Here is a 1,153,433-nt window from a genome sequence, read left to right as displayed (position 1 = left end):
GTTTGGTTGGGAATCTTTATTTCTCCTTCATCTTTGAAGGATATTTTCCCTGGATATATTATTCTAGGATAAGAGTTTTTTTTTTTTCCTTCAGCACTTTAAATATGTCATGCCACTTTCACCCAGCCTGTAAGGTTTCCACTGAGAAGTCTGCTGCCAGACATGTTGGACCTCCATTGTATGTTATTTATTTCTTTTCTCTTGCTGCTTTTAGGATCCTTTCTTTATCTTTGACCTTTGGGAGTCTGATTATTAAATACCTTCAGTTAGTCTTCTTTGGGCTATCTGCTTGGTGTTTTATAATCTTCTTGTACTTGACTATGAATATCTTTCTCTAGGTTTGGAAAGTTCCCTGTTATTATCCCTTTGAATAAACTTTCTACCCTTAACTTCCTATTTAAGGCCAATAACTCTTAGATTTGTCCTTTTGAGACTATTTTGTAGATGTTGCAGGCATGCTTCATTCTCTTCTCTTTTGTCTCCTCTCTGTATTTTCAAAACGGTCTGTCTTCAAGCTTACTCATTCTTTCTTCCGCTTGATCAGTTCTGTTGACTGTGATGCAGTCTTCAGCATATCAACTGAGTTTTTCAGCTCCAAAATTTCTGCTTACTTTTTAAAAATTATTTCAATCTCTTTGTTAAATTTATCTGATAGGATTCTGAATTTCCTCCTCTGTGTTATCCTGAATTTCATTGAGCTTCCTCAAAACTGCTATTTTGAATTCTCTGTCTGAAAGGTCACATATCTGTCACTCCAGGATTGGTCATTGGTGCCTTATTTCGCTTGTTTGGTGAGGTGATGTTTTCCTAGATGGTCCTGAGGCTTGTGAATGTTTGTTGATGTCTGAGCATTGAAAAGTTAGGTTTTTATTATAGTCTTTGCAGTCTGAGCTTACTTGTATCTGTCCTTCTTGGGAAGGTTTTCCAGGTATTCAAAGGGAATTGAGTGTTGTGATCTATGATTTGGTCACTACAGTCATATCTGCATTAGGGGGCACCCCAAGCCCGGTACCACTGTGACTCTTACAGACTCATAGAGGTACAGCCTTGGTGGTCTTGGGTAAGATCTGAGAGAATTCTCTGGATTACCAGGCAGAGATTCTTGTTTCCTTCCTTTACTTCCCCCCCAAAACAAACGGAGTCTCTCTGTGCTGAGCTGCCTAAAGCTGGGGAAGGGGTGATACAGGTACCACTGTGGCCACCACCACTGTGACCATGCTTGGTCAGACCCAAAGCCAGCACAGCACTGGGTCTTGCTGAAGGCCCTTGGTAAATACCATTTAGCTACTGCCAATGTTCACTCAAGGCCCAAAGGCTCTTCAGTCAGAATCCAGACAGGCTTGTGTCTTTCCCTTCAGGGCAGCAAGCTCTATCCTTCCCCTCCTGTCCCCAACCCAGGGCAGATCCAGAAATATCATCTGAAAGCCAGGGCTTGGAGTTGGGAACATTAGGAATCTGCTTGGTGCTCTATTCTACTGTGACTGAGCTGGCACCAATGCCGCAAGACAAAGTCCTTCCCACTCTTCCCTCTCCACTCCTCAAGCAGAAGGAGTCTTTTCTGGTGGCCACCACTATCTGGCTACTGCAGACGTCAACAAACTCTTTTAAAATGTAAATATATTTCAGAAGAATTAATCCTCATCATGCCTTATTGTGAATTCCTATAATCTGACAATGAGATCAACAGTTAGTTGAGAAGCTTCCACTGGGGCAGGGAGAGTATAAAGAAATCTGGGGTAAGGAAAGGGGAGCACAGTAGTGAGTGTTAGCGCTTTGGGGGTGGAGCCCGGAAGAAGAAGGAAAGAGGTGGGAGACTACTGGCTTTTCTTTTCTTTTTTTGAGACAGGGTCTCGCTCTGTCACCCAGATTGGAGTGCAGTGGCATGATCAGCTCACTGTAACCTTCAACTCCTGGGCTCAGGCAATCCTCTCACCTCAGACTCCCAAGGAGCTGGGATTACGGGCATGCACTGCCATGCCTGGTTAATTTAAAAAAATTTTTTTGTAGAGACAGTGTCTTACTATGTTGCCCAGGCTGGTCTTGAACTCCTGACCTCAAGCAATCATTCTGCCTGGCCTTCCAAAATGCTGGGATTACAGGTGTGAACCATGGTTCCCAGCCAGAGTTTAAAATTGGATATGACAGTTGGACTGGTGGGTTAGGATTCCAGTTCTCCCCACTGAGGCCAGGCTCCATAATCTGAGCACGTCTGGTTCATCTTCTCCAGATCAATTTGGTGACTCCCTACTCAGTCTCCATCTCAGAAGTAGGGACAGAAGGAGGAATCTGAAAGCAGAGGAGCAGAAAATATGCCTTCAATACCTCTTTTACTATCAAATATGGTAGATTCTAAGGGACACGTTAAAGGTCTATCATGTATGATTAAAGACCAAAAAGAGTGGAAATGACTAGCAGGGTTTACACTTCACTTTCTGCAAGTGAGCAGTGATCCAACAAAGATGGTGAGGTAGGGTGGAGTGGGTGAGGGTGATATGGAGATTCAGTATAGGCCCAACCCAGCAGACTTAGTGGGGGTGAGGCAAGGGAATAGTAGTGAGGATAGTATTGGAGTTACTGTGCACAATCCAAGCTGGAACAAAATTTTAGTACACCTAAGAATTTTGGGTAAAATGGTGCAATGGAGAGAATATCCTGGAGAAGTTGTGTTGAGTTTGGGGGTATAAGTGGGACATCAGGTAAGGAGGCTGCTGCAGTGGCTCAGCAGCCAGCCTGAGATCTTGGAGATAATGAACAAAGAGGCCAGGTTGGCATGTTATCAGACAGCTTGGTGGATCTGGGGAGAGACGTTTTCGTCTCAAGAAGGATTTTCAGAATTTATATCCGGACTTGTGCTATTTGAGATCTCCTGAGTTTGGTTCAACAGAGCTTTCTGTAAAGCAACCTTAGCAGCCCTGATGTCAGGTGACAGGGGAGGTGGCTGTGATCTCTGGATAGCCAGGCAGAGTGGAATTCCTGTGAGAGCCCCTGACAAGTACTCTCCTATGTCCTTTGCTTCACTGCCCTGAGGAAGGATCAAAGCTGATCCATGCCCACTCTGTCAATGGGCTTACTCTGACTTGCTGGCTTATTTGTTGTTGACAGCTTCCAGGTGTATGTTTTCTTAGAGATGGATTCCACGGAAGAAAAATGCTATTCTTGTTGCCTAGGCGTTAGTTTAATAAGTAAACAAGTTACAAAATACTAAAGTAGAACACGAAGGTCTTTCCAGGCTTCCCACTGGGCTGATCAGGAACTGCTTGTCTACCACTTTCCACACTAAAAAAGACACAACAACTGTTCTATAGACAGGATGTATTTTATCCTTTTTATCTTAATAAATGTTTTAGAGCTTGTTCTTATCCATTAGGACCTCAGCACTGTATACCTATAGGGAGCCTCTCATTTAATTTGCAGAATAAACAATATCATTTCCATTTCAAATCTATAAAAATAAGAGTCCATGAGATTAAAGAAATTGTTCTGCATCACATAATAAGGTATTAAAAGTGGGTCCCTAGCCGGGCATGTTGGCAGGCACCTGTAATCCCAGCTACTCAGAAGGCTGAGGCAGGAGAGTCGCTTGAACCTGGGATGCAGAGGTTGCAGTGAGCTGAGATGGCGTCACTGCACTCCAGCCTGGGCGACAGAGCAAGACTCCATCTCAAAAAACAAACAAACAAACAAAAAAACCAAAACCAAACAAACAAAGAAAAACTGGGTCCCTAACTCGTAATTAAGTATCTACCCAAGTGTCTATCTTCCAAGAGAACACATAGTCTTGGAGTCTCACTTTCTACTGATCAGGACCATTAACCCTGCAACCTGTAACCCTGCAACCTGGTTAGGCTACCAGGTTGGGCAGATTTCCATAGGACCTGGCCCCCTAAAGAGTAAAAATCCCTCAACTGCTCCTTACCCCCTAACTTCAGAAGGATCCAAAGGATTTACCATAGGCCTGAGATAAAGGCTTGATTGTCTTTCCAGGATTTCAAACTTGTTCTTTGGGGATGACCCAACCCCAGTTGTTCAATTTTGCAGCCAGAAGCATGGATTAATCATCAGCATATGAGTTCCTCATCTATACTATCTGAAGTTTCTTGGCTGACTTTTAATTTATATCATAAAATAGTAGTCTATTTAACATTTTTGCTACAAAAACATTTTTCTATGTATATTTCAAATTCTGAAGAAAAAGTCTTACTGATTAATATAAATTTGAGTTTCTTATAATTTCAGGAAGCACTATACACAAGGAAAAAGAGAAAATCAATTGAGGGGCTAGTTATAAATACTATTTGACACAGATTGGGACTGAGTGAGTTTTCTAACTGGATGGATAGCAGGTGCAAAATTGTGATGCTATGATTTCTTGTCACTGAAAAGTGCTTCACTTGGGGCAGCAGAAGGAAATGAGATGCCTATGAGAATAGAGTTGAGTCATGAAAAGAGAGGAGAGTCCTTGGATGCCTATCAACCAGGTGAAGGTGGAGTAAGAGCTATAGCTATCATTTCAAAAAGTTTTTAAAAATACACAGTTTTCTGGCCCAGTGCAGTGGTTAACACCTGTAATCCCAACAATTTGGGAGGCCAAGGCGGGAGGATCACTTGGGGCCAGGAGTTCAAGACCAGCCGGGGCAACATAGTGAGACCCTGTCTCTACAAAAATAAAAATAAAAAATTAGCCAGGCATGGTGGTGCACACCTACAGTCCCAGCTACTCAGGAGGCTGAGGTGGGAAGATTGCTTGAGCCCAGGAGTTCCAGTCTGCAGTGAGCTGTGATCACACTACTGCACTCCAGCCAGGCTGACAGAGTAAGACCATGTCTCTAAATAAATAAATAAATAAATAGATAGATAGATAGATAGATAGATAAATAGATACAGATATAATGTTCTTTTCTTTCTCCCCCCCCCGCCCCAACCAAGATGGTGTCTTGCTCTGTCGCCCAGAGCTGGAGTGCAATGGTGCAATCTCGGCTCACTGCAACCTCCGCCTCCGGTTTCAAGCAATTCTTCTGCCTCAGCCTCCTGACTAGCTGGGATTCAGGCGTATGCCACCACGCCAGGCTAATTTTTGTATTTTTAGTAGAGACTGGGTTTTACCATGTTGGCCAGGCTGAGTCTCAAACTCCTGACCTCGTGATCCACCCGCCTCAGCTTACCAAATTGCTGGGATTACAGGCGTGAGCCACCGTGCCCAGCCTAGTTTTCTTACTACAAAAGGAATACTTATTGTCCAAATTGAAAATACAACTAAAGAGAGACGGGAAGAAAATTAAAAACACCTGAATTCCACCACTGATTACTAATTTCTGCACTGGCTTTCCATCTTCTTGAGAGTTAACCACTAAATTAAGAGGGGAATGGGATTACCCCTGAAAATACCTTAAATCATTCAGTTTGGAATAGAACCTTGGAGCATGTAGAAAACCCAACACGTGCATGACATAAGCTTTGTTAGTTGAGCAACTAATGAAGTAGTTGTATTTATAAGCCATGCTATTTAAATGTATATAAACAAATAAAAATAAAAGGACCTGTTAACAATAGAATCACACTTAGCATGACAAGATACTCAACCTATGAAGAGCACACAGGACCAGAAATAGATCAAATTCACATCAGCTCTTTCAGATTTATTTTGGGTTAGGTCCAAGTTAATTGAAAAGATCAGATCCTATTGCCTTGGGAGGCCAAGGTGGGAGGACTGCTTGAGACCAAGGGTTCGAGACCAGCCTGGGCAACATACCAAGACCCCCGTGTCTGCAAAAATAAAAACAAATTAGCCAGGTGTGGTGGGCCAGTAGGTAGTCCCACCTACTCAGGAGGCTGAGGTGGGAGGATGGCTTGAACCCAGGAATTTGAGGCTATAGTGAGCTGTGATCATGCCACTGCACTTTAGCCTGAGTGACAGAGAGAGATATTGTCTTTTTTTTTTTTTTTTTTTGAGACGGAGTCTCGCTCTGTCGCCCAGGCTGGAGTGCAGTGGCCGGATCTCAGCTCACTGCAAGCTCTGCCTCCCGGGTTCACACCATTCTCCTGCCTCAGCCTCCCGAGCAGCTGGGACTACAGGCGCCCGCCACCTCGCCCGGCTAGTTTTTTGTATATTTTAGTAGAGACGGGGTTTCACCGTGTTAGCCAGGATGGGATATTGTCTCTTAAAGAGAGAGAGAGAAAGAGAGAGAGAGAGAGAGAAGAAAGAAGAAAGGTCAGGCAGAAATCACACCACCATTTAAAATGTTCTCTTTTGCACTCCCCTTCTTCCTCTTTCTCTCCCTTTTTTCTTTCCTTTATTCTTTCTCATTTGCCCTCCACCCTTCCCAAATTTAGGTGAACCCTAGTTAAGCTAAATGCAAAATGCTGTGATGCTACTGTATTACCACTTTTAAATCTAGCCTTCAATAACTTTTAAAGTTACAGAAATACACAGTACTAATGAAAACAACAAATAGTACAGAAAGTATAAAAATAAAAAGTCAAAATCTCCTTTTCCCATTCTTTTGTCTTACTCCTCAGCATTCTTCCCATTTCTAGAGATGGAGGCAAGATCTAGAGTTGGGGTGGGGGGTAAAATCAGGGGGAGTTTCTTTTTGTACTTTTATACAAACTATGTTCTTTGTGACTGTGTGTGTATTTTTATATCATGTTAGTGAGATTTAGAGAGCAAGGGGAAGTTAAATGCATGCAGTCAATCCACCACCTTGAACCAGAAACCCTTTAAGAGCTTTTTTTTTTTTTTGAGATGGAATCTTGCTGTGTCGCCCAGGCTGGAGTGCAATGGCATGATTTCGGCTCACTGAAAGCTCTGCCTCCCGGGTTCATGCCATTCTCCTGCCTCAGCCTCCCGAGTAGCTGGGACTACAGGCGTCCGCCACCATGCATGACTAACTTTTTGTATTTTTAGTAGAGATGGGGTTTCACCGTGTTAGCCAGGACGGTCTCGATCTCCTGACCTCATGATCTGCCTGCCTCGGCCTCCCAAAGTGCTGGGATTACAGGCGTGAGCCACCGCACCTGGCCTTAAGAGCTTTTAAAACCATATGCATATACTCATACATGTATTTATTTTACTGAAATGGAATCATCAAGTACATATGTGTTGGTCACCTGTGTTTGTCCTTAATATATTTTAGACACCTTATCCATTAATAAATATGTATCTATAACATTATTTTAAATATGAAAATATAACATTATATGGATGTATTTAATTAAACTCTTATTGTTGGACACTTAGGTTCGCTTTCTATTTTTTTATGATAAACTCAGTTTAGATGATCTGCCTAGTAGTTTAATCTTTGCACACATGCTTAATAACTTCCTAAAGATAGAGTTATAAATTTGACACTGGTCACCGAACAAAATGTGCATTTTTAAGGCTTCTGAATATAGTGGACACTTGTGTTTCTTACATTTTAGCTGTGCAGTCTCAAATCTACCAATGAATTTAACTTCTTTTCAAGGGTGGGACGCTACTTCAGATTGCTTTCATGTCAAGATCTGCCTCATCTTCCAAAGTGGGAGTTCCCAGCATCAGGCTTGTGGGGGTGGAAGCTTAATCCGCCTCCTTCCAAAAACTGAAGTGAGTCACTACCAACTTTGTTTTTCCACCCTTGACTGGGTCCATACACATCCCTGCCTTTATTTTAAGGAGGTAAAATCCAGCCTAAAGTCTCCATTCATGTGGAATTGAGAAAGGGCATCTGTTCTGGGTCATTCTTACTTCCAGACTAGAATTTATCTCAGCTCTTAAGACACAGCTATCTTAAGTTCTTAAGAGCTAACTTAAGAAATCTTAAACAGTTTTACAGAAGTGGGTAAAATCTCTGCAAGTCTTTGAAGAGTATTAGCAATGAAAATGGTTGTTATTTTTTCAAAAAATAATAACATGAACTTGGAATGGATAGTTATTTTGGCCAGAAGATTAACATGGACTCTCTGACACCTGGGCAGATTCTCCATCTGATCTGTGCTCCTTCCCATTTGAACACTGGATACCTTTGAGAAACATTCTTGGAGCATGTAGAAAAGCCAGTACATGGGCATGGACATACACATACCCCACCCTTACACTCTTCTTTTTCTTTCTTTTGCTATTGCTACTATCATACCACCACCACTGAAATCTAGCAATGGTTTTAAAATGTGTAATGTGGTCATTTTTGCTGGTCAGAGTACTTTCTAGGCTAAAAAGCAAAGGAAATATAAAGACAAATTTTCAACCACCTGCAGTGGTATATGCTGCTTTAAAGTTTATAAAGCAAGGCCGGGTGCTGTGGCTCATGCCTGTAATCCTAGCACTTTGGGAAGCCAAGGTGGGTGGATCACTTGAGCTCAGGAGTTTGAGACCAGCATGGGAAACATGGCAAAACCCTGTCTCTACAAAGAAAACAAAAATTAGCCAGGTGTGGTGGTGCCAGCTATTCGGGAGGCTGAGGTGAGAGTATCACTTAAGCCCAGGAGGTCGAGGCTGCAGTGAACCGTGTTCACTGCAAAGCGAGACCCTGTCTCATAAACAAACAAACAAAAACATTTATAAAGCCCCTTCACATATCCTGCAGGTGCTGTGCCCAGGGAACTCATTCTACTAAAATTGCTCTTAGTCTAAAGGGGAAGCAATGAGATGAGCTGATTACTCTCTGGGGTTAGGGAATCGATGTTTCTTGTTATGAAGCCGGATAGTCTACTATCAGAATGATGGACTGTTTGACCAGACCTACCTGACAGAGTAGAGGAAATATTTCTGATTTTCTCCTCTCCAGGAAGTAAGAATGACATAGAACAGATATCCTCCTGGGGAGAAGGAGACACACATTGTCACAAAAATCTAGGACAAAATGTTTCAGTAAAACTAGCTCCCACAGTAAGTTATCTTACATTCAGCCAATTAGGGATTAATTTTCTTCTTCTTTTTTTTTTTTTTTGAGACGGAGTCTTGCCCTGCCGCCCAGGCTGGAGTGCAGTGGCCAGATCTCAGCTCACTGCAAGCTCCGCCTCCCGGGTTTACGCCATTCTCCTGCCTCAGCCTCCCAAGTAGCTGGGACTACAGGTGCCCGCCTCGTCGCCCGGCTAGTTTTTTGTATTTTTAGTAGAGACGGGGTTTCACCGCATTAGCCAGGATGGTCTGGATCTCCTGACCTCGTGATCCGCCCGTCTCGGCCTCCCAAAGTGCTGGGATTACAGGCTTGAGCCACCGCGCCCGGCCTAATTTTCAAAAGATTCCAGATAAGCACGGGTAATTTGAACTTTGTAAAACATTGTTATAAACTCTTCAACGGTCCCTTCCAGAGAGCTCTGTCTGCCCTTGAGTAGCTAGAAGCACGGCTTTGCTCAAGTCAAGAGCTGCTATCAGGACAGAAACATCTACTGCCGTCTAGAAGAGTAAAAAGTAGAGAAAATACTATAAGTTCCACTGTAAAGTGGCCAGGTTTTTAATGATTAAGGTACCAATAATAAGGAATATAACATGGTTCTTAATTAAGGAATATAACCAGACTGGGTTTCAAATTTTTTTTTAGGGACTTGGACATAGATTCCTTTAAAAGCCTTATATTTAGTGGTTAGGTACCAGGTTCATCCCTAAAATCTACTAAAACTATATTGACTCTGAAATGGCACTTTCAATTTCCTTAAGATTCCCTCCTCATCCTACTCCCAGTGGAAGCGTTCAATTTATTAGATAATTGGAAAATTGAGACTTGAAGCCTACTGAACCAAGGGGGAGTGAGTGGTGGGTGAAGGTGGGACCTTCTGGGTTTAGTAGCACTCAAATTAGCATAAGAATGTGGCACTTCTGGGAGATGACCCAGAAAATATGGCCATCAAAAGCAACAATGTTCATATGTCTGAGTCCCAAGTATTAAATCTATGGGTTAGTGACTGAAGGACTTAGGTTTCTTTCTGATTAAGTTAAATTCCATTAGATAAGATTGATAACTTGGACAAAATGTGCTTTTAAGATTTCGATGAAAGGGACTCTTGTACTACTGTTGCTCCTTATCCCATTCTGTCATCAGAACTTGTGCTGGGCATATAGCCAGTCCCTAGAAATACTTGCTTCATAAATTGAATATGAAGATTAACTAAGACGACTGGCACGCCTTGGTGTAATGGGTCTTTGCAAAGATGAATTCTTCAAGGTGATGACAAGAGGTTTGTCTAAGATTTGAGAAGCACAGTGAGTGTGCCAATGGATTATTAATGAGCACTCACACTTTTAAAAGTAGAGAGTCAATCCACAGCAAAAACTTCAGCACTAATGAGATATAAGGGCTTTGGGCATATTACCTAACCTCAATGTCGTTATCTATAAAATGTAAATAATAATAGCAACAACCATCATATAGGGTTATTATGAGGATTAAATGAGACAATGCACATGGAGTAATTAGAAGAGTGCCTGGCAAGTAGGAATTAGAGGAATGACTATGCAGATGCATTTATGCAGATGAGCAGACCTCTAGGGTAACTCCGAAAAAAATAGAAGGTCCTAGACATAAAGGGGCCATGGGACCCCAACAATGTATATGAATCTTGGCTGAATCATTGTGAACTAGATAAGGACCAGCTAAGATACCTGCCCCATTCCAGAAGGCTTGGCACTGTGTAAGATCCTGCTACTGTGTGGTGTGAGTTAAAAATATATCCTAAAATGACTTTTCCTAACAGCCCAGAGATATGTGGCCATGGAACAGAAAGTGGGCTGAATAATAAAAAAGTCATATTTCACAACCTATTTCGGCTATTATTATTAGGGAACCAAATGATATATCCAAATATCAAAGGAGAGAGCGGGGATAAGGCACAAAGGGGTTGAGAAGAATCTTGCTCTAGATACATTTTACTGTTCCAGTAGCCATGCCATAATTTCTAGAGGAGCCTGTGGGGAAAAATCTAATTGTGAGGAAGGTAGGGAACTTGTTTGACACCACTTGTGCATAACTTTTTTTTTTTTTTGAGATGGAGTCTTGCTTGCTTTGTCACCCAGACTGGAGTGCAGTGGTGCGATCTCGGCTCACTGCAACCTCCGCTTCCCAGGTTCAGCTTTCCGGGTAGCTGTGATCACAGGTGTATGCCACCATGCCCAGCTAACTTTTTTGTGTGTGTGTATTTTAGTAGAGACAGGGTTTCACCATGTTGGCCAGGCTGGTCTCAAACTCCTGACTTCAGGTAATCTGCCCACCTCACCTCCCAGAGTGTTGGGATTACAGGTGTGAACCACTACGCCTGGCCTTGTATAACATCTTATATAAGACTGAGAAAACATCAATTGTTCCACATGAAAAAAATGCAGGAAGTAGTTGTGCCTGCAAGTGAGGAGATGTAGGGTTATGAGCTTGTTTAACCTCTTAGGAGAAACAACTTTTCCTCAACCTTTTAGAACAATGCCTTGTACTTGATCACACCATCTTAGATTATGTGGTAAAACTATATTTCTTTAAAAGAATTCTAATATTCACATTTTCCTACCAATTCTAATCCTGGTCTTCTTTTCATTTATTTGAAAGCAGATCTGGCCGGATGTGGTGGCTGATGCCTGTAATCTCAGCCCTTTGGGAGGCTGAGGCAAGTGGATCATGAGGTCAGGAGATCGAGACCAGCCTGGCCAAAATGGTGAAACCCCATCTCTACTAAAAATACAAAAATTAGCCAGGCATGGTGGCGTGTGCCTGTAATCCCAGCTACTTGGGAGGCTAAGGTGAGAGAATTGCTTGAACCCGGGAGGCAGAGGTTGCAGTGAGCCGAGATCACGCCACTGCACTCCAGCCTGGGTGACAGAGCGAGATTCTGTCTCATAAAAAAAAAAAAAAGAAAAGAAAAAGAAAGCCGACCAATTCTTGCTGTAACTTCTGAAAAAGAACACAGTGCTCTGGCAGCAACGATGATGACATTCTTCCAAGGGGCAGGATAAGAAAGAGGCAAAACAGCTGCTGGAGGTGGATTTTTGGCATTAGGGAAGTATGAAATGTGAAAAATCACTATCACAGAAGATCATACTTGAAAAGGAGTTAAGAAAAACTCACAATTTAGAGCTACCTGTTTGTGTTAGTCTGTTTTTATACTGCTATGAAGATACTACCTGAGACTGGGTAATTTATAAAGAAAAGAGATTTAATTGACTCACAGTTCCAAATGTCTGGGGAGGCCTTAGGAAACTTGCAATCACGGTGGAAGGTGAAGGGGAAGCAGGCACCTTCTTCACAAGACAGCAGAAGGGAGTGAGAGAGAAGCAAAGCAGGAAGAGCCCCTTATAAAACCATCAGATCTATGAGAACTCACTCACTATCGTAAGAACAGCATGGGGGAACCTCCCCCATGATCCAGTCACCTCCTACCAGGTCTCTCCCTCAACACCTGGGAATTACAATCCAAGATGAGAAGCTGGGCGTGCGCCTGTAATTCTAGCACTTTGGGAGGCCGAGGCAGGCAGACTGCCTGAGTTCAGGAGTTTGAGACCAGCCTGGGCAACATGGTGAAACCCTGTCTCTACTAAAATACAAACAACAACAACAAAAATTAGCCGGGTATGGCAGCATGTGCTTGTAGTCCCAGGTACTCGGGAGGCTGAGGCAGGAGAAGTGCTTGAATCCTGGAAGCAGAGGTTGCAGTGAGCCGAGATTGTGTCACTGCACTCCAGCCTGGTGACAGAGCGAGACTCTTGTCTCAAAAAACAAAAACAAAACAAAAAAAATTCAAGATGAGATTTGAGTGTGGACACAAAGCCTAACCATATCACTGTTTTACAGTGTAAACAGTCACCTAACTGTGTTAGATATGGCTTCTCAAATACATTTTCACTACCTTCTCTATATACTCCATCTCTACTCCACAGAATTATAGAAACTGGAAGGCTCAAAACTATATTTCCCACTTTTCACCATCCATAAAAGTCAATACTAGATTAACTGTAAATCTAAGTGAAACAATAACAGTTTCACAAGAAAACAGAAGAATACTCTTATGATTTTGGAGTCCACAAAGATTTCTTAAACTGGAGACACACAAAATAAATAAGCCATAAAGGAAAACATCTGATAAACTGAACTAATTATAAATTATGAATGTCTTCATCAAAATACATTATTAAAACAGTGAATAAAATAAGCCACAGAGTGGGCTGGGCGCGGTGGCTCAAGCCTGTAATCCCAGCACTTTCGGAGGCCAAGGCGGGCGGATCACGAGGTCAGGAGATTGAGACCATCCTGGCTAACACAGTGAAACCCCGTCACTACTGAAAATATAAAAAATTAGCTGGGCGTGGTGGCAGGCGCCTGTAGTCCCAGCTACTCGGGAGGCTGAGGCAGGAGAATGATGTGAACCCAGGAGGCGGACCTTTCAGTGAGCCGAGATCACGCCACTGCACTCCAGCCTGGTGACAGAGCAAGACTCCATCTCAAAAAAAAAAAAAAAAAAAAAAGAAGCCATATAGTGGCAAAAGATATTCTCATACATATACCCAACAAAGGACTCATGTCCAGAATAAAGGACTATAAAGAACAAGAAAAGGCAGACAAGCCCATAGAAAATCATACAAAATATATGAATAGGCATTTCATGGAAGAGGATACCCAAGTGACCAATAAACAATTAAAAAGGTATTTAATTTATTTGATATCAGAAAAATGAAAACAACAATGAGATTCAAAAATTTAAAAGATGGAAAAGACCATGAAGATGTGAAAAACTGTTGGGCAGTATCTACTCAAGCTGAACCCCATGCATCAGAGAAATTAGACTTTTATATATCCAACTGAAATATATGTGTGTGTGTGTGTGTGTGTGTGTTCACCAACGTTCATAGTGGCACTAGTTGCAATAATCTCAAACTGGAAACAACCCAAATGTCCATCTGAGTTATATTCATACAATGGAATACTACACAGCAATGAAAATGAAGATACTATTACTACACACAACATGAATGAATCTCACAAATAGTTGAGTAGGAAAAACCAGTAATAAAATAACACACACTATATCATTCCATTTTGTCTAATGTTTAAAAATAGGCCAAATTGGTCTAGGGTATTAGAAGCCAAGATTACAGGCAATTTGAGGGAGGATAACACCTAGAAAAGATAATGAAGGGAGCTTCTGGTATAGTAGTTTCTCCCTCCCAATCTGGGTGCTAGCTATATGTAGGTGTGTTTACTTTATGAAAATTCATCAAGCTCTCTGATTATAATTTGTACATTTTTCTGTCTGTATGCGATACTTCAAGAAAGATGGACTTATACTGAGTTAAAAACAAAGCTCAATAACTATAATTCTAGGCTGAGCTGCTAATAGGATTTGTTATACAATTTAAATTGTGCCAATCAGATATGATGACATGAAATTTGAAAGGTAAAAGGAAGAAAGAGGCTATTTCCCCTGCCTATTAGCCTGCCTGCCTGCCTTCCTTCCTTCCTTCCTTCCTTCCTTCCTTCCTTCCTTCCTTCCTTCCTTTCTTCCTTCTTTTTTCTCTTTTTACCTTCCTCTTCCCCTCCCTGCTTCTCTCTCTCTCTCTCTATTTATTTATTTTTTGAGAAAGATTCTTGCTCTGTCCAGGCTGGAGTGAAGTGGCACAATCACAGCTCACTGCAGCTGAGACCTCCTGGGCTCAAGGATCCTCCCACCTCAGCGTCCCAAATGTTTGGGACTTCAGGCATGCACAAATATGTCTGGCTGCCTATTAGTTTTCACTGGTAGTTGTTGATGTACATGCAACATTAAATGTGATTTTTAGTGACCAGACTTTCTGTGCCTCTATATTGCCACTAACTTCATCGGTGAGAAATGACTGTGATGTCAGCAGTGAACTCTGTAGCTTCCTGACCTCTAGATTGTAGCTGTATGGACTGAACTGCAAGCCCAAGAGCAGTCCTCTTAATGCTCTTACCATTAGAAGAGCTGGAAGAAGGCTTCTCCCTCAGCCTTCTTCCAGCCCTTCTAATGGTAAGAGCATATAATTTTTAAGCATATAATTCTTAGCATTCAGTACCTAGAGAAGTGTCTGCACTGAACCCCAACTGATATATCAGTTAATAACACAACTGATAGGTTATGTAGTAGGTTTATGGTTGGTTGTAAGAATCTTTGGGAAAGAAAATTACCATTGGCAATCCTACCACCTAGGATCATCATTATCATGGGAAAGTTCTGCTTCAGAGGCAACCTAAATCTATGTTGATGTCCTGAAAAGCCATTTACTTCAGAGGATATGCTGGTTTCTGCTGCCATTCAAAAATTATTCTTAAGGCATTCTTTGTTCTCCCTTCACTAGCTAAATAATGCCATGCTTTTAACTTTTCTTTATGTGTTCAGCAGCTTTTCCCTCTTGTGGATATTTGAAAAAAGTATTCATGTAAATACTGCCTATTCTGGTAGGATTAGCTGTCCCTTTCTTTTGGTTATACTCCCAAGTTTATACTTGCTTATCTAACCAAAGCCCTACATTGCTGACTCAAGTTTAGTTTATAGTCCAAGCCCAGTATCATGTTACTATTAGCCAAGATTTCCCATGGGTTGAGGCAGACTTGTAGAAGATTGAAAAATAAAACTTATTTGCCATAAGTAAGACTTTTTACCTGGCCTTCCAGTATAAAACATTCTCTAATATAACAGCTTATAAACAATGAGAATCAGAAGCCTAAAAAAATTAGTTAATAGCCAAAGAGAGACTGAATCATGGAATTGTACAGTTAGAATGGACCTTAGAAATAGTCTATATAGGCCAGATATAGTGGCTCATGCCTGTAATCCCAGCACTTTGGGAGGCCAAGGCAGGAGGATCTCTTGAGCCCCAGAGTTTGAGACCAGCCTGGCCAAATGGCGAGACCCCATCTCTACTGATTTTTTTTAAAAGTCTATATATACAACAGAACACCGAGCTCAGATATGTATGCAGGATTCCAGTCTGTACTGAATACTCTTCCAGTGTGAATACTCTTCCTACTCCTCAAGGTGTGTGGTCCTCAAACCAGCAGCATCAGCACTTACCTGGGCGCTTGTTAGAAAGCCAGAATCTCAGGCTCCAACACCCACTGAAGCAGAATCTGCATGATAACACCCCCACCCCTTCTTGATTTGTATGCATGTTGAAATTTGTGGAGCTAGAGACAAAAGCACCACAGGTGCATGTCTTACTATTTAAAGTCTCGCCTAATTATATTACATAGAAACCTGATCCCTTTTGGACAAGGCCTGTATTATTACAGGTCCTGGTCTAATAGAGTATTTGAATAGCTGGGTTAAAGAAAAAGAAAACTCTCTTTAATAATCTTCGGAAAAAGAGGACATTTATTTGAGCTGTGCTAGTTTTTAATGTACCTATTCAGATTTTAATCCATCAGAAAAATTAATAGCCTATTTGGTAGTAGCATGTCCTGCAAAAATAAGTGCAATAAATTGAAAGTATTTAAATGGATATTTAAACTCTGCAGCCATCGGTGATTTAGTTTTCAATTACATAAAGGTAATTACACTAGAATCCACCTCATTCACCCTTCCGTGAGAAAATGCTGTAGTGTTGTAATCAGCCAATGCTTTCAGGCAATGACTGATCTCCACTCCTTTTTGGCTGGGACCTGAATTCATTTGCTTTAAGCAGTTTAGGGTGTATGCTAGGAATATAAATGATAGAAACACCCTTTGTGACCCTTTTTACAAATGAAGTTGCATCACTATGAAGCGTGTATGTGAGGCTACATGCCCAGACTCTCAGACTGGGAATAGCTGACACTGCATGCAGATTTGGCCTGCTAGGGAAAGGCAGGTGGGTGGTTTAGGACAGTGCCCCAGCTAGGCTCTTCCCAGACCAGTGGTTTTTAAAGTGTGCCTGCAGAGGAGGCTTCAGGGATGCTGGTAATGTTCTATTTCTTGATCTGGGTGCTGGTTACACGGGTGTGTTCAGTTTAGGAAAAGCCACTAAGCTGTTCACTTAGAATAAATCCACCTTTCTATATATATTTTTCAATAAAAAGTTGAAAAGTGCAGAAGGTTAGAGTGCATAAGAGCAGATTTCTGTCCTCCCATCAATCACAGATAGGTGGTCTGTGTCTCCTACTTTGAGAAACACTGCCTAGAGCAATCTAAAAGGCTACGATCAGGGAAAATTGATGAACACACTTCATTAGCCCAGCATGTTCATTGAGATGGACAGGTAAAACCAAACAAATAATGCCTAATGCAGGGTATACTTGTTCTAGGTGTTACATAAATACATTCTTCTGGTTTTCATAACATCTTTGAGAGGATATTAACTAAATTTATGGATGAGGCAAATGGCACACATAAAAGAGGCAGAGCTGAGAGTCCGTGACAGGTCTATAGGACCAAAGTCTATTTTATTTTCACCATCGCTACTACTGGGCAGCTTGAAGGAGCAAATAAGTCACAAGGACAGACTGAGGGATTGAGAATGGACAGAGAAGAAACCTAGGCCTTGTTCCAACACAGTAGATAGTCTTGAAGAACAGATTGCAAATAGGCAACTCTGGTCTTTTCAGAATCCCTGGCAAGCAGATGGCAGTTTCTCAGAGGCAATGTCCTATGGCCAAACCCATAAGACCTCCAAGCATCTGCAGAGTCCTGAAATCCAAGTACAATCATGGGCAACATAATGGCATTTCAGTTCAACTACAGACCTCTTATATGATGGTGGTTCCATGAGATTCGAATACTGTGTTTTTACTGTACCTTTTCTATGCTTAGATACATTTAGATACACACATAATTACCACTGTATTACAATTACTTACAGTGTTCAGTACAGCAACATACTGTACAGGTTTGTAGCCTGGGAGCAATAGGCTATCCCACATAGCCTAGGTGTGTAGTAGGCTATACCATCTAGGTTTGTGTAATCACACTCTGTGATGTTCCTACAATGAAGAAATTACCTAATGACACTTTTTTCAGAATATATCCCTGTCATTAAGCAATGCATGACTGCATTCTGGACTATGACCCAAACATGACTGGACATCAGAATCACCTTGGGAAGGTTTCAAACATACAGATTTACAGGCTCCACACCAGAGATCTAAATTTAGTAGGTTTGGAACAAGGCCTGAAAAGTTCTTTACAAACCACCCCAGGTAATTCTGATGCCAAGCTTGGCTTGGGAAACACTACCCCAGCCACACTGACTCCATGAAAGAGTCAGACCTGGATTGACCTTGGTAGTAGTTCATCACAAGTCAAATGGAGGGAAGAAAAGGGCCCATTATAAGACACCCTCAAACTGAATAAATGTAACCGGATGTCAAGACAAAAAACAAAGCAGAATAAAAGAAAACTTGCTATCATAAGATGGAAACTTGTGACTAGTTTAGGCCTGCAAATAAAAGGCCTGCACTTGTGTCCCGTGCATTATATGTAACTTGTTTTCTTCCCTGCAGCCTGTTCACAAGGAAATCATAGCATCTAAAGTTTGTTTTTCTAAAAAGCATTATAAAATAAATCATAAACAATATAGCACTTTGATATCTTAGATCTCAAAATGAAATCCTTGGTCTAGGGTGTTTTTAGTTTAGAAGTTTGAGAATTTTGAAGACAGCAAATATGGACTTTGCAAAATCTAAGGAGACAATATTGCAAAGATAACAAGATCCAAGGGCACTCTCCTCCTTCCCCCATTAACCTGAACTGGTTTATTCTAGATTTAAACAATGAACTTTAATAACCTAGACTTCAATTTGACCCTAGTGTTCAGTGGTGAAAGTACATAGGTGATTATGTACAGTCAATAACTACCCTATCTCATCTGTCTAGTAGAATAAACAGCTAAAACTGGTAAGTTGATAAAGCATTTTTTTTTGGAGAGTTAATAACTTACTCTAAAGTAGATTTTAATTACTAAGCCTTGCTAACAACTGACATATGAATTAATTACTTTAAATCACCACCAAGTACAATCCCCATACAAGTTTCAAGGAGAACTGCACAGCACTCAAACATAAAGGAAATATTAATGACATAAATGATGGAACACAATCAAGTCTATTATTCATCAGTATGAATGAAAACAAAATACAGTGAGCGATAAAGGCAGACTAGAACTAGAATAATTTGGGTTTACGAAAACCAGCTCAAGCCCAAACATGTTCCTGTCCAAAGTCCTTGTCTCATTTCAGGAAACAACACCATGCCTCATTTGTGAGATTCAAGTCCCATGTTTTCTTTCTTTCCACATGTGGAAGTGGGGTAAAGAGATGTTTTAGCCAAGAAATACATTCTAGACCCAAACACTAGAGATATGATCAATCTCCAGGAATTTTATAAAAAGGCAATGTCATATTTCTGGATAAAAGGGAAAAAATGAGCACAAAAAGGATAAATTAGACGATATATCCAGAGATTAAGGAGAACCTCTGTGTATCCTCAGTTTCCCAGCTTATTTAGATTGTGTTTCTTGTCTTGGTGAAATAGCTTTGAAGGGAAAGCATGCTTTTATCTGTGAATAGAGTTTATTAACTAGCTCTGGGAGAACAAACAATTTTGAATGTAAATTCTATTTTGAATTTTTTGACTTAAAAGAGTCATTGTAATCTGACATGTGACCTATAACTTATCCTTTTAGAAAATAAATTATAGATCTCACAGGAGAGGTATTTAACAACTCATATACCTTCACATTTACAATCAACTTATTTTTGACAAGGGTGCCAAGATAATCCAGTGAGGAAGAACTAGCCTTCTCAACAAGTGGTTCTGGATAATCGCATATCACATGCAAAAGAATGAAATTGGATCTTTACCTCACAAAAACATAAAAAATTAACACAAAAAAGATCAAAGACCTAAATGTAAGCACTAAAATGATAAAAATCTAGAAAATATAGACATAACTCTTTGTGACCTTGGATTGTGCAATGGTTTTTTGATATGAGATCAAACGCACAAGCAACAAAAGAAAACATACACATGTGACTTCATCAAAATGCAAAACTTTTATTCTTCAAATGACACCAGCAAGAAACCTACAGAATGGGAGGAAATAGTTGCAAATCACCTATCTAATATGGGATTTGTATCTAGAATAAATAAAAATAACTCTTAAAACTCAATAATGAAAAGACAAATAGCCCAAATTAAAAATGGGCCAAGGATCTGAATAGACATTTATATAAAGAAGAGACAACAAGCACATGAAAAGATGCTCCAAATCATTAGCTTTCAAGAAGATGCAAATCCAAATCACAGTGAGAAACTACTTCATACGCACCAGGATGGCAAGAATCAAAAACACAGATAATAAGTGTTGGCGAGGGTGCGGAAAAATTAGAAACTTCATACATTGCTTGTGGGAATGTAAAATGGCACAGTCATTTTGGAAAGCAGTCTGGCAATTTCTCAAAAGTCTAAGCATAAAGTTATCATATGATTCAGTAATTCCTTTCTTAGATATATATAACCTAAGAGAAATGAAGGCATACGTCCATGTAAAAACTTGTGTATAAGTGTTCATAGCCGCATTATTCCTAACATCTAAAAAGTAGAAATGGCTCAAATGTCCATCAAGTGATGAATGGATAAATAAAATGTGTTATATTCATACAATGGAATATTATTCAGCAATAAAAAGGAAATATTGAGAAGGCTGCAACATGAATGAACCTTGAAAACATTACGCAAAGTGAAAGAAGACAGTTACAAAGGACATGATTCCATTTATATGTAATATCCAGAATAGGTAAACCTATAGAGACAGAAAATATGTTAGTGGTTGCCTAGGGCTGAGGTGGAGGTGTTGAGGGAAAATTGGGAATGGCTGCTAATAGGTACAGGGTTTCTTCTGGGGGTGATTCAAATGTTCTAAAATTGAGTGTAGAGATGATTGCACACATTTTGTGGATACACTAAAAACTACAGAGTTTTACACTTTATTCTAGCTGAAAAAAATTTTTTGAGACAGTGTCTCACTCTGTCACCCAGGCTGGAGTGCAGTGGCACAATCTTGGCTCACTGCAACCTCTGCCTTCAAAATTCAAGCAATACTCCCACCTCAGCCTCCCAAATAACTGGGATTACAGCTGCATGCCACCACACCCAGCTAATTTTTGTATTTTTTGTAGAGACGGGGTTTTGTCATGTTGCCCAGTCTGGTCTCGAACTCCTGGGCTCAAGAGATCCACCCCTCCTCAACCTCCCAAAGTGCTGGGATTACAGGTGTGAGTCACCACACCCAGCCGAATTTTATGCTTTAAATGAGTAAATTGTATGATATATGGATATATTTTAATAAACTTATTAAAAATTAGAAGAGACATTTATTATATCCACGTAGAAGTATTTAAGATCCAGCGCATGATTTTCTCTGATTTCTCTTTCTCTGCCAAGGAAATCATAGAAGCACATATTGATAAGATGTCAAAAAAATCAAAGCAGCTGAAATATGGAGCCAACACATGGAAGAAAACTGTCCACGGATTCATCCAGACCCAGAGCTGACTTTGTGTAAAAGAGAAATACAATTTTGTGTGTTTAAAAAACAAGAAACACCACATTTAAATGTTAGTTTGAAAGAGAATTGAGATAGTTCATCTAGTCCAGAGTTTTTCAACCGCTTAGGATGACTGATATTTTGAGTTGGATAATTCTCTGTTGTGGAGGGCTGTCCTAGGCATTGCAGGATATTTAGCAGCATCCCTGGATCCCCAGTTGTAACAACCAAAAACATCTCCAGACATTACTAAATGTGTACCACATGCCTGTTGAGAACCACTGAGCTGGCCGACCTTTCCTAAAGAGTGTTCCTTAGAACATTAGTTTTGCCTAATGCTGCCAAAGAAAAAGGTTCCACAGTTCAGTAAGTTTGGAAACAGGAAGTGAAATAAATTCTGCCTCTCCACACTCCTGCCCACATTCTATAAAAGCAGAAGCTCAGGAACAGAAAAGTGAGATGATTGCCTTGTGTCACTCAACCAATAACCTAATCAGAACTCTTGAGTCAGGAAATGGAGGCTTCTTGAGCCTAGATGAATGCTCTTTCCTGACTCTTTGGAAACTGAACCTCCCACCTCTCAAATCAATATCAACCAAATAAGGCTTCAAGATTTGTTGGTAGATTGTGAACTACTACTAGAAGGGCACTAGCATAGACTCTCCCAAGAGGTTATCCCCCTTTTTGAGATTCAGATGTAGCAGAAGGCTTGCCAAGGTGCAAATGGATGAGGACTGTGGGACAAGTCAGATGATCTAACAGCTGCCTCCCCTTCCCTTCACTGTGGTTTATGACCAAACATTTTCAGTGTCACCTGATTCTACTACCTTAATTGAGATCTAGGCTGGGTGTGGTGGCTCACACCTGTAATTCCAATACTTTGGGAGGCTGAGTTGGGAGGATCACTTGAGGCCAGAAGTTCAAGACCAGCCTGGGCAACTTAGTGAGAATCCCCATGTCTCCAAAAAAAAAAAAAGAAAAAGATCTATTAATGAAGAAATGAAGATACAGTGTGCAGATTTGTGGCACAAGTCTCAAATCTAGCAGTGGTCAGACTGAATGCATCAGTAACCATCTAGAACATTGGAACTTCTGAAAAAGTGATGAATAACTGTCAAGCTCTAAAGGGATGTACTGAAGACATGTTTGATGTGTACTTAGCCGATGGGGCTTATACTCAAGGCTCAGCTGCATACCTTGAATGTCACAATAGAATAAAAAATTCACAATTCTTTTAGAAAATTCAGCTTAAATATAAACATTAATAAAACAGGAAAACTGACTGTCTCAAATGACATGAAGTGATATCAAAAATTGAAAATCCAAAGAGGATTTTTAATGGATTGTTGTTTTTTACCATCTTCTAATACAGTTTGGACCTATCATGTCAAACAGACTTAGAATAACACTTTTTTTTTTTTTTTTTTTGGAGACGGAGTCTGGCTCTGTCGCCCAGGCTGGAGTGCAGTGGCGCAATCTCCGCTCACTGCAAGCTCCGCCGCCTCCCGGGTTAACGCCATTCTCCTGCCTCAGCCTCCCTAGAAGCTAGGACTACAGGCGCCTGCCACCATGCCTGGCTAATTTTTTGTATTTTCAGTAGAGATGGGGTTTCACCGTGTTTGCCAGGATGGTCTCGATCTCCTGACCTCGTGATCCGCCCGCCTCGGCCTCCCAAAGTGCTGGGATTACAGGTGTGAGCCACCGCGCCCGGCCTAGAATAACACTTTTGAAGGGCTATTCTTCACAACAGGTAAATAGTACCTTGTAGGAGCCAGGCCTCTCCTTAACATTTGTGGGGCCAAGGGCAAGAGTACAAATGGAGGCCCATATTCCATGTGTCTAATGATATAAAAGTTATAAGTCAAACTGTTAAATAAAATATGTTCTATTTTCCTACCTTGATAACTCTATCTTCCAAAAGACCTGAAGGTCAGGTTTGAATGTGCAATGCTTGGACTCCTTGGAGTTCTGCACCAGGACGGTGAGGCATAGAGAGAGCTGGACTCCAACCTGAAACATTCCCCCTCTTCCCATCTTTGACTCTGAATGAGAAGGCCCTCTCATGCATGCATGTAGATGCCCCAGTTGACACATCAATACCCTGTGCATGCCTCTTTAAATAGGCTACCCTTGGCTACCACTCAGGCTGACCATATACACTAGTGGCATGGTTTGCCCTTGGGAGGATGGGCCTGGAAGTGGGCTTGGGGCATTTAAGCAAGGAATTCTGAGGTGGTCCAAGTTATCCAGAGTGTGGTCTAGAAGGGAGCAATGTGGTAATGTGGTTCTGAGGGGACACATCCCCTGGGGTGCCACAGTCTCCTCACCCTATAGTGAGGGGTGCAGCCACAGAGGGTCAAAGCAGGGCCTTCTAAAAGCCTAAAGGCAGTACCAGCAGGAGCTGGTATGTGGAATGTGAGTATTAGCATAAGACATGGAATCCTGGCACACACCTCAGGCCTGCTTCAGCAGGAGGAAGGAGGCCGGATCAGACTTGTCCAGTCAGGGAAGATGGATCATGCTCACTCACCCTGGAGGGGTCACAGAAGTTTATCAATTCCTGGCAAAACAGAACAGCCCAATCTGGGAGAGCCTGCCCAGATCTGAGTGCCAGTTTAGTTAATGATTTAAAGGGGCATTTACCTTTTCACCCTATGGGGAAAGTATTTGGAAGATTCTGGTGTTATTCTGAACTTTCTGTTTGTGCTCCTCCTTATGACCCCTGCTCCCTCCTCCACTGTTCTCACAGTGCCAAGGGCCCATCAGTCCTCGCTTGCTTGCCTTCCTCTCAGCCAGTAACCTCCATAAGGATTTCAGCAATAATCCTGATAGGTGCCCTCATGCACTTGGTTCTTCATCCATTCCTGTCTTCCAAATCTCTATCCCTCAGTGAAATCCACCATGTACTTTCTGTTTCTGCTCCCAAGCAAAAGATATTGCTGAAAATTAAATTAAAAATGTAAAAATCTGACCCAAGCCAGTATCAGCTCACTGGTCCCAGCTGAGCCTTTACTACTCCCAGGTAATTCTCCGATTTTTCAAAATTTCCTTCCTTCCACATTCCTCACTTTTCCTTTTCTAAATCCTTCCTGTTTCCCTCAAGCCCCAGTCCCACCTCTGCATGCAACTTTCTCCTTTTGCTTAATAGAAGAAATCAAGATTCTCCAATGTGGGTGTTCTCTCATTGCTTTTTCTCAACTGAGAAATACTTAAAGATTATATCTCTTTTTCTGTTTCATTTCAGAGAAGGAAGAGTAACTTCTCCTTTCCACAGTTTGTTTTCCTCTTGGGTCCTTCATCCTATGGACTCCTATTTCCTGTAAACATTGCACCATGCATGGCCCCTGCTCTTTTACCCCCACCCACCCCCAGTCTGTCAGCCCCATCCTGGCTCATTTCTATCCCTGATGAGCCTAGGTGCCATTGTCTATCACTTTGAACGTTCTTTTCACAAAATCATCCATCATTTCGCCCCTTGATCCTTCTGCCCCATCGTCTCAGAAATCCCAAGTCTTGGATCAACCTACCACCCATTTTCTCAGCTCTTACCATTGGCAGCCCAAGTTTTTAAAGAAAATTACACACAATTATTTCTCTTCTACTTGAGCTCTGGGCTGTCAACCTGTGCCTTTACCCCCATCAACACGCACATACCTAGACAAACACGCACACACCCCACCTGGCTCTTTTGTCAGTAGAGTGGAAAGCAAATTAATGATTGTGGAGATTGACTGACATTGAGAGGGACCCAGGCTCTACATTACACAATTTAAATACTAGTGCCCATACCAATTTTGGTCTTTAACCTGTTAGACTCTCAGGTGATTATAATCCTTATACTGGTCTTTCTCTGCTTAATTCTCTTTCATACTTCCCTTGGTAATAACTCTAATCCTATGGAACCCTCAACCCCTACCCTTTTTTCTCTCCTCTTCTTTTCTTTATTTCTCCTTTTGCATTCACCAAATCTTGACCATGCCCTATATTCCTCTTTCTCTTCTACTCCAATCCAATCGATTCTCACATCCTATCGATTTTCCCTCCCAAACATCTCCTAAACCCACCCCCTCCTCTTCATTTTGTCATTTTCTTTTTCTTTTTTAAAAATTTCTATTTTGTAGAGACAGGGTCCCACTATGTTGCCCAAGCTGGTCTTGAACTTCTGGCTTCAAGCAATCCTCCCACCTGGGCCTCCAAAGTCCTGGGATTCAGGTCATTTTATCATATTCTTAACTCAGGCCTTCATCATCTCTGCCTGGCCTTGTTCAATTGTCTATTAAATGGAACTCCCTGATACTAGCTTCATCTTTCTGCAATTCATCCTCTATAGTCCTCTCAGAGTGATATTGCCTAGAAAAGGGAAGTAGAGGCTAGTTGGGGGTGAGAGAGTGGGAGGAAGGGAGGGTCAAAAGAGAGGAAGACCCAATATCTGGAAACCAAAGAGGAACACTGAGTGGCAAATAGAAATGTCTGCCATTTAAAGCTTCTTTTATGTCTCCTCATAAAATTGTTGGTCAAATCCACACTGCTCACCTCTGCTCTGTGGAGTTGATTTGCTTTTGGGGAAACACAAAAAAGTACTAAGTCCTGCTATAAGACAGTGCACATGAAGCCAGCACCTGGCTTGCACATTCAATTTTTCTTCATTCATTCATTCACTTGTTATTTAACAATATTTATTGAGTACCTATCAGGTGTCAGACACATGCTAGTGCTGGAGAATGAACACTGATTGAGACAGATATTCTTTTCTTAAAAGCATTAATAGTCAAGTGGAAAAACAAACAAAAAAGTTAGAATATGATAAGTGCTATGATATGAGAAGGTTATGGGTGCGCATAGTGGGGACAAATCAAAGTCAGAGGTAGGAGAGAGGTCAAGGAGGACTTAGGGAAGAGGTGGTGTTTAACTGGAGATCAGAGGATGTGCAGGAATTAGCCAGGTGTAGGGAAAAGTTGAAGAGAATCTTCTAGGAATGTGAGAAAGTCCAGAGGCAACAGAGTATGGTGAACCCACGGAACTGAAAGAAAGGAAATTGTGGCAAATGAGGTGGGAAAGGTCATCTGTAAACAGATCTTAGCTTGTAAATCAAGTTTACAAGTTTAGACTTCATCCTAAAGGCAATGGGGAAGCTACAGATGGCTTTAAGCAGGTGAAAAACCTGTTCAGATTTATGATTTGGAAAGAACACATGACAGGATAATATGAGAAGTATTAATGGAATGTATTCTCTCCACTCATTTCTCTACTTGGGCTCTGGGCTGCCCATCTGCTCCTTGCCCCCCACCAACATACACATACATAGACAAACACGCACACACCCCACCTGACTCTTTTGCCAGGAGAGTGGAAACCAAATTAATGATTGTGGAGATCGGCTGCTGCTGAGAGAAATCCAGACTCTACATTGCACAATTTAAATACAAAGGGCTCCGCACTTTAACTCAGAGATGAAACAATTAAAATGAAACCAACTCATACAAATGTGTAAATGTGAATTGGTTTTTCACCTCTATGCTGTGAGAGGAGAAGAAATGATCTGACATGAAGGCAGATGTGCAGGGCAAAAGGAAGGAAAGTTCCTGGACTGCTTCCGGCATTATGGGGGACATGGCTGCTCCTTTGTGAGATGAAGCTACATTGGACCTGCAGGACCACCCAGACAGCCCATCCCCACCCTTCAAAGCCAGCAAGATCCGGTACCCTAGACAGCACACTGGGGCCTGCCTATGCTGAGACAATAGGCAACAATGGCATTAGCGGCTCAGGCTAGCTTTAGAGTCACTCCAGAAATGACTAGATGGACAGCTCCCCCAGCCCCACCCGCTACTCACACATGGACCTCCATCTTCTTCCCCACTTCCCTTGGCTGGCCAGCCCCAGGAGCCCCAAGAGTAAGAGGCAAGAACAGGGGAAGGAAGGTTTGAAACTGAATTCTGAACTGAAGTATTTATGGAATCTCAGTTGACAAATCACTGAATTCATTTAAGATAATCTAGATGAAGTTGTCCACCAGGAGGAAGGTTGGAGGTTCAGATTCCAAAATCAAACTCCAGGAAAAAACATTCCATGACTGCACACATGAGGGTTTGTGGACTCTTGCATCTGTGAGACTCCTTGCTCATTACACTCACATGGCTACTGCATGGTGAATGGTTTGAGACGAAGACTGGAAACTGGGGTTTAGGTGAGACCTGATGAGAGTAGAGGGGAAGGAGACAAGAAAAAAGGTAGGAAAGGTATTCAGGTGGCAGGATTAAGAGTTCTTGGTGATGCAATTGGACATGAGGTATCATGAAGAGAGCAGTAAGGAATGATACACAAATGACTAGCTGCAGCAATGAGTCAATGACAGTGCTTGCTACCTCCAGACGGAACTCAGGAGGAGATACACAGATTTGAAGAGAAAATGAGTTCAGTTTGAGTTTAAGATGCCTGTGGAATTTATAGGGTCTGAAGCCCAAGAGAAGGGTTGGAGATGGAGAGAGCTATCTGGGAGCAGGTAGATGGTGCCATAGATACTCAGGAAAGAGAAAGTATCAAAAAGGAGGATATGTTAAATGCTGTCATCAGGTCAAATAAGGAGAGAACTGAAAAGTGCCCCTTGAATTTAGCTACACGGAGATCATGGGTTATTTTGGAGAGAGGAATTTTGGAGAGTGAGTGGGAGGTGAGGAAGTTAAAACAGTGAGTGGACAATTTTTCCAAGAAGTTTAGCTGGCAAGAGAAGAGAGGACGGTAGATGGAAGAGGATGTGGCTTTTTTAGTCTGAGAAGGGAAGAGCCAGTGGAGAGGAAGAGGTTGAATACAAAGGTAGGAGTATGAAGGAATAACTGAGAGAGTGAGGTCAATGAGAAGTCAGAGAGAGATGGAACCCAGAGCATCAGGCCAAGAGATTGGCCTTGGATGGAGGCAGGGGGAGTTTTTCTGTTATAATAAGAGGCAAGGTCAAAAAAATGTGTAAAGATGCAAGTAAGTTTAAAGGTCGTAGGCGGGTGTGGTGGCTCAAGCCTGTAATGCCAGCACTTCAGGAGGCCGAGGCAGGTGGATTGCTTGAGCCCAGGAGTTTGAGACCAGCCTGGACAACATGGGAAACCCCATTTCTACAAAAAATTTGCCAGGCGTGGTGGCATGGGCCCGTAGTCCTAGCTACTCAGGAGGCTGAGGTGGGAGGATCACATGAACCCGGGAGGTTGAGGCTGCAGTTAGCCATGATCACGCCACTGCACTCCAGCCTGGGCGACAGAGTGAGACCCTGTCTTACACACACACACAAAAGTGTATAGGTTGTTATGGAGAACTGAGACTGCTCACATCTCATAACATCTACCCCCAACCAACTCTGATATGTGGGGGAAAAAAATCACCAACTGAGAATGAGAAGGTAGAGAGGCCAACACGTGGAGGCGCAGAAAGAGGCGAATCCTTGAAATAGCCCCTCTGGAGATTGAGAAAATGAGCAGGCCGGAGAATAGAGTAGGACTGCAGACAGCAGTGAGGTCCCACCTGAGGTTGCTAAGCATAAATTTAAGGTAGACACAATCTGTGTGACAGGGTGATTTTTTCCTCCAGTGCCCAACAGCTTAGGTAAAGGAATGGCCAAGACAGACAGCTGGATTCAGGGTACACACTCTAAAATTTGTCAGGCAGATAAAACAGAAGAATAATGAAGTAATGGAGTTGAGAACACTGGTCAGAGGCCAGTGTTATCAGCCATGGAGTCCTTCCTCAGTAGAGAAGGAATAGGGGACAGTAAGCAGATTATAGATAAGGGGAAAGGAGAAAGCAGAAAGACTGCAGATCTTAATAAGTTTGGAAAATAAACATGGTGAAAATAGCCAAATGAAAAGAACTGGAGGACTCAAAAGTCACGGGTTCAGAGGTGCTGTGGTTTCTTGATGACGTGGCCTAGGGGTGGCCGTGGGATTGAGTGATTGAAGCACAGTGGAGAAGGTAATTGGAAATGGAATCAAGAAACTGAGAAGTCAGGTATGTTTCATGGAAATACCTAGATAGCTAAACAGGGGGAGGGATAACATTAGGAGAAATACCTACTGTAAATGACGAGTTGATGGGTGCAGCACACCAAAGTGGCACATGTATACATATGTAACAAACCTGCATGTTGTGCACACGTACCCTAGAACTTAAAGTATCATAATAATAAAAAAAGGTCATTGAAGAGGATGGGTGTATCAGGGAGTTTGCTGATGATGGAATGAGATTCCCAAGGTCATAGAGGAAAAGTTTCAGAGGAAAGGGAATGTAAGAGATATAAGAAAAAAATTTTTCCTAATCTCACATACTCAACGAATACAACACTTCTGGTCACCAAAATGTGTGGAGGTTTTCCTCCACCTACAACCAATTCTTCAGTGGACACAATTATCCTATAATTTAACACAATTATCCTATAATCACTGTCTACCTGGAGATAGCATTAGATCCCACAGGCGGAAGACTCAGTCTCCCAAGATTGCTTCCACTTCAGATGCCAATTCCAATGTTTTAGTATTGTTACCTATACTTCTGACTGACTGGTTATAAATTAGGGGTTCTCATGAGGATTCCACTTCTCAGGTTCAACTAGTTTGTTAGAGCAGCTCACAGAACTCAGGCAATCACTACTTACATTCATCACAAAGCATGTGATGTGGTTTGGATCTGTGTCCCCACCCAAATCTCGCATTGAATTGTAATCCTCAGTGTTGGAGATGGGGCCTGGTGGGAGGTGACTGGACCATGGGGTGGATTTCCTCCCTGGTGCTGCTCTTGTGACAGTAAGTGCTTTCAAGAGCTGGTTGTTTAAAAGCGTCTCCCCACTCTCTCTTCTGCTCTGGCTATGTAAGATGTGTGTGTTTCTTCTCCTTCCACCATAATTGTAAGTTTCCTGAGGACTCTTCAGAAGCAGAAGCTGCTATGCTTCCTGAACAGCCTGCTGAACTGTGAGCTGATTAAACCTCTTTTTTTTATTATTATTATAAATCACCCAGCAGCGAGAAGGGACTAATACAGGATATTACAAAGGATATAGATGAATAGCCAGATGGAAGAGATGCATAGGGCAAGGGATAGGGGAAGAGGCATGAAGCTTCCCTGCCCTTCATAGACATTCCACCCTCCAGGTACCTCTACATGTTCAGCAACCTGGAAGCTCTCAGAACTCTGTCCTTTGGGTTTTTACAGAAGCTTTATTAGGTAGGCATGATTAATGACATCATTGGCCATTGGTAATCAACTCTACTTTCAGCCCCTCTACCTTCCCTAGAAGTTGGAGGGTAAGGCTGAAAGTCCCATCCCTCTAATCATGCCTTGGTCTTTCCGGTGACCAGCCCCCATCTTGAAGCTATCTAGGGCTCCCCAGCTACCAATGTCTTATTAGCATACAAAGACACTCTTATCACTCTGGGGAGTCCAAGGGTTTTAAGAGTGTGTGCCAGGAACCAGGGGAAGAGACCAAATATATATTTCTTTTCCTTTTTTTTTTTTTTTTTTGAGTCACTCTGTTACCCAAGCTGGAATGCAGTGGCGCAATCTCAGCTCACTGCAACCTCTGCCCCCTGGGTTCAAGTGATTCTCCTACCTCAGCCTCTGGAGTAGCTGAGATGACAGGCTCCTGGCACTGCACCCAGCTAATTTTTGTATTTTTAGTAGAGACAGGGTTTCGCCATGTTGGCCAGGCTGGTCTTGAACTCCTGACCTTGTGATCCACCTGCCTTGGCCTCCCAAAGTGCTGGAATTACAGGCATGAGCCACTGCGCTCAGCCCCAAATATTTATTTCTTGTCACAATATCACAGGGCGGAATGGAAAACTGAGTCTAGTATGAGGATGAGAGTTCACAAGAGGATAACTCATTGAAAGAACCTCCCCTCTTGGATACACATTAAGGATACTGAGGGTCTGAGGGATGGTGGGTTTAGTAGGCTGCACAGATGCAGAATTAGTGGGAATGGAAGAACATTTAGGTCTCTTAGCCTTCAGCTTTGTCCTGGGTGTGTCATACTTCCAAGGCTCCTGAGTCTCTGGAAGGAGTGGGCTGAGTATTGATTCCAGGGATAGGTTCAGAGCTGAGGGTTGCTGGTCTGCAGCACTGGACTGGTGTTGTCTTTGAGATGAATGCAGGCCTGTCCCAGCTCCTTCATTCCCTCATATGCCATACTGTCTCAGTACCTCTCTGCCTGTTCATTTTAGGGCTTGATTTTGTCTCTAAACTTAGAGTCCAGGAAAAAGTATTCAGTATCCTTAGAGCACTAGGACTTGCATTGGCAAAGGCAGATAGCCTGACCCATTATAGTATTAACTAATTTCAACCCACACTAATTATCAAAGGTATTCATTTAAGGAAAGATGTGGTGTTTAGAGTAATCATATGGAAAAACTGCTTTCATTAAAAAAAAAAAAAAAAGGAGCCGGGTGCAGTGGCTCACGCCTGTAATCTCAGCACTTTGGGAAGCCAAGGCGGGCAGATCACGAGGTCAGGAGTTCGAGACCAGTCTGACCAACATGGTGAAACCCCGTCTCTACTAAAAATACAACAATTAGCCGGGTGTGGTAGTATGTGCCTGTAATCCCAGCTACTCAGGAGGCTGGCTGAGGCAGGGGAATTACTTGAACCCAGGAGGTGGAGATTGCAGTGAGCCAAGATCATACCATTGCACTCCAGCCCGGGTGACAGAGCAAGATTTCATCTCAAAAAATGAAAAACAAAACAAAACAAAAAAGGATAGAGATAGAATTAAAAAGTTCTCTGACACATCAAATATTGATTTTTTTCTTAAATATGAAAGATTCACTTAATTTTTTGTTTTGACCTTGGGTTGGTTTATTTATGTACTATATTTGTTTTTATTCCCATGGTGATCTTCTTTCTTTTTTTTTTTTTTTTTTCCTGAAGTGCAGTGGTGCCATCTTGGCTCACCGCAACCTCGGCCTCCAGGGTTCAAGTGATTCTTGTGCCTCAGCCTCCCGAGTAGCTAGGATTACAGGAGCACACCACCACGTCTCGCTAATTTTTTTTATTTTTAGTAGAGACAGGGTTTCACCATGTTGGCTAGGCTGGTCTTGAACTCCTCACCTCAAATGATCCGCCCACCTTGGCCTCCCAAAGTGCTGGGATTAAAGGGGTGAGCCACCGCACCCGGCCCCATGGCGATCTTTTGCTGTTGCTGCTTAAAAGACACAGGTCACCTTTTAGTTTCTGTCCAGTTCAATACACATGAACAATTTAGTTTTCTTTAGAACACTCTTGAGCCCTTGAAACGTCATACATAAGGGGCCAGCTTTCTTATGTTTTCCCTGTCAGCAGATTTTGTTAAGAACATCTTGCTGGTAGACACCATTTTATTAATGATGAGATTCAATGAACTCCTGAAGGGTAAGGTTTTTTTTTTTTTTTAAAAGATCTTTTGATGGGGTTTGCTGTAAACCTCAAAGGTCTTCTCTTTATGTCTGTTCTACTCCTTTTTTCTTGCATTATTAATTCTCCCATAAATTGCATACTTCTAATGAAGTGTTAGCTTCATGCTGACTTCCTAAGTTTCAGGGCAGCATCTGGTGACATAGGGATCATTTTACAGCAGCGTCACAGCATCAGTTGACAAGAAGGTCAGTAAATAGCATTGTTACGGATCTTAAATGAATCCAACACTTACAGCAAACCAGGTGGCGTGGAGTTTGGCTGTATCAGATGTGCAGGGTAATGATGCAAATGACCATGCTTACACGACCCCTCTGCATGACTTAGGAACAATGCCTACATTATCTTTAAGATACAGAAAACACAAGTAACATGTAAGAGACGCTGTTTAGAGTGAGTTCTCTTGTTCACTAATATCAGTGTGTCATTAGTCATTCTTTGTCTTCCCATGTAACTGATTAAATCTATTTGGGAAAAAGTGTCAGCCATCGTATCTTAGATTTTGTTTCTTAAAAAACAAACAAACAAACAAAACGAAGGGTGAGTTGGGGGAGGGCTGTTGATGGCAGTTTGCTGCTGCTGAGTCCGGCCTGCTGTTTCTGGCATTTTTTCATCTGTGCTGCCATCTAGAGAGGAGAATTAGAAACACACAAAAATAAAGCCCCAAGATGGAGTTCAGAGAAAGTGGATATTTATTTGTAGAAAACTGGAAGAAACATCATGAGATTTGGGACTATAATTTTATGTTTTTCTCTTCTTTCTCTCTGTCCCACCAAGATCCAAAACAGGACTTGGACATCTGTTTCTCAGTTTTTATGAGGACATTCCAGGCATTGCTGAGAAGCCATTTCCTGGATTCGAACTGACTTCTTACACACCTAAAATTCAATTGTATAAACTTTCTGGGATCGCTAAATTGTCAGGAAGTGGTCTCACTTTTCTATAGTTAAAACATTGCTGGAAATGCTCACATTCCCAGTCCTGTAGGATTTGGAAATAAAATGGCAGCTTTTTGTGTGTGAATGAACAAGAGAAAGAAGTCATTTCAACACAGTGGAGCAGTTCCCTGAAGTCTGTGCCTTCCACAGAATCTACCAGATCTGTGGGATGTTTATAGGTGAAACGCTGGTCAAATGAATTTGGGGACTGCAAAGTAAAACAATGTTAAGCAGTTTTTATAGGCTTTAATTTACCAGTATGCACTGCCAACTTGCAAGAGAGGAAAATGCTGGGCAAGCTTTCCCAAACTTGTTTGACCTTTAAACCCCGGGCTTTTCATAGACCTGGTGTTGTGTGGCACTTACATTTGGAGCTATTACAACAGGGAAAGGACGTTAGCCTGCTGCATGCACACCATGCACAAACACCAGTCCTCCGTGACCCCATCCTATTCCTTCTCTCTGTGTCTCAATATTTTTGAAGTTTTGTTTTGGTTTGAGTAGAGATTGGGGAATTTAACTACTTTTTTTCCTCTAGCAGGATTGTAACAGGAGTATGATCTGTTTGATACTTGCTACTCCCAGGTAAAACAAAGTAAGTTTACCTACAACATATGCCAAATTTTCTCTCTCAGCTTACATGTCAAAAAGCACATAGTAAGATAGTCTTTTTACTCAGCACACATTTAGTGTGCTCTAATTCTGTGTGAGGTACCACTGGGAGGGGAGAACAGAGGGAAATAAAATATGATCCTTGACTTAGTCAAATCATTAAATAGATGGAGTGATAAGTTTATACACAGATTACTACAAGATCCCTTACACAGACAAATAATGGTCATACTAGATTTAGTCATCATAACTGAAATAATAGGGCTTAGTTTATGTGGAGCAAGGCCATGGAAACTATCCATGGAAAAGGAAACTAACAGCCTTACAGAAACTCTGTTGTAGTGGCATCCATTGTTAGAGCATTTTACCTTATTTGAAAAAAGGAAAAAGTCAATGGCAAAGAATATCTGTCTGTATTAATGCTGGAAAGTGACATTCTTCATGAAACTAAGTGAACAATATTAATAATGCTTCTCTTTTGATAATTTTTCTGCATTTTAGGAGATGGACCACATAATTCATATTTTTGACTCAAAAAGTAATGTCTCTATTTAGGTATTAATAAGGATATGATCCCTTACAAGGGATACATATTATTTCCACTTCATGAAAGCAACAGGGGCTCAGAGAATTCGTTTGTTTAATAGCTTGTAAAGGGCAGGCTTGGAATTCAAATCCAGTTCTATCTGGCCCCAAATTGTTATTTGTGTCTCCCTTTTTGTGGGGCAGAGTAATTTTAGAAAATGTTTGCATACTCTCTGATTTCTATAGCCTAAAAATATGATGCCAAAGCAAAATGAGGTAAACAGCTTTCCTGAGCTTTAGAGAATTACACATACACAAATAGGAGACTGCAAGCTTTGTGAGAGCAGAAACCTCCAGGTCATATCTGTTCTCTTTGCCACACTAAGCCCAGCGCTTAGCACATACCTGGCATATAGATCCTCAATAATGATTTGCTCAATGTCGCGCATATGAATGACAGTGCTTGGGATTAGGTGGTAGGCACTCACGAAAACTTTCCATATCTTCTTGTATTTTTTGCAAGATAGTTCACAGTTTTGAATCTGCAAGGGAGAAATAAGATAAAGGTTAATACAGGCCATTTGAAAGTATGCCTTACCTCCTTATGACATGGTCTGAATCTGATCAAGGGCAATTTTCACATTTGTGATTGTACTTTCCAGTTAAAACTCATAATTAATTAATCATATTGTGAGTCAATTTGTGGATGATTGAGAACCCTCCCCTGCATAGTTGTTTGGTCATTCCCCAACAAATTCATTCCCTGAAAATGGCTAAAAAAATTAGGCTTGAAGTAAAACTAGATTTGAAGGCAACGACTAAATCTTCCTTATATCTGTATTCCTAGAATCTTGCTTTATAATAAGAGCACAATATATTTTGAAAAAGAAGGAAGAAAAAAGAATCAAGGGTAGCAAAAAGGAAGAAAAATGAGTCAGGAATCTTGGATTTTAGCCTTGGGTTGACAATGTGAACTTGGGCCAGTCATTTCTTCATTTTGTTTCTCAATTTCCCTTTTTGGAAGCCAGAGGTGTTGACCTAGTTGACCACTGAGGCATCTCCAGATTCTAATTGCCTGTGGAAGAAAGAGACTGGGGTCATTCTTGGTATAACCATGCCCATGCTTCCTTGTGTCCACTAGGGGGCACTGTAGTACTAGTGCAGTGGCTTCCATCTTCCAATTTATTCAATTCTGTTGACAGTTTTTTTCCTGTTTTAGTCTCCTGGAAAACATTCTTTAACTTTCAAACTAAAATTTACACTACAAAGTATGAGATTTAATTTGGTACGGAAAGCTGGATAAACATAGGAAGAAGGTAGTTCAATAATTAAAAGAGAAATTAGGGCTGGGTGTGGTGGCTCCCGCTTGTAATCCCAGCACTTTGGGAGGCCGAGGCGGGCGGATCACGAGGTCAGGAGATCGAGACCGTCCTGGCTAACATGGTGAAACCCCGTCTCTACTAAAAATACAAAAAAATTAGCCGGGCATGGTGGCGGGCGCCTGTAGTCCCAGCTACTCGGGAGGCTGAGGCAGGAGAATGGCGTGAACCTGGGAGGCAGAGCTTGCAGTGAGCCGAGATCGCGCCACTGCACTCGAGCCTAGGCGACAGAGTGAGACTCCATCAAAAATAAATAAATAAATAAAATAAAATAAAAGAGAAATTAGAATCATAGAGCTATTTGCATAGTTAGGTTATAAGATGTTAAGATTTTCTGTGGTCCAAAAGGGGAGCTTTGAAACTCTTAAAGAAAACAAAGCGGAAAAAATTGTAATTCCCAGAATAACAAAAACATAAACTTAATAAGTATGGCAAATCTATGTGAAGACAACTATAAAATTGCCAAGGCTTAAATAGAGATATACCATGTTCTTGGATAAGAAAACTTGGCATTTAAAAAATTTAAAATTATTCCCCAAATATATTCATAAATATAATACAATTCCAGTGGAAATGACAACGGAATATTTTTTTGAAACTTCACAGAAGAGTTCTGAAATTCATTGAGAAAAATTAAACTGAAAAGAGTTAAGAAAAAAAGACAACCATTTGAGAGGAAGGAGGATTTGAACTGCCAGATTTTTTTTAAAAGATAATACAACTGAAATTAAAACAGTAGCATAATGACAGCAAAATAAACAAACAAGCCAATAAAACAGTGAGTCCAGAAACAAACCCAAGGATGGTGTCCTGGATGTGTTTGTTTGTCTGGTGTTTGTGTGCTTTAGTATTTGGCATCTCAACACTTTTCCTGTTACAGAAACTGAAAAAAGGCATATCTTCCTCTTCTAGACAGCAAGGACATCAGCACATAACTGGTTTGTCCAGTGGAATTCCCACGCTGAATCCAGAAGGAGTGATGCAAAGATGCAGAGACCATCAAGCTATCCACCAAGACAGTGATGATGTCAGTAATTCAGGAGAAGAGAACGTCTGGTGGTGGCACTGTCCTTAGTTTCTATTTAGGCTCTTCCTATAACAGTTCTGCACCAAGTTCTGGCAGCATTCTAATCAAACTATTCCTACAGTGGTCTTTGGCTGGTTCATCTGCTGCCAGCCTCCTTTGGCTCCTGTCTGATTCCTGGGACTGATTTTTAACTTTCCCATAGAATTTTGTATATAGATACTGTTACTCTTTCAATAAATTCCATTATACTTAATATACCTAAAATTGGTTACTAATGCTTGCAAATAGAAATTCTGACTTTTACAGAAACTGGTAATGGGGATTCAGTTACAAACAGCAGACTTTCAGGGAAATCAGGAGAATCTGGGTATGCAGACTCATTGTGTTTGAAGATAATAAAAATCAATTAATATTCAAAGATGAGATCTGGAAACCCACAGCCTGTAGTAGTAAAATAGCTAATGAAAGTAATGCCTGTGAGGATTAGGATTGAGTTGGGTATTAAAGACAAGACCGTGGGGGACAGAATTGCTGTTTTCACAGAACAGTATGAAGGAAATGAGGAATTCAAGAGCTGGGTGCTAAGGCTAGCTGCTTCATTTGAAGACATTAACAAATGAAAATCTCTAAATTCTCATTTTAAAACATGAACTGAAACCCAAGTATGAATTTGTTAAAAGAAACTTTTATAGCCCCAGGATGGAGATAGCTATAAACCAATATTTGTTCTTGTCAATTGCTGATTTGCAAATCAGTCAAATTCACCTCCTTACCTGGGGTCTTAGAAGAGCATGTGTTAAAGTGCTGATTCCGAAAGAGTAAGACCTTTAAAGTTAAAATGCTACATAGGGGAGAATTTGAAGAATGCAGAGACTCCTTGCCCCCAAACTCAGCCTTCTTTGCAGCTGAAGCTTTTACGTATAAAGCTATTTCTCCTGTGTTTGAAGAGGCTGAAACTCCCTAGTTTGAGGGAGTTACCTTATAAGAGGTTCTCTTATATTCTACTCTTACTCTGCACTATCTCCAGATCTGCAATTAGAGTCAAATTCGCTGGGCGCGGTGGCTCACACCTGTAATCCCAGCACTTTGGGAGGCTGAGATGGGCGGATCACCTGAGGTCAGGAGTTTGAGACCAGCCTGGCCAATATGGCGAAACCCTGTCTCTACTAAAAAATACAAAAATTAGCCAGGGATGATGGCGGGTGCCTGTAATCCCAGCTACTCGCGAGGCTGAGGCAGGGATAATTGCTTGAACCCAGGAGGTGGAGGTTGTGGTGAGCCAAGATCACGCCACTGTACTCCAGCCTGGGCGACAGAGCAAGACTGTGTCCCCCGCCCCAACCCCCCAGAAAATTTTAGTGTGCTTCAAGAGGCCAGTTTACAAAGTGAAGCTTAGTAAGCTATGTATCAAGCAACAAAGGAATGGAAGAACTTTGCTAATTAATCTGTGGGATGTGAGTTAGAATAGATTTTAAGAATGTTGAATGAAGAAGAGGACACAATTTGAGATTGGGTTGAATTTACTAAAAGGGCTTACAAGAGATTCTGGATTATTCTAGTTTGAGAAGCTAGGAATAATTCTGTTTGCTCTGCTAAATGTTCATCGAAATTTAGACTGAGGGGTGAGTCATACAAAATAAAATTGAGATGCAAATCTCTTAGGTAAAATGTAAAGGAACACATTTTTAAATTTTAGAAGACAGGAATGCTGGATTAGATTTGTCATATCTGAACCAACCACTCACCTCAATTGTGTCTTCCAAAAAAGGATCTAGCCAGGTGCAGTGGCTCACACCTGTCCCAGCTACTTGGGAGGCTGAAGTGGGAGGATCACTTCACCCAGGAGTTTGAGGCCAGCCTGGGCAACATATCGAGACCCTGTCTCTAATTAAAATAAAAATGATAAAAAGGTCCAGAAAACACTCTTTACAAAGGCCTTGAGAAACAAATCTATGAGGGCAGGGTCAGCATGTTTGAAACGTGATTTAGAGAACATTTCATGTAGACCAGCGATGATGCTGAAAAGAGGTTACAGTTGAATTTGGCTTACTGAGTTTCAGAGGGATGGCAGGATCCCAGAGCGACATGGTCTAGATAGCACATTTGCATGGGGCTAAGTTGAAAGGTAGTAGGGTCAGTGTGAAAATCAGAATGCTCTGACTCATGGATTCATGGGAGGTGATTAACTGATCATGGAGTCCCCAGGACTGAAATAAATAAGAAGTCACTAAGGTCCTACTTGATTTGTATAGCAAACAAGCAAACAAACACAAAACCTTCATGTCTAGAAAAGAGAGACAGTATCCAATTTCCAGATGCAAATCAGTTCTCAGACACAGTTAAAGGAAATCTGAATACCCTCAAGGAAGTGCCTACTTGAATCTACCTCCTGGAATACTAAGGGACTTGTGGCCATTTATTAGGACAGTTGTGAATGATGAAGCAGAAATAGTTCACTTTCATCTGGTACAGACAAGAATATAGCTTTACCTTCTTGCCACAGGATTACATCACCTTTTGGACCCTGGGTCGCAATGAAGTCAGCAGAAAGCTTCTTATTTCCTCATCTCACATGATATCAGATTATTCATCCTATACAGGTGGGGACAAAAGAGTAGAAAGCAATAAATTCCTTGGACACCTTGAAAAAGACATGTGAGAGCTCGAGTGGGAATTTTTCAAAGGTCCAGTGGTCTACAGAACATGTTTGGCTGTAATTCTAAAGTGAGAGATAAACTGTTGTACCTGAGCTCCTTACCAATATGAAGAAGCACTATTTTGGTGGAACTCTTTGGATTTTAGAGGCTTGCTACTAGGTCCCAGTGGAACACCTAAGCCTGACACACCAAGTGACTTTGCAGTCATAACTGCCTATCAGGATCCAGGTGTTAATTCAGGCTCATAACTCACTAGGCCTGGATAGTCCTGAGGATGAGTAAGTTTAGTGAGCACGTTCCTTGTATTCTCCTGCTACTTACATCTGTCACACTGCTGTCCCTCCCTAGCTTACGTGTGAGTGTCTCATGGGGTATTCACTATGTCCAATTGATTTGAGAGGAAAAAATTAAAATCTTGGTTTACAGATCCTTTTTTCTTGGCTTGAAGTGGGTTGCTTTAGCATTTACAGCTCACTCCAAGACCCAGAAAGACCAGGAGAAAGGACGATCCTTGGCCGGGCACGGTGACTCATGCCTGTAATCCCAGCACTTTGGGAGGCTAAGATAAGAGGACTACTTGAGGCCAGGAGTTTGAGACCAGCCTGGTCAAAACAGCGAGACCCCATCTCAATCTATAAAACAAAAAATAAAAAGAAAAAAAAGGGGTAATCCTCAAAATGGGCAGAAATTGAAATAATATGTATCTCATTGTTCAGTTTGCCTGGAATTAGCAGTGGCTAATAGTTTGGTAACTTGACCAGTGACTTGGAAGGGTTAAGATTGGTCACAAGGAAGTCTGAGTAAAAAGTACATGAAAGGACCTCTAGAAATGGGCCAGAAGATGTGAACATTATATCTCATATTATCATTGAAAAGGAAAGTAGATATGATCAAATTATAAGGAAAGTAGATATGATCAAATTATCTAGTTATCATGCTTAAAATTTTAATTAGTTCTGGAACTTACACTGAAGATTAATATGTACATCCAATAAACTTGATCCAGCAGTGGTTGAATCTGCCAGTGTGTGTGTGTATGTGTGTGTGTGTGTGTGCATGAAAAATTCCTCCTAAATCCTTCCTCACTCTCATTCTTCCCGTATAAACCCTTACGTTCCCCTGAGTATGGTTTAAAAGCCACTGAACTAGTTCAATCTCACTTTAGAGAATAAGAAAATATCCAAAAAATTGACTTGATCTGTCTCAGGCCATATAGTGTCTACCAGAATAAAGGCTCAAATTCTCCTCTTAAACTGGTGCTCTCTCCAAAATAGCACGTGACTTCTGTAATTGAGAATAAATTCAATATAATGGCAACTCCACTCTTCCCTATTATCTAATCCATTACTCATCATGACAGAAAAGTATCACCATTTTCCATTCTTCAAAGCATGGAAAACTGAATGGCAGGATAGATGCTTGAATGTAAAAAGATTAAATATTAGAATGCATATTTGTAATTTCCATCATATTACCTTTCTCCCTTAGACTTGGAGTGGCCTTCCACCTATAAGTGGCAAACAGTGTGAAGGACATTGTATTCATTGTTAAATTAAGGGACAGGCAGCTTAAATCTTTGAAAGATGTCTTCAATTGTGACTCGTATCTAACGTTGCACTGTCTAATACAGTAGTCACTAGTCATATGTGATGATCAAGTTGAAATCTGGCTAGTCTGAATTAAGATATGCTGTAAGTCTTCAAAATCTGGTGTAAATTTACCAGATTTTGGTGTAAATATACACCAGATATAGATATATATCTGGTATATATTTAGATACCAGATACATATCTGGTATATAGATATAGATATATAGATATATATCTGGTGTATATTTAGAAGACAGTATGAAAAGAGAATGTAAAATATTTAATTAGTAATATTTAAATATTGATTCCATGTTAAAGTAATCACATTAAACAATTTTGGTTAAAGAAAATACAGTATTAAAATTAATTTCATAAAGAAGACAATCTGAGAAGGTTGTACATACTGTGTGATTCCACCCATATGAAATTCTGGAGAAGGCAAAACTCTGGAGACAGTAAAAAGATCAGTGGTTGCCTGGGATTAGGGTGGAGGGAGGGATGAACCGGTGGAGCACAGAGGATTTTTACGGCAGTGAAACTACTCTGTGTGATACTATAATGCTGGATATAGGTCATGAAGTTCTCCAGACTCATAGAATGCACAACACCAAGAGTGAACCCTAAAGTAAACTGTGGACTTTGAGTGTTCCAATGTAGGCTCATCAGTTATAAAACATGTACCACTCTGGTGGGGGATATTGATAATGGGGTAGGCTATGCATGTGCAGGGGCAAAGGGTATATAAGGAGTCTCTGTACATTCCTCTTAATTTTGCTGTGAACCTAAAACTGCTCTAAAAATAAAGTTTTTTAAAAAAGTCTATTAAAATGTATTTTACATGTTTCTTTATACTTTAAAAAATACGGCTATTAGAAAATTTAAAATCACAAATATGGCTTGCTTTATATTTTTATTGGTCAGTGCTGATATAAGGGATTTAGCAAAAGAATGGAAACCAAACCAAGCAGAATTTGGCTAGTGTTTCCTGTAGCTCATTAGTGTTGTCAGAATTATAAAGATGTTAGGTACTCACACAAGTGTATGTGAGCTACTAAGCTTTCAATTTTGGCGAAGTCACCATCTGCAAATCGCAATTTCACACTTTCCAAAAATATTGGAATGATAGTGAGCTAGTCCTCAAGGATAAGGACTGTGTCTAGTTCTGTTTTTAACACAGAACAAGTTACATTGCTGGCATTTGATAATTTTGCTTTAAAAACCAGGTGGACTAGAGCTTTTAGTTCTTCAGGGAAGGTACAGGGAAAGTGGGCCTCTGGTGAATTGCTTTGAACACAGAAATATTTACTTTGAAAATGTGAGCCTCACATATTACTTCATCATATCTATCCAATTTTATTTCACTATAAAATTTTAATTCTTCTGCCCTTAATCATGAAAGTAGAGGAAGGCAGAGTAGACAATGAGTTAATGGTATTCTCTATATGCGATATACAGAATTTTAAGGTGGCTATAATTATGTTTAATTCTATTCATTAAATCAAAGATTTTTCCCAGATCAGTATACACCAGCATGTGACAGAAATCACAGTTAATGCCTTCCTCATCAGAGACCAAGTAGGACTCCTAACTTCCAGAATGTAATGATTACTTTGGCATCCTACATTGTGCAGCAAATACAATAAAGTACAAACAACCTGCCAAGATATAATGTGAGTGCTACAATGGGACATCATACATTTTAGCTCCATACCTGCTAGAAGTATCATAAGAGTGGTGATACTCAGAATAGTGTCTTCTCAAATCTGTTCCTCCTCCTTTTCCTGTGTTGATGGCATCCCCATCTAGTCATAGTCCTATATTTCCTCATTTTCATCCCCTGTGTCCAAGTGGTCATTCAGTAGTACCAATTCTACCTTTCAAATGTCTCTTGAATCCTTCCATTTCCCAACAATTTTCAGCGTAACTTTCCTAGGTGATTCTCTCATCAACCCTGCCTTGGACACCTGGAATAACTTTTATGTGATTAGGTTTCCAGCACAAGCACCTATTAAGCTGTTTTTATTTTCTCCCCATTTTATTGAGGCTCCAAATTGCCAGCAGAATTATTTATCTAAACATATCCTTCTCCTGCTTGAAAATTTGCCAAATGGATCCCCATTACCTGCAGGATAAAGTCTAAACTTCACATGACATTTAAGGCCCTATATATTGTAATCTCAATTTACCTTTCCAAACTTATCTCCCGCCTCTCTTACCACACCCTAGACCCTAAACGTCCAAGTTTTATTTTTTAATCACATAATCAAAAATCCATGAAAATTCCACATTTTTAGAAGTTGATAATAGTGAGGGAATTGAAAAGATCTGTATACAGTAAAATGAATATGCCTCAAATATAAATCTATTACTTGTAGAAAATTTATTCTATGCATTTCCTTTTGTCAATGAAGTGGTAATTCTTTTGATAGCAAGTGATAGAAACCTAATTTGAATTTCTTTGATAAAAATGAGAAATTATTGGCTTATGGGTTCCAAAGAAGGGTTATAAAGCCAAACAAAGAGATGAGCAGAACTATAGTTCTACCTCAGAAACCCCACTGCCATCAAAATTCCCTTTGACAACTGGCTTGGCCCTTCTCTGCATATCAGCTTCATCTGCTCTCACTGCTGACAGAATCTGCCCAAAGCAGAAAACATGGTTACCAACAGCTATTTGGGTCAGTGTCCTTTAAGAACCATGTGGCTGTCTCTCTTTCTTCATTCCAGTTTGAAAAAATCCAGAGGAAGGCCTCTTATTGTACTGGCTTAGATCAGGTGCACCTATCCCTGATTTATCAAGTATGGCCAGGAAAGTAGGATCATGTAAACACAGAAAAGTTCTGGCTGTAGCCATGTGGATGGTGGTGGGAGATGAGGATATACTCCTTAGGAAAGAGTGCTGTTAGTGAAGGCAATCGCACAGATATCTGCCAGAGCAAGTAATTCTTAAGAATTTTAGTGGAATTAAGTCAGAAGAGCTGAAAGTTAGATAATTAATTACATTTAAATTATATATTTAATTATATTTAACTTCATTTATAATTGCTAATTGATCCAGGTCTGATAGCACTGTAGCTGGCCCCACAATAGATTTTTAGACTTGTTTGGCCTACAAGTTTGCACTCATAATTTGCTTATTCTTATTTTTTGTTAGTTTTGTTTTAGGTATCTAATTATATTTGTTCTAAATACTAATAATTTCGTTTCGTAATAGTTGTAACTCATATTTCTATTTTGTTGTTATTTTACTTGCCAGAACTTCCAGAACTATAGGAAATAATCATTTGTGTTACTGTAAAGTTTATATGTATGTGTGTTTATGTATATAAAGACTACTAGTGTTAGGAAGCAGGAAAAGGGTATCTCCATTAAGTGACTATTTACATTCCTGTTGGAGCTAGAAAGGAACTTAAAGATACCAGGGTTTGTAACAAGTCAGTATGCAGAGGATGGTATTCCCAGTGTTTGAAACAGGCCGGGTGTGGTGACTCATGCCTGTAATCCCAGCACTTTCGGGGGCCAAGGCAGGAAGATCACTTGAGGCCAGGAGTTCAAGATCAGTCTGGGCAACGGGGTGAACTACAAAAAATTAGCCAGGCGTGGTGGTGCATTCCTGTAGTCCCAGCTACTGGGAGGCTGAGGTGGAGCCCAGGAAGTTGAGGCTGCAGTGAACCATGTTCACACTGCACTCCAGTCTGGGTGACAGCAGAGACACCGTTACAAAACAAAACAAAACAAAACAAAACAAAACACTGAAACAATGTTGGGTTGTTAAACAACATATAGGTTGGTGAACTACTGCTGCCCTGAGATATCACCCTTTCCCACCCCTCATTCTTATGGGCCAATAACTAAAGGGTTAGATCATAGTAGGGGCTGTCCATTCTGATTGGTTTCAACTGTTTTAATATTTTGATTATCAGTGATATTAGAACCCAGTAATTTGACTATACTCCTAGCGGAATATACTACCTTGGGATACACACACACACAAAACAACTGCAAATAAATCTTTAATGACCAAATTGTCAGAGAGAGAGAGAGAGATTACAAGCTGCCTCTAGCTCACTGAGCTCCAGTGGAAAGAGAAGGAGGTAAGAAAGATTTCCATACTATGGCCCACAAAGCTATCAGTGTAAAGTATTCAGGAAGTTACTGGATATAAAAGTCACCTGCAAGAGTTCACACTCTACTGGAGTGCTGAAGAAACTTCATCACTGAGATACTACTGCACTGGTACTGTGGTACTCTATAAAATTAAATATTATCTGAAGTCTATCAACTCCTGATTTGCTAACTTTCCTTCCAGCATCTGGTGCAAGAAATTTCTCAGGACTTCAAACCAGATCTGTGCTTCCAGAGCACAGCCACTGGTGCTTTGTGAAGGCAAGGGAGGCCTATTTGGTTGGCCTTTTTGAAGACAACAACCTATGTGTCCTCCATGCCACATGTGTAACAATTATGGCAAAAGACATCCAGCTAGCACATAACGTACGTGAAGAACATGCTTAAGAATTCACTGTGATGGAAAACATTTCATTCTTCTCTCTCTCTCTTCTTCCTGACACTGGTAGTTGTGAATGTTAGATTTTTTTCCCCATGAGGTCAAATGGTACCTATACAATGACAACAAGTGGAAAAACAGAAGGCAGAAATCAGGTACTGGCAATTTCTCCATATTCATTTGTGTATGAATTTTCAATATAAATGCAGGGACACAGATTTGATTATATGAATTTATCAAATTTTCACATGTACAATAAAAATATGCACTATTGTGTATCAATAACAAATTTTAAAAATGCAAGGACACAAAGCATTAATGCAAGTCAAAATGTTTCAGTGAACAAGTTTTAGCAGTTCAACTTTTTTTTTTTTCTGAGACAGAGTTTCTCGTTACCCAGGCTGGAGTGCAACAGCGCGATCTCGGCTCGCTGCAACCTCCTACCTCTTGGGTTCAAGCGATTCCCCTGCCTCAGCCTCCCAAGTAGCTGGGATTACAGGCACCCGCCACCATGTCTGACTAATTTTCATACTTTTTAGTAGAAGCAGAGTTTCACCATGTTGGCCAGGCTGGTCACGAACTACTGACCTCAGGCAATCTGCCTGCCTCACTCTCCCAAAATGCTGGGATTACAGGTATGAGCCACTGCACCTGGCCAGCAGTTCAACTTTATAACAATATAAATAAACCTGTTAAAATTTTCTGGACAATGCCAGCATTTGGACTTTTTAAAAACAAGCAAATTTCTTATTCATGGCAACTAAATAATGTTAGCAGCATTTGATAATACAGTCGATTCTGTGCATTCACTGTACTTTTCTGAGTTGTCCTACATGCAAGTACAGGTTTTTAATGTCTGTCTTCTGTCCTATTCCTGTAAGTTTGCTATTAAAATATATTAAACTATTTTTTGTAAAAGGAGAAAATGAAAGAAACACAAACATTGGTCATTTTATGACATTAAGGAATACTTGTTAATTTTTAAGGTATGCTAATGGTATTGGTATTATTATTATTTTTCATGTCAGATGGGTAATGTGCTGATGACATAACGAGGTTCAAGGGTGGCACATCTCACGCATGCACGTGAACACCCAATCATCACACTTATGAACTACAAAAGGATCAGGATTATGTTTTTAAAAAGTCTTTCCCTTTCATGATAAATACTAAAATATTTACAGATCAAATAATATAGCTGGGCTGCTTCACAAGAATCCATTGGGTGTTGAGGTAAAGAGAAAAGTGAATGGGTGTAGATGAAATAAGAGTGGTTATGAAGTGATGATCTTTGTGGCTGTGGGATTGGTTACTGAATTAGTCTCTCTATTCTTGTGTATGATAAAAATTTTCCATTATAGGCCTACTATGGTGACTCATGCCTGTAATCTCGGCACTTTGGGAAACCGAGGTGGGCAGATGGCTTGAGCCCAGGAGTTTGAGACCAGCCTGGACAACATAGCAAAACTCTGTTGCTACAAAAAATAGCCATGATCATGCTGCTGTACTCCAGCCTGAGTGACAGAGTGAGATCATGTCTCAAAAAAAAAAAAAAAAAAAAAATCCATTACAAAAAATCAACAAAAAAGTTACATTTATTTACTATCACTCCTGCAGGTCACGTAACTAAATTTCCTAACTTTATGGTTGAAAAAATTTGAGCAAAGAATTCCCCCAGGACACTTTGCAAAAAAGCACTTTGGAAAGCTCTTGCTCTTTGGAAAAAAAGCAAGGACTTTGGAATCTTACTTACTATACCAGCTATGTGACTTGTGGCAAATTACTTAACCTTTTCAAGTCGCATTTGAGTTATCTGTATAATCAGGCTAATAGCATTTATCATGACGGGCTTTGTGAGAACTAAAGGAAATAGCACCTGTAAAGGGCCTAGCACGGTGAGCAGAGAGTAGACGCTCAGTAGTTGGCAATTGTCACTATTATAAAGTGTCTAAGATCATACAACTTGTAGTAGTACAGTCAAGATTTAAAGCACAGGTTTCCTGATGCACAATTCTGCCATATTAGGTTATTTCTTTTGAGTAACAAGCTTTTAATAAGTACCAGCTGAACTGAAGAAAACAGAGAAACACCTGAATGGAAATTAATGAACAACTGACAAGAAGATTTGTTTCCCTAGATATGATATCATATCATATCTTCAATAATGGCATCAATCTTGTTTCTCATTGACAGTCATGGCCTGACTGTATCCTTCCCATGAAAACATTTGGTTCCATGAGGGCTGGTTTAAATAAAAGGAATTTGCCTTAGGAGGGTTTCTATTTTTAAATCTGTAACAAAAGGCCCCATATGCAGCACAACTACCTATAGATGATAATCTGACTTGACCAAGGTCCCCCTGCTAGAAAGAGGCAGAAATGGGTTTAGAACCTGTATTTCCAGGTATATATATTTGCTTTCAGTAAATACGCTATTTTTATTTATTTATTTTTGAGACAGGGTACAGTGTAGTCGCATGGTCATAGCTCACTGTATTCTCAACCTGCTGGGCTCAAGCGATTCTCTTTGCCTCAGTCTCCTGAATAGCTAGGACTACAGGTATGGGCCACTGTGCCTGGCTAATTTTAAAATTTTTTTCTGTAGAGACATGGTCTCACTATGTTGCCCAGGCTGGTATTGAACAGTTGGCCTCAAGCAATCCTCCTGCACTGGCTTCCCAAAGTGCTAGGATTACAGCTGTGAACCACAGCGCCTGGGCTGAATATATTATTTTTAGATGTTTACACGTTAGGAAAAATAATTTCCACTATAAAGCATACAATGTATGGTACTGTCTTTCTAAGAATCAACAATAAGGAATGTTCCATTTATCATCACATGGACTATTGTTTTTCTTCTTTCTTTTTTTTTCTTTTGAGGCATCAGTTTCAGCAGACACCCTTTGCCAGATGCTCCTGGCACTCTGAACTTCTTATCATCTGATCTGAGGAAGAGCTGCAGGGCTTTAAACAATGTATGTATTTATTGGCATTATTCTCTTTGTTCTCTACTTACATAAGCCTCCCCAGTTCTTTCTTCTTTCTCAGTAATTTTGGAAACCTTTCATAGGAAGGGAAGAGAGAATAGGATGTCTTTATTCTCTGTACTTCTTGGTGGAAGCAAGGGAGAATATATGATGGAACTGATGAATGGAAATGATAAAACTAAAGGACTTTACCCCAGTCACTCTGCTACTATACTAATGAAAAATTTAATTGTGTTTAATAAACACCTAACATTGTGCTAGATACTGAGAATACACAGGTGGTTCAGACATTTGATCAGTTTGGTGTAGCTGCCCTCAGAGAGCACAGAGTTTAGTAGGTTGGGCAGATGGGTATCAAAACAACTATAATAAAAAGCTAGAAAATATAACCGTTAGAGGTGAAAATGAAATGCTTTAGCAAGAAGAGAGAAGTTCTGACAAGAACAGACAGGCTTTCAGAGAGAAAGTAGAGTGTGGTTGGTGCCACGAGGGATCTTACTTCAGCAGACTGAGAATCAGAATTTAAGACTTGTTACTCCGAGACTGTTGGTGGTTACATCATATGAAGGAAATTGGAAAGGACAGGGTATATTCTGAGAACACTGGTGTGGCTCCAACTGCCAGCAGCAATTCCACTTGAGGGTTCTTTCTTGCCTTTTCAAAACAAAATGTAAACACAGAGGATAAATATAATCAAACCAAACCAAAGTTAAAAGAATAACAATACGATACGGAACAGGCCAGGTTCTTTCTGTTCCAGAACCCACGTGTCAAGGAAGAAGCCATATGTATCTCTTCATCAAATATTTAATGAACCCCATTGTGTGCTGGGCATTGGGATAAATGCTGTGGACAAAGCAGTGAACAAGACAGCCGTAGCTTCTGAGTTCACAAAGTCTATATTCTGACTAGGGACACAGTTTTTAAACAGCAACTAATTACATAACTACAACTGTAATAGGCAGTGTAAAGAAGTGAAGATGCTAGGGGAACAGTTAACAGTCTGGGGTATTAGGAATTCTTCTTTGAAGAAGTCACATTTGAACTGAGTGCTAAAGGAAGAGTGAGGGCAGAAGCTGGAGTTCGGGGTTGAGGGCAGGGAAAGAGTGTTCAGGGTAGCACCACCAGTGTGGGTGGCCAATGAAGAGTGAGAAAGCTAAGCGGGTGGGTGAAAACCTCTTTGTGCATGGCCTTATAGGCCCCATTCATGATTCGGGTCATTACCCTTACACGCCAGGAAGCAACATAGTTTTGAAAGGTCAGTTTGAGTGCAAAATGGAGAAAGGATCAGAGAAAAGAATAGATGGCAAAGACCAGTCAGAAGGCTACTGGGACCTGCCTAGAATCCAGGCAAAGAAATGAGGGTGACTTGTATTAGGGTGGAGACACTGGGGATGGAGAGATTCAGGAAGAAAGTTTGGGAGGAGGAGGGCAAGATCTGAAGAGAAAGTCTGGCTTGACAAGATCAGTTGGGTGGTGTGTGTGTGTGAGTGTGTGTGTGTGTGTGTGTGTGTGAGACAAGATCAGCTGGGATGGTGTGTTTGTGTTTTTAAAAGATCAGCTGGGATGGAGTGTGTGTATGTGTGTGTGAAAGACAAGATCAGCTAGGGTGGTGTGCATGTGCGTGTGTGTGTGTGTGTGTGTGTAAGACAAGATCAGTTGGGGTGGTGTGTGTGTGAGACAAGAGCTGTTGAGGTGGTGGGTATGTGTGTTTGTGGGTGTGTGTGTGAGACAAGATCAGCTGGGATGGTGTGTTTGTGTGTTTAAAAGATCAGCTGGGATGGAGTGTGTGTGTGTGCGTGTGTGAGACAAGGTCAGCTAGGGTGGTGTGCATGTGCGTGTGTGTGTGTTAAGTCAAGATCAGTTGGGGTGGTGTGTGTGAGATAAGATCTGTTGAGGTGGTGGGTATGTGTGTTTGTGGGTGTGTGTGACACAAGATCAGCTGGGGTGGTGTGTGTGTGTGTGAGAGACACAAGATCAGCTGGGGTGGTGTGTGTGTATAACAAGATCAGCTGGTGTGGTGTGTGTGTGAGAGAGAGACAAGATCAGCTGGGGTGGTGTGTGTGTGTGTGACAGAGAGAGAGAGAGGGAGAGAGACAAGATTAGCTGGTGTGGTGTGTGTGTCTGTGTGTGTGACAAGATCAGCTGGTGTGGTGTGTATGTGTGTGTGTGTGAAAAGATCAGCTGCGGTTGTGTATGTGTGTGACAAGATCAGCTGGTGTGGTGTGTGTGTGTGTGTGACACAAGATCAGCTGGGGTGGTGTGTGTGTGAGAGAGAGAGAGAGACAAGATCAGCTGTGGTGGTCTGTGTGTATGTGTGTGAGACAAGATCAGCTGTGGTGTGTGTGTGTGATTGAGAGAGAGACAAGATCAGCTGGGGTGGTGTGTATGACAAGATGAGCTGGGGTGGTGTGTGTGTGTGTGTGTGAGAGAGAGAGAGAGAAACAAGATGAGCTAGGGTGGGGGGTGTGTGTGAGAGAGAGACAAGATGAGCTGGGGTGGTGTGTCTGTGTGAGACAAGATCAGCTGAGGTGGTGTGTGTGTGTGACAAGATCAGCTGGGGTGCTGTGTGGGTGTGTGTGTCTGTTCCATAGCAGTGAGAGGAGTCAGAGCAGGGACCCTAAGCAGGGACCCTAAGCAGGGACCAGATTTTAGACTAACAAATCTGCACCACTTTTAGTTATATTCTCTTTTGCATTATACTAGAATCCTCACACTCTTGAACCAAGCCCAAAGTCAGACCAGAACGTCAAGAATCAGTCATCTTTTCTTAATCCCCATATACTGAAACTGTGCAAGATTTGGCTTGTGGGGTCACACCCTAAGCATTCCTTAATCCTTTCCCAGAACCTTGTGCAAAGCTTTAAACAGAGAGAACAGACAAGGATATCAGGAAGACAAAAAAGAAAAGAGAAAACCTGTAATCAGCTAGAAAGAAAAGGATGATAAGTAAATATGGGTTAGCTGTACTGAGTTAAAGAAATACATTGGCTGGGCAGGGTAGCTCATGCCTGTAATCCTAGAACTATGGGAGGTCGAGGCGGGCAGATCCCCTGAGGTCAGAAGTTTGAGACCAGCCTGGCCAATATGGTGAAACTCTGTCTCTACTAAAAATACAAAAATTAGCTGCGCGTGGTTGCATGCACCTGTAGTTCCAGCTATCTGGGAGTCTGAGGCAGGAGAATTTCTTGAACCCAGGAGGCGGAGGTTGCAGTGCGCCGAGACTGCACCACTGCACGCCAGCCTGGGTGACATGACAGAACAAGACTCCATCTCAAAACAAACAAACAAAAAAAAACAAAAAACAAAAAAAAAAAGAAAGAAATATATTGGTACAAGTTCCCAGGCCTTCCTGTTTTGGGTGGAGATGAAATAATCCTTTAGAGAGAATCTTAGATGCAACTATGTTTGAGGCCCTTATCTGCTGGAGGAACAAGAACTTAGTAGTGCTAAGGCTTGGACATTGTAGTCACTTAGTAAATATTTGCTGAAGTGAAGCATAATAAAGGTTTGGAGGGTTACATACACTCAGTGAAAATTATTTAGAGTCCCCAACTTCTATAATTTCATTACAAAAAGGAGAAGGAAACAGGGAGCAGATAGGGCTTAGCTGCTGTTGTGGAAACAGGAACTTCGTGTCATATGAAGTAAGTAAGCTCTGGGACAGGAATTTTAGCAATAACAGCTTGACCCTTGGCAAGTCTGCACCTTTGTTTTCTCACTTAAAGTAAGGAGATTATATAAGATGGAGATTTTCTAAGTGCAACTTTTGGTCTAATACAGTATAGAAAGCAAAGTCCAAAAGCTTATACTATATAGATTTGAGTGGGAAAAAAAGCAAGCAAGCCATTTACTGAAGGCAACAGGGAGCCTTCTCTGCTACATTTCAAAGAAGCTTATTACACTGAGACAGGATCCACATGTGGATTCCTTTCTCTGGGCTCCCGACTAAGAACTGATTGCCACCACCTGTTTTTGTTCATACCAGCATCTGTTATTGTCTAAAACAAATATTCTCCCTTCACTACAGTCCTCAGTTTCTCAACAACTTTCCTAACAATTCAGGAAACCAAGCACTCTTGCCAAGGACGCGGGTTCATGTAAGTTTCTTCAACCCCAGCCTCCCAGGGCAGCCAAGTCTCAGGCTTCTTTTCCAGGCACCTCAGTCTTCTATAACAAGGGGAAATTTTTATTTAACCATAGAAATAAATACACCTTTATAACTTAAATTTTTTTCCTATAGGTTACTGGGGTACATGTGGTATTTGGTTACATGAGTAAGTTCTTTAGTGGTGATTTGTGAGATTTTGGTGTACCCATCACCCGAGCAGTATACACTGCACCCTATTTGTAGTCTTTTATCCCTTCCCCCCTCCCACCCTTCCCCTCAAGTCCCCAAAGCCCATTGTATCATTCTTATGCCTTTGCGTTCTCATAGCTTAGCTCTCACATATCATTGAGAACATACAATGTTTGGTTTTCCATTCTTGAGCTACTTCACTTAGACTAATAGTCTTCAATCTCATCCAGGTCATTGTAAATGCCATAAATTCATTCCTTTTTATGGCTGAGCAGTATTCCATCATATATATGACACACACACATATATATAAAAGTTTCTTTCTTTCTTTTTTTTTTTGAGATGGAGTCTTGCTCCTGTCGCCCAGGCTGGAGTGCAGTGGTACGATCTCAGCTCACTGCAAACTCCGCCTCCCGGGTTCAAGCGATTCTCCTGCCTCAACCTCCTGAGTAGCTGTGATTACAGGCACCCGCCACCATGCCTGGCTAATTTTTCTACTTTTAGTAGAGATGGGGTTTTGCCATGTTGGCCAGGCTGGTCTCAAACTCCTGACCTCAGGTGATCCGCCCACCTCGGCCTCCCAAAGTGGTGGGATTACAGGCATAAGCCAGCGTGCCCAGCCTACACCACAGTTTCTTTATGCACTCATTGATTCATGGGCATTTGGGTTGGCTCCACAATTTTGCAACTGCAAATTGTGTTGCTATAAACATGTGTGTCCAAGTATATTTTTCGAATAATGACTTCTTTTGCTCTGGGTAGATATCCAGTAGTGGGATTGCTAGATCAAATGTTAGTTCTATTTTTAGTTCTTTAAGGAATCTCCACACTATTTTCCATATGGGATGTAATAGTTTACATTCCCACCAGCAGTGTAGGAGTGTTCCCTGATCACTGCATCCACACCGACATTTACTGTTTTTTGATTTTTTGGTTATGGCCATTCTTGCAGGAGTAAGGTGGTATTGCATTGTGGTTTTGATTTGCATTTCCCTGATCATTAGTGATGTTGAGCATTTTTTCATATGTTTGTTCACCATTTGTATATCTTCTTTTGAGAATTGTCTATTCATATCCTTAGCACAATTTTTGATGGGATTGTTTGTTTTTTCTTACCGATTTGTTTGAGTTCATTGTAGATTCTGGATATTAGTCCTTTGTCAGATGTATAGATTGTGAAGATTTTCTCTCACTCTGTGGGTTGTCTCTTTACTCTGCTGACTGTTCCTTTTGCCATGCAAAAGCTCTTTAGTCTAATTAAGTCCCAACTATTTATCTTTGTTGTTATTGCATTTGCTTTTGGGTTCTTGGTCATGAAATCCTTGCCTGAGCCAATGTCTAGAGGGTTTTTCCAAAGTTATCTTCTATAATTTTTATAGTTTCAGGTCCTAGATTTAAGTCCTTAATCCATCTTGAGTTGATCCAGTTTTATTCTCCTACATGTGGCTAGCCAATTATCATAGCACCATTTGTTGAAAAGGGTGTCCTTTCCCCACTTTATGTTTTTGTTTGCTTTGTCAAAGATCAGTTGCCTGTAAGTATTTGAGCTTATTTCTGGGTTCTCTATTGTGTTCCACTGATCTATGAAAAAAAATTTTTTTTGATGTATTGTCTTACTCTGTCACCCAGGCTGGAGTGCAGTGGTGCAATCTTGGCTCACTGCAGCCTTGACTTCTTAGGCTCAGGTGATCTTCCCACCTCAGCCTCCTGAGTAGCTGGGACCACAGGCACATGCCATGAAGTCTGGCTAATTTTTTTTTTTTTTTTTGTAGAGACGGGGTTTCATCATGTTGCCCAGGCTGGTCTCAAACTCCTGGACTCAAGCGATCCATCTATCTCGGTCTCCCAAAGTGCTGGGATTACAGGTGTTAGCCACCATGTCCAGCCCATGACTTTTAATGATTCTATTGTCTCCACATAGCAATGAAGGTAGGTGTGAGGAGGCTGGCCAGGGATCTTCTGCATATCTGCTCTTGCAAACGGTGGCCTCTGCAGCTAGTGGAGTTCACCAGGATTTGGGCTAGGAGTAATAGTTAACCAAGGCCCTGGAAATCACAACCGTTCCAAAAGGGGCATGGACAATGGCTGAACTCCCTTAGTGTTTCAATCGGGGCAGAAATTAAGGGTCAATGGGAACATCTCATCATAAACTTCTTTATTTGAAACATTGATCACTGATGGGAAGCTTTCCCTCATCTTTTCTTCTTTTTCTTTTCTTTCTTTCTTTCTTTTTTTTAATAGAAACATATCAGAAAAACCAGCAAGTATAATCCCAAGGAACGAGTTTTGACAAAGAGCCTTTAGATAAAAATATATTTATCCAAAAACAAAGTTTTCAATCAAGGGCCTTTAGACACTGTATCATTTTCTTTCCTTTTAACAGATATTCAGACTACTTCTTGGAAGGGCCCCAAATGCCTTGCTTAAGAACAATGGACAATAGTCACAGTCTCCTAATTCCATTAGTCAGAAAAAATTGTGGTTTCAGGAGTTTTTGTTTATAGGGCATTTTGTAGAGGTATCCTGGACAGGGGTTGACATGGAAACCTGTGTGTCTCCAATAGAGTTTCCATAGCAATTCTATAGATTTTCTCATCTGTTAACAGCAATAGCCTTGGTCTTGATAACTAATATAATTATAATAGACCTGAGATTAAAAAGATGAGTCACTCTACTTGGATGAGGTTCCCTTGTCAGGGTCAGAATAGTATATTTGGCACCCAACCAGCCTCCGCACAGAATCATCTAGAACTGTGTGTTATCTAATATGACGTCCATTACTCACATATAGCTGTTTAGATTTAAATTAATTAAAGCTAATAAAAATTAAAAATTCAGTTTCTGACTTTCAAGTGCCATATTTCTAGTGCCACATGGGGCTAGTGGTTACCCACTGGACAGCGCAGTTATAGGACATTTCTATCATTATAGAAGTTCTGTTGGACAGCATTGATGTAGAAGAATCATTTATCTGTAAATGATTGAATTACTCATTCAATTAGTAGTTCATTTAAATCGAGATACCTTCCTTAAATTTTTTCAGCCTCACTATAAACCAGAAACAAAGCAAGACTGGACACAGTAATACCTGTAATCCCAGCACTTTGGGAGGCCAGGGCAGGCAGATCACTTGAGCCCAGGAATTTGAGACCAGCCTGGGCAATATGGTGAAACTCCATCACTACAAAAAATATAAAAATTAGCTCGGCATGGTGGCATATGTCTGTGGTTCTAACTACTTAGGCAGGATTGCTTGAGCTCAGGAGGGAGAGGTTGCAGAGAGCTGATAATATTCCACTGTGCTCTGCACTCCAGCCTGGGCATCAGAGCAAGACCCTGTCGAAGGAAAAAACAAAAGAAAAGAAAAGAAAAGAAGAGAGAAGAGAGAGCGAACAATCCCAGCATCCAATCCTTAAAAGAATTATTTGCTATTAGATTTCATTCAGGGCTTGTAGTAATTGGGGGTAGTGTTTTTGTAACTTGTTGAAAACTAGGTTCAAATGTAGCTCCAAGTAGAGGAAGGAAGAGGTCCTTATTAGTGGTGTTTGGGGAAAGGCCCATATTAAAGACATAATCCTCATTGTTCCCGAATTTGAAAATATTCTTGAACAAAGGCTCCCTATATCTCGTATGAATTTAGGGAACTGAAGAAAGTCCTCTGTCTTACCCCCTAGATACATCTTCTTCACCTACTCATCATGACACATAAAATTCTCATATATAAGTGGGATCTAAGTAGTGTGTGTACACGTGAACTTAGAGTGTGGAATAGACAATGGAGACTCAAAAGGGTGGGAGGGGAGGGGAAGAAGGATGAGAAATTACTTAATGGGTACACTGTAACATTATTCCAGTGAGGGTTCCACTAAAAGTCCAGACCTTACCAGGAGGTAGTATATCCATGTTAGCAAAACTTTACTTGTACCCCTTAAATTTATACAAATAATTAAAACATAATTTTATATAAATGGAAAACAGTTCCATCAATGGGGAGAAAAAACTTTTATTAGATAACTAGATATAAAACTTTAACATAAATATCCTTGGGAGAAACACTTAGGTACTTACTAAGCTGTAAATGTCTACCATTTTCCAATAGGTTTTCACAGATGGAAGAGAAAGTTCAAAGTTGCTGACCTTCTGGATTGAAGTGGAACTGATTGGGGAGAGAAGGATCAGAAGGAGAAAAATTTGGAGTAAGGGTAGATTTTTACTGCCCAACTTTGCCAAAGCTTAGCCTTTGATACTTAGGGACTATAAAGTGACAATTGGATTGACAGAACAACCATCTCTGGTTTCCATTTGCTTTGGAAGTGGGGTCCTCCCAGACCCTAAACAAATTTCACTAATTACTCTCAGCATGAGAATGATCAACACTGGTCTGGGCATTTGACTTCTGGTGACAATAAATTACATAATTTCAGAGTCTGAGGAACTTTGGTAGCATTTTGTCCACTTCACTAGGCCAATAATTTGAAAATTACCTTCTTCTAAACTTCAGTGTCTATTTCAGGGATATCATAAAATTTTACCTAAATTTTCATTTCTAAATTGCAAAACTATTCTATTAGATTAGAAGCTTCTTACCCATTATCCTTAGTCTCCAGCAAAGGGTAAAATACTTTATAATGTTTGTGCGTCTGCTGAGCTGCTGTCTTCTCTTTTAGAGATAAAGAAAATGAATCCTAGAAAAGGAAAATGTTTTTCCCAAGGTCATGGAGTGAGGTAACAGTAAGACAGTACGAGGACTGAGTCTTCTGTGTGTTCTTTCTACAGCCCTGTGCTGTTTTCTCACAACTGTTTTCTTTCTTCGAGTACTTAGTTGTGGAGGCTGGTACAGCTTCCCACAGTTCAGTTGGGTGCAATTATTGTTTGTCTCTCTTTTATTTTAGTGTTTTTAATCCATTTACTGTCTAGCAGTACTGAAAGCATCAAATGGGAGTATTTTCCTGTACTAGGCAAAGATAGCATAGCATTAAAGAAAAATTAGTAGGAAGAAATACATCAAAATATTATCAGCATATTTCTTGGGTAGTAGAATTACAATATAAATTCAAATCGTACATTTAAATAATTTAAAAAATAAAATTTTTTTAAATTTAAAATTTTTTAGATTAAAAATTTTAAAATTAACAAATTTTAAATCTAAAAAATTTTAAAAAATGGTTAATTGTATTAATAATTAATATATTTTTTCTTTTTAATCTTTTTTGTATGTTCCATTTTTTCTAAAATGATCATTAATTTTAAATATTTTATTAATATTTTTCTCATGAATTACTTTATAATCATAAAAGAACATTCTATGTAATATATGTATGATATAATATTATAATATATATATGATCTCCTTCTCTTATTTGTATTGTTTGAAAGGATCCTAACTTCACTTACATAGAGTGAAGCAGTGGGCTCCCATTAAAAAGGGTGAAGGACACTTTAATTATCTTACAGATATTTGGACAGTTAAGGAGGGCATTTATTTGTGCCACTCCATTTCCCATATTGTCAGCTGAAAGAGCAGACTGTTGTCTGAAATGATTGCTGGTCTTGTAGCTGAAACCAGCTCAGTCCCCTTTTATTCGTAGGCTCTGTCTTTTGGCTCTCTATAAATGTGCAGCCTTTTTTCATTCTCACCAACCTACTAATTTCCATACATATCATACACACACACACACATATATATATTTAAATTTTAATTAATTAATTGATTCAAGATAGGGTCTGGCTCTGTTGCCCAGCCTGGAGTGCAGTGGCACAATCTTGGCTCACTGCAAACTCTGCTCCTGGGCTCAAGTCATCCTCCCATCTCAGCCTCCTAAGTAGCTAGCACTACAGGCGTGCACCACCATGCCTGGCTAATTTTTGTATTTTTTTGTAGAGATGGGATTTTGCCATTTGCTCATGCTGGTCTCAGACTACACATGTATCTTTTTTTTGGAAAAAAATCCTTCTTACTTATCCATGTAATTCAAGACAACAAAAAAGTATACGCTATTAATCGTAGGGGTAGATTTTGTATTTCACTTAGCAGGCAAAAGGTTATTGAGCTAATTTCCTTAACATTGCACCTCACCTTTCTAAAACACATAAAAAGGAGCATAATCCTAGGCTTTTGTATGCTAGAAATAAAAATAAATTAAAAATGAACCTCAGAAACTTTCAATGATGTGTGTGTGTGTGTGTGTGTGTCAGAGAGATACAGAGAAAAGACAGGAATTGGTTTTACTCTTCTGTGTATCAGCCTACATATGTTTTAAGGTGTTTTTCTGCATTCATTAAAAAAATTCTAATGAAATCCCATAAAATTTAAATTCTGTGTCTCTTTCAAAAGACAGAAAATATAGAAAATTTGAATCTCTCAATGATCATCTCATGTATTTATGTTTCTTTCCCCTTTCAGCTTCCTTCTCCTTTTCTGAACCCCAACCACCCTCACCATGCCAGTTCTCTGATGCTACTAATCAAAATAAAAAATCTGAAAACAGTATCTGTTTTGCTACTTTTCAGCTATGCCCAGATATTAACCATTAACCCATTTATGCTGGAGGTTGCAAAAATTTTTTGTGTGCATGAAAAATCAGAACTTGGCGATGATCTTGAGCAGTAGGATATAAATAACTCCCACAAGCTTAGCATTCCAATAATGGAACACTAGACATACATATTAAGAGCCTAAGAAGCTGTGCCAATTTGCTACTGACATTTTTCTACTTAATAGTGTAGGCTATATATATTGTAAAAACGTACACATTTTACCCAAGGGACTTAGTAAAATGAAGCTATTTCATTTAGATTTTTAAAAATGCAGCCATACATATTTTCTGCCAAAGCTGTCTCTCATGCAAAACATTGGCTCACCAAGCCAGATATGGCCTTCCTCATTAAATTTTTTTTTTGCCATAAAAACTGCTTTCTTCAGTTTCTTGTTCTCCGGGACCATATGTGAAGGTCAGAACCTATCCAAGACATAATGGAATAGATTATCCAGTTCAATTAATGATTTCAATGGTTTTTATGGAAAAATACCTTCTGGAATCCCATCTTAGTAACTCAAATAAAGGAGGTTTCAGGACAAAGGCAGCCAGTGAAGGAGGCCTTCCTTTCTTGTTTTCCCTTTTTCTTGCTCCCCTTTGTCCCTTGCTCTCACTCTCCATCTGCAATTTTTTTTTTTTGAAACAGGGTCTCACTCTGTCACCCCGGCTGGAGTGCAGTGGCATAATCACGGCTCACTGAAGCTTTGATCTCCCAGGCTCAGGTGATTCTCTTACCTCAGCCTCCCAGGTAGCCAGGATCACAGGTGTGCACCCCCATACCTGGCTAATTTTATTTTTCGTACAGACGAGGTCTTACTATGTTGCTCAAGCTGCTCTTCAACTCCTCAGCTCAAGCAATCCACTTGCCTTGGCCTCCCAAAGTGCTAGGATTACAGGTGTAAGCCATTGCACCAAGCCTGAGTTCTTTTAGACAGTGTTGAAATTGGAGATCACTCTATCCTTATTTTGTTATGACAAGTGGTATTAATAAAAAGGGTCTAGGTTCATGTGTAGGTACAAATGTAGATAAAGGATGTGGCACCTAACCATCAATTCTTTATACACTTGGCAGATGTGGTTGAGGTGCCTTTTGACTAGTCTTACTTCCAGGGGTTAATTCCTAAAGTATTTTTGGGTTGCCTTCTCATTGAATTTTAGCTGTAAGCCTAGGATTTAACTAGACACAAAGATTCACAGGGTTTAGAATTAGCTACAAAACAGTACACTAATTTTTTTTTACAAAACTGTTACTTTTGGGTTTCTTTACATTTAAAATAGATTTTGGGGCCTGGTGCTGTGGCTCACATCTGTAATCCCAGCACTTTGGGAGGCTGAGGTGGGGAGTTGCTTGAGTGCAGGAGTTCAAGATCAGCCTGGGTAACATAGTGAAACCTGTCTTTACAAAAAAATACAAAAATTAGCTGAGCATGGTGGTGTGCACCTGTGGTCCCAGCTACTTTGGAGGCTGAGGTGGGAGGATCCCTTGACCCTGAGAGGTTGAGTCTGCAGTGAGCTGCGATTGCGCCACTAGACTCCATCTTGGGTGACAGAGCAAGACCCTGTCTCAGAGAAAGAAAAAAAGATTTTGAGGGCAAAGAGGGACATATGAGATAATGTCTCTGGGAGTGGGAGAGCACTGTACAATAAAGTACAATGAAGGCAGCAGAAAGGTTAAAAAAAAAAAAGTGAGAAGTTAGCATTCATTTCCCAGGGCCTTGCCCAGTCATCTTGACCTTGTCATTGAGTCCAGAATACTTTTGCTATAATCTTCTGGAAGGCTGGATCCAGGCAGGCTTGTAAAAACAAAAATAAAGTTAAACTGTGTTTTTGCAATTCTTCCAAATGGCACCTCCCTTGCTTTATCTTAAATCCTTCATAAGTTTCTTTTGCAATCTCTTAATCACTCCTAAGGGCTACCTACATCAGTAAATCTCTACCCACTCCATGCCCTAAAGCATCCCAGGCTTTTCTTGCTCTTCTATTTTGATTTCATTGGCAGAGAACTCTGCCCTGGTGCCTAGCGGTACCCTTGCATCTGTCCTTATCTGTGATGAGATTGCGAGATAGCTTTATGATATCTTTACTCCCTCTGCATGCCAGCAACTTCGTGTGTGAAGCTTGAACTACTACCTGTAGGTGATAACTTCCAAATCTAAACATTTCTATGTGTTACAACTGTAGGCATCTCAAAATCAATGTCTGAAAACTGAACTTATTGTTTTCCCTGCAAATATGCTCTTCCTTTGCTGCTCTGTTAATTAATTTCTCAGTAGATCAGGCTTGAAAACTGCTCAAATTTTACACTAGTAAAAGTTTAAATGTCATCCATATCCTCAGATTTCTCTAATTTCCTATCAGAATGAATCCCTCTCCATCTACTGTACCCTGGCAGTACTTTACTTATATCTATAGTAGAGCATCTGGGATCAATCACCTTGTATATACTTGTAGTCATTTCTAAGGATGCATATGCTTCTTTGCAAAACCCTGAAAGTCTCAATCTATCTTTTCCCAGCCTTCCTAACTAGATCCTGGCATAGCAGATGGGGGTGGCAGGGGTTGGGTGTCACAAACTATAGAAATTGAAGCCTCTACTGAAGTATATGCTTCAATGTTGGCTAGGTTCTCAAGTAAGTCTTTACTTAGCACACTCTCTCATTCTCCTCTGCAACTATTCCAGTCGTGACTGTTCCGTTCCTCAGACATCCTTCCCTTGCTACCATCCCTTTACCATTACGTAATGCTCTTCTTTGTCTTTTTTGAACTTTGTTGGTTTAAAGTCTGTTTTATCAGAGACTAGGATTGCAACCCCTGATTTTTTTCACTTTCCATTTGTTTGGTAAATATTCCTCCATCCCTTTATTTTGAGCCTGTGTCTTTGCACGTGAGATGGGTCTCCTGAATACAGCACACTGCTGGGTCTTGACTCTTTATCCAATTTGCCAGTCTGTTTAACTGGGACATTTAGCCCATTTGCATTTAAGGTTAATACTGTTATGTGTGAATCTAATCCAGCCATCATGATGCTAGCTGGTTACTTTGGACATTAGTTGATGCAGTTTCTTCATAGTGTCATTGGTCTTTATATTTTGGTATGTTTCTGCAGTGGCTGGTACTGGTTTTTCCTTTCCATATTTAGTACTTCCTTCAGGAGCTCTTGTAAGGCAGGCCTGGTGGTGACAAAATCCCTCAGCATTTGCTTGTCAGTAAAAGATTTTATTTTTCCTTCTCTTACGAAGCTTAATTTGGTTGGATATGAAAGTCTGGGTTGAAAATTCTTTTCTTTAATAATGTTGAATATTGACCCCCACTCTTTTCTGGCTTGGAGAGTTTCTGCAGAGAGATCCGCTGTTAGCCTGATTGCTTCCCTTTATAGGTAACCTGACCTTTCCCCCTGGCTGCCCTTAACATTTTTTCCTTCGTTTCAACCTTGACAAATCTGACGATTATGTGTCTTGGGGCTGTTCTTCTTGAGGAGTATCTTAGTAGTGTTTTTTGTAGTTCCTGAATTTGAATGTTGGCCTGTCTTGCTAGGTTGGGGAAGTTCTCCTGGATAATATCCTGAAGTGTGTTTTCCAACTTGGTTCGATTCTCCCCATCACTTTCAGGCATACCAATCAATCATATGTTTGGTCTTTCCACATAGTCCCATATTTCTTGGAGGCTTTGTTCATTCCTTTTCATTCTTTTTTCTCTAATCTTGTCTTCATTCTTTATTTCATTAAGTTGATCTTCAATCTCTGATAGCCTATCTTCTGCTTGATCAATTTGGATATTGATATTTGTGTATGCTTCATGAAGTTCTTGTGCTGTGGTTTTCAGCTCCATCAGGTCTTTTATGTTCTCTAAACTGGTTACTCTAGTTAGCAGTTCCTGTAACCTTTTATCAAGGTTTGTAGCTTCCTTGCATTGGGTTAGAACATGCTCCTTTAGTTCGGAGGAGTTTGTTATTATGCACCTTCTGGAGCCTACTTCTGTCAATTCATCAAACTCCTTTTCCATCCAGTTTTGTTCCCTTGCTGGCAAGGAGTTGTGATCCTTTGGAAGAGAAGAGGCATTCTGGGTTCAGCATTTTTGTGCTGGTTTTTCTTCATCTTCCTGGATTTAGGTACCTCTGATCTTTGATGCTGATGACCTTTGGATGGGGTTTTTGTGTTGGTGTCCTTTTGTCCTAGTTTGTATTTCTGTGGGGTCGGTGATGATATCCCCTTTATCATTTTTTATTGTGTCTATTTGATTCTTCTCTCCTTTCTTCTTTATTAGTCTTGCTAGCAGTCTATCACTTTTGTAGATCTTTTTTTAAAAAAAGCTCCTGGATTCATTGATTTTTTGGAGGGTTTTTTGTGTTATTGCTTTCTGTTGGTTAGTTTTCCTTCTAACAGTCAGGCCTCTCTTCTGCAGGTCTGCTGGAGTTTGCTGGAGGTCTACTCCAGACCCTTTTTGCCTGGGTATCACCAGCAGATGCTGTAGAATGGCAAAGATTGCTGCCTGCTCCTTCCTCTGGAAGCTTTGTCCCAGAGGGGCACCTGCCAGATGCTGGCCAGAGCTCTTGTGTATGAAATGTCTGTCGTCCCCTGCTGGGAGGTGTCTCCTAGTCAGGAGGCACAGTGGTCAAGGACCCACTTTAGGAGGCAGTCTGTCCCTTAGCAGACTGTCCTCAAGCACTGTACTGGGAGATCCAGTGCTCTCTTCAGAGCCAGCAAGCAGGAATGTTTAAGTCTGCTGAAGCTGCACCCACAATTGTCCCTTCCCCAAGGTGCTCTGTCCCTGGGAGATGGGAGTTTTATCCACAAGCCCCTGACTGGGGCTTTTGCCTTTCTTTCAGGGATGCCCTGCCCAGAGAGGAGGAATCTAGAGAGGCAGTCTGGCTACAGTAGCTATAGCAGTGGGTTCTGCCCAGTCTGAACTTCCTGGTGGCTTTGTTTATACTCAGCTGGAAACGCAGAAATTACCTGCCTTCTGCGTTGGTCTTGCTGGGAGCTGCAGACCGGAGCTGTTCCTATTCAGCCATCTTGGCAGGATCCTGCCTGTCTTTTCTCATTTATGTTTCTCTCATCTTGCCTCTATACAATGAAGACCATCCTTCATGTTAGCCTGATTACCAATTTTTTTTGAAGATCTATCTTATTTTTTAAAAGGCTCTATGTACAGTTTTGTTGTTGTTGTTGTTGTTTTGAGACTTGCTCTGTTGCCCAGGCTGGAGTGCAGTGCTGCTATCTCTGCTCAGCTTTGAAACCATCCTTCATGTTAGCCTGATTACCAATTTTTTTTGAAGATCTTTCTTATTTTTTAAAAGGCTCTATGTACAGTTTTGTTGTTGTTGTTGTTGTTTTGAGTCTTGCTCTGTTGCCCAGGCTGGAGTGCAGTGCTGCTCTCTGCTCACTGCAGCCTCTGCCTCACAGGTTCAAATGGTTCTCATGCCTCAGCCTCCCGAGTAGCTGGGATTACAGGTGCACACCATTATGCCTGGCTAATTTTTGTACTTTTAGTAGAGACAGGGTTTCACCACGTTGGCCAGGCTGGGCTCAAACTGACCCCAAGTGATCCACCTGCCTTGGCCTCCCAGAGTGCTGGGATTAGAGGTGTGAGCCACCACGGCTGGCCTCTTTGTAGTTTTTAAAAACCATTTTGTTCTTGCAACGATTTTATTACCTGACCATTTGATGTCACAAGAACATCAAACTATTTTCTTGTGGACACAATACTCCTGTCCTACTTTCATTAACACTCTAGAGCAGTAGTTCTCAAACTTTAATGTTCATCAAAATCATCTGGAGGGTTTGTTCCAACACATATTGCTAGGCTCCATTCCCAGATTTCTGACTTAGTAGATGCGGTGAAGGGTCTGAGAATTTACATTTCTTACAAATTCCCAGCGATGCTGATGTTGCTGTTCTGGGGACTAGACTTTGAACCAATGCTCATTAGGATCATTTGGAGAACTTTTAAAACATACACATTGATGTTAGGGTCCTACCTCCCAGAGATTTGAATCTAATAGGTGTTAGGTGTGGCACTGCTCTTTACAAATAATTCCCTAGTGATTCAAACAAACAACCAGGATTGGGAACACTGACCTAGAGGTTGACAAAAATTAGATTTTAAAAAGCCAGCATGCCTGCCTCCCTACCTCTTGCAACTCTTTCCTTCCACAAATATTTGCTAAGTATTAGTAATGGTAAAGGTATCCTGCAGACATTATGCACATAAAAGAGTTGCCTATGATAAGGTTGTTGTCCTCTAGTAGTGACTATAATATATGGTAGATATAGATGTATACATAAACATCTACAATATAAGAAAATATAAAATCCATATAGGCCATATGGATTTGAACCAAACATATGAACCAAACAAAGTATTACAGAAGAGTGCAGGGGTAGGGGGGATAACTTCCAGATAAACGAGGAGGCATTACGAATGGCGGTGGTGGGGGAGGTGTTTTCTGCATAATAAAATTGTTGGCAAGAAACTCTTTTTGTTAGGGGAATAGTGCATGAAAAATCTTGGAAAGTAATTTTGGGGCAAATCTTGAACAGCCTTATATGCCAGAAGATAATAATGGTAGTATTGAAGGTTTTCATCAGAGCTGTCAGTGTGGCAGGAATTTACAGGATGAAGTGGAAAGTGAAAAACAAATAGAAGCCTTGTCTAGGTATTAGAGACAGTGCCCTGATTATGTGGGTAGTTTTCAAATTAGAGTTTTTTAATTAAAAATATGAAAAAGTTTTACTTAGTTGATAATAGTTTTGAAGTAATAAGATGACAAAGTGTTTGCAAATATTCATTTTAAATTTCTCTGTAAGTTATTGGGGGAGGTGTACCCTTAGGCAGAACTTGGATAGAAGAACACATGACTGATCCTGGATATAGGTTTGCTTTGTCTGACCTCTCACAATCCCCTTTTAGGTGCCTAGTGTTCTGACGGTATCTCCATTCTGACCTATCAAAACTTGCTCTTAGGAAAGAATGTGACATCAATGATTTATTCTTTGGCCTAGAGTATTTGAGGTTTCTCTTACATGTTTGTATAAAACAAGATTTATTTCCTACCCTCCCATCACTGCCCCCTACCTCACACACACATACACAAATCATACAGAAGAAACTTCTTTCTATGGTTAAGGCCAAGCTAGTCTGTGGGAGTTCCTCAAAAATAAATATATGAGAAAGGAATTAGACCTACTGCTATGATCAACAACGTCTTTCCCTGGGGGAAAAGTGTCTGCTAAAGTGAAACTAAAGAGAAGACCCACATAATTCACCAGGTGAATATAATAATTCAAAGCATGAGCCCGAGGGGCTCAATATCTTGATCCTAAACTATTTAATTCTCTGTTAAAAGATAATAAATATTTTAATTTTTTGGGTGATGTTGTATAGGGGCTTTATCCTGGAAAAGTACCAAAAAAAAAAAAAAAAAAAAAGAAAAAACTCATTTGAAGATACACAAATGGATTATCTTAACAAGAAAACACCAGACAACACTATAATTCCGTATGTTCTGGTAACATCGTGAGAGCTGAAAAAGGAATCTGCACCTCAGAATTGTAGGATATTGAGAGTACTACTGGGTTGGGAGGAGAAAAAGATTGATAGTGACGACTATTGGACTCAGAATGAACGGTCATATGCATCAAACTCTTTCCATTAAAGAGAGTTAGTTTATCTTACTGACTGTAAAAATGAGTAATTATATTTCTCTTTTACCAATAAGTAAAATTATTAGAAAGATGATTTCTTTCACAACAGTTATGAAAGTGAAAAGATGTCACTTATCTTTCCCTTTCCCTTCTTCTACCTAAATAATCATCCTTTAGTTTGCATAGTTAACCATTTCTAGGGCTACTTTTGGGTATGCTATTAATCTCTTTTTATTTAATGTGTTTTATTTATAAGTGGAAACTCCCCATCATTCATTCCCCTTCAAGAACATCTATAGTGAGAAATCACTGGACATGAAAATTACAGTAAGGTAACCCAGAAACAGCAGTTACTATTATTGTAACCTGAGGGAGAGTGGCATCCAAGAAATCTTACAAAAGGTTTGTGTCAAACAAACAATAAAAGCAATCTCTGACGGACCAAATCACTGATTGATGAAGTGCTTTGCCAAGTTAGGCAGTAAGAAGCTGTTTAATTATACCAAAGCAGTATTGCAGACTACATCAAGCTATTCTCTATTTTTGATGAGATGGTATCTACTTGCCAATAGAGTGCATGATTTACTATTATAATCTGATCAACATCATAGTTGAACAAATATAATACTCCTGGCGGACTGAAATGTATCCACTACTTCAGGGATTAACTCATATCAATTACAATGAGTTATTGGATTGAGGTTGTGAGCAAAGTCATATTTTGTTCTGTACTGATGACTTGCATTCTGAAAGTATGGTAGGAAACCCAAAATATTTTCAAAACCACTTGTGCTAGAAATCACTACCTAAGTGTAGTTTTAGAGATGAATACAGAGAAAGAGACTGAAACATAACTTTTAATATATTCTGTATAAACTGAGGCCTAGAGATAGCTAGGGTCTGTCAGTGTACAAAGTTTCTTATTTTTTTTCCTAAGGCCTCCAGTTGTGGGTATGGGAGATCATTTTCTTCTTGAGATTTTAAGGTTGTTGAAGGCAGAAACCATATGTTGTATTATTTTCTCTTCTACCACGATTCCTTGGTTGAGGTGGTCAAGGTTAAGAATAAACAAAAAAAGGCAGGCTAGAGTATTTGTGCCATGTCAGATTGAAGTCCACCAGGAGTGGGACTAGAAGCTAGGAGCTGAGCTTTGCACCCATAACCCCATCTGGGAATGGTGGGGATAATACAAAATTTAGCAGCCATTGCTATTGTTCTTCTCTACATCTATGAATACAGATAAACTCAGGAAGCCCCGGTTTGAGTGCCTGATGGCAGTACTCCACTCTTATATTCAGACATTTATAGCATCAAAGCATTTTGAAAGTTTTACATAATTGGAAATCATTGTTTAGCTCCCTTTCTTTTGACTTTAGTAACAAAACCATCTCAGATAGATTGGGGTCCAACTATAATTCTTTTAAAGACAATCCTTGCAAATCCATTTTCACATCTCATCTCTAGTATTTAGAAGTTATTTCTTTTCTCTTATTCCACCTGTAGTAGCCAGTTTTCAAAAGGTCCCCGATGATTTCTGCCTCTTGAAATTCACATCCTTCTATTGTCCCCTGCCACAACCTACTAAGATTGATGTGTAATGACCAACAGGATAAGACAGAAATGATGGTATGTCACTTTTAAGACTAGATTACAAATGTCTGAAGCTTCTATTATAGACCCTCTCTCATTTGCTTGTTCTCTTAATTATCTTTTCTCTCTCACTTCTCTCTGTCTGATCACTTGCTCTGTGGGAAACCAGCTACCATTTCATAAGGACACTCGAACAGCCTATGAAAGACCCATGTGGTAAGTAACCAAGGCTGGCTAACAGCCTTGTGAGTGAACTTGGAAGAGGATTATCCAGCCCCAGTTAATCCTTGAGATAATTGTAGCCCTGGATAACAGTGTGATTGCAACTTTTTGAGATATTGTGAGCCAGAACCACCCACCAAAGTTGTTCCCGGGTTCTTGATTCTTAGAAATGATGTAGGATAATAAATGTTTGTTGTTTTAAGCTGCTAAGTTTTGGGGTGATTTATTACCCAGCAATAGTTAACCAATATAACATAACTTTATTGAAATGTAACATACTGGCTTTATGGTTAGGTTGTAGAAATGACATCTCTTGCTCTTTTCTGCGGGTGGCAGTTAATTGCTCTCCAGTGCTTTGTCAAAGTATTTTGCCAGTTTGCTTTTTGCAAAACTACTGAAGACAGTAATTGACCTGATTATATCTTGATTCTCTGAAAGAGTTCATTCAATTCACAGAGGATGAACACATTACTCTAAGATATCTATTTACTTACATTGGTTTACCATTGGCTTGTCCTTGCAATCAGAACTGCTAGGTGGTTAAATAGCATAATGTGTTTTATAGCTGTTTTCCTCATCTCTCATTTTCACAAATGTGGGGTAGTATTAGTATCAGTGAATACTGGAGAAATCATGACATTAAAGTTAATGACTAGCTGAGGCCACTAGGATGACTGATGAATTTACATTTATGGAGTGGCATGGTTAACATATTTGATATCTGAGTGATGGGACAGGTCATGCATGTTAAAATTTTTGCTCATTCTTTATACTCTACTATCCTCTCTAAATTTTTTTTTTTTTTTTACAATATTCATTGATGGTTTTTGAAACAGTAATAAAAGGACAGGCTAAGTTAAAAAAGTATTTTAATTTAATTTTTATTTTTGAGACAGGGTCTCGCTCTGTCACCCAGGCTGGAGTATAGTGGCACTATCTCGGCTCACTGCAACATCCACTTCTCAGGTTTAAACAATTCTCCTGCCTCAGTCTCCCAAGCAGCTGGGATTACAGGTGCATGCCATTGTGCCCGGTTAATTTTTCGTAGTTTTAGTAGAGACAGGGTTTTGCCATGTTGGCCAGGCTGCTCTCAAACTCCTGACCTCAAGTGATCTGCCTGCTTGGCCTCCCAAAGTGCTGAGATTACAGAGTGAGCCACCACACCCATCCTAAGTTAAACATTTAAATATAGTTTTACACTTTTTATTAGGGAAAACTTGAAAACACACCCAAATAGAGCGTACACGAACCCTCATGTATCCATCACCCGGCTTTAACACGGCCATTCTTATTTATCCTCTGATCCACTTGCTGTGTTCCTTGCTAACTACCTGCACTGGATTATTTGGATGCAAATCCAAGATATCATCTTTTTCCCTAAGACAAGGTAATTAATATTCTTAGTACAAAGCTGGGAAGCAGGAGCTCACCTGTTGTTCTCACTGATGGGTTCTAAGGAAAATGTGAGTTCCCATAAATATGTTTGTATTTCAGGCAAGTTACATGACTGGTCATCAACCTATATTATTTCTTCTAAGGTAAAACTGAATTTTCACAGTTTTATGGTAATATTATAAATTCACATTCTGAATTCTGGGTTTGAAGGTAAATACGACTTTTTTTCCAGAAATTATAAGATCCACCAGCGAGCTGGAAGTTCCACAGACTGGTTATAATAAACAAACTCCCTAAATGATGAGTGGTGTTTTGAAGACCATAGTTAGAACTTGGGATTGTGCTTCCCATGACTACAAATGTATTTGTGGCTTAGGTGCAAAAGGGTAGGTCAGTGGGTAGCTAACTACCAAGGACTGATTTTCCTAGAGCTGGTGTTTTACAAGTGTCATCCAGAACTGGCATATAAAGTGGCTCATTCACCCAAGTATCTTCCTTTCCTTTTTACAAAATCCTTGGCTGCTGTGGGGCCTACATCTCTTCTTGATTATTATTGCATCTGGTGTCATGTTTTTCCAGCTGGTGTACTGCTTCCCTGTAGGCTTCTTGATGTTCACTCCTCCAGCAGCCTCCTGCCCCTCTAAGAGAGCTCATCCTATGACCTTGCTCTACGCAGGCAACCTTTTTAACCTGAGCTGTGATTACATGGATACGTTTAGAAGCTGTTTATGGATCATATATATGGCTCATCATAAAAAAAAGAGTGTTAGAATTGATTAATTAAAATTTCAGTTATGTGAATTTTGACTTTTCTTCTCCCCAAACACCACATACAAAGTAGTATATTACTTTTGATCCAGTAGCTTTGGCATTAAAAAAAAAAAAAAAAAAAGAAATGAAGGTGCTGACAGTCCCTGATACTTGAATGCCTTCAAAATAGAAATAAAAAATTAATATCTAACACTTTCAAACATACCATTATTTGGCATAAACACTTAAAACAAGCCAGATCAAGGACATATTTTGAGGACTATATGCACAAGGTCTGACAATGTCCTGAAAGAGTTTATTTTATAAAAAGAATCCCCTTTAGCAGAATTTGTTGGCCTCCTAGTGACCATCCTCATGTTCCTGCCTTGCAGTCTGTCTGTGAGTGGTTCTATGCAGGGCTCTATTTTCAGGTGTGTCCCCTGCTTTGGCTTCTCCTAGGAGGACCTTCTGGAATTAACCTCAGCTGTCTTCCCATGACTCTGTCTTTTGGCTCATAGACTGACCCTCATGTTTCTCTTCTCATCTCTCTCTAGTCCTGCATCACACTGACCCAGGTTGAAAAAAACAGGAAAAAAGATGAGACTAAAAGAAAGGAAAAACAAGAAAGTGAGGATGTTAAAAAAGAAATGAAGGAAATTAAGAGCATGAAGAAGCTACCATATATCTTCACTTAAAAATCTAGTCAGCAAATATGTCAACATTAAAAAAATAGATTTCAAAAACAGATACTGCTTCTTTCAGCAGCAGATTGAGGGATGCAGTGGGAACACTGCATGGATGATTAACAGGTCATTTTAAACATTTGATTCAAAGTAGCTTTCATGCTTTTTCAGGCTTCAGGATTATTATTGCTTGTGGTAGGAGGTGGTGCTATGGTTCAGTTAGACTAAAGAGAAAACTTATTTGACTGTTAAAAAAATAAGGATGGGATGACCATTAGAGGTATGTGTACTCCTAATACACTCACAGTAGCTTTCTTAAGCATAAGTTAAGCAGTGGGGAGCAAAGTCAGCTTCCCCTTTCAGAAAAGAAAATAATGGAAAATGGTGAATAGAGGGAGTGCTAAGGGCCACTTGGGAGGATTAAGCAGGCAGGATACTTTTTCTGTAAATTCCCCTGAATAGAGAATAGGGAGTCCTAAGGGAGTCTATAGTCCTGAAGTAGTCAAAGGCAGAATTAGTCAGAGATGATTACAAGCCCCTGAAGACCACTGACTTTTGCCACATTCTCAGTCCCAACTTTCTCTGGGGCTCTGGGGAATCTTAGTGAATGCAGAGACTTGGTTCATCTCTTTGCCCCAGAAGAATACTTTTAGTCAATGGAAAAAAAAAATTACTATCATATCTGAATTAAGATAGAAAAGACTTGCCTTTGAGAATACCACTTGCTTTTGGGTGCTTGGTAGTTATTGTCTACAAAGGATAAAGATGGTCAGATGAAGAGAACTAAGAAACTTGGAGATATGAAAAGGCTAAGTGCTAGATTTATGAATAAACAATTACCAAGCTATGCTGTCCATAGCATTAAAAAAATCATCCTGGGAACAACCCACCCAGAACATCTTTTAACTATTTACTACTGATCTAACTGATCTAACTGCAATGATAAAAATAACTTTGTGACCCTAAAATGGAAGTGAATCAGATCTTACAAAGTAACTTAAATCATGCTATATCACAAAAGTCACACTAAATTCAGCTATCCCATTTATAGGAATTATGTTTGTGTTCATATTTGGGTTGGATTTGGAAATTTGATTTTGAAGTGTAGGAATGACTTTCACTATGTGATTGCTTATGACTTTCAAAATGTGATTATATGAAATTGAATATATATATTTCATACATATCAATATATGAAATTATTCCTTAAATATTTTTTGCAGCTTTTTAAAATTAATAGTGGCATTACATATTACTTCTGGCAACTGGCTGTCTAGAGCTTCCTCAGTGCATGTTTTAGCAGATGTTTTTAGAAACATTTTAGAGCTGCAGTTCTCAAGATGTCATCTGGAAACCGCTGTGGGTCCTTGAGACCCTTTCAGTGGGTCAGCAAGGTCAAAACTATTTTCATAATAAGACTAAAACGTTATTTGTCTTTTTCACTCCCATGCTCTCATGAGCATAGAGTGGAGTTTTCCAGAGGTTACACAGCATGTGATATCTCAAAAGATGGGATTCAGAAGCAGATACGAGAACCCAGCTGTCTTCTACTAAGTCAGAAGCCAGGCATCAAAGATATTTATGAAAATGTAAAGGAATATCATTATTCTCATTTTTTTCTGAAAAATATGGTTATTTTAAATAAAATATGTTATAATATGCATTGGTTTATCATTATTTCTAAGTAAACTGATAATCAAGACTTTAAATATTTTTCAATTTCAATTTCTAATATAGTTGGATAGATATAAATATAAACAGAAGCTCTTTGTGGGGCGTGGTGGTCTCAACTTTTTTTGTTTTTTTGCAACAGGGTCTTGCTCTGTTGCCGTGGCTGGAGTACAGTGGTGTGATCAAGGCTTACTGCAGCCCCTACCTCCTACCTCACTACCTCAGCCTTTCAAGTAGCTGGAACCACAGGCAGGCTCTACCACGACTGGCTAATTTCTTTATTTTTTTTAGAGATGGGGGTCTCCCTATGTTGCCCAGGCTGATCTCAAACTCGTAGATTCAAGTGATCCTCCCACCTCAGCCTCTCAAAGTGTTGGGGTTATAGGTGTGAGTCACCACACCTGGCTGGGTCTCAATTTTTAATATTATAAAGGGATCCTAGAGACTAAAAAGTTTAAGAATTGCTGCTTTAGAGGTGTTTTGTTGTTGTTGTTGTTGTTTTGTTTTGTTTTTGAGACAAGGTCTCACTCTGTTGCCCAGGCTGGAGTGTAGTTGTGTGATCATGGCTCACTGCAGCCTGGACCTCCCAGGACTAAGCAATCTTCCTGCCTCAAACCCCCCACCCACCCTTAGTAGCTGGGACTACAGGCACGCGCCATTACCCCTAGCTAACTTTCTACATTTTCTGTAGAGGTGTGGTTTCGTCATGTTGCTCAGGCTGGTCTTGAACTCCTGGCCTCGAGCCATCAGTGCAGCTCAGCCTCCCAAAGTGCTTGGATTACAGATGTGAGCCACTGCGCCCCGTGTGCGTTAGATTATTGATATTGGTAAATATAAAATCTTGATTATATATGTATTTTCCAATAAAATTAATTATTTTAAAGTGATTTTTGACTTGGGTTCCCAAAATACTTGTGCATCTATCATTTTGCAATAAATCTGAGATGTAGGCAAGTCATAAATTATTCCTACTTAAAATACGAAAAAAATCAAGAAATCAAGAATTTTAGATTGCATACTAAGTTAGCAGAAGGGAAATTATACATAAGGTACTTTCAACTCTCTCCCAATTATTTGGCTAATTTTAAAAGTCGCTTTCCTTTTTCCCTGTATACTTTAGTGCAATTGTGACATCCAGGAGCACAGTGAACGGCATTGTGACACAACATGGAACTACCTGCAGCCACTTTCACATTAAACATCTTCACCTCCTAAGCTAACTCATTGCTCTTTACTGCAAAAGACAGCTAACCATAGTTCAATGCTTTCCTGTCATTCAAACACTGTAATCTTATTTTTGTAGTTGTTTAGGTCTTCATCTTTTCTCAGTACAACTTTTTACAATGGCCAACAGGTTCTCAGGTATACCCAACAGACTGACTTCCACTTGGGAGAAAATTCCAAAGTAGTGATCTCTTCAGGCTTGTCATGCTAATTCCCTGCTCAAGAGCTTATAAAAGCTCCCACCGGCAAAAGTTTTTACTCTTTTGCTAAGTTTTCGATGCTCCCACAGTTGGTTTCACCGTACCCGTTTATCTTTATTTCTCTTCCCTCTACCAATAATTAATTTTTTCCAGGAAGACTGTCTTCCTTATACCAGCTTCACTTCCCCTTCCATAATTGCACTTAGAATTTATATTTTTGCTCATTAATCCTTAATGCTCCTGAGAAACAAGCCCAGAGATCAAGACAACACACTTGGCCATGGTAGAGCCAATATTCAAACCTAGGTCTGTGCAGCACTGACGCCACTGCTCTTAGCCATTATACCAACTATATTACTAACTTGGTTACATTAAAATGGGCTCAATGACCCACGATTGTATGCTCAGATTGGTGAAAACATCTAAATGCTGTTTACAAGAGACACATCTAAAATATATGGATACAAAAAGATTAAAAGTTATAGGACGGAATCATACACACACTCACAAAGCTGGTGTAGTTAAACTTTAAAACAAAAACCATTATTAGAAACAAAGAGGGACACTTGATAATTATAAGAGGTTCAGTTTGCCAGAAAAATATAATAATTTTGATATATCTACAACATAGCTTCAAAATAGAGAAAATAAAAATTAGCAGACCTACGAGGAAAAATGAATAAATCCATAATAGTGGAATATTTCAACATACTATCAATAACTGATAGAATAAGTAGATAAAATACCTACGATTTAAAATATTTAAACAATACAATCAGCAAATTTGAACAAGCATTATATGGAACCCTATACTCCCAAACAAGAAAGGATACTTATTATTTTTAAATACAAAAGTGAATTATTTATAAGTGAATAATAGTGAAAATACAGTTATCAAAACTTGAAGGAATAAAGTGAATTGCTTAGAGAGAAATTTATACCCCTTAGAGATATAGTCTGTAAAAAAAACCTGCCAGAATGGTGGCACGCACCTGTAATTCCAGCTACTCAGGAAACTGAGGTGGGAAGATTATCTGAACCCAGGAGTTCCAGGTTACAGTGACCTATGATCATGCCACTGCCCTCCAGTGACAGAGTGACCTTGTTTCAAAAAAAAAAAAAGAAAGTAAAGAAAAAACAAACAGTATAAATAGAAAATCCAAATAGCATTATTTTATTTAATCTATGAATAAAAACCTTCCCATAAAGAAAACTCCAGGTTCAGATTGTTTCTTTGGTGAATTCTACCAAACATTTAAGGAAGAAATAATGATCAATCTTATACAAACTCTTCTTGACACTAGAAAACAAAGGAGTACTCATTAGCTTGTTTCATGAGGTCAGCAATACCTGACATGAATATTAGAGAAAGAAAAATTTCTTTTAAATTACTTTTAAATACACTTTTAATATACTTTTAAATATAAATACAAAAATCCCTCAACAACATTTTAATATACTGTATTTAGTAATATATAAATAGGCCAATACCTCATGACCAGGTTGGGTTTATGCCAGGATTACAAGGTTGCCTTAACAGCAGAAGGCCAATCCTTATAATTTACCTTACCAACAGAATAAAAGAGAAAAATCATATGATTATCTCAACAGATACAGAAGCCACCCCTGTCACCAGCCCACGCTTTTTTTTTTTTTTTTGAGACAGAGTCTTGCTCTGTCACCCAGGCTGGAGTACAATAGCACAGTCTCAGCTCACTGCAACCTCTGCCTCCTGGGTTCAAGTGATTCTCCTGCCTCAGTCTCCTGAGTAGCTGGGATTACAGGTGTGTGCCACCACGCCTGGCTAATTTTTGTATTTTTAGTAGAGATGGGGTTTCGCCATATTGGCAAGGCTGGTCTTGAACTCCTGGCCTCAAATTATCTGTCCGCCTCCACCTCCCAAAGTGCTGGGATTACAAGCATGAGCCACCCAGCCCGGCAAGAAAAAACATTTGCTAAAATTCAATATCCATTTATGATAAAAACTGTTGGCAAACCACGATCAAAAGTGGAGTTCCTTAATCTGCTAAAAGGTTTATTAAAAAAGCAAAACATCAGAACCCTACTACAAACAATGGTGAATGTGGAGAGATTTCCCTTGGAAATCAGGAACATCATAAGGTTGCCATTATCTAAACTTCTATTCAACAATGCACTGGAGGTCCCAGCCAGCTGGGTAAGGCAAGAAAAAGCACAAGATGTAACAACTGAAATGGAAGGAATCAACTGTCATTATTCACAAATGATACAATTCTATGTAAAAGATCTAGAAGAATATATAATAGTTAAGATAGTGCGATATTGATACAAAGCTGATACATAAACCAATGGAACAGAATGGAGAGCTCAGCAACAGATCAGTGCTTATACGGACACTTGATTGATGACAAAGGTGGCAATGTCAAACAAGATCTTTTCAACAAGTGGTGCTGAGACAACCCCCCATACCAATGTGGGGGGAAAAAAACTTGACTTCTATTCCACAAACACCAAAATCAATTCCAGGTGAACTATAGATATAAATATGAAAGGCGAATCGATATAGATATGAAAGTCAAAAAAGCCTTATAAAAATAAGGCTTCTAGAAGATAATACAGGAGAATTACCTTCACTACCTCAAAGCAGAAAAAGATATCTTAAACAGAACACAAAAAATATTAAATAAAGGAAAAGGTTGGCAAATTTGATCATAATGAAAGTTACATCTTTTGCTCTTCAAACATCACTATTAGGCAAATAAAAAGGCAAATCACATAATGAAATTAGAAACTTGCAATACATCTATCTGAAAAAGGCTCATATCTGAAATATATGAATAATTCTTACAAATCAATACGATGATTAAAGGTAACCAACTGAAAGATGAGTAAGAGTCTAGAACAGTAGTTTCACAAATAATGACATCCAAATAGTCAACAAATGCATAAAAAGGTGCTTGATCTCATTAGTAATCAGGGAACTGCAAATTAAAACCACAATAAGATAATAGTACACATCTATCAGAGTGACTGAAACTAACTAGATTGACAATAACACATATTAGAGAAATGGGAACTTTCATATACTGCTGGGGTAGAAAATTTTGTAATATCTCTTTGGAAAACGGATTGGTGCTTCATTATCTATTACAGTTAAGCACAGTTAAACATATGTACACTTTCTGACCTAGGAATTCCACTCTTAGATGGATACTCAACAGAAATTCATATGCCTGTCCACCTAGAGACATCTACAACAATGTGCATAGCAACCCCTATCCATAGTAGTATGAAACTGGAAACACTTCGAACATCCATTAATTGTTGAAAAGATAAACTCTGATATATGGATTCAACAGAATACTATACAGCAAAGAAAATAAACGCACAACTACAACAATATTATTGAAACTCATAAAGATAATGTTGAATGAAAGAAACCAGACACAAAAGAACATATCATAAGCTTCTATTTATATAAATGCAAAAAACAGGAGCAGGTGAAGGATGCATGCCTGGTTGGTAAAACCATAAAAAATAAACAAGGAAGTGCTTATCATACAACTAGGACAATGGTTACCTTTGGTGGGCAGGGAGAGTGCATAAAGCGATTGGGAGAGAGCATAAGGGGGAATTCTGTATTCTGTAATGTTCTATTTCCTGACCTAGATGGTAAATTAAGGGTACTTGATTTGTGATAATTTATGCTTTGGTTCACTTTTCTTTGTGTTATATTTCACAAAAAAAGGGTATAAAAATCCAAAAATTCCTATATTTAGGGATCACTCAGAAGTTCTGAAGACAAGTAATAAAAATCAAAGCAATAAAGAAATTTGGTGCATGATTCCAGGAGTTAATCTATCCTATTTAGACTTTTTTTGTGCCTCAAGTTAGATGTCATGAATGCAAATAAATCCACTCCACTTAAAATTACAGGTCATACATTTACTGCTTGTTTCTGTGCATGTGGTCTGCTCTCAATTAAGAGCCAAGTTATCAAGAGCCAAGTGTCCCAGGACTCAGAAAGAACAGGTTTGTTGAGATGGCCTACCTAGAAGTGATATTCACTGAGGTTTTAATTTTTGTGGGAATCACAAGAATCTCGACAGACTTGGCTTCATGTGAAATCTGTTCCTCTGGTAGCATGAATTCAGGATATCCTGCTTGGGTTCTACTTTTGTATGGAGAGGTGGTAGGAAACTCTTCATTAAGGTCACCTTCATACTTATTCCCACCAATAGTATTACATACTTTTTTTTCCCACTTACAGACTGATACCTAGCCTGATTACACCATGTAAATGAGGAATTGGCTTAAACACTTTTGCATCTCATAGCACCTAGTAATGAATGCTTTTTACTGTCTATGTTTTCATTATTGTACACATATTTAAAATACATATATATAATCAGTAGTTTTTCTACTAGTACAATTTTGGTTTACATTAAGCTTTTTATCACCCAGAAGAAAGCTTTTTGTTACTCAGTTAACATCTGCAAAATTTATACATTTTGCCTTCTGAGAGTTGGCAAGAAGCATATCTATACCTCAATTTAGACAAGAGAGCAGTTAACTACATTTACATTTAAAGTATTTTAGTAGTGTCAGATTGAGCACTCCAGGGAGTCAGGTAAAAATTAACAGATCCTTCCGAGCTTGACTGGACAGTGCTTGAACAATTTCTTAAGATCTGGAGATCTAGCACAAAAATCAAGTCCTCCTCGTTGTCTGACTTTTCTCAGAACCATTAAATAGTTCTTTTATGTTAGTCAAATAACTCTTAGAATGTCTTAACTTTTTTACAGAGCCTGTGTTACAAAGGAGGTGGTGAATCAGAAAGGAGGTAACTGCATAGGCTTGGAAACCCAAGACTTGGAATTCCCAAGACTTATCTTTGACTTGTACATTACATAAAAGAAACTTATTTCTGATGGTTAGATCAGCAAGCTGGCTTATAAAAGCCTATCTAATCCATAATGTACTGGAAATGGTATTATTTTGACCACACGTAATCATTTATAGCATTTTTTTTTCTGAAAAAAATACATTTACAGCCCTAGGTCAGTATGCAAGGGACAAATACTTCTTGCATATTTTCATTCTCCATACCCCAGTGTGGGTTATAACAGTAGTAGGGGAAAGGTAAGGTTGATATCTCCAGGCACCAATAACTTAAACTCTGCAACTGTGCTATCAAATATCGTCACCACGAGTCATATAAAGCCATTTAAGTTTAAATTAATTAACTAAAATTAAAAATTCAGTTTCTCAGTTTTCCTAGCCCAATTTCAAGTGCTCATAGTCACATATGACTAGCAGTGATAGTACAGATACAGAACATTCCCATCACCTTGGAAAGTGCTCTTCTATGAGGTAACTTTGTACATTAAATATTAGCTAGGCATTTTCTTTCCCTCCCTCCCTCCCTCCCTCCCTTCCTTCGTTCTTTCCTTTCTTCCTTCTTTTTTTTTTGACAGGGTCTCACTCTGTTGCCCAGGATGGAGCGCAGTGGCACAGTCTCAGCTCACTGGAACCTCCGTTAGCTAGGCATTTTCAAATGGGGGAAAAGAGGAAAATAGTTCCTATGGGAACTCTGGCTCAGTGTCTCTCCCCAAATTCAAAGTGATGAGTCATTTATAAATTAAGTATAAGTCTCAGATTCTTACGTGGGATACGAACTCTGCCTTCATGGAGTTTATGGCCTACTGGAAGAAACAGACATGAGTAAATGAAAAGTTAATTAACATATAAAGGCAGTATATGATAAATGGTAAGCAAGAGGATAAATTCTCAGGGAAAGAATAGATTTAAGAGACACAGAGGATAATGTACTGTTGATGTGCTTAATATAAAAGGCAAAAGAAGAAAAGGCTGAAAATAACCCTGAGGTTGATGGAACAGGATGACAGTGGCACCTTGGTGGAGTATAGGGAAGCATAAAAGGGAGGGGAAAATGAGCTCAGTTTCTACCCCATTCAAGGAAGCACATGGAGAATCAGGGGATTACATTCTTGCAAAAACAAAAAATGACCTACTGTATCAAAGGCTACAGAACATCTCAATTCAATAACTTGTAGGTCTAGACAGCTGTTATTGTAGTTCTCTGTAACAACTTCATCAGTGACATCTGAGATTGGATTCCAAAGATAAAGGAGGAGGTAAAACATGAGGAAATGGAGGTAACGCCTAGATGAACTGAGGAGCTAGTATGCGGGAATAATTCTTGACTCATTAATTATTGGATTGAGCCACCTCCATCTATCTGTTCTGGAGACTGCTTTATCAGGTCAGAGGAGATGAGTGTGGCTTTCTTCAGATTGTGCAAGACAAAAAGAACACCATTTGAATTATGTACATGACATTGGAAGGCAAAGTGGGTTTTAAAATTTTTAAATAAGAGACAACTCCTCTAATTGACAATGAAATCAAGTAAAGGAAAGGAAGCTAGTATTTTTCTTCTGTTACCAAATATGTAGGAGCATATAGCCACTTTTCTGAGCATCAGTTGAATACTGAAAATGTCAATCAGGTACAACTTCTCTGTTGTGAGGGTAGGCAACAAAGTACGCAAAAGCCAGAAACTAGTGGCTTGCATGCTTTGATATTTAATTACACAAGATCAACTAAAGATTCTCTTTTTTCAGTTATAAATACCTAGGAAAGTGCTATATGTGTTTCATGTTCTTGCACCTCATGAATGAGGTCCTTTTAGCTGTGGTGGCAATCTCTGAAATTCTTCCCAGAACTCAATTCTTAAGAACCAGGAGTACAGTTTATAACTAAAGTGAAAATTTATTTTAGAAAGTTCAATTTCAGAATCTATAAAATAAAAAACAAAAACCCCAAGCCTATATAAGTAATTTTAACATACAAAGTTAATGTCCCCAAACTCTAATGGTGGAATAAGGACAATAACATGAAGTATATGGCATTTGAGATAAAATATAGCTATTTAAGAAAAGCTTCTTATTCTCCTTAAGACTTCATCTATAAAATAGGGATAATAAAACATGTCATTGTGTTGCTGCAAAGATTGATTAAAGAGATACGTATAAGATGCCTAGGTTATGGCCATTTTTTATACTTACCAAATTCATAATTCTTTCTTGTTTCTACAACTGTACTAAATTATTTTAATAGCTGCAAAATTATTTTACCATATTGACTATTTAACCATTTCTCTGTTGCTAAACATTTGGACTGTTTTCAACGGTTTGGCATCTCTTTGTATATGAATTTCAGAGGACATTAGGACCTCCTGTAAAGGCCAGGTAACATATATTTTGGGGCTTGTGGGACCACATAAGGTCTCTGTTGCATATTCTTTTAAAAAATTTCTTGGTTTTTTTTTTTAACAACCCTTCTCAAATACAAAAACCATTAGCATGAGGGCTGTGTAAAAACAGGTCACAGGCTAGAGGTGGCCCTCCAACAACAATTTGCTTCACCCTTAATTGATAGATTTTAACCAGTCTGAGCCTCTTTGAAAGTTCACTGTAAAGGCACAATCTCAATTTTAGAAGCTGGCGACACCCTAGAGAGCAATTGTTAGTCTCTAGTCCCACGGATGTGGTGTTTTTCAGATTTCATTGCCAATATTTTTCTTGTTAGGAAAGCATGACGTGAAAGTGGCGACAGGATGGAGAATGACAGTGGCCAGTGTATGTGAGTTTTTGCTAATTCTTACGCAAGACACTGGCTGAAAAATAGGTGAGGAGCACTTTTCACGTGCTATCTTCCAGAAATGAATTCAATCTGTAAATAACTGAGATGTCTTAACAGCTCTTGGGTAATTTTTATCTGTACCAATAAGAAACTTTGTCTCTGTTAGAGTTAGGAAGGGATTAGGATCCAGTAATGAATGAAAACAGAACTGAAGTTGCAACTCACTTTCTGTACTTACTTGTGATCTAGCATTAAACACAGTGCCAGGCACGAAATAAGTGGTGAGAAATAAGAAAATGATAGAGTTATTTGCTCTAATGGTTACAGGCAATGATGGTCAGCTTTGAGTTACTTTGGTGACCCCGCAGGGAGGAAGAGCACAGGTGGAACATTAGACTCTCTTTCAGGAAAAGGATGCCGCTGGATCCATCAGGTCCAGTAGCACTGCTCACTTCTCGTGCTCCAAGGGATCTGCCCTCGAAGGCCCCCAGGCCACACCCAAGGACACCACCCAGGGTTCTAGGACATCTCGAGGGCAGACGTGGTTTGGCTCTTGGTCCAGCTGGCCCGGGCTGAGCTAACCTGGAGTCAGCTCGAACTCACCTGCTTGGCAGGTGCGCGCTTCCCAAGGCGAGACCGGGGAGCGATGGCGCGGTGGGTGGGGGCAGAGAACGTGAAGCTCTAGGCGCATGGCACCCGCCGCCAAGTCGCCGCGGTGGCTGCCGGGATGCGCCGCAGCGAATGGTCGCGCCGGGCGCCGCTATGAGTGACCTTTCACCCGCGCCCAGCGGTTCCGGGCGGCGGCACAAGGCGGTAGCCATGGCGGAGGCGGCGGCTGCAGCGGGTGGGACGGGCTCGGGCGCGGGCGCGGGCGCGAGCTACGGGTCTGCAGTGGACCGGGACCTGGACCCGGACCGCCACGGGCGGAGGCTGCGGGTTCTCTCCGGCCATCTGCTGGGCCGGCCCCGGGAGGCTCTGAGTACCAATGAGTGCAAAGCGCGGAGAGCCGCGTCGGCGGCCACGGCGGCGCCCACGGCCACTCCCGCCGCGCAGGAGTCCGGCACCATCCCAAAGAAACGGTGAGTAGCGGGGTGTGGAAGGAGTTAGCAGCGAGGGACCAGGCCGGGCCTGCGCTGAAGGAGGGCAGGCGAGGTGGGAAAGGAAGTGACACGGGTGGGCGGAAGGCATCCCGGTCCCTGAAAGTAGGGACCCACCTCTCTTTCGAGAGAGTAGACTAGACCCTGGATTCTGTCAGGAAGGTGGCGGGATGGGATGATGGATTTTGGTCACTATGTGAGGGAAACAGACTTGAAGAACTCTAATTGGAGGAGGATTTAAAGGGTTCCTTTTTCCTGAGCTTTTAGTGGCAGGAATTCATTCTTTTTATCTTGAAGTAATAGTTTGGGTACTGAGGTCTTGGAATGGGTAGCAGAGGTTCTATTTTGCTCCGAGGAGATTTAAGTTTGTACTAGATGATAGATCATAGGGATCTCTCTAATTCGCGAAAGGCTGCTGTGGGGGAAACTGATGGTGCCCTGGAAAAAGGTGCTGACTGGTATCTGTGGGGTAAGTTCCGCTTGCTTAGCAGCAAGATGTGTTGACTTTGAGGGAGGAAACCGATGAATGGTAAGAAACCATAAACTGCAAACATTAGCTAGTGGTTTAAGGTGGTGGTATAGCTACTGAGCTGTGTGTAACCAGAAGCTAAATGACAAGGGTCTACCGATGGGGGATGTTTGTAAGAGATCTTGACTTTAGATTTTTTTGGAGAAATGTTCTTCTTCTTCTTCTTCTTTTTTTTTTTTTTTTGTATTTTTAGTAGAGTCAGGGTTTCACCGTGTTAGCCAGGATGGTCTCGATCTCCTTAATCTCTGATGAAAGCTATTAGGAGAAGCTATTTTCTGACGTGTGGCTTTGTCACCGTGCATAAGCCGAGAGTGAAAAAAATATGTAGCTAATGTTTAAAGTGTACTTTTAAGTGTGCCAAAGGTTGTGCTAAATCTTTGTTTCTTCCCATGCTATGAGGTATGTGCGGGTTTCTTCCATTTTACAGATGGATAAATTAAAATTAAGTCTGCTGGAGGCTTAGCAGATAGCTGTGTGACAGATTAGAATTCGAAAGCACATCAAATTGACTTAATGGCCAAGTTCCTAAGCTATACTTGCTTCTGCTGAATTAATTCAACATACATGAGTCTTTACAAAATACACACTGTGCCAGCAATACAGAAATTTAAAAATACAGTATTTACTCTTAAGGAAGGAATAGCTTAGTAGGTAAAATTATAATACAGCGTTATGAGAAACTTAACTGAGAACGATAGCACCTGGTCATTTAATCCAGATTTAGGTTGGTGTTTGTTAGTGCAAAGATGTTCCAAAGTAAAGATTGAGTAAATTTTGGATGTTTGCATTAGTAATAGTTTACCAAAGGGGAAAATTTTTCGTGGCATATAAATAGTATGTTCATAGTCAAAAAAGTTAAAGACAAATTAGGGAACTGCTGCGACTTAAGTGTAGCAGCAGAGTGTGAGAATGACGTGGGACGAAGACTGAAAAGGTGAATCTTATTTACCGGATTTTACGTGGGGCAATACACGATTAGATTTACCTTTAATAAAGGTCACACTGGGAGCGAATTGAAGACAGTTGAGCATTTTGGCAATATAATGGCTGGGAATATAGACCTGGATTTGAATTTCCACTACACAGTTTCAACTGTATGTATTATCTTCGGCAAATCACTTAACCTCTCAGAGTTTCAGTCCCCCTCATTTATGAAAACGGGAACAGTAATCCTGTTTTGCACTGTTGCTGTGAGAATTGAAAAAAATAGAGTTAAATGATCAAGTGTTTAGTGCAATGCCTGTCACATAACCTTTCAAAGAATGGTAGCTGCAATTTTCACTGTGTCCAAAGGCAGAGAGACTAGGAGACTATTATCATAGGGAGAAATGCTGGGATTCTGAACTAAGGCAAATTTTTGGGAGTAGGCAACTTAATTGAGAAAATGTTAGGAGGTAAATTTTCCATAACTTGGTTACTGAGTGGTGGGGAGGGGAGGAATAAAGGATTTCATCTCGTCTCCTGGCTTCACTTGAGGTTATATTATTAATAGCTGTCATTGGATTTAAAACTTTTCTAAATGGTTTCATGTACATTTATGTCTACTCATTTGTATGCATGTGTGTGATTGTACATTCTATGCAGATTCACACTCTTAGAACCAAGTAAGGAGGGCAGGTTTTCCTTATGGTTAGATTTAATGGCTTGGTTTACAGTGTTCAAAGAAAAAATAGTAGTGTTTGTAAGGCACACCAAGATGATGGATGAGTCTTCCTGTAGTTGAAAGTGACTGGTCAGGGATGCCCTGTGTGGCTGCTCCAAGGACTGAAGGCATCGATAGTTGAGGCACAATTGTAACCCATTTATTGCATAGGTTATAGGTGGTTGGAAGCTCTGGTCTTTGGTTCAGGGTTAGACGGCTCATGGTAAAATCTAGTCTTGTACTGGTACTTTGAGATTTTTTATCAAAATATGAGGGAACACAGAAACTTAGATGACACATCAAAAGCTTCCACAGAAGGTGATATACTTGAAAGATTGTTCATGAGGAACCCAAGTCTCCCTTCTACTGCCTGCTTAGCTGGGCCTCCAGTTGCCAGCTACAGAATCCAGCCTAAAGGGAAGACAAATGATGGAGGAAGAAGGAACCACAGTATATATCTAATAAGGTGTGAGTATGCCTATATGTCAATTATTTTGGAATAATTTTGTGATTTGTTATTAGTCTTTCCCTTTTGTTACCTTGGATGATGGCATTGGTTGTAATTGTTTTATCACATGGTTGGTTATACTTAAATTCATCATGGCCTGGAGTAGTGACTTCTTGAAATGCCATATTTTCATTCCTGTTACAGAATAGTCATGCGTATGTTTCAACATTTATAGAGTAGCTGCTTTGTGAAGGTCCTGTCCTAGGCATTGGAGGTAAAGAGAGGAATAAGTAGTCTTCAGCCTCAAAGACTTCACAGTCTAGGAAGTGAAAGACAAAGTGCAGTTTGATTAGAGCCACTGTAGATACAGGTACAAATGTAGCATAAAGGAAAGACTCTATATGGGGGTGGGTGGGTGGGGGTGGTCAGAGGAAGCTTTCTGGAGAAGGTTTTAAAATGTTGATGATAGTTTGAGAGTTTATATTCCAGGCAAAGGAAACAGCATATGGCAAAGCAAGGGGGCATGAAAGTGCATATCGTGTTTACATAACTAGATGATTTAGTATTGGTAGAGGTGAGAATAAAATGAAAGGAGGGCAGTGGCAGGTCATGGAGGTCTTTGGCTTGTGGGTTATCAGTCCATTCGTTCATGCATTCATTCATGCTTGTAAAATGTAGCAGTGAACAAAAACTCTGCTCTATGGAACTTATATTCTAGCTGGAGTGGAGACAGTGAACAAACAAGTAATACAGTATGTCAGGTAGTGATAAATATAAAGAAAAATGAAGCAGCTGAAGGGGCTTGGTGATAGAGAACCCTTGAAGGAATTAAGCTGGGAACAGACATGATCAGATTGGGTTTGGGTTTGGATTTGAGAGAAGTCACTCCAGCTACAATGTTAAGAATGGATTGGAGAACGGTAAGGATGGACATAGATCAGTTAGAGGAGGCTGTTGTAACACAATAGGTGAGAAATAATGAAGAATTAAACTAAGATGATGGCAATGAAAATAGGGAGGAAATGATGTGTGTGAGAGTTTTAGAAGTTAGTTCATTAGGTGACACCGTTAAAGTTTAATCACACTTTAAAACTCTGTGACTAAATTAATGCCACAGGAGTTTGGAGACTGAATGACAATAGAAAAGGGATGACACAGTCCAGAGGAATGTGGACATTTCAGAGGGCTGACCTAACAAAACCTGCTGTTTACTTATCACATGATCTTCTATGAAGTCGACTCCAATTTTCTTTTCTTTTCTTTTCTTTTTTTGTTTTGTTTTTTGATGTGGAGTCTTGCTCTGTCTCCCAGGCTAGAGTGCAGTGGCGCGATCTCAGCTCACTGCAACCTCCTGCCTCCCAGGTTCAAGCGATTCTCCTGTCTTAGCCTCCCCAGTAGCTGGGATTCAGGCGCTGTGCCCAGCTAAGTTTTGTATTTTTAGTAGAAATGGGGTTTCACCATCTTGGCCAGGCTGGTCTAGAACCCCTGACCTAGTGATCCACCCACCTCAGACTCTCAAAGTGCTGGGATTACAGGCATGAGCCACCAGGACTGGCTGGCTCCAATTACTCTATCCCGGAACATATGTTTTCATTTGAAGTTGCTGAGCGGAGTATTGAAGTAACAGTTTACTTTTGGATCCTCCTTTTTTCCTTAAGTGCATGTTACCCATGTACAGTTTTTCTTTTGACTTTGCTTCTAAGTGCAATTTAGATCCTTAAAAATCATAGTAAATGTCAATTACATATGTAACACTTTTATATCTTGATTTTGGATTTTTTTCAGGTTTTTTTTTTTTTTTTTGGCTCTTGTGATCTTACGAAAAAGAGAAGAAAAAATCCCATGTTAACTTTCATTCCTCCACATTGCTAACCTCTTTCCCAGTTATAACTTTGGCTCCAACCTCATTGTAGTTTGCATTAGTCAGAACTGCTCAATGGCAGTTTTTACAGAGATTATAAATGTTCAGGTCAAAAGAATGTCTGATTAAGAATGCCACTAATTGTTTAGTTTACTCGTTTATAATGTCACAAATGCCATTTTAATAAAAAGCAGTATATTAAGGTCGGGCATGGTGACTCACACCTGTAATCCCAGCACTTTGGGAGGCCCAGACAGGCAAATCACTTGAGCCCAGGAGTTCAAGACCAGCCTGGGTAAGATGGTGAGACCCCATCTCTACAAAAATACAAAAAGAATTAGCTGAATGTGGTGGTATGGGCCTGTGGTTTCAGCTTCTTGGGAGGCTGAGGCGGGAGGATTGCTTTGAGCCTGGGAGGCAGAGGTTGCAGTGAGCTGAGATTGTATCATCATACTCCAGCCTGGATGACAGAGTGAGACTGTGTCTCAAAAAACAAAACAAAAAAGTATTATTTAACATCTGCCGGAAGCTTTGGTAGCTTTTTCCAGAAGGAATACAGCTGAGTTAACCTGTTGTAATTATTTTCCAAGAGACTATCCTGAAGCCTGTAAGAGCTGATACAGTTCCGCAGCAAAGGTTATTTGCACATGTGACCTGGCTTAAAATTTAACATCGTTTGGCAAAATTCGAGCTTATTTTTGTAGTTCATGTTGAATGAAATATTTACTCTATTTTGGATTCCTAGCTAGGAATTCTAGTGATAGTAGTAGTAGGAGTTTTAATTGAATAAGTCCTAATATGACAGGAACCATGCTAAAGCTTATGTACATTATGTCATTTAAATCTCACAAAACAGCTCTGAAAAGTGAGTGATACTATATGTATGTTACAGTTGAGGGACTAGAGGCTTAGAGAAGTTAATTTATCTAAGGCCTTGCATTTATGAAATGAAAGAGATGGCATTTCAACTCTGTTCTTGCTCCAGAGTCCATGTTCTTTCCTCTATGCTGGATTACCTCACCTAATGTTCCCAGGGAGATATTATCTACTTACTATTCATCATGTTGCTCTCTTTGTCATGCCAAGTTTCAAAGCTTTTGTGATTAAGTAGATCATGATCAAATACTTTGTCATATAGTTAAGAAGGCATTAGTTTATGTTGTACTTACTGAATAAATTATAAAACGTCATTCTGTCAAAATGAAGTTCGTAATTTAAGGAAATGTAATGAGTGGTTTAAAAAGATAGACCAGCCAGTTTACTTTTGTGAGTGAATTTTGCCATTTAACTTGTGGAAGAAGGCAGTGTTTGGAATAAAAGGGAATTAGGAAGAATGGGGAAGACTCAAGATCAGAGAAGAAAGGAGGAAAGAGAATAGGTCATGGAGGGTTTACTGCCTATGTGCAAACTGTCTTTGGACTGTGAATGAACAAGAAACTGAAGATTTAATCGCTGTGGTTATTTGTTAGCATGTTTCTATAGATTGCCTTTTAAGATGGACCAGACCTTCTCCATATAGACTTTTTTATGTTGGGAAGTTACTATAGAGCCATCTACCCTTGTGGTCACTTAATAAAAATGCCTGAGAATAAATTAAGTGATCCATTTTTAGGCCGCAGAGAAATGGATTACTGTTTTGGTCAGATGAGATACTTTATGGAACACTTTAAAAGCAAGTGCTAAGCAAATATTACTCCTTTTGATTTTATTTCCTTATTATTGAGAAGATAAATTCTGCTGTTAATCCGATTAGTATGTTAATTTCAACCCTAAATCAAATCAAAGGATCATGACTAGAGTCTACCCTTGTAGCGTAAAGTATTAATAGTCCTCTGCCTATTAGTGCTCTCTTTACTTGTTGGGTCTTAGGGGTAATATTTTGTCATATCCCTGTCCCAACATCTCAGCTCAGAATCAACTGAGAGATAAGACACAGGATGCAGACAGAGAGGTAAAAACGTTAGCTTTGTTACTGATAATGCTGGTTGGAGATCGTGGCTTAGATCTGTACTACCTAATATTTACCCTGAATTAGACTCCATCACAGGCAGTGTACCATAGAAGGCCTCCTCTGCAAGTGTAGAGCCTAACACATGCTACCCAAACAGTAGAAAGAGAACTTATGGCATAATTAATTTTTGCAGAATGAGCACATCTGTTTTATCTGTATTTAGATTAAGAAACAGCATTACCAGTACTCTAGGAAGCCCTCTTTGTGCTCATCCCAGTGGCTCCTTCCACCAGGATAACCACTACCTTGACTTCCAACATATAGATTTGCCTGTTTGAACTTTATATAAATGGAATCATACAGTGTGTACTTTTTTGTGTTTGGCTTCTTTCCCTCAGTATTATGTTTGTGATATTCATCCATGTTGCATCTAGTCACATTTTGTTTATCCTTATTGATGCATAGTATTCCATTGGGTAGATATATACCACAATTTATCCATTCTGTTGTTGATGAACAGTTAGGTGGTGATTACTTTTGGTTCAAATAATTACTTGTTTTAATATGAAGTACATATCAAACTAGTGTTTTTATAGATATTACTGCATAGGAAGAGGTTAAAGTAATTAAAATAGTGTTTAGAAGTTAATATATTTACTTTTCTTAAGTACATCAATTGTCTGAGGTAATAAACAGAATGCTCCCAGGTACTAAATCATTTTTATAAATAAATATAATTGGATTTTTAAACAAAGTGACCTTGCAGTGTTCACATATTATTTATGAGCTTATAAGATTTCAGCTTAAAATCGTAAGTCCAGATCTATTAATTACACATCTTAAATTTGAGTTACAAGTCAGTCATTCTTAAAGACTAGATTCTCTTAAGTTTTGTAAATATATAAAATATCAATTTTTGTGTAGTTTTTAAAAAACATTAACATCTGTCTTTGGTTCTCTTAAGCATTTATATATTTAATTCTGGATCTTTCAGTAGTTGAAGTATGCTTACTCATTAAAGAAAACTGCTACCATTCATAACTGCAGTTACTTTTGATGAGAGAGTTTTGCCTCCTGGGTGAGATTCGGAGGGGTAGATATCATCTTGTCATTCACTAAGAAAACTGTTATATGATTGCGTATAACATTTGTTTTTGCCAGCATGTTTGAAATTACTAATCAGAGATTTGGCCAGGATGCTGACCAGATCCTTGTTGTTGACTTCAGTGGGACTCTCCAAATTCTATTTATAGTTACTGTGTCAGAGACCTCATCCTATAAGCAGGGAAATGCTCAGGTATCCCAGGACCTTAGAATCAAGTAATGTGAACTATTTAATTTGCTATGTTCACAGAAGTTCGCATTTCCAACTCAGATTGATTACTAGTTGGGTTTTACATTTTTTCTAAAGGTGCTTGAACTAACTGTATAGGAATCCACCCTAAGGAATATTAAAATGACACCTACTTGAATTCTCTTATCACTTTAGTCACATATACTATGGAGTGGATATTTTGCTGTCAACTCAAATTTTGTAGGTCAACACTATCCAGTAGAGCTTTCTGTGATAGAAATGTTCTGTAATCTGCATTATCCAGTATCATAGCCACTATGGAGCTGACTTTTAAATTTTGTTTAATTTTAATTTAAATAGGCACATGTGGCTAGTGATATACCATGCTGTCCAGTACAGGTATAGGTGGAAACCTAACTCATTATCTTCTTTCTCATTCTCTAGAATTTATTTATCTGGGCTTTCTCATATCTCATAGTATTAACACTAGTCCCACAGTCACATCCTTCAATCCCTAACTTTAATTTCTTTTTGTTCTTTTAAGATCGAACTTTCTTTTGAATTTATTCAAATTAATAATTAATTCTGCAGTCACTCTGCTGCTCTCATACATGTTTGTGTAATCTGATCCTCACAATTGCCCATTTCACAGATTAGGAAATTCCTAGATACTTGCCAGAAAAATATATTAGTCAGTTTCTAGCTACTGAGTGGTAAAGCTTAAATTTGAATCTAGATTTTTTAATTTTAATTTTTTTTTTTGAGACAGAATCTCGCTCGTTGCCCAGGCTGGAGTGCAGTGGCACGATCTCAGCTCTCTGCAACCTCCACCTCCCAGGTTCAAGCGATTCTCCTGCCTCAGCCTCCCATGTAGCTGGGATTACAGGCGCACAGCACCACACCCAGCTAATTTTTGTATTTTTAATAGAGATGGGGTTTCACTCTGTTGGACCATGCTAGTCTCAAACTCCTGACCTCGGGTGATCTGTCCGCCTTGGCCTCCCAAAGTGCTGGGATTACAGGTGTGAGCCACCATGCCTGGCTGATTCCAGATTTTTAAAAAATCTCAAGTTTAGAGCTTTTTCCTTGATATTATATTGTTATCACCCAGTCCTGTTCATTTTTTCCTTCACAATCTTTCACATTCATTTTGTGCATTAAACAAATATTTATTGGTCACTTACGTTCTAAGCACTTGGGCTATGTCAGTGAACAAAATGGAGAAAGATTTTTATTTTCTTGAAACTTACATTCCAATGGGTGAAACAGATAATTAAATATAGTAAATAAGTAAATTATTAAGTATTTTAGAAGGTGATAAGTACTGTAGAAAAAAGAAAAAGTAGAGAGGGTAAGAAGGTAGGGTTCAAATTTTAAGTAGGATGTCAGTGAAAACATGACATTTGAGCAGATATTTTAAGGAGATGAGTTTAGTCATATGGATATCCAGGCAGATGAGTGTTCTAGGCAGAGGAATAGTATGTGCAAATATCCTAAGAGGAAATGCACATGTGGCATATCAGGAAAGCCACAAGGAGACTGGTGTAGCTGGACTCAATTCATATCCCCTCACCTCTAACCGCTGTTTAAAATATGTACCTTTTAAACTTCAGCTTCTGATTTACCTAACTCTTCTACTGTTCTAGACAGGATCTCTTATTCATGCCACATTTTTCAGCTTTTACACCTTTTCTTGTGCCATTGTCTGGAGGACCTTTGCTTGTTGATTGATACCATGTTTCAGAGTCTCTTGTTTTGGGGATCTTTTCTTTTTACTTTTGAGAACTGGGGGGAACATTGATCTATCTCCTGTTACCTTTTCCCCATGATTTCTCAAGTTATGAAGAGTAACTTTAAATCATACAGTTAAGTGCTAAGTGTCATAGGATATAATATGTGGGTCTAGAGCCTTGAATTCATTTAAATCACCTAGGTACTCTCCAGCCACCTCATCCATTTGAAACTTCGTCTACCGACTGGCTGCGTTGGCTCGCGCCTGTAATCCCAGCACTTTGGGAGGCTGAGGTGGCGATCACCTGAGGTTAGGAGTTCAAGACCAGCCTGACTAACATGATGAAACCCCATATCTACTAAAAACACAAAAATTAGCCAGGCGTGGTAGTGCACGCTTGTAGTCCCAGCTACTCTGGAGGCTGAGGCAGGAGAGTCGCTTGGACCTGGGAGGTGGAGGTTGCAGTGAGCCGAGATCATGCCACTGCACTCCAGCCTGGGTGACAGAGCAAGACTCTGTCTCAAAAAAGGAGAAAAAAGAAAAAAAGAAACTTCATCTACCCAGGTTTGCAATTATTTTGTGTCTTCTATATGCTAAACACTGGGGAGGATTATTGACACATGGTTTTTGCCTACTGGGACATTTAGGTCTACTAAGGAAGACTGATGTGTCTTCTATCACTGCAAGATGTAAGGTATAGGAAAGGAATGGTGACTAATACAACAATGGAAGGGCAATTTTATATCAAAGAAACATCTAGAAGGATTGGGAGAGTATTGTTCTATGTCAAGATGTTATGTAAAAATTCTTAAATCTGAGGGTGAAAATATTGATGAGAGCATTTGGATGAGAACAGAATCAGAAGAATTAGGGTAGGAAAATCTGGGCAATGTAATAAAGTTTATAAAAGTGGTGTGGCAGTTTGCTCTGGTAATGATGGTCTTTCAGCCATCTGGATAGTGTTTAGAAGTGTCATTCTGCTAGGAGCTGGATGTCTGGCAGTTACTTTACAATTATAGAGAAAATGTAAAATAATTTTGTTATTCTGAAATGTTATGCATTTTATTGCAGAAAAAATAGAAAATAATAATTAAAATGAAGACTAACATTAAGAGATAACTGCTGTAGCACATTGGCATAGATCCTTTCAGACATAAGCGTATGTGTGCAAAGTCATGCCATAATAATGTCTTGAAATTACGATTTTTCACTCACTGTCTTGTGTATACTTTTCCTTATCAAGAAATAATAATGTGTAAAATCATTTTCAGTGACTCAGGAAGTATTGTATTATATGTAGGTACCATTTATATGATGAGGACAGTGTTATATTTGTTTCCAGTGTTTCCCCATTATAGAGAATGCTATGGTAAGCTTTTTACAGTTAAATCCTTAATAATTTCCTTAAGGCACATTTTTAAAAAAGGGCCTTAATAAGTCAAAGAGCATTGGAATACATCATTCACTGATCTCATTGGGCATGGACAGAAATAAGGAACAGTTGCTTGTTTGGACTTAATTCTGACCAGTAATAAAAAATTGAAAATAATCAGAATCTTTGGAGAAAGACTACATCATATTTGAGCAGGTTTATATCTTATAATTTAGGGAAACAGCTTTCTAGAAATTTAGATAAAAGGAAATTAGATGTTCTAGCCTGAGTCTCAAAGGGGGAAACCAAAACATGACCACAGGGAACCTAAGGAATAGTGTGCTTAACCCTGCCTGGGTCTATGGGGGTGATGAGAAGAGGAAAAGCTAAGACAACTGGCTTAGATGTATCAGTTTAAACCATTTATTGCTATCAGTAAATAATGTACATTCCATGCTTATTCAGATGGCTCCTATTTACTGTTCAGGCAAATCTTGTTATATAAGGTGATATAATGTAAGGATTATGGTGTCAGCAGTTTTCATTCCCTGCCCCCCCATCCCCAACATTTTGCATATATTTAAATGTGTTGCAGAATTAACTTCACAATATTCATTTGTGTACCATCCACCTAGATTCTGCTGTTAACATGTTACTGTGCTTGTCGTATATCCATTAATCCATTCTTTTTTCCACCTAATATTAATCTATTTTATTTTGGATGCATTTGTCATATATCCATTCATTAATCCATTATTTTCTCCATCTAATATTAATCTATTTTATTTTGATGCATTTTAAAGTAAATTGGTAGTTTCATTTTTGAAGTTAAATCTCCTTCAAAAAGGTTCTGCTTTTTTCTTTTATATCAGTTGGTTTTGATTTCCAGATAGTATTTGTTTTGCCTTCACAAATTATTTTTGGCTTCACAACTATTAGACTGCTATTCTAATTTTGATTTTATTTCCAAGTTCATACCTGCCATCTGCCATTATTTTCAGAAAGTACATTCTAGTTTGCCATGCCTGCACTCAGATTTTATACAATTGGTAACTTAAAAAAAAATTCTCATATTTTGATGTGTATACTAATTAGGGATATTTGTTATAAGTGTTAATTTGAGCTAGGTTAAAGCAGAAAAGGGAAATTTATTCTAAGAGTACAGGGGTGCCAAAGAACCCAAGGGTAAGAATGGAGCTTGGCCTCCGGATGGAATTAGAGCCAAGAACCAGAAAGCCATCAGGTTTCTTGCTAGTATCACTTCTTGCTACTATTTGCTGCAGACTTCTCTAAGTGGATCAGCTTTTTCTGCTTTTCTGTCCAAGTGGTAAAATACGTCTGCCCCACTCCTCCAGGAATTCAGCCAATAGCAGAGAATAATTGAACCCCTTGTTTCCAATCCTGGGTTACATGTTTACATTGCTATAATCAGTTATTGCCTGGAAAGAAGTGGTGGTAGTCATAGGACGTAGGTAGCTGCCCAGGCAGCTAAATGAACTGAACCAGCTCTGGCTATCATGCATTTAAAGATGATACAACCAGATTGTCTGTTCATTGTTTTTGATGATTCCTTCTCCATAATCTTGCTCCATGAGTTATTCTATTTATTTTCCTCGAGTCATCAGTCTTTCTCTTTGTTGATTTTTGCTGCTGCTTAAAAGCATGCTCAGATAACATTTTGAAATTTTCCGCACATATTACTCTTTTGAAAAGGCTTTAGCAGCCATGAATAACCTAATTATAAAACTTTTAGCCTCTTAACCAGTTCCGGTACCTGGTAGATGTTCTTATCTCTTCTTAGCTCCCATATTATTGCACTGTTCTGGTTTTTTTTTTCCCTGCCTTCCTAGCTTTCTGACCATGGTTTTACTGACTTCTCTTCTTAGGCCTAAAAATCACTAAGATTACTTTTTAGTCATTTCTTCTGCATTTTCTTCTGTAATAATTTCATCTACTTGAACTGTAATAGCTTTTAACCACTGTTGGGGAAACTTTTAAGTTAATATCTCTAACTCTCAACTCTCATTTTTACATTTTTAATTATTGGGTATTTCTATCTGAGTATCTTGCTGGTTTCTCCAACTCAGCATTCATGAATAAGGTCATTATTTTAGTCTTCAGTCTCAGTGCTTCACTGTTTCTCTTCACTTCCACCATTATTTAGGCACCCAAGTCCAACAACATCTCAGTCGTGAGTCCTTGCCGAGCTCCATCCCCCATCCCTCATTCGGTTCATTGACAAATCAGATGGACTGCAAACCAGATGGACTGTATTATCGACTCTCAAGATACTTTGCTTTTCTCTCATTGCCACCAGCCTAGATGAAATCTTAATTGTCTCACAGCTAGCCTGGTCTCCCTTTCTTTTGTTTCCTGCCTTTAAACGATTCTTCATTCTATTACCAGACCAATCTTTTTTTTTTTTTTTTTTTTTGAGACGGAGTCTCGCTCTGTCACCCAGGCTGGAGTGCAGTGGCACAATCTCAGCTCACTGAAGCTCCGTTTCCCAGGTTCACGCCATTCTTCTGCCTCAGCCTCCCAAGTAGCTGGGACTGCAGGTGCCTGCCACCACGCCCAGCTAATTTTTGTATTTTTAGTAGAGATGGGGTTTCTCCATGGTCTCGATCTCCTGACCTCTTGATCCACTTGCCTTGGCCTCCCAAAGTGCTGGGATTACAGGCGTGAGCCACCTCGCCTGGCCCAGACCAATCTTTGTTCAGGGAAAGTGTCAGTACTTGCTGCCTGCTTGTGCTGTGCTACATTCTAACATTGCAAAAATGATTGACAGTCAGTGGAGAAATATAGATAGATATATAAAAGATATGATGTAGCTGTAGTCATTGTATACAGAAGAAAGAGCCATAAATTCTTGAAGAAGATAGGAAAAGGCTTTATAGAAGTGACTTTTAGGCCGGGCGCGGTGGCTCAAGCCTGTAATCCCAGCACTTTGGGAGGCCGAGACGGGCAGGTCACAAGGTCAGGAGATCGAGACCATCCTGGCTAATACGGTGAAACCCCGTCTCTACTAAAGAATACAAAAAACTAGCCGGGTGTGGTGGCGGGCGCCTGTAGTCCCAGCTACTTAGGAGGCTGAGGCAGGAGAATGGTGGGAACCCGGGAGGCGGAGCTTGCAGTGAGCTGAGATCCGGCCACTGCACTCCAGCCTGGGCGACAGAGCCAGACTCCGTCTCAAAAAAAAAAAAAAGAAGTGACTTTTAGACTGGTTGCCTCCAGGGAAAGAAGGGCATTTTAGACGGGATATATACAGGAAGATGTAAGAGGGCATGTTGTGTGTAAGGAATTGTGGTAACTTAATGTGTCTGGGAACAGCTGTTAAAGAAGGTGAAAATGTAGAGTGCTGCTATGTTAAAGAATTGGGATTTCATCCACATTGGAGAGTCAACGAAGTTTTAAAGTACACACTGCTAGATTTTGACTTTTGGTAGAAGCAATGAACATGGAAAATACTGTTTTGATTCTATTGTTCTCTATTGATTATTGAAGTAATAATACTCAATCTCATATTTGGCATTCAAGGCTTTCAGCTGTTCTCTGTGACTTCTTGAATGTGCTTATATGCTTCAGCCAATTTTATGCTGCTTATTAGACGGGAAAATCCTTGTGATTTCTTCCTCTGTTTGACTTGAAATTTTACCATCTTCCAAAGAAGGGAAAGTTTAAATGCCTCGACAATGAAGGGTTCTTTCAGCTAGAGATGAACACCACTGAGCTCTTGTAATAATTTGTACTCCTTGTGTGGCAATCATTGAGTATACTGAAATCTTTGCTTGGTAGTTAGGAGTGTTGGAGCCAGGCAGCCATGGTTTAAATCCTAGCTGTATCATACACTCTTCATGTGACTGGGGACGAGTTACCGAATCTTTCTGTACCAGTTTTTTCATGTTTTAAATAGGGATAATGAAACCTACATCACAGGATTAAAGTGAGAAGGAAATAAGATAATGATTGTAAAGCCCTTAGCTTTACAGTATTATGCAATACTGTCATTATTGCAGTAAACTACATAGAAAGGAGTAATAAGAATAGAGTGCTAAAATAGTTTCTATATTAGACCATTTTTGCATTGCTGTAAAGAAATACCTGAGACTGGATAATTTATAAAGAGGTTTAATTAATTTACGGTTCTGCAGGCTGTTCAGAAAACATAACTCTGGCATCAGCTTCTGGGAAGACATCAGGAAGCTTACAATCATGGCAGAAGATGAAGTGGGAGCAGGCACTTCATACAGCAAAAGTAGGAGCAAGAGTTGAGGCTAGGTGTGGGAGGGGGAAGTGCCACACATTTCTAAACGACCAGATCTCGTGAGAACTCACTGTTGTAAAGACAGCCCCAAACCTTGAGGGATCTGCCCCCATGACCCAAACACTTCCCACCAGGCCCCACACCTCAAGTCCTGAGGACTACAATTTAGCATGATATTTGGGCAGGGACAAATATTCAAACTATATCGGTTTCTGAAGGTGGAAGCACAGCAAGAAGTAGGAGGTACTCAGTGGCAATAATGACATTTTAATAGAGAAAACAAATTTCCTTTTTTTTTTTTTTAAGAGATGGTGTTTTGCTTTGTCACCCAGGTTGGAGTGCAGTGGTGTGATCATAACTCACTGTAACCTTGAACTCCTGGGCTCAAAAACCATTGTCCTGAGTAGCTGGGACTATAGGCATGTGCCACCATGCCTGGTTATTAAAAAAAAAAAAATTTGGAGCAGGCTCTTGAAGTGTTGCCCAGGCTGGTCTTGAATTCCTGGCCTCAGGTGGTTCTCCCACCTCAGTCTCCTGAGTCACTGGGATTATAGGCACAAGCCACTGTGCCTGGCGAGAAAACAAATTTCTAGTAAATGTCACCTTACGCATTAGGAAGGAAGGGAAGAACCCAAAAAGTGTAGAGCATCAGCAGTTTCTCGTACTGTATTTTAGGCTGATTGTCAGTATCACACATGATGTTTGTTCACTGTTGTGCTATTTCTGGTTTGAAACTCTTCTCCGTGACTGTTAGTAGTCATGGCTCACCATTGCTTGCTTCTGTGTGATATGTGGCCTTGGTGGCTACACATTGGAATTAGAATAAATATATTCTGGTGCTAAAGGAAAGTTATTTGATAAATAATTGTTTTAATTCTTATACTTTTTAAGACTTTTAGCATGTATGAACTAGGCAAAGTTCCATAGTGGATCAAACTTCCTAAAATTTGCGTCAAAAAACATGATCTCTATATAGCCCTCATTTCCCCTTCCAGATAGTCTTTTGTAAGATTTGGGTATAGGTTTATGCCACCTCCTCTGTCATGTAATCACATTTCCATTTCCTGTTATCTCTTTCCCGTCTTCCACATGGTGAGTGCCGCCACTTTGCCCTCTTGCTGCCCATTGTTTTCTTGTGGAATTCTACTCAAGGCCATCCTCTCCTACTGTGAAGTGAGTTTGAAGTTTTTCCTTTCTATTTCTCTCTCTCAATTCCAGTCTCCTGATTTTGGTAAGGTTTGGGTGAGATCAACTTAATTGTAAACCATTTACATTAAAGCTTTGTATTCCTTTGTGGTTGTTCAACAGATGAGTCTTCTATTCTTAACTTTTTCTCATGTCTTAAGGTAGTGCTTACCCAAGTGTGGTCTGTGGATGACCCTCATCAGAATTTCCTGAGGGTGCTTGTCCAAAGTAAAGATTCTGAGGCCCCACTGCCAGAAATTTTAATCATGGGCTGGGTCTAGGGTGGCATCCAGGACTCTGCCTTTAAAATAAGTACCCGAGGTGATTTTTATACTCCCAGGAAGTTTGAGAACCTCTGTTGTGATTGGGTCCTGCTTTTAATGCTTTCTTCTCTTCCCCCAAACTTTATGGGGTTCATTTTTTCCATGGGTTTACCAGAAGCAAAGATAGCAATCCCAACTACCTGTCACTTAAAGTAGAAGGGACTACTGCTGATATTATTATTATTATTATTATTATTTTTTTTTTTTTTTGAGACAGAGTCTCGCTCTGCCGCCCAGGCTGGAGTGCAGTGGCCGGGTCTCAGCTCACTGCAAGCTCCGCCTCCTGGGTTTACGCCATTCTCCTGCCTCAGCCTCCCAAGCAGCTGGGACTACAGGCGCCCGCCATGTCGCCCGGCTAGTTTTTTGTATTTTTTAGTAGAGACGGGGTTTCACCATGTTAGCCAGGATGGTCTCGATCTCCTGACCTCGTGATCCGCCCGTCTCGGCCTCCCAAAGTGCTGGGATTACAGGCTTGAGCCACCGCGCCCGGCCTACTGCTGATATTATTGTGTCATTATTTTAAGTAAAACAGACCTAAAAAACCCAACAACTACTGTTTTGTTTTCTTTTTTTTCAGTTGCAAGATTTAATAGAGTGCAAACAGAGCCCATACAATGGGAGGAGACCCAAAGGGGGCTGCCACTCCCTGCTCGAATGCCTGGGGTTTATATCCCAATCATTGTCCCTCTCCCTGTGATCTCAGGTGAAATATGATTTGACTATTTTTTTACCTCCTGCTTTAGCCTAATTTGTATTTTAGTGAGCCCTCTTTACTACCTGATTGGTTGGGTGTGAGCTGAGTTACAAGCCCTGTGTTTAAAGATGAGTGTGGTCACCTTCCCAGCTAGGCTTAGGGATTCTTAGTCAGCCCAGGAAATCCAGCCTAGTTCTGTCTGGCAGTCCGCCTCTCAGCAGGAAAACCCAAGTGTTGGAGAGTTTAGTTGACGACCATGCTTAACTGCTTCCTGTTGCATTTGGGTGTAGTAGGGGTTTTGTAGTTGAGATTTCCTCGGGAGGGGTGCCTTCGATGTCATCAACATTGGAGCATGGGCCAGTAGGCCGGTCCAGTGGTCCACAGTAGATCCTAGTTGTGGACTGCATCTGAGGCTCCGTTTGAAGAACCATTTATAGTTTTACACCTTTGATTCTGGAAGAGACAAAATTAACAAGGAGGTTAAAGATACAGGAATTGAAATGTATGGCCTGAAGTGCAGGGGATTATTTCTTTGGCACACTTCACAGGCCTTGACTGTCTGCTTGATAGTTTTTAAACAGCCTGGTCCAGTAAATAATGATTTGGCCATCTGATGGATGTTATCAATGCCTAAACGGAAGGTTTGGTGAGGGGTTTTAAGTAATTTCCATTGGTTAGCTGCAGGCAAAAGTATTTTTCCTTCTTCAGTGGCTAGCTATCCCAAGGGGAGGAAACTTGTCCTCGTGAGGTTCCCCATTCTATTTCTCCTGCCGAGTATTGGAGCTTGGTTTCCCAGAGGGGATTACCCCATACTAGGTGTCCTTCTATAAGCATTTCTAACAGAGGGTCCTGCTTTGTGGCCCTTTTGGCTTCAATATCCGCTTGGCGGTTCACTTCTATTTCCCTTTCCTTTCCTTTTCGATGACCCCAGCAGCGTAAAACTATTTTAATTTGTCTCTCTCTCTCTCTCTCTTCTCTCCTTGACTTAATTTGCTTTTATCCTGATCAATTATGTTGTTGTAGACCCAGTTCCAGTTGTTAAAGTGCTGGGTCATCAGTTCTAAGGCCCTGGCCAAGGAGCCAAGGCTTGGAGATTGTATTGCAGAGGGGTAAGCTGGGTAGAAATCGGGGGAGGAGAGCATCTTACACAACGGGAGAGCAGTCCTCCTAGCCATTTACAAGCTTGGGGCCCTGGCAAGGGTGTTGGGGAATGGGTCCCATATAACTGCTCATGTCGAGAGCTATATGCCTAAATTGGGAGGGACACCAGGGACAAGACTCCCTGGGTTCATAGCCTAGATGCCTAAGGACACAGCATAGAGCTTCCTTAGATCCCTTTGGAGATACAGCTTGCTCTAATACATGGGAGAGGAAATGAAAGTCTGAACCGTTAGTATCTAGGAGGCAGGGATTGGAGGAAGTAGATTCAGAGGTAAGGAGAATTTTGGGGCTATACTTTCAAGAAAGTCGTGGTCAGGACCTAGGAGGAATGGGTCAGAAGGAGAGGTGGGGTGCACACATGGGCGACTGTTGAGTAGAGACTCCTGGCTGCACCAAGATCTCAACCGGCTAACGCCAGAAGTTTGGGATGACCACTTTCTGCCTCTAGTCGGCCCTTGGCTTCCCCAGGAAAATTGAAAGCAGAAGCTGGTTCCAGGCAGATCAACACTCCCAACCCAGAAGGGTTGGGGGTTGTTAGAAAGCCTTTTCCCAGACAGCCTCACACCTGAGTCTTAAGTCTGGTGGCCACGCTAATTGTTTTTTTTAACTGGCCAACAGGTGCCCGGTATTTTCCTCTGATTCTAAGGAAGGATAGGATAGCATAGCAAGTGAAAGAGGTTCAGTATTACTCACTGCTTTGGAGAGTCCCTTCGTGGTTGCCAAAATGTTACCTGGGGGTCATTGCTTCTAGAGCTCCCAGGATGGTGGTGGGCCACTTCCAAAATGGCAACAAGCCTCTTGTTCTCTGACCTGGGGTTCTTGGCCTCATGGATTTCCAAGGAATGGAATCTTGGGCCATGCGGTAAGTGTTATAGCTCTATTAGAAGCTGTGGGTCATGGAAGAGAATCGTGGAACCCAGCGAGTAGTGTTCAGCTCGATTAGAATGAATCTGGGCACTGAGCCGTGCAGAAACAATGGCAAGCCTTTAGCCTGATCAAGAGCAGCAATGGACACCTCGCTGGATCAGGAGCACAGCAAACACCCTGCTGGATCTGGAGGGGTGGAAGTCAGTGGCGGGTCTGCGATGGCGGCAAACAGCAGTGGTGGACGGTGAGCGAAAGCTCGGCTCGAGCCATAACAAACGTGGACCAGAAGAGTGTGCAGTTGCAAGATTTTAATAGAGTGAAAACAGAGCTCCCCTACAATGAGAGGGGACCCAAAGGAGGTTGCCCAACAGCTACAGTTTACAACAAGAATACTGTGTACATCAAGTCGGTATGGATTTCAGTCTTGGCATTTTTAGAGTCATGCCGAGGGTATTGTTGGTCTGTTCCCAAAGGACAGCTGGGGAAGGGAACTTGGGCTTGGTTTCAATGCTAAAATAGCATATAGATTTTTGGAGACATTCGTATTTTCTTTGTGTTCAGTTTTATAGTTTCTACAGAAATTCAAGGCTCTACTGGAAATGGCTTTGGTCACTTATGGGTTGGTCAGTATAATAAACTTGTGATGCAATTCCTTTTTTAATTACTAGCAAGCATGGAGTGAGCAGTGAAAGTGAATTGGCATTTTTCCCAGTTGGTGGTAGAGAAAGTCTGGGGTTGGTTGCCAGAATTGCCACATTGATTAGATTACAAGTGGACAGTGAAGGGAACAAATCATGAAATTTAAAGCACAGTCCAGGGAACACAAGAGTCCAAGTGAAGGATACGTCCTTTTCTCTTTGTCCTTTGCTATGACAACCTCCTGATGCAGATTTGGATTGTTTTCCTCATTATGTAGACGAACACCTGAGGGTAAAGGATAGGATGGTTGTTCTTTCCAGGCTTTCAGAATGGCAGGTACCAAGCTTGTGTGAGTGGATATGTGGGTACACACCTGTCCTACCACAAAATATTTGTAGCATACACTACTAAATGTATGAATCACTAATAGTGTGTATTTCCATTTTCAAATGCATCATTCAAACAGTAATGAGTTTCTAATTGGTAGATTATGGTATAGTGTGTGACAGAAGTGTGGGAGTGATTAGTGACTGCCCAGAGTATTCTGTCAATGTGTGGTAAAGTTGCCCTTACCTTATTTGCCCTTCTTGTCCCCTGCCGCTTTCCTGTGCCTCTGTGTACAATTTTTCCCCTTTATACCTGTATATTACTTTTTCTTGCATTCATTTATTCACAATAAATGTAGGAATTGGACCTTTGGGATGCAGTATTTGAGCCTTGAATTCAAGTTTTTAAAGGTTTCTTTTCTTTTCTTTTTTTGAGACAGGGCCTCACTCTGTCACCCAGGCTGGAGTGCAGTGGCAATCGTGGCTCACTACAACCTTGAACTCTTGAGCTCAAGGGATCCTTCTGCCTTGGCCTTGTAGTAGCTGGGATTACAGGCTTGCACCACCATACCTGGCTTTTATTTTATTTTATTTTATTTTATTTTTGAGAATTGGGGGTCCCACTGTGTTGCCCAGGCTTATTTTGAACTTCAAGGCTCAAGTTATCCTCCCACCTTGGCCTCTCAAAGTGGTGGGATTACAGCTGTGAATCATTGTGCTTGGCCTTAAGAAGTTTTTTAGAGTGCTAGTTTCTTGTGGACTATAAAAAGTTGACTGTAGGTAGTTAAATGTATATTTGGTTTACCATATAGTTGAAGCTGTTTAATTCATAATGGAATTCTATCATTCAAAAATATTTGTAGCTATTGGTAAGAAGCCCAGTAGATTTTATAATAAACCGTCATGAAAGTTCTGCATATATATGGAAGAAAGAATTATTTTCTCAGAACAGAGAGAAACTGCACTGAGATTCAAAGGCTGAGCAGCATATTTGCCTCAGATTCAGAGAGTTGTGGTAACATACATTTTAATGTATGGTGTTTGTGTGAGGCCTCTAATTTTCCTCCATCTCTGATTCTTAATTTCATCTGCCTATCCCATGGGTGCCTATGAAGGTTCTTGTGTGTTTTGTGTGTGTGTGTGTATAATGTATGTAATATACATATATGATGAATGTATTATATATAATATATCTGGATATATTATATATAATATTTTGTGTTTTGTGAAATATGCTGTGTTATTTAGTGTGTATATTTTTGATTCCCTTAAATGCTGTTTTACTATGGATTTTATTGTTTCTCCTTTGTGTTTACCACTGTCTTAAACATTTCTTCATGTTTCTGTATGCATATCTATTCAACTTACTGCTTTTGATTACTGCATTAATATTTCATAGAATGCATTTTCCACTTATCTGCTTCTTTAGTGATGCCTCCAGCTACTCTTAGAAACAATGCTCCAGGGGATATATCAAATGTGTTCCCTTATGGAATTGTATATGAATTTCATCGGCAATATATACCCAGGAGTTGTATAGTTGGGTCATAGAATTGGCATTACTTATGAAAGCTTAGTACGTGGTTACTCTGTGGAGTGGCTTACCAGTATGCATGTGGGTTCCTTTTCTTAATGTTCTTGTTAACAGGTTTCTGTGTTCTCAAATCTCGTCTTTAAGCCACTTTACATTATCACACTGCCAAGAATTAGCACACTGATTAATATCTTATTATATCACAAGGTCACATTTTTATTCTGGCAACTAGAGCTGAAAAACTTACAATGGGGATATTGAGGGAAGATTGAAATTCTTGTTGAAGTTTAAAGTGTTGCATGATAATGTGCAAGAAGGCTCACTGTCTAGAGGACACAGATTATTACCTTGTTGACCTATCTAGAACCAAGATCTTCCCCCCCCCATTTTTTTTTTTTAGTATAAGTTCTAGGGTACATGTGCACAACGTGCAGTTTTGTTACATACGTATACATGTGCCATGTTGGTGTGCTGCACCCATTAACTTGTCATTTACATTAGGTATATCCCCTAATGCTATCCCTCCCCACTCCCCCCTCCCCACAATAGGCCCCGGTGTGTGATGTTCCCCTTCCTGTGTCCAAGTGATCTCATTGTTCAATTCCCACCTATAAGTGAGAACATGCCGTGTTTGGTTTTCTGTTCTTGCGATAGTTTGATGAAAATGATGGTTTCCAGCTGCATCCATGTCCCTACAAAGGATGCAAACTCATCCTTTTTTATGGCTGCATAGTGTTCCATGGTGTATATGTGCCACATTTTCTTAATCCAGTCTGTCACTGATGGACATTTGGGTTGATTCCAAGTCTTTGCTATTGTGAATAGTGCCGCAATAAACATACGTGTGCATGTGTCTTTATAGCAGCATGATTTATAATCCTTTGGGTATATACCCAGTAATGGGATGGCTGGGTCAAATGGCATTTCTAGTTCTAGATCCTTGAGGAGTCGCCACACTGTTTTCCACAATGGTTGAACTAGTTTACAGTCCCACCAACAGTGTAAAAGCGTTCCTACTTCTCCACTTCCTCTCCAGCACCTGTTGTTTCCTGACTTTTTAATGATTGCCATTCTAACTGGTGTGAGATGGTATCCCATTGTGGTTTTCATTTGCATTTCTCTGATGGCGAGTGAGGATGAGCATTTTTTCATGTGTCTGTTGGCTGTATGAATGTCTGCTTTTGAGAAGTGTCTGTTCATATCCTTTGCCCACTTTTTGATGGGGTTGTTTGTTTTTTTCTTGTAAATTTGAGTTCTTTGTAAGTTCTGGATGTTAGCCTTTTGTTAGATGAGTAGATTGCAAAAATTTTCTCCCATTCTGTAGGTTGCCTGTTCACTCTGATGGTAGTTTCTTTTGCTGTGCAGAAGCTTTTTGGTTTAATTAGATCTCATTTGTCAATTTTGGCTTTTGTTGCCGTTGCTTTTGGTGTTTTAAACATGAAGTCCTTGCCCATGCCTATGTCCTGAATGGTATTACCTAGGTTTTCTTCTAGGGTTTTTATGGTTTTAGGTGTAACATTTAAGTCTCTAAGCCATCTTGAATTGATTTTTATATAAGGTGTAAGGAAAGGATCCAGTGTCAGCTTTCTACTTATGGCTAGCCAATTTTCCCAGCAGCATTTATTAAATAGGAAATCCTTTCCCCATTTCTTGTTTTTGTCAGGTTTGTCAAAGATCAGATGGCTGTAGATGTGTGGTATTATTTCTGAGGGCTCTGTTCTGTTCCATTGGTCTATATCTCTGTTTTGGTACCAGTACCATGGTGTTTTGGTTACTGTTGCCTTGTAGTATAGTTTGAAGTCAGGTCGCGTGATGCCTCCAGCTTTGTTCTTTTGGCTTAGGATTGTGCTGGCAATGCAGGCTCTTTTTTGGTTTCATATGAACTTTAAAGCAGTTTTTTCCAATTCTGTGAAGAAAGTCATTGGTAGCTTAATGGCATGGAATCTATAAATTACCTTGGGCAATATGGCCATTTTCACGATATTGATTCTTCCTATCCATGAGCATGGTATGTTCTTCCATTTGTTTGTGTCCTCTTTTATTTCACTGAGTAGTGGCTTGTAGTTCTCCTTGAAGAGGTCCTTTGTGTCCCTTGTAAGTTGGATTCCTAGGTATTTTATTCTCTTTGAAGCTATTGTGAATGGGAGTTCATTCATGATTTGGCTCTCTGTCTGTTACTGGTGTATAAGAATGCTTATGATTTTTGCACATTGATTTTGTATCCTGAGACTTTGCTGCAGTTGCTTATCAGCTTAAGGAGATTTTGGGCTGAGACGATGGGGTTTTCTAAATATACAATCATGTCATCTGCAAACAGGGACAATTTGACTTCTTCTTTTCCTAACTGAATACCCTTTATTTCTTTCTTTTGCCTAATTGCCCTAGCCAGAACTTCCAACACTATGTTGAATAGGAGTGGTGAGAGAGAACAAAGCCTCCAAGAAATATGGGATTATGTGAAAAGACCAAATCTACGTCTGATTGGTGTGCCTGAAAGTGATGGGGAAAAAGGAACGAAGTTGGAAAACACTGTGCAGGATATCATCCAGGAGAACTTCCCCAACCTAGTAAGGCAGGCCAACATTCAAATTCAGGAAATACAGAGAACGCTACGAAGATACTCCTCGAGAAGAGCAACTCCAAGACACATAATTGTCAGATTCACCAAAGTTGAAATGAAGGAAAAAATATTAAGGGCAGCCAGAGAGAAAGGTTGGGTTACCCACAAAGGGAAGCCCATCAGACTAACAGCAGATCTCTCGGCAGAAACTCTACAAGCCAGAAGAGAGTAGGGGACAATATTCAACATTCTTAAAGAAAAGAATTTTCAACCCAGAATTTCATATCCAGCCAAACTTAAGTTTCATAAGTGAAGGAGAAATAAAATCCTTGAGAGACAAGCAAATGCTTAGAGATTTTGTTACCACCAGGCCTGCCCTACGAGAGATCCTGAAGGAAGCACCAAATATGGAAAGGAACAACCGGTACCAGCCATTGCAAATACATGCCAAAATGTAAAGACCATTGACCCTAGGAAGAAACTGCATCAACTAACGAGCAAAATAACCAACTAATATCATAATCACAGGATCAGGTTCACACATAACAATATTAACCTTAAATGTAAATGGACTAAATGGTCCAATTAAAAGACACAGACTGGCAAATTGGATAAAGAGTCAAGACCCATCAGTTTGCTGTATTCAGGAGACCCATCTCACATGCAGAGACATACATAGGCTCAAAATAAAGGAATGGAGAAAGATCTACCAAGCAAATGGAGAACAAAAAAAAGCAGGGGTTGCAATCCTAGTCTCTGATAAAACAGACTTTAAACCATCAAAGATCAAAAGAGACGAAGAAGGCCATTACATAATGATAAAGGGATCAATTCATCAGGAAGAGCTAACTATCCTAAATATATATGCACCCAATACAGGAGCACCTAGATTCATAAAACAAGTCCTTAGAGACTTACAGAGAGACTTAGACTGCCATACAATAATAATGGGAGACTTGAACACCCCACTGTCAACATTAGACAGATCAATGAGACAGCAAGTTAACAAGGATATCCAGGAATTGAATTCAACTCTGCACCAAGCGAACCTAATAGACATCTACAGAACTCTCCACCCCAAATCAACAGAATATACATTCTTCTCAGCACCACATCGCACTTATTCCAAAATTGACCACATAGTTGGAAGTAAAGCACTCCTCAGCAAATGTAAAGGAACAGAAATTGTAACAAACTTGTCTCTCAGACCACAGTGCAATCAAACTAGAACTCAGGACTAAGAAACTCAATCAAAACTGCTCAACTACATGGAAACTGAACAACCTGCTCCTGAATGACTACTGGGTACATAACGAAATGAAGGCAGAAATAAAGATGTTCTTTGAAACCAATGAGAACAAAGATACAACATACCAGAATCTCTGGGACACATTTAAAGCAGTGTGTAGAGGGAAATTTAGAGCACTAAATGCCCACAAGAGAAAGCAGGAAAGATCTAAAATTGACACTCTAACATCACAATTAAAAGAACTAGAGAGGCAAGAGCAAACACATTCCAAAGCTAGCAGAAGGCAAGAAATAACTAAGATCAGAGCAGAACTGAAGGAGATAGAGACACAAAAAACCCTCCAAAAAATCAATGAATCCAGGAGCTGGTTTTTTGAAAAGATCAACAAAATTGATAGACCACTAGCAAGACTAATAAAGAAGAAAAGAGAGAAGAATCAAGTAGATGCAATAAAAAATGATAAAAGGGATATCACCACCGACCCCACAGAAATGCAAACTACCATCAGAGAATACTATAAACACCTCTACGCAAATAAACTGGAAAACCTAGAAGAAATGGATAATTTCCTGGACACTTACACTCTTCCAAGACTAAACCAGGAAGAAGTTGAATCCCTGAATAGACCAATAGCAGGCTCTGAAATTGAGGCAATAATTAATAGCCTACCAACCAAAAAAAGTCCAGGACCAGACGGATTCACAGCTGAATTCTACCAGAGGTACAAGGAGGAGCTGGTACCATTCCTTCTGAAACTATTCCAATCAATAGAAAAAGAGGGACTCCTCCCTAACTCATTTTACAAGGCCAGTATTATCCTGATACCAAAGCCTGGCAGAGACACAACAAAAAAAGAGAATTTTAGACCAATATCCCTGATGAGCATCGATGCAAAAATCCTCAATAAAATACTGGAAAACTGAATCCAGCAGCACATCAAAAAGCTCATCCACCATGATCAAGTGGGCTTCATCCCTGGGATGCAAGACTGGTTCAACATACAAAAATCAATAAACGTAATCCAGCATATAAACAGAACCAAGGACAAAAACCACATGATTATCTCAATAGATGCAGTAAAGGCCTTTGACAAAATCAATAGCCCTTTATGCTAAAAACTCTCAATAAATTCGGTATTGATGGAACGTATCTCAAAATAATAAGAACTATTTATGACAAACCCACAACCAATATCATACTGAATGGGCAAAAACTGGAAGCATTCCCTTTGAAAACTGGCACAAGACAGGGATGCCCTCTCTCGCCACTCCTATTCAACATAGAAACAAGATCTTATCAGAGTCCTCAAGTTGATTACATTTAGGTAGTCTTACTGCCCTCACCAGTTACCAAAGTTAATTAACAAGCCATTAAACTAATTCATGACGAAAAGTAAAATTATAGATCCTTTTGGCTATTTCAGTTGGCCTTTTCCCTCTCTAGGAAATCACAGTATTATCAGATGAAGGTAGCTTTGTGAGTTTTATTTCAGGGCAAGAAGAAATATTGATCTGAAGAGTGAAGCATCTTTTATTAGAATTTTGATTATTGGAATTTTTTCAGAAAAACTTTTTAAAAAGTTATTAGATAGCTGAACTTTTATAGTTGTCAACCCAGAATGAAAGTAGGCTAAATCATTTTTTCCTTTTCCTTATTTTCTGGTGAAAAATATTATGATTATTATGATTAGAAATAGCAATGTAGAAACCATGCATATATGTCAGGATGCTTGCAGTTTGTTACTAGTAGAGGAGTAGTAATCTGATAACCAGTCTGTAAACGGAGACTTCAAAGTGAAAATTTCCCATTTTAGGAATAAAGAAACTCTTTATGGTTTTTATAATAGTAAGGCTAAATCTAAATATTTCACCTAAAGATTGTATAATAACAACCCTGGAAAATTCTAAATATTGAATATGTACATCATGTATATATCATGGGAGAATACTGCCACCTTGTGCATATAGGATGCTATTTTATGCCTCCATTTTCTTTTGTTACACCAGCTAATACTGTGTGCTTTTTCATTGTTTGGTACTGTGGTTAGATGTGTAAATGTGTAAAACATTTATTTTTTTATGCAGTAAAATCAAGCCAACTATTCTTTCGGCAGGAGGAGGTGTCTTGTATATATTTTTTTTTTTTTTTTTTTTTTTTTTTTTGAGACTGAGTCTTGTTCTGTCACCTAGGCTGGGGTGCAATGGTGTGATCTCGGCTCACTGCAACCTCCGCCTCCCTGGTTCAAGCAATTCTCCTGCCTCAGCCTCCTGAGTACCTGGGACTACAGGCATGCGCCACCACACCCAGCTAATTTGTTTTTTTTTAATTTTTAATAGAGATGGGGTTTCACTATGTTAGCCAGGATGGTCTCCATCTCCTGACCTTGTGATCTGCCCACCTCGGCCTCCCAAAGTGCTGGGATTACAGGCGTGAGCCACTGTGCCTGGCCTGGTCTTGTTTTTTTTAAAGATGTTAAATTTGGTATAGTTAGCTCTAAGAATTGGAATGTCTGAGAGATCATACTGGTTAATTGACCTCTAGGGTTAGATGAGAATTGGATTCTTTTATTTGAATCTTATGGAAAGTTGTTGATTCTTTAATCATTCTTCATTTTAGTGCTTGCAGTTCTTTGGGATTATTCTGAATGGCAGAATTCATTACACTATTGGAGGTGTAGGAAATTTGGCTTCTGGCACAAACATATCCCTTGATTTTTAAACGTTTTCCCTCAGGTCAAGTGCAGACGAATGACTACAACACAGGGTGAGCATCCCTAATTTGAAAATCTAAAATCCAGAATGTTCATCATTGGAAACTTTTTGAACACTGCCATGAGATAGTGATTCCTTTGCTTCCTGATAGTTCAGTGTATACAAACTTTGTTTCATTCATAGAACCATTAAAAATATTATATACAGTTTCCTTCAGGCTATGTGATAAGATGTGTATGAAACATAAGTTTTGTGTTTAGACTTGGATCCAATCCCCAAGAAGTTTCATTGTGTATTCCAGAATCTGAAAAAGTCTGAAATCTGAAACACTTCTGGTCCCAAGCATTTTGGATAAAGGATACTCAGCTTATAATAACATATAATAGTTTCTTGAAACACTATTGATGTGAAGAAAAAAATGAGTTCTTTCAAATATTCTGGTTTTCTGAGAGCCTGACTTAGATGGGTTTCAGATATTATTGCCTGTCTGAAGAGGAAGAATTGTGAGACTAGAAGTCAGCCTTTGGATACTCACAACGAACTTAGCTGTGTGACCAGGGATGCTTCCCTGGGTAGTTTCTTTATCTGAAAAGTGAGCAGTTGAACTAGGTGGGTTCTGAGGATCTTTTTAGTTTTCTAATTCTGTGACTATGTAAAGTTTTATTCTAATTTTAAAATGTTATGCTGTAATGCCCTTCAAAATACTTATTATACTCTTATTTATAAGAATTTATTTAAAAATTTAATCATATAGTTGTATTTAACTATCAGAGTATATACTAGTAATTTCGGCGGCGGGGGGGGGGGGGCGTTGGAATATGTGTATATAAAAGTATAAAACCAGAAGCCTGGGAAATTTACCTGTCTTTTATTTAACACCTGGGGTGCTTGAAGATATCAGAAGATTGGTTTGGGGGTAATCTAGATTTTAATTGTATACTATTTATGCTTTGTAATCCTGTTTGGGGCACAAATGCATTCCAAATGCCTACATTCAACTTCTGAGAGGACTCCAAAAGTTGCTACAAATATAGTAAAGTCCATTTTAGAAGCCCAATTTTATGACTGGGATGAAAAGAGAGAAAAAGGTACCTACAGTTGAAAATTTGGAAGTTCTTTAGGATATTACCCAACTTGAAAATGTAAGGCCAAAGACTCTTCAGGATGTAAAACCCTTCATTTTATAGTGTATAACAGCAGATCTTTCCTGCTCATCTTGATTCATTTCCTCATGAAGCGCTAAGAATGAACCCATGTGACTAAGTTTAGCTTTTTACTTTGGGGTCATCTGGGAATAATTTTTTAAATTCTAGGGATAATTTTAAGGAAAATGATTTTCATTGTTAAGCTACATAAACATGCCAAATTCAACCTCTGTACTGAAATTATTTCCCTGTGCCTTGCCTTGAGATTTTTGCATTTATTTTGTGTAATACCAAATTACTATTTTGTAAATAACAGAATTATAATAAATGTTGAAATTCACTAATAAAATGCAATCACATAAAATCTATGCACATTATAAGCCATTAAAGATGTTAATGTGTTAAAATATATATTTACCCTTCTGATTCTTGAAATATAATAAGAAAATACTAAGTAAATTATATATACTTCATAAAAGTGGAGATAATTTAATCATGAAAAAAACAAAGTGGAAAATATCCTAATCTGTTTTTAGAATGTGAAAATCTTAGGTTCAATCCCAAGTGTTGGCACTAAAACAAAAAAAGTAAAATCTTAAGAAAATGAGTGTGTCACTGGTAACATTAGTCGTGATGTTTTTCCATAGAGATTTTTCCAAAAGCTCCCTTCCAAAACCTCCCTCTGCGATGAGGTTAGGAATGTTATGGGATTAGAAAAAATATTTAGTGTTAGTTTATAACTGACTAATCTACAAATCCAGTCTCTGGATTGATACTCTTCAGATATTTTGAAATTTTTGTAGAGGGACTGTAGCTTTTATTAATAGCAAATCATAGTTGTAAACAGAGCATTCCTAGTTTCTTTGTCTTAATTTTGTGTATAGATGGAGATTTCAGTTCATAATTAATTACCTATATCTGGTTCAGTTGTATTATGTTCATGTTCATTTGTTTGAAAAGCCTTTGAACTAGAACAAGAATTATGATTGTAATTAAAAAACTTGCTTGTTTCTTCTTTCTTGAGAATTACAGAGACTAAGAAGAACACTTTGTAATGAGTGCATCTTTGTTTATTTTGAAATTTGAATGCAACAAATAACTTTCAAGATAGAAAAATGTTTTTGTTAAATTATTTGCATCATAAACTGCGTAGCTGAATTTGTGGTAAGAAGACTCACCACCCATTTATTTCAGTAGCCAAGATCAAACTAGGGTAGTCTGCCAAAACATGTAATAAAAAGTGATGCAGTACTTCAGCGTGATTGCTTATTATGTTCTGTACAGGTCCAGACCTATCTATTCTTACATGATGTGCAAAATTGAATGATTCAGCCATTGATTTTGATAAATAAGGATTTTTACAACTATGAAATATTGGTGTTTTGGAAATTAAAAATATGTTATTTTGGAATTTTGAAAATGGGTATAGCCATTAACTGTTACAATATGTAGGTCAAGGTAGAGATTGGTAGTTATATGGAATTTGAAGAATTTAGAATGTAAACCCAGCACTGAGATTTTTAACGTACTTTATTGTGTCTATTGCTAGCCAATCTACTTGGTAAGTTGGTCTTTTTTAAAAATCATAGCAGAAGATTAGTATTTATGATTTTTTTCTCATATGTGTAAAACTGTGTTTCCTTAGTTTTAATTGCAGAACTTTTTAGGTCATTCTACAATGTAAACCAATAACATGTACAAAATGCGACATTTATATTTTAAACTTATCTTCTTCCTTTTTGCAACTTTTTATTTCTTCCTTTGAATGCATTAAATTTATTGGTTGTAGCCCTCTGTGAAGCAGGTGCTGCTCATCAGAGTGATTCTATATTCAGAAATATTAGTATGTGGACATTTTAACATGTGCTAATTTTATTTAATGTTATACAATTAGTGGGCATAAGGTGTTTTAGATGATTGTGAGTTAATAATCAATGATATACTATGCAGTTTTAAGATGTTTAGCATTGGTCTCATTTATATATTTTTTCTTCTCACTAGGCAAGAAGTTATGAAATGGAATGGATGGGGATACAATGATTCTAAATTCATCTTCAATAAGAAGGGGCAAATTGAGTTGACTGGGAAAAGGTAACCCTCGTTTATTTCTTCTTTTGTTACTTAATTCTTTCTATGAAAAATTTTGAACACACTAGAAAATATGATTTCTCCCTGAGTTTAAACATTATCAACATTTTGCAATAACTGCTTTTTTCCCCCGGTAGTATTTCAAATTCTGATGTTGTCATGTCACCTCTAAATATATGTATATGTGTGTATGTGTATGTATATATATTATATGTCTTAAAAAATAAGGACCTAATATAAGCAATTATATGATAATATTATATATCGAAAATAGCAAAAATTTTTTTTTTTTTTTTTTTGAGGCGGAGTCTCGCTCTGTCGCCCGGACTGGAGTGCAGTGGCCGGATCTCAGCTCACTGCAAGCTCCGTCTCCCAGGTTTACGCCATTCTCCTGCCTCAGCCTCCTGAGTAGCTGGGACTACAGGCGCCCACCACCTCGCCCGGCTAGTTTTTGTATTTTTAGTAGAGACGGGGTTTCACCGTGTTAGCCAGGATGGTCTCGATCTCCTGACCTCGTGATCCGCCCGTCTCGGCCTCCCAAAGTGCTGGGATTACAGGCTTGAGCCACCGCGCCCGGCCGCAAAAATTTTTAATCTAGTTATCCAGTTCATGTTCACGTTCTCCAGTTGTCTCACAAACATCTTTTATAGGTAGTTTATTTGTGTCAGGATCCAAATAATGTCTATAAGCCATCCACCACCCAATCCCCATGCCATTCGGTTTTTTGAAAGCAGCTTCATATTTAAATCTGGTAATTTATATTGGAGTGTGGGTTATTATGAAAGGTGAATGATTTTAGGTCTGTGTGAATATAAATAGTATTGTAAAAAATTAGTTTCTGAGATAAATTAGGAAAGAAATGATAAAGATCAGTCATTTTTGTGATAGCTTTCCTGTATCTGAAATGTGGTTATTTGTTGATAAGAATTACAAAGTATATTTGTTCAATCATACCTCAGTAAAACTGGAAAAAATATTAAAAAGAATTTTAAAGGATATTTCTGTTATTCCTGTTTGTTCTAGATGTGGTCAGAATTGTAAAATGAGTTCTTTGTTGGTTGTAAGCAATACTGCCCTTGCCAAAGCTCTGTTTTTTGGTTTGTCTGTTGAATTTTGATACAACATTTGAAAGGGCAGTGAGTACAAATATGTAATACTTGAATGCTGGAACCAAAAATAAAAAGAAATTGAGACTAAGTAAAAAATTGGATCAGATATATTACGAGTCTATTCCAGTATTGTACCCTGATTTAATATCTATTGGACATTACTATACTTAAGTTAATGTTTTTAAAACATATGCTATATCAATATATTAAAATGTCAACAAAGAAAGTTTCGTTCCTTTGGAGAAGTTATTTCCTTCCTTTTCATAGTGCAATGTATTAATAATTTTTCTATTTTTCTGACTTATTAATATTTTGTACCTAAAATAAAATCTCAGGAATAGTAATTTGAAAGTAATTTTAATCAAGGTATGAAGAGGTACATTTGACATTAGTTTTTTTATTAGGAAAATAAATATTATCTGTGTTCTCATTCCCATCCTTAAGTGTGATTGGGTAGCATGCAATGGAGGCTTAGTTGAGAAATTGTGTAATTCAGGTAGAAGGGATTTCTGGTTAAAAGTAAATTTACCAGTGTTCTAAATGTTGAATCTTTTATGTTTTATTTAAATAGAATAATGTCTGATATAGTAGAAACATCGATGTAGAGATTGGCTTTTCAAAATTTTCTGGAGGAAAAAAAATGAATCTTCTGAACTTAGAAAACCAAATTTCTCTCTTCTCAGACACTGTCCTCATTTCTCTTTCTCTTTTTCTCTCTTTGTGTTTGGATCTTGAAGGTACACAGCATTTCTGTTTTATGGAGCAGGGTAGATGGTCACTTGTATTTCAGCAAAGTCTTCTGTACAGTACTGTAGACCATGTAGTGGTTTATATGAGAAAGGGTGTGTGTGTGTGTGTGTGTGTGTGTGTGAAATGAATGATTAGTCATAAAACATCACAGGTAACTATGCCTTAGTGGGTCCCATGGGTTCAGGATCTTGTTCTTATTTTGGGTGTTCTGGCACATTTGTCAGTTTCCTGGAAGAGATGAGGCTGTAGGGGTCTGACACATGCCACACTTCTAAGAGACTGATTTAAAAAATTAGAACTTCAGTGTATTCATTTATGGTTAGATTATTCCTTTTTCAGGGTATGGAATACATGTTAGTGCCCTTTCTGATGTTAGGATATCTAGAGAACAACATTTGCAACTTAGATATTATTTGGAGAGCATACATTCAGAACAAAGGAGATTTGACGGTCTTGATAGAGATATTTATATAGGCTGTAATAGAACCAGAGAATTTTTCTGTTGGTTTTAATGGGTTACTACCACTCCTACTAGAACGCATTCCTTAAAGGCCTCATTTCTTTGCATTGTTGACTCCTAAGTCAGAGTCCAGTTGGGGAGAGGGAGAATAAGGGTGCATCTGACTGGAAGAGCCTGCAAGAGAGACCAGGAAAGTGAATATCTGGCAAATTTGCATTAGTGGAGGGTAGCTTTTGCCTTCCTCCAAGACTTACACAAAGGATAATTCCCCAAACATATAAATGGGATTTAGGTGCTCTGGGATTAAATATATACTAAACAAACAGTAACTAAAATGAAAAAGCAAAACAAAATTCAATTCCCGTTTTGGTGGGAAGCACCAGTACCTTGTCACAGGGTCATAAACTGAGTTGAATTGAATCATAACTTTCTCTATATCTAGTCTGTTTTCCTGAGAATAATTGGTGAATGAGTAGGTTTCTCTGATTTTTATCAGAAAACATTTACAAACACTCTTAAGATAATAATATCTACTATTTATTGAGTGCCTACTGAGTTATCTTACAATAACCCTATCAGATGAATAGAGTTATCTTCTTAAAAATAATGAGGATGAGGAAAGTAGCTTACCTGAAGTCGCCTGCTCAGTGGTAAACTGGGATTAAAAACCAGGTGTTTTTAAGCTTCATTCTTCTGCAGTTTCTATTATACTCTGCTTTTGAGTTACTTCTGCAGATAACTAAACTCATCCACTGTACTGATCTTGTTCTGTCTCCAAACCCTGGGAGCACTACGCTCTGTATACCAGCACAGTAGAGTTAGTCATATTATAAAAATTTATCTTGCATCAGAAATTCCTATTGTTACCGTGAAAGGCAAAGGGCAGAAGCGTAAGAAGATTGTGATATTCCTGAAAGAGAAAATGGAATTCATGACTACAAAGGCTGAGTACAAGAAAACGCTGTTTGGCTGAACAGTATTAATTCACTCTTATTTATTAATAATATTAGAGGTGGCCGGGTGCGGTGGCTCAAGCCTGTAATCCCAGCACTTTGGGAGGCCGAGACGGGCGGATCACGAGGTCAGGAGATCGAGACCATCCTGGCTAACACAGTGAAACCCCGTCTCTACTAAAAATACAAAAAAACTAGCCGGGCGAGGTGGCGGGCGCCTGTAGTCCCAGCTACTCGGGAGGCTGAGACAGGAGAATGGCGTGAACCCGGGAGGCGGAGCTTGCAGTGAGCTGAGAGCCGGCCACTGCACTCCAGCCTGGGCGGCAGAGCAAGACTCCGTCTCAAAAAAAAAAATAAAAAAAAAAAAAATAAAAAAAAATGTTAGAGGTAAGGACAATTTTTGACATTTTTTTGTAGAGACTTTCTATTCTGGCAGTGAGGTGGACTGAAATAATTCAGGCCCCTCGCCTTTTATAACCACATAGAAAAGTTGGATAAAATATCAGAAGAAAGAAATATAACAGAGCTGGAAAGAAAGAAAGGGAAATCCTACGTGCCAGAAACTAACAGTGATTATCAGTGAAAATTGATGAGGTGTGGGGTTCTCCTATTTCTGATCCAAAGAACATTGAAAAGAGATTTTTATATGGAAATGTAGTTGATTGTATGTATTTTGCGGGAGGGTAACTGACATTTCAAACCCAGGCATTAAGTTGTAAGCAATTATTAGAAGCTGTTATAGAATAACAGCTTTTTCCCTATGTTAGGAGAAGGGTCTGAAATTTTTTTCTGAGCAGTCTATCTTCTAAACAGATTTATAATTTATCAGTTTATAAATTTCTAGATTTATAACTTACCACTTTTATTCCTTCTAAGTATGGATGAATTTAGTCCTCCTGGGTTTAAGCAGCATAAGGCAATACTCTGGAGCCAATTCTGTAGATTTTTTTTTTCCTTCAACTTTTAAGTTCTGGGGTACATGTGCAGGATGTGCAGGTTTGTTACTTAGCTAAACGTGTGCCATGGTGGTTTGCTACACAGATCAACCCATCACCTTGGTTATTAGGTTATTAAGCCCACTATCCATTAGCGATTTTTCCCGATGCGCTCTCTCCTTCCACCGCTACCCCGATGTGCCCCAGTGTATGTTGTTCCCCTCCCTGTGTTCATGTGTTCTCATTGTTCAGCTCCCACTTATAAGTGAGAACATGCGGTATTTGATTTTCTGTTCCTGTGTGTGTTTGCTGAGGATAATGGCTTCCAGCTCTATCCCTGTCCCTGCAAAGGACATGATTGTGCTCCTTTCTATGGCTGCATAGTATTCCATGGTGTGTATGTACCATATTTTCTTTTCCAGTCAATCATTGATGGGCATTTGGGTTGATTCCATGTCTTTGCTATTGTGAATGGTGCTGCAATGAACATATGCATGCATGTATCTTTATAATAGAATGATTTATATTCCTTTGTGTATATAGCCAGTAAGGGAATTGCTGGGTCAAATGGTATTTCTGCCTCTAGATCTTTGAGGAATCACCACACTGTCTTCCACAATGGTTGAACTAATTTATACTCCCACCACAGTGTAAAAGCGTTCCTTTATCTCTGCAATCTTGCCAGCATCTGTTGTTTCTGTACTTTTTAATAATCGGCATTCTGACTGGCTTTTGATTTGCATTTCTCTAATGATGAGTGATGCTGAGCTTTTTTTCATGTTTGTTGGCTGCATGAATGTCTTCTTTTGAGAAGTGTCTGTTCATGTCCTTTGCCCACTTTTTAATGGGGTTGTTTTTTTCTTATAAATTTGTTTAAGTTCCTTGTAGGCTCTGGATATTAGACCTTTGTCAGAGGCTCAGATTGCAAAAATTTTCTCCCACTCTATAGGTTGTCTGTTCACTCTGATGATAGTTTCTTTTGCTGTGCAGAAGCTCTTTAGTTTAATTAGATCCCATTTGTCAATTTTGGCTTTTGTTGCAATTGCTTTTGGCGTTTTCGTCATGAAATCTTTGCCCATGCCTATGTTCTGAATGTTGTTGCCTAGATTTTTTTCTGGGGTTTTTATAGTTTTGGATTTTACTTTTAAGTCTTTAATCCATCTGGAGTTAATTTTTGTGTAAGATGTAAGGAAGGGGTATAGTTTCAATTTTCTGCATATGGCTAGCCAGTTCTCCCAGCACCATTTATTAAATAGGGAATCCTGTCCGGGCGCAGTGGCTCACGCCTGTAATCCCAGCACTTTGGGCGGCCGAGGTGGGTGGATCACCTGAGGTCGGGAGTTCGAGACCAGCCTGACCAACATGGAGAAACCCTGTCTCTACTAAAAATACAAAAATTAGCTGGGCATGGTGGCGCATGCCTGTAATCCCAGCTACTTGGGAGGCTGAGGCAGGAGAATCGCTTCAACCTGGGAGGTGGAGGTTGCGGTGAGCCAAGATCGCGCCATTGCACTCCAGCCTGGGCAACAAGAGTGAAACTCTCGTCTTAAAAAAAAAAAAAAAAGGAATCCTTTCACCATTGCTTGTTTTTGTCAGGTTTGTTGAAGATCAGATGCTTGTAGGTGTGCAGTCTTATTTCTGGGATCTCTATTCTGTTCCATTGGTCTATGTGTCTGTTGTTGTGCCAGTACCATGATGTTTTGGTTACTGTAGCCTTGTAGTACAGTTGGAACTTGGGTAGTGTGATGCTTCCAGCTTTGTTCTTTTTGTGTGGGGTTGTCTTGGCTATACAGGCTCTTTTTTGATTCCATATGAATTTTAAAATAGTTTTTTCTAATTCTGTGAAGAATGTCAATGGTAGTTTAATGGGAATAGCATTGAATCTGTGAATTACTTTGGGTAGTATGGCCATTTTCACAATATTGATTCTTCCTATCCATGAGCGTGGAATGTTTTTCCATTTGTTTGTGTCTTCTCTGATTTCCCTGAGCAGTGATTTGTAGTTGTCCTTGAAGAGGTCCTTCACTTCCCTTGTTAGATGTATTCATGGGTGTTTTATTCTCTTTGTAGCAATTGTGAATGCGAGTTCTTTCATGATTTGGCTCTCCTCTTGCCTGTTGTTGGTGTATAGGAATGCTAGTGATTTTTGCACATTGATTTTGTATCCTGAGACTTTGCTGAAGTTGCTTATCAGCTTCAGAAGCTTTTGGGCTGAGACAATGGGGGTTTCTAGATATAGGATCATGTTATCTGCAAACAGAAACAGTTTGACTTCCTCTCTTCCTATTTGAATTTTCTTTATTTCTTTGTCTTGCCTGATTGCCCTGGTCAGAACTTCCAATACTGTGTTGAATAGTAGTGGTGAGAGAAAGCATCCTTGTCTTGTGCCGGTTTTTGAGGAGAATGCTTCCAGCTTTTGGCTCATTCAGGTATGATATTGACTGTGAGTTTGTTATATATGGTTCTTATTATTTTGAGGTATGGTCCTTAAATACTTAGTTTATTGAGTTTTTAACATGAAAGATGTTGACTTTTATCTAAGGCCTTTTCTGTGTCCATTGAGATAATCATATGGTTTTGTCTTTAGTTCTGTTTATGTGATAAATTACATGTATTGATTTGCATATGTTGAACCAACTTTGATTGTGGTGGATAAGCTTTTTGATGTATTGCTGGATTCAGTTTGCCAGTATTTTATTGAGGATTTTTGCATTGATGTTCATCAGGGATACTGGCCTAAATTTTGCTTTTTTGTTGTTGTGTCTCTGCCAGGTTTTGGTATCAGGATGATGCTGGTCTCATAAAAGGAGTTAGGTAGCAGTCTCTCCTTTTCAATTTAGTTCCAGGAGAAATGGTACCAGCTCTTCTTTGTACCTCTAGTAGAATTCAACTGTAAATCTATCTGGTCCTGGGCTTTTTTTGGTTGGCAAGCAATTTATTACTATCTCATTTTCAGAACTCATTATTGGTCTATTCAGGGATTCAGGTTCTTCCTGGTTCAATCTTGGGAGGGTGTATATGTCCAGGAACTTACCCGCTTTTTTCTAGATTTTCTAGTTCATGTGCATAGAGGTGTTCATAGTATTCTTTGATGATTATTTGTATTTCTGTAGTGTCAGTGGTGATATCCCCCTTATCATTTTTGATGGTGTCTGATTCTTCTCTCTCTTCTTCTTTATTAGTCTAGCTAGCAGTCTACCTGTTTATTTTTTCAAAAAACAAAAACAAAAAACAAAACAAACAAACAAAAAAACCTAGCTCCCGGATTCATTGGCTTTTTGAAGGGTTTTTGACATCTCTGTCTTCTTCGGTTCTGCTCTGATCTTGGTTATTTCTTGTGTTCTGCTACCTTTGGGGCTTGTTTGTTGTTGGTTCTCTAGTTCTTTTAGTTGTCATGTTAGGTTGTTAATTTGAGATCTTTCTACTAGAAGCTTTTTGATGTGGGCATTTAGTGCTATAAATTTTCCTCTTAACACTGCTTTAGCTGTGTTGCAGATATTCTGGTACTTTGTCTCTTTGTTCTCATTAGTTTTAAATAACTTCTAGATTTCTGGCTTAGTTTCACCCAGGAGTCATTCAGGTTGTTCAGTTTCTATGTAGTTGTGTGGTTTTGAGTGATTTTTTAAAGTCTTGATTCTAATTTGATTGTGCTATAGTCTGAGAGATTGTTATGATTTCAGTTATTTTGCATTTGCTGAGGGGTGTTTTAATTCCAATTATGTGATCAATTTTAGAGTAAGTGTTGTGGCTGTGAGAAAAATATATATTCTGTTGCTTTTGGGTGGACTCTTGATGTCTGTCAAGTCTGCTTGATCCAAAGCTAAGTTCAGGTCCTGAATATCTTTTAATTTTCTGTCTCAGTGATCTGTCTGATATTGTCAGTGGGATGTTAAAGCCTCTCATTATTATTGTGTGAGAGTATAAGTCTCTTTGTAGGTCTCTAAGAACTTGCTTTTGGATCTGGGTGCTCCTCTATTGGGTACATTATATATTTAGCATAGTTAGCTCTTCTTGTTGAATTGAACCCTTTACCATTATGTAATGCCCTTCTTTGTCTTTTTTGGTCTTTGTTGGTTTAAAATCTGTTTTGTCAGAAACTAGGATTGCAGCCACTGCTTTTTTCTCTTTTCCATTTGCTTGGTAAATTTTCCTCCATCCCTTTATTTTGAGTCCATGTGTGTCTTTGCATGTTACATGGGTCTCTTGAGGACAGCATAATGGGTCTTGACTCTTCCCCCAGCTTGCAATTCTGTGTCTTTTAATTGGGGCATTTAGGGTTTTTATTATGTGTGAATTTGATCCTGTCATCATTATGCTAGCTTGTTATTTTGCAGACTTGTTTATGTGGTTGCTTCATAGTGTCACTGGTCTGTATACTTCAATGTGTTTTTATAGTGGCTGGTAACAGTTTTTCTTTTTCATATTTAGTGCTTTCTTCAGGAGCTCTTGCAAGGCAGGCCTGGTGGTGATGAATTCCCTCAGCATTTGCTTGTCTGGAAAGTATCTTCTTCTTTGCTTATGAAGCTTAGTTTGGCTGGATGTGAAATTCTGGGTTGGAAATTCTTTTCTTTAAGAATGTTGAATATTGGCCCCCAATCTCTTCTGGCTTGTAGGGTTTTTGCTGAAATGTCTGCTCTTAGTCTGATGGGTTTCCCTTTGTAGATGACCTGGCCTTTCTCTCTGGCTGCCCATTATATTTTTTTCTCTCTTTTCAACCTTTGAGAATCTGATGATTATGTGTCTTGGGGTTGATCTTCTCATGGAGTATCTTACTGGGATTCTCTGGACCTCCTGCATTTGAATGTTGGCCTGTCTTGCTAAGTTGGGGAAGTTCTCCTGGATGATATTCTGAAGTATGTTTTTCAACTTGGTTCCATTCTCTCCATCTCTTTTGGGTACCCCAATCAGTCATAGGTCCAGTCTTTTTTGTATAGTCCCATATTTCTCAGAGGTTTTGTTCATTCCTTTTTCTCTATTCTTGTCTGCCTTGAAGACTGTAGTCTTCAAGCTTTGAGATTCTTTCCTCCACTTGGTCTATTCTGCTGTTGATACTTGTGATTGCATTGTGAATTTCTTGTGTTGTGTTTTTCAGCTCCATCAGATTAGTTATGCTCCTCTCTAAACAGGCTCTTCTGGTTTTCAGCTCCTGTATTGTTTTATCATGATTCTTAGCTTTTTTGCATTGGGTTACAGCATGCTCCTTTCCCTCAGCAAAGTTTGTTATTACCCACCTTCTGAAGCCTACTTCTTTGAATTCAACGATCTCAGCCTCAGCCCAGTTCTGGGCCCTTGCTGCAGAGATATTGTGGTCATTTGGAGAAGAGGCACTCTGGCTTTTTGAGTTTTCAGTATTTTTGCATTGATTCTTTCTCATCTTTGTGGGATTATCTAGCTTCAATTTTTTGAGATTGCTGACCTTTGAGTGGGATTTTTGTGTGGTCTTTTTTATTGATGCTGTTATTGTTGCTTTCTGTTTGTTTGTTTTTCTTTTAACAGTCAAGCCACTTTTTCGTAGGGCTGCTGTGGTTTGTTGGGGGATTGCTCGTGACCTGTTTGCCTCATTTTTCCCAGACCTGGAGGTATCACCAGTGGAGGCTGTGAAACAGCAAAGATGGCAGCCTGCTTTTTCCTTTGGGAGCCCCATCCCAGGGTGGGTAGTGACCTGTTGCTGGCCTGGATGCTCCTGTAGGAGGTGTCAGGAGACCCCTGTTGGGAGCTCTGACCCAGTCAGGAGGAATAGGATGGCTGATTTTTGGTGGAGCAGGTGTGCCATGTTGGGGATAACCCTTCCATGTCAAGACTACCTAGACTCTTCGGAGCCAGCAGACTGGAAAGGCTGAGTCAACTGAACTGCAGAGACATCGGCTGCCTCTCCCCCAGGGGGCTCTGTCCCAGGGAGAGATCAGAGTTCTGTCTGTGTAACCCTGGCTCGAGTTGCTGAAATTCGCACAGGGAATCCCCACCCAATGAGGAGCAATGGATTGGGGTCCCACTTAAAAAAAGTAGTCTGGCCACAATCTGGCATAGCAGCTGTGTTGCATTGTGTGGGATTCCTTCTTGTCCTGACCACCTGGACTGCCTGGAACTGGCAGGCTAGAACAGCTAAGTCAGCCTAACCACAGAAATGGTAGTTGCTCCTCCTCCAGGGAACTCATCCATCTCAGGCAGTCTCCAGCTTGTTGCACTGTCTGACTGGAGTTCCAAGCTAGTGGGTCTTACCTTGTGAGGTGAAAGTGTGGCCTGCAGAACAATGCTGCTTAGATCCCTGGATTCAGTCCCTCTCCTAGAAGAGTGAGCACATGGATCTCCCACCTTGCTGGGATTCCTGGGGCAGAGTCTGCAAAACTCCTGGGTTACTATGTGAGCCTGAGTGACTGTTCTTTTGAGACTCTGCACAGCTCTGTGTATTGAACTCAAGGCCCTGGTGGCGTGGGGTCACGAGGGGATCTCCTGATCCACAGGTTACAAAGACTTGTGGGAGAAGTGTGGTTTCCCTCATGGGGTTGCACAATCTCACTGCTCTGCTTGGATGGGGATGGGAGTTCCTTTGGCTCCATGCTTCTCCCAGTTGGACCATCGCCCCACCCTGCTTTTCTTTGTTTTCCATGGGTTGAACTGTCTGCCTAGTCAGTCGCAGTGTGAGAATCTGGATATTTCAGCTGAAGGTGCTGAATTCAGTTGCCATTTTCATTCTTCTCCATGAGAGCTGTAGACCACAGCTGCTTTTAATCAGCCATCTCAGTCCCTGGAGATTTCTATAAAGTAAAATTTTTGAAAAATGTCGTTATTTTTGACTTTATGGGTGTTATATATTAGTTTGGTACTTACAAATCACAAGTTAGTATATAAATGAAGAATTTGAGTTTGTTAGACTTTGTCTTTTTGATGGCATAATTTTTAATTGAAGCTTTGTCTGATTATAAAAAGGCTGTTAAACTGCTTAGCAATTGTGGAACTCACCCTGAGGCTAGATAATTGTATATACTTATCAGGGGAACCTACCCCCAGTATTTCAACGTAGGTTCTTTCTATTTTTCCCTAAGTGTTGGCCAGTCTGAGAAATAAAGAGAAAGAGTACAAAGAGAGGGATTTTACAGCTGGGCTGTCAGGGGTGATACCACATTGTCGGTAGGTCCGTAATGCCCCCTGAGCTGCAAAACCATCAGATTTTTATTAGGGATTTCAAAAGGGGAGGGAGTGTACGAACAGGAATTAGATCACAAAGATCACATGCTTCAAAGGGCAATAAAGATCACAAGGCAAAGGACAAAGCAAAGATCACAAGGCAAAGGGCAAAATTAGAATTACTGATGAGGGTCTCTGTTTGGCCGTGCACATATTGTCTTGATAAACATCTTAAACAACAGAAAACAGGATTCGATAGCAGAGAACCAGTCTGACCTCAAATTTACCAGGGTGGGATCTTTCCCCCACCCTAATAAGCCTGAGAGTACTGCAGGAGACCAGGGCATACTTCAGTCCTTATCTCAACCGCATAAAACATACTCCCAGAGCGGCCGTTTATATACCTCCCCCCAAGGAGTGCATTCCTTCCCCAGGGTATTAATTATTAATATTTCTTGCTGGGAAAAAAATTTAGCAATATCTCTCCTACTTGCAGGTCCGTTTATAGGCTCTCTGCAAGAAGAAAAATATGGCTCTGTTCTACCCAACCCCGCGGGCAGTCAGACCTTTGGTTGTCTTCCCTTGTTCCTTAAAATTGCTGTTATTCCATTCGTTTTCAAGGTGCACTGATTTAGTATTGTTCAAACACACGTTTTACAATCAATTTGTACAATAGTGGTCCTGAGGTGACGTACATTCTTAGCTTACGAAGATAACAGGATTAAGAGATTAAAGACGATAGGCATAAGAAATTATAAGAGTATTAATTTTGGGAACTGATAAATGTCCATGAAATCTTCACAATTTTTGTTCCTTTGCCGCAGCTCCAGCTGGTCCCTCCGTTTGGGGTCCCTGACTTACTGCAACATACACTAATATTTTTGTTGCTTCTTATGTGCTGCCCCAGAGTAAGAGTCACTTTGTCTTTAGTCATTGTCCGTCCTGATGTGCACTTCCCTCTTGGATAATTTTTGTCCACAGAAATTTAATTGGCCTTGAAAACTCGTTCTGGTTCTGTATCTTCTATAGTATAGTCTATTTCAGCCCTATGGGAAAGTGATAAATTGATCTCACCTTATGTTTTACAAAAAACCCATTTAATGTTCTCAAACTAACCTTCAGTCATGGAAAAGAAGAAGATCCATTCAGTAGTCACTGTGATTCAACAATTGGTATAGGTGCTTAGCTTTCCATTTATCACATCTCTGGTTAGTTTCAGGTTCTCTGCCCATGTGTTCATCTCACAAATTAAATGTTGCTGCAGCTTTGACTAAGCTAGGTTGTAAGTTTCTTAAGAACAGGAGTCATAATACCAATTCCATGTATTCTACAATGCTAAGTACAGTCTTCTGAGTGTTAAATATTGTGCATTCAGATATAGATATATAAATACTTTATTTTAGTGATAGAAGGTAGTTTTAAATTTTATACATGATAGTAATACTTACTCTATATCTGTAAGTTCAAGTATCTTGAAGGTGGTCACCTTTTTATTTTATTGGGAATACCTGAGACTGGGTAATTAATAAAGAATAGAGGTTTGTTTGGCTCATGGTTCTGCAGGCTATGCAAGAAACATGGCATCAGGGTCTGCTTCTGGTGAGGACCTCAAGCTGCTTCCACTCCTGCAGAAGGGGAAGGGGAGCTGGTATATGCTGAGATCACATGGTGAAACTGGAAGCAAGAGAGAGGTGGTAGGGAGGTGCCAGTCTCTTTTTAAACAACCAGCTCTTGTGGGAACTAACAGAACTCACTCACACTTCTCTCCCTCCCCCCAGGGCATTAATCTGTTCATAAAGATATACCTCCATGACCCAAACACCTCCCACTAGGGGATCAGATTTCAACATGAGTTCTGGAGGGTTCGGTATCCAAACTACAGGACTCCTTTAAGAGAGTGAAAGGATAAATCACAGAGTAAGAGAAGATGTCTAATATATATATCTTTCATTTATAAATATATAAAGATTTCTTACATGTAATTGAGAAAACAATAACCCAGGAGGAAAATGAGCAAAAGACTTGAACTGGTTTTCAAAATGGAGGATATCCAAATGTACAGTAGATATAGGAATAGATGCTCGATTTCATAAGTACTCAGTAAAATTCAAATGAAAATTGTAATGAGATGCAAGTGGAATGTCTCAGAGATTCAATTATAGAAATTCTATTGTGTTCTTTTTTATAGTTTTTTTATTTCTCTGCTAAGATTTTTTTTTTTCTTTCTAATATTCCCTGGGAGTACATTTTCCATTTTGTCCATTGGCATAGCTATAATAGCTGCTTTAAAACCCTTGTGTGCTACTTCCAGTATCTTGGGTCATTTTGGGGTCAGTCATCATTAATTGTCCTTTTTCTTGATTATGAGTCATACTTTACAGTTTGTTCTTGTCTAGTAATACTGGAGTGTGTTTTGGACATTGTACATGATGTAGGAACTCTGGATTCTGTTATATTCCTCTGAAGAGACCTTTAAAAAATTTGTTTTAAATCAAGCAATTAACGTGACTGATCTGAAACTCTAAATTCTGTCCCCCTGTGGTGAGCAGCTGAATTGTCTGTCCAGTTTTTTTTTTTAACTTTAACTGGGCTGCCTAGAATATTCTAGTATGTTTTCTATACATGCCATTAAGAGTCAGCCAGACTTTTGGAGAGAGCTGATAGATAGGTTCCTGTCTTACTTGCTTCTTTCTGTGATTTCCCAGTATGCTTTCCAGATGCAGCATTCACCCCAAACACTGTGCTCTGGTTCTTTAAGCCAGGAAGACTGTAAATTTTCAGCATTTTTATTACCTTTTGAGGCACCAGCTGGGGCCTGCCATGAAGCTAAAACTTACGTAAAAAACAAAACCAAACTGGAAACTTATGAACTTACGTAGTATTTTTTGCTTTTTTTCAAATGTAACACACCCTTCTCCCCTATTTTTGACTGCTTTTGGTCTGTCTATACTGCCTTTGGATAGCTGGGTTTTGTTTGTTTTGCTTTTGTTCAGAGTTTATAGTTACATGTGAAAGTGTTGGTTTGATGGTAGCTGCTTGACCATCACTGGAAGCAGAATTTAAGCTTTAAATTTAAATGAAGATACTTTACTCTAATATTTTTACTTTCTTTGTACCTTAGGTACCCTCTTAGTGGCATGGGTTTACCAACATTTAAAGAATGGATCCAAAATACCCTTGGAGTAAATGTGGAGCATAAAACTACCTCTAAAGTAAGCAAACAAAAATTATTACTAATACATTTAACTGTGTTTTTAAACCCAAATTAATATGATTTCTCTTTGTAATTTGTTATATTGGATTCACTGCAACTGTCATGTTTTTTGTTATAAAGCCTATTAATTATATTGGCCTTGTTAGAGTGTTACGGGCAGTTATTCAGTGTCACAGATCTAGACCCTAGTCTCACAATTTATCTGAGATTTATCTGGCAAACTTTTTATCTCCTCTGAGCCTTGGTTAGTTTTAGAATTGGGAGTAATAACTGTTTGTTCTGCCTCTCACAAGGTAGTAGTGAAGTGCAAGTTATTTACTTCCTTAAAGGGTGCTTGTTACAGAAATCTAAGTTGCTGTGATGTTTAGATTATTTAATAGACTGACCATAATCTAGGATTAATGGAGAATAATTTAAAATAAAAATGTAAAATCACATTTAATATTAGGACATTTAGAATATTTGAAGAATTATAAAAAGTAAAAATTTGATTAAGATATGAGCGATTGAGGATTTTAGTTTGTTCATGTAGTTTCACTTTTCTGAAAGTAGAATTAGGAAACTTTAAACTGTATATATATATATATATATATATATATATGAATGAAACTAATGAAATATTTAGCATTTCTTTTTATTATTATTTTTGTTGTGTTTTTATTATTATTTTGCTGTAGCATACTATTCTGTATTCCAGTCTCTCTAACTGGATATAAGTTCCATAAGTACAGGGGCTATGTCTTATACAATATTCTCCACTGTATCCAACTTGTTATTAAGTGGTATAGGTATTTGGTGAGTACTTGTTGGGTTTATTTAAAAATCCACAGTTATTTTATTCTAGTTATTAAGTTAGGCTGAACAACTAATTCTACCCCTCCCAAGCCATCTTTTAACTTTTCCTAGAGGTCTCTTTTTTTATCTCTTAAATTCTCTCTCTCTCAGTCTCTCTACTATTTGCAATTACTTGTTTTTGACATTGATACAATTCACATACCATAGTTAGAAGTTTCACCAGTTTTTGAGCCCTTTTCAGTTCTTAATGACTTAAAATATTAATATATTTTGTTGGAGTTCTTTTAGTATTTCCTTCTCCTATGGGATAAATTTCACAAGGTCAAAATACTTTTTTCTGTTTAACTCACTGTTGTATCCTCAAGACCTTGAAGAGTGCCTAGCTTATAGCAACCACTCAATAAGTATTTATTATGCAGTACCTTAATAAGAGATTAAGATAATATGGAAGTATCATATTTGTTCTTTGCATATTCTTATATTTTCTTTTTTCCGAATACTGTAATGATAGCTTCCCCCCATCCCCCATAGCAGATTTTACTTGGCCGGCCATTTATAGACCTCTTCCTATGTTCTAGGCATGCTATTAAGTGCTTTTCACAAAAATTATCACATTTAACCTGCCTTCCTTATAATAGCCCTATGGTGATAATCTCATTTAACAGATGAAGAAGCCAAGGCTCATAGAAGTTTGGTGACATGCCCAATGACTCATAGTTTTAACTTTAAAGTTGAAGATTAGATTTCAAGTTACCTGTTAGGTGAAATTGAACATCAAGTTTATAATTATGTTGTGAGTTTTAAAGCAGCTCTATAAAAACGGATTTATTACCTATTTTGAGGCTTTCTGTTTATCATTTTAAAATGGCAATTGAATAATAAGAAATGCTAATTTTTTTTTTTTTTTTTTTTGAGATGGAGTCTCACTCTGTTGCCCAGGCTGGAGTGTGGTGGCGTGATCTTGGCTCACTGCAAGCTCTGCCTCCTGAGTTCACACCATTCTCCTGCCTCAGCCTCCCAAGTAGCTGGGACTACAGGCGCCCGCCACCATGCCTGGCTAATTTTCGTTTTTTTAGAAGAGGCAGAGTTTCACTGTGTTAGCCAGGATGGTGTCGATCTCCTGACCTCGTGGTCCGCCTACCTTGGCCTCCCAAAGTGCTGGGATTACAGGTGTCAGCCACTGCACCCGGCCAGAAATGCTAAATTTTATTGACAGATTAAGTGTAGATAGTGTACAAGTCAAGTAACTTTCTCCCAGTCTCCTTAATCTGAAATGAAAGATTTGATACTTTGCTCTCTTCCCTGTTGATTATAATCTTTAGAAATGATTGTGATTAACCAGAGCATTTGTAATTTGTTACTCTCATAAAGCTGATTTCTGTATATGTTGTTTTGTATTTTCCTATGCTTCAGCCTTACTTTGAATGTTTTAAAAAAAGTCTACATTTTGTAGTCATTCTCTCTAACTTAAGTACCCAAAATTCGTTGTCTAAAAATAAGTCAAAGAAATCAATTTTATTTTCTAGGCATCCTTAAATCCTAGTGATACACCTCCTTCTGTTGTAAATGAAGATTTTCTTCGTGACCTTAAAGAAACTAATATTTCATATTCACAAGAGGCAGATGATCGAGTATTTAGAGCTCATGGTAAGTTACTTTATATTAGCCCTATTTATTTTTAACAAAAATTTTCTATATTTTAAGCTGTTTTTGTGTTTTTGTTTTTTTAACCACAAAACAGGTCATTGTCTTCATGAGATATTTTTGCTCAGGGAAGGAATGTTTGAGCGAATTCCTGATATAGTTTTATGGCCAAGTAAGTTTTCCCCTCCTTGTATCATTAATTTAGTATTGCTAAATTTTAAGTTAATTTAATATTGGAAATATGTACTTTTTGGCATATGAGTTGTAAAAAATATAAATTGCTGTATTTTTAAGAGAGTTTACATAACAGTCTTGAAGTTCTTTCTTGACCTGGTTGTTCTGAACTAATGGTTTTAACAATTCATTTTGTTGCTGATAATTAAATAATCATTTCAAATGTAAATAATCATATTGAGATGTCAGTAGAAAAATGTATTTTTAGATAATTTGGAAGCTTCATGAAATTAGTGTCAGTGATACATTCAGATATATAGAATTATTAATATAATTGAGTACTGCCAACTCATATTAGTAATAATTTGTTGATATCAGCTCTGAGCTTTAAAAACCCTGGTCAAACAAGTTTCATGTATTATATATATGCATACTATGTTTGAAATGAATAATTAAATTTTGAGTAATTATTAGCGTTTGGCTGGGACGGAGGATGGATGAGCTTTGTGTTGTAATTTTACTCTTAGTGAGTAGTAGGTACTATATTTATAAATCTGAGGTTTTTTACCCATCTCTTTTAGCAGGTAATTTAAAGCAGAACAGGTATAGTGTTCCTTGCTGTCCATTATTGCATTTTTTAAAGAGTTCTATTGATTTTCTGATTCATTTTATCTTCAGATCTTCCTTTTCAGAGTATGTATTTTATTTTTTAATAAATTGGATCATTCATGGACTCTCAGTTCTTAAATGAGATCCTTCTACTTTGGAGGGACTGTCTGAGGGAAAAATTATACTTTAATGTGGGGGCAAGAGGCAGGTGAGATACACGGAAGGAAAATCCAAGAGCATATGTAGCAGAGATGAAATTACTTTCCTGATACTAATATATTATTCTATGCATTTAGAATATTTATTAAATAAGTCTTTCGTCTCTGTTAGTTTAGTATAGAAATTTTAACTGTTCCTGAGGAAAAGGTATTCTCCAACAGAAGAAATATTTTTGTTTTGCCTGCTTGTTTTTTAGTAGCTTTAGGTTACTTCTCTACCAAGATTTGCAGAAGGTTTATTCTGTTTATTACTGGAAAACATGAAAGCAAAATTTATCAATCTTCACTTCCCACAAGAAACCTAATAGGCCATCCTTTGATGTATCTTAATAAGAATCTAATTAAACTAAAGAGCTTCTGCACAGCAAAAGAAACTACCATCAGAGTGAACAGGCAACCTACACAATGGAAGAAAATGTTTGCAATCTACTCATCTGACAAAGGGCTAATATCCAGAATCTACAAAGAACTCAAACAAATTTACAAGAAAAAAACAAACAACCCCATCAAAAAGTGGGCAAAGGATATGAGCAGACATTTCTCAAAAGAAGACATTCATACAACCAACAGACACATGAAAAAATGCTCATCATCACTGACCATCAGAGAGATGCAAATCAAAACCACAATGAGATACCATCTCACACCAGTTAGAATGGCAATCATTAAAAAGTCAGGAAACAACAGGTGCTGGAGAGGATGTGGAGAAATAGGAACACTTTTACACTGTTGGTGGGATTGTAAACTAGTTCAACCATTATGGAAAAGAGTATGGCGATTCCTCAAGGATCTAGAACTAGATGTACCATATGACCCAGCCATCCCACTACTGGGTATATACCCAAAGGATTATAAATCATGCTGCTATAAAGACACATGCACACGTATGTTTATTGCGGCACTATTCACAATAGCAAAGACTTGGAATCAACCCAAATGTCCATCTGTGACAGACTGGATTAAGAAAATGTGGCACATATACACCATGGAATATTATGCAGCCATCAAAAAGGATGAGTTTGCGTCCTTTGTAGGGACATGGATGCAGCTGGAAACCATCATTCTTAGCAAACTATCACAAGAACAGAAAACCAAACACCGCATGTTCTCACTCATAGGTGGGAACTGAACAATGAGATCACTTGGACTCGGAAGGGGAACATCACACATTGGGGCCTATCATGGGGAGGGGGGAGGGGGGAGGGATTGCATTGGGAGTTATACCTGATATAAATGACGAATTGATGGTGCTGACGAGTTGATGGGTGCAGCACACCAACATGGCACAAGTATACATATGTAACAGACCTGCACATTATGCACATGTACCCTAGAACTTAAAGTATAATTAAAAAAAAAAAAGAAAAAGAAAAAAAAAAAAGAACTTTCAAGTATACCTTCTAGGCATTTTCTTCGTGTCTTTCAACATTAAAGTACTGAGAGAGTTGGGCTTGGCAGTGTGTTCCTGTAGTCCCTGTTACTCAGAATGATGACGCAGGAGGATCACTTGCCCAGAGTTCGAGTCTAGCGTGGACTAGTAAGTCCCTCATCTCTTAAAAAGCAAAAACAAAAACAGAATAATATAGTGGAAGTACATTTTGCTTTAAGAAATCCAAATATTCTCAAAAACCCAGATGTAGTAAACAATATTTCACAAAAGTTTCTTTGCTTTGTAAAATCCCTCCCATTTTATTGGTTCCCTTGCACCTTTGCTCTTCCACTTTTTTTCCATCCCAATTTCCAAATCAGTTCCTTCTCATTGTATATCTAGGTTTTTGTGAAACCATAAGGGTTTTCATGCCTTATAATTTCTTGCCCCTTTAAGTCTCCCATACACACTTGGGAGATTAATTCAATAATCCTTTTGCCAGCTTCTCCCATACTTCAAGAATCTCTGTGAATGGTGTATTCCTGGATGAATCAAGTTTATAGTTTTATTCTGTTCAATATCCTAGTATAATGACTTCTTTGGAAAGAGTTTCCCAACAAGTTATTAAGTCACTGAGGTCTTTATTTAATTTTAATGTAAATTTCCACTGGCGATGAAGTCCAAGTTTTTCTTTGTAGGAGGCCTCGTTTTGAGACAATGAAGAAATTTGAGGCAATGTGGTATTCCATAGAGTGGTTGTGGCTGTCTCATTCTTGCAATACCCACACACAACTAGGAAATCTATTGTAGTTGTCTTTAAGTCTGGCTTTGATCTGAATCGGAATTCTATGTGTTGCTTAATAGTATGCTTAGGGCTTGTTTAAGAGTAAGGACAATTACTTCACTTATTAAATTTAGTGTTTATGCATTATTTTCATCGGCTTAAACACCAGAACTTTAGGACTGTGAAAATACAGGCTAGGTACTTGAGGATAAGCAGTGAATAAAACAAAAATCCCTTCTAGTGCCATAGAATTTACTGAGGGGACACAGATAATTCACAAATAAATATGTAACATATTGGTTAGTGTTAAGTGCTGTGAATAAAAGCATGTAAGAGGGTAGCGTGAACAAGGATGCGTAGTGGGATGGATGCAGTTTCAGATAACGTGGTTAAGGAAGCCTTTTGATTAGGTGACATTCCTAGAAGATAATTTTGCCTTGTTGAAGATTTTTTAATAGACATCTTTGGGTATTTTGTGAATTGTTAATTAATGAGTATTCTATTTAGTAGATTTACCACAGAGAGCAAGCTTTATAAGCTTAATCCAAAAGCTTGAAAATAGATATTTATTAAAAATTGGAATGATAGAAGTGACATGTTTTCTTAGCTTTACACAAACCTTAGAAAAGATAATTGCAACTTTTATAGAACTATTTTTGTATTCATAAATGGATATTCGTTTGCTTTCCTCAGCATTCTTATTTCCTGCTGAGTCCCTAGGCTCTTAGCAACTAATACTGGAGTTTTGCATAGTTTTCTTGCCTCAAGTCTCACTCCTCCATGCCATCTCTTACTATATCAGGAGATTGACTTTTCCAAAACAATCTCTTTGCCATCTTGTTCCCCTCCTTAGGAACCTCCACTAGTGTCCTATTGCCAGTCAAGTTGAGTCTTAGCACCTCTTGCTTGGCATTTAAAATCTTCCAATCAGTTTTTTGTTACTTATATAACTTTTACAAGCATAAAGAGAACCCTTTAGTTCTGTACAAAGGAAAGGAATTTATGTTCAGTGTATTTTGTGCAATATTGCAAACATTTGTTTAAACAATAAATCATCAATGGTGCTAAAATTAGGTGAAAGTATGATGAGAAACATGGTATTTTACGTAGTCTAAGATATGTAAATACTGTGTCACTAGGTTTTCCTACTATAAGGATATTGTGTTTCTTGTTGAAGTTAACAAGTATTTGAACAATTAATACCTAATATTTGAACCTATTAATATTGAATATTGAATAAATTATTTGAACAATTAATACCTATTAATTTCAGCAAGAAACACAGTATCGGGCCGGGCGCGGTGGCTCAAGCCTGTAATCCCAGCACTTTGGGAGGCCGAGACGGGCGGATCATGAGGTCAGGAGATCGAGACCATCCTGGCTAACACTGTGAAACCCCGTCTCTACTAAAAAATACAAAAAACTAGCCGGGCGACGTGGCGGGCGCCTGTAGTCCCAGCTACTCGGGAAGCTGAGGCAGGAGAATGGCGTGAACCCGGGAGGCGGAGCTTGCAGTGAGCTGAGATCCGGCCACTGCACTCCAGCCTGGGCGACAGAGCAAGACTCCGTCTCAAAAAAAAAAAAAAAGAAACACAGTATCTTTATAGTGGGGAAACCTAGTGACACGGCCTAACCAAATGATGCATTAAGTTAACATGACTGGAAATGAGACATGTTAATATCATGTGCTTCTAGATGTAATGCACTGAGAAAGATGCAACATCACTTCTGTGGAATTACTCCCAAAATATATAGCCTGAACTTAATCATGAGGAAACATCTACAAACCCAAACTGAGGGGCATTCTATGAAATAACTGACCACTGTTCTTCAAAACTGTCATGGTCATGAAAGTTAAAGATACACTAAGGAAATGCCTATTTTTAAAGAAGACACAAGGCAGCTAAATGCAGGGTGTGATCCTCAAGTTGATTCTGGTCCAGAAAAGAGGACATTAGTAGGACAATTGGAAGTATTTGAATAAGGTCTGTAGATTAGTTTATTGTATTGTATCAGTGTTAGTTGCTTGGTTTTGATAGTTGGACTGTAGCTACATAAGATGTTGATATTTGGGGATGTGAGATGAAGGAAAATTCTTGTACTGTCTTTGTAACTTTTTTGTAAGTCAAATTATTTCAAAATGAAAAAAAGGTAAAGTGTTTTAATACTCAACTCATTGTGTTAATGAGTGAATAAATGAAGGAAAAGTTTAGATAAAGAATTTCATAGGTTCTTATTTGCCAAGATTATCAGATTTTATTCATGCCTCTGTAATTAATTTATTTTCCCTTTCTTCAACAGCATGCCATGATGATGTAGTTAAGATTGTGAATCTAGCTTGCAAATACAACCTTTGTATCATACCAATTGGTGGTAGGTATTGTGCATTTTGAATTTTGATATGTAAATTTCTTCTATTTAAAATATTTGTATTTTAAATATTTGCATCACCCTACTGAAAACAAACCTTATTGTAATTGTGATGTGGTTATTCTAAAAAATTGGTCAATGATGCTCTTTTGTGTTCTAAGTAGAATTCCTTAAACTGTTTGAGACATGATATACCTTAGTTCATGGCTTTTTCCTCTATGGGTCCTAGTTGAAGCTGTGATTTAATGCCTGAATAAGAAAATGTTTCTGCTTTAGTAGTTACTTTTTAACCTGTATATTTGTGGAGATAATTTTCTGTTTCAAAAGCTAAATGTAAATATGTCCTATATAAACCTTTGAGATTAGCATAGGAATGGTGATGAGATTGCCAACAATTCCAGAAGCTCCATATTCCCTCTTCAGCTGATGCTTTCTGTTGAATTCATGCAAAAAAGGCACTAAAATGCCATTTGTTATGAAATATTTTTCTAATTCCAAATGACTGTGACAAGCAAATAGTAGTTACTGATCACAGGCATCACGTTTTTAACCGACACTTAATGATCTCACTTTGTAAAGTTACACTGAACCTTACAGATTAACACCCCCTGTACTTCTTGTGGAAGGTGACTTTCACATGTTTTCTTTCATGCAGAGCTTATGGAAGTATCAGTCAAGAATTTATTCTGATATATGATGATTTAGATCTGGTTAAGAACAGAGAACATTGTATTGTTCTTTAATGGTATCAAGAAAGCATTTTTCCTTTGACAGTAAATGTTAAGACAACAGTATATTTAAATACTTCTATGTATTTTCTTTATTAAAATCACTTTTTCACCAAAAACATCTAAATTTGTTTTTAAAACCTCATAATCTAGACATTTTAAACTTGTTTCTATTCTAATTTATTAAAGCTTTTTTGTATAAGAATATAAGATTATTTTAAATGATAAATTAATCTCATAATTGTAGTAGGAAGTAATGATGTCTCTAGTTGTATAGGATGGGTCTTTTTTTCTTTTAAGCTCCCTCTCCTCAGTAATTATCAGCTTAGAACTTTTCTAATCATGTTTTTGGAGTTCCACAAATTGCTAGGGACTTCACTTGAGTGTGGCATGTCCAGGGGATGGAGCCATAGCCCATTGCTTTCAGTTCCATAATATTGCTTCATTTTGGCACTCAGCATAAAATAAAGGTGAGTTTGCTTTTAGTGTGTGAGCATTGGCAAATTGTATTTTGCAAAGTATTAATAGGTATCACTTTTCTAGTGTTCCTATCTGTGTACTTGATATGAGGGATTTGCCCTAGAAATATAGCTAAAAACAGAATATTTAAACATAAAAGTTATTGTTTCCTATTTTGGCAGGAGGAACCAGTGTTTCATATGGCCTGATGTGTCCTGCAGATGAAACAAGAACAATTATTTCTTTGGACACTTCACAAATGGTATTTAATAATTTGAGATATATTTAAAACATTGTCTTTATTGGCTCCACCTTAATTGTCATTAAAAAAGAATCTAGCCACCGGGCACTGTGGCTCACACTTGTAATCCCAGCCCTTGGGGAGGCTGAGGTGGGTGGATCACTTGAGGTCGGGAGTTTGAGACCAGCCAGGCCAAAATAGCAAAATGTCATCTCTACTAAAAATACAAAAATTAACCGAGTGTGGTGATGTGTGCCTGTAATCCCAGCTACTTGGAAGGCTGAGACATGAGACTTGCTTGAAACTGGGAGGTGGAGGTTGCAGTGAGCCAAGATCACACCACTGCACTCCAGCCTGGGCGACAAAGAAAAAAGAATCTAATACCCATTTTGTTTTAAGTGTATTTCATTATTACATTTTACCCTTGTATTCAGTTATCCAAAAGATAGGTTTACTTTTACCCTCAGGTATGTGTCTTCATGCTATTTTACCAAATTTGAATTTTTTTTCAAACGCCTAAGTAGAAAGAATAGTGTACCCATTTTCTAGATAAATAGTTATTAACATTTTGTCATACTTTCTTTATCTTTCTTTTTTTCTAGTAGTTTTAGAGCAAATTCTGATACAGTGCTACTTTACACATAATTATTTCTGTATAATCTCATTTAAAAAGGACATTTTCTCACATAACTATTATATCACTCCTGGCAAAATCAAAAGTAATTCTTTATGTTATTTAGTAGTTAGTCTACATTCAATTTTCAATATAAAAAATGTCTATTTTATAGTTCATTTGTTCAAATGGGGATCCAGACAAGGCTCACATTAGCTTTCCATTGTGGCTCTTAAGTCTCACTTTATGTAAAAGCCTCCTCTTACTCCCTGTTTGCTTTCTTTTGAATATTACAGACTTTTGAAGAAACAAGTTTATTTGTGATATAGAATGTCATATTTTGAATTTATCTGTTGCTGCTTCTTGTCATTTAACTCTTTGTCTAAGCCCTGTGTGTCCACTAAATAGAACTTCCGTATAAAGTCTAGTTAGATTCAGGCATTGCCTTTTGTTTTGTTTTGTTTTTACAGCAAGAATCCCTCATAGATGGTAATGTGCTTTTTAAAAAGTGTCACATAACATCAATAGAGGTGTGTAATAGCTGATTGTCCCACTTTTAGTGATGCTAAAATTGATCAAGTTCAGATGGTGAACACTTCTTTTATTGTAAAGTTCCCCATTAACCTTTCTCCTTATCCCAGATTTTAAGAAAAGGCAATTTATTTCCTCAGATGATAGCTGAAGAATAGCTTATTCTGGAATGTTAACATGGATTTGGTAGTGTATATGGGATGTAATAGGGTAGCCTATGTTTTCTTTAAGTTTTTCTGTGAGTGCCTGTGAAGTTTTTTTCTGCTGCTTTTAATTTCCGTTTTCTACCAAAAGATATGTTTGAACTCTTGGTAGCTACAAGGTATATAGTTAGAATGAGTATGTAATTGCCTCAAGAACCAGTCTGTTAGGGGAGAAGATGTATACATAAGGTACCATCAGATTAAAAATTCTTTGTCTTTTCATTCTGCAATTTAATAATACTGTCTTTTGTTTAGCTGCCAAAGGACCAAAAACCTGATTATACCATAGTTGTATCGAAGTTACTGTTGTCAGCCGGGCGCGGTGGCTCACGCCTGTAATCCCAGCACTTTGGGAGGGTGAGGTGGGCAGATCATCTGAGGCCAGGAGTTCTAGACCAGCCTGGCCAATGTGGTGAAATCTTTTCCCTACTAAAAATACAAAAATTAGCCGGGCGTGGTGGCACGTGCCTGTAATCCCAGCCACTCGGGAGGCTGAGGTAGGAGAATTGCTTGACCCAGGAGGCAGAGGTTGCAGTGAGCCAAGATCATGTCACTGCACTCCAGCCTGAGTGACAGAGCAAGACTCTGTCTCAAAAAAAGAAAGAAAGAAAGAAAGAAATTACTATTGTCTTATAGTGAGGGTATAATTATGAGTTTTATGTAGCATAAAACTAAAAGTACATTCACATACATCATCTTATTTAATATTTTTCACAACCCTATGAATTAAGCAGTGCAGTTATTCATATGTGTTCAGATTTGGAATGTAGGTAGCAACTGCTGTTTTTGTATTGTCTGTTGTGCTCTTTTCTTTTTGTTATTAAGTAGATTTATCTATGTTAGTTATTGCCGTGAAATTGAGCATATGAAAGTCGAAAGAAAGCTTCCCTGGGATCCAGAAGAAGGTTCTGTATATTACCCAATTGCTCAGCCAGATAGGAAGGGGAAAGAAGTCTGCTCTTAATAGTAGAAAGTAATTCATGAAAATTCATATATATGTAAAAGTTAGGTCAAATAAGAATGCCAGATAACATTTTTTATTGGCAGTCATACATTTGGTAAGTTGAGCCAGATGAAATTTAGTTCCTTCTTTTGAGCCCAAGGCAGGGATATGCTTTGTTTTGTACATGGGATCTCTGGCCCTATTTTGAATTAAAAATAAAGCAGTGATGCCATCTGCTATATTTAAATGTCTTTGCAGATTTTTTTTTCTAATCTTATGGTCATATTCTGATATTCTTCAATTAGATAATGATTGCTACGTTAACATAGTGCAGGTAGTATTTGCACAATGCCAGGACCTGTATATGCTGTTTTTTTACATGGAGTATCTCATTTAATTATTGTAGGCAACACTTTATGTATTATTGCTATTTACATTTTACGAATGAGGAAACAATAAATATTTAAACAGTTAAATAATTTGCCTAAGGTAAGAGAAGGAGTTTAATTTAAATTAACATCTGAATAAAGACAGAGTCTATGTTTTAAGCCAACCCCTGCATAATGGACTGCCTTTGTTACTATGTCATCATGTTGTATAGTCTGGGATAAGTGGACTTGGTTTCCAGTGTGGATGGTTGAGGGGAACCCTTCTTGCTTAATCACTGTCTTATCACTTGTTGCTTTGAATTAGGAAGTTATATTTCCTGAGAAAATATTAGTAGTTCATGGAGATCAGATTTCTTTCTTCCTTTGCAACAGAATCGAATTCTCTGGGTTGATGAGAACAATTTGACAGCTCATGTAGAGGCTGGCATAACAGGACAAGAGTTGGAAAGACAGGTATGTTATTTCTTTTTCTTATTTTTTTTTTAAATCAACGTATTCTAATATCAATTCTGATGCTATTTCTTTAATGAAAGTTTTCGAAACTGTATCCCCTCTATGAATGAAATACCTTTTATGATACATTCATTCACTCAATGAATTTGTTTAGTTTCTATTATGGGTCAAGCATTGAGCTAGATTCCAAGGACATGATAGTGAATAAGGCATTGTCTCCTACCCTCAGGTAGCTTAGATTAGGACAGAAAGTTTGAAAAATAATTATTCAGCGTGAATATTGCTATGTGGATGCTAAGTGCAGGGTATTATGGATCATCAGCTGGGGCTAGGTGGGAATGAGTTGTGCAAAGAAGGTATCACGTAGAACCTGGCATTTATTATTATTTTTTTAAATACTGAGTCAGTGGCAAAGGACACAGCATTTAAAATGAGACTTCAGAATGAGTCTGAGTTAGCAAAAAAGGAGCGTACAATCCAGAGGAAGGAGCATATATGCAGAGCTTCTCAGGGTGACTGTTGCTTTTTTTTTTTTTTTTTGGCTTTTTTTTTTTGAGATAGAGTCTAGCTCTGTTGCCCAGGCTGGAGTGCAGTGACGCGATCTCCGTTCACTGCAAGCTCTGCCTCCCGGGTTCACGCCATTCTCCTGCCTCAGCCTTCCGAGTAACTGGAACTCCAGGCGCCCACCACCATGCCTGGCTAATTTTTTGTATTTTTAGTAGAGACGGGGTTTCACCGTGTTAGCCAGGATGGTCTCGATCTCCTTACCTCATGATCCTCCCACCTCTGCCTCCCAAAGTGTTGGGATTACAGGCATGAGCCACTGCACCCAGCCGGCTGTTGCTTTTGAGGGACTGCAGATAGCTGAATATGGCTGAAGGCTAGTGTGTGTATGGGAGAACACGTCTTCTTGGTATTTGTATATTGGGTGGGAGTGGGTACAGTAGTGGTAAAGGATCAAGCCAGGAAGACATGAGGAGTTCAGATCATAAAAGGCCTTATAAAGCACCTGTTAGAAGTCTGAACTTTACGTTTTTACTTGTGTTGTTCTGGCTGCTGTGTGGTGAAATGGGTGGTCTATGTAAGGGTGGACTAAGAGACTGCAACAATAATTTAGGCAAGAGCTGATAGTGACCTGAAGTAGTAGAAATGGAACAAAATGGAACAGTTTGAACATGGAATTCTAGGATGTTGGTGATATATTTCATCAGCTGGGTAAATATTGGTATTCATTGAACTTTTCAGTGCACAATTTCATTGACAACTACTCATTTCATAAATTCATGAGATTCTTGAAGTTCTTATAGTACTTTTTTGGGATCCTAATGAATTTTTGGAAAACTTTAGGTTTCCTTCATAGATTCTAAGCAGGTAATAGTGAAAATAAATTGGTTCCTTCAACTTCCTCAAACATAATCAAGGTAACAATAACTCAGCTTTTGTAAGCAAAAATTAGAAGGTTCCATTTGTTAGTGATGTACTGACCATTTTGTTCAACTTGGGCTATAGAGACCCCTCTACCCCAAACCTTTAATAGGAAGAGATGTGATGTGATTGTTGATCTTATTTTGTTGTTGTTTTCTTTTCTTTCTTGAAAAGTTGATTGACGTTGGTCTTCTCCTGACCATTTCTGGATGATAGGCTTTGAAAAAAATTATTAAGCTCTTTATTTTTTATTTAATGCAGTAAGATGCAGATAACTGGAATAAAATTGAACTTATTTGTTGAGAGTGTTAAAGATCCTCAGTAAATTAGGATTTTATATCAGATAAATAGATTTATCAATTATTACAGTTTATAATGAACTTCAGTGGGCAGAATAATAGTATTTAATGAAAAAACCTCTAAAACGTCCTGTATCAGTATTCCATTACACTTGAATGAGGCATTATCAGCACAGCGTTTTTTTTTTTATAACAAAGAATGGCCTTTTATGTCACCAATTTTGTATCTTTATTATAGCATTTGATGTAGTATTTTAACCTTTCCAAGTTTTCTTTTTTTTTTAAAGGTTAGAATTAAAATTCAAGGAACATATTTCCTTGAAATTTAAATGACATTTTCTCAGAACTTCTGATATTTTACCTACTAGTGCATTTCCCTAAATGCCAATATAGAACTTACTTTTTTGCCTCCAGTAGGCTATAACGTAGTTCCTACAGCTATTTCGATCCCAGTTAAAGTTCTTCGTCATTAAACTTCTATGTCCTTCAGATTCTACTTCAGTTGAGGTAACCAGTTTAAAACATCCTGCCTTTTCTTTCTGCAAGCTTAAAATGACACCAGTACAGTAGTTGGGTAGCACAGATTTTAATTTCTTTTAACTTGTAAATCACATTGATGTTAACATGATAAAATTTAATGGAAGCTGCTAACATGTCAATTATGGATTTGGAGAATTTTTTCTAGGTTTATTAAATATTTGGCTACTTTATTAGTTAATGTCTGAGGATGTCTGACTCGAGTGTTTTTTCTGCTTAGGGACAGCATCACTAATAACCTCACATTATCTTTTTTTGTTTCTAATAGCTATTAGCTCTCACTGCAGACCTCAAATATAGCTCTTAGCTGTGTGACCTTGGGCAAGTTACTCACCTTTAAGCCTCAATTTCTTTTCCTATAAAGTGGGGATCATAATTCTTACTTTGGGGTTTTTCGTCAAGATGAAATAAGTTAATAATGTGAACTCCTTAGAACTTTGATTCATTCCACTAATTTTTATTGAGCACTATTTGTTTCATTCAGGCTGACTTTAAATATTCTTTTTATGTGCTATAGACTCCAAAATTTATATTATCATCCCAGACTTCTTTCCTGAACTGATATAGCCACTTGCCTAATTGATATCTCCACCTCTATGTTTACAGACATTTCAAACTCCTCATTTTAAAAACTGAATTTTTAAAGGAAAATTTTGCAATCTTGCCTCCAAAATGTGTCTGTTCTGTAGCCTTCTTCTCTTCAGGAGATGGAATTCAATTCCTTAGGCAGCTTGGGCCACAATCTTTGAAATCATAGATTTTTGTTTTATGTTGCTTTATAATAGCTTGAGATATAATTATCATCTAATATGTACAATTTAATGTGTACAATTTGATGCGTTTTGACACATGAATATAACCATGAAACCATCATCACAATCAATATAATGAGCATATCCACCAACCCCAAGTTTTCCTCTTGCTCGTTTATAATCCTTCCCCACTCCCACCCACAACCCTTAAGCAACCCCCCAGCAATCACTGATTTGCTTTCTGTCACTGTAGATTTGTTTAAATTCCCTACAATTTTAATAAAGTGGAATCCTACAGCATGTGTGGGAGGGGGGTCTGGCTTCTTTCACTAGGCATAATTATTTTGAAATTCAGCCATATTGTTGCATTTATCAGTAGTTCATTTCTTTTTATTGCTCAGCAGTATTCCATTGTATAGATATGCCACTGTTTTGTTTATACATTCACCTGTTGATGAACACTTGGATTATTTCTAGTTTTGGGCTATTACAAATAAAGCTGCTATGAACATTCATGTGCAGGTTTTTGTGTAGACATATACTTTCATTTCCTTTTGGTAAGTAACTGGAAATTGAGTGAATAGATCAAAATGGTAGATATATATTTACCTTTTTGGGAAACTATGAAGTTTTTTCCCAGAGTGATTATATCATTTATATTTCCACCTGCACTGTATAAATAGAGTTCCAGTTTCTCCATATCCTTGCCAATACTTTGTATCGTTAGTCTTTTTAATTTTAGTCTAAACTTTAGTAGATGCATAGTAGTATCTCATTGTAGGTTTGTTTTGTTTTTTTTATTTTGAGACAGTCTCACCCTGCTGCCTGAGCTGGAGTGCAGTGGCACGATCATGGCTCACTGCAGCCTTGACCTCCCTGGGCTTAGGCAATCCTCCCACTTCAACTTCCTGAGTAACTGAGACCACAGGCAAGTGCCACCATGCCTGGCTAATTTTTATATTTTTTTGTAGAGATGGAATTTTTTGCCATGTTACCCAGGCTGGTCCCAAACTCCTGGGCTCAAGTATTCTGCCCACCTTGGCCTCCCAAAGTGTTGGGGTTATAGGCACGGGCCCCTGTGTCTGGCCTCATTGTAGTTTTAATTTGTATTTCTCTAATCACTAGTGATGTTGAACATCTTTTCATGTGCTTATTTGCCATCCATATGTCTTTATTGGTGAAGTTCTCCTTAAATTATTTGCCCAATTTTAAGATTGGGTTGTTTTCTTACTATTGAGTTTTGGAATTCTTTATTTATTCTGGGAATAAGTATTTTTTCAGATATATGCTTTGCAAATATTTTCTCTCAGTCTGTGGTTTCTCCATTTTCTTACAGTATCTTTAGAAGACCAGCTGTTTTTAATTTTAATGAAGCCCAGTTTATTAATTTGTCTTTGTATCATGCTTCTGCTATTGTATCATAACGCAAGGTTGTAGAGATTTTCTCCCATTTGAGTTTTATAATTTTTAGTCTTACATTTAGGTCTCTGATCAGTTTTCAAGATTTCTGAGTTATTATTTGTATATGGTGTAAAACTGGATTGACGTTAATGATTTTTGCATATGGATATCCAATTGTTCAGCACCATTTATTAGAAAATATTATCCTTTCTTCACTGAGTTGACTTTGCACCATCATTTAAAAAAAAATCTGTTGTCTATATATGTCTGCTTCTAGTTTTGGACTCTATATATGTCTGTCTCTGTGCTAATACCATACTGTTTGGATTACTATAGCTTTATCATAAGTCTTTTTTTCAAAGTTGTTTTGGCTGTTCTAGGTTCTTTGTATGCTAGTTTCTGTTAAAAAAAGAAAAAGTCCCATTGGGATTTTGATTGGGGTTGCATCGACTCTATATATCAGTTTGAGGAGACTGACAGCTTAACAATTTAGATTCTTCTGACCTGACCCATGAACATGGTATATCTTTAATTTTTTGTAGGTCTATAATTTCTCTCAAGAGTGTCTTATGGTTTTCTAAGTATGTGTCTTTCATTCTGTCTTTCAAGATCTCATTCTGTTGTCCAGGCTGGAGTCTAGTAGCACCATCATAGCTCACTGTAACCTCAAACTCCTGGGCTTAAATGATCCTCCTGCTGCAGCCTCCCCAGTAGCTAGGCATGTGCCACCATGCTTGGCTAATTTTTTAATTTTTCTGGAGATAGGGTCTTGCCATATTGCCCAGACTGGTCTCAAACTTCTTGCTTCAACCTATCATTCCACCTTGGCCTCCCAAAGTGTTGGGATTATCAGTATGAGCCACCGTACCTGGCCTCGTATATTTTTAAAAATAGGATTTTTAAAATCTCCCTAAGGAGTACATATTTTTTGGTGCTGTTGTAATTGGTATTTTTAAAAATTGTCAGTTTCTGGTTGTTCTTTAATACTGTATAAAAATACAGTTTTTTAAAATGCTGATCTTATATCCTGCAACTTTACTAAAATTCACTATATTTTAACAAGCCTTTTTTTGTATATCTCATTGGATTTTTTACATAGATGGCTATGTTGTGTGTGAATAAGAACAGTTTTCTTTCTTTCCAATCTGTTTGCCTTTTTTCTTTTTCTCACCTGATTGTACTGGCCAGATAATGTTGAAAATAAGTGAGACTTGTTCCTGATTTAGGAGAGATGTGTTCAGTCCTTTATTATTAAGTATTTGTTAGCCATAGGTGTTTTTTGTAGATACCCTTTATCAAGTTGAGTAAGTCCCTTTCTTGTGTTAGTTTATAGAGTTTTAATTAGGAATGGATGTTGGATTTGTGAAATAAAATGTCATTTTGTGTCTTATAGTAGAGGTTAAGTTGAAGTAATTTACTTGAGTTCAGTCTTATTTTCTAAAGTAGAAAATCAGTGCTAATTTTTTCCCAATTATTGCTTTAGTGACATGCCACAAATTTTGATATATTTATTTTCAAATTTTCTACTTTTTTGATTTTTTTCTTTGATCTGTGGTTTACTCACCATGTATATATGTTATTTAGTTCCTAATTATTTTGGGATTTTTCCAGATATCTTTCTGTCATTGATTTCTATATTCTGTTGTGTTCAGAAAACATACTTTATATGACTTGAATCCTTTCAAGTTTATTGCTACTTGTTTTATGGCCCACAGTACAGCCTATTTTTAAAATGTTCCATGTGCACTTGCGAAGAATGCGTTTTCCTGCTGCTGTTTGGTGGAGTAGTCTTTAAATGTCTGTTAGGTGAAATTGACTTATAATGTAATTCAGATCTCTTATATTTTTTATTTTCTGCCTACTTGTTCTGTCAGTTATTGAAGGGGGGTATTAAAACCTCCAACAATAATTGTAGATTTGTATATTTCTTCTTGCAGTTCTATTTTTGCTTGGTATGTTTTAAAGCTCGATTATTAGGGGGATAAATGTTCAGGATTGTTATGGCTTCTTGATTAATTGACCCTTTTGTCATTATGAAATGACCTCCTCTATTTGTGATAACATGCTTTGCTCTGAAATCTGCTTTTTCTGATATTAAAATAGCTATTGGAGTTTTCTTAGCATATCTTTTTGCTTTTTCCATTATTTTACTTTTAATTAGTTTGTATCTTTAGAATGTTTTTCTTATAGGCAGCATATAATTGGTTCTTTTCTTTTTATCTAATTTGACAATCACTACCTTTTCATTGAGGTGTTTAGATCATTTATCTTCAGTGTGATTTATTGTGGTTTAGTTTAAATCTGTCATCTTACTATTCATTTTCTGTATTTCCTATCTGTTTTTGTTCTTCTTTTCCTCTTTTACTACCTTTTTGGGATTTTAAAAAAATGATATGTTTTATCTCTTTAGTTTCTTTAGTAGCTTTAAATTTTTGTTTTTTTTTTAGGATTTATAGTATACATCTTTAACTTGTATCAGCTACCTTTGAGTGATACTGTAACACTTTGCAGTATCATTTAAAATTTTTAAATAATATGAAAGTATCTTGTGTATTTACCCATCTAGTTAACCTTTCCAATACCCTTAATTTTGTCTGATGTTATTTGCCTTCTGCTTGAAGGACTTCTTTTAACCTGACTTTAGTGTGGGTCTCCTGTTGGCAAATTCTAATTTTGTCTGAAGAAGTCTTTATTTCACCTTTGTTTTTAAAAAAGATATTTGAAGTGAGTATATAATTGTAGATTGATAGTCTTTCAGCAGTACAAAGATGTTGCTCCACTGTTACCTCACTTTATTGCTTTTCATGAGATATCTGATATTATCTTTGTCTTTGTTTCTATGTATGTAATGTGTTTTTTTCCCCTCTGGCTAGTTTTTTCTTTTTTCCTTTGAGACAGAGTTTCACTCTTGTTGCCCAGGCTGGAGTGCAATGGCACGATCTCGGCTCACCGCAACCTCCACCTCCCAGGTTCAAGTGATTCTTCTGCCTCAGCCTCCAGAGTAACTAGGATTACAGGCATGCACCACAGGCCCGGCTAATACTGTATTTTTAGTAGAGATGGGATTTCACCATGTTGGTCAGGCTGGTCTAAAACTCCTGACCTCTGGTGATCCACCACCTCAGCCTCCCAAAATGCTGGGATTATAGGCATGAGCCACCACACCCAGCCTAGGTTGCAGACTTTATGACGCTTAATCTAAATACTTCAGCACCATCTCCTAAAGACAGAAGAATAGTGTTCTTAGTGTTCTTCTTTATAACTACAATACCATTATCATGTCTAAGAAAATCAGTAGTAATTTCTTTCTTTTTTTTTTTTTTTTTTTTTGAGACAGAGTCTCGCTCTGTCGCCCAGCAGGCTGGAGTGCGTCCCAACCTCTGCCTCCTGGGTTCAAGTGATTCTCCTGCCTCAGCCTCCTGAGTAGCTGGGATTACAGGCATGAGCCACCATGCCCGGCTAATTTTGTATTTTTAGTAGAGACGGCGTTTCTCCATGTTGGTCAGGCTGGTCTTGAACTCCCGACCTCAGGTGATTTTGCCCGCCTCGGCCTCCCAAAGTGCTGGGATTACAGGCGTGAGTCACTGTGCCTGGCCCCCTCTGGCTACTTTTAAGATTTTCATGTTATTACTGGTTTGAGCAATTTGATTGTCATGGACCTTGGTGTAGTTTTTCTCTGTGTGTCTTTTGTTGAGGATTTGTTAAGCTTTTTTGATTTGTGGCTTTATAGTTTTCATCTAATTTTGACAAACTTTGTCCATTATTTCTTCAACTATCCAACAAACCCCCCTCCTCGCCGACCTTTAGGGACTCTGTTTACTCACTTATTAGGCTCTTTGAAGTTCCACAGCTCACTGCTACTCTTTTCATTTTTTTCTTTTAGTTCCTGTTGCCATATCTTGAAGTTCACTACTGTTTTATTTTGCTATGTCTTTTCTGCTCTTAATCCCATTAAATATATTTTTAATCTCAGACATTTTATTTTTCATCTCCAGATGTTTAATTTGGGTCTTTTTATATGTTGCATGTCTCTACTTAACTTTTTGAACATATGGAATACAGTTATAATAACTGTTTTAATGTTCTTGTCAGCTGTGTCTGACATGTGTGTTAGTTCTGGATTGGTTTTGATTTTCACCCCATAATGATTATGGGGTGTTTTCCCACTTCTTTGTAGCTTGATAATTTTTATTTTTAATTTAATTTTTATTATATGTGTATATATTTTTTTATTTTTAATTTTATATTTTTAATTTTGAATGGTAATTTTTGATTAGATGGTAGCCATTGTGAATTTTGATGTTTTTCAATTCTACAAATATTCTTCAGCTTTTTTCCTGGGATGCACTTGTTTGGAAACAGTTGATCCTTTAGTTGTTGCTTTTATGATCTTTTGCTTTTTTCAATCTGAGGCTAATTATTTTCCACTATTGTGGTATGACATTCTTGGGTATCCTACCTAATACTCTATGAATTAAGAGTTTTCTCAGTTGGGCTAGTGGAAACAGGTACTGTTTCTGGCCCTCTGTGAGTGCTGGCACTGTTCTCTAATCTACTGGTGTCCAACCCTTTGAATGTGAGGACTTTTTTGGTGGCAGATATCATGAAAATTACGCATAGACCTCTTTTTTTTTTTTAAGCTCATCAGCTATTGTTAGTGTTAGTGTATTTTATGGGTGGCCCAAGACAATTCTTCTTCTTTCAGTGTGGCCCAGGGAAGCCAAAAGGTTGGACACCCGTGCTCTAATCCATCTGGATCATTTCTTCCTCTGGTCTTTGGTATTTCACTCACTTGCGTTTACGTTTCAGTACCTTGCTGAAGACCTGACGGGTATGCTCTGATCTCCAGGCATCTCTCTTTGTGCTGCTTTTTTCTGTACTTTTTCCTATGAACTCTAAATGCCTTGATTACCTACAGCTCTATGCTCAATCTCAACTCAGTGTTTGTCAAGTTCTGCCTGGATTCTGTTTCTGTGGAGTGCTAAACTAGGGTCAAGTCACAGTGCTCACCACCTTTGTTTACTTTCTCATAGGGATCACTGTCCTTCCTGACTGCATGTTCAGTGTTTGAAAACTTTTTTTTTTCTTTTTTAAAATACAGGAATGGGGTCTCGCTCTGTTGTCCAGGTTGGTCTTGAGCGCCTGGCATCAAGTGATCCTCCCGCCTCAGCCTCCTAAAGTGTTAGGATTACAGGCGTGAGCCACCATGCCTGCCTGTTTCTTCTATTTTTCTGTGTTTTAGTCTTTTTAGGTAGGAGGGTAAATCCTAGTTCCTTTTACTTCAGTTTGGGTAGAGGGAGAAGTTCCTGCTCTGCTTTTTATTTTTTTCATCACACTTCTAATTATTCTGTATAATTTAATGATGATTCTTACTAATTTCAGTTTCCTTTACTATTTCTTCTTTTTTTTTTTTTAGCAGCATATACATTTTCCTTAATATTTCTCTATAATATAAACACCATAATTTAGGGATTTTTAAAGTGATCTATCTGAAGCTCAGCTCATAGTCAGTAAATATTTGTTGTTTCAGTATTGAATTGGAACACAAGTGAGATAAAGTTTTTATTCCCGTAGAGCTTCATGGCACATGGTAAATGGTTAATGAACACAGTTATTTTTATCTAGCATAGTATGGGGCAGAGATGTTATTTTATTAAAAAAGAAATCTTGAGTTAGGCATGGTGGCTTATGACTATAATTCCAGCACTTTGGGAGGCCAAAGCAGAAGGAATGCTTGAGCCCAGGATTTGAGGCTGCAATGAGCCATGATTGTGCTATTATACTCCAGTTTGGGAGACAGAGTGAGACACTTCCTCAGGGAATGTAGGGGGTGAATGTTTGATTAATTGTATGAGTAAATCTGTGGACCTTTCTTCAGCAAATTTTTCTTACCAGCTAATGGCATTACCAGAGACACAGACCTTTAAAGGAGAAAGTGGCCAAATGTATATGATCTTAGATCTTTATTAAGCACTTACTATGCACCAGCAATTGTTTCTCACTAAATTTGCATATTGTGGTATACTGTGGTATGCAAATTTTCTAGCAACAGTAAATGGCAAGTTTCAAACCCAGGGATTATTGTTTGTTTTCTTAAACTTTTTGGCAAGAAAAACCCAGGTTTTCAACCATTACACTTTCTTCACTTATTTAGTAGGAAGTTAGTAAGATTTTAAACAAAGAAGTAATTTAAAGTGGTGTGGTAGAGCTCCTTCAGCATGGGGAACATCTGTTTTTTTTTTTTGGTATCTTTATCTTTTGCTTTACACAATTCCTGGTATATAGTACCTTCTTGTAATTGGAGAAGGTAATGAAGTAACCTCCCAGACAAAATAAACAAATTAATAGTATATATAATATTGGATATACTGATAGAAATAAAGTGTAACACCCAACTGTCAATACTAGATAGGTCAATGAGACAGAAAATTAACAAGGATATTCAGGACTTGAACTCAGCTCTGGACCAAGCAGACCTAATAGACATCTACAGAGCTCTCCACCCCAAATCAACAGAATATATATTCTTCTCAGTACCTCATTGCACTTATTCTAAAATTGACCACATAATTGGAAGTAAAACACTCCTCAGCAAATGCAAAAGAACAGAAATCATAACAGTCTCTCAGACCACAGTGCAATCAAATTAGAACTCAGGATTAAGAAACTCACTCAAAACTGCACAACTACATGGAAACTGAACAACCTGCTCTTGAATGACTACTGGATGAATAACTAAATGAAGGCAGAAATAAAGATGTTCTTTGAAACCAGTGAGAACGAAGACACACTGTACCAGAATTTCTGGGACACATTTAAAGCAGTGTGTAGAGGGAAATTTATAGCACTAAATGCCCACAAGAGAAAGTAGGAAAGATCTAAAATTGACACCCTAACATCAAAATTAAAAGAACTAGAGAAACAACAGCAAACAAATTCAAACGCTAGCAGAAGACATGAAATAACTAAGATCAGAGCAGAACTGAAGGAGATAGAGACACAAAAATCCCTTCAAAAAATTAATGAATCCAGGAACTGTTTTTTGAAAATATCAACAAAATAGACCGCTAGCCAGACTAATAAAGAAGAAAAGAGAGAAGAACCAAATACATGCAATAAACAAATATATAGGGGATATCTCCACTGATCCCACAGAAATACAAACTACCATCAGAGAATACTATAAACGCCTCTATACAAATCAACTAGAAAATCTAGAAGAAATGGATAATTTCCTGGACACATACACCCTCCCAAGTCTAAGCCAGGAAGAAGTTGAATCCTTGAATAAACCAATAAGAAGTCCTGAAATTGAGGCAGTAATTAATAGCCTACCAACCAAAAAAAGTACAGGACTAGAGGGATTCAAACAGCCGAATTATACCAGAGATGCAAAGAGGAGCTGGTGCCATTCCTTCTGAAACTATTCCGGGCAGAGACACAACAAAAAAAGAAAATTTCAGACCAACATCCCTGATGAACATTGATACGAAAATCCTCAATAAAATACTGGCAAACCAAACAAATCCAACAGCACATCAAAAACCTTATCCACCACAAGCAAGTTGGCTTCATACCTGGGATGCAAGACTGGTTCAACATATGCAAATCAATCAACATAATCCATCACAGAAACAGAACCAATGACAAAAACCACATGATAATCTCCATAGATGCAGAAAAGGCCTTCAATAAAATTCAGCGCCCCTTCATTCTAAAAATTCTCAATAAACTAGGCATCGATGGAATGTATCTCAAAATATTAAGAGCTATTTATGACAAACCCACAGCCAATATCATAGTGAATGGGCAAAAACTGTAAGCATTCCCTTTGAAAACTGGCACAAGACAAGGATGCCGTCTCTCACCACTCCTATTCAACATAGTATTGGAAGTTCTGGCTAGGGCAATCAGGCAAGAGAAAGAAATAAAGGGTATTCAGATAGGAAGAGAGGAAGTCAAATTGTCTCTGTTTGCAGATGACATGATTGTATATTTAGAAAGACCCCATAGTCTTAGCCCAAAATCTCCTTAAGCTGATAAACAACTTCAGCAGAGTCTCAGGATACAACATCAGTGTGTAAAAGTCACAAGCATTCCTATACACCAATAACAGACAAACAGACAGCCAAATCATGAGTGAACTCCCATTCACAATTGCTAAGAGAATAAAATACCTAGGAATCCAACTTACAAGGGATGTGAAGGACCTCTTCAAGGAGAACTACAAACCACTGCTCAAGGAAATAAAAGAGGTCACAAACAGATGCAAAAACATTCCATGCTCATGGATGGGAAAAATCAATATCATGAAAATGGCCATACTGCCCAAAGTAATTTATAGATGCATTGATATTCCCATCAAGCTACCTCTGACTTTCCTCACAGAATTGGAGAAAACTACTTTAAACTTCATATGGAACCAAAAAAGAGCCCATGTAGCCAAGACAATCCTGGGCAAGAAGAATAAAGCTGGAGGCGTCATGCTACCTGACTTCAAACTGTACTACAAGACTACAGTAACCAAAACAGCATGGTACTGGTACCAAAACAGATATATAGACCAATGGGAAAGAATGCAGGCCTCAGAAATAACACCATACATCTACAACCATCTGCTCTTTGACAAACCTGATACACACAAGCAATGGAGGAAAGATTCCCTATTTAATCAATGATGTTGGGAAAACTGGCTAGCCATATGCAGAAAACTGAAACTGGACCTCTTCCTTACACCTTATACAAAAATCAACTCAAGATGGATCAAAGACTTAAACGTAAGACCTAAGACCATAAAAATCCTAGAAGAAAACCTGGGCAGTACCATTCAGGACATAGGCATGGGCAAAGGCTTCATGTCTAAAACACCAAAAGCAATGGCAACAAAAGCCAAAAGTGGCAAATGGGGTCTAATTAAACTAAAGAGCTGCTGCACAGCAAAAGAAACTATCGTCAGAGTGAACAGACAACCTACAGAATGGGGGAAAATTTTTACAATCTATCCATCTGACAAAGGGCTAATATCCAGAATCTACAAAGAACATAAACAAATTTACGAGAAAAAAAAAACCCTGTCGAAAAATGGGCAAAGGATATGAACAGACACTTCTCAAAAGAAGACATTTATGCAGCCAACAGACATTAGAAAAAATGCTCATCATCACTGGTCATTAGCAAAATGCAAATCAAAACCACAATGAGATACCATCTCACGCCAATTAGAATGGCGATCAATAAAAAGTCAGGAAACAACAGATGCTGGAGAGGTTGTGGAAAAATAGGAATGCTTTTATGCTGTTGGTGGGAGTGTAAATTAGTTCAACCATTGTGGAAGACAGTGTGGCAATTCCGCAAGGACCTAGAACTAGAAATACCATTTGACCCAGCAATCCCATTATTGGGCATATACCCAAAGGATTATAAATCAGCCTACAATAAAGACACATGCACATGTATGTTTATTGCATCACTATTCACAATAGCGAAGACTTGGAACCAACTCAAATGTCCATCAATGATAGAACGGATTAAGAAAATGTGGCACATATACACCATGGAATACTATGCAGCCATAAAAAAGGATGAGTTCATGTCGTTTGCAGGGACATGGATAAAGCTGGAAACCATCATTCTCAGCAAACTGTCACAAGATCAGAAAACCAAACACCACATGTTCTCACTCATAAGTGTGAGTTGAACAATGAGAACACATGGATACAGGGAGGGGAACATCACACACTAGGGCCTGCGATGGGGTGGGAGGCTAGGGGAGGGTTAACATTAGGAGAAATACTTAATGTAGATGACGGGTTGATGGGTGCAGCAAACCACCATGTCACTATGTAACAAAACTGCACATTCTGCACGTGTAACCCAGAACTTAAAGTATAATAATAAAAACAATGCAAGTAAGAAGTACCACTTGGGGAACCATCAGTTAAAACAAGTGATTTAACTGTTTCCCGTCTGTGAAAATAGGAATAATAATAGTGTCAGCTTCATAGGGTTGTTGAGCAGATTAAATGAATTAACACACCTACAAAAAAAAAAAAAGAAATAGTTAAAGTGTGTACTTAATGATTTGCTTCTGTATAATGTCGAAGTTTGTTTTGTCATGAGAGTATGTGAAACCTGTCTTTACAGTACCTGGTACATCTTAGGGCTCCATGAATGTCTTCTTCTTTTCCCAATTTCATAAAATTGAGTAAAAGGTTATGTTTTAAAAGAAAATTGAGGAACAGTAGTGTTTTAAGAGAAAATAATTTGTAGTATTTTGTTTGAAGATGGAGTTAGGGAGGAAGTACTATGTAACAGTCTGATAATCTTCATTTATCATAAATAAATGGCTCTTCAGCCATTTATTTAAGCTTCTTTTTTATAGATGGATATTAACCTCTTAAAACTAAATAACATATTGAATATTTAGTGGAGAAACTTTTATTATATAACAGTTGATGTCTTTTAAAATCTTGTTTTCCTAGCAGCAAAATTAGAATAGATAGAGAATTTGTATTGCTGATACGCAAAACCTAACAAATTATATTTAACCTAATAGGCTTTCATATTTCGGATTGCAACTTTCATACCATACTTAAATACAAATATACAGATGTGGCTGATATATTCTACATCTCTGCGTGGCTTACTTGAAAAATAGAACAGTTGCTTAACTGGATGACTATCAAAATGGTCAACACAGATTGATGGGCTTGAGTGCAGCAGACAGCGGGTATGCAGATGGTGGTGTCTGTACCATTTGAGAAGAGATGGCTGAGTCTTTAAAATGATTTCATTGGAATGGCTTTGGTGGTGTTGCAGTAAAGGGCATCTATTCAATCTCAGGTGCTGTGCAGATGGCAAAGCCAAGATAATGTAGAAAAATGAGAAACAAGTGACTATTTAATGTACAGTAATGCATGATCTGCATCACAAGTAAATGAAGGTATTACATGCAGGAAACCTAGCCAGATGCCTGTACATTAAAACACATGACTCCTTGAGAGAATTAAATACAGGCAATTTGCTCAGATTTTCTGCAGGCCTGCTGCATATTACATTAGGGTAGAGAGAACAAGAGATTAAGTGCTTTATTTATTGAAAGTGTTTAGGTAAAGTTGGCAGTTAATTAAACATAATCCAATCTCCATATATTTAAATTACCTCTTTGTAGAAAAGTGGGGAAGAACAGCTGGCCTTAAAACAAAAGGATGTAAGGAGTATGATTATCTGGTGAACCTGTGAAAACTAGAACTTCTTTTAGACTACATTTTTCAGTTTTGTAACATTTTCCACTAGGCAAAAGCTTTAAACAATTTTTTAGGACTAGTGTGATAAAAGTATCTTTTTTTTGGCTATGTAGGAATTAATAAATTCAAATATCAATGACCTGGAAATTTTAAAGTGGGAGGTGTTAATGTGTTGACTGCTGTGTGTAATGGGACCATTTTCACTGTAAAATGTTACATTTTTGTTTTTCAGCTTAAAGAAAGTGGTTATTGTACAGGTCATGAACCAGATTCCCTGGAGTTCAGTACTGTAGGAGGATGGGTATCTACTCGGGCATCAGGCATGAAGAAGAATATCTATGGCAATATCGAGGACCTGGTAAATATTTTTCTAGTTATTATGTAATAATTGATTAGTATATAGATATTACAAAATGATTAGAAGCCTTTAAAAATTAACAGTTGGGGCCAGGCACGGTGGCTCACGCCTGTAATCCCAGCACTTTGGGAGACCGAGGCAGGCGGATCATGAGGTCAGGAGATTGAGACTATCCTGGCTAACATGGTGAAACCCTGTCTCTACTAAAAATACAAAAAAAAATTAGCCGGGCGTGGTGGCGGTCGCCTGTAGTCCCAGCTTCTTGCGAGGCTGAGGCAGGAGAATGGTGTGAACCTGGGAGGCGGAGCTTGCAGTGAGCTGAAATTGTGCCCCTGCACTCCAGCCTGGGCGACAGAGTGAGACTGCATCTCAAAAAAAAAAAAAAAAGGAGTTGGACGGTAGATCCCCCCTCCCATAAGTATACTCCTTTTGACTATAATAATATTGAACATGTATAGTAGAAAGTTAACCAAAACACAACTGTTGTCATTATTTAAGGATGCCCCTTTTCAAGCGACTACGTTTTAAGCTTTGTAGATGTTTCACAGTATCCAGCTCATAAAATACAGTCAGCTGTCTATATCCACTGGTTTTGTATCCACAGATTCAACCAAATGCAGCTCAAAAATATTTGGAAAAAAAAAATAACAATACCACAAGGAAAATAATACAAAAAATACAGTAGAACAACATTTTACATAGTATTTACATTGTATTAGATATTCATAAATATTCTAAAATGATTTAAAGCATGTGAGAGGATGTGCATAGGTTTTATGCAAATACTGTGCTGTTTTATGTAAGGGACTTGAGTACTATGGATTTTGTATCCTTGAAGGTCCTAGAACCAGTTCTTTGGGGATACTGAGGGATGTCTGTATACAAATATTATTTTACAAGCCTTGTGGAAATGAAGTCTTCAACTGTACCATGATTTTAGTCCGTTTACTTAGACGATTTCATTGTTGCTACTCTGTTTCCTTAGGAGATTTTGCATTTTTCTGATAATAATTTTTCCTGTATAGAATTAAAAAGGCTGATTGAAATTGTTCTGCCAGGTAGTGGTATGACCTGTCATGTTTTATGTTCACACTACTTTTTGTAGCTGATATGGTGCCACTTTGCTGGGAGTTAGTATAATAATAATATAAAACTCTGGACACCCTAGTTAGGGATTAGGTATCATTTGTTCCATTTGTAGCTTTTTCAGTGATTAGTTGTGTGAATTTGTACAAATTGGTTTACCTTTCTAAACTTCAGTTTCCTCTTCTGTAAAATAGAATAATGATATTTGCTGCATAGAATTATTGTGAGGAGTAAAGGACATAAAATGAAAACTCAAAATCTCTGGTGTGTAGTAGGTGCTTCATAAACGTTGTTTCCTTATGGTCAATGTTTTCATAGTAGTTTAAAAGAACTTTAATTTGAGACTATTAAATGATGTTCCCAACATTATTCCTGGAGCTATTTAGCTTTGCTTTTGAAATCTAAAGTTTCCACATTTTCATCAATATCTTTGTTGATAGGAATATTAAATCTTTAATAAGATATGTTGGTTCTTTATAGTTAACACCAAGGAATTAAAAACTTTTGTCTATATTGTGAATACTTTTTAAATATTTCCATTATCCTATTTATTTTTCTTTATTCGGGACATTTAGAAAAGCACATTTTTCTTTTTGCAGTTAAAATAATCTAAATTCCATTTTGGGGAGAAAATTTGATCCTTTTGCTATTGGATTATTAAGGACTTTATCAACGTTAAGCAAATATTTGGTAAACAGCTACCTTTAGCACTGCGAAAACATGTAATTTATTTTAATCATTTTTTGGAGATATTTAAGGGATACAAATTAAAAGTGTACCTCCTAGTGTAATTGTTTGCATTAATAATTACTTAGCACATTTTATTTTATTTTATTTTTGTTTGTTTGTTTTTGAGACAGAATTTCGCTCTTGTTGCCCAGGCTGGAGTGCAATGGCGCAATCTCAGCTCACTGCAACCTCTGCCTCCCAGATTCAAGTGATTCTCCTGCCTCAGCCTCCAGAGTAGCTGGGATTACAGGCATGTGCCACCATGCCCAGCTCGTTTTGTATTTTTAGTAGAGATAGGGTTTCTCTATGTTGGCCAGGCTGGTCTCGAACTCCTGACCTGAGGTAATCCTCCCACCTCAGCCTCCCAAAGTGCTGGAATTACAGGCGTGTGAGCCACTGCACCTGGCCAGCACATTTTATTTTTAACTTAATTTTTTTAACTCTGCAATATATAGTATCCTCTGAAGCTGTCTTAATTTATATTATTTGCTTTTGTGAAAATTTTACTCAAGTTGGTATTCTTTTAATACGTGTGGTTACAATGGAACCCATGAAAAAAATTAAAGAACACGTTAATATACTTAACAGTGCATATTTAATTAAAGCACAGTAAGTAATGATGCTCATAGCTTATTTAACTATTCGAAAAAAGTTGAAGATAGTTGTTTAGTCCAACTTTTTTAACAATTTAAAAGTTTTAACATCTGAAGAGTCAGAAGTCTGTGTACAGTGGGATAAACTTTTCATCTTAAATTCTGGTTCCCACTTGTTTTCAAGGTCATTTTAAGGAATTCCAACAATAGTCCATCTCAAATACTTCTTAATTTAGTGAATGTCTCTTCACTAACCGATTTCCTGAGCATATCTGATTACACTTTCTTATGCTAGTGTTACAGAGTTGAAGCTCATCGCTATTAGCGGTAATCCATTGCTTCTGTGAAAGGAGCCTTGCTACATTCTTCAGTTATGAAGCACTATTAGAAGGAAAAACATTGAACTCTGTAGTGACAAAACCAAACTAAAAATTCTGGATCTTCACAAAAGAAAGTAAAGTATGATGCAGTGAGCATTTCATTTTGAAGAATTTTTGAAGAAAATGCTTCTTTTAAAATTACAATTGTGAATAGACAATTCAAGCAATTAGAAACTTGTTTTTTATTTAAAAATATTAATTACAGAAGTATAAAAAAAGTATGCTATAGCTGGGCATGGTAGTTCACACCTGTAATCCCAGCACTTTGAGAGGACAAGGCTTGAGGCCAGGAGTTGGAGACCAGGCTGGGCAACATAGCAAGACGTCATCTCTACAAAAAATTTAAAAATTAGCTGGGCATGGTAGCACATGCTTGTAGTTCTAGCTACTCAGGAGGCTGGAGTGGGAGAATTGCTTGAGCCCAGGAGTTTGAAGTTACAGTGAGCTATCATCCCACCACTGCACTCCAGCCTGGGTGACAAAGCAAGATCCTATTTTTTTTTTTAAGTGTCATGTGTATATTAAATACATATCATTTTGAACACTTTTAACATCTTTGTATTCATCCTTCTGTCATGGGATTCTTGGGGTGTCAGTTTTTTAGCCAGAAACCTCTGGCTGGCAGCACTTTTTTCCAAGTTTTGCTTGGGCCCACTGGGCTTTTTCAGCCTACTCAGCCTGTCAGGCTGTGCTTGGCTCATGCTACTGGTCTGGATCCCATGCTTGCCAATGGCGAGCTAGGTACAGAGCAGTGAGGAGTGTGTGAATGAGTGAGTGTGGAGTCTGGCCACAGCGCATAGCCAGGGATGCCAGCTGTGGCAGGATGGGCGGCTTCAGGCATTGGCTCCCTGCAAGGCTGTGTCTGGACCAGGCATACTGCAGGCAGCTTCCGTTGCTGGCACCAGGGAATGTGGTGGTGCCTGGAAGCTTGGAAATGCCAGGGACTGCAGAGCCCCAAAGAGTGTGTCATAGCCCTGGCTCAGGGAGCTCCTAGGTCTGGGCTCCTTAAAGGGCCACAGCTCTTCTCTCCTTCTCTCTCCTGTCTTTCCCTCTCATTGCCCTCCATGGGGCAAACAAGGGGTGTATTTCAGCCCTGTTTCTGTTACAGTTCTTTCAACTCCGCCATTTGGCGAGATGTGCGTTTTTGTCCCACATCCAGGAAGAATGAAGTATGTAGACAAGTGGGGGGGAGCAAGGTGAAGGGGTGCTTTATTGAGTGACAAAACAGCTCAGAGGAGACCCGTATTGGGTAGCTCCTTTCACAGGTAAGCCATCTTGACAAGCATCCAGCTCTCAGCAGAGAACCCACAGTGGGTAGTTCCTTTCCACAGGCAGGGCATCCTGATGAGTGCTTAGCCCTCAGGAGAGAGGAGACACACAGTGGGTAGCTCCTCTCTGTCGGCAGGGCGTCCTGATGAGTCACAGCTCTCAGCAGAGAGGAGATCCACAGTGGGTAGCTCCTTTCTACAGACAGGTCATCTGACATCTGCCCAATTCTGGCTGAGTCCTGGGTTTTTATGGGGTTCAGAGAGGAGGAAGTGTGTGCTGATGGGCCCATGGATGGTTATGGGCAGTCCTGGAATAAGCATCATAAGTTCCCACTCTGGTCCATGGAACTGGCAGCGCAGCCCCCAGGCATCAGGCCCTCCCTGGCTGGAAGATGGGGTTTCACCAGGGACCGCCCATTTCCACCCAGGAGCCTCTCTGCCTCCTACAGCTGTTTATGGTTCCCAGATGCTCAGGCTGTTCGTGCTGAGGGCCTCCTGCAGGCCAGTGCCAAGCTGCCTGCAACCCCCACTTATCCTCCCTTCTGTGCTCATTGGTGCCCAAAGTCCGGAGGCGGCTGAGGCAGCAGGGGGCTGGCATGTCAGCACTGCCCTGAGCATGCACACACCCGGCTGGATTGCAGCAGCGTCCAGGCTCGGCCTCAGTTTTTCTCCAAGATTGGAGCAGGTGCCAGAATGGAGAGAAGCCAGGCAGTGGAAGCAGGCACTTCTGAGCCTGCAGGGTCCCGGGGATTCCCAGGCCCCCAAGAGTCTAGTGATGCCTGGGTCTGCAGCCACAGCTCGGTGGCTGCAGCTATGTCCAGGAGGGTGGGATTCCTGTGTGCTCCAGGCCCCCAAGAGCACAGGGATGCCTGGGTCCAGAGCCACAGCTGGGCTGCCGCAGCTGGGCTGCCGCAGCTGCACTCAGGAGTGCGAGGCTTTTGCACTGCCAACTAGGAAGGGGGTGGGGCTTCGACCTGTTTCCGGCTCCTGTTGACTCTATGAAGTGCACAGCCCTGATCATGCCACTCCTACTGCAGCCAGTGTCTTTGCAGCAGCCACTCCAGATGGGCTGCTGGTGCCATCACTTCTAGAACTGTTTCTAGGCATACAATAAGCACATAAATATATCTAGTTTTTAATATAAAAAAGAGGACCATATGTGTTTAATCTGCTCTTTGTGTTATCAATATAACATGTAAATGAACATGTAAATGAACAGGTTTGCACCATCATTTTTAAAGAGTTATATAATTCTTTTATTGAGAATGCATGGTTTATTTAATTCCCTCTTAATGAACATTTAAATTATTCTTGATTTCAAAATTACAGAAAATAAAGGGAAAATAATCTTTTTAGTAATTTCTTTGGTATACATCTGTAATCATTTTCTTTGGGTAAGCTCCTTTAGTTGATTTGTTGAATGAAGAAGTTTATCCATTTTAGACTTTGGATCCTTACAGCCAAATTGCCCTATAAAAATTTTATACCAATTGACATTCTCACTAACACTATGAGAATCTTTGTATTTTACTGGACGTTTTATTTATATTTTTGTATTTTGTCAATTGCTAGTGAATATAAACTTTTAAAGGGTCCTCGTTGGCAATTTTTATTTTGTATTTTGTGAATTACTTATTGATGTTCTCTGCTCATTTCTTTCAATAATAAATAGACTGTTGTTATTTATCTGTCCAAAATTCATTCTAAAAATATATTGGATTTTTACCTAACCACTTCTGATTCCTATCTCAGGAACTATTTTTAGAGTGATCCTCCTTCCCCAGTATACTTCCTTTCTCATTTGTATGATGAGTCACACATCTCTTTCCTTCTCTTAAAACTCAGTCATTGCTTCTGCTGCTTCATCCCAGTTTTGACCTGATCTTAGTTAATATTTAATTATTTTCATTGTTTTCTACTAAGTGGGATTGAAGGTGGGGATAAAGCAAGAATAATTTTTTTTTCTTAGATTTCTAATTGTCTAGTATTCATGCCTGACATGAATAATATGCTTCATCAAGATTATGATTATTGCTTAGTTTTTGAGTCCTTTAGTTCTGTGCCAGATGGATAACCCCAAATTTGGTTTAAATAAATGTGTTATTCTATTGTTCTTAAGATAATGAATATCCCTAAAACAATTTAAATCAAGAGATGTACAATCTTAGAATGGTTTTTCCCTCTTTTAAGGTTATATACAAATTTAACTTTAGTCTAAAAATTACTAAAAGATACTAGAATTCTTAAAAACATCACAATTTATTAACCCAATACTTTAAAAGTAGGTTTTACACAAATATATATGAATTTCTGTACATAGACACACATTCACTAACAGATGTCTAGAATTTACATCGTGTATTGTATTAAACAGGTGGTTCATATAAAAATGGTAACACCTAGAGGTATAATAGAAAAAAGCTGTCAAGGACCTCGTATGTCAACAGGCCCTGATATCCATCACTTCATCATGGGATCTGAAGGTAAATATAACTGTAAATTTATTAAGAAAAAATACGGGTTAGTCATGCAGTTTTGTGAAAATCTTTATATTGTGGCATCAGATTTTTGAAAGACATGTTTTGTATGTTTAAGGAGTTTTTAAAATTTTTATTTTAAGACTATAAAGTTTTATTAGAACATCTGATTAAATTTCCTCTTACATTATGTTTTTTTATGTTTCTAGAGACAGCTTGATCTTTTAATTTTTATTTCAGAATTTTTAATGAGTTTCAGGAAAAGTGGTCATTAGGATTTAAAATGGTTTATTTTGACATTTTGTATTATAGTATTCTTAAATCTTGTCAGAATTATCGGGGGAAAGGATTGATAAAGCATTATCTTATTGTCTTGTCTTTCTGTAATTATGTCTTTTATAAAGTTAATTACTATTTGATTTTTAGAAGTAGAATTTAAAATTCTGCTGGTTCACATATATTTTAAACTTCTGTTGATCTTTTAATTTTTCACTACACAAATAGTATCATTTGCTTGGTTACTTAATGCTGGGTAGATTTGAATGTAGTTCATCTCATCTAAAATATTTAAGTCCTGTGCAGATCTGGAAAGAAGTAACCTTAAAATAATTATTATGTAGGCATGGTGAATTGTATGGATAAAGTAAACATGGGCTTATTTTTCAATTTTTAGAGTGGGAGAGGGACATTCCTTATATTCAGAGAAATAAGTTAAAAATAAGCAAGTATTTCTGGATTAACAGAGCTCGTTGCTCACTTCAGAAGGTGGTCCAAGCTGCAGAAGATATATTTTGGTAACATTTAGCCATATTCATAAATAAAAAAGCAGGTACAATAAACTAAGATGTTAGGCTTAAATTCTAATCTTTGACAGTAACATCAAAGAGGGAAAAATATAATGAACTATGTTTCTTAGTGATGTAATACAGATCAGTTGTTTGGCTGATGACCAGTAGTATAGCTTAGATGTTTTTCATGATAACCAGTGACAGACCTTTGTCAAGATATCTCACCAGTTTACTCAGTTTATTCCTTTTCTGATCAGCATACTCTTCTATGAAAAAACAAAACTATATTTGTAATAAGAAAAATAATATTCAATTCATTTAAAATAATGTAGTTACCTAATATTATTCTGGGACTTCTTATACTAATGCATCATCTACAAATTAGAAGAAATAACTTTTTGCCATCAGAAGTCAAGTTGAATAACAAAAATAGGTATTAAAACTCATAATTGTTCATTACATTATTGATATTTACATAGTTAGACTCAACTCTATAAATATAAATAATTTTTTTTCAAATAGCCACATTATACTTTTTTTTTCTCCCATCAGTCAGCCTTTTAAAAATTCTAGTTGCTAGATATTATGCTGGGACATTTGAGACAGATAATAACAGACAATTATACAACAGCATGACAAATTAAATGGTCAAGTAAAATGCGGAAGAAATGTAGACAAGATGAAGTTGATAGGTGCTTACAAAGGCTTCCCCAGAGAGGCTATACCTAAAGTGGTCTTTGAGGTTGATAAGAAGAAAATAATTCCAGGTCAAGTTGAAGGAAGACAGAAGAGGGGAGTTGCCCTGCAGAATGACCATCATATTGGTGGGCTTAGAAATGAGAAAGGGCCGTGTCTGCCTCATTACGAGGCTGCCGGTTTTTTAGTATGACTGGAATTTAAGGTTTAATTGTGGAGTAGAACAGGCAGTAGGTCTAGGGGCAGAATGATAAGGGCTACAGGGTAGCTGGAGAGATAATTTGGTCTTTTCATGCCTTTTAAAATGGTTTGAACTTTTATCTAAAAGACTGGGCTACCTCCGTCGGTAGTCACTAACTATGAATTTAAGGAAGGGACAAACTTATTATAATAAAGTAAGCAAAGAACTGTTAAGATTGGGCTGGGCGTGGTGGCTTACACCTGTAATCCCAGCACTTTGTGAGGCTGAGGCGGGTGGATCACTTGAGGTCAGGAATTCAAGACCAACCCGACCAACTTGTTGAAATCCCGTCTCTACTAAAAATACAAAAATTAGCCGGGTGTGGTGGTACATGCATGTAATCCCAGCTACTCGGGAGGCGAAAGCACAAGAATCGCTTGAAGCAGGGAGGCAGAGATTACAGATTGCAGTGAGCCGAGATTGTGCCACTGCACTCCAGCCTGGGTGATGGAGTGAGACTTTGTCTCAAAAAAAAAAAAAGAAATATAAGAAGAGATATGGTTTATTTAAAATTTATGAGACTAAATTACTGTAGTTAAAGGAGATTTTATTACAAAGTACATGCAACATAGCATACTGATATAAGAGCATGAACCATGAAGTCTAGATTTCCATCCTGATCTAGATTTCCATCCTGATTCTACTACTTATATTTCCATGTCTTTGTATAAGTTAGATAATTTTCAGTGCCCAATGTCCTCAGCCATAAAATGGGAGTAATAAAATTATTCATCTTCATAAATAAGGATTAAGTGAGATTATGCTGAACAATTCAGTGTAGTAAATACTATTGTGGCTGCCTATTATTTTGATATCAGTGATCATCTGATCCCTAATTCCCATTTCAGTTTGTGAATATAGAGTTATTTTAATATAGGCCAGGAGACAGCATGATTGAAATAGTAAATTTATATGAAATCATATTCTTAAATAAAATGTATTTTATCTGCTGTTTTCACCTACCTGTATAATAACCACCTGCCTTAAATGTGAATCATAAACTTTTTCTTGAGCTTTAAAAAACTTTCTTTTACTTCAGTTAAATCATTTGATGACAACCTTGAAAGTATTACTCTCGGCCGGGCGCGGTGGCTCAAGCCTGTAATCCCAGCACTTTGGGAGGCCGAGACGGGCGGATCACGAGGTCAGGAGATCGAGACCATCCTGGCTAACATGGTGAAACCCCGTCTCTACTAAAAATACAAAAAACTAGCCGGGCGAGGTGGTGGGCGCCTGTAGTCCCAGCTACTCGGGAGGCTGAGGCAGGAGAATGGCGTGAACCCGGGAGGCGGAGCTTGCAGTGAGCCGAGATTGCGCCACTGCACTCCAGTCTGGGCGACAGAGCGAGACTCTGCCTCAAAAAAAAAAAAAAAAAAAAAAAAAAGAAAGTATTACTCTCCAAAACCTATTTTCTCCATCCCACTAAGTTCTATATGTGATTAACCATATTAAGTTTAATGCATTTGTCTTGTTTTATGAATATTTCATAATGATTTTTTTCAACAAGTAGCTTTCTCCTATTTTAGATGCTATAACATGAGCAGTATAATGAAAAATATAATAAATATTCAAGCATTTGAAATGCTTTCCATTTGGTTTCTATATATGGTATTTACTATATATGGATATGTCCTTCTATTTGAAAAACAAAGTACATTTTTGCTTTTTAACCCATGACTCACCATTTTTTTAGTCTTTGTCTACAATTAAGGAGATTAAATACTCAATGTCAGTTCTTTTTTAAAGTTTCACTAGTTATTCTTTGCTTAAATGAGGATCATCCTTTGGTAGGTTCCTCAGGAATGGCACATCAGGAATATATATTCCCTGGTTTTCTGTGGCTATGATACTTGAAGGACAGCTTGAGTGGATATACCTTTGGTCATTAATTTCTTTAAGTTTCTTGAAAATGCTGTTTCCACTGTTACTTCGATTTTATACACTATTTTAAAGAAATATGATACCTGTTTAATTTTCTTAGTAGACTAATTTTCTCTTTTTGCCTGGAGGCCTTGAGGATTTTTTTTCTTGATTGCTGAAGTCTAAGTCTCCTTTTTGAGACGGAGTCTCGCTCTGTCGCCCAGGCTGGAGTGCGGTGGCCGGATCTCGGCTCACTGCAAGCTCCGCCTCCCGGGTTTACGCCATTCTCCTGCCTCAGCCTCCCGAGGAGCTGGGACTACAGGCGCCCGCCACCTGCCCGGCTAGTTTTTGTATTTTTTTTAGTAGAGACGGGGTTTCACCGTGTTAGCCAGGATGGTCTCGATCTGCTGACCTCGTGATCCGCCCGTCTTGGCCTCCCAAAGTGCTGGGATTACAGGCTTGAGCCACCGCGCCCGGCCATGCCTGCTGTTCTTAATCCTGAAGACCTGAGAATATATTTTCAAATTATGAGAGTTACTTCAAGCAAATACTTGCATTTTATATCAAATGGCATTTGAAGCCTTCAGTTTTCTTTGAGAACAAACATATTTGAAAATTATAAAACAGAAAATTCTTAAATTTATTGACACTATTTTTGTGTGTGTGTGTGTGTGTGTGTTTGACACTTTTTTTTTTTTAAGCAGAATGGAAAGTGAATGACATACAAGCCTCTCTGATGTCACATTGCCATGGAGTTATTTGGAAACAATTATATAAAGTGAATATAAAATACTGGCATAACATACATATAATTAAGTAATAAATAATTTAAGTAGTTTTATATCACTCTATTGAGATAATATTCCCAGAACAAAAGAATCAATAACTACATTAAAACTCCACAGAAATGGGCCTTTTGATGCAGTGAATTTGGAATATCCATTTGTGATTGGCTGAGTTTGAACAAAAGTCAGAATGGAAGCTGCCCCTGTCAAACTGCATTTGGGACCTGGATGGATTTTTATCTTACACTGGGACCATGCAGAATTCCTAGCTGGTTTGTTGCACAGACTCACCTCGATCATTTCATTAACCTTGCAATAATGCAGTGTCTCATTTTATACTACTAAGTTTTAAAAGTCTCATTTATAGATTTATGGTGAGTTTCACTTTTAGATTGCCTACAGTATATATATGAAGCAATATACAGAAATTTAAGTCATGATACCTTCTTACTAGTACCTTAGAATTTTGATGTAGAGTGAGAATTTTAAAGAAGGTTTGTTAACATAACAGTATATACATTTAAGAATAAACTTTTTGAATAAGTAATAACTTGTACATTTATAAAATTCGGATATGTAGAAACATGGGAAATTCAAAAGTTACTCAAGAATGTTATAGGGAAAAATTTGCCTCCTATCCCTGTCTTCCAGGCATCTTCCCTGTCCAGAGTCAACACTATTGCTACATATAACTGATGCAGGATTTTTGCTCCTTAGTTCAGCTAAAATCTTGTTGTATGACTAGGAAAAAATTAGCCATGCAGACACGTTGAAAGGTGAGGAGAGCAGAAGTTATTTAAAAAAAGCTCTCAGCAAAAAAAGGGGTTCCGCCAACGGGCTCCCACCTCACAGATCAAATACCAGGCCACCACATGCACAAGCTGAAGAGCCCAGGCTTCTTCTCCCTGCACAAGACACACATTCCTGGTGGCTACACCCCACTCTCCCAGTGCATAGGTGGTCCCCCAGTCCACTGGGGGCATGCCCAGGAAAGGCCTTGGGTAAGTTCCCTCATCTGCACAAAAGCATTTGATGTAAACACTTGTGGAGCAGATTAGAGATTCTCTGGGACCCTCCCTTATTTGCCTCGTATATCTATCATAACCTTGTATGTATATATTTTTTAAAAAAACAAACGGGAGTTTACTACTCTTTGCTCATCACATTTAGAGCCAGTTCATTCTTTTTGATAGCTGCATGATATTCCATTCATTGAACATGCCCTGATGTATTTAACCAAACTCCTTTTGGTTGGCATTTAAGTGGTATTCAGTTTTGTCTTTGGGTTATATTTAGATTATAATGCTGTGATTCAAAGAAATATTCTCAAATGTCTTCATTTCTTAGAACTTAGGAAATACTTCACCAAAAGCTTAGAACTTGGAGTTTGGTTTTGAATAGAAATGTTTTCCTGATTAAAGTCAGAGTTTATATTCACCTTCTTTAATGAATTTCAATCTTTCATTCAAATCTGAGTTTTGAGTTTGATCAAGTGGTTATTAAAGTTTTCCATAGTCTGTGGACAGATTAGAGCAAATAGAAGAGATGATTAATGCCTTTAGGAATTTCTGCCTGACAGATTTCCAATTTATTGGTAACAAGAACTAACTGTGAACATGAGATGTTAATTCCAAGATACCAGGAATTTCTAGAAGTGTTGAGAAGAGTGGACAGAATGACCGACAATCTTAGTGACATTGTCAGTATAGTGGAAGGAAATTAGCAAATTAAAGTGATACTACTTGTCTTGGTGAGAAAGAGTAAGTATGGTAGATAATTCTGTGTTACTGGATAAGACAGCATAGTACTAATAGGTAACCTGTCAACCCTTTGCCTCTTCTGACAGTTTTAGAAGTTCACCTCAAAAAGAAACTATCTTTTAGCTATCACCATTCCTCCCTCCAGCTCCCCAGCAATCCTACCCCAAGCCCTAAGCAACTACTGATCTTCTTTTGATTTCTATAGATTTGTCTGTTCTGGAAGTTACACAGAAATGGAATTATATAATATGTAATCTTATGACTGGCTTCTTTCACTTACCACATTTTAAAGATTCAACAGTTGTAGCGTGTATTAGTACTTCATTCCTTTTTTTATAACTGAATAATATTCCACCGCATGCATATTCCACATTCTGTTACTCCATTCATTACTGAGATTGTTTCCACATTTTGGCTGTTATGAATTGTGCTGCATTAAACATTTGTTTACAAACTTTTGTGTGACATATTTTTATTTTGGGGGGATTTATAGCCTAGGAGTGGAGTTGCTGGCCATATAAGTCATAACCCTATGTTTCACCATTTGAAGAATAGCCAGACTGTTTTATAGCATGGTTGCACCATTTTACAATCCCACAAGCAGTAAATGACTGTCCCATTTTCTCCACATCCTTGGCAACACTGACTTTTAACCTTTTTTAAATAGTAGCCATTACAGTAGGGATGAAGTGGGGTCTCATTGTGATTTTGATTTTTGTTTCTAGATGACTAATTATGGTGAGCATCTTTTCATGTGTTTATTGGCCATTTGTATATTTTGTCAGCAGAATGTCTACTCAGATTCTTTGGCCATTTTAAAATTATTTGTCTTTATTACATAATTGTAAGAAGTCTGTGTTCTAGATATAAGTCTTTGTCAGATAAGTGGTTTGCAAATATTTCCTCTCATCAGTTTCTTGATGGTGTCTTTTGAAGTGCAAAAACTTGAAATTTTGGCAAAGTCAAATTATCTATTTTTTCCTTTAGTTGCTTGTGTGTTTGTTGTCATATCTGAGTATCGAATGCCCAATTCAAGGTCATGAAGATTTACCCCTATGGCTTCTTCTCAGAGTTTTATAGTTTTAGTTCTTGTATTAGGTTTTTCATTCATTTTGAGTTAATTTTTATATTTGGTGTGAGGTGTAAGGATCCAACTTCATTCTTTTGTGTGTAGATGTACATTTGTTTCTTCATCATTTTAGAAAGACTGTTCTTTCCCCCTCTGAATGGCCATGGCACTTTTGGTAAAGTCAGCATGGTTATTTCTGGATTCTTCATTTTTTTTCCCACTGATTGCTAAGTCTGTCCTTATGCCAGTACCATATTGACTTGATTACTTTTGAGTTTTAGCACGTTTTAAAAGTCAGGAAGTCTGAGTCCTTCTTTGTTGTTCTTTTTTGATATTGTCTTGGCTGTTCTGGGTCTCTTGCAATTCTATATGAATTAGAGAATTAGCTTGTCAGTTTCTACAATGAAATCAGCTTGGATTCTAATGGAGTTTGCATTGAATCTGTAGGTCAGTTAGATCAATTTGGGGAGTAGTGCCATCTTAACAATGTTAAGTCTTCCAATCCATGAGTATGAGATATATTTTCAATTATTTAGATCTTTAATTTAATTAACAGTGTTTCACAGTTTTCAAGGTGTAAGTTGGGCACATCTTTGTTTTATTCTTTTTGATGCTATTATAAATGGAATTTTTAAAATTTTCTTTTTGATTGTTCATTGCAAGTGTGTAGAAATACAGTTGATTCTTGTACCCTGCAACCTTGCTGAATTCTTTTTTTAAGTTCTGTTAGTGGATTCATTAGCATTTTCTATATGAAAGATCACATCATCTGTAGAGATAGATTTACTTCTTTTCCAATCTGGATACTGCTTCTTCCTCTTGCCTGGGCTAGAACATCCCATATAACATTAAATAGAAGTGGCAAGAGCAGAAATCTTTGTCTTATTCCTGATCTTAGGGGGAAAGCATCCAGGCTCTCCCCAGTAAGTATGATGTTAGATATGGATTTTTCATAGATGACCTTAATCAGTTTGAGGAAGTTCTCTTCTTTTTCTAGTCTATTGAGTGTTTTGATCATAACAGATGTTGGATTTATCAAATGCGTATTCTTTATTGAGTTGCTAATATCATTTTTGTTTTTTGTTCTGCTGATATGTTTTATTACATTAATTGACTTTTGGATGTTAAACCATCTTTCATTCCTGGGCTAAACTTGGTTATGGTATATAATTTTTTTTTTTGTTTTTTTTTTGAGATGGAGTTTCACTCCTGTTGCCCAGGCTGGGGTGCAATGGCACAATCTCGGCTCACCGCAACCTCCATCTGCCAGGTTCAAGCAATTGTCCTGCCTCAGCCTCCTGAGTAGCTGGGATTACAGGCATGAGCCACCATGCCTGGCTAATTTTGTATTTTTAGTAGAGATGGGGTTTCTCCAGGCTGATCTCAAACTCCTGACCTGAGGTGATCCGCCTGCCTTGGCCTCCTAAAGTGCTGGGATTACAGGCATGAGCCACTGCGCCTGGCCTAATTATTTTTATATATTGTTGGATTTGGTTAATAATATTTTGTTTAGTATTTTGGTTTTTTGCACCCATCTTTATAACAGATTGATCTGTCATTTTCTTTTCTTGTGATGTCTTTGGTGGTTTTGTGACACTGGCTTCATAGAAGGAGTTGGAAAGTGTTTCCTCCTCTTCTACTTTGTGAAAGAGTTTGTAAAGAATTGCTATTAATTCTTTACAACGAATTGTAAAGTGCTTGGTGATGTTCAGTAGTGAAATCTTCTGGGCTTGGACTTTTCTTTGTGGGTATTTTTTGGATTACTAGTTGGAATTAATTCAGATTGTCTTCTTGAGTCAGTTTCAGTAGTTTGTGTCTTTCTAGAAATTTTCCTATTTTGTCTAAGTTATGTAATTTATTGCTATACAGTTGTTCATAGTGTTCCTTTATAATCCTTTTTATTTTTGTGAGATTACTAGTAATATCCCCTATTTTATTTCCAGTTCTAGTGATTTGTGTCCTTTCTCTTTTTTTCTCAGTCACGTTAGCTAAAGATTTGTTAATTTTATTGATCTTTTTGGAGAACTACCTTTTGGTTTCATTGATTTGCTATCCTTGATCTCATTAATTTCACCTCTAATCTCTAATAATTCCTTCTGTCTGCTTGCGTCAGATGTAGTTTGCTCTTCTTTTTCCAGTAGCTTAAGGTAGAAGGTTAGGCTATTTGAGATTTAAAAAAATGTATACAGACATTTACCCATCACAATTCTCTCTAGGTATTGCTTTATCTTATCTGATAAGTTTTGGTATATTGTATCTTCCTTTCCATTCTTCGCAAACTGTTTTCCAATTTCCATATTGATTTCTTCTTTGACTCGTTGATTATTTAGTAGTGTATTGTTTAATTTTCACATATTAGCTAGCTTTCCAATTTCTTTCTTATTAGTTTCTTATTTCATTCCATTGTGGCTTGAGAATGTACTTTGTATTTTTTCAGTCTTTGGAAATTTGTTCAAGTTTATTTTATGACCCCGCTAGCATGTAGTTTATCCTGGAGAATGTTCTGTGAGCACTTGAAATAAATGTACATTCTTCTGTTGTTGGGTGGAGTGTTCTATACTGTTAGGTCTAATTGGTTTATAGTGTAAAAGTCCTCTATTGCTTTCTTGGTCCTGTGCCTTGTTGTTATGTCCATTATTGAAAATGGGGCATTGACGTCTCAAACTGTTATTGTTGAATTATCTGTTTCTCCCTTCATTTCTGTCAGTTATTACTTCATATATTTTTATGCCTTGTTATTAGGTGCATTCTGTTTATATTTGTTGTTTTGTCTTCCTTATGGCTTATCATTATAAAATGCCCCTCTTAATAGCTAGTAATATTTTGTTTCAGTCTGTTTTGTCTGATATTAGTATATAGTCACTCCAGCTTTCTTGTGGTTGCTGTTTGCAGTATATATATTTTTCTTTCGATTTTCGTATCTCTGAATTTAAAGTGTAGATTCTGTAGATAGCAAATAGTTAGATCTTTTTAAAAAGCAGTCTCACTATCTCTGTCTGTTCTTCTGTTTAGTCCATTCACATTTAATGTTGTTATTGGTATGGTCGGATTTATGTCTGCTTTATGTCTGCTTTTTTTCCCCCTGCTCTGTGGGTCTCATGTCTTTTTGTTTCTGTAGTTTGTGATTATTGCTTTCTTTTGCCTTAAGTGAGTATTTTCTAATGTGGCATTTTAATTTCCTTAGTGATGTTTTTCTGTATACTTTTTTGAGTTACCTCCTTAGTAACCTCTATAAATGTTACAAACCAACAATACATTGCTAACGTTACTACTATATATAATTGGCTTTCAAAGAAGCTGAAAGAAGAAAGGAGAGCAAGTACAGGTTGAGCATCCAAACATGAAAATCCAAAATCCAAAATGCTCCAAAATTTGAGACTTTTTGAGCACTGACTTGACACTCAAAGGAAATGCTCCGTGGAGCATTTTGGATTTTGGATTTTTGGATTTGGGATGCTCAGCTGGTAAGTAGAATGCGTATATTGCAAAATTCAAAAAATCTCAAATTGAAGACACATCTGGTCCTAAGCATTTCAGATACGGGATACTCAACATTTCTAGACATAGAACTTTTTTTTATATTACCCATTTTGTTTATCCTTTGTGCTTCTCTTCATTTGTTCCTGTGGGTTTACATTACCATCTGTAATCATATCCTTAGCCCAATAGAGCTTTACTTTCACTTGCTTCTTTTGTGCTAGTATTGGCACATATATCACATTTGTATATGTTATAGATCCAAAAATACATCATATATGTATTGTTTCATACCAGTGCTTTTTAAATCAGATGTGAGAAGGAGAAGAAATATGCATTAATACTATCTTTTGTAATTAGGTAAAATAGAATAAGACTCAAGAGTGCTCTTTTTTTGTATATGTTAATTTGAATTACTGTCTGGGGTCACCTGCTTTTAGTTTGAAGAACTTCCTTTAATATTTATTGTAAGCCTGTGTTCCAGCAATGAAGTCCTCTCAGCTTTTGTTTATCTGGGAATGTCTTTATTTTGTTTTCATTTTTGAAAGATAACTGCTGGATGTCGACACATTTTTCCCCCTTTCAGCATTTTGAATATATTATCCCACCACTGTCTGACTTTCATTGTTTCTGCTGCTAAGTCAGCTGTTAACTTTATGAGTTTTCTCTTGTAATTGATGAGTCATTTTTCTCTTGCTGTTTTCAAGGTTTTTCTCTTGCCTTTGACTTTTAGCATTCCTGCTATGATGTGTCTGTCTATGGATATCTTTGTATTGCTCCTTTGAGCAATTTGTTGAGCTCCCTTGATGTATAGGTTATTGGTTTTTAATAAATTTAGGAAGTTTTCAGCTATTCTTTCTTTGAATAATTTTTTCTCTCCTTTCTCTGCTTTTCTTCCACTATTCCCGTTACACATAAATTGGTGTGCTTAGTGGTTTCCTGCATTTCTCTGAGGCACCATCCATTGTTCTCTCTGTTCTTCATATTGCATAATCTCTATACATCTCTCTTCAAGTTTTATATTCATTCTTTTGCCAGAGACCATCTGTTGTTAAGCCCTTCTAGTGAATTGTTCATTTCAATTATTTTGCTTTTCAACTCCAGAATTTCCATTTGATTCATCTTAATAGTTTATCTTCATTTATAATCTTTAATGATGTGACATTATCATCAGAATAATCCAGAATAATCCAATCAAAATCAGACACTTTAGAAGGGATAGTTCTGGAGGTTAGTGTTTGGGATTTTTGGGGGGAGCACAAGAGTGGTCCTCCCGAGCATTATCTCGTAGGCAAACTAGATGGGCTACATTTTAAGCTGTATCTCTAGTGAATCTACCTGTGTCTTCTCAGTTACCTTTTTACCGCATCATTCACTGTTTTTGAGAATGTCCTTGGACTTGGACTTCACCATGCTCTGTTGCAAATAAAGTCATTTACATTGGAAAGAGATTAGCAGCTGTCTGTCTTATGGCCTGTTTCTCTCCCCAGAGAGAATCTCTGAACCATGGCTCAGGAGTTAGGGGTGGGGACAATGGCATGTTTCTATCTGAGTAACACCTCTGCTTTAGAAGCTGAATGCTGGGAGAAAGTGGGGTAGGAAATTAGGTTATCTAGGTTTGCTTCTCCTGGCAAGAAAGCAGCCCTTTATGAGCCAGGGCAAGGGCATTGGGACCCCAGTTTTAGTGTGCTACCCTCAAGGTAGAGCTTTTATCCCACCAGTTGGGGCCTGGAGCTACAGGGGAGCACTACCTCCCAGCTGCACTCACCTGGAACTTAGCCTTGGGAAAAGGTAGCTGGGGTCAGGGTATATTACATGGAATAGGATCAATTTTTTTTCTGAAATTAAGAAAGTCTTTACATAGATATTCAAGAGAAAGGAAAACATGTGTCCACATAAAAACTAGTACATATATGTTCATTGCAGCATTATTAATAGTAGCCAAAAAGTAGAACTCCACATGTTCATCAACTGATAAAGAGATAAACAAAATGAGTTATACTATACAATGGAATAATATTTGGGAATTAAAAAGTAATGAAATATTAATACATGCTATAGCATGGATGAACCTTGAAAACATTTTGGTAAGTAAAATAAGCCAGTCACAAGGCCAGATATTATGAGATTCCTTTTACGTGAAATGTCCAGAATAGGCAAGTCCGTTGTATGGATAGAAAATAGATTTGTGGTTGCCTATGGCTAGAGTGTGGGAGTGGAAATGGAGAGGGTTTGTTTAGTGGATATGGCTTCTTTTTGGGGATGATGAAAATGTTCTAAACTTAGATTGTAATGACAGTTGCACATGTTTGTGAATATACACAAAACATTGTATTTTGGGGCTGGGTGCAGTGGCTCACGCCTGTAATCCCAGCACTTTGGGAGGCTGAGATGGGTAGATCACCTGAGGTCGGGAGTTCAAGACCAGCCTGACCAACATGGAGAAGCCCTGTCTCTACTAAAAATACAAAATTAGCCAGGTATGGTGGTGCATGTCTGTAATCCCAGCTACTCAGGAGGCTGAGGCAAGAGAATTTACTTGAACCAGGGGGGCGGAGGTTGTGGTGAGCTGAGATCATGCCATTGCACTCTAGCCTGGGCAACAAGAGTGAAACTCCATCTCAAAAATTAAAAAAATAAATAAATAAATTGTATTTTGCACTTTAAATGGGTGAATTTTGTCTGTAAATTATCTCTCAGTAAAGATGCTAAAACAAAAGAGACCGTTTAGTCACTTTTGTTCTCTTTTAAATTTTGTAAGGTATATGTATTTTTGTATTAAAATATTTATGAAGCCAAACTTGCAAAGCTTTTATGATCATACAAGTCATAAGTTATTTTATAATCTCAGTAGGAAATCATGTGTATATAGTGGTGAATATATTGTGATCTAATGTAGTTTGCTTTTCATAGACTTATCTTAGTTTTTAATCCTGTGTTATATGTTGACAAGTTGTTTCAATTATATTGTAAACTTATTGGAAGCTTTGGTTTTTGCAAAACTTTTAAATTTCTTGTGCTATGAAGATCTGCAGTTTCAAAGATTTCTCCCCTTCTTCTTTTTTTAAAATGATGCTCAGAAAATTTACTAATAACGTTATTAATTTCTAACATTTGTACATCAGAAACCATTCATTTGAAAAACTTGGCTTTGTGAATATAATAGTTTAACTTATTTTTTCCTCTCTAATTAGTCCTTACCCTTATGAAAAAGAAAAGAGCATTTTTTAAAAATCTTTTTTTACTTTTGTTTTGTTTTTTCATTGTTTAATTTGTGTGTATGTTTATATATTTTTCTTTTTAAAGAGCATTTCTTTTATTGGTGGTCATCTTATGTTAGATGTTTATAATAACTACTTTGTCTTCATCTGGTGTTTTTTGTTTCTTAAAAGGGCATCTCAGTAATGCCTTTATCTTTTCTTTGTATTAATTCTTAGGGAAAAAAGTGAGATAATATTTCCTCAAATTTCTTGTATCATCTTAGATTCTCATTGAAGATTAGGGTTTTTTCCCCCAATAAATTGTTTTTAAGACTAAAAATAAGCACAAATATCAAAATACACTTTAGTCTGAATACATATAAGACATAAGAATCCATTGTTTTTTAATTTTTTTTTATTTTAGTAAGTTGTAATACTTTAAAAACCATTTAAAAGTAACCTTCTTGGAGAAAGTTTACTTTAAAATGTTGAAAAATATTTGTACATAACTAAGTAAAGCCTATTCCCAAAGCTTTTTTAGGAAATTATAAAATTTGCTTAATTTTATAATTTTTTCTAGAATGACTTGAGTAGCCATTATTCCCCAGGTAGACTTTATAAATTTAAATATGCATAATAAATTGAATTAATAGATTAAATAGATTTAAATATGATTTAGGAAATTGTCATGTGATGTACTGGATTATTCCCCCTTCTTTTTTTCAGGAACTCTTGGTGTAATAACAGAAGCTACAATAAAAATCAGACCAGTCCCTGAATACCAAAAGTATGGCTCGGTAGCTTTCCCTAATTTTGAACAAGGAGTAGCCTGTTTAAGAGAAATTGCAAAACAGGTAAAAGAAAAAATATATGTGTATATATATACATGTTTATGTATTTATATTTTTCAAATTCTACTACATAGTTGATTGTGATATGTTACAACTAATCTTCATATTTAGTTGTATTATGTTTGTGGTTTTTACCCAGTTCTATATGAAAAGGTAGTGTTGTATAGTCATCCCTTTAAGTGCAGTTACTATTTCTGTCAAACCTATGTCTTCGTCTAGATGGCTATATGATTGTAAGCCAAGTTAAGACATGTACTTTGATTGATAGCTTCAGATAACTTTGCCTTTTATTGACTATTATGTGCCTTAAGTTATTTTTGGGTAAGATATTTTATGATTAATTGAAGTGATATTTAATTTAAATTGAGACATTTATTGAAATTAAAAGTAATGGCTAAATATCAAAGACCCCAAAATTTAAATATAGGTAATTCAACTTCATCAATTCATAGAATGTGCTGCTATTAGGCTATACTTTGTTTTATAATATTATCTAAGCTATAGCTTAAATTAAGGAATATAGTATGTATAATATGCTAAAAAGAATTTTTATTTTCTCCTCTCAAAAAATATATGTATTTTTTTAAGACTAGATAATGCTAAGTAATTTTATTTATGTATTTAGTTATGTCAGTATGGAAATTTCTACATCTCTGTAGGCATTTGGTTTATTGTTTACAACTATTTATGAATAATTCTTTTTTTAATGTAAAACAATATAATTTTAATGCTTGATGTATTATTTAGCTTGCATTTATGTTCAAATACAGACTTATGAATAACTCTTAATTCAACTTTTCCCATCAAGGAGGAAGTCAAGGGGATGTACTCTAGCCTCTCTCTTTTTTTTTTCTTTCTTCAAACTCCTGGAATTTTACTACTTCCTATCAGTTATACCAAAGTAGAATCTTGAGGACAAGGGAGTTTTTGATGTGACCCATATAGGTCAGCTTCCTGATATCCAGAGCAGTGTGGAGGAAGAATCTGTTGAGGCAAAGGAATAATATCGAGCAAGTAGTCTATGTTTATCTTGGAATTTCTAAGGTACAGAAAGGGAAAATGATGAAGAGTCTCTCATTTTTCTGTCATCTCAAGACAACCACTATTAATGCTTCAAAGAACTTTAAAATGAGAAAAAATATATACATTATTTACCCACATATATATCATTCCCAGTGCTGTTTATTCCATACACTCATAAAGTTTTACTTTCTGAGACACTCATTCTGTCTGGCAGTTTCCCACTTTCATGAAGTCCAGCTATATCACTACCTAATTCACCAGTTGATGGGATAATTTTTGTAATTTTCTTTTTTTTTTTTTTTTTTTTTTTTTCCAGACGGAGTCTGGCTCTGTCTCCCAGGCTGGAGTGCAGTGGCCGGATCTCAGCTCACTGCAAGCTCCGCCTCCCGGGTTCACGCCATTCTCCTGCCTCAGCCTCCTGAGTAGCTGGGACTACAGGCGCCTGCCACCTCGCCCGGCTAGTTTTTGTATTTTTAGTAGAGATGGGGTTTCACCGTGTTAGCCAGGATGGTCTCGATCTCCTGACCTTGTGATCCGCCCGTCTCGGCCTCCCAAAGTGCTGGGATTACAGGCTTGAGCCACCGCGCCCGGCAATTTTTGTAATTTTCAAGTACCTTCACTTACATGTCAGTTAGATTGCTAGACTTAGTATAGGTCCTTTGATCTTGATTGCTAGACTACTCCTGGGTAGGGAGAGGATTCAAAAGGATGTATGGTCCTGGAATAAGCATTCTTGTACTTGTGGCAAGTTACTTTGGTAGTGGTAAGGCAGAAGTGATTCGTAAGAGTTGAAATCCTTACATCAGAGGCCCTAATTCACTAGAACTTTGGGGATATAATATTATGGTTAGGGAGCTAGAGTATATAGTATTAACACCATGTTTGCTAAAGTGACAAGATGGCAATAATATTTAAAACATTAAAGGATTATTAAGTAGAGGAGGATTGGAGATAAGTTTTTGGAGTAAATAGTATTTGTTATACTAAAGTAACATCTGAGCACTGAGTGGTGACATTCCAGTGTGTTCTGGTACTTGTTTTTAAAATCCTCCATCATTCAAAGGCAGAGGAAAGGGGTTTCAAGTTAAGATACCCCAGCTATTAAGAAGTAAAAGAACTTGCAGAGCCTTATGGTTTTGCTTATGAATTAATACACGGAAGAACAGGAAGCTAGGGTTTTTTTTTTTTTTTTTAATGACCAGAAGTTCACTAATTGAAAAATAAAACAAAGATGTTTCCATATATGTTTTCATTAATTTCAGATTGTTCTTAATGAACAGCTTTTAAAATTTCAAGTGTTTTCCCTTTGTATTATAATTTATCATTGTGTAATGATTTTGGATTACAGTCATTGGGTGAACATCCTAAGAATTTTTCAGAATGAATAAAAGGACAAGTTTTACTGATTTGTGTAAAGATGAAGGAAAATTCCATCCCCTGCTTGTCTTAAATACTTTTATTTTCCTTCTGTCTTTGTTGAGCTTCACTATTCCCCCCCACAAAAGTGTGTTTTTTTGTTTATTTTTTAAGATGGAGTCCCACTCTGTCACCCAGGCTGGAGTGCAATGGTGCGATCTCGGCACACTGAAACCTCTGACTCCTGGATTCAAGCAATTCTCTTGCCTCAGCCTCCTGAGTAGCTGGGATTACAGGTGACCACCACCATGCCCAGCAAATTTTTGTGTATTTTTAGTAGAGATGGGATTTTGCCATGTTGACCAGGCTGGTCTTGAACTCCTGACCTCAGGTGATCCGCCTGCCCCGGCCTCCCAAATTGCTGGGATTACAGTCATGAGCCACCGCACCCAGTCACAAAAAGCATTATTAAAGAATGGTAGTTTCATATCATTTCTTGTTCAAGTCTTGAATGACATAATTCTAATTCACCATTATTACCTCTAATTTTATGAAAAAAATATGAATGCCAAATTAGATTTTTCCTTTTTGAGACAGGGTCTCACTTTGTCGTTCAGGCTGGAGTCAGTGGCATGATGACAGCTCAACACAACCTCTCGATCTCCTGGACTCAGGTGATCCTACCACCTCAGCTTCCTGAATAGCTGGGACCATAGGCACATGCCATTATACCTGTCTAATTTTTTTTTTTTTTTAACTTTTATAGAGATGGGATCTCCCTGTGTTTCCCAAGCTGGTCTCAAACTCTTGGACTCAAGCGATCCTCCAGTTTAGACTTCCCAAAGTGTAGAGATTGCAGGCATGAGCCACCATGCCCAACCCCAAATTAGATTTTTAAAAAATTACAGAAGTTATAAAAGTAGGTTGGATTTGTATTTACTTTCAACAAAAGATCTCAGAGAGGTCATGTTAAGTCTGTATTGACCAACTCTGCCTCTTCAATAATATCTCCCCTCTATAGAGCACAGATTTAGTAGACTTATAAATCTTTTGATTAGAAGTATGCATATTTTATGTTTTCTTGATGCTCCATCTACTTTTCCACACTGCAAATACTTACATGTAAATCTATCTTAAATTTCATTAGTAAGAAGTGATGTAAAAATGTATCAAAATACTAACTTTATAATTTCATTACAATGGAAATGTTGATTTCCAACATAAATAGTTGGTTTAATCTGATACAGTTTTTATAACAATTCGATATGCCCCTGATAGAAAGTGACACAGAAGACCTACTTGTGCTATTGAAAAGCAAGTATGGAATTTTCCTTCATCCTTGCACAAATCAGTGAAACTTGTCCTTTTACTCATTTTAAACAATTCTTAGGAGGTTCACGCAATGACTATAATCTGAATTCACTACAAAACAGTATAGTGAGCCAGGCACGGTGGCTCACATCTGTAATCCCAGCACTTTGAGAGGCTGAGGCAGGCAGATCACTTGAGCCCAGGAGTTTGAGACCAGTCTGGGCAACATGGCGAAACCCCGTCTCCACAAAAAATACAAAACTTAGCTGGGCATGGTGGCATGTGCCTGTAGTCCTAGCTACTTGGGAGGCTGAGGTGAGAGGATCCATTTAGCCCAGGAGGTCTAGGCTGCTGTGAGTCGTGATCGTGCCACTGTACTTCAACCTGGGCAACAGAGCAAGACCCTGTCTCAAAAAACAACAAAAAAAACTGTATTAGCTATATATCTTGTAATAAAATAAAGATAATGATTGATAGTGCTACTATGTGGTTAAAAAAGCAGGTCATAAAGTTCCTTTCTAGTCTATAGCTATGACAATTTGGTTCTATGTACTTAGTAATTGACAATTTTTAGAGATATAAATATTATGGACTAGGAAGTTTGTCTTACTTGAAACTGATTTTAAAAGTCCAGATAGATAACATTTTATTCTCGAGCATTGCTCTTAAGAATAGAGCAATTGCTAAGAGTAATTACTGGGATTTGGACATCTAACAATTTTGGGGACTTACGTATTTTCCTTCCATTATAATGCACATATAGAGAGGCATTAATGTTTATCTTACCTGAAAATGGATAAAAGGTTTTATAATGGTTTAGGGAAAGTTATATATTAGTTTATAGAACATACAAGTCTCATATGTCAAGAGTGGTACAGTATTTGCTGCCTTCCTTTGTAATAGTGTTTTCAGGCAGAAAAATTGAAAAAAAATCAGGTTTTGGCACTAGTCATTGTTCAATTTGGGATTTGGAATTTCAGTTGATAGCAGGGGAATTAAGATCCATTAAAGTAGATGGTACATGGTTTATGATTGTGCCAAATTCTTGATTGAATAATGAGTTGGTTGCTTGTAATTCTTCACTGTCATTTTATAGCACTTCCATCTTTGCAATATTTTCAGATTCAAGTTGCTTCTGAAATGGGAAACTGTATTTTGGATGAGTATCTTTTGGGAAAGAACATACATGACTGTTCACAAATAGCAAAGTGGGCTATATGTATATTTTTATTACTATTCTTACTGAAGGAAATAAATTAAGCAACCTTATACTGGCAGCAGAAGGATTCTACTAAGGTCTCTCATCCGATCTTTGTCCATGTGAGGAGGTATCCTCTTTTAATACTTCACTGCCTCGTGAAAAGCTAGAAAGGAGGATTTAGTGGAAGATTAATGTGATTCTCATAAGTGGCAGTCCAGTATAATCTCCTACTTTATTCAGTAGATGGGTAAGTGATTTTTAAGACTTTCTCAGAAAATACATTTCCTACTGTAACCTCTCAAGAGGAGGGAAATAATGTTTTTTAATCAGCATATCAGTGTTAGATATAACGTTTTATTATTCTCTAAAAGAGATAAATAAAATTGTTAGTTTGGAAATAACAGTGTCTTTACAAGGTTAAAAGGAAAACTGAGTGTTAAAACAAGCTCAGAAGCAATTTCTGAAATTTGGGTTTTTTTGTTTGTTTTCAATAAAAACTTAGTAGTTGTGTCCTATGGTATTTTGAGAGAAGCATTTGTTCCAACAAGAGGAAAAACTGTATTTGGTATTGATTAGTACTCGTTCCTCTCAAAACTCTTCTCAGTAAAACCTAGTTTCTTCGAACTAGGTTTTTAGAATTATAGATGAAAAGGCAGCTTTTCTTCCCACTACCTTTTGACAGAGGGTAACTTTTCCTTCCTTCTATCACTTTTATTTTAAACAATTTTAAACTGATAAAGGTTTGGGGTTTTTTGTTTGTTTGTTTTAGTAATTTTAGATTAAATTTGGGAAGACATTTTATGAATTGTTCTTTTTTAAAATTAATTTATCTTGGAGGAGTTCAAATAAATTGGAAGGAGTCAGGGTTAGCACTTACCTTATAAAACACTTAAAACTTCTCTTTATTCAACAGTAATTCTTTGGAGTATTTATTACATAGAGAAACTGATATTATTTTAAATCATGTTTTTGTGTCATGCTTTTCTTTCTCTGAAGCAGAGAGAATAACCCTAGTCAAATGTTTGGTTAATTGGATCATTTACTGTTTGATCAAGCAAAATTAAGACAATTATGAGACATGTTCTCTACCAGAAGCTACTCAGAACAAGTTATTATACCTTTACTAAACTGAAAAACTATAAAGTTATAATTAGGAGACTGGCTTTTTGGTCTTTTCCTTAATATAAGTGGAGGATAATATTCACTCCCTATTATGTATTATTTTCTTCTTTAAAACCAAGCAACAATTGACTTGTCAAAATAAAAACTTCTTATTGTTTATCATACGGACTCCTAGCTGTAAGTCAGTATGTCATCTCTAAGATGACCAACCAGTAATAACTGTAGCCTTAAATAGTCTATCATTTCATCTGTGATACCAACTCTGACTTATTAGTTAGAAGAAGAATTTGTCTACATTTTAAGTTTTCATATCCAGAAATTCACATTACAGATTACCTTTTTTTACATAGCCTTTTTTGAACTTTTTTTTTTTTGAGACGAAGTCTCGCTCTGGTGCCCAGGCTGGAGTGCAGTGGCGCGATATCGGCTCACTGCAAGCTCTGCCTCCCGGGTTCACGCCATTCTCCTGCCCCAGCCTCCTGAGTAACTGGGACTACAGGCGCCCGCCACCATGCCTGGCTAATTTAGTTTTTGTATTTTTAGTAGAGACACGGTTTCACCTTGTTAGCCAGGATGGTCTTGAACTTCTGACCTTGTGATCCACCTTCCTCAGCCTCCCAAAGTGCTGGGATTTGAACTTTTAAATTAATCAATTTTGTTGTGTGCCTTTTATTTGAGGTAGTGTGCTCTTAGCTTGATAACCAACATAATGCAATGGATAGTATGCAGTTAGATATAGTTCCTGACTTCTAGTAATTACTGAGGATATTGCATATTATGATAATTTTTCGTGACCAAATTTTTGTATAGCACATGGAGTTTAGTATTGAAGCATTTGCTTCTGATGCAACATGAGATTGATAGACTGTTTCCAATGTAGTCTCTAGGCTCAAGAATTTGGGCTGTTCCAGAGTCTACACAGGATGTTGGATTGACCCTCTGAGGAAACAAATGTTTTCAATCAAGTATAATTCATTCCTTAGCCATGGAGCAGAGTTATACAGCTGCCATTCAGTGCTTATACTTTTATAGTTTATCCTTATGACATTACATTAGCAGAAACCCCTCAGACATGTGAAATATATGCTAATATTGAATTTATTTTGCTGGTAACTAGTCTTTTAAAAGGTGCCTTCTCAAATATGTCTCATCTGAATTGCAAGTTCTGATTTTTTCTGTGACAAGTAAGAGCTATGACTTAGTTTTAGAAAAACCAGTTTTGCAGAAATATTTTGATGTGTTTCTTAGAGGAATTTTTTTTTTTTTTTGGGATGGAGTCTCGCTCTGTTGCCCAGGCTGGAGTGCAGTGGCATGATCTTGGCTCACCGCAAGCTCCGCCTCCCGGGTTCATGCCATTCACTTGCCTCAGCCTCCCGAGTAGCTGGAACTACAGGTGCCTGCCACCATGCCTGGCTAATTTTTTGTATTTTTTAGTAGAGACGGGGTTTCACCGTGTTAGCCAGGATGGTCTCAATCTCCTGACCTCGTGATCCGCCTGCCTTGGCCTCCCAAAGTGCTGGGATTTACAGGCATGAGCCACCGCACCTGGCAGAGGAAATATTTTTAAATAAAATGATAGGATTGAGAAATATGTTGCTTTTTAAGTTAGTGCAGAGAGTACTAAGTAAGACTAATTAGAGTAGTTAGTTTTTACTTTTCAGATTATGCAATCAAGTAAATTCCTGGTTGTAGCATCCCTAAAGGGAAGAAATTGCCAGCAATTGACTAAGTCAGTCTTGTATCCATGTTGTGAGGTCATCGTGGTTATTTATTTCATTATTCAAGTAAAAAATTATATTGATATTTCTGTATTAGTCCATATCAGGTTTCATGTAGTTTCAGACTATTAAGTATAAAATATACTTAGTTACAAGTTTGATGATTTGAGAGAGTCCAGTAAGGGTACATTGATCATAGCAGGAAAGAAATCAATTATTTCATTAACTCAGTTTTAGTAAGCAATTTCTGTTTGAGTGTTCGTGAATACCCTGAGTTTACCATTAACTCATCATTAAAATTTGTAAAAATATTCCCTCTCAGGTTAGTTTTGATCACTTACCAGCAGGGGTCACTTTAACTCAAGGACCTCTTTTCCTCCTTTACAAAATCTGGAATACTCTCAGCCCGGCATTAGTGAATAACATGGGAGTGAATTTAGAGCTCAAATTCTCAGTACTTGTGCTGTCTCTAACTTTTAAAGGCAATCTTCTGAGGTTTTTTTAAACCTACCAAATTAGTTTTAAAGCAGTGGAAACAACCTAATCTTAACTGTACAAATAGTAACTCAGATTGAATGTTGTTTTTTAAGAATAGTAACATTATTTTGATCTTTTGATTATAGAACCTTCTATTTAATTAACTGTAGTGGTAACTTTTAATTATTTTGAATTATAAGAAACATATTCAGCTTTGTATATTTAGAATGATGTACAATGATTTACAAATATCATTTGCCAGGAGATCATAAACCAACCTAGATGCTATTTTTGAGTGCTTTACCTATATAAGCACTTAGTTATGACAATAACTGAAAAACTGACTTTTTAAAAGTCTGGTACTATTGAAGTATGAGACTTTAAAACTGTTGGTTTGAATTGGATAATTTCAAAAAAGTTCATGTTGAAAAACTAATATCTAAAATTTTTAAAAAACTTTCTTTAGCTTATTAGTTCTTTTTTGATAGTGTTTGTCTGTTACCATCTACTATGCCTCCTTGATACAAATAGGAATACTGGATAGCTGGCTTATGTGACTCAACTATGAAGTTAAAATCACACATAATATAATTGAATATTAGTTGCTATATGATAAAGCAGTTGCTCTAAAGCTTTCTTGCCATTTTTCCAGCTTTTTAATTTGAAAATTTTAAGCATGTAGAAAATTTGAAAGACTGGTACAGTGATTACCTGTCTATCCACTTCATATGTTCAACAGTAATTAACTTTTTGCTCTGTTTAACGTGTATGTGTATATGTTTTTTGGACCATTTGAAATTAAGTTCGCTCTTGTTGCTCAGGCTGGAATGCAATGGCGCTATTTCGGCTCACTGCAACCTCTGCCTCCCAGGTTCAAGTGATTCTCCTGCCTCAGCCTCCCAAGTAGCTGGGATTACAGTCATGAACCACCACGCACGGCTAATACTGTATTTTTAGTAGAGATGGGGTTTCACCATGTTGGTCAGGCTGGTCTCGAACTCCTGACTTCTGGTGATCCACCGCCTAAGCCTACCAAAATGCTGGGATTATCGGTGAGCCACCACACCCAGCCTGGGTTGTAGACTTTATGACACTTAACGTAAATGCTTCAGCACCATCTCCTAAAGACAGAAAAATAGTGTTCTTCTTTATAACTACAATACCATTATCATGTCTAAGAAAATCAGTAGGTTTTTTTTTTTTTTTTTTTTTTTTTTGAGACAGAGTCTCGCTCTGTCACCCAGCAGGCTGGAGTGCAGTGGTTCACTGCAACCTCTGCCTCCTGGGTTCAAGCAATTCCCCTGCCTCAGCCTCCCGAGTAGCTGGGACTACAGGTTTGTGCCACCACGTCTGACTAATTTTTTTTTTCTTTTTTTTTTTTTGGTAGAGATGGAGTTTCACCATGTTGGCCAGGCTGGTCTTGAACTCCTGACCTCGGGCAGTCTGCCTCCCTTGGCCTTCCAAAGTGTTGGGATTACGGGTGTGAGCCACCATGCCTGGCCAATCAGCAGTAATTTGTTAATGTTATCTAATACTCATTCTATAAGATTATTCCAGTTATCTCCAAGATATGTTTTATGGATAGTGTTTGCAAACCAAGATTTAATCAAGACCTGCATATTTTAATTGTTTTAAAGATTAAATACCCTTAGAAATTTACTATACTAAATGTAGTATACTTTCCTTTCCCTCCTTTTTCTTTTTGTTTTTGAGACAAGGTCTTGCAATCTTGGCTCGCTGCAAACTCTGCTTCCCAGGTTCAAGTGATTCTTGTGCTTCAACCTCCCAACTAACTGGGATTATAGGTGTATACCATCATGCCCAGTTAACTTTTGTATTTTTAGTAGAGACATGGTTTCGCCATGTTGGCCAGGCTGGTCTTGAACTCCTGTCCTAAAGTGATTTGCCCACCTTAGCCTCACAAAATGCTGGGATTGCAAGTGTGAGCCACTGTGCTCATCTCCTCCCATTTTCTGATATATGTGTACTTACATGAATTGTTTTCATTAATAATATTTGCCATTGATAAAGGTGGAGTAGAGTGTGGTTGATAGGAGATGGAATTTACAAGTTGGTAGGAACTTAAAATGTTTTTGTTATGAATGACAGAGTGGCTATTACTCTCTCATATTTTACTTATGTGCTTAAGCCAAAATATATAAATATGTATGTTATATGTATATTCTACTTATGAAGAAAAGAAATCTAGTCTGATTAGGCTTTGTGTATTTTATTAGAAGTCAGTGTGGCCATTTTATTAAAAACATTTCAGATTTGTAAATGTGAAGAAAACTGATTTTTCCTTTAGTATTTTTGGAAACTGGTAACATTTTTAGAAGTATCAAGCCAACTACAAAGATACCCTTATGCCAAGATTTGAAATTACTCAGGTTTTACATTTAACATTTTTAAACTATTATATATTTAATAAGACTACAAAATAGAAAATAAGATAGTTTTAATGTAATTTTTGTTTGGAATATGACTTTAAAACTGTGTGTATGTGTGCATGCACACATGTGTGCATGTGTGTGTGTTTTAAGTGATTTTTGGAGGCTGTATGGTTTACTGAAATAGTGCTCATCTAAAAGTCACAATGTCTTCATCTTCTACCTTTACTGTGGATAAGATACAGTATAGTTCATAAGATGGCATAATACTTGAGGCACTGGATTTTAGTTTTAGAAACATCTTTGTTCTAAAATAATCCACTTTGGGGTCTGGTATTTCTTTTAGGATATTCTCCTATGTCTTTGCCAGATATTAGGCAGCTTTTTCTGCTGATAAATTTAAAATCTGGTAACTTATGTTTGTATTTATCTATATCTGCAGATTTCTTCTCTCCAAATATTTTATAGAAGTCATTGATATTTGTCTTCATAAAAATATATGAAAAGTTAACTTTTTTTCCTCTGTAAATCCTTAGGAACTAAACTCTTGATCTCTTAAATATAGAAAGATAATATTCATATTCTACCTGTCTAGCTTTTTGCTGTATTAAATTTGTATCACCTTTTTTTTTTCTTTTTAAAACAGAGATGTGCTCCGGCATCTATTCGCCTCATGGACAACAAGCAGTTTCAGTTTGGTAAGTAAGGAGTGATAATTTTAAAATGTCATTTAGCAACAGAAATTTATGAAATATCAGTAGAAAGAGTATGGAGTGCAGAGGTAGAAAGAACGTCAGTCTTGCCTTTCAGGAAGGTGTCAGTCTAATGAAGATAGACAATTACATAAATGAGTGAGGGCAGCAGTGTTGGAGGTCCTGTGAAAGAAGACTGCACTGGATACCATGGGCTGCAAATGAAGGAATTGATTCTTCTTGATTTTGCTTGAGGTTAGAGTCAGAAAAGGCTTTTATAAGAGAGATGCTTGAGCTAAATCTTCAAAGGTGAATACAAAGGTGAATACAAAGGTGCCTAGATGTCTCTTCTTCTCTACCAGACTTCTTCACTTAGCAGCAAAAATGTGAAGGTGTGAAATTCAATAATGTGTGTTAACGACTTCAAATCGTTCTGTGTGGTTCAAATAGAGGGTAGGGTTAGGGTTGTTATATGAGATAAAGTTGGATAGGTGGACTAGGGCTTTGCAGGATAGATTTGGATTTTGTCTTGTCAGCAGTGGGATTTCTTTGAAGAATAAAATCAATCAACTTTACGTCTTAGCTCATTCTGGCAGCACTGTACAGGATAGATTAGAAGGGTACATGCATGGAGGAGAGACATTAGGAGATGAAACAGTTCAAGAAGCAAAGTTTGAGGACTTTGAGCATGGCAGCAGCAATGGAGATAGAGAACAGATGATAGATTTTCAGAAAATCAGTTTGCTAACTGGATGTGGAAGGCTAAATAAAAGGAGGAGTTGAAAACAACACCTAGACTGATTGGACTGATTGGGTAGATTAAATAACATAGAAGAATGGGTGGTGGTCTTGAGAAAAAGATATTATAATGGGTTGTAGTTATATTGTGAAATTTACTTTGGGATTTAAGTTTATAGAATTTAAATATCCTCAAAACAATTCCTAAAATCATGGGAGTGATCGCTTAGTAGTAAATACTAAAGGCAAAGATAGGCAGGCTTTTGTCATGTCTAAAAGTAAGCTGAGATTTTAATTTGGGGAAGCATGGTTATAGTTATATAGAAACTTAACTAAAGTCAGGTTCATAACATACCAAGAATTTTAAAATTACATTCTTCTAAGTTAGTCATAATTGTTTATTTCTTTAAGTAAATTACTTTCAAAATACTATACTACTGACAAAAGTTTAAGATAAATATGTTCTATAAGTAATGAAATACTTAAATCAAGTGAAAAACCACTTGTGTGTTTTGGCCTGCATTTAGAGATCTTAAAGAGAGCCGTGCATCTAATTAATAAGACTATGTTATTCATTTATATGTTATTGTTGTTATAAACAATATTAGACATAGGCACCTTTGTAAAATTAGTTATGATTTGGCCATACTTATTTATAATTGAAATCCATAACGATTTAAAGTGAAGGTTTAAAGAAAGTCTCCCTGTCATCCCTCTTCCATGTTCTCATTACTATACCTGAAAACATACTTACTTGCTCCCCTCTAGCTTGCTGCCATCTGTGGTATTATAGGTTCTACCTTCTCTAGTCGTCACTGTGTCTCCCCTCCCTCTGCCCTTTACTTAGCCACCAAAGTGATCCTTTTGAAATACAGATCTGATCATGCTTTTTGGCTGTCTGTATAACCTTTTTTACTTTTCAGTTTTAAATGAAGCCTTTACATTAATATATCTTCCCATGGCTTCATGATCAAGCAACAGAGGAAATAATGCTTAGCACAGCAAAGGGTGTCCAGACCCTGCACTAACCATATGGCTGATTGGTTGGTGTTTATACCACATTGGTTGTTAACAAAGCACACGCCATATTATTAGTTGTGAATATTTTTAATATGGTATCTACCTCAGGTACAACTCTTAATATATTATATTGACATCTAATTTTAGTATATTGAAATGATATATATCATTGAGTATAATGAAATAATCCAAAGATGTCCTCTGTAAACTAAAGTTTCTCAAATTTAGGGTATGTTTCTTAGTCATTTTTCTATCACCTGCACTTATCACATAATAGGCATTTATATGTTGATTCAATTAGTCATCAAACTGGCAAGGGGGTGAACAAATCCTAAATAGCATAGTGCTGATCACATTGTCAATAGCACACTTGATAAAATTCTCTTCATGACTGTTCGTCAGAGTGGTATCCCCACTTTACAAATGACTCAAAGGCTCATTACTTTGACCACAGTCCACAAGTCATATGTGGTGGAGCTGGGGATGAACCCAGATTTGTCTGACTACAAAGCCCAAGAGTTTTTGCACTGTCTTTAACCCCTGCTTTAAAGTATAGATAATTAATAAATCCATTTAAATGACTTGATTAACATTGAAACAACAGAAAATTCACAAATCAAACCGTCCAGCTAGTAAATTTGGATATTAGTTTAATATTTTAAAAAACCACAATAGCGACTGGGCGTGGTGGCTCACACCTGTAATCCCAGCACTTTGGGATGCCAAGGCAGGCGGATCACCCGAAGTCAGGAGTTTGAGACTAACCTGGCCAACATGGTAAAACCCTGTCTCTACTAAAAAAAAAAAAAATACAAAAATTAGCTGGGCGTGGTGGCAGGCGCCTGTAGTCCCAGCTACTCGGGAGGCTGAGGCAGGAGAATTGCTTCAACTGGGGAGGCAGAGGTTGCTGTGAGCTGAGATCACCCCACTACTCTCCAGCCTGGGCGACAGAGTGAGACTCTGTCTCAAAAAAAAAAAAAAAAAAAAGGAAAAGAAAAAACCTACAATAGCTAAAATATATTTAAAATGTAATTATATTGATAGGCAACATATTTAAGAAAAAGTAAAAGATAATATTTTCTAGTTGATACTAATGCTTAATATCCACTTAATACCCACTTAAAAGTCAGTATCACTTTTACAATAATTTATTCTTCAAAGCTATCATGTCACCTTAGTATCAGAGATGTATGTGAGTAATTCTACTAGCGTTAATGGAAATTGTGCATATAAATCTCAACGAGTTAAGGTGAACATTTACCCTTAAGGATTATTTCATATCAGAGTAGTATCATATGGAGTTCTCATGCATTATATAAAGATAAATGAATCTTTTGTATAAAGGCTTTTGTATAAAGAATAGATAATTTCAACTTCTGCCAAGAACACAACATGCACATTCAGTATAAAAATGTTTATATATTTATTTCTAATTGTTAATATAGGATGAGTTCCATTTGGGACCAGAAATGAATGTTTTGATGATACATTATTTCTATCTTTATAGATATTAGAAATTGTCTCTTAAAATGCTAGTTATACTAGGAAGCATCTCTGATAGTTTAAAATAAAAGAAAAAAATCCCCAAACATATCTCTTACTTGTGATCAAGGAGCTCAAAAAGATTGCTAGGTTGATCTCTATCTAACCTGCAGTTCAGTTTGTTTGTTTGTTGCTTTGTTTTAATGCCCCAGGTATAGCATAGATATCTAACTCTTAGCCTCTGGTTAAGACTTCTATTACTTGGTCTTTTATGTAACACAGTTTCCTATTATAATCAGCAAAAATGTAGTAATAAGTAGTATTACAGATTGAGATTCTTATAAAAAATGGATAGAAAAAAACTACCAGTGATAGTTTTATAAACAGCTAGTTTACTGTTTCTAAACTAAACAAAAGAAGGGCCTACACTTTAAAAACAAACAAAATCCCCAAACCTTAAAGTCTTTTTTAAAAAAATAAACTTTTTATTTGGAGATAATTTTGATTTACTTAAGATTGAAATTCTTTATAAAAATTCTGTATAAATGGTATGACACCTTTTTCTGAACTGGGCTGCTAACACTGAAGCCAGATGCATGACTCTTAAATGTAACAGTCATAGGAGTTGAGTCGTCGTTTCTTTCTGAAAACAGTGAGAAAACAGTCAAAGGTTTTCACTCAATTAAGCTTAATCTGCAGGCAAAGATGTTAATTTAACAGATTTTGAGACTCCATTTATGTTATTTTGGCAATTTTAACTCTCCGGGTGTGATTAAGGAAGCAATTGCTAGTTTTATGCCACGAATTCTGGCTGAATTAAGAATTAAGAAACAACCTTAAACTTGTTGTTAACTCCATATTTGGTTATAGTTCTGAATAGTTTCTATATAATTAAAAAAAAAAAGTAAAACCAGCCACCATGGGTGTTCTTAATGAAATAAAAATTAATGAAGTAATTTTATTATGTGTAAACCATACTATTGAAAGATACCTAAACTATGTGTAGTATTAATTACATATAGTAATTTGACTTGAAAAATCAAATTTATAATGTGATTTGTAAATAAAAAGTTGTGACATTTGAAAGAAGATAAAAGTATCAAACATTAATATAACTATATATCTTAATATAAATATGTAAATAACATGGGAAGATTTTAAAAATTAAAGTCATGAAAACTTTTACTTTCTTTTAGGATACTAACTTGGAGTAGCTTCTTGATCTTCTGAAAAACACAGAATAACCTATTTATATAAACTTTTTTCTCTTCTTAGGTCATGCTCTTAAACCTCAGGTTTCCTCTATTTTTACATCATTTTTGGACGGATTAAAAAAGTTTTATATTACAAAGGTAAGAATTTTTATAAAATGCTAAAATTTTAAATGCTTAAGATATCTGTTTTCTGCTTTCTTCCCACATGCACCTATTATAAGAGTGTTTTTCCATGTTGCTATGTACATTTCAGAAGTATAATTTTTCATGTTGGAATAAATATTAAGTAAATCAATTAGGCAATCAGTTTCAGAAAATTTTAATTATTTTCCAGTTTTGAAGCTTCTAAAAATAACACTGCATTTGACCAGTTTTATTTTCATAACATTTTCTATAGTTTGAATTTTTTTCCTTTATGGAAGATATCCATAAAGTGAAATAAGAGTGTGGATTTTTTTTAACCTATGATTGTTAGCACCTTCTTTTCCTTTCATCCTTGTTATTCCATGTGGGATTCTTTTTGTTACATTTTAAATTTACCAGGGGGAAACAGTACTTTCTTCTAGTTCATGTTTTTTGAAGCTCCAATGGGACTGAACTTTAACACTTTCTTTTATTTTCTAGATCTAATTTGTGTGTGAATTCGTTGGATATGTTTATTTTTGCCAGGTGGTGGTGGGGTAGCAGCTTCATGTTTTTTTCTTGGTGCTTTGATGTGTCCTTTTGAGATTGGAATTATTAGATGCCCTTTGTCATAAATGTTGTAAATCATTTTTTTTTCCAGGCAGGCATCTCCTTTTTTAATCGGGATTTTTATTTTTTGGTGTTCAGATTTTTATCTCTTTTCCTGTGATTATTTAATATAGTCTAAGCTTAGAAAAGCCTTCCTTCCTCCAGAAATATGATCAGGGCCATTTTCTTCACTCTCTCTCTTATAATAAATGAGAATTTTAAAAAAAAAATTGTCTTTCTTACTATTTGTATTTATTTCAATTTTATTATGTGAAAAAGATCTAAATTAATCTTCCCCTCCTGCTCCTCCAATTGTTAACCAGTTGTGGCAGCACCATTAATTAATCTGTGCTTCTCATACATTGATTTGCTATGCCTCATATCTTATATGCTTATCTAAGAAATAGACACCATTTTAGTGCATCTCAGTCTCTTTTAATGAGCTTTTTGTTCTTAAAAAATTAAATAGATTTCATTGTTGTAGGTCTGTTTTTCCCTCTTGCTATTCAGAATTTTCCTTGTTACCACCATCACCTATTTATTATTCTAGAAAAATTTTAGAAACTTTTCATCATTTTAGGAAGTTCATTGTGTTTTTTTTTTATTAGAATTGGAAGAAACTAGTACATTAATTTGGAGAAATATTGAGTGATTTATAATACTTAGTTTATGCATTTAGGAGCATATGTCTTACTCGTCTTTTTTTGGATATGTTTTAGATATGTTTCCTAATATATTTCTTTTTAAGATTGTTAGATACTATTTTAGTTTTATGCATAAGATTGCCTTTGAAAACTTTATTTAATAAGAAGTCATTGTTAGTATGTAGGGATGTGGTTGGTTTTTGCTTCCCACCCAATATATCCAGCTACTTTATTCTATCATTCTGCAGTTTTTTATTTGATTCTTTATCATAGTTATTATTTCAACAAGTTATTTGTTGTATTTACATAAGCAATATGTCACTATGATTAACACTATGGCATACTTTGAAATAAAGTGTTTTTTCTGTGCTGAATAGTTTTGCTACATTGTAATCACCTGAATAGGTTTATTAAACGTTCTTAGTGATTGACATGTAAAGTTCCAAAGCTCAGTTTTTAAGAAATCCATGTATTTGAATAGCCCATATCAGAAGGAAATGAGCAAAGTGTATTTTGATTTATTATTTTGTGGGATAAGACTTATCTGTAATAATAATAATTTTTTTTTTGTAGTTTAAAGGATTTGACCCAAATCAGCTAAGTGTAGCCACATTGCTGTTTGAGGGGGACCGTGAGAAGGTTCTTCAACATGAAAAACAAGTGTATGATATTGCTGCAAAATTTGGGTATGGCTTCAAGTTCATAATGCCAAGAGAAAGAAAGTTAAAAGCTAAGATTCTAATATCACCCAGCAGTTATTAAAAGTACTAGGCATTAATGTCTCCAAGCAGACTGCATGTCTCAAAGCAGTTAATTTCAGTTTGGTATTAAATTTGTGGTAATTTATGATAGCAAATTTAAAATATTGTTTTGGTTTACTTCCAAAATTTTTAGGAAGTTACATTGATATGTTGCTCTTGTCTAATTATATATATATTATTATTTAAACATTGTATTTTTCCTAGATTTTTACATTAATGTCAATTTCGTGATATTTGTTCTACTAGAGTAAAATAGAAAATTCATTGTCCTCTTACTCTGTGGTGATAATACTGTATGTATAAAGCATGTTACTAGTGTGTTTTTAAAAGAAAATTATGTTTAATCGAAGGTATTTGATAAATTATCTATACTCCACCCCCTGTCACTTACTGTTTTGTGTTGGTATAAAGAAACAGAAAACATTTCACATCTATAATCAACTGAATAATGGTAGCGTGGTTTCTGTCTTCTTGATGGATTGTAAGACTGATCGATGAGAACTATAGTGAAAATGCCATTTATCAGGACTACATTTTTTCCTTTCCTTTTAAAGTACATAAACTAACAATTTCTAGACACTAATCTTTCCTTATTTTATTTTAGGGATTAAAATATATCATATCCATTATGCTTAATATGAGTTCTTTGTAAAATTTATTTTCATTTCTTTTTTGTTGTTTTTTAAGAAAACAAATGAACACTTAATTCGGAGCCATGTGTTTTAGAATGCCCCACTTTTATGTATTTTTTTCATATGTAAGCCCTTTATTTCTAGGGTTGTCTGAATTTAGTGTTAACGTGCAGTATTCTTAAAGGGGAAAAGAGTCTAATCTTAGACTTAAATTTTAGTTTACTTTTGTACTATTTTTAAGTATTGAAAATGTCTCACTTTTATTTTTACCCTATTCTGAAATTGGCAAATGGAATTTTAATTTTTTCAGTAAAAGAGAAAGTTTATTCATCTTTCATATTTTCTCAATAACTGTTTTGGGAATTGCTGATAATTTAACTAAATCACTTAAAAATAATTATGTTACAAAAATCCAAGTAATGACCAGAAGACTTGAATTTCAGGTCATCTTACTTTTGTTGGAATTTTTGAAATGTACATGTTTTCCTTCCCAGAAGGAATTTATCCCTATGTATATACTTAGTTTCTAAGTTATAGGGAGTATGTATGTAATTTGATTAAAAGACTGTTTTCTTAAAACATATGATATTAGTAAGAAGCAAGGAGATTTAAAACCTACTCTAGCCTTAAATATTAGAGACTGAAACTTTAAAAAATTGTTCATTGTATATTTAAATATTTACTTGGATTTCATAATTTCTCAGAAGGACTTGTAGGAAAATGGAAGGGTGCATTTTGCTTTATCATTTGAATAACTGTATATAGGGTTAAATTTGCTTAGTTTCACCTCAGTCCTCTCCCCGCTCACACACACCTCCACATCTGTACACGAACCCACACACAGAGGAATTTCAGTTTTTAGGATCTATCTTTATCATTTCAATTAAGTATGACTAGTAAGTCATCACTAGTTAGTAATGTGTCACATTTCCTGTTAGAATGGGGTAGGATGATGACATAATGCTTGTTTGTTGTGCCTCATAATTTTTATAGGGCATGACCTGTCTTGTGCATCACTGTTGATGTCTAGTTATTACTAAATACTTGATTTAGTAATTGTTGAATGAATGAATGTAAGTGAATGCTATATTTTCCTGATATCTTTTATTCTACTTTGTTTATGCCTAATTACTGTGCCACCTGTAAAACAGTGTTTTTTCATCTTTAGGTATTTGTCAAAACATTTTGTCAGGTTTTTTGTTTGTTTGTTTGTTTTTGTGTTTTTTGAGACAGAGTCTTGCTCTGTCACCCTGGCTGGAGTGCAGTGGTGTGATCTCAGCTCACTGCAACCTCTCTGCCTCCCGGATTCAGGTGATTCTCCTGCCTCAGCCTCTTGAGTAGCTGGGATTACAGGCTCATGCCACCACGCCTGGCTAACTTTTGTATTTTCAGTAGAGATGGGGTTTCACCATATTGGTCAGGCTGGTCTCGAACTCCTGACCTTGTGGTCCACCCGTCTCGGCCTCCCAAAGTATTGGGATTATAGGCATTCATTTTGTCAGTTTTGATTTGAGCCATCAACTGACATGAATGTCAGTAATGCCAGTTTTGTTTTCTTATATGTCACTATCCATTTACCAATTAAAAATATAGGTGAATCTTCTTTAAGATATGGCATCCAGCTGCCTTCAGATACTGATACTTAGGCCCAAGCCCTATTGCTGTACTTCCAGCAGTTTTGCTTACTCAAACAAAACTCGTATCAAATTTGTCCATTAAAAATAGATTGTAATAAATGAGATTCAATTTAAAGCAAGGGTAAAGAGTTAAAGACTGGCTCCATTTGAGGTCTCATTTTTTTTTTTTTGCTGTTATTTGTTCCTTCTTAGTTATAATTTATTTCTTAATGTGCTTTCATCCTGGCTCCCTTAGAGCTATTTCAGTTTTTTTGTTTGTTTTGTTTTTGAGACAGTGTCTTGCTCTTTCTCTCAGGTTGGAGTGCAGTGACCTGATCATGGCTCACAGATGGGGTTTTGCCATGTTGCCCAGGTTGGCCTCAGACTCCTGGGCTCAAGTGATCTTCCCACCCTGTCCTCCCAAAATGCTGGGATTACAGGCATGAGCCACTATACCGGGCTTATTTTAAGTCTTTAATACTTGGAAATATCCTCTTTTGGTTTTCTATCAGAAGTTCTAGTATCCCACCAGTTTTCTGTAGGGACTAATTTTTTGTTGTAATCACTGAAGATTCAAGGATATTTTACTTAGGTAAAATGCTACTCTTCCCACCCTCAATCCTCAATCATCTCTCCTGTGTAACAAGACAAAGGAAAGCACCACCAAGTTTTTTTCTGCTACAGTTTTCATGTGCTTGTTTAGCTCATGTATTTTATTTTGAATTGGGGCATTATTCATCTATCCCTTATTTTTTTGTTTATGAAACTCTCTACTGCCTCATTAGCTTTACATTGATTTTTATGAAGTACTCCCAACAATTTAGAGCATTTTTATGTGTTGTCTTAGCCATTTTTTCTCTTTGCTTGCCTTTCACTCCCACCCCAACACAGTAATACCTTTGAACACATATGACCCAACAGAACATAGTAGCCACGTAATGAATAATCATACTTTGATTGTTTATCCATGTTTGTTAGTAATGTATTTTAACTTCTCCAAGAGCGGAGCAGAATAAACATTACCTGTCAGCACTCATGACAGGTGTTTTGACATTTCCCATAGAACTTAAGGTAATATGTTATCGTTATTTTTAAAGCATGCTTAAGTTGTTTAATGTAATTCAACATGAGAGTGATTAGGTTCACCAGATGGCCCTTTTATATAAAAAGATTGTCTCTCATTCCTCTTTCATTAGTCTTTCCAGTCCTTCCTCATGAGACAGCTTTAAATTTGTTTAAAAACCTTGAATTGATGTTTGAAATTTGTGGAGACAGCAGGAAGTAGGGGATGGATGTTGCTACTTTTAATATAAAGCAGTTTGAATCTACATGCAGTCATTTTGGAGTGATTACAAAAGTACAATTTAGAAGCATTTAATTTTTAAGCCCTACTATTCTTATATGTTGTATTTTAAGGTAATTCTGGCTAGAATATTGACAATTCTGAAAGCTAAAAAGAGAAAAGTTTCAAAAAGTTCAATCCTAAGTCTGTGATTTCCTTGTAAAGCCCAGACTGACTGTGCTTCTTTGAGCTTATGAATTTAGAAAGGACATCCACTTTCTTCCTGCTTTAAGTGAGAAAATGCATGTTTCTCTGTGGTTTGTCTCCCTGGATCCTAATGTGAACAGATCTGTTTCCTCCCTGCTGCCAGAAATTAGAAATATTAAAAGAGGGTCTAAAGAAAGATGACTTGGGACTGAAAAGTAGGACTTTTTGTCTCATCTTGATATAACAGAGGCAAGCCTACTAAATGTTTATACCTGTTACTTCTCATCAAGTACATACTTGGCATTCTCTTTTCTCAAATATTCCCAACACAGGTGTCTTACACCCTTTCCTACTCCTTTTTCTCTTTTCCTTTCCTTCCACCACTAGGTTCAGGATGGATGGACTGTTTCTGTTTCCTAGACCTGTGGTGGTTTTTCTGTCTTGGACTCAGAGTCTGACTCTATTTTATATCTACTTGAGCTATGGCCTAAGCTATTTTCCTTTAAGCACTTGCCACAGCAGTTTTCTGACTTGTTTTCCTTTTGTTTTGAAACTTTATTTGGCTTTCTACCTCCAACCTCACATCCAGCTCAGAATTGTGTTCTTTCTCTTCTTCTCACTTTCAGCTGCTTGACCGAAGTTTTATCTTCTTTGCTCATTAACATTCTAATACAAACAGTCCCCTTCATTTTTTTTTATTATACCCCATTCTCAAGTAGTTCTAGACTACAGCTGCTTATATCAAATCTTTGCCACTTCTTTTGGATAACACCATCTACCTATAATGGCAAGTCAGGAAATTTTGATTTAGCCCACTTAGCCTGAAATTATCTTACAGTATTTGTACAGAACAAGAGTACATCTACATTGTAGTAATTACTTACTACCAAATTCAACACAACTTCAGAAGAAGAAAATATTTAATTATAAGGTGTTAATTGAGGCCATAAGATAAACAGTTTTTCCTTTAGTTGACCAAAATTAAAATTTTAATTTCTGTATGATAATGGAAAAAGCATAATTAAAAACTATTTACTAACGGTAGTAGAAAAACAGTATTCATTCATTGTCTTTTAAAATAAGAATAACTTTTACAAACAAGAGTACTTGGACTAAATTATGTGTTATATGGGATTAATTCTAACTAGATCATCAAATACAATTTCTATGGATGAAATTTTCAAATTGAAAGAAATAGTTTATATGTTCATAGTAATAAGAACTTACCTGTGTTGGTCTTATATTTGTTTATACATTACTTTATAAAATATTTCTATGTAAATATGTTTTGTCTCTCATTTAAATCATAAATTTCATAAAATAAACACCACATCTAACATTCCAAATACTATGTGTTCATGTATTCTGTAAGTTTCTCAGTATTGGGGAGTTCTAGTCAGTCATCACATTTCTTCAAATATGAGTAAGACAATAATAACATATGAATATATGAGTAAGAATATGATGAATAAAATAAGATTACTTGTGTGAAGATTATTTTAGCTTGTTTGTTTCTCATAGTTAATTCTTTCTGTGCTCTTTTGTGAATATGGGTAGACGTAGTTGAGTTTATGAGTCAATTTTATTTGGTGAATAAAAGTTTGAAATTAAGATGAAACAAATATTAAAAGTGTTTTCAGATTTTTGTTATTCAAACTTATTCTCTTGGCAGCTTTTTGATACATTTATGATAAATGAGATTAAGATAAAAATGAAATGCAGTGTAATATATGTTAATCTGTTAAGCAGTTGTCTTGAGGTATCATATCCGTTTGGTTAGTTTTATATATTTTTAATAGTTGATTTGAAATTAACAGTTTATTCTTTAATTACAGTGGGTTGGCAGCTGGAGAAGATAATGGACAGAGAGGTTATTTGCTGACCTATGTCATTGCATACATTCGAGTAAGTTATATCATATTTCCCTTGCCAGTTAATTTATGTTGCAAACAATACTTTTTCTTACTTTGAGTGAATGCAATTGTCTTCCCTATTTTAAAAAATTTTAAGCTACTGTAATTTAGCATATCATTCTATATGAACCTTGTTTTAGCTACAAATCTTCAGAAGCCCATTTAAACCTTCTCCATATGTTCTTGAAGAAGTTAAAGATGATTTAATGTCTTTCTGCTCTTTAAAAGAATGGAGCCTTTCTCTGTTTAAAAGTTGAGCATACCATTCATAACATTATTTGGTTAAAATCAAGCTGTTTTACTTAGGAACATTCTTCACTTAATAATCTGTTTTAATGATGTGTAAATCTTTAACTTTTAAAATTTTGATATTTAACTTGATGTAGTTATTTGTTCACTGACGATGATTATAGAATTAAAGAAATAATTATGTGTGCTTGAGCACTCAAATGTTTCTAATTCTAGATGTCCTACTTACGATATACTGAAATTGTCTTATCTCAATCTGCTGTATTTACTGATATGAAATTGTTCTTTCAAAATTTTATTTTTTCAGTTTAGTTTTTTTTTCTACTTTGGTTGTAACAAATTCAGATTTCTTAATTGGTTTCTGCTGTTGCTGGGGTTACTTTTTTTTTTTTTAATTTTTCCTGTTTACTTAATTTGAATGATCTTATTCTAAAAAGTCATTTTTTCAGATATCCTATTGAGAATTTGGTTTCCACAAATACTCAACTTTCTTTTTTTATCATAAAGTTTTTTGGAAATTTATACATAATAGATGTACATATTTTCAGGGTACATATGATATTTTGATAGCTTCATATGATATGTAAAGATCGAATCAGGATTGGGATATCCATCACCTCCAAATACTAAATTTACTAATTTTTCTCTTGGAAATTTTGAACCTTATACACAACAATTGTTGTAAGCTTATATACAACATGTATTTACTTCTCTAAAAAAAGCTGAATTATTATGTTCTCATTTTAGCAAAAATTTAATCCTAGCTAAAATCTGAATTTTAAATTGCAGTGAATTTGAAGCATATAGTCCTCCTCTTTTGTCCCCTGCCCCCACAGTGATGATGATAAGTAAAAGTGTATTTATTGCCTGTTCAGCATTTTAGAAATTTTGATTAAGAGATGTACTGATCGGGCCGGGCATGGTGGCTCACGCCTGTAATCCCAGCACTTTGGAGGCCGAGGAGGGCGGATCACCTGAGGTCAGGAGTTCGAGATCAGCCTCACCAACATGGAGAAACCCCATCTCTAATGAAAATACAAAATTAGCCAGGTGTGGTGATGCATGCCTGTAATCCCAGCTACTCGGGAGGCTGAGGCAGGAGAATCACTTGAACCCAGGAGGCGGAGGTTGCAGTGAGCCAAGATCGCGCCATTGCACTCCAGCCTGGGCAGTGAGCGAAACTCCATCTAAAAAAAAAAAAAAAAAAAAAAACAGATGTACTGATCATGAAAGGTAATAGATGATTGTAGATCTTGTAAATAATATCTACCTTTATAGGCTGTCAGTATCATAGTTTCTTCCCAAAATAAGCATTTTGAATATACATAAAATGTTGTTTGTTAGGCATTTTCTCTGAGGATATTGGCCTTTTCCCCATAATACTGAATTCAGAATTCTAGAAAATGAAATATAACTAACAAGTACAACATAGACACAATTTGGAGTATCTATCTTAATTTTTAAGGTTCTAGTTAATGTTAAAACTGAGTCAAAAGCAAGTTAAGAGATTCTACCCCGGGGTTACATATTTTATGTTTTTGTAAGTTTTACAATGGTTAATACCATTGTCTCCAAATATACTTTTACTGAATAAATGAGTGCATTAGAGAAAAACATGTTTTAGATCAGATCAGTAATTTGGGGATTTTTTTTTTTCCCCCAAGCACAGGTGGGTTGAAATGACTCATTTTACTTGAAGTGAAAACTTAACATACGTTGAGTTTTCTGCCTTATAAAACTTTCTTTCAAATCTCTGGACTTCACTGGTGGCTTATGAAGCTTTCTTTCCAATTTTGATCATAGAACAATTTTGCTCTGGATAAAGAAATTTAAGTATTATAAGTTACTTGTAATATGAGTATTACATCCTCTATACTATAAAGTATTTTCCTAGTAGAAGTGCCTCCAGATGTTTGATCTATTTTGTCACTTCAGATAGATGCACTATATTACTATATTTTCTAAATTTGTTCTTAATATAGAATATTTTCCTAGTAGAAGTGCCTCCAGATGTTTGATCTATTCTGTCACTTCAGATAGATGCACTATATTACTATATTTTCTAAATTTGCTTTTAAAGAGAAGTTGATTAAGAAAAAAAATCTCCTCCTTCTAAATACCTTCCCCGCCGCCCCCAACTTCTTGATCTTCCTGCTCCTTTGATCTTGACTAATTTTCGATATTGGTTAATTTACTAGTTATGCCACTAAAATTCTATTCTGTCAATATTCTCTGCATGTACATAGATTGTTCATGGATAGAAACTCCATTCACTAAAGAAATAAATTTGAGTTCTTACCCTGAATCAGGCACTCTGCCTGGTGCCAAGGATACAGAGGAGAATAGGACAGCCAAGGTTCCTTTAGTTATCGAGGCTGCATCTCACTCCAGGGACAACTTTTCAGTACTCTTATGAGGTGGATAGTAAAGAGCAGATGATGTTAAATTAGAAGCATGTGATACTAACAACGAATATGAAAGACTAACAGTGTTATTGATTCTTCTGCATCTGTTGTAGTTTCTTGATTTTTCTGTTTGTGTCTTAATAGGACTTGGCTTTGGAATACTATGTATTAGGAGAATCTTTTGAGACCTCTGCTCCTTGGGACAGGTAAAATACAATAAAATGCCTGATATTATTCAAATATGCGATATGAATTGCTTGAAAAATGTTTCTTTGTGTGTGAATATGTAAGTGTAAAACAGTTTATGAAGAAACATTGAGACAAGGCAGCTACTTTTATTTAAATTAATGTATTCATCAGAATGCCATATTTTCAAGTGTTTTACTGGGTGGAGGGAGTTGAAGAAAATTTGTGATCCAAAGAACGAAGGTGTTGTTGAAGTTTACATTTTGAAGAATGTTATTGAATGCTCTGTGTTACTATGTGGTTATACCTAACTTTGACTTAAATTCTTAAGTGATTAATATTGCCTAAGTATTCTCGAAAAACTCCTCCCAAAGTACAAAACCAGTTAACTGTCCTTCATAACGTTATTTAGTTTTTGATATTTGTATGTGTAAAAATGGGAATTTAAGTGATTTATAAAGGAAATTTAGTTCAGGAAATTACGTACAATTTCTATTTTTAAATTTAAGCAAAATGTTGATACTGGAGCATATTTTAGGAAATGACCCAAATAAGATAAATGGAAATAGATTTTAGAAGGTTTATTTACTGGCAATACCTACATATAGTATGGTTAGTGAATTAATAAAAACTGATTAGGAAATGTGAAATGGCTTGTTAATAGACCTGCGAGTTTTATTATAACTCATTCAGTAATAAAAAAAAATTATCAAAGAGATTGTCTATACAATCCCTTATTCAGAATGCTTGGGACCAGAAGTGTTTGAGATTTCAGGATATTTGTATTATATATTTACCAGTTGAGCATTCCATCCCAGGAAATTTCACTGGAAATCACTGGAGCATTTCTTTTGATCATCATGTTGGTATTCAAAAACTTTAGGATTTGGGGGCATTTCACATTTTGGATTTTTGCAGGATATTCAACCTGTATATTTTTATTTGTTTCTAGCATACTGATATTTTACTTTTCTTAATAAGAGTGATAAAGCACTTTAAATCTACAATGAAGTGTATAGGACATAACAAATCCCTGTGAATCTACTTCTTACATTGCATATCTTAATATTTTGGTTTCTTCCAATCTCTCTTTTTTCCCCCAGAAAACTTTTTACTTTTCTACATGCAGTCATTGTCTACTGTGTTAGTACATTGGTGTTCATATTCCATGCATTGTTAGCTAGTAACCCAGTTTATATTATACTATCACTCTGTCATTCACAATTTTTTTTTTAAATCAGCTTTCTCAAGTTGAAATGTTATTCACAAATGTTGATGCTAAATTTTAGCAAGGGGAATAAATCCCTTTGAATAAAAAAAAGTATCAAGTCATCAGTCTTTAAGTAGTAGAAATAGTTTGGCAGCTATTCATAGTGGTCTCAAAGACCTTTTTTAAAAAATTAATTTTTTTTTAGTATGAAATTCATTTTTATTTTTAACTAAAAATAAATGCTTAACATCTTTCCAAAATCAAAACTAAAGACAAACACTTAGAAAACAGGGTGGAAACATATTTTTCCTTCCCTGGGGAAACCAGTAAGGCAGACGTTCTAATGGAGCTTGGTTTTTTCCACAGGACTAGTTTACGCAAACAGAGTCTCTCTCCAGCCCTTTCTCTATGTCAGTGCTATCTACCTGGCAGGAAAAACCAAAAGAAACCCCGAAACAACCCCTCCCTGCAAATACAACACTATACAAGGAACTTGAAAAGTTGGGGGAAAGACTTTTAATGCGTCTAAGACCATTTTAGTGTTTAATTCCTCTCTTTGGGTATCTTAGCCAGTTTGGATTGCTATACAGAGCACCTTAGACTGGGTAGCTTAAATGTTCTTAGACAAGAAACAATTATTTCTTACAGTTCTGGAGGCTTGGAGTCTGAGATCAGGATGTTAACATGGTTGGGGTTTTGTTGAAGGCCTTCTTCCTGGTTTTATAGATGGCCATCTTCTTAATATCTTTACCTGGAGGAAAGCAGAGAGAGAGAGAAAGCAAGCCCTCTCATATCTTTTTATAAAGCACTAATCCCATTCATGCAGCTCCACCCTCATAACCTAATGACCACCCAAAGGTCTCACCTTCTAATACCATCTAACTGGGGCTTCGGATTTCAATATATGAATTTTGAGAGGGACGCAAACATTCAGTCCATATCACTGGGACAGTGGGGGAGTGCAATGCTACCTCTTAAGAGTTAATGAATTTCCTTGTCATCAGTTAGTACTGATGATTGACATCTTGTTTTTTTATTCTTCCAACTGTGGAAGCTAATAGTGTGCAATTTTTTTTATTTCTCTTCATCTATTCTTTATATATACTTGCATATTTAATTGACACACTGATAATTTCTGTTTTATGCAGTTACACATTTGTTTACCTTTAAAACAATTTCTTCAGCTGAAGTTTTAATAATATTAATAGAAGGCAACTACATTTTTATGTAAAATTTACTTGTTGACAACCATTTAGCAATTTTCTTTTTCTTTCAAACCTTTAGCTAGAGGCCATGTTTGCAGTAGCCTGTGGGATCAGGGTCTTTAACTTTCACACATTATTAGATTATTGGCTTTTTCATATATTGGCCACTAAAGGGATTACTGGTCATACTAGTTTTTGTGTATTCCTAAGTGTCCCATCCTGTTGTGTTCCATCCCATCCCTACCACAATGGCCACACCTGTTAGGTTCTCAATGAATATTCTTCATAGATTCTTATGAATGAGCTTGGGAATAATTTGAGATTACAGTCTATGAAAATAGATATCTTAAGGGTTGGAGATTTCAAAAAAAAATTTTTTTTTTTTGAGATGGGGTCTCCCTCTGTCACCCAGGCCAGAGTGTAGTGATGCTATCACGGCTCACTGCAGCCTTGACTACCTGGGCTCAAGCGATTCTCCCATCTTGGCCTCCTAGGTAGCTAGGATCCCAGGTACACATCACCGTGCCTGGCTAACTTGTTTTGTTTCTAGAGATGAGGTCTCATTTGTTGCCTAGGCTGGTCTTGAACCACAAAAGGTGGCAAAGTGTATTGAATAATAATATCTAGAGGATGTAGATATAATAATAATAGATATAATAATAATAATATCTACATCTAGAAGATGTAGATATTATTCCAATGATATAAAAAAGCCCCAGGGAAGTTTTTTTCAGGGATGAAATGGTCAAGTGTTAAATTTGCTGATAAGTAAGAATTTGAAAGTATGCAGTTATGTTTCTGTCCTATAAAAGGATTGATCCAAGTGGACTGTGTTTGCCTTTGATCAAGTTCTGTGAGAGAATACTTTCAGAAACCTTTCCCTAAAAATTATTTACTGGAAGTGTCCCATTGGGGGTTATAACTGTTCAGTCCAGTCCTTTCTCCATCTTCTTTTCTTTATTCGTCTATCAGTGAGGGTTTAGATATAAGGAACTCTTAATATTTTCCTCTTTACTGTTATATTTGAGATGATTGGATACATTTAAGTGCTTTTAAGCTGAAATGCAGTTCACACACAGTGGCATAACTTGCAAAGGACTGTTACAGCAGATGATTGTATTCTTAGTTTTTTTTAGACTACTTAGCTGTAGCACTTAAATTTCATTTTCTAGAGCCAACATAAAGAACTTACTCCAAAAAAAGAACTTACTACTTTTATAAATTTTGTAATATTCATTAACTCCTATAAATGTTAAATCTTAATAGATTTTATTTATATTTAAAGATTTGTTTTATAAGGTATATATTCAAAGTAAAGACATATTAAATATCGGTCATCTAAATGTTTTATGAGATATTTTTTCAAACGTGCATCCTTGCCATTCTATACCTCTATGCATAAGTGATGCATAGATAACATTGATAAATCATGTATACCTGCAACTCTCATAAAGAATTTAACTTAAGAACATTGTTTTATAAAATTAGAATTTATAAAATTTGCAGATACTATATTCATAAAAATTAAAAAATGACATGCTAGTAAGACACTAAAGCCCTTTTTGTGTTTATATTTTAATTGTATACTGTTTGTTCTTCTTGGCAATATGGATAACTTTATTTTACAAAGTATGATCTGTTTAAATGCTACTGTTTTTATCAAATTGGTTCTCTTACAGTCAAGTCTGCGTCGTGAGACTAGAGATAAGCCAACCTTTTGAGTTTTTCTGGTATTTCAGGTCTCATCATGCTAAACAAATCAAGGTTTAAGACACAGAATCAGTGTCATTATGTGGCCAGGATATTTATTGGGCAATAAAATGGGACTTTTAGTAACAAATAGTCCAGCATAGCACATTAATACTTTACACAGTTTGTATTCAATAGATCTTTCACAGTTTGTATTCAATAGATCTTTCACAGTTTTTCTTCAATAGATCTTTTGTCAAATTGGATTTCAGCTTGAGAATAAACTATCGAACATTTGATATAACATCATGATGATAATTTCCTTTTAAAGACTGCCTTGCTCTGTTGCCCAGGCTGAAGTGCAGTAGTGCGATGTTGGCTCACTGCAACCTCAACCTCCCAGGCTCAAGCAGTCCTCCTGCCTCAGCCTCCCAAGTAGCTGGTACTACAGGCATGTGCCACCTTGCCCAACTAATTATTTTTAGTAGAGACAAGTCTCACTATATTGCCTAGGCTAGTAACATCATGATTATTAATTGAATTATTATTATTATTATTATTATTTTATTTGAGACAGAGTCTTATTCTGTTACCCAGACTGGAGTACAGTGGCACAACCATGGCTCACTGTAGTCCTGCCCTCCTGGGCTCCAGTGATTCTCCCACCTTAGCCTCCTGACTAGCTGGGACTATGGTGTGTGCCACCATACCTAAGTAATTTTTAAATATTTTGTAGAGATAGGGTCTCACTGTTGCCCAGGCCAGTCTCAAACTCCTGGGCTCAAGCAGTCCTCCGTCCTCAGCTTCCCAAAGTGCTGGGATAGCAGTTCTGAGCCACTGCACCCAGCCTGAGTTATTTCTAAACTAAGGAAAACTTGTTAGACGTGGGTAAAGATTGGTATTCATATAACCTAGAATTGAATTTTCATTAACATCTTCTTTATAGCTTTTTTTTTTTTTTTTTTTTGAGACGGAGTCTCTCTCTGTCACCCAGGCTGGAGTGCAGTGGCCGGATCTCAGCTCACTGCAAGCTCCGCCTCCCGGGTTCACGCCATTCTCCTGCCTCAGCCTCCCAATTAGCTGGGACTACAGGCGCCCGCCAATGCGCCCGGCTAGTTTTTTGTATTTTTTAGTAGAGACGAGGTTTCACCATGTTAGCCAGGATGGTCTCGATCTCCTGACCTCGTGATCCGCCCGCCTCGGCCTCCCAAAGTGCTGGGATTACAGGCTTGAGCCACCGTGCCCGGCCTATAGCTTTTTTTAAAGCTCTTAAAATCTTATAATTAAATTGATTTTGATGTCAGGCTTTCCTAAGTGTAGGAAACTGCATTCAGGAGACTTGAGTATGTTCTTGTGACTTTCTGTTTTCCTTAAGTCAAAAAAAGAAAAAACTTTCCTCTTTTTAAAGTTAGGAATGGAGGGCTCAAGTTGAGTGATCAGGGCTCTTTTCCATTCTTGAAAGAACAACTATGAAAGCTTTAGCTAAGAAAATGTCAGACTTGAATGATGCCAGATTAACCAACATTTATTAGTATTTGTGTAGTTCTCACTTGAAAACTTAATATTGTATTCCTTTATCTTTTTTTTAGGGTGGTAGATCTCTGTAGAAATGTAAAAGAAAGAATAACAAGGGAATGCAAAGAGAAGGGTGTACAGTTTGCTCCTTTTTCTACATGCAGGTAAGTTTTAAAAATTGTTCTTATATTTCTTATTATGAAAAAAAAAATTTTTTTTTAAATCAGTGGGGGAAATATAATTTTCCAGCTGAGAAAAAGCTTCAGTCTGTTACATTTGGCCAGCTTTCCTAATGTTCACTTACCACCTTGTTAGGATTGTGCCACTGGAATTTTACAGCAGTCCTGAGCCTTTTAGGAGTAGGATACCCTTCTGTGAGTAAGCATTCCCTGCCATCTGGATGGCATGGCAGTGAAGAGCCAGGTGTCTGGACTCCTGGAAAAAGAAGAGGACTACTCTACTCACTGAAACTATAAATCATATAGTCAAGAAATTATAAATTATATACATACTCAACATGATGCTGAAGAGTGAAGGCAGTGTTTTGTTATTTACTGGTAATGTAATCTCTTCAAGCTCTAATATTATCAGTAAAATAGTGGTAATGCCATTTCTCGATGGGACTGTTGTGAAAATGAAATGAGAAAGCATATGAAAAAACTGTTAGGTTCTGAAGGGCTATATAAATGCTGTAGTATTGTTGTGACATAATTACATTAAGCTTGAGGTAGATAATCCATGCTAGTATTAGTAAGGAAAATTTGTATATTTGCCTTTCCTTTCCAATGATAAGTCCTCATTAAGGCATTCAATTATTAAGCTTACTTGCTCCTTATAGCATGATAATTTGCATATATTTGTTTTCCAAGACTAGAAATATTTCTGTATTCTTTAAACTGCTAATTTTGTGTGTGTGTGTGTTTGTTTTTGTCTTTTCTTTGTCTTTTCCATTGTCTTAGCTTGTACTTTCCTAGTACTAGTGTTGTGTTTCTTAGTTTTCCTTATTGTTCCCATTGGGAAGAGATACCCTTTAGAATTTGCTAACATGTGCTTCTGCAAAGTAAGAAAGTAAAATTCTAACATGAGATCTGAGGAAAGCATCTTCCTTACACCTTAAATGTTCATTTCAATCAAACGGATCTCCTTAAAGTAGTCGTTTCTGCTTCTGTGTGGCAGAGACTGTCCAGGTTTAACAAGCCTTGCAGAAAGTACCAAGTCGTCTGTGTATTAACATGTTTTAAACAGGTACACTGAGGATAGGATCAGAGATTATAAAAGCTGAAAAAGTAGATTTTAGCGATTATTTGCTGGGCATTCAAGATATCTGAAGGAAGGGCAAAGAGAGGTCTTGTTCTCTGTAGTAAAAAGCTTACAATGGGATTAAGCTAATGTTGACATAGTGGGTGTAAGAATGTCATGTTACTTTTAGTTTATTTTAAATTTTGGTGTATCTTTAACAATGCACCTTTTATCTTAAAGTCCTTAAAATCTAAGAAAAAAATTTTTGTGTTTATATTATCAACTCAAACTGATGCTTCATTTTTCTCTTGATAGTCCAGCCTTTTAGCAGACAGTCAGCTCTCTTTTATTGTAATCCTGAAAACAAATCAGACATAATAATCCAAAAACTATTTGTTACCATTAGATTTTGAAACATTTTAGGTAATCAAATCTATTCTTGTGTAGTTGAGAAATTTTTATTCCTTTGTTTTGTCAAATGGTAACTTAATAGATTTTACCCTTCCCCCTTCTTCCTTCTGTCCCCAGTTCCTGTTCAACATCTCTTAAGAACCCCACCCCTGCTGTAACATTATGAAACTATCGTGATAAACCGCTACCTATGGAAAATGATTAGGAAGTAAAATATTCTGCCTTAGGGCACATTCTGTAATTACGCTTAAATCTAGGTTCTTCAGAATGTATTCCTAAGGCCTAAGAATATTCATTCTGTATTGTTGATCAGTAGAATTAGTTTATTTAGACTGAATTGGCCATATGTCATTTTTATTAAGTAGCTGTGTTTTAAGAATGGTTTTCCTATAAAAGCTTATATGTTCGGTTTCTGTGACCATCTTATAAAACCAGTTAGAATATGCAAAGCCTAGTTACTTGAATGGCTTTGGTAAATAAGACTTTTGTAGTTCTTATGGCTCATACTTGATTAAACTAACATTTAATTGGAATTTGATTTCAGTTTAGTTTGATTTGACCTGCGTAGTAGTGGCTAAGGAGATTATTTTATGTTGAAAATGTGAGATGTATTTTTTAAACCAGTTTTTTATAAGGTGCTAGGCTTGCTACCTGGGTGATAGGATCCATACTCCAAACCTCAGCATCACGCAATATTCCTAGGTAACAAACATGCACATAGACCCCCTGTATCTAAAATCAAAGTTGAAATAACATTTTACAAAGCTGTTCCAAAGTTATTTAAAAATAATTATGGATCTATCTAAAATCAAGGATCCTAAGAAAAATAACTTAGGTGTAGGGTACATTTATTGAATTCATTTATTTCATTTTTGTCCATTAAAATGTACTTTGTACATTGGAATAGAAATTCCAGTCCAAACTTTTCTGAAGAAGTTATATGGGAAGTAATTGCTAGTCATTGAGTCTAATACAAATAAAGTACTCCAAAAAGTATAGAGCCCCAAAATTTTTTTTAATTAAAGAATACTGTAGTGACTTTGACAGCCACACTATTACTTGTCCAGATGATTTTGGAAGAGGTTAGTGTTTAAGTGTCTTAAATGATAGAGTTGGTCTGTTGTAAAAGGTGTTAGATCTAAGTCACTTTCTGAAATGGACCCAAATTAAGGTGTTCTAAAAGGTATTTTTCATTATTTGGACTTGAGATACTAATCAGTCAGGCCCATCAAGCTTTGTTATGACTTCAGTAATCTGTTCATCTGCTGAAAACTGAACTGTGTAATATATAGATCCTGGATATGTTGAAAGATGATAATGCTCTATTAATGTTCAGTTACATCTATTTATGAATGTTAGTGATTCTCTTATGAGTGATATATATTTTACTAATTTCTACAAATTCGTTTCATTCATTTATCCATCACACTTTATTTGAATTAGGTTATTCCTAATGATAGTGCCCTTGTAGTTAAAACGTTTCTCCATTGTTTCTTAAACTTTGTATATCTGGTAGTTAAAATGTAAATATTCAAGGGATCTTTTTTTATGAGAATGAATTAACACTAGAAGAGAAACACAGCTGGCAAATTGACAGTAGCATTGTTAAACAGTTCATTTCTTCTGCTCTGAGGCACCTAACATTTGGCCTAAAAGGCGATTAAAATTGTAGATTAGATTCTATTTGTATTGTGTAGTAAAAGGAGTATTTCCTCTACATTTGCTCCTTCTGTTAAATTAAATTCTTTATGGGAACCTCTGTAAATTGCATATGGAGATTTGACTATGATTACCTTACCTCCCTTTTAAATGCTTTCCTAATTGCATTTTGAAAGCTCAGATATGGCCGGGCGCGGTGGCTCAAGCCTGTAATCCCAGCACTTTGGGAGGCCGAGACGGGCGGATCACGAGGTCAGGAGATTGAGACCATCCTGGCTAACATGGTGAAACCCTGTCTCTACTAAAAAATACAAAAAAGTAGCCGGGCGAGGTGGCGGGCGCCTGTAGTCCCAGCTACCCGGAAGGCTGAGGCAGGAGAATGGCGTGAACCCTGGAGGCGGAGCTTGCAGTGAGCTGAGGCAGGAGAATGGTGTAAACCCGGGAGGCGGAGCTTGCAGTGAGCTAATAATCTAACATTCTTGATATCTTTTGTATATACACATTCAACATGTATAAATATTGAGTCACAGACAGTATTTTAAGGCTGTGTCACTGCATTTGGTACAATCATCCTATTTGTTTTCCAAATGCTTACTAATTATTCATGTAAACATAGTGAAGAGGCTATATTTCACTCAGTCTGATCATATTTGGTATTTGGACATTTCTCCCATTTCTTAGTTTTTAATTATATCTCATACAAAAAAATACTCATAAGTATTTTTTTAATAAGTTAAAAAAATACTTATTTCTTTTAACTTTGAGGGAGTTTGGAAAACTTAACTGATCACCACGTTTCATCTGGTCTGTTTAGAGACTGACTTTAAGTGCAGTATACTTTTTTTTTTTTTTTAATCCCTCTTGATGGAGATGGGCCAATTGGAAAAACATTTACATTGCTTCTGAATTTCTAATTTTGGGGGAGGTGTAACTAGACTTAAAAAAAAATAGTATTGTACAAATAGTTCCCGTGTACCTTTTACTCATCTTCCTCAAGTGCTAATATCTCATGTAATTATACTATGATTATCAAAACCAAAAAATTAGTGTTGTTTCAATATGATTACCTAACTCACAAACCTTTCTTTATCATTTGTCCCACTGATAGATATCTTCATCTTTCATAACCTTCATACATTTGAAGAATACTGGCCAGTTATCTTGTAAAATATCTCTCAGTTTGGGTTTGTCTGGTGTTTTCTTGTGATCAAATTTAAGTTACACATTTCGGCAAGATTACTACAGAAGTAATAGTGAAGTGCTCTTCATGGTAGATCATATCAGAAGAAACATGATGTTGTTAAGTCTCATTATTGGTGACATTAACTTAGACTACTTGGTTAGGGTGGTACCTGCCAGGTTTCTCCACTCTACAATTACTGTTTTTTCCTATTGTATTTAAAAAATATCTTATGGCTGGGCACAGTGGCTCACGCCTGTAATACCAGCACTTTGGGAGGCTGAGGTGAGTGGATCACTTGAGGTCAGGAGTTTGAGACCAGCCTGGCTAACATGATGAAACCCTGTCTCTACTAAAAATACAAAAGAATTAGCTGGGCATGGTGGCGGGTGCCTGTAATCCCAGCAATTCATTAGTCTGAGGCAGGAGAATCGGTTGAACCCAGGAGGTGGAAGTTGCAGTGAGCTGAGATTGTGCCACTACACTCCAGCCTGGGCAACAAAAGTGAAATTATGTGTCAAAAAAATTAAAAAATTTAAAAAAAATAAACCTTATGGGGAGAAACTTTGAGACTATGTTTTTTATACCATCTCCTAATCACATCAATATCCCACTGTTGATTCTTGATTACAACAGTTATTACTGTGATACTTGTAAATGGTGATTTTCTATTTTAATCATTCATTTTACATTTATCAATTGGAATTCACTGTAAAGAAGAGCTTTCCTCTCCTCTCCTTTTCTGCCCACCCCCCACCCCTTGCCACTATCTATCTGTCTATATATCAGTCTATCAGTAGGGACTAATAGACATTTTATTCTCTGGAATGCAGCCATTATTATCATTGTTAACTTTGTTGCTCAGATTTTCCCAGTGTGGCTACTGGGAGTTTTTTTAAGTTGGCTTCTGTGTCCTTTTGACATGGGAAAGTAGGTTTTTGAAGAGGAAGAAAATGGGCACACATACTTAGGAATAATCAGTGATTGAGGCAAGGTGAGTAGCATGTGAGAAGATATGAGGCCTAGGGAGAGAGAAAAGCAGGTCTGTGTGCCACAGAGGATCTGTGTTCTGTAGAGTTGGTGCTGAGTGAAGGTACGTCTCCTCAAGCTTTCACAGCAATGGCAGCCATTGCTCCTTTGATCTTGGTTTCTTCCTCAAGTTCTTTGGTTTTTCTTATTCCCGATGACGTCAGAGTTGTGATTATTTTCAGCTCATTTTTCCCTGCTTTGTTCCCTTAATCTTTTTGTCCATCTGGTTCTTCTACTCATGGATGTCTAGCTTTTTTTACTCTCATTTAGTATCTCCTGGTTGATTTCTCCTATACCTTAGTAATTATTGCCTTTTGTTTTATCTAGAACAATATCTTATGTTTTTTTTGTCAATCTCCATTTAGGTATGCCTTTATAGAACACTTTTCCCAATCTAACCTATCCCAATTTTCTTATTCTTTGTATAGACTGATTTTTTTTTTTTTTTTTTTTGAGACAGAGTCTCACTCTGTCACCCAAGCTGGAGTGCTGTGGCCGGATTCAGCTCACTGCAAGCCCCGCCTCCCGGGTTCATGCCATTCTCCTGCCTCAGCCTCTCGGGTAGCTGGGACTACAGGCGCCGCCACCTCGCCCGACTAGTTTTTTGTAGTTTTTAGTAGAGACGGGGTTTCACCGTGTTAGCCAGGATGGTCTCGATCTCCTGACCTCGTGATCTGCCCGTCTCGGCCTCCCAAAGTGCTGGGATTACAGGCTTGAGCCACCGTGCCCGGCCATGTATAGACTGATTTTTAAGCTGCATAAGCTAATTGATGGTGTCCGTCTTTATGTTCTCTCAGCGTTCTTCAATCTTGTTTGTCATTCTGTATGAATTGGACTATGTTATATTTTGGCTATATAGAGCTTAGAAGAGTTTCTTCTAGTGCATTTAAATTATCTCTGTAGAAAAAAATATTAATGATATTTATACTGTTGTCATTTATTTTTAAAGTTATAGCCAGAACTGAACAGTGTCCTTGTTTTGGTCTCAACTGCAGTGATGTGCTTTTTTTCTACCCAGAATCTTTAAGTCTGTTGAGCCAGAAGAATCCAAACAAATGATGAGTTCATAGTATTGTTGCCAGTGTGTGACAGGAAAGGGGTCCCGGGATGATCCACACCTCAAGAGAAGGTTCTTGGATCTCACACAAGAAAGGATGCAGGGCAAGTCCACAGTGCAAAGTGAAAACAAGTTTATTAAGAACGTAAAGGAGTAAAAGAATGGCTACTCCATAGAGCAGCACCGAGGGCTGCTGATTGCCCATTTTTATGGTTGTTTCTTGATGATATACTAAACAAGGGGTGATGCCTCCCCTTTTTAGACCATACAGGGTAACTTCCTGATGTTGCCATGGCATTTGTAAACTGATATGGCACTGGTGGGAGTGTAGGTATAGCAGTGAGGATGACCAGAGGTCACTTTCCTGGCTATCTTGGTTTTGGTGGGATTTAGCTGGCTTCTTAACTGCAACCTGTTTTATCAGCAAGGTCTTTATGACCTGTATCTTGTGCTGACTTCCTATCTCATCCTGTGACTTAGAATGGCTTAACCGTCTCGGAATGCAGCCCAGTAGGTAGATTTCAGCCTCATTTTACCCAGCTCCTATTTAAGATGCAGTTGCTTTGGTTCACACGCCTCTGATAAGAGGACTTAATGTACTTTAAAGAGATTATAATTTGCCCATACTTTATCAATATAGATTTTTAAAATAATGAGAATTGATTTTAGTCAGTGTTTGCATGCCCATATGTATTCTATGCATTTCATGTTCTATCCTCAGCAGTGATGGAGCCAGTGAAAGGAACCAAGTTTCTTGTTTCGAGTCTAATTTTGCCTTTTTCAAGGGGCAGATGTTTTGCATCATATCTGTTTACTGTGGCAGTACAAAATAAAGTTTTCACTTGCACATATGGACCTCATTGTGTGGTCCTTTGGCAGGAAAATGCACTCTGAAAAGTAATGGAGTTGTGCTATTTGTAGTATGGAAGTGCCTCAAATTTTGTCTTATACCAGTCACATAAAGAACTTAATTGTGCATAAAATTTGTTAAATAGCAGAAAGAAAAAAAGTTAGTATTACTTTTATTGTCAGGATATGTATATTTTTAAGTAATTTTGTTAAATGTTATTTTGATTATGCAATTTAAAGCAATGAATACACATACTTACCTGACTATATATATTGTTTTCACACATGCTGCTGATAGTTCTCATTACTTCTAGATAATAAAATCAGTGAAAATGGCACTTCATCATAAAATGCTGATACAATGTGTAAAAGTTTTTGGGTTATTTCCCAATAGAAGCTTTAGTAACATGGGACAGACATGAGAAAGATTGAATGTGTACCTGTAATATTGACTAAATTGGTACTTCAATGAGGGTAAAATTCTTGTTGTGCACTGCATCCTCAGTTCACCTGTTTTGGCAGACAACTCTAAAGCAAGCCAATGTGTATTCCTTCCATGGAGTAGGAGGCTGGGAAGAAACTGAGATTATGTCTTAAAGTAATCATTTGGGTCGTCTTGCCTTTAAGTTTCTAGATGTTAAATCTGATTTGACTTAACTTAAAGCCCCTTTGGGGATTTTGTTTGTTTTTTAGGGTGACGCAGACTTACGATGCAGGTGCATGTATCTACTTCTATTTTGCCTTTAACTACAGGGGAATTAGTGACCCACTGACCGTGTTTGAACAAACTGAGGTAATTTTGCATACCTGCATATAGCTTTTACGGCTATTGATTAATTTCAATAAATTTTACTGTCAATTTATGAGTTTTAATTTGAGTCTCTAATCACACATGGTTTGCTTAGCTGTTAGCCCTTAGAAATGAAAAGCATATTTGTTTCCCTGGCTTGTGTACTGAATTGTGAGTCTAAAATTAATGTACTGTACACCTAGTCTGTGATTCTTTGGTTGTTACAATACATGATAGCTGATTAAATTAGATAACAATTAGGAATTCATATGACTATATAGGAATCTAGATCACTTTCACAGTGCACTCATTTCCATATGGTGGTTGTTGTTGAAGTCAGCAATGCTTTGGTCTGTGTTGTTGTAATGTCATTCTAGATTTGTAATTTTTGTATATGCTACAGCTGTAAGTGGGTGCTTTGGGTTCATTAGCTAGCAGTTTCTATTACTTTCTTAAAGAGTATCAAACTGTTTATTTTTATAAAGCTTTCTCTTTACAGCCAATATTTCTCATTATGAGTATGCCTAGAGTTAAACAGACTAGAGTGTGGAGGATCCTGTAGGAAGCTGAGGTTTCTTAAAAACTCAGGTGTCCTACTGTTTTAACTGCATTGCACACCTGCTAAAGCAAATTTCAGTAGCACACTTTTAGACTGAAACTATAGAAAAGATTTGGTTGGCTTCCTCCTATGCCTCCTTTTTTTGTTTTTGTTTTTTGTTTTTTTTTTTTTTAGCAGCTTTTTTGAAGTACAATTCAAATACAGTAAGCTGTATATATTTAATGTGTACAGTTTTGACATGTGTATACACCTGTGAAACCATCACCCCAATCAGAATAATATTCATCATTCCCAAAAGTCTGAGTACTTTTTCGTCACTTTAGCCTTTCACTGCTTCAGTGTTGCCCTCTGGCTACCCAAATGTCACTTCTGTACAATACCACAGAGTGAAATTGTTCCTACTTTCTCAATCCAAACTGCTGGTCGCTAAGTGCTACTGATCTCAAGTAGCTATTGCTTTATTTAAAGTAATTTGTTAGAAGATATAAATTCTTAGAGCAGGAGATGGCATATGTACGATTCATTCGGAAAACCCTCAGTAATAAGGGTTTTTTGGAGATGAAGTCTCGCTCTGTTGCCCAGGCTGGAGTGCAGTGGCATGATCTCGGCTTACTGCAACCTCTGCCTCCCGGGTTCAAGCAATTCTCCTGTCTCAGCCTCCCGAGTAGCTGGGATTACTTGCAGGCGTGCATGCACCACCATGCTGGGCTAATTTTTTGTATTTTTAGTAGAGACGGGGTTTCACCATGTTGGCCAGGCTGGTCTCGAACTCCTGACCTCAAGTGATCCACCCACCTTGGCCTCCCAAAGTGCTGGGATTACAGGCATGAGCCACCATACCCAGCTGAGGGTTCTTATAGATTACTTTGCAGTGGGATGTGGTCCATCTGTCCCACCTTGGCCCTCTCCTACCCTGGCCTAATTCCTGATGGTTTATACATACACACCTGAGTAATTCTGAGAGGCCCAAGGTACTACAGGTATTTTACCTCGTAGCCATTGATATATTAACGAATCATTAGGAACTGAAGGCAATTCTGGTTTCTGTCATCCTTTTTTACACTGCTCTTTAGTCATTCTATATTTTGTTACAAGTGTTTATCTTTTCTTACCTGTGTGCTCTATAAAGAGCTTGGTTAGGATGTTACATATTAGGATAAAACGAGGTTTTTCTTTTCACTCTTAGGTATCCATAAGACTGACAAGTAATTTATCCCAAGTCACTGACCTAAGAAGTGTTCTCCATAAAGGCATTTGTGGTTGATTTCTAATAGGTTTAATAAAGACTCTAATAGCTTTATTATAATTCTGATGCCCACTATATGATATTAGGCAAATAATTTAACCTATCTAAGCCTTATTTTATCTGTGAAATTGGAGTAATTGTAGTTATTTCATAAAGCTATACTGAAAATAAATGAGATACTGCAGGCAAATTACTTGGAACTTTTCTGGTACACTTACAGGAAGCAGTCAGTAAATGTTAGTCACTTTGTTGGTATAATGAGATGTTCATTACTAAGTAGAACCTGACTTGTACATTTACAACTTTGCATTTATTAGTAGTATTAACAACTTAGTGTGCTGAATGGTCATTTTGTCTTTTTTTCCTAGAATCTCAAAGTGATCTTTATAGACATTGTGACTATTCACTAGAAAAAAACTTACAAAGCTAGGCTACTTATTTAATTGCTTTTTAAACACATTTGACCAAAAGAGAGGAAAGTTAGGCTTCTAGTTTATTATTTAACCCAGGAAACGTGCCTCCTTTGGGAGTGGGGTCTTTTTCTTTCACTGCAAAATGAAATCTAAGTAGCAACAATTTGTTGTGTTGTTTCCAAATACAGGCAGCTGCTAGAGAAGAAATCCTTGCTAATGGAGGGAGCCTGTCACATCACCATGGAGGTATTCTTTTTTGGGAGTAGAATTTCTAATATTCTTACTTTAAAAAATATTTAGTTCAGTAAAATGCTAGGGAGAGACATGATATGAATAATATGAGAGTACTTGAGATTTCTTTAAAGTTTCTATGTCTTTGAAATAGCTGTTACTGAGGTAGGTAGTTAGGTTGCGATAGTAGCCATGAGAAGCTTACTTTGACAAGCCTGCATAGAAATGGAGCCCAGCCAACCTTCTGAGGTCTCAGGGACCTCATGTAATCAGAGAATAGTGCAGCTTGCCTGGGAGGTACTTGACCATTAGAGCAAACCTTTTTAAAGGATGATGGGGAAGAAAACCTACATAAATGTTTTTCAGCCACTATTGGAATGTAGCTGGTCATCAATTATACAATATATTGAAGAGCTGTTTGTTCTGCCTGCCCAAAGCTCAGCAAATTAATCAAGACAGGATATGAGAAAAATCTTTTTTCAAGGTTTTAATGCTGTCTTGTTATTACTTGGTGGCCATTTTGGTAAGTATCAAGTGTTGTCAGAATGTATCACGTCACCAACAAAAATTATTACCAATATCTCTATCTTTGTTACTAGCATGCTTATGAAAATAATGAGGCAACCCTTTAAAACTTAAACAGTGGCCATTCTGTTATTAAAATGGTAATTTTTGAAGTTATCCACTTGTTCTGTAGAATAGAAATTTGTTCTTAATATATCCCTCAATATAATTTGATGCCTAGGAAAATAGAAATTTGTAGAGTTTTAAATAGCTTTTAGGAAACACAATGAGAATAACCACCTAATTTAAAAATTCAACTGCTCTGGACTCCTTATATCCTTTTTTTTTTTTCCTGTTTAACTTTCATTCATAGCACTTATTATTATCTAATATGCTATATATTTGTACTTTTTAAAATTTTCTCTTCCTACTGAAAAGTGAGAATCCATGAGGACAGGAATTTTTGTTTTGTTTGTTGCTATGTGGTAGCACCTAGAAGAGTGCTTAGCCCCAGTCAGCCCTCCATACATCGATGCAGAATGAATGAAATAATTCTGTTGGAAAAGGAGTGGACTATGGAAGGTGTGTGTCCATATAATATTCTTACAGCTAGGTCTGGAAAAGATTGCTCGTGTTGATGAATAAAATAGACAGCTCCCAACATCATTGTGTCAATTTAATCTTTTGCTATACTTTTCTCTTAACCCCCACAAATAAATTTTTAACTTAGCCAATAGCATTGAAGATAATATGCTCTTCTCTACTTTTTCTATTTATTATCCTTTCATTTGATGATGGTTCTCATGAATGCTAGCATAACAAAAATGGAAAAGGGAGGGAAATGAATATTAGAAACCTCTCAAGTGGAATTAAAAGCTTCCAATTACTCTAAAAGTCCAAACCTAATTTTGGAAATTTGAGTGAGGAGTTACTTAAAGATACTTAGATTTTAGCATCTTCCTTTAAAATTTTCAGAAAGCTATATACATTATTTTAAATAGTTTTTATTCTGTTTCAAAATGACACTGTGTTAATATGCAAGGAACTTTAAAATATATATAAATATATCATGAATTATTCATTTGTTCTTTGTCTAAATTGATTACATGGGAGAGAGGAAGCAAAATGATTTAGCCATAATTACTTATTTGAAGAAAAATTAAAATTTTCCCACCGTAGCCAACAAATTTGCCTTTTGGTATGTGTCAGCAGCCAACAGTGTTCTTTCTCTTTTAAAATGAAGAAATGTGGTTTCTGTGTTTATAATGGTAAATGATGGGGGAGAAGTGATTCTGCAAGAGCATGAGAGCAGCTGAATCATATATATGACAAGGAACTAGAGGCTTAATTGTCTTTAGGTAGTTGGTTATTAGATGAGCTGTTTCCTTAATTGTGAGATGATGTTCTCAGTTTACTCAATCTTTATACAGTGTCAGAAAATCTCTAGAAGTTGGAAATGACCAAATGACTGCATGCATTATAGAGGAAAAGCAAACCAACAGTTTTTTCCTCGGCCAGTGACTCTGCTTCTTTAAGGTCTATGAGGAAATTCAGGTGCCTCCAATAATAGTGTCTGTTTTTAAGATGCAGAAAGTGTAATTTCGCAGAACTGCTGATTTTACTTATTCAGATATACCCCACACACTGAGAGCTTCTTGGTAGGCTCTAACAGAGTCTGTGCAAACATACTTGAAATAATACATTCGTAAAGCTGTCATTACAGAAAAAAGGAAATATGCACAAATTTAAAATAATAGAATTAAACAACTCTAGTGCCATTCTATTTGAAACCTGGATTTCATTTGTGAGAGCTATGGTAATACTCCATCATAATAATCAATTCACAGAAATAAAAGTTAACAAATAGTTAGAAAATGTTAATTTATAAGATCATGTTTATTCAATTATTGATCACAAAGCAAATAATGTAAATAGCTTCTTCTCTTTTTTTTTTTGATACCGAGTCTCACTTTATTGGCCAGGCTGGAGTGCAGTGGTGCCATCTCGGCTCACTACAACTACTGCCTCCTGGGTTCAAGTGATTCTCATGCCTCAGCCTCCCTAGTAGCTGGGATTACAGGCATGTGCCACCATGTAAAAATATTTTTAGTAGAGACGGGATTTTACCATGTTGGCCAGGCTGATCTTGTACTCCTGACCTCAGATGATCCGCCCGTCTCCGCCTCCCAAAGTGCTTGTCATATTTTTTTATACAAAATATGCTTAATATCTTTTAATGTTGTATAATCCATTTTCCATATTATAAGTATTACCCATCTACTAGGCAATATGGTTTCAAAGAATGGCACTTTTCCGGTGAAGTGCCTTATAGTCCAGTAGAATAAAATATTATACCATTTCAAAAGCTACTGATGAAAACTGATGGGATTATATTATTGCTACTTTAAGGTAAGAGTCTGCCCTTTTCTTTGAAAAACATTCAAAAGATGACTTTAATAAACATGTAAATGCTATAGATGCTGAAACAGTGAAGAGAAAGGGGATAGAATAAAGGAAAAGAACTAACATTTATAAAGCTGTAAATATTTGCCTAGGTGTTCTGCATACTTAACCTCCTTTAATTCTGCTTAATGCAGTGGAATAGATATTATTCCTCTCTTTCACATGAAGATGCTAAGGTGCTGAATATAAAGTAACTGACCCAAAAATCAGTAATAATTGTTAGTGCCAGAATTTGAATTTGAATGCAGGTCTTCCTGCCTCAGTATCCTTATCCTCTTAATTAAAAGCCTAAAATGTCTGGAATTAGTAAAATCTAAAAAGACTGAAAATGACAGGCTTTGAGAAGAGACATGTAATTAATTTTTTTAAATGTATATGGGCTGGGTGCGGGGGCTTACACCTGTAATCCCAGCACTTTGGGAGGCTGAGGTGGGTGGATTGCTTAAGCTCAGGAGTTTGAGACCAGTTTGGGCAACATGGCAAAACCCCATCTCTACCAAAAGTACAAAACTTAGCTGGGCATGGTAGCGTGTACCTGTAATCCCAGCTACTCAGGAGGCTGAGATAGGAGGATTGCTTGACCCTGAGAGGTTGAGGTTGCAGTGAGCCATGATCACATCATTGCACTCCAGCCTGGGTGATAGAGCAAGTCTCTGTCTCAATCAATCAATAAAAGGAAAATAAATATTATATATTACTATTTTTCTTTTAAAATATAAAATCTGTTTCTTTAATGTTGACATTGAGTTAATTACTTGCCCTGCTTTAGATGAAACAGATGAACAGAAGTGAATTAAAATTTTAATTTCTTCATCATAGATATTTTTATTCTTTTCTCAGTTCTTTTCCGTAAGTCAAATTTATTTTCTCGTTGCTTTTATACTTCCTGATTGTAGGTTCTTAACATGTCAGCAGTATCAGGTAATAAAACAAATGGTCATATCATGTTACATTTAAGTTATGTGCATTTTTCAGGTTCTAGGTTTATAGGCCTTCTTTAATTGAAGACTCCCAATTTGGTGAAATAATTTATTTTTAGAAATTATTGGCTTGAAGTTGAATCTAGCAAGGTTTGATGGCATATTAATTTATTTAGAGGTTTTGCCTCATTGAAATAGAAATCTTTTAGGTCTGTCCTATTTCTTGTATTTTTATTTTCTATGTGGTCAAAATATGACTGCATGGAAACAGACTCTAAACTACCTGGTTTTCTCTAGTGCTTAGAAAAAGAAACTTGAGAAGTCTGAATACAAAACATACTTTAGGTATGCTGATAGAATGAAGATGCTTTACCTTTTCTAGTTTTTTCTCTTCTAAATTGCTAAATATTGGAGTCTTCCAGGGCTCAGCCCTCAGACCTTCATTTCTCTATGCTCACTCATTTATTTGATGATTATCTCAGTTTCATAATTTAGAAGACCGTCTATATGCTGATAACTCCCAGATACCAAAAGATATCACCTCTACACCACTACCCTAGTTCCAATCACTATTTTCTGCAGTAGCCTCCTAACTAGTCTTTCTTCCACTCTGCTCCTGTATTCTCATTTCTCTTGCTGCTTGATTAATCTGTTAAAAACATCAGTGGTTTCTTCTCACATTCAGAACAAAATGAAAACTCCTTATCATGACCTTCCAGGATATACATTATATATCCCTCTCTCTGTCCTCATCTTTGATTGCTTTGTACCTCTAGCAGCACTGGCCTTCTTGCTATTCCTCAGACATACTAGTCCCTTTTCCCATTCAAGGCCTTTGCTGTTTGTTCCCTCTTTTTCTAATGTTCTTTTTTTTTTGTCCTCTCCTTCAGATATTTGCATGGCTCACCTTCTACCATTGTTTAGGTCTCTAATAAAAATGTCACCATCTTAGAGGGATCTTCCCTGTCCTCTTGTGTAGTTTCTGTATTCCCCATTTGAATTAAATTCATTGAGGTTAATGACTTTATCTTGTTTGTCACTGTATTTCTCACTCCCTATGGCTGCTCTACATAGTTCACCATCATAGATGCTCAATGAATATGTTAAATGAGTGGATAAGTGCATGCCCAAATAAATGCTCACAGAATTTGAACAGTTTTGCAAATTCTCAAATAGCTCTGAATCTTGCATATTAATCCTTTTTTTCTTTTCTTTTTTTTTTTTTTGAGATGGCGTTTCGTTCTTGTTGCCCAGGCTGGAGTGCAATGGCTGGATCTCGGCTCACTGCAACCTCTGCCTCCCGGGTTCAAGCTATTCTCCTGCCTCAGCCTCCTGAGCAGCAGCTGGGATTACAGGCTCCCGCCACCACACCCAGCTAATTTTTTGTATTTTTAGTAGAGTTGGGGGTTTCACCGTGTTGGCCAGGCTGGTCTTGAACTCCTGACCTCAGGTGATCCCCCTGCCTTGGCCTCCCAAAGTGCTGGAATTACAGGCATGTGCCACCACGCCCAGCCGCATATTATTCTTTTATATTAGAATAGCAGTAGTTGGCTGTGGCTCACACCTGCATTCCAAACACTTGGGGAGGCCCAGGCGGGAGGATTGCTTGAGCCCAGGAGTTTGAGACAGTCTGTGCAACATAGCAAGACTACAAAAACTAAGAAAAAAAAAAAACTAGCTCACTCTGGTGGCACATGCCTATAGTCCTAACTACTTGGGAAGCTGGGGAAGGAAGATGGCTTGAGCCTGGGAGGTTAAGGTTGCGGTGAGCTGGCATCGCACCACTCCTCTCAGCATGGGTGATAGAGAATAAGATCCTGTCTTTTAAAAAAAGAAAAAGAAAAAAGGCAATAGTCTCATAGTTAATGTAGCTTAACATTTGGTAACTAGGCCTAAATATTGAATAGAGGGTCATATTTAGTCATAGAAAGGCTCAGTTTATTCTCTAATATTTCTGGGAAAGTATATTAGCAGAGTGAGTTATTCATTAGAGAAGTAGGGTAAAATAATGTGCATTTTTCTGCAACTCCATACCACCAACCATTTAGTGTTCTTCCATAGATGCATTAAGTATGTAAGGTTTCATTCAAACCTTTTGTTTTAAAACCAATATAAATTTGAGTAGCTGAACAAAAGAGGGGAAAGAATGTAGGCTCTGGAATCAAATCTGTATTGGATTCCTGGTTTTGCATTTAACTGTGTGACCTTAGGGAAATAATTAAGTCTTACACTTTCCTCACCTGCAAAATGGGAATAATGGTACCTGTCTCATATGTTTATTGTAAGACTTAACATGATAATGTATGTAAAACATCTAAATGCCTTACATTTAGTAGGTGCTTAAAAAACAATAGTTTTGAGTGTTTGTTTGTTTGCTTTTAATAATAGCAATAAACAGCACCAGGTGGCACTCTGTTGGCACTCTTGCCTTAACCATTAAAGAAAGGATTAGAGTGTATTTGAGAAAGAGCCATACATTCAAGGGATATGATTCAACAATAGTTTTAACACTTCATTTATAAACTACAGTTGATCTCACTCTATAGGAAAGTTTCTTACAATCAGCATGAAAGAAAAATAAGGGTCCTTCACAGTATTGGCTATGAAATTTGCTATCGAAGAATGTTATTTTCATAATAGCTTTTCTGTTTATAGGTAATCATGTAATTTGTATATTTCAAATGCCTGCTGCTATTCACTATAATTTCATAAAGCAGAAACCTTTTCAACATAAATTTTAAAAATGTTTTTAGTTGCCTTGCTAAACTTATTCAATACTAGAGCTTTTGAGAGATCACTTATTTTTATGTATAGAAAAGATTTTTCTTGATTTGCACCCTGAACTTAAAACTCAAGTTGAACTCATAGTAGCGTCTTTATTTACTGACCTTCAGGCAGTGTCATGACACTCTCAGTACCATATTTGAGTTCCAGAGTAAAAGGGCCAGGGGTTGGGAGAATATTGATGCAATTTCTCTTAAAGGGTTTGGCCTGTAATTGTGATTAATAACAGTTGCTTTCACTATCTGGAAACAGACAGGCTGGTTTGTCTGCCTACAATCATGCTGTGATAAATGGAGCTATTTTAACTCTGGTTTTGTGTATCAGAGAAAACAGATGTAGTCTGGAACTGGAGGCTATAGGAAATATAAAGCCTACTTAACTTAATCTTCATAGTGCTTGTTTTTGTAACTGACGAGCTGGTCAGTTTAAATAACAAAGTTTATGTCAGCCATGTATTTAATTTCAATTTATGACTTAAGTTTTTAAGTTGTTCATTTGCTAAAATTATACCTAAGTCCTTGTCAGGAAGTTAAAAACCTTGATTAAGTATAACCAGTCCTAGTTTAAATATTGATGTTTTTACCTAACCAAAATTATTCCCTATTATAATTATAGGGCAGCTGCTGTTACCTTTTTTTTGTAGTCTTACCAGAATCTAATAGTATTAGAAACTTTAAAAGTAAAAGGAAACTACTCAAAGAAGCTGAGCAAAAAAATCAGGTTTGGGGCCATTTGTTAATTTATAGTGTGAAATAAAAGGCATATGGACTGGAAAGAAGGAAGTATAACTATCCCTATTTGTAGGTGCCATTATTGACTATATAGAAAATCCCAAAGAATGTACAAAAACAGAGTCAGCAAGATTTCAAGATACAAGATCACACACAAAAATCAGTTACATTTCTAAATACTAGCAATAAACATACAGAAACCAAATCTAAAATATAATACCACTTGTAGTTGTTCCAAAGAAAATGAAATAGGCATAAATCTAGCAAAATATATACAGAATTTGTATTCTGAAAATTACAGAATCTTGATGAAAGAAATCAAAGAAGACCTAAATAAATGAAGAGACATACAGTATTCATAGTTTGGTAGAAAACTGTACTTAGTAAAGCTGTCAGTTGTTTACAAATTGATCTATCTAGTTAGTGCATTTTCTGTCAAAATTTCAGCAAGATGTTTAATAGATGTAGAAAATGTTATTCTAAAATTTATATGGTAAGGAGAAGGAGCTAGACAGCTAAAACAAATCTGAGAAAATGAATAAAGTGAGAACAGTCAATCTACCTTATTTCAAGACTTATTATATAGTTACGGTAGTCAAGACTGTGCATTATTGGAGGAGGACACATAGATCAGGGGAACAGAAAAGAGAACCCAGAAATAGAGCACACAAACATGCCAAGCTGAGTTTGACAAAAGTACAAAAGCAATCTAGTGGAGGGAGCATAGCTTTTTCAACAAATAGTACTGGGGGGAAGAAAAGAACCTGACCTAAATCTCATACCTATACAAAAAGTTAACTCAAAATGGTAAAACAACACTATAAAACCTTTAGAAAAATGTGTAGAATACCTTCAGGATCTAGAGCCGGGCAAAGAATTCTTAGACTGGACACTAAAAGTATAATTTATAAAAAATTGATAAACTGGATTTTATCAGAATTAGAAACATTTCTCTGTGAAGGACTCTGTTAGGATGAAAAGATAGGTTATAGAGTAGGAGAAAATATGTGCAAACCCTATATCCAAGAAAAGACATATCTATTATGTATAAATAATTCTCAGAGCTCATTAGTAAAAAGCAAATACTTTAATTAAAAAATAGGCAAGAGACATGAAGAAAAATTTCACTGAAGAAGATATACAGATGGCACATAATCACATGAAAAGATGTTCAACATTGTTAGCTATTAGGGAAATGAAAGTTGAAGCCACAGGAGATATCACTACACACCTATCAGAATGGCTAAAATAAAAAAAAAAATAGTGACAATATCAAATTCTGCCAATGATGCAGAGAAACTGAATCACTCATATATTGCTCGGGGGAATGTAAAGTGGTACAGCCATTCTGGAAAACAGTTTGGCAGTTTTTTATAAAACTGAACATGTAATCACCACTTAACCCAGCAAATGCACACTTGAGCATTTGTACCAGAGAAGTGAAAACTTACGTTCACATAAAAACATAAACATAAATATTCAAAGCAGCTTTATTCATAATAGCATAATGAACCCAAACCGGAAACAGCCCAGATGTCCTTCAGCTGGTGAATGGCTAAACATACTGTGGTACATCCATACCATTGAATACTACTCAGCAATAAATGAAAAAGAATGAACTATCAATACATGCAACAACTTGGAATAACTCTCCAGGGAATTATGTTAAGTGAATAAAAGCCATCCCAAAAGGTTACATACTGCATGATTCTACTTCTATAACATTTTTGAAACAACAAAATCTTAAAAGTAAAAAAAAAAATTAGTGATTTCCAAAAGTTGAGGCTGGAGAGGGTGTGACTGTAAACAGACAGCACAGGGATCCTTGTTATGACAGAACTGTTCTTGACTATATCAATGTCAATGTCTTATTCCTTTGATAGCTACCAGATGAGTTTAGCCTTTCCAACATTAAATCTTTATCAGATTACCATAAGGTAGAAGATTTGTTTTGCCTTTTAATTTTTTCAGTTTCTTTGGCCTTTTCTAACAAAACTTATATGTTGGTTATACTATTTTTCCATTGAAGCAATGTTGTAGTTAGAGTGTAAGAACATACTGTGGAAACCAACTTAATCCATAATTTAACTCAACATTAAACTATTAATATTCCAGCTATAGCACAGGTTAAACAGATTTGAGAGCTGACAGAGGAAATCTGTAGCAAGAAGGTACTGATCCCTGCTCCCCACCTCACCAACTGCCCACCCCTGTGTGATTACAGGGGCCAAGCCCAAGACAAAAGGGCCAGGGACGACATTGTGTTTGCTGTCTCTTACCACATGCTATATACCTTTAGTAGCTTCTAGCCTCAGGTGTATCACCAGGAGAGTGAGTATAGGTGGCTTGAATAATATCACTTAGCTTTAGATCTCTAAAGAGAACTTTTTCTCTTTGACAATTTTATGTCTATAACTTATAAATAATATGTTAGTCGGAGAATGCCTGTATTACATTATTACATTGTTACAGAATACTTTTTATAGTTGGTTTCATGTGATTAGCAAACAGTTAATCCTGGGAAGAGGTTGGGTGTCCCTCTAGCACCACTACGTAATCCAGCAGTAGTTTGGTCAGATTAAATTAAATCTTGAAATACAAAGTCAGTGTTCAGATCACTCATATAAGCAGCTAAGTCTAGATTTTCTTCTTAAAATCTGACCTATAGAATAGTGCTAAAGAGATATCCAGGATACTCAAACTAGAACTTTCAAAATATAGTTCTTATAATGGTCAGATGCTTTTTGCTTTGGCTGAAGTCTACTTCTGAGCTCCACTTTCAATAATCTTCTAAATGTATGGCCCATTTCATAATTTGTTCTTTTTAATAAGTCTATAATAAATCTTTTTGACTTATAATCAAATGTATGTTTCAAAAAATTAAAATTTAACTAGAGACTTCTGTGACCAGCAGACGCTGGATTTATCCCTTATAGGTTAGGACTGTTTGGTAGTTTCTGCTAACTCTTCAATCCCTTAAGCCTCAAAGAGTAGTTCCAGATAATTTTTGGTGGCCAGATTGGCCTCCATGTCCACATTTTCCATTTACATCATTTTACCTCTCATACCTTGAGTACATGCCTGTTCATTCATTTATGCTGTTGATCATACCACAACTTCTTGCATTCTTTCTTGAATCTCTTAGCATCCAGGGGGACAGTGAGCCTATAATTTGAAAAACTATACTTGAAAGCTTCCATATTCTCTGTTCCAAAAGCAAAGTTTTAAAAATGTACTATGTGTTGTGGAAGAACACACACAACTTGTTTTATCCAGACTCTCTATATATTATTAGAAATTGAATTGTAAAAAAGTGAACTCCATTTTTAATTTAATCAGAACACCCCCTTCCCCGCCCCGCCCCGCTTAGTTTTCTTTCTTTTCTTTTCTTTTTTGTTTCTTTGTGTGTGTGTGTGAACTATGAGGTCTCACTCTGTCACCTGGGCTAGAATACAGTGGCATGATCTTGACTCACTGCAGTCTCAAACTTCTGGGCTCAAGTTCTCGCGCCTCAATCTCCTGAGTAGCTGAGACTGCAGATGCATGCCGCCACATCCAGCTTATTTTTTATTTTTTATTTTTTTATTTTTATTTTTTTAGAGATGGGATCTCACTATGTTACCCAGGCTGGTCTTGAACTCCTGGGCTCAAATGGTCCTCCCACCTCAGCCTCCCAAAACGCTGGGACTACAAGCATGAGTCACTGTGCCTGGCCTAGTTTTCTGTAATATTCAGTATTTGACCCATCTTTTTTATGTCTTATAAAATACATCTAAATACTTAAGTACTTAAGGAATCATATATTTAGAATAATAGAGAATTATGGAATGCAAGGTACTTGTTTTCCGAGATGGTGATCTTGGCTTTTTATAACTCTGGTGTTGACTCTCAGGCTAGATTTATACTTCTAGAGCATCAGAAGTCAAAGGAATATGTTGGGTCAGTAGCTATGAATACCCCACATCAGATGATTCAGGTCTAAAAAAGAAGAATAGGCTTTATGTGGTATGTGTACACATGCCTTTCAGTAGATAACTATCCCATACAAGGTACACTGAAATAGTTTTAGGCCACCTGTTATTTGCTGTCTTTAGTCATTCATTTTCCCTTCCTTTAATATATGCCACATAAGGGACAGAGTATAATTTGTTCCCTTTCTGAAAATGAGTTTTACAGGTGCTTAATAAGGAACTGCTGTATAGTTGTATACCCATGTGTGTTACATGGGTATAGATCAGTATAGTCAGCTAATTTCTGAATGCCTAGCAGTACAACTAAGAATTGTACAAAGGGCATTATTAGTGGTGATGTTTAGCTCTGGAATAAAAATCTTGTACTTTGAAGTGTGTTTCTTCGAGATTAGGGCCTGTGGTGGTGGTTGTTTTATTGATCCATGTGAGCTAGCTACATAAGGTTCTCCAGAATCTCAAGAAGACTCCAATAATTGTCTTGTTGTTAAGGCATATTGAACATTTTTGTTTGTGTTTTCTATCTGTGTACGTATCCTGTGAAGTAGTTGACTTAAATTGTTAAACAAAGCCAAAGATTTCTAGTACCTTTAATTGCATAAACCAAGGTTTCTGACCCCATTTCAAATTCTGTTATCAGTGGCAGAAGAAGCACCAGACCTCTGCCATGAAGGGGTTAAATGCTTTTATCAAATGTGTTTATGAGGCCACAGCTTTGTTGGCTGTACTGGCCACTTTTTTTTTTTTTTTTTTTTTACTTTCTACTTCACTAATCAAATGTATATTAGATTGATTATTGTAAAAGTATAAACCATAGAAAATTTGACAAGATAGATGTGTAAATTATCCTTCTGACAGAACTAATGATGCACTCCAAGCACCTTCTGTTTTCCAGCGCTTGGTGAGTGACTTCATTAAATATGCAATGGCTGTTGGGTGGCTTCTCAGACGATGGTTCAGTTCCTTGTGGAATTGCATTATTACTAGAGGTGTAAAACCAGGCAGACAAGCTAGCTGTTGGGCATCCTGCTGAGGTTCTAATGTGCTCCATCTTGTTGGAGCAGTTGTTTGCAGTCTTTTCAGGACAATTACATCCATAACCACAGGATACATTCAGTGAAACTATATTACAGATAACAGTGGAGACTGGCATTCACTGCTCATCACCGCTCTGCCTTCAGCCTCAGTGTGGGCAGCTTATAATAATATAGTAATGCCACTTTTACCATTCACAGAGTAGTTTTTTTTTTTTTAATCCTGTGGAGCAAATCTGGAAAAAACTGATTTTTAACTTTTTAAGTAAGTGCTTAAAATCATAGAATATTAGAGTTGAAGAGACTTCATAAAGTCTAATCCATTTGCAAGTGAAAACACAGGCTGAATCAGAGTCATGGGTGGTCCCTTAGGAGATAATAGAAGGTCCTGGTAGAATATCTTTTAGGTGGTAGAGACTGCTTGAGTAGGGGGATTTATTTACTCTTAGCTTCTGGTTTTAGAACTATCTCAAACAAAATTTTTCATTTTGAATTTAAGGTTTTTTTTCTGCTGAACCTCATTTCCCCCCATCTTAATACCAGCAATACCTTTTTATTTCTGAAAGCCAAGCATATAATTTGCTTTCTGAGATTATCACAGTATTTATTATTTTGATGACAATTTGATGGTTTCTTAGAGAACTGGACACAAAAGATGGTTTTAGTTGAGCTTGAAATGGTATTTAAGGTTTCCAAAAGGCAGATGTTATGATGTATCACTACAGCCTAATAAATAGGAATGCATTCTAGAATGACAGACTGAATACTTTAATGAAAGAAGATTTTCCATTTCAGTTGGTCAATTAAATCACTGTTGATGACTTTGGATCATTAATGAACATTTGTGGAAAATGACCATTTGAATTCAATTATTACAATAATAGGTTTTTTGGAGAAGTACAAGTACAAATAATCCTAACTGTAAATTAAAAGATTTATCCATTTTTGCCATGGATAAGTTAGCGTATTGCTTTGCTTTTTAATACCAGAGCAAGTTGACATTTCAGAATTCTTTTACAGATTAAGTACATATTCTTTCTTACAAAAGTTCTACTTACAAAAGGTTATGTTTTTCATTGAGCACCTTTTGAAATATAATTTATGCTGCTAACCATTATGTTACTTCACTATTCTCAGAGCAAATTAGCAAGACCTAGAAACAAAAAAAGGGAACTTTGTACAGTATGTAAAAGCAAAAGATTTAAGTTTACGATGGATTAGGTATTTGATTTATTTAATGTCTTAGGGAAAAAGAAATCTAAATCTGGAAAAACAGTAGGAAGAAAGTAACCATTATTTGGGAACATGCAAATTTATTTAAAAGTACTGTGAAAAGAAAATGTAAATAGAAGCTTAATAACTAGATTTTTTATCTTAAGCCTATTAAAGTTTCAAATTTTCTTATTTTAAGCCTTTATGTTCGTTAAAATATTTTAAGAATATATATCCTGTCAGTTTTGCTAAATTTACCCAACAAATTCATCCCAATATGATGTTTTTCTTTAATTAACTTCATTTTCTCTAAAACTTGGGTGTGTTGTGGTAGTTAAGGCAGAGGTGGGTTCTTTCGAAACGCACGTTTTTCTCATTTTGTTATTTGTAAAATGGGCTATAATCTCCATCCAAGCTTCCTTCAATCTCCATTTCATAGTTTACAGAGAAAGGAGACACTGTGGAGCACAGACTTCCCCTGGGAATACACTGGGCTTAATGAGCTTGATAGTCTGGTGGGCTCAATAAATCAAATAAAGCAAAACATTTCTCATTTTTGAATAAAAGCATTTATCACACAGTGTTTGTTCACTCGTGGTCACAAGATTGATTGGTTCCCAGCATCATAGCGTATATTGAAGCATTTTTGATTTTGTTTTTCCAGTGGGCAAGTTACGGAAGCAATGGCTAAAGGAAAGTATCTCTGATGTCGGCTTTGGGATGCTGAAGTCTGTCAAGGAATATGTGGACCCCAATAACATCTTTGGAAACAGAAACCTTTTATAAATCCATTAGTATCATTACAAAAAAATGTCAATTTTTTTTTAAGTTTTCAACTGTGGTTATACTAGTAATCAAATATATCATGGACTATATTTTGGATACTTTGTTTGTTGGTTTAAAATAAGTTTGTTTCCATTCTGTAGTTTGTTTTGTTTCTACATCTATGCATTGACAGATGGTATTCCTAAATCTCTCTCATTGTAGGTACGTCATTTTACAGCCAACGGTTGTCATTTCAAATTTTAGGCAGCACAAGGCTGCCAATTATTCCAGAGGAAGCTGCTGCCAGCTGTTTTGTATTGATGCTTCCTCTTGGGGAACAAAGACAGATTTTGGTATCATTGATTGCTCAGTTAGCCTCTTTTTAAAAGAATGTTTCTGGGAATCAGATGTCTAGGAAAGGATTCCACTGAGGAGTGATACACATGTACATTGTTTAAGAGCATATTCTAGTGTGACTGGGCCATTAAAGGGAAGGATATTCATGAAAGAATATAGACAACCTGTTATTTAGAAAACCTTCACTTCTGTAAGGTGCTTGGCCTATGGTTTTTTTTTTTTTTTTGAAATTAGTATACATGCATAAAACCTTGTATCATCAGTATACAAATTATTCTGTTAGGCGACATGTTTTTGTTCTCCATGTTTCTGTTTCTATTGAGGTATGAGTTGTATTTGTATCACTGAGATAACCTATTGTTATATTCTAATTCATTGATAACATGTTTTGTAAGAAAAGCTGACATCCCTCATTGCAAGTGAAGAACAGGTTTACCCATGAAATGAATGCCTTTATTCCACTTAGAGTCCTAATGTATCTGATTTCACATTCTTGTTGCTGAAATGCAGAAGAAACAGCTACGGCAGGAGCAGAAGGAAAACTTCTTAGACTTAATGTCTCCAATTGCAAGAATTGTTTCACTAACGAAACAGTCATCATTCAACTACTGAATTTGAAAGCCTCAGCAGTTTCGACGACAAAAATCATTTTTGCTTTTTTAAAATTAATCCCAACTGCATGATAAATTTTCATATAAAAAGTAAAGTTTCAATTTAGTTTTTAATAATGGTTTAATGCCTTTTTTGAATAACTGGTTTAACCTAAATTTTTTTTAAATGTAATGTATTAATGCATATACCATAATCAAAAGTTTGAAATATCTGTTTCTTAAATAATGAGAACATTAATCACATTTAGCAAGCATTTGTACATTCAAACCTGGATATTAAAGTGAAATGATTACTTTGAATCACTGTCTGCCAAGGTTCATGATTCACATTTTGAGATGGATTCTTTTCTTAATGTAATACCTAACTTTTGATAATTTTTTAAAACTGATATTTGATCAGATAATGTAAGTCAAAATGCAGACGATCCTTTAAAAGGATGCATTGTCTGTGTATGTAGCAACAGCTCCAAAGTATTTTTGGGCAGTTTGATACCTTTTATATCTGAAGTAGCCTTAACCAGAAAAATGATAATTTAAAATTGACAAAATATTTTTAAGACTTCAAAATGATAAATAATTTTTAACTATTAAAATTGGCCTCAAACTAATAAATCTGTAATTAAATTAGAATTAAATATCAGTTTAACAACAAAATGAAATATTTCTTTTTTAGAAGCTGCCTCTCTTCATTGGTGATTTATTTTTAATTATAAAATTTCCAGCAGATCTTTGCTTTAAGCCCTTGATATTTGACCTAATTGGACACTTGATGAGGAAGTTGCCTCTAGAATTATAAAAATCTCAGCTTTATAAAATGCTTCTGTTCATGAAGGTAATTTCTCTAATTGGTGATCAAAATATAAAATTAAAGAAGGTACTAATGTCTCACTGGAAGTATATATATATATATATATATGTTTCTGAGTAATTTTTTAAAAATAAAACAGGTTCATTAGAAGATCCATTCCTTTGCATGTAATTGTTATAACATTCTTTCCCAGGGAGTTCAGTTTCAACAACCTCAGAAATCCATACTTGATATTAGGAAACTATAAATGTAACACCTGAAATTATTATGTTCACTATTCTACATGAACCTTATGGAAATTCGTGATTTATGTCTTTGTTTTTCATTTTCCAAGTATATGCAGGACTCCCCAACCTTGATTTTATAATGGTGACTGCATTTTGTAGGTGGAATCATTTCTACCGAAATCATTTTGAAACACAAGAACATTCATCAGTACTGTTTTGCTCTGAGTTAGTAAATCAGAAAGCCTCGCCCCACCCCCAGCCCCCACTTTCACACACCTACTTCTGGGAGGTGCCTCAGTATAGACTTAGTATCTGTGGAGGACTGAGTTCATGAATAGGCACAGAAGCACTTAAACCATGCCTCTTACTTCTATCGTATTTGAAAATGGCTTCATAAAAGTTAGAACACTGTTTATGTGACACTTCTTAACTCATTTTTAACGTTTATTTTTAATTTCAAAAACCTATTGCCTATTTGGTTTTCAGTACTGCATAACACTGACTTTCTTAAATTAGTCATATTTGCAATAATTTACTTAAATTTGGTAATGTCACATTTGGGTTGGGGTTTCAGTGGGAATAGTAACTTGCCGCTAGTGAGAAATGGCATTGAATACTAAAGACTCAGTGTAAACAGGCTTTATAGACCCTTAGAGAAACTGTTGCCTTAATGTTTGGTGCAATTTCTAGTAGTGCATAAGTGAATTTAGTCTTATGATAAGTAACTTGAGCTGTTTTTAACTTAATAAGAATTGTGGAAACCACATGTTTATTGTGCCCATCATTTTACACAAAGAAAAGAGGATTATATTGTTTCTTATGAGGAAGTAGGAGTCTTCTTCCTAAAAGTGCTTCCATGTTGTAGTGCTATTACTTAAAAGTTATTTATGAAGTTGGAAGCCTTCTAGTTTGCTTAACTGTGTTGATGTATTTTGAAAACAAAATTGCAATAAAGGATGAGCTTCCATCGGTGTATATGTTATACCAGATACAGATGGTTGCAAGGAAACCTTTCCCCCTACCCAGAATAGTCTGTTAGTAACTGCTAAGTCCTGGCTTGCATTTTTGAAAATGCCTTTCTGCATGTTAGCACCCAGACTTTCCTTTGTCATATTCCTTTATAGCTACAACTTAACTGTAGCTTATCAGAGAAGCTCTGTAGTCCTACACTGAAGTGAGTTCCCTTGGCTGTTACATGGGGCTCGGTTTGGTTGAACTTCTATTCTGTATAAATGTTAGAACACAGTTACTACAGATTGATTTACAAACTGCATGTGCTGGTGCTTGAGGCAGCCAAAATGGAATGCTGTGGAAAGCATATCTACATCTTAAAAAACACTCAGACAGGAGTTAAGGACAGCTTTAATAATTTTTTTGTTTACCACTTAATCTTTATCAACTCTGATTTTAGTTAGGACTTAGCTCATGGTTGAAGAAAAGTGGAAAATAACAAGTGCCCATTTAGGTTTGAAGAATCCAGAATGTTTTACCTTTGACTTTATGAGTTATAGAAGCTTGGCTTTGCTCTAGGCTTCATGTTCCCAAATGAGCCATACATATGTCAGTATATTCACTTAATTTTTACTTATTTCAGTTTCCTGTAAAGGAAACAACTTATACATTGATGCTTAAATCCAGAAGGTATAAAAGGTTTTCTTAAACTGTTAAAATATAGTGTCTGATATAAAGGATGTAAGTTACTCAGCTTTCTGCTCCCTAAGCCAAACAGTGTTTGTCTTCAGTGTGAAATTTAACTGTAAAAACTACTTGTAATGTCAAGAGATTATAGATCATATTATTAATAAAATGGACCTGGGTCTAAGTTTTTTTTTCTTCAAAGGGAGTGTGAAGCTGTTTATTCTTCTGTTTGCATATGGGTTTTTCTTTTTAGTTTTTCGTGTTCATATTTCCACTGATTTGAACACACAAAATTTATTTTTATAATTTTGTTGCTTGTAGCATAATCAAGTGCAACCTACTTGTGACTAAATCTCTTTGGATTTATAGTTGAGGATATTGGTAGCTAGGTTTTGTCAATCCCTAATCATTTTTTAAAATCAATGCTGTATTCCCAGGAGGCATTGAGACTCCTGTGAACCCGAAGCACTCCCTTTTGAACCTTGGAAGATCCTCAAAGGGCACTCTTGTGCTCTTCTAATCACAATTAATTCCTTAACAAATCAGAGTAAGGACAACTGACATATAGAACACTCAAGCCAAAGAACCATCACAGAATTTAGTAACTTTAGTTCTGTGAACATGAAAACATTTCTTTTTTGGTTTCCAAAGGAGATTGTTTATTTTTCCACAAGGCAAAACATCTTGCAGAGACTCTGAATTCCAAATCTGAGTGAGAAAGAAAAGGAAAAAATTCTGTTTCATCGTGGATTTCTAAGCAACATATATACGTGTTTTTAAGACAACCTTTTGTTGGCAGTGTTTTTCCTGAACACCACATGCACCCTAGGAAACATGTTTTTCCTTTAAGGTAATCTTGTTCACATATCGGAAAAGGACATGAAATGCTCATACTGGCATATAAGTTTCTATAAGTAGTTTTTTTGAGCTACTTATATACTGTATCCCCAAAAGCTCACAGTGCCTTGTTGGGATTTTTTTTTTCCATGAAATAGCCATTATTTTAAATGAGTGGGAGAGGATAAGTCTTTAGACAGACGTCATTCATCAGTTCAAGACTATTCCTCTTCAAGAACATGTCAGGAATTAAGTAATTGTATGTGGAAACACTGGTAATTCTTTCCACAGTGTTGTTTTGGATAATCTGTTCTAGTATATTTAACTAATTGTATGGTGGACCTGTACTCTGATACACATCTAATCAGTCAATGGGATTTGTATGTGATTTTCATTCCTACTGCCCCAACCTAGTAGCCCTAAGTTGTGGCTTGGTGGATGTGGCATTGAGCCTCAAGACACTCGCTACATTCTTTCTAGATGTTTGCTTACAGGCTCCCTGAGGAACAGAACCTGTGGAGCTGGCGGGGGGCAGGTGGTTTTTATTCCTAATATTGTGTGCCAGTCCTTTTTCGTGTGATGGTGCCTTCAGAATAACGAATATTTCTGTTCTGGACAATGATTAAATCTTATGAGAAATATATGTAGGTTATATTAATTCTTGTCCATTTTTGCTAAGCCTGTGAAATACTTTGGCTCTGATACAACTTGACTTGAATAATATCTTATCCTGAGTCTTCCTCCAAGGCAGTACATATTCCTGCTAGGACTGTAGTAATCCTTTGGGAACTACATGTGAGTAAGCACTTGTATGTAAGCCATTATACTGCTGTAACTAATGCATACAAACAATTCTCTTTACATTTATAGTCTAAAAGGGGATATGCAGTGGGAAGGAAAATTCCTGAGAGATTCCAGCATAGCTTTGTCAATTCCAACTGAGTCATACTGTTTTCCACAAGGGCTCAACATATATCAGTATTCCATGCTTTCAGTGTGTGTTCAGATTCTCCTCTTACTGGTTTTCTTAGACTGTACTGTTCTATAAGCAAATGCCCATGTGTGATTTTTAAGATGTTCTGGGGAAAAATAAATCAATACCACAACCACCCATTGTTAAAGAAATTGTTGTTTATTTCATGTTGGTTCTATTTAACCTTTGTTGACAGCATGCTGTTCTTGGCAAAAACAAACAGGATACACTTTGTGCCCATGAGTACCCTCTCTGGTAGTGAAGGGCATGTGCACAGATACTGATTACATCCCTGCCTGTGGCTCCCACACTGAAAGGAACGTTGTAGCTATCTGGGCTCTGAAATGACTGAAGGTCAGACCTGTTGAACTCTGTCTTACGTGATACATTTCAGTAATCACTAGCCATACTAAGATTTTACCTCTTGTATTATGTAGTTAAGAAAAGCAATTTTTTACCTGACTTATATAAGTTCAGATTGAATGAACTCTAGAAATCATCCCATCTTATTTGTTTCATCCCATCTGAACATAATTGCTACCTAACATTCCCCAGACCACCAACAGATAACCAGTCTTCCTGGCCATTTATTTGCTGTGAACAAATGCAAATTCATTGCCTTTCCAGGAAGCCTTTTCCAACCTCTGTAATCTTCAAGTATTAGGAAATTTTAAAATTATTAGACTGAAATCTGTGTTCCTCTTCTACCCATTATACAACTTCTGCCACCTTTAGTCATAAAGAATTGTCCAATTGCTCTGTTGAAGGGCTGCTCTTCAGGTATTTTAAGTCAGGTCTCATGTTCCTCAACACCTTCTCCTGTCAACCTTTGCTCCTGTCATTTCTAGACTTTCACCTTAATAATCCTCTTCACATGTGCCCATTTGCTGTTTTTAAAGTGAGGTGTCTAGGCCTGAAAACAAATCTTCCAGAGTAGTACCAATGCTTCCTCTAGTGTAGTCACTAATAAAAAAGCATTTTTGGTGGGCATTGCTCTGTCAACTCATACTGACTATATGCCATTTACCAAAGATTATCTTTTTCATGTGACATTTTGGCCGCATCTCCTTGGAGGCTAATTTTTGTAAAGCCCCATTACTTATATTTAGCTTTACTAAAATTTGTATCTTACTGGAGTTAGTTCCATATTTTCAAAATGTTAGGATCTTGACTCTTACCCAGAATATTTTCTGTGCCATCAAGCTTCAGGTCATCAGTAAAATAGAGACAAATACTGTCTGGATTTTCATCCAAGTAATGACAGATAATTGATACATTACAAGGGCCCATCTAACCCATGATCCTGACATTTCATCCATGAAAGAACATTCTGGATTCAGACATCTACACTTTCACTTGACATACAATTGTCCACCTTTTACATTTTGGCCACAAATACACTTTTTATTCAGTTAATCAGCATGTATGTCAGATAAGTAATCATGTTTACTTTAACATTTTCTGCTGCCACAGTGAAATCCTGATAAAGCTACTACTACAGTTTCCTGTGCTATCCTATAAGAAAAAGAAATGAAACCTTCCTGCCATCACATTTCCTTTTGCCTGTGTTTGGCCTCAGGGGCATGTTTCTCTTTTTGAGAGACTCAAACCCATTTTCTGCTGCATTTTCTGATGCAGTCTGTTGATTGGGCCTGGTATTGCCTGATGGACAAGCTCTGAAATCCACCCTTGTGTAGTTTTGCCGTGTCCTTTGTACCTCATTGTGCTAACATTAGATAGGTGAAGCTGCTCTTTTTAGAAAATGGCAGAATTTTACCACTGTAAAGTAACTTAGAAGATAGGGTTCTAAATACAAGAAGCAATGGATAAGGTTCTATTCTGGACATTTTGGGTGTGATTCATTTTTCTCTACGAACTACAAGTCACATTCCCTATTCGGACCTAATTTCTTCTTTTATAAAGTGAAAAACTCTGAGGTCCGTTTCAACTCAGTCTCAGTGATTCTAATGTGTCTGTGTTTTTTTGCTGAACACTACCCTAGAATTAATTATTATATAATTAATTTTTAAATTTACCCTTTTTTCCAGACAGGCAAGAAGGTAGCATTGTTATCACAACAACCCTGTGAAGTAACTGGTATCATCCCCTTTTTACTGGTGAAAAACTAAAGTTTGGTTAGATTAAGAAGCACCCACCATTAGTAGCTGGGAAGTGGCATTGCAGGACTGTGGAGCCAGGTGACTAACTCCAGTACCTGTGTGCTGGCTGCTTCACTGCTGTAGGCTACTTGTGCTGGATGACTATGATGTACACAGAATTTCTTTTTAAAGTAGATTATTGTCCTCTAGAGAAGGGCTCAAGTGTTGGGGTGATCAGACCCAACACCAGGTCATGGGGGTGACGAAGTCCAGTGGAGTCAAAGGAATGAGAAAAGACAGTTTGAGAAATAAAGTGGGTCCAGGGGCCAACGCGAGTATGGATGCTGCGAAGGCCCTGAGCCCCGGAAGCCCAGACTACTGTTTATTGGTGATCAAAGAAACAGGTGGTGAGAATGTGAGTTTGAAAAGGAGCATTGTATTAAGCACATGATTTACAACTGTGACGGTTTAGCATTTATATGACCAATTCTAAGACACAATTGATCTAGGAGCCTAGGAGGGCTAGAAGCAAGGAACCAGCAAGTCTAGACACATTCCAGAGGCCATGAGGGGTTTTATGCCCTGAGCCCTGGATTCTTTCCAAGCCACGAGGGGTTTTATGCCCTGGGCTTAGATTATGGTGTGGCAGGGTAGCCTTCCACCCTTTAGCACAGAGCTTGGTGTTCCAAAGGCCATGAGGGATTTTAGACCCTGGACCCCGGACATGTTCCAAGACTCTTACATTATGTCAGACATGCAAGCCCTGCCCCAGCTTCTCCCAACACTCAGCTTTTCCCAACGACAAGTAAGGAAATGGAGTCTCTTCCTACTACAGAGTAGAAGCTGCTGTCTTTGTGACCACATGCCATAGAATGCCAGAAAGGTTTTTTCTCAGATATTGTCCTGCTGTGTAAATGTTTAACCCACAGTATCCTGCACTGATTTTGTGGGTTTAATATGAAACTCATAAAAGGAAGTATCTGATGGAGTGAATAAATTTACATTTTTATAACTTTAGTACTCTTTGAGCTGCACTTAAAAATATAAGACAACCTTTTTCTATAAGTTATACATCTTTCATTGGGAGACTGAAAATTGAAAGAACTGTTTGAGATTAAAGAAATGTTTTATTATAACCTAGAGACAACAATCTAGGTTCTTAGGAAAGTCACAATTCCTTAAAAATACTAATTTAAGAATTCAGGTTGCTGCTGAAGGGTTTGAGCTACATTAGGGTGCTCAAAAAGTATATAGCTTATAACTAGAATGAAAGTATCAGTTTAGAATCTGATGGTTACAGTCATGGTGATTATGTAGTTGGACAACCAAACCCCAAGAGTTACTGGCTCATGACAAAATATGGTTTGACTTAACACGAAGGGCATAGCCCCAAAACTGAAAACTACAGAAAACCCAAATGTCACTTTAGTCCCAGAGGTAGGTCAACAAGGGATAAGAGGCATTTAGTGAATGGTGGAGAATGAGCTGCGAGTCACACTAATACCAGGAAACTACTAATACCAGGAAAAGCTGAGTGTTGGGAGAAGCTGGGGCAGGGCTTGCATGTCTGACATAATGTAAGAGTCTTGGAACATGTCCGGGGTCCAGGGTCTAAAATCCCTTGTGGCCTTTGGAACACCAAGCTCTGCAGAGAATGCTCTCAGAAACACAACCTCTAGGTCTTTCCAGATCACCCAGAGTCAATAAGAAAGAGAGGGAAACTGAAACATAAAAATTATATTTGAAAATCCTGATACTCACTTGTAAAGTCTTTCTTTAGTGATGTTATCCTTTTAAAGTTAGGTTGTTTAGGTAGTCTCACTCTGCTTAACTGTAGTCAGACTTCCAATACTGTTAACCCTCCAGGACACCAGGGAGAAAATGAGCCCAGATGAGGATTATGGGGCAGAGGGGTCAGAAAGTTACTTCTAAAGCTTCCCCTCCAAGCCATTTACCCTTTCTAATCTCATATTTCCTAATAAGTGTATTTATTTGGGCATCTATCCCATAGCCCTCTCTAAACAAATCAGTCTAACCTTGGGCCAAACCTATCATTGTGATTCTGTATGGATTCCATCTGAGGTGCTTCTCTAAGCCTGTGAGGCCACACACCCCTCAGGTTAGGAGTGTCCCTCTTATGATTACAGCTGTCTCATTGCCAGATGACCCACCTTCATTCCCACACAGTCATAATTGTCTGCTTCTCATGAATGGGTCAGAGTTAGCCACCACACCTGACCTTCACAGATGGTATTGGGGCAAACATCTGGACATTTTGGGTGTGGACATTCTTTTCCATTCTGCAGCTGAGGCCACATTCAAAGGGGGACTGTCATGAGGAATAAAAATCCTTTGACAGGCGTATCATGCCACTGATCAAAGGAGTCTGTTCTTGATGGTTCTGCACTAAGAGATCAAGTTCTTGTTCCTGAGAAAACAAATATAACTACTTGTGTATAAGCACACACACTCCTATTTTGTGTGTGCCTCTGTGGAGACCAAAGGGTTGACTAAGATGAAATACTCAATTAATATTTGAGTCCTTTAAAATAAGACTATGCAGGTATTATGAATAAATCTTAAAAGATTCCTTATATTTCTAAAAGGAGCTCATTGTTGTCAAGAAAAGTGCTTTTAGCACTTTATATACTCTAGGAGCACAGAACAAAGCTTTCATTTGAGTTTTAGATACAGAAGCTTTCACTCAAATGGCAAAATATGGGGTCATTGTAAAGTCATTTGCTTTTTAGAATCAAGCAAGGCAGGGTACTTTGAATGTGAGTTTTAAAGATGTATATCCTGAAAATAAGGACAACAAATGCTAGGGGAGTTAGGAATGCCCTGTCTTCCTAGGTCTCAGCACCAGACTTCTTGACTCTGTGTGGTTCATAAGACTTTGTTGCTGCCAGCAGCAATCTGAATCTGCGTGAGTGCCTGTCTGAGAGCCAGGGTAAGGAAGGGGACAAATGGCATGGTTCACCTTTGTTTCTTAGTGGTGTGAGCAGTCAGGATTTCCTTATACATTACTAACCAGGAAATCCCAAATGCCCAGCAGCAAGGGGTTAAAAACCATTCAGAAAAGCTTTTTATGTTCTGAAAAGTTAAATTACACATACATGAAAACCACAAACACATAACACCTGGGTAAATTGTGGCCAAATAAAGACCAGGCTATTTGCAAAAGGGAATCTGGAAAACATTTGTTTTTGGGTGGTTAACATTAGTTACACTTTATGCTTTTTTTCCCCTACAGAAAATAGCATGGTTTAGAAGAAACAGGAAGAAAACAGAATTGTAATACGGCCATTGAAAACAAGATTTCAGTTCATTTACTTTCCAAATCTTAAGGGGCTACCAAGATTGACAGGGGCACAAAGCTACTGCAACAACACTTTTAGTACAGAAGTTGTTAAACAAAGAACATTTCCCAAACATTAAATGTGCTATGGGATGCAGTGAAGAGGTCAGTAAACATTGCTTGTCCTCCACATGTGACACTAAAGCATCAGTGGTAAATGATAGCAGCTCAGATAATTAAGATTTAAAATGCCATAAATTCGAAACCATTGAACTTCACAAAAAGCCAAATTTCCTGGTATAATACAATTTGAGCACAATTTGAGGTCATGCTACAAAGGAATTATGCTGAGCATGTTTTTATCAGTACCTATGTGGCTAAGTGGTTCCTTTTCCTTGAAGGAAAAAAATCATCTCATTATGGCAGAGGTTCCCTATCATTCAGAAGAAAGCTACTAGGTTGAGCTATGAGAAACTGCTAGTTTTGTAAGTCAAAAACTGTCAAAATCAACAACTTCATATGATTCAATCTAATACACTTGATTTTTCTAAGCCGGATCAAGTTAGGGTTGACAGTTACTTTTTGTGGAAAGAGAGGAGTAAGGAGTGGGAAATCAAATAGTAAAGCTCTTTTAAGGTTCCGAAAATAAAATGCCTGATCAGAATACATGTGGTTCCCAGTGGGAACTCTAAAAAACTCTTGGGAGTTCTGGACATGAAATGAACACTACAACTTAGAATTGACCTTTTTGGCCAGGCCTGGTGGCCAAGATTTTTCCTTATCCAAGAGACTACAACATGGAAACACTGTATACCCAGCATATCCTAAATTGCAAGCACAAAGGTAGGAATTAAGAACTGAGAGCTGGACCCAGTGATTTGCACCAGTAAGTCCCAGCTACTTGGGAAGCTGAAGTGGGAGTATGCTTAAGCCTAGGAGTTGGATACTAACCTGGGCAACAAACATAACAAAACCTCTGTCTCTTAAACCCCTGAGTTCTCAGGATACATCTGTTATTTGTCACAGAGATAAATATTTAAAAAGTTATCATGGAAAATAGTAACAGCGTATCTTGTTCATATATTTAAATTATTAAAGAGAACAAAAGAAAACAAGGGAAATTTGTTCTTTGATAATTGTTCATTGTGTCTACATTATAGCACCATAATTTTATTAAGGCTACAAAATTTTTTACTGACTTTTGCCCATTAAAAAAAAAAACCACTTATAACCTAAGGAATTTTGGTTAGATAAAGCATTATATCCATATTAAAAAACACTACCAAAATATCCTAAAGTCTACATAAAAAGTATGCATTACAAATTAATGAGTGTAAATTGTGAGACTAGAACACAAATCCCTGAAATGATTATTTAAAGACTACTCTTAACTATTACTGAGATAGTGCTTGGTCCCTGAATGAGGTAATCCTTGTGCAAAGGCCCCTGAAGAGAGATCAGAGCACAAGGTTACAGAGGACAGGAAACAAAGGTATTACAACTTCTGATAGAAACATTCTTCCTAAGTCTGAAATTTTTCATAACCCCTCGGGTAAAAGTTCTTAGAATGTTTCACTTTCTGGGAAATGTAACCGCAAAAGTTTTAGCTTATATTTTTATACTGCATAGTGTACAAAGTTCAACATGTAACAAATATAAAGATGCCAAAGGTTAAAATAAAGCAACGCAAATTTATAGAACAAAGCTATTTGATAAATGCCATTATCAGCTATTACTATATATTCCATCCTATAATCTCATAAATCAAAGCTTTTAACTGCCTAGACTCATATGTGACTGTATTCTTCCCAACATGCATTCTCTCTTCTTCCAGGGGTTGTTCAATAACAGCAGGTATGTTTCTGCCATGAAGTTCACAGTGTCCTAGAAACTGGACACATTCTTGAATAACACTGTCATGAATGACTATCATGTGTTTTGACATGTTTTCTAACAAGGACAGGAAGCATCTTTTGGCATAATACCAGGTATCTGTTACCAGCTTTTTATTATAAGGCTCCAAGCTTTTGATAACTCGAGAAATACCAAACTCATAGTTTCCTTTGGCACAATAAAGAGTTCCTATCACCAAATTCACAATGCAGAGATGGTACATTTTCCTGTTTGGGTCATCATAAGAGAGCTGCTCTTCCTCCTTTTCAATCTTCCTCATCAACTCCTCTGCTTCTTCATTTTGACTTGTCATAATATAGGAAACACAGAGATTAGCCAGTACAATAGCACTGACATTCAGGATGTTATCATAATGCTTCTTGACTATGGGTTCATAGAAACCAATGGCTTCTTTGTATTTGTTTTCCTGCATGAACAGAACATGAGCCACATTCAACTTCCACACATCATGGTCGTTACAGAATTCCACAGATTTGCGGAAGATCTTTTCCACCATTGGATAATTTTCAAGGTTCCAGTAGATTTTTGCCTGAGCCATCAACACGGGAATATACTTCTCCATGGTTTCATCATATTCATTCACTGCCTTTTTGATAGCTTCATCATCTCTATTGTGTCTTGCTTCCTGTACTTGTATGGTGAGTTTCCGGAGGACCTCAGTCAGCATCCCTGCTAGCCCATCAAGCTTAATGAAAGCCTCTTCAGGAGCTGTCTGGCAAGTGATCACGGCATCCAAGAAGTCATAGAGATAGGGTGTGAGGAACTTATAAATCAAATGGGCATTTTCTGCCAGGACATCTGCTGCCAGGTCAAAATACTCATATTTACAGTAGAGCAGCAACAGGTTGCCAAAAGTCTCTGGAGGAAAGGGATTCTGTTGGAGCAAAAACTGTAGCTTTTCAAACCCTTCTGTAGGCCTGGTATCCATGTTCATTAGTGCCTGGTTGTGTAGGGTCACAGGATCCAACTCTTCCTCTGCCCTGGGTGGCATGTCAGTGAGGGCTTCTTGAGCTGCCTCATAGTTTCTCAGTTGGTATTCTATGGCTGCCTTAAGGTTGAAGGCTTCCACCAGAGCAGTCTGATGCAGGACTAAGGTGCTGCCAACACTGCGAACATCAAAGCCCTCAGTGGTCATGCCCACACCTAGCTCAGGGTGCTGTCGGATGCCATGCTCAATAATCTCAGCGATATGCTTCAGGGCTGAGGCATACTGTCGGCTGCTGTAATAGGCCAAAGCCAGGTTGTAGGAAAGGTCAGGCTGGTAGCCCGAGGCCTGCAAGGCGGCAAAAAACTTGGAGCATGCAGCTTCATACTGTCCCTCCCTGTACAGCAAACAACCCAGGCTGACCTGGCCATCGGTCTCATTCTCGCCCCCACTTTCTTCTCCCTCTTCCCCACTCAGCAGCTGCTCCACCAGGCTCCTGGACCCTGGCAGATCGCCCTCGCTGTACTTGATGGCAGCTTGCAGGCGGAGGACCCGGTTGTGGTAGGCCGGGTTATCCAGGAGAAGAAAGGCGACCCGGGTGGCCTCCGGATAAAGGCAGGCCTTGTACAGGGCCTGGGCCTGGTACAGGCGGTACTGCTCCAGTTCCGGGTGCAGCTGGCCCAGCTGCTCATAGCACTCGGCCGCCAGCGCGAACTCCTGCAGGCGGTAGTAGCAGTAGCCTAGCAGCGACAGGCCTGCGCGTGTCCTAGGGCTCCGCTGCGGCTCTCGGCCCAGCAGCTGCACCGCCTCAGCGTAGCGGGCATCGCGGATGAGCCGGTACACAACCGCGGTGAACTCCCCGTCGGGGATGTGCGCGCCGCTCAGACCCGCCATAACCGCCACGGCTGTTATGCGTGCGGTTACCACGGCAACAGGGCAACCGGAAGCGGAAGACTGCCGGTTTCCTTGTCGCAAGAAATCTGTTAGGAATAAAAAGGGACCATTCTCGTCAGTCTCTCAATTTTGGTTTGATCTTCAAATACTGTGGACTGCGGAGTGGCGGACAGGAGGGAAAAGGCTACTCCTCCGGGCCGTTCAGAGACTGAATCTCCTCGTCCCTGCCTGCACCGTTCCAGTGGTGCCGCGGCGCGGAACGTAGCCGCGCTGCATGCTGGGAGGCGTAGTCCCGGCTGTACCTACCCGACCCGCGGCGGGTGGGGATGCAGGGTGACCCTCCTTCCCTGCCCGCTAAAGATGAGGGGCGCTCACTGTGTCTGTTATGGCACCTTGGTCTCTGGCGCGGCGGAGAAAGGTTTCCGGCCCCATGTTCCTGGCGATTTTGAGCCTTGTACACGGTGTGGTCGATACTAATGCTGGCTTTTGGTTTAGTTTTAGTAAAAGGACCAGGATGGCAAAAGGCGAGTTATCTCTTGGAATTCCCCTGGAATTAGAGCAGGTTCTTTTTACGCTACCCCGAGGGCACACTTTGTAAGAATAGAATAGAGTGGCGAGCAGGAATCCTTAATTTGGTGGTTTCCAGATGTTAATGAGGAAAAAGGACTGTGAATCTTTTTTTTTTTTTTTTTTTTTTTTTGAGACGGAGTCTTGCTCTGTCGCCCAGGCTGGAGTACAGTGGCGCGATCTCAGCTCACTGCAAGCTCCACCTCCCGGGTTCACGCCATTCTCCTGCCTCAGCCTCCCAAGTAGCTGGGACTACAGGCGCCCGCCACCACGCCCGGCTAATTTTTTTTGTTTGTTTGTTTGTTTTTTTGCATTTTTAGTAGAGACGGGGTTTCACCGTGTTAGCCAGGATGGTCTCGATCTCCTGACCTCGTGATCCACCCGCCTCGGCCTCCCCAAGTGCTAGGATTACAGGCGTGAGCCACTGCGCCCAGCCAGGACTGTGAATCTTGATTGGTACTGGAAGAGGTTCGGTTTTAGCTCGAAGTATCTCCCGCTCTTTTTTTCCCATAACAAATATTACTGAGTATATATTGGCGTTTACCCTTGGCCATCCCCATTGCGCTGGAGTTCCAGCTTTCACTACTAAGTAGAAAAGTTGGAGAAATACATGACTTCAGTCTTTTCCAAGAGGGAAAATCGAAGACATTAAAATGTGGTCCTTTCCCTATGCATTTTTACTCTTCTCTCTTAACTACTAGATTAGTGTGCCAGCGACGTGTGGGTGTGTGAGAGACACACATGCTCAGTTTGTACTTGTCAGCCTTCTAGGGATTTTGGATATTGAGCTAATAAATATGGATTTTCTTCTGTTAAAATAAAAAAAAATTGCCTACACTTTAATTTTTTTCCAGATTCTTAGTTTGAAGATTTCTATGCAGGTTTGCTAGACTGTACAAGATAACATTCTGGGTTTTCTTTCATTCTTCATTATGTATTTGGAATAGATTCTGTAGATTCCATGTTGTTATCCTGGGGCTATTTTTGTATAATGTCTTTTCAATTTATTAGTGCCCATGATGGGGCTGTGAAAAACTAGGGGCTTAATTATTCCATAAAATTATATATAATCACTAATTTAAAAAATACCCCTAGATTAAACTGACCTGGAGACTATAGACTTTAAGGGAGAATGTAATTTTTCAATCAAGAATTAGGGATGTAGACAAGATAGCAACATATGAATTTGGCTTATCCCAGTGAGGTACTTGTAAATAGTGTAGTTTTCAAGGTAACAATAATAGTTGTAATTAATTAACATCTATCATATGGTGGCCTGGGACAGGGCATTGTCTTTTGTAGTCTTCCATGATGTTCATCGGCCTCACTACCACCCAAGATAGACAGTCCAAGTCAGAATATGTCTTTGCTATGTAGTTGAATACTTCAATGCAGGTACCTTACTGCCTCTTCAACAGTATTGCTGTTCATAAATATTTTCTACATACAAATTTTGGAGCCAACACCAACCATATTGCATGACATTCTATTAGGCCACCTATATATATTATTTCTAATCATAATAACCACCCTGTATTCTGCATATTACTGATGAAGAACATGTCAATCAGAAAGATTAGGTAAGTTGCCTGAGATGACATAGCAGATAAGAAGCAGCTGAATCATGAAATTCCAAAGCTAAGTTCAACAGGTAATAGTCACTGATGAATTAACTCTATCTGTCATGTATGTGCCCAGTTATAGGGGAATATTAGTGTCTTGCTTTTTTATGTTGTTATTTTCCTATCAAAGCAACAGCCATCTTGATTTGGCCAGTGGAAATTTGAACTTCTTGGCCTAAGTTGTAACTGTGAGCAAGTATTAGAAAGTGATTAGTTGAGAGTGGTCACCTGTTATACGTAAAAAGGAACTTCAGTAGATGTCTGAATGCTATACCATAAAGCAACTGACTTTGTGTACTCATATATTCTTCTCTCTTGCTGAGAAGTTTGCCACAGTTCTGTCCCAGATGAGAACAGACAAGGAACCTCGTACTGCATCAATACCAAGAAAGGGACAAAAGTGCACTCATTTTAGAGAGGTTGAGTGTAGCTCTGGACCATGCAAAAACACCAGTGAAAGCAGTTGAGAAAGGCTTCTGTAACCCTATTTCAAGGCTTCTTTCTACCCAATTTCAGCTACAGCCTTATCCAATTTTCAACCCAGAACTGTTTGTAGATTGAAAGATGCTGGCTAGTGCTGCTCAATATTCAAGGAGTAGGGGGTATTCTGCTTACTACCTGCCCGATTGACACTTGTCCTTGGAAACAATATCCAAAAGACTTGATATTTAAAAATTCTGGGGCCGGCCACTGTGGCTCACGCCTGTAATCCCAGAGCTTTGGGAGGCCAAGGTGGGAGGATTGCTTGAGGCCAGGGATTCAAGACCAGCCTGAGTAACATAGGAAGACCTCATCCCTGAAAAAAAAAAAAAGGCCAGGCATGGTAGTATGTACCTATAGTCCCAGCCAGCTACTCAGGAAAGAAGTGGAAGAATTGCTTGAGCCCAAAAGCTTGAGGTTGTGGTGAGCTGTGATCATACCACTGCACTCCAGCCTGTGTAACAGAATGAGACTCTGACTCTAAAACAACAACAAAAAAATTCTTATATATTGAGCTGTTACCTTAAGTAACAATCAATTAAGGTAAGAAGACAGAACACAAAAATGGGAAATTGTCTTTCCTATCTTTCACCTTTATTTTGCAGTTGTATTTGCATCATGAACGCATTCACCTTCAAATGGCTTCTTGAAAATATATGAAAAGTAAAAGAACTATATTTTCTCCTCCAAATTTCTGACATCCCTGCAGAAATCAGTTGGGGTTCTCCTCTTTGTGTGGGTACCTGTGAGCATGGCAGCTGGAGTGGGCAGGAGGGGGGCCGTGCTGTGTCTCTTCCTGCTTACTTCACGTGAGGCTGCTCCTTAAGCCTACCTTGAAAAAAGCCGGACATTTGGCTTAGACAGATGGAGGCAGGGTGATTTTCAAAATGAAATGAATACACAGATCACACTGTGAAATTGGCATGACCATTGCTGCTGCTGTGATAGACTGACTTTTATTTGGTCTCGGATAGGCATATGGGGAATGGATCCGTTTTTTGGGTAGTAGAGGAAGGAAAGGAGGCCCTTTAATTAATGATAGAAATTCTGGAAAGCAATAAACAGGAATATCATAAAGTATCTTTTTTGTTTGCAACAGAATCTTGAAAAGCTGGAACATATATCAAAAAATAAGTCTATAATACCACTCCCAGCAGTAAGAAAGCATTTGGTGTTTACAAAAAAATGATTTAGTGCCTTATTGAAAGGAATTTAGCTTTTAGGAAATGGTTTAGGACTCACAGTGGATTTTGCTGAATAAGCAGAGGCATGCTCACCATGTGGAAGAATTCCATTTAGGCAAAATGTTTAGGAGCAAAAAGCATGATGTTTGGTTCCTAACGCTTTTGTGTTTTTGCCTGCCAAAATATGAGATAATCAAATTGCGTGTATATTCTATTTGGCAGTCTCTTTTAAAACTACTTGGAAGTGATTGTTTCATGAAAATAACTACTTCTTGTTGATAAACATTGTTTATTTATGACTATTTCAACCACAACTGTGATCAGACATCTTCCTTAATAAAGGAAGACTTTCTGCAAAATCACTTTCTACTTGTTATTTCTGTCTCCCATTCATTCCAGGGCATTTTCTTTAGGCTGTCCAGTTATGGGATTAACTTTTTTCTCTGGTAGTTCCATTTCTATTAATATTTTAAATAGTAATGTATTTTCTTCTTAAATATGCCTTGCTTTTGATGAAACAGTTTTTACTTCTGGGTTTATGGTATTGCTATGGTTTGGATGTGGTTTGTTCCCACCAAATCTCACAATTTGATTACCAGCATGGTGGTGTTGGAAGATGTTTGGGTCATGGGGGTGGATCCCTCATGAATGGCTTGGTGTCATTCCCGTAGTAGTGAGAGTTATTGCTCTCATGAGACTGGATTAGTTCTCGTGGAAATGGATTAGTTCTCATGAGAGTGGGTTGTTATAAGGCAAGTTGCCCTTGGGTTTTGCCCCTTTGCACATGTCCACTTCCTCTTCGACCTTCTGCCATGTTATGATGCTGCACAAACAACCCCACCAGAAGCTGAGCAGATGCTGGCACCATGCTTCTTTTACTTCCCAGCCTGCAGAACAATCAACTAAATAAACCTCTTTTTTTTGTAAATTACCCAGCCTTGGGTATTTATTCAATTACAGTAACACAAAATGGACCAACACAGAAAATTGGTACCGAGGAGTGGGATTTGCTCTGTGAATACCTGAAAATGTGAAATCTGCTTTACAATTATGTAGTGGGCAATGGTTGAAAGAATTTGGAGGAGGAGCAGGCTAGAAAGAGACTGTATTGCAGTGAACAGAGCATTAAGGGCAGTTCTGGTGAGGGATTAGAAAAAAACAAAAAGATGAGGGAAAGTTTGGAACTTTTTTGAGATTGTTTAAGTAATTGTGACCAAAATGCTGATAGAAATATGGACAGTAAAGCCATGCTGATGAGGTCTCAGATGGAAATGAAGAATATCTTCTTGAAAATTGAGGTAAGGCCCATTCTTGTTACACAGTTGCAAAGAAATTGGCTGTAGTAAGTCTATTCCCTAGGGATTTATGGAAGGTAGCATTTAAGAGTGATGAACTTGTGTATCTGGTGGAAGAACTTTCTAAGCAACAAAACACTCAAGAAGTGATGTGGTTACTTTTAATAGCTCATGCTTAGTTATGGCACAGCAAAGTAATAATCTAAAGGCAGAATTTATAATTAAAAGGGAAGCAGAATGTAAACATTTGAAAAATGTTCAGCCAAACCATGTGAAATGAAAGAGTGTTTTCAGGAGAACAATTCAAGGGTACTGTCAAGAGACTACTTGCTAAAAAGATTAGTATGCATATAAGGGAGTCAAGTGCTGTGCATCAGGACATTGGGAGAAAGGCCCAGAGGCCTAAGCGGGCAGAATGGTTTTGAGGAACAAACCTGGGTGTTTTCTGTGAAATTGCTGCCCAGGGCCACTTCAGGCTGCTGCTCTTGCATCCTGGTGACTTAAGCAGTTTCCAGGTGTTCCTTGTGCTGCCACTCCAGAGATCCCAAACTGTAAGCTTTGGCATCATCTATATCCAAATGCTGCTAATTTTGTAGACATGCAGAATACAAGAGTGGTGGAGGTATATAGCAGCTCCCACCTAGATTTCAGAAGATGTATCAGAAAGCCTGGAAGCCCAGGCAGACTTGTCAAAGGGGCAGAGCCACTGCAGAGAGCCTCTACTAAAGCAATGCTGAGCAGAAATGTATAATCAAAGCAGCCATAGAGAGTCCCTACCAGAGAAGTAGGAGTTGAGGGAGTGGGGCTACCTTTGGGACCCTGAGACTGTAGAGCCATTGACAATGTGCAATGCCTGCCTGGAAAAGTTATGGGCATTTGACTCCAACTGTGAGAACAGCCACGTGTGCTACACCCAGTGAAGCAAGTAGGGCAGGGCTGCCCAAGGCTTTGGGAGCCCACCCCTCACATCAGTGTGCCCAGGAGATGGCACATGGTGTGAAAGATTATGCAGGAGCCTTAAGATTTAATGTCTGCCCTGCTGGGTTTCAGATTTGCATGGCGTCTGTCATTTCTTTCTTTTGGCCTATATCTCCCTTTTCAAGTGGGGATGTTTACCAAATGTCTGTCCCACCATTGCATCTTGAAAATAAATAAGTTATTTTTAATTTTACAAGCTTACAGCTAGAAGCAACTTGCTATGAGTCTTAGATGAGACTTTGGACTTTCAAGTTGTTGCTGGAACAAGTTAAGATTTTTGAGACTATTGGAATGGAATGATTGTATTTTATATATAAGAAGCACATGATTTTTTTGAGGCTAGAGGCAGAATGCTATGTTTGCATATGGTTCATCCCCATCAAAACTCATGTTGAAATGTTATTGTCAGTGCCACAGTATAGGGAGATGGAGCCTAGGGGAGCTGTTTGGGTCATGGGAGTGGATCCGTTATGAATGACTTGGTGCTGTTCTCACAGTAGTGAGCTCTTGCGCTCATGAGACTGGATTAGTTCTCGTGGAAATGGATTAGTTCCCATGAGAGTGGGTTGTTATAAATCAAGATACCCTTGGGTTTTGCCCCTTTGCACATGTCTGCTTCCCCTTTGACCTTCTGCCATGTTATGATGTAGCACAAAAGCCCTCATCAGAAGCCAAACTGATGCTGGTGCCATGCTTCTTGTACTTCCCATCCTGCAGAACCATGAGCTAAATAAATCTTTTTTTACAAATTATCCAGTCTGATGTATTCTGCTATAGCAACACAAAATGGACGAAAACAGGTGTTATTATCCCAATTAATTTATTAGGTAGAACACAATCACATGATTCATACAAAGGAATTAGCAGAGAAGACACAGCTTTGGGTACTACCACTGAAAAATGTATTCCTCAGAGTTGGAGTGTGCTGTGGGATACACTAATGGGGATGTTACCCAAATTATTTTAGCATGTTTCACTGCTTTCACTTCCAAGAGGTAAGCGACATTGAAGTATCATGTCTTTCCTCCAGACTGGAACCTTTCATGGTCAGAGATATCCTGTTAATGCCTGTTTTTATTTCTGCAATAAAGCCATGAAAATAATAAATTGGATAGGAAGAGTCTTTGAGGCCAGTGGTCAAAAGATAAGATTTCCAAAAGAAAAATGTCATCAGCTTGTAGGAACACATGTTCTGGCTTGCAAAGCCTTCAAACTATTTTTTCCATGGCATCAGACAACCTTTGATGGCCAGCCGTCCAGTTGTCTGAAATGACACAAATTTTCATTTGACTGTTGCCTAATATTTTATAGGCCTGGTCGGATTTATCTTTAAGTCCTGAGCAGTGACAATGTGCAAAATTGTCCTATTGGATTATGCTTTAAATTTTCTTGCTAAGATTAATGCAGTATATACAATTAACTTTCCTTAGACCACACCAGCCTTATGAATAATTAAGAACTGGATGACAATTGCCATGGTATTTGAGCAGCAACCTAACTACTGCACTTGTTTTTTGAGGCTTTTTCTGTGGAGAGTTATGGAACACATTTGCTGGGTTGTGTTAGTCCGTTCTTGCTCTCATGGCTAGAGTGGGAGCAAGAGAGAGAGGCAAAAAATGCCACATACTTTTAAACAACCAGATCTTGCAGGAACTCAGAGACCAACCTAGAAAACAAGCCTGGCCTTTAAGCCTACTGACATCTTACTCCCTACATTCAATAACTCAAGTCCTAACAATTCTGCCTGTGAACTAACTCAACTCTGTATACTTCTCTCCAGTCTCTACCACCACTGCTCTGGTTTCTGCCACCACCATCTCTCTCTTGGATATGGCAGTAAGCCTTCTTGCAGAATAAATGGTTTCCCCTCATCTCTTCCTGGAATGCTTCCAAAGATTACGAGGTACTTTATCTCCCTTCTTTGTTCAGGATTTTACTTTGGGGACCTCATTAAGCCTTTAAATGCACTTTACCGTTTCTCCCAGGAAATCATGGGATCCTTGTACAAAATAGGCCTCCCAGTGGTTTGTCTTTCTGTGCTAGTGTTTCTGTCTCAGGTGTGGAGTGCTGTTGCTCTCACCCCAATGACTCTGGCATCCTGAGTATATAGGAATGTTTTAGGACTGAGACTTCAAACGGTTTTGGAAGAAATGGTCTCTCTAAGTGGTATTAGAAGTTGAGGGTGATATAGAGAACTTAAATTGATTTAGTCACTTTTTTTTTTTTTTTTTTTTTTAAGATGGAGTCTCACTGTGTCACCCAGACTGGAGTGTAGTGGTGCGATCTCAACTCACTGCAACCTCCACCTCCTGGGTTTGAGCAATTCTCGTGCCTCAGCCTCCCTAGTAACTGGGATTACAGGCATGCACCACCAGCCCGACTAATTTTTGTCTGTTTAATAGAGATGGGGTTTCACCATATTGGCCAGGCTAGTCTCAAACTCCTGACCTCAAGTGATCTGCCCACCTTGGCCTCCCAGAGTGCTGGGATTACAGATGTGAGTCACCACACCTGGCTGTGACTTTCTTCTAGTGAAGAATTTAATAACATTATTTTGCTTTATAAGCACATCAAGTACTTTTCTTACCTCTGGATCTCTATGCCATTGGAGGACTTTTTAGAGATGGTGATATGGTTTGGCTGTGTCCCCACCCAAATCTCATCTTGAATTCTAACCCTGATAATCCCCACATGTCATGGGAGGGACCTGATGGGAGGTAATTGAATCATGGGGGCAATTTTCCCCATGCTGTTCTCATGATAGTGAGTTCTCACTAGCTCTGATGGTTTTGTAAGTGTCCACATTTCCCCTGCTGCATTCTCCCTCCTCTGCCCTATGGAGAGGTGCCTTCCACCATGCTTATAAGAAACCTGAGGCCTCCCCAGCCATGCAGCGCTTTGAGTCAATTAAACCTCTTTCCTTTATAAATTACCCAGTCTCAGGTATTTCTTCATAGCAACATGGGAACAAACTAATACCGTTTTGTCTTTCTCTGGCCTCAGCAAATGAAACCATGAAGACCTTTCCTTCCATTTGTAAAGAACCTATATTAAAAAACAAACAAACAAACAAAGAAATAAACAAAAAATTTATCAAGACATGAAAATGTACTCAGGTAGCATAGTGTGTTTGAAAGATGCCAATTCAATATAAAATCATCTGAAGTGAGATCCCTGTTCTGCCATCAACAACAGTGTAGCTCTGAAAAAGTTCTTAACCTCATTGAAACACAGTTTTCTTATTGGTAAAATAGGAACAAAAAATGTCTATGTAAATTTATTACAAGAGTTCAAGATAGTACAAAGCATCTGGCCTAGAGCAGATACAGAATGCATTTTAACTATTAGTGTTACATAAATGGAGCTATTGTGGTTCCTTGGGATTCTTATTAGACTATTTTAGGCTTAAACGACTATGGGCCAAAATTATTAAGTTAAACCTCTGCCATCCAGGAGCAGATGTTCTCCTTCCACTTGATGTTACATTCCTAAGAATGTCTGATAGGGCCGGGCGCAGTGGCTCATGCCTATAATCCCAGCACTTTGGGAGGCCGAGATGGGCAGATCACAAGGTTAAGAGATCGAGACTATCTTGGCCAACCAACACAGTGAAACCCCATCTCTACTAAAAATACAAAAATTAGCTGGATGTAGTGGCATACGCCTGTAGTCCCAGCTACTAGGGAAGCTGTGGCAGGAGAATTGCTTGAACCCAGGAGGTGGAGGTTGCAGTGAGCCGAGATCGCGCCACTGCACTCCAGCCAGGCAACAGAACTAGACTCCATCTCAAAAAAAAAAAAAAAAGAAAAAGTCTGATAAACTCTAGAATGTGGAAGGGCAAATATCTGGCAGAAAGTAGTATGTTTATTAAACCTGCTTCTCTCTGAGAAATGAAAGTTTCAAGTTGAATAGTTTATTTTGTTCATTAAACAAATTAGTAAGTGATTACTCCACTCAAGGCGTTGTGAAGGATCCAGAACTTTCAAGAAATTTACAGCTCAGAGGAGATACTACAGGTATATTAAAAAAAAAATTGCAATCGAGGCAATGTGGACAGTGCCGTAAACACTGTCACATACAACATGACACAGAGGTTCAGAGTTATAGAAAAAGAAAAAAACCCTGGTCTGGCTAGAGCAGCAGTTTGCGACCGTATCAGATACCTTGCCCCTTCTTTTAAAACAAATATTTTCTAAGGCCCTCTTTACTATTTTGAAATGAAATTCATATGTAATATATAATATTCTACACATATACTTTCTTTTTCTTCTTTTTCTTTTTTAAATCTCTAGTGCATAAACTGATTAATCATAATCTTTAGTCATTGACACACTTTCGTTAGTGGTCCATGCATAGCTCTCTCCTAGTCTTCTCTTCGTTTAGTTTTAATAATGTAATAATCAGCAGTGAAGCCATCACCCAGCATAAAAGGCAAGATCTTTACTATGACCTACATTTGACTCTGGAGATACCTCCCAAACCATCCTCCATCTCTCTTATCCTAGGTAACCATCACCCTAAATCTGTTGTTTTCATTGTCTTGCTTCCCTTTTTATATCATTTCATTGTATCTATATGAATTTCTTGGACATATTTTTATTTTAGTTGTTTTAGCTTTATGAAAAGGGTTCACATGGCATATACCCTTTTAATGTTATTCATCCATATTATTGCATATGTCATTGTGGAGATTCACTGGTTTCAACAACCATATTATGTACCATTGTGTGAATTTGGCATGGTTTACTTGCCCACTCTCCTGTTGATGGGCGTTTTGATTGTTTCTGAGTTTTTACTGTTTTGAAAAGTGCAGCTATGTGCATTTTTGTATACGCCTCTTTGTGTACACATCCAAGAGTTTTTCTTATATATATACCCAGAAGTGGAATTGTGTCAGCAGAGTATTTAAATGTTTAATGTTATCACATAAAGCCAAACTGTTTTCCACAATTGTTGCCCTAATTTACCTTCCCACTTACAGTGTATAAAATATTCTGTAAATATACATCCTCTTTAATACCTGCTATTGTCAGAATTTATGTTTATTGGCCATATAGACTTTCTCTTTTGTAAAGATCTTGTTCTTGTCTTTTGCTCACTTTTCTGTTGGATTGTTAGTGCTTTTCTTATTGATTTGTAAGCGTTCTTTGTATAATCATTAGACTAGTTCTGTATCAGCTATGTGAATTGCAAACATCTGGTTTGTAACTTTTCACTTATATTTAGAGTACTTAATTTTATTAGTCTTTTATAGTAAATAATTTTTATGTATTGTTTTAAAAACATTTTCTTTATGTCTAAATTATATTCTTTTTTTACAGTTTTGTTTCTGCCTTTACATTTTTAACACATCTGTACTTGAGTTTTCTATATGATGTGAGGTTGAGATTCATTTTAATTTTTTTTCCAAATAACCTTTTTTTCTCGGATCCATTTATTGAACAGTCTCTTAGTCTACCTCAATTTAACATACCACCTCTGTCAAATACGAAGTTCCCTATAAGCATAGGTCTGTTTCTAGGCTGTCTCTTCTATTCCACTGATACATTTTATCAAGTTCTGGAACAATGCCACATTGTCTTAATCTCCATAGGGCCCATCATAAATCCTAGTATCTGGTGGGATGGATACCATCTCTGTACTTTCCTTTTTCAGAGGTAAATTGTTGTGGCTATTCTTGGTTCTTACTTTCCTTACATGGCTAATTTTAAAAACCAACATAATGCCCCTACTATAATATGATTAATAAATAAAAGTAAAATGATTTATAGTAAAATAGTATGTAGTTTAACGTTGATAATGCTAGGTCATGACAGCAGCAGAAAAACATTTCCACAAATATTTCAAATGCCCCCTAAGAGTATTGCAGCTCCCACTGAGAACTGTCAGCATAGAGAACCGAGGGACACTGTAGAGAAGAGAGCACTATCACTTGAGCCTTAAAGGGTGGGTGGAATTTGTAGGAAGTTCATCCTGATGAAGTTGTAAAATTTTTTTTTTTTTGTAGATGGGGTTTCATTCTTGTCACCTAGGCTGGAGTGCAGTGGCATGATCTCGGCTCACTGCAACCTCCACCTCCTGGTGTTCAAGTGATTTTCCTGCCTCAGCCTCCTGAGTAACTGGGATTACAGGTGCCCACCACCGCACCTGGCTAATTTTTTGTATTTTTAGTAGAGATGGGGTTTCGCCATGTTGGGCTGGCTGGTCTCGAACTCCTGACCTCAGGTGATCCGCCCGCCTCAGCCTCCCAAAGTGCTGAGACTACAGGCCTGAGCCACTGTGCCCAGCCCTTTTTATTTTTCAGTTTTTTGTTTGTGGGGAGCTGGTGCAGACCAAGCCATGTTAATACCTATAACACAACCCCTTAGACTAGTGTAGTCCAACACACAGCTCACCCACCTGCTTTCTTTTGGGCAAACCATCTAGAGACTAAATTAAGTTCTGAGAACATAAACCAATAAACCAAAGCTATAAATCCATCTTTAATAAAAATGAAACAGGTTCTCTACATTCACTTTAAGGTAACTTTATTAAGTACCTTTACATTGTATTTTATTAAGCACGTTTGTAATAACTTTTTTTTTTCCAATTGACAAGTATTTCCTATTGTTTCATTTTGCCTCTGTGAACAGTTTAGATCTTTTAAAAAGTAAAATTTGGACATTTTAAAAGCATGGTTGTGATTGCTTGATAAAGCCAAGTACTAGGAAAGTGGGGAGAGGGCCCCAACTTCATTATATGATGACTCAGCCGGCCTAGTGGAAAATTTTATTCTTTCTTAGGTGGTAGTCTCCAGGCTGCCCTTCACTCTGTTGATTCCATGGGTAGGTGCTGGGAGGAAGGGAGCTATTCATTTGTCCATCTAGTAATTAGTTTCTCTATAAATCTAAATGTCTCACTACAATTCCCTTTAGATAGAATAGCAAGATAGAATAGCTAGCTTTTTAGACAATCAGTAAGACAAGGAGGGTATTAGGACCTTCTTGAAGGTCTCATAGCTATTTCTGATGTTGGAGGAGGATGTTCACATTACATGTTACATAGTGTAAAAAACCACATCACTGATGTAAGCTTGTAAAAGGCTTTGAGCCTGATTCTAAATACAGTACCTCTGAAAATTTGCAACTTTTTTTTTTTTTTTTTTTTTGAGACGGAGTCTCGCTTAGTCGCCCAGGCTGGAGTGCAATGGCGCAATCTCGGCTCACTGCAAGCTCCACCTCCCAGGTTCGCGCCATTCTCCTGGCTCAGCCTCCCAAGTAGCTGCGACTACAGGCGCCCCCCACCAGGCCCGGCTAATTTTTTGCATTTTTAGTAGAGACGGGGTTTCACCGTGTTAGCCAGGATGGTCTCAATCTCCTGACCTCGTGATCCGCCTGTCTCGGCCTCCCAAAGTGCTGGGATTACAGGCTTGAGCCACCGCTCCCGGCCTGCAGTGTTATTTAAACCAGATATTTTCTGTACCCAAGTCATGCTCTCCTATGATATTTAAATTAAGATTTTTTATTGCTAACATATTCCAGCATTCCTCCACCATAGCGTTGCCAGATTTTGCAAATGAAACTACAGGACATCAGTATAAGTAGAATAAGTATATTTTGTATACTTATTTGTATACATCAGTATAAGTAGAATAAGTATATAAGAATAAGTATATTAAAAAATCATTTGCTGTTTATCTGAAGTTCAAATTTAATTGGGCATGCTGGATTTTATCTGGAAACCCTAGCCCACCCCAATATTTCATACTCAGATTTCTCACTTCTACTGAACTTTTGATTTCTCATGAATCTCACTTTTCATGGCATATCCCCTCTTTAGTCATTATAACTGTACAATTATGGAAGCCACCCCTTTTCCTTACTTTCTTCCCAACACCATTGCCACCAGACACTAAGTAGGAATAACACTAAGGAAGGGAGTGTATTTAAGCATAGTCACATTTTTTAAAAAGCCATAAAAACCCATATCTTTTATCCCAGGTACAATATGTAGCTACCTGTAAACAAAACTTCAGTATATTTAGATGTCTATATATGTAACACATTTTGATGTATTAAACTAATTAATCGTTATATGCATTGGTTAATAATGATCTTCATTACTTTTTTTTTTTGAGATGGAGTCTTGCCCTGTTGCCAGGCTGGAGTTCAGTGGCATGGTCTCAGCTCACTGCAATCTCTGACTCCCCAGTTCAAGTGATTCTCTTGCCTCAGCCTCCTGAGTAACTGGGATTACAGGCCCGTGCCACCACACCCAACTAATTTCTGCCACACCCAACTAATTTTTGTATTTTTAGTAGAGATGGAGTTTCACCATGTTGACCAGGATGGTCTTGATCTCTTGACCTCTACCCGCCTTGGCCTCCCAAAGTGCTGGGATTACAGGCACGAGCCACCGCGCCCAGCCCATTACTTTTAAACCTATACCTTAGCATTTTCTGTAAATGGATTTGATGATTTCATTAAATACATTTAACTCAACTTCTTTTAATATAAGACCGGTATCCATGGCAGAATAAGCAACTTTATGCTGAAAAGATTAGATATTTCTATTCTTAGAAAGTCCATATGTCTTATCCTGCACTGGAAATTGCTCACTCACTTTGTCTTCTCCTTCTGTCATAGACTGCCCCCTCTTTTGCTGGTCCATCTCTTCTCATCACTTCTTCTCATCTCTCCCAGTTTATCTCCATCCCCAGCTCCCCTCTTCCTCCAGCACTGCTCTTAGAAACTCAAAAATTCTTCTCACTGTATAAACCTTGTCTCATCCAGCCCAGGCCCTAAGGATCATGTTACTATAGCCAAAATGGCTTATCAAAATGTTTTGGTAAACAATACAAGTCTCCACCAGGTAAAGTCTGCTACTAGCTCCTAAAACAATGTTTACCTCCCTGCTACTGTTACTAAGGGGAGAGAAACATGGGGATCAAAAATGCCATTTTAACCAGGAGGGTGAAGACTGGAGCAACCCTCCATGGTCCTTGGTTTAATTTTGAGCCAGTGTGGAAAGAGGGGTGAAGATCAGAAGCTGGTGGAACTGCTCAAGAGAAACTTCGCTGGGCCTAGATGGAGATGCCTCAGCCAGGTAAACAGACAAGGCTCTCAGGGGAGGCAGGCGGGGGGCGGGCAGGAGGAGGCCTTTTCCCATATTTCCTGACTTCCTTCTAGTAGCTGGAACAGGGGAGACCTGGCTGGCACCCAGGAACAGATACTGGCATTCTTTTGCTTTTTGTTTTTTGTTTTTTTGAGACGGAGTTTTGCTTTTGTCACACAGGTTGGAGTGCAATGGCACAATCTTGGCTCACTGCAACCTCCACCTCCCAAGTTCAAGTGATTCTCCTGGCTCAGCCTCCCAAGTAGCTGGGATTATAGGCAAGTGCCACCACTCCTGGCTGATTTTTGTATTTTTTAGTAGAGATGGGGTTTCATCATGTTGGTCAGGCTGGTGTCGAACTCCTGACCTCCAGTGATCCGCCTGCCTCAACCTCCCAAAGTGCTGGGATTACAGGCGTGAGCCACTGCACCCGGCCTACGGCATTCTTCTATCAGGCAATATCCTCTTCCAGATGAGTTGTATGCAACTGGAGGGGGAACCACTACAGAAGAAGGACAGGGGACTGCTGTTCACAGGCTGGTTTGTGGAACACTATGAAGCTGCCTTTTGGGCCTCCCATGAATAGCAAGGGGAGACTCTGACAAAACAGTCAAAAGAGACAGGAGAGAGGTCAACAGAGAGCTCACACATAGTTATTTGGTCTATGGAGGAAACATTAATTAGCTAGACCTGGAAGGATTACTCAGTAGGCAGCCTCCTTTGAGGAATTAGCATCTGCTATGTGAAGAGAAGTGCATCCATGTATGATTTTTTTTTTAGTATTGTTTTTACTAGCTAATGCAAAGTAAAGACAACGGCTTCCTGTCAAGGAAGTGGTTGCAGTGTTTCTAGTAGATGACAGATTTCTCTCCTTTGGCTTTTAAAAGATAGGTTATGAATGTTGGTAGCTCTCAAATGAGAACACTTGAGAGACTATGAGGATCAGACTAAACCATTGGGACAGTGGTCCTGAGCTGTGTCAGTTCATTACACCCTCACAGAATCTAAGACTACCACCTTTTTATTGCCCTCAGAGATATGTCTTTAAGAACACACCCCCAAAAGAAGAAAAACAAGCAAGCAAACAAATTGAACCATCAACAGTACAGAAAAAGCAAAATGGAAATCAAGACCTGCATTCATTACAGCCCATTGGGGTGACTTCAGCCCTTTAGCTTAGAACCCCACAGAGGTATGTGGAGGTAAAAGCTGCCAGCTCCTGGTGGCCACATGAGAAGCAAATCCATTTGGCGGGCGGACATTTTTAAAGCCTGCCACATATGTTAGCTATTTTTTATGGCAATTAAATTGTTGAGGGATCTGTGCAATAAAACCTTTCACAATAAACCATGTGGAAAATCATCTAATCCAACCCCTGGAGGTCAAAAGCCACAGCAACATGTTGCTTTATACCATGAAGAAGAATGAAGACTCTTTAGACAGCTTGCTTTTCCTCTTTTCTTTATAGACTGGTGTTCCGAATTTGGTGTGGAAGGTAAATTGTGTGAAATGGCAGCAGCAGGGCTGGGGGTGGGGGAGCCTGTCTGCCAATTTGAACCCAGGGAGTGCTCTGCCAGTGACTTCCAAAGCAGTGTCATTTCTGTGCTACCCTTTGCCACGTTGGGAAGTAGATACCCAAATTAAGGAATATAGGGAAGGGGAAGTGGAAGGAGAATAGTTACTTGATGCTTTTTTCCAGGACAGGGTGGTAAGGGACATCAGTCAGAACAGGATTTCACTGTGAAAGGGCATGGGGTTTGGGAGGTCTGAAAGAGAGGTTATGATCCTATATATTGAGACACATGCATGGAACATGCAGCTTTCAGAACATTGGGGAACCCTTTCATTTTCTCCTGAGAAAATGCAATGGTCTAAATGAAAATAAATGGTATACGACTTCTAGAACACATTCTTACTAATTTGTACTTTGAGGACTTAAGCATAAGTCATTTAGCTATATGAGAGTCTAGAAAGTCATTATAGTTTCAAGAAAATCTCTGGGCCAAAAACATTTGAAGTTTCTCATTAACCTCTACAAAGTGACTGACTAGTTCAAGTTGTTTACCTCTCTTCGGAGTTCTTTCTGAACACTTCCATCATTCAAATGTATTTATCTCCTAAAATAGGCTTTTAATGAAGTCAGCATACTATTCAATGCTCTTTTCTCTTTCCTACCCAAATGTTTTAAAACTTGAGATTTAGAGCACCTCTGAATAGCCTGAGATGCATGGATAGAACTGTTTAAATAGAAAGAACAGGGCTGATGTTAACAATCAGAATACCGTCAGATCTCAAACGACTGAGAGACAGTGTCACTCTCATTCTTACTATGTGAGAGTCTAAATTCTGCCTGAGGAGTGACACAGGTAGTCAGGCCATGCTCGGTGACCTTATCTGTGAACCCAGGCCAATTCTGGGTGGATGAAGGTGTGTGGACAGTGTTTTGACTCCTCATTCTAAAACATCTTTACAATGTGCTTCATTTTGTTGAAGGATGGTTTCTGATCAACAGAGCATGTGCAGATAAAACAACTGACCAAGGGATTGAAATTTCACTTCTTGGTTGTTGAGTGTGGTTCCAGGGACCTGAACTATTCCATTCCCAGAACAAACCTCCACAATCGTGGTTGTGGTGTCACTTTCAGCCCAGCAAGGCTGGGCTAAATCTTAGAGAGCATCTGGCACAAACCTCATATTTTAAAGGTGACAGAACTGAAGCTCAGAGAGGCAGGGGTGACTCTGACATTCAACAAACTAGGGCAAGAACCAAGGTCACCTGAATTCAAACCCCAGGTCTTTAAGTAAATCGTAAATAGTTGTGTTATTTGCTATTTATCTACTCTGGACTTGCGTCTTCTATAAAATGAGAGTATTGGGTGATTTAATATGGCTTTTCTCTTGGTCCCAGCATTCATCAGTTCTTTCCACTGTGCTGTATCTTTGATCTCATTCATTCATTCCATACTGAGGAGGGTTGCTTGGAAGCAGCTGCTCATCAGTGATCATATCTCTCAGTCTGCCCCCCACTTCCCTCTCACCCCTTGCCTCTAGATGGGGCCAGTTCTTAGAATGGGATGTGACTGGCACAGAAGCATGCCACTTCCAGGCAGATGCAATTAGGAAGTAGGTGTGTCATCTTCATTCTTTCTTTCCCATTCTCTAACTGTAATAGAAGGACTCCAAGACCCTAGAGGATGGTGGAGCCATAGGATGGAAGGAACCAGAGTCCCAAATCACCCCATGGAAGGCTGCCTGCTGAACAACTGCACTGGACTGTTATGTGCACCTGAAATTAACTTATATGTCTTAATTTTTATTGTTGTTGTTAATTCTACTAGCATTACCTTGACTAATTCAGTCAGGCAACAGGCACTTAAGTAAATGCTTACTATGTGCATGCCATTATGCTGGGTAGTAGGCATCCATCAGCGAATAACGCACCATTTCTGCCATCAAGGAGTTCAGCCTGGTAAGAGAAGACATATAGGTGTGCAGACAATTGCAATAGAGTATGGTAAGTACCATGGTAAATGTGAGATGCTGTAAGAAACTATAACCTTGGATATTTCAGGGAAGACTCCCAGCAGAAGTTGTCTTTAAGTCAAGTACCAACCAATGGTGAGAAGACTGAATGTCTGTGTCCCCCACAAATTCATATGTTGAAGCCCAACCCCACAATGTGATGGTATTTGGAGATGGGGCCCTTTGGAAAGTAATTAGGGTTAGATGAAGTCATGAGGAGGGTCCCTCATGATGGGATTAAGGCCCTTATAAGAAGAAGAAGATATTTTCTCTCTCTCTCTCTCTCTCTCTCTCTCCCCCTGCCATGTGAGGACCTAGCAAGAAGGTACTCATCTGCAAGCCAGGAAGAGAGTCCTCACCAAAACCTCACCATCCTGGCACTCTAATCTCAGATTTCCAGCCTCCAGAACTGTGAGAAATAAATTCTGTTGTTTAAGCCATGCAGTCTATGGTATTTTGTCATGACAGCCTGAGCTAAGACAGATGGGTATTTCTTTCCAAAGAACCAACCTTTGCAAAGGCCGTGAAATAACAGAACAACACTTGGTGGCTACAGATAAGGGTGGAGAGGTAAGCTGAGGTTGGATCTGAAGGGAGAGCCTCACTAAGGAATTGAATAAGGTTCCCAGGAAGACAGGCTTCTATCCTGCACCAGCCTTGCAGTGGCACCCAAGGATGATGGAATGTGCCTAGGGACCTGTGGGCATGGTTGAAAGGTTAGGCAGGAGAGAGAAATAAGGCATTGTCCTAGAAATGGTACTAGTCAGATCTGTAGCCTCCCTAATAAAGAAGAGACCTAAATGCTATCAGCTGCAGATCAGGTGGATTTGACACAGCTTAGCAGCAAAGAGAAAAGATAAGCAGTTCTGAAAAGTATGGTTCACTTACCAATAACGTTAAGTAGGCATGCCTTCAACTCTCAAATTCATGCAAACAGAATACTGTAGGTTGGCAGTAACACTTCAGGTTGGCAGTAAAAGCAAGTGCTTCAGGGCCACGGCAGGACATTGGGTCCAACACTAATGAATTCCTCCTACAGAGAGATAAGTCGTTATTTGCATCATGGTTTCTGACTTGGCAAATAACCAGAGAGATAAATTAGGAATCTCCCAACCTATTTCCCAATAAGCATCATTTGCTGGACTTTTTTTTTTATTGCCTTTATTCTAGGTTTTTCCTCACCCTCAAATCTTCACAAAAGAAGGAAGAAAAACAACAGAACCTCCCTTCTCCCAAACCCTGTCTAATCCTTTCATAATTCATGATCACAGAGCTGCTGTAAAAACCTAGCCTCAATGCTGTGCTTATTCCCTGTGTGCTTGGCCAAGCACGCAATTCCATTTACCAGCACTCCAGTGAGCATGTGGTGATAAATAAAGCTGCCACCCTGCGCTTGCCCAGCGTGTTTAAAATGACACATTGGACAAGTGGGTCTCTATTGCCTCCACTTTTTTCGTAAAAAGACTAAAAATGGTCTGCAAATGCAGTAAATCTTAATTTCTAATATAAACTCCAAATACAGAAAAAAAAATCATAGGCCAGTTTAGACCAAAGTGAATTTGATGACCAGATGGTGAGGTCTAGAATATTAAAGAGATAAGCAAAATCTGAAAACTCAGCTGGTAGCCACCTCATGGGTGGGGTTTCTCCTTTTCTCTCCTTGAAGCAAACTTGCCTTCTCACAGAGCAACTTTATGGGGAACTAAAAGCACAAATGCAGGCAGAGCCAAGTCACCATTTAAAAATGCTAAATTTTTAACTGTGAAACCCCAGAATTTAAAAATGCCATTCTGTTATGATTGTTCATATGAATAATTCACTCTTACCACACGGATACTCTGTGCAAGTCCATGGCGGTGTTCTTTCGTGCATTATCTCACTGAGTTTCTTGGAGCCTGTGAATTTTCTTTTCAGATCTCCCACTCAGAAATCAAGGGCCTGCTTTTTCTTTTACAACCATTAATAGGAGAGTTGAGATTGTGTTACCCATTGAGTACTGAGGCATAGATGGGTGATCTCTAAGAGGAATGAATCAGCATTAAATCATCTTGTTGATATATAATAATAGACTCCTTTGCCTGGCAGCCAAAGCCCTCCTCAGTGCTATCCAAAACTACTTATGAATCTTACTGCCAGCCCCTCTGCTTCATCTACTCTGTGCTCCAACGTCATTACACTGTATTCTTTGTCCCCAACCTTTCCCACCTCTTTGCTTTTAGTCTCTAGTTCAGTCAGTTGCCTTGATTGCCTTTCTTTCTTTCTCTTTCTCTTTCTTTCTTTCTTTCTTTTTCTTTCTTTCTCTCTTTCTTTCTTTCTCTTTCTTTCTTTCTTTCTTCTCTCTTTCTTTCTTTCTTTCTTCTTTCTTTTTCCTTTCTTTCTTTCTTCCTTTCTTCTTTCTTCCTTTCTTTCCTTTCTTTCTCTCTCTCTCTCTCTTTCTTTCTTCTTCATTTTTATTTATTTATTTTTTTGACACAGAGTCTCACTCTGTTGCCCAGGCTGGGGTGCAGTGGTGCAATCTCAGCTCACTGCAACCTCCACCTCCTTGGTTCAAGCAATTCTCCTGTCTCAGACTCCTGAGTAGCTGGGACTACAGGCACATATCACCACGCCTGGCTAATTTTTGTATTTTTAGTAGAGATGGGGTTTCACCATATTGGTCAGGCTGGTCTGGAACTCCTGACCTCAGGTGATCCACCTGCCTCAGCCTCCCAAAGTGCTGGGATTACAGGCATGAGTCACTGCACCCGGCCACCTTGATTGCCTTTCTCCCTAATCCTTATCTCACATTCTCTACCCAGCCTTCAATCCAGCTAACATTTCATATGTGCTGTGAAGCCTGTCTCAATTCTCCTTCCCCAACTGGAAATCACCTTTCCTCTTCTGATCATCTGACGCTCTTTATTAAGTTCAGAAAATCTGTCTTTGCAAGGATATACACAGCAACATTGTTATCATAGCAAAAAGTAGGAAACAACATAAATGCCCATCAATGGGGTATCAGTTAAGTAAATTATTGTGCTCTGGTATACTGTGGAGAACAATGCAGCTATTAACCGTGGTGATATATATCTATATATTTACTGATTTGGAAAGATGACTACTACAGATTGATAAGTACAAAAATAGGGATGATTCTATCTTTAAAAGCAAAGGTAATTTAAATATCACCTTCTATATTCAATGGCTGAAGTCTCCCTCCCTCCTTTTTACTTGCCCAAGCTCTGACCTCAGAAGTGACCTAATGTTTCTGAAAGTCCTCAAAGGGTGAGGAGGGAGGATCCCATATACTCACAGCTGCAGTCTGTATTCTGCGTCTGTCCTTGAAGGTGGTCTAAGATGTTTCATTGCTTCGCCTTCTGATAGAGCCCATCATGGGAATGATGTTGATTCACCCCAAGCCATCAGTCTGTGGGTAGGCACTGCATTCCATTGAGTGCAGTACTCATCATGACCCCCTTTCCTCCTTTGTTCCTTATTTGTCTCATATGTGATGAGACGTGCAATAAACAGGATGTGATTCCTATCCTGAAAAGGCTGTTAGTCACTTCAGGCTTCCATTCCCAGGCCCTGCTTGGAAGTTCCTTTGTAGCTATAGGATTGTAGTACTTTGCCTAGGGGAGGCACATCAACTGAGTGAGAAGATCTGGGTTCAAATCCCAGCTCTGTCACTTACTAGCTTACCATCCTAGGCAAGTCATTCTCTCTGAGACTCAGTGTCTTCACGTAAAATAGGAGTGGCAATGTTACCATTTGCCTTTCTGGTAAAGAATGAACGAGATGTGATTATTAAAGTTGTTCATATATCATAAAAATCTCCCCCAAAGGCTATTACTAAATACATGCCCAGTCACACACCTCCTTCTCTAACCTATGCTATCTGTCAATTTATACAACTTCTGGGAATTCTTAAACTCTAGTCTTTGTTTTTAAAAAGGCCAGGATGGGAGCAACACCTGCATGACCTTACTGATCTGACCCTTCAACGGACCTTTTGAATGTGAAAGGCCTGATGTCAGCAGTGACCCTGACTCAGAATGTGTCTCACCATGTTAGCAGGATCTAGAGTGGCAGCACTTTAGTGGATCCAACTCCTGGTGGAAACTCACAGCCCATTCTCAAGTTCTTATCCAGACCACAAGATGGGATCCAGAAAACCACTACCTCACATGTCAAATAAATAGGGTCCCTTTGCTGAAATACAAAAAAAAAAAAAAATGTGCATTTCCACGAAATTGAGGATTTGAACAAGCAGCCCACACCCAATAGTTTGAGAAACATTAAATAAATGTCCCAGTTTCCTTGCTTTTTCACTGCTGAGCCTCTCTAGGAAGAATGATCTGTTCTGCACTGAAGGCCGCGATCACTTTTGGGTGTGTGGATTGCTGTGTGTTTCCCCTGTTGAGTGGTTTCTTTTGTGGGCCTCAGTTGTAGTTATGAGGTGTTAACAGGCTCCTGGAAGAGCCATCACATCAAGTGGAAGGTGTTAGATTTTGATCCTGGCTGTGGTTCAGGTTTATTTAATTTCTGTCTCCTCCCCCCACCTCCCTACTCTCAACCTATTAAGATTTAAACCTTTTGGCTCATAACGCCCGGTTTATTATTTGTATCTGTTTGGGGGCTATATCCACGGTCATTCTTAGCCTTTATAGCTTTGGAAATAGCCTTTTCTTCCATCATGAAGAGGTTGGGCCTTGATGGGAAAACCTACCATATTCAAATACTTTGCACTCTTTTGATGCCCTTCTCCTGAGAGTCAACAAGAACTAGGTAAGTCCTTACTGCTATGGCCCATGTAGTTGACTTACAAACAACACATATAGATTTGTCTTCTTACGTGCAGTTTTTATTCTAAACCCAACTAGCTGGGTGCTGTGGCTCATGCCTGTAATCTCAGCACTTTGGGAGACCAAGATAGGAGGATCACTTGAGCCCAGGAGCTCAAGACCAGCCTGGGCAATATGGAAAAACCCTGTCTCTACAAAAAGTACAAAACGTAGCCGGGTGTGGTGGTGTGCGCCTGTAGTCCCAGCTACTCAGGAGGCTGAGGAGGAGGATGGCCTGAACCCAGGAGATGGAGGCTGCAATGAGCTGAGATCATGCCACTGCACTCCAGCCTGGGCTACAGAGTCAGACTTTGGCTCAAAAATGACTATATATATATAAATGATTATATATATATGTGTGTGTGTAAAAGTAAAAATAAAATAAAATAAACCCAACTGTACCCCAGTCCTTCTTCAGAAGCTCCCTCTGGGTCTAATGTGGGGTTTTCCTGCTGGTCATTTCTCATCTTGATAAACCCGGAACTCTCAGTGACTACTCTGTTGATGGACAATCATTGTCTCTCATATTTTGTCTCTCTCTCTCTCTCTCTCTCAATCTTGGTTTTAAAAAATACGTATTTATTGGAGAAAATTTGAAACATCAAGATGCACAAAACAAAACATAAGAATCACAGATGAGCTGTCTTCGTGAGACAATTGCTGTTAACAATTGGCATGTCTTTCTAATCTTTCATCTATGATCAAATGGACTATTTAGCAGAATTGGGACCATCCATTATGCACTTTTGGTAAGTTTCTTTAAAAATATATATATATATATCAGAGTCATGTTACTATGACTGGTTTAGCATTCTCACTTCGCTGGGTGTGGTGGCTTGCATCTGTAATCCTAGCACTTTGGGAGGCTGAGGTGGCAGGATCATTTGAGCCCTAGAGTTTGAGACCACCCTGAGCAATAGTGTGGGACCTCATCTCTACAAAAAGTATTTAAAAATTAGCCAAGCATGGTGGTGTGTGCCAGTGGCAGGATCATTTGAGCCCAGGAGGTGGTAGTTGCAGTAAGCTGAGATCACACCACTGTACACCAGCCTGGGCAACAGAGTGAGACCCTGTTTCAAAAATTGTTTTAAAAAAGCATTCTCACTCTTCAACATCATTCCTCATGTTCACCAAACACTGAGAGTGCCTGTCTTCAACAACTTCTCATGCACCAGTTCTCTGTGCTCACCTTGTCTGGTTCCAGGTTTCAAAGTATTAGCACACTGGGGCTGGAGACAGGATCTTTGGAGTCATCCAGAAAGCCCCAAGTATGAAATTATTCCAGTTCTGAACATAGGTATGGACTTACAGGACGAACAACGTCAGCATAAAAATGTAAGATATTCTCATGTGAAAAAGAACCTAAGAAATCTGCTCAGGGCCCTAACTGAGTAACTTAATCATCAGATCTATTGATTTCTTTCTACAACTGCCCACAGATTGGAATGCCATTTTTTGTCATTTTTTTTTTATGCATTTATTTATTCATTCATTTATTTATTAAATGAAGTTTATTTTTCAGAGCAAGTTTGGGTTTACAGCAAAGTTGAACATAAAGTACAGAGTTCTCATATACTTCCTCCCCCACCATTAACATCTGGCATCTCAGTGACAAATTTGTAACAGTCCTTACAGTCTCATGAACCAACAATGACACATCATTATCAATAAAAGCCCATAGTTTACATTAGTGTTGTGCTTTCTATGAGTTTTGACAAATACATAATGACATGTGCTATGGTTTGAGTGTGTTTGTCCCCTCCAAAAATTCAGGTGTTGGAAACTTAATCCCCAGTGCAACAGTGTGGGGAGATGAGGCCTAATGTGAGGTGTTTAGATAGTGAGGCTCCACCTTCCTGAATGGATTCTTTTAGAAAATGGGCCTTTGGGAAGAATTATCTGTCTCCTGCTCTTCTGCCATATGAGGAAATAGCATTACTCACCTCTGGAAGATTCAGCAAGATGGTCCTAACTAGACACCTGATGTAGGCACCTTGGACTTCCCAGCCTCCAGAACTGTGGGAAATAAATTTCTGTCATTTATAAATTACCCAGACTCAGATATTTTGTTGTAGTAGCACAAAATGAACTAAGACAATATGTATTCACCATCATAGTATTGTACAGAATAATTTTATTCTCCTAAAAATCCTCTATGCTTTGCTTATTCATTCCTCTCTCTCCCTAGACCCCGAAAACCACTAATCTTTTTACTGCCTTCATGATTTTGCTCTATCCAAAATGTCATATCGTTGGACTTGTACAATATATAGCCTCTTTAGATTGGCTTCTTTCACTTAATAATATACATCTAAGGTTCCTCCATGTCTTTTCATGGCTTGATAGCTCATTTTTTTTGCACTAATATTCCATTGTCTAGACATGCCACAGTTTATCTGTTCACTTATTGAAGGTCATCTTGGTTGCTTCCAAATTTTGGCAATTCTGAATAAAGCTGCTATAGACATCTACAAGCAGATTTTTCTATGGCATGTTTTCAACTTTTTTGGGTAAATACTAAAGAGCACTATTGCTGGGTCATATGGTAAGAGTATGTTTAGTTTTGTAAGAAACCACCAAACTGATTTCCAAAGTTTCTGTACCATTTTGCATTCTCACTGGTGATAAGTAAGAGTTCCTTTTGCTCCACATCCTTGCTAGTATTTGACATTGTCAGCGTTTTTCATTTCAGCCATTCTAATAGATGTGTAGTGGCAACCCTTTTTTTTTTTTAAGATAAAAGTCTTTCCTAGTTGGAATTGCCTAACAACGAGTATGTGAATATGAATCTAATATGTTATCCACTCTCTGTTCTTAAGCAAAAATGCACTAACTTCTGAGAGCCACACAGTTGGTCGCTTAGCCCCTCCGTTTTAGCACCATACTTGGCACCCTGTAGGTGGTTAGTAAGTATCTGCTGGTTGCATGGCTTCTAATGACCTAGCTGCCTCTGCTTTTGAGAACCATAAGGAATCCATTTAGAGGGTTTCAGACCAGCATTTAGGTATATGCATGCACATATACATGAACACACACACATACACACACGCACACACTCTTATGCTCTAGCTTGGGACTGTATTATTTAGGCTCTTGAGCTCCAGACTTTGAGTACACCCAAATGTTGGCCTTGAGGCCAATAAGTGATAACAAATGAAGAATGTTTTGGTGACGTTTTATTTTGGTCAATAATCAAGTCTAGTATTATATCTGGGTCTTAGACCATGAAAAAGTCACTCCTTCTATTGCTGCCCACATGAACAAGTTTCACACACCTGCGTCTAAGGGCACACACATCTTGTCAGGATAGAAGCAAAGGCTGATGACAGCTGTGTTCACTGCCCTTCTCCTTCTTTTTTCCTTCCATCATGGTTCTTCTTAGGAGGGTTCTTGAAGTAAGGACACCTGGCATTTACTGCATCCTTTGGAGGTAAACCTATCATCCATTTGTTCTGCTCCCACTGTACTCTGTACTTATTCTGCACTATGTGCCTGCCATAGGGTAGGTGGTAATGCACGTTTGTTGAATGACTAATGTACCTTTGAGCTGATGTAGAAGTCCACAGTTTGCTAGTAAAGAACCACATAACATTCCTAGGCTCATTGTTTGGAGCCATTATTGTAGCTGCTTTGCAACTGCAGAAATCACTACAGGTTTTCCCTTATGAGCCCACATGCATAGTCAAATGTGGAACCGATACTACCCAACCCCCTACCTCCTGCTTATTGTCAAAAACACACCACACATTGTAGCAATCATATTGCCAAAGCTTTACAGCATCCATAAATTGGAAACTACTGCCTCTGACAGTTATGGGCCTGTGTCAACACCAGATCACGCTGACTCTTCTGGAATGTGTTTGCGAATGCACTACACCAGCCTTGGAAGCTGTTGACATCAGAGGCTGTAAGTTAATTAGATGTGGCCCCAGAGCATTGTGGGTCTTGCCATCTAGGAGAATTTTTTTTTTTTCCCTTAAATTCTTCTCTTTAATTCAGTCCCAGGGCAGGAGCTGTCTTGGCTGTCTTACTTGGTGGGGAGTCCGAGTTGCTGGGCAAGTGATGACATCTGTTGTGAACAACTTCTCTTTCTTCCCTTTTGGCAGATGGCAATAGGAATGGCTGGAGACAGCAAGAAATGGTGGTGGCCGTGAAGTCCACTGTGAAGGAGGGACTACCCACCACGTGCATGTTTTGAACAGGCTTTGTCCAACCATGCCAGTGCGACCCTCTGGGCAGAATGTTGCTGAGAACTACGCTGTGACTCTATTTTAGTGGTCATGCAAGCTATGGGCTCCCTGGCCCTTGTGCATGTAATGGAGGGCCTGAGAGGACATCCTGGCTCTTTGGAGGTCCTTTCTCTGCCTTATTTTTCCTCTTTACTGTAACATCCTTGTCCTTCAGAAAGAAAATGAGAATCTCCCACTGGTTAGAATATTCCCCTGAGTATATACACAGTTTCTATTCTAAAGCAGCCAAGAAAGGAAGAGGATTCTGACTGGTTCTATCAGGCTTCAAGAAAAATGGCTATCCTGTGAAATCTTCAAGACTTGGGATCCTTCTCCCCCTGCTGTGCCCTGGTGCAGGGCATTACACCAGCCTGACAGGTTGTCATGAGTGCTTCAGCTGACAGGAGCCAGACAGACGGAGTGACAGAGAGAAGTGGACAGTGAGAAATGAAGCAGTGAGAAATGAAGCCACGGAGGTCAGGGAGAGTCCTGCAGAGATGCTCGCTGCCAATCTCGTTCCCTGCCCTGTCATATTGATTCAGTTTCAGGTGCCAAGAGCTGAGAAAGATGCAGAGGAGACAGAGAGTTTACATTTGAGTGGTGGGAACCCCCCCCACATACACATGCATTTCCACACAAAACCACCTAACATGCATCGACACAAGTGTATGGAGGCTGAGTCAGTACCTCAAGAGTTCTGAGGAGGAAGGCAAGAAAGATCGCTGTGGGCTGAGGTATGGATAAAAGTCTTCATAGACAGAGGCCTTGACTGAGATTCAGGTAAGTGTGGCTCAGGTGACATTCCAGGACAGACAGTAGTGGAAGCAAAGGCAAGGAGATGGGAATGAGGAACTGTGTTCTGATGAGGGAGAAGCTTGGGAAGATGGAGAAGGCAGACAGGGCAGATAAGCTGGACGATGAATGTGAGGTCTTGGGGACAGGGAGTTCTGTCCATTGTATTCCCTCCTGTGAATACCTACAGCCCTGTTGCCAATTCACATATTTTGACTATTGTTGAAAGGTAACTTAAGGTTAGCAACAAAAAGAGTTTAAATACCATAGGCCATGTTCCTCAGATACGTGGAGGATTTGGGTAGGATTTTGGGTGCGGTGAGCAATCAGTAGGTGATATGTAGACTCATAGAAGAGAGAAGTGCTTTTAGGCAGGTGGCCTAATTAAGAAATAGATGTGATAGTCCAAGCATTAGCTACTTCAGGACTCAACTAAGTGAGAGAGAGCTCAGAGGGAGTGAGGGGTGGAGATCAACAAGAGACGCAGTAAGGTTTTTGAAGAACAGGCTCACACAAAATGAGATGGAGAAATCTCAGGAGACCCTCTAACCAATCCTCAGTCCTATTTAAGGCAGTGGGGTGGCTGCAGCCATGGAGATTTTGCTGTCAATCTTTGGGGATACAGATGCTCCACAATTTCCAATGGGGTTACATCTCAATAAACCCATTGTAAGTTGAAAATATCATAACCTAAAAATGCATTTAATATACCTAACCAACTGAACATTGTAGCTTAGCCTCGCTACTTTAAATGTGCTCAGAACACTTATGTTAGCCTACAGCTGAACAAAATTGGCAACACAGTTCACTGTAGAGTATCGGTTGTCTACCCTCATGATCATGAGAGAGTATCATACCACTTTCCACTGACTTTGTATCATTTTTGTACCACTGTAAAGTTCAAAAATCCTAAGTCTAAACATCTTAAATCAGGGACTGTCTGTATTTCAACATTTTATTGCTATTCCCAGATACAGCCTAGAAAAATTATTCTGCTTTAATTTAAGTTGCTTTGTGATTCATTCATTCATTCACTCACTCATTCATTCATTTATTCTTCAACAATTACCAAGCATATACTTTGTGCTTGGCCCTCTGCTAGGCTCTGGGGATTCATTCATAAATCAGACCTCCTCCCTGCCCTCAGAGAGCTTACAATTCAGTAGACATCGTATACATGTAAATGTATAGGCCTATGTGCAAGTAATAAAGGGCTGTGCATCTGCAAAAGGCACAATGAGCACATGAAGGAAGATGTCAGCTCTGCATTGAGGTGTGAGACTAGGAGCATCTTAAAAGAGGAAGTGATCATTGGAGTTTTCATTTTAAAGGGTTCACCTAATGGACAAAAGGGGTCAGGGGGAGAATTTTCCAGCAAACAGCAGAGTATCCAAAAGCCTTGAAGTGGAAATAACTGAGGTGGACTCCGAAAGTGGATTTTAAATTCCCTATGGTGAGGCATGGTGGGCTGGGGATACTAGAAGTCAGCGGGTCACTGTGGCTTGATTTACTGTATGTGTAATTGGAAATAATACATTTATATTAAAGCCAGTAAGGCTATTATGAGGCAGGATGCAAGAATATCAAAACTTACTCTAAAACAAAAGACTTCCCAGCATGTTGGGAGGCTAAGGTAGGAGGATCACTTGAAGCCAGGAGTTTGAGATCAGCCTGGGCAACATAGTGAGACCCTGTGCCTACAAAAAAAAAAAAAAAAAAAGCAGCCAGGCATGGTGGTGTGTGCCTGTAGTCCCAGCTACCTGGGAGGCTGAGGTGGGAGATTCACCTGAGCCCAGGAGTTCCAGGTTGCAGTGAGCCATGATTGCCCCACTGACTGCACTCCAGCCTGGATAAAAGAGCAAGACCCCATCTCCAAAAAAGTAAATATAGAGAAGTAAATTTTTAAAAAGACTTCAAAGAGATGTCAAGGTTTTCACAGACTGTTTCAGGGTATGCCCTTGCCCTAGTCTGTTTCGGCTGCTATAAGAGATATCACAGACCAGGTGGCATAAAAAAAAGAAATTAATTTTCTCACACTTCTGGGGGCAGAAGCCTCAAATGCAGGTCTGGCAGGGGCAATTCTGGTGAGGGCTGTCTTCCTGTTTGGCAGATGGCAGCCTTCTTGCTGTGTCTTCACATGGCAGAAAGAGAAAGCACTGGTGTCTTTTTCTCTTCTAAGGACACCGGCTCTATGGGACTAGGGCCTTCCTCTCACACCCTCACTTAACCTTTGTTACCTCCTTATAGGCCTTGTTTTCAAATGTAGTCACATGGGGGTTTAGGGCTTCAGTATACAAAATTTAAGGGGGACAATTTGGTTCATAGCATGGAACCAGGTAATGAAGATGATACTTCTTTTACCCACCTCTTCATTGCAAACAGTCAGCTGGCACTAATAGGGCTTTCAAGAAACTCGATGTGAAAGTTATAAAGGAGAATCTTACAAGACGGCCGGATAAGTGAGTTGCGGACAAATCACAAGGGCCCTGCATTTAGGCTAAGGCTGTCCCACAGGTGGCAGGAAGCCCCTGAGAGGGACAGTCTTGATTGATTTAGGTTTCCAGATCCTTCTGGTTGCAGTCAGCAAGTATTTAAGGGAAAAGCCTGGAGGCAGAGAGACTGGTTAGGAGGCTCTGGCCCTGGGCAGAAATGTGAGGCTTGACAGGTTATATATAAATGCGAGATGTTTGGGGGATAAAATTAAATAAATTGATTCCTATTTGATTTGGGGGGAAGAGGGAAGGCAATGGAAACCTGTGGGTGACTCACAGGTTTTTGGCGTGGGTAAATGGTATTCCTCTGTTCTGGATTTCAGGGGAGCAGAAATCTGCTTCAGAACTCACCTCTTGCAATCTAACCTACTTGGTAACAGTAATCGAGTCCCCTCCTGTTCTTGGTTTCCTGAGCTCTTCCGCCATTTTTTCTCACATTAAAATCCAGTTGTTGGCAAGTTTGAGCAAACACAGGTGTGAAAAAAAAAGGGAGACCAGGTGTGGTGGCTCATGCCTGTAATCCTAGCACTTTAGGAGGCCCAGGCAGGAGGATTGCTTGAACTCCGGAGTTCAAGACCAGCCTAGCCAACGTGACAAAACCCTGTCTCTGCAAAAAGTACAAAAGTCCCAGCTACTCTGTGAGGCTGAGGTGGGAGGATTGCTGAGCTGGCTCCCTGATCACTCAGTGATCACTGAGGTGGGAGGATCACAGGGAGGTCAAGGCTGCAGGGGGTCATGATCACACCACTGCGCTTCAGCCTGGGCGACAGAGTGAGACCCTGTATCTAAAACAAAACAAAAAAAAAAGAAAAGAAAAAAGAAAAAGGGCTTCTCTGGGTTGACGGTGGTGGACACTTGCTGTTTTTGACGACCCAGTTGTTCTTCCACCCTGGTAGAGCAAGCCCTTCTCTGTGCTCTATAAGTCTTGGTAGACTGTCAATCAAATTAAGCCAATCTAATTGGCTTTACTGGGTCACTTGATCCCAGCGTAGTCCGATTCACCAGGAATTTTTTTTTTTTTTTTTTGAGGCGGAGTCACGCTCTGTCACCCAGGCTGGAGTGCAGTGGTGCAATCTCGGCTCACTGCAACTCTGCCTCCATTCAAGTGATTCTTGAAGGGTTCAAGTGATTCTCCTGCCTCAGCTTCCAGAGTAACTGGGATTACAGGCGCTGCCACCATACCCAGCTAATTTTTGTATTTTTGGTAGAGTCAGGGTTTCACCGTGTTGGGCAGGCTGGTCTCAAACTCCTGACCTCAGGTGATCCACCCGACTTGGCCTCCAAAAGTGCCAGGATTACAGGCATGAGCCACCGGGCCCGGCCTTCACTAGGAATCGTGAACAGCTTGATACTGGACACCAAATGTCCTGAAGGGATAATCTGCACTCTATTCCCTGTTACCTTGATCCCAAGACCTTCCCTTCTTCCTGCCCTTTCTAAGACTAAGGGATTCAGCATTTCTTATGATGTTGTGAGCTGGGCTGTATCCTTTCAGTAAATTCTGTTTTTGTTTTTGTTTTTAATTTAACATACTTAGTTTCCATTATTTGTAACTAAGGAACCCTAGCTGACGTCCAGAGAGTGTCAAGAAAAGCCCAGTACCCCACAACTGTCTCTATTGGGCCCTCCTTGGGCTACGGGTGGAGCCCAGAGTTCTGCTGCCTCATTATGGCCCTCACATGTTCTGTGCAGTCCCTCTGCCCATCTGTGGCAGGGAGTCAGGTTTGTCCCCTTCATGTCGAAACCATCTTCCCATCCACCAGATGCTCAGTTGACAACCCTATGGAAATTACTTCAGCTGCCTTGCCCAGCTGTCAGACTGTATGGAGGAGGGAGTCATAAACGAGGGGATGGTGGAAGACCATACACAGGACTGTCCCCAGAGAGGGCATGGAAAGGACAGCAGAGGCTCTGGCTGCTAAAGAGAAAGTGAAAATGGAGAGTTATAAAGGGAGGGAATGACAGATGGAGGTGGCCTCAAGTGAGTTTTGCCAATGCAACATTAGATTTCCTTGCTTTTTTTTTTTTTTTAAAGATACCATTTCCAAGATCTGCTGCCAGTAGTTTCTGAAATGCCAGGTCTGAGTGCCAGGGTAAGCTGGAAAACCAGCCAGCCAGGACTACAAGTGCCAGAAGATTACAAACACAGCCACTCTGCACAGCTTGCTGGATAGCCCCATGCCTTCTCATTTTTGCCAAATGAATGTGACCATCAAGGTAATCTTCCAGGCCTCTGGTCCAGGTGCAGGCCCAGAGAGGCAGACCCACCCTGGAACCCTGGAGCTGGCCTCTGGCAATGGTTTGGGGGCTTTAATGAATGGTCCTCCTTGTCACATTCAGGCAGGTCTGTATCCATCAAAGAAATTCAGCTCTCTCCATGTCTCCTGCTGCCAGGAGTGATTGCAGAACATCTGTCAGTAGTTGGATCAGGACTCACTTCTGTCTCTATAATCCTTTGAGCTTTCTTTAAACAAAGAGCCTTACTACCTTCTTCCCCATCCTCCTTCCAAAAGTAAGCTATCAAAGGGCATTAATACAGAGATGTTTTTGTTTCATGTTTCTAGAAAGAAATATCAAAAGCAACGATAATACTAGAAGAATTGCTCTGAGCAGGCACTCACTATCTATCCTATACACATAATGAATCTAAATATCAGGTAACTGATATTCAGTCTAAATATTAGGCCTTAGGTATAAATTTATTATTTATTGGGCACTTATGATGTTCCAGGCATTGTGCTAGGTGCTATCCAGGAAGGCTCTGAGGAACTTAGTTTCCTGTTTAACAGGAGGCAATGACAGGGTCACAAATAACTGGAGTTCAAGGCCTAACATTCAGCTGAGGTTTAGTCCAGAACACAGAAGTTGTGGTAGAAAAGGTCTGTTTTTAAATTACCCCTGCTCCAACTGCCATCAGTGAAATGTCTGGTCCACTCTTTGGTACTTATCACGTATCTCCTTGGATGGTCAGCTCTCCTTGTAGGTGTGTGCATGTCTCTCCACTTATAGGGGAAGGCAGGGAGAGACTCATCTTTGACCTCGTATCTCAGAAGAAAGTGAGCACTGATTGATGGACTGATTGGCTCAGGCAAATTCAGGGATTTTCAGGATTCACTTTAGGGCTCCTTATGAGTGGCAGTTCAGGAAGGAGACATTTACTCATCATTTTATATCCTTCTGTACTCTCTGAGATTTGTAAAATATCCTTAAATCTTCACTGGTGACAATTGTCTCTGAGTATAAAATTGGCCCGGGTTTGTATGATAGCATTCAATGTAGCAATTTTTAATGGTGTTTTATGAAGAGCACTGAATTCTGGGTCTTCTAGTAGAGGAACATGTTTGTCTGTGAGTGTATTAGCTGGATCAGGCAGGTTGGATGTACTTCTGATAACTGAAAAAAACACAACAGGGACATAACAAGCACATAGCGGGAGTTTGGTTTTCCTTCTTAATGACAAGCAGCCTTTAAAAACTACACATTCTGAGGCTAGGCACGGTGGCTCACGCCTGCAATTCCACCACTTTGGGAGGTTGAGGCAGGCAGATCACTTGAGGCCAGGAGTTCGAGACCAGCCTGGCCAACATGGCAAAACCCCAGTCTCTACTAAAAATACAAAAAAAGTTAGCTGGGTTTGGTGGCGCACCTGTAATCCCAGCTACTTGGGAGGCTGAAGCATAAGAATTGCTTGAACCTGGGAGGCAGAGGTTGCAGTGAGCTGAGATGGTGCCATTGCACTCCAGCCTAAGTGACAGAGTGAGACTCTGTCTCTAAAATAAAAATAAAAATAAACTATACATTCTGAACTATTAAGAACCTCCTTTCCTACTGGACAATCCCTGCCAGCCATCTTCCTGGCTGTACAGGTGTGGAGACCTGTCCCTTTCCACATTCCCTGTGCTATCCTTCTCCTGAAACAAAAAGACCCCATGGGACAAGGAGGGACGTGCTAGGTTTCCTAAAGTTCAGAGCAATGAAGTTCCCTTAGCTCTGTTGAAAAGTTCCTATCAGACTTTATCCCCAAGGGCTTTGGCCAAGTAGCTGATTGTTTTCAGGAAAGGTCTTAAACACTTAACCTTCCCATGGCCTTCATATCAGTACCTTCCTTCCAGAAACCTTTTCCCTTCTCCCCAAAGTGAAATGTGTGTCCAACCAAGACAAATGCTGGAGTGGATGGAAGTTCAGCCACTTCAAGATAAATGCCAAATTACAAGGACATACCCACCTGGAGTTGTTATTGTCAGCCAGGCACTGAGGAAACAGGCCGAGTGGGCTCTGGAGCAGGCCCATTGGAATCCAGGCTGTACCCGTTATGGGGCCTTCGGCAACTTAGTTACTTAACATCTTTGAGTCTTACTTTCTTCATCTGTAAAACAGGAATTAAAATATCTGCTTTGTAAGACTGTAAAGGTTTGAAGTAGTGAATTAATCCATAGTGATATGAGTGAACTTTCATTCATCCATCAAATATTACATGTTGACTATGTGTTAAGTGGTATGCTGGGTGCCAAGAGAGGTTTCAAATATTAATTCAACATGCCATTGCCCTGCAGGGATTCAGACCTAGAACAAGAGATAAAAAATTTAACAAACACATTAAATCAGGTGATGAATGCATTAAAAATATGTACCAAGTTTACTAGTGTTACAAAATAGGAGTGAAATTCAGAATTCAGAAATTACAATAACAAGTACTGTTTTGATAAGTATGATGATTTCTTCCCAAAGAGTTGCTGATTATTCTTAATTAGTTCACTTATTAAATAGTTTAGATGCCTCATATGGGTCAAAAAGTCAAGAGAGAGTCTCTGTCTCTTTTTCCTGTTCCTATTGCCTTTGGTTGAAGGTGGCATCACCTGCAGGCAGGTGACCTGCAGCAGCCTCCTAGCTGATCTTTTTACCTCCAGATGTGCCCATCACCATCCATTTGTTTGGTAATTGTTGTTGATGTTAGTAATAGTTCCTCATACCTGTACAGTGTTCCACTCATTTACACTCTTTCCTCAAAAGGCATCTAAACTGACCTTCACTACAACCAAATGAGATGTAGGAAGAACAGAGTGATTATCCTTATTTTTAAGGAAAGTGAGAGCCTTAGAAGCCAAATGACTTATTTGGGGCCAAACTGAAACTGAAGCTCATCCCTTCTGAGTCCAAGCCCAGTACTTTCCTTTCCATGTCTCTCAAGCAAAGGCACTGGGCTCTTAAATAATATTATGGCTTCTTGTTTCTCAATATAACTGACAACTTTGTTTTTGTTAGAGCTCAGGAGAAGCATCTGTTTGACTAGACATGTCTGACATTCCCAGCCACTCTTGCCAAACCTGAGATTAATTAGGGAGTGCAACTAGAGTCCTCTCCTATTCCAGAGGCCTCTTGGGTCAAGCTCCTGTCACTGGCCCAGGGGCAGTTATCACAGCCAGATGGAGGTTCTGGGTGAAACCCCTGGCAGACAGGGTTTTTTCCTTGCTTATGCTCCAAGGGGCACCCTGTGAGGGGCCAGGCTGGGGTCTAGGAACAAAGTGTGCCAGGCACAGCTCTGGTTCAAGAGGGCTGCTGGGCAGTGTCCAGGCTCCTTCTTGTTCTGGCGTTACAATAATTGTCTTCTGAGCAGCACTTGCTTCTGCTTCATTAATTTCACATATTCCCTGATATGTTCATTCATTCATTTGTCCATTGATTCAACATATATGAAGCACTATTTAAGCACTGAGTATGCAAATCAGACAAAAGACACAGTCCTGGCCTCTTCCTTCCATCTCTCTGAGGACTTGTACTGATTGCATCAGTCCTATACCTGCTTCACTGACCCCACCCCCCAAGGGAATGCCACATGCTCACAGCCCTCCTGCCAACATGGCCAAGTCTGGTACCATGTGACCTGCCCTTGCAGCCCAGGCTGATTGGACCAGGGCTGGGCACATCACCCAGAATAGATATACAATTGGCTGACCCCTCATGTGGTCTTCTGGGAAAATCTGAGCCACATCAATCAGATCCGTGCTCCTGCAAATTTGAATTAGGAAATACAGAGTGATGGAGGCAGTCCAGAGGCACAAGCTATAGGGCTGACTGACTTGATATTGAGTCTGGGCCATGGCTGGCTGAAACCACATGTAAGCTAAAGTGATTGAGAAGAAGAAACTGTGATTAAAGTTCAAGGGAGGCTTACACCTGTAATCCCAGCACTTTGGGAGGTCGAGGCGGGAGGATCATTTGAGGCTAAAAGTTCGAGACAACCAAACAAGACCCTACCTCTACAAAAAAAAAAAAAAAAGTGCAAGGAATACAATCGTGAGCAAATAGACAAAACTCCTCTCCCGCCTGGAGCAAAAATCTTGACACAGTGCTTGCATGAATACAAGGCCCTACATAGTCTAGGTCTTGCACACTCACCAGCTTCATGTCCTCAACAAGGATTCTAGGTGTGTTGCAATTTGCAGCTCCAACAGGTGATTTCTGAGACATGGTGGGATTCTTTCCATCATAGTATCGCTGTGTGGAATGTGCTTTCTCCGCCTCTCAATGCTTGCTCAACAGCAAGCTCAGCACAAACACCATCTTCGCCTGGAACTTTTTGCTTGGCTGAGGCCCCAATTCCCCATCCCAGTGAAAGTGGGAAGTCCTTCTGTGTGTTTATATAGTGCCCTATATGTATGCCCTTACAACACTATTCTTTACATTTGTTCATTCATTCATTCACCTATTCAACAAACTTTTTTTTTTTTAAGCACCATCTGTGTTAGGTGCTACGGCATAAGACACAGCCGTTGGCCAAAGGTCTCCCCATCTTTTAGGAGAAAACATATGGAATTGAGAAAATGTCATTTAGTTTGAAAGGTGCTGAGATCTTTGTAATTGTTAGCTGCTCATTGGCCTTCCCATGAAACTATGATTTTATTGCGGTCAAGGACCTTGTCTCCACCTCCTCAGTAAATAATTATTGAATGAATAAATATGAGGAGACTCACCTAAGATTGATGAGTTTTGCTGGAGAAATAGGGACACTATTTTGTTTATTTTATTTTATTTATTTATTTTTTGAGACAATTTCACTCTATCACCCAGACTGGAGTGCAGTGGTGCGATCTTGGCTCACTGCAACCTCCGCCGCCCAGATTCAAGCAATTATCCTGCTTCATCCTCCTGAATAGCTGGGATTACAGGCACCTGCCATCATGCCCAGTTAAATTTTGCATTTTTACTAGAGACGGGGTTTCACCATCTTAGCCAGGCTGGTCTTGAACTCCTGACCTCGTGATCCACCTGCCTCGGCCTCCCAAAGTGCTGGGATTACAGGCGTGAGCCACCGCGCCCGGCCATAGAGGACACTATTTTGAAGACACTTTCAAATTGGTTTCTCATCTTGGAAATTCACTTTCTTTCTCTGCAGCCATTCCAGTATCACCTTCCCAGGGAAGGGGAAGGGGAGAAAGGCAAGTGCTATGTAGAGAAGGAGGACATTACCTAGGCACGATTCTGATTAAAGAAGAAGGGGAAGTAGGAAGCCTTTCTGGGCAGGAAGGAGGAAGAAAGGCAAAAGGTCAGACCTGAGTGTTCTTAACTCTTCTTTCACTTGGGGTTCAACCTGGAGAGCGCTATCAGGAGAAAATACCCAGATAGACTTGGGGGAACATCTAAGAACATGATTACTCCTTGCTTCTTCAGGGATAGCTGGAAAGACTGAATATCTCTCTGAAGACTCATGAGAGGCATAAGCCCACTTCCTCCCTGTTGCTGGAAGGTAGAAGTGGCTGAGGGCTGTCCAGATGGATGAGCTGAGCTAGCACTTCCCGTGGCCCTTGCTTTCAAATGGTAAATGGTCAGGGCCAAGATATCCAGTGGCTTCCGAGAAGAACGATGGACTGCAAGGTACATGGATTCGGACAACAAGGCTATAGAATGTGCTTCATAACTGGAGGGAAATGGCAAGGTTTAGGGGTTTGTGGTCATAAGCAGTGGGTTCCAGCACACTGTCAAGACAAACACGCAAATGATAAACAAGTAGATCAGCCACACTTGAGTTCAGTGACTGTCCATGCCACTGAACTGTCTTGTCAGGGACAAGAGGCAAGTTGCCACTTAAACAGAGGATTCCATTCAGTCCTAGATGGATAGTCACCCATCTTGTAGAGCCAAGCATATGAGGTCCTATGATTGTGCCAAACTGTGTCGAATGTTCCTATCCCTGCGGCTACTGGAGTTGAACTCCTTTCAGAAGGCAGGTGTGTTTGGAGTGGAGGGTACTGAGCAGATAAGTATTTTAAAAATAATAGTGGATTCTGATGATTGTCCCACTGCTTCAGATTAGCTGACATAGCTGCATATCCGTCACTGACTGTCCCCTAGTCTGGAGGGGGCATAGTCTCTCAGCCTTGGAGACAGTTTCACCTTGAAAACATTCTCTGATAATCTGGTTACTTCTTACACACACATTTCACCAAGCTTCATCTTTGCTTAGGGCAGCTTTACACCTCCTTCTCAAAACCAGTTACTTCCATAAAGGATCTGGGATACATGGAGGTGGGGTTAATGCATTCAAAGGAATAGTCAGACATGGGAAGAAGGTGAGTTGTTGTAATAGAGATGCTTCCAATTAATCATCCTCACATTTCAGATGGGACAGAGCAGAGAGCCACCAAGGGCCTGCCAGCCCAGGCCTGCTTGCTTACACAGCTCCATTACAGCCTGTTGTGCAAGCAGCTGACCACCAGGACCCACCCCTTGCTAGTAGGCATGCAACTCAGAGTTAAGTGTTTCTGGGTGTGAGGGTCCAGAGGGTCATAATTGAGAACTGCTGTGCCCCTCTGCCACTTACTCAGGTTGCATTCCAGGGATCATTGAGTCTGTGTGGGAACCTGCAGTTGAGCCTACCAGAGTCTTACCAGAGCTCAAATTTGTGTCTAGGCAAAGCCAAAAGTCTTGTGGTCATAAGCAGTGGGTTCTTCCTTAGAGGAAGAGGCAAACAATTCAGCCTGGCTCCTGGATGGACAACACTAAATACTATCCAGCAAGTGTGGAAACATCTGCCCAATGATGAGCCAGTTCTCTCTGTCTTCTGGTTGAGGCTCAAGCGAATGGGCAGAGACCTTTCAGCCCTTTCAATGTGATCTTGAAAGGAGATTCCTGTGCTAGGTTACAGGCTGAGTATAAGTGAGGTCAATAGAAATTATGCAACCAACAGGTCAGGGTCAAAGACATCCTGGCTCCCAAAGCTGCCTGCCCCTTGGCACTAGCCCTATTAGATCTGTGATGTTTCTTCTTTCTCAGCTGCACTCTTCTTTCTGGTCCACACTGTATCCACCACCAAACTGCCGAGCTCCACCATGTGGCTCTAGATTGTTTTTTGTTATAGAGGGAATTATATTGATAAATTATATTTGTCAAAGAAATGTCAAGCTTTCTCTCCCTGATAATGACAAATGTTTGTAACTTTTCTCATTCTGCCAGACTTTTCATTTTATATGTTTGTTTGATAATGGGGCTCATGATAGATTATATTATTATTCAAAATATTTGCTGTTCCTCCCTGGGAGAAAATTGTACTTCCCCCACTGTCTTAGTCCATTTGTGCTGCTGTAACAGAATACCATAGACTGGGAAATTTATAAATGATGGAATTTGCTGTCCCTTCAGTCACTGCCCCCGCCTTGGTCTGTGCCTCTCTTGGAGCTGCTGCCTTTGAAGTTGGTGGCCCAGCAGGACTTCAGCCCTTTCTGCCACTGTGGCTCACTTGAGTGGAGCTCTCTGGCCCACCACATCTGCACCACTCCCGAATCTGGCCAGTAACTTCCAGCTGCAGCAGTGTGATCTCTCCAGATGACCAGGAGGGATGTGCCCAGCTGGGATCTACCCCTCCCCTTCCCAGGCAGGGATATCTGTCTCCTCCCACCAAATTCAGCTAAGCCATTGGGTTTTGGGGTAGGGAAGCCAAGGAGTTACAAAAGCTGAGTGGTAAAGAGGGGCTGAAGGAGCTTGTGGTGAGGGTATCAGTGACTGGGGTGGGAGATAGGTAGAAGACAGATGGTGTAGGATTGGAAAGGGAGAACCAAGTTAACTGATGACCAAAATAACATTATTACACCAATAAAAATATCAGTATTTCTGTGCATAAAATACCATGTATACCAAACATCAGACAACCAAAAACCAGCATTGCAATCACCAGATAGATCGCTCTTGGTTAGTATTCTTAAACGGTGTATGGAGTATTTCATACAGTGGAATAAACTCTCAAGACCTAACCCAGACATCATTCCTATTTTTCTCCCCTTTGTGTCTTCAAAAGTCCTGATTCAGACTTCAGCCTGGAAGGAGGTAAGTTAATTGTGGGAAAGGGAGGGAGGAAGGCACAGAGGGGAGGTATTGCTGAAAATGAGACTCCAGAGGACCTAGCCCAAAACGGAGGGTAGCCAAGCTGGCCATAATAGTATGCGGGCTTCCCCAAGTACTGTGTCTGGCAGCCCTCCGTGCCAGCGCAGGAGGAAAATCTGGTTGAAGGGAGAGCAGGGAACTTTTATGATGCCCAAAGATTTCCCCAAGACAGATGTTTTTGCTTCTTGGCATTGCATTCCTAGAGGGGCAGAGAGATGGGCTCACTGTCATTGAAAATGACTGTGTCCCTGTGGTGAAATTGGCCCAGCGAGAACTGGTAATACATTGAGGTGGTTCCCTAGTTTGGTTAGTTTCCTAGAAGTTGAAACCCTTATTTCTCTGAGTACATTTCCCTTTAATCACGATGCTTTCCAGAGACCCAGGCTTCAGCTGTATCCAGCACAAAACAATTTGAGTACAAGCCACAAAGAGGACTCTAACAGCATGCATAAAGATGCCAACTCCCTGAAATTGATATGTTTTTCTTCTCATTACTGCCATCCCCATACATGCCTATAACATGGATTTGAAATGGCCTGTTTGTATAAAGACTGCACACTGTTTCAAGCTATCACAAAAATGGGTAAGAAGCATTTACACTATCTTTTTAATGCAAAAGACAGAGTTACACTAAGCCATGCTGCAATTAGCTCTGAATGTTTTTTTCAGGGTGCAGTCTGCTGTGCATGAGACCAAGACAAAATGCCATTCCATGTGACTCCGTGACCCTATGTGAGTATGTGTGTTTAGGCACCTATTTAAAACATAACCACAGGCCAACATACCTTTTTTGAAGCACATGAATATCATTACTACACTTGAATTTTGGGTTGGAAGGAAATACAGCAGTTAAGTACCTGAAATCTCAGTAGACAAAATAAGAACACCATCAAGTTTTACAACTGTGGGACAGAAGATTGCCAAATATAGGTTCCATTAAAAAAATTAGGAACTAAGTTGTGTTACATACTTGAGTATTTCTGTCACAGTTATTACCTGTAACTGGAAGATTCAATTTCTACTAAGAAGTGGAGTAATAAAAGGAAAAACACCGGTTGTTGTACCTTTGATCTCAATCCCATTGTATTCAGACAATGCAATGGATTTCTCACAAGCTTTTCATATGTACAAACAATGCACTAGTATTCCTAATATTCTAAACGTGTGTTGCTTGTCTTTTGCTAGTGGCAAAGAAGACCAGCATTAAGATGTCTGTCCATCAATTTCTTGATGTCTGCCCATCAGTTTCTCTCTTGATCAGGTGCTCCACCAGACTCAATTTAATGGAGGAAATCTCATTCAGGTCCTGGAAAGATTAAAGCATCTTACCCTTTACTTCTAAATTGAGTTCCTCTGGGAATCAACTTGAGATCCAGAAGTCCTGAATGAAATCAAATGCTTTGGGAGACAGTTTGCGTTGCCTTAAAGTCTGCTCTCTTGCGGACTGTAGACACTGCAAACTGCCTTCTGTACTGTGTTCAGCTACTGTAGTCAATGCACTGAGAAACTCTTCATGTTCCTAGGGTTTCCTAAATGGCCTAGAAATAAAGCTAACAGAAGAGGGCAATATATTTCACATAACTAACTTAATAGCATACCCAAAGTTATTTCTTTTCAAATAGCTCATGAAAGGACCTGGTCAGAATTTTGGTGGCAATAGAAATACCTGAACATGAATCCATCAGCTGCCCTTTAAATCTCCAGACTTTGAGTATATTAAGAATGAAACACCACCCTGGATGCTATAACCTTTACAGGTCTGGGTTTCTTCTCCAAAAAAATAAAAAGAACAAAGTCACCACTCTCCTCTCTCAACTGGAGGAAAACTCAGTAGAAACTCAAAACTCTTTTTCAGTGAGAAATACCTGATGTCATATATTTTGTTTAATAAAGACTGAATTGGCTGTACACTAAGCCGATTTAAGAATGTGATCTGCAACTCACAGTCTTAATTACATGGAAAAAAAGTGAATGAGTTCATTAATGCTGTAAAAAGGAATAGTGACCCTTCCTGCCAAGTAGCAAGGTGGAAATAATTAATCTGGTCAATTAAAAAGAAACAGATAATTTAAAACGCAAAGGCTTTCAGGTGGGGCACTGCGTTCTGCTCTCTGGAACTGCAACTTCTTACTGTTGATTTTGGTCTTCTCAAGAAGTTTTCTTTGTTCTTTCCTTAAACTTTTTTTTTTTTTTTGCCATGGATCAAACCAAATAGAAAAATCTTTCTGAGCTATAAAGCATGACTTGTTGCATTATGTCTTACGTCCTAAAATATTGATTCTAACTAACATGCACTCTAGAAGTGCTCCGGGGGTGGGGGGTGGGTGGGGGAAGGGGTTACCAAGTTTCCAGTATCATATCCAAGATTCTTTTCTCTCTTGGTGGGAGTCTGTTACATCTTACTTTCCCTTCAAAATTGTTTGCCTTTTCTGGGGTTTTAATAATATTTTTAAAGTGCTGGAGTCTGAGCCACACTGTCTGGCTTATCTAATCCCATTTATGATCCTATAACCTTGAAGTTTGCCATGGCCTGGCTGTCAGCACCAGATTCTAAATACATAGGGCAGTGTGTTTGCTCCGTGGAACAGGAAATTAGTCAAACAGTTACTTTTCTACAAATGTTCATAATTTATCTTGACATTTACAAGCCAGTAGTAGTTCTTAGACATCGAATGATCTCAAACCCCTCAGGGAGCAGTGAGTGGTTATCTATAACGCTGCCCTGTGCAGGTATTCGTGCAGAGCATCAGTGCACTCCATTCCATTGCAGCAGAAAGCTTGAGCACCGTCACCTAGCGCTGGTCCAGTCTGTCTGTGCACCGCAGGTACAAGGAAAAAAAGAAAGTGTTAGCACCTTAATCCTTTTCAGCTGGTCCAAGCTCCGTCTCAGGACAAATATTAATATCATTTTCATTTTAACCATGGCAAAGGTTGAAAAAAGCAACATCCAGTTTTTTCAATCTGCTCAAGAGAAGACTGTTTTTGTGGTGAGAGTTTGCAAAATTCTGGTTGCTAAGGAGGAAAAACCTCATCTAAGAAAACAAACACTGCTGTGGTGAAATGCGATTTGAAAGTCTGTATTTCCTAGGTGTTAGACTTGGCAAGTTAGAAATAGTAAGGGTGGAGAAAGGACGCTTTCCGTGATGTGCTCAAACACAGTAGTACATATTGTCAGCTCTGTAGGAGGCGTGCTGTGGCCATATGTGTGTTGCGGAGTGAAATGGAATAAACAGCTGCTGCCAGGAATCCAATTCCTGGCAAGGAGGCAAACCCAAGTCCTCCTGTTTCCAAAATAAAAATCACCAGAGGGATTCCCCTTACAGCAGTTCCAGCCAGTAGTTTTATAAAAGCATAAAACATCACTGTATTGTGGTTTATAATAATCCCTTACATTTGTAAAGCATTTTACAGTTTACAAAGTGCTTTACATACATTATCTCATTTGAGCCTCATAACAGCCCTGGAGAGTACTAAGCAAGATATTGAGATTCTCTTTTCACAGATGGAAAAAGGAAGGTTCAGGGAATGAAATGGTGAGCCTGGTGCCCCAGCCTACAGCCATCCAGGCAGAGACATCCAGGGGCTACACTGGGGGCCTTGGGGACCCAGTAAAGGGATTCATTTTTGTGTAGTTGAGGTGCAAAAGCAACTTTACTTCTCTTTCCTTTGTGCAAGCATCAGCTTGCTCTGTGAAAGGGCTTCTCCCACACTTTTTGAAGCAGCAAGGAAGGAAAGTAAGTTGTAAGGGAGCAAGTGGCAGGGGGAAAAGGTACTCAGCTTACCAAGTACAGAATGTAGTTTGCCCTTGATGGCAGTCAAGGCTATTTCAGTTTCAGCATGTACTGCAGAGATCAGTCAAGGTCACCTCAGAACTGCCTGGAGGAAGCAGCTTCGATACTGTTCAATTGTTCTCAGACACTGTCACTTTTGTATACCCTTTGCAGAAAAACAGGCTTTTTTCCTAGAACTGCCAGGCTTGTGGTTGTGTGAAGGCAGATTTATAGAAAGAACCTAGATAGCCTTTTATGAAGAAACCCCCTCTGACCTTAGGAATTGGTGAGATGCAGAATTGTCCTATTGTGTGAGACAGGGGACATCACGGGTGGATGCTATGGTGGCCCTGTTGTGGGCTGCTTTAGTCCTGAAATAGGGAACTGCTCTCTGGTAGAGACATAAAGACTTATCTGACATGTACCTGGTTACCTGATCAGGTCTCTGTGGGCCCGCCATCGTGCCTTGGGATTTTGTGCTTTTTGGTTCTAGCTGCAGAATCTAGAAATATAAGCTAGTGGTTAAAACACAAATCCTGGAACCAAAGTGCCAGTGCTCTATGCTTACCAAATATCTGTGTTGTCAGAGGTGTACCTTACCTGAAAACATGGGGCTACTAATAAAATCTGTTTCATAAGGTTGTTGTAAGAATTAAATGAGGAATTATTTGCAAAGTGCTTAGAGTTGTGTCTGGGGTGAGGCAGGTGCTCTATCCCAGCCCAGCTCCAGCCAGCCTCTTGCTGCTCCCCGACAATGTTTCAGTTATGATAGTGGTGACATCCCTCCTTCCTGTGTCAACTGTAGCTCACTGTCCCAGGACCCCCCAGGAAGATGCACAAACCAAGAGGTATTTTGGCTCTTGCAGTTTAATCATGAATCTTTTCATGCTGCAAAGCAACCAGGGTTTATAGGGACATAATACATTTTAGTTGAGTTTATTTACATTGATGATGATAAAGCAAAACTGGCACCCACAAAATTTAAACAGGCAAGAAAGACTTTATTCAAGGCTACTGCAATAGGGGAGAGAGGCCAGAACTTAGTCTGAATTCAACTTCACTGGAAAACAGGGTGTTTTTGAACGCTGGAGTGAGAGGGAGATGTGTAGGCTGTGTTTGCTAACTGGCTTTACCCAGAGGAAAGCAAACTGCTCATATCTTTATGACAGGTGGTAGTTTTACAACTTGGAGCAAGGCACCCACTGAAGTTAGGCTCCTGTCATTCTGCAGGATATGTTATGAGGCTCAAAGCTATCTTCTTTGGTGATTGTATTTCAAGGACATTGATCCTAGATCATTGAGAAACACATTTCTGGGTAGTAAAACTCGCAAGGGATGTTTTAAAAGATTTACATATATCTCAAAGGAGCAGAGAACAAATTTACAATTAAAAGTTTCCTAAAGAAAATATAGCCTGGGCAACATAGTGAGACTCCATTAAAAAAAAAAAAAAAAAAAAAAAAGCCAGGCATGCTGGTGCACTCCTGTGTTCCCAGCTACTCCAGAGGCTGAAGTAGGAGGATCACTTGAGCCTAGGAGATCAAGGCTACAGTGAGTTATGATAGCACCACTGCACTCCAGCCTGGATGACAAAGCAAGACTCTGTCTCAAAAAAAAAAAAAAAAAAAAAAAACTAAGAAAAAAGAGGTCAGAACCTCAAGTCAGGAAGAAGCCTGTCTGAAGTTTAGTTACACTGAGGGAAACATTAAGGCTATCTGGGTCCTTGGTGTTTTAGAAATTGGGTGGTGATTTGATACAGAATGCCCCTTCCACAGAATTCCTTTTGAAGGTGAACACAAGAAGTGCAGTGACCCTGCTAGGCTATAATAGGAGCCCAGCTTCTTTCAGTTACCTGAATGTCAAGTCTCAGCCTTTTCATTTTGCAGAGGGCAGCTAACTCTCACTCACTGAGAAAGGAGATAGCTTCATTCTACTTTCTATCTTGACCTCTCTGAGTCCAGGTCCACTTGATAAGGTGATGTCCCTCTCCTGGACCAAAGATTGACACTCTGACCCTTCAGTCCATCCAAGGTCATGTGGTTTGGAAAAACCTATATAGCAGAGGAAAAGTCAAGACCCCGGCTAATTAGGACTTTGACTTGAATGTCAAAGGGGATGCACTTTAAAGATATAAGCCTGCTCACAGGAAGAAGACCCTTTGTGGATTCCTACTCCCAATCTAGGTCACAACTAGCCCATCAACCTTCAGGCACACACACCCACTTCTTTCAGGAAAACTCCACTCCCAAATACCCCTAGTCATTTTGTCTGCAGAAACCATCCGGGACTTCAACCAAATGGTTAGTGATGGCTGTTCCTATTTAAACCTCATGAAACAATGAGGTGCGGGGTGGTCGGGGGGTGGAGGGTACTTCTTGTTGCATGGAGAAGGGTGGGTCTGAAGTCTACTGGTCAGATTCATTTTTCAATATTTCTACCAGGATGAGCTATAGGCGTGCTTCACCTCTTATGCTGTGTCTGCCAGTCTCATCCAATGGCCACATTCATTTTCAGGGATGATACAGTTTATTATTTATTTATTTATTTTGAGACAAAATGTCACTTTGTTGCCTAGGCTGGAGTGCAGTGTCACGATCTCAGCTTACTGCAACCTCTGCCTCCCAGGTTCAAGTGATTCTCCTGCCTCAGCCTCCTGGGTAGCTGGGATCACAGGCACCCACCACCACTCCTGGGTAATTTTTGTATTTTTAGGAGAGACAAGGTTTCACCCTGTTGGCCAGGCTGGTCTTGAACTCTTGGCCTCAAGTGATCCGCCCGCCTCGGCCTCCCAAAGTGCTGGGATTACAGGCATGAGCCACCGCGCCAGGTCCAGGGATGATAGAGTTTAAATTGATATTGAGAAGTATTTCCCAAATTTGCAAGGTACTTTTCCTCTTCTCTCTCTCCTTCTTTCCCCCTTGGGGCATTAGGCTCCATTTTTGTATAGGACAATGTTTGGTTTCTTTCCTGTTCTGCTCTGGGAGGGGAGCAGGGGAGAAGAAAATTATTGCTAGAATATTAAAGGAGCTATATTACCCAAGGGCCATTCTGATCCTCCTTTGGGCCTTTTGTGTATGGGGCTAGAGTAGGGCCCCAGTTCCTGCTGTGTAGCCCATGGGGTTTTGGCTATAGAAATGCTACAGAGCTGTAGTTAAATTGTATTTTACTCATTCAAAGGAGCCACTTTCAAATCTTAAAGCAGATCCTGATCTGCAGAAAATCAAATGTTAAAAATCAACAGATGTTTGAGCAAGAGGAAGTACACCACCAGAGGTCGCTTCATCATTTGCCACATATAAGGCCTATGAGGGTAAATGTGGCATGCTCAGAGTAGCACAGATTTACACCAATGTTTGCCCAGGCAAAGTTTTCAGAAGAACTCAACTACCTTTAATGTTGATTCTAAAAGGGTGGTGTGTTCTTACAGCACCCGTGGTAAAAAGAGCATGAAGCTGTGGACATTTGGGGAAGAGACAAAGAACCTGCTGGATTGTCTGCGCAAGACACAGGTGCTGACCTGGAACTTACAAGAGGTGAAAGGACTAATCTGCATGGAAGGGGCCCACACTCTGCACTACAGAACACACGGGAAGACACAGACCCAACTCACAGCAAGCCACATGTTGCCCACAGCAGGCCAACAGGCTAAACGTGTTGAAAGGGTTAATCACAGAGCAGTAATGTAAGAGGTCTATGTACCAATGTGAACAGCCTCACAAAAAATGCCCAGCCAAGACCAGCTACACAGTTTTCAAAGCCCAGTGCAAAATATAAATGTGAGATCCCTCATTCACAAATTATTAAGAATTTCAAAACAGTGACAGCAGAGATTGAACCAAGCACAAAGAGGATCCTCCTATGTGTGGAGCCTTGTGTGGCTGCACAGGTTCCACATCCAATGAAGTGGACCCTGTGTCTCTAATAGAATCAATACAAATGTGTAGGGTATATCATCAAAACACTCTAATGCATTCATTTTTCTTAGCGGGAAAGACCTTTGTCCTCTCCGCAGAGCAGCTATGTCAACAGAAGGAAAAGAGATGTGGTGGACCTTCCTGGGATCCAGGCTGAACAGGGCTCTCCTCACTCTGAGGTGCAGACTCTGATTCTCTGTCTCTTTCTAAGGTGATGGGGGTTCCTATTTTAAGTTATCTGCCAGTATGTGTGTCGGGTCTGAAGTTGCGTTGGTTCTGTGAAAAGGTTTCTCTTATACATGATTTCTTTCCCATCTCCCTCTTTCTTAACACATTGCTCTTTAAGAGATTCAGGAAAAAAAAAATTTTTTTTTGGCAAGCTTTGTGGGCTTTTATTAGATATACGCCGTAATTTCAAACTGATTACATGATGTCTGGCTTTCCCTGAACCCCAATTCAATATCCTGAAGAAGGGGAAGCTTTATTGCAAAGCTGAGGCACACACCAGGAGTGGGGTCTGGCGGGGAGCACTGGCGCTCACAGAGCTGCTGATTGCTTTGGCTCCACCCCCTAAAATATCTGGCTGGCTGCGATCCTTCACCTCTGCGTTGCTTTTTACATGGACTTTTTCATCCTTTTGAACTATGTTTATTTTGCAATTATAAACATTTTTTAAAAAAGACAAATCATTCACAATGCTACAACCTTAATACTCCAACTGCTTTCACTTTTCCACATTCTCTTACTGTCCTGGATTAATGTTTTGATTGTTGCATTCATGCTGGAATTATAAATTTTTGTTCTAGTATAGTCAAATTTTAATGCCTTCTATGCTCATAAAGGGTAAAAATCATTTGCAAATTTAAAGAACAGGAAGGAACAATAAAGCCAAGAAGAGGCCTTAGAATTGCCTGCAAATAGATGATAAAGATTATGCAATAGTTATAAACTTTGTTCAATAAAAGACAAATCATTCATAATTCTACAACCTTAGTACTCCATCTGCCTCTAAAAGCTAAGTCATTTAGAGGCAGTGAGCCCAATAGAATAGAACTGAAGTGATTTTAGCAGTTACCTATTTTATAGAAGAGAAAACAGAGTCTCAGAGGTTAAATGACCTGCCCAAAGTTGCACAGCCCCCAGGTGAAGTCAGGACTAAAGCGGGCTGTGCAGGACTTTTTCACATAAGCCGAATAATCCTATTTCCACACTAGTAACTTTCTGTGGGACATAAGTTCTTTGAGTGTCTATACTTTGTGGCATGAGGGAGTTGGAACAGATGCTTTTAAAATTCCTTCCAACTCTAAAATTTTGAATCCAACTCAAAATGAACACAATTGGATCCCAGCCTAGTCAGCCCAGGGTTACCACACACGTAATGAAAAATGTGGTAATGATCAGAACACTCACAATTTTAACAAGATGTTTTTCTGCAGTGGCTAACTGGATTCTTACAAAATGAAGGCTGGATCTCAGACTGCACTGTGACAACACATCCGCTGTCAGACGGATCCACAGGCTGTAAAATGCCCACACTGTAAAATGACTAACTCAGAGTAAAAGGAGGTGGTGTTCAGCAAACAAATGGAGGGGTGATCCTGTTTCCGGCAAATATCCTTGAGCTTCGAGGACTTTCCAAGCAGAATAAGGCCCCCTCTGCTGGTAGGATTTGTCGTCCACCAAAAAGTCAGAACTTGTTAGGTTTGTGAGAAATGGGGGGAAAATCCTAATATCAGAACAGATTAAAGTGGTGAGGAAATGTGAAAAAATATAGATGTAGTTTATAAAGTTTCAACTCTTCAGACAAGAAAACACAGTTCTAGAAAGTTTACAATCGTTTTCCCACAAATTTGTTAGGCAACATTCTCCTGAGGAAATTTTCACCATAGGTGGTGAAAATATCTGACTAAAAATATAAAGCTAGCTTTTTGAAAATACTGAATCAATAGTAAATAAAAATTACACTTTTGATCAGTGGAGAGTAGGGTTCTTCCCACACTCTCACGTGAAACTCTTTCATTTGCCTTTACCAAGATTTCTTAAACTTCATTCATTCAAATATCACTGCCATAGCCTAGTACTATGTGTATTATTTAATATTTCTCCTTCAATAAAACCATTTTTATTTTAACTTCATCCTAAGCAATAGAATCCATGAAATTTCAGGTTTGATGCGTTAGGTATATATGTATATGCATATGTATGTGAATGGGTACATAAACCATACACATGATAAAATAAATACATGACTCTTGAAAAATGTTCATCTGTGTGCCAAATTCTTCTCCATTAATTACTGCATGTGTGTAACGTACTTTACAAAACACTGAGGTAGCACCCCATGTTTAAGTCATGTAAATGCAGTAGTCATAATTTCATCATTCCTTTAAAGGCAAGTTGTTGACTGCTTTTCTTCATCTGGTCTTGCCCTTCTGCCTTATCCTCTTTCTTGAGGACTTTCTTCATCTCCTTTCCATCCTTTGACAGTCATTTGGTTTAGTATTCATATTTCCTTTCCCCAGCGTGGTGAGGAAAATGTCTTTCTCTACTGCCCACTGGGGACTGTGCCTCATTTGATACTGAACTCAGGGAAACCATATTGAAACAAACTGGCATTTGACAGAATGAATAAAAAGACCTTTGTATCCTTGTCATTTTCTAGGAATTGGGGCTTGAAGAATATTGAAAAGTGATGTTATTTCTATTTCATCCTCATAGTCAGCCTTCTCTGAGGAAATGGCACATAAACACAGAAAGGCCAGTGTACAAAAACATGTTTAATAAATTATTTCTTGAGGAACAGAATAGAGTCTGTTTTTGTTCAGGCACTGTGAAGGCTGAAATAGCTGCAGGGAAGAATGGAGATGAGAAAAAGGCTGCTCTTCATGAAATCGTTTCCTTTATTAAACATTCCTGTGGAATTAATTCATGTTCTGTTTCTTCAGTAAAAAAAGTGACTATTATGCATTTATGGCTGGATCAATACAATTTCCAGTTAGTCATAACTTGATACTGCTGTGAAACCCCAGTTATTTACCGTGACTTATCTGTATTGAAGCTGACCCACAAAAGATCAGTTTTGAAACGTCTTGTCATTGTAATCTGTTTTCTTTGCTCTAACCTATTATATCATCTCTGTTAACTCTTAATAAGAAGTGAATAAATAGGTTGGGCATGGTGGCACGTGCTTGTAATTTCAGCACTTAGAGAGGTCGAGATGGAAGCCTCACTTGAGGCCAGGAGTTCAAGACCAGCCTAAGCAACATAGTGAGACCCCATCTGTAAAATTTAAATTTTAATTTTAAAAAGAAGCGAATAAACAGCTTTTCAACACAAAATATTACACTTTTAAGCAACTTTGGACCTAAAGAGCTCAGAAAGATTTGCTTCAAGTGCAAGCCATTTTATAATAAGAAATGCATTACATAAAGTTACATAGAAAATTCTTCTCCCAAAGGAAAGAATTGCAGTGGCTAAATTTTCATTTTGGCAACATTTGCATAAGAGTTTCAGAATCTTACGGAAGATTTTTACCAAGTAGCCTATGATAAACCAAACACGGATGAAAATGAAAGTTACAGCAGAAGTTTAAGCATATTCAATTCTAACAGCAGCTGATCCTGAAGACTGAAAAGCTAATACAAGAATCTGGGACCCATGGGGAGGAATGGGTTCTCCGCATTTACCATGGCTCCCCAAAGAGGTTCTTTCTGATGGCAAACAGATGGAAACCCCATAGAGCTGCAGATTCCTGCTGTGACTATCACCGGGCTACATCGTGCTTTGGAAATGACATCAGCCAGGGAATCAGTGACTGGAGTTTCAGATTTCATAGAAGGATTTTGCTTCGTTTTTTTGTAGGCCCAAAGATGGCAGGAGGAGGCAATAAATTCTGCCTTAGAACTTCTCCTGGTGGATGTTTAAATAGATTATATGAGTAAATCAACTGTCCCAATCCCCTGATGTGATGTGGACCATCCGGTTTGAATTTTAATTTCTAGCGTCCTTCTTTTAGAGAACCAAAATAAGCCAACAACTCAGAATAAGTTGGGCCTGATAAGTGGAATGCAATGCTGAGGGGGATTATCAAGAAGAACTAAAGTATTAACTTTTTATGAAGCTTTTCCTTTAACCAGATTTATAGCTGGAAAGGGCCAAGGTGAAATAGTGCTGTACATAGATTAGCATTTCTCACCAGAGAATAGATTAGGTTGTCTCACTTCAATGCTGAAGTTTACTATACATGAATAAATGCTGCTATTATTTTCATTCTTTCATCATTACTGAGACTTTACTGAAATCACCTTTGTGAATGTGGAGGAAATTCTAAAATTGGGGAATAGGTTTTCTGTGAGTTGCTGCATGCATTGGTATTTACCTTGTTTTTTGTCAAGAAGCAGTAAGCAAGATTTTGACTTAGTTCTTTGAGTGGAAGAATTTAACTCTCTATTTACTTCTACGTAAGTGGATCCTCCTCCAATGAATTCATATCCAATTTCATGAGTAGCTGTTGCAATTTCAAAAGACTTGATGAGCAGTTAATACTAATGAAGTCAAAGTTTTGGGTAACATCTTTACGAAGGTCAATTTTATCCTACTCACCTGAATTAGAGGAGTGATGCTAGGTGTCAAGGAAGACATACTTACAGAGTGTTTGGGAATATGCATAAAGATTCATCACCCTATGAACAATACTCAAAATGTATGGCCTACATATGGTGCTAAAAAAAAATTCAATGACACTTTAGATGATGAGGCATCCTTTATTTAAGGTGTGTATGTGGGAACTATCTCCATAGGTATACAGGACCACTCCAGTGGGATTTTGCAGTAGGGAAGAGTGATTGGGCTTAACTCCACATATAGCATGGGCAAGTGGGAATTTATAGCCAAGGAGCAGGGTGGGGGTCAATGGATGGAAAAGTACTAACAGGAAACATTAGAGCTAAGTGGGGATTCTGGCCAAACTGACATAACAGGATTCTTGATGAAAGCAGGCTGGGGTGATCAAACATACCTGAGGAATGGTGGAGAATGAGAGACCCAATAACATCTGGAGGGTAATCAGATATGAAGGAAGAGGGAGTTTACTAAGCCAAGGATTCTTGTTAAAATTGGACAGTGCAGGCCGGGTGCGGTGGCTCATGCCTGTAATCCCAGCACTTTGGGAGGCCGAGGCAGGTGGATCATGAGGTCAGGAGATTGATTGAGAGCCCGTCTCTACTAAAAATACAAAAAATTAGCTGGGTGTGGTGGCAGGCATCTGTAGTCTCAGCTACTCGGGAGGCTGGGAGAATGGCATGAATCTGGGAGGCAGAGCTTGCAGTGAGCCGAGATTGTGCCACTGCACTCCAGCCTGGGTGACCAAGACTGCATCTCAAAAAAAAAAAAAAAGGAACAGTGTAGGGACAAATATGGAAGTCCAAAAGTCAAGGCCTACTTGAAAAGTTCAGGGGCGCCTGAGTTCTGTGAAAGAGAAAATCTTTGTCAGTGGTGAGTGTTTTCTGGGTGCTTTTAGAGACAAGAAGCAGAAAAATATGGCTCAAACAAGTTTAAACAATAAGATATTATTTTCATTCTACTGAAGACTCAGAGGTGGGTCAGGCTCCAGGATCATCAAAGACTCAAATTCTTTCTGTTTCTTAGACATCTTCAAAGTCACCTTCACCCAAAGTCACTATGACCCTCCGTCAAGGTCACAAACTGGTGGCACCAGATTCAGATCAACAATGCTAGATGGGCCGGGCGCGGTGGCTCAAGCCTGTAATCCCAGCACTTTGGGAGGCCGAGACGGGCGGATCACGAGGTCAGGAGTTCGAGACCATCCTGGCTAACACGGTGAAACCCCGTCTCTACTAAAAATACAAAAACTAGCCGGGCGAGGTGGCGGGCGCCTGTAGTCCCAGCTACTCGGGAGGCTGAGGCAGGAGGATGGCGTAAACCCAGGAGGCGGAGCTTGCAGTGAGCTGAGATCTGGCCACTGCACTCCAGTCCGGGCGACAGAGCGAGACTCCGCCTCAAAAAAAAAAAAAAAAAAAAAATGCTAGATGAAGAAGAGGGACTTTTTCTTACATCCTTTTGTTTTTTTAAAGGGGTAAAGCAAGCTTTCACAGCAGCCTTCCAGGAGACTTCTTGTGTCTTGGTAAGGTTTGGGTCACATGCCTATTCCTAAATCAATCATGGAGAGGGAAATTATAGTGATCAATTAGAACAGCGGTTCTCAACCTTGGCTGCATTTTGAAAGCTCAGGAAAATACAGATACCTGGGTTCCACCCTCAGAAATTCTTTAGTTGTTTTGGGATGCAGCCTGGGGCATGTGATATGGTTTGCATCTGTGTCCCCATGTTTTTTTTACCTGTGTCCCCACCCAAATGTCATGTTCAATTGTAGTCCTCAGAGTTGGAGGTGGGACATGGTGGAAAGTGACTGGATCATGGGGGTGGATCCTTCATGATGGTTAGCACCATCCCTTTGGTGCTGTTCTCATGACGGTGAGTTCTCACAAGATCTGGTTGATTAAAAGTGAGTAGCACCTCCGTCCTCACGCTCTCTTTTGGTCCTGCTCCTGCCATGTTAGACGTCTGCTCCCACTTTGCCTTCCACCATGAGTAAAAGATCCCTGAGCCTCCCCAGAAGCAGATGCTGCCACCCTTCCTGTACAGCCTGTGGAATCATGAGCCAATGAAACCTGGTTTCTTTATAAATTAAGTCTCAGTTAATTCTTTATAGCAGTGCAAGAGTGGACTAATACAGCATGAGAGTTTTAAAAGCTTCTCAGATACTTCTACTGGGCAGTCAAACATTTTGAGAACCATCAGTTTAGACCAAATGTTTGGGGTGGGGGCAGAGTGAAACTGGAGAATTCATACTGAATTATAAACCAATGTAAGGCTGGGCACAGTGGCTCATGCCTGTAATCCCAGCACTTTGGGAGGCCAAAGCAGATGGATAGCTTGAGCCCAGGAGTTCGAGACCAGCCTGGCTAAATTGTGAAACCCTGTATCTACATGAAAAGAAAAAAAAAATTAGCCAGATGTGGTGGTGTGTGCCTGTAGCACCAGCTACTCGGGTGGCTGAAGTGGGAGCATCGCTTGATCCCAGGAGGTCACGGCTGCAGTGAGCCATGACCACACCACTGTACTACAGGTTGGATGATAGAGTGAGACACTGTCTCAAAATAAATAAACCAACATAACCATTGAGTATTATTAATTTCCAATGCAAATTTTAAAAAAAAGTATGTGCATCTATAAATGCATACATGGGACTGGAGTTTGGTTTGGAGGAATCCAAATTTATAGGAAGAACAGATGAACATGGCTCAAATATTAGGAGAACAAATTGGGTGCATCCAAAGTCAACCAAAAGCATTTGTAAGCACGGTTAGGATAATGCACAGTCACTTTTGACTTTAGCACAGCTAAATTAATAAACTAAGTAGAGATGACAGTGAAGGAATTCAGGACATGCCACTCCAAAATATGCTGCCTTGGCATATTAATTATTTTGAAATAGAGGCACTTGAGAAACAGCAGGTAGAGGAAGGGCACTCTAATCTCCCCTTTTCTTCCCAAAAGCAGATGAAACTCCCAAGTGAAAGATACCCTCCCTATACCAGTACAAAAGAAACAACATGCTTATCACCAGAGACAGGGAGTTGAGGCTGAGAGAAATCTGTACAAACTTTGTTAAACTAACTTATCTTCCTAGTTACTTTTCCACAGTTTCCACCCTTTGTTCAAACTACTATATAAGTGCTTAGGCCTAGCCACTTCTTTGGGTCTTCATTGTCCTTGTGGGGGCTCCCACGTATGTGTAAACAAAATTTGTATGCTTTTCTTGTGTTTAATCTGTCTTACATCAAACCTAGCTGAAAACCATAAGAGGACAGTGGAAAATTTTTCCTCTCCTACAACAGCAAATGACATTTATGAGTCTCTGAAAACAAAGAGTATTTTCATGTTCCTAAATTTGAAAACCCTTCTTAGCTTCCACTATCAAATTGTATAGCTTTTAGCTACTTCAGTATTTTTAAAATTCCTCCTATGAAAGCCAAAAATTTCTTAAGAATTATTGAATGCATGATTTAAATAATGTTTTAAAGAAATTTCACTGGTTTAAAAGCTATATTTGAGTGAATCAGAATACCCCAGATTAAGTGGCTCTAAAAAAAATTCAGATCTTTTGATTCGTTCCATTTATTCATTTTTCATCATTTCTGTAGGTTGAGCATCAGGGTTATTTTATTCTCAAACATGTTGCACCACAACCTTCACACCAACATAGAGCAGCCACATGGTCACTACTGCGTGTGTATAGAACAGTGGTTCTCAACCTTGGCTACACATTAGAGTTACCTGGGGGACTTACAAAAAACCTAATCCCTCCTCCCACTCCCATCTCCATAAATAGAAATAGAATCTTTAGGGGTTAGAGCCAAGGCATCTTTACTTTTTAAAAAGTTTACCCACTGATTCTCATGTAGAATGTGGACTAAGAATTATTAGTACAAAAAGAAAAAAGAAGCTAAATAACAGGGACTTAATTGTGGCTCCATTGCTTGCTTTTAATTTTTCCTCCCCAAAACCTAAGCTAAAATGAGCAATCAATCTCCTGGAAGAAGGTGTTTAGGAGTTTAGCTCAAATGGACTTTGCAAGTAAAGGTAAAGCCTTATGGGGCCTCAAAAGTCTCTGGTAACACTTTGTAAATACTTCTGAAATCAGCTGGTTTTATGCTGGGATTTTTGGATGAGTCACAGCTCTCTGCACTTAAGATGTAGACAAGCCTTCTGATGGCCATTTTCACATGTTTGGTGTCTGGAAACTATAATGAAGAGAAGAAAATCACTGACTTGAAGGAGGATCATATAAGGTGATTTTTTTCAAAGCGGTGATGAAACAACAGGTGAGTCAATAATCTTTCCACCCAGTCCAGATTGCACTGTAGCTAAATCTGCGCTGCTACAAACAGCACAGCACACCTGCTCAGGAACCCTCAACATACTTTTGTAAACCATAGCATAATTTAGGCCAGCCCTGGAATGTTCTCACTAAGTGTATTTTGGAAAAAGCCTATTAAATCACCGATTAAATCATCAGCAGGAACTGAAGTGGCAAAAGTCATAGCTCTGGGAAAAGAAATGCCTAGCACTGATAGAAAAAATTTGTAAAGAAAGCAAACAAACAAATAAAAACAAAAAATACCTAAGAGAAGGTGTTCTGGAACTGAACTGGGATTTGCCCTCCTGGCACAATAAGGCCACACATCCACACTGAGGTTTGTAGCAGGAGAGAGGAGGATATTTATTTGCAGAGTGCCAAGCAAGGAGGATAAGGCAGTTCTTGCTTAAGTCCTGACTTCCCTTATGGTTTGCAAGCAAGGGTTTTTTTAAGGCAGGGGTAAATTTCAGGAAAGGAGATGTTACAGGCAAAATTGTAAATCAATAAATGGAGAGTTTACACCCTGGTTTGGCCTAAAAGGGCAGGATATCTTGAAGTGGGGACTTACCGATCATAGATAGACTGAAGGGTTTTCCAGTCTGCAGTTGGTTAAGGAAAAGAAGGTTTATTTAAAAATTGTGGGGTCAACAGAAAAGAATGTAAGCTCTGGCTCCTGGGTGTGGGTTCCTCCCGGCACCTCAGAAAAAAATTTAGACCATAAAGAATGGCAGTGAGAGGCCGGGCGCGGTGGCTCAAGCCTGTAATCCCAGCACTTTGGGAGGCCGAGACAGGCGGATCACGAGGTCAGGAGATCGAGACCATCCTGGCTAACATGGTGAAACCGCGTCTCTACTAAAAAATACAAAAAATTAGCCAGGCGAGGTGGCAGGCGCCTGTAGTCCCAGCTACTCAGGAGGCTGAGGCAGGAGAATGGCGTGAACCTGGGAGGCGGAGCTTGCAGTGAGCTGAGATCCGGCCACTGCACTCCAGCCTGGGCGACAGAGCAAGACTCTGTCTCAAAAAAAAAAAAAAAAAAAAAAAAAAGAATGGCAGTGAGAGTTCAGTCCTCAGTTCCCCCTTATCTGAGGTCTATGTGCAGGCAGATCTGTTTGGTGGGGGTCTGGGTTTCTGAAAAACAATTCAGAGACATATGTTAAGATGTTATCTCTAGTTCCTGTAGGGGAACCAAACATCCTGTGATTCCAATTTCCTTGGCTATTGTCTTAAGTTACTACTACCTTCATGCTCATCAAGTTGCTTATTTACTTTTCAGGGCTAGCTAGGTGCCTGGAACTTCCCTTGTAGGAACTCGGGATTTTCCTTTATTTCCATACTTGGAGGGCCCTGTAGGCCCCTAAGAGGGGTCCCTGCTCTGTCTAAGAGAAATGTGGTAGAGTGGAAAGAGCATGAGAATTGAGCAAGATGCCCTGAATTCTGATCTGGGCTTTCCCTGGATCCTATTTGGCTCTATCATATTATCCTGGGGAAGTCATATTAATCTCTCTGAGCCTCAGTCTTATGATTCAAGAGATGAACCCTCTTGAGTTCTAAGCCCTCATTGTTCAGAATCTAGCTGCAGATACATTCCAGATGTTTATCTTAATCCTTAATTTGTAATTTAAAAGAACCTATTTAGGTCATATCTACAAATGTAAAAAAATCACATTTTATGATTTCCCATTTTATATTTTACATGATTATTTCCAGAATCATTTTATAATTTTACCAATCATTTCATTATAAATCTTACACACACTGTCAGAAAAATAGTCTCCTTAGTTTCTGAAACTACTTGTAGCGTCTTAGTCAAATCATGTATGGCTCTCCTCTGTTCTTTGGCATTTTAACAGTTTAATGGTAAGGAATCAGTACAAGAACAAAAGTTCTAGAAACAAAAATATTGTATTAACTACGGAAAAAATTTTTGCCTTTTCCAGTAAACATACAAAATAATGGCACTCCTTAGCATATGTGAGTAGGTGGTACTGCCTTCTAATTAAATATTTTACAGCAAAGTGTTGCTGTTATAGTTCAATTCCTGAAGCTTTCTTTTGCTTTACAGTGTTAGGGAGTGACCATCTCTTCCTATAGTACTTCATGACTTAAAAACAAAACAGACACTTTATATTCACAAAAGTATATATTCTCCTTTCCATATATGAAGTACATAGACTATAGAGTATGGTTTTGGAAATTTTGGAAGAGCTGGGACTAAGAGGTTGAGTTTTCACAGAAGAGGCTCTGATCAGAAAAACTAGCCAGTAATTTACTGTTGAGACTTAAGATCTTGAGAGTTTGTGGGTACTCTGTGGACACACGTTTTATAGCAGATGCCATAAGTACTGATGAAACTTTTAGTCATGTGTCGTTTATCTTAAGCATTTGACTCTCCTAATGAAACAGTTGAAAATAAAATATTAGCAGCAATAAATGCTTTCCCACATACTTTACTAGGGTCCTGTTTGCATAGTACAATTTTAGCCATGTGCTATTTTGAATTAGGGTATTCAGTCATTGATATTGATGTGTTTTATTTCACAAACGTGCAAATTTCACTTTTGAACAAGGACTTGGGCCCATTTTATATGTTCACATGATATTAATATTTGCAATCAAGTTATTGGCAGGTCTCACTTAAACTAACAAATGCTTATTTTTCACATTAGAAATGTACTTATAAGTCTATATTCTAATAATTTTTCCTTATGAAGCAATTCCTTTTCTTTCTTTTTTTTTTTTTGAGACGGAGTCTTGCTCTGTCGCCCGGGCTGGAGTGCAGTGGCCGGATCTCAGCTCACTGCAAGCTCCACCTCCCGGGTTCACACCATTCTCCTGCCTCAGCCTCCAGAGTAGCTGGGACTACAGGCGCCCGCCACCTCGCCCAGCTAGTTTTTGTTTTGTATTTTTAGTACAGACGGGGTTTCACCGTGTTAGCCAGGATGGTCTCGCTCTCCTGACCTCGTGATCCGCCTGTCTGGGCCTCCCAAAGTGCTGGGATTACAGGCTTGAGCCACCGCGCCCGGCCGTAATTCCTTTTCTAATAAATACACATGATGAGTTTATAGAAAGGATTTTAGTATGTGGTGGATCAATCTTGGCCCAAATCCAAACAAGCTGATTTAATTAAACAACCAAAAGAACCTCAATAGTGGTGTCAAATATAGAGTAATCACCTTGTAAAGACTCACTCTCCAAGAGAATATTAAACACTATACCTATGGCCAATAAATTAATTACCTTCTGGCTAATGTCTAGCCCTGTTTTTCAATATAAAATGATTATAAATTACAGTAAGGCAAGTGTCCTCTAAAGTTGAGTATATTTAATTCCCCATGTTACGGAATTCAAAATGATACAAATACTGCATGTCTTTAAAATTTCAGTCTGTTTTTCTATTGAGTTCAAAAAGTTTAAAAGATGAAAGTTATCACAAATATATATATTTAAAAAGTTCACTCTATTTTACAAATTACATAGATCTAGTACTTTTGGTGAGTTCTCTTAAATTTTTTTTGGCATTACCAATCTGAGAGTCACTTTTTATCAATACATATTATCTCGCTTTGCAAAAATGCATTTTTAAAAGGTTTCAAAAGTCACCTTGATAATCATAGTGCTCACTCACCTGACACTTACTGCTAAAAGGTTGTTATGCATCTTTTATACCTGGTTGAGGTTCAAATTCCAGCTAACAGAGAAAAGTGTCCCTATAACTGACAAAAGGGAAAAGATTAAAAAGGGAAAGAGAAGCGGGTGGTAAGAAAGATTTTTCATTTCTTATCTTGTGATACATTGTGCAGCGGTAAACACCACTATCTCTCAAGTAGACCCTTTGAAGGCAGGGGGAGAAAACACTCCAAGAGAATGCTTTAAACTAGAGATTGCTTTCCTATTCTATGTGGCTTTGACCTTTTGGAAAGTGCATGGCCTCTTCTCCTTGAATTAAATAAAACAAGAATATAAGGACTGATGATTTGATTTGGTGAGTTAGTTACGGAAATAGTTCTAGCATCTCTTATTTCCATTCTGTTATCCATTACTTCTGTTCTGTTAATGGCAGCAGACACTTGATTAACTACTGAGATTTGGACATGAAGGGTATCCAAAGTGGATTGTGAAGTATATCATTAGCTAAATCTCCATTACGTCTTCACTTCACCTGTTCCTGTTTCCAGATTTCTGGCAGACTGGCATCTAAAGGGCTTCACGTTAGAAGCAGGAGAGGCTCTAAATATTTCAAGAATAATTGAGGAAAAAATACACATTATAACAGCTTGTCAATTAAACTACTGAATGGAAGGGTCGTTCATCATTTTTGGGAAGGATTAAAAGCAAATCTCCTCTTCCCCAACAAAAACAAACATTACTACGAAAACTAAAAGAGGAAGTTAAGAGAGTTATACAATTTCTAAATAGCTATAAAAGTATTAATTTATGCACAACCATAACAGAGACTGGGGGACCACTCTCTATATATTCATAGCTAGAGTTGTAAGCAAAAATTGCAGGTAAAAAGGCAAAAATCCAAATTTCTTATTAATAATCAGTATAACATCCAACAGTAACAATCACTGACTGTAGCGGTTAACATTTACTGTAAGCCAAATCCTACAAAACATTAATATAAAATACAATTATATATTACCTGGCTGATTTGCTTATATATCCAGGTCATAAAAAAAGAAAGGCAACTTTTTTCTATATGGCTTATACAAAATCAGATGTTACAGTCAAAAGTAATTGTAAAGGCTTCTGATAGTTCAAATGATTGTGAAACCCCAAAGAATAAAGGAATTTCTGAAAGCCTAAAATTAGAAGGTATGGAACTCATACCTTTAGTCTTCTCATTCTCAGTTCAGTGCTTATTTTTTCCTAAAAAATTAAAAAGTAAAAATTAAAAATTTCAGTTTTTTAAAAACTGAAAATATTAATAGGCTTCCACACTTAATATATGTCATATCCACAAGGAGGCAAAATCATTTCTGTAAAATAAAAAATAGAACATGAAGAAAAACTTTTATTATAAAACTTAAGAAACAACGAATCAATCATGAAAAAAAATTACGTCACTGACCGAACCTCATAACCTGAAAAGAACCAAGAAAAGAAATTCCCATTATACTTGAACTTCTAAAAGGGCTTAAAGAAGGTCTAAACTAGACTTTGTTGAAATCCAGAAAGTTAAAGGACTAAAAAACTGGAGAAATAGAGTTAAGAATTAGATTTATTACACAGCACAGTCTATCCTGAGATAGCAAAATAGACATGGCTTTATTTGCTGATTGAGAAGTGGTCCAGCCGTTGGCTAGCAGTCATTTACGTATCAGTGACCAAATGCAAACATACCCGTACTAACAGTGCTTTGGTCCATGACATACCCTTTTGACAGCCCAAAGCTGAAACATCAACTCTATCTGGGGTTTCTTTCTTATACAAAGATGTCGTCTAGCAATTGTTGCTTGACGGCAAGACCAGATGATTGTCACTAGTAGGAAGAAAGCAGAAGTGATGCAGTTAACACTGCATAGTCCCTACTCTTCTGGATTAAATGAAAAAGTTGCTCAAACATAAACTTGTTATTATAAAGTGGATAAAATTCAAAATAAGACAAATATAAAGATGCCAAGGCTAAATACAGATAAAAAAAAGTGTGATAGGTAAGAAAGCCATTTTGAAAAAAGCCATTATCAGCCATAACTACTTATTCCATCCTATGATCTCATAAATCAAAGCTTTCAATTGTCTGGACTCATATGTGACTGTATTCTTCCCAACATGCATTCTCTCTTCTTCCAGGGGTTGTTCAATAACAGCAGGTATGTTTCTGCCATGAAGTTCACAGTGTCCTAGAAACTGGACACATTCTTGAATAACACTGTCATGAATGACTATCATGTGTTTTGACATGTTTTCTAACAAGGACAGGAAGCATCTTTTGGCATAATACCAGGTATCTGTTACCAGCTTTTTATTATAAGGCTCCAAGCTTTTGATAACTCGAGAAATACCAAACTCATAGTTTCCTTTGGCACAATAAAGAGTTCCTATCACCAAATTCACAATGCAGAGATGGTACATTTTCCTATTTGGGTCATCATAAGAGAGCTGCTCTTCCTCCTTTTCAATCTTCCTCATCAACTCCTCTGCTTCTTCATTTTGACTTGTCATAATATAGGAAACACAGAGATTAGCCAGTACAATAGCACTGACATTCAGGATGTTATCATAATGCTTCTTGACTATGGGTTCATAGAAACCAATGGCTTCTTTGTATTTGTTTTCCTGCATGAACAGAACATGAGCCACATTCAACTTCCACACATCATGGTCGTTACAGAATTCCACAGATTTGCGGAAGATCTTTTCCACCATTGGATAATTTTCAAGGTTCCAGTAGATTTTTGCCTGAGCCATCAACACGGGAATATACTTCTCCATGGTTTCATCATATTCATTCACTGCCTTTTTGATAGCTTCATCATCTCTATTGTGTCTTGCTTCCTGTACTTGTTTGGTGAGTCTCCGGAGCTGCTCAGTCAACATCCCCGCTAGCCCATCAAGCTTAATGAAAGCCTCTTCAGGAGCTGTCTGGCAAGTGATCATGGCATCCAAGAACTCATAGAGATAGGGTGTGAGGAACTTGTACGTCAAATGGGCATTTTCTGCCAGGACATCTGCTGCCAGGTCAAAATACTCATATTTACAGTAGAGCAGCAACAGGTTGCCAAAAGTCTCTGGAGGAAAGGGATTCTGTTGGAGCAAAAACTGTAGCTTTTCAAACCCTTCTGTAGGCCTGGTATCCATGTTCATTAGTGCCTGGTTGTGTAGGGTCACAGGGTCCAACTCTTCCTCTGCCCTGGGTGGCATGTCAGTGAGGGCTTCTTGAGCTGCCTCATAGTTTCTCAGTTGGTATTCTATGGCTGCCTTAAGGTTGAAGGCTTCCACCAGAGCAGTCTGATGCAGGACTAAGGTGTTGCCAACACTGCGAACATCAAAGCCCTCAGTGGTCATGCCCACACCTAGCTCAGGGTGCTGTCGGATGCCACGCTCAATAATCTCAGCGATATGCTTCAGGGCTGAGGCATACTGTCGGCTGCTGTAATAGGCCAAAGCCAGGTTGTAGGAAAGGTCAGGCTGGTAGCCTGAGCCCTGAAGTGCCGCAGAAAACTTGGAGCACGCAGCTTCATACTGTCCCTCCTTGTAGAGCAAACAACCCAGGTTGACCTGGCCATCGGTCTCATTCTCGCCCCCACTTTCTTCTCCCCCTTCCCCACTCAGCAGCTGCTCCACCAAGCTCCTGGACCCTGGCAGATCGCCCTCACTGTACTTGATGGCGGCTTGCAGGCGGAGGACCCGGCTGTGGTAGGCGGGGTTATCCAGGAGAAGGAAGGCGACCCGGGTGGCCTCCGGATAAAGGCAGGCCTTGTACAGGGCCTGGGCCTGGTACAGGCGGTACTGCTCCAGTTCCGGGTGCAGCTGGCCCAGCTGCTCATAGCACTCGGCCGCCAGCGCGAACTCCTGCAGGCGGTAGTAGCAGTAGCCTAGCAGCGACAGGCCTGCGCGGCTCCTAGGACTCCGCTGCAGCTCTCGGCCGAGCAGCTGCACCGCCTCGGCGTAGCGGGCATCGCGGATGAGCCGGTACACGACCGCGGTGAACTCCCCGTCGGGGATCTGCGCGCCGCTCCGGCCCGCCATAACCGCCACGGCTGTTATGCGTGCGGTTACCACGACAACAGGGCAACCGGAAACGGAAGACGGCCGGTTACTCTGCCACGGAAGGAATCTGTTAGGAATTAAAAAGGGACCATTCTCGTTAGTCTCTCAAGTTCAGTTTGATCTTCAAAGATTGTGGACTGCAGACTGGCGGCAGTCAGAAGGGGAAAGACTACTCCTCCAGGCCGTTCAGAGACTGACTCTCCCCGTCCCGGCATGCATCGTTCCTACGGCGCCGCTGCGCGGGCGTGGCCGCACTGCATGCTGGGAGGCGTAGTCCCTGCTGCACCCACCCAACCCGCGGCCCGTGGGGACGAACGGCCACCCGTCTTCCCGTCCCCCTAAAGATGAGGGGCGCTGTCTGTGTCTGTTGTGCCACCTCGGTCTCTAGCGCAGCGGAGGAAGATTTCCGGCCCTTGTTCCTGGCGATTTGGAGCCTTATACGCGGTGTGGTCTATACTAATGCTGGCGTTTGGCTTACTTTTCATAAAGTAGAGATTCGCTAGTACAATAAAAGGACCTTTTAATAAAAGGAGCGGGATGGCAAAAGGGAGTTAACTCCCTGAATTCCCTTGGAATTAGAGCAGGTTCTTATTATGCTACCCCGAGGGCACGGTTTGTAAGAACAGAATAGAGCAGCAAACAGAAATCCTTATTTTGGTGGTTTCCAGAGGTTAATGAGGAAAAAGTGCTGTGAATCTTAATTGGTACTGGGAGAGGATCTGTTTTTGATCGCAGTATCTGTCTCTTTCCATGACAAAAAATACTACTGAGTATATGTTGGCGTTTACACTTCGTTGTATCCATTGCTGTGGTCCTCCAACTGTCTCTGCCGATAAGAAACCAGTATCTTTTGTCATCTCCCATGATATCCATTGTTCTCTTTGGCACCTAATATAAACCTAATCCAAGTAAAAGTGTGTTGTTTGCTACATAATTACTGCAAATCCTTTGTATGCATCCATAATAGTATTATTGCCCATGAATCTTTTCTATATATAAACTTCACAGCTATCATATGGTTGATATGATATCAACCATATCACATAGCATCTCTATTATAGACTGTTTACATATAGTATTTCTAATTTGAATAAGCAACCTGCATTCTGCATATTGCATATTAAGAAGTCAGCGGGCTTGAAAGGTTTAAAGATTTAAGTATTATATTATTAATTAAATCAAACTATTAAATTAATAGTTTGTTTAAGGCCACACCTAGGTAGGTAGGGGCTGAACCATGATATCCAATAACCAATTTCAATAGGAAATAGTGACTGATGAATAACCCAATCCATGTATCTCATGTACATGAGTTTGTAAGGGCCCATTGTTTGGTGCTAAGTGTGTATAAGGAATATTATTGTCTTTGTTTCTCCATTAAAACAACAAACTAACTTTGTGTAGGTAGTAAACTTTGAACTTCTAGGCCTTGATCCAGCTGTGAACAGATGTGACTAGTGGAGTCGTGTAGCTCGTATTTACCCAGTATCACTGGAAGGAGATTTTTCGTAGGTGTATGATTGCTCATATCATCATATGGCTGACTTTATGTACTTACTCAGTGTTCTCCCTTGCTAGGAATCAGCAGAGTTGTGTCTTCTTGGCTGGAACTAGACAAGGAGCTTCACAGTGCATCAATTTCAAGAAAGGGAAACTGCATCCATTTCAGAAGGATTGAATGGGACTTTGGCTCACCTAAGATCCCGCAGAAAGCAACTATGGAATATTACTATAACTCTATTCTGAGGCTTCTTTCAATCTGATCTTTTGGTGAGCCTTTTAGAGTCTTAAGCCCAAGGAGGTACATTGGTAGAGGATACTGCTCAGTAGTAAATTGGGGGAAAGGGTGCGTCGACTTCCTTACAGCTGGCTGCCTGATGGTTCTCCCTTGGGAATTTAGGCTCAGTATTGTATTTATTTATTTGTGTATTTATTTGATACAGGGTTTGTTCTGTTGCTCAGGCTGTCTTGCAATAGTTCACTGCAATAGCTGGCATGATCATAGTTCACTGCAGCCTTGAACTCCTAAGCTCAAGTGATCCTCCTGCTTCAGCCTCCTGAGTAGGTGGGACTACAGGTACACAACCATGCCTGGCTAATCTTTTTTAAAAAATGTTTTAATAGACATAGGGTCTCACCATGTTGCCCAGGCTCATCTCAAACTCCTGGCCTCAAGCAACCCTCCCACTTTTGCCTCCCAAAGTGCTGGGATTACAGGTATGAGCCACTGTGCCTCACAAGGCTCAGTATTTTAAAATTCTTAGGTATGTACTGTTACCTTAGGTAATTTGCTATTAAATTAAGGTGAGATGACCACATGGGAATGGGAAATTGCCTTTCATTAGTCTTTCTGTTTTGCAGGGTTGTATTTACATTATCTTCAAATGGCTTCTTGAAAATGTATGAAAAATAAAAGGACTATATTCTCCTCCAAATTTCTGGCATCCCTACCAGGGTTCAGTTGGGGTTCTCCTCTTTGTGTGGGTACCTGTGAGCATGGCGGCTGAACTGGGCAGGAGGGGGGCCGTGCTGTGTCTCTTCCTCCTTACTTCACGTGAGGCTGCTCCAGAGGCCTGGCTTGAAAAAAGCAGGACATTCTGCTTAGACAGATGGAGGCAGGGTCATTTTCAAAATGAAATGAGTGCACAAATCACACTGTGAAATTGGCATGACCATCACTGCTGCTGTGATAGACTGACTTTTATCTGGTCTCTGATAGGCAGTTGGGGAATAGATTAGTTTTGTTGGGGATGGTGATGAGAGAAGGCTGTTTAATGATAGAAATTATGGAAAGAAATAAGGTGGAATATTATAAAGTGTCATAAAGCATCATTTTGTTTGCAATAGGATCTTGAAAACCTGGAGGATATATCAAAAAGTAAGTGTATCATACCATTTCAAGTAATAGGAAAGCATTTGGTGGTTGCATTAAAGTGATTTGGTGACGTGTAGAAAGGAATTGCAGTTTGATGAAATTTGAGTTGGACTCGGTGGATTTTGCTACACAAAGGGAGACATGTTTATCATGTAGAAGAGTTTCATTTAGGCAAAACAGATAGAAAGAAAAAGCATAATGCTTGGTTCTTAGCATACTTATGTTCTGCCTGCCAAAATATGCCACGATCAAATCCTGTATTCTATTTGTGTGTACAATCTATTTGGCATTCTCTTTTAAAACTAGTTGGAAGGTATGTCTTATTTGTACTGTATGTGTGGCCCCTTTCTGTTGGTAAACATTGGTAATTTGTGAGTATTTCAACCACAGCTGTGGTCAAACATCTTCCTTTATAAGGGAGGACCTTCTGCAAATCCGTTTTCCAGTTGTTATTTCTTTTTTCCTTTGATTTCAGACCATTTTCTTCAGGATGGACAGTTTGGGGGGCTCAGTTATCTTGCATCCCCATTCTCCCACTCCAGTCTTCTACCGTGAACAGAGAAGAAAAGTATAAATTAGTGCCAAATTGGAAATATACTTGACTGACTTTTGGGAGCATCTGTTCCATCTTTTAAGACTTTTGGAAAGAGTGTATGCTAAAACCAACATTTGAGAACATTTGTGCTCAGATGGTGTGACATTTAACCTCATTATGAACTCTCCTTTTGCTGGTAGTTCCAGCTTTATTAATATTTTAATTAGATTTCCTTCTGGAATATCCCTTGCTTTTGATCAAGTAGCTTGTATTTTGGGGTTTACAGTATTATTGTCTAAATTAACTTCCCAGGGAGAACACAATAGCATTTTGGTGTATAAAAGGGATTAATAGAGAATGCAAAACTGTGGATACAGCAGCATTAAAAAAAAAAAACCAACCATTCAAAGAGCTACTCCAAGCCGCTGTGTTTATGCAGTACTTTGAGTATCAGGCCTGCTTTGCCTGACTTCCCTCATTAATCCTCACAGCCCTTCTGTGAATTAGGTGAGCCTTATCGTTGGCTCCATTTTAAAACTGCAGACTGCAAAGCACAAAGAAGCCAGTGATTGCAGCAGCCAGCAATTGTGATTGCTTACGCTGGCCAGTAGTGGGCCACACTGCACCTCTTCCCTCTCCCTCCCTGGGCACCTCCTCTCCAGTCACTTGAATTGGCTTTGGATCATTTGCTGCAGTTTGTTCTAATAGAACAGGCACAATGGTGTAAGAATTTTAAAGTTTAAGCACCGAAGCCGTTGTGTAATTGTATGGCGTCAGTGTGGCTGGCGGCCCTGCATTGATGCGATCCCCCTGTGTAATTGCCCATGCAAATTTGAGCAATCTGTAACAGACACAGGAACCCAGCATTTGGCCGCAGACTCTCCTACCTCCAGAAAAACTTCAATAATACGAAGAACCTTATGTCATCTTTAAAAAGCTATATGGTCAGGGGTGTCCTAGTGTCCATCTCACACATGAGAACATCACAGGTCAACACAAGGTTAATGGACTAAATTAACAGTCAACATTTAAACTGTAGGTATATGGATCCTTGCTTCCTTCTTTCAGCCCTGAAATCACCCTTCTCAAAAGAAATAAAGATTATTCCAGAGCTTTAGTTAAACTCTAAGTATTTTATTAAAAACAAAGATATTCAGGTCTCTTAAAGCAGACTTCCAAAACTATGGATTAGTTGCTTGTGAAATGGCCAAGCGGTCTATAATGTAATATTCTTACAATGAAACATCAGTCTGGGAAATCTACACAGAGGGAATGATTTTAAACAACTCAGTTGAAAACATATTTCCTTTCTTTCGTGTAAAACAATAATAATTAGGAAGGAAATCAGTAGGACATCCTTTTTAGATTATTGTACATGAAAATAAAATGGCAAAAGCAATTTCCCCCCAAGGGAATGAGACTCAACAAAACTTAGCCTCCTATTTCCAATGCTATTTTTTAAATTTCATCTAAATATGTCTTTATCTAAACTAGAGTAAAAGAAAAATTGAGATTCGAATACACACGCATATACACACAGAAAATGAACACAGATATAAATGGTGGCCACAAATAATACATTTTTTCACAGCAAATACTTCATTTACTTAATAAAAAAACACATTTCTGTAGTAGTGTATACATTAAATGACATTGGTGAAGTTATATTATACAGATAAACAATTTATCTTTAGCAGTGCAGAGAGATGTACCAAACATGCAAGAACATTCAAAATTAAATTTAAAAAATGTACAACCCCAAATTACTAGCTGCAGACAAGGTCACGACAAACAGTGTCAGCATGACATTGGGCATTGCTAAATCTAAATGCTCATCATGAATTCTCCAGATACACTTCATTTTATTTCTGCCGTCTATATGTTTTATTCTATTATTCTTCACTTAGGAAGCTGGTGCAATTTTGGACTTCTTGTAGTCAGACTTAACCTTTACATTTCCTGATACATTTGAGTTTTGGGAGTTCTTTACAGCATGTAGCAGAATAACAATTTCAGAGACTGTTACTTTGAAGCAGATAATGAAACCTCATTACAGTGGCATCGCCAGAGTTTTTAGGGTCCCAAATTAGGTTTTGTTCTGTTGCTTTAATGAATCCTTTTTGTGTTTTGGTGTGTTTTGCTTTTTTTTTTTTTCCAGCCAAAACATTTTTCCTTTATATTTAAATCTTTCCCTAATATGTCTAGATTTCTGTCCCACTGGAAGGAAATTGTTTCACACTATTACTGGAGATGAAACTGGTTTTTGTCTTTCTGCAGTTTCTAAGAGTCAGCAGGAAAAATAGATTTTAAAATAATTTTACTGCAGAATAAATTGGGCAGATTCTGTTTAATCACCTAGTGTAAGTGGATAAAGTATGATAAATTTTGATACACAGAAAAAGCAACCGGATTCTGGTAGCATTAATATTAGATAATATGATTTCTAACCCAATATATTTGCAAATATACAATACCTGGAAATGCATAGACATCTCAGCTTTTAGAAACAAAATGCATGTGCAATTTTAACATCTCTTGACTTACTTTATAAATTCACTTTTAAATTAATGACTACCATTTATGGGATATGTATGATATCAGATAATCTAAAATTGTTTTTTATGAAATAAAAGGACATATAAGCTGGATGTAGTGGCTCACATCTCTAACCCTAACACTTTGGTAGGCCAAGGCAGGAGGATCGCTTGAGCCCAGGAGTTCGAGACCAGCATGGTCAGCATAGTGAGGCCTCGTTTTTACAAACAATGCAAAATTTAGCTGGGCGTGGTGGTGCACCCCTGTGATCCCAGCTACTCTTGAGGCTGAGGCAGGATGGATCACTTAAGTTGGAGAGGTCAAGGCTGCAGTGGCTGTGATTGTGCCACTGCCCTCCAGCCTGGGTTACGGAGCAAGACCCTGTCTCAAAAAAAGAAGGACATTATTTTTTTAAAAATTGTATTGATGACTACATCTTTCATCATAGTTAGAGACAGGCTCAAGACACATCTGTAGTATGATTGTGTTTATGTCTATCCCATATATGTAACTTTTTATTATGTCTTTATTAAGAAGATGACCACTTTAGGTTTGTTGCTATTTTATTTGAGAAGAATAAAAAAGAAAATTATCTGGAACATTTCTTTAAAGCTAAACACATCTTGGTCCTTTGGTGTGGGGACTGAATAAAAGTCAGTACTTTTATTTAATAGATGGAGAATCTAAGACTTGGAGATTCCTAAGATTACAGATTCAGCTGGTGGCCAAGCTAGGAGGGAGTTCCAGTCTGCTATGCACTGAATGGCACCCTTTGCAGTATGCGAAGCTGTCCCTACCCACCAAGATTGCCACTATATTGTAGATTGCACACATATTAGCTACATACTGACTAGTAAGACTAAATATCATGTCTGAAAAAATACATCTCATCCAAAAAGTAGGATGAATTTATTTTAACCATTAATGCCAAGAGACCTGAGAAAGCAAACATAATCTGGTCAGTTTGAGTTTTTACAGGAAGGCTCACATTTCAAATGTCTTTCTCCAATAGGAAATAAACATTAATAATAAGGACTGGGAAACTTTCTTTCTATTTTTTGGAAAAGCAGATTATATAGATAACTGCATATGCCTCACATTTTTGCAAAATTATAAATTATTTAGAAAAGGGATTAAAAACTCCTGAAACCCGCAAGAGTTCAACCTCTAACCTCTGGGGTTGTTGGCACCAGGAAGCTGCTACCTTCCTTTCCACCGCTTCATGGTCATGGAGATGCAGACCCATGGCATTAGTCAGCAGTTTCTGAATCTTGACCCACAATAGGAAAGATACCTCAAGACAGGAGAAATAGATGGAGGCAATTACAAACAGCTACTAGATTGATGGTTGACATTGTCAGGGCCCCACTGCATGGCAGATTGCAATGGTGTTGAACTCCCCTTGCTACCAGTGGATGTTGCTATTGGCAACCATGCAGTGAAGCCAATAAAAAGGCAAGGAAATGAGAGGAAAACTCAACCTTAGTGGAGGCTGTAGGGTTTGTGCTATAAATTATGTTCCCCTTAGCAATATGTAGCATCAACGTTCAGGATAGCTACAGTGCTCACGGCAGCCTGCAGTCTCAGATCCTGGGTCCAGTTTTGTCATAAAGCACATGCTTTAAAATGTTGCTGTAGATAGACTGGCATCCGTTTGTCTGGGCTATTTATTTATTTATTGTTGGTGAGGATAACAGATGTGGGCTCATCTCTGCCACACAGACTGATTTTCAATTCCCGTTCGTGATATAAACGTGATGTGGCACATTACACAGAAACACCTGCAGTGCTTCGGAGCTGCCGACACACACACCATGATCTCGCAGACCAGACTCTGTCCCTGACTCCACCCACCCTTTGTTCCTCACCTGAAGGAGGAGAGACAGCCCTGCAGCAGCTATTTTCCTTTATAGCAGAGTGATACAGAAAACTGGCTTAATAAAATCCATAAATCTGAACAACCTCCTCTTACCTGCTCTGCAGAGGCAGTTTTTTCCTGCACTCATTTCCCCCTCTACTTTCTCCAGTCTTCCCTGCAGAGACAGCTATAAAGGGTAGCTAGGAACATTATTTTTTAGGGCTCTCACTCCTTCCTTCTCCCCTTTCTCAATCCCCTCCCTACTCAAGTGTCTCTCTTTTCTCAGCAATTGATGACAGGGTTCTACATCTTCATGTTTTAGGTTGGAAGTGCCATTTTTCTTTGTGTGGATTGACTTTCACCTTTTTTTTTTTTTTTTTTTTGGCAGTTCCCTTAACCACCTGCCTCAGTCCCTGTCTTTCCTTTATTGGTGTTCTTATATTTCTTCTTCTTGCTTGCTTTTATTCCCCTCTTAGTCTGGTTTATACCTTTCTTTTACTTTGTTTCTTCCATGAAGAGTCTTTTTCTCTACAATTACCTGCTTTCCCCTCACTTCCATTTTGGTATCTTAATTTTACCCATTCTTTCTGCCAACATTTCCTGAATTGTCTACTGTGTGCCAGGAAAACAATGTCCCTTGTAGAACATGGCCCCTCTTTCTTTCATATCTGTAAAGTTAATGATTGATAATGATTAATAACAACAACAAGGGCTGGGCACGGTGGCTCACGCCTGTAATCCCAGCACTTTGGGAGGCAGAGGTGGGTGGATCACCTGAGGTCAGGAGTTCGAGACCAGCCTGGCAAACATGGTGAAATCCCATCTCTACTAAAAATACAAAAATTAGCCAGGCATGGTGGTGGGCACCTGTAATCCCAGCTACTCAGGAGGTTGAGGCTGGAGAATTGCTTAAACCCAGGAAGCCGAGGTTGCAGTGAGCCGAGATTGCGCCATTGCACTCTAGCCTGGGCAATGAGAGTGAAAACTCCGTCTCAAAAAACAAAAACAAACAACAACAATAACAACAAAAATGGTTTGTAAATTTTATATTTTGTTAAGGGCTGGAATGGCCCTCAGGTTTAATCTAGTCCAGGGATGTTCAAACTCCTCAGAGTCCCTGTGGACTCCCATGTATGTAATCAAAGAGATGAAGGTTTGTAGGTGCTCTGGATGTTCAAACCCTGCTTATAATTCACATAGGAATTCAGCTTTTTGATGTTTTATATGTTGGGGATTCGTTGAAAGATTTATTTGAACAAAGAGTTGTAAGGTTAAAACATGTTCAATAATCATTTCCTAGTGTAATCTAATTTGACAAATAAGGAAACAAGCTTGGAGAAGCGAAGTGACTTGTTCAAGTCAATCTAGTCAATAATGCCAAAGCTAGGGATAGAAATTATCTTCTAGCCCAGCATTCTTTGGATAAGACATATTATATCCACAATTTCTCAAAACAGGGAGCAAAGCAGCTTTCTAGTCATTACATCTACTTAATATAGTTTATTCTTACCTATTGTAAACTTGGCTTCCTATAGAATATGCGTTCTTTGCCCAGACTGTTATTTCTTAACATTTGAAGCATTATTTCTTACACTTAAAGAAAAATCCCAAATTAGGGACCCCTATAGTTTGCTTTAAGTTGGTTACTGGCAGTAACTTTACATTTTATAACAGAACTCCTCACTAGGAGAACTCAAGGTGGTCAATCTTAGTCTCCATGGCTCTGCCCTGTCCTGTGAACCATAGTTTCTAGATGTCACCTGTGGTGAATCCAGCTACAGATTTCCTTCCACCCTTACTTGAATCAAAATCTATCAATCCATTCCTTCTGGGAGAAAACTTGGTCTGTAATGAAGGTTGAATTTTAAAACTCTGGAAAAGGGTACCATAGTCCAAGTCTAGAATTACCCATCAAACACATTTGCTATACTCCTACTATGTATTCCTTTTTAGGGGGAGAACTGGGATTGACCAGTATTTATAAGCATAGGCAATTCTAAAGGATCCATCAATAAGAAGCTCTAGGATTAAAAATAAAATACCTCTATGGAATACAAATTAGGATTCTTGGGATGGTCTGGCACAAAAAGGCATTCAGGGACAGGAAGCAAAGACAGGCAGTGTTTGGCTTGTAACAAACGGAAAAGCCATATACAAAATGAAGCAGCGCTAATGATGCTTTACTGTTCAGTGTTCCCTCAGCTCAGAGCGAGTAGGCCGCCTGTCCACAGATCCTTGGATCCAAAACAGTCCCCTACCCAGAATCTTCATTTCAGCCCATGCGTGTCCATTAGGGAAAAGTGAGGGTCCTGTGGTGTGCTCCCTGCCCCACCTCTTTCTTTGTCCTTCCCATTGCTCTCTCTGCTGCTGACCACGCTTCAAGGTGAAAGCCCAGGCATGCTTCCCAGTGCATCCTTGAGATGTTAGGTCTTTCTGAACTAAAAGAACAAAAGGATGACATGGCTGGACTGAAAGTGGCCCTTCAGGCTGAGTCACTTCGCAGCTGCAGTTGACCTGGAGGGTTAGTTCCTGTCTTCCGTGGCTACCATAACACTGGCAGGGGAGGATGAGGCAGTTGAGGCCAGCAGCCGTTTTTGGTGCAGCTCTTCCCACTTACTTCTGTTTGCAGCTACTGAATCTAGCATCGGCTTCAGTTTCACATTGACCTTCACCAGTGCCTAAAACAAAACAAAATACAGGTGGAGGAGAGAGGAAACAGAGTAACTGACATGATTTTCCCCCTTTCATTTATGAGGAGAATGTAAACTGGCTGTCGGAAATGAAAGTGATGATTATTTTTGATAAACAAGAGCTATTTACAAGAAGTAAATATGCATTTAACACCAATGTGTTGTATTAATAGAGCCTACTTAGAGAATGAAAAAAGAAGACATCACCAGCATGGCTGTGTACAACTCTAGGGGACACCAGCCATGTAGACTCGAATCCTGTTTTACAACTACATCAAGCAAGACAGGAAACAAAATATCCAGCTCACATATGCCTACTTATGTGTGCATCTTTGCCTACCATAGAGGGCTCCAGATCTCAATTGACTATGAACTTCAATTTTTACAAAATAATCCTACAATTGCTCTACCATAGATGACTCTGGGTGGACTTAATTGAATAGGAAAGGCCAAGTAAAATCCTGAAATGAGAAGGTGCTCATTTTTAAAGCTAAAGATCTGGGAGTTGTGCTAAATATACAAAGCATGGAAACATGCATGGAAATAGACATGGCAGAAAGGGAAGCAGTGTGGAAGAGAGTGACAGAGGGATGAAAGGGGGATGAGGGAAGAGGGAATGTAAGGTGTGGCCAGGGGCAGATGGACCTCCAGGCTGATGAAAGTCAGGCTTTAGCATCCTCACTTGTGCCAGACTCTTCTAAGTATATTATTTTGTGCGTAATTTCTTTTGTGTGTGTGTTTTTGAGAGTCCTCCTGTTCCCAAATGGTATAAGCTTGTCTCACCGCTCCTGGTTTGCCCCTGGTAGTGGAATGAGAGCCCTAAAAATAAGATGGCTTACTTTAATGCAAATGAGTCCTTCTTCAGCTTTCATATCAGAGGGCTTCGGGCAGGGCCGAGGATTTTGTTTCTAAACTGGGACTAAAACAAATTCAAGGAGCTCAGATTAAAGAGCAATACGTAAATATTTTACAGGTCAGAGGGGCATGGAGTTTACTCTGCCTAACAGGAAAATTCCACTATTCTCTACTTTACTGATTATTTTCTTTCTTTTAAATGCATGAATATCTACATTTTCCTTATTTTAATTTTTTTTAACTTTTCATAATGAAAGGCTTCTAACATATTCAACCACTAAAATATGATCAGCAAAAATATCTATTATGTACCTATATGCCAGTAAAGATGAATAATAAGTATAAGTAAAGCCATCCATGTAAAACATATGTAACAAAGAGTCTAAAAGCCTTTTAATTTTCTGGACAGCTTAATGAAAAGGGAAATAAGATTTTGATGACATTTAACTTTTAGAAACATGGTCTTTGTCCTTTTAAAACATGAGGTTTTGGAGGATTGTTTTAAAAATAATACCTTTTCTTCCCTTCACAGTTATTTTTCTTTTCTTTTCTTTTTTTTTTTTGAGACGAAGTCTGGCTCTGTCGCCCAGGCTGGAGTGCAGTGGCCGGATCTCAGCTCACTGCAAGCTCCGCCTCCCGGGTTCACGCCATTCTCCTGCCTCAGCCTCCCGAGTAGCTGGGACTACAGGCGCCCGCCACTTTGCCCGGCTAGTTTTTTGTATTTTTTTTAGTAGAGACCGTGTTAGCCAGGATGGTCTCGATCTCCTGACCTTGTGATCCGCCCATCTCGGCCGTCCAAAGTGCTGGGATTACAGGCTTGAGCCACCGCGCCCGGCCCACAGTTATTTTATATATTTTAAGTAACATGTTGATGTTAGAAAATATAGAAACAATAGGTTTAAAAAGTAAGAAATTGAGATAATTTATAATCTCATAACTCAAGAGGATAAACACTACTAACTTTTGGGTTTTGCCTTGAATGAAATCTTTCCATTATGTTTCTAACTGGTTAAATGATCAGAACATTTAATCAGAACATGGCCCGACGAGGTGGCTCAAGCCTGTAATCCCAGCACTTTGAGAGGCTGAGGTGGGTGGATCACTTGAGGTCAGGAGTTTGAGACCAGCCTGGCCAACATAGTGAAGCCTCATCTCTACTGAAAATACAAAAAAAAAAAAAAATAGCTAGGCGTGGTGGCACACGCCTGTAATCCCAGCTGCTTGGGAGGCTGAGGCAGGAGAATCGCTTGAACCCAGGAGGCAGAAGTTTCAGTGGGCTGAGATCACACCATTGCATTCCAGTCTGGGCAACAGAATGAGACTTCATCTCAAAAAAAAATACATATATATATACACACACACACACATATATATACACACACACACACGGTATTTTATAATCTGTTTACAAATGGACAGAATCAATGAGAATGTATGGATTTTTAATCATTCATACTTCTTGGGCCTGTTTTCCATCTCCAGGATCTGAAAGAAGTATAAAAAGCTGGCATCCCATGTGGATGAGGGGGAGCTTCTGTTAACACCTAACACCTCCTATGTGTTAAACACATTGCTGGCTGCTCTACATACTTCATCTCAACTATTCCTCACAATGACTGTGCATTTTACAGATGATAAAACATGTCCCCCACATGTTAGGATCATGCATGATCCTTAGTCCTTCCACCACAGGAGGAAGATAAGAATCCATATAGGAAGTTAGGGGTTCCTTTTGTAATCTTTCCATTTGTTTTGGAAGCTATGGAGAAAACCATTGTTTTTCTCAAGTAAAAGTCAGGGATAGGACACTAACCTGGCATATAGAATGAATATATAGAGAAATCTGCTGAAGATGTAGCATAAAAGGGAAGGTCTTAAAGAGTCAAGAAGAAAAACCAAGGAATAATAAGGTACACATCTTGAAATTGTATGGCTTCAACCTTTGTCAATGCACAATTCCAACCAGCTAGTAATTGTATCATTCCTGTTTTTAGAGACTGTGATGGTGATGAGGAGACTGAAGACATGAACTGCTGAGGACACATTGAATGTGATTGCTGTTGTCATCAATTTGGGGTAAGGGTTGACACCAGGATCTTCCCTCTGACTTACTCATACCCATCTCTCCTTTCTTCTTTCCTCTTATCCATCAATTCTATCACCCATCATCTTGCATATGTATACAACTCTCATGAATTCTGACATTGTTCTTTGACCGTAATCTTATGTCACTTGAGGCCTCCCCATCCCTTTAGACTTGAGATTAGACCTCAAATCTATTTCATGATCTGGTGGACCTTTCAGACTCCTTCCAGTTATTTCCAAGTCTTACTTCCTTGTACTCTTTGACATCTTCTTGAGTCTACTTGGCCCTCTTGACTGCACTCTGCACCATTCCTAATGCAGTGTTTCATTTTATTTCCCCTTTGCACAGGAAATCCTATCACCCTCAACATTTTGGATGCCTACTAACTGTACTGACTTTAGAGGTTGTCACAGGGGAAGTGACTTACCCACTGACTTACTCTTACATACTCCTCTTCATCTCAAAGGGCACAGCTTTTACCCCATGGAGAGTAATCCAGTTTTCTCCCCAGCCCTGTCTCACTGCTTGTATACAGATCTGGACTGCTAACCAGCCAGTTTTTTCCCAGGCTCCCCAAAATTCTGAAAAATTAAAGTTTCCCTTTCTTGTTGCACTAAGGCCTATAAGGTAGTTTTTATTTTCCTTATAAAGAAATAAATAAAAGAAGGAACACAGAAGTTGTGAGATTATTAGCCTACGGAAAGGTGATTTCCCCGTTTATGCTTTGGGTCAGTAAGGTATTTTTTGTTCTGTGGACAGGGTTATATCCCTGGTCCCATGTAGACACCTTGTAGGTACATCCCATTCATCACAAGGGGCACAAAAGGTGAACATATCATTAAGCCACTATGATTTCAGCACACCTTCTGAAAAGACTTCTCCGAGCATGACTGTGGTTAGGGAGTAGTCAATATAAGTCCTCCAACAGGAAGAATAGCCCTTTTTCTGTTAGAATGCCAGAGTATATGGCTCCAAGCCCAACTGCAAACCACCTGTTAGTAAACCTAATTTATCTGCCCAGATAATCCTGTGCTCCAGGGAGTTACATGAATCTGAGTAAAATGTAACTAGATGTAAGTTAAGGGAGTGGGGTTGGGCATTGAAAGCCTGATGTCGGCCGGGCGCGGTGGCTCAAGCCTGTAATCCCAGCACTTTGGGAGGCCGAGACGGGCGGATCACAAGGTCAGGAGATCGAGACCATCCTGGCTAACACGGTGAAACCCCGTCTCTACTAAAAAATATAAAAAACTAGCCGGGCGAGGTGGTGGGTGCCTGTAGTCCCAGCTACTCGGGAGGCTGAGGCAGGAGAATGGCGTGAACCCGGAGGTGGAGCTTGCAGTGAGCTGAGATCCGGCCACTGCACTCTAGCCTGGGCGACAGAGCGAGACTCCGTCTCAAAAAAAAAAAAAAAAAAAAAAAAAAAAAAAAAGCCTGATGTCCTTAAGACAGAGTATATTCTGTCTCTCTCTTAACAGTGATGTTTATCACACTAAACAGAAACATCTAATTTTAAATCAGATTTACTAGTTATTTCATATGATAATAAAGCAACATTGTAACTCCAGCAGTGATCAAAATCCCCTTTATTTCCATGAGAAAAATGCAGGTGCTTGTTTTCGGCTCAATGCACAGTGTTTTCATTTAGACAATAGTGTGAGGTAGCCACAACTGCCATGGTTTTATTTAGTATAGCTTGGCACCAGCTTCTCTTTACTCTGATCAAGCCTTTTAATTAAACTGACTACTATAATTCCTATGGAAATTAGTGTTTATGTTATTTTCCTGCTACAAAAGCATTTCTCTAGAACTTATTTTTTTTTTTAATCCCAGGAGTACAAATAGGATTTTTTTTCTGCTCGATATGTAATTAAAAACTCATTTGATTACAATATTTCTGGCTCTGTTTTACTTATTAAATTCCTGTAATCAGTTTTCTTTGATGAAGCTGCTGGGAAACGATCTCAAAAGCAACACATTTTTTCCTTCCCTGGCAGGTTCCCAAGCATTTACTAAATTACATTCATAGCACCTGCCCATGATTCGAATCATTCCACCAATTTATTCCTTAAGCCATTTAAGTTTATTTGGCGTAGCCCCAAACAGCTTTCTTCCCTTTATCCTTGCTCTTTGTTCTAATTCTTGCTCCCTTTGTGCGAAATAAGGAAATCGGGGAGGGAGGAGGAACACATATTTCTCAGAATTCCTCTTTCTTTTTGTTTTATATTCTCCTGAAACACAGAATTGCCATACTGGAATATCGTTTTCCTGTGGCCAGGTGCTGGTTCTAGGCAAAGGTTACAAAACTCCTATCTTGAAGACTTACTTTTTTTTTTTTTTTTGAGACGGGGTCTAGCTCTGTCGCCCAGGCTGGAGTGTAGTGGCGCGATCTCGGCTCTCTGCAAGCTCCGCCTCCCGGATTCAAGTGATTCTCTTGCCTCGGCCTCCTGAGTAGCTGGGACTGCAGGCGCCCGCCACCATGCCCGGCTAAGTTTTTTGTGTTTTTAGTAGGGACGGGGTTTCACCGTGTTAGCCAGGATGGTCTCCATCTCCTGGACCTCGTGATCCCCCCGCCTCGGCCTCCTAAAGTGCTGGGATTACAGGCGTGAGCCACCTCGCCCGGCCGACTTACTCTTACACTCTAAATTTGTTACAGAAATGCAGTTAGCTGAGAGAATATGGAACTATTAAAATACTAGTAAAGCAAGGGTTTATCCACGAACCTAAATTCCAAGGCTTATGGTGATTATGTGTAGTGAGTCATCATCAAGAGAATTGCTTCTAGTATTTAAAAGTTTCTCATCAAGTGACACGTGATGGGTTCTTTGGGAATGCTATTGTCTAGTTTGCCTCGCTCCTCAGTGAAAGAGAAGGGGCAAAACTTAGCACCCATCTGATCACTCTCCATATACACACGGAGGAATTCTAAAGGTTATACATGCGGCTGCATCAGCCTCAAGACACCTGACTCTCCTCTGTGGCATCCCTGCTGCACAACCACGCAGCCACCGTGGAAACCCATTCAGAGCCAGTGCGTGCACCACCTCCCAGGGGAGTCCATTTAGTCTTTGATTGTTCTGTTTTTAAAATGTTGTCCCTTTATGTTGAACTGAAATCTATACCCCTGTAACTTCTACGTAATGGTTCTAATCCTCAGGGTGCTCTCTCTTTAAACCAGAATTTTCTTTAGTAGTGTAGGACTGATAACTCAGGTTTTGTTTCACGTGTAGGTCAGAGTTGATGCTGACCTAAAAACCCTATTTGGGAGGCAGTGCTTCTCCCTTGGGGCAACCTTTTTGACATCACTGGGGCCCCAAGTTCCTTCCAGTTCCCTCCTGGCCCATCGCAGACAGGACCTGGGATATTTGCCCCACTATGGGACACAGTCTGGGCATCTGGTCATCTAGGTGGCTGAGGGACCCCGCTTCCTTCCTTGGAATGGAGTGATTTTATTCACACTCCATTGTTGAGTTCTCTTGTGACCAGCACATACAGTTTATTCCATATTTTATTTATGTTTTGAATAAGGAACACATTCACATAGTTCCGTGGATACAAAAGGGTACAAAGGTGCAACAGAAAATCACCCTTCTACTATTTCCCGGCCATTCAGTTTCCTCCCCTAGAGGCAACAGATGTTTTCAGTGTCTTGAGTAGATAATCAAGAAAATTTTTCTGAATATGTAAGCACATAATATATTTGCCCCTTTTTACCAATGGTAGTACACCATACATATTGATCTGCACTTTGCCTTTTATTCTTAATATATCTTGGGAAAAATCTCATATCACTACAAAATTAGAATTTCTCATTTTTTGTGGCTAACTAGTATTCCACTGCTGTCAAAATTTGTTTAACCAGTTCCTTTTTGATGGAACCCAAACATTGTTTATATTTGGCCATTACAAATATTGCTGTAATGGATAGCCTTGTACATAGCCTCTATATAGATATGAAGTTTAGAGTCAAATTCTAGAATATGTATTGCTAGGTCAAAGGGAATATGTATTTGCATTGTGGTAGATATTACTGAATCAAGGAATATAATTTTACTTAAGATATATAGCAGGATTTTTATATTAGCCATACTAATAAGAGAGAGGGAACAGAAACCATAGCTATTGTTGAGATTAAGGCCTTGGAGAGATAGTGTGAAGGTGGATAGAGCTAAGAAGGATTCACAAATCTAGAATTTGATCCCTCTCCTCTCTGTATACTCCAGATGCTAATTTCTACACAGTACACTTGGTATCACTCAAGTATCACAATCATGTTGTCCAGAAGGTTTTGGTTTTACTCCCTCTCTGAAGGAAACTCCCCAAATGGTACTTGAATCTACCAAAATCTCTTACAGCAAATCAATCATCTTTGACCAGTTACAGGTGTTTTCAGTGTGTTTCATTGACTCTTACTATCATTAGCAAACTTTTACTGAATGTTTAGTTGGTGTCAGACTGTAATAAGTGCTTAACACTGTCATATAATTTTCTCAGGAACTTTACGAAATGGATACTGTTATTATCCTCTTTTTATATGTATAATTGAGAAAAACCAAGGCCTGGATGATGAACTCACTCGTGGTCAGTCACTTGGTAAGTGAAGAACTCAAACTGCAGGGTTTCTCTACCTCAGCACTATTGATGTTTTCGGTTAGATAATTCTTTATGGTGGGGGCTGTCTTTTGCATTATAGAATGCTCTAGAAGCCAGTAGCATCCCTCCCCAAAGTTGTGACCACCAAAAATGTCTCCATATATTGCCAAATGTCCTCTGGGGAGCAGCATCTTCCCAGTTAAGAACCACTGCTCTGCTGTCTCTAAGTATTCTCTCACTCCATCAGGTCTTCAGTGAACTCAGCTTCCCCTTAAATAGAAGGAGGAATAATAGTAACTAGCTACAGTCTGAACCTCAACAGCATCTCTGGCAGCAGAGAAGGAAAGACTTCTTCTTGGGTCAAATACATACTCTTCCTCACCTCCTTTTTCTGAAGACATTTAGGAAGGAGAAATAAGAGGAGTTTCTATATATTGAACGTTCACTTTGCTGGGCTAGGGCCAGGGCCTAAAGGCCATTATCTCATAAAATCTCCGCAGTAGTTCCACGAAGTAGGTACTTTTATCATCTCCACTTTATAGATAAGGAAATTGAGGTTCACTTGGGTTAAGTGCCTTGTCCATGGTCATATAGTGAGAGATGGAGCCAGGATGTTTACCTAAGTCTTTCTGACTCTAATGCATCGTGTGGAAAATTCCTCCCCTAGAGAACTAATCCTTCACCATTCTGTCTTCTCTGTGAAGTCTTCTCTGATCTTCTGGTATAGAACCAGAACTCTCCTTCCTTAGGCATGCCTGTAGCACACTCTCCATCTCTCCAGTTCTATCCATCGCATTGAAAATGTCTTTGTATTTGTTTGCAGTTCTTCAAAGATCCTGTCTTCTGATTGTATTTTTGCCTCTTTGTACTTGTCTTTTTTCCCCCTTCTGGCTCCTTTTAAGCCAAGTTTTAAAAGTGCTGGTTTTCAGCAATTTGATTGTCATGTGCGTTGCTGTAGTGTCCTTCATGTGTCTTCTGCTTGGCTTCATTGAGAATCTTGGTTCTTTAACACTGTCATATAATTTTCTCAGGAACCTTACAAAATGGATACTATTATTATTATTATTATTTTATTTATTTATTTTTGAGACGGAGTTTCGCTTTGTTGCCCAGGCTGGAGTGCAGTGGCTGGATCTCAGCTCACTGCAAGCTCTGCCTCCTGGGTTTATGCCATTCTCCTGCCTCAGCCTCCCGAGTAGCTGGGACTACAGGCGCCCGCCACCTCGCCCGGCTAGTTTTTTTTTTGTATTTTTTAGTAGAGACGGGGTTTCACCATGTTAGCCAGGATGGTCTCAATCTCCTGACCTCGTGATCTGCCCGTCTCGGCCTCCCAAAGTGCTGGGATTACAGGCTTGAGCCACCGCGCCCAGCCAAAATGGATACTATTATTATCCTCTTTTTCTATATATAATTGAGAAAAACCAAGGCCTGGATGAAGAACTCACTCGTGGTCATTCACTTGGTAAATGAAGAACTCAAACTGCAGGGTTCATTTATTTATTTCCACCACCCTGTCTTCAGCTATGTTTTACGTCTATCTTTTCCCTCTGGGACTCTAATCATACATATCTAGCTATTAGTGTTGTCTCACAGCTCAAATAATGCTCTGCTCATTTCTCTTCCATCTTTTTTATTTATTTATTTATTTATTTATTTATTTATTTATTTTTTATTATACTTTAAGTTCTAGGGTACATGTGCATGACGTTTATATCATGTATAACTCCCCATGCAATCCCTCCCTCCTCCCCCCTCCCCATGATAGGCCCCAGTGTGTGATGTTCCCCTTCCCGAGTCCAAGTGTTCTCATTGTTCAGTTCCCACCTATGAGTGAGAACATGCGGTGTTTGGTTTCTCTTCTTGTGATAGTTTGCTAAGAATGATGGATTCCAGCTGCATCCATGTCCCTACAAAGGACGCAAACTCATCCTTTTTTATGGCTGCATAGTATTCCATGGTGTATATGTGCCACATTTTCTTAATCCAGTCTGTCACAGATGGACATTTGGGTTGATTCCAAGTCTTTGCTATTGTGAATAGTGCCGCAATAAACATACGTGTGCATGTGTCTTTGTAGTAGAGTAATTTATAATCCTTTGGGTATATACCCAGTAGTGGGATGGCTGGGTCATATGGTACATCTAGTTCTAGATCCTTGAGGAATCGCCATACTGTTTTCCATAATGGTTGAACTAGTTTACAATCCCACCAACAGTGTAAAAGTGTTCCTATTTCTCCACATCCTCTCCAACACCTGTTGTTTCCTGACTTCTTAATGATTGCCATTCTAACTGGTGTGAGATGGTATCTCATTGTGGTTTTGATTTGCATTTCTCTGATGGCGAGTGATGATGAGCATTTTTTCATGTGTCTGTTGGCTGTATGGATGTCTTCTTTTGAGAAATGTCTGTTCATATCCTTTGCCCACTTTTTGATGGGGTTGTTTGTTTTTTTCTTGTATATTTGTTTGAGTTCTTTGTAGATTCTGGATATTAGCCCTTTGTCAGATGAGTAGGTTGCAAAAATTTTCTCCCATTCTGTAGGTTGCCTGTTCACTCTGATGGTAGTTTCTTTTGCTGTGCAAAAGCTCTTTAGTTTAATTAGATCCCATGTGTCAATTTTTGCTTTTGCTGCCGTTGCTTTTGGTGTTTTAGACATGAAGTCCTTGCCCATGCCTATGTCCTGAATGGTACTACCTAGATTTTCTTCTAGGGTTTTTATGGTATTAGGTCTAACATTTAAGTCTCTGATCCATCTTGAATTAATTTTCGTATAAGGGGTAAGGAAAGGATCCAGTTTCAGCTTTCTACTTATGGCTAGCCAATTTTCCTAGCACCATTTATTAAATAGGGAATCCTTTCCCCATTTCTTGTTTTTGTCAGGTTTGTCAAAGATCAGATGGCTGTAGATGTGTGGTATTATTTCTGAGGACTCTGTTCTGTTCCATTGGTCTATATCTCTGTTGTGGTACCAGTACCATGCTGTTTTGGTTACTGTAGCCTTGTAGTATAGTTTGAAGTCAGGTAGCGTGACGCCTCCAGCTTTGTCCTTTTGACTTAGGATTGTCTTGGCAATGCGGGCTCTTTTTTGGTTCCATATGAACTTTAAAGCCGTTTTTTCCAATTCTGTGAAGAAACTCATTGGTAGCTTGATGGGGATGGCATTGAATCTATAAATAACCTTGGGCAGTATGGCCATTTTCACAATATTGATTCTTCCTATCCATGAGCATGGTATGTTCTTCCATTTGTTTGTGTCCTCTTTGATTTCACTGAGCAGTGGTTTGTAGTTCTCCTTGAAGAGGTCCTTTACATCCCTTGTAAGCTGGATTCCTAGGTATTTTATTCTCTTTGAAGCAATTGTGAATGGAAGTTCATTCCTGATTTGGCTCTCTGCTTGTCTGTTACTGGTGTATAAGAATGCTTGTGATTTTTGCACATTAATTTTGTATCCTGAGACTTTGCTGAAGTTGCTTATCAGCTTAAGGAGATTTTGGGCTGAGACAATGGGGTTTTCTAAATATACAATCATGTCATCTGCAAACAGGGACAATTTGACTTCTTCTTTTCCTAACTGGATACCCTTGATTTCTTTCTCTTGCCTGATTGCCCTAGCCAGAACTTCCAACACGATGTTGAATAGGAGTGGTGAGAGAGGGCATCCCTGTCTTGTGCCAGTTTTCAAAGGGAATTTTTCCAGTTTTTGCCCATTCAGTATGATATTAGCTGTGGGTTTGTCATAAATAGCTCTTATTATTTTGAGGTACGTTCCATCAATACCGAATTTATTGAGCGTTTTTAGCATAAAGGGCTGTTGAATTTTGTCAAAAGCCTTTTCTGCATCTATTGAGATAATCATGTGGTTCTTGTCTTTGGTTCTGTTTATATGCTGGATTACGTTTATTGATTTGCGAATGTTGAACCAGCCTTGCATCCCAGGGATGAAGCCCACTTGATCATGGTGGATAAGCTTTTTGATGTGCTGCTGAATCCGGTTTGCCAGTATTTTATTGAGAATTTTTGCATCGATGTTCATCAGGGATATTGGTCTAAAATTCTCTTTTTTTGTTGTGTCTCTGCCAGGCTTTGGTATCAGGATGATGTTGGCCTCATAAAAAGAGTTGGGGAGGATTCCCTCTTTTTCTATTGATTGAAATAGTTTCAGAAGGAATGGTACCAGCTCCTCCTTGTACCTCTGGTAGAATTCAGCTGTGAATCCATCTGGTCCTGGACTTTTTTTGGTGGGTAGGCTATTAATTATTGCCTCAATTTCAGAGCCTGCTATTGGTCTATTCAGGGATTCAACTTCTTCCTGGTTTAGTCTTGGGAGAGTGTAAGTGTCCAGGAAATTATCCATTTCTTCTAGATTTTCTAGTTGATTTGCGTAGAGGCATTTATAGTATTCTCTGATGGTTGTTTGTATTTCTGTGGGGTCCATGGTGATATCCCCTTTATCATTTTTTATTGCGACTATTTGATTCCTCTCTCTTTTCTTCTTTATTAGTCTTGCTAGCGGTCTGTCAATTTTGTTGATCTTTTCAAAAAACCAACTCCTGGATTCATTGATTTTTTGGAGGGTTTTTTGTGTCTCTATCTCCTTCAGTTCTGCTCTGATCTTAGTTATTTCTTGCCTTCTGCTAGCTTTTGAATGTGTTTGCTCTTGCCTCTCTAGTTCTTTTAATTGTGATGTTAGAGTGTCCATTTTAGATCTCTCCTGCTTTCTCTTGTGGGCATTTAGTGCTATAAATTTCCCTCTACACACTGCTTTAAATGTGTCCCAGAGATTCTGGTATGTTGTATCTTTGTTCTCATTGGTTTCGAAGAACATCTTTATTTCTGCCTTCATTTCGTTATGTACCCAGTAGTCATTCAGGAGCAGGTTGTTCAGTTTCCATGTAGTTGAGCGGTTTTGATTGAGTTTCTTAGTCCTGAGTTCCAGTTTGATTGCACTGTGGTCTGAGAGACAGTTTGTTATAATTTCTGTTCTTGTACATTTGCTGAGGAGTGCTTTACTTCCAATTATGTGGTCAATTTTGGAATAAGTGCGATGTGGTGCTGAGAAGAATGTATATTCTGTTGATTTGGGGTGGAGAGTTCTATAGATGTCTATTAGGTCCGCTTGGTGCAGAGATGAGTTCAATTCCTGGATATCCTTGTTAACTTTCTGTCTCGTTGATCTGTCTAATATTGACAGTGGAGTGTTGAAGTCTCCCATTATTATTGTATGGGAGTCTAAGTCTCTTTGTAGGTCTCTAAGGACTTGCTTTATGAATCTGGGTGCTCCTGTATTGGGTGCATAGATATTTAGGAGAGTTAGCTCTTCCTGTTGAATTGATCCCTTTACCATGATGTAATGGCCTTCTTTGTCTCTTTTGATCTTTGATGGTTTAAAGTCTGTTTTATCAGAGACTAGGATTGCAACCCCTGCTTTTTTTTGTTCTCCATTTGCTTGGTAGATCTTCCTCCATCCCTTTATTTTGAGCCTATGTATGTCTCTGCATGTGAGATGGGTCTCCTGAATACAGCAGACTGATGGGTCTTGACTCTTTATCCAGTTTGCCAGTCTGTGTCTTTTAATTGGAGCATTTAGTCCATTGACATTTAAGGTTAATATTGTTATGTGTGAACTTGATCCTGTCATTATGATATTAACTGGTTATTTTGCTCGTTAGTTGATGCAATTTCTTCCTAGCCTCGATGTTCTTTACATTTTGGCATGTTTTTGCAATGGCTGGTACCGGTTGTTCCTTTCCATGTTTAGGGCTTCCTTCAGGGTCTCTTGTAAGGCAGGCCTGGTGGTGACAAAATCTCTAAGCATTTGCTTATCTGTAAAGGATTTTATTTCTCCTTCACTGATGAAGCTTAGTTTGGCTGGATATGAAATTCTGGGTTGAAAATTCTTTTCTTTAAGAACGTTGAATATTGGCCCCCACTCTCTTCTGGCTTGTAGAGTTTCTGCCGAGAGGTCTGCTGTTATTCTGATGGGCTTCCCTTTGTGGGTAACCCGACCTTTCTCTCTGGCTGCCCTTAAGATTTTTTCCTTCATTTCAACTTTGGTGAATCTGGCAATTATGTGTCTTGGAGTTGCTCTTCTGGAGGAGTATCTTTGTGGCGTTCTCTGTATTTCCTGAATTTGAATGTTGGCCTGCCCTACTAGGTTGGGGAAGTTCTCCTGGATGATATCCTGAAGAGTGTTTTCCAACTTGGTTCCATTTTCCCCCTCATTTTCAGGCACCCCAATCAGACGTAGATTTGGTCTTTTTACATAATCCCATACTTCTTGCAGGCTTTGTTCATTTCTTTTTCTTCTTTTTTCTTTTGGTTTCTCTTCTCGCTTCATTTCATTCATTTGATCCTCAATCGCTGATACTCTTTCTTCCAGTTGATCGAGTCGGTTACTGAAGCTTGTGCATTTGTCACGTATTTCTCGTGTCATGGTTTTCATCTCTGTCATTTCGTTTATGATCTTCTCTGCATTAATTAGTCTAGCTGTCAATTCTTCCACTTTTTTTTCAAGATTTTTAGTTTCTTTGCACTGGGTACGTAATTCCTCCTTTAGCTCTGAGAGGTTTGATGGACTGAAGCCTTCTTCTCTCATCTCGTCAAAGTCATTCTCTGACCAGCTTTGATCCGTTGCTGGCGATGGGCTGCGCTCCTTTGCAGGAGGAGATGCGCTCTTATTTTTTGAATTTCCAGCTTTTCTGCCCTGCTTCTTCCCCATCTTTGTGGTTTTATCTGTCTCTGGTCTTTGATGATGGTGACGTACTGATGGGGTTTTGGTATAGGTGTCCTTCCTGTTTGATAGTTTTCCTTCTGACAGTCAGAAGGACTGTCTGTTGGACTGTTGGAGATTGCTTGAGGTCCACTCCAGACCCTGTTTGCCTGGGTGTCAGCAGCAGAGGTTGCCGAAGATAGAATATTGCTGAACAGCGAGTGTACCTGTCTGATTCTTTCTTTGGAAGTTTCCTCTCAGGGGTGACTCCACCCTGTGAGGTGTGGGGTGTCAGACTGCCCCTAGTGGGGGATGTCTCCCAGCTAGGCTACTCAGGGGTCAGGGACCCACCTGAGCAGGCAGTCTGTCCGTTCTCAGATCTCAACCTCCGCGTTAGGAGATCCACGGCTCTCCCCAAAGCTGTCAGACAGAGTCGTTCGCGTCTGCCACGGCCCCGCTCTTTCCCCTAATGGACTGCAGCTGTGCGCTGTCCGCAGAGGTAGAGTCTACAGAAACAGGCAGGCTTCCTTGAGCTGCTGTGAGCTCCACCCAGTTCGAGCTTCCCAGCGTCTTTGTTTACCTACTTAAGCCTCAGCAATGGCGGGCGCCCCTCCCCCAGCCTCGCTGCTGCCTTGCGGATAGATCGCCGCAGACGGCTGTGTTAGCAGTGAGGGAGGCTCCGTGGGCGTGGGACCCTCCCGGCCAGGTATGGGATATATTCTCCTGGTGTGCCTGTTTCCTTAAAGCGCAGTATTGGGGTGGGAGTTACCCGATTTTCCTGGTGTTGTGTGTCTCAGTTCCCCTCGCTAGGAAAAGGGATTTCCTTCCCCCTTGCGCTTCCAGGTGAGGCGATGCTCGCCCTGCTTCAGCTCACGCTGGTCAGGCTGCAGCAGCTGACCAGCACCGATTGTCCGGCACTCCCTAGAGAGATGACCCCAGTACCTCAGTTGAAAATGCAGAAATCACCGGTCTTCTGTGTCGCTCGTGCTGGGAGTTGAAGACTGGAGCTGTTCCTATTCGGCCATCTTGCTCCGCCTCTTCCATCTTTTCTATATTATTTTGGATAGTTTCTGTTGCTGTCACTGAGTTTTTCTTTTGCAGGGCTTAATCTGCTATGGATCTCATCTACTATATTTTTTTACCTCAAAAATTAGAGTTTTCATTTCTAGAAGTTTGATTTGGGTCTTTTAAATATCTTTCATGACCTCTTAATCATGCTTAATCTTTCCTCTACCCTCTGAAATATCTAAGTATAATAACTATCTTAATGTCTTTTTCTACCAAGTCTATGATCTATGGAATCTCTGAATCTGTATCGATTGCTTTTTCTAATTATTATGCGTCAGATGTTTTTGCTTCTTTGCATGTTTGGTAATTCTTGATGAACATCAGACATTGTACAGTTTATATTGTTATGTGATGGATTTTTTTCCCATTGCTTTAAGCCTTTTTCAGTTTTGTTCTGGAATATTGTTAGGTTATTTGGAAACAATTCAATCCCTTTGGGGCTTGCTCTTCAGCTGCGCAAGCTGGTTCCAAAGCAGCCTTTTTTTGTGGAGGGCTAATTTGTTCCCACTACTGATTCAATACCCTTCTGAGAACTGTATCCAATGACTCATGTATTTCAAGGCTTTTCTTGGGTACTGTGGCTGGCAGGAGCATGGACTATTTTCCCCAGTCTGTGTGACCTCTGTGGATCACTACTCACTCCTTTTCGCTTCAGCCTCAGTAGTTTCCTTGCATGGATATGATGAACATCACTCACCTGAAGACTCAGAGTGGCCCTCTGCAGATCTCTGGAGCTTTTTCTGTGCAGTCCTCTCTTCTCTCTTACTCTTCCCTGGGAACCGTAACTTCTTTGGCATCCCTAGACTCCTAGCTCTGCCTCCTTAATTCAGCAAGATCACTGGGCTCTGCCTGGATTCCCCCTGCCTGTGCCATGGCCTAGAAATTCTCTCCCGGCAATAAGCTGGAACAGTTGTAGGATGCACTTCATTCATTTTCCTCACTCAGGAACCAGTGTATTATGTTGTCTGTTGCCCATTGTCTGAAAAGTGTTGTTTCAAATATTTTTCAGGTTTTTTTTTTTTTTGGCCCCTGTTACTCAATCATGGCTAGTAGTAGAGGTCCCTTATCACTGGTTTTAAAAACTCTGTCTTGCTTAGTATCCCACAAGCTCAGAGAGAGAGAAAGAGTAGAAACAAGGTCTTTTATCTTTGTATCTTCAACGTCTGGCACAGTGACCCTAGAAGCAGCAGCCTGTCCTCCATTCCTCCCCATAGAACAGTGGCAGGAAGAAGAATTAAGGCTAGGACAGCTGCCAGTGGCTGAGAGTGGGAATTGGATGTTCTGACCTGCTATAAAATCCTGCTGTAAAAACACACCTAGAATGAACCACTTGGGAAATGGATATATTTTATCTTACTACCATTATTCCTGGGCCTTTCTTTTTATCAGTTTGCCAACCTGCTAGGAGCCAGATTCTGGCCTTGATGTTTCTCTGCCATTGTGGTCCACATCTGTTATTATCTGGCTCAGTTTGTGCTTCTTAGTTGACCACAGTTACTTCTTGGAACCCAGCTGCTGGATAGAGATGGCAGATGTGGGACAAGAGAGTAGCAGAGAGAAGCCATGCTCTTAGAAAAAGTGAGTACTCCTACACTCTGTTGTTGGAAAGGGGCATAGAGGAACCCCATCAAATTAAAACCAGATTAGTGTTTGAACCTGAAAATGTCCAACTGTGTCATTAATATATTTTTTAAAACTTTGAGGAAATTGTCTGACTATTCATTTATTAAGAAAAAAAGACATTTATTAAGAAAAAAAAGGACGGAGAAGATGGTTTTGGCCTCCTGTTGTTGAAGTCTATTTCAAGAGTTGCTAGTGACATCACTTATTATTTTTTGCCTTCTCTCACCTCCACCTTACCCAAGAGAAATAATCAGAAACTAAGCAACACAATATACTGTAGAGGAGAAAGAACTTAGAGTATTTTTTTAATATCTATTTTTAAAAATATAAAGTTAGACTTGGAACTTATCTTATGTATCTGTTTGAGGCAGCATATTCCTGTTACGAGGTCATGATCACTTTACTACCATGATTATTCCCTTTCTGGATGAAAATGTCAAAAAAATCATTGGAAGTTGGTATTTTGAAATGGAAAATCATTGATGATGTGACCAACTGTTATCATCTCTGCTCAGATTCTTCAGCAGGAGGGACAAGAGAACATGCAAATGGTGGCAGGCCCTGAAATTCTCATAAATTCACGTGCCTGTCCAACAGCTACAGGTGCAAAGAGCATCTTCAAGAAACAGGTTCCTGTTCAAGGTGTATGATTTCAGAGACAGGTAGCCAATTGTGGGAGCAGATCCTAAGTTATGAATTAGTGAATTGTTGAACTGCTAATCCCTCTTAGGTCCAAAGGTTAAGATTATTCATGATTTAATCTGAGATACTCCCAGATTTTACATGCCACATCTCAGTGCTGCAGTTGGCTGGAAATCACTTTGACTTTCCAGCCTTCTACTTTTGTATGGGTTGTAGAGGCCAGAAACTCAGTGGATGGACTGTTTAGAACTGAACTCCTCACCTTCCCTCAAGCCTTCCTCTTAGGTTTACTCTGTCAGGGAAGTGGACATTATCATATATCCAGCTGTCCTACCCAGATATCCATGGGTCATCCATGACATCTTCCTCTTCTGCTTACATCCAGTGTGTCACAAAGTCCTGTCAACCCCACTTCCAAAGTATCTTTGAACATGATTCTGTTGCCATTTCCCCAACCTTGGTTTAGGCTACCATCATCCCCCTGACTGTTTTAAATCTACTGCAGCCTCCTAACCAGTCTCCCAGCCTTCCTCTTGCCCCTGTCCAATCGACACTCCATATTGAAGCCACCATGGAGCAGTCAATCAGAAACATAAACTTGAGCTTGCCATTCACTTCTCTAAGACTTTCAGTGGCTCCTATTTGATATGAATATGCTCATCAACACAAGTCCAAATCCTTCAATGTGGCCTATAAGACCCTTTCAGAAAAAGAGTATTGTGGTAGTAAGAGAGAATGAAATCCAGAAACAAAACAAAATAGAAACAAAACCATAAAGTCTGATGGAAAACTTGGGTTGTGGTACCAAAACAGAACGTTGAAATGCCAAAATAATCCCACCAAGTTTTCTAGAAATCCTGAAATACACATCTTTATATGCATTTTCACATTTTCCTGAGTCAAAAAAAAAAAAAAAAAAAAAAAAGCTAGACTCCACATGGTGCGTTTGGCAGGAGACAGCTAAAGTGTTAGTTACTTTACGTGAGAGCAGATGGAGCTGGCTGTGGAGTCCAGATGGAAGGCAGCAAACAGACTCTTCCTAAACCTCACTCCTTCCCTCCCCAGTTCAATGGCTTTTGAAACTCAAAGTTGTGTAAAAATTAATTTGCATTAAATTGCTTAAGATAATGTATTAACTACCATAGAAGGCTTCCAGCAGTTTTTAAAACTTGCTTTGAAAAACAAATAATCAAGCTATAATGGTGAACACAGAAGCGAGCCCAGACTTCCTTGGATGTTTTTAAGCATTCACATTAAAGATACCAGCCTTAAAACATATCTTTTTTGTGTTATTTGCAGAGGTTGGAAAATTAATAATAATTATTTATGTAGGTTACACACGTAACTGTGTAAGACACTGTGGTATATTTATGCTTCATATAGTTTATCTCATTAAATTATCAAAACTACCAGGTATGCGCATTATCAACCCATTTTAGAGAGGAGAAAATCAGGCTCAGAAAGGCTACATAATTTGCCTGGGGCCACAGAGCCAGGGTTTGGTCTCAGGTCTCTGACTGCAGAGCCCAGGTTGGTAACCACCTACCATATGTGTAATGCTGGCATGTGAGTTTGACTAGGTCAGCCTGCTGGTTAGAATTATGAATGAAAAGTGCATTTCTAGATAGGAATTGCCTGTTTATGTTCAGGAATATCTCATTAGCTAATAAATGTTTTCCTTAACAGACTGAAGTGCTGCTGTGATCTCAGATGTGTTCATATGACTTAGGTCTGTGGAGGTCAAGATTGATCAGAGGGCAAGTAAGAGGCAGAGTCACCCTGGAAAAGAGTGAATAGGGTTCAAGGTTACCAACATACAAGGCTGAAGTTTGGCAAAAGACTGACGGTGAAATAATAAAAAAAGACTCAGGCAGAGGCAAGGACTTAAATAGCTGATTCAGTGGGTTCATAACAGTTGAGTTCTTCTCAGACTAGAAAACAATGGCATTTAAAGGGCTCTAACTTTATAATTCCTGTCCTGTTTAAGGACTTGATCATTTATTCTGCCAGAACTGTGGTATCCCTAGCAGAGTTAGCAGTTGCCTACCCAATACACATTTTAATCTACCTTGAGCTTAGGAGTAGCCAGGGAGATGTAAGCAGAATTCATAAAGGCTCAGAGAAAACTCTTTAAATGGGGCTTATTCAGCTAGGAGGTGCATTCTCTTGCCTTTGTCCCTATCTCTTTCTTGCCGTTGGAATATTGATATGGTTTGGCTGTCTCCCCAACCAAATCTCATCTTGGATTGTAACTCCCACAGTTGTAACCTCTGCCTAGGTTTTAGACGTGACATGTCATGGGAGGAACCCAGTGGGAGGTAATTAAATTATGGGGGCAGGTCTTTCCCATGCTATTCTTGTGATAGTGAATAAGTCTCATGAGATCTGATAGTTTTAAAAATGGGAGTTTCCCTGTACAAGCTCTCTCTCTTTGCCTGCTGCGACCCATGTAAGACATGACTTTCTCCTCCTTGCCTTCCACCATGACTGTGAGGCCTCCCCAGCCACATGGAACTGTAAGTCCCTTAAACCTCTCTTTCTTTTGTAAACCACCCAGTCTTCAGTATGTCTTTATCAGCAGTGTGAAAATGGATTAATACAATAAATTGGTACCTGTAGAGTGGGGCATTGCTGAAAAGACACCCAAATATGTGGAAGCAACTTTGGAACTGGGTAACAGGCAGAGTTTGGAACAATTTGGAGGGCTCAGAAGAAGATGGGAAAATGTGGAAAAGTTTGGAACTCCCTAAAGGCTTGTTGAGTGACTGACCAAAATGCTGATAATTATATGGACAATGAAATCCAGGCTGAGGTGGTCTCAGATGGAGATAAGGAACTTGTTGGGAAGTAGAGCAAAGGTGACTCTTGTTATGTTTTAGCAAAGAGACTGGCAGCATTTTGTCCCTGCCCTAGAGATTTGTGGAACTTTGAACTTGAGAGAGATGATTAAGGGTATCTGGTGGAAGAAATTGCTAAGCAGCAAAGCATTCAAGAGGTGACTTGGGTGCTGTTAAAGGGTATATGAAACACAGCATAAAACTTTGGAAAATTTGCAGGCTGACAATGCAATAGAAAAGAAAATACCATTTTCTGAGGAGAAATTCAAGCCAGCTGCAGAAATTTGCATAAGTAATGAGGAACTGAAACTTAATCCCCAAGACAATGGGGAAAATGTCTCCAGGCATGTCAGTGGTCTTCACAGCAGCCCCTCCCATGACAGGCCCAGAGGCCTAGGAAGAAAAAATGGCTTCATGGGCCAAGCCCAGGTTCCCCCTGCTGTATGCAGTCTAGGGACTTGGTGCCCTGTATCCCAGTCACTCTAGCCATGGCTAAAAGGGGCCAAGGTACAGCTTGGGCAGTGGCTTCAGAGGGTGCAAGTCTCAAGCCTTGGCAGCTTTCACATGGTGTTGAGCTTGCAAGTCCACAGAAGTCAAGAATTGAGGTTTGGGAATCTCTGCCTAGGTTGTAGAGGATGTATGGAAATGCCTGGATGCCCAGGAAGAAGTCTGCAGCAGGGGCGGGGCCCTCATGGAGAAACTCTGCTAGGGCAGTGTGGAAGCAAATGTGGGGGTTGGGGGAGCCCCCACACAGAGTCACCACCTGGGCATTGCCTAGTGGAGCTGTGAGAAGATGGCCACCATCCTCCAGACCCCAGAATGGTAGATCCACTGAGAGCTTGCATTATGCACCTGGAAAAGCCGCAGATTCTTGATGCCAGCCCATGAAAATAGCCAGGAGGGAGGCTGTACCCTACAAAGCCACAGGGGCAGAGCTGCCCGAGACCATGGGAACCTACCTCTTGTATCAGCATAACCTGGATGTGAGACATGGAGTCAAAGGAGATCATTTTGGAGCTTAAAGATTTGACTGCCCCACTGGATTTCAGACTTGCATGGGGCCTTTAGCCCCTTTGTTTCGGCCAATTTCTCCCATTTGGAATGGGTGTATTTATCCAATGCCTACACCCCCATTTTATCTAGGAAGTGACTAACTTGCTTTTGATTTTACTGGTTCATAGGCAGAAGGGATTTGCCTTGTCTCAGATGAGACTTTGAACTGTGAACTTTTGAGTTAATGCTGAAATGAGCTAAGACTTTGGGAGACTGTTGGGAAAACATGATTGGTTTTGAAATGTGGGGACATGAGATTTGGGTGGGGCCAGTGGTGGAATGATATGTCTTGGCTGTGTCCCCACCCAAATCTCATCTCCAATTGTAACTCCCACAATTCCCACATGTCATGGGAGGAACCCAGTGGGAGGTAATTGAATTATGTGGGCAGGTCTTTCCCATGCTGTTCTCATAATATTGAATAAGTCTCAAAAAGTCTGACGGTTTTAAAAATGTGAGTTTCCCTGCACAAGCTCTTTCTCTTTGCCTGCTGCCATCCATGTAAAATGTGATGCTTCACCTTGCCTTCCACAATGATTGTGAGGCCTCCTCAGCCATGTGGAACTGTAAGTCCATTAAATCTTTTTTTCTTTTATAAATTGACCAGTCAATGCTGATATGTCTTTATCAGCAGTGTGAAAACAGGCTAATACAAATATGCACATTATAGCTGGAGCCAGAGTGGCCATTTTGTGACTATGAGGCAAACTTGACTATGGCAGCCGTGTGCTAAGGAAAGATAAAGGAGAACTAGGTTTCTTTACCTTTTTCTTTCTTTTTTTGTTTTTAGAGTCTCACTCTCTCACCCAGGCTGGAGTGCTGTGGCGCAATCTCAGCTCACTGGAACCTCCACCTGGGTTCAAGTGATTCTCTTGCCTCAGCCTCTCTAGTAGCTGGGATTTCAGGTGTGTGCCACCAGGCCTGGTTAGTTGTGTATATATATAATTTTTTTTAGTGAGATGGGGTTTCACCACATTGGCCAGACTGGTTGTGAACTCCTGACCTCAAGTGATCCACCACTTTGGCCTCCCAAAGTGCTGGGATTATAGGCATGAGCCACCATGCCTGGCTGAGAACTAGGTTTCTGATGGCTATGGAACTGCCATATAATAGCACTACAGCATTGGCTTTTCTAGATTATTTTTATTTTTCACTAGGAGCTGAATATAATTCCTAATTGAGAAAATTGATTTCATATTGTAGGTCTCTGTTTTCTGACTACCTGTGCAGGTGGCATAGTGTTTTAGGCATCTTGATTCTTGGACAAATTGATCCCCTGCATTGGAGGACTGTGTCTGTGTGTGTGTGTGTGTGTGTGTGTGTGTGTGTGTTATGAGTAGCTTTTTTCTGGCAGTGAGTTGTAAGTGAACTCTAGTAGACAAGAGAGGCTGTACATTGTCCCTTTACCCGTCTGCTGGTAGCAGAACCCATTCCCTGTGCTCTGATTAGTTCAGGCCAGACCAATGGAGAGCCCCAGTGATTGGTTTAGGGATTTTTTTCTGTTTAGTAGGCAATATCTGAGATTTTAAAATCTAAATAATATGAGGCAGTTACCCAAAAAGCAGTAAAGATGATAAAGTCACAAAGATAATTGCTTAGTATAAAGGCATATTAGCTCATTAGAATCCAACACAACAATAATTCAGATTTGCAATTGAAATATTAAGGGCATAGTCTACCCAAGTTATAACAAAAGATGATGTTTGTAGCATCAGTGTCTAATATCCTGTAAGCTAATTATGTACTAGTAATAAGTTAGGAAGAGACCATTTTTTTCCCCAAGATTCGAAGCAGATTAGTCGTGCATGTAAAAGTGAAAATGCAACAATGCTTTATAGCAGTTTTATCTCCATCTTTCTTTTCTCTTTCCAGTTCCTTCCTGACCTCTCAGGTTACTTGTTTTGCTTATTTATATGCACAAGAGACTCTTTTGTGGAAAATAATATTCACAAATGACATTAACATTCTGAATTAATGAGGCAGGAAGGTTAGTCTTTTTGGATTAACTGCCTTGTTATTTCCATAATGTAGGGCAAGAGTCTGAAACTAAAATGTTTACAGGGCCAGGTCACTAAAGTTAATGAATGAAGTAGGCTGCATGATAGAGTTGGGAGTGGTGGGGACTATGACAAACTGGACATTTTACAATTTTAAAAACTGTATTCAACTAAATGAAACATGTCTGTAAGTTGAATCTATTCTGTGGGCCACCTGTTTGCTTGCTGTGATAGAAAGTAAAGCACATCTTGCTAACATGAATTAACTATTGAGTATTCATGTGCCCTATGTTCCAGAAGCCATACTTGGAGTTCTTCATATGTGAGCTGATTACAACTCAGAATGGTGCTGTGAGATAGCTATTATTGGCTCTGTTTTGACAGATATGGGACCTGGGATTGGAAAAACTAAGTTAAAGAGCCAGAGTTTACATGGTTAAGTACACAGCAGAGCTGAAATGTCAGTCCAGGCTTGGCTGAGTACAAGGCTCATGGTGTCTTTACATCAAAGGTCTCAACTGGAACACTAGTAACAATGGGTGTCTCACACCTTACTGCAGTGTTGAGGACAATGGTGCAACTTTTTTAATTCTACGTCTCTGATGCTGGTTCAGAACAGATTCACAGGAAAGTGGAGGTCTTGCTGAGTAAAGAAGACATACTACTTTCCAGACATTAGATGTAGTCTGTGCATCTTTTATCTGTGACTTATCTACTCTACCCTGCCCTGGGAAAATAAAACAAGAGTTTTAAGTTGTAAAGGACAGGCAAGCCTAAAGACAGCTCATGTAAATGGAGCAAGAAGAACACTTTCTTGTGTTATAATGAGCCCCTCCAGGATGCTGTCCTTGGTTATCCTGTTGGTTGGATTTTCAGAGCAGACTGGTAGCTAATCAATCATGTTCATTGTGTAGGCAACTTTTGACTTGGAAGGAATGGCTGCTGACCCAGAAGCCACAGGCTTTGATGAATGAGGCTTCATACAAGAGGTGGTTGGAACATGTAACTAAAAAGCAGCCACATGGTAATAATCCACTTTTCCATATACTGGAATGTTTTCTGCTAATACCATGCCACCTGAGATTTTATAGAAATATATAAAACTCTATTATTTTTTCAAAGTTCGATGTGTAAAAAGGATCATTTAAAACTTTTAGTTTGTTGAGCTGCAAACATTCATTCACTGTACATTTTTTGTATATTTCCCATGTGCCTCAAGTTCTAGGATTTCCTAAAATAATGAATAGGGTGTCTGTGTGAGAATGGGTTTACAAATAGAGAATTGCAAATATCTGTCCTTGTTGCAAATGGTGCTCTGTGTAAGTCACTATAGGACCTCAAAGAATGGTTTCCCGAATATTCTATTAGCATTGGTTTTAATTTTTTAGCTTATATTTGAGAGTGCCAAAAGAGTCCCAAAAGAGAGTCCTAATTATACACACTAATGAACTGCTTAGTGAGCACCATGCAAATATGATGACTACTGAGCATTTCTTGTGAGAGTTTAAAGGTGGCTCCCTGCCTAGCACCAGACAGTGCTCAGATCTGAGATAGAGAGGAACCATCAAGCCCATGAATCCCAATGTTCCAGATCTACAGAGGACCCAAAGCATCCAGGAGAAATGCTTTGTCTTTAGGTAAAGATCCTTGGGGGATAAAAATCCTTTATTATTTTGGTGGTCTCTCTCCCTATGGCAAGGGAAACTTCTTTTTCTTAATTGTACAGCCTAATAAAGACAGTGGGCCAGCCTCAGTAGCTCATGCCTGATCCTTGGGAGGCTGAGGTGGGAGGATCGGTTGAGACCAGGAGTTTGACACCAGCCTGGACAACACAGTGAAACCCTGTCTCTACAGAAAAATTTAAAAATTAGCTTGGTGTGGTGGTGTGCACCTGCAGTCCTAGCTACTCAGGAGGCTGAGGCAGGAGGATTTCTTGAACCCAGGAGTTCAAGGTCACAGTGAGCTGTGATAGCACCACTGCACTCTAGCCTGGGTGACAGAGTGAGACCTTGTCTCCAATAAAGAGTCACAATTTTGAGATAATAAAAATATAGAAAGGGAATATGTTACATTTACCACTAGGTATATGTCTGAGGAGGATACTGTATCATTAGCTGGCCTTCTCTTTGTCCTAGAAAGGGGCCAATCTGTCCACTGGAAGACCCGGTAGAAGGTATGTTATTGTGGCTCTTCTTTAATTACATTGCTAACTCCCCAAAAGCCAAAGATATGGGAAAAGTTTGTTTGTGTAGGCACAGAGGGACCAATATTTTCAATAGTTTTATTTCATTTTTAGAGTGCAGTTAAAGAGGGAACATAATAATTTTATAAATTAAACTTCCTAATGGGCAACATTTTCTATCTTTTAAATGTTGGAAAGTTTCATATTAATTTAACTCTCAAACATTGACCATGTAAAATTAAATAAGCAGCCAGTAAAAAGACAAACCAGATTTCCTTTTGAACTAAATTCTAAAGCTTATATGAAAAAAAAGAATATCTAGAAAATACTGAAAAAGAATAATGAGGAAGGTGAAACTAGGATTATGAGACATTAAAATATATTATAAAGTGATATTAATTAAAATAGTATAACCAGGCAGATAAGTCAGTAGAACAGATAGAAAGACTAAAATAGAACCAAAGTTAAGGGAATCAGTATATGATAACAGTGACCATTCAAATCATAAGGAAAGAGTTCAGTCAAAAACTGATGTGAAGAAAACTAGGTAAGATAAATAACAAACTTGGAAAAATATTTGTCACTTTTGCAAATAATAAGGGTTTATTTCTTTAATAGATAGTGAGCTCCTATGGATCAGTAAGAAAATAGCACTAGTTCAATAGAAAAATAGGCAAAAATATAAAGCATTTACAGAAGAAACACAAATGGCTTCTAAGGAAATAAATCTATACTAAAAATATGATCTTACTTATTTATAATATGGAAAATGCTAATTAAAACTATAATGAGATAAATTTTATACTTATCGTATTGGCAAAATTGAAATTTGGTAATACATTGTGTTGAGAAGGGCATAGAGAAATAGACATCTCAGACATTACTGGTAGGAATATAAATTGGTTCAAACTCCACAGAGAGAAATTTGGCGATATCTATCACAATCTCAAATGTTTACATGCCAAATGCCCAGTTATCCTTCATTTCTGGGTATTTCTCCTACAAATAAAGTATGAAAATTGTGTATTTACAAGAATATTTATTGCACATTGTTTACAACAGCAAACAATTAGACACAACATCAATGTCCATAAATAAATAAATAATTGTTTAAATAATTTATTTTTCATCTTTAAAATCTAATACTATGCAGCCATCAAAAAGAATGAGACATCTTCTGCATGGAGACTGAAAAATCTAAAAAATAAATTAAGTGTAAAGAAGCAAGATATGGAGCAGGATATACACTATGTTCATATATGTTCATATATAAATATGCACTTACACATAGATACATATGTGTGAGCATAGTATAGATACATGCATATGCACTATATTTACATAGAAAACAATGTATAAGCATTATGTATTAAAAACAGTGTAAAAACACACTGTATCCATGTATTTATATAAACTATCTTTAGAAGCATACACAAGAATTGGTTAACAGTGGTTGCCCCAGTGAAAGGAACTGGGTGACTTGCAAAAAAGAGTGTGAGGGAGGATCTCTTTTCTCTGATAATTTGTGCCTTTTGTACTTTGTGAATTGTGTTCACTGATGGTGTCTAAACTATTTAGCAAAAAATTTAAAAGCCTATCATGAACAGATAAAGGAAATAGCAATCTTTGGTCATGTGTAGAAGTATTAAGGCATCTGATTGGTTAATTGTTAAAAAAGGCTTACAAGTACAGGGGCAAAAAGGAGAAATGCTTATTTCCACAAAGATCAAAAGAATTTAGTGCTTTACCACCATAATTCAAAAATAATTTTAATACCTTAATGTATGTTGCAATAACATTGTATATAAATAAACACCCCCCTCCTTCCACATCACAAATAAAGGCTGACTACCTCATTGCCCCTCAACATTTCCTCTGAAAAGCGATCAATGTCTCCTGCCTGGCCATTAAATAGATTTTGAAAAACTCTTCAATCCGTATCAGTCTCATATCCTTATTTAGTTCCTCCAATTTGCCCTCAGCTGGGAATTCTGCAGGCAACTGTGATTCTGTTGTGTTCACCACTCATTTGAAGGGTCCCATCCATCATCATTTCTAGTCCTTTTCTGATGCAATGTAGCTTGTTCTTTGTCTTTCTTATAAACTGAATGGCTGTTAAATTATCCATTTATCTTCCTTCAGATTTTCTGTTCAGTTTCTCAGGCCCTATCAGGGCTGTCTTTTCTACCTTGTTTGCTGACTTTTCATTCCATTGCTCCTGTTCTTGGAGGCATCTTGGTTCACCATGCTGCCCTTCAAAACAAACTCTCTGGTTCAGTCTGCTTTTCGCTTGTTTGAAAGCAAGCAGAACTTGCTACTCAAGTAGATTTCCTTTAAAAATTTTGTTCCTTTGAATAGTTTTGAAAACTTTGAGGTAATATATTTCAAATTTTATACATAGATAGTAGGATATATTGGAACAAACCTTAAACTAAAAGTCCGAAGTCTTGGGTTTTAAACCCAGCTCTGCCATTATCAAGTCAGGTCACTTAATAGTGACCTTTCAGGGTTTTGCTTTCCCCTTCTACAGATGGTCTGCAGGTACTCACCTAGTTAACTATTCTAGTATAAAAATACCATGTTGCTTCTGTTAAAGGTGACCCAATAAATGATCTCAGGTTTGTATAATACTAACGCCTGCACACACATTATCTCAGGCAGCACTGAGTCGTACTGGTTAGGAGTCACAGATTTGAAAGCAGAAAGAGTCTATGCCCTGTCACTTACTATATATTCTTAGGTAAGTTACAGAAGCTCTATAGCTTCAGTTTTCACATCTGAAAACAAGGATCCTCATAGCATCTAACTTGGTATCGTGCAGAGAATTACATCAGATCATGCTTGGAAAGTTAGTCGAGCACATACTAAGTGCACTACATCTTTGTGAGACAGGAAGCTTGGCTATTATTATCCAAATTTACAGCAGAGATACTGAGGTTGAGAGATGATATTAATGATAACGATAGTGACTCACATGCTGGAGAACTTTATAATAGGTGTACTCTTCCCAAAGCTTTTCCACATACTTCACCTCCCTTGGTTCAGACTCTTGGAAAGGTTGATATTGTCTATCATCAATTCCATTGGCTCCAAGAAGAAAGTCACTTTTTGAGGCCAAAAACCTTTAAAAAGTAGCAGAGTGAAGCTACTTTCAGCCAAACCTACGAGCCAGTGGTGATCACCATAAAAAGAAAGCTGAGGATGGTGAGCCCTCAGTTTATGAGTGTAGAGGGCAGGTTTGAAAGAGGACTCATAAAAACACTCAGCCCTTACTGCCTCCTCTTAGGCCCTCATCTTAGGTCTTTCTTCTCCCTCCTGCTGGCTGTCTTTCTGTAAGTCTCTGTTTCTCTATTTCTCCTTCTTTAGATTTTTCAGCTGTTCAGATCACCTGTAACACTAAAACCTAAGTTCGATGATGATATATTAAATCAAAGGCTTGGAGAATAATTTGTCCTTTTTTGTTATTTTATGGTTCTGTAGCTCATTCCTCTGCTTGTAGGAGTTATTGGTTCAGATGCTGAAACTCCCCTAATTCACTGGGGCCATTGTGAGCAGCAAGTATAACCTCCCCAGTTTCTCATCCGTGAAATAAAGGCAGGAATGCTAACACCGCCACAGGGCAATTCAAGAGTGATAGGTTATTTCAGGGCATCCTGAAAGCACAAGATGCTGAAGAAATGCAAGCGCTTACTAGTAACAATGTCATAACCCAATCTTTCCCGTGCCTGTCACTCTCTTGCACTTGCTGTGTTGCTGAGGCAGCCCTGTGGGGTCTCCCAGTGGCTGGTAACAACACACACACTGCTGCTGCAGCTTGGATGAGGGAGGAGGTTGGTAGATTGAGCTGTGCTGGGCATCCTAGCTGAGTAACAGAGGCAGTGAATGTAAACAATTAAGATGTTCTAATAAAGGAACACAAAGAGGATCCCAGAGGCTAGAATATCTACCTCCTGGGGGCAAACAGAGGTTTCCTAAGAGCCTGTCATGTGAGCAGAGTCCTCAAGTAAGACTAGGAGTTGCATGGGGAGAGGAGGGAAGGTAGGCCTGCAGATGACTGGGTGAGCACAGGCACGGGGTGTGGAACATTAGTGAGGTAGAATTAGGGAAATGGCAGGTGGCCACTTACAGCAAGAGCAGAGGGTACAAAGGAAGGAGAGAAAGGAGGTGGGATGGGAAGGTCAATTGTGCCAACTGAGATTTTTTCCTGTAGTAAGGGGAAAGGAGGGCCCGAAGGACTTTAAGCAGGTGAGCCATGCAGTCATGCTTTGGGAGGATAGCTGTGGTGGTGACATGGAGCCTGGAGGATGGGACTATATGTATGAGACTGGGGTCAGAGTTGGAGGCAGCTGACAGGGAGGCAGTCAGGAGACCCTACTAATATAGGGGATCCAAATGAAGAAGAAAAATCATGATGGCACAACTAGAAAGTAATAGAGAAGAAAAAATACCCCAGGCATTTTGGCCTTGTTTTATAACATATTTCTTAGCTTTTTGATGGCATTGGAAGTTTTTCTGAAGTTGTCTTTTGTTTCCTGCCTTCACTGTATGCTCTGAATTCCCTTCTCTTTCATGCTTTTTACTTTGCATCTATTCTTTCATATTGAAGGCTTTGCTCAAACATTCTGTGGCCCTTATCTGTTTGCATATATTTAAATGCAAGGCAGTGAAAGATGAAAGACCTATTCAAGGCAGAGTACAAAGTGGACCAGGGCAGGTAAGTGGGAGAGCTGTGACTGTCAACTGGTGGCTCCATTTTAAGGGCATCCTGTAGGAAATTGGTTCATTGAGAGAATCTGAAGTACAAGTCCATGCAGATCTTTTCTCTGAGGCTGTTCTGTTTCCCTAGAGAAGAATCCCACTTTTCTGCTTCTGGGGGTATCTGGCTGCTGGCACTCCAGGTGCAGAGTCATAGGGCATCTGACAGTCCAGCAAATCATTCCACGGGCTTTAGATTTCAGCCACGGATTCTCTTCATGAGTACTCTGAGAGAAGAACTCTCTTCTGACTTGGCAGTGGCTACACAGTCTGTTGACCTGGCTATGTGGTTGTGGGAGATTCCTGAGATCCCATTTACCAACTTCTAACCTTTCTTTCCCTCTTGTTCCCAGGCTGATTCCTCAACCTCGCTGTTGTGAATTGACTTGTGTCCTCCTAAAAGCTGTGTTGAAGTTCTAACCCGGGTACCTGTGAATGTGGCCATGTTTGGAAATAGGGTATTTGCTGGTATTAGTTATCAAGGTAAGATGAGATCATATTGGATTAGAATGGGCCCTAAATCCAATGGTTTGTGTCTTTATAAGAAGGTCACGTGAAAACACAGACACAAGAAAATGTTATGTGAAGACAGAGGCAGAGGATGTCAAGAACTGCTAGCAGCCATCAGCAATGAGGAGAGATGCTTGGAACGGACTCTCCCTCAGAGGCTTCACAAGGAACCAGTCCTGTTGACACATGGAGAGAATCCGTGGCTGAATTCTAGCTTCTAGAACTGTGAGCAAATACATTTCTGTTATTTTAAGCCACACAGTTTGCTGTACTTCATTACAGCAGCCCTCGGAAACTAACATATCCACTCTTGGCTGTTCCTAAGTCCTGAGCCTCTCAGGCATTCCTTCTGAGAGGCAGATGGGCTGGCTCCCTGTTGCTCTCCCCTTGTGCAGACATTCTGGGAGATTACTTCCTTCTTAGCTTCCAATATTTGAGGGTAGCTTATCTCCACTTATTTTCTGTTTCCTTCAGAGTGTGTATCTTTCTTTGAAAAAAAGAAATGCAATTTTATTATTTCTAATCATGCTTAATAGTATTAAATAAGTCAATAAAATGAGGTACCAGAGTGCTCATTTCAGAATTATCTCTATTAGGAAAAAAGTATGGGATAACTAAATAAATTACAACAAGTCAATTGATCGGAATACCAGACTGCCATTTCAAAGGATAATGTGAAAGCTGGATGTGGTGGTTCATGCCTGTAATCCCAGCACTTTGGGAGGCCAAGGCGGGTGGATCACTTTAGCTCAGGGGTTGGAGACCAGCCTGGGCAATGTGATGAATCCTTGTTCTCTACGAAAATACAAAAGATTAGCCAGGTGTGGTGGTGTGTGTCTGTAGTCCCAGCTACTCAGGAGGCTGAGGTAGGAATATTGCTTGTGTCTGGGAGGCAGAGGTTACAGTGAGCCGAGATTGCACCATTGCACTCCATCCTGGGTAATAGAGTGACACTCTGTCTCATAAAGAAAGAAAGAAAAAAAAAGGACAATGTAAAAATTATGTAGAAACATGGAAACATATTAAGAACTTTATGTTAAGTGACCAAAGCAGAGTGTATTACCAGAATACACTCATGTACCCTGGTAAAAATGTGTTTGGATGTGGACAGTAGTATGAAGGGGTATCAGAAATAAGAGAATGTGAGGTTCTTATTTCTCCCAACAGTCACTCATGACAGTTTAGGTATTCTCTAAGGTGATGTATATTTTCTTTACTCTTCTCATTTGCTTTTGATACCTCAACAGCAGAGTTTTTAACATTCACATATATTTCTCCTTCTTTCCTTCCTCTCTCCTTTCCTCCTGCCCTTCCTGCTTCCTTCCTACTTCTTCTGAAGAGAGCCAAAGAAGAGAGGGTCATGAAGAAGAGGTAAATAAGCTTTTAAAGTATGCTCTCTAAAAAAACTAGATAGTTACTTAAGGGAAGAGAACATTCCAAGCCTTGTAAGGACTTGGGGTTAAGAGACATTTAGCTTCATGATTCCAAAGCAGAAATCCTTTTAAAAAAGAGTTACATATGTTGGTCAGCTGGATAAGGAGAATTTAAGATAAGAATTAAGATCTTATCTTAAATCTGTCCTCAAACACCTTATTGGGGGTATATCCTATTTTTTCCATTGGATTCCAGCATTTTAATATGGATTCATGGCACTGTTTGAGCTCATAAAATACATATGAATAGGAATATATTAACACTAACATATAAAGAATGGGTTTTTTTTTTTTTTTTTTTGAGACGGAGTCTCACTCTGTCGCCCGGGCTGGAGTGCAGTGGCCGGATCTCAGCTCACTGCAAGCTCCGCCTCCTGGGTTCACGCCATTCTCCTGCCTCAGCCTCCCGAGCAGCTGGGACTACAGGCGCCCGCCACCTCGCCCGGCTAGTTTTTTGTATTTTTTAGTAGAGACGGGGTTTCACCGTGTTAGCCAGGATGGTCTTGATTTCCTGACCTCGTGATCCGCCCGTCTCGGCCTCCCAAAGTGCTGGGATTACAGGCTTGAGCCACTGCGCCCGGCCAAGAATGGGTATTTTTTTCAAGGTTGCATGAAATAAAACAAATTATAGTCCATTTTATTTACCAAAAAATATACATAGAGATGGTTGTTTATCAGGTCAAGCTCCTTTTTGGAGGTGACAAACATCAAGTATTCTGGAAGAACTTTGAGATGTAGTGAAGGGTATGAGATGCCTTCACCTGCCAATTATCATGCATAATGTTGGAAGGAACAGGAACTTAATTGTTCTTCTATTAATGAGTCCTCTCTGCTACTCAGAACTTCTTCCTACCCAGCACATTCTTTTTTTACTTTTCCTTTCTTTCTTTTTTTTTTAAAGAGATGGGGTCTTGCTCTGTCACCCAGCCTAGAGTGCAGTGTTGCAATCATAGCTCACTGCAGCCTCAAACTCCTGGGTTCAAGCAATCCTCCCACCACAGACTCCCAAGTAGCTGAGACTACAGGTACACACCATCATGCCTGGCTAAGAACAGAGCATATTCTTAGTTGATGTTTGCACTGATTACTTTTAGACACTAGAGGATCCTAAAAGTTTTCTAAGTCAAAGAAAGATTAAATTATAATCGTGATAAATTTAGTATTTTATTGTATTATAATTTCTCAAAATCATGTGTATGCAATATACAATATATATTTCTTGAAATCTATCTGTGACATATGCTAGCTCCATCTCTTAACCTGAATATTAAAATAACTAGAGGACTATATTTTCTGGCAATGCTGGATAAAAGAAAATTTAATGTATTTCCTAGATGAAAAAGTCAAAGCTCTGAAAAATTCATGGCTATTAACTGGCCCTTTACAGTAGAATTCAACTTTGATGAGAACCAAATCACTTTATAAAAAGATATCATAGGCCATATACTCCAGCTTATGGGCAGGAATATAACAGTGCATACTCTGATGAAAGGTTTTATACATAGTCATGTACCTCATAATGGCATTTCAGTCAATGATGGACTATATCTACAACCATGACCCCATAAGGTTATAATACCATATTTCTACTGTACCTTTTCTATGTTTAAATATATTTAGATGCACAAATATTTACCATTGTGATACAGTTGCTTACAGTATTCAGTGCAGTAAAATGCTGTGCAGGTTTGTAGCCTGGGAGCAATAGGTTATACCATATAGCCTAGGTGTGTAGTAGGCTATACAATATAGGTTTGTGTAAGTACACTATGATGTTTGCATGATGAAATTGTCAAAGATGCATTTCTCAGAATGTATCCCTGTTGTTGAGCAACACATGACTGTATTTATAGCTGATAACTAAATGACATTATAAGCTTACTTCATACATTCCGCTGCTTATACTTCATTCTATCATTCACATTTCTGTTTCTTCATTCCTTTGCTCAACAAACATTGGCTGAGCAGCTCTAATGTGCTAGCACTGTGCTAGGTGCCAGGAATATGGTGGCTCCAGGAAACCAGTCTAATGGGGAAGAGACAGAAAGATACTCACACACAGAGTGTGTGGTTATCAGGAGATGGAGACAGTGCTGTGGAGTGTTGTGGGGAAGTAGAGGTTTTACAGAAGTGATAGCTTGGGCTGGTGTCTTCCAGGCAGATACGAGAGCGAGGAGGCATAGGCAAAGGCCAGGGAAAATGGACCAAAGGGCTAGTGAGTACTGTGCTTGGGGCAAAGGGTATCTGGCAAGGAAGTGGGCAGGGTGACAGGAGATGAGGCCAAGCAATAGGTGTGGGCTTCAGAATGAATGAGAGGGTTTCTGAATGCTAAACTAAGGACTCTGGAAGGTACCTTATAGATTGTGATAGTAACCTGAGGTCTTTAAAGCAGGGAGATGCTGTGATCAGTTTTTTTTTTTTAAAAAAAAAAGATCATTTTGTCAAAAATTTGGAAGATAGATTGTAGTAGAGGGGCCTATAAATTACATAAAACCAACACTTTTGAATATTAATATTTCTCTTCCATTCATACTTGACTAATAACACATAGAATATTTTCTGAGATAAACAGACTTTACTATCAGCAGCACTCAGATTTGGGTACATTATTGTGTAACAAGGACAATACTTTGAGAATAGTAACCCAGTGCATTTTCCATTCTGTTTGAATGGTGATGCCTGTGGCTCCTCTCCCATTATCTCAGTAGGCTTCCCTCCTTCAGGCAAATAGCAGTTCCCAGCTAGAAACAAGCTGCCATCATTCAGCTTTGAAAGAGAATAACCCTGCTTGTAGCTTTGCATGGTGAAGTGGCCTTCTACATTTCAGAACTCTCCTTTCTCTATTAACAACCAAACCTGGCTAAGTCAGATCTTCAAGTTTTACTACAAAACTCTAGCAGGAAGAACACAGAGGAGACCATATAAGGATAGTTCCCATCAGGAAAAGCAAAGCAAATGGAAATATTAGGGGAAGAGGGGAGTGGGGAGAGGGGCAGGGAGAGAGAAAAGAGGAGAAAGAGAGAGGGGAGAGAGAGGCAGAAAGAGGTAGGTGAGAGAGAGGGAGATCAGAAGTGAGTAGTCCTGGCTTCACATTCCTTGGGGGTCAAACCTTAAAGGTGAGGGGAGGGCTTATATTTCAAATTTCAGAGCCTAATTCAGGAAAATAATAGAATTTTCCTAAAGCAAGTTGGCACCACCCAGGCAGCATATTAGAAAAGACTTAGGGAGTTGTATGGACAGCAGGGTAACGAGAAAGTAGATGGGAGTTCATGGGTGCCCCAGGGGGAATGAGGAAATGCCAAGTGAACCAGTCAGTTAGAACTGACCAGGAAGCTGCTGGGGGTGGTGCAAGGGGCTTGCCAAGAGGCTGCCACAAGGACCACAGACTTAAGCAGCCACAGCTAGTGGCCAGGGCTGGCACTAAGTGCTCATCACACCCACACCATAGTCACACGGGGCTGGCACAACATCACAGCCAGAGTTGCGACCAGCCACTTCTCAGTTAACCCAGAAAGACCCAACAGGCGAGATGTGCACCAGGCATCCTTCTCCTGAAGGTCACAAAATCATCACAACCATAGGTGAGTTCCCTGGTACCTAGGTGTCAGCTGGGGAGGAGAAAGAGCTCTGATTGGGAGTACTTTAACCCGAAGAGATTGAGATACTTTAATAGTGAAGTTTAAATAATAGTCCCTGAACACAGCCACCACCCTACTCCCCATCACCAGGAAAAAGTGGAGCCAGATGGATCAGTTACAGAGAATATAGGAAGTTGTTTTCCTTCCTTCCTTCCTTGCTTCGGTCTTTCCTTCTCTCCTCTCCTTCCTTCCTCTCCCCTCTCCTCCCTTCCCCTCCACCTCCTCTTTTTTCCCTCCCTCTCTCTCTCCCTCCCTACATTCCTCCCTTCCTCCCTCCTCCTTTCTTTTCATATTTTTTGAGTTATGTATGATGCCATTCCATATATATCCCCCCTTTATAAGGATAAGTAAGAAACTAAACCCAACTATCTCTTCCTTTCATCCACAAGAATACTAAAAGTCATAGAGAAACATAGGAAACTAACTGATTTGGGTGGTGTCTTTTTTTTTTTTTATTTTTTTTATTTTTTTTATTTTTTTATTTTTTTTATTTTTATTTTTATTTTTATTTTTATTTTTTTTTTTTTGAGACGGAGTCTCGCTCTGTCGCCCAGGCTGGAGTGCTGTGGCCGGATCTCAGCTCACTGCAAGCTCCGCCTCCCGGGTTTACGCCATTCTCCTGCCTCAGCCTCCTGAGTAGCTGGGACTACAGGCGCCCGCCACCTCGCCCGGCTAGATTTTTGTATTTTTTAGTAGAGACGGGGTTTCACCGTGTTAGCCGGGATGATCTCGATCTCCTGACCTCGTGATCCGCCCGTCTCGGCCTCCCAAAGTGCTGGGATTACAGGCTTGAGCCACCGCGCCCGGCCTTTTTTTTTTTTTAATACCTGATGAAGTTGTTCTTAGGGAACACTGGATTGCTTTTAAAGTACTTTCATCAGTATCCAGAGAAAGTGTCCTGGAGTAGCACCTTATATCCTCTTTTCTAGTTTATCAATTTCTAACTCCCTCTCTACTATTTCAACTATATTTTAAAGTGTTTTTCTCCCTTTTTCCCAGAGAGCCTATTAATATTGCATCACGTGGAATGTATTTTTCAAAATGACCATTAAAAGTGAAGGCAGAGGCTGGGTGTGGTGGCTCATGCCTGTAATCCCAGCACTTTGGGAGGCTGAGGCCTGCAGATCACTTGAGGTCAGGAGTTCAAGACCAGCCTGGCCAACATGGTGAAACCCTGCCTCTACTAAAAATACAAAAAAATTAGCTGAGCATGGGCATGCCTGTTATCTCAGCTACTCAGGAGGCTGAGGCAGGAGAATCGCTTGAACCCGGGAGAGGGAAGTTGCAGTGAGGCGAGATCATGCCATTGCACTCCAGCCTGGGAAATAAGAGCAAAATCCTATCTCAGAAAAAAAAAAATGAAGGCAGAGAAAAAAATCAAAGGTTGCTGTAAATCTTACCATTAGAAGCCCTGCCTGTTTCAGAAACATCATGACATTTTAATAAAGAGGTACTACTCTTATCAAAATTTTCCTACTCTTAATGGAAAGAGAAAATTTATTCTGGCTAGACACTGGCCAGGTTACGTACTTTTGCATTATCTGTGAGAAAATATCCACTCCAAAATCAAAAGCCAGTTTGGGATGAGTTAAAAATTGGATTATATTCATAATAAAAATTAAATCCCTCAGTCCTTAACAAACAAAAGATTTATAATGACTCTGCACCACTGACATTCTAGGTACACTGAGATTAGGTTAAGTTGAGAATGAAAATAAGGAGCCAGAACTTAGCTTGCTATTGCAGAGAAAAGCTCAAAATGATACTGTGACATGAGGGTTTCTGTTTATCCCTAAGGCTGGTGTGGTAATGACACAAAGTTTGATTGTGTCTTTTTTTCTTCCTTCTTCCTTTTTTTGTTTCCTCCAAAGATGTTGAGCAGCAGGGCTAATGGATCCCCAGCAGGGTGCAAAGACAGCAGAAAGCATAGGAATCAGATGTCAATGTATTCCTTTGAGATGCCCTGCTAGGACACAGCTAACTAACCAGGGCTTGCGTCTTCTCTTGGGGAATGTGCTTTGATGGTTCCCTGCCCACTCTTGGCTTCGTGATTAAAAGGTTGTCACCCATCAATCACGACTTCATCCTGTTACAATCATTTTCTTTTCTTTCTTTCTTTCTTTCTTTCTTTCTTTCTTTCTTTCTTTCTTTCTTTCTTTCTTTCCTTCTTTCTTTCTTCTTTCCTTCTTTCTTTCTTTCTCTTTCCTCTCTCTCTCTCTCCTTCTCTCTCTCTCTCTCTTTAAGGAAAAGTCTGAAGATTAAAAAGACAGCAAGTTCCAGAGAACTCTAGGCTCACATATAAACATATGGATAGAAGCCTGGCCTACATCCTTATTAGATAACTATCCATCGATCTGGGACTGTTCTGTGCGTGTGTCCTACCCACCTGGCATGTTGGGAGAGCTAAATCAATGCTACAATGACATGCTGTCTTTCTCCACTTGAGATAGAACCAGTCAGCCTCTCTTGTTGACAATACATATGGTAAAAGGGCCTGCACATCGTTTTTTTTTTTTTTTTCTGTTTCATTTATATATTTTTATATATTTTCTGTCTGTCACTTTCTGTCAATCTCAAGATTACTTAGATAACTTCCTAGTGAATAGATTTTGGAGGAGGGGGAGTTCCTCATTGTTTTCCCTCAATGTAGTAAAAAAAAAAATGAGTGGAACTGGAAGCTATCTCAGAGAAAAGAGTTTTGATTTTAAATGCACTGGGCATCCGAAATATACTGGTGTGGGCTGCCAACTAGGCACATAAATAAGTAGCCCTTCAGGCACCTGAGAGTAGTGATAATCTTCACCCTTTGCTTGGAGAAGAGCTAATCTCAGCAAACAGGAGCACAAGCAGAAAGTGCTTTATCTATTTCATATTTGACAAGCACAACCCTTTTAAAACCACGAAGTAAAACTGAACTACCCAGTGAAAGTCAATGAAGTCAAAAAGCTGTACCCAAACCATATGTGTATCTCCTGCCCAGCTGCATGGCCACCTGCCCCTGCCAAACTCGCTGTTCTGTCCCACTGCTGTTCCCAGGAGCCTCCAGCTGTGGGGTGCCCTGGGTCAACTCCTACCCTCTGTAGACTCCAACTCTCCAAACTTCTCCACCTGCAGGAAGATCCCAGCTCTCTCTATGAGAGTGCTTGCCTTGGGCTCTACATGAAGGTTCTTGCCATCCAACCTTGCCTACCTTGGGGTCAGGCCTTGGCTGTTAGAGGGGACATGCTTTGTCTCATGTGTACTCCTTGGTATCCTTTTGCCATATGCCTAGACCAACGTGGTAAAGCGAAGCTGAATTCTTATGATACTGTATATCAGACCAATCACATCAGGGATTCCTGCCACCTGCACACTTCCCACTTGTCTTCGATCCTCTCAGACTCCTTATTATTGCATTTTTATGTTCAAAACCCCAAACTTGACTTTCACTGAGTTATCTCAGTGAATGGTGTCACATCAGTGAGCTTCTTGGCTTGTCACTTCCTCAAAGTGTTGTGTCTTCCCACTAATGGTGATTCCTGCCCACTGACTGATTCGATTTCAGTTCAGAAGCACCAACAGTTAATGTGAGATTATCCAGTTAAATAGTGGAGGGAAGGGAGAACACTGCATAAGATGAAATAAAATAGGACCCTCAGAGAGGATACTTAAACTCACCCTACAAAGTTTCAGTTTGAGGGCTCTTAAAATGATTGGTTTCAAAGCCTTGTATTTAAAACTTACAAATGAAATAATGAGATCCTTTTTTACTTAGTGATAATAAGGAATCAAAAAGAGCAAGATTTTCATCCCCTGTTAAATGAAAAAATACAGCAGCAAGTATGAATATGAGCTTCTGTAAACAGCTCCTTCCACATTCCCTTTCAGCATGACACATCTCTCCCCAGTTAGTTAAATAATAAAAAATGGTGCAAGAAATTTCCATCAGAGATGAAGAAGGGCAGTAGAAAGGTCACTACACCAAAACAAAGGTCGGGGTGAGCAGGACACAACTGTCATTTGGTGGGACCATCACTTAATCTTTCTATGTGTTAATTTCCTGCAGCTGAAAATAGCAGCGGTATCTAACCCACAGATAAGTAGTAAAGTAAAACAGATGTGAAAAATCAGGATGATATATAATGTGAAGGGATAATATTACTCCCTAAATTCTAGAAACTGCTATTTCCACTTAAATTCAAATAACTTCCTTTGTAACCTAAAGATTTCAAAGCATTTAATAGGAAGCATAAGATAAGCCCTAAAGGATTGTGAATCAGTAATAAAGCAGATTAACATGGAAAACCATATGAGGATCCTTTACAGCCTTTCCTATAACCAATCACATAGGAAGAGCGTGTAGACTTTCAGTTCACTCCAAAATAGCTTTGCAAACTAGTACCAAAACTTAATCAGCTTCCCACCCCAATACATGTCTTCATCCTCCTAAGCTTTACCCAAAGTGAAAGGAATATAGTAATTGCACGAATAATTTCTTCATTCCATTTATTGCCTAAGTGTGGACACAAAACTGAATAACATTAAAAAGTAACTCAACATGTATAGTCCAGGTCAGTTTCACAAAGCAAGATATAAGTGACCCAAAAGTTGTTGGGCTTTGCATATGGGGGCCTGCTTATTCAGAGACACTGAGGATGGGAGGAGCCAACAGGAAGAAAAGAGAGTTGAGGATCCCCTTAAAATAAAGTATACATCATTTTCTATTTTGTTTGCCCAATCTTTCATTATTAAATAAAAGAACATTATGTTCCTTTTTTAACTAAAATAAGCGATTGTAGATTATTTTAAAACTTTACCTGATTTTATGGTATCATGTATTTAATGACTAATATACAACAAAAATGAATTTATTTTTGTTATAGTTATTAAAAATTACATATCCATCTTCAAGACAGTATTCTAAGTTTGTTTGTTTGTTTGTTTTCAGGGTTCTGTGATAGGGCTCAGCAGTTCCTAAAAGTGCTGAAAACGAAGTGGTAGATGATCTTGAACTTGATGGTTGTGAGGTCCTTAAAAAACAATACTGTGTTTTTAATAGGGTTACATAGGGTGAGGAACTAAAGAGCTTTTGCTTTCCCTGCATGTTTCTCACTTTGAAGTTAGAAAAGCAGCTCAGTCTGATTGAGCTAGGTTGGGGGTAAAGAACTTGCCGGGTTTTTACAAATGAAAGCAAATGCTTAGAAGTAGAATTAAAAGCCAGTGTACACTAAACTTAGTGTTAACTGACGCCAGCCCTGATCCGTACTTAAAACGTAGAGTGTGAACCATTCAAAGCGACACTTTTCTCCTTTCAGAAGGAGAGGCCTACACACCAAGTAGCAAAGCTGGAGTCCTTAGTGCATCTCGCTCAAAATTCACTGGTTAGGATTTGCCGCATGCATCTCAGAGACAGGCAGATTTTGAAGCTGGAAGGTGTGTCACAAAACCCCCCCGCTCAGACCGTGGGGTCAGAGCAGAACACCAAGTTTCCTGGAATCGTTATTCTCACATGATATTAATAAAGAAAATTTGTAAAAAAAAAAATTCCATGGTCAAATATGTTTGAGAAATTGAGTTGATCAAGTTTAAACATGTTTCTTGGGCCTGTGAGCTTTTGTTGAACAGATAGTTATTAGATGATGGCTGGATGTTCATGTTCTATGGGACACAGTTTGAGAGATAGTAAATAAAATATTATTATCCCTGGTTTACAGATGAGGGAGTGGAGGCTCATGGAGATTATGTCCTAGAAGGTGGAGAATGCAGGTCTGCAGCCTCTTAGAACCAACTCTTCCCAGCCAGGGGACAGTCAGAAGTTCAAAAAAGACAAACTGCAGCCAGATCTCTCAGCAATGTACATACCCTGGAAATGTCTCCCAAAATGAGTGCTTTTGAGAAGCACACACTTTTCCTTTTCTGACTCAGTCAGAACATGTAGGCCCTCCCAAATCAAAGTACCTGATACAAAGGCATGCAGATGCTATCAATCCACTCCAGTTGCAACCGAGGCAGTTCATCTTTCCGGTTCCGATCAAAAATTGCCTAGAATCAGGGGGGTGGGGGAAGAACCTTGCTTTACTACACCGAAGTATTTTACAGGGTGCTTTGTCAAACACTTTGCTAGAGTGATCCATTTTTTACAAACTGAACCCTTCACAAATCACAATCAATCTTTACACATACTTTCTTTTCCTTTATCATGATGAGAAATGAAATGTTTTTACCTCTTTTTATGAGATTTGTAAGCAAATTTACCTGAACTTTCTAGCGTGCAACTTCTTGGGGCAAAAACCCGTCTTCAAATATAAGCAACTGCTACTAAATCAAGTCATCAGGTCACTGCGAATTGGGTACAGGTCAAGGGGAAAGGAATATGTTTTACTGCCACAAAAATAATGCAGGCTTTTATTTCTATAGTGAGAGGTTGGGATGGAATGGGACAGATTGGAAAATATCCTTAAAAGCAATGTTATTGTAAATAGAAACCATTTATACTACTTTTTCAGGGTGAGGGGTTGATTTGGCAATTACATATGTTTTTCAATAAGAGTCTGTCATTAATAAATTTTTAAATATTTATCTATCATTGTGTGGATGATGGTGGATGGTACGCATTATCTCTTCATTCCCAGCCCTTAAGCTTTATGATGTTATAATGTTTGAGATAATTTAGGTATATTTTTGAGAGAAATAAATGACATTTTTCTGTTGGGCAGACTTAAGGGAAACAATCAATTGGAATTTTAGTGTTAAAATTAATTCACTGAACAAACACTGCCAATTCTGTGCCAGTGAGATTGTCTCTCCCTTTGTTCTTAAGGAGTCAGGCCCAGGCCTGAGAAGCTCCCTTGTGCCCTTACTTACCTAGAAGACTGGGCTATCTAGTTATAACTTGCCTTCCCTTAATGTTATACAGTAAGTTTTATCTTTCCTCTACATAAACCGTGCCATTCACATCATTTTGGTGTCCTTATAGGCCATGAGGGCAGAGCCAAGCAATCCCCTTCATCCAGAGGTGTTGGAAAAATCCTGCATCCTTCAGATGTGTGAACAAGAGTGGGAGTGGGTGGGGCAGAAATCACTAGCTGCCAAATCTGAGGAAAATATCTCCAAATTGGGGAGAAGGTCACTGATACCCACAGGCTCTTCTCATCCTTGTCTTGCAATGGGAGATGGGAAATAGCAGGAAAGAAGACTGGAATTTAGAGAAAATTGTGAAAATGTGCTGGAGAGAGGGATAGCTCTTGTGAATAATATGAGTCTTGATCCAAAATGTCTCTTTAGAGCTGGGTGCGTGTGGTGGCTCATGCATGTAATCCTAGCACTTTGAGAGGTTGAGGTGGGAGGATCACTTGAGCCCAAGAGTTCAAGACTAGCCTGGACAACAGAGTGAGGCCCCTGTCCCTACCAAAAAAAAAAGTTAGCCAACTGTGGTGGCACACACTTGTAGTCTCAGTGACTCAGGAGGCTGAGGTGAAAGGATTGCTTAAGCCCAAGAGGTTGAGGCTGTATTGAGCTATGATTGTGTCGTTGCATTTCAACCTGGGTGACAGAATGAGACTCTGTCTCAAATAAAATAAAATAAAAATAAATAAATAAATAAATAAACAAAATATTTCTTTAAAAAATATTATTCTGGGCTGGGTGTGGTGGTTCATGCCTGTAATTCCAGCACTTTTTGAAGCCAAGGCAGGAGGATCACTTGAGATCAGGAGTTTGAGACCAACCAACATGGCGAAACCCTGTTTCTACTAAAAATGCAAAAAATTAGCTGGGCGTGGTGATGGGCGCCTATGATCTCAGCTACCTGGAAGGCTAAGGCAGGAGAATAACTTGAACCCAAGAGGCAGAGGTTTCAGTGAGCCAAAACTGTGCCACTGCACTCCAGCCTGGGCAACAGAGCAAGACTCCATCTCAAAAAAAAAAAAAAAAAATTAGGTGTTATTTTCTCTATAGTTCTCTTTGCTATATAAAATTTTCATATTTAATTATTCAATTTCTAGTGGATATCATAAAGTTACTTTTTAAAAAAAATGCAGTGGTTTTTAGTATATTTACAAAGTTAAGCAACTATCACTACAATTATAGGACATTATTATCATCCTCAAAGAAACCCCATACCATTAGCAGTCATTCTCATTTTTTCCCATACTCCCGGCCTTAGGCAACCACTAATCTATTTTCCCTATTGATGGATTTGCTTATCCTGCACATTTCATATGAATGAAATCTTATGATATGTGGTCTTTTGTGACTTGGCCCCTTGCACTGTTTTCAAGGTTTACCCATGTAGCATGCATCAGCATTTCATTCATTTTTATTGCCGAATAATATTTCATTGTATAGATGTTTTATTTATTTGTTCATCAGTCGATTGACATTTGAGTTGCTTCCAGGATATTATGAATAATACCTGTGAACATTCACATACAACTTTTTATGTGGATGTATGTTTTCATTTCTCTTGGGGATATACCTAGAGGTAGAATTTCTAGGCATATGGTAACTCTGTTTAACTTTTTGAGGAATTGACAAACTGTTTTTCAAAGCAGCTGCATAATTTTGCATTCCTGCTAACAATGTATGGGGTTCCAATTTTTCCATGGTCTCACCCAAAGCTTGTTATTGTCTGTCTTTTTTGCTATAGCCATCTTAGTGGCTGTGAAGTGGTATCTCATTGTGGTTTCAGTTTGTATTTTCCTGATAACTAATGATTTTGAACATCTTTTCATGTGCTTTGTGGCCATTTACATATTTTCTTTGGAGATATGTCTGTTCAGATCCTTTGCCTATCTTTTAAATTGAGTTGTCTTTGTATGATTTGCAAATATTTTCCCATAATATGGGAAAATTTACTTTCTTGATAGTGTCCTTTCATCCATGAAAGTTTTTAATTTTGATAAAGTTCAATTTGATTTCTTTTTTTTTTTTGAGACAGAGTCTCACTCTGTCACCCAGGCTGGAGTGCAATGGTGCAATCTGGGCTCACTGCAACCTCTGCCTCCTAGGTTCAAATTGTTCTCCTGCCTCATCTTCCTGAGTAGCTGGGATTACAGGTGCTCGCCACCACACCTGGCTAATTTTTGTATTTTTAGTAGAGTCGAAGTTTCACCATGTTGGCCAGGCTGGTCTCGAACTCCTGACCCCAAGTGATCAGCCCACCTCAGCATCCCAAAGCGCTGGCATTAAAGGCGTGAGCCCACTGCACCTGGCTGTTCAATTTAATTTTAATGAAGTTCAAATCAACATCTCTGGACCAACATCTCTGGGTCATTTTGTCTTTTGTCTCCTGTGCTTTTGGTTTCATATTTAAGACACCATGGTTAACCCCAGTCTGGAAGATTTGTACTTATATTTTCTTCTAAGAGTTTTATAGTTTTAGCCCTTACATTTAGATGTATGATCCATTTTGAGTTTATTTCAGGGTATGCTGAGAGGTAGGGAACCAACTTCATTCTTTTGCCTGTGGATATGCAGTTGTCCTTGAACCATTGTTGAAAAGACGTTATCTTGGCACCCATGTTCAAGATCAGTTGACCATAATTTTAAGGGGTTTATTTTTGTACTAGTCACTTCTTAATCAATGCTTGATGAGAAAAAAAAAAAAAACAAAAAAAAAACGAGTGTGAGGCCCCACACAGTCCTGTGCTTCACAGCATTTTGCATCTCATAAAATTAGTATTAGGAATTATTTCATGTCTGTATTTCCCACCAGTTGACAAGATCCTTGAGGGCAGGGAAGATGGTGTCTTACTCATTGCTGGATACACAGTGCCTTGCTTCATGCCCAACACATGGAGGCACTCAGGCAGGCTTTCCTAACTGACTCACTGCTTCCAATCCTGACCCTCTGGCTGTGGGCCACATTAGCCTTTGTCTTCATGAAGTGACTCCCATGATGCCTGGGACCATGATACCTGAGAGGGCTCCAGGACAGTTTTCTTCCTAAATATCAAGGGATAATGGGCACAGCAGGTGTCAGCTCTGGGTGCATGCATTTACAGATATTTCTGGAAAAGAACTGAGGGCTAACCCTGCCACATCAGCCAGGCCTCCCCTGATGAGACGATCATCAGTGGTGCTCCATAGTCTTTGTGAGAAGACAGAAGCATTTAGAGCTATGTTTCTACCACAAAATTAATTTCATTTATGTCTGCAGAAAATGCCTTACCTGAGCCTACAGATAAAGGCTCCTTAGTGCTGCACTACTGCACCTGCCAGCTCACCAGTGCTGGCAATTTACTCATATTTTTTCATTTAATTAAAAGACCTGTGGAATTGCTGCATTGTAAACTCTTCAGAGTATGCCTCTGAAACAGTTTTTAAAGGGGGAAAAGCTTTTATTTGAAAGTAGAGATGAGAGAATTTGGGTCATACTAGGTTTTATACATTAACTGTATGTATCTCAAGCTAATATTTTTATTTTTATAACCAAATTTGGTGACACCACCAAAAAAGGGATGTTTTGACAAACTAAGTCAATGTTGCTTTGAAAACCAAAATAATTGGTATGTGTTTCAACTTATGTAGCTCCTGACCTTTTGTACATAAGCAACTGATTAAGAATAGTCAAAATTAGCAAGACTGCGTTCTTACTTCAAGCAGGTGAAACTATTCAAACTAGGAACTAGTTCTCTTGCTTTTCCTTGTTTTTAAATGTCAGCAAAGAAGGATGTCTTAAAACTTGAAGACCTTATAAATACCTCCAAATGTTCAAGTTCAGTTAATTTGGGTTCTCATAAACAGACATTCTTGACAATTGATACATGCCTTGAGTATCACTGAATCTACTGCGCTATGCCAGGCTTTAAAATGCTTTGCACCACTCTCAGAGTCATTGGGTTTTATGTTTTTAGCTAATCATTGGTTAGTAATAAAGAGGCTGCCCCTCTTGAGGTGGTGACTGAGGCAGTTATGTCTTCTGTATCCTTATGCTTAAAAACAGCATCACCTTGAGCCTACAGTAAACATTCTTAAGTAATAACTGAGCAGGTGAGTCCAATATAAATAGCGTTCCAGTCACCAGAACCTAGTTCCACAGGTGAAACTTTTTCATTTTACAGACAAAGAAAAGAAACAGAGATTTGAAATGGTTTGTTTTGGGATTTTGAAAGTTGGAAATTGGAAAATAAAATCTAGCTTCTCAAAGCTAGACAGCCTGCCTTTAATTTTTGCTGCACAGTGTTTCTATTCTAAAGTAGGCATACATGAAATGCCAGCACTGGGCTTTGAATTATTCAAATTCCACTTTGCTCATCTTCCCTCGTGCCTACTTGTCCCACTGTGGGTACGCAGGAAATGCTTGTTAAGTAAGTAGCTCACCACTCAATCAGAGACTTGGGAATAAGAGTGTTTAGCATTTAAGTTTAATTAATGTTTTAAACTTTCAGGAGTGCCTCCTTAAACCCATTTTCAGTCTTTCCCATTTCCAACTTGTAATTTGGAGTTGTTTTTGAAAATGTCATTCAAAAGGGTAAATATGTGATAATTAAAGGATGCACTCACCGAAGGAGTGAGTTTGAGCTCTAATCTCTCCCGATCTCCTTGTTCGAAGAACTCACTGGTTACAAGTTCTGCCACCTGAAACATATAAATATTTCAATTCATGGTTATGTGTAGTTTATCACGAGACTCGGAAGTTCTTTCTTGCTTATGTATTTGATGATCCTCATCAACACAGACAATCATTTAAAAAGCTTATGAGGAAATAAGTATATTAACCTTTCATGTTGGAAATCAATTTCATTCATTTAATCAGGAGAACTTGTGCAATGTAATTTTAGATGCATGCCAACAGGCAATCTCCCACTATACAGCTTCCATATTTGGGATGAGGCAACAGGTTGCCAGCTTCAAAGCAGGAAAAGTTCTTATACAGAAAAGTGAAGCAAATATTCATTTAATAATAATGTGTAATTATTATTATATTATGTAATGATAGTTTAGCCAACTTTTTATTGTTTCTATGTAGAATCTTTGTTTTGTTGCATACTTTTATATTAGCCCAGCTTCATCCTGCCACACGAAAACTCCTCAACTCCCTCCCTACCAATATTTGTATGCACTCTGGGAGGGATAACCCCAGGGCACATCCTCTGCTTCCTACTGTTGCAATCAATCAAGAGGCAGGACTAATGCTAGATTCACTGTTAATAGCAGACTTTTACAGTAGGTCACGGTATAGTTTGAAGAGCGTGACTTGGTCTTCAGGCTGTCTGGATCTACACACTAAAAGTGTTAATTTATGGTAGGCTCTAGTTGGTACAAGGACAATGGGACGTTTGTTCTACCTTAAACCTTAAACAGAGACGTATATTTTTCTGCTTTTAATCCATTAGCTTGGATGGTCAGCAGCTACTGATTATTGCCAAGCTAAACAGATTTCTTTTTTTTTTTTTTCTTTTCCACACCTTCACTTCTCAGGATAGCTTGTGAGAAGCAAATTGATATAACAGATTAAATGTTGAATGGCTATTTTCAATGCTACTATGGTGTGCATCTAGGAAATTTCTGAGATGAACTAGCTGGATTTAAAAAATATTGGAAGAGTAGAATAAATCCCAGACAACTTCATGGCAAGAGGACATGGATACCAAACAAATTTTTCTCTATTCCAGGTTCTTATGAAGATAAGGTTCTTAAATCTGGCAAAGATGAGACAATTTAATTTTGGTCAAGTGCATAGTATCAAGATAACTCCGTTGATCTCTCAAAAGATTTGGTTAGTCACAGATTATAGATAAAACTGAAACACAACACTAAACTCACACACACACACACACACACACATATCTGAGAGTAGCGTGTGTGCAGTCACATATAAAGAAATCAAATATCCAGTAACTTCAGATTTATAATATTTCTATTAAGAAACATGGGCCCTTTTCAATAATTTAACCACAAGAAAACTAGTTGGAACTGACTGAAAAATCCCCTTCACCCCAATCTCTTGTATATGTGCCTGTTTTCTAGGACTCAGTTCACTTGTCTCCTCTCCAGTCTCTCCTGCTACCCTGCATTTCAGCACACCAGGCTTCTCTCTTCTTTCTCTGGCCTTCCTTTGAAGAGGAAATGGTCCCCTAAGGGTATGACCTTATTTATTCAGTTCCCAGAACTCTCCCTCAGATTGCTCTAAGCTAGGTCTTTTGCATTAAAGAATGTAAATGTGCACATCAGGCACCTCAAGGTGGGAGTCCCGCATAGGTCTGTAGCCCCTGAAAAGAAAAGAAATTAAAACAAAATTCTGTCCTTGCTCTTTCTCAACTAGTTGTTGGTATCTCCCCTGTGCTCCTTTCACAGCTTAACTTGCACAACTGCTTTGTTTGTACTTAAAAACCCAATCAGGAACATTAAGTGGTTCCTGATTGAATTTTTTATTAAAGAAGGAAATTGAGATGCTAATCAGGCCTTGGGGGAATCACTGGGGAAACCCACATGCTTAGTCTTGTTTGCAGGAAGGGAAAGTAGAATAAACCCCAGCAGAAAACATTTTGAAAGGGAATTTTTAAAAATCAACATCCAGGAAGTTAGAGAAATATTTTTTAAAGAAAGGCCTATTGTTTTCTCCAAATGTTTCCTAAAATTTTGAAGTGAGCATTAAAAAAAAAAAAATTTTAACCCATCAATTTGGAGACAAACAAGAATGAGATTGCTAGCTTAGAACTGCAACAAGCTTTCTGATAGAAACATTAGGAAATAGATGGTTTTGTGTTTTATTTCCCTGAACTCTTACGTTTCTGCACTTTTCAACAGAAGCTCACATCCAGAAAATAAAATAATATTTACACTAGCGACTGAGAAGACCACCTACAAGCAGCTATTGGGCCTCCCAAGTTGGCCTAAAATATCAAGGCAGAAATTTTTTTCCTTGCAAGTACTTTGCCCTGTCACTTTCCTGTCCCCTGGGGCTACTGCTCCTTGAGTTCTTGACATGCTTTTCACTGGGGTTTCTGAAGGTGCTGGCACATCATACCTCACCCCATTCCCTTTCTGGTCTTCTCTAGTTTTCTCTCAGTCCTTCTAACTTCCTCACACTCTCCACCTCCTTCCATCCCTATTACAGGAGGCTCCCCGAGTACTACACTTTTCCCCAATACCTGGAAGAGCCTCCTACCTCTTCCCTGCAGTCTACTCACCAACTCTCCCAGAAGGGAGACCTTCCCATATGGGAAAGGGGAGGGGGTAAGATGAACAGTGGGCAGAGATGCGGAAAGAAGCTAGTCAACCACACAAATTCTTCACAATTATCCTGCTTTCTGTGACTTTTTGTAACTTCAAATATGTCACACTGAAATTTAAACCAAAGCACAATTGGTGGAATACTCTATAGGAAAACTGCCTGATCTACATTGGACAGTGTGAGCAAGAAATAAGCCTTTATTTGTGTTGAACGACTGAAATTTCAGAATGTATTTGTTACTGAACCAAGGCCTAGCCTATCCTTGACTAATACAAACATTGGTACGGAAGTGAGGTGTTGCTATTAAAAGAGAAAAGAAGAGAAAGAGAGAAAAAGACCCTAAAACATGTGTCATCAGCTTGGGGGCCAGGTATCAAGATAATGAGGAGGCTATAAGGATGAGAATCCACGGCAAAATCATTCGTACAATTATAACTAAAAGCTAACAATGTTCTGAATAAACCTACAGTCTTGGGAGATGAGATTAGAAAACAAAATGTTGGTAAAATGTGATGGTTGCCATTGACTGTTTTGCTAGGAATTACAGGAAGTGCGTTGAGAAAAGGAGGAACAGGCTTATAACCAGGAGTGAAGGGGAATAGAGACAGTCACAAATGCAGGGACTTGCAGGGATGGAAGACAAGATTACTTCTCAGTTCCAAACCGTGACAATGAAAATTGTGATACGCTTTGATGAAGTTTGATTAAGACTCCGCTTTGTAACAAGAATCAAATCAAAGGTATTGCCAACACACCTAGGGTTACATTCTGAAGGAATTAGGTAGTTTGCAGCATATCCTTTTAACTGGACAAAAATGGCACAATGAAATGATTGACCTATACGGTTCTCTCACTGAAGGCTGTTAGGCCCAAGGCACTAGGAATTAAGTCAGAAATAAATACATATATTTGCCATATTTCTTTATTCCTAAATGTAAAGAAACAAATAAATACAGAAAATCTGGGATGTTTATATGGAATGTGGATGTGGTATGGGCAAATGGAAAGGACTAGAATCAAAGACATAAAAAGCTGACTAAACGTACAAGAGAGTTCTAGTGCTAAAGAAACCCTAAGCCCATGATTACACAAAACAGGTGTTGGAACTTCAACCTTCTTTAGGTGAGAAGAAGGCAGTTTTGACCTCCAGATAAAGCTAAGAAGGGTGATGGGAAAGGAATAATTTCCCGGGGAGGATTGAAAGGTCGAGGGAAAAAGGAACTGGAGAGCATCTCCCAGAGAATCAGGGTCCCCTGCATGGTAGGGCACCCTCACAGTGAGTACCCAGCGGGATTCTGGAGTTGCCATGGACCACTCACCACTCCACATTGCGATGAATATCACTCATCTCTTCCCTTTCTGAATGGGAGTGTTATAATGGATATTTTGTCTTTTCGGTGTATGTTGATGCAGTATTTTGGGTGTGTGTAGGTCTTTAATCTGCATCTAGATCTTTTGTAGAGACTAGCATATATCGCCCAGAGATCCTGGACTTAAGAGCTTGATGCCATGACTGATGGGACATTTGGGTTATCTTTCTTGGAGGAAGGATGGGTATATTTTGTCTGCTGGAGGGAGAATGAATCACAGTTTTGGTGATGAGAAGGGCAAACTCTGGTAGTCACATGCTCACTATTTCTGGCTTTCTCCTTTCTGAGCAAATAGAAGGATGGTAATTCCTGGTTGGGTGGGGTCATGTGACAAGTTCTGGCTGATGAATTGTTGCGGGGAGCATTTAATTGCCAGTGCAAGACCTTCCAGGGCCTCTATCAGAGTGATCTAGGTAGTGGCTGTTCCTTCAGCCCCAGTACAGAATAAGGACAAAGTGGCACCTGCCAACCTTAGGTGCCCATGTTCGTGAGCAATTTGTTGTTTAAAGCCACTGAGATTTTGGGTAAAATGGTAACATAGCCTATTCTGTGGATACACTTGCATCATTTAAAAATGCTGACTGATGCATCCTGTGAAGGAAACCATAAAACACTGCTAAGAATGAAAGCTTTGGAGCCTAACCTGCTAGAATCTATACCTAGCTCCACCACCTACAAGCTGTATAAACTCAGGCTGCTTATCCTTTCTAAGTCTCATTTTTCCCATTTGTGAAATGGGGATAATAACTATATTAGTTTCCTAAGGCTGCTGTAAATTACCACAAAGTTAGTGGCCAAAACGACAGGAGTGTATTCACTCATAGTTCTGGAGGCCGGGAGTTCTACATCAGTTCACCGGGCAGAAATCGAGGTGTCAGCAGGGATGTGCTCCCTCTGGAGGCTCTTGGAGAGAATCCGTTCCTTGCCTCTTGCAGTTTTCCTTTGCTCATGGCTGCATCACTGCAATCTCTGCCTTGTTTTCACATTGCTTTCTCTTCTGAGTGTGTAATTTTCCCCTGCTCCCTCTTATAAGGACACTTGTTATTGGATTTAGGGCACACCTGGATAATCCAAGATCAGTCTGCAGTTGAGATTCATATTTGCAAGGATACTCTTTCTTTTGAAGGTAATGTTTACAGGTTCCAGGGATTAGGACCTGATACCTTTGGGTGGCCATTATTCAGCTGAGTACAATTTTAAGGATTAAATGAGATAATATACATAAAACAATCAATAGATATTAGTTATTTATTGATATGGAAATGTATCTTATTTTCCTTAAAATGTCAAGTCTTTTTTTTTTTTTTTTTTTTTTTTGAGACAGAGTCTCGCTGTGTCGCCCAGGCTGGAGTGCAGTGGCCGGATCTCAGCTCACTGCAAGCTCCGCTTCCCGGGTTTACACCATTCTCTCGCCTCAGCCTCCCCGAGTAGCTGGGACTACAGGCGCCCGCCACCTCGCCCGGCTAATTTTTGGTATTTTTTTAGTAGAGACGGGGTTTCACCGTGTTAGCCAGGATGGTCTTGATCTCCTGACCTCATGATCCGCCTGTCTCGGCCTCCCAAAGTGCTGGGATTACAGGCTTGAGCCACCGCGCCCGGCCAATGTCAAGTCTTTAGATGCCAAGTTACTGTTTTCGATCCCACACAGTAGGTGCATAATAAAACGTACATAATGATTAACCTCTAAATACTATCAGCAATCCACAATCTTAAGTTGGGTAGTTACTTAAATTGAAAACTGTTCTTATAGAACTAATGCTTTGTGGCAGAGAAATCAGATAGGTGGTAAAAGCATGGTTTGTTTTTCTGCAAATTAAATTGGATACTGCATATTTTGACCACAGAGCTTTCTGATATCTAAATAATATTTAAAAAGAAAAACATAATTTCCTTTTTGCCTCCTTTTATTTTCAGATATAAAAAAACAAGACCTTGTGCTAAGACATGATTATCTTGCCAAAAATCCTATCTTTGAAACTCTTGCCTTAATGGTCAATGTATTATTCAGATTTAGCACATGAAAAATATCTTACAGAGTCGGAAATATTATTGCTTGGTGAAAGCACGATAAAAAAAAAAAAAGGCTGTGCAGTAAACTATGTCGTGCCTAGGCCTCCTGCTATTTTTTACACCATGTTAATACTGATGCAAATTGACTAGGGTTTCCGTGCCTGGTAGTCTGGGCTCTGGGAATATTGTGTCCCCCTTACCCCCCCAGTCCCTCCTCTGCTGAGCGCTGCCATTAATCACCACTTGCCTGTCTCGAGATCTCCCACGGTTTGGTCACGGCTCCAAGGTCACAGGCTGTCATTAACATTGATCTGAAAAACAGAACCAAACAAAACAGCCTGAATAATCTTTTGTTGCATTCCTAAACAAACCCATCCTAGATACATAAATAAATAAAATAAAATGGAAACGAGGCCAGCTCACATCTTCCTTTCTTCAACAAGGGGCAGCACTGTTTATAGTCCCTGTGTTCAGCATCTCCATCATGTGGCCACGCTGCTTAGGAAGACAAAGCTCTCACACATCCTCCGGTGGCCCTTTTGTTTTGTCTGTAGCAAATCAAGGAAAGCAAAGCACTACTTTCTCTACACCTGAGCTAAGCAAGCTCTGCTTAAAATAATTTATAATGGACAATGTTGTTCGTTTTCTTTAAACTATAAGCAAGAGAATCAGTATATAACACTATATACATGGCTGATGAAACCACTTACCAACTTATCATTGATTGATGGGAACGAAAGAAAACTCACACCAAAGAGGCAAGGCACATGCCACATAAGGGGCTCCTTCATTTTCATCTGCTCTACAGAGCTAAGATTTATGGGCAAGAGCCATATCGTTTCACTCCAGTTTACTACCTGGCTCCAACCATGGTTTACAAGCATTATGAAGAAGAAACATACTCAGCTCCAGCTTTCATTAATTTGGGCACATAAGAAAGCACAGGAATGGTCTGAATCAGGGTTCTGAGGGGCAGGATTAACTATAATTCACACTGAACCATGGAAACACAGGGAACAATTCAAATTGTAGATAGCTCTGGTGCTTATATATAATTTAATGTGGTGGGAGGAGGAAAAATAAGTCACACTCTGTCCCAAATCTACTTTCTTGGTGCTGAAAACCAGCAGAATGTGATGAAAAGTAATATAGGATTTGAGCTGGGGAACCACATCTTGGCTAACTGCTTTTGGAAGAAAGGGGTATGCAGCCAAAGGTCAGAGGGCTGTCCTGATGTCGGGTGTTAACATTTCATACCCTGCCAGATCTAATGCCTTGGAAACAGGTCTGCTGCCCAGATGGCAGAGCATGCTTAGATGGCAGGGGGATCCCCCACAGGAAACCCCTCCAGGGGACAAGGCAGAGTCACACATAACAATAGGTCATTCAAGTCACAACCAGGCGGCACCGGCATCAGCAGCCCTCTCGACCCAAGCAGCACTGATGAAACCTCTAATTCCAAACATCCCTGTGTTAAGCACTATGCAAAGGGAGACACATCAGCCTATTCATTTTTGACCTCCTGTATTGGGCATTTCTACACAGCTTACTGTGTGTCTGCCTCTGTACTAAGTGCTTTACTAACCAACTGCTAACTAAACTACTAACTAAATGAATTGTCATTACCACCCCAGAGGTAGTTGCTATTATCCTTATTTTACAGATAAGTAAACAGAAGCACGCAGAGATTAAGTCATTTTACCTTCCCAAGGTGAGTAAAGGATTCAGGATTCTGTGCCTATCACAAAGCTACCAGATGCCCTCTTGCTACACATGGATGCTGTCAGTACTGGAGGGGGACAAGACTGGCTAAAGCATTGGATTTCTCAGCATCTCTCCTGCACAGCAAATAATCTCTGTGAAGTTGCCTATTTGTATCATAATGTGGATAATTACTTAGGTTCTGTTCAATTGGTAATTTGAAACTTACTCCTCAAATGCATATCAGTTGATCAACAAGTTTATTGAATATCTGCTAGGTGCTCAGATGATAATTCTAATAGCTACCACTTATTGGGAAGCCTGCACAGGGTGATTGACTCAGTCTCTATATGTGGTAACAATACTATTATCTCTTATTTACAGATAAAAAAAATAAGGTTCAGAAAGGTTAGGTAACTTGCCCAAGGTTGTACAGTTAGGAAGTGTCAAAGCTAGGATTGGAATCCTTTGTCTGACAGAAGAATCTCTACTTCAATGAATACAGGGGAGCAGGAAGTCCACACAGAGAAGGGATACAGGAGAGGCTGAGAGGTAGGGCGGGTGGAGTGGCTGCAACCTTTGTCCATCTGGCACTGGAGAGTCAGCTAAGGCTGGGGACTCACAAGGGACCTGGATAGACCTTTAGGGAGGACACTTTAGGTGGTGGATGTGAGGATGGTTTGAAGAAGGAGAGGGTGGAAGGAAGGAGACTCATTGGAGACATAAATTGACAAAAGCCTAAAACAAGGAAGGGAGAGTGGGAAGGAAGATTGCAGGAGATACAGGGATGGAAGATTGCAAAGGAAGAACTGAAGAGAACAAATGAGCAGTTCTATCTTATTTTTTAGATTAAGGCTCTTCAAGAAGTGAAAGATCTTTTTGAGAGTAAGAGACCAGGGAGAGAGTTTCTACCAACTGTTTTAGACTGAGGTCCCTGTAATTCTAGTTCAATTTACAGTGAGTTAACATACCTCTCCTCTATATGTCAAAATTATTTCAATAATCATCTTGTGACAATCATTATCTTCTTGATTTGTTCTGTAGTTGTAAAACAATTTAAAATGAACAAATTTTAATGTTAAAGATGTATTCAAATTGAGTAAAAAGATTTTGTGTATAGACTGAAATTTGTACTTGCCAAACAAAAATATGACACTTTGCAGTTTGCACTTCCTTTCACTGTTTTAAATTTTAAACATGAATAAAACCCATGAATGATCACATAAAATGACAGAATGAAAGTATCTCAAGTTATGTGTCTTCATATTTACCATCACTGTGCTATCATTGTTTATTCTGAATATAGTCTTTAAAAGCAGGAATATAGTTCTGCAAGGTTGAAAACACAAACGACAGCCAGAGAGTTTGAGAGGTTCTGAACAGTTAGGAACTTACTATTGAAAGTATGTAGCTGCATCCACCTACGTCAGGAGCCAGCTGTATGCCTGGGCATTCTTAGAATTAACTTACGTTACGTGTGCAAATAAAGGATAAATAATAAATGTGCTGATTTGAAGCTTTCATATCAATTATTTTTTATCTTAACAGTAACCTCAGCAATTGTTTCAAATTTAAACCAACAAAAGACATTTCTTAGGAGGTATATCTCACCATTGACTATTTAGAATTGCTGACACATGGTGATAATAAAAAGCAGACTGACTTTTAGTTGGTTTTATTACTATTTTAAAATTCTCTACAGATGGTGCTCCCTTAGAGCACCACCCTTGGTGCAAGGTGGTCAGAGCGTAACCATGAAATGGGGGAGGGAGGGCAGATGAGGGGAGAGGGGAGAACCCGGAGCACCTCCATTTTATGTACCGTGCTTCCAAATAAGATATTTCTTCCACACGGGGTTCCTTGTCAAAAACGTTTGAAAATCTCTGTAGGAAAATATCTAGGCAGAGAAACTGAATGAGAACTGGCATTTCAGGAAAAGAGCTCAGAAGAGAGGCTAAGCCCAAGAAAAGGGCTGGGAGTCATTTGAGAAGAGATAGTAGTGACACTAGAAGGATGCTGAGGAAAAAGAGAAGAGAATAAAAAATACATCCCTGGGGGACAGTTCTGTTTAGGGCTAGAAAAAGACTAAGAAGGAAAGAGTCAGAAAGAAAGAGAATCCAGAAGCATATATAGCATTGCAGAATCCAAGGCTGGAGAGGGTTTTAAGAAAAGAGAGGCCAACTCAATTAGGGGCTATAAAGAGACCAGGAAGCTGAAGAAAACAAAGATTGCAGCATTTAATACTTGGAAGGTGACTGTGGTTCAACAGAAGCAGAAATCACATAGTACAGACTTAATTCCTCAGTAACGAATGGGTGAATATTCTGTGTTATATCTGTGTTTTGGAATACTGTGCAATGATAAAAGACGATGAGGTAAAAACATGTTAAGAATTCCAAACCATGTAGTTGAGTGGAAAACCAGGTTCACATTGGTATATAAATATACAATTTATGTTAAAATAGACAATCAAAATACACACTAAACAGTATTTTTCCTAAGGGTACATATGTATGTAAGTGCTTTGGAAATGGTCTGGAAAAACACAATACACTAATAACAAAATACAGCTGTGCAACCAGTATGGGAACTGGGGGTTGAGCTCAAAGGAGATCTGGGGGCTTATTAGCAATGTTTTGATTTGTTACAGAAAATATATATTCATATAATTACTTATGGAATTAAAAATTATACAAAAAGAAAGAAATTGCCTTGCAAGAAATTAGGAAGTGTGGAGTGAAGTGTGGGAGTGAAGGGAAGGAGAAAACTATGATGGGACCTGGAGAAAAGGCAGCCTGTAGGGATGACTTTTTGACTGGGGAGGCAGAAGTGTGTTTTTAGGTCTAGAAATGTCATGATGAATAAAATAGATTTTGGAAATGGAAGCCAAAGGAGCATGATTGATAGAGCCAGGTTGCAGTAGGGGGTGGAGGGTGGGGAGGTGGAGGAAATAGAATTAGGGCACCAGTGGAGGGGCTGGTCTTGAAGATGAAAAATGAAGAAAAAGGTCTGTAAAGATAATACAGAGGAATATTAAAGTATAGAGGAAAAAAACTAGAGCCCTCTGAGGAGAGGGCTGCAGGAAGGTGATATGAGGACAGCTACAGAGGGTGGGGCAGGCAGTGGCCTGTGTTCAGAAGATGGTGCCAGAGATTTTATATAGCAGATATGGCAGGACTATGTCAAGGTTTCCGCTTGGGGTAATCCAGTAGTTGCCTGGTTGTGGAGCAGACCCAGGGTGCCCTAACCCTGGCCTCACAAGCTCTCTCAGCAAAACTTAGCAATGTTAGAACAGGAATAAGACAGCAGGAGGTCTGGGGTGGGTGAGGTGGAGAGAGTGGAAGAATGGGGTATGAGAGAAAGAGGAATGGTGCCCAATCTCTGGAGTGGCTGCAAGAGAGGTTAAATTCTGCCCCATAAACATAGTGTGTTGCTACTGTCCTTTCTAAACAACTTGGAAGATGTCCCAGGCAAAGGCTAGAACAGCCTTCTTATCTCCACCTCCAATATTGTTCTGATTGGTTTTCTATCCGCAATGCCTATTGTCTCTAAAGAAAAGCAAAAGTTACTCCCCACTTCCTTTGTGCTATGTAACTCTGATTTACAAAAATCCCTTCTCCACCCAACTTGCACCCCAGCTTCCCCAGAAAACAGAAGAAATCGTGGCTTGCCAAAACTGAACTAATTTGAACTTCATTTTCTAAATTTGATGGCAGATTTTTTGGAGAAGAGACAAAAATATAATACATTATAAGATGAAAAGACATTCTCAATAATTTCTCTAGTTATCCAACTGATCTCTGAATATTTTGAATGTAAGCTAAGATTTGTTACTTTAAAAATCACTTCTATGCTCTTAGCACTGTCAGAAAAGCATGGCTAAATGTCCAAATAATGAAGAAACACATAAACAAGAGCTTTTTCTTACCGAAATACATCACGATGGTTTTTGATGTTCCAATCGTATTCTCCTTTACTGACAAGTTCAAAGAATTCAGTTCTCCTTCTGCAGGAAAATCAAATGAAGAAAGAAAGAAAAAAAAACTGGAATGAGATTTCCCAGTCTGTGGGGTGACATAAATACATTTATGGGAAAAACATAAGACCACCTGAACCGAGTAACTTAATATTTGAAATCATGAGGCTAAAGCACTATCAGAATAAATCACTTTCTAAAAAATGTTGAGGCTTCAAGGAAAAGCCACAATCATTTCTGAATGTATTTACAACAGAGGAGATTATAGAGCCATAAAACAGAAAACAATGTGGTGCGGCATTTAGGATTATGTGCTCTGAAGCCCTTGTGACACTTACTGAAAGTCAGAGAAGGGAGGCAAGGACAAATAAAAAGTGGGAACAAGTCTAGAATGTTCTTTTATCATCCAACAAAGAATTGAGCTGTATGATGATCCAAGATAAGATAAACTCCCTGGTAGTAAATTCAAGATAAAGATATTTTTTTCCAGGTTAGAAAATAACTATTTCACCGTTTCAGTGCTTAAACGCATAGACTATGAAGTCTGTAACCATGTTTAAACACTCGCTCAGCAACTCACTTGCTGCACGACTTTGGAAAGTTCATTAAACCCTCTAAGTCTCAATTTCCTAATCTCTAACACGGGGGTTTTAGTTGCTGACTCACAGAGTTACTGTGAGGATTAAATGAATGACATGTGGAAAGCATGTAGCATAGTGTCTGAACATTTTAAGTGCTTGACACTGTAAACCGAAAATAAAATTCTAAGCCCCCAACCAAATAAATGGACTTCTCCTCTTGGCCACGGGCATTCCTAAATTAACCTGAAACTCTAGTTCAGGCCATGATGGGAAGTGGGAGTTGGACATGCCTCATTATTCCTTCCTCCCTTTTGCAATTCAGATACAGCTGACCAGCATTAACATTAAAACAGAGACCTTAAGACTGACAAAGCAGACTCTTTATAGCAATAAGATACCAACATGACAGATAACGGGCCATAAAAGAAATCAAAGTATTTTATCCCAGAATAGATTTATTTGACATATTTTGAAATGGCCTTACAAAGCTGTCTCTTGTGGAGAAAATCTACATTCTGTAGAGAATCCCCTTCCCTTTCCAGGTCTTTTTCCTAATCTAGAAGAGAATTAAGTAAGAGCACCTTTTAAAGTCTGATAAGAAACATTTACAATTTATTCTCTTTGAAGGCTGCTACTGGAGGCTTCATCTGCATAACAAAAACATTTGTCTCCACAACCCCTTATCTTAACCCAGACACTCCCTTCTATTGATACCAGGTCTTTAGATAAACCCTTTCAACTAACTGCCCATCAGGAAATCTTTGAATCCACCTATGACCTGGAAGCCACTCCCTCCTAAAAGTTGTTCTGCCTTTCCTGACTGAGCCAACATACATCATACATGTACTGATTGATGTCTTATGTCTTCCTAAAACATATAAAACCAAGCTGTAGTCCAACCACCTTGGGCATATGTTCTCAGGACTTCCTGAGTCTATGTCACGGGTATGTCCTTAACCTTGGCAAAATAAACTTCTAAATTGATTGAGACCTGTCACAGACACTTTTTGGTTTATAACTCACACATACAGCCATGGAAATTCATTTGGAGATGTATAGATATGGAAAAGACAAGAAAAGAATATTTTAGTTAGATGATTTTCATTTTTAGTGAGAAAAGGAAAAAAAGAGGACATCACCATTTTGATTTAAGAATCACTTCCCAAGTTTTCATCCTCTTGGCACTTGCTAATGAGAGAATATTTAAAAGATCCTAACACACTATTTCCCAAAGTGCATCTCTCAAAATGCTAGTCTTAAGAGGTGCTCCATGTGAAGACGTTCCTGGCCAAGTAGGTTTGAGAAATGCTGCCCTTAATATACCTCTCTTGGAGACCCCATCCATATTAACCTTTGAAGTCTCTGAGAAATATGGAGGTAGAAAAGCCTGTTTAACCTCATTTCACCCCAAAATTCCACATAGTACTGATGTTTCAAAAACTACACTTCGGAAAATACCACCATGACATATAATTTATGGTAGAAATCAGACTAGGATCTCAGAAACTTAGTGCTGACCTGCTGTACTGGGGGACAAAGGACAAGAGGTTGAGAACAACTGGCTCCACTGTGTCTGCTCTGGGGTGCTCATCACCAACTGACCAACTGTGTGGATTTCTTGCCAATGGGTCAGACTAACTACTAAAATTACTTGAAAGGAGACAGGTCAGGAAGACAAATGTATAGCTCACTTCTGTATTAGAGACACAAAGACAGGTCCTGGATCTATCCTTTTAAGATGATGCAGGTCAAAGCCATACTAGGCCATACTACATACAGCATGGAAGAATCTCCAAGACAACCTTACAGCAGCTGGCGAGATGGCATAGCCCAATTACATAGAAGGGCTCAGGAACGCCTTCTGCTTTGGGTGCGCAAGTGTATACATTTCTTTTCTTCATATAACTTTCTTATCTTCTTCACTTGACCCATTCCATTCTTCATGACCAAAGGTCATGCCTTTTTCATATTACTGAGACAGCCAAGTAAAAAGGGCTCCCTGGACAATCTCCAACTGGCCTGTGCACTGGGAGGATGGGTGAGGCCTCAGGAAGTTTGTGCTGTTTGCAGTAGGGAGGAGCCTGGCCCCTTCTGTTCCCACGTGGGAACCTGGGATTCAATCTGTGAGATGGGGGCCTCTTAACAGGAACCTTTTTGCTTTGCTGAGAGTCTTTTTCCTTTTTGCCCAATAAATTCCATAACCTCTCACTCTTCAAAGTGTCTGCTTGCCTAATCTTTCCTGGTGGTGTGACAAGAACCCAGTTTCTTCTACAACATTACCATCACTTACTGTGAAGTGAAATAGAAAGGGAAGTGGTGGAGTGCAAAGAGCCCAGGTTTGGACCTGCACTGACCTGGGCTTAATGCTGACTGTATCTTATTAGCTGTGTGATCTTGGGTGAGTGACTTCACATTGCTGAGCCTCAGTTTCCAGCTTTGTAATGAGAAATTGAGATAAGGTGCACTAAACATTTGGCCCTGTTAGATCCTCAATACCTGAAGCTATGGTTAATTTGTAAACAATATTAATACTATTACTGCCAACAATAATACACAGTGGACTAACCGGACTAATGGAGATCTAACAGTTTGCCCAGTTTTCTCTTCTCACTACATAGAAATTCATCTTTTTTTCAAATTATTATGAAGTCCAACAAGTATTTATTGAACATCTACTCTGTACCAAGTCTTTATTAGGCTTTACGGTCACAAGATAATTGGGGGTTACTTTCAAATGTCTCTGAGTTTAGCCAGGGCTACCAACAAATAAATAGATAATTCCCTCTTTAAATGTAATATTAATGAGAATAATAATACTGGGACTAGAGTGAGCTGAGAGAGGCACTCGCTTGGGGCACAAAATTGAAGTGGGTGCCAAAAAACTTACTTATCAAGATAAATATTTTAATGCGATATTTAACAAAATAAAAATAAATGCAAAAAATCCATAATGAACACAACAACAAAATTCCAAATAAAGACAAGATCTGAACTTGTACTTGAACCACTCACCTCACTTGCTTCACCCTAGTTCCAGCCCTGATGAGGATGATATTCACTGGGTCTTTACCGTGTTCCTGGCAGACTTGCTGGGGTCTGGCACTCACTACTCACATGACTGAACTTGAGTAGGTTACTTAACCTTGCTGGGCCTCCGTTTTCTTATTAGTAAAAGAGTTATAGTAATGGGATCTACGTTGTAGGGTTGGTGGGAGGACCATATGAAATGATTTATGTAAAACACTTTAGCAGATTGCCTGGCAAAATTAGGTTATCAGTAAGGACTCGTTACTGTGATTAAGCTCAGAAGGGTGAGTACCTGGCTCAAGGTTTCACAGATGGTGAGTGGCAGAGCTGGGATACAAACACAACAGGTTAAAATAACAGCTGTCCCAAGCAGCTGAGATACATTCAGGGTGTCCTTGGAGCACAGAGGAAGGCACTTCGCTTGGCTGGGAGGATCCTGGAGGATTGTGAAAGACTTCCTGAAAGCTTGTCAGCCATCATCCTTGTCATCACATGCTCCTGGGTGGCCATTTCAATTCTATGAGTTATTCCAAGAAATTGCTAGAATGCAAGCTTCATGAGGACAAAGGCTTGGCCCACTTTTGTTCACTTCTGCCCCTCAGTACCTACAACAATGCCTGACATGTAATAGAAGCTCAATAAATATTTGTTGAATTGATGAAAGAATGAGAATGATTATCTCAGAAAGCTAATCATTAAACAAACAAACTCTTTAAACACTGGTTTCACCTAGATCCTAATTTTTCTAGGGGCTTCCAGTTGCCATTTGGAGAGATTGAAGTAAGTAAACAACACAAAATCTATTCAAGAAAAGCCCTGTCAGATTCTTGCAGAGTAGATTCTAACTTGAACCAAATGGGCAACATAACAAGCTGTAGGAAGTAAGAACACCATTTCCATCCAATATCTGACTCCCTTCCACTGACTATTGTTGTATCTGCCCACAGTGTGTTCACTATAGGGAACATAACATCTTTGATGCAGAGTGAAAACATGTTCCCTGGGTGCCTAACTCATTGCAGAAAACAAATTCCTTTCTTTCTTTTTTTTTGAGATGGAGTTTCGCTCTTGTTGCCCAGGCTGGAGTGCAGTGTCGTGATCTTGGCTCACTGGTTCTGAGGCGCGATCTGCCTCCCAGGTTCAAGCGATTCTCCTGCCTCAGCCTCCCGAGTAGCTGGGATTACAGGCATACACCACCAGGCCTGGCTAATTTTGTATTTTTAGTAGAGACGGGGTTTCTCCATGTTGGTCGGGCCGGTCTCGAACTTCCAACCTCAGGTCATCTGCCCACCTCAGCTTCCCAAAGTGATGGGATTCCAGGTGTGAGTCATCGTGCCCGGCCCAAATTCCTTTCTTTAAAAAATACAAATCTGTGATATGACAATCAAACAGCATCATGAGAATAAATTCCCCAATGATAGAAATTTTAACAGCTAGAGTTGCTGGTGTGAAAGTCTTAACAGAATCAAAATCAGTCATAGACTTCACATCACATTAGCAACGCTAGGACAAAAGGAAACATCCACTATTCCTCTGGGACAGTGAGAGGAGTCTTTTTGTCAGATATATCAAAACGTAGCATACTAATTTGATTCTTCCTTCACAGACAAAAGGATGGCTGCTTCATGATAGGTTCTATTTACTCTGTTGTCCCAAGGTTTGATTATGTTCTTAGGAGATAATAGGAATCTTTCTGGATAATAGGAATCATGAGGAACTGATCAACTTGTATACTTTTGTCAAGAAAAACATGAGAGGCCAGGCATAGTGGCTCATGCCTGTAATCCCAGCACTTTGGAGGGCCAAGGTAGGAGGATTGCTTGATCCCAGTAGTTTGCTCTTTACTCTGTTCAATCTATATACTCTGTTTAATAAGCCTTAGAAACAAGGTGGGATTCCATCTCTACAAAAAATACGAAAATTAGCCATGTTTGGTGGCACGCGCCTGTAGTCTCAGCTACTAGGGAGACTGAGGTGGGAGGATGAATTGGGCCTGAGAAGTCAAGGCTGCAGTGAGCTGTGATCATGCTACTGCACTCCAGCCTGGGCAAGAGAGTGAGACTCTGTTTCAAAAAAAAAAGAAAAGAAAAGTCTAGTCACTGGTGGAACCATGTATAACACATCTGGTAATGCATTTAGTCACATATTAAATAGCCAAAGAGATATTTTAAAGTTTAAATCAAAGTACATTTAAATTTTTTTTTTTTTTTTTTTTGGAGATGGAGTTTTGCTCTTGTTGCCCAGGCTGGAATGTAATGGTGTGATCTTGGCTCACCGCAACCTCTGCCTCCTGGGTTCAAGCAATTCTCCTGCCTCAGCCTCCCAAGTAGTTGGGATTACAGGTGGCCACCACCATACCCAGCTAATTTTTTTTAATTTTTAGTAGAGATGGGGTTTCGCTATGTTGGCCAGGCTGGTCTCGAACTCCTGACCTCAGGCGATCCACCCACCTTGGCCTCCTAGAGTGCTGGGATTACAGGCATGAGCCATCACGCCTGGTCACATTTAAATTTTTTTAAAGTTCCTGAAAAAAGTCCTTCTTGAAAGATCAAGAGATAGAGTTAATCATTTTCACAAGGCTACAAAAAGGATTTTGAAGTGATGATACGGCAAGATCATGTAATAAATTTATTGTGCATATTTAATAAATTTAAAAGGTATAAAAATTACACAATTGACTCACATAGAATCTCCATCTACCTCCCTGCCTAGAAATAAAGCCCTGTCAGTGCTGTTGAGGCCCTGTGCACCTCCCAACTGTTGCTTCTGTCTTCTTCCCACCCACCATACAATGACCATTTTCTAAATTTTGTATAAAGCATCATCACATATATCCTTATAATTTTACTAGGCAAATTATATATAATATTGCTCTACATGTTTTAAAAGTTTATACAAATAATGTCATCACAGTGTATGCTTTCTCTGGCAACTTGCTTTTTCCATTCAAGGCTTGTAAGAGTCACCCATGTTGTTATATATAATTCTAGGCCATTCCTTCACACTGATGTATGCTATTTCCATCTATTATTATACCACTGTGTATTTACCCATTTCCTGGATGATGAAAATTTATATTATTTCCAATATTTCTTGCTATTACATACATGTTTCCTTGTGAATTTGTGTGAGTTCTCTCTCTCTCTATGCATATGAATATGTACATGTATATATAAAAGTGCTGGGTCATAGAATGACTTATTTTCTATGCTTGAGTTTTCATTATAGTTTTAGACTGGTAGGGCTGTATGGAACTTTTGAGAAAAATCTCATATTAATTCTCTCATTTTATAGGTGAGGAAACTCAAGGTGAAGGAAGGTGAAGTGACTTGTCCAGGATTCCAGGGCAGTTACAGGAAGATCTAGGTAGATTACAAGTCTCCAGCCTCCCAGTTCTGCCCTCTGAGATAATCTTTGTAAACTATGTGTAGCATAAACCTTTGGGCCAGATAGCTTTTCATGTTGTAAGTGTATGGACAGTGGGGCCAGCAGCCCTCATGTGATGTACCAAGTATCAAGGCAGACATAGACAGGGCTCTTTCCATCATCAATAAGGGGGTGCTCCAAAGAACAACTGCAGATGGCCTGGGCCAGGTTGGTGGTTCACAGCTCCAGGTGATGTATTTCTGACCTTCTCCCTAGTAATAATCATTATAAAGTAACAAGGTGAAATTCACTGTGCTTTTGGGAACAAGTTTGCCCATACAGCTGTTCTGTTAGCATCTAAGTGTATATGTGTATATAGATTAAACAGAGTAAACAGCATGAACATATGTGAAAGTGTTAGCATCTAAGTGTATATGTGTATATAGATTAAACAGAGTTAACAGCATGAACATATGTGAAAGTGTTAGCATCTAAGTGTATATGTGTATATAGATTAAACAGAGTAAACAGCATGAACATATGTGAAAGTGTTAGCATCTAAGTGTATATGTGTATATAGATTAAACAGAGTAAACAGCATGAACATATGTGAAAGTGTTAGCATCTAAGTGTATATGTGTATATAGATTAAACAGAGTAAACAGCATGAACATATGTGAAAGTGTTAGCATCTAAGTGTATATGTGTATATAGATTAAACAGAGTAAACAGCATGAACATATGTGAAACTGTTAGAAACAGGGGCATTTTTAGAAGCATGAGACTGCTAAAAAGAATATTTGAAAATCCACAAAATTATACAACACTCGCTGGATCCAGACTTCTTTGTCATGAGGAACTGTATCATTAACTTCTCACACAGATCATGGGGAACCTTGGTTTTCAAGGACAATGGCAAGTACCTCAGCTAGTGAAAGCAACTTACTGGAAAATCTCATTTATAATCAGATATGTTTTTATTAGGCTTTTATCCTGCTCTCCTGACATATGTTCCACTCAGAAAAATAGCAGTCTTTAAAAAAGCATCATTTGAACAGAACTGCTAAAATTACTTTCAAAAATAATTCTAAAGATTGGTTACCAGTCACCCATCACCACATTGAAAATCTTTCTGGTTTGTAATTTATCTGCAAGGCATCTTTTATTTGTAAAATGAGAAATCACCATTTCTATGTACATTTTAATCATGGATTTTTTTGCAAATTTATGTATCTATACATGTACTTATGTATACATATTCTTTATCTATCTATTCATCTAACTCCTTCGAATCTACTAAAAGTCCGTAAACTTCAGGAAGGTGTTACTGCTGAGGTGGCAAATCATCACTGTAACTCTCCTCAGTTTCTTTCTTTCTTTCTTTCTTTTTTAGACAGAGTTTCACTCTTGTTGCCTAGGCTGAAGTGCAATGGCGAAATCTCGGCTCACCACAACCTCCACCTCCCAGGTTCAAGAGATTCTCCTGCCTCAGCCTGCCGAGTAGCCGGAATTACAGGTATGCACCACCACGCCCAACTAATTTTGTATTTTTAGTAGAGATGGGGGTTTTTCCATGTTGGTCAGGCTGGTCTTGAACTCCCGACCTCAGGTGATCTACCTGCCTTGTTCTCCCAAAGTGCTGGAATTACAGGCATGAGCCACTGTGCCCGGCCCGTAACTCTCCTCAATTTTAACTCCAGAGTTGTCAAGCAGGGGTTGCAGGGTGTGCGGATGTGTGGATGGGGTTAGTTGGTGCTTTTGGTCTTCTTACAGCTTGCTCAACAGGCAAATCACACATCTGCAATTAATTGTTACATGCAGATTCTAGAGAGATTTCTGGACTTTTTTTGCATACAAACATTGGAGAAGAATAGAAAATTAATATACAGATGTTAACTCCAGTTATTACGACTAAAGAAAAAAAGTGTTCTATTTAATTTTGAAGTGAATTTTCTCCCTGCTTTAGACTAGCACTGATAATACAAGGGCCCGCCAAGAACCTGAGTGAAATGACCTGTTTGATGCTGTGCTGTTGTTGATGGTGCAAATAAAACTGGCAAAATGCAGGAAGTAGAAAGATAAGGATTACTCTAGATGTTGAAAATGGTGGAAGATTAGAGACCACAGGGCCCTAGCAGTCAGTTCAGTCAAACCACAATCACCAGGCAAAGAAACTGTGTAAGCCATGGCTTGATGGGGCGCACTCCAGCTGCTCCTGCATTCACTTTGACACAGCCCTTCGCTGCTGGGTGTTGCTGCCCTCTCTCTTCACGACTGGGCTCTGAGTGCCTGAAGGTAAGAGCCATGTCCTATCTGCTTGTACATTCCCAGCAACTAGCACAGTGCCTGGCACAGAGAAACCATTAAGAAGTGCTAGTTGGATACATTTCTCATTTTTTAGTCAGTTGTGATATCATGTGGATGGGGATATGGAATGAGTATATGGAAAAATGCCTTGAAATATGTCAAGAAATACCAAAATACTTCCTCCATCAACCTACTACAGAGGCTGCTGTCCTAATGTTATAATAATATATAATTTTAATTAGTTAAGTCATCAGGCTCTGTTAAAATATAATAATGTTTGGGATACAGTAATGGCTTAAGTTCTACCAGTTATTAACACCTTATTACTATCAGTTTGCTTTCATCCTTTTCAATATGGGGTTGGTTGTCTGCAGGCAACTGTGGAAGTTGAGAACACTGAACACAGTTGGCTTTTAATAAATATTTGTTGAATGATGAATGAATGTCTGCCTAGCAGTAGAAACATTTGTTGAGTTCCCACTGTAATTTTTTAAAATGAATTGTCTAGATATTAATCTAATTTTTAAAAGAATGGCCAAACTATCACATTGAACAATTTAAAATAGTTTAGTGCATTTTTCTGTCATCATTAGATGCTTTTGAGAAATGCTATTCACTGCATCCCTCTGGAAAGACAAATACAAAGAAACCATCAGACTGGGCATTTTCCATAATTGCTCTAGATGTTGAAAATGACGGAAGATTAGAGACCACAGGGCCCTAGCAGTCAGTTCAGTCAAACCACAATCGCAAAGAGAAGTGGCAAATTTTCAATTAGAAGATAAGTCTGATTACTTTAGGAAACCAATCTTAAAAGCATCGAGCACCCAAGTGGATTTATAATATCTGAATTATTGGAAAATTATTGGCTTAAATCATGGTCTGAGGCTTTGTGTCATGGAGAACTGATCACAGACAACTTAGTGACTTTGGACAAATTACTCAACCTCTTTAAGCCCAGTTTTCCCTATTTATCAGATGGGGCTAATAATATCTACTTTGCACATTGATATGATAATTCAGTATCAAAAAGTTATTTTGAGAACTCATTATGTCAGGCAGTGTGTCAGGTTTTGTGGGTTCCAAGAGTGAGCTGAAGAGTAAGGTGTCTGCATTCATGGAGCTTCCATATCAGTGCTGATACAGGAAGATACTGTAATGCCTAGAATGGTGCTGGGCATGGAGCAGGCACCTAGAGGATGAGATATAGTGTTATGTAATCACAGCCTGTTGAGGATCAATGCTAAACTGTTTATTGCTACCCAATAGCAACAACCCCCGTGACTGTATTAAAGCTAAAGAATTTTCAACCCCTGGTGCACCAGCTTAGCTCAACTGCACACAAGAAGCCTCTAATTGCAGTCTTAGCCCCACCAGATTGGGTACTGCACACCACTGACCTGGAGCCTCCACACCCACCCTGCACTCCCAGTGGTGGGGCCTGGCATTCGTTGAATTGCTAACACTTAGCATGCTGACATGAAGTGTGTTTGGAACTAGCTTTAGACATTTACAGCCTCAAATTTCTGATGTTTCTAATGCCCAAATATTTCCTGGATTGGCCCCAGTTTCCCCTTGAGTACTCTTGGACTATTATATAACTGCAGAATAACTAAGAACATTTTGGAGTCTAACTACTTGGTTCAAATTCCAGATGTACTATTTAATATTGTGAGCAATTTACCGAATCACTCCAAACCTCAGTTTCCTCATGTGTACTGTGGGGTTAATACAAAAACAAAAACCAGCTCAGAGCAGTCTGAGCTCCTTGCAGGCCCGGAGAGTCATGAGTATGGGACTTCAGTCACGCTCCCTACTCCCCTAGCCCAGGCTTGGGGGCCACTGTTGAAAGTCATTTTGCTTCTGACTAGCTGCCTCACCCACTATCTTCATGTTCCTAGAATTTGTGATACAAGAGACAATGTAACAAAGCCAATCAATAGCTTATGTTATGTTAATGTAAATTCTTGGTAAACAATGCAGGAATTGTCTTTTCTTTCCTTTTGAAAATCCACTTGTAGCTGCTGCTAATTGGACTGTATATTCAGGGCAACTTGAATCCATGCTCCTGGCTTGCAGTCCTCAATCTTGGCCCAAATAAACTGCCTACTTATATTAATTTTGCCACAGCTTCTTTCTTTTAGGTTGACATTAATAATAGTACCTATTTTAATAGGACTGCTTTCACTGTTGAATGGCGTAACGTATATATCAAGGTCCTAAGTAAGCACTCAAAAAATATTAGTTGTTGTTTTTATTATTAATAGTGGAAGGTACATAGGTCATCTTTGTAGATATACATGTAGATAAATAGTACAGGACATTTGTACCATCCCTTTGAAGTTATAACATTTGTAATTTTAGATCTCTCTGCCCACTCCAACAAGCATCATCTTTTATGGTGCATATTTTATTAAGTTTTCTGGCTGAGTGATTTCTTTTTTTATAAGGTACTTTACATTGTCAAAGCTCTTTCATAAAATTAATCTCTTTTCACTGCCACAAGGATCCTGGGAGATTAGAATGGATGATATACCTATACCCCTGTTGCTGACAAGGAAACTGAGGCAAAGAGAGCTCCGACTCTCAAAGCTGGTGAAATTACTACTTAACTATCAAAGCCTTATTCACTGCAGGGACTCAGAAACAGGCACAGAAATCGGTTTCAGAAAGTCACTCAGCAGTAACTGGAAAGCGTTTTCAGTGAGTTGGAAAATCAGAATGAATCATTAACCCCAGGCTCAGGTTGTGAAACTCAGAAATTCACATTAAGGATTTTGTTTGTTTTTGTATTTTCATCTTGTGAATTCTGCTTTCATATGCCATTTGAATGACACAGACTCCCAAGGACACACAAGGTCTTTAGAAATTAAAGTCATAAGTTTTTGTGGATGTTTTGAGAGCCTTTCCACCTTTCCGTGAATCTTATATATTTTTTTCCTTTTAGAGCATGGCAAGAAATCTTGCCTCCAGGAATAAGTCAGAAACTCGTCTCCAAAAGGCAGGGCTCTACCCTGCCCAGCCTGGCCCTTTCCTAAAGTGACTTTCTCCCTCTAGGAGAGGAAAGCAGTGAGCTTCTTTTTTGGTTTCTTCAACTGTATTATGAATTTTGAGTTGAGTAGTCAGGGCAGAAGAACCAACAATAATCCAGACTTCCAGAAACTAGTTGTACGGGGTGCCTCATATCCTCTTGGCCCACCCACCCCTCTCCTGCCATTGCTGCTACACGCAGTGCCTCAGCGGTCCTGCGGATCCCATACTTTCTGTCCTGGCACTGCTCTGGCTTCATGTGTGGGACCAGGGATGAGATGGCTGCAGGAATGCCCAGTCATCAGGCACACACAGCCTGGAAGTACATGAGAGTTAACATCCCACAGATCGACATTTCATTGATGAGGATGGTGGGTGGTGGATAATTTTGAAGTGCAAAGTATGAGACTTTTCAGATGGTCCCTGCAGGATCAAGACTGGTTGACCATAGTGGTGAACAACAAAGAAATGTGGCCTTCCTTTCACTGGCTTCCCTCCTTCCCCATTTCACTGTCCTAGCCCCTCACTCTTATTCTTGGTGTCATTTCCAAAACTGAACTACGTGAATGCAAGCCTTTATCTCCAACTTTGCTTTGGGAGAGGACACGGGGACCCCAAGCTGGTGTTTAAACTGATTACAGAACACCTGGAAAGGGTCAACATTATCACATAATATATCCCCAATTAAAATGACAATTCTTTCTTGATGCTTCCATTAGAGAGGGGACCATGGTGATTGAAGAAAAAGCCCTGAAAGAGGAAGTGTGGGTTCCAGTTATACCAATAATGAGTTATGTGACCTAAGCTATGCTATTTAACCATTTGGACCTCTGTGCCTGATCAGCAAAAAAGGAGATGAATTGGATTGCATCATTTCTATGATCCTTCCGATTCCACAATTGCACATTTATTAAATAAAAACTTCTGGGTGACAGTTTGTAGTAGCTGCTTTCCCCCTCATTATAACCCTAGGAATTGTTCTGACTAAAAATATGGCAATATTTGAATGCCTTTAGACAGGCAAGTGAATCAATCCTCTGAAAGTCTAGATTAGAGAATGGGCAGCTATTTAGAACCTCAAAAAACAGTAACGCTGACGAAAAGAGAACAAGCCAGCTTCTCTGGGAGTCAGCAAACATTAGTAGGGGCTGCAGCATTAAGATAAGAACAGAGTAATGAGAAAACGAGTTGCAACCAACTTCGTTGACTGCATGCCAGCGGTCACTCAGTGATTCGTCAAATCCCTAACAGGGCTTGATAAATGGGCTCTGAGTGTTGAGGGTTTTTTTCTCTCTCTTTAGAAGTTACTTGGAAACATGGCTTGGGAGAATGCTTCTACTTTGAGAAAAATAACACAAGATCCTGCAAGTGTCAGGGACAGGCAATAAAACATTAAAAGGATATAGACTTTCCATAAATCCCAAATCAAGGAGCATTAATCCAGAAAACAGATGAAAGATCATGACATTTAAGTCAACCAAAGGGCCACAAAACATGAAAAATAAATAGGTTATAAAGCAAATGAGGTTGTAGATGTCACCATTTCTAAGACATGACATAGGTACTGTTATCTCTATTTTATACTTGAAAGAAAGGCTCAGAGAAATAAATAATTTATCTGGTGACACACAGCTAATTAGTGGCAGAGCTGGGATTTTAATTTTTAAGTATATATTTTAAACTAATTAAAAGTTATATTTATCAAAGTAATACATGAACATAGTTAACAAATCAAATAGTACTAAAATAGATATAATGAAATATAGCAGTGTTTTCCACTTTGCTGGCTTTTGTCCTTGACCTGTGTTTCCTAGTGCTTTCATTTCATTTTTTTATTTTGGCTACCATGTTCTTAATTTTCGTAAGTGCTTTCTTTTTCATAGTTGCTCCTATTGTTATTTTTAAAAAGCATCCTGTTCTTGTTTCATGGATGCAATATCTTAGCTCTCTGACAATACCAACACCAGTTTTTAGCTTTTTTTGTTTTCTTTTTTTTTTTTTTTTTTTTTTTTTGGGGGAACAGAACAATAAACACCTTTATTACACGGGTGAAGACAAAACAAGGATTTATTTGCCTTTCCGGGCCTTGATTTTCCTAAGATAGAACTCCAACTCTTTGCCCTCTAGCACATAGCCATCTGCTCGGCCACACTGTCCCGGCCTGGAAGCAATGCATGCAAGAAGCTTGCCCTGCTGGAACTGCTCCTCCAGGAGACTGCTGATTTTGGCATTCTTTTTCCTTTCATCATATTTCTTCTGAATTTTTTTAGATCGTTTTTTGTTTAAAATCTCTTCTTCCTCAGGAGTCAGCTTGGCTCCCTTCTTGCGGCCCAGGGGCAGCGCATAGTGGGACTCGTACCACTGTCGGTACGGTGTGCTGTCGATGAGCACGATGCAATTCTTCACCAGGGTCTTGGTACGAACCAGCTCGTTATTAGATGCATTGTAGACAACATCGATGATCCTTGTTTTACGAGTACAACACTCTGAGCCCCAGGAGAAATTCCCCACGTCCAACCTCAGGGCACGGTATTTCTTGTTACCTCCCCGCACACGGACTGTGTGGATGCGGCGGGGGCCAATCTTGGTGTTGGCAGCTGGGCGCCCCAACTCATACTTCCGCTTCTTGTGGTAGGGCTTTCTCTTGCCCCCGGTTTTGCGGCGCTTGTGCCAGTTGTCCCGAGAAATGCCCATCGCTCGGCGCTGGCTGGAAAGAGAAATCCGCTTTTTTTGTTTTCTTTTTTTTTTTTTTTTTTTTTTTTTTTTTGGGGGAACAGAACAATAAACACCTTTATTACATGGGTGAAGACAAAACAAGGATTTATTTGCCTTTGCGGGCCTTGATTTTCCTAAGATAGAACTCCAACTCTTTGCCCTCTAGCACATAGCCATCTGCTCGGCCACACTGTCCCGGCCTGGAAGCAATGCATGCAAGAAGCTTGCCCTGCTGGAACTGCTCCTCCAGGAGACTGCTGATTTTGGCATTCTTTTTCCTTTCATCATATTTCTTCTGAATTTTTTTAGATCGTTTTTTGTTTAAAATCTCTTCTTCCTCAGGAGTCAGCTTGGCTCCCTTCTTGCGGCCCAGGGGCAGCGCGTAGTGGGACTCGTACCACTGTCGGTACGGTGTGCTGTCGATGAGCACGATGCAATTCTTCACCAGAGTCTTGGTACGGACCAGCTCATTATTAGATGCGTTGTAGACAACATCGATGATCCTTGTTTTACGAGTACAACACTCTGAGCCCCAGGAGAAATTCCCTACGTCCAGCCTCAGGGCACGGTATTTCTTGTTACCTCCCCGCACACGGACTGTGTGGATGCGGCGGGGGCCAATCTTGGTGTTGGCAGCCGGGCGCCCCATCTCATACTTCCGCTTCTTGTGGTAGGGCTTTCTCTTGCCCCCGGTTTTGCGGCGCTTGTGCCAGTTGTCCCGAGAAATGCCCATCGCTCGGCGCTGGCTGGAAAGAGAAATCCGCTTTTTTTGTTTTCTTCCTCTCCCTGTTTTCTCTGATTTTCATTTTTTTTTTCTGTTTGTTTTGGCCTCTGTCTTTCATATCGGATGCTAATAAAATGTTCTGTGATTCTTGCTTTTCCGCGTGTAATAGTAAGGCATTAAAAAGCGAAATAGGAGCTGTGTGTGGTGGGGAGGGGTACAGTTGCTAGATAAAATAACTTGAGTTTCAGATAAAAAATAATTATTTTAAAAATTTTGTATCGATACATAATATTTATGTGTATTTACTGGGTACATATGGCATTTTGTTACATGCACAGAATGTGCCATGATCAAGTCAGGGTATTTAGGATATCCGTCACCTTGAATATTTATCATTTCTATTTGTTAGGAACATTTCAAGTCCTCTCTTGTAGCTATTCTGAAATATACAAAAAATAATTTTTAGTATAAATATGTCCCAGATGTTTCATGGGACATCTATCTATTCTAAAAAGCGATTTATTGTTTATCTGAAATTTAAATGTAACTGGACTTTCTGTACTTCTTCTTGCTAAATCTAACAACCCTGGGTGTGTGGCTTATAGACTCCTAGCTTCTAAGTGCTTGGCTATGGACTATAGGTTTTCAATCCAGAGACTGGTTCCATTTAACTTAATCCCTTCTTCTGAGCACTGTATCTCATTCCCACCCTGTACTTCTCCCCAGTTCAGAGCTCTTCATTTTATTTCTCCAGAGGATAAATTTCTGGCCTTCTAAAGGTAGAATAAAGGGAGTTACCTGGCTGTGTTAGCAGAGGACTTACTGGGTACTGAGCATTCTATAGAGTGATTTCCTAGCAATCTCTTTGAGCTTTTAGTGTCTTAAGCTTTGAACATCCCTTACAATTGAACCTAATTCTAACTGATGCAATGCCACAGTGCTTTTCAAAGGGAGTCATTTCAAAGCGAGTGACACAAGACTTCCTAGAAGAAGTGATAGAAGAGAGCGATCCTAAAGTATGGTCAGTCAGGAAGATGGGGAGTGGAGGAACAGGATTCCATGTGGGAATGGTGATACAGTGAGGGCACAGGGAACGTTACATATGGTGTTCCAAAGGGTGCTGCATAGACTAGTCTGGTTGACGTAGACCAGTCATGTAGGGGAGAAGTGGAAGGTAAGAATGAAAAAAGGTTGGGGGCAGATTATAGGGGGTCTTGAAAGTCAAACCAAGTTTAGAACTTACTTTGACACTGAAAGTTTTTGAGATGGAAGTTGGAGATACAGGTCTACGGTGTGAGGGAGGGTTACAGCAAAGAATTTCAGAGTCTTCTACACACAGGTCATAACATAAATAGAGGTAACATAGAAATGAGGCCAGGAGAGTGATCTGAGTAGAGAAAGAAGAATATGGTTCAAGAGCTTATTCACAGGAGCAAGGAGAAAAGAAACCTGCCAAGGATCTAGAAAAGAAGAGAGAAAGGCAGCTGGAGATTGGGGAAGCAAGGAGAGTAGAAATTGATAATAACCCATTAAACCTTCAGATATCTCAAAGCAGATGGTAACTATCAGAAATGAGTACAGGCCATTGAATTTGAGGAGAGAAATGTCTTTGGTGACCTCTGAGAGTACAATTTTGATAGAGTGCGGAGATGGACTCTGCTCTTCATGGTGTAAATGGTTGTTAGGAAAATAGACGTACTAAATGTGCTCTGTTTATTTAAAAAGGTAGACAGTAAAAGAAAGGTAAATAGAAAAGCAATTAAAGATCTCCATGGGGTCAAATGAAATAATTTTTTTAAGGGAGTGACATGGTTTAGTCTTTAAGATAAGAGAAAACAGTGCAAATGAGTGGTGGAAGACATTTCCAGGCTGCTAAAAGAGGTGGCACCTGTTAAACCAGGTCCCACTGAAAATGGGAGGGTGCAATTTCCAGCTCAGAGAAAGGCCCGAACTTTGGTGAAAAGGTAAGAAAGCTCTTCTAAGAAAGAGATAGAAAAGAATCAAGGAATGAACTGTTGGATTGCTAGTTAATTTTCCATCACTGAATATTTTTCATCTTCATTATCAATGCCATTATACAGCTGACCAGAAATTAACAGTCTTAAATAGCAATATTAGTTATATCTAAGATAAAAATGGCCATCACTTAGTTTCAGAGTTGTGTGTCAAACAAGGCTCATAAAACAGAAGAAAAATAGAAATCTTGTGAATATAGCCTTCCTTGATTCTCTTGGCTTATATACACCACTTTAATGGACTTCATTTATATGAGAGAGAAACAACAACAACAAAAAATTTAGCTCATTTACACATTGCTATCAATGCTAGAATAACCAGGTAACCTCTAGTGTAGAACTGGAGATTAATTACAGGATGGAACTTTAGATATCCATTGGTCAAACAGATCAAATGCCAATACCTACTCAAAGTACAGCGTGAGGTCTGTTGCCAATATTGACTGCTTCAAAAGCTGCATAAGGTCACTATATTCCTTGGAGGACAGGTTAGCAAAGATATTGTGACCCTGTAATGAGAAAGTAAGAAGTCACAAAGGACATTAAATCTGTGGTTGTTGATTACATGTTTTTCCTCTATTAAAAAAAGTCTGGGAACATTAAAAAATCACTTTTTAAAAAGCATAGTGAAATTTTGCATAAATATAAACAGATTCCCGGCAAACATAGCTTAGCCAGAATGCACAGTCATTTTTGAGAAAGTCTAACAAGGGACACTTTGTTATGTACTTAGTCTCAAAGGGAAAATCTGAAATTGTTGGAACTTATCTTACTGTGAATATGTTGTGGCCACAATTCCATCTGACTACCCATTTCCTATGGAATTACTTAGAGGAGGAGTTTGTGAAACATTTGGAAACATTTCTCCCCCTAAAATAAATGCTATTTTCACTACCAGTAAAGGTTTAAGCTGGCATTTTGGGAACATGTGCTATGGCAACAAATGAGTTTAAGAAAAATAAAAAGCCATTAGAACAGTGGTTCTCAACTGGGGGCGATTTCGACAATGGGGAACTTCAGCAAGGTCTAGTGATACTTTTGATTGTCACACTGGCTGGAGTGCCACTGGCATCTAGCAGTAGTGGCCAGGGATGCTGCTACACATCCATGATGCACAGGAGACCCCCACAACAAAGATTTACCTGGCCCAACATATCACTGCTGCTGAAGCGGAGGAACCCTGCCTCCCACCATTAAGGTGCACTTTGATGAAGTGTGTGGCAGGCTAAATTCAGGATGGTGAATATGAATAATTACTGAATAGCTAGGATGTATAAGACATTGTTCTTGGCACAGTGGGACTCTAAAATGACGTTTACCTAAGTAAAGTTGGGATGACATCTTTATCTTCATACCTTTGACAGGTACTCTTGTTTTCATCAACATTTGTGTTAGCTACACTTAGGCTAAAACATTTGTCTTTAGTAAAGTGAAAAAGCCGTACAGACCAACAATTCACTTAGTTTGTTTTTAAAGTCAGGACTTTTCATTTTTCAGATTTTCTTTGTGTGAAATATGAACTCATGAGCATATGGCCTGGGAACTGGACCAGTTTTAAATCTCGTGTTGAGAGCCAGAAGATGCTGGAGAAGGAAAGTGGTGGAATAACTGCCCGAGAATGAACCACTCTCCAATGAGAGGTAAATTAATTATTTCAGGGAACTGGGATATCAATTAGTAAATTATCTCTTACCAGGCACCAGATGATAATCTGTTTCCCCGAGTTAATTTATTTCATTGGGTGAACCTGCCACTCCTTAAAGACTAGAGTATATTGGTTCTACCTGGGACCAGGTCCAATATTAATAATAATTTTCAAATGAGCTCTTCAGACCCTTAATTCAGTCATTAAGAAGAAGACAAATAACAAAAGGAATGCTGCACCATAATTCTGCCCAGGTTTTTTTGCCTGTGCATTCCCAATGATCAATGACAGGCAAGTGTTCTGGGGCCAGGGAAAAAGTGGTAGGAAGCTATGGAAAAGCAGTCACATGGGTCCAGTCACACACCCAGAATCTCCCAAAGAAACACAGCCTTTCAGAGCAAGTTACAGTAAAAGTTGACATTGAGATATGGAGAAATCTGGTCTGAATTTGAGGATGTGGATTATTTTATGAGGATGTGCATTTTATTACAATCATGCATCACGTAACAGTGGGGTACATTCCAAGAAATACATTGTTAGGTGACTGCCTCATTGTGTGAACACCATAGAGTGCACTTACACAAAACTAGATGGTACAGCCTACTCCATACCCAGGCCGTATGCAATAGCCTGTTGCTCCTAGGCTATACACCGATATGTCATGTTACTGCCTGTAATACTGTGGGCAACTGTAACACAATGGTTGGTATTTGTATATCTAAACCTATTTAAACATGAAAAGGTACAGTAAAAATACTGTATTATAATTTCATGGGACCACTGTCATACCAATGTGGTCTCTTGTTGACCAAAACATGTTGCATGTGACTGTACTTTGAAGGATATATAATCACTAACGCCATTTATAGCTAAGAGTGACAGTGCTAGCCAGATCAGCTTTAATTTTTTTAAAAAGTTAATTTGCATTCAGTATATTGTTTATATGCAAATTAGTCTTCTACAGTGCCTTAACGTTTTGGTCCCTGAAGTAGATTTGAGTCTCCCTGAAATACTGAGTCTATTCTTTGTTTAGGGAGGTGGTGAGTGTGGTGTTAATGGAAAGACATACAGATGTGGAGGAAGAAAGTTCTGGGCAAACTTCCTCAAGCCATCTAACTTCTCTGCACCAGAGCTCATTTGGAAAGTGGAACAATAATAGCACCTGCATTTCTGCCTTTCCGATGGGCAGGACCACAGGGGACTGGAGGCAGTGCTGGGACAGTGCATGGTTCCGTCATTGATAGTCTCTGTTCTTCATAGGGAGCCCCAGGGTGAAGGACGGCCAATGTGTTTTGTTTGCATGAACACACATTCTGAGTGCGTGGGGTTTGTTTCCCTGAGAAAACCTGATATCCTGTTTATAATACTTGTTATTACAAAGGTGGTGGTTTGTCAGAGGTGTATACTCACCACCTTTACCAGTACAGAAAAGATAGTTTGAACCAAAGTTCTTCCATAGTTCTCAGCTAAGGCACTGCTTTTGGAGGACAATTCCATAGCCACAGAGGCCAGGATGCTGGCTTCTGCCAGTTACTGAGAGTCTAACTCTTGGTGTTTCATTCCCAACTGAAAATATATCATTTCTAGCAGGTTTTCCCTTTTGCAGCCTGCATTCAGGTTCCGGACTGCCGACTCTCCTTTATGGGGTCGAAGGCCTCCATGATATTGCAAAAGACATGCTTTCTCAAGATAGGCTGGAGGAAAAAAACCTCCATATTTAATGATGCCATTCCAGCGAAGCAGGGCCTTAATGATGATAATAATAATAATTAATGGCACAGCTAGAGAACTGACAAATAATGGGGAACAGATGATCCCTTCCTGGCCTCAAAAAAAAAAAAAAAAAAAGTCTGTACGCTTGCAGAAAATTAAACAGATCCTTTCCTGGCAATTTAAAACTCAGATGCTGCAGCCAGAGTCAGTTAGTGGTTTCTGTTTTTCTCTGCAGAGGGCTAAAAGTATAAAATTCCAACTACTTCTAACTCCTGCATTGCCACATGAAGCAAAATCAGGCATATGGCATTAGCCCTGGGTCTTAAGTTTAGCCGCAGTTCTCACTTCCTAACTGGTCCCACCAGCAATTTTAAGTTCTTTTAAGTTGTATAGTTTCTCAACTGTGCTAATAACATGTAACTTTCTCCCCGTTTTTGCTTCTACCATCTCTTAAAATGACTGAGCGTTTCACCAAATGGGAATGTTGGGCTGCTCACTATTTGGATCAAGTTGTCTCCTTAGTGCTCTGTATTCTTTGAGGAAGGTCAGGTCATGCTCTGGTGACAAGCAGTCTATATCTGTTACCCTGCTAAGTGAATCTGAAAAGCCTCCTAACCAATAATGAAATCCAAGTGAATCAGCTCAGGAAGACTCTGCAAGGTCCTGCTCAGGCATCTAAAAGAACAGAAAAAGCCACTAAGGCCCATTAAGTTGACTTAGAAATGATTTTCCCACTTCTTTGTATCCACCTGTGGCACCACAAAAAAAGAGAGGGAGGAAACAAAGAGTTGTTTGGTTTCCGTTAAGGAAAGAAGCAGAACATCAGGTCTGTACCTCACTTTGAAGGATCATCACGGCGTGGTTGAAATGGTGATGCTCCAAGGTAGCAGAGGTTCCATAGAGCTGGGCCAGGGCGGAACCGCTCCTGAAAGAGGACAGAGGGTGAGTGAGCAGGGCCTATCAATGGTTCCCCCACACCAGCTTTTTGTATCAAACTGCTTTTCTTGCTTTTGGCGAAGGACCATGAGCAGACACATTGTCGGGTAACTGCTTTTGTAGTTCATTCATCTATGAAAGAAATCATCTGTGAAAGAAACTTCCTAATACATAGAACTTTCTATGTATCCGGCTAGATGCTGCAAATGATATTCGATGAATTTGACACAGTCTCTGTCCCTAAGAAATTTACAGACTAGTAAGAAAGATGAGATGAGATAATAAGTAAAAATAATGCACATAAAACAATGCAAATACTAATCAGTGTAGAAATGTGCTCCAGGTCCAATCAAAGTGCTATGGATGTTCTGAGGAAAAAAAGACATAATTTCTGGCTCTGGGGATCAGGGAACGCTTCATGAACTAAACCTTCTGTGACTTCTGAGTGTTCAGAACAACTGTCTTACACAAAGCATATTTGACCTTCCATAGGAGAAGACCTTGTGAATATTCTGCAGAGTGCATTTTATCTACTCTACGTGAAAGGCTGACAGCCTTCTACTATGGCCTCCCAGTCCACAGTCACGCTATGATATCTCAGTGTGGAACTCCAAAAAGTTCTCTGGATTTGGAGTGAAATCTCAGCTCTTCCTCCAAGTAGTAGCTTCAGACGGTTACTTGGCCTTTTTAAGAGTCAGTTTCTTTCTCTCTAAGATTATATTACCTACCTAACCTGTTATTTATGAGAACAATAAAATATTTGAAAATGCCTATTACAGTTCCCAGCATGTAGTAGATTGTAGTCTATATTAATTATTAATCAATAATTAAAACACATGACTATTTCCATTTTAAATTAATAAAATACTCATTGATACTTAAAGGGATTACTTTGAGTTATCTGTAAATTTCATTTATGTAGAACAACCCATTCCTTAACAATATCAGTTCTGCAAAGTGTTCATTACTTGGGAGTCTGAGGCAGGAGAAGTGCTCGAAACTGGGAAGCAGAGGTTGCAGTGAGCCGCGATCATGCCATTGCACTCCAGCCTCAGGAACAGAGCAAGACTCCATCTCAAAAAAAAAAAAAAAAAAGAAAAAAGAAAAAAAAAGTTCAAAAACGTTTATTTCCAACTCTGTTTAAGAAATGGGAGTTAGAGCATCTTAAGAATCAAGAGACATCCCAGAGAGGTCCACAGTGTAAAAGGCAGCCGTGGGACTCAGGTTAAAGATCCATCTAGATCATTCTGTTCTTTCTCGCTTATTGCAGGGGGCTTCAACATTGAAAGGGCAATCTGGCCTTAACTTGGAAATGCTGGAGAGTGACTGCACACAATCTGTCCTGCTAGTGAGAGAAGTAAGGACTGCATCTAAGTGCAGCATGAAAACTTTTGGTCCCAAGCTTTCCTCCAACTTCAGTGGGAGGCAGCCCAAAAGCACCATCGGTTCAAGGGTAAAGGGACCTGCAATTCTTGGAAAGACTCTCCCAATTCTTCTCCCAACATGTGGTCAGCTCTTCCAGCAGGATTAGGTTCAGTAGGAATTATTGAATATAATATAGTGTAAAACATAGGAATTATTATTATTCTTAGTAAGGTGCTTAGTAAGGAGGGTATTAGATTTTAATCATGTATGTGTTATTTCTTGAAATCTTGCCTTAATTTATATCATTTAATAAGTGAAAATTTGCTAGGCGAATCTTAGTGATAAATTAATATTTAATGTAAGTTACTATTTGTCTTACGTAGAGTTCATTTCTATGAAGTTACGTGTTTCAAAACGTATGCTATATGCCTTTGTCTTGGCTGTTGAAATTCTGCAATGCCTTATGTGCATATCACATCCTAGAGCCTGGCGTAGAGTAAGTGCTTTAAAAAATACTGGTTGCTTGTCTAATCAGCTTACACTAGTTACTATGTCGAGAGACTACAGTCCAAGTTGGGAGGTTGATAATAAGTGTGTTAGCATATTTTATAACACTAATATTATTATTAATAATAAAAGCCACCATTAGTAAGTATCTACCATGCACTGGTCTATATATTAACAACTTAATATATTCGAGCATTTATTCCTGACAATGACCATGATATAAGTATTATTTTCTCATTTACACATGAGGAAAACAGGGCTCAGAGAAGTTAAGTAACTTTTCCAAGGTCACACAGCTCACTTGTACCAGTTCCAGATTTGAATCCAAGTTTTTAAGTTTCTTGTTACATAATGAAAATGATAATTATAACATACATTTCTGATATTTGATTCTCCATTTTTACTAAGCTGGTTGTTATCAATGAAAGAAGATTTCAAAATCTAATTCAGAATTCTATTAGTATCATTGCTAACCACAGGTTGACTCATGTGATCATTCCTATGAATCAGCCATGCTCACATGCACCTCACTTACTAGTGTGAATCTTTTGTACAAGATACAAAATGTTATCTCTTCCCTTATTAGTGCTGGATTAACAGACTGCACAAAAGTTGCATCAGCTAGATGATCAGAAGTCACTCTGTATGTTCTTTGTTTCCGTGAATAAGGAGATGTTTTCTCCTTTAAGGGGGTGGGGATGGGGACAACGACAACACCTTTTAACAAATACACCATGGCTTCTGAAGCACTGCTCCTTTCTTTGCATAGGATGGAGGCCTCTCCCCCATATCCATATGCTTCCGATCTGGTGTGTTCTATCTCCCAGTATTTGTGCAAAGGCAGCCACTATGGTTTGAGCATCTTCCTCATCAGATTCCCTCTTTGTTCCCTTCTGTAATTCCATCTTACATTCTGCCCAGCCTCACACGATACTGATTCAATCACAAAAAATAGGTAGATTTTGCCACTGAACCAGATTAATGCCATGAAAGTGTGGGGAGGCTTTGTTATTCATTCATTCATCTATCATTCATTCAACCAATAAGCATTGATAACTATTATTACGTTAGGTCCCAGGCATGTGGAATACAAAGAGAAATAAGACATGTTCTGACCTTCAGGAAGCTCACAATCCCCTATAATTATGTCAGGAATTTTTCTCTGATCAACCTTGCACTAAAAATTCTCACTTTTCTGCAAGCAAGGTGCCATCTTAGCCCTCAGAGAATGGAGCATGGTACTAACTCAACTTTGAGGGGTTTTTAAAAAGTAAAGTCATCTAAGCAAGAATACTTCCATTTCCAAATGGATCCCTTATTTACACCATCAGATTTGGTCCCTGGCAGGTTTTCTAGACTGCCAAACCCCTCAGTGCCTTTTGTCTCAGGCTAAGGCCTATTAGGAATGCTGCCTGTATCTGCTGGTACACACTGGGAACTTCCTGGGACCACCAAGAGCCAAGTCTACAGTCTTGATGTAAGTGGCAAAAAAAAAAAAACAAACCCATATCTGTGAAGATAAGCTTTATCAAGAAGTATTCTACAGAATACTAGTTCTTCTGAATGTTAAATGGCATTAAGAGAAGAAGTAAAAAGGGTTCCACGGCCAAATATGTTTGGAAAATGCTGGCTTTAAAAAGTGGATCTGTTTATTTATGGTAAGGATTTTCTAGAGGCGGCAATATGTGAAAATGCATTGTGATTTTGTGGGAGGGGAACATAATAAGCAGCATTATCTGCTTTTAATTGATCGTGAAACCTTTTTTTTTTTTTAGATGGAATCTTGCCCTGTCGCCCAGGCTGGAGTGCAATGGCACGGTCTCAGCTCACTGCACCCTCCGGCTCCTGGGCTCAAGTGATTCTCCTGCCTCAGCCTCCCGAGTAGCTGGGATTACAGGCATGCACCACCACGCCTGGCTAATTTTTTGTATCTTTAGTAGAGGCAAGGTTTCACCACGTTGGCCGGGCTGGTCTCAAACTCCTGACTTAGAGATCCACCTGCCTCGGCCTCCTAAAGTGATGGGATTACAGGTGTGAGCCACCGCGCCCGGCTGATTGTAAAACCATTTTTAAAGAGGTCATGTCTCTCACATAATATACTTCCACTTATAAAGGTATGCTTCTACTTTCTCATAAAAAATATGAAAAAAAAAAAAAACCCTGCAATCAATCGCATATGGAAAAAATTGACTTTAACAGCACACCTCATTTTAATTGTCTGTGCTAAGTATATCCATCATAGAAGTGTCTTTGGGGCACACATCCTTTAGTTGTGAAAATACGATTTTACGATGGCTCAAGCCTGTAATCCCAGCACTTTGGGAGGCCGAGACAGGCGGATCACAAGGTCAGGAGATCGAGACCATCCTGGCTAACACGGTGAAACCCTGTCTCTACTAAAAAATACAAAAAACTAGCCGGGCGAGGTTGCGGACGCCTGTAGTCCCAGCTACTCCGGAGGCTGAGGCAGGAGAATGGGGTAAACCCGGGAGGCGGAGCTTGCAGTGAGCTGAGATCCAGCCACTGCACTCCAGCCTGGGCTACAGAGCAAGACTCCGTCTCAAAAAAAAAAAAAAAAAAAAAAAAAAAAAAAAAAAAAAAACGATTTTATATATGTAGGGTGTATGGAGAGAGTAAAAGAAGAGAATCCAAATTTCATAAGTACAAATACCTTTATACATGCAAGTATTCACGATGTGCATTACTGATTAGGTCATCTTGACATACTAAAGTTTTTCATTTTGGATTGGCAGCTGAATGAGGAGAAACTTATTAAAAAGAAAAGTCAAGGTGGAAATTTCCCTACAGGCATTTGGTACTTTGCACAGGCACCAAAAATGTGTGCAAATGTAAATGTACCTTCATAACTTCCCTAGATATGCATATTCTTTGAAAAAGAGACTGAATGGCAGTGTGCAGCTGTGACTTAAAGGAAACTTGAAAAAGGAAAACTATGAAAGGTAATTAGGAAATTGAGAGTTGTTGGGAGGTGGTGAGGAATGGGATTAGGCTGTCATGGCAGATTAATGTGCCCCAGTATTTCACTTCTGGGACCTGGCCGAAAGTGGCAAGATGGGTTTTCATTCCCAAGAAATGAGTAGAAGAGATTATGCTAGAAATGAATAGAAGAAGTCTCCTAGGAGAATATACTACAAAGCTGCTTGGTACTGATATTTAATCATCAGGGGCAGCTGTAATAGAGAGAAGGATGAGTGGGGAACGCTGTCCCTAGAGAAAACAGGGGAGAGGTGTGAACAGAGCAATTTCAAAGCACTGTGGTATTGCTGCCCTCTCTACCTATTGATCATTCATTGCACGCACTCCAATACTTAAAAATTAAGAACAAAATATGAAAATGCGAAGGTTCACTTATCAGAAAGGCTAAGAGAATAAATCAAATTGTGCTCTAACGAAAGCCACACTTTTTATTGTAGAGGCATTTTGCATTTTATATAGTAATTTGTCCCTTGCTAAATGTCTCCTGTTTTTTTATAGCCTTATATATGAAAAAAAGGTAGCATATACTTTGCTGCATAATAATTGGTGCATTTAAACCCCATTTTCAAATCACTTGAAAGACTAGAATTAGACTGGGAGCACTTTAAGGGAAGGGATGTTTGCTATATCTCTTTATTTCTCCCACAATGCCTAGTATAGTACTTTGAATATAGAAAGTACTCACTGGGAAATAAAAAGCAAGAAAAGAAGATAGGTTTCTTGCAAGGGATTTTCTAAACAATGGCACCCTCAATGAATAAATCTCATTCTAATCAATAAAAAGGGAGTTCCTTGACCATGATGCTAAAAAGTCTCTTTCAGCATTCATTGTCAAGGGAAATCTTAACGGAGGTTGGGCAATGGTGGCATTAAGTGTCCTAAGTGCAAAAGTGACTCCATAAAGTAGGTGCAGTGCTCCTGACATCCCATGAGCTGATAAACTGTGTACAAGTTAATTGTCTTGAGAAAACGCATCACACTACCTTGGAATAGGCAGATTTGATCATGTGATGTGAGGATGCAAACAACTCTCTGAAATCTAGTACTAGTGACTCATATGTGTGAATACTGTTCAGTCTTATACAAGCAACCTGAGATTTGGGGACCTCAGTTTTTGTTTTTTTGTAAAATTGAGGCACTGCAAAACATGACTAGTAAGCTTTAGTCTGGTTTTATAATTTTTATGGCTTCATGTCTGAACTGTTGGATGTCAAAATGTATTTTCGTTCAAGAGCTCACATATTTGGCAAGGTAACCAATAAACTGGAAGCTCAACAACTCAAAATAGATGTCACAAAGTCATGGACCAGAGTGTGATACAGTGGTTAAAGAATGGCTTCTGAAAACAGACAGCCCTGGTCCAGGCTCCACTCTAGCACATGAACGGATTTGGGAAAGTTTACTTACCTTCCTGAGGCTCAGTTCCTCCTGTAAAATGGAGACAAAAATATCAACTCTACAAAGTTGATGTCAGTAAGGGCTTAAGACACAGTAAACAATAAATAAAATGTAGTTCTCATTGTCTCAGGAAGTGGTAGTTGCAAAGAACAGAAATGGAGTACAACCAGCTTCACTAAAAGGAAGGCTGATTGAATGATACCAGGAACTCTGAAGAAGCCCAATTATCACAAGCATGGCTGGGTCTCCTAGAAATAGGAACAAGGCTAGAGAGAGCCAGGGATCAAGCCTGGCTTTTCTCTGTCTCTCTCAGGTTACACAGTCTATCTGTTCTGCTTCTCTTTGAATATCAGCTCCATCCTTCTCTCCTCTTTGTAGACTGGTTTTCTTGTTTCTTTCATCTGCTTGGTATGTGGTCATCATAGCTTTCCCCAAATGGCAGCCTCAGCTCCCAAATCTACATGAGCCTGCAGCTTGGATCCCTGCAGCTAACTGTCTTAATATTACGGTAATCCAACTCCAAATTCCTGTGAGATAAAATCTGATTGGTCCAGCTTTGATTAGGTGTGCACTCTTGGTCCCAACAGCTAAGGTATCAACTAGCAAGAAGACAGCCTCTGTCGGTGCCATACATCAGCTCTCTCTCTGGGGAGGGGCCATTGGTATCTGAGTATAAGTATTGTGCACTTCACTCTTGGAAGGACCCAAAAGGCTCTCACTCTTGTTTTACAGACACAATTCTAATACAGTTATCCCATCTTTCTGCATAAGTGGTAGAGTGGTAGCGGGCTGGAGAGAGTGTGCTACAGGGAGATACACTGACAATGATACCATTGGCCTGGGGGAAAGAGGAATCCTAAAAAAATAATGCAGTGCAGACACAAGAACTCCAAACAAGGAGCAATCAGACCCTACAATGAAAGCATACACAACGTACACTTCAATGGGCTCCAGCTCTTTAGTGCAGCATCAAGAAAATGTATAAAACAATGTTTCATTGCAGCACTATTCACAATAGCAAAGACATGGAATCAACCTAAATGCCCATCAATGAAAGATTGGATTAAAAAATGTGGTATATATACACCATGGAATACTATGTACCCATAAAAAAGAATGAGATCATGTCTTTTGCAGGAACATGGGTAGAACTGAAGGCTATTATCCTTAACAAACTAATGTAGGAACAGAAAACCACATACCACATGTTCTCACTTACAAGTGGGAGCTAAATGATGAGAGCTTATGAACACAAAGAAGGAAACAATACACACTGGGGTCTATTTGAGGCAGGAGGGAGAAGAGCAGAAAAGGTAACTATCAGGTACTGGGCTTAATACCTGGATGATGAAATAACATATATTTAACAAACCCCCCATCACATGTGTTTACCTATGTAACAAACCTTCACATGTACCCCCAAACCTAAAATAAAAGTTAAAAACAAACAAGCAATGTTTTATAATAATTTATAAGAGGTTGCATCTGTTAAAGAAATCAGGAAACTTTGTTAAAGTGCTGTAGTTAAAATATGTCATCCACTCATGCAGTTATCCTTCATTTGTTCATTCTCAAAACATTTATTGTTTATTATGCTCCCCCAGGTACTGTTCACCCACTGTTGCACATGCCAGAGAAGAAGGAGAGACACATCTGCAAGTCAGCAATTAAAATGGCATGAAGTGCACACTTTGGAAAAGGCATAATCAGGGCATAGGAAATTGACCATGGGGGTACATTAGGGTGGATAGAAACACGAAGGTGATGCTTTCAGAGGACTGTTGGGGAAAGAAGGAGAGAAGGGCATGCCAGGCAGGGGAAACAGCATACTGGGCAGCAGAGAGATGTGACTGAGCAGGACCCCACCAGTGCTTCTTGGAGTTCCTGTGTCTGGAACATAGATGCATGAGTGGGGTGGGCTGGGGCAAGTGGGCACTGGGCCAGGGAAATAGGCAGGAGTCCAAATGAAAAGGGCCCGAAGGGGTTAAGCTAAGGAACTGGAACACTATTCTAAAAACCACAGGAGGTGTGGATGGCTTTTAAGCAGGGGAGTGACCTGGTCAGCTTTGTGAATTAGCAAGATTATTCCGGGGTGCCAAGCAGCCTCGGGACGAGAGTCACGCTGTTCATTGTAGCAAACCAGGAGTCATACATGCCAAGAAGCAGTCCTTGCTGTAAGCATAAGGAGGAGTGCTGGCTTTGAGGGATGCTGCAGGGTAAGTTGGGTGACTGGTGCATTTTTGGTGGGGCCATTCCTTGGGGTAGAGAATACAAGAAAGAGGGATACGCATGGAGGGAAAGACTGAGGTTAAGGGGATGGTAGGACTTCGAAGAGGAGGTGTTCCTCAAGCAATGGAATAAGTGCCTGGAGATAAGCTGAGAATTATGGTTCAAAGAAATGTATTCAGGGCTCATCAGCAGATGGATGGTGGCCCTGCCTGAAGGATCGCCGAGAGAGAGGAAGCGGGAGGGCATGGCCAGTGAAGGCTGGGGCAGGGGGACAGAGGCCTGAAGCCAATGGAGATTCAACACTGTACAGGTGGATGAAAACCCTTCGTCTGTGAGACAAAGGAAGAGAGAGTTTCAGGAAGGAGGGAGCGACAAAGTATTTCTCATGGCAAGAGGTATTATGAGAGAAGGACAACAAAAAGGTCTGACAGCTTTGAGAAAAGGGGGCCACGGGTGTCATTCCTGAGGTGGTTTCTCCAATGAGTGGAACTGGAAGCCATGTGGGAGGACAGGGGTTGGGGGAAGGGAAGGAAGTGAACCCAGACAGCTTTCTATGAAGCTTGATTGGGAAGGAAAGAGGGAAACAGAACTGAAGCTGGAGAGTGAAGTGGGGATTAGGGTAGGCTTTTTTCAAGATGCGGGAGAACTGTTTCTGTTAATAGAATGCAGACAGCTGGCAGAAAGGGACAGTCGATACAGAGGGGAGAGGAAGATTGATGGTGCAAAGTCCCAGAGGAGAAGCAAGGAAGAGTCCACGGCAGAGGTGGAGGGATTAGCCTTGGACGAGGGAAGGACAGCCCTCCTACCGAGATAGGAGGGAAGGAGGGAAGGATGGGGATGGATAGATAAGTTTGTAGGTGGCAGGGGAGGAAATTGAGAGAGTTCTCGATTGATGGCCTCAATTTTCTCTGTGAAGTAGGAGGCAAGGTGATCTGCTGAGTGGTGCGGGGGAGGTGGGGGAGCAGGAGGTGGTTTTGGAAAACACAAGTTTGGTATATGAAACTGCTAAGAGCAATGGTGAATGGGGCTGGCTAGGGACACAGGAAGACTGGCAGTGAATTCTAGCGTCCAGCCGAGTGGGAGGAATATATATTTGGTATGTCTCTAACTAACTCTCACAACTGTGACATTTTCTCCTAACGCTTTTACAAGTCTAGACAGAGTGGCAAGAGACTGAATTGTTAGATTGAACCAGGACTGAGTTTCTGCAGGGTGGATGTCACAGAGACTTGTCAGGACATGATAGGATATTGAGAAGAGAGCACTGAAGTGATGGGCTATAGGATACAGATTGGACAGAGGGCACAAAATTGAAATTCATCTGCTAGATCAGGAGTAAATAGAAGAATCCTAGACTCCCAAAGTCTTAGTGGGTAGATGTTTCGAGGAAAAAAGAGAATGGTGAGCTGAAAAGAACGTGTTGACAAAGAGCAGGCTGTGAAAGTTTCAGATAATAGAGGTTGACTTGTTCTAGAGGTTATGAAATCAGTCATCTGGAGTTAATCTTACCTCTTCATTGAAGCCTTCTCTACCTTCTCCACCCCAAAACTTTTCTCTCCAGCCTCTGAAAGCCTGTATCTTTTGTTTGCAGGCAGACAGTGAAAGGAACATTAAAGGCAGACTCAATATACAAGTCAGGTGACCTGGGTTTTAGTCTTATTTCTAGCACCCATAAGTTCTGTGGCCTTGGCCACAGTATGAGCCACAAAGCAACAGCTATCTTGACCAGAAAAACCTGCTTAGGGACAGATTGTTCTATCTATACACATCATGTGTGTGGTAAATAGTTGCCCAGACATCCCTGTATTTCTGTAATTCTTTCGTTGCTTCCACCTTTCTATGGGAGTAGGGATGGGAGGAACAAAAACTATATTCCTTGAATGTGGCTTTATTTCACTATAGTTTATACAATACCCAACATCAAAAGAATCCTGGAAGAGACTCTATTGGAAAAGGAAAATTATATTTTGCTTCATCAAATGTCCTAAGACTGCTTTTATTTTAACAGTCTCAAACCAGAGTTTGAGAGTAGCAAGTCCAAGAAGCTTATAAGGCCTTCAAGGCAAATATTCTGGGTGAAAAAAGTAGGCCCCTTAAAATCCAAGCTTTGTTATCTGACTAAGGTCAACAGAGACCAACCAAATCAACAAGCATGACATGAAGGGCAAATTTGCAATTAAAAGAAGAATAGGGAATTATAAAGATGGATGGGCCCCATGACATGCACGCCTAAGCCTGCGTGGCCTTGACCTCGGATGCCAGAAATTAATGCTTTACTCTTTAGCATTCGTCACCTTTGGCTCTGAACAGAAAGGCAAATGCATTAAAATAACAGCAGTTTAGAACACTTACTTAGCTTGGAAGGCATTGTTGGTTCCCCTGTGGTCGAGGTCATGACATAGGCATCCCACAATCACGGCTAAAATTTCCACCTCGGTCAGAATCTCTTGAAACCCAGCAGTCTGGGAAGAAGGGGAAAATGGCAACAGTCACTACTGGGGCACGGAGGATGGATAAGGTTAGGTGCTGAGCAACAATCAACTCTGTTTTCATACCCACATCATTTAAGCAGATGATTAGCTGCCACCCCCTCAGACAACAGTAAGTTGGGTGGTCAGTTGCACAGCCTAAGGTCCCCACAGTGATAAATTAGCTTGCTGTCACAGCAGCCCACGCTGCCACACCGGGACATAGTTCAGACTATTTTGTTCCCTTTTTAGAGAGAAGGTTGGACTATCCAGAGACAGTGACAGTTTGGCAAAGGCCCAGGGCAAAATGTGTTTTGTTATTATACATTTTAATGATGAGCATAGGGTTTGGAGGTTGGAGGTTGGGGAATAGGAGGAAGCAGTGACTTTCAAACTGAACACTACACCCACCAGATCCCACCCAAATGAGAGCAGGCAGAAGGAAAACACAACCCTTCTTTTTTTAACATTAAAAGGAGAGACTTTAACATACTCAAATTGTTATACAATGACATCCTAGAGGTTATCTTGTAAATACCTTAATTCATATTAGGTTGGTAGACAGATGAAATTCATACAGATAATAAGGTAGTGTGTGTCATGGACACTAGAATTTGTCAGAGGATTGTCAACCCAGACTGAGGATCGAGTGGGGTATCCATTACTGGGAATTCTTTTTTTCTTATCTTGTGGTAGCTTCCTGGTGAAATGCACAGCTGTGATGTGATTTCTTTTAGAAGCAGGTTGATATAATTATGCAACCAAGAGCAGCAATGCTTCTTGGGTTCCTGCTGGCCCTTTCATTAGTTTAGAAGAGGAAGTAGACCTCTGGGAAAGAAGGTCTATGCATTTTCTTGATCGAAGGCCTTTATATCTTCCCCTCTTTTACTTTGTAAGTCTCCCATTTCATTACTTATTAAAATCTTTATCAGAGAGTGGGAGGAGGGGGAGCGTTAGGGTACAAATTGCTCCACTTTTCATGTGTGTTTTTTCCCCCAAATCTAGGATCACTGGCCCACACCTGTAAGACACTTCTCTTAGAGCAATGAAAATTTCGTTTTTAAATTAATTATGTTTGTGTTACAGAAATAACTGAATAGTAGGTTCCTGTGTTGACAATTTTATTTTATTTTATTTTTTAGGAGACAGAGCCTCGCTCTGTCACCCAGGCTGGAGTGCAATGGCACCATCTCAGCTCACTGCAACCTCCACCTCCTGGGTTCAAGTGATTCTCCTGCCTCAGCTTCCCGAGTAGCTGGGATTACAGGTGTGCACTACCACGCCCAGCTAATTTTTGCATTTTCAGTAGAGATGGGGTTTCGCCATGTTAGTCAGGCTGGTCTCGAACTCCCAACATCAGGTGATCCACCCACCTTGGCCTCCCAAAATGCTGGGATTATAGGTGTGAGCCTCCACGCCTGGCCAACAATTTTATTTTAAAAAACAGACTTGAGTCCACTGCTACATGTAGAAATACATATAACTTCATTTGTATAGCAAATGGGAATATTAATAAATTGGGAGTATGAAATAGTCCATGTCAAAGCTTGCGTATGCTGGCCGAGCATGGTGGTTCAAACCTGTAATCCCAGCACTTTGGGAGGCCGAGGTGGGTAGATCACCTGACGTCGGGAATTCGAGACCAGCCTGATGAACATGGCGAAACCCCGTCTCTACTGAAAATACAAAAATTAGCCTGGCTTGGTGGCGCATGCCTGTAATCCCAGCTACTCGTGAGGCTGAGGCGGGAGAGTTGCTTGAACCGGGAGGCAGAGGTTGCGGTGAGCCTATATGGCGCCACTGCACTTCAGCCTCAGTGACAGAGCAAGATTTTATCTCAAACAAACAAACAAATAAACAAACAAGAAAGCTTGTATATGCCCTTGATTTTAAAATCTGCCGTTGGCTGTTAGTTTTTCTAAGCTAATTTTATTTTACTTAAATTATTACCTGCAGTAATTTAAAAAATTCAAATTATACTGAGACTTAGAATTAAAAATCAGTAGTCCCTCATTATTCTCCTTTCTTGATTCCGGAAGGCAACTGCTTTCTATTTTCTTTTTTACTTAAATTGGTAGTTTTCCCACTGTATTTCTATATAGCATGCATATATTATTAATACTTGGTTATTCACCAAGTATTCATATTGTCCTTTCTATGTACCATACATTGTTCTAAGAGCTTTACAGCCGTTTAACTTATGGAGTTCTCATAACAGTCCTGTTAGGTAGAAACTATTACTGTCCCCCGTTATAGATGAGAAAACTGAGTCACAGAGAGGCTAAGTCATATGCCCAGGGTCTCCCAGCTAGTGCATAGCAGAAGAGGGCAAGCTCCCAGCATCCTTTCACCAGAATCTGCCCTTGAACACTGGTGACGTCTAGCAGCAGGTGAGTTTACGGTCATCCTCCCCTCATGCTCCCAATATGATCCACAGAGCTTTCCTATATTACCATCCTATAAATACCATTCACTGCTGAGTCAACCAGTATACAATGATTGTTTCCTTAATCATGTACATTTTCTTGTTTCCTGGAGTTAGGATTTCTGTGAAACATCTAGGTCTTCTCACACCCTACACAACTCTGCAAAATGCTTCTCAAAGCAATTTTGAAGTGGGTCAAAACGGTCACAGCTTGTTTCTAGATCCTTCCTGTCCTGGGAACTCCTTCCTGCAGCTCGACCCTGGGGTCTGGTCTGGATTCTCTCCTCTGTTGCCAGCTGCCCTTGGAGCTTCCTCCACCATCATTCAGGGGGTTCCTCCTTCCCCTCCTGTGTCTGGTCCCCCACCTCCTGCAGCCCATGCCTTTCTTTTTCCTCATTTACTCCCTAATTTGCAGAAGCACGTCTGCAGGGGCTTCATGAGAAAAGGACTTACTTTTTTTAAACACTGGGGGAGTTGGTTGTTTTTGAGGCTTTGCATGACTAAAAAAAAAATCTTTATTCTATTCTCATACTCAGCGTGCCTCACAATTCTAGGCTGAAACATTTTCACTCAGAATTTTGAAGGCCTGCTCTATTATGTTCTAGCTTCCAAAGTTGCTTTTGAGAAGAACATAGCATTCTCAATCCTAATACTTTGAATGTTACTTGATTTTCTTTCTTTTAGAATTTCCTCTCTATTTCTGGTGTTCAGCAATTTCACAGAGATATGCTTTGGGTTGGGACTTTTTTCCCCATTCAATTTGTGTGTTAAGCCTAATCTGGAGAATCCATTTCTTCAGTACAATAAAGAAATTTACTCGTCTTTTTTTCTTTTCTTTTTTAAAATAATTTCCTCTTCAGCAGTTTTTTTTTTTCTGCCCTATTTGAATGAAACTCCAATTAGTTGGATACTGGACTTCTGGTACTGATTTTCTTATTTTCTTATCTCTTCCATGTCCTATATAGGCCTTTCTTCTTACTTTCCAGGCATAGTAATAAGTTTAGTTTATAAGCATTTTCTTGTTTGCTGCTCCTTGTCTTATAATAGCATGCTATTCTTCTCACATGGATGCATGACCTTTTCTTGTCTTTCTGAAGATACTGATTATAATTCTGAAAATTTCTTCTGTTCCCCGTATTGCCTTTTTTCTCTGAACTCCTTCTTTTCTCTGTGTTTGGTGGTTTCTCTCAAGTGTCTGGTAACCTTTGGTGGTCTATTCACTCTTAACAGTAAAGCATCACAAAGCTCACTGTGCACCAGTGTATGTGGGTGATGCCTGCAGATTGCTGTGTCTTACCATGGGGTGACTGTGTGGCCAGCTGGCTTTTTGCTGGAGATGCCCAAATGTCAACATCTAAACTCATTTTCTCTGGACTTTCCGATCTGTTACCTGGGAATGGTGTAAACACCTGTGTTGGCATCCTGAGAAAAGAGAACTGTAGCTGTCCACCTGTGAGGATGTAGGCTTTCACTTAATCCTCTTATTTTGAGTGTGCACCTCATCCTAACTTTGCTTTTGGTTGTGTACCCAACTCTGGGATTCAGTTTCTCTGGCAAATACTCTGGTTATGGCAGAGTCAGGGGGAAGCGTAGCCCTCCAACTACACAGAGAGGGGATGGAGACTTGGGCATTCACTGTTTTCATCACTCCCTCATTCCACATCACCTCATTTTCATGGTATCTGAGGCCTCCAGTTCCTGAGTCTCATTAGGTTCTGGGGGTAGCATTATTTCTTATGGGTACCCCTTCCTCCACACCCTCACCTCTGAAGGTACTTGGGTTTCTCTTCTCTGCTAAGTTACGAAGTATCCTCCCTTCATTTTCTGCCTTCATGTGTTATGAGTCCATGCAAGGTGGGACTTGTGTACATTTCTTTTTCTCCATATTATTTTAGGATGATTTTTGAGAAGGGGAGGGGATTAAATGTCTTTTGTGGTGATCTCCATCATCTCAAAACTCAAATTGTTGCGTTTGATCTTGCTAATACTAGGTAAAACTTGAAAAGTCTATCAAGTATGCAATAATTACCTATGATATGCTGGAAATAAGTGTTGTGCAATGATATTGTGCTAAAATTTAGAGAGATTTTGCCCATGAAAACGCTATTGACTAGAATTAGCTGATGAATCAGAGCAGTAAGATTAGGGATAATGTTAAAATAAGGTAATTTGACTAGAAATTTAATCAGTAGTTGAAATCAAATGCCATCTAATAGATTTAAGATCAAAATCCCCAGCCATTTTTAAACCATCAGTTAACACCCATTTTATAATAAGATGGAACAAACATATTTTGCTAAAATGTTCTACACAGTCCCCATCCCCTGCTCTGCCCAGAAATCTAGGATCTTGGTCTTAAACTATTGGTATCATGGATACTTTTAAGAACATAACAGAGCCCTAGACTCTCTTCCTAGAAAATTTTCTATAATTTTATAATATTGAAGACTATGGAGCCTATCTCTAGATTCCTGAAGTAGAGAATCCCTGAAGTACAGCACCCACACACAGTCACACAAAACATATTTACTTCTCCCGACTGTGATACCTGAGTTACTGAAGCAGCACCTATCTCTTGACTGTGATTTAAAGCTGCCTGGTAAATGGTTTCTGGGAGTCATCAGGCCTGAAAAATGCCCACCTGCCACTAAGTGTCCTTTTGCCCCTCCCCCGCCCTCATCCATCTTCCTCCCAGGGCTATCCATTCAGGCCTGCATGTACCGATATTGAGTAGAAAAAGTCAACTGCCTGGTGAAGACAATATACTTTCAAAAGAAAACAGAGAGGCAGCAGGAAGTATATTTTAATGCATTCACCCCATTCTCGACTCTGGTTTATTCTTTTATTTTCAAATAAAATTATGTCTTTTCTTTTCCTGACCCAATCATTATGGGTTTTATTGAGCTTTAATGTTAATATATCTTCTCACCTGTATTCCCTCACAGTTTGTATCAGAAATTTAAGCAGCAAATACAATATATCTAAGTAAAGAGTCAGCCAGGGCATATAAACCTATTTCCCATGGCACCCCCTCCAGCAAAGCCTTAAGCCTGCCCTCTGAGCAGGCCTCCAGTGATATTCTCTCACTGGGCTGAAATGTATACTGGGATAAGCCTACCCCAGCTACTACAGCATATAATAACTAGAACTCCCAAAGACCCAAGCCAGTAAGACTGATTCTCAGGGTCTCCTAGACTACCCAGTAATTTTTATCATTAGCCAATGTAAAATTTAAATCAGCCAGGATGTACTCTCATTTTAATGCTGATCCTGTATGATACACATGAATAGGGGAATATCATAGCCAGAGAAAAATGACTGTTACTTTGTGACTCTGTTGAATCCGAAAAGGTGTAAAAACACCTATAATGTCAACACTAGATGGTGCTATAGACAATTACTAATTTAAGAAGTGTTATTAAGTGCCTATGATGTATTGAGCACTGGGTATATTTGAGAAGAGGCCTGGGATAATGTCAACAACAGTTAACTTGTACAGCGCTTAGTATATGCTGGGCATTTTCCTAAATACTTCACATTCATTAGCTCATTTAATTCTTACAAGAACTCTCTGAGGTAGGTAACTGTTCTTATCTTCCCATTTTGTAGATGAAGATATTGAGGCACCAGGTTACGAGACTATACAGTAAGAGAGATGGGATAAAAGCCCAGGTAGCCTGGCTCCCGAGTCTGTGTTCTTACTCACTGTGCTACACAGCCCCTAAGTCGAGGTGTGGGTTCAGCTGCACAGCTTTTAAATCCTATTGGGATGATACAGTGTTAGACAATAGGGCTGTAAAGAATCCCTCGGTGTGTGCTTTATTTCATGAAGGACGTTATTCTTGAGTAGGAAGAGGTTGATAATGCAGAGCCATTGGACATTTTTAGTTTAAATATGGCTCTGTCACATCAATATGTGCTTGATAACATACAGTGCTTTACAAATGAGGTGTAGAGAGAAAAGAAAGATACAATAGTTTGTAATATCTCAACTTTATAAAATGTTTAAATATATGTATAGAAAAATACTGTTAAGATGTACATCAAGATATTATCAGTAGTGGAATTACAGTTGGCTTAAAATTTTTCCTTTGTGTCTAAAATTTCCATAAAGAACATTTGTTTATAAGAACATCTATAGTTTTACACGTGTGTATGTGTATTTGTATATTCTTTTTTGTTTCAAGAATTAACCCACACTTCATCAAACTGTCCCAGCTTGAAATGAAATACTGATACTCTGAAAAGTGTCCATTCATTCACTGAACAAATATTTATTATTTACTGATTTCCTGGCACTAGGAACAGAGCAGTGAAGAAGACAGCCGGTCCTTGCTGCACATAGAATCTGGTTACCTCTTGAGCCAGCAGAACAGTGCCACAGAGCACTCTTTTCTAAAGAGAAGCTGTCATAACGTTGGTTGTGCTTTGTGGAAGAGAGAACTGGTGGAAATATCCAGCTCCTCCTGCTTGGTTTCTGGAGGAGGTACACCATGGACTGCACGCCCTTGCCGTGTGTGCAGTCCTGGCTCAGCAATCTGAGAAAGTGATGCCAGAAATTCTGTTCTCACCTTCCTTTTTGAACCCAACTATCGGAGGTATTGAATGATAAGGGATTTCCTGATGAGTTCATCCTGTTGATTCTGAGATCTAGCAGATGGCAAACTAAGAGAGAGGGAATCTAATGATGTACTAGAAATTCCTAGTGGTTGCAAACACCCTAAAGCTGAAGATGGTAGGCTCCATATGCTCCACCATGAATTCTGATGTCCAGGCACTGCATCAGAGCCCTCAGTGAATTGGCTAAGGTTGAGGGACAATATGATAGGTTTTGGAGTCTTTCTTCCTCTTCTTCATCTTTCTCACTATTTTGGACAAGAAGAGGAAAATGTACGGGTCAGACAATTCCAAGGGTTTTGAAAGACATGGTTTCTCAAGGAAGTGCCTCCTCTAGAAGAATCTGCACACCATATTCCCAATCTGTGTCATCGTGCCTTCGCTGATCTATAGATGGCTTGAATTTTAAGGCCTTATGAGCTTGGGGAGAAAGGCAGTATTTATAGAAGAAGCATTTAATTTCTGGTATTTTTAAATTTCTGGTACATAAGAGTGTTGCAGGGTCACTGTCTGGGGTCTTTGGTACATTATTAAAATCAAATTTATTTCAGCCAAAAAGTGCTCTTTGAAGGTTTCATTGTAAATGTCACAAACAAGATATTCATATCATCTTAAGAAAAAGAAAAAAGCCCCAATGCTGATGGCTGGTCCAGCTTTGCTGAGTCATCCTTAACATGAAGAGTCTGCTTGTGAAACTTACATCTCCTAATGGAGGCTGATGGTTCTATAAGAAGGGTGCCTTCAATCACCCCCCCAGTTCAGCACATATACCAGTCATGGGTGGATCACGGTGATCAGAGAATTGTTAAGGCAATGTTAGGGCTCCGTGTGCATGGACAGCAAGCACAGTATGCTTCTTTTTGAGACCCTATTTTATTTGCTTTGTGATGGAATGGCAACCACTCAACATATAGATCCTAGGGGCAGTCTGATGGGTATCAAACTGTTCCATATGCTTCAAGGCAATAATATTGAGCAGAGGACTGTCTCAAGCTTTGGAGTGGAAGCAGATTTCAATTGCTTACTAGGAGTGCTTATGAGTATTTAGACTACTGGCTGTCACAGCATACCTTCTTTTTAAAAAAAGATCTTACCTTTGCCAATCGGAGACAGTGTGTGATGAAAGCATAAGGGGGAGAACAGGTATGCAACCACAGACTTCAATGGAAGGGAAAAAAATCCCTACTGAGCAAACTACAACACCTATATTTAGTGGTCATACTCCCTTGGCATTTACAGCAATGTTTGTCTACCAATATTTGGGTCTGCTGAGCAGAAAAGGGGGCACCTCAGCCCCATTTTGAGGTCCAGAGTCCAGAACCTTTCCAGCTGATAGGGAATCACCATCTAGGTGACCAACACGCTCACACGTCTCCTTTACCAGAGTATGCAATGCAACAAGCCAGTTGCAGGTTGTCTAATTATCCATGGGAACAGGATAGTTTTGATTGAATTTGCTTCTCTTTCTTTTCAAGATAAATGCAGCCAAATATTGCTCTGGCATTAATCAAATATTGATTTAGGCCTAAATGATCCTTTCCTTACCAAGCTCAGAGTTGGAAAGACCTTACAGTCTATATATAATTGACTTTCTTTCCCAACCAGAAGCTTCTGAAGGCACTTACTATCAAATCATAAAACCTTAGTCATGTTTTGGGAATATGTTGACCCTTAGCCTCAACTAAGGTTGCAAGTACTTGTCCATGTAAGTCTCAGGAAGGCAACACAGTCTGGTACAATTATATATGTTGTGTAGATGTTTGATGCATACATTTAAAAATTGAATTAATTTATATATAACTTTATTATTCTATTACATTTATAACCACTTCTAAGGCTTAATTTTTAACCTATTTAGCATATTTTCAAATTCTTTATTTTGGAGAGTTAAAAACATACAAAAAATAGAATACTATTAATATAATGAACCCAATGCAGTCATAGACTAACTTCAGCAGGAATCCAGGTTTTGTGACTTGTTTCATCTGTCTCTTCACATGCAGCATGTGTTTGTTTTGTTTGTTTGCTAGAGTATTTCAAAGCAAACCTCTGATATCCGTCAACACTCTTTATTTCATTCTCAGGAAGTCCTAATGTGGTCAAATAAAATTTGCTCAATGTATTTCTGCTCTCTTATTTTGATAATATGTACAAAAAGATATTCAAATAGTATAAAGAAATTTTCAACTAAATAATAAGACTTGAGAAAGTTGAGGTTTCTACATCAAAAGATAATAAATAAACATAGCTGTATGTATATAGCACATATAATGCATTTTACAATGAACCAAAAGAAAAAGAGTATCAGATTCTTAAGGACTTAGCTTTCAAAACAATACTTGTGCTTTACGACTTTTTTTGAGGACAAGGACGGCAAGTTTTGTCCATGTTTGGAAATATAATTTATATTTTATTTCTGATAAATTACCAGTGAACTGCATATAATATAACATATGGTTTATGACCGTAGAAAATGAAGCAGATCACTTGGTGCACATTAATTGTGTAGAAAGACAGATCTCTCAAAATGCCACAGAGCCCAGGTTGGTGAATTTCAAGAATTTGAGGCTTCTTCAAAGCTTACCCCAATTTTTATTAGCCATAATTGAGCCAAAACTAAATATGAGACCCATGAAAACTTAAAACTTTTTATAGCTCCAAACTTAACACCCTTAGGTGCCAGGTTTCAGTCCCAAGAAAGTGCCACTGGGAAATCATACACCGTGGAAAATGGAGGCTGTGATAAATGACGGTGGCTCTGCTGCTGGGTCTCCCTGACCTGGAGGATTTGGCTAGCGTCATAAAACACAAAGCGACAGATTAAGCAGTTTACCAACATCATAAAAATCTCAAGAATAAATTTACTTTAATCAAAAATCCTATATTGTAACTAGGCAGCCCCAGCCTCAAAACTACAGACATTTACGTATAAGCCTGTGTCCATGAGCAAGAGGTTATACTTTCCCTGTAACGTCGGACATGATTATGTTCATACACTTTTACAATTTACATGTCCTAAGAAAAATACCCAGCTCTGGCTGACGGTGCGGGAGAATTTATTTTCACTAGAAAGGGAATGACCCATAACTCATGAATGGCAGCGCTTAAAGTGAGTTATGGAGGTTACTCTCCTGTGAGAGGAAATGGATTGGATTATCCTTCTGCCCAGTTGTATGTTTGGTTATTAGCACACCAGGTTCTTAATTATGTGCAGCTTTGCCTTTTTTCTTTTATAAAATAAATGTGGATAAAGGGAATGTCAGCTGGAAGCATAGAGTGCCTAATTGGGGCTCTGAGATGTAGTCAGAGAGAATAAAAATAGAAACCTTTTTTAAATGATTAAAAGAGAGGAGTCTTAAATGTAATTTAAACACAGTATTCAAATTGATTAGCCCCATAGTTAATTTATTGTGTCTGGCACTGATATTCTGCAAAAACATTTAAAAATTACTCCTTTTATACATTAAAAATTTGCCATCTTGTAGGTTACATCTGCATGAAGATTAAAGAGTTGGTTGTTCTATCATGTAGATTTTATTATATTATATGATAATGCTGCCATTTATTTTAAAGTAAATATAACAAGTTACTACTTTTATTGATAAGAAAATGCAATGTAAAAATATTTGATGATTACAAATATGATTACTGCTTATTACTTTATTTTAGTCATTTACAGAACAAAACATCTAGATCTCTCTCTTTGTAACTTCCAGTGTTACAATCTACAAAGGAATTCAGTTTCTGTTGAGAGTAGGATTCTGATTATTGAGTAAAAATATTTTATTTAAAATTTCAATTGGTTCTGTATTTCTTGGACAGGGAGGGAGGAGTTTCAGCTGTGCTTCTAAGATCTTCCAGAAAGAATTTTTTACCTCTAAAATCAAGGACTTTCCTCAAAACTGCAGTCAGAGGACAGAACATTAGCCTCAAGCTGGTGAATAGGATGGATTTTCTCCCTAAACATCCCTTCTGCTCTCTAGTTTGAATTATCAATAAAATGGTTTGGCTTATCTCTGAAAATAACCTTGTTGACAACACAAATATGGATTTAAACATGCTACCTCCACATTAAGATTTAAGAAGCCCCCAGTAAATGTCAGGGGGTGTCAGTGTGTTTGCTGTGATACTTGGTTATTATTAGTGTTTAACTGCAATTCCCCACCAGCGCCATTCTGCCAGCACCACCATAAATTTTAATGTGATCATGTGCTCTTCTCTTTCCATATCCAGTGAATTCTGCAAGATCATAATATTCTATATGAACCCTAGCTGAACCTTAGTGTGATATGAAGAAAGAACAAGATTTCAAGCAATGATAGTTGTTCATCATTTTATAGCTTTTTTTAACTGGACACTGAGCAGCATGGTTCCTTGAATAATATTACCCTAAACTAAATTCACTCATTCAATTAATCTTTATTGATATCCTACAGGATGCAGGGCATGGCCCAAAGTGCTAATGAGTACATTTATGGGATAGTAAAGAATACTGACTCTTAAAGAAATCTTTTTTTTCCCCTTGGAAAATCTGTCAGAGCTCATACATCATTTATAAAACCGAAAAAAATGTCTCTGCAACCTTGGCACCACTACATGCCTTTTATTTTACAGAACACAAACAAAAGCAGAGTCATTTCCTATATCTAGTCTACATCGTGAATTTAAGAAATATGTCCATCATCTTTCATCATGTATTTATAGTTATAATTTATTTATTACGTATGTGCATCATGGAATATTTGTTCTATAAACTCCTATTAGTAAAGACAATTTATATGATGATCACTGATCTGCAGGTTTTCTTCCTCATTTTAACCACAAATAGTAACTGTTACTACGTACTGTATTTGTCGGAGGAATTCAAAGTATTTGGGAAATTTTAACTACCTAATTATCTCTTTAAAAGCAAAGAATAACATTGAAGCTTTCAAATTTATAAATGTGATATTTCAGACCAGAGGCATGGAACAAATTAATAAGTCATTAACAGGGTTCCCAGTGAACAAAATGCTCATCATTTTATATCATTTGCCTGTCCTACAGAGTAGTTTTTTTTTTTTTGTAATATCTAAAGGAACAAAATCGCTTTGTTACCTAGACATGAACCTGAATACTTTCGCAAAACACAATGCTGAGTCAGTAGGTTTATTTTCCACCCATGAAGTGATTTTAGGGTTAAAGGTTAGGAAGCTGGGGCATATATTTATAATTTGCTCGTCCTGTTGTACGTGGTACCAAAATTTGTTCAGCAGTGACACAGAACTATGCATCTCCCCATTCCCAGAGACAATGGGCTTGGAAAAATACACAATCACAGATTTAAGGTCACACGGAGAACACTATTATTCACGTTAACAGTATGGTATGCAAGGTGGCAGTCATGAAACAGGCCCATTCTGATGGGAGAGGCTCTTTTCCGACAGACTGGTTTTGTTGCTATCTCTTTTAGGAAAAACATTTATTTTGTGGTGGCAGTGCTAGAAGAAGCACTTTCAAGGAAGGTTGGTAAGGTTTTTTTTCTCCTCTTTTCTGGAAACCAGCTGGGAAACTTTGCCTTGGAGCGCCATCTAGAGGAAGCCTCAGCACACACACGCTGTGCTTTCTTAGCTTTATGACATTAACCAGGCTGTATCCAATGGTTGGTATATAGTGAATTTCTTTTCTTTCTTTCTTTTTTCCCCCCCTAGATTAATAGAGAATTTTGGTTCTAACACAACCCACAGAGAATTTTGGTTCTAACACAACCCACAGACAGGAAATATGAGATCCCTGGAATGGAAATTTAATCACTGATAAGATCAAAACATTGAAAGGCTTTCAGAGTCTTCAGGAGTGCCCAAAACATGAGTGCCCATTGGTGGAAAGAAATAGGGCATCATTTTACCATAGGCCAAGGTCACATTCCAGAGATGAGAATTGATGAGTGAGTTAAATTTATTTTTAGCTACACTGATTGAGTAGTCTTTGTTACTTCTGTAATTATTTTCTTAATTAAAAATTTCTGATTAACCAGATTGACCCAAGTCAAGTTTGGAGAAGATAACTTACTCTAGAGAAAAACAAATGTTGACACTTTTAACCGACTGTAACCCTTGGTTAAGTTCAACAAAATTTAATGAGCAGAAAATACTATATTTTCCAGATGTGGCTACTCAATACAATGTGAAAGAAACCAAAATAACGTTGTATTCTTTCTGAAGTCATGTTTTTGTTTTGTGATCTCCTCCACCCACCCTCCTTAGAGAAATTTAACAATGAAGTCTCCGCTTTCTGTGTTAGCATGAATGCAAAAAAAACAAAACCTAAGCCTTCTCCAACAATGCTGCTCTTCAACGTTGCTACGTTGCTGAGCATACTTGCAAAAACAATTGCACCCTGGAAATAATCTGACGATATGAGCATCCCCATTGTGGTGACATAGTTTAAGAATTCTATTTTCTTCAATTTCTTGGAAAGGATCAAAATTGCCCATATAATGGAAGTACCCACTGCAGAAAACTGGGTATATATTTCCTTTTGCTCCTAAGTGTCCACCGTTTGACCCTGGTGCTCTTGCCGGTTTCCCCTATTCCAACTATTTTAAGGCTTGTCATAAAAATCTGTCTCTGTCTTCTTTGACATTTCTTTTTTTTTTTTTTTTTTTTTTTTTTTTTTTTTTTTTTTTTTTTTTTTTTTTTTTTTTTTTCTTTTTTTATTTTTTATTATACTTTAAGTTCTAGGGTACATGTGCATGACGTTTATATCATGTATAACTCCCCAATGCAATCCCTCCCTCCTCCCCCCTCCCCATGATAGGCCCCAGTGTGTGATGTTCCCCTTCCCGAGTCCAAGTGATCTCATTGTTCAGTTCCCACCTATGAGTGAGAACATGCGGTGTTTGGTTTTCTCTTCTTGTGATAGTTTGCTAAGAATGATGGTTTCCAGCTGCATCCATGTCCCTACAAAGGACGCAAACTCATCCTTTTTGATGGCTGCATAGTATTCCATGGTGTATATGTGCCACATTTTCTTAATCCAGTCTGTCACAGATGGACATTTGGGTTGATTCCAAGTCTTTGCTATTGTGAATAGTGCCGCAATAAACAAACGTGTGCATGTGTCTTTGTAGTAGAGTAATTTATAATCCTTTGGGTATATACCCAGTAGTGGGATGGCTGGGTCATATGGTACATCTAGTTCTAGATCCTTGAGGAATCGCCATACTGTTTTCCATAATGGTTGAACTAGTTTACAATCCCACCAACAGTGTAAAAGTGTTCCTATTTCTCCACATCCTCTCCAACACCTGTTGTTTCCTGACTTCTTAATGATTGCCATTCTAACTGGTGTGAGATGGTATCTCATTGTGGTTTTGATTTGCATTTCTCTGATGGCCAGTGATGATGAGCATTTTTTCATGTGTCTGTTGGCTGTATGGATGTCTTCTTTTGAGAAATGTCTGTTCATATCCTTTCCCCACTTTTTGATGGGGTTGTTTGCTTTTTCTTGTATATTTGTTTGAGTTCTTTGTAGATTCTGGATATTAGCCCTTTGTCAGATGAGTAGGTTGCAAAAATTTTTTCCCATTCTGTAGGTTGCCTGTTCACTCTGATGGTAGTTTCTTTGGCTGTGCAAAAGCTCTTTAGTTTAATTAGATCCCATGTGTCATTTTTGCTTTTGCTGCCGTTGCTTTTGGTGTTTTAGACATGAAGTCCTTGCCCATGCCTATGTCCTGAATGGTACTACCTAGATTTTCTTCTAGGGTTTTTATGGTATTAGGTCTAACATTTAAGTCTCTAATCCATCTTGAATTAATTTTCGTATAAGGGGTAAGGAAGGATCCAGTTTCAGCTTTCTACTTATGGCTAGCCAATTTTCCCAGCACCATTTATTAAATAGGGAATCCTTTCCCCATTTCTTGTTTCTCTCAGGTTTGTCAAAGATCAGATGGCTGTAGATGTGTGGTATTATTTCTGAGGACTCTGTTCTGTTCCATTGGTCTATATCTCTGTTGTGGTACCAGTACCATGCTGTTTTGGTTACTGTAGCCTTGTAGTATAGTTTGAAGTCAGGTAGCGTGACGCCTCCAGCTTTGTCCTTTTGACTTAGGATTGTCTTGGCAATGCGGGCTCTTTTTTTGGTTCCATATGAACTTTAAAGCCGTTTTTTTTTCCAATTCTGTGAAGAAAGTCATTGGTAGCTTGATGGGGATGGCATTGAATCTATAAATCACCTTGGGCAGTATGGCCATTTTCACGATATTGATTCTTCCTATCCATGAGCATGGTATGTTCTTCCATTTGTTTGTGTCCTCTTTGATTTCACTGAGCAGTGGTTTGTAGTTCTCCTTGAAGAGGTCCTTTACATCCCTTGTAAGCTGGATTCCTAGGTATTTGATTCTCTTTGAAGCAATTGTGAATGGAAGTTGATTCCTGATTTGGCTCTCTGCTTGTCTGTTACTGGTGTATAAGAATGCTTGTGATTTTTGCACATTAATTTTGTATCCTGAGACTTTGCTGAAGTTGCTTATCAGCTTAAGCAGATTTTGGGCTGAGACAATGGGGTTTTCTAAATATACAATCATGTCATCTGCAAACAGGGACAATTTGACTTCTTCTTTTCCTAACTGGATACCCTTGATTTCTTTCTCTTGCCTGATTGCCCTAGCCAGAACTTCCAACACTATGTTGAATAGGAGTGGTGAGAGAGGGCATCCCTGTCTTGTGCCAGTTTTCAAAGGGAATTTTTCCAGTTTTTGCCCATTCAGTATGATATTAGCTGTGGGTTTGTCATAAATAGCTCTTATTATTTTGAGGTACGTTCCATCAATACCAATTTATTGAGCGTTTTTAGCATAAAGGGCTGTTGAATTTTGTCAAAAGCCTTTTCTGCATCTATTGAGATAATCATGTGGTTCTTGTCTTTGGTTCTGTTTATATGCTGGATTACGTTTATTGATTTGCGAATGTTGAACCAGCCTTGCATCCCAGGGATGAAGCCCACTTGATCATGGTGGATAAGCTTTTTGATGTGCTGCTGAATCCGGTTTGCCAGTATTTATTGAGGATTTTTGCATCGATGTTCATCAGGGATATTGGTCTAAAATTCTCTCTTTTTGTTGTGTCTCTGCCAGGCTTTGTATCAGGATGATGTTGGCCTCATAAAAGAGTTAGGGAGGATTCCCTCTTTTTCTATTGATTGAAATAGTTTCAGAAGGAATGGTACCAGCTCCACCTTGTACCTCTGGTAGAATTCAGCTGTGAATCCATCTGGTCCTGGACTTTTTTTGGTGGGTAGGCTATTAATTGTTGCCTCAATTTCAGAGCCTGCTATTGGTCTATTCAGGGATTCAACTTCTTCCTGGTTTAGTCTTGGGAGAGTGTAAGTGTCCAGGAAATTATCCATTTCTTCTAGATTTTCTAGTTGATTTGCGTAGAGGTGTTTTATAGTTCTCTGATGGTAGTTTGTATTTCTGTGGGGTCGGTGGTGATATCCCCTTTATCATTTTTTATTGCGTCTATTTGATTCCTCTCTCTTTTCTTCTTTATTAGTCTAGCTAGCGGTCTGTCAATTTGTTGATCTTTTCAAAAAACCAACTCCTGGATTCATTGATTTTTTGGAGGGTTTTTTGTGTCTCTATCTCCTTCAGTTCTGCTCTGATCTTAGTTATTTCTTGCCTTCTGCTAGCTTTTGAATGTGTTTGCTCTTGCCTCTCTAGTTCTTTTATTGTGATGTTAGAGTGTCCATTTTAGATCTCTCCTGCTTTCTCTTGTGGGCATTTAGTGCTATAAATTTCCCTCTACACACTGCTTTAAATGTGTCCCAGAGATTCTGGTATGTTGTATCTTTGTTCTCATTGGTTTCAAAGAACATCTTTATTTCTGCTTTCATTTCGTTATGTACCCAGTAGTCATTCAGGAGCAGGTTGTTCAGTTTCCATGTAGTTGAGCGGTTTGATTGAGTTTCTTAGTCCTGAGTTCTAGTTTGATTGCACTGTGGTCTGAGAGACAGTTTGTTATAATTTCTGTTCTTGTACATTTGCTGAGGAGTGCTTTACTTCCAATTATGTGGTCAATTTTGGAATAAGTGCGATGTGGTGCTGAGAAGAATGTATATTCTGTTGATTTGGGGTGGAGAGTTCTATAGATGTCTATTAGGTCTGCTTGGTGCAGAGATGAGTTCAATTCCTGGGTATCCTTGTTCACTTTCTGTCTCGTTGATCTGTCTAATGTTGACAGTGGAGTGTTGAAGTCTCCCATTATTATTGTATGGGAGTCTAAGTCTCTTTGTAGGTCTCTAAGGACTTGCTTTATGAATCTGGGTGCTCCTGTATTGGGTGCATATATTTTAGGAGAGTTAGCTCTTCCTGTTGAATTGATCCCTTTACCATGATGTAATGGCCTTCTTTGTCTCTTTTGATCTTTGATGGTTTAAAGTCTGTTTTATCAGAGACTAGGATTGCAACCCCTGCTTTTTTTTTGTTCTCCATTTGCTTGGTAGATCTTCCTCCATCCCTTTATTTTGAGCCTATGTATGTCTCTGCATGTGAGATGGGTCTCCTGAATACAGCAGACTGATGGGTCTTGACTCTTGATCCAGTTTGCCAGTCTGTGTCTTTTAATTGGAGCATTTAGTCCATTGACATTTAAGGTTAATATTGTTATGTGTGAACTTGATCCTGTCATTATGATATTAACTGGTTATTTTGCTCGTTAGTTGATGCAGTTTCTTCCTAGCCTCGATGGTCTTTACATTTTGGCATGTTTTGCAATGGCTGGTACCGCTTGTTCCTTTCCATGTTTAGGGCTTCCTTCAGGGTCTCTTGTAAGGCAGGCCTGGTGGTGACAAAATCTCTAAGCATTTGCTTATCTGTAAAGGATTTTATTTCTCCTTCACTGATGAAGCTTAGTTTGGCTGGATATGAAATTCTGGGTTGAAAATTCTTTTCTTTAAGAACGTTGAATATTGGCCCCCACTCTCTTCTGGCTTGTAGAGTTTCTGCCGAGAGGTCTGCTGTTATTCTGATGGGCTTCCCTTTGTGGGTAACCCTACCTTTCTCTCTGGCTGCCCTTAAGATTTTTTCCTTCATTTCAACTTTGGTGAATCTGGCAATTATGTGTCTTGGAGTTGCTCTTCTGGAGGAGTATCTTTGTGGCGTTCTCTGTATTTCCTGAATTTGAATGTTGGCCTGCCCTACTAGGTTGGGGAAGTTCTCCTGGATGATATCCTGCAGAGTGTTTTCCAACTTGGTTCCATTTTCCCCCTCACTTTCAGGCACCCCAATCAGACGTAGATTTGGTCTTTTTACATAATCCCATACTTCTTGCAGGCTTTGTTCATTCTTTTTCTTTCTTTCTTTTTTTTTCTTTTGGTTTCTCTTCTCGCTTCATTTCATTCATTTGATCCTCAATCGCTGATACTCTTTCTTCCAGTTGATCGAGTCGGTTACTGAAGCTTGTGCATTTGTCACGTATTTCTCGTGTCATGGTTTCATCTCTGTCATTTCGTTTATGATCTTCTCTGCATTAATTAATCTAGCTGTCAATTCTTCCACTTTTTTTCAAGATTTTTAGTTTCTTTGCGCTGGGTACGTAATTCCTCCTTTAGCTCTGAGAGGTTTGATGGAGTGAAGCCTTCTTCTCTCATCTCGTCAAAGTCATTCTCTGACCAGCTTTGATCCGTTGCTGGCGATGGGCTGCGCTCCTTTGCAGGGGGAGATGCGCTCTTATTTTTTGAATTTCCAGCTTTTTTGCCCTGCTTCTTCCCCATCTTTGTGGTTTTATCTGTCTCTGGACTTTGATGATGGTGACGTACGGATGGGGTTTTGGTATAGGTGTCCTTCCTGTTTGATAGTTTTCCGTCTGACAGTCAGAAGGACTGTCTGTTGGTCTGTTGGAGATTGCTTGAGGTCCACTCCAGACCCTGTTTGCCTGGGTATCAGCAGCAGAGGTTGCCGAAGATAGAATATTGCTGAACAGCGAGTGTACCTGTCTGATTCTTTCTTTGGAAGTTTCCTCTCAGGGGTGACGCCACCCTGTGAGGTGTGGGGTGTCAGACTGCCCCCAGTGGGGGATGTCTCCCAGCTAGGCTACTCAGGGGTCAGGGACCCACCTGAGCAGGCAGTCTGTCCGTTTTCGGATCTCAACCTCCGCGTTAGGAGATCCGCGGCACTCCCAAAGCTGTCAGACAGAGTCGTTCGCGTCTGCACCGCTCCTGCTCTTTCCCTAATGGGCTGCAGCTGTGCGCTGTCCGCAGCGGTAGAGTCTACAGAGACAGGCAGGCTTCCTTGAGCTGCTGTGAGCTCCACCCAGTTCGAGCTTCCCAGCGGCTTTGTTTACCTACTTAAGCCTCAGCAATGGCGGGCGCCCCTCCCCCAGCCTCGCTGCTGCCTTGCGGATAGATCGCCGCAGATGGCTGTGTTAGCAGTGAGGGAGGCTCCGTGGGCGTGGGACCCTCCCGGCCAGGTGTGGGATATATTCTCCTGGTGTGCCTGTTTCCTTAAAGCGCAGTATTGGGGTGGGAGTTACCCGATTTTCCAGGTGTTGTGTTCTCAGTTCCCCTGGCTAGGAAAAAGGATCCCTTCCCCCTTGCGCTTCCAGGTGAGGCGATGCCTCGCCCTGCTTCAGCTCACGCTGGTCAGGCTGCAGCAGCTGACCAGCACCGATTGTCCGGCACTCCCTAGCGAGATGACCCCAGTACCTCAGTTGAAAACGCAGAAATCACCGGTCTTCTGTGTCGCTCGCGCTGGGAGTTGGAGACTGGAGCTGCTCCTATTCGGCCATCTTGCCTACATTCTGTTTTGACATTTCTAACTCAAAAATGTCACAGCCATTTCTTTTCCCTTCATTGAACAGGGTCCCTGCTTACTTATTTTGGCAATTCAGCATAAATCCAGAATAAAGGCGTAAGAAGTTTTTTATTGACTGTCCTCTGTGGGCCAGACACATGAACTCTGTACACAAAAAAATTATACCTTGTTTACTGAGGTATGCTATGGAAAAACAAAATGAAGATTTTTTTTTTCCCAAGCAATGGTTGTCACTTGAGCCATTAAGACTCATGATTCAAAGCATCTTCCTTTCTCACTTGACTGGCTCACTCCTCTGATGGTGGATGCAACAGAAGAATGGAACCAGTCCAGTTTTCCCAGGCCAGTCTGCCTGTTTCTTAAGCAGTCGAGGACCCAAAGCACAAGTCCCTAGTACAAAAGACATTCTGGCCCCATCTTCTATACCCGATGCACATTTCAGCTCATGTCAATTCAACATACATTTTTTGAAAACCCACCAAGTACATGACAGAGGGCAAGGCGCTGGTGCTACCCTCGGTAAATGGTGGTTGAGCAAATAAGTAGATGTTGTTGAAAGAACAAGAAATGGGCCGGGCGCGGTGGCTCAAGCCTGTAATCCCAGCACTTTGGGAGGCCGAGACGGGCGGATCACGAGGTCAGGAGATCGAGACCATCCTGGCGAACACGGTGAAACCCCGTCTCTACTAAAAAATACAAAAAACTAGCCGGGCGATGTGGTGGGCGCCTGTAGTCCCAGCTACTCAGGAGGCTGAGGCAGGAGAATGGCTAAACCGGGAGGCGGAGCTTGCAGTGAGCTGAGATCGGCCACTGCACTCAGCCTGGGCGGCAGAGCGAGACTCCGTCTAAAAAAAAAAAAAAAAAAAAAAAAAAAAGAACAAGAAATGATCTCTTCCCTCAGCAGCTTACTCTATAGGAGAATGACAGATTTGTAACTTAAAATACACAGTAGCAGAAAGATGTGTTGTACTAGATACAGTACAGGGAAAGAAGTCATTATTGATGATTTGGGAGAAAGGGGAAGACTTTTGTAGAAAAACTGGCACTAGATCAATGCCTTAAAGAATGAGTAAAATTTTAATAGGCAGAAAATGAGGCAGAGATTTTTCTCTTTTTTTGAGGAGGAAGCAGAACAGAATCATCTTTGTTCACTTGGACCAAAGGAAAATGCATTTCATTTGGCACTGTGATTTTCTGTTTAAATTTTAGTCTGGCTGCAAAAATATAAGGTATTTGCTTTATGTTGGAAGAATCCAAGACTCACGTTCTCTTTTTTGGTATGGCAATTTGTTTACACACACCCACAGATATGTACGTACATATGTGTGTATATATAACTATGAGACCAAAGAAACCAACATATTTAAGCCAGAAAACATCTTACTTGATGATAGCGTAACAATGTAGTAGAAATTATGCCAAAACAAGCCTTATTTCTTGCCAAAAGAAGTAAATAGAGGATTTGTTTCAATCTTTGCCACAAACATTTGCTTTCGGATTAAATTCCAAGGCTTACCTCTGCCCAGCTGTGTTAGATATCTCCGTGAAACAGACTGGCCCACCATCACTGGGTCAAAACCCGGTGGGACGGAGATTTTAAGGCAAGTAAGCCCTAAACCTGGGGAGCGCGCACTCCTACCCCTCTTTTCCCCTTGGCCTCCCTGGGCATTCTCTCAAATGGGCATCCTCTCAGGATTTCCATATTCCTGTGGGTGATGTTCATACCTCCCTACTGGCTTTCCACCAGCCAAGAGTCATATCCAGTGATCTCTTTGTTCTGTTACTCATCTACATTTCCTCTACAAAAAGATTACTTTAAAAATCTGAGCATTTATTTTGTAAAAGAAACAGTTTACCCAGAAAGAATACTGAAGAGAAGCTCAAGTAATCATTCCAAGGCTACACTGGCTTCAAGGACTCAATGATGTTATAGCTTTCAAGCTGAGAAATTGCTGGCACATATGTACTTTCATAACAAGGGCAGGTAAGTTCCAACATAAAATGATCACATGGTAATTTTTCAGAGAAATGGAAACATAAAGAAGAAGGCCTGCCAGTTCCTGTGAATGAGGAAAGATCTTCCACCATCGCTAAGCACACTTACCGTTAACATCGCGAACATCAGCTGACACACGTTGAAGGCATGTCTCCAGTTGTGGTACAGAACCATCCGATAGTTTTTCCTCACTGTCAAAAGCCACCTACACAGTGTCTGAAATGGGAGGGAGAGGGTGCGTCAGGCAGTTGCAAGTGATTCCAGTGGACCCTTATCTCAAAGGTGCCTTATGTCTGAGTAACCCTCAATGATCAAAGGCCTTCCACAAACATCTCTTCTGGTTCTTACAGTAATCCCATGAGGTGTGCAGGGCGGGGATTATCATCCCCATTTTGTATTTGGGAAACTGGTGGTTCAGAGTGCCTAACACGTTGTCCCAGGTGAACTGCTTGGATCACCCAAGACAGACATCTTACCTCATAGTCAATTTTAAATTTCTGTACCATCCCCAGCTCTATGAACATCCGGAGAGCAGCTGTGATCATGGCATCAACGTCAAGAGAAAAGTCATCAAAATGAATGTCATCGATGGCAAGTTCTGACACCAGAGGGATGTTGGCTGCCTACAAAAGCAAAAGACATAAGTCAAGCCAAGTTCACTAGCTTTTCTAAACCCCCATCCTGCTCTCCTCCCCTGCTTATCAGAAGTGCCACATAAATCAGGCCTGACCTGCACTTACACCCTGATACAGCTAAACTCTGAGCTGTAAATGTCTTTTGTTTCTGAACTGCAAATGCCCCAAGCAAATGAAGGTGGGGGCAGAGGGGCGGGGGGCAGGGGGCAGGAGGGAAACTAATCTGAAGATAAAATACACACACTGGATCTAGTCTGCAGAATTTAGAATATAGCACTGTCAAGTTTATGGAAACCGTGGTCATACAATATATTCTGATGCATATTACAGAGCACTAAATGCAAGAAACATCTGGGCAGCCAGCAGCTGTGAATTTTAATTGATGCTATTCAGGAGGAGATGGGAATACACCACTTTGCCTTGTTTCTTCTATCCTTATATCCTGTAGCTTGCACGTGTTCTTTGTTACACACGTGTTCTGTATATTCATAATGATTGAAAGGATCAGACAGCACATCTCTGGTGGGAAATATGTTGCCTTAATAAAATAGAGATATCTGGAGGTTTAGCATAAGCATATGTTTCACTGAGATCAATTTTGCTGTCTTGTTCAGCTTCATTCTATATAAATACACAACATAATTATAATACTGGTCATACATATTCAAGGTTTTCAAAACACCCATGTTAGGCAACTGTCAATCAGCTGTCCCACAAACGAGCCTAAAAAGGAGAAAAAGAAAATCTTGGGAAATCATTTGTATGGTGATTTCATTGGCTTTACCATATTCTTTGGATCACTCTTGGTAAGGGAGTCACTTTTATATTTTCAGGTTATCAGAGACCATTCTGTATTTATATTCCTATCTATTCACTGAGTTTAAATTACCCTGACAGTAATTTATGCCCTGGAGCTACTTACTTTGGCTAAGAGATTCAATCCAACTCTGGCTGCTCCAAGCATTCCAGAAAACACATCATTAATCCTTCCTTCCCAACTCTATGCTCCTCCATAGGTGGAGCTTAGATTTCCATGTACTTGTAATTAATTCAACCCCGAAACTCTCTACCAGTTGTCTAAGTCTCCTCTCAAAATGTTCATATGCTTTGGGCATTCCATCAGTTTCACGAATAAATCACTCCTGGAACTTCCTGCATTTCTCGAATCTAGACCAACTATCTTCTATGTCTGATATGTAGTTTTCATCGTAGGATACTCCTTCACCGTAATTATAGGGATGTCTTTCTCTCTCTTTTTTGTTTCTCTAGCCCACATCTTTCTCTTTCTTGGTTTCTCTTCTCATTTTGGTGAGACACATCCTCTAACAGATTCCCAAGAAAAGGTGTGAGGCAGATTTGTGAGGCTGTGCAGTCTGAAATGTTTTTGTATTACTGTCACATTTCATTAACAGTTTGTCTAGGTAAGATTTCTAGGTTGGAAATCATTCTATTAGAAGGTTTTTTTTTTTTTTTTTTTTTTTTTTTTTTTTTTGTGTTTTTTTTTTTTTTTGAGGCGGAGTCTCGCTCTGTCGCCCAGGCTGGAGTGCAGTGGCCGGATCTCAGCTCACTGCAAGCTCCGCCTCCGGGTTTACGCCATTCTCCTGCCTCAGCCCCGAGTAGTAGCTGGGACTACAGGCGCCCGCCACCTCGCCGGCTAGTTTTTGTATTTTTAGTAGAGACGGGGTTTCACTGTATTAGCCAGGAGGGTCTCGATCTCCTGACCTCATGATCCGCCCGTCTCGGCTCCCAAGTGCTGGGATTACAGGCTTGAGCCACCGCGCCCGGCCTATTAGAATGTTAAAGGCATTGCTCTTTGAGCTTGCGATGTTACTTTTGAGAAGTCAGAAGCTATTCTGGGCTATTATACTTTGAAAATAACTCCCCCTCCTACCCAGTTTGTGTAGAATTTTTTTGCTTCAAGAGTTCTGAAATGTCATGGAAATGTGCCTTGGTGTGAGTTTATTTTCATTTATTATCCTAGGCACTTTGTAAGTCTTTTTCTTTCTTTCTTTCTTTCCCCCCCAGTGTATCTATTACAGGTTTTTGCGTTGTAGTTACCATGAGGCTTAGCTTTAGCTGTAGTAAACTATTTTAAAGGCTTATCTTTAGCTATAATAAATTATTAAGATGACATCTTAATTCTGATTGCAAAAAAAGAGAGAAAAAAACGACACTTAATTCCATCCTCCACTGCACTTTGATTTTTTGTTGTCACTTTAAATCTTGCTTTATTTATTTATTTATCATACTTTAAGTTCTAGGGTACATGTGCACAACATGTAGGTTTGTCACATATGCATACATGTGCCATATTGGTTTGCTGCACCCATTAACTCATTATTTACATTAGGTATATCTCCTAATGCTATCCCTCCCCCCTCTCCCCACCCCACGACAGACCCTGGTGTGTGATGTTCCCTGCCCTGTGACCAACTGTCATCATTGTTCGATTCCTACCTATGAGTGAGAACATGTGGTGTTTGGTTGTAAGCCCTTTTCTTAATTGGAAAATTATGTCTTTTAATTCTAGAAAAACATTTTAAAATAAGCTCTTTGAAGATTTCTTCCTCTCTTTTATTTTTCTGGAATTCCCTTAACTTGACCTTTGGACTGGTTTGTCTTTCTTTTCTTTTCTTTTCTCTTCTCTTCTTTTTTCTTCTTTCTTCTTTCTTTCTTTCCTTTCTCTTTTCTTTTAGTTTTAATTTTCTTTTTCTTTCATGTTTTTCATTTCTCATATGTTTTATTTCTTTTCCTTTTTGCTCTGTTTTCTAGGAAATTTCTTCTTACTGTTGAGATTTTAATACCACGGTTTTCATTCTAAGAACTCTTCTTTTGTCGCCTGGATATTCCTTTTTATATATTTTTAATAGCACCCTAATTTTATTTCAGAGATACAATATTTTCTCTTACCTGCCTGAGGATGTGAATGACAATTCTATTTGTCATTTTCTTCTCCTTTTATAATTTGCTTCACTCTCTGTACTTTGTTTTAGTCTCTTTTTTAAAATTGTGGTACAAATACTGTACTGTGTACAGTACAGTATTGTTAACTATATGCCCATTGTCATACAACAGATCTCTAGAACTTTTTCATGTTGCATGGCTGTAACTCCATACCTATTAAACAACTCCCCATTTCCTCCTCCTCCCAGCTGCTGGCAACCACCATTCTTTCTGTTTCTATGAGTTTGATTACTCTACCTCATACAAGTAGAATCATGCAATATTTGTCTTTTTTTGTCATTGGCTTATTTGACTTAGCATAATGTCCTCAAAGTTTATCCATGTTAAAGCATATGACAGGTTTTCTTTTTTCTTAAACTGAATAATATTCCATTGTATGCATACAGCACATCTTTGTCCTATTCATCAATCAATGATTTCATCTTTTTCTGCATCAGCCAACTTTCAATAAATTATTTAATACATTAGAGGCTTTAGGAATATTAGAGGTTTTCCTTAGCGGCCTGGTAATCTTTAGTTTTCCACTCCTGTGTAAAAGTGGGGCTCTAAAAGTTTCTATTGGAGCTTCTGGGGGCTTCTCTGTAGGGGGAATGTGTCTGACCTGGGGAAACCACCAAATGTCAGCATCTTTGTGTCTTTACTCTTTAGCTACTCAGAATCCCCAGAGAAGAGTCTTCTAGCTGGAGCCTAGTGGGGAAGCAGGTTGGAGGAGGAGTCTCAGCATTGGTCTCCTGTTCGTTCAGTCCTCCTGTTTTCACCCTGCACACCCACCCTCACGCTCTGCACTGACAATTCCCTAACTCGAAGACCCACGATTATACTCTCTCCAGACGACAAGCCTCTAGTCTTTATGGAGTAGGGAGTAGAACAAAGGATCTGGGGCTCTAACTGCTTTTTCCTGTTTATAAGCCCATCTTCATTTGCACTTTCAAAGGTACTTAATTAGTCAATTCCTGAGCTATTTGTGGGGAGGAGTCTATGGTATAAATCTGCTTGCCTCTCAGCTTTTCCTAATGCTAGGTTATTTTGGCTGTCTTGAGTTTGCTAAATTACTTCCTATTCATCCATCTGTTTTCCAGTGTCCAAAATTTTGTCACTGTTAAGTCCCTTCCCAATTTCTTTGGCTTTGAGAATTTATGCATTAAAAAAAAAACAAAAAACCTTTATTTTTGTTTTATTAGTGCATGGGGAGACAACAAAAGAAAATGGGTGTAGTTGATCTATCATCTTTATCCAAAAATCAATGAAGTTATCTTTAGTAAACGATACCTAGAATGGTCAGCTTGGAGAACTCAGAGGGAAGCCAGCCTTTAGTCTGTAGGCCCTTTGTTTCTATGTGCACAGGCCTGGCTGCAGGCATGTAGATCTCTTTCTCTTATTCTGTGCCCCTGTGGGTTCACTTTTGCCGGTGAACTCACTTATTAGGCTGTAATAATCTTAGAGGCAGATGCCATGTTTTTTTTTTTCCTTAGGGAAGCTCCAGAACAATTCTTTACTCCTATCATGTGTTTGAGGGTTTGTAAATAGAGAATACCAAGATCTCAGAAATATCTGTGCTTGCTGTAATTTGTTCCAACTCAAAATCAAATGTTAGTGAAAAAACACTTTTCAAGAGATAGAGGTCCCGTCCCAAAAGACACAAATCTTTCTGGTCTCAGGAGAGAAGTTTGGTTCTGAATTGGCAAAGGAGGCTGAACCTTGTTACAGTTTGTTACCAAAGAAGCAGAAATGGTGATAGAGGCAGCGCTGCTCCACTCCAAGTGGCCCGTCTTGTAGATTATTAATAGTGTATTCCCTGATACCATTATAAATCCTCTACCTTTCAAAGGCACTAAATTCACTTAATTATCTTAAAAATTAAAGAATATAGGAATTTTTTTCATTATGAAATGTTAATGGAAAGGAAATAAGAACATTAGGTTGAAAATGTAAAATGACCTCTGGTTCACCAAGACCCATCCTTATTGACCTTGTCTTTTTTCCCCTAATAGGTTGATTGATCCGTGGTTAAATCATACCAGTCTGTAGATCACGCTGAGCCCTGCCATAAACCCTTGCTGGCACGTGTAGATGAAAGAAAGTTCTAAGCCTTTCAGGAATGACCATTTTCAGCTATTTTGAGAAGTCTGGGTAGTTTTCATCCCCACATTTCTGGGTTAAAGAGCAGGTTCTGGAGAAAACTATGAAGAGTAACAGGCAGTATGTATCTTGAGCAGACAAGCATAGAGATCTGGTCTGCAAAAGATTTGGGAATAGCCTTCCATTGACAAATTCCTTGTTATAGAGACACAGTGCTCCCCGTTGCTTCCAGTAAACAGAAAATGAGATTGCATCTTCCAAACCTATAATTACTCTAGCCATAAGATATTAACAAAACAAATCAAAGTCAATTTCTCCAAGTGTCAGTCTTCAACTTTTAAATATTTATAAGATGTCATATCCCTAAATCAAAGAGGAGTGCCACAATCCAAAATAACTGCTGAATTAATAGCCAGGAAATAACATTTGGATAAAAGAACCATTTACTTTACTGCAGCAATAAATGAAAACACAGAATTATGAGTCCTGGAGCTAATTTGAATAATGTTCAAGAAGTGAGACTCTAGCTGGCTGGAAGTACCTGATATCCTTTGACCATTCTTCTTCTTTGTTTGGGTCTTAATAGTTAAGTGGTTATCAAAGGGAGTCATAAAACTGCCTCCTCTAAAATTGAAAAGGTAGCTTTACGAAGAGGCCATAAAATGTTAAAATACAATCCTGGATCCCTTGACACATGAATATTACATTTTGTGATGCTCAGAAAATGGGAAGAAACAACAAAGTGGGTGGTAGTCCAGCCTCGGCAATTCAAAGGAAAATTGACTTGTTGCTAATTCCAGCCTACTCACTGTCTTAATCCTCTGGACAAAAGCCCTAGTCAGGGGCTTTACGATTCTGGGATTAATGGAGACAGGAGGTTGAGCTATGGTGATGTGGAAGGGACAGTAAAGTTCTTTCTTTTGCCAATATAATTATAGCCCTTATTATGTGCCAGATACTATTTTAGTATTATACTTTGCATATACTCACCCATTTGATGTTCATAAGAACCCTAAAAGCTTGGGAATAGTTTTAATTCCATGTTATGATGAGGCAACTGAAATAGATAATGCATAAGTTGGTCAAATTTGCACAGTGTGATTGGCAGAGGCAGATTTGAACCTGGGGAGCTTTGTGCTAGAGATTGGCTCCTAACCATCACATTGCCTCTCAAAATGGGCCTATGCCAGGCAAGGGTCCCCCTTTCTGTATTATGCAAACTAACTTGGGTGCATCATGGCTGGCGTTTGGGATTTATATCCAGATGACTAGCTTTTCAATCCGTTTTTTATTATGAGCAGCCTGGACCCACGTGAGGGACAATGTTTCTGTCTTTACTTATATAAAACTCACTTGGGAAAGTTTCTAAATTCACAACTGACTTTGGAATGAACCCAAATTGTTACTTTGTGTTGATTACAGCTAACCCAGAATCAACTCAAATACTCCCAAGATGATGCTGAAAAAATAACTTGTCTTCTGGGGGAGCAAACAATGAGGAGGTGACAAAGGAGGAGATAAATGGTATTAGCAGAGCAGCAATGTTATGAAAAAGTAAGCGTTTTTGCTTGATCCCAGGAGTTTGAGGCTGCAATACACTGTGATCACACCTGTGAATAGCCACTGCATACACTCCAGCCTGGGCAACATAGTGAAACCCCATCTCTTAAAAAAAAGTAGGATTTAAATTCTTCTGGCAATTGTTTTCTCTTTATGTCATTCATTAAATTTGCCTTGTAGTTGCCTAGAACACTCTTCATGACAGATACGGGCTCTCATCCTACCTTTAACACTTACTTGGCTGAGTGGCAGTGGGCAAGAAACTGAAGTAAGCCTCAGATTGAGCATTCTTTGTACAAACAATCACAAAATTGTGTTGCATGGCTGTTGTGAGGAGTGAATGAAATAATGCACACAGAACCTAGCCCAGTGCTTGGAAATAGGAAGTACTAAATAACGGTGCTGGCATGCTGGCGCTTGACATTGGTGTGTTGTTGTTATGCTCATTATGATTTTTATACTGATAGCAGCCCCATAGAAGGATAGGGTGAGTGGAGAAGATTTGGTACCTAGACTCTGAAGAGCCAAGCTCTATCCTCTGCCCCGGGAGACCTCCCAGTGTAATCCATTTTAATTCAGTACACATGTATTGTGCACCTAACTGTATGCCAGGCACTGGCATATGCTGTGGTTATGTTTGTAAAATCAGCATGGTCCCTGAGCTCGCAGCCTGTCAGAGGATACAGAGAAACAAACAGGCAATTACAGAACAGTATGGGTTAGGAGCTGCGATGGGGGAAACACGGGACACCACAGGAACCCCTGGGAGAGTTTAGTGAAATACATTCGGCTTCACGTTCCTGCCTTAATTCCAAACTGTCATTAAACCTCAGCTTTATAAAGTACATCTAGTAATTTAAACAGTTAAAAAATAGTTACTATGATCAAAAATGTTTAAAGGTTATACAGCATGTATCAAAACCTAAGAAAAGCTGTGGACTCCATACCTGAGATGCTCACTGCCTACTCAAGAAGAAAGAATAAACAATGATTCGTGGTAAAACAAAACAAAACAAAACAAAACCAGAGGCATAAAGTTCAGAGGCAACAACAGGAGTGAGCGTATGAGATGCCAAGAAGCACAAAGGAGGAGGACCACCTGATGTTGGCATTGGAGGGTGAATACAAGTTCACTAGGAGAGTAAGTAAGGAAACATGGCGGAGAACAGCACTGCCGAAAAGAGTTTCAGTCTCCCCTGAAGATGGTGCAACACCAGGAGGCACAGACAGAGGGCTCCATTGTTAACAAAAACAAACAAACAAACAAAACAAAAACAGTGCTTGGTCACAGAGATCCAAGACTTCCTCTAAGAGGCTTGGACCCCTTGGCTGCCTGAACAACTGTAAAACTTGAGTTCATCCAAGTAAAGGGCACCCGCTTTGCCAAGCTCCAGTGGCCTCGGACCACAGTGCAGGCGCCTGGCTTGCATGTGACTCCAGGGCTGACTTCTGTTCACTGTCCATGCCAGGGTGACTCCCTCGACCCCTGGCAGTGACCAGTCTCCATTCTCTACGGTCAAACCTCCCAGAACTTCCCCTTTGAAGCTCTGGTCCCAATTTTAGTTGCGGCAGGTAACAAATGTGTGGGCCCTTTTCGTATGGGAAAGCATTGTCAGTGTTTCCTTTTCCCTTTCTTTGCTGCACTCAACAGCAAACCCTTTCTTTCCTCTACTGGGAAAATTTGAAGACAAGACCAAGCAACTCTCTGTGTCCTCCAGGGGAAAGGAATTTGTTTTCGGTTGAGTGGGATTCTGGGTCTAATGGGCCGTCAGTTATCTGTTTTGAAAGAACCAGGGGAAAAGAGAGAGCACTCTAGAGCCAGAAGGAATGACGGACTTGCTCCTGGGGGAGATAAGTAAGAGAGGAAGGGCCAGGCGTGGTGGCTTATGCCCGTAATCCCAGCACTTTGGGAGGCCGAGGCAGGTGGATCACCTGAGGTCAGGAGTTTGAGACCAGCCTGGACAACATGGTGAAACTCCGTCTCTACTGAAAATACAGAACTTAGTACAAAAATTAGCCGGGTGTGGTGGTGGGCACCCGTAATCCCAGCTACTCAGGAGGCTGAGGCAGGAGAATTGCTTAAACACAGGAGGTGGAGTTTGCAGTGAGCACTGCACTCCAGCCAGGGTGACAGAGTGAGACTCCATCTCAAAAAGAAAGAAAGAAAGGGGGGAGGGAGGGAGGGAGGGAAGGAGGGAGGGAGGGAGGGGAATGTCCTCCCTTTCACAGAGATACAGGAATGGGGAAAGAGAGGGAAGGAGAGAGCCCCTGGGAGCATGGCTGCTGATCCTCGTGCATTTACTAGAAAGTGGATGCACCTAGCAAAGGACCCCCATGGAGGCAAAGGTCTCCCATGTTAGAGCTCCCATGAGCTAAGTGACAGTTGAATCAGATGGACTGTCCCACGTTTGTTTAAGTTGAAACCTCTCATTATTTGCATTGAAGAGTTCACCAGCTCTTCCTTCCATGGAAGAGTGGTGAGGACTTTAGCTCATCAGCATCCAGCACCTCACCCACTGACCACCCAATGGGAATGACACCTGTTTGGGCAATGTACCCTTGCTCAGTCACCAAATGCCCAATACCTATAAGCACCAATAAAGCCAAGAAAGAGGCCAGGCGTGGTGGCTCACGCCTGTAATCCCAGCACTTTGGGAGGCCGAGGTGGGTGGATCACTTGAGGTCGGGAGTTCAAGACCAGCCTGACCAACATGGAGAAACTCTGTCTCTACTAAAAATACAGAAATTAGCTGGGCATGGTGGCACATGCCTGTAATCCCAGGTACTCTGGAGACTGAGGCAGGAGAATCACTTTAACCCAGGAGGCAGAGGTTGCGGTGAGCCGAGATCACGCCATTGCACTCCAGCCCAGGCAACAAGAGTGAAACTCTGCCTCAATAAATAAATAAATAAATAAATAAATAAATAAATAAAATAAAGCACATTATTGGCTGGGTGTGGTGGCTCACACCTGTAATCCCAGCACTGTGGGAGGCCGAGGCGGTTGGATCATGAGGTCAAGAGAGAGAGACCATCCTGGCTAACATGGTGAAACCCCGTCTCTACTAAAAATACAAAAAAAAAAAAGAAAAAATTAGCTGGGTGTGGTGGTGGGTGCCTGTAGTCCCAGCTACTCTGGAGGCTGAGGTGGGAGAATGGCATGAGCCTGGGAGGCGGAGCTTGCAGTGAGCCGAGATCACACCACTGCATTCTAGCATGGGTGACAGAGCGAGACTCTGTCTCAAAAAAAAAAAAAAAAAAAAAAAGCCAAGAAAGAGAGGCAGGGTTCTGGATAGCTACAACCTACCGGAATGCTGGGAGGGTGGGAGTGGGAGGTGGAGAAGGCTTGCACACCTGAACTAGGTTGGGAAGCTGAAATGAAGAAGCTCAAAACTTCCTGAGAGCCAAGGCAGTGGTTAACGATGTCCCTGCTCCATAATTAATGTGTCGTGTAATTATTGTTGAAAGTCTGATGGACAAGGATAGGATGTGTCTGTCTTGTTTACTTTGTGTCCTAAGTGCTCATCACAGTCTTCACCACAATAGGCAGTACCTGGCACATGGGAGAAACTCATTAAATATTTATCAGATGAATGAATGAAGGTTTGATAATCCTGCGGAAAGTCATCTTACTAGTTTTTCCCAAACCATGCCAGGATATCCCCTGGTGAATTTGAGGTTGTGTGAAGTTTTTGCCAACCACCCTGGTGAATAGCTCACACTTAGATCACATGCACATGAAAATCCAAGATCAGGTAATATAGGTAAGTCAAGTTGCCTTCTAAGTTTGTGTGAATCCAGTGCTCCATTTTTTATACATCACTGGGGCAGTTTGTAGTAGAAAACACATAGAAGAGTCCCTAACCCTGTGACCCTAATCTTCAAGTTCCAATCTGAGCTCACCAACTGGGTGACTCTGAGGTTAGCCTGCTTCATCCCTCCAAGAAAAAGGTGGGTCCTTGCAGGGTGAATGTTTGAGTGCAGCATGGTGGCTCTGTGAGTTTGTCATGAATTTCTTATAGTGTCCTTCTTTCTATGTCTTAGTAGCAGGAAAGTGATGGAAGGAAGGAATTGCTCTTGGGGGAGAAAAGAGGTAGTTAAGCTTGTGTTGACTGCATTACACATCAAGGTTTAGAGATGTGAGATAAGAATTCCCGAAAGATGATGCTGCCAGTCAAGCATGATCTTTCTAGCTTAGAGATTGCCGCCTTTTGTCTTGGTCCTGTCCAGAACTACCATGCCCTCCGTATACTGCTTCTTAACTCACATGCTCAGTTGAATCTTAATGACTTCCTGCCTATCTCAACCTCAACCTGCTGCACTGTGGGTCTTCCTTGAATCCTCACTGACCCTTCCTGCTGCAGCCTCACCAGAGAGAGGGAAGGCACAACCACTGTTGCTTCTTCCATATTCCATGGTGCTTGATAGCACACAGGCATGAGACAACGATTCAATGACTGTTTCAGTGACTAGGCAGAAAAAGAAGAAACAAAGAAAATAATGAGAGAGCTTGTTCACCAGCAGGAAATGAGGCTATCTGGGAACATCGGCCTCTAGAGATGGACCAGGGTTTGTAAACTAATAATAGAGAACCACATGAGTTGGTTTAGCACTTTAGTGTCAAACAGCTAAGCCTAATGAACATCATATTCCCTTGTTTCTGTAGTTTAAAATGTCAAGTTTATCAAAGCATTGCCAGTAACAATAAGTCAAAGGAACAAGCCAACACTATTATGGAACCAAGCTCTTAACACACAAAAGACAGCAAGGGGCATCAAGCCTCAAGGCCTGTGAAATGGTAGAGAACAATGTTAGAGGGCAAAGGGAACTGGAGGCTCAACTTCCTGTTTCTATCATTTTGTTCAAAGTTAACCTGATCTTGCCCTGCTTGTACAGGGGTGATGAGTGCCAATGGTCCTGTTACAAACTACTGCATCCCACCGTGGAGCAAAGCCAGTGAAGGGTGAAACTGGAACCTTGGGGTTAGACTTAGTAGCTAATGGCAATAGTGGGCCACCTTGAGGATGAAGAGGACAGTGCAGAGCCACTGCCAGGAGAGGGGTTTTGTTTGGGTTTTCTATTCATGTTACTAACTGGATCCCATGCTCTTCCTCAATCTTGTCCTGTACCCCAAGCTCCCATATTTTGGCCTGCTATTTGGAGATAGGAGTGTACTCTGTCACCAGTGACACAAGAGGCTAGTTACCCAATCATCACCTTCCAGTGAACTGGTCAGAAGAAATGTTTCAAAATCCATGCATTCAATATAAACACTTTCTCATCCTGTGCATCAGGAAGTATCGTAGAGCCTCTTTGTCACTTCTGAAACAAAGCATCTCTTTGCTGTTGTCTCAACATTCAGTTAAGTGTCTTCATAGAGAAAAACAGACTCTCGTTTCCATGTTTTTCATTGTCTCTCTATGCAGCAAGATAAGTAAGAATTTATGTACTTTTACTTATAAATCCAGTAAATATTTATATTGTTTTTTGCCATAAAAGCACATGAAGCATTATAAGAGAGGTTTCTACTCTTAGGACTGAATAAAGTCACCACTCGCAGTGAAGAAGTAATCTGTCAAGTGAGGCAAAGAGGGCTGTATGTCCTGATTCCTGAGCCACAGTTCCCTCTCTTGAATTGTACCTGGATTTATTCTTGGCTGGCTGTGGTCTTCCTGAACACACACACAAATACATGCATGCACACAATGTCATGAACACATTTTGTGTTTAATCTGCTCTTTGACTTCTCTCAGATATTTTATTAGTCCATTCTGTCTTCAGTTCTGGTAGACTGTTATTCCACACTGACAAACATTTGAATTTTGCCTGGATTGTGTTGTTGGTGAAATATGTTAGTATCTGACTTAAGCTGAATATGGTGGACAGAGCAAAACTACCTTGGAAATGAAATTATATTTGAATAACCCATACAAAGGTCAGTGAAGATATTCATAAATTTAACAACTCTAATAGCTTTAATTTAAAAAATTAAGAACTCAACCATGTTTAGACAGGTTGACTAGTTTTGTCAGTGCTGGGTGGAACACGCATTAGAATCTTTTTTCTTCATGGTGCATTTATTAAGACATATTGTGTATCAACCATTGTGCTAAGTGCTTTATAGTATTTCATTTAATCCTGCAACAACCCCATGGGTAAGATTCTATTACTAGTCCCAGTTTAGCCTCCATAGCACAGATGAAGTAACTGAGGTTAAGAAGATAAGCAACTTTCTCAAGGTCACATAACTAGAAAACTGCTGGGACTAGAAATCAAATCCAATGAACCTAGCCCTGCCCTCTGTGTTTGTAACCACTACCCCATATTGTCCACACAATAGTTTGAATGCCTCTTAGCTTAGATCCATGCTGCGACACAGCATGGAATTATTGCTTCCAGAGATTTTCTTCCATGCAGCCTTAAAAAAACTTATTTATTTTTGTGGTCTTTGTGAATCTGTCTCTCATCATTCATAAGTTCCATAAGGAAAGGATTAAGATTCTCAAATGTCAGCAATTATCATAGCCTAGTACTCTTCTCATGGCTAGTACTTAATAAATGTGGGTTGGTGGGATGCCAAGTGCATAACCTCCTGAGCCAAACAGATGTGCATTTGAATTTGAGTTTGCTGCGTGCTAAAGCCATGGCCTTGGGCATCAGTGTCCTATTCTGAGAAGGGAACACAATGATAACTATCTTACAGTCATTGAAAAACTTATGTGAGACAAAATACTTGGCACAGTGCCAGGTTCATAGGAGGCCCTCAGTATACGACAGTGTGTTAGTCTGCAAAATACCACAAACTGGGTGGCTTAGACAACAGAAATTTATTTTCCCACAGTTCCAAGGAAGCTGGAAGTGCAAAAGCAAGGTATTGGCAGGTTTGGTTTCTCTTGAGGCCTCTCTCCTTGGCTTGTGGATGGCTGTGTGCTCACATGGCCTTCTCTCTGTACATGTGCACCTCCGCTGTCTTTTCCTCTTCTTGTAGGACACCAGTCATTGGATTAGGGCTCAACCATATGACTTCATTTAGCCTTAATGACCTCTTTAAAACCCCTATCTCCAAATACAGTCATATTCTAAGGTACTAGGGATTAATGCCTCAACATATGAATTTGGGAGTAGGGAAGAAACAATTTGGTCCATAACAGACAGTTATCATTATTGCAAATGAATTGGGCACTAACTATCTAGAAATTCAAAATAAATGTTCCATGTCAGACCCAAGAATTGTGGTCCCTTTAAAGTGTCCTAATTGCAATTCTAGTTCTTCCTCTCCTTGGTGCCTTAGAGAAGGCAACCTAGAAAGGCTTTTTCTCTTTAGGGAACTGCATCATATTCACTCTTGGAAAGAAATATATTCAATATGGGGTTATCCAAGATACACTGGAGGAAAACATGATACATCAAGTCCAAGTTAAAGATAAGAACCGGGTGTGATGGCTCATGCCTGTAATCCTAATCCTTTGGAAGGCCAAGGCAGGAGGTTCACTTGAAGCCAGGAGTTGAGAGACTAGCCTGGGCAAGATCCTGTCTGTAGAGAAAAAAAGTTAGCCAGTCACAGTGGTGCATGCCTGCAGTCCCAGCTACTTGGGAGGCTGAGGTGGGAGGATTGCTTGAGCCCAGGAGTTCAGGGCTGCAGTGAGCTGGGATCACAACACTGCACTGCAGCAGCCTTGGTAACAGAGTGAGACACTGTCTCTTAAGAAAAAAAAAAGATACGGATCAGAGGACTGTAACCTTGTCAAATGTGATTATCAGGCTGCCCAGTCCGCCAGGGAAGGAGACCCTCTTGTGGAGAGCTGGCAGTGGAGTGCTTCTCCAGTCTAATAATCTTACCGAATGCATCCTCCCTTACCATGCCTAGGTTCCTATCATTATACTGCCTGTATTTAGAGAAAATTATACACGACTGTCCTGTTGAGAAAAGGTCCAGGAAAGATTTTCCTTTCTCAGGGAGCCCTAGTGTGACAATCCCAGTTTGTTTCACCCCATCTAGCTCTACGGAACCCCTGGCCTGCAGCTCTAATCCTTTCTATTGCCCCTGACGAAGTCCTTCTTGGTGTCTCTAAGCACAGGCAATGTCTGTCACTTCGATCTTCCCTTACATTTTGTCCTTTTCTCTCCTACAGCATTTACCATAGACTGCTCTCCATTGAAGTTGCTGTGCAGTCAACCACTCACTCAGTTCATTTGACAAATACTTAGTGAGGGCTTGCTATGTGTCAGGTACATTGCCAGGGGCTGCACAGGTATCTATGCATCCCATAAGACAGGGACTCTCTGAAGGGCAGGACAGGACAGAAACTGTGTTTGCCTCATTTTTGTACTAGCTAGAGAGTCCACCCCTTGGCAAGGCTGTCCCTAAATGTTAGCTAAATTCAACAGACAGATGTGAAAGGGGACTTTCTCTGAGAACACTTTCCTCAGGAGGAAGATGAGGCTAGGCAAGCAAAAGGAGGCAATGTCTTGAGATCTGAAGAAAAGCTCCATTTCCAAAAGTCAGTAGAGGTAATGGAGGTCCCAACTGTTAATCCCCATCCTGAGAAAGGAGGCCACAGCTAAGAGGAGAGGTGGCAGAGCCAGCAAGAGGAAAGTGTTAGGGACCAGTCCCAGAGCACAAGCAAAACGATCAAGCAGCTAAGTATCAGCTGCTCTTCCTACTCTGATGCTTCTGGAATTCGTGGGTAATGTGTTTCTGAATTCGCCTCCTGCTTCTGCATAAACAACAACATGATTTAATGATGTGGAGAGTCATTTGATAAAGCTGTCGATAATGATTTTTCTTTAGCTCTCCTTTGGGACAAGGAAAGGGAAAGAATCAAAGCTTAATACAGATGCTGATTACAGAAACCAGGGGTGAAACTCAAGTTTTAAATAATTGTACTTATTTTCTGTTAAACTCTCATAGTTTCTGATAGTTACAGGATCACTGATGGTTAGCACCACACAAAGGTTAAATGTGCAAATACTGATCTCTTGGTTTCAGCTGTGAAAGAAAAGAGATAAGAACAAAGACATATAAAGAGGGCATAAAACTTGTAAGATGAAGGACAGGAAAGTGAAGGGTGAGGGAAAGAAATTGGGTCATCAAGTGCTCACTGAGCACCAACAATATGCCTTGAACTGTGCAAGCACTGGATGACAGGGCACAGGGTAGAAATGCCTGCACAACTCTCCGATAAAAGGGCACAGGGTAGAGATGTCAGGAAAATCAACTTCACTTGGTCTAGGATGGCCAAGAAGTTATACTTCAGTCAGATCCCTTGAAGAGAAATTAAAAGGAAGGGAATTCGCATTTTTTAAGTGGCTACCACCTGCAGCTAGTTTCTTGTTGAATTCACACCCTTATAAGGCTTAGAGAGTTAGCTTACTTGCTGGTAAGACGCTGCAATAAGTTATGACTATATTACAAACTTAAAGGGAAAAGGTGGGGAGTGGAGTAGAGTAAGAATTTGGACAGTTTTACAACTCAGAAATCAGGAAGGGGTGACTGAATAGGGCTATGCATGAAATTCAAGTTGGAAATGAGAGAATGTGTGAGCAGAAGACCCTAAAATCTCTGCCAGCCTTGACTAGGTGAGATAACTTTTGCTTTTTAGGTATCTGTAGCACTCAGAAAGAAAGATAAGCTAGCTACCACCTGGGGTCCCGCTGGGGCTTTCCTCCCTCCTCTCCTCTGCCCCAGCCCGGCAGTGAAGCCAAACAAGAAAGGGAATAGTAGGGCTGGAGACTGAAAAGTTAAGACCAAATGGGGACTCTGGTTCAGGAAACAGAGGGGAGGAGAAAACCTTGAAGCTATAAAACAGAAAAAGCTGGAGGTATTGGGGGAAGAGAATAAAGGGATGTGTGCAAGAGGAAGAATTATTAAGTTGGGGGTAGGAGGATGAGAGACATGCTCTAGCTACCTTGCAGGGTGTCCCTGAAGTCTGTCTGTGATGATCTGCCTGGGGGAGACTGTGCCAAGCAGTTGGACCTCTCCAATTGTTTTGTGCCTTTTTTTTTGACTATACAACTTTAGCGAGATCAGCATGAACTTAAAGTATGTTCAAACTTCCTTCAGATTCCTTTGTGCATGTTTGCTCTGTGGAGGGCAGGAAAAGAAAGGACATCTCCCACCTGCCTGAATCACTGATTGCTGAGATACCACCAGCCATGAGGTGTAGGAGGTCAATGGTCCAGTTCACCTTATTCAATCACTATCTATCAAGTGGTTTTCCCTACTGGGTCTCTTAATGGGGATAATTTCTGAAAGGGATGCTTTCCTGCTCAATGGCTGTGATGAATGGCATTATTCCCAGTATCCACTCTTCTACATGTGAGAGGACTCTATAGGCACATGCATTATCATGTGACCCAGGGCCTCCCATGGGATGATGATATTTACCTGTTCAATGACTGCAAGCTTGGCCGTGACTTGCTTTGGCCAATAGAATGTGAGTGGGTTGATATATGCTCTCTCACACGCACACGCATGGAGCAGAAACCATAGGGTTTATCATACGGTTTTGCTACCTCTCTTGTTTTATTCCTTCTACCATAAGAATGGCACGTTTCAGACGGGGCTTCTACTTCAGCCTGAATCCTGGATGAAAGAGCAACAGAGCCACAGCCAACCCATCGCTCAAATGTAGTGAGAGCTAGAAACAAACCTTTGCAGTGCTTCTTTCCACAGCATAGCCTAGTGAAAGCTGCTATCATGACAATTTTCTCTGTGTGCCCTCCTCATTTTATATTGCCCCAGCATTTTTAGGTCCAGTGTCTGTAATAAAGGATATTCATTCCTTTTCACAAATACCCTTCCTTCTTATCCCAAGTTATAGAAGATCATGTCACAGAAAAAATCATGGCATGAAAGAGAGAGGGAAATTGGTATATTGAGAAAGAAGGAGAAACTGAGTATATCTCAGGTCTTTGGGAGAGTTAGCATTTTGAGTATAAAAGCACAGTGGCCAGAACTCTTACCAGGGCATATTCGGTTCCAACCACATCTAAAATGGCCTCCTATTCCCCTAGGTAGAAGCATCAGCTTCCAGCCTAAATCAGTGGTTCTGCTACTCAGCCCTGTTTTAGATTCACCTAGAGAATGCATCAACTCAGATTCCCAGGCCCCACTTTGAGAGTCTGATTCAGTAAGTCTAGGACGGGACCTAGAATCCTTATTTCTTCAACATTCCCCAGGTGATGCCAGTGCGATGCCCGGGTGGGAAGCCAGGACTAGCCCCACTTCACTGGCAGGCTTGCTGGGCCTTGAGAGTGCCAGCAAAGCCCAGGCCCTGAAGGGTTCTGTCTGAGGCTGGTGTGAGATGCTGCTCATCTGGGCCAGATGAGATCCCAGGCCTTGTGCTGGAGAGCCCTAGGAATTCTAGGAACACCCTGTCCCCAGTGGTCCTTCTTGGCAGGAGGACAGCAATAGCATATGTGAGTGTATTTGTTTTCCTAGTCCTCTTGTATATCTTGCCCACTACAACTTGTCAGGCAGGCTGAGTCCTCCTCCACCCCGAGAGGTGGGGATGGCATGCCAGCTGAGGAGACCAGGGAGCCCAAGAGGTCTTCTGCTGATGTCTCCACAGAGGTTGATAACCACCTGCCTGTGAAATCACTGCTTACCTGTGGGGCCTCAGTGCCTTTCAATAGTCCTTGGACTGCTGCCCTTGAAGTCTCCCAGGAGTCAGACCTGAGCCTCAAGGAACAAAGGAAAATAACAATGCATAGGAAGAACCCAGCAACCAGAGAGACATAGAGCTGCTGGGGGAGACAGAAGACAATTTGTGTGTCATCATAATCATCATCATATCTAAGGGTTAAAGCAGGACAAATGGGACTAAAAATGAGACTTTCTAAAAACAAATTAGTAGGTAAATTGAAGAAGATGGTTCTTGTTGAGATCTGAAGTAGTGAGTTGAAAGATTAAGTGGAAGAAATATACTGAAGCATAAAAAGATGTAAAAATTTGGAACTCTGGAGGGAAAATACAAAACACCTGGGGAATAGATCCAGGAGGAAAAGGAACAAACACCAGAAATTCCAGAAGAAAAAAAAAGAACGTACTGAGGAAATAAAATAACTAAACAAACCAAAATAATTCATTTCCCTAAACCAAGGAAAGACCAGAGTCTGTAGAAACAATTAAAATGACCTATACTCAGGCATATTCTGATATCACATTTAAGGTAGAAGGAAAAAGAATCTATAAGCGGCCAAATGGAAACAATGCATAACTTAAATAGGAAAAGAATCAGTCTGGTATTTGATCTCTCAAGGCAAACTTCTAAGCTAAAAGATAACATCTATGGACATATGAGACAAAAGAATTGCAATCCTAGATTCCTATGCCCAGCAAAGACAGGCTTCACTTGCCAGTGTGAGAGAAAGAGATTTGTGACTGGGTAAGGCAGAGCTTCTAACCATACAAGTAAGACTGAACAGAGACTCTGAGGGTGAGAGGCGAAGACGGGAGGAAAAAGGTGGTGAGAATGAAACTTGCAATATAGAGAGCTAAACCTAAATGTGAGGTAATAAAAGATTGACTGGGATTATCTAACATTAGTGTCAAATAAGGATTACTGAAATAAGATAGATATTGACCACCAGGGGAAACTAAGAACTATCTGAAAGTATTAAACAATGACAGAAAAACAGGATAGAGGCAGGGTATGAATTGGGCAGGCACAGGAGAGGAGAGAAGGAGGAAAAGAAAGCATTCTGTAATGTCAGCTGGATGGAGGCCAGAAGTAGAAGTGTTCTGAAGTTTTACTGTGGTGGTGCAAGAGCCCTGGGAAACACTGACCTGTTGTCTCCGTGTAACAGTACTCTGAGGGTAGTATTCTCACTAGTAGGGGAGAAAGTAAAGAACAACTTGAAAAGCGTCAGTGATTTTGTCAGGGGCCTGCTTCATTGCTCCTGAAATATAGCCAGCGTTCCCTAGACTGTGCCTTGTTTTGACAACTTGGCTCCTGTTTCTAAATTCACCCCACCTCTGGGAACCACCCTGTTCTGACCTTGGTGCTCTACTTTGGACACATTTGCTTTTGGCTCTGAACTCCCAGCAGCCTGGTCTCCAGCCTCCATGCACCTCAAGTCACACACTTCACCTCTACATGAGATGGGTGGCACAGGGAGTTTGCTGTGGAGCATCTGGGCCAAGTCCAAAATGGCTCTGGGTCTCCTACTCTTGAAGGAAAGTAAAGAAGTCAATTCTGGCGGTGTTCCAAACTGCTCTCTTGGACTAGTTTAAAAGAGATGCCGGAATCATCCTTTTCACCTTTCTCCTTTCCTTTTCCACTTCCATCCCCACCCAGGATCCAATACTGAAGGTTCCATTTTGAATTTTGGGTTCTCAGGCAACATATGGCCTGCCTTTTATTGTATTGCCTGTAGCATTCGAGGATTTCAGGAGAGCCTTTGAGAGACCTTGGTCTCATCCCCAGCTCAGCTCATGAGAAACAAACAAGAGACTGACTGTGGGCCTCTGAATATCACTCAGGACACCTGAAAATGATAGTAGGCCGACCCCTGCTTGTCTAATGCCAGAGAGGTCGAATAACTTGCCCCAGGTGAGAGCACCTGTTGGTGGCAGAGCCAGGATTAGAATCTACGATTTCCACTCCAGACCCTCCCGATCCTCTAGTCCTTGCCAAGTCCCCTTTCAATCTGAGGCAGAATTTACCAACATTCAGGATGCCCTGCTCAATCTCTCTCTTAGATCGGACTCTAATTGGTAGCACTGTGTACCTTGTGTCTGGAATATGAGGCATTCAGATCATAATGGTCATACTTCTACTTTTAGAACAAGAAAGCTCCAGCACATGGAAACACGTTTAATAAATCCAATATACTTTTAAAGTTGGAATTACCATATTTTGCCTCTATGAGGATGATTTGATTAAACAGAAATTCTAGATGGAGTCCATTTTTTGGACTCATACAGGAGTCCTGCATGCTAACCCATCAGATAAAGAGAGTGGACAGATTGTAAATGCATCTTCTGAAAATGAATCAAGTCATGTTTCTCTTCATTCCGGTTACTCTTGTAAAGAGACAGCAGGTGAATAAAGCCCTTTTTCTATCTTATCTATTTGTGTATTATTAAACAGTGAGATCGTGTAATGCCTCTGCCTCCTAGCAACAGTGTACTGGTAATTCTTGGAAGAGTCGTGAACTACAGGGTGAATGAAAAAAGCTTCTTGCTCTTATCTAGTGTTCTGGGATATAAACTACAGGCATGAGACAGCAGTTATTTTTTTATTCTGTTAAAGGTCACAAAGGATAAATGATTACAATAACATTTCACCCACTGACTCTAGGTTTTTACTAGTAAATCCTGATATTGATTTCAAAAGCTGCAAATCTTTAATTCAAATATTTCTGATCAGACCATAAATCCTAAAAATCAAATCTTTTTCTGAATGAAGGATCTATGAAAATAGATGATGGATTTCATGGGCTGTCAAAGCAAAAATGTTACATTTCATAGTTTGTCATTGAATATGATATAAAACACCTACAGGTAGGTTATTTATATTGATAACATTATGATTTTTCAACATTGGAAACTCTTTTCTCGGGAATAAAAATAAAATATAAAAATAGCTTTTGGCACAACTAGAAATTTTGTGCTTTAGAATTAGATAGTGGAAAATAATGTGGATAAATGCCAAAAGCCATTTTCTTTAAGTCAAATACAGTGTGTGCTATTGCAAGGATAGGCCAGGCTGGACTGCGTTTCCCATCAGACACTACTCATCAGACACACTAGATGGGTAGACCCATCTACCATTATTTTTGCTGGAAATACAGAAGTCTTTTGCTGTTGTTGTTGTTGTCGTCAGAGAAGGTCTCTCACACTCTGTTGCCCAGGCTGGAGAGTACAGTGGCACAATCATAGTTCACTGTAACCTCAGACTCTTGGGATCAAGCAACTCTCCCGCCTTGGCCTCGTAAAGTGCTGGGATTACAGGCATGAGCCACCGTAGGAGTTCATATTCTAACTTTCCTTGTTGTTGTTGTTGTTATTGTCCTTTTTTATATTTCTTTCCCAGAAGTTAACAAACATTAGATTTATATTTCAGTCAGGTTAAGTATGCCCAAAGTTATTCTTTCCTTTCTGGGTAGTGATTGTGAGATGAAGAAGCTAGTTAGCTTTGCCGTTTTCTACAGCTATTGCAGTGGGCCATACTCCAGTCAGCTTTCTCATCAATAAATGTGTCACAAAGAGGATGATTAAAGAAATGTGACCAGATCAGGCAATTCTAATATCACAGCTCCCCAGACAACTAAGAGTTGTTTTAATGATTAAATTAAGATAACACATGTAATCTGGCACATAGTAAGTGCTCAACTAATGATAGCAATAATGGTAATGCAAATTATTATTATTATTTTCATTATACCTAATGATTCTAAGGCCCTTGGCATGGAGTATGGTCACTAGTTTAACATGACTTAGAAATTGCTCATGGTTATATATTACCAACTACAAATGGAAAAACGACATTGTTGGAAAGAGAATAAGTCAGATATTCAGGGAATATGCAGGCTTATATTAGGAAGGGAAGATGCAGGCTCAAAGAGCTCCCTTCTCAGATCCTGAAAACTAGAGTTTGGGTTTCATTTACAACAGTACATAATCTCAGCTGCACATAAGAAACCTTGCCACTTCTGCTCAGTAAAATACAAATCACCGACTACCCGTTTTTATTTTAGGCAGTTAGATAGTTAGTACATCGTTAATTTCTGCACATACTCAAGCTCAATATCATTGTCAGTTCGGTTTTATTTCCACCTCCTTTCAGAGATCCCTGGCTGGAGGTAAAGACTTGCTCTCTGAGTGTCTCTGGGTATATTAAGGCAATATGAATCTTTAGGAGCTCCCCTTCTTTGGGGGCAATTTATAACTCAAAACAGCAACAAATTTTCTTTTCAGGGTAGAAATACCATAAAAAATGAAGCAGCTTTGAAATATACATTACTGTAATGAAAGTGACTTGCTCGTTGGAAATTCCTGAGATAAGTCTTTATTGCAACCATTATTTAATGATGAGCATAATAATTAAAGGCTTGTTCTCAAAATAATATCAGTGCCAGGATCTGGATGGTTCTGCGGCATTTCAGATTGCAGAGTATGGCCACTGGTGGATGCCTCAGCTCGAGACTCTCTCTGCCTCTTTTGACAATGTGAGGCCAAGGCCAAGTCCGAGGCCAGCATGTGCTCAGACTGGTGTTCCCTAGCACACTGTTAGAGAAGCCACCAGCTGATGGGCTTCATAAAAGGTGTGGTCAAAACTGGCTGGGTAAAGTTAGTACTCTACCATTTGAGGCACAATGCCCACAAGGGTAGAAAGTCTCAGAAATTGCACAGTAAACGCCTGTTTAACTTTATGTAATATAGCTTTAAAAATTTTTTATTTTAGTACCAAAACACTTTTTGTGGGCATGTGGCACATCTATTAATATTCTGTGGAGCAGTGTTCTATGAGATACCAGTTTGGAAAATATTAGCTAGACCTGTGCTTTTCATTCCTAGCTCTATTACGGAATCACCCGGGGGCTCAAAAAGTATATCAATTGTGGCCCACTGCCCAACTTATTTTAAATTGGTCTGGGGTGACATCCGGGTATTGGTATTATTTTCAAAGGCTCCCTTCCCTAGGCAAGTCTAATGTCTAGCCAGAGCTGAGAGCCACTGATGGAAGCCTCTCACTTATGCATCCCAATTATCCCCTTTCTAGTGCATAGAGTCATAGTGAGTAAGAAAAAGAAAAGAAAAGCAAAGCTCTCTAAAGCTCTGATGTGTCTGAGAAAGAAGCTTTTCCTGGGGTCAGATCTGGATCTACTCACTGATCTTGGAGTTTTAGCTGATACGTGGATTTGCCTGTTCATGGACTTACTTCCTATCACACTTCCTTCTCCTTGGTGGTTGTCATTTTCAGCAGGAAGGGACAGGCTGCCTGCTCCACCCAGAACCTTTCCTGAAAACCTACACCTGCCAATACACCAACTTTATGGAAATGACTAGTAGCGCTTCCTCACAAAAAATGATGAGAACCTCTGCTGTAGGTAAACATTCCAAGACTTTATCTACAATTTATGAAAGCCTTTCTCCCATTGATCTGGCAGGTCCTGGAAGCCCCAGAAATGTCCATATCATTAGTGCAGTTTCCCTGGGAAATGGGAGCTGGGGAAGAAGCCTGGGAGGTGCAGCCTCAGAAAGCTGTGTCTAATGTAGATTTCTAGCTTTAAATTGGTTCCTTGTGTCTGAGATTTTCTAGAGTTTTACTGGAAGAGAAAACCCATTTCTCCTCTTCTTTAAATAAGAAACAAAAATTTACTGATTAAGCAAGACCAGAGAGAAAAAAGAGATGACTTTGTAGACTCATTTTATAATATTCTAAACAAATGAGATTCATCTTATTTAAGAGTACAGGAGAAACAGGCACTTAATATTTACTGAGCATCTATGATGTGCTAAGATAAATACAGGTTTTTTCATATTTCCATCTCATTTAATCCTGACACAACCCCTTGAGGTGATTCTTCTGTTCTCACTTTTGTGACTGTGGAAAGGGAGGCCCAAAGGGGTTAAGGTGTTGCCTACAGTGGGACGTGAGACAGAGCTGGGACTTGAACCCACATCTAGTGATGGTGGTGGTCAAACCAGAGCCAGATGAGCCAGTTCCCCACCTCTGCAGCACTCACCATAAGAAACAGAACGTGAAAAACTGCAACCTGAGATCAGTGACCTGTTGAGAGCTCAGGTTTTGCATCCAGCCTGCATCATGACTCTCAGTGTATTTCGTATCATCTCCAAAATAGTATCTGAATTTTATAAGCATTTTCTCTTCAATGTTCTACTCTGGGCTTTGAAACAGAAGAAGGGTTAATGCTGTGGTGGAATGTGGCCTGTCCTGCTCCCTGAGTTCTTCTTTCACTACTCAAAAAATACGTAGGTGTCAGGGTAGACTCCTATAATGGTAACAATATGAGCATTGGATTAGACCTGGATTTAAATCTTACACTGTGATCTACTCATTCTGTGACCTTCAGTGACTTATTTTACCTCTTTAGGCTTCAGTCTTTTCATCCATAAAATGAGGTAATAATAACATTTGTCTCATAGAAAGTTGTGAATAAACAAGATTACAACTTAGGTCTCCTGAATTTACTTTCCATTATTAGCATATACCCAAACATGTAAAAGATCTAAACGTTTTACAGCTTTCCAAGGCTTATCATCTGTGAAGCTCAGGTGGATTTGGAAGTTTGGGTTTATTTATCAATTCATTAATTCAGTCATCCATGTATTGCTTTAGTCATTCAACAAATGTTTTATTGAGTGCCTACTATGTGTCAGGCGTTTTGTCAGTCTCCAGAGATAATAGCAATTTTCAAGTAGCTTAGAGTCTAACTAAATCTGACTGTATTATTATTTATACCCATTAGAGGTTCACAGGAATGATATTCACCCACTAATTTGTTAATGCGAGTCTGCCTAATTAACATGCATGCAATAGTACGCAATCTAAGTTAATATGTTTGCCCATTGTTGATTATCATAACTGTGAGTTATGGTTAATTTCCAATCTGACTAGCTCTCTGGAAAAGCAAAAAGCACCTTCCCTCCATTTTGCTGCTCTGAACTGGGAAAGAGCAGATGCCTAGGTGAACGGCAGTGAAGAATGTATATTCAGTGAACTCTTACAAATCAAACTGTTTGCCCTGAATTAGGCTCAAGTCTGCAACTAATGACAACTAATGTATGGATTCCTGGCATTGAAGCATTTGGAGTTTAACCGTTTGTTGTCATTGAAAGTGAATGCCTTTCCAACGTGTAGTCGGAAGTGCTGAGAGGGCAGATCCTCAGCTAGGACTGAATGTCAATAATTTAATCATTTATTTTTTCTTGTCTGTTTTACGGCATGTTCTTTTCAAAGCATTCCCTAGTTGCTTTGATTCACATATACATTCCATTAATATTAATTTTCTGTGTTATAGTAACAACAAAAGAGTAAAACAGAAAGAGGAAAACCTTATCTTTCCCTATGAATAGCCCAGGTCCACACGAAGGAGAAATTAGAGTAGACAGCTGGCACCGTAGCCTGTTATTCAAGGCCCAGGCAACCCTGACTAGTTCCTCGGTTCTCTCCTTTGCTCTTCTCTGAGGAAGAAAAATCAGCTTGACGAGTCAAGCAGAACGACGAACTTTTTAAGGGCAAGATAATTCACAGGATCAGATAGTGATAGAGTCACTTTGGGAACTTGCTTTGCATTTAGAATACCCACTCTACAAGGCATGTTAGTCCTGGCAGAGAGAGGCTTGCTTCCACACCAAAAGCCCTAATTCACTTTCCACTTAGGCCCTTCCCATCCCTCAGCAGCACTTCCCTTTATCAGGCAGATAAGACTGGGGGGGAGGCAACATCTATCTTCTATGCATCCTATGACACTGCAGATGAAAACTACCTGCCCTGGTATGGTGCCACTTTTTTACATTTGATTTTTATGGATGAAAACATTGCTTCATCTGATACTTATAAAATACCACATTTGCCACTGAGAGGCTTCTGTGTCCAAACATCCGCCCCGCCCCCCATGTCTCATCTTGATCTTCACAGCTGAGGCCCATCTGGATCATCCTCCTTTCCAGCTGACAGTGAGAGAGCCAATGAAATTCCTTTTCCTGTTGCTGGGTGACTGCGAATATTTTGAAAACAAGTCCCTTAAAGGCAGCAGCTTCAAGGCCTGCCATTGGCTGGCTGGGCATACTGTGCAGTGCTGACACATGAAGGCTGGCAGAGGAGTGACAGTTGGGAATAGCTACGCAAATATATTACTGGCCTGATGGTCCACTGGAGGGAAAGACTATTTCAAGGCTGAGTGACATCTATAACATACTCTGTTAGAAGAAAAATAAATCTCCCTGAGTCTACATTCAGGCATCTGAAGAACATTGCAGAAAATACTGCAGACAAAAAAAGAAAGAAAGAAAGAAAGAAAGAAAGAAAGAAAGAAACAACAACAACAACAACAACTCAAGGTTGTCCTACCCTCAAATCTCCTGCTTTTTATGGTCTGATGAGCAGTTCCTCCTGTTCAAGAAATATATGGGTATTTCCACATACTTTGATAGAATTTGTGTTCATACATTTTAAAGCCCAACCTTGTTTATTTGGAAAATAATTTTCAACAAAGTCATGGAGGATTTTCTTTGCCTCCTTGTCTCCAGTGTCCCTTCCTTCACCTTCCTCCCCTGACCTTCAAGTCCAAAAATCCAGCAGGCACAGGATGCGGTCAGTGTCAGGGGCAGCATTGGCTGCATTTTATCTCACTCTGTCCACTTAAAATATTTGCATCCTGGTGGGAGGATAAGCACAGTCCTGTCTAAACAGCTTTGGGATTCATCTTTGCAGCTGGAGAGAGCTGTTTGGATACAAGTAACTGCTTTTGTTAACACCGGGTTAACTGTTCACACACAAATCTGCCAACGAGCCTCTAGGAAGGAATGTCCTTCTACTAATTGAATTCTAATGAGTCCAGGAAGTAGATTAGGAATTGAGCTATTTTACTATGAGTTTCGAATATCAGATCTAGGAATGTTTGGCCTGTCTGATCTCCTTAATTATCCAGCAGGTCCCAATAAATTCATGAAGAAATGACTAGAAGAAATCTGTGGGTTATTGGTTGATCCAGTTGCAGGGTGCTTTTCTATATATCAGAGACTATAGTGTTCAAACACAAGAGAAAGAGGCTGATCTGAGAAGACCTGATGGGCTAGTCATTAGTGAGGAGTTCCTGGGCCAATTTAATTGGCATGCCCCTGAAAGTTATATTTATTTGCCTTATAATATTTGGGTAAGTTTGAGAGCCAAATCAGGGTGAGCATCAGTGGGGTCATCCCTGATTTCTATTTAGTTGTGGAAATAGAAATGCTTTAGGACATAGCAGAACATTCTTTTCAATGATGCAATATAGCCAACATCACTTGTGGAACCACTTCAGCAGACAGAGCGATCACTCGTGGATGTCACCCAGTTTCTAGACATTATGAAGAGGCTCTTGTGAGCATCTCACCTGTATCCCAGGAAATGCCTGCCTGCCAGAAAAGAGGGCATGGGGTCATGCAAAAGTTACCTGCATGTACTGTGAAGGACAGCTATGATACTCTCCACCAGGTACCTCTTTCCTTTCTAGAACTGGCCCTCCTTCTGCTGCGACCCCATGTTTCCACCTAGATATGATTTTTCCAACTGACACACTTTTCTAAGCACACACTCCTCATCACAGTTGACTGGTCCAGGGATGGACACGTGAACCAAGCGGGCCAATCAGAAAATGTCCCTGATATTTTCCAAACTGGAACTTGGGAATGTGTAATTCCCTTCTAGAAGGGGTTGCTGAAAGATGAGAAACCTAGGCTCTGCCAGAGGCCACTTTTACCCCTTTGTAGAACAAGCCAGTCTGCAGTGAGCACCCAAGGGCTCCATGTGCAATGTGAGGCTTCTCATATTTGGCCCAAGGGGCCACCTGAGTGCTTAGTGGAGAGTCACAGCAGCCAGCCCCAGCAATGGCCAACTGGCTCTGAGGGTAGCAGATGGTTTTGCAGGAGCCCATTGTGTGGGGCAGGTTTTCCTTTTGTCAACACTTCCTGGGAAGACTTTGGGCTTTTGCATACTATATAGAGGAAGGAGATTTTACATCTGAGACCCTGGGTCCTTTTCTACCCTGCCTTCCCACAAATGAATTTACCACACAACAAGAGAAAGAGTTCCTATGGGGAGAGAAGCTTGCTCGCACCCCAGGGCAGACAGGGCCACTGCTAACACTAGAATAGTGGACCTGTGGTCTTTCAAGGGTTATCAAAATAACCGGCTTTTGCCCTCACACGCAACTCCTCAGAGAACTGGAGGAAAGCTGTTTTCAAGAAGACCACTGATGGTTTAAAAGATATTTCAGGCAGAAGCATACATTTCTTTATGGTTTTAAAGGGAAAGAAGTTCAATGTCATCACAGAAAACCTCTCACGTTCTTCTCGTTCATTTCTGAATTCTAAATATTTTCTGTTGGTGGTCAGGGGAAGAGTAAAAAGTGGTTTTCCTCAAAAGCCAGCTTCAGTGGTTTACAGAGTTGTTTGACACACTTAAGCCCAAGTGTTGAGGACGGCCACCTGTTCCCGCAGAAATCACAAAGCCTGGTTTTCACAGAACTCATCTCCATCTCTGGGAAGGCCAGAGGTGAATTACAGTATATGTTAGGAAAATGAACCTAGTAGCAAGAGGAATGGGATCACTCAGCACAGGAATTGTTTGAAATTTGCCCTTGGAGAAAATAAGTGCTGTCAGTGCCCACAAACATATTCCTTGAAGTTGATATTCCAGAATGTTGAAGGCTAAGGAATCATACCTGCTCAAGCAATGGGGCTGGATTACTTTTCAAAGTATGTAACCTTAAAACAAACAAATGAACACACAAACAAGCCAAAACATTCTTAGCAAGATCTGTTGAAATCTTGAAACCTGAACTCATCTATGGAGAAAGTAAATCAAGATTATTCAAGGGCTCACAATCGGACGATAAGGAGAGGGTCAAGCCAAGGCCAGAAGAATCTCAAACAAAAAGCATTCCATGTCATTTCAAAAAGGATCTTACAAATACAGCATGCCCACCCATATCTCACTTTCTTAATGTGTGCAATGTAATTACCTGGGCATTTCTCTTTGTACCTCAGTTTTATCATGTGTAAAATAAGAAAAATAATAGTAGGGTTTTTGTGAAGACTAAATGAATTAACACAGGTAAGGCACCAAAAACAGGCCTGGCAGCTGGTAAAATGTTCAGTAAATGTTTATTTTCCAGATGACCATCACATGGAGTAGACTGAGCATATAGTGGGGCCTAAGAAAAGGACCTCAGCAGCATGAACCAAGGTCTCCAAACTGGCAGCGTAACATCTCTCTTAGCTGCCTGATCCTTAAATGGGATAGAGCCACTGATGCCTCCTTCAGAGGATTGCTCTTAACATTCAGTGAAATAAGAGCTATGAAAGCACTTGGAATGAGTAAAAATGCTGTGCTTATCACAGGATTTCTCTTAGTGAACAGTAATATTTGAAAACGTATAATGATTGGTGTCATGTTATCCTACAGAAAGCCCAGGAAATGTATTTTAAAGTCCGTCCACCTGTAGATGCTTAATGACAGAACAGTATTAAACCTTTTATCCCTGGATAGGTTGAACACAGCCTTACTGTAAGTTCTTACCAGCCCTTCTCAGACTTTCGCCTTTCACGGGTGTGGATTTAATTATAGTGATTGTAAAGGAGTACCTGTGGATGCTGCTCTGGGAAGGCTTTCAGAGCCAGCGTGAGGCCAGATGCTGGGGACCCCAGTCTGGGGGGATGAGGTGAAATCTGTTTTGAACTTAGATCCCTTCTACCATGTGGTCTTATAGAAACGATTCTAGAGTTTTCTGTTACAGTGGGACTGTAACAGACTTTCAATTTTTATTAAAATTCTGACTTGTTCATAGCCTAATTCCTTTCAGTCTCAGTGAAATGCTTTAGTCCCTGGATGGAAACATCATTCTGAATTACATGAAAGTCTTAGAATATTCTCTGTGACTATTCTTGTTCATAATGTTGAGTTTAATTCCTTGGTTGTATATAGATATGGACATCAAATCCAAAGACAGAAAAATCCTGCACAGATGTTGTATATTGACTGTAGATGTTCTGATATCTGGCTAAGGTGGTGTCTTTGTGAATGTTATGAATTGCTTCTAGGGAAGCAAAAAGCACCTCAACAGAGCTACCATTTCACCAACATGCAGCATTCCAGGGAAAGGGAAGAGAAGGAGTGCTTGATGGCTCTATCAGCTCTGGCAAGGAAATGAATGCATTGAAGGGATAGAGTGCAGGCACACAGACAGCGAGGCTCAAGTCTCCTGGCTGCATACATGCTGCAATTACACACCACAATAAAAAGAATTAATGTAGCATCTGACCCGCTGACCTCCAGATGCCTACTGCACCACCTCATCAACAGTCACCAGACCTCCACGGTGCCTCCTTGGTCACCAACTGGCTGCCTCACTGGGATACAGCAAGCACAAGGGCCTTACCCAGGCTTTGTTCTTAAGGCTAAACCAAAGGGGAGAGTCCCCCAGTCCCTCCACCTTGTGCCTGGGCAAATGAATAAGCTGTCCATGTCACTAACATATTCCAGGTCATGCGTACACACAAACATTATTATATCTCGAAATTACTTTTAAATTACTGTCTTTGGGGTTTTAACCATTTTCCTAGAAATGTGGCTCAGCAAATCCTTACGTGGAGCAAGGATGGCACCCAGTGGCCAAAGTGCTTCATCTCAGACCCTGTTTTCTCAGGGCTTTTCCATTTGCTTCTCTCTTTGGAGACAATGAATTGCCATGAGATCCTTTTGTAAAGCCAGAGTTGAAACTCCAAATCATATGACTGTCCCATTAAGTTGAAGCACGCGCACACACACACACACACACACACACAAATTGAAACAGTATCAGGAGCTAATTCAGAATAGCTAAAAACTTTGAAAAATCTTTAAAATTTTACCTTGAGAGTTTTATGCTAAAATCATCATATTTCAGATGTGCAGATTACCATCTCTGATGTTCCCAATATTAAGTATCACTATAGGAAATATCATAAAAAATGCAAGCCCAGTCTCATATTCTTCACTTCATATCTTCCCCCAAACAGTCTCTAGTTCATAAGTGCTCATGCCTTAAACATAAGACTTTATCACCTGACAAGTGCTTTATCATGAAACTGATGTTTGCAATCTCGTATCCTTGTTATCTTTCGTACAAGGTACTTGGCGGGCCTGGAGAGCACAGGATAATAGAGTGGGACTGCTCTTTTTCCTCTGAGCTTTCCAGATGTCAAGAGATTTCGATACAGCTAGATAGCCAATCAGACTGTAAGGAAGACAGGTGAGATGTCAGAATAATGAATCATATACTCTCTTGCTAAGAATGATGCAATGTCTCCATAATGTTACTGTTTCCAATTTCCTTAGGTTTCCAAGCAATCTAAACCTCCAGGGCAAAATGTCACATGGATAGCACAACCACAATGCAAAAAGAAGTTTCTAATAAAACAACATTACATATTAATTGCCCAAAGAGTACCATAAACAGTCTTACTAAAAGTCAATATGTTAAGTTCAGCCAACAATTCTGTCTGCCTTTCTCAGACGTCATTACCATTCATGCTTATTTGACCCTCAACATGTCAAAATGCCACCAAGATTCCGAGAATAATAGCTGAATCAAAATAAATGACTTAAGAATGAAACTCCATGACATTGCTTCCATTTTCCTACTCCACCACTTGAAGAACAGCATTATCTTCAAGATCACACAAAACATTGCAGAAGAAAAACCAAAGCAGAGGGGTTCCATTTTTCTTTCTGGTTATTTGATCCTTAGCTGCCTTCTACGTAAAATGGAGATATGCTAACCCTGCCCTCACCAAGACTTTGTGAGCCTCAAGTGAGATGATGGACATGTACATGTTTTTGTATACTGCTATTTCTTATTATTTAAGACACTTTTATTATTTAAACACTTATAGGTAGCATTAGTGTATAGTTTTCAGACTGATGAGATTGAGTCTCTTGTTTTACCCAAGTAATCACATATCTTCCTCATGAGTATTATTATATTACCTTGCAAATATAATATAGTCATGAGGGGCTTTGGAAATTACTTATATGTAATTAAATCAAACTGAGCTATCTTGAACAGAGCTTGAATTCAAAAATTTGAGTATTCAAAAATCATAAAAATCCCTAAATGTTTTGTCAACATTTATGTTGTCTTATGTTTTATTTTCCCCTTTTCTCCTAGAGATGAATTTTACAGGTTCATAAAATTATAGCATTTTTTAGCTAGAAATGGTTTTGTTTTGCAGATGAGGAAACCTGAAGCCTAGAAATGGAAATCAACCAAAAGGTCTGGTGGCTGCGTTGTCTTTTTATACATTTGCTTGCTCTTGTCTTACTGTGTCCATGGTCTTACAAAGACTGTTAAAAGGGCAGGTCCGGCTACTGAGACTACAGAAAACCCTTTGGCCAGACATTGTCTCCTAACTTCCTATTTCACAGGGTGTCTTGAGACCAAAAGAGTTATGATTCACAAACACTTAAAAGATTTTGGATGAATTATTTCCAACTGAGAAAAAATAGGAAGAACAGCCAAACCAGAGCATGATTTCAAAAACAGAAAAGACAGAATATAGAACTATATAAAATAGTAAATACAAATACAAATAATGAAGTATTAGGTGTTTTGAAGGTCAAAAAAATAGGTTTAAAAAATTTAGTCAGCAGGGTGGTGGTAGCAGGATACATGAATGAAGAAACTTATTTAATAGTAAAGAGACTGCTGAATCAACTAAGAGTTAAAGGCAAGGGGCTTTTGCCTCCAGCAGGGAAGAGAGACACTATCACTACAGCACACTCCAAAGAGGATAGGGCCAGTACCTATCCTAAACAAAGGAAAGGAATTCCTTTATTTTCATATAGTTTAGGGTGCACAGGACAACAACCAGGAACATAAAAACAAGGGATTTCAAACAGCATAAAGCAAGGATTGGGACGAAATTGTCAGAAATTTCCATTGTCATAAGTCCCTGTTCAAAATCCCACCCAAGCATTATAATTTCTTTTGCCATAAAAATGGTAAATATTTCTTTTTTTTTTTTTTTTTTTTTGAGACGGAGTCTCGCTCTGTCGCCCGAGCTGGAGTGCAGTGGCCGGATCTCAGCTCACTGCAAGCTCCGAAAAATGGTAAACATTTCAAGGAATTTGGTCACAAGGTAGAAATTTCTCCAGCACCCAGGTGCAAGGCATGGCTTTAGGTGACATAAGGGTTACCCAATGAGTAAGTCTAGGATTCTCTCCTAAAAATGCATCTGCTTTAATCATTTGAGTAGACAGGTGCACCAAGATTTATATTGCAAGGTAGAAAGTGATGAATATGGCGGGAAGAAGGGCAAATGAGAAGGTCACTTTTGACTGAAGGACAGCAGGAATGACTTCATGGAGAAAGGGGCAGTTGAGAAGGGTCAGATAGATTGTTAGGGCTTTATATATACAGATAGGGAGAAGGATGGGTGCAAACATATAAGAGGACAGGGAATGGGCAGAAAACACCAAGTAGAACTATTTGATTAAGGATGGGTCAGTGTGAGCATGGGAATCAGGCTGGAAAAGTGAGCTGAAAGTTAGTTTAGAATACTTTTAATGTCCAATTAAATAATTCAAATTGAAAGAATTTAGAGGCATATAGAAGATACTAAACTTTGTGAGCTAGAACCTACGCCAACAGAAGCATTCATCTGTTCATCTGTTAGCTCTGCACAGGATGGATCTGGGATAGGGTCAACAGCAGGAGGCGGGAGCCCAGCTAGGAGAGCAGTGTACAATAATGGCCTGCCTGAGGGAGAGTGAGGATCTGAACTGGTGAAGGCTGTGAGGATGGACAGGAGCAGGAGATGTTTGGAAAGCAGAATGGACAGGACTGCATGTGGGGGCGGGTGGTGATGAGGACCCCATGATGACTGTACAATGATAGCCAGTGTGCAACTGGAGATTGAGGGCTACAGAAGCCCAACAGCGAGGAGGTTGTAGCTCTGCGCATACTGAATGAACAGCAGAGGGAAGGCCACCCATTGTGATGGCTAACTCAAGTCCCTCTCACTGAGGTGAGGGGCTATGTGTTCTTCATTTCCTGACTCCACAGCTAGAGTTATCAATGGATCTAATTAGAGGAAAACCAAAAGGAAGATAAAGTGATACAGTCTCAGATGCCCCAGTGTTCTGGAAGGTTCTGATGACTTTAACCTCTCCAGTTCCCTTCACAGTTCAGGAGTCAGGGATCTCACTGGGCCACACTGTTGCTCTCCATTGGACCTTCAGGACTTGTCGCCGCTTTGTTCCTAGCACTCTGAAACAAAAATGAACCCTCCTTTATTTCACTGCCTCAGGTTCAGACTTCCTGAGCTTTCCCGTGTGACACTTAGGGAATGCAGTGAACTCTGCTGTGCTAACATGGGGGAGGGAGAAGATGGGAGAAAACCCTCCAGGCCCACTCTTCCTCCCAGGGAAAGGAGATGCTCACAGTGACCTTGTGGGGACAGTGTCCTCGCTTTGTTTTCAAATAGAAGTGACAAACAGCGGCTGCTGACGTTGATGTGAGGGGAGGTCAGGGTCACTACAGGATGTATTTTGGTCAGGCGAGTCCTTGAAGGGCCCTCAATCACTAGCCGCTTAGCTCAGCAGGAGGAAAGACCAGCCTGGGCTTGCAGACCTGGTTCCCCTCATGCCCAGCACCCACTCCCCTGCCCTCCACCACTATCTTCAATACTCAAGAGTGACAAAGTACAACCATCCTTTTTCTGATGTGGCATTTGATTAAGACACAATTCATAAAGAGAGCTGGACATTTGAACGCAAAGCACTCCACATATTTATGGATGCGTCCTGAGCAGTGCAAGCCGCCCGGCTCTGCTGCTGCTTGTGAGCAGGAGATGCCCTTTAGGGTGCTGATGCAGCTGTTTCCTCTGCAGTCAATTTCCTGGTGAAGGTTCAATAACTTTCCCTGACGATAAAAAAACAAAACAAAACAAAACAAAAACTCGGATATTAAACTTGGTATAAATACTATTTAAAGTCAAAACAACTTCCTAAATTCCAAAGGCAGGCACAGAAGAGGAGACAGCATAGGCTAGGTACCGAATTCCTTTTATATGGCTTCGAAGTAATCTTTTAAACAACCTTAGAAATGAGCCGAGATGCACTGAAAAGCCACTGTTGGCATTTCAGAAGGTAGCATTTCAGGAAGGCCATGAGAACTGAGACTGCAGAGAAACAAGACAAAGCTCCTGCCCTCTTTCTGGTACCCAGAAGTCCTGCTTTATCCCTGGCTGTGGAGGAGCCTCTATGGGTCATCCGTCCTGAGCGGGAGGAGCTGGATGTGCCCCTACCGATGGGGTGGGTAGTAAGCTCCCCGGCCTTTGCCATCCTGCAGCTGTCCATGGGACTCAGGTCTATCCCTCTTCCTCTTCGGAGTTCTCTGTGTCACCTAAGTTTGGGTAAATGCCATGGTGTTATCCTCTGTCTGCATAGTGCACTCTGCCTCTGCAAGGGGCCGCTGCAAGGATTGGGCTCTTCCAGGGCTTGGAAATTGATTGCACAGGGCGATGGCTAGCGTGTGTAATGCCTTTGTGCCAACTGGAGAAAGGAACACCACCTGGCAGATCAACTACTAAAAGGCACCCCATGCCCTTGGCCAACCAAGGGGAGGGGGGCAGCCCTGCACCTGCCTGCTATGCAAGGGGCTCTAGTGCAGGGCATATGGCAGACACATCTCCTGGCATAGCTGTAAAGGCAGTCTTGAGGGCTGAAGCTTCTTATTATACACGTTAGACTATTTCATGGATTAAAGTGTCTTCTCAAATCTAATTTATTTTTTAAGCCTAGTAAATAACATTCTATTGCTCAGTCTGCAAAGGAGGCCATAAGATCCTATTTTTGATGCAGTCATTCTTATTTCAGTATATAAATGCCACAAGGAATACCTATTCTTGGTACTTTATTTTATTTTATTTTATTTACCAGGATATTAATTTGTGGCCTAGGCATTAACATTGAAAACTTGAAATATGTATGAGGTAGTCCAAACCCAAACCCCAACCTGAGTTATTGGTGCTTAATTACTGAGGCAGTTATAGTGCTGTAAGTGAGTTCATCTCTGATTGCAGCCGTAACCCATGCAGTTCTCAATTGAAGGAAGGGATGATACAAGGTGGCAATATAACACCACAACGTCCATGAGTTGATTTTAATTGGTAAACTGGCAATATATAGTGATAACTGTTTGGTCTGTCCACCGCATTGGAATCTAAGGAAAGTCCATAAAATTACAGGAGCATATAATTGGGGTACTAAACTCATTTTCTTATATTATCACAGCTGGCATCTTTAGGTTATTGAAAGCCTTTAAACCAGCCATCTTCAAGGAGATGTAATTGTCAATATGGTCTTTATACATTATTCCTGTTAGCACAGAGCTGCAGAGATATAAACATTCACTAAAATCTGCACAAATTTTCTGTATATAACTTTCTTATTTCAAGTTCATGGAAGATCAGTAAATGTTAATGAGGATTAAAAACCATTTTTTAGATCCTGGTTTCCTCATTAGATGCACAGGACAATCAACTCATAAGGCATAATTTCTTGATACTACAACCTGAATCAGACTTTCAAAATAGTTAATTCATTAGTTCCAGGAAGTTCTGTGATCTTTTTGTGTATAGGTGAACCTACAAGAAAGACTGTTTCTTGAAGTATAAGTGATATATCAGAATCAGGAAAAATAAACCCAAATTCTGACATTCTTGGATGAGTAATTATATGTTATTTTATCTATTTATTCTTGCTGGGCAGTCCAAGGACACTTCTAGAAAGGTTTTCACACTCTAATCCCATTCTCTCAGCCATCACTACTACACACTCCTCAAGGAAGTTTTTCCCAACAGAAGTAATAGGGTTATCAGAATAAAACAGAACAACAATGCTCCCCCTAACAAGGCATTCTAGAATAGGGGGAGAAAATCCCAAAACATAAAGGGGTGTGAAATAGGAAGACCAGATATGAGGAAGGCTAAGATGGCATCAGCCTAGCATTAATGATTATTAAAGATTCACTACAGGTTTGTCTTATGTGAAACCAATCTTCCTGTAGACCCCACAATCTCTGAGTACAAATGGTACCAAACTAAGAGTAATTAATCGTGTATATATCACATTCTCCAATAGTACAGAGTCTCCATCTCTCAGGGTATACCTTACCTGTCCTTAAAATGTGACCACTGAGCCTGCATTGATTCCATCGATGCCATCAGCTTCTGCTGGTCACACAGGTAGGAAGGGGCCCTGCCACGGGTCCGTAGTGATGCTTGCTTCATTAGGCTGCTGCCTTCTGTTGTGTGCTGTTGGCACGCTGACCCTCATTCTATCAGGAGCATTTAGTGCACTGAAACTATACCAAAGTCCATGCCTTCTGTGTTTACTCATATTCTCAGCTAAGAACATGGATCCATGGGAGGCTGAGGTGAGGGATAAATCCAAGGTAAAAACTTCATGCTGAACTTGGAATCATCTAGACACTGAGTTCTGTGGCCTTAACTTTCATGAGGAAGAGTTCTTGACTCAGAAGGCCTGTTAGTCTCTCATATAAATAACTACAACTCACTTGTCTCCCAGACATTTCTGCATCCCAGATGTGGTGCAGCTTGGGTTCCGACTGAAGTCTGTCATACGTACGTGCGTAAAATTTGACCTCCAGATTTTTGTCAGCACTGGGTGAATCAGTTTCTTCCCAAACTCTGGCTTAAGTTCTGAATCACGGATCACTAGTCTGGTTGGGTATAGTCCAATATATTGGGACTCAGCCGTCCTTTAACTCAGTGGTCCTCAACCTATTTGGCACCAGGGACCAGTTTCATGGAAGACAATTTTTCCATGGACCTGGGAGGAGTGGGGGTGTGGGGATGGTTTTGGAATAAAACTGTTCTACCTCATATCATCAGGCATTAGATTCTCATAAGGAGCACACAACGTAGATCCCTCACATGCGCAGTTCACAATAGGGTTTGCACTCCTATGAGTATCTAATGCCACTGCTGATCTGACAGGAGGCGGAGCTCAGGTGGTAATGCTTGCACATCTGCTGCTCACCTCCTTCTGTGTGGCCTAGTACCAGTCCATGGCCTGGGTTGAGGACCCCTGCTTTAACTCATGAAATCTCATGGATAACTCTGATTCCAGACTTCAAATCATTGCACATTAAAAAAAATTTTTTTTACAATCATCTTTGTTAAAAAAGTACTGCAGATAGGAAGAATGACAATATACTTGAACGTAAACATGGCTTGTCATATATATTGGTCAAAACAAAGCACGCATTTACTGTTATTTAGCTACAATGATAGAAAACTGCCATTGCATGTATTCCAGCCTGGAATCTCAGTAAACGCTTTTCACTGTCTATGTGCAGGATTATTTTAAGCCCACTACATTTTAATGTTATTGCTGCAGTTATAACAGACATCAACTACCAATTAGAATAATGTTTTAGTTACTGTATATATCAAGAAAACTCCCGTTTTAAAATGGTTAAAATGATCTATTATATCTCAATTACATTGTAATAGGATACGAGCTAATATCTTTCATGATAAAATCTAGAGTAAATCAGTTAAGTTCTCAATCTTGATAATTTTAAGATGAAATAACCCTTTTTTCTCAAATTTAAAAACTTCATATTTAGTATATTTGTGAGCTAACAATAGAAATGCATACTAAATTCCAGGACGTTTTCTTTAAGCAAAAAATTAAGCCTAAATGTTGGCGCCTTTAGAAAGTAAACAGCTAGGCCGGGCGCAGTGGCTCACACTTGTAATCCCAGCACTTTGGGAGGCAGATCACAAGGTCAGGAATTTGAGACCAACCTGACCAACATGGTGAAACCCCGTCTCTACTAAAAATACAAAAATTAGCAGGGCATGGTGATGTGTGCCTGTAATCCCTGCTACTTGGGAGGCTGCAGCAGGAGAATCGCTTGAACCCAGGAGGTGGAGGCTGCAGTGAGCCGAGATTGTGCCACTGTACTCCAGCCTGGGTGACAGAGAGCCAGACTCTGTCTCAAAAGAAAAAAAAAGTAAACGACTATGGATTTTGGCCTGCTATATCTCTGGGCAGCTCTTGCAGTCATATTTGGTCATATGAGTCAAAGCTCATATTATCATCTTTGCTGTCTTTCTTCTTGCCTACCACTTCCCTCTTTTAGCAATGATGATAATTATAATAATAGCAAAAATACAATATAAACATTATATGAGCATGTTAGCAGGAATTGGATATTTTCATAAATAGGATTTCTGAATAACTGAACTTTATTGGCTAAAATAAAAAAGGCTTAAATATTTTTGATGGAACTATTTATAAAATTTATATCCATTAAGTAAAATTTATATGAAATACATAAAATAATTACATGTTATCACCATTTTAAAATTAATGACTAATTGCTTTGAGTACTAGAACCATTGGTACTCTTTGGATTTATTTATTCATTCACTTATCCATCCATTCATTCATCCATTCAACAAGTATTTATTGAATGTTACTATATCCCAAGGACCATAAAAGGAAGGAGAGATACAGCAGTGAATAAAACGTACAATTAGTGCTGTCCTGATGGAGCTTTAGTTCAAGCTGGTATGCAGGATGTTTTCCTCTGCAACAAATGGGCCCTGACTGCTGTAGTTTTAGTTGTTCTGTCTCCTCCCTCTGCTGTCAGCTGTCACCTTATCTCTCCCTTTTTATCTGTGTTACAATTGTAGGTCTTTCCCCAAAGCATCTCTCTAAGTCAATAATAGACCCTATCCTTGGATGGAGCCCAAGTAGTTCCTACGCTCACAGTATATGTGCTGCTTCTGGCCCTTGCAAGGAGTTCTTTTATCCCTACTCTCAGTGTTTGGAACAAACATCTTCCTTTGCTCCCTTTCATCAGTCATGTGCTCAGTTCTAATGAAGTGATTCAATTCTTAGGCTCAATGGTCTCTGCGCCATATATATGCAAATGGGACTCTTAGAAAAGTAGCCATCACCAAGTGATATTACATTCTAGTATTGCAATACAAAACATGATCTTTCTCATGACTGTGGTAGCTTTTCCTGATAATTTTCTGAACCGCCACCTATATGTAAAAAGACAGGCACCAAAACTTTCAAAAGGAAAGGAAATCAGTTTCCCTTTACTCCAGTGTTTTGCTCATTGCTAAACTGCCTGGTAGGAGTGCAGGGACACAAGCAAGAATTCTGAATTGCACTTAAGGAAATAGTAGTAACTAAGGTGATAAGGAATATCTAACACTCATTCACAGACTCATCAGATGTTGGAGTTGAAAGGGGATCACCCTGTGCGGTAGGGAAGCACAGTGGTTAAGAACTCCAGTTCTGGGGCCATATTGCTACACCTCTTACAATTGTTTGACCGTGGCCTGGCATCTCCGTGCTTCCATTTATTCATCTGTAAAATAGTTTGCTTTTCACAGGATTGTGAGGATTAAATGAATTAATGCAGGTAAAATGTCTGGTAGTGAGTCTGGCACACAGTGTTAGCTATTATTATCTCAATCTAGTCATATATTTTTACAGATGGAAATACAGCCCTAAGCTTTTAACTGAACAGCAAATTAGAGGTAAAACCGATGCCAAAACCAGGTGTCCTGCCTCTCACCATATTACAGATTTTTTCCCCTGATATTGTGCTTTCTTAATAAATGGGAAGAAATACTGAATCATGTAAATGATTATAAAATGACTACTCAGTTATATATAAGTCCCTCTTCCCCTCTAAAACAGAAATATACAAACACACCTTTGCCCAGTGCTAGTCCTCCAGCTCCCAATGAGGAGGAGTAATTCTCTAGAGGCAAGTGACAGAGCTCAGGAAGCCAAGAGAAGTTTAATTGTATGCACTAATAAGGAAACCATTTTCTTCCTTACCTTAAACTTGTCAACTTCAGCTTTTGAACATGTTGCATGATATGATAGCACCTGATTCAGAAGAAAAAAATAATTTTAATAACTATACATGACTGTATTTTCTGAAATTCTCCTGGCTTAAAAATAAGCTTTGCTCATGTATATCACCTTGATTTAAAGGTGGATTTTAATGTATGGCAAGATACAATCTGTCTAATAACATTCTCTGACATAATTCACATATTAAAGAATATTTTATGCTGGAATTTTTCTATAGGTAGTTATTTTATGAAAAGGACAATGGCCAGGTGCAGTGCTTCATGCCTGTAATTCCAGCACTTTGGGAGGGCGAGATGGGCAGATCACTTGAGTCCAGGAGTTTGAGACCAGCCTGGGAAACATGGTGAAAGCTTGTCTCTACAAAAAATTCAAAAACTAGCTGAGCATGATGGTGTGTGCCCATAGTCTCAGCTATTCATGGAGGCTGAGATGGGAGGATCACCTGAGCCCAGGAAGTCGAGGCTGCAGTGAGCTGAGATCATGCCACTGCACTCCAGCCTGGGCGATAGAGTAAGACCCTATCAAAAAACAAAACAAAACAAAACAAAACAAAACTTGATGTGGCTCAAAACTATAGTTTTGATGTAGTGAATACTTGTCCTGTGAAATGCTCTAAAAGCAAATGAAAAGCTAGAGCACGTGTATGTGACCTGTAGCAAACAGGTTGATGACTCAACTTCCATTTCCTCACCTATTCTCATTTGCCTGCTTTTATTATATTAGGAAAGATTATATTGATATATATATATCTGTGACCCCTTTTGTAAGAGGATTGTGCTTCCTTGCCCTGTTTACATCAGCATTGGCATGTGACTTCTTTAGGCCAACGGGATGTGGGGAAAGTAACAAATGCCACTTTTGAGTGTGTCTTCAACAGCAATCACATGGTTCTGCCACCTCCTTTTTCCCTCTGCCATGGGAAGGGCATGGCCTGAGAGGGGCTGATCCTTCAGTCTGAGCCCCCAAATAAAGAAGACATATTGAGTAGAACTGCAGCCAACCTGCAGCTGATGACATGTCATGTGAGTGAGAATCAACTTTTGCAATTTATCTACATCAGAACTCACTGATACAGAGGCTTAAAAGTAAAAACCCTAATTCACAGGCTCCCTGCAGCTGGGGGTGGTCCTACAGGGTGGCCTTTATGCCACTGTGTTGGTCACTGAATTGTAAGTGGGAGTGCTGGCACTGCTTCTTTCTTTTTTCTTCCTTTGTGGAATACAGCTGTAAAGCCTGGAGGTGCAGCAAAATCTGGTGTGTGTGAGGTAACAAGCATGGTAGTGAATGCCAGCTTGCTGTAAACAGAACAGAAAGGGAAAGAGAAAGGAGCCTGACCCTGGGCTCCCCTGCCCCAGACGTCTTGTTGTGTGAGTCAAATAAATGCACATTGGTGGTATTTCATAAGGCACATTTACAGACATATGCACACTCATACATAAATAGCATATGTATGTTATATGTTTTATGCTGTCAGACACATTTTTTGTTGTTGTTTTGTTTTTGAGACAGGTCTCACTCTATTGCACACGCTAGAACGCAGTAGTGTGATCACAGCTCACTGAAGCCTTGACCTCCTGGGCTCAAGTGATTCTCTCACCTCAGCATCCCAAGTAGCTGCAACCACAGGCATACACCACTATGCTCAACTAATTTTTGTATTGTTTTGTAGAGACAGGAGTCTCATCATGTTTTCCAGGTTGGTCTGAAACTCCTGGGTTCAAGCGATCCTCTCGCCTCAGCCTCCCAAAGTGCTGGGATTACAGGCATGAACCTTCGCGTCCAGCCTACATTCTTAATCTATACAAATCTCATACAAATAAGTCTGGGAAATGCTAAAGCCTTCTTCATCTACCAACCTTAGAGAATCACAATGCACATTTGACTGCAAAAAGTAAAGTAACATGCTCTATTTCATTAAACTTAGTATTTCCCAAATCTAATTAGCCACAGAACTCCCTTTTAGGTAACAGAAAACTGGTAACATTCAACCTCATAACCTATTGACCAAGAACTTTGAGAAGCACTGACCAAGCAAAGCCACAATAGAAGCAGTGTCTCAGGGTGGTTAGAACACAGCCTTCAGAGTCAGGCTGCCATGCCTCCACTTCCGAGCTCTGGGAGCTTGGGCAAATGGTTTAATCTCTTTGGGTCTCATATATAAGGTGGTATAGCATAATACTACACAGGCATCTACTGCTTAACGTAGAGGCTCCTCCTGAAAACACTAACAGGGAAGCTACTTTTAATTATTTTTAATTCGAAAAAAATTACAGTGCATTATAAGATCTGCAGCAACTTCTTAAAACTCAACTAAAGCACAGTAAAATTCATAGGTATATATAAAACAAAAAATACTGTTATGTTACAGTTACTTAAAATGTGACTTTCTATGGGAGGCTGAGGCGGGTGGATCACCTGAGGTCAGGAGTTCAAGACCAACCTGGCCAACATGGTGAAACTACATTTCTACAAAAATACAAAAATTAGCTGGGCGTGATGATGGATGCCTGTAATCCCAGCTACTCGGGAGGCTGAGGCAGGAGAATCACCTGAACCCGGGAGGCGGAGGTTGCAGTGAGCTGAGATCGTGCCGTTGCACTCCAGTCTGGGTGACAGAGTGAGACTCTTGTCTCAATAAATAAATAAATAGATAGATAAATAAATAAATAAAATAGTGTTACTTTCTGATCATAACTAATATAGTTATTAACAAAAAGTTTCTTTGTGTTAAGTAATACTTTCTCTTCCATTGTAAACATTTTTCTTACTGACTTTACTTGTTTTTCCATAGTTTTCTCAATCCTTTTTCACCTTTGGGAGGGGACTCAGAAAAATGTTGTACTGAGAGATAAATATATTCTATGAGATTTGGTTATTAAAAATAAAGATATATTCTACTGGGAAATTTTAACCATGGAAATATTCTATAGAGTGGTCCTGTACTTTACAGAGTTCTTAGGAAGATTAAATGCAATACTACACGTTGAATACATGGCACACAAATAGCCAACTTATATGTATTATATTAATATTCAATTAAAATTCTACCAAATAAATATTTGGCTGGATATTATGTTATATCCTTATCTTATCTTATAATATCAATAGATATTTCAGTGCATAGATGAATTGACTTTGCTCTTTTGTTTCAGTTTTACTGTGGTAAAATCTAATTTGGCTGTCATTTTATTAGAATTTCTTACTGTTTTCAAGTCTATTTCTGCAGATTCACTCTTCAAACTTTACCTTTAAAAAATATCCCACAAAAACTCAAGCTGCAATTCAAAATCTCTGCCACCAGGTGGTGCTTAGTCAGGTTTGTTTAAATCAACTCTTCCCACTTCATTTAAAAAAAAAAAAAGCTATTTACTCCACTAAATTGAAACTATTTGAATCAGTGAAGCAGACAATTATTACAGATTAAGACTTTTTGCTCATTTAAAATTACAATAGCTTGTTTTGTTTGTTATTGAGTTGTAGGAGTTCTTTGTATATTTTGGATTCAAGTCCTCTGTCAGACATATGTTTCAAAAATATTACCTCCAGTCTATAGCTTGTCTATTAATTTTCTTTTAATGTGTATTTTAATAAACATAAGTTTTAAATTTTGATAAAGTGTAATTTGTCAATTATTTAAATTGCTATCATTGCACATATTCTTTCTTTCTTTTTTTTCCAACAGAGTCTCACTCTATCACCCAGGGTGGAGTACAGTGGTGTGATTTTGGCTCACTGCAGCCTTGACCTTCCTGGCTCAAGTGATCCTCCCACCTCAGCCTCCCAAGTAGCTGGTATTACAGGCACACACCACCATGCCCAGCTAATTGTATTTTTTAAAGAAACAGGGTTTCACTATGTGGCCCAGGCTGGTCTTGAACTCCTGGATTTAAACAATTCTCCCTCCCAAAGTGTTGCGATTACAGGCATGAGCCACTGTGCTCAATCTCACATATCCTTTCTAAAATTTTTTCCTGCCCCCGAGTTGTGAATATATACCTTATGCTATCTTCTACAAACTTTATAATTCTATCTTTTATGTTTATGTCTATGATACATCTGAAATTAAATTTATGTATAGTTAAAGAATAAGACTTATAAATAAACGCTTTGGTTACTTTTTCATGATTCTTAAATTTCATGAGCCACATCTTAGAGCTAAAGCTTTTTTGGATTGGTATCCTGAGATTTTAAGCCTCTACTGGGTAATCTATTAAGTGCATAGGAATTTATTTATTCTACCTAATTAGATAAAGTTAATGATAAGGAAGCTTTTGGTTTACCTTCTGAATCTTCTTGTTTCTGAGAGTTTCTGTTTCCTTTTGTAGGACTGTGAGAACCAGTAGAGGTGGGAGAGAAATGGTTTAGCTAAAGAATCCTGGAGCGGAGCAAGATGACCGAATAGGAACAGCTCCAGTCTCCAGCTCCCAACGCGAGCAACACAGAAGACAGGTGATTTCTGCATTTTCAACTGAGGTACTGGGTACATCTCACTAGGGAGTGCCAGACAATCGGTGCTGGTCAGCTGCTGCAGCCCGACCAGCGAGAGCTGAAGCAGGGCGAGGCATCGCCTCACCTGGGAAGTGCAAGGGGGAAGGGAATCCCTTTTCCTAACCAGGGGAACTGAGACACACAACACCTGGAAAATCTGGTAACTCTCACCCCAATACTGGGCTTTACCAAGGGTCTTAGCAAACGGGCACACCAGGAGATTATATCCCACACCTGGCTGGGAGGGTCCCACGCCCATGGAGCCTCCCTCATTGCTAGCACAGCAGTCTGCGATCTAAGGGCAAGACAGCTGCAAGGCTGGGGGAGGGGCGCCTGCCATTGCTGAGGCTTAAGTAGGTAAACAAAGCTGCTGGGAAGCTCTAACTGGGTGGAGCTCACAGCAGCTCAAAGAGGCCTGCCTGTCTCTGTAGACTCCACCTCTGGGGACAGGGCACAACTAAACAACAATAACAACAACAATAACAACAAAAAAAAGCAGCAGAAACCTCTGCAGACGCAAACGACTCTGTCTGACAGCTTTGAAGAGAGCAGTGGATCTCCCAACACGGAGGTTGAGATCTGAGAACGGACAGACTGCCTGCTCAAGTGGGTCCCTGATCCCTGAGTAGCCTAACTGGGAGACATCCCCCACTAGGGGCAGACTGACACCCCACATCTCACACGGTGGAGTACACCCCTCAGAGGAAGCTTCCAAAGCAAGAATCAGACAGGTACACTTGCTGTTCAGCAATATTCTATCTTCTGCAGCCTCTGCTGCTGACACCCAGGCAAATAGGGTCTGGAGTGGACCTCAAGCAATCTCCAACAGACCTACAGCTGAGGGTCCTGACTGTTAGAAGGAAAACTAACAAACAGGAAGGACACCCACACCAAAACCCCATCAGTACATCACCATCATCAAAGACCAGAGACAGATAAAACCACAAAGATGGGGAAAAAGCAGGGCAGAAAAGCTGGAAATTCCAAAAATAAGAGTACATCTCCCCCTCCAAAGGAACGCAGCTCATCGCCAGCAACGGATCAAGGCTGGACAGAGAATGACTTTGACGAGATGAGAGAAGAAGTCTTCAGTCCATCAACCTTCTCAGAGCTAAAGGAGGAATTACGTACCCAGCGCAAAGAAACTAAAAATCTTGAAAAAAGAGTGGAAGAATTGATAACTAGAATAATTAATGCAGAGAAGGCCATAAACGAAATGACAGAGATGAAAACCATGACATGAGAAATACGTGACAAATGCACAAGCTTCAGTAACCGACTCGATCAACTGGAAGAAAGAGTATCAGTGATTGAGGATCAAATGAATGAAATGAAGCGAGAAGAGAAGCCTAAAGAAAAAAGAAGAAAAAGAAATGAACAAAGCCTGCAAGAAGTATGGGATTATGTAAAAAGACCAAATCTACGTCTGATTGGGGTGCCTGAAAGTGAGGGGGAAAATGGAACCAAGTTGGAAAACACTCTTCAGGATATCATCCAGGAGACCTTCCCCAACCTCGTAGGGCAGGCCAACATTCAAGATCAGGAAATACAGAGAATGCCACAAAGATACTCCTCGAGAAGAGCAACTCCAAGACACCTAATTGCCAGATTCACCAAAGTTGAAATGAAGGAAAAAATCTGAAGGGCAGCCAGAGAGAAAGGTCGGGTTACCCACAAAGGGAAGCCCATCAGACTAATAACAGATCTCTCAGCAGAAACTCTACAAGCCAGAAGACAGTGGGGGCCAATATTCAACATTCTTAAAGAAAAGAATTTTAAACCCAGAATTTCATATCCAGCCAAACTAAGTTTCATAAGTGAAGGAGAAATAAAATCCTTTACAGATAAGCAAATGCTTAGAGATTTTGTCACCACCAGGCTGCCTTACAAGAGACCCTGAAGGAAGCACTAAACATGGAAAGGAACAACCGGTACCAGCCATTGCAAAAACATGCCAAAATGTAAAGACCATCAAGGCTAGGAAGAAACTGCATCATCTAACGAGCAAAATAACCAGTTAATATCATAATGGCAGGATCAAGTTTGCACATAATAATATTAACCTTAAATGTCAATGGACTAAATGCTCCAATTAAAAGACACAGACTGGCAAACTGGATAAAGAGTCAAGACCCATCAGTCTGCTGTATTCAGGAGACCCATCTCACATGCAGAGACATACATAGGCTCAAAATAAAGGGATGGAGGAAATATACCAAGCAAATGGAGAACAAAAAAAAACAGGGGTTGCAATACTAGTCTCTGATAAAACAGACTTTAAACTATCAAAGATCAAAAGAGACAAAGAAGGCCATTACATAATGGTAAGGGATCAATTCAACAGGAAGAGCTAACTCTCCTAAATATATATGCACCCAATACAGGAGCACCCAGATTCAGAAAGCAAGTCCTTAGAGACTTACAAAGAGACTTAGACTCCCATACAATAATAATGGGAGACTTCAACACCCCACTGTCAACATTAGACAGATCAACGAGACAGAAAGTTAACAAGGATATCCAGGAATAGAACTCATCCTGCAGCAAGCAGACCTAATAGACATCTATAGAACTCTCCACCCCAAATCAACAGAATATACATTCTTCTCAGCACCACATCACACTTATTCCAAAATTGACCACATAATTGGAAGTAAAGCACTCCTCAGCAAATGTACAAGAACAGAAATTATAACAAACTGTCTCTCAGACCACAGTGCAATCAAACTAGAACTCAGGACTAAGAAACTCAATCAAAACCACTCAACTACAAGGAAACTGAATAACCTGCTCCTGAATGACTACTGGGTACATAACGAAATGAAGGCAGGAATACAGATGTTCTTTGAAACCAATGAGAACAAAGATACAACATATCAGAATCTCTGGGACACATTTAAAGCAGTGTGTAGAGGGAAATTTATAGCACTAAATGCTCACAAGAGAAAGCTGGAAAGATCTAAAATGACACTCTAACATCACAATTAAAAGAACTAGAGAAGCAAGAGCAAACACATTCCAAAGCTAGCAGAAGGCAAGAAATAACTAAGATCAGAGCAGAACTGAAGGAGATAGAGATACAAAAAATCCCCCAAAAAATCAATGAATCCAGGAGTTGGTTTTTTGAAAAGATCGACAAAATTGATAGACCGCTAGCAAGACTAATAAAGAAGAAAAGAGAGAAGAATCAAATAGATGCAATAAAAAATGATAAAGGGGATATCACCACCGACCCCACAGAAATACAAACTACCATCAGAGAATACTATAAACACCTCTACGCAAATAAACTAGAAAATCTAGAAGGAATGGATAATTTCCTGGACACTTCCACTCTCCCAAGACTAAACCAGGAAGAAGCTGAATCCCTGAATAGACCAATAGTAGGCTCTGAAATTGAGGCAATAATTAATAGCCTACCAACCAAAAAAAGTCCTGGACCAGATGGATTCACAGCTGAATTCTACCAGAGGTACAAGGAGGAGCTGGTACCATTCCTTCTGAAACTATTCCAATCAATAGAAAAAGAGGGAATCCTCCCTAACTCATTTTATGAGGCCAACATCATCCTGATACCAAAGCCTGGCAGAGACACAACAAAAAAGGAGAATTTTAGACCAATATCCCTGATGAACATTAATGCAAAATTCCTCAATAAAATACTGGCAAACCGGATCCAGCAGCACATCCAAAAGCTTATCCACCATGATCAAGTGGGCTTCATCCCTGGGATGCAAGGCTGGTTCAACATACGCAAATCAGTAAATGTAATCCAGCATATAAACAGAACCAAAGACAAGAACCACATGATTATCTCAATAGATGCAGAAAAGTCCTTTGACAAAATTCAACAGCCCTTCATGCTAAAAATGCTCAATAAATTCAGTATTGATGGAACGTATCTCAAAATAATAAGAGCTGTTTATGACAAACCCACAGCCAATATCATACTGAATGGGCAAAAACTGGAAAAATTCCCTTTGAAAACTGGCACAAGACAGGGATACCCTCTCTCACCCCTCCTATTCAACATAGTGTTGGAAGTTCTGGCTAGTGCAATCAGGCAAGAGAAAGAAATAAAGGGTATTCAATTAGGAAAAGAAGAAGTCAAATTGTCCCTGTTTGCAGATGACATGATTGTATATTTAGAAAACCCCATTGTCTCAGCCCAAAATCTCCTAAAGCTGATAAGAAACTTTAGTAAAGTCTCAGGATACAAAATTAATGTGCAAAAATCACAAGCATTCTTATACAACAGTAACAGTCAAACAGAGAGCCAAATCATGAATGAACTTCCATTCACAATTGCTTCAAAGAGAATAAAATACCTAGGAATCCAACTTACAAGGGATGTAAAGGACCTCTTCAAGGAGAACTACAAACCACTGCTCAGTGAAATCAAAGAGGACACAAACAAATGGAAGAACATACCATGCTCATGGATAGGAAGAATCAATATCGTGAAAATGGCCATACTGCCCAAGGTGATTTATAGATTCAATGCCATCCCCATCAAGCTACCAATGAGTTTCTTCACAGAATTGGAAAAAACTGCTTTAAAGTTCATATGGAACGAAAAAAGAAGCCGCATTGCCAAGACAATCCTAAGTCAAAAGAACAAAGCTGGAGGCATCACGCTACCTGACTTCAAACTATACTACAAGGCTATAGTAACCAAAACAGCATGGTACTGGTACCAAAAAAGAGATATAGACTAATGGAACAGAACAGAGTCCTCAGAAATAATACTACACATCTACAGCCATCTGATCTTCGACAAACCTGAGAGAAACAAGAAATGGGGAAAGGATTCCCTCTTTAATAAATGGTGCTGGGAAAATTGGCTAGCCATAAGTAGAAAGCTGAAACTGGATCCTTTCCTTACTCCTTATATGTAAATTAATTCAAGATGGATTAGAGACTTAAATGTTAGACCTAATACCATAAAAACCCTAGAAGAAAACCTAGGCAATACCATTCAGGACATAGGCATGGGCAAGGACTTCAGGTCTAAAACACCAAAAGCAACGGCAACAAAAGCCAAAATTGACAAATGGGATCTAATTAAACTAAAGAGCTTCTGCACAGCAAAAGAAACTACCATCAGAGTGAACAGGCAACGCACAGAATGGGAGAAAATGTTTGCAATCTACTCATCAGATAAAGGGCTAATATCCAGAACCTACAAAGAACTCAAACAAATTTACAAGAAAAAAACAGATAACCCCATCAAAAAGTGGGCAAAGGATATGAACAGACATTTCTCAAAAGAAGGCATTCATACAGCCAACAGACACATGAAAAAATGTTCATCATCACTTGCCATCAGAGAAATGCAAATCAAAACCACAATGAGATACCATCTCACACCAGTTAGAATGGCAATCATTAAAAAGTCAGGAAACAACAGGTGCTGGAGAGGATGTGGAGAAATAGGAACACTTTTACACTGTTGGTGGGATTGTAAACTAGTTCAACCATTATGGAAAACAGTATGGCGATTCCTCAAGGATCTAGAACTAGAAGTACCATATGACCCAGCCATCCCATTACTGGGTATATACCCAAAGGATTATAAATCATGCTGCTATAAAGACACATGCACATGTATGTTTATTGTGGCACTATTCACAATAGCAAAGACTTGGAATCAACCCAAATGTCCATCAATGATAGACTGGATTAAGAAAATGTGGCACATATACACCATGGAATATTATGCAGCCATAAAAAAGGATGAGTTCGTGTCCTTTATAGGGACATGGATGCAGCTGGAAACCATCATTCTCAGCAAACTATCGCAAGAACAGAAAACCAAACACTGCATGTTCTCACTCATAGGTGGGAACTGAACAATGAGATCACTTGGCCTTGGGAAGGCGAACATCACCCACCAGGGCCTATCATGGGGAGGGGGTGGGGGAGGGACTGCACTGGAAGTTTTACCCGATGTAAATGATGAGTTGATGGGTGCTGACGAGTTGATGGGTGCAGCACACCAACATGGCACAAGTATACATAAGTAACAAACCTGCACGTTATGCACATGTACCCTAGAACTTAAAGTATAATAATAATAAAATAAAATTCAAAAAAAAAGAAAAAAGAATCCTTCAACTACCTTCTCCCAGAAGAATACAGTCCATGTTGGCGAGCAGGAAGGAATCACTGGCTAACAGGAGTACATTGTTCTGAAGGACTGGGCCCTATTGTTAAACCACAGTCCAGGAAGACGGTAGCATTGTTCCCTCTAAGAATCCCTAGAAAAACCAACAACCCAGAGGAGTGGATTCCTTAAGGTAAGAGACCCTTAAATCTTGCTTAAGAACTCTGATTTTCTCCTTTTCTGTTTGGTGCTATAGGATTTTCTGGGATGCATTCAGCAAGATGGTGGTGCTTCATTTTACCCACAGTGTTTGCAGGTTTTACATACCGGGTACAGCGAGAAGCCAGTAATATTTGTACCTCTTTCATGTATTGTATCAATTTAGCCATCATGCGATTCTGACTGAATGTAAATACACAACCAAGCTAGGTTTTTGTTTAGTTCCCAGCTTCTTGTTGAAAAGTCTGTGGCCAAATATAATCACTTTGCTAATTTTAACAAGCATCTACACAGGCTATTGTGGTCACATAGGACTTTTCCCCATCACCTATAGCCACTGGCCAAGTCCCATTCACTCCTCAATCTGCTTCAGTTTTGGTTCTGCCCCCACCTCTCCACTGAAACAGCTCATGTCAAGGCTTTCAATTTCTTGCTGACAAATCCATTGATGAATCTGCAATTGCCTTTTGCAATTGCAGGGAGCACTCGCTTCTATTTTTAAAAGTCTCCTCTCTGGGCTTCCATGACACCACATTATTTTGGTTTTCATCCTATTTCTTTAGCTGTTCTTTCTGTTTTCTTTGTTGGCCCCTTCTCCTCTACCTTAACTGTTAATGTGGAAGTTCCTAGGCTCAGTCTCTTATTCGGTGATGCCATACACTCTCAGGGTTTTATACACCATCTCTGTGTTGATAACTTTCAGATCTCTTTGAGTTTTGCACTCACATACTCATCTGCCTGCGTCACTAACTTCCAACTCGGTCAATTCACTGGCTTCTCAAATTTAACACATCTAAATACACATGCAGATTTTCCCATATGTGATAGACAGAATAACACTCCCCCACAAGATGTGCATGTCCTGATCACTGGAATCTGTGAATATATGTCACAAGGAGGAATTGAGGTTGTAGATGGAATTAAGGTTGCTAATCTAGTCACCTTGAGATGGATTATCTCAGATTATCTGGCTTTGCTTCATGTAATCACAGGGGTCCTTATAAGTGAAAGAAGGAGGCAGGAGAATCAGAGTGATGCAATGTAAGAAAGACTTGACTAACCATTGCTAACTTTGAAATGGAGGGGGCCACAAGCCATGGAACGCGGGTAGGTTTTCCATGGAAAAGGCAAGGAAATGGATTGTCCCCTAGGGCCTCCAGAAGAATGTAGCCTTACATACATCTTGAATTTTGCCCAGTAAGACCCATTTCAGACATCTGACCTGCAGGATTGTGAGATAATAAGTATGTGTTGTTTTAATCCACTAAGATCATGGTAATTAGTTACAGCAGCCACAGGAAATTAATATACTGCACAAACCCATTTCTCTCTCAGTCTTCCCCAGCTCTGTAAGTGCCGCTCCATCCAATCAATTAGTATCAATTGGATACTAATCCAATCTCCTTGGTACACATCAGCCAGGGTGATCTTTAAAAAGTAGAAATCAAATCATGCCATCTCCCAGCTGAAAAGTCACCAGTGGCTTCCCACTGCACTTTTGCTGTATTTCCTTTAATGGTATCCACACGTTGGTCACAGATCTCAAGTTCATGAGGTTAGGTCCAAAGCCTGGATGGTGACTGGACAGGTCCTGCACCATCTGGCTGTTGGCATGTTCTCAAACTAAACTTCATGCTTCATGTGCTCCATCTTCTACACACTCAGCCACACTCACCTCAATTTTGTTCATTTACACACCAAGTGCTTTTCTACCTCAGAGCTTCCCTGTCCTCATCACCTCATTGGTATCATCTTCTGAAATTAAGTTAAATGTCACGCCTTCCATGAATTATTCCCTGACCACTATGAGAAATCAATCCTGCCCCTGTTAACTCCATTATTCTCTGAGTTAACAGGCTGTTTCCTTCATGCCACTCTCACAATTGGAGTTACCTGTTATCTTATTCATCACCTGCCTCCCCCACTAGACTGTAAGCATTTTGAAGGCAAGAATTAGTCTAGTTTTGGTCATGAAGGTATATCCTATCCCTGGGAGTATGGCTGATACTTAGTTGGTACTTAGTAAATATTTAATGAATCAAGGAATAAAAAATAAAATGATCTTAAAAGACTGTCTCCATTTCCCATATGTCTCACTGTTTGTATTATTAGTGGCCTAAATTAGTGTATTTTTTCAATGAAATCATGATATGCCTTATGTATGAGCATAAAGTAAGCAGTGTAGATAGGATCACCAGTTTTAGAAAATAAAAATAGAGGACACCCACAGTTAAAGTTGAATTTCAGATCAGCAATAAATATTTTCGCTATTTGTGTCATATGTATACTTAAAATTGATTTATGGTTATTTATGGTTATGGTTGAATTTATCTGAAATTCAAATGTACTTCAGTGTCCTGTATTTTATCTGGCAACTCTCCTTCTACGTGCTCCAAATTAAGAAGGTTAGAACCAAATCCGGAAAATGCTAAGCTATGTCCCAAAATACTATGTTTCTCCTTTCACCCTCACCTCGCAACGTCTCCCAATGACATTTCTTCCACAATATTTTATCTGGCAAGCTTACCAAATGCCTCAAGTCTGAAATATTTTCAAACCTCCCCAATTTATTTATTGAATTTCTAATTCCTAGGACATCAGAATATGACTGTATTTGGAGACAGGGCCTTTGAAGAGGTACTTAAGGTAAAATGAGGTCATGGGGGTATGTCCTAATCCAATATGACTGGGGTCCTTATAAGAAGAGGAGTAGGGAATATAAATAACAGAAATAGAAGACCATGTGAGGACACAGAGAGAAGGACACAGAGAGAATTTTCTGCAAGCCAGAGAGATAGCCCTCACCAGAACCTGACCATGTTGGCACCCTGATATGGTTTGGCTGTGTCCCCAACCCAATCTCATTCTGAATTGTAGTTCCCATAATCTCCACATCTCATGGTAGGAACCTGGTGGGAGGTAACTGAAGCATGGAGGGCAGTTACCCTCATGCTGTTCTCATGATAGTGAGTGAGTCCTCATGAGAGCTGATAGTTTTATAAGTGACTTTTCCCCCTTTTGCTCAGCACTTCTCCTTCCTTTACCACGTGAAGGACATGTTTGCTTCCCCTTCTGCTGATTGTAAGTTTCCTGAGGCCTCCCCAGTCATGCTGAACTGTGAGTCAATTAAACCTCTTTCCTTTATAAATTACCCAGTCTTGGGTATGCCTTTATTAGCAGAGTAAGAGGGAACTGATACACAACCTGATTGTGAACTTCTAGTCTCCAGAACTGTAAGAAAATAAATATTTGTTGTTTAAGCCACCCAGTCTGTGGTATTTTGTTACGTTATGGCAGCCTAAGCAAGTTAATACAGTCACATAACCTCATTAACCTAAGACCTGTCACAAATCTATGGAGGCCACTGAAGGAAATATAAAAAAAGTAATTCCTAATTACTTTTAGCATAGTCAATCTTCAAAAAAGAATCGTCACTGTTTTATATACATACATAATACTATATGGCACAGATAATGGCTAAAAAATCAGGCAAATTTCTATACTTGAGAATAAATCTTAACAAATTACAGAATTATATTATTTAAAACTACTATTGTACTACTTTTCTGGACAAGTTAGTTTCCTCCACAATTCCAAACTATATATTTCATAGCAAGTATCTAGGTTCATCATACATTTTTGAATAATAATACCTTTGATCAAGTAAAAAAGTTTTAATCGAATGCATTATAATAGTTTTGAAGAAAGAGGCATTTGTAAGACATGATTTTTTATATATACTATTATTCTTTGTGAGAAACTATTAGGTTGTGAGAGTATTACTATAATGTACACATCGGTTATTTTTTTTGACAGATAAATAAAATTTGTGTAAAGCATACATACAAAAGTAAACAGTTAATCCACAGAACACTTGATGAGCATTAAACTTTCACAAGAAAATTTCTATGATAGATGGATTTATCTTTTGTTTTGGTATTAATTGAGAAATATTTTTGACCAAGTTTTGCTGGTGAGCTCTGACTTAAGAAATTTTTATAGTTTCTAAAATAAATCACTATTTGCAAAACCATACCAACTTTAGTTAACTTTTGGATTGAACTTGCTTCCAGCAAAACAACAACAAAAAAGCAGATAAGGCAATTATCAGACCCATGAAAAAGAGAGGAAAGAAGTCACATTTTTGTGTTGCGTTTACACAGCAGGAAAAGACAATTAACTAAATTTCAAAAGAAAAACAATGGGCAGAGCTATGAGATAGGACCACTGGATCAAGCCTTGCCATTCTCTACATGCAATTCAGGACCAGAACCAAATGCTTGTCTTGCAACCCCCAGAACTGCCCCTGAGTAGCTGGAGGACAGATTTCTTGCACCAATTGTCTTGAATGTTAATTTGTTGTGAATTTGGGCAGTCATTTACTCCTGAAATGAGATATGGACCATTATACCAGCAGAGAGGAACACAAATGTAAAGAAGCACTTAAGAGCGAGGAGGAACAAAGATCCCACTGAGGATTCAGACTGAGTGTCTTGGGCACAAAAGGGCTGCATGAATACGTTTATTGCTCTGCTGGCAAAGTGGCACTTGGTGAAGGCTGGGTGGTTGACTTAAGCTAAGCTGATCTGAAGCAAAATCCCAAATAATTTATATTGATGAGCTCCAAAGAAATAAAAAAGCTTTGCTCTCAGCAGTAGTCCTTAAACTAAGAAAGATGACAAACCACAAGAAATGAAAAGCCAATTTACTTGGAATGACCAGACAGAAGTGTCATCTAACTATGTGAAGAACCATACTCCAGAATTTCTTAACAAGGTGATGACAGTATTCAAACACATGGCAACGGAATAGATGCATTGAAACTGAGAAATCATCAGTTTTTATTGTCAAATATTTAAGACACTGCCTGCTGTATGATAGAATGAAATGTTCAAAAGGTACTTCAAATAACTGTGTCTGCTGTGTGATCTGTCATCATGTTATCATGACCTTCAGAATCTATCATAAAAATATTTTCAAAACATCTAAGAAAGACTCAAACTTTTTAAATTTAAAGTAGAATAAAAGATACCTGCCAAACATGGAGTAATAATAAAATACAGGCATACCTCAGAGATATTGAGTTTGGTTCCAGACCACCTCAATAAAGTGAATCTAGCATTAAAGTGAGTCACACACGTTTTTTGGTTTCCCAGTGCATATAAAAGTTATGGTTACACTATGCTGTAGCCTATTAAATGTGTAACAGCATATCTTAAAAAAAATGCACATACCTTAATTTAAAAATACATTATTGCTAGAAATGCTAATGATCATCTGAGCCTTCAGCAAGTCATAATATTTTTGCTGGTGGAGGGTCTTGCCTGAATGTTGAGGGCTGCTGATTGATCACTGTGGTGGTTGCTGAAGCTATGGCAATTTCATAAAATAAGACAATGAGGTTTGCACATCAATTAACTCTTCGTTTCATGAAATATTTCTCTGTAACATACAATGCTGCTTGATAGCATTTTACCCACAGTGGAACTTCTTTCAGAATTGGAGTCAGTCCTCTCAATTCCTGCCACTGTTCTGTTAACTAAATTTATGTAATATTCTAAATCTTTTGTTTTTATTTCAATAATGTTCACAGCATCTTCACCAAGTGTATATTGCATCTCAAGAAACCACTTTCTTTGCTCATCTATGAGAAGCAACTCCTCATCTGTTCAAGTTTTATCATGAGACTGCAACAATTAAGTCACATATTCAGGTTCCACTTCTAATTCTAGTTCTCTTGCTATTTCCACCACATCTTCAGTTACTTCCTCTATGAAATCTTAAACCCTTCAAATTCAGACATGAGGGTTAGAATCAACTTCTTCCAAACTCCTGTTAATGTTGATATTTTGACCTCCTCCAGTGAATCATAAATGTTCTTAACGGCATTTAGAATGGTGAATCCTTTCTAGAAGGTTTTCAACTTATTTCACCCAGATCCATTGTTGGAATCACTATCTATGGCAGCTACAGCCTTACAAAATGTATTTCTTAGATAATAAGACTTGAAAGTAGAACTTACTCTTGATCTATGGGCTGCAGAATGAATGTTGTATTAGCAGGCATGAAAAAAACATTAATATCCTTGTACAGCTCCACCAGAGTGTTTGGGTGACTAGGTGCACTGTCAATTAGCAGTAATATTTTGAAAGGAATCTTTTTTTCTGAGCAGTAGGTCTCAATGGGAGGTTTAACACATTTAGCAAACCATGCTGTTTACTGATGTGCTGTCGTCAAGACTTTGCTGTTCCATTTATAGTGTACAGGCAGAGTAGATTTAGCATAATTCTTTTATTTTTTGTTTTTTAGAGAGGGAGTCTCACTCTGTCACCCAAGCTGGTCTTTAACTCCTGACCTCAAGTGATCCTCCCCCCTCAGCCTCCCAAGTAGCTGGGACTATAGGTGTACATCACCACTTCCGGCTTGCTTTAGCATAATTCTTAAGGGCCCGAGGATTTTCAAAATGGTAAATAAGCACTGGCTTCAATTTAAAATCACCAGCTACTTACCATAGCCCCTAACAAGAGAGTCAGCCTGTGCTTTGAAGCTTTGAAGACACTGACTTCTTCTCTCTAGTTATGAAATTCCTAGATGGCATCTTCTTCCAGTAGAAAGCTGTTTTGTCTGCATTGAAGATCTGTTGTCTAGTGTAACAACCTTTATCAATGATCTTAGCTAGATATTCTGGATAACTTGCTACAGCTTCTACATCAGCACTTGCTGCTTCATCTTACACTTTTATGTTTTGGAGATGGCTTCTTACCTTAAAGTTCATGAACCTCTGCTAGCTTCAAACTTTTCTTCTGCAATTTCCTTGCCTCTCTCAGTCTTCACAGATTTGAAGAGAATTAGGGCCTTGATCCGGATCAGGCTTTGTCGTAAGAGAATGTTGTGGCTCATTTGATCTTTTCTTCAGACCACTAAAACTTTCTCCATATCAGCAAAAAGGCTCTTTCACTTTCTTACTATTCATATGTTCACCGGAACAGCATTTTTAATTTCCTTCAAAAACTTTTCCTTTGCATTTACAACTTGGTTGTTTGGCATAAGAGGCCTATCTCACCTTTTGACATGCCTTTCTCACTAAGCTTAATCATGCCTAGCTTATGATTAAAAGTGATAGATGTGCAACTCCTCATTTCACTGGAACACTTAGAGGTCATTGTAGGGTTATTACTTGGCCTAATTTCCATATTGTTTTGTCTTAGAAAATAGAGAGGCCCAAGGAAAGGGAGAGAGATGGGGAAGAGCTGGTCAGCAGAGCAGTCAGAACACAAAACATTTACCAATTAAGTTTGTTGCCTTATATGGGCACAGTTCATAGTGCCCCAAAGGATTACAATAGTAACATTAAAAATCACAGATCACAGATCATTGTAACAGATATAATAATAAGTTTAAAATATTGTAAGAATTACCAAAATGTGACACAAAAACACAAAGTAAACACACACTGTTGCAAAAATGGTGCCAATAGAGTTTGCGGTCAATTTGAGACCTTGTCCATCTTGGCTGAATTCTCTATTTTTTTTTTTTTTTTTTTTTTTTTTGAGATGGGGTCTCGCTCTGTTCCCCAGGCTGGAGTGCAGTGGCTTGATCTCAGCTCACTACAACCTCCATCTCCTGGGTTCAAGAGATTCTCCTGACTCAGCCTCCAAGTAGCTGGGACTACAGGTGTGTGCCACCACACCCGGCTGATTTTTGTATTTTTAGTAGAGAAGGGGTTTTGCCATGTTGGCCAGGCTAGTCTTGAACTTCTGACCTCAGGTGATCTGCCTGCCTCGACCTCCCAGAGTGCTGGGATTACAAGTGTGAGCCACCATGCCGGCTGAATTCTCTTTTAATTAAACTTCTTCACCAAAGAGACATGCCATTTTTGCATTTTGTTTTATTCAAAGGTATGGAGTTGACTCTCCAGTGGTTTGAGTGGGTCCTCAACTTGGGATGAGAAATTCATTAATCAGTTTTTCACCCAAATCAAAGGTTTAATGTAGTCATTCTATGTCATTACCCAGATTAAAATGTTAATTTTAGTAACCACACTTTAAATCTCAATCAAATTTTTAAATGCAAGTCGTTAAGATGCATTCATACGGCTAAATACTATTCATTAGCTAGTACATAATGACAACACTGATATTCATTTGGCAGCTTCCCAAACTATCTTTCCCTCTAAATATTGGTACCTGTGCCCTTGCCAGAGGATAGCATATCTTGTATTATAGAAATCTTGAAATTTAACAGGTACTTTGAAACTACATCCAAATTATTATCTGGTGAATTAAAATGACCACACATTCTTTGACACTATTTCTATGAGAGGTGGGGTCTATGTCCTTTCCCTTTGACTCTATGTGGGGTTTGTGTTTAAACCATTAAGTTGTCAAAAAGTGGTTAAAAAGCAATAAATAAACAAAACATTATCAACATTCAACTGGGACTTGCCACCCTATGCCATCCACAGATTTCTGTAATCAGGTATCAACTGAAGCTTCCTTGTCTTCCAAAATCTAGGTAAGATTGACCTGAACCCCTAAACTCATGAAATACTATGGAAATTCAAAGTCTTTTTCAAAATATCTACAAATTCTTGGCAGGTTTATATTCTCACCTTGGTCTTTGAGTTCTTATGTATTTTTGTGCTGTATCTGTTATATAATCATCACACTAAATGTGAAAATCAGTTCCCTCCTCAATTTCCACACCAAAAAAAAATCCACTGCCATCATGCATTTATAAATTCAGTATAGTGTGAAGGTTCTTTCTTTTTTTCTTCCTTCCTTCCCTCTTCTATTCTTCCCTACTTCCTTTTATCTCTCTCTTTCTCTCTTTTTTCTTCTCTTTCTCTCCATTTCTTTTCTTTCTTTCCTTCCTCCAATCTTCCCTTCCTTCTTTCTCTATCTCTCCCCTCCCCACTTCTTTTCTGAAAAGACAAATTATGAAGTTGCATCAAAACAAACAAACAAACAAACACTCTCTCATGAAGTATCAGCTCCACCATTCTCAAAACAGATTTTGCCCCTGCCACCAATGGGGCATTTCACTGACCATTAATCTTGTACAGTCTCAGCCTTTATTCATATTTCTGGCTTCTTTCCAATGTAACTTTCTCTTTTTCTCTTTCCCCTCTCCATATATTCAAATGTATAATAACACAATTCTCTCCAATTCTCATACAGAATAATTGCCCACATCCTCTGATTACTAGAGGCAGTCAATATTCATTCCCTCATAATCTGTACAATATCAAGAGGGCTTGTCAAGGATTTTCCCATAGAATTCCTTCCTTAGTCTTAGCGAGGAATGCTGGGGCCTATGGTTAGATAACCTTGTTATACTTTAGAAGTTCTCATATGTATCTTAAGTCATTTATTAGCTCAGTGGTTAGATTCTAGTCTTGCCCAGGTGTTTTTTTTCCCTGTAATTTGAACTGATTTCTAAATTCTTTCTGAGCAACAAGTACCCAAACTAACATTTTCACATTTTTCTTTTATTTTTTCTATTAAGCTCATTAAAATTACTACTACCTTTTTTCCTGAGGCCCTGCAAGCTAAAGCTTATTCCTTGCAATACAGGAAAGAAAAACGAGTAGTCAGATTGCCACTGCCTTCCTCTTCTGTAACTAAAGATGCTTTGAGTCTAACATCTTGATAGATTTTGCCCAAAATTAACCTTTGTTTTTCTTCTGTTTTCACAAAAATGCCTCTTATTGGAAATCTGTTTGGTTTTGTATTTCAGAAATAGGGGACTGGTTTTCCAGCCTATTCACTTAGGTTTCAAATGGCATTGATCTCTTCCTATAAGCGTTGTTATACTGAGGTTAAGCATTTAATTAATTATCACTAGGTGCTATTTCATTAAAAAAATTATTTGTTATATTCAACAGGTATTCAGATGGGTAAAGTTTATATCTTCCAGGCTACCAAAGTTCCAGACAAAAATGATAATTGACTCAAGGATTCCAGCCAGTGCCACTGCAGGAAGGACTGAGCCCCTATAAATCATTAGATAAGGTAGTGAGAGATTTCTATGCCTCCAGAGCAGATGGAGATGACAGCCCCTGTTCAGGATGAAGCAGTTACAGAAGATGAAACTTTGGTCCCTCTATAACCTTTTAGGATTAAGGAAGAGTGTATAGTCTCCGAGGAGAGATGAAAAAGGAATTTAGCAGGGCTTGTTTCACAAGATACAGACCACAAAGACTGCTGATAAAACAGAATGTAGTAAAGAAGCCTGCCAAAACCAAGATGGCTATGAAAACACCTCTGGGCCGGGAGCGGTGGCTCAAGCCTGTAATCCCAGCACTTTGGGAGGCCGAGATGGGCGGATCACGAGGTCAGGAGTTCGAGACCATCCTGGCTAACACGGTGAAACCCCGTCTCTACTAAAGAATACAAAAAAAAGCTAGCCGGGCGAGGTGGCTGGCGCCTGTAGTCCCAGCTACTCGGGAGGCTGAGGCAGGAGAATGGCGTAAACCCGGGAGGCGGAGCTTGCCGTGAGCTGAGATCCGGCCACTGCACTCCAGCCTGGGCGACAGAGCGAGACTCCGTCTCAAAAAAAAAAAAAAAAAAAGAAAACACCTCTGGTCATTCTCACTGCTCATTATACACTAATTATAATATATTAGCATACTAATGGAAACTTCACCAGCATCATGACAGTTTACAGTTATAATTACAGTTACAAATGCCATGGCATTGTCCCAAAGCTACCCTATATGATCTAAACGGGAGAGGAACCCTCAATTCTGGGAACTCTCAGCTGCTTTCCCAGAAAACTCATGAATAATCTACTCCTTGTTTAGCATATAATCAAAAAATAACCATAAGTATAGTCAGCCAAGTAGCCCATGCTGCTATCTGCCTATGGGGTAGCCACCCTTTTATTCCTTTAGTTAATAAAGTTGCTTTCACTTCACTCTGTCAGCTGGCTCTTGAATTCTTTCCTGCACAAGCCAAGAACCCATGTGACCTCCCAAGCTGAGTTCCAATTTTAAGGTTTGCTCTGTGACATCTTTGGCTTATGAAAGCAATCTGATTAAGATCCAGCTTAAAATTATAATCATGTAAGTCAACTCTACTACACAGTTTTGAGCACAGAAATCACAATTCATGTTGTGAATTGCCCTAGGCTTGTAGTCTCAGCTTGTTGTCTCCTCCCTATTTGCAGGGGTCAGTGGTAGGACTTAATTTGTTTATACAGATGAACTGCTGTATGGATTACCTACAGCAATTCTTAAGACAGGCCATTTCCTTTCATTTAGTAAAACATTGTTTTCTTAATTTGTCAGTGCTTAGTATGCCAACACTGGGGCGCCAGTATAGTTTGGTCTTTGAGCACAGGGGCTTTGTCAGACTGCTGAGTTCACAATCCTGGCTTCACTAGACCTGTAACCTTGGCCTAATTATATAACCTATGTCTCAGTTTCCTCATCAGTAAAAGTTGAAAAATATATACACTTTTCAATAATATTTCACTGGCCAAAGCAAGTTACAGCACTCCACCTGATTTCAAGGAAGTGAGGCAGTGTAATATGATCATGGGCCCAGACGGAAGAGAACTAGAAAAAACTGGTGATGAGCACTGATGGTTACCACAATGGGTTGGGCAATCAAATAGCAAATTATGTTAGAATAGTGTTTAAAATCAGAGCAAATGAGTCCAATGTATGAACTCTAGTATATAAAATTGTGGTCTCTTCGGCTTTTGCTTACTTTCTGATTTTCCTCTGTGTTTCAGGGTTGTGTTTGATAGATATGATCTCCAAATAAGTGAGATTATAGTATATGTTTATTAAATATTATTTATATTTTACATAGTACATAGAGTATATGATCATTAAATACTATTGCTTTGAGTATATTTTGTTACCTATAGAAGAAAATTATTATAAGTTAAGGAAAATGATTGGCTTATTTTTATTATATAACTTTAGGGAAATGCTTAGTTATTAATTTCAATCATTTCAAAGTCCTTAAGGTGAAAGAAATAGCCAATTTCTTTTGAAAATGTTGCATGTGATAATGAGTCTTCTGATTTTTCTAAGCTTTTAGTATTCTCCTATAAAGGATTTCAGGCATTAACACTTAAATTAAAAAGGTTTTAATGATTAATTCTTAGTGAGATTAAATATGGCTCTATACACATGCATATTGGACTATAATTTATAACTGTTTCAAAATAAGTGTTCCATTCCCACAATTGCACTACTCCTCTCATTCTGTTTTAAAGTGAGGCTGTTTTTCTTAATCATGTAGATTATTAAATGTATTAATGTTTCACAAATGCTTTCTAATGAACTACTTGCTTACTTGCTTTTCTTGTTAATAAGAACAAAGAAGAACATAGCATTCTTCGGGGATGATTGAGCAACTTGGATTGATTATTGCTGTTTCTGAAACAGCTATAATATGTGCCAAATTGTTTTCAAATCTATAATTTATGTAACTAGAACTTTTAGTAGTCTGATTTCACTTAAGATCATACTTCTGAGTAGCATGTTATTAAATATTTATATATACTGATTTTCCATTCCTCTCCTCCTATGTTTTTTGCATAATCAAAGGTTTACCATTATGATTTAAGAGAGAGATACATTGCTTATTTGCATTGGTTATGCAGGAACACCATGGAGCATTTTATGTTTGAAACAGCGCGGCTCCACTGGGAGTTCCTTCTGAAGTAAAGGAGTAAGGAGAGACAGGCCTAGTTTGGGCCACTGTCAAACTGACTAGGGCTACAGGAGTGACTGGTCACCATGGATGAAATAAAAATGAAAAGGGCAATTTCCAATCTGTCTGGGCCAAGGTTGGTGGCCATGGAGATCAGATTAGATTCGAGTAAACCAGGGAATCACATCAATGCAGTCTAGGGTGTACTGATGAATGAACCATTCATTCAATCAAGACATAACCATTCAAGACTTAAGTTGTGCCCAGAACTGTGCACTCACTGAACAGCCAAACATACAGTTGAAATAATTGCTACAAAGTCAAGTAGCAAAATGCTGAAAGAAACCATGGAAGGAGGTGGGAAAAACGGTGGGGAGTGGCAGGGAAGTTGGTTAGGGATGACCTCTTTGAGGACATGATATTTAAGCTGAGACCTGAAAAATGATAAAGAACCAGCCAGCCAAGGGGTAGGGGAAGAGCTCTGGGCAGAGGGAGCAGTCACCTCTGCCACATCTGTGGTGTCAGGGCGTGTGAGTGGGCAGAGGAGACAGAAAACCTGGGCACAGGCCCAGTCATGCAGGGCCTTTCAGGCGGATAAAGACTTTATTAGGGTCCATGGGAAGCCATCCAGGGTTTTAGGCAAGAGGCTGACATTGTCTCATTAGTTTTCCAGTCATTATGACCTTGGAAGGCCCTAATGTGCCCCTCCTCAATGATACCCCACCCCAGAAGTGACCACCACTCTGACTTTTGTGGCATTTATTCCCTTGTGTAGTTTTGCCTGTTCTTGAACATGTAAATGGATTCACATTACATGTAGAACATGGCTCTGGTTGTATAGAGGGTGGACTGGAGGTGGGCAAGAGTGGATGCAGGAGGGATAAGGGTGGCTGGACGAGGATGGTGGATGGGAGACCCCGATCTGTGGAGACAATGCACAGGGATCTGCAAAAAAAGAGAGCTCCACTCAGGGAGGAAAGGACCAGAGACACAGAAGCACTCGGTCCCAGGTCCCGGTCCCTGAAGGAGGGAGCCATACACCAGAGACCATCAAAAAGGGGGAGGAAAGGGCATGCGAGGCCACATATAAGCAAACTGGACCCCAAAACAAGGAAGGCTGCTTCCCTCTGCTTATGAGTACCTGGGGCTCCATCACTCACACTGCGGCAGTACAGGGATCAGGCATGCTGACTTGCTCTGGCGTCTAGTCAGTAGAAGGATGGGGAGGGACTGGACCACTTTGGTTCACGGCCATCTGAAGCTGCAGATAGTGAATTTCATTATGATTCTGAGGCAGGGATGGGCACCAGTATTGGGAAACGCAATGCCTTTAAAGATTTCTCAGTCAACAAATATTTATTGAGTATCAGCTATGTTTCAGGAACTATTGCAGGTGCTAGGGATACACCAGTCAAAAAAAGAGACAAAAATCTCTGCCATTATGGAGCTTATGTTCTAGAGTGGAGAGAGTGGAGTGAAATAAGTAAAAGGTAGTGTGTCAAGTGATGATGAGTGCTATGGAGAAAAACAAGGCAGGGAAGGGAGATTAGCATGTTGGGGGCAGGAAAGGGGGCACGGCAGATTTAAGTAAGACTGTCTGGGCAGAGGGAGCACTGAATAGTACGAATAAAACCTGAAGTTGCAGAGAAAGCAAGCCATGTGGATATCAGGATGAGAGGGTGTAGAGTGCAAGTGCAAAGGTCCTACAGCGTGAATGTGCCTAGCTTGTTTAAGGAAAAGCAAAGAGGCCAGTGGGACAGAGTGAGGAAAGCGAGAATAACAGGAGGTCACAGAGGGACCAGGGATTAGATCACAGAAGTTGGAAACCACAGTAATTTGGCCTTTTGTTAAAACAAGTAAGTGTAGGCACTTGCTGGAGATAAAAACAAATGTCCCAGAGGCAGGCTCATCGAATTGGGCCCAGTATACTTGCTAAATTAAGGAGCCATTTTCCTCCTTTTCAAAGAGGTAAAAGCAGCTTTCCCCTCATCTCTGTCAAGCTCAGGGGCTGCTGTCAGCCTCACAGACCCACATGAGCCAGATCTTTTTCTTTGGGTGAATCTAATTCCTTGGCAATCTGGGTATGATTCCCACCCCTATCCCCACACACACTCCCGCCCACACACACCTCACAAACGTCTGCTGTTTGTTAATTGGTGTCTGGTTTTTGTTTTTTGTTTGTTTGTTTGTTTTTGAGACAGAGTCTCGCACTGTTGCCCAGGCTGGAGTGCAGTGTTGCGATGTCAGCTCACTGCAACCTCCACCTCCTGGGTTCAAGTGATTCTCCCACCTCCGTCTCCCGAGTAGCTGGGATTACAGGTGCCCGCCACCACGCCCAGCTGATTTTTTGTGTTTTTAGTAGAGATAGGGTTTCACTATGTTGGTCAGGCTGGTCTTGAACTCCTGACCTCGTGATCCGCCTGTCTCGGCCTCCCAAAGTGCTGGGATTACAGGAATGAGCCGCTGAGCCTGGCCAGTGTCTTGTTTTTAAAATGGCATTTTAACCTTTATTCTTATTTCATTTTACAGGATGAATTTAATCACAGGGAGTTGAATGTGAGGTTTAGAGATGGGTCTGATGGGGCCAAATTTGGAGTTTCTGGACAATGGGAAGAGTGTTTTAGGGTGGGACACACTTTTGGAAATAGATATATAAAAACAGAGGGTTTGGAAACTTCCTTACATTCATCACCTGGTGACGTCTGATGACAGGAACGGGAAGGGACTACAACAGGTAAATGTTTCTCCAGTCTCTGCTCTGGGCCCAACACCCGTGCCAATGTTCTGATTGGCTCCTGTTTGCTTCCATTCCAAGAGCAGGTGTTTTGGCTAGAAAGTGTTGATTACCCACTTCAGCTTAACTACCACAGAGTTTATCAGTATATGTGATGTACACATTTAGGGCATGGAGAAGGGGGTGGGGGCTTTTATGCTCTTTGTTTTTAGGTGCTAGCCAAATACCTTCTGAAATGCCTTCTTGGGTGCCTGAAGTCAGGCCTCTCCTTTTTCCACTGGGCAGGGAATTGAAGATAACCCCAAGCTGGTTTTGTTTTATCCTTTATTGATATATGATAATTTACATATTTATGGGGTACCTGTGTTTGTTACATGCAAAGAATGTGTAATGATCAAATCAGGGAAATTGGGCTATCCACCACCCTCTGTTTATCATTTTTATGTGTTGAGAAATGTGGATCCCACCTCCCTAAGACTCTGCATCATCAAATACTTTCAGGTGGTTAGGGAGGCCCCGTGAAACAAAAGTCTCCCAAGTTGTCCCTGGGGATTGTAGATAATTAAAAAATCTTACTATTATTTCATTAAAAAAACCTCACACATATATATAAAAATAATTGCTTTAAGATTTTAGCTACAGTAAGTCTTCTTGGAAAGACCTGACTGTGACTTTAAGGCCATAATGAAGGCAGGTGCTGGGATGGAGACACTCAGAGCAGCAGCCTGGTTAGCATCTTTGTGACACTCAGACAACTGACTTGTGAGAGTTGGCCTGGGCCCCAAGCTTTGAAGGGCTCCACTCTGTCTTTTCCATCCCCTGGAAAGAAAAGTCCATGGATTTCTAGAAACATGTCATTAAGATTATATTTCAGGTACCTGGGATCAGCCAAACTAAATTCCACATATCTCAAATCCCCCCAGGTACCCCAAATGCCCCAAGCCCATTGCCAGGACCTGCATGGGCTTCTCCCTGAGATTTGGGCTCCTCTGGATGCGCCTCAGTAGGGGTTGTGTGTGGGGTTGACCAAGTCTGAAATATGCAGAATATAGGGCTCACACCTGTTCAAACTCAGCACAGTGTGGAGTGGGAGCTAGGGGGAACAGGAGGTGAATAACTCCAATGTCTTCTAAACGGTTTGTAGGCTTGGTTCCTTCTGGTTGGATTTGGGGTGTGATTTGCCACCTTTTGAAAACAGCATCCTGGTACTGTCCCCTTATGATAGCACTATCGAGATACTGAGCATTGAGCCTAAAGTGAATGTCTGTTTCTTACTTTGCCGACTATAAACACAGCTTTCATAAGCCAGTGTTTTACAAGGGAAGCCAGCAGGCAAAGGCATGGCTGTTCCACTACAGAAAGCTGTTCTCTTTCGCACACTGTGGGGTAACTGACCTGAGTCAACTAACTCAGCAATTCCTCCAGAAAAAAGTGAGCTGCCAGAGCCCAACAGAGACACTGGCTATTACTCCTAGGATCTGCACTGTAAAACCAAAAGCATTAGGGTTGAAAGAAACAGTTTCCTTACTGACAAGTTAGTAATTTTCAATGAGGTAAAAGAGGAGGAGGAGGAGAATACATTTCCAAGGGTACTTTATTCAGTTTGAGCTTTTACATCAATGGGCAAGTCTTCATTATTTACCCTTAATTACTGTCATCACAGTCTCATAAACCAGAAGCATGCCCCCTGGTGTAGAAAACAGGCCCTTTACCTCGGCTCTCTTCCCACTTCCGTCAGGGCAGCCAAGGGCTCCAGTGGTAAATGCCCTCCTGCAATTGATAAGACATTCCTCAAAAGAGCCCTTGCAGTACAATTTGTACAACATGGCCATTTGAAACAGATCAGAGCTTGAATCCTGGCTCTTCTTCTAGCTGTGAAATGCAAGCCACAAAACCCCTCTCAGCAAGTTTCTAAACCTTTCTGAGCCTCAATTTGCTCACTTGTCAAATGGGAATAATACTGTGTACCCCATGCTGTTTTAGTGAAGATTCAATAAAATACATACGCAAAACACATAATTAATGCCTGACACATAAGCATTTAATAAATGTAGCATTTCAAAAAGCACCAAAAAAACATAGCAAAAGCAGAAGAAATAAGAAGAATGTAAGGTAATGAAAGAAAAATTTTAAACAAATAAACCAGAACAAATGCATCCAAATAACAGTTACTTCTTAAGGCCACTGTGGGGACTACGTTAAGTTACTCCAAATGTTCTGCTGTGTTTGGGAACTCTCATCCAGGATCTCAAAGTACGTTCCTTAGACCATAACAGTGGTGGCAAATCATTTGAGAGCAGATTTGATTTTGGAAAACCACCAAAATTATTTAACAGAAAATAAAATAAAAACATGATCAACATTTTGTTTTAAAAAATATGATTATGCAATAGATAAATTTTCTCTTCACAGCTTCCAGAATGATCTCTCTGAAACGTCAAACTGATCATGTTCCTCTCCTGCTGAAAACTTTAATGATTCTCCACCACTTTTAGAATTAAGTTCAAATTCCTTCATGTAACACAAGCATCCTTTGTGATCTGGCCCCTGGTAGCTCTCCAGCCTCAGGCCCTGCCTCTCCCCTGCTGTGCCCTTTTCCCTAGCTGCACTGAGGTGCTTAAATAGCATGCTACTTCAGTTCTCCCTACTTTTACCCATGACTTTCCTTCTCCCTGGAGCATTCCTGCTAGTTGTCTTTACAAATTGTATAGCCCACTGTTGTCACTCTGAAACTGCCTTCTCTGCAAAGCAGTTACATCTGACTTTAAACAAGATGCCCCTCCTCTATGCTTCCCCTAATGTATCTACCTCTTTCCTGGAGCTCATTACACTCTACAGTAATCACACTTTCATTTGTCTCTGTCCTCTATTAGACTGAAATCACATGAGATTGTACTACAGCTTATGAAATTTATATAGTCATAGTCTATGCTGTTTTGGTGAAAATTGAGTTCTTGAGACATAATAGGTGATCCATTCGTAACATTAATGATTATTTATCTTACAAATCTCATGGTTTCCATTAAAGTGTTTCAAACATATTTAAATGATGATATAATTATTAGAAGTAGTACACAGACTCCCCTGCTGACTATTTGCAGAGAAGCACCATTTGTGTATATACATAAGTTCTTTTTTGTTGCTGTTAAAAAATTACCTTACTGGATTATGGTATAAAATGATATCTGATGAAGGAAGTAGTAGTGGAATATAACCCTAAGTGTAAAACAAATATTGGTGTATATATATCCTGAGTATATAAATATATTGAGATAAATAGATAAATAGAGAGAAGAGACAAATATCCCATGCAAAAGAATTCTAAATAATATATGTAGATAATTCCTCTTCAAGGAGGTGGAGCATAACTCCCCACTCCTTCGGTGTGAGCTGTACATAGTGACTTCCTTCTAAAGACTACAGTGTAGAAAGAGGAAAAAAGGGTAACTGTACATTGGGGAAACCTGACAAGCACTACTTCCACCAGACGATCAAGGTTAACATCAATCATGGTAAGTCATTTTGATAGCATGTCCCCTTGATGTGATGTGACTAAAATGGCACTTAAACTGTGCCTTCCTCCCCCAAACCCAAACCCAAACCCATAATTTTGGTTTAATCGTGAGGAAAACATTGAACAAATTCTAATAGAGGGAAACTCTACAAAATACCTGACTACTTTGCTCAAGACTGTCAAGGTCATCAAAAATGAAAAGTATGAAAAACTATCACAGCCAGGAAGAGCCTAAGGAGACATGATCAATAAGTGTAATAGGGTATCCTGAATGAGATCCTGGTACAAAAAGGGGATATTTGGTTAAGACTAAGGAAATATGAATCAAGTATGGACTTTAGTTGATAATAATATAGCAATATGGTTCATTAATTGTAAAAAATGTACCATATCTTAACAGAGGAAACTGGGTATGAGGTATAAGGGAACTCTCTGTACTATCTTCTCAATTTTTCTGTAAATCTAAGCTGTTGTAAAATATAAAGTTTATTTCTAAAAAATGATACCTCACGGCTGATTCTCCAGGTAGGTTCTCCCACTTTCCACAGAATACCTAAATGAAAACTAGAAACCATCAAGAACTAAAACTGATAACCTACTACTAGAATCTGAGAATTTTCACCAAGTATAAGGCAGATGCAGCTGGATTGAGAAAAATAACTAGTGGCTTAACCATGCTTCATCTCCTCCCCCAAAATAAAGCAGTCCCCCTTGGTCTGAAAGCAGATGGGAAGGCATTGTTTTGAAAGCAGTCTCCAGAGGGCAGTGTTCCTTTCTCTACTGTCTGAGCTCTCACTCAGAGACCCAGGATCTGTACTCACCAGAAAATTAACCAGTTCACCTTCTACTGAATGATAGCTGTTTTTGAAGTATTCGCTTTCATCTTGTGGGAGAGAGTCACTGCAAATAAAGCACTGTATGATGGTGGGGGTGGGGGATGTTATAATATAAGTAACTACTACTTTTGACATTACATTACATGAGCACAGTGGTAAAGATTTTACTGGCCTTAATTCACTTCATCCTCATAACAATCCCACAAGGTTGGGAAGTGAGAACAATGAAGCACAGAGAAATTGACCTGCCCTGAGATGCACAAGTAGAAAAGTAGCACAGCTGAAATTAAAATCCTAACTGTCTCAGAACAAAGGTAAAAACAACTTAAGAATAATCTTAACAGTCTAATAAAAAAAACTTTTTTTTTGAGACAGGGTCTTACTTTGTCCCCCGGGCTGTGGCACTATCATAGTGCAGCCTCGAATTCTAGGGCTCAAAGGATCCTGCCACCTCAGCTTCCTGAGTGGCTGGGACTATAGGTGCATGCCACCATTCCTGGCTAATTTTTTTTTTCCTTTTGTAGAGATGAGATCTTGCTATGTTGCCTAGGCTGGTCTCAGACTCCTGGCTTCAAGCAATTCTCCCACTTTGACCTCCCAAAGTGCTGGGATTACAGGTGTGGGCCACTATGCCCAGCCTCTAACAGTCTAATTTTAAAGCCTGTCCTTTTAATCACCTAACTGTAGTTTATTCAAAAATTCTAGTAGCAATGTATGCTGAGGATTGAGATTCTTGTACTTTAATTATGATTTTTATTTGTATTTTGCTATACTTGATCCACTCAACAAACATTTCTTACATGTCTACTCTGTGCTGCTGGTACTGGGGACATAATGGTGAACCAGACCCATAGACACATCTCTATACATAAGGGATCCAGAAACCACTGAGACCTGATTGGGGGAAGAATATTCCATTTCAGCCTAGCAGGAGTTCACTAGATCTATGTCTACATGCTAGATGCTGAGAATCAGCCTAATAATTAAACATTAATGCATAAGTTTGCTCCCCTTTTGTATATCTAACCAAGGAGATTCAACAGGACATAAGAAGACCACAAGAGAGCTTAGGGACAACCCCACAGTCTTGCCTGTTGGCAAACACTGCAGTCCAAGGGAAGGAGAGAAGCACCCTAAAAACCCAGAGAGAATGTTTTAATACATCTGATAATTGTTTCATGCACGCAACCTTTCAGAAATCTTACGCTTAGTTTCTTCATAAGATACAAGAAGAAAGAGCATCATTGAAACTCGATCAGAAAACCATATAAGCAAAATAGGTTTGAATGAAATTTATAAAACAAACAGAAGAATGAGTTAACATAGTTCAACTGTCACTTGCTCAGGGTGGTCTCTCCTGAATGTATCCACAGTAGCTCCATATTTTTAGTCACTTTTTATTAAAACATCCTGCTTCATTTTCCTTATGATACAGTACAATAAATGTATCTTGCTAATTTATTTGTTTACTTATCTACTGCCTGTCTCACTAGAATATAAGATTCATGACAATATGAATACTGCTTGATTTTTGACTGCTGAGTCCTTGGTACCAAGAATGGTGTCTACCGCAAAGTAGAAGCTCAACATTTACTCAGTGAACAATGGAGATGGTTAACATGTGGAACAGTTTCAAGAGACCTCAAATTATAACAGCAGAATTTAAACTCACATTAGAGTTAATAAAGACTTTTTAAATGCAAGAGCTCAGAATCAACAAATCCGTGGAAAAGAACACAGATCAGAAATGGACCAACACTTATTTTTTAAACAATGGTGCCAAAGTGATCCCATGGAAAGAGAAGAACTTTTTAATAAATGATAAATATTTTATTTAAAAAATGAACATTAATGGCTATCAAGATGGATCATAGAGCGCAATGTAAAAGCAAAAACCAAAAAGCTTTTAGAGGAGAAAACAGTACAATATATTCTTGATTTGTGGGTAGGCAAAGGTTTCTTAGATCACTAATAGCAATAAGCTTTAAATTAAAAAATTGATAAATTAGCCTTCATCAAAGCTAAAAACATCTTCTTATCAAAAGACACCATGAAAAAATGAATAAGCAAGCTGCAAATTGGGTGAAAATATTAACAATACATATATCTGACCAGGGACTAGTATCCAGGATGTATAAAGAACTCCTTCTACTCAACAATAAAAGGATAAGCAATCCTATTAAAAGTGGGCCAAAAAATTGGACAGCTCTCAAAAGAAGATATCCAAATGGTAAATAAGCACATAGAAAAGAGTACAACATTTTTAGTCATAAGGGAAATGAAAATTAAAGCCACAATAGAATATTACACACTTACCAGAATAACTAAAATTGAAATCAATGATGGCATTAAATACTGGTGAGACTGTGGAACAACTAAAACTTTCATAGTTACTTGATAGAATGTACAATGGTATAGCCACTTTGGAAAAATACATACCTGGAAGTTCTTAGAAAACTAAACACACACTGACCTTTTGACCAAGCAATACTAGGTATTAGCCCAAGAGAAATCATAGCATATGTTCACAAAAATACTTATACAAAAATGTTCATAGCAGCTTTATTCATATAGCCCCAAAATGGAAATAGCCAAAGTATTGGTCAAGAGGAGAATGGATAAACTGTGGTATAATCATATAATAAAATGTCACACAGCAATTAAAAACATCAAAGTTATATACCCAACCTGGACAAACTTCAAATGCATTATGGTGGTTGAAAGAAGCCTTACCAAAAAGAGTACATATTATATAATGGAATTTACATGAAATTCTAGAACAGTTAAAATTATGGTGGAAAAAATCAGAACACTGGTTGTGTTGGGTAGCAGTGATATCCTGGGGATGGAGCACAAGCGAACTTTTTGGGGTGATAATATATCAAGACTTTTTTTACTATTGAGAAATAACAAAAATTGTTGTTTTAAGCTAATACATTTTGGGGCATTTTGATATACAAGATTAGACTACCAAAACAAAAAGATTATGCCTAACGAAATGTTATGAATACAGCTATATTCATACTGCAAAAGCACTTGTATAAATTTTAAAATTTGCTAATGAAAATGTAACTAAAAATCTACAATACATGAACAAAAACTAGGAAACTACAGGGAAAGTGTATACTCCAATTCTTTTTTTATATAGTAAGAAATTAAAAGATACGGGTTCATTTTTGTCTTTATTAACTAGAGAAATATTGATTAAAGAATGTTTTTGTAAAAAAGTGAGAATAAATAATTTTCACTTCAAGTAAGGACTAAAAGAAACCAAGCAAAATATAGTCCAAATAGTAAATTTCAGAAAAAACAAAGCATAAGAAAGTAGAAGCTCAGATAGCATAAGATGAAATAATAGATACAAAGTCAAATCCCTTATTAAAAGCAGAATCTCAGATTGGATAAAAAATTATATTCAGAGCAATGAGATTGTATCACTTATTAAAAAATTCTTCCAACAACAACAACAAAAAAAAAAAAGAGAGAGACCAGGAGCAGATGGATTCACAGCTGAATTCTACCAATCACACAAAGAACTAATACCAATCCTCCTGAAACTATTCCAAAAAAATCGAAGAGGGGATTCTCCCTAACACTTTCTACAAGGCCGGTATCACCCTGATATCAAAGCCAGACAAGGACACAACAAAACAAGAAAATTACAGACCAATATCCCTAATGAACACAGACACAAATATCTTCCACAAAATACTAGCAAATCAAATCCAATAGCACATCAAAAAGATAATATACCATGATCAGGTGGGATTTATTTCAGGGATGTGAGAATAGTTCAACATATGCAAATCAGCAAGTGTGATACATCACACAAACAGAATTAAAAACAAAAACCATAAGATCATCTCAATACATGCAGAAAAAGCATTCAATAAAATTCAGCATCCGTTCATGATAAAAATTCTCAACAAATCAGACATAGAAGGAACATACCTCAACATAAGAAAAGCCATATACAACAAATTCACAGCCAACATCATACTTAATGGAGAAAAGTTGAAAACATTCCCTCTAAGAACTGGAACAAGACAAGGATAACCATCTGCAGAAGAATGAAACTGGACCCATATTTCTCACCATAGATAAAAATTAACTCAAGATTGATTAAAGAACTACATGTAAGACCTCAAATTCTAAAAATCTCAGACAAAATCCTAGGGAAAACTCTTCTGGACATTGGCCTAGACAAAGAATTTATGACCAAACCCTCAAAAGCAAAGGTAACAAAAACAAAAATAGACAAATGGGACTAAAGCTAAAAACCTTCTGTACGGCAAAAAAAAAAAAAAAAAAAAAAAAATCAAGAAAGTAAACAACCCACAGAATGGGCAAAAAAATTTCAAATTATGCATCTGACAAAAGGCTAACATCCAGAATCCATAAGGAACTCAAATAATTCAATAAGGAAAACAAATAACCTCATTAAAAAGTGGGGAAAGGACATGTAAGCGGGCAACAAATACATGAAAAAAATGCTCAACATCACTAATCATCCGAGAAATTCAAATTAAAACCACAATGAGATACCATTTTACACCAGTTAGAATAGCTATTATTAAAAACCAAAAGATATTGGCAAGGAAGCAGAGAAAAGGAAATACTTATATGCTGTTGATGGGAATTAGTAAATCTTTATGAAAAACAGTATGGAGATTTCTCAAAGAACTGAAAACAGAACTACCATTCAATCCAGCAACCCTACTACTGGGTATATCCCCAAAGGGAAATAAATCATTATATCATAAAGATACCTGCACCCGTATATTTATCACAGCACTATTCATAATATCAAAGATATGGAATCAACATAAATGTCCATCACTATAGGACTGGGTAAAGAAAATGTTATGTATATCCACATAATGGAATACTATTCTGCCATAAAAAATAATGAAACTATGTCTTTTGCAGCAACATAGATGGAACTGGAGGCCATTGTCCTAACTGAAATAATTCAGAAACAGAAAAGGCAAATACTGTATGTTCTCACTTATAAGTTGGAGCTAAAGAACAGGTACACATGGACATACAGAGTAGATTAATAGACATGGAAGGCTACAACAGGTAGGAGGTTGGGAGGGTGTGAGAATTGAAAAATTACCTGTTAGATACAATGTTCAGTATTAGGGTGATGGATACACTAAAATCTGACTCACCACTACATAATATATCCATGTAAGAAATATGCACTTCTACTCCCTAAATGTATTTTTTAATTAAATATACATATATATATTTAGATGTATGTAGTTTACAAAAATATGCCTAAAACAAAATGACCCAGAAATAAAAAATAAAAAGATGAGTCAGGAATTATTGGTTTAAATATATATCCTTAAGAAGGGTTTACCTAAAACCCCAGTAGAGGTTGCGTTCCCTCTCAGATGCTCTTATGGCCTCCTGTATTTTCTCCTTACAAGAATTTATCACAACTGTTACTATATTCTGGTTTGCATGATTTTTTTTTTGTTCGCCTCCACATTCTAAGCTCTTTAAGGCAGAAACAAGTCTGCCTTTCTCACTGCCTTATTTCCAGTGCCCAGCACAATGCTGGGAAATAGGAAATAGAAATAGGAAATTTTCATTGAATGAATGTATCCAGAAAATAAGTAAAACAAAAGAGAAAGCACAGATAACAACATTGATTTCAAACTAAGTTGATTCCAAGGTCAAACCAATCAAATAAAAGAGTAAATTTAAATCTATAAAAGAAACATCTCATGGTCTTAAACCTGTTTTTGTAAATAATATGGAATAAAAATGTATAAAACAAGAAATATTAACAATTCAAGGAGAGAGATTGATGATAGACTAAAAACATGTTTAACTTCCTTCCTGACAAAATATCATGAAATTACCAAAAATGCTAATATCTGATACATTCAGGTCAGCAGTGGAAAACAGAAAGGATTGGCCAGTGGTTTCAACTTATGGATAGGTAAAGAAGATCTCAAAAGATTATCACTGCCTTCATAACAACAAGAAAAAAGAGATAAACTAAAAATCATGCTTCATTTTAAAGCTGTTAAAGAGTGAGTGTGAGACAAAGAGAAGTCTAAACAAATAAAATTCCAGTCAAGAGAAGCTTTTTGTAGACCAATAAAGAGCAGTGACTGCTTCCATACCTGGGACCAATTGTTTACATAGTGGAGAGATGAGCCTGCCATCATAGAGCAACTCGTAAAAGGAGAAAAACTAGCAATTTTTCAAATGATAGTGTGGGTTGGCAAACAGACTCATATCTGGAAGAGCCACAAATGCAAAAGTAAATCTCTTGGCTTAAAAAATTCTCTGCCACAGGAATTTTGCTGTGAAATTGATGATGAATGCAGGGCCAGAAAACTGAAATCTTACATTCTTGCACATGAGTAAGGTTCAAGGCCCTGCTGGAGTTGATGCCAAAGAGAACTGAAATGAACTCTAGCTGCATTTCAAACCCAGCTCAAATCCTGATTGTGACCAGTCACTCAATGCAGCCTGGGTAGTTGAGATTGGGTTGAAGGGCAAAGAGAAATCTTCACAATCTCTTTTTAAAGCAGAAATAAACTGAAACTAATATAAAGCTTCAGCCAATCCCCAGCTAAAGCATTGCAGATGGTCAAATTTTTATGATCAGCCTCTCATTCTAGCTGTCTGAGATTTTTAAAAAATCACATATCCTCTTTATGAGAAATAGGACAAAACAAAAAATTTTATTTAGTTCAAACAAAGCTAGTAAAAGTATTATCTACTTTTGTCCTTCTATACAAGATGTTTGGTATGCAATAAATACTTACGAATACATGCAAAGAAGCAGAAAAATGTGACCTGTAATCAAGAGAAGAAATAATTGATACAGGCAGACTTCCAGATGCCCTTGATGTTAGAATTAAAGACCAGGAATCCAAAATAACAATTATAAAGAATTATATGTTAAAAATTTATATGAGAAATTTTAGAATATACAGAACAATTTATAGAAGAAAAAGTGGATATAATTAATAACAGTTGGTAAGTTTCTGCAGAGAAATGAAACCTTAAAAAGGAACCAAGTCAAAATTTATAGAACTCAAGAATGTCAGTGTCAGAGAACTGTGGGCCAATATCATTTGATTCAACATATATGTAACTGGGTCCAGAAAGAGAGAGAGAATAGGAAAAAATAAGCTTTGAAAAGATATTGGCCAAGTATTTTCTGAAATCAGTGAAAGTCATCAACTCTTAGATTCAAGAAATTCAGTGAACCCCAAGCATAAGAAACATAAAGTAAAACACATTTATGTACATCATAGTCAAATGACTGAAAAAGATCTAAAAGGAAAAGCAGTAAGAAAAAAACATTACATTTAAGGGAGCAACAAAAATAATGGCAGATTTTTCACTAGTAACAATGGAAGCCAAAAGACAGTGGTATCTTAAAAGGGCTGAATGAAAGAAAAAATTGTCAATCCAAATGATGAGGTAGTTAGCTTTAAGTAGTAGGTTACCACTGATTTTTATTTCTTCTAAACACTTTGTACATTTTCTATAACAATTGCATTGTTCTTATAATTTTAAAACATTTTTGTTTTTATTATTTTATTTTATTTTTCTGAGACAGGGGCCTCTGTCACCCAGGCTGGAGTACAGTGGCATGATCACAGCTCATTGCAGTCTTGACCTGCTGGGCTCAAGCAATCCTCCCACCTCAACATCCCAAGTAGCTAGGACTACAAGCGCATGCCACCAAGCCTGGTTAATTTTGTATTTTGTATTTTATAGAGTTGGGTTTTTGCCATGTTGCCCAGGCTGGTCTTGAACTCCTGGGTTCAAGTGATCCTCCTGCCTTGGCCTCCCAAAGTGCTGGGATTGTAGGCATGAGCCACCATGCCTGGCAAAAACATTTTTAAAAGAACAAGTAAGACAAATATTGTATATGGATTACACTTAGTATCCAAGAATCCTCAGAAAAACTATCTAATATTTATCCTCATACCAAATATCTATATAATTACTGGTGTTTTCACTAGTCTTTGTAAACTATTTATATATGAAGATTAACTAAAATAACAGTTTTTAATGTGTCAATAGCCCTTTTATAAAGAGATTAAAAGTAAGAAACAATCACATCTCTTGGGGTAGGTGAGAAAACATTAATGAAAGAGGTGAAATTTGAGGTTTGTTAGGAAATACTTTAAGGAAATGGAAAAAAGTTTCAGAATAAAAATTTCAAGATATATTTGAAAAACACTAATAAATCTAGGTTTTTTCATAGAGGGATGAAGTGAGATATTGATGTCAATAGTGGAGAATCTTGAAATATCTAATTTGTAGGCAATGGAGAAAGAAATATTTACCTAGTCTAACATGTTTTCAGTAAAGAAGAATTGACAAATGAGAACAATTCTGTATCTACTGGCATGTTACATTTAGCTTTCTAATAGACAGCTTGGTATTCCTTGTACCTGTGAATTAACATGAGTAGATAGTTATCATTTAGACAATCACTAGATCACTGTCTGACAGTAACTTGGTCTGAAAAACTTTTTTGGGAGATAAAAGGATGTTTAAGTGGAACTCTTTCTGAGTTTATAACTTAGAACAACAGGTACTATATTCTAAAGGTAGGTGCTAAGCCATTTAGGTAATCTATGCAGGACTTGGAAAGAAAATGCCCCAAACTAGCTCTACCTCCTCCAAGCTGAGCTGCTCACTGTTCATCTCTGAATTGTGTAAGAAAAGGGTAATAGTTTATGAGAGAGCCTTATATGGAAGATTTCTTAGCTAGGGTTTCTTAGAGCTTCCTTCTACAGAACGACTTGGAGAACCTAATATGTATTTCCCCAGGATGTGACATCCTAGCAGACACTGGTAGCGGATTCATACCTAAAAATTGTAAAGGTTAGTGGACAGAGGGAAGACAGTGGAGTGCTACATTGAGGGGACCTGTGTTTGTACAATTTAATGAGTAAAGACTCATTAAATTGAGGGAGTTTTCCCCTGACCCAAAAAGACCCATGAAAAAGAATCAGACCATGGAAGCAATCCTAGTATCCACTAGTGTATGAATCGATAAACAAAATGTGGTGTATACTTACAATGGAATATTATTCAAGCCTTAAAAATGAAGGAAATTCTTACACATGCTACATTAATGAGCCTGGAAGACATGCCAAGGGAAATAAGCTAGTCACAAAAGGACAAATATTGTATGATTCTATTTATATGAGGTAGCTAGAGTAGTCAAATTCACAGACATAAAGTAGAATGGCAGTTGCCACAGGCTGAGGAGAGGGGAGTGGAGAGTTAGTGTCTCATGGGTACAGAGTTTCAGTTTGGGAAGATGAAAAAGTTCTGGAGTTGGATAGTGGTGATGGTTGCACAACAATGTGAATGTACTTAATACTACCTAACTTTGCACTTAAAAACAGTTAAAATGATAAATTTCATGTGTTTATTTTACCACTCTTTTAAAACAACAACAACAAAAACAACAAAAAATAACCTTCACCAACAGGACTGCCTAGAGAAGTGAGCTGGCCCCCACAGAGGGAGGGTCACGATGGGCCAGTGGAAGCCAGGAATGAGAATGGATTATAAGCTGACAGTCAGGAGAGGCAAACCCACAAGTAATTGCTAACGGGAGATTCCCGGCCAGGCGGTTCTCTGAAGAATTTAGAAAAGCAGCTCGTTACAAAAAGAAAATGTTGGTGTCTCTCACAGATGGCCCTGAAATCAGGTTAGGAAATCATAAGACTTTGCCCTTTCATCCTACCTACCTCTTGAACCCTGTACGTGAATTGGGAGATGAGGTGAAGTGAGGAAGAGTAAAGAAGCTATGACTGTGTCTCTCTCCCGACTACAGGCTTCTAAATGAGGGGAAGGGAAGAAGCTCAGAGACAATTTACCATCTGTGTGTGCCAAAAAAGTGGTGGAATGGTGCTAGAGAGTTTATACAGGAATGGGGATGACTGACTTACCAGAGTAAGTTCAAAGGAAGAGGAGTGAGAAAGAATGAAGTGGCATTCTACTTCTAGCTTCTGAGTCCAGCCCTTTCATCCAGTGAGAGAAAATCTTTCCTGGGAGCTTAGAAGATTCCTGATGAAAGAATCACTGTTTCCACTTCTCTCCTTCTCCCTTACCTTCAGGAAGTCGGATTGGCTTCTTCATGCTCATCTAAGGATATATCCCATGGAAGGTGGTATCTAGGAAGAGGTCTACCATCCTCCCCAAATAAAAGCAACTCTGTATTTGTACCCATGGCTTATGAAGGAGGAAAGGAATACAGAGGTGATGTTATGCCAGTCTGTGGTCAGCAAGACTGCCACTAAGAGTGACTGTCAATTCTCCCAACATAGCCCAAGCTTTTCCATTCCAGAATGTTGCCATGGCAGACAAAATGATTATTTGTGGTGGGATGCATTCATTTATTCAATATGCTTTTACTGAGTACCAATTATATATAGACTACTGAAAGGAATAAAAGCAGATAAGACATGATCACACACTTCAAGGCACATAGGTTTTAGCAGAGGTAAACATACAGACTCATAATTAATGACAATATAGGGCAAACAGAGGAACAAAAAAAGTTAGGGATTAGGAGTTTTATAGAGGAGATGACATTTACATTGTGCTTTGAATGATGGGAAAATCTTGAGTGGATATGGCATAATTGGAACAGAGAATGACAAAAGTGGAGGGGAGGTTAGAGTGGAGATCAGATGGCAGTGAAACAGGTAGCTGATCTTCAGATTATGACGTCATTGAGTTTGTAGGTAGCATATAATACTCTTAAGAAGAGAAATGAGAGCCAGGAGTAGGAAAATAGCTTGGTATGAGATTTCTGAGGCCCTCAAAGTCCAGGACATTTGTACTTTAATAGGTAATGGGGAAGTAATTTAAGGTCTATGAGTGGGTGAGCGATGAAATCTAAAATATGTTTTAGGAAGAACAAGTAGAAGGTTATTGCAATTGTCCAGCGCAGAGGTAATGGAGTCCTTAAGTAAGATGGTTGCTGTCGCAATTGGAAAGGCAGAAATAGATGGGAGAGGCTTTGGGGAGGTAGAATAAATGGGGCTTGGATCCTGATTGCATATGCCTTTTTCTTACTCTCTGTCTGACCCTCATTTCTTCCCTCTTCTGATCCTAAAGCTGTATGCAGTGTCCCTTAGCACACAGAATTATATTTTCTGGCAAATTTCTCTTCAGTATTAGGTAAGGCTTCATTTGCAATAACTGTGAATGACACCCCAAAGGACAATTCCTGATGTTCAAAATGAGGAAGTTATATTCTACATCTACATTTGTATTTTAGGTAGGATTGTGGCTTTTAGAAAAAGGTTCCCCCTTTTACCTAAGAATTTCTACTCTCAGAAAATGTGAACATACATTAGCAATAGCTCTTCTGAAGCTCTTGGTCATGCAGAATGGAAATCAGGATCATAAAATTAAAGTTATTAAAAATGATAGCAAATTCCCCTCTTTGTTCCATTATTCAGCTTTAAGAGCATTTCTGCTCTCTAAGAGCCTTAGAATATTAATTTTATGTATTTAGGATAAAGGATTTGAACAATAGAATTGTATAATTAAATTACAAGAAATTAAGAAAATCAGTCATCACAATAAATGAGTTGATAATTCAATTGTTAAATAAAATCTGGATAATGTATTAGTCACACCAGTTTTTAAAGGCCAGAACAGTAGAAAATGTTTTATATGCTTACATTTCTATTTCTCACCATGTGTGGTTTATGGATGAAATGAGCTGAAGTTGCCAATACGTGACAACAGGGAAAGGACTGCCTTGCATGGCAAGTCTTTTGCGGAAGCTTTGTCCTTGGAGCCGTCTAGCTTTTAAAGACCTGTTCTGTTTCTGACATGGTAAATTTTGTATTTCTATGGCCTAGACTTTTCTGCAGATACATATATAGTAACAAGCTCTAGACAATGGGCCTGCATTGAGCCAACACTAGCGCCCCGAAGCAGCTGCACTTGCAATGCTTCTGGGATGTTCAGTGGTGTGACTAAACAGCATGTATCAAAGACCTAGGAAAGAGGCAATCTGTTTTCAGCTCTGACTTTAAGCAGGAAGTGATTTTCCTGATAAAACAGGTGAAAAAAACTATAGCTCTCCAGTCAGCATAGTCTTACAAGAAATCTTGGGCTAAGTAGACAAAACTCAGTGAGGATTAAGGACTCCAAATGCACTGGGTGGTAAGAACAACTAACTTTTATTAAGTGCTAATTATAACTAAACACTCTTTCTAAACACTTTCCCTGTATTTTTTTTTTGTAACTATTAAAACAGGCTTGAAATTTTTTTTAATTTTTAATTTTTGTAGGTACATAGTAGATGTATATATTATGGGGAAAACAAGACTTCTTATACCCATTTAACATGTGAATAAAACAAGATTGAGAGGTTAAGTCGCTTGCCCAAGGTCAATAGCTACTGAGCCAGAATTCAAACCTAACTAACTGATCAGGCTTATACTAAAATCAACACTTTAAATCTTCTCCCTACACTGCCTTTTGCATGGACAAAGTCAGCAACCTCCTTCTGCAGGGGATACTGATACAAAGCAAGATCTGCATTAAAAGTGTACTTAAAGCAATGAAGTTCTGGTTTAGAAATAGGTAGATCAATGGGACAAAGTAACATGTAAAGAAATATACTTGAAAAATATATATATATGAATTTATATAATTTAATGTGGTATTTCAACTTGTTTGAGCAGGCAGATAAGCTAGTTATGAGCAGGAGGGGGAGTGCCCTGAGAAAAGGGAGGTTTGGAAAAATCTCATAACCCAGAGACCACCCAAAACATGCATCCTAACTGTAAGCAGAGAGGAAGGGAAATACCTATGCAGAAAGAGATGCCCCTTAAGACTCCCAGTAATCACTCACTCTGCAATTAACCTGTCAGAATGTAGCTAGCTACATGCTGTTAAGGGGGGAAATAGGGAAAAAGGAGAAATTCCTAAGAGATACACAGGTGGAATAAGTACAGATTTAACCACTTTCCAACCTTCCTTGGGTGGTGATAATGAGTAATGCAGGCATTATATAGAATTTGTATCCAACACTGGCCTGCACATACATGTGAACTAACAGTAAGGGGGAATCCCACAAATCAGGAGTGGAAATTAGGTGGGGGAAAAAGTGGGAACTTAAGGCAGAAGTGGGAACTAGACAAAGACAAAGGCAGAGACTTGAGGCAGAAGCAGAAGCTTGAAGAAACAGTCTGTCATAATAACCACAATACAGAACTCTTCGGGCTCTTGCTGGCTCATTCCCCTTTGAATAATCTGCTCTGCCTCATCTTTCAGCATGCACTGTCTCTGCTACTACCTAACCCTTGCTGCTGCTACTCCTGTTTCTCCAGCTGGACCAGCCTGCTCCTCTCTTGGAGTGTCCTTCCCTCAATAAACTCTATACTCTTTATTTTCTTTCAATAGATCTTTTGCTTACATTACTAATTGGTCTCTTGGCTGAATTCTTTCTCCCAAGTAAGACATGAACTGAGGATTCCTGTACTTCCCGGTAACAAAATCATTAGGAAAAGGAGCCAGTATTAAATAAATATACAGAAATCAGTGGCTGTTTGGGAGAAAAAAATAAAGGTAAAGCCCTATCTTTTTTTTAAGTGTACTTCCAGTGAGCTCTGAGTGTTTTAGAGACTCTGCCCCATTTGTGGGGATTATTAGTCTTTCCTGGGAATTTATCTGTAGAATATTTACTTTCAGAGGATGTACCACAGAGGGAAGTATTTTTATGAAAAAATGCTTTGGGGATAGGATTTTTAAAAGACAGAAGAGAACAGTGTGGTGCTGTTTCTTGAGTCTCATGAACAACACAGCAAGACGTATATTCCCATTAACTTTCTAGGCCATGAACTACTTGTGCTCCCTTTTTAAGGAAGGAAAAGATTCTAGGGTGGTTTTGTCACTGAGTGCTGTGGAATGGATTATTTCCCTCCACTCTTGTTGCTAACTGAAAAAAAAAAAAAAAAGACACTGCAATAAGGTTATGGGACTGAAAGAGCTACATTTAGACACAGCTGTTTTGGGGTCAAGGTCAAGGAGGACAATAATGGAAGAGAATAAGCAAAAATGAAACCACACAAGGAGAAGAGGAACCTGGGCACACCTGAGTGGGGAATCTTTCCTTAGCCACAATGGAAAAGGGCAAAGGGCTAGCCCAGGATCTCAGAAAGAAGGGATAGGAATGATAGAAGGATAACATGGCATTTGATTCTGTTCCTCCTGGCTTTCTCTCTTTCTCAGTTCTGTTATTACTATTTTATTTTTTAAAAAATTTGTTGGATCATTTATATTCTCATAAAGTAGCTCAAATCTTTTATGGGACTAAGCAAGTTACAAATACATACTTTTAACAGAAATATTTAGAAAAATATTACACTTACACATATTCATATATAATATATATAAATACATTTAAAAATATATATTCAGAAGTTGATGTATATTGTAATATATGTATATCTCATTCCTGAGTTTGGGTTTAGTGGCTCTCAAAAATCACTTTTTGTCTTTATAAAGTCCTCAGGGTAAGAAATCCTTCCAGATACTCTTGCATATGGATTCCCAGGCCAGGGAGTGGGGTGGATGCCACCTGATCACTAGTGTCAAGAATTTCATACTTGGTGGGGTGGAAGTTGGCTGAGAGAGGAAGCGGTGAGAGCGAGATGGCAACGCCATAATTCTGACTGGGAATGCCACTTTCGACACTGGCACAAAATAAAGCATGTGGAACATACAAGTCAACACCTATAAGTCAACTTCTTGAAAGTTTAAGATTGTGGCAAGGTTAAGAGTTGGGCTGAGATTTGTCAGAGTCGGTAATAATTTTTGTGTCTAAGGATGGAGGGATCTGAGTTATATAAACAAGAGGTGTTCACTATGAACTGAAATAAGCAATTCATGGGTAAGGAGACTATGGCCAGAAATTCTAGGGTACACGAGTGTTTTCTAGGTAATGGTAACTGTGGTTCATTGGGGTAGGGGTAGTGCCAGTAAGAGTGATAACTTTTACTGAATCTTCCCATCTGGGGGTAAATGGCCATTCATGCTGGAACTCAGTTATTCTAGCTCCTTCTCAAGAGGATGATGATGTGCCAGAGGTAGGTGAGGAGTGAGAATATGGGCATATGTAAGATGTTTTCTCTTTGTGTGTTAATTATACTGTGACATAATGAAGTAGGATTTAGATAGGACTAGTGTATGGTGTGTCCTTCTTTTTATAGCTGCAGGTACTGAAAAACAATGGGTGAAGCAACACTGTGGAGATGAGAATTTGATGATGGTGAAGGAGGTATAACTCAACATTTGCTGTTCTAAATTCCTGTCCTTTGCTATTTCCCCCCAATCCATGGTGATTTCTCAGTAATAAATATACTACTGCAAATAATAATAGTATTATTGCTATGATTTTATTGAATGCTTATTAACATCTTCACATGCCTCATCTCATTTAATTCACACAGTTGAGGTGAGTGACAGATCCAGGATTTGAAAACAGTTCTGCACACAACCCTTAATGCTCTACTAATGATTCTCATCAGTTGGTTGCATATTTACAGTTCACTCATTTATTGATTCATCCTATAGATACTGTTTTTATAAACAAAGCAGGGCTGTCTCAGAAGAACAAAAAGCATCCCTTACCAAGGGAAGGGATTCTTTCCTTCCTCCTTCTTTCCCTCCCACCCTCCATTAAAAAATTATTCAATAAATCCCTCCTTTGTGCTAAGCACCCTGCTAGGCATTGCAAATAAAAATCCCCGTGCTTCTAGAATTCATGATTTAGCCATAAAATTAAAAGCATATAGATAGATAACTATAATTTTACAACTTTTACATCTCAAATCAGAGCAGTGCAGGTAACATCAGTTTGCCTACTTCTTATATCTGGCTTGACACATAGAATACTTTGAAGATTTCATGTGTATTATATCATACTCTTCTATATACTTTCATCTTGGCACTGACATTTTATCTTGCCTACTTAGTAAGTATTTCATAGATATAAAGAAAATCTTTGGCAAAATCTACAGAGCAGGCCAGGTGTGGTGGCTCATGCCTGTAATCCCAGCACTTTGGGAGGTCAAGGCAGGCAGATCACCTGAGGTCAGGAGGTCGAGACCAGCCTGGGCAACATAGTAAAACCCCATCTCTGCTAAAAATACAAAAATTAGCTGGGCATGGTGGTGCATGCCTGTAATCCCAGCTACTTAGGAGACTGAGGCAGGAGAATTGCTTGAACCCAGGAGATGGAGGTTGCAGTGAGCCGAGATGGCACCACCATACTCCAGCCTGGACAACAGAGTGAGACTCAGAAAAAAAAAAGTCTACAGAGCAGAAGCTAGATTAAAAATAAGTCTTTTTTTTTTTTTTTTTTTTTTTTTTGAGACGGAGTCTTGCTCTGCCACCCAGGCTGGAGTGCAGTGGCCAGATCTCAGCTCACTGCAAGCTCCGCCTCCCGGGTTCACGCCATTCTCCTGCCTCAGCCTCCCAAGTAGCTGGGACTACAGGCGCCCGCCTCGTCGCCCGGCTAGTTTTTTGTATTTTTAAGTAGAGACAGGGTTTCACCGTATTAGCCAGGATGGTCTCGATCTCCTGACCTCGTGATCCGCCCATCTCGGCCTCCCAAAGTGCTAGGATTACAGGCTTGAGCCACCGCGCCCGGCCAAAAATAAGTCTTGAGTCAAAACAAGCATCTGAGATTACAACTGCTCTTTTGGAAGTTAGTGTCTGAGAGGACATGTGTGCAGATATGGGAACAGGTCGAGGTTCTTGATGGGACATGTGTTAGGGGAGGGAGGAAGAAAGGAAATCAGATAATGACAAGAGTAGTTTTCCCCATCTAGGTCATATATCCTCATAGTGAAGTTTTCTCCTATGATAAGAAAAGTTGTGACTTTATAGATTATCTATATATATTCAAATCTAAGTTTAAAATAAATTTGAAATCCTGCCAAATTATCTTTGGATTGTCACTATTTAATAAATGTAATTTAAAAAATCTACATCTAAACATAGTACTTATATGAATGGGCTTCAGGGCATCTGTGAACCCCTGAAATTATATGCAACATTGTGTTTCTCCGGACCTCATGAGATTTAAACCCACAACCTAAAATGATTAAGGCCCAATGAATAGATAATTAAAATTTGAGAAATTAAGCCCCATAACCAGGGAAATTTTTTCTCTCATAAAATTAGAGCTGACAGCATATAAACCTGACATAAATACTGTACTTACATCAAGAGCCACAGACTGCTTGGCCCAGGACTTCTTCACTTGATCATACATAATTGTGTTGTTGATGCCAAGTCCACAAAAGATGACAAAAGCCTAGGAAAGGGCGAATCTGCTAATTAAACATTGCAGCAACTCATTGGCAAAATCTAATATGAAAGCAGGCAGTCACCAGGGATGGGTCTGAAAATACAATCTTATTGTACACAGAGGTAGGCCTTGGGAAAATAGGCACATTAAAATTCTTAATTACTATTGTTATATGACAACTTTATAGCTCACACTGCACACGAGGAAAAATTATGAATTTAATGTCATTGTAGAGAAACTACTTCATATGTTTAAAAACATACTTACAGTCTGTTTAAATGGGTTCTTAATTTATTTAGGTTGTGGACTGATTTTAGTTAATCCATTCTATTTAACCAAAGCAACCTCTTTTAGTCGCTAGGCTATAAAATACTTTGGTAAAGAAACCAAGTTAATGTAACCATAAGGTAAGTGTTAAGGGGAAGGAGGATTGAGTTAGAACCATTAATAAAGAAGCTATGAGGTATTCTTGACTAAAGAAAGATAATCATGGGTCTTCATGTTGGCTACTGGTACAGTCTATGAGGAAGCCCATTCAAGGCTAACTTCTCCAGCTAGAGCGCCTGGAGTGAATTAATGGAAGCATGTAAACAAGAGAAATGTGAGGACAGTACACCTGGCAGAGCTGGCTCAGGGTTTCATGACTCTGAACACACACAAGCAAGATAAAAATAAGAAAATAACACTTTGGGGGAAAGAGAGGGCAATTCTGTAATAAAATTAGGATAAAAATAATGGATGGTTACAAAATAATCCAGTTCGTAAAAAATAGGATCAAATCTCACTTAAGCATTTACATATTCCTTAAATCTTCCTGAAAATTTTGCCCTCCATTTAAGTATAATAATAATTGATTAATAATTGTTTGTCTTTTAGAATTTGGGCAGGCTGCAGCCAGGGGACTATTGATGACTCCATATAAACCTTGGTTTATTAACTTATTTTCTTACCTCAAAAAGTCGTTGATCCGCATCATCAAAAGGTTTCCCATCAAGTCTATTTAACACTTGAGCCACTCCTGTGGGGAAAGAGTGGATTATGTGGTCATTTTTAGTACTGGACATTGTGTTTCTCTAACAGAGTAGCCACAGCTAACTCTATGCCTTCTTTAGGGAACTGCACTCACTTTAAACTCTGGTCTCTCAAGTGCCTGCCAATTTCATGAGAATAAATCTGAGATGTAGGACAATGCAGTCTCTCTTTAAGGCCGATTTATTTAGACTAGATCTCAGTAAAGTTTGGAGTTCTACCAAGGCTTTAATCTGATTTTAGATGACTAGTTACAGTAAGTCTAATATATCCCCCATATATTATATGTATGTGTGTGTGTGTATATATATATATATACACACACACATGATTATATATACAACCGAGTATATATGTAGCTGAATATGTGTGTGTATTCAGTTATATATATATATTTCAACTGAATATATATATATATAAAATTATCTGAAGCACAATACTTGAAAGAGGCAGTATGACATTGTGATTAAGAGCATAAGATTTGGACTTAGACGGTCTGAGTTCAAATTTCAACTCCAACATCAGGTGTGTGACCTTGGGCACATTACCTAAATTTTTTAGCAGTCAATTTCCTCATCTGTAAAATGGGGATTAAAATGTTAACTAAGAGGGTTATGAAGATTATATGAGATGTTAGAATGTTCATTTAGCGCATTGCTTCACTCAGAATAAACATTCAAGAAATGTTAGGAATTACTACAAGCAATAAAAGTTGATATAATACAGTTAACCTTCAAAGCAAAGTCAGTTCTGTTTCCTGCTGCCAGGGGGTACATATAGTTCTAAAAAACGTAATTTATGAGTGATTACTTTTTCCAAAGTTCACTTCTGGTATTATATCAGATGTTTCAGGGCACGACTTTCAAAATACACAAGTTTAACAAGAAAAATCAACTGTCTTGAAAACCATTAGCCTGTGTCCCCATTTAGTACACACACACACACAAAACTAGCTGTAATTCTAAAGTATGCTCGTGTTTTTACAAACACCCAACTTTCCATCAGGGAGGTAAGTCATCGTATGCAAGAAGACATATATATAAATAATGAAACACAAAACTATTAGCATGTAACCAGGCAAACTACAGTCCTAATCTTGAAGTAATAATGGATGTTTACTTTTAGGATTGAAATGTAGGACTATGAGATTACAGGTAACACATGGTGTTTCCTATGGACTTTTCCTTTAAACATAAATTTATTTAAAACTCTGTGCATGATGTAGTTTAAGTCTTTGTATTAGATTAAGATTTGGCTTAGACCCCAAATCTTAGAATATTCTTTATATTCAGTAACATACCAATATTCTTATGCAGATTAAGCTAATGAAAAAAAATTATCTCAGAATTCAGATCTTAAAAACACTCACAGAATACTAAATCCTTTAATAAGCAGCAGTGTCTTAGACTTTAACAGGCAATTTTAGGGGGAAGCAGAGAGAGGCAAATAGATGCATCAGTTACCAAATGAATTAGTGTTCTTATGTCTCTTAGGGAAAAAAGTCACATTTTTATTGTGTTTCAGTAATTTCAACTAATTCCTCCATCCTTCATGACTTCTCTATTTCAACCATGAATTCTCCTTGCCTGGGCTTCTTTCTTGAATTTGATGCTTTCCTAACTGAGTTTTTTGAGGAGAAGGAAAGGGGAATGGAGGAAGAGAAAAATTGGAAGCTGTTTTTGCCCATGATTCCCTTATTGTGAGGAAAATGTGGCCTATTTCAGAACTGCCCAGGCAGAAAACGCATGCTCAGTATTATGTCCAATAGAGAATGTTCTTTCTTCCTTTTCCTTTACACCATGTATAAAAGCACAGATGCAAACACATTAACATAGTAAGAAAGTCTGTACTAGGAGTTAGGAAACCTGAGTTTTATTCCTGACCTTGCTACTAACTTTGTGGCTTTCTTGAGGTCATTTGTCTCTCTCTCTCTCTCTCTGGCTTTTTTCCCCCCTCTCTCTGCCTCTATTTCCACAGGGTGAGATAAAAGAGTTCTATTGGTTGATAACGCAGATTCTCTCCAACTTTAAAATGTATTGGTTCTTTCAACTTAATAAATATTTGTTCAAGTTGTGGAGAGTGTTGATTCATTAGCAGTCCGCGCTTATGAAATTATACAAGAGTGTGAGACATAGTTTGATGAATCCTGGCCATAAAAAGAGGGAACACATAAAAAGGATATGGGAGTATTTTATTTTTATTTTTTATTTTTTTGATTTTCCTGTCATTAATCTACATTGTTTGTATAGCAAAAATTTACTCTCATTTTCACTACTGTGTTGGTATTCTATTGAATGACTATATACCTCAATCTATCCATTCTACTATTATGGACATATGGGTTGTTTGCAGTTTTTTGTTATTACAAACAAAAGTACTGATGGGAACTTTCATTAGACTTTGTATTACTTTGGTGCAAAAGTAATTGTAGTTTTTGCCATTACTTTTTTTTGTTGTTGTTGCTCTAGGTGATCTTTATTTTTTTATTTTTTATTTTTATTATTATACGTAAGTTCTAGGGTACATGTGCACAATGTGCAGCTTTGTTACTTATGTATACACGTGCCATGTTGGTGTGCTGCACCCATTAACTTGTCATTTACATTAGGTATATCTCCTAATGCTATCCCTCCCCCTTCCCCCGTCCCCACAATAGGCTCTGGTGTGTGATGTTCCCCTTCCTGTGTCCAAGTGATTTCATTGTTCAGTTCCCACCTATGAGTGAGAGCATGTGGTGTTGGGTTTTCTATTCTTGCGATAGTTTGCTGAAAATGATGGTTTCCAGCTGCATCCATGTCCCTACAAAGGACATGAACTCATCCTTTTTTATGGCTGCATAGTATTCCATGGTGTATATGTGCCACATTTTCTTAATCCAGTCTGTCACAGATGGACATTTTGGTTGATTCCAAGTCTTTGCTACTGTGAATAGTGCTGCAACAAACATAGGTGTGCATGTGTCTTTATAGCAGCATGATTTATAATCCTTTGGGTATATCCCCAGTAATGGGATGGCTGGGTCAAATGGTATTTCTAGTTCTAGATCCTTAAGGAATCGCCACACTGTCTTCCACAATGGTTGAACTAGTTTACAGTCCCACCAACAGTGTAAAAGTGTTGCTATTTCTCCACATCTTCTTCAGCACCTGTTGTTTCCTGGTTTTTTAATGATTGCCATTCTAACTGGTGTGAGATGGTATCTCATTGTGATTTTGATTTGCATTTCTCTGATGGTGAGTGATGATGAGCATTTTTTCATGTGTCTGTTGGCTGTATGAATGTCTGCTTTAAAGAAGCGTCTGTTCATATCCTTTGCCCACTTTTTGATGGGGTTGTTTTTTTCTTGTAAATTTGTTTGAGTTCTTCGTAGGTTCTGGATATTAGCCCTTTGTCAGATGAGTAGATTGCAAAAATTTTCTCCCATGCTGTAGGTTGCCTGTTCACTCTGATGGTAGTTTCTTTTGCTGTGCAGAAGCTCTTTAGTTTAATTAGATCAATATGGGAATATTTTAAAGCAAATTTCTGTTTCTTTATTCAAGCAGTTTAACTATTTAGGTCATCTCTTACCAATTATTTGGTGGTTGCTATTCCAAATAGGGACACAGAGAACAGATCTTATGTGAAAACCAGATATCTGGTCCGCCTAGGAAACAAGAAAGAAGTCAATTAAAATTGAATATTAACTATTCATTTTTTATTTACATTTTTTTCCATTCTTCATAACAGATATTCAAAAATAACTTTTTAAAAGTTATTTTATACACTGTAACCTAATTTTGTAATGCATAAACTCACTCACCTGCCTCCTTCATCACAATGAACATCCTAAAGAAATCAAACCCAAGCCAAATATTAATCAACCAAAAAAATCCCAAACCAACATGACCTCCTCCAATCCCTGCAGCCATAGAGAGCTGAACATAAAACTATCTTGATCATGACCACACCACCAGATAAGAATTCCAGCAACTGTTTCTCCTCTGGGTATTCAAAGCATTTTAATTAAACCAGTGATCAATTTTTATCTTTGACTGGGTACACTTGTTAGTAAAAAATATTTGTGCCTATAATGCTGTCATATTTACATTTACTTTTAATACTCTATATTTTTACTATTACTAAATAATTATGTATGTTGTCAAATCTATATACAAAAAAGGTAAGATAAATGTAGAGGTTTAAGGATTTTCCTTCCGTACCCCAAAAGATGTCAGGAGGTGGCATTTAAAATACAGAGGTACAATTATCAACATCAAACATTGAGTAACAAACTCCATTTAATATTAAAAACAATGGTCCATATTTGAATGGCTAGAGCGAAACCACTACGAGTGAAAGGGTCTTAGTGAATTAACATGACCTTGATTTTCAGTGAGGAAGGTCAATCTAGTGTTCTGATACAATAGGAGAAAACAATAAGATATGAAGGTTTTGGATCATGGATATTGAGATAAAAATATATTTTAAAATATTCTTTGTTGAAGGCAAGAGCCACATATTTTAAACACTTGAAACTACAAGTTAATTTACACAGCTAAATTTTATATTTGGATTTTTTTCTTTTTGACATTTCTCTTTGAGAAGTTAATTTTCCAGATATCTTCTATTCATTGCACCAATATGTTAGTTTCTCTTTTTTAATGTCTTTTGAAGATTAACATGCATGTAGAAAGGCTCCAAAATTGTAAGTATGCAGCTTAATGGATTTTTACAAAATGAACAGATCTATGCAATTACCACCAAGATCAACACATAGAATATTATCACCACCCCAGAAGCCACCTCCATGCCCCTAAATTCTTGTACATACTTAGTGCACATATGCATTTCTGATAGGCATATACTTACAATAAAATTGCTGAGTTATTTACAAGTTCAGCTTCAAAATATATATTTTTAAAGTTTTGCGAAGTACTTGTACCAATTTACTTTCTAACCAGAAGTGTATGAGAGTTCCAGTTGATTTATATCATCACCAACATTTGATGTCGTCAGGTTTTAAAAAAAAATTTTGACAATTCTGATAGATATGTGGTTGCATCTCCTTGTGAAAGTAATTTGATTATCTCTGACGACTAGGGTGACCATAAATCCTGGTTTAAGTCTGTTTCCCTGACATAATTATTTAATAATATGCCTTTCATTCTCAAAAGTGTCCAAATTTGGACAATAAATTTATAATTTTCCTACTTATGATTAATGAAGTTGAGCAACTTTTCATATACCTATCATCTATTTCTACTCTCTTCCATGAAGTGCTTGTTCAGAACTTTGGACTTTTTTCCTGTTGGGTTGTCTGATTTTTAAAAATTGGCTTGTAAAAGTTTCTTCTATATTCTGGATAAGAGCCCTCTGCAAGATATATGTATTACAAATATTTTTCTTATTCTATGGCTTGTTTTTCCACTCTTTTAATGGTGTCTTTTTATTCAGAGGTCCCTAATATGATATAGTCAAATATTTCAATTGTTAAATTTATGGTTAGTACTTTTTTGGTTTTATTCAAGAAATCTTTCCGTACTCCAACCTCATGAAGATATTCTTCTATGCTTTTCCTAGAATCTTTATTGTTTTAACTTTCACATTTAAATTTATAATCCAACTGAAAATGATTTTCATGTATAATATGAGCTAGGAGTCAAAATTTCTTTTTTTTTTGAAATGGCTATTCAATTGCTCCAGCACTGTTTTGAGGGAAAAAGCAATACCTCTTCCCATCACTCTACTGTGCCATCGCTTTCATTAATCAACTATCCATATATATTTGGATCTGTTTCTGAACTCTCTGTTCTATTATTGATCTAGGTATCTGCCCTTATGCCAATACCATACTGTCTTAAATAACACAGTTGTGTAATAAGGCTCAGTATCTGGTAGTGCAAATTCTCCAACTTTGTCCTTCTTCAAGATTGTCTTGACTATTTTTGACCTCTGGCATTTACATACAAATTTTAGAATCAATTTGCAGTTTATACACATACGTATACATTCCTGGGATTTTTATTGGTATTTTTTGAATCTAACAATTTGGGGGAGAATTGACACCTATACAAAACTGAGTCTTTCAATCCATAAATATCTCTTAATTTTTTTAAGGCTCTTAAAATTTCTCTTAGCAAAGTTGGGTAGTTTCCCATGTAGTGTTCTTACACATAATTTGTTATATTTGTATCTTGGCGTTTAAAAACTTCATGTTATTGTAAATGACATCAGTATTTTATTTTCTAATGCTTATAATTGGTACACAAAAATATAATTGACTTCTTAATATTAAATTTGTTTCCATCAATCTTGCTACATTCAATTATTAACTTTAATATCTTACCTGTAAAGTGTTTTGGATTTTCTTACCACATGATCACGTCATCTTATCCCTTAATTCTTATACCTTTTAGTCATGTAATTTTAGATTATGTGATTTTTCCTTTTTTAGTTTGTTAACAGAGTGAATTATATTGATTGATATTTGAGAATTCCAGATGCAGAAACAAAAACTTAAGCATAAATCATTCGTCCAGTGTACTCTTCCAAAAAATCTTTATTTACCACCTCCTATGCACCAGACACATTGCTTAGTGTTGAGGATAGAAAAATGAATTCAAATAGTCATTACCCTTGAGTTACTTACAGTCTAGGAAAGATAGAAATATTGAGATAAAATAAGTGTCCAAGTAGAGGACGTTCAAACATAATTGGAAGACAACGAACTCTGTTTAGAGAAATCAGGAGCAGCTTGAGACCCTTTACAGTGAGTCTTCAAAGACAACAATGATGATGATAAGCTCACATTTGTTGGATGTGAATTCACTCTGTGTCTGGAACTCCACTCAGCACTTTCTTATGCATTATTTTATACTTTTTACAACCACCCCATGAAGTAGGTACTGTTATCATCCTCTCTTATCAGATGAGACTTACAGAGATTAACTGCCTTGAATGAGAGAGACTGGCTCAAAGGAGCACAGCCAAAGGCAAACACATCCATCAAAGTTATCTTCCAAAAAAACAAACTGGTTTTCTTCCTCTCCCTAAGGATAAAATCTGAATTAAGGCAATACCAGTAAGCATGAAGAGAAGAAAGCCAATTTTAGAGAGGTATAATCTATAGACTTAGGCTACCCATAGCAGCACTAGGATGGCTGAGTCTGCTTTGTTTTGCTGAGGGAGGGTCACATATTGTACAGACCACTGGGTCTGAGGCAGCACCAAGTAGTAAACACAATTGTCTCTGCCAACTCTGGGACAACAGTAGCCCCTGTCTAACCTCTCCTACGAAATCTGGGCAGCTGAGGGACAGGTCACAATGGGCAAGAAGAAAAGGAACATGCAGTAAGAAAGACAATTTAGAAGCTGGTGGTGAGAAAAACAAACCTTAGGCTGTTCGCCAGTTAAATAAAAGAGAATTTTGTTTACCCATCACTTTTAAAGCACTATAGTTGCCCCAAAGAGTTTTTTTTTATTCTGGGAAAGTGGGAGTATGCACTTTCCCATCCCCATGGAGGATAGATAACATTGAGGTTTCTGGCTTGAGTAAACATGGAAGAGTTCCTTGAAGTGGGGAACACAGGAAATTTGAGGGAAATGATAGGAACTCCAAATGGACACACATTACAAGTGGGAGGGGCTGGAGATACTAATCTTGGAGTCATCAGTCCTCTGTGTTAATTGCATGGGTAAGATTTAAGTTAATTGCATGGTTATTGCAAGAGAGAACTTGTCCAACAAAAAGACTAAAAACTGAACATTGGGGAACACAATATTTAGTGCTAGAAGAAAAAGGTGACAACAGTGACAGGAATGGACAAGAACTCCAAAGCTCATGCTCTTAACCTGAAGGCTTTACTGCATCTATAATGTGTGAACAGATTTCTATAACCTTTCTGGAAATAGGTTTATTGATGTGTATCCAGAGCCTAAAAAGTATAAATATCTACTCTTTGACCTGTCAATTTCATATCTAGGAATTTATCCTGTGATAATTATCAAAGCTATGCACATATCTTTACATGTAAAAGTATGAACTATGGCATTATTTATCTTAGTGATTTATTAGAATAACACGAATATTCAACTGGAGGGAGTTGGTTAAGTAAATAATAGTACACTCATACAACAGAATATTATGCATCTAATTAAAATCATGCTATAGAAGAACAGTTACTCATATGGAAAATATTTAATACATTAAACGATAATGGTGTACATGCCTGTGGTTATACAAAAGCATATTACATACGTTGAAGGATCCTGGAAAAATTATGACCATAATAGTTTCCTTTGAATTTCTTGGCTATGAGAATTTAAAAATTATTGTTCCTAGTTTGTAAATTTTAGATAATAAACACAGGTAATTTGTCCATAAGGGAAGAAGTTATTTTCTAAGTAGAACTTAGGGGAAGCAACAGTGTCCAGTGCTATAGAAAAGTCTAATAACATAAGGACTGAAAATGGCTTACTGAATTTAGCAACATAGTGGGATAATTGAAGGCAAATGGTCAAGGGAAGAAAGGATGTGATCAGGAATAAAATTCAAGTGGTTAGTCCTGGAAGAGAGGAAGGTCACACTGAGAAAGCAGAGCTGCGTCTATTCAGAGCTGGAGTCTTGTATGGGGTGAGCACAGGAGAAGAGGTGAAGCATCAGAGAATGCAGAGGGTGTCTTTAAAGTGTTTCCATCGTGGTTGAGGGAAGGAGGAGAGGCTAAGGAATGTTGATGATCAACGTGCTTGAGGAGGCCAATTAGGTGGGAGAGGAGAACAAGGAAGGATGGCAGAGTGTGAGGAGAGTGAATTTTTCCATTTTAAAATCATTAATGAAATTCCCTAATGAAATTCAAAAATCATTAATGAAATTCCCTAATTCCCTAAAAATTGCCTAAATTACCTGTGTTTATTGTCTAAAATTTACAAACTAGGAACAATAATTGCCTATTTGAGGTAGCAGCTGTTGTTTCTGGAAAACTGTGCTAATCCAGGTTAGTTCATGTAACCATATGAAAAGGCAAGGCCCAGGAGTTCATTTTATCCTTTGCAGGGGCTAGAAGAAAAGGAGAAGGGAGATGAAAGAAGCACAGATTCCAAACAGGGAGAAAGAGTAATAAGCAAGTATAAAGGAAAGAATCATTCCTGTTCACCAGATAACCCCAACTCTCCATATCAAATCAGTCAATGGAGCTCAAAAATGCCCATCAGCCACACCACCCCAACGAAGTCACCCAAAGTTTCAATGCCTCAATTTTATCATTAATATTTATCTCCTGCACACCAAAATGGTAACATTGGTTATCTTCATATTTCGGCCTCACAGCTGATTCTCATCTTTCTGCTTTTTCTTGTTTTCCAAGTTGTTTTATAAAAATTTGTGTGTGAAAGGGTTTCAAAATTTGTAAGGAGTTTTGCAAATACAAATATTACTAATATTGAAAGGAACACCTGCCAAAAAAATCTGCTCTATTGTTCCACACGGTGCCTGCTTGGTCATTCTTGGTTTAATATTCACACCATTAGAGTCTCAAAAGTTAGACCGTGTGAGACAAAGCAGCCTTTCTAGAAGGCAACAGTTAAAGTAAATATATTTCTGGGAGTGCTTAGTTCTTTCCAATCAAAGATATGTCTACTTAAAAATGTTACATAGTTTCTGTCCTCATGGGGCCTTTCCAATTAATGGATCTAATTAAAGATGGTTTAGCTCTTGGAGCCATCAACATGTACTTGTTATATTTTCCAGTCTCTCAAAGGTGGTCAAAGGAAATGTTAAATAAATTGGTGATAATATAATACTATTTATTAATGTTCAGTGTATTTCCTTTCTCTAGAAAGATATGTACAACTTTAACAACAATCTAAAGCAATACTTTCTCCCCAAAGGTAATCTATTGGTGAGAAATTCTAGTAACCAGACAAGCTGAGGGAGCCAATGTTCCAAGTCAGTCCCTTGATTTCCATGAAATAAGAGAGAGAGAATTGAGTTTGGCCTGTCTTACCTACACATAGGATCAATCCTAATGGCTTGTAGAATAGTGTCTGTACATGATCCTTTAAATTCCTGACAAAATAAATGATCATGCTTGGAGCTGAGGCATTTTCTCTACTGCCCATGCAGCAAAGTCTGTTGGATTCTTAGAACTGTGGGACTTGTATTTGTTTTCACTACCCACTGCTTCCCCATTCTATATTTTATTTAAGTCTTAGTAATCCCCCTAACTTCTAACCTCTAACCTTCCTTACCCTCCTGCTCATCTGCAATTCTTATGTCCACTATCCAATCTACCCTTCTTCTCAGGAAAGGTTCTCAAACTGGTTCACACTAAGTAACAGAAACTGAGAGAAGATTGAGAAGAGCAAATGAATTTCAGCTGATCCACAGAGCTTTGTCTCTTAATGTTTTCAATTTTGCACATTTCTCTTTGTAATAGAAGCATAACTGATAGACCAGAAGGTGTTACAGAGAATAGAGAATGACCTCTCCTGCCAGGCTAGCTCTCAGCAGCCACTGTGGGGGTGCGGGAGTGCTACACCACAAAGATCTGGCAGGCAAAATGGGCTTTAATGCTCTCAGTCATAGAATCTCAGAGCCTGGAGCCCCATTATCTTTAAGTGCTACATGACAAGGATAAGTCCTATTGAGTTGTCTATAATAGGCTTTAAAAAATCAGAGGAAAAACTTTACATGGAAGAGCTGCATGGGACTGAAGAGCTACAGAGTTTAGATCACACCACCTTAGTGTCAATTGTGTAACTCTGGGTATTGGCCTTCCATGGCAGAGGAGATCTAGGTGCTGATGGGTTTCCTATCTCTCCTGAATTTGTAACAAATAAATGGACCACCAAATCCATTCATGCATAAGGCCTGCCCTACTTTTTAGTTGATTTCTGACATTCCCTTTGCTGAATGAACCTTTTCTATTTAAATGTTGAGTCCAAGTGTTCATTCTTATTGTAGGCAAAAAGCAAATACTGCATGTGATGGCTCTGAAAATTCTCTCCATAACTATACAAATGGAAGGAAATACTGAATTAAATAATAGAATATAATACTTTAGATTGACTAAATAATGACTTGTTTTGCATTAGTGTATTTGTTTTCATGTGTTCTTGGAATCTAATAGGAAGAAAAGGGCAGAAAGTGTCACAGATGATAAACTAAAGTGCAACTAACTAAAGAAAATTGAATTCAGAGGCACAATGCCAGTTGAAAGCAAGGACAGAATGATTGTAATGGTGAAGATATTTGTAAATAGAGTATGCATTCCAAGAAGTCACTTAATACAAGAGCAGGTCATCTGCAAATGCAGTTTATGTACATGCTATTGGGACAATCTCAGACAATGCTCCTAGTTGGAATAAATCCCAAGAAAGAAAGGCAAAGGTGAAGAGAAAATAATCTATCTGAATTCCCCAAAGATACAGCAAGGCAAGTTGACTTGTTTAGATATTGTATTATTTCAATCATGGTTTTCGATAATTGTTTATAACCTTAAGAAGACTCACAATAACCTGGTAAGACATAATTTCATATAAGATATAGAGAGTCTAAGATTTTAGAATATCTTAACATTTTTCATGATTATAAAAATAATATGAATACAGGAAAAATTTAAAGCACAAATAAAATCAAAAGCTCTAACCCTGCCATCTGTAGAGATAGCAATTATTAACAGGTTGGTACAAGTCCTTCCTCACCTTTTCCTATATATATGTATTAAGTTCATATGTCAATATATAATATATTTAATGACATAAAACATACACATAAATTATACATAGATAATATATTCAACAATATTGAACAATATTCAACAAAGAATGTCTATTATGTACTAAACATTGTTCTAGGTGTTGGGAATACATCAGTGGAAAAAAAAACAACAAAATCTTCACCTTCATAGAGCTTACATTTTAGTGATAGAAGAGAGATGGTAAACAATACAAAGATAAATGAATAAATTACATGTTAGAAGATGGTAAGATGATGGGGAAAAACCAGAGCATGATAAGAGGAGTAAGGAGTACCAAGGGTATCAGGCCTCACTGTCAGGTAACATTTGAACAACGGTCTTAAAGGGAAGAGGATATGAGCCATGCAGATATTGGGGGAAGAGTATTTCAGCTGAGGGAGTAGCCAGTGCAAAGCCCCTGAGGTGGGTGTGTAAGTGGCACGTTGTAGGAACAAGGAGACTAGTGTGGCTTGCATAGTATGAGTAAGGGATGGGGGTGGATGATAGGGTGCCAGATGGTGTATGGCACTGTAGGTCTCTGAAAGAATTGCAAATTTGGCTTTTACTCCAGTGAAACAAGGAGACACTGAAGAGTGTGTGGGCAGAGTTGTAATATAACTTAAAATTTAATAGCCTCTGACTATTGTGTTGAGAAAAGAGTATAGCGGGGAGAAGTGAAAGGAGAGGGACAGTTTAACAGGATTTGTACATGAAATAGTACAGCGATGATGGTAGCTTGGATGTCGGTGGTAGCAGCTGAGTAGTAAGAAGTGGTCAGATGCTGGATAAATTATGCAATTGGACTTCCTGATGAATTCATGTTCAACATGAGAGAAAGGGAGAATCATGCCTATACTTTTTTTGACATAAGCATCCTGAAGAATCGTGTTGCCTCAACAGAGATACGGAAACAGAGAGGAGCAGGCTTGGGGGGCAGGAGATTGTGGTCTGTGCTTTAGACATGTTAAATTTAAAATATCTATTAAAAATATGCATATACTGGCCGGGCGTGGTGGCTCACGCCTGTAATCCCAGCACTTTGGGAAGCTGAGGCGGGTGGATCACGAGGTCAGGAGATCGAAACCATCCTGGCTAACACAGTGAAACCTCGTCTCTATGAAAAATACAAAAAAAAGTAGCCGGGCGTGGTGGCGGGCGCCTGTAGTCCCAGCTACTCGGGAGGCTGAGGCAGGAGAATGGTGTGAACCTGGGAGGTGGAGCTTGCAGTGAGCCAAGATCATGCCACTGCACTCCCGCCTGGGTGACAGAGCAAGACTCCGTCTCAAAAAAAAAAAAAAAAGAAAATATGTATATACTGTTTATGTATATACACTCACATATATTATTCTATACACACTTCTATACATTATTTTAAACACACTTCTCTGTTTACTTTTCTTGTAGACATTTTAAAATATCAGGATATATAGATTGCTTCATAGGATAGACATTATGCATGGACTAAATTTTAGTCTTTATGAGGATATGATAGGCAAAATTCTTTTTTTTTTTGAGATGGGGTCTCACTCTATAGCCAGGCTGGAGGGCAGTGGCACAATCTCGGCTCACTGCAACCTCCACCTCCTGAGTTCAAGCGATTCTCCTGCTTCAGCCTCCTGAGTAGCTGGGACTACAGGTGTGTGCCACCACGCCTGGCAAATTTTTTTTCTTTTTTTGTATTTTTAGTAGAAACGGGGTTTCACCATGTTAGCCAGAATGATCTCGATCTCCTGACCTCGTGCCTCCCAAAGTACTGGGATTACAGGCGTGAGCCACCACGCCCCGCCTATGATAGGCAAAATTCTAAGACGGCCTCTAAGAATCCCACCTGCCACCACCCCCAACTCTGGCTTCTTCCATGTCTTGAATAATCCCTTTCCTCGAGTGTGGACAGGACCTGTGAATATGTTAGGAGAGTCACTTCCCTGGTGATGTTACGTTACATGGCAAAGACAATGGGATAATCACTCCTGAGGTTATATAAGCCACTCTGGACATTATGTAAGCTTCTGTCACAGCCAACTGGAGTGAGATTTTCCCATTGGCTTTGAAGAAGTAAGCTGCCATATGATGAGAGGGCCACATTCTAGGACTCAAGGGCAATCTCGGGGAGCTAAGACAGACCCTGGGCCATGGCTGGCAGAAAAATGAGAGCCTCATTCTACAACTGCAAGGAACTCAATTCTCCCAACAACGTGAATCAGTTTTAAAAAGAATGCCACAATCCAAATGAGAATTCCACATGGCAATACCTTAATTTCAGCCTTGTGAGATCCTGAGCAGAGAACGCAGCAATGCCATGCCCAGAAACTGTGAGATAATAATCAGGTGTTGTTTTGGCTGGGCGTGGTGGCTCACGCCTGTAATCCTAGCACTTTGGGAGGCCGAGGTGGGTGGATCACTTGAGGTCAGGAGTTCAAGACCAGCCTGACCAACATGGTGAAACCCTGTCTCTGCTAAAAATACAAAAAATTAGCCGGGCATGGTGGTGTGCACCTGTAATTCCAGTTACTCGGGAGGCTGAGGCAACAGAATTGCTTGAACCACAGAGGCAGAGGTTGCAGTGAGCTGAGAATGTGCCACTGCACTCCAGCCTGGGCAAAAGAGAAAGACTCCATCTCAAATAATAATAATAATAATAATAATAATAATAATAATTGGGTGTTGTTTTCAAGTGCTGAGTTTGTGGTAATCTGTTTTGCTGCAGTAGAAAATCAATATACATAATAATCCTGACAATGTCTTCGGAAATAAACATGGATACCCTGTTCCCATGGAGCAGATGACTGATAAAGCTACAAAATCTGAGAACAGATGACCCATAAACATGAGGGTTTCTTGTACCACTGTAAATAAACATAGTATTATATTGAGTAGGTCTTTTCTGTCTTACATTCTTTTCATAGAATCTTGTAACAGAATAAACAGTGATTTTCATAAGGTTGCAGAATTTAAAGCTCACAAACTTAGTTCTGGCTCTGTGACATCTTATATAATCTTTTGTCATAATTTTTCCACCCATAAGCCAAGGAGTTTGGCCTTAAAACCATGTATGCTATCAAGCCCAGTAGGTACCACTTTTGAGAGCCAACTCAAACAGGCATTCAGAAGGCAAGTAATCACTATGGCTCACCTGCTAAGTCTGTTCTGTTCACCACAAGGAGGGACTCCATTAAATATTTAAGACAATCACTAAGAGAACACCCAGCAGGTAAACAACTATGATTACTTGCCCCATAGCCCTCTCAGCAGGCATCTGACAGCACTTGGGATGGGGTTTACATCACATTAAAGACATCCCTTTGTAGCTTCTATCAAAAGGAAGACCAACAGTTTCAAAACTGAGATTTCAAAATAAAGATCATTCTCTTGCTGCATATCTTTGGGCAGAGTTTCTAAGGACTTCCCTGAATTTTATCAAGATAGGAAAAACACAGAAATTAGAAAACTAGTTTCCCTTCTTCATACATTAACTGTATACCTAAAGCAAAAATTGATAGAGTAAATTATGTCTTACTAACAGAAAATAGCCACTGGCATCATGAATTCCCAAACTGGAAAGCTTCCTATGCTAGTCCAAATTGAAGAAGAAACTATCAAATGCACACAAATGGGTGTATTGGGATCAGCACCAGCAGTTATCAATCTGAAGAATTCACAATATGGTCCATGGGGCAAGTCATTCATAAGTTGCTGCTGAAATATTTCATTCACATAATAGGGAACACATCCCTATCCCACCAACACTGATCAGGAAAACCCATTTGGGCTTAACATGAACAAAAACTAAACCTCTATTGTATTAAGCCACAGAAATTTTGAAGTTTATCTATTACTTTAACTGATATAGGGATTGTAAATGTAGTCATCAGGGCTATGTTTGAAATGTACAAGTGTAACTGGCTTTAGCTATATGTTTTAAGGATTGGTGGGTTGCATAGGCTTGGACAGTACAGGTATTACAGTAGGTAGCTAGTCAGGCAGGAGCAGGGCAGGAGAGCCCCCCCCCCTACAAATGTCAGGCGGCCATCAGGTGACGGTCAGGTGGTTGTTAAACTGTCTCTCTAAAATAATAATTGGCCACAGCCAGTGCCAACAAAAGGCAGTCTCCTGATAGATAGAAAAACCCTGAAACTAGTGACCAGTAGTGTGATGGTTAATACTGAGTGTTAACTTGATTGGATTGAAGGATGCCAAGTATTGATCCTGGGTGTGTCTGTGAGGGTGTTGCCAAAGGAAATTAACATTTGAGTCAGTGGGCTGGGAAAGGCAAACCCACCCTTAATCTGGGTAGGCACCATCTAATCAGCTGCCAGCACAGCTAGAATATAAAGCAGGCAAAAAAACGTAAACAAGTCATACTGGCTTAGCCTTTCAGCCTACATCTTTCTCTTATGCTGGATCCTTCCTGCCCTCAAACATGGGTCTCCAAGTTCTTCAGCTTTGGGACTAGGACTGGCTTCCTTTCTCCTCAACTTACAGCCTATTGTAGGACCTTGTGATCATATGAGTTAATACTTTTTAATACTCAAATACAAATATATATATATATATATATACGTCTCCTATTAGTTCTGTCTTTCTAGGCAACCTTGACTAATACAAGTAGCTTCCTGATAAGATCTTGGGAGTTGGGCAAGCAGACTCAAGCATGTGCATTAAGGGGCAAAATGGTAGCGTTTAACTGGTATATGACCTTTGAGAAACATTCAGCTGGTAAGGGAAGAATGCCTCCAATAAACATGCATACAACTCCCATAAACACACTGTGCATGCTCCCCTTCCAAGCACTAGCAGGCCACCATGCATGCAGACAGCACACTCCAAGGGAAGAATCAGGGAGAAGGAATGAAAGATCCTGGAAGTATGTCAATGCATAAAATTCCAAGTCAAAGATCAAACAGCGCACTTGATTTCTCAAGTCACCTGCTTGGCCCTCCAAGTGTAGTTTACTTCCTTTCATTCCTGCTCTAAAGCTTTTTATAAAAAAACTTTCAATCCTGCTCTAAAATTTGCCATAGTCTCTCCTTCTGCCTAATGCCCCTCAGTCAAATTCTTTCTTCTGAGGACGCAAGAATTGAGGTTGCTTCAGACCCACATGGATTTGCCACCACTAACACAGCCAGCCCCCACATTTAATCATCTCCAATGTGCCTAGGAAACCTGGTCCCTGGATGTCTGGCCACCTTTATCATACTGCTGGCTCCTATAAGGGAGGACCTGGTGACTGCACAGTTTATAGTTTATAAGGTATTTATGTGGAACTTTACATGTTGCAAACTAAGTGGTATGCCCAAGACTCCTCAGCTCATGAGCAGAGCAGATAGGACAAAAAGGTAGGTATGCTGGCCATGAGTTCATGTACCTGTGAGAAGGGAGAAAGGAAGAATGTGGTGACTCTATTGCCTAGGCAGACCCTCAGCAGCTGATGCTCTCCCTAAGAGGATGCTAAAGGAAAGAGCATTGAATCAGGAACCAGAAGGCCCAGAGTGTGTTCTGTGCTCTGCCTTAAGAAAGCTGCATGGCCTTGGCAGATCACTTCAACTCTCCAAGTCTCCATTTCCTCCCCTGTAAGCTAAAAAATATCCAGTATTTCTATTTGCTGAAAGTTGATGTATCCATAGTATGAAATCCCAGAATAGGGCCAATCCATTTTGGGGTATTCGATCCCAATTTCTGATGAATTGGGGTCAGTAAAAAGAATTCAGTTGCCAGAATTAGCCACTGAGCTATTGAGAAATTTAGAATAGATATTAGTGATAGAGGCAGGAGGCAGACAAAGGCCTAGACAGAGAAGGCTCTCCAGAGAATTTCCAACCTGCCCCACAAGTGTTACACCAGATGTTTTGTGCATATAAGGGAACCTGCACAGGCGGCTTACTTGAGCATGCCCGCAGCAGACTGGAGGCCCACATGCACTGGGGGAATGGTGTGGAGCCACCAGAAATTTGGGCCTAATGCAGAGGTAGAGCCTGGCCTCTTCAGCTGGTGTGTAGTGGCGCTGGTATTCAATGTGGGGGGTGGAAACCTGCTGGCAGGACCCCCTCTCTTTGCTGAGAGGTTTCTTCTCACTTAATAAATTCCACCCTCCCACCCTTCAATGTGTCTGCCTAATTCTTCCTGGTCATGAGACAATAACCCAGATTAGCTGACCTAAGGAGCAAAAAAATTCTGCATCATTTTGGTGGCCTCTATGGGGACTTGTCAGAAGGGTGAGTAAAATGTGGACCCAAACATCTCTCTCACTTTTGTTTCTGGGTTTTTTCACCTTTAGACTTTTTCTGAAGGCAGGGGAAACTGCCCCCTTCCCTGCCCCATCATTCTCAGGCATTGGAAATGTCAGCCTCAGTCCAACCCAGTCTTTTCCATGGATTTTCCTTCATTTTGGGGGGAATGTATTGACACCTATCTTTTCTTTTACAATATTAGGGGTGTTTCATCCTCACCCCAATGGTTGCAGGCATGTGCACAGGAGAGACGGGTGAGCGGTGGCTCCCTGTCCCACTCCCTCCTGTCTGGGGCACATGGCCTGGGCCTGGGGTGGCTAGATGGCCAGTGTTCCCCTGGCCAAGGAGTCGGGCTTGGTGGGAGCCCCAGGGAGGAGACAGCAGTTAAAGATTTTTCTCCCTGATGGAGAAATCCATTTGCATAAGAATAAGAGGTTTCTCCCCAAGGAATCTTCCCAGGCCTGCACCTAAGCTTTTTTTCCTTCCTTTTCTCCACCCTGTTAGTAGTTAATGAAGCCTTGCAGATATAGGGAGATTTTCTATGCAAGAGTTTTTTCTTTTTTCCTTTTGGAAGGCATCTTGTTAGGCCAGGACCCCAATTCACAAGACATCCTTTTTTTCCTCCCTTGTTTGAGGACAACCCAGCTCCTCAGCTTTACCTTAGCATTCAGTTTATGATAAGGAGGCAGCATCCAGCTGCTGGCTGCAGTCTGTCAAGGTCTAAGGAACTCAAAGGTTATGACAACAGTGGAGACAGGGCATATGTGGGTGAGTACAGATATTCCCACCTTCTAGGCCCCTCTGTTAACATGGGTGGAAGCTGCGCTGACACTCATGGGTAGCACCCTGTCAAGGTTGCCAGGACTTGAAGATATAAGGACAGAAGAAAGAAAAGAAACACCTCTTCTTTCTTTCCCTCATGTACCCCATATTCACTGGGAAGACAAAGGAATTAGGGACACCTCATCTCCTCCTCCTAGCTGGGTAACCATTCATCTTTAGTCTGTACCTCTCTCAAATGCATCCTGAGGCCTGAGGGCTCCTTTCTTTTTTCATTTTCCTCCTCTGTCCTCTCTTCACAGAGGGGTAATTGTGTCCCTGTACTACATGATACTCCCCTTGGATGCATCTCCAAACTGGGAAAAGTTAATTCCCCAAACTCGGGAGGCTGAGGCAGGAGAACTGCTTGAACCCAGGAGGTGGAGGTTGGAGTGAGCCAAAATCACGCCACTTCACTCGAGCCTGGGCGAGTAAGACTCCATCTCAAAAGAAAGAAAGAAAGAAAAACAATTCAGGAACAAGATGGTGGTTCTCTGGAGGTTGAGTGTCCTCTGTGGCACCCAAGGAAGCTGGCTTAGAACTGAGCTGAGGGGAAGGGAATCCAGAAGCCTGACACGCCGGCAAAGGGGTAAAATTTTTTTTTTTTTTTTTTACCAGTTGGACTTTTGGCCTCTCCCTCCCTGTGCAAACCAGTAAAAGGAATGGTAAGGATCACTGTTTATATTCTCTGTAAAGTTTTGATTAATGAAAAAGTATTTATGAGTTTGGTCTTAAGCTGTAGCCAATCTGGTATGCTTTACATGTCTTTCTGTATGGTTCTATCAGAAAGAGGCGTACTTTAGGATAGGATGTGGGTGTAGGACCCCATAAGTCCACTTTTCAACTCAGCCCAACAAACTGGTCAGTAACAAACTTGGCTGCAGGCCTGTATCTTGTTTACATCCTTGGGAGCATGACCTGTAACCATGTGGGAGGGCTTTTAGTCTCTGACATTTTACAATGGTGGCTCAGGTTCAATCCTGGCTTGAAGAATGAGTACTTTCAAGTTAATAGCTGTGTGACTTTTACCATTTGCTGATTCTCTTCCCTTCCATGAACAACTTCTAGCTTCTCTTCTTAAATCTTCCCTTCTCTGAGCTACCCTTAAAGATTCTAGATGTTGTAAAAACTGCTTACCTCCCCTTTGAAAATACTTCGTATACTCATAGTTAAGTCATAACCTTAATTGAGGCTTGTTGGTTTCACCTGTGAGGTTACTTTTGGAAAAGTTCAAAAGCCAGAAATATTGGCTGCTTGGCATGGCTAAAGGGATTTAAAAGGACTTTCTTAAGCAGTGCTCAGCTTAATTAAAAGTGGATACCTAAGTATGTTTAAAGGACCTTTATGGTTTTTTTCTCTTCTTGAATCTTGTTTCTCTGGAAAAAAGTTTCTTCTCAGTTGACTGAATTATTTTTCTCCATTTTGTCTTGCCACTCTTAATGCACACATGAGAGGTCCTAAAATAATTTCTGATGGCCTGCGACTCCTTGGGAAAAACAGAAAAGGCACCACAGATCTCATTTTATGAGAAACCTCTGTTTTCCTCATGGAACCCCAGAAATCAGAGGCAGATAGATCCCTCTCAAAATCTGTTTTTGTCTTCCAGCCATATCCGTTTGTTAGGCCCTAGAAATACGAGCTTTCCTAGCCTTGCTCTTAAAGGGCTCCACCCAGAGGCCAATAATCAAATTAGACTGGCAAATGAAAAATCTTACAACTACTGGATTTTCTTCTGTCTATATAATCATATATGTGTTATGTGTGTTATGTTTATAAAGAAAAGAGCTCTAATTAATTGGTTTGAAGAAAAATAAGCACTTAGATTAATTTTTTTTTAAAGAAAGATAAAAGTTGTAATACTTTTTAGTTCATGCGACTTTTATTTGAGAGATAAAAACAGTCTTAAAGATTATTGGTAAAATGCAAACATCATCAAAATGTAAATAGGTGGCCAAAACTATGCAAATCAGATATTAGGTTTGCTAAATGTTTTAAGGTTGTAAACCGCTTCTTTGGCTTTTGAGAACTGTTCAACTTGCCTGGTTTACAACTTGGTAAGACTTGGGGACATATGGAATTAACCAGCTTCTTAACTATGATGGAAGGAGTCAAACTTTATTGGCACCTAGTACATAATTAAAACAACTTACCAGATTTTACATTAACGTTAAAAACTGCTAAGAGTTACCATTATACATGTAATTGAGACCACTGAAAATGAATTTACATGCAAGATGTGTAAGAAATGGTGTGTAAAATATGTTTTTAGTAAAAGATTTTAATAAGGTGTGGAAATGTAAATTTTTACCTAGGGTTAAATAATTGTTTTGAATTAGATGAGATAAAGCTTAAGGTTTAAACAAGTTGTGGAAAGATTGTAAAAAATTAATCTTGCAAAAGGAATTCTGTGCATGAACAGACTGACTAAATTCAAAAGAGTACTATACAGTTATTTCTGTAAATTGTGCATTGAAATACAAGCACAACAAGACTCTCTTAAGGCACTAATCTGCTCTTTAGCAAAATTTGTAAAGGGTTATAAAAGGTTTATAGGAATCTTACCTCACGGTCAAACTGGTTAAGATTGGATAGAATTGTCTGTAAGATTTAATTAGAAAACTGAGTTGACATTAATAGTAGACTAATGCAAGGGTAAAATTTGGCTTTCTTTCCCTTGAATAAGATTTCCATGTAATAGTAAAGGATAATGAAAGTTTTTTACCTTAAAAAATTTTTTTGAGTCATCATTTTGGCTAAATAAATAGCTTATGGTAATCTGGAATTGTATTTCTTAATATCAAGTGTTCTAAATCTCGAACATATTTAACAGGCAAAAATCAAACTGCAGTTCCTGACCCCTAGGTTTTGGATGTTACAGAGCATCCGAAAGAGAGGTAAACAGGATTATTCGACATATTTAGGTACATGGGAGTGCCAAAATGATGCTTAATTTTCTTCAGGTTATATTTCAGTGAATAACATTAATATATCTTCCAAAATTGTATGGGATTTCTAAAATTCTAATGTCTGAGTATATGCTATCAATCATAATTAAGGTTATTATATTAAGTTATTGTAAACCACAGAGATAACCAAATTTCTTTGTCAATCGTGTTTTTAACTGTAACTACTCTGGATATTTTGCTGTTCACAGATGACTGTTTTCTTGTTTTGATCCTCTTCAAAAGATGGTTTATAATCAGCTGTAGAACTTTCACAGGTGATCTCAAATGCAGGTTTCTGTTAACTTTGTAGACCATGACATTGGAATAACGGAAAAATGTACAGGATTCATGAAGAGCTGAAGTATTCATGAATATCAAGCAGAACAAGAGTTAATTGAATGGACTGAACTAATAGAAAAACTAAGCAATCTTTTTTAACTTTCGCTTAAAACATTGTTCATCCTTGTTTTCCAGAGTCAAGGAAACTTTTGTTTTGAGCTATTTACAGTCTTTAATAATTGAATAAGGTATACTCCCGTAGACAAAAGTTGGAGCATATTTGTTTCTCTCTGCCAGGTTCCTCTAGAGTTTGAAAACTATTTGTGAGTATTCTTCTTTTTTTTTTTTTTTGAGACAGAGTCTCACTCTGTCGCCAGGCTGGAGTGCAGTGGCTGGGTCTTGGCTCACTGCAAGTTCTGCCTCCCGGGTTTACGCCATTCTCCTGCCCCAGCCTCCTGAGTAACTGGGACTACAGGTGCCCACCACCTCGCCCGGCTAGTTTTTTTGTATTTTTTTAGTAGAGACAGGGTTTCACCGTGTTAGCCAGGATGGTCTCAATCTCCTGACCTCGTGATCCACCCGTCCTGGCCTCCCAAAGTGCTGGGATTACAGGCTTGAGCCACCGCACCCGGCCGAGTATTCTTAACTCATGATAATATAGTTATTTACATCAGTGCAATAAGAATCTATTTTCTTTTGCAATAGGGTGCAACTGGAGAAACTGTCTTATCAAGCCTTGTTTTATCAAGTCTTTGACTGGAATGGCATGCTGTCCTTTAGGGAATCAAGCTTGCCTTGCAGAGCCACTAAAGACCCTTGGGAAAACTGTCCTCATACCTTGTCTACACAGTCCCTGTACAGGGTTTCTAAGCTGTGGTGAGTAAAGAATGTCACTTTCTAACAGGCACAGGAATCCCATATTCTTGGGACTTAAGAAGACAGGAATTTACCTAACTCATAGATATTTGAGGATACAAACCTATGGCTGGGCTGGGCTTTAGAAGGTCCTATCTGAGATTCTGTGGAACGGAGTTCCATCAATGCCAATTTAAAAGGCCTATGTGAAAATAATTATTCTTGCTACACTTTATGCAAATAATCAGGCCAAATATAAGACTAAGGTTTATTGTGCAAACAACTCAGTCCTATCATGATTTGTTTTTAACAAAAATGAGGGCTGAAGAGAGAAAAATTATGTTCCAGAACTTATCATACATTGCTCATTATATTCTAGTCTCATTAGTTGTTTTTAAGTTGTTGTCTGCATTTTAGGTTCACCCTGCTTATTCCTGTGAACCAACCAGTGATCTCTGGCTGCAGCTCAGAAGAAACAAAAGGGATGGATAATGTAAAAATCTGGATCAATATTCTAGTTCTGGGCAGTTATCCCACAAATCCTGCCAGGTGGTGGGAGTAAATAGGGTGCCCATAACCCGGAGGTTTCCTTTTTTGGGGAAATAAGACCAAGAAAGCTAACCAAAGCCAAGCCCCATGCCCTCAAATCCTAGCAGGCATAACTATAGCCACTAGTTATCTCGGCCTGCCAGCAGCCTTGGGATTTCCGAGCTCTCCTTACCCCCCACTTTTGTTTCATTTTGATACATCTTCTAATAACCAAGTTTTTCTCTTCTCCCTTTTAGGTCATCGAACTCCAAACGGTCATGCAACCAGAACCTCAGACGATGGCTCCCTTTTACTGGGGACCCTTAAATAGGCCTCTGAGGGAGATCTGACTGCCATCTTCCCAAAATAGTGCCCCCTGTCAGCAGGAAGCAGTTAAGATCTGTCTTTGTCCCTATTCTAATGGCAGTTAGATGTACCTCTTTGGAGAAGGAATGATAGAGGCAAGAGGCAGACAGAGAAGGATCCCTGGAGAATCTCTGACCCACCCCACAAGTGTTTACGCCAGTTGTTTTGTACAGATAAGGGAACCTGCACAGGGGGCTTGCCTGCATGCCTGCAGTGGACTGGAGGCCCACATGCTCTGGGGAAATGGGGTGGAGTCACCAGGAATTAACACCTTATGCAAGGAGGACCCTGGCCTCTTCAGCTCATGTGTGGTGGTCCCGGTATTCAATTTGTGAGGTGGAAACCTGCTTGCAGGACCCCCCTCTCTCTGCTGAGAGCTTTATTTTTGCTTAATAAATTCTGTCCTCCTCACCTTTCAATGTGTCTATGTGCCTAATTCTTTCTGGTCATGAGACAAGAACCCAGATTAGCTGAGCTAAGGAACAAAAAAACAAAAAAAAAAACCAAAATGTTGCATCATTAGTGCTCTGAATAATTGTGTTTCTGGCAAATTTAAATCCATTAGGTATACTTAAGTTGAGAAAATTTGTTGGAAATATAGGAAATGCTCTGAAAAGGATTCCCCATGCTACCTCTTTGCAAATTATCTTTCTTGTTAACCAACCTGAAACTATTCAGAGAAGTCAGTGCAGAGAATAAAAAAGCAAGCACTTTTCTCAGTGGAGATAATAATCATCAATTAATCCTGGATTTAAAAAAGTTTTTGGCCGGGCGCGGTGGCTCAAGCCTGTAATCCCAGCACTTTGGGAGGCCGAGACGGGCGGATCACGAGGTCAGGAAATCGAGACCATCCTGGCTAACATGGTGAAACCCCGTCTCTACTAAAAATACAAAAAACTAGCCGGGCGACGTGGCGGGCGCCTGTAGTCCCAGCTACTCGGGAGGCTGAGGCAGGAGAATGGCGTGAACCCGGGAGGCGGAGCTTGCAGTGAGCCGAGATCCGGCCGCTGCACTCCAGCCTGGGCGGCAGAGCGAGACTCCGTCTCAAAAAAAAAAAAAAAAAAAAAAGTTTTTTAATATTATACCACTGACAAATAACTATTCAACTGGGGAAAAATATGGACCCATGTACCAGACTCAACAAGAAAGGACTCAGACCTTTGCAGGAAGGCAACACAATTCTAAAAGGTGCTCTCTGTCTCTAGGATGATTCTAGAATCATTTTTAAGGGTGGTAAAACCACCTTTGCAAAAATTATAACAGTGAGAGAAAATTATGGCAGTGAAGGAGGTCTGATCTGGCCAACCTCCATCTTGCCTTTGTCCTCCAAGCTGCCCTTAATTATTTCTGGGTTTTGCCCAGGCTAACTTTGGGAGACATTTAGTTGACAGTAAATAATAATAGCTCTTCTCTCTCCAAGGCTCAATCATCTTTGTAAAGTTAATGAGAGGGCACCAGGCTAGGAGGAAAGAGAAGCCTGAATTCTGCTAAGGTGTAGACATAAATGATTACCAGCCATTATTCTGGAGATCACAAGATATGCAACTTCTCCAATTATTCTTGCAGATAACATCACTATTGTAGAACCTAAGACTGGCCTTTTGAGATGTCTTTTCAGGTTTTTTGCACATCTGAGGAGACCAAAGTCTCCACGGGGATCCATCAACTGCTCCTGTGGCCCCATCCAGAAGCAGCTTAGCACACATGAGGACTATTTCCCACACACCTGTGATTACACCCCCAATCAGTCAGAAGCAAGCACCCACTGCCTAGCTACCCCCATCCCTTCCCACAAACTATTTTTGAAAAACTCTAGCCCCCACATTCTCGGGGAGATTGATTTGAGTAATAACTCCATTTCCCACGTGGTGTGACTGGCCTCATGTCTATTAAACTCTTTCTTTAATGCAATGCTGTGGTCTTGTTTTATCTGTGCAGATGGTTACAATGGGGTGAAAGTATGAAGCAGTTTCATTTTGTCATGATTTTTTTTTTTATCTTGAGGGAAATACTTGACACACTCATGAAAAAATATTACCTGAAATGGTTGTCTTTATCTTATGATCTATACCACCTTATATCAGGCATTGTGGGGAAAAGGTTCAGGTCTCTTAGCCTCTTGGGAGAGCCCTGTGACTCAGTCTTGAGTCTGTTTCATTTATTATTAATAAACAGTTGACACCTGTCCCTGGGGTAAAATATAATTGAGGAGAGAGGAAGCGTAAGCAGATAAATAGTTTTGCTTGACCTAGTGTGATACATAAGACACACAACATACATACACAACATATACACACACATTTATAGGACATATCTACTAAATGTCTGTATTTAGATGGGAACACAGTCTCTCTCTTCTTTCTTTCTCTTTCTTTTCTTTTCTTTCTCTTTCTCTTTCACTGTCTCTCTCTCTTCCATCCCCAACCTCTCTATCACCTTTATGTGCATTAATTCCGCTCCAGTTTTTTCTCTCAGAATGAGAAGAGAAATGTAAACTACCTTTGAATTTCAGTACCATGCAAAGAAAACATGTAAAAATCAGCATACAATGCATCTTAGATTCGCAATTAAAATTTAGTATTTGCTGCCACGCAGATTGAAAGCGTTTGGGTGAGGGGCTAACAAATAATGATGGTTTAAGTTCATGCTTTATTTTATCATAGAGAAGAAAGTGATTTTATGAAAGAGTCACTGCTTAACCTACCACAGTTTACTGTCTTCAGACATCATTGCTTCTACCACTAGATAGGCACATGAAATTTTTATGCCCAATCCCACAGAAATAACTGTTGTCTTTTTGCCTTTGTTCTTTTTATGGATCAGCAGAACAGACTGCCTTATTGGACTGGACTATGAGCATGAAGGAAAATGTAATATGACTGTATCACAAATCAGAAAAGGATATGGTAAAAATCTGCCTGTAGTAAAATGATATGGTATATTCAAACTCACTATATTGTAATAGCAAGAAGTATGCTTGAGATATTAATTGTGCTTACTCAATGTGGTATTTTTGATAAGAAAAAAAGCAATGATTGGACAAGAATTTTTTATTCCCTGGTAAAGGAAAAGATGCTTGTAGTTTATGATCCAGCACGTCATTCTCCTAGATATGAATTCTAGGAAAACTGTTATACTTGAGCACTTAGAGACATGTACAAGAATGTCCTTGCAATTATATATGTGACAGTAACTCACTGAATCCAAACATTCAGTCACACTATACTGGATAAACAAAGTGAGGCTTATTCATACAATAGAATACTTGCAGCAGTGAAAATAAATGAATATATTACATGTTTACATAACCCAGTAACGATGTTGAGAGGAAAAAAAAGTAAGCCACAGACTAATATATATAGTATTTTTCAATTTATGCAATGTTCAGAGACATGAAAAATAAAACAATATATTTGGTGGGGATTCAAACGTGCAATGAAACGATATAGAAAAACAAAGAACTGGTGAGTTCAAATTCAAGAAAGACAAAAACACAGCACAAGGCAAAAGTACATAAAATCAGTCCTAACCCAACCACAATGGAAAAGTATATAAATGTTGACATCTGTAAATCATTTTCAGTGTGCCAGTCATATAACCAAGTTAGTAGCATTCTACCTTAACAGGAGAACTGAAGGACTTTGAACTGTGAACTTTCCTAAGGAAGGTAACTTGAATTTCAGATTTAATGTATAAAAACTGAGGAGAACTAGAGGGTAGGCAGTGTTAGGATAGCCAAGGGAGCAGCTGGAAGGGTGCCCCACCCAGGCTAGGAGTTCATGAAAGGATTTAGGAGCCTCTAACCTCAAGAAGGAATAGAAAATACATGGAAAATGTAGCCTGGGGAAGAGAGTTCTAGGCAGCTACTGTTAGGTGGTAAGTTTGGGAATATAAGGTTTTCCTGCAGAGATCTGCAAAGATGATCTGACTGAAGTTGTAAATTAGACTTGGACCCCAGCCTCCCTGCCATCACCATGTCCTGGCCACAGACAATGGAGACAGCACAGGGCAGGATTAAGAGTATGGGCTGTGGAGTTTGAGTGGTAGTAGGACTGAATCCTTGTCTGCCTCCAGAGCCATAGAGAAGCTCTCAATTTCTGTAAAATGGGAATGATGACATCTACTTCTCAGGGTTGAAGGTTAACTGTTCAGTTGTTATCATTACTAACCTATCCCCTGCTTTGTAGCCAGTGTTATCATTCTAAAATGTAACTCTTGCTTCTCCCCCATTTAAAACTCAATGGTTCCCCATTGCACAGAACAAATACTCCAACTTCTTAACATGTCTTTCAAAGTCTTTTGGTGATCTGATCCCTGCTTCCCTCTCCAGTTTCATGGATCATGGCCCTTCAGCCACATTAGACCATCTCACTTCCCCAACACCCCATGCCTGCTCAACTTTGCCTGGAACACATGTCTCCTCACCCTTCCTCAGCAAAAAATGCCTGCTACTCTTCAGAGCTCAGCTGGGCAATCTTCAATAGGAAGCCTTGCATTTAATCAATATGTATATATGAGTGTGTATATATATATATATATAGTACACATATGTACATAGAGACATCATCAGTTCATGTGAATTTATCTGTATGATACTCTACACTACCTTAGAATGTAAACTTCAAAATTGTTTTAGTATATTCTGTATATCAACACAGTGTGCTTAGATAATTAATATTAAACAATAACACCAACTTACTGTTTCTTGGGAGCAATTTTTATAAATATGGTAGTTGTTTTAGGGTCTATTGGGAAACAACTTTGTTATATACACTTTTTTATTAAATAGTTCATAGTTTAATATAAAATATACCCAATCATAAAACAGCATCAGACTAAGGATAACCGTCTTGCTATAAATCAGGGTAGAGTTAGGCAAGTTTTTCTACCTTAGAGTCAACAGTAGGCAATACTAAAAATAAGATCACAGGGGAAGGATGCAAAATAATTGCCAGTAAACTCAGAAATTGCTGTCAATCTGCATAATGTTCCTTTTTGTGTTTCAACTGTTTTCAACAGTGTGACAACTGAACCTTAGGATTGCAGCCAGAGGGGCTCCTCTTACCTCTGCATCAAAGCGCGGATCCTGGTAGGCATCACTGATATTCACTGGGAGGCCTGTTGAAGCAACCAGCTCAGCAATGCTGTTATTTATTAGCCAGTCGGAGTACGATGATTTCTCCATGCTTTCTTTGAAACTATCAGACCACCAAGGTAGGCAGGAAGAAAAGAAACATAAGTTTTCTTGAAAGCAAACACTATAAACTACACTAATATCAGGATAATCTGTCCTTATTAAGAAGCAGTAAGTGACATTAGTCACAGAACAATAGCAAGGTAATTATCAGTGGCTACTTCGAAATGACTTACCTGCTATAATGTATAATAATTAAACCCAGGGGCAGAAACCATAGATTCCCTATGATTCAGAGAGAAACTCTAGGTTGTATTTAGGTCCCAAAGCTGGCAATCATATGTAAGGACCAAAATTAACAATAAGACACCAACAACTAATAAAATTCCATCAACCTCACAGCTTGCCCTTTTTAATTGAACAGACTAGATGTTTTGGCACAAGGAAGAATGAAACCCAAATGGGGAAAAATCAGGAAGTAAATTGCGAGTTTAAAAAATTACAAATGCAGCAAAAGAACGTATCTAGACTATGGCCTTTTAATTAGTAATTATTTGAAAGACAATTTTACTATCTTAGTCATTATTTTAATAACAGTAATATTTTAATAACTATTTTAGTATCTTAGTTAACTATTTTGGTAATTTTAGATTATGTTTCTTAACAATAGCACATATCCCACTTACAAAATCTCACTTAAAAGCCTATTTTAATGCAACAGACCCTTAACATTAATAATTAAAATTATTTTCATATTTAATTTGAACAAGGAATTTTATGCTAAGTGATTTTTTGAACTTTCCCCTGTATCACTTTCATGACAGACCCTACATATACAGAAATGCTGTAAGAATTAGTTAATATCCCTCATTCTTCTCCTCCTTGCCATCTTTTCTTCCACAAGTATATATTGAGCACTACCAGGAGCTGTGGAGATACAAAATTGAGAACTGTTCAAATTAGTATTGGCCAGGAAATTTTCCTGGATGATGTCCGATTTGTGGCTTGGCAAGTGATAACTGAAACTACGTGAATGGATGCAAGCATACTAGGGCAAGGTTTTCAAGCTGACTTCTGTGGAACCCTGGATTTCATAAGATGAGTATACTACAGCAAGAATCATAATCACTCTATTGACTTTTTAATCTAAACTGCACTATATGTAAGAAAACACTAAACATGTACATCGTCTTTGTTATTATGCAATAATGTCCCTGTGTGAAATTATGCCATGTTGAGAAGGCAGGAAACTGCATGGAAAGGCCATTGGATGCACATTATTTACCCTCATTAATATATCTCATCTGTAATGATTGCTGCCCTGTGTCTGATAAATTCAGCATGTATTTGTAATGTTATTCATCCCTTATTGCATGTTAAACATTAATAATATATAAACTTTATTCTCTATGACTCTCTGGCTGAAAAATGGAAGTTTTAATAAAAAGCTGAGTCTTGTAGTTCTTAGATGGCACCTAAATCAAAGAAGTAAAAAGAATGAGTACTTCAAGGAGAAAAGGAAGCTTTATTTTCTAAAACAAAACAACAAAGAAGTTTTTATTTTCTCTTTGCTGTTTTATATACATTGCATTTCATGAGATGAAATTTTATGTTGTGCTGCAATGAAAGCAAAATCTAGGAAGAAACAAGATAATGCACCTCACACAAAGATCTAACGTAGTGAAGTCATTTCTAAGTTTTTAAAAGGGTATAGGCTAAATTCTGACCTTTCTTTTAGGGATTAATTGGCTTGCCAGTTCATTCTGCACTGTGTACTTTATTCCACATTTTAATTATTGAGGTGTTCTGTGATCACACCATTTCGAAGCTGCTGACCTAGAGTGTTCTGTGGAGTGTGGGAAGCAGCGCTGCAGAAGGAGCTGGGGAGAGGTCTGGGCACAGAAGTCAAGGGAGGAACTTGAAAAATGGTTTGGTAGGGTGATGCTCAAGGAAGGAGCCAGTTTTACCAATAAGTGCCAACAACCTTCGAGCTGGGTCTTTCAGGATGAGAAAGAGTTCAGCAAGGAGAGATTGGAGGAGTTAGAAGGAAACAGCAGGAACAAAAGACACAAATGCAGCAGAGTACAAAGTGTGTTCTTGGCACAATGAGCAATCGTATGGTGGGAATAAAACTGAAAAAGAGGTCAAGGCTCAAAGGTGAGACCTTGATCAAGTTGCTGAGACCTTAGTTATAGGCAATGGAGAACTGTTTTAAGTATATGGAACAGGGAAGTGACCTGGTTTAAGATGTGATTTTAGAAAGCTTAATCCAGGTACAATGAGCATCAAGAACTGGGTAAGAGACACTGAAGGTGGGAAGAGGTCCTGTAAACCACAGAAGTCATGCAGGTGGGAGGCAATGGTGCTGGTGACTCAAGAGGTGCTGCAGAAGATTCCATAGGCTCTGTGGCCAGATAGCAGCGGCTTACATTTTGCTCCTGAGTGCCTGTGGCCCTATTAGCAGAACACAGTTGTTTTAAGGAGTGGGGAGATAGGGGAAAGGTGATAGATATTCTGTAAGCCTGGGACATGTTCATTTTTGAAAGTCCAGGAACAAAATCCTATCAGTAATCAGGACTGAAAACTCTAATCCAGAGTTAGGATAATTTTCAGGGAGAATAAAATGCATGAGATCACTCAGGGACAGAACACGTAGGGAAATCTATATCTAGGGAAGGGAAGGAGAAGAAAAGTAGTAATAAAGGGGGAGGGGAGAAAGAGAAGAAATTTAAAGGAGGAAAAACTTAAATTTATTGCCATCTACTGTGGGCCAAGGGTCAGGTCAGATACTTTACCTGACTAATTTGTTTTGTCCTCAGATAAATCCTATGAGACGGATATGCTTCTTTATATTTTATAGATCAGAAAATGGAGACCTAGGATGCTCAATAACTTTCCCAAGTGGAGATAGAAGTTTCACCTAAATCTGACCCCAACATCCTAAATTATAGTATTTTTCCTGTTACCTTTCCGAAGGAGTTAATGGATAGCGTTATAGCCAGAATAGTGGGTTGTCACCTAAGAACAAATAGAGAGGGGCAGTCCGCATCAGAGAGAGTTTAAGGAAGCTGCTAAAGATAGTAAACACTTCAGTCTGAGACTTTAGTCACAGGAAGGGCTAGGAAAAACCACTGGAGTTGATAATTAAGAGCTTTAGGTCCCTACTTACAGAATTCCAAAAGAAGATATGATGACAAAAACACTTACTGGGCAGGGGTTCCTGAAAAACTCACTCTAAATCTAAAACATGCTTAGAATTTGGCTTGGTTCAGTATGCATACTGAATTGAAATCATTGTAAAATCAGTGAACAGTGTAGAAGGAATATTGACTCTGTGCAAGGCACAGTTGAGGCGGTTTCTAAAGTATAAGCTATGATCTTTGCCCTCAGAGAGGTTGCTACTTGGCTGGGGAGATGAGAAATAAACACACTGACATTTAAACAATACAAAAATTAAATGCCCACTTCAAATTTCAAATGAAAAAATTTTCACATAGCTGTGTTGATAAGTTGCCAAGTCAACTGTACCGATCACGAATGCTGAAGACGTCCATGGAGGGAGAAATGACTTCAGGTGTTGTAATCTAGCTAAGGCTTCAGAGAGGAGGTAAGATTCGAACTGACCTATAGGTCAGTGCAACAGTGCAAACAGATTTTCTGAAAATCATCTCTGCATTTCTTCAGTTCAGTGTTGCACAGGGACATAAATTAAGGCCTGACTAATCAGATCCTTAGAGAGACAGACAGGAAAGTTGATTTGTCACTTGGTAATATTTACATCACTGTCTTAGTCCATTCAGGCTGATAGGGCAAAATACCATAAGTTGGGTGACTTATAAACAACAAATATTTATTTCTCACAGTTTTGAGACTGGGAAGACCAAGAACAAGGCACTGGCAGATTCAGTATCTAGTGCCTTCTCGCTTTAGTTCAGTGTCTAGTGCCTTCTTGTCCTCACATGGTAGAAAGAATGAGGGATCGCTCTGGGGGCCTCTTTTATAAGGGCACTGATTCCATTCATGAAAGCTCCACCCCCATTACCTAATTACCTCCTCAAGGAGCACCCCTTCATACCCTCACATTAGGGACTGGGTTTCAACATATGTATTTTTGGGCAGACACAAACATTCAGACAAGAGTAATCACATTCTGGCTTATGCACCAGCTCAATTTTGGAATTCTTAATGGTCTACCATAATACAGAATCATAACACTGAGTTAGAGCTTTCAAAAGCTTGCTTCTCTTCTTCATAAACAAAAGGTAATTTTATGTTATGATTAAGATCATGGGTTTTGGCATACCTCAATCAAATGTCTCCTTTGCTGCTTTCTAGCAAAATGATCTCAGGAAAACTTCATTGGTAAAATGGGTATAATATTACTACTGTGGAGATTAAGGTGATAATTCATGCAAAGTGCTCAGCATATTATTTAGCCCATAGCAAATATTTTCTAAAAGCATCACAACTTTTAAAGCAAATTCTGCAAATGACAGATCCCTTTATACATTTCAGTGATGTGATGTTGTGAGTTTAATCACAAAGGAAAGGGCCCAAATTATTTCTGCTTTTGGAAAGACACATCTATCTTTAAGGGTAAGCTCTTTCAAAAAGTGCCTACAGCTCATCACCTCCCCTTGATTTATGAGGGACCTTTTATTCAGTATGGTTTTCTCTTTTGTAGTTGGTTGCTGTTGGGACAGAACATGGTAAGATCACAGTTACAGCCACATGTAGTTGTGCAGGTTCCGCCTTGGACAGGGATGCCCTATAAAAGGGAGAAGTGGGGGTTAAAATTAGTCTAACTGTGCTTGTTTGCTTGAAGTTGTATCCACCTGGAGAGGGTACCTTTTCCTAATTCTCACAGAGACATTTGTATGGGCTTTCAATGGCCCTCCTTCAAGGTTTTCTTCAACACATCTGAAAATTGGGCATGTAATCCCTTTTTTTTTATTATTATACTTTAAGCTCTAGGGTACATGTGCAAAATGTGCAGCTTTGTTACTTATGTATACATGTGCCATGTTGTGCTGCAACACATTAATTCGTTATTTACATTAGGTATATCTCCTAATGCTATCGCTTCCCCCTCCCCTCACCACATGACAGGCTCCGGTGTGTGATGTTCCCCTTCCTGTGTCCAAGTGTTCTCATTGTTCAATTCCCACCTATGAGTGAGAACATGCGGTGTTTGGTTTTCTGTTCTTGAGGCTTGCTGAGAATGATGGTTTCCAGCTTCATCCATGTCCCTGCAAAGGACATGAACTCATCCTTTTTTATGGCTGCAGAGTATTCCATGGTGTATATATGCCACATTTTCTTAATCCAGTCTCTCATTGATGGACATTTGGGTTGGTTCCAAGTCTTTGCTATTGTGAATAGTGCCACAATAAACATACATGTGCATGTGTCTTTATAGCAGCATGATTTATAATCCTTCGGGTATATATCCAGTAATGGGATGGCTGGGTCAAATGGTATTTCGAGTTCGAGATCGTTGAGGAATTGCCACACTGTCTTCCACAATGGTTGAACTAGTTTATAGTTCCACCAACAGTGTAAAAGTGTTCCTATTTCTCCACATCCTCTCCAGCACCTGTTGTTTCCTGACTTTTTAATGGTTGCCATTCTAACTGGTGTGAGATGATGTCTCATTGTGGTTTTGATTTGCATTTCTCTGATGGCCAGTGATGATGAGCATTTTTTCATGTGTCTGTTGGCTGCATAAATGTCTTCTTTTGAGAAGTGTCTGTTCATAACCTTTGCCCACTTTTTGATGGGATTGTTTGTTTTTTTCTTGTAAATTTGTTTGAGTTCTTTGTAGGTTCTGGATATTAGTCCTTTGTCAGATGAGTAGACTGCAAAAATTTTCTCCCATTTCTCCATGCCTGTTCACTCTGATGGTAGTTTCTTTTGCTGTGCAGAAGCACTTTAGTTTAATTAGATCCCATTTGTCAATTTTGGCTTTTGTTGCCATTGCTTTTGGTGTTTTAGACATGAAGTCCTTGCCCATGCCTATGTCCTGAATGGTACTGCCTAGGTTTTCTTCTAGGGTTTTTATGGTTTTTAGGTCTAACATTTAAGTCTTTAATCCATCTTGAATTAATTTTTGTATAAGGTGTAAGGAAGGGATCCAGTTTCAGCTTTCTACTTATGGCTAGCCAGTTTTCCCAGCACCATTGATTAAATAGGGAATCCTTTCCCCATTTCTTGTTTTTGTCAGGTTTGCCAAAGATCAGATGGTTGTAGATGTGTGGTATTATTTCTGCAGGCTCTGTTCTGTTCCATTGGTCTATATCTCTTTTTTGGTACCAGTACCATGCTGTTTTGGTTACTGTAGCCTTGTAGTAGAGTTTGAAGTCAGGTAGAGTGATGTCTCCAGCTTTGTTCTTTTGGCTTCGGATTGTCTTGGCAATGCGGGCTCTTTTTTGGTTCCATATGAACTTTAAAGTAGTTTTTTTCCAATTTTGTGAAGAAAGTCATTGGTAGCTTGATGGGGATAGCATCAGTGTGCTGTATTCAGGAGACCCATCTCACGTGCAGTGACACACATAGGCTCAAAATAAAGGGATGGAGGAAGCTCTACCAAGCAAATGGAAAACAAAAAAAGGCAGGGGTTGCAATCCTAGTCTCTGATAAAACAGATTTTAAACCAACAAAGATCAAAAAAGACAAAGAAGGCCATTACATAACGGTAAAGGGATCAATTCAACAAGAAGAGCTATCTATGCTAAATATATATGCACCCAATGCTGGAGCACCCAGATTCATAAAGTAAGTCCTTAGAGACTTACAAAGAGACTTAGACTCTCACACAATAATAACGGGAGACTTTAGCTCCCCACTGTCAACATTAGACAGATCAACGAGACAGAAAGTTAAAAAGGATATCCAGGAATTGAACTCAGCCCTGCACCAAGTGGACCTCATAGACATCTACAGAACTCTCCACCCCAAATCAACAGAATATACATTCTTCTCAGCACCACATTGCACTTATTCCAAAATTGATCACATAGTTGGAAGTAAAGCACTCCTCACCAAATGTAAAAGAACAGAACTTGTAACAAACTGTCTCTCAGACCACAGTGCAATCAAACTAGAACTCAGGATTAAGAAACTCACTGAAAACCACTCAACTACATGGAAACTGAATAACCTGCTTTTGAATGATCACATAACGAAATGAAGGCAGAAATAAAGATGTTATTTGAAACCAATGAGAACAAAGATACAACATATCAGAATCTCTGGAACACATTTAAAGCAGTGTGTAGAGGGAAATTGATAGCACTAAATGCCCACAAGAGAAAGCAGGAAAGATCTAAAATTGACACCCTAACATCACAATTAAAAGAACTAGAGAAGCAAGAGCAAACACATTCAAAAGCTAGCAGAAGGCAAGAAATAAGTAAGATCAGAGGAGAACTGGAAGAGATAGAGACACAAAAAACCCTTCAAAAATCAATGAATCCAGGAGCTGATTTTTGAAAAGATCAACAAAATAGATAGACCACTAGCAAGACTAAGAAGAAAAGAGAGAGGAATCAAATAGACGCAATAAAAACTGATAAACAGGCTATCACCACTGATCCCACAGAAATACAAACTACCATCAGAGAATACTAGAAACACCTCTATGCAAATAAACTAGGAAATCTAGAAGACATGGATAAATTCCTGGACACCTACACCCTCCCAAGACTAAACCAGGAAGAAGTTGAATCCCTGAATAGACCAATAACAGGCTCTGAAATTGAGGCAATAATTAAAAACCTACCAACCAAAAAAAGTCCAGGACCAGACGAATTCACAGCCAAATCTTACCAGATGTACAAGCAGGAGCTGGTATAATTCTTTCTGAAACTATTCCAATCAACAGAAAAAGTGGAAATCCTCCCTAACTCATTTTATGAGGCCAGCATCATCCTGATACCAAAGCCTGGCAGAGACACAACAAAAAAGAGAATTTTAGACCAATATCTCTGATGAACATTAATGCAAAAATCCTCAATAAAATACTGGCAAAACAAATTCAGCAGCACATCAAAAAGTTCATCCACCATGATCAAGTGGGCTTCATCTCTCGGATGCAAGGCTGGTTCAACGTACGCAAATCAATAAATGTAATCCAGCATATAAGCAGAACCAAAGACAAAAACCACATGATTATCTCAACAGATGCAAAAAAAAAAGTCCTTTGACAAAATTCCACAGCCCTTCATGCTAAAAACTCTCAATGAATTTGGTATTGATGGGACATATCTCAAAATAATAAGAGTTATCTATGACAAACCCACAGCCAATATCATACTGAATGGGCAAAAACTGGAAGCATTCCCTTTGAAAACTGGCACAAGACAGGGACGCCCTCTCTCACCACTCCTATTCAACAGTGTTGGAAGTTCTGGCCAGGGCAATCAGTCAAGAGAAAGAAATAAAGGGTATTCAATTAGGAAAAGAGGAAGTCAAATTGTCCCTGTTTGCAGATGACATGATTGTATATTTAGAAAACCCCATTGTCTCAGCCCAAAATCTCCTTAAGTTGATAAGCAACTTCAGCAAAGTCTCAGGATACAAAATCAATGTGCAAAAATCACAAGCATCTTACACACCAATAACAAACAAACAGAGAGCCAAATCATGAATGAACTCCCCATTCACAATTGCTTCAAAGAGGATAAAATACCTAGGAATCCAACTTACAAGGGATATGAAGGACCTCTTCAAGGTGAACTACAAGCCACTGCTCAATGAAATAAAACAGGACATAAACAAAAGGAAGAACATTCCATGCTCATGCATAGGAAGAATCAATATCGTGAAAATGGCCATACTGTCCAAGGTAATTTATAGATTCAGTGGGTGTATAATCTCACATGGAGCACCATCAGTGACGGGAAACTTACTGCCTATCACATATTACATTATATTTTGTGACAGCTCAGTTTACTTTCTAATAATCATTATCCTTGGTTCCAAGTTCCACGGTTTGTGGTCACAGAGCATGAACCTCATTATCTGACAGCCCTCAAAATATTTAGCAATAATTAACATGTCTCCCATGATCATCCACCTAACATCATTCTTCTACCCACCTGTCTCCAATTCCTTAGGTTACTCCTCTCGTGGCATGCCTTTCTCTTCATATCATGCCAGTCCTAGATGTAGCCCCCCTTGTTAACAGTCCTTTTGAGTATGAAAGCCCGTCTAGTTCATAGTCCTCTCCATGGGGTCTGAGTAGGATGAAGGGGTTATGACCACCTCCTTCATTCTAGGCCCTGTTTCTACCAACAAAGGTCTGGAGTGATAGTTCCCAATAGGTCTTATTTTTGGTAAGTTTTTGAAAATTTAAATTAATATTCAAAGATGAATTAACCAACTTTCTTGAGTCTAGAAACTCCCACCAGAGATATCAAAGGCCAACAAATCCAATGATAAGATTTTCAGTTTGGGCCAGAAGCAAGATAGAGATTCACTGCTGTTTGGAAACACAACTACATCTTGATTACTCCCAGGCCTCCAAAGCTTATGGGTGCAAATGAGTTCATGTCAACTCAGTAGTTCTTAGCTGCCATGTGCATAACTGTAAGACCACAGACACCTCCAAGTCCTTCCCTGACCTTCAGTTTGGGCCAGAACCAAGATAGAGACTCATTGCTGTTTGGAAACACAACTACACCTTGATTACTCCCAGGCCTCCAAAGCTTATGGGTGCAAATGAGTTTTGGGGATACTTATTCTTTCATTCAAGGCCCCTTGTTAAAGCCTACTGCTTAGAAATCACTTGAGGGAGCCTGACCAATAGCTCCCAGAGTGCCAAAGCTTCATGGAAGAAGGGAAAAATACATCTGCCAAGCTGTATGCAGCATGTTGGTGCCTGGGCCCTAATGCCATATTGCTTGTGCCCACATTGTCACAAGTTTCCTATTTAAACAGCTCCTTTTGCCTTTGCCCATACCCCTCTCTGTAGACATAGAGGGTAGGGCTGGGATGCCCATTCACATTAGACGAGTACTCATGTACCAACTCATTCTTTCAGCAAAAAGACAAAGACTCTTATCACTCTCTTCATACAAGTGAATGATGTGAATGTTGGTGTGTGTGTGTGTGTGTGTAGCCAAGACATTAACTGTACACTAGTGCATAACAAGAAAAAATGGCATAGAATTCTTAGCACATTCATTTGTTATTGAAGACTAATGGTTGATTGAGAAACCATTCAAATGTTTATAAAGTTTTTTTAAAGCAAATCATTTGTCCATGTTTAATTTCATTTGTCCAAGTTTAATAGCTTTGTACATTTAAGTCACAACATTATTTTGATCCCTACAGTGGGGATTTTTAAAAAATTCTGACTTAAAGGAAAAAGCAGCAGACAATAAAAATATATTGATATAAGTGTTTGAGAAAAGTAAAATAAATATAGTTGACACCTGAACTTCAGTGAAACTTCCTTAAAAGGTCATAATTAACCACTTAATAGCTTATTTTAACTCTCTACAAAGTAGACCTCCCTAAGCTCAAGATTCATTTTAGAATAACATTCTAATTGTAAAGAAATCCTTTATCTTGTTATTTTGCTAGAAAAGGGGGTATAAGAAAATGTACGTTTTTAAGTGAGTTTCACATAAAGGGCTGTAGTTTAGATTCTTCTCAGTGGTATCTTGCTTCCAAATGTGAGACTCAAACTGACTTCAAAGAGAGCTTCATGAACTCAAATATATTGACTGTGGAGGGATAAAAGAGAATTGCCCTATTACAGAAAACACGTAATTCCTGAAATGTGGCTGCCCCTGAAGTGAGGGACGGTGAGGTATATATAAACCTCAGGGTTGACAAGTTGCAGAGTCGTGTAGGAGGTAAATCAATACAAGCAAAGCAAAACAAGACAAAGTATAATACCCCAGAATAAGTGACTCAACATCTTTAATTGTCTGAAAATCTTGGCTTAGCTGAAGGTTCAAATACAGAGAACTGTGTAAAAATAAAAAGATTATCTTCAGCATTACTTTAAAAAAAAAGAGTCTCTACATTAGCAGACAAAACATCTTAATAAAATAATGCTAATCATTAGACTGTGCTTGTGTTGATGTTTCTCTTGTCAACGTAAGAGTTTACTTAGATGTCTTCACTAGAAACTCCCAGGAATCTTTCAAGAATGACCACTAGTTTGGCCTCTACTAAGTGCTGGACAGGAGTGAGTCAAGTCTTGCATTGAGTGAACAATAAGGATTTTTCCTTTTTGTTGAAAGAAACTGGCACATGGAAACCCATCCTTATATAGATGTCAGCCCAGCCTAGGCCCTACTTATACAGAAAGGGGTATGGGCAGAAGCCAAAGGGGTATACTCTCAGGGAGCTCACAATAGTAATACTGAATTGTGATAAATGGCCTAATGGAAGGATGTGAAAGGATGTTGGTCTAAGCTGGTCTTTAGAGGATAAGTAAGAGTTCACCTGGAAGAGAAAGAAGATAAAAACCAATTCAGACAAAACTATAGCATGAGTAAAGCTTTAAGAAGTATGGGGTTTTCTGTATTGGTATAGTAAATAATAGAGCTGACACCTAAGATACATGGTGGAAGTGATGAATAAGGCTACCGTGGAAGAGGCCAACCAATATATTGTGTGGTTCCATGCACAAGGTTTGTATCCCAAACTACATCCATACGGATGACTCTTTTTGTTTTTTGTTTTTAAAATGTCTTTTTTTTTTTTTTTAACTTTTAAATTCAGGGGCACATGTTCAGGGCGTGCAGTTTTGTTACACAGGTAAACATGTGTCATGGGGGTTTATTGTATGGATTATTTCATCACCCAGGTATTATGCCCAGTAACCATTAGTTATTCTCCCAATTCTCTCCCTCCTCCTACCCTCCACCCTCCAATAGGCCCCAGTGTGCACTGTTCCCCTCTAAGTGTCCATGTGTTCTCATCATTTAGCTCCTACTTGTAAGTGAGAGCATGCAATATTTGGTTTCCCATACAGATGACTCTCATCTGTATCAGCAGCCCCTAGAGTCCAGAGTTCCCTATGTATATACCTAAGTACTTTCTGGAGACTTCCTCCTGAGCACCTCAAATTTGCCATTTTCAAGATCGAAATAACACACTACCCTTGATGCACTCATGGTGCATCAATGAAGAGTGTGTGACCATTAACTAAAAATAGATTATTAGAGTGGGACTGAAAGTTTCAACATAAACACAATCTATTTTCTCATTACCAAGGAATGATTGTCAATTGCCCTTCTGACAGCTTGAGTGTTACCCAGTGAGGGGTAGAAGCCAGAAAGGCAAAGAGTCAGGAACTCAAATAACTATTTGGGACAGATTTCTTTTTAATGCTTTGCAAACCAAATACTGATTTTTGATCTATATGATAGTATTTGACATTTTGTTTCATTGACTACAGGTCAATCTGAGGTTGGATTCACAAAAAGAAACTGCATTCCTTACTATTTTCCCCCTCAGCTCAGCCTGTCTATCCCTGGAGCCCTTCCTGAAGCCTCCAGCTGTGCAATGCTTTTTGAAGTTGTCTTTTAATTAGAAGATTAGAGAACTAAGTAAATACCAGTGGGACTCAAAGCTAGAACCTCAGCAGGAGAGTCTCGAACACCCAGGACTTGGGACATTAATAATCTTCTAATGGCTTAAGTATGTCTTTGAAGGTTATCGAACAAGTCTTTTAGTCAAAAAAAGTAATGGGAAAAAGTGTAATTAACAAGCAGAGGCAGCCTGACAGCTCTTACTCTGTGGTAAGAGAAGATGCTCTAAGTTGCAGGAGTTCCTAAATTTATAATGATCTGTTAGTGGACTTGCCTTTAATGTCTTGCCTGAGGACACTTCATCACACTCTTATTCCTCTCATTTTAAGCATTCTGTAATATCAGAAATTAAGACATGGTGACCAAAGAACACATTTTCTATATTTTATTTCCTTAACTTCTGCAATTAGAATGATGGGATTTATCACCCCTACAAGTTGGTGTCACTGTGTGGCTGTGACTCTCAGATGGGTGTCAGATGGCATTACTGTAAGTGGTTGGTATCTACCATTTAGCATCATATAATGACAACTGCCTGCTTCTTTCACAGCTGAATAAATCTGGGTGGTTTTTTTCGGTGGTGGTGTTGTTAATCTTGGTCCAACATTTCCTGTCAGTGAGATTGCAGATAATTGTATTATTATCTCTGATTTTTAGTTTCCGTAATGGAAAACAGGGGAAATAAAACTCATTTTACAGGGCTGTTTTGAGGATAAAATAATAGAATGTTGAAGGCTGCTTAGCGCATAGAAGGCTCTCAATAAATACTGGCTCTTTATATAACAAAGATTTTTCTTTAATTAAAAACACCAAGGTAAGACGTACTCTGTTTAACTCCTTAACTAGGACAGTAGAGAAGATGTTAAATGTTTTTGACAGTGGCATCATTATCAGATTTGGAGAAATACTGAGGAGAAAATGTGCCAGCTGGCAAAACTGCTGATAATAGAGCAGTCAGGATTCTATCTTACTGGAGGTTTCAAGTAGCCCCACAACATCTCTCTGTGAGGGTGCTGTGGACACCTCCATACATCTCTAGATTGAGGGCACACCTTCCCAACAAGTTCTGCATATATATATATATATATATATATATATGTATATGTATATATTTCATATATATATACACACATACACACACACACCAAGAAAGGAAGCAGATTCAATTTGTTAGAATATTAATTAAAGCATGTTAAATGAGAGACTACTAAAGCAAGAGAGTCAAACATAAGAACCAACTGTTAAGGTTTCTAAATTGCCATACTTCTGTTTATTGCATAGTATTCATCTGAGGGACAGCTGACCTTATAGGCTACTTTAATATGCTTGATCTCAGTACTTATTCATGTGGCTTATTGTTCATGGAACATTTTTATAGCTTTCATTCTCGTCTGTGACAGTTTTACTACAGTGACAAGCTCATTGGTCTGAAATAAATAGGGGTAATGAGAGGATTTGAGTCTTCATATTCAATGCCATGAAAAAGAAAAGATGGAAATTACATATGGGTAAGAGGTAAAGATTAGACGCTTGAAAAATACATTTCCTTGAGCTTATTAAGATGAATTTGGAAGATACACAACTTCATTACAAAGGCTTCCTTTCCTTCATTGATGTTTAGCTCTTATAATTAATATCATGCAGATGGGGCACAGACACACACCTCATTAGTACCAAGGAGTATATTTACAAAACAGGGTTATTTGTGGGGGAAAATATGCAATTCCAGAAGTATCAAAGCAACATGATTCCCTGAGAGATGTGCTTAGGCCTAGCCGATAGTGTTTCAGTGAATCACCCCAACTTCATACACTCTGCATATTTTTTAGTGAAAGGTGGCAGAGAATATCTGGGTGACTCTGTAACAATGAAGCTTCCTGGTAAATGAAGTGGTCTTGATACCAAGAGGGAGCCTTAGAGTTCAATCTCTGGCACCAGTCTTGTCTTCCATTGAGCAAATTCAGACCTGCTCAGCCACCTCCTTGCCAGACAACTGAAAGGGAGTAGAAAGGAGCCTCTAAGGTTATCTAGATCACTTGCTCGTCAATTGACAACATTAAATATTGGCAAAATGAGGTTCAGCAACCCTTAATATGCTAGCCAGTAGTCAAAAAGAAAGTCCTTGTTTAAAGGAAGTTACACAGCAACACAAATCTTGCTTACATTCCAAGATGACAGGTCATGGTAGTGATGGTGCTGTTTTAATTTTTTAATGTTATAAAAGTTTTCTTCATTTCCTTGACATTGAAGTATGTAGCATATTTGTATTTATACAAAACACCTATTACATCCTTCCTAACAGAGGCACAGCAGAAGAAAGAAGATCCATGCAGAAGAAAACAGAACAAATATGAAATATTCATTATATACTGTGGAAATATTTTGTCTCATATCAGTGTGTAAGTTTGACTTACATTCCCTATTACCTTGGGCATAGAGAAATAAAAGAAAAAGTAAAGAGAAGAGGAAAGAAGTTCCAAATTGGCAGAGTAGATCACTGAAAATTTGCACCTCCATAAAAGCAGTGAGAATACTAGCAAAAATTGTCAAAATCAACTTTTTCAGAACTCTAGAAATTAACCAAAGGCTTGCAAAAATCCAATGAGTATTTATTCAACTATAGTTGAATCTCAGGAAAAACAGCAAGATCTATGGCTTTTTAATTTACCTTACTTCCATCTCCCTCTCTCCATCTTTGGGGTAGCTGTGAAAATCAGCAGCCTAGCAGCCACTTGCAGAGGAAGAATGAATTTGGAGCACCCCAAAAGCTCTATCCCAAGAGAATTGTCACTATTTGACCTGTTTGGCAGTTCCATGGAAACCTCTATTCACAGAACTTGTCTTTATTTGACCTGACTCAGAGCTTGTTTACTAAGAACAGCCTTCACCCCCAGGGATATTTGTGGGGAAAAGTCAGCAGTAATTGCTTAACATGGCAATTGCTTCAGGTGGTGATAACACTTGCCGCTAACAAGAAGCTGAGCAAAAAGCTTAATGAGATAAGCTTGGGAATGAGATGCTCCCAGAAGCCTTTGAAAAGCTTACACATATTTATAGACATCTAGAACGTATGTAACACACACACACAAACACACACACACACACACAATACTGTATGAAAGTATAGGAAAGAACTGAGAAGGCTCTCACCTCTAGCAGATTTTGAAGCTCTGTGTAAGTAGAAAATGAAAACCAAGTAAAATCCCTGTCAGAGAATTGAAGGCATCCCTCACATGCACATAGAGCTCCTCAGCAAAGGCTGGAAGGTTTATTGGTTCAGGCTTTTAAGGAAATCTCTGTCCAATCATTAGCTGACAACCAAGCTAACTGAGCAGAACCTTCAATTGCCAAACCCCAAAAAGAATAAAGACTTTAAACAATTAGTTCTGCAAAGTCACTGAGCAACAAATAGCAGTAACAACAATAATAGCAACAAACAGAAATGACAACAAACATTAGATGGTGGGGTGAGGGGATAGACTTGATTTCCAGAGTTTCCACATTATGTTATTTAAAACATTCAGTTTTCAACAAAAATTTATAAGACATGCAAAGATATAGTAAAGGATGCTCCATATATAGAAAAAACAGTCAACTGAAACTGTCTCTGAGTAAGCCAAGATGTTGGACTTACCAGACAAAGTATTTAAGTGAACTATTGTACATGCATTCAAAATACTAAAGGAAATCACATCTAAAGACTGAAAGGAAAATATGAGAAGACTGTCTCCCAAATAAATAATATCAATAAAGAGAAATTATTTAAAATAAACAAATAGAAGTTCAAAAATTGAATAGTATAGTAACAGAAATAAAAAATTCACTAGAGTACCCAACAGCATGTTTGAAAAGGCAGAAAAAAGCATCATTGAACTTGAAGATAGGTCAATTCAAAACATCTAGTCTGAGGAACAGACAGTAAAAAGAATGAAGAAAAATGAACAGAGTCTCAGTAACATGTGGGATACCATCAAGCATACAAACATACGCATAATGAGGATTCTCAAAAAAAAAAAAAAGGAGACAAAGGGTCAGAAAGAATATTTGAAGAAACAATGGTTGAAAACTTCCCATATTTGATTGAAATAAATATTAATCTACACATTAAAGGAGCTCAATAAACTACAAGTAGGATAAACTGAAAGGGATCCACATCTAGACACATGATAATCAAACTGTCCTAAGACAATGACAAGAGAAAATCTTGAAAACAACAGAGATGTAACTCATTATATAAAAGTAATCCTCGGCCGGGCGCGGTGGCTCAAGCCTGTAATCCCAGCACTTTGGGAGGCCGAGGCGGGTGGATCACGAGGTCAGGAGATCGAGACCCCCCTGGCTAACACGGTGAAACCCCGTCTCTACTAAAAATACAAAAAAAAACTAGCCGGGCGCGGTGGCGGGCGCCTGTAGTCCCAGCTACTCGGAGGCTGAGGCGGGAGAATGGCGGGAACCCGGGAGGCGGAGCTTGCAGTGAGCCGAGATTGCGCCACTGCACTCCAGCCTGGGCAACAGAGGGAGACTCCGTCTCAAAAAAAAAAAAAAAAAAAAAAAAAAGTAATCCTCAATAAGATTAATAGTTCCATGATCAGAAACTATAAGGCTAGAAAACAGCTGAATAATATATCCACAGTACGAAAAGGAAAAGACTATGAACCAAGAATTCTATATCCAGTAAAACTATACTTCAAAAATGAAAAATTAAGACATTCTCAAATGAACAAAAAATGAGAAAATTTGTTGCCAGTAGTCCTATCCTATAATAAATACTAAAGAAAAGCCTTTAGGCTGGAATGAAAGGATACCAGAGAGCAATTTGAATCCACATGAAGAATAAAGAGAACTGATACAGAAAGTTTTATATGTAAATATGAAAGATAGTATAAATGTACGTTTGTAACTCTTTTTTCTCCTATCTCATTTAAAGACAATGGCATAACACAAAAATTATAAAACTGCCTGAATGGGCTTATCATATGAAAAGATGTAATTAGTAGGACAACAATAACACAAACGAGGGGGTAGGGAACAAAGCTACATGGAGCAAAGTTTTTGTATACTGTGGAAATTAAGTTGACAGTAATCCAAACTAGACTGTTACAAATTAAGATATTAATTGTGATCCCCAGGGCAACCACTAAGAAAATAACTGAAAAAATTGTGTAGTGAAAGAAATGACAAGATAATTAAAATGGAACATTAGAAAATATTTGTTTAACTTACATCTAAGACCTTGAACTATGAAACTACTACAAGAAAACATTGGGGAAAATACCCAGGACATGGGTCTAGGCAAAGATTTCTTAGCAATACCCCAAAAGCACAAGCAATCGAAGCAAACATGGACAAATGGGATCGCATCAAATTAAAAGCTTCTACACAGCAATGGATACAATGAAGTGAAGAGACAAACCACAGAATGGGAGAAAATATTTGCAAACTACCTCTCTGACAAGGGATTAATAATCAGACTATACAAGGAGCTCAAGCAACTCTATAGGAAAAAATCTAATAATCTGACCAAAAAGTAGGCAAAAGATCTGAATAGACATTTATCAAAAGAAAACATACTAATGGTAAACAGGCATATGAAAAGGTGCTCAACATCACTGATCATCAGACAAATTCAAACCAAAACTATAATGAGATATCATCTCATCAGTTAAAATGGCATATATCCAAAAGACAGGCAATAATAAGTGCTGGTGAGGATGTGGAGAAAAGGGAACACTTGTACACAGTTGGTGGGAATTCCAACCAAGAGTGTATAAGTGCAGTATACAAATCCAGCAATCCCACTGCTGAATATATTCCCAGAAGAAAGGAAATTAGTATATTGAAGAGATATCTGCACTCTTATGTTTGTTGTAGCACTGTTTAAAATAGTTAAGATTTGAAAGCAACCTAAGTGCCCACAGCAGATGAACGGATTAAAAAATGTGGTACATATACACAATGGAGTACTGTTCAACCATAAAAAAGAATGAGAGCCAGTCATTTGCAACAACATAGATGGAACTGTACATCATTATGTTAAGTGAAATAAGCCAGGAAGAGAAAGACAAATGTCACATTTTCTCACTTATTTGTGGGATCTAAAAATTAAAATAATTTAACTCATGGTCATAGAGAGTAGAGTGATGGTTACTAAAAGCTAGGAAGGGTAGCAGGGGGTTCAGGCGAAGGTGGGAATGTTTAATGTTTACAAAAAATTTAGGAAGAATGAATAAGACCTACTATTTGATAGCACAATAGGGTGACTATAGTCAATAAGAACTTAATTGTGGGCACACCCAAGATGGCCGAATAGGTACAGCTCCAGCCTCCAGCTCCCAGCGTGAGCAACACAGAAGATGAGTGATTTCCGCATTTTCAACAGAGGTACCAGGTTCATCTCACTGGGGTGTGTCGGACAGTTGGTGCTGGTCCGTGGGTACAGCCCGACCAGCAAGAGCTGAAGCAGGGCGAGGTATCACCTCACCTGGGAAGCATAAGGGGGAAGGGAATTCTTTTTCCTAGCCAAAGGAAACTGAGATACACAACACCTGGAAAATCAGGTAACTCCCAACCTAATACTGCACTTTACCAAAGGTCTTAGCAAATGGCACACCAGGAGATTATATCCCACACCTGGCCCAGAGGGTCCCATGCCCACGGAGCCTCCCTCATTGCTAGCACAGCAGTTTGAGATCTAACTGCAAGGCGGCAGGGAGGCTGGGGGAGGGGCGCCCACCATTGCTGAGGTTTAAGTAGGTAAACAAAGCCGCCGGGAAGCTCAAATTGGGTGGAGCCCACCACAGCTCAAGGAGGCCTGTCTGCCTCTGTAGACCCCACCTCTGGGGACAGGACAAAAAGCAGCAAAAACCTCAGCGGAGGTAAATGTCCCTGTCTGACAGCTTTGAAGAGAGCAGTGGATCTCCCAGCATGGAGATTGAGATCTGAGAACGGACAGACTGCCTGCTCAAGTGGGTCCCTGACCCCTGAGTAGCCTAACTGGGAGACATCCCCCATTAGGTGCAGACTGACACCTCACACCTCACACGGCTAGGTACACCCCTAAGATGAAGCTTCCAGAGCAAGAATCAGACAGCAACACTCGCTGTTCAGCAATATTCTATCTTCTGCAGCCTCCGCTGCTGATACCCAGGCAAACAGGGTCTGGAATGGACCTCAAGCAAACTACAACAGACCTGCAGCTGAGGGTCCCGACTGTTAAAAGGAAAACTAACAAACAGAAAGGACACCCACACCAAAACCCCATCAGTACGTCACCATCATCAAAGACCAAAGGCAGATAAAAACCACAAAGATGGGGAAAAAGCAGTGCAGAAAAACTGGAAATTCAAAAAATCAGAGTGTATCTCCCCCTCCAAAGGAATGCAGCTCATCACCAGCAACGGAACAAAGCTGGCTGGAGAATGACTTCGACAAGTGGAGAGAAGGCTTCAGTCGATCAAACTTCTTAGAGCTAAAGGAGGAATTATGTAACCAGTGCAAAGAAACTAAAAACCTTGAAAAAAGATTTGATGAATGGCTAACTAGAATAACCAATGTAGAGCAGTTCTTAATAGAACTGATAGAGATGAAAACCATAACACGAGAACTACGTGACAAATGCACAAGCTTCAGTAACCGACAAGATCAACTGGAAGAAAGAGTATCAGCGATTGAAGATCAAATGAATGAAATGAAGCAAGAAGAGAAGTGTAGTGAAAAAAGAGTAAAAAGAAACTGTCTGGACGAACGGAGGCAAGATGGCGCAGTTCCGGGTTCTTCATCGTCAACCTTCCCGCGCCCGGGAAAGACACGGGTGGACTGCGCAGGCGCAACCCGACCTCTGACAGAGAGAAACCGGAGTCTGGCCGGGCGCGGTGGCTCAAGCCTGTAATCCCAGCACTTTGGGAGGCCGAGACGGGCGGATCACGAGGTCAGGAGATCGAGACCATCCTGGCTAACACAGTGAAACCCCGTCTCTACCAAAAAAATACAAAAAACTAGCCGGGCGAGGTGGCGGGCGCCTGTAGTCCCAGCTACTCGGGAGGCTGAGGCAGGAGAATGGCGTGAACCCGGGAGGCGGAGCTTGCAGTGAGCTGAGATCCGGCCACTGCACTCCAGCCCTGGCGATAGAGCGAGACTCTGTCTCCAAAAAAAAAAAAAAAAAAGAGAGAGAAACCGGAGCCTGCCTAGCCACACCTATCGACCTGCCCCCGACCCGCCTATGTCCCACCCACTGCCCTCCCACTCCCGGGCCCAGGACATAAAAGCCGCTCCTGGTGGGTGCATGGAGCGAACTTCCTGGGCCCCTCCTCGTACGCGGGACCGGGAACCTCATCCGAGAACGCCGGAGCGAACTTCCTCGGCCCCTCCTCGTGCGCGGGACCCGAGAACCTCCTCCGAGAATGCCGGAGCGAACTTCCTTGGCCCCTCCTCGTGCACGGGACCGGGAACCTGGTCGGAGAATGCCGGAGCGAACTTCCTCGGCCCCTGCTCCTGTGCGGACCTGGGAACCTCGCCGGAGAGGGCCGGAGCGACTTTGTCGGCCTCCACCGCCAAAGGCCGGAGAACCTCGCCCCTCCCTCACATTGGTTTGTAAATAAAGTTTTTTTTTTTGCCTTGCCTACTTGCCTTTTCTCTGGCATTTGCTCTGGGGGTCGCATTGAAGCAAATCGGAAAGGAACAAAGCCTCCAAGAAATATGGGACTATGTGAAAAGACCAAATCTACGTCTGATTGGGGTGCCTGAAAGTGATGGGGAAAATGGAACCAAGTTGGAAAACACTCTGCAGGATATCATCCAGGAGAACTTCCCCAACCTAGTAAGGCAGGCCAACGTTCAAATTCAGGAAATACAGAGAACACCACAAAGATACTCCTCAAGAAGAGCAACTCCAAGACACATAATTGTCAGATTCACCAAAGTTGAAATGAAGGAAAAAATGTTAAGGGCAGCCAGAGAGAAAGGTCAGGTTACCCACAAAGGGAGGCCCATCAGACTAACAGCAGGTCTCTCGGCAGAAACTCTACAAGCCAGAACAGAGTGGGGGCCAATATTCAACATTCTTAAAGAAAAGAATTTCCAACCCAGAATTTCATATCCAGCCAAGCTAAATTTCATAAGTGAAGGAGAAATAAAATCCTTTACAGACAAGCAAATGCTTAGAGATTTTGTCACCGCTAGGCCTGCCCTACAAGAGATCCTGAAGGAAGTACTAAACATGGAAAGGAAGAACAGGTACCAGTCATTGCAAAACATGCCAAAATGTAAAGTCCATCAATGCTAGGAAGAAACTGTATCAACTAACGAGCAAAATAACCAGTTAATATCATAATGACAGGATCGGGTTCACACGTAACAATATTAACCTTAAATGTAAATGGACTAAATGCTCCAATTAAAAGACACAGACTGGCAAATTGGATAAAGAGTCAAGACCCATCAGTTTGCTGTATTCAGGAGACCCATCTTACATGCAGAGACACACATAGGTTCAAAATAAAGGGATGGAGGAAGCTCTACCAAGCAAATGGAAAACAAACAAAAGCAGGGGTTGCAATCCTAGTCTCTGATAAAACAGACTTTAAACCATCAAAGATCAAAAGAGACAAGAAGGCCATTACATAACAGTAAAGGGATCAATTCAACAAGATGAACTATCTATGCTAAATATATATGCACCCAATGCTGGAGCACCCAGATTCATAAAGTAAGTACTTAGAGACTTACGAAGAGACTTAGACTCCCACACAAAAATAACGGGAGACTTTAGCTCCCCACTGTCAACATTAGACAGATCAACGAGACAGAAAGTTAAAAAGGATATCCAGGAATTGAACTCAGCCCTGCACCAAGTGGACCTCATAGACAGCTACAGAACTCTCCACCCCAAATCAACAGAATATACATTCTTCTCAGCACCACATCGCACTTTTTCCAAAATTGACCACATAGTTGGAAGTAAAACACTCCTCAGCAAATGTAAAAGAACAGAACTTGTAACAAACTGTCTCTCAGACCACAGTGCAATCAAACTAGAACTCAGGACTAAGAAACTCAATCAAAACCGCTCAACTACCTGGAAACTGAACAACCTGCTCCTAAATGACCACTGGGTACATAACGAAATGAAGGCAGAAATAAAGATGTTCTTTGAAACCAATGAGAACAAAGATACAACATATCAGAATCTCTGGAACACATTTAAAGCAGGGTGTAGAGGGAAATTTATAGCATTAAATGTCCACAACAGAAAGCAGGAAAGATCTAAAATTGACACCCTAACATCACAATTAAAAGAACTAGAGAAGCAAGAGCAAACACATTCAAAAGCTAGCAGAAGGCAAGAAATAACTAAGATCAGAGCAGAACTGAAGGAGATAGAGACACAAAAATCCTCCAAAAAATCAATGAATCCAGGAGCTGACTTTTTGAAAAGATCAACAAAATTGATAGACCGCTAGCAAGACTAATAAAGAAGAAAAGAGAGAAGAATTAAATAGATGCAATAAAAAATGATAAAGGGGATATCACCACCAATCCCACAGAAATACAAACTACCATCAGAGAATACTAGAAACACCTCTATGCAAACAAACTAGAAAACCTAGAACAAATGGATAATCTCCTGGACACTTACACTCTCCCAAGATTAAACCAGGAAGAAGTTGAATCTCTGAATAGAACAATAGCAGGCTTTGAAATTGAGGCAATAATTAACAGCCTAGAAACCAAAAAAAGTCCAGGACCAGACGGATTCACAGCCAAATTCTACCAGAGGTACAAGGAGGAGTTGGTACCATTCCTTCTGAAACTATTCCAGTTAATAGAAAAAGAGGGAATCCTCCCTAACTCATTTTACGAAGCCAACATCATCCTGATACCAAAGCCTGGCAGAGATACAACAAATAAAGAGAACTTTAGACCAATATCCCTGATGAACATGGATGCAAAAATCCTCAATAAAATACTGGCAAACCAAATCCAGCAGCACATCAAAAAGTTTATCGACCGTGATCAAGTCGGCTTCATCCCTGGGATGCAAGACTGGTTCAACGTACGCAAATCAACAAACGTAATCCAGCATATAAACAGAACCAAAGACAAAAACCACATGATTATTTCAATAGATGAAGAAAAGGTCTCTGACAAAATTCAACAGCCCTTCATGCTAAAAGCTCTCAATAAATTCGGTATTGATGGAATGTATCTCAAAACAATAAGAGCTATTTATGACAAACCCACAGCCAATATCATACTGAATGGGCAAAAACTGGAAGCATTCCCTTTGAAAACTGGCACAAGACAGGGATGCCCTCTCTCACCACTCCTATTCAACATAGTGTTGGAAGTTCTGACTAGGGCAATCAGGCAAGAGAAAGATATCAAGGGTATTCAGTCAGGAAAAGAAGAAGTCAAATTGTCCCTGTTTGCAGATGACATGATTGTATATTTAGAAAACCCCACTGTCTCAGCCCAAAATCTCCTTAAACTGATAAGCAACTTCAGCAAAGTCTCAGGATACAAAATCAATGTGCAAAAATCACAAGCATTCTTATACACCAGTAACAGACAAACAGAGAGTCAACTCATGACTGAACTCCCATTGACAATAGCTTCAAAGAGAATAAAATACCTAGGAATCCAACAAGGGATGTAAAGCACCTCTTCAAGGAGAACTACAAACCACTGCTCAGTGAAATAAAAGAGGACACAAAGAAACGGAAGAACATACCATGCTCATGGATAGGAAGAATCAATATTGTGAAAATGGCCATACTGTCCAAGGTAATTTATAGATTCAATGCCATCCCCATTAAGCTACCAATGACTTTCTTCACAGAATTGGAAAAAACTGCTTTAAAGTTCATATGGAACAAAAATGATCCTGCATTGCCAAGACAATCCTAAGCCAAAAGAACAAAGCTGGAGGCATCACGCTACCTGACTTCAAACAATACTACAAGGCTACAGTAACCAAAACAGCATGGTACTGGTACCAAAACAGAGATATAGACCAATGGAGCAGAACAGAGGCCTCAGAAATAATACTACACATCTACAACCATCTGATCCTTGACAAACCTGAGAAAAACAAGAAATGGGGAAAGGATTCCCTATTTAATAAATGGTGCTGGGAAAATTGGCTAGCCATAAGTAGAAAACTGAAAATGGATCCTTTCCTTACTCCTTACATGAAAATTAATTCAAGGTGGATTAGAGACCTAAATGTTAGACCTAAAACCATAAAAACCCTAGAAGAAAACCTATGTAATACCATTCAAGACATAGGCATGGGCAAGGACTTCATGTTAAAACACCAAAAGGAATGGCAACAAAAGCCAAAATTGACAAATGGGATCTAATTAAACTAAAGAGCTTCTGCACAGCAAAAGAAACTACCATCAGAGTGAACAGGCAACCTACAGCGTGGGAAAAAATTTTTGCAATCTACTCATCAGATAAAGGGCTAATATCCAGAACCTACGAAGAACTCAAACAAATTTAAAGGAAAAAACAAACAACCCCATCAAAAAGTGGGCAAAGGATATGAACAGACATTTCTCAAAAGAAGACATTCATACAGCCAACAGACACATGAAAAAATGCTCATCATCACTGGCCATCAGAGAAATGCAAATCAAAACCACAATGAGATACCATCTCACACCAGTTAGAATGGCAATCATTAAAAAGTCAGGAAACAACAGGTGCTGGAGAGGATGTGAAGAAATAGGAACACTTTTACACTGTTGGTGGGACTGTAAACTAGTTCAACCATTGTGGAAGACAGTGTGGTGATTCCTCAAGGATCTAGAACTAGAAATACCATTTGACCTAGCTGTCACATTACTGGGTATATACCCAAAGGATTATAAATCATGCTGCTATAAAGACACATGCACGCATATGTTTATTGCAGCACTATTCACAATAGCAAAGACTTGGAATCCACCGAAATGTTCATCAGTGACAGACTGGATTAAGAAAATGTGGCACATATACACCATGGAATACTATGCAGCCATAAAAAAGGATGAGTTCGTGTCCTTTGTAGGGACATGGATGCAGCTGGAAACCATCATTCTCAGCAAACTATCACAAGAATAGAAAACCAAATACTGCATGTTCTCACTCATAGGTGGGAATTCAACAATGAGAACACTTGGGCACAGGAAGGGGAACATCACACACCGGGTCCTATTGTGGGGAGGCAGTAGTGGGGAGGGATAGCATTAGGAAATATACCTAATGTAAATGATGAGTTAATTGGTGCAGTACACCAACATGACACATGTATACATATGTAACAAACCTGCACGTTGTACAGATGTACCCTAGAACTTAAAGTATATATAAAAAAACTTAATTTTATATTTTTATTTTTTATTTTTTATTTATTTTTTATTTTTATTTTTTTTATTTTTTTTTTATTATACTTTAAGTTCTAGGGTACATGTGCATGATGTTTATATCATGTATAACTCCCCAATGCAATCCCTCCCTCCTCCCCTCCCCATGATAGGCCCCAGTGTGTGATGTTCCCCTTCCGAGTCCAAGTGATCTCATTGTTCAGTTCCCACCTATGAGTGAGAACATGCGGTGTTTGGTTTTCTGTTCTTGTGATAGTTTGCTAAGAATGATGGTTTCCAGCTGCATCCATGTCCCTACAAAGGATGCAAACTCATCCTTTTTATGGCTGCATAGTATTCCATGGTGTATATGTGCCACATTTTCTTAATCCAGTCTGTCACAGATGGACATTTGGGTTGATTCCAAGTCTTTGCTATTGTGAATAGTGCCGCAATAAACATACGTGTGCATGTGTCTTTGTAGTAGAGTAATTTATAATCCTTTGGGTATATACCCAGTAGTGGGATGGCTGGGTCATATGGTACATCTAGTTCTAGATCCTTGAGGAATCGCCATACTGTTTTCCATAATGGTTGAACTAGTTTACAATCCCACCAACAGTGTAAAAGTGTTCCTATTTCTCCACATCCTCCCAACACCTGTTGTTTCCTGACTTCTTAATGATTGCCATTCTAACTGGTGTGAGATGGTATCTCATTGTAGTTTTGATTTGCATTTCTCTGATGGCGAGTGATGATGAGCATTTTTTCATGTGTCTGTTGGCTGTATGGATGTCTTCTTTTGAGAAATGTCTGTTCATATCCTTTCCCCACTTTTTGATGGGGTGTTTGTTTTTTCTTGTATATTTGTTTGAGTTCTTTGTAGATTCTGGATATTAGCCCTTTGTCAGATGAGTAGGTTGCAAAAATTTTTCCCATTCTGTAGGTTGCCTGTTCACTCTGATGGTAGTCTTTAGCTGTGCAAAAGCTCTTTAGTTTAATTAGATCCCATGTGTCAATTTTGCTTTTGCTGCCGTTGCTTTTGGTGTTTTAGACATGAAGTCCTTGCCCATGCCTATGTCCTGAATGGTACTACCTAGATTTTCTTCTAGGGTTTTTATGGTATTAGGTCTAACATTTAAGTCTCTAATCCATCTTGAATTAATTTCGTATAAGGGGTAAGGAAAGGATCCAGTTTCAGCTTTCTACTTATGGCTAGCCAATTTTCCAGCACCATTTATTAAATAGGAATCCTTTCCCCATTTCTTGTTTTTGTCAGGTTTGTCAAAGATCAGATGGCTGTAGATGTGTGGTATTATTTCTGAGGACTCTGTTCTGTTCCATTGGTCTATATCTCTGTTGTGGTACCAGTACCATGCTGTTTTGGTTACTGTAGCCTTGTAGTATAGTTTGAAGTCAGGTAGCGTGACGCCTCCAGCTTTGTCCTTTTGACTTAGGATTGTCTTGGCAATGCGGGCTCTTTTTGGTGCCATATGAACTTTAAAGCAGTTTTTTCCAATTCTGTGAAGAAAGTCATTGGTAGCTTGATGGGGATGGCATTGAATCTATAAATCACCTTGGGCAGTATGGCCATTTTCACGATATTGATTCTTCCTATCCATGAGCATGGTATGTTCTTCCATTTGTTTGTGTCCTCTTTGATTTCACTGAGCAGTGGTTTGTAGTCTCCTTGAAGAGGTCCTTTACATCCCTTGTAAGCTGGATTCCTAGGTATTTTATTCTCTTTGAAGCAACTGTGAATGGAAGTTCATTCCTGATTTGGCTCTCTGCTTGTCTGTTACTGGTGTATAAGAATGCTTGTGATTTTTGCACATTAATTTTGTATCCTGAGACTTTGCTGAAGTTGCTTATCAGCTTAAGGAGATTTTGGGCTGAGACGATGGGGTTTTCTAAATATACAATCATGTCATCTGCAAACAGGGACAATTTGACTTCTTCTTTTCCTAACTGGATACCCTTGATTTCTTTCTCTTGCCTGATTGCCCTAGCCAGAACTTCCAACACTATGTTGAATAGGAGTGGTGAGAGAGGGCATCCCTGTCTTGTGCCAGTTTTCAAAGGGAATTTTTCCAGTTTTTGCCCATTCAGTATGATATTAGCTGTGGGTTTGTCATAAATAGCTCTTATTATTTTGAGGTACGTTCCATCAATACCAAATTATTGAGCGTTTTTAGCATAAAGGGCTGTTGAATTTTGTCAAAAGCCTTTTCTGCATCTATTGAGATAATATGTGGTTCTTGTCTTTGGTTCTGTTTATATGCTGGATTACGTTTATTGATTTGCGAATGTTGAACCAGCCTTGCATCCCAGGATGAAGCCCACTTGATCATGGTGGATAAGCTTTTTGATGTGCTGCTGAATCCGGTTTGCCAGTATTTTATTGAGGATTTTTGCATCGATGTTCATCAGGGATATTGGTCTAAAATTCTCTTTTGTTGTGTCTCTGCCAGGCTTTGGTATCAGGATGATGTTGGCCTCATAAAAAGAGTTAGGGAGGATTCCCTCTTTTTCTATTGATTGAAATAGTTTCAGAAGGAATGGTACCAGCTCCTCCTTGTACCTCTGGTAGAATTCAGCTGTGAATCCATCTGGTCCTGGACTTTTTTTGGTGGGTAGGCTATTAATTGTTGCCTCAATTTCAGAGCCTGCTATTGGTCTATTCAGGGATTCAACTTCTTCCTGGTTTAGTCTTGGAAGAGTGTAAGTGTCCAGGAAATTATCCATTTCTTCTAGATTTTCTAGTTGATTTGCGTAGAGGCATTTATAGTATTCTCTGATGGTTGTTTGTATTTCTGTGGGGTCGGTGGTGATATCCCCTTTATCATTTTTTATTGCGTCTATTTGATTCCTCTCTCTTTTCTTCTTTATTAGTCTAGCTAGCGGTCTGTCAATTTGTTTATCTTTTCAAAAAACCAACTCCTGGATTCATTGATTTTTTGGAGGGTTTTTTGTGTCTCTATCTCCTTCAGTTCTGCTCTGATCTTAGTTATTTCTTGCCTTCTGCTAGCTTTTGAATGTGTTTGCTCTTGCCTCTCTAGTTCTTTTAATTGTGATGTTAGAGTGTCAATTTTAGATCTCTCCTGCTTTCTCTTGTGGGCATTTAGTGCTATAAATTTCCCTCTACACACTGCTTTAAATGTGTCCCAGAGATTCTGGTATGTTGTATCTTTGTTCTCATTGGTTTCAAAGAACATCTTTATTTCTGCTTTCATTTCGTTATGTACCCAGTAGTCATTCAGGAGCAGGTTGTTCAGTTTCCATGTAGTTGAGCGGTTTTGATTGAGTTTCTTAGTCCTGAGTTCTAGTTTGATTGCACTGTGGTCTGAGAGACAGTTTGTTATAATTTCTGTTCTTGTACATTTGCTGAGGAGTGCTTTACTTCCAATTATGTGGTCAATTTTGGAATAAGTGCGATGTGGTGCTGAGAAGAATGTATATTCTGTTGATTTGGGGTGGAGAGTTCTATAGATGTATTAGGTCCGCTTGGTGCAGAGATGAGTTCAATTCCTGGATATCCTTGTTAACTTTCTGTCTCGTTGATCTGTCTAATGTTGACAGTGGAGTGTTGAAGTCTCCCATTATTATTGTATGGGAGTCTAAGTCTCTTTGTAGATCTCTAAGGACTTGCTTTATGAATCTGGGTGCTCTGTATTGGGGCATAGATATTAGGAGAGTTAGCTCTTCCTGTTGAATTGATCCCTTTACCATTATGTAATGGCCTTCTTTGTCTCTTTTGATCTTTGATGGTTTAAAGTCTGTTTTATCAGAGACTAGGATTGCAACCCCTGCTTTTTTTTGTTCTCCATTTGCTTGGTAGATCTTCCTCCATCCCTTTATTTTGAGCCTATGTATGTCTCTGCATGTGAGATGGGTCTCCTGAATACAGCAGACTGATGGGTCTTGACTCTTTATCCAGTTTGCCAGTCTGTGTCTTTTAATTGGAGCATTTAGTCCATTGACATTTAAGGTTAATATTGTTATGTGTGAACTTGATCCTGTCATTATGATATTAACTGGTTATTTTGCTCGTTAGTTGATGCAGTTTCTTCCTAGCCTCGATGGTCTTTACATTTTGGCATGTTTTTGCAATGGCTGGTACCGGTTGTTCCTTTCCATGTTTAGGGCTTCCTTCAGGGTCTCTTGTAAGGCAGGCCTGGTGGTGACAAAATCTCTAAGCATTTGCTTATCTGTAAAGGATTTTATTTCTCCTTCACTGATGAAGCTTAGTTTGGCTGGATATGAAATTCTGGGTTGAAAATTCTTTTCTTTAAGAACGTTGAATATTGGCCCCCACTCTCTTCTGGCTTGTAGAGTTTCTGCCGAGAGGTCTGCTGTTATTCTGATGGGCTTCCCTTTGTGGGTAACCCGACCTTTCTCTCTGGCTGCCCTTAAGATTTTTTCCTTCATTTCAACTTTGGTGAATCTGGCAATTATGTGTCTTGGAGTTGCTCTTCTGGAGGAGTATCTTTGTGGCGTTCTCTGTATTTCCTGAATTTGAATGTTGGCCTGCCCTACTAGGTTGGGGAAGTTCTCCTGGATGATATCCTGAAGAGTGTTTTCCAACTTGGTTCCATTTTCCCCCTCACTTTCAGGCACCCCAATCAGACGTAGATTTGGTCTTTTTACATAATCCCATACTTCTTGCAGGCTTTGTTCATTTCTTTTTCTTCTTTTTTCTTTTGGTTTCTCTTCTCGCTTCATTTCATTCATTTGATCCTCAATCGCTGATACTCTTTCCTCCAGTTGATCGAGTCGGTTACCGAAGCTTGTGCATTTGTCACGTATTTCTCGTGTCATGGTTTTCATCTCTGTCATTTCGTTTATGATCTTCTCTGCATTAATTAGTCTAGCTGTCAATTCTTCCACTTTTTTTTCAAGATTTTTAGTTTCTTTGCGCTGGGTACGTAATTCCTCCTTTAGCTCTGAGAGGTTTGATGGACTGAAGCCTTCTTCTCTCATCTCGTCAAAGTCATTCTCTGACCAGCTTTGATCCGTTGCTGGCGATGGGCTGCGCTCCTTTGCAGGGGGAGATGCACTCTTATTTTTGAATTTCCAGCTTTTCTGCCCTGCTTCTTCCCCATCTTTGTGGTTTTATCTGTCTCTGGACTTTGATGATGGTGACGTACTGATGGGGTTTTGGTATAGGTGTCCTTCCTGTTTGATAGTTTTCCGTCTGACAGTCAGAAGGACTGTCTGTTGGTCTGTTAGAGATTGCTTGAGGTCCACTCCAGACCCTGTTTGCCTGGGTATCAGCAGCAGAGGTTGCCGAAGATAGAATATTGCTGAACAGCGAGTGTACCTGTCTGATTCTTTCTTTGGAAGTTTCCTCTCAGGGGTGACGCCACCCTGTGAGGTGTGGGGTATCAGACTGCCCCTAGTGGGGGATGTCTCCCAGCTAGGCTACTCAGGGGTCAGGGACCCACCTGAGCAGGCAGTCTGTCCGTTCTCAGATCTCACCCCCGCGTTAGGAGATCCACGGCTCTCCCCAAAGCTGTCAGACAGAGTCGTTCGGGTCTGCAGCGGCCCGCTTTCCCCTAATGGACTGCAGCTGTGCGCTGTCCGCAGCGGTAGAGTCTACAGAGACAGGCAGGCTTCCTTGAGCTGCTGTGAGCTCCACCCAGTTCGAGCTTCCCAGCAGCTTTGTTTACCTACTTAAGCCTCAGCAATGGCGGGCGCCCCTCCCCCAGCCTCGCTGCTGCCTTGCGGATAGATCGCCGCAGAGGGCTGTGTTAGCTGTGAGGGAGGCTCCGTGGGCGTGGGACCCTCCCGGCCAGGTGTGGGATATATTCTCCTGGTGTGCCTGTTTCCTTAAAGCGCAGTATTGGGGTGGGAGTTACCCGATTTTCCAGGTGTTGTGTGTCTCAGTTCCCCTGGCTAGGAAAAGGGATTTCCTTCCCCCTTGCGCTTCCAGGTGAGGCGATGCCTCGCCCTGCTTCAGCTCACGCTGGTCAGGCTGCAGCAGCTGACCCGCACCGATTGTCCGGCACTCCCTAGAGAGATGACCCCAGTACCTCAGTTGAAAATGCAGAAATCACCGGTCTTCTGTGTCGCTTGCGCTGGGAGTTGGAGACTGGAGCTGTTCCTATTCGGCCATCTTGCTCCGCCCACCAATTTTATATTTTTAAATAACTTAAAGAATTTAATTGGATTGTTTGTAACTCAAAGAATAAATGCTTTAGGGGATGGATACTCCTTTCTCCATGATATGCTAATTTCATGTTGTATCAAAACATCTCATGTATCCTATAAATATATACATCTACTATGTACTACAAATATTTTTAAAAAGAAAGAAAATATTTATTTATTTAACACAAAAGAAGGCAGTAAAGAAGGAATAGGGGAATACAAAGGACAGAAGGCATATAGAAAACAAATACAGACAAGGCAGCTGTAAATCTTACTTTATCACTAATTACATTAAATGTGAGTGGACTAAACACTCCAATCAAAAGGCAGAGATCAGTAGAATGGATAAAATAACAGGATCCAATTTTACACTGTCTACAAGGGACATACTTTAGATTCAAAAACAAGATTGGGTTAAAGTAAAAAAATGGAAAAAGTATATATTAACCATGCAAACAGTAGCAAAAGAGAGCTGAAATGGCTATTCATGTCAGACAAAACAGTTTTTTTTAAAAAAAAAGGGTTACTAGAGATAAAGAATAATATTTCATAATGGCAAAGGATCAAACCAATAAGAAAATGTAACAAGTATAAATAAGCATACACCTAATAACACATCCCTAAAACATATGAAGCAAAAGTTGAGAGAACTGAAAGGAGAAACAGGTAATTCAACAATAATAATAGTGGAGCCTTCAACAACCCACTTTCTATAATAGAGCAACTAGACAGAAGATTAACAAGAAAGTAGAAGACTTGAACAGCACTATAAACCAACTAGACCTAACAGACATCTATAGAGCACTCCACCTAATGGCAGAATATATATATTTTTTCAAGAGCACAGAAGCATTCTCTAGGATAGCCCATACGTTAGGTCAAAAAACAAGTCTCAATAAGTTTAAGAGGACTCATATGATAAAAAAAAAAAAATTCTCCAAACACAATGGGATAGAATTAGAAAGAATAACCAAAAAAGTTTGGGAAATTCACAAATATTTGTTAATAAAGCAATACTTCAAGAGTTAAAGAAGAAATCAAAGGGAAATTAGAAAATATTTTGAATGAAAACAAAATACAACATACCAAAATACATTGGATGCAGCAAAAGCAATACTTAGAAAGAAATTTATGGCTATAAATGCTTACGTTAAAAGAGAAAAATAAGGTTTCAAATCAATAACCTCACCATCCACCTTAAGACCCTAGAAATAGGAGAGCAAACTACACCTAAAGCAAACAGAAAGGACATAATAAAGACTAGAGGGAGAATAAACAACCTAGAGAAGAGAAAGCAATAGAGAAAATCAACAAAACAAAACTTTGTTTCTTGAAAAGGTAAAATTGGTAATCTTTTAGCTAGTTTTGCTAAGAAAAAAAGAGAGAAGTCTCAAATCCTTAAGATAAGAAATGAAAGAGGGGCTTTACTACCAACTTTGTAGAAATAAGATTATAAAGGAATATTATGAATAATGGTATGCCAACAAACTAGGTAACAATTATAGACCATATGTTAGGTCATAAAACAAGTATCAAAACAACTCAAGAATTTTTAAATTACAATAAACTTATAATAATTAGAGAGATTAAATTAATAATTAAAAATATTTCCACAAAGAAAAGCTCAGGAAGAGATGGCTTCACTGGTGAAATTCACCACATGTTTAAAGAAGACTCTTTTTAAAAATGTCAGTCCTTTACAAACTCTTAAAAACAAAAAAAAAGGGTAGACTGCTTCCCAGCTCATTCTATGAGGGTAGCATTGCCCTGACACCAAAACCAATTATTTCACAAGAAAGCTATAGACCCTTATGAATATAGATGCAAAAATTCTCAAAAAATACTAGTAAATCAAATCCAGCAATATTTAAAAAGGTATGCACACCATGACTGAATGGCATTTATCCCAATAATGTAAGATTGGATTAACATTCAAAACTCAATATATAATATACTATTTTAATAGAATAAAAGACAAAAATCACATGGTTATCTCAATAGACAAAAAGCATTTGACAAAATCCAACATGCTTTCATGCCACTTAACAAACATTTAACAAACTAGAAATAGAAATGAACTTCCTCAAACTGATAAAAAGACACTTAACAAAAAATGCACAGCTAACATCATAATGGTAAAAGACTGAATGCTTTACTTTTAATATCAGGAATCAGACAAGGATATTGGCTCTCTATTTAACCACTTCTATTTAACAATGTGCTGGAGGTTCTAGACATGCAATCAGGCAAGAGAACGAAATAAAAAGGCATTCAGACTGGAAAGAAAGAAATAAAATTATCTCTATTTGCATGAGATAAAATCCCACATACAGATAATTTTAAGGAATTCATTAAAAAACTATTAGATATAATAAGTTCAACAAGGTTACAGGACATAAGATCAATATAAAAAATTCAGCTGTATTTCTACACACTAACATTGACCAAATCAAAAATTAAGAAAACAATTTCATTTACCATAATATCAAAAAGAATAAAACAGGAATAAATGTACCAAAATAAGTGTAAGTCTTTTACACTTAGAACTATAAAACATTGCTGAAAGAAATTAAAGAAGATACAAATAAAGGAAAGACAACTTATATACAGGGTTTGGAATATAATCTTGTTACGATTGCAATACTCTCCAAATTGATTGACAAATTCAGTGCAAGCCCTAAAATAAACTCAGCTACTATTTTTGGAGAGATTGACAAGTTGATTCTAAAATTAATATGGACATACAAGAGATCTAAAATAGTCAAAATGATCTTCAAGATGAAAAACAAAATGTCAAAGGACTCATACTTTAAGATTTTAGAACTTACTTCAAAGATACAGTAACCAAGACAAGGTGATACTGGCATGAAGACATACAGATCAATGGAATAGAGTTGAGAGTCTCATAAACCTATATATCTATGATCAATTGACTTTCCACATGGGAGACAAGACAAATAAATTGGGAAGGAATAGTCTTTTCAACAAAAGATGCTGGAATAATGGATGTCCATGTACAAATGAATGATATTGGACACCTTATCTCACACCATGTACAAAAATTTAACTGAAAGTGGATCAAAGGCCTAGATGCAAACGCTAAAATAATCAAACTCTTAGAAGAACACATGGGCATATGTATTCATGCACTTATATTAAACAATGACTTCTTAGATATAATACCAAAAGCACAAAGAACAAAAGAAAAAATTTATTAATTGAACATCATCAAAATCTAAAACTTTTGTGCTTCAATAGACACCATCAAGAAAATGAGAAGACAACTCAGAATGGAAGCAAATATACACAAATCATAAATCTGATAAGGAAGCTGTATGCAAAGTATACCAAAAACTCTTAGAACTCAGCAATAAAAAGACAATTAACACAATTGTAAATGATAAGGGACTTGAATAGACTTTCCCCAAATAAGACATACAAATGGCCAATAATCACATGAAAAGATGCATAACATTGTTGCCACTAGGAAAATGCAAATCAAAACTACAATGGGCTGCCTCTCCAAGGAATTGTAAAGTATACTTACTGCAAGGAAGAAGTACAATTATCTCTATTTGCAGATGACATAATTCTGGAGTCTCCTAAGATTCCACCAAAAAACTGTTAGACCTAATATATGAATTGAGTAAAACTGCACGATACAAAATCAACATACAAACACCAGTAGCATTTTTATATACAAATAATGACCTAACTGAAAAAGAAATTCAGCAAACAATCCCATTTACTATAGCATAAAATGATACTGAGAAATAACTTTAACCATGGAGGTGAAAGATCTGTACACTGAAAACTATAAATCACTGATGAAAGAAACTGAAGAAAAGACAAATAAATGGAAAGATATCTTATGCTCCTGGATTGGAAGAATTAATATGGTTAAAATATTCATACTACCCAAAGCATATCCAGATTCAGTACAATACCTATCAAAATTCCACTGTCATTCTTTGCAGAAATAGAAAAAAGCATCCTAAAATTTGTATAAAACCATAAAAGACCGCAAATAGCCAAAACAATACTGAGAAAGAAAAACAAAATTGGAGGCACCACACTTCCTGATTTCAAATTATATTACAAAGCTATAGTAATAAAACAGTATGATACTGACATAAAAACTGACACACATTCCAGTGGAACAGAATATAGAGCCCAGAAATAAATCCAAATCATGCATGGTCAACTAATTTTTGATGAAAGCACCAACAGGACACAATAGGAAAATGATGGTCCCTTAAATGAATGGTTCTGGGAAAACTGGATTTCCAAATGCAAAAGAAGGAAATTGGACCATTATCTTACACCATACACAAAAATCAACTCAAAATGAAAAAATATCTAAATATAAGACCAAAAACTATAAAATTCCTAGAAGATAACATAGGGGAAAAACTCCTGAACAATGCCTTGGTAATGATTTTTTGAATATCACACCAAGAGCTCAGTCTACAAAAGCAAAAGTAAATAAATGAGACTACATCAAATGAAAAAGCTTCTGTATGCCAAAGGAAACAACCAATAAAATGATATAGCAAACTATGGATTGGGAACAAATATTTGCAAACTATATATCTGATAAGGGGTTAACCATTCAAAATTTATAAAGAAGTCATACAACTCAAAAGTGGAAAAACAAATAACCTAATCTAAAAATGGGCAAAAAATCTGAATAGACATTTCTCCAGTGAAGACATTAAAATGGCCAACAGGTACATCAAAAGGTGCTCAACATTATCAACATCATTAATCATCAGGGAAATGTAAATCAAATCCATTGTGAGGTACCACCTCATACCCATTAGGGTGGCTATTATCAAAAAGCCAAAAGATGACAAGTGTTGGTGAAGTTGTGGAGAAAAGAGAACCTTTACACTGTTGGTGGGAATGTAGGTTGGTATAACTATTATAGAAAATAGTATGGGGTTTCTAAAGCAGTTAAACATGCAACTACCATATCACCCAGCAATCCCTCTTCTGGGTACATACTTAAAAGAAATGAAATCACCACCTTATAAAGATATCTACTTTCTCGTATTCATTGCAGCATTGTTCACAATAGCCAACATATGGAAACAACTACATGCCAATTGATTAATGGATAAAGAAATTTAATATTATCAAGTGGTACATATATATAATGGAATATCATTCATTCCTAAAAAAGAATGAGATCTTGCCATTTGCCATGACATGGATAAGCCTAGAGGACATTACGCTAGGTGCAACAGGACAGACACAGAAAGAAAAATATTGCATAATCTCATTTATATGTGGAATCTAAAAATTTCAAATATACAGAGATAGAGAACAAAACAGTAGTTACTAGGGGTAGTGGTCAGTGGGAAGGAAATAGGGAGATGTAGGTCTGAGAATACAAAGTAGCAGATATGTAGGATGAACAAGTCTAGAGAAATAATGTACATGAGGACCCTAGGTAATACAATTGCATGGTATGTGGAATTCAAGCTAAAGGAGTAGAATTTAGCTGCTCTTGCAACAAAAACAAAGAAATGGGAAAGTGTGAGATGATGGCTATGTTAATTTGTTTCGCTATAGTAACATTTTTACTATCTATATGTATCCCATATGTTGTATACCTTAAATGTACATAATAAAAATCATTTTATAAAAGAATTTAGCAAATAGAAACAGTGGTAGAGGAGAGAAAAATGATGGTCCAAATATAGAATTATTTGATGTGAATTGTGGCAGAGTTTCTAAGAAAATAAAATTATATAATACATGAAAAACGAAGAGACAAATTGCCCAGCAAGGATACGGACTCATCATGTACTTCAGAAATGACATAAAGGGAGATAATCAATTATGAGATAGCACTCTTCAAAGGATAAATTTTTAGATCCAAAATAATTTTAAGTAACATGAACTATGTTTGGGGGTGACTAATGGATGGGATAACCTATAGTATTCTTTAATATTATATGCTTGTTTTGTACACATGAGGGATGCCATAAAGAAAATGAGTCCCCTTTTGCATTACTACTTAAAAGTAATCATATGGGTCATCATTTTCCAGTGGTCATTCACTTCTTGCCACTATATAATGTTTAGGCTTAGAATTCTGAGCCTGAACAGCATCCTAATTGTAAAAATTATGGTCATTAAAAACAAACAAATCGGCCAGGTACAGTGGCTCACACCTGTAATCTCAGCATTTTGTGAGGCCCAGGTGGGCAGATCACTTGAGGTTCGGAGTTCGAGATCAGCCTGGCCAACATGGCGAAACCCAATCTCTACTAAAAGTACAAAAATTAGCTGGACTTGGTGGCAGGCACCTGTAATCCCAGCTACTCAGGAGGCTGAGGCAGGAGAACCACTTGAACCCAATAGGCAGAGGTTGCCGTGAGCCGAGATTATGCCATTGTACTCCAGCCTCAGCAACAGAATGAGACTCTATCCTCTGCACCCCACAAACAAACAAAAACCACAATTAAATGCTATGCCACATCCACTAAGATGGCTATAACTAGAAGACAGACAGAAAGAAAAATAAGTATAAGCATCAAAAATAAGCATCAAAATGGAACCCTCATTCTTTGTTGGTGCGAATGTAAAATGGTATAGTCATTGTAGAAAACAGTCTGACAGTTGGTCCGAAAGTTAGACACAGAGTTACTACATGACCTAGCAATTCCACTTCTAGGCCTATACCCAAGAGAACCAAAAATATATGTGCACTCAAAAATTTGTACATGAATGTTCTCGGCAGCATTATTCTTAATAGCCAAAAAAGTAGAAACAACATCAAGTGATGAATAAAGAAAATATGATATATCCAAACAATGGAATGTTATTCATTCACAAAAAAGAATGAAGGAATAAAGTCCATGTACAACATGAATGAATAGTGAAAACATTATGTTAAGTGAAAGAAACCAAACACAAATGGTCACATATTATATAATTCCATTTAAATGAAATGTCCAAAATAGGCAAATTCATTGAGGCAGAAAGTAGATTAGCAGTTGCTAGGGCCTGGGAGGAGGGAAGAGAGCGAGTGGCTGCTAATAGGTAGAGTTTCTTTTTTGGGGTGATGAAAAATGTTCTGGAAGCAGACAGTGGTATGGTTGTACAACCTTGTGAATATACTAAAAACCACTGAATTGAACACCTTAAAAGGTTGATTTTGTGGTATGTGAATTACATCTCAAGAAAAAAAACTTAAAGATAAGAATAATTAGCATAAAGATGATAATTATGCTGCCAAGCAAGAATAACAAAAATTGTTTTGGATAGTTGAATAAATCAAGTGATATATACAAATCAAGTGAAGAATGTCGCTGAAAGGCCTTGGTAGGACCAAATGTGTCTGCATGTGTCCTTGGGATTCCAGGGATATATTGTATTCACTTGTACTAAACAAATGTATAAAAGACTTACATAAACAAACTACTCTCCAAGGTGTCTAATTTGAAGGATAATATGTATTTGAGTGAAGTAGTTCTTGGAATGCTTGTGAAATCCCAGTTTCATACAATCATGGCATTTAATATTAACCAATATTGGTACTGAGCGAGGCCACAAACACTGCATGGGCAAATCAGACAAGGCCTGTAAGTCTAAAGCAGTGTTTTTCACACTGTAGGTCACTGCAAAGTGTAAATCATGAAATCAAGTTTGTGCCTGCCACCAGTCATGATAGCAGATGTTTTAGTTTTGTTTTTCTTTTCTTAAAAGAATAGATAAGAATATAGATGCATAGTAAAGGTAAGTATAGTTGCATAAAATATTTGTCTTAGATATGTGTGTGTATACTTGTGTGTATATTTATATACACTACCTAGGTTTGGATATTTTTGTCATGGATTTCATTAGAAAAGGTTTGAAAGTCATGATCTAAGGGATACACAATAAAGTCGGCACAGTCAGAATTTACATAAAGACAGTTAGTAATATTCTTTAAAGTAGGGACCATCATTCTCAGCAAACTATCGCAAGAACAGAAAACCAAACACCGCATGTTCTCACTCATAGGTGGGAACTGAACAACGAGATCACTTGGACTCAGGAAGGGGAACATCACACACCAGGGCCTATCATGGGGAGGGAGGAGGGGGGAGGGATTGCATTGGGAGTTATACCTGATGTAAATGACGAGTTGATGGGTGCTGTCAAGTTGATGGGTGCAGCACACCAACATGGCACAAGTATACATATGTAACAAACCTGCATGTTATGCACATGTACCCTAGAACTTAAAGTATAAAAAAAAAAAAAAAAAAAGTAGGGACAGAATTTCTGATTCCCAAAAGCTTCACCAGGGTTGCATGCTTTTGAATGATAATGTCCAAGTGGGATGAGTCACATAAAACCTTCTGGTGCATGGAGGTGCTCCTCCAGGCCCAGAATCATATTCATAATCTGATGAGGTACTGGAGATCACCTTGTGTAAGCCAGGTACATCTCAGAGTTATAAAGTGTGCAATATGGGCTGGGTGTGTGGTTGCTCATGCCTGTAATCCCAGCACTTTGGGAGGCCGAGGCGGGGCGGATCAAGAGGTCAAGAGATTGAGAGCATCCTGGCCAAAATGGTGAAACTCCATCTGTACTAAAAAGACAAAAATTAGCTGAGCGTGGTGGCGCGCCTGTAGTCCCAGCTACTCGGGAGGCTGAGGCAGGAGAATCGCTTGAACTCGGGAGGCAGAGGTTGCAGTGAGCCGAGATCGCCCCACTGCATTCCAGTCTGGCGACAGAGTGAGACTCTGTCTCAAAAAAAAAAAAAAAAAAAAATTGCAATATGATTGCAGGGTATAATCATAATACACTTAGGAATAAACAAAATCCTCATTCATCATACTTCATCTCTCCAGGCTAATACAGTCTATTCCAAGTTTATTCCTGAATGTATCATTGCTGCTGGACAAAGACAAAGGATGGTAACCCAGACGTCTCTGAGAGTCGTGCTAACAGACCCTTGGACTAACTATAGAGCTCATCCTGTGGTTTGTCTCACTAGAGCTACGTCTCGTGGAAGTCAATTCTCCTTAAAAGAATGATAGGATTTGAGCCATGGTGGCTGGAAATCTAAAGGAAGAGTTTCAGAGAAGTCAGGAATGGTCACAAACCATTGCTAGAAGGGGTAATCTGTTTTGCAAAACTAGATTCCACACAGATGTGTAAAGGAAAAGGAAATAAAAATCAATAAGGCATTGAAACAGAAGATTCACTCTTCTAACCTAAAACATGCAACGCAGAAAACTAATGTTGAGAAAAGTCACAGGGCTGTCTAATCTTAAAATTTAAAGAAACTCTAAATTCTCTCAGGTGCTTCTCAAAGTTGAGGTATATGTACTCTCAGGGGGAGATGTAGATGAGCTAAGGGGTGGAAAAGCCACAGGAAAAACAAAGTGGTTCTAGGGTCATATTACGTCGTTGAATCTATGATAGCATTGATTGTAAGATGCACTGTTGTTGTCCTCAGCCCACTAAAAGAAAAAAACGGGCCGGGCGCGGTGGCTCAAGCCTGTAATCCCAGCACTTTGGGAGGCTGAGATGGGCGGATCACGAGGTCAGGAGATCGAGACCATCCTGGCTAATATGGTGAAACCCCGTCTCTACTAAAAAATACAAAAAAACTAGCCGGGTGAGGTGGCGGGCGCCTGTAGTCCCAGCTACTCGGGAGGCTGAGGCAGGAGAACGGCGTAAACCCGGGAGGCGGAGCATGCAGTGAGCTGAGATCCGGCCACTGCACTCCAGCCTGGGCGACAGAGCCAGACTCCGTCTCAAAAAAAAAACAAAAAAAAAAAAAAAGAAAAAACGTTATGAGGCAAAGCATTATCACTTAAAATATTTTAATCTTATTTTAAAACATATTTCATATTCGATATAAATTCTATCATATACCATTCTTGAAGGAAAATGTAAAACTATGCAAGTTGATTATACACAAGGGAAAATAAAGAGTGTCACTCTTCTAAATCAGTTCTGATTTCAGAGTCATCAGTGTTCACAGATCTTATCCTCTAAGCCATCAGGATATTAATGATGTAGCATGTATCTTTAAAAGTGTTCTGCTATCATCTCCAGAAATTTCTTCCAGGTTGCTGACACTCTCTTGTAAGTTTTGATGCTGTCACTTACTGAACTTAGTAGAAGATGTCATTGGAGGGTTTTTTAATAAAACCAAACTCGTATTCCTTCCTAAAGTGATCTTTCCTTGGTTTGTTGGCTGCAATTTTAAGGGTTGCTAATGTCCAGTCTTGCCAGTAGAAATTCTTTCACTGTGCAGATACATGTCTAAAAATGCACCAACAGCTAACATAACTTGGAAGGTTAAGTAAGACTTCTGGCCATCTTTCCACATGGCTGTACACCACTCACTCATCAGCTCACCTGTCATTCATCTCTATGTGTGTGTATGTGCATGCATGCATGAGTGCACACACATAAGATAACAGCATTGAGTTCAATTTCATTTTCATATAAGAAGGGGTTCAAACTCATACACTAAAATTGCATTCATTTCCCATTTCTGCATAACATATTACTATAAATACAGCAGCTTAAAACAACACCTATTTATTATCTCAGAGGGCTGGAAGTCACAAGTTCATCATGATGTGCTGGATTTGCTGCTCAGGATCTTACAAGACCAAAATCAAGGAACTGACAGAGCTGCATTCCTTTCTGAAGGCTCTGGGGAAGAATGGAGTTCATTCAGATTGTTGGCAGAATTCAACTCCTTGCAGCTGTATGACTGAGGTCCAGGTTTCCTTGACATTTGGCCCTGTCTATATTTAAACCAGCAACATGTGTTGAATCCTGCTCGTGCATAACATGTCTCTGATTTTTCCCTTCTGTTGTGCCTCTTCATCTTCCTTTTGTTTCCTCAACTGGGAGAAGGCTCTGTTTTAAGGGTTCACGTGATTACCTTAGACTCACTTAGATAATCCAGAATAATCTTCCTATTTTAACATCAATTGATTAGTAATCTTAATTATCTCTGTAATCTCTGTGGCTTGTAATGTAATGCGAATATATGACAAATGGTGAGGATCTTGGGGGCCAACATTCTGCCTCCCACACTTAGTTAGATATTGTTCAAAATGAAATATGGTGAGAAGTTTTGACCATCTGACATCATGCATGACATCACACTGAAATGCTGTATATTTTGTCATCTGTGTTCTCAACGTTAATTGTTTTAGCACTTTTGGCATTGGCAGGCACGTCAAAGGACACTGAGGTTTTCTCAGCATTTCCTATTTGACTAAAGTCCTAGTTTTTCCTAAATGAATTACATGTCACTGGATGTTAAGCAGTTTCCAATCAACTGAAAATTTTTGGCAAATGGATATTCCACACCTTAGTAACAGTCCTGTATCATGCATCAGTTTATTTATATGAGCCTCTTCTTGTTTTGAAATTTCTTTCATTTATTGTGAGAGCTTTGGCAATTTCTCCTGCCTTCAGTTGCATAATTTGACATGTGTTAGGTGACCCGTGTAGATGTAGTTCAGTAACAAAATATAGCAAACACTTCATCTTCTTGGGAGTTTCTTCCTTCATTGTTGCTTTGAAGGAACATACAGAAATGGGACCAGGTTTCCAAAAACAAATATTTTTATCACTAATATCAAATTTACACTCCACTTCTTATTTCTATGTTTTTCTGCAAGAACAATAATTTTTCATTTCAATGCCAGACCATACGTAATCTCACTGGACACACGTATTAACCAGCATTTAAGTCCAATCTATGTAGTACCAACAACGTACAATGCACATTTGAAGAGACAACACAAACAGCCCCGACCAAGTTTGCACATGTACAGGCAATAGCTGTGTCACCAACTGCCACTAAGACATCATTGGTAGTAAGATACCACCCTGACTTTCAACATGTTCAGTGTTAGAAAAAGTACCTTCAAATCATTGAGCAACTACTATGTGCCAGGCATTGTGCTCTTTCAGCAATTCTACTGAATTTTCCTAGGTAATCTACTTGCAATTAATACATGTAATGGCTGAGAGGATTAGTGCCAGGGCCAGGCTAACTGGGTTTCAAATATTACCTCTGTAACTTACTGTGTTACCTTGGATATATTTCTTAACTCTTATCTGTAATATAGGAAAAAGCGGGATAATTCATGTACAGTACTTAGCACATAGTAAAACTCAAAAATGGTGTCATGTTGTTTCTGTTGTTATTAACTGAGCTAAGAGCTGGATCCTTTTCTTCCCATATGCTCATGAAGCAAATACCTGTATCTTCCCAGATAATGACAAAGTATTCATTCTGGAAATAGAATCTCTTTTAGTTCTAATTCCTTATTGTTCTAAAATCTACCAGATTATCTCATCCTGCCTTGAGTGCACTGTTTCACTAAAGGACAGGAACCATCAATACTCATGATCAGGGAACTCAGAGAAAATACGGTGGTTAAAAAAGGAAACATGTCTTCATAAAAGGTTTAACATTCAGGCTACTCAACACTCTGTCCTCCACTTTATTTATTTATTTATTTTTGTGCATCCCTCTCTCTACATGTACTTGGATGTCTGTGGGTTAACATCTAACAAAAGCTTTAGGAATTAAAAGGTCTATAAAAATGGGGTACACTCGGGGCTGTTTAGGGGCTAGGCAACAGACTATGACACCTGGGGGAGAAAGTGAGCCTTCTTCCCATTTCTGCACAAATTACCCAGCCTTCCCCAGGTTTGTGAAGGTTACCAGTGCATCTAAGACACTGGGGTGTCCAGGGAGCTGTGGCACAGCACTGGTGAGGAGTGCAGTTATGCCCATGGGAATGCTGGAGTGGGCAAGGAAGCCCACATCATAGCACGCTGCTCTGTCATGGCCAGAGGGAGAGGATTTATGGGTGGTCACTTGGAAGAAATGATGAGTCAGTAATAAATTAGATTTTTTTGGTTTGTTTTTTTGTTTCGTTTCGTTTTTTAAATCTTAGGCTGGGCATGGTGGCTCACACCAGCACTTTTGGGAGGCCAAAGCAGGAGGATCCCTTGAGGTCAGGAATTTGAGACCAGCTTGGGCAACACAGTGAGACCTCTGTCTCTACAAAATAATTTAAAAATTAGCCAGGTGTGGTGGCATGCACTTGTAGTCCTAGCTAATTGGGAGGCTGAGATGGGAGGATCGCTTAAGCCCAGAAGTTCAAGGATTACAGTGAACTATGATTGCACCACTGCACTCTTGCCTGGGCAACAGAGTAGGACCCTGTCTTTAAAAAAAGAAATCTTAGAAACTCCAGGAATATTTCAAGGATGCTTTTACAAGGGACTAGGGTCCTTATGCTACACTACACAGGAGAAATGTTTAAGCAGCCAAATATATAAATTATAACTATTAATGTGACTCTGTTTATTTAAAGCCATAGTCTGGAGGCCTGGTAAAATCTGGTTATTTTTATATTATAGTCTTAACCCACTCCCACCACTGTTCATTGCCCTTGAGATCCTTGAGGACAGAGACTGCTAATAAAAAAAAAATTTCTGTAGCCCTATCACCTAGCAGAAGATTCAGCACAGAGTAAGTACTCAATATATGACTGTTAAAGGAAGGAATAACTGCCTCCAAGGAATGAATTTAGAATAAACAGATAGAAGTTATAGGAACATAATTCAACATAAAATGCCTTTCTAACTACTAGAACCCCTTATAAATGCAAGTCTATCATGACATAGTGAGAATCTTGTCACTAGATATGTTGCCAGTGATACCCTGGAAGAGGAGCACACCTCACGGAGGGAGATAGATCAAATCATTTCCAGCTCTTGAATTGGTTGGTACTTATTACATGGAGACCAACAGGAGACTAGTTATGACAAAGCTGTAAAAGATACTAAGCAGAAGTGATGAGTCAGCACAACTGGTTTTTATTAAAAAATGGCTTCAAGGACTATCTATACAAATCAGCAAGCCTCAAACCAGAGTTCATCAGAATTGAAATAGTACCCTGAAACATTGTTACAAGGAGCCATAGAAATTGTCTTCTAAAAACTACACTATTATAACTCTGACTGATGTTCAGAGGACTGAAGTATCTAATAGACATCATCTATAGTGAAGATGTTAAATGATGAAAGGTTAAAGGAAAGATCAGGCTGTGAGATCAGGCTGTAATTTGTAGACTCATAGCCCATTTCAATGTCCCTTCCATGTCACTGTGAAGTAAATTCTGGAGTCACTTGTCTTGGATCCTTTAACTTCCAATAAATGACTGAAGGAACTCAGATCTATACAAGGAAAATTACTGGACAATGATGGAAAGGTCTTCTGAGATAAATGAACATTCTACATTAATTTAAAAGCTATAAATAGAATGATGAATAGGACTATCTCATAATGTCAAAGTTCAAAGGCATTTTTCAAATGTCTCTTTAAAGAAAACTTGACCTTTCTTTCTTTCTTCTATTATCAGAAAGTTTGCCAAGGGCAGTCTAGGTCTTGGGTCATTTCATTTTGACATGGAAGTTCTCTCAGCATTAAAAATAATAAAAAAACAGAAGTATTTAACTCTGAAGTGACCATGAGAACATGTTCAGCAGTATAAAAAAATAACAATATTGAAGCATTAGGACTTCAAAGTTTGTGTTTTAATAACTCCATAAAACTTTCCCCCTCGTATATGAGAGATAGCTAAAGATATCAGCATGAACAGATATTTTTCTATTGTATTTCATATTGTTTTACAACATTCAATTTAGGAAAATTGCTGAGTATACCACTAGTAACTTTCTATGCTTAAATATCTTTGTTGGGTATAGATTAGCTGGCATTAAATATAGATGTGAATATAAATAAATTTTTATGAATATAAAACCTCTTACCAAAGAACTCTTTTTCCCAGTTCAATTTCCATTTTGAAGTATTATTTACAGACAGTAAAATTCACCCTTTTTGGGGTAGATTTCTGCAAGTTTTGACAAATACAGTTGTATAAGCACCACTGCAAGCAAGACACAGAGTGTTTCCATCTCAACCCTCTACCCCTTTGAAGTCAACCCCTCTCTTCATCTCCTGCCCTTGGCAATTACTGATTTGCCTTCTCTTCCTATCATTTTGAAGTATTAAGAATGTCCTGTAAATGGAGTTATATAGTATGTAGCAAAGGCCTTTTTTAAACTTCGTGCCCTTGATAAAAACTAATTTCCTTTTTATTTTTATTTACTAGTTTCTATTTCCTGAATTTAAAGCAATAATAGATATAAAAATCAAATTACTCTTGAGTATTACATCTTGAAATAGGTATTACCCAGAGGGCCTTTAGAACTTATAGACCTTTAGGACTTCACTTCCAAAGTACTGAATCAGAATCTCTCAGTGTGTGTCCTGAAATTTTAGTTTCTACTAAACTTTCTAAGCCTAATTCTGACTGACCCATTAGATTTAAGAAACATTAACCCGACAGGTATTCACTAGATGAGATCAACAACCAGATTTTAAATGACGTGTAGCTATGGAATCAAAGTTCAGAAGTGGGGAGAGTCTTATCTAGGTGATCTTGTCCTTGGTGGCTACCACTTACTGGCTGCAAGGCCTCAAACAAGTTACTTAAACTTGATGAACCTTGGTTTTTCTCTTTTATAACATGGGGAGAATGCCTACTTCAAAAGATTGTTTGGGGGATTAAATGCTTATAAATCATTTAGCGTACTACTACATGGAACACATAGCAGTCAAATAATTCAGGTTGCTCATATTTTAGTATCAATATCATCATCATTGTCATCATCATCATACTGCCCTGAGTGCTTTATGATTCTTTCTCCATGTCTGCATTTTGGTTAATTTCACTATTTTTTAACCCTTCCTCTAGAGGCGACCACAGAGAATTTTTGTAGCAACACAGCTTTTATTCAAGGCAGTAAAAAGCTAAGAGAAATTCACTGATTGCTTGCAATCATCATTTCCACCCTGTTATAGCCTCAAAGATGCCAGTGAGAACAAGAAGTGAATCACTGGAAACTCTCAGTCTTTTTTCCAAGGGCATGTTATTGGCCAAGTATGGACAAACAAGAGGGAGGAAGAGAAACAAAGAGCCAAAATAAAGCAGAAAATTCGGCTGTCTGTACAGCTAAGATATATCTAAAATTTTACTTGATTTATTAGAAGATTTAGTCAAATATGTGATGTGAAAAGAAACAAACTGAAACGGCTTAATGAAAACAGGTTTGCTCTAGTACTATTCCATGTTAACTTACCTAAATAACTTGGATTCAAAGTTCAGGAGTCAGCAGAATATCTTAAGATTTATTTCAAAACATTACAAGGTGGCCGAGCACAGTGGCTCACACCTATAATGCCAGCACTTTGGAAGGTCAAGACGGGCGGATCACTTGAGGTCAGGAGTTCGAGACCAGCCTGGCCAACATGGTGAAACCCTGTCTCTACTAAAAGTACAAAAATTAGCCAGGTGTGGTGGCACACCCCGGTTATCCCAGCTACTCAGGAGGCTGAGGCAGGAGAATTGCTTGAACCCCGGAGGCAGAGGCTGCAGTAAGCCAAAGTTGCACCGCTGCACTCTAGCCTGGGCAACAGAGTGAGACTCCATCTTAAAAAACAAAACAAAACAACAACAACAAAATTTTACAAGGTTCAGGGAAAAGAGGACTGAAAGCTAAAGGCAACATTTTAATCCTATCACAAGTACTAAAATTTGGCCCTAAAAATCGATTGCAAGCTAGATGTATACGTATTTATTTTTAAGCTATAGTTTTAATTTAAGGCCTGAAACACAGAAGAGTCATGTTATTTGGTTGTACTTGCTAATATAAAGAACTACTACTATCTTCTAAGAAATATGCAATGCTGCCAACACCAAGGACCAAAGAACATCAAAAGACATATGAACCCCATAAACCCTACCTGTTCTCAGCATCAGCACTGCACTTCGGGGACAGCAATTCAAAGGATTTGGTAAATTTCACCACCTGTCGCATAGAAAGATAATAAATCCAGGTCAATTAAAGCTTTACTACAGTTTAAAATAATGTAATAAACATTTTCATCTTTATAATGATTTTAATCGTTGGAGATTAAAGAGAGATTTTAAGTGGAGAAATCCCAAGAGAGAGTAGAAGAGGAGAATCCCATCCTACATTTTGTATCCTATTTCTTACAAAGCATACATTGTCGAAGTTTTAATACATTTCACTAAACATGTACATATTTTTACAATTATGTGTCCAATGAGCTATGGAGGTCAGGTAAGGGAAAATCTCATCTGAATACTTAAAAAGAAAACTGTTCTTTTAACAACCCAATCAACAGCAATAGAGACCCAGGTAGGGACAGAACACCCCTCAAAGAAGATGCCCTCTGCCAACTCCAGGCTCCTGGAATTAGCTCATTATTAAGCTTGGCTCATCACTGTTCTCAGGTGAACTTTGTGGTGCCACCACCTAAAGGAAGAAGAGGAAGTCACCTTCTTCAACAATCATTCTTGTGTGGACACTGCCTTTCTCACCTCTCCAGTGAAATCAGCATACCAGTGCGAGAGTTGACCAAGACTTATGTTGAGGGGGAATTTATGGGAAAAGAAAAGGTCAATGTAGTTTTTCTTCTTATTAGCTAATATTGAGTTTATACTGTAAACCAGGCCCTACAGCAGAAGCTTCTTTGAGTATTTGTTTAATATAAATCTAAAGTAAAGAATTTTATACTCAGTCTATAGATGAGGAAACTAACTCCTAATTTTTTAAGAGACCTACTCAGTTTCACACAATTAAATAAGGCAACTGGCATGAAAGGAAATCTCTGATGCTAGAGTGCTAGCTCTTTCAACATTACAATGTTGAGTGAGAAAGGCACTATTTCTGGCCCTTGTAAGGGTAGACAGAAACTTTTCCTTCTACCCTCTGAGTTTGCTGAAATAAACTGACAATAGACAGATTAACAGGGGAACAAGCATACAAATGTACTAATGTGCAGAAGCACAGAAGCCATATAAAATATGAGACTCAAAGGAGGGCCAGATGGCTGAAGCTTAAATAGCATCCTCTTTATAGGGGAGACGGATGGGGGATGTAGGCAATTTTGAGGGATAGAAAAAATTTTCAGAGGAATTAAATGAGCCCAAAGAATAGACAATGACCAGGGACAATGTTTCTCTGAGCTCTGGAGGAGGTTTCAAGAAGGTAAGGGCTGGAACTTCACTGTGAACAAAAGTTATCTCTTTTTTTTGGACAGGTCCTCACTCTGTCGCACAGGCTGGAGTGCAGTGGCCTGATCTCAGCTCACGGCAGCCTCCGCCTCCTGGGTTCAAGTAATTCTCCCACCTCAACCTCCCAGGTAGCTGAGATTACAGGGTTGTGCCATCACGCCCAGCTAATTTTTGCATTTTTAGTAGAGAGAGTTTCACCATGTTGGCCAGGCTAGTCTTGAACTCCTGACCTCAGATGATCTACCAGCCTCGGCCTCCCAAAGTGCTGGGATTATAGGCATGAGCCACCACATCTGGCAAAAGGTTATCTTATTATGCAGATAAAGTCTCCCAGGTAATCTCTCAGCGTGCCCTCAGAAGAACAGATGGAAGGTCTGTCTGGGCATGGGGACATTCCTCAGTCTTCCTTCCTGTGATATGAGAATAATATTCTCTGGTTAATAAAATTTCAGGGAGGGGACGGAAGAGAGTTCCATCTTATACTTGTGAGGAGGAACAAGAAAGGTTAGAAAGTTCTCGGTTCTGAGGGGACTCAAGTTTAAGGCCTTTTAATTTCCTTTAGATCAATGTGCTCAGTATGCCAAGGCACCATGCTTTGAAGTATCTTTTTCTGAGCCCCAATATCCTCTTTTGGCAAGATATACCACATGATAGAAAAACAAGCCCCTGTAGAGAAAGGAGTCCATCTGAATGTCATAGAAAGCTTCCAAGGTTGACATTTAGATTTGCCTTAGCCATATGCAGTCATGCTTCAAAGGCCTTTTAAATTAACCACTTACAAGGAATTGATGGGCACCTGAGAAAATGATTTGGAAACTAGGAATAGATTAAACATTAAAACAGCTTTATCAGTGAGGTAATGAACTCAAGCTAGGCAAATGCAACATTAGGGAAAAAATAGAAAAGAAAAGAAAGGCTCATCACAAAGAAAATTGTGTGTGACTAGATGAATGTAGGGCAATGACAATAGCTCGACTGCAAGGAAATACCCTTGGCAACTATAGAACATATTTCATTTCATATTGTAATATGAATTAAGCCTCTGCAGAATCACTCATTGCAGCAAATTTTATTTTCCAAAGATGGTCACAACAATATCTCCTATCCCATATTCTTCTCTTCCATGTGACCCTGACACTTTCCTACCAAGTGGTAGAATCTATGTCCCCTCTCCTTAAATCTGGTGGGCTTCTGAAAGTTTCACCAAATAAAGCATATGGAAGAGATGCTACATGCCTTCCAACGTTGTTGTAAAATGCAACACAGCTTCTGCCTTGTCTGATGAAATATGTGTACCTGGAGTCCTCGGTCACCATGAGAGAAGTGCAACTGCCCTGAGGCCACTATGCTAAAAGGGAGCCAAACCACATAGAGAGACTATTTTCCTGCAAATGAGGGATTTTGCACACATTATAAACAATCCTTTATGTATGTATCAATGCTTACAACATCCCAGAAGGTAGATATTATCCTCATTTTATTGATAGCAAATTAAGGCTTAGGGGGTTAAGTGGTTTGCTGGAAGCCATGTAAGCAGGAAATTGCAGAACCGAGATTTGAACCATGTTGTTCTGAGTCTACAGCTCCAGTGATCCCACTTTTCACTGCTTTAATAAGCAAGAGCAAGTGTTATTGTAGCAGCAAATTATTTGAACATGACTCCTTCAAAACCAGAATACTTAAACTCTACTTTTATTTACTAATTCTACAAATATTTATTGAGTACCTCCTATATGCCCAAATTTGAGTAAACACAGACTAAAAAGTAACTTGAAGTAAAACATTTGGCTTGGTATAAGATTAACCAAATTATCAATAAACTGTTCATTGTTTCTGCATTTGAAAATTGAGCAGGACATATTTTTTAATTCCTGATCTGACAGATGAGATTAAATTCTCCAATATTACTAAGAATGCTTCATTTGGCCTACTTCTTACTATTGATTAGAATAATTTACAACTTGGTAAAAGTAGATGTTAATTTCTGCAAATCTGACAGCAATGCAAATAAATTTTATCCAAGTAAAGATGCAAATGATCTCTGTGCAGGAGAAAAGAAAAGCTCAATGGTTACAATTGTTTTATCCTGACTGGTAGTAACCATTTTAAAAAGCTCATCTAGCAATCTTATGCTGGCATTCTTTCAGTGCCTGTTTTAGAACCAACTTTGCCACCCTGTTGTTTCTCTTTTTAATGAGTTAAACAAATCTTTGATACACGCTTGCTTTAGATTTCTGCAAGAGTTAAGTTTTTAACTTTTTGAAAATTATCTTTCAATACAACAAATAGGTACTGTCGGTATATGTCAAGCAGTGTAGTATACGCTGGAGTTACAAATGTGAAAGTAAAAGAAAATAAAATCTCTGCAGTTATGGAGCTTGCTTTATAGTATGAAGCTTAATTTGCCCTGGCTTTTCAAAACTAGCGCTCCCTAGAAAAAATAAGTGCACTTCTGGTTTCAAATCTTACGAAAACAGATGTGAGAAATGTCCAGAGAATGAAAGAAAATAAAGATCTTTTAAAAATATTTTTCCATCTGAGCAATAGCAACTGAGGGATATAAGAAATAGAATAGGAAATAATGGTGTTTAAAAACCATAGAACCTATAGATCTACAGAGAATGGATAAGATATATAAATGTCTCTTAATGAAAACTCTTGAAACATAAAAGAAGTTGGAAAAACTACTAAGAGGAAAAAACACTTTTTTCTAAAATGTTAGAACATTTTACTGCAACATAAATTACAGGCTGAAAAGAAAAACAGGGACAAAACTTGTATTTGCTTTGTTTTCTACATTCATTTTTAATGTGTAAGGGGAAAGTCAAGGACTATGTATCATTCAACTTCAGCATTCCATAGAATGCATTAGCTGTGCCCCCCAATAAACTGGCTTATGGTGCCATGATCAAAGTCAGACACTGTATTCGTGAACCACGATTGACCTTGTATGTAGGAAAGAATTGAACCCTCCCTAAAGAGAGGTCTGGCCTTTGTCTTTGACTCCTGAGAGGTAATGTCTAAACCCTTGGAATGTCCTGCCTGATTAACGTGCAAAGATTAACAATGTGATTTAGAATGGGGGCTTCAAGCCACATCAACAATATGATTTGGGTGGGAGCTTTGGGTCACATGGTATCAGTTGACCACTGGAGGAATGGAGTCAGAGGTCAGTCGCATGGGCAGCCAACCCCATTTTTGTGATCAAGACCCAATAAAGACTCTAGACATTAAGGCTCAGGCCCTGTTGGCAAAATTTCACGCATCTTATCACACATGATAGCCAGGAGACATTCACACTATCTATGACTCCATGAGCAGAGTCCACATGTGGAATTTTCCTAGACTCTGCCCCATGCTAATGTTAATCTGTATGATTTCCTGTAGTAAACTGTAATTGTGAGTGTAATAGCTTTCACTGAGTTCTTTGAGCCCTTCTAGCAAATTATTGAAACTGAGCATGGTCTTGGGAACTCCAAAACTCATAACTGGTGTTAGGAGTGAGGGAAGCATTGTAGACTATGTTCCCTAACTTTACACTTATATGATAATTCTTAGGTGCTTGTCTTTAGACAAAAAATGAAAAGACTCATCTTCATTAGTGTCTATAGAAGAAAAATGAAAATACTAATGTTTACTGATCTTTGGTTAAATATTGATTATCCAGTGTGTATAAAATACTGGATAGTGTAGGGAGATACCAAAGAAATAATAAATAAGGTCTCTCACCTTTTAAGACTTAACATTTGTGATGGTTAATTGGTATGTGTCAACCTGACTGGGCTAAGGGGTGTCCAGATAGCAAAACATTATTTCTGGGTGGTCTGTGAAGTGTTTCTGGAAGATATTAGCATTCGAATCAATAAATTGAGTAAACAAGACGGCCCTGAGCAACGTGGGTGGGCATCGTCCAACCCACTGAGGGCTCAGATAGAAAGGAAGAGGAAGAGCAAATGTGCTCTTTGTTTGAGCGAGGACATCTATTTTCCCCTGCCGTCAGACACTGGGACTCCTGATTGTCTGGTCTTTGAACTCAGACTGAATTACATCACTAGCTTTCCTGGTTCTCTAGCTTGCAGACAGTAGACTGTGGGACTTCTTAGCTTCCATAATTATGTGAGCCAATTCCTAGAATAAATCTCTTTATCTCAATCTATCTATCATCTATTATCTATCTATCTATCTATCTATCTATCTATCTATCTATGTCTCCTATTGGTTCTATTTCTCAGGGGAACCACAAATACTGCAATATTTTAAAGAAGAGAAATTTAAAGTCCAAGGTGAGTTGACCTCTGAAGTTATGTTCACAGCCAAACTGACCCTGAGTCATCAGATTATTTGGCAAGGCAATATACATGTGGCATTAGTCCATGATGAGGGCAGCAAGATGAATAGTTGAGAAGTAACATAATTCTGGAGATATAAACTCATCTGCCAGCCTCTCAGTCCTCAAAAGCAGGAGTGGGCAAAGGATGGCCCATAGGCCAAATCTGGCCTACCACCTGTTTTTATTAATAAAGTTTCATTGTAACGAAGCCATACTCATTAATTTAAGTAATGTCTGTGTCTGCTTTCTACTATAACAGTAGAGTGAACAGTTGCAATTGAGATCATACAGGCCACAAAGCCTAAAATATTTAGTAGACAGATCTTTATTTTTAAAAGGTTGCCAACTTATCTGGTGTAGAGCCATTTCCAGGCCAGATCAGTTATTTTCGCTAAATTGTTAACGGCTAATGATAGGTTAATGTATTAGTATTCCCATGTAATATAGCTATATTCAGAAAGAGGATTCTTGGAGTCATAATCTTTTAATTTGAAACAGTACTGCAATGATAGAAATTTTAGGCACCAGGGTAAGTGGTAAGAGATATACTTGAGGATATATCCCCAGTTGGCAGAGGATAGTTCAACTCCAATTAAGCCTGTTGTCCAGGGACAATTATTAATAGTGCCCACTTTCATGCTCACAAGTGTCTTTGAATAGCAAATTCTAGGCAGGCCAGCCATTGGCTGCTCCTCAAAGCATCAGACAATTTATATTTTTAAAAAGAATTGCAAATATAATGCATTCAAATAGAAAATTGTTTATAGTCAGATACCTGGGTTAAAAAATAAAACAGCAAAACAGCTTAAATATTTGGATATAATTTAACGGGATATATAGAGTGACACTGCAGAAATTATGATCAATACCAAATAGGCAAAGGCACAAATAAAATAGAATAGAATTTATGCTTTATTCCTGTCTTGGACCAATTATATAATTCTTGGTTTTATTAATTTTAGAAGTTTACTATCTAAATCCAACTTTGATTTTATTATACATTTACTAAATGAACAGGGATTAAATAAATTAATACACACACACTAAGTAAAAAAGAGAATCTTATAAGGGAAATATCAGAAGTAGTTTCTAGATCAATGATACTAAACAACTGGTTTCAAGCTCCCTTTGCTGTTGATCAGCCCTGATTATTGCACCCTGGGGAAGGGAGTGTACCTGCCAAGTGAAGTAAACAAACATCTCCCTGCTTGTTCTTTGGAAATGCTCCATGAACAGAGGCCTTTTTGATTTGGATATTTGTCAAGTGTTAGTTGGTTTGGCTTCTCTCTGTTCTTTTAACTTAAAAACAAGTTAAAAAAATAAAAACTAGGCTCAAATAGATATTCCTGGCACCAAAATAAAAATTACCTACTAAGTAATCATGATTTTGTTTTTTAATTTTCTGAATCTCTGTTTTTCTATAAGAGGACTACTCAAAATGGCAAAAGAATGAATTAAATAGGCCAAGTGTGGTGGCTCACACCTGTAATGCCAGCACTTTGGGAAGTCGAGGCAGGTAGATAACTGAGATCAGGAGCTCGAGACCAGCATGACCAACATGGTGAAACCCCATCTCTACTAAAAATACAAAAATTAGCCGTGCATGGTGGCACGCACCTGTAATCACAGGTACTCAGGAGGCTGAGGTAGGAGAATGGTTTGAATCTGGGAAGTGGAGGCTGCAGTGAGCCGAGATGGCACCACTGCACTCCAGCCTACGTGACACAGCAAGACTCTGTCTCAAAAAAAGAAAAGAAAAGAAAAGAAAAATAATGAATTAAATAATCATCTCTTACTATGCTTCTTAATAAATCTCTCACTTATGCCAATTTACTCTAATCATTTATTCATGAAGTCAGCATTTATCAAATACTTAGTGCACCAGGCACTGCTATAGGCTCTGGAAACACCAAGGGGCACAAATCATGTCCTGTCCTTGAGAAACTCACAACACATCACAGAGGAGGAAACAGTTCACAAATGTTTCACCACAATGTATGTCCAAAATGCTGCCAGTGCACAGAGGAAGATGTTAAGGAAGTCTTCATGTGAACTGTGTGATGAGCAGGAATGCTCTAGGCTGACAAGTGGGGGAAGTTCCCCAGGCTGAGGGAATAAATCAATTCGTTTTGGGAGAAAATAGAGAACTTTGAGAGTTTAACTGAACATAACTCAAAAAAGGGGAAAGCTATAGAAGTGTGGGTAGGGTGAAAAGAACCCAATAAGGAATGGTGAGGCACCCAGGGACTAGCAACTTTGAAAAGCAGGTCTTGTGTAACCTCCTAGGTCTGAGGTTACACAAGAAGGAGGGAGGGAAGAAAGGAAGGGTGATTTTGAGATCCTGGAGGTGAGTTTGATATCCATGTGAAGAGAGGCCATGGAAGGATCTAGCCACTCCTAGAACTGGTAGAGAAGGAATAAGGAAAATAACTGCACCCAATGTCGTTCACTCCTCTGGCCCTTAAATCTTCTGCTCATACCTTCTATTTGTCAAACCCAACTGGCAGCCAGAGGACAAGAGAGCCCAAGTGGTGTGGTAAGTAAAGATCAGCCTTCAAGGGCACTGAGCTAAAGACAGAAAGATCAACCATAGATAGTTGGGGAGTGGAGGGGTTCCAGAGAATAGCCAGTAGAGTTGACACTATTGAACTTTACCTGAGCTCTGTGCTCCCCCAAAATAGTAATTATAAAGAAATCTCCCTAACACTGTTCCAGAATTGGCTATCCTCAACAGACCACCCTGCCCTAGCACATTTCAAAATAAGACGTTTCTCCATCCTTCCTCATGACTCCTGTAAGGCTCATGAATGATGTAGGTAACTCCCTTGTCTATATGCTTCTGTGAAACCCCAAGTACCTTTCTTTTTCTTTGAGATGTTTCCATTAATGAGCATTCTCCCTATTGCAATAGCCAGATGAAATGATCTTCATTGTCTGGTGCATTTTGTCTTTCACTGGGACTATTTATACAAAGATATGTATCTTTTGTGCTAATAGGCTAATATATGCATAGGCTGACCATGGGGAGGTGGGGTAGAGATGAAGAAAAGGATGGAGCAAGGCTGAGGACTGGAGAGGAGAACCGCAAGTTAAGTTAGAAGCAGAAGTGATGGGCCTTGAATGTTGGGCAGTGTGAGCTTTATTATACAAGCAATAGACAATTACCAATGTTTTGAATCATATAAGAGGCCAGTGCATGTTTAAAAAGAAGCGGTAATTGATTGAAAAGAAGAGTGCCCTGTTTGCAACCAAGAAATGAGTCAGAGGAAAAATGTCCTAGTGAGAAATCAGTAAAGACAGAGTGAAGAAGGTGTTAGAAGGAGTGAGAAGGAAGGGCTAGAAATGATGTTTCAAGGTAGAAGCAACAGATCATAGACACAAGTTAATGTAGAATAGTGAGAATGACTAAGAAACTGTTCTAACTATACTATGGTTTTTAGCTTGAGTTACTTACTATATGGTGATGATTCTATGGCTAAAATAGGAAATATCAGAGGTGGAGAAGATTTGGGATAGGATGTAATGGAGATAGCCAGTGGAGTTAGGGGTTCAGTAGTTGGAGATGTTATATATATATGCATATGTGTATATATTTAACATATAAATGATTAATGATGTGAGTTGATTTACTATATACAGTTAATAAAATGAGTTAATATGTATGAACAGGTAATATGATACATTAATGATGTGTGTGTGTGTATATACATACAGTAGTATATATGCAAATTTTTTCAGTTAATAGAATTGGCCCTCTTTATCCATGGGTTCTGCATCTACAACCAAATGCAGGTCGAAAATACAGCATTCAGGGCAATGTGAAACCTGCAGATACAGAGGGCTGACTTTTCTTATCTGTGGGTTCTGCAGGACTGACTGCTGGACTTGAGTGTGCATAGATTTTGGTGTCCATGCACTGTCCTGGAACCAATACCCCACAGATACTGAGGGATGACTGTGTATATAACAATAATAGTTTGGGTTATCATCAGAGGAGTTTTTTTAATACTCTCCATTTTGCACACTAGAGAAACACTTGGAGCAAAAATGAAACTGAATTTAAGTGGGCTTATTTATAGGGAGAAGGAAAATCAAAGAAGGAAAGGTAGGGAAATGGAAAGTAAGTGATATAGAAAGGAAAGGCTGAAGCAATTTTTACAATTCACTTGAGAAGGAGGGCACTGAATTGCAGACTGCCCCAGAACAATCGGAGGAGGATGCTCACCCCATCTCTTCCCCTTGAGTGTAGGATTCAGGAAGACCATCTAGTTCACTGGCTTAATTGTGTGTATATTTACAAAAGGACCAAAGAGCTAAGGAGGATATAAGAAAACAAGTGTGCCTAGCTAGTTTATGCTTCACAGTTTTGTAAAGAAACTCCAGACACTAACCAGGTATTTGTAAGCTTAGTTAGAAAGTACTTCGTAGAGTTCTGAACAATGAAATAGCTGCCAGCCATCAGGATGATCCATGAGAAGAGAACACTTGTAAAAACTAGGACTTGAGACAGTGCCTTAGGACATAAGATTAAAATGTCTACATTCACTTTCCTTGACTACACACAAAAGTAAATAGAAAGAAATAGTAAATGCCTGAGCTGGAAAGAACTAAGAGAAGTGATAGGAATTGCTTCGACAGGTTCATAGGATGGAATAACAGTAAGCTGGGAATATTCAGTTCAAGGAGTTAAATAGTTCCTAATGTTAACAGCAGCAGCCAGCTATGAAGCAATCTTTCTTTCTTCCCAGTCTAATGGAAAATGACATTGACAAAGTCACTTAAAATCAATGGACTGAAACACTTAAGAGAAGCAAAAGGGAGCAAAATATTAATTTTGTCAGGAGAAAGGGCTAGAACGGCATTTCTCACTTCTATTTTTGGCATCCATTCAGTAAACTGAACAGTTTATATCCGAGTGCCCAGCTTAAAGACCATGAATGCAGTTTCTAAACACAGAGTTAATATCTTGGTGAATCCAGTTAGAATGGCAATCATTAAAAAGTCAGGAAACAACAGGTGCTGGAGAGGATGTGGAGAAATAGGAACACTTTTACACTGTTGGTGGGATTGTAAACTAGTTCAACCATTATGGAAAAGAGTATGGCGATTCCTCAAGGATCTAGAACTAGATGTACCATATGACCCAGCCATCCCACTACTGGGTATATACCCAAAGGATTATAAATCATGCTGCTATAAAGACACATGCACACGTATGTTTATTGCGGCACTATTCACAATAGCAAAGACTTGGAATCAACCCAAATGTCCATCTGTGACAGACTGGATTAAGAAAATGTGGTACATATGCACCATGGAATACTATGCAGCCATAAAAAGGATGAGTTTGCGTCCTTTGTAGGGACATGGATGCAGCTGGAAACCATCATTCTTAGCAAACTATCACAAGAACAGAAAACCAAACACCGCATGTTCTCACTCATAGGTGGGAACTGAACAATGACATCACTTGGACTCCGGAAGGGGAACATCACACATCGGGGCCTATCATGGGGAGGGGGGAGGGGGGAGGGATTGCATTGGGAGTTATACCTGATATAAATGACGAATTGATGGGTGCTGACGAGTTGATGGGTGCAGCACACCAACATGGCACAAGTATACATATGTAACAAACCTGCACGTTATGCACATGTACCCTAGAACTTAAAGTATAATAATAAAAAAAAAATCTTGGTGAATCAAGGCTTCTACAACCAGAATTAAGTTTTTTCTTCCTGATTCCCTTCAAATATAGAGGCCATAAAACATAAATTTGCAATAAGCAGTTTTTTTTGAGTATTAGAATCACAAAATACAAATAGAACTTTTGTTTTCAGGAATTATCCTAATAAAATAGAAATAAAACCTATTTTTGGAGGAAGAAACTTTTATTTTCCTGAAATGATATTGTTTTTGTTTTCTAACTATAAAAGTATATAGAATGTCAGTAGAGATGGTACTATAAGTTCATGCTTTTACACATCTCATCTCTTCCAAAAGCAGAGCAAAGACTGATAAAACACAGAGGAAATCAGAAAGACATTTAGAGATTGAAAGGAAGAGAGAAGAAAAGGAGAGGGGTAGGGAGGAGAAGGGAAAGGAGGGAAAAGATCTCTAAAGTCACAAGCCTGAAGACATGTAGGCCTGCTGAACTCCAAGTCCAGAAACAGGCTGGCAACGATCGTCAGAATTTCAGTTCCTGCTGGGGCGTGGGGAACAGGTGACCCAGCTTCACCCCAAGAAACTGAACCAAGCTGCCTCTAGCTTGGTGTAATATTACTACACAGCAGGAACTCTGAGCCACCAGAATAGGTCCTGGTTCTTGATTGGGGTCAGGGAGCTGGGCAAACTATTAGACAGGTAGGAAAGAGGGCAAGAGAGAAAGAAAGAATGCAATGGCACGAGCAAGCAAACAAAAACACTCTCCCATCAAAATCAGCTGCAATCCTCAATTCAAAAACACATAATTAATACTAACAACTAAATCAACAACCTACATAATTGGACAAAAAATATTGAGGAATCTGTTAAGCTAAAAATTTGAACACACCTGTCATCAGGGATTGATAGATGAAGAATAGAAAAGTATTAAGAATATAGATGACTTGGACGACATTTCATTCTTGATTAACGGAGTCTTAGGAAACATCAGCTGGATAAGCCCTTCAAAAAAAAAAAAAAGATTTTCCTCAGCTGGGTGTGGTGGCTCATGCCTGTAATCCCAACACTTTGGGAGGCCAAAGTGGAAGTATTGCTTGAGCACAGTGGTTCAAGATCAGCTTGGGCAACTAGTGGAACCTCATTTCTACAAAAATTAACTGGATATGATGGTGTGCACCTGAACTCCTAGCTACTTGAGAGGCTGAGGTGGGAGGATCACTTGAGCCTGGGAGGTCAAGGCTGCAGTAAGCTGTGATGGTGCCACCGCACTCTAGGTGACAGAGTGAAACCCTGTCTCAAACAAACAAACAAGCAAGCAAACAAACAAACAAAAAGGACTTTGCTCCCTGAAAGAGAGGGATGTGAAAAGAAGTTTCTCTTTCTTCTGAACACAGTTATGTGCAGATGTGCTGCCTGGTGTGCTATAAAGGAAAAAGCCAGCTGGTGATGGCCAACCACTGAGACAAGCAGAGGGCAGTGGACAGAGACTGGGTCCCTGATCACATCATCTGGCTGCTGCACCATCCCCAGAACCACCTCCTGGAGACTTCTAGTCGTGTAAGTTAATAAATGCTCTCAGTGTGAAAGACACATGCCCATGAATATTCTGTTACTTGCAGAAGTCACCCAAATTGATCTATAAATTAGATCAATTTCAATCAAAATCTATACAGAGTTTTCACGGAACTTGCTAAGCTGCTATTAAAATTTTATAGAAGAATGACAGGTCAAGAATAAGCAAGCCAGTTTTAAAGGGGAACAGCACTGAGGACTTGGCCTATCAGATATCAAAATGCATTACAAAATTACAGAAATTCAGACAGATATTGGTGCAGAAATAAACAAATAGACCAGCAGGACAAAATTGTGAGCTCAGAAACAGACCCAGGTGTATATGGAAATGCTATAATTTTGAAGCGCCATTACAAAGTGGAGGCAAAACAGTTCTAAGACAATTGGTTATACACATACCACTTTATACTCCACACAAAAACATAAATTCTAGATGGATAAAAAAGACCATGCATACCAAATGGATATAAAAAGATATACAATAATGCCATTATAACTAAAGGTAGATAAAGATTTTTATAACAAAACCTTTAAAGCACAAATCAAAAAGGGAAGTTAATAAAGTTGACACATTAAAATTAAAATATTCCACAAAACCAAAGATACCTGTTGAGAGAGGCAATCCACAAAACCAAGCCATGCAGGTCAGGACTGCAAGACTTTAGTTCAGTTTTCAGGATTGTATTTGCAGTGAGCAAACCTGAGAGATGAAGTAACATCTTTCCCCAGACAAACACCAGGCTTGATACCACTCAATAGAAAAGGGATATATTTCCCAAGCACAGTGTTGTAATATGACCTCTTCTGTAATATGACCCAGTACATGTGCAGGCCCACACCCACCTGTTGCACCTGCGGCACTTGGAGAACATGGGGAACCAGCACTATTGTTACAGTTTACAATACAAGGTTTACATTTGTATCTACAAGTATATGCTCCATTGTTTTTTAGCTTTACTTCAATATTTAAATATGTTCAATACTCAATACCCATCTTACTTATCCCAACTTCCCCACTCATCACCTGCTTGGCTAGATTTCAAACTGTCATATTTTTCAGGAAGGGCTTCTTAGAACAACATTTGCTGTGCTCTTCTTTGCATATTTGAAAATATCTCTCCACAGCTTGTGTAACTGTCTATGAGTTTGGCTTTAAATTTTGGAGTTAAAATTAGAGGGTCACATTTTCTTTCCCTGAGGACTTTGTAGATATTGCCCATTGTCCTCTAGCACAGGAGACTGCCACTAGAAAGTCCAACATCAGAATGAATTGTCCTGCAATAGGTGCTTTGATTTTTTTGTGTGTAAATGCCCATATGCTTTTTCCAATAACTTTGAAGTCTATTAACACCAAATGTGTTTCAGTGATAAGCAGTCGGTATCAATTTTGCCTGAAATGGTGTGTTCCTTCAGTCTGTAAATCCAAGATTGCCTTCATTTCAGTAAAATGTCCTAGTGTTATAATTTGGAATGTTTTTTTTTTCCTGTTCCATTTGCCATGTTCTCTTTAGAGTTGCCAATTATCCTTAGTTTGGACCTCTGTTATTCTGATTCCATTTTTATCATTCTCCTTTTTTAATGCTTTATTATTTTCCATTTTATTTTCAATTTTGTGTCCCTAAAAGTATTTTAGAAGTTTTATTTCTTCTTGTCTTTAATGTAGTATTCCTTTCTGTACAGCTACATATTTTTCTTCTACTTTTTTCCAAGCTCTACCAACCCAATTTCTTATCTTTTATACTGCTTATCATTTATTCCTTAAGCTTTTGTATCTCTTTCTTGAACAACTTTATTTTTCCCAAGAGATCTTATTAAATTTTATTTCGTTTCATGGAAAACTTTAAGCGTTTTTCTGGTGTGTGCTTTTCACTTGGCTTTTGTTTTCACATCCCTTCCTACTTTTTTTCTTATAGTATCTTTGCATAAGCCCCATGCTGGTGGCTCTTTGTTGCGTGTTAATGTTTAAATGAATAATGGACAGGGAGAGTGAAGTCAGGGGAATGATTTAGGGTGGCTGCATTTGAATTTCAGCCTATTATCTTTGAGTGTTTTCTCACCAACACTCTGCTCTGAGCAGTCATTTCAGTTTCTACCTGGTGAGAAGTCTCCTATGCTTACTGTGAAGTCCAATATGACATAGGTATTTTTGTGTAATGAATTAGCCTTTAAATCTAATCTCTTCAGCTGGCCAAGATAAGCAGCTGCAGGGTGACTTGACACTCATGTTCCCATTTATCCTGATACATCAGTAGCCTTGTTTCCAGGATGACTTGTCTGCAACTTTTTTTGTTCCACTCACCCTTGCCACCCCTTCTGCTAATCTATGGCAGCAAGGAGGACTCAAGAAACATTCCTGAGCCTGCCCAGGCATCTGCTCTTACAGTTTCAAGCAAGAATACGTGACTTATTTTGGTGAACATTGTGCTCTGCCCAAGATGGCTGAAGGCAAGTAACCTCACTCAGCCTATTATTAAATACTTCATCTTATCTAATTGCTACTGAGTTAAGCAGCCCTCCCAACCTTATATGAAGTGGAAATGGAGTGATGACTTGTGGCATGGGGTTATGAGTACTTCTTTTGTGGATTATGGAGTTTGCATGTCTTGTCCTGGTGTTCAGATTGGTTTTTAATTGCTAAAAGAAAAGATAAATCCATTTAGCAAATCCTCTCTCCTGGTACCCTTTTAAGTTTGTTCTCTTGCTAAGAGGTTGACTACCTGCCCTTCCCTTCCATGAGATGATAAACTCATGACTCTTCCTGGAAGAGAAGATACAAGAAAATATGACTCAAAAGGAGAAAATTTAAAGCTCCATCGATTTAATGGTTGTGAAAATGTAATTTCATTTATACACCCATGTTTTGATAAAAACAGCTTTTTATATATGTTGTTTCTCCCCTTTATTATTCACCTAAAATTATATCAAAGACATTGTTTCTATGAATATAGAAATATATATCATACAATATTTAAAACAATATATCATTGTTTTAAAACACTACATAGAATTTCATCATATAAACATATTGATATTTGAATTATTTACATTTTCACTACTATAGGAATGCAATAAGTATTCTTATATACTCGGTTTGGTCTCATCTCCATCCATTTCATTATTTTAAATTTTAAGAGGAGGAGTTGCTGGGTGCAAAGCCTATCCCTTTTTCAAGTTAAAATATATTTTCAGCTATTCAGGAGGCTGGGGCAGGAGAATTGCTTGAACCCGGAAGGCGGAGGTTGCAGTGAGCCGAGATCACGCCACTGTATTCCAGCCTGGGCCTCCAGCCTGGGTGACAGAGCAAGACTCCATTTCCAAATATATTTCACCAAACTGATGTCCATAAAAGTTATCCCAACTTAAGTTCCCACTATCAGTAATGAGAAAGTCAATTTTCTAATTCCCATACTCATACGGGTTATTATAATTATTTTCAAGCTTTACCAATCTGATGGCTGAAAAAAATCATAGAGCTGTTTGAAAGTGCTTATTCTCATCAGAATTGAATGATTGTTCTAACGAGCCTTTACCCACCAAATGAATAAAACATATTAACCAGTATTTTTGCATTTGATTTTTTAACATTAAATCTTTGATTCATCTGAAGTTTACATTGGCATTACAGAAATAAGGCAAAAAGCTGGGTACTCATTTTTCAATGTTTTAAGAGGGCAAAGGATTATCTAGAACAGTGGTCTGTAAACCCTTGTCTGCTACTCAAATCTGATCTACTACCTATTTTTGTCAATAAAGTTTTATTGCAACACAGCCATGCTCATTCTTTATACATATTGTCTAAGACTGCTTTTGTGTTATAATGGGCAAAGTTAGGTAGCTGCAATAGGGACTGTGTGACTTGCAAACCCTGAAATATTTACTATCTGGGCATTTACAGAAAACATTGCCAATTTCTGATCTAAGAAAGGTACTTAGTTCCTTCCTCTCATTGGTTAATACAGATAAAAGACTCCAGATTTAGTGAAATTACATGTTAACTTGTACCTTTCTCTGGTAGAGATACAAGTCATTCTCTCCAGTAGAAAAGATAATCTTGAAGGTTGTAGTTTATGGCTTAGTTTTGTCTTTAACCAGTGTTGTTTTTAATTTTGAAATTATATCCTAACATTGCCCATAAATACCTAACTTCTAAAGTACTCTTTGGACTGATTTTAACATCATATTGGCTCTCTCATACATCAATGAGTTTAAAAAATCTTCAACTTGCATTTATTTTATATTTATATGCATCATAATTTTGCCTTTTATAAAAATTATATTTTTATAAGTATGAAGTAGAAATCCAGCTTCTTACAGTTCTTTTTTCCCCAAATTGCCAGCCATTTGCTTCCAAAACATTTATAGAATAATACATCATTCTCCCCATCTATCTAATTGCTACATATGTGGATTGAATACAAGATAACTAACTATAGAATATAATTTGCATATTGATTGTAGATTTAAAAGTTCACAGATACAGCTATACAAAAAAAACCATATTCTTTTTCTATAATTCAACTAAATTTATCTGCTTGACCCCAAGTTTGCTTATTAACAGAATACAAAAGAGATTACTCCATTTAAACTCGGCCACTTCAGGTTTTCTCAGTCATTTCAGATTTAAACTTATTTAATACTGAAATTTTCACCAAGGTGACATGCACCTTTCCGGGTGCTTGGAAGAGACACGGCAGGTCTGCAGTCACCCGCTCAACCAGATTGGCCTCTGTTCTGAGATAAGAAGGCCTTGCTGGCCCTCTGCAGAGTCATTCCTAACACTGGATATGCATAAATATCCACAGCCCCTCCAGGACCAGGTCACAACCCTGTCCCTTCCTCATCCTGACAGGTAGGCTTCTTCAGGCCCCAGCCCTCCCTCTGTTAACATCTGCCAGGAAATGGGGAAAGCTGCATTTGCCTCTCATGCTCCTTTGAGACTCTAGAAAAGCTGTCAGGCTCTCACTGCCTCTTAACGCCTCTGACATTGTCACCTGTTTTTCCTGCTATGGTGTCTAGTGGAAGTTTCAACTCCTCCCACCCGCTCTCCAACGCCCACCACCATCACTATACGGAGAATTGAGTCTGGGAGCAAGGTTAGGAAGACTGATGACCTCACATTTATTATTCTCCTCTCCGATTCTCCTCCCTTAGTCCAGGCAATCCAAGAATGGGATAGTCTAGGGCTTCTTTTATTCTCTTTTCATTCTACTGTTTTATTCATAATTTTATGTTCTGATTCATTCAAGCCTTTAGGAAAAAGTTTTGGTTTTCCAGAATAACCCCGCTACAAATTTTATATTATTTATTTATTCATTTATTTATTGACTGATTGATTTTCAGAGGTGGTGTTTCACTATTTTGCCCAAGCTGTCCTTGAACTCCTGGGCTCAAGCAATTCTCCTGCCTCAGCCTCCTGAGTAGCTGGGACTGTAGGTGCATGCTACTGTGCAAAGCCCTGCTATAAATTTTAAAAGCCCGTTTTGAAACTTAAAAGTCCATTTAACTGTTCCTGTATTCTCAGTAATTCCTCCCCTGAAGTAACATACCACATTCTTACTGTCAAGTTGGGGAGGGGTGTGGACAGGGGACTTCCCTTAACCCCTTGATATCGATCTTTTTTTCCTGAAATTTTTGTTTTACATTATGTAGATAATTATTGGTTATAACACATCTAAAAATGAAACTAGCACTTTGCATAAGGAAAAGCTCTTTTGTGTTTATCATAAATACCAGGGGCATCAGAGGTGATGAAGACTGTCTAAGAAGTGTCCTGCTAGTGATAGGTTCATTGATAATAATAAGGAAAGAAAGGTCATAAGTAATATGGAAAAGGTATAATTGAACTGTGGATTTGCTTGGTAATATTGAGATCTTATATGGATTCCTTTATTATTATAAAAATATACCTATTATTGAAATATTTCCAGTAAAAATAACTTTGTCAAGTTTGAAAATCTTCTAATACAGTAGATTAGAAGGGTGGTCATTCTTGCTAATCATCTAACTTGGACTCGTTTTTATGATGTGGTCTAACTCTTTGGCAAATGACCAAAAAAGTACAGATGACGGAAGTTGACATTGAATGTGGGGGCAGAGATAAACATTCTCCTGTTTATCCTGGCTTCTTCTCCTGAACATGGAGTGACTGTTTCTCGTCTCCTTTCTATAATTTCTACTGTACAACTTGGGTGGTGCACAGAACTATGTCACCTACAAGCCTAAAGTTTTGAGAAGCCTTTGGTGAGAAGTGTATTAAAGGAATGCCTAGCATTGGTAGGTTTTCTGCTGGGGATGCCACATAAATAGATACCTTTATCCCAAACTTCTCCCACCACCTCCACAGGCAGCAGACTTGCCAACAAGTCTTTACAGCTTCTGGAACAGTACTGAGCAGATTAATTTTTTTTTTCACCTGGTTCACTTTTACCTTCAGAGTTCATCCCTATGGTGTTAGAGGAGCTCATTCTCACTATAAACTAAAAATAAAATCCTACTCCAACTGAACAGACCCCCTCTTGGCCAAGGGGACCCAAGAAAAACCTTAAAAACTGAATTCCTGGCCATAAATGGAAGGAAAGTCAAATAGCCTTCTCATTATTTGCCCTCCGTTTTGGAGTTCATACACAGCTGAGCAGCATTAATGTTCAAATAGAGATCATAAGACTCATGAAACAGACTCATTCTGGCAATAAGATACCAAATTATAAACAAGACCTAACACATGTAAGGCAAGGAAGGGTTAAGTCATTCCTGCAAGCCACCAATCTTGCTACATAGCATCCTTATCTTAATTTAAAACATTCCTTTCTGCTGACTCTAAGTTTTAGACAGAGCCTTACTCCTTTAATCAATTGCAAATTAAAGATTCTCTGAACCTATCTATAACCTGTAAGTCCCTGCTTCAAGATATCCTGCCCTTTCGGGCCAAACCAATATATACCTTCCATGTATTGATGTATGTCTTTGTCTGTAACTCCTGCCTCCAAAAAATGTATAAAACCAAACTGCAATCCAACTACCTTGGGACCACTTACTCAAGACTTCTTCTGTTTGTATTTCCCTTGGGCCACAGTCACTCATATTGGCTCAGAATAAGCCTCTTTACCTATATAACAAACCTGCACATGTATACCTGAACCTAAAATAAAAGTTAAAAAAAAAAAAAAGGAGTGAGTTTCATATTTCAAGAGATGCTTTTTTGGAGGTGCACTGAGGGACTTGATGACAGAGGAAACTTTCAATAATAAGTCTGTAAAATACAAAAGGTAATAGAAACAAATATCCATTTAAAAAATGCTATTCTGGGCTGGGCGCCATGGCTTACACCTGTAATACCAGCACTTTGGGAGGCCGAGGCGGGTGGATCAACTGAGGTCGGGAGTTTGAGACCAGCCTGGCCAACATGGTGAAACCCCAAAAATTAGCTGGGCATGGTGGTGGGCACCTGTTGTCCCAGTAACTCGGGAGGCTAAGGCGGGAAAATCACTTGAACCCAGGAGATGGAGGTTTCAGCGAGCTGAGATTGCGCCATTGCATTCCAGCCTGGGGGACAGGGCGAGATTCCATCTCAAAAAAAAAAAAAAAAAAAAAAAAGCTATCCTGCCTTTAAAAAGAATAAAATTTTGTAATTTCAAACAACATGAATTAGCTTGAAGGATGTTAAGTGAAATAAGTCAGGTACAGAAAGACAAATACTGGATGATCTCACTTATTTCTAGAATTTAAAAAGTTGAACTCATAGAAGCAAAAAGTAGAATGGTAGTTGCCAGCGGCTAAAAGTAAAAGTGAGTGAAGAGTTGTTGGTAACAGTGTACAAGTTTCATTAGACAGAAGGAATATGTTTTTGAGCTCTATTGCACAGCATGGTGACTATAATTAGTAACAATGTATATTTCAGAATTGCTAAGAGTGAAGTTCAAATGTCCTCCCCACAAAAAATAAGTATGTGAGGGGATGCATATATTAATTAATCATCCCACAATGTATACATGTATCAAAACGTCACACTGTATGCCATAAATACATAAAATTATTTATCAATTAAAATTTAGAACGTTAAAATTTTAAAAAATCAAAAAACCAAAACAAAACAAAAATAAAATATTTTACGGAGTTTGGTTTTTCCATCAATATCACTTTGGAGGGGGATGGGTAAGAAAAGAGAAGATATAATGAGGAGTATTCCAGAATTTTCTGCCCCAACATTAGTCTTAGAGTGTTCAGCAGTGATAGCAAAGAGGCCTTTTGAACTTTCAGTAGAATACCAGCCAGTGCTGTTATTGTTTGTACCATCTACCCTATCTAGATGGTGTTTTTTGACCACTCCTCTCCCTACTTTATACCATGAAGATATTGCTATTTCTACTGTTCCCTCCAGCTCTGCCCCTACATTCAATATCAACTTCCATCATCTATACTTTTTGGTCATTTGCCGAAGAGTTAGACCACACCATAAAAACAGTCCAAGTTAGAAGATTAGCAAGAATGACCACCCTTAGATGGTTTAAGTTGCTTTCATATCTGTTTACAAGTGAGCTAGCAAATGATGAGTTTGCCTGTGTCCAGATTCCAGCCTACCTACCCCTGACTCTCACCCCCAGCCACTTGCTCCCACAGGGACCTTGGGGTGGTTCAGGTTATCCTGGAAGCCAAAGCCCCAACAGTTGCCCTTCCTGCCTTTGTTTAATGGGGGCTTCTCTGTGGCCCTGAAACCTGCCAGGTACTAATGAGCACCCCCACCGCTTCCCATTCTTTAAGGGGCTTTAGAGTCAGGCAGTGGAGGTGACTGGCAAGTCACGCAACTCTCTGAGCCTTATTTCCTCATCTATAAGATTATTATAGGGTGATAATAACACCTACCTTATAAAATGAGGATTAAATGAATGCAAATGTTTCACAACGTTTCTGGAAGCACTCCATAAGTATGGGCTATTGGAGTGTGTGTGTGTGCATATTCTCCCAAGGTTCAGTTGAGATTTATACAGTCACAGGATACTTTCCAGGCTATTGTTTGTGTAAACCACACTGACTGAAACAGAAATAACCCCAATCTCTGCTAAAATCTGGGGAAACACTCCTAAACATTTTAGACGTATATAGATTTAAAAAGAAACTCATTATTGTGAGTCTTACAATACTTATTATTAAATCTCCAAAATTTACCCTAAAGTTCTTATTCTTTGAGGAAAATAAACCTAAAGGCAAAGGGAATAATCTTTTGTAAGTAAAGTATGGCAAAATAACATTCTGTCAGGTATTAAAGCAACTCTTAATTGCTAGACAATTCCTGATCTTTGAAGCAAGTTCTCAGCAAAGATATTAAATTGTTGCCAAGGGTTTACACATTTAGCTTTCAAGAATTTAGATTGATGATGATTATTATTTCAATATTGTTGCTTATCTACCCAGCAGATTTCCCCGGAAAGCCAAAGGGCTTAATAAAACCAGAAAGCTGGCCACAAATTGCCACGGTGGGGCAGCCCTAAGGCCCTGAATGAGATACTTCCTTCTGGAGTGGCAGGAACCCCTGCAGGGAAGTGAACAGCAGCCCTCTTCGCCTGGTAAGGCTACTCTGTGCCAGAATTCACAGGTTAACAGCAGCTGTGAAAGAACCCGGAAGTCTCCACAGGACAAACCTGCTGCAGGGAACAGCCCAGCAACGACTGGCCATTCCATTCTCCTTGAGTCCAGTTTGTCTGGGTTCCAAGAACTAAGGGTACTGAATCTCCACTCATTTGTTTGCTTCCTCCTTGCCTTATGAAGGCCATGGAGCATTGTCTGGACTGAAATCCACCCCCAGAAATGCTGAAGGCATTACCTTTCATAGGTAAATAAAATGTGAGACAGACACTTGAGTTTCTTTTCTAACGGAGCTATGTGAGGTTGGGCAAATCACTGAACCCCTTAGTTTCTTCATCTGCAATTACAAAGGCCTGGGATAGATCTGTAAAGTCCCTGTTAGGTTAAAGTCTATGTTTCTAAGTTGACTGAAAAATGAGAATGAAATACACATAAAATAAAAAACTCTTGTTTTATGAAAAGTTGCCTCATGGTTGAAGAGTCAGGAAGAGAGGGATTCAAGTCAATTTCACAAGTTTAAATACACATAAACTCAACTTTCTTCCATTCACAGTCTTCAACTTTAAAAGATAAAAGATAACTTACTGGTGATTCGATGTCCTCTAGGAGTAAAACAGAACAGCGTTCACATTTCAGCAGAGTTTGGGCCCGATGCATTATTTTCTTGACAATTTTCTCCAGGTCAGTTTGTTCTTCAAAGAGGTCATTAACGACCTCTAGCAAAGCCTAGAAAAGATGAAATAGATGTATTTAGGTGGACGTGAAACTGAAAAAAAGTTGTTTTTTTCCTTAAAATTTAATTTAGTCTTTGCTTTAATAAAATACAATAAATCTTTTTGTGTAGCTAATTTTAAAAACTTTTATGATTGTTTTGACATATTTTTATCACTCAATTTTAGAATACATGCTTAAACTGCAAAATACAACTTGAGAATAGAGCTAGTTCTTATAACAGACGTGAAAATAAGTAACTCAAAACCTAAGCTATTGGAACTCTAGATTATTTTGAGTCTTAAAGGATGATGATTATAGGGGTCACTTGAGAGGCAGGTGTAACCAAGGCAACTATAACCCCTGTTTCTCTGACTATAGATTAGCCTTCTTCCTTATCAACATTGTTTTGTAAAATGTTGAAAATTACTAAAGAGCACCAGAGAAGACCCCTTCCCTCTTCACTGCTGATCTTCATTACAGATTAACTTCCCTCTTCTCCTCTCACACAAGGACTCCATGGCCATCACATTGCCTTAAGATGGAATGTTAAATATACTCTTTTAAATTGGAAAGAAAATGAAAACCAGCTATAAAGAAAACAAGTTGTATAGAAAAGAAAACAAACTGTAACTAATTATATTGTTATAACTCATATACCAGCCTTGTATAGAAAATGCTGAAATCCTATTAAATTTCTTTGCTTTGTGCCTGTAGAAGCAAGAGTCTAACTTTTACCTTTTACCCCATTTCTCTGGAGTCTGCATCTCCTGGATTGGCCATTCCCAGCTTTTCACTTTAATAAACTCTTTAAAACTAAATTCTGATTATTAATATTTCAGTTTGACACAGGGATCATATAACCATTAGCTATAGGCATTTCTCCTCTCCTATAGTAATTTTTCTGCAATGCAACTAGGTACAAACCCAATATTTTGGCTGGGCGCAGTGGCTCATGCCTGTAATCCCAGCACTTTGGGAGGCCGAGGCAGGCAGGTGGATCACCTGTCAGGAGTTTGAGACCAGCCTGGCTAATATGGTGAAACCCCGTCTCTACTAAAAATACAAAAAAATTAGCCAGGCATGGTGGCATGTGCCTATGGTCCCAGCTACTCTGGAAGCCGAGGCAGGAGAATCGCTGGAACCCAGGGAGCAGAGGTTGCAGTGAGCCGAGATCGCATCACTGCACTCCAGTCTGGATAACAGAGTGAGACCCTTTCTCAAAAACAAACAAACAAACAAAAAACAATATTTTATAATTAATGAATACCTCCAAAGCACATTGATTTCTGAAAATTACAAAGCAGCTCTTCCTCACTATCAGGAAGAAACAGATTCTTGGTCAAACTTCAGACATTTTCACTAATACACATCCCTTACATAACTCTGGAAGAATTAGAGAGGTGAATGCTAATTAAGGGTCAGATTCTTAAATATATATATATGTAATTTACATTTAGTCTTTGCTAAATATAAATATATAAATTACATATATAATATATACATATCCTTCATATATAAAATATATATACCCTCCATATATAAAAATAAATATATATGTACACACATACATATATACCCTCCTTAATTCCTCTACACAAGAGGACATACCGCTTTATCCCAAACTGTCCAGGAGAACATTTAGATATTTATATATCAGGAAAGAAACACATTAATTTTTTTTAAACAGCAGAATGAAAAGCACACGACTTAGAAAAAAATCTGAAGCTCTAACTTGAAAACTGTGTACTTATTTAAAAATTAAATTGCAGTAACCCGTGATTTTCTCCAGCTAAGAAATAAGCTGCAATTTTTTTTTTTTTTTTGCATTGAAATAATGTTTGTTTGCTCAGGTCAGGCATACATTTATGAAAAATAAAAAATAAAAATAAATAATATTTGCTTGGAATTTTTAATGGCATGGATGTTTCCAGAGATTTAAGAATAGTAGGTTATGTACACGTGGTAGATATTATGCTTCTCTCAGAAAGCAATCAGAAAATTACACAGACAGTGAATTCCCAGAGGGCACTTGATTCAATAGAATGTAGAAAGAGGTGCAATCTCAAGTCTAATCTCTCACAAAAGGATTTCATGAATTGTCAAATTCACATCTATTCATCATGGTGCTAATCATCATCTCAGGGACATGACTAATTTTCAACTTCAATAATGAATTTGATTTGTCCTGAAACCATTGAAACATGAAAATTTCTTCTCTGAATCTATTCAGGTAAAAAAGCATTTGAGTAGCTGGGCGTGGTGGCTCATGCCAATAATCCCAGCACTTTGGGAGACCAAGGCAGGTAGATCACATGAGGCCAGGAGTTCTAGAGCAGCCTGGGCAACATGGTGAAACCCCGTCTCTACTAAAAATACAAAAAAATTAGCCGGGTGTGGTAGTGCACGCTTGTAGTCCCAGCTACTCAGGAGGTTGAGGCAGGAGAATCACTTGAACCTGGGAGGCAGAAGTTGCAGTGAGCCGAGATCTCGCCACTGCACTCCAGCCTGGGCGACAGAGTGAGACTCCACCTCAAAAAAAAAAAAAGAAAGAAAGAAAGAAAGAAAGAAAAGAAAAGACATTTGAATGAGTTAGGAAATCCATGAAATACGTCCAGTTCACTGAGCAACTGAAAGAGGACCAAATATCCTGGGTAGGGTTATTGAAACCACCATTGCAAAATTATCACTGGGCTGACCTAACCAGCTCCATCTTTCTTCTAATCTCCAAACTGTCCTTGTTCATTTCTGGGCATAGGCTGAACTAACTTTGGGAGGAACATAGTTTATAGTTTATTGTTTAAAACAAAGATGATAATAGCCCTTTCCCAAAACAAACCTCTTTCTTCTCTGGGGACTAGAATGCCTTTGTAGGCATTTGTAGGCTAACAAATTAGCCACAAAATCAGAAATTATGGCTTAGGAATCATACAGCTGACTCTTCCTAAACTGCTCCTCAGATCAGTGCTTCAGACCCTGCACTTTGTAGACCCTGCACCTGATGGATCAGCTGGCACCACCCAGATCGATAAATTGGCTCATCTGATCTTGTGACCTTCCTGACCCAGGAGCTAACTCACGGCAAGAGGACAGTTTCAATTCCCTATGATTTCATCTCCAACCCAACCAATCAGCATTCCCTACTCACTGGCCTTCCCCCACCCACCAAATTATCCTTAAAAACTCTGATCTGGGGAGACTGATTTGAGTAATAATAAAACTCTGGTCTTGGACACAGCCAACTCGGTGAATTAATCTTTCTCTATTGCAATTCCCCTGCCTTGAGAAATTGGCTTTGTCTAGGCAGCGGGTAAAGTGAACCGACTGGGTGGTTACATTATCTCTAAAGAAAGACCGAACAGAGCTAAGGACCATATTGCTCCAGGATCCCAAAGCAAACAGGAACATCAAAAGGTGAAAAAACTTTTAAGTGAATCTTGCTATTTGGCATTTGGACAGCAAATCTCTGTAAGGAGTCAATGCACAAAATTTCATGTTCAGATATTAAAAATAAGACAATTTTCTGAGTAATTACAAGCAAAATGCCCTGTTATTAATGGAGAAAACATTATTTCTTTAATCATCTAGACTATTTCTTCAGATGGATCATATTAACTGAACAATTATTTAACTTTTCAATTTGTTATGATTGCATGGAGTGAGCCTCTGGGATCCATATACAAGAACATTTACCTCAGAGGAAAAACTAATTGTGCCTTGAGTCTTGCACTGACAAATCACAGTATAGTAATTTTATTTTTTCTAATTTAAAATTGCTGCTTTATTAACGAGTGTTGGAAGTTTTACAAATAACAATGCAGACTAGCTCCAGGATAGGAGAAAAAGAGAAGAAAATCTGGGATAATATCTGTCAGGCCTCTGAGCCCAAGCTAAGCCATCATATCCCCTGTGACCTGCACATGTACATCCAGATGGCCTGAAGCAACTGAAGATCCACACAAGAAGTGAAAATAGCCTTAACTGATGACATTCCACCATTGTGATTTGTTCCTGCCCTACCCTAACTGATACGATATAGTCTTCCCCAACCTTAAGACGGTACTTTGTGATATTCTCCCCCACCTTTAAGAATGTACTTTGTATGCCTATCCCAAACTTGTAAGAACTAATGATAATCACACCACCCTTTGCTGACTTCTTTTTCAGACTCAGCCCGCCTGTACCCAGGTGAAATAAACAGCCTTATTGCTCATACAAAGCCTGTTGGAAACATTTTACACAGTTGAATAGGTCCTGCTTCTTGATGCCACTTGCCTTCCAGGAAATGAGTATCTGCTTTTTGTCCCTCCTTCTAGTGACCTTCTTTCGCTCCTGGGCGTGTCCTTGGAGCTTTCCATTCTCTCATCTACATATCCATCCCTACATTAACCCAGCTAGATCCCTGGCTTTAAATAGCCTCTATATGCTGCTGGTTCCCAAATCTCAATCTCCAGTCCTGACATCTCCCCAGAACTTTAGACTCCTGTATCGAACTGTTTACTTGCCAGCTGTGCCAGCCACAAGTCTCCTTCACTCATTTCCCATATCAGTAAGCCCCATAGATTTCACCAATTTTGGAGGAAGTCTGCCACTTCTCACTGCCCTAGTCCCAGCCATATTATTTTTTGACTTCAATACAGTTCTTTCCTAAGTCTTCTCACTGATTCAGCCTTCTCCCTCTCTCCCCAGCCAGTTTATTGTCTCCAGGGAAGCCAGAGTGAACTCTACTAAAAGTAAGTCAGACTCAGCTCAAAATCGTCTAATGGCTTTCCATTGCACTCAGAATGAAAGCCAAAGCCCTTGCCATGCCCACAGGCTTTTCTACCATCTGGCCTGCTTCCACATCCTCACTTTATTTTTTTCCCCTTTCACTCCCCGCTTTCTCTCTGCTCTCTAAACACACTGACCAAGCTTTCTCCTGACCCAAGTCCTTTGTACTTGGTATTTCCATGGCCAGAAATGCTCTCCCCAGACCTTCATGTGGCTTTGCTCCTTCATTTCATTCAAGTTTCTGCTTATAGATCATCTCCTTATAGAGACCTTTTTGATCTCCCTCTAAAATAAACGTCCTCCCAACCCAACCTTCCTCAACCCTTTATCCCTTTATCTCACTTTAGTTTTCCTTGCAGTATTTATCGCTACCTATACTACGCAATTTAAAAAATTTGTTTTCTTATCTATTATCTATTGTTCTCATGAATAGTAAGTTCCATAAGGGCAGGGATTTGGATAGACAGCATGTGAAAGGGAACTACACAATCAATACTTGTTGAATGAATAAATTAATTGTGCCATACACAAGAATGTAAAGATTAATCATACATGAAGCTTCCCTTAAGGAGTTCAAAATGTAGTTGGAGAGGTGGGACCTCCTTAAATATATAATACAGTGTGATAAGTATTCATAATAGAATAGTGGTAGTGGATACAAGGCAAAACCATAAGTGTAGAAATGAAGATTAATCAGAAGGCTGAGCTGGGTCCTGAAGAATGTGTGAGGCAGATGGTGTGGTTGGAAGGAGTGGGATTGACATGAGGCATTGAAGGCAGAGGCATGAATATGGTTAAAGGTATGATCAAATGAAACAGATTGTTTGCTGGAAATTGGGGACTATATTGCTGGAGTGCCAGATGAAAGCAGGAGCATGGTAAGACATGGGGCTAAAGATGAAAAGAAGATCAAACCAGAGAAAAGATGTGGTATGCCATGCTAAGGACCATGGCTATATTAGTCAACTCTGTTCATCTGTTTACTGATAAAAAATATCTATAAATCATAATAATTAGCAAATGAAATTTTAATCAACTTGATGCCCAGATTAATTAAGGGTTTCAAACCCTTTTGAACATCATTTTGTTAAATATATTTCTAAGTTGTTACAGTAATCTTCCTATATTTAAAATTAGAATGAGTATAATATAATTTAATCTCTATTTGATAATTTAGCATTTTTTGAGTACTAGACTTTGCTTTTTTTGCAACTTAGATCTGTAGCTCCTGAAAGTATAAAAGATCTCTCTAAGTGTTTCTTTATAATACTATAAAATAGTCTTTGCATTATTGTTCCAAGTATCTAGTGAGGGGCACTTTCAGAAACCCTTTCAATTCAAAAATTGTTTCAATCAAAAATTGTTTCAATTCAAAAATAAAATCTGGGAAGTGGGGGTAAGATCATGTTTGTAATATAACTTGCTTCTTAAAGAACTTAATTGTAAAAGCATCACCAAATTGTGTTATTGCTTCAAAGCCATAAATAAGCAAGGACTGATCTGCGGCCTTACAGTATAGATGTGATATTAGTTTTCTTTTTTTTTTTTTTTTGAGACGGAGTCTTACTCTGTCACCTAGGCTGGAGTGCAGTGGTGCGATCTCCACTTACTGTGACGTCCGCCTCCCGGGTTCAAGCGATTCTCTTGCCTCAGTCTCCCGAGTAGCTGGGACTACAGGCGCCCGCCACCACGCCTGGCTAATTTTTGTATTTTCAGTAGAGACAAAGTTTCACCATGTTGGCCAGGCTGGTCTTGAACTCGCGACCTCGTGATCTGCCCACCTCAGCCTCCCAAAGTGCTGGGATTACAGGTGTAAGCAATCGTGCCCAGCCAATTTCATTTTTAAAAGAAACTTGTATCCCTTCCCCCAAATAACAACAGATAATTTGTATCCACTTCCATTTGGGCTTATTGCTTAAAGTGTATCTTCAACCACAGCCTTGCAGAATTATACAAATAAAAAAAATTCCTGTACTATTCAAAGATCATTCATTGGCTGTTTTTAAAAGACATAATGACTTACAGAAACCAGAAAGAGAGTATTGAGGAAAGTCAACAATGTTTTTATTTACTCACTCTGCTTCTTTCATATTCTTTCCTTGAGGCAGCAAAGAGCTGAGCATTAGATATGGCGATTCCACAAAATGGAAGATACATCTGCATAACCTGGGACGAAGAGAGCAGTAAGAACATTAAAACATAAGAACATTGATACATCCCTCGCTAAATTCCACACTTCCTCTATATGCCTGATTGTAATACTTTATTTGCATCTATAGAGATTGAGTACAGAGAGTTGTTGATACAGTATTTTAACTTCAGAATGAATATTTTTCAAAGTTAACTAAAAGATGTTGTAAATCAGTCTTTAACTAGAGAATTCACATCTATGAAGACATAAAGTGAAGCAACAGATTATGAGGGCTATGACATAGGAACTGTGCCTAAAGCAGCTTGTATTGCTTCTTGGATAAAAGAAGGATAAATAAGTAAACGAACTGTGATACACCTGGAATTTAAGGCATGTGCCCATACTCACATTTGGAGGTAGGCAGGATATAAGTCAATTCTTTTGTTGGCATATGGCATATACCATATGTATATGGCACACAATTCACATCTGTAGCAGGGATTTCAGCTTGATTCTAGACCTATCCACTACCAATTTTAAACATGCCTGTCAGGATGGGCCCAGTGGGGTCAGCAGGCCTGGCAGCCTTCTGTAAAACAGCTCTAATTGTGTCTGCCACTGTGTAGACATAACTGGACACAAATCATACTGGTGGGATGCTTCTGCAGAAGCCTGATGAGGAAAGGCTGGGAGCCTGTGATGGAGAAGTCCTCCTATCGGCAGAAACACCCAGCCGTGATGGGCCTACTCCTAACAAAGACTTTCTTGTCATGGAGGTTTAGGCATAGGGAATTTTACTACTGTCTTGCACTCTCAAGAAATTCATCTCCAAAATCTCTGATTCCAGAGAGATAGAATGCTCCAAGTAAAAACTGAAAGAACTATTTCCGTAAATTCTTCACAATGTAGATGAAACAAGTGACATATTTGGGACTCCTCTAAAGCAAGAGGGAAAAAGTATGTTTATATCATAGTCTCTCTATGTCTCTCTTTCTGTCTCTCTCTCTCACACACACGCACGCACGCACACACACACACACAGTGGTGCCCTAGGAAGAGGTACAAAGCCCTGGCAAAATAGAGCAATTCCTGCTGTATCCAGCAGAGGGCAGTGCAGTGCCCGCTGTGGGTGAGGGATGACGGCAGCCTCACCAACTCAGGAAGCACTTGTGAAGCACCCGGGACATTCAGAACAGAATCACCTGGAGTGCAAGGTAATTATGCAGAGGACTTGAGGTGCACAAAAGATGAAGGGCAATTCACATTCCTTATCACTGAATGTCCTATTAAAATCTTTCTTTGGTTACCTGGGCATGACCAACTCTGACCTACAGTCCTGGAAAGAATTTCAGAGCCATATAAAAACTAAAGCTATGACTTCATTTTTAAAGAAGATAGAGAAACAATGGGATCAGAATTAAGAAGAGGTACAAAAATAAATGATTTTTGCAGATGTTTTTGGGATAAATTCCTTTTCTGGATTTTCACATATTGCCTTCTGGAACTAGATGTTATTTCTGTTACCCCCCACTTTCCCCTTTCTTGCTACTCCCCCTCATGCCTTAGAAAGTTTGTCCATAAACCAAGATAAAGCTATTGGCATAAAGCTGCCAGATAGTCCATTAGAATTTCCCTGCCTTTAGGCAGAATGGGACCACTTTCAATATCACCTACACATACAGCAAGCACTTTCCTTGTAGTTTTCTGGAGGTTTTGTTTTTGGCTCTTTGTTTTTTTTCTGCCATGGAGACAGTGACTACAGCGGGGATAAAAGCAAGGAAGAGATGTGGGTTACTTATTTTAACTTTCCACTACTTATTTGTTTTATTTATTTTTGCCTTCAGGGGACAAATTTAAGGTGGTTGGTAAGTCAAGCAAGTAAGAGGGGAGTGACCAAATGAACATGTGAAATGTTTTCTAATATATCATAGGCTTGCTTCACTTCATTTGTAATTCCAATATTTACTGAGTTCCAGGTATTATGTGAAATTAAAAAGAATCTGAATTTTAAACCAAATAATCTTTGTTATTTTTACAGTTTTGCTGTATGAAATGCAACAAATCACATAAGCTCTTGAACCTATTTTCTTATCTATAAATGCCAGGTTTATGGTCTTTTTTGGTTCTAATCTTTGGTGATTCAAATAATGTGAAACATCATTGAGCTGCAATATTCTATTTACTAGAGAAAACAAAGAATTCAGTAAACATGCTTGCACCTTATTCAAGAAAAAATAATTTATAATAGTAATTGACATTGGCTAAGCCGTTCTGTCAACATGTCAGGCATGATGCTATGTGTCAGGGATGATGTTAAGCATTGTATATGCACTATATCTGTTTTATATTCACTTATGTTTTACCATTAATCCCAGTTTGCAGATGAGAAAACTGAGGCTTTAAGAACTTACCCAAAGTTCTTGGGAGATAATTCTCTATGGATATTTTATGTTTCTGCACATGTGGCAAAGAGAGGCACTGGCTGTATCTTTTGGGAATGCTTATACAACGAACAGCCTTGGAAGACAGAGATACTGTCTCCTTTCAGAGCAAAGAACAGAAGTGTTTACTATCCAGTATAATAAAGACAATATCTCCCTCTAGACAGAGGTCAGGCAGGCTCACTGTTCATTATAAAAGATTTGGGTTGCTGACATTTGAGGTTCCTCTGCTGTCATGCAATCTACTATATGTGCTATTACTGGGGTCAAGGAACCAGCAAAAATGCTGATGCTCAAACTATTGCTATTGTTGTGAGTAATAAACCTTTTTTTGTCACTGATCCAGGAGTCTCATGTCTTCTGTCAGCATCCATGAGACTGTGGCAGACTAACTTGCTAGCTTGCATGTACAGTATAGTAAAATCAGACCCTTTACAAATCTTAACGATGTCACTTAGATAGTAAATAGTGAAGCTGAATTTAGAATCCAAGCGGCCTAACCCTAGGATCTACCTTTTTTGTTGTTGTTGTTAAAATTATTCTTTTATTGGTAATTCTTTTTTTTTTTATATATATATATACTTTAAGTTCTAGGGTACATGTGCATAACGTGCAGGTTTGTTACATATGTATACTTGTGCCATGTTGGTGTGCTGCACCCATCAACTCATCAGCACCCATCAACTCCTCATTTATACCAGGTATAACTCCCAATGCAATCCTTCCCCCTGTCCCCCTCCCCATAATAGGCCCTGGTGTGTGATATTCCCCTTCCCGAGTCCAAGTGATCTCATTGTTCAGTTCCCACCTATGAGTGAGAACATGTGGTGTTTGGTTTTCTGTTCTTGCGATAGTTTGCTGAGAATGATGGTTTCCAGCTGCATCCATGTCCCTACAAAGGACACAAACTCATCCTTTTTTATGGCTGCATAGTATTCCATGGTGTATATGTGCCACATTTTCTTAGTCCAGTCTGTCACAGATGGACATTTGGGTTGATTCCAAGTCTTTGCTATTGTGAATAGTGCCACAATGAACATACATGTGTATATGTCTTTATAGCAGCATGATTTATAATCCTTCGGGTATATACCCAGTAATGGGATGTATGGTACTTCTAGTTCTAGATCCTTGAGGAATCGCCATACTGTTTTCCATGATGGTTGAACTAGTTTACAGTTCCACCAACAGTGTAAAAGTGTTCCTATTTCTCCACATCCTCTCCAGCACCTGTTGTTTCCTGACTTTTTAATGATTGTCATTCTAACTGGTGTGAGATGGTATCTCATGGTGGTTTTGATTTGCATTTCTCTGATGGCCAGTGATGACAAGCATTTTTTCATGTGTCTGTTGGCTGTATGCATGTCTTCTTTTGAGAAATGTCTGTTCATATCCCTTGCCCACTTTTTGATGGGGTTGTTTGTTTTCTTCTTGTAAATTTGTTTGAGTTCTTTGTAGGTTCTGGATATTAGCCCTCTGTCATATGAGTAGATTGCAAAAATTTTCTCCCACTCTGTAGGTTGCCTGTTCACTCTGATGGTAGTTTCTTTTGCTGTGCAGAAGCTCTTTAGTTTAATTAGATCCCATTTGTCAATTTTGCCTTTTGCTGCCATTGCTTTTGGTGTTTTAGACATGAAGTCCTTGCCCATGCCTATGTCCTGAATGGTACTACCTAGGTTTTCTTCTAGGGTTTTTATGGTATTAGGTCTAACATTTAAGTCTCTAATCCATCTTGAATTAATCTTCATATAAGGAGTAAGGAAAGGATCCAGTTTCAGCTTTCAGGGACCGGGAACCAGGCTGTGTTCCACACACGGCTAGAGAGGTTCCAGTCTTAGCCCAGTGGGAACACTGCAGTGTCCCTGGGAGCCTAGGAACAGCCCAACATCAAACCATCAGTCAATCGCGAATCTCTTCATCCTCATCCAATCATGTTTCTGTTAAACCTAGTTTTTCATCTAAAAATTTAGAATTTGCAAATACTTTTTCCAAACAGTATAAGCTATTCTTCATGAATAGTACAATGTACTATCAAGAAAGCTGCAAATCAGATTGGTATTAGTTCTTTTCATCTACCCCATTGTGTCTGACAAAGCATCCCTCAATTTAGTCCTGACAGATGAATGGTATTTACTTGTCACAACCTCAGGAAAAGCAACTCCACAATCTTCGTCCATTTTACACATCTAGCAAATGTCACTTTCATGAAATTTTCTCATACAAATGTAACAAACCCCGAATATCACAATATACTTCCAATTCTTATCTTTTAGTGGAGATGAAAAACAACGAAAGCTCTGCTATTTGAAGCCAATTACAAGGCATTTAACTTGGCATTTTGAATGGCAAAAGAGACTCCTGCTGTCTTGTTTTGTGTACTCCAATTTATCAAGTTAATGCTTCTATAACAGCATCCAAACAAAAGCAAATGGCAAAATGAACACCCTACTCACTGTACTGGGAATGCACAGATCAGCTCAATTTAACAAGAGCCTCCTGACTGCCTTCTCCCATCAGGCCCTTGGTTAACATGCAGCCCATACACTAGATTCCATGACACCATTATTATTTTCAAGTTTGCCACTAGTTTTAACTATATCCCTGAGATGATTACTAGACAGCTCAAACTCCTTCAATATTTTCACAAAAATACAGGCTAAAGTTCAAATTTCAATGCCCTGTTAAGGCTTTCCAAATGTTGGCCCTATTGGACATTATTATTATTGCTATTATTAATGTTTGCTTAGATTTACCCACATGTGTACCAGTTTTTTCCTCCTCATTCCTTCCAACATCTCCTTCGTTCTTTCTGTGATATAGTTTTACTTTTATTTTTCTCAAAGACAATCATTTAGAGTATCTTTTAGTGTTGGTGGTAAATGCTTTGTTTTTTATTTAGTTATATGGTAAATAAACATATGAAAATATGTTTATTTTATAATCAATCTTAAAAGGTAAGGTAGTTGGGTATTTCCCCTATCAAGTGCAATTGATGCTGCTAAAAAGCCAGCTGCCAATCAAATTCTTGGTAGATTATCTGCCTTTGTCTCTGGTTTCTTTTAGGTCTTCTTTATGTCATTGGTAGCCAATTTGTAATTTTTCAGCCTCAATCAAAGGCTTAATTGAATCATGGTAACCTCCAATGTATATATTGGCCAAACATTACTGTGGATGGAGACAATAATATACCTTCATGACTCATTGCACACTGAGAGAGAATGTTTGTTAACGTAAGAAATGTTCTACCCTGTGTCATTCATTGGCATGACAATTCAACCCTCTGGGGTCAGACTCAATTGCACAATGTATATGCGTGTATATATATATATACACATATTACTCTATTCTGCTCTTTCTGAAGTCCCTTATTTCCAAAAAAAACTCAACTAATTTGGCCTTCACTATGTAGTTTCAGAATGACAAAGGTCTAAAAAACCTTAATGACTAAGAAGCTAATGAGTCTGTACATGCTTGTGCAGCACTTTTCGGCTTGAAAGCACTTTATGAACCTTGGCTAATTAATCTTTACAACATCCCACTCAGAAACAGAGTTAAACTAAAAATCATTAAACAGCGTAAAAAAGTCACTTTAGCCCTGGGAGCTCATTAAAATATCACTAATATGCATAGAATTTGAGCACTGGGCCTTCCATCAATGTACAGAAAAAAAGACAGTAGGTAGCCAGCCTTTTCAAACTTGCAAGCCACAGAGAAAGGCTATTAAAGCCCCATTGTGTGGTCTGGTCCAATTATACATCATTAAAGAATGCTGGTGGTCTACACTAGAGAATCTTAGTGAAGGGGGCCATCCCGTTCGTGGACCCTACTTGTAGAAGGCAAAACAGCTTGAAGAGCCACATCATTGTCAGCTAAATGAACAGGTGAAAAAAGGTTTTCCCACCTACAGATAACACTTCCTCCCTTTGTGTAGATTCTGAAAACAGGACTTTGAAAGTCACTTCTGCCCTCAGGCAGTAACTATATAATAAAGCTTCACTGATTTGGAGCCCACTGATTTGGAACTGGGGATGTTTTAAGATAGTTGTGACTCAAATGCTGAATAAACTCTTTAAGTAGAGTAATTTAGAATGTAACATGTCAAAATATGAAAGCAGTCGCATTATTTTCATATGATGAAATACTTTCAGAGCATTTTTAGGAATATAATACTAAAAATAATTTTTAAATGAGTTTGGAGTTTTCCAGAGATTCCAGAAGAAAGCCCTGCTTCCAAAGGTGTAGCTTCATTCATTGCAATTTTGTTTCTACACAAATTCAATAAAGATAAAAGATGGAGCTTTTATTTTAGGAATCAGAATCATAAATGACTCTTGTTAGTTTGTGCCAAAATATATGCCCTTGGCTAAGGCAGGCCTTTTTCTACCAGTGTTGTGCCCTCTTCAAAGGAAACAGACTCCAAAAGATACAAAGAAATATAAAATACAAACTTTGTTTTAAAAATTGTAATGGGGCCAGGCGCGGTGGCTCATGCCTGTAATCCTAGCACTTTGGGAGGCCGAGGCAGGTGGATCACTTAAGGTCAGGAGTTCAAGACTAGCCTGGCCAACATGGTGAAGCCCCAACTCTACCAAAAATACAAAAATTATCTGGCCATGGTGGTGCGCACCTGTAGTCCCAGCTACTCAGGAGGCTGAAGCAGGAGAATCACTTGAAGCTGGGAGGTAGACGTTGCAGTGAGCCGAGATTGTGCCACTGCACTCCAGCCTGGGTGACAGAGTGAGACTCCATCTCCAAAAAGAAAATATTGTAATGGAATAGATAATCCAATTACATGCTTTTTGAAATTGTCCACTATGAGAATTGACATTCTGAAGAATAGGGTGGGAGACTTCATTCACAAAAGACAATGGAGAATAAGAGGGCAAATAAAAAAGGAGGAGAAGCTTTGTTTGTCGGAGACAGAAACAAGGACAAGATGATGAGGCAGAGATGTGGGGAAGGAAACAAGGAAAGCAAACCCAAGGTGGGCTCCTCACTGGTCCAAATTTGGGGCAGAACACATCCTAAAGCGTGAGTCTTTACAGGCTCCCCTTCTCCTGTCTAGGTGCCCCCATCACTCTTCTTCCATGTTCCCTTCTTAGGACAGGGAGATTGAGGTGCTTCTACTTCTGTACCTGAGTACTAAAGCTGGAATCCCAGGGAGGTTGGAATGAGCCCCTTCGACTACTCTAGCCCCCCTCCTACAAGCTAGTGTTGGCTAAAATATCCCCAGGAGGCTATCCAGGGGCAGAGAGGCTGAATTCAGTTCCTGGCAAGTAGCCTAGTAGCATCAACACCTGCTCTCTTTGAGTTTTTAGAGGCTCTGGTCTACTGAGTGCTTGAATTATGCAGGTGCTACTCATATCACTCAACAACCTTATTTCTATTTGGTCCTATATCCACCCCCCAGAACTTTAGGGAAATAACCTTCTCATGTCTGGGGGCAGTTTTTTATTCCCACCCTCTTATTTTCAGACACTCAGGGAAAACCCTGAAGGAATCTATTGCAGGACCCATATCTTTTCTAAAATAATTTTTTTTCTGATCATAGATTTCAAGAGAAAAAAAAGTACCCATATTTCTGCCACTCAAGGGTAACCATTATTAACGTTTTGGAATATATCATTCAAGTTTTCTTCTCTTTTTCCTTTCACATAAAGTCAAATAGGCTAATCCTATACATAATATTATCTATTATGACCAGTTTCTATGGATGCAAAATATCCCATTGGATGGTTCAGAAATGTAAAATTTATACAGAAGGAAAGTAGATTAGTGGTTGCCTGCGTTAGAAGCAGTAGCAGGATTTGCTGTAAATGGGCATAGGGGATCTTATTGGTAGTGTGTTCTAAAACTGATTCATGGTGATGGCTGTACCTTACTAAAAGTCATTGAATTGCTCACTTGAAATGCGTGCATTTTATGATATGTAAAATATACCTCAAGAAAGTGTTAAAAATTACCATAAATACTCTGTTCATGGTATGGATTAATGTAGTTTACTTAGTCAATCATACAACATTGGACATTTAGGTTGCTTCCAATTTTAGATTAACAATCCTGGGGTTAAACATCCTTGAAATTAAATCTTTCCAAATCCCATTATTATTTTCTTAGAGTAAAACATTGATATTGGAACTTACTTTTTTCAACACACAACTTATATAGCACTTTTCTGTACCAGGCAATATTCCAAATGCTTTACTAATATTAATTCATTGGAGTGTACGTACCCTTTAAAATAATCCTTAACAATATAAACACATTTACTTTTTGCTAAAAGAAAACAGTATAGAAGTGCACAGAGTAAAGTAATGACAGTTGCCCCTCAATTTCCTGTCCCACTACCCATTCCCTTCCCAAGGTGCAACCCTGCTAGCATTTGTAGTGTATTCTTCTGGATGTTTTATGGCTACAGTCACACAATATCTAGTTTTAGGGTTGTTTGTAAACATAAATGGGATCACACTATAAGTTATTTTTGATACCTTCTTTTTCACTTGGCAATGTATCTTGGAAATCTTTACATGTTAATTCGAAGAGATCTTACTTCATTCATCTTAATGTCTGCAGAATATTCTAGGGGATAGTTGTATCTGTTACCAGACATTGCCATTGTTTCTAATTTTTCTTTATTACAAATAATGCTGCTGTCAACTTTCTTACAAATAAATCTTCATGCACCTGGACAATACTTCTGTTTGACAGTTTCCTAAAGGTGGAATTTCAAGGTTGAAGAATATGTGCACAAAAACACTTAATTACTACTGCCAAATCATCCTCCAAAAAGGCTCTACCAATTTATACTCCCACTAACAGTAATCAGAGGATTCATTTACTCCAACTCATAAAACATTGGGTATTATCATTCTTTTAAAATCTTGTCTATCCGACGGATAAAATCAATACTCATTTTTGTATTAAGTGACATCTGTTTGATTAATAGATTGAACACTTTTCATAATTTGTTGGTTGTCTGTATTTTTAAATATGGCCTCTTTTGCTTATTTTGCTTATCTTTTAGTGGACATTCATCTATTACTTATTGCTCAGTAAGTACCCTTTATGTGCTAAGAATATTAAACATTTTTCATTTTCACAATTCATGAATCTTACTTGATAATCTTAATTGATAATCAAACAGTAATTGTCATCTGTTTGATACAATCCATTAGGCCTACAAGCTATGAGTGTTTTGTCTAAGATGAATAAATATTATGGCTCAGTAAACTTGGCCTACTCCCTCTCACAATGTGAGGAACTTTTACAAAGATATCTGCCTATATAACTCTGCCAAGGTTATTTTTATAAGCAGGTTGACCTACATATATCATCCTGCCCATTTATTCCATCTGCCTTTGTAACTCACAGCTTCTGCAAAAAGTTGGTTTGAGCTACTGTTTGAAGTTGGCATTCTTGAGTTTTAGTTATTAAGATTATTATGCTCATGCCTGTAATCCCAGCACTTTGGGAGGCCGAGGCGGGTGGACCACGAGGTCAGCAGATCGAGATCATCCTGGTTAACATGGTGAAAACCCGTCTCTACTGAAAATACAAAAAATTAACCAGGCGTGGTGGCACACACCTGTAGTCCCAGCTACTTGGGAGGCTGAGGCAGGAGAATGGCATAAACCTAGGAGGTAGAGCTTGCAGTGAGCTGAGATCGCACCACTGCACTCCAGCCTGAGCGACAGAGTAAGACTCCATCTCAAAAAAAAAAAAATCATTATGATTCCTCACTTACCCAGCACAAATAAATGCAGGAAGTTACACAATAGAGTAAGTTAGTCAAGGTGTCAACGTATCAACACCCTGAAATGCTAGAAAAATCTTATTATATCACAATCAACATGTGAACATAAAATTTCCTCTTAGACTATTTTCTGATGAGAAATGCCTAAGTTTTTCTTTAAATTTGAAATATATTCACATTATTTCCTCCTATTAGCAGCAGAAGGCTTTCTTTCACTGTCTCGTTTATCAAACTCCTTCCTTTTTATAATTCCTGGTTCATAGAGGACACTACATAAAGGCAGAATCATACAGCATGTGGCCTTTTGTATCTGGCTGCTTTCACTTTGCATACTGTTTTAAGGGTCCATTTATATTGAAGATATATCAGTACTTTATTCCTTTTAAAATTTTGTTTTAAAGAAGTAGATTTTTTTTTTTTAGGGCAGTTTTAGGTTTACAGAAAAGTTAAGTTGAAAGCACAGGGATTTCCCATGGACCCTGCCCAACACACAGTTTCCCCTATTATTAACATCTTACATTAGAGTGGTACAGTTGTTACAACTGATGAGTCAATACTGACACATTATTAACTAAAGTGCAGTCTACAATAGGTTCACTCTCTGTGTCACACGTTCTGCAGATTTTGACAAATGTACATGTTCACCATTACAGTATCATACAGAATAGTCTATTGCCCTAAAAATTCCTTGTGCTTCACCTATTAATCCTTCCCTCCTTCTCCCTAAATCTCTGGCAACCACTAGTCTTTTTACTGACTCTGTGGCTTTGCCTTTTCCCGAATGTCACATAATTGGAATCACATAGCATATATCCTTTTCAGATTGGCTTCTTTTACTTAGCAGTATCCATTTAAGGTATCTCTACATCGTTTCATGGCTTAATAGTTCATTTTTTTTATCACTGACTAATACTCCATTAACTGGATATACCCGTGTTTGTTTATCCATTCACCTATTGAAGAGCATCTCAACTGCTTCCAAGATTTGACAATTATGAAAAAAACTGCTATAAACATTCATGTGCCAGGTTTTTTGCAGACATAATTTTTTGACTCATTTGTATAAATATACAGGAACGCAATTGTGGGATTGCATGGTAAGCGTATCGTTAGCTTTGCAAGAAACTGCTAAGCTGTCTTCCAAAGTGGCTGTGCCATTTTGCATTCCCACCCTTTCCTATGTCTAGATCCTTCCTGTCCCTTCAAAGGAGGAGTGTTTCCCTTCATTTGGTATTGCTTCCATCTTCACTGTGTAATCTACATCTGCTTGGCTTCATGTCCTCACTCCCTGTCGTTTTGCTTAAGGTCTTGCAGTCTTCAGAAATGGCTGGCTGTGGCCTGTCTATGACGTCCCAATTACCTGAACATGAAATACATCAACTATTCTACATTCTTATTTTCTGCAGCCTTTAACACTTGATCACCACCTGTATATGAAACTTTGGCTTCCATGGACTATACACCCCTATTTAATCTTTTTCTACATTTCTGACACTCATGTTCAAGTTATATTCCCAGGTTCAGTCTTTGGTCTTCTAACTACCCCCTTCTACATTCTCCCTCTAAGGATTTATTTATTTCCACAATATTACAAATATTACAAAATAAAGTGGGTTGTCTATGCAAGAATTAACCTTTGAGCAAGAGTCAGAAAAGACAACAAATTCAGTACTGCCATATATTTAAGGCAGCTGAGAAGACTTCCTCCTTCTGCTCTTGAACTTTGGTCTGTCACAAATTCCCTCTGCCTCTGATTTCACTTTCCTACATCACTAACCCCACTTCTAATTAGTCACATCTGCTACCTCCCAGACCTACCTTTCAGTCTCTAATCCAGACACAACTTGAGCTCTGAAAACATTTGCTTCCTCTATCTTATAGTCTAATTTTAGTATTCCTGGTCCTAGACTGAATTGAACTCTGAATTCAACCATAGTAACTGAACTGGCACCAAAGTCCCTTCCTTTTATCTGTATCTTCAGTAGTTACCGCTGGGACGATTCTCAAAGTGGGCTCTCTGGTGCTGACATTTTCTCTGTGCTCTGGCTCCACATCACCAGGTGCCTACAGGATATCTCAACTTGAAGGTTCTTTTTATTTTATTTAAAAAATTTATTTATTTATTTATTTATGAGACGGAGTCTCGCTCTGTCGCCCAGGCTGGAGCGCAGTGGCACTATCTCAGCTCACTGCAAGCCCCGCCTCCCGGGTTCATGCCATTCTCCCTCCTCAGCCTCCTGAGTAGCTGGGACTACAGGCGCCTGCCACCTCGCCCGGCTAGTTTTTTTTTTTTTTTTTTTTTTGTATTTTTAGTAGAGACAGGGTTTCACCGTGTTAGCCAGGATGGTCTGGATCCCCTGACCTTGTGATTCGCCCGCCTTGGCCTCCCAAAATGCTGGGATTACAGGCGTGAGCCACCGGGCCTGGCCAACCTGAAGGTTCTTACACTGCCACAAACTCAGCATTCCGAAACCAAGTTTATCATCTCAAATTTCCCTGTTCTTCCAAAAGAAAGAGGGTTTCCTCCTCCATATGTGCCAAAAAAAAAATCATTAAAGTTCAAATCACCCAGTTCGAAATCCTGGGAGCCATCATTGATTGCTATCCAGATGTAGGCACAAGCAATTCAGGAGCTTTAGAAACTTCTGTTCCCATGGCCTTGATTGCCCCTAGTCCAGCACTGCCATCACTCACCATCTCTGGTAACAGTTCCCAGATCTCTCACCATTGCTGCAACAGTAGCCAAGATCCTCTCATCCTTGCAATGTGACAAGAACCCAGTAACCTTTGTTTCCCATCCAGAAAAAGTATAAATTTAAACACACTAACTATCCATCCCAACTTGCTCCATTGTCTTAACTTTTTAAAATGTAAGATATAAATATGTCTTGCACATATTAAATGCTAGTCTTTTTCAAACTACACTAGTGTGACCATTTTCATACCACATACAGTATTTTTAAAAATCTCATTAGAAGCTCATCAGAAAATACCTCCAATATTTAAGACTGTGGCTTAGCATTTTACAGACACTGTGAAAGATATGTAATAATCTCAGGAAAAATAATAAGGAAATACAAAATTGCTATTTAGAGAAACACATGAGACCCAGAGGGGATTCTTCTACTTACATATCTTTTTTTTTAATTTCCAAAATAATTCATCATCCAAACGCAACACAAATGACATGGATAATAAACCATACTATTTTTTAATTTCCAGTAATATTCTCCAGTGGAGTTTAAACCAGAGAAGGCTCTGAAAAATATGCTTAGAGCATTAATATTTAATTAATGTAATAGTACCTAAAATGGGTATTATAAGTGTAAAAGCCTTGATAAAATTCATAAACTGTATCTATGCAACTAAAACACAAAAGTGGTACCTAGTAAATTCAGGGCATTCTTAATGGATAGCCTTGAAGACAAAAAGAGCTTTAAAGTTTGGCCTAAAAAACAGAACTTTGTGAAGGACCAATCAATCATTTATTAACAAACTGGAGTATCAATCCAAAATAGCAGAGAGGAAACTGTCTACATGAGTCATCAGTAATTCAGCAAGATTTCTCATTTGGTAACCTAGAACAGTCTAACTTACAAACTAAGACGCTAGCTTCGAAGCCAAAATACTTTCTTGCCCCTATTCACGGTTTCTACTTTCCACCCATATTCTGTCTGCAACAGAGTCTCAGCCTTTCCTTTATTGCTTCCTTTCTCTTAATGGTTCCGCTATTTATTTTAAGGGCTCAATTACATACAAAGTAAGCAGAAAGAATAAATGATAAGCCTAAAGAGAGCAGAAGGAAAGAATTAACTAAAATAAAAGTAGAAAATAGTAAATGAAAAAACAACAATTAGAATGGATAAATAAATCCAGAAATAGCTCATGTAAGGAAAAGCAATAAGGCAAATAAATCACTAGCTAGTTTAATCAGAGGGGAAAAACCCCGAAAATATACTAAAACAGAAGTGATAAAGGAAATAGAGTCACAGCTACAGAAGAAAACTAAAAGAATTATAATAGACATTTTTTGCCATAATCTCAAACTTAAATATTTGCAAATCTGATGTAAACTTGTATATTTTAAGCAAAATATAAATTAACGAAGCTGAATCAAGAACTGAATCAAGTTCTTCAAGAAGACCTCAAAATTTCTGAGTAAAATAGTCACCACAGAAATAACAAAGAGACTTGTAAAAGAATCATTCTCAGAAAAGGGGCCAGTCCAAATGGCTTCGCAGGCAAATTCTTTCAAACCTTCAAGAACAAGAAAATGCCTACGCTATTCAAACAATTCCAGAATCCAGAGAAGGAAACTCTCAAATATTTTTTGAAGACACATTATTTATTACTGATAGCACATCATGGTAAAAATAATAAAAAATCAAACCTACAAAAGAGATACCTTATGAAAACAGATAAGAAGGATTCTAAATAAAAATATTAGAAGATTTAACATCTTCTCTTCCTTCCTTCCCTTCCTTCCTTCCTTCCTTCCTTCCTTCCCTTCTCTCTCTCTTTCTTTCTCTTTTCCTTCCTTCCTTCCTTCTTTCCTTCCTTCCTTCCTTCCTCCCTTCCTCCCTTCCTCCCTTCCTCCCTTCTTCTCTTTCTTTCTCTCTTTCTTTCTTTTCTTTCTTTCTGTTTTGAAACAGAGTCTCGCTTTGTTGCCCAGGCTGGAGGGCAGTGGCACGATCTTGGCTCACTGTAACCTTCACCTCCCGAGTTCAAGCAATTCTTCTGCCTCAGCCTCTTGAGTAGCTAGGACAATAGGCGCGCGCCACCATGCCTGGCTAATTTTTTCTGTTTTTAGGAGAGGTGGGGTTTCACCATATTGGCCAGGCTGGTCTTGAACTCCTGACCTCATGATCCACCCACCTCGGCCTCCCAAAGTGTTGGGATTACAAACGTGAGCCACAGCGCCCTGTCAGAAGATTTAATATCTATACATTTCTATATATTAGAAAGTTGAATTTAAATATAAATATAAATATTAAAAAATGGAACATGACTAAGAATTTATATTTAGAATAAACTGATGGTTCAATGTTTCAAGATCAATTATTCCAAACTTTCATATTAACTTTTAATGGAAAAAATGATCATCTTAATATTCTAAAAGGTCATTTGATAAAATCCAATACCCAATGGCTATAAAATTTTTAATAAGTTATAATGGTTATTAAAGAATATTTTTAATGGAAAAATATGCCATGTTTCTCAGTAAAAAGATATTGAATCAATATTTTAAAAATATCAATTACTTCTCCAAATTAATCTATAAATTTTATTCTAGTGAAACTTAGAATGATACTTTTGGAATTTTTTAGAATGATACTTTTGGAATGATACTTTTGGAATGATACTTTTTGAAAAAAAGGTAATTCTAAAATTCAAATAAAATGAAAAACGTTTAACAATAGTCAATATTAAATGAAACAAGAGAAATAAGAGGATCCAATTGTAAGGTTATGATGACCAAAACAGAATAGTACTAAGGAAACAATAATCATGCAACTTAATGGAACAGAAGTCCAGTCCAGAACCAAATACATAAAATAAGTTCATATGTAAAAAAAGGATGGTTTCATCAATAAATCGTATTGGGACATAGTTCATCATTTTAAAAAGTCTAAAAATTAGAAAATTCTTTTTGAAAAAGCCCAGGGAAATAAAAGATAGAATAAAAATATATAACTATAAAAGCCATAGGGGAAATGTGGTAAACATTTACATAGATCTTCATTGTGAAAGGCCTTTCCAACCAAACATACTTTGTGCATTTCCAACCCTTTATGTGGAAATTATATGAGAGACTTCACACACATTTAAAATTGAAAACATCTATATCTCAATATATAAAATAAATTAAAAAGCAAAGCACACTAGGAAAATTTTTTGTGATGTTTATGATAATTATGAACATCCTAAGTAGGAAAAAATCAGAAAAAAAAAACTCAAAAATAGTCAAAAGATATAAACAGAAAGTTTACCAAAAAGAAACACAAATAACTAAAATAATGAAAAATGTTCAGTACACTAATTATCAAAGAAATATAAATTAAAATAACAATGAGCTACCAGATTCCTCCTACTATATTGACAAATATTATTATCAAAATTAATACCCAGGGCCAACAATAATATGGGAAAACAAGCATTCCCATATAATTCTTGAGGGAGATTCATTGATGCAATAATTCTGAAGAACAGTTTTGCAAAGTGTATAAAATCCCTTTAAAAAGTACAGGCCCTTTGACCTTACAATTCTATTATTAGAAATTTATCTTAAGTAAATAAGCAGTTAAGTTTATTTAAATGTCTTAACAAGGAGCAAATTCAGGTTTTATAAGGCCTAAAACTCATACAATTGGGAAGGGGTATTATTTATTATCACCATGAGTACTATTTATTATACTTTAAAACAGTGAAGATGGTAAATTATATATGTATATTTTACTTCAATTAAAAATTGTTTCAAAAATAACTTTTTTTAGAATTAGAAAAGAAATCACATTGTACAAGTTTTTTTTAATTGACAATATCCCAAACATCACAAGATCCAGAAATGTAGCATATTTGTATTAATTTTTCTAAATTTTTGATAGCATGCTTTTTTATTGTCTCTGCATGTAACTACAATTTTTAATATTATTTTCCTATAGATATAAAGAAAATAATTACATTCTCATTAGCATATTGATAAAAATGAGCTTTACGTTATTGATGATGGGATGCATAATACATACAACTTTACCCAGAGACATATTTCCTATTTGCACTAATTCTCATCTAAAAGTGGAAAAAAAGAGAAAAAACATCATGTTTATCATGGCATATGCTGCATTTTTCAGTATGCTCCTGATAGGAGAGCATAAAACTTCTATTTTGACTAGGCATCTATGAAAAACCACATTTTACAAGTCTGATTGGAAGATTTGAAATGTATGAAATGACTTCATACATTCAAACTTTGTTTCTTCTTCACTATACATATACTTCCAGAGCCACATGCTATAGACCACTTTCATATCAAAATGCAACCACTGACCTTGTATCTCTGCATCAAGATGCTGCATGAACTGGGATGGTGAGCAAAAGAGTAATCAGAAAAGCCATTCCTACAGCATAAAGCTAGCAACAGCTTTCCACAAAAGGGATTGGAAACCATAAAAATTATCCTACTAAACTCAAATTTAAGGTATCTGCAGCTGGACTTATCTCTAGTTACAACCCAAAAATATCTGTGGCCCTTTAGCAACACCTGATGAATGGGGAAATCTGACAGACAGGAAGCTGGAAGGGAAAAAGAGTTATCTCAAATGAATATCATTAAAATATCTTACTTTTGTTAACTTTACAAAACTTTCCTCCTTCTCATGTTCTTTTGCAGAAAGATTTTTTTCCCATCTGACTTACTTTTTAGCACTCCTCAAGGCTTGATTCTGAGACTTCCTATCTCACTCTCCTCTCTTTCTAAAAAATCTTACCTACAACACTGGATTAAATTGCCTTCCACATGCATATGACTCTCAAGTTTATATTTCTAACCCAGGTTATCCCCTTGAGCCCAAGATCTGTGCGTATCCAATAGCTTACTCAACATTTTCACTTAGATGTCTCAAAAGCACTTCAAATACTTTATGTCCAAGACAGAACTCATAATTAAACACCCTCAACCACTTATTTCTCTTCCAAGAGGAGTATATCTTAGTGAAGGCACCATCTTTCCACAAAGGGCTGAACCCAAAAACCTACAGCCATGTCCTATACCCAACATCGCTGAGTCCAGCTAATTTTACCTATTAGTTATCTCTCAACATTGCCTGCTTCCTTTAATCATCACTTCCCACTCCCTCACCCTCACCCCAATCCAAGCTACCCTTCTGGCTGTTCCATGGCTTCCTATTGCTTAGAGGGCCTACACTCAAAGCCCTTCACGATCTATTCCCAACACACAGTGGACTTTTCTTGACTTATCTTTCAGCACTCTTCTCCCTTTACATTTTTTATATTCTAATCACAATAGATTATCATGCCTAGGTACAACTAAGTTTTATACCTCTGTCTTTGTTCATCATAATTCCATCATTCTAGAACCTTCTTGCCTACTTTGTGCATCTGTCAAACTCTACTTATTTTACAAGGACCAGCTCAAATATCTCAATAAAATATTTCTGGACTTTTTGATTTGCTCTACCGTTTTCTCTCTGCACTCTCCTCATCCCACCAAAGAAATGGCACTTTATACGCTTTTATAGCTAATGGTTTTATAGCTCTTTGTACATACCTCTAATGCAGTACTTTTATATTTATTAATTTATTATTTATTTTCATTTAATTTTTAAAAAAATACAGGGTCTTGTTCTGCTGCCAAGGCTGGAGTGCAGTGGCACAGTCACAGTTCATGGCAAACTGGAGGTGAGAGCATCACTGGAGCCTAGGAGTTTGAGGTTGCAGTGGGCTATGATTGCGCCACTGCACTTTAGCCTGGGTGACAGAGCAAGCCTCTATCTCTCCCCCAACAACAACAACAACAACAACAAAATAGGGGAAAGAAAAGAAAGAAAGTAAGTACAGGGGTAGGGCTAGCTTCAGTAAGAGATGAATAAGACCTTGAATGAGGTCATGAAAATTCTGACCCATCCTCCTTTTATCTCAGCTGTCTGTCACTTATTGACCTAAATTGAGTCACATGGTCATTGTTGAACCAATCTCTGAGGCCAAAGAAAACCAATCCTCTAGTAGGCTTAGCCAGAACTTAGCCATATACCCATGATTGAGCTTTGAGTAGAGCCAACAAAGACTAAGAGGTGGGGACAAGATAGTTCTCCAGAGGAAAATCAAGGCCTCCCACCAAGATGCTGAATGTCCAAGATAATAAATGTACACAAATATAAAGTCCTTTGAGAAAGTTATAACTAACCTTCATTTCTGGCAGAATTCTCAGTGTCACTTCACTTATTTAGATTTTATAAAATTTAAAATCTACTTCTAAAAATATTCTGAAATTCTTAAGAATGTTAGGCTGATGTTTCCGAACATCCAGCGCAATACCTAGTATAGAGTGGTGGCTCAAGCAATGTATGTTAAATAAATAAAAGAATGAATTAATAAATAACACAGTCTGTCAGAGGTCTAAAATAATGTGTAGAAAATGTCATATACAAAGACATACATTCATCAGATCAAGAAATCCAGATATCTGCTTTACTCTAAAGTGTAATTTATTATTTAATGAGTAAGCAAGTCAGACACAGCTTGTGTTGGCTTAAAGAAGCATCTGTAGATTTTTGCCATCTCCTTTTCTATTTTTTCTTTCAAAGAAATAGTTGAGAGTATGAGCCATGGCTTTAAATTCTTGTCTTCACTTACTAAAATAAATGTAACATGATCATATATGAACCCAAATTGTATTTTGGACTTATATTGATATATTATAGCATCCATGGCCATGATCAAATCAGAGCCTGACCTAAGCTGATACTACAGAAATGCTGACTACCAAGTAGAGTTTTGCCTGAGCCAAAAGCAATGATGCCTATTTGTATTGGTCTTAAAGGGCAGAAATTTTCCTTATGAATATCTCTGGCAGACTAACTCTTGCAAGTTAGTTTGATTCCATGACTTCCCTAACACTTATTCATGACCATGAGAGTTAGAGAAGGCCATCAGCTCAAGGAATTTATAAGATCCAGTGTCAAATCATGAAGAGAAAGTGAGCTCCTTGATATCAGAGTCAATATTTTATTTATTTTTCTCTCCTTCTAAAATAGGGCACAATCTCTGGCACAATGTTTCTCAAAAAATAATTCTTGAATTGACATGCACACATACACACAAATATATATCTTTATAGCTTTATATGTTGATTCACATTCTGCCAGCTGTTAAGCTTTCTTTAGGTACAATCACCTACAAAAGGAGAATGTGGGGCAGATCTTCCCATACGCACAGCTACCAAGAAGCTTACAAGGCAGGCGTGGGTTGGGGTAGATAAAGGATCAACTTTTACATTATGCAATCTTTTCTTGTATACAATCTTCCCTACTCTTTGAAGAAGAAAACCTTGAAAAACTAAACTGTGTTCTTTTAGGTCAACATGGGAGATCAATTAAAAAAATGAAATCTGTTTTCTTCAGGAGACTTGCTGGAGTTTGCAGGGGAACCTGAGTGTTGCAGAGAGGGAAAATCAAGACAAGGCTAGCCAACTTTTCTCTGCAAGTTCTACCAGCCTGGGTTCTCTCACAGTCACCCAAATCTCCTTCCTCCATTTGAAAAAAAATAGGGAAGCAGCAAAAATTCTCTCTAAATATATATCAATTCAGAAAGATAATAAAGATGATAGATACCAAACCAAATAAACAATTCCTATCATTGGAAGCATTATTTGTGTAAATTACATATTAGACTCAGCACTAATCTTATTTTGCCAACATATCATAGATAGCCATTCTTAATATATGCTTTAAGCTAATTTCAGAAATGTTTTTTCATTTTCTAGGAAAAAAAGATTATTGATTTATCATCTGTACTTCTACCAAATTTTTTTAAGTTAAAAAGGAATTTATGCTTTCCTTCTTGATTTCATGATACTTTAGGGAAAGTTTATAGCAAAATACTAGCTTTAGATGTTCTTGTCTAGACTCTTACTGTCTCAGAAACAAATTCTATGCCTAAAAGAATCAGTTTAAGGCATCACTAAGAACATTTTGGTTCACTGATATATAACTCAATATATCCTCAATGTTTATGTTATAATTCAGTAGATAGAACCCAAATAAGCAAGTAAGAAATTAAGGCACTGAGGGAAAACAGCTCTAGGGAGTAAAATATGAAGCTCACAAATAAGAGATACAACAAGTTTCAGATTTTAAGGTTTGAAAGGTTTGAAGGAAAGGACTGCTTCTCAGATATGTTCCAAAGGGGAGTTGACAATTTCAACATATTTCATAACTATTTATTGATTTTGCTTAAGTCCAAAATGTGGTACAGATAAACATTTTATTTATTATTTTCTGTATTTCCTGTTTTTTCTTCCCCTTGACTCAGGCTACCACTATTCAGATATTTTGGGGCCTATGTACTTAAAATCCTGGTTCATTCTGAGGACCTGAAGGCCTAGATCACTCTGGTAATTTTTTTATTCCACGTCTGCAAATCCTAATCAATGATCACCTGCACCATAAGAAAAATCTCTTCACTGGTCTTTCTGCCTCCAGTGTCTCCCTGCTGAGATCTCCTCTTCTCTCTGCCACCATTTACTCCCCAGATCTGATCACGCAGTCTCTGCTTAAATGTCCTCAGCAACTTCCTATTGCCTTCAGGTCAGGGCATTCCTGGACCTTCACAGTCTGACTCCAACATGTATTCCACTCTCATTTTCTCCCGGCCCTCACACAAGTGACCCTGACCCACACCTACGAAGTGAAATATAAAGCCAAACAATAGCTCTCTTCCTTTCCATCATAAATTTTCAAAAATCAATTATTGCCATGACAGCTAGTCAAACTTTTCAGGTCAGCCTTTGCATTTGAAATATTTTCTCTTTCTTGGTTATTTAGCATCATTTTCAAAAAAATTGCCTTAATGTAAACCTGTCACTTGTTGTACTGAAATCAAATTAGCAAATATTTCCTAAATGTTCAATGTCTAACATGAGTATCCAGCACCGATTTTGTTCTATGGAAATGTGAAGAGGATAGACATTATTTCTTAACTGAGATTATAAAAGAGAACAAAATTCTCATCACACTCCAGGATACCAGACTGTTGGTTCACACTGTCAAAGATGAAACTGTTCCATTAGGTGCTTGGTAATGAAAGAGCTAAGAGTAAAGTGTTTAACAGATGAGTTCCAGAAAAACGTATTTTCCATAAACCTTTGCTGACAATATATCAAATCATTGGTAAAATGGGACAATAAAATCACTACTTTAGTAACCCAATCTTTGCATTAGTTTGCCTACCTTTGAGAACTAAATACTAACATTAACTACTTTCATAAAGCAAAACAGTATCTCAAAGCTCTGAGTTATTATTTAAAATACAATAAAGTCAAGTTCATCATATATTATTACAGTGGATTTTTAAAGAACATAGCCGGGGCATGATGGCTCATGCCTGTAATCCCAGCACTTTGGGAGGCCGAGTCGGGCAGATCACTTGAGGTCAAGAGTTCAAGATCAGCCTGACCAACATGGAGAAACCCCATCTCTACTAAAAATACAAAATTAGCCAGATGTGGTGGTGCATGCCTGTAATCCCAGCTACTCAGGAGGCTGAGACAAGAGAATCGCTTGAACCTGGGAAGCGGAGGTTGTGGTGAGCTGAGATCGTGCCATTGCACTCTAGCCTGGGCAACAAGAATGAAACTGCATCTCAAAATAATAATAATAATAAGATAGACAAAACATCAACTGGTAAATCTCATCTAATGAATACTCACAAAGCTTTATGACAATCACTTGACAGAATGTAAAGATTTTATTTCTGTGATTCTAAGAATAAACTGTACACTTTGGTAGGCTGAGGCAGGAGGATCACTTGAAGCCAGGAGTTTGAGACTAGCCTGGGCCACAAAGTGAGACCCCATCTCTACAAAAAAAGTTAAAGAATTAGTCAGGCATGGTGGTGCACACCTGTAGCCTCAGCTATTCAGGAGTCTGAAGCAGGAGGGCCACTTGAGCCCAGGTGTTTAAACCTGCAGTGAACTTGCCACTGCCTTCTAGCCTGGGTAGCAGATGGTGACCTTGTCTCTAAATAACAGAGAGAGAGAAAGAAAAAAAAAAAAACTGTAGAAAACTAATATAAGTTCAGTATCTCCAGTTCCTGTATAAGTTCTCATTCTGACTGAAACTGAAGAATTAACTTTGTTTAAAACAATAGAATAGCCAGATACAATGGCTCATGCCTATAATCTCAGCACTTTGGAAAGCTGAGGCAGGAGGACTGCTTAAAAAAAATATTTTTTAAATTATCTGGGTATGGTGGCACATGCCTGTGGTCCCAGCTACTTGGGAGGCTGAGGTGGGAGGATCGCTTGGGCTTGGGAGGTCAAGGCTGCAGTCGGCCATAATTGTGCCACTGCACCGTAGCCTGGGTTACAGAGCAAGACCCTGTCTCAAAAAATAAAAATAAAAATAACAGAATAGTCTAGAAATAATCTTGAAGTTAGGTTTTCAATTTTTATATTCCTTAAAGTGAAGGTGTTTGAGAACCTTGAAAAAGTAAAGTGTGTTCTTTTAGGTCGACCTGGGGGGATGAATAAAAAAAAAAGAAATCTTTTTTCTTCAGGAGACTTGCTGGAGTTTGCAGGGGAACTTGAGTGTTGCAGAGGGGGAAAATCAAGACAAGGCTAGCCAACTTTCTCTGCAAGTGCTCCCAGCCTGGGTTCTCTCACAGTCATCCAAATCTCCTCCCTCCATTTCGGATGGCTGTTCCCTCCTTCCCACAAAAGCAGTGTGCACCAGCCCACAGCATGTCAGCTCATACCCTGTTTTGCTCCTGGCACTTCAAGAAGAGTGCACACTCTCTGGGGTTTAGAGACCATATTTGGAGAGACCACTTTTTTGTTAGCTGAGAATCCCCATTTGCTGGGCAAAATGCTCAGGAACACTGGTTCAATGTCTCTAAGAGCAGATCTAAATAGGTATTTAGTAACTGCATGAATCCTGAGAAGGGAAGACTACTATACTCTGAGTAACTGTGTGCTATAACTGTATTTTAAAGGCTGCATCAGTATTTTAAAGCTTGCTAGGATGAACTTGAAGCTTCATCCATAAAAGGACAAGACTCTTGTTTCAGTTCGTAATTCCCATGAGGTGGCTTCTGTGGTTTACCTTCCCTTTCAACATTTGGCATTTTCCTGGGTTTCTTTTACAGTTAATCTCAATTAAATTACTTCAGGAGGCTGCATGTGGGTGAATGTGGGGGTGTGGGAAGAGAGAGTTAATTTTGTAGTTGAATAAATTCCACTTAGAACTTTATAAAGTTTTCCCCCAAGTCTCACATCAAGCGCACAGTGCAGAAATCATAGCACACATTGTTGCTTTTCTTTCAGCCTGCTCCTGTGTGGGACTCTAAAGACAACAATGGGATTTGTAAGTAGGTAACTGCTGTTTGAGCAATAATCCTACCATTGTATAAGTTATTTACTTAACAAACCAGAGTTCCAGGATAAATATGATTATAATAAACAAAACACACTCCCTGCCAAGAAACAGCAACGAATCACCATTTACAAGTTTGATAGAATAAGTGTGGGCTGTTCATCTTGTCAGTACCTGTATATGATATGGCAGTTAGGACTTTAGGTTTCTCATTGCTCAATTTAAAGCTTATTCTTAGATAATTCAATTGATCGATTAATTATGTGAAATTCAACAGCCCTCTCACAATATCATTATATTTGTACTGCTATTCATAAAGTGACTAGTGTTTCTGAAGCTAATTTTTCTGATAAATTTGAGAAAACAGATTAGAGGCTGATTTACTCTTAAACAAGTTCCTTCAGTGCATGTAGGAGACAGACTGTGCATGCTCATAAAATGAAAAGGCCTGTAGCCAAGCAGGCAAGCAGATATTAGCAGCTGCACAATGGCTACCTTGCAAGTAAGCACCATATTCAATACCTGGGTGAGTTGTAAACGAGCTTAATACAGATCAGAATAGCAAAAAAAAAAAAAAAAAAAAGTCTTGGCATGAGTCCCAGTGTGCATCCTGGGGAAGCCCAGGGTAAAGGCAGAAGCAGTAATCAGAGTTTAAAGTAGAATACTGAATAACTACTCTGAATAACAGCGAATACTGAATAGTATAGAAAACTGGAAAACAGCCTCCATGGCCCAAGCCTCCTCTATCTGGAAATAAGATTCACAGAGGAGTAGAAAGGATAGGAAATCTCATCCCACAAGTATTCATAGGGAAGCTACCACATGCACTGTGTAGCACAGCCATGGACTTGGACAAACACAGAGAAAGTAGAGACAGGCATTGACTAACACAAGGCCCAGAGTCATTTTGGGAGCCCTGGACAAAATACAAATGCTCATCCTGATTAACACACTCTAAATCCCTAAGAGGATCCATGAACCACCTGGGACCTACTAAAGATCCACAGAGGATTGTAGAATGCTTGGAGCCTCAACTGGTCTCTGAACCTTAATTAGAAAAGCCCCAGAACTTTCACATGGAGGGAGTTTTGCACTGTGGCTCCTTAGCCAGGATCACCTCCCCTTGGGACTCACACTGCCACAGGCTAATCCATAGATCCCACACTTTTCCCCATCAAGAACATCTTTTTGTTATTTTTTTTTCCTTATGGATACTATGTTTTAAAATCTCCACCTATCTGGCAGTGAGCCGAGATTGAGCCATAGTACTCCAGCCTGGACGACAAGAATGAAACTCCGTCTCAAAAAACAAAACAAAACAAACAAACAAACAAAAACTCCACCTATCTCTAATTTTGTTTTATTGTCAATGTTATACTTTATTTATTTATATATTTATTTATTTATTTATTTTTGAGACGGATTCTTGCTCTGTCGCCCAGGCTGGAGTGCAGTGGCACGATCTCGGCTCACCGCAGCCTCCGCCTCCTGGGTTCACGCCATTCTCCTGCCTCAGCCTCCCAAGTAGCTGAGACTACAGGCGCCTGCCATGACGCCCGGCTAAGTTTTTGTATTTTTTTTAGCAGAGACGGAGTTTCACTGTGTTAGCCAGGATGGTCTCGATCTCCTGACCTTGTGATCTGCCCACTTCAGCTTCCCAGAGTGCTGGGATTACAGGCGTGAGCCACCGCACTCGGCCCTTTATTTATTTTTTAATTGACAAATAAAAAGTGCACATATTTATCATGAACAACATGTTTCAAAATATATATACATTGTAGCATGGCTAAACTGAACTAATTAACATGCGCATTCCCCCACATATTTATCATTTCTGTGGTGAGAATACTTAAAATTGACTCTCAGCAAGTCTCAATAAATTCAAAAAAGTTGAAATCATGAAAAACTATTCTTGGACTACAGTGGAATAAAAATAGAAATCAATACCAAGAAAATCTCTCAAAACCACACAATTACATGGAAATTAAACAACTTACTCCTGAATGGCTTTTGGATAAAAGACGAAATCAAGGCAGAAATAAAAATAAATCTTTGAAATTAATGAAAACAGAGACAAAACATACCCAAATCTCTGAGATGAAGCATAAGCAGTGTTAAGAGTAAAGTTTATAGCACTAAATGTCTACCTCAAAAAGTTAGAAAGATCTAAAATTAACGATCTGACATCAAGCCTAGAGGAACCAAAAAACAGGAACAAACTAACCCCAAAGCTAGTAGAAGAAAAGAAATAACTGAAATCAGAGCTGGACTGAATAAAATTGAGACCCCAAAATCCATACAAAGAACCAACAAAACCAAAAGTTGGTTTTCGAAAGGATAAACAAGATCAATAGACCACTAGCTAGATTAACAAACAAACAAAAAAAGAAGAAGAAGAAAGAAAGAGAGGAAGAAAGACAGAAAGAAGACCCAAACAGATCCAAATAAGCAAAATCAGAAATGATAAAGATGGCATTACAACTGATTCCACAGAAATACAAAAGATCCTCAGAGATGATTATGACACCTCTATGCACACAAACTAGAAAATCGAGAGGAAACAAATATATTCCTGGAAACACACAATCTCTCAAGATTGAATTAGGAAGAAATTGAAACATTAAATGGACCAATATCAAGATCTGAGATAGAATCAGTAATAAAAATCCTACCAACCAAATAAAATCCCTGGACTATATGAATTTACAGCTGAATTCTACCAGATGTACAAAGAAGAGCTGGTACCAATGCTACTGTAATTAGTCTAAAAAATTGAAGAGGAGGGATTCTCCCCTAATTCTTTCTATGAAGCCAGCATCACTCTAATACCGAAACCTGGCAAAGACACAATGAAAAAAGAAAACTACAGGCCAGTATCTTTGATGAACATAGACATGAAAATCTTCAACAAAATTCAACAATACATAACAAATTCAACAGTACATCAAGAAATTAATTTACCATGGTCAAGTAGGATTTATTCCTGGGATCCACAATTGGTTCAACATACACAAATTAATAAATGTGATTCACCACATAAATGGACTTAAAAACAAAATCAAAAGATCATCTCAATAGATGAGGAAAAAGCTCTTGATAAAAATCCAACATCTCTTCATGATAAAAACCCTCAAGAAACTAGTCATTAAAGGAATATTCTTCAAAATAATAAGAGCCATCTATGACAAACCTAGAGCCAACATCATGTTGAACAGGCAAAAACTGGAAGCATTCTTCTTGAGGACTAGAATTAGACAAGGATTCCCACTCTCACCGCTCCTATTCAACATAGTACTGGAAGTGCTAGCCAGAGCAACTAGGCAACAGGCAAAAAAAAAAAAAAAAAAAAAGGCATATGAACAGGAAAAGAAGAAATCAAACTATCTCTCTTCACTAATGATATGATTCTATATTTAGACAATCCTAAGGACTTTACCAAAAGGCTATTAGAACTGATAATTTTAGCAAGGTTTCAGGATGTAAAATTAATGTACAAAATTCAGTAGCATTTCCATAAACCAATAATGTACAATCTGAGATCCAAATCAAGAACATAATCCCATTTACAATAGCCACACACACACACATACAAATAAAGTACCTAGGGATACATCTAATCAAGGAAGTGAAAGATCTTTATAAGAAGAACTACAAAACACTGTTTAAAAATCGTAGATGACACAAACAAATGGAAAAAAAATTCCATGCTCATTGATTGGAAGAATCAATATCATTAAAATAGCCATATTGCTCAAAGCAATCTATAGGTTCAACACTATTTCTATCAAAATAGCAACATCATTTTTTACAGAATTGGAAAAAAATATGCTAAAATTCATATGGAACCAAAAAAGAGTGCAAATAGCCAAAGTAATCCTAAGCAAAAAGAACAAAGCCAGGCTGGGCACAGTGGCTCACACCAGTAATCCCAGCACTTTGGGAGACCAAAGTAGGTGGATCACCTGAGGTCAGGAGTTCAAGACCAGCCTGATCAATATGGTGAAACCCCATTTCTACTAAAAATACACAAATTAGCTGGGCATGGTGGCATGCACCTGTAGTCCCAGCTACTCCAGAGGCTGAGACAAGAGAATTGCTTGAACCAGGGAGATGGAGGTTGCAGTGAGCCGAGACCACACCCCTACACTCCAGTCTGGGTGACAGAGTAAGACTCTGTCAAAAAAAAAAAAAAGCCAGTGGTATTACATTACTCAACTCAGACTATCAGACTATACTACAAGGCTACAGTAATTAAAACAGCATGTACAAAAACAGGCACACAGACCAATGGAATGGAAAGGAGAATCCAGAAATAAAGCCACACACCTACAGTCACCTGTTCTTCAACAACATCAACAAAAATAAGCAATTGTGAAAGGACTCCTTGTTCAATAAATTGTGCTGGGATAGCTGGCGAGCCATGTGCAGAAGAACAGAACTGGACCCCTACCTTTCACCATATATAAACATTAACTCAAGATGGATTAAAGATTTAAATGTAAGACCTCAAACTGTAAGAATCCCAGAAAAAAACCTAGGAAACACCATTCTGACCATTGGCCTTGGGAAAGAATTTATGACTAAGTCTTCAAAAGCAATTACAACAACAGCAACAACAACAACAAAAATCAACAAATGGGATCTCATTAAACTATAGAGCCTCTGCACAACAAAAGAAACCATCAACAGAGTAAACAGACCCTACACAATGGAAAAAATATTTGCATCAGACAAAGGTCTAATATCCAGAATCTAAGAGGAACATAAACAACTGAACAAGCAAAAAACAAATAACCCTGTTTAAAAATAGGCAAAAGACACAAACAGACACTTCTCAGAAGAAGACATACAAGTGGCCAAGAAACATGTAAAAAATGCTCCACATTACTAATCATCAAAGAAATGCAAATCAAAACCACAATGAGATACCATCTCACAGTAGTCAAAATGGCTATTACTAAAAAGTCAAAAAACAACAGATATTGGCCAGGCTGTGGAGAAAGGAGAATGCTTATACACTGCGAGTGGGAATGTAAATTAGTGAAGGCACTGTGGAAAGCAGTTTAGAGATTTCTCAGGGAACTTAGAACTACAATTCAACCCAGCAACCTCATTATTGGGTATATACCCAAAAGAAAACAAATCATTCTACCAAAACGACACATGCACTTGCACGTTCATCGCAGCACTATTCACAATAGCAAAGCATGGAATCAGCCTAGATGCCCATCAACAATGGATTGGATAAAGAAAATGTGATATATATACACCATGGAATACCATGCAGCCATAAAAAAGGGTGAGGGCATGTCCTTTGCAGCAACATGGATACAGTTGAAGGCTATTATTCTAAGCAAATTACTGCATGTTCTCTCTTATAAATGGGAGCTAAACACTGGGTACTCATGGATGTAAAGGTGGCAACAATAGATACTGGAGACTACTGGAGATGCAGGAGGGAGTAAGGGTTGAGAAACTGTTGGATACTATGCTCAGGACCTGAGTGACAGGATTATTTGTACCCCAAACCTGAGCATTACACAATATACCCAGGTAACAAAACTGGACATGTACCTCCTGAATCTAAAATAAAAATACAAAAAAAATTTAAAAAAAGATATTGATAAAATTCTCACCAAAAGCACACAAAATATCTTGTTTTATTTAATCTACATAGACTTGTTCTGGCTAAGCATGTTGTCTCTGTTAGTTTTTTTGAATTATTTAATTACTCATGGCTCTCCACCTTTTACCAACACCTCAAATCTTACCACCACTACTTACCCCCACTTCTCAGACTGTGAGGGGTCAGGAGTTCCTGTGTTGGGAATTGTTGGGTTAAATAGCTACAAATTTGCAAAGGACCAGAAAACAAGAGTAGTTCAGCTGCAGTGAATGTCATTGTGAGATGTCATTTTACCATGTTGATTTATACATAAAATTTTCAGGCTAGTGCTTTTGTTTTTAGTGTGAAGACCGATTTCCTCAAATTGCCCTCTTAGTGCAAAGTTGTGTTTGTTCTGAGGCTTGACACAACAAATCACAGGCAGTACCCAAGAGACCACACAAACCAACTACCCTCCACACCCTTCACACTCAAGGTGGGGCCCTTGCCTCACCCTGCCAGCCTGAGGCCATGTCCTGAGATCCTTAGAGGAAGGAGCAACCAGAGGCAAATCTGTTGGGGCAGGCTGCTCAGGGGCATGCCATGGAAGGAGCTTGAGACTTGGAGCCAGAAGACCTAGGTTTGAGCCCCAGCCCTGACTATAACACCTATCATAAATGCAATGTTGAGCAAAATCATTAACATCAGCCACAAGGGAGTAATAGGGACCTTAGCCCCAGCTCCCTATCTCCATGAGATGTCAGAAAGACCTGAATACCTAAGGAACTGGCCATTCAACACAGTAACCTGATCAGTTCTCAACCTGCTCCATGATGTGTCTGGGAACATAAAATCACTCGTCAACATACGTTGTCTCTTCTTTATATAATTTTGCTTTATTTTCTCCTAAAACTCTTTTGGGAAATTGAATGTCTTCTATAGACATCTATGTATTTATCTTAACCTACTGTCTTAGGGAACCATAGAAAAAGATGGGTGGAATGTTATTTGAGAGAGTGAGATGTTGACATAGAGGAAACAGGAAAGCGTGTGTTTTGCTTGGCAGATTGAAGTGTGAAAAACTGAGTATCGAACCATAATAAAGAATGTTCTTTTACATTTTTTTTTCTTGCTCTCCCAGAACATATTACTAAAGTTTTCCATGCCTGGTCTATTTAGAACTTGGCTGTATTTTGGTATTTGTGTGACAATGTCAGAGTTGCAGCCCGTCATTTCACATTCTGTGAATGATGCCAGATCTATTTTTCATTCAGGTTCTAGAAAAAGCTCATATTACTTTCATTGTTCGGAACCATGGCCAGAAAGCCACCCCTGTGCTCTTGATTTAGTTGAAGCAAAGCGTTTCACTTATCAACGGCTCACAGATCTTCCCTAATTGAAAAAATGCTGAGAAGGACAGGTCTCTAAAGATTCCCCATCTCAGACGGTCTACCACAGATAGGTGGCTATTTGAAAAGTGTCTTGGATTGGAAATTTATTAATTTATTCCAGGGCTTTAAAAATTAAAGAATATGGCCAGGTGCAGTGGCTCATGCCTGTAATCCCAGCACTTTGAGAGGCCAAGGCGGGTGGATCACCTGAGGTTAGGAGTTTGAGACCAGCCTGGCCAACATGTTGAAATCCTGTCTCTACTAAAAGTACAAAAATTAGCCGGGTTTGGTGGCCGGCACCTGTAATCCCAGCTACTCAGGAGGCTGAGGCAGGAGAATCGCTTGAACCCAAGAGGTAGGAGGTTGCAGTGAGCTGAAATTTCACCATTACACTCCAGCCTGGGCGACAAGAGAAGGATTTCATCTTAAAAAACAAAAAAAAACAAAAAAAAAAAAACTAAGGGATACTTTTATGAAGGCTTTATATTTTAATATCTTTTTGATACTTCTCAGAACTTCAATTTTCTGAAAGTTTAGGCTGCTGGGAACTGTGTGGATTAGTTACTACGCCCCTAAAATATTTGTGAGGCATCTCTTTACACATTTCAACAGAAGAACGTTGTAAATGCTTTTAGGGCACTTTAATCAGAGTGACCGTACATCACAGTTTGGGAGAGACCTGGCTTCTGCCTGTTGAATCACCTCCTTTCACTCACAGTTGAACGATACATTATATGGTCACTCTACCTGTAATGCACTTAGTTATAAATGTCAACCCTGGGGGAGACATGAAAGACACACAATTGATTAAAAACAGAAATTTAATAATAAATTGAAAGCTTTTTTTTTTTTTTGAGATGGAGTCTTGCACTGTCTCCTGGGCTGGAGTTCAATGGTGCAATCTCAGCTCACTGCAACCCCTGCCTCCCAGGTTCACGTGATTCTCCTGCCCTCAGCCTCCCAAGTAGCTGGGACTATAGGCACATGCCACCACATCCAGCTAATGTTTTGTATTATTAGTAGAGCCGGGGTATCACTAGGTTGGCCAGACTGGTCTCAAACTCCCGACCTCATGATCTGCCAGCCTCGGCCTTTCAAAGTGCTGGAATTACAGGCATGAGCCACCGCGTCCGGGACTCTTGGTAAGAAAGTATGACCCTTTTCTTGTGAAATCTACTCACTAAGTTGATCTAAATTTACTTTCTGTCTTTTCTTTCCAAAGGCCTACAATGGGAAGACCAAGAACACTTTAACTTTGCCTTGATCTCCAAGGTGACGAGAAGATCCTGTATACCCTAGACAGGATGCAGATTCATCTGTCACCCAATACAAGGGGCATTTCCAGGAAAGTTTCTCTTTTTCCAAGAAATAGAGAAAAAGGCTATAGATTTTATTTTCTGAAGAGGAGCTCCAAGCAGCCAAAAGACACTGCCATAAACACTAGGTGCAATGCAATAGAAAAAAGGACGTATCATATGAAGACAGGCAGAAATTGGTAACTGTGAGTATTCCCCATATTTTTCTTTGACCTGCAACCTCAGGGATAAATAGATAAGAAGGAGTTACTATGAGAAGCCAAAAAGTTTAGAATGAAAAAGGAAAGAATGACAATTAGGATAAAAGGAAGGATGTTGGAGTGAAAGGGGAGGTTGGAAGGGAGGAGGGAAGAGTGCTAGCAGCTGGGTTTGGAGTTGTTAAATATGTTTAGGAGAGAGAGTTCAGGGGACATGTTGCTTAGGATGTCTCTGAAAATAGTGGCAGAAATATGAGCTTAGGGTTTCCTAAAAGGGAAAAGACTTATCATCACACATGGAAACTCCACAGTAAGGAGGTAGGGTTAGGTGATTCCAATTCCAAAGGCTCTTCAAGGACGTCCGTCCATCCCTCTGCTTTGCCATGCATACCAATCTAAAGATGTGTGGTGCACCAGCAGGCTGGCCTACTTCCCTCAGCTTCCAGCAGAAGCAGTTCTGTTTCTTCTCCTGTGTCTTCTTTCTAATTAGTGAGGACCATCTTCCTCAGAAGCTTCTCAGCAGCCTCCTCACATCCCATTGACCTGGCTGGAACTGCATTTCCTACCTATGCTTACACAATTCCCTGGCAAGGAAAATCAGCCCACCAGATAACCTAGACCCACCATAATTCACCCACCTGGGGCTCAGGATAAGGTTCCCCTACTCGGAAACCCATTGCAGTGACGTGTAGTGTAGATTCCTATTAAAAAGAAAGAAGACAAATAAAGAGTGTTTGGTTTGTGTGACTGCTGAATTGTTTTGCCCCCCAAAATCAGTATGCTGAAGTTCCTAGCCAGTACCCCAGTACCACAGAATGTAATCAGGGCTGGTCTTTAATGTGGTAATTAACATAAAATGAAGTCACATGAGTGAACTCTAATCCAATATGACTGGTATCCTTAGAAGAAGAGGAGATTGGGACACAGACAGGTACAGAAGGAAAACAACATGAAGACACAGGGACAACATGGCCAGTGGCACAACAAGGAGACAGGCCTCAGAAGCAGCAACCGTGCTGACACCTTGATGGTGGACTTCTAGCCTCTAGAACTGTGAGGAAATACATTTCTGTTGTTTAAGCCATTTCAGTTTCTGGTATTTTGTTATTCCAGCCCTAGCAAACTTGCATAACATACAACCAGGAACTTCTGTAATAGGAGAAAAAATCGGAGCTGGGAAAGGATTTTTAACATGTTTTGCTAATCTAAACATTGTTTATCAACAACTGCTAACATTACAAAAGGAGAGCCAAGCAGACATTCTATATCTCCTGGCAGAGGCATACCACAGTACAACTAATAAAGCAATATTACCAAAAACAAAAAAGGAAGGAAAAAAGGAAGAAAGGACGGAAGGAGGGAGGGTGGAAGGAGGGAGATAGGGAGGAAGGAAGAAAGGAAGAAGGGAAGAAGGAGGGAGGGAGAGAGGGAGGGAAGGAGGGAAGGAGGGAAAGAAGGAGGAAGGGAGGAAGAAAGGAAGGAGGGAGGCAGGGAGAGAGGAAAGAAGAAAGGAGGGCGAGACGGAGGAGGGAAGGAAAAAGGAGGGAGGGAAGGATGGAAGGGAGGGAGGAGGAAGGAAGGAAGGAAGGAAGAAGGAGGGAGGGAAGGACAGAAGGGAGGGAGGGAGGGAGGAAGGAAGGAAGGAAGGAAGGAAGGAAGGAAGGAAAGAAGGAAGGAAGGAAGGAAAGTTGACCCTGAATTTAACCAAGACACTAGATCCAACTACCAATTTACAGAAATAGATAGTTACAGAGAAAAATGTTAGCTACTGGAATGCAATCAGCAAAATCCATATTATGGGAAACATTACAGAGCAGACATCCTTGGATTGAGGGACTGTCCAAGACATGAGACTTCCAGCGCTAACACAGGGGAAGTCCTAGGCAAACCAGGACAAGTTGGTCATGTTAGCCTTCTCTTTAACTGACAAATTGCAAGAGAAAAAAAGAGATGACAAAGGAATCTATACTTTAAAAATATTTAACGATGTATCAGCCAATCATAATAAGTGGACCTTATTCTGAACAAATAAACTTAAAAATTTTATGAAGCAATTTTTTATTTATTATTTTTTATTATTTATTTTATTTTATTTATTTATTATTTATTTATTTTTATTGTTATTTTTAATGCAAAAATAGTTTTTCAATGCTTTTTAAAAGAGTGAATCCTTCTGTTTTAGAGATCTATAACTTAAATATTTGTGGATAAAGTTGTATGATGTTTGAAATTTGCTTCACGATAACACGGGAGGAGGAGGAGTGGATAGGAGTGGAGGATCGTCCAGAAGTGAATGGTTCGTCCAAGTGAAATAAGATCATCCAGAAGTGAATGGTTGTACAACTGGGGGATGGGTTTACTATACTATTTTATCTAATCTGTACAGGATGAAGCTTTCCATAATTTTTCTTAAAAACAGTATCTTTTAAAGATTTTTTTCCATACATTAAGAATACATTCTCCAATTTGTTTTTTTCTTCAGAGGTTGAGTATCTAAATCAACCTATTTGTTGTTGGGCTATGTTTTTTTGAAGACATCTGGGCCAAAAGGCAGCCCTGATGATATTTGGAATTATATTTGAAAAAGTACATGAAATGATAATCAGGATTTAATAGAGTCCTGGGAATTGATTCTATTTTATTTATTCCAGAATAGCTGAACTAAGAAGGTGGGATTTCAGCAGCTTCTTGAATGAAGGATGCAAGTCCTATTTATAATAATTTGTCTTCCTATTTGTCCATTGCACTCCTAGCTAATACCATTATCAATTTCATTTAGAAAAACATACATTCTGGTAATTTTTAAAATACAAGCAATTCACGTTGCAAAGAATAGGAATCAAGATATCACCCTGAAGTGTGTTCTGAATGGTATTAATAGCTGTCATGGGATAAGGGTTCTGTCAAATAAATTTAAGAATCACTAAATTAAACAAAATCTTGGGAAATACTTTTCATTCCCTGCAGGTGAATATACATTGTGAGTCTCTAAGTAGAACATCGTTTACCCCCTATCTTGCAGTCTAAAAGAAATGGTGCTTCATGACACACATGTTGGGAAGCACTGACTTGTTTTCACATTTACATATTTCTTAGTCAAATCAAAGCTTGACATGACCATATTTCAGACCAGATAAATCTAGACTAAATATCAAAGAAAGAGAATACGTAGTAAAAATTACCACCAGTCGGTGGAAGGTTAGGGCTCTTAATCTTCTCCACAACTCCCAGCTGAACTCCAGGTAATGAAAGCTCCTTTCTCAGCTTTCCTGCCAGCATTCGTTCAATCCCTGCTGCAAGCTGAAAACTGTGCTAGGTGTTTTGAATACAGTATCTCATTTAATCCTCATGGCAATCTTCTGATTTAGGTATTACCAATTCATTTTGACAGACTAAGAAACTGTGCCTTGAAGACATCAGGCAGCTTGCCCTAAACTTTCCACCTAGTAAGTGGAGAAGCTGAGATTCCACCAAGTTTCATCCCTTGCTTTCTTCTAACTCTCATGAGGACCCCTTTATCAGTTAAATTCCTCAATCCCCAAAGCCTAACTCCCTCCATCCCTCCACATCCTTCCCACCTATCCTTCTTTTCCTGATGCAAGTGTTTATTTAGCAGCATGGCAAGTTTTCCTGGATTGATTCAGGTGTAGAGATTCAAATTTCTTCCCAAAATACCGAGTACCCTGAATCACTATTATTGCCCTGCCTGACAGGGTAATTTAAAAAGTAACTTAAAGGACATTTAATTCTCCCTACAAAAAGATCTGGAATGCAGAATGCTACACCAGTCCAGCCAAATGGGGTTCTGGAATTACCTTTATTTGACCTGATTACACCAGCTGCCCTCTTCTTCCTCCCCTCTCCCCATGCCGCCATGGTTATTTGGTGCACAGGGATTGGAGACAGGGAAAAGTAACAAGTTCTACTTTAAGGAAACCAATTATTTGCCAGAGTCAGGACTCAGAAGACGCAGGGACAGAATGTGGAGTGTTTCAGAACCTCCAAACATTCCTCCCTGTGGCAGGAGCCCGGGATAACTTTGCGGCTGCAATTCTAGAGGATATTTTGGCACATGATTTACAGGCTCAGGTAGCATAAATGGACCTTAAATATCATCTAGTCCATTTAGTCCAGATAAGCTCAGGGTATTTCAGTGACAAAAGCAGGGTCATGTTGGCTACGGAGCAGGACTTCATACTCCCATTCCAGTCCTTCTGTAATGAGGGCCTTCCTTTCCCATATTAATTATTTTCTACAAGAAATGCTGTTTTAAACATGTTCATCTACATTAGCCTTGTAATAAAATAGTTATGAACACAGGCTTTGCAGCTAGACTGCTGAGGATGGGACCCTAGCTTCATCATTTCCTCATTTTATGACCTTGGACAAACTTCTTAACCTCTTCTGAATCTCAGTTCCCTGGTTGTAAAATTGGGGTAATAATAGATTCTACCTAATAGAAATGTTGCAAAAATGAAATGAGATTAACCATGTAAGGCATTTAGAATAGAAACTGGCATCTAACAAGTACCCAGCAAACGTTAGCTATTATTCCTTATACCATCCATTGAAGCCATTTTAAAAAAATTATTTATATTTTTTGAGATGGAGTTTTGCTCTTGTTGCCCAGGCTGGAGTGCAATGGTGTGATCTTGACTCACTGCAATCTCTGCCTCCTGGGTTCAAGCGATTCTCCTGCCTCAGCCTCCTGAGTAGCTGGGATTACAGGGATGTGCCAGCACGCCCAGCTAATTTTGTATTTTTAGTAGAGACGGGGTTTCACCATGTTAGTCAGGCTGGTCTCGAACTCCCGACCTCAGGTGATCCACCCGTCTCGGCCTCTCAAAATGCTGGGATTACAGGCGTAAGCCACTGCGCTCGGCTAAATTTTTTAATTGTTGTAAAAAAAAAAAAAAAACATAACATAAAATTTACTATCTTAACCATTTTTAAGTCTATAGTTCAGTAGTCTAAGTATATTCACATTGTTGTACAACAGACCTTTAGAACTTTTATCTCTTGCAAAACTAAAACTTTATATTCATTAAACAACTCCCATTTTCCCCTCCTCCCAGCCCCTGGCAACCATCCTTTTACTTTCTGTTTCTATGAATTCGACTACTTTAGATACCTCCTATAAATGGAATCATACAGTATGGTTCTTTTGGTGACTGTCTTATTTCACTTAGCATAATGCCCTCAAGGCCATTCATGTCATAGTATGTAACGGGACATTTTCCCTTTTTAAAGCTGAAAAATATTCTATTGTAGGTGTACAATACCACAATATTGTTTTTCCATTTATCCATCAGTGGCCACTTAGATTGCTTCTAGCCTCCTGGCTATTGTGAATAATGCTGCTATAAACATGGGTGTACAAATATCTCTTCAAGACCCTGCATTTCATTCTTTGAATATATATCCAAAAGTGGGATTGCTCGATTATATGGTAGTTCTACTTTTAATTTTTTGAAGAAATGCCATACTGTTTTCCAGAGTAGTTGCACCATTTTACAATCCCACCAGTACTTCACAAGGGTTCCCATTTCTCCATATCCCTACTAACACTTTTCTTTTTTCTTTGTTTGTTTTTGATAGTTGCCATCCTCCCGGGTGCATGATATTTCATTGTGGTTTGAATTTGCATTTCTTTAATGATTAATGATGCTGAGCATCTTTTCATATATGCTTCTTAGCCATTTGCATATCATCTTTGGAGAAATGTTGTTTAAGTCCTTTGCCCATTTTTAAATCATGTTAGTTTTTGTTATTGTTGGGTTGTGCAAATTCTTTATATAGTCTGTATATTAACTCCTTATTGGATATATAATTTGCAGGTATTTGCTGTTCTATATGTTGCCTTTTCATTCTGTTCATTGTATTCTTTGACACCCAGAAGTTTTTGAGTGTGATATAGACCCAGTCTATTTTTCTCTTTGTTGCCTATGCTTTTGATGTCATATTCAAAAAAACCACTGCCAAAGTCAGTGTAATGAAGCTTTCCCCTATGTTTCCTACTAGGTTTTATGGTTTTGGGTCTTACACTTAGGTCTTTAATCCATTTTAAGTTTTGTGTAAGGTGTAAAATTAGGCTATAGCCTCATTCTTTTGCATGTCAATGTTCAGTTTTCCCAGCACCATTTATTGATGGAGCCACTTTTAAACGTCCTTTACACATTCAGAAGTTAATGTTGAGTTTGTTTGTTTTAATGTGTGTTTACAGTGTGCTGTCAAACGTTCTGAAAAAAATGATCAGAGCATGGGACTTTCTTTGTCATTTCTGAGGTTATTTGCATGATTTGTTCTGGAATCCAAAGGAAAGAAGACCATATGGTAATGTGAAAGCAGGCTTCTAGTCTATGAAGGATGAAAATAAAGACCTGGACCCATCTTTTCCTTCCATCCTCTAGAAAGAGACAAGAGGAAAGGTATTTTACCTTAGGGCAGGAGAAATTTTGGATTAGAGAATATGGAAAATATAACCAAAATAACCAAAAACCAAATAACCAATAACGAAAATATAACCAAAAGAAAGTTCTGTCAATGTGTAACTAGTAAAGTGTTCTGAAACAGCCTTCATTGATCTTTGCAACAGATAGGGTACCCTCTAACTGAGTTATACAACAAGGTGGAACTACACTAAGGATTCTTGTTTACTTTTCAAGGCTCTGCTTAAAAAACTGATGGAAATTTAGGTTGCTTCAAATCTTTTCTATATCCAACAATTAGAAAATGAACAGTTTTATTAGATCTCTGCATTGCTTGATCTGTTACACAATCACTTCTATAATATCTCTACTTTAAAATCTTAATTTTAATTTTACATTAAAAAGAAAGGCAACATATATTCATTACAAATTTGAAAAACACAGAAAAGCATGAAGAAGAAAGTTAAAGTCACCCACCCTTCAGTGATAGCCCTCCATCCAGAGATAGCCTTTCTTAATATTTTATTTTGTTTCCTTCAGATATGTATATAAATCATGATCGATGGTAGGTAGGTAGGTAGGTACTTGTATGTTGTATGTGTGTAAGACCTTTTTTTTTTTTGTTTTTTTTTGAGACGGAATCTTGCTCTGTCACCCAGGCTGGAGTGCAGCGGCGTGATCTCAGCTCACTGCAAGCTTCGCCTCCTGGGTTCACACCATTCTCCTGCCTCAGTCTCCAGAGTAGCTGGGACTACAGGCGCCCGCCACCATGCCCAGCTAATTTTTTTTTTTTTTTTTTTTTTTGTATTTTTAGTGGAGACGGAGTTTCACCATGTTAGCCAGGATGGTCTTGATCTCCTGACTTTGTGATCCGCCTGCCTCGGCCTCCCAAAGTGCTGGGATTACAGGCCTGAGCCACCGCGCCTGGCTCCCCCACTTTTTTTCTTTTTAACAGAGTCAAAATAATACTATGTGCATGTGTGTATATGTAACATGAAAATCCTTTTGTGTTATTATAAATTCTTTGAAAACAAGATTTAATGTCTGAATTAGGATTTATAGTTTAATACTTATTCTCTTACTATTTTCTAGAAAATTTCCAATTTTTTTGATTTTATAAAACACTGTGATACTTGGAACTTAGTATCTGTTTGCATCCATGATTATTGCCTCCAGGCAAAACCTTAGAAGTAGAATTTTTGGATCAGAGATGAAGAAAAGAAAACTTTAAGAATCTTAATACACCTGTCGAATTCTTTTCTAGAAAAATAACACTCGTTCTAGTTTATACTCTCATGTACAATACATAAAAGCTCCATCCCAGCTGGCCCTCTCAAACTCTAGATAGAAAAATGATAAGTTGAAACTAGTATCTGTTTATTTTTCATTAACTTTCACTTCCGAAAGTTAAACTTTTTTCTGATGTATGTTAATCAACTAAATTTCTTTGTCAATTTTCTGCTTATTTTTCTACTGATTTAAATTGTTTAAAAAATTAATAACAGGCTGAGTGCAGTGGCTTGTGCCTATAATCTCAACATTTTGGGAGGCTGAAGCAGAAGGATTGCTTGAGTCCAGGAGTTCAGAATCAGCCTGGGCAACACAGTGAGACACTATCTCTACAAAAAATAAAATTCAAAAATTAGCCAAAAGTGGTGGCACATGCCTGTAGTCCTAGCTACTTGCGAGGCTGAGGTGGGGGGATCACTTGAGCCCAGGAGTTCAAGGCTGCAGTAAGCTACGACTGCAACATTGCATTCCAGCCTGGGTGACAGATTGAGACCCTGTCTCTTAAAAAAAAAGTAATAATAAAATTTGATTATCTATATTACCAAAAGTCCTAATCCTTTTGCATTTCATATGGAGAACTTTCTCTTTTTTTGTATTTAAAATGTTTAATCACAAGATATACACTGATATAAAACATCTTAAAAAGACAGGAGAAATATTCTAGTGCCCATCCAACACACACAGTATTTGACAAGCTGCTGTACTCTTTAAGAATGCCAAATTTCAGACTCATTCCTGCCCCATTCTAGAGCTAAAATCAGTCATCCTAAACAAATTCTGGGATTGCCATTTATACTGGTGAGTAGGCATCTGGATTAATCAGACCTGTTGAGCCAGAGGTGTTCAGAGCTTCTTCAGCCTCCTTCTCCTCTTTTGTAAAATGGAGGTGATCATAATAATAATGCTTCTCACATCATGTATTGTGAGAAATAAATGAGATAAAACATGTGATGTGCATAATGTAGTGTGCTTGCCATAGAGTACTTAATTAATACCTAATGACAATGATCCTGTATCTGTAATGACCTGATTAATATGACTCCCACTGAGGGCCTAACCTACCCTCATCACAGCACTCAAAGGAAGGAGCTGTTGGGTAACTGGGAGGTCTGCATTATTCAAAGACAGTAGAGTTGGCCGGGCGCGGTGGCTCAAGCCTGTAATCCCAGCACTTTGGGAGGCCGAGGCGGGTGGATCACGAGGTCAGGAGATCGAGACCCTCCTGGCTAACACGGTGAAACCCCGTCTCTACTAAAAATACAAAAAACTAGCCGGGCGAGGTGGCGGGCGCCTGTAGTCCCAGCTACTCCGAGGCTGAGGCGGGAGAATGGCGGGAACCCAGGAGGCGGAGCTTGCAGTGAGCCGAGATCGCGCCACTGCACTCCAGCCTGGGCGACACAGCGAAACTCCGTCTCAAAAAAAAAAAAAAAACAAAGACAGTAGAGTCATTTTAGATTGACAATGACTCTAGACAATTTAGATTGGCAATGAGAGCTTTCACACTGATAGAGAGGTTTTATACTATCATTCCTATAGGGCACGATGCAAATATGAATAAATATCTTAGTTGCCTTTGACAGTGGAATCTCGGTCTCTTTTATTTTATATTCCTCATTTCATATTAATTCTGGAATAGCAGGAAAAGTAACGATAAAACTCTTCGTTGAGAACATGATATAACAGTTTGCGTATAACTTAAATGTAAGTACTGATACTGCAGATACGTGATCTATGTGATTCAAACTTAGGAAAATGTTGCATTCAAAGAATCACATTTCAATAGCCACTTTCTTCTGACACTAACTGCAAATTACAAAAGCAATTTTATTTCTTAATGACATATCTTGGGAATCCTAGTAGTAACTCTTAACAATACTTTTCTACTTTCTGTTCTCTCCTCCCCATTTTTTTTGCACATTTTCCAGACTCTCCAGAGCTCAACTGCTAGAGTTCCCCAGCAAGTTTCCTATCTCTTGTTTTAGCTCTCCTTCTTCTTTACCTTTATAACTCACTTTTGCTTAGTTATTTCTCTCAACTTCTGCTACCTGGGTTCTGCCCATCTCTGTCCATTCTTTAGTCTTCATCCTCAAAGTCTGGTATCTGGTCTAAAAATGGCAAAATCTCCCTGAAGTCACAGGGCAGGGTACATCCAAGTAGGCATGACCAGGCTATTATCCTCAGTATTAATTAGTCTAGCCTAGGACAGAATGAGGGGCAGAGATTTTCAGCTTAGGGAGAAATGGGAAGAAAAGGATATGGGGAGTTGTGACATCCATCTCAATACCGTGTTAATAATGCTTAGTCCTTCTATTGTTACAAAAATTATTAAGTCTGTAGGGTAGGTATTAACATTCTGATTTTACAGATGAAGAAACTGTGATGTAGAAAATTAACATCATTAATCTATGCAAACACAACTAATATTTTACCAATTCAAGTCTGTTTAACTTTCCTGTTGTGAATCTTCTATGTGACATAGAAATGTTCCTCTGAGCTAAGTGTAAACAAGTTTTACTTTAAAAAAAAGTATGAACAGAAATAAAGTGAGAAGTCTTGTACAATAGTGAAGGAAAATGTTTATAAGGAGCCAGGTGTCCCTATGATCTAACTGAACAACAAATTTCACTTTGGGCAATTTTAGTTGCCTGGCTAAGTACATGAGGCTTTAATAGCTGGATTCTAGTGAAAGTTTATTATGACAGTACCTTCTTGATCACTGAATATGAGAATGTCTTAAATTTAATAAGTGCTTTCCACAATTTATCAATGGAATTCAATGACACAAAATGTTGAGAAAGATAGTTTATATTATTTTTCAGGTGTTGTTATTGCCAAGACAGTGAAGAATCTAAAATCCTACCCCACTTGAAATCATCTAGTTAGCTTGTCATAATTTTATGGATGGTGACAGAAGGCATGAGATTCCTGGGTCAGAGTCAAAGAACTTTACTTCTTAGAGTAATAGTGGTAAGCAGAGTATCAGCATTTGTGAAGGTTTTCTGAGACTCAATCCCAAAGGGCAATGCATGTGGAATATGTGACACCTGTTCATGCAATGGGCAATGCTATGGGGGAGGAATTCTGAGCGTTATAGAAGAACCCCAACTCTATAATAGCCAGTAAGCTTACCTGACAGTGAGCCGCAGAGGAAGATATTATCTTCATTGTCCTTGGCAGAAACAAACTTGCCCTTTCCTCAGAGAGAAGTATTATCTTTATCTTCCAAGGCTATTTTCTTTGTAAACATTCTTAGAGGATTGTTTAGGGGGGGAAAGGGGCAATTTTTTTTTATACTTTAAGGGTATAAAAGTATACAGGGTATACTTCTAGGGTACCTGTGCACACGTGCAGGTTTGTTACATAGGTATACATGTGCCATGTTGGTTTGCTGCACCCATCAACTTGTCATTTATATTACATTAGGTATTTCCATATGGAGATCTTTCTTAACTCACCTCCTGCCACTTCTCACCACCCAAACTTCCTCATATATAGTTTGTTCCCACCATACTAAATGTCTTGCCGTTACACGACAAAGTAGACTCTTATGGCTCTTCGTTTATTCCATGCCCTCCATGCCCTCTATTTAGAAGGACATTCTTCCACTTTCCACCTAAGAGACTCCTACTTACATTCCAAGAATTAAGTATCCCTTCCTGGAACACTTCTGTTATTTTTGCTTGATAGCATCCATTCCACTTTCTTCCAGTAATTGCACTTTGATTTCTCTTTGGGAATTACCCTTCCCTCATTGCACACAGTTTTGATTGCACTGTAAATCAAAGAGCCTCCCCTGTTTTATCTAAGCGGTAGGCAAGTGGCCCACACTGGACTTTCTCTTAGGAATCTTGAGGGAGACAATGCAAGGGCAGAAAATATTTGGAGTTGATTCATCCTACAGTAACTCTCCCTAGGAACTGTCCTTTAGTTTCTGATACCTAGATGCTCAGAACCCAGCAGTTTAGGTCCTTTCTGAGGCCTGGTTCAGCTTTCTTTCTTTTATTCTTTTTCTGTGAGAAATCCATATCCTTCCAGGAAACTGATCCCTCTTTGTTTTCTTTCTCTCTTTTGGCTTGTTATCTTGAAGAGGTTGCTGTTACTTGTAATTAAACAGGTGATATTAATAACTTACATTCTTCCTTCTTGCATCCCTTTCCAACTCTCTCAGAGGTCTCTGCCATCTTTCTGTGGTCCACCCCTACTCTGTACATTGCACTTACACTACATTATAGTTATTAGTTTCCTATTTTCCCTCTCATATGTGATTCCCTGACAGGCAAGTACTGCTTTTCCTGGAATGCCTAACACAGAACCTGAGACATTTTAGACAGTCAAAAACGTGGGCTTAATTTAAAATGATTACTAAACTTCACTACTCAACAGTCATTTGTCTTCCTAAAAAGTGGGAAAATATTTCAAATTCGTCGCCAAACGTCTGTGAGTATTTTAGTTTGGCTTAAATTAAAAGCAAAGTCCATCAAAGCAACTGAAATGAAATAGGCGGGTAACTCATGAACTCAGGTGTAGAAATTTTATAAGATAGAATAATATGAAACAACAGACAAGGGCCTAGCTGCCACAAAACTGTAATCTCCATCAGAAAAAAAAAAAAAAAAAACAGAAAACAAAAAACAAACCAAAGAAAACTTCCAAGAATGATGCTGAAGCACATTAGAAAGAAGGGCAACTTTATCACAGAGCTTCCTGGTGAGGTTCCTACAATTAAAAAAGCCAAAGTAAAGATGAAAGGCACAAACATAACTGGCATGCATCTTCCATTCCAAATAGAAAATCACTTTGATTATAATATATTCACAAGGAAAAACTGAGAAATCCCTTAGCTAGAAGGAAAGAAAAGTGAATATCATAACATTTTAAAGAAAAGTGAATATCTTGTTTTTAAGAAAAGTTAATATCATACAAGTTACATTTTATCTTTCTGAAAATTTATTTTCTCCAGACTGAGAAAGCATTATGACTAAAGCATAGATACCAGAAAAATAATCAGTTCCAATTTTTTTTCATTAATGTTGGGTACAAGCTGCTACTTCAAAAATATCTTCATCAGATTTAAATTATTGTATAGCTCCATTCCCCATTTCCCAACTCCTAAAATGATGTCAATTTATCATTCTCAGGAATGCATTCTCATCATCTTAGAGGAAATTGTAATTAAATAAACCCTTGGTGAGTTCATTCCTGAGGTGAGCACAAATCCCTCTAATTCCCATGGAAATTCCCAAAAGAGTGAGAAGTGCCCAGATCGTCAGAGATCTCCTTTACAAAAGGAGAGTTCGCAAACTAAGGTTATTTTTCGGAGCACTGCCTGCAAAATCGAATAATGCTAGAAATGCTTGAAGTACCAAATAGGAAAATTTGTGCATCAATATGTGAATATGTCTTAGTGGAAAGCTTTACAAATCAAAACTTTATCATGGGATTTCACTTCCTTTACTTGGTCAAAGGCATACCAGTGACTGTAAATTATTTCCCATCTAGAATGCTCTTTCCTGTTCTCTTTGAAATCCTGAATCCTACAGATTCTTATGTGTTTTGGTCTATAATGCTTCCCTGTTCCCTTTGAAATCCTCAATCCTACAGATTTTTATGTGTTCTTAGCCTTGTAAAATGTCAGAGGCTGTTCATTTTATAACTCCACTATCAGCTAAGTACTTCTAATGGGGGGAAAATGTTACTTACAATTAAATTCTTTAGTTATAGCACAATTACTCATTTCCATCATTCTTAGAGCATATCAAGTATCCTCCATAAAAGAGCCCAAGAGAGAGGTCCTTTTCAGGTTTATTGCATTTGAAAAGTCACTGATAATATAAAAATCAGAAAGGTTTTCTGAGATGGACTGGTAATTAGAGCAGCAGACGAAATGCTGGATTTCTTGAAGTCAGTTCCAGATTTGGACAGCTTCTTTGTACATCAGCCTCCATTTGACATAATGAAGAAAGACAGCACAGTGGTGCACATATATAATGATATTTCAATAGAAAAAGGGATTTCATTGCCCAGGCGGAACAGAATCAAGTGCCCCTTAATTAATGCAAGACACACGATTCCCCAATTAGGCCATTCTGGAATTTATCGAAAACATTGCTCTGTGCAAATGGTTCTTAACCTGGCTATACTTTAAAATTACTCAGGGAGAGTTAAAACAAAATAAAACCCAGTAATTCTGGTCTCCACCCCCGGGGATCTGAGAATCTGATTCAATTGGTCTGGGATGGCATGAATCTAATATGTAGCCAGGGTTGAGGAGCTCTGTCATAGGGAATCAAAGTAATCAAAATGATAGTAAAGGCACAAAACTCACATTATGGAGACATTTATCTTTAATTACCCTAAAGCATGCAAGACCTATGAGTACTAAACAAGCAATATTTTCCTAACCTACCACATCAGGACCACTGGAGCATAATTCAATTTTTGGGAATTAGAAAGCTGCTTCCAAAAATTACTGGTCTCTGTGATCAATTCTCTAGTCAATTTGACTCTTTTTATTAAAACAATGGGAAAGGTTTATTGATGTTTTATCTTAGATTTTTCCGGGGTAGGAATAATAATTCTGTAACTACAAGAGTCATCCAATTCCATGTTTTAATGACAAGCATGGTGGCATTTATGCTTTTATAGCCTAGAATGGCTTTTTTGTTTGTTTGCTTCCTGAGAATTTAATGAAAGCTGAGTATGTATATACATACATAATTTTATGTAGAATTTCAGTGGGTTCACAAATCACCCACAATTCCGTGAGAGTTCACAGATCCCAGGTTAAGAAGTCCTGCTTTACAGACTTCTCCATAAGTTATTGGTCATGAGTGATAAAAGATGAAAAGGAGAAAGGGCAATAAATGAAACTAGAGGTGTACCAGATAGGACCTGGAAATTCCCAAAGTAATCTAGGACAGTGCTTCCCAATTAATGTGTCTAAGAGACACTGAAGAGCTGGTTAAACAGCCAGTAGGTCGGCCGGGCGCGGTGGCTCAAGCCTGTAATCCCAGCACTTTGGGAGGCCGAGACGGGTGGATCACGAGGTCAGGAGATCGAGATCATCCTGGCTAACACGGTGAAACCCCGTCTCTACTAAAAAAATACAAAAAACTAGCCGGGCGACGTGGCGGGCGCCTGTAGTCCCAGCTACTCGGGAGGCTGAGGCAGGAGAATGGCGTAAACCCAGGAGGCGGGGCTTGCAGTGAGCTGAGATCCGGCCATTGCACTCCAGCCTGGGCGGCAGAGCGACACTTCGTCTCAAAAAAACAAACAAACAAAAAAAAACAGCCAGTAGGTCTGCAATGGCCTGAGATTCTGCATTTCTAACAAAGGGCTGGTCCATAGATCAGACTTTCAGCAGCAAGGTACTTAAAATGATGTCATCAACTGCACTGGCTTCTCCTAGCACAAGAGAACATAAATGTACAAATATTTCCACCTTTCTTAAAAACTCAGCACTGTATATAATATATGCTATTTCTCCCAACAAAAAAGGATAAAGAAGATGGCAAACTTTAATTCTTTATTTTCAATGGTCTCAGAACTTCCATGGTTAGAACTGTTAAATTCAATAGTGTTTCTTTTCATGGAACTAAACATTATCAATTCAATGGAAGTAATTTTTTAAATCCTAAAAACAACAGCACAAAACAAAACAAAAAACTTCCCCTGGGTAATGTCGCTCAGGAAGAAATGAAATCCCATTATGTAGTACATTGTGATTTTTAAACCATTTTTGTCTGGAAAAGAATTACACTTCAAACCCAGTTGTGAACCTGAAACCAGCTTTTCTAAACCAAAAAATAAAACAGCCCATTGAGCTATGTGATTCTCCAGGTTATTAGAGACAAGAGATGCAGGCCCTCTCTCTTGTCACACACAAAGGTGCCAGAGGATTGGCTGCTCACAACCACCTTTGGGTTTTAGTTACAATAATTTTCTTTTAAGCAGTATTCTTTTTTATGATTATAAAAGTAATAAGAATAATAAACAAGAGCAATACATGTTATTGTTTTAAAATCTAGAAAGTCTTCAAAGATAAAAAGAATATTAAAAAAAAACATAATTCCAAAACTATTTGTTGAAGACCTACCTATACATTGCTCTATCCTCTACCTCTGTTTTTCCAATGCCTTTTTTTTTTTTTTTTTTTGAGACAGAGTCTTGCGCTGTTGCCCAGGCTGGAGTGCAGTGGCACATTCTTGGCTCACTGCAACTTCCGCTCACGGGTTCAAGCTGTTCTCCTGCTTCAGCCTCCCAAGTAGCTGGTGTGCACCACCATGCACTGCTAATTTTTGTATTTTTAGTAGACATGAGGTTTTATCATGTTGATTAGACTGGTCTCGAACTCCTAACCTCAGGTGATCCACCTGCCTCAGCCTCCCAAGGTGCTGCAATTACAGGCATGAGCCACCGTGCCCGGCCTCAATGCATTTTAAAAAATAAATAGAATCCTCTAGTACACAAAGTATAGCAGCATGTTTTCCTCCTTAGTACATACAAGGATGTAGAAGGATTTGGTAAATGGCCTTGACGGAGGGATGTTTGTGAGCAGCACAAGGTCATCCCAAGAATAGCGCAAGCCCTTTGTGAAACTACTTGCATTTTATCTCTGCTTTAAGTGTTTGTGCAGTTTTATTTAACTGTTGAACAAGTATATTTTATTTTGGATGTGGAAAGAAAATTCAGACTAACAAATCTATATCCACAAATGGAAATAAGATAAGGCTGAGAGGGTTAGTTATTCCCTTGTAACCTTAAAGAGACAATCATGGAATATCATTCTTGCGCACACTGGGATTAATTAATCTCCCTCTTTTGGTTTCTGCACTGTGAAGGAAGTGCAGAGAATGGCTATCAAAAGAGAAATGCTAAAACCTCAAGGTGAATTTAATCAGAATCAAACCTTAAGGAAAGGACATAATTCCTTAAACTGAGCAACTCTCAGAGATGGATTTAGTAGAGAAAAGTGCTATTTTTTCCTGCCTTTCCACATAATTCCAGAGTTAGAGATTGATATAATAGTAAGAGCAAACTGAAAGAAACTGAGAAAAATAACTAAAGATTTGTCTCCTTAAATTTATGAAATAAAAGGAGAAAAATACTGAATTAATAGACTGACTAATTGAACAAAATTTACTGAGCCCCTATTACATTCCAGGCACTGTGCTGAATGAGAAATTCCCATGAAGATAAGGTTGCTGTTCTCTAGTAGCTTACACACCACAGTGGAGGAGGTGGAGATGGGCAATAAACAAGTAAATGAATGAGATAATCATGCTGCTGTAAGAAAAGAGTAACTTGAAGGTTAAGGGACTAACTTGGAAAAGATCTCCCAGGGAAGGAGTATTGAGTGACAAGAAGAAGCTGATCTGGAAACCAGAGCCAAGAAGAGGAATGAAGACGTGTAACAACCTTAAGACTGGAATGAGCTTGGTATGTGTCAGGAACAGAAAAATCCCTATGGCTGGAGAGTGTTGAATATGATGGAAAGAAGATGGAAAGGTGTCTCAAAGGAAGACAGACCTAGATCATGTAGGACCTTGGAAGCCAGGGCTGAGAATTTGGATACAGTGCCAAAAGTGCCTGTGGCAGTTTTTTAATGTATAAAAGTGTCATGATCTGATTTACAGTTTTAAAGTATCTCTCTGGCTACCCTAAAGAGAATACATGGTTATGGAGCACTAGTGGAATCAGGAGGACCCAATAGGAGGTTATACCAATAGTCCAAACAAGAAATGAGGGTGGCTTGGATCATGATCAGGATGGTAACTGTATAAACAGAGAGAAAGGGGAGACTGGGATATATTTCAAGCCAACAGGGACTTGCTGATGAATTGATTAATTTGAGTAATGAGAAAAAGATTTGAGGGTTGAACAATGGGGGAATGGTGTGGTCCTTTATTGGAATAGGAAAGGCTTTGGAGAAAATAGGTTGCAAAGAGGCCTAAAATTTGATATATCAATTGGATATCCAAAACTCAAATCAAGTAGAGTTGGATTTAGATAGGGATGCAAGGAGATACAGGATTATTAAGTATTGGTGAGAAGATTCTATATTATATTTCTTTAAATTTTACTCCAATTGTAACACCTTCAAAATTTTCGGTGTTAGAAATACTGGTTAATGTTTATGATTAGAATAAATAATTATACTATTCTTTTAATAAAGTAACAATAAAATTCACACTCTTTTTTTCCTAAGTAGCTAAGCATTAACCCCAGCTTACACAGTGATGTACTTGCTTATTGATGCATAACTAAAGGTTTAGAATTAGCCCAGCACCTCCTGGCAGGGTTGATGAGCAATCACTGTCATTATTTTTTTGATCCCTGGATAACTTAGGAAAGTTCCCCATCGCTTAGAGTTTCCATTATCTTTTTCATCATTATTTTAGAGTTTCAAAGTGTCATCAGAGAATAGATATAAAAATAAATTAAAGTGGACTTTAAAACTCTAATTGAAATAGAGATGGGGAACCAAAGTTCTCCTTTTCATCCACCTATAAGACAGAAGACAATTTGAAAATAGTTCCACTTTGATACCATTGTGTATCAAAGAAGAAGCTAAAGGTACCATTTTGAAACTCATTGGGAATGAAAAAAATTTCAACTAAATAGTAGAATTAATAATGGTTTTCATTATGAGTATTTTTTGAAATTGAGTTTCATTATAAAACATTAGAGTCATTTCATGTCTACTTTTTTATAGCCAAACTTGTATGTAAGAATACTTCAGAATAAACTTAGAAGAACTACTCCCAGGTTGCTAAAAATGCCCAGGCTGCCCCCATGAGAGAACTAAAGCAAATTATATAGAAGGAAACTTGAGATTTTCCATATTCATGTATAATTGTCTAAAACAGAAAAGCTGCCAAGTCAAGAAGAAAAAAAATGAAGCACATGAAAACAAATCTAACATAACACATTAATTACAACTCTTTTGCATGTACAACATAGCTATTTAGAGAAAATAAGTGTGCCCTAAGCAAAACTATGGAAAGTTGTCTTGGGCTGCCCAACATCTCATATTTAATACTAGTCTAGTCTTGTCCTAGACATGACCCCTTTAAATGGATCCATACACATCCTAATGTTGCCTCCTGACTGGTTAGTCTTTCAGGTCACAAGTTGATGCAGAACCACGGTCAGTGGTAAAGGAGATGTCAATACCAGATAGCAAATGCTTCAGTAATTACGATATTGAGAATCTCATGCTAAGAGACATATATGTGATCAAGATGGCTTTTCAGAACCTTCCTGATCATTCCTCCAGGATGCTGCCCCCAAACTGAGTAAAATGTTTCCTCTTACAAACAGCAGGAAGAGTCCAGGTTTCTCAGCCCAACATTCAATGTCCTGTATAATTTTCCTCTCTCCAGTTGATATCTTCAGCCTCTCCTCCCATCCGCTCCTACACAGAACCTCTACTCCAAACTCTTTCTCTGTCCCAGAAGAGAATGTGAATTCTCGCCTCCAGGTTTTTTTTTTTAATCAGTGAGAATCTCACCTAAGGTGTGAAGCTCACCCTTCTCTCTGCCCAGTCTCAAGTCTTCATGGAGCCTGCCCTGACATCCCAGCTTGCTGAGACCTTTGCTTCTCTAGTATAGAGGCTGTATCACTGGCAACATTCCTTGTTACAAATAACTGTATGACATTTCTTTCAATAGACTCCCAAATCTCAGTATTCACATACCCTTCACTATTTTTTTCCATATTCACATACTACCTGTTATGTTTTGGTCTTTATTGTTTTCTTGAAACCAATTCCCACATTTTTACTTACATTTAATTTTATAGAAAATTTTAGATCATGACTATAATAGGAAGCCAATACGTACAACCTGTTATGTTTTGGTCTTTATTATTTTCTTGAAACCAATTCTCACATTTTTACTTACATTTAATTTTATAGGAAATTTTAGATCATGACCATAATGGAAAGTCAATAACAACATTTTACATAAATTGAAGATAATTGTAAAATATAACCATTAATATAAACATGTTTGTCTATGTAAGCCGGGCATAGTGATTCATGCCTGTAATCCTAGCCCTTTGGGAGGCCGAGGTCAGAAGTTCAAGACCAGCCTGGCCAAATGATGAAACCGCATCTCTACTAAAAACACAAAAATTAGTCGAGTGTGGTGGCACGCACCTGTAATCTCAGCTACTTGGGAGGCTGAGGCAGGAGAATTTCTTGATCCCAGGAGGCAGAAGTTGTAGTGAGCCAAGATCACACTACTGCACACCAGCCTGGGTGACAGAGTGAGACTGTCTCAAAAAAAAAAAAAAAAAGAAGTTTGTCTATGCCTACTACCTAAAATTATCTCACATACCTCAGTTTGGGAAATGCTACTTTATGTTGTCATCTCATATTGCAATTTAAGCCTTGCATCATGTAACTTATTATTGTGTATATCTATTTCCCCGAATATACTGTGACTTCCTAAAGAAGGTCATATATTATACTTCACATTCCACCGTGTTTTCAGTCCTGTATTGCACTTGGTAGGCAATAAATAAATATTTGTTCAGTGAATAAATGTCCACAAATGTATCAATATCCCTAGTCACAGTTTATAGTTATACAATCAGTAAAATGAAAATACTCAAACTTAATAAGCCCATTTATTTATATAATGAAATTATATAGTAAACTATCATGGATATAAAATATATTATAAATAAAGGAAAACTACATCACTATTAACAGGAACAGTGCTAATCACATGAGATTCTGGATTTTAAAATTTTTAAATGATAGCTCTAGATTTTATGAGAGTACTAAACAGGAAAAGATCCAATAGTTAACTGATGTGCCTTGCTTTAGACAAACCAAATAAATCAAAATCCAAGCATACATGAAAGATAAATTAGGGCCAGGTAAGTTACATTGCAAAATAAATTCAGAGTAGTGGCCATTTGAACAACAAATCCTAACAACACTTTAAATGCAGCTTGACTCTTATTTCAGGAACATATTTATTAGACAAATCAAAGCGTGCCTTACTCATAAAAACAAACACAAGTAAACACAGGCGGAGAAAATAAAAAGCTAAAGAAAAAAATCTCAGAAATGTTCTGATTTGAACTGGAAGTTTGGTTAATACTGTATCCAAATGCCATTTTTAAAAAAAAGATTCTGAACTGTTACTTCCCAAAGATCAAAGTTTTAATTTTCAAAAGAAAAGTTGCCAAGAAGAATTTTTAAGACAAAGTAAATAAAGAAACTAGTTGGGATGGTGGGAATTATTCAAGATCCCTATGCCTTCTGTAGGAAAAATAAATAAAATCTGGCAGTCAATAGGCTTTCTGTTATCTATGTCCTTTAACTATTTCAGAGACGGAAAAATAAGAAACTAAAATCTACTGCTTCCAAATGATTAAATATCTTCCACTAAATTTATAAAGGTTCCTCCTCAGACAATTTCTTCACTCATTCCCTCAAAACACCAATATTTCTGTATCTTCAGGATGAGCTCTATACAGATTCGAGAGGAAACCTCAACCAGAAACAGACATGAGTATGTGCTAGTGTAACCTTGCATTCCACATACCCCCAAATATGCATTACGATATGGTGACCTACCCTCCTCCATGGAGAATTATGAGATATCAGAGCAGGAGCAGATCTTTAAAGTCTTCTACTATAATTCCTTTGAATATATGAAAAATGACTCCAAGGAAAAGTTATTTTCCCAACTTACAAAGATAAACTCAAGTCCAGTGAAGTGAATGGGCCCACTCCTTGCCTGCACCTAGCCACAGTTCAGCTACCCAAGTACTACTCTCCCCTGGTCCACTTGCAAGGTGAGAAAGCAGATCCAAAGAAACACCCAATCCATTCTTTCCCTATTCTCTGCTTCTCTCTTGAAATCTGTTTGCAGAAATATGATATCTGAAAGTAGCTCTTATCCTAGAGCACAAGTATAGGACAGCTTTCCAGAGAGTATCTAGAAAGCCACAAATAAAACTTGAGGATGGGGCAGGGTGGCTGCTTGAGAACTGGAGTCATTTTGTAACCCAAGCTTGAGATGTTTCCAGTGGCCTCCACCATCCAGCTGCACCCCTTCAGACTGGGTTAGGTGCTGGGGAAGTACTCTGCTTTACTCTACCACAGTATGCCCGCCACTGAACTGTCATCGTGAGTGGATTTGGCAAGGGAGGCCCTGAGTCTTACCCATCTTCTTATCTCCAGTGCCTAGCACAATGCCTGGTATAGAAAAGATCCTCAATAATGGCTGTTTTTAAAAATTTCCGTATATTATTTAATTTCTATTATTTTCCAAGTGGTACATACAAATAACTTGAAAAAAGTCAAATAATCAACGGGATTTATTTTATTTCTGTTTTGTTTGTTTGGTTGGTTTTTTATTGAGACAGGGTCTTGCTCTGTAACAGAGGCTGGAGTGCAGTGGCACCATCTCAGCTCAGTGTAACCTCAAGATTTATTTTTAAAAGCGTTACCTTCTATCCATCAATCCCCCAAATATATAATACACATATCTATTTCTCTGAGTTAATCATATTAAACTTTTAGCTATTTAGTTGATTATGTATTTAGTACTTAACTCTATTTTTTTTTTCTTTCCAACTTTTATTTTAGGTTCAGGGGGTACATGTGCAGGTTTGTTACGTGGGTAAATTGCATGTCGCAGGGATTTGTTGTACTGGTTATTTCATCACCCAGGTAATGAGCACACTGCCTGATAGGTAGTTTTTTGATCTTCACCTTTCTCCAACACTTCACCCTCAAATAGGCTCTAGTGCCTATTGTTCCCTTCTTTGTGTCCATGTGTTCTCAATGCTTAGCTTCTACTTAAAAGTGAGAACATGTGGTATTTGGTTTTCTGTTCCTGTGTTAATTTGCATAGGATAATAGATTCCAGCTCCATCCATGTTGCTGCAAAGGACACAATCTCATTTTTTTTAAGGCTGCATCGTATTCCATGGTGTATATGAACCACATTTTCTTTATCCAGTCCATCACCAATGGACATTTAAGCTGATTCTGTATCTTTGCTATTGTGACTAGTGCTGAGATGAACATGCATGTGTATGTGTCTTTATGGTAAAATGATTTCTATTCCTTTGGTTATATACCCAGTAATGGGGTTGCAGGGTCAAATGGTAGTTCTGTTTTAAGTTCTTTGAGAAATCTCCAAACTGCTTTCCATAATGGCTGAACTAATTTACATTCCCACCAGCAGTGTATAAGTGTTCCCTTTTCTCTGCAACCTCACCAGCACTTGTTATTTTTTGATGTTTTAATAGGAGCCATTCTGAGTGGTGTGAGATAGTATCACATTGTGGTTTTGATTTGCATTTCTAATGATTAGTGTTGCTGAGCTTTTTTTCATATGCTTGCTGGCCATGTCTATGTCTTCTTTTGAGAAGTCTCTGTTCATGTACTTTGCCCATTTTTTAATGGTATTGTTTGCTTTATGCTTGCTAATTTGTTTAAGTTCCCTAAAGATTCTGGAAATTAGGTCTTTATCAGATGCATAGTTTACAAATATTTTCTCCCATCCTGTAGATTGTCTGTTTACTCTGTTGATAGTTTCTTTTGCTGTGGAGAAGCTCCTTAATTAGTTCCCACTTGTCAATTTTTCTGTTGCAATTGTTTTTGGAGTCTTGGTCATAAAATCTTTGTCAGGATCTATGTCCAGAATAGTATTTCCTAGTTTTTTTTCTAGGGTTTTATAGATTTAAGTTTTACATGTAACTTTTTAATCCATCTTAAGTTGATTTTTGTATATGGTGAAATGAAGGGGTCCAGTTTCATTCTTCTGCATATGGCTAACCAGTTATTCCAGCACCATTTATTGACTGGACAGTCCTTTCCCCATTGCCTGTTTTTGACAACTTTGTCAAAGATCAGATAGTTGTAGGTGTGTGGCTTTAATTCTGGGTTCACTAACCTGTTTCATTTGCTTATTTGTCTCTCTTTGTATCAGTACCATGCTGTTTTGGTTATGTAGCCTTGTCATATAGACTGAAGTCAGGTAGTGTGATGCCTCCAGCTTTGTTCTTTTTGCTTAGTATTGCTTTGGTTATTTGGGCTCATTTTGGTTCCATATGAATTTTAAAATAGTTTTTTCTAATTCTGTGAAAAATGTAATTGGTAGTTTGATAGGAATAGCATTGAATCTGTAAACTGCTTTGAGCAGTATAGCCATTTTAATGATTGATTCTTCCAATCCATAAGCATGGAATGTTTTTCCATTTGTATTTGTTGTTTCTGATTTTTTTCAGCAGAGTTTTGACATTCACATTGCAGAGATCTTTTACCTTCCTAGACAGCTGTATTCCTAGGTGTTTTATTTTCTGTGTGGCTATTGTTAATAACTTTGTGTTCTTGATTTGGCTCTCAGTTTGGACATTGCTGGTGTATAGAAATGTTATTGATTTTTGTACATTGATTTTGTATCTTGAAACTTGGCTAAAGTTGTTTATCAGACCTAGGAGCTTTGGAGCAGAGAGTATGGGATTTTCTAGGTATAAAATCATATCATCTGGGAAAAGAAATCGTTTGACTTCCTCTCTTCCTATTTGGATGTCTTTTATTTCTTTCTCGTTGATTGCTTTGGCTGAGACTTCCAGTACTATGATGAATAGGAGTAATGAGAGTGGACATTCCTGTCTTGTTCTAGTTCTCAAGGGGAATACTTCCAGTTTTTGCCCATTTAGTATGATGTTGGCTGTGGGTTTGTCATAGGTGGCTCTTATTATTTTGAAGTATGTTCCTTCAATGCCTAGTTTATAGAGGTTTTATTTTGTTTGTTTGTTTGTTTTATTTTTTTGAGATGGAGTCTCACTCTGTCCACCAGGCTGGAGTGCAGTGGCGCGATCTCGGCTCACTGCAAGCTCCGCCTCCTGGGTTCATGCCATTCTCCTGCCTCAGCCTCCCTAGTAGCTGGGAATACAGGCGCCCGCCACCGCACCCAGCTGATTTTTTTTGTATTTTTAGTAGAAACGGGGTTTCACCGTGGTCTCGATCTCCTGACCTTGTGATCCGCCCACCTTGGCCTCCCAAAGTGCTGGGATTACAGGCGTGAGCCACTGCGCTCGGCCGGTTTTTTTTTTTTTTTTTTTAACATGAAGGGATGTTCAATTTTATTGGAAGCCTTTTCTGTGTCTGTAAGATGATCTGGTGGTTTTGTTTTTAATTCTGCTTATGTGATGAATCACATTTATTGATTTGCATATGTTGAACCAACCTTGCATTCCAGAAATAAAGCCTACTTGGTCATAGTGGATTAGCTTTTTGATATACTGCTAGATTCAGTTTGCTAGTATTTTGTTGAGAATTTTTATATTTATGTTCATCAGGGATGTATGCCTGAAGTTTTCTTTTTTTCTTGTATCTCTGTAAGGTTTTTGTAACAGAATGACACTGACCTCATAGAATGAGTTAGGAAGGAGTCCTTCTTCTCAGTTTTTTGGAATAGTTTCAGTAGAATTGGTACCAGCTCTTCTTTATACATCTGGTAGAATTTGGCTGTGAATCCATCTAATTCAAGGTTTTTTCTGGTTGGTAGGCTTTTATTACTGCTTCAATTTTGGAACACATTATCAGTCTGTTCAGGGTTTCAGTTGTTTACTGGTTCATTCCTGTATGTTTCCAGGAATTTACCCATTTCTCCTAGGTTTCTAGTTTGTGTGCCTAGAGATGTTTGTAATAGTCTCTGAGGGTTTTTTGTGTTTCTATGGGGTTGGTAGTAATGTCTCCTTTGTCATTTCTTTTTTCTTTTCTTTTTTTTGACTCTCCCTGTGTTGCCCAGCCTTGAGTACAGTGGCATGATCTCGGCTCACTGCAACCTTTGCCTCCTCAGTTCAAGAGATTCTCCTGCCTCAACTTCCCAAGTAGTTGGGATTACAAGCATGTACCACCACACCCAACTAATTTTTTATGGTTTTAGTAGAGACAGGGTTTTGACATGTTGTCTAGGCTGCTCTTGAACTCCTGTCCTCAGGTGATCCACCCACCTCAGCCTCCTGAGTGTTGGGATTACAGGTGTGAGTGACCATGCCCAGCCTCCTTTGTCACTTCAGATTGTGTTTATAATAAAGGTTTTTTGATTGAATGAAGTAATGATTGAATAAATGTTAATTTCCAATATCTGCCTCACAGGATTGTTGCAAGCTTAAAGCACCTAGTATAGACTGACAGTAGTAAGTACTGAATAAACCTCAGCCTCTAAAACCTGGCCCCAATCTACTATCTCCCCAGGGCCCATTCCCACACAAGCACCTATTCCCACACAAGTGCCTCCTCTATATGTGTGTCAAACTATACTAGTCACTTTCTCTAATTTACTAGATGTACTAGGTGCTGGGCATTGTGCTAAGCAGTTTATCTGCATTTATCAGCTAATTCCCACAACAATTGTAGAAGCTAGGTGCTATTATTATTTCCATATTGGATGTAAATTCCATGATGACAAATGTATTTTTGCTTGTTTTATTGAATAATTGAATAAACAAATGAATAAATGAATACCAATTTCATTAATGCAGAAATTGAGTCTGAGAGAGATTCAGCAATTAGCCCAACATCACACAGATAATAAATTGTAATTCAAGCCACAATCTGATTGATTTCAATATCGATGCTTTTAATCACTTTCTCATACCCTCTCAGCCGGGAGAGTGGGAGAGTGGTGATTAGGTGATTCTCAGATGAGGTGCTAATTCTTATTTATCCCCTACACCTTGGTAACAAGGTAACAAAGACAAAAAAAAAAAAAACAAAAAAAACACAAAAAAACAGACTGTATTTATTCTGACTCTAAACTGTAAGATATTATTTTTTCTCCTAATAAATCAAGGTTTATCAATGTAAATATTTATTTTATGTCAACACCAATTAGTCTTCCCTGTGGTTCTCAAAGCAATAAAATAATTTGTTCAGGCAATGCCAGTTAAAAAGACAAATACGGCCGGGCGCGGTGGCTCAAGCCTGTAATCCCAGCACTTTGGGAGGCCAAGACGGGCGGATCACAAGGTCAGGAGATCAAGACCATCCTGGCTAGCACGGTGAAACCCCGTCTCTACTAAAAAATACAAAAAAAAAAAAAAAAACTAGCCGGGCGAGGTGGTGGGCACCTGTAGTCCCAGCTAATGTAGTCCCAGCTACTCGGGAGGCTGAGGCAGGAGAATGGCGTAAACCCAGGAGGCGGAGCTTGCAATGAGCTGAGAACCGGCCACTGCACTTCAGCCTGGGCGACAGAGCGAGACTCCGTCTCAAAAAAAAATGACAAATATTTCTGCTTTTTAGTAGATTTGTATTGATTCTTATTTTATCTAGATCACAGAAATTATGCTAAGGTAGAAATTGTTTTTTCTATAGCAAACTAAAGAAAATTTATAATTCTGATGCTCTCCTAAGTGATGCTCACTAGTTGAGAAGGTAACAAAGAACTACTATATACAATTCCAAATAAACCGAAGCTTAAATAACTATTTTAAAAAGCAAACAATTCAGGTGAAAATACTTGTATGCAGTCAAATAAATTCCTATAGGATGAACCAATTTTTCCATTATTAAAAACTCTCAACAAACATATGAAAAAAAGCTTGCCATGCCGGGCGCGGTGGCTCAAGCCTGTAATCCCAGCACTTTGGGAGGCCGAGACGGGCGGATCACGAGGTCAGGAGATCAAGACCATCCTGGCTAACACGGTGAAACCCCGTCTCTACTAAAAAATACAAAAAACTAGCCGGGCGAGGTGGCGGGCGTCTGTAGTCCCAGCTACTGCGTCTGTAGTTCCAGCTACTCGGGAGGCTGAGGCAGGAGAATGGCCTAAACGCGGGAGGCGGAGCTTGAAGTGAGCTGAGATCCGGCCACTGCACTCCAGCCCGGGCGACAGAGCGAGACTCCGTCTCAAAAAAAAAAAAGAAAAAGAAAAAAGAAAAAAAAAGCTTGCCATTACTAGAGAAATGCAAATCAAAACCACAATGAAATACCATCTCACACCAGTTAGAATGGCAGTTATTAAAAAGTCAGAAAACAACAGATGCTGGTGAGGCTGTGGAGAAATAGGAACACTTTTAAACTGTTTAGTGGGAGTGTAAATTAGTTCAACCATTGTGTAAGACAGTGTGGTGATTCCTCAAAGATCTAGAACCAGAAATATCATTTGACCCGGCAATCCCATTACTGGGTATATGCCCAAAGGATTATAAATCATTCTACTATAAGAACACATGCACCTGTATGTTTATTGCAACACTATTAACAATAGCAAAGACTTGGAACCAACCCAAATCCCCATAAACAATAGACTGGATAAAGAAAATGTGGCACATATACACCATGGAATACTATGCAACCATAAAAAACAATGAGCTCATGTCCTTTGCAGGGACATGAATGAAGCTGGAAGCCATCATTCTCAGCAAACTAACAACACAGGAACAGAAAGCCAAACACTGCATGTTCTCACTCTAAGTGGGAGTTGAACAATGAGAACACAGGGACACAGGGAGAGGAATATCACACACTGGTTCCTGTCAGGAGTTCGGAGGCAAGGGGAGGGATAGCATTAGGAGAAATACCTAATGCATGGGGGGGCTTAAAACCTAGATGATGGGTTGATGGGTGCAGCAAACCACCATGGCACATGTATACCTATGTAACAAACCTGCACATTCTGCACATGTATCCCAGAACTTAAAGTAAAATAAAATAAAATAAAACTATCCAGTGTTTGCATTATACCCATAATTTCACTGTTAATGTTGATATAGTTTTAAACACTCAGTGTTTCATGGGCACTATATTGTGAAGCTGTACTAATAGAAATCAAGGAACAGAGATGTGCCCTGTAATATATGATACTGAAACCTATGATTCCTATATGTGCAAAATTTTATGTAAAGAAAAAAAATGTAAGTAAGCCTCTCCCTATAAATGTTCATTGTTATCAACAATCAAATCTTAGTGACCAAAAGAGGGGTTTGCAACGAATTATGTCAGTACTAATCTTGTAAGTAGCCATTCTCCCCCACAAATCATGCCACTGGATAGTAAAGAATGCTGATTTTATGTTTTTAACTATATATTTCACTACTTTGTATCTCCTAGGGAATAAACGGGCATTAAAAACGCATATAACCATGCAGACTAGTCATTCTAAAGATTTTATTTCCAAGTAAATATTTTTGAATATCTACTATGCATTTGGCATTCTGCTAATTACTAGAAATACAATGTTGAAAAAAAATTGACCTCTGCTTTCACATTTATGCTCAGGAGGGAAGTTATTAATGACATTTCAATCCAAGAAACATTTATTGAATGGTATTATATGGGGAACTTTAATGAACATTAGTGACTTTCAATGAATTCCGGACTAAAGGAATTGAATAAGTAAAGATAACGAGCCAGGAATATGCATTTCGAGTACCGTAAATGGCAAAAATTCCAACGTAAATCAAGCTTGAAACACATGCGCAATTTGTCTAGAGACTCGAGAAGTAGTTGAGACTCAATCCTGAAACCATTCAAACGCCATGCTAAAAAGTTTTGCTTTTATGCTAGAAGCAATAGAGAGCTGTCAAATATTGAAACTGACACGTTCACATTAGGACTGTAAAAATGTAATTCTAGCAATAGTAGTACATAGAGAGAGCAAGAATGAAGAATGTAGAAATATAAACTCTAATTTTTAAAGTTTATAGATCCAAGAATCATTTCTAGGTCACATCGATAGACTTTGACTCTATCTAATTAGTTACATATAGGCATGAGATTAGAGGGAGGAGCAGAATCAAGGATGATGCCAATGCCTCTAGCCAAGTAGTCGAAAAACTGACCAACACAGAAACCTCAAGAGGATGATGAAACTCAGGGCACAAGCAGAGGAAGTTAGTGAGTTTGATTCAGGGTATGTAGCATTTGAGAAGCCAGCAGAAGATCCAAACAGAAATGACCTGTGGAGCCTTGGAACTTCAGAAGTCAAATAAGTCTAGTGACCTAGGTTTAGCATAAAAGTGTTAGCTGAAATCATGTACACTAATGAGACTTCCAAGGGATAGAGTATAGAACAGAAGGGAAAGCAGAAGACAGCAACTTTGGAGACACCACCACTTCAAGATAAAAGAAGGTAAAAGAAGTGAATCACGGGAGGTACAAAAGGGGAAGACTGAGGCAGGCAGTGGACCAGAGTCTTACAGCATGGAGTCATGGCAGTCAGGGGAGGAGTTTCAGGAAGGAGGGCTATCAGCACCATCAACTGCTTCAGAGAGATTAAAAGGATGACCATGATTACTTGATATCTGGGGATCATTATTTATTGAAGCAAATGTAGTTACTATTGTTTGATTAAAATAGTCATCTGGGGATATCCATTCACACATGAGTAATAAAGCTGGCAGAGAGATACCAGTCCCTGGATTCTATAGGATTAAGAAGCTGCATAACAAGTAAACCCTACCTCTTCATGTTCCAACAAACATTGCTGTATAGAAAAACCACCCATTAGCAAGGCCTTAGGCAACTCACAAGACAGCAGCTACACATGTGAACCTTGAGCCGGCTATTTCATAACAATACAAAAATAGTTACCAGCCACCTACAGTATATTTACTTTTCCTTTTCTTTTCATATTGATTTTCTCCCATACAAACTGCTCATGAAGTAGGAAGGAGAAGTCAGTAGTTTATATATATGGATATTAGAACTCATGAGGACTAACTGACTTGCTCAGGTCCCCACAGCTAGTTAATGGGCTGTCCTGTCAGGCTAGGAAGGCTCAAGAGTCCCTAGCAATTATCCTATCTTCACAGATACTTTCAGTTTTAGGCAGCTTTTCACAAAGCCATGGAACGTCATCCTGCTACCTTAGCTGACTAAACTAATACTAAACTAAACTGAAATAACTGACTAAAACATAGCACTGTTTCAAGTTGAAGAATGCCAAATAGGGACATCCTTTATTGACTGGTCATCCACTGTCTAGACAGAGAGAAGAAGATGGGGGAAGGAAGAGGAAGAGAGAGAGGATGGAGGAGGAGGCTGATATTTATAATAAGTTCCGTTATGTAAGGTCACCAGGGTATTTCTCTTTCTGCCCATTAATGTAATAGCAGAAAAGGGACAATAATACCAGTCATTCAACATATTACAGAGCTGGTGGGAACACCCAGACAATTCAAAAAGAAAACTCTAGAAAATAGCAACCTCTAAGTAATTCAGAAAAAAAAAAAAGGCAGTTATAAAAGGCATAATGTGACAATCCAGTAGTGACTTTCCATTGTGGACTTCTGGGCATAGTAAGAACTAGAAATAGAACCATCTAGACACCAATAGAGTCTCATAAGAAAGTAAGTAATATATATCACTTTCTTGTTTGTCTTCCTCACTTAGATGAAAGTGATACCAGCAGTAGGATATAAAAGCTAAATCCATCAAGCTAGGTTTGTATAATAGGTGAGCAGAGCTACAAAGAGAGATTTAGAAATGTCGAGGTAAAAGTGGTAGATAATGTCATGAAAAGGAAAAAGACCACTTAAAAAACGCAGACCATTTGTAGAAGAGGATTACATAAAGAACCCTGACACTGTAGAGCATGCAGGAAAGAGGAGCCTGAGAAAGAATGGTCCGGGAGACAGGAAAAGAACAGTGAGAGAAGGCCAGAGAGATTTCAAAGAGTATCAGTTACTGCTCTAAGACCAAGAGGAGCTAATGACTCAAAATACACCCTGGGATTTGTCTGACAGGTAATACTCAACCTCAGTGAAGCATCCAGTGAAGTGGTGGAGAGAAAGCCAAATTAAACTAGAGTGAAGAATAAATGAAAATGGATGGAATGGCCACATCAGGTGTAAAATCCTCTCTCAAGATGTTTATCTTTCAAGGAAAGCAAAGAGAAAGAGATGTGAAAAGAATGGTGGAATTGCAAAAAGGATGTTTTATGATAGGGGAGAGGTTAGCAAGGGGGAATGAATTAGAGGAGAAGAAAAAGCTGAAAGAAAAAAAAGCTATAAAGAAGATGGGTGGGCAAAGGGTCCTATATATATGAGGAGGAGTTGACCCTAGACAGAAGAAGGGACATCAGTGGGACACAGTCTAAGAAGTTAGGACAAGCATCCCAACCGGTAAGTTCACAGGTAAGGACTCCTACCAGATGCCCTTCTCTGTAACCAATGAGCCAGTTACCAAATGAATGGGACTAGGGTAGAGGTTGGTAGGCACTTACATGGGGAAGAAAAGCTTTGGATCTGCTACTCTGAGAAAAGGGAACGTGTGCCTATTATAACAGCTCTGATGAGAGATGGGGAAAGCTTAATGAGATAGGGCCAGAGTGGAGAAGGCAGTTTGGGAGTTCTGTGGCACAGCAGGCAAGATCTGACAGCCCATTAAATATATGTGGCTGTGACTCAGAATACTGAAGGATACCTCTAAGTTCAAATGGGCTATGAAATTAAGTCTTGTACGGTATATTTTTGTAAATGAAAGAAAGTGAAAAAATCAGTGTATTGCACTTAGTAAGGATAAGTGTTGTTTTGTGACTATTTTAGCCATATATGTAAATGTGGTCTGATTTTCTGATGACTGACCAGTAAAGAATGTCTCTATTTGGCATTCTTCAACTCAGGACAGATCTGTGTTTTACCTGGTTATTTTAGTTCAGTTTAGTTGAGTATTAGTTTAGTCAGCTAAGGCAGCAGTATGAAGCTCATGGCTTTGTAAAAACTGCCTAAAACTGATTCTTTCAGCTTTAGGCAGGAGAATTGCTGAGGACTTTTGAGCCTTGCTAGCCTGACAGGACAACCATTAACTAGCGTGGGGCCCTGAGCAAGTCACTTAACCCTTATATGTTCTAATCTCCACATACATATATGTAGAAATTCTCAATACCAAAACAGAGTCACTTATGTCACACCCTAAGAAAATGGAGCCAGGAGGCTATGAAGAAAGAGTCCTCAGGCACATATCCCTGTAACAGGACTTATCAAAAGAACTTGCTGCATGTATGCCTATGACAGAAATGATGCCAGGAACTCCTCAAAAGCACAGCATTCCAGATAAGCTGCTTGCACAAGGACATTTGCCCAAAAACAGCTACCTCCACCAATGAGCTAACGCCAACCCCTGTAACAAGTCCCTGTAACCAATGGCCTTTGTTTCAAAAATGGCTTACATTAATTTCTCCTTTTTATGTTTAAAAGCTTCCCCCTTTCCCCAACCCCTTCGGATGTCACCATGGTTCTCCATAGCAGGATTGCAATCCCTTGCTATTCCTGAATAAACTCCTTTTTGGAAAGTCTGTCTCTGTTGTTATTTTAGGTTGACATATAAAACTAGTGACTTCTTCCTACTTTATGAGCAATGTGTTGAGGGTGACCAATATAAAAAGAAAATGAAAATGAAATATGCCGTAGATGGTTGATAATTATTTTTGTATTGTTATGAGATAGCCAACTCAAGGTTCAGGATGCATAGATGCTGTCTTGTGAGTTGCCTAAGGCCTTGGTGGTTTGTCTATACAGCAATGTTTGTTGAAACATGGAACACTTACAAAGAGTTAGGATTTTCCTGCTATGCAGTGACTCAATTCTATGGAATCCAGGGACTTGGATCTCTCCCACAGCTTTATTTCTCAAGTGTGAATGGACATCCCCAGACGATCACTAGTATCTCTCCGACAGCAGTTGACAGTGCTGATAGCCCTCCTTCTTGAAACTCCTCCCCTGACTGCCATGACTATGGGTCACAGTCAAAAAAGTTTCAAACCTACTGCTTTAAGGTGGACCAACAAGTAGAAAGCGACATCCTAAAAAAAAAAAAAAAGAAAAGAAAAATACAAGATATGGAGAAATTTTCGGCATTATAAATCAAGTCTACCCTGATATTCCCAATTCTCTCTATCTCTGATGAGTTAATAGAAATCTAATTTGATAGCTTTAGCTTTTATATCCTATGACAAATGTCCAATCAACTGTCTGTATTGTGTAACTATTGGTCTAACTGTAATTCCTTTTTTAACTGCATCAACCTGTGGCATTGTTAGAAATTAAACCTATTTCTCAGTTTTTTTTAATCAGTTAATGGAGTCAAACTATAACACAGAAATAAGTATTAGTAAAAATATGGCACTTATTCTGACCTTTGGAGGACAGCTGCTTTCAGAATGATGGGTTTATTCTCACTGATACAATTTTAGGTTTTAAGTTTTAGCCCAGGTTCAGTATCTCTGACATCTACACAGTTCAATGCAGATTTATTTAGTTTTTCTATGAAGACATTGGTTAGATTTTTTAAAAGAAATTCTTTTGAAGCAGAAAATTGACTCCATGTAGATTTTTCACTCTGTTGCACATATTAAACTACATTGATTTGGATGATGGAAAAAAGCAAAAATAAATGGAGAGGTGTGGGGGAAAAGGCCAATTATAAAGAGTCAAGAGAATATTTCCAACATTTTATTGTCAGAGAAATGAAGAGTCTTACTTGTGCCCTTGAACATGAAAGGTGGAGTTGTCAGTGAATTTCAAGAGTAATTCTCCTCTAAATAGAGGTGAGTGATTCTCAGTGAGATATGAGGGTGGTGTGAAAGTGCTGTGACCTTAATCCAGTGAGAACTAGATACACACACACACACACACACACACATACACACAGCAGATGCTAGAGTTAAACCAATCTCAGTTCAAATCCCAGCTCCTTCACTTAATAGCTATGTGATCTTGGGCAAGATCTATGTGATCTTACTTAACCTCAGTAAGCTAGTTATTTTCATCTGTTAGTATCTTGGGAAGATAATAACAGCCTTCCAGAGGTTGATGCTAGATGTAAATAAGACAATTTTTCTCAAGTGCTCATCAAAGGGCACGGCAGAAAGTACTAGTCCAATATTTACTGTATTAGTTTTCTAGGGCTGCTATAACAAAGTGCCACAAATTGGATGGCTTAGAACAACTGAAATGTATTGTCTCACAGTTATAGAGGCTAGAAGTCTAAAATCAAGGTGTCAGAAGGGTCCTGCTCCCTTTGAGACTGTAAAGGAAAGATCTTTCCTTGCTGTCTTCAGGTTCTGGTATCCCCAGACATTTTTTGGTTTATGGCAGCATAAATCCAGTCTTCACATGGCATTCTCCCTGCATCTCTTCACAGAGTCTTCCCTCTATGGATACTGGTCCCTCTGTCTATATTGACTCTTTTGAAAGGACACCAGTCATATTGGATTAGGGTCTACCCTAATGAACTCATTTTGACTTGATTACCTCTGTAAAGACCCTCTTTCCAAATAAAATCACATTCTGAGGAACTGGGGTTAGTACTTCAACTTACCTTTTGCAGGGGTGTGGGAGGAATACAACTCACCCTATAACAATTATTTATGAAATTGTCTTGCTAGAAATATTCTGTAGGAGATACATTAGTACATGAAGTACTTCAAAATTGTAGAATATCCTTCTCTAGTGATTCATTTTCTGTTTATTTTCTTTTTAAAGGAAGGAGTACTCAGTCTTTTCAATGTAATGACGTAGGTATGAACTTAATGAGTATCCTTCATGCTCTTAACTGAATCTGGAATGGCAGGATATTGACTTCTTTGCCATTCTACAGATGGCTGGTCTTGAGACAAAGAAAACTGGCACGGGCCTTTGCGACTAGGCCTGCAAAAGTATATACCACACAGAGAAAGGGCACGTATCCTTACTTTGAATGGTGTGTTAATCGTCTAACAACTTCAATTGTACTAATCAAGAATGGAAGAGAATGCTCTTCAATGGAACTTCAATAAATATAAATTACATACTTACTAATCAAGATGAATTCTTTTCAGCTAATTTCTTTTTTTTCTCCTTAAATGTCTTTAGTGAGTAATATAACCAATTTTTTTTTTTTTTTTTTTTGAGATGGAGTCTCGCTGTGTTGCCTAGGCTAGAGTGCAGTGGCCCGATCTCGGCTCACTGCAAGCTCCGCCTCCCAGGTTCACGCCATTCTCCTGCCTCAGCCTCTTGAGTAGCTCAGACTACAGGCGCCCACCACCACGCCCAGGTAATTTTTTGTATTTTTAGTCGAGACAAGGTTTCACCATGTTAGCCAGGATGGTCTTGATCTCCTAATCTCGTGATCTGCCCGCCTCAGCCTCCCAAAGTGCTGGGATTACAGGTGTGAGCCACAGCACCCGGCCAGCTTTTGTTATTTTTATTGGCCAGTTTTCTCTGCCATAACCCTGATCGTAACCCCACTCTCATCATGCAAAATAATGCCCAAACACTACACATTAATCTGTATTTCTTCATATATTTTACAAAATGATATATATTTTTGCCCCAAATTGCAACATACTATGAAGGCTTAATATTCTAACATTGCAATCATGGGTACAACCTAAAAAAGACTTCAAATTAGTTAGCAAAGGAAATAAAAATAGGACTCTCTGAGGACAGAATGCAGGCCAGTAGGGGATACAACACCTTGGTGGGAGTTTTTAGGGCTATATTGATTCATTCAAATGCCTTAATGACCTCCTATGACAGAACTGTGTGGCAGGGAAGAAAGATTCATATGCCATTGTGAAGGGAGAAGAAGAACCAAAATGAGGAGGAATGGATTAAATATTTCACAATTTAACAAGATGACATTTAAGGCACCTAATTTCTTGCCTTCTAAAAACTGCTAGCAAAATGTAGTTTCTTGATAGCCAAAAAAAGAATTCAAATGTACCAGCCTCTTGTTACACTATAAAAACAAGGCCAGGTGTGGTAGCTAACACTTGTAATTCCAGTACTTTGGGAGGCCGAGGCAGGCAGATGGATCACTTGAGGCCAGGAGTTCGAGACCAGTCTGGTCAACATAGTGAAACCCCATCTCTCTAAAAATACAAAAATTAGCCAGACAGGGTGGCACACACCTGTAATCCCAGTTACTTGGGTGGCTGAGACACAAGAATCACTTGAACCTGGGGGAGTTTGCAGTGAGCCGAGATGGCGCCATTACACTCCAGCATGGGCTACAGAGTGAGACCCTGACTCAAGAAAAAAATCATGAAAAATTTAACTATAAATCCAGACTTCATAAAGCAAACATATTTTCCCTCTGACAGTATTAAATAATTTAGAGATGGTTTGTTTCTATTTCTAATTTGTCCTCAATAATAGTCATTTCTCACTTTGTAATTTGTCTTTACTCTGATTTTCTAAAATAGTGGTCTAAAAACAAATAACTACATGTGCTAGGCATGCACTTCTTAAAGAAACTTAATTTTAGATTTGGCCCCATGGCCCCATTGAGGACCTGCAGTGCTTGTTAAGTGGGCAGCAGTGATGGATGAAGGCCACACGGTGGCACTATAAGCAATGGGCTATTGACGCACATTTTAATCAACATCTACTCTAAAAAGTGAGCCAGTCCAAGTAGCTTTGAGAAAACTGGAGAAGTCTGAGGCTGCAATGCAGAATAAAGATGAAGAAAGATTACATGAAAAGAGAGCAGCTATAATCAAAAACACACTCTAGGCCATCTACCAAACGTAAGAAGCCACTTACTGTGATAAATTAATTACTCAAAAAATAAACATAAATACGTGAGAGTTTTGCTATTTGGTAGACTAAAGGAAACTTTTTCATATGTTCTGGGTTTCTTATTATTTTTTATTTTGAAATACATGGCACTAATGAATTTATCATTGAACTGCAAGATACACAGAAAACTAAGAATTATCAGTTCACTAGGTATAGCCATAACATAAAAAAGTTTAGTCATCAAGTCTGTGTAATCTGATTGTTTCAGTCAACTAAGCAAGGCAACTGACTTTGACAGCTTAGGAAAGTGACCTTCTAGATAAAGAGTTCTGAAGCTGATTAGAAGCTCTTATCAGAAGTGCATGACAAAACAGACTCCCAAAGTAGCACCAATTAATAAAACAAATTAGCAATATATCTTCTCTTTAATGCACTGGCGCTCATATTTCCTTCTATGAAATTTTTTTTCCTTAGCAGCTATCAGTCAATACCAAAATTATTGTCTCTTGGTGTGCACTTGTTGGACAGCTTGGGAAGTAAAGTGGTTTATATAAAAATTTGAAATGTGGCCATGAATGGAAAAGACCACTATAATTTGAAAGTGGCTTAATGCTATCCTGATTTTAGACTGGTGCCTAAGGAAAGAGCTAAAAGTGATGCATAGCAAACTGCACGAAATTGCTTGCTCTTGTAAACAGATTGTAGCAACAGGGTAAATGGAAAACTTAGACCATATACTAAAAATATACAATGAATAACTTTCTCATGAAACCATACCATATTGCTGAAGACAGGGGTGAATGGCATACATACACTTTTAATTGCATGAAAACAACTCCAGAAAGGAAGAAAACATAGGTTATATCAGTGCCTCCTTGGAGCATTTTCAAATTATGGGATTTTATTCTTTACGTTTTTATTCTTGATTAATTTTTCACCTAATTATATGTTTCAGTTGCCAATTAAATCAAGACTTCCTTGGGATATATAATGTATCTGCTAATTTTTAACTTCTCCATGGTTATAAAAATAATGTTAATAAAATAAAAGCTATGCATATTAAGTTCTCATTAGATGCCAGATATTGTGATAAGTACAGTAGATAGCATTATATACATAAACTTCACCAAGAAAACCCCCATGAGATTAGAACTAATGCTCTCTCTTTTAATAAAGAGAACAGAGGTATAAGTTAATTTGCCAAGTTTACACACTACTAAGTAGCAGAGCTAAGTTCTGAATTCAAGAATACCTTCTACCAAAGCTCCCAGCTCGCCTTGTACAGCAGAGATTGAAGCATGGTGGTTAACAGCCACAGTGCCTGAGGTCTACCTGGCTCCAAAGCTGACTGGCTTTATGGTCTTTGGCAAGTTACCTAGACATTCTGTGTCTCTATGTAGTTGCTATTATACCACCCAGCAGTTCATAAAGTAGAAATTCAATAACTCTTACTGAGAATTTTCCAACTTCTCTAAGGTACCTCTGACCTGTACAAATAAACACTTTTCTGAAACAGATTCCAGTTGCTCTAATGGACCAATAATCAACTGGCATTTGATACAATAGAAATCAGGTACATATTTGATTTTTCCAGTAATGGTCTTCAATTGCTTCTGATAGTCACTGTGCTGTGACTATTATCACTCCAGGTGATTATAGTTAATAGAGTGCTTTTTTTTCTTTAACAACTCTACTAAAATGTCTACACGCCAAATAGAGTTGGTAATTGAAATTAATAACATAGATACATAGTAAAGCTTTCTTGAAAAGTGATCATTTAGAGTTCTGAATTTTAATATTACTGTACCTTATTGAAGGATTGACACAACTTACCTCCAGCTATTTCATTTAATCTGTGCGCTGCTGTGATTTGAACTAAAATTACACAAGGCAAGGAACACAGGCATAACAGAGGTTCTTTTCATCTTCAGGGGACTCATTGAAACAACAAAAAAATCAGTAAGGGATAATATTCTCTTCTCACTTACAATGGCATTTTGGGCATTCAGCCTCCATATTTAGATAAATTCATTAATCCATTAATCAGTGGCACGGAGGCAATGCAAGAATTCTGAACTCAATGTTAAGAAACACTGATTTTCATCCAAACTTTGCACTGTGCATCTCACTGAACAAGTCTCTTCTATCTGCTTCAGTCTCTTAATCTGTAAAATAAGAGATTTCTGCTGTTGAACTTTAAAGTTTTTAGAATTGATACAGTACAAAGACAAAAAGTGGGATTGCAAGAGTTTTACAAATTGCTATGTGAAGAGCAGAACAATGCACAAGTGCTTGCATTTGCTTCTTTAAAGCTTACACATTATGTTGGAGAAGGGTAGAATTGCCCTAAAAAACATGAGCCAAAGTGATCTTTAACCAAAACCCTTTTATCTAGAATAAGTTCTCTCAAATAGGAAGGTATCAAACCATTTTAAGCAGCAAGGAAACAAGGCAAAAAGGGTCCTTTTGCTCACTTTCTGAGTCCTTTTTTGTCCAAAAGTAGAGTAAGATTAACCCCACCCTTGCCGGGCATGGTGGCTCATGCCTGTAATCCCAGCACTTTGGGAGGCCAAGGTGGGTGGATCATGAGGTCAGGAAATTGAGACCATCTTAGCTAACATGGTGAAACTCCGTCTCTACTGAAAATACAAAAACAAAATTAGCGGGGTATGGTGGCGGGTGCCTGTAGTCCCAGCTACTCAGGAGGCTGAGACAGGAGAATGGCATGAACCTAGGAGGTGGAGCTTGCAGTGAGCCGAGAGATCCAGCCACTGCACTCCAGCCTGGCAGAAAGAGTGAGACTCTGTATCAAAAAAAAAAAAAAAAGGAAAAAAAAGATTAATCACACCCCATTGTACGCAACTACAAACACTGCAAAGAATAAATGGTGATAGTACTAAATTACCATGACCCTATAAGGTCGGGGGAACACACAGGTAAAACACATCTGTTATCATCTTCCACCTGGAGACCTTCAGGAAAGTGGGGATTCCAGATCCTATCACCAGGCTAATCCATCTTTGAATCCCTTCCCCATTCTCAGTTTTGTCTTCTCTCCTGCCACAGAGTCAGCCTTCAGGAACCATGAAACTAGAGAGCTGAGGATAAACAGAAGCATCTGCAGCAGCAAGGTCAGAGCCTTTTCACAGCCCCTGTGTGCCTGCTCTGCCCACTATGGACACGTGTCATGAATGTTCTGTGTTCTTCCTCTTAGACATAATATCCACAGTGATTAAGGAGCTGGTTCCAGTCCATATTCCACCACTTACTACTCATGTGTTTTACCCTCTGGTCCTTGATTTTGTCTCCTTAAGAATGGTGATAATAGGGCTGGGCACGGTGGCTCACACCTATAATCCCAGCACTTTGGGAGGCCGAGGCTGGCAGATCACGAGGTCAGGAGTTCGAGACCATCCTGACCAACATGGTAAAACCCTGTCTCTACTAAAAATACAAAAAAATTAGCCGGGTGTTGTGCCTTGCACCTGTAATCCTAGGAACTCAGGAGGCTGAGGCAGGAGAATCGCTTGAACACGGGAGGCAGAGGTTGTAGTAAGCTGAGATCATGTCACTGCACCTGAGCGACTTAGTGAGACTCCATCTCAAAAAAAAAAAAAAAAAAATGGGGATAATAATGGTATATATCTCACTAGATGATTAAGATTAAATGAGATAGTGCATGTAGAGTGCTTAGAATAGTGTTCAGCACATACATAAAAGCTACCATAAAATGTTAACTTTGAAGACTAAATATAATACTTAGTGTCCAGTATTTTTCAACAAACTTTGCTGCAACTACATCCTTCAATGTGTTTTTGCAAACAGAGATAGATTAACCAATTGATATCTACTTAAATAGCAAAACTGCAATGATTCCATGAAGACCATGTCTCCCAAATATGTCCCCCACCAGCTTGCGGTGCTACAGCCAATACCATTTTCTTTACTGCTTTCTGAGGGCAGCTTTTCTTACTGTGAGAATAGAGAGCCAGAGGACTTTCTAACCCTTAAGGAGAAGAAGAGGGAAAAGGGAAAGAATCAAAGGCCTCAATTACATACTCCAAGAATGTCAATTACATATTCCAAGTTTCCTAATCTTCCCTAATGTTTGCTAAAATCAAGTATTTTTCCAACCATTCAATTATCACAGAACTATTAATTGATACCTTACACAACTATTAATTGTATATGATAGTTGTATGATACCATACAACTATTAATTGATACCTTACACAATCACTGTTCTGAGGAATGTTCTTATTGAAATGTTTAACTTTGAACCATATTTTTCTTATCTCAAAGTGGGGATAACGATACATACCAAATTGGGTAGTTACATATAATAAAGAAGATGATATAAATGTAAGTCTCTACCACAGTGAGCCACTCTACACTTTCACATCCCTGCAGGAGTATCTTTTCTCATCAGAAATAAATGTTTTATTAAACTGCAAGGTGAGTAGAAAACAGGCTGCTGTCTCTAGAATTATTTTGTTCAGAAACAAATATTCTATGCATGACTATTGCATTAAAAAAAACGGGGTCAACTCTCTTCTTAAAGAACTTTAAAGAATGAAGAAATTTCTCAGTTGTGTTTTAATGTTTATCTATTATGTTTTTGTTTTTTGCTTAATACTTTGTGTTATGACAAAAAAAGAACCAGGCAATATTATTAGCTTTTCAATGGCTCTAGAACATTCCTTCAAAGAAGTCTTTGTTAAGTCTTTCCTCCCCACTGTCACAGTCTATGCATTAAAAACTGACCAGCTATGTAAAATTAAAGTCAGAAAGAGGAGAGACTATAAACACAATTTCTAGTGAATTAAGTGTGAGAAGTCACTGAGTACCACCATTGCCACACACCAAATCTTGTGCAGCAGTGTTTTCTCATCTCTTCTAAGTTTTGTAAGAATCTTCACTCTAAAGCTCTAACTGATGAAACCAACCCAGGCCTGGATCAATACACACAACATTTACTTTGAGCCTTCTATGATTATCCTGAGACCAGGAGTTCAATAATGTCACCCATGCCCAGGCTTGGTCTTCACAGTCACCTCTTGATGCTTCCATGGTTCAACCCAACTCTGTGGCCAACACAAATAAGAAACTCTTCAATTTACCTTGTGTGACTTCTCAAAGAAAGAGTTTGTCCCTGTTATGCTGTAAAGGAGCACATGCTATCATCACCCACCTTGAAACTTCAGTGGTTCCCCTAACTTTAATATTCTAAGACACTGTAAACAAAATTCATGCATTCTATTACTGCTTTCCAAATTGCATAGATGTAAAGCAAATTCCTCTCTACCTTCATTATTTCCAGACTAAAAAAGCAGGCTTCATAGGCATGCAACCTGTGCAGTCACAAGGGGCCTCATGCTTAGAAGAGTGCTGTGCTTGATCCAAAGTCCTACTGTCCCAGGCTTAAATTCTTAATTTTTGAACAAGGGTCCCAGCCTTTTCGTTTTGCACTGGGCTCTATAAACTATGTAGCCAGTCCTGCCAGAGTGTCTGAATTGTCTAACTCTGTTCTCATGTGGCAGTCATCTTCTCTTCACTGTCTGTGGCACTGGGAATAAGACATGAATTGATGTTGGAAGTCAAAAGGATGAGTCAAGCTGAGGGCCACTGAAAGCAGCTGTGGAAAGCCTGGTCATATGACAGGTATACAGGCAGCAAGAAATGTGCATTGAAACTGAGTCCTCTGAAACCTTTGTGAGGTCTTCTGTAGTCCCGTTATTTTGACTTTGCTCAAAACTAATCGGGGTTTCTAGATGCATCAAGATATGTGTGTTATCTATACATAAAAATGTATCACTTCTGTCTGCAAAATTTCGGTATTATATCTCAGAAAGGATGGCAAAATAGGCTTGCCTGCTAACTGCGTTCAAAGCTCTACATGCACACGCTCAACTTTTTGGTGAGATGAGTCTGATTCAGTTGTATTACTCAGCATTCTGTTAAGTGGTCTTCAATACCGTCATGCAGTCTAAAGCAATTGATAGCCTTAGTCCCCTCATTACATCAGAAAATACACAAGAGTGACAATATGAGCAATTCACTCTTTTTCAAGAAAGATAAGCAATTCATTAGAGATGTGGAATGCTGTTTCCTAAAGCAATATCAATTCTGGATGTGGTTATGATGAAAAGCTATTAATCATAGCACAGTATCAACAAAGTCCAGAAAGAATACTCTGCCTAGAGCCAAATCTTTCTATCGTACTCAGAGGCAAGCTACAAATAAGAAAGGAAATGAATGCTCATTTCTCCTGTCAAACAGAGGATATTTTTTCTGTGAATTCCTTTATGCACAAACTAGGGATTGATGCCATTGACATAGTGGGGAAATGACTCCACTCACTGACCCACTGGGGATGCAATCCTAATAGTTATACTTATGTGTTAGCAAGGATCTTCACTGCAGTTAATGAATGTCCCAATTTTGAGAGAGAATAGCTTTTCTGGTTGGCAGGAATCAAGAAGTACATGCTCAGTTAGTCACTGCTCCTCATCTGAAATTCCTTCAACCTGAGGTTAGGAGCATTTATCTAAATACCAGGAGTCCACCGGAATCCTCCAACCTCACCTCATGCCAGAAAGAGTGGATCAATGGCACATTCTGGTCAAGACAAAAATTAGTCGGAAATTACCATCACATCCTAGCATTGAAAAATAAAAATAAAAACCAAAAATCAAAAAACTCCTTAAGAATTCCTAGCTTATCACATTATCTGGCCATGAAAGTTTATTCATATTCCAGTATTTTCCATCACATGCCTCAAATCCTTTAAGAAACAAGATGGAAATGAAGGGAGAAAAGGGGGAAAGAGAAAGAGAGAGAATTGACTATGTGACATTTGAATCCAACCTAAAATTCACACCACTCACTGTAGTTTCAGTTTCTTTAAATAATAATAATATACAGAACCAACATACTTTTTCCTTTGATAAGCCTCATCCTGGCACCAACAGGGATAGGCAAGGATAGAGGTAGAGTAAGGATTCACCTAGTACAAACTATATGATTAGTAACCATGTACTCTTCTCAGAAGGAAACATAAATGGTTTCCATTAGATAACTGCCTAGTAGATGAAAATTCACTTGTATATGGAATTTTCTGCATATCAGACTTTGTGGTTCCTGCTTTAATGTTACAATTTTAACACTCACTTATTTTTGCCTTTTAATAATGTGGCTGATCAATAACAGAACTTAACGATTTTTACTTTCAAAATTTATAGCAGTAATTTTTCAGAGTTACAAGTATCTGTGGCGGGAGGGGAGAGAGTTTCAAAAAGTATTTAAGGCCAGGCGCGGTGGCTCACACTTGTAATCCCAGCACTTTGGGAGGCTGAGGCAAGCGGATCACAAGGTCCAGAGTTCAAGATCAGTCTGAACAACATGGTGAAACCCCATCTCTACTAAAATTACAAAAATTAGCCGGGTGTGGTGGCATGAGCCTGAAATCCCAGCTACTCAGGAGGCTGAGGCAGGAGAATTGCTTGAACACAGGAAGCGGAGGTTGCAGTGAGCCGAGATCACAACATTGCACTCCAGCCTGGGCAACAGAGTGAGACTCTGTCTCAAAAAAAAAAAAAAAAAAAAGGCAGGTTGTGGTGGCTCACGCCTGTAATCCTAGCACTTTGGGAGGTGGAGGTGGACAGATCACAACGTCAGGAGTTCGAGACCAGCCTGGCCAACATAGTGAAACCCCATCTCTACTAAAAATACAAAAATTAGCCAGGCATGGTGGTGCGCACCTGTAGTCCCAGCTACTCGGGAAGCTGAGGCAGGAGAATCGCTTGAACCCAGGAGGCAGAGGTTGTGGTGAGCTGAGATCATGCCACTGCACTCCAGCCAGGGTAACAGAGTGAGACTCCATCTTAAATAAATAAATAAAATAAAGAACAAGTATTTAAAATATATCTTGGCTGGGCACGGTGACTCACGCCTGTAATCCTAGCACTTTGGGAGGCCAGCATGGGTAGATTACTTGAGATTGGGAGTTTGAGATTAGCCTGGCCAACATGGTAGAACCACCATCTCTACTAAAAATACAAAAATTAGCTGGGTCTGGTGGTGTATACCTGTAATCCCAGCTACTCGGGATTGAGAGGCTGAGGCAGGAGAATCGCTTGAACCTGGGAGGCAGAGGTTGCAGTGAGCCAAGATTGTGCCACTGCACTCCAGCCTGGGCAACAGAGTAAGACTCTTTTCTCAAAAAATATAATATATCGGGCCAGGCGCGGTGGCTCATGCCTGTAATCCCAGCACTTTGGGAGGCCGAGGTGGGTGGATAATGAGGTCAGGAGTTTGAGACCAGCCTGGCCAACATGGTGAAGCCCCTTCTCTACTAAAAATACACAAAATTAGCCGGGCGTGGTGACAGGCGCCTGTAATCCCAGCTACTCGGGAGGCTGAGGTAGGAGTATCGCTTAAACCCAGGAGGCAGAGGTTGCAGTGAACTGAGACCACGCCACTGCACTCCAGCCTGGGCAATAGAGTGAGACTCAGTCTCAAAAAATGATGATGATGATGATAATAATAATAATAATATATCTTACATTTGGAAATGAAAATATATATACTCTTTTCATAAGCAAATTAGAGAAAGTCACATCAAACAACTTTTTCATGGCTGGTCAGGATAGAATTCTTCCAGATTTTTATGATGGCATGTTTTTAAGTGCTGCAAAACATCTATATAAAGCGCATTATCTTCTTCCAATAAGTTTTCTGAGGCTTCTTTTTAATTGGGTAAATATTGAGGGGAAGAGATTTGGGCCATAATACAATCTCTTATTCTCAGCTCCCGTCTGACCAGAGACCCTAATTAAATTTCTAACTGTTCTCTAAATAACACATTTACCCTTATAGTAAAACTCATTTATAATAATGCTTTGGGGGAGTACCTGATACCCCCTTAGAGGTTTCCTAATTAAAAAAGACTAAATAATATATTACTGCTTTTTTCCTAATTCTAAAATGATACATCTAACATAATCTTAATAAAGACAGTAGAGATAAAAATAGTACCAAAAAATCTACAGATCAATTTCATTATTCATATTAAGTGCTAACTGAACCCAGCATTATATCAAAATTATACATTACCACCAAATAGGATTCATCTCAGAAATAAAAGTAATACAAGACCAAAGTTTAACAAAGCTTTCAAACAGTATATAAATTAATACAGTGGAAAATAAAAATTGCCCAGAAATCAGATGGTGGTTAAGTGTGGAACAAGATTCCAGGGCGTCCACTTGCTTTAACTGTCAAAACGCCTGTATCAAAAACACTTGAATCAAAATGTTCTATGCATATAGATAGTAAACAGAAGTTACTAAAATATTTCTACCATTCATGCTATTTGCCTCTTCAGTAAGTATCCATCTCCTATGTATTCTTAATCCATTTCCACTAATGTTTCTATGTCTGATGGTTAAGAGTACATTCAGCATAAACTTTTATTCCAATGGTTCTCTTTATTCTTAAACCCATTGTGTCAACGATTTGGCCAGAGATCAATGGTCACCAGAAGATAATTAAGTAGCTAAAGCACTCTTTTAAGATACTTCAGCTAAGCATGCTTCTGATTTACATAACAATTTTTAAAGATCCCTCAGTTTGACATAATAGAACATTGATCTATCCAAATATCAGCCTTAACAAAGTCAGAACTATTACTGCCTAAAACCGCACCCCTTAGCATTTTGACTTGATTCCAACATGATCAGGATTGTCAAAGAACATGACAATATATACTTTACTTCAATGACAGTTGGAAAACAGATATTCTTTTTTTTCTCCTTTTTTCTTAATTCTTAACTCTCATGGCTGAAATATATAGATGATTCTCTGCAAGCAGAAATATGGTACACTCCACTATCTGTGAGAAAACAGGCAAGGAAGCACTTGAGACTTAAGTTACACCACTGACTGTTGTTTCTAGGGGCACTTCTCAACCAGAATTTTCCTCCTCATAAAGTGGGACTACCATTGTGGTTTTGCTCACCAAGGAGATATAGAGCTGAGTAGAACCACCACTGTCATCTGGCCCTCTGTCCACAGGCAGCCAAGCATCTGCATGGTAGAGAGTAAGGCTAGGGGACAGTGGCATTTGAAGGCACAGATTCAACTCTCAGCTGTGTGGTTTTCTAATTGTGCAACCTGGAGCAAATAATTTAAAATCTTGAAACCTCTTTATTTTTTTTCTTTTCTTAAAAAAAAAAAAAGTTTAGCTCTAACATGAGAGTTTGAATAAAGTGATTTTTTAAAGTCCCCTTGCTTTCTATGATTTTTATACATTCAGTGTGCATGGTTCTTAAAATTTTTCTGTAAGGATTGATAAAATAAGGCTTGCGTGGCCATTATGTCTTTAACAAACTCAACGTGCAACCTGATTATCTGTGACTTCATTGATATAATCTTCCAACAGAATTACATTTTCTATTGATTGTCTGTACATTCTGACATATTGAATGACATCATTTTTACAATTCATCAAATGGGGGTACTCTTTACTTTGAGCTCCCCTCTTCCTAAGTAGTAGGAATAGTCAATGCACTATTTATGAAAAATGACAAGCTAGGAAAAAGGAGAGGAAAGAACAATGACTTTCCAGCTCCACTATTAACTTCTTGCTAGACAAGACAGGCTGCAGTTACCTCATCTAGAAAGAAAAAAATTAACAATTCTTATCTACCTCATAAGCATATTGAGAGAATTATATGACTTAATATATGTCTGAAGATTAGACTCCACAAATGTAAATTTTTTTTTTTTTTTTTTTTTTTTGAGGCAGAGTCTCACGCTGTTGCCCAGGCTGGAGTGCAGTGGTGCAATCTCAGCTCACTGCAACCTCCCCCTCCCTGAGCAATTCTCCTGCCTCAGCCTGCCGAGTAGCTGGGACTACAGGCACCCACCACCACATCTGACTAATTTTTGTATTTTTAGCAGACACGGGATTTCACTATATTGGGCGGGCTGGTCTTGAACTCCTGAGCTCAAGTGATCCACTTACCTCTGCCTCCCAAAGTGTTGGGATTACAGGCGTGAGCCACTGTACCTGGCCTGCAAATGTAAATTTTGATGTTATAATGATTGATATTTCCACCAGCTTCTAAGAGAGTAAACATAAAAAGCTGTATACATGGCATGTATGCTACCATCTTCCAGTTGACTGTCTTTATAAACATAGCACCAGACCCACAGGTCTGTGTGTTGGATAAGCTCCCTGCCTTTAATGTCCATAATGAGCATGACACAAACATTTTACATCATTGAACCATGAAGAGCACAGAGTATTTTTCCAAGTTTTTTTTTCCTAAGGATAATTGTGAAGGATCACCTTCCACGTGAATGGCTATGACCTTGTACTTCCAGCACAAATAGAACTGTGTTTTATATACTGATCCTAGTGAAGATGTAATTTCAAGAAGGAGAATGACTTATTACAATGTGCATTGCTGAGGGAACAATAACCCTTACTTGACCCAATGATCTGTGCAAAATCTTCCCCTTGGTAACCATTTGAAGACAAGAACATAAGAAGCAGTTTGGTTTCTCATTTTCTTTTACTTAAGAAATCCATGCTGCTGATCAGAAGTTTGCCATAATTTGTACAGTTTTGTTGTTTTAAACTGGATGGGTCTTTTTTTAATTACAAAAAGAAATTTATTTCAAAAGCATAAGGGGGCATTTACATTTAAACAAGGTGATAAACAGGTGTCTTGAAAAAGAAAAAAAATCCACGGTATTAAGTTTTTCATTCAAATTCGGAAGCAAAAATAACTGAAGTTGTGCACTATTGCCTTAGGAAAGATAAGGGGAAGAGTGAGGGGTAAGGGAACAGTCAACTCAGTATCAAACTTGAGAGAGTAAAGTCACTTCTGCTCAGCTTTGAGTTTACAAATATGCTTATAAAGAAGAAAAGTGGAAAAGTTATACTTAATGTTTAAATTTATTTAGCTGTAGTCTCAATACAATTTCTGTATTTGAAACGGGTTTGGGCCACTGCTGATCTATCTCTGAGGTCCAGATTAGCGGGTCAGTTTTCAAATGGCAATTTTATATTCCTTTGTTCAGATTCCAAGGGAGTTTAGGTTCAACTCATAGTCTTTTGGAATGTTTAGAGATTATTGCTACCACTCCATAGCCAAGCTGAGCAACTTTTGCTCACTTGTATCATTCTAGCCTTTCAGAACTATTTTCCTCATAAACATGTGCAGTAAATCTAACAAAGGAGTTTTGTTTCTTCTGCAGTGTAGAGGTAATGGTAATGAAGATACCTGCTTTGGAATCACAAACTATTCCTTAAAAAATACATCAGACTACTAGAAATGTCATTCAAGCATTTGATTTGAATAGCAAACTTGGGGAGGGAAGATTAACTGTAAAACAAAAATATACTAAACATTCAAATGCAGAACAAAGGCTCTATGCTACTAAAAGTGTCTATGACGTTAAACACTCCACAAACCCCCCCATCTGCTGTTTTAAGCTAAAAATTATATTGGCTAACTTATACAATAATTTTGACTGATAACCTGAGAAGTTAAAATCTCGAAAATGGCAAAAGCAAACTGAGAGAGCATCCCTTACTTATTGGTACCATGTTATCAAGTCACGTTTTCTGGGTAGCCGTGGTTATTAAATCTCCAAATTCTAAACTATACTATCTCTTCCTGTCAAAACCTATATTACATCAGATTCAGTATTTTGGCTGTATTTCACCAATAGTAATCTCCAATTTGTCTTTGAAAATGCAGCCTAGGTGGGTGTGGTGGCTCACGCCTGTAATCCCAGCACTTTGGGAGGGTAAAGCGGGTGGATTGCCTGAGGTTAGGAGTTTGAGACCAGCCTGGCCAACATGGTGAAATCCCATCTCTACTAAAAATACAAATATTAGCTGGGTGTGGTGATAGGTGCCCATAATCCCAGCTACTTGGAAGGCAGAGGCAGGAGAATCGCTTGAACCTGGGAGGTGGAGGTTGCAGTGAGCCGAGATCTCACTATTGCACTCCAGCCTGGGCAACAAGAGTGAAACTCTGTCTCAAAAAAAAAAAAAAAAAAGAAAAAGAAAAAGAAAATACAGCCTTTATTTTTAGTTTTAAATAACAATAATCACGTAAGTGCAACTGACTTAGAATCCCTTGCTACTGGGAGTAAAAACCTAAATAACAAGTTAATAATGGATTCAGCCTCAAAAAGATAATCACCGTGTCAGACTACCCATTCCTGGAATTTAAAAAAGTGACTTATGTTGTGTAGTCAAGTTTCACAGCATATACACACACACATATACACACACATATATGCTTATGTATTTATGTATATTATACATACACATTTCTATTCAAATAGTAAGATTCCATATTCAAAAGTTTGTATCACAATATATGGAAAAGAGTTAAGTAAGCAGTGCAAAAGCAATTACTGTCTCCTAAAAATGTAATGTCATTCCTACATTTAAAGAAAGCTATGTAAATATTGTGTTTTTATGACACTAGGTAGGAATGTTGCACCACTGCCTAGCAGCTTTATTAAACAATGAAAACAAAATGTTAAGATTTACAGTTACTCTTCTCTATATATTGGGCAAAAAACTAAGACAGAGGGAAGAGGAAAATCAGTAACTTTTTAAAACCGATAATCTTTATCAGCAGAACTAGACTGAATTTCACTACATTTTAGAATGAACAGCTATCAACAACAAATTATCAAGATGTTTAAAAGTAAAAGATTCACAATTTGAAGTCTGAATAATGATATTGCAAAAACAAGTCAATATTGCAGACAAAGCATCCAAAAATATCACTATGGTTTTGCCTTGGACACAACCATGGTCTGTTACAAAAGTAGACGATACATACAAAGTATAAAGAACATTAAGATTTTAGCTGAAGGCAGCAGTCTGTTTAAGGGGACATCCCTGGCAATCCAATAAGTAGTAGGATTCAAGTATATTAAGTTCACGACTATGCTGAAGAGTGCTGACGTCTTATTCAGTAGAGTCTTCCATGACTACAATTTCCTCGTGTGCCCCAACCTCGGCCACCTCTACTTTCCCCGAAGGCTCCTCTCACAATTAAAGTTGCCCAAATTGCTGCTATATTTCTCACTGGGAGGATTATAAATCTGCCTGGCATCTCTTTTTTGTACTGCTGAACATTTCTTGGGTGGTGAACCTGAAGTTGCATATTCACTGGCTCTCTTTTGCCCAATCTCAACCTTTCATACAGGTTTCCAGGACAGTGTTACTGTGCTCTTACAAGGAGGAGGAATGTGGAAGAGATCCTTGATTAAAACATTGATATTGTTTGTTGCTTTCAATGCAACAACTTTAATCTAGTTCTCTTCTGTTTTCTGTTCTCTTCTGTTCTCATCCGTTTTACCCTGGAGAGCTAAGTGAAGTTGTCTGATATAAACTTGCAGGCTTTGTGCAAAGTATTGCAGCCTGATTTTGAAATCTTTGAGTTTTTCTGCATTCAGTTTGGCTGTTAAGAAATCTGAAGTTTTTGGCCCAACTGGTGAAAACTGTACAACAAACATTCCACATAACTGAACTGCAGCTTGGGCTCTTCATCACCAGCATTGTCTCCATTTTCTGGTTCTTCTGGAGGGAGGGGCATGTATTCCAATAACTTATCAAATAGTTTCCTTAAATTTGTTTCCAGTTTTTCCATGTCACCACAAAATGAACTCATCTCCACCAACAATTTCAATACCTCCAACTGTATATCAAGACCTTCCACTGGGATAGTTAAGATGCCAAGGTTAGGGAGAACCTGCTCACAGAAATATGTCACAAACCTTATGGAATAGACAGTTTTAGAGAAGAAGGGTACTGCCTGCCGAGTGCACTGTGAGAGCCTGTCCACACACCCAGGATCAGAGGGATTGAAGGTCTGTTCTAGGTCGGCCTGTTCGGCCACCAATTCTACAAGTTGCTGTCTTCCACTTACTGTCTGTAAGCTTTTTAACCTAGGCAGTATTTCATGAATAGAACAAATTCTTCATTAGTCACATCTTCTAGGACCGGTTTGGATTCAGTTAGTAGAAGCTCTTCCACTTCCTTTGTTAAGACTGCATCTGGTAAAGTCTTAAGTTTTGTAGAAAGGAATTTAATTGCTCGTTCTCTAACAATGTCCTCTCCTTGAAGTATCTGGCTGAACAACGAACCTAAAGTCCCTTTTCCATCCATTTTAAATATACTTAACAGGGCATTGTTCACTAGGTTAAATTCTGCAGTCATCTGTCTCCAAAAGTTGCATTAGTATATCTGCCACTCAAGGAAGATTTTCTCCAGTGGCAAATTGAGGCAGTTCTTTAATTGCTTGACGTCGAATAGATACATCTTCATCCTCACAGAGGTCTAACTGTTAGCAGAATCCGCCAGTTCTGGAAAATGCTTAAAGAATTTCAGAATAAATTGAGCTGCTAATCGTTTTTCCTTAGTACCACCTTTCACACCATCCAGTATCACTTGATAGGCATCTTTATGTTGGCCCACTTGTTCTGTGGCATCAGCCACGATGCCATACTTGCCATAAAGCTCCTCTACCATCAGCAAGGTGAGCGACAAGCCCAGGGCCTGCTCCCGCTATCCTCGTCCTTGCCGGCGCCACCGCCACCTCGGAACTTCTCCAAGCCCACTACCTGCACTATTACACCCAACTGGATGGCTCTTTAAAGTGTAAAACAATGGAAACATCCATGGCAACAGGCCACAGCATCAGGATCAAATCTTAATGGACACTCTAGATCTAGTGCAAAATATATTTTCAGTCTCGTGGAGACAATAATTCCTGCCACCCTGTTTCAGAGGTTAAAAGAATAAGAAGAGCAAAACGCCTACCATGTCCTGTGACTGTTCTAATCATGATGGGAATCATGTTAAAGTATTAAGATGAGATTTAAAAATAAATTTAACCATTGAAAAGAAGCAAGGGGCATTTATAGGTTCATCCAAGGATGGTGGTTCTCTGTCTTCATGACAAGGGAGAATAACTGAAGACTTATTCTGATGCCTCACTCGGGGTTTGGAAATAGAAAGTGGAACACCTATAACAAATTTCAGTTACATTACATCACAAGTATCACTGAGACATTAGGACAAACAAAATTGGTATCAGTATTATAGCTTTGCAAAATTAATCAGAAACTTTTTTAAGAGAAAGAAAGAAGACAGATATGGATAGCTTTTTGGAAATGACATATACCAAATAACCAAGCACTGAGAATGGAGGTGAAACTGCCCAGACACTGTGATGCTACCCAATGCTATTAAACATTGGGAGGCACCTTTAAATAAAAGGTATTGATTTCCCACAGCCACTTATTATATGCTATGGAGAGCAATTCTTCCAAAACACCAAGCACACCTTTTGGATGGTTAAAACCCATTCCAGCCTTCTGATGGTGTCAATTAATTCTTGTGAGGAATCACTTTAAATTCTCTTCAGTGAGAGAATTTGCTATTATATTTTAGTTTTATTTAAACCCCCTTTCAAGAACTGTGTCTAATAGCCCTTCAAAGCATCTCTGGGTAGCTCTAACTTATATAACCTCATTTTTCAAAACCACTCATTACTTTCTCCCCCTCTTAACACACTCTCACTCCAGCTTGAGCCCTCCCTTGGGGGACCTTGCTGCCTGCTTTGGTAATATAGTCGTGCCTACCTTTGAGACTTTTTCTCATTTCTAAGTATAGTGTGCAGAATATGAAAGGGGTGGAGGAAATGCTCTTCTGTTGATTGGCAGTGGAATCAGAATCTGCCAGTGAAAATAACGTACACTCTTATCTAGCCAGGATATTATCCAGGGCACACGTGGGAGAAATAAAAGGAAATAATGGGAAATGACCAAAAGATGGTTTCATTTCTACCTTCAATTCAGAAAAGAAGAAAGGGAAAAAATAAATATCCAGGTAGACTTTTAAAATCACTACATATTGTTAAAAATAGAAACTACAAAGTATGTCACAGTTATATTATATTTGAAATTCTCCAACAAGAAATATGATGTGGCTTCATTTAATCAGCATACTCCATAAATTTTGCTATACACAGGAAAATACTCTAAGTAGGTTGCAGGGTAATTCACACTGGAACACCTCACTTTATCACTCAGTGCAATTAAATGCTATTTGCAAATTCTGATTTGAGGTACAACTTTTTAAAGCAAGAAAAATGCTAAAATTAGATTAATCCTCACCTTCTTTTCATCCTCAGTTGAGGAAAATATAATAAACAACCATAAATTTTAAAATGTTTTGTCAGTAAAAGCACAAAATTGAGGAAAATGAAAATATTAAACTATCTACCACATAGTTGTGTATGTACAAAGCTGTTATTATTTTTTAATGATTTCTAACTTCAGCAATTTAATAGATCAACCTAACAGCTATTCTAAGACATAGTCTAAGACTTATTTGTAAAGACATTACTTGTAATTACATAAGAATGTGATTTTTGAAACAACCTAAATGTTAAGAAATAAAATGGGCCGGGCGCGGTGGCTCAAGCCTGTAATCCCAGCACTTTGGGAGGCCGAGACGGGCGGATCACGAGGTCAGGAGATCGAGACCATCCTGGCTAACACGGTGAAACCCCGTCTCTACTAAAAATACAAAAAACTAGCCGGCGAGGTGGCGGGCGCCTGTAGTCCCAGCTACTCAGGAGGCTGAGGCAGGAGAATGGCCTAAACCCGGGAGGCGGAGCTTGCAGTGAGCTGAGATCCGGCCACTGCACTCCAGCCCGGGCGAAAGAGCAAGACTCCGTCTCAAAAAAAAAAAAAAAAAAAGAAATAAAATGATGAAATAAACTATTGTATAATTACATGGTGGAAAATAATGCAAACACGTAAATTATATCTTTGAAGAATTATTTGAAGCATGATAAAATACTGTGTATACTACTTTATGCAAATTTTAAAAACATACCTTTATTTATAGGTAAAAATAAATAAATATAGGTAAATAAACCAAGAATTTAACAGCATTATCTCTGAAAGTTAGGATTATGGGTGATACTAATTTTTCCTTTTTTTATATTTTTCAAATTTTCTATAATAAGCTCATATTACTTTTAAAATTAGGAAATAATCTTATCACCAAAGAAAAGGAAAAGAAAATCCAAGAAAGGCAGAGACACCCAATTCAAAGATAGACAAATATACTTGGATTCTACTAAATTTTACTTTTTGTCAGAAAGGAGTTTAATTTTTAAAAATTCAGATTCAAGTATTTCAGCATTCTAAGATGCAAAGAAAAGCAACCTTGCTATTTTATTCAAATAACACTAACCTAGTTATTCAAAGAAGACCGTTACCTGTCTTAATTTGAAATCTCCAGAAAATAAGAATTCACCACATCCCATTCTAGTTCTTTAATAAAAATTTTGCCTGCCAACAAATTTACTTCTAATCTACAATTGCAAATCGTTCTCTCCTGTCCGAGTCCTAAGCAAGTAAGAGAAGAGTTTATAAGACAGTTCTTTGTCATTTGGCACTTTTAGAAGTGGCTTAACTAAAATACTGTTTCAAGTTCTGCCAGCATTAAGAGCTATGGATGTATCAGTCCCTAATATCAGAACACACCAAGCTCTCCTTACCCCCCAAATTTTTCCTCCTAGATGTGCTAGAGTCCTGTCTGCTCAGCACTATGATGCATATCTACAGCCCGGCTATGTCAGGTTATTATCATCCAGTCTCTCAACTTCCCCAGTTCAGGGGATGGCAAACAGAAATTGTGATTACAACTTAATACTCATAGGAAGATACAACAAAAAGTTACTTGGGGTGAACATAATAATAAGACAACACTTTCTTGAACTTCAAGTTTTAGTGCCTAAGGCAGCCTAGAGGGGTTTCCACATACTCTGCAGGATCTAGGTAAGGTAGTCTGCAGTTATCAGGAACATGAAAAATAAATGAACTCAGTAACTGAGTTGAGTCTCCTTTACTCCAGGTGTTCGCACTTTACATGAACACCTGGAGTAAAGGGGAAAAAAAAGAAAGATTCTGTTGAAGAGTCAGTCACAATTCATCATAGTTATCTGAGTGACAGCTCTGCACCAAATCTTGCTTCCTAGTGAAAGATCCTACTTTACTGCTAGCCCTTTTGATATTATGAGATTAATTAGTTAATCTCATTCACATACATAATTCATTAAGCTCATTCACATAAATAAAAGTTACAGAAAAAATCGAATAATCTAAATTATAAAAATTACGTACCCTGGCCAGACATGGTGGCTCATGCCGGTAATCCCAGCACTCTGGGAGGCCGAGGTGGGAGGACTGCTTGAGCCCAAGGGCTCAAGATAAGCATGGGCACCATAGGGAGCCCCATCTCTTAAAAAAATTATGTATCTAATCACTACTTGAAATTACATTATAGGCCGGGCGCGGTGGCTCAAGCCTGTAATCCCAGAACTTTGGGAAGCTGAGACGGGTGGATCACGAGGTCAGGAGATCGAGACCATCCTGGCTAATACGGTGAAATCCCATCTCTACTAAAAATACAAAAAACTAGCCGGGCGAGGTGGCGGGCGCCTGTAGTCCCAGCTACTCAGGAGGCTGAGGCAGGAGAATGGCCTAAACCCGGGAGGCGGAGCTTGCAGTGAGCTGAGATCCGGCCACTGCACTCCAGCCCGGCGAAAGAGCAAGACTCCGTCTCAAAAAAAAAAAAAAAAAAAAAGAAATAAAATGATGAAATAAACTATTGTATAATTACATGGTGGAAAATAATGCAAACACGTAAATTATATCTTTGAAGAATTATTTGAAGCATGATAAAATACTGTGTATACTACTTTATGCAAATTTTAAAAACATACCTTTATTTATAGGTAAAAATAAATAAATATAGGTAAATAAACCAAGAATTTAACAGCATTATCTCTGAAAGTTAGGATTATGGGTGATACTAATTTTTCCTTTTTTTATATTTTTCAAATTTTCTATAATAAGCTCATATTACTTTTAAAATTAGGAAATAATCTTATCACCAAAGAAAAGGAAAAGAAAATCCAAGAAAGGCAGAGACACCCAATTCAAAGATAGACAAATATACTTGGATTCTACTAAATTTTACTTTTTGTCAGAAAGGAGTTTAATTTTTAAAAATTCAGATTCAAGTATTTCAGCATTCTAAGATGCAAAGAAAAGCAACCTTGCTATTTTATTCAAATAACACTAACCTAGTTATTCAAAGAAGACCGTTACCTGTCTTAATTTGAAATCTCCAGAAAATAAGAATTCACCACATCCCATTCTAGTTCTTTAATAAAAATTTTGCCTGCCAACAAATTTACTTCTAATCTACAATTGCAAATCGTTCTCTCCTGTCCGAGTCCTAAGCAAGTAAGAGAAGAGTTTATAAGACAGTTCTTTGTCATTTGGCACTTTTAGAAGTGGCTTAACTAAAATACTGTTTCAAGTTCTGCCAGCATTAAGAGCTATGGATGTATCAGTCCCTAATATCAGAACACACCAAGCTCTCCTTACCCCCCAAATTTTTCCTCCTAGATGTGCTAGAGTCCTGTCTGCTCAGCACTATGATGCATATCTACAGCCCGGCTATGTCAGGTTATTATCATCCAGTCTCTCAACTTCCCCAGTTCAGGGGATGGCAAACAGAAATTGTGATTACAACTTAATACTCATAGGAAGATACAACAAAAAGTTACTTGGGGTGAACATAATAATAAGACAACACTTTCTTGAACTTCAAGTTTTAGTGCCTAAGGCAGCCTAGAGGGGTTTCCACATACTCTGCAGGATCTAGGTAAGGTAGTCTGCAGTTATCAGGAACATGAAAAATAAATGAACTCAGTAACTGAGTTGAGTCTCCTTTACTCCAGGTGTTCGCACTTTACATGAACACCTGGAGTAAAGGGGAAAAAAAAGAAAGATTCTGTTGAAGAGTCAGTCACAATTCATCATAGTTATCTGAGTGACAGCTCTGCACCAAATCTTGCTTCCTAGTGAAAGATCCTACTTTACTGCTAGCCCTTTTGATATTATGAGATTAATTAGTTAATCTCATTCACATACATAATTCATTAAGCTCATTCACATAAATAAAAGTTACAGAAAAAATCGAATAATCTAAATTATAAAAATTACGTACCCTGGCCAGACATGGTGGCTCATGCCGGTAATCCCAGCACTCTGGGAGGCCGAGGTGGGAGGACTGCTTGAGCCCAAGGGCTCAAGATAAGCATGGGCACCATAGGGAGCCCCATCTCTTAAAAAAATTATGTATCTAATCACTACTTGAAATTACATTATAGGCCGGGCGCGGTGGCTCAAGCCTGTAATCCCAGAACTTTGGGAAGCTGAGACGGGTGGATCACGAGGTCAGGAGATCGAGACCATCCTGGCTAATACGGTGAAATCCCATCTCTACTAAAAAATACAAAAAACTAGCCGGGCGAGGTGGTGGGCGCCTGTAGTCCCAGCCACTCGGGAGGCTGAGGCAGGAGAATGGCGTAAACCCGGGAGGCGGAGCTTGAAGTGAGCTGAGATCCGGCCACTGCACTCCAGCCTGGGCTACAGAGCGAGACTCCGTCTCAAAAAAAAAAAAGAAATTACATTATATACTTATATATTCACTTTGTTGTCTGTTTTTATCACTATAATGTAAACTCTGAGAGGGCAAGAATTTTTGTCTGCCTAATTCATCAGTTTAACTTCAGCATTTGGAACCGTGTCTCAAACGTGATACTATCTACTAAGTAGAAATGCAATAAACAGTGAATGAATGAATAGGTCTTCCACACAAATGGAACACTATATAGCTACTAAAAATAGTACGCAGATCAATGGTCATGCAAAGTCCTCCATATTCAGCACTGTAACAGTAAGAGCCCTATAACTTACTAAGTTCATTTATTTTTCATGTTCCTGATAACTGCAAACTACCTTACCTAGATCCTGCAGAGTATGTGGAAAGAGATGGAAAGAAGGATGTTGCAATTAAGCATTTATCATCTCCTTGGTAACTCTTAGAAACAAAAAGAGGAGCTAGGGAAGCAGAAAATTACAAATGCCAGTATATTAGCCATCAGGAAGACACTGGAATTTCTGGTGCAAGGGGCCTGTAAATCACATGCATACCAAGCATTATCTGCATTTGGAATTTTAAAATACACTATGTAGGTATCGTCCTTCATTTTGTTCAATTACTGTGTTACTGTTTCCTTAAATTCCTTAATATCTGATCATTATATATTTTCTTAATAAATGTTAGTCAAAATTCAACTGCAATCTTTTGGGGACATCTGGAAAATGTCAAACTATAAAATATTAGGAAACACTATTAAAGACAAGCAATAATCACTTTTGGAATAGTGCCTACTTAGGTCTGAGATGACAGAATTTGGCATTAAAAGAAGGGTGGAAATGAGAATTCCATGCAGTTAGATAAGAATATAACAAAAAGTATGGGAGTGGGAAGCCCAAGACAAAATCAGTGGCAGGGTAGACCAGTTTTTGTTGAATGTTAACACCTAAGCTGGATCCTGGCAAGCAGATTTGCCTTTTCACCCCAAAGTTAGACTCTGCCTAAAAAAGAGGAAAAGACCACAGCCATGACACCACGGCAATATTGCTCCAATAGAAAAAAAAAAAAAATGCCTGAAGTTTAACCTGAGTTCTGGCAGGTACTGTTTTGGTAATAGTTTTCCCACAAATCTTGGTTGTTGTTGTTCTTTTAAGTTTATTTCTAGCCCTGAAAGAACAAAATTATTGAAAAAAGTCATAACATACAGCAGTTAATGTCGGTGTATAACAACTAAATAATTGAATGGGATTAAATTAAAAATAAACAGCATTATAAAATTTGAAGACTACAGAAAAGACTACTTTCACTTAATTCCATTTCTATCAAAACAAGGAGGGAAAAAAAGTCAATGCGTTCCAACCAAAGATGTTGAATTCCAAACATAACCTGTTTCTCTTAGTAAAGAATGAAAGTACGCTGGACAGTATTATACATTTCTTTCTGCTTCTGTCTTGGCAGCATTTTAGAAGAGTGAATGAGAAAGACTTCAGTTCTTTCAAGGCCAGGCCAGTGCTTGCTTCTTCCTTGTAACTCCAACTTCATCTACCACAGCATCTTTGCCAGTGTTCAATAAATTTTATTTCCATTATTTAATTCCCACTACATCTATGTTAAGATTCAATTATAAGAAGAGAAGTGAATGCTTTTTATTGATAAGGCAGGAAGGTTTTCAGAAAAATGAGCAAAATAATTAATGAAACATATTTAGAGAACTTAATGGTCTCTGTTTTCAATGTAATTCTTGATTTCATTTTTCTCTGAACTATATTGGCCTTCTAAAGCTATTACTGAATTAGAGAAACTGGTTTATTTTTGGTAGAAAACTGTAGTGCCACTAGAGTTACAGATTTTAACATTCTTTGTAAACAGTTGGAGGGATTATGATAAAGAAGAATCTTGGTTGTTTTTGAACCACTCAGTCACATATGGTCGAGTGAACACATAAAACACAAACAAATTGGTGAACAAATTATAGTTTCACAGTGATCATATGGAGCCTGGGTAATAGTTGTTAAAAGGAAAATAGTGCAGTGAGTAGATCATTTAAATATAGATAAAATATCGGAATTAATGAGTTATGGGATTCAATCCAAATTATTCCAGGATTGGAGTCTTGTTGATCAAATATAATGAAATCATGAGCCACCTGCCAGGACTTTTAAAACCTTTTTGCTAATGACCGACTTTTAATTATAGAATTTTTTTTTTTTTTTTTTTTTGAGACGGAGTCTTGCCGTGTCACCTAGGCTGGAGTGGAATGACACGATCTTGGCTCACTGCAACCTCTGCCTCCCAGGTTCAAGCAATTCTCCTGCCTCAGCCTCCCAAGTAGCTGGGATTACAGGCTCACGCTACCACACTGGCTACATTTTTTTTGTATCTTTAGTAGAGACAGGGTTTCACCATGTTGGCCAAGCTGGTCTCGAACTCCTGACCTCATGATCTGCCCGCCTCAGCCTCCCAAAGTGCTGGGATTACAGGTGTGAGCCATCTCACCTGGGCTTAATTACAGCTTTATTTCAACAGATTCAAAAATCTAACTTAGTTGGAATGTAGACAGAAAAGGAAAAAAATTGAAATGAGAACACAAAGGGTATTTTTTAATAATTAGTAATTTTTTTTTAGCATTTGTGTATCTTTTATAAAGACAATGGTGAATTAATATGAAACATAAAATAGTTGCCTGGTAGAGTTGTTGTAATACCACTATTCATGTACATAACAATATTTTTTAAAAATAACTATTCAAAAAGTACCTTTGAAAAGTACCTTTAGTAGAAACTATTCATAAGATGACAGAAGAAATCTGTCTTTGCTCCCATGAAATTGGCTTTATTAAGGTGATTAGTTGTTTGAGGGTTGGCTATTATAGTAGTACTATAGCTTGCAGCCACGTCTAAAGGTAATCTAATTTTTAAAAAAGAATCAGTTCTATGCCAGTCAGATCCCATGCAAATCATACATGTGTGAACTGCATTCAGTCTTCTGGGGCCATCAATTTGTTGCCCCTTCTCAGCATGACACAGTCAATATCCCCCTCATTACTACAGTAAACTTAAAATACCTTGTGCACCTTTGACATCTCATGAATCCTAAACATTCTCCTCATACTATTAGAAATGTGAGGCTAGGAATTTATAAAATTCTCCCTATTCCCTATTATCTGGCTGTGAGTCTCAGGCCTGTTGCTGATAACAAAACTCCAGCTTCTGCAGAGACTCATTAGCATCATTCAGGCACCATCCTCAACACTAGTTGGCAGGGCAGCATCACCAGCAACAAGCTCCTGGAACACAGCCAGCCCCTCAGCAACCAAGCTCAAGTTGGCTGCATCCCAGCTCTATGGGGTGGTGGAACATGTCAGCATGAAGGAGAGCAGCAGGGTAACCAAACACTCCAAATCATGAGCTGAAGAGAGGTGACCAGGGCTAAAAAAGTCTATAGAGATTAGCCAAAGAAGAACTTCAAGCCACAGCTGCTAATACATTGGCTGTTGGAAAGTACCTGCAATAAACATATAATACTTTATGGAACACTGCAATATGAAATGACACTTTTAGGGCAGAGGTATAGGAACCCGGGAAGGCGGATAAGAGCCCTTGCTCATTTTCATTTCCCAGGTTCATGCTAGCGCGCCCACACATCTTAATAGATCACAAATGTTGGCTCCTATCCAGGTCTCATTATTTTATTCTCCAAAATAATACCTTCCTTCACTCACCCAGGAATAACAAAGTAATGACTTAATTGAGTGCAAAGAGTCTAGTCATGCCACCTAATTCAACTAGTTTATACATATTGCTGAAAAATAGGAACATTTGTTTGAAACCCACAAAGTGAACCAGAAAATTCCAATCATCTCTCCTGCATGGTCTGCCTTTGTGTGTACTTTCAACGTGAATTATCAAACTAGTAATTTGTCAGTATGGAACTTAAATTATTAATATGTGAATATAGTAGGCTACATTTCATACAAACTGTCACCACTGCTGATAAATTATTGCTAATTGTCCAAGAACTTTAAAGAGCATGAGGATTTTAAAGTCATTAAAAGGGAAGCTTTCAGGCAGAGGCTGGATGACTATCTGTCAGGAAAAGTTTCCTGCACTGGATGAAGGAAAAGGTGGCAGGGAATGGACCTGGTGATTTTTCCAGTCTCTTCTACTACAGAGTATATGTATTACATGATGTAGCACAGCCACTGGATTATAGGTATAGAATTTTCAAGAAACACAATATTGTGGTCCTATGCACAATTATGTTAGGTACATAAATAGCCCAGAAATGAGTATACCACATTTAATTTTTAATTTATCTCAGTCAAATGATTTACTGATTTCCATATTACAAAATGTTTTGAAATTATACAGAGCATAACTTATAGTCTCTAGACGCTGACATTTTAAGATATCAGGACATACAAATCATATTATGCTAATGTGCAACAAATTTACCACTACCCATGTGAATGATGACATGGCAGTTATGTGTATAAAGTAAAATTACGAAGAGGGTTCAAATTACTTTAGTCTGGCTTTGAAATACATGGTGAACTTTCATGAGGCTCATTTATTGATAATAAGTGCTACCCTAAGCACTTTACATCTATTATCTATTTTACTCCGCACAACAACCCTGTGATGGAGGTTCTGAGGCTAGAGAGATGCAGCCACTTGCTGAAGGTCACTCAGTTAATAAGCAGCAGAGCAAAGACTTGAACCTGCCTTGGTGACTTTCTGACTCCAGAGCCTCTCATGTAACACTCACGACATGGCTTCCTTGTTTTCTTACTTGTAGGTAACATTGAAATTACTTTGGTTGCTGCAGTTTATGCTACTGAACATTGGAGAAGGTTTTCTGAAGTCTGCTTGACTGACCAAGTCAAACTAATTTGAGTTTTAAAATGTGAAGTGAATGAAGTTGGTAGAGCTCTGAGAAATTAGGTAAGCATACTGCTACCACTGTAGATGGGCTCAATATTTCAAAAAGCTATCTATAACATGGAATGAGAGCTATAAAACTTTTCTTGCCCTTTGACTCAGTAATTTCAGGCTTTGGAACCTCAAGGAAATAACACAAAAGAAAAAGGTAATTTGTTCAAGATGTTCATTCAGGGGCTATTTGCATTAGTGAAATACACGGGGGAGAAATCCAAATTCTCACTAATAGGACAGTGACTAAGCAAACTAGGCTCTGTAGAAAAAGAAAAGAAGAAAATTTTATGATCTCCCAAAATGACAAATGTAGAGTATATCCATATGTGGACACATATGTAAGAAATACCTGGGTTAAAACGTAGAATGCAAATTACTACATATAAGGATAACCTTGTACACCCAAGTAAAAGAGTATCTGCATTAATAAGGCAAGAGATTCATGAACTTATAAAGAAATATATCCCCCTTTTATATAAAGAAATATATCCCGCTTTTAATTGGATATTAAACATGGGAGGAGCATCTGGCATATAGATTGCATTTAATAAAAATTTGTCTTTAAATGAGAAAAACAGAGGTTATTTATTCAGATCGTGCTATAAAAAGGAAGACAGCCACCATTGCTTGCATTTGGAACACTCAAAGGGGAGTGCACAAGTTTTATGGTGAAAAAAATAGAAGACTTTAGGTATGTTCTGAGTGGAGGTTGTTGGCATGGGGAAGCTGAAGGCAGGTAACTAGAAGCAAGACATTTTAGGTAATGAGTTCAGAGAATATATTTGGCTTTTCTCTCAATGGCTCTGAGTTGTATGTATGCAGGGGTGGAGGGCGTGATGAGAGCAAAAAAATAGGGAAGGTGGCAGTCATTGACCAAATCCTGGCTGTGCTAGGCTGATTGCTACAGAGACTGTGATTTGGCCTTCTAAGCTGCTTGCTGAAGAGAATGTGGGTCTATCGTTTTGCGTGGACTGGTCATTGTCCATTTGTATATCCAATATCTCATATAGAATACCAGTTTATTACAAAAGGTTGTAACTCAGAAACAGCCAGATGAAGGGATACATAGGGCGAGGTATAGGGGAAGAGGTGCAGAGTTTCTGATCCTTCTCTGGGTGTGCCACCCTCCCAGCACCACCATTCAGCAGCCTGGGAGGTCCACTTAATATGAATGTATAGACTTAAATCAGACAAAGGTAATTTTTAAACTGAGACCTGACTGAGATACACATGATACCTCACATGTATTCATGTGCTGTCAGGAAAAGCTAATCAATCACTCATGAGAGCTACTAAGTCCTAAGTTTTCTTCCAAGTTCTTTCCCCAGATTCTCTCATTTAATCTCCCTACAGCCCTGTGAGATAAGTGTTACTATCACCCCTCTTCTAAGAGGAGAATATTGTGGCCCAGGGAAGCTAAGTAACTTGCTCAAGGTTACTCCGGCCATGGCAGAGATGTAATTTCAACCCAAATAGACTCACCACATGGCCAGTACAGCCATTATACTTTGCTGTCTTCCCTTATTTGGAAGAACTACTTTCCCGTGAATCACTTTTAGATTTGGTCTTCTGCTTTTCTCCTTCACCTTTTCTGTTTGGTTTACAATATATAGGAGCCTTTCAGGAAATAACAATAACCATATCCAGAAGTTGTTGAGATAAAATACTCTCCAGCCGGTGCCACCTGCATGAACACAATCTACCTGCACTAACTCGTAGGATTTCTTACAAGAAGCAAAACTAGAGTAGGGTTTTCAAGTCAGGTGTGGGAATTGTAGAGACTGGAAGATAAAATGCCACTGTGGCACAAGGGATAACTACAGAAGAGAAAAATATATCATTTCAAGCCAGAAAATACTCAGATAAGGTTGAATCTAAGAAAAAAGTTGCTTGGGGATAAGTGACAAATTAAGAAGAATATTTTAAAACTCACAGGGAAAATGTTAGTTTAATTATTTTAAAAAATTGTATTTTACACTTGCCTAGTTTCTTGAGTTTTGCAAAGTATTTCTCATTGATGATCTTATTTAATTATCTGGTTATAGAGTGGTGAATAGTATAGTTGACAGATGAGAAAACTTCAGGTCAGAGATAAGTGTGAGCTGTGTATCCAAGCAGCTGCCTGTCATTAGCTGAGCTGGGACTCAGTCCCAGGCTCTCATTCTTAATAGAACTAAACATTGATGCTGCTCAAGAAAGGCACAAAGTCCTGTGCAGATCTTCCCTTTAAATTATTCACAGCTCATGAAGCTCTATCTCACAGGTTTAAGTCCATCAAGAAAAGTTCAGAAAACAAATCTAACATAAATGGAATCAAAGATAAGAACTAAATATATAATGAGTTCCTTTTAAATGAATGCAGCAGAGCAAAGGCAGGACTACCATCTGTATACAAACTAAACTGTTCGGGGGATGGCATGGGTATGTAGTGGTTATGTTTGGAAAGACACAAAACCCAAATCCTTCTATCTAAATCTGTGTAAGAGGCACATCATCTCAGTACTCTGCCATCTATGATGGCACAAAATGAAATTTCTGCTTTATCTTACATTCCATGGAAATATCTTTATTGTGAATGAGGTGGCCTACATTTATATTCACTTCTAAACAACGTCCTCTCCTTCTCATCTGATTCTGTCTGATGGAGGCCTATTTTTGCTTCAGAGGACAGTTCAGACACTGCCTCTTCCAGGAAGCCTCTTCAGATCCAAGTGAGAACAAGCCTCTCTTTCCTAGGCGCCCCCAGCCTGTCTGAGAACAACTTGCTGATGATTCTTGTCTCCTGCCTTATGCAGCTCCTGGATGATATAACATGATTGAGATTTATCTTTGTGCCTCCTATGATCCCAATAAAGTGCCTCGTATGCCATAGCAGTTTACTTCATTGTAAGAAATCTTTTGCAGTCCTATCATGCTCTATGAATTCATAAACCTTTACGGAGAGTTGGGCCATCTCAATTCCACTATATAAATGACCTAAATCAAGGACTCTCTTCACTTAAAAACCTTCTTGTTTCCTTACAATCATATTTCATGTTGACCTTCTGTGCCAGAACATTTGTATTAATTTAATGCATTTGTAATTAGCATTGGCAAGTAATAAACCCATATCCAGAAGGTTGAATTATAAAGTGTTTTTTAATTAAATAGGAATATGAGAGTCATCAAATTTAAACAAACTAATTTGAGATTTGCTTTTATCACAAATTTTATAAATATTCAACCAGATTTTATTCAATATAATGGTAGAAGCTTCAAAGCCAGAACCTCAGTTCTTTGAGGACTCTCTCTTTTAATATAAGCTAGTAAATAAACTACTAGTGAAAGAACTTAAAATTTCAGAGCAAAAAGTACATTACTTCCACCAAGGTCAATTACTCTTCAGGGACAAAAGTAATGTTCTTTTTATTAGCAATTTGGAATAACAATTAAATAACATTCGTTTTTATTGGGATTTTTATATAAGAACTGAGAAAACAATTCTTCACTGTAGTTACAAAAATATAGGAGAAAGTGCTGAGTTTCTGAAACACAGCAATCTTCCTATATTTTCTATCTTCCCTTAGGCCATGTGTGGTGGTGTGATCCTTATCTTACTTATAAGGAAGATAAAGACCAGGGAACAGCAACAATACTACCGAGGCTTATAATGAAAAGCAAGCTACAAAAAAGATGAAGTAATTATTTTCAATTTTACCACATTCTATGAAATATCGAAAAACTCCCATTTCATTTGGTATACCATGAGAAAAAGCTCTTTGATCCATGAATGGGCTAATACAACAGCTATTCACATAATTCCTGTCTTTTAAAGGAGAATAGCAATCAATGACCAAGAAAGAAAGTAGAATTCACAAAAGGCATGAAATCTTACTTTTTCATCATCTTCAGTAAATGGAGCTCCTTCAGGAATCTTATTTATTGCTTGGGCCACACCAATAATCTCACCATCACTGCTTCGGATAGGCATGCACAATAATGATTTTGTCTTGTATCCAGTCAGCTTGTCGATTTCATCATTGAATCGTCGATCCTAAAAATAAAACAAAGAAAGCATTAACTGCATGTGCATTATTGTCAGGGAGAAGGAGAGAGAGGTTTATTTCTGCGTATGATACCTTATCACTGGGAACTTAGCCCCATGGATTTTTAATCACAATAACAGATTTGACTTCATTTTTAATTCACCAAAGGAATATAAATCAAAATAAGTCAACACCATAGTTGTTTGCCATAGTAAATGAAGACAGAGACTTTAAGCCCAACTGCAGCGTATCAAAATTGGGGAAAAGTGTTTTTAAGGAAAGCCTATAGTATGCGATTTATGAAAATGTGTTATTTCAAAAAGACAGGATATGAAATGTCATATAAGAAACTTACATGAGAAATAAATACTAAACACTGTGAAAAACTGTTCAAAATAGAACTACTTTATTTCTAGTCAAAACGATCCTGTGAAAAAAGAATCTATGAGTACATAATGATATTTCAAAATCCTCTCCAAAAGATATGGGGTATAGGGAGATAAAAAATTTCTCTATAGAATGCCAGCTAAAATATATAAAATAAATGATAAAATTATATAGTATGTATTTTGCAACTACCAATATAATTATGTTTACAAGCAAGGGTCATTAAGTATGCTAATACCATTGGGTGAAAAACTGTTTAACTTAAACAGTATAGTCATACAGTCTCAAGGTGCCACACCCAAAGATTCCTTATTACAAAGGTAAAAGGTGTCTTTGTAGTGAATAAATCTGGTGAACACCACCTCAAACAAGTAAACTTAGCATCATTGTTAAGAAGAAAAGTTAACACCATGTGCCTCCTGATATAATGCAACAGGAAGGACACAACATTACCAAGAATACAGTCAAATGTGTAACGTGAATCTAATTATTCAGGAAATGAAAATTAAGTAAGGTAGAGATCATCAGTCATTCTATCAGAAACCTAACCCTGGATGCTTAAAAAATGTCAAGATCATGAGAGACAAAAAAAAAGTATTTTTAAAAAATAAATATAAAGTTAAACCATGGGAGCTATAACAGTTTAAAGAAGACTTAAGAGACCTGAAATCCAAATAAAATATGTGATCCTTTGCCAGAAATTCCGAAAATTCCATAAAGGATATTTTTGGAGGGACAATTGGAGAAAGTTCAGTCATGTAATGGTATCATTATAAACTTGCTTAGGTATTATACAAGTGTTATAATTATGCAGGAGAATGTCCTTATTCTTAGGATATATATGCTAGAGTATTTGGTTAGTGAAATATCATAATACCTTCAACTAAGTTTCAAGGAAGGAAGGAATGGATGGAAGGAGGGAGGGAAAGAAGGGAAGGAGAGAGAAAAAGGAGGGTGGAAGGAAAAAAAGAAAAAGATTGGCTCCTGAGAGGGTAACTGTGACTAAAAATGCTCCAAGGTAGATGATAAACTATCATCCAGTCTGATGACAAACTATTTCAAGCCAGGGGTTGGAGTGAGGCTTCTTCCTGTACCTTCTGCACACCCCTGTTAAAAGAGGCTTAAAAGCACTGCTGCCTATGCTATGCTATTCTAGCTCTGTCACCTAGGCTGGAATGCAGTCATTGGATCTCAGCTCACTGCAACCTCCACCTCCCAGGTTCAAGCAATTCTCCTGCCTCAGCCTCCCAAGTAGCTGGGACTACAGATGCAAGCCACCATGCCTGGCACATTTTTTTTTTTTTTTTTTTGTATTTTAGTAGAGATGGGGTTTCACCATATTGGCAAGGTGGTCTCGAACTCCTGACTGCAGGTGATCCACTAGCCTTGGCCTCCCAAAGTGTTGGGAGCCACAGTGCCTGGCCAGGAGTCTTTAAATGCCATTATGAGGATTGGTTCTGGTCTGGTGATACATGAAGGCCACCCTAAACCCCAGAGACAGGAGGGTCCAATTAAAGAAAGGGAAATCAAAACCCAAACAAAACCAAATCTCCTGCTCAAAATAAGTATGTGACCAAACTTTCAGAAAATCAGCAATCTGTATTAATTGTTTTTAAATTTCTCTGAGGAACTACTACATGTCAGGCTATGGGCTAGGTGGAAGTTGCAATCAAGTAGGTGAGGCAGACAATGTATAAATGTATATTTATATATTGTGGTAAGTGTTACTGAGAAAAAAGCAAAATGCATGAGAGAGACTGAATATGAAGGACCTATTTTTAAGGGGATCAAGGAAGTTCTCTCTGAAAACAGAACAAATAAGCTGTTTTCTCAATCATGAGTAAGAATTTTCCAGGCAAAGAGTGGTGGAAAGAACTTTCCAGGAAGATGAACTAATACATATAAGGTCCTGAAGCAGGAAAAAGCTTAGTAAGTTCCAAAAAGTCAAAGGTTAATGTGGCTAGAGTATAGAGAGACAAAGGGAGAGTGAAAGAGGGAGGCGTGACCAAAGGGTGCCAAGTCTCACAGGCCTAGAAAGAGTTATATTTAATCCCAAATGCAATGGAAAACCTCTGAAGATCTTGAAGCAGAAGAATGGCATTGGCCACTATTTAGCACTTAGATTCTCTGCAATTATCTTACCAGTTTACTTGTTCTCCCTGCAACTAAAATATAAAATCTAAGACAGCAGAGATTTTGTCGCTCTTATTTACTGCTTCATCCTAGCATGCATATGATACATGCTCAATAATATATTTTAAATAATTTATTCTTTTGAAAAGATTGCACTGCAATTATGCAGAATATAGAAAAGGTCCTAAGGCTCCACATACCATTACTTGGCATATATGTAGAAGCACTTTTCTAAATATATAGAAGAGAGGTACACAAATGTTCACTGCAACATCAACTATGAAAATTAAAAATGTGAAGCCATTTGAATGTTGATCAAGAGAAAAATAAATTATGATCTTGTGGTTTGGTAGTGTATTATACAACAATTTAAATGAATAAATTAGAGCTGCCTGTATCAACCTGAACAAATGTCAGAAACATAATGTTAAGTGAAACAAACAAGCAGCAGTCTGATACCATCTATATAATACCACAATACTTAAAAATAATACTAAATATCATTTATGGATTCAAATATGTAGCAAAAGTATAAAAGCATACAAGGGAATAATAAACACTACATTTATATTAGTGGTTACCCACTGAGAGGAAGGAAGGAAGTGGCATCAGGGAGAGGCATAGAGGAGGCTTCAACTAGAACAAGAAAGCTTTACTTCTTTAGAAAAACAATTCAGGGGAGCCAGGTGCGGTGGATCATGCCTGTAATCTCAGCATGTTGAGAGGCTGAGGCAAGTGGATCACGAGGTCAGGAGTTCGAGACCAGCCTGGCCAGCATGGTGAAACTCTGTCTCTACTAAAAACACAAAAAATTAGCTGGGCATGGTGCCAGGTGCCTGTAGTTCCAGCTACTCAGGAGGCTGAGGCAGGAGAATTGCTTGAACCCAGGAGGTGGAAGTTGCAGTGAGCCAAGATCATGCCACTTCACTCCAGCCTGGGTGAATGAGACTCCGTCTCAAGAAAAAGAAAGAAAGAAAAATAATTCACGAGCAAGGTGGTGGTTCTCTGAAGGTTGAGTGTTATCTGTGGCACCCAAGGAAGCTGATCTCTGTTGCTTTGAACCCCACTGGTCAGACCTGCCATGTCTCAGCACATCCCTAGGGCCGACCTACCCCAGGATAGTGTGGAGCACAGCATGTTCACCTGCCACCCAGCCACCATTCTGTTCCCAAGGCTGCATCTATCCACTGGACTGGTGATGGGGTTGTCAGTGTTTAGCTCCAGTGTTTACCTCCTGCTTCCAGCTCCTGCTTTGAATCCTTGCTCTGTGATGGACTACTCCCTGGCTACAGCCCTCACTCTCCTTAGTCACTGGGACCTTGAACAAGTTGTTTCAGACTATGTCTGAAGACGCATCACAGAAAGCTGCCAAGGCAGGCCTTTTGGCACACTTGACTTTAACTTGGCACACTTGACTTTAACCTTTGCTGGGCTTTGTGATTTCAACTATCATGATGGGGGCATCCGCAAAGCTGTTGCCATGCTGTGGAAGCTCTGACCTTTTAGACTTAACACCTTAAAAAGTAATTCCTAACACCTTAAAAAGTACTTCTCTTTGCCTCTGCTCTGCCATGCCATTCCACTAACAACAAAAAGGAAGTAACAGATAAGATCATTGTTGAGACAAAATTGTTTGGTGCAATCATAGCTCACCTTCAGCATCCAAAGTCCTGGGCTCAAGCAATCCTCCTGCTTCATCCCCCTAAGTAGCTAGGACTGCAGGTACACAACACCACACCCAGCTATTCTTTTTTATTTTTTGTAGACACAGGGTCTCACTACATTGTCCAGTCTGGTCTCAAATTACTGGCCTCAAGCAATCCTCCCACTTTGGCCTCTCTAAATGCTGGGATCCCAGGTGTGAGCCACTGCCCCCAGCCCAGAATTTAATCTTTGAGGAAAAGTTTGAGAGGATTTGTATTCAAGAAACTGTGCAACTGAGTCCCATTTTCTGGTGAGTTAATGAGATTTTTTTCCCAGAATCAGAGTATAACTAAACATTATATATGAGCTTTTGCATCTTCATTTACCAATCTCTTAAAGAGAATTCAGTTTAATTACTAAATACATGATCAAACATCTCCGGTATTTTTTCCGACAAGGATAGACAAAGAGAAAGACTGTTAATTCATGCATAAAGACTTTGCTGAAAATTAGACAAAATTTAAGTTTTGAAAATTTCCCCCTCTGTTCAGTTGATATCAGCTACTGATGGATCCGTGTCCTTGGGAAACATTAAAATTAGAAAAAGCTGATATCTCACACTACTAATTTCTAAATCCTAAGAAGTGGACCTTGGAAAGCTGCTAAATATAGAGAAGTCCCGTTTAGGGAAGAAGTCTCCTTTGTAACTGTATTAAAATATCAAACATTCGGGGGCGGAGCAAGATGGCCGAATAGGAACAGCTCCAGTCTCCAACTCCCAGCGCGAGTGACACAGAAGACCGGTGATTTCTGCATTTTCAACTGAGGTACTGGGGTCATCTCACTAGGGAGTGCCGGACAATCGGTGCTGGTCAGCTGCTGAAGCCCGACCAGCGAGAGCTGAAGCAGGGCAAGGCATCGCCTCACCTGGGAAGCACAAGGGGGAAGGGAATCCCTTTTCCTAGCCAGGGGAACTGAGACACACAACACCTGGAAAATTGGGTAACTCCCACCCCAATACTGTGCTTTAAGCAACCGGACACACCAGGAGATTATATCCCACACCTGGCCGGGAGGGTCCCACGGCCACGGAGCCTCCCTCATTGCTACCACAGCAGTCTGTGACCTAACCACAAGGCAGCAGCGAGGCTGGGGGAGGGGCGCCCGCCATTGCTGAGGCTTAAGTAGGTAAACAAAGCCACTGGGAAGCTCGAACTGTGTGGAGCTCACAGCAGCTCAAGGAAACCTGCCTGTCTCTGTAGACTCCACCTCTGGGGACAGGGCACAGCTAAACAACAACAACAAAAAAAAGCAGCAGAAACCTGTGCAGACGCAAACGACTCTGTCTGACAGCTTTGAAGAGAGCAGTGGATCTCCCAACACGGAGGCTGAGATCGGAGAACGGACAGACTGCCTGCTCAAGTGGGTCCCTGATCCCTGAGTAGCCTAACTGGGAGACATCCCCCACTAGGGGCAGTCTGACACCCCACACCTCACAGGGTGGAGTACACCCCTGAGAGAAAGCTTCCAAAGTAAGAATCAGACAGGTACACTCGCTGTTCAGCAATATTCTATCTTCTGAAACCTCTGCTGCTGATACCCAGGCAAACAGGGTCTGGAGTGGACCTCAAGCAATCTCCAACAGACCTACAGCTGAGGGTCCTAATTATTAGAAGGAAAATTATCAAACAGGAAGAACACCTATACCAAAACCCCATTAGTACGTCACCATCATCAAAGATCAGAGGCAGATAAAACCACAAAGATGGGGAAAAAGCAGGGCAGAAAAGCTGGAAATTCAAAAAATAAGAGCGCATCTCCCCCTCCAAAGGAGCGCAGCTCATCACCAGCAATGGATCAAAGCTGGTCAGAGAATGACTTTGACGAGATGAGAGAAGGCTTCAGTCCATCAAACTTCTCAGAGCTAAAGGAGGAATTACGTACCCAGCGCAAAGAAACTAAAAATCTTGAAAAAAGAGTGGAAGAATTGACAGCTAGAATAATTAATGCAGAGAAGATCATAAACGAAAAGACAGAGATGAAAACCATGACACGAGAAATACGTGACAAATCCACAAGCTTCAGTGACCGACTCGATCAACTGGAAGAAAGAGTATCAGCGATTGAGGATCAAATGAATGAAATGAAGCGAGAAGAGAAACCAAAAGAAAAAAGAAGAAAAAGAAATGAACAAAGCCTGCAAGAAGTATGGGATTATGTAAAAAGACCAAATCTACGTCTGATTGGGGTGCCTGAAAGTGAGGAGGAAAATGGAACCAAGTTGGAAAACACTCTTCAGGATATCATCCAGGAGAACTTCCCCAACCTAGTAGGGCAGGCCAACATTCAAATTCAGGAAATACAGAGAACGCCACAAAGATACTCCTCGAGAAGAGCAACTCCAAGACACATAATTGCCAGATTCACCAAAGTTGAAATGAAGGAAAAAATCTTAAGGACAGCCAGAGAGAAAGGTCAGGTTACCCACAAAGGGAAGCCCATCAGACTAACAGCAGATCTCTCAGCAGAAACTCTACAAGCCAGAAGAGAGTGGGGGCCAATATTCAACATTCTTAAAGAAAAGAATTTTAAACCCAGAATTTCATATCCAGCCAAACTAAGTTTCATAAGTGAAGGAGAAATAAAATGCTTTACAGATAAGCAAATGCTTAGAGATTTTGTCACCACCAGGCCTGCTTTACAAGAGACCCTGAAGGAAGCCCTAAACATGGAAAGGAACAACCGGTACCAGCCATTGCAAAAACATGCCAAAATGTAAAGATCATCGAGGCTAGGAAGAAACTGCATCAACTAAAGAGCAAAATAACCAGTTAATATCATAATGACAGGATCAAGTTCACACATAACAATATTAACCTTAAATGTAAATGGACTAAATGCTCCAATTAAAAGAGACAGACTGGCAAACTGGATAAAGAGTCAAGACCCATCAGTCTGCTGTATTCAGGAGACCCATCTCACAAGCAGAGACATACATAGGCTCAAAATAAAGGGATGGAGGAAGATCTACCAAGCAAATGGAGAACAAAAAAAAAGCAGGGGTTGCAATACTAGTCTCTGATAAAACAGACTTTAAATCATCAAAGATCAAAAGAGACAAAGAAGGCCATTACATAATGGTAAAGGGATCAATTCAACAGGAAGAGCTAACTATCCTAAATATATATGCACCCAAAACAGGAGCACCCAGATTCATAAAACAAGTCCTTAGAGACTTACAAAGAGACTTAGACTCTCATACAATAATAATGGGAGACTTCAACACTCCACTGTCAACATTAGACAGATCAACGAGACAGAAAGTTAACAAGGATATCCAGGAATTGAACTCATCCCTGCACCAAGCAGACCTAATAGACATCTATAGAACTCTCCACCCCAAATCAACAGAATATACATTCTTCTCAGCACCACATCACACTTATTCCAAAATTGAACACATAATTGGAAGTAAAGCACTCCTCAGCAAATGTACAAGAACAGAAATTATAACAAACTGTCTCTCAGACCACAGTGCAATCAAATTAGAACTCAGGACTAAGAAACTCAATCAAAACCACTCAACTACATGGAAACTGAACAACCTGCTCCTGAATGACTACTGGGTACATAACAAAATGAAAGCAGAAATAAAGATGTTCTTTGAAACCAATGAGAACAAAGATACAACATACCAGAATCTCTGGGACACATTTAAAGCAGTGTGTAGAGGGAAATTTATAGCACTAAATGCTCACAAGAGAAAGCTGGAGAGATCTAAAATTGACACTCTAACATCACAATTAAAAGAACTAGAGAAGCAAGAGCAAACACATTCAAAAGCTAGCAGAAGGCAAGAAATAACTAAGATCAGAGCAGAACTGAAGGAGATAGAGACACAAAAAACCCTCCAAAAAATCAACGAATCCAGGAGTTGGTTTTTTGAAAAGATCAACAAAATTGACAGACCGCTAGCAAGACTAATAAAGAAGAAAAGAGAGAAGAATCAAATAGACGCAATAAAAAATGATAAAGGGGATATCACCACCGACCCCACAGAAATACAAACTACCATCAGAGAATACTATAAACACCTCTATGCAAATAAACTAGAAAATCTAGAAGAAATGGATAAATTCCTGGACACTTACACTCTTCCAAGACTAAACCAGGAAGAAGTTGAATCCCTGAATAGACCAATAGCAGGCTCTGAAATGGAGGCAATAATTAATAGCCTACCCACCAAAAAAAGTCCAGGACCAGATGGATTCACAGCTGAATTCTACCAGAGGTACAAGGAGGAGCTGGTACCATTCCTTCTGAAACTATTCCAATCAATAGAGAAAGAGGGAATCCTCCCTAACTCATTTTATGAGACCAACATCATCCTGATACCAAAGCCTGGCAGAGACACAACAAAAAAAGAGAATTTTAGACCAATATCCCTGATGAACATCGATGCAAAAATCCTCAATAAAATATTGGCGAACCGAATCCAGCAGCACATCAAAAAGCTTATCCACCATGATCAAGTGGGCTTCATCCCTGGGATGCAAGGCTGGTTCAACATTCGCAAATCAATAAACGTAATCCAGCATATAAACAGAACCAAAGACAAGAACCACATGATTATCTCAATAGATGCAGAAAAGGCTTTTGACAAAATTCAACAGCCCTTCATGCTAAAAGCGCTCAATAAATTCGGTATTGATGGAACGTACCTCAAAATAATAAGAGCTATTTATGACAAACCCACAGCTAATATCATACTGAATGGGCAAAAACTGGAAAAATTCCCTTTGAAAACTGGCACAAGACAGGGATGCCCTCTCTCACCACTCCTATTCAACATAGTGTTGGAAGTTCTGGCTAGGGCAATCAGGCAAGAGAAAGAAATCAAGGGTATTCAGTTAGGAAAAGAAGAAGTCAAATTGTCCCTGTTTGCAGATGACATGATTGTATATTTAGAAAACCCCATCGTCTCAGCCCAAAATCTCCTTAAGCTGATAAGCAACTTCAGCAAAGTCTCAGGATACAAAATTAATGTGCAAAAATCACAAGCATTCTTTTCTTTTTTTTTTTTTTCTTTTTTTCTTTTTTTTTATTATACTTTAAGTTCTAGGGTACATGTGCATAACGTGCAGGTTTGTTACATATGTATACTTATGCCATGTTGGTGTGCTGCACCTATCAACTCGTCAGCACCCATCAATTCGTCATTTATATCATGTATAACTCCTCAATGCAATCCCTCCCTCCTCCCCCCTCCCCATGATAGGCCCCAGTGTGTGATGTTCCCCTTCCCCAGTCCAAGTGATCTCATTGTTCAGTTCCCACCTATGAGTGAGAACATGCGGTGTTTGGTTTCTCTTCTTGTGATAGTTTGCTAAGAATGATGGTTTCCAGCTGCATCCATGTCCCTACAAAGGACGCAAACTCATCCTTTTTGATGGCTGCATAGTATTCCATGGTGTATATATGCCACATTTTCTTAATCCAGTCTGTCACAGATGGACATTTGGGTTGATTCCAAGTCTTTGCTATTGTGAATAGTGCCGCAATAAACATACGTGTGCATGTGTCTTTGTAGTAGAGTAATTTATAATCCTTCGGGTATATACCCAGTAGTGGGATGGCTGGGTCATATGGTACATCTAGTTCTAGATCCTTGAGGAATCGCCATACTGTTTTCCATAATGGTTGAACTAGTTTACAATCCCACCAACAGTGTAAAAGTGTTCCTATTTCTCCACATCCTCTCCAGCACCTGTTGTTTCCTGACTTTTTAATGATTGCCATTCTAACTGGTGTGAGATGGTATCTCATTGTGATTTTGATTTGCATTTCTCTGATGGCGAGTGATGATGAGCATTTTTTCATGTGTCTGTTGGCTGTATGAATGTCTTCTTTTGAGAAATGTCTGTTCATATCCTTTGCCCACTTTTGATGGGGTTGTTTGTTTTTTTCTTGTATATGTGTTTGAGTTCTTTGTAGATTCTGGATATTAGCCCTTTGTCAGATGAGTAGATTGCAAAAATTTTCTCCCATTCTGTAGGTTGCCTGTTCACTCTGATGGTAGTTTCTTTTGCTGTGCAGAAGCTCTTTAGTTTAATGAGATCCCATTTGTCAATTTTGGCTTTTGTTGCCGTTGCTTTTGGTGTTTTAGACATGAAGTCCTTGCCCATGCCTATGTCCTGAATGGTACTACCTAGATTTTCTTCTAGGATTTTTATGGTATTAGGTCTAACATTTAAGTCTCTAATCCATCTTGAATTAATCTTCGTATAAGGGGTAAGGAAAGGATCCAGTTTCAGCTTTCTACTTATGGCTAGCCAATTTTCCCAGCACCATTTATTAAATAGGGAATCCTTTCCCCATTTCTTGTTTCTCTCAGGTTTATCAAAGATCAGATGGCTGTAGATGTGTGGTGTTATTTCTGAGGCCTCTGTTCTGTTCCATTGGTCTACATCTCTGTTGTGGTACCAGTACCATGCGGTTTTGGTTACTGTAGCCTTGTAGTATAGTTTGAAGTCAGGTAGCGTGATGCCTCCAGCTTTGTTCTTTTGACTTAGGATTGTCTTGGCAATGCGGGCTCTTTTTTGGTTCCATATGAACTTTAAAGCAGTTTTTCCCAATTCTGTGAAGAAACTCATTGGTAGCTTGATGGGGATGGCATTGAATCTATAAATAACCTTGGGCAGTATGGCCATTTTCACGATATTGATTCTTCCTATCCATGAGCATGGTATGTTCTTCCATTTGTTTGTGTCCTCTTTGATTTCACTGAGCAGTGGTTTGTAGTTCTCCTTGAAGAGGTCCTTTACATCCCTTGTAAGCTGGATTCCTAGGTATTTTATTCTCTTTGAAGCAATTATGAATGGAAGTTCATTCCTGATTTGGCTCTCTGCTTGTCTGTTACTGGCGTATAAGAATGCTTGTGATTTTTGCACATTAATTTTGTATCCTGAGACTTTGCTGAAGTTGCTTATCAGCTTAAGGAGATTTTGGGCTGAGACGATGGGGTTTTCTAAATATACAATCATGTCATCTGCAAACAGGGACAATTTGACTTCTTCTTTTCCTAACTGAATACCCTTGATTTCTTTCTCTTGCCTGATTGCCCTAGCCAGAACTTCCAACACTATATTGAATAGGAGTGGTGAGAGAGGGCATCCCTGTCTTGTGCCAGTTTTCAAAGGGAATTTTTCCAGTTTTTGCCCATTCAGTATGATATTAGCTGTGGGTTTGTCATAAATAGCTCTTATTATTTTGATGTACGTTCCATCAATACCGAATTTATTGAGCGCTTTTAGCATGAAGGGCTGTTGAATTTTGTCAAAAGCCTTTTCTGCATCTATTGAGATAATCATGTGGTTCTTGTCTTTGGTTCTGTTTATATGCTGGATTACGTTTATTGATTTGCGAATGTTGAACCAGCCTTGCATCCCAGGGATGAAGCCCACTTGATCATGGTGGATAAGCTTTTTGATGTGCTGCTGAATCCGGTTTGCCAGTATTTTATTGAGAATTTTTGCATCGATGTTCATCAGGGATATTGGTCTAAAATTCTCTTTTTTTGTGTGTCTCTGCCAGGCTTTGGTATCAGGATGATGTTGGCCTCATAAAAAGAGTTAGGGAGGATTCCCTCTTTTTCTATTGATTGGAATAGTTTCAGAAGGAATGGTACCAGCTCCTCCTTGTACCTCTGGTAGAATTCAGCTGTGAATCCATCTGGTCCTGGACTTTTTTTGGTGGGTAGGCTATTAATTGTTGCCTCAATTTCAGAGCCTGCTATTGGTCTATTCAGGGATTCAACTTCTTCCTGGTTTAGTCTTGGAAGAGTGTAAGTGTCCAGGAATTTATCCATTTCTTCTAGATTTTCTAGTTTATTTGCATAGAGGCATTTATAGTATTCTCTGATGGTTGTTTGTATTTCTGTGGGGTCAGTGGTGATATCCCCTTTATCATTTTTTATTGCGTCTATTTGATTCCTCTCTCTTTTCTTCTTTATTAGTCTTGCTAGCGGTCTGTCAATTTTGTTGATCTTTTCAAAAAACCAACTCCTGGATTCATTGATTTTTTGGAGGGTTTTTTGTGTCTCTATCTCCGTCAGTTCTGCTCTGATCTTAGTTATTTCTTGCCTTCTGCTAGCTTTTGAATGTGTTTGCTCTTGCCTCTCTAGTTCTTTTAATTGTGATGTTAGAGTGTCAATTTTAGATCTCTCCTGCTTTCTCTTGTGGGCATTTAGTGCTATAAATTTCCCTCTACACACTGCTTTAAATGTGTCCCAGAGATTCTGGTATGTTGTATCTTTGTTCTCATTGGTTTCGAAGAACATCTTTATTTCTGCTTTCATTTCGTTATGTACCCAGTAGTCATTCAGGAGCAGGTTGTTCAGTTTCCATGTAGTTGAGTGGTTTTGATTGAGTTTCTTAGTCCTGAGTTCTAGTTTGATTGCACTGTGGTCTGAGAGACAGTTTGTTATAATTTCTGTTCTTGTACATTTGCTGAGGAGTGCTTTACTTCCAATTATGTGTTCAATTTTGGAATAAGTGTGATGTGGTGCTGAGAAGAATGTATATTCTGTTGATTTGGGGTGGAGAGTTCTATAGATGTCTATTAGGTCCACTTGGTGCAGGGATGAGTTCAATTCCTGGATATCCTTGTTAACTTTCTGTCTTGTTGATCTGTCTAATGTTGACAGTGGAGTGTTGAAGTCTCCCATTATTATTGTATGGGAGTCTAAGTCTCTTTGTAGGTCTCTAAGGACTTGTTTTATGAATCTGGGTGCTCCTGTATGGGTGCATAGATATTTAGGAGAGTTAGCTCTTCCTGTTGAATTGATCCCTTTACCATTATGTAATGGCCTTCTTTGTCTCTTTTGATCTTTGATGGTTTAAAGTCTGTTTTATCAGAGACTAGGATTGCAACCCCTGCTTTTTTTTGTTCTCCATTTGCTTGGTAGATCTTCCTCCATCCCTTTATTTTGAGCCTATGTATGTCTCTGCATGTGAGATGGGTCTCCTGAATACAGCAGACTGATGGGTCTTGACTCTTTATCCAGTTTGCCAGTCTGTGTCTTTTAATTGGAGCATTTAGCCCATTTACATTTAAGGTTAATATTGTTATGTGTGAACTTGATCCTGTCATTATGATATTAACTGGTTATTTTGCTCGTTAGTTGATGCAGTTTCTTCCTAGCCTCGATGGTCTTTACATTTTGGCATGTTTTTGCAATGGCTGGTACCGGTTGTTCCTTTCCATGTTTAGGGCTTCCTTCAGGGTCTCTTGTAAGGCAGGCCTGGTGGTGACAAAATCTCTAAGCATTTGCTTATCTGTAAAGGATTTTATTTCTCCTTCACTGATGAAACTTAGTTTGGCTGGATATGAAATTCTGGGTTTAAAATTCTTTTCTTTAAGAACGTTGAATATTGGCCCCCACTCTCTTCTGGCTTGTAGAGTTTCTGCTGAGAGATCTGCTGTTAGTCTGATGGGCTTCCCTTTGTGGGTAACCCGACCTTTCTCTCTGGCTGCCCTTAAGATTTTTTCCTTCATTTCAACTTTGGTGAATCTGGCAATTATGTGTCTTGGAGTTGCTCTTCTCAAGGAGTATCTTTGTGGCGTTCTCTGTATTTCCTGAATTTGAATGTTGGCCTGCCCTACTAGGTTGGGGAAGTTCTCCTGGATGATATCCTGAAGAGTGTTTTCCAACTTGGTTCCATTTTCCCCCTCACTTTCAGGCACCCCAATCAGACGTAGATTTGGTCTTTTTACATAATCCCATACTTCTTGCAGGCTTTGTTCATTTCTTTTTCTTCTTTTTTCTTTTGGTTTCTCTTCTTGCTTCATTTCATTCATTTGATCCTCAATCACTGATACTCTTTCTTCCAGTTGATCAAGTCGGTTACTGAAGCTTGTGCATTTGTCACGTATTTCTCGTGTCATGGTTTTCATCTCTGTCATTTCGTTTATGATCTTCTCTGCATTAATTAGTCTAGCTGTCAATTCTTCCACTCTTTTTTCAAGATTTTTAGTTTCTTTGCGCTGGGTACGTAATTCCTCCTTTAGCTCTGAGAAGTTTGATGGGCTGAAGCCTTCTTCTCTCATCTCGTCAAAGTCATTCTCTGACCAGCTTTGATCCGTTGCTGGCGATGGGCTGCGCTCCTTTGCAGGAGGAGATGCGCTCTTATTTTTTGAATTTCCAGCTTTTCTGCCCTGCTTCTTCTCCATCTTTGTGGTTTTATCTGTCTCTGGTCTTTGATGATGGTGACGTACTGATGGGGTTTTGGTATAGGTGTCCTCCTGTTTGATAGTTTTCCGTCTGACAGTCAGAAGGACTGTCTGTTGGTCTGTTGGAGATTGCTTGAGGTCCACTCCAGACCCTTTTTGCCTGGGTATCAGCAGCAGAGGTTGCCGAAGATAGAATATTGCTGAACAGCGAGTGTACCTGTTTGATTCTTACTTTGGAAGTTTCCTCTCAGGGGTGACTCCACCCTGTGAGGTGTGGGGTGTCAGACTGCCCCTAGTGGGGGATGTCTCCCAGCTAGGCTACTCAGGGGTCAGGGACCCACCTGAGCAGGCAGTCTGTCCGTTCTCGGATCTCAACCTCCGCGTTGGGAGATCCATGGCTCTCCCCAAAGCTGTCAGACAGAGTCGTTCGCGTCTGCACCGGCCCCCGCTGCTTTCCCTATTGGACTTCAGCTGTGGGCTCTCCCCGGAGGTGGAGTCTACAGAGACAGGCAGGCTTCCTTGAGCTGCTGTGAGCTCCACCCAGTTCGAGCTTCCCAGCGGCTTTGTTTACCTACTTAAGCCTCAGCAATGGTGGGCGCCCCTCCCCCAGACTCGCTGCTGCCTTGCCGACAGATCGCGGCAGACTGCTGAGTTAGCAGTAAGGGAGGCTCCGTGGGCGTGGGACCCTCCCGGCCAGGTGTGGGATATATTCTCCTGGTGTGCCTGTTTCCTTAAAGTGCAGTATTGGGGTGGGAGTTACCCGATTTTCCAGGTGTTGTGTGTCTCAGTTCCCCTGGCTAGGAAAACGGATTTCCTTCCCCCTTGTGCTTCCAGGTGAGGCGATGCCTCGCCCTGCTTCAGCGAGCAGCTGACCAGCACCGATTGTCCGGCACTCCCTAGTGAGATGACCCCAGTACCTCAGTTGAAAATGCAGAAATCACCGGTCTTCTGTGTCACTCGCGCTGGGAGTTGGAGACTGGAGATGTTCCTATTCGGCCATCTTGCTCCACCCCCCAAAAATCACAAGCATTCTTATACACCAGTAACAGACAAACAGAGAGCCAAATTATAAATGAACTTCCATTCACAATTGCTTCAAAGAGAATAAAATACCTAGGAATCCAACTTACAAGGGATGTAAAGGACCTCTTCAAGGAGGACTACAAACCACTGCTCAGTGAAATAAAAGAGGACACTAACAAATGGAAGAACATACCATGCTCATGGATAGGAAGAATCAATATCGTGAAAATGGCCATACTGCCCAAGGTATTTATAGATTCAATGCCATCCCCATCAAGCTACCAATGAGTTTCTTCACAGAATTGGGAAAAACTGCTTTAAAGTTCATATGGAACCAAAAAGAGCCCACATTGCCAAGACAATCCTAAGTCAAAAGAACAAAGCTGGAGGCATCACGCTACCTGACTTCAAACTATACTACAAGGCTACAGTAACCAAAACCGCATGGTACTGGTACCAAAACAGAGATATAGACCAATGGAACAGAACAGAGGCCTCAGAAATAATACCACACATCTACAGCCATCTGATCTTTGACAAACCTGAGAGAAACAAGAAATGGGGAAAGGATTCCCTATTTAATAAATGGTGCTGGGAAAATTGGCTAGCCATAAGTAGAAAGCTGAAACTGGATCCTTTCCTTACTCCTTATATGAAAATTAATTCAAGATGGATTAGAGACCTAAATTTTAGACCTAATACCATAAAAACCCTAGAAGAAAACCTAGGTAATACCATTCAGGACATAGGCATGGGCAAGGACTTCATGTCTAAAACACCAAAAGCAACGGCAACAAAAGCCAAAATTGACAAATGGGATCTAATTAAACTAAAGAGCTTCTGCACAGCAAAAGAACCTACCATCAGAGTGAACAGGCAACCTACAGAATGGGAGAAAATTTTTGCAATCTACTCATATGACAGAGGGCTAATATCCAGAACCTACAAAGAACTCAAACAAATTCACAAGAAAAAAACAAACAACCCCATCAAAAAGTGGGCAAAGGATATGAACAGACATTTCTCAAAAGAAGACATTCATACAGCCAACAGACACATGAAAAAATGCTCATCATCACTCGCCATCAGAGAAATGCAAATCAAAATCACAATGAGATACCATCTCACACCAGTTAGAATGGCAATCATTAAAAAGTCAGGAAACAACAGGTGCTGGAGAGGATGTGGAGAAATAGGAACACTTTTACACTGTTGGTGGGATTGTAAACTAGTTCAACCATTATGGAAAACGGTATGGCAATTCCTCAAGGATCTAGAACTAGATGTACCATATGACCCAGCCATCCCACTACTGGGTATATACCCAAAGGATTATAAATCATGCTGCTATAAAGACACACACACACGTATGTTTATTGCGGCACTATTCACAATAGCAAAGACTTGGAATCAACCCAAATGTCCATCTGTGACAGACTGGATTAAGAAAATGTGGCACATATGCACCATGGAATATTATGCAGCCATAAAAAAGGATGAGTTTGCGCCCTTTGTAGGGACATGGATGCAGCTGGAAACCATCATTCTCAGCAAACTATCACAAGAACAGAAAACCAAACACTGCATGTTCTCACTCATAGGTGGGAACTGAACAATGAGATCACTTGGACTTGGGAAGGGGAACATCACACATCGGGGCCTATCATGGCGGGGGGGGAGGGATTGGATTGGGAGTTATACCTGATATAAATGACGAATTGATGGGTGCTGATGAGTTGATGGGTGCAGCACACCAACATGGCACAAGTATACATATGTAACAAACCTGCACGTTATGCACATGTACCCTAGAACTTAAAGTATGATAAAAAAAAAATCAAACATTCTAAATGAAAACTTAATCCTTCAAATATGTTTATTTTACTTGTCCTAAAACAATCTGCCTACAAGTATAAAAGTATAAAAAATTATTATTTCCCCATTTGAAATTTTCTAATATAAAAATATATTCTATGAAATAAAATTTCTAAAAATAAAAAGCTGTATAACAAAACATATTAGACTCTTTTATGTGAAAAAAGCCCAATGTAGTAAAATATTAAGATTTTATAAACATAGATAGCTTATTCTTGTCTAAAATTAAGAACTTCGTGGAGGAGGACACAGGATTGAAATAGACCAGTTGGGAAATTTTGGTGGTCCAGGTAAGGTATGAGGATAGTCTGGGTTTAAGAAAAAGGCAATGAGGGTAAAGACAAGTAGACAAATGCGTTGAAAGTTGAGTCTGTAGTACTTCCTGATGGATTGGTTGGGAGGGGAGAATAGACAAAAGACAAAGAGCCTCAGATTTTAACTTGAGAAACTGTGCATGGAAGTATCATTTACTGGAATGGGGGAGACTGAGATAAAGGTGAAAGTCTACATATGAAGAGAGTAAAAGTTGATAAATCAATTTATTAAACAAGGTGAAGTGCACCTTTGACCAAAATCAGTGGTTCTTCCCCTTGACTGCATCTGAAAATTAACTTGAGAAAGTCATCACAAATTGAATCAATCAATACTAGGCATTGGTTTTTTAAATGCTCCTCTGTTGTCCTCATATGAGAACCATTGTCCTAAATGATAAAGGTTTCACTCATTAGTGAGAGCAATAAAATCTATCAATGGGAAACGCCTTAAAATGGGGAGGAACAAGAAGAGTGGTATGTATTCTGGTGGTTGCATAGCAATGGTGGTGTTGGCCATGCCATGGACTGGACTGAAAATCCACTCTGGAGTAGGCACAGCCTGTTTGCCCTTACCTTTGTGATAATCTGCATCTCTGGAAAAGAGTCTCTTACTGACCAAAACACAACTCTGAGTCTGAGTAGACCAAGGCTATGGAGTAGGTTGCTACCCCATTGCTAAAGCATACAAAGTCACATGAGAACAATAGACACTGGGATGCTTTAGCATGACAAGGAGTCATAAAAATACTCTAAACTCTCCCCACCATCTCCCCACCTCTCTAAATCCACCTGATAAACTGATAACTTAAAGAGAAAACGTGGCCTGGCTCGGTGCTTCATGCATGTAATACCAGCACTTTGGGAGGCCAAGGTGAGTGGATCACTTGAGGCCAGGTGTTCAAGATGAGCCTGGCCAACATGGTGAAACCCCATCTCTACTAAAAATACAAAAACTAGCCGGCTGTGTTGGTGGGCGCCTGTAATCCCAGCTACTCCTAATCAGGAGGCTGAGTCAGGAAAATCGATTGAACCCGAGAGGCCGAGGTTGCAGGGAGCTGAGATTGCACCACTGCACTCCAGACTGGGTGATAGAGCAAGACTCTGTCTCAAAAACAAAAAGGAGAAAATGTAATTGTATTGATACATGTGATAAGAATTAATCTTTTAATTTAAAATAAAGCTAGGAAGAAAGATTTATTCTATTAAGTCTTTGTTTGTTTTGTTGTTGTTTGTTTTGAGATGGAGTTTCCCTCTTTTTGCCCAGGCTGGAGTGCAATGGTGCAATCTCGGTTCACTGCAACCACCACCTCCCAGGTTCAAGTAATTCTCCTGCCTCAGCTTCCTGAGTAGCTGGGATTATAGGCATGTACTACCACACCGGCTAATTCTGTGTTTTTAGAGACGGGGGTTTCACCATGTTGGCCAAGCTGGTCTCGAACTCCTGACCTCAAGTGATCCACCCGCCTTGGCCTCCCAAAGTGTTGGGATTACAGGCATGAGCCACCACACTCAGTCTCCATTAAGTCTTAATGGTTTTAAAAAACAATGCATCTTAAGACATGATTTGTCTGTGTCTTCGTTACACTACTTATAATTCTCACAAATTGACTCAAAACTTGATAAAATCAAATTAATCTAATCTAATGGGATGTCAGAATTGCTGATACAATTATGCACTTTCCTAATATATATATATAAATCTGTAGATTAATCTTCCAATTAGAAACAATCAAGAAAGCTGAGTCCCAAATTGAAGCATAAATTAATTATAGTAGATGAAGAAAATTAGGAAAATAATTAGATAAAGGAACATATTACTCTGATATTATAGAGGAAAGAAAAGTTTAATAATAGATGAAATTAAAAAATAGATTTAACTAGCCAAGTAATCACCACAAATGAGTATAATAGTAGAGGAAACACAGAGCATTATGGAACACACAGCAGGGTGCCACATCTAGTCTAAGGTCAGACAATATCTCCCAAAGAAAGTGAAGTCTTTAAGGTGATACCCACAGGATCAATAGGAATTATCCAGATAAAAAGGAGAGAAGCATTAGGGAGAGGTGGAGGAGAGTGTCCCAGAAGGAGGAAATAGTATGTCTAAAGTCCAGAGGCAATAAACGTTGGTTAATTTGAGGAATAGAAGGAAGTTGAAGATGACTCTTGTGGGAAGAGTCAGACATGGGGTAGGAAAGACAGCTGGAGACTGATGAGAGGGTGCCTAGTAACTAGGTGTAGAACTGTAAATTTATCATAGAGGAAGCAAGGGGTCACTAGAGGATTTTAGGAAGGTGAGTGGGAGTGATATGACTGAGTCTTCATTTTAGAAAGACTGCTATGGCTACATGTAAAGAATGGATTGGAAGCAAGAGGTCCAGGTGAGAGATGAACCATCTCTGGGCTGGGATGGTGGTTAGTGGCAGTAGGAGTGGTGGAAAGTGTACTGAGTTGGGAGATATTTAGGAGGTAGAATGAATAGAACTGATTCTATGCTGATTAATTTGGAAGGTTGTGAAAGTTAGAGAAGTGAAAATGACTCCATATTTCTGGTGCAGGTGCCTGGGTGGGTAGTGGGATGACTCACTGAGTGAGGAACACAGTGAGGAACAGATTCTGGGGAATATGAGTTTCGTTGTGGACATTTGAAGGTTTAGTTGACTGTGGGTCATCAATGTGGTGCAGATGCTCAAAAAGAAGTTTGATAGATTTACATATAGATACAGACATAGACAATTTTTTTTTTAATTTCAGCAAAAGAACTTAGAATGGAAAATAAAAATTGTCTAGGTAAGGATGGGAATTTCACCTAACAACTTTTAAGCCCAGGATCTTCAGAAGGTCACCACGATCACCAGCAGAGCTTCACAGAAGGCCAGGTAAGGAGGAAACAGGACTAGGAAGAACGCAAAAAATGTGCTTATTTGTTTCTGAAAATGGAAACTTGAATAGGAAACTAACAAATGCCTCAAGGATTATAATGAAATATCATATGGAGAATGGTGCCCACTTCTTATTCATCTCCCTTAGGACAAAAGAACAAGAAATGATCTACAACAGGAGAGATTCCTAATAAATTAAGGTAAAGTAAGGTTATTAAAATCTGGAATGAGCTGTTATAATTGTAGTAGACTCTTATTGCTTTGAGTATTTTTATGTCATAATATTTTTTTCTAGCCCAGATATTTTAAGTACAACTGCTCCTGAGAAGTGCAGAAATCTTTTCCATGCCTTTTATGCAGATCTGTCTTTTGTATATAACATGCAGCTGTGATTTTTAACCTTTAAAAAGACAAAGTCACAAGGCAAAAAGCAATTTTTACTTCTCAGTGAAGGAACTGACCTGTGCCTCCTTCATAGAGAACAGTAATTGGATACATTTCTGACCCTGGATCTTGCACTTGGACCCCGCCTGCAAGTTCTAGAGTTGAATGTAGTGCCACGAAGCACACCCAGAAAAAGGATTCCCACCTTCAAGATCCACAAAGGCTGTAAAAAGCAACCTCTGAACTCAGGTTTCATGTCTTTGAGAATGAATTATGTTTAATATGCTCAAGAATCCCAATCAGCCCCCAAAAAACATGCTTTAGAAGTACGAAAGAAGCCTCGAAGCAAAAGAAATCCATCTTCTCTTTCTACTTTCCCAGAGAAACCACTGGAGGCTCCCTAAGGCAAGATTCAGAGTTGAGACTCTTATCCGGGTCCCACATTCATGGCAAAGATGGGTCGCCTAAGATCTTTTATTCCCTCTGTATTTAAGGACTCTATCCCCAATACTTTACAGTAAAATTTTCCAGTACTCATGATTAAGCCAAGAACTAATCTCGACCAACGTTTAATCTACAAGGGTGACTTTTAAAAACCAGAATCGCAAATATACCTTAGGTCTTTCACAGCCAAAATGCTCAAACTGTTCAAGTCTAAGAGTGTCCACATGATGTAATTATGTTTCCAGAACATACTTATGAGGAAACATGTAACAACAAAAGCCCCTATTAATTCCATAACACTTTCAAATGACCTTGTCTTTGAGTTACAAAATACAGCTCAAAAATTATAAAGTTATAATTGTAAATTGTGGAGAAGATTATAGAGAAAAATTATAAAGAAATTAGAGAGAAAAGGTGAAATAAGATATGCATGTATATAAAGTATTCTTCGGCCTACAGACACTTAGACATACATAGGAATAGAACAGAGGTTGTTAATACTGGAATCACCTGGGACCTTTAGGAAAGTACTTATGCTTTAGCCCCACTCCAACCAATTAAATCACAATTGGTAGCGGGAGGGGCCCTGGAGGGGATCTGACTTCTGGCTGTTGATCAGGGTAGGATTAACAACCACTGAATTAGAGGGTTACTTAATAAATCCAAGGCCTCATGGGGGGCTCATGCCTGTAATCCCAGCACTTTGGGAGGCTGAGGCGGGTGAATCACCTGAGGTCAGGAGTTTGAGACCAGCCTGGCTAACATGGTGAAACTCTGTCTCTACTAAAAATACAAAAAATTAGCCAGGCATGGTGGTGCACACCTGTAATCCCAGCTACTCGGGAGGCCGAGGCAGGAGAATTGCTTGGGCCCAGGAGGCAGAGGTTGCAGTGAGCTGAGATTGTACCACTACACTCCAGCCTGGGCAACAGAGCAAGATTCCACCTCCAAAAAAAAAAATCCAAGGCCTCCAGGGTCTGAAGACAACGGATTATAAACCATGCTTTAGAGCTTTAGCTTTTGTTTTATTTTATCTTTTCCATCCACTTTCCCTGAAGGCTTAATGAACTAGGCCTGCATATCTTTTTCAACATCACATTAGCCCATTGCCCCACCAAAAGATTCAGAGAAAAAGTTCAGTCTCATATTTTGTCTACATCCTCTTTCAAATGCCTTATGGAGTTGTAATATAGAGAAGCTAATGGAAATAAAAAATACAAAATGAATAATCCATTGAAACACAAACCAATAGATTGCCAAACGTTCTGAAGCTCAAAAAATTTCTTTTATTGATATATCATTTAGTAATACTCATTTAATTCTAATTCATAAAATCATCTCCTTACACTTACGGCTTATCAGTAGACGTCACTTATTTTCCAGAAAATGGTTGGAAGGCAAAGCTTTCAAAAATTGATTAGTCTTTAATAACTTGAAATATATTGTTCTGCCTTTCTTCATAGAAAGAAGAACTAATTGTTCTGAATTGATGAAAGACTTGAGATTACATTGCATAAAAACAAAGACACAGCATGTGGCAACTACATAGCTCATTCTTTAGGCCTCCTAATTTGATATTTGCTGAGAAAAAATGAAAAATTATCATTGTTGTTCTTAATATGTATTGGCAGAATTTCATTGCTGTATGGTAAATAAAAAGAACCTCCAAATTCTTTCCTAAAGAGTTCTAAATAGTACAAAAGATTACCAAAAGTTGTTTCTGAAGCTTCACTCTTTTATGGACCTGAAGTGATGTAGTTGGAAGTGGAGTATTTTGTACATTCACACAGGTAAGCTCTATTTGCTAAATGTTTAAAGGGCATACCTTTATTTAAGTCTTTCAAATAGAATTGGTGGTTGATAGACACCATCAAATAATGTGATATGAAATTTCAAAACAGTTATTGTGATTACCATGTTGTTTGGGGCATGTGTTTTAGTCATGTTGCTAAAGTAAACGTTGTTTGCTGATCTTACTTCCCTCTGTTCTTCCTTTCTTACTTGGCACTTTTCTTTGGTCCTGTCTTATCATCATGGCTACTATTATTTCTCTTCATTACAATAAATACAAATCTCAAGGGAAATTCACAGGAAAATGAAGACCCACACCACACTTGAAACCAAAGTGCAACTGACATCGTAAAGAAGAAAATGATGAATTCTTAAACTGCTTTAATAGACAGCCCAGATATCTATTACAGTAAGTCTGCAAATATATTGTACCTGGAGTTAAAATGCAACATCATGCTCTATAAGCTTTATTGTGTGTAATGAAAATGTCTAAGAAAAGGCCAGTACCTGAAGAAAGAGCTATGGGAAGGGTCAGCTAACCAGTAGGCACCTTTCTCCCTGGCACAGTGAGACCATCTAAGAACTGCAATGAATCAGGGAAATGAGGCTCTAAGATGAAACCAGGAAGGCCAGGCAGTCTGCAAATAAGAGCAAGGGAATTATCAGCACCAAGCTGTGATTCAGACACCAGACAAACAGTCAGAAAGTAGAGAATACAGGGCAAGCCAAGGTCAAGACAGTGATGCATGAAAAGCCAGGTCCAGGTCAGAAGAACAGATGTAACAGTGAGACACTGGAGACCTGGTCTCATCCATTCATCAGAACCTAACATGGACCACCTCCAACAGAGAGCTCTAGAATTCTTTCCACTGAAGACAACCGAGACAACCCGAAAAGTGGCCCAAAAATGTAACTGATATGTAGGCAGCTGTCTCAATCACATGCTGATCCTTCCCACATTTATGGCAAATACCATAATTTATAAAGTCATAGTGATATGTTATATTTTAAATTACATAAAGGTTTTATTGTTAATATACAGAAGTTACAATTCCTCTTTGACAAAAGTTTAATGTTAAAAAGTAATTTCTGACCAGGCGCAGTGGCCAACGCCAGTAATCCCAGCACTTTGGGAGGCCGAGGTGGGCGGATCACTTGAGGTCAGGAGTCAAGACCAGCCTGGCCAACATGGTGAAACTCCGTCTCTACTAAAAGTACAAAAATTAGCTAGGCGTGATGGTAGGAACCTGTAATCCCAGCTACTCAGGAGGTTGAGGCAGGAGAATCACTTGAACCCAGGAGGCGGAGGTTGCAGTGAGCCAAGATTGCGCCACTGCACTCCAGCCTATGCAACAGAGTGAGACTCTGTCTCAAAAAAAAAAAAAAAAGAAAAGAAAAAAGTAATTTTTTAAAATCTGCTTTTTAAAGCTTTTTTAGGTTTTGAAATATTTTAAAGTCACATTTTTAAATGTGTTTTAAAAACAGATTTTTAAATAAAATGTGTTTTAAAAACAGATTTTAAAATAAAACGTGTTTTAAAAACAGATTTTAAAATAAAACGTGTTTTTAAAAATGTTTTTAAAATGTTCAAAATGTTTTAGGTCATACTTTCTTGTGAGAACATGATGATAAAAATACAGTGAGTACCTGATTTTAAAAATCTATTTCAAAGCAACAATAATTAAAACTGTTCTAAAAATAGAAAAATTGGTGAATGAGAATAGAGAGCCACATATATGCCTATACATGTATATATACATGTGGAAATAAATGTCTATAGAAATAAGTGTATTCAGTTAATCAAAAGAGTATTATTTCAGGCCGGGCACGGTGGCTCAAGCCTGTAATCCCAGCACTTTGGGAGGCCGAGACGGGCGGATCATGAGGTCAGGAGATCGAGACCCTTCTGGCTAACACGGTGAAACCCCGTCTCTACTAAAAATACAAAAAACTAGCCGGGCGAGGTGGCGGGCGCCTGTAGTCCCAGCTACTCGGGAGGCCGAGGCAGGAGAATGGCGTGAACCCAGGAGGCGGAGCTTGCAGTGAGCTGAGATCCGGCCACTGCACTCCAGCCTGGGCGGCAGAGCGAGACTCCGTCTCAAAAAAAAAAAAAAAAAAAAGAGTATTATTTCAAATCAGTCAGAAAATTATGGATTATTCAACTAGTGCTATATTTGGGAAAAAGAAGTTAGATCCCTATCTCACATCAGACATCAAAATTAATTTCAAGCAGAATAAAGACTTAAATGTACTCATCTCTTAATAAATTGCAAAAGTAAAACAAAAAATTTACTCAAACCCTGGCAAGACATATTTCCTATTTTAACATGAAATACTATAGTATTAATCATTTAAGAGGCCAATATCTAGCTTTATTGAAAGGACCAGTCAAATGTCTACTTTTATACACACTAATGAGAATATAAATTAGTGCAATAAATATGGAGGGCAATTTGGCAAGAAGTAACAAAAGTCTTTAAAAAATTTTTATACTCTTTAATAATTTCATTTCTAGGAATTTATGATAAGGAAAAATTGAAAAATATCTACATATTCAATAGGAAATGGATTATATTATGATATAAACACACTACCACTAAAAAAAAAAAAGGTGTTAGAATTTATTTTACATGTTATAAGTGGTTTTATTGTGACATGAGAAAGTTACATGAAGAAAAGTGGTTTAGAAATCAGTAAAATTAGCATAATTTCCTAAGGGTAATGAAATTACCATCAAAGACAGCACAATAGTTCCAAAAGTGCCCTCCAAAAGGAGAGAAGTCATTATGCTACTGAATTGCCAGTAAAATAGATAGGCAACATACACCAGATGACAGCTGTCAAGCTGGAGATGGGTCAATATTCATAAATAATTTATGAAAAACCATAGCACTCTATACTTTTAGCAAGATATAAGTGAGTCTAAGCTAGTAATCCAAATGGCCCTGGCTGCTTTTTTTAGCCTCTATCATCCTAGCTAAAAAAAACTCTTATCATAAAAGGTCCAATTGACCTGCTACCCATAATGCCAAAGGAACTTGATGGTATTGCCTGAAAATCACAAAGAACAAAGAACAGAAAGACTGTCAAGATACTATAATTGGGCAATATTCTGATATGTGAAATGGATGGATTTTTCAACTCAGATTCTGACCCTCTCCACATTTCATGTGAAATATCACAGCCTCTTATGTGGCATAGCATACATAATCTTGGAAAACATCCTGATTTTCCAAAAGAATCAATACTATCAACTAAAAAAAAAACTCAACAAATATTAAACCAGTAAATAGAAGTTTGTAAAAGATTGCTGTGAACAAGTCCTCCAGCCACAGCAGTGTGTTCCACCACTGAAAGCCCAGGTTAGAAAAAAATCAGGCATCTTCCACTGGGAAAAGGACTTAGAAGCAGCTTAACACTACTTCCCACCAACCTTCCAGGTGGATCCCTGGAGCTGGTTGGTTCCATACACATTCCCTTCCCCACTATAAGTTCCTGCATCCCTGAAGCCTTTCTTCTCCATTCCCAGGCCAGGCTCTCCATTTCCTTGGTGTTCACCCTAGCTTCAGTTACAAATAAGCAACAGTGCCAAGAGTACCTGGACTCCTTGCAGAGGTTATATGGTCACGTGTTCCACTAAAAAAAAAAAAAAAAAAAATGGGGACATGAATCTCTTGCCCTATAATTTGAGAGTAGAAGTGACATACCAAACTAAAGGTGTCAACCTGTGGGGAGGTCATTCAGAGGCTGGATCCCATCAGCAGGAATCATTTGTAAATAATCTGGATGAATACAAGTGTGCCTTTTCCTTAAATACAGCACCAAAGTGCTTTCACATAAATGTTTGAGAGTAGGAGCCCTCTAGCCAGACACACTGGAGAAATGAGTCGGCATGTTCATTGGCACTCTCATCTAAGCTATTCCACCTTGGATAGAGTTGACTAGCCCCTCTTAGAACTGTTCTCTTGCCTGCTGCCTTGTAACATGTCATTTTCTTAGCCAGCTAGCAAAATGCTGCAGTGGTTGTTTTATGAACTAGTTCAAGCACCTGGAATAGCCAGCTAATTAGACCATTCATATTTTTCAGGTTTGGGTTTTGCTGGGCTAGAAAGATCTGATATATCGGCTAGCATTTATTCTCATGCAAATAAGAGTATCAGGAACCATTCTATAAATCTCAATTCATTTCTGAGGTGTTCCAATAAAATGAGCAATCAATTTAACCAACTAGAATTCTTCACTTTAGGATCTGCATAGTACGGAACAACAGAAGCAGTAGAAATTGCAAGAAGCCTTAGGCTACCAAAGTCTACCATCCTGCAGATGGAGTTGCAAAAACAAATTGAAAAATTTCATAGCTTCCAAGTCCCTCTGCCTTTCTTGAGAAAGGTTATCTTATAGACATCATTGGATATTGTCTTCCCCACCATAAGCCACCCATCAGCACGCTCACATACAAGTACATCTGATACATCTAGCTACACTGCACCCAACAACAAGAGATTTCATATAATTAGTTCCATGATTGACATGAAAAGTTTATGAAAATTCACCAAAAGCTAAGTCATCAAGTTAGCCAATTTGAAATCACCTTGTCAAATAACTGATATCATGCAGAAAATATCATTTAATTCCAATACACTTTAGCTAGGAACAATAATAAAAAGATAATTAGTGAAACCAAACATTTAAACATTTAGAATACATTTCTGAATTACCCATCAATCAAAAAATTAAAATAGAAGTTATAAAATACTTTAAAAATACTAAGAAAAATAATGTCTGACTATAAAAATGCCAGGATGATTACACATCATATATGAAAACTGTGGTCCACAGTTAGAGTTCTTTTTTTTTTTTTTGAGATGGAGTCTCGCTCTGTCGCCCAGGCTGGAGTGCAGTGGCGCTATCTCGGCTCACTGCAAGCTCCGCCTCCCAGGTTCACGCCATTCTCCTGCCTCAGCCTCCCGATAGCTGGGACTACAGGCGCCCACCACCTCGCCCAGCTAGTTTTTTGTATTTTTTAGTAGAGACGGGGTTTCACTGTGTTAGCCAGTATGGTCTCGATCTCCTTACCTCGTGATCCGCCCATCTCGGCCTCCCAAAGTGCTGGGATTACAGGCTTGAGCCACCGCGCCCGACCACAGTTAGAGTTCTTAAAGGTTCTGTCATAAATGCTTATCTCAGGAAAAGAAAAAAAGAAATGTTCAACTTAATAATCATCCAACCATAAGGAGTTAGGGGAAAAGAACAGCAAAATAAATTCCAGAAAACTGAAAAAAATAACAAAAATAAGAGCAAAAGTTAAAGAAAATGGCAGGAAATATACAATGAAGACAATTGCTAGGGTTTAAATGTTTTCCCCCCTCAAAACTCATGTTAAAATTTAATTGCCATTGTGACAATATTAGGAAGTGAGACCTTTAAGAGGTGTTTAGGTCATGAGAGCTCTGCCCTCAGGAATACGCTCATACCATTATCACTTGAGTGGGTTCATTATTGCAGAGGTGGGTCTGCCTCTCCCGAGCAGTCTTTGCCCTTTCACCATATGCTGCCTTCCACCATGTTATGCCACAGCAAGAAGGCCCTCACCAGATGCAGACACCTTGATCTTGGACTCCTTGGCTTCCAGAACTGCGCACTAATAAATTTCTGTTTATTATAAATTACCTAGTCTATGGCATTCTGTTATAGCAGCACAAAACTGACTAAGACAAGAATTAACAAAGTTCAAAAGAAGAATAACATATGAAATTCTCTAAAGAGAATAATCAAGAGAGAAAAAAGAGAGAGAGGCCTTGTATTTTAAAAAATCAGGAATAAAATGGGACTAAAACTATAGTTGCTACAAAGATTAAACAAATATAATGGTGTTATGAACAACTTTGTGCCAATAAATTTGAAAAGTTAGATGAAATAAATAGATTAAAACTTACCCAAAAAATATTTCAAAAAACTAGAGAACATGAAGAGTCCTATAAGCTTTAAAGAAATTGAATCAGTAGTTTAAGATATTCCCATTAAACACACACACACACACATCCTCAGATCCAGATAGATTTCTAGGAAATTCTACAAAACATCAGAGCATTGGGCAATTCTAATTCATTATAAACTGTTCCATATAATGGAAAAAGAAAGACCATTCTCCCAGTTCATTTGTGATATAACCTTGCTTTCAAAACCAGACAAGAGTATTCTAAGGGGAAAAAAAAAAAGGCTGGGCATGGTGGCTCACACCTGTAATCCCAGCACCTTGGGAGGTCAACACAGAAAGATTGCTTGAGCCCAGGAGTTTGAGACTAGAGTGGGCAACATGGTGAAACCCTGTCCCTATAAATAATGTTTTAAAATTAGCCAGGCATGATGGCTTGTGCCTGTAGTCCCAGTTACTTGGGAGGCTGAGGTGCGAGGATCACCTGAGCCCAGAAGGTTGAGGCTGCAGTGAATCTTGTAATTGTGTGACTGCACACCAGCCTGGGTGACAAAAAAAGAAAAAGAGAAGGAAAATATAAAAATATAGACCAGTCTTGCTTATGAATAGATACAGATGCAAAAAACCCTAAAAACCAAAAATTTTGTGAAACAAATCAGACAATGTATAAAAAAGGTAACTTTTTATGACCAAGTTGATGTTTCCTAGGAATGCAAGATTGGTTTAATATGAGAGCCGTTAAAGTAATTCACCACATTAACAGTGTAAGGTAAAAAAATCATATCTTTATAAAGGCAGGAAAAATTAATAAAACTCTGCATTCTCTTGTGATTTTAAACTTAATAACAAGTACCTCCTCAGCAAACTGGGACTAGAAGGGAACTTTCTTAACCCAATAAAGGAGATCTCAGAAAACCCACAAAAACCTCATACCTAATGATTAAACTGAAAGCATTTTCTATAAGCTCAGTTTTAAGACAAAGAGACCTCTTATAATCAGTCTTGTTCTACATGATACTGGAGGTTCTTGCACAGTAAGGAGGTAAGAAAAAGAAATAAAAGGTAAGGGATTGTAAAGAAAGAAAACCATCATTATTTGCAGATGATATGATTGCTTACACAAACAATATTAAACAAGCTATGGATAAAAATTTAAATAAGAGCTGCTGGATTCCAAATTGATACACAAAAGTAAAGTGCATTTCTAGATAATCACAACAATTAACTAAAAATATAATTTTTAAAATATACTGTTTAAAACATCAATAAACATTTTTAAATACCTAGGATACAATATAGCAAAGAATGTGTAAGACTTTTATAGTGAAAACTAAAAAAAAAGTCTTAAAAAACATTAAAGAAGATTAAATTGCAAAAAACAATATTGTATTATTGGGAAGACTGACTTCATATATCTGTAATTCCCCCTAAACTGACCTATAACTTCAGTGCAATTCCAACTGAAATCCTATCACAGTGTGTATGTGTGTGTATGTGTGAAACTCAACAGGCTGATTATAAAACTGACATGAAAGAATAAAGGGCCAGCTGAAACCAAGACCCTCCTGAGGAAGAACAAGGCATAGGGGTTGGGGAGAAGATTCACCCTACTAGATATTAATACTTTCTATGAGCTACAGAGATTAAGGCAGTGTGATGGTAATACAGGCATAGATAAATAGACCAACGGAATAATAGAGAGCCTAGTAACAAACCCATGCACACATAAAAAATGGATTTATGGCAAAGCAAGCATCACAGATCATAATAAAAGATGAACTACTCAATAAATGACCTTAGGTCAATTGCTTATTCAAATAGAAAAAAAAATAAAATTGTATTCATATCCTACACCCTAACACAAAAAAGAGGAATTACAATTAAACTAAATACTTATATGAAAACAAATTTATAAAAATTTCCAAAGACACTATAGGAGAATATTTTTCTTCATACCCTGTTTCAAGAATAAGAACAAAAATGCAAATTTCTATAAGATCAGTAAATCAAGTTGTATTAAAATTAAGAGCTTGGGCTGGGCATGGTGGCACACGCCTGTGGTCCCAGCCAGCTACTCAGGAGACTGAGATAGGAGAACTGTTTGAACATGGGAGGCAGAGGTTATAGTGAGCCAAGACCTCATCACTGCACTCTAGCCTGGGTGACAGAACAAGACTCGGTCTAAAAAAAAAAAAAAAAAGAACCTGGATTTTCCATTAAGAATGAAAAGCAATAGTGCACCAGCTCTGCTAAGGGACAGAATGCCTCCTCAAGTGGGTCCCTGACCCCTGTGCCTCCTCACTGGGAGAAACCTCCCAAAAGCGGTCGTCAGACACCTCATACGGGAGAGCTCTGGCTGGCATTAGGCCAGGGCCTCTCTAGAATGAAGCTTCCAGAGGAAGGAAAAGGCAGCAATCTTTGCTGTTCTGCAGCCTCCACGGATGATATCCAGGCGAACATCGTCTAGAATGCACCTCCAGCAAACTGCAGCAGACATGCAGAAGAGGGACCTGATTGCTAGAAGAAAAATTCACAAACAGAAAGCAATAACATCAACGTCAACATCAACATAAAGGACCCCCACACAAAAACCCCATCCAAAGACCATCAGCCTTAAAGATCAAAGGTAGATAAATCCATGAAGATGAGGAAAAACCAGTGCAAAAAAACAACTGAAAATTCAGAAAACCAGAATGTCTCTTCTCCTCCAAATGGTTATAGCCCCTCTTTGGCAAGGGCACAGAACTGGATGGAGAATGAGTTTGACAAACTGACAGAAGTAGGCTGCAGAAAGTGGGTAATAACAAACACTTCAGAGCTAAAGGAGCATGTTTTAACCCAATGCAAGGAAGCTAAGAACCTTGATAAAAGGCTATAGGAACTGCTGACTAGAATAACCAGTTTAGAGAGGAACATAAATGACCTATTGGAGTGGAAAAACACAGCAGGAGAACTTCCTGTAGCATACACATGTATCAATAGCCAAATTTATCAAGTAGGAGAAAGAATATTAGAGATTGAAGATGAACTTACTGAAATAAGGTGTCAAGACAAGATTAGAGAAAAAAGAATGAAAAGGAATGAACAAAGCCTCCAAGAAATATGGGACTACGTGAAAGGACCAAACTTATGATTGATTACTGTACCTGAAAGTGATGGGGAGAATGGAACCAAGTTGGAAAACACACTTCAGCATATTATCTAGGAGAACTTCCCCAACCTAGCAAGATGGGCCAACATTCAAATTCAGGAAATACAGAGAACACCACTAAGCTACTCCTCGAGAAGAGCAACCCCAAGACACATAATCGGCAGATTCTCCAAGGTTGAAACGAAGGAAAAAATGTTAAGGGCAGCCAGAGAGAAAGGTCAGGTTACCTACAAAGGGAAGCCCATCAGACTAACAGTGGATCTCTCTGCAGAAACCCTCCAAGCCAGAAGAGAGTGGGGGCCAATATTCAACATTCTTAAAGAAAAATGTTTTCAACCCAGAATTTCATATCCAGACAAACTAAGCTTCATAAGTGAAGGAGAAATAAAATCCTTTACAGACAAGCAAATGCTGAGGGATTTTGTCACCACCAGGCCTGCCTTACAAGAGCCCCTGAAGGAAGCACTAAATATGGAAAGGAAAAACCAGTACCAGCCACTGCAAAAACACACCAAAATATAAACACCAATGACACTATGAAGAAACTGCATCAACTAATATGCAAAAATAACCAGCTAACATCATGATGAAAGGATCAAATTCACATGTAACAATATTAAACTCAAATGTAAATAGGCTAAATACCCCAATTAATAGACACAGACTGGAAAACTGGATAAAGAGTCAAGACCCATTAATGTGCTGTATTCGGGAGACCCATCTCACATGCAAAGACACATATAGGGTCAAAATAAAGGGATGGAGGAATATTTGCCAAGCAAATGGAAAGGAAAAAGAAAGCAAGGGTTGCAATTCTAGTCTCTAATGAAACAGACTTTAAACCAACAAAGATCAAAAAAGACAAAGAGGGGCATTACATAATGGTAAAGGGATCAATGCAACAAGAAAAGCTACCTATCCTAAATATGCACCCAATACAGGAGCACTCAGATTCATAAAAGAAGTTCTTAGAGACCTAAAAAGAGACTTAGATACCCGCACGATGATAGTGGGAGACTTTAACACCCCACTGTCAATATTAGACAGATCAATGAGACAGAAAATTAACAAGGATATTCAGGACTTGAACTCAGCTCTGGACCAAGAGGACCTAAGATATCTACAGAACTCTCCACCGCAAATCAACAGAATATACATTCTTCTCAGCACCACATAGCACATATTCTAAAATCAACCACATAATTGGAAGTAAAACACCCCTCAGCAAATGCAAACGAATGGAAATAATAACAAACAGTCTCTCAGACCACAGTGTGATCAAATTAGAACTCAAGATTAAGAAACTCACTCAAAACTGCACAGCTACATGGAAATTGAACAACCTGCTCCTGAATGACTACTGGGAAAATAATGAAATTAAGGCAGAAACAAAGAAGTTCTTTGAAACCAATGAGAACAAAGATATAACATACCAGAATCTCTGGGACACAGCTAATGCAGTGTTGAGAGGGAAATTTATAGCACTAAATGCCCAAAACAGAAAGTTGGAAAGATCTAAAATCGACACCCTAACATCACAATTAAAAGAACTAGAGAAGCAAGGGCAAACAAATTCAAAAGCTCTCAGAGGAAAAGAAATAACTAAGACCAGAGCAGAACTGAAGGGGATAGACACATGAACAACCCTTCAAAAAAATCAATGAATCCAGGAACTGTTTTTTTTTTAAAACATTAACAAAATAGATGGACCACTAGTTACACTAATAAGGAAGAAAAGAGAGAAGAATCAAATAGACACAATAAAAAATGATAAAGGAAGTATCACCACTGATCCCACAGAAATACAAACTACCATCAGAGAATACTACAAACACTACTATTCAAATAAACTAGAAAATCTAGAAGACATGATAAATTTCTGGACACATACACCCTCCCAAGACTAAACCAGGAAGAAGTCAAATCCCTGAATAGACCAATAACAGGTTCTGAAATGAAGGCAGTAATTAATAGCCTACCAACCAAAAAAAGTCCAGGACCAGATGGATTCACAGCCGAATTCTACCAGAGGTACAAAGAGGAGCTGCTATCATTCCTTCTGAAACTATTCCAAGCAATAGAAAAAGAGGGACTCCTACCTAACTCATGTTATGAGGCCAGCATCATCCTGATACCAAAACCTGGCAGAGAGAGACACAACAAAAAAAGAAAATTTCAGGCCAATATCCCTGATGAATATTGATGCAAAAATCCTCAATAAAATACTGGCAAACTGAATCCAGCAGCACATCAAAAAGCTTATCTAACATGATCAAGTCGGCTTCTTTTGTGGGATGCAAGGCTGTTTCAACATATGTAAATCAATAAATGCAATCCATCACATAAACAGAACCAACGACACATGATTATCTCAATAGATGCAGAAAAGGCCTTCAATAAAATTCAACAGCCCTTATGCTAAAAAGTCTCAATAAACTAGGTGTTGATTGAACATATCTCAAAAAAATAAGAGATATTTTTATGTTTATGTTTATGACAAAACCATAGCCAACATCATACTGAATGGGCAAAAGCTGGAAGCATTCCCATTGAAAACCAGCACAAGACAAGGATATCCTCTCTCACCACTCCTATTCAACATACTATTGGAAGTTCTGGCCAGGACAATCACACAAGAGAAAAAAATAAAGTGTATTCAAATAGGAAGAGAGGAAGTCAAATTGTCTCTGTTTGCAGATGACATGATTATGTATATAGAAAATCCCATTGTCTTAGCCCAAAAACTCCTTAAGCTAGTAAGCAACTTCAGCAAAGTCTCAGGATACAAAATCAATGTGCAAAAATCACAAGCATTCCTATATACCAACAATAGACGAGCAGAGAGCCAAGTCATGAGTGAACTCCTATTCACAATTGCTATAAAGAGAAAAATACACCTAGGAATACAACTTACAAGGGACGGGAAGGACTTCTTCAAGGAGAACTACAAACCACTGCTCAGGAAATAAGACAGGACACAAACAAATGGAAAAAAAAAATCCATGCTCATGGATAGGGAGAATCAGTATCACGAAAATGGTCATACTGCCCAAAGTAATTTATAGAGTCAATGCTATTCTCGTCAAGCTACCACTGACTTTCTTCACAGAACTAGAAAAAAACTACTTTAAATTTCATATGGAACCAAAAAAGAGCCTGTATAGCCAAAACAATCCTAAGCAAAAAGAATAAAGCTCGACGTGTCATGCTACCTGACTTCAAACTATACTAGAAGTCTACAGTAACCAAAACAGCATGGTACTGGTACCAAAACGGATACATAGACCAATGGAACGAACAGAGACCTCAGAAATAACACCACACATCTACAATCATGTGATTTTTCAACAAACCTGACAAAAACAAGCAGTGGGGAAAGGATTCCCTATTTAATAAATGGCGCTGGGAAAACTGGCTAGCCACATGCAGAAAACAGAAACTTCCTTACACCTTATACAAAAATTAATTCAAGATGGATTAAAGACTTAAATGTAAAACCCAAAACCTAGGCAATACCATTCAGGGCACAGGCATAGGCAAAGACTTCATGACTAAAACACCAAAAGCAATTGCAACAAAAGCCAAAATTGACAAATGAGATCTAATCAAACCAAAGAGCTTCTGCACAGCAAAAGAAACTATCATCAGAGTGAACAGGCAACCTACAGAATGGGAAAAAATGTTTGCAATCTATCCATCTGACAAAGGTCTAATATCCAGAATCTACCAGGAACTTAAACAAATTTACAAGAATAAAACAAACAACACCATGAAACAGTGGGCAAAGGCTATGAACAGATGCTTCTCAAAAGAAGACATTTATGTGGCCAACAAACATGAAAAAAAGCTCATGATCACTGGTCATTAGAGAAATGCAAATCAAAACTACAATGAGATACCATCTCATGCCAGTTAGAATGGTGATTATTAAAAAGGCAGGAAACAACAGATGCTGGAGAGGCTGTGGAGAAATAGGAACGCTTTTACACTGTTGGTGGGAGTGTAAATTAGTTCAACCATTGTGGAAGATAATGTGGTGATTCCTCAAGGATCCAAAACCAGAAATATCACTTAACACAGCAATCCCATTACTGGGTATATACCCAAAGGATTATAAAATCATGCTGCTATAAAGACACATGCACACGTATGTTTACTGCAGCACTATTTACAATAGCAAAGACATGGAACCAACCCAAATGCCCATCAATGATAGACTGGATAAAGAAAATGTGGCACATATACACCATGGAATACTATGCAGCCATAAAAAAGAATGAGTTCATGTCCTTTGCAGGGACATGGATGAAGCTGGAAGCCATCATTCTCAGCAAACTAACACATGAACAGAAAACCAAACACCACATGTTCTCACTCGTAAGTGGGAGTTGAACAATGAGAACACATGGACACAAGGAGGGGAACATCACACACCAGGACCTGTCGGGGAGTGGAGGACAAGGGAAGGGAGAGCATTAGGACAAATACCTAATGCATGAGGGGGGTTAAAAGCTAGATGACAGGTTGATGGGTGCAGCAAACCACCATGGCACATGTATAGCTATGTAACAAACCTGCATGTTTTGCACATGTATCTCAGAACTTAAAGTATTAATTTTAAAAAATTGCTAAGGGTTATAGATTATATACCCTTTAATGTAAATATTCGGCCGGGCGCGGTGGCTCAAGCCTGTAATCCCAGCACTTTGGGAGGCCGAGACGGGCGGATCACGAGGTCAGGAGATCGAGACCATCCTGGCTAACACGGTGAAACCCCGTCTCTACTAAAAAATACAAAAAACTAGCCGGGCGAGGTGGCAGGCGCCTGTAGTCCCAGCTACTCGGGAGGCTGAGGCAGGAGAATGGTGTGAACCCGGGAGGCGGAGCTTGCAGTGAGCTGAGATCTGGCCACTGCACTCCAGGCTGGGTGACAGAGTGAGACTCCGCCTCAGAAAAAAATAAATAAATAAATAAATAAATAAATAAAAAAGAAACGAATCCTTGTGCTCACTTTGGCATCACATATACTAAAATTGGCACGATAGAAGATTAGCATGGCTCCTGCACAAGGATGATGAGCAAATTCATGAGGCATTCATTCATTGCATATTTTTAGCAATCCCACTACTGGCTATATAACCAGGGGAATATAAATCATTCTACCATAAAGGCATGCACAAGAATGTTCACTGAAGCACTATTAACAATAACAAAGACATGGAATCAATGTCTTTGCAGGACACGCATGGCATCAACCTAAATGCCCATCAATGACACATTGGATAGAGAAAATGTGGTACATATACACTATGGGATATTGTGCAGCCATAAAAAGAATGAGATCATGTTTTTTGCTGGAACATGGATACAGTTGGAGGCTATTATTATTAGGAAACTAACACAAAAACATAAAACCAAATACTGCATGTTCTGACTTATAAGTGGGAGCTAAATGATGAGAACTCATGAACACAAAAAAGGGAACAACAGACATTGGGGCCTACTTGAGGATGGAGGGTGAGAGTAGGGAGAGGAGCAGAAAAAATAAATATTGGGTACCAGGCTTAACACCTGGGTGATGAAATAGTTATACAACAAACCCCCATGACACAAGTTTACCTATATAACAAATCTTTACATATACCCCCAAACCTAAGAGTTAAAAATAAATAAATAAAAGTTACAAAAATGAATAGTTAAAAGTCTGTGGTCATGCAAATATGATGCCAAGATTCCAGGAGACCTACGCAAAATGCCCATAGCAGCATTATTGATAATAGCAATAAATAAATAGATAAATAAATAAAAACTAGAAATAACTCAAAAGTCTGTCAAAAGTAGGATGGATAAATTGTGATATGTTTATACAAAGGAACATTATATGGCACTGGAAATTATTGCTACACATTTCAACATAAATTAGTCTCAAAAACATAATGTTGAGCAGAAAAAGAAACAAAAGGATACATGTAGAATTATTCCATTTATACAAAGTTCAAAAGCAGGCAAAATTAAATTGCATATTGTATAGGAAAACAAAGATAGGTGGCAAAGCCATGGGGAGGGAAACAAGGGGATATCTCACACAACACTCAGCATGCCAATGAAAGTGGTGGCGTCGAGAGGAGGATAATATTATTGTGAAAGGGCACCAGAAGATTTCAACGTAGTGGCATTTTTTTTTTTTTTTTTGAGACAGAGTTTCATTCTTGTCCCCCAGGCTGGAGTGCAACAGTACAATCTCGGCTCACTGCAACCTCCGCCTCCTGGGTTCAAGCTATTCTCTTGCCTCAGCCTCCTGAGTAGCTGGGATTACAGGAGTGCACTACTACACCTGGCTAATTTTTGCATTTTTAGTAGAGACGGGGTTTCACCATGTTGGCCAGGTTGGTCTTGAACTCCTGACCTCAAGTGATCCACCCACCTTGGCTTCCCAAAGTGCTAGGATTACAGGTGTGAGCCACTGCACCCAGCTAGTGTTTTACATTTTAATCTGGTGTGAGTAGAAGGATGTCCAGTTTACTCTTCTTTGTGCTGTACGTATATATTTTATTCTTCCATTTGAATATATGATGCATTTGACAATTTTTTTAAAGGCAATGGACAATATAATGAAAACTGAAGAACTAAAGCTCTTGTCCTTTCCGATATGTTCAGCACACATTTTGTTTTGAATGCGCAGAGTTCTTAGGGTTATAGTTTAGCAACATGAGCAGTTAACAACCCAACTCTTGTTAAGTTAATAGGAACACTGTGGCTAAACCACTAAACTAAAATTTCACTTCATAGACTTATTGATACTAAAATGGAATGTTTCTTCAGAGAACTATAGACATCAATTCGCTCACTTCTCTTTTTCTTTTACTACGCGTTGACATTACCATTTATTACAGATCATCTACTAAATAGAATTGCCTTCCTTCTTTACAATTCTTTCTACATTGTTTTGTCCAGGTAATTTTTATGACTTTGATACTAGTGTCTGACATGCATGTAATTTAAAGTCAACAAATACAGAATGATAAAAATGAGCAGTCAGAAATTTGTATCTACTTATTTATTTATTCATTTATTGAGACAGGGTCTCACTCTGTTGCCCATGCTAAAGCGCAGTGGCTCAATCATAGCTCACTGCAGACTTGATCTCCCAGGCTCAAGTGATCCTCTCTCCTCAGCCTCCTGAGTATCTAGAACGACAGGCACAGCCACCATGCCCAGCTAATCTTTTTGAGTTTTAGTAGATACAAAGTCTTACTATACTGCCCAGCCTGGTCTTGAACTCCTGGGCTCAAGCAATCCTCCTGCCTCAGCCTCCCAAAGTGCTGGGATTACAGGTGTGAATCTCCACACCAAGCTCAGAATTTTTTTTTTTTTTTTTTTGAGACAGAGTCTTGCTTTATCACCCAGGCTGGAGTGCAGTGGCACAATCTCAGGTCACTGCAACCTCTGCCTCAGCCTCCCAAGTAGCCAGGACTACAGGTGTGCACCACCACACCCAGCTAATTTTTGTATTTTTAGTAGAGATGGGGTTTAACCATATTTGGTCAGGCTGGTCTTGAACTCCTGACCTCGTGATCTGCCCACCTCGGCCTCCAAAGTGCTGGGATTACAGGTGTGAGCCAATGCACCCGGCCAGAAAATTTTTTAGAGAACCATGTGACTTCTGCAAAGAAGACATATTCAGTATTAACTTTTAACTAGATAAGACCTACAATGAGCTATTTTCACACACATATTTTTTTTTCAAAAATGGTAGAAGCTAATATTTATTTTAAGTCCACATGGCAAGTTTCCAGTTTTTTATAACTCTTTGGATGACAGATGTCATTGCCGAGGCATCAAAAGCACTAAATTCCTCTTTGGAAGTGCTATCTGTCCAGTTTCACACCTGCCCTGTATCCTTTTCTCCTCGAAAAGACAATATTTCAAGCATTATCCCCCTAGATGTTACAAAACAGCTGAACCAGCCTGCAAATTAAAGGACTACCTTGAACATAAATTTCTGATAAGGCCCATATTAATTATATGCCCCAAAGTTTAGATGATCATGCAAAAGTAATTTTCACACATAAAAGGTTTTTGCTTTCTTTTCAAAAAATTGTAAAGGCATGGTGTAAACATTACTATTCCTTTTCTCTGTTTCTAAATGGGTCTAGGTTCTTGTGTGAGGAAAGAGGACAACTAGTAAATGTAATTTTCTGATACAACTTCAGCTGACTTCACATACCTCATAAATAGTTCTTATTCAAGCATTCTAAAGATACATAAAATTAAATAAAATTCATCCTGAGGCTAGGTATGGTAGCTCAAGCCAGTAATCCCAACACTTTGGAAGGCCAAAGTGGGAAGATCACCTGAGGAGTTTGAAATCAGTCTTGTCAACACATTGAGACCCCATCTCTACAAAAGAAAAAGATTAGCCCGGTGTGGTGGCACACATTTGCAGTTCCAGCTACTTAGGAAGCTGAGGCTGGAAGATGGCTTGAGTCCAGGAGTTTAAGGCTGCAGTGAGCCATGATCACATCACTACTTTCTAGCCTTGGTGACAGAGCAAGACTCTGTCTCTAAATAAATAAATAAATACATACATACATACATACATACATACATACATCTATCCATCCTAGTGATATATTTGATCTATTTCATATTCTGAAAGATCTAACATGGGACTTTACTCTTACGTATACAATTTTAAAGAGTAAATGGCTATTCCAAGTCAATAAACTGGTGGCAAATTGAAAGATATTAATGTGTAGCTAATCTGTTTTACATGATGGACTTTCCATTCTCCCACAATGGGCCTCAGTATGTGATTTTCTTAAGTAACATTCAGAATGCTAAACCTGATTTTAAGAACTTGCAGGCATTCAAGACACTCTGCCTGAAGCCTCTAAAATTATAACTATATTACATAGAAGTTATAAACAAACAAAGAAACAAACAAAAACCTACACTTAGGGGCAAGAGCGCTTAACCAAGGCATTGCTTATTGCTGCAAAGCTGCCTGTATTAACCTCATGTTAAATCATTAGAGAGAATGGTGGGAGGTGAGGGACAGCTGGCCCCTTTGGACATGGGGGCTGAGGCACCCATGGCTGCTAAAGATTTTATAGATTTTTTTTCCTTTTACAGGATAAAAACAAATCATTTGCCTTTAGTTACAGTTTCTAACTGATACTGTCACAAAGATAATTTCTGGTTGTGGTTTATGCAATGCAGCCTTATACTATTATATTATATCTGGCTGATATTAGGTACAGGGTGCCCATTTGTGAAATGGAACTTAAGGAACTGTACTTTCTTAAAAATAAGAATCAATGCTATTTCCCTAACAGACAGTATCTGTCATGGGCAGATGATTCACATTGATGGCTTATGAATAGCTTGAATTCCCCAGGAAATTTCTCCACTGGGTCCTCCTTTCACACTAAATTCAAGATGTTAGCCAAATCCTGCTAAGGTACACAGATGTGACTATCCAGAAAAGACAGATCAAGGTTCTTCAGACATCAAAACTTGCTTTGAAGAGAGAAGGACAACATAGTCTGGCTTTGCAGTGGCAGATGGCTCATAACTTTGGCTTTGAATATTGATCTCCTAAGCCAGTAGACAAGCGGACATAAGAGTCATACCAATTACTCCAGCACCACATATGGTGAGCTAGCCTTTAAAACAGGCACTAAATGAGACTTGTGATCAGTTTAAACTGCAAAGAAATTGAGGTAATTACGAGACTTACTGATTCCTCAGATAATAGCAATGATGGCTATCATTTACCAGGAGCCTACCATATAACCTGTGCATTTATGTATGCAAAAATGTGTGCCAGAGTTTTGCATACATAGAATAATCACAACAACCATACAAAGTGGATATTATTGGCCCTATTATACATACAAGGAAACTGAAGCTAAGAGAAGCTAAGTAACTTATCTCATGTTAAGTAATTTACCAATAACTGAGCCGATGCTAACTCAGAGATGCTTGAGTCTAAAGCTTGGGCTCTTTTCACCACACTATGCTACTTTGAAGAGTTAGCAATCTGTCCTCAAGGCCTCTGTGCACGTTGGTGTTTAATATAGCTGGAAAACCACAAAGAAACTTGTCAGTGGTACAGACAGCAGTTTATGTTCAGCCTAATGTGCTAGAACAGAGTGAGAAGTTAATATTGCTTGCCATTCTATTGTGACCAGTTCAACACCAGGTCGTTTTATTTTTTCCAGTCTATGATTAAATATATTAGCAAAGATTGACTTCTGCAGAAGGAAAACATAGAAGAAATAAAATATCTCCCCAAAAGCTTGAATCTCTTGCTTCATGAAGAGTAGGCACATCATGAATTGCAAATGTCTTTCAAATATCTTTTCCAGTAATAGGCTGTTTCATAAAAATAATGCAATGACCAAAGAAGTGAAGAATCCTGATTTTGCCATATTTTCCAAAAATAGAAAGTTTATATATACGTGTGTGTGTGTGTGTGTATCAGTAAAATATATGATTTTCTGATATAAACCCTCTCATTATCATGGTCACATAAGAAGTTCTTGGGAGGTATAACAATTACTGCATGTGATGCCACAAGTCCTGAATCCCCTGCCCAGCTCCAAAACTGAGCCATTTAACTTCTCTCAGACTGTTTCTTTACCCTCCAAATGAGGAGAGTAATTCTTACCTTTCATAGCAGCAAGGATGATTAGATAGTATATGGTGAAGCATTTTATAAATCATAAAGTGCTACACAAGTATATCACCACATTCAGAATACAGAACAGGAATCAGTCTAGAAACATTAGAAACTCTCCATTTCCCAGATTCTGTCCCTAGATGTTTTTCTCTGGGATGTTATGCCCCACTCCACTTATTATGTTTGATTGCTTCAGTAGGTGTCTAGCCCCAGCAATCAAACCAATCCATGACTAAGGCAACGAATGCCCCCAAAGGACATTCCCTGTAGTCAAACAGCAAAAAGCTATTGGACCAATAGATCACTGGTATGGCTGAAACTTCCGTGCCCTACTTACAGGTCACCTAGAGTTTACAAAAAGTTTCACAATAAAGAGAAATGTGCAGTTTTTTTCTAGAATAAGCTGCTTGCTTGTATACACTAGAGCTTCAGGTTTTTTCTCAGAGACAAATTGTACATCTCGTTTTTATGATGGATCTATGCAAGTATAAGACCTGCATAGAGCAACTCAAACTCTGCCTTGAAAATTCTCTAAAATGTTGTAGGAAATATGTTAACTATATCCTCCAGTTAATTCCTAGTGATATAAATAGATTCCTTTCCTGCAGGTTTTGGTACTGATTAGTTATGATGAAAAATGAAAGTTTTTAATATATAAAGAAACTACCCATTTTGCACACTCACAACATAGCTTCCAGAAATATTGTTTAGTCCTTGGCAACACTGTCTCACAACTTTAGTAAAGGGCATTATGAAAAGATGTTGAACAGACTGCCACTCATTGTTTACATACCACACCAGAGACAGTAATTTGTGGTGGTTAAGAGTATAAACTGTGGCTCCAACAATATGGGTTCAAATCCTGCCTCTCCAACTTAATAGCTGTGTGACCTTGGGGAAATTAAGAAAGCTTCTAATAAGTGTTAACTATCACTACTGTCAGTAGTAGTAGTAGTAGTAGTAGTAGTAGTAGTAGTAGTAATAGTAGTAGTAGTATCACCTTCACAGGTATTAATAGATTATATTGCAAACCATGAAGTTTCCTGAGGCTTCTTGTTCCAAACTCTCCAAACCTGACACAATTGTTGGGATCTTTGCACAAAAATAATCATTTACCTGATGTCAATGGATGTGAATGGCTAAAACAGCTTCTGGAATGCATTCTAGCAGATTTTTGAACTTCATATTCCATCAAGGAGCCACCTTCTTTCATGGACAGGAATCCAGCCTTGAACATGTGAATAGAACCTGAATGTAATCCTTAATATTTCCAATAATGGTAAAACTGTAGAATCTAAACAGAGCTGGATAATTTGAGTTTGCATCTGGGCTCTGCCTGTTACCAGCTGTATAAACTTGGGCAAGTTACTAAAACTATTCAAGTCTAGCTTCCTCACATGTAAAGTGTAGGAAGTAATGGTGTCTATCTCATAGAACCTTGTGAGGATTAAATAAGACAACTAAATCTTACCACAGTGCCTAGTGCATAACATACTCTCAATAAATATTGGCTATTACTATCAATTTTTGGGGTGGGGGCTGGTTGGTACAGTTGATAGAGCTCTTCACCTGCGTGTTAACTGAAAAATGAATTTTTTGCAGCTGATCCTTTAAGGACTATAAAATGTATGGATGAAGTCTTATCAGCAGAAGTCTTATGTTGTTATAATGTTGAATTTAGTTCACTTTTTGGAAGATTTTATAATAAATCTTACAATGTGAAACAATCATGTAGTAGATTGTCTAAGAAATTATAGAAATATAACATTGAGAAAGTAGTTGATCTCTGTATTGTAACCATCAATGTTTCCTTTCTAATTAGGTTTCTTGCTTGCTTGTTTGTTTTTATAATTGAAGAATTGGGGTCAGAACTCCAGAATAATAAAGTCATAGAGTCAGAAGGTGAGATGATAGATACAAGGTCAAGGAAAGCTGTTGATCGACCCTTTCAAGTCAGACAGGCCTGACTTAAACATGGTTTGCTTTTGGCAAAGCTGAGGTAGTCAGTTCAGCTTGAGTTCCCTTGTAGATTCTCTTTACTCTTCTCAGTCAATGAACCTATCTTGGGTCCCATTATTGCTTGTATCAAGTGGTCAATTTATTTCTGTTAGTGTTAATCACTAATTAACTTGTTCACTGCTGATGGGTCCTCAGAGATGTCTGGAGACTCTTACAGTTGGAAAAGCCAGAAATCTTGAGGGGCATAGAACTATAAAAGAATTAGAGGTTGTGAAGTTGTTAGTTTGAGGCATATATCTTTTGTCCACTATTCCTATGTCTAGGGCCTATCTCATTCTTGTAGACTTATTATGTGTTCTTAGATGAATAATTATGCAGAAAAAAAATTCTGTTATTTTGTTTTTTACTTGGAGACAAAAGGACTCAGATCCTATGATATGATCATTGTCTATATGCTGTATTGGAGTAGATGGGAAGACCCAGAAACAAACTTGGAACCAGATAATTTCTTTCTTCAAGATATCACCCAAGGCCAGGCATGGTGGCTCATGCCTATAATCCCAACACATTGGGAGGCTGAGGTGGATGGATCACTTGAGGTTAGGAGTTCAAGACTAGCTTGACCAACACAGTGAAACTCTGTCTCTACTAAAGATACAAAAAATTAGCCAGGTATGGTGGCACATACCTGTAATCCCAGTTACTCAGGAGGCTGAGGCAGGAGAATAGCTTGAACCCAGGAGGCAGAGGGTACAGTGAGCCAAGATCATGCCACTGCACTACAGCCTGGGCCATAGACCAACAGTCTGTCTCAAAAAAAAAAACAAAAAATCACGAAGTGGCAGTATCAAAGAATGGCTTTTCCCCAGCTACCCTAAAGATATATAAAACAACATGCTGGAGGGAGGTTCCAATATGGCTGAATAGGAACAGCTCCAGTCTACAGGTCCCAGTGTGAGTGATGCAGAAGACGGGTGATTTCTGCATTTCAACTGAGGTACCAGGTTCATCTCACTGGGGCTTATCGGACAGTGGGTGCAGGACAGGGGGTGCAGCCCACCAAGCATGAGCTGAAGCAGGGCGAGGCATCACCTCGCCCAGGAAGCACAATGGGTCAGGGAATTTCATTTCCTAGCCAAGGGAAGCTGTGACCGACGTCACCTGGAAAATCAGGTCACTCCCACCCCAATACTGCACTTTTCCAACAGTCTTAGAAAACGGTACACCAGGAGATTATATCCCATGCCTGGCTCAGAGGGTCCCATGCCCAGGGAGCCTCGCTCATTGCTAGCACAGCAGTCTGAGACTGAACTGCAAGGCAGCAAAGAGGCTGGGGGAAGGGCACCCGGCATTGCTGAGGTTTGAGTAGGTAAACACAGCAGCCTAGAAGCTCGAACCAGGTGCAGCCCACAGCAGCTCAAGAAGGCCTGCCTGCCTCTGTAGACTCCACCTCTGGGGGCAGGGCATAGCTGAACAAAAGGCAGCAGAAACTTCTGCAGACTTAAATGTCCTAGTCTGACAGCTTTGAAAAGAGCATTGGTTCTCCCAGCACAGAGTTTGAGATCTGAGAACAAAGAGACTGCCTCCTCAAGTGGGTCCCTGACCCCCGAATAGCCTAACTGGGAGGCACCTCCCAGTAGGGGCCAACTGACACCTCACATGGCCGGGTGCCCCTTTGAGACAAAGTTTCCAGAGGAATGATCAGGCAGCAACATTTGCTGTTCTGCAATATTCGCTACTGTGCAGCCTCCGCTCGTGATACCCAGGCAAACAAGGGTCTGGAGTGGACCTCCAGCAAACTCCAACAGACTTGCAGCTGAAGGTCCTGACTGTTAGAAGGAAAACTAACAAACAGGAAGGATATCCACACCAAAACCCCATCTGAACGTCACCATCATCAAAGACGAAAGGCAGATAAAACCACAAAGATGGGGAGAAACCAGAGCAGAAAAGCTGAAAATTCTAAAAATCAGAGCTCCTCTTCTCCTCCAAAGGAACGCAGCTCCTTGCCAGCAATGAAACAAAGCTGGATGGAGAATGACTTTGACGAGTTGAGAGAAGAAGCCTTCAGATGATCAGACTTCTCCAAGCTAAAGGAGGATCTTCAAACCCATCGCAAAGAAGCTAAAAACCTTGAAAAAAGATAAGACAAATGGCTAACTAGAGTAACCAGTGTAGAGAAGTCCTTAAATGACCTAATGGAGCTGAAAACCTAGGCACAAGAACTTCGTGACACATGCACAAGCTTCAGTATCTTAATCGATCAACTGGAAGAAAGGGTATCAGTGATTGAAGATCAAATGAATGAAATGAAGTGAGAAGTTTAGAGAAAAATGAGTAAAAAGAAACTAACAAAGTCTCCAAGAAATATGGGACTATGTGAAAAGACCAAATCTATGTCTGATTGCTGTACCTGAAAGTGACAGGGAGAATGGAACCAAGTTGGAAAACACTCTGTAGGATATTAAGCAGGAGAACTTCCCCAACCTAGCAAGGCAGGCCAACATTCAAATTCAGGAAATACAGAGAACGCCACAAAGATACTCCTTGAGAAGAGCAACTCCCAGACACATAATTGTCAGATTCACCAAAGTTGAAATGAAGGAAAAAATGTTAAGAGCAGCCAGAGAGAAAGGTCGGGATACCCACAGAGGGAAGCCCATCAGACTAACAGTAGATCTCTCGGCAGAAACTCTACAAGCCAGAAGAGAGTGGGGGCCAATATTCAATGTTCTTAAAGAAAAGAATTTTCAACCCAGAATTTCATATCCAGACAAACTAAGCTTCATAATGAAGGAGAAATAAAATCCTTTACAGACAAGCAAATACTGAGAGATTTTGTCACCACCAGGCCTGCCCTACAAAAGCTCCTGAAGGAAGTACTAAACATGGAAAGGAACAACTGGTACCAGCCACTGCAAAAACATGCCAAATTGTAAAGATCATCAATGCTAGGAAGAAACTACATCAACTAATGAGCAAAATAACTAGCTAATATCATAATAACAGGATCAAATTCACACAAAATAGTATTAACCTTAAATGTAAATGGGCTAAATGCTCCAATTAAAAGACACAGACTGGCAAATTGGATAAAGAGTCAAGACCCATCAGTGTGCTGTATTCAGGAGACCCATCTCATGTGCAGAGACACACATAGGCTCAAAATAAAGGGATGGAGGAAGATCTACCAAGCAAATGGAAAACAAAAAAGAAGCAGGGGTTGCAATCCTAGCTTCTGATAAAATAGACTTTAAACCAACAAAGATCAAAAGAGTCAAAGAAGGCCATTACATAATGGTAAAGGGATCAATTCAACAAGTAGAGCTAACTAGCGTAAATATATATGCACCCAATGCAGGAGCACCCAGATTCAGAAAGCAAGTCCTTAGAGACCTACAAAGTGACTTAGACTCCCACACAATAATAATGGGAGACTTTAGCACCCCACTGTCAACATTAGACAGATTAACATGACAGAAAGTTAACAAGGATATTCAGGAATTGAACTCAGTTCTGCACCAAGCAGACCTAATAGACATCTACAGAACTCTCCACCCCACATCAACAGAGTATACATTGTTCTCAGCACCACATCGCACTTATTCCAAAATTGACCACATAGTTGGAAGTAAAGCACTCCTTACCAAATGTAAAAGAACAGAACTTATAGCAAACTGTCTCTCAGACCACAGTGCAATCAAACTAGAACTCAGGATTAAGAAACTCACTCAAAACCGCTCAACTACGTGGAAACTGAACAATCTGCTCCTGAATGACTCCTGGATACATAACAAAATGAAAGCAGAAATAAAGATGTTCTTTGAAACCAATGGGAACAAAGATACAACGTACCAGAATCTCTGGGACACATTTAAAGCAATGTGTAGATGGAAATTTATAGCACTAAATGCCCACAAGAGAAAGCAGGAAAGATCTAAAATTGACACCCTAACAGCACAACTAAAGAACCAGAGAAGCAAGAGCAAACACATTCAAAAGCTAGCAGAAGGCAAGAAATAACTAAGATCAGAGCAGAACTGAAGGAGATAGAGACACAAAAAAACCCTCAAAAAATCACTGAATCCAGGGGCTGATTTTTTGAAACGATCAACAAAATTGATAGACTGCTAGCAAGACTAATAAAGAAGAAAAGAGAGAAGAATCAAATAGACACAATAAAAAATGATGAAGGGGATATTCACCACCAATCCCACAGAAATACAAACTACCATCAGATAATACTAGAAACACCTCTACTCAAATAAAATAGAAAATCTAGAAGAAATGAATAAATTCCTGGACACATACACCCTCCCAAGACTAAACCAGGAAGAAGTTGAATCTCTGAATAGACCAATAACAGGCTCTGAAATGGAGGCAGTAATTAATAGCCTACCAATCAAAAAAGTCCAGGACCAGACAGATTCACAGACAAATTCTACTAGAGGTACAAGGAGGAGCTGGTACCATTCCTTCTGAAACTATTCCAATTAACAGAAAAAAAGGGAATCCTCCCTAACTCATTTTATGAGGCCAGCATCATCCTGATACCAAAGCCTGACAGAGACACAACAAAAAAAGAGAATTTTAGGCCAATATCCCTGGTGAACATCGATGCAAAAATCCTCAATAAAATACTGGCAGACCGAATCCAGTAGCACATCAAAAAGCTTACCCACCATGATCAAGTGGGCTTCATCCCTGGGATGCAAGGCTGGTTCAACACATGCAAATCAATAAACATAATCCAGCATATAAACAGAACCAAAGACAAAAAACACACGATTATCTCAATAGATGCAGAAAAGGCCTTTGACAAAATTCATCAGCCCTTCATGCTAAAAACTCTCAATAAACTAGGTATTGTTGGGACGTATCTCAAAATAACAAGAACTATTTATGACAAACCCACAGCCAATATCATACTGAATGGACAAAAACTGGAAAGATTCCCTTTGAAAACTGGCACAAGACAGGGATACCCTCTCTCACCACTCCTATTCAACATAGTGTTGGAAGTTCTCGCAAGGGCAATCAGGCAGGAGAAAGAAATGAAGGATATTCAGTTAGGAAAAGAAGAAGTCAAATTGTCCCTGTTTGCAGATGACATGATTGTATATTTAGAAAACCCCATCATCTCAGCCCAAACTCTTCTTAAGCTGGTAAGCAACTTCAGCAAAGTCTCAGGATACAACATCAATGTGCAAAAATCACAATCATTCTTATAAACCAATAACAGACAAACAGAGAGCCAAATCATGAGTGAACTCCCATTCACAATTGCTTCAAACAGTATAAAATACCTAGGAATCCAACTTACAAGGGATGTGAAGGATCTCTTCAAGGAGAACTACAAACCACTGCTCAATGAAATAAGAGGACACAAACAAATGGAAGAATATTGCATGCCCATGGATAGGAAGAATCAATATTGTGAAAATGGCCATACTGCCCAAGGTGATTTATAGATTAAATGCCATCCCCATTAAGCTACCAATGACTTTCTTCACAGAATCGGAAAAAACTACTTTAAAGTTCATATGGAACCAAAGAAGAGCCCACATTGCCGAGACAATCCTAAGCCAAAAGAACAAAGCTGGAGGCATCACACTACCTGACTTCAAACTATACTACAAGGTACAGTAAGCAAAACAGCATGATACTGGTACCAAAACAGAGATATAGACCAATGGAACAGAATAGAACCTCAGAAATAATACACACATCTGAAACCATCTGATCTTTGACAAACCTGACAAAAATAAGACAAGGGGAAAGGATTCCCTATTTAATAAATGGTGCTGGGAAAACTGGCTAGTCATATGCAGAAAGTTGAAACTGGATCCCTTCCTTACGCCTTATACAAAAATTAATTCAAGATGGATTAAAGACTTAAATGTTAGAACTAAAACCATAAAAAACCCTCGAAGAAACCCAGGGCAATACCATTCAGGACATAGGCATGGTCAAGGACTTCATGTCTAAAACACCAAAAGCAATGGCAACAAAAGCCAAAATTGACAAATGGGATCTAATCAAACTAAAGAGCTTCTGCACAGCAAAAGAACCTACCATCAGAGTGAACAGGCAACCTACAGCATGGGAGAAAATTTTTGCAATCTACTCAACTGACAAAGGGCTAATATCCAGAATCTACAAAGAACTCAAACAAATTTACAAGAAAAAAAAACAACCCCATCAAAAAGTGGGCAAAGGATATAGACAGACACTTCTCAAAAGAAGACATTTATGCAGCCAACAGACACATGAAAAAATGCTCATCATCACTGGCCATCAGAGAAATGCAAATCAAAACCACAATGAGATACCATCTCAACCAGTTAGAATGGAGATTAAAAAGTCAGGAAGCAACAGGTGCTGGAGAGGATGTGGAGAAATAGGAACACTTTTACACTGTTGGTGGGACTGTAAACTAGTTCAACCATTGTGGAAGACAGTGTGGCGATTCCTCAAGGATCTAGAACTAGAAATACCATTTGACCCAGCCATCCCCTTACGGGGTATATACCCAAAGGATTATAAATAATGCTGCTATAAAGACACATGCACACGTATGTTTATTGTGGCACTATTCACAACAGCAAAGACTTGAAACCAACCCAAATAGCCATCAGTGATAGACTGGATTAAGAAAATGTGGCACATATACACCATGGAATACTATGCAGCCATAAAAAAGGATGAGTTCATGTCCTTTGCAGGGACATGGATGAAGCCGGAAACCACCATTTTCAGCAAACTATCGCAAGGACAAAAAACCAAACACCACATGTTCTCACTCATAGGTGGGAATTGAATAATGAGAACACTTAGACACAGGAAGGGGAACATCACACACCGGAGCCTGTTGTGGGGTGGGGGGAGAGGGAAGGGATAGCAGTAGGAGATACACCTAATGTAAATGATGAGTTAATGTGTACAGCACACCAACATGGCACATGTATACATATGTAACAAACCTGCACATTGTGCACGTTTGAACTTAAAGTATAATAAAAATAAATAAATAAATAAATAAATAAAAACAAAAAGTTAAATGTAAAAAAAATTTTAAAAACCCAACATGCTTTTACACAAATAGAGCTTTGTTACAAGTCATCTCATCAGTACTTTCAGTCAGATGACACCCTGAGCCCCTCTGGTAACATGATAGAGTAGCCACTAGTCACACTATCAGCAGATCAGATACGAGCCTCATTCAACACCAAGAATAACTTACTACAAAGATACTAGCTTAAAATTTGGGGGCAGAATTATTTTGTAAGGTTTCTCCTCTGTGTTTTCAAATTAACATGGAATTTTAGAGCTGGAGAGTCTTAGAAGTCATTTTCCTAACCCTCCCATGTTGTATATGGAGATTCTGAGGGTCAGAGAGAGCAGGTCATCTGCCTGCATTCCCACAGGTGATGAGTGCAGGGAAGCCCAGATTTATGTCCCCTCTTGCTCCCAGGCCTTCCACGGCTCACTGCCTTCAACTGAAGGTGACTAAGATAACAAGGCTCTTGAATAATCTGGCTCTACCATCTTATCCACTACCTACCCAGGATGAACTCCTTTTGCTCATGAACATTCTACGTGAGAAATGGTTATAGACAGAAGTAGACAGAACAGCTAGGAAACAGTTTCAATAATCTGAGTGAAAGATAATGGTGACTTGAATCAGAGTTGTGGTAGTAGAGTTGCAGAAAAGTGAACAGATTTGAGATTGTTTTACGGAGTGAATCAGAAGAATCTTCGGATGGATCTAATATGTAGGTGAATAAAAGGAAGGAATCAAAGGTAACACCTAGGGTTCTGGCGTGGGCAACTGAAGATAAAAAAGATAAGGAAAAGGCAAGAGAGTATTGGAATGGGGTAGGGGCACGGTGTGAAAGAAAGAGTTCTCTCAATGTTCTGGGTATAACAATCTGTTTGAGAGGTGGTGTGGCATATGTAAGAGGAGGAACAATATTTCCCCCTTTTCTGTTTTCCATGAGGAGACTTCCCTTAACCGCCCCCCAGACTTTGGATCTGTTCCTTGCTCCTCCCTAGAAAGGTAGGGTGCGTTATCTGATGAGGAAATTAGGGAGACTAACAGGGCATGCACAACCTAGCTCCTTCCTTCCTCTAATCCTTGGGAGTCAGGCCACCCCCAAAGAGCAGGTAATTTCCAAAGGGACAGGCCCCTTGCATGAGGACGACTGTGGGCATCCAGCATTGTCTGTGCTTGGGAGGGTAGGTTTATCTAATTCTGGAGCTGAGAATTATACATGCCTAGAAATATAAGCCCATATTCCAACATCTGTTTCATAAGCCATAAATATGATATTTTGATGTCCCATATGCATTTCTTTTTTGTTTTTTTCTCATCTCAATTTGTTCAGGGTAGGGAAGAAAGAAGGTAGGTATTGGGTCCTCTCAAAATTCAAGAGTGGGAGGAACAGTGGGAGAAGAACACAGAGTTCTTCCTCTAACACTGTGGCCCTGTGACCTCAGGAAGAGAATCTTCTCAGTGTTTGTTTCCTAATCTATGAAAGGGAAAGGATAACACCTACTCTGCCTTTCTCAAAAGGTTATTATGAAGAGCTTAACAACCAGTATTTGAATATTTAAATATTCAATATTTGAATATTTAATATTTGAATGTTTAAATATTCAATATTTGAACATTTGAATAACCAATATTTGAATGTAATCTTAATATTCCAATATTTGAATATGACTTTGAGCCTGGCACTTGAAGTGCCAGTGGCATATGTAAGAGTTGTGGTAGTAGAGTTGGAGAAAAGTAAAAAGATTTGAGATGGTTTTATGAGTAAATCAAAAGAACCTTCTGATGGACTTAATATGGTAGGTGAATAAAAGAAAGGAATCGAAGACCTAGGTTTTTGTCTTTAAAGTTCCAGGCTGAAAGTCATATTCAAATATTGGAAACATCACTTGTAGTTCCAAATGCATTGACTAAGGAATTTATAGATGGAATTTTTACAAAGAGAAAAACAATAATGGACCAACTAGTATTCCTATTGTAATAATAATTATTATTATCATGATAATTTTACTATATACATCTCTTTAGGCAAATAGTGGTTATCAAAGGTGACAGCCCTACAGGAAGAGATAGAAAGAGAAAGTTGTCTGATGCTCCTTTATTCACATTTTTCTATTTCAAATATTGAAAAGCTGGCCTTATTATTTAGCTTTGTACATTTATAGAAAATTTGAGAATAAGAAATGCATTCGTAATAAATGGGTTCCTTTATCTAGGAAAGAAAAAAAGTATCTTTCATAAAGCTGGGGTGATATTTTTTTAAATACACTTTCACATACAGGCCGAGGGATTATGTTCTTCTAAAAATAATGAAGAAAGATGCAGATGTTATGGTTCTGTGTAGTTTTTAGTCAAGAAAAAAAAAGCTCTCAGAAACAGCTACACGGCTGATAAAGCATGGTTGACTTTCCCTTTGATGACTTGTCACAGAAGGGCACCAACAAGTCCTGTGGCTGAATTTTACAAATGACTAAGCAAGTTTTGGAGCGTTAATATATTGAGGGAGAAGAAATATAATAACAAAGGTGATTATCCCACATGCTTCCTGGTGGATTCAGGAAGATGGAAAATATGTCTTTTCTGTATACAAAAGAAAGAAAAATTGTCCTGCAGGGGACATTCACCATCAGGAACTTTAGGTTAACAGAGACAAGATTTCAAACAATCAATGAACCTGAGAATTGCTGGCATGATAACTCCTGAGTTGCTGTTGCTAAAAGTTCCTGGTAGATACCAGGCTAAGAGATATATCAAAGAAAGAATATTTATTATTGTTCTCATTCTGACAAAAGCCTGGACATTGCATACCAAGTGTTTAAATACAAATTTCCCTGTGATTTGTTCTACTTAGAATGGAGGGGCAAGGTCCTTTTTACATTGCAAGGTATTACAATATAGGAAATAAATTACAACCAAGGGCCACACGGGTAACAATTTAAAATGTAATTAAACTCTGTATATTTAAAAGAAAAACAAACATTTAATGTATCTGATTTTAAAATGGAAAAGAAGGATACACTCACAGGCCACGTGGAAGTAAAAAAGAATTGTTTTATGAAAGAGGCCTGTGAGATTTAAAAATTTGATTGTAAAATTAAAAACTGGGAACAAGTACTTATTTTCATGTTATATCAGTTTGATATTAAGGTAAGAAAGGTCATAGAAGGCAAGAAGAGGATTAGGAAAAGAGAAAAGTGAATGAGGAGAGAGACAGGCAAGATGAAGGATAGGAGGAGGGAGAAGGGGAAACATGGGACGGACAAGGAGAAGCCACTACACAAAAGGAACGGCAGGTGTGGGATGTCCAAAATGAAGAAATTAAGAGGACAAGACAAATAAATGGAAAGAGGAGGGGAAACACAGAAAGACAAAGAGAAAAGAGGAGATGTTGAGATAGCCAGCAGTTCAGGGGACTCTGAAGCATGTTAGATAAATGCGTTTAACTATTCCTTTGAGCTTTGGAGCATTAACTGTTGTGATCACTGTCTTTGGAAACGTCATTTAGCTGTTTAACAAAACTGGTCATAGATGACTTTAGAAGAATTGTGGGGGTTAAGTACTTTCCAGGGTAATGGAAGATAATCCAAATAAAAATACCTTGAATCCAAAAACAAACCTGACAATCTTGGAGGACACTTCCTGGAAAGAAGTAGAGCAGTACAGACTAGAAAAACATAAATATTCTGTGCTCTTGGTTCTTCAGGGGAAAGCAGAAGTGGTGGTGGTGGCAGAGCATTTGCTTTCATCAAAGGCTGAGTTCTGACTCTTTATATATATTAACGTGCTTCCAGTTCCCACCCTTACATCAGAGAGTTCCCAGCCTGACCTTTTATATTCTCCCTAGCAAATCATACTGCCTTGCCCAAAAGATATCACCACAGTCATTTAAATAAACATATGAAATGCAGAATACATTTTGTTTGCTCCAACATTGCCATTATTAACTACATCATCACCATTGGAGTCATAGTCTTTCTCTCTTGTTCCATCCTTCCAACCTCGTTCATTCCTCTTCTCTAGTGGTAACAGATGAATTGCTTGGTCCCCTGAACCTTCATCTCTCCAACAGTCACAGCCTGGACCATGACAGCCCTGCCCCTGACCACTTGACCAGAGAACCCTTCCTACCCTTATGTATGAGAAAATGTAAGGACCCTTAGCCTACAAGTGCCCTAGCTCGGCATTATTTTATTTATTTATTTTGAGATGGCGTCTCACGCTGTTGCCCAGGCTGGAGTGCAGTGGCACGATCTCGGTTCACTGCAACCTCCGCCCTCTGGGTTCAAGTGATTCTCCTGCCTCAGCCTCCCTGGTAGCTGGGATTACAAGCGCCTGCCACCGCACCTGGCTAATTTTTTTTTTTTTTTTTTTTTTTTTTTTTTTTTTTTTTTTGAGGCGGAGTCTCGCTCTGTCGCCCGGGCTGGAGTGCAGTGGCCGGATCTCAGCTCACTGCAAGCTCCGCCTCCCGGGTTCACGCCATTCTCCTGCCTCAGCCTCCCTAGTAGCTGGGACTACAGGCGCCGCCAACTCGCCCGGCTAGTTTTTTGTATTTTTAGTAGAGACGGGGTTTCACCGTGTTAGGCAGGATGGTCTTGATCTCCTGACCTCGTGATCCGCCCGTCTCGGCCTCCCAAAGTGCTGGGATTACAGGCTTGAGCCACCGCGCCCGGCCTAATTTTTCTATTTTTATTAAAGACAGGGTTTCTCCATGTTGGCCAGGCTAGTCTTGAACTCCTGAGCTCATGATCCACCCACCTCGGCCTCCCAAAGTGCTGGGATTACAGGCGTGAGCCACCTTGCCTGGCCCCTAGCTCAGCATTATTAGCTAAACCCTCTGGTCCTAATCTGACCTGGTAACCCAGTACTGGTATTTAGGCCACTTACCCTGTGGCTGAATTTTTCATTACATTCCTGTGTCCCCAGCCAAATCTCATTTCGAATTGTAACTCCCACAATTCCCACACGTTGTGGAAGGAATCCAGTGGGAGGTGATTGAATTATGGGGGCGGATCTTTCCTGTGTTGTTCTCATGATAGTGAATGAGTCTCACAAGATCTGATAGTATTAAAAATGGGAGTTTCCCTGCGCAAGCTCTCACTTTGCCTGCCACCATCCACGTAAGATGTGACTTGCTCCTCCTTGCCTTCCGCCAGGATTGTGAGGCCTCCTCAGCCACGTGGAATTGTGAGTCCATTAAGTCTCTTTTTCTTCCCGGTCTCGAGTATATCTTTATCAGCAGCATGAGAATAGACTAATACATTTCCTTTTCCTCATTTCTTCATATAACATATAACATTTTTATTGAGTATCTACCTACTATGTGCTAGGTACCATGCCAAACACAGGGAGTGCTACAAAGCCAAGAAAATCATGGCATCTGCCTTCAAGGAGCTCATAGTCTAATGGAGAGAAAGACAGGTGAGCCAAAATTAAAGCAACCAAAATTGGAAGAAATAGCAAGAGTCATACAGACAAATTACTACGGAAGTTAGTGGAAAACAGAATGAACTTCCATGGAGAGTTTGCCATTCTCATTATTTATCTTGACAAAGTCATAGTCTAGGCCTCACACCAGTCAGGCTCCATGAGCCTGCATCCAGTGCAGTCACCCAGGGTGCTGTGCCAACAAGAGTCCCCACACCCACCCTTGAAGTTTAATGCACTACAGTCATTATCTTGAAATTCTTAATAATTTTATTTTGGAATTGTATTTTGTACATGAGGTCTGATGGAGCATGCCTCAGGGGTTCACATACAGTCCAGCCTTCTGATAGGTTCTCAGCCTCTGCCTCCTGCCCCAGTTCCATGAGCCCTGCCTTGTCCTACTCAGGGCTGCAACAGGGTCAGTGAACAGAGATACCTGTGTTCTACTGTTTGCCCTCCACCTCTAGCAGGGCCCAGGGTATGAGTATGGGGAGAGTCAGTGTCTCTGTGTAGGGCAAAGCCCTGGCCATCCCGGGATGTCCCCACCCCAGGCTGGCAGCACCACAGCATGTTCATTAAGCAACTCTGGGGGGGCCTCCTGCCCACGCCTGATTCAGGTAGTAAGCTTGTTCAGGCACAGAGGTTGTCATCTTTTGGGGCTTGCCCATCTACCATGGGTCAGGTGGCTGCCTGTAGGGCCTGGCCTGGGAAAGGGGAGATTGACTTCCCTGTCCCTAGAAAGACCCGTTTTCATTTTTCACTGAGTCCTATAAATTATGTAGCTGGGTCTGGTCCCAGTTCTTGACCTTGTAACCCTCAGAGCTTATAGGCAACAATCTCATAAGCAAATTTCCTACCTCCAATGTCCTATTCCCCAGAGTCCTATTCTCTAATCCATTCTGAACAGCGAAAACTAAAACAGGAAGAATCATTTCCCTTTGCCATTCTGATCCCTTTTCCAAAGCCTAACTGGCTTTCCTCTCAGATTTTGTTATGGGCAGTCAATCACACACACAAGCACAGGCCTGTGAAAATCCTGACCAGCTGGAGAGGACGCTCACCACTTGAAGGCCCTGGACTTTGACGGAATGCAGTGACTGGATCGGACTGGGGCTGGGATCCACTCTGGGTCAGGGTGAAGCTACCTTTGCCAGCCTCCCTGCAGTTGGCTATCGCCACATCCCTGGGTTCTAGAGTCTAGAAAGACAATAAAATACGAGCAGGAAATGTGTGCCACTTCCTGACAGGACAGGAAAATCTCTCATTTCATTTCCCATTTTTCTCTGTCTCTTCCCTCATCTGCTTATGGGCTATTAATGCTGACAGCACCCTTCGAACCCCCGTGTTGAGGCTCAGGAAGGAAAGAATCCTCTCTTGGAGGAGAGTCACCTATCAATCAGGAAGACCTGTGCTGAACCTCAGAGAGTGAGAAGTGAGCTTCTATTGTGTTACTACTATGTGCCACTGAGCTTTGGAAGGGTATCTAAGAAAGCAAATATGGTTTCTTTAAGTAATGATTAGTATATATAGGGAAAAAAATAAAGGAAAACAAAAAGAGAAGAGAAAAATTAGTCATAAGCCCAACACTGAGAGATTACCTCTATCAGTGTTTTGGCATATTGACCTCCACCCTTTGACCATGCGGTATTCTAATTACTTTTTACTGAGCCCAAACAAAGTGACAAACAGTGTTAAGCACTTTTCAGGTTTAATCTTGACAACCTCTTAAGACAGTAGGTATCATTATCTTCATTTTAGAACTGCAGAAACTAGCAACTAGAGAGGTAAAATATGACACAACCCTTGGGTATGATGGAACTGGGAATCGAATTCGGTCTGATTCTGAAAATGATGCACTCCACCATTTATTTCCCTTATGCTTCTGTTGTTATTGTTAAGAAAACTGAGATTCTGTTGAATATACTTTGTTCACTTAATATTCTCTGAGCAATTTCCTATGATTAAATATTCCTTTTATAATATATCATAATTGATTCATTCAATCCTCTAGTTGGATGTTTGGATTGATAATGTATTATTATTATTATAAATAATACTACAACAAGTATTCGTATAGACAAATCTTTGCACATACCCATAAAATTTTTCTTAGCGTGACTGGAATTGTTACATAAGCCATTGTAAATATTCTCTCTTTTTCTTTTGAGACAGAGTCTCAGGCTGTCACCCAGGCTGGAGTGCAATGGTATGATCTTGGTTTACTGCAACCTCTGCCTCCCAGGTTCAAGTGATTCTCCTGCCTCAGCCTCTCAAGTAGCTGGGACTACAGGTGTGTGCCACCACACTCGGGAAATTTTTTGTATTTTTAGTAGAGGCGAAATTTCACCATGTTGGCCAGGCTGGAGAAGTTGTGACTTTTCTTAAGGCAGCATACGGTTCTTGCCAAATTATCCTGTATCAGTGGTGGTCAGTGGAGCTAGGCGGTGGGGACGTGATTTTGTTTCCAGGGATTTGACAATGTCTGGAGACTTTTTAAATTGTCCAGACTAGGCAAGTATCTAGTGGAGAGAGGCCAGGGATGCTACTAAACCACCAACCTACAATGCACAGGTCAGCCTCCCTCCAACAAAGAATTGTCTGTACAAGATGCCAATAATACCCCTGTTGAGAAATCTAACCCACATAATGGACTCATCAGTGTGTGTCAGTCTTGAGACAAAATAAAGGCTATAATAAAGGCTCTTCCACTTACTCAAACATGATCTTCCAAGCATCTACTCTATGCCAGATCCTGTGGTAGGTGCTAAGTTAGAATTCAAGCATGAGGGTGAGATCAATAGGGAAGAGTAAAGAGACGAGGTGGCTCAGAAGCAAAGTTTGACTTCACTTGGTAGTAAGAAAGCATACCGATTCCATTTTATACCTTCATATCTTTCCACATAATTTAGCATTAAATTATTTCCATGCAATTTTTCATTAAATATATAGCCTCACAAGGTAGTCACAAGAAATGATTAATATTGCTACCTACAGGAATTGTTGATCCTGATCCTTTTTTAGGCTTTCTTTTTTTATATATATACTTTAAGTTCTAGGGTACATGTGCACAATGTGCAAGTTTGTTACATATGTATACATGTGCCATGTTGGTGTGCTGCACCCATTAACTCCTCATTTACGTTAGGTATATCTCCTAATGCTATCCCTCCCCCTTCCCCCCTGCCCCATGACAGGTCCCAGTGTGTGATATTCCCCTTCCTGTGTCCAGGTGTTCTCATCGTTCAATTCCCACCTATGAGTGAGAACATGTGGTGTTTGGTTTTTTTGCCCTTGAGATAGTTTGCTGAGAATGATGGTTTCCAGCTTTATCCTGTCCCTACAAAGGACATGAACTTATATTTTTATATGGCTGCAGAGTATTCCATGGTGTATATGTGCCACATTTTCTTAATCCAGTCTATCATTGATGTACATTTGGGTTGGTTCCAAGTCTTTGCTATTGTGAATAGTGCCACAATAAACATACGTGTGCATGTGTCTTTATAGCAGCATTATTTATAATCCTTTGGGTATATACCCCGTAAGGGGATGGCTGGGTCAAATGGTATTTCTAGTTCTAGATCCTTGAGGAATCGCCACACTGTCTCCCACAATGGTTGAACTAGTTTACAGTCCCACCAACAGTGTAAAAGTGTTCCTATTTCTCCACATCCTCTCCAGCACCTGTTGTTTTCTGACTTTTTAATGATCGCCCTTCTAACTGGTTGAGATGGTATCTCATTGTGGTTTTGATTTGCATTTCTCTGATGGCCAGTGATGATGAGCATTTTTTCTGTGTCTTTTGGCTGCATAATTGTCTACTTTTGAGAAGTGTCTGTCCATATCCTCTGCCCACTTTTTGATGGGGGTGTTTGTTTTTTTCTTGTAAATTTGTTTGAGTTCTTTGTAGATTCTGGATATTAGCCCTTTGTCAGATGAGTAGATTGCAAAATTTTCTCCCATTCTGTAGGTTGCCTGTTCACTCTGATGGTAGTTTCTTTTGCTGTGCAGAAGCTCTTTAGTTTAGTTAGATCCCATTTGTCAATTTTGGCTTTTGTTGCCATTGCTTTTGGTGTTTTAGACATGAAGTCCTTGACCATGCCTATGTCCTGAATGGTATTGCCTAGGTTTTCTTCGAGGGTTTTTATGGTTTTCAGTCTAACATTTAAGTCTTTAATCCATCTTGAATTAATTTTTGTATAAGGCGTAAGGAACGGATCCAGTTTCAGCTTTCTACATATGGCTAGCCAGTTTTCCCAGCACCATTTATTAAATAGGGAATCCTTTCCCCTTGTCTTATTTTTGTCAGGTTTGTCAAAGATCAGATGGTTGTAGATGTGTGGTATTATTTCTGAGGGTTCTGTTCTGTTCCATTGGTCTATATCTCTGTTTTGGTACCAGTACCATGCTGTTTTGGTTACTGTAGCCTTGTAGTATAGTTTGAAGTCAGGTAGCATGATGCCTCCAGCTTTTCTTTTGGCTTAGGATTGTCTTCGCAAAGTGGGGTCTTTTTTGGTTCCATATGAACTTTAAAGTAGTTTTTTCCAATTCTGTGAAGAAAGTCATTGGTAGCTTGATGGGGATGGCATTGAATCTATAAATTACCTTGGGCAGTATGGCCATTTTCATGATATTGATTCTTCCTATCCATAAGCGTGGAATGTTCTTCCATTTGTTTGTGTCCTCTTTTATTTCATTGAGCAGTGGTTTGTAGTTCTCCTTGAAGAGGTCCTTCACATCCCTTGTAAGTTGGATTCCTAGGTATTTTATTCTCTTTGAAGCAATTGTGAATGGGAGTTCACTCATGATTTGGCTCTCTGTTTGTCTGTTATTGATGTATAAGAATGCTTGTGATTTTTGCACATTGATGTTGTATCCTGAGACTTCACTGAAGTTGCTTATCAACTTAAAGAGATTTTGGGCTGAGATGATGGGGTTTTCTAAATATACAATCATGTCATCTGCAAACAGGACAATTTGACTTCTTCTTTTCCTAATTGAATACCCTTTCTGTCTTTCTCCTGCCTGATTGCCCTTGCCAGAACTTCCAATGTTGTTGGAATAGGAGTGGTGAGAGAGGGTATCCCTGTCTTGTGCCAGTTTTCAAAGGGAATCTTTCCAGTTTTTGTCCATTCAGTATGATATTGGCTCTGGGTTTGTCATAAATAGCTCTTATTTTGAGATACGTCCCATCAACACCTAGTTTATTGAGAGTTTTTAGCATGAAGGGCTGATGAATTTTGTCAAAGGCCGTTTCTGCATCTATTGAGATAATCATGTGTTTTTTGTCTTTGGTTCTGTTTATATGCTGGATTATGTTTATTGATTTACGTGTGTTGAACCAGCCTGCATCCCAGGGATGAAGCCCACTTGATCATGGTGGATAAGCTTTTTGATGTGCTGCTGGATTCGGTTTGCCAGTATTTTATTGAGGATTTCTGCATCGATGTTCATCAGGGATATTGGTCTAAAATTCTCTTTTTTTGTTGTGTCTCTGCCAGGCTTTGGTATCAGGATGATGTTGGCCTCATAAAATGAGTTAGGGAGGATTCCCTCTTTTCCTATTGATTGCAATAGTTTCAGAAGGAATGGTACCAGCTCCTCCTTGTACCTCTGGTAGAATTCAGCTGTGAATCCATCTGGTCCTGGACCTTTTTTTGGTTGGTAGGCTATTAATTATTGCCTCAATTTCAGAGCCTGCTATTGGTCTATTCAGGGATTCAACTTCTTCCTGGTTTAGTCTTGGGTCTTGGGAGGGTGTATGTGTCCAGGAATTTATCCATTTCTTCTAGATTTTCTATTTTATTTGAGTAGAGGTGTTTCTAGTTTTCTCTGACGGTAGTTTGTATTTCTGTGGGATCAGTGGTGATATCCCCTTTATCACTTTTTAATTGTGTCTATTTGAATCTTCTCTCTTTTCTTCTTTATTAGTCTTGCTAGCCGTCTATCAATTTTGTTGATCTTTTCAAAAAACCAGCTCCTGGATTCATTGATTTTTTTTTTTTTTTTTTTTTTTTTTTGAGACAGAGTCTCACTCTGCGGCCCAGGCTGGAGTGCAGTGGTGCGATCTCGGCTCACTGCAAGCTCCACCTCCAAGGTTCACGCCATTCTTCTGCCTCAGCCTCCCGAGTAGCTGGGACTACAGGCACCAGCCACTACGCCCAGCTAATTTTTTTGTATTTTTAGTAGAGACGGGGTTTCACTGTGTTAGCCAGGATGGTCTTGATCTCCTGAGCTCATGATCTGCCCACCTCGGCCTCCCAAAGTACTGGGATTACAGGCGTGAGCCACCACGCCTGGCCTCATTGATTTTTTTGAAGGGTTTTTTGTGTCTCTATCTCCTTCAGTTCTGCTCTGATCTTAGTTATTTCTTGCCTTCTGCTAGCTTTTGAATGTGTTTGCTCTTGCTTCTCTGGTTCTTTAGTTGTGATGTTAGGGTGTCAATTTTAGATCTCTCCTGCTTTCTCTTGTGGGCATTTAGTGCTATAAATTTCCCTCTACACACTGCTTTAAATGTGTCCCAGAGATTCTGATATGTTGTGTCTTTGTTCCCATTGGTTTCAAAGAACATCTTTATTTCTTCTTTCATTTTGTTATGTATCCAGGAGTCATTCAGGAGCAGATTGTTCAGTTTCCACATAGTTGAGCGGTTTTGAGTGAGTTTCTTAATCCTGAGTTCTAGTTTGATTGCACTGTGGTCTGAGAGACAGTTTGTTATAAGTTCTGTTCTTTTACATTTGGTAAGGAGTGCTTTACTTCCAAATATGTGTCAATTTTGCAATAAGTGCAATGTGGTTCTGAGAGGAATGTTTATTCTGTTGATTTGGCAGGGAGAGTTCTGTAGATGTCTGTTAGGTCTGCTTGGTGCAGAGCTGAGTTCAATTCCTGGATATCCTTTTTAACTTTCTGTCTCGTTGATCTGTCTAATGTTGACAGTGGGATGTTAAAGTCTCCCATTATTATTGTGTGGGAGTCTAAGTCTCTTTGAAGGTCTCTAAGGACTTGCTTTATGAATCTGGGTGCTCCTGCACTGGGTGCATATATATTTAGGATAGTTAGCTGTTCTTGTTGAATTGATCCCTTTACCATTATGTAATGTCTCTTCTTTGTCTCTTTTGATCTTTGTTGGTTTAAAGTCTGTTTTATCAGAGACTAGGATTGCAACCCTGGCCTTTTTTTGTTTTCCATTTGCTTGGTAGATCTTCCTCCATCCCTTTATTTTGAGCCTATGTGTGTCTCTGCACGTGAGATGGGTCTCCTGAATACAGCAGACTGCTGGGTCTTGACTCTATCCAATTTGCCAGTCTGTGTCTTTTAATTTACCTTTAATTTACATTTAAGGTTAATATTGTTATGTGTGAATTTGATCCTGTCATTATGATGTTAGCTGGTTATTTTGCTCGTTAGTTGATGCAGTTTCTTCCTAGCATCGATGGTCTTTACATTTTGGCATGATTTTACAGTGGCTGGTACCAGTTGTTCCTTTCCATGTTTAGTGCTTCCTTCAGGAGCTCTTGTAGGGCAGGCCTGGTGGTGACATAATCTCTCACCATTTGCTTGTCTGTAAAGGATTTTATTTCTCTTTCACTTATGAAGCTTAGTTTGGCTGGATATGAAATTCTGGGTTGAAAATTCTTTTCTTTAAGAACATTGAATATTGGCCCCCACTCTCTTCCGGCTTGTAGAGTTTCTGCCGAGGGATCTGCCGTTAGTCTGATGGGCTTCCTTTTGTGGGTAACCTGACTTTTCTCTCTGGCCGCCCTTAACATTTTTTCCTTCATTTCAACTTTGGTGAATCTGACAATTATATGTCTTGGAGATGATCTTCTTGAGGAGTATCTTTGTGGCGTTCTCTGTATTTCCTGAATTTGAATGTTGGCCTGCCTTGCTAGGTTCGGGAAGTTCTCCTGGATAATATCCTGCAGAGTGTTTTCCAACTTGGTTCCATTCTCCCTGTCACTTTCAGGTACAGCAATCAGACATAGATTTGGTCTTTTCATATAGTCCCATATTTCTTGGAGGCTTTGTTTGTTTCTTTTTACTCTAAACTTCTCGCTTCCTTTCATTCATTTGATCTATTTCTGAAGAACAAAATTAGTTTTTTCTTCAACAGAAACCCAAAGTCTTAAGTATGAAACATTCTTATAGTGATAGTAGCTCTTCTTTCCCCAGCTGACCTTTTTGTTCTTTAATTTAACATAGCAAATAATCTTAATTTAGTTAAATCAGAGGTAGAAAAATATTTTCCCGCCCTTTATATTTTAAAGCTCCTTTCTGTCTATTCACAGCAGGCATGAGTAAAAGAAAGGACTAAATCAGAGGATGTTTCTTTTGTTCATTCATTTTTAAAATGAATGGCAAAGGAGAGAGGGGAGAGATGCCTCAGCTTCCAGCTGTTCATCTCCCTGCTTGGTTAATTCATGGCACATTCACTACCACTGTTTCCTCTCCTCTTTGCTTCTCTGCATGATAATCTTAGGGTTATGATAAAAAGGAGTTGTTATGGCTAGGGCTGCCTTGGGCTTTCAAAGCCAGTGCTCAAAGATGGGGAAGTGACAGAAGAATATGCCTCCAGTCTCACATATCTGAAGACAGAAAAAAAAAAAAAGCAGCAGCAGCAGCTACCTTAGCAGTTGCACAGAGTTAACAGTGTGTGCACCCTCTCACTTAGTGGTTTTCTGGAAGCAAAAGGAAGAAGGGGCTAACAGGGAAGTGTGAGTAGCCATAAAGGTGGCTATTAGAGAGAGGGGATTAGAGCTTCACTTTTCCAGAGGACTTTATTCAGAAAAGAACAAAAATCTGGGCTTGTTTCTTTAGCAGCCCTGGATAATCTTTCCCACAGTGTCCCAAGCCTGTAATTCTTAATGCCATTACAGCTGTTATTAAAACTTTAAATATGTAATCATGCCTATTAAGTTGCCAAATACCCATAAAAACTGTTAGCTCATTAAACTGTGCACAGCCATTTAAATGAAAAAGGAGTATCATCTAATTTTTTAATCGAAAAATGTAAAGGTTGAAACATTCTGGTAATCTGATAAAGTAGTACATGCAACATAAATGCAAAAAAGATAATGCTAGCATTAAAAGTATCATGATTTCCAAACATGAAAACATAAAGAAAGTCTATCTGTTGTATAAGGAATCAACACATCTAAAATAAAATTGTCATAGATATACTTGCCTACTAAATTATTAGATCTTGATTACAAGCATGAGATTTAGTATTCATTTATTCTTTAATGCCAGCAGCTAGAATTGATTTAGTTTACAAGTGCTTGAGCCAAATATCATCTTTTTTTTTAAATTTTTAATATTTTGACAATAAAACTACAAATCATCAACTTGGAGATTTCATATGGGGATTTATTTCACAGAGACCCAATGTATACTTTTGAAATTGCATTTTGTACTAGAAAAATAGGCATGTTGATCAATTGTATCAAGAAATTTAACATATCTGTGTTCATCAAAGGTAGAATATTTATTATGGCCTCTTAATCCTGACAGCATAATATTCATTTAAAGCATTTGATCTCTTTACATTTTAATCATTTTTTGTGTTTAAGGGATTATGTATGTGTGGTACTGTGTTAAAAAGTACCTGGGATTTGTTTTAATGAGGTATGGTAAAGCAAACACAGAAATGACTGTCATGAAGAAAGCTCATACTCACAGACCCTAGAAACAGGAAGCATGGCACACTGTGCAGGGCCACATAGGGAAGGGCCAGGGTCAGTCCGGAGGCAGAAGCTGGGGCAGAGCATGGCACAGAACCTTTACTAGGGTCTTCAGGGAAGGATGGTTGAGACAGGGTATACCTACCCTGAGTATACTAAGTAAGTTTAGGATTGGCTAGTTTGAATAATTTTGGCAAACTATGGGCTATAGGAGTGGTCTTTAGTTGTTGGGTACCTGGCCCTGGGTGATTTAGGGCAAGGAGAATATTGTCTGGGTGTATGAGAGTTTGATAAAGGAGACAGTTAAGGGAGTGGGCTCTGGATAGGCTGATTTATATATCAAAGGTACCCTCAAAAGGGAGTTCTTCACTCTCTCTAGAAATTAGCTAGCCCTGGGAGGGGCAGTCTCTCCAGGGTCGTAGGCCTCAAATGCTAGAACATCAAGAATACAGAAAATTTGGAAATATAGTCAATACAGGTACTACTACATTTTAGATCAAAACTCTCCTATTATGTTCAAAGTCCTTTCCAAAGACAACACTGTGAATAAAGCCTTCTGGACTGTGTATTTTAAAACATTAATAAGGCCTTACATTTCTGACTTTATCCATTTGAAAATGCTTTTCCATTATCTTATTGCAATCTAATGATTAGATTTGATGATTAGAGGCTTACAAAATACTATGGGGCAGACATGTCTGAACATATTATCCCTATATTATAGCTAAAAAACTAAGGCAGAAATGGGAATAGAACCACAATTCCTGACTGTAAGTCTACAGCATATCCTGTCACACTCTGATGCCTTTTACTGTTTAACAATGTTATTAGTAACCTAAGAATTCAATTGTCAGGCAAATGGATTTAACAAGGTTGTACAGAGAACAGGTTCCACAAACTAGACCAAAGTCACCTCTTCTCTGTAAGTGTGTCTGGCCAAGGTTGCCTTTTATGGAGTGTCTTTGGGGATACAGAATCTCACAAATAAACAGAATAACTTGAAGAGAATAAGCGAGTCAGCTCCCTCACTTACCAATGGAGTCACTTTAAGCAAATTACTTAAACTGTCCAAGCCTCGGTTTCTCCTTTTGTAAAATGGGGGTGGTCATAGTTACCTCAGGGGACTTTTGAGAGGATTAAAAGAGACAAAGCTTGCTAATGAGCTGTCTGACTCAGAGTTAGTACTCCATAGATGAAGTTACTATTCATCCACAGTGAAGCTTCCCTCTACCTTCTCTTATTACGTTAAAAAAAAAAAAAAAAGTAGACACCCTACTGGGCTCAGTGGCACACATTTATAGTCCCAGCTACTCATGTGGCTGAGGTGGGAGGATCACTTGAGCCCAGGAGTTTTAATTCAGCCTGGGCAACATAGTAAGATCGTGTCTCTAAAATAAAAGAAAAAAATAGACACCCTAAAGAGGTATCTCATAGGTTTCCCCTTTTTTTTCCCTTCAGGTAAAGAAGATTTCTTGTCCTGAATTTGCAACAGCCTTTAAGCTATATTTTACGATAGGAAACATAATTTGTCATTAATATGTGAAACCACTGTTCAGTCAAAACCAACCAATTAATAAAAAAAAAATCCTCAGGAATTATAGAAAGTATATTTTTTAAAGCCAGAAAATCTTCTTTACTATTTTAAACCAAATAAATAAACAAATATAGCCTCAATACCTATAAATGACCAGGAACTGAAACTTCTCCTAAAATATTAGTGACTTAACGCACTCTTTTATGATTAAACTGCTTTTATCTGATTCAAATTTCACTTTCCAAAAGAATGTGGCTATATTGCAAAATACTACCCTTAAAATAAGCAGCAAGCAATGTACCTCAAGGATCTTGTTGACTTTTCTATAAAACAACTCAAAGCTGTTTCAGAGGAAAGTTTGTATGACTCTTCAACGCTGTATTCAACATGAAACCCTAACTTCCAAATTAAGCCAGCGTTGTCAATAAACAGGTGACCCAAACCTCATGAACCAAAATAAATTGGTCAGATTAGTAAACATTTAGTTTATGGGTTGGGAAAAAAATTTAGTTAACCTTAAATTACCTTTTCATGATTCTGTAGGAACTGTGCCTTTCTGTAATCTATCCTCACGTACAAAGCAGCAAATGCAATTTGTCCTTGTGTTTATCACAATCATGTGTCTGTCAGGAAGAGAGGCTGAAATAGCAGAGTTTCCTACTTCAAACACAAAATCAACTCTGGCTCTGGGCTAGTGAGCATGTTTGTGGGCTTGGGGGAATTTTTTTAAACACTGTGCAAAGCTGGAATAAGATTTCATGAAACTCCTTTTTTATATTATCAGTGTTGGAGTAGGATCAACATCTGCCTTTTTAGACAAATCTCAGCAACTCAATCATATGAGTGTAGACCATATCTATCAGCACTGGCTCATCAGGGAACAAAGCACTCTCATCGCTGAATTTTCTAGACACCTAAAATTAATTCCTTCTGAGGCAAACACTTTCAATGTGATTATTTCAATGGAGATTATTCCAAAAAGAAAACTGAAATTCAATGAAGTATTAAATATCGTTATTCATATTATTAGAAAATATATATAATAAATATATATCAGCATATTACAATGCATTCTTAAATACAACTTTATGTATATTTTTTGGGTTGTTTTCCAACTCCTCTCTTTAAGGATAAGGCACTCAGCTCTCCCTTCTCATATAATGAGAAGGCAAGCAGGTTCTAAATGAGCAAAGATGGAGAAGTAGTCCTGGCAGAAAGTATGCAAAATACAGGAATAGAAAAGCACTATCTGGGCATTGAAAACAGCCTGCAATTTAATTAGGATGGTGCTGAGGCCACATGAAGGGCTGCAGTAGACAAGGTTGGATGAAGATTGAACTTCTCTACCTTTGACTCCATATGACTCAGATTCAGGGCCCATTTCATGAGCATGTGACCAGTGCAGTGGCTGAAAGACCCCTGCTTGAGGTTTAAAGCTATGCTGTGTGAGATTGTTAATACTTTTTATCATTGAATTTGTGCTTTGTAAGCAAAGTCCAATGGAACAATGGAGTAAGAGCCCCAGAGTCCAGAACCTTGGTTCACATACAGTCTTCCCTCCCACTGCCTGCCCAGAACTGGTTTTTGGCCACCTGATCCCTGCTCCATGGTGTCCCAGGCCCCATTCACCCTCCCCAGTCTCACGCCTGCCCTTAGCAACCAGGTCACATCGGTCAAGGGAAAGGCCCACATCCCATGTCTGCCATTGCAGTCTGCTCTTAGATGGGGTCTGGGGAGGGTGTGGAGAGGGGCAGGTGCATGCCCCACACCTCCTCAGGGAAGAGAAAGGATGTGGCCCTCCTCACCCAGAGCTGGCAGCAGCATGGCACCTCTGGCAGGCAATTCAGCGGGGGCCCCTTGCCCACCCTCAATCCAGATACTGAGAATGCCCCAGCCTGGAGATTGTAATCCCTTCAGACTCTCAGACAGGAGGTTGCTATGAACGGGGGGACAGACTCTTAGGATGTGGGGACTGACTTCTTTAACCCCAGCCAGAGTCCTGCTTTATCATCTTGCACCAGGCTCCACAAATTATGTAGCTGGCCCTACTTAGAATCTTCCCCTTAACCCAGCTTCTCTCCCTCTTCTGGATAAAGGCATCACACTTCCTCATATCTCCTGGGTTTAGAATCTGAGTCATCATTGCCCTCCCTCCCTCCTTTCCCAAATCCACACCCGCAGGCCACTTCCCATCTGTCTCCTTCTGCCCATTCCCACTGTTCCTGCTTGAGTGTTCATCATGGCTCCACCAGACCATGACAGTAGACTCCTAATTATTTCCACAGCTTTGAGCCTCTCCTTGTTCAATTCATTCAGCTGCTGCCACCAGGTTACCCAAAACACCACTTTGATCATGCTAAGATGTTTTTAATGGCTCCCTGTGGCCTACTGTTGGTGAAGTTTGAACTCTTTAGCTAGGTGTTCAAAGTCCTTCCTTCTTTTGTCCTCACCTTACTTTTGCAAATCATTCTCTGACAACAGAATGTCATAGATATGCAATATGCAATATTTTGGCCAAATTAAACCACTCACTCTCCCTTATACCTATTTGGTGCTCGGTCATCACTGTGTCTCTGTTGAAGCTATTTTGTTGGACTTGGATCACTTCTCCCTACTCCACAACTATCTCTAACTGGAAAACCTAATCCTATTTATAGCTCAAATGGTGCCTCCTCCATGAAGTCTTTCATTATGAGCCCTGTCACAAAGTGACTCCATACTCATCCAAGACTAACATCATTTAGTTTGTACAGCTTGGTACTAGTTTTTTGTGGACAGCACATGGCTCTCTACTGTACCCTTGCAGAGCGGAAGTATATCCTGTCCTTTGTACACCCATAGGTCCTCTACCCAAGGTCTTGGGGATAATGGGCTCTCTCTGTGCATGTTTGTTGGAACTAATGAATAAACGAAGTTGTTGTGTAAACAGATCTTCTGAAAGGCAGGCGCACCTGTAACTCTTCAGCATCATCCCCTTTCCTCCTCTCAGTTCATCTAACAAAACATCCTGCTGTTTTTCACACCCAAACCCATCAAACACCTGTACTATCATTATCAACACTGACAAAAATTCACCTCACAATTTTTATGAATGTTTAAAGTGCTATATTCTGAATGCTTAGAATAATCTCAAAGAGAACACCTGTTACTTGAATGCTCTTATTTTCAACCTCTTGAGGGCAATTTTTTCATTACTATATTAATGTGGGCTGTTAAATAACTTATAACTATCTGGGGGAAAGGTAAACTGCAGTCACTATGATCTGGACTGGATACCTAAAAACGAATGGTTTTTTTTCCACTTACAATTTATTTTTTTCCTAATTTCAAGTCTGTCTTTTAGGACTAATTGAGGAGAGTAATGCAAAATAATGAAATAAACTGAGGGATTTTGGGCTGTCAGAACTTCTATTCAATTTTAGCATTTCATTAAATATTCTACCCTTGACTCCAGAATGCCACGTTTATCATCATAATTTCGTCTCTTCAATGCCTTTCTCTTGCCCATTCTCTTGCCCATATTACGAACCCCCAAGAGTATCACCAATGTAATTATCAAATGATTAAATTTGGAAACTCTGTGTGATTAAAAAAAAATTCTTACCTCCTGAAGAAAAAAAATACACTGTCTGAAGCTGAGCAAGAAACACCTTAAAAATATAGTAGTTAACAAAGAATCAGGAAGGATAGTTACATATTTAAATAGAAACTTCAAGATGCTTGCATATATGGCACAAATTAAAACATCATGACAAAAGAACATGTATTTGGAAAGTTGTCAGTTTAATTAAGAGACATCTGCAACACCAGGAAATGGAAAGGATGGAGGAAAATGCTAGAACTGGGGAAGGATGCAACATTTTTCCCTATGACAACCCTATAAAAAGTTTATATTGCATGTCTTACTAAGAGGAACAAAGTGCAGAACTTTTCATAGGCTAGGATATGGTGTTACCAACCACATTTAGGGACATTTTAAGTAGAAAATGGAAGGATAGATATTTTCATGTTCCTTGAATGTAAACCTGGTTCTAAAATACTTAATTTAAGGGTGGAGCATGGAAAAGATTAAGCTGGTCAAAACATGCTGACTTCACATCTCAGTTCCAGATAAGGAGAAAAACAATGGAAAATAAGGTAAACAGAAATAAAAAGAATATTAGCAAACTAGATATCATCGTTATCTTCATAAACTGTTAACATTTCTTGGGTAATTGCCACGTACCAGATATTATTTTAGGGGCTTTGACACAATATCTCATTTTATTGAGATAAACAAAAATAATCTTTGCTAGGTAGATATTATTGTTCCCATTTTATGGATGAGGAAATTGAGGCTGTGAGAGATTAAGAAATTCTCCCAAGGTCACACCATTGGTGACTGCAGTGCACCATAATAAAGAAAAAAAAGGAGCTTTATCAAAGAGTAGCATAAGTAAAATGAAGCAAACTACACCAAGTTAAAAATACAGAGATACATAAAAGAAGCCAATGGAAAAAGAAAAGAGAAACTTTCTAACCAGTTAGAAATGAAAGCAAGATAAACCAAGGGTAAATTCCCAACCCCTATAGCACCTTTCCCCTACCTGCCTTTCGCCAGGCCTCCCAACAACCCAGTCCCCTTTTGCGGCCATCATTACTATTCTGGGGGGAAAAGAAAAAAAAAAAAAAAAAACTCCTCTTTCCAATGTCAGTTTCCAAAAATATTAAGACACTCGGCAGAGTAAGGGTAGAGCCCACAGGAAGTAGCAGCTGCTGAAAACCTGCTTTCCCCTGCCTGTGATGACACCTACAGCCACAATTCTAGACAGCAGCAAGACAAGTTAACTGTTGAAGAGACTGAGAATTATGCTCTTAAAGAAAGGACAGTATGAAATAAAAGTTAGGGCCTGAATGAAGACGTTAAGAAATTTTTATTTTTTTTTATATAAATATAAATATTTTATATTTATTTTTATTTTTATAGAATCTTCAACATATGAATTATTAAATGCTTGTATTTCTTCTCATAGCTTTCTAGGATTGTAGAGAAATAAACACTTGTTGAAAACCATTCATTGTTGCTTCACCTACACCTTTTAAAGTTTTCAAGAAAGATAAAATGAGTAATGCACTTAGTCTACAATAAAAGGTTAACAAAAATGGCATTTTGACAAACATCCTTTAATATTAAAGTGTTAGGTTGGCAGACATCCCACAAAAATATGAAACTTGGCTTTAGTACAAGTTAGTCAGTTTTCTATGTAAAATTGTCAATTTTCAGATGAAATAGATAAAATTTTACCTTTAGTGTCCTTCCCACTCTTTTTGCTATTCTCAGCAACAGCAACTAAACTCCAGAGAAACATGCAGCTCCCTGAGACCAATGGAAGAAGTACTTACTAGATGACTATAAAACTTTCCTAACCAAGGATGAGAACTTTTAATTCTTATGAACCCTGAAGAAGTCTCATAGAAAATAACATCCAGTTTAATCAGATTCAGTGAATAAATACTGAAGAAATTAGAATGGACTAGTTTTCAGAGCCAGCATCTAATATCAAGTTCAAAACGCTGTGAAAATGAAAGGCTCAGAAAACCCAGATGAGAGCATGTTGGGTTTCCTTTTCCACTTGAAACTAACATGTTTACCCTGCTGATGGTTTTGGAGTTGCTAAACAATTATCAATATTTTTTGTTTGTTTCGTAAATTAAAAACCTACTTGCTCAGTCCTATCAAAGCTGACTACAGATAATGCTATATTCAAGCCTAAAGATAACTAGCCCCTCTATCTGTCCAATCTTTCTAACTCAACAACAGAAACAGTTAAAATAGATACTAAGAAGGCACAAATGGGTCACAGGCCCATTTTCCGCCTGACATTCCTCTTCTCTTCCTCTTTTCCCTACCTTACAACCTGTGCAACTCTAATCTAGAGAAGGGAACAGGGAAGTAGTTAAGCACTTTGTTGCCTTTCCAATATTGAATTAGAGAATGAAAATGCATTATGGTCCCCAAAAGACATCAAAGACACCAAAATGCCCATCTTAACACTGGAATTCTGGAGCACACATCTTTTTCTAGCAACTCACAAACGCATACTAAAACCACACATTGATATCTTAAAGAGCAGAGGAGGGAGCTGTGGATGCCAGATCAGCCAAAGTGTCAAAGTGTTAAAGACAAAAGTGTTTTGACAGAGAAACACGTGGTGTTATTGGGTGATATATGAATTTCCCACAAGCCATTGGGTGTTAAGAAAGGACCAACACATCAAAGATGCTGTAGGAACATTCTAACTAGTTTAAACTCAGGAATTTAAATAGCAAGATTTGTATTGTTAAGAGCCTAAATTAATGTGTTCCTGGATGCCAGATGATAACCGAAAGCTTATCTCCCAAGCCAGTGGGGTTCTGGGAGAAGGGGACAATGCAAAGTCCTACCTGGTAGGCATCAGGAATGTTGACCGTTTCTCCATGCTCCCCGACATAGCCAATGATGCCTTTGCCCCAGGGGACCTGCACCTCATTTGAGTTCTCTGTGCTGCTGCAAGGCAGCAGAGGGGTTCCTGCATGCACATCAAAGAATTTGGAGACCAAGCTCTTCTTGCCAGCAGCTGCCCTTTCCACCAGGAAAAGAGAGCAGCGGTCAGCGTCCACCATAAGGCAGACAAAGATAAGAATCTTGTAGCTCAGGCTGGTGAGGTCAAGGTCATTGGAGATATCTTTGACCAATTCCAGAAAGAACTGACGCTCATTATGTTTTTTCAGGTGGCACTTGTAGTCGATGGCTGTAGGAGGATACTGAGGCAGATTCACTCTCGATTCCAGCAGCGCACTGAGAATATGGGCTGTGGTGGGGGGCAGGGAGCTGGCCTTCCGGAGAAGTGCCCTCCGTCGTACACTGCTCAGGGGTTCCTGAGCCCGGGAGGTCGCCTGTTCATCGTAAGTCCTGTTCACGTGGATGGCCTTGGAGCGGGCAAAACTCTTCCTTAGCTCTTTCTGAGAAGCTCTCCGCTGCAGGTTCCCATTGCCCCTGCCGCCACTGGCCCAGCTGGGACTCAAGGGAACCCCACCACAGTCCCCGCCACCGGGAAGAGGCTGGCTATGGGCAGAGCCATTTGGTCCAATGCCACCACCAACGCTGCTGCCACCTTTGCAGGTGCTGTGAGCCAAGCTGCTGGTACCAGCCAAAGAGGGCCTTGGACCTAAAGCCCCCTGACCCTGACTATGCCTCTGCAGCCACTTTTCAACCATCTCCTGCTTCCCCTTCCGCATCAAGTAATCTTCAAACAACTCTGGGTGCCTGTCCAGGAAAGTTTCCACCTCCCCAAAGTCCAGGCGGGAGGCTGCCATGGTCCCAGACAGCTTTCCTTGCCTGTCCACACGTGGACCAAATGTTTTCCTGCCCCGAGGCCTCTAGCTGTTCCTGCACATGTTCACCTCCACCAGTATTCCCAGGTCAGTGCCACCTCCCCTGGAGATTATTCCCAGCAGTGGAATCTGTGAGGTGCCCCTTCCTTCTCTGGCTCAGAGTGGCTGGCACCGACCCCACCCGCTGGTCCTGCTACTCCTGCTCCGCACAGGTGCCCAGCACTGAGCTGCCGCCGCTGCCCTGGCTCCTGTTCTGGAAACCGTAGCTATCGCTGCTCCTGTTCTGGCTGCCGCCGCTGCTGCTGGAACTGCTGCTGTAACCGGATGAGTGGACCACTGTGACAGGGAGGTAGGGCAGGACACGCCCCTGAGTGAGGCACAGAGCCTGGAGGAAGGAGAGAAGAGGAGGGAGCCGCGGAAGCCAGACTAGCCAAAGTCCACGGCCCAGGCGGCCAGGCGGTTCCTGGAAGAGTCTGTGGACGGCTAGAATCGGCGCCTGGGTACACGACTCCTGATTGGAACACGATTAGAAGAGGGAAATGCACCTTGTTCCTTCCCCGCTTTCTTGCTCCCTTACCTCCCCAACCTTCCCTACTCACCGCCCCTTAATCCGTTAGCGTTTCGAGGAGGCCCAGCGGGAACCCAGTGGGAGTCCGAGATAGAAGTGTTGATGTTTTGCAGGGATCTGAACACAGACGCGGACTCCGAGGAATCGAGGGTGTCGTTCACCCTCAGAGACAGGCAGGGTTATTTTTCTGGGATGTGACTGTGGATTGTTGGTTCCCAGGATTCCTGGGACTTGCTCACTAACACTGCCCAGCGCCTTGTGGGTGCTCAGTAAATATTAATGGAATTGCATTTCCCCGAAAATAGCAAATAAAGTTTCCTATGTGAGCAATTCATGACTTTAACCAAATTCATGCACCTGGGGCAGGGGTAGATTACATAGAGAAAGGGTGTAAAACAGTACAGAAAAAGAGTTTACTAGGTAGAGGAAGCAAGTGCTAAAGAGTTTGGGGTATTTAATAAACAGCAGGGAGACCAGCTAGGAGACAGTAAACCAAGCATAGAATCCTGGTAATTTGGAACAGCTGACTTCCAAGAAGGTGAGTGGTTATCAAGATTTAAAAAGAAAAAAAAATGTTTAGCATAGTGCCTGGCACATAAAAAGTGCTCAGTAAATGTTAGCTGTTGTATTACTTTTGTTATTACTATTATTCTAAGGTGACGGTGTATGGAAACTTTACTGCATGTAGCCATGCCTCTGGTCACTTGAGTGATCTATCAGTAAAGATGGTTAGTGATATGTTGAAACTGGCTTGTAAGGACTCACAAGCACCTAGTTTAAAATCTCTTTCCAATTCTGTGTTCAGTCACATCATGGAGCTTGCAATCAGTCACAATGGGAATGCTTACACCATGGAAATCAGCAAATGTTATGTGTCAGGGTTGTTTACTTTTTTTTTTTTATGGACTGCTAATTGTTAAACACTTGCCGATATGCAGTGGAAATAATCCAGATGTCCATCAGTTGAGGAACAGACAAATAAAATGTGCTGTCTCCATACAGTGGAATATTATTCAATCATAAAATGGAATGAAGCACTGATACATGCTACTACTTGAATGAAGCTTAAAAACCTCATGCAAAGTGAAAGAAGCCACTCACAAATGACCACATATTATAAAATTTCATTTATAGGAAATGTCCAGAACAAGCAAATCCATACAGACAGAAAGTAGATTACTTTCTAGATGGAGAGGAAGTAGGTGACTGCTAATGTGTGTGAGTTTTTTTGGGGGGGTTGGGGTTAATAAAATGTTCTAAATTGATTGTGTTGATAGTTGTACAATCTGAATATGCTGAAATTCAATGAATTGTACATTTAATTGAGTGAACTGTATGGAACGTAAGTTATATTTCATAAAACTGTTACAACAACAAAACACATTTACTACCCTGAGACTGGTTATAATACAGCAGCAGCGTTATGCACGGAGACAAGAAAAGCACTGAGTAGAGATCTGATGAAAATGAAGCAATGAGCTTCTCAGGGAAGGGAAAGAAGTAGACCAACCCTGGGCTTCCTAGAAACAGAAAGTTTAATAAAGACACTTCCTTAATTCCATCTTCCAGGTATTCGTTATACAAGTTGTTGTTTGGCACTTACCATGTTCCAGGCTCTGGGGACAAAAGAAGACCAAGACAAAACTTGTGCTTTTTACTAAAGATCTCCGTCTACAGTACCAAGAGAAGTGAGAGTAGAGACGAAGACTGGGAAGGATGGGGAAAGCAATAGAAGAGAAATCCAAAAAAGTGAATTCAACATTTTGAGCTTGGTTTTGAATCGGCTGTAGCCATGTTCCCTGCTTGGTATGTGAGGTCACTAAAGGAGTTAATGGTTGGGGAAGAAAATGAGAAAGTGACAGACAGCACACATAAGATAGTCCGGAGTGCTGTAATGGAGGGCTGATAATAAGATGCGTGTTGGTGTGGCCACATTGCCATTTATCTTCACTCTCAATCTGCAGAATAGTATGTGTATTAGTCACACTCCCAACAGGAAACAGAGCACATTCTAATTAAATTCCAAGAAGGTTGATTTACAAAGGAACAAATCACAAAAGTGAAATATAGGTAAACCATAGAAATAGTGAAGAAACCTGGGACTCATAGCAGTAGAGATGTTACCACCCCTTGACATGAGGGGAAGAGGAGGAAAAAGTTACTAGGACTTGGAAGCAAAGAGGATTGGATAGTTACTACTGCCTTGAGGGGAGCAGTGACAGCCCATCAAAAGGCATCAACAGGTCAGGCACAGTGGCTCATGCCTGTCATCCCAGCACTTTGGGAGGCCAAGGCAGGCAGATCATTTGGGGTCAAGAGTTCGAGACCAGCCTGCCCAACATGGCAAAACCCTGTCTCTACTAAAAATACAAAAATTGGCCTGGAATGGTAGCATGCACCTGTAATCCCAGCTACTCAGGAAGCTGAAACAGGAGAATCACTTGAACCTAGGAGGCAGAGGTTGCAGTGAGCTGAGATCGCACCACTGTACTCCAGCCTGGGCAACAGAGTGACATTCTGTCTCAAAAAAAAAAAAAAAAAACAAAGGCATGAACAGCTCAAGCTAACCTCAAAGGAGGGATATTAGGAATAAATATTAATAATAGCTGGAACTTATTCTTTTCCCTTCCATCACTGACCAGATATAAGCTAGAAGGTATTGAAGCCCGTTGATACCGCATCCTCACTGGGCAAAGAGTAGGAGGGGACAAAGGAGGATCTATATAAGTTCTGGAGGGGTGAAAGGATGATTATTGGCCCTATATGGAAACTTGAAGAGGTCCCCTAAGAAAATAATGGAAGAGGTCCCACTAGGAAAGAATGGTCCAATATGGAACCTTGAAGGGGTTCCTCTGGTAAAGGAAATAAAAATATATTTCCCTTTAGGAAATACAGCTCCAAATAATTTTCTGTGTAATTCTGACCTCTTCTGCTTATCTGCTAATTACATCAAAACTATCTATAATACACTCTATGACAACATTTGCAGTCTATAAGGCCCCTCAGGCACAAACTATGATACCTGAAAAGGTATGATATTGTGAAGATACCGTGCAGTCCATAGGATCCCCCAGGGCACTATCACACATGAAAAGGCATGATACTGTGAAGACAGATCACTCAGAGCAAGGAAGAGGCTCTGCAGGCTCTTTCTCCATCTACCCTGTCCCATCTCTACCAAGCTGTAAATATTGTCCAAGTAGCCTCTCATTAAAGAAGATGAAGGAGTCTTCCTATTTGTATTTTTCAAGAATAAGGGGCTCCTTTTTTATCTAAGTATTTATTTCTTTATCATGGCCAATTAGCATTTGTTGAGTACTTTCAATGTGCGAAACATTGGGTGGCAGGCAAGATAACTTTTGTTATTCCAAAGGAGACCCATTACATTTTAGTACTGGATGGAAACTTACAGTTCAGCTAGTACTATGCTTTCCACATTTTCCTCATGGTTACATTGAAATCTAGAGCAGACACATAACTCCTCCAAAGTCACCTGCCAGGCCAACCTCTGATCTACTCATAGCTCCACCCCACCCTTACCAACATCTCACAACTTGGTATCAACCTCTTAAAGCCTAATGAACTTCTGTCTCCTAAGTTTGCCTTCTAATTATTCATCTCCTAAAACAGACATTACTGCCTTTTATTGTGTGACCAGTGAGCATCACCAAATATGTAAAGGGAGGCTGAAAACGTAATTACTTAAAATAACAATTTTCCTACTTCTCACAATTCTGTAGGTTAACTAGTGGTTCTTCCCTTTCACTTGGTATTGGCTGAAGTCACTCATGTGGCTGCATTCAACCAGCAGCTGGGATGTGCTGGAAGGTCCAGGAAGGCCTCTCATACATATCTAGGGCCTCAGTGCTGACTTGTGGCTGAGGCTGCTCAGTTTTTCTCCAGGAGGCCTCTTTCTACATTGTATCTCATTTTCCAGGTTTTCTTTATGTGGCTTCTGTCTCCGGTAGGATAACCTGTCCTTCCTTACAATATGGCATCTGGGTTTCAAGAGGGAGTGTTGCAAGAGGGTAAGCCCAATATGCAAGAGCCTATCAAGCCTATATAACAGTTGTTAATGTCCCATTGGTCAAAGCCAATTATATAGCCAAGCACAACATCAGTTGAGAGAGGGACAAGGACATGAATACTCACAGGTATGGTTCACTGGGAGCCATTCATCTAACAATTCACCACACAAACTCTCTCCTGAACCTCAGAGGCCTATCCTATCTCCTTTCTTTTCTTTCTTTCTTTCTTTCTTTCTTTTTTTTTTTTTGAGACAGAGTCTCACTCCACTGCCCAGATAAGTGTAGTGACATGATCATGGCAAAGCCCCATTTCCAACGACTACAAAATATTTGTTCCTAAATGTTTCATAGGCACCTCAAATTTCTCATCTCCAAGACCACTCTCACTCCCGCCCACATGAAATCACTCAATCCTGTATATTTTACTGCAGAAATTTCTGTTTAAATCCAGCTGTCTTCTCCAAGCCTGCTTTCCTTAATTCAATTCCTTCACTATCTGTCCATTCTTTACCAACCAGTATCACCTTCCACATAACAAATGTAAAAATGGCATATTAAGTCCTTGTCAAAAGGCATGTAATGGATCTAACTGCAGCTCCACAAAAGCTATGTCCACCAGAATCTGTGAATGTCACCTTGCTGGGAAGTGGGTCTTTGCAGATGTAATTAGGTTAAGGATCTCAAGATAAGATCATCCTGAATTTAGGGTAGGTTCTAAATTCAGTGATACTTTCCTTATAATAGATGCACAAAAGAGAAGACACAGAGACACACAGAGGAGGAGGTGGTATGAAGACTGAGGTACACATGGAGTGATGGGTCTACAATCCAAGGAATATCCAGGATTACTGGCGGCCACCTCATTCTGGGAGAGAGCCATGAAACGGATTCTCTCAGAAAAAAAAAAAAAAATCAATCTTCTCAATGCCTTGATTTTGGAGTTCTGGTCTCCAGAACTGTCAGAGAATAAATTTGTGTTGTTTCAAGTCACCATGTTTGTGGTAATGTGTTACAGCAGCCCTAAGAAACAAATGCAAGAGCTTTCCTCAGTGCACCTTTATTTTCCATCTCTCTTCTCACCTCCTGCCATAACTCTCCAAGCATTCTCCCCTTCTCTCTTCTGGGCTTCTACTTGAAATGCTCTTTTCCCCTTCCCTGCTTCTCAAACTTCTCTTTTCCATTAACACCTATTTCAAATGCCACACATCCTATGGTTCCTGCTTCCCCAATAAAAAGTTGTGCTGTATCCTATGTGTCCTGCTTCCACACATTTTGGTCATCTACCTGCTATATACCATTGAACATCTGGTGTTTATTCAACCCAACACGATGCATTTAATTCTCCATTTTAAAAATATTTTGCATTTAAACACATCTTACTACTCCTTTGTCTCTTCTTTTATCAATTTAGAAATTGAAAGCACTCTAAGCCAGAAGCCCACCTACATTCATAGTTGTATTAAAGATTAATAAGTATCTAGAATGTACGTTTTTAAAATTTCAAAGGTATCTTGGTAAACGATAATGACCCGTAAAGTTACAGAAAAAAATGAGCTTCAAAATCACGCCATAAATGTTTTACATATTTTCTTCATCTTAAAATCAATAGAGTATTTTTCACCAGAAAAATCAGCAATAATTAAAGTATCTTGAGGAAGAATAATTTGTTGATAAAAAATTGGTTGGTTTTTCATTATTGAAAATATTTTCTATATATTTGGAGACTCAAACTTAGTAGAATACGGATAAATTCAATATTTAAAATATTCCTTGAATCTTCATAAAGGTAACTTTGCTAAAATATCTTAAACCATCAACACTGTTGAGTTAAGACATTGACAATATAAAATAGTCTAAGAGTCATCTCTTTCCTCAAGGAACATATACAGTCTAGCTAGGGAGGTACAACGTTTACATTAAAGAACAACTGACAATACAAGATATTGTTGATGATGTCTGACAGACAAGAAAATCTATTTTCTAAAAATCAGACACATCCTTAAATACAATATGATATTATTTATATTCAATAGAATCCATAACTAATCCATAACAATAGTATTAATATTGAGAGTATAGACCTACTACTAATAGAACTAAAGGAGGAAAAAGCTGGAGGGAAAAATTCAACAACAGATTCTTTTTTCCTTCAACTTTTATTTTAAGTTCTGGGGTACATGTGCAGGGTGTGCAAGGGTGTGCAGGTTTGTTACCTAGGTAAAGGTGTGCCATGGTGGTCTGCTGCACAGATCAACACATCACCTAGATATTAAGCCCAGCATGCATTAGCTATTTTTCCTGCTGCTCGCCCTCCCCTCGTCCCCCTGATGGGCCCTAGTGTATGTTGTTCCCCACCTCCCATGTCCATGTGTTCTGATTGTTCAGCTCCCACTTATAAGTGAGAACATGTGGTGTTTGGTTTTCTGTTCCTGTGTTAGTTTGCTGAGGATAATGGCCCCAGCTCCATCGATGTCCCTGCAAAGGACATGATCTTGTTCCTTTTTATGGCTGCACAGTATTTCATGGTGCATATCTATCAAATTTTCTTTATCCAGTCTATCATTGACAGGCATTTGGGTTGATTCCATTTCTTTGCTACTGTGAATAGTGTTGCAATGAACATACACATGCATGTATCTTTGTAACAGAATGATTTATATTCCTTTGAGTATATACCCAGTAATGGAATTACTGGGTCAAATGCTATTTCTGGTTCTAGATCTTTGAGGAATTGTCACACTGTCTTCCACAATGGTTGAACTAATTTACATTCCTACCAACAGTGTAAAAGCATGTCTTTTTCTCCACAAACTCACTAGTGTCTGTTGTTTCTTGGCTTTTTAATAATTGCCATTCTGACTGGCCTGAGATGGTACCTCATTATGGTTTTCATTTGCATTTCTCTAATGATCAGTGATGTTTAGCATTTTTCATATGCTTGTTGGGCACATGAATGTCTTCTTTTGAGAAGTGTCTGTTCATGTCCTTTGCCCATTTTTTAATGGGACTGTTTGTTTTTTTTCTTGTAAATTTCTTTAAGTTCCTTGTAGACTCTGCATATTAGACCTTTGTCAGATGGATAGATTGCAAAAATTTTCTTCCATTCTGTAGGTTGTCTGTTCACTCTGGTGATAGTTTCTTTTGTTGCACAGAAGCTCTTTAGTTTAACTAGATCCCATTTGTCAATTTTTGCTTTTGTTGCAATTGCTTTTGGTGTTTTTGTCCTGAAATCTTTGCCACAGTGCCTATGTCCTGAATGGTATTGCTTAGATTTTCTTGTAGGGTTTTTATGGTTTGGGGTTTTACATTTAAGTTTTTAAAACATCTTGGGTTAATTTTTGTATAAAATGTAAGGAAGGGGTCCAGTTTCAATTTTCTGCATATGGCCAGCCAGTTCTCCCCAGCATCGTTTATTAAATAGGGAATCCTTTCCCCGGTGCTTTTTTTTTGTCAGGTTTGTCGAAGATCAGATGGTTGTAAGTGTGCAGTCTTATTTCTGAGTTCTCTATTCTGTTACATTGGTCTATGTGTCCAACAACAGATTTTAATTTAGGTTTTAATTCAGGGAGGTTATATAGAAGAAGAAGGGTAGAAATAAATATTAAGCACTGATGCCTTTCTTCTTAATTGCCATGCCTTCATTCACTAAATCAAAAATAATCATTCCAGCACTGTTTTGCATGTCTTATAGGAAAAATTTTATAAAAATTGAATATAAATGCCTTATCATTTAAAAGACAATCTCCATTAGTCTCATCTGTTATTTATGGCTTGATTCAAAGATGAAACGTTACTCCCAAGAGTAACTTCCACAGCAACTAATACATTTTTAAAAAAGCATGGCAACCCTCAATTATTTATTTTATTTTTTGAGTGATCATGATAAATCACAGACTACAGCAAGGCCAAGCAGCTCTAGTTTCAAATAAGCATTTTTTAAATATACACTGTACAAGTTATCCATAAAACATTTGCAATGTTTTAATGTCAGAATTTATCTTTCCAAAATAAATACATCAAAATTAAAGATAGTTTCAACTTTGAGAAACTACGAATCTGTTGTCAAATTAATCTTACTAATATGCAATGTAGTGTGAAATACTATTAACATAATTAGTTACCATTCTGGAAACTCTAATTACATCACAGCTACATGTTATAAAAACAGCTAATGAATGTACCCTTGGGCACTGAAGAACCAATCAAGACAGAACCTGATGCTAGATACTCCTCCTGAAGTTTAGCTTCTGAAAGATTTTCTCACTTGTGTATACATACACATTTTTTGGCACATAACCTGCTTTTTAATGAGATTCTTGTATTTATAGGAAAACTTTTCTACATGCTATTTTATCACCAAGAAATAGACCAATGTAAATGTCTAACCAGTTTATAAGAGTAAAAGAAAATACAGAGAAAAAAATTGAGCAAATTATTCAATTCATGCTATACTATAATAATAAGGTAAAGAATTTGGTTAATTTCGGTCTCTCATCAAATATCCTTTTGAGCACAGTAGAAAGTGTCATTTGTTAACAATGACCAAAATGGCATCTTTCTCAACCTGGCTGCCTTTGCCTGCATTCTTTCACCCATCTCTTCAAACCGGGCTTACCAAATTTTCCTCTACTAAATGAGCTTAACCCTCCAAGGATATTCTGACACTGACCTTGGAGAGAGTTTTAAGCACTTTGTTTGTTTGTAGTAGTGACTTCACTGTATTGCTTCTAGCTCAGTCTTTTCCTTCTTCAGTTGCAAACAATTCTGGTGATTTTCTTTCAACATTTGTACAAGTAATTTTTTAAAAAATTATTAAAAATTATCATTTCCACACTTACTGTCAAAGGTTTCCTCACAAAAGAACACCAAGGTTGAAATCATTTGCATTTCTGCAATATAACTCATACTTTAAATATGTATCAGAGACTACCCAGTACTTCGTAGGTTGACTTTTGTCATTTAGATTTCCAGTTGAAGTGGGAGCAGTGCTATCTGTCACATAGTCATAGAGAAGGCCATTGTGGGGAGCTTCAGGCGCAATGTCATCTCTGTTACCACTTAATTAGTTTAAGTTGATCTCAATTTCCCTTTTTGCATATTCTTACTAGTATCAAGCAATGGTGGAGCAAGATGCCTCAGTTTCTACATCTGCAAAATGTGAATTATTAATTGAATTGTATTAAATGAGTTAATATGAGTACAGCACTTAGAACAGTATCTGTACAAAAGGAGCACAATCGAAAATAAAAGAAACAGAACAGTTTCAGTCACATAGTAAATTCTCAATAAATGTTAGCCATTCTATTATTATTGTTGTTATCATTAATTTAGCCACCAGTCCACATACCTGAAATACAATTTTAAAATACGTATACATTTTTTAATGTAAAACCTTGTTTAAAACCATGTGTCAACTAAAAAATGACAGAGTTCACAAATTTCAACCCTCGTAAGTGTTGCAGCCTGCAGGGTGGCCATTCTGACACATTGGGAAGCATAATCTCTAGTCAGAAGCTGGAAGCAGACACTTTGAGGGAAGGGCAAAGGGAACAGGAATTTATGCTTAGCAGGGTGGCCAAACATACATATTCAATCAGCTATAGGAGGAGTCATGAATATTTATGAAAGAAGAAACAATGTGCACGCACAGTTCAGCTTTATATCCCTTCATGGGGCCCACGTACAAAAAAACAGCAGCATTAGCACGGTCCAAGGGTGATGTTTTTGCTCTCTGATATCAAATATAAAGCAGAGGACACAAAAACCCTCACTGTGCGTTCTGGGTGGACTGGCCAGAACCACTCTGTGGTCGGTGGGGCAGCATCAAGTGGCTGGTTGTTGTCAGTGAAAGGGCTAGTTCCTGTTGAACTCTTAGGGAAGAGTTAGCCAGGGAGAAAGTGTAACAAGCCATATCTGACCTCTCACACAATCATGGCTGAGAACTTAGTTTTCAAGGTTACTCTGATCACTTTGGCCAAGAGATGGTCTGTTCAGTCAGTCGTGGGGCTTAGAATCTTATTTTTATTTCTCACATATTTTCTGCTAGTTAGGGGTAATTGAAAAATCACTGTACAGAAAAACAGAACTCAGTAGAACTAAAATTTTTTTTTTTTTTTTTGAGATGGAGTCTTGCTCTGTCACCCAGGCTGGAGTGCAGTGGCACAATCTCAGCTCAGTGCAACCTCTGCCTCCTGGGTTCAAGCAATTCTCCTGCCTCAGCCCCCCAAGTAGCTGGGATTACAGGCATCTGCTACCACGCCTGGCTAATTTCTGTATTTTTAGTAGAGACGGGGTTTCACCATGTTGGTCAGGCTGGTCTCGGACTCCTGACCTCAAGTGATCCATCCACCTCGGCCTCTCAAAGTGCTGGGATCACAGGCGTGAGCCACCTCACCCAGCCAGTAGAACTAAATATTTGAAGGAGCACAAAAGTGGTAGGAAATTGAACCAATTTGAGAAGCCAAAAAATAAAAACAAAAACTTTTTTAAGTACTGCTCAGAAAAATGACACACTTGTTTTTCCAAAGAACTGGCTATGCTGGTTTCCACAGACTGGCCAATAAAGCACATGTCCAGGGCAGGCATATAGATCCAAAGAGCCCTACCAGAAAGTGTGTGAATCACATTTTCCTGCTACAGTAGTTCATCATACCTTTGACTGGCTGTACAACTAATAACACCACATTCCCAAAATACATACAAAATAAGTTTCCGAATAACTTGCTGTGCAGGAAAATGTTCCTCTTTCTGGATTTTCATAAAATAATATGAAATTAAGTGACAGAAAAAAGTTCTGCAGATTTTGCTTTTGCATTTGACAAAATTTTTCAGTGACTTTCAGCTATACTTTTAGTTTTTCTCCTTTTATGAAAAAGATAATATATGCTTGTAAAAATTTAAACATAAGATTATATAAAGAAAAAATAAGTCTTCCATCTCCATTCCCAAGAAGCACATACTTATCAGTGTGGTATGTATCAATAGCCAATAGCTATATAGATACCTTCACATATACACAAACATACATATTCTTGTATGTATAGAAAAAAACTATATATAAAAGTGAGCCATTCTATAAGATCCATCAGAAATTTGCTTTCTTTACTCAATAGTGTATTATAGCTATCCCTCTATGTCAGAATAAATGAAACCTCAAAAGTATAAAAATCCAAAAAGGGCTTTTATCTTCAAGTAAAATTAACACTCCAAGGTAAAAAGATCACATTTATTCTAACCAGAATTACAAGAGAAATAACTTTCTTTTCTAAATCAGAATTTAACGTCAATGACAAATTATCTCCTTGAGTAGCTCAGAGAGGTTCTTGGATATAATTGTGGAATAGAACCTTCTAGTCCTAGCTATCAAATAATCTGTTATCTAATTTCTTTATGCTTCAAGTAAAATTGCACAATAATTTGATCACTAGCCCATAGTCAATCTAAACTTGGATTTTACAAAGGCTTGGTTTGTTGCTCACATATCAGAATGGGAGAAGTAGTCAAAGAGTAGGAAATGCTGATGGTTTTGCAAGCCAGAATGCAGACACAAGCAAGTCTGACATGGGAGCAGGCAGGCTGCAAGCAACTATACAAACTAGAAAAAAGAACAAAGCAACATTGACACATAGGTCATAACTGGTTGGGTTAACAGGTAAGTCAAAGAGCAGTGAGACTGGGTTCAACAGAAAGATTGTATGAAGCAAAAATACAAGCAAAAGGAAATGCATATGCATGTTTATGATAGACAGGTTTTTTTTTTTTTTCAATTATTCACTACCCTCTTCCCTCTAAAAGAATGACAAACTATTGTCTTGTGACTTGCATTCCTCCTTCAGGGAAAGTATACCTTTTCATTTAATTGGCATTGGCCTTGACTACTTAAGTTTTGATCAGTGGAAGGTGAGTACCCATTATGTATGCCACATCTAAGCAGAAGCTTCATGAAACATCAGGAGCTTCTTCTGTGGCTCTTGGACTTTCCTTCTGCCACATGAATGGGAATGTCCATATAAGTACTTCTTTAACCTGGGTTCTAGAATGAGAAGACACTTGGAGCAAAACCACATCCAACCAGTCTCTATGCCATGTGAATGAGGAATATTAATAAATGCTTTGTTGTTGCAAGTCCCTGAGATTTTGTTACTATAGCAAGTTGACATACAGAAATTGGGACCTAGAAGTGAGGTGCTGCTATCACCAAAATATACAGCCCTATATTGAATACCTGACAGAGAGTGGCATGGAAACTATTATCGGGAGCTGGAAAAATGGTGACCCATGTTATACACGTATAAAATATTTGGTGAAACTGTCACCTACAATACCTTAAACAGGTAAGAAATCTAATAAACATGGACATAAATATGGGAACAAAAGATGCTGTGGAGGGGGGTGTTTTAAAAACTACCTATCAGATACTATGCTCACTATCTGGGTGATGGCATCCGTACTCCAAACCTCAGCATCAAACAATATTCCCATGTAACAAATCTACACATGTACCCCATGCATCTAAAATAAAAGTTGAAATAAAAAAATAAAATAAACCTAAAGAATATACAGCTTCAGGTGAAGAAACTGAAGAACAAAATGTTACTAGTGTATTTGGTCATTACTAGCTGTGTTTATCAAGACTGTACAAGAAGTGAACTCAGAAAAAGAACTGGCCTATTTATAAGCAGTGATTCAAGGGAAAATAGAGAATCCAGAAATCCCAGAAGTTTCCGACCTGAAAGCTGCAACTATTTCTCATCTCAATTTCAGATGAAATTAAAAATAGCCTTGCAACAAAAGCCAATTAAAACTCAGTACTGGGGCAAATAAATGGCTCAGTAAAAAGAATGTGACTCCACGAAAGCCTGACAAGCACAAAGTAGGATAGACAAAAAGAACAAAAATCAAACAGATTTTCGGAGACAATTGTGCTATCAAAAATACCACTATCCTAGGTTTTTAAAAGACTGTAACTTAATAAAAACAATCTTTGGGCTGAAGTCACCCGGAGACTTGACTGGACTGTGTGGATCACTCTGTCTGGGCTCAGCTGGGACTCTGGAACCACTGAATCACTCAACTTCTCTCTCCCCATCTCCTGGCTGAATCAATCTTTCCCCTTTCCCCTCTTCCAATAGCCTCAGGCCTCTCTTTCTACATAAGGTTTCTCCACATAGTCTCTCCAGCAGGACTGCCGACCTTCTTACATGGTGGTGTAGATCTTCCAAAAAATGCAAAAATGTAAGCTTCCAGGTCTTAATGCTTAGGATCTGAACTAATATAACATCACTTCTATCACATTCTATTGTTAAAGTAATCAAAGTCAACCCAGATTCAGCGTGAGAGAGTTCTACACAAACGCATGAACAGCTGGAAGCATATGGTTTATCAGGGGCCATCATTAGAGACGAGATACCATAATGCACAATAAATAAATATTCATTGAATAAGCTAATGAATGATAATCCACTGTAACAGACCACATTCTTATTTATGGCAGAGATGGGCATACGTGGTTTAAAATGACCACTCTATTTTTATGATCAAACAGTAATTTATAGAGCCATGATTTTCACATAATACTATTCCAAATACTTACCAAAAAAGGAAAACAAACCAAAAATAAACCTCTTGGTAAGATTAAAACAGAAAAATTCCATGTAAAAATTTTTATTTTATATGATTGTTGCAGTTTTCAGAGAAGGACAGAAAGTTAAACGTGAGGAAGTGGTTGGATAGACGACACTCCTTAAAAGCTTATAAATCTGGCCAGAACCCCACATAAAAGTAGGAAAATCAGATTTAGGGAAACCAGGACCCATGTTCTAGTTCCAGTTTTGAGAACTAACATTAAACTGTTTGATTTTGGAGAAGTTTCTGGGCCTCAGTTTTCTCAACTTTAAAATGAGCAATCCCACTACTGGGTATCTACCCAAAGGAAAAAGAAATAATTGTAACAAGAAGAAACCTACATCTGTATGTTTCTGCATTCAAAGATATGGTCACCCTCCGTGTCCACCAATGGATGACTGGATAAAGAAAATGTCAGTCGGGCGTTGTGGCTCACACCTGTAATCCCAGCACTTTGGGATGCCGAGGTGGGCAGATCGCAAGATCAGGAGTTCGAGACCAGCCTGGCCAAAGAGACCAGCCCGACCAACATGGTGAAACCCAGTCTCTACTAAAAATACAAAAATTAGCCAGGCCTGGTAGCAGATGCCTGTAATCCCAGCTACTCGGGAGGCTGAGGCAGGAGAACTGCTTGAACCCAGGAGGCAGAGGTTGCAGTGAGCCAAGAGCACACCATTGCACTCCAGCCTGGGTGACTAGAGCAAGACTCCAGCTCAAAAAAAAAAAAAAAGAAAGAAAGAAAGAAAAGAAAAGAAAAGAAAATGTCATATATAGACACAACTGAATATTATTCAGCCATAAAAAATCATATCTTGTTCAGCAACATGGATAAAACTGGAGGCAATTAACTTTAATGAAACAAGTAAGACACAGAAAGACAAATACCTCATGCTGTCACTTAAAAGTAGGAGCTAAATAACTCTTTCACACGGGCATAGACTGTGAAATGATAGACAACGGAGACTTGGAAGGGAGAGGGAGAAAAGAAGGTGGATGATGAGAGATTACTTGATGGGTACAGTGTACGTTATTTGGGTGATGGATACCCTAAAATCCTGACTTCACCACTAAGTAATCTATGCATGTAACAAAATTTATACAAATTTTAAAAACCAAAAATAAAATAAAATGAGAGTATGGAAACTGTACATTTTCAAACATTTTCTAACCTCTGTACACTTTATTTGAAAGTAGTTTTATACTTAGGAGTAGGGAGGAAGGATGTGGAGGAGTAGGGAAGGTGTCCCACTCCTCCTCAATCAGAGTGGTTCTGTTTTACACACTGAGTTTTTTTTGTTTTGTTTTTTTTTTTTGTTTGTTTGTTTTTTGGAGGAGGGCTGCATTTAAACAAATGGTTCCGCAAATAAAATATATTTGAAAATGAGAGATTTGGCCCAACCCCTCCCATTTTATAGATGAGGAAATACTGTCCTTTTGTGCACTGAAACACCCCACCTCTGCCTTTCATGCAACCCCTGCCTCACATGATGGTGCCCCACTCTGACTTGCCTTACTCTCATAGTATTATGTGTTTACATGAAGCCCCACTTTGTGGGGAATGAGGAATTCAAGCTGAGGAAATGCATGAAATTGTGATTTCAAACTCAAGTTAATCATAATGATCACCAAGTGAAAAATGCAAAGACGAAAATTTGATTCTAAATTCTAATCTATGTTAATATTTTAGAAGAATGTGATGAGGAAGAAGAATAAGCAAAACGTAAATGCTTAAAATTATGCTATATTATATACATCTTGTAGGACACGAGAGTTCAATTCAAAAAATTATTCTTCTTGAAAAATAAATGGTGGCCGGGCGCAGTGGCTCACACCTGTAATCCCAGCACTTTGGGAGGCGGAGGCGGGCAGATCACAAGGTCAGGAAATCAAGACCATCCTGGCGAACATGGTGAAACCCTGTCTCGACTAAAAACACAAAAAAATTAGCCGGGCGTGGTGATGGGTGCCTCTAGTCCCAGCTGCGCAGGAGGCTGAGGCAGGAGAATGGCGTGAACCTGGGAGGTGGAGCTTGCAGTGAGCCAAGATGGCGCCACTGCACTCCAGCCTGGGTGACAGAGTGAGACTCCATCTCAGAAAAAAAAAAGAAAAAAGAAAAAGAAATGATATGTTGTTTCCCACAAGACCTACTGACTAGAGGTTTACATCTGGGAAGTACTTCACTCAGTAGTCTAAAAAAATTTGAAGAATACAGCATCTAACAATGTTCCACTGCTTTCTGAAGAGTTCTCTCTGTACCTTCTGTAACACACAAATAATTGCCAAGTTAATTAATCTCACATTTTCACTTCAATTAAATGAAACAACTCTTTGTCCTTTTAGATCCTTATGAAGATATAAATTAGAATTGCCTATGCTAAAAGTGACCAATGTTCCTATATAATCATCCAATGGTCTACATATTTTTAAATATATTTTTGTTGGTATGTTATCACCGTAACATTTCCTGGTCACTAAAGTCTCCTGGTTCATGTTAACGGTACTATAAAACAAAAATACTTACTTTTTCAGATTTCATCATGATAGAAATCTCTTCTCTGATTAATATGAATCCTTTTCCTACTGGATATTTAATTCAAGTGTAGGAGACATTTTCAGACTTTAACAACTTGACAACTGTAAAGAGTTGTAAAAGTTAATTATTATTTCCTCTGCTCTGTCAGGGTACACCTAATTTAGATGGAAGTGCACTCAAAGAGTAATTTCCTTAGAGGTTCTCATCTTTCACAAAGTAGGCGTTGCACAGATACGGTGACCATATCAGTTAGGGTTTGAGCAGATAACCAGTACCACTATGATTGATGTGAATAAGGAATTTATTATAGGAATTAGGCCTTCCACAATTTGGGGAGCAGTTGAGGAGATAAAGGTCGAGAAAGGGACAGTTCAACTATCAGAGGAAAGTCAGTAAGACCACAAAGCAGAACTAGTGAAGAAGACAATGGGAGGTTGTTCGTGTTACAGAAAAAAATTATTCTGACACTGCTTAAAGACAGGAAGAAGGATGTGACTGAAGAAGAGACTACTACGATGAGAGTTTTGCAGTAGGGAGAAAGACTGAGGTCAACTATAAATACAACAAGGTCAAGTGGAGTTTATAGCTAAGAAGCGGGGTGGAAGCTCAGTGGATGAAAAAGCACTAAGAGGAAACGCCAGGTGTAAGAGGCGATTCTGGCCAAACTGACTTAACAGGATACTTGCTGAAGGCAGGCCAGGGGATTAGATTAAAAAGCTGAGGGGTGAGGAATTTTATCAGATACCAAGAGTGAGAGATTTTTGCTAAACTAATTTAGCACAATTCTTGCTAAAACTGTACTAAGTGGATCAAACACAGAGACCAAGATCAGGGCCTAGTCGAGAAGACAGTTTAGATGAGCCTGACTCAAGTCTGGTCAAAGGATCTTTATTAATGGCTCTGCATCTAGCAGTAGGCCAAAGGTTGTTGTAGATCAGCAGAGCAAGTACTTGGAAAGAAAGCTGCAAGCCAAACAGAGAGAGCAATGACAAGCCTGTGAGGGTAAACTGGTACCTGTGTTGTCTGTTTCTCCCCATTTCAAATCTGGATGATATGAGTGGCCTGAAAAACCTAGGCCCTTTCCCCTCGAAGCTCCACACAGTCCTGGCCCAAGACTCAGAGAAGCTATAAAAGAATATGCGGCAGGAGTTGGAAGAGCTGTTGTCCCATCACACAAAGGTGAGCCAACAGATTAGTTACAAGTATAATTTGTACCTGGGGCCCTGAACTGACCTTCCAAATGTCAAAGTTTCTGCCTGACCCATTTTGAATCTCAAACAAATTTCTCTTGTGACCAGCCCTAACTGAGGACAATATAGAGAATAATTTGGAAGATGCAGTTCCAGCTTAGCTAAACTGGCACAGTATAAAATCCCCACCACACCCAAAAGTCCCTTCATGCAAATTCATCCTAAAATGGACTTAAGCCTCTTAAAAATAATATATTTTCAATAACAACACCTATCACAATAAAGTATTTTCATTATTGCATTCATTTGCAAACTTTCTTCCAACTTTTATTTCTTGACAGGAAACATTGCTATCAGCAAAGAGATACTTATTTTGCTCTAAGGTAAACATAAATTCAAAGCAAATTCAACACATTATTTCTAACTACAATTTTTTAAATGGAAGTCTACTTAATATTTCTCCATGTCTACCCACCTGCCTTTTTCTTTTTTTTTCTTTTTTTTTTTTTTGAGACGGAGTCTCGCTCTGTCACCCAGGCTGGAGTGCAGTGGCCAGATCTCAGCTCACTGCAAGCTCCTCCTCCCGGGTTTACACCATTCTCCTGCCTCAGCCTCCTGAGTAGCTGGGACTACAGGCGCCCGCCACCTCGCCCGGCTAGTTTTTTGTATTTTTTTAGTAGAGACGGGGTTTCACCATGTTAGCCAGGCTGGTCTCGATCTCCTGACCTCGTGATCCGCCCTTTTCGGCTTCCCAAAGTGCTGGGATTACAGGCTTGAGCCACTGAGCCGGTCCCACCTGCCTTTTTCATCTCAACTCTCCTCATACCATCTTTCTTCTACTTCCCATAAGTCAAAAGTATTCAAGCTCCACACCTGGGGGCCTCTTACTTCCCCCTGCAATATGGCTTTTATCAATGCCACCACGTTCATCTGTCAGGGTTGTAGAAATACAAACTGTAATTATAAATGTGGATGGAGTTCAAGTTCTTTCTCAGAGGGCTCTCTGGCATCATGCCCATTAGGATAGGAGGTACATCACCTAATTCTACATATTTGCACACCTGAGCTCTGAGACTGGTAACATCCTTAGCACACTCTTGGAGTCCCTACAGATGTCTCTGCCCTTATCAGATAATTCCTTCAGGGAGAGAATAACAAGCTCAGCTTTTTCTGAACCCTCCCTGGGCCCCCACAGGCACTCTTCCTACACAATACTGACACTGGGCTCCATGAGGAGTGCATTCTCCCCGACTTACCAGATACATTAAGAGTAAGGCTGGGCACTTAGCAGATTTAATGGAACCATCTGGAAATCACTGTTTGTCAATATGTTCCCCTCACTCTGAGAACTCTGTTAGGATATCTTCACAGGAGGCATATGCTAATTTTTTTTTCATTTTATTTTATTTTGAGACAGGTTCTCACTCTGTTGCTCAAGCTGAGTGTAATGGCATAATCACAGATCACTGCAGCCTTGACCTCCCAGGCTCAAGCAATTCTCCTGCCACAGCCTCCCTAGTTGCTGGGACTACAGGCACATACCACCATGGACAGCTAATTTTTGTATTTTTTGTATTGATAGGGTTTCACCATGTCGACCAGGCTGGCCTCCAATTCCTGGGCTCAAGTGATCTGTGCACCTTGGCCTCCCAAAGTGCTGGGATTACAGGCATGAGCCACTGCACCTAGCCCACTAATATCTTAACTTGCTAAAATATTATCCCTATGATAATGGTGAAAAGCCACAAGGAATTGGAGCAGAAGATCTAATTCTTGGTTCTGGTGCCAGATCTCTCTAGGTGTCAACATAGAAGGTAAAACCCACATCACAGGGGCATTGTTGTGAAGTGTAAATGAGGTAACACATGTCTTATCATTACCCATAATGATTCCAGACCTAGTCCACTACCCATCCCTTTGGTACGGACTCAGCTTCTCCTTCAAGCATTGGGTCATATCATTTTGGTGATACAATACTTGCAGGACTGCATAGCTGCTTCAGGGGCTGCCTCACACTACACAAAGTCACTGTTCCCTTCCACCCGGGCCCTGCTGTAGACCTGCCCCACCATGTGTCTCTTACATTTGCTGAAAGGTGGGGGCTCTTTCCACATTTATGATGAAGGTTTTGGGATTTTTTCTCCCCCTCTCTCAGTATCCCTGCTATCCTTCCCTGCAAATCTAGCTTCATATTACTCAGGATTAGCAGAGTATCTTAATGCAGGAAGATTACATGTTATATGACATAAATATTTAACAACATTGGACTTGCTTTTCTCCTTCTCTCTTTTATGTCAGCCAAGGTCAACAATTTGCTCTTTTTTCCCAAAAATATTCCTAAGGTAAGATCAATTATGTGACCTTATTTTCCCTACTTTTTTAAAAGTTGCTTTAAGTATTACTTATAATAAAAAGCAAACATGTAACCAAGCACAACTTAATGAAAATTAAAGCTAATGTCTTCTATATTTACATTTAAATTACAGAGAAATAAGTATGTGGAAACCATCATCAACAGTAGTTGTTAGGCTTATAAAATACTTTGTGCACGTAGAGACTACTGAACCATAACAGATTTTAGTTTCCTTCCTTCTCCTCCTCCATCCTGACCTATCCCCATCCTTAGCAAGCCAACAAAAGCGAGTTCAGACTCTGAAGGGCTCCTGATCAGTAGATCACCCACAATAAAAAATACCAACCTTTATTTTAAAATGTTAAACTTACTACAGGCTGATCAGAAAAGATCAAATATGACTTCTTTAAACGTGCAATTTTTGAAATTAGAAATTTTGGCTTATAACGTATTTCTGAAGTGAAGATGTTGCCCGCTTCAAATATTGAATAAGATCTTCTCTTTCACTTTTCTTTTCTTTTTTATTTATTTATTTATTTTTATTATACTTCAAGTTCTAGGGTACATGTGCATAACGTGCAGGTTTGTTACATATGCATACTTGTGCCATGTTGGTGTGCTGCACCCATCAACTCATCAGCACCCATTAATTCATCATTTATATCATGTATAACTCCCCAATGCAATCCCTCCCCCCTCCCCCCTCCCCATGATAGGCCCCAGTGTGTGATGTTCCCCATCCCGAGTCCAACTGATCTAATTGTTCAGTTCCCACCTATGAGTGAGAACATGCGGTGTTTGGTTTTCTCTTCTTGTGATAGTTTGCTAAGACCAGCAAAGATCATTTTTAGTTCCAGGGATATATTTCTTTCTTTCTTTCTTTTTTTTTTTTTTTTTTTTGAGACGGAGTTTTCCTCTTGTTGCCCAAGCTGGAGTGCAATGGCACAATCTTGGCTCACTGCAACCTCTGCCTCCCAGGTTCAAGCCATTCTCCTGCCTCAGCCTCCCAAGTAGCTGGGATTACAGGTGCGCACCACCACACCTAGCAATTTTTTGTATTTTTAGTAGAGACGGGGTTTCACCATGTTAGCCAGGCTGGTCTTTAACGCCTAATCTCAGGTGATATGCCTGCCTTGGCCTCCAAAGTGCTGGGATTACACGTGTGAGCCACCACGTGCAGTCCCAGGGATATATTTCTTTGGGTTCTCCAAATATTCCATCAGAGTCTCTTCTCCCCATACAATACCTACAAAGGTGAAGGTAAGTTTTAAGTTTGTGTAGTTACATTTGTAGGGCTTACTTTCTGATCTGACCTACATATGTGAACAAAAGATTAATCTTGGACTCAGTAGGGAGGTTATTTTAACTGAGACTTACAGATTCTGACCTATAAGAAATTTCCAAAATTCGTCTCCACTCCTTGGCTTCTCTGTAGAAATCCAATAGTCGCATACTGTTTAGGGTCTTCTACGGTAAACCAGTAAACTACCACCAAAGACATGTTATGCTTAAGCAGTTTCTCATCCTCCAAGAATCACAGTGAGTTCCTTCTAGAAAAGGTCTTAGAGATCATGTAATCCAATCTCTAATTTTGCAGATTAGTAAACGATGGTCCAACACTTGCCCTAAGATTACAAAGCTACCTAGAGTCATGAATTTATGACTACTAACTCATGTTTCCATGTGTTTTCTACCTATCCTACCAAGCTGCCTCTATCCAGATCTCCATCAAAATCCACGATTTCAAAAATCCAGTTTTAAGAAAATAGAGAAAGGTTCCTTTTTTTCTTTCTAAAACCAGTCAAAACGATCATGGAGAAAGAAAAACAGAAATGCTACCTTCGCTTTTGATAAAACTTTTGAGGAAGCACCTATTATAATTGTTATAATTAGAAGCCTACCAAGGACATGAAACCTGGACCTCAGAGTGGAATGACACTTTTCACTAACCATCTCTCTAACGTAGGTGACACACTCTGAAAGGCAAAGGCATAAGCCTTTGTTTAGCTCAAAAAGAATAGGACATATCAGCTGGCCATGAAAATCTTCTTAAATTCAGTGTGACACCATGGAGGACCAGGGGAGCCAGGATGAATGAAGAAAACATAAATATGTCCTCTTTGAAAGAAGGACTCTAACTTACATTATAGGGTACAAGAGAAACTGCAAAGGTAACATAACCCCAGGCCTGCCAGTCTTTGCCACCTGAAGTAAAGAGCCAAATAACAGCCCCACCAAAACATACACCCATACACGCTCAGGCATATGTTATCTCTAACGTAACTATGGGTAAGGAAGACGTCAAAACTAACCAGAAAACTCAGACCATCATCCTTATTTTCTTTTGGCAAATAACTAGTCCAAAAAGATTATCTTCATCAGAAGGTGGATAATAATCAAAAATAACCAGCACAAGAAAGTACTGAAAATACACACAATACACACAGTATATATATACACACACACACACACCACATATATACACACAGCAGAAAGGAATATGAAAAACAAAAGTTAGGCCAGGCATGGTGGCTCACACCTATAATCCCAGCACTTAGGGAGGCTGAGGCTGGTGGATCTCTTGAGCTCAGGAGTTCAAGACCAGCTTTGGTGACATGGTGAAATCCCATCTCTACAAAAAATAGAAAAACAAAATGGCCGGGCATGGTGGTGCACATCTGTGGTCCCAGCTACTCGGGAGGCTGAGGTAGGATGATCAATTGAGTCCAGGATGTCAAAGCTGCAATGAGCTGAGATTGCACCACTGCACTCCAGCCTAAGCAACAGAGTGAGACCCTGTTTCAAAAAACAAAATTGAAATGTTAAATGAAAAATACACATCAGAAGTTATGTGTTAATAAACAGGCAGATGAAAATCATAACCACATTTCCATGGATTCAAAAAAAGGCCATTATGAATTAAGGGCTCAAAGTAGAGTGTTCTAGTCTATTTTCACACTGCTGTAAAGAAATACCCAAGACTGAGTAATTTATAAAGGAAAGAGGTTTATATGTCTCACAATTCCACATAGCTGAGAAGGCCTCAAGAAACTTACCACCATGGTAGAAGGTGAAGAGGAAGCAAGCACCTTCTTCACAAGGCAGCAGGAGAGAGAAGCATGAAAAGGAGGAATTTCCAAACACTTATAAAGCCATCAGATATTGTGAGAACTCACTATCATGAGAACAGCATGGGGGAAACTGCCCCCATGATCCAATCACCTCCCACCAGGTCCCTCCCTCCACATGTGGAGATTATGGGGATTGCAATTCAAGATGAGATTTGGGTGGGGACACAGAGCCAAACCATGTCATTCCACCCCTGACCCCTTCCAAATCTAACATCATTTTTACATTGCAAAACCAATCATGCCTTCTCAACAGTCCCCCAAAGTCTCAACTCATTTCAGCATTAACTCAAAAGTCCATAGTCAAAAGTCTCATCTGAGATAAAGTGAGTCCCTTCCTCCTATGAGCCTGTAAAATCAAAAGCAAGTTATTTACTTCCTAGATATAATGGGGATACAAGCAATGGGTACATACACCCATTCCAAATGGGAGAAATTAGCCAAAACAAAGGAGCTACAAGCCCCATGCAAGTCCAAAATCCAGCCAGGCAGTCAAATCTTAAAGCTCCAAAATGATCTCCTTTGACTTGATATCTCACATCTGGGTCGTGCAAAAGATGAGTTCCCATGGTCTTGGGCAGCTTCACTCCTGTGGCTTTGCAGGGTACAGCCCTGCTCCTGGCTGCTTTCACAGGCTGGCATTGAGTATCTGTGGCAAAACAGTCACACATGCAAGCTGTTGATGGATCTACCATTCTGGAGTCTGGAGAATGGTGGCCCCCTTCTCATAGTTCCATTAGGCAATGCCCCAGTGGGGACTCTGTGAGGGGGCTCCAAGCCCACATTTCCCTTTCACACTGCCCTAGCAGAGGTTCTCCATGAAGGCTCTGTCCCCACAGCAGACTTCTGCCTGGACATCCAGGTGTTTCTATACATCCTGTGAAATCTAGACAGAGGTTCCCATACCTCAATTCTGGACTTCTGTGCATCTGCAGGCCCCACACCACATGGAAGCTTTCAAGGCTTGGGGCTTGCACCCTCTGAAGCAATGGCCTGTGTTGTACCTTGGCCCTTTTTAGCCATAGTTGGAACTGGAGTGGCTGGGAAGCAGGGCACCAAGTCCAAAGGCTGCACAGAGCACAGAGCAGCAGTGGGGCCCTGGGCCTGGCCCACAAAATCATTTTTCCCTCCTAGGTCTCAGGCCTGTAATTGGAGGGGCTGCCTTGAAGGTTTCTGACATGCCCTGGAGATATTTCCCCCATTGTCTTGTTGCTTAACATTGTCTTGCCAATTAACTCCTTGTTACTTGTAGAAATTTCTGCAGCCAGCTTGAATTTCTCCGCAGAAAACAGGTTTTTCTTTCTTTCTTTCTTTCTTTCTTTTTTTGAGACAGAGTCTCGTTCTGTCACCCAGGCTGCAGTGCAATGGTGCAATCTCGGCTCACTGCAAGTTCCACCTCCCAGGTTCACGCTGTTCTCCTGCCTCAGCCTCCAGAGTAGCTGGGACTACAGGCTCCCGCCACCACGACAGGCTAATTTTTTTTTGTTTTGTTGTTTTGTATTTTTAGTAGAGATGGGGATTCACTATGTTAGCCAGGATGGTCTCGATCTCCTAACCTCATGATCTGCCCGCCTCGGCCTCCCAAAATGCTGGGATTATAGGCATGAGTCACCGCACCCGGCCCAGGTTTTTCTTTTCTACCACATGTTCTGGCTGTAAATTTTCCAAACTTTTATGCTCCGTCACCTCTTGAACACTTTGCTGCTTAGAAATGTCTTCTACCAGATACCCTAAATCATTTCTCTCTCAAGTTTGAAGTCCCACAGATCTCTAGGGCAGGGGCAAAATGCCGCCAGTCTCTTTGCTAAAGCATAGCAAGAGTGACCTTTACCGCAGTTCCCAACAAGTTCCTCATTTTCATCTGAGACCACCTCAGCCTGAACTTCATTGTCCACGTCATTGTCAGCATTTTGGTCAAAATCATTCAACAAGTTTCTAGGAAGCTCCCAACTTTCCCACATCTTCCTGTCTTCTGAGCCCTCCAAATTGTTCCAACATCTGCCCATTACCCAATTCCAAAGTCTCTTGCACATATTGTTTTGTTTTTTCTTTTAAGACAGAGTCTCACTCTGTCGCCTAGGCTGTGGTGCAGTGACGCGATCTCAACTCATTGCAACCTCCGGCTCCGGAGTTCAAGCAATTCTCCTGCCTCAGCCTCCCAAGTAGCTGGGACTACAGGTGCGTGCCACCACACTCAACTAATTTTTTGTATTTTTAGTAGAGACGGGGTTTCATCGTGTTAGCCAAGATAGTCTTAATCTCCTGACCTCGTGATCCACCTGCCTTGGCCTCCCAAAGTGCTGGGATTACAGGTATGAGCCACCGTGCCTGGCCATCTCTTACACATTTTTAAGTATCTTTATAGCAGTGCCCCAAACCCCTGGTACCAATTTACTATACTAGTCCATTCACACTGCTATAAAGAAATACCCGAGACTAGGTGATTTATAAAGGAAAGAGGTTTAATTGACTCACAGTCCCACATGTCTTGGAGGCCTCAGGAAACTTATAATCATGGAGAAAGATGAAGGGGAAGCAAGGTACCTTCTTCACAAGGTGGCAGGAGAGAGAAGTGTGAATGAGGAGCTTCCAAATACTCATAAAACCATCAGATCTCATGAGAAATCAATGACTATCACAAGAACAGCATGAGGGAAACCGCCCCTATGATCCAATCACCTCCCACCAGGTCCCTCCCTCGACATGTGAGGATTATGGGGATTATAATTCAAGACGAGATTTGGATGGGGACACAGAGCCAAACCATATCATAGAACTACAAAGGCGCAAGTAGAAAATGATAAAACAGAAACACATAAATGACAGCAAAAAGGGACAATGCTACTGCTAGCACAATCAGACTTCAAAATACTGATAAAAATGAATAAAAACTGGAAAAAATAGTTTTAAATGATCACTCTAGCTATCAGCCCTAAGGTCAAATGACAGATACAGAAGATCCTCAGACAAGGAGATACAAGATCTGTACAACTGGTGGCCCAAGTAAGACTTTTAAAAAACAAATGAAATAGAGTAAAACTATTACAACGTATAATTCAAGAAAACTTTCAAAAATAAAAGCACTGAATCTATCAACTGGAAGAATACAACATGTCCCAGGAGATACTGAAATTGATCAATTAAGGCCTAGATATAGCCTAGCAAATTTGCTAACTCTCAGTAAGACTTTTACTGAAACATAGAGAGAAAAGAATAAAATAAAAAACCAAGTAACTCATAATGGAAAGCCATCAGGGTGGTTTAATATTTCTCCAAACAATAATTCAACATAAAGCATATAAAATCCTGAGCAATTAAAATGTCTCCCAATAATTTTATGCCCAAATTATCACTCAAGTGTAATAACAATCCCCAGCTGTTTTTAAACATCCAAAAACTGGGACAATATAGTTCCAGTAATACTTTCTTATTGTTATAACTAATAGAAAAACCATCCACCAACCAAAAGATAAATGAAGATAATATGGTAAAATCTGGGAACACTCACTGGTACAATTTAAATGTGGAACAAATATTAAAAACAACTATGGTAATTATGGTTACACGGGGTGTAAATGATATATGGCATATCAGAGTAGAAATAACAACATACCTTAGTGGTAAGAGTTGGAGACTATGAAAAATGGGAGGTTGTATAAATATTTTGACTTTGTCATCCCTCAGAGTGGAGGATAAGTGGATGTTGCTTAATGTAGATCAATCTAATTATAGAGGCACATGGATATTCTTTAAAGTATAAATATGACTATCAAAATTATCAAAAAGAATAATATTGCCAAATAAATGTAGTCGGTAGAGGGACAGGAATAGGAGAAGGTCAGGAAAAGTGAACATACATAATTTCCTTACCGCTCATAATGGTAAATATTTCTTTTGAACGATTTGAATTTTTGTATACTGTAAGCATTTCAAGATATTTTTAAAGTTATTACTACATTTATGATTCAATGTGCTCCTACTGCATCCATTAACAAGATTTGACATGACAATAGGCAAAGATGAAGACTTAAATCCCTTGTAAGACAGTTTAGCTAAATATGCTAATCTCATGATACGATTTCTTTAAAGGCCCAAGAAAACCAGAGTTTGTATCCTAGTTCCACCATTTATTAGCATAGAATCCTGGAAAAATCATGAATTAATTCAAACAACTTGTTTCTAAAACCTGCTTCAATTATCACTGCCCAAAAATGCAAGTGGCACTTCAATGCACTATAAAGACATTATTCTCAAAAGAAAAATGTTATCTATTTACTGATGTTTTTAAAAACACTGTATGGCCAGGCACGGTGGCTCACGCCTGTAATCCCAGCACTTTGGGAAGCCAAGGCGGGCAGATCACTTGAGGCCAGGAGTTCAAGATCAGCCTGGCCAACTTGGTGAAACCCTGTCTCTACTAAAAATACAACAGTAAAAAAAATTAGCCGCACGTGGTGGTGCATGCCTGTAATCCCAGCTACTCCAGAGGCTGAGGCAAGAAAATAGCTTGAATCTGAGACACAGAGGTTGTAGTGAGCCGAGATCACAACACTGTACTCCAGCCTGGGTGACAGAGTGAGTGAGACTCCATCTCAAAAAAAAGAAGAAGAAAGAAAAACACAATATATATGGTTCAACATCACCAGTTATTAGGGAAATGAAAACCAAAACCACAAGATAGCACTTCAAACCCATTAGGATGTCTGTTATCACAAAAACAGAAAATAAATGTTGGTGAGAAGTTGGAGAAATTAGAACCCTTGCGTATTCTAATTCACAATGGAGTTGTGGAAACATAAAATGATGCAACCACTGTGGAAAAGGATATGGTTGTTCCTCAAAAAATTAGACACAGAATTATCATAGGATTCAGCAATTCCACTTCTGGGTATATACCCAAAGGAATGAAAACAGGGACTCAACAGATATTTGTACACCCATGTGCATAGCAGCATTAGTCACAAGAGTCAAAAGGTGGAAGCAACCCAAGTCTCCATCAATGGATAAATAGATAAACAAAATGCTATCTACATATAATAGAATAGTATTCAGTCTTTAAAAAGATAGAAATTTTGACACATGTTACAACATAGATGAACCTTGAAGACATTATGCTAAGTGATATAAGCCACTCACAAAAGGACCAATACTGTATGATTTGATTCCACTTATATTAGGTACCTAGGGCAGTCAAATTCACAAAGACACAAAGTAGAATGCCAGTTGCCAGGGGCTATTCAATGGGTACAGAGTTTCAATTTGAGAAAATGAAAATGTTCTGGAAATGGATGGTGGTGATGGTTACAAAACAATGTGAATGTGCTTAAAATGACACAGAATTCTACAGTTAAGATGGTTAAAATGGTAAATTTTATCTCATATATATTTTGCTACAATTTTAAAAACCACATAATATAAGATTATTGCTATAATCATGAGTTTCATAAAAATATATTCTATACAAGTCATATGGGATGAAGAATCTTTAAAATTGAGAATTTCTGTAATCTTCTGAAAATAAAAATAGTATAATTATTTGAAACAGAAAGGTCATACACAGAAAATAAAATACAGTTGACAGTGCACCACAATTTTTATTAACACTGAACCACTGACTTCCTGGTTCTTCTTAGTTTTTGAAGTCTGTTTTTAGCTAAGCTGTGCTAATGTACTTTTTAAATCCTTGTTTATGTTTAAGTCAATTTATTTTAAAATCCTAGCGCAATTAACATAGTAAGCTATTTATTATTCTTATTTCATCAGCAGAACAAATAAATAATAATATTATATCCTCAATTTAGTCACAAATATTACTTAAACAATCTGATTTATGGAAATTTTATTTCTAATTCCTAAATAACATTAAAACCAAGCCTTATACAGCTTTCAACCACTGGCAACAATCTATATAATAAAAGACATATTTGTTATAAGTTTTAATAGTTTTTCAAATCAATGCTATTAAGGAATAAATTCCTCAAATTACTGACAGTTAGAGGAACAATATTGGCTTAAGACTGCTCTACAAATTAGAAGTTCAAAAATTGTGCTTATAACAGGATAATAATAATAAAATGACTCTACAGAGAAATACTACTCTAAAAATTAAAAAGTCATATAAATGCTGGGCCGGGCGCGGTGGCTCAAACCTGTAATCCCAGCACTTTGGGAGGCCGAGACGGGCGGATCACAAGGTCAGGAGATCGAGACCATCCTGGCTAACACGGTGAAACCCCGTCTCTACTAAAAATACAAAAAACTAGCCGGGAGAGGTGGCGGGCGCCTGCAGTCCCAGCTACTCGGTAGGCTGAGCCAGGAGAATGGCGGGAACCCGGGAGGCGGAGCTTGCAGTGAGCTGAGATCCGGCCACTGCACTCCAGCCTGGGGGACAGAGCGAGACTCCGTCTCAAAAAAAAAAAAAAAAAAAAAAAAAAAGTCATATAAATGCTAACAATGAAGATGAGTTAAAAACTGATCTATTCAGTAGCCTATCAACTGAGAATCCTACTGCAATAACGGCAATGCAAGTTTAATACTACCTGCCCAGAGTAAGCACAGACTCCATAGTCCCTTTGCTTCAGACACCAGCTGCAAGCTCAGGGGCCCCTAAGCCACCCAAACTTCCAACTAATTGGCTACAAATTTAGGGGTTCCCACAACCTCGTCAACATCTATAATTTATCACTAGAACAACTCACAGAACTTAGGAAAGAACTATACTTGCAATTACAGTTGTATTATAAAGGATACAAATCAGGACTAGTCAGAGGAAGAGACCCATAGGGTGACAGCTGGAAGGGTCCCAAATGAAAAGCTTCCGAGTCATTTATTTGTGGAATCAGGTCTCATCACTCTCCCAACACATGGATGTGTTCACCAACCAGGAAGCTCAACCAGAGTTCCAGTTGAAAGTGTCTAGACTTTTTAATCAGGGCTTCATTACACAGGCATGATTGTGTGAATCACTGGCCATGTGACTGAATTCAACCTCCAACCCCCATTCTGTTCCCAGAGGTCAGACTTACTCATCTAGCTCAAAGCCTTAATTCTGTAATCACCTGCTTAGTCCTTGCAGCTTGGTCAGCACCCATCCTGAAACTATCTGGGAGTTCACCACGATTCATCATATTAACATAAACGCAGGTCTTGGTCCCAGGGGCCAACTATAATAACAAACATATTCCTGTCACTCTAGAAATTGCAAGGTTTTAGAGGTTCCTTGCCAGGAACCCAGGAGAAAGACCAAAGTATTACCAGTACCTATCACCAGCATTTTTGCACATCCCAAATACAATTATATTGTGTTAATAATAAATATGCTGATATTTTAAAAGATGATAAAATACTATTGACTTGGCAAATATTAAATTTTATTCAATGTACTTATAGTATAAGTACTTTATCAATTATGTATTTATAAATTTATTTACTTAATTTCTTTCTTTTTTTTTTTTTGAGACAAAGTCTCACTCTGTCACCCAGGCCAGAGTGCAGCTGTGAGATCATGGGTTACTGCAGCCTTAACCTCCTTGGCTCAAGGCATCCTCCTGCCTCAGACCCCCGAGTAACTAGGACTAGAGGAATATACCACCACATCCGGCTAAATTTTTTTCTTTTTTTTTTTTAGACAAAGTCTTGCTCTGTTGCCCCAGCTGGAGTGCAGTGGCGTGATCTCGGCTCATCGCAACCTCCGCCTCCTGGATTCAAGCGATTCTCCTGCCTCAGTCTACTGAGTAGCTGGGACTGCAAGCACACACCACTGTGCCTGGTTAATTTTTGTATTTTTAGTAGAGATGTGGTTTATGTTGGCCAGGCTGCTCTGAACTCCTGACCTCGTGATCTGCCCACCTCGGCCTTCCAAAGTGCTGGGATTACAGGCGTTAGCCACCACACCTGCCCTAAGTTTTTTTTTTTTTTTTTTTTTTTTTTTTAGGAGGTGGGGTTTCACCATATTGGCCAAATTGGTCTTGAACTCCTGACCTCAGGTGATCCACCTGCCTTGGCCTCCCAAAGTGTAGGGATTACAGGCATGAGCCACCATGCCCAGCCATCAGCTAATTTATTTTTTGTAGAGACAGGGTCTTACTACATTGCCCAGGCTGGTCTTGCACTCCTGGCCTCAAGTAATCCTCCCACCTCAGCCTCCCAAAGTGTTGGGATTACATGTGTGTGCCACCAGGTTTGGCTAATTATGTATTTATTTTATATGTAAAAGTAGTCCTTTATTATGAGTCTCCCCCAAATAAAGATATGTTGAGGTCCTAACCCCTGGTAACTCAGAATATGAGTTTGTCTGGAAATAGAGTCATTGCAGATGTGATTAATTGAGATGAGGTCATATTGGTGTAGGATGAGCCCATAATCCAATATGATTGGTGTCCTTATGAGAAAATGGTCATGTAGAGACAGAGATGCACAGGGGTCATGTAATAACAAAGTCAGAAATTGGAATTATGTAGCTAGAGGCCATAACTAGAACTTTACCCATAAAAAGCAATGAAAAGCATCACAAGAAGTATTGATTGCCATAAAAAATTATTAGACTTAGTTTCTCAGTACCGCCTGTTGTATTCTGGGTTGTTTGTTGTACTTTTGTTGTCGCTGTTGTTGTTAAACATTTCCAACGGGGGAAAGGAATGAAGTACTGATACGTGCTACAATTTAGATGAAAGAAGTCAGACATAAAGGGTCACATATTATATGATTCCTTTTATATGATCCAATAGGCAAGACCAAAGAGACAGAATGCAGATTAGTGGTTGCCAGGAAATAGGGTTAAGAGGGAATGCAGAGTGATTACTTAATAGACACAGCTATTCTGGAGTGATAAAAAAAAGTTTTGAAACTAGGGAAAGGTGGTGATTTTACAGCATTATGAATGCACTAAATGCTACGGAATTATGCACTTTAAAATGGCTAATTATGTTACATAAATTTCACTTCAGTAAAAATAATAAAAAGAAATAAAAAATAAAATAAAACCCTTTCCAAATAGTAGTGACTTGAAATGCCAACCTATAAGATATGCTAGGCCCCAAGAAAAGTTTCAAATAAAGTTATACCCTATTTTGAAAAAAGCTGAGATATATATAGCTCTCTCTCTCTCAAAAAAGCTGATATATATAACTATATATATATATAACTATATATATATATTTAACAGGATTATCATATTATAATCTCCATTCTCGGAGATTTTATATATATACACATATATACACACACACATATATCTCCATATGATTATAATATCCAGGAATGACAAATTGCTTTGCAAAGATAGAGTAGTCTTTTCCAACCACTTCGATCTTAACCCTGAGATACTGTCTCATTTTATCTACCCTCTTTCCACCAACAAAAAACCATGCTGAATATACTCTTCAAATTATATAATATTCCTCCCACTCTGCTAAAATCAATACTGCAAATAGAATCACTACTGCCATTATACCACTAAAATATGATTTTTTTAAAATCTAGCTTATACTTTTTCAAGATAAATGTACTACCTAAAATCAAATACCCTGTATAGGCAAAAACCTATGACATACAAGATTCTTAATTCTTCTGATTAAACGGATGATCAGTTATCCAATGCAGGTCTTACGATATAAATCCATATTTCAGTAATATGTAAAGAGTGGTCCATTTTTAACGCCGCAGATTAGGAAATTATTATAATGCCAAATCATGTGCTTTATTCTTTCCTACAAAGTATCTGGTTCCCTCCCATAACTGCTAGTTTTTACCTTTTTAGTTTAAAAAGTTTTAAAAACTTTTTAGTTTAGTTTTACCTGCTTAGTTTTTGTTTGCCTCTGTATAAGAAAATGCTGGTGTTTGTCCTGTTTTTCAGTCAAAGAGGCCCCAGAGATTTGGACCAGTCTTGTGTTTTTCACCTTTTTCCACTGTGTGGCACTGAGCACATTTTTGAATGAAGATCTTGCCTGCTTCAGCGTCTCCCATGTTGCTCTGCAGTGGAACATTAAAACCACAAACCAAAAATATGTATCTATTAGATTTTCAAAGCTGGAGAGAAAAAAGAATTCCATCACTTTGGCTGAAGTGAATGCTGATGACGTTAAACAAAAACATATCATTTAAAGCATGCAAGCTTTAATGTCTGAGTGTTCAAAAACACAGATATATTGTAGCATCCAATTTCATAAAGACAATCATCTCATTAATTAGGCTTATTTTAAGTTTCTAGCCATAGCTACTTCAGAAACTGCTATTGGTATCAAACAGGTTTTACTTCAGCCTTCAAAGAATTATATTAATTTATCCAGGTGAATCATAATCCTTTTCATTTCTAAAAAGTGCATGTGCAAAAGATGATGTAAAACATATAGGTCTAATTTTGCATCCCCTTATTTAAAAATAAGAATAGAATAGGAAAGCTGTTTAAATGTGATATTACTATGAGTATTTATATGTCTACAATAATCAAACTGTAAAAATAAAAATTATACAGAAAAGAATGCAGCCATGGAAACCTATATGTAACATAATTTCTCATTTACTTTACATTCTTAGTTATAGATACCAAATTAGATCAAGAATTATCTGAAAGCAATCAGAAATAATGTTAATGAGTTCAGTCAGCATTAGTATACATTTAATACTAATGTAGTGGAAAATATACAGTTTTAAGTAGTAAAGACCTTACTGGGCTGAGTGCAGTGGCTCACACCTGTAATCCCAGCACTTTGGGATGCCAAGGTGGGCAAATCACAAGGTCAGGAGTTCAAAATCAGCCTGGCCAAGATGGTGAAACCCCGTCTCCACTAAAAATACAAAAATTAGCCGGGCATGGTGGCAGGCACCTGTAATCCCAGCTACTCAGAATGCTGAGGCAGAGAATCGCTTGAACCCGGGAGGTGGAGTTTGCAGTGAGCTGAGAACTCGCCACTGAACTCCAGCCTGGGTGACAGAGAGAGACTCCCTCTCAAACAACAAAAACAAAAACAAAAACCTTACTGTATGGTGGTAGATACATAAAATAAATTTTTTACGAAGACATTTTGGTTGAGACTGTTAAAAATTCTGTAACTAAATAAATGCCTCCTCCACCTAAAATGATGTAAAAATTAAAATAATTTCAAACTATCAAAAAATTGTACTTTATCAACGTCTCAGAAGGTTCTCCATGGTGGTACAGGATGACATAATGAAGGCCCTGAATGTGGAACCAGATGGCACAGGCCTCACCTGCAGCCTGGCACCCAATATCATCTCACAGCTGTGAGCCCCTGGGTCAGATCACTTCCTCCACCCCTCCCTATCTCACCTGCCCAGCCAACTGGGAGCTTGGCCAGAATTCTGCAATAAACACTTGTGGTTTCTGTCCCAAAAAAAAGTGTACTTTGATGTAGTAAGGAATACACTGTCGGGGTTTTATTTTTCTGTTTTTGTGTTCTGTGAAGAATGAGTACAAGGGAGATGGGGTTTGGGATGGATTTGAACACAAAGAATTACTACTGCAGACATCATGAAAATACCTAATTCTTTGAGTGTAGAGTCCTAAGCACATATTCATCTATCAATAGAAAAGAAAACGTGTGTGTTATTCTGCCAGTATTGAAGAAACATATTGTTTAACTACAAGTCAAACAATGGTTTAACATACTGTAGTTAAACAATCTGTATTTTTCAATATTGGCAGAATAACATAAACACTGTTAGTTACTATTCCAAGAAAGGCCAAAGCTTTATACACAACAACCTGCAAAACCAGTATCTCCCTAACTTCTTTAAATCTATGTGGAAACCCGTAACAGTGCCAATAATCCAGGTAAAGGGAAGACAGTTTTCTGTAGGCAGTATCCAAAAACAACTAAGCTATTAACCAATAATTCAGGTTTCATGGAAAGCCGGGTAAGAAAACTTTACTTTATCCAAGAGAAGCTTACTTTAAAATTTCACACATCACTCAGAGTACTGCATTCAATTATCAGTTCTATTAATTATCTAAATAGGTTCAGAATTCAGTGAGCCTTTGAGCACAGACCATAAAGGATAAAATTTCAGTCACAAAAGCACATTTTTGGCCTTTTCACAAAATACATTCACCATAACCATGAAGTTTGTATCATAAAAAACTTATCTAAGCACTAACTAGATAATCTTTATTTCCAATTTTTATACAAAGCAGAAAAATCAGATTGAGGCTGGGCATGGTGGCTCACGCCTGTAATCCCAGCACTTTGGGAGGCCCAGGTAGTTGGATCACCTGAGGTCAGGAGTTCGAGACCAGCCTGGCCAACATGACGAACCCTCATCTCTACTAAAAATACAAAAATTAGCTGGGCGTGGTGGCGCACGCCTGTAGTCCCACCTACTCGGAAGGCTGAGGTGAGAGAATCACTTGAACCCGGGAAGCGGAGGTTGCAGTGAGCCGAGATTGTGTCACTGCACTCCAGCCTGGGTGACAAAGCAAGACTCCCTCAAAAAAAAAAAAAAAAAAGAGAAAAAAGAAAAATCATATTGATTTTTGTACCAAGTAACTGTTACTAGTAATTCAGGAAACTAGACATTTAAAAACAAACAAAAAACTGTCCTTACTCATAAACTACAGATTTCACATGAAAGTCACGTGTAACATATTTCCATTATAACTGTTAAAACTACCAGCATTAATCACAATTACAACGTTTACTGCTGCCCTCTCTAATTATAGACGAATACTGCCTGCGCAAATACCTATGACCCTCTTCCAAGTGCATTAAAACCAATAGATTCAGTAATACCAGGAAGGGAAGAGCAGGATAGCAAGGCATAGAATATCTTGAGAAGGATAGGAAGAATATGAAGAGAATACATTTTGTCCTATAATCATTTGACACTCTATCAGCATTTCATATTTCAAAAGAAATCTCTCACTGAAACAGGCAAAGATGTGGCATCTAGTATGAAAATGGTCAGTCATTCTTCCAAGAATGAAGTAATTTCGACATTAAATAGAGCAAACATTTATATGTGCTTAGTATATGACAGGCATATTCTAAGCACTTTAAATATTATTAACTCATTTAGTCCTCACAACAGCCCCGTAAGATGGATACCATTAGCATCTCTATTTTTATAGATGTAAAAAATGAGGCAAACAGAGATTAAGAGACTTGTTTACCATCACAGGTTGGTAATCAGTGTAGAAGAATTAATATTAAATCTATAATCTTACAGGTTTAACAATTCCCTTTTTTTTTTTTTTTTTTTTTTGAGAGGGAGTCTCACTCTGTCGCCTAGGCTGGAGTGCCGTGGTGTGATCTCGGCTCCCTGCAACCTCCGCCTCCCGGATTCAAGCGATTCTCCTGCCTCAGCCTCCTGAGTAGCTGGGATTATAGGCGTGTGCCACTACGCCTGGATAATTTTTGTATTTTTAGTAGAGACGAGGTTTCACCATGTTGGTCAGGCTGGTCTCAAACTCCTGACCTCGTGATCCGCCTGCCACGGCTTCCCAAAATGCTGGGATTACAGGCGTGAGCCACCATGCCCTGCCAACAATTCCTTTTTAAGGGTGACTTGGCAACCCTGTGTTGAACACAGTATCCGAAACACTGCGGAAGCTTACAACTTTTTTTACCCAACTGAGAGTGCTTAAAGAGGACTAGGTGGGTACATACCATTGTTATGTCTTACTTTTCATAAAAAGAGAAATGCTAATGAAATACTTTTTAATATTGGCATTAAAAACGGCCAGCGGTTCCACCCTTCGCCCCTGCTCCCAGCAGTCACCTGGGACAGCCACCCGGCCAGAGTCCATGCCTCAACTACAAGGCTGGAGATCCAGAAAGTGAACCTCAGGCCCTGGCTGCAGGCGCAGCCGAACGCGTGCTTCCAGTGGTCGCCAGCCAATGGCAAGCCGGGCCCCGGTCGCACTGCTGATTGGCCCCCAGATCCCGTGGGATCCCGCCTCTCGCAGAGGCTTAAAGCCTTGTACCTGCTGTGCAGTCCCTGGCTCTGCGTGCCCGCTGTCCGTAGCTGTGGATAGCTCTTGCGCTGTCGAAAACTGTCTAATTCAACTGAGGAAATGAATTTTTAATTATTTTCATTATAATTCATTTTAATTTTAGGTAATTTTAAGTAATTTTAATTTAAATAGCCACAGTCACCAGATGCTTGAATGAAACTATTCTAAGTGGAATCTATGAGTTTTGTTCTGTGATCTACACATTTAAAAGATGTATGTCATCAAGTTGAATCAAAAGGAGCCGGTATATGGTGAAAAAAAAATCAGGTGTTAGATTTTATTCTCAAACTCAAACAAAGGCATGCAAACTCAAGAAGGAGACTACCATTTCTTGAGTGCCTGCCACAGGTCAGGCTAAGCCTTACAGATGGGTCAAATGGAAACTCTGGACCATATTCATATATAACAATGTGAAAGCTACTAATTGATCACCAATAAGTCTTAGTTTTAAAACCTATAAAAAATTTGCAAATAAGGCAAAACACTTTTAGTTAATTAAATGTAACATATGAAGACTAATATCACCAACTAAGCAAGTCTCATTGTACTTGAGTTTGGAAAATAACGACAAAAATTTACTATTTGCTCCTGGTAATTCAAAAATTAGTCACAATATCACCTCTCATTTTAAAAAGAAAAAATTTGAGGGAGAAAAGATTTCAAAAAAATCTGAATTTCATGCAAAACAAACATGTGTGCACATTCCAATAACAGTGCCTTATAGGCTACGTGTTCTAAAGCCTTGAAAAAAATTTAATCTGCAAATGCCCAGCACCTGGTTTCTTCTATTAAGCAGACTAACTAAAAATCATTCTTTTAAAACTCAGACATTTTTAGGTGTTTTAGTTACATGTAATTCGTGTTCAAAGGTTTTATGATTTGAAGTGTAACAATTTGGTCATTGAGTGATGAAGCGTTCTAAAATTGATTGTGATGATGCTTGCACAATGCTGTGAAGGTACTAAAAACGATTTAATTGAATACATCAAATGAGTGAATTGTATGATGTAAGAATTAGATCTCGCTGGGTGTGGTGGGTCTCTCCTGTAATCCCAGCTACTTGGGGGGCATAGGCAAGAGAATCACTTAAGGCCAGTTCAAGATTGCCCCAGGCAACATAGTGAGACACCATCCCTTTGAGAAAAAAAAAGAAAGAAAAGATGAGAAGAATAATTATATCTCAATAAATCTGTTTAAAATAAATACATAAGTCATGAAGAAAATGTACTTACTATATTTTTAATTTATAAGTAAATTTCTAATTTTCCTTGAATATGTCATATTTCACATAATTGAATAGTAAAGAAATTTTGCTTTCTTGGCATTTTACAATATTTCTGTTCCTGGTTTTGTTTTATGGAATCTTTTATCTTTTTTTGAGAAAAAAATTAACTGTTCTCAATAACAGCCTAAAATTTTCAGGACACCAATCAGTAGTCTTATTTCACAAAGAATAGAGATTGCTCAGTCAGGACAATTTAAGAAAATTACACGGCCGGGCGCGGTGGCTCAAGCCTGTAATCCCAGCACTTTGGGAGGCCGAGACGGGCGGATCACGAGGTCAGGAGATCGAGACCATCCTGGCTAACATGGTGAAACCCCGTCTCTACTAAAAAAATACAAAAAACTAGCCGGGCGAGGTGGCGGGCGCCTGTAGTCCCAGCTACTTGGGAGGCTGAGGCAGGAGAATGGCGTGAACCCGGGAGGCGGAGCTTGCAGTGAGCCGAGATTGCGCCACTGCACTCCAGCCTGGGCGACAGAGCGAGACTCCGCCTAAAAAAAAAAAAAAAAAAAAGAAAATTACACATTTTCCACTAGATGGCACTGGTTTGCAAATAATATTGCTTTGCACTTCCTGTCATCAACAAAATTATTACACTATCAAATTATTTTCATTTACCTTGATTGTTGTGGGTAGGATAAAGAGAAATGAAAAGTTAAGAAAACATACTTCCTAGAGTTGCTCAGCCTCAGGGTAAACAGAGCCCTCATTACAGATATGGAATGTAAGACAAGGAGAAATTATAAAAATCTTGTTACTGCTAAATCCAGGGTAATAACCCACAATCCCTGACTCTCAGTAGTCATCACACAACTGTACAATATCAGGGGTGGGGGAGTGAATACCATAGTCAAAGGGAACAAGAAAATTAATCTCGATTGTGCTATTATACAAATATTATCTCATTTGATCTCTAAACTATGAACTCCATATATATTATCTCATATGAGCATAACTATACAAGGCTAAATGATTAACTCTGTGGGGGAGAAGAGTAATTATTTTGTTGAATACTATATCCCTTCAGTATAACACAGTGCCTAACACATATAAGATAGTCAAAAATACTTATTGATTAAGTGAATGGGTGAATTAATTAAACTTGATAGTCATGCTCCTGCGTATGATATTAGGTGGCTATCAAGCTTAACTAATCCAACTATAAAATAATATGTATTACCTATTTAGTAGGTAATATTATTCCTACTTTACAGTTAAGGAAACTGAAGCTGCAAGTATTAAGTAACTTGTCCAAGCTCACACAATTCAGTAGCAAAACCATGTAACATGATCTGACATTACTTTGCATTATATATTTACATGTCAGATTTCCACAGTGGGGGAAAACAAGCCCTCAGGACATGTCTTTCCTTTTCCTCATTATATATCTAGCTCCTGGCATGGAGCCTGGCACATAGTTGGAGCACAGTAAATATTTATCTGGTTGACTTCATAGCAACCTAGGTCTTAGCATCCAGAACTTGTTCATTTGAAGAACTCTGCCCTCGGTCTACGTAGGGGTTTATTCCTTTCACTTCATTCCAATGCCACTGCTAAATCCAGGCCTTGTTTCTGGATATCTACTGGATTTCTGACCTCTCCTCTAAAACCTGTTAACAAGAAGGCGTTTCCCACTTTGCTTGCACTCTATGATTTCTCTTAGTTCCACAGCTGAGCAGTCCACCCTCACTGCCCTCCAACCCCAGGGTTTTTTGTAGAAGTTGAGTAAATCAGCAGATGGAGTTAGTTCTGGGTTTTTTGTTGTTGATGTTTGACACGGAGTCTCACTCTATCACCCAGCTGGAGGGCAGTGTCGCGATCTCTGCCTCCTGAGTTCACGCCATTCTCTTGCCTCAGCCTCCTGAGTAGCTGGGACTACAGGCGCCCGCCACCACGCCTGACTAATTCTTTTGTATTTTTTTTTAGTAGAGGGGGGTTTCACCATGTTAGCCAGGATGGTCTTGGTTTCCTGACCTCGTGATCCACCCGTCTCGGCCTCCCAAAGTGCTGGGATCACAGGCGTGAGCCACCACTCCCGGCTGAGTTAGTTCTGGTTTTAACTATACTTTTATCTCTATTACTTTGGCTATGTTTCCTCATCTCTAACAAATGAGGTTGAATGGAATGATCTCAAATGTTCCTTTCCACTCTAATGCTGTATAGTTTGAACTCTGTCCTATATTGATCGTCTATCGAGCTTATGACCAAGATGGTGACAAAGGACTCTCCTCTTTGACCAAAACTTACTTAGGCTCCTCTGAGTCCTCTGCTTGACTAGGCTTGATCTTGGGCTGTCTGTCCTTGTAGAATCCAATTTGCGCAAGAATCCTGCTGAATCAGTGTAGTGAAAATCCAGTATCTGACCACCATAGATATCAATCACCCTGGCCTGCCTTCAGCAAGTATCCTGTCATGTTGGTTTAGCCAGAATCCTCCTTAACCCGATGTACCCTCTTAGTAATTTTCCATCCACTGACCTCCCACCCAGCTTTTTGGTTAGAAATGTGTCCTTATTAGAGTAAAAATTCAGTCCAATCTCTCTCTCCCACTGCAAGACCCCATTGCAGCTGTCCCTGGACCCATCACCGTGTCTACTTTTGTCAAAGTTGGCCCTCCTGTACCATCTCTAATGCGTGTCATGAATAATTTTTTCTTTAACACTGGAAAGAATCCTTGGCCTTAGGGGTGGGGTAAAGCCAGCGTTGGGAAAGCCTGTGCAGTAGGCAGCGCTTTTCTGCCTGCAGGGAACAAGGATTACACAACTGATACTTGGGCCAAGGCTCAGCTGGGTTGGAGACTTAGACTGCATCAGGGTCCCCCGCGTCGCCAGGGGGCGCTGCAGGCCACTCCCCGGAAGGCCGCATCCTGCGCAGCTGGACAGCGCCTGGCGCGGGCCTCCTCTCTCTCCCGGAAGCGGAGCACCGAGCCCGCAAAGCCTGGGTGTGAGACATCGGCGGTGGCAGACACCGCAGAAGGAAAGAGCACTGAGGCTCTTGCATTTGGGTGGAGTACCATGGACGAAGCTGGCAGCTCTGCGAGCGGTGGGGGCTTCCGCCCGGGCGTGGACAGCCTGGACGAACCGCCCAACAGCCGCATCTTCCTTGTGATCAGCAAGTACACGCCTGAGTCGGTGCTGAGGGAGCGCTTCTCGCCTTTTGGCGACATCCAGGACATCTGGGTGGTGCGGGACAAGCACACTAAGGAGTCCAAGGGCATTGCTTTCGTCAAGTTCGCCCGCAGCTCACAGGCCTGCAGGGCCATGGAGGAGATGCATGGCCAGTGCCTCGGCCCCAACGACACCAAGCCCATCAAGGTGCGGGTGCCCGGGTCGGGGTGCCCTCGGGGGAAGGAGTGGGCCTTTCGGACCTCCCTTCACCTGCCGCTCTGCCGGGGTGAGGGAGGAGTGGAACGTCCGTTCCCGGCAGCTGACCAGACAGCACCTGGCGTAGGGACAGGGGCTGCTTTGAGGAGAGGCTCCCCTCCCACGAAGCTGCGCTGGGTTGCAGGGAAGGGGACGGGAAACGGAATGTTTGTCCCCCGAGAGCGGACCAGGCAACCGCGGCCACCGGGTGACAGAACAGCAGTGGCTGGGCCTCCCCTCTGCCTCGCCCTCACTAATCCACCAGCTCTTGAGTTCACTGCCAAACTCGTCCTAGCCTACTTTGAGTACTTTTCTGACCTTCCTCTCTCAGATGCCCAGAATTTCCATATATAACAAACGGAAAAACTCTACTTTTCCTCAGGCAGAGATGAGGTGTTAACAACTTGACAAAAGTACTTTAAACTGGGGACCTCTGGTATTGGACGTTTTCCCAGTACCAGACAAAAGAATACATGTATATAATACTAAGTGCAGGTGTTTAAAACGGTCACTGTTACATATTCATCACATTTTGTTATTTTGGAAAGTTATTTTGAACGAGCTCTGTTTCTGAAAGTGTTAATAGCATACATTTGGTTCTTGACTCTTTCTGTTACTGCAAATTTTCTTTGAAAGCAGACCAAAGTAAACAGCCTTAAGAAGAGCCAAATCATTGTGATAATGACACATGTCAGGAAGGATCATTTTGTGGGTTATTTGACATAATCTGTGCCTTTAGCACAGTGCCTCGCACAGGGTAAGCTCTCAATATGTCCTTGTTGTTGATCGGTCATAGCCAAGATGTCACTGCTTACTCCTTGTGATCTCAAATCAGGACTCAGTCCTGAGAATCTGGCAATTGCTTAAATTGTACCCTTCGTCTGCCCCGTGTAAATAGTTGCTATGTATGTTATTCTGTTGGTACTTCGCACAAAAATATTTTCTCAATTTTTAAAAAAATTGTTTTCCAAATTGAGAACGGTATTATTATGGACTTACGTAAATAAAGGACTCAGAGATATTTCAGTCTCTGGAGGTCTTGCTCCATGCAGAAAAGAGAAGGAGCCTAGGAATATACCAGCAACACAGTAAACAGTCCCTTCCTCCCACCTCTCCAACCCTCTGAAGTGTGTCAGAATAGGAGAGCAACAAAATTAATTTAGGGTCACAGCATACAGGATCAGGAGTTGACAAACTTTTTCTGTAAAGGGCTAGCTAGTAAATATTTTAGGCTTTGTGGGCCACATACAGTCTCTGTCACAAATCCTTGTCTGTTTTTACAGTTTTTAAGGACAGTTTTTACAGTCCTTAAAAACTGTAAAAACAGTTCTTACATCATGGGCTATACCAAAAATGGAGCGGTAGTTTGCTGACCCCGTACTAGACTGATGAGTTTCATCGCTGTCCAATTATGACCTTAGTGGAGAGGGTTTTTATATTTTGAGTGTAACATGGCCACAGAGCCCATGTGGACAACCCAAAAAAATGTGCCATATTTGAAATTGGTGGACCACCTTCCCCTGATAAATTTCTACAAGAGAAATTAAAGGCCCAGCACTGAAATGTACCCTGTCTTTTAGCTGCAGAGAAATTAAAGATCTTGTTCCCGAAAAGAAATAAACTTTACTATTTTCTTTGTCACATTTTTGACTATTCAGTTTTAGCCAGAAGGTTGTTTCACTGTAGTACCTAGCTAGACAGTCTAGTTTCTTTTCTTTTCTTTCTTTTTTTTGAGACAGAATCTCGCTCTGTCACCCAGGCTAGAGTGCAGTGGCTTCTTGATCACAGCTCACTGTAGCCTCTACCTGCCAGACTCAAGCAATCCTCTTGCCTCATCCTCCCTCTCGAGTAGCTGAGACTACAGATGTGCACCACCATGCCCAGCTAATTTTTTTATTTTTCATAAAGACAGGGTCTCACTATGTTGCCTAGGCAGGTCTCAAACTCCTGGGCTCAAGTGATCCTCCCATTTCAACCTCCCATTACAGTTGTGAGCCACCACACCCTAACAGCCTAGTTTCATTCTGCAGCTGCAGCTTGAGCCATCTTCAACTGGCACACTCTTGTGTTGTTTTCAGCATTTCCAGTTAAATTAATTCAGCTTCAGTATTTCTATTGTACTTTGCTTTTGCAAAGTTTCAGAGGATCTGTAACACAAGAATATTATCATACCAGGCCTCAGCCAGAAAAGATTGTCCAAGTAAAAGTTATTCTGTGACCAACTATGTTATCTGGTGGAAAGGGGGAAACCTAGAAAACAGAAGAAAAAAATCTTGGCTTTAGTTTTGCAAGAATGCTTCTTATCTAGAGCCTATGAACGCTCATAGTCTTTGAAGGTGAAAATTTATGGGAGAAATCTACCATGAGGAGGTTAATTATTTTACATACATTCTACATAGACTGTCTCCTTTATCAGAGATTTGAAACACCTCAGTCCTCTAAAATGTAGAAATCTGTGTTCTGATGGCACTTCCAATTTCGTCTTACCTGAGATTCTTTTTTTTTTCTCTAGTGTCTTTGCATATACTTAAAGCTTCCCTATTGTATTTCCCTATTTACCATTTATTACTGATATCAGCCACAAGACTCTAGTGGGCCATTTCTGTGTTACTCAATAGTTGTACTCATATAGTGCTTGACATACAGTATAGATTTATTGTAGGAATAACTAGAAGTAGACTATAAAGGGATATGTCTCTAATACTGTGGTTTTCTTGGTCACTGCTTCCTACTCTGGAATTTCATAAGTTCCAGTTTTTTCATGCTTGAATGATACAGAGCCCCCTTTACCAGCAGTGGATCAGATACCAAGATATAGAGACCCCTTTAAAGGAAAAAGAAACAAACAATGCAAGGATCCTTGTTTATGATGTTTTAATTAATTATATTAATTTATTCAAATTGCTCTGGCTAAAAACAAATGGAAAAGTAGAAATACATTTAGGAAAAAAACAATGCAGAGATTGGTATGATCTCATTAAAAAAAGTCATTGCAGGCCCAGCATGGTAGCTCACACCTGTAATCCCAGCACTTTGGAAGGTCAAAGTGGGAGGATCACTTGAGTCCAGGAATTTGTGACCATCTTGGGCAACGTAGCAAGACCTTGTCTCTATAAATGTTAAAAAATTAGCTGGGTGTTGTGGTATGTGTCTGTGGTCCCAGCTACTTGGGAGGCTGAGGTGGGAGGATCACTTGAGCCTAGAATGTTGAGACTGCAGTGAGCCATGATCACACCACTACACTCCAGCCTGGGTGACACAGCGAGACCCCATCTCAAAATAAATAAATAAATAAAAAGTCATTGCAAGAATAATTGCTTTTGAAAAAAATTTAAGAAATGGGAAAATAGTTGACATTATTTTATTTTGGGAGTTTTGTTTGTTTCTTAGGTTTTCATTGCACAGTCCCGATCATCTGGAAGTCACCGAGATGTTGAAGATGAAGAACTTACAAGAATCTTTGTTATGATACCAAAGTCCTACACAGAAGAAGATCTGCGGGAAAAATTTAAGGTACTTATTCTAATCAGCTAGCATATGTGATAACTCATAGTCCTACACAGGTTGTATGGGTACTAAATCTGAAGTGTCGTTGGAATAAGGTCAATAGAGTAGTCGTGGGGAATTACATAACTGTTTACGTCAATTTCAATCTACTCTTTAAATATTAAACCTAGCATAAATTAGTTTTTAAAATTAAAGAATATATAAAAGCTGGGAGAATAGTAATGGTAGTCTCCCCCTACTTTATTGTGAAAGTAGAGATTCACAGAAATGAGGTATAAAACTCAGAAACTTTTAAGTAAAGTCACACAGTTAATAGGTGGTAGAGCTATGATTTAAACCCAGGCTATCGGAGTCTGGAGCCTGCTCTTGGTCTTTAAAATTTCAAAGCATGCTCTTTTCACTCCCCTCTATTGCCTGGCATGTAGAGGCGAATCAGGCAGACCTGAGTGTGTGAACTGTATTATCTAGTATTTAGAAAAGGCCTATGGTGTGTTGACATGGTACTCATTCACAGAAAGGCTTATTCTTTGAAGAGTTTTTGTCCTAAAATTAGGCCTTTGAAGGAGTTATATTTAAAGAAGAAAACATAAGTATAGCTCTGACCTATATAAATGAAATTTGAGGATAATTTTAAGTCTTTTTAGCCATTAACTTATGCAGTGATAAGCTTTCACACAAATTATTAAAAAGCAATTTTTAAATTGTTTTGAGTTGTAGTTCTTTATCTTTTTTCTACTAATCCTCCCATGATTTGGGTGGCAACAAGCAAGAAAGAAAACAAGCAATAAAAAGTAATTTTCAAACTTTCGCTCCTACCCCAATTGAGATTTCAATAAAATACTTCAAAAATAGCAAATACCAAAAACGTATATTTTATGTATCCTCCAGTAGTAAGGAAAATGTTTTTTACCTTAAATATTTATAAATTTTTATCTTTTCCTGAATGAACAAATATGACACTTTAATCTAGTGTACAATAATTAAGTTGCTAATTGATTACATAAGAATTTATAAAATAAATATCAATTATATTCCATATTTCTTTGAACATTAAAAGTAAACACTACTGCATGTTTCTCAAAATAGTAACTTTCTGAGTGAACCAGCATATTTTAGAGATACCCTTTGAAAAGCGCTCCTTCAAAAGAATACACAATCATTTATGTTCCTGTTAGAAGACAGATAAGTAATTATAGCTAATGTTCTTTGAGTATGTTCCAAGCCCCATGTAAGCACTTCACATGTTTTACTTCAATTAACTCTTAAACAACCCTGTGAGGTAGATACTACTGTTAGGCCCGTTTAATAAAGAGGTAGGCACAGAGAGAATAAGTAAACTGCCTAATTAATGAGTGGTTGATTCAGGATTTCAATCTAGAAAGTTTAATTCCAGAGCTCTGGCTCTTAACCACTGTTGAGCAAGACTTTGGAGCTATCCAGACCATGTACAAATTCTAACTCTTCTTCTGTGACTTTGTCCCTCTTTGGTTTCTCTAAAGCCTAGCTTCCTCATCTGTGAAATAAGCATATTTGCATGTTGCAATATCTGCATAGTTTATACTGTTTATTTCTTTGTTTGCATGCAAGGGTAACATATAAACAACTTTTTAGTTCTGAAATACTCTGTTCAATTAATTTTATGTCCCCTGAAATCGTGTCTTTTAACTCTTTTAGGTGTATGGAGATATCGAGTATTGCAGCATTATTAAGAATAAAGTCACTGGAGAAAGTAAAGGTTTGGGCTACGTACGATACTTAAAACCATCACAAGCTGCCCAAGCAATAGAAAACTGTGATAGAAGTAAGGATGTGTTTGTTTAACATTGTTAAAAACTTTTGTAAAAAATTCTGATTATTCTAAATAACTGAATTTAATATTGGTTTTTGATAGTAACTTTATCTGCTAATGTAATTTTAGCAATGGCTATTTAAATATTTACAGTCCAAGGAAGAAAAATATTTTGGGGCTATGATTAAACATTCATTGAGGCACTATCTTGAAGAAATAAGAGCAACTACTTTAACTTAGTAAGTGAAATGCATACCTTGGGTATTATTTGTATAGGTTTTTAGGGTTTTTAAAGGTTTTAAAAAAAACCTATTATTTGTATAGGTTTTTAGGTTTTAAAAAAAAATTTTAGAATTTTATGTATTAAAAACTTGACTTACCTTTTCAGGGTTTTTAAAATATTCTTTATATTTGTTTATATTTGACCTACATCCCAAAGAGTATAAAGTAAAATTAATAAACCTTTAGGTTAAGGATAAGATTTATAAGATGTGCTAACATAGGTAATTGATATAGATAGGGTTAATTTCAAGCTAGAATGACATGAATGTGATCTTCTGATGTTGCTGTATATATAAAGAATAAGAATTTTAAAGATGTCAAGGAGAATATTCTTTGTTGGTATACTTCTAGTTAGGTATATTGATATGTAGAATGACTAAATTACTGGATTTTAGGACATTATAAAAATCTACACATACTGGAAAGAATTACTGTTAATCAGTAGAATTCTTAGATACCCCTAAGGTACATACGAAAATTTTCTCTTAGATCCTTCTGAATTTCTCATTTAGCCAGCACTAATTGAGTACCTGCAGTATACTGATCGATATGCTAAGTAGAGAGATACAGATGAAGTATATGTGGCAGCCCTCACATTTAAGGAATTTTAGCTGTATTGGGTAGCCAAGATCTAATAGGCAAAAAAATAAAGAATAATGGAAGAACTTTTTAAAAAGGCTCTTTGAAAGCAAGAAGTATGTCTTATTAGTCTGTCACTCCAGGTATCTAGTACAATAATAGGCCCTCGATAAGGATATTAAGCTCTCTATAAAAGTAACTGCCATTTATAGTAGACTCAGTAAGAATTTGCCAAATGAAAAAAAATGTTCATAAGTGTATGGTAGAGTCTGTCAATGGTGAAAAACAAATGTGCTGGATGAGCATGGCAACATATGCCGAGGGGGTAGGACTTGTGTCTGGTGTCAAGTAGGCAGGACAGAAGGTGAGAGCAGTGCTAGCAGAGGCACAATGCCAGAAATAAACATGTCTTTTGCTTAGTGCTGTGAAGACAGCTGTCTGAGTAAAGCACAGTATTTCTGTTGAGACATTCTGAGACACAGTTAACTAGGTACGTTGGAACATGGGAACAATATATGGGAGGTTAGGAAAAGTTCAAGGTTAGTCCACATTAGAATTCCTTTGTAGATTGTTCAGAAAGACAAAAGTAAGAACAGTTGATCTAACCCCACAGTATTAATGATAGATTTCCAGAGAAGAATTCAAACTAGCTGGTTTTATCCTTTTTTAAGCCACTGAATAATGTGAAGAAAACTGAACCCTTGAAATATGCCCATGTGCACATAAATGCATAATAAGCATTTTATTTAAAGTTTCAGAGGGTTCATGGAGTCTTCCCACCTTTTGAAGCTCATCCTTGGTCCCCTAGTTAAGAAACCTTGATCCAGAAGCAAAAAAAATCCAGTTAAAGGGCTGTTGTAATTAATTGAAGAGAATCTAAATCAAAAAGAGAGGCAGGGAAGTTAGGGTAAAAGATAGCATATTCCAGTTGTGCGCATTTCAAAGGAAGAACATTGGTGACAGGTTAAATATGAAGAAGCCCTACAGGATTTTGATATTGAGGAGCTTAAGTGAATGAATGATGATATTATCTGTAACAGGGGAAGATGGGAAGGGATAGCATAGAATTGCTGATCTTTCATGTCTACATTGACACATAATTTGGTATACTTGCTGTTTGTCATTTACTCTTTGCCATCTTCCAGAAAGCAAAGAAGTAGGTCTGGAGGAGATGGCCGTTGTATAGATTTTCCTTTGTACAATTATATTTATAAAGCTGAGTCAGGCACTAGCAATCAAGTATATTTGCAGGTATGTTAAATTTGCTATGAAACTTGAAATTCATGGGTTTTCTTTTCAGGTTTTAGAGCAATCTTGGCTGAACCTAAAAATAAAGCATCTGAATCCTCTGAACAAGATTATTATAGTAATATGAGGCAAGAGGCTTTGGGACATGAACCTAGAGTAAATATGTTTCCATTTGGTAAGTAGGCGACCTTTACTTTTAATAGTATAATGTAGTATATGCGATCTAATTTGGGTTTTAAAAAATACTCCGTTATCGGGCATCTATAAATTTCACCTAGTGAATAAAAATCTTAAATGTAGTTTTTTTTATTTCTAAAACATGGATTATGACTCCTAAGGTTCTTAATATTTAACACTTATTTTGTTTAACTGATTTCTAATTATAGTTTTCTCTGTTTAATTATGCATTCCTCATATTAGAAACTATTGCCACTGCCACATATCACTGCCACTTTTTTGGATGAGCTTCTGCTGCTATACAGCTGACCAAAAACTTAAAAAGACATATGTAGATATCCTCTCAGTATGAGTCCTAAAATTTTGTCCCAGAACTACTGCTGCTTTAAATTTAGGGCTACAGAAAAGAGAGGAATGGTAAAAGTAGAAGCTCTAATAGAAAAAGGGGAAAATGGGTAATGAAAGTAAGGCCTGTGAATGTTATTTGACATAAACTTTTAGGTAAAATACTTGCCATATTTTTCAGTTTTGCATACTAAACTTATTTCTGTGAAATTAGACTATGCATTTCTTCTTATATTTCTGCATTAAAGGTAGGGGAGTCAGGAGAGTTGTCTGTTTTCTTGTCATTAGTCTCATCAGTAGTTCTGATGACCAGAAGCCTATTACAAAATACAGTGCCTTGGCCGGGCGCGGTGGCTCAAGCCTGTAATCCCAGCACTTTGGGAGGCCGAGACGGGCGGATCACGAGGTCAGGAGATGGAGACCATCCTGGCTAATACTGTGAAACCCCGTCTCTACTAAAAAAATACAAAAAATTAGCCGGGCGAGATGGCGGGCGCCTGTAGTCCCAGCTACTCGGGAGGCTGAGGCGAGAGAATGGCGTAAACCCGGGAGGCGGAGCTTGCAGTGAGCTGAGATCCGGCCACTGCACTCCAGCCTGGGCGACAGAGCGAGACTCCGTCTCAAAAAAAAAAAAAACAAAAACAAACAAAAACAAAAACAAAAAAATACAGTGCCTTTATTCAGTACAATGGACTCTTTGTATTCTAGTATTTAAAATGTTAAGTGAATTGTTGACTGTGTAGAAATCTAAAGATTTACTTTTTTTTATATTGTTGGAGAACAACAATCTGAATTTTCAAGTTTTGACAAGAATGACAGCCGAGGCCAAGAAGCAATCTCCAAACGCCTGTCAGTTGTATCAAGAGTTCCTTTCACTGAAGAACAGCTTTTCAGCATTTTTGATATAGTACCAGGATTGGAATATTGTGAAGTTCAACGAGATCCTTATTCAAATTATGGTAAAATAATATTCACATTAAAATATATATATACACACACACACAGAGTTTTGTTAAAATGGCTTTTCTCCAGTGGCACTTTTATATCAGATACTGCTCATATGAGAGGAATTTTATCTTTCCTTTTTCTCTACTTTAGACTTCAAAATATGGTGATACCTTAATAAACAAAGCCCTGGAAATATATGTTCTTTTTACAAAATTGTTCACTGTAAAATATATTTTAACTCCCATAAAATATAACATTCTGTATTCCAGTTGCACAACAAAAAATACCTCAGGATAGAGCCTCTGTCTCTATGTACTCTTTTGGTTAATGCTAGACAAAGTTATGAAACTCACAAAGTTTCCTCCTCATTCATCCCTAGATCTCTTTCTCTTAAATTTATATCCCTTCTTCCCTTCATTCCAAGCATCTAAATGCCCTACTTCTCTCTCTGCTTCTTCCAATTCTCAGTGGAAGCAAGACTCCAATATCAGCCATTTGAACTTATTAATTAGTTAATTGATTACACCCATTATCTAGCATTAGCTAACCCATCTTTGTGTTTTAAGCTTTTGATTTTATTAAGGCTCTTTGTTAATGAAGGCATTGTGGCATAATGGGAAAGTCTGGCATTCCATTTTGCATCAGAATCAGGTACAAATCCCAGCAGTGGCATGTAGCTTTGAGACCTTGGCAATTTGCTTATCCCCTCTGAGCCTCTCTTTCCTCATATGTAAAATGGGATCATTGATACCTTCTTTGCCAGGGTTGGGTAAGAGTTAGATGTAATATATGTAAAATAACCTAATGCAAGTTCTGGCATGTAATAGGGCACTCAGTAAATCTAAGGGTTTTTTTTTCCTTTGTTAGTGAGGGGTGGTAGAGAAATCATACTTGGTTGGCATTTCTTCCAGTTTTATAAGGATACCTGATTTAGTCCTTTTAGAGTGACATGGCTGTTGACATAGAAGTAGTGATGTGAGTTTGGTCATGTGGACCAACAGGACTAAGATAACTCCACCTTTCATACAGACACCCCCACATACTCACTAGTACCTGACCCAGCACTAGTCTTTTTGTAGAGCTTTGAGCCATCCCCAACCTTAACCTGATCATATGTTGTCATTCTCCATTCTAAGACTTCTAGGTACACATTTTTGTGTTCTCTGGCACATTTGTTTTATGCATATGAAGTTGTGTTTATTTTGTTTTGTTCCCTCCCTTTTATCTGGTATGTTGAAATGTATTTGTTCCTGTACCTCCTGTTTTGGTTCTCTGGTTGGATGTGTCTGAAACATACGTGTCATTAGAACATCTTTTTATTAATAGAGGTGTCATCATATAGTTCGAATCTCATTTGAATTAACTTTATATGGTCATTTGATTTCTGCATTTTATTTTAATTCCATTAAAATATTGGATGCTTGGGTTTTCAGATGAACATAAATTATAAGTGTTTCCCCAGTGGTTTGTATTATCAATGTGAAAACCTTTTGGTTGTGTCACAAGCTCCTGGGCTCTCGAAGGAATGCATTATAACATTGTCCCTGCCTTCAGCATCACTCTCCTAAATTGAAATTCATCCCTTTGGCAGAAATCTCTCCAAAGGAATGTAAAATATGTCACTTGTGGATCTGAGACCCTCTGTTCCCTATCTTTTTGTTTTTCATTAAAATCACTTTTCCTCTCTCTACTGCTGCAGATAGCCAGGATGAGTATATATTCTTTTCAACTATCACTTCTCATTTCATTTCTTACCCAGTATGGTTGGGAAAATCTTAAAATTTCAAAGTAGATTTCAAAGAATAAAAATTTAGACTTTTAAGTATATTGGTGTCATATAAGAAAAGCCAGTATCCTAAAATTCAATTTATTAGACAGAGTATATGTTAATATTCCATTTTCCTTAAAATTTCATGTTCATATTTTTCCCTACATTATTTCTTCCTTTTGTAGGAATACACTTGTTGCACACATGATAACAGAACTGTGTTTTCTGATACATTTGACTCTATATTTACTAGTTATGTGATATTAGAGTTCTATGTGGTTTCGCTTTTGAGATAGATTATAACATAGGCCTTAGGCACTCAATCTGCTTTCCTTTTTCATTTCTGTATATTCTCTATTTTAGGTCATGGAGTGGTTCAGTATTTTAATGTAGCATCAGCTATTTATGCAAAATACAAATTACATGGATTTCAGTACCCTCCTGGGAATCGAATAGGTGTTTCCTTCATTGATGATGGAAGTAATGCAACAGAGTAAGTACCATTCCAGGAGTGTCTAAAGCCAAGCTTTGAGTGTACATGATTGATAGGACTTGAAGAATAAAAATAGAAAACAGTTGACCTCTTAGGTGAGAAAGTCACACAAAACAAATTACTGTTAAAAGACTGAATATTTTTAGTTTTCTGTAAATTATCAGTTATTGTCTCCAGTCTCCTTAGAAAAATGGCAACACAGATGGTAGCTGCACAGCTTGCATCAATGGTGTGGAATAACCCAAGTCAGCAACAACTTATGGTAAGTAGGTAAGAATTTAACCTTTATAATATATCAATAGCATATAAAATAAATGTGAAGAGAAATCATACTTTGTTGATTGCCTATGTAAGAAAATTTTCAGAGCTATAGTGGAAGACCACATAGATGCCATGATACATATCTGTAGCTCTTGGCCAAAAATCCCTAAAGGGCATTTTTTTCTTTTTCTTGTTTTCTGCCTGTTAACAGCAATTTGGAGGAAGCTCTGGATCACAGTTGCCTCAAATCCAGACAGATGTTGTACTTCCATCATGCAAAAAAAAAGCCCCTCCTGAAACTCCTGTGAAAGAAAGACTTTTTATTGTGTTTAATCCTCATCCTTTACCTTTAGACGTATTAGAAGATATATTCTGGTAAGAAAGTTACACTTTTTGTTATATTTTATTTACACTAGTAATTTAATTATTCTCATAATCTAGACACTTCCTTCCTCCAGTACCTATCAGGTAGAGATGATTTGTTCTCTGGTTTTAAAAACTCCTCATTTGTATCATCTTTTTCAATTTCTGATTGTTTTCTTCTCTTGTTTATCAGACACACATCCTAAGGCTCCATACAGAATTTCCTGCTATTTTGTTTTTGAAGACATAAAATGGGCCTGGTGCAGTGGCTTATGCCTGTAATCCCAACACTTTGGGAGGCTGAGGTGGGAGGATCGCTTGAGCTCAGGAGTTCAAGATCAGCCTGGGCAATATGGCAAAACCCCATCTCTACAAAAAAGACAAGAATTAGCCAGGCATGGTGGTACATGCCTGTGGTCCCAGCTACTTGGGAGGCCAAGGTGGCAGGATTGCTTTTGCCCAAGAGGTCGAGGTTGCAGTACGCCAAGACTGTACTCCAGCCTGGGTGACAGAGTGAGACCCTTTTTGTTTTTTGTGTTTTTTTTACTAAGCATCTTCTGTTTTGTTGGTGCATTGTTGGATCCTTAAGGGTTATCCAGTCACATTGTGTAAACAATTACTTGATTGTAGGGAAAAATATATAAATGTTTTTTATATAAAAAGAGAAGGTTATTATTTATTTTTGTGTTTTTTTTTTTTTTTTTTTTTTTTTTTTTTTTTTTTTTTTGAGACGGAGTCTCGCAGTCGCCCAGGCTGGAGTGCAGTGGCCAGATCTCAGCTCACTGCAAGCTCCGCCTCCCGAGTTTACTCCATTCTCCTGCCTCAGCCTCCCGAGTAGCTGGGACTACAGGCGCCTGCCAACTCGCCCGGCTAGTTTTTTTCTATTTTTTAGTAGAGACGGGGTTTCGCCGTGTTAGCCAGGATGGTCTCGATCTCCTGACCTCGCGATCCACCCGTCTCGGCCTCCCAAAGTGCTGGGATTACAGGCTTGAGCCACCGCGCCCGGCCTATTTTTGTGTTTTTAACATAACTCCTTTCTTCAGTTTTTCTTTTAGGCCTTTTTCCCATTTGCCTTACAAGAATGTTAGTGAATTAGATAGATAGGAAGCTTGTTAAAGAACTGCACAAAACATTAGGAACATAATGTGATAGTGTATTGAGGCTCAAAAGGAAAAAAAAATCAGGACATGGTTCAAGTATTTTGACCTTTATTTAATTGATATATTTAGTTTTTTTCTTGAACCTCTTCTTTGTTCAAGGCAGGAACTGTGCTAAGTACAAGAGACATTATGTAAACAAAATATTAAATGGACAAGACATTATAGTTCTTGTCCTCTTAGAGCTGATCTCATGTAGGAAACAGACAGGTAAACAGAAAATTACAACCCGGTGTGATTGTTGCTGTGATAAGGAATGTGTAAGATACCTAGGAGGAGCAGTTACCTTAGAAACTCTTGAGAAGCCTTGAAAGAAGGCAGGTGTATGTGGAGACCTGAAGGATAAAAATAATTTCTCCACAGGTGAAAGCTGGGGGTATGCATGGTTATTTCTGCCATAGAGAATGTAAAAGAAGGGCTATTAGATAGGTAATTTGAGAGATTGTTAGGGAAGATGAAACTAAAGAGTCCAAGGACCATGTCAGAAAGGCTCTCGAGCTATGTTAAGGGATTTGTTGTCACCATGAAGGCAGTGGGGAGCTGCTGAGGGGACTTTTAGGGAGTAAATGATCATATTTATGTTTTAGAAAGATCACTCAAAAGACAGAGTGGAAAATGGATTGAAGAGGGACAAGCCCAGGGGTAAGGAAACTAGTGAAAAAGGAATTAGATTAAGGAAAAGATGATGGTCTGAATGAGAATGAATAGAATTGACTGATTGAGATGTTTAAGATGACATGAGTGGGATGTCAGATGTGGGGAGAAGGGTGAAAAAGGAGTCAAGAATGGACTCCAAATTTTAGACCTGAGAAGCTGTATTTATCAATTTTGGTTGATTATTTTTTTACTTTGTTTCAGTCGTTTTGGTAACCTGATCGAAGTTTACCTTGTATCAGGAAAAAATGTGGGGTATGCCAAGTACGCCGATAGAATAAGTGCTAATGATGCCATTGCCACTCTACATGGAAAGATTCTGAATGGGGTGAGACTTAAAGTTATGCTGGCAGATTCGCCAAGAGAAGAGTCTAACAAACGGCAAAGAACTTACTGATTCTTGAGGTAAGCCCTTTTTAATCTGAATTTTAAAACATATTGAGTAAATAGTATATGAGGAATATGTGTAAGTACTTTATGAACTTTTTAGTGATTTAGAAGTTGTCAGTTAAAAGAGCTTTGCAACTATTTAAACTTTAAAAATTGTTGACATTTACTGAAGAATGTTTTTGCCCTTCTATAAAATAAAATCACATTTCAGTTTAGAAAGATAATTGTTTTTGTTTGTGAAATCTTAGATTTTAAGAATTTGACTTTTTATTATGTGCTTATATAAACTTTAAAATTGTCCAGTGCTAGAATAAGGATTGCTTTAAAAAAAATTGAAATACTTCTAAAGATTTTTAACTTGAAGAATTGGTGTCTTGAGTTATGAATTGAGGTAATTTATAACAGTCGTTTAGAAAGATAATGTTTTGGCTTCTCTCTAATGAAATGCCTAAAAAGTAATATCAAATAATATATCATTTTTGGACCTTTTGAACCTAAATATTGGTGTTTTCTGGACTTATATTTGTGAGTTTATGCATTAAAACAGTACCTTCAGAAAATATTCTCATGGCCGGGCACGGTGGCTCAAGCCTGTAATCCCAGCTCTTTGGGAGGCCGAGACGGGCGGATCACGAGGTCAGGAGATCGAGACCAGCCTGGCTAACACAGTGAAACCCCGTCTCTACTAAAAAAATACAAAAAACTAGCCAGGCGAGGTGGCGGGCGCCTGTAGTCCCAGCTACTCCGGAGGCTGAGGCAGGAGAATGGCGTGAACCCGGGAGGCGGAGCTTGCAGTGAGCTGAGATCCGGCCACTGCACTCCAGCCCCGGGCGACAGAGCGAGACTCCGTCTCAAAAAAAAAAAAAGAAAAGAAAAGAAAAAAGAAAAAGAAAATATTCTCGTGTGCATATATGTATTTTTTAAGAAAACCTAACAATTTACCAAAAACTCTTTATTGTAAATTTTGATACATACAGCCATATGAATTCCATTTCCTATTTTATTTATTAGTTTCCAAAAATCAAACTATAATTTCTTTAGTTTATATCTGTGTGGTTTGGGGAAACATTCCTTAAAGTTTGGCTTTTTTTTTAATCTTTTTTTCTGAGACGTCTTGGTCTGTCACCCAGACTGGAGTGCAGTGGTGAGATCTCAGCTCACTGCAACCTCCACCTCCTGGATACAAGCAATTCTCCTGCCTCAGCCTCCCCAGTAACTGGGACTACAGGCGTGTACCACCACACCTGGCTAATTTTTCGTGTTTGTAGTAGAGACGGGGTTTCACTGGGTTTCGATCTCCTGACCTCATGATCCGCCCACCTGGGCCTCCCAAAGTGCTGGGATTACAGGCATGAGCCACTGTGCCCAGCCTAAAGTTTGGCTTTTTTTATTCTGTAAAATAATTCTGAATTTCAGGGGAAGCTGTTTTCCTGTTCACACACACCAACTTTCCAAGTCTACTATAGGTCAAATGTAGTAGATGGCAGGCACTTTGGATTCAGTTTGAAGTTACTGGCTTGAAACCTTTATTTTTTTCACTTAAGATTTTCTTTCTGACCAATTGTGTGAGCTAGCACATATGAGAATAAATCCTGCCAGGCCTCACTGCTGATGACCCTCTCCTAGAACAGATCACATAATTAGTTCCTCCTTCATAGAAGGCATTTGACAAGAGAAAGTGCCCGTTGGGCCCATTATGAATAATCCTAATTTTTAAATCTTTTAAAATATTTTATTAAATGACAAAACCACTCTCATTGTACCATACATTGTTAGCAATTTAACCCTGGATATATTAAATTGGCAGTGAAAAAGAATTAGCAAGCATTTTTTCCTGTTTATGGATAAAATGTTAAGAATGAATTCTGTTTGGACAAGCTATTCTCTAGCATGCAAAAAATGTGTTTTTTCTAGTCTGTGAATATTTCAAGAATAGGAAATAGCTCTTGCTTTTACTCAATAAATCTTTGTCCTTAAAAAGGACAATAATATAGACTTTAGACTTCTCAGTATAGAAAAGTATATAAATTACTCTTATGGTTGAACCTTTTCTAATGATTATTTACATGTTAAAGAGAATATTGGGCTTAAAATAAAAAGCCATTTAACTGTGACTGAGTTGGTCTCTACGCCTTTTTTTTTTTTTTTTTTTTTAAAACACAGAATCTCACTCTGTCACCCAGGCTGGAGTGCAGTGGCCTGATCTTGGCTTACTACAACCTCTGCCTCCTGGGCTCAAGCAGTCCTCACAGCTCAGCCTCCTGAGTAGCTGGGACTACAGGCATGTGCCACCATGCCCGGGTAATTTTTTTTTTGTAAGACAGGGTTTTGCCATGTTGCCCAGACTGGCCTTGAACTCCTAAGCACAAGTCATCTGCCTTCCTCGGCCTCCCAAAGTGCTGGGATTACAGGCATGAACCACTGCACCTGACCCTCTTTGCCTTTTTGAGCCCCAGTTTTCTCATAGGGCTTTTGAGAGACAATGAGTCAACAAAATTCCTTGTAAAATGAAAAAAAGGCTTTGCAAGTCTAAGCTAAAACTCTTGCATTTGTAGCTTCAGTGAAACCTTTGAGATGTCCTCTTATCTTAAATAATGACATCCAAATGATCAGAAACTAAAAGTATAATGATATAAAACTACCTCATGGCCAGTTGGTACTGTGAGAACTAAGCCTTATAATACCACATTTTTCCCTTAAACTCATCCAATTTCCTACATTAGAGGAATTGCATATTCAGCATGGCTGTTCACAAAAATTTTAATCTATCGTTTTTCCCTTTTTTGAACTGTTACACATATTCAGGGCAGAGATAAAAGAGGGGTCAGGTTAGTTGAAATGGCTATTTGGATAGGATACGATTAGCTACACGGTTTTGAATTTCTTCTAATTGCAGCATGGCTTTTTTATTTTTGCTGCGGATCTTCTATTTACAATGGACTCCATTATGAGACTCTTCTTTGTTGGTGTATTAAATAAATATATTACCTTATTTTAAGGTTCAATAAGATACTGTGGAAGACTTTCCCAAATTTTATATGATTGTGACAAGTTTTGGGGGGTAGGTGCACTTTTTTGTTTGTTTCTTTAATTTTTAAGAGGCTGCAGACACAGTTCATGAAGGCTGGTTTATTTTATCTCTGAGGTATGGGCCTGGGATTAAGTGAGTCATGCCCAGGAAATAGAAGCAGCTGATCCAAGGATATAACATTGAAAGTAGTTGAGTTCTATTTTGAGATGGGTCTGATAACCACAATGTAATTCTCTATTTGAGGAAAATAGAAATTTTAGTATTTCAGAGAATCAGATTTTTTATTAATTCACAACACTTTCCCTCTAGAAATTCAACACCTGCATCGCCCTTCTGAGTAAGTTTGGTTTTATTTGGGGGCAGCTATGATTAAGCAGATAACATTAGGTATATTGAAATAAAGGAACAATTCCTAACATTTTAGGAATACTACAACAGCTATTTCCTTTCCTTTCAGGTGATGATTTTCATACTTGTGTTGTGTTCTTTCTACAGAACAAAGACTAAATAATGACATAATCCTCAGCTGACTGACTGAAAATGTGACTGGACGCATTCCCTGTGGACAGTTGACAGCTTTTTTTCATATACCTGATAGTCTGTGTACAGCATTGTTTTGTCTGGGAAGCAGGGATTGCTGACATGTATTTTTGAATCCATACATTAATGCTAAAACGAATATAATAGTTGTTCCTTAGAGCAATATGTTGTTACATGTAGCAGAAATAAAGTTTTCTTTGCTAACTAAATCATGACTTATTTATGTGAAAGACAAGAACGGAAAAATTTAATAGACAGTCTTTAGAATTTGACTAAATGACATATGTCATTGATTTTGAGATGCACATCTTTCACATTTTAACACCCCTGAAAGTAGAAGCATCTCGGTATCAGTTGTATCGCATAATGTAATTAACAACCTTATTTTCTTTCTTAATAAAACATGAAAAGGTGCTTTTTTTCAATCAATTGCATCTTAGAGTCAATAAAATATGGTAATTGCTACTCAATCTATACATGGAGCTTAACTGTTTACACTTAATCTAAGGACAAAAGACAAAATCATTGGAAATATTTTATATGGTTTTTTTTTAGTTATACCAAAATGTGTTGGTAATTTTGTAAAGCTCTTTTAAGATTATAAGGCAACAGTGATAAAAAAAAAATTAAAACTTGTTGATAATAAATTTAAATAAATGTCAGTGGCTTTGGGGGATGGGCATTTTTATCTTTATAGAAATAATGGCCACTCCAAAAATATGAAATGTAAGGAATTTTCAAAACAGACTACAATAGGAGGTATAGTTATTTTGAAACTAAAGATTAAAAATTAGGGCTGGGGGTGGTTGCTCACCACACCTATAATCCTGGCACTTTAGGAGGCCAAGGTGGGAGGATCACTTGAGCCCTAGGGTTCAAGAGGAGACCAGCCTGGGCAACATAGAGGACCTGGTCTCTACAGAAAATTACAAAATTAGCCAGGCGTAGTGGTGTGTGCCTATAGTCCCAGCTACTCAGAAGGCTGAGGTGGAAGGATTGTTTAAGCCTAGGAGACCAAGGCTACAGTGAGCCACAATAGTACTGCTCCAGCCTGGATGACAGAGCGAGACCCTGTCTCAAAAATAAAAACTAAAACTAAATAAAGATTTAAAATTAGGGATCTATTCTGCTTGTATTTTAAAAACTTTAACAAAAAAATTTTATTAGCTCTGGAGTTGAATTGATATGTATCAAAAAGGTATATCTAAAGCATTTGGCACTTTTAATAAAAAGGTATTATAAATAATATGCATTTGTTAAAACATAATTATCTCCTCATTATACTTCTCACATTCTGACTCAAACTAACGATAAAAGATTAAATTCAGCAATCATAATAATTGAGTATCTTATATTTGGACATCTCTACTGGAAAACTAAAATCTTTTCTTTTAAAAGGCAGTGATTTGGCCGGGCGCGGTGGCTCAAGCCTGTAATCCCAGCACTTTGGGAGGCCGAGACGGGCGGATCACGAGGTCAGGAGATCGAGACCATCCTGGCTAATACGGTGAAACCCTGTCTCTACTTAAAAATACAAAAAACTAGCCGGGCGACGAGGCGGGCGCCTCTAGTCCCAGCTACTCGGGAGGCTGAGGCAGGAGAATGGAGTAAACCCGGGAGGCGGAGCTTGCAGTGAGCTGAGATCCGGCCACTGCACTCCAGCCTGGGTGGCAGAGCAAGACTCCGTCTCAAAAAAAAAAAAAAAAAAAAGGCAGTGATTTTAGCAAATTTAGATAAGAAAATTTAGTCTTATCTTCACAGGCAAAACTGCTGACAAGAATTAGGCCAGGTATCTTTCTGTGAGTCAGAGGATTTATTTTAAAGAGAAAGCAAAACTGGGTGCAGTGGCGCATGACTGTAGTCCCAGCTACTCAGGAGGCTGAGGCGTTAGGAGTGCCAGAGCCCAGGAGTTCGAGGGTAGAGAGTGTTGTTATTATACCTGTGAATAGCCACTGTCCTCCGTTTGTTTGTTTTTAATTTTTTTTTAAAAAAAGTAATGAAAAACCTAAATGAGGGGAGCTGTGGATTAATTACCAAAAAATAGGTGTAGTTATACCAAACTCATATACTGTACACATAGTTCAGTTTTCACAGATTGGAATTAAATTGTTCCTTACAAGTTATTGGGCTCTGCCATGTAAGTAATGCTTGAATTACCTCAAAAATATTTCTGCCAGGTGGTTAATCTAAACAGTGTAAAAGTGACACTTAGTTACAGAAAGGAGCTCTCTACCTCCTACTTGAGTCCATTGCATCTCTGGTTAATCTTCACAATTGAGGTAAGATCCTATTTCCTACAGTTTTCCCCTATTAAAGTATTTCACTGGGCTTTCTAGGAGAACTTGAATCTGTCATATGGTAGCCGTCATATACCTGGCCAGCCCTCCACATTCTCTATTCAGATTAAATGATCCCAGTTTCTCCCTTCTACCAGTCAGGCAGCCAGTCCCAGCAAACAGTTGTGGTTAAGAGTAAGGTGCCTTATCTAGATATATTTATTTGAATCATAGTATAAATTTTAAAGAGATCGTATGATACCTCTCTACCTACAAAACACTTTGCTTTTTCAGTGCAACCTGTTGTTTTGTTTTCCTTCCCAATTGCATGTCTCAGTAAACAATGCTTACTTCAGCTTCAGGGTGCGTTTCATCTTAATCCTCTCAGTTTTTTAGCCTTGGTCCTGTCTTCCTATCTTTTGAAGTTGATCCCTACAGCTGTATTTTAAAAGCCAGAATTTTAGATTTTTCTTAGAATGAGGAAATTCTAGAACCTAAAAAAATAGCATTTAGTAATCTAGTTGTTTATGTCTTCACCTTAATGTCTACTTCTTAGATGCATTTTGAGTATGAGAACATAATATATAAATACTTGGATGCCCAGCAAATGTTAGTTATTAAAACTGCCAACACAGTGGAGTTTTATTAGTATATATTTCTTTAAAACTTTTTAAAGCAATACATCTCAATAAACCTCTCAAGTATGTAGTTAAAATAAGAAATAACATTTAAAATAAGCCTGATTAAAGCCTTCTTGTAAATTAATTAACTGAGGTCTTGTATGGTAGATTACTGAAAGCAACTGTCAAATTTGCTGTTTCTAAAGCAACATGTTCCAAACTATGTTCCTTGAAATACTAGAAGGAATTTTTCATGGTTAAATACACTTAGAAAATGTTCAGTATTTTTAGTTCCACGGGTTTAATCTACCATAGATAAAAAAGGTAGTGAAAAATACCCAGGAAATTATTACTCTAAAATTCTAGCTTTCTCTGAATTTTGTTCTTTCTTAATTGGGATCCTATTCAGTATGAATGAACCCATGGAAAGTAGAAATAAGGGACTTGACCACTAGGTGGTGATAAACATTGGTGATAAATTGCAGCATTCCAATGTTAATTTAAGGCACTGAGACAGAAATGATGGTGTTGGCCGGGCGCGGTGGCTCAAGCCTGTAATCCCAGCACTTTGGGAGGCCAAGGCGGGCGGATCACAAGGTCAGGAGATCGAGACCATCATGGCTAACACAGTGAAACCCCGTCTCTACTAAAAAGTACAAAAAACTAGCCGGGCGAGGTGGCGGGCAACTGTAGTCCCAGCTACTCGGGAGGCTGAGGCACGAGAATGGCGTGAACCCGGGAGGCGGAGCTTGCAGTGAGCTGCGATCCGGCCACTGCACTCCAGCTTGGGCGACAGAGTGAGATTCTGTCTCAAAAAAAAAAAAAAAAGAAATGATGGTGTTTGAAATGCCTAAAACTGTGGCTTTTTTTTTTTTTTTTTTTTTGAGACAGAGTTTCACCCTTGTTGCCCAGGCTGGAGTACAATGGTGCAATCTAAGCTCACCGCAACCTCCACCTCCCGGGTTCAAGCGATTCTGCTGCCTCAGCCTCCCAAGTAGCTGGGATTACAGGCACGTGCCACTACACCCAGCTGATTTTGTATTTTTAGTAGAGACAGAGTTTCTCCATGTTGGTCAGGCTGGTCTCAAACTCCCGACCTTAGGTGACCTGCCCGCCTCAGCCTTCCAAAGTGCTGGGATTACAGGCATGAGCCACCGCACCCGGCCAAAACTGTGGTTCTTAAACTTTGGTGTCCACACGAATCACCATGAGTGTTTGTTTAAAATGTAGGTATACTGGTTCTGCAGGTTTGGGGTGAGTTTTTGAACAAGCTGTGGTTATGATGGGGTGGTCAGTGACATTAACTTTGGAATATACTGGCCCAAGGAGATTTCTTATGGTGGACCTTAGGTTGGACTGTTGTAATAGAAAGGCATCGAGAAGTTGTTTCCTAGTCTTTTTACCTTGGGCATTTTTTAGAATTAAGCATCTGGTTCTTCCTCAGTTTAATATCAGTAAATATGAATTGCATTAAGAAATTGAAAAACACAGTCACACAAATAACAAATAACAGGCCATCTTTTTTATGTTAGTGAGTATTTTTTGATGTTTGTAAAGGATGGTAATTGTTTAGGCCATTCAAAGCTTTTACCTAATATTTTTATTTACATTTATTTTTAAGTGAATTGTCTGAATAAATTACCAAAGATTGGGATTCTGAAGAAGTACATAGGTACATGTTATGTATTTTAAATGACAAAGGAGTATGAAGGAGATGTAATTATCATTGTCAGAAAAACTGAAATAGAATAATCAAAAGGGTACAGAAATACCTCTGTATGTATATGAGTGTTCTTACAATCATAAGATGAATCTTCTTGTAAAATGAATGCTTTTTTGATGTACCCAAAAACCTTTTGATTTATAGGTACATTGTAACTTTCAATGGCTTTAATAAATACTAAAGCTAAAAATCAGTAAGGGCAAGAACAAGTGAAATCTATTGCCTTTTCACCTGGAGGTATAGCCACATGCAGGCTTTGTTCCATATGTGGATGGTAAGTGCTATTAAAAATCAGGGCAGTTATTTTTACATATGATTTCAGTAAAGAGAAAACAAAAATGGTCATCCTTATTAGACAAGAAGTTCCATTTTAATACATGAATTCTAATAAATGGATTGCATTATTTCCTTTTCTAGAAACAGTAGCTCAAGAACACATGGATCCTGGGAACTGAAGGTATGGTATTGGTAGGAGGTCAGACCGAAATATTGAGCTAAAATATCAAGTTGTAGTTCATTCATTACAATGGCCATGCTTTGACTTTATTTAAGGTAGAAAAGTCTTGTCCTTAGTAGACAATGCAGCTCCCACTATACTTTGAGAAAGTTACCAGGCTCTGTGAAAATTTATTTGAGTAATTATCAGAGAAAAAGGGAGTTCTGTGACTATCATATATGAATTGAAGGCAGTATCTGGATGTCACAGTCCCTGTGAGCTAGCTAACGTAGGCTGCACCACTGTGGGACTCTTAGAAAGTGCCTGTCTGACCAAAATGCTGCAGAAGTGGCAGAAGGAAGGCATCAGAGACCATTTTTAAACAGTTGTTTTTATATGAGGTACAAAACTCAAGAACTGTGTGAAAAGGCAAGTACCAGTACTGTTTTCGACAGAAATTGGGAGAAATACTGAGCACAGAAGAATAACCTAAGTGCTTCTCACCGATAACTTCTGTGAAACTATGTTCTCTGAATTCTTCTCCAAATTATTTTCCGATTTTGTAAGTAATGATGTTACAACTAATTTTTTTCCTCATATATTATCAATATTTTCTAGCATTAACAAGACATAGGTAACAGCATTCATTAGCTCAGAGTTTTTAAGAGTTTTGTTTGCTTGTTTGCTGTGTTTTTTTGTTGTTGTTTTTTTAATGCCAGGAAAAAAATTAAAGTCATCTACTTTAAAGTTATATACTAATTTACTATAAGTTCTGATATGTAAAAATATATAATTTCATTGTTTTCCTTTCTTTGTCAACAAAGCCTATCTGGGCCGGGCACAGTGGCTGACGCCTGTAATCTCAGCACTGTGGGAGGCTGAGGTGGGCGGATCACTTGAGGTCAGGAGTTTGAGACCAGCCTGGCCAACATGGTAAATCCCTGTCTCTACTGAAAAAAAATAACAAAAAGATTAGTCAGGCATGCTGGCAGTCACCTGTAATCCCAGCTACTAAGGAGGCTGAGGCAGGAAAATCTCTTGGAGTAATCCCAGCTACGAAGGAGACTGAGGCAGAGGTTGCAGTGAGCCAAGATTTTGCCACTGCACTCCAGCCTGGGCGACAGAGCAAGACTCCATCTCAAAAATAAAATTCAAATAAAACAAAGCCTATCCATTGTGTTGGGTTTTGGCCCTAGGAGATAATTTTTACATTCTTATCTCATTGCCCCACTGGCACAAAAGACTTCCTCCCTCTTCTATATTAATACATTTGTAACTTAATAGAAGTGCCAGCATGACCATTTTGAAGAGGGTAGAGAAGAATATTTTAATCTGTTACTTAAAAGGACTGACTTTAGAAACAATCTACAATAGTTGCTGAGAGCACTGGACAGGGGGATCTGCTTTGGCAATATCCCAGATTTAGGCTAAAAGTAGTAAGAGATGAGTCCTGTTAGGAATATCTGGGAATCACAGGCAATAAGGAATCTATACCAGGTACTGTAATGTAGTCCCTACAGCCTTATTTTACTATGTTAACTCAAAGGAGGTATTTCACACACACAAAAAAAAATCGGAAGTAAATCTCCCTTACATCATCCTTAAAGATTAGCAATGTGCCTGGAAAACCCAGCTTCTACTTAATAGCTTTTAGCTATTTGTAGCGGGAATTTATCATGTCTTATAGATCTTGTTGATATTATTAGCCTTTAGTTCCCCAAAAGTGAGTTTCATATACCCACATTGCCTTTTTGGGTCTGTTTTCTCATCTAGAAAATAAGGAAGATAATAATTATTAGTGTAAATGCAAGCCTCTGCAAACCTCCTCTCTCAGGGTTCTACAAAAACATCCTTGAAAACATTAAGTAGGAAAAAAAATTATATCAATCATAGAAGCTTAGGTTAAGATTAGTGGAAACTAGAAAGAATTTCTGCTAAACAGAAATTTAGTAGAATCCTAGTAAGGGGTAGGATTTTAAAAAATGACTGACTCCAATTCTACATCGGAACATCCTGTTAATAAAACAAGATGAGGGCCGGGCGCAGTGGCTCACGCCTGTAATCCCAGCACTTCGGGAGGCCGAGATGGGCCAATCAGGAGGTCAGGAAATCAAGACCATCCTGGTTAACATGGTGAAACCCCGTCTCCACTAAAAATACAAAAACTGGGCCGGGCGCGGTGGCTCAAGCCTGTAATCCCAGCACTTTGGGAGGCCGAGACGGGCGGATCACGAGGTCAGGAGATCGAGACCATCCTGGCTAACACGGTGAAACCTCGTCTCTACTAAAAAATACAAAAACTAGCCGGGCGAGGTGGCGGGCGCCTGTAGTCCCAGCTACTCGGGAGGCTGAGGCAGGAGAATAGCGTAAATCCGGGAGGCGGAGCTTGCAGTGAGCTGAGATCCGGCCACTGCACTCCAGCCCGGGCGACAGAGCGAGACTCCTCTCAAAAAAAAAAAAATACAAAAACTGAGCCAGGCGTGGTGGCGGGCGCCTGTAGTCCCAACTACTCCGGAGGCTGAGGCAGGAGAATGGCGTGAACCCGGGAGGCGGAGCTTGCAGTGAGCCGAGATCACGCCACTGCACTCTAGCCTGGGCGACAGAGAGAGACTCCGTCTCAAAGAAAAACAAATAAAACAAGATGACACCTTAGCCTCCCATCTTCTGACATTCCTTGTTATGTATGAGAAGGCTATACTATTAATTTGAGACAGCTATTGAGAGTCTTGTCATAATAGGCTTCTTTCTGCATTCCTTCACTAGTGGCCCTGAAGCTGCACTATGTTGGAGGTTTCCTTGACTAAGAGAACCACACCTGGCATTCACCTCGGTAGGGGAGTCATAAAAGATCCTGCCTCTGACCAGAAGAGTATGAATGACAAAGGTGACATAACTAGCATAGAAAGATGTCTTAGCCTCTGCACATCAGCTGATTTAGAATACTTACAGATGGGGGGCGTGGTGGGGGGGCGGCGCAGAATGTTCTTTTCAGCTTGTTTGCCCTGACAACTTTGATCTTATTGCAAGGAAGTCCCTTACCCTCTTCTACCCTAGATATGACGGACCTCCTGGGATTTCCTGGGAAAATGAAATGAGTCTAACACCTTTGACCACCTGCTGGATATTATATCAGCACTTACTTGAGTAGACTGTGAAAGAGCTGAAAGCAATATTCAGAGTCTGACAGTTCTCTGCAGTTGGCCTAGATAACCTCATTGTGAAATAAGTAACTAAATGGACAAAAGATTTGAACAAGCACTTCACAAAAGAAGACCAAGAGGAGGGCAGGGTTTTTTTTTTTTGAGAGTTTTATTTAGTTTTGTTTTGGGGTTGTTTTGTTTTGGCAGAGGACAGGAGGAGTGGATAGATTCATTTTGTAGAGAAATATTAAAATATTCTTTGGAATTTGATAGTTAATTTAAGCTTAAGAATCTTTTAAAATTCAGAATGTTCAGCCGTATTAGTCATCAATGAACTACTCATTACAACTACAATAAGCTACCCTAACAGTGGTATGAACAGCAAGAATTAAAATGTTGACAGTACCAAGTACTGGTGACAGTGTGAAACAACAAGAACTGCTGATGCAAATTGGCTCAACCACTTGGGAAAATGTTTGACGGTATCTACTAAAGTTGAATATATGTATGCCCTCAACTCAGCAGTTCCACTTCTAAGCATATATCCAACAAAGATGTGTACATATGGGTACCAAAAGACACATACAAAAACATTCTTGGTATTATTCATAATAGCCTCAAAGTAGAAACAACCCCAGTGTCCATGAACAGAATGCATATGACACTGTATAGCAAGGAAATGAGCTAACTCTTACTACACTTAATGATTTGAAGGAATCTCACAAACATAATGTTGAACAAAAGCAACCAGCCAACAAAAGATGTGCTGTAGGATTCCCACTTACAGAGTTCAAAAACAAGTAAAACATACCTTTGAGCAGACTGGAATGGGGAAGTTCACAAAGGGAGTTATGGTGTGTTGGTGGTCTTGTCTTTCTTGACCAGGATGGGATAACTGATCGTTTTTGAGCTGTACTGTATGGAGTATGCATTTTTTATTTATCTTATACTTCAATTAAAGTTTTTCTTTCTTAGTGAATAAAGCAAAAATCAGCATGAGGCTGGTGAAACAGACAGTTCTGCAGAATGAGAGAAGAGCAATGTCTTGAAGCATTTAGAAAGAAGGACTTTGTTCTTCCAGTGCTTATAGAACAAGAAATATTAGAAAATATCTGCTTTTGCTCCCCCTATGGTGCAGCAGGTTATTATGATGGCAAGAGGGCAGGAGAATAAGAGTGAGAAAAGAAAGGGAGAAGCTAAATTAATATTTGTGTCAGAAATAGTAAATAGTCATAGCACTAAAGAAAATGGAATCCAAGATGAACAGTGAATACTAAACTACTTTTCAGAATCCTGTGGGTTTTCATGAGTCCACAAAGGGAAGATAGAGGGAAGTTCCCCCACTTCCTGTTCATTATCCAGATCAGAACTGCTTTCATCAATGTTATATATTGTGCATTAAAAGCTTTCCTTTAAAGGATTCTGCAGCTTAAATGAGTTAGGATGAACAAAAAGCACCAGAGCGAAAGACAAAAAGCACCCTCCGACGTATATAGTAAGAGAAAAGGTGCAGATCAAAAAGGCTGATTACAGAGATTTATCCGTTGACTAATAGATGTTCCCAATAAACAATAACTCATTTTAATAGAAAAAACATCATCTAAAAAATTTTAAAAGGCACAAGACTGAAGATCCTCTTCTACACACTTTAAATGCCATCTGGAATGGAGCAATGTCTGCAGTTTTGTAGCCCAAGATTTCTCTACTCATCCAAATTGTAAAGGTAACAGACATTCTGTGATATACAATGTACTGCTCATTTGCCCTTTCTGGAAAAAAATTAATCACTGCACTCCCAAAATGGATCAAAATTAAAAATAAAAGAATAAGGAAAGAAAGGCCAGTCGGTGAGTATTGATATCATCCCGGAAACTATTAGAATAATGAAAGTAATTGTAAATTTCATTTTAAAAAAAAGAGGTTTATTATATGACTTATCTATTCTGAAATTTTTCAGTGGGATTTATAACCCTAGATTAAGTTAATGAAGGCCAAGAAGGAATGGCAGTTTCTTTTTTCGGGGGACAGAGGCAGGTAAGGGGTAAAATCCTTCTCTTTTGTAAAGAAATATTAAAATTCATTCGTTTTTTACTTTGATAATTAAATGTAAGGTTAAGAATCTTTTGAAATCTGTTAAGGTGGTTAATAATAAAATTAATAACAGAATGTCTTCTCTTCAAATTCTTGAACAATGCAAAAGTGAAATTGTGTCTATGAAAAAAGTAAAAAAAAAAAGCACATAAGACCAAAACTGTTTAAACTGTTTAAATTCTAAAAACAAAATGAAATTGTTTCCTTCGTCCAAGAGACTTACCTTCAAATCCAATTCTGTCACACACACTTAACACAAAAAGTATCTCAGAGTACAATTTAAGGAGAAGTTATAAGGCTAAATAACAGAAGCATAGTCACTGATAAAGTTACAATTAGTAGTGAAGAAAACAGACCCTGACACTTATACACAGGCTCATATAGGATTAAAATGTGAAATTGCAAGTACTTTATATATATATATTAATATATAATATATATACTTTTATATATTAAAATATGAAAGTACAAAGTATACTTTACAATAGTGTAGGGATTGTGATGGAAACTTTAACGTGTTCCGTGAACCATCACAACACAAATCAAATATGGGGAAAAATTATCTGCAAGAAATGAAAAATAAAGCAAAATTAATATGTATAGAGAAAATACAACTTTTCTCAAATGGAATAGTTTACAAATCGACCAGAAAGCAATGCCGAATGACAAAAGCAGCATAGAGGACCCAGAAAGATCTCTTAGCTTTCTGCACATCAGCTGATTTAGAGTATTTATAGCAGGATAAAAGAAATACCTCCAGCATGTTCTTTCCAGCCTCTCTGTTTGAAATACTTTGGTCTGATTGGAAGGACATCTCTTACTCTCTTCTACCCTAAGTGTAGATCCTGTCGGCCTCCTTGGATTTCTGGAGGAATGAAATGGCTCTGACATTCAGTGCCCACCTGCTGTACATTACTTCAGCATCTGAATGGCCTGTAATAGCTGAAAGCAATCCTTAGAGCCTGACAATTTCCCTGCAGTGCATTTTAAAAGGCAAAAGTTATACATGATAATAAAACTAAAAGATTTTAATAATTAAATCACAATCATGTGAAAAATAATTTAGAAGCCTCCTACACGGTTGTTTTTTCAAAAAGATCCAGTAAAATTGAGTGAAAACAAAATGGCAAATAAAAGCTAGAGGATGTGTTTAAAGCTATGCTGAAAGGCAAACTGATAGCCACTATTATTTAGAATGTGAAAATGAACTAATAGACATGTAACACAAGGGGAAAAAGTAACAATATGGATAATACTAGGAATAACTCAGGAGAAAGCAAACAGGCAAACTCCTGACAAATGCATTTTTTAAAAAAATCAAAATCAGAAATAAAGATAATGAAAAATAGATTATTAAAAATAATGCAATCCTTAATTATTTTAATTTAAATATTTGCTATGACATATTCAGTACACAAGTTTAGAAAACTCACTCAAGAAATACAAAATTCAAACAGGTCAATAACCAAGAAAAAGATTAATGTAGTAACCAATGAATTATATCTCCTCAAATGAGTCCTGATCACGCTATGCATTCTCCCAAACTTTTAAGAAGCACATTATGCCTATGTTATATAAATTTTATCTGGCAGGCAGAAAAGGGTGAGTGTACACCACATTAAATTTTGTGCAGTTACTGTTACCCTGACACCAAAACATTGAAAAGACAAAAATCAAAGCTATAAATTGTTCTTTTACCTAGGAATATGGATGCAAACAAACCTAAATAAAATATTAGAAGTACCAATCACGTGTTCAAAGAACAACATACCATTGCCAAGTAGGGTTTATCCTTTGATGAAAGAGCGGTTCCCACTGGGGGGAAAAAAACTGTTAATACACATTTTTTTTTTTCAGGGACAGGGTCTCACTTTGTTGCCCAGGCTGCTCTCGAACTCTAATACACATCTCAATAGATCCACAGTGAGATCTGTTTGCCCAGTTGGTTACTTGTCAATTCTTGTGATCATATGAATGTCATGGACTCTGGATTATTCATGATTAGTCTGAAACAATCACTAAGTGGAAGGATGGGACTAGTCTGGGTTGTTTAAATGAATCAGTTTCTAGCCTTGTTCCCAACTACATGACTGCAATATAATGGGGAAGGTATGGAGAGCATGTTGGTAAGGCAAACACAATGTCTAAAACTGCTTCTTAGCTAGATTTATTGCCAGGCACTGGGCAAGTGGCTTTACATATATCTCAAAACTCCATGGTGTAAGTACTATTTTTCCTATTTTATCAACAGGAAGCTGAAGTACATTCAGAGAAATAAAGTAACTTGCTCAAGTAACAGCCAGCAAATGGGGAAGCTGGACTTCAGATACAGGTGACTTAAACTTGATGCCCATTCTCTTAACCACTACACTAAATATCAATGGCCATAATGAAGATTACAGGTGCTAGCACATGCACACACTAATCAAAATTATGTAACACCAAATCCTTCCAAAACTGTGGGATAGAATGGAAATCATGCTTACTGTTTAGAGAAAGCAAGCAGAATACAAAATTGCATATAATGTAGTTAATGATTTTTTTAAGCTAGAATGAATTTGAAAGAGCCATATGGGTGTATTTGCTTTTCACTATTTTCCATTTTTCCTTAGTGAACATTTGTACTTTAAAAAAAAAAAAACTAGGCCGGGCGCGGTGGCTCAAGCCTGTAATCCCAGCACTTTGGGAGGCCGAGGCGGGCGGATCATGAGGTCAGGAGATCGAGACCCTCCTGGCTAACACGGTGAAACCCCGTCTCTACTAAAAATACAAAAAACTAGCCGGGCGCGGTGGCGGGAGTCCCTGGAGTCCCAGCTACTCAGAGGCTGAGGCGGGAGAATGGCTGGAACCCAGGAGGCGGAGCTTGCAGTGAGCCGAGATCGCGCCACTGCACTCCAGCCTGGGCGACACAGTGAGACTCCGTCTCAAAAAAAAAAATAAAAAGCCAGGCACGGTGGCTTATGCCTGTAATCCCAGCACTTTGGGAGGCCGAGGTGGGTGGATCATCTGAGGTCAGGAGTTTGAGACCAGCCTGACCAACATGGTGAAACCCCATCTCTACTAAAAAGACACACACACACACACACACAAAATGAGCCAGCCGTGGTGGCACACACCTGTAATCCCAGCTATTCAGGAGGCTGAGGCAGGAGAATCGCTTGAACCCGGGAGGCGGATGTTGCTGTGAGCCAAGATCATGCCATTGCACTCCAGCCTGGGTGACAGAACGAGACTCCATCTAAAAAAAAAAAAAAAAATTAAAAAAATATACTGTATGCCCTACTAGATGGTAAAGTTTTTATGAGCAAAGCCTGTGTTTTATTTTTGTAACTCAAACATAGCCATGCACCTTACAAATTATAGGCACAAAATAAATTTTTATCCATTTGGTTTACAGCATAAAAGATTCCTATGTATGTCTCCTGCAGAGATTCTGTAAACAAGTGTGTATTCTCTATAGATATTGCAATAATTGTTTAGGTACTACCCTTTCAAACTGAAGTTTTACTTAGGCTTATTTTTAAAGATTATGCTAATTTTTATTTTAATGTTGTGTTTTTGTTGTTTGTACAATTTTACTAGTGCCTGGTTCACAGTCCAAATACAAATCTAGGTGATTTTTGAATAATAGATGATACTTGTTAAACTCTATAACTATATCACTACTGTTCCAAGCACTGTGAGATATTTTCCCATTTAGCCATCTAACAGTTCTGTGAAATTAATACTGTGAGGCACAGGGAGGTTAAATGACTTCTGACAGGACACATAGCAAATAAGTAATGGAGCTGGGATTCACGCTCAAATATGACTCCATGGCCTCACTTAAGTTCACACACTGTGATACTCTGGTTTCTCTTCAGATCATATAAATCTTTTGCCTTTTACTGAAGATTTCCATGGAGAGGAACCGTTATGAGTCTTTACCCAATTTTTTGAGGCCTCTTGTTTAATGATTTTTTTTTTAAGTTTACATGCTGTTTAATTCAACCACTGTTCTGGGTTTTATTTGTTTTTTGAGAAGTGTAAAATCTTTTATGTTATAAATAGACCATGTAATTGCGAAAAAATTTTATTCCATTGTGTGACTCCTTGAAAGAATGAGGTGGAAGAATAAAGTAAGAAAAGTATAACTGAGATGAGAAGAAGTGAAAGCAAGAGAAAAGGATTAGAGATGGCAGAATAAAGAGGGTGACTCAGTGACTTCGGGGTCAAAGTGTTGGTTCCTTTTTCACCTTGGTTGTACAAGTTTGTTCAACAATAATGTATTGACCATGTATGTACTAGCTGCCAAGGACATAATGGTGAAGAGAAAAAAAGATGACTTCTTTGCCCTTATATATAATAGCTTATATAATTATTATAAGCTTCTATTATATAACATAGTTTGAAAAAGTAGTTTACAGTGAGTCAGCTGCCAGTAAGGCAGGCTGGCTTCTCCCCAACTTATCAATTTTAGAGGATTCACAGGAACACAGGAATCCCCCTTTACTGTCATCCTTAATTTGGCCACACCTAATTCTGCTTTTGTGTTTGTTTTAAAGGGTTTTATTGTTGTGATTTTGGGGATAAAGATTACAGTGTTGTCTACACATCTTAAGTGTACGATTTGAGAATTCTTGATTAACGCATACACTCTTATAACCCACTTTCGGAGACTATTCCCATGGGTCTGTTGTGTTTCTGTTTGTCTTGTAAGCAAAGGCACTATCTTTTTAAAGATGTTTGTATAGTAAACAGAATCAGAAGACAGATAGTGTCTCCCTCTGGTGCAAGAGACAAGTTCTGTTTAGTAAAATTAAGGTGATATCTCCTTCCAGGGCAAAGGACAAGCAGAGTTACAGCTCTTGATTAAAGATTTAGGCTTCTTAAGCTTGGTGTTCCTCAGTTCTAGCACACACTGTGGCATGCACGGCATCCACTTGGGTCACTCTGCATTACCCCTGTAAGACTTGGGGGATACTCTGCATTACCCCTGTAAGACTTGGGGGACAAAAGGAGCCAAGGCAGACATGCAACTCAGGCTGCTTACTGTGTTGCGGATAATGAAGTCCTTCGTCTCTGATGCAGGAGATGGTGGCAAGCTTTTTATCTTGCAAGTAGAATAACATCTCAGACCCTTCACAGTTCTTGACAATCCCACCCCTTCGAGATAGAGATCATTTTTATTGGAGCAGCAAGTTCCCTCATGCCCCTTTCCCATCAATCTCACAAGAATATCCTTTTTCTGATTTCATTCACACTAGATAGTGTTGCCTTTTCTAGAACATCACATACATGGAATCATACAGCATACAGTTGCCCCTTGGTATCTTGAGGAGGAATGTTCTCAGGACCTCCCTGCAGATACCAAAATCCGTGGATGCTCAAATTGTTAAGTCTCATATAAAATGATGTAGGCAGTGACTTACGCCTGTAACTCTAGCATTTTGGGAGGCTGAGGTGGGTGGATCACTGACCTCAGGAGTTTGAGACCAGCCTGGGCAACATGGTAAAACCTCATCTCTCAAAAACAAAAGAAAAATTAGCCTGGCATGGTGGCTCATACCTATATTCCCAGCTATTTGTGGGACTGAGGTGGGAAGATCACTTGAGCCCAGGAGGCAGAGGTTGCAGTGAGCCAAGATTGTGCCACTGCACTCCAGCCTGGGTAACAGAGCAAGACCCATCTCAAAAATAAATAAAAATAAAATGGTGTAGTATTTGCATATAACCTATGCACATTTTCTTGTTTACTTTATCTGTAGATTACTTATAATATCTAGTACAATGTAAATGCTATGTAAACAGTTGTTATACTGTATTGTTTAGGAAATAACCACAAGAAAAAATCTGTATGTATTCAATGCAGGCACAACCATTCTTTTTTTTTGTCACGTATTTTCAAACTAGGCTGGTTGAATCCACAGATGTGGAACCCAGGGATACACACAGTTGACTGTGTACTCATTTGTATTTATCTGCTTTCACTCAGCATGAAGTCTGTGAAATTCATCCATGCTGTGGTACGTATCAGTGATTCATTCCTTTTCCTGGCTGAAGAGTAGCCCAATGTAAGAATAACAGTTGTAACATTAGTAATTCACATGTTTAGCTTTATCATATGTAAGACATTGGGAATCAAACATTGTTTAGACTAGATTCTATTACCTTTGGGTGAAGAGTCTTCACTTCTGTTCTAGCAGGCACTTAGCTTCTTTGGACCCCCATTTCCACCTCTCCCTCTTTTGCAATGGGCGGCCCCTGGATTGGAGTTTTCAGCCTTTCAGGTGTTGTTTTCCATCACCACCACCTCTGGTAGTCTCCTTTGCACATGCACAACCAAAGAGTCAGCCAAAAATTTTGAGTGAGATTTATCATAGATTTTGGGACTCCTTGTTTTTTGGCTCTGTCCTTTTTGGGGGATGCTCCCTTGCTCTCAGATTGCTTAGGCATCCCCATAGTGTGCCCATTGACTCAAGCCATTAAGACTGCACTTTTCTGCTTGAGTTCTAGCATTGCTGTGCTGAGGTAAAGGTTCATAAACATGAATCTCACCCGGTGTGGTTCTCTTCTTTCAATGTTTACTCCCCTTAGTTTCTGCCTGCTTTTGGTAATTCTCCAAGTACCTTCAATTAGGTCATATATATGTGAACTATTGAATATATATATATGTTGCCCAGAGTTTGTAATTGTTATAGGAGACATAGTCTGATAAAAGCTCCTCTATCATTTTCAGAATCAGTATAGTATATTTTTATTCCTGTGTAGTGTATTTTTATTCCTTTTTTTTCAAAATTTCTGTGACATTTTACTTTGGATGTGTATCTTATAAGCAACATGTGGCTAAATTTTGTTCTTTGTGGAATCTGATAGTCTGTGGAATCATTAGGTCACTTTAACGCATTTACATTCATTGTGATTAATGACATTTAGATTTACTTATTTACTCATTTATTCATTCATTTAGAAGTGTGGTCTTGCTGTGTTGCCCAGGCTGGTCTTAGACTCCAGGGCTCAAATGATCCTCCTGCTTCATACTGCTGAATAACTGGGACTTCTAGTGTGTAGTGTGTGCCATCATGCCTAGCTTTTTTTTTTTTTTTTTTTTGAGACAGAGTTTTGCTCTTGTTGCCCAGGCTAGAGTGCAATGGTGTGATCCTGGCTCACTGCAACCTCTGCTTCCTGGGTTCAAGTGATTCTCCTGTCTCAGCCTCCCAAGTAGCTGTGATTACAGGCGTGCACCACCATGCCGGGCTAATTTTCTATTTTTAGTAGAGACGGAGTTTCACCATGTTGGTCAGGCTGGTCTTGAACTCCTGACTTCAAGTGATCCACCCACGTCAGCCTCCCAAAGTGTTGGGATTAAAGGCTTGAGCCACCACACCCGGCCCATCATGCATTTATTTTTTGAATCTATTTCAAATAATGTTTACCATTATTTACATTTGCTTCTTTAGTTCTGGTTGTCTGCCAGGTTGATAAGGTTTTCTATTATCCCCCCACTTTGATGTTCTCCTTACTTGGAAGTTACAGATTACATTTATGTTCCTTAGGGGCCACCCTTAAACTTCCTACTAAAGTCTAAAGTTGTTTAGTATTTCTACCTTCCTTCCAAACAGGAAAAGGACATTATTTTGTTTACTCGTTAACAGATTCCTACCTTTCCTTTTATTGTTGTCTGGAAATTCAGTATCAACATTTTTATCATAAAATATATTTTTTAAAAAATTAATATTCAAACATGACAATTTTATGCTCATCATTGTTTCTTTTCAAACAAAATAATTTTATTGATATACAATCCACATACCATAAAATCACCATTGTATTTTGCATCTAACTTCTTTCCCTTACCTTCACTTTTCTTCTTGCAAGCTCTAATGGTTATTTCAGTGAGATGTATTTTGGGGTTTGGTTTCATTTTGTTTCCTTTTTGTCTGCAAATGCCTTTACTTTGCTTTCACTCTTAGATAGTAGCTTTTGGGTTAGTATAGAGTTATACAACCAGAGTTATTTTCCCTTGGCAATTTGAAACATCATTCTGTTGCATCCTGTCACTTACTTTTCTCAATTAGAAATCTGTTATTAGTCTAATTTTTATTCCTTTATGGTTGATTTTGTTCCCTCTTTGATAACTTTAAATTTTTTTTGTATCCTGCAGTTTTACTCTTATGTGTCTATGTAAGAGTTTATATTTTATCCTGCTTGGTACAGAATGTACTTTTACTCTAAGGGATTATTCTTCAATTCTGGAAAGTTGTCTGCCCTATGTCTTCAAATGTTGCTTCTTTGTAATTTTGTCTATTTTCTTCTTTTGAAATTTTATTGGACAGTTGGAGCCTCTCAATCTGGTCTCTGTGTCACTTATTTTCTCACTTATTTTTAAAAATCTCTCTCTGTTGCATTTTTCATTATTTCCTCAGTAATGCCTTAAAATATAGTAATTCTTTCTTAGATCGTGTGCAGTCTAGGATGTCCATTGAGTCTTTAGGTTGGTATGTTCTCCTAATTTTTTAAACTCTTATTTTATTTATTTATTTTAAAAATATTTACGTTTTTAGAGACAGGGCCTCACTATGTTGCCCAGGCTATAGCGCAGTGGCTATTCACGGGAGCAATCATAGTGCACTGCATCCTTGAACTTCTAGCCTCAGGCCATCCTCCTGTCTGTGCGTCCCAAACAGCTGATACTATAGGCATACACCACCATGTCCAGCAAATTTTTAAAAAAACTCTTTCTCCCTATTCTTGGATCACTTAAGCCTGACTTTGTTTCATAATTTATTCTTTTTAAAAATTTATGTGGCCAGACGTGGTGGCTCACGCCTGTAATCCCAACACTTTGGGAGGCTGAGGTGGGCAGATCACCTGAGGTCAAGAGTTCGAGACCAGCCTGGCTAACATAGCGAAACCCCTTCTCTACTGAAAATACAAAAATTAGCCAGGTGTGGTGGCATGTGACTGTAATTCCAGCTACTCGGGAGGCTGAGACAGGAGAATCGCTTGAACCCAGGAGGCAGAGGTTGCAGTGAGCCGAGATTGCACCACTGTACTGCAGCTTGGGTGACAAAACAAGACTCTGTCTCAAAAAAAAAAAAAACCTACACCCACAATTATTTTTGCTACATGCCTGTCTTTCTAGACTTTATTATGAGGAATTAGTGCTCACTCAACTTTTGAGGGACCCTGCCCTTAAGCTTTCTAGAAACCCCTTTTTCCAGGTGAAAGGATCTACCAGGCACTACCTTAATTCTTTCAGATGTCTAAATGAAGGACATAACAGCCTTGCCCTTAGTTTGATGTTTTTCTCCCAGGATGGTTCTGAATCACTTTCACTAAACACCTCTTGCAAGTCAGTGGGATTTTTTTCTGAATTTCTCATTTTTCTTGCTATTTTATCAAATAGGACTTAAAGTTGGGAGCGGTGGGCTCATGTCTGTAATCCCAGCACTTTGGGAGGCTGAGGCAGGTGGATCGCTTGAGGCCAGGAGTTCGAGACCAGCCTGGCCAGCATGGCGAAACCCTATCTCTACTAAAAATACAATAAAGCCGGGCGCAGTGGCTCACGCCTGTAATCCCATCACTTTGGGAGGCCAAGGCAGGCGGATCACCTGAGGTCAGGAGTTCGAGACCAGCCTGACCAACATGGAGAAACCCCGTCTCTACTAAAAATATGAAAAATTAGCCGAGTGTAGTAACGCATGCCTGTAATCTCAGCTACTCAGGAGGCTGAGGCAGGAGAATGTCTTGAACCCAGGAGGCGGAGGTTGTGGTGAGCCAATTGCGTCACTGCACTCCAGCCTGGGCAACAAGAGCGAAACTCTGTCTCAAAATAAATGAATAAATAAATAAATAAGCTGGATGTTGTGGCGCACACCTGTAATCCCAGCTACCTGGAAGGCTGAGGCAGGAGAATCTCTTGAACCCAGGACACAGAGGTTGCAGTGAGCCAAGATCACACCACTGTACTCCAGCCTGGGCAACAGAGTGAGTGAGAGTTGGTCTCAATAATAATAATAATAATACTTAAAGCACCTAGCCCCATGCCTTTGACATATGCCTAGAAACTATCCTACTATCCTCCACATTACTATGGGCAGCCATTGTACAAATACAGATTGCCATTTTTCAGTTTCTCTAATAGTTTCCTCACCATATCCACCACCCTAAGCTAATACCATATATTTTAGGTTCTGGTTACAGCAGCATCCCAGTATTAGGTGCTGACTTCTAGTTAGCTTACTATTACTACGTAAGAAACAATCGCAAAATCTCAGTGACACGTAAGCTTTTCATTTTGTTAATAACCTTTTAATTTTCTCATGGGTCTGCAAGTCATTTAGGGCAACTTCAGGCTGCAGTCACTGAAGTAGCTTTACTTTACAAAGCAGGTCTCGGGCAGCCAGAACAGTTATGCTCCACATGCTCATTCTGAGGTGCAGGTGGAATCTGGGGCCCTGGGCAGCCTGGGCCTCTCCCCGAGGAGATGACAATTGTACTGACTTATGGGTGATAAGAAGGGCCCAGCTGGGAAGAATGGAGGAGGGTGTGCCAGTGCAAACACCCTGGGGCAAGTGTTCAAGGGAGAGGGAGGAAGCTGTGGGCCTGGAACAGTGAGAGAGGGAGAGTGGAGGGTAGGAGGCCAGGAGGCTGCTGGATCATATCACCTGGGACACTGTCAGCCACAGAGAGGGTGTGAGGTGAGTGGAGTTGCCAGGTCTGCAAACAGAGAGGGTACTTCTGCTACGCATGCTTATTCTGGGGCCCAGGGCAGCAGCTACCCTGGGGAAAATTCTCCTCATTGTGACAAAAGTACAAGGGGGCAAGCCCCATTAGATAAACACATTTCTTTTTTTTTTTTTTTGAGACGGAGTCTCGCTCTGTCGCCCAGGCTGGAGCGCAGTGGCGTGATCTCCACTCACTGCAAGATCCGCCTCCCAGGTTCACGCCATTCTCCTGGCTCAGCCTCCGGAGTAGTTGGGACTACAGGCGCCCGCCACCGGGCCCGGCTAATTTTTTTTTTTTTTTTTTTTTTTTTGTATTTTTAGTAGGGACGGGATTTCACCGTGTTAGCCAGGATGGTCTCGATCTCCTGACCTTGTGATCCGCCCGTCTCGGCCTTCCAAAGTGCTGGGATTAGAGGCTTGAGCCACCACGCCTGGCCCGATAAGCACATTTCAAGTCCTTGCTTTCATCATACCTACTAACACCCCATTGGCCAAAGCATGTCCCATGGCTGAGCCCAGAAAAGTATACTGCTTTTTGTTTTTTTTTTTTTTTGAGACAGAGTCTTGCCCTGTCACCCAGGCTGGAGTGCAGTGGCACAATCTCGGCTCACTGCAGCCTCCACCTGGAGGTTCAAGCAGTTCTCTGCCTCAGCCTCCCGAGTAGCTGGGATTACAGGCACCCACAACCACAGCTGGCTAATTTTTGTATTTTTAGTAGAGACGGGATTTCACCATCTTGGTCAGGCTAGTCTAAACTCCTGAATTCGTGATCCAGCCGCCTCGGCCTCCCAAAGTCCTGAGATTACAGGTGTGAGCCATTGTGCCGGACCATACTGCCTTTTATGGGAAGAACTTTAACGTTACATTGGCAAAGGATATGGGCACAAAAAGGGGTAAATAAATTGGACCTATAAATTATTTTATTTTAAAGATACATGCACGCATATGTTTATTGCAGCACTATTCACAATAGCAAAGAAATGGAATCAACCCAAATGCCCATTAGTGATAGACTGGATGAAGAAAATGTGGTACATGTACACCGTGGAATACTATGCAGCCATAAAAAGGAACAAGATCATGTCCTTTGCAGGGACATGGATGAAGCAGGAAGCCATCATCCTCAGCAAACTAACACAGAAACAGAAAGCCAAACACCACATGTTCTCACTCTTAAGTGTGAGCTGAACAATGAGAACACATGGACACAGGCAGAGGAACATCACACACTGGGGTCTGTCGGTGGTGATGAGGGCAGGTAGGGGGAGGGAGAGCATCAGGAAAAATAGCTAATGCATGTGGGGCTTAATACCTAGGTGATGGGTTGATAGGTACAGCACACGTTTACCTATGTAACAAACCTGCATGTCCTGCATATGTATCTGGGAACTTAAAATAAAATTTTAAAAAATGATAATGTGGACAAGTCATTGATCACATCCTTCATGATAACATGTAGAATATTGGTTGCCAGCTTGTGTTTCTGTCCTGCCTCCTGAAGCTCACAGCTTCCCTAAAGCTGTAGTCCCAGGCAGTAGTCAGCAGCTTTTTAAAGCTTCTTTGTGAAAGGGATGGGAGTAAGTGAGGATCACCAGCCTAGCTCCTGGTTTTAGGCAGTGAACCTGTCTCTGATCTCCCAAAAGGATATGAACTCACAACTGCCTCTGTCTACTTCTTTACCCAGAATTCAGCAGGCTTATGGCTCCCACCTACCTATTTTCTTCATTGCATTTTCTGTTCCTGGCTCACAGAGATTTATCTTACTGAACACAGCTAAGTCCGTTCTTTTTTTAAAAAAAAAAAAAAAAAAAAAGAAGCTGTCTATTTTTTTCCTTTAATGTATTATGTATCATGGCCATGAGTTTTGAGTAAAGGAATAATGCAAATCATGAACTTTCAATAGCATCGTAATCCAAAGTCCTAGAATGCTATATGAAATATATCCTTTATTTCATGTGTTGGTTTTTTAAAAATAAAAGGGTTTAAAATCGCTTGGCACTTAAGTATGCCAAATTTAGTATATTACCAAAAACTAGTTTCATAAATATTCCAATTCAGTACCTTTTTAAAAAAATGATCAGGCAGATTATATAAAAGGAAAATAGGCCAGGAGTGGTACCTCATGCCTGTAATCCCAACACTTTGGGAGGCTGAAGCAGGAGAATTGCTTGAGCCTAGGAGTTCGAGACAAGTCTGGGCAACAAAATGAGACCCTGTCTCTGCAAAAAATACAAAAATTTTCCCGGTGGTGTGGCATGTACCTATGGTCCCAGCTACATGGGAGGCTGAGGCAGAAGGATCACTTGAGCCTAGGAGGTCAAAGCTGCAGTGAGCCGTGATCAAGCCACTGCATTCCAGCCTGGGAGACAGTGAAAGACCCTGTCAAATAAATAAATAAATAAATAAATAAATGGAAAATAGCCAGCAAATTGAACCATTAAACTAGTAAAATGAGTGTATATCAAATATGAAGGTATTTTATCACAGCCTGGTTATCTAATTTTCTTCTCTTATCAAAATTTTCTTTCTTCTTTGTTTTTGACTTTTTATTATAGAAAATTTATTATGGAAAAATTTAAATATATAAACTGTACACAGAATAGTGTAACAACTTTTATGTACCCATCACTGAGCTTTCATAATCATGAATCTCGGCAAATTTAGTTTCATTTGTCCCTGGAGTCTGGAAACTATGACCCACAGACTAAATCCAGCCTGTCGCCTGCTTTTGCAAATAAAATTTTGTTGGAACACAGCCATACACTTTTGTTTACATGCCTGTTTTTGTGCTGCAGTAGTGGAGTTGAATAGTTGCAACAGAAGTTGTATGGCCTGCAAAGTCTAAAATAGTTACTATTTAGCCCTTTACAGTTTGCTGACTCCTGAACTTTCATCCACTCATCTCAGGAAAAATGTCTCTTTCATATAACATTTTTTCATGTTTTAGTATGTCTCTAGAAGCTAATCACTTTTTAAAAAGACAATAACACCCTTACGTACAAAATTAACAGCAATGCACTAGTTTTCTCTTCTTTTCTATAAAACTCCAACTAAATAAGAACAAGTAAGAATTGTTTAATAGTTCATTTTCTTCCTAACTCATTATTCAGGTCCACCCATAGTCTGCAAACCTTTGAAAGAGCTGCAGACTATTCTTTATCAGTGGTTTACTCTCAGTAATTTTAACAGTCTAACAAACAATTTATCTGTAGATGACCCCAAAGAACAGCATATCCTGAATTTAACAAAGCATGTAAGAAAGTTAAGCAATAATGGCAATCATTAGAGAGATTTCAGCACAATTGCAATTTGAGTTCTATTAAGGTTCTGTGAAAAAAATGCAGCCTATAAATACAATCTCAGTTTTAAAAGGCTAATAGTGTTACCGTTTGTTTGTTTGTTTTGCCACATTGGTTTTACTTTCCTTGAGAAAACCAAGTTCATTTTTTGAGGTTTTAACAGTTATGTGAATGTAAGCATTTTTAAATAATATTTTATATTAAAATAGTCCTTTACAGTTTACATGGCAGCTTTATGGGAGCTATCTCATTTAATGTTTACACAACCCAGTGAGATAGAGATTATTTTCTTACTAAAGGGTTCTGGTGAGACACAAACCCAAGTTGTCTATTCTGTTCAAAGTCCATCACCCTTATGCTGCTGAACTGGCAATCACAAATCTTACCACAGAGCAGTTTTAAATGGATTTTATCACCTTTTACAGGCCTTGGCTATATAAATTGTACTATGTTATGCAAACTATTAACTTTACATTACTTCCTAGATATACTAAAGATACACATCTACACAGTAAAGATATTGGAATAAACCTATGACATCTGTACCTTTGGAGCTTAGAATTTCAAGCACAGTTTGTGCTTGAAATTGAAAACTGTATCAAGAAAGATAGTTTGTATATTTCAAACTCAAAGAGCAAGAAACACTCCATTATATAGTTTTCATAAACTCTTCTTTAGCATACTTTTATATCCTTATGATGGGTGAAGTGCCCTAGTGGAGAGGTGACCTTAATAGATCTCAGAGACATAGGCCAGGTGTGGTGGCTCACCCATGTAATTCCAACACTTTGGGAGGCCAAACCAGGAGGATAGCTTGAGCCCAGGAATTTAAAACCAGCCTGGACAACTGTATTAGTCCATTTAAACACTGCTGATAAAGACATACCTGAGACTGGAAAGTAAAAGAGGTTTAATGGACTTAACAGTTCCACATGGCTTGGAAGGCCTCACAATCATGGCAGAAAGCAAGGAGGAGCAAGTTATGTCTTACATGGATGGTGGCAGGCAAAGAGAGCGCTTGTACAGAGAAACCCCTGTTTTTAAAACCATCAGATCTCATGAGACCCATTCACTATCATGAGAATAGCATGGGAAAGATCTGCCCCCATGATTCAATCATCTCCTGCCAGGTGCTTCCGACAACATATGGGAATTATGGGATCTACAAGACAAGATTTGAGTGGGAACACAGAGCCAAACCATATCATTCTGCCCCTGGTCCCTCCCAAATCTCATATCTTCACATTTCAAAACCAATCATGCCTTCTGAACAGTCCCCAAAAGTCTCAATTCATTTCATCATTAACTCAGAAGTCCATAGTTCAAAGTCTCATTCAACACAAAGCAAGTAAGGCCCTTCCACCTATGAACCTGTAAAATCAAAAGCAAGTTAGTTAATTCCTAGATACAATAGGAGGACGGGCATTGGGTAAATACAGCCAATCCAAATGGGAGAAATTGGCTAAAACAAAGGGGCTACAGGCCCCATGCAAGTCTGAAATCCACAGGACAGTCAGATCTTAAAGCTCCAAAATCATCTCCTTGGACTCCATGTCTCACACCCAGGTCATGCTGATGCAAAAGGCAGGTTCCCATAGTCTTGGGCAGCCCCACCCCTGTGGCTTTGCAGGGTACAGCCTCCTTCCCAGCTGCCTTCACTGGCTAGCATTGAGTGTCTGTAGCTTTTCCAGGTGCAAGGTACAAGCTGTCAGTGGATCTACCATTCTGGGGTCTGGAGGACGGTGACCCTATTCTCACAGCTTTACTAGGTGGTGCCCCAGTAGGGACTCTGTGTGGGGGCTCCCACCCCACATTTCCCTTCTGCACTACCCTAGCAGAGGTTCCCCATGAGGACCCCACCCCTACAGCAAACTTCTGCCTGGGCATCCAGGCATTTCCCTACATCTTCTGAAATCTAGATGGAGGTTCCCAAACCTCAATTCTTGACTTTTGTGCACTCACAAGCTCAACACCACATGGAAGCTGCCAGGACTTGAGGCTTGCATCCTCTGAAGCCACAGTCCGAGCTCTACATTGGCCCCTTTCAGCCATGGCTGGAGCAGCTGGGATGCAGGGCACCAAGTCCCTAGACTGCACACAGCATGGGGACCCTGGACCCAGCCCATGAAACCACTTTTTCCTCCTAGGCCTCTGGGCCTGTGATGAGAGGGACTTCTATGAATGCCTCTCACATGCCCTGGAGACATTTTCCGCATTGTCTTGGGGATTAACATTTGGCTCCTAATTACTTATGCAAGTTTCTGAGGCTGGCTTGGATTTCTCCTCAGAAAACGAGATTTTTCTGTTCTATTACATTGTCAGGCTGCAAATTTTCTGAACGTTTATGCTCTGCTTCCCTAATAAAACTGAATGCCCTCAACAGCATCCAAGTCACCTCTTGAGTGTTTTGTTGTTTAGACATTTCTTCTGCCAGATACCCTAAATCATCTCTTTCAAGTTCAAAGTTCCATAAATCTCTAGGGCAGGGACAAAATGCTGCCAGTCTTTTTGCTAAAACATAACAAGAGTCACCTTTGCTCTGGTTCCCAACAAGTTCCTCATTTCCATCTGAGACCACCCCAACCTGGACGTTATGGTTCATATCACTATCAGCATTTTTGTCAAAGCTATTCAACAAGTCTCTAGGAAGTCCCAAACTTCCCCACATTTTCCTCTCTTCTTCTGAGTCCTCCAAACTGTTCCATCCTATGCCTGTTACTCAGTTCCAAAGTCGATTCCACATTTTTGGGTATCTTTTCAGTAATGCCCCACTCTACCGGTGCCAATTTACTTTATTAGTCTGTTTTCATACTGCTGATAAAGACATACCCAAGACTAGGAAGAAGAAGTTTAATGGACTTACAGTTCCACATGGCTGGGGAGGCCTCACAATCATGGAGGAAGGCAAGATGTAGCAAGTCATGTCTTACATGGATGGCAGCAGACAAAGAGACAGCTTCTGCAGAGAAATTCCTGTTTATAAAACCCTCAGATCTCATGAGACCCATTCACTATCATGAGAATAGCACAGGAAAGACCCACCCCCATGATTCAATCATCTCCCACCAGGTCCCTCCCACAACACATGGGAATTATGGGACCTACAAGATGAGATTTGGGTGGGAACACAGAGCCAAACGATATCAACAACATAGCAAGACCCTGTCTCTACAAAAGTAATTTTTTAGATATTAGACAGGTGTGGTAGTGTATACCTGTAGTGCCTGCTACTCAGAAGGCTAAAGTGAGAGGATTGCTTGAACCCAGGAGGTTCAAGGCTGCAGTGAGCTATGCTGGAGCCACTGTACTCCAGCTTAGGTAACAAAGAGAGACTCTGTCTCAAAAAATAAAAAATTAAAAAAGTAGAGCTCAGAGAAATGGCTGATTTCAGGATTAGGGCAGAGGAAATACAAGATTAACCTGGAAAATCTTACTAGGCTAGAAAGTAAGAAGTGCCCCCCAATATTGTGCAGACATCAAGTCAAAATGACTCAGAATTCATCTTGAAGGGTACACCACTAGATAAATCTGGAACAATTTGAGCATCAAAGTAAATAATAGCAATAAATTGATTAAAGCATAAATCCATGAGTTCATAGTCATATAAATAAGTTGATACCTAGTGAAGAATGAGATATTTACATAGCCTCAAAGTACGTCCTGCAAAATATTTATGAATAAAAAAAGGGAAATGGGGTTAATTTGCAATAGAGGAGCCTAGAAGATACCATTTTAATCAAATAAAGTGAACATCTCAGTAATAAAACAAATTAAAAATGTAGACCTTCTGATAGAATGCAATGAGAACACAGCATTACTTCGGTGAGATTCTTGCCAAAGAAGCATAACCTTATCATAAGGTAATATCAGACAAAGCTAAACTGGGGAACGTTATAAAAATTAATGACATATAATCTTCTAAAGTGTCAGGGTCCTGAAAGTCAAGGAAAGACAGGAATAGTTCCAGATTGAAGACAACTAGAGAGATGAACTAAATGCAGTACTTGATTTTGGACTGGATCCTTTTATTATAAATTACATTGGAACATTTGGTAAAACTTGAACATGGTCTAAGAATTAGATCATAGCAATGTGCTGATGTTAACTCCCTGATCTTGAGTAGTTGTGTTCTGGTTAAATAAGAGAATATCATTGTAAGAAAAAATACACTAAAGTATAGGGGTAATACAGCATCAGATCAGCAACTTACTCTCAAACTATTCAAATAACAAAAGTGATTTGTCCTCTTTCTGTAAGTTTTCTGTATGTTTAACATGGCTTCAAAATGCAAATTGTTTTTCACAAAAATGCAAAACTAAACATACATTAAGTTACAGCAGACTCTCACAGATATTTGTCACATAATGCCATTTTCCTCGGCCACAGGTTTAGCTACAGAACGATATCTTGCCAGTCTTTTACATCAGAAAAACTAGTTATCGAAGACAATTGTCTATAAAAACTTTAATAATACCATATTTATTTTTTTGTTGGGAAACGGGACAATTTGCAAGATAGAACAAGGATATTCATTTATTAAACAGATATTAAACATACATTAAGCTTTGTGGTAGGTATGAGTTTTCTCTCTGTGGTGGTCACTGTCATGCACTGCTCAGATTCTCCCTTCAGGACTGAAGGTTTTATTCCCCTAGCAGCAAGGAATACTGTGGACGAGGCAGCCCTCAGCTGTCAGTTCCTTTCAGGGATTTCCTCGGTTGAAGAGAGATTCCTTGCCTAAGGTGACAGTCCCTTTCTGGGGTGGTCTACATCCAATCACTGGTCAATGCAGAGGTATAAAAGCCTAGCCCTCTTGCCCCAATTCAAGGCATCTTTGATGGGTCATCCCTGCTTCAGAATATCCCAGAGGGCTAAGGGTTTCATTGAGAATCCATCAATCCATCACAGCTCCACTTCTCCCTCTGCCAGTCCCTTCCCTTTCCCTGCCTTTCCTGTCCTAGGTGATGATCCTTGGAGCATGCCTAATGAATCTCCTGCTTGCTCATCTCTGACTCACAGTCTGCCTCTCCAAAAGCCTACTTGTGCCATCTTGCTCACTGATTTCTCTCTGGAGTTACAAAGGACCAGTATTTTTTCAACTTTTTGACTATTAAATAAGGCTATAATTTATAACATTAAAATTTTATGAACTTCTCTTTGCCTGCTCCACTTTCCATCTCTTGATCAAACAACATGAAGTGGAAAAATATAGACGCTGAGAATGGGAACAGAAAAAGCCTAAGTGGAAACCAGAGTCTGTCTTGGGAAGACAAGTTAAGGTGTAGGACAAGTTTGTCTGGTCCACCACCCTTTTCTTTGCTATTTTCTCCCTCTTTCAACCCCTGCCTCCTATGATGCCTGTGTTCCATGCATTCATATTGCATGGCTCCTCCCTTCTCAGAAGAGTAACTCATCCTTACTGGAGCTGACTTGCCTTACTTAGTCAATTCCAGCTACTACAACAGACTACAATAAACTGGGCAGTTTGAACAATAGATATTTATTTCTCACAGTTCTGGAGGCTGGGAAGTTCAAATAAAAGGGCTCGCAGATCTAGTGTCTAGAGAAGACACACTTCCTGGTTTGCAGATGGCCATCTTCTCCACATATTCTCATGTGGCAGGGAGCAGAGAAAGAGGAAGTGGATGGGGAGACAGAAAAAGAGAGAAAAAGCTCTTCTCCTTAAAAAGGCACTAATCTGGCTCCACTCTCATAATCTAATTACTTCCCAAAGACCCCACCTCCAAATACTATAACTTTGGGGGTTAGGATCTCAACATAGGAGTTTTTCAGGGAACATAAACATTTAGTTCATAACAGGATTTAAAGTGTCATTCTCCTTAAAGAGTTTGCAGTAGAAATAAACTGTTGTTGTTGTTGTTTGTTTTTAGGCTTATTCCATTCAAAACATACCCAGAGATTGGTGGAAGGAAGATAATGAATCTGTTGGCGTTAATAAGGTAGATGGTTTTGGTACTCTCCTGAATCATCCGTGTAGGCAGTTGTCTTCTCCATTTACACATCAATTGAAGTTCTCTTATAATAAGTCCTTGGGGGAAATATCTGGGAAAAGCTAGTATTTGGAACTATTCCTATTTGAAAAATTGCTACAAATCCTTTACCCCAGGCATTAGCAGATTAAATCATTTTTTGCAGAAACAGACAGAGATTTAATTCTTACGACACAAATTAGCTCTATTTTGTTTGCTAACATCTATTTTTATCAGACCGTAGGCATTGGAAATCAATGTTTAAGTTAAGAAAACTGTATCTTTAAGGATGTCAGATTTAAAATTCTGCCTAATTAGATAGTCCTGGATATTACCAATTTTTTTTACTTTTTCAAGTAATATAAGTGTGATACGCTATCAGTATTATGAAACAAACACCCTTTTTCCATTTTTTCTTCTACTGAGAAAAATATTATTTAAATGTTGCAGCTTAATACTTCAGGATGTTGTCTAAACAGAAGCATTAAGCGTGTTGGTTTGAGTTTTCCTAATTATCTCCTTTCTATTTTTAAAGTTGGCCCTTTATCAGCCATTTTTCAGTCTTTCCACACATGCCCTTGTTTTTTGACAAGATGTCAAAGTGATAGCAAATGGCTCCACCATGGTAAGTAGCTTCCTGTGTGCTGTTGATGAGCTGAGATGGTGCACTGCACTCCAGCCTGAATAACAGAGCGAGACTCCATCTCAAAACAACAAAAAACAAACAAACAAACAAACAGAAAGCAATTCATTCAGATAAAGAGACTTAGAAACCACAGATCAATTTTGGCCTGTACAGGTGACTAAATTGCCTTTCAGAAAGGTTGCACCAGATTATATTCCCATAGCAGTGTATAAGAGTAGCTGTTTTCGTGTCTTTACTAACACGGAATTTTATAATTATTCACAATCTTTGGTGAATGACAAAAAAACCCACAATATTTCATTTTTGCCAATTAAAAATTATTTATTGCAGTTTTTCATTATGTAACTCAATAATGTTCATTACAGAAAAATAGCAAATCAAAGATTTTAAAAAGTAACCATGACACAAAGGCCAACAGATAATCAACATTAACACATTCTTTGTATACACAGACATTCTGTTATGACTTTTACTTTTGATGTCATGCTTACATTTTATATATTTTAGCTACATTTTCTTCTAATGATTACAATAATGTATTTAATTTAATTTAAAAAATTTTAACTGTAAATCACACTAACATAAAATTCACCATCCTATTTTTAAGTGTACAGTTCAGTAGTGTTAAGGATATTCACATGGTTGTACAACCAATCTCCACAACCTCTGTCTTACAAAACTGAAACTCTATGTCTGTTAAACAAAAATTCCTCATTTCCCTCTCCCTCCAGCCCTCAACCACTACCCTTCTACTTTCTGTTTCTATGAACCTGACTACTCTAGATATTTCATATGTAAGTGGTGTAAGTGGAATCGTACAGTGTATATCTGTTTGTGATTGGCTTATTTCACATAGCATAATGTGCTCAAAGGTCATTCTTATTCTAGCATGTGTCATAATGTCCTCAAAGTTCATTCTTATTCTAGCATGTGTCATAATTCCTTTGTCTTTAATGCTGAATAATATTCCATTGTTTGTATATATTACATTTTCTTTATCCATTCATCGATGGACACTTGGGTTGTTTCTCCACTTTGGCTATGGTGAAATAATCCTGCTGATAACATGAGTGTACAACTATTTCTTCAAGACTCTGCTTGCAAATCTTTTGGATATATACCCAGAAGTAGAATTGGTGGATCATATGGTAGCTCTATTTTTAATTTTTTGAGGAATCACCATACTGGTTTCCGCAGTAGCTGCACCATTTTGCATTCCCACCAACAGGGTTTCAATTTCTCTACATCCTCATCAACACTGTTTTTAATATAGTAGCCATCCATCCTGATGGGTGTGAAGTGATAATTTAAATGTCTTCTCCCTCTCTTTCTCTCTCTATGCTTGAATCTGCTTCTCTCTGATTTTTAGCTTTATGATTTTGGGTCTGCCATCTGTGTAAGACTGGAAACATGGCCTGTGATAGATCCAAACTTAGCCTCATAGCTTAGCAACCAAACAGAAAGGAAGTGCTTCCTCCTAGCCCCAGTTTGGAAAATCTCTGGGAAGGAGACTGACTGGCATAGAGTAACTCATACAATCACAATGGCCAAGTGATTAGCCCTTCTTGAGTCATATGCATATCTCTTCAGGGGCTGGGAGTTATATCAGTAACAGGATGGAACCTCCAATTCAGAGCAAGGGGAAGATGAATATTTTCCCAAATGTGGAGTGGGATAAGTAGGAAAAATATAGCCATTTGGAGAAGCATTGTGAACTGGGTGGTCAACCCAATGTATGTCTACTACACATTTGAAACCTTGATGGTTAGAGTTTGCTTTCTTCGTTTTCTCATTGTCTGATTTTCCTCCTCTTTTCCCAAGAGATGTGAAAGAGAAGCAGAGTACTCCAATGAATGATTTCCTTTATCCCAAGCAAGGCCTAGTATTTGATGAGAGATGTATTCTAAGAGAGCTTTTAACTAGAAATTGTGTATTCACCTGCAGCATTTCAAAATTCATATGTTTGTACTCTTGTTCAAGTATTTTTAAATTCTATTTTCTCTGAGAAGGTCAAATATTACATACCATCTGTTTCTGTGAACAGAAGAGTGCATTTTCTGATTAACAGAGCTTTTTGCAACTAGGAAAATAAGACTGTTTTTAAGTATCATGATTTAAAGCCCTTGCAGTAGGAAACCAAATTGTATAGATTATATTGAAATGAAATGGAGATTCATCCATTGCTATTGCCATATTATATTTAAATGTAATACCTTAATATATTTTACTTCCTTAAAAAAGAAACAAAATTTAATTTTATGACAAGGAAATTTCTATTATCTTTTTCACTATTAACATAATTTTAAAAATAATTTGATGTTAACACTTTTCTATGAATCAGAAACAATAAATTTTGGCCAGGCACGGTGGCTCATGCCTGTAATCCCAGCACTTTGGGAGGCCAAAGTTGGTGGATCACTTGAGGTCAGGAGTTCGAGACCAGCCTGGCCAACATGGCTAAACCCAGTCTCTACTAAAAATACAAAAATTAGCCAGGCATGGTGGCACGGGCCTATAATCCTAGCTACTCAGGAGGCTGAGGCAGGAGAATCACTTGAACCCAGGAGGCGGAGGCTGCAGTGAGCTGAGATCGCGTCATTTCACTCCAGCCTGGGCAACAGAGCAATACTCCATCTTAAAAAAAAAAAAAGAGAGAGAGAGAGAAAGAAAAGAAAGAAATAATACATTTATTTAAATTTATTTATTTTCAAATGTATAAAGTTATTTAACCCTTTATTCTGAAACCTTAGATTTTCAAAGTCACAAAATGATGATAATGATTAATCTAAATTGACTTGTGGAAAAAGAGACACAGGAAAGAACCTCCTCAATGTCTTGCAGAGTGTCCATAATGGAACAGGAAAATAAGCTTAGACTTTCTGAATGTCCCCATTCTGTTCTGTATAATTTTGATTGCAGTTTTATTAAGACATGTACCTCCTTGGCCAGGTGCAGTGGCTCACACCTATAATCCCAGCACTTCAGGAGGCCAAGGCAGGAGGCAAGAGGACTGCCTGAGGCCAGGAGCTCAAGATCAGCCTGGGCAACACAGCAAGGTCTTATCTCTACAAAATAATTTAAAAATTGACTGGGCATGATGGTAAGTGCCTGTAGCCACAGCTACCTGGGAGGCTGAGGCAGAAGGCAGAAGAATCGCTTGAGCCCAGGAGTTCGAGGCTGCAATGAGCCATGATCGACTGCACCACTGCTCTCCAGCCTGTGTGACACAGTGAGACCCTCTCTCAAAAAAAAGAGACAAAAAAAAAATTGTACCTCTTCTAAATAGTAAGCAAAATTAGCATAATTAGCATAAGATTTTAGATGAACAATTTATTAAACTATAAGACAGCATAGTGATATAATAATGCCTTCCTAGATAAAGGAAAAGTAACTAATTAAATAAACTATCAGTATAGTAGTAGATATTTATTATTTAATTATAGATTCAACATAATGGTCATTGAAATTATAAATTTCATAACTGTTATATAATTTACTTAAGATACTATGTTAATCACAGATCAAACCTCTGGTGAAACCTGATGGAAATGTCTGAAATATTATGTAACAAAATAACTATTCATAATAGGGTGAGCTGTGAGCATTTTCTTGTTGAAAATATGTTCCTTATGTTGCTCGTTTATACTTCTATATTTTAAAAACAAATTTTGGCTACTAGAATAAAATATTTCAACAGCTACCACAAAGCAAATAATACACAAATAAAGAATGTTGAGAAGTGACTGATTTGCATTTTTCTTTTTGAAGTTATCAGTTCCTCAATGAACTGTAACTTTTGCATCTTATTTATCTCTGTATGATCAGAACCTAACACATTGTCTGGATTATGAAGGTCCTGGGTAAAAGTGTTGAATGAAAGGCAGAAAGAAAAAGAAAGGAAGGAAATGGGGAGGAAGGGAAGAAAGTGAAGTGGGGAAAGAAGAAAGGAGGGAGAGAAGGAAGGAGACTCTAAACTCCTTACGAGTTTCACTTTTGTTGTGAGTCATATGTCACTGAACAGAGAAGAGCCTCAGAGTTCCCAAGCCCCAGGGGCGAGGGGTGAGGGGAAAGGGGAATTCTAGAGGGCCAGGAGGTCAGAAGGCACCATAATTCTGCTTCTGGGAAATTCTATGTGCTGAGTCTCCACTGAAGACAACAGTGTAAGTAACTAGCGACAGAACAATAGGAGGAATCTGAAATCTGTCCACAACTTGGTCTTTCTTCAAAATGATTCCTTCAGAGGTGAATTCCCACCAGTCTCCAAAGCCAGAATAGTAAGAGAATGGAGGTCATCATTCCCAACTCCTCCCCCTTCTTCACCTGTAAATCTAATTATCTTATGTTACGTTGTTTTATTTTACTTGTATTATGGTAAGAACACTTCATACAAAATCTGTTCTCTTAACAAAATTTTAAGTGCATGATAATTCATCTTGCATAACTGAAATTTTATATTCATTGAACAGACACTCCCTCCCTCCCTCAGCCCCTGGCAACCACTATTCTCTTCTCCGCTTCCACAAGTCAACTATTTTAGGTGCCTCACATAAAAGAAATTATGCAGCATTTGCCTTTTTGTGACTTGCTTATTTCACTTAGTGTAATATCTTCCAGGCCATCTATGTTGTCACAAATGACAGGATTTCCTTCTTTTTTAAGGCTAGTCTTCCATTGTATGTTATATACCACATTTTCTTTATCTACTTTTCCTTCCTTCCTTCCTTCCTTTCTCTCTCTCCCTTTTCTTTCTTTCTTTCTTTCTTTCCTTCCTTCCTTCCTTCCTTCCTTCCTTCCTTCCTTCCTTCCTTCCTTCCTTCTTTCTTTCTTTCGACAAGGTCTTGTTCTGTCACTCAGGCTGGAGTTCAATGGTGCAATCATGGTTCACTGCAACCTCTGTTCCCTGGGGTAAAGGGATTCTGCCACTTCAGCCTCTTGAGTAGCTGAGACTACAGGCACACACCATCACAGCCAGCTAATTTTTCATGTGTGTGTTTTTCTTTGTTTTTTGTTTTTGTAGTGGTAAAATCTTGCCATGTTGCCCAGGCTGGTCTTGAACTCCTGAGCTCAAGCAGTCCACCTGCCTCAACCTCCCAACGTGCCGGGACTACAGGTTTGAGACACTTTGCCCGGTCCACTCATCTTTCAATGGACATTGAGGTGGTTTCTATCTAATAATTCCCTATTGAATTGATTTTCCAAATACCTATTAAATCTATCTCCTTTGATTCTGATCTTTCATCTTTGATGTTAAAACACGGTATATATCCTGAGAACTTTACTGAATTTCCAAATTTGTAAATATTCCCCAAGTATGTGGATTATCCCTTAAAGTATGTTTTAATTCATTCAGGCTATTATAACAAAATACCATAAAGTGGTTAGCTTACAACAGCAGAAACTTATCTTTCCCAGTTCTGGAGGCTGGGAGGTCCAAGTTCAAGGCAGATTTGGAGGGATCATCTTCTGGCTCACAGATGCTGCCTTCTTGCTGTGTTCTCAAATGGTTGAAGGGGCAAGGAGTTTCTCTCAGGCTGCTTTTATAAGGGCACTGTATTAGTCCATTCCCAGTTCTCACACTGCTATATAGAAATACTTGAAACTGGGTAATTTATAAAGAAAAGAGGTTTAATTGGCTCACGGTTCTGCAGGCTGTACAAGAAGCACAGTGGCATCAGCTTCTGTGGAGACCTCAGGGAACTTGCAATCATGGTGAAGGCAAAGTGGGAGCCACAATTCACATGGCCAGAGCAAGAGGAGGAGAGAGAGAAGGGGGAGATGCTACACACTTTTAAACAACTAGATCTCACTCTAACTCACCTACTCACTGTCACAAGAACAGTACCAAGGAAATGCTGCTAAACCATTAATGAGAAACCACCCCCATGATCTGATGACCTTCCACAAGGCCCCACCTCCAACACTGGGGATTACAGTTAAACATGAGATTTGGTGGGGCCACAGATGCAAACCATACATATCAGGCACTTATCCCATTCTTGAGTGATCCATCTGCATGACCTAATAATCTCTCAAAGGTCCCGCCCCCCAATGCCATCCATCACATGATGTTAGGATTTTAACATATAGTATGAATTTTGGGAGGACCCAAACATTCAGACCATAGCAAAGTATAACTGAAAAATGTAAATGCCTGTATCAGATTCTTAATGATAAATAAAGAATTTTGGTTCATTTATAACCTCTTAGCACTAATGTTAATACTAAAATAAATTGAATTCTACATTCCATTGCATCATTATTATGATAACACTACTATGTACATCCTGAATCTGCATACGTGATGGGAAATATCCTTGCTAAAATGCATACAATGCCTTCTTCTGTTTTGTTTTTGTTTTTGTTTTGATACAGTCTCGCTCTGTCGCCTAGGCTGGAGCACAATGGCGCGATTTCGGTTCACTGCAACCTCCGCCTCCTGAATTCAAGCGATTCTCCTACTTCTAATGCCCTGCTAGATTACAGGTGTACACCACCACGCCCAGCTAATTTTTGTATTTTTAGTAGAGATGGGGTTTCACCATGTTGGTCAGGCTGGTCTCAAACTCCTGACCTCATGATCCAACCGCCTCAGCCTCTCAAAGTGCTGGGATTACAGGCGTGAGCCACCGCGCCGAGCGATGCCTTCTTATTAGTTACCTGATTCATATCATACCCATCCAAATAGCAGATTAAAAAATTTCGTGGCACTGTGTTGGAAAGGACAGGAAAACTGACACTCTCATCCTTCTAAATATAAACTGGTACAAGTACTTCAAAACACAATTTAGCAATATTTATCAAAATGTTAAAAGCATACACCCATGGACTGTTAGCATTTCCACTTCTAGGAATTTGATCTGTAATATACTTGCGTATCTGTGAAATGTGTATGTGTTAAAATTCACAATATATTAGCCAACAATTATAAACAGCCTAGCCATTGATAGGGAACTGTGATGATTAATTTTATGTTGCTGGGCCACGGTGCCCACATATTTGGTTAAACATTATTCTGATGTTTTGGTGAGGGTGTTTTTGGATGACATTTAATATTTAAATTGGCAAACTCTGAGTAAAGAAGATTGTGCTCCATATCATGGGTGGGCCTCATCTAATCAACTGAAGACCTGAATAGAACAGAGACTGACCTTCCCCAAGCAAGAAGGAATTCTGCCAGCAGTTGGCCTTCAGATTTGAACTGCAACATTGGCTCTTCCCTGTAGAGAAGTAGCTCTTCTCCAACCTACTACCCCACCCTGCTGATTTGGGAATTGCCAGCCTCTGTAATTCCCTTAAAAGAAAATTTTACATGTATACACATGTCCTCTTGTTTTGTTTCTCTGGAGAACCCTGACTAATACAGGAAGTGATTAAATAAGTTATGGTGCATCATTCAATGGAATACTACACAAATGTTAAAAAGGAATATGGTATTTCTATGGGCATTAATATGGAATATTTTCCCAAAGGTGTTCTTCAGTTGAAAAAACCCCAGTATAGAACATGTGTACAGTGATATTGTTTATATTATTTCTACCCATTCATTAGCTTCTTTGCATTGAATAGCTCTAGAAAGAAAAAAAAAAAGCTGGTAATAGTGTATCCTCCAGGGAGAAGAGCTGGACACCTGGCAGCAGCAGAGAAAAAGAGCTATCTTTTTTACTTTATCTTTTTTTTTATCTACCATAAAGTGCTTGCATCAACTATTCAAAAAAAACTGATTGTTTAAAAATACTGTATTCTTATTTTAGTTTCAACCAAATGTGTTTTTCATTGTCTGTTCCTTGTTTTGTGCCTTTTAAAAGAGTTGAGTGAGAAAAAATAGTATTTTAGATCATGTTAAAAATAAAATTTTTGAGTGTGAATTATATTAGTATGTGTTTATCATGCAATAATTTTTATATTCTGCATTTGAAACAGTATTATAATCATTTTAATGTATCAAACTAGTATGTGTATTAACTACAATATAAATGTATATTACAAATGCATGTTTTCTATGAAATTATATATTTGTAATTTAAAGGTTGAGGCTTTAAAATACAAACAACAGTTACATTATCTGCTTTCACAAGCTCCATGTTTATTTCATCTTCCTGAATTATTACCACAAATTCATTTTAGCCTTTTTATCTTTAAAAATGTTTAATAGAACTTTAAAAAATTATCATCTTAAAACTACTAATACCTATTGGAGGAAAGTGTCAGAATGAAATGCATCAAAACATGTTGCCAAATGCTTCCCACACACAAATGATACCTGTCATCTCTCCACTGCCATATTACTATAATTCAGTCAAGCTGGTGGTGGATCATAAAAATTCTATTTTCTATGTAATGTTAACAGATATTGAATTTTAATCTAGTGAAGAACAATTCATTCTGAAAAATAAATTCCCAATTATCTTTCTGACACCCAAAGTAACTTGTTTTTAAAAATGCTTAGCCAAAGTAAACTTCTAAAAGCAATTGTTAAACTTCTGTATTTGTAAATCATGAAAATATTGTCAATGCTATATAATTATTGCTATTTTTAAAGTCATCTTGGCTAAAACTTCAGAAGACTGCTAATTAGGCTTTCTTAAAAAGTATTGTTTTAAACCAACCAAGGAGAATAAGAGTAATTGAAATATATGAGCACCTGTTAATGAGCAAGGTATTTGGGATCCAATAATGTACAATTACCAAATGATGTGTCTATTAAAAAGTTATTGGCCTCACACATTCATTACAGTATACAAGCATTCAGCATTCTTTATGTAACAATGTGTGTCACAAGCCTTTAATGCTCACATATGCCCAGTTAAATTAACGTACCCTTCCTAGATGGCTCATCTGGACAATTTTATGTGCCAAAAGAGAAAATAAACAACAGGGGAGGAAAGGCAGTAAGATGGAACAGGTAACGCAGCCTGTTGTGATTTATCAGGATTTGAGACACAATTACTTCGTTTTAAATATTACTGGAGGAAATAAAAATCCTAGCACTTTTACTATTCTTGCTAGTTTCTCTTTAAATATCTTTGTTTAGTAACCAGTATACTATTTCTTTTAGCCCCATTTTATGAGAGGAGATTAGCAGTAGCTCCTAATCTTAACCAAAATGTCTAATCCTTCTTTGGTTGAGTGGACATGTGTTATTTCCCATCCAGTATCCATTTCTCCTTTTCCCTGTAAACAGCCCTTAAATTTAGGGGGGTCAGGGGAGTGGAGGACAGTCCATTCCAAGCTGTTTACATGTGATTTGCCTTAATGCTAACTGCAGTGTGAGCCCATCCCGTTGAAACACTCTGATTGGTTTAGGGAGAGCAATGTATATGTTCACTGCTATATAATCATTTTGTAGGTAACTCTATTTTGTTATCTTACTGTTTGTAATAGTCAATTTCTTGGATTTTCCAAATATATAATCATATCATCTTCAAATTATGATAATTATACCCCATCTTAACTTGTTTTTGTCTCTAATTGACTTTAGCTACTACCTCTAGGATAGTCAAATTATCATGTGTTAAACGTCTAGAATATCCTTGACTTGTTCCTGACTTTGATGAGGATGCTTCTAGTATTTACCCATTCAGCATAATGCTAGCTTTCGGGTTTAGGTTACTATGTCTTACATGCCAAGGACATTTCCTTTTATTCCTATTATTTTATTGGGAGGTTAATTTTCTTCAACCAATAGTAACTGTTGAATGTTATCAAATGCCTTTTTGATAGAAATAGAATATATTCTAATAGAATCTAATAGAATATATTCTAATATAGATATAGAATATAGATAGAATATAGAAACTATATTATGATTTTTTCTCCTTATATCCATTATAGCAATGAATCACTCTACTTTAAATTATCCTTGCATTTTAAAAATAAACCTTACTTGGGCTTATAATTTTACTATGCTACTAAATACTTCTGCAGTTTTGTTTTGTTTGATTTGGTTTTAGAAACATTGTATCCGCAGTCATAAGTGAGATTGCTTCATGTGGCTTTTTAAATGCAAATATTGGGTTATTAAAATAATTTAGGCCAGGCATGGTGGCTCACACCCCTACTCTCAGCACTTTGAGAGGCCAAGGCAAGAGGACCTCTTGAGGCCAGAGCTTGAGACCAGCCTGGCCAACATAGTGAGAACCCTGTCTCTACAAAAAATTTTTTAAAAGTTAGCCACACACAGTGGCACTCACCTGATATGCCAGCTACTCAGGAGGAGAGGCTGAGGTGGGAGGATCACTTGAGCCCAGGAGTTCAAGTTTACAGCGAGCTATGATCACCCCACTCCACTCCAACCTAGATGACAGAGTAAGACCAGTCTCAGGAAGAAAGAGAGAAACAGAGAATAATTTAGAATATTTCTTTCTTTCAATATACTTCAAAACAGTTTTAAAAACTTTGGAATTTTCTGTTCCTTTATGAATTTTCTGTGAAACAACTTTATTTCTTTTGTGGTAACTGGTCCATTTGGATTTTCTGTCTCTTCTGGAGTCAGTTTTGGCAAATTATATGTATCTAGCTATAGTACACCTAAATAATGTATTGAATAAGACACTCCTTATTGTTGAAACAAAGACTATAACTTTTCTTCAAAGTCCATTCATCTATTCATCCTGTTTTCCACTTTATTTTCTTTTTTTTTTTTTTTTTTTTTTGAGGCGGAGTCTCGCTCTGTCGCCCGGACTGGAGTGCAGTGGCCGGATCTCAGCTCACTGCAAGCTCCGCCTCCCGGGTTTACGCCATTCTCCTGCCTCAGCCTCCCGAGTAGCTGGGACTACAGGCGCCCGCCACCTCGCCCGGCTAGTTTTTGTATTTTTAGTAGAGACGGGGTTTCACTGTGTTAGCCAGGATGGTCTCGATCTCCTGACCTCGTGATCCGCCCGTCTCGGCCTCCCAAAGTGCTGGGATTACAGGCTTGAGCCACCGCGCCCGGCCTTTCCACTTTATTTTCATAGATAATAGTAGCTCTTTGTAACAGGGGTGAGCAGGGTCACTGGATTCTTTGTCTACTTCTACATAAGAACGATTTCTCCCTTTTCATTTATCATTCTGTGTATTTGTACTTTCTCTATTTTTTTTGTTGTTGTTGTTAAGGTCACAACAGTTTATATTATATTGTTACTGTGTTCCTAAAAAATAGCTCTTGCATATAGTAAATAGTTTTACTCTTTTTATGTTTTTGAAGTTATTAATATCTGACATCTCCATTAATTCTCTTCTTCCCTTTCCCTTAGATTAATTGGTAGTTTTTAAAAAATTTATTAATTCATGCATCTTTCTTTTTTTATTAATAAAACTATTTTACAGTTAAAACATTACCCTAAGCATGACTTTAGTACCTCATTGGTTCTGATATAGTTTTTCATAGTTATTTTCTATATAGCTTGTAATTTCAGTTTGAATTTTACCTATTTCTTAAGAGAGCTCCTACTTTTCACATTCCCAGGTAGTGGTGGTAGAGGTTTTGTGTAGTCTGGTATTGATATTAATTTCTACTCTTACCACATTTTGATCAGAGTTGTCCACCTTTTCCCTTCTGCAACTTATTGAGATTTTCTTTATGGCTTAATACATGGTCAATTTTTATACATTTCCTATGGATGCTTTAAGATATATTTGCTGTTTTAACAATATTTGCTTAAATATAAATAATTTATTGTTTTAATCATAGGACTATTGGGCTGAGCGCCATGGCTCACGCCTATAATCCTAGCACCTTGGGAAGCCAAGGCAGGAGGATCACCTGAGGTCAGGAGTTTGAGACCAGCCTGGCCAACATGGTAAAACCCCGTCTCTGCTAAAACTACAAAAATTAGCTAGGCATAGTGGCACGTGCCTATAGTCCCAACTACTCGGGAGGCTGAGGCTGGAGAATCACTTGAACCCAGGAGGTGGAGGTTGGAATGAGCCGAGATCGTGCCACTGCACTCCAGCCTGGGCGACAGAGCAAGAGTCCATCTCAAAAAATAAATAAATAAATAAATAATAATAATAATAATACATTTTTTATTGCCCCATATTGTTTTCCTCTTAGACAAATATATCCATTGCTTCCTTCTAGTCCTCTATAGCCATTTCTCGGGTTATCTTTTGTTTGGACTATGTTTTTTCATCTGAGAGAATCATAAGGTAGCGCTTGGGGAACAATATGCATCTCAAAACTTTGTCGTAATTATGCTTGTGCACTTAAGCAACAATTAGATGACATCTTTGGATCACATCTTTTTTCTTTGAAGACTTTCTAGTATTTAACATTGCTACGGAGAAGTCTAAAGCTAGCTTTATTTCTTCCTGGGTTAAATTGTTTTATCTTTTTAAACGATTATTTTTATCTTTGAAGTTTAGCAACTTTATCTTTATTTTTTTCTCCAGCTTTATTGAGGTGTACTTCACAAATAAAACTTGTATATAATTAAAGTGCACACTGTGAAATAATCTCAATCAAGCTGATTAACGTATCCATCGCCTCATATAGTTATCAATTTCTTTTCTTTTTTTTTTTTGTGGTGAGAACACTTAAGATCTGCCGTCTTAGCAAATTCCAAGCATAAAATGATGTATTGTTAATTATAGTCACTTTGTTGTACATTAGCGCTCCAGAGCTTATTCGTCTTGCAAAACTGAAATCTGTGCCCTTTGACAAACATCTTCAATTCTCCCCTCCTCCAGCCCCAGGCAACCACTATTCTGTTCCCTGCTTCTGTGAGTTTTACTATTTTATATTCTACATACAAGTGAGATCATGCAGTATTTGCCTTTCTGCATCTGACTTGTTTCATTTAGCATGTGTTCCAGGTTCATACGTGCAGTCACAAATGGCAGGATTTCCTTCTTCTTTTCTTATTGAAAAAAAAATTTTTTAGATACGAGGTCTAGCTTTGCTGCCCAGGCTGGAGTGCAGGAGGTCTTCACAGGCATAACCATAGCGTACTGGAGCCTCAAACTCCTGGGCTCAAGCGATCCTCCTACCTCGGCCCCCCAAATATCTGAGATTACAGACCTATGCCACCATGCCTAGATGGATTTCTTTATTTTTAAATACTGAATAGTATTCCATGATATATAACATATATGATATACATTGTATATATAATGGATTATATAGGAATACATATATACATATACAAGTGTATATAATGGAATATTATATACATAATGTATTGCATATATAATACTCCATTATATATGCATTGAAGCATATGTAATGGAATATATACATATAATATATAATACACATACATTTTGATTGTTTCCATATCTTGACTATTGTTTCCATATCTTGACTATTGTGAATAATGCTGAAATGAACATGAAAGTGTGGAAATCTCTTCAACATACTTATTTCATTTTGAATATATACCAAGAATTGGGATTGCTGGATCATAAGGTAGTTCTGTTTTTCATTTTTCCATAACTGCTGTGCCAATTTACATTCCCACCAACAGTGTAAAATGGTTCTCTTTTTCCACATTCTTGCCAACACTTATCTTCTTGTCTTTTTGATAATAGTGATTTTAACAGGTGTGAGGTGTTATCTCATTTTAGTTTTGATTTGTAATTTCCTTATGATTAGTAAAGTTGAACACCTTTTTTTTTTTTGCGAAATGTTTGTTCCGATCCTTTGACTATTTTTCAGTTGGGTTGCTTTCGTTTTCTTTTTGTTTTGTTTTTGCTATTTAGTTGTGTGAGTTTCTTATATATTTTGAATATTAGATACATGGTTCACAAATATTTTCTCTCATTCCATCAGCTGCATTTCCACTCTGTTTTTTTTTTTTTTTTTTTTTTTTTGCAGTGCAGAAGATTTCTAGTTTAATGCAACCCTACTTCTCTGTTTTTGCTTTTGTTGCCTCTTTGTGTCATCCAAAAAAGTATTGCCCAGACCAAAGTCAAGAAACTTTTCTCTATTTTTTTCTACTAGTAGTTTTATGGATTCTTTAGTAGTCTAGTAGTCAAGTCTTTGATCCATTTTGAGTTGATTTTTGTATTTGGTGTCAGATAAGGGTCCAATTTCTTCTGCACATGGATATCCAGTTTTTCCAATACCATTTATTAGAGACCATTCTTTCACCAATGTGTATTCTTGGTATCCTTGTCAAATATCTAGTTGACCATAGATGTGTGGATTTATTTCTGGGCACTCCATTTTGTTTCATGGGTTTATAAGTCTGTTTTTATGTCAGTATCATGCCCTTTTGATTACTGTAGCTTTGTAATGTATGTCAAAATCAGAAAGTGTGATGCCTCTAGCTTTGTTCTTCTTGCTCAAGATACTTTGGCTATTAGGAGTTTTGTGGTTCCATGTGAATTTTAGAATTGCTTTTTTATTAATGTAATAATTCCACTGGGATTTTGATAGAGGTTGCATCGAATCTGTTGATCATTTTGGATAGTATGAATATTTAAACAGTATTAATTCTTACAAGGCATGAGCACAGGATCTTTCCATTTATCTGTGTCTCTTGAATTTCCCTCATCAATGTTTTACAGTTTTCAATGTGCAAGTCTTTTGCCTCTTTTGGTTTAAGTTAAGGAACTTAGTATGTTGAAAAGAAGTGGTGAGAGCAAGCATCCTTGCCTTTCACCAGATCTTAGAGGGAAAGCTTTGAATATGATGTTAGCTGTGGGCTTTTCATATATGATCCTTATTGTATTGAAATAAGTTTATTCTATACATATTTGGCTGAGAGTGTTAAAAACAAATGGATGTTGAATTTTGACAAATGCTTTTTCTGTGTTTATTGAGATGATCGTGAGGGTTTTTTACTTTCATTTTGTTAATGCGTTGTATCACATTGATTGATTTGCATAACTTGAACTATCTATGAATCCCAGGGATAAATGTCACTTGGTCATGGTCTAACCTTTTCAATGTGCTATTTAACTCAGTTTTATGGTATTTCTTTTTTTTTTTTTTTTCTTTTGAGACGGATTCTTGCTCTGTCCCCAGGCTAGAGTGCAGTGGGTGCGATCTTGGCTCACTGCAACATCCGCCTCCTGGATTCAAGCAATTCTCCTGTCTCAGCCTCCCGAGTAGCTGGGACTACAGGCGCATAACACCACACCCAGCTACTTTTTGTATTTTTAGTGGAAACGGGGTTTCACCATGTTGACCGTGATGATCTCTATCTCTTGACCTCGTGATCCTCCCACCTCGGCCTCTCAAAGTTCTGGGATTACAGTCGCGAGCCACTGCACCCGGTCCTAATAGTATTTTCTTGAGGACTTTAGCATCTTTGTTAATCAGGGATATTGGCCTGTATCTTGCTTTCCTTGTAGTGTTTGTGTCTGGTTTTGGCATCAGGGTGATGCTAGCCTCATAAAATGAGTTTCGAAGTGTTATCTCTGCTCTTTTTTGGAAGAGTTTTACAAAAATTGATATTATTTATTTTTGAATGCTTGGTAAAACTCACTAACAATGCTATCTGGTCCTGTGTTTTTCTTTGTTGGGAGGTTTTTGATTATGAGTCAATCTCCTTATTTGTTTTTAGTCTATTCAGGCTTTCCACTTTTTCTTGATTCAGTTTTGGTAGGTTAGGTTATATGTCTACAAATTTTTTTGTGTCTTCTAGGTTATCCAGTTTGTTGGCATATGATTGTTTATAATAGTCTCTTATGGTGTTTTTTATTTCTGAGGCATGTATTGTAATGTTTATTCTTTCATTTCTGCTTTTATCTATGTGAGTGTTCTTTTTTTCTTAGTATAAGTAGAGGTTTGTCAGTTTTGTTTCATCTTTTCAAAAACCAAGTTTTAGTTTGCTTTTTCCTGTTTTTTCCATTTCCTATTTGATTTATTTCTGCCCTAATTTTTATTATTTCCTTCCTTCTCCTGACTTTGGGCTTAGTTAATTTTTCTTCTGTTTTGATGTAGGCCTTTATCATTATAAACTTCCATCTTAGTACTGCTTTTGCTGCATCACATAAGATGTTGTATGTTGTGTTTTAATTTTCATTTGTCTTGAGATACCTTTTAAATTCCCTTTCGATTTCCTCTTTGACTTCAAGTTCAAAAGCATGTTGTTGGTTTCCATAGATTTGTGAATTTTCTTGTTTTCCTGCTGTTATTCATTTCCAGTTTTATCCCATGTGGTTGGAAAATATACTTGGAATGATTTAGATTTTCTTAAATTTATTAAGACTTGTTTAGAGTCCTAAGATGTGATATATCTTATAGAATGCTCTATGCACACTTGAGAAGAATGTTTATTCTTCTGCTTTTAGGTGGAAAGTTCTGTCTGTTAAGAGCATTTGGTCTGGAATGTTCTTTAAGTCAACTGTTTATTGATTTTCCATCATACATGTAAATGTATAATACATATAAATTATACACGTAAATGTATAATTTAACATTATATAATGACCTTCTTTGTCTCTAGAGACAGTTTTAGACTTAAGGTCTATTTTATCTGATATATGAATAACTACCCCTTTTCTCTTTTGGTTACCATTTGCATAACATGTCTTTTTTCATCCCATCATTTTCAGACTACATGTGTCTTCACATCTTAAATGAGTCTTTTGTAGACGAGGCAACACTGAATCCTATTGTTTCATCCATTCAGTGACTCTATGCCTTTTGATTGGTGATTTTAATCCATTTACATTTTAAATGATCATAGGCCAGGTGCGGTGGCTCATCCCTGTAATCCCAGCACTTTAGGAGGCTGAGGCAGGTGGATCACCTGAAGTGAAGAGTTCGAGACCAGCCTGGCCAACATGGTGAAACCCGTTGCTACTAAAAATAAAAAAATTAGCTAGGCGTGGTGGTGCATACCTGAAATCCCAGGTACTTGGGAGGGTGAGGCAGGAGAATCGCTTGAACCTGGGAGGTGGAGGTTGCAGTGAGCTGAGATTGTGCCATTGCACTCCAGCCTGGGCAACAAGAGCAAAACTCCATCTCAAAAAGTGATTATTGATAGATAGGGACTTAATATTGCCATTTTGTTAAGTGTTTTCTGTCTGTTTTAAAGTGTTTTTTTTCTCTCTCTCTCTTTTTCTCTTGCTTTTTTTGTTATTTAATTTTTTGTAGTGATTTGCTTGATTATTTTCTCTGTATCTTTCAGGTACCAATTGTAGGTTTTTTTCTTTGCAATTAGTTCAAGGCTTGCATAAAATATCTTGTAGTTGTAACCACCAACTTTAAGTTGATAACTATTTCAAATGCACACAAAAACTACACTTTTACTTCCCCTACAACACTTTATGTTCTTGTAGTCAGAGTTTGCTTTCTTTTAAATTTATAAATGAATTTATTTTTATTCTTTCAGAGATGGGGGCTTGCTGTTACCTAGGCTGGAGTGCAGGGGCACAGTCATAGCTCACTACAGCCTCAAACACCTGGGCTCAAGCAATCTTCCTATCTCAGTCTCACAAGTAGCTGGGACTATGGGCACAACCCTCCATCCAATTAATATTTATTTATTTATTTATTTATTTTGAGACGGAGTCTCGCTCTGTCGCCCGGGCTGGAGTGCAGTGGCGCGATCTCGGCTCACTGCAAGCTCCGCCTCCTGGGCTCACGCCATTCTCCTGCCTCAGCCTCCTGAATAGCTGGGACTACAAGCACCCGCCACTGTACCCGACAAATTTTTTGTATTTTTAGTAGAGACGGGGTTTCACCGTGGTCTCAATCTCCTGACCTCGTGATCCGCCCACTTTGGCCTCCGAAAGTGCTGGGAATACAGGTGTGAGCCACCACGCCCAGCCAATTTATTTATTTTTTTAGAGATGGTGTCTTGCTATGTTGCCCAGACTGGTCTCCAATTCCTAGCCTCAAGGAACCCTCCTGTGTCAGCCTCTTGAGTCACTGGGATTACAGGTGTGAGCCACCACACCCAGCTTGCTTCTTTTTATATTGTATACCCATTGACAATTTTTATCTTTTAACCTTTTATTAGGGTTAAAAGTAACTTAAACACCACCATTACAGTGCTACATTCTGTATTTGTCTATATATTTACCTTTACTTGTGAGACTTATGCTTTCATGGTTTCACTTTGCTGTATAGCATGTTTTCGTGTCAATTTTAAGAACTCCCTTAAACATTTCTTGTAAGGTCTAGTGGTGACTATCTTCATTTTTGTTTGTCTGAGAAATGCTTTACCTCTTTATTTTTAAAATACAATTTATCCTTAATAGGCAGTTTTTTTCTTTCAGTACTGTGAATACATCTTCTCCCTCTCTCCTGGCTTTCAAAGTTTTTGTTGAGAACCAGCTGATATTCTTTTTTTTTTTTTTTTTTTTTTTTGAGGCGGAGTCTCACTCTGTCGCCCAGACTGGAGTGCAGTGGCCGGATCTCAGCTCACTGCAAGCTCCGTCTCCCAGGTAACGCCATTCTCCTGCCTCTGCCTCCCGAGTAGCTGGGACTACAGGCGCCCGCCACCTCGCCCGGCTAGTTTTTGTATTTTTAGTAGAGACGGGGGTTCACTGTGTTAGCCAGGATGGTCTCGATCTCCTGACCTCGTGATCCGCCCGTCTCGGCCTCCCAAAGTGCTGGGATTACAGGCTTGAGCCACCGCGCCCGGCCGACATCAGCTGATATTCTTTTGTTTTTTTGTTTTGTTTTGAAATGGAATCTCACTCTGTTGCCCAGGCTGGAGTGCAGCAGCACAATCTTGGCTCACTGCAACCTCTGCCTCCCAGGTTCAATCGATTCTCCTGCCTCAGCCTCTCGAGTAGCTGGGACTACAGGTGAATGCCATCACACCCAGCTAATTTTTGTATTTTTTAGTAGAGACAGGGTTTCACCATGTTGGCCAGGCTGGTCTCGAACTCCTGACCTTAGGTGATCCACCCTCTTTGGCTTCCAAAGTGCTGGGATTACAGGCATGAACCACTGCACCCAACCTAAATGATCTGTTTTTGAGTTTACAGATTCTTTTTTCTGCTTGATTGAATCTACCGTTTAATTTCTGTATTGCATTTTTCATGTCATTTATTGTATTCATCAGCTCCAGGATTTCTGTTTGGTTCCCTTTAGAATTCCTATCTCTTTGCTGAACTCATTTTGTTCTTGTGTTATTTTTTGCATTTCACGGAATTGTCTATCTTTACTCTCATATAGCTCACTGAGTTTCTTTAAAACAATTATTTTGAACTTTTTGTTAGGAATTCATAGATCTCCATCTTTTTTTTTTTTTTTTTTTTTTTTTTTGAGATGGAGTCTCGCTCTGTCGCCCATGCTGGAGTGCACTGGCGTGATCTCGGCTCACTGCAAGCTCCACCTCCCAGGTTCACGCCATTCTCCTGCCTCAGCCTCCCGCGTAGCTGGGACTACAGGCGCCCGCCGCCACGCCCAGCTAATTTTTTGTATTTTTGGTGGAGACGGGGTTTCACCATATTAGCCAGGATGGTCTCGATCTCCTGACCTCGTGATCCGCCCGCCTCGGCCTCCCAAAGTGCTGGGATTACAGGCGTGAGCCACCGCGCCCGGTTAGCATCGCCATCATTTTAAGGTTAGTTACTAGAAAATTATTGTGTTCCTTTGATGGTGTCATGTTTTCTTGAAGTTTTGTGTTCCTTATAGCCTTGCAGGGATGTCCGAATATTTGAGGAAGCAGTCACCTCTTCCAGACTTTGTGAACTGGCTTCAATGGGGAAAGACATTAATCTACAGATAGGTATGAGAATGCCAGCTCCAGCTGCAAGGGGGCTGCAGTGGTAGCTGCTCCTCTTGGAGAGCATAGTGGCATGGACTCAGATCAGCTCCATCAGCTGATATCAATGTTGGCAAAAACTGGGGAGAAGGGTGGTCCTTGGTGGCAAAAGCTGCAGGTGTCTGCAGCCGTAGTAAGGACTGCTGAAGTCTTTGGTGGCAAAGGTTGCCAGAATCCCTCTAGTCTGTTTTTTCCCACTGGGAGGAGGTCACAGCCAAGGGGATCCATCTTGGTGCTGAGCTGTAATGAACTGGGGGATAAGATAATGTGAATAAAATGTTTGCTATGCTTTTCTCTATGGGCATCCTTCGTTTTGCGCTCCACTGGTTTGCTGCAGTTTCTTCTTTGTAATCTGGAGCAATCCCAGAGCTATTTTTGTCAGTAGGTGATTGTTTAATTGTTGTTTTTATGGAAAGATAAGCATTAGGACCTCCTAGTCTGCTTTCTTGTTGATGTCACCTTGATTAAAGTTCCACAACTTTAATAGGGTATGTCTCAGTCATTGTTCCAGGAGAGTTTCTCCTGGAATAAATTGGGTCCCTTCAAGATACGATTTTGGCTGGGCATGGTGGCTCTTGCCTGTAATCCCAGCACTTTGGGAGGCCCAGGTGGATAGTTCGCTTGAACCCAGGAGTTTGAGACCAGCCTGGGCAACATGACGAAACCCTATCTCTAGAAACCCCATCTCTATTAAAAATACAAAAATTAGCTGGGTGTGGTGGCACATGCCTGTAGTTCCAGTCACTTGTGAGAATGAGGTGGGAAGATCACCTGAGCCGAGGAAAGTCAAGGCTGTGATGAGCTATGATTGTACCACTGTACTTCAGCCTGGATGACAGAGTGAAACCCTTACTCAAAATAAATAAAATAAAATAAAAAACAAAAAATAAAAAGAAAAGATACAATTTTAAGATTTTAAGTATTATTTTATCTTAGGAAATTTTTCTACAGCTATATCTTTAAGTACTATTTCCTTATTTTGCTTCATTGTTTTCCCTATACTTCAGTTAGGCAATTGGCTCTCCTTTACTTGACTTTTATATCTATTATTGCTATCTAATCCTTTTAAAAATCTCTTCATTTCCATTTCATTTTGCTCACTTCCTCATTTCTACTTAATATATCCCTTTTTGTGTTTTCAACAGGACATATTTACCTACATATTCCTTCCCATTTTGCTTTTATTTCTGCAATGGTTACATTTTTTTCTCCCACCCTTGCATATGCTCTATCAGCTTACATTTCATTTCTTCCTGTTGTGTTAACATCTGTTCCATAAGCTCTTATATTTTTTGCTTTGTGGTTCTTCCTCAAAGAGGAGATTCATTCATTCTATGTTTAAGGTTAGTGGTAAAATGTTTGATCATAATTTTAAGCTGCTTTATGAAAACTTTTTTTTCTATAAGTGTGCTTTATCAACCCTTTGTTTCTTCCTGTTCTTCCATTTCTTTGTGTAGCATCTTTTTTGAATACTGTGCATATTCCTTTTTGATTACGCATCACTGAAACAGCTGAGTTTTTCCTATGCCACTACATGCAAGAAGTTCATGTAATAGAAGGACCAGGGTCACTTACCGGTTAGTGGAACATTTTTTATAACCTTGATTTTGTGTAATTTTGTTTAACCTTCTGTTCTCCTCAGCCAAAGTAAACAGGCAGAAAATTTTCACAATGCATTTTTGCCCTGGTTCTGCCGTAGAGACAGACTGCTTCCTATAGTATGGCTTGTCTATATATTTTCTCACTTAAGTTTTCCTCTGCTGCTTCTCAGAACAAAACCAGGTCCAGGGATACTTTCGTGGCCAACATGTGTGCCTTGTCCCTACTGTTAAAAACAAGGTATTGAGATTTTGGAAATAAAAACATACTTTCTACCTTGAAGAAATGTTCTTTGCTGTCTTTTTATGAAATTTACATCTACAAACCCTCTTTCTGCTTTTGTTAATGTGGATTCTTGCATGATCTTCCCTGCCTTGGGGGAACCACATAATTTGTTTCGTGGTTTAGGATTTTAGCTGTTTCCTTAGTTTAATGGAAAACATTTCTTGTGAGTTTCCTTCTTTTCTTCTTTCTCTCCTTCTTTTGTTTTTGTATGATTTCCAGTGAGAGAAGAGAGAAATGGAAAGTCCGTATTACTATACTGGATGTATTTTGAAGGCAAAAGCAGCAGGACTTGATGATTGATTAGATATAAGAAGTGAAATTTTAGACCTGAGCAATTAAGCGGAATGTGGTATTATTTATTGAAATAAGAAACCCTAGAGGTTTGGTAAGAATAAAATGAGTTTAGTCTTGAATATGTAAAGTTTGAAATGCTGTAAAACATTTAAGTGGAGATGTCAGGTAGGAAGTTAGAAATTGGTGTCTGTAGATCAGAGAAGAGATTTGCAAGGAGGGATTACACAGAGAAGAGAAGCATCTGTGACCCTGGATGAAAGCTCAGAAATACCAACACTTAGAAGTTAATAGACAAAAAAATAACAAACAAACAAAAAAGAAGTTAATAGAAGGAGCATCATGAAGAAACTGAGAGAGGTATGTCAGAGTTAGGAAAAAGAATCACAATGATGTGGTATCCCAGAAATCAAGAAAGAAGAATGAGTGTTTCAAGGAAGAAGTAGTAAACTTGTCAAATGCAGGTAAAAGATCAAGTAAGATATAGATAGAAAGCCGTACATTGGATTTAGCCACATGGAAGTCACTAAGACCAACCTGTGGTGCTTAATGAGAGCAGTCTGGCAGATAGTAGGGCAGAAGCTATTAAATAGATAGAAATGGCCTATGGAGGGAATAGGAAGTGAGAAGGTAGAGAAAATTCGCTATGAAATGGAACAGAGGAGCATGTAGCATCTGGAGAGATGAGAATAGGATCAGGGAGGCTTTTTAGAATGGTTAGCCCTAGAGCATGCTTGTATACTGTTGGAAATGATCCCAGAAAGAGGGGGTGACAGATCCTATAGTAGAGGGAAGGGCTAACTTAAGAAGCAAAGTCCTTGAGGTAGCCAGAAAACTGGTATCCTGGGTACATGTTTTATATGTCAACGGCCTCTGAGAAGAGGGGGAATCCATCAGTGGTAATTGGAGGGAAGAAAGAGAAGATAGAATTAGATGCAGGTAGATTTGTAAATGGGTGAAATGGAAAGCAAGAAGTTCCTGTTTGAAATTCTAACTTCCCAACAAGAACGATGCAAAATTGTCACACAAAGGTTTGAAGTGGTATGAAGTAGCAGATTTGAGGATAGAGAAGAATATATGAGATTGTATTTTTGAGAGCAAAAAGAAAGCTACAGGAAAAGTCGTGTGATTGCTCTGTTGTATAATGAGTACTTTTGAGAACTAAGATTCTAAAGGTAGAGTGAAGTCAATGTGTAATTTTCTCCACCAATGTTCAGCTGCCCGCATGCAGAGCAAGAGAAGCTGGGGGTACTTGAGTTCTTACGGGGTTCGAATGTAGCCAATCAGAAAGAGCAGTTCAGGAATTGAGGAAATTTTATGGGAGAAATTATTATAACAGTGGACCCTGGAATATAACATGGACAAAAAGGGACATGAAGAGCAAGAAGGCATTAATGCATAGTGAGAAACTGGTGGGATGAATGAGACTGGTAGTTTTTTACCAGTCGGCCTTCTTGGTGAGGCATCCTTCTGGCAGTTACGGGCATATTTATTCTGTTCTTGTCTTACTCAAACTCTGGTTATCTCCCTAGACTTAGACTGGCATAAACTGAGCTTTGTATTTTCACTTCACCGTAGGCCCAAAATAGTTTTGCTGAAATCTACCTAGAATCCTTTAATTGAGGCTAGAGAACTGGAAGATAGGCTGGGCGTAGTGGCTCACATCTGTCATTCCAGCACTTTGGGAGGCTGAAGAGGCCAGATTGCTTGAGTCCAAAAGTTTGAGACCAGCCTGGGCTATGTGGCAAAGCTCCATTTCTACCAAAAATACAAAAAATTTAGCCAGGTGTGGTGACACACACCTGTAGTCCCAGCTACTTGAGAGACTGAGGCAGGAGGATCCCTTGAGCCCAGGAGGCCAAGGTTGCAGTGAGCTGAGATTGTGCCACTGCACTCCAGCTCGGGTGACAGAGCAAGACTGTGTAAAAAACAAACAAACAAACAAATAACTTTAAAAAACTGGGAGATATATACACCTTCAATATATATTATGAAACATGCTATGTCACAGGCTGGGGCAGGGAAGATATCAAAATTGTGGGTGTATTTAAGAAGAGAAACAGTATTACCCTGCTTCTTACATTGAATCAAATTCTGAATGCTTGATCAGCCCGCTTCTTGAGCAGATTTGTACCTGACTAAGATCCTGTGGCTTATCAAATGAACAGGAGATCAAATGGTTAATAGCAACAAAAATATAACTTGTGATTGCCTTTCCAAAAAAAATTGATTTTCTAGACAGAAATATTTGGAAAAAAGAATGAATTAACCAAATCTTACATATCTCTGAACCATGTGACATAAGTGATATACATTTAAAGGTAACATAAATCAAAATAAATAGAATAATTAGAGCCAGGTAGCATAAAATATAGGTCTACTTGCTTTCTAAGATTTCTTTGTATTTTCTATCTGCTTTACTGATAACTTTAATTTTTATAAATATTTTTTATCTGATTTTTTTTTTACCATGCTGGAACACTGTCTAATAGCATATGCCATTTTCACTATGTATAATTTTATTATGTCATTAAGCAAAATCATATGTAACCGACTATAAAAGACACGGGACTGGGCACATTGGCTTACATCTATAATCCCAGCACTTTGGGAGGCCAAGGCAGGAGGATCACTTGAGACCAGGACGTTGAGATCAGCCTGGGCAACATAGCATGACCCCATCTCTACAAAAAATTAAAATGTATAATCGATTTAAAAAAATAAAAACAAAAGCCAGGTGTGGTGGCTCAAGCCTGTAATCCCAGCACTTTGGGAGGCTGAGGTGGGCGGATCACCTGAGGTCAAGAGTTCAAGACCAGCCTGGCCAACATAGTGAAACTCCATCTCTACTAAAAATACAAAAAATTAGCGGGGTGTGATGGCGGGCACCTGTAATCCCACTTACTCGGGAGGCTGAGGCAGGAAAATCACTTGAACCCAGGAGGTGGAGGTTGCAGTGAGCTAAGATCGCTCCATTGCACTCCAGCCTGGGCAACAAGAGCAAAACTCCGTCTCACAAAAACAAAAACAAAAACAAAAACAAAAAAAAGAAAATATGAAAAGCATGTACTGGGGTTCTGATAATTTGTAATTCTTTCTTACTAAAGAACTGGCATAATCTCATAGCCAGATGTGGCTACTAAGACAGTAATTTCTGTTTTGATCCAGTCTCATGCTTTCTTTTTCCTGGTTCTGTTGACTGTCTCTTCTGTTTTCTACCTACATTGGCCTGCACTGGGATTCCACTTCATACATCAGGAAATGTATTCTTACTCTCTATTTGTATACTTTAAAGTTCACTTTAAGCATAATTTTTTTTTTTTTTGTATCCATGAATTATTGAATAGGTGTTGCTTCTTTCCAAAATGTTGAAAATGGCCTGGCAAGGTGACTCATGCCTGTAATCCCAGCACTTTGGGACGCCGAAGTGGGTGGATCACCTCAGGTCAGGAGTTGAAGACCAGCCTGGCCAACATGCTGAAACCCCGTTTCTACTAAAAATACAAAAATTAGCTGGGCATGGTGGTAGGTGCCTGTAGTCTCAGCTACTCAGGAGGCCTAGGCAGGAGAATTGCTTAAACCCGGGAGGCAGAGGTTGCAGTGAGACCGCGCCATAGCACTCTAGCTGGTGCAACAAGAGTGAAACTCTGTCACACACACACAACACACACACACGAACACACACACACAGAAATGTTGAAAATGTCTTAACACTTGATACGTACTAGAAAAAATAAATAAATAAAAGCTTTGTTTTCTACCCGTGAGCCCTGCAATTTTTATCTCATTCTTGTCTGAGTCCTTAGTGTTCTGTTCAAGACTGAGGTAACAGGAAAAACGTTTTAAGTTCTGGGGTCTGATTTTTTTTTTTTTTAATTTTACAGAGTTTTGCTCTTGTCGCCCAGGCTGGAATATGGTGGCGTGATCTTGGCTCACTGCAACCGCTGACTCCCTGGTTCAAGCAATTCTCCTGCCTCAGCCTCCCAAGTAGCTGAGATTACAGGCGCCCACAACGCCTGGCTAATGTTTTGTATTTATTTATTTTTTAATTATTATATTTTAAGTTCTGAGATACATGCTCAGTACATGCAGGTTTGTTACATAGGTATACATATGCCATGGTGATTTTCTGCACCCATCAACCCGTCATCTACATTAGGTATTTCTCCTAATGCTATCCCTCCCCCTGCCTCCAACCCCCTGACAGGCCCTGGTGTGTGATGTTCCCCTCCCTGTGTCCATGTATTCTCATTGTCCAACTCCCACTTATGAGTGAGAACATGTGATGTTTGGTTCTCTGTTCTTATGTTAGTTTGCTGAGAATGATGGTTTCCAGCTTCATCCATGTCCCTGCAAAGGACATGAATTTGTCCTTCTTTATGGCTGCATAGTATTCCATGGTGTAAATGAACACATTTTCTTTATCTAGTCTATCATTGATGGGCATTTGGGTTGGTTCCAAGTCTTTGCTATTGTGAATAGTGCCACAATAAACATACGTGTGCATGTGTCTTTATAGTAGAATGATTTATAATCCTTTGGGTATATACCCAATAATGGGATTGCTGGGTCAACTGGTATTTCTAGTTCTAGATCCTTGAAGAATCACCACACTGTCTTCCACAACGGTTGAACTAATTTACACTCTTGCTAACAGTGTAAAAGTATTCTTTTGTATTTTTAGTAGAGACAGGATTTCACCACGATGGGCAGGCTGGTCTCAAACATCTGACCTCAGGTGATCTGGCTGCCTCGGCCTCCCAAAGTGCTGGGATTACAGATGTGAGCCACTGTGCCTGGCCTCTGTTCCTTTTTAATAGTAAGAATACCCTCTGGGCTGGGCGCGGTGGCTCACATCTGTAATCCCAACACGTTGGGAGGCTGAGGCAGGCGGATCACCTCAGGTCGGGAGTTTGAGACCAGCCTGCCCAACAAGGCAAAACCCTGTCTCTACTAAAAATACAAAAAAGGAGCCAGGCGTGGTGGCACATGCCTGTAATCCCAGCTACTCGGGAGGCTGAGGCAGGAGAATCACTTGAACCCAGGAGGCAGAGGTTGCAGTGAGCCGAGAGTGCACCATTACACTCCAGCCTGGGTGACAAGAGCGAAACTCCGTCTCAAAAAAAAAACCCTTCTGGATCAGAGTTGTCCTATAAAACTTGCTGTGGTGATGGAAATGTTCTATTCTGCAGTCAATAGGGTAGCCAAAAGCCACATGTGACTATTGGGCACTGAAATGTGGCTCGTTTAACTGTGGAACACAATTTTAAATTTCATTGAATTGTAATTAATATTGACTAAAATATAAATAGCCGCATGTGACTAGTGAATACTATATTGATCAACACACTTCTAAACTGTATTCCACTTGATTTAGTTATTTAGCATTTTATTTTATTTGAGGCAAAATCTCACTCTGTCATCCAAGCTGGAGTGCAGTAGTATGATCTCGCCTCACTGCAACCTCCACCTCCCAATCTCAGGTGGTCTTCCCACCTCAGCCTCCCGAGGACTTGAGACGACAGGCACACACTGCCACGCCCAGCCAATGTTTTGTATTTTTAGTAGGGATGGGGTTTCATGGTGTTGCCTGGGCTGGTCTCCTTGAACTCCTGAGCTTAAGTGATCCTCCTGCCTTGACTTCCCAAAATGCTGGGATAACAGGCATGAGTCAGTGCGCCTGGCCCCTAAACTGTGTTCTACTTTAAAATTAGATCCTGGTTGGGCAAAAAAGATAGGGTTATTATATTTTGTTCATAATAATATTAATTGCCCCCCCCCCCCCGTCTGCAGTAATTAAGGGAATTTCCCTAAAAACCATTTTAAACTAATTCTCATTTGGGCCGCACGAATGCTACACCTATGCATGCATATTGTTCTGTGGTCAGTACATCCTCATGGGGAATTGATAGCAGATGAGTTCATTTTCCTGTATTTGGAAAAGGGAGAAAGGTCTCTTCTGAGTTATTTGGCTGTGGAGAGAGTTGATCACTTAAGTTTACCTATTGTTTATCAGTTAACAAAATCTCACAATTAGTTTTGTAAGAGACTGTTCCTTTTAATTAAAAACAGGACCTGTGTGAGAGGTTCCAAAGGAATCTATAAATATGTATCTGGGAACTGGATTCTTATCCACAGGACTGGATAAAGTGGATAATTAAATTATTCCTGGGGAGCTAAAACGATGAGATGATGGCCAGAGACCCCCAGCCAAGTGAGAGTCAGGAAATCCTTAGGGCAAGAAAACCATGTGAGCTACTTGGGAAATAACCTGTGGGTGTTAAAATACAGCTCATTGACTCAGAAGCAGAAACTTTACTCTGGAAATGAAGCTGGTCATGTTTAAATTATAAAGTTTTTATTTAGTTATTGCCATTAACTTTGCTTTTACTGTTTAGTGAAGGTATTTTGGAAATGTCAGCACATGTCAGCTCTGCTCAATGGAATCAAAGAAAAGAGCTTTGTGTTTGGGCCAGAATTCCTAGGAGTCAGGTGTGGATGTGTCAAGGGAATTGAAATGACAAGACTCAAGGAAGAGAAGTCTCACTGAAACAGATCCAAGATCCTTCCCTGTCTTGTCACTTACTACTGGACCTATTCTTTAATACAAGTTTGGAGGGCTTGCTGTATTGTTTTACTCATTCACATACATTTAGTTTTCAGATGTCAAAGGCACACCTTCTTAAAGAGAAATTGGTCTCCATCTGTTTAAATTGCAAATTAGATTTGGGCAGAAATAGAATCTATATTTTATGAATTGCTTTTAGCAATTTCCTCTCTGTATTCTATGTAGAATAATTTGGCCAGGCACGGTGGCTCATGCTTGTAATCCCAACACTTTGAGAGGCCAAGGTGAGTGGGTGGATCACTTGAAGCCAGGAATTGGAAACCACCCTGGCCAACATGGCAAAACCCTGCCTCTACTAAAAATGCAAAAAATTAACCAGGCATGGTGGTGCGTACCTGTAAGCCCAGCCACTCAGGAGGCTGAGGCACAAGAATCGCTTGAACCCAGGAGGCAGAGGTTGCAATGAGCTGAGATCATGTCACTTTATTCCAGCCTGGTCGACAGAACAAGACTGTCTCAAAAAAATAAAAAATAAAAAAAGAAGAAGAATTTGACTATCACTTTATTAATATATCTTCAGGTAAAATTAAAAACAATAGTTTTTTGGGGAAGTTCGGATATAAAGAGTGGTTTGAATATTTTTATAGTCCTTTAATGATGGAGTTTAATAATAAAGTAGAAAGACTGACAGGTTTTATACGTATAAGGCAACTGGTTTAATTTTTCTTCCTGGGAAATGTTAAAGTTAAACCAAGTAAATCTAAGTGCAGGGCAAACTGTTCTGTGTCAGGTGAGGGGACCGTTGCTGTGGGATCTGTGTTTTAAAGGTCCTTTCTGACCCTCGTCCAGCTATGAACCTCCTTTTAGGCAAGAGATGTACAGGTGGCATGCCCACCCAGAGCCTTTGTCCCTCTTCTACACTGCACTCTGATGCTGAGGTTAAGGGGCAGCTGTTTGAGGAAAATGTAGACAAAGCTTGGATGTAGGAACTGGATTTTCCCTATGTGTGAGCATCAAGACCCTCCCCCATTGGGATGGGCCAGAGCTGGAAGTGGGGAGGGAAGAGGCACAGGCTGGATTCAGGGCTGTATCCTCCTGCACTGCCAAGTTGTCTGGTTATAACTACACGGAGTTTAAAGATTCCGAATTCCTTCCAGATCATTACAAAGATACAGTTGTCAAGGCAGGGGGATAGAACACAGTCAGTAGTGTTTCTTTTTTTTTTTTTCTTTTTCTTTTTTTTTTTTTTTGAGACGGAGTTTCACTATTCTTGCCCAGGCTGGAGTGCAATGGTGTGATCTCGGCTCACCGCAACCTCCACCTCCCAGGTTTGAGCAATTCTCCTGCCTCAGCCTCCAGAGTAGCTGGGATTACAGGCTCTTGCCACCACATCCAGCTAATTTTTTGTATTTTTAGTAGAGACGGGGTTTCATTATGTTGACCAGGCTGGTCTCAAACTCCTGACCTCAGGCGATCCACCTGCCTCGGCCTCCCAAAGTGTTGGGATTACAGGTGTGAGCCACCGCGCCCTGCCAGTAGTGTTTCTATGCACTAACAATGAATGATCTCAAAAAGAATGTTTAAAAAAACATACTTACAACAGCTAAAAATAAAATAAAATAGGAATAAATTTAACCAAGGAGGTAAAAATACCTGTGAACTGAAACATAAAACACTAATGAAAAAACACTGAGGAAGACACTAATAAATGGAAAGATACCCTGTGTTCATGGATTGGAAGAATTAACATTGTTAAAATGTCCATGCTAACCAAAGCAATTTACAGATTCAATGCAATTTGTATCAAAATCCCAATGACATTTTTCACAGAAATAGAAAAAAATCCTCAAATTTGTATGGAACCACAAAAGACTCTGGATAGCCAAAGGAACACTGAGCAAAAAAAACAAAGCTGGAAGCATCACACTACCTGATTTGAAAATATGTTTAAAAGTCGTAGTAGTCAAAACAGCATGATACTGGCATAAAAACAGACACATAGACCAATGAATGGAACAGAACAGAGAATCCAGAAATAAACCCACACTTTTATGGTCAATTGATTTTTGACAAGGGTGCCAAACACACAGTGGGGAAAGGACATTCTCTTTAATAAATGGTGCTGAGACAACTGGATAGCCACATGCAGAAGAATGAAATTAGACCCTTATCTCACACCAAAAACAAAAATCAACTCAAAATGGGTTAAAGGCTTATATGTAAGACCTAAGACTGTAAAATTCAGAAGAAAATATAGAGAAAAGGCTCCATAACATTGGTTTAGGCAATGATTTTTTGAATATGTACCCCAAAATAGACAACAAAAGCAAAAGTAAACAAATGGGATTACATCAAAATAAAAAGCTTCTGTACAGCCAAGGAAATCAACAGAATTAAGAGACAGTCTACAGAATGGGAGAAAATATTTGGAAACCATACATCTGATAGGAGAGGTTAGTATCCAAAATATATAAGGAACTCAATAGTAAGAAAACAACCCAATTGAAAAATGGTCAAAAGATGTGAATAGACATTATCAAAAGAAGACATTTAGAAATGGCCAACAGGTATATGAGAAAATGCTAAAAATCACTACTCATCAGAGAAATGTAAGTCAAAAACACAATGAGATAGTATCTTATGTCTGTTAGAAAGGCAATCATCAAAAGACAAAAAATAACAAGTATTGGAGAGGATGTGGAGAAAAGAGAACTCTTGTACACTGTCATTGGGGATGTAAATTAGTACAGCCATTAGGGAAAACAGTACAGAAGTTCCTTTAAAAATTAAAATAGAACTACCATATGATCCAGCAGTCCCACTCCTGGGTATGCGTCCAAAAGAAATAAAATCAGACTGGGCTCATGCCTGTACCCAGCACTTTGGGAGGCATAGGCAGGAGGATTGCTAGTGCTCAGGAGTTTGAGAGCAGCCTGGGCACATAGCAAGACTTTGTCTCAACTAAAAAGAAAAAGAAAAAACAAAGAAATGAAATCAACATGTCAACAGCTAGCTGCACTCCTATGTTTGTTACAGCATTATTCATAATAACTAAGATATACAATCAACCTAAGTGTCCATCAGTGGATGAATGAATAAAGAAAATGTGGTATATACAGGCAATGGAATATTATTCAGCCCTAAAACAGAAGGAAATCCTGTCATGTGTGACAGCATGGATGAATTTAGGAGTATTATGTTAAGTGAAATAAGCCAGGCACAGAAAGATAAATACTGCATGATCTCACTTACATGTGGAATCTAAAAAATTTGAACTTGTAGAAATAGAGAGTAGAATAGTGGTTACCAGGGGCTGACAAGGGGGGGTAAGGGAGATGTTGGCCAAAAAATACTAATTTTCAATTAGATAGGAGGAATAAGTTCAAGACATCCATTGTAAAACATGGTGACTAGGCTGGGCATGGGGGCTTATGCCTGTAATCCTAGTACTTTAGGAGGCCAAGGCGGGCAGATCACCTGAGGTCAGGAGTTCAAGACCAGTCTGGTCAACATGGTGAAACCCTGTCTCTACTAAAAATACAAAAATTAGCTGGGTGTGATGGCAGGTGCCTGTAATCCCAGCTACTTGGGAGGCTGAGGCAGGAGGATCACTTGAACCCGGGAGGCAGAGATTGCAGTGAGCCGAGATCATACCATTGCATTCCAGCCTGGGCAACAGAGGGAGACTCTATCTCAAAAAACAAACCAACCAACCAACAAACAAAAAACTATGGTGACTATAGTTAATAACAATGTATTATATTCTTGAAAATTGCTGAGAGTAGATTTTAAGTGTTCTTACCACAAAAATAAGTATGTGAGATAATCTATATTAATTAGCTCAATATAGTCATTCTGCAGTATATATATTTCAAAATAACAAGTTGTACATGGTAAGTATATACAGTTTTTACATATCAATTTAAAATAAATTTTAAAAATGATTAATTAAATTAGGCTGCTATGTACTAATCACGCACCATATACTGTACAACAATTTGGACAAACAGCTGCCCTCATGAAGCTTATAATCAAATAGAGGGAACAAGACAAGTCTAAAACTACTGCTAAGAAAAGCTGAATGTAGGAGTGCAGGAAGCAATTATGTGGGGATTAATGCAAACCTGGAAAGGATCAGAAAAATTTCACGAAGATCATGACATTTGTATTTCATCTTCAAGGAAAGATGGACTTTTGGAAGGCAGAGATAACCCAACTAACTTTTGTCCAGAGCCTTCTATATATATATGAGTTACTTTACACATTACTGCAACCACTTTAACAACAATCTTACTAGGTTTTGGAAGTTTTTTTTTTTTTTCAACTCTTCTGTAAAGGAACAACCTGGAGTTTAGACAGAGGTTCAGAAACGTGTTCAAAGTCAAACAACTAGGAAAGGTTTGTACTAGGTTTAGAATCTCTGCCTTTTGGAGAGCTTTTCACTTTCTTAGCATCTGTATCAATCAAGAAGGTTGGCTTCTTGCTCAGTTAGTTCTTCTGTAGGGGAAGGAGACTAATGTAATAGAGGGGGACTAATGTAATAACCAGGAAACCTTAAGGATCTAGTCACACGAAAGGGCCTGTGGACTGAATAAGTATGTTCTGGGTCTGAGTTTACTTACAAAAAAGTCTACTTTTCTAAAATTAGACCCTGGGATATGAAGCAGTGGGTTCTACTTTGCTAATTTTATTCAACAGTTTTGGAGAAAAACTTCCTATGGGGGTTGTCATATGTATACCGAAATATTCCACCTTTCCATGTGGACTAATCCTATGTTTGAGTGTGTGTTTTACAAAAATCCAGTGAACTGAGCACTGCCATGTTGCTGGGCAGCAAGTGTAATGGTCACTCTCGGATATTAGGATCTTTGTCAGTGATCAGCATTCCTGATAGCTGGAGGTAGGAGGACCCTGCATTTCCTCCCCACAACCTCACTAACGAGAGAATAGTACAATGAAAATAAGTCGTTTTTTCTTTTTCTTTTTCTTTTTTTTTAGATGAAGTCTTGCTTTATCACCCAGGCTGGAGTATAGTGGCATGATCTTGGGTCACTGCAACCTCCACCTCCCAGGTTCAAGCGATTCTCCCGTCTCAGTCTCCTGAGTAGCTGGGATTACAGGCATTTGCCATTATGCCTGGCTAATTTTTGTATTTTTGTAGAGACGGGGTTTCACCATGTTGACTAGGCTGGTCTTGAACTCCTGACCTCAGGTGATCCGTCTGCCTTGGCCTGCCAAAGTGCTGGGATTACAGGTATGAGCCACCATGCCCAGCCAAAATAAGTCTTAATCATAATTCATGCAAACACTTATCAGCAAGATCCTATCCATCAGAAATCCAATCCATCAGAAAATCCAGTTAGCTCTACCTTTAAAGTACATGTTAAATTCTGTCAGTTCTTGCCACCTCTACTCTACCACTTGGTGCTGAACCACCTTTATCACTCACCAGGATGACGGCCACAGCCTCCTCTCTCCTTTCAGCCTTGCCCACCTTGAAACTATTCGCAATACAGCAGCCAAAGTCACACTCGTAAACATGAGTCAAACCATTCCATTCCTCTGCATGGAATCCTATGATTAATCCCCATCTCACTTAGAGTAAAAGTCTTAGTGCAAACAATGGCCTACAGTGCCTTCATAAACTGGCCTCAATTACTTCACTGTCTTGGTCCATGTGTTCCAGATGCTTTGACCTCCTTGTCCCTCTGGAATAGTAGGTAAGCTCACTCCACTTGCTTTGCAGTGGCTGGTCTCCTTAACTGGAAAGGGAACAGCCCCTCCCGCCATTCCCTGATATCTGCTTAATTAACTCCCTCATCTACTTCAAGTCTTTACTTAAGTGTCATCTTCTCAGTGAGGCCAATATTGGCCACCTTATTTAATATTGAACCGTGGCAAACCTCCTCCAACCCTCTTAACATGCTTAAACTTTTACATTTTCCATATCACTTATGAGTTTCTAATATACTGTGTAATTTTCTCATCTATTAAGCCTATTGTTTATTGTCTATATTCCCCAGCTAGAATGTACGTTCCATGAGGGAATGGTCTTTGTTTTGCCCACTTATGATGTCTCAAGCATCTAGAATAATGCCTAATACATAGCAGGCACTCAAAAAGTATTATCGAATTAAATAAATGAAACAGGTACCCAACTCTTTCCCCAAAACAGCTTAACCTGTCCAGATAAGCTCAATGAAATCTCAATTCTCTATCATTTTTGGCACTTTGATAAGCACTCTGAATGAAAGGTTCACTCTGAAGTAGATACAACAATATTCTCCGGGCTGGATCAGCAAGTCATCTGGGTGGATGATGAGAGTGTGGAAATAAAGGATATAGCACTAAATGGAATCGAGGACTGAAGGTTGACCTTCTAAACTTGCCGGATGCTTACCCAGGAGTTCTTGATGGCAATAATCTTGGTAAAAAAAGTTTCACCAAAATACGTGATTTTTAGGGAGCATTATATCAATTGGGGAAATAAATGTATGCATATATTAAAAGGTGACACCAAATTTGACCAATGAACAGACTGCAGGTAAGAGTATACCAAGGCCCCTTAGCCCTCAAAGCACTAGGGAACATTGTATCCTTCCTGCAAGAAATCATTATTTCAAAGAGTTTGCCTTTTGATTTTTTTTTTTTTTTTGAGACGGAGTCTCGCTCTGTCACCCAGGCTGGGAGTGCAGTGGCGCGATCTCAGCTCACTGCAAGCTCCGCCTCCCGGGTTCACACCATTCTCCTGCCTCAGCCTCCCAAGTAGCTGGGACTACAGGCGCCCGCCGCCACGCCCGGCTAATTCTTTTGTATTTTTAGTAGAGATGGGTTTTCATCGTGTTAGCCAGGATGGTCTCGATCTCCTAATCTCGTAATCTGCCTGCCTTGGCCTGTTAAAGTGCTAGGATTACAGGCGAGAGCCACTGTGCCCAGCCTGCCTTTTGATTTTCTTACTGTGCTGTTTTGGTATTGTAAAAACAGTAAATGTTAAAAAAAAAAAAAAAAGAAAAGAAAAATCGACTTTACAAAAAGTAAATTACAAAAGATTACTACTCATCTTTATGTTTAAACTTATAACAAAACAGGAAACTCAGTTAGGATGCTTCCATAGCCGGTGAAATGTACGGGTCAGAATTTTCCAACTGAGGTTCGATCTGTTATTTTCCATACTAAAAGTCAAAAAAGTCAAAACAATGTCTCAACAAAAGCAAAAATAAGCCATGATGCATTTTGATGACATGAGAATGATTAACCAAAGTAGGTTAATTTAGTAATAATAAAAATATTTTCAAAGCTGAACTCTCTCAGTTAACAAATACAAGGCAAAACTATGAATATTTTTGCTATTTGAATAAAGCACAGGTAGAGTTCATCCTTAGAGTCTCTTGGCCTCACATTTTTCCAGGTTTCTTAGCTATTCGCCCTGCCTCAACAGTCCCCAAGTGATTGCTCCCGTCCAGGCCTCCTGAAGCAGATCCAGCCTAAGCTCCTGGCAGATGGGCTTCCATCAAGGAAGCAGGACCATTGTGAATATATTGAATAAGGAATTTATTATAGAAATTAGGGCTGGGCACAGTGGCTCACACCTGTAATCCCAGTTCTTTGGGAGGCTGAGGTGGGCAGATCACTTGAGATTAGGAGTTTAAGACCAGCCTGGCCAACATGGTAAAACCCCATCTCTACTAAAAATACAAAAAATTAGCTGGGCATGGTGGCGGGCACCTATAATCTGAGCTACTCAGGAGGCTGAGGCAGGAGAATTGCTTGAACCCAGGAGGTGGAGGTTGCAGTGAGACGAGATCACACCACTGCACTCCAGCCTGGGCGACAGGGGGACTCTGTTTCAAAAAAAAAAAAAGAAGATATTACATCACATTTGTGGGAGGAGTTAGATAAGTAAAAGTCTAAAAGTCTGAAAAGGGGAATCAGAGTACAATCCTGATTTGGGCAGAAGAGTCCAAGCTCGCAGGGAAATCTGGATATTAGGCTAGGCACATCCAGCTGCTGTAGTGAGAGCACAAAAATGGCTGGTGTAGACATCTACAGATGGTTGTTGGGTCTTTATGATCGCTGCCTCTGTGAGTTTCTGTGAAGAGTCTGTTAGCTAGCCTGTGGTCACAGTTACTTGTCAGAAGAGAATACAGAGCAGGGAAGAATGAGAACAAACAGGAACTCTCCTGCATCTCTTCTCATTGGCTTGAAATGGCATTTGTCTATCACCACCTCTAACCAATGGCGACTGTCGGAATGTAATGAAAGTCGTCATTGGTTAGAGGTGACGAGAGACAAATGAAGATGCTGCTTCAGTATTGCCTCCTAAGTCACAGGCAACTTCAATTTTGTCTGTCTGGAAGCATATATGAAAGGGGATTTGGGGAAACATAGTTTCCAGCATAACCATGTTGCATATAGAACAACCAGTACAATGACCATACTTTGGCTGCAAAGTATGGAATTTGTTTCTCTAGTAGCTGTCAGAGGGGTCAGATGACGACTCATCCTGGAAGCTGGAGGAAATGGGAGGTAGCTTTCAGGTAAATTTCTTCTTCAGTATTTTCTCTGATAGCCGGTTCTTGGGCAGTTTTGCATGGCTAAGCAACTGGCTGTGTCTTCTCAGGTTCATGAAGCACAGGCCAAGTTGATAACGTATCACTATGTATTTTTCTATTCTTTCCTGTCTCATTTCTCCTGTTCCTCATTTGTTGTCCTGGGTTTGCGTCTTTCAAGGAAGCATTAGCACTTCAGTTTTCCTAAAACCTCCAGCTAAAATTGTACTCATCTAAGAAAATGCAATGAAAATGAAGCAGGACTTGGATGAATTGATGGTGGAAACTATGATTCCTATGAGGCTCAGTTCATTTGTATGTGATGGAATTATAGCATCAATGGACTTTTAAGAACATCATTAACTTTCTTCAGTGGAAAAGTCCACGAACGTGTATTTTCTGAGACAAAAGGGATGGATTAGGGAAGCCAAGATCCTCTTAGTCAACATATGACTTGTGACTTTAACACTCAGCAAGAATGTACGCTTAATGAAAACATTGCTCTCTGGCACTTTTTTGAGCAATAATCCTGCCATAGCTCAAAAAGCAGTGAAAAGCCTGTTATTCTTATTTACATATCTATGCCAGTCTGAGTTTTCAAAATACAATGATGCACAAATGGGTGAGGAAACTGCCTTGATCTGTAGTTCTGTACAGCCTGCTGTGTTTAACCCATCCATTTCCCCAGATGGATAGGTATAGTACCGTTACCTCTTATTTGACCATTAATCAATGAGACAGTGGGGGAGATTTTTTTCCCCTGATGTTTAAAACCATTTTTAAAAGTATTAAAACACACATACATACTATGGAATAGAGTGAAAAGCGTGAGAACATTCTTACATTAAAACATGAGATTTAGGTTGTGGTAGTTCCTTCTCTTCCCCCATAGTTCATGGTTCTCTGCTATTAGGGGTTCAGAGAAAAAATTAGATAACCTCTTCTTTTTTTTTTTCTTTTTCTTTTTTTTTTTTTTTTTGACAGGGTCTCACTTTGTAGCCAAGGCTGGAGTGCAGTGGCACGATCTCGGCTCACTGCATCCTCTGCCTCCCTGGTTCAAGCGATACTTGTGCCTCAGCCTCCCAGGAAGTTGGGATTTCAGGTGCCTGCCACCACACCCCGCTAGCTTTTGTACTTTTAGTAGAGACGGGGTTTCACCATGTTGGTCAGGCTGGTCTTGAACTCCTGACCTCATGTGATCCGCCCGCCTCGGCCTCGCAAAGTGCGGGGATTACAGGCGTGAGCCACTGCGCTGGGCCTAGAGAACTTCTTTAGGTAAAGATTCTGTGTGCTATGTGTACTCTCTCATTTTCATTCACACTTTTGTATTTCTTTTTAAATATATGGGTTTTAGCTTTTTTTCTTTTAAGGGAGAAAGCCACTTCAGTAGAGTTTCTGTTAATGGAACTCAGATAGAAGGAGGAGTAGAAAGGGTGATGAAGCAGAGGTCAGCATCCCAGCTGCTCCCTTGAGGAGCCTGTCTTCACAGCAAAGGAATGAAGGACAAGCTGCCATTGTCGCAGGGTCCCGCATCTATTATTTTGTAACGAGGGGACATGAGAACATTGCTAGTCTAGGTGGAAAAAGCTAATCCAACAGGTAAGATTGGAGATTCAAGAGAAACTGTGGGAAGGAGTGCATAGAGTCGACTGTTTCATAGCAAATCATTTTGTCAGCACAGGGCACAATGAAATGCCATCACAGTTGCCTCATTAGTAAGCAGTATCTTCCATTTTTGAAGGCACCCCAGCATGTTCTGTAATAGCTCCTGTTAGGCCCAGTCGATGTCCTCTGGACTCCCCTCTGCCTTCCACACCCAGATGATGATGACACAAATGCCTTGAAATATTGACATGTCCTCAGTCACTCATTTACAGAATGTCTGTACAAATATTTACATTACCCCGTCCCTCCTAGCAAATTTGCCTTTAGATTAATCTGCTCTCCGAACGCAGGCCGGGAGTGGCTTGGAGTGTGGAAGGGTTTAAGGGTTGTGGTGAGGTGGAACTGACTGACTTTGATCGGCTTTGCCAGGGGCTTGAAGGAACCGGCTCTTCCTTTCGCAGAACCCAGGTGTTTCTCTGGGCCCGAGAAGTTTTTGCTCCGGAGTGAGTCAGGGACGGGAGCAGGCACGCACAGTCGCGTAAGTGTATGAAATGACGACCTCAGAAGGGCGCCCAGGGACAGGGGCTTGGCAGCACCGAGCGGAGGCCGCCAGGCAGCTGTTCCTTTCGGAATCCGGTCTCCCCAGTGCTCCCTGCCGCGGCGCTCCTGGCCCCGAGCGCTGGAGCCCTTCTGGGTCACCGTTCCAGACAGCGGCCGGCCCACCTCCGCCGGACTTCGAGGGGCGAGGGCTCCCGCTACTGAGCGCAGGCCCGCGGATGGCAGCTCCGGGTTTCCACGGCGGGTGATCTCGGGACACCACGGATTCCCACGGAGGCCAGGCCAGGGGAAAGCCCCGACTCTGGGACCCCGCGTGACCAGGGCGCAGGGCGCCGGGTGCGGGATCCCCGGCCCATCTGGCGGCGCAGGGAGGGGCGTCCGGTAGGGTGGGTGCGCAGCGTGAGCCCCGGCCACTGGCCGCTCCACTCCAGCCGGGCGGACGGGCGGGAGCCGGGGGCGGGGAGCCGGGAGCGCCGCCCCGCCAGCGCGCCCCGCCCGTGGGAGAGGAGGGGCTGCGGCGCCGCGGACCACTGGAGGCGCAGCACGGTCGCCGCCGCCGCTGTCGGTGCTAGAGATCGCCGCTCAGTGCAGGCGGCGCCTGTGCCTCCTCCTCTCCTCTGCTAGCCCGCGCTCCGGTCCGCCTGCCGGGGCCGGCTCTCCGCCTCCTGCCTCCCGCCGCAGCCGCGCAGCCGCCGCAGAACCCGCGGCACCACCGCTCGCCCTCCAGGTAGGTGTCCTAGCTGCAAAGGGATTGCCCGGGGCGGGCGCCACGGTGCCCGCATCGCGGCCCGGGGGCATTGTGCGCCTCCGGCTGGCCGAGGACCCCGAGGGACGCGTGGGTGGGCAGCCGCAGCTTCGGGCCCCCAGGGCATCGCCGTTCCCCTGGAGGCGCCGCCGGCCGATAGCCCGGGCTACAGGGAAGTGGGGGCGGCGGTGGCAGCCCATTCCCGCGGCCGGGATGGGAGGGGGCGTCTGTAGCGCGGTCCCCCTCCCTCCCCCTCGTTGCCAGGGAATTCCGGCTGCCTGCCACTCGCGCTCGCGTTCCCTCGCGCGGGCCGGCGCCCCTGCTCCCTGCAGGCTGCCTGGGGATTGAAGCAGGGGTAGGGAGAAGGACTGATGTAATTGTCAGCGGAAAACCGAACCCGCGCGGGTGAGAGCGCCCGCGCCCTCGCGAGCTAACGCCTACGCCGCACCTTTCAGGGAATCCGGGAAGCCGAGAGGAGCGGCTGGGGAAGTTGTGCATTGGGTTTTATTGTGCGCGTGCACTGCGGACTGCCCTCGCGGGGCACCACTGCCCACCCGCTGCTGGCGCCCCTGCATCCCTCCCTGCAGCCTTCGTCCACACCCCCGGCCAGGGCCAAGTCTGCCTTCCCTGGTTCAGACCGGGACAGGGTTTTCATTGCAGTCAAGACGTGCTTCCCCTGCATCAAGCCGAGAACTGCCCGCAGATCGTGTCGCCGGGGATGCTGGGGGAGGAGGGAATGGGAGACCTGGGGAGGAAGCCTGGAGAAGTAATGACACTAGGAGATTTTCTCCCTAAAGCTTCTGCTGCATATAGATACATCTGCAAGGCACCTTTTAAGCTGTTTTTGAAAGTTATAACCAGATACTGATTTTGTGACAATTCTGTGATATACCTGAACGGTTGCTTAAACCTAGAGACCTAAAGCTAGGGGAAGCATTACATAATGGACATGAAGCAAATGACACGAAACTAAGTGAACCCACTGGGTTGCCAGATTATTTCTCTCTTCTGGACACAAAATCCTGTAAGGTTTTTTCTATAGGAACTTTCATTTTTAAATTGCTGGGCTAAGTTTGACCAATTGTCTATTATATTCAGTTGTGATTTTTTTTTCTAAATAATTTTCTTGGACATCTTTTCTTAAATTTAAAAATTGCATACTAATGGTTATATATCACTAAGCTGATTAGGAAATGTAGTCTTCACAAGGTAAAAATGAGAAATTTCCTATCTTAATACCATTAACTTTGTTTTCCTCTTGTTTTGTTTTTGTTCCTTTTCCTTCTTTCATCCCCCCCCCCCAACCCCCGCTTCATTTTTTGGAAACATTTCTACAGTTTTGGGTACTGCAAGCTCACAACGTTGATATTTCTATCACATGCTACAGCATTGCAGAGACAAAGACTAATAATAAATGAAACAGAAGACCTCGCAGTAACTCTGAGAGTGATCAGGGTTCCCAAGGTCGAAGGAAAGCTGCAGTGTAATTCAGCAATAATCACTTACAGAGAATATGCATAGCCCTCTCTGGGAAAGGCCCTGATTGGTAGATTTTATTCTTATTATTCTTTTGCAGTTGGAGTTCATATATTTTTTCCCTAAAAAATAATTTTTCTTAAGGTAAAAAGGAAATATTTTGAAATTAAAAGTTCAGGCTTTTAGAAAGCCTAAAAATCCTGGTTTTGCTCATATTTTTGGATTCAATGTTGATAACGCCATTATACATTCAGTGGATGGATTACCTTTGGCGATACCTCAGTTTCAGATTACTATGACTTGTCAGGTGACTCTTGGCTTTAGTATGAGGTAGTTCTGCTGGACTTTTACAAGAATCACATATGTAAGTTTTCTTATCCCTACATTGCTCTAACGTTAACTTTACTTAAAGGAGAAAAATAAAGTCCTTCCAAGATGAAATCTTTGTGGTTGGAGGTCTTAGTATCACCACAGATACCGGATTAGGTACACTGCATAAGGAGATAAAAGTTCTTGTGACTTTACTCATGAAACTGTTGGAGTAGAGAGAAGATAATATAGTTTTGAAAGATAAGGCATACATTCTCAAAAGAAGGATTTTGTTGTTTTGCTGCAAAGATTAGGTCATAATTATGATACTTGTTTAAAACTTTAAATCTTGGGGGAAAAAGGGTCTCATACTATCCATTGACTTCTGGAACTTTTTTTTTTCTCACTCAATATTATAGCTCTAGATTCATTTATACTGTATGTAGTTGTAGTTCACTGACTTTCACTGCAGTAAAATAATCCATTACGTGTCTTATAACGCAGTATGTTTCTTCTCTTCTCAGTGACCATTTGTTTTTTTTAAAATTTTGTTATTTTTTGAGATATTGCAGTGTTGCTCTGATTATTCATGTTTCCTGGACACACGTGCCAGTGTTTCTCTTGGGTTAATACCAAGGAATAAAATTGCTGGTTTGTAGGTTATGTGAATATTCAACTTAAGTATTGCCAAATTATATTCCCAAATGGTTGTACTAATTTACATAAGCCAGGGAAACAATCAAATACAAACACTAAATACAAACATGGACTTCTGTTTTGCATATGTGTCTGTTGAAATACACATCTTTTTAGAAAGCAAGAGAATGATGAACATAAAACTTAGGATGGCAGTTATCTTTTATATGGACTAGAGGGTAGCATGTGGGGAGGAACACACACGGATGTTAGTTATTGATAATGACCTAGTCCTTCAGTTTTGTGGTGAGTTCCTAGGTGATCATTGTGCAAAGTGAGTATGTTCCAAGTCCCCCAGTAGATGCCTGATACCTCCGATGGTGCCAAACCCTATGTATATTTTCTTTCCCATATGTACATACCTATGATAAAATTTAATTTATAAATTAGGTACAGTAAGAGATTAACAACAATCATAATAAACAGAACAATTTTTAACACTATACTGTAATAAAAAGTTATGTAAATATGGTTTCTCTCTCTTTCAAATTATCTTATTACACTGTATTCACCTATTCTCAGAACCTCATTGACCATGGGTAATTGAAACTTTGGATGGGGGCAGATGCTGTATTAAAAAAAAGAAAAAAGGATCATGCATGGACCAGTGATTATATTTTAAGGCTCTAAGGAAAAAGAAAATAAGGACAATAGAGTTGTCACAAGACAATAGGCCTACAAGATATTAGTTGAAAGATGAAGATGCAGTCCCTGTGCATAGGCATGAGTTTCCCAGAGTTCATGGAAGAAATTTGCAGAAAGGTTGAGCAGGAAGTGGTCATGCTCAGAAGAAGGCTGTTGTGGACTTAGAAAATGATTTGAACAGAAGTTGAGGGAGCCATGAGAGATTTTCCAACAGTGAACCACTCAAAGCATTTATACAGTAAGTTTAGGGAACAGATAGGTGGGGGCTACCAGGAGAGATCCAAGGCTTCTCGTTAGGAGGGGCTGCTGATTGAGATGGGAGTTCTCAAGTTTGGAGAAAATGAAATGGATTGGTTTAAAAACTAAAACTACCGTCCTAGAAAAGAAGAAGAGGAGAGTCAAAGGTATTTGACTATAATGAAAAGAAATATGAAGAATCTTGGTGTGTAGTATCAATTTTATTTATTTATTTATTTATTTATTTTGAGACAGAATCTCGCTCTGTCACCCAGGCTGAAATGCAGTGGCGCAATTTTGGCTTACTGCAACCTCCTGGGTTCAAGCAATGCTCTTGCCTCAGCTTCCCTAGTAGATGGGACTACAGGTGCGTGCCATCACGCCGACTAATTTTTGTATTTTTAGTAGAGATGGGGTTTTACCATATTGGTCAGGCTGGTCTTGAGCCCCTGACCTCGTGATCCGCCCACCTCAGCCTCCCAAAGTGCTGGGATTACAGGCCTGAGCCACTGTGCCCAGCCAAATTTTTTTTTTTAAAGAAAATAGTGGAGTTGCTGTGGGAGCTTTTAGTAAGGTTTAAACATCTCAAGTATGTGATAATAGATATCCAAGCTCATGTTTGAAAATGTGCATTATGGTGTCTGCTTTATATGTAGAGGTTTTTTTTAATTTTTAATTTTTTTGGATACATAATAGGTGTATGTGTTTATGGAGTATATGAGATATTTTGATACAGGCATACAATGTGTAATAATCACATCAGGGCAAATGGGGTATCCATTATCTCCAGCATTTATCCTTTGTGTTACAAACAATCCAATTATACTCTTTGAGTTATTTTTAAATGTACAATTAAATTATTATTGACTATAGTCACCTGTTGTGCTATCAAATACTAGATCTTATTCATTGTTTCTTTTTTCCTTTTTCTTTTTAAGGGACAGGGTCGCCCTATGTTGCCTAGTCTGGTCTTGAACTCCTCCTGGGATCAGGGGATCCTTCTGCCTCGGCCTCCCAAAGTGTTAGGATTACAAGCATGAGCCACCACTCCCAGCTCACTTGTTCATTGTTTCTATTTTTTTGTACCCATTAGCCAACCACTTCCCCCCTAACTTCTCCACTACTCTTCCCAGCGTCTGGTAACCATCCTTCTACTTTCTATCTCTATGAGTTCAATTGTTTTAATTTTTAGCTCCCACAAATAAGTGAGAACATGCTCCTCATTGATAATGTCTAGCTTAGCTAGTGCTGGATTCTCTGGACCTAGCACATGGTGGGTGTTGAATAAATATTTTTGGAATGAATGAACGGATTTTAAGTAGTTGGTTAGATTTTTCAGGTTTTTGGAGATGTTACAAGTGTCTATTCATGTTAGTCTTTGCTTCTTTCTTATTGAACTTATACCTTTTAAAAATAACTTTGAGGCTGGGCGCAGTGGCTCATGCCTGTAGTCCCAGCACTTTGGGAGGCCAAGGCGGGTGGATCACTTGAGGTCAGGTGTTCGAGACCAGCCTGGCCAACATGGTGAAACCCAGTCTCTACTAAAAATACTAAAATTAGCTGGGAGTGGTGGCATGTACCTATAGTCCCAGCTACTCAGGAGGCTGAGGCAGGAGAATCGCTTGAACCCAGGAGGCAGAGGTTGCAGTGAGCCGAGATTGCACCACTGCACTCCAGGTTAGGTGACAGTGAGACTCCATGTCAAAAATAAATAAATAAATAAATAAGAGAACTGCAGCACAAAGAGGTTAAGTAATCTGCCTGAGGTGGTTTCCTTGTCTGTAATGTGGATGTACTATCTGTAATGTGGACATGCTATCCGTAATATGGACATATTATTAGGGCTTAACTCTCCAGTTGTGTCAAGTATTCTGTGAACTTCTGGCCCAGAGTAAAAACTCACCACATATTGCCAGGAATGTTAGGGACTTGTTGTTACAGAAATAGTACCCCCTAAGGTACAATAGCTAAAATGACCAAGGATAATTTAATTGGATCTCAGTTTTTCAAGTAATAAACATTCAAATAGAACATTTCTTTCAAATTCAACTTTGTCTAACTCAGTTGGCCTTGGGTATATTGTTGGTGTTTAGTGACTATTAGATATGACAGTTTGTACATTTGTTATATTCTGAGAGGAAATTAGATGCATCATATATCCATCGGATGTTCTGGATTCTTCACTCAGGCTTTGCCATGTTCAGTGCATAAATACTATCTGGCAGATAGTAAAATATGACCAAAATTATTAATCCCTATGGGTGATTAAAAGAAACATACACATAAAACTCAATTTTCTTAAATCAAATGAGAGCTTTCCTGTGTCAGTATCCAAAGGCAGCGTTTTAAATTTTGATTATACTGTGAAATTCTGCTTTCAACAAATAAAATTTCACATTATTTTCTGTCCTCTTCTGTTCCCCCTTAAACCCCTACCATTACTCTTTCTACACACTTAATATTTCTGTTAATTTGCTTCTGAGGGAATGCTTGGGTATTTACTGCTAAGTGTTTTTCTGGGTCTTTCTAGAAGGCTGACTGATTTTATTGCTTAGGTTCGGGGCCAAATCCTGTGGTTGCCTGGCTCTCTGAGATATTGAGTCTTCAACCTTTAGCTGCCTGTAAGTGACTGCTCAAATGTCATGGGGAGCCTCTGCAGGATAACCATTAAGGGTTGTTTTTTTTTTTTTTTTCATTTGTTAAATCCCCAAAACTAATGCTATTAAGGGGCTTTTCATAGACCTAGAAAACTCTATGTATTCATCTTTTTAACTCCCACATCACATAGCCTTGTACATAGTGGACATTCAGTAAGTGTTGTTAAATATACAATTTTTGTTAATTGATTCGTATAAAATTACACTGTACATTGTTTGCCATTTGAAATGCTAATTATAGTCTGTTTGGTTTGTGTTTACATTCTAATCTTTCGGAACACTGGAGAAAAAAACTTTAAGCTTTTTCCCTTTAAACTTTGAAGGAAAACACATATTTGGATAAGGCGGTGCTGCACTTTGAGTCTCAAAATGTCCATTATTGGGTAGCTAACTGACAATTATTTCTCTGTGTAGGAAATATTTTAAAAAATTCTTCGAGAATAATGCCTAATTATTCTTTGTGAGCTGGCCAAATTTTGTGAAATAATGAGGTTTAGGGATTACATTTTTCAAAGCCAGCAATAAAATATACAAAGATTAAAGCACATTTCTTTAAGTTGGAGGTGCTGGAGCTTTTTGGTTGCTCTTTTTGTTTTTGAAATGGGCCATCTGACATTTATATGCAAATCAATAACGTATGGATTAAATGCAAGCAAGGTTCTGTTTCTTCAGACACTTTTTTTTTTTTTGAGATGGAGTCTCTCTCTGTCACCCAGGCCCGAGTGCAGTGGCACAATCTCAGCTCACTGCAACCTGCGCCTCCCGGGTTCAAGTGATTCTTCTGCCTCAGCCTCTCCAGTAGCTGGGACTACAGGTGTGTGTCACCATACCTGGCTAATTTTTATATTTTTTATAAAGACGGGGTTTCACCTTTTTGGCCAGACTGGTCTTGAACTCCTGACCTCAAGTGATCCTCCTGTCTTGGCCTCCCAAAGTGCTGGCATTACAAGTGTAAGCCTCTGTGCCTGGTTCTTCAGATACTTCTAAAAACTGCCCACAAATCATGATGTAACTTTCTTCCTTTTTCCTCTGCTGGCATAGATGATTACTATTATAAGAAATTAGTAATCTCTTTTTGAGGATGGTGATGGAGTGTTGTACAGGGGTGTTCCTTGATTTTAATGCTATTTTCTATACTTCCTTGAAATTTTCTTTCTAAAACAGATTTTCTTTAGGACTTCGAGAAATGCTTTAGGAATTCCAGATAATTTTTTTTTTTTTTTTTTTTTTTTGCGACGGAGTCTTGCTCTGTCACCCAGGCTGGAGTGCAGTGGTGTGATCTCAGCTCACTGCAAGCTCTGTCTCCCAGGTTCACGCCATTCTGTTGCCTCAGCCTCCCAAGCAGCTGGATTACAGGTGCCCACCACCACGCCTGGCTAATTTTTTGTATTTTTAGTAGAGACATCGTTTTTAGCCAGGATGGTCTTGATCTTCTGACCTCGTGATCCACCCGCCTCAGCCTCCCAAAGTGCTGGGATTATAGGCATGAGCCACTGCGCCCAGCCCAAATAAATATTTCTGAAATTGTAGACTCTACAAATGTATATTAATATTTCATTTAGAATTAAGATTAAATTCACCTTTCTGATTTGAAGATTAAGAATCATGGTTACTCTGTCTAAAGAAAATGCTGGTGGGCAATGTTGGGAGTTAGCAGTTGGCAGGCAACTGATTTTCATAGAATCAACTCAAAATGACAACTTGAGAGTGAAAAAATGGCCGTTTTCCAATATAATGATTCTTTTGGGATTACTTTGAGAATATTTTGTATCAAGAGATGTATTTTCTTATTTATGTATTTATTTATTTGAGATGAGGGTCTCACTACGTTGCCCAGGCTAGAGTGCAGTGGCTATTCACAGACATGATCATGGTGCACTACAGCCTCCAGCTCCTGGCTTCAGCCCCCTGAGTACCTGGGATTATACTTGTGTGTCACGGCACCCGGCAAGAGACATATTTTCTTAGTGGCTCCATATCTAAGACTTAACTAGAACATTAGCCTTTCCAGCATTACCCAAATCACAGAAAGTATCTTAGAAGTAATTTTGTAGATGAGGAAACTGAGGGTCTGAGAGTTGAATGAGGTGTCCAAGCCAGTGCCAGACCTGTACTGACCATCACATGCCTGGACACCAAATCATCCTGACCTGGCACATGGTCCACACTAGAGTTAATTTGTGAAAACATGTATGTACAGATGTAGAAAAAATACTGATGGGGACCTGTGGCATTTGTTTTCAACCTGAGAAGTGTGCCTGACAATTAGTATTCCCATGACCATTCTTACATGTGCTTGTTAACTGCAGTTATAGTGCTTTATCAGATATGATGTCAGTTTTAAGATCAACTCACATAGTAGACTCATAGTTCCTTTCGGGAATGGCAGAATCCAGGTAGACTTTGGGTCAGTTTTCAATCAGCCATTCCAATCTGACACTACAGTGAGTACTTGTAGTATTGGAACCTTATAATAGTATACTTTGTTTTTTCTCTTCCTGACTTTTGTGCTATTGTTGTCATATTTATGTAATAAACCCTACAATATATTGGTACTGCTTTTGTTTGAAAAGTTATCTTTTAAAGATATGTAAATGACAATTCACAAAATCTTATGTATTTACCATGTATTTACCATTTATGGTGCCTTTCATTCCTTTTTGCAGATCCATATTTCCATCTGGAATCATTTTCTTTCTGCTTAAAAGGACTTCCTTTAACATTTCTTATTTCCAATGGTGATAACTTTTTCACTTCTGTGTGTCTGAAAATGTCTTTATTTTGCCTTCAATTTTGAAGATATTTTCACTGGGTATAAAATTCTAGGTAGATTGTATTTTTCTTTTCAGTGCTTTAAAGATGTAGCCTCCTGTTTGCATTGTTTTCAATGAGAAATCTATTATCCTTATCTTTGTACATATTGTATCTTTTTTCTCTGGCTGCTTTAAGATTTCTTTTTATCTGCCGGGTGCTGTGACTGACGCCTGTAATCCCAGCAATTTGGGAAGCTGAGGTGGCAGATCACTTGAAGTCAGGAGTATGAGCCCAGCCTGGCCAACATGGTGAAACCCTGTCTCTACTAAAAATACAAAAATTGGCTGGGCGTGGTAGTGGGCACCTGTAACCCCAGCTACTCAGGAGGCTGAGGCAGGATAATCACTTGAACCTGGGAGGTCGAGGTTGCAGTAAACTGAGGTTGTGCCACTGTACTCCACCTTGGGTGACAGAGCAAGACTCTGTCTCAAAAAAAAAGAAAAAAAAGAAAAAAAAAAAGAAATAAAAAGATTATTTTTATCACTGGTGTTGAGTAATTTGATCGTGATGTACCTTGATGTGGTTTTCTTCATATCTCTTGTGCCATTGAGCTCTTTGAGCCATTGAGCATCTTGAATTTGTGGGATTTTCATTTTCAAGAAAGTTGAACAAATTTCTGCTATTATTTCTTCACATAGGTTGTTCTGTTTTTTTCTTCATTATTTTGTCTTTTGTGGGGAGTCCATGTACTGTATATTAGGCTGCTTAAAGTTGTCTCACAGCTCATTGAGGCTCCGTTCAGTTTTTAAAGGTCTCTTTTCTCTGTTTCACTTTGGATAGTTTCGATTGCTGTGTCTTTACGCTTAGTTTCTTTTAATTTTTTCTTTTTAAATTGAGGTAGAGTCTCACCTCAGTTTATGAGGTGAGACTATGTTGCCCAGGCTTGACTTGAACTCTTGGGCTCAAGCTATCCTTCCACCTCAGCTTCCTGAGTAGCTGGGATTATAGGCTCACACCACTGCGCCTGGCCCACATTTAGTAATCTTTTCTTTGGCAATGTCTACAGTATTAATCTCATCCAAGGATGTATTTTTAATTTCAGACTTTGTGACTTTGTAGTTTTCAGCTCTAGAAGTGTTATTTGGGTCTTTAAAAATATCTCCATATCTCTACTTAACTTTTCGAACATACGGAATATAATTATAACTGTTTTTAATATTCTTGCCTGCTAATTCTAATTTTTGTGACAGCTCTGGGTCAGGATCTCCTTACCATGAGTCGTATTTCCCTGCTTCTTTATGTGCCTGGTAATTTTTCATTGGATGCTAAGTATTGGGAATTTTACCTTGTTGGGTGCTGGATATTTTTGCATTCCTGTAAATGTTCTTGAGCTTTGTTCTGTGATACAATTAATTTACTTGTAAATAGTTTGACTTTTTAAGGTCTTGGCTTTAAGATTTGTTTAGTGGGACCAGATAGTGCTCAATTTAAGGCTAATTATTTCCACGAACCTGGCAAGACCCTTCTGTATACTGTACCCAATGTCTGTTGAATCATGAGACTTTCTAGTTTGGCAGGTGGGAGCAGACTGGTCTTGATTCTGTGAATGTGGGTACTGTTCTGTCATCTCTAGTGCATTCTAGTGTTTTTTTCTCAAGCCTCTTTGGTTTCCTTGTACCTATGAGCATGAATTAACTGAGTTCTTTTCTTTTCTTTCTTCTTTTTTTTTTTTTTTTTGGACAGAATCTCACTCTGTTGCCCAGGCTGGAGTGCAGTGCCGCGATCTCTGCCCACTGCAACCTCCACCTGCAGGGTTCAAGTGTTTCTCATGCCTTGGCCTCCCAAGTAGTTGGGACTATGGGTGTACGCCGTGACACCCAGGTAATTTTTGTATTTTAGTAGAGAGGGGAGGTTACACCATGTTGGCCAGGCCAGTCTCAAACACCTGACCTCAAGTGATCCACTTGCCTCGGCCTCCCAAAGTGCTGGGATTACAGGTGTGAGCCACCCTGCCTGGCCTCACTGAATTCTTGAGGGGAACTCTCTGCAGATCTCTGGAAATCTCTCTGTGAAGATCTCTCTTTTCCTTTGGACTACAGCTGCCTTGGATTTTCTGAACTGTCAGCTCAAGTCTGTTGCCCTGGGCTTGGGTTCCCCCTCCCTGTGCCACTGCTGGAAACTCACTCAAGGCAGTAACCTAGTATAGTTTTTCTTAGGACTCACTTCACTCCTTTCCTCTCTCTTGGGGATCACTGTCTTTTGTTGCCTGATAATATCTTGAAAACTATTTCTTTGTATGTTTTGTCCACTTCTTGGTTGTCTCCAACAGGAAGATAAATTCAGTCCTTCATCTTGGCCAGAAGCAGAAGTCCCCCAGATATCTGTTGAAAGTGAGGAAGCAGGCAGAGGAGTGAAGTGGAGGTCTTGAGGGATTGTGGTAAAAGTTAATGTAGCCAGTGCGGTGAAGGGGAAAGAGCTTACCATTGGAAGCCCACCTGAGAGGGAGAGTTACTCTATCAGTGCAGTTGAGTGAGTTGGCTAGCAGTTTTATTGATTCATTGATTCTTTTTTGCTACTATTCATTTACTTATTTGGTGCCTACTGTGCACCAGAGTCTTAACAAACATTATTTCTCATCCTTACAATAGGCCTACAAGGTGTTGGTATTGTTAATCCTTTACCTCCACACTCTACCCCACCTTCCCCCACTGTGAGGCCCAGCCTTTCTCAGTTTCACAGATGAGAAAATAGAAACGTCAACTGACTGCCAAGCTCCTGCAGTTTGTAAATTGTATAATCAGATTTCAAACCCAGTTTCCTGTAGCTCCAAAGCCAACTGGCCCATAATGCCTTTTCCTTGCCAGGGTTGGGATTTGTGTTTGAGTGAGTGAGTTGGGGGGAAATGAGAGTGCTAAAAAGAAGTTGAAGTGACGGCTCATGATTAAGTAGACAGGGAAGGGAGGAAGCCAAAGATGAAGGCTGGTGGATGGGAAGAAAAGAGAAGCTTCAGTGGCCTTCAGTTCTCTGTGGTGTGGACAATGGCTGTAATGGCCTTAAAGAAACAAGGGAGCCTGTAGTTAGCCCCAGATGATGTCAGTGAGAAGTGATGGGGGAGAAAGAAGTCTTAGAATTCTACCCGATCTAATCAGTTCTGGATCTCTAATAACAGTTCCAGATAGATTGTAGTTCTGAGAAAGGTAAAACAACAAAGCTTCTAGAAAAAGGAAATAAGCAAAGATTTCCTAAACAGGACATAAGGAGTGCTCATGATAAAGGAAACAATAGACAAACTGGACTTTACTGAAGGATCTTTTCAGCACAAACAGTGTGCAGAGGACAAAAAATCAAGCAGCACAGTAGGAGATATTTCCAGCATATATGCCCAAGTCCCTTTTAGGTCAGTGACTTGGACAAATGAGAAGTTACATGTAGTCACTTATTGAAACACTAATTCATTAATAAATATGATAGATTTGTATATTTCCAGAATTGTTTGTCTATCCTCTTAAGGGCATTATATCACTAAGCAGCACAGCTAAGTGTTTGATCAGTTTAATTAGAATGATCATTTGTCACACTTTAAAAGCATTTGGCTCTTGGCTATGAAAATATCAAAGGCTGGGCAAAAAAGTATTAATTTTGCCTTTTTTGAAAATGATATTTCAAACTGTTAAAATCTAGTCACAGTTGAATTAGTACATAACCTTCAGCTACTCGAGCCTACCTAATATGCTGATTAATCAGATGATGCATCCAATTTTTCCACAATTCTTTTTTAATACTGTATTACACAGCCACGTGATTAGGATTTCTCTTATTGGCTGTTTTGAGAAAGTTGGCATCTAATTTTTGTCTTGTGTGAAGAACTAAAGTATTTTCCAACAGGTAGAATGAAACAAAAAAGACCTGTCTCGGGTTTATGTGTGGTGAAAAGCTAGCATATACTGTGTCGATACAAAGGAAACTGAGAACCCAGATAGCACTTAAAGTTGTGTGGTTAGGGATTATGAGCCATGACATAGCAATGAGACTGAGTTCACAGGCTGCAAAGTAAAAACAGTGTCCTTACTTGATCATCTTCTTCTCTATACAGTAGCCAATGGGACCGAAAGTCAGCACAAAATGATGAGGCCACTGTCACGTACCCTGTGTACTTAGTGATATCATTATCCAGCCTTTGGTTTTTGAGATGAAGAAAGGGATAGAAAATTAGATTTATCTTGAATCACTTATCATAGAGTTTAGTTTACTTACCAAAGGCTTTAGTAAGCTCTTTACGAACTCTTTCTTACAGGAGGGTTTTTTTGTTTTGTTTTGTTTTGTCTTTATTTTGAGATAGAGTCTTGCTGTGTTGCCCAGGCTAGAGTTCAGTGGCACCATCTTGGCTTACTGCAACCTCCGCCTCCCAGGTTCAAGCAATTCTTCTGTCTCAGCCTCCCAAGTAGATGGGACTACAGGTGCCTGCCACCACGCCCAGCTAAGTTTTGTATTTTTAGTACAGATAGGGTTTCACCATATGGGTCAGGCTGGTCTTGAACTCCTGACCTCAGTTGATCCACCCGCCTCAGTCTCCCAAAGTGCTGGGATTACAGATGTGAGCCACCGCACCCGGCCTGTTTTTGTTTTTAGTAGAGAATTTAGGTCTCCTGTGTTTCCCAGGCTGGTCTCAAAGTCCTGGACTCAAGCGATCCTCCCACCTCAGCCTCCCAAAGTGCTGGGGTTTTTGTTTGTTTGTTTTGTTTTTAAAGAGAAAGCGATAGCCAGTGGGTCCCTGCCTATAAAGGTGGCCTTGTGTGGGTGCACCTGTGAGTGCTTCCGTGGCAGAGTGGTATACTGGTTTCCCATGGCTACTGTAATAACTTACCACAAACTTAGTGGCTTAAAACAACACAAATTCATTCTTTGTGGTTCTGGTCCTTGGTGTTCCTTAGCTGGTGACCACATAACTCAAAATCTCTGTCTTATTTTACATCCCCTTTTCCTCTGTGTGTGTCTTCTCCTTTTTTTGTCTGTGTCAGAACACTCTGTGTCTCTGTCTTACAAGGATACATGTAATTGTATTTAGGGCCCACCTGGATTATCCAGGATAAGCACCTCCTGTCAGTATCCTTCACTTAATCATATGTTTGGGAGTCATATATGGTAATATTCTCTCTTAGCCGTATAAGGTAATATCTACAAGCTCAGGGGATTAGGAAGTGAACATCTTTTTTAAGGGTGGGATTGGTGTGTATTTTTCAGCCAACTGCAGTTGGTTTTTCCAGCTATGAGTACATTTGCATCAGGAGATACCTGCAGAAGTAAATTTGGGGACATCTGCATGCCATGAATATGCAGGGGAAGTCACCTATGAGAACCTCTTGTGTGCTGACCTGGAGTTAGAGCTGCTGTGTGTGTCTGGGGAGGAGGGTGGGAGATGGAGGTGGAGAGAGTATTTTGAAAGAAACTTGAGGGAGGATATCAAATGTGCAAGAAATTTTTCTAAAGCTAGGTAGTAACTGGTTTGAGAAAGTCTAATTTAAGAGATAATAACTTCAAGCTAATTTTAAGAATTTTTTTTTCTCTCTCAACTATTTGATGATAAGCAAATATTAACCAAATTATGGAGACTGAATTTAGAGAACTTGTGTGCCAGTGTGACAGATAGCAAAGTTTTATTAGAAATAAAGTGCTGGGCTGGGCATGGTGGCTCATGCTTGTAATCCCAGCACTTTGGGAGGCCAAGGTGGGCGGATCACCTGAGTTTAGGAGTTCGAGACCAGCCTGGCCAACACAGTGAAACCCTGTCTCTAATGAAAATACAAAAAATTAGCCAAGCATGGTGGCATGTGCCTGTAGTCCCAGCTACTTGGGAGGCTGAGGCACGAGAATCACTTCAACCCGGCAGGCGGAGGTTGCAGTGAGCCGAGATTGCGCCACTGCACTCCAGCCTGGGTGGCAGAGTGAGACTCTGTCTAAAAAAAAAAAAAAGAAAGAAAGAAAAGAAAAGAAAGAGCCATCCAATAGAATATTAATTTGGTTAATACTTGCTTATCATCAAATAGTTGAGAAAGAAAAAAATACTCTTAAAATTAACTCGAAGTTATTATCTCTTAAATTAGACTCTTTCAAACCAGTTGTCACTTAGCTTTAGAAAAATCTCCTGTACATTTGATAGCCTCCCTCAAGATCCTTTCAAAATACTTATTTGCTTATGTTTTGATCTTAAACCTTTTTTATTGTCAACACACACCTCTCTCCTGTATTGGATCTCCTGCTTTCTATGTCTTTCTGTTTTCCTCTTCTTTGCTTGTCCCTCTGTCCCTCCCTCCCCGCCCCTCCTTCCCCTTCCCTCCGCTCCCCTCCCCTCCCATCCTTTTCCTTTCTTTTCCTTTCCTTTGCTTCCTTTTCCTTCTCCTTCTCCTTCCCTCCCTCCCTCCCTCTTTCCTTCCTTCCTTCCTTCCTTCCTTCCTTCCTTCCTTCCTTCCTCTCTTCCTTCTTTCCTTCCTCCCCTTTCTTTCTTTTTAGTGTAGCACATCCTCCATTAGCTTCCTGAGAGGGTAAAGTTTTTGAGATCTTAAATGTCTATAAATATTTTTACACTATTCTCATTCTTAATTGATAGTTTGGGCCTAAAATTCAAGGTTGGGCATAATTTTCCTTTAGAATATTCAAGGCTTTAGTCTGCTGCCCCCTAGCTTCTGAAGTTACTGTTAAGAAGACCAAAGCCATTCTAAAACCTGTTTGTTTTTCTGTCTGATAGTTAGTAGTGTTTTCTCTGTTTATGTTCAGTCTTTTGTCTATCTTTGGTGTGCCATTTCAGTCTGGAAAATTAAGGTCTTTAAGAGCTGAAACATCTTCATTAGTTTTATTGATACTTTCTTCCCCTCACTTTTCTCTGTTCTCTTTTTCTGAAATTCTGATTATTTGGGTATTAGACTTCCTAGATTCATTGGTTCTTTAATTTTCTTATGTTTGCTGTCATATTTCTTTGTTTTTAATCTTCTGGCCCTACTTTCTGGGAGATTTCCTCAACCTTATTTCCTTTTCCTCTTTTTTTTTTTCTAGGTTTTCAGAGAGGCAGTTTTCCAGCTTTTCTATTGAGTTTTGCATGTCTGAAATTTCTTCTTTCTTTCTTGGTTTTTTTTTTTTTTTTTTTTTTTTTTTTTTTTTTTTTTTTTTTTTTTTTTTTTAGCATCCCTTTCTTGTTTGATGGATGCAGTATCTTCTGTCACCCCTCTGAGGTTATTGACATTTTCTGCTCCCTGCACAGGGAAACCTTGGTGTACTCCAAGTGACTTTCTTTATGTTTGTTTTGATCTGTCTTTCATGTTTGAGTTTTTCCTCAGATATCTGGTGATTGTGGCTTGTCTGCTTCTGTTTAAGAGTGAGTCCCCAAGGGAGCTGATTTGAGAGCTTCAAGCACTCAAGTGGGTCTTTTAAACAGAGGGCTTCATGGACAGAGCCGGTCCTGTAAGGAAGCCCGCTCTCACTACAATAGCAGTATCCTGAGGTTTTCCTGTTGGGCTGGGCAGATTTCACAGAGACCTCACAAGCTTTTGCCTGAAGGCTACAGGCCTGGCTACCATTAAGAAAAAGCAAACAAACAAACAAACAAACAAACTACTAAATAACTTAAAAAGCTTTCCAAGACATGGTGCCTTTTTTTCCCGCTTTTCTCTCTTTCCGTACTATAGCCATATGTACTCTGAAAAATAAGACTTTCTTAAAAAAAAAGACTATAAGTAATTTATTTTTATTTTTATTTATTTATTTTTTTGAGACAGGGTCTTACTCTTTCACCCAGGCTGGAGTGCAGTGACATGATCTCGGCTCACTGCGACCTCTGCCTCCCAAGTTCAAGCAATTCTCCCGCCTCAGCCTCCTGAGTAGCTGGGATTACAGGTGCCTGCCACCATGTCCAGCTAACTTTGTTTTGTATTTTTTAGTATAGATGGGATTTCACCATGTTGGTCATGCTGGCCTTGAACTCCTGACCTCAAGTGATCCTCCTGCCTCCCAAAGTGCTGGGATTATAGGCATGAGCCACCACACCTGACCTGTAATTAAATTTGACAGTTGGCGGGCGCGGTGGCTCAAGCCTGTAATCCCAGCACTTTGGGAGGCTGAGACGGGCGGATCACGAGGTCAGGAGATCGAGACCATCCTGGCGAACACGGTGAAACCCCCGTCTCTACTAAAAATACAAAAACTAGCCGGGCGAGGCGGCGGGCGCCTGTAGTCCCAGCTACTCGGGAGGCTGAGGCAGGAGAATGGCGTAAACCCGGGAGGCAGAGCTTGCAGTGAGCTGAGATCCGGCCACTGCACTCCAGTCCGGGCGACAGAGCGAGACTCCGCCTCAAAAAAAAAAAAAAAAAATTAAATAAATAAATAAATAAATAAATAAATAAATTTGACAGTTAAAAAAAATCCAGCAGAGACTTTCAAACTGACCTTCCCCTGCAATTAGGACACCCTAGTATTTTACTGTTAGATGATTCAACCTAAGGATATTATTTGATGGCCTTTTAGGTTTGGGTATCAATTTAGGAAGATAAATGTAGATACAATATGCCTCGTATACAATGGACATAAAAATGACCCCTCTCGCCTGGGTGCAGTGGTTCACGCCTATAATCCTAGCACTTTGGGAGACTGAGGCGGCGAATCATTTGAGGTCAGGGATTCAAGACCAGCCTGGCCAACATGGTGAAACCCTGCCTCTACTAAGAATATAAAAAATAAGCCGGGTGTGGTGGTGCATGCCTGTAATCCCAGCTATTTAGGAGGCTGAGGCAGAAGAATCTCTTGAACCCAGGAGGCAGAGGTTGCAGTGAGCCGAGATTGTGAGATTGCGCCACTGCACTCCAGCCTGGGTGACAAGAGTGAGACAATGTTTCAAAACAAACAAACAAACAAAAAACCTCTCTCTCTCTCTGCTGGAATGGCTTAGAGGCTGGGACAATGGCAGAGGGTTGTTTAAACTCAAGCTACTCACTCTTGCCTTTGTATCTTGCTGTATTCGTGTAGGGCATGAATTTATACTACATGGATAGAGCAAGATATAAAATCAAGGCTGGGTGCAGTGATTCACGTCTGTAATTCCAACCCCTTGTGGGGCCAAGGTGGGAGGATCAGAGGTTCAAGACCCGCCTGGGCAACATAGCAAGACCCTGTCCCTAAAAAAATTAAAAACAGCCATGTGTGGTGGTGCGCACCTGTAGTCCCAGCTCCTCTGGAGGCTAAGGAAGAAAGATTGCTTGAGCCGACAAGTTTGAGGCTGCAGTGAGCTATGATTGCACCACCACAATCCAGCCTGGGCTACAGAGTGAGATCCTATCTCAAAAACAAACAAACAAACAAACAAAAACCCCCCCAAAAGTCAAGGAGGTTCTGAACCACCTAGTTAATCCTAAAATCCCTGTGTACAAATAGGTGAGCAGGTGCCTGACTTTCAATATGGTTTCAGAGACTGGATAACCTTGTGTCCTGGGGCCCAAGGGGTTGGTCTTTGATTAATATCCGACTGTGCCTAGGGCTCAGCTTTCAGTTTGTCCCAGCCCCAGGACTGCTGGTCTCTTCAGGGCTCCTGCCAGAGCAAGATTGCTTCCGGCACCTGCTGCTTATTTCCTGACCTCAGCCAGATGCCATTTTGATAGGGATTCCCTATCCTCCTCTATCTCTGCAGCGCTGTCAGGGCTGGAGTCTCCACCTGACCCCACTCTGAAGACCCACTACATCTTGAGCTTTGCTTTTGGATCTCTCAGGTGTCAGCCACTAGCCCCAGCCCCTTATTGCTGCCCTACCATTACCCTCTGCCTAGATTCCCAGCTCGGAGCCACATGAGCCCCTCCCTTCTCCTTGGAGGAGCGGTATCTTCAATGGTAATGCACTGTGTTTTCTTCATTAAAGTATTGTTATAAGTGGCGGTTAGGAACTCTAACTCCGTTATGGCTTCCCACAAGGCCTGGACTCTACCAATTATAACGTATTTTAAAGGAACAGTATATGTTTTGATTTCCAGGTCATAAATTTGAACAACCAACTTTTTGGCATAGGTTCCATTGGGAAGTTGGGGGCTGCCTTGCCATATCATGCAAGGGAGGAAAAATGTCATCATCAAATATTCATTAAGCTCCCACTTGTGCCTCGTGCTGTTGTGCCTGCTGAGTCTGTGAGGCCTCTGCTGGGCCTGTTTTTATAAACTCTAATAAGGCCGCCTTACAAATTGCCCTCTGAAGCTCAGCACACTGTAGAGGTTTCCCTGACATACCCTGTGTCATGCTAATGGGGAGGATTAAGGCAAGAAGTGTTCCTAATGTGACAAAGTGCAACTGTAATTTAAATATGTCCTTTCCTGGAGCCGGAGTTCTTTTAGTCACTGAGCCTGCACTAATTTATATGATTCTTTTGGGGGCCAGAGCACTCTTCTTAGAGTTTTTTAAAATTAATACTTCCTGTTGGTTCAGTGTTTTATTTCAAGTGAGACATTCTTAGAAGAAAGTGACACACAGTGATTTCTGAAAGATTAAAGCAGTGTGTTCTGAGGTGAGCCTTACAATTAATTGCCTGAATTGGCTCTAATTATACATAAAGAGCCAAGCTGTTAGTGTTAAAAGGAGGGACTTCAGAAAGTACAGTTGGTCCCAAAGACCAAATAACTGTTGCAAACAGTAATCAGTGAGGTGGTACCTATTGTATAAAACACCTTAGCTGGAAATTACTTGTGTCCATTCAAATTGGGTTTTCCCCTTACGCTTGGTTATTTCCTTTTCAGTGAAAGTATGCAACTTTTTAAACGCAGAGGCTAAAACTAAAATTGCTCATGGAAAACATTTTTGTGTAAATGAGTGTGCCCTGTGTGAACACGGACCCTCTTGATAATTTTTTATTTTATTTATTTATTTTTTTGAGACGAGTCTCTCCATGTCGCCCAGGCTGCAGTGCAATGGCACTATCTTGGCTCACTGCAACCTCCACCTCCCGGGTTCAAGCAATTCTCCTGCCTCAGCCTCCCGAGTAGCTGGGATTACAGGTGCACACCACCACACCTGGCTAATTTTTTGTATCTTTAGTAGAGATAGGGTTTCACTGTGTTGATCAGGCTGGTTTCGAACTCCTGGCCTCGTGATCCACCTGCCTCGGCCTCCCAAAGTGCTGGGATTACTGGCATAAGCCAACACGCCCAGCCGAACACGGACCCTCTTGATTGCTCCTCTTTAGACACTTTTGGAAGCTCTTCTTCCACCCACCTAAAATGTCAGTGCTTCCAAGGATTTATCCTTAGTCTTCTCACTCCATACTCCCTCCCTGCTTGACCGCATCAAGTTCTGACTCTCTGCTAGCAAATTCCAAATTTATCTATCTGGGCCAGGTCCCTTCTGAATTCCAGAGGCGTATTTTCATATGGTTATCTTACAGGAATTTCTAACTTGTGCATGCCTAAAACAGAACCGGGGACCATGATTGTCCCTCTCAAATCCGGTCTTTCTCACCCTGCCCCGACTCTTCCACTTGGGAGATCACCCAACACTAAACTCCATGTCTTGTTGATTCTACTGCTAACCGCATCTCTCCATCCTCATTACCCTGCCCTTTTTCATGCCTTCATCATCTGCTTCCTAGACTATAACAAAAACCTTGTAACTGGTCTCCATCAATCCAATTTGCTTCCTTCCAAACTGTACACACCTGCTAGAAAAATATTAAAGCACAAGTCTGATCATGTCACTATGTGCTTAAACACGTGAAATTGCTGTCAGTTATTTGACAAATTTGACAAATCATTGTCTTTTATTTGTGTGGCTGTTTAATCTTATATGTTCCCCATTCCTAATTTACAACAGCTCAGATTGGTCATCTTGAATTCATGTAGATGGTTTGCTGCATAAGGCCTTTGCACAAGTGTCTGCTATGACTGGACTGCTCTTCTCCTGTCCTCTGCCCGGCTACTGCCTGCTTGCCCTACTCATCTTCAGTGTCATTCGTCGGTGGCATTTCCAAAAGCCCTCCCCCGTTGGTTAGTTTCCCTACTAAATATGCCAACAGCATCCTTTATTTCCTAGCACTCATTATAATTATAATTAATCAAGTATTGTATAATTACTGGTTTGATGACTGATGATGTCCCAATATCCTGTAAACTCCCTGAGAGCAGGGACCATGCCTGTCTGGCACACCATTCTCTCCCCAGTGCCTTTCATAACAAATATTTGCCAACTGAATGTGTAATGAATGCAGTTGGACAGAAGCCGTGGCATATGTTGTATGTATTTGAACTTATGTTTGAATATGGGGTATCTGATGTTCTAGGAGCCTAACTACTTCCCATTCCAAAATGAGGCAATCCTGTAAAGGCCTTATTTAGATCTTGTTAACTATTCAGCTGTTATATCCTCTTTCCCCTTTTATTCTGGAAGTAGATTGGTCAAGAGTTCTACCAGAGAAGCCACAACCAATAGAGGGGATAAAAGATTTATTGCACAAATTGGCTTGCTCATTTGTGGGAGCTGGCTAGGCAAGTACAAAATCAATCCATAGGACCAGCTGTCTGGACGAACAGGCTGGAATTCTCTGGCACAGGGTGGCGCTGCTGTTCACAGGTGGAATTTCTTCTTGCGGAACTCGGCTCTGCCTTTAAGGCTTCAACTGATTCAGTCAGGCCCACTTATAATCTCCTTCACTTAAAGTCAACTGATTATGGACTTCAGTCATATCTACAAAATACTTTCACATGGAACCAGGCATGGTGGCTCATGTCTGTAATCCCAGCCACTCGGGAGGCTGAGGCGGGAGTATTGCTTGAGCCCAGGAGATCGAGGCTGCTGTGAGCTGTGATCGTACCACTGCATCCACTCTGGGCAACAGAACAAGACCCTGTCTCTAAACAAACAAAAACATTTACGGCAATACCTGGCTTAGTGTTTGGTTTAGTAACTAGACTGTAGCTTGTAACAAAGTTGACACGTAAAATTGACCATCAAATAAGTCTTTGATGCAAAGGACTGGTTTAAAAGCAAAATTATCCTTTTTTTAAAAAAAAGTAAAAACAAAAAACAGAAACAAAAATATCTTGGTACTTCTGGGACTGGGAATGGTGAAGAAATGTTTTATTCAGTGGGTTTCTTATTAGTTATGAGCTATGAAAATAACATCTATATAAAATAAGTTTTTTCCTATTCTGCCAATGTATGCCAAGTAACCTCATTCCTCTGCTATCCAAAACAAATGTGTCACTATTCAAATGTGAATCAGTAATAAAATTCTGGGAAAACTGGCCCTTTATGTGTAGTGTTTCTAATAAGTGGACAACTGTGTCTTCCACAGGTGCCTTTTTGTTTGTCAGCACAGCAAACATTTACTGCGCTCAGAGCAGGGCAATGGCGATGAGGCTGAATAAATACCACCCTTAATTTCAAGGCTTTGCATTGTATTGTGGTAGACAAATAAGTAAAACGTAATTGCAGGCCCAGAGTTCTGTGAGGTTGGAGTATGGACTGCGAGAGAGACATGGTTTGATGCCAGAGCTTGGGGACCCAGCCTTTTTCTGCAGAGAGATAAGCCCTCTCTCTTGGGGAGTGTCATGTTTTTGTGATTTAGGGAGAGGAATCTGGTGAAGTAAGGGAAGGAGAGAGTGTCAGTGGCAGGAGTCGGAGCTGAAACTTTGGCAGCAATGTTGAAAAAAAGAGGCTGGGTTCTAGCACTAGCAGAGTTTTATCAACTGAGGAGGTGACTTTGAGTTGACCAGTAATGGAGGTGTGTGATACTGGAGGAAAAATGAATGTTTAGTTCTGGGGCAGGTGAAGGGGACAAAAGGTAAGAGTTGCTATGTATTGTGCATCTACACTGGGTCTGGTGTGTGACACACACACAATTTCATTTGTTGGTTTGGAGGCTGGTGTTATTTCTAGCCTGATTGAAATCACCTAAGGAGGGTCTTGAACCAAGGGAGAAGTTTGAGGAAGGTCCTAACTTACTCATTTGAGGGGGCTGGCTAGACAAATACAAAATCAATCCATAGGACCTGGTACCGAAGATTCTTTTTCAGGTCTTTCATCTTTTTATGAAGGGTAATATAGACATGCCACTTTAAATATTACCTGACAGCTGATTCTAAGAGGATATCTGTTTGTATTTAAATGTTGGTTAGTAGCTATTGGAAAAGGGGAAAAAAGGATTACATTCATGAATGATTTCTCAGTGTTGTCTTATAACTCCCAAAGCGAATTGAGAAACCAGAGGTTTTTGGCCCTGAATATACCTCTTGGTACATGAAATCATATTCACTCAATTGACTTTTTAAACAGGCAAGTATGAAAGGCTCTCACTGACCATATCTGGGAAAACTAGAGTGTCAAAATAAATGAGAGCAACAGATTGTAAGTCATTACATGAAATAGGATTCAATGAGTCTGTATTGATAAAAATAAATAAGTGAAGGTGAGAGAGAGGAAGCTCTTCTTTTGTTGGTCGGGAATGCTGACCAATGAATGTAGGAGGAATGTAGGAACTAGAACAATCACCATTTGGCAAACATAGTGATGGTTAAGGCAGGAATTGTCGATGGATGCTAAGTTTGGTGGATGCTAAGAATGGAGGCTTGAGGAACAGGATACTGGTATAGTCTCATCGTGTTTCTCTACAATGTACCTATCAATTACGTGGAGGAAAATGGTGACTTTATCATTTTTTGGCATCTTCCTGCCAGGAGTGTATGGCCTGAGTCTGGTCATGAGGGAGACATCAGATGGACTCAAATTGAGGGTGACCTGAGTTATCTGAGAGAATAAAAGGTTTGGCTTGTTAAAACTGTCAAGGATGAGACAAGGAAAGACCAAGAAACTACTCCACACTGAAGGAGAGATTGGATAACTAAATGTAATACATGGTTCCAAATTGGATTCTGAGCCTGGAAGGAGAAAGAGCTACTGTTGGGACAAGCTGAATGGCATTTGTGAATTGATAGTAATATGCTATCAGCATTCAGTCACTTATTGAGCTAGTCAGATGGTTATTATATAAGGGAGTGCCTTTGTTTTGGGAAATACATACTGGAATATACAGGAATGAAGGGGCATTATATCCACAATTTACTCCCAAATGATTTAGAAGTGCTGAAGACCAAATAATCCAGTGTCTAAGTCAAAGGGAAAGAGGAGTATGAGTTCTTTGTACTGTTCATGCAACTTAAGTTATTTTAAAATAGAGTATTTTTAAAGGTGATGAAACTCAAGGAAGGACCAAAGAACTGCTTTGAATTGCAAGAGACATGACAAATACCATGAATGATCCTGGACTGAATCCTTTTGCTACAAAAGAAGTCAGTAGGATGGTGAAGCGGCTACGTTGTCCAAGGTGTATACTTGGGGGTTCGTCGTCGCACACCAGGAAAATTTAGCACACAGACACACATGAGTTTAGGAGTGGAAGTTTAATAGGCAGAAGAGAAGAGAAAGAGAAACAGCTCTCTTTCTAGAGAAAGGGGTCTCCCAGCGGAAAGGACCAGCTGGTGGGGAATGTGCCTGATTTTATAGTCAGGTTTGAGGAGATGGTGTCTGATTTACATAGGGCTCACAGATTGGTTCCATCAGGTATGACATTTACATAGTGCATAGGGAAGGCTGGTTGCCCCGCCGTAATCGTATTATGCAAGTGGCCTTTCCAGTTGATCTATACCATCTTGTCTTCTTCTTACTGTACAGGAGACTGACAAAGAGAAGGGAAGATGGAACCACCATCTCGAACATGATTGGCACAATTGCCGGCATCTATGTCTGCAGCTCAGTTTTACAAGCTACTTATTGTTAGGAAAATAATTTGGTGCTGGTTTTCATTAAAAGAAAAACCTTATGGAGGACTTCCATGTCCTCACTATCTGCCCAAATAATTTCTTCCTAACTTTTATATCAGTGGTTGGCGGAGTTCCAATAGGGTTTTTGAGCGAAGCAGATATGGATATTCTTTGTACTGTTCTGAGAGTTTACCTGTAAGTTTGAAATTGTTTTAAAATTTTTTTTAAGGTTTCAAGAACTTTCCCTCAAGTCCAAAAAAGTTTTAATTTCTTTTTTCTTTAACAAGAATAGGATAGAATTTGTTTCTGCTATAAAAGGCTAACCAGACTGTGCTTTTAAAAAAGAGGTTGGAAGGTGTTAAAGATTTTATTTTACAAGTAGGAAATGCCTACGTGGTCCATCTGTAGACAAGTCAGCTTCTTGACTCTTTGTCCTCAGAAGTAAATTCAGGATAACAGTTTCTGCCTGGCCTCTCTTGTTGGGCAAGTCCTTCTTAGGGCAGAAAGAGATAAATCTGTAAGCATTATTTAAAAACAAAGAGAGAGAGAGAGAGAGAGAATGCTATAGGAAGGTAAGCTATTCTGGGCAAAATTCTCTTGGTTCTATTAATAGAGGTATTCTGGGTTGGTAATGGAAATGGCTTTCCCCTTGTTTGCTTCTCAAACATCTTCTTACCACCTTTTCCATGATTCTCTTTCAACTTCTTCCTCTTTTCCTTTTGTCTCCCTCTCTTTTATCCCCCTCCTTCTTTTTTTTTTTTTTTTTTTTTTCTGATGAAGTCTTGCTCTGTTGCCCAGACGGGAGGACAGTGGCATGATCTCTGCCCCCTGCAACCTCTGCCTCCCGGGTTCAAGTGATTCTCCTGCCTCAGTCTCCCGAGTAGCTGGGAATACAGGTGTGCGTCACCACGCCCAGCTAATTTTTCCATTTTTAGTAGAGATGGGGTTTTGCCATGTTGGCCAGGCTAGTCTGGAACTCCAAACCTTGTGATCTGCCCGCCTCAGCCTCCCAAAGTGCTGGGATTACAGATGTGAGCTACCGCACCCAGCCTATCCCTGCTCCTTTTTGTTAGACCTGAATTTTTCTCTCTTGTACATAATTCTTTCCTTTTTTTTATTCTCTCCACTTCTGACTCTTCTCTGACAGTTTTGTTTCCCTACTTACCCACTTTGACTTGATTCCCTTTTTCTTGTAGCCTGAAGGATTCTGGATATAATGCTACTTGTCCAATTTGCCTTTATTCAAGAGCAAGACCAATATGAAATAGACTCTTAGCAATAGACTATTTATAAAAAAAAAAAAATGGAGTTTTATTAAAGATACCCTTTAATGAATGCTTACTGTGGGCCAAGAATTGTGTTGGTTGCATCATCTATATTCAGATTTAATCCATACAACAACATTGTGGAGTAGGTATTTTTATACCCATTTTACAAAATAGGAAGTGGAAGCACGGAAGTAGAACAGCTTACTGAAAATAAGAAATAGTAGGTGGCAAAGCCAACTTTCCAGATCCCAAGGTGAATTTCAAAACCTGTGGTGCTTTAATTCTAGTGTCTAGCCTAGGGGTATTAGTTCCATAACAACTGGGTTTGGAGATAGCACCCTAGGGGCCAAGGGTGTCTTTTACATGAGAATCAATGAGGAGCCAGAGAAAGTGAGTTTTGTAGCACTTATTAGGCTAGGGTGTGGGGGAGGGAAGCTGAAATATGTGTCAGCCTCCGAATGGCTGATTCTTGGCAAGTAATTATTTATAATCAGTGCATGTTGCTGCTGAAAGCCATCCCATCGGACCCCTTTCCAGCAAGATTCTACTTTTGGAGTGTAACAGCAACTAATTACGTGCTATTAAATCCAAGACCCATTTTATATTCAGAGGTTCCAGTGGTAAACCTCACATGTCAGGAGCAATTAGTGACACTGTGGCATGTCATCTTCAATGTGCTGAACTGTGGACAATAAATCCTAGCAGGCTGGATAGGCTAAAATAACCACGCTCACCATCATCCCTACTGCCTTCTGAGCAATGCTATTTCAAGGCAACAGGTTCAGGATGTCCTCCTAAGTGGTGGCCTGGGGATTTCAGAAACATACAAATATGATTAATACTGAAAGTTTTAAGATTTTGAGTGCTTAGGAAAGAGACTGGAGATATCAACAGGGGATAATGTCAGGCTGCAGGTCTAAAAGCTGATTGTGGAGGTATCTGTTCCCACATAGCTCATGTCTGTTCCCACATAGTATGTGCTGATAGAACCGGAGGCATACACATAACAAATGTTAGAATGTGAAAACTGGTTTGGCCGAGGCTTTAGACATCAAGTTCCATTTTTAGACATCAAGTTCCATTTTGCCAATTGACTACTTTGGATTAATTGGAAGTATATCCTCCACCCCTACCCCCGCCTTTTTTAAGTTAAAAAATGAACAATCTCCTTTTTTTTTTTTTTTTTTTTTTTTTGTTGCGGTGGTGGGGGGGATGCGGGTGGACACGGTCTTACTCTGTCACCTAAGCTGGAGTGCAGTGGGGTGATCTTGGCTCACTGTAACCTCTACCTCCCAGGTTCAAGTGATCCTCCCACCTCAGTCTCCTTAGTAACTGGACCTCCAGATGCACACCACCATGGCCGGCTCTTTGTTTTTTTGTATTGTTCTGTAGACACAGGGTCTTGCCATGTTGCCCAGGCTGGTCTAGAACTCCTGGTCTCAAGCAACCTGCCTGCCTCAGCCTCCCAAAGTGCTGGGATTACAGGCGTAAGCCACTGTGCCCAGCCAAAAAATGAATAGTGTTCTTATTGGAATTTAAATCTTTGTTTATAAAATATATCTCATAGTACACATCTTTATTCAATTTCATAGGGAAAAATGCAGAAGCTGAAATGTACTTTTCTGTTGAAAGTAAAATGTGATGTTGCAGCAACAACATCAGCTGAGTTGTCTACGCAGCCATACTCTGTCATTTATGGTTCTGCTTCTGTTGCTGACATCAGGTTGATCTCCTAAAGGGGGATTTTCTCATCGATCTTGGATTTTTAAGATGTTGCTGAGATGCTGCATGGAAATATGCAGTAACAGGACGTTGCTGGAGTGTGGCTGAGCAGTGAAAGCATCTGAAAAAAATTGCCCTCTTGGGAGAACCAGGCTGTGTCCATTAAGCCAGGATCTGCCCAGAGTGCCGGTTTTATGATGGGCTTACCTCAGAGGTTATTGGCTTTTCAGCCCATTGAGGCAGCTCAGGGCTCTCTGAGGTAAAGAAGCTCTTTGTTTCCCCCTCCATTCTGGGGCTTGGCTATTTCAACTAGACTATTCCTATCAAATGTAAATTCCAACCACCAAAAACAGTCTGTGGAAATCTTGATCATGTGCAGTTTAGAGATGGCTGGAAAGAGAATAAGAAAATAAGATAAATAAATATAAACTGAATACAAATAAAGAATTTGAGAGAAGTTGTTTAAATTTGGATGACCACAGGGTGTTGTCAACTATTTTAGTGTAGGGTAGAAACATCACTAGGAAACATCTAATAAGCAGGTAGTACTACTTGAAATAATGCATTGTAAAAATACTATACAGCTCTTTAATATGTGACTGGCTCATTGTTGAGTGAAATTGAAGGAAATACTCTGAAAGGGTAGATGAAGTTATGAGCATGGTTTATTGGAAGTGTATGTTAAGTTCTAAGATAATTATTTGATCAGAAGTCTTTGTCGATTATGTATGTGTTATACATTTTTCACTGGCCCTTTTCAAGTAGTAAATTTCTAAATATTCCCACAATGATTTAGCTGATCATCAGTAAGCACCATCTATTAGCCAAGTACAGTCTATTCTTACAAAGATGAGGATTGACTTTGCAAAGATGTGGCTTTGGTCAGTGAGTGATACTCACAAGATAATTGACTCAGTCAACCAGCCATGTTTTGGGGAGTAGGGAGGAGGGCTGATTTCACAATCAATACATGAAGTAGCATGTTTTAGATACCTTTATCTGGCAGACAGGTATAAATCAATGGCTTCACTTTCCTGAGTTCAGATCTGTACTGTGAAGTGACCTGTCACAGGCATAGCATTTATGTTGTTCCCACTGGAATAAATCACCAAGGAATGCTGTATTTGAAAGTGTGCACACTTTCGCATCCCAGTCCTCTGCCACGCTACCAACTCTTCTCTCTTTTTCTATGTTATGCATTGGGAATGGAGAGGAATGAAGGAAGTCATCTACTAAAGAGTCACTTTTATGGAGACTGTAAGCAGTGATGGTTTGCAACATGTTCTCCTCCAGCCCCAGGAAGTTCTGATTCTGCAGTTGTCGTGGAGCAACCCCAGGCTGCAGCCTTCCCTGCCACCAGCCTGGTTTACAGGAGTTGATGCTAGTGATGTAATTTTAATCCTTGGTTCATTCATCTACCTAAAATCCATAGATGTCCATAAACCTTCTATATTCTGATTTGTAGAGTCTCAGATATTGCAGAGATATTTCATAATCTTGGCCCAAAGCAAAGGTTTGCTGATAAAATAAAACAGAATCTTGGTATCCATAACAATTAATTATAATTTCTTTTAACATTTGAAAAGTAAATGTTGTTATAAGAAGTAATATTGTACAGGGCAGAGAAAAATAAGATAGACCCTCCTCCAAGAAATAAAAATCACTGGTAAATAATCCCAGTATCCAGAAATAGATAATATTTGGTGTTAAATACTCAGATTGTCTTCTCTAGTATTTATATTCCTGTAAATCATTTATTATATTTATTTTTCATAAAAATAGTCATGCACACATGCTGCTTTATAAACCTCTCCCTTCCCCAGTGTTTCCAAGTTGGTAGCTCTATATTTATTGTTGTTTATAATGGCTGCAGAGATTTGGTGGACACATAGGTTGTATCCTATTTTTTTGTTGTTGCAATGAGCAACACTGTGATGAACATCTTTGTACACAGGAGTATGCACTTGCTTGATTTTGTGCTTAAAATAACTTCTTAAAGATGTTGGAGCCTTGTAAGACTTGTTACTAGTTCACTCTAAAAGTTTACTCTGATTCTCTATCAACCTGTTATGTGAAAAGTGATTTTACGTAGTCTTAAATTGCATCTCTATTATTCAGACAGAGCATTTTTTTATATTGTGTTGGCCATTTGAATTTTGTGGTTAAATTGCCTCCTTTGTGTTTTTCCCATTTTTCTTTAGAGATACTCCTGTTTTGGCTTATTGTGTTGTGAGAGCACAATGTATTAGAGACATGGATTTCTTGTCTGCCTTGTAGATATTTTCCCCCACTGGATTCAGATCTTGATTGAGATTTAGTCAAATGTCATGTTAGTTAAGTGGGTATAGGTATATCTTTCAATACTGGCTCTTGCTTATTAAATACTTCTTACAGTTAAGGAAATTGTAAAAAGTAAAAGGATATGGAGTGACGTTTTCCAGGCCCTTCAGTTTATTCTTTGCCTCGGGGTAGAACTGTTTTTAAATCCTTTGAGAAAACTGAGTAGTATTTACACTGGCTAAGTGATTGGATTCCATTCGGTTGGGTTTTAAAGTGTTCTTTTTAATGATTTTAGCACACTCACCTATTGTAACTCATTCTCAAATCTGGTATCTTTGGCTCTTTGAAACAGCTTTGAGTGGGTCCTTATGGCCTTGGGAGTCTGACAATTTTATGATTATGCAAATGTTATTGAACTCATCTTGATGGATGTTTTCTGAGCCTTTGGCTGATTGCACAGAGACTTTGCCTTTAACTGTCACAGGGTTGGCTAGTGTGACCTTCACATCAGGCTGCAGAAAACACACTTGCCAGTCATCTTAGGACAATTTGGATTGGTTGCCTGGGCAACCTTACTGGCTTCTAATCAGATGCCCCAAGGATAGCCCAATTCCCAAGGGGAACGCCACATCTGAAGGGAGGAACTCTGTCCTTGCAGTAGCAGTGATTTTAGGACACTTGGTTAATATTGGGGGGAAGTGAGAGGATGCCATGATCTCACAATGAACCCGGGGAAGGGAGACAATACAGGAAAGGGGGATCAAGAGAGAAGGGATATAAGAGAGGCCGGAAGGGAAGAGAAGGTTGCATTGAAGCAAATGGTAGACACTAAATAGTGAATAAGAGCAAATGACTTGTGAATAAGAAAACCGTCTATTGCAGAGTGAGCAGAAGTACACCAAGAATGCAGATTGAAAAGTTATGTTTAGAAAAAAAAAATTCCATGGCCAATAAACAAATATCTAGAGAGGGAAAAAGAACTTTGGAGACTTCTGAAAATGCAATGAAAATATTTTTTCACCGAAACAGCCTTGCATGTGAATGTGTTTGGTCGACTCATTTTTAAGGAAGTAACATTGTCTTCTTCCTGTTCTCTCCATTGCAGCCTGAGTAAATCCTGTGTCCAGAATCACAATGACACCATTCAGAATTATAGGACACATTTTTATTTGTTTCTTTCATGAATCAGAACTGATATAGATTAGAAACTAGTGTAGTTAAAGTCAGTTCTGGCCAGGCATGGTGGCTCAACCCTGTAATCCCAGCACTTTGGCAGGCTGAAGTGGGAGGATTGCTTGAGTCCAGGAGTTCAAGACCAGCCTGGACAATATAATGAGACCCCATCTCTACAAGGAATTAAAAAGTTAGCTGAATGTGGTAGCATGCACCTGTAGTCCCAGCTACTCAGGAGGCTGAGATGGGAGGATCACTCGAGCCCGGGTGGCAGAGGTTGCAGTGGGATGAGATTGTACCACTACATTCCAGCTTGAGCAACAGAGCAAGACCCTGTCTGAAAAATAGTTCTCTCTGTGTGTGTGTCTCTCTCTTTCTCTCTTTCTCTCTACTTCTCTCTGTGTGTGTGTGTATGTGCGTGTGTGTGTGTGTTTAACAAAACACATCTACAGAATCTACAGATATGCCAGGATGGCTATTATGACAGGTGGCAGTGTTTCAGCTGCTCTAATAAGCTGAATGAATGCAGATGCTAATAGGCAGAAAGGCATTGTGTAGCCCTGGGATGAAAGTCTCTCTGGAGAGCAGTGAACTGACCGCAGAACCCTTGGTCAGATGCCCATTACATTAAAAAAAAATAAAAGAAAAAAGAAAAGAAAAGAAAAAGGGCTGTGACTCACTGAAATACTCAGAACTGTTCTGAAGACCCTCTCTTTTTGCAGATCTCAGACTGAGTATAAGAGAGATGCAAATTTTACAGTAGTTGAAACTGGCACATCCAACACTTTGTAAAGTAAGCTATCCAAGGTAGTCACTCCATAAATATTGGACAGTGAAGATAGTGTCTGGATTTCAGACTCTTGAGTTTGTTCAGATGTTCTCTAGTGATGGGATTCTGTAGTTACAGAAGACCGTGGTGTCAGTCAGAGCCCTGGGAGGTAGGGTCTGGTGCATTAGTCTGTTTACACTCTGCTGATAAAGACATACCTGAGACTGGGCAATTTACAAAAGAACGAGGTTTATTGGGCTTTCAGTTCCACATGGCTAGGGAGGCCTCACAATCATGGCAGAAGGCAAGAAGTAGCAAGTCACAATCTTACGCAGCAGGCAAAGAGAGAGTTTGTGCAGAGAAACTCCTATTTTGAAAACCATCAGATGTCATGAGACCCATTCACTATCATGAAACAGCACAGGAAAGACCCACCTTCATGACTCAGTCATCCCCACTGGGTCCCTCCCACAACACATGGGAATTATGGGAGCTGCAAGGTGAAATTTGGGTGGGAACTCAGAGCCAAACCATATCAGATTTACCTGAAGAATATTTAATGACAGAATGACTTAAAGTGGTGAGTGCAGAGTTCAGGGAACCCCCAAAGGAAGGCAAAGCAGCTCAGAGCTAGTAATAGAAGGAACCAATACCTTTTCTGGGCCAGAAGCAGCAAGGGAGGAAGCTGTGTTCCTAGGGCCCTCTGAGAGCTCTAGTCATGGAGAGGGAAGTGTGGATGCAATGACAGCCAGGGTAGGGGTGGGCAAGAAGATGGGGTGAGCATAGATACTTCATTTCTTCTGGCTCTCACTTTCTTGCTGTGAGCCAAAGCCCTCTGGAAGCCAGCGGGCAAGGGATGAAATGAAGCATGTGTGAATGAGGGCAGCCTGCATGACCCACATGTGAACGTGTCTCATATCAAATATTATGTTTAATTTAATTATGTACAATTGAGGTAGAATAAAAGAAAAAAAAGGACAAGTGGAAAAGAAAGAGTAGCATAGTACATTTACAGCAGTTGGAAATTATACATTTTGCATAAGAGGTAATCAGGATATAGACTAAGCAGTGCTTACAAAGGTATTCCAAACAAAACTAATGTGCAAACAAAATAGAAGGTATCTCTTCCACTTTCTCTCATGCATTTAATAGTTTAGTTATCATCCAATAAAAATTTAAGACATGGCCACCAGGTGCGGTGGCTCATGCTTGTAATCCCAGCACTTTGGGAGGCCGAAGCGGGTGGATCATGAGGTCAGGAAATCAAGACCATCCTGGCTAACACGGTGAAACCCCATCTCTACTAGAAATACAAAAAATAAGCCAGGTGTGGTGGCCGGCGCCTGTAGTCCCAGTTACTCGGGAGGCTGAGGCAGAAGAATGGCATGAAGTCAGGAGGCGGAACTTGCAGTGAGCTGAGATTGTGCCACTGTACTTCCAGCCTGGGTGACAGAGCAAAACTCCGTCTCAAAAAAATAAATAAATAAATAAATTAAGCCACATATGTCATAGTATTAAATTTCGTAATAGCCAAGATAAAAAGGACAAAGAAACAAGTGAAATTAGTTTTAACAGTTTATTTAACCCAATATAACCCAAATATTATGCTAACATATAATGATATAAAATTATTAATAGTCTACCTTCTTTTTTTCATATTGTCTACAAAGTCTGATGTGTATTTTACATTTACAGCACATCTGAACTTGGATGCCAAATTTTCATCAGAAATACTTGATCTGTATTTAGATTTCATAAAATTTATAGTTGAAAAAGTAGATTCACAAATCCAAGATGTTCTAAATATACTTAGTTTTCCATTAACTGAACTGAATATTGATGTGTTTAGTCCATTTTCTGTTGCTATAACAATACCTGAGACTAGGTAATTTATACAGAAAAGAGGTTTATTTAGTTTACAGCTCTGAACTCTGGGAAGTCCAAGATTGGGCAGCCACATCATATGAAGGCCTCGTGCTGCTTCACAGCGTGGCAGAAAAGTGGAAGGCCATGGGAGCATGTGTGTAAAGGGCAAAACTCAAGGGGTGGCCCCGCCTTATAACAACCCGCGCTAGTGTTAACTAACCCAGTCTCTTGAGAAGGCGACTTGAATCCCTCTTAATGACCTAATCACCTTTTACAGGCCCCACCTCCCAATACTGCCACACTAGGGACCAAATTTCCAACACATGAATTCTGGAGGACACGTGAGGTAGATTAGAGCCTTGTCTCTGAATGATCTCTAGACCGTGCATGATGTTTAAATTAATTAAAATGAAATAATGTTAAAAATTCAGTTCTCTAGTCTCCCTACCCGCCTTTGAGGTGATCAGTAACCACATTTGGCTAGTGACCACCATAATGGAAGAGCAGGTCTAGATCATTAGTTACCAAGGCGTGCTTCCCATTCCCTATCCCTACCCCCAGACCAGCAGCATTAGCATCACTTAGAAACTTGTTAGAAATACAAATTGTGAGTCGGGTGAGGTGGTTCACTCCTGTAATCCCAGCACTTTGGGAGGCCAAGGCGAGTGGATCCTTTGAGCTCAGGAGTTTGTGACTAGCCCTGGCAACATGGCGAAAACCCATCTCTACCGAACACATAAAAATTAGCTAGGTGTGGTGGTGTGCACCTGTACTCTCAGCTACGCAGGAGGCTACAGTGGGAGGACTGTTTGAGCCCAGGAGGTCCAGGCTGCAATAAGCCTCATGATAGCACTACTGCACTCCAGCCTAGGCTACAGAATGAGACCTTTTCTCAAAAAAAAAAAAGAAAAAGAAAAAGAAACAAAGAAATGCAAATAGCAACTCAGACACTCTGGGTGTGGGCCCAGTCATCTGGTTTAAACAAGTCCTCCAGGTGATTCTGATGTACATTAAAGTTTGGGAACCACTTGGTCTATCTAGAAATGGACCAGCACTCTGTCTCTCTGCCTTTTTGCTCAACCGTCACTCATAGTGTTGTTCTCATCTTCAGGGTAGAAGCTGGCACCGGCTAGGAGGACTTCTGCATTCTACCCTTAGGAAGGCTGGGTGCTGGGGAGAGGTGACAGATTGGACAAGCAGTTTTCCTTTTTTAAAGGCTATGACACAACATTGCAAACATCCTTTTGCTCAGATTCCACTGAGTAGAGCTAAACGGCCCTACCCTGTTTCTGAGGCTGGAAATTGTAGATTAGTTGGTTGATCATGTGCTGAGTGAAAACTTGTGGAGGTGAGGTGGTGGAGGAAGTTGTTCTGTTCCTCAGAGGAAAAAGCAGAGAATGGATACTGAAGGCAGTTTGCGGTTTCACTGCAATAGGTGGGCACAGTTTGATTTATTTTGCAACCTAGAGCTTCACCTTGATTTTATTATTTCATAATCTCTGATCTTCACTGGCATACTGGGTTGCTCGGAAAAGGGGAAGACATGAAATGTGGATGCATATAATACCTGAGGAAGCCTCAAAGGTGCTGTGAAATATGTCTAACGTGAAAGGTGCCAGAGAGAACTTGAGTCACCAAGATCAGCCTCTGACCAACTTCCTTTAACGCAGAGAAGGCTGTGTGTGGTTCATTGTGTGGGAGGCAGAATTTAGCCCTAGGTGTAAGTGTTCAAAGGACAAGTATGATTATCCTAAACCTACTCTACAAAAATAGTAACCATTAACGTTTTGGTCTGTCTACCTACCTAGATTATAAATATAAAAAAGAAATGGGATTATGCTTTTGTGTGGTTTTGCAGTCTGCCTTTTCCCTATACCTTATAGCACAAATACCTTCCATATCAATAAATACATGTCTGATTGTTAACAAATTTCTGTCATGGGATATTTCAATAGCTTTCACTTTCTGATTTATAATTAACACTAGTGAACATGTATATACATTTCTACCCACAACAGCATATTGAAATGGCATCGTTGTTTGGGGTAAATACCCGGGGTTCGTCGTCTCACACTGAGAAGATTAGCGACAGGGACACACACGGAGTGGGTTAAGGAGTGGAAAGTTTACCAGGCAGAAGAAAGGAGAGAGGAGAGCAGCTCTCTCTCTTGTGAGAGAAGGGTGTCTGAAAATGGGAAAAAGGCTGGCCTGTGGTGGACCTCGGCAGCTTTCATAGGCAGGCTTGAGCAGAGGTGTCTGATTTACGCAGGGCCCACAGGTTGGATTGACCAAGTGTAATGTTTACAGAGCACATAGGGAAAGCTGGTCACCCCACCCTAATCTTATTATGCAAATGGGCTTTCCACTTGGCCAGGCCATCTTGTCTGCTTCTTACTGTACATATGGCTGGCAAAAAGAGAAGATAGAGCCGCCATTTTGAACATGCCTAGTCCCAGGTAGTGTATTACTATGGGCACAACTGCTGGCATTCACCCGTGCAAGCTTCCAGCTTGCTTGTCTATATCTGCAGCTCGATTTTACAGGCTGCTCTTTGTTAGAAAGGAAACTTGTTTTGGGGCTGCTTTTCATTGAAGGAAAACCTTACCAAGGACTCCTGTACCCTCACTATCTGCCTAAGTAATTTTTTCTTAACTTCTATATTAATATGAGCAGCTGTTTCCTGCATCCTGACCACCTCCAGGGTTATCCTTTTTTTTTTTTTTTTTGAGACAGGGTCTTGCTCTGTCACCCAGGCCGGAGTTAAGTGTCATGATTACGCCTCACTGCAGCCTTGAACACCTGGCCTCAAGTGATCCTCCTGCTTTATCCTCCCAAGTAACTGAGACTATAGGAGTGCATCACTGTGTCCCTCTAATTAAAAAAAAACTTTTTTGTAGAGATGGGGTCTGGCTATGTTACTCAGGCTGGTCTTGAACTCCTGGTTCATCATCCTTTTTAATCTCTGCAAATCTAATAAGCAAATTTATAAACTTAAACAAACATGGTTAATTCTGGTTGAAATTTCCATGTTTTTGACAATCATCTTACGGGTTCTTAAACTGTATTCCTATGCCACAGAAACTAGACACAGGTGTTTTGCTGCTCAGATCCGTAAACTGGGTAAAACAATAATATCTTTTCTCACTTAGCCAAAATATTATAGCATTCCTCTCTTTGAAGCTTTTCCTATACATTTTTCTTAAACATTTGCTATATTTTGCTGCTTATTCTAGAATCTCGTCTAAGGTAACAAAGATATATTTTTGTAACATGATATTACATAAAGATATATTTTAACTTTAATAATATCAATAATTTATTGCTTTCTTTCTTTTTTGACCCTCATCCTCCGACTCTCAAATTGTTTTTAATGAGTACCTTGACTTCAAGGAAATAAACAGGTTTGGAAGTTGCTAACCCCAGAGACGTAGGGCACCAAGGTTAAAGAGAGGGGAAGGCTCTGGACTCCAAAGTGCTTGGATTTGAATCCCAGCTGTGGTTCAACCAGCTGCATGATCTTGGATAAGTTACTGAACCTATCCCAGCCTCAGTTTCTTCATATGTAAAATGGGATAATAGAACCTGTACTGGCCGGGCGCGGTGGCTCAAGCCTGTAATCCCAGCACTTTGGGAGGCCGAGATGGGCGGATCATGAGGTCAGGAGTTCGAGACCATCCTGGCTAATACAGTGAAACCCCGTCTCTACTAAAAAATACAAAAAACTAGCCGGGCGACGAGGCGGGCGCCTGTAGTCCCAGCTACTCGGGAGGCTGAGACAGGAGAATGGCGTGAACCTGGGAGGCGGAGCTTGCAGTGAGCTGAGATCCGGCCACTGCACTCCAGCCTGGGCGGCAAAGCAAGACTCCGTCTCAAAAAAAAAAAAAAAAAAAAATAGAACCTGTACTATAAAGTGGTCGTGATGGCTAAATCAAAAGATGAGTAGGACACTGTCACACTTCACAAAATAATCATTAGCTGCTATTATTATTCCTTTATTGAGGAGGAATTGTTACTAGCTCATTACTCTCAGCATTTAAATAACGTATTATATTTTGCTTATTGTTTTTACTGTCTTGAGATCATGTGCTGTTTTTTTTCTTATTACCAGGACATTGAGTTTTCTACTCAACTTTTTTCTGGTAGCAGCTCCCAATTGGTCTTTCAAAAGCAGTGCCCCAGAAATACCCCTCTGCAGTACCTTTCTGTTATGTGTAGTGGGGGTAGGGCCTGTTCCTGGGCCTGAGATGTTCTCATGTATACTCTTAGCTCCTGTCTCTGAGAAACACTTCAGAATAACTCAGAACACCTGACTTTTTAAAAACTCTCAGATAATTTGTAATTGCAACCGACACTGAATATCAAATAATTATACAAAGCTAATTCTTGATGGCCTGAATAGAAACACCGCATAGTGTACTACCTAGATGGTAATTATTTTCATAATATTGGGAACTTCATATTCTTATTTTCTATTTGTTACAATTCTTCAAGTACCTTCAAAACAGCTGATTCAAGAAACCTGTTCAATGTTCTGAGGGCAGAAATGGGAAGTGGAGCTTTTTCAGGCTTGGATAGGAATCTGCTTCTTCCCCTTTAAAAAAGAATCCTTGAATTTGCTTGAGAAATGACATGCACAGTAAAAGTGAAGTTAGAGATCAGATGGCAACCAGCTTCCAATGCTGAATATCTAATTCCTGTGAACCGGCCTTACTCTCTGAAAACTGTGGCCATTTTCATGGGTTTCACTTGGCCTTATTTTATCATGGCTGCATCCTCTGTATTTGTTGAGGCTTCTCAACGGGCTGAGAGTAGGATGCCTTCATTTCTCGCAGTTCTGCTTTCAATGCTAATTCATCCAGAATTACTGGGGATATTATTACTTTCGTCATTGAAATGTTTAGTGTCAGATTAAAAACCTCATCAAACGTCAGTGTCCTTGATTTCACTCACATGACTCAGAGCATCATCCCGGGGATCCCTCAGACTCTGGGAATGTTAAGGTGGTGATGACATGTGCGCAGGGAGGGAGGATTCAGTCGGATGTTCAGTACCTGGAGGCTGAACTTTGGCATCAGAAGGGATCTGGCCATGGACAAGCTATTTAATCTCCCTATTTTTCGACTCTTTAGTGACAATACCCACTTCATGCATTGTTGTGCGTGTTAAGCTGATCTACTTAGAATGATGAGTTTAGCACAGTATCTGGCACATGATAATTGTTCTATAAGCACTAGTAATTATCATTACTAATATTCACAGTAGACACAATTCTAGAGACACTGAAAATACTCTTGCCGCACACTTTACATATTGAGACAGTAATAGTTCTCTGGTGGCATTTTTTTTCCTCAAGAGTTGAATAATTTAATTTATTCAGCTATTTAATAATACTAATCATGTAGTCTTTAAGACTGAATGTTCACTCAGTATTACATTAATAGGAAGAAAATGGAAATATTTTCATAACAGTTCTTAATGCTAATTACTATATATGTCTGAAGTCATATCATTCACTCAATTTCCATGGTATCTGTCATAATAATACTTTAGAAAGTGAAATAGTAATAATAATGACAACAGCATCTACTTTTGCAGTTGAATCTGAATGAATATGGAGTTCGAGAGAATGTCTGTCCAATTCAGGTTGTCACTGTTAAATATTTCACAGGTTGTGAGTTGCCAACCTTTGCTGAACTTAAACACTTTAGAATAAAATGCATTTCAGGCTGCAGTATAACCTACTGGCTTGTTACCAGTGAGAGAGAGAGAGAGAGAGTCAATTTTTAAAAATACTTTTTGTTTTAAGATAATTATAGATTCACAGGAAGTTGCCCAAAAATGTACAGGGAGGTACTGTGTACATTTCACTGCTTCCCCCAAGGTAACCTTACAAAACTATAGTAGAATATCAAAACCCTGACAGAGACATTAGTACAATCCACAGAGCTTATTCAAATATGTAAATATTTTCTCCCCATCTGTAACTGGTCTTTTCATCCTCTTCATGGGATCTTTTTTTTTTTTCAATTTTATAACTTTATTTGATGTATTTGATGATCAGCAATTAGTTCTCATCCACATTGACGGTCTGTAGATTTTTGAAAGTGGTAACAGGTACATAGGTAACCAAAGTATAGAGCTTATTCGGTGAATCTTCATCCTCATTACGTTTTCTGGACAGCCGCACACGCATGCGGTATGGAACATTCCTGACTCCTTTAGCCCAAACTGCTTTGTTCAGCCTGGTGTCTATGCGCACATCTGGAGTTCCCATTTCCTTAACTGCAAATTTACGAATTGCTTTCAGAGCACGGGGTGCACGCTTCTTGAAGCCAACTCCATGGATTCGCTTGTGGATGTTGATGGTGTATTCCCTGGTCACCACCTCGTTGATGGCAGAACGGCCCTTTTTCTTCTCGCCACCCTTCTTTGCGGGAGCCATTCTGCCGGGTCCAAGTTCATGGGATCTTTTGTAGAGCAAAGGTTTTTAATTTCAGTAAGGTCCAATTTATCAGTTTTTCCTTTTATGATCTAGGGTGATATTTCTCAAAGGCTGTTCCAGACAGTACCTTACCTGCTTTTGGATCATTTGTAGTACCTATTACAAAACCCATTTGCTTGGGCCCAACACCAAACACTCTGAATCAGATTCAAGGAATGGGGTCTGGTAGTCATGTAAGAAGCTCCCTAAAACCTGGGAACCACTGACTCAGAGAGATTGGCCTTGGGTCCTTTTTCTTCTTGTTCTGCCTTGTCTATGACTCATCCCACGCACTCTTACCGCCTTATAAAATATGTTTGGATAACTTCTAAATTTATCTTCTTAACCTCTGTGATGAGCTCCAGAATAGCTACTTTGCCGGATACTCTTCTGTTATACAAAGAACATATTTAATAAATGAGTTGTTTGTTAGGTATTACTTTTCTGGACCCCTCTGAACAATGTGTAGTAGAATATATAGAATAGGAACCTTCCCAATGAATGTTTATAAAGTGTCAAAGAGGCAAGACATTGGTCCTGATGCATTGATTACTTAATTATAGAATACTTTGGCAGAGGGATTGAGTTACATATATATATAATCTTGGGGTTAATTATTTTTTTGTGGTCTTATTTGTATCTCTTCTTCCTTTCATTAAAACAGATAATTTTATACAATTTCTCTTTTTTTTTTTTCTTTTGAGTCAGAGTCTTGCCGTGTCACCCAGGCTGGAGTGCAGTGGTGCGATCTTGGCTCACTGCAACCTCTGCCTCCTGGGTTCAAGCGATTCTGCTGCCTCAGCCTCCCAAGTAGCTGGGACTACAGGCACGTGCCACCACACCCGGCTAACTTTTTGTATTTTTAGTAGAGATGGGGTTTCACCATGTTAGCCAGGATGGTCTCAATCTCCTGACCTTGTGATCCGCCTGCCTCATCCTCCCAAAGTGCTGGGATTACAGACGTGAGCCACTGCTCCCGGCATTTTATACAATTTCTATTTGGAAAAAGATGTACAGTGCTTGATAAGTATCAATATGCCTATGGCTTTACAATCTAATTTTTAGATGGTTTGGTTCCTCTTTTTAAGATTTTTCAGTATTTTTCATTAGCATAAAGAATTATTCCTTGGGTGTCTTTAATGAAAAATGACCTTTTCATAGCTGAATATTTTATTTGATGTTGGAATGTAATCAGAACATTTATGAAAATGTCAATTTTTGTTTTATTTTTACATTAGATTCAGGAGGCACATGTGCAGGCTTGTTATATGAGTTCAGTTTTTAAATATCTCAATTTTATATCACTTGTTTTAACAAGTTAGACTTTTTGTTTTACAAGTTGTAATCTCATTTTATATGTTCTCTGCAATCATTGCTTCTGTTTAATGCTTGTTTCTAGTTGCTACAGTCTCTTAAAACTTAAATTATCCCTTTAAGATGATAGAACATGCTTATGCTAAAGGTAGCAGCTAAAATGATGATGAAATACTCCTATATGTTAATCCTGAAAAAAAAATTATAAGTTTAGTGAGTAGTGCTTAATGATGTTTTTGTCTTAGTTCAATTAATTAGAGTTCAGTAGCCAAGAAAAGAAAGCTAATTTTGCCTTGGTTGTAAAATTTGGATTTCACTTTTTACTATAGTAGAGTGGTCAAAGAACAGTGATAGCTTTGGCTCCCAATGTTCATCCTATAATTATAATATGCTACTCTATCATGATATCATCTTTCTGCACTTGCAGCCCTTCTGGGAGAGTCTGATGTCAGACAGGGTTGGTTTCTGTGTGGGCCTACTATCCCTGCTGACAGGGAACTTGGTCACCCAGCCAGTCTCTACTAACTTCAGATGGCCATACCACCAGCATGTGCTGTGGCAGATACCAGGGGATCCAGTGACAGTGTGATTGGCTTATGTAAACAGAGACATATTCTCAAGTAAGTGGTCTCCAAAGACTGAGGCTGGTAGGAATATATTAAGTATGATGCAGTCCAGGATGCTTGAATTCTCCCTGCCCCCTCTTGAATGCCAGAATTTGTCTACAGTCATTTACAAGTGTTACATTGTCTTAACCTTCATCATAATTTGAAACAGTTTATCCTCCAGGATTTGAGACCCCAGAATTACCATATTTGACCATAGCTCCCTATCACTCTTTCTCTTTTTCATTCTTCCTTTTACTTAACCTGGCATTGCCCTGACTTCAGCCCCTAGCCTCCTTCCTGTCTTCTCTGTTCTTCTGGTTTGGGTTTCATGGCCTTAGCTTGGACCTCAAGTCCTCTCTGAGCCATATAGCCAATACTGACCTTGAGAAAACCCTAATGTCATTCTTTTACCTGTTACTCTGGGGATAAATAACTTTTTGCGTAAGATATTCAGGACACTGAGTTGATATTTTTATTCTCCCTGCTCCTGGGCCCTCACAGTATACAGTACTTAAGTAAGGATTACTTAATAATCCTTTCATGTCCTGCTAGTTGATTCTACCTCCATGGGGGTTGTTCCAAGTGTTTTCCTCTCCAAGTCCCTACTTCTGTCCCCATATCTCTGCAGAATTCTTGCTGCTTACTTTTCTAATAAGATCAAGGCTATCAGATACATATTTCCTCAATTTCTGTTTGTTTGTTTGTTTTTTTTGTCTCCAATTCTCTGCATTCTTACTGCCTATGCTTTCATTCCTCCTGTTTCAAACAATTTGCAAAGGTCTCCTCTATTGATCACCCATTGAAAAGGTCTCCTCTGTTGCCCACGCATCTGTTTCTTTCCTTAATCATATACCTTCCCACTCTTGTGAGATGCTGATTTATCACTTATATTCTTGCTTTATTGTAACTTAAATTTAGTAGCTTCTCACCATCCAAAAATGCTCAGATCTTTCTCACCCTCAGCTTTGTTGACATTTTGGGCTGGATGATTCTTTGTTGTAGGGCACTGTCCTGTCTGTTGCAGGATGTTCAGCAGCAACCGTGGCCTCTACCCACCAGATGCCAGTAACACCCTGGAGTTGTGACAACCAGAAATGTTTCCAGGCATTGCCAAATGTCCCTGGAGGCACAAAGTTACCCCTCTGTGAGGACCACTGGTTTAGAAATGATTCTTGCAATCAAGCCGTTCTAACCATTACTACCCTCCCCTCATTCCCATCACTACAAGCTTCCCTGTGGACCACTCACTTCTTATCTCCACTGAATCACCATCCAGTCAATCCTGAGTTAGGTTTCTGACAATACTCATTACTGGAAAATGCTCTGAGAGGTCTGCAGTAACCTGGCAGCCAAATCCAGGGAATGACCTTTTCTCAGTTCCTTGATTGTCTGCAACTTTTAACACTGTCCGCATGTCATGGTATCCATCTCATGTATTCTTCTGGGGTCAGCTCCTATCTCCCTGACTGCCTCCTTCAGTGGTCCCTCCTTATCTGCAGTTTCAGTTACCCATGGTCAATCAAGGTCTGAACATATTATATTGAAAATTCCAGAAATAAACACATCATACATCTTAAATTACTCTCCATTCTGAGTAGCATAATTAAATCTTATGCTGCCCCACTCTGTCCCACCTGGGATGTGAATCATCTATTTTTCCAGCATATATACTATCAATGCATTAATCACTCAGTAGCCATCTCAGTGATCAGATGGTCATGGTGTCGCAGTGCTTGTGTTCAAGTCACCCTATTTTACTTCATAATGGCCCCAAAGTGCAAGACTAGTGATCCTGACAATTCAGATATGCCAAAGAGAAGCTATAAACTATAAAGTGCTTTTTTAAGTGAAAAGATGAGAGTTCTTGACTTAATAAGAAAAAAGAATAAAGTCTAAGCTGAGGTTACTGAGAGCTGTGGTAAGAACGAATCTTCTATCTGTGAAATTGGGAAGAAGGGAAAAAAAAATTCCTGCTGGTTTTGTTGTATTCAGACTGCAGAAGTTATGGCCATAATACTTGATAGATGCTTTGTTAAGATGGAAAAGGCATTAAGGTTGTGAATGGAAGACAATGAACAATGTTCCTATTGATGGTGATCAGGCTTGGTACTTTCCATGGTTTCAGGTACTCACTGGAGGTCTTAGAATGTATCTCCCCAAAATAAGAGGTTCTACTGTACATACTTTCTAAATGTAGGCACTCCCCCCTACCCCGTGTGGGCCTCTGCTGTGTGCTTTTTCCGCATTTTCTCATCCCCTCTCCTGCCTGTTATGGTCACCTCCATGTGGATGATTTCCAAATATAGATTTGTCTCTTGGATGGACTCCAGGCTTATGTGTCCTTTTGCCTTTTGATCGTCTACATGATACATTAAAAAATATATTTCAACATTTTCAAAATCAAAGTTCTCATCTTCCCTCCTTTCATTGATTCCCATTAATGGTATCACAGTCCTTTATATCACCAGTTCCCCAAACATTTTTTGGTTGTATACTACATCAGTAAAAAGGTTTTGAGCATGTTACACCCAAAATATATTTGTTAATAAATTTGATATGTGTGCAATAGAATTATGTTATATGAAATAGAAATTTTACAAAGATGAAGGAAGATGAAAATAATATTTAAAATTTCAACAGTGATGGCCAGGCACAGTGGCTCACACCTTTAATCGTAACACTTACTTGAGCCCAGGAGTTCAAGACCAGCCTGGGCAATATAGTGAGACCTCATTTCTACACAAAATTTAAAGATTAGCCAGGTGTAGTAGTGCATGCCTACAGTCCCAGCTGCTTGGGAGGCTGAGGCAGAAGTTGTAGTGAGCCAAGATTGTGCCTCTGCACTCTAGCCTGGGCAACAGTGAGACCCTGTCTCAAAAAAAATAAAATAACAGTGAGACCCCTGTTCTAAGATATTATTAATTTAATGAACTTCATTTTTAAAAAAATCAAATTTCATTACTTTGTTACACACAAATTTAAGTACATTTTATTTTTATTTTTCATTTCAATGTCTTCGTTGAAAAAGTTACCCTACAGACAAGTGGATTCAAATAGAAGAAGTCTATTATTGCCTATACTTTTGAAGTCATAATAAATACTCAGGTATAATGGTGATTGCCAGAAATTGAGGTGATTGCCAGAAATTGAGGAGAGGTGAGGAGTTAATTGCCAGAAATTGAGGAGAGGTGGGGAGTTAATTTTTAATGGGTACATAGTTTTAGTTTGGGAAGATGAAAAGGTTCTGGAGATGGATGATGGTGATGGTTGTACAACAGTATGAATGTACTTAATACCCTCCATTTTATGTGTATCTTGCCACAATTTAAAAAATAAGGCTGGGTGCAGTGGCTTACACCTGTAATCTCAGCACTTTGGGAGGCTGAAGCGGGTGGATCACTTAAGGTCAGGAGTTGGAGACCAGCTTGGCTGACATGGCGAGACCCCCATCTCTACTAAAAATGTGAAAATTAGCTGGTCACGGTAGTGCCCACCCGTAGTTCTAGCTAGTAGGAAGGCTGAGGCGGGAGGACCACTTGAACCCAAGGAGACAGAGGTTGCAGTGAGCTGAGATTGTGCCACTGCACTGCATCCTGGGTGTCTCAAAACTAACTAACTAACTAATAACTAGAAGTATTTAGAATTAGCCAGGTGTGGTGGCGGGAGCCTGTGATCCCAGCTACTCAGAAGGCTGAGGCAAGAGAATTGCTTGAGCCTGGGAGGCAGAGGTAGCAGTGAGCTGAGACTGCACCCACTGCACTGCAGCTTGGGCGACAGAACAAGACTCCTTCTCAAAAATGGTTTAGCTGAGAACCATTCACATAATCACTTAATAAAAGTTAATGTTAATAATTAATAATTGCTATTATTATTTCTATACCACTTTCACTACTAATTGTCCCCAGGGGCCTATTCGTAGTTCTCAGATAGTATCCTAATTTTGGCTCAGTAATCCATCTTATCCATTATGTGGCACATGGTCCCTTGTATATAGTGGGAAATAATTATTGAATAAATAATGTGATCACAATGGACTATAATCTTTTTTTCTTTTTTTCTTTACTTTAGGGATTTCTATGAAAATGGGCACAGCTTCTGATTAAATATTTAGTTCATTTAAATTTGATATCTTAAGTGTACTAATGCCATTCTGCATGTATTCATATTCACGGTAGAAATTTATAGTTAAGGCAGTTTAAGCTCATATAGCAAAGATATATATTTTTTTACTCTGAACTCCTGGGTTCAAGCGATTCTCCTGCCTCAGCCTCCCAAGTAGCTGGGACTACAGGTGCATGCCACCACACCCAGCTAATTTTTGTATTTTTAGTAGAGACGGGGTTTCATCATGTTGGCCAGGATGGTCTTGAACTCCTGACCTCGTGGTCCTCCCGCCTTGGCCTCCCAAAGTGATGAGATTACAGGTGTGAGCCACTGCGACTGGCCAAGGCTTTTTTTTTTTTTGAGACATAGTCTCACTCTGTCACCCAGGCTGGAGTGCAGTGGTGCGATCTTGGCTCATCGCAACCTCTGCATCTTGGGTTCAAGTGAATCTCCTGCTTTAGCCTCCCAAGTAGCTGGGATTACAGGCTCGCACCACCATGCCTAGCTAATTTTTTTACTCTTAGTAGAGACGGGGTTTGTCCATGTTGGCCAGGCTGGTCTTGAACTCCTGACCTCAAGTGCTTCACCCACCTCGGCCTCCCAACATGCTAGGATTATAGGCGTGAGCCACTGTGCCCGCCCTGAGGCTTTTTAAAAGACATCTTAAAATTGTGCCAAGTTAAAATAATTGCCTTGGACAACAGTGACTTTAAGATGATTTTATGGGCATTGACATTTCAGTCAATGATGGACTGCATATATGACAGTGGTTCCATGATTATCATATAGTATTTTTATGTTTTGCCATTTTTGTGTGTTTACATACACAAATACCATGAATTACAATTGCCTACAGTATTCAGTACAGTAACATGCTGTGCAGATTTGTAGCCTGGGAGCAATAGGCGATACCATACAGCCTGGGTGTGTAGGCTACACCGTCTAGGTTTGTGTGAGTGCACTCCGTGATGAAATCACCTAAAGACACATTTCTCAGAACATATCCTTGTCATTAACATGTTCATGACTATATATGTTGTGAAAGTGTGATTGAGAACTATTTTTAAGTGGATTTGATGTGGAAAATATGTACTCAGATAAAAGAAAAGGAAACACTTGGTGGTCTTAATCACTCACAGCTGAAGTCTGCCTTTTATTTTTTTTTTTTCCCCTTAACCAATATTATTTGACTCCTCTGACATCTCAAAAGTACCTGCCTTTTCTTTCTTCACTGGTTCCCAGGAACCTTTCTGTGTAGTTGTCTAGCTCACCAGCCTACTTTCCAGCAAAATGTAATCCCAATTCCCACATCTCTCTTGGCTTCGCTGTTTCCTCCTCCTCTTTCCTCCTTTCCCAGTGAATCAGCAGATGTGGATGACGTCATCTTTGTATTTGGCAGTCACAGTGGTGTTAAATGTTGCCCTGCCAAGAGTCAAGCGTGGCGGGCCTGCTTCTGCAGTTTTTGCTCTTATTTAAATTGGTGGAAATTTGCATTGAACAGAAAAATTTGAATTGTGATACTTTAGTTTTAAAAAACACCAAAGTCAACCCTGGAATTAGATTTGAATTAGGAGCCCCTTACAGCCTGCAGCTGAATCAATGGCTGATGCAGTGATTTTATACCATCTTGTAGTGCTTTTCAAAAAACTACCAGTTGGCCAAAATGTGAGTAGGATATCGATGCGTTAAGTTTTTGTCAAAGAAATGGTAGATGACCTCACTTAATCATCTAAGGTCTGTCTAAAAAATTAAAAAGCTGTAAATTTAAAATTGTTTTCGCAATGCAGCTATGAAGCAATCACACAATATATGTATACACACACACATAAAACCTTAGAAAATGCACCTGTATTTTTTCTTATGTAAAGTTTATTTATAACATATATTTAATATATTAAAATTATATATTTCATATGTTAGCACATTTTTATAAATATATCATTTATAAAATATAAACAACTTGTAGTATATAAAAATGTATAAAATCAATAACCGTGTAGTTGGTTGACAGCAGAGTTCTGTACATTCTCGGTATGTAATTTGCTGTAGTTAAGAATGAGCACTGTTCACACAGTTCTTAGAGAAGCCCTGTGTCCTCATCCCATAGGCCTGCTCCTTGATGGGGGAGTGGAAGATATCCAGAGGTTATTGGGAAGCTGGGAATGACTCCTTCAAAGAAGGTAGAACAGTTTTAGTTCACAAGAGTGAAATGGCACCTGTGCTTCATTTCTGTTTCACTTAATCCTACCATGTACTTGAGGAAGTCTCAAAGGCATCTTTAACTTTTTAGTTTTTTGTTCAAAACCAATCTTTTGATCCCCTACTTGCCAACTAAGGCTGTGCTTCTTGCTGTTTCTGTTGTTGTAGGGACCACTCCATTCAATCAGTTGCTTCAGTCAGAAACCCCAGGGTCACCTTTGGTGCCTCGCTCCTTCACTGCACTCCCCCTGGCCGATATGGCTTAGCCCTATCCTTTCATCTCCAAAATATATTCCAAACTCATCCCCTTCTCTCAACTCTATTGCCCTGGCTTCCCCATTTCTCATTCTCCTCCATTCATTCTGGGGTTTTTTGTTTGTTTGTTTGTTTGTTTGTTTGTTTTGAGATGGAGTCTTGCTCTGTCGCCCAGGCTGGAGTGCAATGGCTCAATCTCGGCTCACTGCAATCTCCACCTCCCAGGTTCAAGCGATTCTCCTGCCTCAGCCTCCCAAGTAGCTCTGATTACAGGTGCCTGCCACCACACCCAGCTGATTTTTGTATTTTTAGTAGAGATGGGGGTTTCATTATTTTGGCCAGGCTGGTCTTGAACTCCTGACCTTGTGATCCACCCACCTCAGCCTCCTAAAGTGTTGGAATTACAGGCATGAGCCACCATGCCCAGCCCATTCATTGTTTTAAAAACACAAGTCTATTTTTTTCTGCTCTGTTTAAAGTCTTTCACCATCTCCCATTGTACTTAAAGAAAAAAAAAATTCTTTATTGGCTCCAAATTATCTCTCTCCTGCCCACACCTACCACCACCTCATTTCATGCCCTCCTTTGCCTTACACACTGCTCAAACGCCACTGGTCTGTTTTAAATTCCTGGCACGCCCAGCCCCTTCTTGCCTCAGAGCCTTTGCACATGCTGTTCCCTCTGTCTGGAGTGTCCCCTCCTCCTTGCTGCACTGTCACTTCCTCTGAGAAGACTTCTCCTCCCCTAGAACTATTATAACTTAGGTCCTCCTCTCTTATTTTTTTCTCCTAATACCATGTTCTTCTTCTTCTCACATTTAATATTTGTAATCATATGCTTAGCTATTTATTTAATACTTTAATCCATCTCTCCCATTAGACCTTAAGTCCATGAGAGCAAGGACAAGTCTTTTGGTTTAACACCATATCCCCAGTTCCTAACACTGTGTCTGGCACATGGTAGGGATTCAGTCTATATTTGCATGAATGAATAATTGAATGTCTTTTTATAAAAAGGGAATAATATCATATTCTTGATTTTTTTCCCCCTTGGTTGTTAAAGATAGTAGGTAGCCTTCTCAATTGCAAGGCATTTGATAGATATGCTTTTGTAGTTTTATGTGATTGTGAATATTCTGGCATTTGCTATGCAGAGTCAGACTACTGCTTATGCTTATTTCATGGTTTCTGACACTTGGTTAACAATTTAATTTGAAATCACTACTGAGACTTCCTTCAAATGGAAAAAAGAACGTACCTAGGTTGTTTAAAATGTATGAGCGAGCCCTACTGTACTGTATGGAGCAGCAAAAATAATTTCCTGCTTTGGTAGTGGGAAAAATATTTTCTCCACATGTGTTACTTTCCCCCAACAATGTCCTAAGTTACAGATGCTATATTATCTCCGTAATAAAAAATTTTGATTGAATGGTAAGTGGGGCTGTAGCAGCCATATTAAAATGTACTTTTCCAGCATATGCTCCGTTTCAGGGGTAATAGGGATGCAAATGTAAAATGACACGATGGATTATACTGCAGCAACTTCCTACTCAATGATTTGACAGAATTCAAGCGTGTCTTTCATTGATAGTGGGTTTCTGCCATATCAGAGCTGTATGAGGAATGCCTGCCTCCTCACTCAGCCTGGATGTGCTGGTTGATTTTCACTAGATGCCTTCTCTAGACCCAGTGGCCAAAGGCTCTTGGAACATGATTTCTTACTGTTCTTAATTTTTTTAAAAAAATCATTGACTTACGGCAATGATTGGCAACCTTTTCATAATTCCACTTCTGCTCATTTGAAAATGCTGTGACAACGTGCGTATAGTTGAATTCTGTTGTTTGCTAGGGGCCTTACTAAAAATTCCTGCTAGAAACCTACCCCAGGTTTAAGTATGATGTTTTCACTGTGTAGTGGTATGGGACATAGAAAGAATTCAGCTGCACACCCTTCATTAAGAGGAGGCTGGTGCTTATTCCAAGTCAGTATGTGTTAAACAATCTGAGTACAAAATACTATGTTAGACCCGGTGTGGGATGCACCACAGATTGAACAAATGCTACCTGTAGTGAGAAACAAGTATACGTGGGCTAATTAGACACCAATCCAATAATTTATGCCGTGTTGACTTCAGGGTACATCCACATATACCATGTCATCTGCTCCTCACAACAAGCCTTTGGAGCAGCTTGGGGAGGAGCGGGGCTGGCATGTTATAGCTCATTCACTGCTGGGGAAACTGAACTTCAGGTGACTTGTGACATGTTCAAGGGTGTACAGCTGGGAAGTGGCAGAACTGGCATGCAGAGCCATGTCTTAGACTCTAAGCCCCCAGCCCTAAATTCCATAGTATATCCTATAGGAATTCGGGGAAGGGAAAGGCTGATGTTTATGTGCCCTGGATGGTGGCCTAAGAGTATTCTACACACAGGCCCTGCACTCCCTGCTCTCGTAGTTTTGGAAAAGACCCTGAAAGCTGACCTGGTAGCCTCCATCTAGTCCCTGGCCCTTTCCTCTCTCGCTCCATCAGTTACATCCTCTTTTCAGTGTTTCTCCAGTCTTGACCTTACCACCAGCTCTCACCTGTCTCTTCACTCCCAGATTTTCCTTGATCCCACTTCTCTTTCATGTCACCATTCTCTGTCTTCTTTCTTTTTTTTCACCGTGAGAGTATTAGCTGTTTCTCCTTTATGAAGGCCGTTTACTCCTCAACCTAAAACTACATCAGTAAGATCACCAGGGCTATCTGAGTTCCCCTTTTCCACTCCTCGCTCTACGTGGTCTCCATGCAGTCTCTGACTATGGACCAGCCACCGTTTCCTGAGCATCTCCTCCTGTGGCTCTGGGCACCTTCTCTTGTGGCTGCACTCTTTCTGCTTCTGTGACTTCTAGTGTCTTTCCTCCGCTCTGACTCCTTCAGCATTGAAGTTTCAGAGTTGCTTTATGATCTGGTGTGAGAACTGAGTTATCAGGGGCCATCTCTCCATGTCCAGTAGCTACCTGGACCATCAAGAAGGTGACTACTCCCCAAATCTTCAGTTCCCCCTTTCTCTTGAGGTTACAGTCTGGCTATATCATATTGTACCATGCCCAAAATAAAGCTGAAATCCTTTCCATCTATTAGTGGAATCATTCTCCAGTTTCCCAAAATAAAAACCTTGGTGTCTTCTTCATATAAGGTCATCAGGAAACTTTGATGCATTTATCTCAGAATTATTTATTGTGGCCTCATACTTAGCCTTCCTTTTGGTCTCACTCCACTCCAGAAAGTCTTCCATTCTGCTTCTAGAGTTACCTTCCTCTCAATTTAGTTTGATTCTATCACTGTCCTGATTAAAGGCCCCTGACTCCACACTTGCCTTCGTTACAGGGACAGAGCCACTTCCCTTCACAGTCACTAGCAGCTGTGCCTTGCATGCAGTAGACTCGAAATTGTTGTTGAATAAATGAATCTGGTTCCAACCTCCCTTGGAACTTCATCTCCCTGTAACCTGCCCCTCCCCCCGACCATGTTATTGTGTATTCAACTTCTTACCATTTCCCAAATGCCTTAAGCTTTTTAACCATTTCCTGCTTCTGTTGTTTTCTTCTGTGTTCCTTATTAAATTTCACCTCGAATTGATGTTCTCTTGGGCACCTTATAACTTACTGCTCAGCTCTGAAGAAGAAATGGTTTTGTCTGTCTGTTTTGTTTTGTTTGTTGTATTCAATCAACTCTCATTGCACTTCCTCCTTTTGTTGTGTTGCCCATTTCTGTTCTTGATTTTGGTATTTCTGATTCTAGGTGGTTTTTTCTTAATTCTCCAAAATGCTTGTGTGAGGATATTTAATTCAGTTTGGAGTGTTGTGTTAGAATTTCTTTTTTCCTTCATGGTTTCTTGGCAGGGAGAGTTTCCAGCAGCTGTTTGGTTTTGTTCTGATGTGTTTCTATTCTTAGGCATGTCATGGGTACTCTTCTTAGTTTAGGAGCTCTCATGTCTGGTGGCCCAGGACAGTGCTGATGGATGGTGAGGGCCTGGCGTGTCTTGCTTCTCTTTCACTGTGCAGTATTTTCAATTTCTCCCTCTTCCTTCACTGCCACAACAGCACCCCTCCTCTGTAGCTTTTTCTCTTCCAGAAGCAGCACCTCTCCAAAGCCTCCAGACTCATCTTTGGGCCTTTCCCTGCTTATAGCTGCTCCTGAGAACTGCAAGCTCTTGGGCCGGTGTTTGAAATGGGGGCACAGAGTACAGCACTTTCCTTAGGGAGTATTTAGTCTGTGCTTTGTCAAATCCTCTCCATGCCCCCGTTTCCCTTTTACAGTTTCCCTGCTCCTTATACCCCACAGGTTTGTAGCAGCAGCAGGGGCTCTACTAGAAATTAGTGTTTATTTCTCTACTTATAGGTAATTTGAAGTTGTGGTATTCTCTGTCCCTAAGAATGCTGAACGGCTTGGGTCTTTTGAAGATCCTTGCCCTCTTCTTGATTATGTGGTCTTTTGGGAAAGATGTGTGAAGAGTTTTGGATCCATGTGGTTGCCATTGTCCTCCAAACTGAAATCTCCTACAAGGAAAGTTATATTCTCCCTACTTGTAGATAACAAAACGAAGAGTCAGAAAGGCTAAATGACTTGACCAAGATGGCACAGATACTAAGTACCAGCATATAAGGAGACCATGTTCTTTTGTGTATATCTGTGAGAAAGTTTAGTCCCATCTTATGAAGTTTACTTATGGCATAGTGGAGGGACAATGTAAGTTTCCGTGATAAATTTTGAAAGTATTGTAGGGAAGTGAAGGTGTTCTAAAAATGTTGAATAATTTCTTTAAAAAATAAAGCTTCAGATTTGGTTGTGGATATGATGGTATGAATATTTACAAACTTAAAAGTTTGTATGGCTTTATATTTTCACAGTGAAATGACAGTTTTTTTCCTGTGATTTTTTTTTTCTTGATACATATTGTTGAAATCAATGAAAAACAAACAAACATGTAATCCAGTGTGTAACCCTGATGTTAGTTGTTTTGGGGTTAGGAAAGGACAGCCACTGGTGGACAACGTGGATCTGTTTTATTAAGGAAGGTCTAGGGAATATTGTTCTTCATGTATGCAACAGTGTCTGGTTCCTTTTGCTGTGAGGCTGAGGATGGAGATGTTTCTGTTGAGTCTTCTATCTCAGTGTTGCTCCTGACCTTTTCGTTTGGGGATTTAAGGATTGCCAGTGTCGGTTGTTTTAGAGGAAGAGATGAAAATTGTCTGTTTGTTCCATTTCTGTCTATACAAGTAACATGACTCAATGCTGCCATTTTGAAAAACAAAAAAGTACAAGGAAAAAAAAATCTGAAATCTCATTGTACAGAATTAACTATTGTTAATTTTCTGGTATTATTTGTCCTGCTCATGTTTTTCTATTACCTATTGTATTTTTTATTTTTCATTTAATTAATTAATTTATTTATTGAGACAGAGTTTTGCTCTGATGCCCAGGCTGGAGTGCAGAAATGCCATCTCAGCTCACTGCAACTTCCATCTTCCCGGTTCAAGTGATTCTCCTGCCTCAGCCTCCTGAGTAACTGGAATTATAGGTGCGCACCACCACACCTGGCTAATTTTTGTATTTTTTAGCAGAGACTGGGTTTCACCATGTTGGCCAGGCTGGTCTTGAACTCCTGGCCTCAAGCATTCCACCCACCTCAGCCTCCCAAAGTGCTGGGATTACAGGTGTGAGTTACCATGCCCAGCTTCTATTGCATTTAATATTTAAGCAAAATATTATGTTGTACCTGCTAGATTGTGGCCTACTTTTTTGACATACCAAGAAAATTTGAACTTTTTCCAATAGATCATCTATGTATGGCATGGTGTTTAGTAGCTATAAATTTATTCCTTTACGTGGAGGTACCACACTTTACTTAATCCATCTCCTATGATTTTCACCATGATATTCACTATGATAGTAGTGTGGTGAGTAGTCTTGCAAATGTGACTTTGTATATATCTCTGATATGTAAGGGAGTTACTGATTCTTAAGGATTGATTGTTTTTTTTTTCTGTTTAGAGGGAATAATAGAATACAATGTACAGAAACCTTTTTCTGTCTGTTTGCTTTGCTTCAGTTTTGTGTTTAAGATACTCTATATATGTAGGCTCATTTCTTGATGCACTCAGTATTTCTGCTTTAAGGCTCACTTCTGCGTCAATCCTTCTACTTTATACAACCTTGGTTGTTATCAATATGCTGTTGGTACCCAGAGACTGACTTTCGAGCCAATTCATAAATAAATATCCAGTTGCTATTATCAAATCCCTAACTAGAAGTTTTTTTTTTTTTTTTGGAATCTCATATTACCATACTTAAATCCTGAACATTTTCCATCCTTCCCACTTCCAGCAGGAGAGAGTTCTGAGACAAGTGACCTAATTGCCTGCTAGACATCTTTACTAAGGTCACCAGTAGACATTTCAAACTTCAAGTACACAATAACATTAACAACACCTGCTAATATTTTACTGAGATTACTGCATGCCAGGAGTCATGCCCGGTGTTTTACATGTATTGCTTTATTTTATCACAGCAACCATATAGGTTCTACCATAGTTCCCACTTCACAGATGATGGAAACAGAGGCGCACGGATGCTAACACAGAAGTTAGTAAATCTGTCCTCTTAACAGCTATGCTGATGTTGTTTGGTTTCTAAGACTGAATTCTGGATGCCTCATCCTGTAGCATCTTCCTAAGTATTTCTTATCTTAGTAAATGGTACACTATTTACCTAGGAGCTCCAGATAATTAGGAGATATTTTTGGTACCTCCTTCTCTCTCATTTGCCAATGTTTTTGCTGATTCTATCTTTCAAATATATCTTGGATAATCTTACTGTTCTCTATCCCAGACCAGGCCAGCATCTCCTGCCCCAAAACTCCTGCCCTGAGTTTCTGCTCTTGCTCCTCAGGCCCAGTCCTCACACAATCATCTTTTAAAACTGCAGCTCTGATCTTTCACTCCCCTTTCCCAAGCCTGCCAGTGACTTCCCATTGTATGTAGAAGGAAATAAAAATCAGCACTCTGACAAAGGCGTCTGCTTGCCTTCCCAGCCTTACTTTTACCTCTCTTGATTGACAGGGCCCCACTTCCCTTCCTCAGGGCTTCTGCACCGGCTGTTCCTCCTGCCTGAAACACTCCTGGGCTCCATTCTCCAACTGAACAACTTCTGCTCCTCCTCCTGGTCTCATTGTAAATGTCACTTCCACAAAGCAGAAGCCGTCTCAGATCGCGAACTGTAAATGAGGACTTCCCTTTGTATTCTCACAGACTCCTGCTCTGTACCTTCACGGCACTGAACCCAACTTGTAATCTTAGTTAGACTCATTGGTGGCATTATTGATCACGTACCTCCCCACCATTAGCCTGTCAGCACCCTCCAAAGGCTGGTGCTGCATCTTATCTTATGCACCCTTGAACCTCAACTCTAAGCCCATTGTAAACATTCATCAAATATTGGAATTTAAGAAAAGAAAAGAAAGTGTAAACATATTTTGCTGGTTGCACCTAGATGTGAGATGAGCTAGATGTTTTTTTTCCTGTCCAAGAGAGTGAGTGTGTATTTGATTCTCTGTGTTTGTCCAGTAGGAGCCTAAGGCCTTCAGGCATGGGAGCCACCTTTAGCCTAACAAGGGAGTATGGTCCCAGGGAGCAGAAGGGGATCCATACTGGGGGAGTAAGAATCAAAGGAGGGTAGGAAGCGCCAGATTCCTGCTGGTCAGAGAGCCCACTGTGATCCCTAATCAGGGCTGAAGCCTTGCATTAGACCCAATTCTTAAAGTTTTCATTCGCTAAGCCGTCTACTCTGTCAGTATTAAAAAGTCAGACTTAGCAACGGTTACTATGGTTCTTTTTTTCTTTTTTCTTCCTTCCTGCTCCTCTCAACTAGAGGAATATCAGTGTTTAATTTTCTGTGGCATAAAATTTCATTAACTGTGAGTGTGCCATTGCTTGCAAGGGCTTTCCGTGGGAGCAGAAAGAAAATGACAAGGGGCCCTTCGTGCTTGATTACTGTAGAGGAGGTGGTATTCACTAAGAGCCTCTCAGAAACTATAATATGTCATTCTGGCAATCTAATCTCTCCTCCAAGGCACCTGTGTTGGGGATCTTTTAAGGCCCACAGAAGTTTTGGTTTTGAAGGCAGTTGTTCTTTCTGATCACGCACTCTTCCTCCCTAAAGCAGTGAAGCCACAGAAGAACTATGTTGATTTAAATTCTAAAGTCCTATAACAGTGACAGTTACCTCATAGGCACTGGCGCCAAATGGAGACAATTTCCTTTTAGCTGCTCTACTGCATTTTCATCAGACTACAAATGATGGTGGCAGCAGCCATCCTGCACATGTGCTTGTCATTGTGTGATTTTCCCTTTTGAAATGCTGGATTCCCAGCAGAAAGAAGTATGCTTTCTCATATTTTCATGCTTATATGCTTATTCTTTGGATTCTTAAGGACACCTGAGGCTGAAGAGTGATGTTTTTTAAAACTACAGTTGGACGTGTGAGGCACTACACCAAAAATGCTCTCTGAGCACTTGAGACGGCATGGGCTGAGTAGTAGATTGCTAGTTCTTGGGTTGGAAACCACCATTCATTTTCTTAAATTGTTGCCAAAAAGGTATAAAACCTTGAATGTTATCGTTTCATTTCTCCTTCTTAAAAATGGTGTAATTGTTAGTATTGTTACTAACATTAACATTACTAATGTTAATGTTGACACTGTTACTAACATTGTTACTAACGTTAATATTAGTACTGTTACTAATCTTTGTAGTAACAGCAGGGATTGGCAAATTTTCTCTGTAAAGGGCCAGGTTATAAATGTTTGAGGGCTGATGGGCCATAGCTTCTGTTGCCAACTACTCAATTCTGCCATTATAGTGCAAAAGCAGCTGTAGACAAAATGTAAATAAATGGGCATGCTGTATTTCAATAAAACTTTTATTATAAAATAAGCAGAGGGCTGGATTTGACCCACAGGCCATATTTTGCTGCCATAATTAGCATAATTGCCCAAACCAAAACATTCACAGCAGGGAAGATGAATTGGGTAAAACCAAAAAAATAGGAGACTTTCTCCTGTGGTCAGGATCCAAACTCAGATTTTGCAGGGGAGCTCAGTGGTCTTTGTTAAACACATATGATTGTATAAGATGCTGATCTACATCACAGATAACAAGATTAGCTTACTTGAGGCCACTAGGATAAAACCAAATTTAGATAGTCAGAGAGATGTAAATCCTTATAATTAATGCTAATACTTCTAGACTGTCTTTAGTCAGCATGAGTTAGATGTCTGCTGTTCTTTCCTTCCTGGCTTGATGAAATGATTTCATGGTACAACCTCATTTTAGAATTATTTTGGATGTTCCACTAAAATAGTATGATCTTTTGGCAAGCAGTACCTTAGGGATCATTACATGGAGTCATGGCCCCTGGTGTGGTTGGTATGAGGGACCACTGTTTTCTCTGCAGCTCTTGGACATTCCCCACAGGGTGGACTAGACAGAATCTATAGAAGGAGAACATTCAAACCACTGTATTTTATTTATTTATTTATTTAATTTTGAGAAGGAGTTTTGCTCTTGTTGCCTAGGCTGGAGTGCAATGGCATGATCTTGGCTCACTGCAACCTCCACCTCCCAGGTTCAAGTGATTCTCCTGTCTCAGCCTCCTGAGTAGCTGGCATTACAGGTGCCCGCCACCACACCCAGCTAATTTTTGTATTTTTAGTAGAGACAGGGTTTCACCATGTTGGCCAGGCTGGTCTTGAACTCCTGACCTCAGGCAATCACCCACCTCGGCTCCCAAAGTGCTGGGATTACAGGCGTGGGCCACCGTGCCCAGCCTCAAACCACTGTTTATGAGCAGAAGTCATCACTGTTGTGACAAAATAGGCTTCAGGAATTGCTTTTGAAGGAGAAATAGAAATGGATAAGTTGAGGGCCGGGTGTGGAGGCTCATGCCTATAATCCCAGCACTTTGGGAGGCCGAGGCAGGCAGATTACCTGAGGTCAGGAGTTTGAGATCAGCCTGACCAACATGGAGAAACCCCATCTCTACTAAAAATACAAAATTAGCAGGGCGTGGTGGCGCATGCCTGTAATCGCAGCTACTTGGGAGGCTGATGCAGGAGAATCACTTGAACCTGGGAGGCGGAGTTTGTGGTGAGCCGAGATCGTGCCACTGCACTGTAGCCTGGGCAACAAGAGTGAAACTCTGTCTCAGAGAAAAAAAAAAAAAAAAGAAATGGATAAATTGAGTTGATCTTCTGTGAGGAAACCTCTTCCAGTAGACATGAGAATTTTAAATATTGATTATTAAATTTGATATGGGTAATGGCTTGTTAATAATTCAGTGATTTAATGGAATTTTACATCTGGTCCAACTGGTTCCATTTTACAATTGGGGAAATGGTTCTTATCCTGGTAATATCATTATGCTCATTCTCATATTTTGCTGTAGTATCCACATGTAATATATTCTTAATGAGTAAACTCAGGGCCAGCAAGTCAAAAGTGAATATAACAGTATGCTTTTTATGTGCATGTTGATTTTACCTATCATTGTAGTGGAGTTGGGAGTTTGAGTTGCCCAATTTTGCAAATAAAATACTGGACACTGCTAGGGATTGAATGTTTGACCCCTCTAAAACTTATGTTGAAATTTAATCCCCAATGTGGCAGTATGGAGAGGTGGGGCCCTTAAGAGGTGATTGAATCATGAGGGTTCTGCCCTCCTGAGTGGGTTAATGGATTAATGGGTTATCATGGGAATAGGACGGGTGGCTTTATAAAGAAGAGAGACCTGAGGAAGCACATGCAGCTCCCTTGCCGTGTGATGTTCTGCATCACCTCAGGACTCTGCAGAGAGTCCCCACCAGTGAGAAGGCTCTCACCAGATGCAGCCTCTTGACCTGGACTTCTCAGTCTCTGTAACTGTAAGAAATAAATTCCTTTGACCAGGTGTGGTGGCTCATGCCTGTAATCCCAACACTGTGGGAGGCTGAGGTGGGCGGATCACGAGGTCAGGAGTTTGAGACCAGCCTGGCCAACATAGTGAAATGCCGTGTCTACTAAAAATACAAAAAATTAGCCAGGCGTGGTGGCAGGCACCTGTATTCCCAGATACTCGGGAAGCTGAGGCAGGAGAATCACTTGAACCTGAGAGGCAGAGGTTGCAGTGAGCTGAGATCCTGGCATTGCACTCCAGCCTGGGGCACAGTCTGAGATTCTGTCTCAAAAAAAAAAAAAGAAAAGAAATAAATTCCTTTTCCTTATAAATTATCCAATTTCAGATATTCTGTTATAAGCAACAGAAAGCAGACTAAGACAGACACCAGGTTAAATTTGAATGTCAGAAAAGGAACTATTTTGTATTGCAATGTTTGAAATGTATACTAAAAAATGACTCCTTATTTATTTGATATCCAAATTTAACTAGATGTCCTGTATTTTGTTTGGCACCCCTTCTGGGGGCACACAAGATGAAAATTGAGAAAGACAGGCTAGTTGTGGCTAGTAGAATGTACTAGTTTCCAAATCCTAGCACCCAGCTGGAGAACTTACTTAAAATGCCAGAGAGTAGGTAGTGGTATTTTTAAACAGTGCCCCAAAGTGACTGTGAGAAGCTTTGGAGCCTGTTGTTTTATACTGCTCACTCACTGGTGCTTTCTGAAACAGAAATTCTCAAGGAGGTAGTGTATTAGTCTGTTCTCATGATGCTAATAAACACATACCCAAGCCTAGGTAATTTATAAAGGAAAGAGGTTTAATGGACTCACAGTTTCACATGGCTGGGGAGGCGTAACAATCATGGCGGAAGGTGAACAAGCAGCAAAGTCACATCTTACATGGTGGCAGGCAAGAGAGGATGTGCAGTCTAGGCGCGGGGGCTCATGCCTGTAATCCTAGTGCTTTGGGAGGCCAAGGTGGGCAGATCACCTGAAGTCAAGAGTTCAAGACCAGCCAGGCCAACATGGCAAAACCCCATCTCTACTAAAAATACAAAAATTAGCTGGGCGTGGTAGTCCCAGCTACTCAGTGCCTGTAGTCCCAGCTACTCAGGAGGCTGAGGCAGGAGAATCACTTGAACCTGGGAGGCGGAAGTTGCATCAAGCTGAGATCGTGCCACTGCACTCCAGCCGGGCCACGCAACAGGGCGAGACTCCATCTCAAAAACAAAAAACAGAAAACAAAAGACAAAATATAAAAAACAAACAAAAACAAAAACAGAGTATGTGCAGTGGAACTGCCCTTTTATAAAACCATCAATTCTTGTGAGACTCATTCACTATCACGAGAACAGCATGGGGAAAACGCTCCCCAGTGATTCAATTACCACCCACTGGGTCTCTCCCATGACACATGGGGATTATGGGAGTTACAATTCAAGATGAGATTTGGGTGGGGACACAGTCAAACCATATCAGGTAGTTCTCTGGTATCAATACCGTTGTCTTCCACTGGCTGAGACTCTCTAAGGGTTTTGCTCCATTGATTCAGCGGTTGGGTACTGCAGAGCTGTTTTTCAATTCTTACAGACCAATTCCTAGTCTCCCACCTTGACTTCCTTCATATCGCTGTGGGGTGTCGGAACCTGGGTTTAGAGGAATGTTGGGAACAAAATAGGTAAAATAAACTGATTTGGGGGAGGAGAATGACAGAATGATTCAATTCCAAATCCCGGAGAGCTTCCTTTCCAGCTCACTGTTCTCATTCAGTTTCTCTGCTTTCCCAGCTTTCGCTGTTTTTTTCTGAATGTTAGAACTTTGCAGTTTAAAATGGCCTTGGAAGAAAACATTTGGTCCAGAATCTTTGGAATCCATTCAAGCTTTAGTATTCACAGAATCTGTGGTTTGACCTTGAAGACTGATTTCTGTGCCGGGGCCAGGGCAGGGGTGGGGGCTGGGGGTGGCAAATCGAAGTCAGGGGCAAACAGTTGAGAAGCCCAGCTCCTCTTGGGTATCTCCTCTCTTGACCTGCTGGACCACATGGATGATCAAGCATGTGGTTTCCTGGGCTGATAGGGAAGCTTTCTTCTTTGATGGCAGAAAAGCTGTGCAGTTCTGTGATGAATTAGAAAAAAAAACAAGTTGGTGTTTAGAGAAAGCAGCACAATCCCTTAGCAAAAAGACCCTTTCCGTGGACAGGACAGGTTAGACTGTAAGGAGGAATATAACTTAGGACATAGCTTTGGTATTTTGTGGAATTAGATGTGAAGATTTTGCTAACAGGGTGATATAGCTGGAGTGGGAGATTTAGCTTGAAACCTTGATTTATCTCGAAGGGGCCAGCCCTTTTGCTATGGCTTTGTGTAGTATCCTCTGCTATAACGAAGGCACAACAAGTAGTCAGTTTCAAGCATGCTTTTGTTTAGTAATTTCATAAATAGCAGCTCAGATGGTCTTCCTCAGGCAGCTCCTAAAACCCAGCAGTTGGTAGGTTTAGCCAGTGCTTCTCAAGGAAGTCATGTGGAAAAGAATGAATGCCGCGTCTGAGGCAGGCTGAGGAGTTTACCAGGTCATTTCATGGCAGAGCTGAAATGAATGACATGTGTTCCCAAAAGCCAGATCTTAAGAAGTTCTGGAGCACAGCAAGTAGGCACTTACACACATTTATTTTTTGAAGATAAAATTAATGCAAAATACTTTATCTAAGTGATTTTCTCATAAGTATGTTTTTGAACCAGAATATGCTTATTTAAAACAGCATTCTGGCATGCCTAACTCACTTTGAAATTTGAGCCAGCTACAGCACACCAGGCCAACCTAGTTTGTCTTTTCCCCTGACTCCTGGGGATTAGACCAGAACATTACAGCAGAATTACACCTGCAATTCTCTCTCAATATGACTTGTATTTTGTGGATAGTGTCACCTGACTAAGCCTAACAGACAAGCTAAAAAAAAAAAAAAAAGTTAAAAAATGGTCCACATATCTACTTTCAGCTGAACTTTCTTGAGAGTTGAATATGTGTGTCTTAGCATTGGAAGGACAAGTATCTAGCTTTCCAATTTCTAAGTACTATCGAGTCCCATTAAGAATTTAATGTCTATTGCCCCCAGTGTAATTCTGTATAAACCCATGAACATTATTTTGGATGGTCAAGCTTCAGTGAGTTTTATAATCATTGATTCTCAATTATAAACATGGGAATTATCTAGATCTTTAAAATATTAAACTTCCTTCTAGAATATGCTTTTAGGCATCCTCTCTTGACCATCAAGTTTGTGTATGTTCAAGGATACAGATTTTCTAAAGGCCTCAATTTTTGCATTTTTGGGAAATTATGCAAAATGAATCATATAGTATACTTTGTAACCAAATATAAATAACATTTTTATTATACATACACCTGTCATATTATTTCTATTACTTTTTTTTGGCAGGAAATATTAAAAAGTGAATAAACTTTTTCTGTCGTAAGGAACTGTATTAATGATTTCTTCAACAAGTAATGTGGCCTATAAGTAATTACAAATACTTGTTACTATGAATTTCCTGTATTTATATATTGCTTCACAGTTTAGAAATTACTTTTATATCAATTTCCTTATTTGTTACTTAATAACAACCTAAGGTTATTTTGAATGAGGTGTGCAGGAGTCATTATCTCTAGTTCGTAGATGAATAAACTGAGGTTCAGAAGGGTTGTGACTTTCCCAGGGAATCAGTAGCAATTAAACGGTGGAGAGGGAACTAAAGTTCTAGTTAGTTCTAGTTGTATTTTTTTTTTTTAGTTCCTTTTTTTTTTTTTTTTTTGAGACCAGATCTTGCTCTGTTGCCCAAACTGGAGTGCAGTGGCACAATCACTGCAGGCTTGACCTCCTGGGCTCAAGTGATCCTCCTGCCTCAGCCTCATGAGTAGCTGGGATCACAGGTGTATGCCACTATGCCCAGATGATTTTCAAAAATTATGTGTAGAAACAGGATCTACCTATGTTGCCCAGGCTGGTCTGAAACTCCTGGGTTCAAACGATCCTCCCACCGAAGCCTTCCGAAGTGCTGGGATTACAGGTGTGAGCCACTGCACCGGCTTAAAGCTCTAATTTAAAAAAATCTATTGATTTTTTTTTTTTTTTTTGAGATGGAGTTTCACTCTGTCACCCAGGCTGGAGTGCAGTGGCACGATCTTGGCTCACCATAGCCTCCACCTCCCCAGTTCAAGCACTTCTCCTGCCTCAGCCACCCTCAGAAAAATCCTCAGCTGGGATTACAGGCGTGTGCCACCATGCCTAGCTAATTTTTCTGTGTTTAGTAGAGAAGGAGTTTTGCCATGTTGGGCTGGTCTCAAACTCCTGGTCTCAAGTGATCGGCCCACCTCGGCCTCCCAAAGTGCTGAGATTACAGACATGAGCCACTGCGCCTGGTCAAGCTCTAGTTTTTAAAAATACTTTTTATCATGGAAAATTTCAAACATGTATAGATTAAACAGAATACTGTACACCCATGACTCAGCCATAATAATTATTGATATCCAGCCATTCTTATATCATCTATACATCCACCAACTCAGCCTCACGTGATGGTAATGATGGTGATTTTTTTAAAGTTTTTTTTAAAGTTTACCTATACTGAAAGCACTAATCTTAGCTATACAGTCTTGACAAATGGATATACCTATGTAACTCATACACCTATCATGATAGTTCTATCTCTCCAAAAAATTCCTGTATGTCCTTTTGCTGTCAACTCCCCACCCTGCCCAGACCAGGGCTGTTTTGATTTTTTTTTTCCCCTGGAGACTGCTTTTGCTTGTTCTTGAACTTCTTATGAATCAAATCTCTCTGTATGTGTTCCTTTGTGTGTGGCTTCTTTTATTCAGGTTCAAGTCTGTAAAGCTCTGTTTTTTTTTTTTAAATCCAGAATATAATACTATTTGTTGAGTCTGGAGCTATAGCCTGAACTCATAGTTACAGAAAGATAATTCTCTGAATGATACTCTGAGAAAACGCAAGCTCTGGCTTCCTCTCTTTATTGCTTGAGCTCACATAGAGAGATGAACCGTTTTCTTGATCAGGGATCCATCATTCTCTCCAGTGACAGAGCTGATTCTCTTCTGAAGGTTGTTGATGGAGGAGATGCCACACCGTGAAGTAATTTGCCTGTAGCTAGCTGAGTCATTTGCTAATATAACAGATGCTTCTCCACCCTTCCTGCCCCCTATTTTCCCCAAGTGTACCTGCATATATGTTTGTGTTATTTTACTTTTCTGGAAAATGAGTGACAGAAAGCATATACGTCTTTGGAGGTCTTTTGATCAAATTCCATTTGAGATTGTGCTGACTTTTTAAGGTCAAGTGCTGATAATCGTAAAATCCAGAAAGCCATTTACCTGTCTCTTCATTTTTAATGAGATTACTTAATGGTTCAGTTTTGCTAATTAAGTGGAAGAGAAATGATCAAAATAGTGGTTAAATTACTGTACCCAGAGCTTGCATTTCATTTCATTTAAAAGAAATCAGGACTCAACAGTCGAATTGGATCCAAATGTGTTTTTCTTCTTTAGGGAATTTTCTTTGAATTCTTTAACTTAATTATCTCTATTTTAGGTTGGAGGAAGAGAACAAAGAATCCCCACCCCACTAAAAGAGTCAGAATTACCCTTAGTTTTAGCTTTTAGGGAAGAAATATATAAGAGTTTATATAGGAAATACTTCTAAGTGGAGCAGTGAACCCAGGGATGAACTAATTTATAACTGCCTCTGGCTTGACAGGCAGTAGTTTCTATTCCAAAGAAAGTTTGCAGGCTGACATTGCTGAGTTACTCATAATTTCTGTAACTCATTGGAGAGAAGAGAGTCCAAATGGTAAAATTAACTTTGGCTTTACTCCCTTTGCCACTTAAGTTTGAGTCTATACTGGGTGATCTCTTTCCCTATGTGAAACTTGGAGAGGATGTGACTGGCTTTGGCAATTACCATAGCAGCGATGGATGATATTTGCCGAGACTCCATTCATTCATTAGGGGATGCAAAATGGTAATCATCTAATTCTAATATTCTTCTTCATTAATTGGAATGATTCTGTAAAAAATAACTGCTCCACATTAAGGCCTCAGCTACCTGCTGCTAATGATGTGTCATAGAAAAGCAGGATACATTCTTTATTATTTTCTTTTATTCACCAGTTTCACGATGGGTTGGTTAGCTGACCTCCAAAGGTGAGCAATGAATTGTTTTTTTAGAAGATCATCATAACCATATGAACTTAAACACATTTGATATGTTTCAATTCAATTGTAGTCATTATTCTTTTTGATTATCTAATTATCCCATTTTTGGCTAGGAGAGCCCTTCAATTTGCTTCCAAGCTGTATATGTATGTATATGTATATGTATATGTGTGTGTCTATCTTCTCTGTCTTTCTACTAATTTATAATGTGGTCCTAGTAGACAAGATGTTCCAGGCTCATTCTATTTTTTTTGTCTCCAGACCTGGGATTGGTTATCTCTCTAAGGAGCTCTAAGATGGAAATAGTATTTCCAAATACAATATGGGCACAAGGGGTGGTGATGACTACTTTATTAGTCATTATTTCTATGCCTTTTCAGAGGATAAAGTTAGGAAATTTTACCTTTAAGTAAACTATTTCTTGAACTCATGCTGATATTTCTAATTCAGATTGGAAATAACAAGGGATTTTTAAAAACTTAAACTCATTAATATGTATCGTTACTTCTTTTCTGGCATGCCAAAAATCCTAGTTCTCAATGAAACCACTATACTTCTTCATCCTGCTATAGATGGATGTTAGGAAATGTCAGGTTAAAAACTGATGCTTAGGCCGGATGCGGTGGCTCACGACTGTAATCCTAGCACCTTGGGAGGTTGAGGCGGGCAGATCACCTGAGTTCAGGAGTTCGAGACCAGCCTGGCCAACATGGCGAAACTCCATCTCTATTAAAAATACAAAAAGTATCCGGGTGTGATGGCGGGTGCCTGTAATCCCAGCTACTCGGGAGGCTGAGGCAGAAGAATTGCTTGAACCCGGGAGGTGGAGGTTGCAGTGAGCCAAGATTGCACCACTGCACTCCAGCCTGGGTGGCAGAGTGAAACTCCATCTGAAAACAAAGCAAAACAACAACACACAAAAAAAACCCTGATGCTTATCTATATAAAGTTTAAAACTGGAAGAAAGGAATCTTTGGTGTTAGAAATCAAAATGGTGGTTCTTTGAGGAATTCTTGATTTGGAGGTTAATTTCTATACTTTGGATTTGGGTGGTAGTCACGTAGTTATATACATTTATAAAACATCACCCTGTATACCTAAGAATTACTCATGTTACTCTTCAGGAACATTATAATTGAAAAGAAAAAAAAAAACAAGAAACACATAAGAGAACTAACTAAAAAATGATGATTAGTTAGAAAAGTATGGGGTAACTGATCAAAGACTGTAAAAGATAATATAGAAGGAACTAAGGATCTAATTTTCAAATTGTAGAAAAAAGAACTGCAAAAGGATCTTAAAATTTTATATAGTCTGTTTTTCTGTCTACTCCTTTTCCCTTTCAGAAAAGCTACATTTGAATCTGTCTGAGTAAAGAAGGGACTCAGAAAGGTGAAACGCAAATATTATTAGTTACTGGCTTCTGCAGTAAAGAAATGGCTGGAGGCCTTGATGCAAAGTGTCTTATGTGAAGTGAAGAGATCAGAAAACAGACTATAGAAGTTCAAATGGATAGTTTTGTATTGAAAGAATTTCAACTTTGGTTGACCTTTCTTCAACTGTTTTCTCACTTTGAACATTTTCTTGGAAAAGGGATTTTATCTCTAGAAATGAGATATTCAGTGTATGAATACAAAACAAGATTAGCTGGGTACCAACCCTCATGCCCACAGTGGTTCTGGTTTTCCTTTATACTCAAGTAAGAGCTATATCACCATGTTTGTCAGATTTCTCCTACTGATCCTAAACTTTAATGTTGCTGTTATTATTATTTAATGAGAGGCAATGCGTAAGACATTTTGGCTAGTATTTTGTCTTAAGAAGGGTAGGGATATATGTGTTCATGCACAGAGTCGATATCTAAGGCAAAACATTTTAAGTAAGTATGTTGTAATTTGAGATGAAGACCTGAATTATTTTACTTACTTTATAGGAAAATTTAGGATAAAGTGTAGAGGTAGATTTTTTTGCTTTGCTAAAAAAATTCTGCCCATACAGGTTTAAAATGCCAGTCTCAAAAGTATGTCAGTTTTCGAATTGAATGTCTACAATAATGAAGTAAATCTGTTAAATATTTAACAGATTAACATGTTACATAATTGTTTGAGTATTAAATTTTCTGTAATATATATTGCAAAAGAGAATTGTTTTTGAGGAGGGGGTATAGCTCAGGGTTAGAGCATTGGACTGCAGACCAAGAGAATTGTTTTTGATGGGTGAAAATGCAAATTTACTGGTATTTTAGGGTAGTAACAAAATGTTAGCCAAGCTCCACTTCATTCTTATTATTCAGAATCTGTCTCCAAGGCAAGGATTTTAGGATAAAAAATAAATGATACCAGAAGTGTCATTGTGTTTATTTAAGCTTAATATTCATTTTTAAAAAGAAAAATATTAATATTTTGAAATAGATATCACTGAAATGCAGTGTGGCAAGAGCAGAGTTCCTTTTGATATTTCAACAGGAAGTAGCTTAATAGTCTCCCTCCTTAGGGATGTGGGATCCAGTGGCTTAATGGTGGAAGAAAGAAATCTGAATGCTTGAGTTTCTAAATCACTGTTTAAAGGTACAGTGTTAGGGCATAGGCAACTATGTTTATCATCCTTGTGACCAGTGTTCAATGAAAAAATTAGGAGACATTTACATATATAGATCTCCTTCACTTTAAACTGTTTCTAAGAATTAATAATTTGGGGAAATATAGGATGGAGATGAGGAATCAAATACAGTTGAAATTTAGAGTTGGAAAAAGTGCATCCAAATTCCGTATAATACTCAACAGACTCTTCTGATACTTCATTAATTCTGGTCTTGTTAGAAATTCTAGACTCAAGTCTTTCTATAGTATAGTTTCAAATTTATCATGGAAATTGGTGGAAGAATTAGATTAAAAAAAAAGTTTTAAAAATATGCTGGATCTTATCTGTTCTGAAATGAGAATTAGTTCCATAATAATTTTCTCCAGAAACATGGTGTTAGCATGATCTTGGACAAAAGCACATATAGAATAGTCTGTCAAGGCCAGGCGCAGTGGCTCACGTCTGTAATCCCAGCACTTTGGGAGGCCGAGGTGGGTGGATCACTTGAGGTCAGGAGTTCAAGACTAGCCTGATCGACATGATGAAACCCCATCTCTGCTAAAAATACAAAATTAGCCGGGCGTGGTGGCACATGCCTGTAATCTCAGCTACTTGGGGGACTGAGATGGGAGCATCGCTTGAACCGGGAAGGCAGAGGTTGCAGTGAGCTGAGATTGCGCCATTGCACTTCAGCCTGGGCAACAAAAGCGAAACTCAGTCTCACAAGAAAGAATAGACTGTCAGAGCTGGAAGAAGCTTTGCAATCCTCTAGCAGCCTAGCATCCCTGGTTTATAAAGAGTTCAAGCCCCAGAGATGGTAAGTTACTTGTACAAAGTGACACACATCAAGGCAGCAGAACCATGACTAGAAACCCAGACATCTAACTCCTGGTAAGTGTGGTTTTCTGCTGTATTGGGATGCTTGGTAATCATTCTCTTCTCTCTGTGACTGTGAACATGTGCTTGAGGACATGGCAGGCTCCTGCCTGCAAAACGTCATCTCTCATACCTCGTGTCTGAGGACCGGCAGAGACACTCAACCATGTACCCATGTTTGTGTGTGTGTGTGTACACAGGTGAAACAGAAAATTCTCAGTATTTTCTAAAATGATGATGATGAATTTAAAACTGCCTCAGGATCCCTGAAGCTTCTTCTTTCTGCTGTTTGGCCAGTGCTTTTAGTCACTTAAGCCCACATTTACAACAGAGGGGGCTGGCATGTTAACATAAAGCTCAGGGAGCTGTCTGGTGGCAGAGCCTCCCTTCCTTGTCACCCACAATGGGGCTGTGATATGGGACACTACCCTACCTTCCTTGGTGAATGTCAATTGCTTTGTCCAGTAATATCTTTCAGTTATATCACTCAGTTCTGAAAATTATCTAACCAGGAAAAAGTAAAACCCATAAAACATGAAAAAAAGTAAATTAAGTCCCTTGAAATTACTTGATTTGAAGCATCATTCTCTCATATAAATGTCTAAACTGATCATTATCACACTAACACTGTGGGTTTTTATGGCATCATTTCCTTTAAGACCCTATAGCAATTTAGAAATGTTAACTCCTGAAAATTGACCATATTCCTCTAAGCACTAGATTAGGCACTGCAGCACCTTGCATGTCTCGTGAGTTCCCTAATGAGGTTGAAAACAATTTTGACTCAGAGAGAGTGATAAGGGCCCATTTCACAAGAGGACCTCTAACATTTTGTGCTGGGAAACAGGACCAATTATAACTGATTTCTAAATTGCATAGCTTTGAACTATTTGGAGAACGAGGACCTTTTTCAACATACAAAATTGCCTGGTCTTCAACATGGTAATAATTGGGTTTTAATGTATTCAGTCTGCAGGCAATACTTCCTCTGTGTGTGTATTTTCAGGCCCCTTACAATTGCATATTCTCCAGTGGGTCCCTAGCCCTTACATTGGGAATCGTTTGTGTAGACCTCAAAGGGAATGTGAAAACTCAAGAGTATTGTCAGTGGGGCACAGTGACTTTTTAAATATTTTACTTTTTTAGGGTTTTGTACTAATTGTTCTTATTAAAAATTCATATGTGTTTCCATAAAATGACTAAACACCACCCAGAAAGTTTGCATAGGATACCAGGATACTTTTTTTTTTCTTTAGAGACAGAGTCTTGCTCTTTTGCCCAGGCTAGAGTGCGATGGTGTGATCATAGCCCTCTGCAGCCTCCAACTCCTGGGCTCAAGCAATCCTCCTGCCTCAGCCTCCTGAGTAGCTAGTACTGGCTGATTATTTTCTTTAACTTTTTTTAGAGATGAGGTCTTGCTATGTTGCTATTTTGTACAGGCTGATCTTTAACTCCTGGTCTCAAGCAGTCCTCCTGCCTTGACCTCCCAATGTGCTAGGATTATAGGCATAAGTCACTTCCCCTGGCCCAGATGAGATTTTTTTTTTTTTTTTTTTTTTTTTGAGATAGCGTCTTGCTCTGTCACCCAGGCTGGGGTACAGTAGTGCAGTCATGGCTCACTGCAGCATCAACCTTCTGGGCTCAAGTGATCCTCCCACCTTAAGTTCCTAAGTAGCTGGAACCACAGGTGCATGCTACCAGGCCTGGCTAATTTATTTTTATTTTTTGGAGAGACAGGATCTCCCTATATTGCCCAGGCTGGTCTCAAACTCCTGAGCCCAAGTGATCCTCCTGCCTTAGCCTCCCAAAGTGTTAGGATCACAGGTGCGGGCCAACGTGCCGGCTGGATACTTTAATTTATTCATGCTGTTTTCCAAGTTCCAGTTCCAGGATTGAGTAATTGTCCCTCAGCGTATTCGAGGTTGCTGGTTCTTTTTTGTGGTGGCTTTCAGTGGGAAGATTTGTCCCAGCTCTTGGAAGCATGGCAGCCTTTTGGTGGGGAGTCTCATATGGGTTGGATTAGGCCCTGTCACTAGCCTAAATCTGACAAGACTGAAGCAGGCACTACCTTCGTAAACTTTGTTTTTTATTTTCTTTCTCTCTCCCTCCCCTTCCCTCCTCTACCTTTTTTTTCTTCCTTTTTTCCTTCCTCCCCCACTTTGTTCTACACATATTTACTGAGCATCATGTAGCTTTGAGAAACTTGCAGACTAGTGGGTAAAACATATGCCTGAAAAAAATCACAGAAATCTCTAATTGCAAACTGTGATAAATGCTAAAACAAAAATGCAGGTGCTATGAGACTGCAAAGCAGAGAGATCCGGCCCAGCCTGCAGGATCAGAGAATACTTCCCCAGGAAACTGACAGTTAGGCTGAATTGGGATTAACTAGATGGAAAGGAAAGGGAAAGAAGTGTTTTTCGGGCAAAGGAAACAGAATGTGCTTTAGGAATTAAGAGGACGAGTAACATGGTGTGAGATGAGGCAAGGAAGGAAGCAGGGGCAGATCACAACGAGATTCACAGGGCCTGTTGGGGATTCTGGTCTGAATCCCAAGAAGACCACAGTGAGCCCCGTGAACTATTGGAGCCCTATATATGTATGTTTCTGATTTTTGTAGGATAACACTAACCGTTCAGCTGTTTATTGACCTGTTACAACTTAGAGTATGACTTACAGTGATTGCACCCAGGATGATACCTTAAAATTTACAGTGAGCTGGTGTCTCAGAAGAGGATGGAAAGTGAAATCCTGTGGCATTTGGGATTCTCCCTTTGAACAGTGAGATAACCAAAATTCTGTTATGTCAGCATGCTCTACCGCGGAAGCCATGGGGCTTGTGGTTGATCAGCTTGCTCCATCTGTAAGGTGGGCATGGCTTTTGTGAGGGAGCAGATGGTACTCAGTTGCTCGGATCCCACAGGTCAGCAGGAACATGAACACAAAGCCTTAACACATGGAGCGAAGTTGAGACCTCAGAGCACCGCCCCTCACAGTCTCTTCACTCCAGTGATAACAGGTGGCTTCAAGAAACACTAAGTGCAACAAGACCACAGAAAAGAAAATTATGAAACTAAAGCAATTCAAAGTTCTTTCAACTTGCCCCCATTTGTGAGCTCAATTATTACTATTGTTAACTACATTTGATTGTGGGGTCCAAGCTTTTTCCTGGAACTTTTAAATCTTTTCCTCATTAGTGTCCCTTAGAAAAGTTGCACTTAAAAAAAATACCAGGAGATAGATGAGACTGGCACTCTCTGTGTCATTCACAAGGGTGTTTTCTGGACATGTTGATACAGATGGCATCAGTGGGGTCTTGAGCAGCGTGGGGAGGAGAGCCAGAGAGACATGGCTGTTTTTGTTTTTGCCAATGCACTGCAAAATGTTAAAACAAGGTTTAGGCCAGATGTGGTAGCTCATGCCTATAATCCCAGCACTTTGGAAGGCCGAGGCAGGTGGGTCACCTGAGGTCAGGAGTTCGAGATCAGCTAGCCAACATGGTGAAACCCTGTCTCTACTAAAAATATAAAAATTAGCCAGGCATGGTGGCATGCATGTGTAGTCCCAGCTACTCAGGAGGCTGAAGCAGAAGAATCGCTTAAACCTGGGACGCCGAGGTTGCAATGAGCCGAGATCGTGCCTCTGTACTCCAGCCTGGGTGGCAGAGTGAAACTCCTTCTCAAAAAAACAAAAATCAAGGTTTATCATTTTCTTCAATGACATGAGTCTATCTATTATCTCCTCCCTTTCCCCATTTCACCTCTCCCATACTCTTAAGCTCTATTATAGGATGAAAAAAAAAACTGAAAATAACAAAAGCTACATCTAATACTCTCATTGTAGGATATATGTAAGTATAAGCTATATATTATTCTAGTAAGTGATTTTCAGGTTTCATCAGGCGCAGAGAAAAGTGAAAACCCAGAGAAAAGAACACTGGCCAGAAAGCTTGAGGCCAAGAAAAGTACTGTGATGTGACAGGTTAAATGTGAAATTGTCACATGCCTGCTGTGTATAAGACACTGCACTAGGCATTTAACAGCATGGAAAAGTTTGGAACAACCAAGGAATTTACATTTTAAATTGAGACCAGCTGTAAATATAAGCAACATATAAAATGTCAAGTAATTGCAAAAAAAAAAAAAAAAAAAGAACAGATGAGGTGTCAGAAAGTAGTTTTGATTTATTGCCAAATGAATGATGCTATCAGTGAAGTGATTTTCTCCACTAATATCCATACTTCCTAATGATGAAAGCCATGCATGGTGGGCTTGCAGTGCTTACCATAGTGGTAGGTGTTGAGTAAATATTGGCATGAATGAATGAGGGAATGAATGACTGATTGAAGGCTGGAGAATGCTAAAGGTTTTAAAGTAAATATGGTGCTTTTAGATTATTTAAATTTTTATTTTCTTTTTTTTTGAGATGGAGTTTCGCTCTTATTGCCCAGGCTGGATTGCAATGACGTGATCTTGGCTCACTGCAACCTCCGCCTCCCAGGTTCAAGCAATTCTTCTGCCTCAGTCTCCCGAGTAGCTGGGATTACAGGCACCCACCACCATACTCGACTAATTTTTGTATTTTTAGTAGAGACAGGATTTCTCCATGTTGGCCAGGCTGGTCTCGAACTCCTGACCTCAGGTGATCTGCCTGCCTCGGCCTCCCAAAGTGCTAGGATTATAGGTGTGAACCAGTGCACCTGGCCCTTATTTAAATTTTCTAAAAGGTATAATTATAGTAAAGTACACACATCTTAAATGTAACTGCGATTATTTTTTATATCTATATGGATACACAAAACCACCTCCAGATGAAGATATAGAGCATTTCTAGTATATTGGACGGTTCTCTCATGACTTCTTCAAGTCCATACTCCCCTTGGAATGCCATTCTGATTGCTGTCACCACACATTAGTGCAACCTGTCTTTGAACTTCATATAAATGGAATTATACAGTGGTCCTCTTTCATGTTGAAATTCATCCATGTTGTTGCATGCTGTTGCATGAATCAGTCATTCATTCTTTTTCATTTCTGTTTATTATTTCATCATATGGCTATTCCACAATATTCTTTTTTTTTTTTTTTTTTGACGGAGTCTCGCTCTGTCGCCCAGGCTGGAGTGCAGTGGCGCGATCTCCGCTCACTGCAAGCTCCGCCTCCTGGGTTTACGCCATTCTCCTGCCTCAGCCTCCCGAGTAGCTGGGACTACAGGCGCCCGCCATCTCGCCCGGCTAGTTTTTTGTATTTTTTAGTAGAGACGGGGTTTCACCATGTAGACCAGGATGGTCTCGATCTCCTGACCTCATGATCCACCCGTCTCAGCCTCCCAAAGTGCTGGGATTACAGGCTTGAGCCACCGCGCCCGGCCTATTCCACAATATTCTATATTTTCTCTCTCTTTTTTTTTTTTTTCCAGAAAATGGAGACATTAATTCTTCCTTATAGCCAGAGCATTGAGGCAGGTTCACATCTGGGTTGGTAGCGCTCAGAGATGGCAGCAAGTGACACCCCTGTCCATTTTTTCCTCCATCCTGAGCATGTTGGCACCCATCTTCAGACTTTTTGCCCCATTGTCGTAAGATGGCCTCCAGTGCTTCCTGCATGATTGTATGTGCACTGAGCTTCAATCTGCAACGTTGTGTTTGTGCTGAGGGTATGCTTTTATGCTTTTGGATTGGTTCATATTGCTTTGCATAGGTCTTGTTCTCTTGTGTGTCAGTATTGGCAGGCCAGGGTATAGCTCTCTGCTCATTTAATTTTTCTTTAATACCATTTAGCAGTTTATGATAAAGGATCCAACTGAGGAGCAGCCAGATGGGAGAGAGGTATAGGGCAATACAGGAGGGGACGGGCCGGGAGGGCATGTGGCGCTTCCGTGCCCGCCTTGGGTGTGTCACTCTTCCAGGACCTCATTGTGTTTGCCAACCTGGAAGCTCCCGCAATATTCTGTTGTTAATGGACATTTGGGTTAGTTTACGTTTGGGACTACTCTGAACGTTTGTAAAGCTACTGTGAACAATTTGTCTTTTAATGGGGTAAACACTCACTTCTCTTGGGTATATAAAGTGGAATTGCTGGGTCATAGAGTATTTGTACCTTTAGAAGATGTTGCCAAACATTTTTCTAAAGTAGTCATACCAATTCATGTTCCCAACAGCAATGTGAGGGAATTCAAATATAGATTCTTAACTGTTTTGTAGATGTCAGTAGAGTTCATTAAAAATGTATGAAGACTCTGGTCATTGCAACCCAAGGGAGGGAGGGAATGAATTTTTCCCAGTGTTAGCATTACTCCTATTTCCAGACTCCAAACCCTGCCTCTCCCTTCCAGGGGGACTTGTTATATTACAGAGTAAGCTCCAGAGAGCAGGAATAGTATCTGATTTCCCACTGCCACATGCTCGGGGCCAGGCACAATATAGGCATTCGGTCAGAATTCAAGTGGATCCTGAGGTAGGGCCATCACTTAGGAAGGCAAATATAGGAAAAGCATAGTGGCAGCCAGTTACTGAATTCTGACCTTTATGGAGATCAAAGCTCCCAGCTTTATCACTTGCCAGGTTCATGTCATTCATCCCAACTTAATTGAGAGTCTGCTCTGTGCCGATAATGCTTGCTTTACTACTGCTGCGGAATGTGGGGCAGGGCAGATGATAGCACCTTGGCTGGTCCAGGTATGGGTTAGTGGCCACAGCCTCTCTTTGCTCCCTGAGTAGGCCAGGCTTGTCAACTGCCTGGTAGTAAAGAGGGAGCCTGTGATAGGACCTCTGCAGCAGGGTTAGGGGTAGGTTCAGGACAGGTCTGCACTATGGAGAATAGCAATCAGGCAGTTAATGCTTTCTTTCTTTTTTTTTTTTTTTTTTTGAGACGGAGTCTTGCTCTGTCGCCCAGGCTGGAGTGCAGTGGCCGGATCTCAGCTCACTGCAAGCTCCGCCTCCCGGGTTTATGCCATTCTCCTGCCTCAGCCTCCCGAGTAGCTGGGACTACAGGCGCCCGCCACCACGCCCGGCTAGTTTTTTACAAAAAACTAGCAGTTAATGCTTTCTAAGAAATTCTTCAATTTGGCTCCCTTATCAAAGATGACCACTTATTTTCTTTTTGTGTAGAGAGGGATGAACAGGGAGAATCATAAAGCATGACTGAATGATTTGAATCTGGAAATATGTGCAATGTGACTTTTGGGCAAAGCTGCTTTAATAATAATAAAAGGTAACATTGAGCACTTCCTACGTAATAGGCAACGTTGTTTAATTCTCATTACAACTCTGTGAGGTGAACATTCTCTTAGTAGCCACATTTCACAGATAGGGAAATCAAGGAACAGAAAGGAGGCATACCTTTCCCAGCATCACACAGATAGAGGGTGGCAGAGTAGGAATGTGAAGCAACATGGTCCCAGACACTGGGCTCTCAGCCACTCGCCTCATGACAGCTGCCTATTCTTTGTGGTGCTTTGAATTTCTAAATTCATGGTCTTTATTTCTATGAGCCTCACAAAAGTTGGATGTTTGATATGAACGTTTTAATCATTTGGGGATGTAATTTCTCCCAGAGATGGCAATTTTTTAGTGTGAAGAAAGTATGATGTATATAGAGTTGTTAAAATAATCCATTGGTCTTGGTTTTGAAAAAGAAAAATGTTAACCTAGTATTAGTTGATCTGTGTTAGAAAATTTACAGCACTCGGCCCTGAACACCTTACCTGTGGTCTCAAAAGCAACTTGAACTAGGTTTTATCAGGCCAAATCCCCGTTTTGCAGATGAGGAAATAGAGGGTCAGATAGGCTGAGTAACCTGCCCAGGGTTTCAAAGTTAGAAAATATCAACACTGGGATTTGAATTAAGCCTGTTTAACTCCGAAGCATAAGCTATCTTTACACAGTACCACAGACTCCCACTTGTGCCCGAAGGAAGCTCTCAATTTCAAGGAAATTGCAGTTATGTGATAACATAGTCTACCTTGTTTGCCCTATCCAGTTTTTTAAAATCAGCCTATGACATCAAATTATATTTCCGGAAGAACAGCTTTGAATTGTAATGGATGGCATTGTTCACGGTCTCGGCATTTTAAAATTTATTTCAATTTTACTGATAATACCATCTATTTAAATACAGGAAGCTTTAGTCATAAGAATGCTAATATGCTTGATTTAGTTGTTAAATTTTGTTGTGCTCTAATGAGCAAACAAGTCACTGTGGAAACCAAATGGAAATCCAGATGAAGGGAGACAGCAAGAGGCCTAAGAAATGGGGCAGCTTGAAATAATTCCCTCAAAGCAGACTGGGAGGCTGAAGAACTGACTCAAAGAGAAATTCGGCTGCTTCACAATGTTTTGTTTTTGCTTAAAAACAAAACAAAACAAAAAAGAGAAATTCAGCCAGGGTTATTCAGTAAAGCTATATATGAAAAATGATACAGATTATACAAACCTTAGACTTGTTGAGGGTCTATTTTATCATTTCAAAATCATTGTTTAATTTATGGCAGTGCCACTAACAGTGTTTACCTAATTTATTAATAATTTTAAACATTATTTTGACCTCAATTTTCATGTGGCAAACATGTTTATACTTTAAAGAATATACATAATAGTTATTTTAAAGACTGACTCAGTTAAAATGCTTAGAATCTCCTGCTCCCTGCCCAAGGATTCAGTTGCCATTCCAGTAAGCCAATAGTTACTAGAAACACGATATTCTAGACTGAATGTTCCGTATGAAAGCCCTACCACATAGAGGACCCAACAGAAAATTTCCCATTAGCACAACTTAATCAAGACAGTTCTGTAAAAGTCTGTTCTTTCATCTGGTTTAGGACTTAGATTGTTCTTTCAGGATTTGAGGCTTAGGAAAATTACTTTTGTCCAAGAGTGAATATCAAAACTCATTTATGTAACAGTTTTTAAACTGAGTAGCCAGAGAAATGTCATCTGTGAACACAGGACTGCAGACAGTGGGCACCTGTCCAATGGTCTGGCAAGAACTTGCTGTTCAGCACAGCCCTGGAGCTTCATGTAAGAGTGAAATCAGCCTCCACTTGGCGATCCAAAAAGCGTTTCAGTTACTGCCAAGTGCCATGTTAGGACTTGTCAACTTCTGCCCAAGTAGTATCAGACTGCTGATGTTTAGATATACTTTTGTTCATCTTTCCCTGTCTTGGCACTTGTGGGTTCTGTTATGTATCAGATTCCGTAATTTTTGCATTTTGGCACTTGGATATTTAGTGTTAAAGGCATATTACAGATGATGATTGAAATGATCACTGTATACGCAGGTCTTGAGAGCTCCTGATCCAAAGCCCCAGAGGCAAACAGTATTTTAAGTTTGAAGCAGGGGAAGACAGGATCAGCTGTCTTATGATTTATCTAACTTGGAGCTATATTATCAGCTACATCAATGGGAAGGAAGCTTTTAATGCACCACTGTTAGTAGCTGTTGGCAGATCACTAGTTGGTAAATGCCCTGGGAGTAGCATTACAATTCTTTTCTCTCAGCTTGCTTCACAAGAAAACAAGTCTCATTGCATATCTTTTTAACTGAAGTCTTTCTTCAGTAAAACTTGTTTGAGTGTATGTACTTGTCCATTTGATTTAAATGATCAGTCACTTGAGCTTTAGCACACTTTAGCATCTTTCTCACATACTGTAGCAAAAAGCACGAGCGTGTGCCATGAGCATATGTGCACATGGTGCAGGTGGGCTTACAAAGATGGAGCAGTTGTAGACATTGCCCTCAGAAAGCATCCAGTCTTGAAAATAAAAGACACGTGTCAATAACTTTGATCAAGATGGGCTGAGGAAATTTCCATAGGTGCTGAGTGAAAGTTATGAAACTTAAGATCCTGGATAATTCCACTAGGCCACAGAGAATGGCTTCTTGTCATCCAGACAGGGCCTGAAAAGGATGGGATTTAGATTTTGGAGATGTAATAGGGAGACTGTTCTAGGTAGAGGAAATGCACAGAGTGGGTAAAGAATGAGTATGATTAGGGGAATTGCAAGATGTTTCATTTGCTTGAAGATTTCAAGAAGCATATCCTGGAAGAGAAAGGTGGAAAGTTAGTTGAGGTAAGATCATGGAGGATCTTTAATAGTAGGCTAAGGAATTTCGGCTTTATTCTCTCTTTCTCTAATTTCAATATTAACCAAGTATTTTAATATGGCTGGGTGCTGCGGCACATGCCTGTAGTCCCAACAATGTGGGAGGCCAAGGCAGGTGAATTACTTGAGCTTCACAGTTTGAGACCAGCCTGGACAACATGGTGAAACCCCATCTCTACAAAAAATAGCCAGGCATGGTGGTGCATGCATGTATTCCCAGCTACTTGGGAGGCTGAGGTGGGAGGATTGCTTGAGCCTGGGAGGTGGAGGTTGTAGTGAGCTCAGATTGTGCCACTGCACTCCAGCCTGGGTGACAAAGTGAGACCCCGTTTCAAAAAAACAAAAGTAAACAGGTAAATAAAAAGTATTTTAACCTAAGGTCTGATTATTATGCCATTAGTAAACAGTAAAGTGATCCTTTTGTCAGTTTGTTGGGGAACAAATACTACTGTGTATGCAACTGCAATATTTATAATATGGGTGAAAATAGCATTTTTTGGCTGAAAATTTTAAACAGAGGCAGTCCCAAGTACATCGCATAACCATATAACTCAGAGAAAGTCAGCTCAGGCATCCAGCATACACTTACTTTGATTCGTCCACAGATTTGCTGATGTTGGGATCTACATTTCACAGCTTTTTTCTTGGCCAGGTGGGTGTTGCTAATGCCTAATAGTCCATATCTCTGGCAAACAAGACACCAGCTTGTTTGAAAGCTGAGTCATTGAGCTCCTTTATCTTTCTTCCCAATTTCCTACTTAGCATTTTCCCTTTACATTGGGCACGTGGTAAGCAATGAGATGCCCATTGATTTGCTGCCCAGGAAAGAGCAGCTCTGGCTTTTTTCTGTTCAAAGTAATTATTTTAGTGTACCTATAGTGTGCCTTGGAAATATTCTGAGCTGATGTTTTTAGTTATTGCAAGTTAGTAAAAGAATTTTATCAGATAGGCTTGAAACACTTTTCAATTGATCAAAACATTAGTGAAAATGGCCATCTTTGTTAGTATTCTCTGGCTAATTAACTCAGTTGATTAAAGCTTGAGGCTTATGTGGGCAAGGTCAATTTTTTTTGCTCTGTGATTATCTCTTGCAAACTTGAGTCTTGGCTTTCAATAGATAGCTATAATAATAGCAAGCACTTATGTAGTCCTAAGTGGTATACATAAATAAACTAGTAAACTGTACATAATAAACTAATTTAATCCTCAAAATAATCCCAAAAGGCAGGTACTGTTACTCTCTCCATCTTCACAGATAGATCATGGAACAGAAGCTATGTAACTTGCCCAAGGTCACATTACTGGTAATTGACTGAGCTAGGGTTTGAACCTAGGCTGTTAGGCCTCTGGCCTTTACCACTGATCTCATTCAAATCCAGGGACACCATAAGGGAGTCCCTAGGTTTAATTAAGTAAACACAATGTATGTCTACATGTTTATAACTATGTATTCTCTCTAAGGTGAAACTTGGAATTTAAGAAATTTCAAACCAATATTACAATATCCAAACACCAAAAATATATTTACATCTCTTTTGTTGTCCACTCCACAGTATGTTTCAGATATAGGAGTGTAACTAGGATGCAAATTAAACTTCAGATTGTACCCTGCTGAGCAGTTTAAAAATTGTCCTCTAGGACAGATTCCATGATTTTTTTTTTTTTAAATCAAAGACACACAAATTTTTGTATCCAATTTCAGACACTTTCCCGAGCTTGAGCTTTAGCACACTTTAGCATTCTTCTTGCATACTGTAGCAAAAAGCACGAGCACCTGCCATGGGCATATGTGCACATGGTGCAGGTGGGCTTACAAAGATGGAGCAGTTGTAGACATTACATCTGCATCTCTGAAGCGCACTCCTAGGTCCATAGATCTTTTTCCCAAGCAATAGAGAATAATTGAGCAAGAGGATGACATGATCAAATCTATGTTTTAAGAAAGATAACTCCGATGACAGTGAAAGCTGGCCTGGAGGAGATAACGATTGGGAGTAGAGAAATGAAATGGTAATGGAAAAATAACTATTTTCTAGCATGATTTAAGGATATATACTGATGTCATTAACTAAGGAAATATACGGAAAGGAAAAGGGGCAAGGGTAGAAAGATAGTGGGGCCAGGCATGGTGGCTCATGCCTGTAATCCCAGCATTTTGGGAGGCTGAGGCGGATGGATCACTTGAGATCAGGAGTTTGAGGTTAGCCTGGCCAAAATAGTGAAACCTTGTCTCTACTAAAAATACAAAAATTAGCTGGGCATGGTGGTGCACATCTGTAATCCCAGCTACTTGGGAGGCTGAGGCAGGAGAATCACTTGAACCTGGGAGGCAGAGGTTGCAGTGAGCCAAGATTATGCCACTGCACTCTAGCCCGGGCAACAGAGTGAGCCTCCATCTCAAAAAAAAAAAAAAAAAAGTAAAATTTGATGATCTCTCAGATTACGGCTAAAACAATTCAACATTTATTCTAAGTAGAAATATTTAAAACTGTGACTTATGAAACCATTTCAGGGGATACTCCAATCAGTGCCCAAATGCTCATTAATTGAGAGAAAACTTCAGGGAAAGCTTAAACTATCACATAAAAATATTTAAGAAATGCATGAATCTTGACAGAATATTTGCATGAAAGAGGCCTAGGGAATTGGTAAATTTATGAAAGTCTCAGATCATATTTCTCTCATGAATGATGATGATCGTACTATATTTACTTGATACAGCAGGGGGAAAGTAGAAAATCCTATCATCAAAGCTTACTAACCTATATTTAAATCTTTAAAAGAGTTAAAAAACTATCTTAACTCAATTACATTTGCTTAACAATGCTACTACCAATTTACCATTGAAAGTGACTTACTAGCTCTGTGACCTTGTGAAAATTACTTTACTTCTCTGTGCCTCAAGTTCCTCATCTGGAAAAAGTAGCTCTTTCACTGAATTGCCTGAGGCTTAAGCAAATTAATGCATGTGTTCAGAACAGTCCAGGCATACTGAAGTGCTCAAATGCTATGCTGCTGCTGCTGCTCCCCCAAGTCTCTTCTCCCCAAGTCAGCTTTACTGGTTCCTCTGTTTGTTTGTTTGTTTGTTTGCCCTTTTTTTTCTCCATTTGGCTTCTCCTGGGTGACCTTGTCTCGCTTTGAAGCCTTAAACCTACCATTTGCTGGAGACCACTCAATCAGTCTCCTCAATGCTGACCTCTTTTCCAGATTGCATCCAATTTCCTACTGTCCATTCCATTGCAATATATCAAGGGCACCTGAAACTCAGTGTGTTCAAAAATCAAATCCATTTTTATTATTATTATTATTTTTGAGACAGAATCTCACTCACTCTCAGGCTGAAGTACAGTGGTGCAATCTTGGTTCACTGCAACCTGGTTCATTGCAACCCGCCTCTGCCTCCCAAAGTGCTGGGATTATAGGCGTAAGCCACCATGCCTGGCCTTTACATTCGCTTTATAAGTTTCCCTGAACTTCTCTTTGTCTCTGTGAATCCACTGCTTCCTCAGAATCTCTTCATTTTGTTTTCCCTTTTATTACTCCACTAGAAGTGAGATTTTTTTTTTTTTTTGGAGCCCATTTTCTCACAATAATTTTTTAAATGACTTCATCAGAATTATGTGCATTGAGGAGCAAGAACAATTAAACCATATCAAGCCACCACAGCTGGATCCTCTGCTAGGCAAGAGTCAGCAAACTACAGTAGGTGCCCACCACTTTTTTTATAAGTAAGGTTTGCTGGAACACAGCCATGCTTATTCGTTTATATATTGTCTGTAGCTCCTTTCCTGGCACAGTAGCAGAGTTTAGTTTCATCAAGGGATCGCACAAAATCTAAAATATTTACTGATCTGGACCTTTACAGAAAGTTTGCTAACTCTTTCTTTAGAGCATACTCCTTTCAGAAGATTAGGATGTGTCCTAAGCATGTTTATAGTGCTTTAGAATTAATGGAGTTACTAATTTTTATAAAATTTTATTTAACTGAATAATAGAACTGTTGAGTGGTTTCTGTAATATTTATTCTTTGGATTTCACACAGGTGTTGTCAAGGGAATAATAAAATTGCAGATTCCTTTAAATAGCCTCTACTGGGAATTCTTAGCTGTATGATCAGTCACCTGAATTTTTATCGGCATTAACAATACTGTTTAATTAGGGGGAAAAGAAAATCTTTAAATGGTTAACAAATGCCAAGTCCTTCCTGTGCTTGGTTTTTGAATTTTGAAGAAAGAAAACACTTTCCCTACCCTCAGAAAAATAATGTCAATTAGATCTAAGTTATATGCAAACAAAAAACCTGAAAAAATTGGCTAAATGGTATAACTGTGATAGACTGAGAAAATTATGTTTGTCTTGAGCAAATTAGTTTATTAGGGTATATGGTTTATTAGCATTTATAAATAAAATATCTTGTTATACTTTGATCATGTTTCTGAAAAATAATGAATGTTCTATTTCTCACTGATTGTTTTGCTAAGGCGAGAAGCACATGAGGCTGTCTAGGTTCACCTTCTGTCCTGTCCACTGTTAGTTCTTGGTTTGTCCCCTCCTGTTTCCACTCTCCCAGGTTGCTTCATCCTCCTGTCTGATCTTCTGAGGTTCTCTCTTGTCTTTTTCTTCCCATTTGTTCCGCGGCTGGATCTCCCTCCCTGAAGTATGATCACGTGACTCTCCTGTTCTGAACTTCTCTCCTGTTCTTTACAGCCCACATGGCGAAATTCAGTCTCTCACCAGCATTTAAGACCTTCCATGCTGTTCCAAACCTTTTCTCCGGCTTCCCCTCCTCTACTCTCCTCCTTTGTCCCCTAAGCTCTGAGCTCTGAACTAGACTACACTTTGCTATCTCTTGATTTTCATGTCCTTTTATCACTGTTAGAAATGTCCTTTATTCATCCCTGCATGTCCATTTTTTGCCTGATCTACTCATCTTTCAAATGCCTCCTCTTTTGAGGAACTTCTTCTGATCTGATTCCCACCCAGCCAACAAACGCCAAGCTAGAATTATTATTATTTTCATGCCATCAATATTCATAGCACATATTTTGCTTTTGTAACTTAAAAAGATTATTCACATACCTTTTCCTGTTATCTAGGGCTTTGAGCCCTCTAAATTTCTTAAGGGCAAGAGCCTGGTTTTTGCTGATTGTTACATTTCTAGATCCTCTTTAGTGTCTGGTTTTGATGTTTATATATAATAACTACATAATTACTGTTGTGGATTAATCAATCAATACTTAGTGGTGGATATGAAAACTCTGATGTTATTTCAGCTTGTGAATTTTAACTTCTTTGATATGTAGTAGCATTAATGAGATAAGATACTTTTCTGAGACTAAATGTCTTTTACTGTTTACTCATTAACAAGAAAGCCACAGTGGTTACTAGGTAAGAATGACTGAAATTTGTATGTATCATCTTCAGGAAGTTACCCCAGCACAACCTGTTTCCATTAAACCTATTGGGTTGTGGCACTTAAACTATATTCTCCAGAGACTTAGATACCCTCAGTGAACTTGAAACTTTCATAGGTAGGAAAAGAAAAATCAATTTCTTGTCTGAACATTGCTGCCAGTGGAAAAAAACAAAACGATTATCTTTTACTAACTAATGAAGTTAGTGGTGACAATAGGCAAAGTAAGCAAGATAATAAAAAAAGATGTTGTACTGTGTATTGGGCTACAGTTTTCTAGAAAAGCAATTTAGGATGTTGAACCCTAAATTAAGACCAATCCTTCTTTGTAGAAATGGTGTGAGCATTGAAATAAAACCATGGCCTATTTATGTGAGAAAATGATCAAAAGTGTCTTGTTTCTTGTTTTTGGTATGAAATAGACTTTACTATCTAGATTACATATATAACTTCTGGTTGTCTTTACTATTTTAACATTTCTTTATTATTGAACAGAGTGCTTAGGCTTGCTTAGTCTTGTCTCCATTTTGCATTATATGCATTTACTTATTAGCTACATGGGACAATCTAATCTTTGGTAGACTACATCATGATTTCTGATGGGCTTGAATAAGAAAGGAGAGGAATGTGCGGGGAATGCACTAGACAAGAACATGTAGGCAAAACCCCGGCTGTGGGAGGATTAGTCACATAACTTAAAGGAAAAATTCCGTTGCAAAGATAATGGATCATTTGCTTCCTGAATGAGCCATTCAGAAGGAACCATTGCCAAGTCACTAAACTCCCCTGAATGAGATTTTCCAGAGACGCCCACTGGCTAGTACTGGTTAGTGTGGGAAATTTTGTTTAAATCAACCTTTTCAACTTTTACAACTTTTACTTGTTAATGACTTAGAAAGATAATGTTAGGATCCTTTTTGATCTACAGAGGGTATGTTTAAATAGAACATGATTCCTATTGTGAATGTATTTCAGTTAAAACCAGATGTGCTGTACGAAAAGAAAACGCATGTCACACACGCACATCAATTTTGGTTATACTTTTTGAAAAGAACCAATCTTCCTATCTCTTGAGTATATTTCTTAACTAGGGTATTTCTTAGTGTGGCTTTAAGAATTATTCTTCAATGTACTTTGTCACAAACAGTAATCAGGCTTGAACTTTATATACTTATCATCTTTGGACTTCTGCCCTGCATGTAGTTTATGTGCAAGGTAAAACAAGACCCAGTGTAATTTCTTAATTAAAATGATGTTGGAACAGGTGCGGTGGCTCACGCCTTTGGGAGGCCGGGGCGGGCAGATCACAAAGTCAAGAGATCGAGACAATCCTGGTCAACATGGTGAAACTCTGTCTCTACTAAAAATACAAATATTAGCTGGGTGTGGTGGTGCACACCTATAGTCCCAGCTACTTGGGAGGCTGAGGCAGGAGAACTGCTTGAACCTGGGAGGTGAAGGTTGCAGTAAGCCAGGATTGCACCACTGTACTCCAACCTGGCAACAGAGTGAGATTCTGTCTCAAAAAAAAAAAATTAAAAAATATAAAATTAAATAAAATAAAATGAGGTTGAGTTGCCACTTAGTGAACTCTGGCTTTCTAAAATTAGTTAATATATGTCACCTAGAAATTTGGAATGTGAATGTGACTATAATACCCTGTATGTCCTAATCAAGCTTTTGAAGCTGAATTAAGACAAATGTTTCTAATGTTTTTGGCTTGAGTAACGATCAGAGATGATTGGTTATAACTGAACCATGTGTTAATAGTGTGGTGGTAATTTTTAACTCAGAGTACTCGGTCCCCCTGGAGGTTGTAGCGGGTACTACACTTCATCTCAGTTGCCTTTTTGAAAGTACAGAATATTCACACGAACATTAATTATGGTTGCAGAACAAGCCAAAACCTCTGTTCTTTGACATTTCATATGCATTGTTTGAAAATATACACTTTCGTGCACTTAATAGCGAAATGGACAATAATAGATTAGTTTCTTACAGAATACATGTAAGTCAAAACCTTGTAAATTTCAGTTTTAAACTCTAACATACAGTAAGTGTGAGAGTTAAAAATTGTGTGCAGGGCTGCATAAATGTCTTCTTTTGAGAAGTGTCTATTCATATCCTTTGCCCAATTTTTAATGGAGTTGTTTGTTTCTTGTAAATTTGTTTAAGTTCCTTGTAGACTCTGGTTATTAGACCTTTGTCAGAGATGGATGGATTGCAAAAATTTTCTCCCAGTCTGTAGGTTGTCTGTTTGCTCTGATGATAGTTTCTTTTTCTGTGCAGAAACTCTTTAGTTTAATTAGATCTCATTTGTCAATTTTTGCTTTTGTTGCAATTGCTTTTGACATTTTTTTTTTTGAGATGGAGTCTCACTCTGTTGTCCAGGTTGGAGTCAATGGCATGATCTAGGCTCACTGCAACGTCTGCCTCCCAGGTTCAAGCAGGATAGCACAGGGGACTCTTTAGCATGCCTTTTCTTTGTTCTCTTCGTTTATCAGTGTCTTCTCTGTTTCCAAAGCTTGGCAGAGTTCATCATAGAAGGAGCAAGGAAGAGGTGGCTAAGGGATTTTCTGTTTTTGTTTGTTTGTTTTCTGTTTTTTTTTTAGACAGGGTTTCGCTTTTGTTGCCCAGACTGGACTGCAATGGCATGATCTCAGCTCACTGCAACGTCTGCCTCCCGGATTCAAGCAATTCTTCTGCCTCAGCCTCCCGAGTAGATGGGATTACAGGCGCCTGCCACCACGCCCAGCTAATTTTTTGTATTTTTAGCAGAGATGGAGTTTCATCATGTTGGCCAAACTGGTCTCGATCTCCTTACCTCAGGTGATCCACCCACCTCGGCCTCCAAAGTGCTGGGATTACAGGTGTGAGCCATTGCGCCTGGCCTGCCAGGGGAGTTTCTATAGCTGACAATTCATATTCCACCTGCCTATAATTAAATGAGATTAAAGAGCATAGATTGAGTAGTGCATGCAGAAAATAAAAAGATGCAATGCTGAGCATACAAAAAGAATCCTGATGGACTTTAGCCTTTGTATTCAAGGTCATCATCATAATCAACAATTAAATTTTATTCAGAACTTACAAGGTACACAGAATTGTCTTACATAGAATTTTTTTTTTTTAATTTTTATTTAAGGAAGTGGAAGGGGAGTTAGAACAAAAACTTTTTCAGAAAGATGGTACTTAAGGGAGCAGGCATGGCATTGGATGCTGGCAGAACATAAATCTTTTACAGTTTCAGTAAGTTGTAGTCTTAGAATATGTGTGTATGTATACATGTGCTTGTGTGTGCATTTTTCCCCTTCTCAATAAGTTAAAAAAAAAAAAAGGAAAACTAAAACAGAGTGAAAGAATAGGCTTGAAAAAGAAATCAAACCTGGGGAGTGATTTTTAAAGCTGGCTTGTGAATAAAGGAGCCTGCTAGAGAGGTTTATGGCTGGAAGGAAAAAATATCTGTCATGTCTCAGGATCAGAGAGTAACTTCTACTTTGGATTACTTGTCAGATTTTTCTCTTATGATGAATTCATTTATTCTCTTGTAAAACTATTGTGTTTTAGTCCATTTGTGTTGTCATAAAGGAATACCTGAGGGTGAGTAATTTATAAAGAAAAGAGGTTTATTTGGCTCATGGTTCTGCAGGCTATACAAGAAGCACAGTGCTAGCATCAGCTTCTGGTGAGGGCCTCAGGCTGCTTCCATTCATGGCAGAAGATGAAGGGGAGCTGTTATGCAGAGATCACATGGTGACAGAGGAAGCAAGAGAGAGAGAGAAAAGAGGAGGTCCCAGGTTCTTTTTCAACAACCAGTTCTTGTGGGATGTAAGAGTGAGAACTCACCCCTCAAAGTGGCACCAAGCTATTCATGCGGGATCTGCTCCTGTGACACAGACACCTCCCACCAGGCCTCACCTTCACCAATGGGGATCGCATTTCAACATGAGACTTGGTGGGGCCAAACAAACTATATCCAGACCATAGCATACTCTTTCTTTGCTTTGTGAGAAATTGTGTCAAGTTGAAAACTATATTCTTTTATAGTATGTATAGAGTCCGTTCTTCTTGCTAGAGGATTGTTCTAGGAGTCTGGCTACAGTTCTCCTCTTCTATAGCAAATTAGAGACTGTTCGTGGGTTTTTGTTCAGGCACTAGGGATTGTACATCTATGTGCATGTATGATGAAACCACTTCATACTTACTATGTTTAAAAACTCTATTGGGTCGGGTGTGGTGGCTCAGCCTGTAATCCCAGCACTTTGGGAGGCTGAGGCAGGCAGATCGTCCAAGGTCAAGAGTTTGAGACCAGCCTGGCCAACATGGTGAAACTCCATCTCTACTAAAAATACAAAAATTAGCTGGGCATGATGGTGTGTGCCTGTAATCCCAGCTATTCAGGAGGCTGAGGCAGGAAAATCACTTGAACCCAGGAGGCGGAGGTTGCAGTGAGCCGAGATCACGCCACTGCACTCCAGCCTAGGCGTCGCAGCAAGACTTTGTCTCAAAACAAAACAAAACAAAAAACAAACAAACAAAAAACCCTGTTGAGGTTTATATTTAATTGGAGAGCTAAATGTGGTTCTGGAAAATATATTTTGCCCCCTTTTAGGAAATATTTGCTATATCACTTGAGAATTTTCATACTCCAAGCTCTGGGTAAGATGTAAATTATGAATGTTACTGATGACTGAGAAGGTCAGTGGTTACGTCTTTGAGGTTACATAAAACTGAACAAAGGAGATAAAAAGCTGAGGCACGTACCCATATGAACTTCCTCTTCGAAAGATAAATTAGGAAGAATTTTCTGATTGTCCATAGGTAGTCCCCGTGAGAGGCTCACCAAAGTTCTGTAAAGATGTGCTATCTGACTGTAATCTCTCTTTTTCAGGTTCTGCCACTTGCTGGGAAAACAGCAACAAAAGGATATTAAGGAGCCACCCCTGTCATTTACCCAGATAGCCTCAGCAAGGTCAAAGACACATCGTGTCCCAAGGAGAAAAGCTGCAGGCATCTGAGGATAAACCACTGTGAAACAGCTTTGACGATAAAGCTGACTTGGAAGACTTTGACTCTAAGGTGCAAGGTGAGTTAGAAGAACACAAGCTTAAAACCAAAAGCAGGGTTACGTTAGGCAGTGTTTAATAATAGCAAAAGATTAGTGAGACACCACAGTCACAGGAAGGTGTTTATTTATATCTCTTATTTGTATGTCAGATCTTAAAATAATATGTCATAATCCTCATAATAAAAGGTTCTGTTTTTTTTTTTTTTAAGGATAGGAAGTAGAAAAATGTGAAAGTATTTGGTAACCATTTTCTGTTTTCTGTATGTAGTCTGGCATCATGTGGAAATATGATACTGCTTTTCCCTTCTTGAGCAATGAACATGCAGACCTAAACCTTAAAATAGACAAAATGTTATCCTTGCTTTCTTTATACACATATCCACAAACCCACATTTGACTACAGGTACACATTCTTAAAATGCATCCAGCTTTTATAATCTTCCACAATAAACAACGAGACAGTCAACTTTTCTTTTTGCCTATGAGACTGAAATGGCTAATGTGGTACTAGCAATACTTTCTGTGGTCTCCTTGTCATCTTTGATATTTGCAGTTATTATTTTAGAGCCCCTTGATATATACTGTTTGATATTTTAGGCCTACTGAGTTTGTGGTCTTCACCACTTAGCTGCACGCTTCCCAGTTATCTGAAGCTTTCTACTTCTTCAAAGTCAGTCATCGGCAGGGTAGAAGTTTGTGGCATTAATCATCTTTGGGAGGTTTTTACAAGCTGCACATCCTCTGCTCAAACCTTCTTTGCCATGGGCACAGGGGTGGTGGTGGTAGTGGTGATGATAATTCAGACATATATGATTTGGGAAAAGTTTCTTTTGTATCCTGATGCCACTCCCACCCTTTCCTAGCATGGACTGGTCCCTCTTGGTAGAGCAGAAACCAAAGCTCAGTAATTTAGTGTAATCATTGTTATATGAGAAGCTTCCTGTTTATTACTGTAATGTTTAAAAAGTGCATTTTACATTAGAGCTTGCAAAGTAGTAGCCCACAGGTCAAATTTTTTACTAAAATTTTTTAACCTGTAAAAATTTTCTTTTTGTAAGAAAATTAATTGCCAACATTTGAAAATCTGGAAACTTCACATAAAAATCAGATAGATCAGATATCTGGTTTCCCTTGGAAGATTAAAAATCTGGTCTTGTTACTATCCCAGTGACTGCATTTTGCTAGTATTTTGCATTCCCTAAATATTTAACTGCATCAGTCTTACAGATTATGGCACCTGCCTGGGACATGTAGGCTTTTGAGTTGAAGAGTCCTGCTTTAAGCGTCAATTTCTTCTGCTCTCTGTATATGAAGTCACTTCTATGTACTTTAACATAACATTCCATTAGTATTTATCCTCTGCCATTATTTCAGCATTTATAATTTTATATAAAATATATGAGCTTTGAGAAGCTGACACTTGCCAGCCAGGCTTACCTATGAAGTAAGAAGACTTTTCAAAGGTAAGATGTTTCAGGCCATGGGATTAGTTAGGAGATCTGATCTTCATAGTGATGTGCTCTGCATCTTTTTTTCCAGATGTTGAGGATGTCATCTCAGAGTCTGATATTTCATGACCTAAGAGTTCAGTTGCCTGATCTGACTGTTTTGGTTCCAGGGAGGTAAACTGATTCACCAAGTAGACTTCTTTTTGAATGATCCCTGTAGGGATTTAGAGTCCATTTTCTAGCCCCTCACTCATTCTGGACACCAGGGCGACTCAGAGAGCAGTAATGCTGTGCCCTCCATATGTACAGAACTTTTAGCATTGAGAAATCTTGCCATCAGAATTAGACATACCTCCATCACAATGAGTTGTAGTTAATCACAAACTTGTCTTTCCTCATCTTTGATTGCTATATATTGTTGCTAAATGAAATTCATTCAATAATGTTTCTGTCAATTAGATATTGAACCAAATGTTTATATGGTAATAAAATACTTTTACCATGGAAGCATTTCAAATCGTAGGGTCCTTATGGGCATAGCATTTCTGTGCCTGCATTAGCTAAACTCAGTGTGGGGAAACTGATATACACCCAGAACAATGGTTCTTCTTCTTCTTCTTCTTTTTAAAGCAATTCTTTTACTAAAACATAAGATTTACAGATATTTTCCCATAATGCATTTAGAGTTCAACTGGTAATGCCTGTTACTTAAGCAGATTTTAGACCACAGGGTGTCCATTTTTTTCCCCTTAGATACATCAGACACATTGTAAATCTCTTCTTGATTGGTATCCATTTTTAAATGTTGAGGCACACGGGAAAGAAGACCAATGGATGGGATTTTTATTTTGAGTATCTTAGTGTCCTTCTGCCTGCATTACTTTGCTCCATCTCATGGATTCTCTTAGATCAGCATTGCCTAGGATCTCTCAATACTTGACCACATGCAGGCGTGAAATTGTGCATGAGTCCCTTTGACTATCAAGTTTAAGTTCATGGAAATAAAGTACCTGGAAATTTGTTTCCACACATTTGCTGAGTTGTGACTTGACTATAGGAGAAGGAAACTAAACTCTTTTTTGAAGGGGAAATTCAGGGAATTGATATCTCATTTTCTACATGAATTTTGTTTGCTAGATTCACAGAGCCTATCTCCCCCAATTCCTCCCGACTAAAAAAAAAAAAAAGAAAGAAAAGAAAGAAATTTGTTTGCTTTTAGTCACAGGAATTAAAGAGTGTGTGTGCATATACACTCAGAAATGCTTTCAGAAACCCCCCTTATCTCATTTTCTTGGAGTTGCTGTTATCAGCTCCACATTCCATTTCCTTTAACTCCCTGAGGAAGTGACAACCAAGACTGAAAAAACGGGGGAAAAAATGTAGGGAGGGCTTAAGAGTCGTTGTTGACATATAAAACAGGTTGAAATGTGTTAAAAAAAAAAAGAAAAAAAAAGAAAAAAAAGAAAAAAAGTAAAACTAACCAGTGAGCAAAAATAACATGGTTAGGTAAAAACTGGAAGAGGAAAAAGAGTATTCAACCCTGATATGGTGAGGAAGCTGCCATTGGCTCCCTTTTATCATTTGTGGATCATGAGAATTCCCCGTGGAGTAGTGGAAATGGAGAGAATAGCAACCAGGAATTGGCAGTGCGGACACCATTTCACCTGCCCTGTTTCTTCCTGTCCTGGACTTTCCCTCAGGTTGAAAGGAGTCTCTTCTGCCTAAGGAGTGCCTAATCTGAAGAGCTGAGGGACCCAGGGGAGGTAGCAGGCCAGTAGCCACCTCCTGTCTCCAGGGAAAAGGAGACCCCAGAACTTCTCTCCGGCCTGTTGAAAAGAATGGGAACAAAGGAGGGACAAGAGAAGATTCTTTGTCCGGAGAGAAGGGCTGTGCCCCAGGCCAGCTCTTGTCTGTGTGTTTGTCCTTCTCAATCTGGTTGGTGAGGTTTTAGAAAAATGAGTCACCCAAACACCTAAAAGATTTAGACCGGTTCTGAAAAATAAATTGTACCTTGAATACATATCCAGTAAAAGTATAACTGTATAAGTAACTAACTGGGGGGAAAAAAAGGAGTATACTGTTCATATCAAAGTTTTCATATATAAATAGTAGGGAAAAGGGACATTGTTTTTGGGTTTTTTTTTTAATTTTTTGATACAGAGTTTTGCTCTTGTTGTCTAGGCTGCAATGCAATGGCGCAATCTCAGCTCACTGCAACCTCTGCCTCCCAAGTTCCTGTGATTCTCCTGCCTCGGCCTCCCAAGTAGCTGGGATTACAGGTGCCCTCCACCATGCCCAGCTAATTTTTTATATTTTTAGTAGACATGGGGTTTCACAATGTTGGCCAGGCTGGTCTTGAACTCCTGACCTCAAGTGATCCACCTGCCTCAGCCTCCTGAAGTGCTGGGGATTACAGGCGTGAGCCACCGCTCCTGGCCAGGGACATTTTTTTTTTATTAAGACTTTTTCTTCTCTTGATTTTTGTTTTTGCTTTTTCTTTTTTTCTTTTTTCTTTTTTTTTTTTTTTTGAGATGGAGTCTCACTCTGTCACCCAGGCTGGAGTGCAGTGGTGCGATCTCAGCTCACTGCAACCTCCGCCTCCCGGATTCAAGCAGTTCTCCTGCCTCAGCCTCCTGAGTAGCTGGGATTACAGGGATGTGCCACCATGCCTGGCTAAATTTTTTGTATTTTTAGTAGAGACGGGGTTTCGCCATATTGGCCAGGCTGGTCTCAAACTCCTGACCTTCTGATCCACCCGCCTCAACCTCCCAAAGTGCTGGGATTACAGGTGCGAGCCACTGCGCCTGGCCTTTTTTCTTTTCTTTTCTTTTTTTTTTTTTTGAGATGGAGTCTTGCTCTGTCGCCCAGGCTGGAGTACAGTGGTACGATATTGACTCACTGCAACCTCTCCCTCCCGGGTTCAAGTGATTCTCCTGCCTCAGCCTCCCGAGTAGCTGGGACTACAGATGCGTGCCACCACACCCAGCTAATTTTTGTATTTTTAGAGGAGACAGGGTCTCACCATATTGGCCAGGCAGGTCTCAAACTCGTGACTTCGTGATCCGCCCGCCTCGGCCTCCCAGAGTGCTGGGATTACAGGCGTGAGCCACTGCACCCGGCCAGTTTTTGTTTTCTATATTTTAAAAATGCATTTCATTTGAAAAAAATTCAAACTTATACTTCGTATAAGAATAGCACAATGAACAACCATACGCACACACTCAGATTCATCTATCTCCTTCTCTATTTATCAGAAGTCATTAGAAGTAGACATCGTGTCATATCCACCTCTGCATTCTCCAGTAGGCATATTTTAACATGCACATTTTCCTACAGAACCATATTGTCATGTCACACCTAACAATATGAATGATACTTCTTCGGTATCATCTACTACTCATTCCGTATTCAAATTTCCCTGATTGTCTCAAAATTCTCTTTTAATACGTGGTTTGTTTGAACCAGATCTGAAGAAGTGCATACACTGCACTTGGCTATTGAGACTCATAAAACTGTTATCTAGAATATTCCCTTTCTTTTCTCAAGTCATTCACTTGTTGAAATTAAGCTACTTTGGGAATAGAACTTTCCACATACTGGGTTTGGCTGATTGTTGTTACTTAACTTTTTTCTCTATTACTCAAATTTACCAGAACTTGGAAGTCAGATCAAGAGGCTTGATTGGATTCAGATTTAACTATTCTGGCAAGAATTCTGCTTCCTTTTGCTGTATACTTTATGTAGCGTCACCTCAGGAGGCACTTGTGATCTGGTTACCCCACTTTTAGTGATGCTGTCATTGGACCATGTTTCGGGGAAGAACATCCTCATCCCTCCATTGTAAAGTTCCCGTTTTTTTTTACTTCATGATTTTGTCAGCCAGTAATTATTGCCTGAATATATTATGTCATTAGGGGTTATAAAAATGGTGACCACCCACCACCACCCCGTATCCTATTATGCCTTCTACATTTGCTAGCTGTCATTCTTTTATAAAGAACTTCCATCATCAACTAGTATTTGGTGACCCTGAAATACAGTTCATATAGGAAGGGCAAGGTGAGTGCTTAATATTTCCCTAGTAATTGACGATATCAGAGTTGGTGCTATAGTTTCTTCAAAAGGTGATATTTATGCTTTTTAGCTAGAAACTTCCCTTTTTTCTTGAGAATCATTGTAAATTGATGGATTAAAAAAATATTTGTTATGTTTCCCACACTTAATTGTAGCGGTTTATTGTTTTGTTTTGTTTTTCATTTTGATGCTCAAACAAAACCTTCTTTATTCATTGTGAACCCTTTCAACCTGGCTCCTGTGTGTATGTATAGAAAAGAGAACCTATCATATATGAATCACAGTGAATTTGCACATACTGGACACACCTATATAATCAGCACCCAGACCAAGATGCAGAATATCCCCAAAGCATCCCTGTGCTATTAATTTCTTTGACTCTACTTTTTGATACAACAGGTTGCCTCAAACTCTTCTTGTGTGTTCCATACCCCAGTCTAAGAATCAGCCATGCCAAGCAGCCTGGTTCATTTTAATAGGAAACAGAATTTAGAAACTATAGTCAGGCACTAGGGGTGCTTGTTCCCATGGGTTGTCAGTGTTTCCGTGCCTTTTCAGGAAACAAGGCAGGAAATACATATGTCCAAAAAGAAAAAGAAAATGATGAGTTCATGCTGATTTTCCTGAGTTAACTTTATGGAGTCTTAATTTTTAAATTTTATATTTGTATCTTTTTTCTTTTACATTGAAACCATTGGTTCAAACAGCATTATAAATGTATTTTATCCTTTGAGCACACAAAATAGTTTCAAATTAATAATTTCAGCATGACAACTACTAATTATTGTTATATTTTTATACAGAGAAGACCTTACAGAATAAAGAGTTAACTATGAGGGTTTTTTTTTTTAACCTTTTATTATCACTATTATTTTTAGTCATTCAAAATTTCTGTATGAAGACAGAAGATGAATTTTTCTCCCAAACTCCATTTTTAGTATTAATGTTGGTATGTTTCTTGGCAGTGATATTCAGTCTGTTAAATCTTCAGTTCACCAGATTATCTGAGTTATTTGCAACTCACTGCATCATATGCACGTGTTCCAGGAGTGACAGTGGGATTATTGTACTCTTTGGATGGTAGATCAGTGTGTACCTTATTGAATGCCTTTGTCAGTGTCCACTTCATCATCATGCAGGTCCAGAAACAAAGGAAAGATGAACACTCTAAATAAAGCAGAGAGACTGATGGTGTTCCAGCATTTTTATTTTATTGCTGCTTCTTTTTATTGCTTCTTTTTATTTGATAAATGGATACTTATGGTGCTTGTTTTGCAATGGTTTTCTTTTATTTGGTTTGTCAAGTGACCAAGTGCTTTGTTTTCTGGACACACTTTGTTATATTTGACCCTGGGAGAATATTAGTGTTCATAGAAAATATAGGAACAGGTAGTCTCTTCCTTCCTTCCTTCAGTCCCTTCCTTCCTTCCTTCCTTCCTTCCTTCCTTCCTTCCTTCTTTCCTTCCTCTCTCCCTCCCTCCCTCCTTCCCTTCTTTGCTTCCTTCCTCCCCTTTTCCTTTCCTCCTTCCCTATTTTCCTTTCTGCCTGCTATCTATCCATCCATCCATCCATCCATCCACCCACCCTTCCTTCCTTGCTGTTTTTTTTCCTACAACCAGTTAATTCCTTGAACCTGAATCGCAGAGGTAGGCAATAGAAGGGAAGATGGAGATCTAGACCATTCCCCCTTTTGTCTTTTAAACTTTCATTTTTGACTTTTATTTTAAGTTCAGGAATACATATACAGGTATAGGTAACCTCATGTCATGAGGGTTTGTTGTACAGATTATTTCATCACCTGGGTTAAGCCTGGCACCCCTTAGTTATTTTTCCTGATCCTCTCTGTCTTCCTCCCATCCCCCACCCTCCAGTAAACTTTTTTTTCCTCGAAACTCAGTGATTGGTACAAGACCTTCCAGTAAACTTTTAACCCATCTTCTCAAAATATCTTGTTCCCAAACAACCATAAAATTGAAATCCAACATTTGTGAATTATTTTTCAAATATGTCTTACATACAGAAGAATGATTAATATTTTAATAAGTCTAACTTTGATGGTAATTTAAAATTTTACTTTATTCACTTTGCATATCAAATGATTAATGCCAGGAACTACTGTTGCAGTGAACCAACCACACAAATCTCCTTTGAAAGACTTGTCTTTCCAAACAACAATTCTAAACTTTGCTCTTGTAAGAAATGACTACGAAGATGCAGGAAAAACACACACGCTCCCTAAAACTTCAACTGTGTGTGGCTGGTGCTAGTTATTTAAAGGGTTAACATTTTAGAACTAAGAGTCATCTAAATGGATGTCTTTTATCATGTGTCTTACATCATCCCCGCTATGTCTCAAGTGTTTGGTCATTCAGATAGGCTTTCATCCATCCATCCATCCATCCATCCATTCATTCATCCAGCAAAGTCTGTTGAGTGTCAATCCTCCAGGCACTGTTATGGGCCCTGGGGTTATAACAGAGAGCAGGAAACAAGAGGTCTCCGGAGATAGACAGTAAGCCAGTACACAGATAATATAAATACTGAGTGAGATAAGAGCTATGAAGGAAATGAAAAGAGTGTTGTTCTAGGAAGTGACAAGGTGTGTGTGCCTATTCTGAGGTAACACTTGATCTGAGAACTACAGGATGATTTGCTGACTTTTTCATGTTTAGAATACTGAATTTGAAACTACTGTAGAGTTTATTTAAACAATAACTGCAGTTTTGACATTTGAATTTATTTCCAAATGTCTATTTTTTTTTTCAACTGGCACTATAAGTAGTTAAAGTTTCAGATGAAAATGTCTTGTTTTGTCAGCTTCTGAGAAACTGGTGAAAACTGGAGGAAGTCTTGGGTAAAGGGTGTATGGGAACTTCCCATAGTATTTTTGTATCTTTCCTGCAAATCTAAAATTATTCCAAAATAAAACATTTAAAAGAAAGATACTGGTGAAGAAATGCCAAAATGTGTACTGAATCAAGTACAGTGTTGCTTAGATTTACAAAGATGAAGAAGCTACACTTCCACAGAAAGGGGTTTTGGGGAGAGTGGTGGGTAAGAGAACCCGTGACCTGAATTCTCTTCCATTTTGGACTTTTGTCCCATTGCTCATTTTTGAACTAGACAAATTCTGCCTTTTAAAAATACTTCATTTTAGGCGGGGGATGGGGAAAAATAAAACAAAATAAGCTACAATGCTTCATTTTAATTTCTTAAACTTCAGCAATCCAATACAAGCTACAGATAGAGTTCGTTTACCTTTTTGCTTTTCTTTGTGCCCAACTAATTTTTAGAAAACTTTTTATGTTTAACTTTTGTGGGTATGTGGTAGGTGTATGTATTTATGGGACACATGAGATGTTTTGATCTAGGCATGCAATGTGTAATAATCACATGATGCAAGATGTGGTTTGTATCCCTCAATCATTTATCCTTTGTGTTACAATCCAATTATACTCTTTTAGTTATTTTTAAATGTACAATTAAATTATTATTGTCCATAGTCACCCTGTTATGCAATTAAATACTAGGCCCTATTCATTCATTCTAACTATTTTTTGTACCCATTAATCATCCTCACCTCCCCCAAGCCCCCACTACCCCTCCCAGCCTCTGCCAACTAATTTTTGACAAAGGCACAAAAGCAATTTAATGAAAGAAGGATAGCCTTTTCAACAAATAGTGCTCGAGCAATTGGACATCTATATACAAAACAGTGAACCTCTAAATTTTATACCTTATATAAAATTAACTCAAAATAGATCACAGATTTAAACATAAAAAGTAAAATTATAAAACTCCTAGAAAAAAATAGGAGAAAATCTTTAGGATGTAAGACTTGACAGTGAGTTCTTAGTCTTTAAAAAAAAAATCCCTTTGAGTACTTTATTCAAATAATAATGAAGTATTCAGAAAAACAAAGAATTATCAGCAGTCACTATGTGCACATTGACTGCGTGTCCTGGATTTTCTGATTCAGTTTCTCTTTCAGTTATTTTATTCTACTTTCCCACTAGGTGTCTTATACCTAGAATAAATGCACTGCATTGTTCCGTATAATCATGGGTTATACCAATTTTGAACCTAATTGAAAAAGGAGGTAAAACCTAAATAGCTAGATATTTTTTGAATCTAAAAAATATTTTGAATAGAAATTCTCCAGATTTGGTTTCAAAGGCAGAAAGAGAGCGAGACAGTCATCATCATTACCAAATAATACATGATATCAGATGTCTTAAAACTATCCAATATTGATTGGAAAACGTTTTTTGAACGGTACAATTAAACTATCAAATTAAGATTTTCATGAGCTAAATTTGAATGCTAAGAACAGGTTGTTGCATTTAATGTCTTCTGGAATGTAGGATGACAATTAAGGGATAACATCAGCTTTAGGAAAAGAGATTTTAGTATAGCTGTTCCTCAATTTATGATGAGATTAACCTTTCATAAAGTCGGAAAATTCTAAGTCAAGCTATTGTAATTCAAAGACCATCTGTGTTATCAAATTCTGTTTCTCTAGTCAAATCAGTTTTGGCCACTACAATTATTATTTTGGGGGGGGGATATTTCTGGATTTTTAAAAATTAACAAATTAAAATGGTATATTTTGATCATGAACAACATGTTTTGAAATATATAGACTTGAGGGCACTGCTGAATTGAGCTAATTAACATGTGCATTACCTCACTCTTAGCTTTTTTTTTTTTTTTTGTGGTGAGGACACTTAAAGTCTACTTGTATCTTAGCAATTTTCAAGGTCTCTTTTTCTTTTTAGTTCATGCATTTTCCTAAAATACTCTTGGTCTACTTAGGGTTATATCCTTCAGGTGGAACTTAGCAATTCTTTTTCTCAAGGGGTTTTTAATAGAACTAATATTATAAATAAAACTGATGAAAACAAGTTTCTATTTTAGCTTATTAATATTTTTCAATTTTTACATTTGCAAGCATAAAGTATCTTCTTTCTCATGTTAGGGGAGATAGGGAAATCTGGAGTTGGCAAGAAGCAATTAAATTCAGAATGTCCTGTGTAAATTATTTACCAACTGTAGTGCAGATTAACAGACCTGTCTGCCATGGGAAACTGTTTAGTAATCTACAGTCTTTGAAGGTACTTGCCAACATCTGGTTCCAAGAATGCATCTTGATGTTTCATAGTCTAGGGGTTACTCCAAGGTTCAGCACTATAGCCCACAAGCCAAATATGCAGCCTGTTATTATAAATAAAGTTTTATTGGAACCTAATCATGTTTATTCATTTGCATATTGTCTAAGGCTTCTTCTCCACTACAGTGGCAATTTGAGTAGCCATAGCAGAGATTGTATGGTTCACAATGCCTGAAATATTTTCTGTCTGACCCTTTGCATAAAACCTTTGCAGAGCGCCACCTACCCTCCATCCCCCATCTAGTCAAAGACAGTGACTGGGTTATCTCTTTGGATTACTGAATCTGGAATCTGAGACACTTTGCAATTGCAAGGGTTAGTGGACAACAGAAGTCCTGTGGGCTCATGATAGAGCTTTTTGATTTATTTTCTTTATTGGAAGGCGCTGTGTTTATATAATAAAAATTATAATAAAACACAATTATAATAAAATTATTTAAAATTTACTTATAATAAAAAATTAATGGAGGTACTGTGTTTATAAGAAAGTCATTTTTTGTAAGCTATCTAAAGTTGTTAAAACTAATTTGCAGTATAAAAACCATTTAGGAATATATAAAGGTTAAATGCTACGTGCTTTAATTATCCCTAAAATTCTTGTTCCAAAACTTTTTTAATTTCAGAGGAAAAATCTTAGCAATTCCTTTATTTTTGAGGCTTTAGGTCTGTGACTTGGCGGTGATTCTGTGTCTGATACTGTGTTACTATTCCCTAGTTTTGTTGGTGTTAGGCCAGTGAAGAGCGGGGCCCAACTGGCAACTCGGCATACCTGCTGCCTGCTGGCAGGCTTATTAAAGCACAGATTGCTGGGCACCACCCTCAGAGGTTTTGATTCACAAGCATAGATGAGCTCAAGAATTTGGATTTCCAGGAAGTTCCCAAGTGATATGTTGATCCCAATGCTACCCTTGAGAACCTATGTAGTAGACGATTAGCTCTGACATTTCCCAAGCTTGGGGTTTGTGAAGAAGAGTTATTACTATCCCTGTTTTATAGATGAGGAAACTGAAGCAAAGAGAGACTTCAGTAAATTGCCTGAGGTTTCATAACTAGGAAGTGGCAGAGTTGGGTTTGGCTTCAAACTCAGGCAATCCATGGGATATTTTAGTGTAAAAATAAAAATGAAAACCACTACAAGAGAAACCACTACAATGAAAACCACTACACACGGTGGTGTACTGGCAAATGTTTAACAATCAACTCTTAAAAACAAAACAAAACAAAAAGCCCAGATTTGAAGCATTTGCATGGCATAGATACTCCCACCACGGTCTATTTCAAGGTCTCAGGGGAACGTCTTTGAAGCCCTGAACTGGGGGGAGATGCACAGAGCTCCTGAGCTAGTGCACGCCAGCTCCAGCTCACCAGTAGATATGTGCCAAGGTTACCACACTCCAATTAAGTGAGTTTACAAGGCTGCAGAACCTGGGACCCGGCAGTGGATTCTCAGTTATGTCAGCTGTTCCTTCCCTCATGTAATAATGAATGAGCAGTAATTGAAACCAACACTCATGCTTGAATGCCCAACACAAGTAGAATTTTGGACATCCCGATATGTGGGTAATGGCCTGCATAAACACTGCTATTCTGGAGGATGACAGTTTTTCCAAATTCTGCTTAAGATTCCTGACCATGAGATGTTGTAATTAGTAGATGGTATCTAGTAAATCAGGTGCCAGGTGCCATAATTCTGTGTGGCCAGGCCAAACCATCAGTGGTGTTATGAAAGAATTAATGCTACTGCATCTATTTCCTGTTCCTAATGTCCCTCAGGCCCCTATAGTACCATTAGCAGTCTGGCAGGCCTTTTTTTAAGGACAACTGAGAGATTTTATCTTGGTGATGTTGAACCTTGTACAGTCTTTCTCTCCAGCTCACTATTGAACAGCTAGGAAACTCCAGTCTACAAATCATGTGGGTTATTTTGGGTTATCTTTAAGCAAATACAGTAAAATTAAAGCACTAGGCTGGGTACAGTGGCTCACACCTCTAATTCCAGCACTTTGGGAGGCCAAAGTGCGAGGACTGCCTGAGTCCAGGAGTTCAAGAGCAGCTTGGGCAACATAGTGAGAACGCCGTCTTAAAAAAAAAAAAGAAAAGAAAAGAAAAAGAACTAATATGAGGGTGGATATCTACAGTCTGCAAGCACAATCAATGTTATTTAATGGATATAATGGAAGATTTAAATCTTAACTAAAGTGATGAGCCCAGTAAACAACCTGAATGACTTTTGTGACTCATGACATTGGACTATAATGAGAAAAGTGACATACTCCCAACCCTCATGGATCTTACAGAATCAAGTCAAATAAATGCAGTGCAGGGTATGTTAAAAAATATATGTATGTGTATGTATAGAAGTAATACAGATTGGAGTGATAATTCGGTCTAATAGGTTAGGAAAGACTTCATAAAGAAGATGAAACTTGACCACAAAATAATATAAAATTAATGTCTGCATATTGTAGAAGTCATAATAGCTGGTGATTCAGGAACTTTTTATTGTAGTAAAAAATATATATATTTAGAGAGAGAGAGCATAAAATTTATCATTTTAACCACTTTGAAGTGTCCACTTCTGTGTCATTAAGTGCATTCACATCGTTCGGTATCCATCACCACCATGCGTTTCCAGAACCTTTCCATCTTTCAAAGTGAAACTCTGTAACCACTAAACACAAACTCTTCCCATTTCCCCCACCTCAAAGATGCTGATAACCACCATTCTACCTTTTGTCTTTATACATTTGACTATTCTGCATACCTCCTATCTCATATAAGTGAAATCATACAGTATTTGTTTTTTGTTCCTTTGTGCCTAACTTATTTCCCTTTAAAATGATGCCTTCAGGGTCCATCTATGTCATTACATGTGTCAGAATTTCCTTCCTTTTTAAGACTGAATAATATTCCATTGTATGGATATAACCCTTTTTTAATGTATTCATTCATTCATTGATGGACTGGGTTGCTTCCGTATTTTGGCTACATGCTGCTATGGACATGGTTGTACAGTATCTTAGCCTATGATTTTAGCTTTTTCAGCGCATATACCTAAAAGTAGAATTGCTGGATCATATGGCAGTTTATTTTTAGTTTTTTATTGAGATGGAGTTTTGCTCCTGTTGCCCAGGCTGGAGTACAGTGGCACAAGCTCAGCTCACTGCAACCTTTACCTCCCAGGTTCAAGCAATTCTCCTGCCTCACCCTCCTGAGTAGCTGGGATTACAGGCGAGTACCACAACATTCAGCTAATGTTTTGTATTTTTATTAGAGACCTCAGGTGATCCACCCACCTCTGCCTCCCAAAGTGCTGGGATTACAGGTGTGAGCCACTGTGCCCGGCCTATTTTCAGTTTTTTTTTTGCCATACTGTTCTTCACCGCACCTACATCATTTTCTGTTCCCACCAGCAACACACAAGGGTTGGTTTAAGGACATTTTTAACCGAAGTCATTTTGTCTGCTTTAGCCAACTCCTCAGAATGCCTCGACTCAGTGCAGAAATGGTTGTTTTGACAGCAGATTCCTCCAGAGAACAGGACATGTACTGATGAAATCATATAGTGCCTTAGTAAGAATTTGTACACACCTGGGGATTTATGAGTCATCATTTAAGGTCACAAAGTAGTGCAAAATATTTTGTTATGTCTTATTGTTGCCAAAAAGTCTTTGCACTGTGCTGACAATTGGTATCTGTTAGCAGTCATCAGAACCATATTTCCCAGTATTATTTTTCTGCTAGAATATGAGCTATGACCTTATCTAATCTTTCTTTCAAAACATGATGGCAAAGGCCAGAAACCAAGTGATGAATCAAAAACTGACTGACACATCTTGGAAAATTAGTACTGGTGAAATGATCACTTAATATGCATTTGAGGTTTTTCCATGTCTTTTCATGGCCTTGATAGCTCATATCTTTTTTGCACTGAATAATATTCTTCCTGATATTTTTAAGACCCTTTTGTCATTGCATAGACTAGTTTCTAGAATTCTTGTCTGTTCCATCTGCTTTTCCTGGCCCTGTACTACTACTATTAACCAGGGAAGCTGTTAAATAGCTTTAATGTGTGATGGGGTAAAGTATCTTTCATTATTTTTTAAAATATTTTTTGCTATTCTCACACATTTACTCTTCCAGATGAACTTACCTTTTTTCTTTCTTTCCTTCCTTCCTTTCTTTGTTTTCTTTCTTTCTTTTCTTTCTTTTGCTCTGTGTGGAGCAAAGTTAACTCATAGGCAGTGCATCCAGAGTAGCTCAGATGAACTTTAAAACAATATTGCCAAGTCATTAAAAATCCTGTTATGATTTTGGTAACAATTACATTAAATTGTGTCAATGTGAGAGTAATAAATGTTTTACAATATTTAGTTTGCTGTAAAACTTACTTCAAATACAAAATTCAGATGTAGAGCTAAACAAAGTAAAATATATGATTCCTTTTGCATTCTTTCTTTTCCCTTTTCCCACCCATCAGATTTGATGGTTGCTCACATCAAGGATGAGCGTTTGTCTTATTCATTTACTTAGTAAGGGGCCTGAGAAGAGTGGAGAGAGAGTAGAGCCTTGGTCAGTTGAAATCAGGAAACTTGCCTCTAGGATTTTCTAATGAGGTTCCTCCAAATTCTCTGTAAATAGTCATGCAAATATTTAAAAAGACAAACTGTCAATAACCCAAACACTAGCTTCAAACAGAATAATACAATGTCAAACTATAGAGGACTAAACCCTAATTTTATGAAAGCTGTATATCTCAAATTGAGGAAAATCTAGCCAAGTTTTCATTATGACAAACCTTATCTTCACTTGCAGAAAAGGAGGTGGCTTTTCTTACAATTTGTCCTCACATTTTGAGATCCCTGTAGGTCCCAACTAGGAAAAGTGGCAGCGTTCCAAGTGATGGGCAGGGGGTTCAGATGTTCCTCATAGACAAGGAGTGACACTCCAGGTGGGTCACTCCTTTATTCCTTTGCTTGGGACTATGGACACACATTCTTCTTAGGCCATAGGGTCACTCTCAGGGTGTGCTGAAGTTATTGCTGTCAGATGCATCTGCCATACAGAGGGTCGGGGAGGCAGGATGAAGGTCTGCTTGTTTTGTTTGTTTATGGCAGGGGCAGCGGGGACAGGGTCTCGCTCTGTCGCCTAGGTGGGAGTGCAGTGGCATGATCTCAGGTCACTGCAACCTCCACCTCCCGGATTCAAGTGATTCTTGTGTCTCAGCCTTCTGAATAGTCGGGATCACAGGCGTGTGTCACCATGCCCAACTAATTTGTGTATTTTTAGCAGAAAAGGGGTTTCGCCATGTTGGCCAGGCTGGTCTTGAACTACTGGCCTCGAGTGATCCTACTTCCTTATCCTCCCAAATGCTGGGATTACAGGCATGAGCCACCACACCCAGCCCCATTTTACTCTTAACTGTCACTTACAGACTGTAGGTTCCAGCGTGATTTAGAGAAGTTTAAAGGGAAATGGAAATAGAACTTTAAAAGGAGAATTATATCTTTCAAATTATTGTCAAATATAAAAGGCTATTAAAACCATATGAAAGTCAGTATGCTGCAAAAGCCAGATTACCAAGCAAAGCCATCAAGCATTAAAGGAAACAAAGAAGAACCCAAAAAATAGAAAGTACGAAATGGTATGGCAGGGGTAAGATCAATTATTAGTTATAACGTTAAATAGACATTGGAAATACTTCACTAAAATTAGATTTTTTTGAACAATTCAACCTGATCATTACTAGAGGGACACATAATATAAAATATACAGGAAGTTGGGCCAGGCGCGGTGGCTCATGCCTGTAATCCCAACACTTTGGGAGGCTGAGGTGGGTGGATCAAGAGGTCAGGGGTTCGAGACCAGCCTGACCAACATGGTGAAACCCCATCTCCACTAAAAATACAAAAATTAGCTTGGTGTGGTGACGGGCGCCTGTAATCCCAGCTACTCAGGAGGCTGAGGCAGGAGAATTGCTTGAACCCGGGAGGTGGAGGTTGCAGTGAGCCGAGATCGCGCCACTGCACTCCAGCCTGGGCAAAAGAGTGAGACTCCATCTGAAAAAAAAAAAAAAAAAAAAAAAAAAAAAAAATATATATATATATATATATATACACACGTGAAGTTTAAATGGGAAGGATGGACAAAGTTTATTTAATCACTTACAAGTGGAAAGGGAAGAGATAATATCAGATAAAGCAAAACAAAAAGTATTGAAAGGAATGAAAAAGGTCATTTTTATAATGATCAAAACTAAATGTATAACTATTACAAACTCTTCTGTGATAAATATCTTTGTTCCAAAACATACCGAGTACAACCTAAATATCCCAAAAGAAGAATGGTTCAATGTATTGTGGTATATCTGTGTGGTCGTCTTATTTGTAATGATTAAGAATGGTATTGTTGAAGTTTCTTTGTTTATCAAAAAAGCCATTAGTGATATATTGTCGATCGAAAAACCATACTGCAGATAGTGTGAATATTATTCTCCTACTTTGATTAAAGTAGAACAAAAAATGTTAACAAGGGTTATCTCTCAGTTATGTAACTGGAGTCAATTTAAATATTTTCAACTGTACTTTTAATCTTTTCCTATAGTTTATATAGTAAATTATTATTATACCCAAATATCTACTGCCTTGCCCACTGGAAGAACTATAGTTTCATGCATCATTGACCTCACCTAGGCCATGTGACTTGTTTTGGCCAATAAAACGTGAGTGAGCTAACCTGTACCACCTACAAGCAAAAGCTCTAAGAACCATCGCATGGTTCTGCAATGCCTCTTTGCCCTGCCTCTCCTGGGGGCTGTTTGTTAAGCCTGGATTGAAGAGGACTCAAGGTAGGTCTGCAGCCGACCTAAAGGACATGTAAATGAGCTAAAAATAAACCTTTCTTGTAAGCCTCTTGCAAGCAGAGACGGGGCCCTAACCTGCTGGTGCCTTGATTTATCAGCCTTCAGGACTGTGAGAAAGACATTTGGGGCTTGGTTGTGGCACATTACAGCTTAGCCCAGGGTAAGTGTTTTTCTGGACACATACAATTTATGATGCCTTTGAACAGCAAGTTCTAGAAGTCTTACCTACCAGCTTTTGCTTTAATTAGGTTCCTGGGTCATAAATCTGAGATTTATGTAACTCAATGAAAATGCAAATGTTACAGCACTTAGCAATACTTGTGGTGTTCCCACTGTTATAAAGGAAGACTGAGACAGAAAAATTAGATGTTCGGCTCTCCTGTATTGCTGTTATTTCCAGCCACAATACTTTTCTCATTGAGTATAGTAATTATGTTGGTTTTGACTTTAAAATTTATGGCCTTTCTTTGGTTTAGAATATTGTTTAGGCAATTTCTGAAAATGTTCTTCCGTAGAGATAATTTTTTTTTATGTTATAGCAATTCCTACACTCTAAGAATAAAGAATAACCTTCTCTAAGAGTGTAAACTTACTTTTATAATGCATTTGAAAAAGAGCAGGTGGTCAAACACTTGATGGAAAATTGGTTGGAATAATCTTTAAAGGGCATCTCATTCAACTTTATATTAAGTACTTGAAACCCTTTCTGTTAAAAAAATAACAAAAATTCTTAGAAACAACAACAATAACCTCAAAAACAGTTCTTGTAATGAATTAAGTTCTCTTACTTTTTCTTCATTTTGCTATTATTCAACATATTTATAACTATAGGTCAACTGAAATGCTGACCTTTTATCATAAACAAGTTATCCTGAAAATGTCATTTTAAATTAAAACAAAAATCAAGGTGTTAGCATTGATGTTAATGAAAAAAGTACAGTTTTAAAAAAGAAAAAAATCCAGCAGAGAAAATATACCTTGGATTGAATTTATTTCCAAATGGATTACAGTTTAATTATTTAGGTTGTTACAACCTCATCCCTTGGGAGCACTTGAACGCATCACAAAAGTACTTTCCTTTTGGCTCAAGAGTCAGCATCTACTTGTAAAATATTTTGGACCAGAAAGCTAAGTACTTCAAACCAAGGATCCGGGCAGTGTCTTTACATTCTGTTTGCTGGCGCCACAGCTTGGCATCAGAAACTTTACTCACTTATTAGACTGCCTTCATAAAACAAAAAGATTAGATGATCGTCTCTCAAGTGGAGGTTTATTACTACCTTTTGCCAATAATGAATGAAACTATCTCTAGCCCACAGAAGAGATATACAACGCTTTCCATTTCTGTTTGTCCAAAGACTAGTTTTGTTTCAAGAGAAAGTCTCCCAGTTTGGAGGGTAAGTAGCTTTTATTTTTCTTGCGGTGACAGTGAAGTTGAAATCTTAAGACTGGATTACAAGTTCTATTCACTAGAATGTCCAGTTTTCACACTTTATAAAAATTACGCCTGTAATTATTGTGTTTGTTCTTTTAGGTATTCTCTATAAATAGGTGACCATTAAAATCCCGAATAACACATTCAGGTGACATAATCCATTAATATTATGTTACAGATTATTAAAAATATAACTATAGGACCATATAAAATTTCATTTACTGGCACATGTGAAATTTACATGATCTATAAAGGATCTGATCAATATATCTGTATCATTACCATAGTCTATTAAACATTTACATCTCCAGCCTAGATTTTCCTGAGCTCCAGACCTACATTTCCAAGAGTTTGTCTCCATTTGAATGCCTTCAGCAATGTCTCAACCACAATCATGACTTTGCCATGGATCTTGGATTTCCTTTGACCATTTGTTGCTTGGAATGCCAGAGACCTGAGATTTAGCCTCAACCCTGCCTCACCCACCGTGTCCAGTCACAGGATACAGGACTCAGTGTTGGAATTTCTGCCACTACTCTCCCATCCTCTCCTGAGTCCTGATTGGGCCCTCCTCATCTTCTTTACTTCCTCACTTGGAGTCTCCCCACAGCTGCCAAAGTCACCCCTTAGTAACACAAATCTGGTTACATCTTGATGGCTTCTCAAACTTATGATAAAAGTCAAAATGCCAATGTCTTAGTCCACCTTCTGCTTCTATAACAGAGTACCCAAGACTGGGTAAGTTATAAAGAACATAAATTTCTTTCTCACAGTCCCAAAGGCTGGGAAATCAAGGCACCAGTAGGTTAGGGCCCTGTCTCTCTGCTCCCAAGAGGCACTTCAAATCCTGCATCCTCTGTAGAGGAGGAACTCCATGTCCTCATATGGTAGGAGAGCAGAAGAGAGAGAACCCACTTCCACAAGCTGTATTAGTCAATTCTCATGCTGCTAATAAAGACATAACAGAGAGTGCCTAATTTATAAAGGAAAGCTGTTTAATTGACTCACAGTTCTGCATGACTGGGGAGGCCTTAGGAAACTTACAATCATGGCAGAAGGGGAAACAAACACGTCCTTCTTCACATGTCAGCAGCAAGGAGAAATGCCAAGCAAAACGGGGAAAAGTCCCTTATAAAACCATCAGATCTGACCTCTCATGAGAACACGATGAGGGTAACCACCCCCATGATCAAATTACTTCCCATCTGGTTCCTCCCATGACATACGGGGATTATGGGAACTACAATTCAGGATGAGATGTGGGTGGGAACATAACCAAACCACATCACAAGCTCTTTATATAGTGGCACTAACCTAGTCTCCAGGGCTCCACCCTCATGACCTAAACACCTTCCATTAGGCCTCACTTCCCAATACTGTTGCATTGGGGTTAGGCTTCTAACACATGAATTTTGGTTGACACATTCAGACCATAGCTACTGTCATGGCCTACAAGGTCCTGCAGGGACTGGCCTCTGCGTTTCTTTGATCACCATATTGCTGTCTCTCTGACTCTAGTAATGTTGGCTACCACTCGTCTATTGATCATGTCATGCCAGACACCCAGGTACCTAGTTAACTCCTCATCCTTTGGACTTCAGCTCTAACTCCTAGATCCATTAGTTCACCTCACTCACTGTCTTCATGATGCCCATGTATCTCCATCATTTTTTGTTTACTTGATTCAGTGTCTCACCCTCTAGACTGAAGTTCATGTCTCACTTTTTTGTAGTCTAAAGATTGATTTCTGTTTCCTGCTAGCAGCTTTCCTCCCCAACCTGTGCTAACAAGCCTACACAAATGTTCTGGTGTTCTGTACTTCCTTCAAGAAGATACTAGCATTAAGATGGGAGCTAGAATGTGGTCTTCTTCTTATAAGAGGATAAGGTTCACTTTAATTGTCTATCTTTTGGGAAATACTATTTTTAAGCTTTTAATGTTATACCATAGTGCTTACCTTTTAAACACTTTTTAGCATAGCTGTGTTGGAGACGAGGCCAATTTAAGAGTTTCTCTCTGACACAAGCTTTTAACCTTAATATTAACAATGCAAACCTTCCTTACATGAATCCAAGTAAAAAAACTGAAGTGGCTGTTGGCCATGCATAAGTGAAGGAACTCCATTTACCCCTGCTGTGAGATACCCTGTCAATCTGTAGATGTTCACAAGCGTGTTGGTTATTGAGAGTCACATGTAGGCATGCTATAATTTTGAGGTACAAATAACTGTGGATATATGTATTCCTTGACATTCACAAATGCTGGATCACAGGATGCACATAATGTGTTAACATAATGCATTAACTCTTTTGTAACTGACTGCTTTGTGTTGGATTTAACCGTCACATACATGACATAGCTAAACTAAAGACAAACATGGACCGAGCTCTTATTCTAGTCCATTGGGTAGGAGAGATTATGTTTCTGGAGGAGAATCTGGTATCCTTGGCATTAGGGTCTCAAATATAGCATTATAATCTGCTTTAAAACAAAGAAAATGTAAGAGGACAGAATATGACTTTAGCACATGATTTCTTCCCATTTTCATGTTGGCAGTCATTTTTTTTTGCATATTAACACTTCCATCTTCCACCTTAAAATCTAGAGAGAGAAGTATTTCCTAATGTGTCAGAGTTCTTCCTCTCACTAACACAATGTTTCATCCTAAATATAATGATTTTAATTTGACTTTATTTACTTATATGAGGCTTGTTTGTTTTGCTCTTAGGTGGTTTGGTCACCCTGAATATTGCCTGTTCTTTTCTAATCAAACCTGATTCATGAAATGGAATGAAGCTGAAAAATCATCTACTTCTTTGTGGATTTGAGAGAAGATTGGGATGGTCTTAAGTGCATAAAACGAGACTCTAACTGCAGCGATGAGTTCAGATGAGAAGGGCATTTCCCCTGCTCATAAAACATCCACTCCAACCCATAGAAGTGCCTCCTCTTCGATATCCTCCCAAAGGGATAGTAGGCAGGTAAGAGAAGAGCATTAAGTGCCTTTGGTTGTTTTATACAAATACAATACCATTGAGATAGGATGGGATTGCTAATTATTTCTGAAATTGTTTGGTAAAGTCTTTTATTCCAAGTGAAAACTAGATTATTTTCTGTAGATACATTTGATGATGTCATGAAGCTCCCACTCTTGCTTCTCTGTGATTTAGGACTCTTTTTTAGAAGGCAGACACAGAAGGCTGGTAGGGTGGCTATGGGAAGCCCGGCTGTCTTTTCCTCCCTGCACCTGGAGGGGGAGCCAGCATCAAGAACTTGAACACTTCTCTTCCTTCATGGAGGTGGAAAGGGAACTATGAACCCTGCAAAGGACATCTTCCTATAAGGCTGTCACTGGGCTGCCAAGCACTAACCTCTGTTCGATATTTTGTGGAATCTGGTAACAGCTAGATTCGGGAATTAGGTTACGGATAAAATTGTAATACCAGGAATTAAAAGCAGTGAGAACCCAAACAATGTTTACAGGCAACAGAGAAAGTAAATGGTTATTACTTAATTATGGTAGAAAATGCCCATGGTTCCATTTGAGCCAATTTTGCAAGTTATTTTTGTGATGTCATTACTGTTTAAGTGGCGATTCTGCTGGCAGGGTTATGTGAGCATTTGTCGTATGAATGTTCTTCATTGTCAAAACACGTTGTTATTTCAGCCAGCACAGGTCTGAGCATAACTATTTTCTATCATAATTTGTCTTGTGATAGTATCTTGGTTGTGTAACTGGAAATTCCCAGTAAGTAGGTGTTACTACCTTTTTATAAAAGCTTTCCGTTTTGGCAACTGTCAATTAGTGAGCATCGTGCAGGTTCTCCTTCACCCCCTCCACCCCTCACCCCCTGTTTTATGTTTTCAAAGCATATTGCCTAGTTTCTAGGAGTGTGAACATCAATCATTCGATTGGCCATCATATAGACATGGGTCTTGAGACAGCCACTTTCATATATGAATTCATTTTAGATAGTGCAAATGCACTGCTGGGGATGCTTTTTAGGAAACCCTCCCAGCACTCTCTCTTCCTTTTTAGCAAGAAATTCCAGGAGAATCTGTAAGAATCAAGGAGTGCTAATGCACTTTCACAGATCCTAAGGCAGGTGTTTCTACTCCAGGGTCTTGGGAAACTTTTGATACTGGTGTCTTTTGTTATGATGTTATGTTTTGTTATGATGACAGCTATATTCAGTTCGTTATAAGTAGTCATGCCATTAAATCTGTGATTACACACAGTTATAATATTTATTGTATTGCATTTACGGAGTCAAAGAAAGTAAGAGTACCAGGAATGGAAACACTTTTATATTAAATAACTACCGTATTCTGAGATGTTTCTAAGTTTACAAATTGAGTCTACCTTTGCCTGCCTTGCTGTTCTTTCTTGTTATGGCTTCTTCGTTTTTCCCTTCCCTGGGCATTTAAACAGAGAGAGAGACATTGTAAGGAACATGACCTTCCTGACTGCTGGGAAGAAGGAAGCAGTTGACCCAGCTCACTCTGGAGAATTGTGGCAAATGGAAAAGGTGAATGACTGCTGTAGAAACATCTGTCGAGCGTTGTTATTCTGCCTGTTGCACCTGAGCTCCAGGACGGGCACGCAAAGCAACAGGGAAACACTGAGACCCTGGTGTGCCGGAGGGAGCCTGAAGGTGGAATGTGTGACTCTTCACTTGCTTGTGAATGGAAAGTTTTATGATGGGAATGAAAGGAGCATGTCTGTACATTGATAATGAGTTCTAGAAAAGTAAGAGACACTTTTCAAAGGGTTATTATTCTTTAAGGAGAGAGTTTACTTTTACTCCTATTTATCTCGGCAGGTGGAAGCTCTCCCAAAAACTTTCTTCCCTGGTTCCTTCCTGACTCCTGTTTTGTGTCTGGCTACCTCCCTCAGGGGAGAGAAGAATAGAAGAGATCAATTACAGTTCTGTTTTTCCTTCCTTATCTCAATCACTGCCTAAACCTCAGAATTAACTTAGGGAACTCAGATATTTTGAGTGATCACGTGATGTGATGTGATATAGTGTTTTTTATATGCATCTATTTTTGTGTGATAACTGTTTTCATAGTGAAGGGACATAGAGAAAGTGTGATAAATTTGGCTTCATTGAATCCTTTCCATTCTCCTGATTTGACTGACATCTATGCAGATGGTGCCAATTTGTAAACTCCAGCCCCATTTCTCTCCTAAATTAAGATCTAGCACATAGCTGAGAATACAGTGGTATCTTAATGCACATTGGTTACCTTTCCTTCTCAAGTTCTAGTCTTAGGTCACTAATGAATTGATTGAGCATTTCTACTTAAATGCACTGCTGCTTGAGTGGTACCACTGTGTCTTAAATCAATACCTGTAAACCAGTTTGCTGTCAGGATAACCATTCTCTCAGAGACCCAGGGTCAATGCCTGCCTTTCTCCTTTGCTTCTCCCACATTCAATAAGTTAACAAGTCTTATTGATCATTTCCTCCTTCATAATATTATAATTTCCTTCTATTCCCACTATCAGCTCCCTTGCCCAGTGCTCATCACCTCTACCCAGGATCCTAAAGAGTACACTTGCCTCACTATCTCACTTATGCCTCACCATTTCAAATGTCCTGAGTAGGGCAGATTCATGCTCAAAATCCATCAGACTCATTGTCACCTACACAATTAAGGCCATAGTTTCTCACTTGGAACCCCATGTCCAGCATGATCTGGTCCAGGCTTGTGTTCCATTTTCCTCCCAACCTCAACAGTCTTGTCTGATCATAGTTCTGAACTGCCTTGTCTTTATCCCTACTTGCCTTTCCTGCATGGAATTCTCACCACCCTCCTCTCAACCCGATGCCTCCCTATGCATCAAAGACCGGCTCATATGACACTCCCATTGGCCATGCAAGCTTACTTTACCCTCTCCTTTCTCTGAGCTTTTATAGATCTTTTTGACAATATTTGACAGTTCTATTTTGTTTATCTTTTTATGTACTAATCTCCTCATCTGTATTGTGAGCTCTCTTAAACAGACTATGTACTCTTAAGTCTTCAGAGAGCAGCCTTGAACCTCAAATGTTTTAATATATCCTGGAGGATATATTTTAAAGACCTGCAACAACATTAGTTTTGTATTTTTATTACAAATTTTCCATTCCTGATTTATTTGTCATTCTCTTCTTCCCTCCTCACGGATAAGTAAAACAAAGAACATCTGTGCATAATAGTAATTAGCTGTCCTTCCTGTCACTACATTAGGTAGCGTAGTTGGCAAAGAAGTGAGAGGAGCTAGGAAATAAAATGACTCAGTGCCCTTGTGCTCACTAAGTGTTTCTTCACCAATGGTAGTGTCAGGACTCCTCTTAGTTACTTAACAAGTTAGAAGACTTTAATAATTGTTCCATTTGCATTTTACTAAATCTGATATGAACTGTTAGAAAATCTAGCAAAATTGCCTCTGTGTGTGTGTGCATGTGTGTGTGTGTGTGTGTGTGTTGTGTGTGATCAACTATGACTCATAAGCTGTAATAAACATATTAATATATGCCCTAAAACTTCCAAAGAGGGAGCATAAGGGTTGTTGATGAAACACTTAGGACTTACCCATAAACCAGCATTCCCCAAAGTGTTTGCCAAGTAATGCTTGTCCCTTAAGATGTTGCATTAAAAGAGAGTTCTTCTGTCAAATAAGTTAGAAAAGTGCTAAACAAAATCTCTTTTGCAATGTGCGTTACACAATTAAGGACACTGATAAGTCCTGAAGTAAGATTTTTTATTTAACTAATTCTAGAATTTAGTAGACTGGAACTCTTTTCCCTATAAGATTTGATTGTTACAAATACAGATTCTTCCTTTTATGAAAAAAGAATTGGAAGGTCTAGGAACATTGATCCCAGATTTCTGATGACAACCCTAGACTGGGTTCAGTAATGGCTTCCAGTGTAGTTGGGATATTTACTCTTTGATGGCTACAGTCTTCACCTGCCCTCAATACTTATTTATGTTGACTGACTTGCCTTTAAAGCGTTTGAATTTGTAAGCCCTGATCCTGGATGTCAGTAGGTCAGTCACAGTAATATTTAACTTACCAAGGGTGATTTCCACTTGGATTTTAAGAAAGCACCTTAAGTTTAACATGTCCAAAACTGAGCTCTTAATTTCCCTCTCAAGTGTACTCCTGTCCAGCTCATACTGTTTCAGTAAATGACAACTCCGTTCTTTCATTTGGTGAGAAATCCAGGAATCCAAGAATCATCCTGTTGGTTCTACCTTCAGGATATACCTGGAATCTGATGACTGCTTGCCACCTCCTCCCCCTCCACCTTGGTCTGAGCCACCGTCATTTCTCACCTGGACTATCGTCATAGTTTTCCAGTGGGTCTCCCTGCTTCTGTCCTTGCCCAACATACAGGTCATTCTTTACAGAGCAGTTGGAGTAATTCCTTCACAACCTAAGTCAGATTGAGGCACTCTTCTGCACCAAGCCCTCCAGTGACTTCCATCTCTGCCCAAATAATATTGAATTGCTGACCATTGTCTACAAAGCCATTCATAATCTGGTTCTGCCTGATCCTCTGACCGCATACCATGTTCCTTTTACGTGGTTCTCTCCAGCGCATTCCTCAGATGTGCTAAGAACACACCCACCTCAGGGCCTTTGCACTTCTGGTCCCCTCACCCTCACCTGCTTTTCATCCAGCCATTCCCCGGTTTGTCACACACTTGGCTCAGTCTCCAAATGTACCCTCTTTGGGCAGCCTTCTCTGCCCTTCCCTGCATGTACTCATCTCTCCTTGTCCACTTAGCTGATTTGATTTTTCTTTAAAGCATTAACCACCACCTGGCATGTTATCTATTTGTTTTTGTGTTTGTTTCCTGTTTATGTCTGTATCTCCTTCCTGTATTCCCTAACACTGAAATGTAAGCTCTATGAAAACAGGGTTTTATTTCACTCAATAATATATTCCTAGCAACTTGTACAGCACCTCACATTTGGTATGCTCAGGATGTACTAGAAGGAATAAATGAATGAATGAGAAGTCGAGATGGAGAGAAAATTGGGAGCTCGGCTCCAGAGGTCTTGATAGCAGCAAAGGAATAATCATGAGGTCAGGAGATGACAACAGGGAGAGAAGATGATATGGTTTGGAGTTCCAAGTCCCACAAGAGTGGATTTTGAGAGTAGATAGCCCAAAGGCAGCAGAGAGGAGCTGAGAGAGCACAGTCCCTTCCTCTTGCTCCTAAGAGTGGACGTGTGATGGAATAAGTGGAATCACGTGAAGGACAAAAGCAGCCAAAAGCAGAGAGTTGGGAGCATTCTTCTGCACAGGTGTTAAACATATTGGTGGGAGTGGGATGTATCTCTTTATTTTGTTTAATTCATGATTTTTTTTTTTTTTATTGGAACGACATCTTAGTCTGTCGCCCAGGCTGGAGTGCAGTGGTGCCATCTCAGCTCACTGCAGCCTTCACTACCTAGGCTCACGTGATTCTCCTGCCTCAGCCTCCAGAGTAGCTGGGACTACAGGCGAGCACCACCACGCCCAGCTAATTTTTGGATTTTTTTTTTTTTTTTTGAGACGGAGTTTCGCTCTTTTTACCAAGGCTGGAGTGCAACGGCACAATCTCGGCTCACTGCAACCTCTGCCTCCCAGGTTCAAGCGATTCTCCTGCCTCAGCCTTCTGATTAGCTGGGATTACAGGTGCACCACCTCGCTTGGCTAACTTTGTATTTTTAGTAGAGATGGGGTTTCATCATGTTGGCCAGGCTAGTCTTGAACTCCTGACCTCTGGTGATCACCTGCCTTGGCCTCCCAAAGTGCTGGGATTACGGGCGTGAACCAGCATGCCCAGCCTATTTTAGTTTATTTTTGAAACAGAGTCTCGCTTTGTCGCCCAGGTGGGAGTGCAGTGGCACAATCTAGCTCTTTGCAACCTCCACCTCCCAGGTTCTCATGCCTCCACCTCCCTAGTAGCTGGGATTACAGGCGCCTGCCACCACATCTGGCTAATTTTTGTACTTTTAGTAGAGATGGGGTTGCACTACGTTGGCCAAGCCAGTCTCAAACTCCTGACCTCGAGTGATCCACCAACCTCAACTTCCCAAAGTGCTGGGATTTCAGGCATGAGCCACTGCACCCAGCCTCTCTTTATTTTAAAATGAAGGTTATTGTTTCCTGATCAGTATGCATTTTATGGTCATATTATATAATAAGGTCACTCAGTTTGTGATCCACTAACTGGATTTTGTTTCCATAGTTACTTTTATACTTTTATGCTTACATTTCTTTCTTTTCTTTTTCTTTTTTTTTTTTTTTTTTTTGGAGCAGAGTTTCACTCTTGTTGCCCAGACTGGAGTGCAATGGTGTGATCTCAGCTCACTACAACCTCCGCCACCCAGGTTCAAGCAATTCTCCTGCCTCAGCCTCCTGTGTAACTGGAATTACAGGCTCCCACCACTACGCCTGGCTAATTTTTGTATTTTTAGTAGAGACAGGGTTTCACCATCTCTGGTGAAATGGGGCCAGGCTGGTCTTAAATTCCTGATCTCAGATGATCCACTCTCCTCGGCCTCCCAAAGTGCTGAGATTACAGGCCTGAGCCACCGTGCCTGGCCTATACTTACATATTTTAGAGAATGTTAACAAAATATATGTTTCTGAGGCATTTTCAGTAGTTCTAGGATTATGCCCAAGGATCTGCATTTTCAAAAGCAAGTCCTGTATTTGGAGCCAATGATTATTTTTATTTGTGTTATTTTCAAGTCGTATCAGAAAATCAGACACCATGGCTCTGAGAATGTAGGGTTTGGAATGCATACTTTTCAGTTGATAGCATCTGTCATGAGTGAATTCTTATATATATATCTCCACCAGGTTAGACCTTGTGAATCCTTAAATGAGTCAATTTTTTTCTTCAATGAAAAATCAAAGAAGAAAAAGCCAGCCAGCCTTCATAATGACTCAAAGTTTGCTGAAGCTCAGAGATCATAAAATAAATAACATTTTAAGGAAAAAATTATAAATAATAAAAAATAAATAAGTCGTAAGAGGCTAGAAGTTCATCTTCTTACCAGTTTTTACAAAATTTATATTCAGTATCATGGTCCATCTTTTAACAACTATATATTTCAATTACAGTAGTATCGAATATATTTCCTACGTAATATCAACAGCAGTACATTTCAAAACCAACAGTGGCCTGTTCATTCAAAGCCCACTGGTGACATGTTAAAGCCATCCCCAGCAGTGACTCAGTGGGACCATGTGCTGATGTAACCATGGACTAGTGACAGGGCCACTCAGAGCAGATTTCAGCAGCATCTGTTATACAGGAAACTCATCATAAGTAAAGAAGGTGCCTGGAAAACCAGACAGTACAAATGTCTCTCATCAACTGTCCTTTATGTACAAAGTTTTCATAACAATTTTTCTTGTTGAACAAACAGGCTAATAAAAAGATCTCCCAGCATATACATGAACTGAATTGGAATTTGTCTCTTCCGACTGAGCCTCTGGAGCATCTTCGAATCGCTCTGTTGAATGAAATAACTAAATCACTACTTTGAGACATAGTGTCAAATCTTCTAAATAGGAAATGGATTTCTTTGAGTTGTGAAAAATAGAATGTTATCTCAAACGAAAATGTTCTAATTTCTAGAGAAAAGAAAGTCAAGCATCCCTGATTTGACACCTAATCTCCAATTATAATCACCTCCAGTGTCACCAGTAAGGAGGAATATAACCTGAATTATTAGCTCTGTGTAGAATTTCACTGGACCCAGGGATTTGCAGGATGACCCTGGAACCCAACTGTCAGTTCAGAGAGAAACACTAACCTGATCTGAAAATCTGTAGTGTTCTCTCTGGAGTGCTGGGTATATTTAAATTATTGAGTTGATTCAAATTTCAGTTGAGCCTTTTTGGGATTCCACCCATCCCATGGAATCAACTTTTTGGGACTTAGGACCAGTGTCAGTGAGAAAATAATATTTGTTTGCAAAAGCTCAGACTGGGACCAATTTTTGTGGCTTGGATGCAAACTGGGTGTTTTGAAGAGTCTGTATATTAGGCAAAATGTGTGTACAAACCAATAGAATAACACCAGCAACAGCTAGTATTTCATGAGCTCTCACTGTGGGAGGCTGCAAGTGTCAGAGGGGTGAAATGTCTTGCCAACAGCTAATGAGCAGTGGAGACAGAATTTGCTCCCTGGAATGCAGTTGCTGGAGCCCTTATTCTTGGCCCCTCCACTATTAGATGTTGTAATACTTGCCAAGCTGGATGTCTGGGCCTCCTGTATACTTTGAAGTGAACCTTGTAGGCAGCATTTGTCAATCATTTTTGAGTTAGGTATTGCCTCCTCATTTTCTCCCTTGAGCAATAATAGTAATTTTTCACATCCTTGATGACCTGGGAAACTGTAAATCAAATGGTACATAGACTAAAATGTTGATAGTTTCTATCATGAACTGTTGCCATCATAGGTGAATTCTATGCCATCTGTGCTTTTCTCAGTTTTTGCATTTTTACTACACGTATTGCTTTTGGAATGAGAAGTTTTGATCATCTTTTTGCAATGAGAGTTTTATTGACAACTGCTGTTAACCTTTCCATTAGATGAAATGAGCAGCTCCACAGCTTTCTTGGCATTGCCACCTTTTAGAGATCCCTGTCACTGTTGCTTGGTGTTTATGGTACATGTTCAGTCCATGTCAAATGTGCTGAAATTGAGACCACTAGAAAGAGATTTGTTACCTGGAATGTGTTTTCCTAAAGGTCATATTTTATGAGTTTGTGTGTGTGTAGCTTTAAAACAGTATTTGGAATGTAGTAAATATGACAAAAGTGTCAGCAAATATTAAATACCATTATATATTATATAATGGCACACAGATACTCATTATCCACAGATGATTCAGAATCCAGTGCTACTTGGTTAGGAATCTGTTCACTGCTTTCTGTGCCTGCCAAAGCCTTTCAGTTCTCTAGGCCTGCCTTTATCAGTTTTTTACTTTAGAGGTTATCTTGTATTACCTTGAGATGACTGGTTTTGGGTGACAATTTTATAGCAGCACGTTCGTCTGTCAGATCCAAGATTAGAACTGCCTGTTAGGTTCTCAGGCATCACACCAAATAGAGAGGGCCACAGTATCAGGAGTTTATGAAGCCCAGAGGGTCTCATTCAGTAGGTCCTTGAAAAGGCCTGAGAATCTGTTGTTTACAGAAGCCTCCCCAGGAGACTGTTATTCACTCAGTTTTGGAAATGATCACTTTACAGAGAACAGTTTTAGGTGTTTCATTAGAACTATAAAAACATCATTCCAAAGGACCCTAGGTCTGTAAAATTGCTTTATTTGCTTTTCAACTTGGACAAACAGAAAATCTTACCTCCCTCTGTCTGGTATCCATTGTAACTCTCCTAGACTGGAAGTGAAATATTCTTACAAAGGTAAAGGAAAGTTCTGCACATACAGTATGTTTTATATTTCAAGTACCAGACTTCCTGACCTCAACTCCCAATTAAGAGGTGATTTGTCAAAAATTTTAATAGCCAGAACTGGTGAGGTTTCAAGGAAATAGATACTCTCCTGCATTACTGCTAAGCATGTTAATTGATTTAACTTTTTTGGAGTGAAATTTAGTGATATGTAACTACAGTTTTTTAAAAAAGTCATACTATGGGACCCAGTAACTCAGCTTCTAAAAACATGTATTCTAAGGAAACAATCAAAGATACACGTTAAAGATTTCAGTTAAAAAAAGTTTATCAATGTATTTTTATAGTAGTAAAAAAATTAGAAACAGTCTAACATTCAACAAGGAAGTATTTAAATAACCTCTCTCATAGCTATACAGTGAAATATTGCACAGCTGCTAAAATTGCTTTTGAATATTTAATGCCGTGGGAACATTTTACTTTTAAAACCTCCGTAGCCACAGGTTCCAGATCCGTGGACTGAATCATCCATTGTTGAGCCATATAAAGGGTTACATACATAACACGGTTTATGTAACCAGCCATGGATTGAAAATATCCCCCTGCTACAATACAACCATCAAAATAATGCAAATAAAAAACAATACAGTATAACAACTATTTACATTGCATTTACATAGTATTAGGTATCATAAGTAATATGGAGATGATTTAAAGTATACGGAAAGATGTGCATAGGTTATATGCAAATACTATGGCATTATGTATAAAGGACTTGAGCATCTGTAGATTTTGGTATCTGCAGAAGGTCCTGGAGTCAGTCCCCCAAGGATACCAAGGGAGGACTGTATTGCCAATTGAAACCAAAAAACAAACAAAAAGGCTATTAAATTGAAAAAACAATTTTTTTCATTTTGTTTTTAAGAATTAAGTGTGTATATGCATTGAAAAAAGCTGAAAGAAAATATATCAAAATATTGAAAAAGTTTATTGCTGGTTATGGGTGGTTTTACTTTCTATTTTTCTGTTTTCCCTAAAAAATTTCTGCAATGAATGTGTTTTTCTAAAGGTCATATTATATGAGTTTGTGTGTGTATATCTTTAAAACAGTATTTGGAATGTAGTAAATGTGATAAATTTGTCAGCAAATATTAAATATCATTATGTATTATATTAAAATATAATGAAATTGAAGACCTCACCTCAATAAGAATAAAATTAGAAGTTAAATGAGTATGAAGGATATTATGCCACATGGGAAGCTTGGCACACGTTTTTCAAACCACTTTGAGGTGCTGAGGCGTGAGCTGGGTCACCTTTTGTCTTCTTTCCTGCTTACATTTGATCTCACAGTAATTTAACTTAATTATGTCTCAGCAGGAACTTAGACTATATATATATGTGAATATATATATATAGTGAACCGTTATTCATTCTTTCATTCAGCAAATATTTATGAGTACATATTATATATGATGAATATTTGCTGAATGAAAGAACATATATTCTCATAAATATAAGATCTGATATCAATACATATTCTCATAAATATTTGCTGAATGAAAGAATGAATATGATATGTATATGAATGATATGCTCTCAGTTTATAAGGGTGATCAAAACAGTCCAACTTTCTGCCTCAAATGAACCTACATAAATATTAAAAAGATATATGGCCTCTTTTTTTTTGCTTGTATTGTTAGCAAAATCATGTGAGTGATTATCATACTGAAAAATCCTTATCCTGGGTAATTTTAAAAGCCTTTTAGAAAATTACAGATTAACTTTAGTGTTCTTTTCGCGTCACAGTTTTCCTGCTTTAAACTGACTCTACATGTTCCAGAGCGTTAGCTCTTGATATGCCCTGGTATTTGTCTATGTGATTTGCCGTTTGTTTATAATTGCTGTAATGAAGCATGATCCGTATGTGCTTATACTCTGGTTGCTGTGGTTTCCTCTGATTATGCTGTTGAGTGTTGTGAGTACAGAATCAGGAGGAAGTTCACCAGTAAGTTCTGGTTCTATTTCTACTTAAAGGCAACCATGGGAATTAAAAAGCTGTTTATTCCCATACCTTTTATCTCTTCATAGTCAATATCGCTGAACTACTCTTTGCTATCAATGGACCACTTGATGGGTCCACATGGTATTTCTTACAACACAGGGTGTCTTAAAACAGACCAGTTCAATGGTGAGGCTATACTGGCTGATTCATAATTCTGTGCAGGAAGGGATGGGACTGTGCTGACTTTGCTTTTCTCCCTTCAGAATTTCCCAGGTGTGCTGTGTGGAATTTTTTCAGCCACTGTTTCTTTTTTTTTTTGAGGCGGAGTCTCGCTCTGTCGCCCGGACTGGAGTGCAGTGGCCAGATCTCAGCTCACTGCAAGCTCCGCCTCCCGGGTTCACGCCATTCTCCTGCCTCAGCCTCCCGAGTAGCTGGGACTACAGGCGTCCGCCACCTCGCCCGGCTAGTTTTTGTGTTTTTAGTAGAGACGGGGTTTCACCGTGTTAGTCAGGATGGTCTCGATCTCCTGACCTCGTGATCCGCCCGTCTCGGCCTCCCAAAGTGCTGGGATTACAGGCTTGAGCCACCGCGCCCGGCCTCAGCCATTGTTTCTAAAATTTTCTACTTTCATTCATTTTAAGGGTGCTTATATAGAGACCTACTGTTAATGCACTTCTGCATCTTGCAGTGAAGGCCAGATAATGGAGAAAGTAGTATAATTGCTACTTCTTCAGCCATGGCCTTTTGGCTTTGGTGATTTTAATATTTTATGCTAGTACAAAGAAAAACCTTTTTGAAGGAAAATCCACACACATCTTCTGCTGCAGGCATTCAGACGGATGTAATCTATGCTGCCATCACTGCTATTGCCTTCCCATTAAAGAATAGGCCATCTGTCTTAACTCATGTTAACAGCTGTCTCACCAAATTTTGATGTCCTGATCACAAGGTGACGCTGACCATGGTTACTGGGTTCGCTGGGTAACATGATGGTCATGGAAGGCATGGCTTCCTCACTTCCAAAAGGGCTCCTAGGTGTCAGACACCAGCAAACTGTTTGAAAGTCATCTTTCTGTGGCAGTGGGAATGTGTAAGGTTCCTAGAGATTTATTCCTATAATGTTTATAACTGAGATGATAGCTGCTATTTATTGGGTGCCTACTGTGTGCCAGCCTTTGGGCAGCACTGTGCATACACTGGATGCCCACTCTGTGACTTGCAGTGTCTTACAAGGTAGATATTATTATCCTCATTTTACAGATAGAGGACACTGAGGTTGAAAGAGGTTAATGATTTGTCTACGTCACACAGTAAATAGCAGATGAGGGTTGGAATGCTGGTCTGAAGGGTTGCAAAACTTATGTTCTTTTATCTGCCCCATACTCTGTACCCCCAAAGTAAAAGCTAGCTGACTTGCTCTCCGTTCTTGAAAATTAGAAATTGTCTGGTTTGAGTGTGTTTTTGAAAAAAAATAAATTAGAAATTGGAAATTAACTTGAGTGTGCTGTAAGGGTAACAAAGAAATTATCCTTAAGATCGTACCATATTTAAGAGTGCTATAATTTTTTCTTTTTTATTTCACTCACTTCTGCTTCTCTATATCCACAGAAGATTTGTGGTGGAAGATGCTTTGTGATATGTTCATTTAGCGATTTGAAATTTCTGTTATTTTTGTCATTTGACATTAGCTTTAATGTTAATTCAGAAGGCCATATTTACAAGCTTGACTCAAGAGTAAAATCTTGTCACCTTCCAACTCCAGCCCTTAGTGACTGTGTGCCACTCTTAACCTCTATGTCCCTTTCTCTGGTCAGTCAGGCAGATCATTTAATAGTCATTATTCAAAGGCTTGTGAAGATGAAATGCAGTAATTCATGTAAAGCATAGAGATAGGAATGTAAAAACCAGTAAATATTAACTGCCATCGTCATCATCATCATCATCAACACTATCCTATAACACTGAAATCACGTTGCTACGTTCAAAGTAGCAGCTATAACTAGAAGAGAGACGTGCCAAATAGCCGAAAGCTTGAAGAACGTAGTTTAGAAATTTCTAAATTATTTTGGATATTTTTCTTTGAAAATATTTTGGATAATCTGTGAATATAAAAATAGCTTAGCTAAGATAGTTACATGAACAATTTCAACGGAGTTAACATTCAAAGAGCAATGGACCAATTCTCTTTACTACTATCCTAAATTTGTAGAAAAAGTGAGCCTATGCAGAAATTTGTAGCCGCAGCCCAAAACATTTCCAGCAATGTCTTTATATCTTTGTAATGAAATTTAAGTAGGTAAATGAAAAGACCCCTATTCAACAGACCTCCTGGACTCTCATTTTGAGAATCACGTTTCTCTCTGCGTGAGTTGTACGAAACCGTTCAACTATTATGAAGTGTCTCATTGTCTATCTGTTTACCTGCGTCTTTGATACCAAGTAAACTAGACTACAGTCATGTTGGCACATTTCCACTTGCTGCCCAAGAGGTATTGAGATCAATGAACACTAACCCGAGGAGCATATTTTTACCAAATTAAAGAGCGACATGAAATATGTGTTCCAGGTTCCTGGTTTTAAGCTAAATATGCATCCGTTATCTCTGATCAGGGGAAACAGAGGGCGGGTAAGTACTTCCACCTTGTCTGTGTGTTCTAAGTTCCTTAAAAAACTTACTTGTAAATTAAGTTGTAATTTTAGCATTTGAGAGGAAACTTGATTTTAAAATAATAATTGACTGGTTTACATAACCCTTTATTTAACTTGCTTACATAATGTGTATAACACTTTGAAGGTAGTGGCATGTGTTTCCATTTCACTCTGAAAGAATATGAAAACAGCTATCTTGTGAAGAAAAGTACAAAAATTATACCACAAATTATTATCTTAAAGGAAGCCTTATGAAAAGAACTAATGTTTGTTAACCGAAGATGTCGTGAAATTAAATTTGATGTGTTCCCTAATGACTAGTCATAGCTTTAAATTGAATAAGTAAGAATTCTGTGATTAATCCACTAGATTTTTCTGTTTTAAAAGTTAGGCTTTTAACTGTTTTCAAAATTTCTATCCTATTGGAATATGATTTTTATAATTCCAAGATAGGCTGGGTGCAGTGGCTCTCACCTGTAATCCCAGCACTTTGGAAGGCCGAGGTGAGCGGATCACAAGGCCAAGAGATCGAGACCATCCTGGCCAACATGATGAAACCCCGTCTCTACTAAAAATACAACCAGGCGTGGTGGCGGGCACCTGTAATCTCAGCTACTCGGGAGGCTGAAGCAGGAGAATCGCTTGAACCCAGGAGGTGGAGGTTGCAGTGAGCCAAGATTGTGCCGCTGCACTCCAGCCTGATGATGGAGCAAGACTCTATCTCAAAAATAATAATAATAATAATAATAATAATTCCAAGATAAAGCTGGAAGGTAATTGATTGCTGAAGGACTGTTCTCTGCCAATTAGCACTAACAAATTCCCTGCATTTTTGACGGGCTTCGGTGTGCAGATTGTTGTGCTAGGATGGGGTGGATCAAAGATGGAAGTCCAGGATGAAGATGAGCTTGTCCCCACCTTCAAGGAGCACTCAATCTAGCTAGAGGCCAGTACTGGGTATGGTCAGTTTAAACTGTCTTCTTTATAGCTGCTAGTATAAAAAATACAACACTCAAGTACTTAGATATTTCATTTAAAATAACAAATTGCTTGGTATGTAATTACATAACTTTAGGGTTATGCTTTTAGTTTTTAAAACCATGAGTCCGGAGAAAATTCAAGGTAGGGGATTAATTTTTTATTATTGCATAGACAATGATAGGTTCTAATAATATAAAAATACAAGACTGGCAAGTTTTTTGTTTGTTTGTTTTGAGACCGTCTCGCTCTGTCACCCAGGCTGGAGTGCAGTGGCGTGATCTCGGCTCACTGCAAGCTCCGCCTCCTGGGTTCAAGCCATTCTCCTGCCTCAGCCTCCCAGGTAGCTGGGACTACAGGCAGCCGCCACCACGCTCGGCTAAGTTTTTTGTATTTTTAATAGAGATGGGGTTTCACTGTGTTAGCCAGGATGGTCTCGATCTCCTGACCTCGTGATCCTCCCACCTCAGCCTCCCAAAGTGCTGGGATTACAGGTGTGAGCCACTGCGCATGCAAGGCTGGCAAGTTTCTACAAGAGCTGTTGGCTTCTTCACTGTCATCCTGGAGGTTACATGGAATAGCTTATTTTTTGAAGCTAGTTACAATTACAATAATGGGTATCCGCTGGTAATTTTCTAAATTGTCCTTTAACTTTTTCAGTAACAAATACATACATTAGTGATGCTAAAAATATTCATTTACTTGCTATGTCTCACTAAATGTTTTTTATGATTCTCTGGGCTTTGACAAATCAACAGAATTTGGGGTTTAGATATATTGTGCTATATTTGAAATGATTGAATTTCTTATTTTTCTTCCATAATATAAATTGTTTTGTAACATCAAATGGAGAAGAGACTAATATTGTGTTCTTTGTGCTAGGTACTGTGGTAGGTATTTTACAGTTGTGGGTCCTGGTCTGTGTGGTTGCTAACCCTTCTGACCTACATAATTCTGGCAACATCTTTAGTATCCCCTTGTATCTATAGAGGCAAAATTTATTTCTATCACACTTTAAATATACCACATCGATTTCAATGTCTATGGCTTGATTTGGAAGTTAGGGGATTTAATTTCCTCTCCCTAGCTTAGTTACTTTATGTCCTGCCTACATAGTTGCTAAGGTCAAGTTTCTTTCCAGGCTTTGTTTTCCTTAGCATGTTTTTTGGAGGCAGGGGAACAGTTGGTGATGTATCTGTGGTTTATTGCCCAGCAACATGAAAGGATGGGGATCGGGGAGAGTCCTCAAAGAGAAGCTCAGATCACAGATACCTGACTGGAAGATTAAAGTAAGCAAAAGCAGTAGCCACGTGAGACAAGGTTAATACATGGGTTTACAAAAATGTCCTAAACATTATTTGGTCTTTTGTATGATAAGAACTCTTTCTAGAATATAAGCATCATAAGAGTAGTTCTCTTGTCTGTTTTGTTCTCTGTGGCCCTGTCATCTGTGCCTGGCACAGTGTAGGTGCCTAATAATGATGTGTTGATTAATGGAACTATGAATGAATAAATAGCGTATTTCAATGGTAGTTTCTGATCTTGTACTTTATTTTATTTATTTGACTGAAGTTTTTTGTTGCTATTCTAGTAAATGGTGAGGGAGAAGCTTGCTACTAAAGTGTGTAATTTCTATATGGTTATCTTAAAAATTATGTTGGAAACTTTTTTTCCTATAGAAAATTATCTCAAAGTATAAGGTAATGTATTTGTTGGTGGGGGAAGCATTTTATATCTCTGCAATACAGTGACACTTGTATCTTTGATCTTTATTACCCATCGTTCTTTTTTAGAAAAGTCACCTCATGCATAAAAAAAAAAAAAAAAAAACTTTAAAAAAAATCTTTGTCGTCTTTACAGTAGGGAAGTTTTGTTCACATGTATTTGAAGAGTGCATGAAATAAGGTTTGTTTCCTTCTTTTATACTTTTATAATGTGCCAAGATAGTGAATGGTTCTTAATGAGTAGATTTATGTAATTTAGGTTAAGGCATGTACTTTTTTTCCCCGAAGGGTTTTAATATAATTGCAAAATTCCTCTTTAGAAAGATCATATCTAATTTACATTTTCTTTCTTCCAACCCCACTTCATTCTTGAATCTGATGGGTTAAAAAAAAAATTGATTCTTTTTTTTAATATTTCTAAGTTCGAACATCTTTTCAAATGTTTTACATGTGTTACTTGTTCATGTACTTCACCCATTTTTCTGTTGAAATTTTATCTTACTAATATATAAATGCTCTTTGTAAAAGACAACTACCGTTTATAGTATTTGGTGAATTGTTTTCTTCTCTGTGCATTTTTGTAAGACACTTTAGAGACCGAAGGGTGTGAAGGCTCTGAATTTTTATTTATTTATTTATTTTTGCGATGGAGTTTCCTTCTTGTTGCCCAGGCTGGAGTGCATGGTGCAATCTTGGCTCACTGCAACCTGCACCTCCCAGGTTCAAGTGATTCTCCTGCTTCAGACTCACGAGTAGCTGCGATTGCGGGCTTCCACCACCAAGCCTGGCTAATTTTTGCATTTTTAATAGAAACAGGGTTTCACCATGTTGGCCAGGTTGGTCTCAAACTCCTGACCTCAGGTGATCCGTCTGCCCCAGACTCCCAGCGTGCTGGGATTATAGGCGTGAGCCACCATGCCTGGCCACCTCTGGACTTTTTAAGGTAGACCTTTCTTTTTGTCTGTTGCTATTGCCAGTTGGAGAGTTGAGCAAATATTTCTATGTAAGGCTAATTAGTCTAAGTCATAGGTGTGTCATCATCATAAAATTGTAGGTTTTCTGGTGTATCATAAAATTTTTCAAGAGCTATTCCTCTGACTCTCCAAGACTGAAACCAGCATTGCAGCAGTAGTTCAGCAGCAATTTTAGAAGAGGAGGGGAAAATCCTGTGCCGACATATTTTTCTGACTGTTGCTGCTATCTTTGATCTTTTCAGGAACTTGTCATTTTAAACATAATTCACTGTTTTTACTGTGTTATATATGATTTCATCCCCATGCACATTCACATGAAAAGTGAGTTGTCTAACCCTGGGCTATGTTTCCATTTATTTTCAGAGTATTCACATACTGGAGAGGACTGCTTCCTCTAGCACCGAGCCCTCTGTAAGTCGGCAATTGCTAGAACCGGAGCCAGTCCCCCTCTCCAAGGTCAGTGATGGAATGCGGTGCTTTCTCTGCTGGCATGATGCCTGCTCTGGGGCCAATTGAACTGTGAATAACTTTTATACCTGACTTCCCTAAAATAGCTGTGATGCCAGTTGTAGGCAACTCTTTGCACTTTTTCTGCTTCCAGTGAGTAGAGTTTCTCTGCCCTTTGTAAGAGAGAACAGGGAAGGATTTGCATGATTACATACAAAGGTCCAAAATTCTCTATAAGGGAAGAAGGAAAAAGAAGCTATTGCCTTCCCTGTTGGAGGTAAAAAAAATATTTCTATGCCCAGCTAATGGAAAATTTTTAAAACTGCATCCAGCAATAAAAATAATAACAGCTACCATTATTGCCCATGTACTGCATCACCAGACACTATGAGAAGTATTTAAATATATTATCCCATTTAATATAGTTCTTATAAGTAGCTCACACAGTGTAGGTATTTATCACATTTTACAAATATGGAAACTGAGAGTTCATAACTTGCCCATAGTAAATAAATAAACTATCAAGGATTATAGCAGAGCAAGAATTCAAACTTAGATGTGTCCAACTCCACAACCAATGCTTGTCAGCTCTTCCCGAGCTGCAAGGTAGAACAGTACCTATGTGGAGGGGCTGTTGTATATTCTGGCTTCTAGGCTTCTTTTCACATCTGGTCTTCCTAGCAGTGAGCTCATGAGAGAACACTGCAGATTATTTATAAGACCTTTTCTGTATCATGGGAGCCAGTGTCCCCTCCCCTTCAGCCTGCTCTTCCTCAGACTGGGGAAACATTAAATTCACATATGTCTAAAACGTAAAAATGATAGGGAAAAGTTGAAGAGATACCATCCTACTCCTGCCCATCCCTCCCTGAGATTTTCAATGGGCTTCCTCCTTTATTGAGAAATTCTGAAAATAGAATGCATACAGACTTTGAATTCCAGTATAAAAATAGCACTTTATACCCAAAGATGGTTAATTTCTAAATATGTAAAACCGATCATTACACCTTGCTTTTCTATATTAAACATAATCCTTTTAGAAAAGAACACTTTGCTACCCAACTGTTACGGAATATATACACTTGAACCTCTTTAAACTGTAAAGATATTACAAGCTATAAAGTTTATTCTGTCAGACAAGAATAGACTGCTAAACCACAGAAAGCAGAGAGTTATTAAAGTATAAAACATAACTTAGAGATAAAAAGTGGTCTTGACTTCCATTTGAATAGCAAATAGAGACTGTATACCTGGTAAATATAATATAACTGGTAATCTCTTTGAAATAGCAATTCTCTCTTATAGTTAGCTAAAGGAAATAGAGAACAAATAAAAGGGCAATGGAAAAAGGTAGCTAAAATTTATTGAGCACCTACTTTGTGCCACGCACTGGATTAGAACATGTATTATCTCACTTAGCCCCCAACTCGTTGAAGTGCATATCAATGTTGTTTTTACTTACTGATAATTATGGCATAATTTTCGAGGCACGAAGACTTGGTCAAACAGCAATTCTTCCTAGAAGGAGGTGATTGTTAGCCCAGCTCACAGCAGCTGGGGCTTGGGTCCACTGGCTTGATATAAAGGGATCTGGGTAGGGTACATACAGCATCTACTTCCCATTACTTCTCCATGTTGTTGCCTGTTTAGATCTTGCTGTAGGACTACTAAACCCTGGTTGTGTTTCTGTGTCAGTAGACACCACATCTCTTGGGGCCTCCTGAAATCAGAGAGTCATATCTAATCCAGATACCGTCGCATCTCACCATCTCTCAGCTCCTTTGAGAGATGGGCTTCCTGGGCACTGGATAGTAGTGGAAGAATTTTTTTTTTTGAAGTACACATTGTCCTGATCAGGATTTGTTCCAATCCTAAGCTTGATGCATTCACCTGCTAAAGCATTTTCATGTACCCACACACACCAGCATACATCTGCACACGTGTGCACATACAGTTTACCTTCAGAAAGGAAATGTCTCTATTTTTTCCAAATGAAAAAACTTGGGCGATTATGGCATTACTGTCTGTTCTTATTTATTGTTATTAGGGTAAAAGTATTTTTAAAACTTATAATACCCATAATATGTATATATCTGACACGTCAAGTACTGACATGATCACATTATGGCTTTTAGCTCTGTTTCTGTTATAAGTAAACCCAGGAAAATTGGAGACTTTTAAGCAGAAAAAATATCAACTGAAATTACAAAAACAAATGCTTCAATTTTCAGAAAATAATTTTAGTTTTCTTAAGATAGTCCTAGTCTGCTAAGCATAGAGGGAGAAATTTTAACATAATGGAAAATAGAACATAGAAGGTTCTATTTTGTACTGAGATGAGTTGTTTCATTCTTATACACTTTATTTGTAACATTATCCACAGCATTTATAATTGAAATAGCGGGAACGTTGTCTGCTCTGGTTTTATCTTTTGCCTCTGTCAGTTTGACAGCCTATTTAATTGTGAGAACTATAGTAGGACTCTTTTCTCTTTCTTTTACTGGACTTAGTAATATTGCATCAGACTGAATAAAATTATTTGCTCAAAGCTGTCACATCCATGTTTAAGAAATACATTTTAACTTTTTGCCTTTCTATCTTATCTCTTTTCTTCCCCCTTCTGAAGTTAAACTCCCAGAGAAGAAAAAAACACTGTGATAGAAATTAGTAGCCATACATAAGAATGATACATTGGACTTTGGGGACTCTAGGAGAAAGGGTGGGGGGTGGCGAGGGATAAAAGACGACACATTGGGTACAGTGTATACTGCTTGGGTGATGGGTGCACCAGAATCTCAGAAATCACCACTAAAGAACTTATTCATGTAACCAAACACCACCTGCTCCCCAAAAACCCATTGAAATACAAAATAAAAATTTAAAAAAAGAAATTCGTAGTTAATAGCCATTACTACAATCTGAGTTTAGTCAGAAGAAAACTTGCAAAGCTCTGCATTTATTAAATGTTTCCATGTTCACAAGTTATACAGAATATTCTTCATCATCCACACACACACACAGAGTCAATCAAAGATGAACACCAACTTCCAAATAAATCTAGCCAGAAATACAAATATTATTCTTCTAGAGATACTATCCATGGATGGAGCTACTGAAAATAGAAGTGCCACTAAATATGGTGGATATCTCTCTAAGAACAGAGAGAGAGCTCTAATGAATATATTTACACATAGATGGAGATTATTTTGTGGAATATAGTGGTCATCTACCTTTCTGTGTGAGTCAAAAGCCACAGGCATTAGGCTTTTTATAAGAGCCTACTGGTTTCTCCTATTATTCTAAACATTATTCATAAGCAGTGCTAACTTGTTGAATTGCAGTTCAGTACTAAGAAATGCAACCCAGAGGCTCCCAGGGGCATGTATAGCTTTGAAAGCACGAAGTTCTTTGGTGTGTCTTTGGTGAACAGGTGTCTTATGTGCGCTTTGGAATGCACGCAAGCCTTCCCGAGAGCAACCGTGACCACAGCACTGTTATTCCCCGTTAATAGCAGGTTCCGAGCCACTTGAGACAACAGCAGCCTTTCCATTTCTACACAGAAAGCGAGGTCTGCGCACTAATTGAACATTTGTCATCAAAATAGTCTTATTTTGAAACTTTAAAATGCCTCTGTGCCCGGGGATTCACTGTCTGGAAAAATGCATTTTAAACATTCTAAGTACAGGCAATCGAATTTCCATCCTACCCCAAACAGACAAGGTGGCTCCACTGAGTCTCTGATGGACCCCACTTACCTCTAGGTCTACCTGGGAAGCTCCTTTTAACTTCAGTTAAAAGTGCATAGCTGTGTTTGATGTTAGAATTTGCTCCAGAATGTTGTTCATATTTCTTTCTGGTGGGCCTAGTACTGCTTCAAAAGCAACTTCTACTTAAGAATCTGCTTTAAGTGTGTCATCAGGCACTGAGAAATGTGATTTGTTTCTCTTCTTTTCTCTCAGGAAGCTGACAGCTGGGAAATTATAGAAGGGCTGAAAATAGGCCAAACCAATGTCCAGAAACCAGACAAACATGAGGGCTTTATGCTGAAGAAAAGAAAATGGCCTTTAAAAGGCTGGCACAAGGTAACATTTTTATCATATTCAGGTTCAGATAGTCTTCATAAATAAAGAAGATCTTACTTGCTATCATGAGGTGGGAAACTAAGAATATGACTCTATGCGTAAAACTAGCTTTTTTTCCTTTTTTTTGAGACAGAGTCTTGCTCTGTTACCCAGGCTGGAGTGCAGTGGCATGATCTCAGCTCACTGCAGCTTCTGCCTCGCAGGTTCAAGTGATTCTTCCACTTCATCCTCCTGAGTAGCTGGGACTACAGGTGCACGCCTCCATGCCTGGCTAATTTTTTTATTTTTAGTAGAGACAGGGTTTTAGCTTATTGGCCAGGCTGGTCTTGAACTCCCGGCCCCAAGTGATCTGCCCACCTCAGCCTCCCAAAGTCCTGGGTTTACAGGTGTGAGCCACCACACCCAGCCATAAAACTAACTTTTAAGGCCTTATTTTAACCACATGGATTGTAGTCTATTATACTTGACAGAGACAGAGATCTGTAATATACATATGGAGGGAAAAAAATAGGTGATATTTAAAATCCAGTTTGTATATATTGTTGTCTGATTTACTTTTTTTACTTAAATTAGTATAGATAAGTTCTCATTAAGTACTCTTTGAAATATGAGGTATTTTAAATGCATGCATGTATCACTTTGGATGGATCTATGTTATATATCCCACTGCTATCGAACTAATTCCCTCTTGCTGGATATGTAAGATATGCCTCATTTTTTACTATCGTGATGTGATGAATATCCTTACTCATGGACTTCTAGTTAGTTCTTTGGGATAAATTCCTAGAATTATTGTTACCAGTACAAACTACAGCTGGAAAATCACTGATCCCAGAAGTTTGTTACTGCTCTTTAAAGTCTGCAGTTTATTCCTCTCCTTCCTCGCAATATCCTTATCCTATCTCTCAGTTTTAATGATGGAGAAAATATTTTTTACTGCATTTTACCATTACCCAAGTAGCAAGGATTCTGTCATACTAAGGAGGAGAAAGTTGCCAGATATTTTCAGTTTAAACTCTTTTTTTTTTCTTTTTTTGAGACAGAATCTCACTCCGTCACCCAGGCTGGAGTGCAGTGGTGCAATCACAGCTCGTTGCAACCTCCACCTCTCGGGTTCAAGCGATTCTTCTGCCTCAGCCTCCCTCCCGAGTAGCTGGGACTACAGGCGCACGCAACAATGCTTGGCTAATTTTTTTTTTCCTTTGGTATTTTTAGTAGAGGTGGGATTTCACCATATTGACCAGGCTGGTCTCAAACTCCTGACCTCATGATCTGCCCGCCTCAGCCTCCCAAAGTGCTGGGATTACAGGCGTGAGCCACCGCGCCAGTTTAAACTCTTTAGTGGGCCACCCAGTATCCTCTTTGAAATCAGTGGAAGAATAAATCTATATACTTGGCACATCTGCACGTGGATTTCATCTCAGGGCAGATAAATTTATTGGCCCAAATGGCCAGTGGTGGCTGCCCATTGGCTCAATGCAGGGAGGTTGTGTATGTTAACTTCCTTGAGGAAACATTTTACGTGTTTTAAGGGAAAGACTTAAAAACGAACACATGGGAAATGTTGCCCCGGTCCCCTGTCTGTGAAAGTGCCTTCTTCCTTGTCAGAAACTATCTTTCCCGAACCCATAGTATTATCATAGGGCCAAGGACTTGTCCTCACTGTTGTTCTTCCTGAGATTTTCGCCAACTGGCCATCCTCCTTCCTAAGTTCACCGTTGCCTTTCATTCTGACCTTACCCCTTTGTGTTTCCCCAAATTGATGGCCTTGCTGATTCCTTTCCTTATGATATGCTATAAGTGATCTCTGCTGAAATTCTTTGATAGACAGACATGGACACACAGGAAAAAGCAGTCAAAGAAACAAATTTTGTAGGAATTGCTAACTTTAATGTAGCACTTTCAGTCCATGTTTCAGCAAAACTGGCTGTGGTTTGGCAGCAACTTTCTAGACCGTGCCTTTGAACATTTTGCTACATAAATAACAGGAGGGCCTGCTTTGCATTGTTGTCTTTTCTCCTGATCTCTGCAACCACCATGTGTTTATTCAGATGTCAGCCCATTTGATTGACCAAGTTAAGGGCAACTGATTTTAATCAAGTGTTTTTCAACTGTAGAGACTCTTTTTTCCAGTGCTTACTTGTTGTCCTGCAGAACCTGAAACAAAGGGGTTACAGTGACCTTCTGTGAGTCCTATGCAGAACTCATAGGGATGCTCTGTGTAGAACTCATAGAAGGCCACTCACTGTACTCACAGAGGCAGATCCCGGGTCCTGACTACCTGCCATCTCAGCAGCTAAGAGGTTCCAAATCACATACAAACTTTCCAGCAGAGTAATTTTCCAGGAGCAGAAAGATTCCTTGCATCTGTAGAACTAGAGGGCACAGGACCCATTCTTTGACCGGGCCCTGGGAACTGTTTGTTCTCTTGTGAATTGCCCATGGAAGAAAAATCAACAGCTGAGAGTTCCTGAGTGTTGGTAGAGCAAAAATGGGCAAATCCAATCAGACTGGACTAGGATTATCTTGGAGGAGACAAAAATTGCCAAAAACCTCTCTTTTTTTACCCTTAATGTAGTTCAGAAATTATTTTCAACCTCTTTGATTAATGGTAGAATGCAAACATTTGCTAAGTAGAGATGCAAGCATATTGCTAAGCCCACTTAAATTTTCCAGATAATTCATTATTCATAGATTCAGTCCATTGGCTTCTGTAATGGACATGAACATTTTCAGGAATTATCTGTGGTATCCAGGGAAAATTCAGGAGTACGTTCACGGTGAAAAATTCCCTGTAGACCTGTATAGAGCTCCTTATATAGTCACTGTGATCATTTCTCACTTTGAAAAACATCCCAATGTGGTTCATTCAGAGGATTGTAGCTTCAGGTCCTCAGATTCCTTCTCTGTTAAGAAAAATCATGGTGAAAAGAGTTCATCCCCATTGGATTATGTATAAAAGAATCTTGATGGTTAACAGTATGGAACTAGAGCTCTCATCTCCTTGCCATTTAATGTGACTGACTGTGGCCAAATGCACTGAATCCAGATACATTAAGATGATCAAACATATTGATTAATAAATGCCAAGCAACATTAGACCCACATTTGTGAATGTTTTATATAATTCAAAATACAGACAGTAACTGGGGGTGTTTGGTTCTTGCAGCGTTTTTTTGTCCTGGATAATGGAATGTTAAAGTATTCAAAGGCACCACTTGATGTAAGTAGCACACAGGACATGTTTCAAAGATTGATTTTGAATTCTGCTTGAAGTGACTAAACACTGTAATTGTACAAGCCTTGTGCCATAGTTACCAGCTTTGTGCATGTCTGGGCCTGTAAGATTTCACAAGCTCCCAAACCTCCTTGTTCTAAAGTGTTTCAACCTAGTGCATGAAGATTTAACTATTTTGATATGTGTTATTAAAAACAGAAGCTTAAACCTTAAAAGTGACGCATGAGTAAAATCACCTTCTGTCACTTAGAGAGAAAACCCAAATGGGCTTTTTTCCTGCATCTCCCAATAAACTCTGCTTTATGTGTGCTGCTTTGTTCTTGTCAATGTCCTTTTAAAAACTATCTTACAAATCTTATTTCTACATCATACGTCTTTTTATCTTGGAGATCCCAATTCACAAAAATTATTCCAAATTGTTTTTATTTAGTATACAAAGGAGTAGTTTGCATGTAACACTGGAAAATTCCTTCCTTCATCATTGTGGTGTAGGGGAAGTAACAGAAGTCTCAGGTTTCAGTTTTGTCCCCATCTCTGCCATTGAATCAGCTATGTCCTTGATCAGAGGAGCAGCCAGAAGGAAGAGCTGACTGCTCCCTGTTTTCTGGTCCCAGCTGCCCCGTTCTGCCTCAGCAGCTGTCTGCCAGCTGATTACTCAGGGATGTTCTGTGTTATAGGTCAAAGATTGACCGCAGTTATTTTAGGACCACTAAAGATGGGAGAATATAAGCTGTGCAATCTAGAATTATGAAGAATTAGCATTACATTCTATGCCAAGACAGGAATAAGATGAATAGTCTTATTTATAAAAATTGGTGTGAAGTCACTTCAACATCAACTATCCTAGAACCTAATCCATAGAACCTTAACTATTTTCTGTTTGTTAAGGAGTTATATGTAGTATTCCACTTCCCATAGATAAGTTAAAGATTACCTTGAGTTCACTTAAATCCAGTACAGAAACATCAAATCATATATCCTTTCAGCCTATTTACTAGTCTTTTGATTTCAGATTCAAAAAGGAAAGGTCCACGGGAGCATAGATGTCGGACTGTCAGTCATGTCAATTAAAAAGAAAGCTCGAAGAATAGACCTTGACACAGAAGAGCACATCTATCATTTGAAGGTGAAATCACTTTTCAACAGTTTCTCTGCCATTATCAGGGGAAACCATTTGCTACACCAGTGGTAGACAGGAGAGTGATTTTACAATTACTTTCTCCACTTGTTCATTGTTTTAGGTGAAATCCCAGGACTGGTTTGATGCATGGGTATCCAAACTGCGACATCATCGGTTGTATCGTCAGAATGAAATTGTGAGATCACCAAGAGATGCTAGTTTTCACATATTTCCTTCAACTTCCACAGCTGAATCCTCACCAGCTGCTAATGTTTCTGTAGTGGATGGAAAGGTATGATTTTGTTCTATAAAAACCAGCCTGAAAATTGCTTAGAAAATTATGCAAATTTTGGCCAGGCACAGTGGCTCACGCCTGTAATCCCAGCACCTTGGGAGGCCAAGGCGGGGGGGGGTCACCTGATGGCCAGGAGTTCGAGACCAGCCTGGGCAACATGGTGAAAACCCCATCTCTACTAAAAACACAAACATTAGTCAGATGTGATGGTGCACACCTGTAATCCCAACTACTCGGGAGGCTGAGGCACAAAAATTGCTTGAACCTGGGAGGCGGAGGTTGCAGTGAGCCACGATTGTGCCACTACTGAACAGCCTGGGCAATAGAGCAAGACTGCGTCTCAAAAAAAATAAATAAAATTTAAAAAAAAGAAAATTATGCAAATGCATAACTGAGTCTCATTTGGGAAAACCAGAAAGAGGAGGTTTGCTTTGTAAACTAACACTCAGAAGACAGCAGTGACATTTGGCATGAAAGTTAATTGCAAGTGTAAATTAGGCAGAAATGTGGATCACCAAGAGAATTAGCAGTTATTTTTCCATTTTATGAATGGACTACCTTCTGACTTTATGTGGCTTTGTAGGAATACTAGGAAGTAAGTTAACATTTATTTAATCAACATTCAGAAATCAGATGTCTTCCTGGATGGTAATAAGAAGATCTCAAAATCTTGAAAATGAAACTTGCTTTGTGTCTTGACCTATAATACATACATGAGAAGCTATGAAATTTCCCCATGAAGTAATTGCATGTGAGCTCAAGAATGTGACAGTAGTATAAGTAGTAGCCTATTTAAGTGATCAGGCACTGTGTTAAGCATTTGGCACTCATTCCTCTCTGATCTTTCAAATAACCAAAGTTTAGAGACAGGAAAAAATTTGTCCAGAAGTGACATAGCCATTAAACAGCTGAGCCAGGATCCAAGTCCATGTCTGTTTCCAAAATCAGTGCCCTTTCTATTTTGACCAGGTGCCAGACTAATGGGAGGCTGACCTTGTTCTCTGGGCTGAAATAAGAGTTCACTTCTGTGTTGATGAAAAGCAAGAGATGTTGTTTGTTAAAAAAAAATCAAGGTTAAGTCAACAGACATGAAAACAGCTGTTTCTGCCTTTGATTCAATGATTAAGTTTCCTGAAACCTAGCCCCACTGCACTGTGCAGGGGTGCGCCAGCTTTACACTCAGCACCTGAAATTGAGGGCAGAGAGGGTGAGGAAGCTGGCTGCCATAGTACGTTGTGTTCAAGAATGTTCCAGTGAAGACTCTGCTTTTCTTTATTTGCTTACACAGGAATGTATGTCATACATAGGTCCAAGTGTCCTTTGCAAACCACTGGAAATCCTCCTAGAGTAATTGCAGTACTAACCAAATCAGATTAAATGAAACATTACTATATTCAGTTTGTGTTATTTTAATGGCAATTTTCATTAGATCCTATTAACTATGTTAAAATTATCTCAAACCTTACATTATTTATTTTTTTCTGTTTTTTATTTGTATTTATTTATTTATTTATTTATTTATTTGAGACACAGTCTCACTCTGTCACCCAGGCTGGAGTGCAGTGGTGTGCTTTTGGCTCACTGCAGCCTCCTCAACCTCCTCCTCCTGAGTTCAGTTGATTAACCTGCCTCAGCCTCTGAGTAAGCTGGGATTACAGGCACCTACCACCACACCCAGCTCATTTTTAGTAGAGACAGGGTTTCACCACGTTGGCCATGCTGGTCTCAAACTCCTGACCTCAAGTGATCTGCCCACCTCGGCCTCCCAAAGTGCTGGGATTCCAGGCCAGATTACACACCTAGCCTTAAATCTCACATTATTCCATTCTGGTTGCAGCCTTGCCAAGGACTGTTTAATTATCTTTTTTCTAGGAATAGGGTATTGGATTAACCCTAATACCAACCAGTTCAGAAATAAGAAAGGGAGCGAACCATCTGGTCAGGGCATCAGGAAGGTTGGGAACTTACAGATGCCCAAGATAGTGCCGAGTTTCTTTGGCCTCCTGTGTTCTCACCAGAGGGCAGACTGAACCCTAGATTTAGTCCATATTAAATGAGAAATGTATTCCAAATAGATCTTTAAAAAATATACATTTTTTATTCTTTGGTTCATCCAGCTTTTGCCTACATCATTGGCACAGAGTATTGATGAAAATATATTATTTTTATCTCCTATGTATTAAATTTATTAAAATATTTATTAAATTTATTGATGAAAATATGTTATTTTCGTCCCTTATTTATTAAATAACTTGGGTGATATCTGAGAATGGAAGACTAAAATCAAATCCTCCCCACTGTTTGACTTGAAATAAGAAACTTCTTCAGCCCTGGTTTTCAAAACAGATCTATTACTCTGGTTAATGACATACCTCTAAGATCTACTCAGTGAAAGATTTCCGTTACATTTATCAAAATGCAATAAAGAGTAAAAAGAGCTTTTTATCACTTTGCCTGCCTTCTACATATCAAATTATGAGACTCCTGAATGTTAATTGGTTTGTGCCCCTCTGTGGGGAATAAATAAGCCTGGGTTTGCTAAGAATGTGCGTCATTCAGTTTGTAATGATTTAGAAGAGACACAATTCAGTTGTAGTTGAATATTAAAGTCAACTATAAAGTTTTAAAATTATTTCAGTTTTTTAAGAAATGTTTCTTCTTTTTTCACTGTTTCCTGCAGTCACCTTAGTATCTCTATACTTAATACAATTTTCACTTATTTCACATAAAATCTTTTGAATGAAAAGTCTATAGAAAATAACTTTAATGGAAAGCTATGGATAATAACTTGCCAAGACTGTCTTTTTATAAATAATTTTCAATATGAATTCAAGGCATTGCAAGGTTGCTTACTGGTGGATAATGTATTTAGGAATCACATGTGGTTGAGGAGAACTTGAGTGATCATAAGGGTGCAGAAACCTTTTGGAAAGGAAAGACTTAAATCATAAGTTGAGAGTACTGCCGTAAGGACACTGCAAATACAACTTACTGAGTGATTAAAAATTACTGGGAATTTGAGTTGGCAGGTCCTTGTGACTATGAGATACAACACACTTAAATGTTGTCCTTCACTGAATGATGGAGATGCCAACTTAATGAGAGGTTGTTGTTTAGGAATGTCGCCCTCACTAAGCACAAACCACATTAAGCCAAGAAGCTTCTTCCATGTTTTGAGTGTGCATTTTCTTCCTTTCTTTGTTAATACGGCTTGAGGATACTTGTATTTTTTTAATCATTGAAATGTACTGTTTCATAACCATACTTTGTTTGCCGTAGATGCAACCAAACAGCTTTCCATGGCAGTCCCCTTTACCATGCAGCAATAGCCTCCCTGCAACCTGCACGACTGGCCAGAGTAAAGTGGCAGCCTGGTTACAGGACTCGGAAGAGATGGACAGGTGTGCGGAAGGTTAGTTCTTTCCCTGTGTGGCCTGAAAGTAAGCCAAAACCAAACAAGAAACAAAACCTAAAGAGGTGAATTATGAGTGCTACATCTTTGACCCTGATTGTCTTGATCGCCTTGACCTTTCCTTGCTCTTACTTTTTCTCCTCCTTGTTCTTTTCTTTATGCACCAGCTCCTTCTCTCTGCCATGACTCGGGCTCCTTACCTGCCAGTTCTCCTGCACCCTCACAGCAGTTGAATGTGGTTCTTGCCTTTCCCCTGACTTCTACCCACTTCAGCCTTCTCTCCTTGTCTCTTCACCAGTTCCTTCTGGCTTCTTTAGCTCTGGAACCTGGGGCAGTCACACAGAAGAGCAACCCCCGAGGAGAGCCTATGCTGCCCACGGCCCCAGAATCACTGCTCTGTCTTCCTCACTAGGTCACTTCCACAGCTGCCTTCTCTGCTGCTCTGTCTTGTGCATGGAGCAGGTGTATGTCAACTCGGCAATAAATGGCAAAGTTGTGAAATGCTGCATCTTATATCCACAGTTACCTTTTAGTGTGCTCCACTATGGATCAGTGATTCAATATTCTGAGCCAATACCTGATTCCCTCACGCTGCCATCTCTGAGCCTCTTCATCTCTTCTTATCTTTACCTCCCTTGTAATTAGCCAGAGCACAATGGTTCAAACTTGATGTACAGACCATTTCCATTCTATGAGAGTTTTCATTTGACCTTCAAAACTGAGAAAAACAAGGGCAATGCAGAGAGTGTTTAATAAGTCTCAATTAGTTTATTTTTTTAGATGATCCTAAGATGATATTGTGCCTGTTTTTTTCCAGATTATTTTTCCTTATAAAATTATAATAAAAGCAGATATTAGATCACTTTTTTGTGTTCTCACTTAAAAAAATTAAAATTTGGTAATCTATGTTAGTGCTCCAACCAAAAGAATTTTTTCTCATTCTACTAGCATGTGGACTCAAAGTATGCAGCATTTTTTGTCATTTTTATCAGCTTTCTGAGATACCCACATCCCAGACTTTATGTGAAAGTATGATTTCCTCTCTTTCTTACTGTAAATAATAGAAGTGACAAAGAATGATGTAGCATGGTCCATATGAAGGCTGTAGCAGGGTGATGAGACACGCACAATAAGTATTCCTTACAGACCATTTCTGGCTTTCATAGAACTTTCTCATCTACCATCTCAGTAAGCAGGTAGGAGAGCTAAATACTACTATCACCACTGACAGATAAGGAAACTACAACGGAAAAATCTAAATTGATGTCTCCTTACCCTTAATTTGGGTCCTTGGCCTTAAATTGAACTATTCACAAACTTCTGTTTTCATTCTGTTAGAAAAAAGGTGGATATAATTTTGATGGTTTTCAGCCCCAATTCCAGATTTCTGTGCTTATATAGCACCATTTATATAGAATAATCACAATTATTAGAGAGTATGAATGTAATATTTGCTAGATAGAAAGCTCGAAATGAAAATTTTAGTAACTGACCACAAAAATAAGAAAAGTAACTCAATTTTTTTTTTTTTTTTTTTTTTTTTTTGAGGCGGAGTCTCGCTCTGTCGCCTGGACTGGAGTGCAGTGGCCGGATCTCAGCTCACTGCAAGCTCCATCTCCCAGGTTTACGCCATTCTCCTGCCTCAGCCTCCCGAGTAGCTGGGACTACAGGCGCCGCCACCTCGCCCGGCTAGTTTTTGTATTTTTAGTAGAGGCGGGGTTTCACCGTGTTAGCCAGGATGGTCTCGATCTCCTGACCTCGTGATCCGCCCGTCTCGGCCTCCCAAAGTGCTGGGATTACAGGCTTGAGCCACCGCGCCCGGCCTTTTTTTTTTTTTTTTTTTTTTGAGACGGAGTCTTGCTCTGTTGCATAGGCTGGAATGCAATGGTGCTATCTTGGTTCACTGCAACCTCCGCCTCCCTGGTTCAAGAGATTCTTCTGCCTCAGCCTTCCGAGTAGCTGGAATTACAGGCACCCACCATCATGTCTGGCTAATTTTCGTGGAGACAGGGTTTCACCGTGTTGGCCAGGTTGGTCTTGAACTCCTGACCTCAGGTTATCCGCCCGCCTCTGCCTCCCAAAGTACTGGGATTACAGGCGTGAGCCACTGCACCCAGCCCAATATTCTTGACTGTGTTTAATTTCACATATTAAAGGTCAGTTTTTTTTTTTAGAGTGATATTTTATTATATAGATTTTTGAATATTCTCTTGTTCTAAATGCACCAAAAAATGTAAAAGAAAACTAAAAGTCATTTCTTCATTCTAAATGTTAATTCAGACAGAATGAGTTGATGTCCAGGTGATGATGATGTTCCTGGACCATCGAATGCACTTTGAAAATCTGATTTCATTAATATAATGTCTCTAAGAAATTTTAAAGTCATTCATTTCAACATTGTTAGTGAGCTAAATTAAAGAAAATATGTTTAACTGATTCTGTATTCCATCCTAGTGTTCTGAACTTGATTTTAACGCTACCCAAATTCCAGGTAACCACCTTCTAAAGCTCCTAACAATGAAACCACAGGACTGCTGAAGTTCACTTGAGTGTGCTTCCCATGTGGCAAAGGCTATCAGAGCAGAAAAGGGATCACATACAGTGTGACTGAGAGTTTCATGGTTTCTGCACTAATAGCTGTTAACTTACGAGAGTGAGCTTTGAAATATAATCAATGGTTTTTGGTTCTATATCAGCAAAGGGTGTTTTGTTCCACCTGCCAGTATCTTCGTCATATAAACATGGATCTGCCTACTCATATTTGCCATAATTTGCATTGACCCTTTTTTTTTTTTTACCATCACCACTGGTCCCTAACCAATTTTAACATATTTTTATTTATGATTTCTTATTAGATCTCGCACATTGCCAGTCAAACCTTGTGGAACTTAGCAAACTCCTGCAAAATTTGGAAATACTTCAGAGAACTCAGTCAGCACCTAACTTTACTGACATGCAGGTAAACATATTCCTGCTGCTGGTAAAAGGACTTAGGATATAATTTATAATCTTTATTGGGTTGTTCTATGAATATATAAGGTAATATTTAAAGATAGATAATTACAGTACAGACATTTGTTTATATTCTAGAGTTATTTTTAATATTTTTTGAATCTCGGTGTCAGTATGTTAATTAAGATGATTATTTTAAAATGTTTTACATTTAAATACACACTAGCCAGAATAAATAAATTCAGTATCTGAATTATTCTTCCGTGTTTGTGTTCTATTAGAAATGGTAGCTTTGAAGATATGCTTTAGATACTCTCAGAATTATTACTATCTTTTCATATAGAAAACAAAGCTAGAGATTTCTAATCCTGTATTCATTTTCTTTATCAGAAAAATATGTTTTATAATGAAGTTCTTATCTCTGCTTTTATAATGCCCACTATGCATCTGATACACCTTTCTCTCCTGGCTGGTTTGCTTATGGGCTCTAACAATGATCCTTTACTAACTTGCTGTGTTCTTGTCTATACCTGTATCATCTGTGTGAACTTAATAATACTTTGTTGCTTTTAACTATTTGTGTAATATAGGCTAACTGTGTAGATATTTCAAAGAAAGACAAGCGGGTCACAAGGCGATGGAGAACAAAAAGTGTCAGCAAAGATACAAAAATACAACTGCAGGTACAGATTTTACTTTTCCTTCATTCATGTTTCTACATACTTTTAAAGTACTAGTCTTTATACATCAGTTAATGCACGTTAGATTGAAAGGGTAACTTAACTGCTTTAAAGCCAGCACTTTTCAAACTCTCACATTGTCTAAAACAGTGGGAAATCTCTGTATTTTTCTCACTCTGGCATAAGTGAGAATAATTTAAAAGAAAGGTTGAAATTATACAATATGTGTTCAAAATGGCGTTTTATTCTCAATTATAGCCTTTGAACCATTAAAATATATTTTAACAAAAAGTTACCTTAAAAATCTAGATTAAAAATCTAGTGGGTTATAATGAACACTCATTTAAAAATATTAGATATTAAAAGAGGCTTTTATGTGTCAGCCTTGTCCAAATTTTTTCTATCAAGAAAAGGGGTAGGAGGTTCAATAGATTAGAAATCAACAAACCCAGATTCTAGTTAAATCACTGTGATTTTCTGGCAGTATAATTTCATAAATTTCTGTTAAATTTCCTGAGCTTCCGTTTGCTCCTGAGTAAAGTGATAGAGTTTCTTTAATAAGCTCTGAATTCTCTTTCAACTCTAAAATTCTATGATCCTTCAAAAACAGATATTATTTGGCTTTCAACAATCACCTTAAAATCTGAACTAAATTCTTAAGAGCTTGTAATAAATGTACTTGAAATTTATTTGAAATAAATTATGTATTTGAAATGACTGACGTTTTTAAAGTAAGATCCTTTCATATTATTGTGTTTCAGTGATTCAAAATATGGTAGATTATGTCATAAACCATATTACTTTCAGATTTTTAAACTAGAATTTCCATTATTCTCATCCTGAATGCATATTATAAATGACCCTTGTCCTGCACAGTCAAGATTAGACTTTATGATTTGGCTTTTTAAAATTATTATACAAATAAATTTATATTCTAATACAAAGGTAGAAAGAAGTACTTTTCAGAATTCTTCAGTCCCTTCTGAATAATTAACAAAATAATTCTTCTCTAATTTTGACTTCATTAATAACATTCTTTGTATTACAATTCTGACTGTGTAAATAACAAACTGTTGCTTTGCTTGCTAATCTGATATATTTGAAAATAAATTATCATAAGCACTAATACCTATTTTTTTTTATTTAGAATGTCTACATTCAATGAACACAACTTTTTGTGTTCATTTGCTCAGTACGTTTCCATGTGTTTTCCCCTCTGTTTATAAAATTAATACTGTAGGGAGAGATATGCCAAGTGATTTCACAAGAAAATTACTTAAAATTGCTTTTGGCAGTTTTATTGGCTTTGAACTTGTGAGTGTCTAGTTTTGTTTGTTTGTTTGTTTTAGCATGGTGTCTGAATCAAAGCCAAGAAAAAGACTCATTTTTATAAGTAAAAGAATCATTCCTCTAAATAAAATAATTGAAGAAGGCCTGTATCACAAGAAAGAACACATACATTTGTTAATAGATATTGTTTTAATCTTGTGTCTATAGTGTATGCTATTGACCACATTCTTGTTCAGAGCTGTTGTCTTGGACAGGTTGGTTCCCAGTGAGTTGTAGTGCAATGTCCCAGCTACTTTGCTGCATCTAGGAGCTCCATTGGAGACCCCAAATCACTACTTTTCTTTTTTTTTTCTGAAGGACACAGAATGCAACTGGAACTATACCACCTAGCCTCTCAGCCTGTGGTTTTACGTAGACAGAAAAGTTATGAAGATTTTTTTGAGTCATCAGGAGAAAATGTCCAAAAAGCTAGAAAATACTCATTCATACTCCCGCCACATCTTTGGGTGGTTCATTTGTTTTTAAATTTTTATTTATGACATTTCATTTTGTTTGTGACTTTGCTAAGGGTAATAAAATGGCCTTTGTAATTCTAGTTTAGTTATTTTTTAGGGAAATTGAAATCATCTAATCCCTTAAAGACACTCAAAGACAACTGCCTTTTCGAAGTGGGAGATTTAGTTCCAATTCCAAGAAGAAACAAATAAACTTAGGAATGGCAGTAAGCTGTTAATCATTCCCAGAGAAACTCCACTTCCACCTGGACTAAAACAAAAGGTATTTTAAGGGGAACACAGCAGAACTTTGTCCTATCTGTGGACCTTTTCTGCTTGCCCAAACCAACAGGTCTTGCAGGAGCCTCAGAATACTCATTCTCTACTACTTGGAAGTTCCTCCAAGATCCTTCAAAATTCACACTTGGCTAGGGAATCATAAGTTCATCTAGGATGAGTATGCCAACATGAAAATCTTTACTACTCAGTATTTTGCCTAGAGAGAGGCATAGCATCTAATGTTACTCTAGTGGATTAAAGATACCCACCACTTTCTCCTACCTTATACCCAGCTTTTTCCCCTCCTGTTTTAAATGTTTTGATGATGAGAATTCTATCTAATGAGTCCAAGCATTTGTTTTGAGTCAATGATCATCTCACTGCTCGAACCACTTTCGTGATGTTGCAGCCAATATGAGAGGCTCTCAAGCGGTGAGAGTTCATTTTCTGTCCCCTGTCTTCTTTGTAACTAAGTACAACAGCCATTGTGAGGGTGCCCAGACCATCCAGTGGTGGTGGTTGTGGTATTGTTGCTGCTGTTGTTGTTATCGATGTTGTGTTACTGAACTTTGTATTCAGTATTCCATAGTAGTTGTCATTTTGAAAAAAATTATAAAATAGATCATTAAAAAAATTGACCGCAAGAAAGTTAAAATGAAAAACATGTTATACTGGATGTTTGATTGCTTATTCTTGCATAGGTTAGATTGTGCTATTGATTTAAATGAGAAGGTTAAATTCTAGACCAGTATGGCCTTGTTTCTACTGGAAGCTATTGGGTAGTTGGCCTCAGAAATTCCTATTATGTAACTCATGAAGTCAGCATTTGTCCTAGAAGGTTCTGTGGAGACTACCTCTTAGAAAAAGGATTTCTTCTTGCCTCCTTAACTTCGAACTTTCTGGTTTGAATAAAAATCTCAATACCATTTTGCAGTAACAATTTGGCTGTGTTTTAAATGAAGTAAGAGGAAGGCAAGAAGGAAATTGTTTGAAAGAAAGAGCTGTTAGATCTCCTGTGTTGCTGATAATATGAATTAAATTCCAGATCCCTGGACATTGAAGGGAATGAGGAATAGTAGAAAGTACATAGTAGCAGACAGATGACCTTATGTTGCTCCGGTGTAGCTGTCCTGCATCTCACAGATGCTCAAATTACACTGAAGGGTGAAAATAAGTTCTTCCCCCTTTTACTACATTAAGGAAAAAGGATTTTGTCTAGAAAATATTTTTGTGGAAAACAGATTATGTGTGTGTGTATATGACAAACATATACGTATATGTATGCAGAAGACTTATAAAGATGGAAAATAAATAAGATTGTAATTTTGGAACTTTTTTGAAGATTTAGAAATAGAAAAATTTAAAATATTTTTCTGACATCCCAAAAAGACTAAAGCAGTCCTACTGTTTCTTCAGTCTGGGCTGTTAGGAGATTCTAAGAAAGTATATCTTAATTATTTGGAAATGAAATTATTGCTTATGGCTGGGCAAGGTGGCTCATGCCTGTAATCCCAGCATTTTGGGAAGCCAAGGTGGGAGAGTCACTTGAGGCCAGGAGTTCAAGGCTGCAGTGAGCCATGATCATGCCACAGCACTCCAGCCTGGGCAACAGAGTGAGACCCTATCTCAAAAAAGAAAAAGAAAAATATTGCTCACAACCTTGAGGAGTCAGGGTCTGTCAGATGGAGGCAAAGCTGAGTGATTACAAGGAAATGTCATCATCCCTTAATCCCATCCACCAAGAGGAAAAAAACAAAATGAAAGAAAGCTGTAGGATTCTTCTACTGGTTTGTGCATAGGTGCGCATTACTAAATGAAAACTATGCTTTCAAGTTTTCGTAGTTGATTTTTTTTTTTTTTTTTTTTTTTGAGGCGGAGTCTCGCTCTGTCGCCCGGACTGGATTGCAGTGGCTGGATCTCAGCTCACTGCAAGCTCCGCCTTCCAGGTTTACGCCATTTTCCTGCCTCAGCCTCCCGAGTAGCTGGGACTACAGGCGCCCGCCACCTCGCCCGGCTAGTTTTTGTATTTTTTAGTAGAGACGGGGTTTCACCGTGTTAGCCAGGATGGTCTCGATCTCCTGAGCTCGTGATCCGCCCGTCTCGGCCTCCCAAAGTGCTGGGATTACAGGCTTGAGCCACCGCGCCCGGCCACGTAGTTGATTTTTATAGGCATTGTCCTCACTCACTGAGGAACTTAAGTTTTCTTTTCTGATCTTATGGGGTCTGGCATCTTCCTTGGAAAATTCTTAGACTTGAAAATCCCAGCACTATTGCTGATGTGGAGTCCCAGATAGTGAGCTGTGTAATAGGAGATTAAGTAGGAAGTTGAAGAACCCTCATACCCTTCCCTTACTTTTTCTCTTCCAGTAAGAAATTTAAAAAAAAAATTCTGTCTGGCCGTTAGGAGGCTCTCATTACAACCTGTTCATTTTAGCCTTCCCACATTATTTAATCAGTTTTTCCTGAACTTAGTTTTCCTTGCTACCATTTATTGAATACCTTTTGACTTCATATAACATGATATCATATGAATAAAACAGTATGCATATTTATTTTACCTTAAAATTGCAGGCCGTCCATCAGTTTATAACTCCGTCTCCTTTTGGGGTGTGAGTTATAGTCAGCAAATAGAATTCAGGTGTTTGAGTAATCTGCAATGACAGCGATGAACATTTCTCATAGCATGAATGCCCCTGTGAGCTCTTTTCGATGCTGATTTAAGAAAAGTCGACTTCAGTTAAAAACTGTCCCTCTCCTTGTCTGATTATCTTTCATCCTCCCATCTTCCATCCTTTCCTCCCCCGTCCTGTGTTTCCTCCCCCATTCTCTTCTCCCATTCACTGTCAGGAAGGGCCACCTGCGAAGGGCCAGTTCAGCACAACTCGGCGCCGGCAGAGGCTAGCGGCAGCAGTGGCTACAACAGTGAGTGGATTTCAATCTCAAGTGGAAGTGTAATAAGAATGAAAACCTGTGTACAAGGGTGACCCCCCTGTCCTGATGGTGCCACTGGTGTGTGATGGTGTCACCAATCACATGCCAATCATGGCAGCATAGCTTTCGCATGTTCTCTGGCTGTCTTTGCATGGCAGGAGTCAAACACGGGTATTCCTTTTTACAATGGAGAACTGTTATATAATCTAGTTCTTTTGCTATACGTGAAGACATAATTTAAGTCAAATTTGCAAAATTGAGTGCAGTGCCCCATGATGTGAGCTTTCCTTAAATTATTTTGGTTTTTGTTTTCTTTTTTACCATACTGATATTGGAACTTTTGCTAACTAATTTCTCTTTTCCTAAGAAAAGTCATGTTACTACAGACATAAATTGTGCTTCTTTTTGTAGCAGTGTGACTATTTGAAAAGGATGTGAGAATAAAGAAATGAGAGGGTAAGAAAAGGTGAATTTTGCTGTCATCTCTAAATGGCTACCCAAGTTACACTTAGCAAGGGAAAATTGTTTTCTGAAGAGAATATTGACATGAAAATTAGAAATTGTAGTGTGGAAATGACAAAAAAAAGGCAGTTTTATGGTATTTAATCCATATCTAGAGGTTTTTTTTTTTCTGAGAGAAAATAGAATGGATGTAAGGAGAGTAGAGAACATACTGAGGTTGATAAGGCAAATGGATAGTGAATGACTTGTCTACAGAATATAAAATAGAGTATCAAAACACAAGAACTCCTTGCTGGATAAAAGTCATTTTAAAAATGTGTTTAATCATGAGAGCCTATGAACTTCGTAAAATATAGATTACTGAGTTCATAGCAATCATAGATGTTAGTTTTTTGACTATTAGACAATACTTCCTTAATTAACAACAGTCTTGCTGTCACTAAGGGTGGAATGTATTTTAAGACTACAATTGCTGAAAAAAATATGAAAAAGTTTTGGCTGCATTACAGGAGAATGGATGCTGGTATGAGGATTGGTGGCTTTCTACTTTATGATTAGTAATTGGCTCTTGCCTTATATCTGGGTGTTTAGCTAGACTGAGAAACAAATTTGCTTTTGATTATGAAATGAACCAATGACTTGGAATTTATTAGGGAACTGACTCTTAAACTCACAGTTTTGTAAACATTTGAACAAACAAATTATTGAAATAGCTTTCATGGTCCATGTATATCTTATGCAGGTATTCAAATGCAGATGAATAAATCCCATGACACTGATGTGGTAACAGATTCTGACAATAGATGCACATATAATCAGTTCAGTATTATTAAAGGTAATTTTCCATTTATAAAATTAAGAAATACACATGGTTATTAGAGATAACAACTTAGTATGGAAAGGAACGGTCCATCATTTTATGAAAACACTGTTTTCTTAAGCAATATACATCTAAGACGCCATGCAGAGAAGTGATTCTGTCTCTTCTGTGTTAATTTTTTAAATTACAGATACATACAGTGAATATAATAAAACTGAGATTAGTACTTATTTGAATAGAATGGGTTCATATTTTTAAAATTGGCAGTAGAAGAGAAAAAGCTTTTAAAAGAAGAAATCATTAATGCTCACCTCTCAGGGTAGCTGTGACTATAGAAGTTATGAGAAAAACTTAGTGGTATGTCGTAAGAAAAGCTACTGGCAACATTTAATAATGTATTCAGGAATAACTAGGGGGACTGGCTACTCCAGGATCTATAGCTTTGTCTCCATACCAAAATGCCACAACATCTAGCAGATGTTTCAGAAATTTATTCTTGATGACTCTTAGTGCTAGCATTCAGAATAGCCAACTCGCAACAGCAGCCAGACCCAACAGAACAGGAGATTGGAAAAAGAGAAATACTGGCTCTTCCCCATAGAAGAACACTGAGGATCCCAATGCAGTCAGTACCCCCAAAGAATCCCTGTACACATAGTGCAGAATAGCAACAGCAGGAGACTTTTCCCACTGGCTTGATGAGTCCTGTAAGCATAATATCTACCTTAGACCTACTGTGTAGACTTTCATATCTACCATTGCTGAATTTCACTGTCAGCAAGTCCATTGTCAACTCATTTCGCTTTTGACTTCTTCATGGACAGGTGTTAAGAACATCTCCTAATGCTACCAGAATATTCTAGGATCAGGCTTCCCTCCTGTCATAGGACTTCAAGAAGGCGTTGGATTTCTTTCCTGCACAGGGTAGAAAGGCCCAAATTGAGTGTTGAGGGTTCTCAGATATAAACATGGAGAGCTGTAGGCAGCTCGCATTCCAACCATCACTGACAGAGAAACCAGTTACCACTTAGATTTTTGAATCCCATAATACTCAAATTGATGAATAAAAAGCTGAGTAAATAAGTCAATAAGTCCCCAGTCTGAACAGATATTCAATTGGAGTTAGATTAATACATCCCAATTTGTATTCTCAAAAGTCCTCAATTAAAATGACCCATTCTACATACCTCTTTTTAACAAAAAAAGGCATACCAATATATAAACATTTTCAGTCAGAAGTATATGAAGATTAGTTCTCAATTTCCCAGGGAACCATCTGATTGCAATTTGAATGGAACATTCAAGTCTCTTTCCCTATGGGTAATATGCAAAACCACTTTTACTGTTTTAATAGCCAATTTAAGTTTCCATTATGTTCAAAATATAAATTTGTAACTTTTGTTTTTCTTCTCAGCATCTGACTCCAACATTTAATAGAGGAATAATAATTTATCTCAGGGACAAGTCTGGGTCCTTCCTGGACTCCCTGCTTTTCACTGCATAATGGCCTCCTATATAAGCTTCCTGCCAACTCTCATGACCCCACTCCTCACCCACTCAAGGAAGAGACTCCTCTTCCAAGCCATGTGAGTCCTTGGAGTGTTGAGGGCACCTGAATGCAGATAAAATCCTTTTCCATGATGCTCAACATATTACCAAAGACCCGCATTTATTTTTCTTAATGCTGTTCTAGTTCCTTATATCAGAAAACTGTATCATTAATTCTGAAAACTTCCAGATCTACCTATTTTTTTCACTCACAGTCTCTCCCCATGACATCCTAATCTCCAGCAACTTTTCCATGGATTCTGTGTCCCTCAAGGGGCTGACTGCTCTTTCTAGATTTAGCATCACCACAGTTAGGGTCAGAACTTCCTTTCTCTATCTTCTGACATTCTGCCACATAAATACCATTCCTTTGTATGTATCCTAAAAGGTCCTCCGTCCTTGTTATTATTAAGTTACCTGGACAGGATTCTAGCAGAGTATTGAACGCCAGCACTCCATTTTCTTAAATGGCTTATTGACTACTTCTGGGTCTCAAATCTAGAATAGACAGAAATTTTCAGCCTGATAATATTGATAAACAAGCTGTTTAACAATCATCTCCCAGCCCAGTGTAGCCAAGTTCTCCAAAGAAGAAGGGTTCCTTTGATAACTCCAGATACCAAATGCTTCAAATAACATATATTAACATGCTTAGCTTAGCTGAATTTGGGGGGAAAGCTTCATGCTCACTTTCTTCCCCAGTAAGTCTTGGATATCTTTTAAGAGAAATAAATCCCTGCCAGGACAATGCTTCATCAGAAGGACGCTCTGTCTCAACTGCCCTCAACCTGCAGCTCAGGCCAGATATTTTGGTTCTTTCCAACTCTTCCATCTGTCCTCTAAATCCTTGGAGAAAAAGTGCCCTCTTCTCCTTCCCCCTTTCTCTCACCAAATATGTTAGGAATTTTAAAGCAAAAACCAAAAAATTAAAAAAGAAGAGGTCCTGACATACATATCCCTCAGAGGGTAATGGTTCCTTCCTCCCACAGCACATTCCCCGTTAGCTAGGGGGTGTGAATTATCCTATCAGTTACACAAAATTCCAACCTGTGGTGGAGTCTAAGAGTCTGGTTCTTGAAAATAATTGAATGCACATCTGTGCAATAAGAATTAGGGAGAAGTTGTTTGTGATCTGATTTGCAGGAAGAATTGGTATTTTCCTTTCCAGGAATGTTTGACTGACATTTGTAATGTTCGGGTAAAGCCTTCTTAAAGGGGAGGAAAAGGTGCTTTGCCTCCACCCATCAGGAGCCTAGTCCGTATCCAGCCTGGGCAAGGAAGTACCTCTAGCCATGTGGAAAAATCTATAGTAATATGACTTTTTCTACTTACTGCTTCTCAGTATTGGCCGGTTCATGAACCATGTGCATATATGTAATAGAGTTGTGTGTAACATACAAAGGTAAACCACAGTGATTTATATAATATATATTTCATTTACTAATATAAAATTTAATAAGTCAATTTCCAAAATAAGTGTGAGTCTCTTTAAGCCATTACTGTATTTACTATTAAGCCTGATTTGTTTTTTATTTAATGGCTACAGAGTTAAGTGAATCTTCCGGTATATGCATCTCTTGAATTTTCACAGGTTTAGTAAGATCCTGCTCCAGGCTCAGATAGTCCAGACTGTAAGAGAAGGTCGGCTACATCATAGTTCAGACTGCTGTTTTTCTGCCAGTTATTTTTGAGGTGCAAGTATGAGTTCAGAGTTTAAGCTTGCCTGAGATTATGTCTTTTATTCCTGTCATTCTGTAGTCATTTCTCTCTGTAACAGTGAAAAATCGGTGAGTTTGTGGCAGTTCTAAATCAACAATGGGAAATGAGACTCCCTCTTCCCACCCCAATCGCCTGCAAAATAAATGAGTACTGAGTGTCTCCAAGTGTGTTATCAGAGAGGAATCTATTATTTTGAAGAATGGGAGAGGTCCTTTCTGTGTAGGAGAATGTGAAACAATGCACTGTTGCTCTTTAATAATTTGTGTCTTCCCCTTTCAGGTTCCTTTCAGTGCTACCATGTCACCAGTTCGCTTGCATTCCTCCAACCCCAACCTTTGTGCAGATATTGAATTTCAGACTCCCCCTAGCCACCTCACTGACCCTCTGGAAAGTTCAACAGATTATACAAAGCTGCAAGAAGAATTTTGTCTAATCGCACAGAAAGGTAACAACAAAAATAATGCGCCCTTTAAAGAAGCTCTCTTTGATGAAAGATTATGCATTGTTCTTTTATCTTTGTCTTTGTGGTAATGATAGAAAGACTAAATGGTTTCATATAGTGGTTGAAGTTCTATATACAAAAATGCAGCAGGACATGATGCTTGCCTGTTGGAAGATCACACATCGCAGGTTTATAGTTTTGACTAAAGAAAGAAAGTGCCATGGGGGTGGGAGATAAATAAATTATATGTAATCTGGCAAGATACTACTGCTCAACATTTTTTTCAATGTGTCTTAGTTATCATTTAATACGTATTTATTGGTTCTCGTTAGATTCTGTTTATTTCTGTTTTTATTAAATAATACTCATTTATTGGACTTTACAATTTGTGGGTTGGGAATTCAGGCAGGGCTCAGCTAAGCAGCGAAACCTCTGAGCCACGTGTCTTTGACTAGCCCCAGTCACTAGGATTCGGCTGCAGGCTGAACTGGGCTGAAAGACCCAAGGTGGCTTCCCACTTGTGCCTAGGACGTTGGCAGGACAGCTGGAAGGCTGCACACAACTGTGTCCCCTTCCTCTCCATGGCAGTTTAGGGTTCCAAGAGCCTGGCAGTGGAAGCTGCTCGTCCTCTTCGAGGCCAGCTCTGGAACTGGTGTAGCATTCTACTTCCATTGTATTCTATTGGTCAAAGTCCTATAGGCCAGCTCAGATTTGAGGGGAAATTGATTCCACATTTGAGCCTCTTCTTTATGCTCTGTGGCTGATAATAACAATTTAATTTACACAACAAGCCTCATTGAAAATTTAACATAAAGAAGACTAGAGCAATATTAATTTGTTTATGTAACAGCATAGAGTTATAGCCAGTAACTTCTACTTTGGGGAAGGAGGTGCAAAAGGTAGAGTGTGACCACAAATGTGGGAGTTGAATATATGAGTATGGCACAGCTGCTAAGGGAAGATGGTACTTTGGAAGGCAGCCCCAGGAAAACTTTGTGTATTTGGTTGCAATTCTGAAGCTTCTAGGAAATTCAAGTATCAACAAAGCTTCTGTTGAATGATACATCACATTAACCAACTGAAAGAAAAAAACACACAATCATATCATTTGCAGAAAAAGCATTTATCAAAGTTCAATACCCTTTCTTGATTAAAAAGAACTCTTAATGGTTTAGGTATAGAAGGAAAGTTTCTCAACATATTATAATAAAGGCTGTTTATGAAAAACACACAGCTAACATCACTTAGTGGGGAGAAATGGAAAGCTTTTCCTCTAAGATCTGGTACAAGGCAAGGTGGCCCACTCCTCCTGCTTCTATTCAACATGGTACTGGAAGTACTATCAAGAGCAATTAGACAACAAAAAGAAATAAAAGGTATCCAAATCAGAAAGGAAAAAGTAATGATCTCTATTTGCAGATGACATGATCCCATGTTTAGAAAACCCCAAAGATGCCACCAAGAAACTGTTAGAGCTAATAAATGAATTCATTAAAGTTGCAGGATATACAATGAACATACAAAACCCTGTTATTCTATACACGAGTAACAACATAGCTAAAAAAGAAATCAAGATCAATCCTATTTATGATAAAATAAAATACTTAGGAATAAATTTAACCAAGGAGTTGAAAAACCTGTACACTGAGAACTATAAAAAAAAAATGATGAAAGAAATTAAAGAGGACACAAATAAACAAAAGATATTTCATGCTCATGGATCAAAAAGTTATGTTGTTATAATGTTCATACTTGCAGCCATAAAAAGGAACAAGATCATGTGTTTTGCAGGAAAACGGATGGAGCTAGAGGTTATTATCCTCAGCAAACTAACGCAGGAACAGAAAACCAAATACCACGTGTTCTCACTACAAGTGGGGGCTAAATGATAACAACTTATGAACACAAAGAAGAAACAAGCAAAAAACACCGGAGCCTATTTGAGGGTGGAGGGTGGGAGGAGGGAGAGGAACAGAGAAGATAACTATTGGGTACTGGGCTTAATACCTGAGTGGTGAGAATCTGTACAATGAACCCACGTGATGCATGTTTACCTATGTAACAAACCTTCACCTGTTACCCCTAAACCTAAAATAACAGCTAAAAAAAGTTCATACTACCTAAAGAAATATATAGATTCAATATAATTCCTATCAAAATGCTAATAACACTCTTCCAAGATATAGGAAAAACAATAATAAAATTCACATGGGCACTCCATTCCAAGATGGCAGAATAGGAACAACTCCAGTCTGCAGCTCCCAGCGTGATCAACACAGTAAATGGGTGATTTCTGCATTTCCAACTGAGGTACCTGGTTCATCTCACTGGGACTGGCTGGACAGTGGGTGTAGCCCACGGAGGGTGAGCCAAAGCAGGGCAGGGCATCACCTCTCCCAGGATCCCAGGAAATGCAAGGGGTCAGGGGATTTCCCTTTCCTAGCCAAGGGACGGCATGACAGACTGTACCTGGAAAAACGGGACACTCCCACCCAAATACTGCACTTTTCCCAAGGTCTTGGCAACCGACAGACAAGGAGATTCTCTCCCATGCCTGGCTTGGTGGGTCCCACACCCACGAAGCCTCGCTCACTGCTAGTACAGCAGTCTGAGATGGAACTGCGAAGCAAGTGGCAGCCTGGCTAGGGGAGGGGCGTCCACCATTGCTGAGGCTTGAATGGGTAAACAAAAGCCAGGAAGCTCGAACTGGGTAGAGCCCACTGCAGTTCAGCAAGACCTACTGCCTCTATAGACTCCACCTCTGTGGGCAGGACATAGCTGAGAAAAAGGCAGCAGAAAACTTCTGCAGACTTAAACATCCCTGTCTGACAGTTCTGAAGAGAGCAGTGGCTCTCCCAGCATGGCGTTTGAACTCTGAGAACAGACAGACTGCCTCCTCAAGTGGGTCCCTGACCCCCGTGTAGCCTAACCGGGAAACACCTCCCAGTAGGGGCCAACAGACACGTCGTATAGGTGGGTGCCTCTCTGGGATGAAGCTTCCAGAGGAAGGATCAGGCAGCAATATTTGCTGTTCTGCAGCCTCCGCTATTGATACCCAGTCAAATGGTCTGGAGTGCACCTCCAGCAAACTCCAACAGACCAGAAGCTGAGGAATCTGACTGTTAGAAGGAAAACTAACAAACAGAAAGGAATAGCATCAACATCAACAAAAGGGTCATCTACACCAAAACCCCATTTGTAGGTCACCAACATCAAAGACTAAAGGTGGATAAAACCACAAAGATAGGGAGAAACCAGAGCAGAAAAGCTGAAAATTCTAACAGCCAGAGCACCTCTTCTCCTCCAAAGGATCGCAGCTCCTCACCAGCAATGGAACAAAGCTAGACAGAGAATGACTTTTATGAGTTGGCATAAGTAGGCTTTAGAAGGTCAGTAATAACAAACTTCTCCAAGCTAAAGGAGCATGTTCTAACCCATCACAAGGAAGCTAAAAACCTTGAAAAAAGGTTAGATGAATGGCTAAATAGAATAAATGGTGTAGAGAAGACCTTAAATGACCTGATGGAGCTGAAAACCATGGCACGAGAACTTCGTGACACATGCACAAGCTTCAATAGCCACTTCAATCAAGTAGAAGAAAGGGTATCAGTGATTGAAGATCAAATTAATGAAATAAAGTGAGAAAACAGGGTTAGAGAAAAAAGAGTAAAAAGAAATGAACAAAGTCTCCAAGAAATATGGTACTATGTGAAAAGACCAAATCTACACTTGATAAGTATACCTGAAAGTGACGGAGTAATGGAACCAAGCTGGAAAACACTCTTCAGGATATTATCCAGGAGAACTTCCCCAACCTAGCAAGTCAGGCCAACATTCAAATTCAGGAAATACAGAGAACACCACAAAGATACTCCTCGAGAAGAGCAACCCCAAGACAAGTAATTGTCAGATTCACCAAGGTTGAAATGAAGGAAAAAATGTTAAGGGCAGCCAGAGAGAAAGGTCTGGTTACCACAAAGGGAATCCCATCAGGCTAACAGTGGATCTCTCAGCAGAAACCCTACAAACCAGAAGAGAGTGGGGGCCAATATTCAACATTCTTAAAGAAAAGAATTTTCAACCCAGAATTTCATATCCAGCCAAACTAAGCTTCGTAAGTGAAGGAGAAATAAAATCCTTTACAGACAAGCAAATGCTGAGAGATTTTGTCAACACCAGGCCTGCCTTGCAAGAGCTCTTGAAGGAAGCACTAAACATGGAAAGAAACAACCGGTATCGGCCACTGCAAAAACATGCCAAATTGTAAAGACCATCATCGATGCTATGAAGAAACTGCATCAGTTAGTGGGCAAAATAACCAGCAAACATCATAATGACAGTATTAAATTCACACATAACAATATTAACCTTAAATGTAAATGGACTAAATGCCCCAATTAAAAGACATAGACTGGCAAATTGGATAAAGAGTCAAGACCCATCAGTGTGTATTTAGGAGACCCATCTCATGTGCAGGTATACACATAGGCTCAAAGTAAAGGGATGGAGGAAGATCTACCAAGCAAATGGAAAGCAAAAAAAAAGCAGGGGTTGCAATCCTAGTTTCTGAAAAACAGGCTTTAAACCAACAAAGATCAAAAGAGACAAAGAAGGCCATTAAATAATGGTAAAGGAATCAATTCAACAAGAAGAGCTAACTATCCTAAATATGTACATACCCAATACAGGAGCACCCAGGTTCACAAGGCGAGTCCTTAGAGACCTACAAGGCGACTTAGACTCCCACACAATAATAATGGGAGACTTAACACCCCACTGTCAATATTAGACAGATCAATGAGACAGAAGGTTAACAAGGATATCCAGGACTTTGACTCAGCTCCGCACCAAGCAGACCTAATAGACATCTACAGAACTCTCCACCCCAAATCAACAGAATGTACATTCTTCTCAGCACCACATCACACTTATTCTAAAATTGACCACATAATTGGAAGTAAAGCACTCCTCAACAAATGTACAAGAACAGAAATCACAACAAACCGTCTCTAAGACCACAATGGAATCAAATTAGGACTCAGGATTAAGAAACTCACTCAAAACTGTACAACTACATGGAAACTGAACAACCTGCTCCTGAATGACTACTGGGTAATTAACGAAATGAAGGCAGAAATAAAGATGTTCTTTGAAACCAATGAGAACAAAAACACGATGTACCAGAATCTCCGGGACACATTTAAAGCAGTGTGTAGAGGGAAATTTATACCACTAAATGCCCACAAGAGAAAGCAGGAAAGATCCAAAAACCGACACCCAACATCACAATTAAAAGAACTAGAGAAGCAAGAGCAAACACATTCAAAAGCTAGCAGAAGGCAAGAAATAACTAAGAGCAGAGCAGAACTGAAAGAGATAGAGACACAAAAAACCCTCCAAAAAATTAATGAATCCAGGAGCTGGTTTTTTTTTTTTAAAAAAAGATCAACAAAATTGATAGACCACTAGCAAGACTAATAAATTAGAAAAGAGAGAAGAATCAAATAGATGCAATAAAAAACAATAAAGGGGATATCACCACTGAACCCACAGAAATACAAACTACCATCAGAGAATACTATAAACACCTCTATGCAAATAAACTAGAAAATCTAGAAGAAATTGATAAATTCCTGGACACATACACCCTCCCAAGACTAAACCAGGAAGAAGATGAATCTCTGAATAGACCAATAACAGGCTCTGAAATTGAAGCAATAATTAATAGCCTACCAACCAAAAAAAGTACAGGACCAGATGGATTCATAGCCGAATTCTACCAGAGGTACAAGGAGGAGCTGGTACCATTCCTTCTGAAAATACTCCAATCAATAGAAAAAGAGGGAATCCTCCCTACCTCATTTTATGAGGCCAGCATCATCCTGATACCAAAGTCTGGCAGAGACACAACAAAAAAAGAGAATTTTAGACCAATATCCCTGATGAACATCGATGCGAAAATCCTCAATAAAATACTGGCCAACCAAATCCAGTAGCACATCAAAAAGCTTATCCACCATGATCAAGTTGGCTTCATCCCTGGGATGCAACACTGGTTCAACATACACAAATCAATAAACGTAATCCATTACATAAACAGAACCAATGGCAAAAACCACATGATTATCTCAATAGATGCAGAAAAGGCCTTCAACAAAATTCAACAGCCCTTCATGCTAAAATCTCTCAATAAACTAGGTATTGATGGAACATATCTCAAAATAATAAGAGCTATTTATGACAAACCGACAGCCAATATCATACTGAATGGGCAAAAACTGGAAGCATTCCCTTTGAAAACTGGCACAAGACAAGGATGCCCTCTCTCACCACTCCTATTCAACATAGTGTTGGAAGTTCTGGCCACGGCAATCAGACAAGAGGAAGAAATAAAGGGTATTCAGTTAGGAAAAGAGGAAGTCAAATTGTCCTTGTTTGCAGATGACATGATTGTATATTTAGAAAACCCCATTGTCTCAGCCCCAAATCTCCTTAAGCTGATAAGCAACTTCAGCAAAGTCTCAGGATACAAAATAAATGTGCAAAAATCACAAGCATTCCTATACACCAATAACAGACAAACAGAGAGCCAAATTATGAGTGAACTCCCTTTCACAATTGCTACAAAGAGAACAAATACCTAGGAATACAACTTACAAGGGGATGTGAAGGACCTCTTCAAGGCAAACTGCAAACCACTGCACAATTAAATGAAAGAGGACACAAACAAATGGAAGAACATTCCATGCTCATGGATAGGAAGAATCAATATAGTGAAAATGACCATACTGCCAAAGGTAATTTATAGATTCAATGCCATCCCCATCAAGCTACCAATGACTTTCTTCACAGAATTGGAAAAAACTACTTTAAAGTTCGTATGGAGCCAAAAAAGAGCCCTCATTGCCAAGACAATCCTAAGCAAAAAGAACAAAGCTGGAGGCATCACACTACCTGACTTCAAACTATACTACAAGGTTACAGTAACCAAAACAGCATGGTACTGGTACCAAAACAGATACATAGACCAATGGAACAGAACAGAGGCCTCAGAAATAACACCACACATCTACAACCATCTGATCTTTGACAAACCTGACAAAAACAAGAAATGGGGAAAGGATTCCCTATTTAATAAATGGTGCTGGGAAAACTGGCTAGCCATATGTAGAAAGCTGAAACTTGATCCCTTCCTTACACCTTATACAAAAATTAATTCAAGCTGAATTAAAGACTCAAATGTTAGACCTAAAACCATAAAAACCCTAGAAGAAAACCTTAGCAATACTATTCAGGACATAGGCATGGGCAAGGACTTCATGACTAAAACACCAAAAGCAATGGGAACAAAAGCCAAAATAGACAAATGGGATCTAATTAAACTAAAGAGCTTCTGCAGAGCAAAAGAAACTTCCATCAGAGTGAACAGGCAACCTACAGAATAGGAGAAAATGTTTACAATCTACTCATCTGACAAAGTCCTAATATCCAGAATCTACAAAGAACTCAAACAAATTTACAAGAAAAAAACAAACAATCCCGTCAAAAAGTGGGCAAAGGTTATGAACAGACACTTCTCAAAAAAAAAGACATTTATGCAGCCAACAGACACATGAAAAAATGCTCATCATCACTGGTCATCAGAGAAATGCAAGTCAAAACTACAATGAGATACCATCTCATGACAATTAGAATGATGATCATTAAAAAGTCAGGAAGCAAGAGATGCTGGAGAGGATGTGGAGAAATAGGAACGCTTTTACACTGCTGGTGGGAGTGTAAATTAGTTCAGCCATTGTGGAAAACCATGTGGTGGCTCTTCAAGGATCTAGAACTAGAAATACCATTTGACCCAGCGATCCCATTACTGGGTATACACCCAAAGGATTATAAATCATGCTACTATAAAGACACATGCACGTATATGTTTATTGTGGCACTATTAACAATAGCAAATGCTAATAACCAACCCAAATGTCCACCAGTGATAGACTGGATTAAGAAAATGAGGCACATATACACCATGGAATACTATACAGCCATAAAAAAGGATAAGTCCATGTCCTTTGCAGGGACATGGATGAAGCTGGAAACCATCATTCTCAGCAAACTATCACAAAGACAGAGAACCAAACACCACATGTTCTCACTCATAGGTGGGAATTTAACAATGAGAACATTTGGACACAGGGCAAGGAATGTCACACACTGGGGCCTGTCCAGGGGTGAGGGGCAGGGGTAGAGATAGCATTAGGAGAGATACCTAATGTAAATGATGAGTCGATGGGTGCAGCAAAGCAACATGGCTTATGTATACCTATGTATCAAACCTGCATGTTGTGCCATGTACCCTAGAATTTAAAGTATAATAAATTAAAAATATGAAAATAGATAAAATTCACATGGAACCACAAAAGAATTTGATAACCAGAGCAACCTGGGGGGAAAAAAACAAAGTTGAAAACATCATGCTTTCTGATTTAAAATTATATTAGAAAGCTATAGTAATCAAAATAGTAGGTTATTGGCTTAAAAACAGATACATTGACCACTGGAACAGAAAAGAGAGCCTCAAGATAAATCCAAACATATATGATCAACTAATTTTCAAAAAAGACACCAAAAAGACACAATGAGAAAAGGATAATTTGTTCAATGAAAGATGCTGAGAAAACCAGATTTCCACATGTAAAAGAATGAAATTGGACCCTTATCTTACACCATACACAAAAGTGAACGCAAAATAGATAAAAGACCTAAATGTAAGACCTGAAACTATAAAACTCCTAGAAGAAAACGTAGAGCAGAAGTTCCTTGACATTGTTCTCGGCAATGGATTTCTTAGATATAACACCAAAAATTCAGGCTAAAAAATCAAAACTAAATAAATGGAAAATTTCTAATTAAAAACCTTTTTGTGTAAATTTTTAAAAATAAGCTTCTGCACAGCAAAGAAAACAGTCAACAAAATAAAAAGATAACCTACAGAATGGGAAAAAATATTTGCAAACCGTGTATCAGATAAGGGGTTAATATCCAGGATGTATAAAGAACTCATACAACTCAATGGGAAGAAAACATATAACCTTTACTTGAGGCCAGGAGTTCGAGACAAGCATGAGCAACATAGTGAGACTCCATCTCACTCAAAACTAAAATTAAAAAATTAGCCAGGCATGGTAATGTGTGCCTGTAGTCCTAGCTACTCGAGAGGCTGAGGTGGGAAGATCACTTAAGCCCAGGAGTTAGAGGTTATAGTGAGCTATGATCAGGCCACTGCACTCCACAATAGACAATAGAGTGAGACCTTGTCTCATCAAAATTAAATAAATAAAAATATTTTTTTAAAAGAAAACATATAAATAACCTGACTTTAAAATGAGCAAAGGATCTGAGTAGATACTTCTCCAAAGATGACATAAGAATGACCAACAAGTACATGAAAAGGTGATCAGCATCACTAATCATTAGGGAAATGCAAATCAAAACCACTATGCACCACCACCTCACACCTGTTAGGATAGCTATTAAAAAGACAAGACAAGCGTTGGCAAGGGTGTGGAGAAAAGGAAACCTTTGTATGCTGTTGTTGGGAATGTACATTGGTGCAATCATATACACTGGAAAACAGTACAGAGATTCTTAAAAGAATTAAAAATAGAACTACTATATGACCCAGCAGTCCCTCTTCTAGGCATATATCCACAGGAAATGAAATCACCCTGTTGTAAAGTTATCTGCACTCACATGTTCATTGCATCTGTCAGTGGACAAATGGATAAAGAAACTGTGGTACACACATACACAATGGAGTATTATTCAACCTTCAAGAAGGAAGTGATCCTGCCAATTGCCATAGCAATAGATCATGAATCCCTTGTGATCCTGCCATTCTCCCCCTGTAAATTCAGCCACTCTATTTTACACTAAAAATTTCCACTTTTATAAATACCTTTTTCCAATAAGGAAATACCTATTTTTAGAATACTTTGCGTATTATAGGAACTCTGTTATCATAAAAATAGATGTTAGAAAGTCAACATTTTGTAGTTCATGATTGAAGACTGCCTCAGATTTTACCAATGCTAATTTGTTAGGTATGTACCAAATGGGGAGGGGGTGTTGTTTTTATTGTTGCTTTTAAATCAAAGCACTTTAACAACAAGATATTCCTGTCTGAGAAAGTAACGCAAGTGCTGTTCTTTTTTTTTTTTTTTTTGAGACGGAGTCTCGCTCTGTCGCCCAGGCTGGAGTGCAGTGGCCGGATCTCAGCTCACTGCAAGCTCCGCCTTCTGGGTTTACGCCATTCTCCTGCCTCAGCCTCCTGAGTAGCTGGGACTACAGGCGCCCGCCACCTCGCCCAGCTAGTTTTTTGTATTTTTTAGTAGAGACGGGGTTTCACCGGGTTAGCCAGGATGGTCTCGATTTCCTGACCTTGTGATCCGCCCGTCTCGGCCTCCCAAAGTGCTGGGATTACAGGCTTGAGCCACTGCGCCCGGCCGCAAGTGCTGTTCTTAACGGCATATCATTTCCTGCCTCCAAGGGAACTGGTCAAAACTTCTTGATCAGCCTGCTGTTTTATGTTGGCAGAATGCATAAAATGCTCTTTTTGGGTGCATGCTTTAGAAAATAGTTTTTGGATAGTTCTAAATGATTTACATGAGACTTTGTGCTACACAGAACTGCTCAAATATGATAATCAAATATGGCAAGTAAACTTGTTCCCTATTCTTTCTAGGGATTATTAATTAATTTCTAAATCTTGATACTTTGCATTGGTCTTGATATTTTACATGCTACTTCCAAATTTTTGTTGATGTATCTGGTATAAAAACCAAATTTTGGCCGGGCGCGGTGGCTCAAGCCTGTAATTCCAGCACTTTGGGAGGCCGAGACGGGCGGATCACGAGGTCAGGAGATCGAGACCATCCTGGCTAACACGGTGAAATCCCGTCTCTACTAAAAAATACAAAAACCTAGCTGGGCGAGGTGGCGGATGCCTGTAGTCCCATCTACTCGGGAGGCTGAGGCAGGAGAATGGCGTGAACTCGGGAGGCGGAGCTTGCAATGAGACGAGATCCGGCCACTGCACTCCAGCCTGGGCGACAGAGCGAGACTCCGTCTCAAAAAAAAAAAAAAAAAAACCGAATTTTTCACTCAGATCAATTGCCATTGTAATACTTGTGTGGAGTATAGATATTCTGATAAAGATTCCTTTTGAAGGCTAATTTTTAATTAGACCATTACATAGCCTTTCCAGAAAAATGTCTATTTGTGAGTGAAGGTCTGGAGAAATTTATAATGTTGTGTATTCTTTCTGCACATATCTAACAGTTTTTTCTCACTTTTCTCCCCACCCAGTACATTCTCTTTTGAAGTCTGCATTTAATAGCATAGCTATAGAGAAGGAGAAGCTGAAGCAGATGGTTTCCGAGCAGGATCACAGTAAAGGCCACAGCACGCAGATGGCACGGCTCCGACAGTCACTGTCTCAGGTAGACGAGAGTGTGTGTTTGCATGTACATGACATACTCCCTACCCTGTAAGACGAAAGATCAAAAGATGGGGAGCTGGCAGGGAGGTGGCTAGTCATGGGGATAGTACAGTTTGCGGAAATTCCCCCAAAAGACTGCAGTGTCGGTATTAGATTGTATTACTTTTCTTCCCCAAAATGTCAAGGTAAGAGTGAAAATAAACCAAACTTGTTTGTAAGCATATAATGGTAATTTTGGCCAGTTGAACACTTAATGCTTCTCTAAGGTCATTTATAAGGTAGCCCTGGATTTTGAAAAAAGAATCATGCATTTATTTGACCTATACATCTGAAATGTGTTCCAGGATATATTCAGTCCAATAGTAAATATTTTTTTAAAAGGTACTAGATCTTCCACACTTAGTATTTTTCCCACTTACATCTTAATCTGTTGAAAATTACTGATTACTATCACCCATTTTTTCCTTTTCTGATTTGCACTCTTGAGGTTTTCTTCCTAAGTTATGCTTCCTGAACTAGACTTTTCTATTTCAATATATATTATAGAGTTGATCTTATTAATACTAATCAAATCCCTATGTATCTATATCAAAGTTGAAATTTCTGATAAAAATCCTTTAGAGCTGTGCTTATGCTTTTTTCAACTGTGTAGTTCCTTAGAAGTATTTTCTTTAGACTATAAATGCTCTGACTTTAACTCCTTTGAGAATTCAATGTTGTAATGTGATTTTGTGAGAACTCGGTGTTTATATAAAATATTATTCGCTTCCTGGTGCCTTGGATCAGAGTGAAGGAGCAAGCAAATCCTGGGTAAGTGGTTCTCCGTGTGGAGCAGATCCTGCTTGAACAGTTTCCCTCAGTCCCTAAAAAGTAGACTTACACTGTGTCACCATGTTTTATGTCCCTGAACTGTCGGCGTATTTTGAATGTTAAGTTTCATGTCATGGATGTTGTTATCTGGGCCACACTTTCTTCATTATCCATAAAACACTGTCAGCTGAGGGGCATATGCTGCTTCCAGTACAAAGCCAGGGGTCTCAGGAGCATGAGCGTGAAAATCCGCTATGATTCTGCCAGTGTGCAGAGGGCTTTATTTAGAAGAACATTTTAATGGCTTTCCCTGGACCCTTCTCATGTTATGGATAGGTCGAACACTCAGTTGACATTAACTGATCTTCCAAATCATTATTCTGAAAGTATTGTGAATTGGAAAGATCAAAATAATGGTCGAGTAAACATTCAAATGTCATCCTGTAAACATATAAAATACATTCTTGTCCCCCTAAATGTTGCAACGGTTCCTTCAGATGTATTTAGTGATGGAGGCTTAGAGATAGAAGTCAAGCTTTACTAAGAAAAACAAGAAAACATTTGTTTCTTGCTTACCTGCTTGCTTGCTTTTATTTGCTTGTAGGTGAAACAGAGAATGGTAAATAGAGAGCTTGGGTCGGGCTTCAGGTGAAATTAGAAATAATTATGAAGAGAAATCTTACAACAGTTATTCATTTGTTCATTCCCTTATTCATTGTATTCCATTCAGGTGACTATATGCTAGGTATTATGCAAGGTACAGAACACCACGGTAAAAGTAGCCCTGGCCATGTTCCCAGCAAGCTCATGATCTGATTCATGAGATGAGCAGGAAACAGTGAAATGGAGCACGCCGTAGTACATTCACAGCAGTACATGGTGGTGCAGATTTCCAGGGCTCTGTTTGCTCAGAGGAATGGGAGATCCCTGAGCTGAGAGCAGAGCCACAGATCAGGCTTCTTGGAGGAATCAGACCTTCAACCTGGCCTGAATAGACAGCAACCGCTCACAAGGAAGGGCCGGATGCTAATATGACAAAAGTAAAATAGAGCAAAATTTGATCAACTGTGCTTCCTTCGGGTTAAAATATTTCCCTCTCTTGTCAAAACATATTTATTTGCATTTAAAGGTAGAGCCTCAATAGATTTTTGTTGGATTGTTTGTTATTGTTATTTATTTTTACAAAAAAATCTCGATTTTAGCCTTGAAAGATGTGAAAATAATTTGGAACTATTAAGTTTCAAATAGACTGTTACAGCCTATCCAACAGATAATTCAGTGTTTGCAGTTGTGTGTCATCCCAGCATTTTGGTGATGTTCACATTCCCATGTGTGTCCATGCCCTCCCCTCGGGGTAGTCGCACCCCCACTGGCTATCTATTCCCATCACCTCTAAGTGTGGACTCCTTTTTGGAAACCACAGCAGGCTTTGCTTAAGGTATTTAAGTTTACTGACAGTTCACTCCTTTCTAACAAATTGCTATTCATGGTTAGGCCGTGGGAGAGATGTCTGGAGAACGACAGGTAGTTTGTAGTGGAAGAAGTATGAGATGAACAAGGAAGAATTACTCTTAAGAGTAGCTGATTAAGTAGGCAAGAACCAGCTCATAAGGGACTACACAAAGGGTTTTGGATTTATCCTGTCAGTGAAGGGAGGGCTTAACAATTTTAACTGGTAAATGATAATGCCAGAAATTAGAATTATTAGGGCATATTTTTGCATATTAGAAAGATTACTCTGGTACAGTATGGAGGGTAGGTGGAATTGGGAGCAAGACTAGTTTGACAGATTCTTATGGTATTTGAGATAATTTGAGAATAGCTTGTACACTTGGAATAATATTCCTAAACTGAGGAAGTGCCATGCCAGCATTGGTAGAAGGAGGGAATACATTTCAAAGACACCCAGGAGGGAGAATCAGCATGGCTTGGAGATCAGCAGCATATTAGAAAGGGACAAGAACACAAAATCAAGACAGTCCAGGGTTTTTACTTGGATAACTGGGTATGTGAAAGTTATTTTCCCCAAGGTGGGACTATAAGAGGAGCTGGTTTGCTTTAGGTATATGATGATGGATTTCTGTGGAGATTGAGGTGTCTGTGGGGCATTTTACAGGCAATTAGATATTTATGTCTAGAGCTCAGAAGACAGGTCTAGGCTAGAGAGGAAGATGGATGCCCCTGCATACCAGGGCAGTTATAGATGTTGATGAATTGCATTGCAGTCAGAATAAAAGGGTCAGTGGTGCTCCTGCTGCTATAGAGAACATTAACATTTAAACAACAGGCCGGCCGGGCGTGGTGGCTCACACCTGTAATCCCAGCACTTTGGGAGGCCGAGATGGGTGGATCATGAAGCCAGGAGTTCGAGACCAGCCTGGCTAATAGGCAAAACCCCATCTCTACTGAAAATACAAACATTAACTGGGCGTGGTGGTGGGCTCCTGTAATCCTAGCTATTTGGGAGACTGAGGCAGGAGAATCACTTGAACCTAGGAGACGGAGGTTGCAGTGAGCTGAGATCGTGCCATTGCACTCCAGCCTGAGCAACGAGAGAGCGAAACCCCATCTCAAAAAGAAAAAAAAAAATAAAAAAGGCCAAGTGGCCGGGCGCGGTGGCTCGCACCTTAATCCCAGCACTTTAGGAGGCCAAGGCTGGTGGATCACCTGAGGTCAGGAGTTTGAAACCAGCCTGGCCAACATGGCAAAACCCCATCTCTACAAAATGTAAAAATTAGCCAGGCTTGATGGCACATGCCTGTAGTCCCAGCTACTTGGAAGGCTGAGGCAGGAGAATTGCTTGCACCCAGGAGGCAGAGGTTGCAGTGAGCCGAGATCACTCTAGCCTGGGCAACAGAGCAAGACTCTTGTCGCAAAAAAATAAAATAAAATAAGACAGGCCAAGAAAGAGAAGCCATTGATGGAGACTCAGGGGAAGCAGCCAAAGGATTTAGAAGTGATGACCATTGAGACCAAGGGGAGTTTCAATAATCTCAGGAAGGAAAAGGTTAACGGAATCCAATTTAGTAGCAACCAATATATAGACTGACCATTAGCCCTGGAATTTGGCAGTCTCAGCATCTTTGTATCTTGACAAAAAGGGCCAGCAGATAAGGAAATAGTGAGGGCAGAAAGCAACTGATCAGCCCTCCTCGTTGGCCAACTCTGTTCTCGCTGTCCCTCTTTTAATGTAGCGCTTAAGATTGATCAAGTACTAATTAGCTTGAGTACATTGAGACCATTGTTCTCCCTGTTCTGAGTATGTTTTTGAATTAGTATAACTTCACATTATAGTGTCATTATAGGCAGCCTAAAGACATGGTTGATCCGTATTCAAATGTCATCAGTTAAACTCCCAGATATTTTTCTGGGGTCCAGAAAAAAAGCCAGGTGTCCCTCAGAGAGAGGAGGAGGGAGAGAGACTGAGTTTAAATAACATCTTTAGGACAAGCACAGTGGCTTATGCCTATAATCCCAATTCTTTGGGAGGTGGAGGCAGGAGAATTCCTTGCACCCAGGAGTTCAAGATTGCAGTGAGCCATGATACCACCACCGCACTCCAGCCTGGGCAACAGAGCAAGATCCTGTCTCTAAAGCAAACAAACAAATTTATTTAGTAGTCCAAAACTTTTAAAGCTTATGTTTTATTTGACATAAGTCCTATTTGATGTATGTCTATGATTAAAGTGCTGCATTTCAACAAGGCTTTAAGTATATCAGACTCAGCAAATTTTATCATCTTTTTCAAAGGCACATAGTAGATAAAATACTTGAAATTAGCATTTTTACAACATGCTCAGCATAAATTGTTACCTGCCTTGAGCAACCAACAATTTGCACAGTCTAATGAATTGCTCTTCTTAAGTAATATCACTTCGACCAGCCTGGCCAACATGGTGAAACCCCGTCTCTACTAAAAATACAAAAAAATTAGCTGGGTGTGGTAGCAGGTGCCTGTAATCCCAGCTACTCGGGAGGCTGAGGCAGGAGAATTGCTTGAACCCAGGAGGCAGAGGTTGCAGTGAGCCAAGATCATGCCATTGCACTCCAGCCTTTGCGACACAGCAAGACTCTGTCTCAAAAAAATAAAAATAACTAAAGTAATATTACTTCTCCGATCCATATGTACACAAAAACATATGTAATTCTGTTATTTAACCCCTATGAAACTTAAACTTTTACACTTGAGGGAGCCTAGATGTTGGACCCAAGCCTGTAGGACAGGACATTTTATGTGGCATCTATCCCTTATAAATGAGTTTATTTCACATCAGCTATAATTTCATATCTTTTTTTGTTTGTTTTTTGGAGGCAGAGTCTTGCTCTGTTGCCCTGTTTGGAGTACAGTGACGCAGTCTCAGCTCACTGCAACCTCCACCTCCCAGGTTCAAGTGATTCTCCTGCCACAGCTTCCCAACTAGCTGGTATTACAGGCATGTGCCACCACGTCTGGCTAATTTTTTGTATTTTTAGTAGAGATGGGATTTCACCATGTTGCCCAGGCTGGTCTCGAACTCCTGTCCTCAAGTGATCCTCCCACCTCGGACTCCTGAAGTGCTGGGGTTATAGGCATGAACCACTGCACCCAGCTTATGTCTTGTTTAATGCAGTACCCTGAACACCAAAATGAAATAGTCTGTAATAAGACTAAGGCAACCTCAGCACCCCAGATTATCATAATAATAAAAATCCAACTCATCTTGAGCCTATCTTCAATACATTACACTTTATCACTGTTACTAGTTTGATTCCTGGCCCCAGAAATTCTGCACAGCTTGTGTTAAATGCAGTGAGAGTTGGGCTCATATAAATGTGAATAATGGAATATGACCCATCTATTCCAGCTAGAATCACTGTATTTTATTAAATCAAGATGCCATCAGTTGTTACATGCATCATCATTTTGTGCATTACTGAGAAAGGGAAAAAAACACACTGTCAATTGAACTGACACAGTGCTTCAGAGGCAGAGAAAATGGGGGGATATGTGCATCTTAGAATCAGCAAAATGTAGTAAATATGAGAATTGAAGCAAAAAAATTGCTTAACATACTATATAGTAGCATAATCTAAAATCTCAGTCATATCTGTCATCCTCTCTGTCCACAACATTTCACATACCCAAATAATTATTCCGTGATGAAATAAAAGTTGCAAATGTATTTGTTTATTCCTGGATTTCATAGTTCCCTGAGACTCGGCCAAATTTGTTGTATGTGAAGATACTCTTTATAGAATCCTTATATCTTCTTTAAACTTTAAATTGTCGTCATTTTGAACATAATTTGGCAATATTTATTAAAAGCCTTAAAATGTTTTTACCCTTTTACCCTGTAAGTCCATGGCTGATATGTCTATTAATGCTGAAATTTAGAAAACAATCATGCACATATTCATGGCAGTATTATTTGTACTAGTAAAAATCAGTAACAGCATAAGTGTCCAATAGTAGGAAATACTTGCTGATGCAACTATTAAAATTATGTGTGTGAAGAGTTTGAAACAAAATAACTGCTTATGTGCAAAGAATAAGGGGCAGATACAGTATGTAAACCGTGCACCCACTAAGCAATATTTAAAAATACAGAGGAAAAAAATCTAGAAAGAAATGAGCCAAACTACTAACAGTCGGGTAGTAAGATGCATTTTTTAAAACTTTTTCTATATTTTGCATTTTCCAAATATACTTTAATGGTATTTTTGTAATTGAAAAAACAAGTGATTTTTAAGAGAAACCCAGGATTTGGTTTTTGACAGCTCTAGCTTTGACAGTTTCCATGCTCATTTTCTCATTCCTTTTGAACCAGTTTTATTTTTATCTAAAGGGTTTAAATTTATGATGATTTCATCTTGCCATATGTTTCATATCCTTCTCCAGCCATTAGGCTTCTATGTTTTTCTCATAGAACCCACAGTTCCATTTAGTAAAATGTTTATGCCAGAGTCTCACCCAGCCTAAGATAAATCTTCACCTAGGAATTACCTGCCAGGGTTGATGAATGGTAGTTAGTAGCTAAGGAGGTGGCAATTTAGGTAATTGATTCTGGCTCAAATCTTTAAGACAGTAACTTATTTTATACATTGGAAAGGAATTGTGCATTTCTTGGATATATTAGACTTGAAATGTGCATAAGGGACATGAGGTGTGGGGAAATGAGCATGCATTGTAGTTTTTAGTGGAATCCAAGCTCAGTAAAGCAAGTGGTGAGAATATGCATAAAACCTGCTGAGTGAAGAATCTGTGCCCAGTTCCTGGCTTCAAGGTGCTTCCTCCCTGTTAGGCCTTTGGTCCTGTATGCCACTAACAGCAATGTTACTGCCGACAAGTCTCCACGGCTCTTCTTTCTCGTTGGCTGGAACCAGGGGCTGGTCCTCTGCTTCCTTTTTCCTTGCTTATGCCACTGCTCACTCCTCTTGGGTACATTCCCTACTTTATTTCTGCCATCTTCTAGGCCCTTTTCTGTCGTCACGAAGAGCATCATTTCCCTGACAATACTTGTCCCAAAGTTTCCATGATATTATTATAGAAACATGGTATTATTAGATAAAAATAATTTTCAGGGTAGGAAATAATAAATGTAGACCTAAGCACTACCTGAAAGCTCATGGCACTTGGTTGCAGCAAACTTCATAAACAGCCTGTACGATCAAGGCAAAAGGAGGAGGATGCGCAGAAAGGGGCTGTTGCATGCTCAGTTGCTGGCTTAGACTTTTCACCACTGGGGTTGCCAGAGTGGGAACGGTCTTGATTTCCATGCTTCCTGTGCTATGTAACAGCTACTCTTTTCTACCACTGCATAGATATTATTAATAAAATGATATATTTTAAACTTTTAGCTTTGAACTCAACATGCTTAACATCTGGCTTCAAATCATAGCAGCAGAGATGAGTCTGCTACTTTTGTCTCAATTCTAAAAGTGATTAAAATAAGAACTAGCAAAATGTATCATTGTGTAGTTAAAATGGAACCAAACTGTTTTGTTTTGGCACAGTGTTAGCATTTTGGCAGGAGAGCGTAATTCTTTGCCAGTAGTGGTGAACTACAGCAGATCTTTGGCTTTGAGTATTTGCCATCATTAAAAAAAAAAAATGGTTTTGAAGTTTGAAAAAATTTACATTAAAACATTTACATTAAAAAATTTAACAATGAAAGTACTTCTATTTTTCTTCAGCTTAATAAAATATACTTTTTTTTTTTTTTGAGACACAGTCTTTCAGTATTGCCCAGGCTGAAGTGCAGTGACACAATCTTGGCTCAGTGCAACCTCCACCTCAAGAGTTAAAGTGATTCTCCTACCTCAGCCTCCTGAGTAGCTGGGACTGTAGACGTGTGCCACCTCACCCAGCTAATTTTTGTATTATTAGTAGAGTTGGGGTTTCACCATGTTGGCCAGGCTGGTCTCGAACTCCTGACCTCAAGTGATCCATCTGTCTTGGTCTCCCAAAGTGCTCAGGTTATAGACATGAGCAACCATGCCTGGCTTTCATCTTAATAAGAAATACTTTAAGATTTCTCTCTTTTGCTCCCATGCTACTCTTTTTGCCGTCAATGGAAGAGAGAACAGGGTTTCAATAATAAGAGAATTAAGTAAGAACATAGGTGATAAAACTCTTTCCAGACCATCCCAGCGAATGCGAAAGTAAACTTTGCATAGAATGTAAAAATACCTTGAGTGTGCTCTTATCAGAGAGCCAAATACTGATGATTTGCCCCATGAAGTATAGACATTCCTATGAACCGTATTGTAAGCATCAGAAAATCCCCAAACCCAGAATTATTTTTGCACTATTCTGGATGCTAGTTCATCTTCATAATGATAACCAAGAGGCACTGTGCAGGATTCTGACTTAGCGTTTCAATCAAATTTGTATGTTTATTTAATACAACCCCAGAAAGGTTAGATAACTTGGTGAAGACTACTTAGCCCTGAGATCAAGAGAACCTGATCTTCTGACTCCCAGGCCAGAATTTTTATTTTTCACATCACGTCTAAGAAAAAGAATAAATTATATTTAATTTAAAAACCTCTTAGTTCATTTCTTACTGACATTAATGGCGAGATGTTAGACTGTGATTCTGGGCTGGGCAGGGTAACTCCTGCCTGTAATCCCAGCACTTTGGGAGGCTGAGGCCAGAGGATCACTTGAGGTCCGGAGTTTGAGACCAGCCTGGTGAACATGGCAAAACTTCATCTCTACTAAAAATACAAAAATTAGCCAGATGTGGTGGTGCACACTTGTAATCCCAGCTACTTAGGAGGCTGAGGCATGAGAGTCACTTGAACCCGGGAGTCCGAGGTTGCAGTGAGCTGAAATCACACCACTGCACTCCAGCCTGGGTGACAGAGCAAGACTCTGTCTCAAAACAAACAAACAACAACAACAACAACAAAAACTGATTCTGCAATTAAAACTATCAAATAGCCTCCCACTTACATGGCACCAAAGCATATATGGTTCCAAATATTTCAGTAACTAAGGCAACTATGCATTTACCTGTAGGCAGAGAACGAAGAAGAAATCAGCATCTTTTGTGGTCCTAACATATAGGAGAAAGGCCAACAGTACTCACTAAAGATAAGAGTAATGCAGTGTTGTTGTTGGTTTTTTGTTTTTGTTTTTGTTTTCTCATTCTAAGTGTTTGAGATTTTGCTCCAAGAAAAATGATCCTGAGCACTTTCTCAGGTTGAAAAGATACTAGGAGTCTTCCTTTGAGGCACATGGTTTATCTACTAAGAATGTTATCACCTTCTTCCCCCTAAAACATTCCTGTTTTCTCAGATAGTCAGAGACTTATTTCCTCCTATCTCCAAATATAATGATTGTAGAATCTGTATCCACCTTTAATCCATCAATGTGACAGTCCTCCAGATCAAGTATATGATTTGACATATTTTACAAACCAGTTCTAACAGCTTCAAACAAAAGCCAAAGGCTGCAAGTGATAGTTCTGTCCTCAAAAAGCAAAAACTGGGTTGAGGGAGGGAAAGACACGGGGACTAGGATGGAGAGAGGAGAGAAAAGGCAATGAAGAGTTTAGCTACTTTGTATTTACCCTGGGTGTTTTAATAGGTACAGAGTTGTAATAATGAGATTATATTTCTGTATGTATTGGTTTACTGTATTCATTGGCTCTGAATGAAGCAGAATGCCCATTCCCTGAAGCAGATACCCTCTTTACTAGGCACAGACATTTATATCTTTATATCTTCTAATTGCTGATCTTAATGGGAAGGAAAAGAAAGCTGTCTTTTCACTGGGCCTTGTCTTCTCACAAGTCTTTAACTTGAGGCTTGATACAATTCCAATTAGCTACATCTGTATTCTATAAATGGAACATGTTTCTGTGTATCAGTGGGATGTTCCTTACCAGAGGATTCACTGTACCTTTGTCAACAGGGTCCTTGTAGGGATGCCATGCTTATGTAAAACTTTTCTCTTCTTGTAATAAATGCAGTTGCTCCACATACTAAACTGTGTTGTAGCAAGTAGTATTTTACTGATGCTAACTTAAAGCATGTTGGAGGTAGTGTCATGTAGAGAACTTAGAGTTGGTGTACTTTCAGTGCTATGTTCTTATTATGGTTGTCAGTGTCTACACTGTTCATTGAAGACACCTTTTTGTTTGCACTTAAGTTAGTTCTGCAGCATTGTCATATATATTATGTGCTCCTGGAAAATGAAAATACAGATGTTTTCTTTAAACAGATGAAAATCTAATTCTATAAACTAAAGCCAGTTCATTCTATTTCTAACTAATTTTAAGGTAACTACCCAGTTTTGAGACAACTCCCAAACTTTAGAAACTGGAACAAAAATGTGAAAGAATTTTCAATGAAAACAATAGTTTTCATCATAGGCTGCAAAAAGTAATATATATGTAGTGGTAGACTGGGCTTGAGTATAATGGGCCTCACTCTAAAGGAAAGAAAATTCCATGAATCACTTTTATGAAATCTGTTAACTCAGCCCACCAACCTGCAAAGTAGCAATCTTATATTACAAAAAATTAATACCTTATTTTTGAGCCATTTATTTACTCCTTGCTGGTAGGGTCTGGCTCATGATGGCTTCAAAAGTTAGAGCTAAGAACATCACAGACATTATTGTCTAACTTGTACCTGCGTACTTGTTCTGTTTTATGCTTGCTTATTAATTTTAAATTACATGTGTGGTTTTTGTTATTTTAAGGCACTCAACCAGAATGCTGAACTAAGGAGTCGTTTGAACAGAATACATTCAGAGTCTATTATTTGTGATCAGGTTGTCAGTGTAAATATTATTCCTAGCCCTGATGAGGTAAGACTCATTTTAAATAGATGCAGAGTACCTATTTTTTTAGCGTCTAAATTTGCTGCATATTTTTGTTTATTTATATCCAGTTCTTTCACTATTAATAAAGGTTCTCTCCATAAATATTTGTGTCGCTGACAGTTCAATGTTCTTTGAAGTAAAGGATATATAAGAGCTTGGCATCATTTATTCCTGGTGATCAGTGTCTATTTTTATTTATTCTTGTGTTCACCTGATACCACTGAATATTTGATTTATATATCTACTCCAGCTTGTTAATTTTCAGTGTCTGTCTCATTCGTCATTAGAAATGTTCATTAGCATCAAATGGCCGGTGAAATGTTGCAAAAAAAAAAAAAAAAAATTTAGCTGAGAAGGTTGCTAAGTGAAAGTGTTCTTAAGGTTTGTTTGAAAGCCCTAAGGACAGAAGTCGCCTGACCTTGTTAAGATAATGCTAATGGTACTGCTGCAGCTACTACTGCTGCTGCTGCTGCTAATTAATAGCTGACATGTGTCAAGGTAATGCTTACTATGTGCTAGGTATTGTGTTAACGACTTTGCATGTGTGATCTCATTGACACGCTCAACAACCCTCTGTGTTAGGTGGTATTATTATTCCATTTTTCAGATTGAAGAAATGTTAAGAGAATAGGAGAACATTCAGTATTTGGGCTAAACTTAAGTGTATAATTCTATTTATGACTCTCCATAAAATTATTACTTTATAACATGAGAACTTACACTTTTTAGCAGTAATGTTAGAGCTTTATATACAGTGATGATATATGTAACAAGTTGAGAGATTTAACTGATTTTAAGGTCATATTTGTACCAAAAACATACATTTTACTAGAAATCTATAGGTACAAGGGTTCTAACCTCTTAGGAAATACTATCTCAAAACAACTTGTCTTTGACTTACGTTTTCCACCCTAAATTCATTCACCTCCATGGGCTCTGTATTCTCTAATAATACTTATATTCACTCAACTGCCCAGAATCTAGAAGTATTTCTAAAATTTGTCATTCAAAAATAATTTGATAATCTCAGTTGGAATCTTCTTTTCAACCTGAAATGTGCACTAGAATATATATCTCTCTCTCTCTTACATTTTTAATTGAAACTTGAATAGCTTCCTTGAAAACTATCACTTACTGAATAAAAATATAATCTGAAATAAGGTTCAGTATTCCAGTCATGTGTTTTATTGGTTAAAATTCATGATCACATTGCAAAATGACATATATAGTCTGTCTCAAAAATTAGTTTTATAGATTTTCTTAGCATGTCTCTAGTAGTTTCTACAAATATTTCTTCATGTTTAATGTACCATTAGAATATGACAGAGCTAAGAATAAGAGAATGAAGTTGTCTCTACAGCCAATCAGGGTATTCATAGCAGCTTAACCTGACTCAGTATCAATCAACCAAAGATTTAAAATCAAGGCACAGTACAAACACCTTTCAACTATTCCTTTTGGGGTCTTTAGACACATTGGAAGGAAACGTATACGGTGGTCGTTACTGAATTGCAACTTGTGGCCGCCACTTTTTAACATACAGTATTAAAGAGTATAAATCTGGCTAATTTAAAGGAATAGCTATTCTAACAGGGGGAAAAGCAATTACACTGTGTATGCTTCTGTCTTCTGCAGGCTGGTGAGCAAATCCATGTCAGTCTCCCCCTATCACAGCAAGTAGCCAATGAGAGCCGCCTCTCCATGTCAGAGTCTGTTTCTGAGTTCTTTGATGCCCAAGAGGTGCTCATCTCTGCAAGTTCATCAGAGAATGAGGTATGTATGCCTTCTTGACTTGTTAGCCTCAACATCTTGTGACTGAGTTTGAGTTAAAGAAAATAAAACTGTGAAACTTTTTGGTGGTTACTTTCATTTTTTTCTTTTTTGTTTACATCATAGTAAGATGCCCAAATTGTAGCAAAGCTAAAAGCACGCAAACTATATCAGTTACCAATTACTGAGTGCTTAACGTTTCTGAGCATCAAGAATTTAAATTTGATGAATTAAGGGGAAGAATCAACATTTATTGGAGTGTCTTCCATGATTCATATTTCAGGGTAACAAAAGAGTTTATGACAGAGCTCTTTATAGAAGGAGACTAGCTAATAAATATAGAAAGAATGAGAGAATTAGGAAAGCACCATTCACGCACATACACTGACACATATATATTAGATATTTTCGCTAGGGACATGAATTTAAGATTAGAAGGATACTATGTAGCACATAGCTAGTTGGGTAATTATGGTGTTTGGAGGTTAACCACTGACTATCATAAAAGCTGTACTGAATTGCTCTTCATGCTTATGATTCTTGCCAAGGTCTTGGAAACAGGGAACCTCTTCCTTGGTCAGGTTGCAGAAATTAGTTCTTTTACTACAGTGTAGTCAACTTTTTTTGGCATGAGGAAAGCAGCCAAAACTCTTTTCCACACAGCTGATTAGGAATTTTGTCATTTGGGATTGCAAATCTGTACTGCATTTTTACAAAAAAGAAATGAAATCATTGCTAAACATTATTTCCATATGCATAGAAAACAGATTGGAAGGAAACATCCTGACAATTAGTAGTAGTTGTTTTTGGATGTTTGAAATTATGAGTGATTTTAGAAACAAAGACAAAGTAGAAAAGAGAAAGCAATAATGAATACGTATCATTTTTATAATGGGAGAAAAGTAAAATAGAATTCTTGTATCAAATACTGAATTTGTCAGCATACCAAGGCATGCACCTGCCTCTCAGATCCCAAGGCATGCATGAACAGGTTCACAGAGACTTCCATTCGCAGGCTGGAATGCTAATTTAATGATCTGTGATGGTAACTGATACATACTCTCAGATGGACAGAATAATCATCCTTGCTAATTAGTGCGTCTTTTCCTGTAGGCAAATCTGCATGGCAAGCCTAATTCTAGTCAGAGAGTGCCTGGTGAGCAAGGGACATGAGTAAACTTAAGGGTAGAGGGCCAGAATATTAGAGCTCCATACTCAGCCTCCATCATAGGGATACTCTGCCACAAAGACTTGGTATTTGTGTCTGCCTGCACCCCCAGGGACCACCATACTATCGATAATGCTACCAAAATTTCCTTTTCTGACTTTGCCTCCTGAGCTCCCATTGCTGACCCATCCTTCATCCTTTTGTTGTTGTTGTGTTTGTTTGTTTGTTTTTGTTTTTCTTTTTGTTTTGAGATGGAGTTTTGCTCTTGTTGCCCAGGCTGGAGAGCAGTGGTACGATCTCGGCTCACCGCAACCTCTGCCTCCCGGGTTCAAGTGATTCTCCTGCCTCAGCCTCCCAAGTAGCGGGGATTACAGGCATGTGCCACCATGCCCTGCTAATTTTGTTTTTTTAGTAGAGATGGGGTTTCTCCATGTTGGTCAGGCTGGTCTCAAATTCCCGACTTCAGGTGATCTGCCCACCTCAGCCTCCCAAGGTGCTGGGGTTACAGGCGTGAGCCACTGTGCCTGACCCCTTCATCCTTCTTTAGTCAGGTTACAGTCAGACTTGACCGTGCATTATCTGAGTTCTGACCTATCATCTGATGACTTCCTAGCTTACCTCTCTGAGAGCTATTTCCGAGTCCCTGGGGCACACATAGCTGGGTCCCCAGGTACTGCTTGCCCTGGACACTGGGTATACAGAAATGAAGAGGATGTGAAGCAGGTTATTGCACGAGTCCAAGCAAGATGGTGGTGCCACCCTGGGACAGGTGAGGGGTGGGGGAGTGAATGTGGTGGCAGAGAGCAGGATAAGAAGGTGGAGGACGGGGTCACAGGGAGATGAAACATTCACTGTGAGGCATCGTGAGTTTATCAGACTTCTCAGTGGAGTTACCTGTCAGGCATTTGAATATTTAAGTCTAAAGCTCAAGGACAGAACTGTCTGAGAGTCAGTCAGCTACCTGTTAGACATTGACACCTGGTACTCACAGAACCTCTAATTCAGCACGTCCCAGAAGCTTTCGTCAACAAGCCCTACCACTACCCCAGGAGAGAAACCCCAGCCTACCCATTCCTCTCATATCGCCTATCTAAGTGCCCCTCTACCCAACTGTTCACACCAAATGCCTGAAGATTTTCCTTTATTCCTTCTTTCCCTTTATTACCACCCATCTTGATTCACTCGGGTTCTGTAGCTTCCATCATCTAAATACTCTCAGATCTGTACATCTTCCTGCAGCTTCACTGCCACTGCTCCAATTCAGTTCCCATCTGCTCCCCACCTAGATCACCCATCAGTCTCGTAACTTTTCCAGTCTCCCATCTTGCTGCTTCCCATCCATTTTCCACTGGGCAACCTGAGCAATCTTCCTAAAAGGCAAGTCTGATCATGTCTCTCTTCCCCAGTGTCCTTAGGATAACATTCTAAACTCCTTAGCTATTAAAACAAAGACCCTTATAATCTGATGCCTGCTCTCAGCTCCAGCCTCATGCCACCTCTCTTCTGGAGCCTTCCAACAGCCAAAGGAATGATTTCTGGAGTTGCCTATTTGCTAAAGATACCTTGTGTCCCTTGCTATAGCAATGAGAGTGACTGTCTCTTACAACTCACACTGGAAAGAACTGAACTGTACTCCCATTCTTTGTGCCCTGTACCTCACAGGTTTTCATAAAATTACTGTTTTTACTTGCAACTTCTCCCTTTATCACAACACTTGGCCTTAAGTATTTAAAGGGGGTAGGCCAGGAGATAAACCCAAGTGACAGACATTATGATGTTCTCAGAGTTGCTTTTCCCCTTCAGCTAAGGCTTGGTTTCTGGGACAACCTCATCTGCCAAGTCTCTAAGTTCCCTTATGTATAAGGCAGTTCTCACATTGCCATAAGGAAATACCTGGACTGGGTAATTTATAAAGAAAAGAAGTTTAATTGGCTCACAGTTCCACAGGCTGTACAGGAAGCACGATGCTGGCATCTGCTTGGCTTCTGGGGAAGCTTCAGGAAACTTACAACCATGGTAGAAGGCCCAGGGGAAGCCAGCCCTCACATGACCAGAGCAGAAGCAAGAGAGCAAGGTGGGAGTTGCTACACACTTTTATACTACCAGATCACATAAGAACTCACTCACGATCGGGAGGACAGTACCAAAGGGGATGGTGCTAAACCATTCCAGAGAAAACCATTCCCGTGATCCAGTCACCTCCCACCAGACCCCACCTCCAACACTGGAGATAAGATTTCAGTGTGAAACTTGGATGGGGACACACATCCAAACTATATCACCTTGTGATGAGGTCCCCTCAGAAGGCTCCTTGCGCCTTCACACTCATAGTCTTGGCAACCCACCCGGTGAGTTGACTATACATGTGGGAATCCTAGCAGCAGCTGCAGGTTAGGCTCAAGCTGTGTATCCTGCACTGCAGCTGCCAAAGGAAATTGGGCCTCTGCACTTGCCATCTACCCTGGCCCAAGCACTTCCCCCAGAGATCCACAACTTCAGTTCCTTCACTCTCTTCAGTCCCTTACTCGAAGGTCACCTCCAGGGAAGCCTATGCTGGCTGTCTTATCTACAATTTAGAGTTGCCATTTCCTCCTTTCTTCTGACCTTTTGGGGTTTCTCTGTTTATTTTTGAGACAATCTCTCATTCTGTCACCCAGGCTGGAGTGCAGTGGTGCAATCTTGGCTCACTGCAACCTCCACCTCCCGGGTTTAAGCAATTCTCCTGCCTCAGCCTCCCAAGTAGCTGGGATTACAAGCGTGCACCACCACGCCTGGATAATTTTTGCGTTTTTAGTAGAAACGAGGTTTCACCATGTCGGCCAGGTTAGTCTCAAACACCTGACCTCAAGTGATTCGCCTGCCTCGGCTTCCCAAAGTGCTGGGATTACAGGTGTAAGCCACTGTGCCTGGCCTCTTCTGACCTTTTGTGTCCCTCTTTCCTCATTTTTTTTCCTTCATGCTTATCACTATCTTAAATATATATATATATATTTCCTGTATTTCATTTGTTGTGTGTCTGCCCCCCTAGAACATAAATGTCATGAAGACAGAGATTTAACCACTGGGTCTCCTGCACTAAAACAGTTCTGGTGAGCCCAGAGCAGGTACTCAATAAATATCTCCTAACTGAGCAAAGGAAGAAATGCTTATAATGATTATTCTGAGAAACATCTGGGCATTAGCTGTCTTACATTAACATTTTCCATGGCTGAGGGAAAAATCCTCTTTATATGTTATTTACCAATGCACTTTACTGAATGAATCCTCTGCTCTTTTAAAAAATGTTCTTCTTGCTTCCACAATAATCTATTTGCCTTTGCTTTTAAACTTGTTTCTGCAATGCTACATGCCTGGTCACGTTTAGGAAAAATATATATTTTCTGAACTCTTTTGAATCCCTAAGTTTGTAAAGAGAAATATTTGGTTCCAGGACTTCTTAACCATGGGGCAGAGGACAAACTGTTTTACTCTAATAGTGCAGAGCCTTAGCTCTTTGTACAGGGTGGCGTGAATGGACCACAGCAAGAGAGCCCAGCCTTAGTTACTACACACATATGACATGTATACATCTTACTCAAGGCCCACTATTATTGTAGAATGCTTTCACACCAATTATTTCAGATCATTTCTATGATATATTAGTTTGGGAGAGATTAGAAATTGAAGAGGAAGGCCAGGCATGGTGGCTCATGCCTGTAATCCCAACACTTTGGGAGGCGGAGGCGGGATGATTGGGTCAGGAGTTTGAGACCAGCCTGGGCAATACAGGGAGCCCTCACCTCTACAGAAAAAAATCGAATAATTATCTGGACATAGTGGTGCATGTCTGTGGTCCCAGCTCCTTCAGGAGGCTGAGGTGGGAGAATCCCTTGAGCCCAGGAGGTAAAGGCTGTGTTGAGCTGTGATTGTACCATTGTACTCCATTGTGACAGAAAGAGATCCTGTATCAAAAAAGAAGGAAGGAAGGAAGGAAGGAAGGAGAGAAAGAGAGAGAGAGAAAGAAAGAGAGAGAGAGAAAAGAAAAGGGAGGGAGGAAGAGAAAGGAAAGGGAAAAGGAAGGGGAAGGAAGGAAAGAAAGAGGGAGGGAGGAAAAAGAGAAAGGAGGGGGAGAGAGAGAGAGAAGAGAAAGAAAAGAAAAGAAAGAAAGAAAGAAAGAAAGAAAGAAAGAAAGAAAAGAAAAAAGAAAAGAAAGGAAGGAAGGAAGAGAGAGGAAGAAAGGAAGAGAGAGAGGGAGGGAGGGAAAGAAAGGAAGGAGGGAAAGAGAAAGAAGGAAGGAAGGAAAGAGAGAAAGACACAGAAAGAAAGGGAAAGAAAAAGAAAGAAAGAGGAAAGAAAGGAAATTGAAGAAGCATAGACTTTATAGCTATTTGTAGGATAAACATGAGTATTTTCTTAAAAACAATAAACATGCCTGCAATGTGAATTTGGTTTAGGTAGACGTTTGTCTCCTCAAACATAATTGGGTATGATTGGATTTTTTTCAGAGAAATCACACAGAGGAGTTTGATTTACTTTTTTTGTTTTCAAGCATAAGAAGTTGGCTTTTCATGAGCCTGATGGTTTAACCTTCAACTCTACTGCAGTCAGTAGGAACTGCGGGAACCTGTTGCAGTAGGAAAATATGAATCAGAAAAAGATTTTATTCTCAATTTGTCATCTTTATGGGCTTACTCTGTGTGCAAAAACAAAATTACCATTACTCGTCCATGCATGCAATCATTCTGTCCATCACTGTTATCCCTAAATATATGAATTCTTTCCAACCCTAATTTTTAAAACATTAGCAGTAAATCCAGAAACCTTAAAGACAATGACCAATTGTTTTTATTATGTACAAATTCAACATTTTTACATGGCAAAAAAAATTGGCATAAACAAAGTTTAAAAATGCAAGTTAAGAAAAATGTAATCTATATGTCAAACTGAAAAATGTGTGAAATATAAGAAAATTAGTTCATAAAGGATGAAATTCAAACTTAAAGCAATCTTTTGGCCAGGTGCAATGGCTCATACCTGTAATACCAGCACTTTGAGAGGCTGCAGTGGGAGGACTGCTTGAAGCTAGGAGTTCAAGCCTGGGTAACATAGCAAGACCCTTCATCTCTAAAAAAAAAATTATTTTTTAGTTGGCCAGGCATGGGAGTGTGTGCATGTAGTCCCAGTTACTTGGGAGGCTGAGGTAGGAGGATCCCTTGAGCCCAGGAGTTATGAGCCCAGGTTGCAGTGAGCTGTGATGGTACCACTGCACTTCAGCCTGGGCAGCAGAGTAAGAGTCTGTCTCAAAAAAAAAAAAAAAAAAAGGGATCTTTTATGTATACCAGGTAAGTACTAAAAAAAGATGGATAGTGTAAAGTGTTTAAGTGGATGTGGAAAGATGGATGATGTTCCCATATATTGCTGATGAGAACAAACTAATCCAGTCTTTCAGGAGAGCAATTTGGCTACATGGAACTAAAGCCTCAAAGTGACCCATATGATCTAGAAATAAATTTTAATGTAATCACCAGGCAGATTTACAAAAATATATTTGCAAGCATGTTCATCCAGGTATTATCTATAATAATAAAATGTTAGAAACCACCTACATTCTGGTTAAATTCCTTGTTATAATCATATAATGAATTATGTTGCCTTTCCAAATAAAGTAGCTATAGCTACTATAATGAAAACCTATTCAGAATGCTATAAAGCAATATGTAAGCTGTTCTCCTTTTTCAGTATATAAAGATAAATGTGTCAATATGTTTGTACAGGCATTTTGAAATTGGAGGATAATACTCACCAAAATGTTACGTGGTTTCCTATACGTGATGGGCTGATAGGTAATTTTCACACTCATCTGTTTACTCGTACCTATTTTCTAATTTTTTACAACAAGAACATTTTATACTCAGAAAAAAATATAGCATTGTTTCCATTTTGAAGGAAGTAAGTATCAGCAGCTTTCTTGCCTGCAGGAAAGTCATTAGTTTTCCCATTCCTCTGATGGTTCTGTCTTATCCTCTCTTTCCTGATCTGCTCTGTTTCTAAGTCCCTTTAGTATGTACGTTGTTCCTTAATTTCATTTTTCTGCTAATTTGTGTTTCTAAATTTTAGTTTCACATTTTTCTCATGCAGGGGGTGGCTTCACTATTCGTCTCTCCCCATTGTCACAAAGGCCATCTGAATCTAAGCTGTATTTCTTTTTTTTGAGACAGAGTCTTGCTCTGTCACCCAGGCTAGAGTACAATGATGTGATCTCAGCTCACTGCAACCTCTGCCTCCTGGGTTCACACCATTCTCCTGCCTCAGCTTCCTGAGAAGCTGGGACTACAGGCACCCGCCACCACACCCGGCTAATTTTTTATATTTATAGTAGAGACGGGGTTTCACCGTGTTAGTCAGGATGGTGTCGATCTCCTCACCTTGTGATCTGCCTGCCTCGGCCTCCCAAAGAGCTGGGATTACAGGTGTGAGCCACCACACCCAGCCGACTAAGCTATATTTCTTACCCGGATCTGTGCAGCATCCTAGTATCTGGCCTCCCTAGGGAAAGCTGCCAAATATCTTCCTGAAAACCAAATCTGATTCCAACATCCCATGCATTTTTGTTGGTTTTCCTAACTCTTAGGATTGCATATGAACCCTTTTTGTTGGCATGAAAAGCCCTTCACTGTTGGGCCCTCTTGTTTTCTCTATCCTCTGCCACAGCCACTCTCAACATCCTTTGCATTCCTGGGATAAATGTTGCTCTCACGGGCCTTACCTTTGCACAATCTCCCTTCTTCGTGTGCTTCTGTCCCTTCTAACAACTGGGCAACTCCTATTCATTCTCTAACACCCAGTTTAAATATTGCCCCCTGGGCAGCCTCTCCTGAGTCCTCCAAGGTAGAGTCATAGGGCCTTCTCTTAGGTGTTAGGTTGGTACAAAAGAAAGTAATGGCAAAAACTGCAAGTAGTCTCGCACCAACCTGAAACATTCTTAGTGTATTATGCTAAAATATTTCTGGTTCTTTACTGGTCTCCTCTGCCCTCCTGCCCCTACTAAGACAAGGAGCTAAAGACCAGGCTCCTTTTTAGTGATCCTATATCCTAGTTCATGAAGATCCTCAAGTGTTCATTGCACATATGCCAAATACTTTTCCTCTAGGACCTCTGCTTCTCCCTGGAACAATATTTTGTTATTTTTAATCACTTGATTATCTGAGCTTGCAAGACTGAACAAGAATTCTGATCTTTGTATGTTCTTCCCTCCCTTAGGCTTCAGATGATGAGTCTTACATCAGTGATGTGAGTGATAATATATCTGAAGACAACACCAGTGTTGCAGACAATATTTCTCGGCAAAGTATGCATCATTTGAGCTTCCAGGTTGTTCTATCTACATGCCAAATTGCAACACTGAAGACTTAATGAACAGGCATCCCCCCGCCCCCCTGCATTAATTGTTCTTTTGGCAGCTGATTGTTCAATACATTCTATTTTGTATAATCTCTTGAGGTAAATAGTTGAAAAATCTGTTAGGTAAATGGTTAAGAGAAAAGGTTTTTCCTCTTTCTCACACCAACAGCTTAAGTCCCTCTTATTAAATATATTTAATTTTTTAAAACTTAGCCTGTCTTGAATGATATTTGAGTATATTTAATGCCTTATTTATAAAACTATACACTGTTGTTTTCTGCATTTATTGGTAACCTTGCATTGAAAGAATTCCATTTACTTTTGAAAGGATATAATGAAGACTCTTGAAATGTCTCAAAGTCAGATTTATTTGAAAGTTACTTCCCTTCTTGATTTTGTGAAATCAGAACAGCAAAGTGTTGTTCACTGTGACTCTCCCTCTTCCAGTCCTGAATGGGGAGCTTACAGGAGGGGCCTTCCGAAATGGGCGTCGAACATGCCTGCCAGCTCCTTGTCCTGACACCAGTAACATTAACCTGTGGAATATCTTGAGGAACAACATTGGTAAAGACCTGTCTAAAGTCTCCATGCCTGTGGAGCTAAACGAGCCACTCAACACCCTGCAACACCTCTGCGAGGAAATGGAATACAGCGAGCTCCTGGACAAGGCTTCGGAAACTGATGATCCATATGAGCGCATGGTAATAAATAACTAACAGAGCAGCACCCCTCAAGGATTTGCCAATCCTAGACCTGGGCTAAACCAGAATACATTATGATGATATATTTGGCATTTGCATAATATTCTCACTGCATAGTAAAAGAGGAATTGACCTGTTTGCGTAAATCAGGCAAGGCCAAAACCTCCCAGATACCAACACAGGAAGACACACTTTTTGTGCCTTATCCTTGGTCTAGAGTGTTTCTAAAGTTAAGGTGTAAAGGTCTTATACTCCTTAGAGGTTGCAGGCACACCTTGCCTCACTTTATCAGTTTTTCCTGAATGTCAAGATAACCCATCTGTTCAGGAACTTAGGTCTGAGAAAATAACTTCTGTTTATACTTCACCCTTTACCCCATATGGCTGCGGGAAACATACTGTCCCCTCTGAAAAGCACCCACAACCACAATCCTCGTGCACATGAGGCTAAGATCATGCCCGTGGCAGAACTGATAAACTGGGTTCCAGAACCTTTGAACTCTGTGATACTCATGACGTTGGATGGAAGGGTGAAGAATGCTTCACCTCAGTGGCCTGCTGGTTTCCGTGCAAGTAGTTTTACCTAATTTTACTTATTTTTTTCCCCACAAGTTGGTAAAAATTCTGTGCAGACAATAGAAAATGCAACTGTCATCAAATCAACACCCATCCACATGGGGTGTGTAAAATCTAGAGGGAAAGGAACAAACAGACCTAGCAATCATCTCTCCTATATTATTTCCTTTTCTTCAATGTTTTAACAGGTTCTCGTTGCTGCATTTGCAGTTTCAGGATACTGCTCCACCTATTTCAGAGCAGGAAGTAAGCCATTCAACCCAGTCCTTGGGGAGACCTATGAATGCATTAGAGAAGACAAGGGATTCCGCTTTTTCTCAGAACAGGTAAGCGCCCCTGGACTCATACAGGTAAGAGGGCAGTTTGGTGGTGAAAGCAGCCTTTTGATAACAATCTATTGTGATGGGTTATGACACCAGTTGTGAATCCAAAGTATCTGAGACAGGTCTCGATCAATTTAGAAAGTTTATTTTGCCAAGGTTACGGACACACCTGTGACGCAGCCTCAGGGGTCCTGATGAAATGTGTCCAAGATGTTCTGGACACAGATTGGGTTTAAACATTTTAGGGAGATGTGCAACATCAATCAATATATGTAAGATGTACATTGATTCTGTCCAGAAAGGTGGGACAACTTGGAAATGGAGACTTCCAGGTCATAGGTAGATAAGAAAGGTTGCATTCTTTTGGGTCTCTGATCAGCCTTTCACTGAATACACAATTTACATGTGAGAGGGTGGTAGAGAGAGAGTCACTTATGCCTCAGTCTGGCTCAGTGAATCTGCATTTTTACATAGACAGTAGGGCAGAGGAAGTAATCAGATGTGCATTTGTCTCAGGTGAGCAGAAGGATGACTGAGTTCTGTCAGTCTTTTGTCCCGTACCTGTGAAGATAAGCTATCAATGTACATTGCCAGGGTGAAATTCAACAGAACTGTTTTAGGGTAAAGATCTTGAGGCCCACAAAGAATTTCCTTTGGGCAAATTGTGAGAGAGAGAGGTAGCCTTTTTTCAAAAAAAAAGAAAAAAAATCTTTGTAGCTATTTTTTTTAGGAATAACATGGGAAGCAGGTGGTCCTGAGATTTATTTTCTTTTCACACGTTAAGAAAACTAACATAAGAACAGAAAACTAAACACCGCATGTTCTCACTCATAAGTGGGAGTTGAACAATGAGAACACATAGACACAGGGAGGGGAACATGACACAGTGGGGCCTGTCAGGGGGTGGCGAGCAAGGGGAGGGACAGCATTAGGAGAAATACCTAATGTAGATGACAAGTTGATGGGTGTAGCAAACCACTGTGGCACGTGTATACCTATGTAACAAAACTGCACGTTCTGCACATGTAACCCAGAATTTAAAGTATAATGAAAGGAAGGAAGGAAGGAAGGAAGGAAGGAAGGAAGGAAGGAAGAAAGGAAGGAAGGAAACTCACTTCACTTATGGGCATCATATCCCCCTCTAAATTGTATATGTTCTCAGTGTTTTTTAAAGCATGAAGACTTACAGATTTACTTATGCATTTTGAGAATAATTCGGTAAGAGAAATGGATGATCATGTGGAAGTTTTAACACTGGTATTGCCTTCTTTTTTGTTTTTAATTACCAGGTTAGCCATCATCCACCCATTTCTGCCTGTCACTGTGAATCTAAGAATTTTGTGTTTTGGCAAGGTTTGTATTTCAATTATTATTGAAAATCAAATGTATGAGCCTATGAAAAAATGTCTGGCTTCCAAAGGGCCATTTTATTCAGTTTAGATTTCTACCTTTGGAACTCAGCGAATGTTGGTAATTGGTGCAGAGCTCAGTTTGAGAAATCGCAATTCCTGGTTTCAACATGAAACAGTTTCAGCTAGGAGATGAGACTGCTTATCTTGGAAGCAATGCCGTATGGAATAGCAGAGCTCCATGCGGACTGTGCCGGTGCAGAGCCACGACCTTATCTCATGTGCCTCATTGTCTGCATCTGTAACATGGAGGTTCCATCTGCTGCCTTCTTGGTTCTTGGGGGTGTGCAAAGACATTTTAATTCTGAAGGAAGGCTCTATGACACATCATCAATGGTCATAATCGAAATAGATATGCAAACATTACAGCAGTTCCTGGCCTTTAATTCACTGGGGCTTAAGAGTTTGGATTGAACTGTCTACTCATTAGTTAAGTCAGAATGTTACAAGCTTGCCTAATACAAAAAAGTTTCTAAACTCCTTTACAAAGAAAAGAATATTTACGTAAATGTGAACATTAAGTGTAAATAATTCCTTCATGTTTGGAAGGATGCTTCATTACTCACAGAATGACTTTTCTCATGAGCATTTTCATAACCTGAAAACACATAAAAATGATAGAACACTATAACTGTACTTTATTGCAAAAATAAATATTTTATTTTATGATTTTATTTATTTTTTATTTTAAAATAATAAAATATGTTATTAATAAATATTTATTTTAATTTTATTTAAAATTTAAATTTATTATTTAAGTTTAATTTATTAATATTATTAATAAATATTTATTAATAATATATGATAATTTAATATATCCATATATTAATATAATAATATGAATTAATATTTATTGATATGAATAAATAATAAAATATTTTTATTTATTTTTGCAATAAATATAAATATTTGATCATTTCTTGGTCATCACCAAGAATCAGGCATTTGGTGGAGATGGCACGAAGTTCCCTTAGTTCATCAAAACGGAACCAGGTGGTTATCACAAATGCACAAATAAATCTAAGTTTCCACACGTAAAACATAAAGCCATCGTGTGAGGTAAAGTGCTGGGCCAGTATAAACACATTATAAACAACCAGTATAAACACATTCCTTAAGTTAATCCCACTCTCTCATAAATCTTATTTTGTAAATTTTATTTTATCTGTATTTAGAGATTTTTTTAACTGTAATCCCAAATTATATGTCTTCGATATGGAAGGAAATGTATATATAAATTAATTGTATTGCTAAACTGCAATTATTTTTAGTATACACCTTATGCTTGATATATTTGTTAACTATTTTTACCACTTAGTTAAAACTAATAACAACATTTATTGCTGTCTGGACATTAAAGCACAGTAGAGTCTATGTTTGTATGTATAATGTGAATATACACCCACACATACACCACACACACTGTTCCAGGCTTCTTCCAGCTCTGTTAGTTGAAAACAAATAAAGAGCATATATTACAGAGAAACATAGATAGTGGGTTTTGTTTGTTTGTTTTTTGGTTCACAGTTAATATTTTCACCTTGGGCCATTTTCAGGCGCTCATCATACTAAATCAACAATATAGAATCAGTTGTCATTCCAAAGCTTTTTCGTAAAGTGTAATACAAAAGTTAATTTTTACAGAAGAAGTGATTAGATATGGGGTGTGTATTTCTTGTCCTCTGCCTATGTCATTTAGATATCAGATGGAAAAACAAGTTCTGGGGGAAGTCAATGGAAATCCTGCCTGTTGGAACACTGAATGTCACGCTTCCGAAGTAAGTGACTCACACCTCCCTTTTGGCCTCTTGTCTGCTTTTCTAAATCATAAATGGGTATTTTAAACTCTAGAAGATGGTAAGGGTTTATTTCTCTGTATATACCTAAGGCTTCTGTTACCTTTGCCAAAGTTTTGAGAATAGACTCCCACAAAAACAAATGAGAACTTAAGCATATGTAGCAAAGCTTCCTGTTTATTTCTTCACATCCTCCATTCTTCAGTCAATACCACCAGGTACCTCCCATGACCCAGTCGTCATGCTAGTTTGATTTTATATAAAAGGTTCTCCTGTTTAGCCATTCTTTGCTATACAATTCGGTTTCACTTTTGAGTTCATCTTAGATCCAGGGAGTATTTTATCAAAGAAGAGTGAGGAATTCTTTTATGGGTGTGTTCTAGAGGATACTGCCTCTAAATATTTTGAAATTAATTGGAATTTTTATTGAGGCCAAGGGCTCGATTGTTTCTTCGGTTTTATCTATTTGAATGACAGAATTTCCAGATGAATTGGATATGGAAGAAGGTGAAGAGAAGGAGATATTCCTAGGACCACAAAATAAACTCTGAATATTTGAACATGTAGGCCGGGCACGGTGGCTCACGCGTGTAATCCCAGCACTTTGGGAGGTTGAGTGGGCGGATCATGAGGTCAGGAGATCAAGACCGTCCTGGCTAACATAGTGAAACCCCATCTCTACTAAATATACAAAAAATTAGATGGGTGTGGTGGCATGCGCCTGTAATCCCAGCTACTTGGGAGGCTGAGGCAGGAGAATTGTTTGAACCTGGGAGGCGGAGTTTGCAGTGAGCTGAGATTGTGCCACTGCACTCCAGCCTGGGCGACAGAGCAAGGCTCCATCTCAAAAAAAAAAAAAAAAAAGAATAAGGAAGAGAGTTTTCCTAGGTATATATGGTGTCTACATCATACCAATTCATAAACTTTGCAGAAACTTAGAAGCATCTTTTTTATGTTGATGTGACATTTCATTTGAAAATATATGTAATGTACAAACCTAAATGTGATTTGAAACTATTATTATTTCATTCCTTAGCAGAAATTCTGTAACCTTGCTCCCCAGAATTTGTATTAGATTTGTGCCATCTTAGTATGCTCCTCAGTCTTTTTCCGAATAATTATTCACATCTGAGGTCTTAAACCTGGAGTACGAAACAGTGTTCCCAGAGTGATCTTTCTTCAATGCACACTCTGTGGAGCCTACCTCCTACCTGGAATCCTGCGGTGGCCCATTGCCTGCAGGGTAAATCCAGACTCCTTGGTAGGTCCGTGCAGGCCTTCCCGGCTCTGCCTCATCACACCTTTCCTTCCTTGTGTCCTGCCACCCGCATTCACTTGGAGCACAGCATTCACAGGCCTGGATGCCTTGTGCTCTTCTGACCTTTGTAGTTTTGTGGATGCTTTCCCCAGCCCGTAGTGCCCTCCTACCTTCCCCAGCCCATGGCGCGCTCCTACCAGCCATCCGTGCTTACACCAAACCCAGCCTCTTCTAAGGTGTCTTCCTTGACACTCATCCCACGTTCCAGGCAGATTGAAGGACTAAAAACTCTTCCTTCTGTGTTCCGATGATGTGCACATTTTAAGTATTTGTTTGCATATCCATCTACCCTCCCATACTTTTGTCCCCAGAAAAGCAGGAAACAGGCTCTGTTCCCGTTCCACTTTGTAGCTTTAGCACCTGGCCCATAGAAAGTATTTAAATGTTCCTTAAGTGAATTAACCACATCGTAAATACTTATGACCACAGAGAGAATTTCAAGACAAAAAATGAGAGGAAAATCAGGGAAAAGAAAGCTTTGGCCAAAGAATATCCTCATTAGTAGAGACAGTTATATGTATTTGTGACCTTCATTGTTTTTCATCAATGTTACATTCTTCACTAGGTACGGAGATTACTACGTGTGGAATAAAGTCACCACTTGTATACACAACATCCTCAGTGGAAGAAGGTGGATAGAACATTATGGAGAAGTAACCATCAGAAATACTAAAAGCAGTGTTTGCATTTGCAAACTCACATTTGTCAAGGTAAATACTATCATACAATAGTAAAGGAAAATGAGTGTAAAACGCTTCTTAAAGAAGAAATAGAATAATCACCTTAAATAGCAGCAAGTGAATTTGTCCTGTATCATTGGTCCTTACGGACGTTTTAGATAAGAGAGCAGAACCAACTGATAGAGTTTTTCAAGGCATGCAAGTTTCTGAACATATGGAGGTCAAAAAAGGTACCATCTAAAACAGAAAAAACACATTTCTTTTTAAAGAATTTTCTTTTGAAGTAGCCAGTCAGTTGTTCACTAAATAAAATTCCAGAAAACACTTCTTGACTATAAATCTCCTAGTTTATATTTCTGTTTCTTTTCCTGCTTGATTATGTGTTCAAGTGATCTGATTTTCGGGAACTCATTATAATGTTGTCATTTTCTGCAGACACTTGCTGTAGTCATGTAGATGATCACCACCAGTCACTACATGCTTATCTAACCCTGCCGCTGTTATAATTCAAATAAGTTCAACAAGAAACAGCCTCGTTAACAAGAAAATATTTTGGGATAGAAATGCCCAAAAAGCACCATTTTCCCTCAGTTTCTCTGGTCTGAAGTGGAACATTCAGTATCACTGCCATGTTTGTTTGGATGTGCTACTGAATTCAACATAGTACAGAAATCCCACCCAGCTACCTTACCTGTTCAATTCATGATTCCATTCTAATATGGTAGACAGGTAACATAATGGAGTCTTAAGACTCTAATATTTTCTTTTCTCAGTTAAATCCTTTTAAGCCATATTGAAAGGTTATGTTTATTTCAATTGAATACCTTTATTTTAGCCCAAAATGTTGTTGACTACCTTTTTTCTTAGAGACTCATAAGGTACCTAGAACTGAAGAGCCAAGATCCCTATGTGCTGTGGCTTGGTGATGTAAATATGTACATTTGGCTTTGTAGGCTATGAGAAGCTGCAGTGCAGTCCCGTCTCTAACACTTGCAGAGCCTGTATAATTAACTAAAATATGTAAATCAAGCCTGTACGCTATCAAATAGAATATGCTCTATTTCTTTGCCTTGACAAATACACTTTTTATAACAAAGCCTGTGAGGCCAGGTTGGACCCTTCAGAACGCTGTGCTGTAACCCTGGCAATGTAGGACAGCCAGTCCTGGCCCACGGCCTTCCCTGCTTTCTTCCCACCTCTGACTCTGTTTTCACTGCAAGGGGCCTCATACACACATATATAGGCAGTCCAGCCCACACATCTAAGCTCTGTTCACACTCCCACAAACAGCCACCCTTGGCCACCCCTCAGACCTAAGTGTGCACATGCTGGTGGGTGGTCTGCCCTTGGGTGCATGAATCCAAGGAAAAGGGCCTTGCCAGCTGTGGAATAAGCTTGGAGCTACTTGGACAAGGAATTCTAGGGTCCTGTATACTTGGGGCCTGATCTGGAAGGGAGATCATGGGGTCCAAGTAGGCAAACTGCCATAGACTTCTTATCCCTTGGGAAGGAGTATGGCTGGAAGGGCCACATGAGGATCCTCCTGATAAAATTTGGCCATTTATAGATACTATGAAAATTATTTCACAAACAATTTCTGCCGCATGGCCAATTGAAATTTATTAAAATCCATGAGCAAGAGGAAAATTCAAAACAAGAGGAAAAAAAATTGCTAGCCTAGAAATTAATATTAGGTTCTTGGGATAGAAACTGAGCCTTCTCTGTGATATGCTACCATGTTATGCATGGAATAGAGACCATCCCTTTCTTGAAAGTTAAGCTAACTCTTAGAAAGCCAGCCCTCCATATAAAACATTTTGAGATTTCTGTATTTCTGAAAATGGTTTGAATAAGGGACTTCAAGGCTAAGAAATTTTTCTATATGGAAAATATAGGGAATTGTGTTATTAAAGCCATCAAATGTCACAATTGGGGTTTGGTTTTTCCAGGTGAATTATTGGAATTCTAACATGAATGAAATACAGGGGGTGGTGATAGATCAGGAGGGGAAGGTGGTGCACCGGCTGTTTGGAAAGTGGCATGAAGGACTCTACTGTGGTGTGGCCCCCTCTGCAAAGTGCATTTGGAGACCAGGTGAGAGTGGCCTGAGTGTTCTGCCAACAGGAGGGTGCCATGGACAACAGACGGGAAGGGAATATCTGGTCATTCTATGCAACTCATATTATGTCTCCTTTAAGAGTGAGATTAAAAATGCAGATGCTTATGGCAATTATAGTTACATTCATACTTAACATATAAGTTATACATAAGCCCCAATATTCGATATTTCATAATAAAAAATGTAGGCCAAATCTCTGACATTCAGTCAGAGATTGGGCTTCATGAAAAATTGCTCAAAGTGTAACGCCTACATTTGAAAAGCTAGGTATATTTATTAAGGACTTTAGATAATTGAAGTATACAAACTTAAATCCTTACTCATGTTATTTATTCTCTGCTTTAATAAAACAAAGACTACAAACATTTATAATCCACAAATTCAATAACTCACCAGAATAAGTGATCTTTTCACTTGAGCCTCAAGAGGTGGCAGTATGTTGACATTTAATAAAAGACATCAAAAGAGTTCTGATAACACATTAGCATATAACTGCATATCAAGTATAAATGGAACAAGTATCCACATGACAGTTATTGTCACTGGAATTTTGTTAGTTAATCCCTAACTAAAATTAGTTGTTAGTTTCCTAAGAGTCATCAATGAGTATTTAAATTTCCTGCTAGTAGAGTGGCTAGTTTATTCATTCCTCAACTGTTTATTGAGTGCTGGCTGTGTGTCAGGCTTTATTCCAGGAGCTTGGGATACATCAATGAGCAAGACACACAAAGATCCTGCCTTCAAGTTCGGCTAAAAAGTGGCAAAAAAATATTAATTTAGATCTTCATGTTTTTCTTTTCTAAAAGGAAGCAAACAAGTGTTTCTGGTGAACTCTTAATGTTCGGAGTTTATTGCCATAATATTTACTTAACCAATTGAATATTCAAAAGAAATATGGAGTAGTTTAGCTAATGAAGACTACTATATGTGCAGTTTTGTTTGAAAGGCAGGATTGAATTAAATATATGAATCTGTCAATTCTGATCATCAACACAAAGTTTCCTACCTAGGAATGTCACCAATTTAATTCACTTGAAAAAATTTATAATCTTGTGTTTATGACTACAAATTTGGTGTTAGTGTGGGGTATTAAGCACTGGGGTAAGTCAGCTTCTTCCATTCCATAAACCTTTCCCACTCACAGTGGTTCATTGGCCTCTTTCCAGGTTCCATGCCAACCAACTATGAGCTGTACTATGGCTTCACAAGGTTTGCTATTGAGCTCAATGAGTTAGATCCAGTACTAAAAGATCTCCTTCCACCAACAGACGCCCGGTTCCGGCCCGATCAAAGGTGAGGATGGCAGTGGTATTTAACGTGCAGACTATGGCTGGGTGCAGTGGCTCACGCCTATAATCCCAGCACTTTAGAAGGCTGAGGAGGGAAGATCACTTGACATCAGAAATTCAAGACCAGCCTGGGCAATATAGTGAGACCCTATATTAAAAAAAAAAAAAAATTAAAAATTAGCTGCGTGTGGTGGTGCATGCCTAAAGTCCCAGCTACTAGGGAGTCTGAGGTGGGAGGATCGCTTGAGCCTGGGATATTGAGGCCACAATGAGCCATGACTGTACCATTGTACTGCAGCCAGGGCAACAGAGAGACCCTGGCAAAAAAAAAAAGCAGACTATTATGGCATGGGGCTTTAGAGGTCATTGTGACTTACTTTTACTACCATCATGTATTTGTATTCAATCCTTTCTTCATTCCCTTATTCAATATTTGAGTTTTCTATGCTAGGAAAAGCAGTATTCATAGAATGATCATAACAGATTATCTCAGCACATAGTTCCCCACAGAAGGTAAGATAACAGAGATGCTTTTTTAACAGAAAGTTTCTCCCTCCTCCTGAAATTTACCAAAGGTCTGCAAATTTGTGAACTCTTTCTTAAATATATAATCAATCCTCACCCAGTGTTTCTGACCTTTTTACTTCTATAACTCTGTAATGTGGAGTATCTTTTAAACTGAATAATAATAGGGTAAGTTACAGGGGCACCCAGAAATGCTTGAGTGCAAGTCTGCAATTTGCCCAATGTGGTTTTGATCCCACAGAGTATGAGATATGCTCAAAATACAGTACCTTTAATACCTTCTGATTCTTAGTTTTTTATTCTTATGTAGTTCTGAACTCATGATGTTCATTCCTATGGAATTCATTTTACTTTTCCCAAAAATTCTATATGCCATACAAATTCCACTCAAGATCAATTTTCTGTTTCCCATGTATTTGTGGCTTTATCTGCCATCTGCCAAAATGCTCTCAGTTTTGAATGTTCTATTATTTAATTCTCTTATATTTTCCCCTCTCTCTCTAGAACATGCTGTCTCACTATTTGACATTCAAATTTATTAATAAACTTCCTGTACAATGTATACCATATTATATTCCTGTTCTTTGCTTTCATTTTGAAATGTAAGCATTTGTAAGTCGCCATTCAGTCTGCTTTTTCCTCCTCAATTCTATTTCAGTATTCCTTTTCTGAATTTCATTTACTATTCATTTCCCATTCTGTGGCCTTTTATAATTTTCCCCATTACCTTTTCTTGTCTCATCAGTTTTACACTCTCCAGTAAAACAGAAAAGCTCCTTCCTTCTCTGCCTGTTCTCAGAATAGATGGAGAATAGCCAGTTACCACCCTCCATTCTATGGCCTTTTAGCAAAAGCTTTCTGATAATATAGAAAAGGAACATGGCTGTGACTTCATGCTCTTCTCCCCCTGGACTCTGCAGTCGTCCTGAAAATCTCAAGTTATAGAACCCTAGACAGCATAAAAAAGTCTTCAAGGCCAAACCACCCACCTTTCACTGATATTGCTGATTATAATAATTCAGTTCATGTACATAGAAAATATGTAAATCCCGGGAGGCAGAGGTTGTAGTGAGCTGAGATCACACCACTGCACTCCAGCCTGGCGACAGAGCAAGACTCCGTCTCAAAAAAAAAAAAAGAAAGAAAGAAAGAAAGAAAAGCATGTAAATTGATGGACAGAGGATGTGTGGCCTGGGGCAAAGGTGAGGAGACATCGCCAGAGTGTTACTGTGCAGTAATTTATGTTCATAACAATTAGAAAACAATTTTGTGCAAATGAGGTTTTTTCCCCCAGAAAAGAGGATAATGTGTTAAAATATCAACTGCTTTCTGCTTAGATTTTTGGAAGAAGGAAATTTAGAAGCTGCAGCATCAGAGAAGCAAAGAGTAGAGGAACTCCAGAGATCTCGGAGACGATATATGGAAGAAAACAATCTTGAACATATACCAAAATTTTTTAAGTAAGTCGGTTAGCTCCCATAGCAAGTTCATGTTTTGCAAACGGTTGCCACAGTCAATGAGAAACTCCAGTTAAATGAAAATAAAGTGGGTAAATGGATTTTGGTATCTTTGCTTTTGGCAGTGAAAATATTGAATCGATTTTGAACTTATGAGAAGTTAGTAACTATAAAAAGAAATTTTTTCTATAGCTCTTCTTTTTTCATGGGCAGCAGAAAAGAGTGAGCTTCCCACCCAGAAGGCTCTTTGTCCTCCAGTTGCACTCTTGAGAATGGTGGAAACTGATTCCTACTCCCTTAGCCAGAGACTGAACCAGACCCCACTGCCCACAAAATCATCCTGGCTTTATTAGGATTTCATTTTATTTCTATCACACAAAGCTTGTGTGTGTTTAGATTTGGTCTCGCTGTGGTATGATAGTAGGTGATTATTACAGGATTATTTGCAGGATTATATATACATCACACAGATTAATCTGAGGTTTCCAAATCCATCTGTTGCCCTCCAGAGCCAGGACAAAAAGTTCAGGGTAACCTTATCTCCTTTAGACTTGTCCTCTCATGACTGCCCTCGGGTAGAAACGCAGCCTTGCCCTTCAGATGTCTAAAGTGTGTTCCTTGGACATGGGCCTGGCAGGGGCTCTTAGAGCTTCTGATATTGCATACTTTTAGTGAAGGAGAAATCATTCTTGTGGGTCCAGGGCCTGAAGCTATTAGTTACAGTATTTGTAAATGCTTTGTTGGGGGCCATTTACTTTCTACCCCTGCCAGGAGGTAATTTGTTCCTGCCCTCAGTTCCTCTCCCCCTGGCCCTACCTACTTCCATTTCACACATTTAACAACAAAAATGACTTCACTTCTGGTCAAAAATAGTCACATCATCAGTAGTGAGCAGATAAGACACTAACTGGCTTACAAAACACTGCTTGTATGTCCATGTCTAATCTACAGGAGAGGGTCCAGTTATAAGGTTACCTTGATGTGATTTGTGACTAATGTTGATGTTTATATTTTCACAGAAAAGTTATTGATGCCAATCAAAGAGAAGCCTGGGTTTCTAACGACACCTACTGGGAGCTTCGAAAGGACCCTGGGTTTAGCAAAGTAGACAGCCCTGTTCTTTGGTAGACTGGGAATGTAGAGCTAGCCAACATATCACATTCTGAATGAATAAATAACTATGCACAATTATGTTTCTTATAGCTATGTGTGGTTTCTGGGTCCACTGAAAACCTACCATTTGCTTTTCTATTCATCTTTATAATGGACTTTCAGAAGTGCATTAGACAAAGCCCCTAACCACTTTCGGATCCTTTCTGTTTTGCTGCAACCATATTCCTTAAAAAAAAAAAAAAAAAAAATCCACACCATCCTTGGAAAGCAGAATAAAAGGAGCAGAATATAAAATCCAAAGTCTGACGAGTTTGTAAAGAAAAACAAATGGTAACTGGTGCTTAAAGCTGATCGAGAAAGTTAACAACATAGAAACCACACGATTGTTCCACTGTCTGGAAGCACCATCCCCTATCGCAGGACTCCTGGGCCACAAGCAGTCAGTCAGTGCAGGCTTCAAGTGTGTTTGTTTGATGTGGCTTGTGCTGGCCTTGTTGAAAAAGCTGTGATGCTTCTCAGAACCTGTTCCATCTGTATGCCATTGTTCATGCCTTAAGAAATGCAAAGATGTACAATAAATCATTTTTTAAATGTGTGCTCATAGGTTTATGTGAAGAACAGACTTTTTTGAATCATGGCATGATTCACTTTCTCAATCAGAACCATTATAAGACTAACTTAAATGGGTTTTTAAAAAGTGAACAACACGTGCTTTACTTTGATAAGTCAGTTACCATATCGTATGTCTGAAGGGAAAGAAGGAAAAGGTGTGCTAAGTAGATCTCTGTATTTACGTTGCTCATTAATTTCCTGTCCTGCGTCCAGAAAATAAACCATCCCTCTTCCACCTAACCTCACAGTGTGCCCTATTATTTGGAAAAATCTGTCTTTGATTGGGACATTTGTTCATAAGTGTTAAAACCTTAAAAACAAAAAGCATATGGAATTCCTGTGTGGGCTTAGTAGTACTATAAATGTAACTGTTTTTGAGTGAAGCACCATGTAATCCATGTCTGAATCCCATGCCCACTCCACTGGCACTAGTCGAATTCCACTGAGAACAGAAGCAAGAATGCTAGTAGCTTATTTGCATTGTTTAAATGAATTCTATGCAAAATCATATTTTGAATTTTCATCAAGTGATTCCATATGGTACATGACCACATATTAAGCATTTACCTTGCTATTAGCAGAGATATGAAACTTAAGCTAAGGAATGTATCCATCCCAAAGCAGGAAAGCAGAAGTATGTTTTGCTTACTTCAGGATTTGTTTTTCCTCCACTAATATGCAGAGGCTTTTGCAGAAAACTTGCATCAGTATTCCTAAGTTTCTGCACGTAGATGACTATATAAATACCTGTATGTTTTTTAAAAAGAATCTCCTCAGAGATTTTCCTAGGGAATTATAAAATTACATATATTTTATTCTTAGTTAGAAGTTTATTCTTAGATTCTTACCATTAGAATTTAAGTGTTATTTAAAACTCTGATACAGTTACAGACACTTTACATTTTATTATGAGATGTTGATTTTAATGTTATTTCTCCTCAGCAAAACATTCCTAATAATGGCTAAGACACCATCAAATAAAAAACTGCTGAGAGCGTAAGGGAAAACGCTAACATTTCCACTAGATGGCGCAATCTTTTAGTTAGCCAAAACTCATCCCTTGCATCTGAGTTTTTATGTTATGTTTACAGTTTGCATTAGCTTAGAATGGAATTTCATTCTCAGGTAAATTTTCGAATCCATCACCAGATCTAAGCATTCTGCTTCAACAGTACCTTCTCTGTTCCTCCCATTCCCATTTTAAATCCATAGGTGATTTGCCCTGCGGCAGTAAAATCTTCCCCTTGGTATTGATTCTTTTTCTGCTCATTCATCTTGATGTTCTTTTATCTGCGTCCTGAGATACATGTCGTTAATTTTATTAAGAATCCTATTGACTTCCTCACGGAAGTCTGTTCTCCTATGGTTGATAAAGCTTTAAATACTATTTAAAGTGGCTCTGGTCTGTACTTACTAGCACTTCCCTGAACAGTCTCAAAATAGCCTAAACATAAGAAAATAATCCTGCAAAGTAAAGGTTTTTACAAGCAGAGATGAAGGGAGGCATCAGCTGACCATCAGATGTTGTATCAGGCAGCTGGAAGAGGACCCAGGACCCATCAGGGAAGCAATGACTGTACTTAGCAATTTGGATTATAATTACAAAAAAGAAAAAATAGTAGAAAGGATCTTTACCAGTCAGTAAGGTCACGGTACAAATCAGGTGAGTGGATGTGGATCAGAGGTAGTCTGATCCTCTGATGAGGACTTCAAGATGAGAATGAGAAAAATGTCAATTAAAATCACTACATTTGATAATATCTCAGATTTAGAATCTCTTTTGGGATTCAGATATTCTGATTATTCCAATTCAAGTGTTCAGTTAAGTTTTAGTTACTATTCCTATAATACCCAATTCGCTAATACCATATCTCCTGTGGAATACTCATTGGTGCGGTGGCCTCATCCCTTTTTTACTTTTTATTGACATGGTGGTTATAAAATTATGAGACTTACTCTATTGGAATTTTCATCTACATAGTATTTGGGCTGTCAAGACTGAATAGCAGAAGAGTAGAATATTAGATCATTCTCTTAAGAAGACCTGATTTATTCCTTAGGATGTTATACAAACCTTTTTATTTCAGGCCTACTTTCTTGTTTTTTACTAAAAGGATCTAGGATAGCGGAGGACATAATATGCCTGTATACTTCTCCCATGGTTTATTCATAAGCTGCTTCATCTCATTGGAGATGGCCATTAAGGAGAGCAGTAATAAGTGATGATGATTCTGAGGACTTGACTAGACTGAGCAGATCAATGGCACACACCAGCACTGGTAGAAGCTGACCAGAAGCTCATCGATTCCATGTGCTGCCACCCAGGGTGCAGATTTACTCTCTTTTGCTGTTATTTTATTGTTTTTCTTAAATTAAGTCATTGTTTTTCATGGATTATTTTAAAAATACCTACTCCATAATTTTCAGGCACTTGTAAAAAAAAACCTTTCTTACAAGTGCCTGAAATAAACCTTTTTTAAGATAACTTAATGGTACATATCAACTATATGTGGGAAACAAATGCAATTTTCTGGGCAAGAGAAACCAAGGGATTTTCAATATATGAGATGCCAGGCTGTCAATTTTCTAAACCTTTTCTTCTAGATTATTCTGGCCCTAGGCCTTTCAGCGACCCCACTAATCAATTATTAGATCCTGCCCCAAGGAGCAGTGGCGTGGGGGCTGGATTTAGGGAGGAAAACCTGATTAAACTGTTTTGTTTAGTACTGGTTACAGCTGTAGCTGGAGAAGAGTTTATAATCATAAAGTACATTTTTGTTATTACCTTGTGGATTTTAATTATCCATCTTGTCTAATCTTGTTCTCTGTCATCCTAGATAATGAGGTGTTTGTGGGAGCAGAGCTCTGCACACACCAGGGGATGTAATAAATGTTTGCACTTGGCCCAGTATATTATGAATGTGGCACAGTAAATAAAATTTGTGTACAAAATATTAGTTTATTTCTATGGGAGCCATTATGTTCAGGATATATAAAATGTATCTAATTAAACAATTATGAATCTATTTTGTGCTCTAGAAATGTTATTTTGGGGAAAGATGGAAAAAAATGTATAAATGGAGTTAAGATTAAAGCGTTTGGGTTTTTTTTCCCCCAAAAGCTTCCCAGTTATTTAGAAATACTACTATCCAAAGTAGATTTGATTCTGTAAGTCCTAATTGAATTTCTTTTGTAAAATTGATACGTTTAAACTGTACATTGCATAATCATTCTGTTAAACTAAACCTTTGTTTAATACATAATTATAAGAGCATATATTTGTTATTGAATTGAAAGACCTTTTTTGTAGCTTTTGCTTTTAAAGAAGATGGCAGATTATCTAAGAAAGACTTAGCTTTAATACTTCCAAAATGAGATCTAAAGAAGGAGGTCTTTAAAAATTGTTATGATGAACTAGCATGTCCAACATCTTAGCAAATGAGGCATCATGATTAAGGCAGCTTACAGAT

At 39.1% G+C, this 1,153,433-nt stretch overlaps 9 protein-coding genes, 2 long non-coding RNA genes, 3 other non-coding genes and 1 pseudogene across 27 annotated transcripts; 6 read left to right on the top strand and 9 right to left on the bottom strand.

The window, feature by feature from the left end:
- Positions 1 to 47,098: 47,098 nt before the first annotated feature.
- LOC117095529 lies at positions 47,099 to 47,202 on the bottom strand. Its single transcript, XR_004442058.1, has one exon. It is a non-coding gene; the product is annotated as a small nucleolar RNA U13 (small nucleolar RNA).
- A 36,396-nt stretch (positions 47,203 to 83,598) lies between these two features.
- AGPS (alkylglycerone phosphate synthase) lies at positions 83,599 to 242,560 on the top strand. Its single transcript, XM_033231031.1, has 20 exons — positions 83,599 to 83,999; positions 115,506 to 115,595; positions 130,046 to 130,136; positions 132,460 to 132,580; positions 132,675 to 132,749; positions 138,033 to 138,104; positions 139,471 to 139,550; positions 142,581 to 142,661; positions 158,554 to 158,679; positions 165,110 to 165,218; positions 179,815 to 179,942; positions 191,184 to 191,235; positions 195,745 to 195,821; positions 197,633 to 197,745; positions 203,393 to 203,462; positions 206,269 to 206,330; positions 212,004 to 212,093; positions 220,047 to 220,146; positions 222,550 to 222,607; positions 236,873 to 242,560. The coding sequence occupies exons 1-20, from the start codon at positions 83,662 to 83,664 to the stop codon at positions 236,992 to 236,994; spliced, it is 2,055 nt and encodes a 684-aa protein (XP_033086922.1). The 5' UTR covers positions 83,599 to 83,661; the 3' UTR covers positions 236,995 to 242,560.
- Positions 242,561 to 247,788: 5,228 nt separating this feature from the next.
- Positions 247,789 to 251,730, bottom strand: LOC117094808 (tetratricopeptide repeat protein 30B). Its single transcript, XM_033231032.1, has one exon. The coding sequence runs from the start codon at positions 251,552 to 251,554 to the stop codon at positions 249,557 to 249,559; it is 1,998 nt and encodes a 665-aa protein (XP_033086923.1). The 5' UTR covers positions 251,555 to 251,730; the 3' UTR covers positions 247,789 to 249,556.
- A 17,664-nt stretch (positions 251,731 to 269,394) lies between these two features.
- LOC117094806 lies at positions 269,395 to 271,556 on the bottom strand. The gene is made up of 3 exons (XR_004441685.1): positions 271,478 to 271,556; positions 271,184 to 271,328; positions 269,395 to 270,239 (listed from the first exon to the last, which is right to left on the bottom strand). It is a non-coding gene; the product is annotated as an uncharacterized LOC117094806 (long non-coding RNA).
- Positions 271,557 to 312,934: 41,378 nt separating this feature from the next.
- On the bottom strand, positions 312,935 to 317,576 carry TTC30A (tetratricopeptide repeat domain 30A). The gene is made up of 2 exons (XM_033231027.1): positions 314,464 to 317,576; positions 312,935 to 313,343 (listed from the first exon to the last, which is right to left on the bottom strand). Exon 1 carries the CDS (start codon positions 317,323 to 317,325, stop codon positions 315,328 to 315,330), a length of 1,998 nt encoding a protein of 665 aa, XP_033086918.1. The 5' UTR covers positions 317,326 to 317,576; the 3' UTR covers positions 312,935 to 313,343; positions 314,464 to 315,327.
- LOC117094805 lies at positions 317,475 to 360,120 on the top strand. 3 transcript variants are annotated; one of them, XR_004441683.1, is made up of 6 exons: positions 317,475 to 317,790; positions 318,925 to 319,116; positions 330,689 to 330,770; positions 335,272 to 335,370; positions 358,592 to 358,973; positions 360,088 to 360,120. It is a non-coding gene; the product is annotated as an uncharacterized LOC117094805 (long non-coding RNA). The 3 variants fall into 3 exon arrangements; XR_004441684.1 differs by lacking the exon at positions 360,088 to 360,120 and having other exon boundaries at positions 358,592 to 358,721; positions 358,804 to 359,218; XR_004441682.1 differs by lacking the exon at positions 360,088 to 360,120 and having other exon boundaries at positions 358,592 to 359,218.
- PDE11A (phosphodiesterase 11A) lies at positions 326,373 to 817,296 on the bottom strand. Of its 2 annotated transcripts, none has more exons than XM_033231025.1 (20): positions 816,067 to 817,296; positions 740,962 to 741,120; positions 640,509 to 640,598; positions 633,537 to 633,677; positions 610,510 to 610,574; positions 561,524 to 561,656; positions 536,293 to 536,368; positions 532,647 to 532,714; positions 531,610 to 531,702; positions 483,740 to 483,790; positions 442,362 to 442,508; positions 441,994 to 442,101; positions 419,942 to 420,051; positions 408,992 to 409,082; positions 405,208 to 405,308; positions 386,987 to 387,064; positions 381,605 to 381,668; positions 375,304 to 375,378; positions 369,757 to 369,840; positions 326,373 to 327,827 (listed from the first exon to the last, which is right to left on the bottom strand). In XM_033231025.1, the coding sequence occupies exons 1-20, from the start codon at positions 816,976 to 816,978 to the stop codon at positions 327,672 to 327,674; spliced, it is 2,802 nt and encodes a 933-aa protein (XP_033086916.1). In that variant the 5' UTR covers positions 816,979 to 817,296; the 3' UTR covers positions 326,373 to 327,671. The 2 variants fall into 2 exon arrangements, with proteins under 2 accessions (XP_033086916.1, XP_033086917.1); XM_033231026.1 differs by lacking the exons at positions 740,962 to 741,120; positions 816,067 to 817,296 and adding an exon at positions 658,637 to 658,765 and having other exon boundaries at positions 327,314 to 327,587; positions 327,664 to 327,827.
- LOC117094804 (40S ribosomal protein S8) lies at positions 401,334 to 402,086 on the bottom strand. Its single transcript, XM_033231029.1, has one exon. The coding sequence runs from the start codon at positions 402,037 to 402,039 to the stop codon at positions 401,413 to 401,415; it is 627 nt and encodes a 208-aa protein (XP_033086920.1). The 5' UTR covers positions 402,040 to 402,086; the 3' UTR covers positions 401,334 to 401,412.
- Positions 402,071 to 402,818, bottom strand: LOC117094803 (40S ribosomal protein S8-like). The gene has a single exon (XM_033231028.1). The coding sequence runs from the start codon at positions 402,791 to 402,793 to the stop codon at positions 402,167 to 402,169; it is 627 nt and encodes a 208-aa protein (XP_033086919.1). The 5' UTR covers positions 402,794 to 402,818; the 3' UTR covers positions 402,071 to 402,166.
- On the bottom strand, positions 724,589 to 726,251 carry LOC117094802 (annotated as a pseudogene).
- On the top strand, positions 778,309 to 778,419 carry LOC117095449. Its single transcript, XR_004441992.1, has one exon. It is a non-coding gene; the product is annotated as a U6 spliceosomal RNA (small nuclear RNA).
- Positions 817,297 to 858,535: 41,239 nt separating the features above from the next.
- RBM45 (RNA binding motif protein 45) lies at positions 858,536 to 886,560 on the top strand. Of its 4 annotated transcripts, XM_033231021.1 has the most exons (11): positions 858,536 to 858,984; positions 862,423 to 862,545; positions 864,214 to 864,340; positions 866,490 to 866,612; positions 867,733 to 867,918; positions 870,039 to 870,168; positions 870,346 to 870,430; positions 870,641 to 870,804; positions 872,808 to 873,008; positions 881,601 to 881,640; positions 884,383 to 886,560. In XM_033231021.1, exons 1-9 carry the CDS (start codon positions 858,685 to 858,687, stop codon positions 872,998 to 873,000), a joined length of 1,431 nt encoding a protein of 476 aa, XP_033086912.1. In that variant the 5' UTR covers positions 858,536 to 858,684; the 3' UTR covers positions 873,001 to 873,008; positions 881,601 to 881,640; positions 884,383 to 886,560. The 4 variants fall into 4 exon arrangements, with proteins under 4 accessions (XP_033086912.1, XP_033086913.1, XP_033086911.1 ...); XM_033231022.1 differs by lacking the exons at positions 881,601 to 881,640; positions 884,383 to 886,560 and adding an exon at positions 876,482 to 876,773; XM_033231020.1 differs by lacking the exons at positions 881,601 to 881,640; positions 884,383 to 886,560 and adding an exon at positions 876,520 to 876,773 and having other exon boundaries at positions 858,537 to 858,984.
- A 4,133-nt stretch (positions 886,561 to 890,693) lies between these two features.
- Positions 890,694 to 890,808, top strand: LOC117095567. The gene has a single exon (XR_004442084.1). It is a non-coding gene; the product is annotated as a U5 spliceosomal RNA (small nuclear RNA).
- A 96,171-nt stretch (positions 890,809 to 986,979) lies between these two features.
- On the bottom strand, positions 986,980 to 987,420 carry LOC117094798 (60S ribosomal protein L31-like). Its single transcript, XM_033231019.1, has one exon. It carries the CDS (start codon positions 987,407 to 987,409, stop codon positions 987,032 to 987,034), a length of 378 nt encoding a protein of 125 aa, XP_033086910.1. The 5' UTR covers positions 987,410 to 987,420; the 3' UTR covers positions 986,980 to 987,031.
- A 71,499-nt stretch (positions 987,421 to 1,058,919) lies between these two features.
- OSBPL6 (oxysterol binding protein like 6) lies at positions 1,058,920 to 1,152,989 on the top strand. Of its 8 annotated transcripts, XM_033231018.1 has the most exons (24): positions 1,059,012 to 1,059,132; positions 1,077,262 to 1,077,354; positions 1,081,305 to 1,081,427; positions 1,084,597 to 1,084,650; positions 1,085,678 to 1,085,791; positions 1,085,907 to 1,086,077; positions 1,089,360 to 1,089,492; positions 1,092,348 to 1,092,451; positions 1,093,035 to 1,093,127; positions 1,098,035 to 1,098,109; positions 1,102,947 to 1,103,112; positions 1,114,471 to 1,114,604; positions 1,125,606 to 1,125,713; positions 1,127,364 to 1,127,501; positions 1,135,906 to 1,135,993; positions 1,136,494 to 1,136,747; positions 1,137,511 to 1,137,648; positions 1,138,935 to 1,138,998; positions 1,140,754 to 1,140,832; positions 1,142,734 to 1,142,878; positions 1,144,798 to 1,144,942; positions 1,146,134 to 1,146,260; positions 1,148,119 to 1,148,241; positions 1,149,258 to 1,152,989. In XM_033231018.1, the coding sequence occupies exons 1-24, from the start codon at positions 1,059,031 to 1,059,033 to the stop codon at positions 1,149,364 to 1,149,366; spliced, it is 2,880 nt and encodes a 959-aa protein (XP_033086909.1). In that variant the 5' UTR covers positions 1,059,012 to 1,059,030; the 3' UTR covers positions 1,149,367 to 1,152,989. The 8 variants fall into 8 exon arrangements, with proteins under 8 accessions (XP_033086902.1, XP_033086901.1, XP_033086903.1 ...); XM_033231011.1 differs by lacking the exon at positions 1,093,035 to 1,093,127 and having other exon boundaries at positions 1,058,920 to 1,059,132; XM_033231010.1 differs by lacking the exon at positions 1,098,035 to 1,098,109 and having other exon boundaries at positions 1,058,920 to 1,059,132.
- The last annotated feature ends 444 nt before the right edge of the window (positions 1,152,990 to 1,153,433 follow it).

Source organism: Trachypithecus francoisi, unplaced genomic scaffold (genome assembly GCF_009764315.1).
Source record: "Trachypithecus francoisi isolate TF-2019V2 unplaced genomic scaffold, Tfra_2.0 Lachesis_group13, whole genome shotgun sequence".
Taxonomy (NCBI): Eukaryota; Metazoa; Chordata; class Mammalia; order Primates; family Cercopithecidae; genus Trachypithecus; species Trachypithecus francoisi.
The sequence above is the reverse complement of the archived record's forward strand: the minus strand, read 5'-3'. Positions and strand labels throughout refer to the sequence as shown.

What these genes read in the sequence shown, in the direction of transcription:
- AGPS (XM_033231031.1), top strand. Translation starts at nt 83,662, where the DNA reads ATGGTCGCGCCGGGCGCCGCTATGAGTGACCTTTCACCCGCGCCCAGC. An exon ending in GCTCCTTTTTCTACATGCAG is followed by an intron (nt 212,094 to 220,046) that starts GTAAGTTTTAAA and finishes TTTGTTTTTTAG; the next exon opens with GGTGACGCAGACTTACGATG. An exon ending in CCGTGTTTGAACAAACTGAG is followed by an intron (nt 220,147 to 222,549) that starts GTAATTTTGCAT and finishes TTCCAAATACAG; the next exon opens with GCAGCTGCTAGAGAAGAAAT.
- LOC117094808 (XM_033231032.1), bottom strand. Translation starts at nt 251,554, where the DNA reads ATGGCGGGTCTGAGCGGCGCGCACATCCCCGACGGGGAGTTCACCGCG.
- TTC30A (XM_033231027.1), bottom strand. Translation starts at nt 317,325, where the DNA reads ATGGCGGGCCGGAGCGGCGCGCAGATCCCCGACGGGGAGTTCACCGCG.
- LOC117094804 (XM_033231029.1), bottom strand. Translation starts at nt 402,039, where the DNA reads ATGGGCATTTCTCGGGACAACTGGCACAAGCGCCGCAAAACCGGGGGC.
- LOC117094803 (XM_033231028.1), bottom strand. Translation starts at nt 402,793, where the DNA reads ATGGGCATTTCTCGGGACAACTGGCACAAGCGCCGCAAAACCGGGGGC.
- PDE11A (XM_033231025.1), bottom strand. Translation starts at nt 816,978, where the DNA reads ATGGCAGCCTCCCGCCTGGACTTTGGGGAGGTGGAAACTTTCCTGGAC. An exon ending in ACATTCCTGATGCCTACCAG is followed by an intron (nt 741,121 to 816,066) that starts GTAGGACTTTGC and finishes TTTTATTTTTAG; the next exon opens with GATCGACGATTCAATGATGA. An exon ending in TTACTGAAGATGATGAAAAA is followed by an intron (nt 640,599 to 740,961) that starts GTAAGATTTCAT and finishes TCTTCGTCCCAG; the next exon opens with GTTATGCAGATGTATCTTCC.
- RBM45 (XM_033231021.1), top strand. Translation starts at nt 858,685, where the DNA reads ATGGACGAAGCTGGCAGCTCTGCGAGCGGTGGGGGCTTCCGCCCGGGC. An exon ending in ATCTGCGGGAAAAATTTAAG is followed by an intron (nt 862,546 to 864,213) that starts GTACTTATTCTA and finishes TAACTCTTTTAG; the next exon opens with GTGTATGGAGATATCGAGTA. An exon ending in GTATTAGAAGATATATTCTG is followed by an intron (nt 870,805 to 872,807) that starts GTAAGAAAGTTA and finishes ACTTTGTTTCAG; the next exon opens with TCGTTTTGGTAACCTGATCG.
- LOC117094798 (XM_033231019.1), bottom strand. Translation starts at nt 987,409, where the DNA reads ATGGCTCCCGCAAAGAAGGGTGGCGAGAAGAAAAAGGGCCGTTCTGCC.
- OSBPL6 (XM_033231018.1), top strand. Translation starts at nt 1,059,031, where the DNA reads ATGAGTTCAGATGAGAAGGGCATTTCCCCTGCTCATAAAACATCCACT. An exon ending in CAAGTTCATCAGAGAATGAG is followed by an intron (nt 1,127,502 to 1,135,905) that starts GTATGTATGCCT and finishes TCCCTCCCTTAG; the next exon opens with GCTTCAGATGATGAGTCTTA. An exon ending in GAATTTTGTGTTTTGGCAAG is followed by an intron (nt 1,138,999 to 1,140,753) that starts GTTTGTATTTCA and finishes TATGTCATTTAG; the next exon opens with ATATCAGATGGAAAAACAAG.